General features: G+C 45.5%; 6 protein-coding genes, 1 long non-coding RNA gene, 4 other non-coding genes and 3 pseudogenes across 36 annotated transcripts; 9 read left to right on the top strand and 5 right to left on the bottom strand.

Moving 5' to 3' along the window:
- Positions 1–239266: 239266 nt before the first annotated feature.
- TMEM132B (transmembrane protein 132B) lies at positions 239267–768209 on the bottom strand. Of its 3 annotated transcripts, XM_054527734.2 has the most exons (10): positions 768065–768209; positions 766424–766628; positions 568823–569714; positions 496480–496626; positions 390320–390506; positions 322619–322762; positions 257068–257273; positions 250641–250911; positions 248979–249170; positions 239267–248046 (listed from the first exon to the last, which is right to left on the bottom strand). In XM_054527734.2, the coding sequence occupies exons 2-10, from the start codon at positions 766494–766496 to the stop codon at positions 246901–246903; spliced, it is 3258 nt and encodes a 1085-aa protein (XP_054383709.1). In that variant the 5' UTR covers positions 766497–766628; positions 768065–768209; the 3' UTR covers positions 239267–246900. The 3 variants fall into 3 exon arrangements, with proteins under 3 accessions (XP_054383709.1, XP_009246669.3, XP_054383710.1); XM_009248394.4 differs by lacking the exons at positions 766424–766628; positions 768065–768209 and adding an exon at positions 733351–733464; XM_054527735.2 differs by lacking the exons at positions 766424–766628; positions 768065–768209 and adding an exon at positions 665773–665964.
- An 8148-nt stretch (positions 768210–776357) lies between these two features.
- AACS (acetoacetyl-CoA synthetase) lies at positions 776358–855618 on the bottom strand. 5 transcript variants are annotated; one of them, XM_024256864.3, is made up of 18 exons: positions 855271–855618; positions 846748–846851; positions 844108–844228; positions 834074–834187; positions 828309–828406; positions 816551–816665; positions 816247–816328; positions 812393–812540; positions 805115–805195; positions 800884–801008; positions 794884–794948; positions 794629–794751; positions 791375–791488; positions 790188–790313; positions 785556–785625; positions 784816–784874; positions 782783–782985; positions 776358–777583 (listed from the first exon to the last, which is right to left on the bottom strand). In XM_024256864.3, exons 1-18 carry the CDS (start codon positions 855401–855403, stop codon positions 777446–777448), a joined length of 2019 nt encoding a protein of 672 aa, XP_024112632.2. In that variant the 5' UTR covers positions 855404–855618; the 3' UTR covers positions 776358–777445. The 5 variants fall into 5 exon arrangements, with proteins under 5 accessions (XP_024112632.2, XP_024112633.2, XP_024112634.1 ...); XM_024256865.3 differs by lacking the exon at positions 794629–794751; XM_024256866.3 differs by lacking the exon at positions 782783–782985 and having other exon boundaries at positions 855271–855611.
- Positions 855619–864382: 8764 nt separating this feature from the next.
- Positions 864383–864659, top strand: LOC112135839 (mitochondrial import receptor subunit TOM6 homolog; annotated as a pseudogene).
- Positions 864660–881701: 17042 nt separating this feature from the next.
- On the bottom strand, positions 881702–921275 carry BRI3BP (BRI3 binding protein). The gene is made up of 3 exons (XM_024257547.2): positions 920905–921275; positions 900384–900486; positions 881702–887913 (listed from the first exon to the last, which is right to left on the bottom strand). The coding sequence occupies exons 1-3, from the start codon at positions 921118–921120 to the stop codon at positions 887465–887467; spliced, it is 768 nt and encodes a 255-aa protein (XP_024113315.2). The 5' UTR covers positions 921121–921275; the 3' UTR covers positions 881702–887464.
- A 4483-nt stretch (positions 921276–925758) lies between these two features.
- On the top strand, positions 925759–968622 carry DHX37 (DEAH-box helicase 37). 3 transcript variants are annotated; one of them, XM_024257374.3, is made up of 27 exons: positions 925759–925991; positions 929082–929251; positions 932696–932808; positions 934487–934832; positions 937832–937980; positions 939816–939908; positions 942441–942537; positions 943623–943736; positions 946068–946169; positions 946386–946500; positions 947815–947910; positions 948155–948240; positions 949221–949365; positions 950028–950104; positions 950408–950640; positions 954633–954744; positions 957926–958032; positions 958182–958370; positions 961281–961405; positions 961496–961612; positions 962924–963096; positions 964669–964783; positions 964923–965060; positions 965230–965324; positions 965412–965485; positions 967283–967380; positions 967577–968622. In XM_024257374.3, exons 1-27 carry the CDS (start codon positions 925886–925888, stop codon positions 967660–967662), a joined length of 3471 nt encoding a protein of 1156 aa, XP_024113142.2. In that variant the 5' UTR covers positions 925759–925885; the 3' UTR covers positions 967663–968622. The 3 variants fall into 3 exon arrangements, with proteins under 3 accessions (XP_024113142.2, XP_063568424.1, XP_024113141.2); XM_063712354.1 differs by lacking the exon at positions 964923–965060 and having other exon boundaries at positions 925767–925991; XM_024257373.3 differs by lacking the exon at positions 967577–968622 and having other exon boundaries at positions 925767–925991; positions 967283–967535.
- Positions 968623–973422: 4800 nt separating this feature from the next.
- TRNAA-UGC (transfer RNA alanine (anticodon UGC)) lies at positions 973423–973494 on the bottom strand. Its single transcript has one exon. It is a non-coding gene; the product is annotated as a tRNA-Ala (tRNA).
- Positions 973495–977726: 4232 nt separating this feature from the next.
- On the top strand, positions 977727–978120 carry LOC100432053 (large ribosomal subunit protein eL22-like; annotated as a pseudogene).
- Positions 978121–986395: 8275 nt separating this feature from the next.
- On the top strand, positions 986396–986468 carry TRNAF-GAA (transfer RNA phenylalanine (anticodon GAA)). Its single transcript has one exon. It is a non-coding gene; the product is annotated as a tRNA-Phe (tRNA).
- Positions 986469–986921: 453 nt separating this feature from the next.
- TRNAD-GUC (transfer RNA aspartic acid (anticodon GUC)) lies at positions 986922–986993 on the top strand. The gene has a single exon. It is a non-coding gene; the product is annotated as a tRNA-Asp (tRNA).
- A 5515-nt stretch (positions 986994–992508) lies between these two features.
- On the top strand, positions 992509–992580 carry TRNAA-UGC (transfer RNA alanine (anticodon UGC)). Its single transcript has one exon. It is a non-coding gene; the product is annotated as a tRNA-Ala (tRNA).
- Positions 992581–998110: 5530 nt separating this feature from the next.
- Positions 998111–1002809, top strand: UBC (ubiquitin C). Of its 3 annotated transcripts, none has more exons than XM_009248391.3 (2): positions 998111–999864; positions 1000681–1002809. In XM_009248391.3, the coding sequence occupies exon 2, from the start codon at positions 1000684–1000686 to the stop codon at positions 1002739–1002741; it is 2058 nt and encodes a 685-aa protein (XP_009246666.3). In that variant the 5' UTR covers positions 998111–999864; positions 1000681–1000683; the 3' UTR covers positions 1002742–1002809. The 3 variants fall into 3 exon arrangements, with proteins under 3 accessions (XP_009246666.3, XP_054383705.1, XP_054383706.1); XM_054527730.1 differs by having other exon boundaries at positions 998111–1000432; XM_054527731.2 differs by having other exon boundaries at positions 999806–1000081.
- Positions 1002810–1011828: 9019 nt separating this feature from the next.
- On the bottom strand, positions 1011829–1011928 carry LOC112135936 (U6 spliceosomal RNA; annotated as a pseudogene).
- An 11094-nt stretch (positions 1011929–1023022) lies between these two features.
- On the top strand, positions 1023023–1136905 carry SCARB1 (scavenger receptor class B member 1). 16 transcript variants are annotated; one of them, XM_063712351.1, is made up of 17 exons: positions 1023025–1023146; positions 1028196–1028288; positions 1031544–1033294; positions 1035173–1035906; positions 1039489–1039675; positions 1047156–1047307; positions 1096385–1096542; positions 1098927–1099068; positions 1099635–1099838; positions 1102068–1102163; positions 1103743–1103858; positions 1106111–1106277; positions 1114418–1114536; positions 1119422–1119495; positions 1127143–1127194; positions 1128092–1128238; positions 1135947–1136905. In XM_063712351.1, exons 6-17 carry the CDS (start codon positions 1047287–1047289, stop codon positions 1136064–1136066), a joined length of 1416 nt encoding a protein of 471 aa, XP_063568421.1. In that variant the 5' UTR covers positions 1023025–1023146; positions 1028196–1028288; positions 1031544–1033294; positions 1035173–1035906; positions 1039489–1039675; positions 1047156–1047286; the 3' UTR covers positions 1136067–1136905. The 16 variants fall into 16 exon arrangements, with proteins under 16 accessions (XP_063568415.1, XP_063568417.1, XP_063568416.1 ...); XM_063712345.1 differs by lacking the exon at positions 1135947–1136905 and having other exon boundaries at positions 1023023–1023146; positions 1128092–1129187; XM_063712352.1 differs by lacking the exon at positions 1031544–1033294 and having other exon boundaries at positions 1035809–1035906.
- Positions 1050769–1054414, top strand: LOC134759536 (uncharacterized). Its single transcript, XR_010135839.1, has 2 exons — positions 1050769–1052783; positions 1054125–1054414. It is a non-coding gene; the product is annotated as an uncharacterized LOC134759536 (long non-coding RNA).
- Positions 1136906–1153433: the final 16528 nt, after the last annotated feature.

Raw genomic sequence — 1153433 nt, 5'->3', positions numbered from 1 at the left:
CTACAAGCAGAGCATCTCGTCTGGCACCTGGCACACTCAAATGTAGAGAATGGGAAACAGGCATGGATTAACTTTAATTTTCTTCATTTTCCAGGTGGGCCCTGGGGCAGCCAGAGCTCCTAGACTGGTCACCTCTGACTTCAAGTGTCCTCATCCATTTCTTCCCATGCATTATACAAATGTTATCATTATCTATATGTTCATCTTGACCATAGAAGGTTGAGAAGCACGTCTTTATTCAATCAGTCCTCCCCTTCCCTGTCCCCTCTGATGGTCATTGCTGGTTTCCAGGTGCTTGTTTGGTTCTAAGTGGAACTCTCCATTGGGTTCCGTGTGGCCCGTTGAGGTCCTGCAAGGTACTAGCAACCACAGGCCAATCTGCAGCGTCTTTCTGTGCTGACCATGATAACTCATCACTTCCAACTCATTCTGGAGACATGGGGCAGGTTTGGGCAGTGTTTTCTGAAGACCACAGCCAAGGTTTAGGTTGTTCTGGGTTTCCTTGAGAATGGTGGTATATACCCAAAGTATTATAAATCATGCTGCTATAAAGACACATGCACACATATGTTTACTGCAGCACTATTCACAATAGCAAAGACTTGGAACCAACCCAAATGTCCATCAATGCTAGACTGCATTAAGAAAACGTGGCACATATACACCATGGAATACTATGCAGCAATAAAAAAGGATGAGTTCATGTCCTTTGTAGGGACATGGATGAAGCTGGAAACCATCATTTCTCAGCAAACTATTGCAGGGACAAAAAATCAAACACTGCATATTCTCACTCATAGGTGGGAATTGAACAATGAGAACACTTGGACACAGGAAGGGGAACATCACACACCGGGGCCTGTCGTGGGGTGAGGGGAAGGGGGAGGGATAGCATTAGGAGATATACCCAATGTAAATGACGAGTTAATGGATGCAGCACACCAACATGGCACATGTGTACATGTGTAACTAACCTGCATGTTGTGCACATGTATTCTAGAACATAAAGTATAATTTAAAAAAAGAGAGAATGGTGGTAAGCAATTGCTTTTATAGCACAATGCCTACTGAATTCAAGGATGGGAAAAGAGATAGTCAAAGGTTTTCTGATTGAGTAAAAGAATTGTAAACCCATGACAAGCTTAGCCTGATTGCCAAAGCCCATAGAGACCATGAAAGTCACCTTCGATGGAAGCCAGCTCTTTCAACACGTTATAAACTTAAGAATCAAAATCTGACGAGTTCCACATCTTTACTTGGGGATAAAATAGACCATCTGCAAGAATAACTAAAAAGAAAGTCCCTAGCTTTCATTTGGAGCATGGTTTGGGCTCATATTTACCCTATATTTAGCAACAAGTATTAAAAATCTGACCAGGTTCATCTCCCACTTGAAGATGAAATAGACCTTCTCAAAGAAGACCTAGAAAGAGGGCCCTTAACTTTCATTCTGAGCATGGTTTGGGTTTATATTTAAAGATGGAAATGGTCACTAGAAGACAAATTAAAAGCTCTCAAATCCAAGTGTTTAAGCCCAAAAACCTCATATCCATTCTAAAAGAATGAAGAACAACCTAATGAAGCCAATGGACAGTTTGAATGAAAATGCTGCAGTTCAGGAAAAGTCTAAAACTGTTTTCACTAGAAGCTGCAAAATGAAAGAATGGGGAACATGAATGAATTTTTAAAAAATCCTATCTTGGAGTCTTGAACAAAGACACGGCCCAAATCCTAAATAATAAAAGTGAGTACATTCACTTCTCTGATGGACACCTGCAGAAGAGAGCTGTCCTCCCAGAGAGGAACGTGGATGGCAGTGACTGGGAATTGCATACCAAGTGAATCCAAAAGTAGAAACGACCTGAACAGTCAGGCACAAGTCATTTTTGCAGAAACCACACTCTGCTGCTAAGTTCACTGCTTCTTTAAATACCCCAGGAAGAAGAAAGACAGGATATAGACAACAAGACATCTGAAGGAAAAGCAAATAATTGAAGCGATCTGAGTTCAAATTAAAATTTCCAAATTGAGCAAGCATCTTTGCAGTCAGAAAATGTACAATCAGAAAGTGAAATTCAAAAGCTTCAGCAGAAATTCAAAATACCATCTGAAATATATTGGGAACATACAACAAAACGCCAAAGCAAATTACTTGAGGAAGAAATTTACCACTTAGAGAATGAGAAGACATTTTCTGAAGTAGATGAAAATGTCAGCCATGCCCCCTAAGTACCTTGAGGTGACCCAAAGCTGGCCAAAGTGCTTGAATGTACCACTTTTTTTTTTCATCAATGCCAGATTTTCTCCTATGGGGAAGAAGCTTGTGAACATTGGCTGTCAGTGATGTCCACTGAGAAAAAGCTTAGTAACTTAAGAAAAGGTGATGTGCATGACAGTCACTAATTACCTGAAGAAGACTCTACATCTCAGCTTTTATCGACTCGCTCTTGTGGCCCTGCTGCCCCAAACTCAGCCCTCGGCAGGTGTCAGGACCACCTCGGGGATCCCTTGGAAGATTGGGCTCTGAGGTCAGAGTCTGAGCAAGCAGAGGTGGGCCACTGAGTAATAAAACTCAGTCTGTATCCTGTCTCTGCTGCTCAGGTTTACCAGAAATCACCTCATTTCTTGAAAAATCTTATGAATATATAATTTTATGCTTTTTATTATTTGTGGAGGGGCAGCAAGAAGTATTATTTTATGACAACAGCCATGTCTGTGCTTAACACATTAAGTATTCAACATCTTCTCACTTCTTTCACCATTTTTGAAAGGAGCAAAAGCAAGAGAGATTGAGAGAGAGAAGGAAGGAGAAAGGGAGACAGAGAGAAGGGAACACAGAAGGGGAGAGAGGAAGGAGAGAGAAGAAAGGAAAAGCAAAAAGAAGGAAGGAAGACAATTTGGAAAAATAATAAAAAAATACTAATAGGCAGGCTATGGACAATTGGGATGATGCCAATTTGAGGGATAGTGTCTTTTCTACTGCTCAGACCAAAGGTCAGTGGCTTCCCAGGCTTTATATCTTTCAGAGAGTCACTGGGAGAACACTCTTCCTCTGGGTGGCAAGCTCTAAGGAGGCAGGGCTCAGCCCCCAGCACAGAACCTGGTATAGGGCAGTGCCTACTAGCTGTCTGAAGAATGAATGAATGAACGGTGACTTCAGATGTAGCTTGATCTAGGTGCTCAATTTGTGTCCATAGAAATCGCTTCATTTCTCATATATGTTTCTGGGTTGGACTTATATATTTACAGATAGGCTTCTCCATGTATCATAGCAAATTGGGCTGCTCCAGGCTTACAATGTAGCAAATTGGTACTAGGTGCTCAGACCTCACAAGCACATATACACTCAGATAGAGGCTGTTTTTCCAATGGTTCCAGGCCAAATCTGTGGCTGGCTCTTACTGACATGTTTAGTCACATGGCTGTCACTGAAACAATCACTGTGGTCAGGGGCAAAGGACATTCTGATGATCCAGGCCAATATGATGGGATGAGTTGACACCAGTGTGGACCACAAAATTAAAGATAATAGGCCAGGTGTGGCAGCTCACACCTCTAATCCCAGCACTTTGGGAGGCCGAGGTGGACAGATCACCTGAAGTCGGGAGTTCGAGACCAGCCTGGCCAAGATGGTGAAACCTTGTCTCTACTAAAAATACAAAAATTAGCTGGGCATGGTGGTGGGCACCTGTAATCCCAGTTACTCAGGAGGCTGAGGCAGGAGAATTTCTTGAACCTGGGAAGCGGAGACTGCAGTGAGCCAAGATTGTGCCACTGTACTCCAGCCTGGGCAATAGAGCCAGACCCTGTCTCAATAAAATAATAATAAAAAATAAAGATAATAGAATCAGAATTTCAGAATCAAAAATTAAGGTGTGATTACTAGAAAAAAAAAAACACCCAGAATAAATGTCAGGCAGAGAAAACTTCAGAAAAATAAATGGTTTGGAAGTGACAGTGGGATTCCTTGAAAAAGAGCATCCAGTGAGGTGGATGAGATTTAAACTAATATCACTGCTCAACCAACCATGCAGTGGTATCACCACCACTGAAGTCTTCCCAGGGCCTCTGGAAAAATCTGGGCTTCTCCACCATCCGGGAACACTGCATGGGCCTCTGAATTGTAACCCCCTCCTTAGCGTTAGTGAAAGGCATCCCCAAGACCAGCACTGTGGGAAAAGAGGGAGTCCCATCTTACTCTGCCTAAGGTGAGGTCTTCTTTAGGCCCTCCACCAAGTCACACTGGAGTAATTTCCCTTGGAAGTTTTCTGAGAAGCCCTGTCTGTGGAGCCCAGATTTTCTTTTTCTTTTTCTTTTTTTTTTTTTTTTGAGATGGAGTCTCACTCTTGTCACCAAGGCTGGAGTGCAATGTCATGATCTCAGCTCACTGCAACCTCCACCTCCTGGGTTCAAGAGATTCTCCTGCCTCAGCCTCCCAAGTAGCTGGGATTACAAGCACGGGCCACCACGCCCAGCTAATTTTTTGTATTTTTAGTAGAGACAGGGTTTCACCACGTTGGCCAGGCTGGTCTCGAATTCCTGACCTTAAGTGATCTGCCCGCCTCAGCCTCCCAAAGTGCTGGGACCACAGGCGTGAGCCACCACGCCCAGCCTAGATTTTCTTACTAAGACCAGATTCATCAGTCAAAGAGTCCCCTCTGCTCCTGAGTGTTAATGATCCTTCCTAAGTGTTGATTGGACCCAGGCTCCAGGCTTCTGCAGCCACAGGGACCTCCCTCTTCCCTGATCACAGTAGTCACATAGTTCGTTATCAAGCTATTATCTCATACCATAAACAATCATCTGGGGAATAGTCTTCAGTACCGCCTGGAGTTTCTCAGGAAGGCCATGTCTGTTTCCCATCCTCATCCACCAGTTCAGCACTTCCCGTGGGCGGCTGAGTCCTTTGGCCATCACGAAATCTTTGCCTACAGGCCCCAGTGACTCCACAGTCCTGCTGAGGACAGTGTCACATCTGGTCTGGACATTCAACATGGGAAGAACAATTTAATAAAAAGGAAGCATCATTTTAACCAGCAAGATGAGCATTTAGCCAAGGAAATTTGATGACACTGTGGGAAGAGAACCGTGACTGTGAAAGCTTTCCCTTCTCACTAAGGATTAGAATCTTATGATGCCTGGTTCTTGATAGGGAGTTGCCAGGACAAGAATAAACACAAACTTTACTTGTACCATTGAGCATACCACGATCTTAGTACACATCTGGGATGGAGCCCCACACAAATTCCATGTCCAATCTTCTCCCCCTTCCCCCTCTCACTACCCACCAGATGCAGGCCCCATCCTCTCCATTAAAGCATCACCTTCCTTTCTGCTTTAGATTTTTTCAAGAACGTTCTCCCCCACCTGGAAATCTCCATGTCTGGTCTTTGCATTGCTGGCTTCTCTCTGCCATTCAGGTCTCTCTGGTTAAGACTCATTCTCAGAGAGGTCTTCCCTAAACACCAATCCAAAGTAGCACCCTAGTTATAGTTCATAACATAGCATGCATATTTTGAATTCTTCACAGCACATATAACCGGCTGGCATTTTCTTATGATTTATTGGCTTATTTTCTTTGTCTCACTGCTGGAATTTAATCTCCGTGTGTGCAGGGACTGTCCGCCTTTCGCCTGTATATCTCTAGGACTCAGTGTCGTGCATAAAACATCGTATGAGCTCAGTGAATATTGACTAAACGACTGATCGACCCCTCATGTTAACTTCATGCACTGGGTCTTACATGGATTCCCAATGTGAAACCATGGAAACACAGGCAGGGCACTGAAGTGTTGCAGTCATGATCACACGTGGAGAAAGAGACAGAGATGGGGTCTGGACCAAGTCCAATTTTATGCATCAGTAGAACCATACGCATGTGCATTTGATTCTATTCATGGTCCAGTTTTAGAACAGGCATCCTCCATTCCGAATCAAGCTGACTTTTTTTCTTATCAACCCATATAAAGTATGATGTATGTGTTAGAAACCACACTGACTGCATCCATTCAAAGTGTAAAATTCCATGAGTTTTGATATTGGTATATATTCTGGAAACCACTCCCACAATTAAGATACAGAACAATGTCATCATCCTCAAAAGATTCTTCATCAAAAGGGACTGTATCCCTTTACAGTCCTTCTGCCCCTGGCCCTTAAGCTACCATAATATCCTTTTTGACACAATAAATTAGTTATCCATTTCCAGAAAACTAAAATAAATGGAGTCAGAGAATAAGGATTATTTTATGTCTGGCTTTCCTTCAGCACAATGATATTGAGATTCATGAGTGTTGCTACATTTATAATTAGTTTGTTTCTTGCTATTATTGAGTATTATTCCTTTGTATGTATATGTCATTTAAAAAAATCTGTACACATGCTGTCACTTTATCGTTGGCTGGCTGTAAGAACAGGGATATTTCACTGTCGTTTTGATTCTATCTTAGTCCTACTCAGGGACTGAGGATTCAGAAATGGAATTCAGTACCTGGGATTCATTCTGGCATAGGATGTTAGTGTTTCGGGTTTTTAAAATTACCCTACATTGACAGTCAAACTCTGCCTTGTGTCTGTGGACTCTTTCTCCCACACGGTTTCCTGTCCTCCCCAGAAGTGGAGAATTCTTGTTTCTACGCCTCTACCAGCAGCAAAGCATCTTAGCCCATGTCTTGGGAATTTAAAGAGATTGTTGTCTCTCTTAGAAAGGTATGAAGGTTTAGCTCCTACTGCTTCTGGAGAAGCAATAGGTTTTTGCCACTGTCCTGTGGGCTAAAGGGTGTGCTTCCTCTCCCCCAGCAACAAAACGCTTTTGGTTAGTTGAAGAAAGACATCTGGGAAGCAGATGGGGCTTTGCGTACTTCCCTCGGAAGCCACAGATCATCGTCTGCACGGCCAAGGCACCCTGGAGTCTCTCTTAGGTAAGACCTGCCCTACCTCCAATCTTTCTTCTGAGAAAAGTCGAAAAGACCTTCCACATGCATTGAACTCTCCTTGTATCTAGGGCCCCCAGCTACTCCAGACTCCAGCCTGACTCATGTGTGGTCCGAAACAATTCATGAAAACTTTATCTAATTTCTTCTTACTCGCCGGTGTGGCAACCATCTCCTGTCCCATACTCTGGGAAGGGTAAAACAGTCTGGGTGTCCTGTCTCTGGAAGGTCTGGTCCTTCTCTGGAATTGTTTATTTGGTGGCCTTGAAATCTCAGCTCTCTCATGGGCACAAGAATATGTGTGATTTTGTAGGTGACCCGGGTTTCTCTTGTTACTAGAATAGGAGTGATGTTCTTTACTACTTTCTAAAGCCTAAGCCGGAGGGAAAGCTGAACCTATTTTTTCTTAGTTCTTTGCTTTTTAATGCTTCTGCTCTTGCTTCCTCTTATTGTTGAAACACGATATATTACCTAGCTCCAATGGCAAAACCTATGCATAGACCAGTGTGACTCAGATCTTGGAAGGATGGCCCCATTGTCATGCAATAAACTTGAGTCTAAGAATTTCTTGTTTCAAATACTGGAATACTTCAATCAGGAGAAAATCATTCTAAGACATATTATTTCCATATGGTTAAATATTAATTTTTGTTAGGATAAAGTTTTTTCACAGCTTCAATATGATACAGAATCGAAACTCTATGTAAATTTCCTAATATATAAAGAGCTCTAAAATTAAAAAAAGAATATGAAAAGATGATCCATAAAATAAAAAATAAAAACGAGCAATAAATAGATGGAAAATGTTCAACCTCACCAATAATAAACACTTACAAATTACATGATGTTAACTACACTGATGAAATTTAAAATATATATGTAAAAAATATAGTATCTAAGTGTGAAATAAGTATCAAGACACTGTTCTGGTGCGGTGGCTCACACCTGCAATCCCAGCACTTTGGGAAGCCGAGGCGGGTGGATCACTTGAAGTCAGGAGTTTGAGACCAGCCTGGTCAACATGGTGAAACCCCGTCTCTCCAAAAATTACAAAAATTAGCCAGGCATGATGGTACACACCTGTAGTCCCAGTTATTCAGGAACCTGAGGCATGAGAATCACTTGAACCCAGGAGGCAGAGGTTGCAGTGAGTGGAGACTGCGCCATTGCACTCCAGCCTGGGTGACATACTAAGACTCCGCCTCAAAAAAAAAAAAAAGTATCAAGGGATTGATAATTGTGTTTGCTTCTGAGGAAGTTTTGCAAACTTATTGGGGTTTACAGTATGCATTAAGAACCTTAAGTATATACGTACAATTTAACCCATATTTTCCACACCATGATATTTACCCTGTAGAATGAATCACAGAATACAAGCAATGATTTAGTTCAAATACGTTCATTTATACGTTGTTTATAATAATGAAAGGTTGGGGACAATCTGTGTCTAACAATACTGAATTGGTTCTGTCATAAGCTGTAAATTAGAAACCCATGAGTTAAATATCAGAAGCCAACAATTTTCATTTGGCCCACCCACTGAGCTAAATTAAATATGAATTAGTTTCCTGGCTAATATGGTGAAATCCCATCTCTACTAAAAATATGAAAAATTAGCCAGGCATGTTGGCAGGTGCCTGTAGTCCCAGCTACTCGGGAGGCTGAGGCAGAAGAATGGCCTGAACCCGGGAGGTGGAGCTTGCCGTGAGCCGAGACTGCACCACTGCACTCCAGCCTGGGCGACAGAGCGAGACTCCATCTCAAAAAAAAAAAAAATTTGAATTAGATGACAGTATTTGTAAAAATCATTTCCCATATAGAATTCCAGAGTTCTAGCTTCTCTTAAAAAAAACGTAGAAAGACCTGGAACAGTCTATTCCAGTGTGAAATAATAAGAACTAAATTTAAAAATTAAAAAAAAATCCTTTGGCTGCAGCTAAGTAATAAATGTCCCCTTTAGCCTGGCTGTGCGTTTTCTGGTTCTCTAACACACCCCTACTCCTTATTATATCATGACTGTAAGAAGGTAAAATTTTATAGATTCCTGTCGGTATCCTATAAGTATTGTATTTATGGCACTGGAATGAAGTAGCCAACAATGCATCCATATGATGGAACACTAGTCATTCATTAAACCATGCAATAAATACGTTACAAGTTATGTAGTATGTACATGATTCCTTTATTTGCATGTCTCTGTGTGTGTGTGTGGTTTTGTTTTTTTTTTTTTTTTTTTTTTGAGACAGGGTCTTGCTCTGTTGCCCAGACTGGAGTACAGTGGCATGAACACAGCTCACTGTATCCTCCAGCTCCTAGGCTCCAGTGATCCTCCTGCCACAGCCTCCCAGGTAGCTGGGACTACGGATGTGAGGCACCATGCCTGGCTAATTTTTTTTTGCCTCACTATATTGCTCAGGCTGGTCTTGAACTCCTGGGCTCAAGTGACTCTGCCTCAGCCTCCCAAAGCACTGGAATTACAGGTGTGAGCCATCATGCCTGACCTGTGTTAGGTTTTTGATTTTTTTAATGTTGCTTAACAAATCACAAAGTGAATGGCTTGAGACAGCACAAGTTTATGTCACAGAGGGTCAGGAGTCCAGGCACAGCTTCATGAAGCACTCTGCTCAGGGTCTCAGAAGGCTGCACAGTGTCAGCCAGGGCAGCAGTCTCATTTAAAAGCTGGGGTTCTCTTCCAAGCTCATCTGATTATGGGCAGAATTCCTCTCTTGCAGATGCAGAGCTCATGATTACTTGATTCTTCAAGGTCAGCAAGAATGTGTCTCATTGCTGCTTCAGGTCTCTGACCACAGGAAAGCCTGAAGTCCCCTTATGAAGAGCTTGCCTGCTTAGGTCAGGCCCACCATGGACTATTTATTTTTTTAAGACGGAGCCTCACTATAGGCACCCACCACCATGCCCAGCTAATTTTTTGTATTTTTAGTAGAGATGGGGTTTCACCATGTTAGCCAGGACAGTCTCGATCTCCTGACCTCGTGATCTGCCCTCCTCAGCCTCCCAAAGTGCTGGGATTACAGACATGAGCCACCACATCCAGCCAATTTTTGTATTTTTAGTAGAGACAGGGTTTCACCATTTCGGCCAGACTGGTCTCTAACTGCTGACCTCAAGTGATCTGCCTGCCTCGGCCTCCCAAAGTGCTGCGAAAACACGTGTGAGCCACCATGCCCAGCTGACATTCTTTTTTTTTTTTTTATTAACTCAAAGTCAACTGATTAGAAAACTTAATTACATCTACAAAATTCCTTTTCTTTTATCATAGAGTGTAACACATCCATAGGTTCCACCCACACTCAAGAAGAACAAACATACCAAGGGGTATGAGCCAGAGTCCAAACTAGAATTCTGGCTACCACAGTCTAAATGCATTTTGCAAAGAAGAAAACTCTAAAAATCAAATAAAACATCAAAAATGTGCCAAAATTATGACCCTTGTTTCCTCTGAATTTGAAATAACTTATAAATTTTATTTTCTTCTCTGCACTTACCCATATTTTCCAATCCCCTATGTTAAGAAGTGTTACTTTTGTAATAAGACAAAAAAAAGACAAAGCAAGACAATGAAGCCCTGGGTATTAGTCTGTTCTCACAATACTATAAAGAACTGCCCAAGACTGGGTAATTTATAAAGGAAAGAGGTTTAATTGACTCACAGTTCAGCATGGGCAGGGAGGCCTTAGGAAACTTACAATCATGGCAGAAGGTGAAGGGGAAGCAAGGCACTTCTTCAAATGGCGGCAAGAAGGAAAAGTGCTGAGCCAAACAGGGAGGAGCCTCTTTTATTTATTTATTTATTTATTTATTTTTGAGACGGAGTTTCGCTCTTGTTGCCCAGGCTGGAGTGCAAAGGCGCAATCTCAGCTCACTGCAACCTCCACCTCCTGGGTTCAAGCGATTCTCCTGCCTCAGCCTCCCAAGTAGCTGGGATTACAGGCATGCGCCACTACGCCTGGCTAATTTTGTAATTTTAGTAGAGAAGGGTTTCTCTATGTTGGTCAGGCTCCTCTCGAACTCCCGACCTCAGGTGATCCGCCCACCTCAGCTTCCCAAAGTGCTGGGATTACAGGCGTGAGCCACTGCGCCCAGCTGGAAGAGCCGTTTTATGAAACCATCAGATCTCATGAGAACTCACTCACTATCACGAGAACAGCATGTGGGAAACTGCCCCCATGATTCAATTACCTCCACCTGGTCTCTCTTGACACCTGGGGATTACGGGGATTACAATTCAAGATGAGATTTGACTGGGGACACAAAGCCTAACCATATCATCCTGTTTACATTATTTGAGGCCCAAGAACTAGTCAAGCCTGATACCCTGGACTTACACATCGGCTGATAAATTTTCCCTTTTAAAAAACTAAGCAACTAGGAGTCATTGGGTTTTTTAATTTTTATTTTTTAAGTCTCTTGCACCTGAAAAGAGCAACGAATTGGGAAATAAAATCACTAAGTAACACTACCTGTCTGCTTCCTTACTCCAGAGCTATGCCTAGGGCTGCTCTCCACATCCAGCACTTCCTGGGATCAGGGCTACCCACTTGTGTTTATTTTTGAAACTGACCTATATTCCATGACTAGAGTGGGAAGGGATCTATAAGGGCAAGTTGCCTTTGCAGCATCAGGGAGAAAGGCAGCAGAGCTGCGGAAGACATGGGCACGGGGAAAGGTCAGGCCTCGGGGACTGTGATCCCAGCAGCTCTGGAAGCTTTGTGATGTGCACAAAGGTAAATCGCAGCAGGCCGTGGCCAAGGAAACACAGTCACAACACAGTTTTGGTAGAAATGAGTTGAGAGAGAGATTTTAGGGAAGCTCTTTTATTTTAATGAAATCTGATATAACAAATTGGACCTCACCAAAGTTTGTCCTGAATAAAGTGACAATGATAAACTTCAAAACTCAGAAATATGCAGCCCAAAGGTATACATACCAGTTTGTGCATTAAGAAATGACATTTTTGAAGGAGAAGGAGAGAGACGTAGGGCACGTGCATGACTGATTGATTACAGTTCTGTCCACCCTCTATATGCCATTCGCTATCACAGATTTCGATCAATAAAAAGCTATTTTCTTAAGAATTGTTCCACCGCTGTTAAGAAGAGAGTACATATTTGTCTTGAGTGTGCAAATAATTTCATTTCAGCCACTCAAGCACCAGAAGAAAGTAGGAGCTGGGGCTGTGCAGAAAATCTGACCATGATGTGACACGATGTTCCATTTCTAATTATGGACACTGAGACTAACTTTCCACAGGTTGGGAAAACAAAGTCTCCATGGGCACGTTGGTGGCATTCATCCAGCAAAACATACAACCATCATTTTCTCAGATTCCCCCTTGTTTTCTCTTGTATTTTGATCACCCTCTAGGATGACAAAATGGAAGAGTTTTTACATAAACCCTCTTCACAGATGACTCTGAAGATTATCTGTTACATTTTAGATGGTGGAGAATAAAAGCTATCTTTTTTTTTTTTAAGCCTCATCTGCAAAGGAAACTTATTTCTAAATACTCGAGTGTCATATTATTAACAGAAGATTAGTTTCTATTTTAATTAGAAAACTCTAGAGGATGCTTAGGCCAGTAGCAAACAGCTCTTCCTTGCTCTGGTTTGAGGACATTGGCAGGTGGTGACTATTATTCCAAGCAGGCCCCTTCCCTAACTTTGTTTCAGAAGGCATGAGGTTCCTTATGGTTCTGTGTCCGTGGGTAAGGCTGCAGCTGCTGATTATGCTAATTCTCGCTTACTTGCAAATAGGCCTGTGTTTATTTTGTGCCTCACCAGCTGTCAACAAAGACATTTTAGGAATAATTCCCATATTTAAAGGCAGACTTTGTTCTAATGTCCTACTGTGAGCTGTCCCAGCATTAGACCCTTCCAGGGTTTGTGTGGAGAGCTCTGATGCTAAAACAGTGGGCAAAATCCCAGGGCAGCATTCTCTGCCAATTTGCCCATCGCCTGCCCTGTCTCCCTTCACCTGTGAATGATCTTCACCTTAGTGGGAACTCTCGCCCAGCTTTCTTGAGAGGAACCTGAAGCACTACTCTAATGGGCTCTTCATAGATTTGGGAGACACCTCATTTTACGGTAGTCAGGGAGGTTGAGGCTTTCATTGCTTCCTAATCGGTTTGAGAAAATATCTTCTCAACTTGGAAATTCTAACAATCTTCAGAAAGCCTGTTTTACCATCCCAAAGGCTTTGAAATGCATTCTTATTTAGCAATCAGAAGGGAAAGCAAACGACATTTTTAAGCAAATAGTTGTGTTCCTAATCTTACTTTAGGGTTATGTTCTATTTATAGGTTATAGTCCAGATTTAATTTTATTTGATTTCATGGAAGAAGTAGAGGAGTTTTTAGTTTGCTTTTGCAATTGATGTTACTTCAAATAAAAAAGGAAAAAAAGTAAATCAAAGAGCATTTAATTTTGTGCTAGTGTTTTTTCCTAACCATTGTCTCTGCTCAGCCATCTTTTTAGTTAATAAGTGAATTTGGATGAAGTAATGTTTGCATGAGAAATACTTTGACACTCATGTAAATCAAGGAAAGCATGCCTCTGTTCTTGGTTTTGGTTCACTACTTAAATTACTCTTAAATTATGTTTACAGGCTCCATCTCAATTTTCTCAAGCCACAATGTGAGGAGAGGAAAAAATCTACATGCTTGGGATTTTCTTGAAGGAAACCACAAGATCCCTGATGCCTCAGTAAACATGCAGACCTGGTAGTCTGCCTAAGCATAGGATTTTAATTCTAAACACCTAATTTTCTCCAGGCCTTTCCCACCCCACATGGACCAGACATTAACATATAGTAATTTATTTAAAACAATATCTACTCACTGCTATCTCTGGGTCAACCCTTGTTCTAAGTTCTGGGATTACAGGGATAAATTAGCTAGATTCTTCCCTAAAGGAACTAAGGGTTAGAGTGAAAAAAATACAAATAAGTAATAGTGGCCCTCAACCTTCTTTGGGGTAGGGCAAAAGGCAGCTGCAGAAGCTCTTTAGAGTCAGTAGGGGCATAGCTGAGTCCTTTTAGTGCACAGAATGTTAAACAGGGATCATAAATGGGGATAAATGGGTGAAGGGGATTCCAGAAAAGAAAGCTAATAATGGTTTAGAGAACCTGGATGTCAGACTAACCTGGATTCAGATCCTACCAACACCACACATCAGCTGTATAACCAAGGAAAGTTCTTTACCATTCAACAGTTGCCAGATATAAGGTTAATGTACAAAATTCAATCACTTTCCTATATACCAGCAAAGGACAAGTGAAACTGGAAATTAAAAACACAATACCATTTACATTAGCATCCCCAAAACTGAAATACTTAACTATAAATCTAACAATATATGCACAAGATTTATATAAGAAAAACTACAAAATTCTGATTAAAAAAATCATATAACTATATAAATGGAGAGATATTCCATGTTCATAAATAGAAAGATTCAATACTGTTAAGACCTTGGTTATTTTCAATTAGACCTATAGATTCAACACAATTCAAATCAAAATCCCAACAAGTTATTTTGTGGATATTGACAAACTTATGCTAAGGTTTATATGGAGAGACAAAAGACCTAGAATAGCCAACATAATAAAAGATAAATAAAAAAAGAAGAGCAAAGTCAGAGGACCGACACTACCCAACTTCAAGATTTACCATAAAGCTACAGTAATCAAAACAGTATAGCACCGTTAAAAGAATAGACAAGAGATGAATGAAATAGGTGAAAGAGCATGTATATAGACCCATGTAGATATAGTCAAAGAATCTTTGAAAAGGAGCAAAGGTGGGCTGGGCCCAGTGGCTCACTCCTGTAATCCCACACTTTGGGAAGCCAAGGTGGGTGAATCACGAGGTCAGGAGATTGAGACCATCCTGGCTAACATGGTGAAACCCCATCTCTACTAAACATACAAAAAAATTAGCCGGGCATGGTGGCGGGCGCAGTCCCAGCTACTCAGGAGGCTGAGGCAGGAGAATGGTGTGAACCCGGGAGGCGAAGCTTGCAGTGAGCCAAGATCACACCACTGCACTCCAGCCTGGGTGACACAGCCAGACTCCGTTTCAAAAAAAAGAGGAGCAAAGGCAGTACAATGGGGAAGAGATGAAAATCTTTTCAATAAATGGTGCTGGAATAACAGGATATGCATATTTTTAAAGGTCCACAAACAGGCCTTATACTGTTTATAAAAATTAACTCAAAATGGATTATAAACCTAAATGTAAAATGAGAAACTATAAAACTACTAGGAGAGAACAGCAAAAAATTCTAGACTACCTTGGGCATGGTGATGACTTTTTAGATACAACACCATAGGCATTATTCATGAAAGAAACAATTGATAAACTGTACTTCATTAAAATTTAAATCTTCTGCTCTACAAAAGACACTGCTGGTAGAATGAGAATAAAAGGTATAGCCTGGGAGAAAATATTTGAAAAAATATGTATACCTAATAAAACACTGCTACTCAAAACAGACAGCTCAAAATTCAACAATAAGAAAAGGAACAATCCAATTAAAAATTGGGCAAAAGACCAGAAAAGATGACTCATCAAAGAACATATACAGATGGCAAATAAGCATATGAAAAGATGCTCCACATCACATGGCATTAGGAAATTAAAATATCAATGAGATATCACCATACACCAATTAGAATGGCCCAAATCCAGAACACTGACACCACCAAATGCTGGTGAGCATGTGGAGCAACAGGAACACCAGCATGTCATTTATTGCTGGTAACACATAATGGTGCAGCCACCCTGGAGGACAGTTTGACAGTTTCTTACAAAACCAAACATAGTCTTATCACAAAATCCAGCAAGCATGCTCCTTGGTTTTTACCCAAATGAGTTCAAAACTTAAGCCCGCCCAAAATCCCATACACAGATATTTATAGAAACACGATTTCCAAAACATGAAAGGTAAATGGATAAATAAACAATGTTATATTTAGACAATGAAATTTTATTCAGCGATAAAAGGAAATGAACTATCAAGCCATGGAAGGACATGTAGGAAACTTCAATGCAAATTAGTAAGTGAAAGAAGCTGGCCGGGCGCGGTGGCTCACGCCTGTAATCCCAGCACTTTTGGGAGGCCGAGGCAGGTGGATCATGAAGTCAGGAGATCAAGACCATCCTGGCTAACACGGTGAAACCCCGTCTCTACTAAAAATACCAAAAAAAAAAAATTAGCGGGGCATGGTGGTGGGCGCCTGTAGTCCCAGCTACTCAGGAGGCTGAGGCAGGAGAATGGCCTGAACCCGGGAGGCGGAGCTTGCAGTGACCCGAGATTGCACCACTGCACTCTAGCCTGGGAGACAGAGCGAGACTCCATCTCAAAAAAAAAAAGAAAGAAAGAAGCCAATCTGAAAATGCCACATACTGTATGATTTCAACTCTATGACATCCTGGAGAAGACAAAACTATGGAAATAGTAAAATGATCAGTGGTTTCTAGGAGTTGAGGGGAGGGAGGAATGACTAGGTGAAGCACAAAGGACTTTTAGGGAACTGAAACTACAGTATTGTAGACTCCACATATACTGTATGTATAGTATCATACCGTATTATATTCTATAAGATGCTGTAATGGTAGATACATGTCATTATACATTTGTCAAAACCCACAGAATGTACAACATGAAGAGTTAATTTTTTTTTTTTTTTTTTTTTTTTTCTGAGAATCTCGCTCTGTGGCCTGGGTTGGAGGGCAGTGGTGCAATCTCAGCTCACTGCAACCTCCGCCTCCTGGGTTCAAGCAATTCTCCTGCCTCAGTCTCCCAAGTAGCTGGGTCTACAGGCATGCACCACCACGCCCAGCTAATTTTTGTATTTTTAGTAGAGATGGGGTTTCACCATGTTGGTTGGCCAGGATGGTCTCGATCTCTTGACCTCGTGATCCACCTGCCTCGGCCTCCCAAAGTGCTGGGATTACAGGCCTGAGCCACCATGCCCAGCCCGAAGAGTTAATCTTAATGTAAACTATGGAATTTGGGTGACGATAACATGTAAATGTTGGTTCATTAGTTGTAACAAACCTACAGCACTGGCGGGGAAGGCTGTGTACGTTTGGGGGCAGGGAGTATATGTGACATCTCTGTATTTTCTGTTCAACTTTGCTGTAAACTTAAAATGGTCCTGAAAATTAAAATCTGTTTAAAAGTGAGGGAAAGACATTTGGAAAATTCAACACATAATTAAAATGCTCAACTTGTGGTGATAAAATTTTCTGCATCTTGACTGTACTAATTTTAATATACTGGTTGCAATTTTATACTATAATTTACTTTACTCTGTCCCAGATCTCCGCTCATAGATAACTTACCTGATCACCTTTTTTAAAATAATAGCCTCCTCCACAGTATCCTTATTCTTCTTTCTTTATAGCACTTATTACAATAAAAGATTACATTCTACATTCACTTGATTCTGTGTTTATTGTCTTCTTCCTCTTCATAATGTAGGCTCCACCAGAAAACAGACTCAGTCTTTGCAGCTGGTAGCTCCTCAATACCTGTGTAGCGAGTAAACACATGAGTGCACAGATTTAGTTACAATGACAATAATGATGATGATGGTAATGATAATGGTGACAGGAAGCTGAGGAAGGAGGATTGCTTGAGCCCAGGAGCTCAAGGTTGTAGTGAGCTGTGATCAAGCCACTGTACTCCAGCCTGGGTGACAGGGTAAACCTTGTCTCTAAAACAACAACAAAAAATGATGATGGTGATAAGGATGATAATGGTGCTAGGCTGGGCATGATGCTTCACACCTGTAATCCCAGAACTTTGGGAGGCCAAAGTGGGAAAGCCACTAGAGTTCAGTAGTTTAAGACCAGCCTAGGCAACATAATGAGACCTCATCTATACCAAAATAAAAATAAAAATAAAAATAACACAATGGTACTGCTGATAATAGTGATGGTGACAATGGTTAATTATAGTGATGGTCATAATGGTTGTGGTAATGATGGTGATGATGTGGATTATGATGGTGATGGTGATGGTGGTGGTGATGATAATGGTGATTGATGGTAATGATGGTAAGATAATGGTGATGATGGTAATGGCGATGATGGTGATAGTGATGGTAAGATGATGGGGTTGATGATTTACAGTAAGTTTAACTGGAGTAGGTCACATTGCTGTCCATTCTCAAAGTTCAGTCATAGTGTATTAGTCTGTTCTCACATTGCTATTAATACCCAAGACTGGGTAATTTATAAAGAAAAAAGGTTTAATTGACACGTAGTTCCACATAGCTGGGGAGGCCTCGGGAAACTTACAATCATGGTGGAAGGGACCTCTTCACAGGGTGGCAGGAGAGAGAATGAGTGCCAGCTGGGGAAATGCCAGACACATAAAACCATCAGATCTCGTGAGAACTCACTCACTATCATGAAAACAGCATGGGGGAAACCACTCCCATGATTCAATTACCTCCCATCAGGTCCCTCCCACAACATGTGGGGATTATGGAATTACAATTCAAGATGAGATTTGGGTGGGGACACAAAGCCAAATCATATCATAGGGTTGCTGCTTTGCCTTCTATACTACTAATCTTTAAGGAACTGAGAATCTCAACTTTTGGGGGGTGCTGTGGCTTAGACTTATCCTGAGCAGTTGAAATTGAATTTTGCATTGGAACTAGCAAAGTGTAAGGGTGCAGGCCTGATCATCCACAGACACTAGTGGACACATGAGGAAGGCCTCACCCAACAATGAGAAAAATAATCACCTATGCTTCTCAGTCGGGGCAACATGGTGCTGCATTGCTGAGGTGCTGAGCTAACTGTTGTTGCAAACACTTTGAAACATATATAGTAACTATAATATAAAGAAATATATTTATCATTTCCTGCAGAATCAGAATAGGTGTTTTTGTTCAGTGAGTTCTCTCTTCCAAGTACTGAATCAGGGAGCTGATGCAGTCTCCTTCCAGCTTAAAGCTCCACATCTTCAATAAGTAGCTTCAAGTGTGCTGTGCTCAGCTGAGACAAACAGTGCAAGGAGTAGCAGCACAGGATTGCACCTGAGAGTTTTTAAAAGCTACAACTGGATGTCACACACTTTAATTCTGCTCTCATTGCATTGGCTAATACTCAGATGCCCAGCCACAACTAACTGGTTAGGGAAGCTGGGAAATGTCACCTAGCTATGTGTTCAGGAAGGAGCGGATGCAGGTTTGGGGAACCACTCACCAAATAGTCTCAGCCACAGATGTGTGCCCCCTTGAACGGCAAGGGGCGGTCTCTGGTCTTTACAGGGCATCTCAGCTTTTGCTCAGGATGGACTCCGCTCCTCTTCATAATCTTCCCATTTAACCCTCATAAAACTCTAAGGCAAAACCCCATGTATAATCCTCATTTTAAATATTGAACTGAGACTTAGAGACACGAAGGAATATGCCCAAGGAATTGCCAAGATAGACACTGGCAATAGGAGGACAAAAATCTCACTCCAAAGCCTAGACTATCTAAGATTATGTTATATGACTATTAAACCAGTCATGATTCTTCTTTATTCCATGAGTTTGTGAGGAAGTTATCTGCGTCATCCTAAACTTGGGAACATCTATTATTCCTTAGTACATTTTTCCTACATGCTGTGCCTTTCCAAGTGCCAACCCAACATAGATCATGTCTTCTGGATTTTGGATCTGGCTTCAATCTCCTTCATGACCTACTAATTATCTACAGAGATTGGCAGTAGTCAGTATTTTATTAAGAATGTTTTGGAAAATCTCAGTTCATAAATATTGTAAGCTGAAAAGTACATTTAGAAAGCCTTATTGAATCTGAACTGAATTTTTGATGCATACAACCCTCCTTTACAAAACTCACTCAGCCATCCTGAAAATTTTCCCTCCTATAAGGGACATATTATTGGCTTCTCAGACCACCTTGCCTTCTATTTTCAGGAAAGTCTTTTCCCTTTCAACCTGTTTTTTATGCCCTTCATAATCTTTTTATAATTTTCTGTTTTCAGAAGATGAGAAACATACTAGTATTTGGATTTTCTATAAGAGGATATCAATAAAAGGATAGTTTATGAGGGTGAAAAGTAGGAAAGAAGGTATGAAAGGGAATACATTGCCCTCAATCAGGAAGACATAATGTATTTCTAGTCTTGGTCTAGGCAAATCTAATAATGTGACCTTAAATAAACCTCCTCTTTCTAAGGCTGCTTCCAAACCACGTAAGTATAAATTCCATGTTCCTCAGTGGTGCATCGCTGGTTGTGATATGTCCACCTGTTAAAGCCTTGTCATTGACCTCTTCATCTCTCACCTCCTCCTTCTGGACAGTTTGTCCTCAGGCAACTGAACAGCAGGGATGAGGCAAAGCTATTGAGGTAGCTGTTGCCATGGTTTCCAGCAAACCAGACTCACTCGTGTGCTTGGCAGGAGAATGAGCTCCACTGCAGACGCCCAGTCGAGAATGCACCACAGAGGAATTGAGTTCCATTATCTCTGACTTCCCAGTGAACTGAAGAATGCTAGGAACCTAGTAGCCATCATTCAATATGTGAGCTACATTGAAAGACGTAAACCAGTTGTTTCTAAAATATCCTTTTGTTCTAATATTTTGTTTAATTTACTGCACAAAAGACCAAAACCTTCATGTATTAGGCTGTACTTAGTGTATTGGTCTGTCCTTGCATTGCTATAAGGAAACTTCTGAGACTGGATGATTTATAAAGAAAATAAGTTTATCTGGCTCCTGGCTCTGCAGGCTGCACAGAAGCATGGTGCCAGGATCTGCTTCTGGGGAGTCCTCAGGAAGGCCTTTGCCTTCATGGTGGAAGGCAAAGGGGGAGGAGGCAGCTCTCATGGTGAGAGTGGGAGCAAGAGAGTGAAGGGAGAGGTGCCCCACACTTTCAAACAAACAGACCTCACATGAACTCAAAATGAGAACTCATCACCAAGAGGATGGCACTAAGCCATTCACAAAAGATCCATCCCCATGGTCCAAACACCTCCCACCGGGCCCCACCTCCAACACTGAGGATTACATTTCAACATGAGATTTGGAGCGGAGAAACATCCAAACCATATCACTTAGTATGCTTGATTTAAAATAGAGTATCAGACTTCTGGTTCCAGTTCAACTCATAGTGCAGTCACCATTGGAAAATTTATTGTAAGATTAATTAAATCTTCTTATTCCACGTGAATATAATTTATCACCACTAACCCAAGGAGCCCAGTTTTCTCTTGGAGCTGTGTGGAACACCACTCAGAAGGTGTAAAGACTTTTTAGGGTCTGGAAACGTACAGGCCTCCTAAGTCCGTGGCATCCTCTGGCTCAAGCACAGATATCCTATTCTAGGATGCCTCTAACTGAAAATTGTCATGCCTGCATTGGCTCTGAGAAGTTTTAGGGAACAGGGAAGTCTCTATTTATCAGGATACCTTACAACAGAGACAAATCCCCAAATCTCAGAAGCTTAATACATTTTATTGAAATTTAGGTAAGCATGATGTGGGTTGGTTATCTCTCGTGTGTCTTACAGCTGCATCATCTGGAGCATGTGGCCTCAAAGAACACTGAAGCAGTATGAGGAACTTAAGGAGAGGCCACATCAGCTCTTAACTACTCCAGCCCAGAAGTGATGCATATCACTTGCATTGACAGCTCATTAGCCAGAATTGATCACATGACCTCAACATTACTGCAAGGAAAGCTGGGAAATTTAAGGGAAGAACATGAAACATTTGATCCGTACAAATTCCTCTGCTACACACTCCCAGATGTTTTGGGTCTCATCGAAATGCATTCTTTTTTTAAAAAAAAAAAAAAAACTTTTTATTTCCATAGATTTTTGGGGAACAGGTGGTATTTGGTTACATGAGTAAGTTATTTAGTGGTGATTTGTGAGATTTTTGTGCACCCATCACCAGGGAAGTATACACTGAATCAATTTGTAGTCTTTTATCCCTCTCACCCCTTTCACCCTTTCCCCAATTTCTCAAAGTCCATTGTAACGTTCTTGTGCCTTTGCATCCTCATAGCTTAGCTCCCATTTCTCAGTTGGAACAGTCAATGTCTGGAGAGGACCTTTCTTAATTCTTTCCATTAGGAACTGTACTTCTCAGTCTTCCAGTTTGATCTGTTTGGGCTTCACATTATCCTATTGTATTAGTTATTCTGAGCAGAGTAAAGCAAGAAAGCACACATGAAAAGAATAGTTTCAGAGAATGCAATGGATCAACCTTATTCTTCCTTCTAATAGCTTATTTTTATGCCTATTGCCTGGAGTTGTTCTTCTAATGAGACTTTAATAACTGCTGCAACTGAAAGTTCAGAGTTGGTGCCTCTAACTGCTTCCTGAATTTCCTAGAAGAAAGCTAATTAATCTGTGGGCCTTCCTGACCTCACCTTGTCTTTTGTTTTATTCCAATAATTAGTATCTCATTAGTGCATCTGGGCTTTCCTCACCTGGCTTTTGGTTCTTGTGCCATTCTGTGTCAGATATAAGATACACTCTGCCCCCAAACAGCTCAATAGTTGAGTTCACGAAGTGATGAAGACTTTTCTAGATCTTAATTATCCCTCACAGAGGAGCCTAACTGCTGATTCAAGATCCTTAGTAGCTCCAAGGAGTCTTGTTCCTCCCCTGATAGCAGCAAAGTGAGGTTTGCTTACTCCAGTGGGTATTGGGAAGGACCAGTGTTAAAATGAAGAGTTTCACAGTTTCCCACACTTCGATGGTGGGTGTGGTTTAAATGGTAGATACCCAGGAAGAGTAGGGCAAATTGTGTTATCTCATTTCTTATCTGGAATAACTTATCTATTCCAGACATTTCAAGTTGTCTTCAGATTGTATTTTCCTTTTTTTTTTTTTTGCTAGAAAAAAATAACTTCTGTTGTTTTTACATAACTACAGAAACTTAAAGGAAAAAACACTCTCCCTTTCCTTGCACTTAAAAAAAAATGCTTATGGAGAGACAGTATCTCTCAAGCTGTTTGCATGGATGGGATTTTTTGCTCTTGGGCTCTCATTTTTTTTTTTTTTTTTTGAGACGGAGTCCCCAGGCTGGAGTGCAAAGGCACAATCTTGGCTCACTGCAACCTCCACCTCCTGGGTTCAAGCAATTCTCCTGAGTCAGCCTCCCAAGTAGCTGGGATTACAGGCATGTGACACCACACCTGGCTACTTTTTGTATTTTTAGTAAAGACAGGGTTTCACCATGTTGGCCAGGCTGGTCTTGAACTCCTGACCTCAGGTGATCGGCCCACCTTGGCCCCCCAAAGTGCTGGGATTACAGGTGTGAGCCACTGCGCCTGGCCTGGGCTCTCATTTTTTTTAATTTAAATGTTATTTTAAGTTCAGAGGTACTTGTGCAGGTTTCCTACAAAGATGTGCTTGTGCTTAGGGGTTTGTTGTACAGATTATTTCATCACTATTAAGCCTAGTGACCATTACTTATTTTTCCTAATCCTCTCAATCCTCCCACCCTCCACCCTTCAATAGGCTCCACTATCTGTCATTCCCTTCTATTCGGGTCCATGTGTTCTCATCATTTAGCTCCCACTTATAAGTGAGAACATGCAGGATTTGGTTTTCTGTTGCTGTGATAGTTTGCTAAGGATTGTGTTTTCAATGGCTTAGAATTCAGTTACTTTATTTTATAACAATTTATAATTTCACACACACAATCTGAGTGTAAGAAGCATGTCTACTTTATTCACTGTATTGATTCTGCACCTGTAAAGAAAATGGTATTAAGCACACACAAGGCAGGGCTAGTTTGAGCAGTAAAGATATAGTGTGCCACTTTTAAATGCAGACAGTTTATTTCTTACATAGAGAAAGAAAGAGCAGCCAAAGGTGCTTGCTCCCCATGATTCTTGTCACACACATCAAAAAGAACACCAAAGCTGCAATGTGAATTGTGGGATCCACCACTGCCAAAGAGCCAGGTCTAGATGGCAGCTAGGCAGGTTTGTAGTCTTATCACATCTGTTCTGAGTGTGACAGGGAGAAAAGCCTCATGCCTTATCAGAAACCAGGAGATGATGGATTCTGGCAGCCTCCACTGGAGACAGACATTAGTGGGAGATTTTGTTTGTTTGTTTTTAAACAGGAGGATCAGAAGGCTTTCTGCTGAGAAACCCTTTTTGCTAGGGTTCAAGCCTTGCCTGCAGAGACTATGTGGACATGAGCAAGGCACCATGGCAGAGCTGTTAACCTACAACTGGCTCCCAGAGAGTGCTCGATAAATATTTGTTGAATAAATCTGAACACGTATGCATGAAGACCCCTGTGAGAATATAGGGAAAAGTTTTGTTGTTTTTAACCTTGTAACTTTTATTCTGAATGTGCATTGAGGAGTTATGTGGAAAAGGCAGTGTCCTCCCAGTGATGCTCAGTGGGGCTTGGAGACATGTCCGTGTATCTTTCAGACACAACCTAACATGAAACATGTCTGTTGGGCTGTATGAGTGTTCCTTTCTTCAAAGGAACATTATAGGCATGCTATTCACAACTTAACCAATTATTGACAGTCACTCACACTGCCAAGAGACAGTAAGTGAAGGAGTAATTAAAGAGGGTTCCTTCTGAAATCAGTCAAGTGAGATTCATACCCCTATTCTTCTCCATCCTAGTTAGCTGTATTAACGATGAGCAATTAAAGCTCCCTGTGCCCTATGCTAATCATTTTACAAAAAAGGGATAATAATACCTATCTTTCATAGGGCTGGTTATGATTAGATGAGATAATACATGCAAATAACTGTCTTCTTTTGAGAAGTGGCTGTTCATATACTTCGCCCACTTTTTGATGGGGTTGTTTGTTTTTTTCTTGCAAATTTGTTTGAGTTCATTGTAGATTCTGGATATTAGCCGTTTGTCAGATGAGTAGATTGCAAACATTTTCTCCCATTCTGTAGGTTGCTGTTCACTCTGATGGTAGTTTCTTTTGCTGTGCAGAAGCTCTTTAGTTTAATTAGATCCCATTTGTCAATTTTGGCTTTTGTTGCCATTGTTTTTGGTGTTTTAGACGTGAAGTCCTTGCCCATGCCTATGTCCTGAATGGTATTGCCTAGGTTTTCTTCTAGGGTTTTTATGATTTTAGGTCTAACATTTAAGTCTTTAATCCATCTTGAATTAATTTTAGTGTAAGATGTAAGGAAGGGATCCAGTTTCAGCTTTCTACATATGGCTAGCCGGTTTTCCCAGCACCATTTGTTAAATAGGGAATCCTTTCCCCATTTCTCGTTTTTGTCAGGTGTGTCAAAGGTCAGATAGTTGTAGCCAACAGACAAATGAAAAAATGCTCATCATCACTGGCCATCAGAGAAATGCAAATCAAAACCACAATGAGATACCATCTCACACCAGTTAGAATGCCTATCATTAAAAAGTCAGGAAACAACAGGTGCTGGAGAGGATGTGGAGAAATAGGAACATTTCACACTGTTGGTGGGACTGTAAACTAGTTCAACCATTGTGGAAGACAGTGTGGTGATTCCTCAGGGATCTAGAGCTAGAAATACCATTTGATCCAGCCATCCCATTACTGGGTATATACCCAAAGGAATATAAATCATGCTGCTATAAAGACACATGCACACGTATGTTTATTGCGGCACTACTCACAATAGCAAACACTTGGAACCAACCCAAATGTCCAACAATGATAGACTGGATTAAGAAAATGTGGCACATATACACCACGGAATACTATGCAGCCATAAAAAATGATGAGTTCATGTCCTTTGTAGGGACATGGACAAAGCTGGAAACCATCATTCTCAACAAACTATCGCAAGGACAAAAAAAACAAACACCACATGTTCTCACTCATAGGTGGGAATTGAACAATGAGAACACTTGGACACAGGAAGGGGAACATCACACACTGGGGCCTGTTGTGTGGTGGGGGGAGGGAGGAGGGATAACCTTAGGAGTTATACCTAATGTAAATGACGAGTTAATGGGTGCAGCACACCAACATGGCACATGTATACATATGTAACAAACCTGCATGTTGTGCACATGTACCCTAGAACTTAAAGTATAATAAATATATATATATTTAAAAATACATGCAAATAACTCAGAACAAAGCCTGTATATATTATGGGCTCAAATACAACTATTATTATTACTGCTGTTACCGTTATTCAGTGTTTTTGAACCCAACTCTTTCTAACCCTTTTGTAGAGGACGTGTTGAACAGAGATCTATCAAAGCCACTTCTAAGGTTCTACCCAACCTGGACATCTGTAAATTTTTATTTTTTTTAACTTTTATTCTAAATTCAGGGGTACATGTGTAGGTTTGTTACACTGGTAAACTTGTATCATGGGTGTTTGTTGTACAGATTATTTCATCGCCCAGGTGTTAAGCCTAGCATCCATTAGTTGTTTTTCCTGGTCCTCTCCCTCCTCCCACCCTCCACCCTCTGAAAGGCCCCAGTGTGTGTTGTTCTCCTCTATGTGTCCATGTGTTCCCATCATTCAGCTCCCACTTACAAGTGAGAACAGGCAGTATTTGGTTTTCTGTTCCTGAAATAGTTTGCTGAGGATAATCCTAAGTGTAATAATTCTGGGATTAGTGGTACATATGCCAAAAACCAACTATTAAAATATACAAAAGAGAAGAAGAGCAAGTTGCATTTTAAAGTTATTGAGATAATTTTAAAACCTCGTGTTTTCTAAAAATATTTAATAACATGGGGAGACGCTTAAAATATGCCAAGTTTGAAAAGCAGAATGAGTCTAATTATTAAAACCTCAGAAAAATAAAATCCATTTCTAAAAGTTCATGAACATTATTTATGAATATATGTATTTCTTTCTTTCTTTTATGCCTAAACTAAGCACTAACAGTAAATAAATCAAAATATTAATCATGGTTATTTCTATTGGGAGTAGAGGTACTATTTCTTTTCTTCTTTTTGTTTTTCTTTAGTTTCTTTTTTATTCCTATAATAAGCAATAGGCTTTTACAATTACGACGCCTTCAGGGGCGGGCCTGGTGGCTCACGCCTGTAATCCAGCACTTTCAGAGGCCGAGGCGGGTGGATCACAAAGTCAAGAGTTCGAGACCAGCCTAGTCAACATGGTGAAACCCCATCTCTACTAAAAATACAAAAATTCGCCAGGCGTGGTGGCACAGGTCTGTAATCCCAGCTACTCAGGATGCTGAAGCAGGAGAATTGCTTGAACCCAGGAGGCGAAGGTTGCAGTGAACTGGGATTGCGCCACTGCACTCCAGCCTGGATGACAGAGCGAGGCTCTGTCTCAAAAAAATACAAAATAAAATAAAAATAAAATAATTATGTTGCCTTCAATAGCAAGTAAAATTTCTTGACCTAGTGATATCTGACTATGCAGAAATGTAACTGGCACTTTCAATTGGCCGTCTGCATATCAGCCACAGTATAGACCTGTGCTAGGACACTGTTCACGCAACACAAGTGGCATGACAGGATATTCAAGATTTGGATGAAACAGGACATATTCTTATTCCTAAGGTGCCACAGACAAAATTAACACATTCCCAATTTATTTTTCTTCCCACTTAATTTTAGAGCAGAACATCAGGCCTAATTTATCAGAATCTTTTTTATTACTGATTAGCAAGGCATCGGATGATGATGAAAGAGGATAATATCACATTTGCACTCACTTCATGAGCAATGGCTCTGTTTAGCTGATGGAGCATTTCCTTTATTTCCTCATCAAATGCAGCTCAAAGGTTTGTCTCTGTAATGCACAGATGCCAGATGCTCTCCCTAATTAGTATTTCATGCTCCACAGTGACAGTCCCCAAACTTTGTCCATCGTTTGCCAACATGAGGGACCGGATTCCTTTCTCCATCCCAAGTTCCATAGCAGCCTCTTTTGCTGACCTTACAGCTGCTGGCTTTGTGGACTATTATTTGTGGGAGGCTACTTTCAGTGTCTTCTATTGAATATAGGGTTGGTGTGATCATATGTGATCACAAACTGCAGCTACATGGGTGGCAGGGTCCAGGGACCCTCAGAATCAACCCTGGAAATGTCCCCTCTTGCTCCAGTTTCTCACTGCAGCCCCTCCATTGTGAGCAATCAGTCATCATTGGTAACCGTCTCACTTTCCAGGACAGGGGAAGAGTCAGATATGCAGAGTCTTCTCTGGGGAGCAATTGACCATCCTTAGTGGATAGACCATTTAAACAAGTATGACAGTCACCAGGACATTTCACACATATTTTGTCTTCTGAGCCTAAGCCCACTGTCATGGACTGAATCTTTGTATTCCCCAAAATTCATATATTGGTGACTTAACCTCAGTGTGATGGTATTTGGAGATAGGGCCTTTATGGAGGTACTTATGTTCATAAGTGTTCATGAGGGTGGAACCCTTTTAATGGCATTAGTGCCCTTATAAGAAGAGGCACTAGAGAGCTCGCTCCTTCTCTCACTGTCTCTCCACCATGTGAGGACACAGTGAGAAGGCATACATCTGCACGCCAGGAAGCAGGCCCACACCTGAATCAGCAGAACCTTGATCTTAGACTTCTCAGCCCCCAGAACTGTGAGACATAAATGTCTTAGTTCATTAAGGCTAATATAACAAAGTAACATAAAATGAATAACCATCCACTAAATGGTATTTTGTTATAGAAGCCTAAGCTAAGACACCCACCAGCCTGAAGGTAAGTGTGGTCATATGATTTGCTATAGCCTGTGAAATGCGAGCACAAGAAGCATCTCATCTGTGGGAGGGAGCATTTAGAGACAGACAGTGCTCCACCACATTCTCTCTTCTACCTTGTCGCAATGACTGGCTGTATTAGTCCATCTTCACACTGCTGATAAAGACATACCCAAGACTGGGTCATTTATAAAGGAAAGGTTTAATTCACTCTCAGGTCCACATGGCTGGGGAGGCCTCACAATCATGGTGAAAGATGAAGGAAGAGCAAAGGGACTTCTCACATGGCAGCAGGCAAAGAGAGAATGAGAATCAAGTGAAAAGGGTTTCTCCTTATAAAACTATCAGATCTTGTGAGACTTATTCACCACAACGACACAGTATGGTGGAAACCACCCGCATAGGTTAATTATCTCCCACCGGGTCCCTCCCACACACATGGGAATTATGGGAGCTACAATTCAAGATGAGATTTGGGTGGGGTCACAGCCAAACCATATCACCACCCATATCCCCCATGATGGTTCATCCCTCAGCCCAGGACCCAGAGTGAAAGAAAGACAAACAAAAGCCCCATGCTACTTTTCACACATTTTCAAACTAAAATACTTTACATGTATTCCTTTGGATGTATCAAATATTACATAATGAGCATGAAAATTATAAATAAATTATTATGATGCATTGAGGTAGTTGCAGCAGAATGCATGCAGTGATTTCAGAAACTTAATCCGCCCTGCTTCTCCCAGATAAGGACAATGATGGGTCTAGCATAGTGACTCACTTGTGGCCTTTGGAGTCCCTCGGGCCAACAGTCCCATTTATTTCATTCAATGTTTACAATAGCCTTCTGTGGTAGGAATTCATATTACCTTCATTTTGCAGACCAGAAAATGAAAATTCAGGGAAATGAAGTCATTGCCCAACGCCGCAAGGCCTGTAAGTGGCAGAGCCTGGAATCCCACTCAGATCTTGCTGTTGCAGAAGTCAGTGACCTAACCTCTTTACTCTCTCCTCCCTCCACCCAGGGAGCTGAAGTCACTCAAAACACCTTCTGGACATTCAAGTCAGTGACCATCTTTCTTAGTTCATGAAGGCTAATATAACAAAGTAACATAAAATGAATAACCTATACACAGCAGAAATTTATTTCTCACAGCTATGGAGATTGGAAAGTCCGGGATCTAAGATGTTTTGTCGGGTTTGAGGGCCTGCTTCCTGGCTTACAGATGGTGTCTTCTCACCATGTCCTCACATGGTGGAAGGGGCAAAGCAGCTCTCTGGGCCCTCATTTTTTTCTTTTATTTATTTATTTATTTTTTGAGACAGAGTTTCACTCTTTCTGCCCAGGCTGGAGTGCAATGGCACAATCTCGGCTCACTGCAACCTCTGCCTCCCCAGTTCAAGAGATTCTCCTGCCTCAGCCTCCTGAGTAGCTGGGATTACAGGCATGTGCCACCACACCCAGCTAATTTTTGTATTTTTAGTAGAGACGGGGTTTCTCCATGTTGGCCAGGATGGTCTCGAACTCCAGACCTCAGATGATCTGCCTGTCTTGGCCTCCCAAAGTGTTGGGATTACAGGTGTGAGCCACCGCACCCCGCCTGTGGCCTCTTTTATAAGGGCACTCATCCCATCCATGTAGGCTCTGTTCTCAAGACCTAATCACCTCCCAGAGGCCCCACCCCCTGACACTATCACACTGGGGGTCAGAATTTCAACATATGAATGTTTAAAGGACACAAGTGTTCAGACCATAGCATCACTCCACGCCTCAATTTTATCACCTACGGAAGACTAAAGTGTACACAGCCATAAGGCCTGAGTGATTAAGCTCATCTTGGTAATCATGCTGACTTCCTTCTTCACAAACAGACTCTGGTCACAGGAATTCCTGGAACTATTAATATTAGTGGAATTGCTGCCAGAGATAGCGGCACTAAGAGACAGTGCCAAAAGGGCTGACCATAGCATATCTGTTTTGTTCCTGGCACACACTCATGGTGTGCCCCATCCAGGGCTCCATGGCCTCCCCCTGAGCCAGGGAGCTCCCGTCAACTCTTCGGGGGCTTATGGGGCAGCTTGGTAGCAAGCATAAAATACAAGGTCTGGAGACAAGTCCTGGCTCTCTCATGTGCCACCTGTGCAACTCAGACAAGTTACTTAATCTCTTGTGTCCTCATCTGCAAAATGGGGTACCAGTCATACTTACTTCAAATGTTTCTTGAGAGCAGGAACTAAAAGCAAGCATTTCGCAGCACCTGGCACTAGGTACACCTTTATCAATTGATAGTTGGCTTTTCCAGGATTTCAGAAGGTCCATTGTGTGCCTTAGAATCCTCTGGGAAAAGGAACAATTCCATCATCATGAGGCAGCCACTGTGTAAGTTTTAAGCCAGCCTTAAAGCAGAGTCGCAAAGAGACAGAGATCCACTCAGCAAAGCCTTAAAAAGTAACGCAGTTTGTGTAGTTTTTGTGTGTGCATGTGCGTGTGTAAAAATTTATATGACAGGATAAAACGTACAATATTTATTCAATATCTCTCCTTCTCTCCCATCTTTCCCACTTGGGACAGCTACTAAACACTCTCGGCCTCCATCCCTTCCCTCTGACCTGCTGCCTTGCTGCCTCTGTGCACTTCTTGCTCCACTTCATCCTGTCCCACCCAACACCCCAAGAACCTCTCCCTCCCACCCCAACCTGGATATTCAGCACATCTCTAAATCATTTATCCTAGACCCTCATTTTTTCTCTGAGACTAACCCACCAGGATACTGACAGAGTGAGTGTCAAGATGAACCCAGGGGTCCAGAATGCATCAGACTCACAGTAAAATTAGACTGCCACTCCAGGACAGAATAAATTCTGGACATAGGACTAAACACTAGGGATCGAGTGATGGCTTTGCTTGTTATTTTGTTTTCTTTTTATTGTTGTTTTGCACATTTTCATGTAGCAGGTAGGAATCACTGATCACACTTTCTCAAACGGTCAAGATGAAGAACTATATTTTTTTCATTGCTAAAATTCAAAATCCCTATCCTGGTTGGGCTGGTGAGATTTTCTGAACTGATAAAATATATCACTCATTCCAAGAGCAGCAAATAGTCATGAATTCCTCACATTGACCCCCACCATCAAGTTACAACTAGAACATGACTAGGTAGATGACTGCTATGTATTCTTCACAGACTGCATCTTCATCTCCCTCCCAGCAGTAACCATTTTCATTCATTATTTTTAAACTTCCTTTACTTCCTATTACTTATCTCCTATGGGATGCATATGCATATGTGTATACATGTATATTTAGTTTGTCTGATATATAAATGAACCATTTTGTTCTTGATTAGTTATCCTGCTCTGCTTGTTTTATTTTGCTTTACCTATGTTGATAAGTGTAGCTCTAGTTCATTCCTATTTACTGCTGAATTCTTATTTACACTTCTTAGTTCATTCTTTCATTGACTCTTATTTACACTTATTTATTCTTCTGCCTTAGTCACTAACACTCTTTCCAGCATTAGGCTGCTGTAAACTTCCCTATGCATGCTTCCTGTTCTACATGTGCAAGTATTACTCTAGGTTATATACCTACAAATGAAAATACTGAGTCATCATATATGCACATTTTCAACTATGCATGGCAATTTCAAGCTGATTTCTTAAGACGTTGTACCAATTTATGTTTCTACCAGTAGTAGACAGGACCTCATGTCATTGCTTCACATGTTGGGAATTGTATTAGTCCATTCTCAAGCTGCTAATAAAGACATACCCAGAGACTGGGTAATTTGTAATAATTTATAAAAGAAATAGGTACAATTGACTCACAGGTCAGCATGGCTGGAGAGGCCTCAGGAAACTTACAATCATGGCAGAAGGGGAAGCAAACATATCCTTCTTCACGTGGTGGCAGCAAGGAGAAGTGTCAAGCAAAAAGAGGGAAAAGCCTTTATAAAACTATCAGATCTTGTGAGAACTCACTCAATATCACAAGAACAGCATGAAGGTAACTGCCCCTATGATTAAATTACCTCCCACTGGGTCCCTCCTTCAACACATGGGGATTATGGGAACTACAATTTAAGATCAGATTGGAGTGGGAATACAGCCAAACCATATCAGGAATTTTAACTTCTGACTTTTTGGGGGAAGTCCACCCATGCTATGGTCTGAAATTTTGTGCTCTGAGAAATTCGTATGTTGAAACCTAATCACCAATGCAATAATGGAGAGTTTAGAAGGTGATTAGGTCACAAAATCCTCATGAATAGAATCAGTTCCCTTATTAAAGAGCCCCTAAAGAGCTTGCTCGTGTCTTCCACCGTGAATGGCCAGTGGCTTCTTGAGCCTCAGAAACTAAACTGACCAAGAATCTAATAAGAGCTTGAGAAAGGCAGTTTATTGGGATTTTCAACTTCAGCAGAAAGAAAAACAGCAAAGGAGGAAAACCTGCAGCTGGCTCACTGAAAGCAAGCTAGTCTCAGTTTTTATTCTTCTTTGGGCCTCATCCAGGTAACATCATCAAATATTTGAGGTGGCCCCTTGGCTGCAACTGTGCAGTCTGTCTTCATGCTTCTTCATACACCCCATGTCTCATTAGCATCTGAAATATCCACCCAGGGGTATAATTTTTATTATTAAAATGATGCAAAGGTTAGGGTAGGGCAAGCTAAAACCCTACAGCACATGTGTATTTGGGGAGGGTCTTTTAGAAAGTCCCTATGCTGATGGCCAAGATGTTTGTGGTTAAAGTGCTCTATTTCTTTTAGGTCTGTTTAATTGATTTTACGAGAGGGAGTGTCAGTGGCTGAAGGCTATGGATCTGGGTGCAGCTGTAGTTGGCACAGCATGTAAAAAAAGTGGGGAGGGTTCCTTGTCCTATGTTCCTTATCTACCTCATGAGGACCCATTGAGAAGTTGCCGCCTATAAGGAATAGGCCCTCACCAGACACTGAATCTGCCAGTGCCTTGATCTTGGACTTCCCAGCCTCCAGAACCAGAAAAAATATAGTAAATGTTTCTCCTTTATAAGCTACTCAGTTTGGATATTTTGTTACTGCAGTCCAAACAAACTAAGAAAACCCCAATGAAAGATTTTTGCCATGGTTGCAGAATCTGACAGTGTCAAGACACTGGGGAAGAGCTCCATCTGTTTATTGAGTCCTCTAACAGCTCACATCATGTGGGGAAGATATTTGGCCTGTAAGGCACAGGTCTCTGGAGCTGGTGACTCTCCCATTTCACTTGCAGCTATGTCAAAATATTACTTCTTCTTCTTTTTTTTTTTTTTTTTTTTTTTTTTTTTGAGACAGAGTCTCACTCTATTGCCTGGACTGGAGTGCATTGACATGATCTCAGCTCACTGCAACCTACAACTCCTGGGTTCAAGCGATTCTTGTGCTTCAGCATCTGGATTAGCTGGGAGTACAGGCATGCACCACTACACCCAGCTAATTTTTGTATTTTTAGTAGAGACAAGGTTTCACCATGTTGGATGGCCAGGATGGTTTCAATCTCTTGACCTTGTGATCTGCCCACCTCGGCCTCCCAAAGTGCTGGGATTACAGGAGTGAGTCATCACACCCGGCCAAAATATTACTTCTTCTTAGAGTGTCTCTGCAGTAGCCTGTCTTAAAGAGAATTCCCTTCTCAGACACTATCCCTCAATAACAAGTGCTACATATGCCACCATCTGAAATTTAATCAAATATTTCTTTGTTTTCTGGTTTGTACTCTGCCTTACACTCTAGATCATCATTGTATAACATGGTCACCATAAACCATGTGGGCTATCAAGCACTTCAAATGGGTCTAGTCCAAATTGGGAGTTGCTGTATGTGTAAAATACACACACCACCTTTCCAAGTTTAGTATGAAAAAGAAAAAAATTAAAATATATTATTAATAATTTATATAATTACATGTTTAAATGAAAATATTTTAGATATATTGAAACCGCCTTTGCAAAATTATGACTGCTACAGTGAAAGAGATCTAATTTAATTGACTCCATCTTGCTTCTAACCTCCAAGTTATCCTTGTTCATTCCTGGGTGTATGCTGAACTAACTTTTGAAGAAACTTAGTTTGTAGTTTGTAGTTTAAAACAAAGACAATAACAGCCCCTTTCCAAAGCAGACCTCCTTCTTGCCTGAGGACTAGATTGCCTTTGTAGGACTAATATTAGCCACAAGATTAGAAATTATGGTTTAGCAGTCATGCAACTGGAGGACACAAGATTCTGACCCTCCCTAAACTGCTCCTAAGATCAGTCCTTGAGACATTTTGCAGACTGCCCTTGATGGATCAACTGGCACCACCCAGATGGATAAACTGGCTCATCTGATCTTGAGACCCCCACCCAGGAACTGACTCGGTACAAGAAGACAGCTTCAAATCCCTATGATTTCTTCCCTGAGCAATCAGAATTACTGGTTCACTGGCTTTCCCCCGACTCACCAAGTTGCCCTTAAAAACTCTGCTTCCTGAATGCTCCAAGGGGCTGATCTGAATAATAGTAAAACTCCAGTCTCCTGCACAGCCAGGTTTGTATGAATTACTCTTTCTCTATTGCAATTCCCCTGTCTTGATGAATCAGCTCTGTCGAGGCAGTGGGCAAGGTGAATGCCTTGGACAGTTACAATATAAGTTAAATAAATTATAAGATTAATTTAATCTGTTTTAAGTATGTACCTTAAACTTACAGACGTGGCTTACATTGGACAGCTCTGCTTTAGAACGTGAGTTCCAGGAGGCCTCCACTTTGTCTCTTCTACCACCTTAACCCCAGCTCCAGGAGTGCAGCTGGTGCTTGAAAAATATTTGCTAAGCGTCGACTGATAAACATTTAATTGTGAAATTTTCAGAAATGCTCGAACCAGGGCAACTCCATCTTGAGTGAGAGCTAAGAAAATGAGGCTGGCACTTGCTGGGCTGCATTCTCAGAAAGTTAGGCATTCCTAGCCTCTAGATGTTTATGGTTAAGGGAACAAATTAATAATGTTTACTAAAACAGACCCAGACTTGGAAGTGTCCAGATAATCCTGCTATCTGGATAACAAAGGCATTCCTAATTTTGCTTTAAAGATAATAATACTGATTATTGCAAAATATAGTAATTAAGAAAATTAATTCTTTATCACAAACCCTTATAGCAGAATGCATCTCCTCATATATACAAGCATTGTACCTAGGGTGGAGGCCTTCCTTTTCTTACTTTCAGGAACATCCTACTCTGTCTATGGAGTAGCTGTCCTTTCACCACTTTACTTTCTTAATAAACTTGCTTTCACTTTGCACTGTGGACTCGCCATGAATTCTTTCTTGCTTGATAACCAACAACCCTTTCTTGGGGTCTGGATCAGGACCCCTTTCCTGTAACAAAATTGTTTTCCATAACAGCTAGAATAGGGTGAAGCTTTACCTTGGTTGTCTGCATTCAAGTTAAAATACCAAGTACAATTTAAGATATATTTGTAACATAGGGAATTCTCCCAACTCCCTGTCCATTGTCCCTGAAAGGACAAATACCTATTAAAAATAAGAGGTTTAATTCTCCATTTTGAAAATAAGGGAAGAGACTGCCCTCTCCTTCTTTTTCTCAGAGAACTTTTGAATTGTACATTAATCCTCCTAAAGACTAAAGAGGCCATTTGTCAGCTTTACGACTTAGGAATGTGTTTCTCAAGGACATGGGACCCATCTCTTTGAAATGTAATCATCAGGAAGAATAGCATCCCTCTCCCAGCTTCTGAGGAAGGGCGAGAGCCTAACTTCCACAGGCCTCTCCCTCCAGTTGCAGAACTGCCTCCTGTCAAAAAATGTAACTGCCAGGCTGAGGCAGGTGGATCACCTGAGGTCAGGAGTTTGAGACCAGCCTGGCCAACATGGTGAATCTCTGTCTCTACTAAAAATTCAAAAATTAGCCAGGCGCAGTGGCGGACACCTGTAATCCTAGCTACTCAGTGTTGCGGGAAGTCAGGGACTCTGAACGGAGGGACCAGCTGAAACTGTGACAGAAGAACATAAATTGTGAAGATTTCACAGACATTTATCAGTTCCCAAAATTAATACTTTTATAATTTCTTATGCCTGTCTTTACTGCAATCTCTGAGCATAAATTGTGAAGATTTCATGGACATTTATCACTTCCCCAATCAATACTCTTATAATTTCTTATGCCTGTCTTTACTTTAATCTTTTAATCCTGTCATCTTCGTAAGCTGAGGATGTATGTCGCCTCAAGACCCTGTGACGATTGTGTTAACTGTACAAATTGTTTGTAAAACATGTGTGTTTGAACAATATGATATGAAATCAGGGCACCCTGAAAAAGAACAGCATAACAGCGATTTTCAGGGAATGAGAGAAGAAAACCCTAAGGTCTGACTGCCTGCGGGGTTGGGCAAAATAGAGCCATATTTTTCTTCTTGAAGAGAGCCTATAGACGGACGTGTGAGTAAGAGAATATCACTGAATTCTTTTCCCAGAAAGCAATATTAATAATTAATACCCTTGGAAAGGAACGCATTCCCAGGGGTAGGTCTATAGATGGCCGTTCTGGGAGTGTCTGTCTTATGCAGTTGAGAAAAGGACTGAAATACACCCTGCTCTCCTGCAGTGCCCTCAGGCTTACTAGGATTGAGAAATTCCAGCCTGGTAAATTCTAGTCAGACCAGTTGTCTGCTCTCAAAGCCTGTTTCCTGTTAAGATATTTATCAAGACAATGTATGCACAGCAGGACACAGACCCTCATCAGTAATTCTAATTTTGCCCTTGCCTTGTGATCTTTTATTGCCCTTTGAAGCATGTGATCTTTGTGACTTACTCCCTGTTCGTACACCCCTTCCCCTTTCAAAATCCCTAATAAAAACTTGCTGGTTTTGTGGCTTGAGGTCGCCATCACGGTCCTACCAATATGTGATGACACCCCCAGAGGCCCAGCTGTAAAATTTCTCTCTTGTACTCTTTATTTCTCAGACCAGCCAACACTTAGGGAAAATAGAAAAGAACCTACATTGAAATATTGGGGGCTGGTTCCCCCGATAACTTGGGAGGCTGAGGCACTAGACTTGCTTGAACCCAGGAGGTGGAGGTTGCAGTGAGCTGAGATTGCGCCATTGCTTTGCAGCCTGGGTGACAGAGCGAGACTTTATCCCCCCCCCCCCCCAAAAAAAAGTAACTGGCCCATGGGTTCTTCCTGCCACTCCACACATAAAGACCATGGCACTGCAGAAGAGAAAGAGTTTAACGGACACAAGGCCAGCGACAATACGCAGGAGACAGAGTTAGTACTCAAATCAGTCTCCCCAAAGGCCCATCGTTAGGGGTTTTTCAAAAGCAGCTTGGGGGAAGGGGTGGGGATGGCTAGGTAATGGGTGTTTGCTGCTGATTGGTTAGGGCAGAGATGAAATCATGGAGGCAGGGGATGGAAACTGTCCTCTTGAGCTGAATTGCTTCTGGGTGGGTTCCCAGAAGCCAGATGGTCAGGTTCAGGTGGAGCCATGGGTGTCAGACAGGAAATAAAAAAAAAAAAAACCTGAAAAGATATCTCAAAAGGCTAATCTGCAATACTGACGTTATTTGCAGGAATGATTGGCAATCATTTATGTCTACACCTTAGTAGAATTCAGATTCCTCTCCTCACCCAACCTGATGGCCTTTCATTAGTTTTACAAAAGCAGTTGAGTTTTGGGAAAAGGCTATTATCATTTAAACCATAAACTAAATGTCTTCCAAAGTTAGCTCGGCCCACAAGCCCAGGAATAATTAAGGGAAAGGCAAGATTGGAGGGTTGGTTTAAATCAGATCCCTTTCACTGCCACAAATTTCTCACTGTTAGAATTTTTGAAAAAGCAGCTTCAAAAAGATATGAAAAGTGCGTTTCTTCTCTAGATAAGTCTGATGAGCTAACACAGATGGCCACCCCAATCGCCTGGTGAATTTAAGATGAACTATAAGCAAATGGTGCTGGAACACCCTCTCCCTAGTTATTACATGTCTTGAACACATGCATATGGTTGTACCTTCTTGGCTGTACAAAAGAATAAGATTACCTTTGCAGCCTCTTAGCTGATTGTGTCAGAGGCATTTGAACCAGAGTGACTCCATCTTGAATAGATGCTGGGTAAAATAGGCTGAGACCTACTACGCTGCATTCCCAGGAGAATAGGCATTCTTAGTCGCAGAATGAGATAGAGGTCAGCACAAGACACAGGTCACAAAGCCCTTGCTGATAAAACAAGTTGTGGTAAAGAAGCCTGCCAAAACCCACCAAAATCAAGATGCTGACAAAAGCAGCCTCTGGTCATCCTCACTGCTCATTATACGCTAATTAGAATACATTAGTGTCAGAGGCATGTGAACCAGAGCAACTCCATCTTGAATGGGGCTGGGTAAAATGAGGCTGAAACCTACTGGGCTGCATTCCCAGACTGTTAAGGCATTCTAAGTCACAGGATGAGACAGAAGGTCAGGACAAGACACAGGTCATAAAGACCTTACTGATAAAACAGATCATAGTAAAGAAGCCGGAGAAAACCCACGAAAACCAAGATGATGACGAGAGTCACCTCTGGTCATCCTCACTACCACACTCCCACCAGTACCATGACAGTTTACAAATCCCATGGCAATGGCAGGAAGTCACTCTACATGGTCTAAAAAGGGGAGGCATGAAGAATCCACCCTTTATTTAGCATATCATCAAGAAATAACCATAAAAAATGGGCAACCAGGAGCCCTTGGGGCTGCTCTGTCTATGGAGTAGCAGTGATTCCACTGCTTTCTTAACTTGCTTTCACTTTACTCTATGGACTTGCCTTGAATTCTTTCTTGGATCCAAGAACCCTCTCTTGGGCTCTGGATTGGGACCCTGTTCCTGTAATATCTTCCTGGCAACCACAGAAGGGACTAGAATGCAGAAACTCCAGACCCAAAGGCTAAGTGGTAGGGTCCTGTAACATTAGCATGCTAAGAGGCACTCCCTCCAGCATCATGACAGTTTACAAATACCATGGCAATGTCAGGAAGTTACCCTATATGGGTCTAAAAAAGGGAGGAACCTTCAGTTTGGGGAATTGCCCACCCCTTTCCTGGAAAACTTACCTACCCCTTGTTTAGTATATTATCAAGAAATAACTACAAGTATCCTTAGTCCAGCAGCCCATACTGCTGCTCTGCCATGGAGTGGCCATTCTTTATTCCTTTACTTTTTTGGTGGAGGGACAAGGTCGAGCTCTATCACCCAGGCTGGAGTGCAGCCACAGGATGTCAACTCACTGCAACCTCCGCCTCTCAGGCGAAAGTGATTCTCTTGCCTCAGCTTTCTGAGGAGCTGGGACTACAGATGCACACGACCACACCTGGCTAATTTTAATATTTTTGGTAGAGATGGGGTCTCACCATGTTGCCCAGATTGGTCTTGAACTCTTGAGCTCAAGCGACCTGCCTGCCTTGGCCTCCCAAAGTGCTGGGATTACAGGCGTGAGCCACCGCACATTCCTTCACTTTCTGACTCTTCCATGAGGCCCAAGAACCTTCTCTTGGGATCTGGATCAGGACTCCTTTCTGGTAACAAATTGCACGTGGTGCACATCACATGCTGATTGAATGCTTATTCTATAATAAAATTGTTTTCTCTATTTTTTCCTGTTTTTTGTTTGTTTTGTTTTTTCTCTATTCTGTTTTCTTTCTCCACTATTTTTGTAGAGAGGTTATCTGAGTAGGGAGGCGATTTTGTTTTCAATTCTAACACTCTCCCCAAAACTGGAAACCTTCCATGTTGGAAATGAGTACTTAAATGTTACCAAAAGGTAAAAAAATGGTGGAGCAGTTTAAGCTGAGACCCAGTCAAGAATTACTTGAAATTAACATAAAAATAAAGCAAAAAGCCAATTCGCCCAGGTGTCTACAACTCCCTCCCCAGCCTTCCGGCCTAGTTAATACCCGGCTTGGCTACTGTGAAAAGGGAATCCTTTGTTTGCACAAACTGCTGTTTCTTAAGGCCAACATCTGTAAAAACGTTCAAAGCCACTTTTAAAAAACTGTAACAATCCACCCCAGCCGCTCCCAGAAGATTCCTGGGCCCGCAACCCGCCACTCCAGCACCGCAGCCTGGCTTCTGCACCTGCGCGAGGAAACTGTCTGGGCCCCACACGAGCCCTTCTGCCCCGCCCCGCGGCCACCTCGGCCTCCGCTCTGCGCCTGCGCAGGATTCTCCTGGTCCTATCGCGAGTGCTGCAGAGAATGGCGGGGTTGGGAGTGCGTCCTGCCAGGCTTTGACCCGCTCCCGCCAACTGCATATGAGGCCGCTGCGGGGACGCCGGGGTCGGGGCTGGGGGCGGGGAAGGAGCGTCCGGGAGTGGGCCGTGCCCCCATGGATTCCAGAAACCCGCGGCCCGGAGTCGCGGGGCATCCCGAGGGAGACCTGGCTCCTGGTGGGAAGCGGGCGCTCCTCGAGGGCGGGGAGTTGGCGGGAAGAGGACGAGGCCGCGCTCACCGGATTCAGACCCGGAAACCACTTCCTCCAGGCATCCCGGCAAGAAACGGGCTTCGGAGACCGCGGCCCGTTCGGAGACCACCCCTCTCCCTGCCTAGGAGTGCGCCCGCCCCAGCACCCGGGGCCTGAACGCAACGGGAGCTCCAGAGCCCGCGAGTCCCAGAGCTCATGATGCAGGATCCGTTCCTCTTGAGGCCTAGCTGGGAATTCCGTGAACGTCAAGCCAAGGTGGGACCCTAGGGATTCGCTGACCCGGTTCTGGATCCACGCCAATTGCCTCTCATTTCAGAGAATATTGAGGTAGCCAAGGTTTTACAGAGGCCTCGCCCACTGCATCTGTGCTCTCCTGCTCGGTGTTTCCTCCTCCAGCACCGAGCTCCGTGTGCAGCGTCCTCTCTACCTGAGATGCGACCTCACACCTCCGTTTGCTCCAGGAGCAGTTCCAGCGAGTCCCCCTCCGCTCCCCTGCACCTGCAGCATCCCCTCCCTGCTGGGGCGCTCCCATTAGCATATTTAAGCACAAGCATACCTGACACCACTGCTGGGATACACATCTGTAGATGTATGGAAAAACTCCTCAAGCTCAGACACTTAGAAAACCCCAAACGAGATTCATCTTGTGAAAATATTCCTGCTGTGATAACAATGGCGGGTTCTAATGATAGGGAGAAAATTGCTTCTGCCACATTTCTGTTACCCGCTTGTTCCTGATGTTTCTCCCCAGTATTTGACCATTGACGTCATCCAAGAACCCTTACGGAAGAGGACCAGGTCGCCTGTTTGAACTGAGCTTTCTTAGGGAAGCGGAGCTTTTAATTTACTTTATAGAAATAACTCTGCGTGTAATACTCCTAGAAGATGGGAAATCTGAAACATGAAAATGTTCAGTATTTCTCTTCATATGACTTGCAAAAATGAACTCTTTCCTGTACTTAGAGATCTTAAAGTTTCGTTGATACATTGAAAACAAAACTAACGTTTTCAATTATATACACACATGCCCATAAACATATACATACTTAACATACGTACATGTTTATATGAAATATCTCACATTTGCATGTATAGACGTTATTGAGCAAAAATACCAGAAATAACCAATGCTTTTGTTTTCTCAATAAAACAATGAAGTCCTTCAGGAACTTTCAAAGGGGTTTACTTATGCGTAATTTTGCAGTCACTCACCTGCTCTAAAGAATGGGGAACACTCAGACTTGCAATGGGCAGAAAGGAAGTGCCCATGTATTGCCTTTGCTGTATTAGCCTGTGCCATAATTATCCAGCAATGAAAGAAATAGAGTTGTGATGCTTAAAATAGGGTTGTGGATAAAAGAGAATTTATTATTCTACATTCACAGAATTTATGAATCTCTCCCAATATCAGGATATTTCTAGCTCTCCTCTTTTTATCCAGCTCTGGAAACAAGGGCAAAATCATTAAACTCAGCTAGGATTCAAACCAAAATCATTAAACTCAACTAGGACTCAAACCATGAAGCACACTTAACTATGGGATCATATCAGTCAACCAGTTTCAGTTTAAATATCACTTGAATTATAAGCTTTACCTCTTTTCTCTTGTATATAGCTGACTCCTGTACATCCTTCACATCTCAAACAAGTTACTTGCTCTATTCCCAGCATCCATTGCTAGCACAACTCTTAAAATAGAGCACATTTTTGGTAAGTATTTGTTGAAAGAATTATCATTACCATGTGCTGGGCTATATGGGATAATGGATAGATGGGATGATTCAATATTTATTGAAATTAGTAAGTCTGTTCTCTGCGTCTTCCAAACCACTTCCTACTCTATAAACAGGAACTCCTCCTATAGCTGTGAGTGAGGGGCAGATATCTACACATATAACTCACTTCGTGCTGGGTGTGGACAAGCCTGGCGTTATACAGGTCTGGGCCTCACAGGAGAGCAGAGTGAAGTCATGACTAGCCAAGGCCATTAATTCCATTTTTACAAGAGGAGACATTTACAAAGTATATAGGGTGACATAAGGTGACTTGTTTATAAGAGAACAAGTGGTTCAGGGCACAATTATTTCATCTCTTGTTTCTTTCTACATTACTATCTGCAGGCCTATGAGATGAGAACTGCAGTCTTCAAAATGATGATCATGGGGTATCAAAGAGAGCAAGTTATGATGAGTTATCCTCTACTCCCTACCACAGGAAATGGACCTATCTCATTTAAACTTTACTTCATTAAGGTCTAACAATGCGGGACTTTTCTTCCTAATTCTCAGTTCACTAGAACAAACCCTTCTCTCAGCATTTCTGTTATTAAAGTTAACTGGAATGCTTAAGTAAAAGAGTACCCCTACCTTTTATATATTGTAATTAAGCAACAAAGCTGACATCTTTCTAAAATACATATGTGGTAAAGCAGAATCAACATTGCACTAGGAGACTGGAAAAAAACGTGAAGGTTTTCGATATATACTACCTATATAAACTTGAGCAATCTTTTTATTTCTCTCAACTTCCATATCCTCAACTGTAATATGGGGCTTAGTCTCTATAGCCAAAAGCTGTTTGGGGCTACAAGGGATTAATTAATATGAGAGTCCTTGGATATTTCTAAAATACAATAAAAGTGCAAAAGATTATTATGGTTAAACTGTTTATTTAAATCTGCCACTTACTAGTTGTGTGACTTAATCATTTAACCTGACAACAATATAGTTAATAGTTATCAAACACTATGTGCCAGGCAGTATTTAGTGTGCTTTAAACATAATAACTCATTTAAAGGTAAAAAAGAAGCAATGGACAACAACAACAAAAAAAACCCTATGAAGTAGATGTTATTGTCCTAATTTACACATTAGGAAACAGGTATGGGTTAAGTGACTTGCCTTGCCCAAGTCAGACAATTAATGAATGGCAGAGCAGGAAATCAAACCTGGGTAGGTTCCAGCATCCATAACTCTTAGTGAAAAATTCTATACAGCCATCTGTAAAATAACAAAATACATTATCATTAAAGGGATATTAAATATGGATAAATAATGAGTATTCTATTGTATGTGATGTTTACATGATTAACCCCATGTATTAGTTCTCACACTACTATAAAGAAATGCCTGAGACTGGCCAGGTGCGGTGGCTCACGCCTGTAATCCCAGCACATTGGGAGGCTGAGGTGGGCAGATCACGAGGTCAGGAGATCAAGACCATCCTGGCTAACATGGTGAAACCCCGTCTCTACTAAAAATACAAAAAAATTAGCCGGGCGTGGTGGTGGGTGCCTGTAGTCCCAGCTACTCAGGAGGCTGAGGCAGGAGAATGGCGTGAACTCGGGAGGCGGAGCTTGCAGTGAGTGGAGATCATGCCGCTGCACACCAGCCTGGTCGACAGAGCGAGACTCAGTCTAAAAAAAAAAAAAAAAGAAATGCCTGAGACTGAGTAATTTATAAAGAAAAGAGGTTTAATTGGCTCATGGATCTGCAGGCTCTACAGGAAGCATAGCAGCTTTTGCTTCTGGGGAGGCCTCAAGAAACTTAAAACTTGACAGAAGGCGAAAGGAAAGTAGGCACATCTTACACGGCTGGAGCAGGAGGAAGAGCAAAAGAGGGGAGGTGCTATACACTTTTAAACAACCAGATCTCATGATAACTCACTCACTCTCACAAGAACATCACCAAGGGGATGATGCTAAACTATCCAATGAGAACTCCACCCCCAGGATCCAGTCCCCTCCCACCATGCCACACCTTCAACACAGATCACAATTTGACATGAGATTTGGTGGGGACACAGATCCGAACCATACAACCCCTAATCATGAAATGGACTCGTGTGCATTAATCAATATGTGTCCTGCTTTCCAGTAAGTAAGTACATATGTGGCTCATTCATTAATGTTCTAGAAGACGGATCACCTGATGATTAGCTCAGTACAGAGCTTCATGACTTACAATGGGGCTATGTCCCAATAAACCCACTGTAAGTAGCAAATGCATTTAATATGCCTAATTTACCAAATATCTTAGCCTAGCTGACCTAAAACATGCTCAGAACACTTACTTTAGCCTACAGTTGGGTAAAACCATCTAACAAGCATATTTTATAATAAAGTGTTGAATATCTCATGAAATTTATTGAATACTGTACTGAAAGTGAAAAATAAAATCATTGTACAGGTACTCAAAGTACAATTTCTACTGAATACATATTGCTTTCACATCGTCATAAAGTCAAAAAATCATTAAGTGGAGACGTTGTAAGCCAGGGACCGTCTATATATTTGTTAAAATGTTTTGCCATTAGCCATCAACCAAACAGAAAGTATTCAATTTCTCTGGATTAAGGATCTCTAAAACTAGGATCTCATAGCACCAGATATCAAAGCAGACAGGCAGACACCTGGAGACACGTCTCCTGCAGAGAGAATCCATGAGAGGGCATCAGAGTTCATTTGAGGCTTACTGAGGAGGGAAGAGACACACTGCAGAGGTTTAGCTTAGAAATTGATTTGACTTGGCCAGGTGTTGATTTGTTTTCAAGGAATAGAACCTGCTTTGGCTTGCTGCATAGAAAGGGGGTTTATTAGAAATATGTGTATTACACTTCCTAAAAAAAAAAAAAGTGTGACTGGACCTCACAAGAGCTAGGATTTAGAAAGTAATAACTCCCAATAAATAAGACAGTTCCTTTGTCCATCCTTGTTTCTGGAGATTACTGATATCTTTCTTCCTCTGTTGCTCTCTGATTCTCCTCCTCATTCTTTTCTCTCTGTGCAAACAAGCTTTCTCTGATCCCATCGCATATGACTCAAACCTGGCCACCTCGACCCTGGCTTTTTCTTGCAAATGTCAAACAGAGACTGAATAGTAAATCTCTAAATCTGTATTTGCAGGAAGCAGATTCTGATGGGTCCAGCTCTGGCCTAAGCCTTCACTTTGATCTAATCATCCTAATGCCAGCTAGCCTCACTACACCTGTCATCCACTCAGCAAAGCATGAGGCAGGAGACTCTATGGAAGCAGCCAGGCTAGAGAGGCAAAGGGAATAATAAAAAATAGTGCAGTACAAATACACAGCACCATGCCCCTAGCATTTCTAACTTTGCAAGGGTGTCTCAAGACCCTGGATTAACATGAAATGCCACACAGGGCTAGTTAAGCTTAAAACTAGTCCATGGGGTCTCACTTACCTGAAGAGGCAGCCAAAAATCCTGACACCATTGTGTATCCTCCAGCATGGCTGCCAGCCAGTCATCTGAAGATGACATCATGTATATCAAGGAAGGAACTAGCCAGTAACTCCTAGAAATGTGTGTTTATATTTTTCCTGTTCTTAATGAAAAGGAAACAGCAAATAATTTACTGGGTTGATATTTAATATATCTCTCATAGACCCCAGTAATTTGATGAGTATGGAAGTACTCACTCAAGATTTTAAGACAAGATAAGTATTTATTGTTCTCCTGTCATGCTTATTCACATCTCCTGAAGAAAAGGCATACACATCTCATCCTTGAAATGCCAAGAGGCTTAGAATTCCAAGAGGTAATTTCAAAAATGTTGACTGTGAACCTACTATGTACAGGGAAGAGTTGGGCTGGGTTACTGGGACACAAGAGTTGAGCAATAAACTATTTTTCCAGGTGTTCAGGATTGAAAAGGATAGAAATGCTCACTTTAACTCTAACACAAGGCACAGCTTAATGTGTGGTAGAGTCAAAAGGTTAAACAGTATGCAGAAATTGAGGGTAGAACAATTCTGACTTGTATCTGTAAAGGTTTTATCGATGTTTTCATTATTTCAAATCATCTTTTAGGCTTAACTCTGAAAACAAAATATGATACTTGCATGAAGGACATCACTGATGACCTGGTTGTATGGTCCTGAATAGGAGCATGGAACTTGGGGAAACCTGTTTACAGCATGGTGTGCAGCTGACATTTTCTCCTAACTCTGAAATTAATTTCAACCTTGCATTAATCAAGGTTTATCTTGGTTATATAAACATATTTCTCTTTGATGCAAGAAAATACTAATAGCATTAGGATAAAATCAGAATAATGACAAATATAAACTATGCCATTCATCCCAGTGAAAAATGACACACCAGGGAATAATACTGATGTTGTTTTCTTAACAAAAAACGTTTGAGTTAAAAAGAGGAAAAAAAGAATATACAGGAATGTAAATAATTTAATCATGATCAGGACTAACACCATTGTCAATTTAACCTATTGGCAGCATTTTGGACACAAATTCAGTCTGTAGTAATTACATCTTTAAATAAGCAGTATCCATGCCAAAAACTAGTGTCCCGTGGTCTTGTGGTCAGTGATTATGAATATATCACTGAAGCCTGTGAAAAAGTTCTTCCTGCCACATGTCCTAATAATTAGCAAATACGTGTTTTCTTTTGCCTACTTGAAAGTGGGGAGGGGGCAATCTGGTCTGGATGCAAAAGTATTCCCTTTACAGAAAAATCACAGTTTTACATCATTTATCAGAAGTAATGCAGCTGGGTGCAGTGGCTCACGTCTGTAATCCCAGCACTTTGGGAGGCTGAGGCGGGTGAATCACAAGGTCAGATTGAGACCATCCTGGCTAACATGGTGAAACCCCATCTCTACTAAAAATACAAAAAATTAGCCGGGCATGGTGGTGGGCGCCTGTAGTCCCAGCTACTTGGGAGGCTGAGGCAGGAGAATGGCGTGAACCCGGGAGGCGGAGCTTGCAGTGAGTGGAGATCACACCACTGCACTCCAGCCTGAGTGACAGAGTGAGACACCATCTCAAAAAAAAAAAAAAAAAAAAAAAAAAAAGTAATGCTTACATTTATAAAATCATTTTCAGGGAATGTCCACTCTCATAGTTCAAATGGTTATACATCTCAGGCTTGAAATGATTTATTCCCACTTGATTTAATATTTTCTGGAATATTTCAAGTGGATTTTTAAGTTCTCATGCACAGTTTGTTGTTAAATTATGTAAAGGTGTCGCATTGTTATGAAATGCCCAAGTTTGAGGAGGGTATTGAAATGATGCCAATATAAATTACCATAGCAACAAACACATAAATTCATAGCCCAATTTATCCTCTAGGTGCTAAAATCTTTTCCAGCTCTCCAAAGCTCAGGCACAATGCAAATCAAACATTTAGCTGCTAAGAGACTTAGAGTCCAGATATCCATCAGCTCTGACTGCTGTTGAATCATTAGGAATAGTCAATAATAAATAACATAAACCATTTCTTTTGAACTTTCCAGGTGTTAAAAAGCCAGAGATTGTGCACAGTAACTTCACCTGCATAGCATATCTCCATGTCTGTCATACATAGGCTACATTTTGATAATTGATTGTATAAGAAAGAAAAGTCCGCATCCTAGGAAATGATGTTCTCCTTCACTTCTAAATTTCCTTCAGTCTTGCTCACAGCAATGACATCTTTGTCTCCTAGTAATTAATATGAATCAAAGCAGAGTGAGAAGACAGACACCAAAAAAAGGAGATATCACCAGCACCATGAGCAAAATATGTAACTAAAAATATATGAGGAAAATATATGAGGCACCAGGAGAATATGCTTTATCTTGTCCTTGTTTGACAGGCACATAAATTTCTCATAGCTGCTCTCATCCAAAACCAAGAGCTAAAAATATGAGGTGGCACCTGTGTTCTTAAACAGTGTTTTATGATGACAACAGCTTTCAAGGGAACAGTGTATTTTTGGTTGAGCATACTGTGCTGTCCCTTAAGACAACAGAAAATTTAGGATCTAGATTTGATTCCAATTGGAAAGTTTTGTAAAGAGCATGTCCTAAGTTCAGCCTTCTCTTTGTGCTTGTAAATAAGGTTATAATATAAATTATCCACTCAAATGTCTCTTTCCCCAGAATTTATCCTGCATCAGCTTTCCAAGCCTTCTGGTGCCTGAGAACCAGGGTAATGGAAGCTCAAAATGTCAGACACTCTTTTTCCCCAAACACACAAATTCTCTTGAATCTTCAAGCAGGAATTTTGATTTAAATCAATAACCTTTCAATATCCTTATTTCTTCTAAAAAGTTTTAGAAGAAAATATTTAAAGCAAAAGGCTACATAAAGGATTCATTATATATATTATATTATGTAGTTATATATGTTATATATATGTTATGTATGTATATATATGTTATGTGTATATATATTTTATATATATATATATATGTGGTTTTTAAAAATATATATATGGGTTTTTTTTTTTCAGGCAGGGTCTGGCTTTGTCACCCAGGCTGGAATGCAGTAGCAGGATCTCAGCTTATTACAACCTCTGCCTCCTGAGTTCAAACAACCCTCCCACCTCAGCCTCCTGCTTAGTTGGGACTATGGGCATGCACCATCATGCCTGCTAATTTTTGTATTTTCTATAGAGACAGCATTTCGTCATGTCACCTAGGCTGGTCTTGAACTCCTGGGCTCAAGTGATCCACCCACCTCAACCTCCCAAAGTGCTGGGGTTACAAGCGTGAGCCACCATGCCCATCCCATCAAATATTTTTTTGAGCTCCCGATACATGTCCACACTCTTGTAGACACTGGGGATTCAGAAGTGCATAAACTCCAGGTTCTACCCTCACTGTCCTCACTTTTATAGAGAAAATAAAGCAGAAATAGGGGGATCAGTCAGGAGGCTGTTGTGTAATTCAGTCAAGAGACATAATGGTGGTTTGGACCAGGTAGCATTGATGTCACCAGAATTGATCAGATTCCAGTTATTTAAAAGTAGAGCTGATGGGATTTACTGATAGACTTGCTGTCAGTTATAAGAAAAAGAGAAGGTTCAAGAACAATTGCAAATATTTTGGCCTGAGCAACTGCATGAATGATGGTGCCATTTAATGAGATAATGAAAACTGTAATAAATGCACTGGGAAGATGGGGATTAATTTTGGATGTGCTCAATTTGAGAAATATTTTATACATCCAATAGAAAATATCAAGAAGAAATTTGGATATATGATTCTAGAGTCAGAGGGATGCCTCCAGCTGGAGATATACATTTGAAAAAACATTGGTATATAGATGATGTTTAAAGCCACAAGACTCCATGAGAATGTAGATGGAGAAGAGGTCCAAGACTGAGCCTGGGCACTCTCTGGCATTGATACTTGGGGAAATAAAGAAAAACCACTAAAGAGGCATGAGGAAGGATCCAAGAGGAAAAAATATTCCACAAGGGAGGGACTGATGAGATGAGGCAGATGGTTTGAGTATGATGCATCACTATAGTCATGATGTGCATGAACGTTTGTGCCATCAGGTGATGGAACAGAGCAAAAGCACTGGGCTTGGGAACAGTGTCTCAAGCATATAATCATACTTTCCGGGAACTATTGAGTCACTGAGAGATAAAAAATAATTGCACAGAAAGGAACAAACAAGTGATAAGATCTCATCCTCATATACCAGCTTCCTTTGCATACACCTCCATTCTACTTGGGAACATAATATATCTTTTAAAACATGGCATATGTGGTGGAATAATATTTTTTAATGGGAGCTCATGTATTAAAATTTTGTCCTGTAATTTTTCTTCCCATTTAGGAAACAGCTAGAGTATTGCATGTTTATTGCTTCAGGGAAGGTAAGGCATGATGGAAAAAGAAAAACAACAGTTTTATTTTTGCTTTTGCTTTTTACTTTGGGGATTCAAAAAATTGAAGAAGCAACACTTCCAAACTGTTCTTATGAGGCTAACATTAGTCCAATACCAAAGACAGACAATGATACTACAAGAAAACAAAATTACAGGCCAATATCCCTCAGAAACGTAGAGAAAAAAATCCTCAACAAAATGCTGGCAAACGATATTCCATGGCATATTAAAAGGATCATTCACCATGACCAAGTGAAATTTGTTACTGAGATGCAAAGATTTTTCAACATATGCAAACCAATTAATGTGATATACTGCATTACCAATGAAAGATAAAAATCACATGATCACCTTGGTGCAGAAAAAAAATTTGACAAAATTCAACTCTTTTATAATAAAAACTCTCAACAAAATAGGTACAGAAGGAATTTAGGCTGGGCAAAGTAGCTCACACCTGTAATCCCAGCACTTTGGGAGGCTGACGCAGCTGAATCATTGGAGGTCAGGAGTTTGAGACCAGCCTGGCCAACATGGTAAAACCCCATCTCTAGTAAAAATACAAAAATTAGCTGGGCCTGGTGGCACACACCTGTAATCCCAACAACTCGGGAAACCGAGGCAGGAGAATTGTTTGAACCCAGGAGGCAGAGGTTGCAGTAAGCTGAGATCCAGCCACTGCATTCCAGCCTGGATGACAGAGTGATACTCTACCCTCACCCGAAAAAAGGAATTTACTTAACATAATAAAGGCTATATATGAATAGCAGCAACTAACAACTAACATCGTACTCGATGGTGAAAACCTGAAAACTTTTCCTCTAACATCCAGAACAGAGCAAGGACGCCCACTCTCACCACTTGTATTAAACATAGTATTGGAAGCTTTAGCCACAACAGTTAGTCAAGAAAAATAAACAAAGACATGCAAATCACAAAGGAAGAAGTAAAATGATCTTTGTTTGCAGATGACACATCGTGAGAACTCAAATGACTACACAAAAAATTCTGTTAGAATGAATAAGTAAATTCCTTCAATAAAATTGCAAATTACAAAATGAACATACAACTATCAGTTCCACTTCTATCCACTAACAAGAAACTATCCAAAAAGGAAGTTAGAGAAAGAATACTGTTTACAATAGCATCAAAAAAGAATGAAATACACAGGAATAAATTTAGCCAAAGTGGTGAAAAACTTGTACACTGAAAACTACAAAACTACAAACATTAAAGAACACTTTTTATTTGCAAAATAGAAACAAACATTTCATTCTTTTGGAGAACTACTGTGAAGATTTTATGAAAACAAATGGGAACTTAGAAAGGTTCTTGAAATACATCAAGTGCATAATTAATGTCAGCTATACATCAAGTGCAAAATTAATGTCAGGTATTATTTCACACCAGATCTTTTCACCTCTATCTCATACTGTCTCCCTGAAAGATGGGTACAGGGGTCAAGGGTTTTAGCTTCAGAAAATCTAGAACCCAATGAAATGAATCTTGAAATATATGCTAGAGCAACAAAAAGAAGGTAGATATTCCACTGTCTCTTTACACTGATGAGTGTCTATTACTAACCAGACACCATGTAGGATTTTATATAAAACTCAATTCCTACACTCTAATCCAGTTGATAAAATAAATAAATAAAACAATTTTCTATTTTTCCCATTATAGGTCAGTTCAGCACATAACACTTCAACAAACAGACACAAACTCTATTACAGAATAGCTTTTCCTACTCTTTTTAGAAGTGCCCAACAACATTCTTCAGGCAAAAAATGGAAATATTAGTGGGAGGAAAGTAACTACACAGAGCTCACCAGGCAAAGTGCTGGCTCCTTTGGGATGAATTTTCCCACAGCTGAGAGGCAGGTAAAAACACAAGTCTTCTGGAAATTTTTTTTTTTCTTGGTGAAAAGATCAGGCTCCATGACTTGAATGCAGAGAACAGCGGTGGAATGAGGTAGCGTTGAGGCTGTCGGTGCAGGGATAGTGTATTAGTCCATTCTTGCATTGCTATAAAGAACTACCTGAGACTGGGTAATTTATAAAGAAAGAGGTTTAATTGGCTCATGGTTCTGCAGGCTGTACAGGAAGCATGGCTGGGGAGGCCTCAGGAAACTTACGATCATTTGTGGAAGGCAAAGAGGAAGCAGGTATGTCGTATATGGCCTGAGCAGGAGAAAGAGCGAGAGTGGAGAGATGCTACACGCTTTTAAACAACCATATTTCATGAGAACTCACTCACTATCACAAGAATAGCCAGGGAGAAATCCATCCCCATGATCTAATCACCTCCCAACAAGCCCTTCCTCCAACACTGCAGATTACAATTCAACATGAGATCTGGGTGGCAGTACAAATCCAAACCATATCAGATAGGCCTTCACTATATACAATGGGTGGGCAAAATGGGCTTAAAAGTCGAAGAATTAAGGCTTTGGTCCATTCACCACCCAGGCTTTGGGTCAGAGTCCAGCACAGTAGCTCACCCCGATCTCTGCGTGAACAATGGCTTCATCTCCATTGAGGAGGAGGGTGTATTTGAACCTGTGAAACACAACAGAGAGATCATCTTCCTGAAGTGGTAAGGATGACCTTAGCCAAGGTTGTCATTGGTGACGAAAGCCTGTGTTTGCTTTGATTCTGCAGGGACTTTACCTTTCCCCTTTTCCTGAGGAACAAACATTCTCACTTATGTGGGAAACTAATATTGTAATTCAATGCCAGCACCTGGGGAGGGGGCCTAAGTAGCAAGATTTTAAATGTGGAAGGAGGCCCCCTGCCTAGAAAAGCAATTCCCATTTGTTCACAAATGGAGAGGGGAAAAAAGCCACCTTGAGTCTGGGAAAAGTAGACATTTTCAAACTATATCTGGAAGCTAGGGTAAAGCTGTAAATAACTCCTGGGAAGAGAATGTGACTCTACATTCACTTATAAGTAAGTGGGAGTGGAAACCCAGAGCAGGTCTCATAAATGCAGGAAGCTGGAAATGTTTGGAACTTCCTTTGGCAACAACTGACTAAAAATGTGGGATATTTTCTTGTACCTGGGTCCCTGAAGCTTCCTCTTCTGAGGGCTGTTCTCCAGTCTTCTGGTTGATTCTTGGAGCCACCTGATGCTTTCCCAGTTACTTTTCTTACTGCTTAAGATAGCCAGAGATGATTTCTGTTGCTTGGATCAAAGAAGCTTATTGCTTAGAGCAAATACTTCTATCATTTGCTTAAAATAAAAAATCCCTAAATATTTTATTAGACCTAATAAAATCTTTATTAGACATTTCATGTCTAATAAATCTTTATTTAGTCCTAAATTTTTATTAGACATTTCATGGCTCAAATATCTCATGGAACTATGGCAAATTGAATTATCAACATGCTAATAAACTGGCCCTAAAACCCTGAAAAGCAAACACAGTATCAGCACAGAAGCCATTGCAATCTAATATGCCACCCACAGGAATGAGCTGGCCCTGTCGGAGTCTTAGAGGGATGTACTGTCCTAGAATGTTTACGGTCCCAGTTCTTACTGACAGAGATGTGGCTCTATCTCATCATGGAGCCAGGAGTAGCCACCATTATGCACACGGTAAACACCACGCAGCCAAGGACAAAGTCTCTGCCCCCTCCCCTTTCAGAGAGGGCAGTCGCCTTGACCCTGGGTCTTGTCTGTCACCATCAAATATTAGTCTGCTCCTCAGCAAATTACATAACTTCCTTAAGCCTCAGTCCTTCATCTGTAATGAAGACCCATGCCAGACCCTCCCTCACAGGGGCAAGCTGTGATTATTAAAGATGATTATAATGCAGAACTTCATGTTGGCCCAGATATGTTAAGTGATAAGTTAATGGTAATGTTAACAGGATTATAATTTTGGTTATTAAAGAGCACCATAGCATAGTGGTTATAAAAACAGGGTCTGGAGTTAAGAGTTCTCACACTTAAACCTTGAGTTTCCTCTTACAAACTTGGTGAGCTTGGACATGTCTCCTAACTGCTTTGTGTCTCAGTTACCACATCTATATTCCAACAACTCCTGGGTATTTATCCTAGAGAAAATAAAACTTATGTTCACACATAAACCTGTGCACGAATGTTCATAGCAGTTTTAATTATAATAGCCAGAAGCCAGAAATAACCCAAATGTCTTTCAAAAGGTGAAAATGTTACCAACACACCAGGGGTTCCATCTAGGCCCTGTTGCTGGCTGCACAGAAAGCCAATCACCGAGATCAGAAGTATTTCCAGGGAAGAAGGCTTTAATTGGGTGCTAGAAGGCTTTAATTAGGTGCTCCAAGGAAATGAGAGCTCATTCTCAAATCTGTCTCCTCAACCAACTAAAATTAAGGGTTCATATAGCAAGGAAGGTATGTCACCATGTACAGGAAAGCAGGAATTAGGGAGGGGTAAGGAAGAGGAGTTGGTCAACAGGAAGCAGGCAGTCAGTGAGGAAGTCATGACGGGTGAGGGGCTTGGCATCTCATTGTGCAGGTGCAGTGACCTGGTGAGTTTCAGCTCCTTGATACTCTCTGAGAGGCGTGATGGTCAGTTTCCTGAAAAAAAAAAAAAAAAAAAAAAAACTCAGATAGGAAAAATGTAACTTTCTCACATTTCAAGACTAGAAGATTCCATTTCTACATTTATTCAAAAGAAATCATAAATAAACCATCAGTTCTATGGGACAATTGGGCTGGTTTCAAAAGGACAAGTAAGCTGTGGTACATCCTTAGGGTGGAATACTCACTCAGCAAGAAAAAGGAACTATTGATAAACAAATTGAATGGATCACAAGAGTGTGATGGTGAATGAAGAAAAGCAATTGAGAGGTCATGTACCATCTCATGTGAATGAACAAGTTATCTTGATGAAGCGTAGGAGGCAGAGCTGGGGAGAAGATGAAACTGTGAGGAGGTAGCATAAGGGGGGTTTTTTTAGGAGGATGGGATATTTTTGTTTCCTGTTTGGGGGCGGTGGTTAAGTGAATCTATACATGTGATAAAATTTCCTACAACTATTCACCAAAAAAAAAAATAATAAGTGCATGTAAAAACCGGTAAAATCTGAATAAGTTAGTAGTGTTGTACCAACATTAATTTTCTAGTTTGTTTTCATAATTGTATTATGGTGATGTAAGATGTTGTCACTGGAGGAAGCTGAGGGAAGTGTACCCAGGAACTCTCAGGGCTATTTTTACTTTTAGGTGAGTCTAAAATTATTTCAAAATAAAATAAAATGAAATAGCACCTATGTAGGATTGAACTTCATTATTCAGTAAATGGATGGTGCATGGTGGGATGTACATTTCTTGCGATCGGAGTAGACATTTCTAGGTAACCAAGAGGAACCCAGAACTATCCATGTGATAATGAATTAGAGTTGGGAACATCAACATGAATTTGTTTACCTTAACAGAGATGACTACATATGGAAATAGCTGTAGATACATGTATATGCATGGGTTAGTATACACACATATATTTCCTTGCTCAGTTAGCTAAAAGGGCCTAAAAGAAATGATTCATGTATATATATATATATATATATATATATATAATTTTTTAAAGCAGGCACAGTGGTGCATCCCTGTATTGATGTTGGTAGATCACTTGAGCCCAGGAGTTTCAGTCTGTAGTACATTATGATCACACCTGTTAATGGCCACTGCCCTCTAGCCCTGGCAACATAGCAAGACCCTGTTTCTAAAAAATAAAAATAAAAAATGTTACCCTGTAGCAATGAGCACACCTAGTCAGATTTCGGTTTCTAATGTCATTCTCCAATAAAAGGAGCCAGGATTCTTTGGAGAAATGCTGATAATAAATGTTTATGAATTTATACTGATATAAATAAATGATTGAATAAATTCATAAATGAGGGAGAAGGGACAAATCTTCCATGCAACAAGAATCCCAAATAATTTGCATGGACATTCTGCCCTCAAGGAGCAGAAGCAGGAGAAAAAAGAGTAACTTTACAGTGGAGAAAACCTGGCAAATACTACCTCACCCAGGTAATCAAAGTCAGTATCTGTGGTCTCTCTCCCAAAACACCATCATCCCCCCTCATGTAATCATGAGAAAAACATCAGATGAATTTCAGTAGTGAGGGGGTTGGCATCCTACAAAATACCTTTTTGAAGAATTCCTCAAAACTGTCAAAGTCATCAAAAATAAAGAAAGCTGGAGAACTGCCACACGCAAGTGGAGCCTAAGGAGACCTAAGCATGTGCCACATAACATCTAAAATGGGATCATGGACTGGGAAAGGGACATCAGGTGAAAACCTAGATAACTGGAACAAATTCTGGACTTGATAACAATCTGTCAATATTGGTTCATTAATTGTAATAAGTATACCATACTACAGCAAGATGTTAATAATAGGGGAACTGAGTATGGTGTATATGGGATTCCATGTGAAAGGATTACATTAATGAACAGCTTTGTGTAGGATGGATATCTAATGGCAAAGCTTCCTTCTGGAGGAGAGGTTAACTAGAGAATTTAGAATTCCTGGGGTGGTGGGAGGGGAGCATCTCTAAGGATGGAGCTCGGAGGTAGGGATGGAGGAGGCGAAGAAAACCAAGCTAAAAATGAGAAACTCTACACAATTCAATAAAATTCAGTCAACTACCTAAATCTTGAATATGTGTCTGCTTAAGACAGTTTCCAGTGTAATCTGGGAGGGCTGGACTCTGCAACTGGAAGGATCTGAGAAAAAAAAAGTGCAGAGGGATCTAGGTGGGGAGGCCCGCTGTGAGTAGCAGGCATTGCTCCTTCAGCTTTGGGGTGGTTCTTATCCTCAGCCCTCTTGAGTTGTCCACAGGCATGCACTGAGAAGCACTCCAAGGGAAGCCCCTGCAGATCTCCCAGCTTCCCTCTCTCAGCTCCCCTCTCATGGGCACCTAGTGTTGCAAACTCCAGCTACCTAGTCTCCTGGGACTTTCAGCTCCACCTCCTCCAGCCAGGGAATCTTAGGCTTCATCCTGCATCTGTCCTGAAAACCCTCTCAAAGCACTGAGAGTGCAAATGTAGGTTTCGTGTTTGTTTCTGCCTCTCAGGGATCACTCTCTTTTGTTGCCTGATGTACAATGTTTTGAAAATACATTGCTTCATACTTTTGTCCATTTTATTTTACTTGTTGTTTCAAATGAGAAGATAAATTCAGTCCTAATTATCTCATTCAAAAATGCAAGTTAAGTTAATTATTTTAGTTGTATAATATTCCATCACATTGTTTCTAGTCTGGGCTATTATTAATAAATCTGCTATGGAGATAAATGCACATGTCTTGTGCTAGGCATATATGTTCATTTCTCTTGAGTGTATACCTAGGAGTGTAATTACTGGATTATAAGTTAAGTGTAGGTTTAGCTTCCATAGATCCTGACCAAAGGAGCTTTACCTCCAAAGTGATTGCATCTCAACGCACTATTGACTTTAGCTCATCAAGAGTGTTTATTACGGCAAGGTTTTTTCTCCTGACTCTAAACTGCAGTGGCCATTGTTCTTGGTAAAATATTGTATATCACAGCTATTACTCTTAGCTGACTGCAAAGTAGCCTGGATACCATCTATGCTGTGTGAGTCAGAGGAGGAAAACCTGCCCAACCATTCTTCATTACTTGATCTCAATGGAAATCCTGATAATTCTGCCTGAGCAATCGATCCTTTCCTCACCACTTTATTTTGAGTTTCTATCCTATTTCTATGTCCCCAAATATCCATTCTTATGGCCTCTGCTTTGCTACAGAGAGTAAATATCCTTTAAAAAATAAACAAAAAATAAAGGAAAAGAAATCCACAAACACAATGTTTGGGATTCAGTCTTTACAGCTTCCCTACTTCGTAAAAATATCTATCAAAATTCTAATAATCCCCTCGCAAATGACCCTGAGTTTATATGTTTGGGGTACTCGCTGCAACTCTCTGGGGGGTCTGCATTTTCTGAAAGGGTACTGCATGCATCCACCTGCACACTTAAGTCACGCATAATGGAACAAAGTGTGCTTTTTCAGGCTCCCCCGTTGCACTGTTGGCTGAGAGCAGGGACCTTAATTGGTTTTAAAACAGTCAAATTTAAGACATGCTGTGTCTTCCTTTTCAGAGATCAATCTAAGCACTTTCACAGAACCATGAAAATGCTCCTTGGGGTGAAATAAAGTTAACAGAAAAATCTAAATATTCTCTCCAAATAGCTCAAGTTCATCTTTGTTTCTAATGTCCCAAAGAGAAAAATGACCCTCTGGTTTTACAGAGACTAAAATACGCTAAAATATGTCAATACTTTGAACTTTAGCAGAAAGAATGCTGGTGTGCATTTGTTTAGTTTTGTTGCCAAGCAGAGCTGTGAAAATTGCTGTGAGTCTGGCCCTGGAATATAAGATGCTGCATAGCTGTGTACTATGGGACATTATCTTTTACAGGGAGCTCAGTAGCTACAAATTTAATAGCAGCCTAGGTAGGCTGGGGGCTGGAGCAAAACTATAGACACAGGTTCATTGTCCTTCTCAGAAAGCAGGAATAATGTAGAGGTCTCCTGAAGACAAAATTATGAAACAGTCTGTACATTAGCCACTGCTCTTCTATGGGCCTTACCATAATTAATCATAATGATTTGTAATGACTGTCATCTGTAACTCCAATACTTTGGGAGGCCAATGTGGAAGGGTTGCTTGAAGCCAGGAGTTCCAGACCAGCCTGGACAGCATAGTGAGACCCCATTTCTACAAAAAATTACAAGAATTAGCCAGGCATGGTGACACATGCCTGTAGTCCCTATTACTCCAGAGGCTGAGGCAAGAGGATTGCTTGAGCCTAGGAGTTTGAGGCTTCATGAGCTATGGTGGTACTACCGCACTCTAGCCTGGGTGACAACCCCTGTATCCAAATAATAATAATGATGATGATGATGATTTTAAGTAGGCATTAGAGAGGCCCCTCTCCCATCTAGGTACCTATTATAGCTTCCTTGTCTCTCCCTCTACATTTGTCAGTCAAATGGTAGACTATTTTAAATCATGATACAATGTTGAAAATGGGCCCACAGTCTCACATATTCTCTATTTTTTAAGGGACTGGGTATCAAACATGTGAACAGGACATTGCTATCAACACTGTAGAGACTGAAGAAGAAATGGGAGAGGCAAGTCTTATTTAACCAGAGGACTTTTCCATGACTGGCATGTCCCTGCCTGACAGTGTCCCTGAGTGACCCTAATGACAGGAAATGAGCATTTCGGCCCGGCATCAAGTGCTGCTGCTGCAACAGATCGGCAGGGCACAGTGGTTGTGAGCTGTAGGAGAAAGAAGTGAGGCCAGCATAGTCACACAGCTGTCCATGACAAGGACAATGCTTTAGGACGAAGCATCTTCCAAGAAGGGTTCAACAGAAAGAGGTGGACACAGCAGCTGCAAGATCAGCTGTCCCAGGAGGATGTCCCTTCTTGCAACTGGACACCCTTTCCCGCAGGAAAGCTGTGCTGCTTCCAACACATCGCCATTCCCACTGTTACCCACAGCTTCCATCAGCCGCATGCATGGAGCTGTTGTTAGCTTGTAAGTTCTCCTTGTGCTGCAGCCCCTGAGGTCTTGATGAAGACAGGGGACCTGAGGGCTCTACTCAGAGAAGAAGTCAGTTGCCAGGTGGGTCCTAAAGCTGGGGTGGCCAGCTTTGATTCTGAGCTCCAGGGAATACCTGAGAATTCTCCAGGCTCCAGAATGAGTTTGAGGAAAGGAATTGCCTGTACTGACCTACCCCTATTAAAAACAGAAATTGGGGTCTGTTATACCCAAGTCCCTAAGGAGACAAGCTCCAGAAGCTGTAATATTCATGATTGGCATGGATCATGTGGAAAGGACTTAGGAGTTCCGAGGAGAGAGAGGGTGAGAGGATGGAAGAAGCCACCTGGAAACACTGGGTGTGAAAGGTATGACCATGGGTTCCTTTTTAGTCAATTCTTAGTGCGAACCATGAAATAGGTGGCAAGTGTTCCTGAGATTATAAAATGAGCTGCTTGACCCCTAGATAGTGAAACCTGCCCAACTGTCCATAGAACTGGTGTTTAATGGTTTCTTTGGTTTTTTGGTTGTGGGTTTTTTTTTTTTTTGAAACAGAGTCTTGCTCTGTTGCCCAGGATGGAGTGCAGTGGCATGATCTCAACTCACTACAACTTCTACCTCCCAGGTTCAAGTGATTCTTTGCTTCAGCCTCCCAAGTAGCTGGGACCAGAGGCACGTGCCACCACGCCCAGCTAATTTTTATATTTTTAGTAGAAACAGGGTTTCACCATGTTGATTAGGCTGGTCTCGAACTCCTGACCTCAAGCAATCCACCTGCCTCGGCCTCCCAAAGTGCTGAGATTGCAGGCTTGAGCTGCTGTGCCCGGCCTAATGGTTTCTTTGAATAAAGATAGAAATTTGAGAAAGTCTTGAAACTTGAGAAAGTTCCATTTGTCTTATCTGAGTTCCTTTCTCCAGAAACCAACCATCAGGCCTGCCAGAGAGTATCAAGGAAGTGAAACTCACCAGGTCACTTCATCTGGACAATGACATGCCAGACCCCTCACCCATCATGACTGTCTAACCAGACACCAGCTTCCAGTTGATCAACTCCCCTTCCTTCCCCCTCCCTCATTCCTGTTTACCACATATGGTTACATCTTTTCCCTGCTACATAAACCCCTGATTTTAGTTGGTCAGGGAGAGGGAATTGAGACTGAGCTCCCATCTCCTCCACTGCAGCAGCTGACTAAAGCCTTCTTTCCTGACAATACGCATAGTCTCAGTGATTGCCTGTCTGTGCAGTGAATAGCAGGACCTAGAATGAACATCTGATGTTTTGGTAAGAGTAGGACATGTCAAGAGATTGTGAATTTTATTCTGCAGCATTAGCTCCTTGCCCTCCTAATGCCTCTATCTGGCCAGGCACAGTGGCTCATGCCTGTAATCTCAGCTCTTTGGGAGGCTGAGGTGGGCAGATCATGAGGTCAGGGGTTTGAGAACAGCCTGACCAACATGGTGAAACCCCGTCTCTATGAAAAATACAAAAATTATCCGGGAGTGGTGGTGTGCACCTGTAATCCCAGCTACTCAGGAGGCTGAGGCAGGAGAATCATTTGAACCCAGGAGGCGGAGTTTGCAGTGAGCGGAGATCACGCCACTGTACTCCAGCCTGGGTGACAGTGCAAGACTCTGTCTCAAAAAAAAGGCAGCGTTGGAGACAGACGCAGTTGCCACCCAACACAAGAAGCTCCTCTGTACTGAGCATGGCCCTGGACTCCAGTCTCTGGCTCCAGCTCAGGAGTGAGTCTCACTGGCCAATCACAGCACCCCAATCTCCCTGAACACGGTAATTGGTTCAGGGATGGTCATGTGACCCAAGCTGAGCCAAAGAGATTTCATCCTGGAATGCTTGCTAAAACTGTGGGTGGAGACTAAATATACCAGACCCCCCAAAAAATTCTGAAAAAAATTATTGTTAGCTATAGCCACCCTATTTTTATGCCTGTATCAAAGCATCACATGTACTTCCATAAATATATAAGTATTATGAGCCCATAATACTTAAATTTTTTTTAAATCCCTGATACAGAAATTTTGAGTGTTACATCAGATCCTCATCCTAATAATATTTAAAGGAAAAGGGTACTTCAGTTAAACATAACAGTAGTTCATTGTAGGCTGGTTTTTACTAAACACTACATTGTGTTATCAAAATGAATAAAAATATGCAGTTTTAATGAAGTAACCACTATTTGAAGTGAGTGGACCTTGGACTCCACCATTTGAAATGCTAGCAACTGACGATCTACTTACGGAACCATCTTATCCCCATGAAGGCCACACTATTCACAAACAGTGGACACAGAGCCAAGGAAAATTTATGACGGAAGAAAACATCATTCTTTTTAAAATAAATCTTAGGTCATAGTAGGTGGAATTATTAATTCTGGGGAGAGAAATGGACTGAGGAAACTCTCTAAACATTGGCCCTAAGAAAAAAAATTGGCCAGGTATTATATATCTTTAGTGGGATAATGCAGTTGAATTTCTGATAAATTGGTTATGTGAAAACTTTCCCTTTTCATTAGTATTCATCAGAATTAAGCAATTGTGATGTTGACTAATGAGAAAATGACATTTTCCAGCGTCCCCTTTTCACACCAAGGATAGGATTATTTCAGCCTTGTGTGAAATACAGCACTGGTCAGCAGGCACAGGGCACCTAATATCCTTCATGCTTTCTCACACCTGAGATGCAGCTACACTAGAGAAAGTGATTCTACACTCCCTTCCCATCCAGAGCAGGAAGGATGGGATGTGTCGAGAAGACCCACAGATATATTTCAAACCAATGGCCCACTGGCTTGCTTTCCTGTTTTTTCTTTAATGAAATAATACTTACCTGGAACTTGACACAAAACCAAGACCAGGACCAACTTATCCAAGGAGTGGCATTCTCCCACCTCCCACCAGGGATTGTTCCATCCTGGCTATTCAAAAGACAAGCAAAACACCACCTCAGTGTACCCACGCCTTCACCCCTTCAAAGACGATAGGTCTGAATGGATGGAGGAAGAAGTGGGTTTTTTTCTCTCTTTCTCTTTTAAACTTCATACTCAAGTCTCCTCATCCATCCATCCACCCAAAGTCTTCTCCCTTCTATAAACATCGGGAAAAATAAAAACTTTCTATTTCATTTTAATAACACTGTTTTATGTTTCTGTTCTTGCAGTACTGCAAACAGTGGGAAGACAATAAAAATGATATCTCTGAGCCAAGCTAGAGTTCTGTTCCAAAGAGAAAAAAAAAAAAATGGTTTCTTAAATTGCTTCAACAGTTTATTTATTTTCCTAATACAGCAAAACAATACCAAGAGAACTATTTCTCTGACCCTTGCACATCTTGTTTCTCCCCTCTACAGCCACGTTTCTTCAGCTTTCAACTCAGATCACAAGGCAGCCTGAAATTACTTTCCAATTTCATCTTCCAACCCCTGGTTATAACGGACATTTGATTCTTCTCTCTGGTTCAGCAGAGAGAAAAGGGGAAATCCCTTTTTGTAGCAACACATGGTTTCTTTAGGGATAATAGTCCTCCCCTACTCTTCACATATCTGGTTCCATTTGGGTAGACTCACCCCCAGACTGTAGGGAAGGCCCTAGTTCTAGACCTGGACAATCAAAGCATCTCAGTGCGTGGGCCCTAGAATCATTTCAGAGACAAGGGCACAAGCCAATGAGCCCTACCTGGGACTCTCAGTGGCCTACTGGGGAAACACTTTACCTTCACTCAGGTTTCTTAGCTTCCAGGATGGGAGCTGGAGGCCTTCTTTGTCCCCACTTGAGGAAGATCTATCTGAGAGAAAGGCCAATTCAGAAGAAAGGAGAGACAGAGATTGATGATGAGGGGCACTGTTTGAGTCCTAGACCTAGCCAGTATAATTTAATCCTCTTCAGTAAAATGCAACCTGGCCAGGCGCAGTGGCTCGCACCTGTAATCCCAGCACTTAGGGAGGCCGAGGTGTGTGGATCACAAGGTCAGGAGTTCAAGACCAGCCTGGCCAAGATGGTGACACCCCCATCTCTACTAAAAATAGAAAAATTAGCTGGGTGTGGTGGCATGCACCTGTAATCACAGCTACTAGGGAGGCTGAGGCGGAGAATTGCTTGAACTTGGGAGGCGGAGCTTGCAGTGAGCTGAGATCGCACCGCTGCACTCCAGCCTGGGCAACAGAGCAAGACTCCATCTCAAAACTAATAATAATAATTAATTAATTTTTAAAAAATGCAACCCAACATGAGTTGGGTCTCTGTCACTTGCAACCAGAAGAGTCTTGATAACTGCACTCAACACACACTCTGCCTCCCATCTCCCTCATCATTTTCTCCCAGTTCATAGTCTGTCTTGCTCTTGTGCCTTTAAATATGCTGTACCCTATTCATAAAATGCCCTTTCCCTTGTTCAGTTGGGTGAATTGTCAGCCTTTCTTCAAGCTGAATGCTTGCTCTTCCGTGGCTCCTCCTGGATGGGCCAGTGGACCCCTCCCCAGGGATCCCAAAACCTTATGCAGTTCCAACGGACAGCGAGTCACTTAAGGTGTGGCAGCTGTCAGAGTCGTCCAATCATCTTTGTATCTGCAGCCCCTACAATCCTAGACTCAATATATAGTTGCTAAATAGCACAGAAATTGCCGTGTAACTTTCTTTACACCCTCTGCTTTCTTCCAGGGCCCTGTCCACAAAACATCCTTCTCCCTCTTTTTCCCTCACACCCTCAGCTTCTTGCCTTACCCTTTATCTTCCTGACCTTCACCATGAAGTGGGGGGTGTCTGCCACTCTCCTGTAAAAACCTATTAGAGGATGGGTGGCAGGATGTTCAGCATCTTGGCAATGGCAGCAAGAGAGGAAAGATTGTTAAAGCTCTTACCTTTTTCTTTTTTCCTTTTTGGACAACACCTTACTATAGTTATAGGAGCCTTCTTGTGACCTTCCTCAGCCTTTGAAGGCAGTCAAGACTGAGGGAAACATAGAGGAGCAGACATCCTTTTAAAAATATTTTCATTACTGCCAGCCTAGGAGCACCAGCTCTTCTGCACTTAGCATCAATATCCAAACATGTTGTTAGGAAGAGAGAGAAAAGGGGACCCAGGAGATAGCCTGTCACTCACTCACAGAAAGAGGCAGAAATTCTTATTCAAAAGGAAGTCATTTGGGACAGATGAGTGGGAAAGAAAGTCCTAAACATTTTAGTCAAAGAACCCCAGCTTCCTACGCCTCCTCTGTACCTTAAGAGAAGGTTCCTGACCCTAGCCCACCAGAATTCTCAGGAGAGCTTGCTTCAGATGTATTACAGTTTTGGGGTCGTTATTTCTTTCAGCTGCATTGTCAATGCTTCCTGGAAGAGTTCCTGTCCCTACCCTCCAACCCCTAAGACTGGGTTGCACGAGTGTTTTGTGGGTCCCTTTACTTACGTACACCACCACACATAAGAAACAATTTAATGCCATGATTAAAAGCCCTAACTTGATCCTGATCCAAGTGTTTCTGCCATTTAATGGCTGTGCAACCTTGGGTAAGTTACTTAACCTCTCTGTACCTGGCTGTGCAATCTTGGGTAAGTTACTTAACCTCTCTGTGTATCACTTCCTAATCCATAAGATTTCAATAATATCCATTTGGTAGGACAATTGTGAAGAATAAGTGAGTTAACCACACAGTTTGGTTTCAGTAGCACCTGCACACAGCACCTTGTGCACACTACAACTTCCACTCTGTGTCACAGATTTGATTATTTGACCCTGGGACCAATAACCTGAGTTATTTGAGACCAGGTGCTATCTTCTGTGTTGCTGCTGTAACTCTCTGCCTCTGGGCATAGTGCATGGCCCAGAGATCATGCTCCATAAATGTTTGATGACTTGATGAATGTTGAAATACAAGCATCCATGAGTTTATACTGAAATAAATAAATGATTGAATAAATAAAAGAGGGAGAAGAGATATATCTCTCTTTCAGAGGAATAATTTATGTAAATACAGCATCCTCAAGAAACAGCAAAACTCCCAACTCCTTAAGTGTGGGCTGTGCATAGCAAATTTCTTCCAAAGAGGAAAGGATGTAAAGGAAGAAAAACAGTAACTTTATGGTGGACAGATCTGACAAACACTACATTAGACAAGTAATCAAGGTCAACATCAACAGTGATGAGTCATGTTGATTGTATACAGCCTTCATTCAGTGTGATGAAAGTGTTATTTTACTTCCCCAAACCCACTTATAGCCCCAAACAAATGATGAGGAAAACATCTAGGAAACTCAAATTAAGGGATATTCTATAAAATTCCTGACCAATAACTCTCAGAACTGCCAAGGTCATCAAAAATGAAGTCTGAGAAACCATCACAGCCAAGAGGAGCCTAAGGAGACCCCATGACCAGATGTAATGTGTCCTGAATGAGATCCCAAAACAGAAAAAGGACATTAGGTAAAAACCAAAGAAGTCCAAATAAAGAATGGACTTTAGTTGATAATGACATGTCAATGTTGCTTCATTCGTTCCATCAAATGTACCATACTGACATACAATATTAATAGGGGAAACCAGCCAGGCGTGGTGGCTCACACTTTGTAATCCCAGCACTTTGGGAGGCTGAGGCGGGTGTGGATCACCTGAGGTCAGGAGTTGGAGACCAGCCTGGCCAACACAGCGAAACCCCATCTCTACTAAAAATACAAAAATTAGCCTAGTGTGGGGGCGCAGGCCTGTAATCCCAGCTACTTGAGAGGCTGAGGCAGGAGAATCGCTGAAACCCAGGAGGCGGAGACTGCAGTGAGCCAAGATTGCACCACTGCACTCCAGCCTAGGCGACAGAGCCAGAGTCTGCTCAAATAATAATAATAATAATAACAAGGGAAACCACATGCATTGCATACAGGAACCTTCTGCATGCCTGATGTCATGAGTAGATGCCTGGCCTGGAGGTCATAACCTTCCCATGTGACCTTGGGTCAATCATAACCCCTCTCTTATCTGTAAAATAAGAGGATTACATTGATTATCTTGGGGTATTTTCTGATAAATCCTAATGAACTATAATTCTATGACCTAGAGCAAGGGTTGGAAAACTATGGAAAGAACAAGAGAGTAAATATTTTAGGAATTAATAGCCATTAAGTTCTCGGTCACAATCACTCAACTTTACCCTTGAAGTGTAAAAACAGCCAGTGATGATATATGGCTGCGTTCCAATAAAACCTTACTACAGTCATGCACCCACAACCACGTTTTGGTGAAATGAACTGCAAATATGAAAGTGATAAGAGCAATAGGCTATGCCATATGGCCGAGGTGTGTAGTAGGCCATGCCATCTATGTGTAAGAACACTCTATGACCACACAATGACAAAAATCACCTAACGACTCATTTCTCCGAATGTGTCCCTGTCCTTAAGCAACCTGTGACTGTACTGACAAAAATAGAAGGTGGACCATATTTGGTCTGCAGTTCATAGTTTTGTGATCCTTGTTCTAGACTAGTGCTTCTCAATACTTGCTTTTAAACTATGGCAATGCTGTCAATACACTGCTATTTAATTTCTCTGGAGTGTAGTCTGGATGTACATTTTTTTTTTTTTTTTTTTTTTTTTTTTGAGACAGAGTCTGGCTCTGTCTGCCAGGCTGAAGTGCAGTGGTGGGATCTCGGCCTACTCCATCCTCCACCTCCTGGATTCAAGTGATTCTCCTGCCTTAGCCTCCCGAGTAGCTGGGACTACAGGCACGTGCCACTGCGCCTGGCAATTTTTTTTGTATTTTTAGTAGAGACAGGGTTTCACCATTTTGGCCGGGATGGTTTGATCTCTTGACCTTGTGATCCTCCTGCCTCAGTCTCCCAAAGTGCTGGGATTACAGGCATGAGCTACCGCACCTGGCCGCTGGATGTAAAATTTCTAAAAACTCCTAAGATTCTAGAGTGTAGCCAGGAAGAATCCTACTTACCCATAAGGATCCAAGAGGATTTTATGGATGGGTTATAAGATAAGTAACTGAAAGTTGATTAAGGAGGTGTTCTTATAGACAAAAAGGAAATAGAATTGGGACACTGAGTTTACTAAAAATGGAATACCACCACTTCACATCCTCTTCATTACTCAAGGCAAAAAGCTAATGACCACCAGTTCCAACAACCCAAAACAAAAAAGTTTCTATTCTCTGGCATTAGTTTCAGAAATTTCTAACAGGGAAAAATTCTTATAGGCTATATCATACCCAATATTCTGTCTCTGAATACTGGGTTTTAATTTTTGCAGGCATTACGATCCAAACATTTTGTGGGTAACTGTATTTGCTGCCTTTCACTAATTGTAACCTTGCTGTTTTTGTTTTATGCTCCTGCCAAACACTTTTAGTGGTCTTCCCATATTTAGTATTTCCTGCTTAATAACTCTAATGTTTTAGTCTATTTTCAGTTGCTATAAAGGAATACCTGAGCCTGGGCAATTTATAAAGAAAAGAAGTTTATTTGTCTCATGGTTCTTCAGGCTGTATAAGAAGCATGGAGCCAGCATGTTTCTGATGAGGGCTCCTTAAAGCTTCCAATCATGGTGGAAAGGGAAGGGGAAGCAGCCACTTGACAACAGCAGGAAGCAGAGAGGAGGAAAGAGGGAGAGGGGAAAGGTGACCACACTCTTATTAACAACAGAGCTCACAGGAACTAATAGAGTGAGAAGTCAGTCATTACCTTGAGGACAGCACCAAGCCTTTCGTGAAGAATCTGCCCCATGACCCAAACTCCTCCTACCAGGCCCCACCTCTAACGTTGGGGACCAAATTTCAACATGAGATTTGGAGGAGACAAATATCCAAAGTATACCTTCTAAGTTTATTCCAGGTTTAAAAAATCACACTCCCTAGCCTCTCTGCAGCTAATAACATCCACAACACAGTTTTGGCCAAATGGATATAAGCAGATGTTGCTTGGAGGGGCTTACCAGGGAAGCTTTTTAAAGGGTGAGCCTATCAACTGACTTTGTTCTGCTCTTTGTTTATCCTTCCCTCTTTTGGACTGTGGTTGTGATGCTAGAGTGGAGTGACCATCCTGTGACTGAGAAAACAAACAATGGGATAAACTCACAGTAGCATAAGCAAACAATAGGATAAGCTACAGATGACAAAGAAGAAAGCTGGAAGGATCCTGTACCCCTTGTGGCATCCTGGAACCGTCCATCATACCTACCTTGACCACTTTGTACCTCTGATGGATTTTGGCACATTCGGACTTGTTGAATGTTCTGTTTGCCAGATTGTCTACTAATCACAGTGGAATACTATCTTCATTCTAATCTTTCATTTCCCTAATTAGGCTGCAAGCTCCTAGAGCTCAAACATTGCACTTCATAGGTTTCGTGCAGTCCCTGCAGTGTCTAGAATGTGCTGGCAAGAAATGAGTATGATATTAATCTACTTATTTATTTGGTAAGGAGTAAGAGGGTATTTGGGTGAAATATGATTCTGTACCAATATGACCTAAATTAAAGTTTCCTGTTGATCCCCATAGCTTTGGAGAAGCTTCACTGTAATGGGCTAAGCACCTCCTACTTACCAGTGCCCCAAGATACAGCGTTGCTTCTGAATTGCCTCCTAAAATTCTCATTGACTCGTCATTTAGCATTAGGTAAAGTATAATAATAATAATAATTTTAAAAAAATTCTCATTGAGCTGTGAACTTTATAATGCCGTGAAGATCAAAGCTTGCACATCTGTCACATCTCTCTGGCACCTTTCTGGCAAGTGGATGATTAACTGAGGATCAGTATTATGACATCATCTTTCACAGTTCCTTTACTGATATTTCTGGAAAAGTACATCCCAGAATAATTCACAAGACAAAATTGAAAATGCATCTGCTATGTCTCTAAGGGATTATGTTTGGGAACTTGGAGGATTCTGAATCTAATAGGAGAAACACAAGAACATCAATAGACCCCAAAGACAAGATGTCCATTCCAATTTGACTGGCATAATGTTCAGTGAGTAAATGGTATATGGTTTTGCCCAGATGCTGAGAACACCCAAGAGTCTTTGCCATTCTGTATATGCATGAAAAGAATCATTTCCCAGGGGGCTCTCAAATGGCCATCATGGTTTTGTTTCAGTTGAAAAGATGTTCTCTCTCATGTCAACCAAGGAATCAGATACGAACTCTTACTTATACAAAAGCAAAATTACAAGGTCACTGAGATTCTCACATTCTCCTTCTTAAAGGGTGTGGATGACAATCTCTAAGAAGACCCCAAAGACTCCTCTCTTCTGTTATGCAAGTCCTTGGTAATCTCATCTCCTTCAGTGTAGATTTGATCTAGGGACTGACTCTTAACAAGTAGGACATAGCAAAAGCAATGAGATGTCACTTCCAAGGCTAGGTTACAAAAAGACTGTATAGGTTTCTCTTACTTGCCTTCTCTTACTTTCTTTTTCTTTCTTTCTTTTTTTTTTTTTTTTTTTTTTTGAGACGGACTGTCACTCTGTGGCCCAGGCTGGAATGCAGTGGCGCGATCTTGGCTCACTGCAACCTCCGCCTCCTGGATTCAAGCTGATTCTCCTGCCTCAGCCTCCCGAGCAGCTGGGACCACAGGCACTCGCCACCACGCCTGGCTAATCTTTTGTATTTCTAGTAGAGACGGGGTTTCACATGTTAGCCAGCATGGTCTCTATCTCCTGACCTCATGATCTGCCTGCCTCAGCCTCTCAAAGTGGTGGGATCACAGGCATGAGCCACTGCGCCCGGCCTCTGTTGCTTTCTCTCATCTGCTCTGACAACGGCCAGCTGCTGCGTTGTGATCTGACTTGTGGAAAAATCCAGCAAGGAATTGATGCTTCTGTCCCACAACCAGCGAGGACCTGAGTTCTGTCCACAGCCACATGAGTGAGGTTACACTGCCTCTTCTCCAGTTGAGCCTTCAGATGGCTGCAGCCCAACTGACACCTTAAGTGCAGCCTCATTAGAGATTTTGTGTCAAAGGCTCCTAGTTAAGCTGTGCCAGTTCCCTGACCCATAATAACTGTGAGATAATAAATGCCTGTTATTTTAAAGCATAAAGTTTTGCAATGCAATAGATAACTAATACAAAGTAGAAGGTGACTTCATACATAAAGTACACATTGATTTCTATTGGTTCCAGAGAAATGAATTAGAGAAACATCTTGCAGCTCCAGCTTCATGCTTATCATCCATATTTAAGAAACAGGAAGCATACAACATGAAATGGAAACGCACTCATGTGGCTGATAGCTTCTTTCAGCCCAGGTGATGAAAATACAAGATATTTCAGAATGTGTCACTTGGCCACTGCACCGTTCAGGAAAAAGCGACAAATATAAAAGTATTTTTTTAGAATTTTTTTAACAGAATATGCTGTTCAAGAAGGTGATTGTGAAATAATATCATCAAAAATATGCATTCTAATTTTGACAAAAGTGAAAAAGTGTGTTTGCGCTTAGTAACAAGTGATATTTAACAGTCTGTGTGCATTCCAACCTGGAGAAAGGGGAAAATGGTTTCTATCTTATTAAAGTATGTTACTGGCTTCCTGAGATATCTCTTTTCCTGTTGGCCTGGAATATGTGATGACTCCTTCAAATAAAGGCAAAACTGAGATGCCTTCTCATAGCGTTACCTCCACTTTCTGAAGGCATCTAATCCAAACCAAAGCCTCAATTCTTTTAACATTCCCCAAAAGCACTTCACACGACCTCAAATCCTATAATTTGCCCCTTTCAGCATTTTCATATTGAGAAGCCCGAAGGACCCCCATCGGGTGTGTTCTCCGCTGTTGCAACCAGTCAGTAAACTTAAATCTGCCCAATAACAAAGATCAAAGATTTTCTGTGATCTTCAGGTTTTGTTTCTAGTGTTTAAACAAATTAGAGGTTCTTTTATTGTTTATTTATTTATTTATTTGGCCATACCACAAATATTAAATGACACATATCTTTTTTTTAACCAAACCCCAAAGAAACTTATGAGGAAAACAAAATACTGCAGTAATTCAATATTAGCACCACTGCTAATAATCAATTAGTAATAATTGTTGATTGCAACAGGGCCGTACTCAGTGAGTTCCCAGACTCTTCAACCACAATTCCATGTTTTTCTTTCTTCCTCTAAAAAAATTCCCTGGAATTTTTTTATTAATTTATTACATACAAATTATTAATTTGTATTAAATAGAATTAATCTATTCTGCTTTCTATGAAAAGGTAAATCTCCATTTTTTATACTCCAAGGTAGAATAGATGCCATCAATTGCTTTAACTTTTTTTCTTTCCACCCATATCTTTAGCTACTTCCTTTAGAACTAGATCCTCTTATTTTCTCTGGAGGAACCACCATCCGCTTCCCTCCCACCCAATTGCCTTCACAGAACCATCCTTGAAGACAAGAATATGACTCAAGCCAAACCCATTGGATTCTTCTTAGAATTTGAATCTTAATTGGGGAGTCTCAAGGATCAAAATTGTTTTCCAGCCTCTGGTTTCTCTAAGACTACCATATGTACTGTTCTTCTTGAGATTTTCTGAGCTCTTTATTCAGAGGCTAACCACGAGAATACAAGGAGCTAGGGTGAGAACCAAAAGTGACTAATGTCACAGAAATCTGGAGAAGATTTTAAAGAAGGAAAAGTGGTAAGTGCCCCAAATTCTGCTCAGAAGTCATGACAGGAAATTTGGAGCTATGCAGCCAAGTAGCCACCTGAAAGGACCATCATGCCCAAGCTTGTGATTCTCTGCAGACAATTATGAGAATGGGAATAAGACCACCCCTAGGTCTCCATCAATGAGCTGAGGCACCGTGTGTGTAACCAGCTTCCCTGGATCTTCCAATCTTCTTGAATCTTCTTCACATGAGGAACATTCCCACTTACCTGATACATTTATTTTTTTCTATTTCTATTCAGTAATTTCTAACCTACAGCACAGGGAGCTGAAAATAAGCCCTGAAACTAAATGTAAATACTTAGGACAAGATTGAAACAATAATTAGGAAATTACATTCACGGTCTTCCACTTCACCCAGCACTCCCTGATTTACCCAATCCAATTTGGTCTTGTTTAGGACTTTGAGGTATGAGGTAACATTGATTACTCCAAAAATGTAGCAATAAAATGTAACTTGTTTTGAAGAAAATGAAGAAAAATCACAGCTTCTTAGCGCCAAAACTGGCCTCTGGACACCAAATTCAGCCTGAGAAGTTACCCATATGCCCAGAAGCTCTCATTTACAAGGAAAACTGAGACCAAGTGGATTTCAGAGTAATAAAAAAATAAAATAGTTTAAGTCTCATAGGATATACCATAATCACAAGGCTGCTGAATTATTTCTGAGGCTGCAGGCCAGAGATTTTTACAAGGAAACTCCAACTACATGGGAGAGTTAAAGGATTGTTCCTCCAGGCAAAAACTGAACCTTTCCGACAGGCAAGTAATGAAAAGCAACAACCACCATACACATGCACACACGAAAACTCACACACATACACACACACATGCATATGTATGCATATACACGCCCACGCACACACACACACACACACACACACACACACACACACACACACACTCATTTGTGGCACTTTCATTTTTTGGTAATTATTAATTTTAATGTGAACTTAAGCTTGTAGTTCTTTTATTTCTTGTAGGTAAATACCCAGGAATGGTGGTGATGGGTCATATGGTGAGAATATGTTTAACTTTCTTTTCTTTCTTTTTTTTTTTTTTTTTTTTTTGGGAAGGAGTCTTGCTCTGTTGCCCAGGCTGGAGTGCAGTGGCGTGATCTCGGCTCACTGCAAGCTCCGCCTTCCGGGTTCACCCCATTCTCTTGTCTCAGCCTCCCGAGTAGCTGGGACTACAGGCGCCCACCACCACGCCGGGCTAATTTTTTGTATTTTCAGTAGAGACGGGGTTTCACTGTGTTAGCCAGGATGGTCTCAATCTCCTGACCTTGTGATCCACCCGGCTTGGCCTCCCAGAGTGCTGGGATTACAGGCGTGAGCCACTGCGCCTGGCCAAGAATATGTTTAACTTTCTAAGAAATTGCCCAATTGCTTCCCTAGGTGGCTGTTCCATTTAAACCCCACTAGCAACACATGATATTTCCACTGACAGCCCTGGCCATTCACACATTAAAAACTAATAGCCATTCGACTAGGTAAGTGGTGGTAGCTCACTGTGAAATTATTTCCCATTTCTGTACTGGCCAGTGATGTTGAACATCTTTTCATTTGTTTATTTACCATCATCAGTTGGTATATCTTCTTCGGTGAAATGTCTATTCAAATATTTTTCCCATTTTTAAATTGGGTTATTTATTTTCTTACTGTAGGGTGAGAAGTTTCATATATATTTTCAATCAAGTCCTTTATCATGTACCTGTTCAATAAATATTTTGTCCTAGTCAGTATCATTTCAACATTCTTTCAATAGAATCTTCAGAAAAGGAGAAGTTTTAAAATTTAATGAAGTCCAATCTGTATTTTTTATATTTTGGTGTCATATGTAAAAAAATCTTTGCCTAACCTAAAGACATTTTCTTATGTTTCCTTCTGGAAGTTTCATATTTCTACATTGTAAACTTAGGTCTATGATCCATTTTGAATTTTTATAAGGTGTAAAATAAGGGTTAAGGTACATTTCTTTCTATGAATGTTCATTTATTCTACAACCATTTGTTGAAAAGACCATTCTTTATGCTTTGAATTGCCTTTGAAGCTTTGACAAAAATCAATTTATCTTATATGTGTAAGTCATTTCTGAACTCCATTTCATTCTATTGACAAATGTGTGCATTATTTTGCAAATGCTACTCTGCCTTAATTATTAGAGCTACATAGTGAGTCTTAAAATCAGATAGTGTGACTGCTCCAACTTTGTTCTTATTTTAAAAATTGTTTTGGCTATTCCACTTCTTGCCTTTTAATATAAATTTCAGATCCATCTTGTAGATATTGCAAAAAAAATGCCAGTATATTGATTCTGATTGCATTATCTATACAGATTATATAAGGGAGAATTAACATTTCAAAAGTTTGTGAACATGGTATATACCTCAATTTTTTGGTTTTACTTTTTCATTAATGTTTTAAAGTTTTCAGCTTGTAGAGCCTGCTCATATTTTCTAGATTTATACCTAGGAATTTCACTATCCTTTGCTATTGTAAAAGCAATTGTTTGTTTAATTTCTATTTCCAATATTCATTGTTAGAATAAAGGAATATACTTAATCTTTGCGATCTTTGTGTATTGACCTTGTATACTGTGACCAAATTAAACTCATTTACAAGTTCAGTTGCTTTTTGGAGATTCTCTGATATTTTCTATGTAAACAATCATGTTATTCGTGAACAGTGGGGTTTTTTTCTTCCTTTCCAATAAGTGTGTAATATATTTCTCTTTCTTGCCTCATTGCACCAAGTTCTCCAATGTGATGTTGAACAGTGATTACGGTGAACACTCTTGCTTGGTTCTGGATTTTATGAGGAGAGCATTCAGTCTTTCACCTTTAAGGTCAACGTTAGCTGTAGGTTATTTTAGATGACTTTTATAAGACTATGGGACTTTTTTTCTATTCCTAGGCTGTACATTTTTTTTATCATGAACAGATTGTTTTTTCAATCTGTTTAGGTGATCAAAATGCTTTTTTCTTTTTTGGTGAGATAAATTACAATGATTGATTTTTGAGTACTAAAACAACCCTTTACTCTTGGGTATAGCCAACGTGGTCATGATGTATTACCATTTTTGTATATTCCTGAATTCTATGGGTCACAATTTTGGTGAGGGCTTTTTGCTTCTGTGTTCATGAGGGATGATGAGGTTTGCATAATTTCCCAAAATATGGTTTATCATGCTGAATCCTTCACTTGCACCTGAAAAAAATGAATAGCTGTCGTCGAGTGAAATGTTAGATAAATATCAATTGCATCAAGGTGGTTGATAGCATTGCTCAATAATTATTAATGGTTGTAAATCATTAATAATTTCCTACCTACTTTTTCTATCAATAACTGAAAGAGGAGTATTAAATTGCAAGTATAGCTGTGGACTTCGCATTTCTCCAATTATTGCTCTTTTCAGTTCTATTACTGGTGCTTTATATGTTTGGAAAGTCAGTTTTTAAGAACATGCTCATTTAAGATTGTTACATCCTCTTGGTGAATCCACACCTTTATAATTGTCTAATGTTATTCTACCCCTGGAAATATTTCTTGTGAATTTCACTTTGTCTGATATGACTGCTGTTGCTCTGGCTTTCATTTCACTCGTATTTTAATTGTATATTTTTTGTTTTTGTCCTTCTACCTTTAATCTACCTAAATCTTTATGTTTAAAGTGGCTTTCTTGTAGATAGCATGTAATTGTCTTTTTATCCAATCTGAAAATCTGTCTTTTAATTTGTATTTTTAGACCACTTACATTTTGTGTAACTATTGATATGGTTAGCTTAATATCTACCATCTTGCTATGTATATTCTATCTTTAATTTATTTCTTCATTCCTCATTTTCTGTCTGCTCTTGGGTAAAATATTATTTTTTATATACTTTTCATGTTCACTATTGGCTCTTTTAAAATTTATGTTTTAAAATGCATGTTATTATATCTCTTTTAAAATTTATGTTCATGTTTTCCATAAGATCTACAATACAGATATGTAATTAATTGCAGACCACCTTTAAATAATATACCACTTCCCATGTTGTGTAAGAGCCTCACAACAGCACACTCTTAGTTGCTTTCTCTCACCTTTCATGGTATTGTCATTCAATTTACCTTTATATGTGCTAGCAGCATACTAGCAATTCATTGCTATTATTTCGCTCTAGACAGTAACTTATTCTTTAGCACAATTAAAATTAAAGAAAAGGTCTTGTATATTAGCCTTTATTGTAATTATTATCATGAGTATCGATTTCTTTGCGTACATTTCTGTCTGATATCTTATTCTTTTTGTCCGAATAATTTCCTTCAATGTTTCTTGTATTGCAGATATGCTAATAATTCTATAGTTTTCTTTTTAAAAGTTATTATTTTTATGTTTAAAAAATGTTTTAGCTGCACATAAAATTCTGGAACTGACAGCCTCTCCCCTCGCCTCCCCTACCCCCCAAATTTTAAAGATATCAAGCCATTGTTTACTTGTTTGTACAGTTTATGATGAGCAGTCTGCTTTGATGCCGAACATTGTTTCATATGTAATCTGTCTTTTCCTCTGATTATCTTTATTTTTGTTTTAAGCAATTCTTAAATATGATTTTTGTCACACACCTCTTAGATACTCTAATATCCCTCTCTTTTTCCTATTTGTGTTTTAGTATGAGCCATTTCTATTGATCTAGCTTTGAGTTCACTGATTCTTTTTTTGGCTATATAAGTCTAATGATAAAACTGTTAAAGGCAGTCTTCATCTGTTACCTTTTTAAAAATATCTCCAGGATGTATATCTGACTTTTATAGTTTCCATATTATGCTGAAACTCTCTATATGTTCATGTTTATTGTCCACTTCTATTATTACAGACTTTAGCACATTAATCATATTTATTTTTAATTTTTAAATAATTTCAGCACATAAGTTAATTCTGAGTCTGGTTTTGTTGACTGGTTTGTCTTTTTATAGTGGGCTGTCTTTGTTTGCACTGGTTTTTTATATGTCTCATCATTTTTGGTTAAAAGCTGGACTCATTTGTGGGACTGTAGAGATTGATTAATTATTATCTATGCTTACAAATAAGGGCATTTCTTCTGCTGCTTAGGGTCAGGTTGAGTCAAACTAATCAGGAGTTAAGCTGCGTTTGGGTTTTCTTGTTGCTGTGGTTATCCCTGGCTTCAAATTTTTAAGGTGTTAGCCAGTGCTTACTGTGGGGATTTGTTTGCCAAAGGATTTTTCTCAGCATTCCCTCTCCACCCTAAGCTTTAGGCATTCCCTATGCACCCAACCACTTAGTTTGTCTCTATCCATGTTCTGGTCTCTTCCCCAACAGTAAGGGAGAGTAATTATTGCTGTTACTCCTGGTAGTTGGAGGTGAGAGAGTCCTTGTCCTTCTGATCTAGCCTCAGACTTACACATTCTCTTCGTTCTCAAGTTTGAAAGAGGAGCTTCCTCAGTCATTTGCTTTTTCTTTCTGTGTTATGGACTGAATGTTTTTGTCCCCCCCTCCAAATTCATATATTGATGTTTTCACCCCTAATAACATGGTATTAGGAGATGGGACATCTGGAAGATAATTAGGGTTAGATGAGGTCATGAGGTTGGAACTCCCATGATGAGATTATTGTCACTGTGAGAGAAAAAAAGAGAGACCAGAGCTCCCTCTCTCTCTATGCCATGTGACAACACAGTGAGAAGGCGGCTGCCTGAAAGACAGGAAGAGAACCCTCCCCACACACCAACCATGCTGGATCTTGAACCTGGACTTTCCAGCCTCCAGAACTGCAAGAAAATTAATTTCTGTTATTTAAACCAATAGCCTATGGGGTTTTGTTATAGCATCCTGAGCTAACTAATACTCTCAGTGTTAGAGATGTCTAATGTTTCTACCCAGGATGGTTTCCTTCTCTCCCTCAAGGGTAGAAATCTTTTCATTGATATTTCCCAAGCACAAAAGTTCTTTACCTGTCTCCTGGGTATAATAAGCTTTTTTTTTTTTTTTTTTTTTTTTTGAGACGGCATCTCACTCTGTCTCCCAGGCTGGAGTGCAGTGGCACAATCTCAGCTCACTGCAACTTCTGCCTCCAGGGCTCAAGAGATTCTCCTTCCTCAGCCTCCTGAGTAGCTGGGACTACAGGTGCCTGCCGCCATGCCTGACTCATTTTTTGTATTTTAGTAGAGATGGGGTTTCACTGTGTTGCCCAGGCTGGTCTTGAACTCCTGAGCTCAGGCAATCTGCGTGCCTTGGCCTGCCAAAGTGCTAGGAGCTACCACACCTGGCCTACAATAGACTTTTCTTCCCTTCCCACAGAGGATTTTCTTTTCTTTCTTTTTTTTTCTTTTTTGTTTTCTTTTCTTTCCTTGTCATTGTTGTTCTTTTGGGGAGAAGGAATAGGGCAGGTCTTTGCTTGGGGCTGATTCAAGAACTAGCCCTATGACTCACTGATAGTACAAATGTAGGGAAAGTACTTAACCTCATAAGCCTTGGTGTCTTCACCACTAAAATGGGGAAAAGTAATAGTATCTACCTCTAGGACTCTCGCGAGTATTAAATCAGATAAAAGCCTGTAAAGCATTTAAAATATTTCCTTAACACACAGAGTACTTACATCTTTAGTATTCAGTAAAAATATATTATATTATGTGGGCTTTAAAATGTTCATTTACTTCTAGCCCCTTCATCTGTTTTGCAATGAACCAATGCTATTTTAAAACCATTCAGTGCTTATGCAAGGCAGAGAATACTAAGGCTTTTGTGTTTGTGATATGCTTTTAATACAGAGTAAGCTTATTTTCTGAAAAGAATAAATTCCAGAAAATTAAAAATAATTTAAAAATTGCATAATCCTAGTTTATTCCTCATAAAGAGTAGCAGGTGTGACCTTTTATTAGTCAAACTAACATAACCACTATAACAACTGAATCTATACATTTTAAAGCTCTACCCTTGTAATGAGTCATTATATCTTGAATAACTGCTATTTGTAAAGCGGGCACAAGTGATATTTTATTAATATATTTGTATATATTATTATCAAAATTCAGCTTTGTACCAAATATCAAATTCTGTATTAAATCTGAGTTTCTGCCTAACTTCTCCAGAGGCTTTTATTTAAATTTCAAAGAATCATATATTAAGCTTCTAAAATATTTCCCAAGCTGCCCCTAAACTTGGAAGAACTTTTCTTCTTGCATAGGTAGTCATGGAACCATGTTCCAGATGGTGAGGCCATTGAATTTCCTTTTTCATACAGGCTAATGGGGGCCTGGAAACAAATCTGAATTTTGGGAGAGTTCAGGACTATTTTAGAACCTACAGAATCCCTCTCATCTTACCTGAAGAAAATTCGCTTAGCATCAACATGGCACTCCCTACAGCTTCTGAGGTCCCTGAGCAGTAGCTTAGCCTCTTCCAACACACACACCTACAAACACATGCCCATGCATTTTGACAAGTGTAATCCTCTTCAGTTGCTGATGGGTCGCTGAGACTTATATCTGAGGGAGGTCTCTAGAAGGAGAACATCTTTTCACACTTTCAATCTCCATTCTAACAGTCAAGATATTGCTACTATCCAATTTTGCTTAGGGGATAGGAAAACAGATTCTATCTCACCCTTCTCATGGGAAATTGGCCTAACTTTGTGAAAACCTTTTAACAATATTTATAACTTTAAAGTGTATGCTAATCCACCTTCAAGGACATACCCAATTCGTATTTTTCAATAGCAACCAACACTATAGGCCCAAGGATATTCATTGCTGCATTATTTGAAGGAAATACAGTTGGAACAGGTGTTTGCATAAAGCAACATTAGCCATTCAGCAGAAATGATGAATATTGACTTGTGTGGTAATGATGGCCTTATTCATTCATTTAACAGATTTTTACCGGGGGCCTATTAGGAATCAGGAATAGTTCCTGTCATCAGAGTTACTCTGAACAAAACCGATATGATTTCTTCTCTCTTGGAGCTTATCTCATAATGGGATGGAAAGGGCAATAAACAATCAACAAAGAAATAGACACAATAATTTCCAATCAAGGCACATGCTATGCAGGAGGTTAAAGGGTGATGTGGTAGGAGATGACTGTGTGGAACAAGTTGGACTCTAAGGCTGCTTAGAGAGGATCATGTGTCTGAGGGGAGGCCTGATGCTGAGAAGGAGTCAGCCATGCCAAGATCTGGGGAAAGATGGTTCCATATCCAAAGAATTAGAGCAGATGCAAAGGTCCTGAGGCTGGAGAGATGGGAAGAAACCAGTGTGATTGGTGCACAAAAGCTAGGGGTTACTTTAGCCAATCTTGGGGCAAAGGGAAATGAAAAGGCACATCTAGACACAGTCATATAGCCTGCAATTTCCAACCTGGTTCACTAGCTTAGAGAAAGCCCAGTCCACATCAGGGTCTCAGAATTAACCTAGACAGTACCATCATTGCTCCACAAGGACTGTTCAGTGGGAACAGTACCGAATGCCAGGGGAAGTCAGATTCTTACCCTTGAAGACCCAATAAGTACCAGGAGAGCAGTTTCATGCACACAGCATGCTCAATAAATGGTCCCACCAGATGATCAACTGTAGTTCTAGTAAACTCTAATAAACAAGATCACAAACGTTTGCACAGTTTAGTTCCATATTACTGGAAAGCCAAGGTAAGGGCACCTGACCCGTAATCTTTTCTGACCTTTAAAGGATTATCAGATGTATTTACCTAAATAACACTAGAGAGGTTAGAAACTTTCCAATGATTGGTTTGACCCTAATGGTTTGCTTATCAGCCTTTAAGTTAAAATTCTCAAGGCCTGAGTTTAAAATAATAATAGCGTTTTACGTGTGCCCCTTTGTTTTTTTGTTTTGTTTTGAGACGGAGTCTCACTCTGTCACCCAGGCTGGAATGCAGTGGCACAATCTCGGCTCACTGCAAGCTCTGCCTCCCGAGTTCATGCCATTCTCCTGCCTCAGCCTCCAGAGTAGCTGGGAGTACAGGTGCCCGCCACCACACCCAGCTAATTATTATTTTTTTATTTTATTTTATTTTTTAGTAAAGACTGGGTTTCACCGTGTTAGCCAAGATGGTCTCAATCTCCTGACCTTGTGATCTGCCCGCCTCGGCCTCCCAAAGTGCTGGAATTACAGGTGTGAGCCACTGCGCCCAGCCAAACTTTTGTTTTTATTGCATTTTTGTTCCTTCTAAAATTTTAAAGTCCTGGCAGTGAGCTAATTTCTCCTCTATTGGAAAAGTCCATATGTGAGCGGGGACTCTGGATTAGTCAGGGTTCTCCAGGAAAACAGAACCAATAGTGTGTGTGTGTGTGTGTGTGTGTGTGTGTGTGTGTGTGTGATGTGCTTTGGGAGGTATGTAAGTGCCAAGATCTGCAGGATGAGTCAGCAAGTTGGAGACCCAGGAGAGTTAATAGTGTAGTTCCAGACTGAAGGCAGAAAAGAAACCAGTGTCCCAGTTCAAAGTCAGTTAGGCAGGAAAAATTATCTCTTACTCTGGAAAATCCAGCCTTTTTGTTCTATTCAGGCATTAGTGCATTGGGTGAGGTCCACCCATATTGGGGAGAGCAGTTTGTTTTATTCAGTGCACCAGTTCAAATTTTCTTTTTTTTTCTTCTTTTTTGATATGGAGTCTTGCTCTGTTGCCCAGGCTGGAGTTCAGTGGCGCAATCTGGGCTCACTGCAAGCTCCACCTCCCGGGTTCACAGCATTCTCCTACCTCAGCCTCCTGAGTAGCTGGGACTACAGGCGCCTACTACCATGCCCAGCTATTTTTTTTTGTATTTTTAGTAGAGACGGGGTTTCACCATGTTAGCCAGGATGGTCTCGATCTCCTGACCTCATGATCCTCCCACCTCGGCCTCCCAAAGTGCTGGGACTACAGGCTTGAGCCACCGCACCCAGCCATCAATTCAAATTTTAATCTCATCCAGAAACACCCTCCTAAACACAATGTTTCACCAAATACCTGAGCACCTGATTGCCCAGTCAAGTTGACCTGCAAAATCCACCATTATGAGCTCTAAGAGTGTGCTATAGTTTATCTTTAAAATTCGTGTTGAAACTTGATCCCCAGTGCAATAATATTAAGAGGTGGTGCTCTTAGGAGGTCATTAGTTCATGAGGGCTTCTCTCTCATGAATGGGATTAAGCCTCTATTTTTTTTGTTTGTTTTGTTTTTGAGATGGTGTCTCGCACTGTCGCCCAGGCTGGAGTGCAGTGGCACGATCTTGGCTTACTGCAACCTCCACCTCTCAGGTTCAAGCAATTCTCCTGCCTCAGCCTCCTGAGTAGCTGAGATTACAGGTGTGCACCACCATGCCTGGCCAATTTTTATATTTTTATTAGAGACGGAGTTTCACCATGTTGGCCAGGCTGTTCTTGAACTCCTGATCATGTGATCCACCTGCCTCAGCTTCCCAAAGGGCCCTTATTTTAAAAAGGTTTCACACAGGATTCAGCCCCTTTGCCTTTCTGTTTTTCCCACATGTGAGAACACAACATTCATGCCCTCTGGAGGACACAGTGTTCAAGGTACCATCTTAGAAGCAGAGACTAGGGTCCTCACCAGACACTAAACCTGCTGGCACTTTGATGTTGGACTTCCCAGCCTCCAGAATTATGAGAAATACATTTCTGTTCTTTGCAAATTACACAGTCTCAGTTATTTTGTTATAGGGGCACAAACTAAGACAGGGTGTAACCTAAAATACATGGGCCTTTTTTCACCTCCCAAATACATTTGCCTCTTTCAATCCTGCACTTTTGCTATCAACTGGGGGTTGTGCAACAGAATGTCTGCATGGGCCAGGCAGGTGATGTCCATGACAGATGTAAGCCTGGTTTAGAAACAAAGCACAGCTGTGATGGTGCAGTGCCAGTTGCATACCTGCCCCTGATGTTATGGGCACTGGTGGAATAGAATTCCTATGAAAGTTTGATGCAGATTGTGTTATGCTCTGCTCAAAACCCTCCATGGCCTCTCATATCATTTAGGGTAAAAGCAATCAAATTATTTATAAGGGCCTAAAATTAGACCTGACCTGCTCTGATCCCCTCTCCTTCCTAACTGCTCACTTCTCCGATTTCCTTCTACTTCCCACCTTTCAGCCCTACCCACTGTACTCTAGTTACTCAGTCTTTAGCCCCTCCAAAGACCAAACTGTTGCCATAAATTACATTATTAACATAGACTGTCTGGTGTGGTCCAAGGTAGGTCAAGGGCCAAACTTTGAAATGTGCAGGGTTTGGACAACACAGGCCTGCTGAGTTAACCCTTATTCCTAACTCCAGTCATTGGCCCTTCACCATCCCTAGAATGAGCCAGAATTGCTCCCACTAAGGGCCATTACATTTGTTCTTTCTTTCGTCTGGAGCCCTTGTCCACCCATAGAGACACACCCTTATGAAATATGAGTTATGCTTGGGTGTTTCTATCTCTCCTTGGGGAGAGATAGTAAGTTTAGTGATAAACTTACTATTTTTTTTTTTTTGCCTTGGGACTTATGAACACCTGAAACATAGCATTTGTTTAAGCACTTATCATCTGTTTTCTGCCTTCTAGAATGGAAGCTTCTGGGGGCAAGGATCCTTTATGTTCACTGCTCTGTCTCAGAGATTAGACCAGTTCCTGAAACTTGGGAGATAACTAATGAGTATTGGTGGAATAAATGAATGAACAAATAAGTGAATGAAAATGGAAACTGTTGTGGACTGATAAACTACAAATCTATTCAAGGGGCCACCTGTACTGTGTGCAGATCAGATGAAACATGACTATGATTTGAGGGCAGCTCAAGGGCTGCCAGGTTGCAGCATCTGCACTATCTTTTTAATGAAACAATCAACCAACTAATCAGTACCTATTAACCTCCTGTGCTTGGCCCAGGTCGAGATGCAGTTGTGTGGAGGGGGAGGAAAGGTACAAAATGCTCAGAGGCAATGGGAGCCTACTTCAGCCTTTAATGAGCTCACTCTGCTTGGATTCACCATAAAGAAATGGAAAACAAATTAAGGCTATAAATATGAGATAATGAAAAGGTGGCTCAAGGGCTGATTTCTATGAAGGGACAAGTTGTATTGATCTGATGTAGAATTTTTAAAAATTGTGGTCAGTGGTCCTCAAGATTACCCTCAGTTTCAATAATTTGCTAGAAGGATGCACAAAACTCAGAAAAAAGCTATTGTATTCAAAACCATGGTTTACTATAGCAAAATGATGCTGATTAAAATCAGGAAACGTGAAAGGCATATAGGATAGAGTCTAGAAGAGACCACACACCAGCTTCAACCACACTCAGCAATGATGTAAGACAATGCACATGAAATATTGCCAACCAAGGAAGCACAGCTGATGCTTGGTGTTCAGAGTTTTTATTGGAGGTTGGCCACATAAGCATGCATGTGGCTGACCCTAGTTACTCAGTCTTTAGCCCCTCCAAAGATCAAACTGATGCTATAAATCACATTATTAACATAAACTATCTGGTGTGACCCAAGGCAGGTCAAGGACCAAACCCCACTTTGAAATGTTCAGGGTTTGGACAACAAAGGTCTGCTTGAGTTAACCCTTATTTCTAACTTCTCTTCAAAAACTGGAGATCTGTGGGCTGGGTGCGGTGGCTTATGCCTGTAATCCCAGCACTTTGGGAGGCTGAGGCAGGCGGATCACGAGTTCAGGAAATTGAGACCATCCTGGCCAACATGGTAAAACCCCGTCTCTACTAAAAAAATACAAAAAATTAGCCGGATGTGGTGGTGCATGCTTGTAGTCCCAGCTACTCAGGAGGCTGAGGCAGGGGAATCGCTTGAACCCGGGAAGCAGAGGTTGCAGCCGAGATAGTGCCACTGCACTCCAGCCTGGTGACAGAGCAAGACTCCATCTCAAAGAAAAAAAAAAATTGGAGATCTCTGACACCAGCCCTGCACCTCCACAAGGCAGCTCTCAGCTGGATGAGGAGCAGCTGTCCCCACTTACATTTCACATCATCTGCTGGGCCCCTGGAGACCCTGGAGACCCTGGAGTTAACACCTTGAGATAATCCAGAGCTTTTACCATCTGAGTGCTGGCAGAGGAGCTAAGATAAAGGAGGAGCCAACATGGTCTGAAGCAGCAGGGACGACTTCCTGCAAGAGGGAAAAAGGAGGGGAGCACAGGGAGAATTCCTTAAAAACATCCTTCAAGTACAGAAGATTCCATTTTTTTTAGGCAGCAAATAAAGCTTAGATTTTTATTCAGAAATCTTTGTAAGGAACTGGAACTGCTACTGTTGAAGCTCACTTATTTTTCTGTTGCCTGCTGGCCACAAATGAACGGAATAAATTGACTTAACAACACACCATGTTGTGCATGGTCATTTTTTCTATTTGCATTTTCATTTGTGTTGATTGCAAAGATGCATCATGCCAAAATTTTCAATTTAACTGTGCTTTGATCTTATGAATCTACTTTCAAAGATGACCGTATGTCAGACCCAGTCTTATAAGAGGTGCTGAGACACAATAATGAAAAAATTGACATGTGATCCCCGAGCAGAATAAGCTCACAACCTAAAGGCAGAAATGGGCATTAAACTATTAGTGACCTGTATAAGGAGCCCTGCCATTCCACCAGCATTGAGTTTGGTAGTTCAGCTCCAGGAAGGATAAGGTTAATTGAAGTATTTTAGGTTAACGGGGCCAATGTGGAGCTGGGTATAGGAGAGAGGCTGGGAAAGGTGAGCGTTCCAGAAAAGAGGGCTGGGCCTCATCTCAAGGAGAGAGGCTGGGAAAGGTGAGCGTTCCAGAAAAGAGGGTTGGGCCTCATCTCAGGGAGAGAGGCTGGGAAAGGTGAGCGTTCCAGAAAAGAGGGCTGGGCCTCATCTCAAGGAGAGAGGCTGGGAAAGGTGAGCGTTCCAGAAAAGAGGGCTGGGCCTCATCTCAGAACAACCCGACCAGGGCTTTATTATAAGTCTCTGTATCCATTAAAATCTGAGAAAGCTAACCAAAAAATGTGTAATATTTTAAGTGTTTACATTTCACAAATTAATATGTTTAATTAATTATTGCATTTTTAAAAGCATATGCTCCAAAATATAATGATGGTCTTTTGAGATAAAGTTAAATAACTACATGTGAGGCCTTATGTGAGTTTTCCACCTGCTTTAACATCCTGTCTTCCCCACCTTCCTTCTCTCCTACCCTAATAGTACACTCCGGAAAACTGAGTTGCCTAGCCTAGACTTATATTGAGTCATTCCAGTCAAATATATGTCATCTCAAAAATGCTGATCGAAACTAGAATCTTAAAAAATAAATTATCATTAAATTAAAATTGTAGCATCTTTACCTAGAAAATGAAGGCAACAGAACACACTGTTTTTGTAAACATCTGTCTGTGACTAACTCTTAGACAAATCAGAAAAAGCCTGGACCTTCTCTTTTTGTTGTAACCCACAGGGTAGGATGGGACAAATAATCATCATATTATCACTTTCCATTACACCATCGTCCTATTTGGCATGGCCGTTTCAGGGGCACCCCTGGAATCAGTTAACAGTGACTCATTTATGTTAACAGGTGCTGCAAAGTGTTTTCCAGATACTGTTTCGTGGGAGACATCCAGCACTTTCTCAATTCTGTCCAAGGCCCATGTAAAGTGACCAAATTCAACATCAAAATGAAAGGGATTTTGTTTTCCCTTTTCCAAATATAAAGATATGATCACACATAGAGTCTCTCTGTGTGGAAAACTGAAATATCAATTATTTCCATCTAGTTTTAGCTGTAAGCTTACAAGATAAGACTCTTACTTGCTACAGTGTTCTGGTCTAATGGAAACCAGGTGGGTGGTTGCTCCCATCACCAAATGCAAATGCTTTGACAGTCCCAGGTTAGAACTCACCACTTCACACTTGAGAAGTCACAGGGGGATGCCCCTCAAGTACTCGATTATCTCTCTTACTTTCCAAAATGCTACTTAATGACATGCACACTTCCCTGCCAATCAAAGCAAGACTCTAACAGAAAGCCAAAATAATAATGCCTTCCAAAGAAATGAGTTGATATCATTCAGACTTTTGTTGCAACTCCTTCACACATCAAAACATTTCCATACGGTGGCTTGTACCCTCATGTCCCCTCTCTTCCATTCCCAAGACGACAGCTTGGTAATAGAGAAGAGGTTTGGGGATAATATGTTCAGTAAGTGTTAATGGATTGACCGAATGCTGAGGGAAGATTCTCATGTTAATGAGCATCTTCTTGGCATTTAAAAAAAGGATCTCTGAAAGAGGCAACATTAGGAACAGTCTCAAAATGTCCTTGCATCGCCTGACAACTGCAGGCAGAGACAGTGGTCCTCTTGGGTTCTTTGATGACGATGTAAATTGGACTCTATTTCAAACATCATCAATTATTTTAATCCTGCTAAGCAGAGCTTTTCAGAGTTTTCTCACCCTTTTTCATTCTCTTCCTGAGCGAGGTTGCTGAGTAAGAAGAGAAAAGAGGAGCATGGGAAGAAGCTCATCTACTCATAATGCTGCTTATATTTTCAGAATGTTTTCAGATCTGAGAGCTAATGCATAGTTCCCTGGGAATGTTAGAATAATGTTAAGCGCACACATACACACACACATGCACCTGTTCCGTGCCCTCCTCCTGGGACTTCCTCCAGGACCCACCCCACTCATGGTCCCCCTCCACCTCTGGGTCCCCACCCTCCATTGCAGGTTGCTCCACCAGCAGCACTGAGGTGATAAACCAGCTCTCTAGTCCGTTGTCCAACGTGGAGACACAGAATTTGGCCAACCCATCCCATCTATGCATGCCTCAATGCTTGCTGTGGCTTCTCTCCCGATGGCTTGCTCCTTCCTCTCCTCCATGTACCCATTCAAACACCCCTGCTTTATTTTGTTCCTTCAAACTTACCACTCAATATACTAGATTGTACTTAAATACATGCTTATTCTCTATCTCCTTTCCTTAGAACGTAAGTTCAAAGAAAGCAGGGATCTTATCCACTGCTGTAATCCCGGAACTTTTTTTTTTGGAGTTGGAGTTTTGCTCTTGTCTCCCAGGCTGGAGTGCAGTGGTGCAATCTCGGCTCACTGCAACCTCCACCTCCTGGGGTTGAAGTGATTCTCCTGCCTCAGCCTCCCGAGTAGCTGGGATTACAGGTGCCCGCCACCACACCCAGCTAAGTTTTGTATTTTTAGTAGAGATGGGGTTTCACCATGTTGGCCAGGCTGGTCTCAAACTCCCTGACCACAGGTCATCCACCCAACTCGGCCTCCCAAAGTGCTGGGATTACAGGCGTAAGCCACCACACCCAATCCCGGGACATTTTACAACCACTGTCCTCAAACCCTCAGCATGTATCAGAATCCCCTGGAAGCTTTGTTAAAACAGATTGTCAGGCCGCATCCCTAGGGTTTCTGATGTAGTAAGTCTGGGGTGGTACTCAAGAATTTTCATTTCTAGCAAGTTCCCTGGTGATATCGATGCTTCTGGTCTAGGGATCACACTTCTAGAAGCACCACCTGAATGACTGTTGGCCCATAGTAGGTGCTAAATAAATATTTGTAAAACAGATACATGAATGAAGGCTTTATGGTGTCTCCTGATTATTAATAAGCCTCTGTGGACACACCCAAGAGATGATTGCCCTGTTGCACAACATGCCATCTCCCAAGCCATCTTTTCCATGGATCTAAGTGTGGTCACACCTGGCCTTGAGGGGCCAGGACTTCATTCCCAGCACCCTGGTGAAGCCCTTCTGCCAAAAAGCTACCTGTCATCGCAGCTACGCCAAATCATTTTATTACAGATGATTATGGCCGAGTTTAGTATTTTTGTGCCATCATCAAAGTTCCCCTCAGGAGGACTTTCTATTTTATGTTCAAGGAGGAATATCATCACCCTGCTCATGATAAAAAATGAGGAACATCCTAAATGTTCAACAACAAAGAAATAAGTAAATGATGGTGTAGCCATATGCTAGAGTATCATTCAGCTGTAAAAATTATGTTTACACAGATTGTTTTAATAGCTGTGGTAAAATGAGTTTTATGTAATACTACAAATAATAAAGCTGGAATAATATTCTCCTTGGAAGCTTGCTCCAGCTGGGGTAGACGTAGGCAGCCTTGCTCTGCAAATGCTGCATGGAAGTGGCAACCCTTGCAGCCGTGAACATGCAGGTTTTGCAGATTTCCTTTTGCAACTGGAGGATGCTGTTTGGTTGGATGCAGGGAAGACAGGCAGAGACAGTGCAATGATAGAGAGGGGCTGGGCTGGCATGCGTTTCCCATCTGACTCTGGACTAAATTTAGTTTCTCTGTTTAGAAGAGAGAGGACCCGTTTTATAATAATACAGAGATGATAGTTAACTTTTATTGTGCAGTAACCATGTGCTGGACATATGTTCTAAGATATGTGCATATATTAATTACATTCCATTTACTCAGGAATCCAATTATTTCAAGAAAGCAAATAGGCCAGTTTTCATCAAACACTTTGTGTGGCTATGGGAACAAACAGGGCTGCTATTTATCAAATACATTTATGTGAATGTGCTAGTTAAAAAAACAAAGATCTCTCTTGTGAATATTCTGATGGAAGGAAAATGATACAGCATAAGCAACTAAATTCTAAGGGATATTAGAAAGTGACAAGTGCTATAAAAATAGGAAGTAAGGCAGAAGAGGGGTTGTTGATAGCATTTGGGTGATTTTTAAATAACAGGGTAGAGAAAAACCTAATTGAAAAGATGACATTTAGCTAAGACTTGATTTTGCGGAGGGAATTTGTTGGTCTTGCAAAGGGAATGTTAAATTTCAAGACTGTGCTATGGAAGAAACCCTAGTGTATTCCAGAAAGTGCTGGGAGGCTGGCAAGGCTGGAGTGGAGTCATTTAGGGCAAGGGCAAGTGGAAGGGAAGTCACAAGTAAGGCGGGTACAGCCCCCGGGAGATGCAACACTTATGAAGCAAAGATAAGGATGCTACCTTTCACTCAGAGTAAAATGGAGAGCCATTAGGTCTGAGCAGAAGAGAGGCAAGGTATAATCAGACTTACATTTCCAAAGCATCATTCTGGCTGCTGCGTTGTCCCTGAAAAGGGGAAAAGTAGAAGAAAGTAGATAAGTTATGAGGCTGCCACAGAATCTGGGTGAGAGATGACAGATTCAGACCAGGTGGTGGTGGTTGCAGGGGTAAGATGTTGTATTAGTGACCTATTGCTGCTATAAGAAATACCACCAGCAGTGGCTGAAAACAATGCAAATGTTTCCTATTAAATTTCTGGAGGTAAGAAGTCCTAAACGCAAGGTGCTGGGAGGGTTGTATTCCCTCTGGAGGCTCTAAAGAAATATCTGTTTTCTTTCCTTTTCCAGCTTTTAGAGACAAGAGACTGCCTGCATCCCTTGGTTTATGGCTCCCTCCTCCATCCTCAAAGCCAGCAGGATAGCATCTTCAAATTTTCGCCCTCATCTCTCTCTCTTATGTTTCTATCATCACATCACCTTCTCTGATTTTGACCCTCCTGCCTTCCTCCTCTAAGGACACTAGGGATCACATTGGATCACCTGGATAATACAGGATATTCTGCCCATATCAAGGATCTTCATCACACCTGCAAATCTCCTTTTTTCATAGAAGGCAATATATTCACAGGTTCTGGGAGTTACAACAGACATTTTTGGAGGGACATTTTTGGAGGGACATTTTTGGAGGGTCATTTTTTGCCTACAACAGGCGTGGTCAGAATCTACACATACTTTGAAGGCAAAGCCAAAGGTTATTCTGACAGGATGGATGTGGGGTAAGAAAAAGCAGTGAGTCCCAGGTGACCAGGAGGCTCATAACCTGAGCAACTGAAAGAACGGAGACTCCATCTACTAAGAGATGTCCAAGTGTGGTAGAAAGCTGGGGAAGGGGCTCGGGACTCTGCCTCTATGAAGGACCCAAATACCCTTTGGGCATCCTATGTACAGGAGGCTTGACAGCTTTGGGGAAAAGTGTAGTCATTGATATTTTCATAATGGGCACTGTCAGCAGGGACAGCGACGGGCTCTTCCCAGATGGTGGCTGGTAAGAGATAAAGGCTAGTTTGTGGGCTGGGGTGAGATGCCCCACTGATATTTTATAGAAAGAAAACCCTGAAAATCTAAAGCGGCTAAGTTATTTTATTATTATTATTATACTATATGTAACAAACCTGCACGTTGTGCACATGTACCCTAGAACTTAAAGTACAAAGTGGCTAAGTTCTTATGTGACTAGGTAGGGACTAGGACTCGTTGCAATTTGGGGATGCATATAAATATGATTGCTGTCTGTTGCAACAGAATTATGAGGGCTAAGTGTGTGCATGTGTTCGTGTGTGTGTGTGCATGTGTCTGTTTGTGTGTGTGCTATAATCTCACCATATTAAGCCTGACATAAGAAAAATATAAAAGATTATGTCTACTCCCAAAAAAATTATAGTCCATAATTCTGGGAGGTGGGATTATGGCTAATTTCTGTTTCATTTTAGACTAGTTTTCTAAATAATCCACAACATGCTATATTAAGGACTTATTCTCCGAGACTGACATTTTTTGGAGAGGCCACATGGTAAAATTAAAATGACTAGTCTTACCTGGGCACAGATTGTGGCTCTACCACTCACAAGCTGAACCATGATAAATACCATCAATTCCCACCTCTGTAACAAAGGAAGTTTTACTTGTAGATTAAATGAGATAACATTTGTGCATCAGTTAAGGATACTTTTGGCTATGAGTAATAAAACCTGACAGCAGTAGCTTAAACAACAAACAGGTTTAGTTTCCTTTTTTTTTTTTTTTCTTTTTTTTGAGACAGAGTCTTGCTCTGTCGCCCAAGGCTGGAGTGTAGTGGCATGATCTCAGCTCACTGCAACCTCCACCTCCCGGTTCAAGCAATTCTCCTGCCTCAGCCTCCCAAGTAGCTGGGACTACAGGCACACACCACCGTGCCCAGCTAATTTTTGTATTTATAGTACAGACGGGTTTCACTGTGTTGGCCAGGCTGCTCTTGATCTCTTGTCCTTGTGATCTGCCCACCTTGGCCTCCCAAAGTGCAGGGATTACAGGCATGAGCCACTGCACCCGGCCTGGTTTCCTTATATCGTAAGATGTCTAGGAACAAAACACTGGCTCAGGGGCTCAGTGATGTCTGGACCAAGACTTTCGATTTTTTTGGCCCTTTGACTCGTGGTCACAAGATGGCTGCTGTAACCCAGCCATCATTGCTGTATTCAAGGCAAGAAGAAGGGGGAAGACAGAAAAGGATAGCATTACCAGCAAATCAAATGCTTTCCCAAATCCGCACAGAATAATTCTACTTCTTTCTCATTCGCTAGAAATTGGCCACTGCAATTAAAGGCAATCAAAGACAAAGGAGTAAGACAGTAAGTTGCCTTATGACAGTGACCTAATAATCACTTTCTTCCACCTGAAAAAACAAGCAGTGTGCCTAGTAGACAGGAGGCAATCTATAAATGCTGGCTATAACTATTATCGAAAATTTTAGAATACTTTTGCTTTTAAGAAAGCTAGTTTGGGGGATTTAAGAACTGTTGTCTCCTTTCAGCGTCCCCAAGGCTTCTGTTTCCATTATTTTCCAGTCATCAATACTCAATAATGGGTAGGTTTTCTTCAATCTGCTCACACTCCGGTTTTCATCAGCTGAAGCCATTTTTCTCTGGCCATACCCAGTTGCGTGAATAACCTGGGAATATTTGGGGTTAACTTACTAGAAGCCAAATGATTACTAAGGGCTCCTCAAGGAGATTGAACCACAAAAGTCCCACCAGCTCTATTACCCAAAGGATCAGCAGAGCCATGAACAGCAAGAGGGACAAATCCCACAGCTACTAATGCAGACTGTAGACTCATAATCAGCAGGTTTGTCCACATCCCCCCATGTCTGTTAACCTGGTCCACACCACCATCTATCTCCTCCTATCTTCACAATTCCAAGAGCTCCCAATTGTCCCCAGATCCTCTCAAGCCTCTACCAGAGCAATCCCCTTACAGAGTAAATCAGACTTTGCCCCTCAACTTCAAAGTCTTCAACAACACCCATTGCATTGGGAATAAAATTTGCATACAGAGAATCCTGAGTGTGTGATGGACCCCAGCTCACACATCACCTCTACCCTCCATCCCCTGTCCCTCCCCTTGCTCACCGTGCACAGTCTTGGGGTTACTCATTGGAGACAAAACAGTCAGCCTTCAGGAAAGGGGACTTTGTTTCAGACGCCTTCACGTAAGAAGGTCCAAAATCCTAGCTTAGCACACAGATTTGATGAGCATTGCTGATTGACTCTGAGAAGATAGCAAAATATGAGGGGAAAGCTTGTTTTCGGCCATTTCAGGAAGACACGTGTGGGTCACAGGTAGGACGGCAGTGACAGCTGCCAGTGCACATGGCATAAGAGCCACCGAGCTGTGACGCTCCTGAGCCATTCATCAGCCCTGGCAGCAGGATGTTGATGTTGATGATGCGGCAAGCATGGAGGGAGGAATGAAAGATGCTCCCATGCCTCCGCCTTGGCGCCGTCTTCCCTCCACACGCCAGGGCAGGGGAGCATCTGCCTCCTCAGGTAACACAGACTCTGCTCCCTGGCTGAGAGATGAATTATAAACAGATTGAAGACACTCGCTTTAGGGACAATGCTCTTCTTCATCCCCACCCATAATGCAAAATTAATATGAGGAGGGATGAATGCAAATCTCTATTCACATGAAGCAGGAAAGAAGCTTTTCTGGGAAGGAAGCATTGCATCATGTGGAGTTGCTTTAAAAGCCATGAGCAGACCTGGTGCAGTGGCTCACGCCTGTAATCCCAGCACTTTGGGAGGCCGAGGTGGATGGATGACTTGAGGTTAGGAGTTCGAGACCAGCCTGGCCAACATAGTGAAACCCTGTCTCTACAAAAAATACAAAAATTAGACTGATGTGGTAGTGCACAACTGTAATCCCAGCTACTCCAGAGGCTGAGGCAGGAGAATCACTTGAACCTGGGAGGCGGAGGTTGCAGTGAGAAGAGATCATGCCACTGCACTCCAGCCTGGGCGACAGAGCGAGACTCCATCTCAAAAAACCTAATAATAATTAAATAAATAAAAACCATAAGCAGTGCACCTAAGATAGAGAGGAGCACTTGGCAGGGGTACTCTGACTCACGCAATGTCCAGGAACAGCCTCCATCACCCGTCATTTCCTGTGTCATGGGGTTCACCTGCCAGGAGAGTACCTGGACAATGGGCACCAACTGCCTCACCCTTATTCCTTCAACCCCTACACCCTCTACAAAGAGCAAAAGCAACTCTTCGAATAGAATGCCATGTGCTTATTCATTTATATAGTCATTCAACAATCATTTATTGGGCTTGTATTAGGTGACAGGCCCTGGGAATGTGCAGTAAGCAAAGTGCATGGAACCCCAGTCTTCATGCAACTTAATTTTTGTGGGATGTTGAGAGAGAAAAATGGGCACTGTAATAATACTTTCGTTCCCAAATTAAGGGTAAACAAAGAAGACAGGACACACAAACACACACACACACACACACACACACACACACACACACAGTAGTAGAGACAGAGACAGAGACACAGACAGGGACAGAAAGGAACTTAATTGACCTTATCCCCTTGGTTAAGTTAAAAGCAAAATCCCAATTGGTCAGGAGCAGCTCAGCATCCACCAAGCCTGTCATCACAGGTTCCTCAGTCCCACTGGTACCCAAAAGATTTATTTAAATGCTTCCATCCTTTATCCTGTAGAAGGAAAAGGAGATAGTTCATGGGGAAGGGATGTATTCCACCTGGTAACAGCCCATTGCAGACACAGCGTAAGAGGCAGGCTCAGGCTGCAGAGGATGTGCAGATGGAATCTGAGACCCTAAGAATCAGCCACCTCTCCCACCAGCAGGCTCCCCACTGTCCATAGAGAAAAGAAAAGTGAGGTGAGACATTTACAAAACACTTATCCATGGTAACACCATCCTATCAGCCTAAAGTCAGTGTCTAATTTGGTAATATGTGTATTCTTCCTGATTTTGATTGTTACAGTGTGGTTAGGAAAAATCATACTCTTGTGCTTAGAAAACACATACTGAAGTACGCTTTTTGCAACTTGCTACTAAATGGGTCAGAATATACACATATAAACGTACGCATGTGCACACACCTACCTATATGGAGAAACAGAGAGATAAAACATATGAGAAAAAATGTTAATAAGTCTGAGTGATCTTATTCAGGAATTCTTTGTATTGCCCTTGAAACTTCTATGTAAATTTGCAAATGAATCAGAATTTAAAATTTAAGGAAAAAAAGAGGTCAATAATCCAGATTTTACAAATAATTATTTTTCCCAATTGAATTCCACTGTGTCTTGAATCCCAATTTTTCTATGAAGGTACATAAACTACTTAAAATATCTGGGACAAAACCTGAAAGAAAGTTGAATGAGATTCTTAGGGATCTGCCAATCTTCTCCCTGTGCCTGTGCCCCCACACATACGTGGTTCCCTCTGCCTGAAGTGCTCTTTGTTCATTCTTAACCTGGTTGCCAGTTTCTAATTCTTCACATTTTAATTTGATGTTGACCTGTTCAGTCGAAGAATTCCTAGCCTGAATCAAAGCTAACTCATCCCTTACATCTTTCTTACAGTACCTTGGATGGTCCTACCATACCTTAGCCCCATGTGTAATTACGTGTTTATTTTGTGAATATTTGTTTAATATCTGACTCTTGCATTGGGCCAAAAGAACTAAGAGAGGGCCGGGCCCAGTGGCTCACGCCTGTAATCCCAGCACTTTGGGAGGCCGAAGCGGGCAGATCACGAGATCAGGAGATAGAGGCCATCCTGGCTAACACGGTGAAACCCCGTCTCTACTAAAAATACAAAAAATTAGCCGGGCGTGGTGGCGGGCGCCTGTAATCCCAGCTACTCGGGAGGCTGAGGCGGGAGAATGGCGTAAACCCAGGAGGCGGAGCTTGCAGTGAGCCGAGATTGCATCACTGCACTCCAGCCTGGGCGACAGAGCAGGACTCCGTCTCAAAAAAAAAAAAAAAAAAAAAGAACTAAGAGAGGAGGGACTGGTTGTGTGCTGTTTGCCTATGGAAGTAGCAGACATTTGGTGTGCACTCAGGAAATATTTACAGAATGAGTGAGGAGAATGCACAGACTAAGGAAGAACGGAGGGACAGAAAGACGAAGGAAAGGAAAGAGGAAGGGACAAGGAACTGCCTAAAGTCATTTGAGAGACTTATATTTAAGGCTGTGGTCCCCTCACCTTCTGCCAATGCAGAAGTCTTAGGACTATCCATGACTCCTCTTTTTATCCTCATGTCCCACATCTAAGTGCAAGATTATCGACTCTCAGAGAAGGTTTCTGTAGTGTCCAACTGGAGGTGAGCAGTTCTTGTGCTTGAGACTCTCCTGACAACCATGAAGGGCTCCAGTTTCTTCTTCCCAGTGATAAGTCCAGCAACACTGAGTTAGTCTGTAAGGATGAGTCGTTACCCCATTGCCTACCCTTTGATCAGTATCGGATGTCTCATAAATATCTCAAACTGAATATATCAAAAGCTGAACTGCAGTTCTACACACACACACACACACACACACACACACACACACAGAGTTCGCCTTCTCCATCCCATTAAGTATCCCTCCACCTGTGAGTTGCTCAGGGCAGAAGTCTTAGAACCATCTTTTACTCCTCTTTTTATCTTCATGTCCCACATGCAATATTTCAAAACTCCTGCTGGACCTGCCTGGATTGCCGCCAGCCTGCCCTGTGCCACCATTCCCTCTTCTCTGTTATCACTCTATCTCCTAATGGCTCTTTCTGCTTTGCACCTATGCTGCCTCCTGCAATTTGTTCTCCATCAGCAACCAGAGTAAACTCGTTAAAGCGTAAGTCACACTGAGCTTCTCTTCTGTTCCCATGGCTTCCATTCCACTTGAAGTTGAGAATCCGAGTATGCACCAGTATTGCAAAGCCCTATAGGCTATTCTCCCCAGTGGGGTACCCTTGCTCACTCCTCTACAGCCACACTCGACTTCCCACTGTTCCATCAATGTTCCTCTGTCTTCTGTGCATTTGCACTGGCTGGAGTTTCAGCCAGGAGGAACCTCACATCAATATCCAGGCTCAGGCCAGGTGCAGTGGCTCATGCCTGTAATCCCAGCACTTTGGAGCAGATCACCTGAGGCCGGGAGTTCGAGACCAGCCTGACCAACATGGAGAAACCCTGTCTCGTCTCTACTAAAAATAAAAAATTAGCCAGGCATGGTGGCACATGCCTGTAATCCCAGCTACTCAGGAGGCTGAGGCAGGAGAATCTCTTGAACCTGGGAGCCAGAAGTTGTAGTGAGCTGAGATCACGCAATTACACTCCAGCCTGGGCAACAAGGGTCCATCTCAAACAATAATAATAATAAATAAAATAAAATCCAGGTTCAGTCCTTCACCTCATTCAAGCTTCTTTCCAATGTTCTCTTATCAGAATGGCCAACACTGATCTAATCTAAACTATTTGTCCCCACTACTGCCACCAGTAGCAGGCTGCCTCAGTGATTTTTACCCAGCTTTATTAAATTTCTCTAGCACTTAACATTTTTAATTATATTGTCTGCCTCACCCAGCTAGATCGTCAATACCATCAAGATGAGAACTTTTATAGATTTTGTTCCAGTGCCCTATTCCAGCCAGCTAGAACTATGCTTGATACATACTAGGTGCTTAGTAAGTATTTGCTTAATGAATTAATCAAGATCAGTATTAAAGAAAGATGTGACTAGTTAGCTTCATTATACAAAACTTATTTCTTGGAAAATCAAGGCAAAGGGCATCTTGAAATTTCTACTTCTAGAATCGGATGCTATGCCAAGAATCAAAGATATCCACTATTTCTAAAAGTTATCTTTTCCTCTAACATTTCTCTTTTATAGCTTCTTATTTTAGAGAGTCCATATCTTTTTTTTTATTATTGTCCTCTCCCTGTCTGTTTCCTCCAAGTTCCTTTTGTCAGTTGGTTTAGCATAGCCTCTATATTTTAATGTAGGCTTTCTTGAACTCTCAGGTAGTTTTTGTTGTTGTTGTTGTTGTTGAGACGGGGTCTCGCTGTGTCGCCCAGGCTGGAGTGCGGTGGCGCAATCTCGGTTCACTGCAAGCTCCGCCTCCCGGGTTCACGCCATTCTCCTGCCTCAGACTCCCAAGTAGCTGGGACTACAGGCACCTGCCACCGTGCCCGACTAATTTTTTGTGTTTTTTAGTACAGGCGGGGTTTCACCGTGTTAGCCAGGATGATCTCGATTTCCTGATCTCGTGATCCGCCCCCCTCGGCCTCCCAAAGTGCTGGGATTACAGGCGTGAGCCACCGCGCCTGGCCACTCTCAGGTAATTCTTGAAGGTCTCTTTATATTAGTAGTAAGGCACCATAAAGCTGTTCAGGAATTCTGTAAATGTGAGTGGAGATTTTGCTACAGGGAGAAAATATTTGAAAACCATATATCTGACATGGAATTTATATCCAGAATATATAAAGTACTTTTTTTTTTTTTTTTTTTTTTTGACAGAGTCTTGTTCTGTCACCAGGCTGGAGTGCAGTGGTGCGATCTGGGCTCACTGCAACCTCCGCCTCCCGGGTTCAAGAGATTCTTGTGCCTAAGCCTCCCGAGTAGCTGGGACTACAGGCGTGCACCATCCCACCCAGCTAATTTTTGTATTTTTGGTAGAGACGGGGTTTCACCATGTTGGCCAGGATGGTCTTGATCTTCTGACCTCGTGATCCGCCCACCTCGGCCTCCCAAAGTGCTGAGATTACAGACGTGAGCCACCGCGCCCAGCCTATATAAAGTACTCTTACAACTCAACAATCAAAATACACACAACCCGACCAAAAAACAGGCAGAAAGAATTAACAGACGTTTCTCTTACAAAGAGACTAAAACATGTATTCAACACCATAGTCCTTAGGGAAATGCAAATCAAAACCACAATGAGATATCATTTCAAGCCCACTAGGATGACTAGAATCTAAAAGTTAGACAATACCATGTTGATATGGGTTGGATGTGTGTCCCCACAAAATCTCATTTTGAAATGTAACCCCCAGTGTTGGAGGTGGAGCCTGGTAGGAGGTGATTGGATCATGTGTGTGGGTCCCTCACGAATGGCTTAGCACAATCCCCTTGGTGGTGAATGGGTTCTCACTCAGTTAATTCACACAAGATCTGTTTGTTTAAAAGAATATGAGGACTTCCTTCTCTCTCTCCCTCTCTCTCTCTCTCTGTCTCTTGCTTCTGCTTCTGCTCTCGCCATGTGACGCACCTGCTCCCACTTTGCCTTCCACCATAATTGCAAGCTTCCTGAGGCCCTCACCAGAAGCCAAGCAGATGTTGGTGCCATGCCTGTACAGCCTACAGAGCTGCGAGCCAGTTAAACCTCTTTCCTTCATAAAATAACCAGCCTCAGGTACTCCTTTATAGCAATGCAAGAATGGCCTATTGCCCATGAATTGGTGAAGATATTTTTAAAAACTAGAAAATTGCTGGTAGAAATGTAAAATTGCACAGTCCCTTTGGAAAACATTTTAGCAATTCCTCAAAAAGTTAAACATAGGCTGGGCACGGTAGCTCATGCCTGTAATCCCAGCACTTTGGGAGGCAGAGGTGGGTGGATCACGAGGTCAGGAGATCGAGACCATCCTGGCTAACACGGTGAAACCCTGTCTCTACTAAAAATACAAAAAAATTAGCTGGGCGTGGTGGCAGGTGCCTGTAGTCCCAGCTACTCGGGAGTCTGAGGCAGGAGAATGGCGTGAACCCAGGAGGCGGAGCTTGCAGTGAACCAAGATCACGCCACTGCACTCCAGCCTGGGCGACAGAGTGAGACTCCGTCTCAAAAAAAAAAAAAAGAAAAAGAAAAAAAAAGTTAAACATAAAGTTACTATATGATCCAGAATTTCCGCTTCTAAATATCTTCCCAATAGAATTGAAAACAAATGTTCATGCAAAGATATGTACACAAATGCCCACATTGGCATTATTCGTAATACCAAGAATTCAAACCAAATATCTCTCAACTGATGTATTGATAAACAAAATGTATTTATCCATGCCATAGAATATTATTATGCTATAAAAAGAAAGGAAGTACTGATACGTGAACTAACATAGATAAATCTTGAAAACACTATACAAAGTGAAAGGAGTCAGACACAAAAGGTCATACATCATATGATTCCATTTATATGAAATATCTGTAATGACAAAATCCATGAAGACAGATTGGTAGTTGCCAGGGGCCAGTGGTTGAGGGAATGAGGAGTGACTGCTAATGGAGTAATGAAAATGTTCCAGAATCAGATAGTGGTGATGGCTGTTCAATTCTGTGAATGCACGAAAAGCAGCTGAATTGTATACTTTTAAAGGATAAATTTTATGTTATGTGAATTATAGCTCAAAAAGCCACATTACAAAAACACTTAAAAGCAGGTCTAATAGATATTTTTATATCTACCATCATTTTTCTTAAAAGTCGTGACAACTCCTTTGTTGTGAGTTTCTAAGTTACTGCACATCTTGGCCGTAAGAGGTCAGAGGAACCCTAAGACAGGCGGCACTCTAAGCTGGGAAGTACTTATGATTTCTCCATGGTTTCCCACAGCAACTCCAGGCCAGCAAATTGGGAAAATTATGCTCCACAAACCTTCTGCCTTATTTTACCCTTCGTTAAACTTAAACCAGAGATGCAATTCATTAACCTGTGCCATGAAATGGCTTTGACATTAGAACATTTATTTTATAAATAGAAATGCACCCCCACTCTCTGAGCACAGTGGTTCATGCCTGTAATCCCAGCACTTTGGGAGACCCAAGCAGGAGGATTGCTTGAGGCCAGGAGTTTGAGACCAGCCTGGGCAACAGAGCAAGACCTCATCTATACAAAAAATAAAAAATTAGTAGGGTGAGGTGACACACGCCTGTAATCCCAGCTATTCGGGAGACGTGGGTGAAAGGACCACCTGATCTCATGTGTTTGAGGCTGCAGTGAGCTATGATGGCACCACTGCACTCCAGCCTGGGCAACAGAGTGAGACCCTGCCTCTAAAAAAAGAAAAAGAAAAGAAATGCATCCTCCTAGATCCTAATTCTGAAGGATCTTCCACCTCCAGTCATAAGAGGTGACATGTGTGGTGATGTTCATGACAAATGGTTGTCACAGAATGCATCTCAAGTCTTTGTCATTGTCATCCTTTAATGTGAAAGAAATCCCCCACAGTCTATCAAGACACAAAGCTGCCCTAATGTACATTCCAATCCACATGATAAATTTTCCTTGCAAAGATTTCAGCCCTGAGCCAGGGATTCTCAGCTCCAGCTTCACACTACAATCACTGGAGAAGCTTTTTAATAGTATCATCAAGGCCGGGCACGGTGGATCACGCCTGTAATCCCAGCACTTTGGGAGGCTGAGAAAGGCGGATCACGAGGTCAAGAGATCGAGACCATCCTGGCCAGCATGGTGAAACCCCATCTCTACTAAAAATACAAAAATTAGCCAGGCTTGGTGGCACGCACCTGTAGTCCCAGCTACTTGAGAGGCTGAGGCAGGAGAATTGCTTGAACCCAGGAGGCATAGGTTGCAGTGAGCCGAGATCATGCCACTGCACTCCAGCCTGGGTGATAGAGCAAGACTCTGTCTCAAAATTAATTAATTAATTAATTAATTAAAATGATATCATCGATTGGGTCTCATCTCAAAACAATTGAATCTGAATCTTTGGGGATTAATCCTGGGCATGATTATGTTTTAAAGCTCCTAAGATTATTTATTCCATTGTGCAGCCAGGGTTGAGAAACACTAATTGGACCAAAAGCAAAATCAAAATCAACACAAAGCATATTTGTGCATTATGTGGGTCCAGTTCATAAGGGGGATGCACATTTCAAGACTTTATTATTTTGTTTTGTTAATGTCAGCAGTACCACTGATGTCATTCTCATGAATGCAGATTAGCGTGGAAAGTGAGGCTACTCCCAAGGGTCTCTTTGGCTTTCATCACCTCCAAGAGGCACAGAGTACAGGAAGACAAGGAACAAGACTGGCTGACTTGGTAGCACCAGGCTCCTCTTTCTCTATGTCATGTCTGTGTGTGCCACCTTCTGTAAGGACACTTTACACAGCAAGCACCAGCAAGTGCAAGTATTAAATGTCATTTTGGTTTGGCCAACATGAGTTCTTCAGGCTCAACCTACAGACCTTCGCTGCACCCCACACAGCATAGCAAATGGTACAACCTGGATATGATCAGCCCAGGCTTGGCCACCTATTGCCAGAGGCTTTGTCTATGGTGGAAGCAGGTACTCCTGTTTCATTTATCCTGATAACTGTGTCCCCTAGCTCTCAAGAGCAGCCTTATCCCCCTGCAAAGACCCCCCGCCATAGGATAGAGCTGTTCAAGTAACTCTAATCTGGTTTCTTTGTTCAGCGGCATTGTCAAAAATCGCCACCGCTAACTTTATTCCTAAGGACTTTCTTGATCCAAGAGGATTTAGGTTGGAGTTTTCAGAATTTTTTTATTTAACTCATTCCTTCTTTTCCAAAAAAATTTACATGTCTTGATAGTCCATTCTGCCTCCACCATGGAGCTGGGGCAGAGCTGGGGAATCTTCCTCTTTTTCTACCCTTTCCATCAAAAACCATTGCTGCATTCTTCATTTGCCCACCAAGTATGGGCTGAGTGCTGCCTTCTCCGGATTGTATTACAGAAACAAGGTTTTTGTTTTACTGTATTACAGATTTTTGTTGAGAGCAGATTTTAGGGGCTCTTGCCACACATAAAAACCTAACTGTGAGATGAAGGGTATGTTAATTTGCTTGACTACAGTAACCATTTCACCATGGATGAATATATCAAAACATCATATTGTGCACCAGAAAGATGTACAATAAAAAAATAGTAAAAATAAACTCTGGGCAGATTATTTTGGGTCTTGATATTTCCTCAGCATACTAGCACATTTTCTATTTTTTTTTTCCAAACAGCCCTCATTGAAAGAGTCAAATTGTTTTGTTTTCATCAAATCATAAAATTTTATTTCACAGATTTATCTTGTTAATTTCTGAAACTACAAAGCAAAAAGATGCAAGATGAAACAAATTCTGTGAAGAGAGTGCCTGACATAAGATAGTCAACACATTCTTATTAATGATTTCTCTTAAATGATTATATTGATTCTCTTTACATTAAGCTATTTGCTATTTATTTGGGACCGAGATTACCAATATATTGCAAAATTTATTATTAAGTGTCTATAATTGCATAAAGATTTAAATAACTTAAAAGCAGGATTCGCACAATTTATATTTTTTTTCCATTATGGAACACAAACACAGTAATGCTACTCTCAGTTGATTTGTGTTATCAGCATATTAAGTAGAGCTGTTCATGAAAATATAACCCAATTTATACATGAAAATTGATTGTAACAATGAAAAAAAAGCACTTCAGGAAATAAACTCTAACACTCAGGCTAAAAACAACACCAGGTTTTTTGTTAAATGTATCTTATTATTTAAAGATTTTGTGAGCTGGGCATGGTGGTTCATGCCTGTAATCCCACCACTTTGAGAGTCTGAGGTGGGCAGATCACTTGAGCCCAGATAGTCAAGACCAGCCTGGGTAACACAGAGAGACTGTGTCTCTGCAAAAAAAAAAAAAAAAAAAAAAATTAGCAAGGCATGGTGCACTGGCCATGTAGGCATGTTGCTGTAGTTCCAGCTACTCAGGAAGCTGAGGTTGGGGGAATCACTTGAGCCCTGGAGGCGGAGGTTGCAGTAAGCTGAGATGGTGCCACTGCACTGCAGCCTGGGCAACTGAGTGAGACCCTGTCTCAGAAAAAAAAGAAAAAAATTGTATTCGTGAATTGCTAAGACATAGATGACTCTCCCTCAGAGATCTTGATATGCTCCCATCCCCTTGTCAATCACTGAGTCTCAGAGTCCCCTGGAGGAATGGGAATCATAACTAGTGTCCCTGAGCACTCAATAGGAGCTCAACTGTGCTGTGTATATATCACCTCATTTAATCCCCACCACAACCCTAGGATGTGGGGTGTGGTTAGTGCACCCAACTCACACTTAAGGCAATGGATGCCCAGAGAAGGCATGTAACTGGCCTGAGACCACACAGCCAGAGCAGCATGGGGCTGGAATTTGGTATTGGAGTCTGCATTCTTATGATCCAACTACATGATAACCCTCAAGGTCAGTATAGCACAAACTCAGATCTTTTCCAGTAAACTAAAAGCTTCTTGAGGGCAGCGACAATGTTATTCATCTGTGTCTCTTCAGTCCTGGAAATATGGCCTAAATATATTTAGCGCCCAGCAAAGGTTTCTCGAGTTAATGATTAAGAGTTATTTTAGAATTAAGCCGTGACTGCCTAACATGCCCTAAGAGAATCAGAAAATGGGCTCAGTTGGTGAGACCACAGGATCAGAGGAAGCAGAGTAAAATACATTGGATGGTGGTCATTCTCAGAGAATGAATCACTTTGGGAATACGGTCTAGAGAGAATTTCACAGGATTCTCTCCATTATTGCTTACAAAAACCTAAACTGACCTAAGGGGTTTCCAGTACGTTGACTCCCCATGGTCATAGTTTTAAGTATTTGCTCAATGACTAACCCTATGGGCCAATCTTTTCCTTCTTGCACATAGGAATTTGAAAGTTATTTTATTTTACTTTTCACTAAGTTTAGCTTTGTAACCTATCAACCATGGTTATGAATATTACACATGCCATAAATTCCTCCAGTCAAAATTAGCTTAATTTTACCCTAAATACAAATGTGTAAACTACAGCATGTGGATGTGGATGTGTGTGTGTGTGTGTGTGTAATAACAGGTCTTTATTTTCTAATTATATAAGATATGCCAAAGATAACATGCACAATATGAACAATAATATCTCAAGACCCCAATATGAATATGCCTTGGCCACACTAATTTGACAATCACATGACAATTGCCGTAGGTTCCTTTTGCCGCCGCCAGTCATTACGGTTCAACATTTGTCCTTCAAATCTTTCAGCAGCAGTGACTGCCATGCCGTCCTTCAGTACACATTCCCCATTCTCACAAAGATGAGCCATTCAGTTGCTTCATGTGAGAAGCCAGCAGTAGAGCAGGGCTGACCTGCCCTGCTGCTCTCTACTGCACTCAATGGCCAAGACAACCAAGGCTCCTGTGAAGCATTTCTGCTGTCACCAGATGTGGTCGAAGGACGCTTGACGGAGTAAGACTGAGATGAAGGAAACAGCTTGTCCCACAAACTCAAGAGCCTGGGATTCCAGCTGGAAAAGGAAAGTGCAGAGTCATGCTCTTGTTGCCTTTTGCATTTAATACGGGCACTCCAGTGGGATGTAAGACCTTGAGTGGCGTTACAGATGAATTTGGCGTCCATGAACAGATACATTCAATTACTATCCTGCTTTGGTTATTGATGATTTCACGCATCCTGTGACTGATTGTGTGAGCAGCCACTGCACTAATGGAGAATAAATGAAGGTCTCTTGCTATTATGTCAAGGCGTTTTTTAAAAAGACGCTGCAGGACCAAGAAAAGCAAAATTAAATCTCTTCTTACTTTATAGATGTAAATTTGCACATTCATGCTATATCATCCCTTCGCGTCACCTTCTCTCTCTACATATAAGGGTATTGTTTTAAATGTGTTACAGAAAGAAAGAGACAGAGAGAGTTTTCTGTAATTGAATTTCATTTCTATAATGAGGCCATAAATGCTTGAAACTTAATCTCAGGTCTTGCTGCAATTGACTCAATCTGGATGGTTTCTACTTGAGCCCATAATGAAAAGCAATTTATGGCAAATCAATACGAATGGCCAGTTAACTGTTTCTGAGCTTTGAACTAAAATTGAGATGTAGTAACATGTTTACCCAACCTCAAGTATGTCAATATTGAAAACTAAATAGCAAAGAGAGGTCAAAATTCCTTTGGCTTCTTCTCAAATAATGGGTGATTGGAGTCTCGTGATGCAAATGAATCCTCACCACTCAGAGGACTATGTGCTTTGAGAATAAAAAAAGAATAGCACCAAATGTGGTGAACATTTCTTGTTTATTTATTTATTCTCTTTCCTAACAACACTCTATTTAAATTGGAATTACCTCTTCCATGTTAGACATGATCTATTCTGGTGGTTACTTCCGCTAAGGTAGGTCAACTAGGCATCCCTTTTTAAACAGAGGGACAAATAATTGAAAGGAGCTTATGTTCAATTTCATTTGAAAGATGGCTTGTTCTCTAATCCCTTTGTGCCTAGGGAGCACTGGTGAGGTTCCCAGTGTCTTCCTGGGCTGCCTTGGGCCACCCAGGCCAATACTGAGCTTCCCACTAGTTCCAGGGGCACATACTCTCTACTACCCTTATCTCTGTTCAGTAAATCACCTTGTGCTTACATTAACCCAAGGTGATTTCTTTTTGCTTGCAAAGAAAGAATTCTAGACCATATATCTACATATTTTTAAAATATTATTGATTTACTAATATATCTATTGAGTAGCAATTAAGTGTCCAGAGTTTAGCTTAGCACTCTGAAAGATCTGTACAATCCCTGCCCCCAAAACCTCAAGAAATCCCCCGATAGTCCATGAATATGGACTGGAAAGGTTTCAGTAAAGAAAAAGAAGGAGGGGGCCGGGCGCAGTGGCTCACGCCTGTAATCCCAGCACTTTGGGAGGCTGAGGCGGGTGGATCACGAGGTCAAGAGATCGAGACCATCCTGGCCAACATGGTGAAACCCCATCTCCACTAAAAAAATACAAAAATTAGCTGGGCATAGTGGCGTGCGCCTGTAGCCCCAGCTACTCGGGAGGCTGAGACAGGAGAATTGCTTGAACCCAGGAGGCAGAGGTTGCAGTGAGCCGAGATCGCACCACCGCACTCCAGCCTGGGTGACACAGTGAGACTTCATCTCAAAAAAAAAAAAAAAGAAAAAAGATAGAAAAAGAGGGAGGAAGAAATTTCCACAATGTGGAAAATGCTGGATATATCTTTACACTTTGAAACAAAGAATCATGTTTGCATTATAAGCGCACACACAGAGAGAGACTTTAATAAAGGCACAGAAACTCTAAACATTGGAGCTTTGGATCTGCATTGATCTGATTTCTAGCAATTCAATGATTTCTAGCATTGGAACTGAGCTAGAATACCTGGGCTGGTGAGGATACATATTAATACCTGGTAATGGGCGTGGCCACCTGTTCATCAAATACACTTTCCCCGTGCACTTGCTGGAAGGCAACTAAGGCTTGTCCCACAGCTACATTCCCTAGTATCTCCTTTCCCAGAACCTAGATGGGATCATATGACTAGACTCCACTCAGGAAATATGAACAGAAGCAGTGTGTGTTGATGTGTCTTAAGATGCAGCTGTGTTTTCTCTACTTGTTGTTTTTTTTCCTTTGTTGCCATCTTGTCATGGGTTATCACATCCATTTTGGAAGCCATGTGTTGAAGCTGGCAGAGTCATGTATAGAACTAATCACTGCTGCAAAGTGATTCATCTAATGACTCAGAGCAACCATTCAGAGGGTTCTAGCAGTAAGAAATAAACATCTATTGTGTTTGAGCCATTTTGCATTTTTAGATTTATTTGTCATAGCAACCAGTATTATCCTAAACAGCACACTCAGATACACACACACAATAGAAATTTCTATATTTTACATGACTGCTTTGTTTTAGACAATTTTATTCAGTGAACAAGTATTAGCTGAAATCCTATCATTTGCTAAGTATTCTGTTAGGACTTGCAAATATAATTCAAACCAGGTCTGTCGAGTTTCCAACATCCTAGAATACATAGCTTAAAATATTTAATCAAGTAATAATATGGCCTTCCTTTTATGTAACACATTAATATATAAAGTCATTTTTCACATCTACTAACTCATGTGGTTCTCACATTTCTTTAGCGTAGGCAAGGCAGAGATCATTAACTCCATTTCCAACTATAAATCCAGACTCTCAACAACGTTCCCATGGTCAAACATCTAGCAAGGCTACGTCTGAACTGAAGTTGAGAGCAGTGGTTCTCAACTGGAGGTGATTTTGCTCTCCACCTTCCCCATGGGCAGTGTCTGGAGACATTGATTGTTGATTGTCACACTTGGACAGGGGGTGCTACTGGCAGCTGGGGGGCAGAGTCCTGGAATGCTGATCAGCACCTTACCATGCACAGGACACTTTCTACAACACAGAATTATAAAATCCAAAATGCCAGTAATGCTGAGATTGAAAAACATTGGCTGAGAGCTTCTGTTTCCTAATCTTTGGTTTATCCCAGGAGAGCTTCAAACCTCTCAACAACAACCCAGGAAATTAGAAGACTATAGAGAAACGCCTTCAATATTCTAAAGAAAAAAAAACATTTTTAACCGACAATTCCATACCTACACAAATTAAAGTATGACAGGAAAACAAAGACATTCCCATATATTCTAGGTCTTTTGGAAAGCCAGTAATGACATAAACCACAAAGATTAGGAAGTTAGTTAAGAAGAAGGAAGACTAACACATAAAAGAAGCAAACAGAATCCTTGGGATGTTGCTAAAGGAAGATCAAAGATGGGAGCTGCTCACTAGGTGTAGACAGCAACTTGCCCATGCTGGAGTAGGTCAAAAGACTCTAGGGGAGATGACCATCAAAAAAACAAAATTGATGGAATATATTGATAGGAGGTTTAGACAACTAGTGGAGAATATGGGGTTGTTAATGATGAGTTTCTTAAAAATATAAAATAAAATAAAGTACCAGGACAATTACTGATATAGTTTGGATATTTGTCTCCACCCATTATGTTGAAATGTAATGCCCAGTGCTGAAGGTGTGTCCTGGTGGGAAGTGTTTGGATCTTGGGAGTGGATCCCTTGTGAATGGCTTGAGCCATCCCCTTGGTGATAAGGGAGCTCCGGCTCTGAGTTCACACAAGATCTGGTCATTTAAAAGTGTGTGGCACCTCCCCTCCTACTCTCTCTCTTGCTCCTGCTTACGCCATGTGGTGTGCCTGCTCCCCCCCTTGCCTTCCGCCGTTCTTGGAAGCTTCCTGAGGTCTCGCCAGAAACAAATGCTGCTATGCTTCCTGTACACCCTACAGAATCATGAACCAATGAAACCTCTTTTCTTATAAATTACCCATTCTCAGGTATTTCTTTAGAGAAATGCAAAAAGGGCCTAACACAATTACTAACTCCAGGTAAAACAAAAGGTAACATAAAATAAAATGTAATCTAGTAATCCACATGGTTTACATGGGAATCATGTTTCACCATCCTAAATATGTAAAAATTATATGACCTAATCTAGATAACAATGTAACTCGTAGGTGATGGGGCACAAAACCTGAATATATTTCAGTGTGTCAAAAAGAGAATTAGAGCTGCATTGAAACTGAATTATCAGGCTCAAAAGCAGGAAGTCAGGAAGAACAAAAGCTGAAAATATATCACCTGGAATTATAGAGCAAAGTGCCACAAAAATTATCAAAACAGTTTAAAGTGGTTGCCTGTCGCTCAGGGGAATTAGGCAAATAGTAGGGGACTGTTTTGGTTCGGTTTGTTTTGGATTTTTAACAAATCCGGTTGAAATAATTGAATCTTTAAATTATGTAATGTATAACTTTGTTTTATTAAAAGTGCAGTGAATTTTTGTAAGTTTTCTATGTAGTTTTTCTCCCAAATGTCCAATTTCTTCACTTAAAGATGAGACTATTTCATAACCCATTGGAACTTTTGATTTCTTCTTCAAATGGTCTGACATTTTGTAGTTCATTTCTGTGCATGCATTTACCACTCACTGTATAACTGAGTCAAAGATAGGTCTTATACTTTATGGAAGTATAAATCATAGTCTATACTTAAAGAATCCACAAGCTCACTGGAGAAATTGGGAAGACATAAAAGAGTAAAGTGACTTTGAGTATTTCATAAATTCTTACATGACATTTTTTCAGTTTCATATCACTTAATTTAGAAACCATCTTACCATCGATTGTGTCTTACAATATGTGATGTTTGCTTCTTAGTGCTATATAAAATAATATCTTTTAATCCATACAGTTTCGAGGTTATCTGTTTATGGAATATGTAACTAAAGATTAAGTTATTCAAAACAGACTCTAATTGTTGTGTGAGTGCAAAGATGGAGCATGCAGGGAAAACTTTTTAGAGGAAGCAGGATTTGAGCATCATGTTTAGTTACAGAGAAGTGAGGTGTTGCCTCCTAACCATCTCTCAAATTTGCCCACTTGCTTCACACCCAGGGTTTCTGCCTTCCTTTAAGCCACAGTTTTCTTACGCCCAGATCACCAGTGCCATCTGGGCTGACCCCTTCAGTTCTGCTCCCTCAGCCTTTTCCCCCTGCAGCCCCAGGGAACTTCCTGAAATGTAAATCGAATTACCCCACTTCCTCCTGAAGACGTTCCAAGGGCTCCCCAAATGCCTGGTGGGTAACAATATGTGTCCCCATTTGGTGGCTGCCAACCCTTCAGCCCCATCCCTTTTACCCTTCACACCCCACTGGATCATTCAGTCCCAAGAATGCATCATGCTCTCCCCCTGCTGAGACTTTTCTGGGTGCCATGTTTGCCTGGACGTTCCCTAACCCCCACTGGTGTCTGGCTAGCTCCTCCTCAACTCTAAGTTTCCTGTTTAAACATTTAATTTGCTCGATCCTGTCAAGTGTGGGTTCAACGTCTCTACTGTGGCTTCCTGTGGTATCTTGTGTCCCCACTGGAGCCCTATGCCATAAATAGCTGTTGCACTGAACCATCAGGATGCAAGGCAAATAATCTAGAAACAATTCTGGTTTTGTCTTTTCCTTCCCTTTCTACCACTTAGAGGGATGACCCTTTGTCTTCCCCCTGGATAATGACTAGGAGGGTTTACAGCTCACAAGTTCTGACACAGAAAGGTTGTTATCCAACAATGTGTCACTCCCTCTTCCAACATGCAGAGCTGTCACAGGGAAGCAGCTGTCCAGCTGAGAATAACGTTTACCACCATGACATTTAGATGGGGGTGTGTGGCTAGTTGTCACCAATAGGGTGTGAGCAGTGGTGATGTGTTGCTTCTGAGCCAAGGTGTGTAGGAACAGAGAGTGTCAGCTTTGTACTTTCTCTTCCCCTATTCAAATACAAATATGCAAAATGGAAATAGCCGGGTTCTCAGCAGCACCTGGAAGTTGTTACTGAAACACCAGGGGTTTGGTCTGAGTTCTACTGCTTACTGCACAGAAAGCAAATCACTGAGACGCTGAGTATTGCCAAGGACGAAGGCTTTAATTGGTTGCTGCAGCTGAGGAGATATGAGCTCAGTCTCAAATCCATATCCCTGACTGACTAAAACCAGGGCTTTACATAGCAGGCAAGAAATGTAACAATGTGTAAGGAAACAGGAACTTGGGAAGGACAAGGAAGCCATCATGGTGAATGAGGGGTCCAGCATCTGGTGTGGTGATCTAGTTTCCCTTCTTTGATATTTTTTGTGAGAAGTGTGAGGTCGTTTCCCGAGAAAGGAACTCAGATAAAACAAATATACACTTCAAGCTTTAACAGCACAAGGGTCCATTTCTATGTTTATCCAAAAGCAACTCTCTATGGGACTCTTAGGCTGGTTTCAGAAGGACTTCCACTAGCCAGATTTAAGGGGGACATAATTCTCTTGTGTCTGTCCATTGAGATTTGGGGATTTATTTGGTATTCTGGTTACTGCTATTCTATTATATTCCCCTATAATCAGTCTTATAATATCCTTAAGATCATATAGTCTCGATGTGTTATTTGAAAATTATATTAATTACATAAATCAAAACTTTATAAACTTGCTATAAGTAAAATGTCCTCCCTGTTTAAGTCTGGCTCCCTCCCCACTGAACATTGTTCCTTCTCCCCCATATCTGCTAGCTGCCTTTGTCTATTTGGGCTTCTGCAACAAAGTGCAGTAGCCTGGGTGGCTTATCGACAACAGTTTATCTCTCACAGTTCTGCAGGCTAAAAAGTCCAAAGTGAAGGCTCTAAAGATTCAGTGTCTGGTGAGGACCCGCTGCCTCCTCATCTTCATGCAGTAGAAGGGATGAGGGAGCTCTCTGGGATCACTTTTTTAAGGATACTGTATTAGTCTGTTTTCACACTGCTAATAAAGACATAACCTAGACTAGGTAATCTATAAAGGAAAGAGGTTTAATGGGTTCACAGTTCCATGTAGCTGGGGTGGCCTCACAATAATGGAGGAAGGTGAAGGAGGAGCAAAGTCACATCTTACATGGTGGCAGGCAAGAGAGCATGTGCAGGGGAACTCCCCTATATAAAATCATCAGATCTCATGAGGCTTATTCACTATCATGAGAACAGCATGGGAAAGACCTGCCCCCATGATTCAATTACCTCCCACTGGGCCCCTCCCATGACACATGAGGATTATTACAATTCAAGGTAAAATTTGGTTGGGGACACAGCCAAACTGTATCAGGCACTAATCCCATTAATGTGGGCTCCATCTTCATGATCTAATCACCTCCCAAAGGCCCCAGTTCCTTATACCACCACATTGGGTGTTAAGATTTCAACTTATGAATTAGGGAGGGAGACACAACATTCCATCTATAGCACTAGCTAAGGTTTTGATCCCAAGGGTGGTGTATAAATCAAGCAAACATATTCTTCTTTGATTAGCATTAAGTAAGGCGGCTTTGCATCCCCCCAGACATGGAAGGTGTTAATTTTTTTTTTTCTGGAGACAAGTTCTCCTTCTGTTACCCAGGCTGGAGTGCAGTGGTACAATCTCAGCTCACTGCAACCTCCACCTCCCAGGTTCAAGAGATTCTCCTGCCTCAGCCTCCCAAGTAGCTGGAACTACAGGTGCCTGCCACCATGCCTGGCTAATTTTTTGTATTTTCGTCAAGACAGGGTTTCACCATATTGCCCAGGGTGGTCTCGAACTCCTGAGCTCAGGCAATCTGCCTGCCATAGCCTCCCAAAGTTCTGGGATTACAGGTGTGCACCACCATGCCTGGCCCTAAGGTGTTAAAATTTGACCCTTTTTCTTATACATATACATCCACGGGTCCTCCCAAGACCCTCCTCTGGAGAAGCTGCTATATCTGCTGAATCTACCCAAGCAAAATTTCCTTGGTACAGATGAGTCCCATCTTTCCCACTAGATGTTTCTGAGTCCTCATGACCCCTGAGCTTCTGTTCCATGCAGAATAGCACAGCCCCTTTCAGTATGGGGTTCCTTGCTGCAGCCCACTGCCATCTTTTAAAATATCCCCATACCAATATTTTGACTGTTGACTGTGTTGTAATATGTCTCCAAGGTTCATAACACTTAGATCCACCCTCCAAGAGCAGCAGAGAATTTTTCCCCCTCTCTCTATCTCTGCTGCTGTAGGCTCTTTGTGTTGTTATTCTTTAACTATTGTGTTAAAGTGTTGTTGTTTAACTATTGTCAACTCTGAATGCAATTTAACAATACAACTATGTAATTACCCATACAGAAAAATTGTGTTTCTCAGCAACAAATCGGGAAATTAAATTCAGCAGCTCACCCAAAGCTAAAAATGCCCAAATACTTCTAACTTTCTTTTTCCTTTAGCACCATGCAGCCTATCAAAAATGTTACTCTGGGCCGGGCGCGGTGGCTCATGCCTGTAATCCCAACACTTTGGGAGGCCGAGCCAGGCGGATCACGAGGTCAGGAGATCGAGACCATCCTGGCTAACACGGTGAAACCCCATCTCTACTAAAAATACAAAAAATTAGCCGGGCGAGATGGTAGGTGTCTGTAGTCCCAGCTACTTTGGAGGCTGAGGCAGGAGAATGGCGTGAACTCAGGAGGCAGAGCTTGCAGTGAGCCGAGATCATGCCACTGCACTCCAGCCTGAGCAACAGAGTGAGACTCCATCTCAAAAAAAAAAAAAAAAGAAAAAAAATCATTGCACAAATATCTAGAAACCAAGGATAACAATTTCCTCATATTTGTAAAATAAATTATAATGCAAGTTGATTAACTTTTTAAAAATACAGTGGTCCTAGGCGATCTTTAATTGATGGCATAAAAATTGTTCTCTAGTTGTTTAAGACAAGAGACATTCTTTGATGTCAGATGTTCATCATCATAATAGTAACAAATATAATAATGCATTAACCATATTTTGTTGACTGCCATCTATGTGCTGATGTATAGTTGGGATGGAGACAGGGAGTTGCCGTCAAGCCCATCCTCCTCTTTTTTCAGCGAGTAATAGAATACCCACTTTTCACCAGCTTCTCAGGATCAAGGCCACACTTTCCAGCATCCCTTGTAGGAAGATGTAGCCACGTTACTGTGCTCAGGCCAATGGAATGATGGGCCTTTTCCAAGGCATGACTGTTTCACCTTATCTCCTTCCTGCTGGTTGTACTGGGATATGTTGAACCACCTGGGACCAAGTGGATAACATCCCAGGAACGGCCAAGCAACAAAAAAGAAAGAGTCTGTGTCCCTTGTGACTTTGGATTAATGAGGCCACTTAGTTGGTGATTAATGGCAGCTGCCAAACCAACTCAGTTTTACTGGAGAGGGAATGAACAAGTGTCCTAATTACTCCAATGAGTAATAGTGGAGAAAAAAAATAATACTCTTCAGATCTCAAGGAGCTTAAACTGTAATCATAACAGCTGCTTTTTACTTGAACCGAGGTATGTATCAGGCCCTCTGCCCTAGTGCTTCTCAGCATTATTCCATTCAATGCTTACAACAATCCAGTGAGGTAGGTCTATTACTCCCATTTTTCAGAAGAGGAAACTGAGGCTTGGAGATGACCAATTATTTTCTCCAAGTCATGTTATAATGGTAAGTAGTGACCACATCCAATTTCCTCCACTCCAAAGTCCATGCTCTTATATAATACAGCTCCCTGATGCAAAGACTGCAGCAGATTGATCTCTCACAGTTCAGCTCAAATTGGTTCCCTAGAGAAGCGTGTTGGAAAGAATTCATGGTCACAAATGAAAGCGGGCAGGCGGGCCAGGAAGCATGTGATGATTGACTAGACCAGCTGTATTCATTTCCTGGGGCTTCCATAAAAAGCACCACAAACTGGGTGGCTTAATACTACAGAAATATATGTCTCACACTTCTGGAGTTTAGGAGTCTGATATTAAGGCATAGGCAGGGCCACATTCCCTCTGAAGTTTCCAGGGAAGGGTCTGTCCCAGGCCTATCTCCCAGTTCTTGGTACTCCTTAGTTTGCAGCAGCATAACTCCAGCCTTCACCTGGCATTCTCCCTGCACACATGCCTGTCCCTGTGTCCAAATTTTCTTTGTGATAAGGTCACCAGTCATATTTGATTAGGGGTCCGCCATACTCCAATATGACCCCATCTTAACTAACTGCATCTGCAACAACCCAATTTTCAATTAAGGGGTACTAGGGGTTAAGACTTCAGGGGTGGCAGGTCTGCACTCAGGGCAGGCATTTGCCTTCACTTGGATACTGACTTCCTTAAAAAAAAAAAAAAAAGAAAAGAAAAGAAAGAAATAGAAGAAAATTAGAGAAGACTGTCCCTGGAGATAGATTAGCACTTTCACAATCATTTTATGAAATGTCCTCACATGCTCATTTCTTAATGGATGCTTAATGCTTCCAGGGATTCAAATAAACAAAAATTGACTATCTATTTCCACACTAGATGAAGAACATATTAATAATCCCTTGTGAAAACAATTGAGGTTAGAAGTTACTGAAGATGAATCACACGGAAGGCTGATGGTAACATTAGTATTGAAACTCAGATTTTCCAACCAGAACTCTTTATATGGTAGAGCCTCAGGGAAATATTAGATTTTGGAAACAGGGAAGGTAACATTTCTGGGAAAGCCAATATCTCCTTCTCACTAGCAAAAGGTCTGACTTAGAAGATGATTCGTGCCTCCTTCACTGCAGAAGAGAGACTTAAATTCCTGAGCAGGAAGCAGTGATTTCAAGGTCAAAGGATATCACCAGCAGTAAATCTCCTTCCCCTCTCCTGGGCATCCTCACAGTGCATCCTACTCAGGCAGCATTATTATTGTATCTCTCTTGTAATTGGAGATATTAAGTCTCAGAGAGTTGGCCACATCTTGTCTAAGGTCCAGGTGACAGAAATAAGAGTAGTGGAGAGCCACAAGCGTCCTTGTTCTTGCTTTGCCCAAGGGCACATGGTTGGTTTCATCTCTCCCTACTATGAAAAGGCAACTTTACTCATATGCGAAAGAGATGCTGTGACCCATATATGTTCGCTTCTGATTCAAGTGAAAGGAAAAATGTTCTTTTTTTTTTCAGGTGAGACGCTCACACACACACACACACACACACACACATATATACACAGTTATTACCACTGAGAGCACCATCTCTCAATTGTCTTGACATCAAGAACTTTTTGTTTTCTGGGATTTGAGCTGAAGAAAATTTTTTCAAACCGTGAGAAAGAGGGAAACGTCTAAAATGACCAAGGTTTGCAGCTTCACAGGCTATAAGCCCGGATATGTTTATTAAGACAGATGAGACAAAATCCCATATAAATAGATCTTTATACCTATTCTGTTGCCTGTTGGTGATAAGCTAAAATGTTAATTTCTGGGAAGCAAAATAGACAATAATAACCATAGTAATATATCAGGAATTTCTGTTAGAATTTGTTCATTCAGAGTGACAGTTGTTCCTCCTATAATTCTGTATTTAAGGAGATAGAAAGAGAGGTAGAGGAGGTCTCGAAGAGTCATGCTCTTGGGACCTCTGATGTTAATGGACATCTTCCTCAGCTTGTCCTTTGTAAAAGGAAGTTTGCAACCATTTCTAGTACAGTAATGAATGTCTGACTACAGGACAAGGAAATGGCCAAAATAATGAACAGAATAGACACGATCAACAACATTAGTAATTTGGGGGAAAGAAGACCCACTATTTAACATTGGGTCTTTAACTCTTGGACTTAAAGAAAAGCAAAGATAATTTCCCCAAACCATTTCTAACACTTAAAAAAAAAAGACTTACACCAATCTGGATGACAATAAACCCATATTTCATGTAAATAAAACAGTTCATGGCATCATTTAATCTCTCTAATTTCATGTGTGGAATCATTCTTGAATAAGTCAACTGCATAGCTTCATTAAGACAAGGACTGAAGGAATTAAGATTTTCTTTAAATCAGCATCTGATTCTCCTTTTTTTGTTGTTCCAGAAATTTATTTTTAACAGTATATTTGAAAGCATACGTCTTAGGTATGTTTTTCATAATATGAGCTAATTTTTATCCAGTGTCTACTATTTCATCTCACTTTAGAAGTACTCTCACTTAGGCTGGGAGCGATGGCTCACACCTGTAATCCCAGCACTTTGGGAGGGCCAGGTGGGCAGATCACCTGAGGTCAGGAGTTCAACACCAGCCTGGCCAATATGGTGAAACCCCTTCTCTACTAAAAATACAAAAATTAGCTGAATGTGATGCCCCGCACCTGTAATTCCAGCTACTCAGAAGACTGAGGTAGGAGAATTGCTTGAACCCAGGAGGCGGAGGCTGTAGTGAGCTGAGATGGCACCACTGCATTCCAGCCTGGGAGACAGAGGAGACTCCGTCTCAAGAAAAAAAGAAAAAAAAAATACTGTCACTTAAAGAATAGCTGTACTTGAGGTGAGGGAATCTACAAATTTGAGCTAGGAACATTTGAAAACTCTTCTATGTATTTTATTTTATTTTATTTGTTTTATTTATTTATTTATTTTGAGACAGTCTCACTCTGTCACCCAGGCTGGAGTGCAGTGGCACAATCTCGGCTCACTGCAATCTTCATCTCCCAGGTTCAAGAGAACCTGCCTCAGCCTCCTGAGTAGCTGGGATTACAAGCACCCGCCACCACGCCCAGCTAATTTTTTGTATTTTTTAGTAGAGACAGGGTTTCACTGTGTTGGCCAGACTGGTCTCCAACTCCTGACCTTAGGTGATCCACCCACCTTACCCTTCCAAAGTGCTGGGATTACAGGCATGAGTCACCATGCCAGACCTGAAAAATCTTCTAGTGTCAAGATCTTATAATGTGAAAATTTTTATTTAAGAGATTCCATAGAATTCATAGTTTTCATGTTCTCTGCACATTCTTGTATTGGACTGTAGAATGGGTGGACCCTATAAAAAGTTACCAGTTGTCATTTTGGATCCTCATTGGTTTCTCCACTGGTGCCATGAAGCTTGGTTTTCCCAAAGGAGAAATAATGACAGAGAGTTTGTGCTGACAGTGGCCCCAGGGCTGTGTACCCTTTGAGGGTCTGTGCTGCTCCTGGGCTCTGTGGAGCCAAGATAACTAGCTTTGCTCATGGAGATACTTATCCTATTAATGTGGCACCAATAAGGACAGGGGAGGTTTTCAGTTTGTCGTTTTAATTGAGGTTTCTCTTTGTAAATCCATATAAGAGCCCTCTGGGGCATGGGTGTAAGCAGGGACGAGCAGTTTAAAGTGGGATTTGGAGCACGGACTTGGTTTACGGCAGACCTGGATTCCGGTACCTGCCTTGCCACTTGGTAACGAGGTGACTTTGATCAATTTGCTTAAACGTCTTGAGCCTCAGGTTTTCGTCTCTAAAATAGACATAATAACAGCATCTTCTTCATATAGCTGCCATGCTAATTAAATCAGCAATAAGCAAATTGGGGAGCGGTCAATAATCCCTTGTACATGTGTGTGTGCGCCGTGTATCTTTTCCTTTTAAGAACTTCCTCTATCCAATTCCATGGGCTCCTGTTGGGGTTTTCAAATCTGCAGCTTCATTATTCAGTAACACTTATGTAGTAGGTAGTGCCTACTACATGCTAGTCACTGTTTTAAATCCTCTACAGACAATAATTCATTTAATCCTCAGAACAACCCTATATGTTGTATGATTGTATTTATTTTACAGGTAAGGAAACTTACAGAGAAGGTCATAAGACTTGCTGAAATTTACATAGTTATTAAGTGGCTGAGTAGGGATTTGAGAACAGGCAATCCAACTCTAGATCTGAACAGAACTATTTATCTATAACTACTTATCTACACCATGCAAGTCCATATCTAGCTATAATTCAGCCTGGCCAGTTATGTTTCCCCAGACCCTAGAAACGAGCACTCAGCTGGAGTTGGAATATACGTTTGCAGCTCCAGATAGATTCTGTTGCAAGGATTGACCTGCTACTCGGGGAGAGAACATCACTCTATTTACTCTGAGACTGCTACTTCTAAGGGAGACATAAGCCTGGAACTGCTGGGGAGTATCTTTTCAGCTCGTGGAAAGAAGCTGCCTGAGATAAATGTCAACAGCAGGCCGGGCACGGTGGCTCATGTCTGTAATCCCAGCACTTTGGGAGGCCGAGGCAGGTGGATTGCCTGAGCTCAGGAGTTCGCGACCAGCCTGGGCAACACGGTGAAACCCCGTCTCTACTAAATTAGCCGGGTGTGGTGGCATGCGCCTATAGTCAGCTACTCGGGAGGCTGAGGCAGGAGAATTGCTTGAACCCGGGAAGCAGAGGTTGCAGTGAGCAGAGATCGTGCCACTGCACTCCAGCTTGGGCAACAGAGTGAGACTCTGTCTCAAAAAAAGAAAAAAGAAAATTAAAATGTCAACACCAGAGCAGAAGCTGAGTTCATCAAATGAAAGAAAAGTGAAGAGATGCAATGGCCTCTAGATCCAGCCAAGCCTTAAATTCCTGACTACATGGGCTAGTAAATTCCTTTTTTAGGTGTAACCTGTTTTGATATGGTGTTCTGGCACCCCACTAAGAGACTTGAAAAACAAAAATGCAGAATAAGCATTAGCAAGCTTTAGCAAATTTAAACATGCAAAATGTACTAATATACACACACACAGACATATACATATATTAGAGATATTTACTCAAGACTATGGAAGACTTAATGGATTCAATCAATAATAACAATTTCACAATAATCATTAATAATAATTTAATCATTATAAATACGATTAAACCTGATAAGCAGACATAGTGAACATTTTGCCACTAGAGTGTACTGCGCAACACATGCTTGTCTGAATTCATTAAGGATTTTTACTACAAAAGTTCAAAATCTAGTCTTGCAATACACCTCCTGCTACATAAGATCGGAGCAATTTTAAGAACCCAGAGGTCACAGGCTTTCATAGAATGCATATAAAACACATAAGCTTTAGATACAATCAAGGAGTTCGACTGCTATTATATTTAGTCCTTGACCAACTGGTCTTATAATCAATGCGTGTCTTAATCTCAGGCTATGCATGGCAGAGAAGACAGTAATACTAGAAGTGGCACTTCGGTTTCAGTAGGGAGTATAAACCCCCAAACCACTTTCAAAACAGTTGCATCTATTCTTTCAGTTGGGTGATCTAATTTATTAAAGGGACTTATACAATCCTTTAGTATAGGGTTGTATAAATGTACAATGATTTTATATACATTCATAATATGTGGAGATAGTGTAATATTGGTATTTTGTACATTTGATATGTACAACTTTATAGACATATATATGCAGTTAGTGTCAATTGAAGCTTATACATAGACAAGATATATAATATTTTATACATACATAGAACATGTGTAGTTAGTGTGATATGTATGTTTGCATATATGTAAGATGCAGTTAGTGTGCTATGTATGTTTGCAATATATAATGTGCATGCTTGCATATATAATGTGCATGCAGAATATATGCAGCCAGTGTGACATGGATGTTTTCATATATGTAGGGATTTGCACAGCCCTTCAGAATTGTGTACTCTGTAAACATTTTTCATTGTATCACCTTGCTGGTGTTTCCATATAGAGATAAACATTCATGTAGTTGAGACCAGCCTGAGTACACACAGCAGCACATTCACCATGGCCACACCGACATTCCTTTCTTAGCATGAAGCCAAGCAGTCATTCCCAACTCACACCCTCCTTTTTCAGTTTTACTTAATGCTTGTGGAATTTCCAGAGCATTAAAATGGAGCCCTAGTTGCAGAATAAAAAAGAATTATTTTTTTTTCAAAAATAGATCTTTCCCGTTTTGTAGTATTTTTTTCACTCCTTCTGATTTGAAATGCTGTCATAATTAGTAGCAGATGCTTAATTCAGACAGAGATTTTAAAAAGGGATCTGGATGGAGTGAAATAAAGGGAAAATTACTAGAGAAAAGTCACTTCTTGTATCTAAATAGAAGTTCTCTGTTAATTTTTTTTTTATTTTCACACATGTAGAACATTGCAACACACTGACTTATTCTAAATCTCCGTGTTCGACAATTTGTCCATGGCAGAAAATGCTTAAAAATAAAATAAGACCCTAAACACCTACCCCAAGATATGTTACTTATTGACGCTTTGGAAAGATGTCCATTAAAGAATTTTTAAAAATATATTCCTGCGCTGTTTCATATTACTTTTACACATTTTTCCCCAAATTCGATCCTAATGATACCAAATGCGTGTGCAGAGAAGGAGATGCATTAGGGAACGAAATAAGTGGAGAGGTATTAGGGAAGCAATTAACATTTATTAGCCGTATAATATGTGGTAAGCATTACTTTGTACTAGGTGTTTTACTTACACTAACTATTGTAATCATTATAAAGCTGTTGTGTTCCAGGTACTGTAATTTATAGTGCAATGGCTAATGTAAATAATGTCACTGATTAAGCACTTTTTATGTTACAATTAATGGGCTGAGTACTTAGATATACTTTTCTAACTTTAATCTTACAGAAAACAGGTGAGTGGGCACTATTTGTACACTAATTTACACATGAAGAAAAGGATGCTTAGAGGGTAGGTAATTTCCCCAAAACACTTAGCTGATAAGTGGCAAAGTTACCAAGCCCACACTTCTAGCCACCTTCATGGCATGGCCCCAATGCTGGGTATACTGCAAAATACTTAGCAGAGGTTCCAATGTGCAATGCTCGTTAGTAGAAAACAATAGTTGCCTGGGACCAGGACTGGACACAGGGATCTACTTGGAAAGGCCAAAACTTCAGGCTAACAAAATAGACCAATGGAATAAATTGGGATACCAAGAAACTAAACTAAATACATGTGGATATTTGATAAATTATAGAGCAGACAATGTAAATTAAGGGGAGATGGGTGTAAGTTTAGTAAATATATTGGCCTTCCCTTGGAAGAAAACATTCACTTCCTACCATATGCAGATTACACTGAAAAGAGTGCCTCCAAGTCTCTCCCAAGTCCAAATCTTGATACTATCAGTCCCATCTTTCTTCCCGTTTTTACACATAACCAACTTTTTCCAGATCCAGATGAAGACGTGATCAAGATGGACAACCACTCAAAAGTCAACACTTGTGGGGTCATAAGGAGATAGAAGAATCTTTGCTAAATCTTTACTGTGTAGAGGAGTAGATCTGCTAAGAAGGATGTTCCTGATTAACATCTTAGTGCATTTCTTTGTTGCTATTGTTGTGTTGTTGAATGAAGTATGCAAACGAGGGCCGTTGTTGAGTTGCTTATAATAAGACTAAGACTGAATCATGTTTATTTTTGTCCTCTTTTTTCTTACACACTTCTTCCTTTCCTCTAAATTAATGTTGAATTATATTTTTTAGAATATTGACTTACAGTCTCAATTTGTTAGCCAGCCAGGCCCTCCATGTTTCTTGGCCATCCCTGAAGTGTGATAGGTAGTTCTGCTTTTATTTTCATAGAAAAAATTGAACACAGTTGATGTAACTGTCTAAAGAGTTAGTTCAAATATGAGAAAAATTTATCCAGAGAATTTAAAATACTTGTGAATCTTACTTATGTTGCAAGCTAGTTTTCTTATAAACAATATTTTCCACTTGATTCTGTCTTGAGAACACAATTTTTTTTTTTTTTTTTTTGAGACGGAGTCTCTCTGTCGCCCAGGCTGGAGTGCAGTGGCGCGATCTCGGCTCACTGCAGGCTCCGCCCCCTGGGTTCACCCCATTCTCCTGCCTCAGCCTCCCGAGTAGCTGGGACTACAGGTGCCCGCCACCACGCCCCGTTAATTTTTTGTATTTTTAGTAGAGACGGGTTTCACCGTGTTAGCCAGGATGGTCTCGATCTCCTGACCTCGTAATCCGCCCACCTCGGGCTCCCAAAGTGCTGGGATTACAGGCGTGAGCCACCACACCCGGCTGAGAACACAATATTTTATTTCCTTTTCAGCATTACCTAATTCCCATATGGCAATGCCTAAAATCTTTTCTGATGTTAAATACGTTATAAAAGTGACATGTCAAATTTGAAAAATGTCACTAACGTGGAAGTTTTAATTATGAATAATTTTTAAATTGCTTTTTTCTCTGTAGTAATAGGCTTGGTATTACGCAAAAACTAAAATATGGAACTGTTTCAAACACTCCAAAAGCTGAAAGGGTCTACTTTTTCTGAGATCCTGATCTGTTTAAGGTCACACAAGTAATGTTCCTTGATTAAGAATCAACTTTTATTTTATTGATTTTCTGTATTAGTTTCGTACCTTCAGTTTGGGGTTTTTTTTGTTATTGTTATTTTTCTTTTTTTTTTTTTGAGATGGAGTCTCACTCACTCTGCCACCCAGGCTAGTATGCAGTGGCATGATCTTGGCTCACTGCAACCTCCGCCTCCTGGGTTCAAGCGATTCTTGTGCTTCAGCCTCTTGAGTAGCTGGGATTACAGGTGTGTGCCAAAAAACCCAGCTAATTTTTGTATTTTTAGTAGAGATGAGGGTTTCACCACATTGGCCAGGCTGGTCTCGAACGCCTGACCTCAACTGATCCACCCGCTTCAGCCTCCCAAAGTGTTGGGATTACAGGTGTGAGCCACCGGGCCTAGCTAGCCTCTATCTCCAATTTGATTGTTTCCTACTCATATTTTCATCATTTCCTACCTTTTACTTGCTTTGGTTTTATTTTTCTCCTTATTTTCTGGTATCTTCAGGTAGAAACTTAGGTTGTTGATTTGAGATCTTTCTTTGTTTCTTTGTTTCTAATAAAAGGATTTAGTGCTATAAAGTTTCATCTTAGCACCACTTTAGTTGCATCCCATACATTTTGATATATGGTGTTTTCATTTTCATTCAGTGTTATGTACTTTAGTGCCTTCAAGACCTCCTTTTTTACACATAAATTGTTCATAAGCATGTGGTTTAATTTCCACATATTTGGGGGGTGTCCTGTTGTCTTTCTGTTATTAATTTCTACTTTGATTTTATTATAGTGAGAAAACACATTCTGCATGATTTTAATTTTTCTAGATTTGTTGAGCTTAGTTTTATGGTCCTTAATATGGTCTACCTTGGTTAAATATTGCATGGGTACTTAAAAAAAATGAGCATTCCTCTGTTGTTGGAATGAATGTCAATTAGATCCTGTCAATTGATTGTGTTGTTCACATTTTCTATATCCCTGTTAATTTTCTGAGTAGTTGTTCTATCGGTTGCTGAGTTTATTGATGTCTTCAACTTTAACTGTGGATTTTCTGTTTCTCCTTTTCAGCTCTATTAGTTTTTATTTCATGCATTTTGAGGCTCTGGTGTTTGGTGTGCACATATAAAGGATTATTGTCTTTCTGGTTGATTTATCCTTTTATCATTATGCCGTGTTCTCATTTCTCTTTAGTAATTTGCTTTGCTCTGATGTCTACTTTACCATATACTAATACAGCTACTCCAGCTCATTTTTTTAATGATGGCATTCCATCTTTTTCCAACCTACTGATGTCATTGAATTTGAAGTGAGTCTCTTTTAAGTAACATACAGTAGAATCACACTATTTTTATCCTCTCTGCTAATCTCTGTCTTTTGATTGGTGTATTTACATTATTTATATATTCATATAAGGTAAATATAGATTTTTTTGTTTTTAAATCTGTCACTTTACAATTTCCTTTCTATGGTTTTCCATTCCTGTTTCTCTTCTCTTACATTCCTGCAGGTTATTTGAACTTTTTTTAGGATTCATTTTGATTGGTTTATGGCATTTTAGAGTGTATATTTTTGTGTAGGTTTGGTAGTGGTTGCTCTGGATGTGTCCCAAATATGCTTATATGATGTATCACAATCACTAGTGTCAACATTTTACCACAAGTAAAGTGTGAAAACTTCACTGCCATTTAGGTTATTTTTGCTTTCCTTCTTTTAAATGTCATTGTCTTGAGTTTTAGATGGTACTTTTTGTTTCAATAATCAAATATGATTTTCAAAACTCATGAAGCAAAAAGTAGTCCATTGGACATATCATTTCTGTTCTTTTTATTTGTCCTTCGTAATTCCTGATGCATCTAAGCTCTTTCATTTTCTTTCTGTTTCTTATTTTAACAATTTTTAACGGTAGGTCTACAGCAAATTCTTTTAGTTTTCCTTTATTTCTGATGAATAGTTTCACCAGATATAGAATTCATGGTTCTTTTCTTTCAGCACTTGAAAATATTGTATCACTTCTTCCTATCTTCTGTGGTTCAGAGGAGAAATCCACTGTTCTTTAAATTGTGTTTCCCTAAAGACAATTTATCATTTCGCTTTGGTGCTTTCACATTTTTTACTTTTTGGTCACTTTTCAAAAGTTTAATTATGAAACAATCTGGCATGCATTTTTTGCACGTGTCCTGTTTGGAGTTTTCTCAGCTTCTGGGATATGTAGGTTTGTATCTTTCACCAAATTTAGGATGTTTTAAGCTATTCTTTCTTAAAATAATCTTTCAGCTGCTTTCTTACTCCTCTCCTTTTGGAAATGCAATGATACAAACATTGAGTCTTTTCGTATTGTCTCACAAGTCACTGAAGCTCTATTTATTTATTTATTTCAGTCTATTCTCTCTCTGCTATTCAAACCGGATAAATTTTCTTTTTCTTTACTTAAATTCAGTGCTTCTGTCCTCTGTTATCTCCATTCTATTATTGAGCTCACGTTGTTACTGTATTTTTTAGTTATAACATTTCCACTTGGTTTTTTAAATAGCATTTACTATTTCACTGAGATTTTATATTTTCTTTGGTTTAGAAAGATTTTGTAATTGATTGTTGAGACACCATTTTCTGATGCCTGCTTTAAGTTTCTTTTAGATAATTCCAATATCTTATTCATCTTAGCACTGGCATCAGTTGATTTTTTTTTCATTCAAGTTGTGATTCTTTGGCATCCTGATATGGTAATTTCTATCTTATTCTCTAAAATTTGTCAATTATCTTAGGAGACTACTTTTATGATTCTCATTCCTATTTTTCTTCTCTTACAATGCCTCAGGTTATTTGAACTTTGTTAGGATTCCATTCTGATTTATTTAGTGTTTCACAGCACATATTTTTGTGTATGTTTGGTTGTGGTTGTTCTGGGTGTGTCGCAATATGCTTGTGTGATGTATTGCAATCTACTGGTGTCAACATTTTATCACAACAGCTGAAGTGTGAAAACTTGCTTTCATTCAGTTTTTTTTTTTAACTAGGCAGTTACCCTGTTGATGTTTAGCATGTGGGTCTTGGTCAGTTTTGTGGACTATGGTTCCAAAGAGAGCTTAATTTTCAGAGCCCTTGTGATATTATTTTGGTCTGCTTGGTTTATCTAGTGGCACTAGAGCTCTCATGGATCCCTGCTGGCTTTGCCTAAGGGGCTAGAAGGGATTTCTCCAGGCCAGACTGGTAGGTGTCTTTCAGAAGGGAGGGGGTTTGGTGGTGGGATCCCCTTACCACAGTCCTTCAATTAGCCTAATGTCTTTGGGCAGAAGAAAGGAGTCTCCAGCCCACAAGGACAAAGAGGCTTCCTAGACTGTGCTGCTTCTTGGGCCTCTCACCCAAATGTCAACACTTTTATAGCATGTTAGGTTACTATTGCTTCTGTAACAAATTATCACAGACTTAGTGGCTTAAAACAGTACAAGTTTATTTTCTATTTTGGAAAGAGAGAAGTCTGAAATGGGTGTCTCTGGGCTAGAATTAAGGGTCCCTTCCTAGATCCCCTAGGGTAGAACCCATTTTCTCATCTTTTGCAAACTCTAGAGGCTTTCCAATTGCTCACCTTGTTGCTGTCTTTAATCTCCAAGGCCAGCAATGGCTGGTTAAGACTTTCTCATGCTATATAACTCCAACTTAACAGTCTCCATCTTCTGCCTCCTGTGTCACTTCTAAGAACCCTGGTAATAGCATTGAGCTCATTCATATAACCCAGGCTAATCTTCCCATCTCAAGATCAGCTTCTTAGCAACATTAATTCTATTGGCTACCTAAATTTCCCCTTGCCATGTAACCTATCATATTTACTGGTTCTGGGGTGTCTTAGTCTGTTTTGTGTTGCTATAATGGAATACCACAGTCTGGGTAATTTATAATGAACAGAAATGTATTTGTCTCACAATTCCAGAGGCTAGAAAGTCCAAGATTGAGGAATCGTATCTGGTGACGACCTTCTTGCTCCGTCATAAGATGGTGGAAGGCATCACCTGGGTGAGAGAGAAAGGAAATTGGACCGAACTTTTCATTTTATAAGAAACCCACCCTCATAATAATGGCATTAATGTATTCATGAGGGCAGAGCCTGCATGACCTAATCATTTTTTATAGGCCCCACCTCTCAATACTGCTGCATTGGGGGTTAAGTTTCTAACACATAATCTTTGGGGAACATATCCAAACCATAGCATGAGAATTAAGATCTCGACAATTATGGGGATGAGGCAATTATATTGCTTGCAACATCTACCTCAAGATCTCCAGGTGCCCTTTTCCCGTGGTGGTCGGCACCTCACTGTAGAACTTGTGAATTCCAGGCAATTATCCTTCATTAAGACAAAAAGAATACCCTTGCAATATGTTGTTGCAGGTATAAAGCATAGTATAGCAAATAATCATCTGCTCAGTACTTTAGGGATGAAAATTGTGAATATAATTTATGAAATCTCTAAATTATGAATCCCTAATTTTAATCCCTCCATGGAAACCACTATTTGTGGGGATATTCTTTTAACTTTGGGTACTTCTTGGCATGAAAACTTAAAAGCGCTGTTTATAATTTCAAGTAGGAATACACATAAAGGAAAAGTTTTATATTTACTGTGATTTAGTATACGGTCTACTAATATTTCAAAAAGATATCTATTTCAATATATTTTACTTCATCTCATCTAATAAATTCCTTGTAAGCATCAGTGCTAGTAATTTTAAAAGCTGTTAAAATATTATTGGTCAATATCAAATTTGTCATAAATTTACCCTAACTTTGGAAACAGGCCCAGTAGCCAATTTTGCATTGCTTCTTGCAAAGGATCCATCATTCACAATTATCATTGACTTAAATATAAGACATTTAATCCTGTGAAGCACAAGGTTTGTTTGAATAAAAAAATGATTCCCCTTTAATTAGAGGTTTTCATCAAGCTAATTTCGGCATACTATTCAGTCCGTGGTCTCCGCATTGCTAGCACCACTTTTAATATGGAGAAGGACTCAAGAAAGGACTCAGGGGAAGAGCAGAGTTAGGAAAATAACCAAAATATGTGTTGGGGACACAGAAAGCTCTAAGCCGCCTGTTTCAGCAAAAATATAGACGTTTGGGTTCTTTGATTGTGACAGTGTGTGATTCAAGTAATCAAAACATCTTGGTGAGGCATTTAAGTTTATTTTTGGTCTCCACACAGGGATGTTGGAAGCTATGGGAAACTATTTGTCTGCTGTCCGTCTCTGGGTGTGACTTTGGAAGAAATGGGGTGTAAGGGCTCCCTGCCCTTCCTTTTCTGAAGGAGTTACTCCTCAGCCTGGCTGCGGGGCCGGAAGTGACGTCACCAACGTGCTGGGTGTTGGTGGAGGCTGCACGTGTGATCCACTAGGGGGCACTGAGTGTCCCCGAAGGTCAATGGAAACGCCTTTGAAACACGTGGGTGCCAAGTCAGCCCATTTAAGCCACAGATCATGCAACAAGCATTTGACACCAAAGCTAAAGTTCCCCTTCCAGAGAAAGAATTTGGGCTGCTGGGATATTTTATTTGGGAAAATTACGTTTATTAACGAATTTGGAGCTATATAGTCCCAGACAGAAAGGTTTTACTGAGAAAATATCAGAATCCCCACTAAAGTTTTATGACGCTTTTAGTATTTGGGAGCTATTGGAAAATCTAGACAGTTCACTCAATTAGGAAATAATATCCTAACAATATAACCAATGTAATACCACGAAAATGTCACATTTTCAGCAAATTCTTCTTTATCCAGGTTAAATTGGTACTGTGGAAACATGCTGTAGAAAATACTTTATTTTGCAGTGGTGATCATTGCCCTGACAATTGCCTTTCTTGTTAAAATGGGGCTCACAATGTGTATTGATTTCTGTGATAAGAGACACTGAAAGGTTCCACGGAAAATGAATACAGGGCTGCATCAGTGGCACCTGCTGAGGACCAATGGCCAGAGTGAGCTGTGTTCATGCTGGCTCAACAGGTGTCTCAGAGCCAGAAAACCACAACAGCTGGGCAGCTGTGCTTTTCCCCACCCCTGGAAGTGCAGCCTCCTCAGGCCGTGGCTGTAGAAGCATGAAGTAGAGGCCATGGCCACTCTCCTTGCTCATTTGCTATGCTCACCCTGCGTGGCTGCTCAGCTGCATGGGCAGGTGTGATGGCTTCCTTACCCATCATTTTCTCTAATCAGGTGGAGGGAGGCTTTTCCCCTTCACCTGAGGTCAACGCTGCCTCAGCATAGAAAACACATCTCCAAGAAAAGATGAGGACATTTGGCGTTCGAGGAAAGTGCTAATTTTCCTGGGTTTGTGTGTTTTTGTTTGATTAAGAAAAATTGTATTTGGATAAACAAACACTGGCCATTATCATATTCACTCCCTCCACTATATGGAACCCTTCCCTTGTCATGAACATCTCTCATCACTTATACACATGGTTTTTTTAAAAAAAACCAGCAACAATTTGTTTACAAGATATGGGTCCATCTAAAGACAAGAGAAGCCCAGCAAATTCCTCTTTTTCTTTTAAAGAGCAATGTCAACACAACTTGACAGAAACTGTGGTGTATATTAATATTGACATTTTCTAAATCAATACTGTCAACATATGCAAAAGCATTGTAACATAATTGTAGTAGTCACTTGTAATTATGGCATTTGTTAAAATGTTAATTTACAGCAACCGCAAATTTGTATTGGGGAAATCAGATGCAAGCTTCAAGTTGTTTAAGGACTGTCTGTCTTCTTCCCATCCTTCAATGGTACTCTCTTAGTGCCGCAGCTTTCCTTGCAGATAATGCTAAAGAATTCATCTGAGGCCAATGAGGAATTCAATATAATATAGTTTGGATACTTGTCCCCACTCAAATCTCATGTCGGAATGTAATCCCCATCGTTGGAGGTGGAGCCTGGTGGCAGGTGTTTGGGTCATGGGAATGGATCCCTCATGGCCTGGTGCTGTCCTTGCAATAGTGAGTGAGTAGCTGCAAGATCTGGTTGTTTAAGTGTGTGGCACCTCCAGCCCCACTCTCTCCTTCTCCCACTCTTTCCATGTAAGGTGCCTGCTCCCATTTCACCTTCTGCCATGAGTAAAAGCTCCCTGAGGTCTCCCCAGAAGCGGAGCAGATGCTGGCACCATGCTTGTACAGCCTGCAGAACTGTGAGCCAATTAAACCTCTTTTCTTTATAAATGACCCAGTCTCAGGTATTTCTTTACAGCAATGTGAGAACAGCCTAACACAAAGGGCCCATGCAAATGGCCCGACAAGCATCCTCCAGTCACACCCCCACCCCCCGCCATGAAACATCCACTTGAGTTGATCAGTCTTCAGTGGTGAGGAACATGGATTTAGAGTCAGAGAGGATTGGGTTCCATTCCTGAAACTGATACTTGCTATGTATGAAAGTTATATTTTAGGCAAATCCAATTTTCAAATCCATAAAATGTGAAAAATAAGAGTACCTTGTTCATTGGGTGGTTAGGGAGAAAATGAGATACTAGATGTGAAGTAATCAACACCACTACTACCTTTTAAGTCTACTTCTCAGTTAATAATGATATTATAAAATAACATTATTATTCTTTTTCCAAATAGAAATATTTATTAATAATAATTTTTACTCTGCAATTTTGCTATGAATTTCTGAAGATGAAGGACTGATATTTTTCCAGTCACTGGTCCTAGCACAGGACTATTTATGAAGATGAGGTTTAGTGAGTATTGGAAACATGGGCTCAGAGAACCAAAAATAATAGCAGACATTTCATATTCTGCCTTTAAAAATAGTTAGCTGGCACAGCAACATACCTATAATTATCTAGTCAGATTATATACAAAATTTTAGTTTAGTTCCACCCCAAATTAAATTAATGCAATAGTTTTAGCTTACTGCAGAATTGAAAAATTGTATTTTTTCCATTATCAAAACAAAAAGCACACTCTCTCATGCATTTTCTCTCTCTCACACACACACACTCTCTCTGTCATCTTTTTCCCTCCCTCCTAAAACCAAATGGCAAAATAAAGATTTAAAAATGTCTAGTGATGGGAACACAAATGTTTCTTATATTATTCTTTATACTTTTCTGCGGGATTGACATGTGTCTCCAATTTTTTAAAAAATTAATGTTTGTTTCTCTGGATCAAGCAACACCTTTCCAGATAAGAGTCTTGTCTAATGACATATGATAAAGATTTAACAACTGGATCTCTGAAAATAAACCCTGAATTTTTAGTGTTTGCCAATTTTCTTTGTGTAAATACACCCACAGTGGCCATTTTCAGGGAAACTCACACCTAGAATTAGAAAGACATGCATACAATCAGCCCTTGGAAGCCAGTGCAAGCCAAATCCAGAACACCTCAAGACTTCAACAACAATTTCTTGCTGGTGGTAGTACTGTGAGGTAAAGCTCAAAAAATAAGATTAATTCCAGCAACAAAATGTCCCTTGATCACAGGTATCTAATCCAGACTTCAGTTTTGGACTATGGCAGTCACACAAACTTTGGATGGATTTTTTTTTTTTTTTTGAGTCCCAGTATTGGGCAGGAAAAAAACTGCTGCACAACTGTGATGAATGCATTTATTAAAATTCAGGTGAGCAAATATTGTCTATATAGTAGTTCTTAACCTCTTTTCAATGACATAAGCTTTTTGGATAATATGATGAAAGCTATGAACCTCTCATAAGGAAAGCGCACAAGTAACAGGATGTTGAAATGGGACTCTATCTTGGTTTGGCTGGTCCCAAAATGCCAAGGTTAAAACAGGTTGGTCAACTGCCTCCTCATCCTGCAGCTTCAGTGATCAGCTGGACCACCCCAGCAGTATATGCTGAGTCAGAGTGCCAGGGCTTCAGCATCGCTGGTCATCTGCTGAACCCGCACGGGCAGGATACTCCAAGAGAGCCTTAGAGGGGCTCTCAGACACTACCCATCACTTGCCTCTTTCCAGAATGAGGGGTTAAGTCAAAGGCCAAGAGCAATGAAGTCTTTTAATAGGGTTGCTGAGGCAGACTGTATTTTCTGATATTCATGGGGAAAGTGTGGGGTGCCTTCCTTGCATCAAAGCAAGTTGGAGTTTTCAAGAGAAAAACAAAATTTAACATAAGATACTTGGGAGTTGGGAAAATGAAGAGAGGAATATAAGCCCCACCAGTAGAAATTTACAAGTGAGGAATTTTGGTTGTAACTGACAATCTGACAACAGGCAAAGACAGAAGCAGGAGGCATGGAGGGTGAGTATCACTCCTACCAGTGGTGAAGGTGTGTGTTTTCTGGGGATGACATGTGACTCCGCTCTTCTTCTTTGTGACAGAGAATTGGCTTGGGAACATTTTTAAGGATTTTACCATGAAAATTGTCCAAGGGACGGCAAAGGAACTACAGCAAACAGAGGCTGCACAGGTGGAGTCATGGTAACCCGAGAGGCTGAAAGGCAAGTCATGAGAAGACAGAGAAGCAGTAGCCACACCAAGACAGCTGAGTCAGAGGACTCCAGGTTGGGGATGTCTGAGGAGAGCAGGTAAGCCCACATGAAAGAATTGTATATTGACACTGAACACTGCATATGTATTTATAATGGCCAAACAAATTACTGAATAGTAAGTTTAAAGCTTACTATAAAGTTACAGTAATCAATGCAGTAATCAATTCAGTGTATTTTTGGTATACACAGAGATGTGCACCAATGGAACAGAATAGAGTTTAAAAACAGATCAACACATATGACTCATTGATTTTCAACCAAGGTGCCAATGCAGTTCAGTGAGGAAAAGGATAATCTTTCAACAAATGTTGCTGGAAGAACTAGATTTTCTAAAAGAGAAAAATGAACTTTATTTCCTTATACCATAAATAAAATTACTTGAAATGGTACCTAGACCTTAATGTAAGAGACAAAATAATCAAACATCCATAAGAAAACTTAGGAGAAATCTTTAAAAACTTCATGTAGGAAAATATTTCTTATATGGAACATCTCCCCAAAAAAGCATGAACAAAAAATAAAAATAATTCATTTTTATTAAAATTAAAACTTCTGCTCTATGAAAGACATCATCTAAAAATGGAAAAGGCAAACTACAGACTTCAATAAAATATTCATAAAATATGTACCCCACAAAGAATGTGTATCCAGAATATACTGGAACTCAATAATAATTACTCTTATCATAATAATAATTTAATAGCTCTTATAATTCAATCATAAGAAGACAAGCATGATAAATGTGAAAAAGATTTGAGCAGACATTTCACAAATAAATAATATGAGTGTCTAATAAAGTCCATGAAAATCCTCTAAATATTATTTGTGGGCCAGGCTTGGTGGTTCACACCTGTAATCCCAGTACTTTGGGAGGCTGAGGCAGGAGGATGGCTTGAGCCCAGGAGTTTGAGGCTGCAGTGAGCTGTGATTACACCACTGCACTTCAGCGTGGGTGACAGAGTGAGACCTCGTCTCGGAAAAAAAATACATAAAAATAAAAAAAGAATAAAACCATACAATTACATCTATTACAATGGCTAAACTGAAAACAACTGGCTGTAACAATGGCTAGTGAGGATGTCGAGCAACTGGAACTCTCATACATTGCTGGTGATACTGCAAATTTACTGATCCTTTCTTCTTTGATGTCTAAAGTAGTATTTATTACATCAGCAATATTTCAGCTCAGATACTGTATTTTCATGTCCAAAGGTTTTATTTGTATTTTTAACATTTCATTTCTCTATTAGCTTTGTGTTTTCCTTGTACATATTTATAGGAGCTGTTTCACATTCTGGTCTGCTATTTTCACCCTTGGTCATTTCTGGGTATGCTGTTACTGGCTGTTTATAGGTCACACTCTATAGGTCACACTTTTTTTCCAGTAGTATTACATGCCTAGTAGTTTTTAATTTAATGCTGGACATTTTGTATTTATATTAAGTGTCTGAATTTTTTTGGCTTCCTTTAAAGAGTGTTGGGCTTTATTCTGTCATGCCTTTAAATTACTTGCCAATCATTTGAGGCCTGTGGCCTTGTGGCCTGTTTTCAGATTTCACTAAGGTGGGTCTACAGTAGACTTCACCCTAGGAATCGTTTATCACAACTCTTAAGTCCTCTTTTGCCTGTGTTTAGGAAGTTTTCATTCAGCAAAGACTAAAGGTGACCCCAAAGCAGATTTACAGGGTTTTTTTGTTTGTTTGTTTGTTTGTTTGTTTGTTTGTTTGTTTTTGGAGAACTTTCAGCAGGCTTGAGCTTCCAAATTCAGAGCTTCCTCTATTTGGAGAAGTCACTATGCTGTGTTTAGCTTCCCCAGGCCTATGTCTGTGCTCCAGATATTGCTTTTAGAAAAAAAGTATCACAATTGCCAGGCTCACCTCATTTGTATTCCTTCTCTCAGGAATCAATTCCTACACTGTATATTATATAATGTCTAAAAATTGTTGTTTCACATATTTTTTGTGGTTTTATTGCTGTCTATAGATAAAAGTCCAGTACGGTAACTGTTTCTCAATTCATAGTCAAAAGTAGATATCTACTAGACAAGCAGTCCTCAACCTTTTTGGCACCAGGGACTGGTTTTGTGAAAGGCAATTTTCCTCAGACTAGTGGCGGTGGGATGGTTTTAGGATGATTCAAGTGCATCACATTTATCATGCACTTTATTTACATTACTATTACACTATAATATACAGTTAAATAATTATACAACTCACCATAGTGTATAATCAGTGAGAGCCCTGAGCTTGTTTTCCTGCAACTTGATGGTCCCATCTGGGGGCGATGGGAGACAGTGACAGATCATCAGGCATTGGATTCTCATAAGGAGCACAGAACCTAGATCCCTCACATGTGCAGTTCACAATAGGGTTTGCGCTTCCATGAGAATCTAATGCCACCACTGATCTGACAGGAGGTGGAGCTCAGGCAGTATTGTGAGCAATGGGGAGTGGCTGTAAATCCAAACGAAGCCTCGCTCACCTGCCCAATGCCCACCTACTGCTGTGCGGCCTGGTTCCTAACAGACCACGAACAAGTACTGGTCTGTGGCCCAGGGACTGGGGACCCCTGTACTACACATTTTATTTTAACTTAAAATATAAGATATACTCATTGGCCCATCAGGTGTTGCAGTAATGCTTGTATTGCTGCATGTCACATTTATCCCCTCAGCCCAACTTATTTCTGCGTAGCGTCTCACTTCAAGTCCATAGATAACTGTATCTGTATACAGGCATAGCTAGAGGGGCAGGGAAATTATTGCCTGCAGGGTGAGGACTCAGACAAATGTGGATAAGCCACAATAGACAATTTCTCCAACCTTCCTGTCCTTCACTGAGACAATTCCGAGGTAGGGTCTATACAGTTACGTAAACCCCAGCATGACTAATTCTCCATTGACCACAAAGAGATGGCAAAAACTAAAAGGTCACAATATTTTGCATTTCTTCTCCTTAAGAGATGAAAATAACTGACTGTAACAATGGCTAGTGAGGATGTCGAGCAACTGGAACTCTCATACATTGCTGGTGATACTGCAAATTTACTGATCCTTTCTTCTTTGATGTCTAAACTAGTATTTATTACATCAGCAATATTTCAGCTCAGATACTGTATTTTCATGTCCAGAAGTTTTATTTGTATTTTTAACCTTTCATTTCTCTATTAGCTTCATGTTTTCCTTGTACATATTTATAGGAGCTGTTTCACATTCTTGTCTGCTATTTTCACCCTTGATCATTTCTGGGTATGCTGTTACTGGCTGTTTATAGGTCACACTCTATAGGTCACACTTTTTTTCCAGTAGTATTACATGCCTAGTAGTTTTTAATTTAATGCTGGACATTTTGTATTTATATTAAGTGTCTGAATACAATTTGGAAAGTAGTTACTTTCCAAACCTTTCTAGTCCAGCTGATCTTATAATTTGCTATGACCAACAGAATGTGGAACTCACATCTTTGTATGAGTTCTAAGCCTCAGCTTCATGAACTTCTGCAACTTCTGCAATTGCAGTATTTGGAGTCCTACCAGTTCCATATGAATAAACTCAAGCTAGGCTAATGGATGAGGACAGTCACATGCCCTACATGTGTTTGTCCACTGCCAATAATCACCCAAGTGACAGACACATGACAAGAGCTACCCAGGACTAGCACACCCCCATCAGTCCAACAGAGTCACCTCTGACATATGAGTAGTTCATCCAAAACCCAATCAAAATTGCTGACCCACAAAACCTTGAGATAAATAATCATTGCTTTAAGTTTCTATTGTGGGAGAAGTTCCATAGAACATACTCACTGATACAGTGGTATTTAGCATATTAATACACCCTTTATTCACTTTTCTCCCATCCTTGTCTCACCTTTCCTACTCCCTGACCTCAGTTTCCTGGAATTGCATTCTAATAAGCTACATTATCCCAAACTCTTTCCCAGGCTCTGATTTCAGAGGAACCTAAACTAAGACAAGGAATAAGAACTTTTCTCTAGTTTTCATTTTGCAGACGGAAGCTCTGCATCATCTTTATGTAAACCACTCCCATCATGTTATCACCTTAGTAGTGTCCATCTTTAATTTTCTTTTTTTTCTGAGACAGAATCTCACTCTGTCACCCAGACTGGAATTCAGTGTGGAATCATGGCTCACTGTAGCCTCAACCTGCTGGGCCCAAGCAATACCCCCAACTCAGCCTCCTAAGTAGCCGGGACTACAGGCACACACCACCATGCCAGGCACAGATATATATATATTTGTTTGTTTGTTTTTAGAGACAGGGTCTCACTATCTTGACTAGGCTGGTCTCAAACTCTGAGACTGAAGCAATCATCCCGCCTTGGCCTCCAAAAGTGCTGGGCTTACAGGTGTGAGCCACTGCACCCAGCCAATTTTCTTATCATGAAGGAAGAACATAAAGTACCTGGAAAGCAATCCGTGTGAATAAGCCTCAATTTTTAAAATTTTATCTAATTTTTAGAATATCTTGTTTATACCTAATATGGCAGGAAGCCTCTAAGATGCTGACCCACTGACATGTTTTGGAATTTCACACCATTATGTAATCCTTTCCCTTTGAGTATAGGCAGGACCTGTGAATGGCTTCTAACCGACAGGATTTAGCGGAAGTGATGTAATGCTATTTGTCTGATGAAATTGCCTAAGCTCTGACTGTCACCTTGCTGGCTGACTCTGTTACCTTTTTGGTTTGCACATGTTGATGTAGCAAGTGACCATGCTGGAGAGGCTCACATGTCAAGAGACTGGAGAGTAGCCTTCAGCCAAGAGCCTGAAAGGAACTGAATTCTGCCAGCAATCACATGAGCTTGGAAGCTGATCTTTCCCTGGTAACACCTTCCCATGAGATCTCAGCCTTGGCTAGCACTTTGATTGCGGCCCTGTGAGAAACCATAATACAGAGGACCAAGCTAAGCTATGCCCAGACTCCTGACCGAATCTGTGAGATAATAAATATGTGTTGTTTTCATCTTCCTCATGTGTGGTAATGTGCTATGCCACAATTGATAAGTGATAAACACTAAGCATGAAAGTACCAGCCATAAAAAATGATGAGTTCATGTCCTTTGTAGGGGCATGGATGAAATTGGAAATCATCATTCTCAGTAAACTATCGCAAGGACAAAAAACCAAACACCGCATGTTCTCACTAATAGATGGGAATTGAACAATGAGAACACATGGAACATCACACTCTGGGGACTGTTGTGGGGTTGGTGGGGGAGGGATAGCATTAGGAGATATACTTAATGCTAAATGGCGAGTTAATGGGTGCAGCACACCAGCATGGCACATGTATACATATGTAACTAACCTGCACGTTGTGCACATGTACCCTAAAACTTAAAGTATTATAATAATAATAATAATAATAATAATAAATAAATAAATAAATTCAATAAAAATATAATTGTGTAAAAAAAAAAAAGAAAGAAAGTACTTTTAAAGGAGCTCACATAAAGTTCTCCAATGCATTTAACTTAGTTTTCGGGAAATAAGCCTTTCTTTCATTGTTTTGGTTTGTTTGTTTGTTTGTTTTGGTTTGGCTTTGGTTTTAAGATGAAGGCTTGCTCTTTTGCCCAGGCTGGAGTACACTGAAGCAATCTCGGCTCACTGCAACCTCCGCCTCTGGGGTTCAAGTGATTCTCCTGCCTCTGCCTCCTGAGTAGCTGGGATTACTGGTGCATACCACCATGCCGGGCTAATTTTTGTATGTTCTGTAGAGATGAGGTTTCACCATGTTGGCCAGGCTGGTCTCAAACTCCTGGTCTCAAGTGACCCACCCACCTTGGCCTCCCGAAGTGCTGGGATTATTCTTTCATTGTTTTATGTCAGTTGTACTAAAGTATAGCTCGCAAGCAATAGAATTCACCCATTTTAAATTTACCATTAGAAGTGTTTTGACAAATGTACACTGTCATGTGACTATCATCACAGTTGGCAAAGTTTCTTAACAGTTTTATTGAGGTGCAATTTATATACCAAAATATCCAGTCCATTGAAGTGTATAACTAAACGATTTTTAGCAAATTTCTAGCTTCCCTCCTTTTTATACTCCTTCTTCATCGATTAATATAATATTTAAGTATATTAAAAATATAGAAATGATGTTAGGGAAAAGGGCAAAGTAGGAAGCACCGGAAATCTGTCTCTCTACCAAGAAAACAAATGTGCTTGCCAAACCTGTCTCTTGTGATCATTTTGAAACGTTAGAGTCTATTCTAAAGATTGCACCTTCCAGGAGAAGGCTTGAAAAGTGAATTGTGGTTCTTTGTACATCAAAGTTCCAGACCTGCCCCAGTTCAAGCTGCATCACTGATGATCACACCCCTCACATGAGACCAGGAGACCAGATTCCCTCCAACCTCTGCCAGGGCGCCCTTGCCCAGAGGCTGTCAACGTATGGCCTCCAGAACAGCAACGTCAGCGCCACCTGGGAACATGTTACAATTGCAAATTCCCAGGCTTCAGCCCAGCAACTCTGGGGTTGGGATGATACTCTAAGTCTGCAGGATACAACTTTGCAGTACATTAGCATTAACTGGGAAGATTTTAATCCCCTGTCCCCCAGTGCCCACGTCATGCCAAGTGCCAATTAAAGCACCTGTTTGGGGTGGAACAAGATAGCATTAATTTGTAAGGATCCTCAGGTGTGCAGAAGGATGGGCCCCACTGATGTGTGGTTTCCAAGCCCTGCAAGTGATGCTCGTAATGCTGACGTGTGAGCCCTTGGCCTCAGTCCTCCCACCTGTGGATGGTGGATTGGAACAGCCTCTTCTTCCTCACCCACTAGGGCACAACCAGATTTCTGAAATGTGAAAGGGTGAAGGGCAAGTAAAATACAAACGAAAAAGGCTAAAAATACTGATTCCCAGCAGCCAGGCTTTTTTTTTTTTTTTTTTTTTTTTTTTTTAACGGAGTCTCACTCTGTCGCTAGGCTGGAGTGCAGTGGTGAGATCTCGGCTCACTGCAACCTCTGCCTCCTGGGCTCAAGCGATTCTCCTGCCTCAGCCTCCCAAGTAGCTGGGACTAAAGGCATGCACCACCATGCCCAGCTAATTTTTTGTATTTTTAGTAAAGATGGGGTTTCACCATGTTGGCCAGGATGGTCTTGATCTCCTGACCCTGTGATCCACCTGCCTTGGCCTCCCAAAGTGCTGGGATTACAGCCGTGAGCCGCCGCACCTGGCTGCAGCCAGGCATTTTAAGCCAACCACAGGAAGCCATTTGGGAGCCAGCAGGGCTGAGTCTGGTGGATAATTTAAAGAATGTGTGTCTCAACTCTCTCATCCACAGGAGATTGTGGATCATCCCTGGAGATTATAAGAATCACTCTCCATCTTCATGAATGTGTATCTCAGTGACTGGGGAGGTATTGTTTAATGGGCAAGGAGTTTTAGTATGGGATGATGGAAAATGTTCTGGAGCTAGATGATTGATGATGGTTACACAACATTGTGAATATTCTCAATGCCGCTGAACTTTACACTTAAAAATGGTTAAAATGGTTAACTCTGGGTTTTGCATATTTTATCACAATAGAAAAAGAAAACCAGGGACACACACACATGACTACAAATAAAACTGGGTAAATCTGTATGTATATTGTTGTTTTAAGTTTCTATTATGAATCTTACAGTGTATATACCCAAAGTATTATAAATCATGCAATGTGCAAAGACACATGCACACGTATGTTTATTGTGGCACTGTTCACAATAGAAAAGACTTGGAACCGACCAAAATGCCCATCAATGATAGACTGGATGGAGAATGTGTCACATATACACCATGGAATACTATGCAGCCATAAAAAAGGAGGAGTTCATATCCTTTGCAGGGACATCGATGAAGCGGGAAACCATCATTCTCAGCAAACTAACACAAGAACAGAAAACCAAACACTCCATGTTCTCACTCATAAGTGGGAGTCGAACAATGAGAACAAATGGACACAGGGAGGGGAACGTCACACACACCGGGGCCTGTCAGGGAGTGGGAGGGATAGCATTAGGAGAAATACCTAATGTAGATGACGGGTTGATGGATGCAGCAAACCATCATGGCACGTGTATACCTATGTAACAAACCTGCACATTCTGCACATGTATCCCAGAACTTAAAGTATAATTAAAAAAAAATTTAAGTTTCTATTATGTATAGAGTATAGGCAGGACCTGTGAGTAGCTTCTAACCAACTATATATACGAGTACAAATAAAACTGGGTAAATCTATATACATACAGATTTATGTTTTATGTCAGCTTTACTAAAGTATAGCTCACAAGCAATTAAAAAAAAAAAAACTTTACTTGTCCATAGCCCTTTTGCATGTCAGGCATCTGGTTGTACCCTAGTGGATGAGGAGAGAGGCTGTTCCAATCTCCCATCCATATGTAAATCTATTTACATACAGAGTCACCCAGTTTTATTTGTATTCATACATACACACAGAACTAAAAGAGACCTATCCTAGGAAGAGAAATTAATTTACTTGGAAGCGAATAGGGTGAACTGCGGCAGATAAAAATGAAGGTGAGGGGATCGATGAGGAGATCACCAGAAAGCCCAGTTCCAGATAATGATTTGTGTCACAAAAAGAAAGGAAGCAACTGACCCCAGAAAGATTAGGGAGCTAATTCAAAGGATAAAATAAGGGGCCAGGCGTGGTGGCTCACGCCTGGAATCCCAGCACTTTGGGAGGCCAAGGTGAGCAGATCACTTGAGGTCAGGAGTTCGAGACCAGCCTGGCCAACAAGGTGAAACCTGGTCTCTGGCCAACATGGTGAAACTTGGTCTCTACTAAAAATACAAAAAAATGAGCCAGGCATGGTCACACACGCCTGTAATCCCAGCTACTCAGGAGACTGAGGCAGGAGAATCGCTTGAACCCAAGAGGCAGAGGTTGCAGTGAGCCAAGATCACACCACTGCACTCTAGCCTGGACAGCAGAGTGAGACCTTGTCTCAACAAAAAAAAAAAAAAAAAAAAAAAAAAAGGTAAGAAAAGGGACCAGATATGGGGTCAGGGAAGCCAGTGATATTACAAATGACTGTGTCATGCCCTCATGTGTTAAAACGTGTTGTGAACAGACGAGATACGATCTGATACCTGGAACACGTGCACCCCAGGTACAGAAGAGAGTCTGAGACATACAGATTATACCAGAACCTGGAGACTGTTTGCACAGACCAAACAATCCCCTGAGCATGAAACGGGCATGGGAGAAACAGAAGATTCCAAAAGATAAAAATGACCTAAAATAACCTAAAAGTTTACATTGGGATGGGAGAAAGCAACGTGGGTACTTTTTTTAAAGTGAGTACATTGGAATCTGGTTTAAAAAGCAATCTGGATAAGAATGCCAACGCAGAGTAAAATGATCTCAGTGTAGACAAGGAAAAACTGAATAGATTATGGGCTTTATTCTTTATTACAAAGGTATTGCACAAAATAATACATATTTTTCCTGCACAGGCTTTCAGCTAAATGTGCAGAAGAAGCCTTGGTTGGATTCATAATTGATCATCAGTCCACACGTAGCCCTCTCCCTCTCTAAGTTCTTTGTAACAGAGAACACACATCTAAAAATGCTGAGAAAATGAAAAATAAAGGCTTAATTTGGTATTTTAGGCTTTTATTAGGCTTAAATTTATCACTTTTTTATTAAATGGAAAAGAAATCTTCAGCTCCTGCTAACAATTGGCTCAATCATGTTGGCTTCTATTTTATCCCATGATGAATAGCAATTAATTGCACATCAATAGTTCTTATGCTTTGAACTAAATCAAGATGTAGGAACGTGCTTACATATAGACAAGTAATGCCAATATGAATAATCAACTAGAAAAAAATGGGTTAAAATTCCTCTGGTTTGCACAGGACTGATGGTTGATTGGAGCCTTGTTATGCAAATAATGTTCACCACTGAGAGATGAAAGATAAGAAAAAAAACTGCACTACCAAATGAGGTGGATATTCCCTATTTGATTTATTTTTTATGTACCTTTCCAGTTTCTTTTCTTAATATCATCCTACTTCTTAGGCTAAAATTATTTTTTATTCATTGAACAGTTTTGGAGTAAGTTCTAAAATGAAGACCCAATGTTATGTGCTCCCTTGACATCTGGAGGAATCAGGAGAAACTCAAATTGATTAAGCCCAAGTTCCACTACCCACCTGCTCTCACAGATAAGATCCCCTTGCCCGAAAACCCTCCTTATCAAACAGACCAGGCACACCTCTTGGTCCTGAGTAGCAGCCTTTAGTTTTCTGCCAACCAGTGGAATTATTCCAACAAGCCAATCATATCTTCCTGTGAGAATAAGGGTCACCCTGGCCTCTTTATACTACAAAGCCTGCCTCCCACCGCCCCTGTTTGAGGGGCTGCATCATTTTTCTTACGTAAAATCATCCACATGAAGTGTCAGCTACTAATGAGTGCAACCCACAGTGGCCTTCCAGGGTGTCCTGTGTCCTTCTCCCCTGGGCTGAGTATACATGATTAATAAATCTCATTTGTCCAGTGCCAGGTGCAGTGTGTTTGGTTATCCTCCTCGCATTAGGGCAGCTATTCTTCCCTCACCAATGAGGTGAATAGGAGTTGATTAAAGCAATAGTCTGTGAACCTGCAAGAATGCCCCATTCTCTTGTGTGAGGGGTAATCACATAACCCAAGGCAGACCAATGAGAAATCCTTTGTGCTTAGAGGAACAAAGAACCTAAAAATGGTTCAAGTTCTGTATCATACAATAAAGTTTTGCTTTCTATATACCTTTTTTTTTTTTTTTGAGACGGGGTCTCGATGTGTCACCCAAGCTAGAGTGCAATGGCACAATCTCGGCTCCCTGCAACCTCTGCCTCCTGGGTTCTAGCGATTCTCCTGCCTCAGCCTCTCTAGTAGCTGGGAGTACTGGTGCCTGCCACCACACCTGGCTAATTTTTGTATTTGTAGTAAAGACGGGGTTTCACCATATTGGCCAGGCTGGTCTCTAACTCCTGACCTCAAGTGATTTCCCTGCCTCGGCCTCCCAAAGTACTGGGATTACAGATGTGAGCCATGGTGCCTGGCCTATATACTTTTATGCTAAGAGACTGATGAAGAGGTTCCAACTTCCTACGTTCTTGAGCGGTCTTGGACTGCCCATTCCTAAGCTGGAATCTGTATGCAATTAGTTATCTATTGCTGTGTAACAAATTACCCCAAAACGTAGAGATGTAAAACAGCACACACTTATCTCACAATTTCTGTGGCTCTGACATCCCAGCTTAGCTTTGCCAAGCCCTCTGCTTCATGCTGTCTCCGAAGGCTGTAATCAAGGTTCCAGCCCAGGGTTCCTCACAAGGCTCCAACAACGGCAACAGTTGAGGTTGCCGCCATCTCAAGGTTGAGCTGGGGCAGGATCTGCTTCCAAACTCATCCAGTGGTTTCTGGAAAATGACTCAGTACCTTCTAGGCTGTTGGACTGAGGCTTGAGCTCTTTGCTGACTGTTGGTCAAAGATGAGATCCTTGCTGTGTTGCCCTCTCCATCAGAACAAACATGTGTCAAGAAGTGGAGGAAGAACACCCAGCCATCAGAAGTCGCAGTCTTTCATAACCAATCAAGAAGTGACATTTAAGCACTTTCATGACATTCTATATGTTAGAAGGAACACATTAGACTGAGACCACATTCAAGAGGAAGGGTTACCTGCAGGCATGAGTATCAAGAGGCAGGGGTGATTGGGAGCCCTGCGGGAAGCTGCCCACCACACTGGGCTTGGTAAATAGACACACACTAGGGTAGACATGACCAACTCTCCTTCAAAGATGGCATCTCCTTCCAAGGTGCAGGGTTCTAGCTAGAAAGAAACTTCCCAGCCCAAGATCACATTTCCCAGAGGCCTTTGCGTCTATGTGGGGCCATGTAAGTGGATCTTGCCAATGTAAGGCCAGCAGGAGTGACATGTAGTACACAGGGCCCACGGAGCTTATGGTGCAGGTGAGCTTTCTCCACTTGTCTGTTCCTTTCTTGCCACCTTGTCACAGATTCTTCCATCCATCTAGGAAGCCACCTGGTGAAAATGCAAAAGCCACAAGACACGAGGGCCTGAGTCCCTCTAATTGCTGCTTGGAAGAGAGCCACCATATGATCTGGAACAAGCATTTGGGATTTGTCGAAAAAGAATTAATCATTAATTATGTTTGAGCCTGTACGTATTCTGGGGTTTGTAACACCAGCCGTCATTATATTATTGGGACACAACCACACACACACACACATACACACACACAATGGGTATTTCTGTATTCTGCATGACTAGTTAAGCTTATCAGTGTATGTACTGGTATTCATCCATTCCCTCAACACATTTTTTTTGTTCTTAAATCTGACTGTGGGTTATGTACTTGCTAGGAGCTATGGATGAAATAGTGAACAAGACAGATCCAGCCAATGATTTAGAACTTACAGTTTAAAAGATATAAATAAGTATATCCACTCATAGTCTTCACTCACATTCATCTAGTCATTTGATTCCTACAACATTCCTGGAAAGTAGACAAAACAAAGGCCATTTTTTCGATTTCTAGGTGTGACAGCTGAAGCCCAGCAAGTTAGGGCACATGGCCAGTACTGGGCTCAGACAAGACCAAAGCCTGCTGTTCCTGAATCTGAATGAATGCTCTTCCTACCATACCTCACTGCCTCCTATTGTGTATCCCAGCAAGGTAAGCAACACACAAGCAACACAATATGTATAATGTCAGGATGCCCAGATCCTAAGGGAGGAAAATGTTGTGCAATAATAAAAACACAATCATCAGCCAGACACGGTGGCTCATGTCTGTTATCCCAGCACTTTGGGAGGCAGAGGCAGGCAGACCACTGAGATCAGGAGTTCAAGATTAGCCTGGCCAACATGGCAAAACCCCATCTCTACTAAAAATACAAAAATTAGCCAGGCATGGTGACACATGCCTATAATTCCAGTTACTCATGAGGCTGAGACAGGAGAATCACTTGAGATCATGCCACTGCACTCCAGCCTAGGCAACAGAGGAAGACTCTTGTCAAAAAAAAAAAAAAAAAAAAAAAAGCACAGTCATCAACTTGGGACATTGACTCTTTCTCTACCATGATTTTTAAAAATATCCCTTGTTCTCACAGAACAATTTTATGCTTCCGAACTATCTGGTTGAGCCCCTATATATGTAAAATATATTATGTTATTATTTTATTTTCCACACACTTTCCTCTCCATCAACTCCTTCATACATAGGGTTGTCTGGTAATGTATAGAACATCCAACTACATTTTAGTTTCAGATAAATAATAAATTTTTAGTATAAGTATATCCCAAATATTGCTCTGAATATACTGATACTAAAAACTGTTCATCATTTATCTGAATTTCAAATTTAACCATGGATCCTGCATTGTTACTTGGTATAATGATAATTCTACTCCCAATACACACTTCTTCCTTCTTCTTTTCTTGTGAGATGTGAGCTCAGTGTCTGCAGTTATTCCCATTTTATTTTATGCTCTTCTTCATCTTTAGAAATCTCAGCTGATAAATAATGAGATCGGACGGAAATATGTTAAATAATTCCTTTCTACATTGATTACTTGAACCTCAGGTCACAAAGGGGAAAAATCCCTCAAACAGTAAATGACATGCATAATCCAAATGCCAATGCAAAAGTCATATTCACTTTCTTTAATATGTACCAGTGTTGAACATTTAAATTTAGGAGGAGGTAATATATCTTTGAAGTACTAATATTTTATGCAGTATTTGATATTTCCAGTCTCAATAAATAAAATGGTGGTAGAAAATTGCAAAAGGCAGCATTCTTTTGTGGAAATGTATAACCAGAAGCATTTGATAACAATGCTTATAGAGACACTCTGTTTTCTAAAGGGCAAAGATGTGTGGAGGATAAGGAACACCTGGGGAATCCCCAATACCTTAATAGTTTCAAAAGATTTCCAAAGTTGCAAAATTATATTGAACAAAAGAAATAATGTGATTTCTATTAGGCAAAAATATTTTAGGGTGCCCTTCCTTGTGGCAACAGAAATGTGGCCGTTTGCATCACTGTGGTCAGAGCGTGAATGAGCAGGGTCACCCCCATCATCGTATGAAGAACATGAAAGGTCGACTCTTCCCACTTAGATGAACAAAATGAGAACACATCTCTGTCAACTTCCTCTTTTTAACGTAAAATTTTTTAAAAAGTGGTGCTCACGGTAGTTGGGAAAAAATGCCAGTGCTTATATTGATTCTCCAAACAAGTACCACACATGATAACATCTGTGTCAGTTAATTACCAAGGAAAAGGCAAGCTGAACTTGCTGATTTGGAGAGATTTAAATGGATACGAACAGCTGCCAATGCAACAGGATAGCACTCAAAGAATTTCAAGAAGTGAGAAGTAAGCAAGGGCAAGAAAAAGCAATGGGAGAAGTGATTGTGGTTCTTTTTGATGAGTTTGTCCACCAGGCCTGGCCACACAATAAAACTCAAGTAAAGCACCTGACTCAGTGTCTCCCAGTGTTAACCCTTGGCAACTTCTGAAACTACTGGTTGTAGAAGGAAGTTTTTCAGAATATACAGCCAGGACAGATGGAAAATCAATGTAACAGAGTAATCACAGAGTAATGACATGGTGTAATGCATCCATCAGCGACTCAGCTCAGAACTGAGGACTTTTTCTGTTGATACATAATATGTTGCATATTTATGAAGTACATGTGATATTTTGTTACAATCATAGAACATGAAATGAACAAGTTAGGGTATTTGGGGTGTCCATCACCTTAAGTATCTATCATTTCTATGTGTTGGTTGGGACTATTTCAAGCCTTCTCTTCTAGCTACTTAAAAAATATCCAATACATTGTTGCTAACTATAGTCACTCTACTCTGCTATAGAACATTAGAACTTGTATCTTCCATCTAACTGTATGTTTGTACCCATTAATTGACCTCTCTTCACACCCACCATTCTTGCGTTCGCCCTTCCCAGCCTCTGGTATCTGTTATTCTGCTCTCTACCTTCCTGCGATCAGTCGTTATAGCTCCCCCATATGAGTGAGAACATGAGATATTTGCCTTTTTGTGCCTAGCTTATTTCACTTAACATCACAACCTCCAGTTTCATCCATATTGCTGCAAATGACATTTCACTCTTTATTGTGGCTAGATAGTGTTCCATTGTGTATGTAAACCACATTTTTCTTTATCCATTCGTCCATTGATAGGTGCTTAGGTTGACTCCACATCTTTGTTATTGTGAGTAGTGCTGCAACAAACATGCAAGTCCAGGTATCTCTTTGATATACTGATTTATTTTCCTTTGGATAATACCCAGTAGCGGGGTTGCTGAATCATATAGTAGTTCTACTTTTAGTAACTAAGAAGACATTTATAAAACTTCATAGAGGCTGAGATACACCCAATGGGTCTATGAATTTAAGCTCACGCACTTTGGGGGAAAATTAAAAGTGTAGCCAATTTGCAAATACCTACATATAGCTTGATAACTAAATAAATAAATGAACAGTTGTCACAGACCAGCAGTGTTGCTAGGTGCTGGGTGAGCAAACTAAACAAGAGTCTTCCTTCCTGAAGCTTGGGCTCTAGATACAGCGCCACCCAATGGAACTGTCCACCATGCTGGAAATGGCTTATATCAGCACTGTCCAATATAACACAGTACTGGAAATGATTTATATCAATTCTGCCCAGAAATACAGTGCTGGAAAATGGCTTATATCAGCACCACCCAATAGAATGCAGTGCTAGAAGTGACTTATATAAACACTGCCCAGTAGAATACAGTGCTGGAAAATGGCTGATATCAGCACTGCCCAATAGAGCACAGTGCTGGAAATGGCTCATATCAGCACTACCCAATGGAGTCACCACTGGCTACATGTGCCTACTAAGCACTTGAAAAGTAGCTAGTGCAAATGGGAAACTATTTTTTGAATTTTATTTAATTTTCATTAATTTAAATAGACACAAATGGCTAGGCTACTGTATTGGACAGCACAGGTCTACAGGTGAGATGGTTTCTCAGGCGAAAAATATTTTTTCCCAAGAAACAAATTTGAAATCTTGGGACGCCACTATAGGAGAATACTCTAAGAGGTGTGAAATGTGAGAGTGACTGGTAGGAAGTCTGAGGAGAGAAACTGTAAAAATCAAAAAGGAGAATGTAGAAGGCCCACTGTGAGATCAGAAACAACACTTAGTTTATGAAGAGGAACATAGGGTCAAGGGTCTAAGACGCACCCTCCGGCTTGCACACAAATCCAGCGGGCTGAGAGCCAGAGCCAATGGAAATCACTAGTTCTGACTCCATCCGTCATGCCACTGGGGTCACCCTGGACTCTTTTGAGAAAAGAACAAGATACATTTGGAAGAGGCCTCTTCCTAAAGTTGAAGAAGGCATTGAGGTTCTGATGAAACTTCAAAATAAGTTTATAAATAGAAGAAAATTTTGGTGTACTAAAGGATACATTTCCAAGGACAGATGTCCAAAAGAGAGGAATTGGAAATTTTATTAGCAATCTGTGGCAAATAAGATTCCATCCAGAAATTAAAGTCACTAGATTTATTTCTAAGAACAAATAAGGCTGAGCGCAGTGGCTCACACCTGTAATCCCAGCACTTTGGGAGGTCAAGGCAGGTGGATCACTTGAGGTCAGGAGTTCAAGACCAGCCTGGCCAACATGGTAAAACCCCATCTCCACTAAAAATACAAAAATTAGCCTGGCGTGGTGGCACACGCCTGTAACCCTGCTACTCAGGAGGCTGAGGCAGGTGAATCGCTTGAACCCAGGAGGCAAATGTTGCAGTGAGCTGAGATCGTGCCACTCCACCCCAGCCTGGGAGACAGAGTGAGACTCGGTCTCAAAAAAAAAATCATTTCTGTATGGAATCTTTAGATGGGGAAAGAACCCTTTAAGTCCTAGGATGAGTTAAACACCAAAGTTTATCTATGAAGGAGTTCTGGAATTAAAATCCATAGACAACTATGACATGGAAGAGACCCACCACTGCAATTTGCAAAATAACACTTAACTTTCTGCAGTATTTCTTGCCTTCTTTTTTTTTTTTTTTTTTTTTGAGCTGAAGTCTCGCTTTGTAGCCCAGGCTGGAGTGCAATGGCACGATCTCAGCTCACTGCAACCTCTGCCTCCTGGGTTCAAGGGATTCTCCTGTCTCAGCCTCCCAAGTAGCTGGGATTACAGGCGTGTGCCACCACGCTCAGCTAATTTTTTTGTATTTTTGTAGAGTTGGGGTTTCACCATTTTGGCCAGGCTGGTCTTGAACTCCTGACCTCAAGTGATCCACCTGCCTCGGCCTCCTAAAGTGCTGGGATTACAGGCGTGAGCCACCACACCCAACCTTCTTGCTACTTCTAAAGATCATGAAATTGAGAAAGGATGAAGCTGCCCCTGGAATACACTTAAATATCCATATAAAAAGCGCACATTTCACCAATCCTAGGAATGAGAGTGTTAATAAATAGCAAGACATTCAACATGACAGAACCACTGTCCCTGGTGCCTCCTCGTTCTGGAGGGTGGGTCATCTCACGCTTCACCCACGTTCTCCAGCCTAGTGGCAAATCTGTCTTCCTTGTGTGTCATTTCAACATCTTTTCTTAGTCAGCTGATATTTTTCTTCATTTCTTTAACTTTATGAACAATCATTTTAAAAGTAAGAAAAAGTTGGGCCGGGCGCGGTGGCTTACGCCTGTAATCCCAGTACTTTGGGAGGCTGAGGCAGGCAGATCACGAGGTCAGGAGATAGAGACCATCCTGGCTAACACGGTGAAACCCCATCTCTACTAAAAATACAAAAAAATAGCCAGGCGAGGTGGCAGGCGCCTGTAGTCCCAGCTACTTTGGAGGCTGAAGCAGGAGAATGGCGTGAACCCGGGAGGCGGAGCATGCAGTGAACCAAGATCACGCCACTGCACTCCAGCCTGGGTGACAAAGCGAGACTCCATCTCAAAAAAAAAAAAGTAAGAAAAAGTTTTGACTTTGTAATAAAATATAAAATGTGACTTTTAAGAAAATAAAGTTAAGATTATTAGCTTTAGGAAAAGGATAAAGTATATGAAATGAAACCCTTTATGACTTTAATGAATTCATATACTAAATATAAAATTAGAGCCAATAGCTGCTTTATGAATCAAGGGATAAGTTAACTGCACCTAATGGTGTATTTCATTCCTTCAGGGTCTCTCTCCCACCACCATCACAAAAGAACACAAATACTGGAGTGTAAGTTAAAATAAGCAAGAAAATATATATAAATACTTTCTAAAAATATTTTAATTTCAATCTTGATAAAAGAAAGGATAGCATCCTATAGGATGAATTGATTTCGTCTTTGACTTGCAAATTATACCCCAATGACTGTATGATGCAGAGAATATGCCATTGTCTATGAAGTGAATGACAGTTAATATGATCATCATGGTAATAAAGATAAAATGCAAAGAGGATTCAGGTATATGCTAATAATTTGAATTGTAAATGTAAAAAGATTCTTTATTCACTGGCTAAGATAAAGATGAGATATTCTCTATTACTCCCTTACTGGGTTGATTTTGTAGGAAAAAAAAAAAGGCAAATAATACCTATTGATCAGCCAGATGCGGTGGCTCACACCTGTAATCCCAGCACTTTGGGAGGCCAAGGCAGGCAGATCACAAGCTCAGGAGATGGAGACCATCCTGGTTAACACGGTGAAACCCCATCTCTACTAAAAATACAAAAAATTAGCTGGGTGTGGTGGCGGGTGCCTGTAGTCCCAGCTACTCAGGAGGCTGAGGCAGGAGAATGGCGTGAACCTGGAAGGCAGAGCTTGCAGTGAGCTGAGATCATGCCACTGCACTCCAGCCTGGGCGACAGAGCGAGACTCTGTCTCAAAAAAAAAATCTATTAATCACAGGTATCATGAATCATGTGGTGTTACAGAGCTAAAACCTAGGGATCACTGATCATTATTTGGCACAAAAATCTATTGACCCAATCAATGTAGCTTTTAAAGGGAAAACTTAAGTTATGAATGTGTTATTACCTTTTGTCTCTGCTCTATGGAACTGCAAAGAGCAGTTATGTAGGTGTTTTGATTGAGATTTTATTTTTAATCCGAAAAATTGAATGGTAAAAGGAAATCATAACAGAAAAAACAAAAATAGTTTATAGGTCTTTACTTTCTTGCTTCCTTTATTCCACCTTTCTCTAATTCCACAAAACTCTTGGCTTTCACTCAAAACTACTAAAATAAGAAAAGAAAAAAGAAACATATTTATCATCACCAATCCATGATCGTTTGTTTGTTTTTAACTAACTAGAAGGCACCAAAAGCCAAAGAATAATTTAAGGGACTAAATGTGACTTAAAATTGAATTCCTTAGTTTCAAAAGTTTGAATTTCATACCACATTATAATTTCGTCCGTATGGAATGAAGTAATTAAATGAACAATTAAAAATTCAGTGAATCTGCATGTGTTAAATATTATAGATTAACATAATCAGTTACTTTTACTTGTTTTCAAGACAGCACTAAAGGAAGCATAAATCAATTTTTAAAGGCATAAAGCCTTTAAAACTAAGGAGATAGGAAATAGAGAGAGAGAGAGAAACACTGAGGCAGAGGCAGAGACTGGGACAGAGAGACACCTTCTCGCTTAAACCACAGTGACAAAGAATTCAGGAGCAGAAACCATGGACACAAACTTTTGGATGCTTAATTCCAGTGGTAGATCAAGAACGATGAATCATTCACAGTCTGGGAAATAAGGGTCAGTTCAATTCATACTACAGAAACCCCCAAATACTCAGGAAAACTTAGCACCAGGTGCCTCTAAACATGAGAGTAGAAACAGAGCTAAGACATTTTTAGCCCTTCTAAAAAACACTGATATTCATCCTTTTAAGTAAACAACCTTTGGACTGAGCATGGGTATCTGGATATCTACATGTAAACCAGGCCCAGTTTACATGTAAATATCCAGAACACAGAGATATAAAACTGTTCTCCAGTTGGGGTCTACATTCTTACAACTAGGGCTCCACCCTCCAGAAAAGAGGTTGAAAACTGTCTGGAAAATTTGACCAGCCCATGTGGATAAGTCTAAGTGTATTGGCATTAGGGCTTCCTAATTGAAGTAGCCCACCTGACCATCTACAGTGAAGCCCACCAAAGACAAGCCCCATGACATGCTCAACTGTGATGTTCCCCGCTCTTTGATCTGAGCAGAAAACTAAGGACACAGGAAATACACATACAAACACAAACACACACACACACACACACAGAGAGAGAGAGAGAGAGAGACTGGGACAGAGAGACCTTCTTGCATAAAAAATAGATTCCAAGGCCAGGCGCGGTGGCTCATGCCTGTAATCCCAGCACTTTGGGAGGCTGAGGCAGGTGGATCACGAGGTCAGGAGATGGAGACCATCCTGGCTAACACGGTGAAACCCCATCTCTACTAAAAATACAAATTAAATACTAAAATAAATATATATATAATATATATAAAATACTAATAAAAATACTAAAAATAAAAACTAGCTGGGCGTGGTGGTGGGTGCCTGTAGTCCCAGCTACTCAGGAGGCTGAGACAGGATAATGGCACGAACCCGGGAGGTGGAGCATGCAGTCAGCCAAGATCACGCCACTGCACTCCAGCCTGGGTGACAAAGCGAGACTCCATCTCAAAAAAAAAAAAAAAAATAGATTCCAAAACAAATAGCAACTTGGAGGAAATGGAGATGCTATGGGAAGAAAAAAAAAATCTCCAAATAAGGACAAAAATAGCAATATAGGTTTGTTATTGAAATATATAGAGATAAATAATAAAATAGAAATATTTATTTTGTTTAAAATAGAAAATAAAATGGCAATAAATACAAAAATAATAAATGGTGGAAAATAATAAAATGGCAGGGATTGCCTCTGGAAGGAGGGAAATAAGAACTTCTACTTTTTGTAAAAAGCGTTGGTGAACCATGTGAATCTTTGTAATGTAAATGCATATATTTGCTATTAAAATGCAAAGAATGTTAGTATGTATACATGTCTCCTAGCTCCCTCCACTAAGATGGGTTAGAAGCAGTGACACCCCAGCAGGAATGAGTACAGCTAGCACCCAGGTCTTGATTTCTAAATTCGATTGTATTAGTCCGTTTTCACACTGCTATAAAGAATGCCTGAGACTGGGTCACTTATAAATAGAAGAGATTTAATTGAGTCACAGTTCCCCATGGCTGATGAGGCCTCAGGAAACTTACAATCATAGCAGAAGGAGAAGCAAGCATCATCTTCACAAGGCGGCAGGACAGAGAGAGAGACAGAGAAAGGGGAAGCACCAGACCCTTATCAAATAACAGATCTTGTGAGAACTCCCTTGCTGTCATGAGAATAACAAGGGAGAAACCACCCCCATGATCCAATCACCTCCCACCAGGTTCCTCAACATGTGGGGATTACAATTTGAGATGAAATTTGGGTGGGGACACAGAGCCAAACCATATTATTCCACCCTGGCCCCTCCCAAATCTCATGTTCTTTTCACATTTCAAAACCAGTCATGCCTTTCTGACAGTCCCCTGAAGTCTTAACTCATTCCAGCATTAACTGAAAAGTCCAATCCAAAGAGTCATCTGAGATAATTCCCTTCTGCCTGTGAGCCTGTAAAATAAAAAACAAATTAGTTACTTCCAGGATACAATGGGGGTACTGGCATTGGGTAAATGTTCCCATTCCAAATAGGAGAAATTGGCCAAGAGAAAGGGGCCACAGGCCCTGTACAAGTCCACAAACTGGCAGGGTATTCATTAAATCTTAAAGCACCACAATAATCTCCTTTGACTCCAAGTCTCACATCCAGGGCACCCCAATGCAAGCGGTGGGCTCCCAAGACCTTGAGCAGCTCTACCCCTGTGCCTCTGCAGGGTACGGCCCCCAAAGCTGCTTTCCTGGGCTGGCATTGAGTGCCAATGGCTTTTCCAAGTGCATGGTGCAAGCTGTTGGTGGATCTACCATTCTGGGGTCTGGAAGACGGTGGCCATCTTCTCACAGCTCCACTAGGCAGCGCCCTATTGGGGACTCTGTGTGAAGGCTCCAATCCCACATTTCCCCTCTGCATTGACCTGGTAGAGGTTCTCCATGAGAGCTCTGCCCATGCAACAGACTTCTGCCTGAACATCCAGGCATTTCCATACATCCTCTGAAGTCTAAGTGGAGGCTCCCAAGACTCAACTCTTGTCTTCTGTGTACCCACAGGCTCAATACCATGCAGAAGCTACCAAGGCTTGGGGCTTGCACCCTCTGAAGCAATGGCATTAGCTGTACCTTGGTCCCTTTTAACCATAGCTAGAGTGGCTGGAATGCAAGGTGCCATGTCCCAGGGCTACACAGAGCAGTGGGGCCCTGGGTCTGGCCCATGAAACCATTTTCCCCTCCTTGGCCTCTGGACCTGTGATGGAAGGTGCTGCTGCCAAGATTGCTGATATGCCCTGGAGACATTTTCCCCATTGTCTTGGCTATTAACATTCTGCTCCTTGTTACTTATGCAAATTTCTGCAGTGGGCTTGAATTCCTCCCCAGAAAATGGGTTTTTCTTTACCACATGGTCAGGCTACAAATTTTCCAAACCTTTATGCCCTGCTTCCCTTTTAAATGTAAGTTCCAATTTCAAACCATCCCTTTGTGAATGCACATAACAGAACACTTTCAGGTCACATTTTAAATGCTTTGCTGCTTAGAAATTTCTTCTACCAGATACCCTAAATCTTCTCTCTCAAGTTCGAGGTTCCACAGATCTCTAAGGCAGGGGAAAATGCCACCAGTCTCTTTGCTAAAGCAAAGCATGAGTGATCTTTACTCCAGTTCCCAATAAGTTCCTCATCTCCATCTGAAACTGCCTCAGCCTGGACATAATTGTCCCTATCACTATCAGCATTTTTGTCAAAACCATTCACCAAGTCTCTAGGAAGGTCTAAACTTTCCCATATCTTTCTGTCTTCTTCTGAGCCCTCCAATCTGTTCCAACCTTTCCCTGTTAACTAGTTTCAAAGTCATTTCCACATTCTCAGGTATGTTATAGTAATGCCCCACTACCTCGGTACCAATTTCCTGTATTAGTCCATTTTCACACTGCTATAAGGAATACCTGAGACTGAGTAACTTACAAATAAAAGAGGCATAATTGGCTCACAGTTCCACATGGCTGGGGAGGCCTCAGGAAACTCACAATCATGACAGAAGGTGAAGGGGAAACAAACACCCTCTTCACAAGGTAGCAAAAGAGATATAGAGAGAACAGAGAAGTGTCAGACACTTATCAAACAACGAGATCTCATGAGCACACCCTTACTATATGATCCAATCACCTCCAACTGGGACCCTCCCTCAACATGTGGGAATTACAGTTGGAGAGGAGATTTGGGTGGGGATACAGAGGCAAACCATATCAACCATTCACTAAGACACCAGGACTCCTTGGAGAATTTGTAAATTCTAGGGCTGGATAGAGAAAATACAGGATGAGCTGGAGCATCTTGTAACACCACTAAGGAAATACTACACACACATCTCAAAGTGACAGGAGATCAACCTGAAAGGGATGCTAGGAGCAAAAGTTGAGACAATTGTAGCAACAACATAAATAAAAATTCTATTGAATAGTAAACCAGAGAATAACATCAATTTCCTTAAGTTCATGCTTACATAGAATCAAATAACTGAAAAAACTCAGTGTGGGAGATGATAACAGTCTCAGATACCCTTCCCTACAGAAAATTCCAATTAGTGATTGTAAAAAGAATGAGGAAATGGAAAACCTCTGCTAGAATACCTAAGTTATAATCGCTACAGACAACATTTACCCAGAGATGTTAATATTAATGTTTGAAAATTTAAGCAGATGCAGGATATTTGCAGAGTCTTAAAGAATATCTCTCAAAATTTATAGTTATTACAAAGAGAAAAATAGTAACCTTACAGTGGATAATCCTGGCTGACAGGACTTTAGCCAAATGATCCAGGTTAACAACACCAGTGATGTCATGTTGACATTTACACCCCTTGATTACAGTGTGATAAGGAGGCTACCCCACTTCTGTAACATGCTATCCAACAATCATGACTTCAGTTAAACCACGAGAAAATGCAATACACATCCAAATTGAGAAGCAATTATATGCAGATTTAAGATAAATGCCGGAGTGGCTGGCAAGACGGCGGAAAAGGAACAGCTCTGGTCAGCAGCTCCCAGCAAGATCAATGCAGAAGGCGGGTGATTTCTGCATTCCTAACTCAGGTACCCATCTCATCTCATGGAGACTGGCTAGACAGTGGGTGCAGCCCAATGAGGGCAAGCTGAAGCAGGGTAGGGCATGACCTCACCTGAGAAGCACAACGGGTCGGGGAACTCCCTCCTGTAGCCATGGGAAGTCGTGAGGGACTGTGTCGTGAGGGACAGTTCACTCCGTCCCAGATACTACGCTTTTTCCATGGTCTTCACAACCCGCAAACCAGGAGATTCCCTCCGGTGCCTACACCACTACGGCCCTAGGTTTCAAGTGCAAAACTGGGCAGCCCTTTGGGCAGACAGCGAGGCAGCTGCAGGAGTCTTCTTTTCCTACACCAGTGGGCCTAGAACACCAGCGAGACAGAGCTGCTCACTCCCCTGGAAAGGGGGCTGAAGCCAGGGAGCCAAGTGGTCTAGCTCAGTGGATACCACCCCCACGGAGCCCCAGCAAGCTAAGATACACTGGCTTAAAATTCTTGCTGCCAGCACAGCAGTCTGAAGTCAGCCTGGGCTGCTCAAGCTTGGTGCGAGGAGGGGCGTCTGCCACTACTGAGACTTGAGTAGGCAGTTTTACCCCACACAGTGGAAACAAAGCCACTGGGAAGTTCAAACTGGGAGAAGCTCACCACAGCTTGGCAAAGCCACTGTAGCCAGACCGCCTCTCTAGATTCCTCCTCTCTTGGCAGGCCATCTCTAAAAGAAAGGCAGCAGTCCCATTCAGGGGCTTATAGATAAAACTCCCATCTCCTCCAGAGTGCAGTGGTGCGATCTTGGCTCACTGCAAGCTCCGCCTCCTGGGTTCAAGTGATTCTCCTGCCTCAGCCTCCTGAGTAGCTGGGATTACACCACATCAGGCTAATTTTTGTATTTTTAGGAGAGGCAGGGTTTCACCAAGTTGGCCAGGCTGGTCTTGAACTCCTGACCTCAGGTGATCCGCCTGTCTCGTCCTCCCAAAGTGCTGGGATTACAAGCATGAGCCACCATGCCCGGCCAACTGTTATCTTCCTAGATTAAATATGGGTCCCAAGGATTTTACAGAAATGTAAACTACAGTCCATATCCTCAAAGAACTCAGACTAGCTTAAGACAGACACAAAAAAACTACAGAATTTACATTCTGTATTACAATTAGTTATTTAATGAACTATATTATAATTAGTTATTTAATGAATTATTATAACAAGTTATTTAATGAACATTCTTTCACATTTTAATATTCCTAAAAGTGAAATGCATTTTATATCTAACAACACCTTAAATTTTCAGTTAGCATCCTTCATTATTTCTTAGTGGTGCAAAATAATATTGGTGCATTGTACAATTGAGGGAGTTTTAGCTTAAAGAAAATATGTTAATAAAAGGTTAAATTATTTGAACCTGATCCTAAGACCTGTAGGAGCCAAGGAGGGTGGAGCTCCTGGAGGAGGCAGGACTTGGACTTGTGCCTCCTCAGTGCTTGGGCAAAGGGAAAGCAGAGATATCTCCTGACACTCCCGTCGAGGCATCCACTTCCCTTCACCCTCGGAGCAGCATCTGATTTTGTTCAAGCCACCACATTCTCTCCTATGTGGCCTAGCCCGACTGAGCTGCTCTCTTCTCTTTGCATCCTGTCCAGTCTGTTCTCTCCCTGTGGCCCCGATGTTCTATGTTTATCTTTCTTCCAGCTTTATCGAGGTATAATCATCAAATAAAAATTGTATATCTATTAGGGTGTGCAAAACATGATATTTTGATATGCATATACATTGCAAAGTCATTACCACAATCAACTTTATTAACATATCCATCACCTCACATGGTTACTTTTTGTGTGTGTGTGTTGAGAACACTTGAGATCTACTCTTGGTAAATTTAAAGCAGAGAATACATTGTTAATAACTATAGTCACTATGCTGAACCCTAGGATTCCAGTATTTGTTCACCTTATAAGTGAAGGTTTGTACCCTTTGACCAGTATATTTCTTAAATAAAAAACTAATTATATCATTCCCAATTTAAAACCCTCTAATGTTGCCTTGTCACCCTGAGGATAAATCCCAAACTCCAAGGAAACAAAACCCATCACAATTTGGTATCTGCCTAATACCGAAGCCCTACCAGGGCCCTCCCCCAAATACTGTTAAACCCTGTAGTTCACTCCCCAAGACCCCATAACACACCACACTCTCTCACCTCTAAGCCTTTCACAGGAGGGCACCCCTGCCTGGAAGTCCCTTATCCCTTCCTCATCCTTTCCCCTGGGTAAAAACTCGATCAATTCCACAGACCTTTGGCTCACACTTTGCAGCAGAGAGGGCTTCCCTTATCCCAGTTGCCCCATCTCACAGTGGAGAATGGCCACTGAAGAGCCTGGGGTAACATCTCCCAGTCCCGCTGCCCTCCAGGTTCAGCCACGTAGCTAGTGCTCCCATGGAATGAGAGTGGAAATGAGGGGTGTCATTCCTGGGCCAAGGTGCTTAAGAAGTGGGTTTGCCTTCTCTGTCCCTCTCCCGCCCCTGTTTGTCGGCTGGATGCCAAGGTCTTCCAGGTCCTACATCTGCTAGGTGGAAAAAATGGACAATTATTAACTTGCGTTCATCCATTAAGGTTTGGGATTTCTTTGGGATAACAGCTACTGTTACCTTAACTGTCACACAGATAATATACGGGCATGTGTCTCTTAATGGGGACACATTCTAAGAAATGCATCATTAGGGTATGCTGTCATTGTGTGACCATCATAGAGAGTACTTACACAAACTAGATGATATAGGCTCCTACACACCTAGGCTATATGGTAGGGCCTATGACTCCTAGGCTACAAATCTGTACAGCAGGTTATTATACTAAATACTCTAGGCAATTATAGAACAGTGGTATTTGTGTATCTAAACATAGAAAAGGTACAGTGAAAATAAGGTATAACAGTAAAAATGACACATGTGTATAGACAGTTCCCACTATAATCTTAGGGGACCACCATCGTATATGCAGTCATTGTTGACTGGAACAGGGATATGGGGCACATGACTATACAACCTTATGATAAACCTAGTCTCAATTTGAAATTAAAAATTACGTTGATTTGGCCAGGCACGGTGGCTCATGCCTGTAATCCCAGCACTTTGGGAGGCCGAGGTGGGTGGATCACTTAAGGTCAGGAGTTCAAGACCAGCCTGGCCAACATAGTGAAATCCTGTCTCTACTAAAAATACAAAAATTAGCCAGGCGTGGTGGCAGGCGCCTGTAATCCCAGTTACTTGGGAGGCTGAGCCAGGAGAATTGCTTGAACCCAGGAGGCGGAGGTTGCAGTGAGCTGAGATCATGTCACTGCATTCCAGCCTGAACGACAGAGCAAGACTGAATTTCAAAAACAAAATTAAAAATTACCTTGATTAGACGCGACAAGAAAATGCAGTATTCTGGATGGGATCCTGGAGTAGAAAAAGGACATTAGGTAAAAATCTAAGGAAATCTGAAAGAATTTATACTTTAGTTAATAATAATGCATTTCATCTTGATTCATTAGTTGGAATACATGAACTGCACAAATGCAAGATGTTACCAATAGGGGAAGTTGCATGTGGGGGGAGGAGTGTTATACGGGTACTCTGTTTTTTTCTGTTCAATTTTTTAAAAACCTAAAACTATTTTTTAAATATTGTGTTCTAATAGGTATAAAGTTTCAGTTATGCAGATGATTAAGTTATAGAGCTTTGCGGTTTGTAAAGTATACAATGCCATATTGTTTAACATAGTGCCATGGCTGGCTACCCTTTTAAAACATCTCCAGACCAATATATCCACTGTAGGTTCTATAATAGGTCACTAGGATTCACACAATTGTATCCCATTAGCAGAGAAAAAGCATAATTTTTTTTTTTTAGGCCAGGCACGATGGCTCACTCCTGTAATCCCAGCACTTTGGGAGGCCGAGGTGGGTGGATCCCGTGAGGTCAGGAGTTCGAAACCAGCCTGACCAATATGGTGAGACCCTGTCTCTACTAAAAATATAAAAATTAACCAGGCATGGTGGCGTGCACCTGTAGTCCCAGCTACTCAGGAAGCTGAGACACGAGAATTGCTTGAACCCAGGAGGCGGAGGTTGCAGTGAGCCAAGTTCGCGCCACTGCACTCCAGCCTGGGCAACAGAGCGAGTCTCCGTCTCAAAAGCAAACAAACAAACAAGCAAACAAACAAAAAAGTATATTTTTTTTCCTCCTGCTCTCCCCATGCAGCCCTCTACTCTGCTGTCACAGATGGGTTTAGCTGTCTCTGATGTGAATCAGCGCCAGCCGTTCACGCCCACCTAACTGCAAGGATTCAGGTCAAGCTCCACAGACACCCCTCCCCCAAGAATCTGATCCATAAATACCCTCAATGGAGATGAATCATCTAATCAGCTTTGAAATGTCTCATAGTGGTCTCCCTCACACCTCGCATTGGTATTTGGTTTCGATGCCTTTTTGGCTCTTCCATCTTCACTTCCAATTTGTCATTCTGAGATGCATATTTACACGTCTGCCTCTCTCCCTGGACAGTGAATATTTGAAGGCAGAGACAATGTTGTATTCCTGGTTAGAACGCTAGGATCCAGCACAGAGAAGAAGGCAGAGAAGCTTCTCAGTAACCATTTTTTTGGGCTGGGGGGAAGACAACTCAACTGAGGGATAAGACGAGCCTCTAAATCAAAGGCTTGGGGTTGGGGTTTTAGTTAGCTACCGGTACAGTTTCACAAGTTGCACACTGCTCAAATCAGTAAATTTCATTAACATAAACTACGGTATAAAAAGTGTCTTATAGAATGGAGCAGTGTAGGCATGACCTGCATGACCTGCAGACCCCCTGGGCAAGGCCTGGGTATGAGACACAATAGCTTGAGCCATCTCTCTTCCTGTTATCAATTCCCACCCTTAGGTAGCTAATTTGGACTCACGCAAGCCAAGGATCATCAGAAGATAGCCCAAAGATTAGATAGGGAAATCGTAAAACCTCTACAGACAGCGAGACGGTGTGCTCTCACTACCTGTATGCAATGCAAAAAACCAAGTGCAAAATAATTTCAAATGACAAATCAGTGTGTTACATCAAGATATAAAATTAATTATACAAAAACTTAAACATTAATGCCAATTCTCAAAACAGTATGATACTTTGTACAAACAAAATATTTGATTATAATGGAAGTTGCTCTGGATATAACATTCTAAAGCATCAAAACTTTAAAAAATATTATTACCAGAAATTATTCAAATTGCAGCCAAAGTAGAATTGTTTCTTCTCTCTCTGTAAGATGCTGTCAAGAAGCTATTATAAAAATGGCCATACAGTTTAGTCTCAAGCTTTTCCTAGTTTATTTAATGGCATAAATTGAAGCATCTGTCTCAGGGGAAACAAAGGAAGTTTCTTCACAGGGACTTTTCAAAAATATCCCTGAAACCAAAAATCATGTTGATGACGCTAAAGAAGGTGTGTGGCAGAGCCCACATGTTGCCAGCTGGGATGGCCAAGGAGAGGACTAGAAATGAAGCGGAGGATGCCTCGGAAAATAGGAGGGTTGCCTGTTGCTGAGAACATGGGGAAATCCCCTGCAATTCTCTCTGCTCCAGAAGGATTTCAGGGACCTCATAAAAGGTATAACAACCAATGAAGTATTTTCAGAAAATATGTTTACAAATAGGCATAACTAATTGAAATTTCAGCCACTTGAAAAAATGCAACAGAATGGAAAATGCCCAAACCAGTTAATAGAGAAAAAGAAGGAGAACCCAACTCAAATAATGCAGGAAAGGAAGGAAAAATATAGGCATAGGAGAAGCAAGATCAACAAACTAAAATGTCTCTTGTCTTAACATCAGGCAGCCTAAAATCTGTTAGGAAGGAAACCTCATGCTTTAGAAAATACAAGGATAGGCAATTTCAGGTAAAAACAGAGCTCTTGAGAGTGAAAGTATAAGCAAAAAGGGAAAACAATCAAAAAGATTTTTAAGCTCTTCTTCATGAAAAAATGAGAGAAATTTGTTACTAATCTACTAATTATAAAAATGACAAAAAGTGAGCAAAGGGGCAGAGATGGGCAAGAGAGGGGCAGAGGGCAGCTGGTACACAGGACACCTTTGTGTGCATTCAGAGGAGTCCCTTCCTCTGCTCCTGCCAGGATGCAAGGCTTGGTGGGCAGAGCGAGGGCTACGTGCCAGGCCCCTGCACCCCTTTACCAGGAGTCTCTGTGAGCTGCACACCTTGTACATCTATAGGCTATGGTCAAGGTCAAGAGGGAGGCCTCTAACTGATAGGGAGAGATGGGCTCTGAGGACATGACCCCATGCCCAAGGAGCCAAGTTCACTGAAGCACAGGCTTAGAAGCAGGACGCTTATGTTCCCTGTGAAGGATGCTTATGTTCCCATGTGTTGTCTACATTGCTCCATTGAAGTTATAATCCCTGCTTTTGTTGCTCCAAGTACTTGGCACATTCAATAGACTCTTGAACATACGAATTCTTTTTTAAGCTTTATTGAGGTATAATTGATATACAAGCAATTGCACATATTTAATGTATACGTCTTGATGAGGTGGATGTATGCGTACACCTTGATATCGTCACCACAACTGAGGCACTAGACATATGCATCACCCCCAAGAACTTCCTTGTGTTCTTTTGTGTGCTTTCTTCCTTCATTTTGTTTTAAGACCACTTCACATGAGCTCTGTCCTCTTAATATATTTTAAAGTGCATGACACCATATCACTAACTTCAGGTGCTACAGGTACAGCAAATCTCTAGATCTTATTTATCTTGCATAAATGAAATGTTATACTCATTGACTCACCTCTCCCCATTTTCTCTTCCCCCAGTCTCTGAAAACCATTGTTCTATTCTCTTCTTCTATGCAGTTGACTTTTTAAAATTCTGCATATGAGTGAAATCATGCAGTATTTGCCATTCTGTAACTGGCTTGTTCACTTAGCATAATGTCATCTAGGTTCATCCATGTTGTCACAAATGGCAAGATTTTATTCCTTTTTCATGTTGAATAATATTCCATAGTATGCATATGTAGATACATATTTGCTTTATCAATTCATCCATCAATGGATAATCACATTGTTTCCACATCTTGGCTCTGGCAGATAGTGCTGCAATGAACATGGGAGTATAAATATCTCTTTGACATACTGATTTCATTTCCTTTGAATATACACCAGAAGTGGGGTTGCTAGATGGTATTAACAGTAGTTCTATTTTTAATTTTCTGAGGAATCTCCACACTGTTTCTACAGTGGCTGCACCATTCTACATTTGTAGATTCTTTATGTGAGTGTGCATTGTGGAAACCAAAAAGAGGGCTGAGCTGGTGAGTCATTCACATGCTTCCAACAATGGCGGTCTTTTGGGGATTGACAGGTGACCTTCATAGTCTCACAGAGAACAAGGTTAGTGGCCTGCAGGGAGTGGAAACGCAATGCATAATTTTTACAGAATTTAAAAATAACTGCAAGAAGCACAAAATACACATGTTTCAGGAGACACCAGCCTAGAGGTGTTTGGTGATGACATCTGCCTGTTCGTGTTGAGTCCCTGTCAGATTGGTAAGTAAGGGCTTACTGAGTTTCTTATTTCCCCAGTGATATTCTAATACTCTGAAATGATTACCTGATACATTTATAAAAGCTGCCGGCCAGGCACGGTGGCTCACACCTGTAATCCCAGCACTTTGGGAGGCTGAGGTGGATCAAGAGGTCAGGAGTTCAAGACCAGCCTGATCAACATGGTGAAATCCCATCTCTACTAAAAATACAAAAGTTAGCCAAGCATGGTGGCATGCAACTGTAATCCCAGCTACTCAGGAGGCTGAGGCAGGAGAATCGCTTGAACCCAGGAGGCAAAGGTTGCAGTGAGCCGAGATCACACCACTGCACTCCAGCCTGGGCAACAGAGTGAGACTCCATCTCAAAAAAATAAAATAAAAATAAGAAATCAAGCTGCCATCAGCTAGACACATTGCCTGGATCTACACAGTAAAATGGTGCTGCCAGTATAGAAAGTGCACTAGCAGTGCCATCTTACTATGTTGTCTACAGATAACTCAGAGAGGACTGGATGTTACCCTGGCCCAGCTGCTTTGCAACTATGCACAGTGTTTTTTCTGTGAACAGAAACCATCATCTCAATGTCTAAGAGGGGCTGAGTTCCAGAAGTCTCTGCCCAGGACCTCCACACCTACCCAGGCTGCAATCAGAATGCATCCAGGACTTGGTGAAAGCTGCTGAGAAAAGACACATTATTTTCTGCTAGATGTAAATCTGGAGGGACATGAGGCTGGAGCTGCGGCAGCCCATGCTGCCTCCACTAATGAAGATCTTGTATGACAATGGAACGCATACAGCAGAAGGCAAGAAATGAAGTTCCATGTAAACTATATCCTGATGAACCCCTGGATTCAGCTAGACCTAAAGCCTACTCTGCTCCAAGTACTTTACCTACACAAACTGTACCTTTTTTGTTGCTTAAGCCAATTTGAATTAGATTTTCTGTCACTTGCAAATGTAAGAGGCCAAACAGTTATAGTTCATAAATTCAGGACCATGTGTTGTTTATTTTGGCCTTCCTGCTTTGTAGAATAGCATCTAAAGTAAAGCAGACACTGAAGAAGGAAGGAAGGAAGGAAAGAAGGAAGGAAGAGGGGGGAAGGGGGAGGGGGAGGGAGAGGTGGGAGTCAGAGTGAAAGTTTAAGTTGAACAGCTGACCTGAGAAAGAGGAAGGCTATAAATGGATGGCCTTATAATCTCCACCAAAAAAAAGAAAAAAAAATGCCTTCTTGTGCCCCAGGTGGCATCACCCATGAAATAAAATGGTCTATTAGGCTTATCTGTGTCTCCCATGGGTAGGTACTTTTGTAATTAAATAACCACCTTTAAACATCTTACCATTTTGAAAGAAAGTAATTTAACTAATTTTAATTGGATGGTGAATTACACAGACCAGTGGATTTTGATAAACAAGTCTGTTCTAAATGGATACACTAGAAAAACCATTTCTAAAACAATTAATACTGAATTAGATTCCATGCTCAGGCCTCATTTGCAATCCACTACAAAGGATATTTATACTCCAGAACAGACAACTCTCCCACCTCATAGGAAGTTGTCCCCGGGAGATGAGGGTTATTGTTCCAGTTTATCTCTGAAACCTGGGCTTTTTGAGGGTTTGGCTATCCAGAAAAGCCACATTAGTGAAGCTGACAGATCTTGCTTTTTCTGGGAAATGTACAATTACTGCACGTGCAGGGACAAACCAACCCCCCCACAAAAAAAAAAGGAGAAAAAACAGCTCAATTCAAAGCATGAAACCTTCCATTTTCATAGAGGAAAAGCCGGCCATTAAAAGTGAAGGAATCTCCCATAGTTCTGGAAACTTGTTGTGTGTGTTTTGTAGGTTTTGGGGGAATATTTTAGTTACACAGGGAAAAGTAAAACAGAACATAGGATGCATAAAGACAAAACTTATTTTTAAAGATCTGAAATGTTTAGGCATGCTTTGCCTCTGAAGAGGCCAATTTTCAGACATGCAGATATGGAAAAGAGATCAAAGAAACGTTTACCAAATATAAACAATCTTCAGCTTCCTATTAAAGGATAAAAACAAAGTGAAAACCAACGTATCAAACCCCAATAACCTTTCCATAGATTCCTATTTGGAAATACACTGAAATAAACACAATTACACCAGGGCAGGGGTCCTACATTCTAACGAAAGGGACAATGAAGAAACATGATCACAGTCATATTGGATTGGGCCCGCCTCATGTGAGGATGAGCTCATTGTAGCTACGTAATCTCTGTACAAAACCTTTTTGCAAATTTCTGGTCATTGTTGCATTAACTACGGGGCAAGACAGCACTGCTATGTAGAAAGCAACTGCTGGAAGATGCAGGCAGAAAGTCTGGCTGAAGGCAGTCTTTATAAGCATGCCATATAATAATTTCAGAATGTTAAACAGCTTCTACTAAGACACTGATCATTTTTGAGCCAGGTGAAAATGGATCTCCATGTTTGCCAATTTTTTCAGGAAATATCAAAATTCAAATTTTTACGTGAAATAGTTGGTTTTGCATGTGGGCTACTATTATGATTCAGAATGTATTTTATGAGACCGCTTGCCAAAGGGAACCCTTCAGAAATCCAGGCTGCATTTCTGCTTCCGAACACCTCTTGGCACCAGCGAATGAAAACTCTGTACTAGATTCCTGGGGCTACCATAACAAAGTGGCTGATGTGGTTTGGCTGTGTCCCCACCCAAATCCCACCTTGAATTGTAGCTCCCACAATTCCCACGTGTTGTGAGAGGGACCTGGTGGGAGGTAATTGAATCATGGGACCAGTTTCCCCCATACCGTTCTCGTGGTAGTAAGTCTCACGAGCTCTGATGGTTTTATAAAGGGGAACCCCTTTCAGTTGGCTCGAATTCTCTCTCTTTGCCAGCTGCCATGTAAGAAGTGCCTTTTGCCTTCCACCATGATTATGAGGCCTCTCCAGCCACATGGAACTGTGAGTCCAACAACACAAGGAGCTTCTCACACTTTGCTTATTTATCTGCTAGTGAATTACAGTATCTCATGATAGTTTTTTTTTTTTTTTTTTTTTTTGAGATGGAGTCTCACTCTGTCGCCCAGGTTGGAGTGCAGTGGCGCGATCTTGGCTCACTGCAACCTCCGCCTCCCAGGTTCAAGTGATTCTCCTGCCTCAGCCTCTCAAGTAGCTGGGATTACAGGCGCCCACCACCATGCCTAGCTAATTTTTTCTATTTTTAGTAGAGACAGGGTTTCACCATGTTGGCCAGGCTGGTCTCAACCTTAGGTGATCTCAGGTGATCTGCCCACCTTGGCCTCCCAAAGTGCTGGGATTACAGGCATGAGCCACCGGGTCCGACTTAAAATATATATATTTTTTAACTCAAGACATCATTAAAAGGATAATTCCATTATCTATAACTTCTAGTCATTGTGTTTTAAAAGTTCCTGGCATTCAGTCTTGATTGCAACAACCTCTAATATTTATAAGAATGTTAATACCAATATGGTAAGAATAGTCAGACAAACATGACAAAAGGAATAAAATATTAAACACAATAACTAACCAAAATTCTTATAAAAGCCTTGTAAACACTCTGTTGAGATATGCATCACGCTTATTTTATTACCTGTTCTATTAACTATCAAAATGTTTGCATATTTAAACCCTTTCTTGTTAAAGAAAACCTTTTCTTTCTTTGTTATGGGCCATTTACTTTACTGTGTATTAAGCCAACAAGAGAAAAATTGATCTGACATTTATTCTAATATGTGATTTAATATACACGTGCATGAGTCTTAGATATATATTTTTTTTCCTATAACCACAAGCGAAAGTGTTTCTCTCCTACAGGCTACAGGGAAGTTTGTTAATATAGCTTTATAATTGATCCTTCCCTGTGGATGAAATTTCTAATTCAGTTACTGTCATTATAATCCATATACTAATCTCTTACCACATTTTAGTATCACCAAAATAAAAATATTGAAAGATTGAAAAATTGGCTAAAATTATCTTTGCAATTAATATTAACATTTATAAGAATGGGATCTTGTATAACCTAGAAAATTACTACATTTAACTTTCTTTAATCTTCTAATCACTAATCCTTTGTGTTGAGGGAGGTGACAGTTTAAGTGTACAATACATGATTGTATGTATATATATATTTATATTATGATGTTATCTTAATGATGTATATTTTTTAATAAAATCCTTTATGACTGAAGACATGCTGCCTCTCCAGGGGCTAGCCAGTTCTTAAAAATAGCCAAGGAACTCAGCCAGGAGCATTTGATATGCAAATAACCCAATCCAGAGCCAGACATCCTCCATCCAGCCCAGACACCTCAGGAGGCAATATCACTCTGCCATTATCATTCCAAGACCCAGGACCCCACAACTAGGGACCACCTATAGCTCAGAGCCTGCTGAAATCATTCAAACTAGCCAATCCTGCCCTGCCTTGCTTTTCCCACAGAAACTCCAATAAAGGCGCTAACCTAATGCTTTCCCCCACTCCTGTCTTCTGCCTCCTGACCACCTTGATGTCTTTCCCACATGTCCTTGTGACAAAGGGCATAACCTGCCTCCTGTCTTTAGGACATACAAGTGTGCAAACATTTTCCTGAACCTCTCCCCGGCCTCCTCTTGTGCCCGTACCTGACTATCACATAAAAGAATACAGGCAAACCTTAGAGCTATTGCAGGTTCCCTTCCAGACCACTGCAATAAAGCAAATATTGCAATAAAGCAAGCCACCTGAATGTTTTGGTTTCCAAGTGCATATAAAAGTTATGTTTACACTATACTGCAGTCTATTGAGTCTGCAATAGCATTATGTCTAAAATAACAATGTACATACCTTAATTTAAAAATACTTTATTGCTTAAAAAATGCTGATGATCATCTAAGCCTTCAGTCAGTTTTCAAAAAAATTCAGTAAATTTTTTTTTGCTGGTGGAGTATCTTGCCTCGATGTTGATGGCTGCTGACTGATCAAGGTGGCAGCTGCTGAAGTTTAGTGTGGCTGTGCCAATTTATTAAAATAAGACAACAATGAAGTTTGCTGCATCAATGGACTCTTCCTTTCATGAAAATATTTTCTGTTGCATGAGATGCTGTTTGATAACATTTTACCCATAGTCAAACTTCTTTCCAAATTAGAATACATTCTCTCAAACCCTGCTCCTGCTTTATCAGCTGAATTTATAAAATATTATAAATCCTTTGTTGTCATTTCAACAAAGTTCACAGCATTTTCTCCAGGAGTAGATTCTATCTCAATCAACCACTTTTGTGGCTCATCCATAAGCAACAACTCCTTATCTGTTTTAGTTTGATCTTGAGATGGTAGCAATTCAGTCACATCTTCAGGCTCTACTTCTATTTCTAATTCTCTTGCCATCTCCACATCTGCAGTGCCTTCCTCCACTGAAGTCTTGAAATTCTCAAAGTCAGCCATAAGTGTTGGAACTCCTGTTAATGTTGACACTTTGATCTCTTTCTATGAATCACCAGTGTTCTTAACGACACCTACAATGGTGCATTTGTTCTCAAACATGTTCGATTTACTTTGCCCAAATCCATCAGAGGAATCACTATGTACGGTAGCTAACATTATGAAATGTATTTCTTAAATTATAAGATTTGACAGTCAAAATTACTCCTTGAACCATGGGCTACAGAATAGATGTTGTGTTAGCAGGCATGAAACAGTATTAATCTCCTTGTACATCTCCATCAGAGCTCTTGGATGACCAGGTGCATTGTCAAGGGGCAACAATGCTTTGAAAGGAATATTTTTTTCTGACAGGTAGGTCTCAACAGTGGGCTTAAAATATTCTGCAAACCATGCTGTATACAGGTGCTCTGTCATCTGGGCTTCTTGTTTCATTTATAGAGCACAGGCAGAATACAGTTAGCACAATTCTTAAGGGCCCTAGGATTTTCCGAATGATAAATGAGCATTGGCTTCAACTTAAAGCCACCAACTGGATTAGCCCCTAACAAGACAGTTAGCCTGTCCCCTGTTTGGAAGCCAGGCACTGACATCTCCCCTCTAGCTGTGAATGTCCTAGATGGCATCTTCTTCCAACAGAAGGCTGTTTCCTCTACACTGAAAATCTGTTGTCTAGTGTAGTCAGCCTCATCAATGATGTTAGCTAGATCTTCTGCATAACTTGCTGCAGCTTCTCCATCAGCACTTGCTGCTTCACCTTGCACTTTTTTTTTTAGACAGAGTTTTACACTGTTACCCTGGCTGGAGTGCAATGGCATGATCTCAGCTCCTGCAACCTCTGTCTCCAGGGTTCAAGTGATTCTCCTGCCTCAGCCTCCTGAGTAGCTGGGATTACAGGTGCCCACTACCACGCCCAGCTAATTTTTTTGTATTTTTAGTAGAGATGGGGTTTCACTATATTGGCCAGGCAGGTCTCGAACTCCTGACCTCGTAATCTGCCCGCCTGGGCCTCCCAAAGTGCTGGGATTACAGATGTGAACCACCACGCCTGGCCCATCTTGCACTTTTATGTTATAGAGACAATGTCTTTCCTTATATATCATGAACCAACCTCTTCTAGCTTCAAACTTCTTCTGTAGCTTTCTCGACGATCTCAGCCTTCATAGAATTGAAGGGAGTTAGGGCCTTGCTCTGAATTAGGCTTTGCCTTAAGGAAATATTGAGGCTCATTTGATCTTCTTTCCAGACTGCTTAAACTTTCTCCATATCAGCACTAAGGCTGTTTTGCATTCTTATCATTCATATGTACACTGGAGTAGCACTTTTAATTTTCCTTAAAGAATGTTTCCTCTGCAATCACAACTTGTTGGAAAAATGGCACCAATAAACTTGCTCAACATAGAGTTTCCACAAACCTTCAATTTGTAAAAACCACAGTGTCTATAAAGCACAGTAAAGAGAAGTTCAATGAAACGAGGAATTTTTCCTTTGAAATCACAACTTGGTTAACTGTTTGGCACAAAAGACCTAACTAGCTTTCAGCCTGTCTCCACCTTCAACACATCTTCCTCACTAAGCTTAATTATTTCTTGTATTTTATTTAAAGTGAGAGATGTGTGACCCTTTCTTTCATTTGAACACTTAGAGGCCATTGCAGAGTTACTAATTGGCCTAATTTCAATATTGATGTGTCTCAGGGGATAAAGAGGCCCTAGGAGAGGGAGAGAGATGGGTCAACAGCCAGTTGGTAGAGCAGTCAGGGCACACACCACATGTATCAAATTAAGTTTGTCATCTTATATGGGCACGGATCATGGCAACCCAAAATAATTACACTAGTAACATCAAAGATGGCTGATCACAGATAACCATAACAGATACAATAATGATGAAAAAGCTTGGGCTGGGTGCAGTGGCTCATGCCTGTAATCCCAGTACTTTGGGAGGCCGAGGCAGACAGATTACGAGGTCAGGAGATCGAGACCATCCTGGCTAACATGGTGAAACCTCATCTCTACTAAAAATACAAAAATTAGCCAGGTGTGGTGGCGCAGGCCTGTAGTTTCAGCTACTCGGGTGGCTGAGGCAAGAGAATCACTTGAACCCAGAAGGCAGAGGTTGCAGTGAACAGAGATCATGTCACTGCACTCCAGCCTGGCAACAGAATGAGACTCTGTCTCAAAAGAAAAGAAAAAGCTTGAAGTATTGCAGGAATTACCAAATTGTGATACAGAGGCACAAAGTGAGCACGTGATGCTGGAAAAATGGCACTGACAGATGTTCAACACAAAGTTGCCACAAACCATCAATTTGCAAAAAACACAGTGTCTATGAAGCACAGTCAAGAGAAGTTCAATGAAACGAGGCATGCCTATAGAAAACAGTCATACCCAGCCTGGACGCAACATACCTGCCATGAGCACAGGTTCTGGATTTAGATGGCATGGGTGTAAATCTAGGCTCCACATCTTACACACTTGGGTTGTTACCTTAGGAAATTTACTGCAGTAGAATTGCAGTGGCTGTGAGGTTGAAGGCCACATGAGATGGGTAAAGTTCAGAGACATTCAGCTTGTAGTTTTGTGGAGAAATTAAATAAGAACTCTGATGCAGCTTCGCCTGAAGGCCCACTGCTACTGTTCTTTTACATTTACATGAACCAATAAATTCTCTGTTGTTTAGGACAGACCGATAATAATGTTGTGTGTCACCAAAAGTACCTTAACCTACTAAGTACACATCTGATATGGTTTGTCTGTGTACCCACTGAAATCTCATCTTGAATTGCAGCTCCCATAATTCCCACGTGTCGTGTGAGGGACCCCGTGGGAAATAATTGAATCATAGGGGCAGTTTCCCCCCATACTTTTCTCATGATAGTGAGTAAGTCCATAAGATCTGATAATTGTATAAGGGGTTTCCCTTTTTCACTTGGCTGTCATTCTTTCTTTCCCTGGTGCCATGTAAGACATGCCTTTGCTCTTCCCTCACCTTCTGCCATGATCATGAGGCCTCCCCAGCCACAAGGAACTGTGAGTCTGTTAAACCTCTTTTTCTTTATAAATTACACAGCCTCAGGTACGTCTTTATCAGCAGTGTGAAAACAGCCTAATACAACATCCAACAGCATTTGGCCTTTCTTCCAGATTTAGACTCTTCAGATGAATGGCCATGGGTCTTGCTGCAAAATGCAGCATGCATTTTCTGTTCATGTCACATGATGCAATGTGCTGAACTTTAGGCCTTGCTTATTACAGAGAGAGGAGGAACAAGAAAAAAAGCGAAAAACTGTTAGGGTGATCAGACCCAACATCAGACCATGGGAGATATGAAGTCTGGTGGAGTTAAAGGAATGAGACAAGACAAGAGTGAATAAAGTGGGACCAGGGGGCCAACACTAGTATGGAGGCTGCGAAGGCCCCGAGCTCTGGAAGCCTGCATTATTTATTGGTGATCAAACAAAGAAGCAGGTGGTGAGGATGTGGGGGTTGAAAGAAAGCAGTGTATCAAGAGCATGATCTACAGCTGTGACGGTTTGGCATTTTCTTTGAAGCATATGGAACATGTTCTGCTACTTAAGATAATGGGAAACACATTCTTCTAGTTTAAGATACAATCAATCTATGAGCCTGGGAGTGCTAGAAGCAAGGAGCCAGCAAGTCTAGACACATTTCAGAGGCCACAAGGGGTTTTATGCCCTGAGCCCTGGATTCCATCCAAGCCATGAGGGGTTTTATGCCCTGGGCTTACATTGTGGTGTGGCAGGGAAGCCTTCCACCCTTTGGCACAGAGCTTGGTGTTCCAAAGGCCACGAGGGGTTTTAGACCCTGGACCCTGGACACGTTCCAAGACTCTTTTACATTATGTCAGATATACAAACCGTGCCTCAGCTTTTTTCCCAACACTCAGCTTTTCCCCAATAAAAAAAGAAAAAGACTTGCTAAAAAAAATAGTGTAAGGTGTAAGCCCAAAGGTTGCAAACACACAACATAAGAAAATGTTGGCCAGGTGTGATGGCTCGCACCTGTAATCCCAGTATTTTGGGAGGCTAAGGCAGGATGATCACTTGGGCCTAGGAGTTTGAGACCAGCCTGGGCAACATAGTGAGACCTCCATCTCTACAAAATTTTTTTAAAAATTAGCCAGGAATTGTGGCATATACCTGTATTCCCAGCTACTCAGGAGGCTGAGGTGGGAAGATTGCTTGAGCCTAGGAGATTGAGGCTGCAGTGAGCCATGATCATCCCACTGCACTCCAGCCTGAGTGACTGAGCAAGACCTGTCTCAAAAAAAAAAAAAAAAAAAAAAAAGAAAGAAAAGAAAAGAAAAAGAAAGAAGGAAAGAAAAAAAGAAAATGCTGTCTCACAGACTGGCCACTTCCCTGGGCTTCTTGGCTAGTTTCTTATTTTATGTCTGCCCAGAGAACCCCTTCCCACACTCAAAACCCTCCTTAAGCATTCTTTGGTTATAAAGCCTGCCCAGTCTATACGTATTAATGGCTGGGTGAGAAAGGCATGGATAATGGGTAAAGAGAAAGCATCTTTTCCAAACTCAAATATCCACTAGGAAGCAAAACGTTAGTTGCAAGCTTGCAATTCATCCTCTTCCTTTACTAGGTCCACCCCTGGGAGGAAAAAAAACACCCCCCACCCCACTCACATGTCCTAATAAACTAGCTATTAGAAGATAGTGTTGCCAGATGAAATACAGAATATCCAGTTAAATCTGACTTTCAGATAAACTATGGTGCTTTTTTTAGTAGCTGTATGTACCCATTACTGCATGGGGCATACTTATACTAAAATAATTCTACATAGAAATTCAAATTTAATTAGGCATCTTATGGTTTTATTTGTTCAATCTGGCACCTTTATTGGGAGACCTTCCAGCAAACACAGTGAAGGTATTTTCTAGCAGGAGAAGCCTTACCTATTAGCAGGATAAACCTGGACTGTCTAGGATTGTGTGTGTTAAATGCATCTGGAATCTATAAATTAGTGAGGCATGACTCCTTGAAAATGACTCGTTTGTTATAAAACTATCAAAATATAAAATAAAGGTGTTTCATGGTCAAACACCTCCTGTTTGTGGACAAACATGGTCACACGTTGGGTGACCACATAGATGTTCTTCTCACATCTCCCTTCAAAAGAACCCACTGCAGGGAGCTGAATTCTATGTATTCTATATAGATATAGATATAGATATAGATATAGATATAGATACAGATACAGATATAGATATATAGAGAGATATATATGCACACACACATATGTATGTATATATGTGTATACATATGTGTGTATATCTATATCTCTCTCAAATGCTCAAATACATAGAATTCAGCAGTTTTAGTGAACACAAGACAGTGACAAATTGACAAGTCCTAATATATTTCCAGTAAATTTGATAATCAATTTCTCTCCTGTGTGACTATTCTCTGTTAATATACAGAAGAGTCATTATCCAAGGCTGGACCACACTGGTTGTTATGGTGAACTGTTTTCTCCTCAAATTCAAATATTGAAGTCCTAACCCCAAACAGGACTGACTTTGGAGACAGGGCCTTTAAAGAAGTGGTTAAGGTTAAATGAGGTTGTAAAGCTGGGACCCTGGGTCTGTGGCACTTTGTTATGGCAGCCTGAGCCAACGAATCAGCTGGGCTCACAGGCGGATGATGTCCCTGCTCATCTTCCTCGGGAGGCATGCAGTCATTCAGGGACTCAGGCTTCCTCCCGCTCAAGCCTTGCCATCCTGTAGCTAGGCAAGGATGTAGGGCCTCTGGACCTTTACTCAGATCCTCTGCATCTGGCCAAGAGACGAAGGAAGGGAGTGTGTGAAGGACTGAGCAGGAGGCTACATGGAGAGAGCTACAAACGTGCACATCCCATTCCATGAGCCAGAATACAACTGATGGATGCTGGAAAATGCCATTCAGCTAAAGCCCCAGAGGCAAGGCAATGTTTGGAAACCAGCCAGCCAGTCTCTGCCACAGTAACATCACCCATCCTTGAATATTGTTGGCGCAACTGAAGGAGAGAATGCAAGCGCGGCACTGAGCCCTATGCCTGGCTTATGATTAATAAGTATTAGTAATTTTTCTATTAGATGTGTGAATTAGATCTAAAAATATTTGCAAACAAGGTCAAGTGCCCATTATTATCATTAATATTGTGTTGTCATTTCAGAGAACTTATGTATGAGCCCCTTTTGGTAAAGGCCAAGAGCTTGGGAGGTAAGTGTTCCTCCTGGAGAGAAAAATGGGCGCAAAATTGTTCAATACTATTTTTTGGAGAAACATGGATAAGAAAATGTGTTATGTAAAAGCTCAGAGCTCTCTGAACATACAATAGAGCTTAAAACCATGAGGTTTTGTTTCCCACAAACCCCTAAACCATTCCTGTGAGATTAGGCTAAAAGTATCTTTATATACAGAGGAAAAAATGGAACTCAATCCAGGTGCTGTAGGGACTTGGGAGGTAACAGAACATCCCTCCCTTCAGCTCCCAAAGGAGGAGAAGGCAATAAAAGAGGTTATGAATGTCTAGAGATATTGGCAGAAACGGATTTAAGAAACGTTGTAATTCATCAGCTCTGATCCAAAATCTTTATTATAGCAAGTGGTGGTTATTAGACAACTAGGCTTCATGTATCCTCTGTGAAGCAGCAGCGGTGCTTTAAACCCACTTGAGCTGGTTAAGCTTTCATGGATTAAAAGCCTTTTAATAAAATCTGCTGAAAAGTTTTTCTCTCCAAGTGCAGTGCAGGAATGAAAATCATTGTACAACCATTATTGGAAGCCTGGAGCAGAAAGATAATGGTCTCTGCTTTATAAATTTAGATGTAGTGATAGATTATGCCTCCCCACACCGAAATCAATGGTAAAGGTCTATACAATAAGCATTCAAAAGTTCAGATGTTTATCTGAATGACAGGACCTACAGAGTCAGGTTTCTGCCCATCAGTTTGTCCAGGAGCAGGTTCATCTCTTTTGACACTAATATATGGCACACCAGTGTCTCCAAGGAGCACAGTCAGGGACCTCAACATGACAGCACCAAGGGACAAGAGAAAAACTAAAGGGTTTTCCTACCCTGGCACCTAAATAAGGGATCATGGTAGAAATCAAAGGGTGCTCTGCTTTCAGATTAAACAAGAACCACCCCATCAATGGCACTGTCACACCTCCCTATCTTGAGGACTCCCCAGAATACCCAGGGCCCCAGAAGAGGCGTGAGGCTGCCTTTCAGGGAGGGTTGCATGCTGATAGTGGCCTGACTTTCCTGGATTCAGGTGCAAAAAGTATTGGCAGCTTTGTCTTCTCTCTGGCACCTGAACCTGTGCAAAGAGCCTACTAAAAACACAACCCTTCTCTCTCTGAACTATTACACTGTCAACTAACTTAATTTGCCTCTAATTAATTTAATATGCTGACAACACCCTACTCTTCTTTCCTCCTTCCTTTTCTTACCCCTTTCCACCTTTTTTTTCCTCTTGAAACTTCATATCATACTCTCCTTTCTGCCTCATTTTATCAAACTCTGAATTGAAGGTCCTTTGTAATTGTTCCTAAAACATCATGCAAATATGTGCCCTTTACTGGGATCACTGCTCTGCAATCATATACACTTTCTACTCACCATTTCCTCCCAGTATCAGAAGCCGCTGAGCTCCATCTAGTATAATATAGGAAAAGCAAAGCTAGGCACCTGCGGCAGATCAAGACTCACTAGTACACACACACACACATGCACACACATACACACACGTGCACACACACACACATGCATACGTATATATACACATGCACACACATACGCATATGCACACACGTACACACACATGCACACACGTGCACATGTATATACACGTAGACTCATGCACACACATATACATACAGGCACACACATACACATGTGCACACATATACACACATGCACACATGTGCACACACATATACACATATGCGCACACATACACACAGTCACACACATATGCACGCACACACACAACAAAAACCTGAACCTGTGTGGCATTTTTTTTCAACCCAGCATTTGACTCCTTTCAATATTCAGCATAGAAATATTGCAAGCCATCTAGGGCACATTGTAAGGAGCTTTAACCTAAAGGTCATCCCTAAAGCTTTTCCTTTAAAAGTGTGAGATGCAAGCTGGATGTGGGGGCTCATGCCAGTAATCCCAGCTATTTGGGAGGCTAAGGTGAGAGGATCACTTGAGATCAGGAGTTTGAGGCTGCAATGAGCTATGATCACATCACTGCGCTCCAGCCTAGGTGACAAAGTAAGATCCCTATTTTTTTTTTTTTTTTTTTAGTTCTTTTTTTTTTTTTTTTTATTATACTTTAGGCTCTATGGTACATGTGCGCAACGTGCAGGTAAGTTACATATATATACATGTGCCATGCGGGTGCACTGCACCCACCAACTCGTCATCTAGCATTAGGTATATCTCCCAATGCTATCCCTCTCTCCTCCCCCCACCCCACAACAGTCCCCAAAGTGTGATGTTCCCCTTCCTGTGTCCATGTGTTCTCATTGTTCAATTCCCACCTATGAGTGAGAGCATGCGGTGTTTGGTTTTTTGTTCTTGCGATAGTTTACTGAGAATGATGATTTCCAATTTCATCCATGTCCCTACAAAGGACGTGAACTCATCATTTTTTATGGCTGCATAGTATTCCATGGTGTATATTTGCCACATTTTCTTAATCCAGTCTATCATTGTTGGACATTTGGGTTGGTTCCAAGTCTGCTATTGTGAATAATGCCGCAATAAACATACGTGTGTATGTGTCTTTATAGCAGCGTGATTTATAGTCCTTTGGGTATATACCCAGTAATGGGATGGCTGGGTCAAATGGAATTTCTAGTTCTAGATCCCTGAGGAATCGCCACACTGACTTCCACAAGGGTTGAACTAGTTTACAGTCCCACCAACAGTGTAAAAGTGTTCCTATTTTTTAAAAAAAATTTAAGTGTAATATTTGAGTGAATGTACTATAGAACAAACCTGAAGTTTTTTCCAAACCAAAACGCCATCTATTTTTAAGAGAGGGTGCTCATGACTTCCCCATGGGAGACAAACCTAATATTTTGGCAGAGATATGAAAACAGATTTCAAAATCCTCCACTTTCCTTCACAGGTTGGAGTTGTATATCAAATCATTTAAAATGTGATACATAATGGAGGTGTTAGTTTCAATTTGGTAGAAAATAAGAAAACATCACTTTTGTTATTGTGAAAATGTGGTTTTAACAATTAGTGACTATAATTTGGTGCAAACCTTGATAAGCTTTGAAATAGGAACTGTGGTTCCTAAGAAGTCCTAAGCACTAGTCAAGGTACCTAAATATTGGACAACTCTTGCTCCAATACTGAAGATTTTTTTTTCTTACTTCAAAACTAGAAGCAATATTTTGTGGTTGGTATAGTCTTCATGCAACCAATACAATCATTCCATATAGATGCAGAGTGAAGTATGATCTGGCCAAAATTAAGATGTGTAAATGTAGTTATTATAGGAAACCATCTTCTGTCTGCCACAGAGAAAACCAATCTGTGGACCAGTGAGGTTGCCGAAGACATAAGAAGCCAGGAAAAAGAGGACCCTTCGGACCCCAATGTCTTTCCAGGTCCTAGTTTCTGACACCCAATTTCAGCTTTGCTCTTGCATTCCACGAGACAACTCTGTTTCTTTTAATAGAGACCCACTTCTGATTCAGCTAGCTCAAGGGGATTCTTGTCACTTGTAACCAAAGATCCCGCCTTACAAAAATATCCAGCAGACCTGTGAACTTCAAATCAGATTAATCCAGTCAATGAAGTTAAAACCAGAGCAAAAATGAATTTGCCAAGACACCTAAATGGTCTCTCTGAAAATTTAAATTGCTTGGAATATAGTTCCCCATAGATTCTTGTTCCAAACATATTTTAACATAAAGAATCTTAGAACTAGAGAAATTCTTTTTTTAATCTTCTAATTCAATTCACCCAGAGCAGCACCCCTTTGAGTAACATTTCCGATGCTAGGAAACATTTTACCTCTCTTTTTATGGGTAGGATTGTCTTGTATGCAAGAAGTCTTTCCTTTGGGAGGTAAGATTGGCTTTCTCTATGTAGAAGACAGAAGACGATTTCCTGTAATAGCCACATTTACATGTCTTAATTTTGGTCCAATCATATGTCACTCTGGAAATCATTCCATGCTATATGGAATGATTTTATTGGTTGCATGAAGACTATGCCAGCCACAAAATATTGCTTCTATTCTTGAAGCAAAGAAACATCATTAGTGTGGGGGCAAGAGTTGTCCAATAGTCAGGTACCCTGACTAGTGGTAAGGCCATTGTGTGACTTTTCACGGCTTCACTACTAAGAGGTTTAGACTTTCTAGTCCAACCTTCCTCTAACTCAGGCACACAGAGGAAACCTAGACTTGGTGCATGGATTTCCTCCTCTGGACCTGAACTCAGAGAAAGCCATGCAGAGACAAGACTAGTGGCAAAGTGGTGAGGTCTATTGTTTGCAGCATCAACACTCATGCGGTTTCTGTTACTTCCAACCAAAGCTCCCCACCTTGCACAAGTGTCCAGCAGGCTCTGGATGGATGGAATGACCTAAAATCAGGTTGCCATGTTGGGCTTCTGACAAGATCTTGGCTGCAGCCTATCAGCCTGCCTCTCTTGTACCTGCCAGTTTTCCAAGCCAGGGTTGCTTCAGTGAACAAAGCACCAGGGGTACAAAGATGCTATTAATATGACTGCTAACTCTACTATTGCTGCCACGCCTAAGACACTGGCTTCTACCATTGAAGAGGCAATCATAGTGGCCCAGGCCCCTGCTGAGCCAGTTGCAGAATTTGCCTAATGTATTCTCCACTGCTGCCCAATGGGTTGGTATTATCCTTGTCCTCCCCCTTCATAGATGAGAAAACTGAGGCTCAAAGAGATCAAACAGCTTGCCCTAGCATCCATAGGTATTAAGTATCAGAGTTAGGACTCTACCAATTCTGTCTGAATCCAAGGCTCTCTCCCTTAAACAGGTAACCCAGGTCTCAAACTCAAAAGCCCACAGGGCACATGTATACATATGTAACAAAACCTGCACGTTGTGCACATGTACCCTAAAACTTAAAGTATAATAATAATAAATTTTTTTAAAAAAAAAGGCCCACGGGGCCAGTCTGATGGCATAAAGAGTAGGAGTGAAGTGACGTGTGAGATAAAGTAGGAAGCATTGCCTCAGATCCTGCGGGACAGTGCATGCAGAAATCCACTCCCAATGATGCCAAAACTTCTGATTTTTAAAAAGAAATGAAGAATCTGCATTTTCGTGTAAAATCTGCTCATTTTTAATGTGAGCATCTGTTTCCATTTCTTAAAGGAAACACAACACTCTTGGAAGATTGAAACACACCTAGAGGTCCATGTTGGCTGCTGGACACCACGCTGGGACTTGAGCCTTGCAGTGACCACTTTCAGGAGCTCTGGTGAGCTCTGCCCTTGCCTTATGGTGAAGATTTCCCAGACAAATGGGAGCCATTGTACTGCCCGCATCACAGTCTTAATCCCAGGAAGAAAATAGGACTTCAAGGGGTCTGGAGGGAAGAGTGAAGGGGTGTGTGGCAATGGCAGCCAATGGCAGGCCTGTTGCAGCTCAGCAGCCCAGAAAAATCCAGTCTAGAGTCACTTCCACCTGCCGAGTTGTGTCAAGAGGGAGGACATTTCCATCTAAAAGCAGCAATGCTAAGGGTTCACGCAGGACACCAGTCTTAAGGTTTTGTGGATGTTGGGGGTGGGAGCAGGACAAAGTAAGGACATCAAACTGCCTGTTTTCTTAGAGGAAATACAGAGTGGTTTTAGGTGATTTTACACCCGAAAATTCAGGGACTATGTTTTCTGCAGCATAAAACGCAAACTCCTCAGAAGACTGCCAAAGCCTCCTATTAACCTTCCTGTCAATTGTACCCATCCCCATTCACATGCTGGAGTCATAACCCCCAGTACAATAGATGTAACCTTATTTGGAAACAGGGTCATTGCAAGTGGAATTAGTTAAGAAGAAGCCATACTGGAGAAGGGTGGGCCGCTAATCCAACAGGACAGGTGTGCTGATGAAGAGGGGAAATTTGAAGGTAGACACACACACAGGTAGAACATCACATGAAGATAAAGGAAGAGATTAGTTCCTTCTACTAGCCAAGAAATGCCAAAGATTGCCAGCAAACCACCAGTAGCAAGAGAGACATGGAACAGATTCTCCCTCACAGCCTCTAGAAAGCGCCTGCCCCGCCCACACATTGACCTCAGACTTCTGAACTCTGGAACTATGAGACAATACACTTATGTCGTTTGAGCCATTCAGCTTGTGATTTTTTTTGTTGTTGTTGTTGTTTTTGAGACAGAGTTTTGCTCTGTCACCAGGCTGGAGTGCAATGGCATGATCTCAGTTCACTGCAACCTCTGACTCCCTGGTTCAAGTGATTCTCCTGCCTCAGCCTCCCGAGTAGTTGGGATTACAGGCACGAGCCACGATGCCCAGCTAATGTTTGTAGTTTTAGTAGAGACGGGGTTTCACCATGTTGGCCAGGATAGTCTCAATCTCCTGACCTTTTGATCCACCCGCCCCAGCCTCCCAAAGTGCTGGGATTACAGGCATGAGCCAACGCGCCTGGCTGCTTGTGATGATTTCTTAAGGCAGCCCCAGCAAATCAGTGCACTTGCCTTCCCTCTGCCTGCGCCCCAGCCACGGGGCCTCCTGGCCTTCACTCTGCTGTGCCCCATGTCTCAGCTTGGAATGATCCTATAAAAGTCCATTCCCAAATTTTCTGCCCAGAAGGCTCTGGCACCAATAAGAATGGGGGTTTTTGTGATAGAAATCCAACTGTATTCATCAGTTCTCACACTGCAAATAAAGACATACCTGAGACTGGGTTATTTATAAAGGAAAGAGGTTTAATGGACTCACAGTTCACATGGCTGAGGAGACCTCACGATCATGGCAGAAGGCAAAGGAAGAGCAAAGTCATATCTTACATGGTGGCAGGCAAGAGAGCGTGTGCAGGGGAACTCGCCTTTATAAAACCCTCAGGCCTCATGAGACTTATTTACTATTAGGAGAACAGCATGAGAAAGACCCACTCCCATGATTCAATTACCTCCCACTGGGTCCCTCCCATGACATTTGGGAATTATGGGAGCTACAATTCAAGATGAGATTTGGGTGGGGACACAGCCAAACCATACCATCAACCCAATCCAAACTGCCTTAAACAAAAGAGAAAGTTTATTGGCTCACCCAAGTGATATAGTTTGCATATTTGTCCCTGCCCACATCTCATGTTGAATTATAATCCCCAGTGCTGGAGGTGGGCTTGATGGGAGGTGTTTGGATCATGGGAGTGGACCCCTCATGTCTGGGTGCCAACTTTGTGATAGTGAGTGAGTTCTCATAAGATCTGGTCATTTAAAAGTGTGTGGCACCTCCTACCACTTCACTGTCCTTCACAGACCCTTCCCTTCATCTGAATCTGCCTCATTCCCAGCCAATTTCTCATTCTGTGTCTCATGAATGATTAGCTGAGATTAGAACTGCTTGCCCTTCTGAAATGAGCTAACCGCAGAACATTTCCTGTTCAGCTGATGGAGACTTCCCCCACTTGTAGAATAACTCAACTGTAAATATTCCCATCTGAAACTTGCGTACCCTCCCTGTAAATGTTTAAGACAAAACCACTCTATGGAGACACTCTCAGTTTTAGATTTTCAGTGTTATTCCTATTGCAATTGGTTGGATAAAATCAATCTTCTTAACTTGTCTGGTTTTTGTCTATTTTTTTTTTTTGAGACCGAGTCTTGCTCTGTCATCCAGGCTGTAGGGCAGTGAAGTGATCATAGCTCACTGCAGCCTTCAATTCCTGGGCTGACGTGATCGTCCCACCTCAGCTTCCCGAGTAGTTGGGACTATAGGTGTGCCACACCATGCACAGCTTTTTTTTTTTTTTTTTTTTGCAAGAGACAGAAATTTCACCATGTTTCCAAGGTTGGTCTCCAGCTCCTGGCCTCAAGAAAGCAATCCTCCAAACTTGCCCTCCCAAAGTGCTGAGATTACAGGCATGAGCCAGCCTTGTTTTTGTCTTTGACAGTTGACTAACTTCAGATGTGGCTGGATCCAGGAATAAACAGACTTTCTTTTGCTCTCCTTCCTTGTTATGTTGGTTAACATTCTACCAACTTCAAGCACACCCCCCAACACACACACACACACACACGCACACACACACCTGTATCTTTTGAAACCCTTTTAAATTATTTTTATTGGCCAAAAACAGAGTGACATGCCTAGCCATGAATTCCCTGTAGCCTCAGTGAGGGAGGGCTCTGATCACTCAGATCTTGGTCCCATGGCCCTCCCTAGAGCACAGCACATTCTGCTTTGCCTGCACAGTCCTTTATTCCTGCAAAAAATCTGGTGTTCATCTTACTCATAAAAGCTTCTGGGCTTGGTTGATCACTTATCTGGTATCCTAGGTCTGCCCTATTATAACTACATGAACTAAAAATAAACATCGAGGGGTTACCAGAAGAATCAGGAAGAAATACTGCCCACGGAAACAAATAAATATGCTGACAGTAACTCCTGCTTATTTCTTTCTGCGGAGCTCAGATGAAACATCCACTGGGAAGATTTTCCTCGTTATTTCCTCATTCTCACGAAGTCTCACCATTTCTACTTTATATACTCAAATTTTTCACACATACCTGCCAATACACACTTTATTTTAATTACTTATTAATTTTCTTGAGGGCAATGATGATAACTTATCCATCCCTCTATCTCGAGTATGTAGTATAGGCCCTGGGATATTCATTCATTCATCCATTTAACAAATGCAATTCCATGCCCACAGTATCTGCTCCCAAGGTAACAGCTAGGAACATAAGGGTGATGTGTTAGTCTGTCTTTGTTGCCATAAAGGAATACCTAAGGCTGGGTAATTTATAAAGAAAAGAGATTTAATTGGCACACAGTTCTGCAGGCTGCAGAAGCAGCATGGTGCCAGCATCTGCTTCTGGTGAGGTCCTCAGGAAGCTTACAATCATGGCAGAAGGTGAACTGGTAGCCAGTGCATGACATGGCAAGACAAGGAGCAAGGTTGGGGAGGTGCCACCCTCTTTTAAAACAACCAGATCTTGTGTAAACTAACTGAGCAAGAACTCACTCATCAGTAAAGGGATAGTGCTAAGCCATTCATGAGGGATCTGCCTCCACGACCCAAATACCTCCCACTAGGCCCCACCTCCAACACTGGGGATCACATTTTAATATGAGACTTGGAGGGGACACAGATCTAAGCCATATCAGGTGGGCAAAACCAGACCTGCCCCAGCCCCGTGAGGTCTCAGTTCCAGAGGGAAAACAATCAAGTTTTCACACAAACGTATGTCAAATGACCACCAGAGGAGAGCTACAGGGCCAATCTACATGGTCGTGCTAGTGTGGAAAGAGCGTGATGGGGTAAGAGCTACAGAGAAAATCCAACAGAATGTAAAATCGTGCGATTTGACCTGCTCTTGCAGAATCAAAGACGGCTTCCCTAGGAGTGTGATGTTTGAACTGATAACCTGGAAGGTGACTGGCTAACCAGGTAACGACAGGTAAAGACTGATCCTAGCAGAGAGGAAATTGTGAACTAAGGGAAAGGCCAGCAGGAATGGGTCATAGAGGGGCATGGAGAAACCTAATGTGGCCAAGGCTGGGAAGTCAGAAGGAGTCCAGAAGACGCCTGGCTTTATTGGAAAAATTTAGAATATTTGCTTTTATGCTAAGAATGGTGAGAAACGGGGAAAGGGTTAAAGCCTGTGGGAAAGGGAGGATTTTATAGAAAAAGGAAATAGGAGGAGATTCCCATTTTAAATGATTCCGCTGGTTATAATGTAGATAATGGATCTGAGGGTGCAAGAGGGGACATGGGAAGTCCAGTTAGAAGGCACAGTTCATGCAAGAGGTGTTAAGAGTGACAACTCCAGTAAAAGTGGGCAAAATAAAACAAAATAAGATAAATAGGATAAAATGGCAAAATGAAACAAAATAGGACTGGGGAAAATAGAATGAAATGTAGAGACACAGAAGATACCTTGAAAAATACATAGAGATATGAATGTCACTTAAATAAGTACATTTCATACATTATTTTATGATCCTTTTAAGTTATAGTCCTATTGAATAATTGAGAAGAAATGGATGAATAAACGAAAGAGTGTGGCAAATTTTAACAGGCTTTTTTGTCGTTGGACATCTCAATCTTTTATATTCTGTGGTACCTTGTGAATCACTTAAAAATAAGATACAGTTTTCAAGGTTCCTCAGTAGTACTTGACTCTGGAACAGCTTGTGTTTTCCTAGAAGCACTTCTCTTAAGGATGTTCCATGAAAAACAGAATCATGAACTTTGCACAACCATCTCATTTTGCAGGAAGAGAAATTGGAGGTCCAGAGAGGAAAAATCATTTCCAAGCCCTCACACAGGCAGTCAGAGACTTACCGTCATCACTTTTCAAAAGAAGTAGCTTGGTTTTATTTTAACCCATGAACTAATTCTCCCAAAGGATCCACAGCTGAGTCTTCAGAGAGCCACTCTCTGCTCAGGACTATTTCTGCAATTAGTCAAAACCATAATTCCCAGGCAAAGTACATCTCGATTTATCCTTAACCCCAAACAGAAAGCAACCTGTTTAAAAAGACATTCCATAGAGTCGGCTGCTCTAAGACCCAGGCAGTGCTTTCTTCATTCTTCTCTTCTATATGTTTGCACCTTTGAACTTAAAAGACAACCAACTCTCTAAATGCCCCTTCAAGCAGCTGTGGCAGCTCCCAAATGATAATTAATGCACAGCGCATGCCAAGAGCATTCTTTTCATTTTCTGTGCTGAAATAATAGACAATAACCCAGAAATGAAACTTTTGAGGAGATACAAGAGGAAAAAGTGATGTGCCAGTCTTGGAAACAGTAATTAGAATTTTGCACACAAAGATCCACACCGAGTTCTCAGAAGGCTAGAAACAGAGAGAAGGGAAGAAAGAAAAATTCACAGTAAACAGAGAATGCAACATAAACAGCTTATTTTATTTTATTTCTAAAGTGGATGCTTTGGGTAAAGGGGCTGTAATTAATTATGAACTATGCCAATGTCCAAGAAGAAGCCCACAGCAGTGGCACCAGCACTTGACAGCCTGCTGTGAATTAAGGAATGCTCAATTCACATCAGGCTCAATTCACATCAAGGCTCGCTCACATGTGGCGGCTTTCCTCTTCCCTAAATGTGTTCCTGAGGAAATACCAAAGCTGGAAAGCCATTGACAACTCCCAATCTGTGGGCTTTTCAAGACAAGGTGCTTCTCTACCTTTGTGGCCACATCTCCTCCTGGACTTGGGGCAACTTAAGGGCAGAGAGGAAGCTTATGTTCGTTTCCTTGGGTTGTCCTAATAAATATGCACAAACTGGGTATCTTGCAACAGAAATCCATTGCCTCTCAGTTCTGGAGGTCACAAGTCAGAAATCAAGGTGTTGGCAGGGCCAATCTCCCTCTGGATTTTCTAGGTAAGAATTCTTCTCTGTCTCTCCCCTAGCTTCCTTTGGTTGCCACAATCTTAGCTATTGCTTGGCTTGAGGACACGTCACTCCAGTCTCTGCCTCCGTCTTCAAAAGGCTCTCTCCTCTCTCTTTCAGAGTCTTCACATGGATTTCGTATAAGCACACTAGTCATTGGATTTAGCCCAGTGACTAACCCAGACTAGTCATTAGCCTACCCTAATCCAGTATGACCTTATTAACTCAATTACATCTGCAAGGACCCTATTTCCAAATAAGGTCACACTGGTAGGTGCCCAGGGTTGGGATTTAACATACCATCTTGTGGGAACGCAACTGAACCCACAAGAGGGTCTTACCACCCACTGTGTCCCCAGCACCCAGCACAAAACAAGGTGAAGTGTAGGTAGACTCTCATTATTGTTTCCAATTGAATTGAATTGAATTGCACCAAATGAAAACAAATCATCAAATTGCAATTAGAAAAAATAAACAACAAAAAACCAAAAACCTCAAGGACAAGATCTGCAAATCTAAAGTGGGTAGAAGCTGCCTGGTAGGGTTCTACCATTTAATATCCATCAATGCCTCATCTCACCCCATCCCACCCAGTTTTTTTCTCTTAAAACTCGTTTCCACATAAACAGCCCCAGGGATTGTTCCTGCCATGCTCAGGACCCTATTCAGGTAATGAGCTGTGTCTCTCACTAGCAAGAAGGGCAGGTGCCAAAGGAGTGACCTTAGTCAGCCCTGGAGTTGTATCCCCACCTCCTTCTGGGTGGCCTCAGGGGGTGCCATGGAGCCACTGGGTACACTGAGTCATACACTTCGGGATCCACACACTCCCCTGCTGGAACTGCTAGAGAACTGTTCCAGTATTCCACTCTCATGTGTGTAGACATAGATCCATTTCCTCCAAGCCTGAATTAAATGTTTGCAAAGGCAATGTCTCTCCTGCAGGCTGACCTCTAATATCCACAGAGTCTAGCGAATAAGGGAAACGGAGCACCATGTACCCTACACCTAAAAGCTCAAAGTTAAAATCCAATAAACAATCCTTAAAGCACATTCTGTCCCTCTACTTTAATTTCAACCTTTATAACCACTTTTTTAAAAGACAAGTTTGGATTAAACTTCTCAAACTTCACTGAGTTTTACACTAGAAAATATGAGGAAGACCAGCCTGTGGTTCCCAGGCTCTTTCCCTTTTCCCTTTTCTGTCCTCTGCCCCGCCTTTTCCCTTCTCTGTCCAGCCCAGAGCAAAAGGGCCTCTCACATGCAGAAAGGCAAGCACCACGGCCCACACACCTGACAGTCTCAGACAACTGTTGAGAAGCCGCCCTTCCTTGGCTACTCCGAAGGAAGTCCTGGGGGCAGCACAGCACGAGAATGTTGGGGTTCACTCACAGCAGGGAGGACCAGGCAGGTCCTCACCTCTGAGCAATGGAGAAAAGCCAGAATCTAAGCATCCAGGGCCCACATTGCCACCTTGAAGGCAGAAGATGTCCTGGAAAAGATGCAGCCCTTTGTCCCCACTGATCAATGGGCAGTCTATTCGTTTCCTGTCACTGCTATGACAATTGCCATAAGCCAAGTGCTTAAAACAACACATTTATTATCTTACAGTTACAGAGGTCAGAAGTCTGGAGTGGGTCTGCAGGCTGTGTTCCTTTGGACATTCAAGAGAAAAAATCGTTTCCTTGCCTTTTCCTGCTTCTAGAGGCCACTCGCCTCCCTGGGCCTGCAACCACCCATGCCTCTGACCTTTGCTTCCATCACCACGTCCCCTTCTCTGACTCCCACCATACTTCCTCCCTTTTTATAAAAACCCCTGTGATGACATTGTGCATGCCTGGGTGGTCCAAGATAATCTACCTATCTCAAGCTCTTAATCCCATCTGCAAAGTCCCTTTTGCCATATAAGGTCACATATTCACAGGTCCGTGGGATTAGGATGTGGACATCTTTTGGACCCTTGTTCTGCCTACCACAAGCATTATTTCCCGGGGGCTTTGGTAAGGATGGAGAGTCTTCCTGGGCAGGTGTGTGGTGCCAACAGCAAAGATATGAGAAAGCCCCAAGATTGCTCAGAGGTCATGCTCACTCCTGAATCAACAGAGCAGCCCTCCTCCTTGTCTCTTTCTTAAAATCTGCAGCACACATCAAAGGCCTGAGTGGGAGGAGGGCGTCATGCTTTCACATTGAAAGCTCAAAGGAGGACTTCCAAAGAACTATTCAGTGCTTGGTGGACATGGAAATACTGCTCATGAGCTACACAGTGAGGAAAGCTGGAAAGGTGACAGTGTGCTCACCCTCTCAAGAGTGCACCTCTGGCCACCACAGGCCAGGTCCTTGCACACCTTTTTGCACTTTTTTTTTTTTTGAGATGGAGTCTTGCTCTGTTGCCAGGCTGGAGTGCAGTGGCAGGATCTTGGCTCACTGCAACCTCTGCCTCCCGGGTTCAAGCAATGCTCCTGCCTCAGCCTCCCAAGTAGCTGGAACAACAGGCACATGCCACCATGCCCAGCTAATTTTTGTATTTTTAGTAGAGACAGGGTTTCAAGATGTTGGCCAAGATGGTCTCGATCTCTTGACCTCGTGATCCGCCCACCTCAGCCTCCCAAAGTGCTGGGATTACAGGCATAAGCCACCACACCCGGCCCCTTGCCCACCTTTGAAAACACCCAGACATATCGACATGTCTGTAGTTTAAGGTGGACATCTGAAAGCCCCAAGTGTGCATTTCTTTTTTACATTTCCTATAATTCAGTCATTGCAAAAACTCATTCTCTCCAGTAAGTTTCTTCTGATTGCTTGAACTGAAAAAGGTTTAAATGGAGATCATGTGCCAGGCAGAGAGGGTTTCCAGTGAACTTCTCTAAGCAATTAGAGTCCAAATCTGAGCCCACCTGCAAGCTGTTTGGAAACAAAAGAAGGGATCTCACCTGGGTTCTGGATATTTAATCCATGACTTCACTCAGGCTTGGCAAGAGGGGCCGTAACCTCTGAAAGAGGCAAAGAAATGGTTGCGGGGAGGCGGCCTTGTGAGGAAAGGGCGAGGCCTGGGAGCCTTTATATCTGGGGAGGAGGCAGGTGCACAGTCGATTCACCTGTGATTCCACCTTCATGCTCCAGCCAGAGATACTCTCTCCCCTGCCTCCTGTCCTGGACTAAAGACAAGCAGTGAGGATGAAGGGCAAACCCAGACACCAGCTTCCCAGAGAAAAGGCAGAGCTGGGAAGAGCAATGAGCCATCAGCAAGAATGAGCCACTAATCAAAACGCTCATAGCAATCCTAAGTCCACGTCAACACCGCCTGCAGAAAGCAACAGAAATGGACGGCACAAAAATAATAAGACTTACTCTGTCTTAGAATTATCAGAAAAATTTGAAAAGCTAATATATTTGCAAAGCCCTTAGAAGACTGCCGGTTTCGTCACAAAAGACAGGTGAGCATTAGCCACTAAGTGTTATTGATTCACACCTGTCTCACCTCTAGCACAGTCTCCTAAGGACAGTGACCATATTTGATTTAGTTGCCAATGTGTTCTCGGCACTAGCAGGTGCCAGCTTGTAGAAGATACTCAGTTAACACCTGCCAAACAGACAAATGAGGAACAGTATGGACGCATATGATACTGAGCATTTGTAATATTAAAATTCAAATATGTTTATCAGAAACTGTGAAACCATGCTTCAGAGCCTTTCTCTAAACACAACTTTTCCAAATGTGGCCTTGATTCTGTCAATTTCCCCAGAGGACCAGCAACCATTTCTAGCTTGTTTTACTTTTTTTTAACTTTTATTTCCAACTTAAAAAAAAACTCTTGTCTATTGGGTAAATGCACACTTACAAAACAGGAACAAACAGATGTCTCTCACTAGTACAAGATGGCTTTAATCTTTCTCACAACTTTAATTTTATTTTCCTGTTTAATGTCTATAATAGATTTTATGGAATAAAGACTTCAGGCAAACAATGCCATTTCACAAGTTTCCACTCGGGGAAACTCTGCAGAGTTCAGACTGGGGACACCCCAGCTGCCATTTTTAATTGGTTCTGATGTTGGGGAGAAGCAGTCTCTCTTTGGTGCATCGTGGGGTTCATGTGAATGTCTACCTATTTTTCTGTAATGGACTTGCCCCAGTTTCCACTCTTCCTGCCTCACACACACAGAATGTGCTTTTAAGCTAATTACCTGTATGTGCTTCTTCTTCATCTCTCTATCTGGCAATTACCTGTATGTGTTTCTTCTTCATCACTCTATCTTCTTCATCTCTCTATTGCCAGAGTTAGGCAATCATGTCCAAAGGCTGTGGACCCATCCCATTTGTGTGAGGGTGGTTAGATGGACGTGAGATGGCTCAATCCCAGATACTTCTTTAAATGCTATGGAGAGAGACATTTCGCGATTTATCTGTAAGGCTCAAAATGGCCCCCAGGAAACTACCAACATGCCCTTTAATGGGTGAATGGTTAAACAACTGCGGTGTAGGCAGATCATGGAATCCTACTCTGCTAGCAATGAGTAAACTAGTGATACACACAGCAACCTGGATAAATATCAGGGGCGTTGTACTGAGGGAAAGAAAAGCCAATCTCAAAAAAGTACATGTGACACGACTCCATTTCAATGAAGTTTGTGAAATAACGTAGCACTAAGGAGTTGTAGGGTGAGGGTACAGTTACGTACCTTGATTGTGGTGGTTACACAAAACTGTCTATGTGGCCAGGTGTGGTGGTGCACACCTGTAATCCCAGCACTTTGGGAGGCCAAGGCAGGTGGATCACCTCAGGTCAGGAGTTCAAGACCAGCCTGGCCAACATGGTGAAACCTCGTCTCTACCAAAAATACAAAATTAGCAGGGTATCTTGGCACACACCCGTAATCCTAGCTACTTGGGAGGCTGAGGCAGGAGAATCACTTGAACCTGGGAGGCGGAGGTTGCAGTGAGCCGAGATCATGCCACCGCATTCCAGCCTGGGCCACAAGACTGAATCTCCAACTCAAAAAAAAACAAAACAAACAAACAAACACAAAAAAACTATCCATGTGATAAAATTGCATGGAGCTATAAAATAAGCACATACAAACACACACACACACACACACACACACACACAAGAGTGCATGAATAACCGGCAAAACATGAATGAGCACTGTGGATTGTACCATCAATTTCTTAGTTTGATATTGAACTACAGTCATGTGAGATATTAACTTTGTAGGAGGCTGGTCAAGTGTTCACGGCATCTTCCTGTATGTTTCTTTGCAACTTTCTAGGAATCTGTAACTATTTCAAAATAGGTATTTAGGAATACATGTGTTGGCATGTCAACCTTAAAGAAATTTTAGCTTTGGTTATGAATTCAGTTGCAGCCTATGGAAATCCCCTCCTGTAAGCCAGAAATATATATAATATACACCCATTTCAGTCTACCAAAATCCATACACATGTCTGGGGTCTTTACAACCTAACCCAAGAACCTGGGCATCTGAATCTGGTCCACCTGGTCTCTCTCTCTCTCTCTCTCTCTCTCTCTCTCCCCCCTCCCTCTCTCTTCCCCATTCAGCTATTGTATGTGCTTCCATTTTGTGCTAGAAGTCTCGAGTCAGATACTCTTAACTCCATCAAAGAGGTATTATTCTGAGACCAAATGTTTTCATTGTCTTTATCTCCCCCCGCCCCAGCCTTTGTTTCTCTTCTCTTATAATACATATATGATATTAATTTCTGGTTCTGAGTGGCAGGATTCTCCCAGCACTTCCAGAAGAAGGAAGAAAGGAACAACTGTACAGAGATTTCTGACATACCTCAGTACAGAATAAGCACTGCAGTTCCAGTTAAGTTCAATAACCAGCCCCGCGCATGACAAGGGCCACTCGTCTTCGGCAATTTTCATTCAGGATTATTCTTTTTCGTTATGTTCTTCCCTCCAATTCCCTGTGTATCATGATCCTTTTAAAATAAAAAACCTTTAACAGTCCCAATTCATTAGGTTTAAACTTCAGTTTATAGCAGGTGAGCTTCTTATTACTCAGTTTAATTAAAATGTAAATCTTTGCAGCTAAAGTGAATAAGTCAAAACTATAAAACCATCACAGAAAACTTGAAAATCCTGCCTGAGCATGGTGTTCACCCTCCTCCTCCATTCGCACTTGGAGAAGTGTTGTTCTCACTGCCGCTTTTCCCTGCCATCCTCTGCCACAGTCGAATCCGAACTAACACCCAGACTGATGATACATTTGCTCCTGGAAAATCATCATCAAAGTGCAGGAACTGCGCTTTCTCAACAGGACAAGCTGGCTGGGGTCACTGTGCTAAGAGTGTGAAGTGACAGCTCCAAGAAAGAAAAATTGAAATAGGAGGCCACCTCTTCACTTCTGATGACCATTTTTCCATAACCGCCCATGTTCGGCACCATCTTGAGGAGGCATTCCTGATGAAAGAAAGACCTTGGATCCACTGGAGTCTAACTTCTAGGAAAGAGACAATAGGTCATAAGTGGACTAACCGAAAATAAGAAAGAAAGGTAAGTTCATTTTCTTCCTTTTCATTGTTTCATCTGTTCCAAGGCCTCATTCGGCTCATCCAGACAGTAATTTGCATTTAAAAGTACAAAGCAGCTTTCAGAAAGTCTGTGCATTTTATGCCTCAGAGGAAGCAAACATACCTTTAGGCAGCCAGCCAGGCATAATGAAGAAACACCACCATCAATAACAACAATAAAAACAAGAAAAACGTCTATCTTGTTTGGTGCAGGAAAGTACCAGGCATTTAGTAGACAATTATTAAATATTTAACAGATGAATTAAAAAAGAAAGGAAACTCACTTAAAATTTATTTTGTTTGCCCTCTCCTTTGGTCCATACACATCCTAAATAATTTTGTTGTTACTGTTCCATATAAAATATTTGTTTTAATTATTTAATTATTAAATAATGTTTAATTATTTAATTATTAATGCATACTATTAGTCTAATTATTAATACTAATCTACATTAACTTAATTACTATTTAATAATTAATTATTTTCAGATACACCTCCAAAAAGACTGTAATTCTTGGACATCTACGCTGATTCCAATACCTTGGAGCTAAATATTAAGCAGGGACTAGAGAAATGGCTGGGATACGGACAGGTCAAGGGCCGGAAGGACGTAGAATAGCAGGGGCTGGATGAATAAAAGCCAAAGGCTGGAAATAACTATGGCCTAACTAGGAGTAATATAGGATGAATGTGTCCGTTAGGAACGAGTGCAGCCACAGTACTAGAGAGCACATTAATACTTTGTTAAACCACAGAGATGTGATTAGCAAGAAGCATTGAAATGCATGGAGAAAGGGTTCAACAATTCAGCTATGTCATCAGGGCTCCAGGCTCATCTCTCACCGTCAGCTGATTGACTTTAATGTGCAGGGTTGTACCTTATGGTAACAACATGGCTGCCACATATCCAGACATCACACCCTCATAGTACAGCCCCCAAAAGTAAAAGGGAGTAAAAAGGATAGGAATGGGTGTTTTGTTTTGTTTTGTTTTGTTTGCATTACTTTTACTTTTATCAGAGAGAAATTTTTTTTGGAATATGCCAGAAGACTACTTCTAAGTATGTCTCAGTGGGTCAAACGATGCATCCAACACCATTGACAGCTACAAAGTAATAGAACCACCATAACTGGTACGATAGAACAATCATGCTCTATGCCCTGGACTAGAGGATAGGCAAACGCTGCCACCTAATATCTGAACAAAACTGTTGATGGCTGCTGGGGGAATACCCAGCAACCTTTAATTCCTCTCTTCCTTAACAGACACTGTTCTCCCTTTACAATGAATAGGAAGGAGGCATCAGGCTCATTTCTGTTTTCTTTTTGTCTCTATTTTCATAATTATTTTCTATTATAAACAAATTATATTGGTTTTCTATTCATACTGTTCATGTGGTTTCCATTTTAAACATTTGTATATAAGTAACATATTTTAAAATAAAAATATGAAGTAATTAACAATGCAAATAGTATGAAAAATATTATTTAAAAAGCAGCAAGAGTGTTGCACAAAAGATTCAAAATTGGGCCGGGCATGGTGGCCCTGTAATCCCAGCACTTTGGGAGGCCGAGGCGGGTGGCTCACATGAGGTCAGGAGTTGAGACCAGCCTGGCCAATGTGGTGAAACCCCATCTCTACTAAAAATACAAAAACATTAGCTGGGCATGGTGGCACACACCTGTAATCCCAGCTACTCAGGAGGCTGAGGCATGAGAATTGCCTGAACCCAGGAGGGAGAGGTTGCAGTGAGCAAAGATTGCACCACTGCACTCCAGGCTGGGCGACACAGCAAGACTCTGTCTAAAAAAAAAACAAAAAAAAACCTGAAAATTGGGAAACTCTGGATAGAAAGAGTCCTGGGAGAGAAAGTTTAGGGACCTCTCAATGTCCTTCAAGATAACCCATTATGTATTAGGGAAAACTGAAAATTGCATCCTCATTAATTCAAGGCAAAATCAACAGAAATCTAGACTTATGTCAGCTTATTTCATAGTTAAGAAATCTACGCTTATTTCCCTCTGATGCCATCTTACCACTCCAGATAAATCCCCAGACAGTTTCCCAGCTGGTGCGGATTCAGGTATGGCCAGATAGTGGGCTGCTGTATCATTCACTGAACAACACATTGGCATTCCCCATTGATCGCTGCCACAGTTACAATGGCTTCTGAAAACAAGCTGAAGTATGCAAGGTCGTGATTCAAAATACATTGATTTTTGTCCTAAAATTTAGAATTATAATGACAGAGAAAGCCATGGGCTAATATATTTATGTCAGTGATATGTGATTTATCTTTAGATGATGTTTCTTAAAGCAGTAAGTGGAGTTAAAGAAAAATGCTGACTTGTACAAAGTCGATATGAGATGATGTGTGGTGACAAGCAGATTTTTAAACAGTCATAAGGATGACTCCTGAATGACTGACATGTAGGAAAATCTGAGCTCTAGTGCATGGCAAGGCAATTTGTGCAGGGGTCCAGACCCTGTTTGAGCAGAATCCCAAGGCTGAGGAGACATGTGTGAGGAACTTGTTATCTATCTCACCCATTCTCCTGTCTCCACACAGAAACCTACTGAATCCGTCCTAGCTAGGAAAGAACCTCTTTGATCTTTAGAGCCTGCTATGGTTTGAAAGTTGGTGTCCTCAAGATTCATATGTTGAACTCCTAATTCCTATGACGATGGAATTAAATGGTGGAGATTTCGGGAGGTCGTGAGTGTGGAGCCCTCATGAATGGAATTAGTGCCCTTATAAAAGAAATCCCAGGCCGGGCGCGGTGGCTCACGCCTGTAATCCCAGCACTTTGGGAGGCCGAGGCGGGCAGATCATGAGGTCAGGAGATCGAGACCATCCTGGCGAACACGGTGAAACCCCATCTCTACTACAAATACAAAAAAATAGCCGGGCGTGGTGGTGGCGCCTGTAGTCCCAGCTACTCAGGAGGCTGAGGCAGGAGAATGGCGTGAACCCGGGAGGCGGAGCTTGCAGTGAGCCGAGATAGCGCCACTGCATTCCAGCCTGGGAGACAGAGCGAGACTCTGTCTCAAAAAAAAAAAGAAAAAGCAAAAAAAGAAAAGGAAAAAGAAGGAAAGAAAACAAAAAGAAATCCCAGAGAGCTCCTTCACTCCCTCCACCTGGTGGGGACACAGGGAGAAGCTGCCATCTATGAACTGGAAGCAGCTCCTCACCACACACCAAATCTGCCGGCACCTTGATCTTAGACTTCCGGCCTCCAGTCTGTGAGAAATAACTTTCTGTTGCTCATAAGCCACCCAGTCATTGGAATTTTTGTTTCAGCACCACCCCTGAGCACTGAACAGACTAAGACAGAGGTTCTTGGGTATGACAGTGTGTAACAGAGGGTGAAATGAACTTGTGAAGTACATCAAAAAATAAGCACATTAAACAAAACAAGAGTGCTCACTTTTTGTAGCCAGGACAGCTTACAGCACAAGCCTTCCCCTCTCAGATTAGCCATCATCACTTTATGACTTTCTTGAGTTTGGACCTAAGGTTTAAAGCAAAAGAGTAACGATGGATTCCTCAGAAGAGCTGGCAGGCCTCTAGAAAGCAGAATGTGTTAAGTGCCCACTAATGAAAGCACATACTAATTTCCTTTTCTGGTGAACGTTTATTTTCTCTTTTTCAAAGCCAACTCTGTTGAGCACCAAGGGTAGAAATGCATCAAACCTCTTCCATCTTCAATTAGTAGGAGAACACTCAGTCTACGCTGGTTTAAAAGTCTGAAGTTTTAGAAATGAGAAAAATAAATATAATGGTATTACCAGCCATCTCAGATCAAAGATAATTTAAGTAACAGTGGCAAACATCAAGGCTCAACCATTTTAAATAAATAAAAAATGATGTATTGCTATTATCTTCTCAGGCCGGTATAAATGTGGCCAGAGAGTTTTGTTGTTGCTGTTGTTGTTGTTGTTTTCCTTTAAGAGGCTGCAATAATCCTGCTCATTACTCACATTTATGATGTTAACTTGGGCACTTTTTCTTGGCTCACCGAATATTTTCATAATGACCTGTCAATTTGCCTTGTCCCAATTATCATGACTTTCAAATTAAGGACATCTGAACTAGCGGCGTTTGTGGAATTGGACATGGACAGTAAATCACAGAAAAAGGATTTTCTCTTTTATAGCTGAAGAAAAACACAGCCAACTCATGGCTGCTGTTCTGAGCACTGACCACGCCTCCCACACTGTGCTGAGAAGGTTGCTACATCTCCCATTTGTCATCACAACCACCATGAGGCAGACAACCATGACCCTTCACAGATGCCCGCCACCTCCCCCCCAACCCGTAGACAGGAGGCATCATATTGGGCACAAGGGTGCCATGGCCCCTCATCCTCCAGTCTCCCTCTTCCCAGACCCACTGATGCCCCTTTCCTCTCCCAAGAAGAACTATCAGGGCCCTGAGATATCCCACCTAGCATCAGACCACATTCAACTTGAGAGCCCAGAGGCTGAAGCTGGTGTTTCAAATCTCTCTCTAATACCAGGTTTCTCAGCCAGGCCTCAGAAGCTGAGGGAAAACAGGCACAGGTGTGATCAAGAGTCTGACTCCATCGTTTACATTAGCACCATGAGACTTTCAAACTCCACCTTCCCTGACTCCCTCCTCCTCTTCTGCCTCCCATCCAGGCAAGACACAAGAAAGCCAGTGCTGCTGCCTCCTTTGGCACCAGGGGTAAAGTCAAACCATTCAATCCCCCAGCTGCATGGGAACTTCTCCCCAGCCCCACCTCTACCCACCAGAAGGGCCCAAACCATTTTCTCTGTCTTGCTTAAGCCAGTCTGACCCTGCTTGTGCTACCTGCCCTCCATAGGGCTCCCTCGAGTGAGTAATACACTTTCTCTCCAATTCTCTTAGTGTCTGGAGTGTCATTAGCCCTGACATCCCACTTACACCTATTGGGAGAAGTCCATCCTCAAGGACCACAAAAGATCAGGATTAACTGCCCCTATGTGGCTTTGGAAAAATAGCTAAGTTTTGCATACCTCAGTCTTCTCATCTGTATAATGGGGATAAAGGCAGATACAGCTGGTTGCTGTCCCAATAGCTATTTCTTCTTAAGAAACCTGAATTTTGCTCAAGTTGGCAGTTGGGAAAAAATGTATAGACTCCTCCCAGCTTTCCTTGAGTAGACAAGTCCTACCGTCCCAGCCAAATAAAATTAGACAGAGGTCCCCAGGTGTGGCTTCTAAGAGACACCACAGAAAGAGAGACACCATTGGGCATTTTCTCTTCACCTTTTGCCCTCTGCCTCATCCCTTCTTTCCTATAAAATAGGCCAAGGCAATGAAAGTCCCAGGCTGAGGACATAGCTGAGAGACCGTGGTATTATCTGGCTGCACCCATCCTGAAATGCTAATTGCTGGGTTGTACATTACATAAGAAATCAACACACACACACACACCTTCTTCCTAATTGTGTATGTGAATGGGTTAGGATGTGATGCTCAGAGTCCTGACAGCCGTTCTGTGACAATGAGGGAACAACACTGAGAACCAGCCAGTACATTGAGGAAGACATGGAAGAGCTCCAGAGACAACCCTAAAACCGCCCAGCTTTAGGCTTCCTGGTATCTGAGATAATCGCCTCTCTTGTTTAAAGTCTTTCTAGTTCAACATTCTGCTACATGGCACTAACACCAGGTAACATTAAAGATTCCAAAGAAACTTACGATTCTAATTGTGAAGTTCCAAGACCCATTATAAACACATGAAGAAGATCTTCTGGTGTTGGGAGTATCCTTCCCCAATGCCCTAAAAATATAAAATATAGAGCACGATTCAAGTCACAGAAGTATAAAATTGATCTGAGCACCATAGTGCTATCTTTCCTGGTGCAGTTTCCAAATGCCCTTTCCTGCCTCTGTGAATCTTTGTGAGTGCTGGTGTGTGTTCTCATGACACAAACTCACAAAAGTAGGCCATCACCTCTGATGTTTTTGATGAGTTCAGAGTTCTGACCTGAAGTTAGGAAGTGGACAGTTTCAATGAAGAAAGACTACCAGAGATACAGCCAAAACCATGGGTGTGTGGAATTTAATTATCGGGGTGTGGGAATCTGGCTGATTTCTTTCCTCTTGCATGAGAAGTGCAATTACCCTATACCACCACCTGCCAGACGTTCATAGGGAAAATATACAAGTTAAATTTTCTATCGTCAGCCTGGTTAGCAAACCCTTATAAAGCTTCAAGACCCATTAGCCAACTGTGAATACAAATTGTTTTCCAGTTCAGAAATGTCCATCCTTTCTCAGAGCCCAGGCTTACATCAAACATGTGTCTCGACATTTTGTGGGTTAGAACTCCCTTCCTTCTACTGGGTCTCCTACTGCACCCACCATAGCCTACTGCACCCATCAAAGTGCCATCCTTCTTGGTTTTACTGCCTGGTAAAAGTAGAGATTGCATTAAACCATGATTCCATGACAGACTGAGACAATACAATTTAGGGAGATTAAATGGACCTTATTGTAGATGCCCAAGGTGTATACAGCAATAAGCAGTGTCAAAATGGATAGAAAATAATGGATGGCTGACCCCAGGCCATTTCTCAGGTGAAGAGTTGATAGTCACTCCCACAATGTTCCAGTTATGTGCATTTCTTCCAATAACAGGGAGTTAAAAAGAACTCTCTCACTTCCGCCAAGCAAAGAACAGCAGGCCCCCCAATGCCAGGCATTCCACAGGAGGGAGCCTCCTTGCTTATCTTGGAGCAGCTCAACAATAAAATAAATAGCATGCGCTCATTATTCAAATGAAAGTTTAATTAATTCAGAACTTGTTCCCACACCTTCCTGGACAGCTCCTGATAATGAGCTCTCTGGGCTCTTCTTCCTCCAGCTTGTGATGTCACGCTAAATGGACTGCATCTAACAGCGTCGATGGGATGAAAATGCACGAGTGCAGGGCGGTGGTTGACTCTGTGGTTTCAGAACCTGCTGAAATATCACAACCCTCTGTCCCAATTCCAGGGCCTCTTCCCCTCTCTCCTTGTTGGGGTGAAATTGATGATTTTTATAAGAGTTTCAGAGCTGCATGGGAAGAGACCCAGTCACAGGGAGTGTTTTCTTTAATTTGCATACTTGAAAATGACTCCAGCCCTTACTCCAGCCAAAGCATTTCATGAATGGCACAGCCAGTGATGCTGAATTGTCTGTAGTCTTCAACCTCACACATCACAGCATTACTCTCTTGCCCCAAGGGCAGCCAGGAGTCATCCCCTTGTGAGAACTGGGGTGAGAAATAATGTCCATGGGGTCAGAGGGCAGAACTTGACCCCAAATCTTCCTCCAGCTTATGCTGCCATTGCACAGATTCTACCTGTTTCATTTCCCCTCCTGTAAAATAAAGGACACCTGACCTACCTGCTGCATAAAGCACCTGAAGTGAGGCGAGTGACCACTGTGAACAGTTAGAAGCACATGGCGTGGTGAGTCCACATTCCCAACCCTCACCACAACCTCCCCTCCTCGTGGTCACGAGCCTGGGACTGTGGAGTCCACAGAGAAGGCAGAGCCCAGCTCAACATGGCTGCAGCCTCACTGGGGAAGGTGGGGAGGGACTCTGAGAGCAGATGGTACAGAGGAAGAAACACTGATCATAATACCATAATTTTGCAATTGTGACTTAGTCCGTAATACAATATCTTCTAGTTCTTCCTAAGTCCAAGTGCATCTGATACATTGAATATATAATGGTCACAATGGGATCAAAACATAATGTTACTTGGTCTCTTCCTGCCCCTTTCAAATTTATGAATTGGGCATTTCCCCCCATCCCTGTGTGAAAACTCAAGCAGATCCTATGGCTTTTCTGCTCACTGTTAAATAATGGACTATCCCATGGTGTATTAATCCGTTCTTACATTGCTATAAAGAACAACGTGAAACTGGATAATTTATAAAGAAAAGAGCTTTAATTGGCTCACAGTTCCACAAGAAGCATGGCTGGGGAGGCTTCAGGAAACTTACAATCATGGCGGAAGGGCAAAGGGGAAACATATCTTCACATGGCGGCAGAAGAGAGAGTGAAGGGGGAGATGTTACAAACTTTTAAACAACCAGATCTCTTGAGAACTCTACCATCAGACAGCTGTAGGGGGATGGTGCTACACCATTAGAAACTGCATCCATGATCCAATTACCTCCCACCAAGCCCCACCTCCAACACTGGGAGATTACAGTTCAACATGAGATTGGGTGAGGGCACAGAGAGAAACCGTATTACTTGGTTAAGTAAGGCCATGAATCCAGTTAATATTGTCATCAAAATAGTCTCTCCAAGATAGAGATCAATCCTCCTGCAATTCTTCCCTCCTCTGTCCCTGAAACACCCCAAGCCCATGCCCCTCCAAGCTGACACTCTTCTTATGGCTGACACTCTTCACCTCCTTGCAGTTCACGTCCCACAGTGAGGCTTCCCCTGGTCTCCTAGATCAAAGTCCCTATCCCAGTCACTCTCTACACTATCATCCCATGTTATTTTACTATTAGCAGCCATTGGTATCGAAATCATTTTACACTATGACCTTGTTTACAGATGATCTCCCTCCACTAGGGTGCCCTACCTGAGGGCAAGAATTTTCCTCTCATGTTCACTGCAGTAGCTTTTGTCTTCTCTCCTCAAAGCTACCATGCTGCCTCTCCTCAGCTAGCAGCTATACCTGCACATGGTAAATGTTTAATATAGCTGTTAGCTCCCTTTCTCAGCTAGCAGCTATACCCTGCACATGGTAGATGTTTAATTAATAAATAAAGGATTTGAAAGTTAGTATCATAAGGAAAAAACCAGGTTTTCAAGAAAAAGCTGAACACACATTTCTGGTCACTGTCCTCTAACCAGAGCGAGAGCGAGAAGGAGAGAGAGAGAGAGAGAGAATGAACCCGTCTAAGAACAAAAGGTACAGAGGGGGAGGCCCATCAATATCTTTCCATGACAATAGGCAGGATAGTCTGGCTCCTAAGAACCAGGCCTGTGAGAGGTGACACATTGAGGCAGATGCAGAGACAAAGACAGCTGGAAGTTCGCTAGGAACACCCAGGACATCCAAGTGTTTTCCATCATAGACTGAAACTTGAGACTGATCTGGCCAGTAATCTGGATTGGCTGACTACTTTGTCACTCTTCATCCAGTTGCCATGGTCTAAATCTTTGTTTTCCCCTAAACTTCATATGTTGAGATCCTAACCTCGATGTGATGGTATTAGGAGGTTGGATCTTGGGAGGTGATTAGGTTTAGAGGAGGCTCCCAGGGTAGAGTCCTCATGATGAGATTAGTGTCCTCATAAGAAGATACAGGAAACAGTTTTCTTCTTTTCTTTCTTCACCATGTGAAGATACAACTAGAAGACAGCCATCTGCATGCCAGAAAGAGTGCCCTCCCTAGACACCAGATCTGTCAGCACCTTAATCTTGGATTTCCCAGCCTCCAGAACTGTGAAAAGTAAATGCCTGTTGTTTAAGTCACCCAGTCTGGGTATTCCATTCCAGCAGCCCAAGTAGACTAAGATACCAGTGTTTGTGATATTGCAGCTTCTCAGCTGTGGCTCCTGTCAGTACGTCACTAAGATGGTGCAAAAGCGAAAGATTGTAGCCTAAACAAAACCAATGAATAATGACAGCCAATTTCCTCTCATGCTGAGGATTTATTGAGCATCCCCTGTGATCCAGGAACTGTTGTGAAAAATGAAAATAAAGCAGAAAACAGAACAGCAGAACCCCTGCCCTCATGGCGCTGACAAATAGAAAATGAGATAACAAGTAAGCGGTCATATGGAAATCCGGAGGCCTAGAAAGCAGGAGGAGGGTAGAAACTCTGTGGGGTGTCATTATGAACAGGATGGGCAAGAGACCTTACTGAGAAGGGGACAGCATAGCAAGGAGCTGAAGGAGGTGAGGAAGGATGCATGCAGGTTTTTGTAGGAAAGAGTTTCAGGCAAAAGAGGACAGCCGGGGAGAGGCCCTGAGCAAGGAGCTTGTGGGACATAGTCAAGGATGAGCTGGGAGAGGGGAGAATGGCTGGAGCTATGTCCCCAGAAGGCAAGAGCAGATGGGATTTAGTGCAGCCAGGAGGGGCTGCCTTAGGTCGACTGTCCATAGCATAGGAAGGAGGGCAGATTTTAATGCCATAGACCCAGACTGGGTTGGAAGGAGAGGCTGTTGAAGGTTTCTTCTGCTTGTTTTTATTTCCTTTGTGAAATTGGAAGCTTGGACATCAGCTGAGTATGAGGATGGGAGGAAGAGTGTTGTAGGTGTGAGGAGAAAAGGCCAAAGTACACATATTAGTCATTTTCACACTGCTACAAAGAAATACACCAGACTAGGCAATTTGTAAAGGGAAGAGATTTAATTGACTCACAGTTCCACATGGCTGGGGAGGCTTCATGAAACCTTCTTCAAGGCAGGCACCTTCTTCACAAGGCGACAGGAGAGAGAAGAGCAAAGGAGGAACTTCCAAACACTTATGAAACCATGAGATCTCATGAGAACTCACTCGCTATGGGAGAAAAGCACGGGGCAAACCGCCCCCATGATCCAATCACCTCCCACTGAGTCCTTCCTTTGACACCTGGGAATTATGGGGACTACAATTCGAGATGAGATTTGGGTGGGGACACAGAGCCAAACCATATCGGTATGGAATAGTCACCAGGAGAGCAGGTGAGTGGATTGTCAGGCCACACAAGAACCCACCTGGCTATCAGTGAGAACAGTCAGCAAGGACGGACGTTGCCTGCAGCCAGATCAGCAGCAGGATGTGGGTGCCCAAGAGTGAAGAGCTCAATTCTATCAGGTGGTTGCTTTGCCAGGAAACAGGACTGTCACTATGGCAGTTGTCCAGGGAATGTTACAAAGGGCTGAGGCAGGCTAGATGGGAATTCTAGCAACCTAGAGAAGGCTTTGGAGCAATGAGAACCCAGCTTCAGTCAGTTAGTTGCTGCACAAATAAATGAAAGCATGAATGTGTTAGCTACGGTATGAACGTGAGACAAGGGTCAATACTTTTTCCAATTTTTTATTGTTTTCTATAACATTTAAATTTCACGAGAAATCTTTTCTAGCAAATAATTCACTATTTCAAAGCAAAAAGCATAATTTCATTAAACATGAAAAAAATCACATGACTCCCAAAGCTACTTAAAACCATGCCCCAGCATGGATTTTTTAAAAAATTCCAGTTTGTTTGTTTGGTTTTGGTTTTGGTTTTGGGGTTGTTTGTTTTTGGTTTTGTTTGTTTGTTTTTGTTTTTTGGTGGAGTCCCACTCTGTTGTCCAGGCTGGAATGCAGTAACACAATCTTGGTTCATGGCAACCTCCACCTCCAGGGCTAAAGCGATTCTTGTGCCTGAGCTTCCCAAGTAGGGGGATTACAGGTGCACATCACCATGCCTGGCTAATTTTGTATTTTTCGTAGAGATGAGTTTCACCATATTTCCCAGGCTGGTCTCAAACTCCTGGCCTCAAGTGATCTGCCCTCCTTGGCCTCCCAAAATGTTGGGATTACAGGTGCGAGCCACCATGCCCAGCCTCCAGTTTTGTTTTTTTTTAATGAATCAAATATAAAATCAATTCCAAGAGCTGACAAATGACTTGCCAAAAATGGAAACTTGATGAATTCGATGACATTGATGCAAAAATTGTACATTCAAAATTAACAAAGAAAAACCACTAGCATGTTTTTAAAAATCACAGAACAGCTAGTTGGGATTTATTCTTCAAATGCGGAGTGGTTGAATATTTTAAAATGCATTAATGTAATGTAAACCTTATATTAAAAGAGCTAAGGAGAAAAATCATTAGATTATGTCCACAAATGCATTGCATTTAATGAAATTCTACACATGTATTAAAAAATGGATTGATGCATATATTTTTATGTGTATATGGGTATGTATATACACACACACATACACACACACAAACATACACACACACACACACACACACACACACACATATCTCAGCTGAACGCCAGCACTTTACTTAATGGAAATCCTAGAATCTCTCCATTGCCCAATCTCCCCATTACTATTTGATTTGGGATTGTGTTGGAAGTCAATGTAATTAAAAAAGAGAATATAAACGAGGAATAAAAATTGAAAAGGTAGAGATGAAACTATTCTTATATCTACCTCTAGAGATAAAATTACAAATAAAAAAAATTTGTAGGTGATGTAACTACATACCTAGAAAATCCCAAAGAATGAAAAAGCTACAAATATGAAGAGAAGTTGGGGAATTAGCATGTAAAATGTCAACATAAAAACTTAATAAACTTCACATATACAATCAAAGGGAGTTAGATGACATAATAGAAGAGTAATTAATCATAATAGAACACCTAGGTGAAAATATTAGCAAATTTTGTCCACAATCATATGAAGAAAGTTGTTAAATGATCCTGGTAAATATGAAAGTAGACTCAAAAAAATGGAAAAATATCCTGCTCTTGTATGAAAAAAATGCAGCCTCAGAGAGATGTCATGTCTTCATAATTTAATTTATAAATGTAATATGATTCCAATAAAAATAATTTTCCCTGAAGCTAAAACATCTTAATTTTAGAAATTTAATTTGGAAAGATAAACAAGGAAGTATCTCCAAAAATGCCAGGTAGTGGGAAGGGTGTCAGTAGATCCAAGCCTCTAACAATAACAGAGTGTATGACTGTTTAGATAGGTAGACCAATGGAGTAGACTAAATGGTTTTATTATATTTATTCACTTATTTATTTATTTTGAGATGCAGTCTTGCTCTGTCACCCAGGCTGGAGTGCAGTGGCGAGATCTCAGCTCATTGCAGCCTCCGCCTCCCCAGTTCCAGCGATTCTCCTGCCTCATCCTCTGGGGCAGCTGAGATTACAGGCATGCGCCACCATGCCCGGCTAATTTTTGTATTTTTAGTAGAGACGGGATTTCACCAATGTTGGCCAGGCTGCTCTTGAACTCCTGACCTCAAGTGATTTGCCTGCGTCAGCCTCCCAAAGTGCTGGGATTACAGGCGTGAGCCACCATGCCCAGCCGACTAGATGGTTTTGGAGTAACTGGTGAGCAATACGGGAAGGTTACAAAACCTAAATCTGCTATACCAAGATGAATTCCAAACAGGTAAGATGTTTTCTTAAAGGAATAAACACAAAAAGGAAAGAAAGAAGGCAAGAATACAACTATGTGGATATTAGAGCAAAACATGGATGAATTCCTTTACAACTTAAGAAAAGGTAAAAGTTCCTCAATATGACTCAAAATCACAGAAAAATGGGCAAGAGATATGAACAAGAATTTTGCCAAAAATAAATGCAAATGGATAATAAACATATAAGATGTTTATCCTCACCCATAATAATATATAAATTAAACCTGCATAAAGTATCATTTCTTGTTCATTAAATTGGCAAAATCCAAAAGTTTAACAGCATGCCCTGTTGGCCAGGCTGTGGGGAAGCCGGTGCTGTCACACATTGCCCATAGGAATGCAAAATATTAAAATAAAGGAAGCAGGAGGAAAAGAAGACACTTATGAGGCAATTGGGGAAATTTGAACACAGACTGGATGTTTGAGGATAGTGTTAAATTTTAATCAGTTTACGGTATTATGACAATATTAAAAATGAGGTTTTATTTGTTTTGTTTTGTTTTGAGACAGAGTCTCGCTCTGTTGCCAGGCTGGTGTGCAGTGGTGCGATCTTGGCTCACTGCAACCTCTGCCTCCCGGGTTCAAGCAATTCTCCTGCCTCAGCCTCCCAAGTACCTGGGACTTCAGGCGTGCACCACCACACCCAGCTAATTTCTGTATTTTTAGTAGAGACAGGGTTTCGCTATGTTAGCCAGGGTGGTCTCAATCTCTTGACCTCGTGATCAACCTGCCTTGGCCTCCCAAAGTGCTGGGATTACAGGTATAAGCCACCATGCCTGGCCGAGTCTTTTTTTTTTTTTTTAAGAAATGCACACAAAATTATAAGACGTCTGCATTTTGCTTTGATATAATAACCCAAGAGGAAGGTGGCTAGAGGGTAGAAACAGGGTTGAAATAAAACCAGCTGTGTGTTCATAATTGTAGAGTCTGGAGTATGGGAATGTGGAATTTCACCATACTAGTCATTCTGCTTTATGTGAGTTGGAAACATCCCGAAGAAAGAAAGGGGAAAATGATGACTCCAAAAAATGCATTCAGCTCATGAAAATGGATTTGCAGCCCTGATTTGAGCTAATCCCCTCCTATTACAGCTGTGAAACCAAAGTTCAGAGAGCATCATGACCAGTGCAATGTCTCAAAGCAAACCAGCAGCAGCACCCAGACCAGGAACACTTCAGCTCCCTCCATCCTGTAGAGAGGGAAGGTCGTCACTGAGCCCCACGGATGGGCTCAGCACGTCTTCACGGCCAGGGCGGACCCTGGGACCGCTGAATAAAATGCTCATTAGTATCATTCTGGTTATTTACTGACAGATACCGCAGTCAGAGAAAAACACCGGAATTGCTATTGTGCTTATCATTAAATGCCTCCTTATGGAAAAATGCTCCTGAGCGAGGCCATAGGGTGAAAAACCATTTACATAGCATTCAATCCCGTGAGCTAAAAATGAGACTGGTAGAATTTGAATTAAGTGGAAAAAAAAGTACATTTTTCTCCTGCCAAGGTTACATGTTTCAAGAGCAATTGGAGGAAAAAAATGTTCCCAAATCTAAATATTAGAGGAAAATATTTGCCTCCTGGTACATGCTGGCCATGTAGCAGCGGACATGCGGTGGAGAAAACACTCACTCACAGGGCACCAACCCCATCATGGCCAGGGGCTTCCTGGGATCCCTGCCCGCTAAGGGTCCTCAGAAGCCTGAGTTTCCCTCCCTCACCCAGAGCTGTGTGGTGCCTTCCAGGTGCCTGTCTGCGGTGCCAGCTGCCTCTGGGCTGGCAAAGACTCAACTTCTGAACTCATCTACTGGGGGTGGGGAAAGGGAGGCAAAAGGGATGACCGCCCCCAAAGTGCCACAGTGTCTGCCTGGGACCTGCCCGTACTGCACTGAATAAACAGGAGGAAGCAGCTCTCCAAAGCTGATGCCATTCATTCTTTAGGAAATGTAAGTGGGAACCACAGGAGGCCGGGATGCAGTGAATGGTCTGAAAGGTAGCAGAGATGATGGCTTCTCTCCCGACCCACGCTCCCAAACAATAACCACAGTCCCTGGACCAAGGAGTTTGGGAGAATTCACCAAGAGGCCTGATCCTGTCCCCAGCATCCTCAGTCCTGTCTCCTCATGGCCACCCGCAACCACAGAGAGGACTCTGGATCCGCAGCTCTGGGATCAGTCCTGGCTCTGCCTCCAAGTACCCCTGGGCCTGTTCTCTGACTCTGGCCTCAAGTCCCTTGTGTGCAGGCTGAGGATAATAGTGGCCCCTTCCTGAGTGGGATGGGTCCTTAGGGAAGTGGATGCTGAAACAAGGTTGGAGGAGTAAGAGTTCCCTGAGGGGAAAGCCTGTGAAGGGGAGGAAGCAGGGTCGGGCTGCGAGAGCTCAGACCACGGGCAGATCTGGAAAGACTCCAAAGGCCACACACTTGATGCGAGAGGCTGAGCTCTTGCCTGAGGGGACATCGAAGCAGCACGCCTTCAGGACCACTGCAACTTCCACCGAGCCAGCCCCAGCCCCAGCCCCAGCCCCAGGCAGGAGCAACAAGCAGCTCCCTCGAGAGATGGGCTGGTCTCTGAGGCAGTCAGGGAGTTTTGGGGATTTTCTTTTTTTTTTTTTTGAGACAGGATCTCCTTCTGTCGCCCAGGCTGGAGTGCAGTGGTGCAGTGGTGCGATCATGGCTCACTGTAGCCTAAAACTCCGGGCTCAAGCGATCCTCCAGCCTCAGCCTCCTGAGTTGGTGGGTCTACAAGTGCACGCCACCATCCCTGGCTAATTTTTTTAATTTTTAGTGGAAACGAGGTCTCGCTATGTTGCCCAGGCTGCTCTCAAACTCCTGGGCTCGAGCAATCCTCTCGCCTCAGCCTCCCAGAGCTCTGGGATTACAGATGTGAGCACCACCACATCCAGCCTTTTTTTGTTGTTTTTAGGAGACGAGTCTCTCTGCATTGCCCAGGCTGAAGCACACTAGCTATTCACAGGCAGAATCATAGCTATCAGCTCACTGCATCCTTGAGCTCCTGGGCTCAAGTGATCCTCTCAGCTCAGCCTCCCGATGAGCTGGGACTACAGACGCACACCACCGCGCCCGGCTATGGAGGCCCCAACCGTGCAGTTGATCTCAAGGCCACCTCTGCTGCTCATGGTTTCCCAGCCAATGTCCATTCCAGATTCTCCCACCTCCCCTCCCCTCCACTGGTGCTGCTGGCTCACATGCTAGTAGAACCAAACCTCCCTCCCCGGGGCCCCCAAGCCCTGGTGGCCATGCCCTCCAGAGGCTGGAGTGCCACCCATGTCCACTCACAGTCACAATGGGGCAAGAGGCACCCATGGCGGTTACCTGAGCTCCACGCTCATTCCTCCTTCCCTTCATGTGTGACCATAGTTCTAGGTGCCCTGGATAAATGACCACGTTTCCCTGGCTGCTGGTCCTCATATGCAGGAGTCCAGGAGCCCAGGCAGTGGCCATAGCTTGCACTTCAACAAGACCCTTTCTCTGTCCCCCAGGAAGCGTGCACCCCACATTCAGCCATAACCTCCAGCACACAGAGCCCAGAGTTGGGACCATGTCAACACAAACTCCCCCTGAGGACCTGGGGACTATGGGAAGTAGGGCCACTTCTGCTTCTGCACCTTGATTCCTGGTCTCGTGTGGTCTTCCTGTTGGGGACACAGCACCACACAGAGGTCTGATTCTCCCTAGGTTGGGGGCAGCAGCCCCTTCTCACAGAAGCTGTTGTGGAGCTGGTGTTTCAGCAGCATGGTTCCACGCCACTCCCCTGCACTGTCAGGCAGGCAGCTCCATAAGGTCCAGCACATGAGATGACCAATGTGCATCATGCTCCAGCCCATGCCAGCACCTCCCTCCTGTGCAGTGGCTCCCCTGATGATATGCTGCTGGGATTCAACGCCTGTGCATCAGTCACCCCAGAACCCCCTGGGGAGAGGTACTGGCTGGGACCCTGCAGCCAAGAGGGGCAAACCCCTTCCAGCGCAGGTGCACGTTTCAGTGGGAACAAGCTCCTGGCCCTTCCAGTACAGAAGGGCCCCAGGAAGCCTGGCTGACCTCGAGAGATGGGCTGGTCTCTGAGGCAGTCAGTGATGTGCTCTCTGAGGTCCCCCTCCTAGAAGGAGCCCACCCCACAGAGTGCAGAGAGCTGACAGCCTCTAGCTGTGGGCACGTCAGGCTCGGCCTCAGCATCTGAGCCAAGGACTTGCTTTTCCTGGGATGCTCCCAGCCAGTGAGCACCGTGGGGGTACAACAGCTCCGCGTTGCTGGTGTGAGACTCCTCCATGGACATCCCGGCATGGGAGCTCCCTTGTGGGTGGGCTGAGGCCTTCTCCAAGCTGCACTATGATCTGGGTTCCTTCTTTCCTAAACCCTTTCCTCCCTCCTCATTTTCACAGGTGCCAGACATGCATCATCGTCCGAGGGCTCCCCTTGCTTTCCTCTGTACCCTCTCTCCCCTTCCCTAAGTGGGCATCTCCTGTACTTCCAGCTCCACCATGGTGTCTGCTTCCCAGAGATCCTTCACTGGCACAGCCTCCACGAGGACATTGCCATCACAGGGCACAGCATTGCTCTTGCAGCTGGCAGGCTGGACACTCAGAGGTGGCTGCTGCTGAACCAGCCTTGAGCAGTGAAGTCCACACTGCTGGGGCTGTGTCTCCTCAGTCTCTACTGCCATGGCCCCTCTGGGCATGTGATCATTGCTCCAGTTTGGGGTGGCCAATGACAGACCAGCTAACGTCAACAGGCTGGGCCTCCTTGTCTACTCATTATTGAATGCCTCACCTGTGATGGATGTGTCTGGGTGAGTGCTAACACATTAACATTCAATAGAAGGATTTTCACTTTGTGTCCAATCCCAGGTGATCATCCAGTGTTTCATCCCCAGAACTCCTTGTCCTCAATCTCTCAGATCCATGACTAGCCCACCAGGCCACTCATTACTGCCCATGAGATCATATAAATTCTCACTTCAAGCCATGTCCCCTTCCACACAAAGTGGTTGGACAGGGCTCTACTCAAGGTTCTGCCCGGTGTAAAGATTTTTCCTCTCCACTGCCTTTCAAGGCCACGCCTGGGTATGGCTATCATACAGCAGCTGACCATTTTGGTCTTGCATCCACATGTTGGTGGGTTCATCTTTAGACTAAGCTCCAGTGTGTTCCCCCTCCTCCAGGTGTCAGAGACCCTCAATATGGCCACAGGTGTGTACTGAGGGATGGTGTGTTGCAATAGTGGTGGGTGACATGGGGTCATCTGGCCACAGGTGTGTACTGAGGGATGGTGGGTTACAACAGTGGTGGGCGACATGGGGTCATCCGGCCACAGGTGTACACTGAGGGATGATGGGCTCAACAGTGGTGGGTAACCTGGGGCCTGGATTCTGCCCATGCAGCTTCGTCGTGCCCTCTGGTCCTGCTCAGGCTCAGGGCTGGACTTACCATTTCCGTCTTCCAGTGGATGCTACTCAGCCGGCCTAATGTTATGACTTGGAGGATCCAAAAGAATCCAGATCATGAAAGACGGTTCCAGAGGCACAATCACTGGTCACTCAGCGCCTCACCCACATCAAGGTTTCCATTTCTGCCAGGGCCCAACGGCATGCCAGAGATGCTCCTCAAAAGACATTAAATTCTCTGCTGCAAGCTTTTTTCCATGCTATGGTATCCTCTCAGCAGGGTTGCGAGAATGAAATGGGACAGTGGGTGTGATGTTGCATCACGAAGCTAAATACAGATGAGGAAGGCTTGTACGAAGGGGGTCCCTCCCAGTAGAGCTCAGAATACAGCCTTTGGACATGGCTCGGCAGATCACAGTGATGGCTGGAAAAACATCCTCCAGGAACATACCTGGATCAATTGTCTGTGATTTTTAACAACTGGGGATCTGAAAGGGAAATGCATGTAAAGCGAGGGCTTGGGGAGAAGAGAAAGCAGCCAACAGGGAGATGGACAAACTTCCAGCACCTTCCCCAGGAGGGAAATTTGCAGGGGCTGGCTCACCATTCCACAGCTCCTTTCACCCCTCTCTCCACTTCTGCATCCACTTTAATCCATGATTTGTGAATGGAATTAATAGAAACCAATCAGGCATGGCTATGCCTACAGTGCTTTGTTCAACAACACATGTTTCCCATAGTAATTATGTTAGAATAATCACGACACAGAAAAAAATGCCTGGTCATCAGTACTGGATCACGAGTGCTAACAAGACTGATGGTTTTACCAATAAAACTGCCAGCAAAGGAAGCTGGGAGAAAAGACACACAGGCCTAGGGCTGGCCCTGCTTGTCAGCATGTTTTGAGATCATCATTTCAACTTTCAGTGGCTCCGTTTCCTCTACTGAGAAAAAGAGGAATTTCTCTAGTTCACTGTTTCAGTTGGTTCTGCAAGACACAGATGTCCTGGGGGAACTGGCCTGGGAAAGAGGGGAGGCATTTCTCATTGTAAACAGTCCACCATTCCCTGAAGTTATTGGCTGTATAATATAGTTAGTTTCTTTGTCTGATGCTGTCCTGATCCACTTTTGAGGCTTCTGGCAAGAGGCAGGGGCAGTTCCCCTTCTTCAGTATCTGATTAAGTCCATGCCCCCCACCACTTCCCTTATGGGGTTCCCACACTCCAAGCCACTATGCATCTCCCTTAGTGCTCTAGGGCCAGGTATCAAACAACTAGAGATAGCTCTGAGCCCAAGAGCCCAAGAAAGTCCTCAAATTGCTAGTCCACAGCGAGCCTTGGAAACTTAACCAAGCCACTGCACTCGCCACACATTATGTGCCCTGCAACCTTAACTGCCCATGACGCAGCCCTCACTGCCCACGACGCAGCCCTCCCTGCCCACGACGCAGCCCTCCCTGCCCATGACGCAGCCCTCCCTGCCCATGACGCAGCCCTCACTGCCCATGATGCAGCCGTCTGCATAGTCCTGCCTGAAAGTTCCCTCTCTTATGGAACTGTAAGCAACAGAGTTCTGCCTTTTATCTTTCTGAGTGTCAGTGTGTTCTGTCTCACCCAAAACAGGACCTTTGAATCTTATGAAACAACCGCCAGAACTTGGGCTCTAGAAGTGGTAGATCTGCGCCTGACCAGCCTTTAGTTGCTCCCCCACTGTTTAGCTGTTCTGTTCCTCACTGCAATTCCTTGTATTCTCTTGTATCACTCATGCAGCATTGGAACAGCCTAGTGAGTACTCCTGACTCAGACATCCCTGGGCTCAGGTTCTTACCCTCCAATGCTTGTACATGCATCTCTGTGCTCCTCCCTCCCCTCCTCCAAGAAGGGAGTTAAGCATTGCATCTCCTTCAAAGGCTGCTATGAGAGAAAGTCCAGACCATCAAGGGTACTCACTAAGACAGACACTGCACACACACATGCACACAAATGCACACAGGCATCCCCACGTACTGGAAACAGGAGACAGAAGCCAAAAGCTTCCATCAGGTGGTCTTAGCAGGCAAAGGAGAGCAAACTGAGTTCTCAGGCCCCACGTTCTTGACAGCAACCAACTTGGGCCCTTTGGTGTCATGTTCAAAGAAAGCTACATGACCAATGGCAGCCAAGCTGTCACCATTGTGCAAAGCAGATCCTCAACACACCACTGAAAACTTCTGACCGCATTTCTTGTACTGCACTGGGAATGATGTTCCCAAATCTTGTAGGCATCTTGTGAGTTATGCATTATACCTTCTGCAACTTAAGAGCATTTACATCTTCAAATGTGAACATTTAAAATATATCACTTATTTGGAAACTACATGTTGGCTTTATTTATTCATTTATATTAAGTTAAAAAAAATGGGAAAAAAATGAAGTGGTCTGTTCCTCTCTTTAAATCAGAAAAGCCCTGCTGAGGCCCAAATAGGCCAGAACGCTGGTGGACGACCTGCAAAAAGTGCCTGTGATGTACTGAATTTTGAAACTTCGAGCTGAATTCTGTGGTCGCGTACATGTTTTGGCGAGAGGGTCTGGTAATTGAATTAAATTATTATAAATAGAGGGAAAGGGCAGAACAGGGAAAGAAGTGAAAAAGGGAAGGATGGGGCGGGCGAGGAATACGCGCAGGCGGCCTAGGGCAGGTGCATCCCCAGGTGCTCGCCCCGCCCCTGCAGGACGCGGTGGCACCGCGGTGCGTTCCCAGCCTCCGGCGCTAGAGCGCGCGTCCCCGGCAAGACTCGCAACGCTGGCCCAGCCTCCAAGAGGGGCCGGCAGGGGGCGCTCTGCACAGGGACCGGCGGGAGCGGAACCTGCGTGAGAGGCGCGGGGCCACCTGTGCGGGTGCAGGTGGAGCCACTCTGCCAACCCCTGGGGCAGTGGGCGAGGCTGGAAGGAGGACTGCCCTGTGCACAGGCGGAAGACATCTCACCTCTTGCAAATCCTGAGGGCACTTTTGCTTTTTTTAAGGGAGTTTGGGAGGCAGTGTTGCAAAGGGTCCAGTAATCACTGCAAAATCATTTCTCAGGATGTCTTAGAGACAGGAATCCCTGAATTTGAATCTCAGCTCTGCCCTTCACTGTGCAGTCCTGGACAAGGGAATTCACGCTCTGAACCTCAGTTCCCTCCACCCCTAAAATGGGGATAATGAGCGCGCCTAAGTCATAGGGTTGGAGTGAGGATTAAATGAGATTCTGCACGGGTAGGTAGCACACAGAATGCCTGGTAGAGACATGGTGAGCACCCACGCAGGGCTCTGTGAACAAATTTTGCACTTTTCATTAAACCAAATAATAGCTTTGCACAGCTAATCAGCCTAAACTTTACTCTGTTATTTGTTGGCAATTAGATCTGGCTGTTGATCCAATTACCCAAGTCTAGAATTAGATTCTAACCCTGAGCTAAGAAAAGCTGTTTTCAGCTGCTCCAACAACCCACCTGGTAGTAAAGGGACTTTCTGTGGTCAGAGGGTTTCTCCTAGTTGGCCACAAGAACATCATGACCTAAAGCTACAGGTAGCAAAGGAAATTGTATTTTTCTCCCAAGCCCTAAGTAATTACAGTATGTCATTGCAGCCTGGCATTTACCTAACTGAATGAAACGATGTGCTGATTCCTGATCCAACCAAAAGCTTAACTGTCATTTAAATAGGGCATGATATTTAAAATATTAATTTTGTTTTCTTCTAGCATCTTATAACTCCAAAGTATCATTTGGAATATATTTGCATATATAAAGAATTCATCATTATTGTTTCTCTGTGGCCGAAATGACTGTTGGTTTGACTTCTGGACTTAAGTTGAGCCTCTAGTTATTGGGAAAGAGATGATATAATGAGTTTCTGCATGAAAGCCTGTTCAACGTTAGAGAAAGATACAACATAGAGAACCAAAGGTTAACAGCACAAGTGGGAATACCACATCCATCACTTATGATGCATTCTCCATTTCAGTGAGGCTTAATGACAGCCACCCTTCCTGCTGCCAAGTCCATCAATAGATTAAAAGTCACTTCAGAATTCCCCAAAGTTCAATACCAATAACAGAAGGAATGCTGGAAATTATTACCTGCCTGCAAAATTCTCGTGCTGGAATGACTAAATGATTTCTCTAGGGTAGTGTTCTCCAAAGAGTTTTTATTGTGCACCCTTATCCCTACGTGTTTAGACACATGCCCACCAAATAACGTTATTACAGTAGCTGTCATCCTGCCTACCAAATATTTTCAGGTTACTGTTTGACCAAGAACATGATAGGATTATCACTCTCAACCGCTTCTCTTTTGGTGGGTCAGATGACAGGCCCTGTGATTCCAATGGGCTATGAGCAGAAGAAGTGAGTGCGGTTGGGAAGGGAAATCCATGGGAGACAGGGGAAAACCCAGCTGTTCATGTCACCTGTACTCTGTTCAGCAAGGTCCAAGCCAACCCTTGCATGACCTGGAGCCCCTGCCTGGGCTTTCCTGATGTCATCACCCACTACTGGCCCTGGGTGGTCTTGTCAGACCTCCAATGCATCAGCCATGCTCCCCACTTAAGTTTCACTATTCCTCTTCAGTCTCTGGAGCGCTCCCTTCCCCTAAATATCCCCTGCCCTTCCCACCCACTCCTTTTAGTTCCATGCTTGGATGTCAGCTTGTCAGTGGGCTTTGCTGACTATTCCCTTTTCAACTTTTGTCTCCACCACCAACCACTCTGTGCATCTCTCCTGCTTTATTTTTCTCCATTGCTCTTTACCCCACATGACCAACTCTGTATTTCCTGATGTGCTTGTTTACTGCCTGTCTCCTCTTTCAAAAATATAAGTTCTGTTTATCGTCTCTCTCCAATGCCTAAAACAAACACCATCATATATTAGGTGCCCAATAAGTATTTGTTGGAACAAAGAATGAATGAACATCAAACATACAAACTCCACACACATGCCAGCTTGATGAATTGGCCTCCCTTTCTCTATCCAAACTTGTTTTTGGAGATTTGAGATTTAATGCCCATGTTTTCAAGAGAAACCAGTGTACTGGATTTTTCACATGTAAAGCCTGACTTTTCAAATATTAGCCATTAATCCTAAAGTTTATGAATAAATGCCACAAGGGTCAAATAAAGTCTGTGTGCAGACTGAATCTGACCCCACCATTTCCCCTTCCACATCCCATCTCAGAGCCCATCTCAGAGAAATTCTTCCATAAACAGGATTGTTCATGGTGATCTCAATGACAACTCACAGGGTCTTGTCCTCTGCAGGGGTCTTGACCTACACATGAGACATCTTCTGAGCTGGTTTCACCTCTCTGTGGCATTACAAAGAGATGTCACCTCTTTGAATTTCCATTATCTCATCTCTAAACAGGGATGGTGATCCCAGTTTGCAGTTGATTAAGACTGTCAAAACTAAAATTGTAAATTACTCATGTCTGTTATAATGACTGGTAGATGAGGTTTGTATGGCTTATTATTTTTGCATCTTAGTACCAGTCTTAGCTCCCTAAGCATTAATTAACAATGGGGTATCAATCTATTGGTAGGTGTTTTCTGTGCACAGATCTTACCCTTGGGCCATGCACTATTGTCAGCCATTTACCATATAGAATAGAAAGAGAACTGAGCCAGGAGTCTTGGCACATGGATTCTCATCTCTAGTCCACCCTCCTGTGTGCCAGGTGCATCTAGGTGCTTGGGACACAGCCATGACTGAGACAGGTATTCCAGAGGCTGACATTCTGGGAAGGGGACACTGAGAAAAACATATAAAGCAGGAAATGGAATGGTGCATGAGATGAGTGTCCTGAAGAAATGTAGACCAGAGAAGGGAGACAAGGAGAGCTGGGAGTACGAGGAATGACACTGTAGCCAAAGGAAGAGCAATGAGCTCCAGGAGGTGAGGGAGGAGCCAGGCACTACCTCTGGTAGGTGAGGGAGAAGCCAGGCACTACCTCTGGGAGGTGAGAGAGAAGCCAGGTGCTACCTCTGGGAGGTGAGGGAGGAGCCAAGCTCTACCTCTTGGAGGTGAGAGACGAGCCATGGAAGTACCTCTGGGAGTAGAGAGAGGAGCCAGGCGCTACCTCTGGGAGGTGAGGGAGAAGCCAGGTGCTACCTCTGGGAGGTGAGGGAGAAGCCAGGAACTACCTACCTTTGGGAGGTGAGAGAGGAGCCAGGTGCTACCTCTGGGAGGTGAGGGAGAAGCCAGGTACTACCTCTGGGAGGTGAGGGAGAAGCCAGGTGCTACCTCTGGGAGGTGAGGGAGAAGCCAGGAACTACCTACCTTTGGGAGGTGAGAGAGGAGCCAGGTGCTACCTCTGGGAGGTGAGGGAGAAGCCAGGCACTACCTCTGGGAGGTGAGGGAGAAGCCAGGTGCTACCTCTGGGAGGTGAGGGAGAAGCCAGGAACTACCTACCTTTGGGAGGTGAGAGAGGAGCCAGATGCTACCTCTGGGAGGTGAGGGAGAAGCCAGGTACTACCTATGGGAGGTGAGGGAGAAGCCAGGCACTACTTCTGGGAGGTGAGAGAGAAGCCAGGTGCTACCTCTGGGAGGTGAGGGAGGAGCCAAGCTCTACCTCTGGGAAGTGAGAGACAAGCCATGGAAGTACCTCTGGGAGGTGAGAGAGGAGCCAGGCGCTACCTCTGGGAGGTGAGGGAGAAGCCAGGAACTACCTACCTTTGGGAGGTGAGAGAGGAGCCAGACGCTACCTCTGGGAGGTGAGAGAGAAGCCAGGTGCTACCTCTGGGAGGTGAGAGAGGGAGACATGCATTACCTCCAGGAGGAGAGGGAGGGAGACACGCAGTTACCTGAGGCTATAATGTTGAAGGCAGAAGGAACAAGAAGTGCAAAGGCCCTGAGACAGAAGAGTGTGAGGTTTGAGGAACACATGGGGGTCAGTGGCTAGAGCAGACCAGGTGAGAAGGAGCAAGTGAGGTCAGAGTAAGGAAGAAGGAAGATCATGGACATCTTTTTGGGTTGTGGTGAGAACTTTGTCTTTTACTGTGAGTGAAATGGGAGTGTGTATGGTTAGAAGCAGATGTGATCTGACTTAGGTTTTAACAGACTCATTACCGCAACGTTGAGAACAGATTGAGAAGCAAAGGAGGAGGAGAGGAGACCCCAAACTACACCACACGCTGATGTTAAAGTTCATGATGTAATATTCTCTGAACCTGTTTCCTTTTCAACAACATTGAGTGGGGAGCTTCTGTCCCACCTACATCCTGAGACTGATGTGAGTATAACATGCTCCATTGTAAAAGCCAGTTCTTCCCATCCATTTTATGTTACCAGGATTCAAGTCCTGGTGCTACCACATGCTAGTTAGAGACCGTGGACCAATTATGTGGCCTCTCTGTGCCTCAGTAAGATGGGGATACTAATAGCTTCCACTCCAAAAGGTTTTTGTGAGGACTGAACAACATAATCCTTATCTAGTATATAGAACAGCATGATCCAGCACAGGACCCCAGTGAATACTGTCAGCCATGCCAGTAGCTTTCGCTCTGGCAACAAATAACACCAGATCTCAATTGCTTGTGCTAATATTCCTTTCTTCCTCACGTTCCATGACTCTGGGGATCAACTGTGGGTCAGCTGTGGGTTGCCTGCAACGTGGCTGGCCATTCCTGGGCTCAGATCAGCTCCACATGTCTTCTCATTTCAGGACATGGGCTGAAGACTCTGCCTATGTCCTAAGACTAAGAAGTCTGAGATCTGCTGTTCTCATGGTGGACAGCACACAAAGGAATGCCAGTGGAAATCCACTATATTTCCTGAAGAATCTTCTGTCCTTTCTGTTCTCCTTCAGCTGGTTGAAGTAAGCCACATGACCAAATCCAAAAACAATAGAGTGGGGCTATACACCACCTGATGGGAGAGAGCAAATAATCCAATCCACCTCAGAAGCTAGCAGCAGTCATCATCATCATCATGTCATCTTATCACATCATCACATCATCATCACACTTTCACCATCATCACATCATCACCATCATTGTCATCATCATCACATCATCATTATCATCACATCATCACCATCATCATCACCATCATCATCACATCATCACCATTATCATTACATCATCATCATTATCACATCATCATCACCATTATCATCAAATCATTATCATCACATCATTAGCATCATTACATTATCACCATCATCACATCATCTTCATCACCATCCTCACCATCATCATCACATTATCACCATCATCATATCATCATCATCACCATCATCATCATCATCACATTATCACCATCATCATCATCATCATCACATCATCCTCATCACCATCATCACCATCATCACATTATCACCATCATCACATCATCCTCATCACCATCATCATCACATTATCACCATCATCACATCATCCTCGTCACTATCATCATCACATATCACCATCATCACATCATCCTCATCACCATCATCATCACGTTATCACCATCATCACATCATCCTCGTCACTATCATCATCACATATCACCATCATCACATCATCCTCATCACCATCATCACCATCATCACATTATCACCATCATCACATCATCCTCGTCACTATCATCATCACATTATCACCATCATCATATCATCATCATCACCATCATCATCATCATCACATTATCACCATCATTACATCATCCTCATCACCATCATCATCACATTATCACCATCATCATATCATCCTCATCACCATCATCATCATCATCACATTATCACCATCATCATATCATCATCATCACCATCATCATCATCATCACATTATCACCATCATCATCATCATCATCACATCATCCTCATCACCATCATCACCATCATCGCATTATCACCATCATTACATCATCCTCATCACCATCATCATCACATTATCACCATCATCACATCATCCTCGTCACCATCATCACCATCATCATCATCATCACATCATCCTCATCACCATTGTCATTGCATTATCACCATCATCATATCATCCTCATCACCAACATCACCATCATTATCATATTATCACCATCATCACATCATCATCATATCATCATTACCCTCATCATCACATCATCACAATTATCATTACATCATCATCACCATTATCATCATCACATCATCATCACCATCATCATCACATCATCATGTCATTATCATCATCATCACAATTATCATTACATCATCATCATCACCATTATCATCATCACATCATTATTACCATTATGATCAAATCATCATTATCACATCATCACCGTCATCATCACATCAGCATCAGCATCATCACATTATCGCCATCATCACATTATCATCATCACCATCATCATCATATCATCATCACCATCATCATCATATCATCATTATCTCCATCACCATCATTATTGTCATCATGTCATCATCCTTATCATCATTATCATTCCATCATCATCATTATTGTCATCATGTCATCATCCTTATCATCATCATTATCATTACATCATCATCATCACATCACTATAATCATCATATCATCATCACCATCAGCATCATCAGCATCATCACCATCATCACCATCACATCGTCATCATCATCATCATCATCATCACCATCACATCATGAGCCCAAAATGACTGAAACAGTCTGTGATAGCCACATGAATGTGCCCACTGCAGCATATTCATTTTTTCTTTTATTTGTTGTTTCTGGTCTATTTGGTGTCTCACATTTTATCTCAAGGATGTTATGACTCACATGTAGCTAGCTTAGATGAGGCACCCAGCAATGTGACAAAGGGGGTTGTCAGGGGAAGGGATGATGGGACCTCAGTTTTTTATAGATTAAACCATGACCCAAAATGAAGAAATAAACTCACTTTACAAAACAGAAATATTGTCCAAAGCAACCTAACAAGGAAATTTCCAAAATGGGCTACATTTTTGAAAATATATCACTTTGACTTTTAAGCTATCTTATTTTTATACCTCCTTGGCCTTCAATTGTTGGAGGCACCTGACAAGTCAGCTTAAAGCGTCTCTTCTCCCTGGCCTTTAAGAAGCTAGCTTTGCCCAACAAATCTCCATAAAGAAATGCCATGGTGAAATCGTTCATAAGGTGAGACTCTGCAAGCTTCCTCATTCATGTATCTTTTTTCCAAGTATATGTGTGTTTATGGAGTTTGAGCTGGTAGGTTGTAGGTATAGATGAACTTCTATCCTTATGTGTTACTATGTGAGAAAAGATTATGTGAAAATGAAGTCAAACAGAGGATAATATATGTGAGATATGAAGAGAGAATTGCTAAGTGTATAGATTGAGCAGCTGGATCAAGCTATACCTGAACTGACAACCTTGACTTTTCACTTACAAGTGCCAATAAATTCTTTGGTTTTGTGTTTGTTTAATGGATTTCAGTTGTCAATCAAAAGAATCCTGACAAGTACACAATTCATCCATTCAAATGTTCATTCATCAAATAGTTCTCAAGAACTCTTCTGTACCAGGCATTGGTCTCCACTTCTTGATGCTCAGAACCCAAAGAAAGAAAACTCCCAGCAGTCATCTGGAAGAGATTAATTCTGTATTCTTGAGAATCTGGACATGTTGTGGATTGCTTGGGCAGTAGCTGTGTTCGTCCTCCACAAGCTACCTGACAGCTTCAGTTTCTTGGAACCTGGTTAGGGAGAAGGCTACAAGAAAATACTTAGATAAACGCAGACAAAGTGTTTATCTTAGCAAACACAGAAAAAGTGCCATGCTTTTAAAATGTTACTTTACCCTGCCCCCACCCCAACATCAAACTTGTTTAAAAGGCAAAAAATAGCATGTCTACAAATTATTCTCATGAATGGTGATATTGTTCTAAGTTTGGGCAGTGAAGAAAGGAAACTAATCTAGTCAGCTCAGCTTTTCAGCCTTGCTCCATCCCTTCTCCTTCGTTGTATCTGATAATCCAGCCCTCCCCAGCTCCCCTAGCCTTCTGCTGAGGTCTGTACGGGGAACAGTAAAGAGGTGTAAGAATCTTTTGACAAAATCTCATATTTAAATTGCTCCAGCTTATTCATGTCTGTTGAGTACACTTGCTTTTCCTGTGTCACTGAGCTTTCTCTCAGTGCAGTTGACAGGCCACATACTTGAAACTTTTCTCTTAGCTAATCTGGCTTTGAAAAAAGAAAGTGCTCCCTTCCTAATGCTTCCTTTGCATCTTCTGAGAGGTGTGACTGATTATTTTACACACTTTGGAAAGCTCTTTTCTATCCCCAAGTGGTTAATCGCCTCCTTAACTACCGAAGGTCATTTTCTGTGTTTTGTTAGATATAGTTGGTGTATAAGTCAGGCTATATTTTAAGTTTCTACTTAAGTTTTACGTTGTCCTTTTCTGACAGAATTTTCTAACCACAGAGATGCTAGTTCATTTTGGAGAATTTATTTGAAATGTTGAGTGCTTTATTTTATTTTCTCCAGACAGCTTGCATATATTCTAACATTCTCCTTGCATTTAACTTTGTTGTGCAAATCAGTTTCTACAAAACAGCTTTTACCTAATAGTCCAGGTGGTCTCCACTTTCTGATTCACTCTTCATATCCAATTCCAAGTTGCCATCCTCCTGCACCTTCTCAAAGGACAGCTGGGAAATCTGTCACCTTCAGCTGGTTTCTATCAGAGTCATAAGCTGACCCTGACTCTCAGAACATAATCCCTGCATGCGTAAGATGTTTTCTACTCATTCAGGTCCTTCTCTCTTCCTTCCCTTTTCTGTTTCCTATGAAAGCAAGCTAGACTTCAAAAGAAGATGAGTATTTTTGCCAAAGCTACCTATTGGTGATATCTGAAGTTGAAGTTCATCTGAGAGAACTCTAAGGCACTTTTTGGCTTAAACCACTTGGGATTGGAGTGCTTTTTATTTTAAAAAAAGCTACCTTTGAATATGAGCCATAAACAGTTGAAATGAAAGGTTAGGGGCTCTTTTTCCAGTTCTTTGAGGAGAACTTTGTTCTCAGCCAAAGATATATTTGCTCAGATTTGTATTCCTTGGTGCCAAAATAAGTATCTGTAACTTGTCCAAAGTGTGTGCCTCAACTGAAGGTGACTCAAGGTCTCCATAAGCTTTGTAATCAGGCGAGGCTTTTCATGAACACCATGAAATATTTTAACATGTGCAGAAAAATCTTTGGACCACCATTGCCCCCTCCTTAAAGTCAGTTGAATATTTACCATAAAAACAAACACAGCAGTAGTTGCCACCCTCTCTCAAGGAAAGCCCATAGCAACCTGGGCCTTATCTCAAACCTTCAGACACCACCACCACCAAAGTACTGCCCAGCTTCTCCGGTTGAGCTGGAAGTGGCACGGTGTAGCGGTCAGCACTGCAGGACCCCGCAGATCCTCCTCTGGTCACTAGTCTCCCGCTGGGGCCACAACAGGCCATACAGAACCCTGCAGAGTGTTCCACTGGGAACCCAAGCAGTAGCCTGACAACCAGGGAAGAACATCCGTAGAGCTGAGGAGGTGGGGGCCAGGTTTAATAAGGAAGAATTGTCCAACCATTCTGTCAAGGAACACAGATAATGAGAACACTTGTGTAGATAAGGTGGAGTTGGATATGTGTGCTTGAAGCCACAGGTAGACGGCCTGTGACTCTAGCTATTCCAGACCCTAGCAGGTCCCACAAAACACTAAGAGAATCAAAGTTAAGCTGGTTGCCTGTCTCCGTGCCTGTAGTTTCTGGCATCAAGGCAGGGCCCCCGGCAGCGGGAGGGGTGCCTGCCTTGTCATCGTCTGCTGCTTCTTCCTCTCCATTTAAACTTTTCTCTGGCAGCCCAGCAGCCTGGCCCTATCTACAAAGGTCACAGGAATCTTCCTCTCCATGTCTTCCTGCCTAGTTTTGTTTTCTTTTCTGCAAGGGCAGGAGGTGGAGGAAGAGAACGATTCTGAGATTGCAGGGAATCTGGCCACAAGTGCAGGAACAGAAGCAACAAGGGCCTTACCAAGAAGAGTCAGTTTTTACTTGCCTTCTTTGTTTTGGAAGATAACAGTTTTTCTCATGACATTACCTATTTTATGTTTAACTGAATAAAGTGCAACAGACAGATCTTAAGCATACGGTTCTGTGATTTTTTTTTTTTTTTTTTTTTTGAGATGGAGTCACACTCTGTTGCCCAGGCTGGAGTGCAGTGGTGTGACCTTGGCTCACTGCAACCTCTGCCACCCGGGTTCAAGCGATTCTCCTGCCTCAGCCTCCTGAGTAGCTGGGATTACAGGCATGCAACACCACACATGCTAATTTTTGTATTTTTAGTAGAGATGGGGTTTCACCATGTTGATCAGGCTGGTCTCAAACTCCTGACCTCGTGACACACCTGCCTCAGCCTCCCAAAGTGCTGGGATTACAGGCATGAGCCACCGCACCTGGCCAGTTCTGTGAATTTTTTAAAAGGCTTTTACCAATGTAATCCAGTCCTTGATAAAGATAAAGAACATTTCCATCACCCTAGTTAAGTCCTTTTCTGGTCAATATGCTCCCCGTGTGAAGGCAAACACTGCTCTGCTGTCCAGCCCCATAAATAAATCTGCCTACTGTTGAATGTCACGTAAATGGAATAACATAGTATATGCTTTTTTGGGTTTACCTTCTCTTATTTCACTCACTTAGTTCATGGAGTTGCATAAATCAGTAGCTTGTTCCTTTTTAGTTCTGAGGAGCACACCACTGTTGGATGAAGAGATAACTGTTCACCCAGTCCCCTGTTGATGGCTATTTTGGTTGATTCTGGTTTTTGTCTATTATGAATAAAGTTGCTATGAACATTCTTATTCGTGTCTTCATGTGGAATCATATTCTTATTCCTTCTGAATAAATACCAAAGAATGTGATTCTTAGGCAATATGGTAAGTGTATGGTTAACTTAACAAGACATTGGCAAAATATTATCCAAAATGATGACAGTATTTTACAGCCCTGCCAACAAAGTCTAAAAAATATGTTTTCTCCACATCTTTGCCAACAATGGGTGTTTCCATCTTTTTTTTTTAACATTTATTTTAAGTTCAGAAATACTTATGCAGGTTTGTTACATAGGTAAACTTGTGCCATGGAGGTTCGTTGGGCAGATTATTTCATCACCCAGGTGTTAAGCCTATTACTCATTTGTTATTCTTCCTAATCTTCTCCCTCCTCCCACCCTCCACCTTCCAATAGGCACCAGTATCTGTTGTTCCCCTCTATCTGTCCACGTGTTGTCATCAACTAGTTCCCGCTTGTAAGTGAGAACATGCAGCATTTGGTTTTCTGTTCCTGGTGTTAGTTTGCAAAGTATAATGGCCTCCAGCTCCATCCACGTACTTGCAAAAGACATGATCTCATTCTTTTTCATGGCTGCATAGTATTCCGTAGTGTATCTGTACCACATTTTCTTTATCCAGTCTATCATTGATGGACATTTAGGTTGATTCCATGTCTTTGCTACTGTGAATATTAGCCATGATAGATGGTGTTTAGTAGTATTTTATTACAGTTTAAATTTGCATTTCCTTGATGGCAAATGGTATAAGGTATTCTTTCTTGTGCCATTCATAGATCTTCTTTTCAGAAGTTTCTATTCAAATATTCTCCTCATTTTAAATTGTGATGTTTGTCTTTTTATTGAGTCAGTCGCTCCTCACATATTCTAGACACAACTCTTAGGTTGAGAATACTTTCCTCTACTCTGTGGATTGCTTAGTTATTTGAATAATGATGTCTTTTGAAAAACATAGGTTTTTTATTTTTATAAAGTATAATTTATTAATTTGCTTTTTGAGGTAAAGTGATTTGGGGCCTTAATTAAGAAATCTTTTCTTACCCCAGGATTGAAAGAAAAATGTTCTCCCACGTTTTCTTCAAACAACTAAAGTTGTAATTTCAATTTAGTTGAATTTTCAACTAATGTTATAAATTTTAGTTTTTACATTTAGGTCTGTAATTGAATCTAGACTTTTGTGTGATATGAGGTAGGACTGAATTTCATTTTTCTTTACATATATATATCAAGTTTTCTCACTATTTCATGAAAAGACTTTCTTTACTCCATTGAATTCCTCAGACTCCTGTGTTCAAAATCAAACAATTATAAAAGAATGAATTTATTTCAGGACACTATTCTGTTTCAATGATTTATTTACATATCCTTATATCAATACTAAATTATATTTAATTACTGTAGCTTTTAATATGTCTTGAAATTGGGTAATCTAAGTCTTCAAAGATTGTTTGTTTTCAAAATTGTTTTGGCTATTCTAAGTACTTTGCATTTCCAATTAAAATTTTAGAATCAGCTTGTCAATTTCCATGACAAGGAAGGCTGGGATTTTTATTGGGATTGTTTTCACTCAATAGATCACATTGAGTGATCTTAACAATGTTGAGTCTTTCAATCCAGAAACATCTCTCCATTTATTGTGTCTTCAACTTCTTTCAGCAATATTTTGTAGTTTTACTATAGAGGACTTGCAAACATTTGTTATATTTATTCTAAGTATTTTATATATCTGGATATTATAAATTGCATTATTCTTTAATTTTATTGTATAAATTTTAATTTCTAGGATATAGAAATAACAGTGAATTATTATGTACAGGCCTTGTATCCCATGACCTTGCTTTTTTTTTTTTTTTCTGAGATGAAGTCTCACTCTGTCGCTCAGGCTGGAGTGCAATGGCACGATCTTGGCTCAATGCAACCTCTGCCTCCCGGGTTCAGTCAATTCTGCCTCAGCCTCCTGAGTAGCTAGGATTAGAGGCATGCGCCATCACACCCAGCTAATTTTTGTATTTTTAGTAGAGATGGGGTTTCACCATGTTGGCCAGGCTGGTCTCAAACTCCTGACCTTGTGATCTGCCCACCTCGGCCTCCCAAATTGCTGGGATTACAGGCATGAGCCACCGCTCCCAGCCATGACCTTGCTTTTAATATTGTTTGTTGTCTGTTTTTGGTATCAACATTAATGATGGCTTCACAAGTTGGGCTGTTTGCTCCTCCTCTGTATTTTGACAGCTTTTCTTTAAAAATAATATTATTTCTTTCTTACATATTTGACATAATTCATGAGTAAAGCCACCTAGACCTTAAGTTTTCTTTGTGGAAAATTTTTGAATGTATTCAATTGACATGAGTCCATACATATTTTGATTCTTTCTCATCTCAGTTTTGCCTTTCAAGGACCATTTTATCTAAATTGTCTATTTTATTGTCAAAGTTATTCATAATATTTCATTTTTAACCATTTTGTATCTGTACAGTTGTAGTAATTTCCTCTTTTTTGGCTGATATTGGTAATTTGCATTTTTTATTTTATTAATCTTACTAGGAATTTATTGATTTTATTACTTTTAAGGAAACAACTTGTTACCTCATTTTTTCTATTATTTTTCTATTTTATTTATGTCTGATTATTATTTATGTCTTCTTCCTACCTATTTTGGTATTAATTTGTTTTTTTACATACTCCTTAGGTGATCATTTAGATCAAGGGGTGGCAAACTCTTTTTCTAAAGAAGGCCAGATTATAAAATATTTGAGATTTTGTGGACAATACAATCTCTGTTAGAGCTATTCAAATTATCATTCAGTTCAAAATGTTCCTAATTATTGTGATTTCTTTCTTAACCATGAGCTCTATAGAATTATGTTGCTTAATTTCTAATATTTGGAGATTTTTCAAGATAACATTTTTCCAGTTGATTTCTGATTGAATTTTGTTGTGGTCAGAGTACATATACTGTAGGAATTCAATCTTTTAAAGTTTATTAAGAGTAGTTTCATGGCCCAACATAGGTTCTATCTTGGTGAATATTCTATGGGTATTTGAAAAACATGTTCAGTTATTGAATGTAGTGTTTTACGTATTTAAATTGATTGACATTATAGTTCCAATTAACTATATCTTTTTTGTTTTTATACTTGTATCAGTTCTGAAAGAAGAGTATTGAAATCTTCCACCATAAAGATAGATTTTTCTAAATTTTCATTTAGGTCTGTTATTTTTTGCTTATTATTTTGAGGCTGTACTTTTAGGTGCACTGCCATTTAGGATTTTCATGTCTTCTTGATAAATTGACTGCGGTGTTATTGTTGTTGTGATGATGCTGATGATGATGTAAGTCATCTTTGATCATATTCTGTTTTAGTATGCTTTATCTGATACTTAACCTAGCCATTCTGGGTCTTTTGTGATTTGTTTTGCATATACCTTTACCCAAATTTTTACTTTTAACCTCTTCATATATAAAGTGTGTCTCTTGTAGGTTACATATGATTGGGTCTTCCTTTTGGTCTAGTCTGACAGTACTGATATGTTGAATTTGAGTCTACCATCTTGTTTTTTCTTTCTACTTGTCACCTGTTCTTTTTCACTTTTGTATTCCTTCCTGAATACCTTTATAGCAAGTATAACTTGACACTGCAATTTATCTCCTCTACTGCTTTATTAGCTATATCTCTGCACTTTTAGTATTTCCTAGATAACATTTATCACTTTCTACCATGAATTAATATTGATCACTTCATGTATAATGTAAAACCTTAGCAGTGTACCTCAATTTAATCCTTCTTGTGCTTTGTGTTATTGATGCAATTTACTTTACATATGTGTGTATGTATATATGAATAAAAATATATATATATACACACATATATGTGTGTGTGTGTGTCTGCCTGTGTGTGTGTGTATTCATGAAAGGGGCCTAATAGTAAGCTTGAATTGACAGAAGAAAGCATCAGTGAACAAGAAAGATTGATAGAGATTATGCATCCAAAGAACATAAAGAACATGGAGGAAAAAAAGAACAAAGAAAAATGAACAAGTCCCTGAGAATTGTGGGAAACCATTCAATACACCAATATATGGAAAAGGGGGGTACAAAAAGGAGGGAAAAGACAGAAAGAAACAGAATAAATTTTTTTAAGTAATGGCTAAAAATGTCCTAAACTTGATGAAAAACATTATCTACTCATCCAAGAAGCTCAACACAGTCCAAATTGAGTAAATTCAAAGAGATATACATTAAGACATAATAATAACAATGTTGGAAGACAAAGAGAAAATCCTGAAAGTAGAAAAAGAAAAACAACTCATCACACACAAGGAAATCATAACAAGATTAATAGTTGCCTTTGCATCAGAAACAATGGAGGCCAGAAGGCAGTGGAATAACATATTCAAAATGATGGAAGATCAAAACTATCAACCAAAAGTCCTATAGCTAGAAAAATTATTTTTCAAAAAGGAAAACTAAAGATACTCCCAGATAAACTAACACTGAGAGAATTTGTTGCTAGCAGACTTTCCTTATAAGAAATACTGAAAGAAGTTCTTCAGGCTGAAAGTAAGTGACCCTAGACAGTAATTCAAATACACACACACACACACACACACACACACACACACACACACACACAAATGGCACTGGCAAAGACAGTAATGTAATTATAAAACATTGTGGAGATACTAGTGCCATTTGTGTGTGTGTGTGTGTGTGTGTGTGTTTGAATTATTGTCTAGGATGAGTTCATGTCCTTTGCAGGGACATGGATGAAGCTGGAAACCATCATTCTCAGGAAACTATCACAAGATCAGAAAACCAAACACCACATGTTCTCACTCATAAGTGGGAGTTGAACAATGAGAACACATGGACACAGGGAGGGGAACATCACACACTGGGGTATGTCGGGGGGTTGGAGGCTAGAGGACGGATAACATTAGGAGAAATACCTAATGTAGGTGATGGGTTGATGGGTGCAGCAAACCACCATGGCACGTGTATACCTATGTAACAAAACAGCACGTTCTGCATATGTAACCCAGAACTTAAAGTGTAATTTTAAAAACCATACTGTCAGTTCATATCCCTTCTATCTTAACTGATTTTAAAAAGCAATTGTATAACACAACATAAATATATTTGAATTGTTGGACCTATAATGTATTTAAATGCAATATACTTGAGAAAGACAGCATAAATAAAATGACAAGAAGCAAAGCTGTGTGTGCATAATGAAATAACATCACATATTTACTCAAGTCCACCAGAACAAATAAAGAGAATCAGAATGACAAATAAGAAGCTTAATATAACAAACTCTATAAATATATACTTTATCTCCTCTCTGCTCCCAGCTTCTTTAATAGACATAAATGATATATTTAAAGTAATAATTATAACTATAAATTATTGAATTTGTAACATATATGGTGTACCTTGTATAACAATAATACCACAGGAAAAGGGAGTTGATATAGAGATATGTAGGAATAATGCTTCTATATCTCCCCGGAATTAAGTTAGTACAAATCTGAAGTTAAGACATAGATGGCAAGCTCAAGCACAACCACTCAAAAATAACTCAACAAATAGTGAAAAATCTATCAATTGAATTAAAATGTTACATTGGAAAATGTTTCTTAATGCAAAAAAGTACAATAGAAATACAGGAATAAAAATGTCATGAGATATTTTAAAAACACAATGTAAAATGGCAGAAATAAATCCAGCTATATCAATCATAACATTAAATGTGGATGGATTAAACATTCCAATAAAAATCAGAGATTGTAAAATGTATTTTTTAAAAGATTCAACTATGTGCTATCTACACATTTTAGACCCAGAGATACAAACAGATTGAAAGTAAAAGAATGGAGAAAGATATGTCATGCAAACAGCGACTACAAAGAAGCTGAAGTGGTTGTACTAACATCAGACAAAATCAACTTTCAATTTTTTAAAATGTTATTAGAGGTAAAGATATAAAAGTGCTAAAATAATCAAAAGGCCACACCATCACAAAGATATAACAATAATGACTATATATGCATACCTAATAACAGAGACCCAAAATATATGAAGCAAAATTGGACAGAATCAGGAAGATTATTCAACAATACTAGTTGAAGATATCTATTATATCTATCACTGTAAAAGTGTTAGCTAGAAGGAATAAGAGGTGCTGGCTTCCCAGCATTCCATCTTTCCCCCAAAGAACAGCACTGAGCAAGGGTCAGCTGGATACAATGCAGAAGAAGAAATTACCTTACTGCCAAGGAGTGCTGAACAAAAGGCTCCTGCCTCTTTATGAAACTGAGCTGTGGAAAGGCAGAAAACAAAGTACTGAGCCTAAACCATTAGATAGAGACTTACCATATGACCCAGCAATCCTACTCCTAGATATATACCCAAGAGAAGTGAAAACATATGTCCACACAAGAATATGTATATGAATATTTGTCGCAAACAACTCATGCCCAGCAAGTGATGGGTAGAGAAATAAAATGTGGGGTATCCATGTAATCGAAGATTTCTTTGCCCTAAAAAGGAATAAAGTACTGACACATGCTATAAGTTGGATCAACTTTGAAATCAGTATGCTAAGTGAAAGAAGTTTGGCACAAAATACACATATTTTGTGATTCTATTCACATGAGATGTTCGGAAAAAAAGCAAATCTACAGATACAGAAAACAAATTTGTGGCTTTCTAGACCTAGTGGGTTGAGGAAAATGGACTGACTGCTATTAAGTACAGCATTTCTTTTAGGCAAAATGAACATATTCTAAAATTGATTGTGGTAAAGGTATGAATATACTAAAAGCTACAGAGCTCTATACTTTAAATTGTGTTGTATGTGAAGTATATCTCATAATGCCTGTTAACAAATGAAAGGTGAACTCAATCTCTTACACATACATGTGTGGGTGTGGGTGCAGGACATATGTGGGAAATCTCTGAACCTCCAGCTCAATTTTGCTATAAATCAGAAAGTGCTCTAAAAAATAAGGTCTAATTAGAAAAACAAAGTAAACCCAAGCACAAGTAGCTGATTTTGATTTTCTAGTGTGAATGTCTCATTAGTGTTTGGGCTGATACGAGACAGATTAGTTCTTGTAAAAAATGTATTTTTATAAAAGCATTTAGCTTATTTACCTTGCTTAGCCTCAAAAGGGCTCACAGTTTCTCGAAATGAGCAGGTACCTGCCTTCCCGCCCCACTCGTCACTCTTGGATGGGTTTTGTGGTTTGTGTTGAATCCCAAAGCTTTACTGATTCCAGGTATGTATTTAAGCACAGCAAATAATCCATAGGATCAAACAGTTGTTCTAAAATCACTCAATATCCACCTCCTCGCCATTCTCCCATCCTCTCTCTCCATGGGTACTTTCATTTCCTAAAAACACTGCTGAAACTAAAAATAAAGTAGAATTTGAATTTTTAGCAATATTGACAGAACACTCTACAGGAGCATTCCTCAAAGTGTGCAATGCAGTCCATGAGGATTTAAATAGGTTTAGACGAAAATAAGCAAATAACAAATCTAATTAATAAATAATTAATTTAAATGGGGAAAATGAAAAAGAAAATAACAGTGGGTAATGTATAGAAAATTCAGAGTTAAGGAATGCTTAAAATGTTTTTTTTTCACAGCCATATTTCTCAAAGTCTTAAATATGGCCTGAAAATCTTCATGGGAGAAGATTAAAAAGCACTCCCAAAAACAGAATGTGTTTACAGCATTATATTTTTTAGTGATTTGTTTCTTTTTTCTTTCATCATCTAATCTGGCCAAGCTTAATTATAATGCTCTTGGAGAAATACCATGCTAAAGAGTTCACTACAGTATGACCCAAACATATTTTACTTCAAATCTGCCTACTCAGCTCACGTGCTCCATCAACACCTTTAAACTCTTTTCTCCCCCCATTTAAGAACTGAACAGAATTCAGGACACGTTCCCAGGCACCCATCTCCTAGATGACCATAAACTCTTTGGAGTAAGAAACACCTTAACACCTCAGACCCAAATCTAGAGCCCTGTACATGGCTGATATGCTGTAGGTTTGTTTTTCAAATATAACTCAGGTCACATCTCCTTCCTGCTGGTGGCCTGCTCACCCCCTTCCCACAGGAATCACAATACAAAGTCTGAGCTCCACGGTGAGGTTCCCTGACTCAGCCAGGCTCTAATGAGCTCCTGTCCCTTACATTTCAAGAACATGGAACTCCATACCTCTGTATGTGCTGCTTCCTTAGCCTGGAATATGATTTTGACTTTTATCTGACCATAAAGAGTTTATACCCAATCACTGCTGCCAGAATTCTCTCTTCCTCAAAGTATCAGCTCACTGCAGTCATGGGTTTTCATTGCCTCTTTGCCAGATCCATAAACCTGGTAACAAGGTAGATGTTTTTTACCTTTTATTGTCACATTAATAAAATTAGTGGTTATTTTGGATCATTACTTCCCATTTCATATGAAAGTGTTCCTCTCAACATGAAAAACAAGCTGTTTTCCTGTTTTGCCCTATAATTTAATGTTAATGTTAAATAAAGCATATTGGTGGTTTTAAAATCTAGAATATTGAAGGCTGGGGTAATGTGAGGTTTTTAAAAAGTATTTCACTTCTCATATTCATATTTCAACCACATACTCATTGTTATAAGTAGATAAAATAAAGTGAACAGCGCCCTTGGTTCCATATTTACCAATAGGTCTCCTATTTCCTGTGCCTTCTCCAAACACACTTCTCATCACCAGGATGAAGACAACATCAGGTGATTCCTGGAACCAGAGCGATCTCTCGGGGCCGCTGCAGACCCCACAAATGCTCTTCCATCTGAAGGTTCCACTACAAGGCATATCTAACATTTATGGTAAAACCACATGTAAATATGAAATGCATTTCTTTGGTAAAATTATTGTTTTGCCTATGAAATTATCTGGTTTTAAATACTCTTTATCATTTTCAATAGGCTACAATTTATTGGTATTCACTGTAAGCATCTGAAAATTCTTGGAAAGTTAGGAAGTCCTACCATGGATTGTTCTCAAATATCATGAAAATTTCATGGGTTCTAAACTTAGCAGTGATGAGGTTGGCATAATATTAAGTCTTGTAGGCATTTAAACATAATCTGCAGTCATTTTAGGTTTGGTAGTTTCCCCTTTGCATTTGAGAGTCTGGATATGGAGCTGGAACTGCCACAGGGCTGACAGAGGTCTCCAAACATCAGAACTCGATTTCAGATCACGTAAGGAAAGACGGGAAGTTTAGAGGCTCCTTGAGAAGAAGAGAAAGATTAGGACCAAAGAGCTCTTTAGTTTATAGATCCTCCAGGTACAGCAGCTTCAGACTTGCAGCAGTTATTTAATCATGCTCCCTAGATGAGATTTAAGGGCTAACATTTCCTAATTAAATAGGAAGGAACCCTCCCAACCCAAGGACAGATGTGACTCATATAGAGTGACAATGATGAACAATAATATGCTCCCTGAATTGGCTCTTGGTTAACATTGCTTTCCCGATTTTTCCTCCTTCATCTCTGATCACCTTCTCAATGCACACAGAAAGGGACACTAGTCATCCAGTTAACAGACACCATAATGTATAGAAATCCAAATATACATTCTTTTATTTCCTCACTCTGTCCCCCAGGCTGGAGTGCAATGGCGTGATCTCGGCTCACTGCAACCTCTGCCTACCGGGTTCCAGTGATTCTCCTGCCTCAGCCTCCTAAGTAGCTGGGACTACAGGCGTGCTCCACAACACCTGGCTAATTTCTGTATTTTTAGTACAGACAAGTTTTCACTAAACATGTTGGCCAGGCTGGTCTCGAACTCCTGACCTCAAGTCATCTTCCTGCCTCAGCCTCCCAAAATGCTGGGATTACAGGCATGAGCCATTGCACCCGGCCCAAATATGCATTCTTATTCCTGCCGAAAAGGGCACTGGAAGGCTCCTAGGTCATAGAAGGTCTCTGAGATTTTGTGAAATAAAGTAAAAAATACTGAAATTGGAAACATAAGCTCCCCCCTGCTTTGTATGAAAAAGAAACTATTAATATTAGGTAATGTCAATGTCAGTATTGTCATTAATCTCGCAGGTTTAAAACAAGAATACCTGAATATACAACGTACAAATTCATGCTAACCATTTTTAGGACAAGTATTATCTAAATATTTAGAATACTAAAAGATCAATTTTCAACAGCATTAACCCATAATAATCTGTAGCATCAACCAAGTTCTCCATTATGTGTAGCTCAAGCCAAGTTTGTGTCCAATCCACCATGGAAACTCACCTGTAGATTAACCATGCTCCAAGGTGGCATCAGAGGTCTTGGAGATGCTGCCTTCTTGAGTTCTGTTTTACATCGTTGTTTAAAGGAAGTGTCAAGGCATTGAAGAAATGGTTGTATCTCAGCCATGTTCTGTTTATAAAGTTATTGCCCTTTGCACGAAGGGAAGTGATTTCTGTAAACAACTCTTTATGTCTAGCGTAGTGTTGACCATGCTATTGGTTAAGAAACTGCCACAGACCCATGTAACTATCGCAGGGAGCATGGATGTTGGCTTAAGACTGCCATGGTTATCTGAGAAAGCCAACGTGACACTGTCATGAGTGGGTATTTGCATTTCTAAAGCTGAATTCTAAGAGATTTTAGTTAGCAATGGCAGACTTTAGTTCAGGCAACATAGCCATTAAAGCCAATTGTCTGGAGAGGTTAGAGGTATGGCATGGTAGAGGTCCTTTGCCTGGTTAATATTTGCAGAGCAGTGGAGACTCAACACATTGAAATATTTTAGTTGTTATGGAGTTAAATGTAACACATCCCAAGACTATGAACATGAACTGGAATTTTTGGTGCCTGAATGAGCTTTTCTGCCACTCAGACCTCATACATACTTTCCTGCCACTTCAAACTTCTCCCTACAGGCAGAGACATATCTGAATAAGGCTTTTTCTCTCATTAAAACTCAACTTCGTCAGCTTTAAAGAAAAATTGACTTTTCTTCCCCTTTTCCAAGAGTTGAGTTTGCATGTCTTAGCTATAGACATTCACGGGGCACCACTGTCTTCTTTCTGGATGGTCCCTCCCTAATGTAGACAAGGGCCCAACATGATGTTTTGCCAAAGTATTTTCTTTGGGGCTCGAGAGCCAGCCCATTTCTCTGGGAATCTTGCCCTTATGCTTAAATAAGCCATTGTTTTCCTTTATTCTCAAGGTCTCAGCCCATAACTGCCATCAGGAACCTGAAGACATAGCTTCCTCTATGCCAGACTTAAGGACATCTAAATATCTACCTCTGAACACCTATTTGAAGAAAAGATTATTTCCTGGAACCTACCAATTAACTGTTTTACTATAACAAGGAATCATCCAACATGTTTTATTTCTTCATTTTCAAAATGTTTGGAAGTGCCTTTACAGAGACATTAAATATACGGTGGAACATACACAACAGATCATACTGAAACCATAGGTAATATAATGAGATAGATACATTATACAAAAAGGTATATAGAAGCACAATGTTATAACAGCATGCTCTGTTTATAATATCTGGCGTTTACCAGGGAACAAGAATCCAATTCAAAAACGTGGAAAGTAAGGGATAACACCTTTTCAAATGCCAGACAAAACTTGTCCTCACTGTTTGCTGCCTTGCAATCACCCCAAAGCACACTACTGGCTGGGCTGTGTAGGTTTGGCCACTTGCTATGTTCTGCAGCTGAGATCCGGTCCACCGCCTGAGAAGAGTCTGAGGCTGGGAACTGATACCTAAGATGCACATTTCAATTTTGAGACAACAGCATGCCCTGTAGATACACATTATACATGAGCAGTATTGTAAAAATTATTTGCCATGGGAAGACACACACTACCTCCAAGAGCACGGGTCTGCTGCATGATACGCGCTATGTGGATTTGACTATCTTTCAGTGTTTTATAGCCGCTTATTTTTCCCTAGGTTTGATCATTTCCTTATGACTTAATTCTCCACTCTCAGCCTTTCATAGTTGTGGTGTTTGCTTATGCCCACAATAATGTGTGGGGAATACCTCGAAGACCCCTGTAATGGAGGTTGGACAATTGGTTTCGTTCTTGGAATCCACACTGAATGGGTGCCCTTGCTAGAAGTCCAAAATAAGGGTCACAGCAGAGGATAACTACAGAAAGGAAGTCACTTGGTGATCAAGTCCCTCCATGGGCCAGTTCATCTTTGGGCATGTGAACTGGTGGCTCTGGGGTAATTCACTGCATTGCAGCAACTGAGACGGCAATAGGTCCGATGGACACTTCCAGGTGTGCCCGATGGAAACTGTCACCAACCAGATTAATGAAATGAGAAGGCTGAGTGCCTGGGCCAGTGTGCTTATCAGTGCCAGATGTGTGCTCCTTCTCAGCCTGTAATATTCATGGAAATGGAAAATGCTTCTACTATGTGGGAAATACATAGATAAAACAGAGATCCTAAAGCGGTTATGATGGAGGAAAAAGGCACGCTCTTTGAGGAAGCATCTCTAAGTGAAATAACTATATCATATGGTCAGTGTTGACACTGGCATTCTGTTATTTCATTCAGAAAGTCAAATTCTTACAAAGGAGGTAACAATAACGTGGCAGACTATTTCAGTTCCAGCCTTATAATGGGAAACAGAAAGTCTCACTTGCTTTTTTGGCCACAGGAAGTACAGAAAGATGTGTCAGGTCAAAAGTTATTTCGGCCATCCCAAAGAAGTAACATTTCCAAGTAGGTTTGAAAAAAATCAGCGTCACATAGACCCCAAATCCCAAAGCGGCATCCATCTCTCTGTTTGTAAAGTGCTTTACTCCAATGGGCAACTTAGATGTATAGAGAGGTCTTCTATCCTCTCAGTTCCTGCAGCATCTAAAGAGACTCCCGTGAGACTCTTGTCATTAACATGAAATTACAATGTTTCATTTGAACAACTGACCAAGAGCAGCAATTAAATCCAAAGAAATTTTAAAGGCATCTCATAGAATATGAAGATTGTCCAATATTGTAAGTTGACAATATTATTGCTTGCTTGGACTGGGAAGATAATTTCCCTAATGAACTTGAACTGTTATTTCTTATCTGGAAAATGATGGTGTCCTATTTATCTTGAGTCATGGAATAGTCTATAAACACAGTCACCCAGATGAAAATGTTTCTGCGCTTTTTTTTTTTTTGTATTTTTAAAAATTTCTAAAAGCAAACAACAAAAAAACTTCAGAACCTATCTCGATTGTATAAAACCATAAAGAAACTAACAGGCATTAAGGATTTCAATACCAAAAAATTTCAAATGCCGTGTTTACATTTTGCACTCACACACAAAACCTAAATATAAAGCGTTCATTCTTTTACAAATCTTATTTCAAACTTTCTTTTATCCTTCTTTTTTTGAAACATATTTTACTAAACTCTATATATGCATGCACACTGAGATCTGGGGAGAACTGGTTAAGTTCTTTTTGTTTTTCTTGTTTTGTTTTTGAGACAGAGTCTCGCTCTTGTTGCCCAGGCTGGAGTGCAGTGGTACGATCTTGGCTCACTACAACCTTCACCTCTCAGGTTCAAGTGATTCTCCTGCCTCAGCCTCCAGAGTAGCTGGGACTACAGGCATGCGCCACCATGCCTGGATAATTTTTGTATTTTTAGTAGAGACAGGGTTTCACCATGTTGCCCAGGCTGGTCTCAAACTCCTGACTTCAGGTGATCTGCCCCCCGGGCCTCCCAAAGTGCTGGACCGGTTGAGTTCTGTGTCAGTGCTCCCATGTTCCCAGGGAAAAGACAAGGAGGAAGATGTTAGTGGAAAACAGTTGCCCAAAGTGCTGAGAAGCAATTCTGATGGGGCTGGGGTTTTGCGCCTGGGAGCACATTTTTGGCTCTTTTGCTGCCAATAGTTTAGAGGCAGGAAATCCTGCCTCAGTTTCACAAAGCCAACTCCTGTGTTTACACCCAGTTACTTGAATGATGTCTGGAGGGCCTGGAGAAAGACTAGATTTGGTATTGGGCATTTATTATGACATGTCAAATTATTGCCAAAGAGGCATCCCTATTCATCCTGAAAGCAAGGAGTAGCATTTGCCAGCATGCCAAAATGACTTTGCAGTTTCAAGAAATACACACACACCAACAGAGAGCCTCTAGCCCCTCTAGGGACTTGGCAAGTGTACCGCCCGTCTTTCAGCTGAAACATCTACTTCAGCCTCTCAAATAGAATCCTCACCTGTCCTGTGGTTTTCTTAGGTCTCTAGAGCTCTGCCTGTTCTGGAAACCTCAGCACCCTGGGCCCAGTACAAAGCCCCTGCCCCAAATACATATATAAGACCAAGCCATTGACGAGCAAAGACCAAAGGGTGGACAGAGGTCAAAGGCTCTCAAACACCCGCGGCATCATGCATTTCAGCACTGACTTTCAACATGGTTTGACCCTGGACTGGGCCATGAGAAACAGGAGATCTTTTTCTGAGACATCTGGAGAGAAGCTTTCCCCAGCCTACTAGGATATCAAATAAGAAATGTTTTCAAGGTAAAATATGTTGGCAACTTTTAAGAAATGTTTTCTTTTGATGTCCATTTATTACTGCATCAAGGGTATCAAAATCTCTGGCTGAAAAGAAAAAATAAATCTATATTATAGCCAACCATACAGCTGCTTTAGGGAACATGCAGATAAAACAATGAAACAACTGAAGAATGTTTAAATGTTTATTTTCAGGTTAAAAACGATGTGTTACCCTGTGGTTAGAATATACCTTTATGCTGAAAAATGAAGTCACTTTATTTCCGAAATATTTCCAGAAAAAAAGAAAATGAAAAAATCCAAAAGTCAAGAAGAATAAGATGAAAATGTTCTGGCAGATTCCATCATCAATCCCAACATAAGCCACAGCCTTTCTAGGCCAGAATTCCAAATTCAGTGCATTTCATGTTGTTATTAGGTCTCAAATGTTTTTCCCACTATCAGTTTAGGTATTTTTGAGTGGGATGTCTGTACATTTAAAAGCTACAATTTTGCATGCTTTCACTTTAAAAAACTCGGTGTTTCATTATATTGCCTATATTACATACAAAAATATCTGCAATCCATATTTTAGCATAACTTTTCCACCATCCATACCGTCCCTTTACATGACAGGTGATACGCATTACATCACACATATATAATTTTAATAAAAGGGGAGGGTTGCTGAGTTTATAAACCATCTATTGTGTCATTTACAGAGAATGAAATGGAAAATTGAGACCATTTTTAGGTAACTAGAGTAGAAAACACATTGGTGTCCCTGACATGTAGGGTTCAGATGAAGCCATGCTCTGTGGTCCTTGCCGTGAGACTGAATAGTTCCCTCACAGAGCCTTAATAGTTCTCTGACAGGGCCCCGACATCCCAGTAATGGGAAGACCCCTTTCTAAAATAATGAAACAAGAATGCTACCAAAATGCACAAAGGTGGACATTCTAAAACTTAAAAGTTAGCAAGTTACAAATTACTTAGTCTACAGATGTGGCAATGGGACAAATATTAATCAACTTTCCCCCTGCATGACTTTATAAATAGAAACTTCTGTCTAGATATTCAGGATTATTATAGTCTGGGAATTTATCCTGGCCAATGTGCAATATACAACAGCTAGGAAGTCAATTATTCCTTCTCTTGGGACACATGGAGTATTCTGAGGTTTGCTAGGTGTTGTTTTTCCAGGGTAACCTTCTATTGTCTTTTCTTCTTGCCTTCTCTCAAATGCAACACACCTGTGTATTTAAGCAACAGTTCTTTGGTGTGGCAGCTGCTTCTTGATTCCTGTGCTCTGGCCTCTACTGCAGCACATCTGGACCCTGGAGGCAGTGGTTGCAATCCTCAATGGTTCCAGGTCGTACGCTGGTCGTCTAGCGCCTGAACCTCCCTTCATGTGAGCACAGAGTTCACTGTCTGGTGCCTTCTCAAGAGGCTTGCTGGTGTCTCCCTCAGCGGGAGTCTGAGCATTCCATTCCCATGGGAGAGGAAGGGACTTTATAAATGTTTGGTTCAGGTTGTTTATCAAGACTAATAATTTGGGTCTATCAGCCATAAAATCCTGGAAAATCCAGGCAAATGCATGGTCCCCAGAAAATTAGATTTCATGGCTTAATAGTTTATGTCTTTACCCCCATTTTAGATATTTTGGGGCACAGCGCCTAATAGTTGTATATTGACTAGCTGGAAAACAAGTTGCTATAACCCATGGTTTATTATCTTCAGGAAATATTTAGAGGAGGAAATACTTTAATGAAATTCTTTCATGAGAAATAGTATCCATGCCAAATCTGAGAACAATTGACAGTCACTGTTGATTCTTACTAAATAGTTTGTTGTCTGGCTCTTCAGTATTCACACACACACACACACACACACACACACACACACACACGGGTATATGTATGTATATGTGTTTATATACATCTGGGTGTGGGTTACATGGTGGAAGGAACCCTTCCCCCATGGCCTTCCATTTGATTGTTATTTTGAACTGACTGGGTTTTAACACAAAGGAGCAAAGGTGGCTACACAGGAGCTGTATCACTCAGGGTGACTCTAGGTTATCACAAGAAGCATCTTCAGGACTGCGGCCAGTTTCCAGCCCTGCTGAGAAACCACTGGCATGTTTGAACGCTCCCCAGTTTGCTCCCTGCACCCTGTCAAGCACTGCCATCAGAGGGAATGCTCTAATTCGTATGTTCCTTAATAACACTCTCCATGGCAGGGATAATTTCCTTCACCTCCTCCCCAGTTATACCCCCTACCCAAAGTCTCACTTTACCAGTGGGCAGGACCCTGCTGTACGTGTGTAAGAGATTTCCTCCCCGTTTCAGCGGAGGTTCTTCATTTTCAGAAATGAATTCCCAGTCTTTCTGGAATGCTAGCAATGGAGCCGACTCACCTGGATAGCTATGTGTCAATCAGTGCATGAGCTTTCTTCGGTCCTGTATGGTTGGCTCTGAGCTACCTCTGCACCAAACTCTTTGAAAAGCTTTTGGCTGACTGAGGAATCTTCCCATAAAGTGTCAGCCATCTCTCTGCAAGCTCCTTTTGCAGCTAATGCCTGGCTCTCCTCGCTTCCTTATCCCATCAAACTGAACTATTTTTGGAACTTCACCAGCTTCGGTTCCTAAGCCCCATTTTATAGAACTAACTGAACACTGGGTTCTGGAGGTCAGGCCTACATCACTTGCAATTTCAGCACTGTTCACAAACACACTACAGTCCTGTGGGCCAGAGATACAGGAAGAACTTTTTGGCTGCCACGTCATGGCTAGAGGAGGCTGTGTTGCCATGTTCCCATCCAAGGAAATCTCTAATAAGAGAACAACTGAACGCCTCTCCTTGGATTAGCTCAGTTATCAGCCATTTGGAGTCAGGGCACTGCTTCAGGTGACCTCCTGCAGATCCTTCATACTTTGGGCCTTTAAAATTATATTTCTTAGAGATGCAGATGGCTCAGTAAAGCTCATAATGAGGCATACTAGTCCAGTGTCTACATTTCCAATAATATAATCTTAATAAATATGTCATCACATTTTGCTAATCTGAAGTTTTTGCCTTAAGACCATTCATGATGCTATTAAAATAACATTTTTATTTAAACATTATGCAGGAGTTGTTTCTTTTTTTCTCTTGCCATTTTGATTTTTCAATAGCTGTGGTTTTTAATTTTTTTTCTATAATAGCTGCTTCTTGAGTTCTGGAATAGTCATTTATTTGTATGGATTTTGGGGGGAAACCCACTGCTTCTCTCCACAAATGCACACCCTGTCAATGTTTTATCTCTGCCAGAGTCATGACTGAGCTTTTTTTTTTTTTTTTGTCATTGTATGGATGGATTTCTATATATTGCTAACTTGAAATGTCATTCTACTTATTTAAAAAAAAAAAAACTTTTGTTCTAGTAAAATGGAAAGTGTAATCTGCATCTATTTCCTAGGCAATTTCCTTTCTGTGTAGGTCAATTCTACTTTAAGACTTCAGTTTGGATAATAAATTGTGTTGGCCACAAAGCACTTGTATAAATACAGCTATGTTGGGGCCTTTTTACCCTCAGAAATGCACTCCAGGAGTTCCCCATGAGTTTTCAACAAGCAGAGAATAAAAATAAATGTTTGTGATTGACAACTTTTCTCCAAATTTTTGAAACTTCACGTAGAAAACTGTAAAGAGATGGCCCTCCCTCACTGTATATTAACATTTTAAGTAAAACCCTTTGTCCCAGTGTTATATAAGAAAGTTCAACAACAAAAGGAAGGAAAAACAAAGTGAGAATAAGCTTCTTGGATACCATCCCTAGATGATGAAGTGCAGAAAACTGGAAAAACCTGACATCCTGCATGGAGACCCAGGAAATAACATGGCATGGCAAATCCCAGGGAAGAAAACTCATGTGTAAATCAAACAGAGCTCAAGGAAAAGACTGAAATTTCTTCTCTTCATGTTTCAAAAAGAATTCCAGAGGTCAAAGGAACAGGTGCAGGTGCAAATGTATATAAAAATAATGAGCAGCGCTCATGACAAATCAGGATAGCTACATTCAGTCATCTTTCATGTATGTCTGAACTCAGGCCAAGGGGCAATAAGTGTCCACTGTGCTTTAAAAGGTCTAGGAATAGAAAAATCAACACCCAAATCTTTTCTAATTCCACATGGCCGTTTGTCACGAGATGACTAACAATGTCTGTGGGGTCAGGTTTAATACATTTGCACTGAGCTCGTACCAGGCAGTCCATAAAACTGTTGTCTTAGAATTTCTCCAGTCCCCACATCTGGCTGTTTTAGAGGCATTTCCAGACTTAAAACCCAGCTTCTATAGCTCTCCAGACCTCTTTTACCTGCTTAGAAATGAATCCCACCAGACCTCCACAAATCAAACTTTGTTAAATCATCCCCTATTGCTGATCAAACTCACTGCTTCAGCATTCAAAAAACAGAAGGCATAAAGGTGAATACAAACATAAGAAAGGAGTTTACATCTGGTCTTGCAGTCTTTCCATATAGTCTCTAAAGTCCTGTGAATCCCCCAGCCCCATATCTTGGCAGACCCACTTGATGTTATCATCGCTGTCAAACAGGATGGAGTTGGTGTATGGGCCGCCGTCCTCTGGGAGGATGGTGGTGTAGGAAGTGAACTTGACTCTCTTCCTCTTTGGGCCCGAAGAATTCATAGGTTCATTTTTAATTTCTTTCTCATAGACATAGTCAGAGGGTCTGAGTAGTTGACTATGAAAAGTCTTCTGGGAACTGCCGTTCAGAAGGAAGTTCCTCTCCTCGAACTGCAGGCCCCTGTCTATCATGGTTGTGCACTCCTCAGATGGGAGTGTAATGTCAACAGGGTTCTCCAAAAGTTCCACTTCATTCCCAAGCCAGACCCAGTCGTGGGAATGGGGCATGTTGCCCTGCTCACTCACAGCAAACCTTTTGTGTCTGTATTTCCAGGCAAATGCCACGCAGTTGATCAAGAAGACCAGAATCGCCAGGCAGAAGACGCAGAGCAGGGCATACATGCCAATCTCCAAGTCCGTTAGCCCCCTTGAGGTCACTGTGAGGTCACTAGGATTATTGGGGTCCGGTGACTTCCCTTGAGTGGGGAAGCTTGTAAAGGCATCTGGACCACCACTTTTGAGTAACTTATTCTTCCCTTCCATGGGAGACTGGGGGGTTGTGCTTTTGTTGGTACTTTCCTCTTGGCCAACAGGTGTGCCACGGTGGAACCATTCCTGGACTGCTCTCTCCTGGTTTCCTTCGCGCTCTATGGAATTACTGAGGTGGTCTTTATATTCCCGATTTATGCCCTCAATATCATTGCTGCCTCCTTGGTGCTCATCACTACTTGGTTCGAATTTGACCTTGACGTTTCCTTTACCCACGGCAAGAACACTCTTCCTCTTGGTCTTCTGACAAGGTTCACTTATCATCATTTCTAACTTAATCAAAGGCCCTTGTCCTTCACCCTCTGCAACCACAATTGGCCATTTGGACTCAAGGTTTGCCTGGACAGACACCACCATTTCATCCAATGATGAGACAGCAACAGAATAATCCTTAGGATCGTAAATGTCTAAAGGTGTCACCGAACCATCACTGAACAAAATCCAAGAACTTACTATTGCTTCCTAAGGAAAATGAAACCAAAGCATTACGTTATAATCAGATTCCTTCAAATTTGAAAATATAAGTACAATTTCCTATATAAATTGTTTAAATATAAGGAGAAGATTTCTATAGTTTTATAATCTTGAACAGTTCTTGTTATGCCTTGAACTGGTTGAACCGGCATCAATAATGTGTTGTAGCCTCACTGGTACAAGGAATAAATAATATACTTTAACGACTGCATTAAACTACAAATTAATTTATTACATACATACAATAGAATTTGACTTTGACCTTTTTAAAAACATTTTGAAAGATCAGGCAATTTATCTGAATCAGTTTCAGGTGCAACAAATCAGGCTACTGCTCAAGATAATATCACTTTGAACACTCTTCATTAAGAAGCCAGTGGTGACGTAGCAAAACATGCACTGGCTGGAAGGACTCGGGAAGATGCATGGTGAGGCTGGCTGGCTTGAATGGCACAGTGGCTCTGGTATCTTTAGAAATAATTTATAGAAGTTTAGAGATGGGAGGACGTTTTAGAGTTGACCATAATTATTGTAAACAGTAGCAATTTGGTGCCTGTTAGCCATGCTTAAGTAGCTGAAATGGAATTTCCAAGTATCAAAAACCACCTGCTTTGGCAAAGGTGAAAACACGTGATCCTTTGGTCACAGTCTAGCAGCAGGCTGTGCCTGTCACAGATAAGCCCAGGGCAAAGCAAATGGTGTATGGGGATGTGGTTGGCGTGGAAAAGCACATAAGAGGAAATGTGTGTAAGCCACTGAATACTCTTCTCAGAGACAGGGCAGCCTGGATAAGAAGCAAGAAGCTTCAAGAATCCCCAGTCCTAGGCATGAGGGCTGTCCTGCTCTCCTTCGTGGGATGTGCTAACCGAGAGAGAAGTCGTCTCCACTGACCAGGGACACAGGGCCCCTGGGACACTCACCTGCTGTGGGGACTGAAGAACATCCATGGCGGCAGCTGTGGAGACGATGGCCCTTTTGTCTGCTCGGTGTGGCTGCAGGGAGAGAGACATGCCAGCTATGAGCTGCACTCCCAGCTCCGCGATGGTGACTCGGTCATCCAGGACGATCACCGTCTTCTCAGCCAGGATGGAGTCAGACAGCGGCGAGAGGACCTGAAAAGTCAGCAAGGAGACTCATGCATCTCTGCTCCTCATGAGCATCATGAATCCCTTAACTGGGGATCCAAGAAAGTGCTCTCCCAGCCCTTGGCTTAATGCATGCACCTGTGGGAACCGGTTAGGAAAGTGTTATGCTGTTGTTCAATCACACTTCACAATTATAGGATTTTTATAAAGATCATCTTGGTCTATTTACTTTCCTCTGATTTCTGTCATGATAACAGCAGTGTATTTTCTGAGAGAATCTCGATTTAATTAAGAGGCAATAATAAAAAACTGTCCACTGATATTAGGTACTCAAAGAGCAACATTTTCCCAACAACTAATATTTAGGACGGCACAGCTGGCCTTAAAACAGGGCAGGCATCCTGTATCACTCAGGTGGACCCAATGTAATCACATAAGTCCTTAAAAATCAGAGACCTTTTCCTGGCTGGGGGCAGAAGGGGAAGTCAGAGATTCACAGTGTGAGAAGGACTCCATCCAGCCATTACTGAAGGCGGAAGGGACCACGTGACAAGGAATACAGGTGGCCTTGGAGCAGAGTGACCCCTGGCTGACAGAGTGCGAGGAAACAGGGACCTCGGTCAGTCCTAAAATCACGAAGAACTAAGTTCTGCCAACAGCCTGAAGGAGCTTGGAAGCCAAGCCTTTCCCCAAACTCCCAGATAAGAGCCCAGGCCAGCCAAGACCTGGAGTTCAGCCTCATGGTGCCCTGAGCACAGAATGCAGCAGGCCCACATGGATGCCTGACCTGCGGAAATATTAGCTGACTAACGGGTGTTTTATAAGCTGCTAGTTTGTGGTAATTTGTTACACAAAAATAGAAAACACAGAACATACCATGTTTCATCCAGCATTGCCAAAAATATAGCTTTGGCTACAATAAAATCTGATGTAGTTAACTCTGAGCAGAAACATTTTAAGTTTGTATAAGGAAATATTCTGCACCTATTATCCTGTCAAATTGGCGAGAAAATAATTTAACTATCACTATGATAAAGAATAGCTACGGATTATTATATTTTAAAAAATTTTTGTCTACTGTACAAGGTATGATAGAACTAAATGGTTAAACTTCAAGGTGAGGAGGAAAAAAACTAGCTTTCAGCAGTACAACCACCTTCTATTGGTGATACACAAAATGGAGAGTATGATGTTGGGGAAAAGATTATTTATACTACATGTTTCGTTTAGCCTTCTTGGTAAAAGGGATTAGATATTTTTCTGAACTCTCTAAAATACAAAAATTAATCTGAGTTTAGGTATTAAAATTGGTGAATGCTCTATTGCTTCTCAGGATTCTCTTACAAACAGATGCAATACATGCACAGTGACACACGTTGATATGCATGTCCACGTGCACACGTTCACAGAGACACACATCTGCACAACAGCATCTACCTGGCCACTCATCAACACAGAGTGGTGTTGGGCAAAGTGGCAAGGCGTGGCGGCGTGTACCTGCACCGTGGTTATTCCCGGCTCCCGACCAGCCAGGGTCCTGCCGTCCTGTAACTGAGCGATTTTCGGCTCCTCCACCTTCATGAACTCAGTCACAAGGTCAGTGATGTCAAACTGCCAGTCGGGGCCCAGCATGTAGGTCAGCTGCCCTAAGTCAGGTGACTCGGCCACAAACTGGGTGAGGACACGCACCGTGGCGTGCTGGTACTGCAGGGAGCAGCCTCGTCCCTTCTTCTCCTCATCGTCCTCATCATCACTTTCCCGGGTAGGCCTGGAGCACAAGGAATCAAAACAGAACAAAGTCTTCATTGTTAAGAAGTTTTCCTTCCTGTGTCCATGTGTTCTCATTGTTCAATTCCCACCTATGAGGGGTGGTGGGAGGGGGGAGGGATAACATTGGGAGATATATCTAATGCTAGATGACGAGTTAGTGGGTGCAGCGCACCAGCATGGCACATGTATACATATGTAACTAACCTGCACATTGCACACATGTACCCTAAAACCTAAAGTATAATAATAATTAAATAAATAAATAAATAAATAAAAGTGATATTGTAAAAAAAAAAAAAAAAAGAAGTTCTGCATGCCCTTGTTTTTCAGATTCTAGGTGAGCCCACAGAATGAAATGAAATGGTCTTTCTCCTGCAGGACCTGCTCAGCCATCTATCCATTCCCTCTTCATTCATTCATTCCACAAGCACACTTTAGTGAGGATGATGTGCTTTGTGCTTGCAACAGGAATGGCAAGGGCAGCTCCTGCCTCCCTGACCCAGACAGAGGCTGAGGCTCTGGTCTTGGTGTCCTGGAAACTGGTAATTTTAAAATCATTCCCCTGTGGGATGGAGGAACCTAAGATATGAGTCAGAACTGCTGTTTGGATTCATTTTGACTCCTCCCATTGGACCTCATGCCAAGTTCTCTACCCTCTCACAGGTTCAGCTACCTCACCTTGGAAATGAACATAGGAACAGCTGGCCCCCTTTTCTCTCTCATAGTTCCACATGAGGACCAAGTATGTCAAAGTATGATGACACCTCAGAAATGGCCCTTTAGGAACCCCAGACCAACCAGGAACCATCAGCAGTGGATGGTTCTAACACCCGACCTCCTCATCAGCTGAGGCCCTCGAGTCTGTACAGAAAGAAGCAGCTTCCTGAGCTTATGGCCCTAAAGTTTGCCAAAGGATCCTCTCCTTCCACTGTCCTACCCTAATCTAAAATCACTGCTCTGTGAGCAAACCTGCTCATGCTACTGATAAAACATCTGAAATGTGTCTCTCCTATTGCCTGTCCCGGCTTCTCCCTTCCTTCCTTCTGGCTCTGGCCCTTCCTCTCTCCTTGGCACCTGTTATCCTCTAACCTCCACCTGTCCACAATCCACCCTGAGAAAGCCAATCCTCAAGAAGTAGCAGTCTTGTGTCCCTTTATGAGAGTGCTTTGTTTGGTGACTACTGACCAGTCTGTGCCCTCAGTGCCTGGGGATTCCATCAGGGGAGAAGGGGAGTGATTCATCCATGCTGAATTAGACCTACTGTGTGTCCTCTTCCACGTGCTTACATAAGGATGAGAGCGGACATCCATCGCCCACGCAGCACACAACAGCCGTGCATATTTAATTCAGGTAATCTTCACACACCCCCAAAGAGCGAGGTTGAATTATTTCCCTGATCTTACCAAAGAGGAAACGAAGACATGGTTTGTGCGGCCGCTCAGCCAGGGCCACACAGCTAGTTGTCTCCCAAGGCAGGGCCCACACAGCCAGACCAGCTGCCCCATCATGTGTGTCCCCTTCCTTTATATAGCTAAGTCCATTCATCTTCTTAACAGCTATGAAACATGTTCTTATTTTTGCATAAAGAAACCAGGCTCAGAGTGGTGAATATGTAGCCCAGATAGCTGGCAATTAGCAGGTCTGGATACAGCTCCATTTGACTTCTGAAACCCACCTTCTTTACTATATGACATTCCGCCTCCCTGAAAGGTCTGAGAACCATTTATAAAACGATAGAAAAAATTTTCACCAGCACAATAGCGTAACAATTTTGGTTTCCCAAAGTAAGAAATGAATATCTCCATGAGTAAGAGAGATGGTGTTAGGTGGCAAAGAAACATAGCATTCAATTAAAAAAAAATGAATAACATACTGAAAAGTTGTTCCCATTTTATTTTCCAATCCTTCTGAATATGTCACAGGGAATGTCTCTGTTCTGTGCTAGGATGTCTTTAAAGCTTCTTGGAACTAACTACTTTCCATTAGTTAATAAAGACAAGCTCACATAGGCAGGCAACAGTGTCTACTCAGAATTTAACAACATTGTTTAATTTTCTTTGCAATAATTTTAGGTTAAATTTATTTTATGATAAATGACACTAGTTGACCATTTGTACTAGCAATGGGAAGTTTCCTTTAAATTAATGGGTAAAATTTAAGAAGAACACCACTAGGCTTGTGTTTCACTAAAATGTGGCAGTATCATAACAATGGTCAATGAATATATGAGATTTTATAAATCTTGTAGTAATGAAACAAAACAATCCTGTTATTTTAGGACAGATTGTATCCTATTCGTTTATTTAAACTTTTAATTTCAAAATAATTACAAATTCACTAAAAGCTAAAACAACAACGACAACAACAACAAAAACAAAAACAAAAAAAAAACCAGGAGATTTTATACACTCTTTACGCAGTTCCCTGAAGTTAGCATCTTCCTAACTATAAGAAAATATCAAAACCAGGAAATTGGCAATGGTATACATAGAGCTTATTAACATACAAGCATAACTTATTACAGTCTAATGATACCAAAGCTACTTTGAGTGTAGATACCTTAGTTCCCTGTAAGTCCCATTACCCCGACCGCTTTTAAAAATACAATTGTTTTAAGTATGTTTTTCTGTCTGTCCTAAGTACCACATCAGATGTCATAATTTTCCCTTTGAATACCAAACATGATGTAAAAAACTGATGCAAAGGAAAGTCTATCCTATTTAACAGTGTTTTTACTCATCCTATCATTCTTCTTTCCTTTCTGAAGTTCCAAATCCTTTTCCATTATAATTTTTTCTGTTCCATTAGCCATGCTTTAAAGGTAGGTCTCCTGAAACAAACTCTCCAAGTTTTTGTTCATTTAAGAATGTCTTTATTCTCCTTTCTTTTAGTGCCTGAAAAATGTGCCAAGTCCTTCTGGCCTCCGTGGTTTCGGGCGAGAAATTCATTGCCATTCAAATTGGTATAACCTCTCTCTGGATGTTTTTAAGACTTTCTTTGTCTTTAATTTTCAGAAGTTTAATTACAATGTGTCTTCACATGGATTTCTTTGGGTTTATCATGTTTGTGGTTTCCCAAGCTTTTTGAAACTATGTGTTTATGTCTCTTGACAAATTGAAGAGGTTTTCAGCCATTATTTCTGCAAATACTTTTTAAGCCTGACACCTTTTCTCCTCTTGTTCTCGGATTCTAATTACGGGAATCCTAGATCTTTTGTTATGGTCCCACAAGTCCTTGATGCTCCGTTCCCTTTTTCCCCCAAGCCTATCTTCTCTGTTATTGAGATTAAGTAAATTGTATTGTCTGTCCTCAGGTTCATTGATTTTATCCTCTGTCATCTCCACTGTACTGCCGAGCCTATTGAGGGCTTTTGTTCCCCCTCTTTCCTATATTTTTCTATAATTTACATCTGGTTCTTTTTTATAAGTAATGTTTCCTTGATGAGATATTTTCCATTTTAATTGGTTCCAAGGCTATCTGTAATTTCTTACTGAAAGCTTTTCTTTTTTCCTTTGGTATGGCTGCTTTAAAATCCTTGTCAGATATTCTAACATCTGATTTATCAGGGCACTGCCATCAGTTGATCGTCTTTTCTCATTCAAGTTGTGGTTTATCTAATTCTTGGTATGACAAGTGAATTTTTTCAGTTATATTCTGGACATTTTGTACATTATGACAGGAAACCCTGGGTGCAGCTGAAATCTGTTGTAGTTAAATTTGCTTTGTTTTAGTGCATATGTCCTAGCCTACTTTTGTGCACTTAGGTTCTAATGAAAATTTGGCTTGAGAGCCCTCAGGTGCTATTCTGGTCTGTTTTGTTCCCCTGGCACTGTGGATTCCCACAGTGAAGCAGGAATCCCACTTGAATCCCTCTGGGTTTGCCCATAGGAGACAAGGGCACTTCCCTGGGCTGGGTGGAGGCTGGAAGACGTCAGGCAGGCAGGCAGGGCAGTATCACTTCCCCCAGCGGCCCTTCAAGTTTCAGCAAGGGTTTTCGAGATCCACCCTTAGCCTTTTGTTTAAAGCACACTTTTCTGACAGTGAATCTCTTAAAATTTCTTCATCATTTGCTGTCTGGAAATACTGAAAATTTCAACATCATCAGGTCCCTGTTTCTTTTTGTCTCATAGCCCTTCCAAAATTTTCTCTCTCCTTTTGCATTCTGCTATTGGCAGCAAGATGAATCCAAGTGCACATTCAGTAGTTTGCCTGGACTTCTCCTCAGCTAACTATCTGACACCACTTGCTTTCCACACACCTGCAGGGCACAATCTTGCTAAGCACTCTGTCACCACCTAACCAGAATCCATGCTCCTCACCTCCCCCTGAACCCTCACTGGCAGCATTTTTGAAGTTCAGATTTCTACTTCCCATTTGTCCACAATGATCTCGGCTTTCTGTAAGGTGACTTGGGATTTCTCCACAATGATCCTCATGCATCATGTACAACGTCTTTAACACCCATGTTTCTACTAACAATCTGTTCAAGGCAATTGAGGCTTTTTCCATTATGCCCCTCAAAATCTTCCAGCCTCCACTCACTCACTGATTCCACAGGCACGCTCACATTTGAAGTATGAGTTACAGCTACACTCCACCACTGGGCAACAGGCTCTGTATTAGTTTTCTATTGCTGCATAACAAATGACCACAAACTTCATGGTTTAGAACAATGCCCACACCAACACACTCACAGTTCCACAAGCCAGTAATCCAGGCAGGCTCAACTGAATTCTCTACACAGAGATTCACAAGTTCAATATTAAGGCGTCAGCTGGGCTGGTCTCTTATCTGGAAGTGCTAGGGAAGAATCCACTTCTAAGATCAGCCAGGTTGTTGGCAGAATTCTGTTCCTAAGGTTATAGAACTGAGGCCCCATTTCCTGGCTGGTTGTCATTTGGAGGCTGCTCTCAGCTACTAAAGATTACCCACATTCCTCAGCAAGTGGCTCAATCCACCTTCAAAGCCAGCAGTACATCACCAAGTTGTTCTCATCCTCAAATCTTCCCAACTCCCCCTTCTGCTACCAGTTGGTAGGAACTCTCTGCTTTCAGAGGGCTTATCTGTTGGGTCCCACCACCTGGCTAATCTCTGTATTTTAAGGTCCATTGATTTGGGATTGCAGTTGCATCTGTAAAATCTCCTCCCAGCACTACCAGATTAGTGTTTGAAGAAGCAGGAGATGGGGATCACGGGGAGGGACAATTACCTTTTTTTTGAGACAGAATCTCGCTCTGTCGCCCAGGCTGGAGTGCAGTGGCACGATCTCGACTCACTGCAAGCTCTGCCTCCCGGGTTCAGGCCATTCTCCTGCCTCAGCCTCTCAAGTAGCTGGGACTTTAGGCACCCACCACCATGCCCAGCTAATTTTTTTGGATTTTTAGTAAAGACGGGGTTTCACCGTGTTAGCCGGGATGGTCTCGATCTCCTGACCTCGTGATCTGCCTGCCTTGGCCTCCCAAAGTGCTGGGATTACAGGCAAGAGTCGTCTTTAGAACTGTCTACTATAGTATGTATCCATTCACTGAGTTCTTGGGACAACCCTTCAGTAATGTTATCATCCCTAATTGATAGATGAGGAAACTGAGAAAGAGATAGGATAAATCACATGTCCAATGTCACACAGGTACAAGTTGTAAAGCTGGGGTTAAAATTCAGGCAATAAAATGAAGAGTCTTGCCTGGCGCGGGATGGTGGCGGAGAACAAATCAGGCAGCCTTATCCCACAGCCCACGGTCTTAACCACTGTACTGTGCTCCATGGAGGAAGGCTGACATTTACAAGCAGGGGAACTGAGAGTGAATAACATAGGAATGAACAATAGTGAAGTGAGTAGGGAATGGAAAATAGCTATGTCCTAAATGCCACATCTTGTGCTAGGTGCTTGTTATGTATTGCATTCGTTTTACTGAATCCTAGCAACTATTCTATGAGGTTGTTACTATTATTATTATTATCATCTTCATTATAATTTCCTCATGTCAAGGTGCTAGTAAGTACTCAAGTCAGATCCATCTGAACCCAAAGCCCAGACCACGCTTCCCACCGTGGATGTTGTTTCCCAAGGGCTTGAGTCCCTGAGGGTCAGTTTGCCTCCCACAAAGATCTGGGCCCCAGGAAAATCGGATCCACAGCCTTCTCTTTGATTCCTCACCTTCTGTTGGCAGCAACCGGGATCCTCCAGCCCTTGATCTGGCTCAGCTCGGTGTCTGAGATCTCAATCTGCAGGGGGAGCCTGGGCGCCCAGACAGTGACCTCGAACTGGGAGGTGAAGTGCTGGTGGGTGAAGTTCACAATCGTGTCCACTTTGCTCTTCATTTCCTTCCCATTCACAAAAATGGAATCACAGTTGTTGGAAACCTTTGGGGAGGAGGTAGAACCTTGAGATGCATCAGTAGGAAAAACACAAGCAAAAACCAACAACAGTGAAAGTTCATGAACTGCAGCAGCTCTGATTTATTAGACACCAAAACAACCCGATGAACAGAACTTGTACAAAAGGTAATTTGTAGGCACTAATTAGTGACAAATACTGACAAATAGACTACAGGAAAACTATTTTGTATTACAAAATACTGACAAGTAAAACCATTACCATAATTTAATGGAGTTATATAACCTCTGTTGCCTTTTGTGTGTATGTGTGTTTTTCTTTATCTTACCTTTTTTATGTACTCAAACGATCACTAATCAAACCCCAGGTGCCTCATAGTTCACTCTTGCACCATATCTGAAGATGCATAAAAGGTTTTTATGTTACTGAAAAAGCACATTATTCAAGCCATACTGAGGATCTCTGAGAAATCAGGAGAGCTTTGCACTAGATTAAAATCCTAGTAGGCAAAATAGTTGTGAAATGCATTAGAAACATGGATATAATTATTTTTGCCCCATTCAGCTATAATTTTGCAGGATGAATGTGGCATTTCACCATGGTCTTTTGACTCAGCACTTGGGGCTGGCCTCTCTAATGTGCATGCTTCAGTAGGTTGAGCATTAGACCATTTAAGTCCCTATTTTACTTCGCATTTTCAGGATAAGCAAATAAATTGTTGCGACTTTCCTGGACAATGAGGAAAATGTATTTATGTATCTAGGTGGAGAGAAGAAAGAGGGATCACAAATCATTTCATGAGCAGAGGACAGAAAATAAAAAGTACTGTGTAACCTTTGCATTCATACTGCTGAGGGGCAGTGTCAAGCCTGGGCTGCTGGCAGGGCCCCCATCTCAACTAGTGGAGCCACTACAGCCCCACTTTCGCAAGCCAGAAACTAGGACTTATTCTTGTTGCTTCTCTTCCTCACTTGAATCTGTAACTACAACTCAGGCCTCCCTTCTGAGCCCCAGACACACGTGCCCAACTGCCTGTTTGACATGGTCAAATGAATGGCTCAAGAACAATGTCAGAAGTGCCCACCTCCAAACTTCAAGAGTAAACTTCCAAGTTGTTTGAGATAAATTACCACCTCCCCACCCCCCGCCAAAAAAATGGCACTAATATGAATGTGCTTCCTTGGAAATGAAATCAGCCTTTTGCCACCCAACAGCCCTACACTGTAGCTCGACATGGAAACCAAGGAGAAAACAGCTAATGGGACACTTAAGATTCACCCTGCATCCCCAGTCACAGGGATGGATCCTTGTCACTTCCACTTCTCAACACCAATGACGTCTTTAGGAATCCTTAAGTATAATTAACATAGGCTACTCATTGGGAGATCTGCTGAAATCACTGAGACTTTGACTTGATAATCCCAGTCCACACAGCAATGAACAAGGATTGCTGAAGAGATACTGGAGTCTGGCTAAGTTCATTTTTGGAGCCCCTTTCCTATCCTGTCAGAACTTAGCAGTCCAAAGTATTTTTCCTTCCAGGCCTAAGATGGTAGTAGATAGAGCTACCATTAGGCCTGATAGCTAATGTGTCTCTCATCCCCAAAATTCCAGGGGGAGCTGAATATGGCATTTCTTTAACTTTTCAAATTAAAAAAAGAATCTACTTCTATCCCTCTCTTTGCTTTATTTTATAAAAAGAGAGAGAAGAACAACAATGAAGCAAGCAAATTAGCTGTATTTTAGAGCATGTTTGAGGCAGTTAAATCTGCTTCATTGTGCCCAAGACTGTAAAGAGAATAATCAGAACAAGATCTCCATTCAGAGAAGTCAGAGAAGAAAATGGAGTGAAGGGTCATGTTCTTATTTTTAATAGATGCTGACACAATGCTGAGCCTGACTGCCATCCATTTAGGTACTCAAGGTGTGGAAGCCCCATTATAGAGAAATATCTGCCTTCCCAAGGAAGCATTGCACTAGGAGAAGGTGAAGGCTCAGTAAGACCTCTGATTTCCCCTGAACTCACTGCTTGTTCTGCCTGTGGCATGCAGACTACCTCAAGAGAATGAAGTCCCCCCAACCCTGGTCAGAAAAAAAGAGATTGAGGTCCCCTATGATTTAGAAACCTGCACTGGGGAGTTCTGCTCTCACTTCTCCCTAGCTCAGGTGGTTATCACCTATTGCTAGAACTTTCTAAATCCAATGTTCTGTAGTGCAGACCTCAACCCTCTTGCATTTGTGGAAAATTATGGTTCTCCCTTGTTTACTGCTACCCAACCACCCCCAATCACACTTCAAATCACTCTGAATCACATCCCACTGGAGAGAACACACCAGTTTTGGAAACTGTGAGACCCTTTCTATGTTCATAAGGAATGAAATAATGTAACTGTCTGCATCCTTTTGGAGCACTACAGTCTTAAACCTGCCCCATCTTTTAGGAAGTGATGTATAGCCCATATAGAAAAAATAAATTAATTAAAAACATAACAAAGTAAGAGGGCTTAGCAATTCTTTATGTTGACTATCTTTTGAGTTTTTTCTCCTGGGATATGGATACCCTTAAAAAAGTGTATGTCCTCCATTTTAAGTAATTCAGTTAAAACAGCACAAATAAGGCTAATCATACTGAGTACTAAGACTTGAGGTATCTAACAATGTACAAAGGATATATTAGATATACAGAAACCAGAGTTTCTCACTTCATGGTCTCACCAATTACAGATGACCCTCATTATTTGTGGATTCCATATTTCCAAACTCATCTACTCCCTAAAAGTTATTTGTAACCCTATAGTCGGTACTTGCAGTGCCTTTTTGGTCATTTGTGGAATTGCACAGAAAGGGGAAAATTTTGAACCACCTGCCATGCACACATCCCCAATTGAGGTCAAGCAAGTACTCGCTCTGCCTTCTTGTCTCAGCTCTCATTCAAAGACCAGAGCCTGGACAATACAGGGGGCAGTGGAGCACCGTGTGGGAAGCTTCAGCTTGGGTGCTGGATCCAGCAGGACAGAATCTGAACCCCTACTCTGGCACCTATTAGTGAGGCAGCCTCAGACAAATCACCTAACACTTCCAAACTTCAATATTTCTTTTGTAATAGAAGATTATAGACTATTAGAAATGTGTGTGTGTGTGTGTGTGTGTGTGTGTGTGTGTGTGTGTGTGTGTCTATTTCTCCTACAAGCAAAGGTTCAGTACTCGCTAACTCAGCATTCACAGGGATTTTATAACTATCTCAAATAATGAGAATAGGACAGCTCATACTTGTACAGGACCTCATTGCTGCAACACTCTCCTTTCAACACAATAAGTCCCACAGTAATGCCACAAGGTGGGTGCCATGAGACTCATTTTACCTGTACTGAATCCAGCGTAGAGAAAGGGACCGCCTCTTGCACAGCATTTTGCATGTGTCTAACACTGTGAGCCAGCACCTGACTGCTGATTGCTGGCCCGGGGCTGTCTCCTCTGCTTGGATCACCTCTGTCCTCTCCAGGAACTTCTTCTGCTACACCAGATACAATCCAAACGCCTTACAGGGGCCTACCAGGCCCTAATGCCCTGGACCTGCCTCCTCTGGCCTCACCTTACACACCCTCCCTACCCGGCACAGGCCCCTCTTCATGTGTCTTCACTGCTCCCCTGAGCTCTCCTAGGCTTAGCCCCATCCCAAGGCCATGCCATGGTCTTCTGAGGATATGATCTGATGTCCTTCATAAGTGGTTTTCTACTGGCCAATCAACTATGCACCAGCACCTCTGCCCGACACACATACACTTTCCTCTTTTCTAATACTAATAAGGTTTTCTTCAGGAAATCCACTGCCCTCCATTCACCACAGGCCTCCCTTAATCCATCATTAAACCCCCATCTGCTTTGCCAGTGATTGATTTAGGGGAAAGCATGTGATATTACTCTGGCCAGTGAGCTGTGAGAAGGCTACTGGGGCTTCTGGGAAACATCTCCTTGATCAAAGAGACTCACCGAAAGTGGCACCTCCTCCTCCCACTGGATGTTGTCACATAGGAGCTGATGACAGGAACTGCTGCAGGGATCCCAGAGCCCTGAGGGAGCCAGCCGTGGGCCAGGCTGACCCTGGAAGCTAAGGAACCCGGGCCCTTGATGACCTAGAGGAGCCGCTGGACCAGCCCACCTGGACCCCCCGACTTTGAGGCGTTTTATCAGGTGATTGTCGTTCTTGTGGCTAAAGCCATCTTGGTCTATGTGGTTTTGTTACTTGCCACCAAAAGGATTATAAATGACATAGGACTGCATCTCAAATGCCACCCCTCAGAATGTGTTCCTGGAGCCACTCCTAATTTAAACTTGGCACCCGCCTCTGGTCACTATTTTCCTGTATCTAATTTGCTGTGTGTGATACTGTGTACACTGAATTTACAACATTGCTCCATTACTGAGACTCTTCCTATTGCTTATATCATGTCACTTACACTGTATTAATTGCACCAGATTGCTCTGTTATATAATGTACTTCTTCACAATAATTACCACTCTTGTAATGCTCCTGGTTGTTTCTTATCTATCTTCCCCACCTGATGGTAATCTGCTTCAGAACATGGACCTTTCTCCTTTTCCCTGCTGTCTCTGCTAATAGCACAGTGCTGGGCACATAGAAGTTATTCAATAAATAGATGCTGAGTGTGTGAATGAATATGTCACAACTGTTTCCTCTGAGACCCATTCATTTCTGTACACTACCATCAGTAGTGTGTGTTTCTGTAACAAGGCAAAGAAGGTGACTTACACAAGGTTATCATGGTAATGACATTAAGAAAAGTGAAAGTGATTTCATATATTATGAGAGAAGACAGACCAGAAAGAACAAAGCTGATAAATGTGAGGCCTTGGATTCCCAGTGGTCAATTTGGCATTTTAACTCAGAATTAAGATCTCTATGGATGAGGTACATGTGTGTTTTATTGGCAGGGGAAGGAGGGATGTGGGGAGATGACAGGAAGACATAGCAAAATAAAGATCAGAGCCAGATTCCCATCATTCATCTAAATGATACCTTCAGGGGTCTCTGAGCCTCAAGAGGAACATCGAAAACCAAATGCTGTCAATCCTAATGTAAGAAGAGCTGAGGGCAGGAACGTGGAGATTGAAAACAGATGATTTGTGTCATGTTAATCTGTGAGCATGTGTGAGATGGCTTGTAAATGTCATCCTGGGAAAGTTGCCTTTAGAGGTTAATATTTTTACTGTCAAATTACACTTTTGCAACTACATTGCTTTATAATAAAAGAGGCTAAAAGGGGCTATCCAGATGGGAATATGTTTCCTTTGGGTATCTTGTAAGACACATCATTTACTTCATGTTCTATTTTAAAAAGAAGCAAGAATTTAATCTGTGCATCAGCCACCCTCTGTGTTTGCCATACTGTTGACCCACCTGCCTGCACTGATGGGAGGCTGACTGCGCATTGGGCTTCCCTCATGACCTCTCTGCCAACCTGAGACACGTGCTGCTATGTTAGAAGAAAAAAAAAAATGCTACAGAATCAGGTAGTATGTTTCTCACAAACTTACAAACAATGCTGAAATTCTATATTAAAATAGGCAAAAAGAATCAAAACTATGTAGAGAAAAACCTTTGATATTCACTTATCATCTGAATCAAACACTTTGTATGTATTACTGAGTTTAGTGAAGTGTACCGTGTCTGAGGCGCAGTATGTACTCAAAAATATTTCTTTTACCTTGAGTTTTTAACTAATAATAAATGCCAAAAGGAATAATAATATCTATCATGTATTAAGTTCTTACTATGAACCCTGCGTTGTTTTCAAAATTTTATGTAGAATTATACCCGTTAACCTCTCCAAATACTCTGTACATTACATTTTTGTCCCTATATTATGGAGGGTAGACTGAGGCCAAGGAGAGGCTGCTAGTTAAGGGATCACAGCTGGTGAAAGGCAGAGCATGGTTTCCCACTCAGTCTCTCTGTGCCAGAGGCCTCCTCAGCACTGTGTTACTGCTTCAGCGAAGCCCAGGCAAGGAAGACATGGCCCTTGCTCCAGAAGGCCACAGGCTGATTGGGAAAGGCAAGACCTAAATACACACATCAGTACTTTTTATTAACCAGATTGAGTTATAATTTATGTGGAATACAGTGTATCCGTTTAAAGGATAAAGTTCAATGAGTTTAGCAGTGTCCACCCATGAAAACACTACACAGACAGAACATTCTGTCACCCCAAAAACAGATCCTAATGCATCTTTTCAGTCCATGGCTCCCTCTTCTCCTGGCCCCAGGCAACCACTGATGTGCTTTTCATCACCACAGATTGGTTTTCATTTTCTAGAATTTTATATAAATGGAATCACAATATATGCTCTTTATGTCTAGCTTTTTTCACAAGTATGATGATTCTGAGAGTCATCCTTATTGTTACTTGTGTCAGTGGTTACCCCAGGCTCTTTTCCCTGGTTGCTTTCAGCCACAATGATGGAAATGAAATCCCGCTTCAAGTTGTCCCCTCACTTTGCTTCCAGTTGTCCTGCCTTTCCAGACGGAACCAATGTTCATCTTACATATACTGATTGATGTCTCATGCCTCCCTAAAATGTATAAAACCAAGCTGTGCCCTACCACCTTGGGCACATGCCATCAGGACCTCCTGAGCCTGTGACACAGGCGCGTGTCCTTAACCTTGGCAAAATAAACTTTCTAAGTTGACTGGGACTTGTCTCAGATATTCAGGGTTCATAAAGCTAAAGAAATAAGTTCAGATCTCCGATCCCCTCTCTATGTTGAGTATCCTCTGATCCCCGCTATATGTTGAGTTCATTCTTAGTTTTTGTGTATTTAAAGCAGCCTGGATTATTTTCTGATAAAAATCAGAGACAAAATCAAGACAGCCAGGTGCCCAGTTTCAACTCAGAAATGTAGAGCACCAAAAAGCATTTCTCCCACCTTACCAAACTACAAATTAAAAATTTTTATTAAGTTTGTCTGAGAACTGTGGCTGCAGGGTAACAAACTAACCTGCAATCTAGAGAAAGACATGATCCTGCAGGGAGAAATATTTATTAAGCATTTGCTTCCCTGGGGTAGACATTGCTGAAAGCCACATAAGCTGATAAGAAGGATTCAAGCAAAACTTTTAGATACCTTTCTACAGAACAAATGTGGACTATTGTGAGAGTGTAAAGACCCTGGGGACTGTAAATACAGGGGAGTTTGCACCCTCTTGCAGGTTCTAAGAATCTCACCAGACACTTAGAGAGAAGATGTGAGATAATCTTAAGACAGCTTCCTTCATGATCCTGGCGGCAGAGAGAAAAGGCAGTCAGTGCTAAATTTCTGCAGTTTCATCTCTTCTATTTCCCCTATGGGACAAAAGTCTTAGTCTTCAGGCAGAAGTATAATAAAAACTGTCAATCAGGATACTGTGGAAACTCATTGCATCTACAGGAAAGGAAAGGAAACAGAAAGCTCTACCCCGAGGGGGGGATGAGAATACATACTAGACACACTACAGCTTGAAGAGGTGTAGGAGCACCTTTGAAAGCCATACACTAGAGGTTAAGTGATACAGTATCTACTAAGCCTAATGCTTAATCAGAACATCAGAGAATTTGGCCCTGGTCCTCCACTAGGCTAAGAAGCACCAAGTAAAAATAATAGGGAATACAATTAGGAGAGCTACAAGAAACAGATTTTCTCTTGAGCACATTGGAAATATTCAAAGCTAAGAAGGAAGCAGACACTGAGAAAATAACCTCTGGAAAATTAGCTCACATTCTAAGTGCAAGGAATCACTAAAGGAATTTCAAGCCCATGGTGCACTGAGGGTAACCACATAGCAATCAAACCTGGGAAGGAGGAAAGCAAGATGGTGAAATAGAAGGCTCCATCGACTGTCCCCCCACAAGGACACCAATTTAACAACTATCTACACACCAAAAAAAAAAGCACCTTCATGGGAACCAAAAGTCAGGTGAGCACTAACAGTACCTGGCTTTAACTTAATATCACTGAAAGAGGCACTGAAGAGATAGAAAAGGGAGTCTCGAATCACCAACACCACCCACACCCCACTCCCAGCAGTGGCAGTGTGCTGCAGAGAGCATTTCAGTGCACTTGGGGAGGGAGAGCACCACAATTGTGAGGCATTGAACTCAGTGCCACCCCGTTATAGCAGAAAGAGAAACCAGACCAAATTTGCTGACACCCACCTACAGAGGGAGCATTTAAAGCAGCCCTAACTTTTTAACGATCGCCATTCTAACTGGCATGAGATGGTATCTCAGGAAGCAACAGATGCTGGAGAGGATGTGGAGAAATAGGAATGCTTTTACACTGTTGGTGAGACTGTAAACTAGTTCAACCATTGTGGAAGACAGTGTGGTGATTCCTCAAGGATCTAGAACCAGAAATGCCATTTGACCCAGCAATCCCATTACTGGGTACATACCCAAAGGATTATAAATCATTCTGCTATAAAGACACATGCACATGTGTGTTTGTTGTGGCACTGTTCACAATAGCAAAGACTTGGAACCAACCCAAATGCCCATCAATGATAGATTGGATAAAGAAAATGTGGCACATATACACCATGGAATACTATGCAGGCATAAAAAAGGATGAGTTTGTGTCCATTGAAGGGACATGGATGAAGTTGGAAACCATCATTCTCAGCAAACTAACACAGGAACAGAAAACCAAACACCGCATGTTCTCACTCATAAGTGGGAGTTGAACAATGAGAACACATGGACACAGAGAGGGGAACATCACACACGGGGCCTGTCGGGGGGTGGGGGCTGGGGGAGGGATAGCATTAGGAGAAATACCTAATGTAGATGACGGGTTGATGGGCGCAGCAAGCCAACATGGCACATGTATACCTATGTAACAAACCTGCACATTCTGCACATGTACCCCAGAGCTTAAAGTATAAATAAATAAATTAAATAAATAAATCCAGCCCTAGGCAGAGAGGAATCTCCAATCCCAGCAGTCCAAACTTGAATTTCTGCAATTCTTACCACTGTGGGCTAAAGTGCTCTGTGTTCCTAAATAAACTTGAAAGGCAGTATAGTCCACAAGGATTACAACACCTAGGCAAGTCCTAGTGCTGAACTGGGCCCAGGGCCAGTGGACCTGGGGGAACGTGACCTACTGAGACACCAGCTGGGGCAGCTAAGGGAGTGCTGGCATCACCCTTCCCCATCCCCAGGCTGTACAGCTTACAGTACCACAAAAGACCCCTTCCCTCCACTTGAGGAGAGAAGGAAGAATGGGGAGAACTTTGTCTTGCATCTTGGATAGCAACTCAGACACAACAGCATACGGCACTGATCAGAGTCCTGAGGCCTCCTTTCCATGCTCTAGCTCCCAGATAACATTACTAGACATACCCTGGGCCAGAAGGGAACCCACTGCCTTGAAGGAAAGAACCCAGTCCTGGCAGCATTTATTACCTACTAGCTGAAGAATCCTTGGGTCCTGAAAAACCAGCAGAAATATCTTGGTACTACATCAAGGGCCATGGGTGAGCCTCTGAGATTTGCTGGCTTCAGGTGAAACTCAGCACATTCCCAACTGTGATGGTTACAGGACAAGACTCCTGCTTAAGAAAAGCAGAGGGAAAAGTAAAGAATTTCTCTTGCACCTTAGGTACCAGCTTGGCCACACGTGGGTAGAGCATCAAGTGGGCTCTTGGGGCCCTCAATTAGAAGACTTGCTCTTGGATGGCATTTTTGGGCCTGCTTTGGGCCACAGGGGAGCCCACTGCCCTGCACGGTGAGTCTCAGGCCAGGTACCCTTCACTACAAGCTGACTGAAGAGATCTTGTACCTTAAGGGAACATTGGCAGTAGTCTGGCAGTACTCTGTGGGCCTGTGGTGGTGGTGGCCCCAGGGTGAGGCTTCTCTGCATTTGGAAAGGGGAAGGAAGAAGGGGAAGGACTGTGTCTAGTGGTTTGAGTGCCATCTTAGCTGCAATGCAATAGAACACCAGGTAGACTTCTAAGGTTTTTGAATCTAGTCCCTGGCTCCCAGACAGCACCTCTGGACCTGCCCAGAGCCTGAGGAAACTCACCACCCTGAAGGGAAGGGCACCAACCTGGCTGACTTTGCCACCTGCTGATTGTAGAGCCCCAGGGCCTTGAGCAAACATAACTGGTAGCCAGCGAATGGTTACAGCAAGCCTCGGATGAGACCCAGTGCTGTGCTTGCTTCAGGTCTGACCCAGCACAGTCATAGTGGGAGTGGCCACAGGGGTGCTTATGTCACTCCACTCTCAGCTTCAGGTGGCTCAGAACAGAGAGAGAGAGAGAGAGACTCCATTTGTTTGGAAGAAAGTAAGGGAAGAGAATAAGAATCTCTGTCTAATAAACCAGAGAATTCTCCCAAATCTTGACTAAAACCATCAGGGGGTACCACTATGCGTCTGCAAGAAACACAGCATTACTGGGCTTGGGGTGCCCCCTAAAGCAGATACAGCTTAGATCACAACACCTAAGTCCTTTTGAATACCTGGAAAGCCTTCCCAAAAGGAACAGGTACAAACATGCCCAGGCAGTAAAGACTATAATAAATACCTTACTCTTTAATGCCCAGACACATTTAAACACCTACAAGTATCAAGGCAATCCATGAAAACATGTCCTCACCAAATAAACTAAATAAAGCACAAGAGACCAGTCCTGGAGAAAGAGAGATATGTGACCATTCAGACACAGAATTCAAAATAGCTGTCTTGAGGAAACTCAAAGAAATTCAAGATAACACAGAGAAGGAATTCAGAATTCTATCAGATCAATTTAACAAAGAGATTGAAATAATTAAAAATAAGCAGAAATTCTGGAGCTGAAAAATGCAATTGACATACTGAAGAATGCATCAGTCACTTATTAGCAGAATTGAACAAGGAGATTCAAGAATCAGTGAGCTTGAAGACAAGTTATTTGAAAATATATCTCCAGAGGAGACAAAATTTCAAAAAAGAATAAAAATCAAGGAAGCACACCTACAAGATCTATTTTCTTGTAGCACACCTACAAGAAAATAGCCTCAAAAGGACAAATCTGAGAGTTCTTGGCTTCGAAGAGGAGGTAGAGTAAGAGACAGGTAGAAACTTTATTTAGAGGGATAATAACAGAGAACTTCTCAAACCTACAAAAAAAGTCACTATCCAAGTACAAGAAGGTTATAGAACACCAAGAAGATTTAACCCAAAGAAGATTACCACAAGGCATTTAATAAACTCTCCAATATCAAAGATAAAGAATAGATCCTAAAAATAGCAAGAGAAAAGAAACAAATAACATACAATGGAGCCTCAATACATCTAGCAACAGAATTTTCAGTAAAAACCTTAAAGGCCAGAAGAGAGTGGCATGACATATTTAAAGTGCTGAAGGAGGTAAAAAAAACTTTGACACTAGAATAGTATATCTTGGCCAAAATATCCTTCAAACATAAAGGAAAAATAAAGACTTTCCCAGACAAGCAAAAGCTGAGGATTTCATCATCAGGCCTGTCCTATAAGAAATGCTAAAGGGAGTATTTCAATCAGAAAGAAAAGGACATTAATGAGCAATAAGTAATCACCTGAAGGTGCAAAACTCACTAGTAATAGTAAGTACACAGAAAAATACAGAATATTATAACACTATAAGTGGGTTGGGTAAACTACTCTTATCCTAAGTAGAGAGACTTAATGATGAACCAATCAAAAATAATAACTGTAACAACTCTTCAGGACATAGTACAAAAAAATATAAACAGAAACAACCACAGACAAACAAAAAGACAGCAGTAACCTCTGCAGACTTAAATGTCCCTGTCTGACAGCTTTGAGGAGAGCAGTGGTTCTCCCAGCACGCAGCTGGAGATCTGAGAACGGGCAGACTGCCTCCTCAAGTGGGTCCCTGACCCCTGACCCCCGAGCAGCCTAACTGGGAGGCACCCCCCAGTAGGGGCAGACTGACACCTCACACGGCCGGGGACTCCTTTGAGGCAAAACTTCCAGAGGAACGATCAGACAGCAGCATTCGCGGATCATGAAAATCCGCAGTTCTGCAGACACTGCTGCTGATACCCAGGCAAACAGGGTCTAGAGTGGACCTCTAGCAAACTCCAACAGACCTGCAGCTGAGGGTCCTGTCTGTTAGAAGGAAAGCTAACAAACAGAAAGGACATACACACCAAAAACCCATCTGTACATCACCATCATCAAAGACAAAAGTAGATAAAACCACAAAGATGGGGAAAAAACAGAGCAGAAAAACTGGAAACTCTAAAAAGCAGAGCGCCTCTCCTCCTCCAAAGGAACGCAGTTCCTCACCAGCAACAGAACAAAGCTGGATGGAGAATGACTTTGACAAGTTGAGAGAAGAAGGCTTCAGACGATCAAACTACTCCGAGCTACAGGAGGAAATTCAAACCAAAGGCAAAGAAGTTGAAAACTTTGAAAAAAATTTAGACGAATGTATAACTAGAATAACCAATACAGAGAAGTGCTTAAAGGAGCTGATGAAGCTGAAAGCCAAGGCTCGAGAATGATGTGAAGAATGCAGAAGCCTCAGGAGCCGATGCGATCAACTGGAAGAAAGGGTATCAGTGATGGAAGATGAAATGAATGAAATGAAGCGAGAAGGGAAGTTTAGAGAAAAAAGAATAAAAAGAAACAAAAAAAGCCTCCAAGAAATATGGGACTATGTGAAAAGACCAAATCTACGTCTGATTGGTGTACCTGAAACTGACGGGGAGAATAGAACCAAGTTGGAAAACACTCTGCAGGATATTATCCAGGAGAACTTCCCCAATCTAGCAAGGCAGGTCAACATTCAGATTCAGGAAATACAGAGAACGCCACAAAGATACTCCTCGAGAAGAGCAACTCCAACACACATAATTGTCAGATTCACCAAAGTTGAAATGAAGGAAAAAATGTTAAGGGCAGCCAGAGAGAAAGGCTGGGTTACCCACAAAGGGAAGCCCATCAGACTAACAGCGGATCTCTTGGCAGAAACTCTACAAGCCAGAAGAGAGTGGGGGCCAATATTCAACATTCTTAAAGAAAAGAATTTTCAACACAGAATTTCACATCCAGCCAAACTAAGCTTCATAAGTGAAGGAGAAATAAAATACTTTACAGACAAGCAAATGCTGAGAGATTTTGTCACCACCAGGCCTGCCCTAAAAGAGCTCCTGAAGGAAGCACTAAACATGGAAAGGAACAACCAGTACCAGCCGCTGCAAAATCATGCCAAAATGTAAAGATCATCGAGACTAGGAAGAAACTGCATCAACTAATGAGCAAAATAACCAGCTAACATCATAATGACAGGATCAAATTCACACATAACAATATTAACTTTAAATGTAAATGGACTAAATGCTCCAATTAAAAGACACAGACTGGCAAATTGGATAGAGTCAAGACCCATCAGTGTGCTGTATTCAGGAAACCCATCTCACATGCAGAGACATACATAGGCTCAAAATAAAAGGATGGAGGAAGATCTACCAAGCAAATGGAAAACAAAAAAAAGCAGGGGTTGCAATCCTAGTCTCTGATAAAACAGACTTTAAACCAACAAAGATCAAAAGAGACAAAGAAGACCATTACATAATGGTAAAGGGATCAATTCAACAAGAAGAGCTAACTATCCTAAATATATATGCACCCAATACAGGAGCACCCAGATTCATAAAGCAAGTCCTGAGTGATCTACAAAGAGACTTAGACTCCCACACAATAATAATGGGAGACTTTAACACCCCACTGTCAACATTAGACAGATCAACGAGACAGAAAGTTAACAAGGATACCCAGGAATTGAACTCAGCTCTGCACCAAGCAGACCTAATAGACATCTACAGAACTCTCCACCCCAAATCAACAGAACATACATTTTTTCAGCACCACACCACACCTATTCCAAAATTGACCACATAGTTGGAAGTAAAGCTCTCCTCAGCAAATGTAAAAGAACAGAAATTATAACAAACTGTCTCTCAGACCACAGTGCAATCAAACTTGAACTCAGGATTAAGAAACTCACTCAAAACCACTGAACTACATGGAAACTGAACAACCTGCTCCTGAATGACTACTGGATACATAATGAAATGAAGGCAGACATAAAGATGTTCTTTGAAACCAACGAGAACAAAGACACAACATACCAGAATCTCTGGGATGCATTCAAAGCAGTGTGTAGAGGGAAATTTATAGCACTAAATGCCCACAAGAGAAAGCAGGAAAGATACAAAATTGACACCCTAATATCACAATTAAAAGAACTAGAAAAGCAAGAGCAAACACATTCAAAAGCTAGCAGAAGGCAAGAAATAACTAAAATCAGAGCAGAACTGAAGGAAATACAGACACAAAAAACCCTTCAAAAAATTAATGAATCCAGGAGCTGGTTTTTTGAAAGGATCAACAAAATTGATAGACCACTAGCAAGACTAATAAAGAAAAAAGGAGAGAAGAATCAAATAGACGCAATAAAAAATGATAAAGGGGATATCACCACCAATCCCACAGAAATACAAACTACCATCAGAGAATACTACAAACACCTCTACATAAAGAAACTAGAAAATCTAGAAGAAATGGATAAATTCCTCGACGCATATACTCTCCCAGGACTAAACCAGGAAGAAGTTGAATCTCTGAATAGACCAATAACAGGATCTGAAATTGTGGCAATAATCAATAGCTTACCAACCAAAAAGAGTCCAGGACCAGATGGATTCACAGCCGAATTCTACCAGAGGTACAAGGAGGAACTGGTACCATTCCTTCTGAAACTATTCCAATCAATAGAAAAAGAGGGAATCCTCCCTAACTCATTTTATGAGGCCAGCATCATCCTGATACCAAAGTCGGGCAGAGACACAACCAAAAAAGAGAATTTTACACCAATATCCTTGATGAACATTGATGCAAAAATCCTCAATAAAATACTGGCAAACAGAATCCAGCAGCACATCAAAAAGCTTATCCACCATGATCAAGTGGGCTTCATCCCTGGGATGCAAGGCTGGTTCAATATACGCAAATCAATAAATGTAATCCAGCATATAAATGGAACCAAAGACAAAAACCACATGATCATCTCAATAGATGCAGAAAAGGCCTTTGACAAAATTCAACAACCCTTCATGCTAAAAACTCTCAATAAATTAGGTATTGATGGGACGTATCTCAAAATAATAAGAGCTATCTATGACAAACCCACAGCCAGTATCATACTGAATGGGCAAAAACTGGAAGCATTCCCTTTGAAAACTGGCACAAGACAGGGATGCCCTCTCTCACCACTCCTATTCAACATAGTGTTGGAAGTTCTGGCCAGGGCAATCAGGCAGGAGAAGGAAATAAAGGGTATTCAATTAGGAAAAGAGGAAGTCAAATTGTCCCTGTTTGCAGATGACATGATTGTATATGTAGAAAACCCCATTGTCTCAGCCCCAAATCTCCTTAAGCTGAAAAGCAACTTCAGCAAAGTCTCAGGATACAAAATCAATGTACAAAAATCACAAGCATTCTTATACACCAATAACAGACCAACAGAGAGCCAAATCATGAGTGAACTCCCATTCACAATTGCTTCAAAGAGAATAAAATACCTAGGAATCCAACTTACAAGGGACGTGAAGGACCTCTTCAAGGAGAACTACAAACCACTGCTCAAGGAAATAAAAGAGGATACAAAGAAATGGAAGAACATTCCATGCTCATGGGTAGGAAGAATCAATATCGTGAAAATGGCCATACTGCCCAAGGTAATTTATAGATTCAATGCCATCCCCATCAAGCTACCAATGACTTTCTTCACAGAATTGGAAAAAACTACTTTAAACTTCATATGGAACCAAAAAAGAGCCCGCATCGCCAAGTCAATCCTAAGCCAAAAGAACAAAGCTGGAGGCATCACGCTACCTGACTTCAAACTATACTACAAGGCTACAGTAACCAAAACTGCATGGTACTGATAACAAAACAGAGATATAGATCAATGGAACAGAACAGAGCCCTCAGAAATAACACTGCATATCTACAACTATCTGATCTTTGACAAACCTGACAAAAACAAGCAATGGGGAAAGGATTCCCTATTTAATAAATGGTGCTGGGAAAACTGGCTAGCCATATGTAGAAAGCTGAAACTGGATCCCATCCTTACACCTTATACAAAAATCAATTCAAGATGGATTAAAGACTTAAATGTTAGACCTAAAACCATAAAAACCCTAGAAGAAAACCTAGGCATTACCATTCAGGACATAGGCATGGGCAAGGACTTCATGTCTAAAACACCAAAAGCAATGGCAACAAGAGCCAAAATTGACAAATGGGATCTAATTAAACTAAAGAGCTTCTGCACAGCAAAAGAAACTACTATCAGAGTGAACAGGCAACCTACAAAATGGGAGAAAATTTTCGCAACCTACTCATCTGACAAAAGGGCTAATATCTAGAATGTACAATGAACTCAAACAAATTTACAAGAAAAAAACAAAACAACCCCAGCAAAAAGTGGGCAAAGGATATGAACAGACACTTCTCAAAAGAAGACATTTATGCAGCCAAAAGACACATGAAAAAATGCTCATCATCACTGGCCATCAGAGAAATGCAAATCAAAACCACAATGAGATACCATCTCACACCAGTTAGAATGGCAATCATTAAAAAGTCAGGAAACAACAGGTGCTGGAGAGGATGTGGAGAAATAGGAACACTTTTACACTGCTGGTGGGACTGTAAACTAGTTCAACCATTGTGGAAGTCAGTGTGGCGATTCCTCAGGGATCTAGAACTAGAAATACCATTTGACCCAGCCATCCCATTACTGGGTATATACCCAAAGGACTATATATCATGCTGCTACAAAGACACATGCACGTGTATGTTTATTGTGGCACTATTCACAATAGCAAAGACTTGGAACCAACCCAAATGTCCAACAATGATAGACTGGATTAAGAAAATGTGGCATATATACACCATGGAATACTATGCAGCCTTAAAAAATGATGAGTTCATGTCCTTTGTAGGGACAGGGATGAAATTGGAAATCATCATTCTCAGTAAACTATCACAAGGACAAAACACCAAACACCGCATGTTCTCACTCATAGATGGGAACTGAACAATGAGAACACATGGACACAGGAAGGGGAACATCACACTCTGGGGACTGTTGTGGGGTGGGGGGAGGGGGGAGGGATAGCGTTAGGAGATATACCTAATGCTAAATGATGAGTTAACGGGTGCAGCACACCAGCATGGCCCATGTATACATATGTAACTAACCTGCACATTGTGCACATGTACCCTAAAACTTAAAGTATAATAATAATACAAAAAAAAAGAAAAAAAATGTTTAAAAGTGGGGGGATGATGTTAATGTGTAGAGTTTTTATTAGTTTTCTTTTTGCTTATTTGTTTATGCAAACCATGTTAAACTGTTATCAGTTTAAAATAATGGGTTATAAGATAGTATTTGCAAGCTGCATGGTAATCTCAAACCAAAAAACATGCAACAAACATATAAAATATAAAAAAGCAAGAAAGTAAATTGTATCACCAAAAAAATCACCTTCACAAGAAAGAAGATAAGAAGGAAAGAAGGAAGGAAGAGAAGAGTACAAAACAACCAGAAAACTAGTAACAAAATGGAAGGAGTAAGTCCTTACTTAATAATAACAATGAATGTAAACTGATTAAACTCTTCGATAAAAAAACAGAGTGACTAAATGGATTTTTAAAAAAGACCCATTGATGTGTTGCCTACAAGAAACACATTTCACCTATAAAGACACACATAGACTGAAAATAAAGGGATGGAAAAAGATATTCCATGCCAATGGAAGCCAAAAAAGAACAGGAGTAGCTGCGCTTATATCCGACAAATTGACTTCAAGACAAAACTCTAAGAAGAGACAAAGAAGGACACTATATAATGATAAATGAGTTAATTCAGCAAAAGGATATAACAATTTTAACTAAATATGCTCCCAACACTGGAGCACTCAGATATATAAAGCAAATATTATTAGAAATAATGAGACAGACTCCAATACAATAATAGCTGGACACTTCAACATCCCACTTTCAACATTGGACAGATCTTTCAGACAGAAAATCAACAAAGAAACAGTGGACTTAATCTGCACTATAGACCAAATGGATCCAATAGATATTTACAGAACATTTTATCCAAAGCCTGCAGAATATACATTCTTCTCCTGAGCATGTGAATTATTCTCAAGGACAGACAATATGTTAGGTCACAAAACAAGTCTTAAAACACTTAAAAAATTTGGAAACAATATTAATTATCTTCTCAGACCACAATGGAATAAAACTAGAAATCAATAACAAGAGGAATTTTGGAAACTATGCAAATACATGGAAATTAAACAACATGCTCCTGAATGACCATTGGATCAATGAACAAATTAAGAAAAAAAAAACTGAAAAATTTCTTAAAACTAATGTTAATGGAAACACAACATAAGAAAACCTATGGCATACAGCAAAAGAAATACTAAGGGAAGTATATAGCTGTAAATGCCTACATCAAAAAAAGAAGTAAAACTTCAAATAAACAATTTAATGATTCATCTTAAAGAACTAGAAAAGCAACAGCAAACCAAACCCAAAGTTAGCAGAAGAAAAGAAATAAAGATTGGGGCAGAAATAAATGAATTTAAATTAAATAAAACAATACAAAAGATCAACAAAACAAAAAGTTGTTTTTTTTTAAGAATGAGATCATGTCTTTTGTGTGAACATGATGAATCTGCAGGCCATTATCCTTACCAAACTAACGCAGGAAGAGAAAGCCAAATACCACATGTTCTCACTTATAAGTGGCAGCTAAATGATGAGCACTTATATGTACACAAAGAAGGGAACAACAGACAGTGGGACCTAATCGAGGATGCAGGATGGGAGGAGGAAGAGGAGCAGAAAAAATATTGGGTACTAGGGTTAGTACCTGGGTGACAAAATAATCTATACAATAAGCACCCATGACATGAGTTTACCTATATTACAAACCTGCACATATACCCCTGAACCTAAAATAAAATTTTTCTAAAATTGGTTTTTTGAAAAGTTAAACAAAATTGACAAACTTTTAGCCAGAATAACCAAGAAAAAAAGAGATAAGATCCAAATAAACAAAAACAGGGATGAAAAAGGAGACATTACAACTGATACTGCAGAAATTCAAAGGATTATTAGGGGCTACTATAAGCAACTATACATAAATAAATTGGAAACTCTAGAAGAAATGGACAAATTCCTAGACACATTTAACCCACCAAGACTGAATCATGAAGAAATCCAAAACCTGAAAAGACCAATAACAAGTAAAGAGATCTAAGCCATAATAAAAAGTCTCCCAATAAAGAAAAGCTTGGAACCTGAGGGCTTTATTGCTAAATTACACCAAGTATTTAAAGAAGAATTAATACCAATCCTATTCAAACTATTCCAGAAAACAGAGGAGGAGGGAATACTTCCAAATTCATTCTACAAGGTCAGTATTTCCCTGATACCAAAACCAGACAAAGACATCAAAAAAAGAAAACTACAGGCGAATGAATACCTCTGGTGCATACTAATCCAAAAATCCTCAACAAAATACTAGCAAACTGAATTCAACAATACATTAGAAAGATGATTCATCATTATCAAGTGGGATTTATCCCTGGGATGCAAGGATGGTTCAACATATGCAAATGAATTCATGTGATACATCATGGCAACAGAATGAAGAACAAAAACCATATAATCATTTCAACAGATGCTGAAAAAGCATTTGATAAAGTTCCACATCTCTTCATGATAAAAACCTTCAAAAAACTGAGTATAGAAGGAACATACCTCAACATAATAAAAGCCATATACCACAGACCCACAGTTACTATCATATTGATTAGGGAAAAACTGAAAGCCCTTCCTCTAAGATCTGGAACATGACAGGGATGCCCACTTTTACCACTGTTATTCAGCATAGTACTGGACGTCCTAGCTAAAGCAATCAGACAAGGGAAAGAAATAAAGAGTATCCAAACTGGAAAGGAAGAAGTCAAATTATCCTTGGTTGCAGATTATATGATCTTATATTTGGAAAAACTTAAAGACTCCACCAAAAAACTATTAGAACTGATGAACAAATGCAGTAACATTGCAGGATACAAAATCAACATACAAAAATCAGCAGCATTTCTATATGCCGACAATGAACAATCTGAAAAAGAAATTTAAAAAATAATCCCATTTACAATAGCAATAAATAAAATTAAATTCCCAGGAATTAACCAAAGAAGTAAATAATCTCTATACTGAAAACTATGAAACACTGATGAAAGAAATTAAAGGGGACAGCAGAAAATGGAAAGATATTCTATGTCCATGGGGTGGAAGTATTGTTAAAATGTGCATACTACCCAAAACAATCTACAGATTAAATGAAATCCCTATCAAAATACCAACGACATTCTTCACAGAAACGAAAAAAAAAAAAATCCTAGAATTTACATGGAACCACAAAAGAGCCAGAAAAGCCAAAGCTATCCTAAGCAAAGAGAGCAAAACTGGAGGAATCACATTACCTGACTTTAAATTATACTACAGAGCTATAGCAGCCAAGACAGCATGGTACTGGCATAAAAACAGACACATAGACCAATGGAACAGAATAGAGGACCCAGAAACAAATCCACACACCTATGGTAAACTCACTTCCAACAAATGTGCCAAGAACATACACTGGGAAAAAAACAGTCTCTTCAATAAATGGTGCTGGGAAAACTGGATATCCATATGTAGAGAAATAAAACTAAACCTCTATATCTTACCATATACAAAAATCAAACCAAAATGGATTAAAGACTTAAATCTAAGACCTCAAACTATGAAACTACTACAAGAAAACATTAGGGAATCTCTCCAGAACACTGGTCTGGGCAAAAACTTCTTGAATATTATCCCACAAGCATAGGTAACCAAAGCAAAAATGGGCAAATGGGATCGTTAAGAGCCTTCTGCATGTCAAAGGAAACAATCCACAAAGTAAAGAGACAACCCACAGAATGGGATAAAAATATTTGCAGACTATTCATCTGACAACGGATTAATAGCCAGAATATATAAGGAGCTCAAACAACTTAATAGGAAAAAAATCGAATAATTCAATCAAAACATGGACAAAATATTTGAATAGACATTTCTCAAAAGAAATGGCAAACAGGCATATGAAAAGGTGCTCAACATCACTGATAATCAGAGAAATGCAAATCAAAACTACAATGAGATATCATCTCACCCCAGTTAAGATGGCTTTTATCCAAAAGACAGGCAATAACAAATGCTAGCAAGGATATAGAGAAAAGGGAACCCTTGTACACTGCTGATAGGAATGTAAATTGGTACAACCGCTATGGAGAAAAGTTTGGAAGTTCCTCAAAAACCTAAAAATTGAGCTATCATATGATCCAGCAATCCCACTGCTAGATACATACCCAAAAGAAAGGAAATCATTACATCAAAGAGATGTCTGCACTCCCATGTTTGTTGCAGCACTGTTGACAATAGCCGAGATTTGGAAGCAACCTAAATGTCCATCAACAGATGAATGGATAAAGAAAATGTGGTACATATACACAATGGAGTACTATTCAGCTGTAAAAAAGAACGAGCTCTTGTCATTTACGACATGGATGGAACTGGAGATCATTATCTTAAGTGAATAAGCCAAGCACAGAAAGACAAACATTACACGTTCTTACTTATTTGTGGGGTCTAAAAATCAAAACAATTGAACTCCTGAAGACAGCGTAAGGATGGTTACCAGAGGCCAGGAAGGGCAGTGGGTGTTGTGGGGGTGGTAGGGATGGTTAATGGATACAAAATAATAGAAAGAATAAAACTTAGTATTTAATAGCACAACAGGGTGACTATGATTACAGTCAATAATTTAATTGTACATTTTAAAATAACTAGAAGAGTATAATTGGATTGTTTATAACACAAAGGATAAATGCTTGAGGGGATGGACACCCCATTCTCTCCATGATGTGATTACTACACATCACACGCCTGTATCAAAACATCTCATGTACCCTATAAATATGTACCATAAAAATTAAAAATTAAAAAAATTGTTTAAAAAAACCCTCAAACCTAGCCCAACTTCTGACTATATTAACAGAAACCCCAATATTATAGGCCTATTAGAAAGAAAGGTATACACAACTCTAATCATAAAAAGGATTCATCTCAGTATCTCCTGAGATGAAATATGTGATACAAAAGGTCCATCTTTAAATGAAAAGTACAAAGCATACGAAAAGTCAAGGCAAAACACAACCCCCAGGGAGAAAAAAATCAATAATTAGAACTGGACTCAGATATGATTCAGTTGTTTGGACTATCAGACAGGAAATTTCAAATAATTATGATGAATATGTTAAAGGCTCTAGAGGAAATGATAGGCAACATAAAGGAGAAGATGGGTAATTTCAGAAGAGGTTAGAACAATAAGAAATAATAAAATCTAAATTCTAGAAATAAAAATGCATAGTAGCAAAGATCTTGATGTCTTGATTTACTCATCAGTAGACTAGGCAGATCTAAGGAAAGAAGCAGTGAATCTGAAGGTAATCAATAGGAATTACCCCAACTGAAACACAAAGGGAATAAGAGTGACAAAGAAAAGGAAAAGGGCATCCAAGAGCTGTGAGAGGGTCAAATGGTCTAATGTACATGTAATTGGAATCCCAAAAAGAGAGAGAAAACAGGGCTCAAAAATATTTGAAAAAACTATATAACCAAGATTTTTCCAGAATTACTGGCAGTCACCAAACCACAGATCCAAGAAGGTCACATGAAACCAAAGAGGACAATTATAAACAAAACAAACACTTAGGCATGTAATATGCAAACTGCTGAAAACCAAAAGCAAAGAGAAAATCCTGTAGGGAGCCAGAGAAATAAGACACTAGCTACAGAAGAAGATGGATAACAATTACGGCAGACTTCTTGTTGGAAATCAGGCAAGCAATAAGACAACAGGATGGCATCGTGAAGATTCAGAAATAAATAACTATTGCCCTATATTTCTATACCCAGCCAAAAAAATCTATCAAAAATGAAGGTGAAATAATTTTTTTAGACAAAAGCTTAAGAGAATTGCTAACTACCTTAGTACAACCACTATGGAGAAAAGCTTGGGAGTCCCTCAAAAACCTAAGAATTGAGCTACCATATGATCCAGCAATCCCACGGCTAAGTATATTTCCAAAGGAAAGGAAATCGGTATATTGAAGAGATATCTGCACTCCCATGTTTGTTGCAGCACTGTTCACAGTAGCCAAGACTTGGAAGCAACCTCAGTGTCCATCAACAGATGAATGGAAACAAACACCTAGGCATGTAATACTTAAACTGGTGAAAACCAAAAGCAATATATAAGACATATTAAAGAAAGTCCTTCAGGCAGAAAAAAAGAAGGTGTCAGTTTGAAATCTAGATCTACACTTAAGAATGGAATAATTTAAGGAAGAATAAAATTCATTTTTTCAGAGTTATAATTGTTCTGAAAAAATAGCTAATTATCTAAAGCAAAACTAGTAACAATGCATTGTGTGTTAAATATTAGTAACACAAGTAAAAATAAAATATACCAAAATAGCACAACCATATTTTACTGGCAAAAGACTTGAAATCATTTTGTTAAGGAAGAGGATTTACAGATAGCAAATAAGCACAGAAAAAAATGCATAACAGCAAGAATTATCAGGGAAATACCAATTAAAACCACTAAGAGATAACACTACAAACTCCTTAGAATGGCAAAAGAAAAATATTTCAATACCATATGTTGTTGAGAGTGCAGAACAGCAACAGGAATTCTCATTCATTTTTGCTGGAAACGAGAAGTTGTACGACTACCTTTGAAAACAGTCTGGCAATTTATTATAAAGTTAAACATTCACTTTACTATATGATCCATTAATCCCACACCTAGGTGAACTGAGAACATGTTTGCACAAAAATTTTTATGTGAATGTTTATAGCAGATGGGTTCACAAGTGTCAAAAATTAGAAACAGCCAGATGTCCTTCAACAGGCAAATAGATAAGCTGTGGTAAATCCATACAATAGAATCCTACACAGCAATAAAAAGAAACCCACTATCAATTCACACAATAACATGGATGAACTTTCAATGCATTTTTTAGGGAAAGAAGTCAAATCCGGCCGGGTGCAGTGGCTCACGCCTGTAATCCCAGCACTTGGGGAGGACGAGGTGGGTGGATCACGAGGTTGGGAGATCCAGACCATCCTGGCTAACACGGTGAAACCCTGTCTCTACTAAAAACATAAAAAAATTAGCCGGGCGTGGTGGCGGGCGCCTGTAGTCCCAGCTACTCAGGAGGCTGAGGCAGGAGAATGGCGTGAACCCAGGAGGCGGAGCTTGCAGTGAGCCAAGATTGGGCCACTGGACTCTAGCCTGAGCGACAGAGCGAGACTCCGTCTCAAAAAAAAAAAAAAAAGAAGTCAAATCCAAATGACTGCATATTATATTATTCCACTTACGTCCTGGAAGAAACCAAACTGTAAGAACACAAAATGAATCGGTGGTTGAGAGAGGTGAGAGTGATGTTAACTAAAAGGGACAGCATAACAGAATTTAGCGGGGGCATGACAGAACTGTTCTTCCAGTTACTGTGGTAGTGAATATATGACTATGCATCGAGACCCACAGAACTGCATAGAGTTCTACACAAAAAGCAAATTTTACTCTGTACATATTAATCAAAACATCAACCACGATGTTTGGAGGATCTCACTGAAGCGGGTGGGGGAGAAAGGCACTGACCTAAGTAACTCTGGAAAACATTGTTCTGACCAGATACAGCTGAAGACAAAAAGGACCGCACACAAACACTGGGCTCTAGTAAGACTGCGAACACAAATGCAAGCATCATAACTAAGTTTGAGTAGCAATTTTTGAGTCTACTGTCAATGGTATAGGATGATGTTTTTAAAGATTATTTTAGAAATGAATATGCGAAGTCAAATAATTATCACAGTGAGCTCGAGGACAGTAAGTCCATGAACCTTGGGGCTTGAGGAATCCCCAGTCACCTTTGTATCTTCTCACGCTAAGACCTACCCTGTTAACAATTCTCTGCCCTTACTGGATGGCGATATAAGTCCTTTGAAGACAAGGTTGTTGCCTTATTTGATTTTCTGCACCCCAAGATCATGGATGGGACCTGGAACATAGTAGACATGCAAGAATGGTGCAGAGTAAATGAGATGAAGTGGGCTGTCCAGGATCATACAGCTGGCAACTGGCAGGTCCTAGGAGCCCCTCTCTGCCCCTCACCAGCACTGGAAGTCACTCTTAGCCCCCAATTCCAAAAGATCTCCCTAGCTCAGCCCTTCAAGGTCAGATCATGATGCTTTGCACTTGGCTACACTACTTTTTATCAGTTCATTTCACGCAGGTCCATCTGGCCTCCATGATTGGACCTTGGCTGGGACGTGCCATTTCTTCATCTCTCTCTGTTGGTTTGCTCAGTGTTCAGCCTGTAACTGACTGAATGTCCAGGCCTGCCAGCCAGTGTGGGCCCTGGGGCAGGGTGGGCAGACTGGGGATCACTGCACTGCTTTCTCTTCCCATCTCATTCAACACACTTCCATCATAGAATCTTAACATCTTGGCACTGAATGAGAACTCAGAGGTGTGATCTGTGCCCACTTAGTGGAGATGTAGCCCAGAGAGGACAAGTCACTGTCTTAAAGGCATAGAGTTCACACTGAATGTGAGGTTAAAATTCAGACCTGCCTTGGAGCCAGCGATGTTATGTGGTGGGCTCTGGGCAGGACTTTGGGGATACAAAGTGAATCAGAGAGGCGATGTCCTGAAGAAGCCCAACTAAGTGAAGGAGACAGACTCATGTGCAAAATATTGTAAAATACAATGATTAGTAGGACAGTAGGGTTTGCACAGTGCTTATAAGACGCCAGGACTCAGTGGCTGTGTTCAGCCCAACCCAACTACAAGAAGGGGCTGATACTCATCTTAATTTGAGATTCCCAGGACATCTCTGTTCCAACAGGCCTCAATGACCCCCATAACCTGACCTTATCTCACTCCCTATTAGATGGCACCAGCATAGAGCACAGAAAACCTCTGGAATCTGCTTGGTAGGACTCCCCTATGAAGACGACAAAATATTCTTACCCAAGGAGAAAAAGCCCTGTCCAAACCACATGGAACAAGGTTTGATTCCACCTTTATAGTTAAGTGTTACCAAAATGTTGCCCCTTATCAAGACTATACAAGCAATGCAGGCTGAAGGTTATGATTTGATTACAAAGTTTAGCATATGTTTATCTGTAGGATGTTTTCATTTTGGCATTTATTTCATGGCATAGGGAGATTTAAAAAGCACCACCAACATTTGTAAGCCTAGGAAAGTATCTAAGCACTTCTTATTCATCAAATGGTGCCCAAGAAGGGATTGGGGGTTGATGATCTGGTGAAACCCCAGCATATCACGCTGCCCAGCCCCAGTTCTGACTGCACTCCCTGAACCTACTGGAGAAAAGTGCTGTTAATTAGGTGCCATTGGCACAGGTGCTCAAGCCACAAGCTTAGGTGTTCAGGGTCTGCACATAAATTAGTCAAAGAAAAGATAAACATTTTGGCAGGATAAGCATATTCTCAGGGGAGAAAGAGAGAATTGCAGGGCTTGTGTTTTCTAAACTTGTTTTGAAACTATAAAAATTTATTTTAGAAAAGAAATGTTTATAAAATGAATGCTGTGAATTGTGAACTCAAGGTACAAAAAGTGTTAGCTGAGCATTTTTGTCTCTGAGACTTTGAGAAAAGGGAAAAGTAAATACAAATGATGTCCTCCCCACCACTTGCTCCAGAATGAGAGCAGAAAAAAGGTTTCTGGAAAGGCCCAAGCTGAAAAGACATGGCAGAGGTTAAGATCTGTTCAGTGCTATCAAGAGAAGGCTGGACACCTAAACTCACACTCAAAGTGGAGATTTCCAGAGAGAGACCCAGCAAATAAGAACACAGTCAGGCTCAGCAAGTCACTGAGGAAGGCTTGATGTGAAAGCATGGCCTCCACACAGTCTGCAGGATCTATACCTTTCTTGACTGTGAGTCCTTTCCAGCACAGGAAAGGCTGGTTGGAAAGGCTGGTTGGAAACCTGGCTATGAAAGTTCTAGTTCTGTGTGGCCTCAGACCTGGCTCCCATGGTGACTTATTGTGATTCTTACTTTAAAAGACTCTGCTTTGTGAAACCTTTGATTTACATTAGCAATAAATTAAGATAATCACATCTAACATACTATTCCAGTGTAACTTACCTAATGCAGGTAATTTTATCTAACATATTTGTAATAGAATTCAGTTTAAACATGTAATTAAGCCATATTTTTCAGCACAATTGGCCTGGGATGGAACTTTAAGGAGGTCTGGTAGGAGTTAACTCAACAACCAAATCCCTGTCGAGAACAGGGAGGTGACCTAAATGAGGAAGGCGGGTCTGCTGTGAATGACAGGGACATGGACTGCAGGGAGCACACCCCAAGCCCTGCTGAAAGGGACCTCAGCTGAGCCCACTGCTGCCATGTGGGAATGCAAGGACTGTGTTCAGAGAGCTTCTGATTTTTCAAGAGAAATGGGAAATCTAGATTCTTAGTGATATAATATTGGCATCTAAGTTATGTATAGTTTTAAAGTACTTTTCTAGACAAATAGAGCGTGTCTTTGGGATATATTTGTCTCAAGGCCTATCATTTTATGTTCACGTCATCCTAATATATATAGTATGACGCCAGAGGAAAGGTAGGAAAGTATATCACACTTTGAGGTCCATATCTTGTCCTCATTAACATCATGCTCTCCATTCCTTATTAAAAACTTTTGCCGGTTCCCCACAGACTCTACTAGAAATAGGAAACAGGTTCGTCTTGCTGGCCAATGCGAATCAATTCATAGTTGTTACTCAAGGGAGTTCTGCTTGAGAAGGAATCTGGGCTCCAGCATGAAGGAGTGCTGGGATTGATTAGTGATGTCTACTATGGCCACATGCTAGGGAGCAGTGTCTTACCACATGCATGTCTTATATCTGCCACTGTGATCCATAAATTTGGCCCACGTACCTTAGCAGAGTTTTGATGGTCTTCAAATCTCCATCTGTCTTTCTAACCTCAAGCCCTGCCCCCATCCTCTCACCAACATGCACCTAACACTCAAACTCCCCCTTCCCTCTACTCAAAGAGATCATCATTCCTTACATTCACCTTGCTTTTATAATTCTTGCTCTTCTGTTCTTCTCTGTCTGAAATGCCCTCATCATTCTTGTTTGCCTCCTGTGCACCCCTCAAGACGCAGCTCAAACATCACCTTCTCCATAAAGTCTTCCCTGTCTCTCCAATCATAACACTCTTGTGCCCCCATTTTACTTTTACATTTTACCCATGTTTACAGGAGGATTTATAAATGTGACCCACTCAAGGTCATAAATCAGGTCTTAATTATCTATCTGTCTCTGGCACACCTGGCACCACAACAGACTCAAAATGTATTTATGGATTAATGGAATTTATTTATTAATGGTGATTTAACTTCTTATGAGGTTTGAATCAATGGCATATCTTGGGCCAAGTCTCCCAAAGTTCAGTTGTCTGTGTGATATGGTTTGGCTGTGTCCCCAACCAAATCTCAACTTGAATTGTAGTTCCCATAATCCCCACGTGTCATTGGAGGGACTCAGTGGGAGGCAATGGAATCATTGGGGCAGTTACTCCCATGCTGCTATTCTTGTGACAGTAAGTGAGTTCTCACAAGATCTGATGGACAGCACATTAAGCTGGTTTGAAGTGATAATATGCGATATCTTATTGGTGATCTATAACATCTGATCTCTCCATCCTTCCATTAACTTGTGGAAGGAGGCTCACTTGCTAAAGATTTATAACTTTCATAGGCATGACTGGCCACTGTCCTTCAAATTCACACAGTTTGGGAAAGGCCAGTTCAGCTCTGCCTACTCAGCTTTGTCCCAAGCAAGAATGTATCTGTAATTCTTTGTGATAATGACATTATTGTCTAAAGTATATTAAAATAAATGTATAGATATTAAAAATCTTGAAAGGTATGTCTACATGCCACCAAGCCTCATTTGATACACCCCCACTGGCACACGTGCTGTGTTTGAAGAAATGTTGAAGTAAGAGATGTTATTTCCTGAAAGCACACAGTAGGCACAATTGAAAGGCTCTGCTGACACATCGCAAGTATGATTTATAAATCTCATTTGAAGATGCCATTAAGATACCCATCTTACTGATGACTAAACAGAAGTCCCAGAATGACAGCACCTCCTACTCACTCAAGATCAATATTATAACTCAGTTTAAGAGTCTGATGCTCAATTGTCTTCCCTAAATCACTGTTGGCAACTCCTCACACAGAGGGTGCTTGTTTCAAAACAGATTTATGGCCACAGGAGCCTCCCTTTCCCTTCACAAAATGGGATGAGGCACCTGACTCTCTCTTGTCTTGCAGGAAGATGCAATGCTTATAATATTCTAATAATTGTGTATTTTTAAGGATATGGATCCCCCTGTCCAGCAGCCTGTGGTCAGGCTCTTCAGAATAGACTATAAATCCTACCTGCCACAGAGACCACATGCCCAGTTAAATATCACAGCAGGGCCGGGTGTGGTGGCTCACGCCTGTAATCCCAGCACTTTGGGAGGCTAAGGTGGGTGGATCACCTGAGGTCAGGAGTTCAAGACCAGCCGGGCTAACAAGGTGAAACCCTGTCTCTACTGAAAGTATAAAAATTAGCCGGGCATGGTGGCACACACCTGTAATCCCTGTTACTTGGGAGGCTGAGGCAGGAGAATTGCTTGAACCCGGGAGGCAGAAGTTGCAGTGAGCTGAGATCGTGTCACTGCATGCCAGCCTGGGTGACAGAGTGAGACTCCGTCTCAATAAATAAATAAATAAATATAAATAAATAAATGCCACAGCAAGCAGGTGGTCCAGGGCACTTTCAAGGCCCAGAATAGCCTGTAGAACACAGATGAGCAGAGCTTCTTGAGAAGCCAGGTGCTGACTCTTCGCCTGGATTTTTGTGTACAGAGATTCCGAGTGCCAATCCAAGTGCTGCTCCCTTTATCCAGCAAGTACACATTTGGCTGTTTCAAAAACAGCCAGAAGAAAATCATTGGGGCAACATAAACATAGCCATTTGATACCTTTGCAGAGATAACTTAATCAAAAACTCACTTCCCACTGCCTCTACCACTACCAAATTTTCAAGGTCAGCCAGGGGCAGAATGCTTGCTGCCTAGCACTGCACTCCCAACTGCCTTACTTGCTTATAGATTTCAGTAATCTCAGAAATTACCATACATTTAAAAATAATAACTAATATTGATAAACTTGACAGTTTAGGGTACTTCAAGTATGTTTCTTCAGTGGTTACCAAACTGGAGTCAGTTGCATACTACCTTTAAGATTTGTATGATATTTACATACCACCTGTAACATTATTAACATAATATTCTGAAGTGCTGACTTTGGAGATGACTTGGCTCTATAAGGAGCTCTGTGGACCCACTCTCCACCAAAACAATCATAATTGGAGAAAATTTGTATTCTTTTAAAAAAAACATTTAAAGGAAACTGGTTTAACCACTTAAATGGAAACCATCCTAAGGGCAGACATCAAATAAGGAGTCATCGATTTAAGAAAATCTCTGAAATCTCAGAAAGAAGAGCAAGTGGCACATGAGCCAGAACCCACTTCCTTCTTCCACACTACTCAGCTGAGAATAACAGAATCTCTATTTCAGACAGATGTGGTCAAAGATGGGGCTCTTACTACCCCCATATGACAGGTATAGCTATGTTATTTCCCAAGGGGAGGCAGGCTACCAACATTCCTCATCTCCACTCTAGCTCCATGTGGCAGAGTCCAAATACCAGGTCAGTGTGACTGAGAGAGACACAGGCTCCCTTCCTCCACCCAGCCCTACTTGCAGGTCAGATGCCCCACTCCATGCATGGCAAGCTGAGACTACTATGGCCAAATCACCCTCACCTCATCTCACTCACAGGCCATAAGTTCCAATTGGGGAGAGGCAGGCTGAGAATACTAGAGGCTACTGTCCCCACCCAGCACCCTGCTTTTAAAATAAAGGTGTCACCCAGAGAAAAGTGGACCACTGCACCTGGTGTCTCAGATTTTTAAGAAGGAAGAGGAGCAGGTCATAAGAACAAAGAGCTCCCAAGCTCTCCCTAAAGGAACTCAACTCTTTATGGACCAGAGTGTGAGGAAGTTCAAACCTAAGGGTATTCTCAAAAATAATGGAGATTTTTTTTTTTTTTTTGTAGTAAGCAATTAAAAGGGGACTGGCAGCTGCAGGTGAGCAACTATTAATATATAAACTCAAAGTCAGTTTCCCAGAAAGAATCAGATAAAGAGCTCTCCTGGGGTCTGGACAAACCTCAGAGATGCCTCAAACACTACCCCTCAAAGGGGCCTGAATTTAATGTATCAGACTGTGGAACAACTTATGCCCCGGGGCATTATTAGAAACAATAGAGTGATAAGCTGGAAAGTAGTGGAGCCTAACACCTTGGTATGATACCAACAGAAGTGAACAATTTAACAGAAATATCATGTAAGAGGCAGTGAAGGCCAGGCATGGTGGCTCACGCCTGTAATCCCAGCACTTTGGGAGGCTGAAGGGGGCGAATCACCTGAGGTCGGGAGTTCGAGACCAGCCTGACCAACCTGGAGAAACCCCGTCTCTACTAAAAATACAAAATTAGCCGGGTGTGGTGGTGTATGCCTATAATCCCAGCTACTTGGGAGGCTGAGGCAGGAGAATTGCTTGAACCCAGGAGGTGGAGGTTGTGGTGAGCCGAGATGGCACCACTGCACTCCAGCCTGGGCAATAAGAGTGAAATTCTGTCTCAAAAAAAAAAAAAAAAGGCAGTGAAAGAGCCCTACTAAAATCACTGTCATAGAAGGGTGACTATCAGCATGCCCAAGGATATGCCTTCTGAGAAGTGACATAAGGTGCTCACATTGGAAGGGAAATAGACTTTAATTAAATTTATCAGTCAGGTTGCTAAACAAACAAATAAGCAAACAACAAAAAGCCACGGGCGTAGAGATCAGTACCCAGGGTGGTAAAAGCTTTCAAAAACAATAAAAAATCACAAACATGAAAAGAAATGGTGTCTTAGTCAGCTTGGTCTGTTACAACAAAATACCATAGACTGGGTGGTTTAAACAACAGAAATTTATTTCTCATGGTTCTGGAAGATGGGAAGTCTATGATAAAGATGCTAGCAGACTTGGTTATTAGTAGACGACCACTTTCTGGCTTGTAGACAGCAGCTTTCTCACTGTGTGCTCACATGGCCATTCCTAATGCACATGGAGAAAAGATGTCTCTGTCTTTCTCTTCTTATAAGGGCACTAATCCCATCACAGAGTCCCATCCTCATGACTAATCTCAACTTAACTACCTCCCAAAGGCCCCATCTCCAAAAACCATCATGTTGGTCATTAGGGCTGCAACACGTGAATTGGGTGGGGGGACACAAAATTAAGTTCATAACAGAAAAGTGTTACCCACTGAAGGAAACTAAATATTTCATTCTTAAAATATATTTCGATATATTTTTAGACGACTGTTCAGAGGACCTGAAAACAGAAGTAGCTTTGCAAAGCTGTCTTTTGTGGAGCAAATTTGCACCTGTAGATACTCTGCATTGATAGGGCTAAGCTTTCTCTGAGGACCCTCCCTTGTGCAGATGTAGGAAATAAGCCTGACAACTTTAAAGGCCTGAAAGAAACATTTACTATCTCTTCTCTGAGGGCTGCTCCTTGTGGGGTTTCAGCTACATGGCAAGACCACCTCTGCCAGCCAGGCTTCCTCTTCTGCCTCTCCTATAACCTCTTTTGCCATAGTCCAAGCCTCCATTCTTTCTGTAACCTCGAGATGGTATAAAAGTGTCATATACACCATGGAATACTATGCAGCCATAAAAAATGATGAGTTCATGTCCTTTGTAGGGACATGGATGAAGCTGGAAACCATCATTCTCAGCAAACTATCACAAGGACAAAAAACTAAACACCGCATGTTCTCACTCACAGGTGGGAATTGAACAATGAAGACACGTGGACACAGGAAGGGGAACATCACACACCGGGGCCTGTTTTGGGGTGGGGGGAGGGGGGAGGGATAGCATTATGAGATATACCTAATGTTAAATGACAAGTTAATGGGTGCAGCACACCAACATGGCACATGTATACGTATGTAACAAACTTGCACGTTGTGCACATGTACCCTAAAACTTAAAGTATAATGAAAAAAAAGCGTCAACCATTAAGCTACTTCTTTGAATTCTTCATGTGACTTCTTTGCACATTAATAAATGTGTATGACTTTTCTCCTATTAATCTGCCTTTTGTCAGTTGATTTTTCAGCAAGTCTTCAGAAGGCAAAGCGGAAGTTTAGCCTTGGCCTGTACTCCACTCACAGTGGTAAAAAAACAAAACAGGTACCAGATACTGCCTATGAGAGGGCACAGATGTTCAACTTAACAAAGAGTTGAACGCAGCCATTATAAATATTTTTAAACAATGTAGAAATATCTTTAAAGACATAAATATGTTCAGAATTAGCATAAAGAAGTAAAAGAAGGCACTATGACAATGTACCAATAAATAGACAATATCAGAAAAAGAAATTTTAAAAAATACCAAATGAAAATTGCAGAGTTGAAAAGTAGAAAAACTTAAATGAAAAATTTGCTAGATTAGCTCAAAATAGATTTGAGGTGGAAGAAGAAATGAGCAGCAAAATTGAGGATAGACTGATAGAGATTATGCAATCCAAGGAACAAAGGAGAAAAAAGAATCAATAAAACTGAACAGAGCTTAAGAGAAATGTGGTCATCATTAAGCATCTAGATATATAGATAAATAGACAGATATCATATATATATCTATATACGAATGATGAGAATTCTAGGAAGAGTAGAAAGAGAAAGGAGTAGAAAAAATATCTGAAGAAATAATGATTGAAAACATCCCCAAATTTAATAAAAATTTTAGTCTACACATCTAAGAAGTTCAGACTTCAAGTAGAATAGAGACAAAGATTCACCCTCAGACACATCACAGTAAAAATTATGAAAGACAAAGACACAGAGAAAATAGTTAAAACAGCAAAAGAAAAATGACTCATCTTGTATAAGAGAAACTCAATAAAATTAACAGCTGACTTCTCATCAGAAATAATAAAACCTGAGGATGGCAGGATAACATTCAAAAGGCTCAAAAAGTAAACTGTCAACCAAGAATCCTACAACTAGCAAAACTATATTTCAAAAATGAGGGGAAATTAATATATTCTTGATAAACAGAAACTAAGAGAAAGAGTTGCTAGCAGCCCCACCTTACAAGAAATGGTAAAGGAAGTTCTTCAAACTGAAAGCAAGTTACCTAGACGGTAGTCTGAATCCACATTTTTTAAAAAGTGTATATCCAGTAATGGGATTGCTGGGTCTAATGGTAGCTCTGTTTTAAGTTCTTTCAGAAAATTTCAGACTGCTTTCCACAAGGGCTGGACTAATTTACATTCCCACTAAAAGTGTTCTCTTTTTTCTACAGCTTTGCCAGGGTTTGTTGTTTTTCAAATTTTAATAAATAATTCTACCAAAAAGACACATGAACTCATATGTTCACTGCTGTACTGTTCACAATAGCAAAGACATGGAATCTACCCAGGTGCCCATCAGTGGTAGACTGGATAAAGAAATGTGGGATGTGTACACCATGGAGTACTATGCAGCCATAAAAAAAGAATGAAATCATGTCCTTTGCAGCAACATGGATGGAGCTGGAGGCCATAATCCTAAGCAAATTAACACAAGAACCGAAAAGTAAACACTGCATGTTCTCACTTATAAGTGGGAACTGAGCACACATGGACATAAGTAAGAGAACAGACACTGTGGACTACTATAGAGTAGAGGGTGAGAGGATGGGTTAAAAAACTATCAGGCACTATTCTCACTTCCTGGGTGACAGGATCCATACTCCATGTCTCAGCACCATGAAATATTCCCATGTAAAAAATATGCACATGTACCCACATTTCTAAAATAAATGTTGAAATTAGAAGAGTACCAGTAAAATAAATTACATAATTATAAGAGACAGTATGAAAGTATATTTCTTTTTCTTCCTTTCTTAACTGCTTTAAAAGCAATAATATAAAACAGTATGTATACAATTATATTTTTGGGCCAATAACATGAATAAATGTAATATATTTAACAATAACAGCAAAAAGAATGTAGGTAGGAGCAAAACTGTATGAGAGTAAGAACATGACATCAAATGGAAACTCTGATTCACAGAATCAAATAAAATGAGCAAGCCAGAAATGGTACATAAGAAAGTTAATAAACAAACTATATAAATATGTACTTGCTCTACCTCTTCTCTTTGCTTCTGAGACATAACATTATATAAAGTCTAATTATAATAATGCATTGTTGTCTTTATAACATATAGACATGTAATATCTATAACAAATATAGCACAAAAAGGGGTAATAGGAAGGAGTTATATAAAATTAATGCTTCTGTATCTCACTGGAATTAAGTTATAAAATCTGAAGTTTATCTGATAAGATATATGGTAAACCTCTTAACAACTATTAAGAAAATAACTCAAAAATAGTGAAGATATCATTAAAGAAATTAAAATGTTACACTAGAAAATTTAAGTGATATGAGACATATAGGAAACAGAGTAAAGTAGAAAATGTAAATTCAAACATAGCAATAATAACATTCATGTTAACTAATTTAACAATTCAACAAATAGGCATATTAACAGACTGGATTAAAATGGAAGATCCAACTATGTTGTCTACAGGAGAAATATTTTGAATTCAAAGATAAATTCGGTTGTGGCTATCCCATTTACTCTGATGTGATTACTACACATGTATGCCCATATCAAAGTATCTCATGTACCCCATAAATATAAACACCGACTATATAGCCACAAAAATTAAAAATTAAAAAAATATATTTTTAAAGATAAATTAGATTGAAAGGAAAAGGATAGACAGACATGTATCATCCAAACAACAACCATAAGAAAGCCAGAGTAGCTACATAAACATAAGATGGATTTTTAATGTTACTAGACAACAGTATATATATATATGTATAGTGTTTGAAGTATATACATATATATATATACTATTTGAAGTATACATATGTATATATATACTGTTTGAAGTATATATATATATATATACACTGTTTGAAGTATATATATATATACTGTTTGAAGTATATATATATTATACATATATACTGTTTGAAGTATATATATTATACATATATACTGTTTGAAGTATATATATATAATACATATATACTGTTTGAAGTATATATATATTATACATATATACTGTTTGAAGTATATATATATTATACATATATACTGTTTGAAGTATATATATATTATACATATATACTGTTTGAAGTATATATATATTATACATATATACTGTTTGAAGTATATATGTATTTTATATATATACTGTTTGAAGTATATATGTATTATATATATATACTGTTTGAAGTATATATGTATTATATATATATACTGTTTGAAGTATATATGTATTATATCTATATACTGTTTGAAGTATATATGTATTATATCTATATACTGTTTGAAGTATATATATCTATATACTGTTTGAAGTATATATATCTATATACTGTTTGAAGTATATATATCTATATACTGTTTGAAGTATATATATATACTGTTTGAAGTATATATATATATACTGTTTGAAGTATATATATATATATACTGTTTGAAATATATATATATATATACTTCAAAACATCATGTCGTACAAAATAAATACACACAATTGTATTGGTCATTTTTTTATTTTTATTTTATTATTTATTTATTTATTTATTTATGATATGGAGTCTCACTCTGGTGCCCAGGCTGGAGTGCAGTGGCAAGCGATCTCAGCTCACTGCAACCTCCACCTCCCGGGTTCAAGCGATTCTCCTGCCTCAGCCTCCTGAGTAGCTGGGATTACAGGCATGCACCACCACGCCTGGCTAATTTTTGTATTTCTAGTAGAGGCAGGGTTTCACCAAGTTGGTCAGGCTCGTCTCAAACTCCTGACCTTGTGATCCACCTGCTTTGGCCTCCCAAAGTGCTGAGATTATAGGCGTGAGCCACCGCACCTGGCCTTATTGGTCATTTTTTAAAAAATTAAAATTAAAAGGGACCTTTTTTAATGATAAAGTAGTCAATATATTAGGAAGAAATAACAATTATAAATATATGTTCACCAAAAAATACAGCCCCAAATCTATGAAGCAAAAATGGACAGGACTGAGAGAATAAATGGAAAATTCAACAATACGAGTGGGAGTCTTAAATTCCCAACTTTCATGATGAGTAGGACAACTAGAAAGAAGATCAACATGGAAATAGAAGACTCAAACCACATTATAAACCAATTTGACCTAACATATCTATAAAATACTCCACAAAACAACAACAAAATACATATTCTCCTTAAGTGTACAAGGAAAATGCTCCATTATAGACCACATTCTAGGCCATAAATCAAGCCACAGTTAATTTACATGAATTAAAATCATACAAATAATGTTGTCAGATCATGACAGACTTAAATCAGAAATTTAGAACATGTAAATAAACTTGAGAAATTAACAAATATTTCGAAATTAATACACTACTAAATAACCAATCAGTCAGCTAATAAATAACAAGGGAAATTAGAAAACATTATGAGGTTAATGAAAATGAAGACACCAAAATTATGGGATGTAGCTAATATAGTGTTTAGATGGAAACAGTAAGAATATAAGTAGTTAATGCTTATATAAAAATATAAGTTCTAAAATTAATAACCTAATGCTCCACCTTAAGACAGTGAAAAAGAAAAGCAAACTAAACCTAAAGCATCATAAGAAAGGATAAAATAAACATTAGAGCTGAATTAATGAAATATATCATAGAAAAAAATAGAGAAAAATCAGCAAAACTAAAAATTGGTTTTTTAAAAATATCAACAAAATTGATAAACCTTTACCTGGACTCACCAAGGAAAAGGGAGAAAAAATCCCAAGTAGTTATAAAAGTCAGTAATGAAAGAAGGAACATTCCAACTAACTTTACAGAAATAAAAACGAGTTGTAGATAAATGTTATGAATACTTGTGTGCAAACAGATTGCGTAACCTAAGAGGAAATGGTCAAATCCCTAAAAAGACAAATAAAAATTGGTGAAACTGACTGAGAAAGAAATACAAAGTCTGAATAGACCTATGACAAGTAAACAGATTAGATTAGTAATCAAAAATAAGAAGAAGAAAAACCTACAAAGAAAAGCCAAGGTCTACATATCTTCACTGGTAAATTCCACAAAATAGTTAAAGAAGAATTAACACCAACCCTTGACAAACTCTTCCAAATAATAACAGAGGAGGGAAATCTTCCTGGATCACTCTATAAGGCCAATTTTATCCTGGTATCAAAACCAAAGAAGTCATATAAAAGGAAAATTCCAGATCAGTATATCCTATGAATATAGATGCAAAATTCTTCAAGAAAATAATAGAAAACCAATCCAACAATATATAGCTTCATATATTTATTTTTTTAACCATTTGTTGAAAAGGCAATTCTTTTCTCCCATTGCATGCACTGCCATTGGTTTATATAATAAAACCAATAATGGTTAAATAAAACATATATACACACACACATACACACACACACACACACAAACACACATACACAGAGAGAGAGAGAGAGAGATTTTACACCATAACCTGATGAGATTTATCCCAGTATCCCAGGAATGTAGGGCTAGTTTGACATCAGAAAATCAATTAGCAAAATGAGCATATCAATAAAGAACAAAAACACATGATCAACTCAATGGACACAGAAAAAGCACGTGACAAAATATACAACCAGTCTATGTTAAAAACTATCAACAAACTAGGAATAGAAGAGAAACTCCTCATTCTGATAAAGGGCATCTACCAAAGCCCACAGCTAACATCAAGCTTAACAGTGAAAGTTTGTCACTAACGACATTCTTATGCCACCATAAGATTAGCAAGAAGATAGGATATCCTCTCTCACCATTTCTATTCGACATTGTACAGGAAGTTCTAGCCAAGAAAATTAGGGAAGAAAATGAAATAAAAGGTATCTAGATTAGAAAGGAAAAAGTGAATTATCTCTCATTACATATGACATGCTATTATATATATAGAAAATCCTATGGAACCCACTAATAACCATTAGAACCAATGAACAAATTCAGCAAGCATGCAAGATACAAGATCAATATACAAATATAAATAGTATTTCTATAGAATAGCAATGAAAGTTAGAAAATTAAATTAAGAAAATAATTGCATTTACAAAAGCACGAAAAGAGAAACAAAACACTTAGGAATGAACTAAGAAAGAGGTACAAAACATGCTCTGAAAACCAAACCATTGTTGAAATAAATGAAAGAATACATAAACAAATGAAAATACACCTGAGAATCAAGGTTCAAAAGATCCAATATTCTTTTTTTTTTTTTTTTTTTTTTTTTTTTTGGTGACGGAGTCTCACTCTGTCGCCCAGGCTGGAGTGCAGTGGCGCAATCTTAGCTCACTGCAAGCTCTGCCTCCCAGGTTCACGCCCTTCTCCTGCCTCAGCCTCCCAAGTAGCTGGGACTACAAGCGCCCGCCACCACGCCCGGCTAATTTTTTATATTTTTAGTAGAGATGGGGTTTCACCGTGTTGGCCAGGATGGTCTGGATCTCCTAACCTCATGATCCGCCCGCCGCCTCTGCCTCCCAAAGTGCTGGGATTACAAGCGTGAGCCACCGCGCCCTGCCCAAAAGATCCAATATTCTTAAGGTGGCAATACCACCCCCCAAAAAAATTACCTACAAATTCAATGCAATTTCTATCAAAATTCCAGCTTTTCTAATGGAAATTGGTAAGCTAATTCTATTATTCATAAGGAAATGCAGTGGACCCAGAATAGCCAAATAACCTTGAAAAAGAACAAAGTTGAAACTCACACTTTCTGATTTCAAAACTTTCTAAATCAAGAGAGTGTGATGATGACATAAGATGGACATATGATTCAATGGAATAGAAATTAAATAAATAAACACATTTATGGTCTGATATGGTTTGGCTCTGTTCCCACCCAAATATCACCTTGAATTGTAATCCCCAGAATCCTCACGAGTCAAGGGCGGGACCAAGTGGAAGTAATTGAATGATGGGGGTGGTTTCCCCCATGATGTTCTCGCGACAATGAGTGAGTCTCAGGAGACTGATGGTTTCATAAGCATCTGGCATTTCCCCTGCTGGCTCTCATTTTTCTCCCCTGCTGCTCTGTGAAAAGGTGCCTTCCACCATGATTGTAAGTTTCCTGAGGCCTCCTCAGCCATGAGGAACTGTGAGTCAATTAAATATCTTTTCTTTATAAATTACCCAGTCTCTAGTATTTCTTCATAGCAGCATGAGAACAGACTAATGCATGGTCCATTGATTTTTTTTTTCAAAGGTGCCACAGCAATGCAATGGGAGAAAAGAACTGCCTTTTCAACAAGTGGTGATGGGACAATTATGTGGCCATTGGCAAAGAAAATGAAGTTATCTTTATTCAAACCATACATAAAAACTAATTCTAAATGATTAAACATCTAAATATAAGAGCTAAAACTATAAAATATTAGAAGAAAATGTGTAAAACTTTATGACTTTTGATTAAGCAATGGTTTCATAGATATTACATCAAAAGTGCAATCGAATAAAAAGTTAATTAGAAGAAAATGTGTAAAACTTTATGACTTTTGATTAAGCAATGGTTTCATAGATATTACATCAAAAGTGCAATCGAATAAAAAGTTAATTGGTTAAATTTAGACTTGATCAAAACTGAAAACCTTTGTTCTTCAAGGAATACCATCAGAAAAATGAAAGGACAATCCACGGGATGGGAGAAAATACTTGCTAATCATATACCTGATAAAGATTTATATCTAGAATATATAAAGAGACCTCAAAACTGAGAAATCAAAAGATAATTCAATTTTAAAATGGGCAAGGACCTCAATAGACATTTTTCCAAGTTACATTGTTCATAAAAATCCAAAAATGCTTAATATCATTGGCCATTAGAGAAATACAAGTCAAAATTACAATTTGATGCCCCTTGACACAGACTGGAATGGCTATAATTAAAAAGATAATAAATGTTGGAGAGGATATGAAGAAACTGGAACCTTCATTCATTGCTGATGGGTATGTAAAATGGTGCAACCACTGTGGAAAAGAGTTCAACAGTTTTTCAAAATGTAAAATAATGGATTTACCAAATGACCCAGAAATTCCACTCCTAAGTATATGCTCAAAAGAAATGAAAGCATATGCCCACAAAAAAACATGTTTACAGATGTCCATAGTGACTTTATTCATAAAACTCAAAAAGTGAAATCAACCCAATTGTCCACCTATTGATGGATGAGTAAAATTTCAAATGAAATATTATTGGGTTATAAAAAGGAATAAACTGATACTTGCTACTGTGTAAATGAACCTTGAAAATATTATGCTATGTGAAACGTCAGACTTTAAAGACCAAAATATTGTATGATTCCATTTATATGAAATGTCCAGAATAGACAAATAAATGGAGCTCAAAAGTAGGTTAGTGGTTGCCTAGAGCTGGGAAGGGTTGGAGAAAATGAGGAATAACTGCTAATGGGTATGGGATTTAATATGGGGGTGATGAAAATATTCTTAAAGTGTTTGTGGTAGTAGAGCTGACTTTACATTGATTTCTACATTTTTCTCAGCCAAGCTCTTGATGAAAGTCCACATTTTATATGCTAATTTTGTATTGTTATGAGTGTTAAACTAAATTTGGTCTAAGGATACCTCTATGCTTTGAGTCCCCACATAAAGAACTGTAATTAAACTAACTGAAACCCTAACTTCAGGTATTTTAGTAACAAATAGTTGTGTCTCAGCCAACCACAGCAACTGAGCTTCAGTCAATCACAGGCAGCCAACTGATCAGTCCAGGTTCAGATAAAGCAAACTAATCAATAAACTGTTTCTATACCTCATTCCATTTTCTGTCCATAAATGCTATCTGCCCACATTTCGGAGCAGAGGTCTGTAAAACTCTTTTCGTTCTGTGAGCTGCTCAATTCACAAACTATTCTTTGCTCAATTAAACTATGTGACATTTAATCATCTAAAATTTTTATTTTAACATAAGGTGAACACATTGAAGGGTATTACACTAAAAATGTTCATCTCTGCACTTTCCAAAATTGTGTTCTCTGTATGCTATACCACCTGATCAGATCCAGTTCAACCCTCTGTGGACAGAATCAGAGCATACGCAGGCTGTACCGGAGCTCACCCTGCAAGGGACTAGGAATAAACCTCTGCAGTGGGACTCCTGGGTGTCCAAGACTCCTCCTAGCAATAGTCCAGGGACTTCCAGGAAGCTGACTAGGTGGGCCTTTACAAGCCAATCAGCACATCCCATCTCCCACACCACATTGATTTGTTCAGGGATAATCAAGTGATTCAGTTCTGGCCAATGAGCTGTGAGGATATTTGCTCAGGTCTTCTGAGACAGAAGCTCCTCCCTGCCCTCCTGCAGAATTTAAGGCAGAGTAGCACCCGCCGCTCTAGGTTCAGTGCTACTCTGGCTTCAGTGGTCCCAGGTCACCAGGACTGGAGCTGTTGCTGCCTGTGGAGGAGGCAGGGAGTCACAGAAAAGACCCACTTCTGATGGGTAGCAGGGGAGGGATAAGAGATCTGACAACATTGGTTATGGAAGCCCCAGATACCGAAATGCCTGATGCTGGAGTATGCCTGTATGTGCACAGATGCACACACTAGCACACAACGTGTGCATGCTCACATATATAAGCACACATACAAACCTGCATACACTCACATGTGCTGGCACACATGCACACATGTGCATTCTGGCCCACACAATACATGCACCCATATATCTACATAGTAGCTAGCATGCACACAGCTGTACGCTCATGTGTGCACACATATTCACACATACATTCATACCTATAATCACACTAATACGTGTACACACATATGCACACATCATCTTTCCCTGTCACATGAGCAAAAAAAAAAAAAAAAAAAGACATCAGTCCTTGCCCTGCTAATTTTAGTTGAATTCCTGTCATCTACAATAAAAAGAGTCTTCATCTTTTCATTCATATTTTAACTCATGGAGAGTCATGTTCTCCATTGACTGAAATCTGAACTGTTCATATTTTCCCTATGTTAGATTCCACATAGAGGACACAATCTCTCTGGGGTCACCAACCCTTTCTATCCCCACCCACTTTCTACCCTTTAATTGTATTTCAGCAAAATATATAACATACAATATATTGTTCCTTTCAGCTTTTCATATCTCTCCCTCAATGTTCAAATTTACTGTCACACATGTTATCCATTTCCACCAAAATACTGCCATCATTTTTACCCTCTTGTTTCTGATGCCAGCTTTCACAATGTATCATACATCATCAGTCTTTGCTGCCCGTATTTAATTCTTCCAATTTCTTTGGTTCATCTTCTCAATACAAAATAATTTCCTCTCTTATCTTCTTCAGTCAGTCTGCTTGAATCTGAAACCTAAAACCTGGGGGATGGTGAACCAACATCTTTATTCTCTTTGCCTCAGTTGCCATATCTGTAATGTGGAGATCAGAACCCCTAACACAGAAGCTTGTCTTGCACGAAAAGTACTTAAGAAAGTGTAGGGCTCAATAACAATTAAGTAGTATGTTGAAATTGTTAGTAATGACTCTTTACTTACAGAGTACAGATGCCCACTGAAAATTAAGAGGAGAGATTTTTCATACTAATATAGGGAATTCTGCTCAACTGACATGCTGACAGTGCTAGAACCTCACCAAGGACTGGAACCAGGAAACAGGTAACCAGGCCTGTCTCTCTGCCTCTCGGCTCTGCTCCTCTCTTTGCTTTCTTTTTCTCACTCTGTGGAATGATTAATTCTGCTCTTCCATGCACATGGCAGACACAATATAGAGACTTGTTGCAGTTGCCACCAACACTAACTTATTTCAAATCATAGAGTCTGATTGGTCCAGCTCTGTCAGTTAACTGTCCAATCAGTACCAAGGGAATGTGACCCGATATAAAGATGATTGCTAACCACCCACTCACATGTGTGAGCAGAGATGAGAGGAAGCAATTATCAGGAAGAAAGGGAAAAAAGAAAGATAATTATCTCAATCTGGGAAGACCGCCCAGAAGGTGTCGGCTGTGTTGATATAATTAAGTGAACACGATTTTCAAACTAGCTGCTTTCTCATTAGTGATGATTGATGCCATATTCACATTCATATGGGCCAAGAATCACCCAAGCAACAGTTTTTCCTTTTGTATTTCTTAGTCCAAACTTCCACTCTTTAATAACCACCACCTCTTCTGTCACCCCCAAACAGTTTGTGCACAAACTTTCTTTCCTTTTGCACTAAAGGGGGTCAGTTGGCTTGAAATTCTCTGGTTGTCTGTCATAGAATCTCCCTCATGGAACCTGGCTACATGCCTATGAGAACTTAATCAGCCATGATTTTGAAAGCAAATTGTCCGCCACAAAGCGCCAGGCACTACATTCCAGAGTTATCTCCCCTATTCACAAACGAAGATTTCAGAAAGTGTTCCTTCCTTTGGTTGCCTGCAAAAAGGAAAACATCCGCTACAGGGGGAAGATGCTCCACCATATCCAAGGAGCTCCTGGCATGATTCATATTGCACCTTGTGGAAACATGTTCAAACATTTGCTCATCAATTTTTTTTTTTATTTTACTTTAGGTTCCGGGATACAAGTGCAGAACATGCAGGTTTGTTACATAGGTATACGTGTGCCATGGGGCTTTGCTGCACCTATCAAACTGTCATCTAGGTTTTAAGCCCTGCATGCATTAGCTATTCATCCTAATGCTCTCCCTCCCCTCCCCCACAACCCCCCACCTGGCCCCGGTGTGTGTTGTTCCCCTCCCTGTATCCATGTGTTCTCATTGTTCAACTCCCACTTATGAGTGAAAACATGTGGTGTTTAGTTTTCTGTTCCTGCATTTGTTTACTGAAGATGATGGCTTCCAGCTTCATCCATGTGCCTGAAAAGGACACAGTCTCATTACCTTTTATGACTGCATAGTATTCCATGGTGTATATGTGCCACATTTTCTGTATCCAGTCTATCACTGATGGGCATTTTGGTTGGTTCCATCTCTTTGCTATTGTAAATAGTGCTGCAATAAACATATGTGTGCATGTGTCTTTATAGTAGAATGATTTACATTCCTTTGGGTATATACCCAGTAATGGGATTGCTGGGTCAAATGGTATTTCTGGTTCTAGATCCTTGAGGAATCACAGCACTGTCTTCCACAATGATTGAACTAATTTACATTCCCACCAACAGTGTAAAATTGTTCTTAATTCTCCACAGCCTCGCCAGTGTCCATTGTTTCTTGACTTTTTAAGAATTGCCATTCTGACTAGCATGAGATGGTATCTCATTATGGTTTTGATTTGCATTTCTCTAATGATCAGTGATGTTGAGCTTTTCTTCATATATTTGTTGGCTGCATAAATGTCCTCTTTTGAGAAGTGTCTGTTCATATCCTTTGCCCACTTTTCAATAGGGTTGTTTTTTTCTTGTAACTTTGATTAAGTTCCTTGAAGATTCTGGATATTAGACCTTTGTCAGATGGGTACATTGCAAAAAGTTTCTCCCATTCTATAGGTTGCCTGTTCACTCTGATGATAGTTTCTTTTGCTGTGAAGAAACTCTTTAGTTTAATTAGATCCCATTTGTCAATTTTTGTTTTTGTTGCAATTGCTTTTGGCGTTTTCATCATGAAGTCTTTGCCCATGCCTATGTCCTGAATGGTATTGCCTAGTTTTTCTTGTGGGGTTTTTATGGTTTGGGGTTTCACATGTAGGTCTTTAATCCATCTTGAGTTAATTTTTGTATAAGGTGTAAGGAAGGGATCCAGTTTTAGTTTTCTGCATATGGCTAGCCAGTTTTCACAGCACCGTTTATTAAATAGGGAATCCTTTCCCCATTGCTTTTGTCAGGTTTGTCAAAGATCAGATGGTTGTAGATGTGGTGTTATTTCTGAGGTCTCTATTCTACTCCATTGGTCTATATGACTGTTTTGGTACCAGTACCATGCTGTTTCAGTTACTGTAGCCTTGTAGTATAGTTTGAAGTCAGGTAGCATGATGCCTCCAGCTTTGTTCTCTTTGCTTATGATTTTCTTGGCTATACAGGCTCTTTTTTGGTTCCATATGAAATTTAAAGTAGTTTTTGCTAATTCTGTGAAGAATGTAAATGGTAGTTTGATGCAAATAGATTTAAATCGATAAATTACTTTGGGCAGTATGGCCATTTTCACGATATTGTTTCTCTCTATCCATGAGGATGGAATGTTTTTCCCTTTGTGTACTCTTATTTCCTTGAGCAGTGGTTTGTAGTTCTCCTTGAAGAGGTCCTTCACATCCCTTTTCAGCTGTATTCCTATGTATTTTATTCTCTTTGTAGCAACTGTGAATGGGAGTTCATTCATGATTTGGCTCTCTGTTTGTCTATTGTTGGTGTAGAGGAATGTCTGTGATTTTTGCATATTGATTTTGTATCCTGAGACTTTGCTGAAGTTGCTTATCAGCTTCAGGAGTTTTTGAGCTGAGACACTGGGGTTTTCTAAAAATATAGAATCATGTCGTTTACAAACAGAGACAATTTGACTTCCTCTCTTCCTATCTGAATATGCTTTATTTCTTTCTTTTCCCTGATTGCCCTGGCCAGAACTTCCAACACTATGTTAAATAGGAGTGGTGAGAGAGGGCATCCTTGTCTTGTGCTGGTTTTCAAAGGGAATGCTTCCAGCTTTTGCCCATTCAGTATGATACTGGCTGTGAGTTTGTCATAAATAGCTCTTATTATTTTGAGATATGTTTCATCAATACCTAGTTTATTGACAGTTTTTAACACGAAGGAGTGTTGAGTTTTATCGAAGGCCTTTTCTGCATCTATCGAGATGATCATGGAGTTTTTGTCACTGGTTCTGTTTATGTAATGTATTATGTTTATTGATTTGCATATGTTGAACCAGCCTTGCATCCCAAGGATGAAGCCGACTTGATCACAGTAGATAAGCTTTTCGATGTGCTGCTAGATTCGGTTTGCCAGTATTTTATTGAGGATTTTCACATCGATGTTCATCAGGGATATTAGCCTGAAATTTTCTTTTATTGTTGTGTCTCTGCCAGGTTTGGGTATCAGGACGATCCTGGCCTCATTAAATGAGTTAGGGAGGAGTCCCTCCTTTTCAATTGTTTGGAATAGTTTCAGAAGGAATGGGACCAGCTCCTCTTTGTATCTCTGGTAGAATTCGGCTGTCAATCTGTCTGGTTCTGGGCTTTTATTGGTTGATAGGCTATTAATTACTGCCTCAATTTCAGAACTTGTTATTGGTCTATTCAGGGATTCGACTTATTTCTGGTTTAGTCTTGGGAAGGTGTATGTGTCGAGGAATTTATCCATTTCTCCCAGATTTTCTAGTTTATTTGCATAGAGGTATTTATAGTATTCTCTGATGGTAGTTTGTATTTCTGTGGGGTCAGTGGTGATATCCCCTTTATCATTTTTTATTGTGTCTATTTGATTCTTCTCTCTTTTCTTCTTTATTAGTCTAGCTAGTGGTCTATCTAATTTAATTTTTTCAAAAAACCAGCTCCTGGATTCATTGATTTTTTGAAGGGTTTTTCGTGTCTCTATCTCCTTCAGTTCTGCTCTGATCTTAGTTATTTCTTGTCTTCTGCTAGCTTTTGGATTTGTTTGCTCTTACTTCTCTAGCTCTTTTAAGTGTGATGTTAGGGTGTTGATTTGAGATCTTTCTAGCTTTCTAATGTGGGCATTTAGTGCTATAAATTTCCCTCTTAACACTCCTTTAGCTGTGTCCCAGAGATCCTGGTACAATGTCTCTTTGTTCTAATTGGTTTCAAAGAACTTCGTGATTTCTGTCTTTATTTCATTATTTCCCAGGAGTCATTCAGGAGCAGGTTGTTCAATTTTCATGTAGTTGTGTGTGGTTTTGAGTGAGTTTCTTAATCTCGAGTTCTAATTTGATTGCACTGTGGTCTGAGAGACTGTTAAGATTTCAGTTCATTTGCATTTGCTGAGGAGTGTTTTACTTCCAGTTATGTGCTTGATTTTCTAATAAGTGCTATGTGGCACTGAGAAGAATGTATATCTGTTGATTTGGGGTGGAGAGTTTTGTAGATGTTTATTAGCTCCACTTGATCCAGAGCTGAGTTCAAGTCCTGCATATCCTTTTTAACTTTCTGTCTCGTTGATCTGTTTATTATTGACAGTGGGGTGTTAAAGTCTCCCACTATCATTGTGTGGGAGTCTAAATCTCTTTGTAGGTCTTAAGAACTTGTTTTATGAATCTGGGTGCTCCTGTATTGGGTGCATATATATTTAGGATAGTTAGCTCTTCTTGTCGAATTGATCCCTTTACCATGATGTAATGCCCTTCTTTGTCTTTTTTTTTATCTTTGTTGGTTTGAAGTCTGTTTTATCGGAGACTAGGATTGCAACCCCTGCTTTTTTTTCTTTCCATTTGCTTGGTAAATTTTCCTCCATCCCTTTATTTTGTTCCTCATCAATTTAGACACGATGTCATTTCACACAACGATGTGGAACATGGGACAGAAAATGCCCAAACACCAAATATGAAAGCTCGATTTATTACATTGAACAAAGTGGGCATTCATTAAATGCTGTCTTGAAAAATTGAATGAATCAATCAATAGGCAAAAAGATTCACATTTATTTATTTACTCAGTTAATATGTCCAGGATTAGATGCTGTGGATGCAAATATAAACAATGGACCCTGCCCTCATGGGTCTCACTTTCTACTTTGAGAGACAGATGAACAAATAACAAGTTGACAAGCAAACAGAGCAACATGTAAACAAGTCAATAAATAAACACAGTATAGTAATGTCAGCCAGCGGCAGGTGGTACAAAAGAAATGGAAAAGTGGAATGGAGAGAGTCAAAGCAGGGACTGGCCAGAGCTGAAGGAAAGAGTGGACTTGTGATGGATGATGACATGCTTCTATTTCTGCTGAGTCTTTTCAACTACATTGTCTCATATTTCTTATTGGGCTCCCTTAATTAGTCCAATGTTTTTTGTGTCTTGGATAGACAGAAGAGAATTCTTCAAGGGCTCTTTCCTCCCTCCAATTCATCCCTCACACTGTTGCCAAAACCACATTTATTTTCAGTTAATTTTCTAAAATTCTCACTCTATAAAATAAAATCCTCCAATGATGATAGCATAAAACCCAAACTCCTTGCCTTGGCTGAAATAGCCATCACAATCTAGCCCCCGCCTGTCCACCCATTGTCGCCTCCTAACTCATCCCTTATTACCTATGCACCTCTGCCAGAGAGCTGTGCTTTTGTTGACTTCTGCCAAGAGGACATTTCTTTTAATTGACTACCTGATGAATTGCTATGTAATCATCAAGACCAACAGTAAGTTTTCCCCGCTCACCAAATAGAGTATAGTCATTCCTGGTGCTAAGCTTACTTCCCTTCCACAGCTGAATTCTGAAAAAAAGGCCCAGGTAACTCAGACCATGCCTCTTTTTCCAGATTTCCCAGACTCAATGGTTAAGTTTGAGAACACATTCGAACCTTTAACATCTAAAACAAAAACTCCTGCAGAAGGATCTTGCTTCATTGATTTCCCAAGCAACTTCTACTACTTCTTTATTTTGTCCTGAATCCCTGCCACAGAATGAGCATGGGACCAAAGCATGATCGTTCAGCTCCCACACACCCCACACTACTCACCAGCCCATCCCCACTCTCAGTTCTCACCATAGGCCACACAGGGAGCATAGGAGTCAGATTTATGTTAAGCTGGCTAGGGCCCTTCCCCAAAAGTTTTTCAACGAAGATGGTTGGAAAGATTTTTTCCTCCCTGTATTAATCCATTCTCACACTGCTAACAAAGACATACCTGAGACTGGGCAATTTATAAAGAAAAAGAGGTTTAATGGACTCACAGTTCCACATGGCTGGGGTGGCCTCACAATCACGGCAGAAGGTGAAGAAGGAGCAAAGGCACATCTTACATGGCAGCAAGCAAGAGAAGTGTGCAGGGGAACTGCCCTTTATAAAACAATCAGATCTCGTGAGACTTATTCAGTATCACCAGAAGAGCATGGGGAAAACCCACACCCCTGATTCAGTTACCTCCCACTAGGTCCCTCCTATGACACATGAGGATTATGGGAGCTATAATTCAAGATGAGATTTGGGTGGGGACACAGCCAAACTATGTTGCTCCTTCACTACAAAGATCTACAGATGTGACTTGAAGCTGATTATGACTGTGATCACTGCTTTGAGGATAAGCTGGTCTGAAAGAAGGAAATTGATGCATGGAAACAAGAAACACAAAGTATCCTGACATAGATCCATTTTCTGGTTCCTGCCATCCCCAAGACCCCAGCCTTCCCCTAAGTTGCTTCTAAGAACCAGAACACCCCCTCTATTAGGGGAATTTGAGGTAGTTCAACCTCAGCACTCATAACCAGGAGTCATGATTAACACACCTTTACCTCAGACTCTGAGGCGCAATGCTCAGCCCCTTTGCATGCGGCAATGGATCATGTAAGGTTTGCATGTCAACCCTACAAAACATCCATCCTACTAAAGGAAAGTTTTCATCTGAAAGAACTGATTTTCATTTGCACATTAGTTTTCATTGGCACCTTTTCTATATTGATTTGTTTCTATTCTTCTAGTTGTCCCAGTCCCATCTTTGATTAACTCTTGGCACTCTTGGGGCTATTAGCCCCAACTTACTGAGACAACTCTGTAAAGAATTCATGTTTTAGGCAAGTTGCAGATGGCATATTGATTTACATTGAAAGACCCTTCCTCAGTGATAGTATCATGACTTTGTTGCTGCCTCGATTGTCTCACAGGCCGTGGTCCCTGAACTTTCATGGATTGGGGCAGGTTAATTTTTCAATGATTCCACATTCCATGTTCAATGAACATGTGTCACCTCTTACAGATTCAGTCTGAAGGGAAATCTTTATTAGCAGTGAAAGACTTCCTTTCCTCAATGTATCCTATCTGTATTGTTCTGTGTTCACTTCATCTTCATTAAAATAATGGTGTGTGATTGCTGTGTCAAGGCAATGGTTTCAGTTTGTTTATGCAGTGCTATCGACATTTCTAGAGGGCCAGGGTTTTCTTCTAGGGTTCTGATCAACCACAGCTTCCTTCATCATAGCAGTTCTCTAGCTTTACTTGTATAATTCATGTTCAGCCTTAATCTCCGTAATCCTCCCACATCCTACACACCACAAACACTCCCATTGCCAATTCAGAATCCTTAGGATTCATTAAGTCTTTACTAAACTCTACAGATCACATTTATGGTGGCAGCACACAGTAAAATACAGATTGTGGAATAAAGTGAACCTGGACTCAAGCTCCATGTGCCTTGAGTCATACCTGCATGACCTTGGACAACTAACTCTCTAAACTTTAGCAATGGAGAAAATATTCCTGATATCTGAAGAGGTCACTGTGACATCTACTTGAAATAGCCAGCGCAAAGGACACTGGAGGGGAATGACAGGCACCCGGCAGGCACTGGGCAAATCTGAATTCTCCATCTCTGTCTTTTATGAAGCTGCTGAAAAGAAAGAACAATCTGTAAAACTTTGAGAGCTCTCATTGAGTGATTTCTTTAAATGAAAAAAGCACTCATGAATTTAGTATTTTTGAATATATACAATGAGCCCAGTGCTGTAATATACAAAGATAGATACAGTGCCTGCTTGCTCATGCTGATTTATTGTTACATAACATGCATTGATAGGTTTGAAGAGGAATTCTCCTTGCAGTTCTAAGAGAGTTAGAAATTACAAAATTACAAGTGTCTTTTTGAGGGAGGCAGGCCAAGTGCCTCCACACCTATCCAAGGGATGAACAACCTGAAGCCAGACACATTAAGCACTCAGCTATGTAACACAGCACAAAAACGGCAAGGCAAGAGCTGAAACCCAGCTTTCAGATGCCCAGCTAGTGGGTTTTTTATCAATTTTTCTTTTGGGAACATAATATATTTAACATGAAAACAATTAGAAGATACTTTAAGACGAAGTAATAATTGTAATGATGAATATTAACAATTATTGATTGCATATTCTGTGCCAGAAACTCTACCAGGAATTTTAAATATGCTTTCTTCTTTATTATACATGACTTATTTATGAAACCAAAATTCTTTCACTCCATGTACCTGGCCAAAGTCCCATCTCTCCCAGCCATAGCCATGGTGCATGCTCTAGTATCAGAGCTGGCAACTGCTGCAGGGTCTTCAGCATTATTTTGTCACCTAGGGACACTTTCAATAAAAGCACATGGGAAGTCACTGTCCCTACATGTGGCCTTCAGACATAGATGTCTCAGCACATAGCCATCTAGGTCTCTGCCTACAACTGTGCTTCTATGAAAAGAAGTCAGACTGTAACTCAAATGTTTGTCGTTTGTTAGACACAAAGGATGTCAAGAAATTGTTTGAAATACTTATTCATCTCTCTGTTCTTGGAAACATATACTCTGGGGAGTGACACAGTTGACATTCTTGAGGACAGAAAGTGTTCAGTAGTTCAGGGCATCAAAAGATTATTTTATCATGGCAATCACTTGGGACTGAGGCCTTTACTCTTTAAAAAAGGCTTGTTAAACTGGACTTTAGAAGTGGTAATAAACACAGGAAACATTTTGAGGAGGGGCCCTTTAAGGCTAATCCAACACTGCAAGGAGAAACAGAAAATCAGACAAAGTGATTTAAGAGCTAAGATTTTTCTCTCAGCATTTCAAGTTAAATGTTGAATGTCTGGATGGCAAATAAAGAGCAGTTTAGAAAATGTAGTCAGAACAGAAGGAATAAATTGGGTATATGAGTAGAAATGATCTTTTGCTTCTGGAAGCCCACCCCTCTTGACAATGGAATGGAAAAGAGAAGCACACGTTTGTTTAATAGAAGGCTGTGTAATCCACTTCGTCTACCCCCTGAGAAGGCTCATCCCACTGTTTTCAGCTGAGACAGAATCTTTATTGCCACCAGCTGCAAAAGGCAGTGTGAACTTCTGAAAGTCCATATCCATTTAGTGATATAAATCAATGAAACACTAATAAACTGCTAATTCTAAACCCCCTGAGTATCTGGGGAGAACATGGGAGACTCTAAGAGTCTCTTATCTATGCTCATCACATCTCTGTTAGTACAAGTAACTCTTGGCTGGAAAAGGAGTTCTACCTCCTGTTTCATTCTTTTCATGCTCATTAGTTCCTGACATGAGTGAGTTTCTCTGTGGACATTTGAAATATTTAAGAGAAAAAAGAGGACATGTGTTTGTCTGTGAAAAGTAATCTTAACCACTCACGGTAAAGTTAGTTTGTGGATAGTCCAAGAGTAGGGAGAAAAAAAAAAAAGCCGCCCTGAGAAATAAGCATGAAATTGCTCCAATGGGGCTGGGTTCAACGTGAAATTTCACTCTCTTTAATGCAGTGGTCTAGAACCTGCTGGACTCTTTTGTAAGAGCTGCCCAGGCTCAAATCCCAGTCCTAGCACTTACCAGCTAGGTGATCTCCATTTAGGTGATAGTGATTAACTTCCTTGTGCATCAGGTATCTTGTCTATAAAATGTGGATCCTCACAGTCAGGCCTCACAAGATTATTTTGAGTATCTTTGGTTGGTGCAAAAGTAATTGCGATTTTTGCCTTTTTTTCTTTTGATAGCAGAAACCGCAGTTACTTTTGCACCAACCTAATATATGAATTGATACATGTGAAGAGCTTAGGTGCTGAGCACATAGCAAGTGCTCAATAAATGCTAGTTATTATCACATACAAAGCCTGTTTCTGAGGTTCATTTTGAAAAGCAAATTTCCCCAAATCCCCCGGAAAGTGATGGCTGAGGTAGGTTTAAATCCCATATCCACTGGACTCTGAAGCCCCCCTTTCCATGAGCAGCGACATCAATTGCTGGCACCAATAAGCTCCACCATTAGCCTACATTCAAGTCTATTCATAGAGCACCTACTCATGCCGGGTGCAGTGCTAGTGACGGGAAGAACTAATGAGGAAGATCAATAGGTCCCTCCCCCTTCATGGAGCTGCCAGCTAAGGGCAAAGAGAGCTCAACAGGGCAATAAACCAGCACATTATAACACAACCGCCATGACATCAAAACTGCCTCTCAATAGCACTTGCTCAATACATGCATGTGGGAGAGAACTGAGTAGGAAGAGGTCGACTCTAAGGAAAGGCTGATCTACACTGAGTTCCCGTCATGCCTTTTGTTTGTCCATGGGAATGGCATCCATTCATTCTTCTAGCTGACATTTCCTGAGAACATTGAGCTCAACAGGCAGGGTGGGAGCTGATGAGGTTGAAAAAAAATTGATAAATTCAACCTCATCAAAATGAAAAACTTCTGCTCCTCTAAAGACCCTATTAGAGCATGAAAAGACAAACCACAATCTGGAATAACATATTTTCAAATATAATGTATTTTCAAATCACATATTGGATAATGAACTTGTATCCAGAATATAAAAACAACTCTCAAGACTCAATAATGTTTTTACAATAACCCAATTTAAAAGATTTAAACAGCAACTTCACCAAAATCAGTAGATGGCAAAATGGCACACTGAAAAGATGCTCAATATCAGTAATTGCTAGGGATATGCAAATTAAAACCAAAATTACAAACCTCTATAAACCCAATAGGAAGGCTAATATTAAAAAGACTGATCATACTAAGTGCTGGCCAAAATGTGGAGGTAATAGGACTCTCAAATCCTGATAGTGGGAAAGTAAAATGGTGTAACCACTTTAGAAAACAGTTTGGCAGCTTCTTAAAAAGTTAAAAATACACTTACTATGATACAACCTTTCTGCTCCTAAGAAGTGAAAGCTATGTCCAGACAAAGGCTGGCTTCAATGTTTATTGCAACATTAGTTGTAAGATTCCCAAATTAGAAACAACCCAGATGTCCATCAATAGATTGATAAACAGTGATATATTCAAACAGTGGAATACTACTCAGTAATAAAAAGGAATGAATTATTGTTACACATAACATGGGTGAATGTCAAATTAACTGGATGGAAGAAGCAAGAGCAAATAAGGAAAGACAGGGAGCATACATTATGATTCTATTTGCATAAGACTTTATAAAATGAAAATCTTCAGTGAGAAAGAGAAGATGAGTGGTTATCTGGGAACAAGTGGAGAGGGGCAGAAGAGAGGAGATTATAAGGGGACATGAACAAAGTTCAGAAGTTAAGGATATGTTCACTATTTTGATTTTGGTGATAATTTCACACTTGTGAAATCGTCAAAACTAATCAAATTGTAGACTTTAATATGTGAAGTTTACTGACTATTACACCTCTATAAAGCTGTTACAAAGAATAGAGGGTGGCAGTAGCCTCACACATTGCCTTTGTACCTAGCTCCATTCATACCTGTGTCTACATCTTATAATTATGTGATCTAGTTAATTTATAAAGTTTGTTTAATTTGAGTTTCTTCAGGAAACCAAATGAACTTGAATATGAAGCTGACATATTTTTTCAAACATCAAAGCTGCATGGCAAGAGTTTACATTGTGAACCAAGTACCCAAACATGAATGAGAGTCCCCTTCCCTCCTAGTTAACACAAAATAAGTATGTCTCTGGGAAATAGAAGACCCTAGGGCCATATTGGATCAGGCATGATATCCCAGACACTTTCATAGGCCAATTCTCTAGTAATCTCCTAACCTCAGACCTAAGCAGGGCCTGGATGGAGAAGACTAGATGAGAGGCTTCTAGAAGAGAAGAGAAGGAAGCACATGGCCATGTTTACTGGGCAGGTGGAGCTGGGAGCCTTGCAGGTTTACACTGGCTCATTCCAAGATTTCCCTGAATTATGCAGAAACAATTCCAGAGTGTTGGTTCTTAATTAGAGATGCCAAAGACAGAAATGAACAAATGATCTAATTAATACTGCAATCATAATGAGGCTGACAGGAACAAAAGGTTGAGAATGCAGCAATATCTATCCCAGGCCAACAGGAAATATATGACACATCTCCAATTAGAACAGAACAATAAAAGTCCAAATTACCAGCATAAAGAAGGACAAAATTAGGCAATAACATCCAAACTGCCTGACAACTTATTCTTAGCTGCACAGCTCCCAGTGATGGGCAAAGGAAAGGAAATTCATACCCAGAAATAGAATAATGGTGTTTTTACATAAATTTTTGTCAAGTATTGCTAAAGGGGAAAGAAATAGCCCTAAATCTCTTTTGAATTTATCTGTATGTTCTTCTAAGTAAAATTCAGATTAGTCTTAGGCAGCTGGATTTGGGTTTCTGTGACTTGCTACAACAAAAACAAAACCAATACTCACCAATGCAGAAACTCCACTTGTTTCTGCCTTAGATCCCACTATCTACCACACTTGTTCAGTCTTCTCTACCTGAATAGTGATGTATGTTCCTCAGTGACATCAGCTCAGGTGCGCCTCTCTAAGGACCACATTCAGCACACATCCACATTCCATCTTACCCTCTCTGTAAACACAACCACTTAAGGAAACTTTGATCATATAGAGTTTTGTAGGTGCTGCTGCACATTACCCCAGGAAATGATGCAGCCACTCTCTGGAAGATGCTGAAGTTTTCCAGAGTGCTGATGTTTTCCATCAGGCTTTATCTAGTGACCAGCACCCCACACACTGCTCAGCAAACAGCAAAAACTTTAGTTTTTTTTCTGACATCCACTGCCTTACCTTACCCCTCACAGATCAAGTTTGGAAACAAAGTCCTTCCCTGGGACAGGGAAGGCTTTAAAATATTAATGTCCCTTTATTAGCCATTAAACATCTCATTATTTCAAGTCCAGTGATGCCGGAAGGCCGGAAACTTAATTATTGCAGCCATAAGTTGGAAAGCACCATCTTCAAGATCCATGTGAGCTCATACTTATTTATCTGCAAGCATGAAAGAGTTCATCCCCCACTGAAGAGGCATGACTGGCTTCTGTGGTTCCGAAAACCACAATTCATTTACAAACAATACAACTGCAAATGCATGAAAACATGAAGCCATCCTGAAGTAAAAAAGATAGACACATAAAGATTAAATCATAATTACAGTATGAACATTGCATTTTCTTTCTTTTTCCAAAGATCTTAAAAAAGACTCAGCAAAGAAAAGAATGCACACTGTGGCAGGCAGCATAAAGTCACCTCCTCCCAGAAAATATCTCTGTCCTAAACCCCAGAACCTGAGAATATCTACCTTACACAGTAGGGTGGGTTGAATTGTGGCCCCCAAAAAAGATATGGCCAAGTCCAAACCCCCAGCACCTGTGAATGTGATCTTATTTAGAAAAAGGGTATTTGCAGATGCAATTTCAATGATCTCAAGAAGAGACCATCCTGAATTAGGATGGCCCCTAAATCCAATGACAGGTACCCTTAAAAGAAAAGAGGGTCATACAGAGACACAGGGGTGAGACCATGCAACCACAGAGGCAGAGATTACAGTGATGCTGCCACAAGCCAAGGAACACCCAGGGCTACCAGAAGCTGGAAGAGGCAAGGAACGATTCTCCTCTAGAGCCTTTAGAGGGACTGGAGTCCTGCTGACATCTTGATTTCAGATTTCTGGCCTCCAGAACTGGGAAAGGACAAATTTCTATTGGTTTAAGCCATCAAGTTTGCGGTAACAGTTCTAGGAAACTAATAGCTGTGTCAAAAGGACATCACAGATATCATTAATTTAAGGATCTTGATATGAGTTATCTTGTAGCCCCCAAAGTAATCACAAGGGTCCTTGTAAGAGGGAGGCAGCAGGGTCAGAGTCAGAGAAGGTGATGTGATGATGGAATTAGCCATATGGGGAAGAGAGAGAGAGTTGGAGATGCTACGCTGCTGGCTTTGAAAATTGAGGAAGGGTTCACAGCTTCACAGCCAAGAAATACACGTGGCCTCTGGAAGTTGGAAGAGGCAAAGAAACAGATTCTCCCCTAGAGCTTCCAGAAGGAATGCAGCCCTACTGACCTGTTTTAGACTTCTGACCTCCAGAACTGTAAGATACATGTTGTTCCAGGTGATACAGATTAAAAAATGAAAATACATCTTTTGCAAATTCAAAAAAAGTCCACTATCAATTGATTCCCTGATGGGAAAATCATAGGAACAATATTTAGCTACTAGCTCATAGAAACACCAGCATGCCACTCCCCACCCCAACACACACACACACACACACACACACACACACACACACACAATACCCTGCATAACCTTCAAGAATGACAATTTTAGATGTACAGAGGTTGAGGTCATAGGATCTGGGGCTGACTTCCTAGGTGGGAACTCTGACCCCTGTATCCACTAGAACTTGAGCTACAGCACCTTCTAGGTGCCATTTCCTCAGGTATAAACTTCGAATAGTAGTATTACCTGTCTTAAAAGCTTGTTGTGAAGATGAAATGGGTCAACACTTCTAATGCTCTTATTATAATGGTACCTGGTACTTAATAAATGCTCAATAAATGTTACCTATTAATACTCATTAGCTGTAGTAAGCTCCTATGGATAGAAGTCATATGCATTACACCTTTATATCTCCCAAAGCTGTTTATATATTGCCCTCCACAAGTGGATGATTAGGAAGTATTTGTGAAGTCCCATAAGAATAGAAGACGATTTGGATAGGATCAGGTCCAAGTCTTTACCCGATGCCAAATCCCTTTGACTACAGGGAACCTTCTACCTTTTTGAAGATTTTCAGTAACAGAAAATTCACTGGCAATGTCCCAATAAAGATGTAACAGCCATTTGTGCATAGTATCTTGTTCCATCTCTGGGAAGCTCTAGCATTCATTCATTCATATATTCAACAAATATTTACTGTGTTCCAGATACTGTGCTTAGGATTGGGAAAACAGTAGTTAGTAAAATGGACATAATCATAGATATTGTGGACCTTACAATCAAGTAGCAGTTAACATTCATGGATATGAATGTGGACGTTGTGTTAGGCCATTCTTGCATTGCTATAAGGAAATCCCTGAGGCTGGAAAATTTAGATAGAAAAGTGATTTAACTAGCTCACAGTACCCTCATCTGCTTCTGGCGAGGACCTCAGGAAGCTTGCAATCATGGCAGAAGGCAAAGGGAGAGCAGATGGCCCACACGGTCAGAGAGGGAGTGAGGAGGTGCCACACACTTTCAAACAACCAGGTCTCATGTGAACTCACTCATCACCAAGGGGACAGCACTAAGCCATTCATGAGGGACCCGCACCTATGACCCAAACACCTCCCACCAGGCCCCACCTCCACCACTGGGGATTACATCTCAACATGAGATTTGGAGGCTGATATGGTTTGGATCTGTGTCCCCACCAAATCTCATGTTGAATTGTAATCCCTAATGTTGGAGGTGGGGCCTGGTGGAAGGTGATTGGATCATGGGGGCAGATTTCTCATGAATGATTCAGCACCATCCCACTTGGTACTGTCCTCGCGATAGATGGTGAGTGACTTCTCGTGAGATCTGGCCATTTAAAAAAGTGTGTGGCATCTTCCTCTTCCCCGCTTGCTCCTGCTCCTGCCATGTAAGATGTGCCTGCTCCTTCTTCATCTTCTGATATGGCTGTAAGTTTCCTAAGGCCTCCCCAGAAGCTGAGCAGATCAGAACCATGCTTTCTGTATAGCTTGTGAAACCATGAGCCAATTAAACCTCTTTTCTTTATAAATTACTCGGTCTCAGGTATTTCTTTATAGCAATGAGAGAACAAAATAATACAGAGGCCCAAATATCTAAATATAGCTTGGAGACAAATATCCAGACAGTATTTTGGATATTTCAATATATCAATACATATTATATCTATACCCATTCACCTGCATATTTATATCCACATGTGCATATGTATATAAATATGCAGGTGAATGGGTATAGATATAATATGTATTGATATATTATAGCTCAAGCACTATGTGACTTTTTCTAGATATACATTCTTATTTAATCATCCTCTAAACTCCACATTGGGCTTTTTATCACACATATATTTAACAATTCAGTTACAAGTACACAGAATAACTTAAGATTACCATCTGACAAGATTTCCACCAGAAGACATAAAAGAATAGAAGAGAATGAGCGGGAAATTTATCTTCAAATGCACCCAAATGTTACTCATCTAGACTTCCCCCAAAACTCCCTTTAAAACCTTGCCGTTGACTGCTCCTGAAAATGTGCCCTTAGCTCAAATGCCAGGAAAACATTTTTTTTAAAAATCAACTGTCTTTTGTATTTCTAAAAACCCAAGTGTAGAGGGGTGTGGTGGCTCATGCCTGTAATCTCAGCACTTTGGAAGGCTGAGGCAGGCGGATCACTTGAGTCCAGTAGTTGGAGACCAGCCTGGGCAACACGGAAAAACTCTGTCTCTATAAAAAATACAAAAATTAGCCTGGCGTGGCAGTTGGAGCCTGTAGTCCCAGCTCCTTGGGAGGCTGAGGTGGGAGGATCACTTGAGCCTGGGAGGTCAAGGCTGCAGTGAGCCGAGATCACGCCACTGCACTCCAGCCTGGATGACCCAGTGAGACTGGGGATTTTCAAGGATTAGGGATTAGTTTGATTATTGTTAGTTCTGCCGTTTACTGTGACTTTAGAACAAATCTCTAGAAAAGTACGTTTCCACTGTATCATTATCATCCCCATTTTATAGATAAGGAAATTAGGCTCAGAGATGGTAAGTAATTTGCCCAAGGTCAAACAGTGAAGAAGATGGAGTCAGGATCTTTACCAACATCACATATCTGGAAGCTCAACCAAAGAACTCACTACCTCTGCAGTCTTTTTCTTTATATTGAGCTAAAAATGGTAACTTTCAACTTCCATTCTTGGAATATAAAAAGCACAAAGCTACTCCATCTCCCAAATGATGGCCCTTGAAAGACTTACAAAAAGCTGTCATGTCTCCCTCTCCACCTCACCCCTGAGCCTTTTCTTCTCATCAATAGGCTTAACACTCACACTTCCTTCAATCATTTCTCCTGTGATTTGATTTCAAGAGTCCTCAGCCTCTCAGACACTTTTTGGCGGAGCACAACCCAATTTTTTATTGTTCTTCTTATGGCCTAGAAAGATACACAATTCTCCATCAGAGTGAGAGAGTGACGTCTATCATTTGTTGCTTATTTGTTTTTAGAGACTGCAGTACAAAAAACATCTCACCTTCCTCTGAAATCCACTATCAAAAACTAGGAGCACAAGTGTGACAAGAAATGACAAATATCCTTCAGCCTCCATGTGAAAGACAAAAGGGAGTGGTGGAGACTACGGCAAGCTGGAGGGCACAGGTTTTATGCAAAGGAGCATCCTCTCTTCAACTCCAGACGAGGTTCACAGGAAATCATGGAGACCCAGGACCACCTGGTCCTGTGATTTTTCATAAGAAACTGTAAATCCACATTTCTGTGTGAACTTGCCAATTTTTACATGGGGGCAACAAATTAAGTAAGAATTTTTAAACTATGCAGACCCTCCCCGCACCCCACACACACTTCTGGGTCAGATCTGGTCTGCAGACTGCCTGCCTGTGACCTCTGCTCTGAGTCACACACCCATTCATGCTAATAAAAATCAACCTGTAGCAGCCTTATCAAACAGTTGACTCACTGGATCCCAATACTGATAAAAACGCTAAGGCTTCTTGTGTGTGCACACACACACACACACAGTCCTCTACTTGTTTTTTTTTTTTTTTAACCTAAAAGTACAGCAGTCTCCCAGTCTCCTCCCATCCATGGGTAATATATTCTAAGACCCCCGGTGGATGCCTGAAACCACAGATAGAACTGAATCAGACTGTCATCCATCAGAACAAGTTTCTGTTCCTGTCTTCCACCTAAATTTAATGTCTTTTCACATCTTAATGAAGAATTTATCACACACTGTGGCCTTAACTTTTGCAGTTTGAGATGCGACAGCAAAACTACCATGAATGTTTTTTCCTTCATCATGATTTCATGGATAGAAGATTCGCTCTGACTGTAGATCTTAGTAACTCCAGCACATGATTTTTTTTTCCTTATTAAGTCAAGAACTCTCACCTTTTCACTTAAAAGAAGCACTTTATGACTTCTTGTTGGCCTATCCAAATTGCCAGCATCACTACTCTTGTACTTTGGAGTCATTTGTAAATAACATAAGGGCGACTTGAACACAAGCACTGTGATACCATGACAGTCTATTTGATCACCCAGGCAGCTACTAAACGACTCAGAGGTGGGTGGTGTCTACAGCATGGATATGCCAGACAAAGTCATGAGTTACAACCCAGGTGGGATGGAGCAGGAAGACTCAAGATTTCTTCACAATACTCAGAACAGTGCACAATTTAAAACATGAATTGCTTCTTTCTGAAAATTTTCATTTAACATTTTTGGACTGTGGTTGACCACACTTAAATGAAACCACAGAAAGTGAAACCACAGATAAGGAAGGACTACTATAGTTGTCAACTTGAAATTTTACATTTATCTCTTTTAATCTTGCCAGATTAGGCCAAGGTTCCAGCTTTTCAAAATCATGTATGTCCTCTGATTCTGTCCCTCAAAAGTCATACAATCACAGGCCAAACAAATTCATTTGTTTGGATATTACCATAATTTACATCTTTCTAAATTCACGTTTTTCCCTTATCTAACTCATGGTTCCAAGGCACAAAGATCTCTGGTGAGCCCTGCAAGATTCTCCCCAAAAATCATTCAGTGTTTTCTGTACTCTGAAGTATGACTGTGTGACAAGTCCACAGACTCAGAGGACCTCTCCAAAGGGTGCTAATGAATGTGCCATGTATTTGAGGATGTCCCTGGGATGATGCCAAGGTCACAGCTCTGTGGACAACTCCATTCAACTTGGAGTTATAGTAAAATTTACTACAAACATTGACACTGAAGCCATAGTAAATGCATCACAGCCCTTTAATTAAATCCCCCCAATTGACACGAGGCCCCAAATTTGCAACAGTCCTGGAATCCCCTAAAAAAGTGTGAATACAGCCCTGAGCTTGTGATCTGCAGGTTTCACTTTATTCCTCTGAAGACTGGGCAATAATTTATTAGAAGAATCCCCATCGTCCTGAGGCTATATAGGTGAAAGCTGAGCAAAAAAGTATCATCTTCCAAAACAACATCTATGAGGATGAGCAGAGGATACTTTTAGTACATTTGTGTGGAGTGGAGAAAACCAAGTATATGGCAATAATGGGATCTGTGAACTTGGACCTGTCCCTCTAGAGTAGAGCTCTTCAGGGCAAGAGAAGGAGGATTCCACCCCATGGGGCTTCACAGCAGGCTCTTAGGTCAGAACAAAAGGCTTAGGAAACTACAGACTGAATCATTTGTTTGAGCCCATTATGACATAAGCATACAGATACCATATCTTATCAGTGTCTCCTTTCTAGAATGACATGGGAATAGTAAAAATAGTGTAAAACTTGCGCATTGTCAATAGCAACCAACAGCAGTTCATCATCCATATTTGTCATTGGTGCAGATAATCTCCTGTGACTTGGCTCAGCTCTTTCTAAACTCTGAATATTTAAGGCCATATATTTAATCAAACCTGCCTACGGAATACAAGGACCACCAGGAACCCCAGGCAGGGCTATGTGTGCAGGTTTTAAGCCAGTCCACCTTCCATCTCTAAGGACAATGAGCATTCCAAGTCCAAGAAAAAATCTATGCCAAACTTGAGTTTCCTAGGAATTAATTTCTTTGTTAATTAGACCTCACGAATACGTCAGTCTTTTTTTCTGAAACTGTCTCTGGCTTAAGACACAGCGTCCTGTAGGAAGAAATCAACCCCTCCCAGACCTTTTCTACCATAGGGAAACCCCTAAAGGTTTTCCTGTCTACCACGAAGTTCTCAATACTGAGACCAAGTTTCATGTAACCTCTAAACAAGAGCTGGTAGAATGTGAGGAAGGGCAGAACTCTGAGTTATTGTATTTTTCTAAAACAGCTGAATAGATTGGACTTAGGGGCCCTCTTAACAATTTAAAGGAAGAAGGATCAATCATTCTAAAAATTCAAATCCTTTCTCCCTGAGGTCTCTGCTGCAAAAGCAATGGCAACCAATGTGCTAAGAAAAAATAGGCAGAAATATCAAATTTGGTGGTTCGAAAAGACCCCTTCAGAGAGCATGAAAAAAATATTATCTGGTTCCTAGCAGAATTTGGAGTCAGAAACATAGCTAATTTGAGTGAAGAATCTAGCAGAAATGTCCCATTTCCTAAACTGTATCCCACTGGTTATATTCAAGTTAAGTTAGGTGGCACATGGGTGAACTTAATTTTATTTTAATAGTTATTTATTTTAATGCATATTAACAAAAAATTTAATACACCAAGCTCATGGACTTTATTAATACAGAAGCTAAATTAGTTTTTAAGTTTGAAAACGTAATGCATTTATTAGCACCACACTCTAACCCACTGAGCTAACTGGCCACCGCAAAGAAGCAAGGCATTTAAAGAAAATATATTGAGTAAATAATATTATTAGGCACAGTGAGTTTGCAAAAAATGAGGTCTTATTTGGATTGCTAAAGTTAGGAAAATATTGTCTTATGAGGAAAGATAGAGGGAAGAATAGGGGAGACAAGAAAGGGGAGGAGAATAAATTCTTTCTGCTTGAAATTAAGGGTCAGGGCCCCTTTCCAGGGAGAGAGAAGCAGCATCACCTGCTGCAGCCGCCTGCTGATTCCAGGGAGTCTCTGCGGTCAGCTGTTTCCTCCTTCGTGAGGTCATTCTGGCTTCCAGCCCTTTAGAGCATGGGATGCTCAGTCAGAACAAGACCTCGGAGACAAAAGAAGGGACGACAAGAAGCTCTGAGCACTGACAACAGCTGTAGATAAATCCCCCCTTACCTTAATGACGTCTTCATCGGCAGACTTGCATTCCACAGACTCGGACACATCGACCACAGAACCATCCTCCTGGACCCCCACGACTTTGACAGGAACCGAAACAGGCTTTCCAGTGAGAATGGCGGTGTTCAAAACCTCGGTGTCCTAAACAGGAGAGGAGAGGGCTCAGATCAGCAAACGCGCACACCACGGGGCGAGCAGGAGAGGGGTGTCCACCAAGCTCCCTACTGCCTTCATTCTCGTTCTGCGATTTAGACAGTTGTCTGAAGGGACAAAGCCACAAAGCTCACACAAAATGGAAGGTTCCAAACAATCAGACGGTGTTTCATCCCAGACTGAGATAATCAAACCTGATGGTTGGTTGGAATGTCTTCTCAGTCCCCAGGGGCAGGGTCATTCTCCCTCTCCCTTACTCCATCCTCGCCACCCTCCATCCCACAGACTCACACATGCACTGAGTTCCTTTCAGTATTTTTCAAATCTTGGCTCAAGGATCATTTGGGAAGTGACTGCCTATATTCTGGGCTCATTAACATAGTGAACATAGACTTCATTGTGATTTTAAATTACGAAAGACAACAGCAGAAACAACAGAAGAGCACGAGTCGAACATTACAAACCTCTGCACACCCAAGCTGACCACCACACCCCACCTCCCCAACACCTCCAGAATCTCCAGAGATCTCCCTCCAAACCCAGGTATTTTTAAATGCTGACATGTGCGTTTCTCACTTCCTCTGTTGATTGATCCCCTCAGAGTTCTATAGGTTCCAATATATGCTCATAATTTATCTCAGTCTGTCAAATATTTGCCATCCCCACTGCCAACTTCCCTACTCAAGCCATCTTCTCTCAACTGGACAACCACAATGCCCTCCCCAACTGGTTTCCCTGTGTCCATTCTCTTTACAACAAAGATTATCTTTTTGTTAAAATATAATGCAGATTATTTCTTTCCTAGATTATAACTCTTTGAAAGTGTCCTGCTATTCTTAAGATAAAATCCAAACTCATGGACATGGAATGATCTGACCTTCTCACCTTTTACTCTCTCTCCTGCTCCTGTCTTTCTGTACCTCATCACAGTTGAGCCCATTTACATCCCATCAACAGCATCTACCACAGGGTACTTCCCCTGTGCCTGGGTTCTCTGATCTGGAAAATGGGGATAATAAAAACAGCTCCTGTATGGGGACCTGATGAAAATTTAATAAATCAATCAATGTACAAAGCTTAGAACAGAACTGGTACATAATGGGCAACAAGCATGCAATAAATCCAGCTGTTATGGTAAGTTATCTACAGTATTTGCTCTATGAGTGAATTAAAGAACCACTGAGTAGATTCACAAGGGGACTATGGCAGAGATGCCACTTCGCACTTGCCGGAAGAGAAAGAGCGTCAACCAGAGAAGATGGTAGACACCTGGGCAACACAGCCCAGCAATGAGAGTTCACCAAACATTCCACAATTGGCCTCACTAGAATGATCCAACCAGATAATTATTTCAGTGTCTCCCAGATTGTATCAATGAGATCCTTATTTCAGTATTGCTTTCACACTTGGAGTCCCTAACCTTAGCTCAGGCACTAAGTGGATTCTACAGTCAGCCCCGCACTCTCTATTCCAAACTTGATTGTGAAGGTTTAATAGAGTAAGAGATGGAGTCAATCTTTAATAATAATAATAATAATTGCTAAAACTTAGCTATTATGCATGGAACAGGCAAAATGTTCTATGTGTTTTATATGTCATTACTTCCTCATTCAGTTTTCTCAGCTCTCCCAAGGTAGTTATGGATATTATTCCCATTTTATAGATGATTTATTTTTCATTGATATTAAACCTGCAAATAATAGCTACTTAACAGAAAACACTGACTTTGTAATGAATATTTAAAAACAATAACAACCCAATCTAAGAAATGTGAAAAATTAAGTTTGTTTGTTTTTCACATGTGTCCCCTCTTCTGGATGAAATTTGACAGATAAATCCAAAAGAACAGAACTATACTCCATGTTCCTGAGCACTCCCCTCTGCCCGGGGAGCTTAATTCTGTGCACACTTACATATATTTATATTAAAGCACATAGGACTGGAAGCACTGTGGAAGTTGAGATGAGAACTCACCTACGTGGGGTAATGATATGGAAGTGGGAGTAATTTCATGAATACAAGGAACAGAGATTGTATCGTAGTCCCAGAACAAACTGCTAAGTTCAACTCAATCATGCAGCTGAAAAAAAAAATCAATACAGGTATTTTTTGTGTGTGGTGGGCAGGCATTGATTTTGTCTAATGAGCATCCCTCCTTCCTTCGTCTTTAGTGACAATGTTTCATTTTTTTTCTCGCTGTATCACCCGACTCCTGCCATCAGTGAATGTGGCCTGGGTGGCACTGACCCCAGAACACCCAGTCAGACTTCGCAGAAGAGCACATGACCAAAATACAGTCCATCTATATTCCAGCCCTTGGCCCACAAAGACAGATTCAAGTGAAGCCCAAACAAAGAAAATCAGACAAGAGCAGGAGCTAGAAATATTTCTGGGAAAGATTTCTAGGTTCCTGAATGCAACTATACCTGAAGTCTGCTATCTTTGGAAATTTAGGTATACAAAATTAACTGTTTTACTAAAGTTAGTTTGAGTTGGGTTGTCAGTTGCAAGTAAAATTCTTAACACATCAGGACAGGTAACAGGCTAGACACTAGGGAAAGAGAAAAGGTTAAACATCAATCTCTACCTTGTAGAAGCTCACAGCCTTCAAAGAAGACATTACAATATATTTCTCAAACTGAGTTTCAAGAAAGGTGACTTTAATTTTTATAATAAATCTTAACTGATGCAAACTTATGATTCTATCACACATAACTTTGCAGCCATGTTTCCTCCTTCAGCTTTTTCATGGGTAGCTGAAATTTTTGTGCCTTTTTTATCCTGTGTCCAACAACAGTCTCTCAAAAATCCCAAAGGCAATTCCTACCTACCTAGCACAATGAGAAAGCAATTTAGCATGGTAAATATTACATTGAAATCGTCCCCTGATCCCAGAGATGCTAAAAATTCCTAACCTATCAAAAAACCAAGTATTTTATTCTGCTCCTATTTGTGTGAGTTCTAAGTTTCATGCCTTGAAGCATATTTATAGTCCTTTATGACTATGTGCTTCCATTAATGTTGCATGTTAGGGTGATGTCAGTGAAAATGGCAGTCAAAACATCAGAAAATTCCCTTCTCCATAAAAGCAATGAGGAAACTGTCAAACAGTGTCAAGATCAACTTTTTTATAACTCTGGAAATAAACCAAAGGTTTATAGGCAACCAGGAGAACATTTATTCAAGAAAAAATGGCTAATTCTTGGTAAAAACAGAACTTTGTGGCATTTTAACCTGACCTGCTTACATCTCACACTTTCTAGTGCTGTAGTATCTTTAAAAAATAACAGCCTATATTGACAGTAAAAACCAGCAGTCTAGAAGCCACTGGAGGGGGCAGGTCACGGCTGGAGATCTTTCAAAACCTCATTCCCAAATAATAGTCATTTATCGACTTGTCTAATGGTTCCCTGAAAAAACCCACTTGCAAGGCTGTTGGTATTTGGCTTCACTCTCAGTTCACCCAGTGTGGGAAGCTCTTTCCCTAGAGATACTTGCCAGGCAACTGTTTGACTTTTAGCTGCCTGAAGCAGTGGATAACAGTTTAATCAAAAAGCTTCAAAGGAAAAGATGAAGAATGAGATGTCCATAGGGTCTTTGAAAGGCTATGGCATATTCCTGGGAATCTATAAGATCATAATCATACTTAGGGCTGTGTGCATGCCTAGAGCTGCTCATACAAAGGCAAGATCAGAGAATAGACCTAAGCTCTCACCTCTGGTTGATTTTGAGGCTCTGTGAAAGAAGGAAGTGAAAGCTAAGGCAGGTGTCAGGTATTTAAAGAAAACTCTGCCTAATCATTGGCTGACCACCAAGCTAACCAAGCAGAGACTTTATAGACTTTACAGAATTAGTTTGCAAAAGTCACTAAGCAATCAACAGCTACTACAACAAACAACAATAAAAACAAACTTGGGGAGGGAAGGAGAATCTGATTCCAAGAGTTGCCACATTATATTATTTTAAATGTCCAGCTTTGAACAAAAACTTACAAGACATGCAAAAAAGCAAGAAAATATGGTCTATACACAGAACAAAAAGCAATCAAGCAAATTTTCCCTGAGAAAGCTAAGGTATTGGACCTACTAGACAAAGATGACAATTATTTTTAATTAAATGTTTTGAATATATTCAAAGAAATAAAGAAAATCACATCTAAAGTACTAAAAGAAAGTATGAGAGGCCAAGTGTGGTGGCTCACACCTGTAACCCCAGCACTTTTTGAGGCTGACGCAGGCAGATCATGAGGTCAGGAGTTTGAGACCAGCCTGGCTAACATGGGGCAACCCCACCTTTACTAAAAATATAAAAAATTAGCCAGGTGTGGTGCCACCACACCTGTAATCCCAGCTACTTTGGAGGCTAAGGCAGGAGAATTGCTTGAACCCAGGAGGCAGAGATTGCAGTGAGCCGAGATCGTGCTATTGCACTCCAGCCTGGGCCACAGAGCAAGACTCTATCTCAAAGAAAAAAAAAAAAAGCAAGTATGAGAAAGCTGTCTCACCAAAGAGAGAATATCAATAGATATAAATTATTTTCTTAAATAATCAATTAGAAATTCTAAAGTTGAAAAGTACAATAACCGAAATGGAAAATTCACTCATGGGGCTCAACAGCAGATTTGAGCAGACAGAAAAAAGAATCAGTGAACATAAAGATAGGCTAATTAAAATTAAAATGAGAGGAGTATAAAGAAAATAGAATGAAGAAAAGTAGTATAAATACAGCATCAGAGATTTCTGTGATGCCATCAAGCATACCAGCATAAGCACAATTGCAGTCCCAGAAGAAAAGGAGACAGAGAAAAAGGAAGAAATAATATTTGAGTAATTAATGGCAAAGGTGTCCCAGATTTTATTAAAAACATTAATCTGCACGTCCAAGAGTTCAGCGAACTCAAAATAGAATAAACTCAGAGATCCACACCTGGATACACCATCATCAAACTGTCAAATCCCAAAATACCATATAATATTGAAAACGGAAAGACAAAAATACCTCATTATATACAAGCAATCTTCAATAAGACTAAGACCTGTTGTATTATCAGAAACTGGAGGCAAAAAGGTAGAAGGATGACACATTCAATGTGGTGGAAGAAAAAAGACTGTCAACCAAGAATTTTATATCCAGAAAACCTGTCTTTCAAAATAAAATGAAGAAATTGTCACAAACCAAGATAAACAGAAAGTGAGAGAGTTCTTCACTAACAGACACATCTTACAAGAAACACCAAAAGAAGACCTCTAGGCTCAAATGAAGGGACACTAGGCAGTAACTCAATTACACATGAAGGTATAGAGAGCACCAGTAAATGTAACTACATTGATAAATACAAAAGACAGTACAAACATATTTTTGTTTGGGACATTACATTTCTTCTATCTTATTTAAAGGAAAACTGCATAAAGGAATAATTATAGATGTTTGTTCATGGACACACATCTTGCAGAAAGATGCAATTTGTATGACAAAAACAGAGACAAAGATGAATGTTGTATAAAATGAGTCAATCAACAAGAAAATATAACAATTATAAAACAGATGCACCTAACAACAAATCCCCAAAATACATGAGGTCAAAACTGACACAGTTGAAGGAAGAAATAAAAAATTCAACAATAAGAGCTGGAGACTTCAACATTCCATTTTCAGTAATTAACAGAACAACTAGTGATAAGATCAACAAGGAAAAGGAAAACTTTAACAATACTATAAAGAAACAAGACCTAACAGACATCTATAGAACACAGTAGCCAGCAACAGCAGAATACACATTGTTACTGCATTTACATGGAGCATAGTTCTCTAGGACATACCACAGGTCAGGCCACTAAACAAGTCTCAACAAATTTGAAAGGACTGAAATTGTACAAAGTAAATTATCTGATATCAATAGAATGAAATTAGAAAAGAATAGGGTGGAAATTAAGAATATCTGTAAACATTTGGAAATTAAACAATTGTCTTTTAAACAACCAATGTTTCAAAAAATAAATCACAAGAGAAATCAGAAAATACTATGAGATGAGTAAAAATGAAAACACAACATGCCAAAACTTATGAGATGCATTAAAAGTAGTATTTAGAGGGAAATGTATAGCAGTAAATGCCTATATGGGAAAATTTAAATATCTCAAATTAATAACCTAGCCTTCTATCTTAGAGAACTAGAGAAAAAAGAGCAAACTAAACCTAGAACAAGTGCAAGGAAGACAATAATAATAGAGTAGAAAAAATGTTAAGTATAGTTTAATAATAATATAAATATTATATCACATTATTTATATTAAATATTGGTATTTACTATTAAATAATGTCATGTTAAATATTATTAGATGTTATATTTCATAATATTTATACATTAATACAAAATAATAAATGACGTATAATACAGAAAATCAATGCAATGAAACCAAAAGTAAGTTATTTGGAAAAATTTTAAAGCTGACAAAACTTTAGCCAGACTGATGAGTGGAGCAGTGGGGAGGAGATTCAGATTTCTAAAATAAGGAATTTAAAAGGGGCTGGCTCAGTCTTACAGGAAAAAAAATTATAGAGGAATACTAGAGCATATGCCAAAAACTAGATGACCTAGATGAAAAGAGCAAATTCATAAAAAGACAAAAACTACCAAAACTGGCTCAAGAGGAAATTGGAATTTCAATGTCTATAACTGATAAAGAGATTGGACTAATAATTAAAAAATAAACTTTCCACAAAGAAAAGCTCAGGACCAGATGGCTTCATTAATAAAGTCTAACAAAAGCTTAAAGAAAGAGTAATATTAATTTTTAGAAATTCTTCACAAAATTAGAAGATGAAACAGTTCCAAGCTAATTCTATGAGGCTAGTATTACCCTAATTTAAAAAAAAAAAAAAAGACATCACAGGAAAAGAAAACTACAGGCCAATATCCCTAATGATTATAGATGCCAACCCCACCCCCCGCCACACACACACACAAAACACTAGCAAACAAACGCAAGCAACATTTTTTTAAAGGACTAAACACCATAACAAGTGGGAATTATCCCAGGGATGCAGGATTGGTTCAACATATGAAAATTAATCAATGTAATATACCTTAATTATAGAACAAAGGACCAAAATGTATGTCTGGATCATCTCAAGACATGTGAAAAAAAGCATTTGACAAAATCTAACACCTTTTAATGATAAAATTACTCAATAAACTAGGAATTGATGAGAACTTCCTCAACATAATAAAGGCCATCTATGGAGAACATACAGCTAATATCACAGTGGTAAAAGACTGTAAGCTTTCTTAAGATCAGGAACAAGACAAAGATGACTCTCACCACTTCTATCCAGTGTTGTACTGGAGGTTCTAGCCAAGGTAATTGGGGCGGGGTGGGGTGGGGGATTAATTAAAATGAATCCAAATTGGAAATGAAGAAGTAAAACTATTTTTATTTGCAGATGACATGATCCCATTCCTAGAAAATTCCAGAAATCCACAAGCAAACTATTAAAGCTAATAAAGGAGTTCAGCAAATTTCGGGATACAAGATGAAAATCTAAAACTCAATTTTATCTGTAATGAACAATACATAAACGAAATTAAGAAACTAATTATCTTTATAACAGCATCGAAATTAATACATTACTTGGAAATAAGTTTAATGAAAGTAGTTGGTTAAACTTAAATATCTCACAAAGTATTGTTGAAAAAATTTTAAAAATACCTAAATAAATAAATAAAATGTATCCTATGTTCATAGACTGGAAAACTTAATATTGTTAAGATGTCAATACTCCCCAAAGAAATATACAGATTCAATGTAATTGCTATCAAAATTCCAGCTGCCTTTTTTCCAGAAGTACACAAGCTAGTGTTAAAATTCATATGGAGATGAAAGAGGCAGAATAGCCATAGCAATCTTGATAAATAACAGTTGGAAGGCTCACACTTCCTGATTAGAATTGACTTTCCAGAAATAAATTCTCACATTTTCAGCAGACTGATTTTCAACAAGGATGTCAAGATAATTCAATGGTGAAAGAATAGTTTTTTCAACAAATGATGCTGGGATAAATGGATAGCCACATAAAAAAGAACAAAGTTGGATCCATACCTCACACCACATTCAAAATTTAATTCAAAATATATCAAAGACATAAATTTAAGCACTCAAACTATTAAACTCTTTAAAGAAAACTTAGGTATAAATCTTCATGACTTCAGACTCAGCAAATATTGCTTAGATATGACACCTAAAGCACAACCAACAAAGAAAAATAAATTGTACTTTATCGAAATTAAAAACATTTGTGCTTCAAGGGATACCACCAAGAAAGTAAAAGGACAATCCACAAATGGGAGAAAATATTTGCAAATAATATATTTGATAAGGGTCTAATGTTTGGAATATATACAGAAATATTATACCACACAAAATAGACAAATACCCAAATTAAAAATGAGGGGATAGGATTTGAATAGACATTTTCCAAAAGAAGATTATATTAATACAAGTGGCCAATAAACACATGAAAAGATGCTCAACTTCATTAAGGAAATGTAAACCAAAAAGAGATATCACTTCACACTGACTAGGACAGCTTTAAATAAAAAGACATAAAATAACAAGTGTTGACTGGCAAGAATGTGTGGAAATTGGAACTCTCATACATTGTCTGTGGGGTGTAAAATCATGTGACTGCTGTGGAAAAGTTTGGTGCTTCCTCAAAAGGTTAAACAGAGAATTACCATATGACCTAGCAATTCTACTCCTGGAAAATATATGTATATAAATGACAGCTAATAGGTTTGAGATTTCATTGGAGGAGTGATGGAAATATTCTAGAATTAGTGTTGATGGTTGCCAACCCTTGTGGATCAACTGAAAGCCACTGCATGGTGAAAACAAACAAACAAAAGATTGCATGTTATTCTGAATAGTGAGGTAATGCCATATGTCCTGGCATTTCATGTGTTGGGAACATCAGTACAGATATCAGTAGAAAGGCTCATACTGTTCCAGATTAAAGGACACAACAAATGCAATGTGTGATCCTGAATTGAATCCTCGATGCCAGTGATGATTCAGTGTTTTGTGAAAGATGGACAACAACTTTGCCAATGAGAAACAATTTGGCAAAACATAAACTCCAAGAAGTATATATAATACAGGGCATCTTCAACACCCTTTTTGACCCGCTGAAGTTTTAACAGGGTGAGCAACAGCCTCATACTCTATGGCCATGAGGAGGATTCTTACATCAGGGAGTGAGCAGCCCTAAATACTGACAGTCTCTCCTTTCGTCTTCTTGTTTCTCAAATGGTCATGATTCCTTACATGACAATAGTTCTGTTAGCTTCTAATCTGTGGAGTCAGTTGAATCTTAGGGATATCTTAGATCTAGAAAGAACTGAAGAACACATTGCCTTAAAGTACCTTGTTTTATGAAGAAAAGATAGCAGCAACTCCTTCCATGTTGGGAATCTGAAACCCCATTGGACGAGGTGAACTACCCACAGAAAATACAAAGGCGAAAGAGAACATCACAGTCTGGTACCACATTTGAGAGAAAAGAATAATAATAGCTCTCATATAAGAGAGCATCTGCTATGTGCTAGGGATTGTGACAAGGGCTTCATATTAATTAATGAGGTTGCTTCTATTATTACTTTCACTTTACAGAGAAGAATGTGTAGGAAATAAGGAATCTCTGATTGATAAAGAAACTGACTGCTCAGTAACTCCACCTATGGGTATCTTTACTGACAGAGATGCCCAAACAAGGTCATCAGTTCATGAAGGATATTCATCAAAGCATTGTTTCTAATAGGAAAAGGTAAAAACTATCTAAATATCCATCAGTTGGGAAATGGCCCAATGAACTTGGTACAGGTCCACAGTATAAAATATTATGTAACAGATAACATGATGAATTGGACCCTATATTGGTTTAAAATAAGCTGGAGTACTTCCGTTTTCTTAGGTATAAAAAAAATTTTTTCTGAAGAATTCATAAGGATGGCATTAAATAAATAAAATTTCCTCACAAGCGCTTTTTTGAGCACACAGTTTGATTGTATTTTACTGCCCATTTGAATTTGCCAATGGAACACTGGTGGAATTATGTGCTCATTTGAATCAGAAGCTCTAAGAACACAAGAATTCACACTCTCCCTTTCTATGCCACGGCTGATGGTGGCTGCTCCATCATCCTGGTTCCCAAAGTGACGCAGAGCAAAATTCTCCAACTGATCTGTGTCAGACAGGCAGTGTGAGCACAAATAAACCTCTGTTGCTTTAAGCCATTAAAATTTAGGAGTCACAAGTAACTTTCGGCACATTATTTTGACTATGTACTCTCGGGCTAAAGATAAAAATAACTGTAAACACAGATTGAATTCTAGTTAGGTTTGTTTTCCACAGCAGTATGGGTTAGCAATTCTAAAACTGCTTTAGTATTCTAGGATTGAGCAAACAATATGTGTTGGGTAATGAGAGCCAGGATTCTCACTGCTAGAAAATTGAGTTTAAAAATGGAAAAGAGAAGGAGTTAGAGTGAACTCTGCAATCATGAACTGGGATGGGAAGTACCAGCACAAAATCACAAGAGCAGGGACATACATGTGTCTTCCTATGTATAATGTGGGTGTGTATATATGTACACATGTATATAGTTTTTTCCTAGTTCTGTTCACTGAGAGGGCTTAGATATAATAACACCCCTTTAGCAATCAGCACACCTAGTACCCAGAATGGAGCTCTAAAAACCAATCTCCAATAAAAGAAAATAGAGCTCCTTAGAGAAATGGCTGATTTAAGTGCCAAGACAAAGAAAGTACAAGAACATGAGCCTAAAATATCCTGTAGAGGCAGAAAGTAACAAAGTGCTCAAAAAAAAATCTCAAAAGGACACAAGAGGCAGAGTGAAGGGGAACCCACTTCCAGTTTTGGACAATTTTAGCATCACAGTAAATAATCACAGTAGTCAATTATAATCTGTAGAATAAAATAAGCTTCTGAGTCCATATTGTTATAAACAGTGAAGAAAGGAAGATTGATCCTTAGAGTAGAATTCCAGCTCACAAATATCAAAAGGAATGATGAAGCTAGAATACCACCACCTGGCAATCACTATTTATTACTATAATTGTTTCAGGCAAGAATCATTAATGGGCTCTACTACTCATTGAAAGGATGATAAGAAACAGGACATTTTCATAGTGCCAAAGTATCTCTGTGAAAGAAACATTAAATTCAAAGGGAAAACAGTAACTTTATGGTGTCTAAACCTAGCATATACCACCTGTCTTGGTCCATTTTGTGCTGCTATAACAGAATGCCACAGACTGAATAATTTACAAAGAACAAAATTTTTTTCTCACTGTGATGGAAGCTGGGAAGTCTAAGATCAAGGCACCAGCATCTGATGAGGGCTGCCCTCTGCTTCCAAGATGGCGCCTTGAACAGTGTAGCCTCTGGAGAGGATTGCAGAAGGCAGAGGGCAAAAAGGAATGAACTCCTTGGTCAATCCCTTTTATAACAGCATTAACTCATCCATGAGGGCAGAGCCCTAATGACATAAACACCTCCCAAAAGGCTTCAGCTCCCAGTGCTGTTGCATTCAGGATTAAGTTTCCAACACATGGATTTTGGGAGACACACGCAGACCATAGCACCCCCTTTTCCATGTGATCAAAGACGACATCACTAGCAATGGGATAAATATGCATTGTATGTCCTGAAAAGGAGATCACATCATTTCTGGACTGCTTTCAACAAAAATCATGTAAACTGAATCTAATAATAAGGAAATATCAGACAAACCCCAATATGGCACATTTTGTCCATTTCAAATATGTCACAGCCTAAAAGACAAAGACTAGGAAACTGTTCCAGATTAAAGGACACAACAAATGCAATGTGTGATCCTGAATTGAATCCTCAAACAGAAAAAAAGTATTTTTCTTTTGCTATAAAGGATATTAGTCCAATAATAGATAAAATTTGAATATGGTCTGGGAACAAGATAACACTTTGTATTGACATTCATTTCCTGATACTGACATTTCACTCTACTTACGTAAGAGTTTTGAGGAAATTTACACAAAACATATTTACAGAAAAAGGATCATCATGTGTGTAACTTACTCTCAAGCAGTTTGTTAAAATAACAACAATGTGTCTTTGTGTTGAAAGAGAGAATATGCACATTTGGGGGATTTTGGTGAAGGTATTTGGGAAACACATTTGTTCAGACTCAAAGATATAACCAAGAGAACAGACAACAGAGATGAATCAATAAATAAATGCATAAAGATGCAGGATGTGGTAAGTGCCTAACAAACATAATTAGTGACAACTAATTTTTCTTAAACACTTAGATAAGTTCCAGGCACTGTGCCAAGTTATTTACATGCATTATCTGTTAATAATAATGCATATTTATAACAATAAACTACAATAGGTATCAACATCTGATAACCAACAAAGTGCCCAACAACAGTGCCTGGTATATTGTAAGTACCTGATAAACTCTAACTGGTCTTATTAACATCTTATTTAATCCTCCAGCATCCCTACTAAAGCATTACTATTTTTATCCTCATTTTACAAATGAGGGAACTGAAGCTGAAAGGTTCCATGATTTGGCCAGAATCACTCCGCTGCTAAGCTGCAGGGCCAGGATGGGAGAAAAACATTTGACACCAGAGCCCCCCATCCCGGCTGCTGCGCTGGGTCTCCTCTCAGCTCCTCACTTGGAAAATAAACCTAACAATCCCATTTCTTTTCCCAACTCAAAAGAAAGCTTTCAGCCTAAAAGATAGCTTTATACAGATTTTTTAATTTGTAACTTTTAAAAATATGTTTTATAGATACAAAACTTAGTTTTTAGTAGAAACAGCTAAGCAGCCACAAAGGCCCAAGTCACAACCACGTGTGACTTCCAGTGTGTTCCACTCCAGCTGCTCTTCCAGCCTGTGAGGTTCTGGCCCACAACCCCAAGGCCTGGCCACCTATACTCTTTGATCCCTGGCACAGAAATGTCAGCCTTTGAGTAGGAATCTAATTCTGACCACATTGGGCCCTCAGACACCTTGACTTCTGATTTTTAAAACTGCAAGGCAGATGTAAATTTCACTCAGAGATAAGCAAGGATGTTGGCTCCAATTTAAATACTGATTTTTCAATCCTACTGTTGTGTATTATATAACGCTGAAATCAGCCAGCTCCCCCAACTTGATGGCTATTTTTAGACTCAGATCATTTATTATCTACAAGGCAGAAAGTGATTTCAAAATTCAGCTCTTTCTGAGTCTCTGAACAACACAAAGAAAATTATTTCAAATAGGATAGCACTCAGAGAGACAGCAATAAAATGTGGCTCTGTTAAGGACTGACCTGTGTCTCCCAGGTGGTAACAACAGATGGAAGAAGCAAAGGCTGCTGGGGATGAGCTTTATCCAGTGCCCAGGTAAGTTCATTAACCAGTAACTAAGAGCAGTGAGGTGGTAAGTGCTGCTTAACTGACACAATTAGGGGTCACTCTCAGGGTAGATGGTCATCCAGTAGGCCTTACAAGTAAGTTTACCTCACAGGGAAAGAGGAACAACAGTTCCTCCACTGCTGAAACAACTGACTACAAATATGTAACGCCCTACAGCTCTCAGTACATATGGAGGTTCTACAAGAAGTGGAAACTCAACCAGTTAAAGTCACTAGACTGCAAACTTCATGGCGACAAGGACCAGGTTTCTTTTTTCCCATTGCCTCGCATAGTGCCCGGGGTGGAGTAGGATCTCAAACGTGGCTGAATGCAGGTAAAACCATTCAATAGTAATGTATGGAGCATCTTCTGGAAACTTTCCTTCCCTTCTCCCCCAACACTATTATAATAGTGACAAGGCTCCATGTTGCCGCTTTATGCAAAATGGCCTCCCCCTTCCAATCACCATGGATTGGTCCAGATATGAGTAATGAACCATGCTGAACCAATGAGCCCTTTCTGTAAAGAATTTGCAATGAAAATGAAGAGATTCCAGCCTCTGACACCTCTCCAGAAAGTAAGGGAATATAAACTAAGAAGCAGTTGTTGGCCATTTTCTGCCAGGGGAGTGGCAAGCAGAGAGATGGGTGGGTTGGTCAAGCTTCCTAAGGAGCTCCCGTGCTGGTTCCAGTTCATTCCTTGTGCTCCGCTCCTTCCCTGCCCTTGGATTCCAGGATGTGTCCTCATCATTAATTCTCCTTTATGCTTTCATTAGCCCTAGCTGGTTTCTGTTACCACCAGAAGAGTCTTAACCAAGAGCTCTAAAAATATCCATGCCCCCTGCATCCCAAGTCCCATAGGGAAGGTAAGTGGGACACTGATAAAAGTAGCCCATGGTAACAAGGACATCCTCAGCTGCACAAATGTTTCACCTTATCAGCTGCAGTTGGACACCAGATCTTGAACCCATCCCTCAAGGAACCTGCAACTAAGTGCTACGAGGGTGTCCGAGGCCACTGTGACAGGCACTAAACTCAGAGTCAAAAGACCTGGATGCTGCCACCAACTTCCTAGGTGACCCTAGGCCAGCAATAATCTTTTCTGTAAGGTGGGGCGATAATATCCAGCATACCAGCTTCCTGGGGATAGGAAGACGCTTTGGGGAAGCAATGGTGATACCACTGAGTGATTGGGGGAAATGCCAGCTTGGGAACCCCCAGTAGAGCTGGGGCATAACACAAATGCCCACAAAGGCCAAGCAGGCAACGGACATGAGCAGAGCAGCCCAGATAGACACTGAGACAGAAAGAGCAATGCCCAGAGCAGCTACTGTCATTACTCCACTTTACAGAAGAGGAAACCGAGGCTCTTGAGGTCACCCACCAAGTTAGCTGCTGAGTTGGGACTCGCCCAACTCCAAAACACATGCTCTTGGCCACTGCCCCAGAGAACTGGGTGGGAATCACACTGCAAAAGGATACAATTGCTGAGGTCAGAGATAAAGCGTGATTGTTTTTACTCTGCTGGTACCAGAGTAGAATTGTACCATGTCATAGTAAATTTTGCATTTAGCAAGAAACCCACATAAAGGGCAAATAATTAATCAAAGTAAAGTGGTCACTCAAATCATGACCAGCTACACACCCGCTTCTTTAGGATATGCAGCAAATGGAAGCCATTGTGACCTACAAAGTAAGTGGTAAAAGCTCTGAAATTAGTATTGGATATTTAAACAAGAACTATCAAAAAGAGCCAGAGGGGGAAAAAAAAAGTATGAGACACTTGAGGAAATTCTATCCATGGCTCAGTCTCTGTATCTGATAGAATATAAAAAGGAGGCAGAGTGAGGCTGCGATGATCTGTTAGCACTCAGCACCCCAGTCTCCATCTGATGAGGCTGATAAGGGCTGACCTTGAGAGCGGGAGTCTATTAGGCATTGCATGGGGGAAAACCTCTGGCTCTGGGCCAAAGGGGAGTGGCTGAAGATTCATGGAGAGACCCCCTCCTCCCAGTGAGAAGAAAAGGAAGAAGTGCTGGAGGGGATGGATACCCCATTTACCTTAATGTGATTATTATGCATTGCATGCCTGTATCAAAACATCTCATGTACCCCATAAATATATATGCCTACTATGTGCTCACAAAAATTAAAAGTAAAAACTTTTTTTAAAAAAAGGAAAAGGAAGAGGGAGAATGAGACAGAGAGCTAGACACACAGACAAAAGCAGAGAGCCCACAGCTAATATGCAACACAGAAAAACAGACCGAGACAGAAGACAAAACACACATGTTTAAACAAAGCTAGACAGAGAGAATGAGATGAGTTAGAAAGATGGGGTGCTGAAGCTTAGAGACACAGAAAGCCACAGTCATGGAGACAATGAGAGGGTCAGGGAGAGAGACAGCGCACGCAAGGTTAGACCCTGGGCTGGCTCCGAGGTGTCCTTCCTCCCTTTGCCTCTACCAACCCAGGTGGGCCCTGTTCATTCACACGTCCCAGCTGCAGCTCTGAGTAATAATTATGTGTGTATTCTCTAATTCCTTGCACCACCTATTATACTAGCACTCCTTCAATTAGAACTGTAACCTGTTAAAAATATTTCTTTGTTGCCTGGGGAAAAAAAAAAGTCTTCTCATCCAGCTTTAGCTACATTAAAATTTCACACAGCTTCTGGCTGTCACAGGACCGGCAAGCAAATGGCACCTGTTCAGTTAAAACCTAAAACTGAGTGGATGGCATTACAGAAAGAAATGGTCGAGGAAGCACTTAGCACTATCAAAACCCAAGCCCGAACTCATAACTATTTAAATATGAATAAGCCTTCCTGTATCATTCCTGTGAGCTGACTGGTGCCTTGGTGACTGCAGTGAGCGGGAAGAGCCTTGGCTGGAGGCTCCTCTGGTCCCCAGTCCTTTGGTTAGGCCCCATGGACCGATGGATGAAGCGGGGAGGGAAAGAGATGCATGGGGCAGGGGTCAGAGCAAGAAGGAGATGAGGAAGGAGAAAGGAAGGGAGACAGGAAAAGGGAGAGAGGGGAGAGAGCACAGGGTCCTAAAGAGAGAGAAAGAGACAGAGGTATACAGATAGAGACATTAGACAGCTCTATAGACAGAGAATGACAGCGAGAGAGAGATATAGGGAAAGACAGGTGGGGTGAGACAAATTGAGAAAAGGGCAGAGGGCCATGGACAAATGGAGGGAGACAAACAATGAGAACCAGCAAGTCAGCCAAGTGAAAGTAGGCTGTGGCTGTCGCCAAAAAGATAGCCAGGTGCAGTAGCTCATGCCTGTAATCCCAGCACTTTGGAAGGCCGAGGCAGGCAGATCACCTGAGGTTAGTCATTCAAGACCAGCCTGGCCTACATGGTGAAACCCCATCTCTACTAAAAATACAAAAATTAACCGGTGTGGTGGCGGGCAGCTGTAATTCCAGCTATTCCGGAGGCTAAGGCAGGAGAATTACTTGAGCCCAGAAGGTGGAGGTTGCAGTGAGCTGAGATCGCACCACTGCACTCCAGGAAGAGATGAACAAAAGAGGAGAAGAATAGCAGAATGGTGCAGCAGAGAAAAGAGAAGGAGCATCTGTGTGCCGAGAGGAGTTCAGCTGGGGGCAGTCAGAGAGGACATCAGCCACTGGACAGCCAAACCCCATGGGAAGACCATCTTCCCACTCCATCCCTCTTCCAGCTCCCCATCCATCCTGCTGAGAGCCACTTCCACCACTCAATAAAACCCCCACATTCAACCTTCAAGTCCGTGTGTGACCTGATTCTTCCTGGATGCTGGACAAGCACCTGGGTACCAAGGGGACACTGAGCTGGTTAACACTTAAGCCGTCACAGACGGCAAGGCTAAAAGAGCATGCTGTAGCACATGCACACTTGGGCTTCAGGAGTCACAGGTTCCACCCCTGGATGCTGCTGTGGGGCCGGAGCCCAGAGGCACTTCCCCTAGCTCCTGCACCTGCCCATCTGCATGTACCCCCTCCCATAGGGGGTTTGAGCATGCATGGCAGCTCAACAGACAAGCCATGATTCTGTCTCGCATCCTGTGAGGGGGGGTCAGGGAACTCTCCTGTTTCAGCTGGACTTGGGGTGGGGGTAAAGCCTCAAGTGCAAATCCTCCTCTGTCACTTCAGAAGTCATTTAAGCTCCCTCTGACTCACTTTCTTTATCTGTCAAGGGTGATCACAACTGTACCCATGCCTCAAGAAGTCAGGAGTATTCATTAAGGCAATGCACTTAGAACACTCGGAACAATGTCTGGCCCCAAAGAACGTGCTCAAAAAAGGTTAGTTACTGGTTGTATTCCTCCTCCTCCCACCTCAGTTTTTCATGGAAAACCCCTACTCATCCTTCACACCTCCCACACAACATTGCTTCACAGTCAGAATCAACCGCTTCCTCAAATATGCCCCATAACACTATGTAAACGCCCCCTCTTAGCATATGCTAGCAGGGTTTGCGTGGCTGTCTCTCAGATATGTTTGTGTTTGTGCTTTTGAATGCCTGGGTTCTAGCACAAGTCTGGGAATATGAAGAATGTTTGAACAAATTAGTAGAGACCAACATATTACACAACCCGCTGAACCTACACAGGAAAGTGGTAAGTGCTGGTGAATTAGGAGGAGGAAAAAACAAGAGGTCACATCCTAGAAAAGAAAAGGTCAATTGACTTGGCGATGCGGGCTCTTTTTTGGTTCCATATGAACTTTAAAGTAGTTTTTTCCAATTCTGTGAAGAAAGTCATTGGTAGCTTGATGGGGATGGCATCGAATCTATAAATTACCTTGGGCAGTATGGCCATTTCCACGATATTGATTCTTCCTACCCATGAGCATGGAATGTTCTTACATTTCTTTGTATCCTCTTTTATTTCATTGAGCAGTGGTTTGTAGTTCTCCTTGAAGAGGTGCTTCACATCCCTTGTAAGTTGGATTCCTAGGTATTTTATTCTCTTTGAAGCAATTGTGAATGGGAGTTCACTCATGATTTGGCTCTCTGTTTGTCTGTTATTGGTGTATAAGAATGCTTGTGATTTTTCTATATTGATTTTGTATCCTGAGACTTTGCTGAAGTTGCTTATCAGCTTAAGGAGATTTTGGGCTGAGACAATGGGGTTTTCTACATATACAATCATGTCATCTGCAAACAGGGACAATTTGACTTCCTCTTTTCCTAATTGAATACCCTTTATTTCCTTCTCCTGCCTGATTGCCCTGGCCAGAACTTCCAACACTATGTTGAATAGGAGTGGTGAGAGAGGGCATCCCTGTCTTGTGCCAGTTTTCAAAGGGAATGCTTCCAGTTTTTGCCCATTCAGTATGATATTGGCTGTGGGTTTGTCATAGATAGCTCTTATTATTTTGAGATATGTCCCATCAATACCTAATTTATTGAGAGTTTTTAGCATGAAGGGTTGTTGAATTTTGTCAAAGGCCTTTTCTGCATCTATTGAAATAATCACATGGTTTTTGTCTTTGGTTCCATTTATATGCTGGATTACATTTATTGATTTGCGTATATTGAACCAGCCTTGCATCCCAGGGATGAAGCCCACTTGATCATGGTGGATAAGCTTTTTGATGTGCTGCTGGATTCGGTTTGCCAGTATTTTATTGAGGATTTTTGCATCAATGTTCATCAAGGATGTTGGTGTAAAATTCTCTTTTTTGGTTGTATCTCTGCCTGACTTTGGTATCAGGATGATGCTGGCCTCATAAAATGAGTTAGGGAGGATTCCCTCTTTTTCTATTGATTGGAATAGTTTCAGAAGGAATGGTACCAGTTCCTCCTTGTACCTCTGGTAGAATTCAGCTGTGAATCCATCTGGTCCTGGACTCTTTTTGGTTGGTAAGCTATTGATTATTGCCACAATTTCAGATCCTGTTATTGGTCTATTCAGAGATTCAACTTCTTCCTGGTTTAGTCTTGGGAGGGTGTATGTGTCGAGGAATTTATCCATTTCTTCTAGATTTTCTAGTTTCTTTGCGTAGAGGTGTTTCTAGTATTCTCTGATGGTAGTTTGTATTTCTGTGGGATCGGTGGTGATATCCCCTTTATCATTTTTTATTGCGTCTATTTGATTCTTCTCTCTTTTTTCTTTATTAGTCTTGCTAGTGGTCTATCAATTTTGTTGATCTTTTCAAAAAACCAGCTCCTGGATTCATTAATTTTTTGAAGGGTTTTTTGTGTCTGTATTTCCTTCAGTTCTGCTCTGATTTTAGTTATTTCTTGCCTTCTGCTAGCTTTTGAATGTGTTTGCTCTTGCTTTTCTAGTTCTTTTAATGGTGATGTTAGGGTGTCAATTTTGTATCTTTCCTGCTTTCTCTTGTGGGCATTTAGTGCTATAAATTTCCCTCTACACACTGCTTTGAATGTGTCCCAGAGATTCTGGTATGTTGTGTCTTTGTTCTCGTTGGTTTCAAAGAACATCTTTATTTCTGCCTTCATTTCATTATGTACCCAGTAGTCATTCAGGAGCAGGTTGTTCAGTTTCCATGTAGTTCAGTGGTTTTGAGTGAGTTTCTTAATCCTGAGTTCTAGCTTGATTGCACTGTGGTCTGAGAGACAGTTTGTTATAATTTCTGTTCTTTTACATTTGCTGAGGAGAGCTTTACTTCCACCTATGTGGTCAATTTTGGAATAGATGTGGTGTGGTGCTGAAAAAAAACGTATGTTCTGTTGATTTGGGGTGGAGAGTTCTGTAGATGTCTATTAGGTCTGCTTGGTGCAGAGCTGAGTTCAATTCCTGGGTATCCTTGTTAACTTTCTGTCTCGTTGATCTGTCTAATGTTGACAGTGGAGTGTTAAAGTCTCCCATTATTATTGTGTGGGAGTCTAAGTCTCTTTGTAGGTCACTCAGGACTTGCTTTATGAATCTGGGTGCTCCTGTATTGGGTGCATATATATTTAGGATAGTTAGCTCTTCTTGTTGAATTGATCCCTTTACCATTATGTAATGGCCTTCTGTGTCTCTTTTCATCTTTGCTGGTTTAAAGTCTGTTTTATCAGAGACTAGGATTGCAACCCCTGCCTTTTTTTGTTTTCCATTTGCTTGGTAGATCTTCCTCCATCCTTTCATTTTGAGCCTATGTGTGTCTCTGCACGTGAGATGGGTTTCCTGAATACAGCACACTGATGGGTCTTGACTCTTTATCCAATTTGCCAGTCTGTGTCTTTTAATTGGAGAATTTAGTCCATTTACATTTAAAGTTAATATTGTTATGTCTGAATTTGATCCTGTCATTATGATGTTAGCTGGTTATTTTGCTCATTAGAGCCCACATCGCCAAGTCAATCCTAAGCCAAAAGAACAAAGCCGGAGGCATCATGCTACCTGACTTCAAATTATACTACAAGGCTAAAGTAACCAAAACTGCATGGTACTGGTACCAAAACAGAGATATAGATCAAAGGAACAGAACAGAGCCCTCAGAAATAACACCACATATCTACAACTATCTGATCTTTGACAAACCTGACAAAAACAAGCAATAGGGAAAGGATTCCCTATTTAATAAATGGTGCTGGGAAAACTGGCTAGCCACATGTAGAAAGCTGAAACTGGATCCCTTCCTTACACCTTATACAAAAATTAATTCAAGATGGATTAAAGACTTAAACATTAGACCTAAAACCATAAAAACTCTAGAAGAAAACCTAGGCATTACCATTCAGGACATAGGCATGGGCAAGGACTTCATGTCTAAAACACCAAAAGCAATGGCAACAAAAGCCAAAATTGACAAATGGGATCTAATTAAACTGAAGAACTTCTGCACAGCAAAAGAAACTACCATCAGGGTGAGCAGGCAACCTACAAAATGGGAGAAAATTTTTGCAACCTACTCATCTGACAAAGGGCTAATATCCAGAATCTACAATGAACTCCAACAAATTTACAAGAAAGAAACAAACAATCCCATCAAAAAGTGGGCGAAGGATATGAACAGACACTTCTCAAAAGAAGACATTTATGCAGCCAAAAGACACATGAAAAAATGCTCATCATCACTGGCCATCAGAGAAATGCAAATCAAAACCACAATGAGATACCGTCTCACACCAGTTAGAATGGCAATCATTAAAAAGTCAGGAAACAACAGGTGCTGGAGAGGATGTGGAGAAATAGGAACACTTTTACACTGTTGGTGGGACTGTAAACTAGTTCAACCATTGTGGAAGTCAGTGTGGCGATTCCTCAGGGATCTAGAACTAGAAATACCATTTGACCCAGCCATCCCATTACTGGGTATATACCCAAAGGACTATAAATCGTGCTGCTATAAAGACACATGCATGCGTATGTTTATTGCGGCACTATTCACAATAGCAAAGACTTGGAACCAACCCAAATGTCCAACAATGATAGACTGGATTAAGAAAATGTGGTACATATACACCATGGAATACTATGCAGCCATAAAAAATGATCAGTTCATGTCCTTTGTAGGGACATGGATGAAATTGGAAATCATCATTCTCAGTAAACTGTCACAAAGACAAAAAACCAAACATCGCATGTTCTCACTTATAGGTGGGAACTGAACAATGAGAACACATGGACACAGGAAGGGGAACATCACACTCTGGGGACTGTTGTGGGGTGGGGGGAGGGGGGAGGGATAGCGTTAGGAGATATACCTAATGTAAATGACGAGTTAATGGGTGCAGCACACCAGCATGGCACATGTATACATATGTAACCAACCTGCACATTGTGCACATGTACCCTAAAACTTAAAGTATAATAATAATAAAATTAAATTAAAAAAAAAAAGAAAAGATCGAAATAGTTCCTTAAGCCCTTCAATCCTGGTCCTATCCTATTCCCCTTAAATACAAAACTCACCACCAAAGAGCTTGTCTAATTAAGAAGCTTTTACGAACAATCTGTCTTATGGACAGAAGAGGAGAAGGCTGCACATCCTTCTGAGAAAACCGAACAGAAAACAACCCTTTTTCCACTCAGTGCATCTTAGAATTTCTATCTCAAGAAAACGCTGAAAGGAGGAAGCAAGAAGCAGAACTCTATGAAAATTACATCCTATTCTCTATTTTTTCACATTGAACGCACCAAGAGCAAATGTGTTATGTCAGAATTGAAGCCATTCTTCCAATCTGTGTGATAAATTATTCAACATCATTTCCTTAATATACATAAGCATTGATTAATATATAAAATAAGCAGTTTGCTATTTTATTATCATTCAAAGTAACCGCTGTGTTGCCCTCACTCTCATGAATGGTGTTTCAGGACTCAAATTAATGAAACTGCTGGCTGCAAATCTATTTTTGTCTTCACAGCTGTATTGTATCAAATCTAGCCATACCCCTTCTTTGCCTAAGTCTTCAAACACATGAGCAGGCTTGTATTAGTTTCCCAGGGATGCCTTAACAAATTACTGCAAACTTGGTGGCTTAAAACAATGGAAATTTATTCTCTCACAGTTTTGCAGGCCAGAAGTCTGAAATCAGGGTGTCAGCAGGGCCACACTTCCTCTGACGGCTCCAGGGAGGAAAGCTCTCTTGCCTCTTTCAGCTTCTAGTGGCTCCAGGAGTTCCTTGGCTTCTGGTAGCATAACTTTCATCTCGAGGTGCCTGCATCTTCACATGGCCTTATTCTCTATATTTCTCCTTTGTCTGTGTGTCTTAAGCCCCCTCTCCTTTTTTCTGATAAGAACATCAATTATTGGATTTAGGCACCACCGTAAATGCAGGATGACCTCTTCTCAGGATTCTTATTCACTTTTCAAAGGGTCTATGGGAACACCTCACTTGGCTTCACTTTATTGCACCTCACAGATACTGTGGGTTTCTTTGTTTGTTTTTTTGTTTGTTTTTTTTTGAGACAGAGTCTCACTCTGATGCCAGGCTGGAGTGCAGTGGTGCGATCTCAGCTCACTGCATCCTCTGCCTCCCAGATTCAAGCAATTCTCCTGCCTCAGCCTCCCGAGTAGCTGGGACTACAGGCACATGCCACCACACCCAGTTAATTTTTGTATTTTTAGTAGAGACAGGGTTTCACCGTGTTGGCCAGGATAGTCTCGATCTCTTGACCTCATGATCCACCCACCTAAGCCTCCCAAAGTGCTGGGATTACAGGTGTGAGCCACCACGCCCAGCCAGATACTGTGTTCTTCACAAATTGAAGGTTTCTGGCAACTCTTCATCGAGCAAGTCTATTAGCACCATTTTTCCAGCAGCATGTGCTCACTTAGAGTCTCTGTCACATTTTGGTAATTCCCAAAATTATTTCAAACTTTTATTATTAATATTATTATTATTATTATTATTATTATTATTATTATTATTATGCGTTATGGTGAACTGTGATCACTGATCTTTGATGTTCCTATTGTAATTCTTTTGAGGGTGCAACAAAGGATGCCTATGTGAGATGCAAACTTAACAAACAGTGTGTTCTGACTGCTCCACTGACCAGCCATTCCCCTGTCTCTCTCCCTCTCCTTCAGCCTCCCTATTCCCTGAGAAGAGACATGCAATATTGAAATTAAGTTTGTTAGTAACCCTAATATATTAGTCTGGTATCATGCTGCTGATAAAGACATACCCAAGACTGGGTAATTTATAAAGAAACTCACAGTTTCATGTGGCTGGAGAGACCTCACCACCATGGCATAAGGTGAAAGGCATGTCTTACATGGCAGCAGGAAAAGAGGGAAAATGAGAACTGAGCGAAAGGGGTTTCCCCTGATAAAACCATCAGATCTCATGAGACTTATTCACTACCATGAGAATAGTATGGGGTAGTGATTCAATTATCTCCCACCAGATCCCTCCCACAACATGTGGGAATTATGTGAGCTACAATTCAAGATGAGATTTGGGTGGGGACACAGCCAAACCATATCACCTACAATGGCCTGTAAGTGTTTAAGTGAATGGAAGAGTCCCACATCTCTCACTTTAAATCAAAAGCTAGAAATGATTAAGCTTCATGAGGAATGCATGTCAAAAGCAGAGAGGCCAAAAGAGAGGCCTTTGGCACCAAACAGCCAAGTTGTGAATGCCAAGGAAAAGTTTATGAAGGGAATCAGAAGTGCTAACTCCAGTGTACATGCAAATGGTAAGAAAACAAAACATCCTTAATCCCCATATTCTCTTATGTGGAGAAAATGTTAGTGGTCTAGATAGAAGTTTGAACCAGCCACAACATTCCCTTCAGCCAAAGCCTAAATCCAAGGTCCTATCTATCTTCAATTCTATGACAGCTTAGAGAGGTGAGGAAGCTGCAGAAAAAAAGCTGGAGGCTATCAGAGGTTGGTTCATAAGGCTTAAGTCAATAAACTGTCTTCGTAACATAAAAGTACAAGGTGAAGCAGTGAGTGGTGATGGAGAAGCTGTAGCAAGTTATGCAGAAGATCTAGCTAAGATCTTTGATGAAGATGGCTATACTTAAACAACAGATCTTCCACGTAGATGAAACACTTCCATCTTCTTATATTGGAAGAAGATACTATCTAGGATTGCTAGAGAAGAGAAGCCAATGCCTGGCTTCGAAGCTTCACAGGATAGGCTGACTCTCTTGTTTAAAGCTGCTGGTGACTTTAAGTTGAAGCCAGTGCTCATTTACCATTCCCCAAATCCTAGAGCCCTTAAGAATGATGCTAAATCTACTTTACCTGTACTCTAGAAATGAAACAACAAAGCCTGGATGATAGCCCCTCTGTTTATAGCATGGTTTACTGAATATTTCAAGCACAAAGTTGAGACCTACTGCTCAAAAAAAAAAAAAGATTCCTCTAAAACTATTACTGCTTATTAATAACGCACAGTCACTTAAGAGCTCAGATGGAGATATAAGGAGATTGTTTTCATGCCTGATAACACAACATCCATTCAGATCCCATTGATCAAGGAGTAATTTTGGCTTTCAGGTCTTATTATTTAAGAAATGCATTTCTTTTTTTAATTTTTTTTTTTATTATACTTTAAGTTCTGGGATGTGCAGAACGTGCAGGTTTGTTACAAAGGTATACACGTGCCATGGTGGTTTGCTGTAGCCATCAACCCATTATCTACGTTAGGTATTTCTCCTAATGCTATCCCTAGCCCCCTACCCCCTGACAGGGCCCAGTGTGTGATGTTCCCCTCCCTATGTCCATGTGTTCTCATTGTTCAGCTCCCACTTATGAGAGCATGCAGTGTTTGGTTTTCTGTTCTTGTGTTAGTTTGCTGAGAATGATGGTTTCTAGCTTCATCCATGTCCCTGCAAAGCACATGAACTCATCCTTTTTTATGGCTGCATAGTATTCCACGGTGTATATGTGCCACATTTTCTTTATCCAGTTTATCATTGATGGACATTTGCGTTGGTTCCAAGTCTTTGCTATTGTGAATAGTGCCACAATAAACATATGTGTGCATGTGTCTTTATAGTAGAATGATTTATAATCCTTTGGGTATATAACCGGTAATGGGATCACTGGGTCAAATGATATTTCTAGTTCTAGATCCCCGAGGAATTGCCACACTGTCTTCCACAATGGTTGAACTAATTTACACTCTCACCAACAGTGCGTTTCTATTTCTCCACATCCTCTCCAGCATCTGTTGTTTCCTGACTTTTTAATGATCACTATTCTAACTGGTGTGAGATGCTATCTCATTGTAGTTTTGATTTGCATTTCTCTAATGACCAGTGATGAAGAGCTTTCTTTCATTTGTTTGTTGGCTGCATAAATGTCTTCTTTTGAGAACAGGACAGAATGACTTATTATTTCAGGAAGATATACACTGACTATGCCCAGACACGTAAGGTCAGATAAACACTGGCCCCAGATCTGCTCTCTCTTGGGTCCAGGTCAGCCCTGACCTCACTAGGACCACTTCAGTCTGGAGTTGAGCCCACCCATAGCTCCCAAGGTGCTTTTGGTGACCCAGGCCAGCAGCCAATCAGCACCTGGCATTCCTTGGGCCCCAGTGATTGGTTCACGTTCCAGCACATGACTGCAGCTGGACCAATCAGATGGGGCTTTCTGTAGCTGGGAAAGCACAGCCTCCCTGACCCCAGGCCCTCGGTGGACACCACGTCTGACGCTGGCAGCAGCCTCTGGCTTGGTAGTGACTTCCTTGCATTAAGAAGCGGGAGCCCAGAGAGGCTGGCAGCGCTGTATTCGAACTTAGGGCCATGGGTTCCCAGTCTTTTCCAGTGGCTTCTTTCTCACACATGGAGCTGCCCACAGGTTCCTGTCTCATCTAATTTCTAGGTGGACTCGGGAACAAGGACAGGCTGAATTCAGCCACCGCCTCATTTAACGTGGAGCTGTCATTCAGGATGTATGTGTCAATCAGAGACGAAGCCAGCCTTCCTGCGCATGGCAGAGCCAGAGCCCCAGTCTGCATAACTGACTTCAGCAATTTCCTCTCCTAACTACACCTGCCACTCTCCTCCCTACCCTGAAAGTAATCAGGACTCAGCTTCCACAGCCACCATGCCGTTCACACCACCTTCATGTCAGGAGGGTCACAGCATCCCTGGGAGGTCAGCAGGGAAGGTCCCACCATCCCCATCACACAGAGGAGGAAGCTGAGGCCAGGAGGGTGTCCGGCTGGCTCAACGTTACAAAATCTTCCCAAGGCAAGAACTCGCATCTTCTCTATTCTCAGTAAATATTTCTCCTGGGGTATTTTTCTTATTACTTATCTCAGTAAGGGTTGTTTTCAGACCCTGTACCTGCAGTATGGCTTTGTGATAAAGGGAAGAACTTGGGTCTTTTTCTGTAGGGGAGGGGAAGACGAGGTCTCACTCTGTCACCCAGGCTGGAGTGCAATGGCACAAACATGACTCACTGCAGCCTCGACTTCCTGGGTTCAAGCAGTCCTCTCACTTCAGCCTCCTGAGTGGTAGGACTACAGGTGTGAGCCACCACACCCCGCTAATTTTTAAACTTTTTGTAGAGAGGGGGTCTCACCATGTTGTCCAGGCTGGTCTTGAGCTCCTGGCCTCAAGCCATCCTCCTTCTTGGGCCAGTCTTTCCTGACCTGGAATCCTGGGCCTTCCACTAACTGAGTGGACTTGCATAAAGAACCGATTTTCTCAAAGACTCAACTTTATCATCTAAAAACAGGATTAATTTTATTTATATTCTTAGTACATTCTCCAAAAACCTGATACTCTAAACCACATCACCCTGTTTTTTCTTCCAATCATATACCATCAGCTCAAATTAACCTACTAATATATTTGTTGTCTTAGCTCCTTCTTCTGTAGGGGAGGTTGGTGAGACAGGAACCTTGTCTGTCAAGTTCATTTGACCTTTGCCTTAGAACGTGGCTAGAAACAGTAATTGCTGGAGAACGGATTGGTGGATGAGTGGGTGGATCAATTGATAGCTTAATTAATATATCAGTTGATTAGACTCATCTTCTTGATCTGTAATGCCTTGGAACTAACAACATTTGTTTCTAACGCTGATGTTCTCTGATACAAGAAAGTACTGGCTCTCCTAAGTACTGTTTCTGTAAGCACTTCAGTCAATTTTTGAAGCCCTTTGTCAAATCAATGAATAAAGTCTGCATTGTGAAGTGATATAAAGGTTTCCTAGTTATTTGGTATATGTATCTTGCATTTTCACTTCCACAAAAGTCTAAATTTAAGGAATTCACCCATACCATGAATTCAGACTAGCCATAGATCATAGAGAATTCTCCAGACATTGAACGAAGATGCTCCTACCCATGTTTCTCCCCAAATCATTGAATTGATGATGTCAATGTGAATTCTGCCTTGGGTCAAACTTTTACAACTTTACAGAGTTCACCTAAGAAACCTGTAAGTTCTTCACAGTAGAACTGTCTATCCCTTCTCTAGGTGGGAGAAGAGAACACACTGGCCACTAAGTTACAGATGGCAGGGCTGAGCAAACAGATATCAAAGACAATCCCCCAAGTCACCTAGCAGATTCACTCATCCAGTGACAACCTCTGATGCCAACTTCAGAGCACTGAGAAAGGCACCAAGAGGACACATTCAGCCTGTCTTCCAGTGCCTTTCCTCTCAAAAGGAAAGGAAGGACAGATGATTGGATCCTGATACCAGGTAAAATCAATTGTCTGAAAGCCAGCCTGCTCATGAACAGTCCTGGTTATCTCACAAACCAGAGTCCACAGAACACGTCTGCCCTGTAAGCTACTCACAGGAGGGCCTTTTATCAGTGACCCTTCCCCTTTCCAGTAATCCTTCTCTAACTCTAACCATCTCCAGCCCTTCTTAAGCCAGGTGCCCCTCAGCATCTATTCAAACATCATCCTAAAAGAAAAGACTGTCTCCTTTGACCAACAACCTAAATTAGCCACTCAGCCAGCCAGTCACTGTCTAACCCATCACCCTGTTTTCTCCCCTTGACACCACTAATCAGTCTCTGAGATTATCTTATTTACTTACCTATTTTTTTATCTCTGCAATGTCCTTAGTTCCTGGATATAATAGGAGCTCAGTAAATACCCATTGAATAAATGAATGAATTTAAGCTATCCTGAAGCAAGGTGTCCAGTCCTTCCTTAAATGCATCCTACTAAACAAAAGCACAGTTGGATTGGCATTTTACTTAATATGGATAGTAGATAGATTAGTGATGATAGATAAATAACATAGATTGATAAGATAGATTAGATAATTGACCCAGATGATATGTAATAGATGCTATACATCCAACATTCATTCCCCTTTCCATGCTATCAGAACCCATTTGTTCAGATTGCAGGAAGCCCCTGATCTCAGGGAAGGCAGACCCCTATAGCAACCCCAAGAGGTGAATCATGATTGGGGTAAATTGGTCACAGAGACCCCAGTCTCCTAGGTAAAGGATACATCCAGGAGCCGGCATGTAGTTCAACTCTGGGTAATAAGTGCAAGGGAGGCTACTTAGAAACTCTTCTAAGGTAAAGGGCTGGAAATATACAAAAATATACATATATACACATGTATATGAACATATGAACATATGTGTATATATTAGCATGTGTATAAAGATAAATATGTCTAAATATGGGAGTAAGTGTGTACATGGTAACAAAGTGCTGTGTGCCAGGCACCGTTCTAAGAACCTGCCACGTACAAGGTACGTAAGTCAAATATTGTTAAAGAGAGGGTCCTTTTTCCTTCGTCTTTCTTCCAGTCAAGAACAGAGATGTCCTGGCTAACACAGTGAAACTCCATCTCTACTAAAAATACAAAAAATTAGCCAGGCGTGGTGGCGGGCGCCTGTAGTCCCAGCTACTCGGGAGGCTGAGGCAGGAGAATGGCGTGAACCTGGGAGGCGGAGGTTGCAGTGAGCCGAGATCGTGCCACTGCACTCCAGCCTGGGCGACAGAACGAGACTCCGTCTCAAAAAAAAAAAAAAAAAAAAAAAAAAAAGAACAGAGATGTAATGTCTATAGTAACAATGGCTAATTTTTATCATGAGGCTACACATATGAGGCAAACGCCAAGACAACCTCAGAGAAGCTGGCCCTGATGCTATACAGCTGCTGAAACAACCTCCAGATATCTTGTCACATGGGAATATAAACATCAATTAGTTTGAGCTCCTATTCATACGGAACTGGTTTTCTCAAAGACTCAACTTTATCATCTAAAAATGGGATAATTCTTATATTCTTAGCACACTCTTCAAGTGGAAGACACTCTTCCACATCCCCCGGTTTTTTCTTCCAATCATATACCACCGTCTGAAATTAGTCTAACTGATGTATTTGTTCTCTTAGCTCTTTCCATGAACTATGTTTAGTTTGTTTGCCCTCTGCCTTAGAACAAGGGCAGAAGCAGTGGGTTCTAATCATAGTCTTTGACGTGCAGCCAAAAGCATTTATAAATGATATATACTAGTTACAGGCTTTGTGAAGTTCAGGTCAGGATAACAAAAGAACTTGGGACCAGTTGGACATTAGCATTCTGTGAAATGCAACAAAAGATAAAGAACATGAAAAATCAGTTAACTGAGGAGATGAGTGGCAAAAAGAAGGTACAGGAAAACACTGTAAGACATGAGCAACAACTGACACCAATTCTGACAGCTCGAATAAAATTTCTGAATTAGCAGCCTTTTATTCCAAGTTAAAATAGGATTTCTTTAATGAACTAGAATATGTGTTAGACCTTTTCTCCAAAGATACAGATGTGCATTTGACAGCAGACACCCAAGACAGCAGGTTGCTGTTATTTTTGTAGATCTCTCTGATTTTCAAAGTTGCATGACAGCTTATCTTATCCTTGGGTCCCCCATCCATTTTAACACCACCCCAAAATACACATACATATTCTCAAAAGCATTCCTTATTTTAGATATATAAGCATCAAAGGAGAAACTGTCTTACTTTCTGGTTCTTATGCAAACTCGACATCTCAGTTGGGGTAAGGGTCTGTGAAATGACTCTTTTTTTAAAATATATATATATATTTATTATACTTTAAGTTCTAGGGTACATGTGCACAATGTGCAGGTTTGTTACATATGTATACATGTGACATGTTGGTGTGCTGCACCCATTAACTCATCATTTACATTAGGTATATCTCCTAATGCTATCCCTCCCCTATCCCTGCACCCCACAACAGGCCCTTTATCTCAGCTGGTATTATTCCTGCACTTAACCTCTCCGAAACACTGTACTGGGCACTTGTTTTTGTTTTTCTTTCCTTTCTCTAAACCTGAAAGGAAACAGTTTCAATACTGTGCACTCTTTTTTTTTTCCAGCCTGATTCTCAAGAATCTTACTATTGCTGATATCCTGGGCCACATTTTAACATCCTCCTGCCTTCAACCAAAATATTACATCACTTGTTTTTATATTAACTTCAATGAGGTTTAATTTGCAACCAATAAAATATACCTATTTAAAGGTTACATCCACAGGCAGCCCTCATTTTGCAAGGTTCCGATATGCATGAATTTCAATTACCACAAGATGGTTAAGTAACATCAACCCCCCAACAAAACGTTCAATTTTCAGTTTCCAAGTTTCCTTAACTATAAGCACATAAAGTACAAACCTCATTGCTAGCCCTTCAGCCCACAAATCACTACATAAATAACAGATGCACATCATGATGAGCAACCAGTCACATCAATCATTTCACATTCTCTTGGTGACTGGTTGTCGTGCGTCCATTATTCAATTCACATGCAGACAGCAAAGTATATAATTGTGTTGCCTCCTTGTCCCTCAGTGATAAAACCACCTGACACACACTGAAAAATTGATAATCAAAAGATGAAACTCACCAACAAAGATGAAAGTGCAGCAAAGAAATACAAAGTAAAATTAAATGGTGAAAGTAACATTAAAATTAACTGAAAATGTAGTCGTAGAAGAAATAGCTGACTGAGGAAATGTTGACACTCCCACCGTTCAGGGCACTGTAGACATGCAGCCAAGAGAATGTGAGGACAGTGAACTCAGCAACATAAATGAGAAAAGTGGTTGTAACTGAGAGGAAGAAAAGTTCCAGAGGATGTGACACCAGCCAAGGAACCTCACATTAAAGGGATTCTTGGTGATATTTCACAGCATTCGAAGTGCAAAGTACAAAATGTTGGAGGCTGATTGAACATTATAAAAGAGCATGACGATCTACCAACGCAGAGAAAAGCCCGCTCCATATTATAAGCCACACAATTAGAAGAACTCAAGCAGTATTAGACTACTATTGATAAATCTTTTTTTTTTTTTTTAATGAAATAGTCACTTTGTCACCCAGGCTGGAGTGCAGTGGCACTATCTCGACTCACTGTAAGCTCTGCCTCCCAGGTTCATGCCATTCTCCTGCCTCAGCCTCCCAAGTAGCTGGGACTACAGGCGCCCGCCACCACGCCTGGCTAATTTTTTTTATATTTTTAGTAGAGACGGGGTTTCACCATGTTAGCCAGGATGGTCTCGATCTCCCGACCTCGTGATCCACCCGCCTCGGCCTCCCAAAGTGCTGGGATTACAGGCGTGAGCCACCGCGCCTGGCCTACTGTTGATAAATCTTATACAAAGAAAGAAAACATTTTAATTCTCAATGTTGCTAATCTTTTAAATTACAATATGCTAAATAAATATTACAATTTTACTATTTTTTTCATTTCCCTGTACATTTATAATCAACAGGAAGAGAGTTTGTAATGTTCTGACAAGACTTTTTAAAGGTCATAGAACAGTCACAGTTTTTTTCATTCATTATTAATATTAAACAGTTTGAGTTTGCACAGTCATTTTCACGACCCCCCACTACCATGCAAAGCCAGGGACACCCGTACTTAAAACAAAGCAACTGTATTAAATTACATTTGGATACTGTTGCCTATCCAAGGCTTTGGCAAAGGACTTGTTATTCTCTACTACAAAGGGAGATCAGCAAATTAGAAAGCTGTTAAAAACACAGTAGAATCTGCTCTTGACCTAATCAGAAATGTTGAAAGAGAATTAAAATATTCTCCCTATGTGATTCATTTAACACAAAGCTCATGAACTATGTAAATTCATCACAGCTTCTGGGATGAGTCTTCACTACACTCAGTCTTCACGACTTTCCTCCTTCTGACCCCACCCAATGTGAACTATCCAACTTCCAGGGCCATGATCCTCATCGAACTTCAGAGCCTTCACTGAGCCCCAGCGGACCTGCCCATAACCCTACTCTGTGCTCTCCTAACACCCCAGACAGGCCTGGTAGTGCACTTGCCACAACTGCAATCACATCGTCAAGTATGTTCTTGGTTGCTTCACATCAGCCTTCCCTGTCAGATCACAAGGATGGGGCTCTTTGTTCCTTTTCCTCTCCATTGCATCCTGCAGCCCAGCCTTGGGACTGGCATCTACCAGGTGCTCATTTAACATTCATTAAATGCTGTTGAATGAATTACTGTTCTGGGCCACTGCAGGAAATAGTACATTCCCTAAAGGGTATTCAGTACACAGAAGCTATTAGTCCTTAAAGAACCCATGCAAATTACAAAATGGTCCCTCTTCCATCCCTCACAAAATTGTCATAATATACCAATTTGAGTACAAGGCACTTTGTTGCCATGTGCTGTACAACTGTCCTAGTAAAATCCTAAATCTACAATGTCTAGAATGTGAATAAAATTGCCTTAAACATGCTATGAGCAGTGTGCAACCTGCACAGCCTTACTCAGCAGTCCTAAGTGTGTTTAGACATGCTTAGGCTGGGAGGCCACTCAATGAGAACGGAAGCTGATCCTGCTGCAGCCAGCCCTGAAGGCCCTCTGCCGCTCTCCTGACTCCCTGTGCAGGGATGTGTCTGTCATTCCCCATGCATTCCAGAGTGGCTTCATCTACTGACACATTACAGATTCTAAAACCACAAAAACGGATTTCAAATAAAATATTAAGCAATGAAGCTACAGATGTAGAAAGTTATCCACATCATGGGGTCAAACCATCATGCAAAAAGCTGATACAATGAATCTTATAGAGAAATCAAACAGTGACATTCTGGAAAAGCTAGCTGAGAAAACGAAAGTAGCCCCTTCTGGTCGAGGAAGGCATGGGGAGGGGCCCGGGAGTGTGATGAGGTAGCTTTTGCAAGGCGACTTTTGAGTTTCTTTCAATGGGATTGCATCATACAGTGACTCTCTGGGGACTGGGGACTCTGCTTTGTCTAGATGACAGCTCCAAATCATGGTGCCCCCATTACACGGTTAGACAATGGAGCAAGGCTAAGGCAGCTCTGCTCCTGCCCTTCCAATGCCTCACACCCCAGGGCACCCCCCTCTGTCTCTGCCTAGAAAACGTGAGGCCACTGGCGGTGACCAATACACCTTCAGGAACCCATTAGCCTATATTAACCCTGCAGAAGAACACAAGCTTGGTTCTCTTTCTCATTTGTAATCCTGTGGGAAGCACAAGCTATTCAACATTTTCCTTAGGAGCTTAGAGCCAGCTACAAATACAGGGCCACGATCTAATAACATAATCATTATTTTTTCCTCATGTTCATCTGTGAAGAAAATTATACAGGTTATTTTATCAGATGGTGTTTTAAATGAGCTTGAGTATTCATATATAATGCACAATGGTAGGAGCTATTGCTGAGAGAAACTCAGGAGGAATTGAGAGGTTATTTCTTCTTTGCATGGAGGAGGCTGTAAGAGACACGAAAAGAAACCATTTGTCATCTCATGACAAATAAGCAGAAGAGACTGTCCTCAGCCTAGACCATAAGAGATCACATGTGTTTCTGCTTCTCCTCCTCTTATGTTGCCACCAGGACCATGAAAATAATGTGTCAGGTTAGATCCTTGGTCCTAGAAGAAGAATGAGAGACCCATGGCACAGAAGTTCCCCAGCTGAGCCACCCCAGATGAACCCTCCTGGCTCAACTGCCCCCAGCTGACCAGCCCTTGCATAAGAGAGAATAAAAGACTGCTTGTTCCAAGCCACTGAACTCGAGGGTATTTTATTATACAAAACTAGCAAACCAACACAACGATAAAATGAAAACAGCAAAAGGTTAAAAGGTTAAAATGAGCATCGTCTTGTTTAAAAAAAAAAAATAGATGTGGAGAAAAGAAACCAGAAATAGATGTGTCAAAACTTGTCTCTAGGCAATAGATTATTTTTATTTTATTCTTCTTTATGAATGTCTATATTTCACAGATTTTCTAGACTAAGAAAAAGATTTTGAAAAATGAAATTATTAGCCTCAATTTCCACATCACTGATACAAAAGAAACAGAAAAACAGGGTTTTATTGTATGCTAGAGCTAGAAAGTGGAATTTAATGGAAAGGAAATAGGATCTGGGGTCAAAAGCCCAGGGCTTGGTTTCTGTCACACTCACCCCTGATCTGTCTACAAGGTACTTCTCCAAGCCACCAACCAGTAAAATGAAGTTAAGGCTCATAACAGGATTGTTGTAAGAATTAAGTATGAAAAACATATACAGAAAAGCCATTTAATGATGAATTAAACCAGAGTAACTCAACATCTGGCAACGAGGCCCAAGAATACACACGTTAAACCAGCTCCCGGGCCAGGCACGGTGGCTCATGCCTGTAATCCCAACACTTTGGGAGGCCGAGGCAGGCGGATCACCTGAGGTCAGGAGTTTAAGACCAGCCTGGCCAACATGGTGAAATTCTGTCTCTACTAAAAATACAAAAATTAGCTGGGAGTGCTGGCACATAACTGTAATCCCAGCTAATTGGGAGGCTGAGGGAGGAAAATCACTTGAACCCGGGAGGTGGAGGTTGCAGTGAGCCAAGGTCGCACCATTGCACTCCAGCCTGGGCAACAAGAGTGAAACTCCATCTCAAAAAAATAAATAAATAAACCAGCTTGCCTAGTGATTCTGAAGCCCACTAGGGAAGAAGAACCACCAGCCTAAATTACCAAGAGTTTTTAAAAGAAATGCTGTGCCGTTACTCTTAGATATAAGTAATACCCTAATCAGCTTAAAAAAGAATATTCTTTCATTCACCAAAAAGTAGTCTGAAGGTGTCCTGGGGAAACTTGTTTAAACAGAAAGAAAAATATGAATTGGTAATGGGAAAATTAATATCCCTTTAGGGCTATGTTAATACATATGTTAGTACCTAACTATCTATGGTAATGTATCAGTCAGAGTCCAGCCAGGAGATACAAACTGCACCAGTAACTGCACAGAAATGCAGTAATTTGATCAGGAAATTTTCAAAATAAGAATTACTAACTAATAAAAGATGGATAACTATAAATGAGTTTAAAAAAAAAAAGAATATAGAAATAGCCCACGGAAGGAGCAGCTACCACCTTTAGGGCTGAGGGAGAGTACCCAAGGAACAAACAGAAGGGGTGCCCGCCCCCCAGCCTGAGGTTCAGCCCTCATGAGTGGGTGTGGCTGCAGCCCACTGGATGGTGGGGAAGTGTGCTGGGTGTCTTGAGCCAGAGCTGGTCCCCAGCTAGTAAGCAGAGTCAAACTCACTGGATGGCCCTTGCAGGCTCTGGGGGCTGTGCGGCAGAAACAGAAAGAAGAAGATATCAAAATCAGGATGAAAAGCCCTTCCCCTGATGTGCCCCACACTGTCCCTCCAGCGTCCTCTGCTGGAAAGGCCCAGTATTGCACCAGCTGACAAAGGAGAAATGTTTATAGGGTCCAGCTCCAGGACCACAAAGCAGGGAGAGAAGGATGGTGTAGGAGATGACCAGCAACAAAATGACAACTGGCACATGCTCGTTCTAGAAGGTTCAAGAGCATCTGTGCACAGAGTCCCATCATACCTCACAGCACGATGTTTGGTGTTAATTTTTTCTCTCTACTGGGTGTTCAAAATCTATGATCGGTGAACAACTAACATACTTGAAAGGCTTGATAAAGGGTTGCAATTCTAAATTTCTGCAGAATGTAAATTTTCAGGGGAGGAAATGAAAACAGAAGTTAAGTAATGTGCTTAACATCACACAACAAAGTAGGGATAAAACAAAAAATAAAATTTGTCTCCCAGGCCAGTGCTCTTAAGAGCTTCCATCACATGTGTTTCCCATGAGTTCTTTAAATCAAGAGAGCGGTGACTGAGTAAGCCTGAAAGATTATAAAATGCTTTGTGCTGTGTTCCCAGTGAGCAGAGAGACCTGAAATTCATTTTCAAGGAGGGAACTGTGTGCATGTTTTCTACCTTCTTTCTTCAATAGAGCAGGAACAAGCACCATTACCTCCTACCTATGATGCCATGAATTAGCAACTTCTCAAAGATCCCCTTAGCTCACACAGCAGGATCTGAAAGGGAGGCAGTTTTCTAGAGACCTCGGAGTGTGGGTGGGTTCAACAGAGCCGAGGAGGCGGACTCACTGAAAGTCATTAGCCTTCTTCATTAATAATGGAGATTAACCTGATAAATGCTTAGCAGCTGTTTCATCACACTGCTTGTTATCACAAGCACAATTTTATCCATAATGTATTGTTTATCCATAATGATAAACAATACATCACAACAGCTGACAAAGTCTGTCCTATGAAGTGACATTTTCAGATGTAGCTTATATCAAATCATTTATTCTTAGAAACTTCCTTGGGACCAATCATGTCCCATTGCTAAAGGCAACTTTAGAGAGGATCTCTGATGACAGTAAATATGGCTAAGTATCAAAACTTTTTTTCTAATTCATGATGCAACCCAGAACTCCCAAGTTATTTTCTCACAGGGTAACACAGGAAACTGGCTCAGGGGCTCCCCATCAAAAAGGGCCTATGTACTTCCACTTTTTAATAACCCTGCGCCTCCTTCCTAGCATAAGCCACCATCGTGTCTTGCCTGGACCTTTGCAATAACCTCCAATCTTGTAACCCTCAGCCCATTTCCCACACAGCAGCCGGACTTCCAGATAATTTCTCAAACATAAACCATGTCAACTCCTCTGCTCAAACCCTCCCGTGACTTCCCACATTCATAGAAAACATTTCCTCTCTTCTATGGTCCTGCAAGGCCACCAACATCTCTGCCCTCATCTTTATCATGTCCCCTGGACTCACGACATCCAGACCACCAGCCTTTCGCCTGTTCCTGGAACACTCTGAGTTCTCCCTGTCTCTCAGCCTTCACACACTTTTCACACCAGGGACTGTCTTCTCATCCTTCAATCCTTAGCTTACAGGTCACTTTCTCATAGGGTATGTTTTTCAAACTGTGAGTCACAATCTATTAATGGGTCAGGAAATCAACTTAGTAGACTCAATCATTTTTTAATAAAAAAAGTAGAGTTGTGGTCATCATTATGGTCATTAGTATCAATTTTTGGCCACCAAATATTCCGAGATATCTGCCCGCATCTGCAACATGATAGGAGGTATTTCCTGACCCTCCAATGGCTTGGGAAGAGGAGGCCTATGACTGTTAACACCAATGAGTTGTGAAAAGAAGTGACATGTGGGACTGTCAGCCCAGAGCGCTCAATTGCCAGGCAAGACCCTCCAGAACTCTTTTTCCAGGTGTGACCCATTCACTCCACATAGGCAGCTGGGATTGCTGGAGCCTTTGGTGGGGGCAGACCTCTCTGCCTTCCCTTCTCTGTGGCCCCAGGAGACATAGTGGGCTCAGAGGAGGGGCTGAAAGTATACAGACAGTAACTCTCATTCTTGAAGGGCTCTCAATACCAGGAATCATCCAGATAATACCAGATAAAAAGGAATCTCAAAAGCAGCAGGAGAGCATAGTTGTTTCCTTTAAATATTGCATCTTGGCCATGTGCTAACTCGGGGCTGCACATGGGGCAGCAGGCAGACAGATCACAGTGTTGGCTGTTTCCTGGCATTCCTGGACATCAGGGTCCAGAAACACTGCTGGGCACCTGGAGCCAGGGACCACTGACCTGGGAATGAGAATTCCCAAGCTGAATCTATCCTGCCTCGTACTGAGTAATCCTGGGGAAGGCCCTTGGGGGTTTCAGTTCCTCATGAGCTACATGTTGAGGTTTTGTTAGAAGCTTTCTTAAGTCATGAACCTCTTCTCTCTGGGGACTTCTGTTCATGGCAGCATGAAGTGCCTGGATTATTCCTCCCACTAATAGTAATTATAAAATTCAGCATAATTGTTTTTAAAAATAATAAATTTTTTTTTGGACCCACTGGGAAACAACCAACAGCAGGCAGGACCTTGATAAGAGTTAACTCACAAGAGACTGAAACTGCATCAGAGAAGACCAGCTGGTGTATCCTGCAACCTGCCAGGGCACAGAAGGCATACAAGCTTGATGTGGCAGAGACCAGAAATCAGGACTTGAGAGAAACTGGGAATATGGGGGACATGTGGGGACTCTGAAAGCCTGGGGACCACAGAAGGGGTAATTACCTGAATCTGAGGCTGAACTCTGCCAATGCCTTGTTTTCCCACTAAACTACTCAGGATCAAGGGAAACCTGCAAAGAGCCAGGCTTAAAAAGCAGCAAAACCAGGGAGGCAAATTTTGCGGTTTAAGTCTAGACAAGTTAACTACCTACCAGAACAACAACAGACAAAAATCTTCAGAGGAACAAAACAGATTCCAAAATATCTACAATATATTATTGGCAAAGCTCAGTTTTCAAAACAACCCATTAAAATAATAGCAAAAGGTTTGAACAGACACATTAAAAAACATGACACACAAATAGTCCAAAAGCACATGAAAAGACACTTAACATCCTCAGTCATCAGAGAATTACAAATTAAAATCACAAGATAACTCTATGCAGCCACAAAAAAATGGCTAAAATTAAAAACAATGACAATATCATGTGCTGACAAAGATGTACAGCACCTGGAACTCTCATAGATTGCTGTGGGAATGGGAAATGGTGCAGGCACTCTGGGAAAGTTGGGCAGTTTCTTACAAAATTAAGCATATGTTTACCATAGTACCTGATATGGTTTGGATGTGTCCTCACCCAAATCTCATCTAGAATTATAGTTCCCATAATCCCCACGTGTCATGGGAGGGACCAGGTAGAGGTCATTGAATCATGGGGGCAGTTTCCCCCATCCTGTTCTCATGATAGTGAATTAGTTCTCATGAGATCTGATGGTTTCATAAGGGGCTTCCCCCTTTATTGGGCACTCTTTCTCTCCCCTGCTGCCCTGTGAAGAGGTGCCTTCCACCATGATTGTAAGTTTCCTGAGGCTTCCCCAGCCATGCAGAACTGTAAGTCAATTAAGCCTCTTTCCCTTATAAATTACCCAGTCTTGGGTATTTCTTCACAGCAGTGTGAGAACAGATTAATACAGTACCCATCAATTCCACTCCTAGGTATATACCCAAGGGAAATAAAAACTTACATTCTCAGAATCTCTATACAAATCTTAATATGGATTTAGTAATAAAAACTGGAAGCAACCCAAATGTCCTTCAACTAGTGAATAAATTCATATATCCATACAATGGAATACTACTCATCCATAAAGAGGAACAAATTACTGATACACACAAAAACATAAGTGAATTTCAAAAGCATCGTTAAGTGAAAGAAGCCAGACCAAAAATTACATACAATATGATTCCATTTATATAAAGTTCTAGAAAAGGCAAAACAATAGCATCAGAAAGACAATACTTGCAGCCGGGCATGGCGGCTCACGCCTGTAATCCCAGCACTTTGGGAGGCCAAGACAGATGGATCACGAGGTCAGGAGATCGAGATCATCCTGGCTAACATGGTGAAACCCCGTCTCTACTAAAAATACAAAAAATTAGCCGGGTGTGGTGGTGGGTGCCTATAGTCCCAGCTACTCGGGAGGCTAAGGCAGGAAAATGGCATGAACCCATGATGCGGAGCTTGCAGTGAGCTGAGATTGTGCCACTGTACTCCAGCCTGGGCGACAGAGCGAGACTCTGTCTCAAAAAAAAAAGAAAAGAAAAGAAAAGAAAGACAATACTTGCCTAGGGCTGGGATTAGGGATGGAAATTTATTGCAAAAGATATATATATTATATATATGTGGGAACTTGGGAGGTGATGGATATGTTCTGTTTCTTTATTGTAGTGGTGATTACACAATGGCATTCATTTGCTAAAATTCCCTGAATGATATACTTAAGAAGGATTAATTGTATTATATATAAGTTTTGCCTTACAAAAGCTTCTACCAAAAATATATGCCCTTTTCCCAATCTCCTGAAGGCTTTAGAAGCCAGAACTCTTTGAGAACTGCAAGTGAAGGAAACTTACATTTATTGGCTTAATCAAAAAAGTCACCCATGGACTCCTGCAAGTGAAAATTCCAAATGTAGCTTAGGTATGACTGGATCCAGGGATGCAAAGAACCCACCAGGAATCTGTTCTCATTATCTCTTGTCTCTTCTTCATTTTTGAGGATTTCACTCCTAGGCAGCCTCTCCCTTCCTGGTGGCAAGATGGCAGCTGGAAGCTCCTTCAAACGTTCCAGCAAAGGACCAAGGACTGATTATCGTTGAACCGTCTTAATCACAGTCACACTGTACACAGTGACACACAGTGGTCAGGGAGATGCAATATGCTGGTCGGCTAAAACAGGACGGTGTCAGCACCAAATCTCATGTCTGTGTGGCAGGAAAAGGTATTTCCCCAAAGGAATATCATGGTGCCATGTCCAGAAGAAGACAGAATTCATCTTGAGCAGGCGGAGACAGTGGACATCCACACTGGTGTGTTCTGGTTGGGAAATGAAGAGCAATCTGAGCCTTCGTGACCACTTGCCCTATTCTAAGGATGTATCCTAAATGATCTATGGTTTGTGTGGCCCTTCCTACTGTACAGAATACCAGAAAGGTTTATTGCAGCCACAAACTACAAAGAGTTCCTATAAGGCTCTTCTTAACTAATTTACAGGCAGCAAGCACAACATTCAGCAGTCTCTGACTCACTTTATTTATACAAACATTAACCTTGGAGAGAAAGCCACATGCGTAGCCCTTGACCCAGTTCAGCAGCCTGGGGTCACTTATTTCCACTAACATTGAGCCTCCTCCCCTTGTGATTATGGTTGCCCCCACAGACCTGGAGGTCACGCTTACTCAGTATTAGGTAATCTCTCTCTCCCCCATGAAACAAGCCTACAGTTTATATTCTCTGAATCACAGCCATTTGACCTATAGGAGTAATCAATTAAACAATAGGTTCTGCTCACCCAGTGTCATGGCTTTGATTACTATTGTTTTCTGGAAAGACAAGAATACTGCTAGATATTCAACACTTACTGTATTATTTCATATTCACAGCAACACCAAGATGTCTGCAAAGTCATCCATTCATTCATTCAGGGTCACTTTGTTGGCCCTGCATAATCTGCCCACACCCTATACCCACTGCTCCTCTGACCTCAGCCCTACCACTCTCCCCTTCGCTCACTTTACTCTGATCCTATATGGCTTCTTGCCATCACGCATTGACTGCTGGACAGGTGTAGAAGATGACATAGAGATGAGTGGAATAAAGTCTGAAATACAGAGAATTGAGAGCTTATCATGAACATCTGTTTTTTGGGGTCAACTCTTTACCCATTTTCCCCTCTTCTGATATCAGCACCTTCATTAGTATCTCTTGGAGGAAGCCTCCTTTCCTAGACCCTAAGTGAATGTGGTACATGGAGAGTTGGGAGCTGAACCCATCCCACAGTTCCGTGAGGAAGAGCCAGACCCAGGCCACCTAATAAGCCTCTTTCATCTCCCCGGACACAGTGATTATTCCAAGTTAAAATATGAAATTTAAATCTGTGACTATACCTGAAAGTTTTTTTTAAGGTCTGGGGTACATGGGCAGGATGTGCAGGTTTGTTACATAGGCAAATGTGTGCCATGGTGTTTTGTTGCACCTATCAACCCATCACCTTAAGCCCGGCATGCATTAGGTATTTTTCCTGATGCTCTCCCTACCCGCCACCCTCCTGCAACAGGGCCCAGTGTCTGTTGTTCCCTTCCCTGTGTCCATGTGTTCTCATTGTTCAACTCCCACCTATGAGTGAGAACATGCAGTGTTTGGTTTTCTGTTTCTGTGTTAGTTTGCTGAGGATAATGGCTTCCAGCTTCATCCATGTCCCTGCAAGGAACATGATCTTGTTCCTTTTTATGGCTGTATAGTATTCCACAGCGTATATGTACACAGTTTTTTTAATCCATTCTATCATTGATGGGCATTTGGGTTGATTCCATGTCTTTGCTATTGCAAATAGTGCTGCAGTGAACATAAGCATGCATGTATCTTTATAACAGAATGATTTATATTCCTTTGGGTGTATACCCAGTAATGGGATTGCTGGGTCAAATGGTATTTCTGGTTCCAAACCTTTGAGAAATCACCACACTGTCTTCTACAATGGTTGAACTAATTGACATTCCCACAAACAGTGTAAAAGCTTTCCTATTTCTCTGCAACCTCGCCAGCATCTGATGTTTATAATCTTCTTAATAATCATTATTCTAACTGGTGTGAGACAAAAACAAGCAATGGGAAAGGATTCCCTATTTAATAAATGGTGCTGGAAGAACTGGCTACCCATATGCAGAAGGTATTTAAAAAGCACTAGTCATCCCTAGGTATCTGCATAAGATTGGCTCCAGGATCCAGAAGTTGAAGGATGCTCAAATCTCTTATATAAAATGATACAGTATTTGCATATACCTATTCATATCCTGTGTGTAGTTTAAATAATCTCTAGATTACTTATAAGACCTAAAACAATGTAAATTCTATGTAAAGAGTTGTTAGACCACATTGGTTTTTTAAATTTGTATTGTTTATTGTTGTATTGTTGTTTATAGTTGTTATTTTTTATTGTTTTCTAATATTTTCCATTCATGGTTGGTTGAATCCACAAATGCAGAACCTGGGGATAGGGAGGGATGACTGCATTATCATATAACTGAATTTCTAAGCTATAAGTATGATAGGGGTCAGCACATTGACAGAGACTGTCTGGACTTCTCAGAAAAGTAGAGCCTAGAAATGAATAAAGACATATATGGGTCCCTGGATTCAGCTGTTTCTAAAATCCCAAGTATCCCTGGACTGTTCGACTTTCTGTTACATGCAACTGAAATAAGTGACTGAATAAGGGTCATATTCTGGGATCATCTTCCTAGATCTGAAATGTGCATTTCTCATTTCCTGAGAAAGCAAACGGCATCATCAGAATGGAGGCCATCACACAGTCCAACAGCTGCCATATTGCTGATGCTCGTCTAGCACCCTGTATAATAAGACACCAAAATAATTAAAAGACTGCTCTCCAATATACTCAAAAGAACAGAAAGCAAGGCTTTGAAGAGATATTTGAACACCCATGTTCACAGCAGTGTTATTCATAGAAGCTATAACATGGCAGCAACCCAAGTGTCCATTAACAGATGAATGAATGGATAAGCAAGATGTGGTCTACTCAGATATAATGGAATAGTATTCAATCTTCAAAAGGAAGGAAATTCTGACACATGTTACATGGATGAGCCTTGAGAACAACATGCTATGCAAAGTAAGCCAGCCACAAAATAATAAATACTCTATGAATCTACCTATATGAGGAAAATCACAGAGGCAGAAAGCACCATGGTGGGTGCCTGGGGCTGAGAGGAAAGGGGAATAGGGAGTTAGTGTTGAATGGGTACAGGGTTTGAGTTTTGTAAGATGAAAATAGTCCTGGAGATGGATGGTAGTGATGGCTGCATAACAGTATGAATATATTTAATAACACTGAACTGGACACTTGAAAATGGTGACGATAGTAAGCTTTGTTATATTTTACCACGGTAAAAACTGCAGGAAAAAACAAATCTACCATCTAAAGACATTATTTTCCTCCAACAATCCTGACCTCTACCCTAGCAGACCCTTGAAGAAAGACATTGTTGAGCAGCAACGTGGACACAAGCTCTGTTTTCTCTCTGGGTTAGAGGTACGCATTAATGTACAGGTCAAAGAGCAAATCAAATTCATGCTAACTTTTCTAACTCATAAGTGATTTTATGTTTCCCAAAGTGGCTTTGCATCACCTTTGGTGAGGTCCACTTTGAGGAAGCAGGTGTTTTTTGTTTGTTTGCTTGTTTGTTTGTTTTTTTGAGATGGGGGTCTTGCTCTGTCATCCAGGCTGGAGTGTAGTGGTGTGATCTCAGCTCACTGCAAGCTCCACCTCCTGGGTTCATGCCATTCTCCTGCCTCAGCCTCCCAAGTAGCTGGGACTACAGGTGCCCGCCACCACGCCTGGCTAATTTTTTATATATTTTTTTTAGTAGAGACGGGGTTTCACCGTGTTAGCCAGGATGGTCTCGATCTCCTGACCTCGTGATCCACCCGCCTTGGCCTCCCAAAGTGCTGGGATTACAGGCGTGAAGGCGTTCACTTCTTTAAAACACCAGGTATCAGTGGACTCACAGGGTTACATCTGCCTATGTCTCCTCCCTTGATTTGAGGGAGTCATTTAGGCAGGATAGCACTACGGAAGCTGAGGAATGCTGAACACTCTCACCTTTTAGGGTGAGATTTATAAAGCACTTTTTCATATTAAAGGCTCTTAAGAAGTCCTGTGGTAATGAAATCTACCTACCTTTATTTAATTAAATTTCTTCCATATTTATTTGACACTCCAACCTCTCATTTTTCAAGGCCCATGCAGTCACATCCTGTGTGCCAAGAAATACACGAGAGAGAAGGCTGTTTTAATGAACATCTGTCCAGTGATGCAAAACCCCAAGAGGCTATATCAGAAGAGACAGTGTCAGGACAGACAGAATCAGGGGTGCCAGGGTCAAGCCCTAGCTCCCACATAAGAGGCTGCCTGGCTCCTTCTGAAACTCAAGTTTCCTGCTCAATAACAAATATTTGTTGAGGACTCTCTATATGTGTCAGCTGCTGTTCCAGGTGCAAAAGATATAGCAAAATGTGTCGTGACAATAATTATTATGAAGAAAAACAAAGCAAGAAAACTGAAGCAGCATAACAGGAGTTGGTCATTCTGTCCAGGGTGATCAGGGAAGGCCTCTCTTACCAGGTGATATTTGAGCAGAGACCAGATTGAACTGAAAGCATGAGTCTTGTAGACATCTGGAGGAAGAGAAGGCCAGGCAAAGGGAGCAGGAAGTGCAAAGGCCCTACAGCAAGACCATGTATGGCACATCTGAGAAACAGCAACAAGGCCAATATGGCTGCGGGGGAGATATCAAGGAGACAGAGAGTGATTAGGAAGTGAAGTCAGAAAGGTGGCCAGGGGCCAGATCTGGTGAGGTCTACTAGGTCATGATAAGGATTTCCAACGTTTTTCTAAGTGAGAGAAGATGACAGTGGAACAATGGATCAGAGGTCAGACATGATAGGTCTGGCTGCTGCATGGAGAGCAGACTGTAATGAGCCAGGGTAGAACTAGGAGAGATTACACCACAAACCAGGCAAGAGATGCTGGTGGACTTGAGTGGTCACTGTAGAGGTCCTAAAAAGTCTGGATTAGGGACTGGATAGCCACAGTGGCTATAATAATATCAGATAAAGTAGATTCCATAGCACATATTACCATGGACAAAGAGGTTAGTCTCATAGTGATAAAAGGTTCAATTAATCAATATAATATAACCATCTTAAGTTTTACACATCTAATAACAGAGCTTCAAAATGGATAGAGCAAAATCTGATAGAACTACAACAAAAAAACAGACAAATCTCCAACAATAGTAGGATATGTCAAAACCCCCTCTCAATAATTGATATTCCAAAAGTGGGAAAAGAATCAGCAAGGACTTAGCAGACTTGAACAAAACAATCAACCACCTTGACCAACTGACATTTATAGAATAATCCACTCAACAACAGCAGAATACATTTCTCAGTGTGCACAGAGCATTTATCAAGAGAAATTATCTCTACACTGTAAAGCAAGTCTTAATAAATATAAAAGGAATTAAGTCATATAAAGTATGTTATCAGCCACAATGGGATAAATGTTAGAAATCAGTAATAGAAAGATATCTGGAAAATGCCCCCAAACATTGGAAAATCTATAACACATTTCTCAAACCCATGGACCGAAGAAAAAAATCAAAAGCAAAATTAGAGAATATTGTCAACTGAATGAAAAATGAAAATACAACGTATGAGAATTTAGGGGAAAATTTATAGCACTAAATGTCTATAAGGGAGAAAAGAAAGGTCTACATCAGTGACTTCTGCTTTCACCTTAATATGCTAAAAAAGAGAAAATTAAAACCAAAGTAAGCAGACAAAAAGAAATCACAAATATGACAGCAAAAGCTAATGAAATATGAAAATACAATGCAAAATTTGTGAAATCAAAAGTTCATTATTTCAGATCATTATTAAAATTTATAAAACTCTAGCCAGACTGATCAGGAACAAAAGAAAGAAGACAAAGAATCAATGCCAGAATAAGAAGGGTGACATCACTAGAGAGTCTAGACATACCAAAAGCATAATAGGGGAATATTATGAATGACTGCATGTCAAAGTTCACTCAAAATGACAGCCAACCACTCATCAAACAATTGTGAAGATGAACAAGGGCCTGCCCTCACGGAGCTTACATTCCCAGGAAGAGAGAGCTAATAAGTTACCAAACACATGTGTAACCAGAGGATTTTGGAGAGTGCTCATTCTGCAAAGGAAAGAAACCAGATGGGTGTCATAACGGGTCACTGAGAGACAGCACCATTACCTCATCGAGGGGAACATGCCTGACCTAAGACCCGGACGGGGAGAAGATGGAGCTGCTCTTGGGGTCAGAGAGAGCCTGTCAGAGAGAAGGACGTGTTCCAAGGCCTTGCAGTGAGAACAAGATTGGCCCATTCCAGAAAAGAAAGGAGGCCAGCATGGCCAGAAAGTATAGGAAAGGGATGAGAAGTGAGGGAAGAGGGTAGGCAAGAGAAAGCACACAGACCTCTTTCGGCCACTTAAGAATGTGTGTGTCATGGCGTCATTCACAATGCAATGGGAAGCCAACAGGGATTTTCATCAGGGGACTCATATAATCTGTTTAATGAATTAAATAGAGGGCCTGGCTGTGGTGTGGAGAATAGATGACAATGACACGGGAGTGGAACAGGGAGACCAGGCAGGAGGCCAGGACAGGCGGTCTGGCAGGAGATGGTGGTGGCTGGGCTCTGGTGCTGGCATTGGAGACAGAGTGAATGGTTGAACTCTTGATATATTTTGGAGATTACAGATCCTAGGACTTGCTGATGGGCTGAATATGATGCTTGAAAATGGAGAGGCATCCGGGGTAACTCCTCTACTCTTACTCTGAGCAACAGGGTGATGATGGTGCCATTTGCTGATATAGGAAAGACTGGCAGAAGATTCTGTCAACACAAAGAATGGGACTTGAAGAACCTCCTGAACCCTGGAATTACCAAAATCTTAGTAAACCCTTTACAAATTAGGTTTTCAAAAATGAATGCCTCTGGCAGAGTTAATTAACAGGAATTCCACTGAATAAGAGGCTTGTTCTCAGAGTTACAAATGATGCCCTTTGAACTTGGACTCACATCAGAATCATTAAGCATTCAGCCCACGGATGAGGAATAGAAAGTTTAATTGATTGGCAACGGAACAAGAATGAATTCCTGGTGAAAATGCAAGTGGTCCCTGGCCAAGTGACTGTCTAACAGCTGATCACTTGAGATGTGCTTGCTAGCGTGCCGCTGAGGAAGGTCTATGTGTCTTGTCTGAGATGTGACAGCCAACAGCAGTATCCCTAAAATTGGTGATGGCCGCCCAACAGAGACCAGAGTTATCTGCACCCTAACCCTGACCCTAACTCCTCACATGGTTGTTCCTCATCACAGAAAGCTGAGACTTGGGAGATGTGAATTCTTAGGTCAGTTCAGCCCTGCCTAGCTGGATATCATAAATAAACTCTCTCTGAACCAGGGTAAGAACAATATAAATAACCTGGGAAGAGTCACCCCATACCTCAGTTTCCCTGGGAGGGTGACCTTAATTAGTTGATCAACAATGTTTCCATCCAAATCAGATGCACTCTGTGAGCTTTCAGCTGCCGAAGCACAACGGATGGAGACTTGAGACGGGGATGGCGATGCTGATGCCAACAGGAGCTGAGCGTGCACACAGGGGAAGCAGGCCTGGCTGGGGATGGGCACAGTGTAGAGATCTGCAGAGTTTTGGGGTGGTGGATGAGTGTGTGGACTCTGGAGTCAAGTGGCCTCTGGGGAGGTGCTGTTATCCCCATGTTGCAGGTGGGGACACTGAGGCTCAGAGACATCCAGGGACTTGCCCCAGGTCCCACAGCCAATAAGTGGCAGAGCAGATATTTGAAGCCAGGTTGGCCCGGCTCTAGGACCCAATGCTCCTAACTCTGTGCTTTAGAGGAACTTTGCCATCTGTGGTCCCTGATATGCCACCTCCTAGATTTCCCTGCTCAGCCTGGCCAAGACAAGAACAGGACCTGATGTCCCCATCCAGGAAGAAGCTGACTCAGCTTCTACCTCTGCTCCCCCCTGCCTTTGTCATGTGGAAACAGCCAGGGATGGCATCAATCAATATCTCTCCAACACATGTCCTCCTTCCTCTCCCAGTGATGCCCCTCACTGCAGCCATTGTCAAGAACGGATGTCCGCCCCAGGTGACTTAGAAGGCCACAGACCAACAATAAGGCACCCAAAGTTCCCAGGAAGGCCCCCAGAACAGTAGAAGTAGCCAGAAGAAGTGCCAGCAGGTGGCTTTAATGAGTCTTTCTGCCGTCTGGAGTCTTCGAAAGCATTTGTGTTTTGTGTGTTGGTTTGTTTTGCTTTTGGAAATTTATCCTATTGCAGTGTTTTATGGGAAATGTTTTTAATCCTTAAACAGTTTTTGAAAGGTAATACAGTTGACCCTTGAACAACATGGGTTTGGACTGTGCAGGTCCACTTATATATGGATTTGCGGGATGCAAAGCCCGTGTATGAGGAAGGCCGACTCTTTGTATATGTGGGTTCCCCAGGGTCTACTTTGGGACTTGAGTATGCACAGATTTTGGTATCATGGGGGTGTCCTGGGATCAATCCCTCAAGGATACCAGGGACAGCTGGACATATATCCCATTAATTAGATGACCAACAATGTTTCCATCCAAATCAGATACACTCTAATTTTTTTTTTTAAATCTCAAAAAGAGTAAAAAAAGATCTCAAAAAGAGTAAACAATAAGTCTCGTATTGGTAATATCATATCTCTTAGCTAGGTTTTAAAGGCATGGCATGCATATTTATTTACTGGGTTTTTTTTGTTTTTTTGTTTTTTTTTCCAGGATAATCTCCCCAGTTCACATCCTTAACCTAATGACAGCTGCAAAGCCCTATTTGCCATGTAAGGAAACATATCCACAGGTTCTAGGAATTCGCATGTGGGCATCTTTGGAGGGCCACTATTCTCCCTACCACAATGGATATAAGGTTTTGCCCACAGCGTGATTTGGTTATTTTCAAATGATTCATCTGTTAAAGAAGGTGTCTTTAGATAATGATGAATAAACAACATTCACTGAATATCTACCACGTGCCAGGCAATGTTTTAAGCACTTACTTATATTAACCTGTTTAATCCTCATAACCAATGTGTGAGGTGGGCACCATCATTGACTCCATATTACCGATGAGATGCACCTGAATTGAGCGGACAGCACAGTGTTGGCGAGCGAGTTCGTGGAAGTGCTGGATTTGACTCCTAGCTATCTGCCAGCAGACTCTGTGGCCCCCCAGGAGGTTTATGGTACAAAAAACAGAATGATCACCCCTGGAGCCAACAGAACCTGCCAGCCAGTGATGCTTCGTACTGAAGCTTCCTGATGCTTTACGTTTGGGAAATTCAGATGGATGGCATCGTCCCTGGGAGATGGCGCCTCTTAAGGACAGCAGCCTCTGTTTAACTCTGACATGCAACCACTCTGTGCAGCAGTCTGTCACCACTTTGCAAGGAAACTATGTGCGGATTCAGCCACACCTTACAGAGCAAAGACCTGACACCCTGTCCTTCATTCTTAAAGGTCAGAGGAACAGCAAGGTCGGGGCCAGCTGACACGTGGCATGTGGAAAACAGGGGCAGCTCCACCATGCCCAGATGCAACCCACCTCCCTGCAGAAGCAATCCTGGCTTGTTGTGGCTGCTTTTCATGTGGGAATTCTTAACAGCCCACAAGGCACAGTCACAGAAGTCTGATGCGGTTGTAAAATCACAGAGTAGAAGCATAGTCCCCCAAGGAAAGTAGACTGTGTTCAGCCGCCTTTGGTTTCTTGCTGCCTGGACAGGTAGCAATTTACTCTATCTGCAAGCTCCCCCTTCCTGCAAAGAGTGTGGGACCTTACAACCATCACCTGTGCAAAGTGGACATTTTCCAGAGTCAAAGGTGGTTCTGGAGAAAATGCAAAGGTGGGCAAGTCTGCCCCAACCCCTCTCTTGGTCTTTTCTAAATACTCTCATGCCTTGTCTGTCTCAGAAAAGAATCCAGCAGCTTCTTCAGCTGAGTCTAATTATAGAAAGACACAATACCTTCACCCCAGGAGTTCAGCTTGGTCTTTAATCGTGGCAGATAATCTTTCCTCCTTCATTAAAAAAAAATTCACAAAAAAGTAGGAGAATTGTGTTCCTGGCAAAAAAGCTTTCCTGAAATCCCTGATGGCAAGAACTGGGCCTCCCTCATCAGGTGCTGGCTCCCAGTCTGCTGCTGGTACACAGGCCCTCGGTCAAGGTGTGGGAGGAATGACTGGCAAACAACCCTTTAAATCTCAGCAGCATTTCACAGGTTACCAAGCCCTGTGGGACTCCCAGTTAAACACAGTGGGCTGGAAACTTGATTCATCTTTTCCGCTGCTCAGGATCTCATTAAAATGAGACTAACAGAATGAAAAAGTCAAAAATTCTCAACACAAAGGGGCCATCAGTGACAAAAGAGACCAGTCTTTTCTGGAACAATGGTGGTAACTGATGAAGTGAGTAGGGATGCCTGTTATAGAATATGAACAACAAATTAATATTAAGTAGAAGCATTGGGTTCTACGAGCAAATATAAATGTGATAAAACTTAGTGTAAATACATATATTAGATATATAGGTTATATACAATTAACAAATACCTAGGCAGAAGTCTCACGGTGCTGTTTATTCATCTGTCAGGGAAGAGAATTAAACCATAGCAGCGCTGTCCAACAGATCTTTCCTCACTGCTAGAAGGTTCTGTATCTGTGCTGCCAGATGTGGTAACCACTAGCTCCATGTGGACACTGAGCCCTTGAAATGTGGCACGTGCAATTGAGAAACTGAATTTTTAGTTTTATTTAATATTAATGTTAATAGCTACATGAAGCTAATGGCTACCATATTGGATAGCTTCAGGTTCTAAACTAAAATTAAATTGTGGCATCTGAAACAGTAGATGTAACTATAATGGTAGTAGTGATGGTAGCAATAGTAATAATAAAAATAGAAAGAGTGGATGTAACTGTGATGGTGGTAATGATGATAGTAATAGTAATAATAAAAATAATGACTCTAATCACTGACTTGTTTTTACCATAAACCTTTTCCCTTTAATCATAGTAAGATGATTTTTCTTTACTGTTTTGTTGTTGCTGTTGTTGTCTGGGTTTGGTTTGGTTTTGGTTGTGGGGTGGGAAGTTTGAGGCAGGGTCTCGCTTTGTCACCCAAACTGGAGTGCAATGGCATGATCATGGCTCACTGCAGCCTCGACCTCCTGGGTGCAAGCAATCCTCCCACCTCAGCCTCTCGCGTAGCTGGGATTACAGGCATGTGTCGCCATGCATGGCTAATTTTTAAATGTTTGTAGAGACAGGGGTCTCACTATGTTTCCCAGGCTGGTCTCAAATTCCTGGGCTCAAGCGATCCCCCTGCCTCAGCCTCCCAAAGTGTTGGGATTACAGGCGTGAGCCACCGTGCCCAGCCAGCAAGGCGATTTTTTAAAAACCAGTATTTCTTGTAGTGATTAATGGTTTTCTGAAGTTCAGAAACTTCGTATTAGATTATTTGTCTTCTCTTAAATGTAAGTAAAAGGACTTAGCACTTCATAAAGAAAAAACCCAGCACACAGAATACGCTCCCATTTTCGTGAAGTATGAAGTTTGCCGGCCACTTGCGTGTCCAGCCGCAGTCATCTCTCTGCCCATACGTGGACTTTGACTCCATACACGGAAAAATAATTTTCCAGTATTACTGCTGGCTCTATCGAGGGTGCTGAGATTCTGATTTTTCCATATATTGTTTAAAAATGTTATAATGAGCATGCATCATTTTAAATAAAAATAATAAAGCCTCTTAAGATTTTGGCTGAAGCAGGTTGTCAGGTGCCAGGGGTCACGGGCTGCGCTAAGCGCCGGCTCGGGCTGCAGGAAGGAGCCTTTATTTGCTCACACTCAGGGAAACCAGGAATCCCCGGAAATCGCAGGTCCTGAGGACGCAGCCAGTCAGGCCGGGCAGGGGCTCCAGGAGAGTCCGCGGGGGGAGGGGAGGGCGCGCGGCCTGTACAACCCGGTCTGCGGCGCCATCTAGCGGGTGCGCCGGGACCATCGCCCACGAGGCCCTTCCCCGGAGGAGAGGCTGATGCCAATCAAAATGCCATCGCGACCCCTTGTCAAAGTAAAGCCATTTAGAGAAAGACTTGCTGGGCTCTGCAATCAGCTATGCAAGGGGAAAACAAGCGTTTAGGAACATTCCCTCGCTGTTTGTCTCAGGCGGGGTTGATGTGCAGCTGGAGTGCCCTGGGAAGGGGAGAGGCTGTAATAATTATTTACAAGATGCATCTATTCCGATTGGCCAGTGGCCACACCACCCCGTTATTAAATATGTTGAATTTCACCACTATCTTAAGTATTTCACCTTCAAACAAAAATAAGAAACAAACTCTTAACATTTATCATACATGTATTATGTGACAAGCAGTGTGCAAATACTGCTTCACTTCATCCTCATGATAACAAGGTTATTCTGGCTTCTGGTAGGAATTATATTACACTTTTTACAGACAGGATAGGTAAGGGGGACTGTGTTGAAGGTCACACAGCTTTGAGCCAAGCTGGAATTGAACAACAGCAGCTTGATTTTCTTAAGCACACGCATCTCACATCTCCCCAGCTGTAGAGAAGGGGCTCTTTCCCGATCAGTACAGAGGCTGGCAAAGTGACTCGCTGGCAATAGCTCTGGTTTGCCAAACATAAATATCAGGCTTGCAGCGGGCAACTCAACATCAAAGTGCTCAGAGACAGCCTGCATATTCACAACCCCCAAACTGTGATACATAATCTAGTTCACCGTCAACAGTGAGTTGTTTTTTTAAAAGAAAATTATTGTCTCAGAATACAGGTTCCTAAGGCCAGGTGTGGTGGTTCACGCCTGTAATCCCAGCACTTTGGGAGGCCGAGGGTGGCAGATCACCTGAGGTCAGGAGTTTGAGACCAGCCTGGCCAACATGGTGAAACCCCATCTCTACTAAAAATACAAAAATTAGCTGGGCATGGTGGCGCACACCTACAATCCCAGCTACTCAAGAGGCTGGGGCAGGAGAATTGCTTGAACTCAGGAGGCGGAGGTTGTGGTGAGCCAAGATCACACCACTGCACTCCAGCCTGGGCAACAGAGTGAGACTCTGTCTCAAAAAAAAAAAAAAAAAAAATACAACTTCCTGATTATTTTACTACCTTTAAGGGGTTGTAAAATAGGACCATAAAATCCCTTGCATAATCACTCTCAATTTGGGGATTTAGGGCTCACGCGACAAGCAGGACAATTCCAGGGCAGGATTTTCTGACGGATGTGCTGCACGACAGCCATCCTTGTGAGACAGGTCATAAATATTAATGATATCGATGGAGTCTTTAAAAATTTGTCATGTCTCATCCCTGCCATTGAAGCACCTGGAATTCCACTACTTTGTTGCTCTGACAACCACCCATTTCTTTCCCGAACTTGCTTATAGCTGGATCTATTTTTCCCTTTCGCCTTCAGAAATTACACATCAGCAAAGGTTTTCCCAAATAGAGGCAGGTCAATTGAACCAAACATCTTAATCGGCTTTTCCCTTCCTTTCCACTGAGCTGACTCCAGTTCACTCTCCAAGAGCAGTCCTTTAATGTTGTTATGTTTTTAATGTAAGTTAAGGAATGGCATAACAGCTAAATCCAGTTATGGGGCCACTGCAGCGATGGGTTTACTAAATGGCCTCCCTGGCACCACGTGCTGGAATAACAGTGTGGGTAGTTGGCTTGCAGTGCCAGGAATGCCACAAGTAGGGTGCCCACTCTGCACCAAGTGCTACGGCGGCATTTACAAAGCACATGGCTTTCAGCTCAGCCGACAAAGACGGTTACTTGTGGCCACTTGTAAAGTATACCCAGTGGACAGGCATTCTCCTTGACAATTTAAAATTACTCCTTTCAGCTGTGAGAGGGTAGGATCAATCAGGTGAAATGGTGCGTATACAACTGAGGTTACGACTGTTTGCAGAACACCTTGCTCATTCTGGTATATTAGAGAACCTAAGAGACGGAGACCTTCAGTCTATTCTAGATACCAACTGCCAAATGTTTTGTGTCTTCCTCAACAGTAATTATACTGACAAACTTGGGGTTTTGTGGGAAGGGGGAGAAACATGGACCTTCTAGGTAGGCTATCACATCAGGGTGCCACAAAAATAACTCTCAGGCCAGGCACAGTGGCTCACTCCTATAATCCCAGCACTTTGGGATCACTCGATGTTGGCATCACTCGAAGTGGGAGGATCACACAAGCCCAGGAGTTGGCGAATAGCCCGGGCAACATAGTGAGACTTTGTCTCTACAAAAAAATAAATAAAAATCAGCCGGGTGTTGTGGCATGTGCCAATAGTCCCAGCTCCTCAGGAACCTGAAGTGGGAAGACCACTTAAGCCCTGGAGGTTAAGGCTGCAGTGAGCTATGAACACACGATTGCACTCCATCCTGAGTGGCAAAGCAAGACTCTGTCTCAAAAACAAAAACAAAAACAAAACAAAACAAAAAGAAAAGAAAAAAATAAAATAACATTCAAAGACAGTAAAAGTTCTGTCCTGTCCTGATTAGCAGAGTCCAGTCAACACGACTGAGTGTGAGTATTGTGTAGCTGAGTGAATGGCTGGAGATTTAGCAGCCTGGCAGAGTCATTATCTGGAACTCCAGTTCTCACTGCACAAGCAGAAGGTGCAGTGACTGGGCTGCCCCGGATCTAAGTGGCTAATGGCACTATGTAGCCTCCCGCCCACCTCCTATACCTATAGTGAGCTAGTGTCCCCCTAAAATTCACGTTCACATTAGGAGATATACCTAATGTTAGATGACGAGTTAATGGGTGCAGCACACCAACATGGCACATGTATACATATGTAACCTGCATGTTGTGCACATGTACCCTAGAACTTAAAGTATAATAAAAAATAAAAAAAATTCACGTTCACTGACAACCTCAGAATGTGACCTGATTCAGAAACAGAATTTTTGCACATGTCATTAGTTTAAATGAGATCATACTGGATTAGGGTGAGCCCTCAATGCAATGACTGGTATCCTTACAAGGGGAGGACACAGAGACACAGACACACACACACGCAGCTTATGTGATGACAAAGGGAGAGATGAGTGCAAGGAGGCCACAGGCTAAGGAATGCCTGGAGCCAGCGGAAGCTGGAAGAGGCAGGGAAGACTCCTTCCCTAGAGGCGTCAGAGGGAGCACCTCCCTGCTAACACCTTGATTTCAGACTTCTGGCCTCCAGAGCTGTAAGGAAATAAATTCCTATTGTTGTAAGCCACCTAGTTTGTGGTAATTTGTTACTGCAGCCCTAGAAAACTAATATAGCACCCAAAACAGACATTGTTTACTGATTGGCATCCTTTTTCCTGCCTAACATAGCGCTCCAGCAGACGACCATTTGGCACATGATGTAAAACCCACTTCCCACCCCCAAACCAGATGGCGCTTTACAGGATGCATCCTAGTTGGGGGTCAGGGAGTGGAGGAGAGAGAAGAAGAAAGAGAGAGAGAGGAGAAAAGAAAAGAAATGGAAGCAACCTAAATATTCATCAATAGGGAAATGGTCTAAAAAAAAAAAAACTATGGAATAACCTACTGCAGAATATAACAGTTTTTAGAAAATGATTAAGCTCTATTCGTATTAGCACAAAAGGCCTCCAAAGCATGTTGTTGACTGTAAAGAATATTACACTCAACATAATGCCATTTGTTTTAAAACGCAACCACACATAAAGCTGTACCATGGATTTTCTGCAGCCCCATATACATTTGTTTGGTTTTGTTACAGACAGGGTCTCGCTCTGTGGCCCAGGCTGGAGTGTGGTGGCACAATCACAGCCCACTGCAGCCTTGAACTCCTGTGGCCCCATATATATATGAGAATGTAGATACATAGAAAGATAACGTTCTGGCTAAAAGAAATAAAATGATACACAATCATTCATTTGGGTAAGGCAGCAGGAATTAGTGAGCAGCCAATGGGCACTTATCTGTGATGTTTTAGGAAGATATATTCAAGCACTGTTTAGATTTTAAAGTTTTACACAAAACAAAAGACGAAAGACAAGACATAGACTGCTCCAGAAGCCTTCAAACCTTTCTAAAATGCCCTCCTACTTATGGCTTCCCAAAGCTGGGACAGACCCCAAGGGCCCATGTGGCACCTGCTGGCCCTTCCTTAAGGTAAAGCACCCCTACTCAGCACTGGAGACTCCACAGACAGAGGCTGCCCCCGTCTGAATCCCAGCGACCAGCAAAGTGAGTCAGCACAGGACACACAGAGGTGAGAAGGCAGAGAAAGGCTCTCTTGACAGGAAGGAGAGCTTTGCAAGAGTCAAGTCCCTGTTGGCCTTTGGGGCCACCAGGCAGAATCATTCGAAGAAAATAAAAGGCCTCCTGGGTACTTAATAAGTTTCAGGCCGGGCACAGTGGCTCAAGCCTGTAATCCTAACAATTTTGGAGGCTGAAATGGAAGGATTGCTTGAGCCCTGGAGTTTGAGACTAGCCTGAGCAACATGGTGAGACCTCGTCTCTATAAAAAATTAAAAATTAAAGAGTAAAAACTTAACCAGGCATGGTGGCATGCCTGTGGTCCCAGCTACTCGGGAGGCTAAGGCAGGAGGATCATTTGAGCCTGGGAGACCGAGGCTGCAGTGAGCTGTGATTGTGCCACTGCACTCCAAACTGGGCAACAGAGTGAGACCTTATCTCAAAAGAAGAAGGAAGAGGAAGGAGGAGAAGGAAGAAGAAACAAGGAGGAAAAAGGAAGAAAGAGGAGGGAGGAAGAAGGAGAGGGAAGAAAGAAGGAGAAGGAAGGAGAAAGGAGGAGGGGGAGGAAGAAAGAAAGTGGGAGAGGAAGAAAGGAGGAATAATAACAGAAATAAAGTACACAATTAATGTAATACACCTGAATCATCCTGAAACCATCCCCTCATCCTGGTCCATGGAAAAATTGTTTTCCATGAAACCAATCCCTGGTGCCAAAAAAGGTTGGAGACTGCTGATATATAGCACATATAACATGCAAAACATGTGTTGATTAACTATGTTGTCAGTAAGGCTTCTAGTCAACAGGAGTCTATTAGTAGCTAAGTTTTCAGTCAGTCAAAAGTTATACTGAGATTTTTTACTATGGAGGGGTCAGTGCCCCTAATGCCTGCATTGTTCAAAGGTCAACTGTTTATGTTTCTTGCATTCATTAGGCCCCTCCCCTAGCATGACAGCATGAGAGTTAAGGCCTTGTCTGCCTTATTCATCGCCATTCACTAGAACAGTGCTCGGCAAAGAAGAGGCATACAAACGCTGTCTGGAATAAAGAAGTATTTGTGTCCAGGCCTTGTTGTAAGGTTTCAGGCCAATACAACTAAAAAGGAATCTGATGATCTCTCGTTGTAGCCTGTGCTGAGCCCATGTGCCCAGTTGCCTAGAAACTCACAAGTGTGCTCATTTTTTTATTCCAATCTTTTTGAAAGATAATGTGGTTTTTATCTGCACGTTCAGAGCCAGGCTTTTTAGTTTTAAGAACAGTCGTTGAAGGGTGGACTGCAGCCCTCAACACCAAGCCACCCACGGAAATAAAGCTCTAAGCTCAAAGCTCAGTAATTGGGCAGAAAACCTAAAGAAGGGATACCATTGAAGGAAAAAGGAAAATCTGTGCGTTCAGAGGAAAAAAAAAAAAGAAATAGACACATTTGTTAGCATTTCTTAGCCACGGGGGGGGGGCAAAAAGACGATACAGATGTAGAAGATAATGCAGAAAGCACCACTGTCACCCTGGGGTGGCAGCATCCCTCTCCTTAGACCACCCTTTTCAAGAAGGGGTTTTTGAAGCTTTTGACCATCTGTGCTGCTCTGCTACAAATGGAAATCTTAGATACAAATGGCTTCCAAGGCCTAATAATTTCAACTTCAAAACTTCCATCCATTCCATTTTCTCTCTTTTCATTCACTAAAAAATTATGAATCCAGCACATAGTGATGCTAAGTAAATGTTTGCTGTTCACTGTTTGACTAGGTGGGTGGCTGGGTTGGATGGGTGGATGGAAAGGTAGATGCGTAGATGGAAGGTGGATTTGTGGATGGAAGGGTGAATGGGTGGATGGAAGGGTGGATGGGTGGATGGAAGGGTGGATGGGTGGTTGGAAGGGTGGATGGGTGAATGGAAGGGTGGATGGGTGGATGGAAGGGTGGATGGGTGGATGGAAGGGTGGATGGGTGGTTGGAAGGGTGGATGGGTGCATGGAAAGGTAAATGGGTGGATGGAAGGGTGGCTGGGTGGTTGGAAGGGTGGATGGGTGAATGGAAGGGTAAATGGGTGGATGGAGGGGTGGATGGGTGGTTGGAAGGGTGGATGGGTGGATGGAAGGGTGGATAGGTGGATGGGTGGACGGAAGGGTGGATGGGTGGATGGAAGGGTGGATGGGTGGATGGAAGAGTGGAGGGTGAATGGAAGGGTGGATGGGTGGATGGAAGGGTGGATGGGTGGATGGAAGGGTGGCTGGGTGGTTGGAAGGGTGGATGGGTGAATGGAACGGTAAATGGGTGGATGGAAGGGTGGATGGGTGGTTGGAAGGGTAGATGGGTGAATGGAAGGGTAAATGGGTGGATGGAAGGGTGGATGGGTGGTTGGAAGGGTGGATGGGTGAATGGAAAGGTAAATGGGTGGATGGAAGGGTGGATGGGTGGTTGGAAGGGTGGATGGGTGGATGGAAGGGTGGATGAGTGGATGGGTAGATGGAAGGGTGGATGGCTGGATGGAAGGGTGGATGGGTGGATGGAAGGGTGGATGGGTGGATGGGTGGATGGAAGAGTGGAGGGTGGATGGAAGAGTAAATGGTTGGATAGAAGGGTGGTGGATGGGTGGATGGAAGGGTAAATGGGTAGACGGAAGGGTGGATGGGTGGATGGAAGGGTGGTTGGGTGGTTGGATGGGTGGATGGCTGGATGAATGGAAGGAAGGAAGAATGAATGAGTGAGCACCTCCCCACAGCCACCTCCCTCTGCCAGCCTGCCTGCTTGACTACATCAGTCCCACCCTGGTGTCCATGACTGGGTCTCTCCCACTTCCTATCAGGCATTCTCCCAAAAGCTGCATATTTATCTTCATGAAGTAGAGGCTGACTTGCTACCCAAAATGTCAACAGCAACCAACACAATCCAGGATCACACACCCATGGCAGCAAAGTCCTAAATCATAAGCCTGGGGTTGAATCCCAGGACAGCAGCACCTTCTCAGAGGGCACTAAGGGCACTGCGTGGGCAATTCCATGAGTGCAGATGCTTCAACTGCCCAGTCCATGGCTGTCACAGGTAAGATAACAAAGCCAGACCCTCATTCCCCCAGCATCTGTGTATGCCACCCAGTTTTAACCAATGGGAAGGAAGGTGCCACAGCCAACTGGGGCCTGTAGGAATGAGTCTCCTCTCCAGGGAGAAATGAGGGACGGCACAGTGGATGGCATCCCTGCCCCTTCCTTCCTGATAGTGACAACCCCTGTGCAAGGAGCCCAGCAGGCCTAGGAAGGTGATGGGAGGCTAAGACGAGCCTTCAGTTGAAACCCTCCAAGCCGCAGCTAAGCGCTAGCCAGAGGGGATTTACAGTGGGCAGGTTTACTGTGTCACAAGGCAGGAGGCCCAGAGGAGGGAGGCTGGTAACGGGGTAGCTGGGCAGCCTGTGACACTGACGAGGACAGAGCCTCCCACCCTCTCTCTGCTCTGTCGCCCCAGAGTGTGTGCAGCTCCTCTCACAGTGACACCTCCCGCTCCTTACACAGTCATGCTCAGGGACAGAAAGCAGGAATAGCCCTGTGCTTCAATCCTTTTTAACGACAAGTTATTATTTCTCCAGACCCCTTGCCCAACTAGGCAACTTCCTCCAGGGTGCAATAATCACAAGGGAAGGGGGATGAACAAACCGTGATGATTTAGGCCAATCCAGATGCCACCCTGGGACTGGGGAGGGGTCCAACCTTACCCAGTGGACCAAAGGATGTGGCCACTCAGAGGGCAAAGATCATAACCGAGGCCCTTTTAGCAAGAAAGCTGGGAAGGAAGCAGGAGGCAGGAGTGGCCGTTGGCTAAGAGAACACCACTGGCCACCACCCCACCTGCCGAGTATACCACAGGTCCTTCTTCTGTGCAGCTACAACAAAATACCTGAGATTGGGTCATTTATAAAGAACAGAAATTTATTTCCTCACAGTTCTGGATGCTGGAAGGCCAAGACAGAGACCCTAGCAAGGTTAGTGTCTGCTGATGATCTGGTCTCTTTGCTTCCAAGATGGTGCCTTGCTGCTACATCTTCCAGGGAGGATGAAACACCATGTCCTCGCATGGTGGAAGGGACAGGCATGGGGGCCTAAGCCAGCTTCCTCCAACCCTTTTATAAGGAAGCCATCCATTTGTGAGGGCAGAGCCCTCATGGCTAATCACTTTCCAAAAGGCCTCACCTGGTAACACCACCACAAGGGAGATTGAGTTTCCTTATGAATTTTGGAGAGGACACATTCAAACCACAACATACAGAAATTCAATGAATACTTGTGGATTCATACACTCTTTGTGATCTGCAATAAATGATCCAAACCAATGAATAAAGGATAACTCCAGAACAAAGATCAGACATCCTAGCATAGTATGCAAGCCTACTAGAGTGTTCTGCTGCCCCCTTCTCTGTTCCCCTTATCACCACCCCTCAGCCCAAACACCAGCCCCACCAAGCCACCTGCAGCCCTGTAAGCACCCATGCTCTTGCTCCTACTCATCACACACATCATTCCATCTGCCTAGAACACCTTCCTTCTTTCCACCTGGCTAATGTCCATTCACCTTCAAGAATTAGATCGCACATTCCTTCCTCCCGTTTCTTCCCTGACCCTCCCAAACAGTAAGAGCCCTCCATGGGCTCCCAGACCCTCTGTGATTCTCTCTCTCTCTACACCCATAATGTGCCCACTCTAAACCCTTTGGCTGTGTCTGACTCAGCAGATCAGACTCCTTTCCTCCTCCTTTTCTCCAAGAGGAGAACCCACCACCATCCATCCTGAGGCTGAACTTCTGTTTTACCTTCTCCCAAAGTTTGACAACTACACCTACAGATGGCTAGATAACACAATGACAATGATGAAAATTATAACAGCTCAACATTATTGAGTGCATGCAGTATGCAAGGCCAATGGGCAAACACTTTACCTTAGTATATCATTTAATCCTCACAAAACTATCAGGCAGGCAATGTGATTTTTACAGTTTATAGATAAAGAATTGGAGCTTCAGAAAGATTGAGTGACTTGCCCAATATCGTGAAGCTAGTAACTGCAGCTCAAATTTCAAACTAGGCAGGTTGACCCAATAGCCCTCACTCTTGACCAAAATATCTCACTGCCACCTACCTCGAAGGTAATCATAATTGAAATTTTCCCAGGCAAATCAATAGGATAATGAAACTGGCTGGATAGAGAGGATGGTTAACCCCACATGCCAGCTGAATCTGATCCAGTGCCCTATCTGGGACACGTTCCCTCTACACACATGACTTTTGTATTTGCTTTGATAGTTTAAGCATGTTCCTATTTTTTATGGCTCAGTTTATCCATCTGACACCACTGTGAAGTAGACAGAAGAGGTACTCTCACTTGGAAACTCACACATGAGCTACTAAAGCAAAGGGAGGTTAGGTGACCAGCCTGAGGCTACGTGGAGAATGAGAGGCCATCTGGGCTTTGACTTCGGGTCTCCTCCTCCCAGTCCCAGGATTAGAGGACAGTGATGTGGAATTGTGACCAGAGCCCACCCAGCCCCTGTCCCGTGGTTGTCCACATCCCCCCTGGGGATGAGGATGCCTGTGAAAACTAAGAGACTCATGTTCCTTGGTGCTCTGGAAGCTCTGCTCTGGGGTCCTCTGGAAGAACCAAGCACAATGAACGTGCATCCCCGGTGAGGAGAGAGTAGTATCCCTAGGATCTTGGAGCTGTCAGAGGTGCCAGAGTGACATGGAGGCCAAGAGAGCTCCCAAGGCAGCAACCTGGGAGGCATCAAGCTGTAAGCTGGTGCAGGCAGCAGCCTGGGGCTACAACACGACAGAGCAGATCATGGGAGGAGGGATGGAGAGCCCTGAGCACCCAGCTTGAGGAAGCTCCAACTAGAGAGAGCTGGAATCCTGCATAAGCAAGTGTGGTAGGAAAATAACAGCCCCCTCCAGAGATGTCCACATCCTAATCCCAGAACCTGTGAATATGTTAACTTGGCATGGCCAAAGGAATCTCTGCAAGTGTGATTAAGTTAGGGATCTTGAGATGGGGAGATTATCCTGAATTATCTGGGTGGGCCCCATGTCATCACAAGGGTCCTTTAAAAGGAAGAGAAAGCAGGAGAGTCAGAGAAGGTGATACAATGATGGAAGCAGAGATGAGAGTCATGTGGACCCATTGAGCCAAGGAAAGCTGGCGGCCTCTAGAAGCTGGAAACAGGACAGAATAAATTCTCCCCTAGAGCTTCCAAGGAACCAGCCCTGCTGACAACTTCGCTTTAGCCCAGGGAACCTACTTAGGACTTCTGACCTCCAGAACTCTAAGAGAATAAATTTGTAGGTTTTTTAAGTCATTGAGTTTATGGTAATTTGTTAGAGCAGCACAGGAAAATTAATAATACAGCAAGCAAGAGCTCTCTAGCCAATGGACTCAGGCTCTGATGGTAGACATAACCATTTGTTCATTTGCTGAGCAAATACTATATATTCGGCACCATGCTGAAAAAACATCTGGCGAGCAAAACAAACATGGCCCCTCTCATCAGGGAGCTTGAAATCCAGTGGGGAAGACCTGCAGTATGCTGGTTATGGATTCTTGGCTTCTCAGCTCCAAGTTCAACCCTCATTACCTGCTCTATGAAAATAGATCTGAGCTCTGTTTCAATATTTTTGCTTTTCCAATGGGCATAATGTTAGGCTTTGTCAGTAGAACATGCTGGAGAGACAGTTTGGGAGGAAAGGGTTGGCTTTTTGATGCTGAGGCCCTCTCTCTGCAGCTCCTGCCACGCATGGACCTTCTCCAGCATTGGTGGCTTCCTCGTTGTCTCACTCCTGCAGTGCATGGTGGCCAGCAGCACCTCACAGCTGGCAGCTTTCCCCAACATCCACCTTCAGTAGTTTGGGAGCAAGTGCATCACCCTTGTGAACAGCTGTCCCTAGCACTACAGAGGACAGATTTCCATCAAGCTCTACCCGAATGCTTCATCAGCAACTTGTCTGCCATTCAGTGAGCTGTGACCACAACCTCTCCAGAAATGTTGCTTCGGGGGGATAGGCAGGGAAACCTCTCTTTTGAGCATTATAGTTCAGCCCTCAGGCTAGTAGCTGCTCCCTATATCTGCCATTCCTATACTCTTTAGAGTTCTCTTCACTTCTAACTAACCAATCCCTCACTATCCCAGTCCTCTGTGACAGTTAACAATTCTCTATGTTAAACTTTCTGTGTTCACATTCTTTCTTATGGCTGGACCCAGACTGAGACAGACAGGACACAAACACTCATATAAATAAGCATGGATGACAGACAGTGATGGGATCTGCACAAGACAAGGACAAATAAGTGAAAATAGAAAGGGAGAGACTAATTTAGCCAGGGTAACCAGGAGAGGCCTCTCCACAAGTTGACCTTCAAATGAAAAGTGACAAGAAATCAGCCATAGTGGAGCATTCTGGGCCGAGGGAGCCAAAAGGAGACCTGAAAGGAACGAGACTTGGCATGGCCACATTCTGAATATGCAAGCTTCTGAGGGACAGGCTGGATTGGGTCACAGGAGTCACATCATGCAATAAAACAAGCAAGATAATGGCACTGGCTGGAGCCCGTCACCCTCACATCCAGTTCCTGGCCCTCCTGTGATCAGTTCTGGATCATAGTAGTGTTGACCGCTGAAGACGCTGCTTCCTAAGCTTATGCCTCAGCCAGCAGGAGATTAAGTGAAAGACTTTGCAGGATCTGGCAGGAGGAGGGAGGCAGAAGCCAGGTAATTCCTCACCCCGCTCCCAGCCCTGCCTCAGGTAGCATCCTTTGCAACAGTTGAATCTCTCCCACACTCCAGCCCTAACCAGGCTGCTCAAATGTGATTCTAGCTGCAGCAGTGACCCCCAGGTCCTGGGGTCTGGTACTAACCCCTCCACCCTTACCCTCTGGCCTGGGGGTAGGAGCAGATTCCCACTCTTACTAGGGTGCCCAGCTCTCTTCTGTTCTACGTCCACTTCTCATCTGTTTCATTCCCTGTGTACTTAAGTCCTTGCATTTAAAGCTGCTCTGTTCTAACTACAGAGGGATTTCTGCTTCACATCAGACTCTGACAATAGTGAGCCCATTTTTTGCACATTGTGTAGCTATGTACCCTAGTGCCCTTACTTCATGCAGGGGCAGTCCAGCATTAATTGCCACTGATCTTTCCATGACTTGCTTTGGAATAAGGAAAAGGAGAAGGGGAAGAGGAAGGAGGAGAAGAAGGAGAAGGAGAAGGAGAAAGAGAAGGAGGGGAAGTGAAGGAAGAGGAAGTGAAGGAGGAAGGAGAAGATGGAAGTAGAGGAGGTGGCAGCAGTGGTAGCTTCCAAGCCCACAGTGAATGCAGTGCTACAGATAAAGCATACAACAAAGTGGTAAGGACTTTGAGTAGAGATTCCCCAACCTCAGCCTGACCTAGCTGAGCTGGAGAATATATAGATGGGTTCCCAGGCACAAGGGATGCAGTTTCATTCCACCTTAAAACCCACACCCACCCATCCCTGTTCCCTAACAGATACCTCCCCATCTAGATGTGGCTGCCCTCAAACCACAATGTGGGTCAGTGATGATAGGAATGATCTCCATCAGTCTAATCTTCAAAAACTAAATGACCCTGGAAGGTTGGACTAAAGCACAGATCCATTCATTCATTCAACAAACATTAACTGTGCCAGCCATTGTGCTAGGTGCAGGGGTGAAAGATGTGGACACAACTGACCAGGATAACCCTACCGTCATGAATCCCGCCTTCTGGGGAGGAAGACAGAAAATGAACCCTAAATATCAACCAGTGATAATGTCTAGGAAGAAGATAAAACAGGATGATGACAGGTAGAGGGTGATGAGCTGGCAGGGGAGGGAGGGCCAATTTTAGCCAACAAGGTCAGAGAAGGTGACTCCCTAACAGTTGAGGTGGGGAAAAGGACCCAGACGTGGGAGATGTAGGGAAAGTGTCTTCCCAGCAGAGAGACACACTCAACACACTTGAGACACTCGAGATTCGGGGATGGCAGAATTAATTCTAAGATATAGGGTTCAAAAGAGTCTCAACTTTGTTGTTTAACTTGCATGATGAATGATCAAAAGCACCCACAGATTTTTCTAGAGTATCTGGACATGGATCCCACACTTTGGTACCAGACAGGAAAGTCAAGGAAGTACAGAAAATGGTTGAACATTTCCAGTGTGGAAAAGGGTATTAAGCAGGTGGTACCCATGGACTTACTGTCTCCGTGGAATCTCTGGAATTTAGGCTCTGGAATCTCACCCATGACCCTGATCTCAGATGTAGCCCCTGAGCTTGACTATGAACATAACTTCAACCAAGCCCAGGAGAAGAAATCCAATCACCTCCAGGCCAGTGAAGCAGAAACACAGGCAGTTTTGTGGCCTCTGGGGCTCTACCCAGCTTAAAGTGGTCAGTTCCCAGCAAGGCTCTTTCAGTCCATCTGCATTTTAGAGTTTTCCAATCCATAAGTTACCTGGGAGCCTTCAGGGCAAAGCCAATTGACAAGGGGTCAGTTACTTGGCATACAGAGCCACTGTTCCTACCATGTAACCCTGATGCATTTCAACAAAACTGTTTTCACTCAGCACGGCACTCAGTCCTGACATGCACGCAGATTGAGAAAATAAAGAATAAGGGCTCCCCAGGAAACAGTTCCGCAATATCCACAAATGAAAAGGGATTTACACGGCAGACCTTAAATAGTTCCCAAGGAGCCATTATGAAAAGCAGGTAGATCAAATGCAATTTAAGCATATTTTCCTTGTTTAAACAGTGTATCAGGTATGTGGAAACTAACAGATTATACAGTGCATCATGTTTAAAGAAAACTTCTTTGTGACACTTTCTCTGAAGCCCCCAGATTCCTCACCATGGCAAGAGGGACGATGCCCACAAAGGTTGTCTGGCTGACGAAGATCTCGGAGACGACCAGCTCACTCATGGAGTCCTCAATCGGGTACTCCACCTGCCAGGTAATCTGCTGGGCTCCAGCCAGGTCACTGCTGTTATCAATTCCAAAGTCCACTTGCAAGATCTCATAGAAGGATCCATTTACCCTGGAAAACAAACACATATTAAGGTTCCATTTAAAACCTCAGACTCAGCAGAATGTCAAGAATGTAATAAATTGCCACATTCTTATTTGTCAACCAAAAGAATGACTGCCAAGTTCAACAAGTCACATGGCAGTGTTGTTGGAGCCAAATTCACAGCTGCCCTTCAGCAGCCCACACCTCAGAATGGGCTGACGATCCGTCTCTAGGACTCCGTGTTGCAGAAAGCAGGCTGTCTTTCACTGGATGAGTAACTTGGTCAGCATTTCACCTCTGCGCACAGCTCTCCCCTTCCCAGCCCAGGCATGGGCATGCCACAGTCCAAGCTCCACACTCAGGAAAGGCCCCCAACCCATTTCATGTAGCTTCACTGCTCCTCCAATCGCAAAGCACACCCTGGACCTTGGTCATTCCTGCTTCTACTTAGCTGAGGTCTATAGACCAGTTGTTACAACTCTCCAAGCTTTAGAATTTGCAGAGAATAGTGGGGACCTCATGGGTGTGTGGAAGCATCAGGAGACTGAGAGTGAGAAAGAACTTCACACACTACGTGATTTACTACATAAACTATGAGCAACATAAGAAGATACTATACTGGACTTCTCATTTCACCAAATGAGATTAGAAGTAATGTGAAAAAATCCCACCTGCCTTAATTCATGGAATGACAACATCATATCTGTGTTTGGAGGTGGGGAGGCTATGAAGTTGGTGAATTCTTTATAACTGAAAAAGACTAGTGTGATTCTGGTATTTGTATGTGCAGGGAGCCCCTTGTCATTGACATGGACTTGTAAATTGCGGGCTATCACATTGACAGGGAAGTCACTGAACAGAGTTAAAACAGAAAGCCATGCAGCACAGGATTGTGAATGATCCTGATCCATCAGCCTGTTTCCATCCCAGTGAATCCAGCTCCACCCAGATACAAGGAACGCAACAGCAGAGCAGCTGATCCGCAAGCTCCCCCAAGGCCTGAGCCACACACACCAGCAGCTCCTTCTCGGCCAATGAGCCTCCCAGGATCAATGTAGGCTGAGAAGTCTCCTTCCTGCCTCTGGGGGCCTAGGCAAGGTCTGCAGTCTGGGCTCCCAAACTCACAACCTGTGCGGAGTTTTGAAAAAGAACCTGCTGCCTGCTGCTTGTGTAATGGACTCTCCTACCATGGACAGCTCCCCTGCACTGGGACTCCTATAAGAACAGTGGTGGGGAAACCACATCTGCTTCCTTGTATATGCCAAGAGGTATCAGAGGAACACTGGAATATAGCCACAGCACTGACAACACTAAATCACACTGACCTGATTGGTAAGAAATTCTACCCAAAGGGAAACCACATTGGACTCCACATAGAATTGGTCATGGGCAACATTTTTCCCATTTAGCCAAGATTTTAAGGAACTCTCTGATACCACAGTGCCCAATATGGTGGCCACCAGCCACAAATGGCTATTTACATGCAAATTAAAATAATTTAAAAATAAATCAAATTTAAATTCAGTTCTTCAGTCACAGTATTCTAATTTCAAATGCTCACCAGCCACATGTGGCCCATGGTGACATGTTGCACAGGGCAGGTACACAACTGCTGACCTGCTTTGTACCTTGGGAAAGACATTTATGCCCCTTCCACCATCAGCTTCCTTGTCTGAAAAATGAGTGAATAACAATAATATTGGTCTTTCTACTTTCAGTAGAATTATGGGGATGGAATGAGGGAATGGGTGTGTATTCACTTCATGTATCATCCAGTAATATGAATTCATACTGTGATGATCTCAAAATCATAGGAGACACACAGCTGTGGAAAAGTTTAGGGGCTCCCATGCGCAAACATAGCCAGGTGGTCCCAGCTGAGCCTAAGCTGCACGTAGGTACTTGGGATCTATAAATCTCCAAATATCCATTGGTACTAGTTGTTTTGCAAGAAAATGTGTGTTGGGCCAGGCGTGGTGGCTCACGCCTGTAATCCCAGCACTTTGGGAGGCCAAGGCGGGTAGATCACGAGATCAGGAGATCAAGACCATCCTGGCTAACACGGTGAAACCCCATCTCTACTAAAAATGCAAAAAAAAACAAATCAGCACGGCGTGGTGGCGGGCACCTGTAGTCCCAGCTACTCAGGAGGCTGAGTCAGGAGAATGGGGTAAACCTGGGAGGTGGAACTTGCAGTGAGCTGAAATTGCGCCGCTGCACTCCAGCCTGGGTGAAAGTGCGAGACTCTGTCTCAAAAAAAAAAAAAAAAAGAGAGAGAGAGAGAAAATGTGTGTTGAATAGCAGTTTCTGAACTCACGAGAGGACTGAAAGTGTGCACACGTGGGACCCCCCTTCCCATCAGGGGACCCCTATTTACCTGGGTATCTTTAGTGAAAGGCAAAGAAAGTAGAGATGAAGGGCTGAGCTTTTAGCTCAGTTTTCAGCTAGAGTCACCCCACCTGCACCCCTGCCATTTCCCATCAACCATATTCCAGCCTAATTTCTCTTCACTAGTCACAGAAATTCTCCACGAATCCATCTGTTAAGTCACCTCCTACAAGAGATGCTTGGTCCTGTCAGACCAAATTTTCAATTTCTCTTTGGGCCACACTGTGCTTTGTAACCAGAACTAGGAAGCTGCTTCCAAAACCTCCCAGGTTGTCAGCATTCCGTAGACCTCAGAGAAGCTAATGCCAGGGAAGCGAAGATCCAGTGAGAGGAGAAATGAGCTCTGCCACCAGCCATTTCATCCTGCTAAATTCACACTCTGGTCCTGGGGTAAAGAAAGAGAAGTGGCCAGTCTTTAGGCAAAGAGGGTAGGTTTGCATAAGATGATCAGCCCTTCTGACTGTGGGCACGTCCTGCTCCTCTCCAACTTCCCAGCTTGTGAGCTGGACCAGCTGCAGGAACCTGCCCAAGTCCAGCAATGAATGGAATAACAATTAAGGCAGAGCTGCTTTTATGTAAAGGTTTTTTTTAAAGTCATTTCTCTCAATCCAGAGGAAAGACATCTTATACTTTTAGGCAATGGGCAAGCTTGCTAATGAGTCCATTTCTACAAAAATGAGTTCATAACTGGTAATTTGACCTGCTCCCGATCTAGTCTTGATAAGCCTTTCAAATATCAAGAAGTGTTTCATGATTCTCTCAGTTTAATAATTACAACCGCCTTTCAGGAATCAGGATCGGTGTTTCAGCCATGAGACATTCATTAGGCAATTTTTCCTGCAGTGGAGAAGGATGCATGTGAGAGTGTGATAGTGTGTGTGACTGTGTGTGTGTGGGTGTGAGAGTGTGTGTGTGTGAGAATGTGATCGTGTGTGTAAGTATGATAGTGTGTTTGTGTGTGATAGCGTGTGTGAGAGAGAGTGTGTGAGTGTGATTGTGTGAGTATATGTGAGAGAATGCGTGAACATGGGCGTGTGGGAGTGCGTGGGAGTGCATAGGAGTGTGGCAGAAAGAGGGAGAATGTGTGCATGTGTGAGTGTGTGTGTTGGCATGGGAGAGAATGTGCAGCTCTGTGTGTGACAGAGAAACAGGATAAGTGCATGTGTTTGTGTGTGTAAATGTGTGTGTGAGAATGTCTATGAGTGTGTGTGAGAGGGAGAACGTGTGGATGTGTGTGTGTGATAGAATGTGTGAATATGTGTTGATAGAATGTGTATTTGTGTGAATGTGAAAGAGATGTGTGAATGTGTATGAGAATGTGAATGTGTGTGAGAATGTGTGAATATGTGTGAGAATGTGTGTGAATGTGTGTGAGAACGTGTGAATGTGTTGTGTGAGCGTGAGAGAGAATGTGTGTGAGTGTGAGAAAGAATGTGTGAAGAAGTATGAATGTGTCAATGTGTGTGTGAGTGAATGTGTGAATATGTGTTGTATGAGTGTGTGTGAGAGGGAATGTGTGTGTGTGAGTGTGGGAGACAGAGTGAATGTGTGTGGGCGTGAGAATGTGTGAAGGGGTGTGAGCGAATGTGTCAGTGTGTGTGTGTGAGTGTGACAGAATGTGTGAATGTGTTTCTGTGAGGGAATGTGTGAATGTGTGTATGAGTGTGTGAGAGAATGTGTGTGAGCAAATGTTTGTGTTTGTGTGTGAGAGAATGTGTGTGTGAGTGTGGGAGAGAATGTGTGAAAGGGGTGTGAGTGAATGTGTCAATGTGTGAGTGTTACAGAATGTGTTAATGTGTTTCCGTGAGAGAACATGTGAATAGTGTGTATGAGTGTGTGAGAGAATTTGTGTGTGAGTGAATGTGTGAATGTGTGTGTGTGAGTGAGAATGCATGTATGTGTGGGAGGGAATGTGTGAACATATGTGTTTGTGTGAGTGTGTCTGCCTGTGTTAGGAGGAATCCGCCATGGAGTGGCCACACTGCTTGGCTGTTTCTCCGTCAAGCTAGAGCACACACCTTCCTTCCAAAAGGACTTGCCTCCCAGAAGCCCTGTTTGCCATGGAAACCTCCCCTTCCATAAAAGCTGAGCCTCCTCTCTGGAGCCCTGGGACCCCTGAGGAGGGGCTAAGGCACCTTTTAGTGCACAGTGTGGCTGCAGCTCAGTCGTGCCAGCCAGGAGAAGGAGGAGGAGGAGCCACGGGGCAGCAGAGAGGGACTGGGCACCCAACCCAGCAGTGTGTCCCCAGGACCACATCCGGCTGTTTCTCAGTGCATCGCTCATGATCACCAGAGTGACTGCTTCACAGGACCAGGGAAGGGAAGCAGGGATCAGAAAGGTGGGAGGGAGGAAGAAAGAAAGAACAGTGGGCAAGTTCGAAAGCTTTAACTGTTCTCCAGCAAGTTGTGTCATTTACATAGATTATTTTTTGCAAACGTCTGGATGGTTCTGAGCTACCAGGCAGAGATGGTAACACTTTCCCCACATGGGAATTCTAAAAATGGGACAAAAGAAGCTGTCTCTGGTTTCAGGTCTCTGTTTTTTCTTATGAGACTTTTTCTAGGCATTAATTTTTAAGATGACCAAAAGCAAGGTACACTACTGAGTGATGATTACACTGAACAAATGTCCAAGATAGCATTTGCTGGTGCCTCTCAGGAAATATAATGGGAGACGGACCTCTGACTCCTCCTCTGGACCGTGACCTCCATGAGGACACAGATGTGCCTGTACTATTGCTGCCCTGACTGTAGTGCTGACACAGTGCCTGAAAAAGTGTAGGAGTTCAATGAGTATTTGCTTAATTCTTTGAACATACTTAAAAGACCCAATAGGATACCCTGTAAAACTCGGTGGGGGTGGGGGGCACGTGGCGTTTGCATTCTGGGAGACAAGAAACGACTAGCCAGCAGAGCCTTGAGCCGTATTCTCCTTCCAGGCCGTAAGTCTGTTTAGATACTCTGCTTAGAGAAGACACGTCTGTCTTCACTACTGGACCACAGTAAGTTCCTCAAAAGCCAAAACCTATTATAACACCATAGTCACTACAGTTCCTGGCACATTATTCACTAATATTTCTTTGGCACCCCCTGTGGTGTGTTGGGCACTGAGATTCATTAGTAGACAAAACAGATGAGACTCCTGTCCTACTAGTCAGGAAAATAAAAGATCACATAATGACAAACGCCACCATCAACACAAAATGGAAGAATGAAAGTTGTTTTAAGAATTAAACAAAATTCTTCAATTTTTAAAAATTAAAAAAATACAATTTAAAAATGGTCACCTTAAATTTCAAAATAGAATATAAATTACAACAGAAGACAGTGGAAGGGCGTTCTGGAGTAAGAAGCTGGCATCTGAGCTGAGACCTGAAGGGCGAGTCGAAACCAAGCAGATCCTCAACAAGTGTTTGTTGAATGAATAAGTCTATTTTAAGCTAAAAAAATTCAAAGGAAAACTGTATCCCAAACCATCAGCATGAACACAAGGTGCTAAACAAAAAAGAGCATCCTTCAAGTCTTTGTTTGAATGCTGCCAGCTCAGTAAAGCCTCCTCTGACCACCCCACTTAAAATTCTATTCTCATCTCCACAATTCCAACCCCCTTATCTGGCTCTAGCTTTTCCATGGCTTTTATCTTCTAACATACTGTTATTTATTGATAATGTTGATACTCTCTCTCACGCACACGCTCTCGCTCTCTCTCACACACACACACGCACACACGCACACACACGTACAAGTATGTAAGTGCCTGTTTTGCTCACGAATGTATCCCCCACACTTAGAAGGCTGTCTGGGACATAGGAGATGCTCATTAGACATCTGTTGAATGAATGAATGAATGAATGAATGAATGAGTGTTAAACACAGTTGGAGCGGGTCTCAGAGGAGCATGTGCTGAATGAATGAATGAATGAGTGTTAAACACAGTTGGAGCGGGTCTCAGAGGAGCATGTGCTGAATGAATGAATGAATGAATGAGTGTTAAACACAGTTGGAGCGGGTCTCAGAGGAGCATGTGCTGAATGAATGAATGAGTGTTAAACACAGTTGGAGCGGGTCTCAGAGGAGCATGTGCTGAATGAATGAATGAGTGTTAAACACAGTTGGAGCGGGTCTCAGAGGAGCATGTGCTGAATGAATGAATGAATGAGTGTTCAACACAGTTGGAGTGGGTCTCAGAGGAGCATGTGCTGAATGAATGAATGAATGAATGAATGAATGAGTGTTAAACACAGTTTGAGCGGGTCTCAGAGGAGCATGTGCTGAATGAATGAATGAATGAGTGTTAAACACAGTTGGAGCGGGTCTCAGAGGAGCATGTGCTGAATGAATGAATGAGTGTTAAACACAGTTGGAGCGGGTCTCAGAGGAGCATGTGTTGAATGAATGAATGAATGAGTGTTCAAAACAGTTGGAGCGGGTCTCAGAGGAGCATGTGCTGAATGAATGAATGAATGAGTGTAAAACACAGTTGGAGCGGGTCTCAGAGGAGCATGTGCTGAATGAATGAATGAATGAATGAATGAGTGTTAAACACAGATGGAGCGGGTCTCAGAGGAGCATGTGCTGAATGAATGAATGAATGAATGAATGATGTTAAACACAGTTGGAGCGGGTCTCAGAGGAGCATGTGCTGAATGAATGAATGAATGAATGAATGAGTGTTAAACACAGTTGGAGCGGGTCTCAGAGGAGCATGTGCTGAATGAATGAATGAGTGTTAAACACAGATGAAGCGGGTCTCAGAGGAGCATGTGCTGAATGAATGAATGAATGAGTGTTAAACACAGTTGGAGCGGGTCTCAGAGGAGCATGTGCTGAATGAATGAATGAATGAATGAATGAATGAATGAATGAGTGTTAAACACAGATGAAGCGGGTCTCAGAGGAGCATGTGCCGAGCGAGTGCAGCAGAGCCCCGGGGCTGCAGGCGAGTGGAGGAGACAGACCTGCGTAGGCGGGCACGCCAGGGAAGGCTCCCAGGGAGGCTGGGCTGCGGCTGAGCTTTGAGGACTGGGCTTGACGACAGGCAGCTGCCGCAGCCCCACTGTGTGGGGTCCCCTCATCACCCGTTTCCCCTCCTGACATCCTTCCCACTCCCTGAGTCCCCACCAACACTGATGTCCTGGAGAGGAGAGGGCACATTCCTGCTCACGGATCCCTTCAACAGACTAGAGGTCTTTAGTTCGTCTCTCTGCCTCTCATACAACCTTTTTTTCATCAGGATCTAATGGCTGGCTCTCAGAATGGGGCATAAACAAACCATCTCCTTCTGCAGTTTCATAGGATCCAGGCACCACCTCCTCATTTCCGTTTTGTCAAGGGCAGTTCTGCTTTCTCTGAGTATGCACTGAAAAGACCAGGCAGGCAGCGGTTGGCAGTCAAAGGTCTAGAGGCTACAAATACTTAAGGTCCACTAGTCTAAATCAGGGACTTATCTTTTAGGAATCAAAACATTCTCTCATTACTCGTTAGATTTTCTGACTTCCCATCATCAAATTGCTACACAGAGCTTTAAAAAAAATCTAGGACTGTGCCAACTGGGCATACTCTAAGAAATTGGGTTCCTTTATGGCATTTCTGGCTGATGGGGAAAATTAAATAGAAATCCCAGAGGTTGCAGCTTCATATGACTGAGCTACTCACAGCCAGAGCCATACTTTGCTTAATCATCCCCACTATCATGTTTTACAAAATTTGAATCAGCTGGCAATATTTTTAAATATGGAGAATCTACACCCCCCAAAATAGTAATTCTGGCTTCTCTGGAGAAGGTTAGGCAACACTATTCCACATTCCCATGTGGTAATAACCAGCTGGGGCAGAACACTGTCCCCTTTATTGGGGCTGAAACTTTCCAATAGGCCTGAGCCACTTTACTCGATTATTATGTCCCCCAAGTCCCTGCGGACATTTGTGATCTCTGAGAAAACACACTTGGTTTTGAGCTCCCTAGTAGGCACCTTTTGCACTGTGTTTCCAGCTCACCAATGATTCCTCATTCTGCTGAGAATTCACGTACCTATTTCCACTCTTACCCTTGTCCATAGGGCGGGACATGGCATGACCTTATGAGACCCAAACTCTAGCCATGGGCTGGACTTGGCGGTGAACCCTCACCTCAACTGGATGAAGGACACTTCCTAGGAATGTGATTTCCAGCTAGGAAATTTGGAATTTGGGATGCTTTTTCTTTTTCTTTTCCTTTTTTTTTTTTTTTTTTTTTTGAGATAAGAGTCTCGCTCTGTCGCCCAGGCTGGAGTGCAGTGGCGCGATCTCGGCTCACTGCAAGCTCCGCCTCCCGGGTTCACGCCATTCTCCTGCCTCAGCCTCCTGAGTAGCTGGGACTACAGGCGCCCGCCACCATGCCCGGCTAATTTTTTGTATTTTTAGTAGAGACGGGGTTTCACCATGTTAGCCAGGATGGTCTCTATCTCCTAACCTCGTGATCCGCCCACCTCGGCCTCCCAAAAAGTGCTGGGATTACAGGCGTGAGCCACCGCGCCCGGCCTGGGATGCTTTTTCAAGCAGAGATGTGAACTCTAACCAGTTGTGCAGTGATCTCTTCTACTAAGCAGACTAAGAACTGAAAAAAGAGATGAGAGTGAAAAGGACAGGGTAGAAGTTAGAATAAATATTTCCAGAGTTTCCAGTAAATTTTTACTTCCTGGTTGCAGTTCCTAGAACCCACTACAATGCTTTTCTTGGGTTCCATGAAACACCTTCATATCCTTATGGTTCATCCCCCACAAAAGGTGAAAGCAACCCAATTTTCTATCAAGCAATGAATGGATAAACAAAATGTGGTATTTCTATACGATAGAATATTATTTTGCCATAAAAAGAATTACTGAGAAATGCTGCAATACAAATGAACCTTAAAAGCATAATGCTAAGTGAAAGAAGCCAGTCACAAAACACCACATAATATATGACTCCATTGATAGGAAATGTCCAAAGTAGGTCAATCCATAAAGACAAAAAGTAGAATCGTGGTTGCCAAGGATTGGGGTAAGTGGGGGAATGGGAAGTGACTGCTACTGGATACAGAGTTTCTCTGAGTGTGACAAAAATATTCTGAAATTACATAATGCGATGATTCCATGACTTTCTGAATATACTAAAAACGACTGAATTGTTCACTTTAAAAATATGAATTACATGGCATGTTCATTATCACTCAATTGTTTTTAAATAGAAGGAATGAGAGTAAAAATCAAGTTGCACAAGTATATGAATGGTATAATACTTTTTATAAAAATTAGAAACATATGCAATAATTATTTCTATAGTTTATATTAAAAACTGCAAAAAAACATGCATGGTAATGATAATGCCTACCTCAGAGAAGGGAGAGAAATAATGAATCAACAAGAGGTACTGAGGGCTCCAATTATATCTATAAAATATATTTCTTTTAAAATTTGAAGAAAATAAAGCCAAATAGCAAGAGTTAACAAAGCTGGGGGTAGGTGAATGAGTGTTTGTTATATTATTTTCTATACATTTCTCTAATCAAGAAGTATTTTACATAAACATAGAAGATCACCATCTTCAACTCTCTCGTTTGGTTTCTTCTGCTTTTGTTTAAATCTCAAATATATTTTTCCCTTGTAAATACTCCAAAACCTCTCCATCTGACTCCTAAGTCAGCACATAATAAGTCGGCCAACCCATTGCCCCACTTCCCAAACACAGGAAAAGGATGTTAGAGTCTTCTTAGTTTTCTGTATTAAAAATGTGTAAAGTACTTTGCAGACTGGCATGAGTGGTCTTATTTTTGCTTACCAACATTTTCCCAGAGCTGAAAACAATAAATCTTGATAATGAGCAAACACTTGAGGCACCTCCGCTTTCTCGGCTGCCAAACCCATGACAATTTCTCACACTAACAGCTCACCCTTACTTCCAGCTTATCTGATTTTATCCGCATCACCGTGACAAGCCCACAGACAGCTAAGACAATTGCCACAATTTTTTCCCCACTGCCTCTATATTTCTGACAACATCCCAAAACGCTTCGAGCAAATGATGACTCCAGAAATCATCTTACACCACGTTCTTAAATACAACTTTTCAGAATCGTCTCTGTTTCTTTCTATTACCAACCTGGAGGAAAACGCTTGTTACATTAAAAATGGACAATGGATTTCTCAGTGAAAACCATTTCTATTCAGGTCTCCTTAAAGAGAAGAGGCAAACCCATGCTGACAGACATGAGAAATTGAATGACAGACTCCAGACTCCAGACTCCAGACACGGAGGAGGCAGGACTGAATCTTGTTACTGTCCTCTGATTCCCGGGGCAAACATTCGCAGCTTCACCCCAGACTGGAACTGGGGGTCTGATTTTGATTCATAACATAATGTTAACTTTTGAATAGATAATCCATTCCTAGGATGTAAAATTCAAAAAGTATATAAAAGAAGAGAATAGTCTTCCTTCTACTGCTACCTCCCCAGACTCCCAAATCCACTCCCCTCAGCCAACCCAAGTTATTCTTTTCCTTATTAGCCCTGCGGAGATATTCGATGCACCTACAGGCATGAAAAAGTGTGATGCTCCGCCCCACTTTTACACAAACGTGCACATTATACACTCTGTTCTGCACCTAGAACATTTGATCTCCAGCCCAAAGGGAAAAGAGAGGCCCAGTTATTCTCCTCAGTAACTATGGAATGCCCTGGCCTGGAAGCGATGACCAGTCACATGGCCCCATCTGACCACAGGGCCAGCAAGGACAATCCTCCTGCATGCCCAGAAGAGAAGTGGTGAACAGTACCCATAACTAGAGTGCCAGGAAGCCCCGGCCCAGGCAGGTTACACAGCTATGAAGCAGAGTGTCTAGGACCCACCACACCTCTGATGCCACAGTTCATGCTGGAGAGAGACTGAATGTAACACTTGTGCATTCATACATGCACATTTACTGAGTGACCACTAGGTCCCCAGCACTGTGCCAGTTATATATCCACAGGGGGAAAGTGAAGAGCAGAGTCACACACAGAAAACTCTAATTACTGGCTGGGTATGGTGGCTCACACCTGTAATCCCAGCACGTTGAGAGGCCGAGGCGGGAGGGTCACTTGAGGCCAGGAGTTCCAAACCAGCCTGGGCAACATGGTGAAACCCTGTCTCTACCAAAACTACAAAAATTAGCCAGGCATGGTGGTGCGCACCTGTAATCCCAGCTACTCAGGAGGCTGAGGCAGGAGAATCACCTGAACCTGGGAGGCAGAGGTTGCAGTGAGTGAAGATCATACCACTGCACTCCAGGCTGGGCGACAGAGTGAGACTCTGTCTCAAAAAAAAAAAAAAAAAGAAAGAAAGAAAAGAAAAGAAAACTCAATTACTTTTCAAAGAGTCTGCTTCTGAGTGGAAACTTTCTCCTGTCGTGTTGCACAGGATTACTCTGCATCTCTACTGGGAAGGCCTCATTAAGTGGGGATCCTTCACATGCCTAATAGGCAAGTTGACTCCACCAAGTGGAAGCATCTGCTAATGAGACCATGGTCCTGGAGTCATGCCATATGCACACTGGTTAGCTAGATTTTCCCAGGTGGCCATGGAGGGCTCCTATAAGTCCAGCACCCTGAAGGCCACTCTGGTTACCAGGGGCTAGTTGGCAGCTGCAACTGCAATCAGTGCCAATTTTTTCCCAGACCTGGTGTCTTCCCTGCTGAGGTACAGGAGCAGCATCATGCACAAAGGATTACACTGGGCTCTCCACTAAGGGAACTGTAACAATGAGATGACCAGGGCTTTGTTCGTGGCTGACCTACAAAGATCAGGCCCAAGATGAACTTCCTGCAGAACACTAGATCAGAAGAGTGCTCACATTCACCTAGAGCAAAATGTAAAGGCCGCAGATATTTGATTGTACTTACTAGGAGAATTTACTACTCTCAAAGGATGGAGTTAGAAGGTGCAAAGATCATGAAGTTTATTACAGTCTTCCCCATTAAAGGCAACTCCATCCATCCTTCCAATTACTCTGGTCAAAATCTTGGTCGTCCTTAATTCTTCTCTTTCCTTAATAGTGCACGTGTAATGTGTCCAGAAAGCCTGCTGGTTCTACCTTAAAAATATATATTTTTTAAATACCTCACTCTAACTGCATCTACTGCTTCTGCCCTAGGCCAAGTCACCATCGTCTCTTGCCGGGGCGACTGCAATAACCTGCTACCTGATCTCTCTGTGTCAACTCTCACCACCACTCCCGCACTCTCTTCTCTCCACACAGCAGCCAGAGTGCTTCTATGAGAACTTAAGTCAGATATTCTTCTCTCTTCTTTTCAAAACCTTGAGGAATTCTCATCTCATTCACATAGAAGGCAAAGTCCTTACAAGAATCTATACCCAGCCCCTTAGCTCTGTGGCCAGATACCTCCCTAAACACTTGTCCCCCATTCTCTCCCTGCTCACTCTGCCTGAGCCACAACGGCGCCTTTACTGTTCCCCCAGCTCCAGCCATGCTGCTGCCTCAGGGCCTTTGCACTAGCTCATTCCTCTACCTGGGCCACTCCTCCCTATGACAGCTATACCATCCTCAGCCTCGCCTTCAGGACTAAACTCAACAGCTGTCTTCTCAGTGGTGTCTTCTTTGATAAGCCTGCTGAAAGACCCATCTCCTACACTAGAGTGATCCCTATCACCCTCCCTGCTGTTTCTCAACAGCACCATCAAACATACTCTATTTTATGTATTTACCTTTCTTTGGGCTATTTCTGTCCACTAGACTGTAAGCCCAGTGAGGGCAAGGGTTTTGTCTGCATGTTCCTATATTACCCCCCAGTGCCTAGGAAAGTACCATAGTAGGCACTTCATAAACATATCACGGATGGATGAATGAATGAATGCATGCATAATCTGTGAGCCTCAAAGTAAAGACACTTCAACACGACACCCCTTTGGCTTCCCTAGATTGTAATGTTTTCATCCTTGTGTCTGAGGTCTTATTCATGCCCAACCCTGCCTAGGTCTACACAGGCACCACTCATCTCCCAGTCTTCCCATTTCAATATTCATCTATGGGCTTCTGCATTACCTTCCATAAGAGCATGAGGAAATTTCTATTTGGCAATTTTCCTGCAAAGGAGTTTCCCTCTGCCCTGCAGAAGTTTGGAATGGCAAAGCCGTGATACACTGGAATCTCAAAAACACAAACATAATATTTGAATCCTAACTTATTTGGCACTCAGTGCTTCTGAGGCAACAATCTTCTCTTTATTGAACACCTTAAAATATGAAGTACTAGCATACAAGAAAGATATAAGACCCAATCCCTGTCCTTGCAAACAGTTATACCTTAGCTTATCAAGTTTAGGCTGGCATGAGACCCAGAAGGGTATTGAAGCTATATGTTCATCATGTTGATGTCAGAGATGACTTCTATCTCTCAATCTTTTTTTATGCATTAAGCTGGTTAGTATTTGATAAAGTATTTTGATAAAGTATTTTTTTGAAAAATATATTCCACTTAAGAGACTTGCATGGAAAGAGCCATAAGTTACATAGAAATATAATTTTTTTTACTTTTATTTATTTTATTATTATTATTATTATTATACTTTAAGTTTTAGGGTACATGTGCACAATGTGCAGGTTTGTTACATATGTATACATGTGCCATGCTGGTGTGCTGCACCCATTAACTCGCCATTTAGCATTAGGTATATCTCCTAATGCTATCCCTCCCCCTCCCCCCACCCCACAACAGTCCCCAGAGTGTGATGTTCCCCTTCCTGTGTCCATGTGTTCTCATTGTTCAATTCCCATCTATGAGTGAGAACATGCGGTGTTTGGTTTTTTGTCCTTGTGATAGTTTACTGAGAATGATGATTTCCAATTTCATCCATGTCCCTACAAAGGACATGAACTCATCATTTTTTATGGCTGCATAATATTCCATGGTGTATATGTACCACATTTTCTTAATCCAGTCTATTATTGTTGGACATTTGGGTTGGTTCCAAGTCTTTGCTATTGTGAACAGTGCTGCAATAAACATAACGCGTGCATGTGTCTTTATAGCAGCATGATTTATAGTCCTTTGGGCATATACCCAGTAATGGGATGGCTGGGTCAAATGGTATTTCTAGTTCTAGATCCCTGAGGAATCGCCACACTGACTTCCACGTGGAATGGTTGAACTAGTTTACAGTCCCACCAACAGTGTAAAAGTGTTCCTATTTCTCTACATCCTCTCCAGCACCTGTTGTTTCCTGACTTTTTAATGATTGCCATTCTAACTGGTGTGAGATGGTATCTCATTGTGGTTTTGATTTACATTTCTCTGATGGCCAGTGATGATGAGCATTTTTTCATGTGTCTTTTGGCTGCATAAATGTCTTCTTTTGAGAAGTGTCTGGTCATATCCTTTGCCCACTTTTTGATGGGGTTGTTTGTTTTTTTCTTGTGAATTTGTTTGAGTTCATTGTAGATTCTGGATATTAGCCCTTTGTCAGATGAGTAGGTTGCAAAAATTTTCTCCCATTTTGTAGGTTGCCTGTTCACTTGGAAAAAACTACTTTAAAGTTCATATGGAACCAAAAAAGAGCCTGCATTGCCAAGTCAATCCTAAGCCAAAAGAACAAAGCTGGAGGCATCACGCTACCTGACTTCAAACTATACTACAAGGCTACAGTAACCAAAACAGCATGGTACTGGTACCAAAACAGAGATATAGATCAATGGAACAGAACAGAGGCCTCAGAAATAACACCGCATATCTACAATTATCTGATCTTTGACAAACCTGACAAAAACAAGCAATGGGGAAAGGATTCCCTATTTAATAAATGGTGCTGGGAAAACTGGCTAGCCATATGTAGAAAGCTGAAACTGGATCCCTTCCTTACACCTTATACAAAAATTAATTCAAGATGGATTAAAGACTTAAACGTTAGACCTAAAACCATAAAAACCCTAGAAGAAAACCTAGGCATTACCATTCAGGACATAGGCATGGGCAAGGACTTCATGTCTAAAACACCAAAAGCAATGGCAACAAAAGCCAAAATTGACAAACGGGATCTAATTTTTTTACTTTTAACTCCATTATAAAATTTAATATTAAAAATAACTACAATTTACATGGAATAAAATCCAATATTTTAAGAATATACCATGAGTTCTGACAAATGCATAGTCACGTAACTATCACCACACTCAAGATATAAAATCTTCCCACCACCCTGAAAAAGTGCTCTTATGACCCTTTTCAGACAACTCGCTTGCCATACTCCCCAACTCTGACAACCACTGATCTACCTTTTCTCACTCCAGTTTTTCCATTTCTAGAATTTCATATAAATTGGAATCACACGGAATATAATTTGTATCTGGCTTCTTTCATTTAACATGAGGCTTTGATGGTTAATCCACGTTTGTGTGCCTATCAGCAGCAAGCTCCTTTCTATAACTGGGTAGGATTCTGTTGTTCAGAAGTTTACACTTTGTTTATCTATTCATTAGTTAATGCACACTTGAGTTCTTTCCAGTTCCTGGCTAGACTGAAAATGAATATGCTGCTGTAAACATTCATATATATATATATATATATATATATATCTTTGTATGAACATATGTTTTCATTTATCTTAATGCAATACCTAGAAGTAAGTTTGCTTGGTCATATGACAAGTATAGGTCTTTCACAAAATTGGGAAATTTATGAGCATTACTTCTTCAAATATTTTTTCTGTCCCTTTTCCTTTTTCTTCTTTTTGGATCCAATTCCACATAGACAACTTCCTATTGTCACACAGGGCCCCGAGGCCCTTTTAATTAACATTGTCAATGTTTTTTTTCTGTGTTCTTCAGACTGAGTAAGTTCCATTGGTCTGTCTTAAAGTTCACTGACTCTTTCTTCCATCATCTCCAGTCCTCTGGTAAGCCACCCAGTAATTTTTTTTTTTTTTTTTCTGAGACGGGGTTTCGCTCTTGTCGCCCAAGCTTGAGCACAGTGGTGCAATCTTGGCTCACTGCAACCTCTGCCTCCCGGTTCAAGCAATTCTTCTCCCTCAACCTCCCGAGTAGCTGGGATTACAGGCACGTGCCACCAGGCACGGCTAATTTTTGTATTTTTTGTAGAGACGGGATTGCACCATATTGACCAGGCTGGTCTCAAACTCCTGACCTCAAGTGATCCGCCCACCTTGGCCTCCCAAAATGCTGGGATTGCAGGCATGAGCCCCCACACCCGGCCCCAGTAAACTTTTTTATTTCAGATATTATATGTTTCAGTTCTACAACTTCAACTTTATTCTTTTTGTAGTGTCTATTTTTCTCCATTTCATATCTTTCCTTTCAGTAGGAGCATATTTTCCTTAATGTCTATAATATAATAATAATAACTACCTTATAATCCTAGCCTAATTCCATTATCTGGGTCACCTTTGCACTAGTCCCCACTTACTGTTTTTTTTTCCTCTGGTGTGTGAGTCTCATTTTCTTGTTCCTTCTTATGTCAAGTAGTTTTGGATCACGTCCTGGACACTGTGGAACAATGCATTGTAGAGACTCTGGATTCTATTACACATGTCTGAAGAATCATGTTGTTACTTTTTTATTAAATAGGGAGTTAAGCTGAGCTTCCTGGAGTCTTCATAATGCATGTGTGGTTCCAGGGTCAGCCATAGATTTGGGCAGAGATTGTACACAGAATGTGAGGCCTCTCTTTCTCTAGATCTTTTTTTTCCAGCATTCTCCCCTCATTTTCCAGTGGTTGTGGTTGCCCCAAACACTGACTCTGGTTCTTCAAGCCGGTAAGACTGAGCTTTCTGCAATTCAGCTTCCCTGCATGGGTACTTCCATCAGTGTCTAAGTCATAAAATGAGAAACTCATCCAATGCCATTCCCTGCTTCCAAGTGTCTGCTGCTTTTGGTTACTCTCTGTATCCTTTAAATAGCTGTTTTTTGCATTTTCTCCTGAGTTTATAGTGATCATCGGTGTGAATATCAGCATTGTAGAAATTCCTCCACCGTTATTAGACAAGGAATCACCAGTGCTAATGTTTTGCAGGCAGGTGCTGTTACAACAGATTCAGTAACAGGTAAAAGATGAAGACAACTTTTCCAAGGAGTATCACAAATAACAACCAGCTTTCTCTAAAATTAAAGTAACTACCTTTGATTCAGTCACTCCCAAAACACATGGCACCTCTGAGTCACAAAGAATTATTTCAACACCACCACAGCAAAGGAAAAAAATGAAAGGGAGAGAGATGACAAACACCTCGAGATATTAAAAAAACAAATCCAAACAGAATCTTCAACCTCATTAACCTTGAAATTAGCAGAGTTGGGAGAAGCCCACAAATAGATTGACACACTGAAGGCCATCTGGGTCAACAATCAGATTAGAATTCTTGTGACCTTCCACTCACCTGGCAGATTTTCAATAAATGTCAGCCAAGCAGAAAGTCAATGGAAGGGATTTGCAGGTTCCTGTAATCCCAAAGTGTGTAAATCTCCCTAAGTGAAGAGCTCTCCTCCAGGAAACAGAAATTCTCCTGTCACCAATTAATTAATACCCAATGATTGTATCACATCTATGACTTGGCCCATTGTATTAATTACATCAGCCTCAAAATCTTTCTTATAGGCCAACTGCTTCAAAGAAATTAGCTCTTAAGCCAACTACAAATAGAAAAAATTATGTGCATGTAACTTCTGTAGCCTCTCCTTTGCTGATTGTGTCTCTTAAAGCACTCCTGAAATTCTTTACACGGAATTGAGCCCATTCTTACCCTGCCATATTTTGATTAAGAGAAACTAATTTGGGCCTGAGGAACAAGTGTGAATCAGACTGATACATCAATTATAGCACACGGTGGTAAGAAGCTGGATTCTTTCCTTTCATCTCACAAGACTGCTCATCTACCCAGTTGCAGGATGCAAAAATATAATAAGATGGTCCAGGACAGGAGAAGGCCTCGTGTATGTGACTCAAGTAGCTGATTATCTGGATTCCAGGGAAAGGGACATCGAGTTCACACAGGATTCAGGTACCACCTCCTTGAATTTGCCCAGTGCTCACTGCACATCAATCTTATTTTCAGAAATAGGTCCACTGGTGTATGTTCTCAAGGAATGAAAACTATTTCAAATAACGATGAGATCCAGCGGTGAGTCAGCACCATGTCAGGCCCTCTGAGAAAAAAGACCACTAATTGGCCTGAAACAATAGGATGAAAAGGCAAAAACCTGTTCTGGTGGCTGAGCCAGGCTGCACTAATGAGAGGCTGTGTGGCTGTGTGATGGCCATCCGGCTAGCTGACCTTTGACATCATGTCTATGTCCCCTGTACACTCACCACCACCACAGAGGGCCCCCAGGGTGCCAGGAGACAAAGCACAGCCTGGGGAGGGGAGGGGGCTGGGCTTGGGCCTCACAACTAAGTGAAGAGTAAATCCTCTCTCAGATCTGAACCTCCAAGGTCAGCACCTGCAGAGCCAGTTTCTCTGAAAACTCTTCTCCGTCTTAAGGCAATAATTTGTCTGCTCTCACTGATGTTGGACAGCCGATGCACCCTAATGAGAGATCCCAGGAGTCTGGGACCACACCTGCTGAACTCAGAGTGAGAACACATGGTCTGAGATCTGTGCGCTTCTAATGGGAACCGAATGTTTAAAGTTAGGACAGTCCCAGAACATCAAAAAGAAGCCAGGAAACATAAAAAGAAGCTGGAGCCACAGAGTTGTCCATTCTCAACCCCTAATTCTACCAGAGTTTCACAAACTTACACTCTTTGTCTAGGTCTCCAAGTTATGGATTATGACATATTCATTCAAACATTCAATGAAATATTTTTGAGCATCTACTCTGTGCCAAGCTCTGTCCTCAGCACTGGGATCAACTGTGAGCTCTTCTGGAGTTTATATTCTAGTGGAAAGAAACAGTTAACACTCAAATAAAAAATAGATAAGGCAACTATTCAATCATGAATTTGGTATAATCAGTGACCTTTCCCAAATACTTCCAGCTCCCCATTTTCTGAACACGTGAGAGTACTGCACATCTGCTCCACTTGGGATTGGGCAGGCCCAGGTGACTAGTTTCAACCAACCCATTTTGTATCTCCCTTCAGTGCAGAATACATACTTAGTTACTAGCATGAATCTCTGTTTCCCTCTGCCACAGCCACCAGCAACTTTCAAGATGAGGTGCTCCTTCAGCCATCTGAGGCACTGTAGTTGCCAGATTCCTCCTGCTGAACCTTGAAGAGCTCATATTTTGAGTGAGAAATAAACCTTTGTAGTTTTAAACCACTGAGATTTGGGAGTGGTTTGTTATCACATCATAAAATAGCTCATTCTAACTGGATGCAGAGATGAAGATAAAACAGGATAAAGTGATGGGGAGAGAGATCATTTAGATAAAGTAGTGAAAGGAAGACTTTCCGAAGAGGAGAGATGTGAGAGCTGAGATTTCAGTGGCAGAGGACAAGGATCAGGGTTCCAGGCAAGGGGAACAGCAAGGGCAAAGATCCCAAAGTGTAGTAAGTTTGCTCCACTCAACCACACAGGTCCTACATATGTGCACATGTGCACACACATGCATTCGTGCACACATGTGCACACACACTCATGCAGATACACACACACATGCACATACACGCACCAAATGAACTACGACACTATCCTATTTTCATGCAACTGGAAAATCAATGCTACACCTGAACAGTTATTCCTCAAGGGTTTGCAGAAGTGTCCTCTTACGTCTTGCAAATACTTAGCCTCAGAGACATCCACCTGCACTCTGCCCTACACAGTACATGAATAATCTGTCATGCTTTCCAGACTGAGAGTCTTGCAAAATGGTCCCCTCCACCTGTCAATATTAGCATACAAGGGACACAAAATCTCCAAAGATGAGCTCCAAAAATGTTAGACCCCAGTACATTATTCAGCCATGGCATCCCACAAAATTAGGGACCTAATTTAACAAATAAAAATATGAGATGTCCTGTTCTCACTTATGAGTGGGAGCTGAACAATGAGAACACATGGGCACAGGGAGGGGAACAACACACACTGGGGCCTGTCGGGGGTGGGCTGGGGGAGGGAGAGCATCAGGAAAAAGAGCTAATACATGCTGGGCTTAATACCTAGGTGATGGGTTGATACATACAGCAAACCACCATGGCACACGTTTACCTATGTAACAAACCCGCACATTCTGCACATGTACCTTGGAACTTAAAATTAAAATATATATGGGATACCCAGCTAATTTTGAATTTCAAGTAAGCAACATAATTTTTAATATAAGTATTTCCCAAATATTGTATGGAACAGAGAACAGTATTGCATAGAACATACGTATACTAAAATATTATTCCTCATTTATCTGAAATTCATATTTACATGGGTATCTTGTATTTTATCTGGCAATTCTCCACAAAATGGAAAGTCTCTTTTCTCTCAAAGATAGGAAGCTGTTTGTGAACTTTCCCATCCAATTACCAAAAGACAAGTTGAAGGATTTCTCAACCTTACAAGAGACTGGATTCCTAACTTTTCTGAACTGGCTCTCCCTTTATTCGATCTGACAAAAGCTGACATAAAACCCTTGCTCCGAACTGTCTTCACCTGTCTTCTGTTTCTTTGAGGACTTCCTTCAAAACCTCCCTATCCTTAGGCCCTCCCAATTACTATACGACTCTCTCTCTACTTGTACATCAAAGATAGGGACAAGCATTGGGGATCCTAACTCAATAGCACAAGGGAGATCAGAGACCCACCATTTATTAGTCTCTCGCTTGACCCCATAGAACAAAAATCTACTCTCCTCATTTGCTGCAACCAAGTTGACCTAAGCCTGCTACCTGGTGTTAGGACATCCACATAACCTCACAGCCCCTCAAGCCATTCAGACCTTACTCTTCCCTGATAGTACCCAGTATTTTTCTATTTCTAGATTGACGTCCTACAAAATCCTTCCCCTTCCATTTCACATGTTTTTATCCATTCTTATGACATTCCAAATAAACTCCTCCACGCCTCGCCCTCTGCAAGAGGAACCTCAGATTGTCATGTCCTCAAATGGGAATGTTTCTTGCCTCCCTCTAGCTTCCTTGAAACACCTTGAAACTAGTGGTCCTCAAATGGCACCAATTTTGTCCCCCAGGGAACAGTTAGCAATGTCTGTAGACATTTTCAGTTATCACCCCAGGGTTGGGGGAGGTCCTACTAGCAGCATCCAGTGGGTAGAAGTCAGGAGGCTGCTGCACATCCTACAATGCCCAGAGATTTGTAGAGATTCCCCACCAGAGATTCCCCCAGCCGGAAATGCCAATTGTGTCAAAAGCTGAGACATCCTGCTTAGATAATTCAAACTTACAAGTGTTTGTAAGTGAGTCCTATTTGAGAACCAAAGAGGCTCTCTATTGCAGGATCTGGCCAGCAGCCTGCAATGCAACGGGGCTCTCTCTTTGTTCCCAGGCGGATCGGCAGGTTGAGAAATAATAGACACAACACAAGATAGTGAAAGCTGGGTCCAGGGGGGTCACCGCCTTCTGGTCCCGCAGTGCCAACAATGCACTGGATATACCAGCATTTATTATTAAGTTTAGTGAGGGTGGGGGTAGGTTAGTGAGGGATTTAGGGTCATTTGATTATGAGGTGAGATGGTCACATAGAGATGAAGTAATTCTTTAACATAACATTTGTATGCAGAAGTGCAGTATACAGAGATAAGAATTTACAATATAGTGTGTGCGTCAGTAATTTCTAACAGAGCCTTAAAACAGAAACACAATCTTTCCATAACCTATGATTAGCAAAATATTAATCAGCAGTAACAGTTGCAGCAAAAGCTGGTTACAAACAATCCATAGAAACAGGACGTGAAGCTAGACAACTGATTAGACCAGAAATTCTCAGAATGGAGTATGCCTTAACCCTAAAGAGGCCTAGAAGAGCCATGGCAAGATGAGGGCGTTTATAGCCCTATCTTATCCATATGGACAGGCGCCCCCCCATGCGTCCATTTATAGGCTCTCCACAAGGGTTGCATTCCATTCCCAGAGCTATGAACATCTGCTTTTCTGGGATAGGAATCTTGGTGATGTGAAACCTCCCTGACCGCACGTCCATTCATAGGCTCTCTGCAGGGGGAAGCACATCACGCACTGTTGGCTCATTCTGGCAGTCCAACCTGGCATTGTCTTTACACAATCCTGCATGCAATTTTGTATTTACAATAATCAGGAGCATTTCATCTTTTATTCCATAGCAATAGTCTCAGGGGGTCTCCCTATAGCTCTCAATTCAATCAGTCTTGCTCAAATCCAATCTCCTCTGAAAGGCCAAAATACTAAATTTGGTCAACAAATTATCAAAATTTTAGAATTTACTAAGGCCTGTCAATTAGCTAGAGATATAAGATCAAATATCTAGAGATACAAGATCAAATGTCTACACAGACAGCAGATACGCTTTGGGGATGGTCTGTGATTTTGGTAAGCTTTAGGAGCTTCTTATTTGCAGCTGGTATTTTAATTAAACATGATAACCACACCAAAGGCCTAGTAGAGGCCTTGCTTCTCCCGAATGAATTGGCTCAATTAATGTTGTGGGACTTACTCAAAAGCAACCTCAAAAGCAAAGGACAATCCTATAGAGATTATTTTGCTAACTGAGCATTCCCAAGCTTATCACCAACAGGTCCAGGTCACTTTCCCCAAAGATAACTCACAGGAAACCTGCATGATCTTTGGGCAGGAGACCTGATTTACTAGAAATGAAATCAATGGAAGATGGTGCCGGAAGCTCTTAGGAAGTCACCTCGAGAGACACCGTTAACCAGTGTCCTCTGTAAGGACATTAGAACAAGCCCCATGGGACCCTAGTATCTCAAAGTAAATAAATGTGTTCCAAGGACCCCGCAGCCTGGAGTGTAAGCTGGTCTTGCCAACTGGAATCGGGGTATCCTCTTTACCTGTCTCCTGAGTTATGTTTTCTGAGTCCCTCCACCAGGGGACCAGCCTGGCTGGTTTATAAAACACAGACTAAGAAGACGTGGCACATGGACTGCAATGTCCTATTATGTAATCACAGACATTTCTCTGCTAGGAAGTCATATATTGTCTCTGAAACATGCTAACAACAATGGTTAGATGTCTCCAGCCAACAAGAGCTATTTGCTTAACAGACTGATTTGCAAGTGAAGGGGGCAGCAAAGGATGCTGTATGTGATTTTCTCCACACCCTCACCCACCACCCACATACACACAGTGATTTAGTGCACATATTCAGTGCAATTCCTACTAATGCTAAACAGAAAAAACACCTAGCCATCAACTCAGCATTCCCGTGTAAATTAAATCATCCTTTACTGTTCTTCTCATTATCCTCCCAGCCTTCTGACCAGGACACAGAAATATACACCCTGAGACAACCAGAGGATGCCTCTAGTTGAAAACACACTGGCTTGTAGGGTCATGTGATCAATTTTGGCCAGTGAGTGGTAAATAAAGCAGCGTGTGTCAGGTCTGGACCGATCATTTAATCGCTGGTGGGAGAATTTCGGAGCTCTCTTCCCCTTTTGCGTGGTGAAGGATGACAGTCAGGATGATAGTTGCTTTGTCTAAACTCACAACAATGAGCAGAGTCCTTTGCCAACTCATGATCAAGCATGGCTAAGATGTAAACGGGTCTCCTGTTCACCATCGCACTGGTCAGTCATGCCTGCCTTAGGCATGTTCCTGTTAGCCACCGACTGCTCAACCCCAACTCCTGGCCACCTGCTGAGCAGGAACTCTTACTTGAAATGATTACCTAAAGCTTCAGCAATAAATGAGTTTTTCAGACAAAGTCAAACTCCTAGCTTGATCAATAACATCTCAGAAATCAATTAAAGTAATAATGCAGCTCAATTTATGCTTAGGTAAAGAGAGGAAGAAACCCCTGGTTCAGAAGGAGAGGGCCCGAATGACTTAACAAAGAAAGAGATACAGATAAAAACAGTCTGGAAAGTCCACAGTCAACACCTACCGAGGGTTCAAAAGGAACAATAAGTATCTGTGGCTCAAGACTCTACTCAGTCACCACCCAACTCACTTTTCAACAGTCCACAACTTTTATAAATCCCCTGGGATAAAGTATGGAACCTTGGAAGCCTGTAAGGATGAAATGATGTAGACAGGAAAGCCCCCACACCTTGTCAAGACCACACTAAATGAAATCGGCCTGAAATATTCCTCAAACTGCCAACCCTACACCCAGCACAGGCCGTGATAGGAAAATCCCAGATTGCTATAACATTGAATGGCATCCTTCAGTTGAAAATAATTGAGAGCATCACTCTCCAACTTGGGCAGAACATCCAAGCTGAGATTTGAAGTGCTTCTTACCTAGACACTTAAAGTACTGCTTGGCCAAGTGCTTCCATGTAGGTCAACAGCAGGGGAACGAGGGAGGAAAGTGCTTCAGTCTCCTTGGAGGACAGCAGATTTAGGGCAGCCCAGGCTGGGTAACAGGGGAACCCCACCTCTCCTGGAGCTTTGAAATAAAGGTAACCATCCTTTAAAGAGGAAGCCGGTAAGACTCTAAATTAATCAGTGCATTTCATCAACCATATTAGAGACCTACAAGACTGCCTAAATGCATGGTTTAAAAATGTGGGCAACAGCAAGTCCCATCAAGCTAATGAGGGAGGCATGACTAGAATATGCTCGTTATGAAAAGCACTGAAACCTAATCAATGATACCATTCACAGCCTTAAAAAAATCTGCACTAACAGAGAGTGGTCCTCGCAAGGCCTACAGAAAGAAGTGAGGGTAGAGGAAACTGAACACTTGACCTCTTTCTGGAGGGGATTCTGAACTAGCAAGAGGTAAGCTCCCAGCACATGAAGAGCACCTGAGAATGAAGGCCAGAGAGAATGCAGCAGTGCTGGCGAAGGCAGGGAGTGACAGGGAGGATTCTATCACACCAGGCCCTAGGTCTAGCCAACGCGCCATATTTGCCTCCTGGGTTGCCCCCGTCCTTGAACCAGTGTACTCTCTCTAATATTTGGTTAAGCTGATTTAAGCTTCTACTGCTTGCAACAACAACAAAAATTGGCATACTAATGTCTGAGCATTAAAGCCTATCATGAGATAGAGATGTGGTATTTTATGATACATAAGTGGCATTATTTTACTTGCCTCATAATGTCAACTGTGGTGACTTAACTGGCATTTAACCATATTTCAACTGATGTATAGGGAAAGCCAGAGCAATAAATTGTATCAAGTGCCAGGCGAACCTCCTTTCCTAAAGCCTAGTACTTTCTTCCATTGGTAGCCTAATCTTTCCAGAAAATGTACTGGAATGCCAGTATAAAACCTCCCTGAAATGGCTAAATTACCAAGTCTTACAATTACACATCTCTCAGCCCCATTTTATAAGCTTATTTTGAAATCCAGGGAGGCTATTTTCCAGTTTTTTCTGTTTCAAAAACTGGAGTTAAGTGGCTGGCATCCCACTGTGATTCAACCAAGTGAAGAGCCCACAGGGTTGATGACAATGCGATTCCAGGAGGACATGACATTGTGTTGTGTTACAACTTCAGCGAATCTCAATGAATTAAGCTCCTTTAGCAGCCTCTCAAACACCTTGCGCATTAAATGTTCACAGATATCCTTTAAACAACTGCAATAAAGTACTGAATTTTTTAAAAGGATCTTAATATTAAAAGACCAAAACATATTCATGAACTACCACCAAAGGAATGCTCAATGTCCTACCAGCCTCGACATCATTCCAAATGTACTAATCCCAGTGCATCTGTGATATCACAGGGATGGTCTATCCATTCTGCCCTGTGTCCTCAGCGGGGGCTTAGTGCCAAGAAGGGATGAGCAGGCCCAGGCATTTCTGTCCACTGTTTACACAAAGAAATCTGAGCACTGTAACCTGGCAAATCTGCAGTGATCCCAGCAGGAACCAGGATTCCACTTATACTGGTTTAATGGAATAGAAATGGATGAAGGTAATTGTTGCAAAGGTGCACGTGTGAATAAGAGAAATAATAAGGGATGTCAAAGAACTCAGAGATGAGCAACAACAAAAAGCTGCTACCACCCTGAGTTGGAAGGACCAAGGGGAAGAAATAGGGTCACAAAAGTCCCTTGAGACCTGGAGCCATGAAGGAGGGGCCATCCAACAGGAGCTACAGCCTTGGAGGGACACAGCCATTTCCAGGCAGGAGGGGGAGGAGGGATGCAGCCATTTCCAGGGAGGAGGGGGAGGAGGGACACAGCCATTTCCAGGCAGGAGGGGGAGGAGGGATGCAGCCATTTCCAGGGAGGAGGGGGAGGAGGGACACAGCCATTTCCAGGGAGGAGGGGGAGGAGGGATGCAGCCATTTCCAGGGAGGAGGGGGAGGAGGGACACAGCCATTTCCAGGCAGGAGGGGGAGGAGGGATGCAGCCATTTCCAGGGAGGAGGGGGAGGAGGGATGCAGCCATTTCCAGGGAGGAGGGGGAGGAGGGATGCAGCCATTTCCAGGGAGGAGGGGGAGGAGGGACACAGCCATTTCCAGGGAGGAGGGGAGGAGGGAGGCAGCCATTTCCAGGGAGGAGGGGGAGGAGGGATGCAGCCATTTCCAGGGAGGAGGGGGAGGAGGGACACAGCCATTTCCAGGCAGGAGGGGGAGGAGGGACACAGCCATTTCCAGGGAGGAGGGGGAGGAGGGACACAGCCATTTCCAGGCAGGAGGGGGAGGAGGGATGCAGCCATTTCCAGGGAGGAGGGGGAGGAGGGACGTGGTCATTTTCAGGGAGGAGGGGGAGGAGGGACGCAGCTATTTCCAGGGAGGAGGGGGAGGAGGGACACAGCCATTTTCAGGGAGGAGGAGGAGGAGGGACGCATCCATTTCTTCCAGGGAGGAGAGGGAGGATGGACACAGCCATTTCCAGGGAGGAGGGGAAGGAGGGACGCAGCTATTTCCAGAGAGGAGGGGGAGGAGGGACGTGGCCATTTTCAGGGAGGAGGGGGAGGAGGGAGGCAGCCATTTTCAGGGAGGAAGGGGAGGAGGGATGCATCCATTTCCGGGGAGGAGGGGGAGGAAGGACGTGGTCATTTTCAGGGAGGAGGGGAAGGAGGGACGCAGCTATTTCCAGGGAGGAAGGGGAGGAGGGACGTGGCCATTTTCAGGGAGAAGGGGGAGGAGGGATGCATCCATTTCTTCCAGGGAGGAGAGGGAGGAGGGACACAGCCATTTCCAGGGAAGAGGGGGGGAGGGACGCATCCATTTTCGGGGAGGAGAGGAAGGAGGGACGTGCCCATTTCCAGGGAGGATGGGGCGGAGGGACGCATCCTTTTCCAGGGAGGAGGGGGAGGAGGGGCGTGGCCATTTCCAGGGAGGAGGTGGAGGAGGGACATGGCCATTTCCAGGGAGGAGGGGGAGGAGGGACGCATCCATTTTCAGGGAGGAGGGGGAGGAGGGAGGCAGCCATTTTCGGGGAGGAAGGGGAGGAGGGATGCATCCATTTCCAGGGAGGAGGGGGAGGAGGGACGCATCCATTTCCAGGGAGAAGAGGGAGGAGGGACATGGCCATTTCCAGGGAGGAGGGGGAGGAGGGACATGGCCATTTCCAGGGAGGAGGGGGAGGAGTGACGTGGCCATTTCCAGGGAGGAGGGGGAGGAGTGATGTGGTCATTTCCAGGGAGGACGGAGAGGAGGGACACGGCCATTTCCAGGGAGGAGGCGGAGGTAGGGTACATCCTTCCTGCTGCCTCTCTTCTGTGCTCATGTGCATGCAGAGAAGGAGGGGCTCACCCTACCTCCCCCTCCTCCTGCCTGCCCTCTGGTCTCCCATCAATGCCAGTGCACTAGCAGCACCCAGCCAGAAGCCAGCAGCAAGAGAACCCAGGTGAAGCCATGGATTGGTATGAACCACCCCCACCCCAAGCACACAGCAGGGAAGAAAAGAGAGGAAGGTGAGTGGAAGTGAGGTCCAGTGGAGAAAAACTAACACGCTGGGTAGTTGACGTTCCCTCTGGTGTGACCCCAAGCTACCTTCCAGATTCACCCCCTGCACCCTCTGTCTCCACTCTGCAGGGAACCCACTTGGCTCCTCTGAACTACGTTTCCCCATATCCCCTTTCATGTGTGTTTCTCATTAGGGTTAGCCACAAGAAGATTCCTGGGAAATTTTGGAGGGCAGAAGGGGGCATATTGAAATATTAATCCAATGCAGGTTTTGCACATTGAAGATGTCTTCCCATAGATGTTTTCTGGCCTTAGCTTGAGCAATCACTAGCTGGGAATGCCCTCCTCAAAGTGCTCCCAGCAGTCTGGCCATGGCTCCAGCAAGCAGCATTGTGGAGTGAGACCTCCCAGTGTGATTTTGAGGACTGCATGAGCTAAGGTGTAGAGCGCCAGGCCACTGCCCTGCAGGTGCTCATTATTTATTATCAAAGGTTTCCAGGTCGCAGGTGACATGCCACCTGCAGGGGTGGAACTCCGTAACTCCACTAGTCCTGATATGGAGTGTCACCTCCCTTTCTCAGAGCACCTGGTATTTCTCATTCACAAGGCTCTTTGCCATTCGTCCTTAGATAGTTATCTATCTTCACAGGTTTATTTTCATCTCCCTTCCTGGACTGCAAGCTCTTGAGGGTGGAACTGAGGCTTTGGTTGACGCTGTGTCTATCCCTGGAGCCTGACAGAGGGCCCAACCCATTCTGGAGCCAAGTGAGATCTGCGGGCTTGGCTAAGTGGCTGAGTGGACAACATGCGGGGTTCTTCACAGGACAGACCCTCCCAAGGATGCGCCCTCCTGAGCCCAGGGACAGAGCGCAGGCCGGGCCACCACTGCCTTCCTGCCCCTCTCAGACCCCATGCCTGCCCTGCTGGGACCCGAGGCTGCTGTAGCCTCCTCACCCAGGGCCCCTGGACGCACCTGCCTCCAGGAGTCCTGGCTCCTGTCCGCCCTGTGCAGGAAGCTGGCTGGGGACACCAGGGGAGGCCGGTAGGGAAAGGCCCTGGGGAGGTGGTGGCACATCCCAGGAAGGAGCAGCCAGGGCCCCTGCAAAGCAGCCATGCAGTCCCCTTCCCTTACCCTCGGGTTTCAAGAGGGAAATTCACACCCAAGCTGCAGACAACAGATGCATGTGATTAGCTGTATCATGGCATGCAGCAGTGTTTGGAGGACACGCGAGAGCCCGCTAAGGAAAGGTGAGCAGCAGTCACTTCAAGAGACAGACGAGGAAGGCTGAGCTGCCACGGCAGGTGTAACTTGCACAGGAAACATTTGCACAAGTGGTCAGCGAGCCCCTTATGCGCCCCAGTCCCCCATTTCTGCAAGGTGAGAAGCGGTGGGGGCAGGCAGCAGGGCAATCTCACCCGTCCACAGAAACCCAGATCCCCATGACATGGGCCACTTTCACTCCACCTAAGCAGTATTGATCCTCCTTGATTAAATTTTCCCCTTTTCCAGTAATACCCTGAAAATCCAATTTATGAACTTGGCTTAATTGCCATCTCAGTAGCTGGCTTTGCAAACTCCCTTTATCCTAACTGTGTTTCCCACAAAAGGATATCAGCTTTTCCATTTCTGCTCATTAAAGCTGGTCAGTTTAAATATTGTGCTTATTTCATCCAAAGTGGCCTCAGGTAAAAGCACAAAAGGAATTCCTCAGTCTCTGGTGCACGTGATGCTGTCTTCTGCCCTTGCCAGGGTGCACGGCTGGGTGGAATCAAACAAACAAATGTCTATCGATCCATCGAGCCAGTGGGTTGGCCCATACCTGACTAATGGACCAAGCTCAATTAGGCTCACATGGGCCAGTGGCAAATCACAGCAGAATATTCCACTCCACAGTGGGTTCTCTGGTGTACAGGAAGCCATATCTGAGACACTGAAGGTAGGTAGAGGGTTCTCAGCTCTTGCAGAAGTAATTTGAAATGAATATGCCAATGGCACGCAGGCAGCTTTGTCTGCAGATGCAGTGAACATCACGGCCATGGAGCAAACCCTTGGTGAGCTGTGGCTTTGAAGGAAGTTTGGTTAATGATGGCTCTAACAGCTAAGGGTCTGGATCACTCAGATAGGTTCACTTGGGTTTTTCTTTACCTTGAAAAAGCTTTGTATTAGTAATTAGTAATCCAAAGCTTTGGATTAGTAATTAGTAATCCAAAGCTTTGGATTAGTAAGCCTGGGCAACAGAGTGAGACCCCATCTCTAAATAAATAAATTTTTAAAAGTAAAAAATAATTAAAATCAATAAGTAAAATTTTAAAAATAATAATTTAAAAATATTTATATTAATAACACAGGCTTTTGCTAATAGCAAATTATCCCAAAATTTAGGAGATTAAAACAATAAACATGTATTATTTCACAGTTCTGGTGGATTGGAAATTCGGGAGGAGCTTAACTGAGAGGTTCTCGTTCAGGTCTTTCATGATGTTGCAGTCAAGCTGTCATCCAGGGCTGCAGTCTTCCAAAGGCTTGACTGGTGCTGAAGGATCCACTTCCAAGATGGCACACCCATATGGCTATTGTCAGGAGGCCTCAGTCTTTCACCACATGGGCCTCTTCATAAAGCTGCTTGAGTGTCCTTACACCATGGTAGCTAACTCCTCCAGAATGAATGATCCAAGAAAGAGCAAGGAAGAAAGTGCAATGCTTTTTGTGACCTAGTCTTTGAAGTCGCACATTGCTTTCACCACAGAGTACTTTACAGAAGTAAGTCACTAAGTCCTGCCTACACTCAAAAGGAAAGAAATTGGCTGGGCGCGGTGGCTCACGCCTGTAATCCCGGCACTTTGGGAGGCCAAGACGGGCGGATCACGAGGTCAGGAGATGGAGACCATCCTGGCTAACACAGTGAAACCCCATCTCTACTAAAAACACACAAAAAAAATTAGCCAGGCATGGTGGCAGGTGCCTGTAGTCCCAGCTACTCAGGAGGCTAAGGCAGGAGAATGGTGTGAACCCAGGAGGCAGAGCTTGCAGTGAGCTGAGATCGCACCACTGCACTCCAGCCTGGGTGACAAAGCAAGCCTCCGTCTCAAAAAATAAATAAATAAATAAATAAAAGAAAAGAAATTAAGTTTCACCTCTAATAGGGAGTATCCAAAGAACTTGTATATATGTTTGAATACTATCACAGGCCTACTGAAAAAACATCAACAAGAGTTGAACTTTGAGGCTAGGCAGATACGGGTATGAATTCCCCTTCTGTCTTTAGTTACCTTGGGTTTAATCTCTTCACACTTCAGTTTCCTCATCTGTAAATGAGGATAACATCTACATTGCCGAGTTATATGAGAATTTCATTAGTAATATATGTAAAGTATTCAACACAGTACCTGGCACACAGTAAGAATTCAACTTAACATTGTTAGTATTTTCATTACTATTAAGAGCCAAGGAAAACATTTAGCATTCTTTACAGAGTTAATCTCTGGAGTAACTCCCCCCAACATAACTAAAACATCATAGGTAGAATTTATGTAGCTAAACAATAGATAATTATTTTTAATTGATAACTGATAAGTTTGAAGAGTGTCCTACAAATGACAACATCACATAAGGTCATTGATAGTCCCAACACATTCAACGTCCAAAATTCTTAGAAGTTTTTATGTATATTCTTCCTCTGAAGGTTCCAGAACCAACTGAGAATTATACTGCAGGCCTCTTCCATCTTGGACCATTCAAACTGGCTACCTCTCCCTTTGAAAGGAAATAAGTCAGAAAATATTTAATGTGATATTACAGGAGAATTGATCCAGATATCAAAACTCCCAGCTTCTAATGTGATAATAATACTTAAACTAATGGCCTGGCATGGCGGATCATGACTGTAATTCCAGTACTTTGGGAGGCTGAGATGGGTGAATCACTTGAGCCCAGGAGTTCAAGATCAGCCTAGACAACATAGCAAGATCCCATCTCTACAAAAAGAAAAAAATTAAAATTAGCTGGGTTTGGTGGCATACGTCTGTAGTCCCACCTGCTTGGAGGCTAAGGCAGGAGGATCACTTGGGACTATTCAAGGCTGCAGTGAGCTATAATTGTGCCACTTCACTCCAACCTGGGCAAAAGAGTGAGACACCCATCTCTAAATAAATAAGTAAATTTAAAAAAAAACTAAAATAAATAAGTAAAAATTTTTAAATAATAATTAAAAATATTTATACTAACAACACAGGCTTTTGCTATATGTGAGTTGTGTGACCTTGGACAAATCACTTAACTTCTCTCAGCCTCAGTTTTCTCAACCATAAATGAAGGTGCTAAATACCTGATTTCTTATATTTTGTCAGTCTCTAACTATCTTAATTCTCTGAATTTATCTGCTGGTGATATCTGAGGTTGGATAACTAAAAAGCTTATGTAGGCAAACCCAGAGAAAATTAAAGAGATCATTGCATATGCAAATGTACTGCTAATTGCAAATGTATTGCTTTAGGGAAAAAGCCTCTCAGGACCAGTATCTGGTAAAAACAAAATGCTGATTGGTATAAATAAATATACACTTACATGTGATAAAGCCAATTTTTCCAATTCAGCCTTATTCCTAAGATCTTTAAAATAGGCTAGAATTTCATCTACGAGTGTTGAGTTTTGTCCCTTATTTTCTAATCTGCATCAGTTAGGTTTCTCTTTGTCATGAAGCACCTCAAAATTCAGTGGCTGAAAACCACAGTCAACCATCCGGCAGTTTGCCATAGGTACATGAGTGGGCTAAGCCAAGTCCAGAAAAACCTTCCCAGCCCAGCTCAGCCCAAATGGCAGACCCAGATAATTATATGCTGTATTTGTCTGTTTTCATGCTGCTGATAAAGACATACCTAAGACTGAGAAGAAAAAGAGGTTTAACGGACTTACAGTTCCACATGGCTGGGGAGGCCTCACAATCATGGCAGAAGGCAAAGAGGAGCAAGTCATGTCTTACATGGATGGTGGCAGGCAAAGAGAGAGCTTGTGCAGGGCAACTCCCATTTTTAAAACCATCAGATCTCATAAGACTCATTCACTATCACGAGAACAGCATAGGAAAGACCCACCCCCATAATCCAATCACCTCCCACCAGGTTCCTCAAACGACTCATGAGAATTGTGAGAGTTATAATTCAAGATGAGGTTTGGGTGGGGACACAGCAAAACCATACCATATGCTAAGTAAATGGTTGTTATCTTAGAAAACTTCATTTTAGGGTGATTTGTTTTGCATCAAAAATTGATTTATAGACTTTATAACCCATTTCTTTTCCATGTCTTATTGCCTTGGCTAGACATTCAGTACAGTGTCAGAACAATGATAATAATAGCCTTCCTTGTCTTTTCCCTAACTCTGATTTCCTATTAAATATAATGTTTATTTTAAAGTTCTAGAAGATACTGTCTATCAAATTAAGAAGTTTCCTTCTATTTCTACTGTGCTAAGAGCTTTTGCATAAATTAAGAGCTAAAATAGAAGCTGTTTTCATTCTTTAAGCATGGAACAGCCTTTTCCAGACAAACGGAAAACTTCTCCAACCAGACCACCTTGGGACTATCAGGACTGGCTTACAATGGAAGAGACAAAACCAAGACATAGGAAACATTTAAATCATAATACAGGACATAATATGATATTAAAGATATGAACTCAAGTCCAATAGAAGTTCAGAGGAGAATGTGAGACTGGTCTTGAAAAAAATGTAGTAGATGAAAAGCATTTTGATGACAGCACAGCAAGAGACAAATAGCAGACGTGTAGAAAATGGCAAAAACATGTTTGACTCTCCTCTGTGTTCACCTCGCCATTTCTGCTTCCTGGGTACATGGAAGGATACATTTCCAAGCCTCTCTTAAAGCCATGTATCTGCAGCCTGATGGATGAAACGTGGGTGGAGGTGATATAAGCCACATCCAGTCCTGGCCTTTGAAAACATCTTGTGAGATCTTCCAGGGTTTCCATGGAAACTTCAAGGATGGCATAGCAACAAGCATAGTTTCCAGATGACATAGACATAGGACAGAAGTGGCCAGCATCGCTGATTACTACTTGGACTTGTTTGTAGCTACTTGGATGTGGCTCAGAAACTCCATCCAAGCCTCATTACACTGTGTTAAACCACTGAGATAGAGGGTTATTTGTTACAGCAGCTAACATTAATTACCCTAACTAGTACAACGAGCTATAATAGTAGAGGTCAAAGAGTTCAACAGTATCCTAGTAAATTTCTTAGTGACAAGCCACACTGTGTTATACCCATTGGACTGAAATTCTGGCATTCTGCTTCCCATTTTCCAAGACAGCCTTCATTTTGGGAGCTAAGGAAGAAATAACCTTTTTGCATTTCCTGTGAAAGGAGATGTACCTGTTATAATAAACAAATATCTATCAAGGCCATTGAATAATGGGTTCATAAAGGAGATGCTAAACAGTATTTCAAAGTAAAAAGTGCAGAACAGACTGAGACCTTCTGTTCTCAAGCAGATGAGAGCTTCCACAGTCAAAGGTAGCAGATTTCAGGTTCCTTATGGTTTTGGAACAAATTTTAAAAGAACAACAATCCAGTAATGTGAAAGAGAACAATGCTACTCAGGTCTGCACACATTTTTGAGGTCTTCAGACTGTTCAGTTCCCACTCAATCTCCTTAACTTCAGCTAAGAGAATAACATAAGCTTAACATCTATCAACAATGGCTCTACCAAAAGGAAGATGGTAATTAAATCCAATGAAGATATTAAGTCAGTCAAAAATAATTAGGACAGCCAGCAATCATACACATTTGTCTCCTGACACTGGGAAATAGGAATTTTACAGTGACCGAACCCTCAGAGGGTCCTAGCAGTGCCTGGAAACTTGATATTTAGAAGTCAATATCATTCAATGGCAAAATAATGTTCTGGGGGGTGGGCCAGAAGTAATTGTCACAGCCCTTCAGGCCTTTAATATAAATTCTCAAAGCTTTTAAACATAATACTAAAATGCACTGATAGCCCCTGTTCCTTAGACCCAGACAACTTCCCATCTGCAGCAGAAATGTGTAAGACCAACCACCTTGTTCTAATAAGATCTCAAAAATATGTCTCTTGGTCAAACTATCCTGACTTACCCAAGGTGACACAGCCAACAAATGGCAGGTCCAAGATTTAATCCCAGGCAGTTTAACACGATAGGCCTTACTCATAACCAATACACTATAACACCATGTAATAAGACACTAACAATATGGGGCACTAATACTATAACACACTAATAATATGATACAAAATGATAATATGCCATAATAAATCAGAGATCATGCCAGCCTTTATACCCATGCCCTCTTCACTCAGAAATCATCCTGGCTGTCTCTTCACCAAGATCTTGTTGCTCAAATACATTTACTTTAACTGGACAGGTCTAGGACTTAGAGGAATGCAGCATAACAAAGTCATAAGTGATATTTCTTCCAGAGGTAATCTTATGAGTCTCTATACCACCTCTACTCTGCCCACAACTGTCCTAATACACACACACATACAGAGAGAGAGAGAGAGAGAGAGAGATGCATATTTTCCTGGTCTCAGGCAATTTCAACATTCTTGCCAGTAGTTAGACTGCACGGTAAGTGGATTTTGTAGTTGAAAGCTAGTAGGAATAAAAAGAAAAAGACATCAAGGTGGACTCTAATTGGTTCTTCAAATCAAAGATGGGGAGAAACAAAAGCTTAATGTCATTTCTAGTGAGCAGAATAAGTCAAGGTGCCAACGGTAGCTGTGTAGAGTATTTACTTTCAGTCCATCCTGCCTAATCCATCACAGTGAACACTTAATATTCAAATTCCAAAGCTTCCAGAGAATATACCCAGAACTGTTAACTTAATGGATGGAACTACAGTAACTTCAAAGAGCTCTAAAATGAGATACCCGGTATGGGTTTTGGTAAAAAGAAGAGGGAAACAATTCAATTTGATAAAGAGGTGTTGGGTATCACTAATTGCCAAGTCCTGGACTTGGCATAACAGGTTAGAGGAGGAATTAGACCTAGTTCCAGCACTAAGGAAGGTCATAAGGACATGAGGAGAATTTGTCCCATCTAATTACATGACAGTGTGCTAATATTTCTAATAGTGGTGATACTGTGTAGGTAGCACCAAAAACTCAGTAATTAATGCTGCTGGCAGGGAGTTGTGGTGGCAGAATGAAAGTGAAGGACAAGTAGAACTTTGCCAAGGGGAAAGGGGGAAGAAACAACATGCAAATGAGACTCATTTCACCATCACACTTTGCGGAAGTCAAAAATATGAACATACAGTTAAAATAGAAGGCCATTTATAGAACCACAATTAGTCAGTTGCTCAAGCAAGAGACACCAGATTGATTTTCTCATTAGGTGGAAATCAAAAAAGAAATCTTTGGTGTCTTCTTTCATGAACTTCAGACATTGCCCTAAGACTATGTTTTGGCCTTAGTAAAAACAGTCTTGTGATAAGGGACCCCGTCACCCCATGTTTCAGAGCCATTATCCTGACTTTCCATAGTAAATCCATTAGTGATCTTTGGTTGTAAGCAACAGGCACTGATTCTAACTTGAGCAGAAGTTGAGTTTTTGGAGGACACCAGCCTACCAGTTTAAGAGAAAAGGTGGGAAAAAAGTAGGTCTAAATAGGGTGCAGTGGCTCACACCTGTAATCCCAGCACTTTGGGAACCCAAGGTAGAAGGATTGCCTGAGCAAAAGAGTTTGAGATCAGCCTGGGCAACACGGTGAGACCCTATCTCTACTAAAAAATTGTTTTAAAAATTAGCTGGGCATGGAGGCTGAGGGGGGAAGATCGCTTGAGCCTGGGAGACCGAGGCTGCAGTGAGCTATGATCACACCACTGCACTCCAGCCTGGGTGACAAAGCAAGACCCTGTCGCAAAAATAATAATAATAGTAAGTCTCAGAAACAAGAGAGAGACCAGGACAGCTCCGGAGTCTGGGTTACATAACAAATTAACAGCCTCACCAGTTCCAGAGATACAATGATATGCTCATATTGTCTTGTCCAAGCCTGCAGCAATCTACTCAAGACTCAAAGTCCCAGGAAGGAGCATCTGATCGGCTGACCATCGGTCAGCTCCTCACCCCTTGATCAGTGCAGAGTAGGACACCTTAATTTACAGCCCCAGCCACAATGCTCATGACAAGAGAAGCCTCTAGAAGGAAATCAAGGAGCCGCTACTAAAGGAAGCAGATATGGTTGCCAAGAGGCCCAAACCCGACAATGTCCTCACCATCCATGTGTTCATACATATTGTGTGTACACTGAAGTTGTAGAACATTAGATTACGCAGATAATACCTAACAAGAGGGGTAAGGTGTAAGCAAGGCACAGTGGCTCATGCCTGTAATCCCAGCACTTTGGGGGTCCAAGGCAGGCAGATCACTTGAGGCCAGGAGTTCCAGACCAACCTTTGCCAACATGATGAAACCCTGTCTCTATAAAAAATACAAAACTCTACAAAAAATACAAAAACCCTGTCCCTACAAAAAATACAAAAAAAAGAGGGGTAAGTTGTGAAAGAACACTTTCTTAGGGGTGTCTGCTCAGCTTATAGCCCACAGGTTTAGACTCCAGCAATTATGTTCACGTTAGGTTAATCCTTCCTCCCTCCCAAACCAGGCCATACCTGATTGGACCCGATCAACCTCTGACCCATAGGAAGCCAATCCATTGGCTGGAAACAAGCCAATCATATTTTTCTTTTGATAGACTGAGTTTCAAGACACAAAGAATAAGATTGAGAAATGAATCAATATTAAAGGCAGAACCCTAAAGTGAGTTTCCAGGAATTCCTTCCTCTGAGGTCTTTAAAATTACCCTTCATGTTTTTCCTTCCTGACACCCATTCATTCATTGAATCTCTGGATTTCATGAGCAAATCCAGCATCCTCCTAATAAATTCTCTTCTTGCTCATGCCTCTATTTCTATTCCTCTCAAAGCAATAGTCCCTGTCTAGTTGAAGATAAAAAGTTCACCCCATCCTCAGCTAACAGGAAGACAAATACCAAATTACCTGGTGTTTTTCTTTGCAAAAAAATAACTCAACCAATTAACAAGGCCAAATTGCTTTTATCTACACCTTATTTTTTTTTAGTTACATTGTTTTCTTCTTTAATGTTTTTGACCCACAGTTGGTTAATCCACATATTCAGAACACACAGATATGATGGGCTGACTGTATACACATACAGACTGTAAACCACTAAAACACAGCATAATACTAATAAATCTTATTAGAATATTTTCCAATCACTATTTGTTCCCACATATTTCACTATTCACTGTTAATGTTTTTTTTTTATTACACTTTAAGTTCTAGGGTACATGTGCACAACATGCAGGTTTGTTACATATGTATACATGTGCCGTGTTGGTTTGCTGCACCCATTAACTCGTCATTTACATTAGGTATTTCTCCTAATGCTATCCCTCCACCAACCCCCCACCCCCCCACCCCACGACAGGCCCCGGTGTGTGATGTTCCCCACCCTGTGTCCAAGTGTTCTCATTGTTCAATTCCCATCTATGAGTGAGAACATGTGGTGTTTGGTTTTCTGTCCTTGCGATAGTTTGCTCAGAATGATGGTTTTCAGCTTCATCCATGTTGCTACAAAGGACATGAACTCATCCTTTTTTATGGCTGCATAGTATTCCATGGTGTATATGTGCCACATTTTCTTAAACTAGTCTATCATTGATGGACATTTGGGTGGGTTCCAAGTCTTTGCTATTGTGACTAGTGCCGCAATAAACATACGTGTGCATGTGTCTTTATAGTAGCTTGATTTACAATCCTTTGGGTATATACCAGTAAAGAGATCGCTGGGACAAATGGTATTTCTAGTTCTAGATCCTTGAGGAATCGCCACACTGTCTTCCACAATGGTTGAACTAGTTTACACTCCCACCAACAGTGTAAAAGTGTTCCTGTTTCTCCACATCCTCTCCAGCACCTGTTGTTTCCTGACTTTTTAATGATCGCCATTCTAACTGGTGTGAGATGGTATCTCATTGTGGTTTTGATTTGCATTTCTCTGATGACAAGTATTTTTTCATGTGTCTGTTGGCTACATAAATGTCTTCTTTTCAAATGTGTCTGTTCATATCCTTTGCCGACTTTTTGATGGGGTTGTTTGATTTTTTCTTGTAAATTAGTTTAAGTTCTTTGTAGATTCTGGATATTAGCCCTTTGTCAGATGGGTAGATTGCAAAAATTTTCTCCCATTCTGTAGGTTGCCTGTTCACTCTGATGGTAGTTTCTTTTGCTGTGCAGAAGCTCTTTAGTTTAATTAGATCCCATTTGTCAATTTTGGCTTTTGTTGCCATTGCTTTTGGTGTTTTAGTCATGAAGTCCTTGTCCATGCCTATGTCCTGAATGGTATTGCCTAGGTTTTCTTCTAGGACTTTTATGGTTTTAGGTCGAACATTTAAGTCTTTAATTCATCTTGAATTAATTTTTGCATAAGGTGTAAGGAAGGGATCCAGTTTCAGCTTTCTACATATGGCTAGCCAGTTTTCCCAGCACCATTTATTAAATAGGGAATCCTTTCCCTGTTGCATGTTTTTGTCAGGTTTGTCAAAGATCAGATGGTTGTAGATGTGCAGTGTTATTTCTGAGGCCTCTGTTCTGTTCCATTGGTCTATATCTCTGTTTTGGTACTAGTACCATGCTGTTTTGGTTACTGCAGCCTTGCAGTACAGTTTGAAGTCAGGTAGCGTGATGCCTCCAGCTTTGTTCTTTTGGCTTAGGATTGTCTTGGCTATGTGGGCTCTTTTTTGGTTCTATATGAACTTTAAAGTAGGTTTTTCCAATTCTGTGAAGAAAGTCATTGGTAGCTTGATGGGGATGGCATTGAATCTATAAATCACCTTGGGCAGTATGGCCATTTTCACCATACTGATTCTTCCTATCCATAAGCATGGAATGTTCTTCCATTTGTTTGTGTCCTCTTTTATTTCGTTGAGCAGTGGTTTGTAGTTCTCCTTGAAGAGGTCCTTCACATCCCTTGTAAGTTGGATTCCTAGGTATCTTATTCTCTTTGTAGCAATTGTGAATGGGAGTTCACTCATGATTTGGCTCTCTGTCTGTTATTGGTGTATAAGAATGCTTGTGATTTTTGCACATCAATTTTGTATCCTGAGACTTTGCTGAAGTAGCTTATCAGCTTAAGGAGATTTTGGGCTGAGATGATGGGGTTTTCTAAATATACAATCATGCCATCTGCAAATAGGGACAATTTGACTTCCTCTTTTCCTAATTGAATACCCTTTATTTCTTTCTCTTGCCTGATTGCCCTGGCCAGAACTTCCAACACTATGTTGAATAGGAGTGGTGAAAGAGGACATCCTGTCTTGTGCCAGTTTTCAAAGGGAATGCTTCCAGTTTTGCCTATTCAGTATGATACTGGCCGTTGGTTTGTCATAAATAGCTCTTATCATTTTGAGATACATTCCATCAATACCTAGTTTATTGAGCTTTTAGCATGAAAGGCTATCAAATTTTATCGAAGGCCTTTTCTGCATCTATTGAGATAATCATGTGGTTTTTGTCTTTGGTTCTGTTTATGTGATGGATTATGTTTGTTGATTTGCATATATTGAACCAGTCTTGCATCCCAGGGATGAAGCCCACTTGATCTTGGTGGATAAGCTTCTTGATGTGCTGCTGGATTCGGTTTGCCAGTATTTTATTGAGGATATTCGCATTGATGTTCATCAGGGATATTGGTCTAAAATTCTCTTTTTTTGTTGTCTATCTGCCAGGCTTTGGTATCAGGATGATGCTGGCCTCATAAAATGAGTTATGGAGGATTCCCTCTTTTTCTATTGATTGGAATAGTTTCAGAAGGAATGGTACTAGCTCTTCTTTGTACCTCTGGTAGAATTCGGCTGTGAATCCGTCTGGTCCTGAACTTTTTGTGGTTGGTAGGCTATTAATTATTGCCTCAATTTCAGAGCCTGTTATTGGTCTATTCAGCAATTCAGCTTCTTCCTGGTTTAGTCTTGGGAGGGTGTATGTGTCCAGGAATTTATCCATTTCTTCTAGATTTTCTAGTTTATTTGTGTAGAGGTGTTTATAGTATTCTCTGACAGTAGTTTATATTTCTGTGGGATCGGTGGTGATATTCTCTTTATCATTTTTTATTGTGTCTATTTGATTCTTCTCTCTTTTCTTCTTTATTAGTCTTGCTAGTGGTCTATCAATTTTGTTGATATTTCAAAAAACCAGCTCCTGGATTCATTGATTTTTTGAAGGGTTTTTTGTGTCTCTATCTCCTTCAGTTCTGCTCTGATCTTAGTTACTTCTTGCCTTCTGCTACCTTTTGAATTTGTTTGCTCTTGCTTCTCTAGTTCTTTTAACTGTGATGTTAGGGTGTCGATTTTAGATCTTTCCTGCTTTCTCTTGTGGGCATTTAGTGCTATAAATTTCCCTCTACACACTGCTTTAAATGTGTCCCAGAGATTCTGGTACACTGTGTCTTCATTCTCATTAGTTTCAAAGAACATCTTTATTTCTGTCTTCATTTCATTATTTACCCAGTAGTCATTCAGGAGCAGGTTGTTCAGTTTCCATGTAGTTGTGCGGTGTTGAGTGAATTTCTTAATCCTTAGTTCTAATTTGATTGCACTGTGGTCTGAGAGACAGTTTGTTATGATTTCTGCTCTTTTACATTTGCTGAGGAGTGCTTTACTTCCAACTATGTGGTCAGTTTTGAAATAAGTGAGATGTGGTGCTGAGAAGAATGTATATTCTGTTGATTTGGGGTGGAGAGTTCTATAGATGTCTATTAGGTCTGCTTGGTGCAGAGCTGAGTTCAAGTCCTGGATATCCTTGTTAATCTTCTGTCTCGTTGATCTAATATTGACAGTGGGGTGTTAAAGTCTCCCATTATTATTGTGTGGGAGTCTAAGTCTCTTTTTAGGTCTCTCAGGACTTGCTTTATGAATCTGGGTGCTCCTGTATTGGGTGCATATATATTTAGGATAGTTAGCTCTTCTTGTTGAATTGATCCCTTTACCGTTATGTAATAGCCTTCTTTGTCTCTTTTGATCTTTGTTGGCTTAAAGTCTGTTTTATCAGAGACTAGGACTGCAGCCCCTGCTTTTTTTTGCTTTCCATTTGCTTAGTAGATCTTCCTCCATCCCTTTATTTTGAGCCTATGTGTGTCTCTGCACGTGAGATGGGTCTCCTGAATACAGCACACTGATGGGTCTTGATTCTTTATCCAATTTGCCAGTCTGTGTCTTTTAATTGGGGCATTTAGCCCATTTACATTTAAGGTGAATACTGTTATGTGTGAATTTGATCCTGTCATTGTGATGTTAACTGGTTATTTTTCCCGTTAGTTGATGCAGTTTCTTCCTAGCATCAACAGTCTTTACAATTTGGCTTGTTTTTGTAGTGGCTAGTGCCGGTTGTTCCTTTCCATGTTTAGTGCTTCCCTCAGGAGCTCTTGTAAAGCAGGCCTGGTGGTGACAAAATCTCTCAGCATTTGTTTGTCTGTAAAGGATTTTATTTCTCCTTTGCTTATGAAGCTTAGTTTGGCTGGATATGAAATTCTGGGTTGAAAATTCTTTTCTTTAAGAATGTTGAATATTGGCCCCCATTCTCTTCTGGCTTGTAGGGTTTCTGCCAAGAGATCTGCTGTTAGTCTGATGAGCTTTCCTTTATGGGTAACCCGACCTCTCTCTCTGGCTGCCCTTAGCGTTTTTTCCTTCATTTCAACTTTGGTGAATCTGACAATTCTGTGTCTTGGGGTTGCTCTTCTCGAGGAGTATCTTTGTGGTGTTCTCTGTATTTCCTGAATTTGAATGTTGGCCTGCCTTGCTAGGTTGGGGAAGTTCTCCTCGATAATATCCTGAAGAGTGTTTTCCAGCTTGGTTCCATTCTCCCTGTCACTTTCAGGTACACCAATCAGACATAGATTTGGTCTTTTCACATAGTCCCATATTTCTTGGAGGCTTTGTTCGTTTGTTTTTACTCTTTTTTCTCTAAACTTCTCTTCTCGCTTCATTAATTTGATCTTCAATCACTGATACCCTTTCTTCCACTTGATCAAATCAGCTATTGAAGCTTGTGCCTGCATCACGTAGTTCTCATGCCATGGTTTTCAGCTCCATCAGGTCATTTAAGATCTTCTCTACACTGTTTATTCTAGTTAGCCATTCGTCTAATCTTTTTTCAAGGTTTTTAGCTTCCTTGTGATGGGTTTGAACATCCTCCTATAGCTCAGAGAAGTTTGTTATTACCGACTTTCTGAAGCCTACTTCTGTCAAATCATCAGTCATTCTCTGTCCTGCTTTGTTCCATTGCTGGAGAGGAGCTGTGATCCTTTGGAGGAGAAGGGGCGCTCTAGTTTTTAGAATTTTCAGCTTTTCTGCTCTGGTTTCTCCCCATCTTTGTGGTTTTATCTACCTTTCGTCTTTGATGATGGTGACCTACAGATGGGGTTTTGGTGTGGATGTCCTTTTTGTTGATGTTGATGCTATTCCTTTCTGTTTGTTAGTTTTCCTTCTAACAGTCAGGTCCCTCAGCTGCAGGTCTGCTGGAGTTTGCTGGAGGTCCACTTCAGACCCTGTTTGCCTGGGTACCAACGGTGGATGCTGCAGAACAGCAAATATTGCTGCCTGATCCTTCCTCTGGAAGCTTCATCTCAGAGCGGCACCCAGCTGTATGAGGTGTCAGTTGGCCCCTACTGGGAGGTGTCTCCCAGTTAGGTTACCCAGGGGTCAGGGACCCACTTGAGGGGGCAGTCCATCCATTCTCAGAGCTCAAACACTGTGCTGGGAGAACCACTGCTCTCTTCAGAGCTGTCAGACAAGGACGTTTTTCTATCTACACTTTAAAAGGAAGCAAATTAAAAATCCAAAATACCCAGATAAGTATGTTTGAACTTTACCCCAAGACCTCAAAAGTTGATCAATGTTAACTAAAGTTGAAAAAATGTAAGAGTCTCAAGACCAAAAATGTAACAATTGTGCCACAGAGTAGGAAAAAAAATTTTAGGTTCTTGGGGAAAAAAATTACTGAATTTTTTCTTTGAGAAAGCAAAATCTGTTGAAGAAATAGTTAACTGTCTTTGCTAAAGGACTCTTCAGAATGATCTCAGAAAGAAAGGGGTGGATTGAGCCAGAGAGAGAGAATATGCACCGTAAATCAGAATAATTACATTACTTGGCTGTCTGTATCACTCCTTTTTCTCCCAATTTTTTAAATTATGATAAGATCAGTTTTGAGTTTGAATCTTTTCATAATCCATTCAGACACCTTTAAGTGAAAGTAAAATATATTGTACTCTTAAAAAAGGGAATATATATATATTCACATTTGATCGAAAACCCAGTGAGAAGTAAAATGCGCAGTTGATAAAGACATAAATTATCATTTGCATGGGGCTGATGAGAGCCTGGTTCTAATAGAGCTGGTATTAAATCAGAATTGCAGTAATGCTTTCCTGAGCCTGATTATAAGTATCTAAGCATCCTCTACTAAAGTATACTCAGCACTCCATATATTACAGTTGGCTGTCCACCAACAACTACCAATCTGGGTGGAGAGGAAGATTTTTTGTGCTGTTTCACAAAAATCACTGCCCACCACTGAAGCCTTATCAATGAGAATAAAGCTCAGATTCCATTCCCATCTCCCACAGAGCTGCATCCCAAGAAAGGCCAGGTTTACACAGTCCTACTTCCCAGGAGAGCCATCCAACTGGCATTCAGGCCTGAGCGCTAAGGTATCTGTGGCTATGATTTTCAAAAGTCAATCCTGGAAACAGTTTGGCAGCTCCTCAAAAAGTTAAACATAGAATTACCATATGACCTGGCAATTCTTCGCCTAGATTTGTACTCTCCCCCAACTCCATCCCACCAAAACATATTAGCACTCAGATACTTGAACACGAATGTTCAGCACTATTCACAGTAGCTAAGAGGTGGAGACAACCCAAGTGTCCATCAATACAGTAATAGATAAACAAATTGTGATTTCTCCATACAATGGAATGTTATTCAGACATAAAAAGGAATGAAGTTCTGATCCATGCTACAGCGATGAACTCAAAAGCATTACACTCAGTGAAAAAAAAGCCAGACACAAAAGCATATTGCATGGTCTCATTTACATGAAATATCTAAAATCAGCAAATCCATAGACACGGAATGCAGGTTGGTGGTTATCAAGAGCAGGGCAGGGAATGGAAAGCCACTCCTTACCTGCTTAAAATGTCCTGGAACTCAACAGAGGTGGTGGAGGGACGACACTGCAAATGTACTAAATGCCACTGAATTGTTCACTTTAAAATGGTTAATTTCATGTTATATTAATTCATCTCAATAGAAAAATATAATTTTCCTTGCCAAAATGGCCAGTTCTTTCCATTTTTAGAACAAACAGACTCATACATCCAATTTTTCTTCTTTTAACACTTTCTGGCCACCCGGCTTCCCCAAACATTAGCTCAAATACATCATGTTTTAATTACAAGGAGCAAAAGCAGAAAGCAGTGTTACACATCCAACTAATACCAATGTAAAAAAACAAAGCTAAATTTCACACTCTTATGCTCAAGAATTATATCAGCAATACTGAGAAAAGTTTAACTAATGTTTCAAATGATTCCATAATGGTCTAGAGACAGGAAACAAGATCATTTACTTCTCACCATCACAAAGAAAGGTATAGGAAGAATTGGCCTTGTATTTGTCAGATTTCTTTAGAGGGGAACTAATAGGATAGATATATATAAAGGGGAGTTTATTAAGGAGTATTAATTCACATGATCACAAGGTCCCACAATAGGCCATCTGCAAGCTGAGGAGCAAGGAAGCCAGTTTGAATCCCAAAGCTGAAGAACTTGGAGTCTGATGTTCAAGGGCAGGAAACATCCAGCATGGCAGAAAGATGTAGGCTGGGAGGTTAAGCCAGTCTAGCCTTTTCATGTTCTTCTGTCTGCTTTATATTCTGGCTGTGCTGGCAGCTGATTAGATGGTGCCCACCCAGATTAAGGCTGGGTCTGCCTTGGCCAACCCACTGACTCAAATGTTAATCTCCTTTGGCAACACCCTCACAGACACACCCAGGATCAATACTTTGCATCCTTCAATCCAATCAAGTTGACACTCGGTATTAATCATCACAAGTCTATTTTCTCCATCTCTCTCCTTAGGCCAGCAGCTATTTGGAAAAAATATGCATATTGCTAAGTTTTGCTATAAATAAAATATTATAATAATGTTGACAAGAACAATGCTAATGATACTAACCTAAATTACAATGTCCATTGATTGTTTGCGAGTCAGGCACTGTGCTGGGTCCTTTTCCCCCCAACACACACACACTTCTAATTTATTCAAATTTTCCTCTAAACATGTCACCCAGGTAAGGTGATATCTACCTGTAATCCACCTCCCCCTTCTAGTTACAGCACCTGATTCTCCTTAAGGGCTCCACTTCTTCCCACACTCTGTCTACATGGTTCAGGTGGGGCTAACGCGGCCCCATCTCTGCCCAGGTGTGAACAATCAGCACCCATGACACCCATTTCTGGGGCTTTCTTTAGAGTCCATGAGAACAGGCACATTTCCAGAGGGATTGTTGCAAGACCAGAAGTGAGCCTGGAGCTGATGGCAGCCCTCTGCCAGGCACAGGGGAGAGCCCACTTCAGCATAACACCAACCCACAGTAGATAGAGCCCAGAGACGGACAGAGGATGTATCCTGACAGCAGGTCAGGACCCCTGGATCCAGCTGTGCCTAAAGCCCATCCTGCACTTGTCAGTTAAATCAACCAATCATTTCCCTTTGTGCTAAGGTCAGTTTCAACTGATTTTTCTGTTGCCATCAAGAGAATCTGGCCTGGAACACTAGAGATTAGCAAATAAAATAATGACATAAAGAAAATGCTCTGCCAGGCATGAGGGCTCATGACTGCAATCCCAGCATTTTGAGAGACTGAAGCAGGAGGATTACCTGGGCCCAGAAGTTCAATACCAGTCTGGGAAACTTGGGAGACCCTTTCTCTACAAATAAAAAATTTGCCAGGTGTGCTGGCACACCTGTAGTCCCAGCTACTCCAAAGGCTGAGGTGTGAGAATCACTGGAGCCCAGGGTTTTGAGGCTGCAGTGAGTTATGATTGTGCCACTGCAGTTCAGCCTGGGCAACAGAACAAGACCCTGTGGAAAAAGGGAAGGGGAGGGGAGGGGAGAAGGAGGGGAGAGAGAAAAGAGAAGAGAAGAGAAAAGAAAGGAAAAAAATAAAGAAGGAAGGCAGGGAGACAGGAAAGCAGGCAGAGAGGAAGAGAGAAAGAGAAGGCAGGAAGGCGAGAGAGAGAGGAAAGAAAATGACAGAAAGATGGAAGAAAGGAAAGAAAGGAAAGGAAGAAGGAAGGAAGGAAGGAAGGCAGGAAGGAAGGACGGAAAGGTGAGCTCAATCTTGGAATTAGTTTTAAAAAAAAAAGCATTGCTATTTTTCTCTACTATCAGGATAAGGAAACTTGGATCTCTATTTCCTGAAGTTAACAAAAAGAAGGAAAAAAAAACTTGACTGAATCCCCTGGCTTTGCTAAGGCAAAGAAATCTTTTAGGGAACTTAAAGAAAAAAAAACTCCTTCAACAGGAAGTTTTTGGATAAACCCCATATTGTGTGTCTGTGTCTTTTTACTCAACTGTGGGATCCTTGAGAGCTGGAAAGACCTCTAAGCCATCTTGGCATCTCTCAAAGTATGTGGGGCAGTGCTATCCTCCCAGATTACTTGTGGAATGTGTGAAGCAGCATCTGGTGTGGACTATGGAAATGGAAACTCCATAGGAGTTTCTGCAAGAGCTGTTGACTGGCCCAATACAGAATGAAAATATACTTCAACTTATGCAATTACAACACACAAAGTTTGATTCATTAATTAAGTCACTGAACACGTATTAGACACTATTATGAGCCACACACTTTGATAGCTGCTGGGAATTCAGTGGCAAACAAAACAAGCATATCATCTACCTTCATGGAGCTAACAGAATAACTGGAGAGATAAACCTTGCAGAAAGAAAAACAGAAAGTAAATAATATACACTTACAAATAGGAGCAAATGCTGTGGGACTATAAGAAGATACTTGGGAAAAATTAATGGTGGGGGGTGGGCCTTTTGGAAAGGTGGTGTTGGAGCAGAGACCTATAGAAGGAGGGGGACCCACCAGGTGAAGAGGGCAGGGAACGCATCCTTGGAAGGGGGAACAGCAAGTGCAAAGGCCCTGAGGTGGGAATGAGTTGAGCATGGAGGCAAATGTAAGGAAAGCCAGTGTGTCTGGGGCACGGAGAGTAAGGAGGAGGGTGCCAGATAAACCTGCGGCCCCAGCCTGGGACAGACACAAGCCACCATCAGCCATGGTGGAGCACTTGGCATTCACTCTGAAGACAGATGACGGGGATTATTCACTGTATCTCAGCAGCCAAGGTAGTATTCTTTTAGCTGAATGGCAAGGCTCACACGTGGAACTGGAAACATAACTAGACTCACAAACACTGCATTTATATACTTTGTTTGCGTGGCTATAACAAAACACTTTAGACTGGGTGATTTCTAAACAACAGAAACTTATCACTCATAGTTCTGGAGGCTGGGAAGTCCAAGATCAAGGCACCAGTAGACTTGGTGTCTCCAGAGGGCCTGTTCCTCACAGGTGGTGCCTTCTCAGTGCCTCCTTCCATGGCAGAAGCAGTGAACAAGCTCCCTTAGGCCTCTTTTATAAGGTGTTGGTACTATGCATGAGGGTGAGGCCCTCATTATCTAATCACCTCCTCTGAAGACCATCACATTAAGAATTAACTTTCAACATATGAAAGTTGGAGACGGGAACACAGACATTCAGACCACAGCCCACATTCACCTCATAGAGCAGCAGGTCTTTCTACTGCAGGTCCTGGGACAAGGTTCTAAAGAACCTGTTCCAGCCCCCACAGACAATGGCTGTGAGGACACCTAAGTATTAAGGTCAGACCAGTGGCTCCCTGCAAAGACCAACCCCACGTCCACTGGGGACAGGATGTCTGAATTATCACTACAGTGGGAGCTGAAAATGCAGAGGCCATTCTAACTTTAAAAGCATCTGTGATTATCACAACAAGAAGTCAGCCAAAGTCAAGAGCTTTCCAACCACACATCCTCAGATGCTGGGTGATCGCTTGTACCCCCGTGCACTGCTGCGGCTGTGGCTGTGTCTATGCAGAATATAAACCATGGAGTTTCTCCAATCATCTGGATTATTCACTCCATCTCAAGACACTGATTCAGCCTCAATCTGCTTCCCAAGAGTTTACTAGAATTGCTTCCCTGAGTCTCCTCTCTCCCTTGGGGACCTGAGGCTAGGATGTTGCAATAGCCATTCATTCCTTAAGTCAATGAGTGTTTATTGAGCACCCACTATGTATCTGAGACTCTGCCAGGTATTAAGACCACAAGGTTGAACTCCATCCCAGGGAACCCCCCTCTCAAGAGGCATTGTAGAGCTGCTGTTAAGAGCACAAGATATGGAATCAGACCAAGAAATGAATCGTGCCTTTACCCGGTACCCCTTGTGTGACTTGGACAAGTCACTTAACCTTCCTGTCAGCAACAAGGGGATCATAATAATGCCAGCTTCAGCAGGACATTTTGAGGATGAATAAGACCACATATGCAAAGCCCTTAGCTCTGATAGTCCTCTGGAAATGTCAACTCTCAGGTCCATCTCCAGGCAGTTCATTAAAAGGCAAGGCTAAGATCTCCAATATGTCAGACTCACTGTTTAACCCTGACCTGAGTAGGGCACTGTACTCCTGAGAGCTCTTCCCAGGCAAAGCGCATTCAGTCAGTGGCTCCCTGCAAAGACCAACCCCACGTCCACTGGGGACAGGATGTCTGAATTATCACTACAGTGGGAGCTGAAAATGCAAACGCCATTCTAACTTTAAAATCATCTGTGATTATCACAACAAGAAGTCAGCCAAATGCTCACTGCCAGAAGGAAGCAAGGGTATGGTCACATGTTATGGCCCTGAACTGGTGTGGCTGGAAGATTTAATGACAACTCTGGTAATTACCTCTGTGAAAGGCCAAAGTCTGTGCTCATAGTTTCATTTTTACTTCATCTCTAACAGGACACATCCTGTCCCCCACACATATGACCACACCCCCTAGACCACAGCAGCCCATGTCCCTCACACCAGAAAGGACTCTGTCCCGCATGGGACTGAAAATATAGAGAGATCACACAGAGAGATATTCCACTCGGCAAATCCCCTGAAGTGAATGCAGCAGACAGGCTGGAATGATTGAGCTCATGGGACACCGTGAGAGTCTCCATCCTTGCTGCAAGCAGGGGACATCAACACAGTTGCAGACGCACAGCCCCACATGGGCGCCAGCCAGCTCCCGGCTGTCCCAGGGCTGCAAGGAAAGTTGTTGAGGTGCGACCTCAGGCTTAACCAGGGCTGGCCAGGTCGAGGTAATTTCAGTGCAGCCGGCCAAGGGGGTCTTCCTCCCCTGAGCCTGATCTCTGTGAGGATGAGCACTTGTGGAAGTGCAGGGGAGACAGGATTACGGAAGCAGGGAAAAATGACTCCCAGAGAAGAATGTACACTTAGAAAGTGTCAAAGGAGCCAAACCATGTTCTTATTCTGACCCATGAGCACATCAGTGAGCCCAGGAGTGAGGCAAACCCCCCAGGAGTGACCCCTGGTGTCTGGATTTGGTCCCCAGCCTCATTTTCAAAGTGACACGAACTTGGGACTTTTCTTTACAATTTTCTTTGCTATTTCTTTTTGCCCAACCTTGAATACCCACTAGATATACCACTGGGATACAGCTAGTAAAGAAACTGGGTTTAGTGGAAAGAAAATGGGTTTCCAGAGTGGAAAGCATCAGTGACACAAAGACAGACTGCACTTTGGATCATGTGTCACTTAGATCCTCCACAAGACAGACACAAATGTGGAGTAAAAAGTTGTATCAAGAGCAAGAAATAAAAGGAGAGGTAGCAGGAGAGGGCAGGGAGAGACTCCAACCGCAATGCAGAGCTGAAAAATTCTCCCCTAGCCAGGCTCAGGACTCTGCAGCAAAGACCACTCTGTAGTAGACAAGTCTTTCCTGGGCCAGAGACAGCCAGGCCCAGAATCCCCACTGTCTGCAGTTGATGGTTGGGGCTTGAGAAAGGGTGGGCCTTAGCTTAGCTCAGCAGCTGAGGTGGGAACACTGGAGACTGTTGGTGCAGCTCACTCCTCCCAGCAAAGGACAAGCTCTCTCTTGAAAGGAGATGTAAGCAGGCCCGTAATGGCTGGCTCAGAATTATCTGTACAATCCTCGGCACAGAAATCCAGCTCAGCCATGGATGTCCCCAGCTGTAACCAGCAAATGGGACTTTCAACCTGCATGTGCCTTTCAAAAATGGTCACTGGAAGGCAAAATAAATTGTATTTTAATATTAGGAGTGATGCAGCCGGGATCCCTGCCTTGGTGATGACCCACTGCTAAACAGCATTTCCTAGAGCAAATCTGTCTTCACAACACACCAGAGAACCATCTGGTGTATGGATGAGGCTTGTGCTGTGAGGCATGGGGAACAACACTTTCATCATGATTGCAGCACTCTGCACACAACCCTCTCATGAAAATCAGAGAAAGAATACTTCTATGTTACAGCTGAACACACACAACAACTACCAGGCAACTGTTTCAACAAGCAGTTTCAGTTAAAGGAATTCTCCTGAAATGGCACAAAATGAAACCTAAAAGCTCTTCATTTTGAGAGAAGAAGACACCAGGCTGGAAACTGGGTGACCTGAGCTCCAGTGGAGATTCTTCCCTGCCTCATGTGATCTCATGTGATCTTGTCCTCTACTTCTCACTGGCCTCTTCATCAAAGACCCAGGCACACCTACACCCTTCCCAAGGCAGCACAACACAAATGTTCACATATATGTAAATGGAGATATTCGTCAAAATCACCATAAATAATATCTGCTTGTTGGCTGGCACATGCTAAGCCCTAAATATTTATTGACCAATTGTATGAATGAGAATGAGGTCTTTTAGGGTAGAAAAAATAACATCACTTATAACTTTAACAATTATAATCTTATATTTGTAAAGAGTGTTTTGGTTACAATGGCAGAAACGCAACTTAACATGCCTTGAGAACTAGGAGTAGAGGGAAATTACCTCAATCTAAAATAGCCCATATGTGAAAAGCCCACAGCTAACATCATACTCAATGGTGAAAAACTAAAAGCTTTTCCTCCAAGATCTGGAACAAGGTAAAGATGCCCATTCTCACCACTTCTATTCAACAAAGTACTGGGAGTCTAAGACAGAGCAATTAGGCAAGAAAAAAGAAATAAAAGGCATCCAAATTGGAAAGAAAAAAATAAAATTATCTCTGTTCACCAGTAATATGATTTGATAGGTAGAAAACCCCAAGGATTCCACACAAAATTGTTGGAACCAATAAACTAATTCAGCAAAATCAATGTATAAAAATCAGTTGTGTTTCTATATACCAAGAGTGAACAATCCGAAAATAAAATTAAAACAATCCCATTTACAATAGAATCAAAAATAATAAAATACTTAGGTATAAACTTAACCAAGAAGGTTAGAGAATTATATGCAGAAAATTTTTTTAAAAACCATTGAATAAATAAATTAAAGAAGGCTAAATGGAAAGACATCCCATGTTCATGAATTGAAAGACTTAATATTGTTAAAATGTCCATATTGCTCAAACAATCTACAAGTTCAAAATATGTAATCAAAACAGTATGATACTGCCATAAACACAAACATATGCACAAATGGAACAGATTAGAGAGCCCAGAAATAAGCCCTCACGTATTGGTCAAATGATCTTAAACAAAGCCACATACACTATGGGGAAAGAAGAGTCTCTTCACCAAAGGTGAAATTCCTGGAACATACGTTGGCCTTCCCCACCTCCATGATTTCATTCATGCTGTTCCCTCAGTCTGACATTATTTCCCTTACCATTACCACACGTCAAAATCTGTTCATCCTTCAAAAACACAACAAACAAAATTATTCAATGCAAGTGACAGAAAATACAGCCAAACTGGCTTAAGCACAAACAGACATTCACACCCACTAAATGGCTTTGATCAGAAAAACAGAAAAGAAAAAATGTTGACAAAGATGTAGAGAAATTGGAACCTTCCTACATAGCTGGTGGAAATGTAAAATGGTGCAGCCACTGCAGAAAACAATTTGGTGGTTCCTCAAAAAGTTAAACATAGAGTTACCATATGACCCAGCAATTGTACTCCTAGATACATATGCAAGAGAAATGAAAAGAATACATCTACACAGAAATCTGTACATGAATGTTTACAGCAGCATTATTCACAATAGCCAAAAGATGGAAACAACCCAAATGTCCATCAACAAAAGAATGGATAAACAAAATGTGGTCTGTCCATAAAATGAATAATATTAGGTCATAAAAAGGAATGAAGTTCTGATACATGCTATCAGAAAATATTATGAACCTTGAAAATATTATGCTAAGCAAAAGAAGCCAGATGCAAAAGTTCACACAGTTTATAATTCCATTTACATGAAATGTCCAGAATAGGCAAATATGTAGAGACAGAAAGCAGATTAGAGGTTATGAGAATATGAGAAAGGAGAATGGGGAACGATTACTTACTGGATATAGGTGTTTTTGCAGGGTGATGAAATAGTTTTATAATTAAAGTGAATAAATGGTTCTACAACATTGTGAATATACTAAATACCACTGAACTGTACACTTTAAAATGTTTAACTACGTTATGTGATATTTACCTGAATTTAAAAATTACACAAAACAAAAATATTTCTTCACCAATGTGCAGGAGGACACATGACCCACATTACCTGGATCTAAGCCAATAAGCATATCTCATTTCTCTGCCCACAGGAATGGTTCAAAGACTCAGTGCTGCTCTTTTCCCAAAGGAGGAGAAGAAGAGGGTGGGGGAGGAGAAGGGGAAAAGTGAGGAAGAGGAGAAAAAGGAGGAGAAGGAGGAGGAGGAGAGGGGAGACAGGGAGATGATGTATCTAATGGGGCTTCAAACAGGGCTGGATCCAGGAACTTCAATAACGTTCCCAAAACCTTTGCTTCATCACTTCCCCATCTCCAACCCCACCATCTCTCTCCATCTGTCTGTGTCTCAATGTCTCAGCTCTATTCCCTTCCTTGTTGTTTCCATTCTGAGGTTCTACATGGAGGCAGGATGGCTGCCAGGACTATTTGAATCCATAAAGGAGAGGGAGGGTAGTGGTTGACAGAGGGAAAGAAGGAGAAGTTCTCCCCAGCAGTACAACAAAAGCCTTGAGATGTTCACTGGCAGTTGGACCACATGCCCATCCCAGCACCAACTGCTGTGATGGGTGCAGGGACAGTCCCGAGATGTCTTCTTTGATCCATCGTGAACAGTGTGCCAGTCTTCCTTAGAGCATCACTGTGCCTTTACTTTAGCCTTAAACTCCATTTATTTGTTCACATGTGTGTCTTCCACCTGACTCTGAGCTCCTAAAGGTGGAAACCCCTTGATATCCAACACCAGGTCCAGACTAAGCCCTCCACGACTCATTGTCACAGAACTACATAAACAACTGGACATTTGGTGGAAACCTACAGGTGTCTGCAGAAGGCAGAGCCCCAGCACAGGCCCAGGATCTGGACCATCTGCCATTCCAAGTGATAAGAGCCCTCCATTGTTCAGGTTTTGATATTCCAGCACTTTCTTCCTTTCTCCTCAACTACAAAGAACCTCTTTTTCTACTTCTAGTCACTCTCCTGTGAAACATTCATAATTGAGAAACGCCAGCCTGGCCATGGAGGTATCTACGCTCTGTGAATCATGTCAGTCGCTCTGCATAGCAGAGCAGTGATGCTCACAACAGGAATGAAAAGCCTCACAGAGGGGCACATAGAAATCCATCACCCAAGCCTTCAATTAGTGCTTTGGTTGTCCTGGTGAGAACTACTTGAAAAGGTCTGTATTTCATCTTCCCTTCCCCTCCAATATCAGGGAACAGAGTGATTTCTACCATGCTCTGAGCTGCCTTCTCACAGCAGGCATTTTATCATATGCCAGTGGCCACCCATCCTTAGGCAGCTGCACCCTTGTTCCATCTCCCATCTGACAAGGAATGGGAAAAAAGAGGGAATGGCCAGAAGTGGTCCTGCTACTGTGGGGAAACGAGAATCTGGAGAGATGATGCTAAAAATCTAATGATCTTGAAATTACATGCTTTAAATATCCTCTATACACTGGTGGTTCCTGAAGTTGTAGCTCCAGGCCAGACCTCTCTTCGGAATCCTGGTGTTTTAGGCCATTTTTGTGTTGCTATTAAGGAATACCTGAGACTGGGCAATTTATAAAGAAAATAGATTTACGTTGGCTCCTGGTTCTGCATGCTGTACAGGAAGCATGGTGCCAGCAGCTGCTTCTAGTGAGGGCCTCAGCAAGCTTCCAGTCACAGGAGAAGGTGAAGAGGAGCCAGAATGTTATATGGCAAGAGCAGGAGCAAGAGATAGCGAGGCAGGGGGTCCCAGAATTTTAAACAACCAAATCTCATGTAACTCAATAATTAAGATAAATAATTGTTTATAAAATGACTGACCAAGTGTCTTGATTGATGGGTTGCCCAGATATCTCTCCACAAGGCTGTATTGACCAGATGGCCTATTAAGCAATTAGCCCAATAAAATTGCAATAATGTATGGAAGATTGTGTTCACTGGAGACGGGGCTAAGAGCCAGAGGCTGTCCATCCAGGGGGGACACCCTAGGCCAGTGTGTCTCAAGGGAGTAGGAAGCCAGGTCCAGGCTTGCCTGCAATAATGTAAACCAGACTCTAAGACACTTTCCTGTTAATTCTTTAGCAGTGGATTGAGTTGGATAGGACATTGTCACTGAGCAGTTCATTTCTAGATACCAGGTAGACACACAAAGTCATAATGCATTAGTTAGAGGAGTTATTGACTTACCTAATGAAGGCATTAATTATTTAGTAACTGTCTTGTTCTCCTTATCAATCTCATCAATTAGAATAATATCAACACTAGTTAGAAGTATGAGCACTTTCCATCATTGGACATTACTGAAAATAACAGACAAATTACAGCCTTAAATTCCACATATTTTCTAGGTAATTTCTGATCATTGAGAGGACAAAAGAATGAACCCACTTATTTCACAGAGTAAATTCAGGTCCAGAAATGCTAAATAACATGTCCAATACCATCCAGCTACCTAGGAGCAGAGCTAGGATTTTGAGGGATTAACATTTGAGGCTTTTGAGGGATTAACATTGGAGGCTTTTCCAAAACACAATTATCATACCTCCAAAAAATAGTTTGGAAATGTTCCTCTTTCACAAGTGACATTAGCAAATTGGAAAATCATTTCAGACCAAAGGGCACTGCAGAGTATTGCCAATAAAAGTGTGCAAAGTCTCATTAATGAGATACAATGACATGGAAAACAACACAATTCTTTTCCACAGCAAAACTACTGTAATTAAGCCAGAGCATGTCTGTGTTATTTAGCAAAATAAATGATTACCCCGTGCCCTTGATGCTGATTGCTAATTTGAGCACTGAATTCATATTCTTACAGTCTGGTCTGGAAATCAATTTCAGAACTCATGCTCAGGGCAACTGAGTAACTTCAAGAAATTACAATGGAACACCAAAGTTGCCTGGTGCACCCCACACCACACAATGCAAATGATGCCAGTGTATGCAGAGATTGACTTTAATCATGAAGACAAGAAAGTTACTATTAATACTTCAGTCACTGAGCACCTGCTCAGGGCCAGGCCCTGCAGTAGATGCTGTGTATACCAGGGTGACACCTCCCCAACCCTGAGAAGCCCACAAGCCCATGGAAGGACGTTTGCTAAGAAGCACAGAATCTACTTGGGGAAATGACAAGCAACAGTCTGTATCAGAGAGGGCCTAAAGCAGTTTCGATCCATCCAACATTTAAACCAGACATAGGTACACCCAGAGGAAGCCATGGCTACTTCCTGCCAATCCCCAACCCAAAAGCTAAAGAGGGAGGTGGCCTGCCCCAAGAAGACATGTGGCATTCTAGACCGAGTCACAGCAAATCCCACAGAGTCCAGTCACCTCTTGTCCCACAGCTGCCCAAGGCTGACTGATATCCTGCTCCAAGAAGACATGACCCCTGGCTGAGACGGAGTTCAGTTGCTATCAGGTTAATATTATTTACCATTAGTTTTAGGGTCACCTTTTAAATGGATAGTGATATGATTTGGCTCTGTGTCCCCACCCAAATCTCATCTCAAATTGTAATTCCCATGGGTCAACGGAGGGACCTGGAGGCAGGAGACTGAATCATGGAGGTGGTTTCTCCCATGTTGTTCTCATGATAGTGAGGGAATTCACATGAGAGCTGATGGTTTTAAAGTGTAGCACTTCCTTGCTCTTGCTCTCTCTCTCCTACCACCTTGTGAAGAAAGTGCCTGCTTCTCCTTCACCTTCCACCATGATTGTAAGTTTCCTGAGGCCTCCCCAGCCATGCAGAACTGTGAGTCAATTAAACCTCTTTTGTTTATAAATTACCCAGTCTCAAGTAGTATCTTTATAGCAGTGTGAAAACGGACTAATAGAGATGAATATTAACAGAGCCTTTCCTGGAAGAAGGAGAAAAAGAATAACTTGCCCTTCATTCACCATCCCTCTAATTCTATTCCTCCCAGCAGTGAGAAGCTGGAGGTAGGTCATGACCCATAGCTTGCTCTCAAACCAGGGAGAGCTGAGATTCAGGACTCTGCAGTGAGTGACTACATATTCCTTCTGTTAATCTCTCTCCAAATGCACGGTCATGGAGTCCCAAAGACAATCAGTCCAGGCAATCACAATCATAAATAGAGAAAATGCAATAGAAATAAAATTGATTTTATAAATGAAAAATGTGAATAGTTATCAGCACAAAGAGGGGAAAAGCTATAAACAACTAACAGAGTGCTTAGGGAGAAGAAATTCTACTCTGAAATGCAAATCACACTGACAGCACACCCCATTGCCATCCATTCCTATTGTGACAATAAAAGGATGTAGCAATTCAGACCACAATGCAAGTTCCTACTCAGTCTCAAGAGATGGTCAGCTAACAGAGGACTATGAATATTGCACTTTTAAAATATCCTGCCACTGATGAAAACTCATTTGCTTCACAAGTAGAATTTGAGTAAAGCAGTCTGCGTCAGGAGAGGATCAGAAGTATCAAGTGGAGGCTTCATTCAGCTCAAGAGAAGTACTGCAATTGCTTTTAGTTCACTTAATATTTGAGAGATAAATTATTACCCTGCAAACTTTCAAGTAATTGGAACATTTGGAACATGATGCCAAGGTTAAAATCTTTAACATCATAGAGACCAGTTAGCTTTCTAGAGGAAACCTCCATTCTTGGGTCCCAAACTCTATCTTAAGCTTAGCTACTCAGCAAATTAACAGGGGCCCTTGGGTCTGGGTCATGAGGCTTTGTGCATGGCTCAAATAAACAAACAAATATGCCAGCATAATTGTATACAGCACGACCAAAAGTTCACAGGTTGCTGATTGCGGATTAGTCAAGTTTTCTTCCAGAGAAAAGAACCAAATTTTATTGGTAGTAATCATCCTCAAGAAGGTCATAGAAATATTTTTATTTAGAAGCCTTTATGGAAACTGAATGCAGGCTGATAGGTATGTCAACATCTACTCCGAGTTCAACCAGCCCATAGTCCAGCCACACCTCAGCTCACCCATGCCTCACTTCGGTGACACCTATTTACCGTGCAGGGCTCAATTTGATGTCACCTATTCAGAAAAGCAACCTTTGACTTGCCAGGCTATACCAGATATCTGTGTTTTACACACTCTAACCTCCTAATATTTCTCTTTTTCACAGCATTTCTCGTAATTATAATTAATTATTTGGGTACTTATTTATGATCTAGCTTCACTGCCAGACTCGCCCCTCCATGAAGACAGAAACAGTCTTGTTCTTTCTGTTCAGCACAACCATAGCACACATAGCCGGTCCTCTATGAACACAAACAAAATTATTCATTTGAATAAAGAGATAATATAATATCTACTTAGGAATCAAATTGGCTAAGAGTCCTGGTTCATACATTCTAAAGGCTAAATGGTCAATCAGTTTGAAATCCAAGTGTAGGGGACATATATGATTTTAGTCAACCTGCGATCTATTCCCTTTATTCTGATTAACAGTACACCAAATTTCCTTTGGCAAAAATACCATTCCACACTTTTAGTCCATGTGCTTCAGATGGAGTTGACTGCCATGGCAATTCCAGGGGCTGTCATGTGAGCCAGCCCAGCCAATCAGCATATTCCATGAATCACAGTGACTGGTTCAAAGATGAGCACATGACTCAGCCTGGGCCAATGAGATCCAAGCTGAGACTTTCCTGAAATCATTGGGAAAGAAAAAGTTTGCTTTCTATGAAGATTGAACAGCACAGCCAGGTCGAGAACCAGGCGTGTGGACAAGGCAGGGAGCAGCTTTCCTAACTCAAGGTGAGGAGACCAGCGGGATGCAAAGGAAGAAGGCAAGGGTGGCCTGGCAGCACTGGGAGGAAACGCCCTGGACGTAAGGACTGGGATGAGATTTGAGGTTCATGAGAGAATGAAACAACAGAGTCCAAAGTGCCTTGGCAGATGATGAGAAAGGGCCGCTTACAACAAGTTCTAGGATGAAGTTTGCAAACTGGAATGAAGATGTGTTTTCTGTTGTCCTGCATGGTGTTTCTAAAGTGTCAACATTCAAAAATTGAGAGATTCTACCTCAAGTCCAGATGTCTGACTTCTCTTGAAACAATCAACAGAAGTTGGTGTGGTCCCGGCCCCACATCCCTCTGCGGCAACCATCAGCTGAAGCTGAGGGCATCTCCTGGTTAGAGGGGCAGGGGCTCCTCGGGCCAGCACAGCCCTCCAGTCTCATTACCTGTGATCAGCCTGGCGACAGTGAGCATATGTGGGTTTGACCCTAATAGAGAGGAACTCCTCCTCCCAGGCCAGCACCAGCCCTTCAGTCTCAGTACCTGTGATCAGCCTGGCCACAGTGAGCATGTGTGGGTCTGACCCTGACTCTGAGAATCTCCTCCTCCCATCAGACTCACAGGCTCCAAATGCATCTCCCTGAATTCAGGGAGGACTCACAGCCCTGCCTAAAGAAGGTCCATAAGCCTCCCAGCTCTGGCTCTCCTGGGTACTGCCAGTGCCTCCCCTGCTGAGTATTCCAATTTAACTTTGATCTTATTTCTCACTGAGATCACCTTCCTGAACATCTTTATTATTCAAATGCATCAGAAAGCGCTTTGCAATAAACATTCTCATAACTCGGATTATCCCACTGGGGAGAGCCACGCACCTTTCCTTTGTTTCATTAATGAATACAGGACATGTGGGAAAATAAGAAGACAAAAATAACTTTCTGAGAGGAGCAAAATTGTAAAGATCTTTTTTAAAACTTTCATGATGACAACAAACAATATGTTTCATTGTCTTCAAAAGAGCAGAAGTGAAAGATTGTAAGGAAAGGCCAAGATTTGATTTTGTGAGAATTTTCCAGGACCTTCCCTGTAGGTGAGCAGCTAATAGTGAGTCCTCAAAAGAAGTGGTTGCCAATGACATACACACGCTGATGACACTGGCCCCAGTGGTCTGGAATCTACTGTTTTATTTCATCCTTTGACTCTGGTCTATGGGCTGAGAACAACGAAAAGGCCGCAGATACTCAAATGGTTGAGCAGTACTGTTGAAGAGTGAAATGCATTGGACTGAAGGAGAGATGATGTATTTAGCTTAAGAACGAAAATTAAGATATATTCTCGGTAGCTTTTTTTTTTTATTTTTTACTTTTTATTTTTTTGAGACGCAGTCTTGCTCTGTCACCCAGGCTGGAGTGCAATGGCGCAATCTCGGCTCACTACAACCTCCACCTCCTGGGTTCAAGCAATTCTCCTGCCTCAGCCTCTTGAGTAGCTGGGATTACAGGCGCCCACCACCATGCCCAGCTAATTTTTGTATTTTTCAGTAGAGATGGGGTTTCACCATGTTGGTCAGGCTGGTCTCAAACTCCTGACTTCAGGTGATCCACCCACCTCGGCCTCCCAAAGTGCTGGGATTACAGGCGTGAGCCACTATGCCCTGCCAGCTTTATTTTTTTATTTTAATTTTATTTTGTGTGGGTACATAGTAGGTGTATGTGTTTATGGAGTACATGAGATGTTTTGACACAGGCATGCAATGCATAATAATCACATCAGGTAAAATGGGTTATATTAGTCTGTTCTCACACTGCTGATAAAGGCATACCCGAGACTGTGTAATTTCTAAAGAAAAAGAGGTTATTCCCACATGGCTGGGGAGGCCTCACAATCATGGTGGAAGGTGAAAGGCACGTCTTACATGGCAGCAGGCAAGAGAGGGAAATGAGAGCCAAGAGAAAGGGGAAACCCCTTATAAAATCATCAGATCTCATGAGACTTATTCGTTACTGTGAAAACAGTATGAGGGAAACTGTTCCCATGATTCAATTATCTCCTACCAGGTCCCTCCCATAACACACAGGAATTATGGGAGCTACAATTCAGGATAAGATTTGGGTGGGGACACATCCAAACCATACCATGGGGTATCCATCCTCTCAAGCATTTATCCTTTGTGTTACAAACAATCCAATTATACTCTTCTAGTTATTTTAAAACATACAATTAAATTATTATTGAGTATAGTCACCCTGTTGTGCTATCAAATAGTACGTCTTATTCATTCTTTCTAACTATATTTTTTGTACCCATTAGACATCCCCACCACCCCCCACTACTACCTTTCTAGCTTCTGGTAACCATCCTTTTACTCTCTGTGTCCATGAGTTCAATTGTTTTGATTTTTACATCCCACAAATAAGTGAGAACAAGCAATGTTTGTCTTTCTGTGTCTGGCTTATTTCATTTAGCATGATGATCTCCAGTTCTCTCGGTAGTTTTAGAAAACGTGCCCTCGTCAGCAAGACCCCAGACAAGCAGACAGGATAACAGTGGGAGGCAGCAGTGTTCATACTCCTGGGACCTCCAGAGTGACTTGAGCCAAGGACACGCTGGCGGTTCCCCACATGTAGAAGAGGGTCCCACTATTTGAAAGGTGAGGCAGCCTGCCCAGCTGCCCCAGTTTCAGCCCCTCGTGTTCAAACCACACAGGCATGGAGACATGAAAAACAGCAATTAGCAGGGAGCCTCAGAGGCCTCATTGGCTCCACTCAGGCATAAGGTGGACAGAGGTGTTCTGAAAGGGGCTGTGCTGTGGACAAATGGTGACATCACCCGAAGATGCTAACTGCACATGGGGGGACCACAGGGAACCTGAGCTCCATGACCACACACCTATTTTGTCTTTCCCTGACGGACTTGGACAGGGCAGATAACATTCATGATGCCACACTACCACATCTGTGCTGTCAGGAGTGCCACAGCATGGAACCAAAATAAAGACAGCCAGGTCAAGTGATGACAGGACTCATTCTCCTGTTGTGGTGCCTTTTGTGTACAGGACCCCAACATCGACTCTCACTTGTCCTCAGATGCTGAGTGTCCGCGTGGGTCACCCTGACAACGCCGCCCAGTGTGACAGCAGTGCAGGCGGGACCATCTCCACTGGCTTCCCAGCCCCGGCCATTCTCAGAGGCAGGGGACAGGGATGCTGGCCCCATGGACGTGAGTCTCATTTCCAGGGGTCCTGAGCTGGCTCCACGTGTGATCTGATCTCCACCTGGTTGCTCTGAACATGACCATCCCCCAGCCCTGAGGGAGCTCTGAGAATTGTGCAGCTCTCAGCTCTCCAGGACCTGCAAGGCCCCACTCAAACCAAATGACCCCTGCTGGCCACCTGGGGTCCCAGCCTGGTTTGTTTCCTTCTGTCTAGAATCACAGACCTGTGCTGCCTGCTTAGTGTCTGAAAACTGCTGTTTCCTGGTTTCTATTCAAGCTCCAAGTTGTTTATGGCAGAGGTGGGGGACCAGTCTGGCCAGTTACTCTGTCATGGACACAAGCTCCTGAGCTGCGCTTTAGAATAAACACACATGACCAGGACTTGTGTCCCAGGCTCCATCCCAAGGCCCTTGTTTTTGGCCTCAGGAACGCCATTGCCTCCTACTCATCTCCATCCCCCACACAGATTCTGTCCCTGAGTCCTGCTGGTTTTAGCCAGACCTGTCTCTGGAATCTGCCTTCTCTTCTCACTCGTCACACCTTACTCACCTTGCCTCATGACCACCCTCTGCCTCCTTCTTCAAACCTCTCCAGGGATCACCTGAGACCAGCACCCCATCCTGATGCAGCTCTGTTTAATCCTCACCCCACACCGTGACCAGAGCAGGCTTTGCTTTCCGTTAGGAAGACACTTGGGTCACCTCATCCCCACCTGCCTGTCCAGACCCAGCTCCTGCTGCTCCCATCACACTCACCTGGACGTGTACACCTGTGGCCTTTTGCATCATGTTCACCTAGACGGGTACACCCGTGGCCTTCGCATCATGCTCACCCGAATGTGCACACCCACAGGCCTATGCTTCATGCCCAGCTAGACAAGCACACCATTGTCTCCTCTGCCCCAGGATGCTCTCCTTCCAGCCCTTCCCTTGCAGAGCCCCAGGCAGCTTCACCACCACCTGTAGGATCCTGTCACCAGCCAAATCAACTATTCCCCTGCCCCAGCCTCCCAGTGGAATGTGTATAGTGGCCTCTCCCCTCAGAGTTGTAGACACATGGAGAACACGAATTGCATTTTATTTTTTCTGTTTCCCTAGAGGCCCCTGCAAGGGTCTCATCCAAACTCAACGCTCACATTCTGGCTGATGTTAATTACGCCCAAATGAGCTGTAAGAGCTGGCCGTGATTAATAAAGAGATCAAGGGACCCCAGAATGCAGATCCCAATTCCAACTCTGAGTACAGGAGACCAATTCACCCTCCACCCCAATTAGGAGCTAAAATGGTGGAATTAAATTGGCAAACATAAGTTGGAAAGAAAATTCTCAAACCAAGCAAAATCAGGAGAAAAAAAGACAGTCTTAGGGGAGAAACTAGGAATCCCCGAGAAGGAGGTGGAGAGAAGGAACAAGCTGAGACATGTTTCCTGGGCCACTCCCCGTTCATCAGCTTCCCGTCACTTGCTGCACATGCAGCTTTATCATCAGAGCGAGTGAATAAACAGCCTCCCTGAGTCACAGAATGAGCCTGAGCTTTCGAAGGGCAGGTGGGCAGGTTGCAGGCAGCAGAGCCTACCCAGGACCGTCTCCAGCCAGACCTGCCTGCAGCAGGGAGGGGAGGGCCTCAGGATTTGGGCAGCATGTGTGTCTCCAGGGCTGGGAAAGAGATCACGAAGGAAATGGGATAGGAGAGCTCCAGAGAGGGACTCACAGCCAAAAGAGAATGGGGGTTTTTCATAAAAAACAGAAAACATACATTTTGCTACAGAAAAACAAATAAAATTCACAAAGTTCAGATGTAAGGTTTGGGGGTCCACAGGTCCTTCTGAAGCCCCTGCCATGTGCCAGCCTCTGAGGACACAGAGACGAACAAGACACAGTCTTTGCCTCCAGGGAGCACAGAGAGACTGCAGGGAGGGGGCCTGGGAATAAGCAGAACCTGATGCAGCCTGGTGGGTGGCCAGGCAGGAGGAGCCCAGGTCTCAGAAGAAACCTATAAGAGAGTAACGAGGCAGATTTAAAGCAACTAAAACCCTGCCCCTTCCTCTTCCCTTTAGGGCTGAAGGCTTCTCAGCAGGCAAAGCCCCACAGAGGGCGGAGGCAGGATGACACCCCTAGACCCCGGCTCCCGGAGGCAGGGCCCCAACAGTGAGTGTCCCGGCAGCCTCTTGAATCCTTCATGCAAGGAGGTGTTTTTAGACCGTTCCCTGGGAACTGTTTTGGAAGCTTTGGGAAAGTGCACAGTTATGAGCACACAGCTGGTGATCAATAAATGCAGGTTTAACTGTAATGGTCTGGGGATTCGTCCCGGCCAACTTCCCAGGAAAGCTGCTTCCTTTATAAAACCAGAAGCACAGTTGGCTCCTTTTCACCTTGTGTCAGTCAAATAGGCTCGGGGGTGCTGCAGTAGCAAACACAATATTTGGGTGGCTTTAAAAATAAAAGCTTATTTCTCATGGATATGCTGATACATGTCCAGCGGGAATTGGATGGGTGCTCCACTCTAAGAGTCACAAACTGCAGCCCATGGGCCATATTCGGCCTGCCACTTGTTTTTGTAACTAAAATGTTATAAACACAGCCACGCTCATTCATTTACTGCTTCTGTGCCGTAAGAGTGAAACAGAGTAGTTGCAAGAGAGCATGGCTTCCAAAGCCAGAAATATTTACTATCTGGCCCTTTACAGAAAAAGTGCACCAGCCCCTGGTCTACTCCATGTCTCTTTAGTCCAGGACGAATCACCCTGAGGAAGAGATCTGGAAAGTTCCACAACAGTAAGTAAACCCTCTGACATAAAAGCAGCAAATGCAACAACTTCACTTACAACTCCCTGGCCAGAAATCATCACATGGCTCCACCCAACCACAAGGGGGCTGGAGGCGTGATCAAATCATTAGTGAAACATACAAGTGACTACACATACCTTCAGATTACTTAAAAAAAAAAAAAAAATCCAACCCTTGAAGATAATCCATCCCTGGACAACGACGCGTAGAAATGATCTGGTCCAACAACCTTTCCAGGGAACTCAGAAAATAGTAAAGAAAGAATAAAGACACTGCCCCCACCAAAATCACACAAATCACACACACTTCCTTTCTCTGACTAGTATTTCTTCTTATTTAAACCTCCTGTCACCAACATATCCTTGCAAATTTCTCTCAAGCTCTTTAGGAAAGTCCTCTGTGCCTTCCTGGGCTGGGCAGAATTTCAAATCTGATTTACTTTAATCGCTAAGCACAGGCTGTGATTCCCACAAATGTCCCCAAATGCCAGGCTTTATCCTCATCAGCATTTAGTTCTTGCCTCGAACTAAGCCCCTCGGTTCCCAAGACAGCATTCACCACTAGTACTTTACGGTTTCCTTCATTCTCCTCCTTCCCTCTCCTCTCTCTCCCCCTAGTCGGGTCTTTATTCTTATTCCTTCCACCTTTCATTTCCTCCACCCCATTGTTCCCCCTCCTGAAATGCGCAGTTGCCTCTCCTCCACTCCAGACTCCCTTCTCTTACCCCCCAATTAGGAATCACTCCAGAATTTCCTTGAATCGTCAATGGTTGTTTGTTGCACTCTAGTAAACTCAAACTGCGTATTTCTTCTTTTAAGACATAGAGCACCTTCTGTTCAGATTGCTTGAGGGCCTCGGATGGTGAGGTGTATTTTAAGTTTTTAATGAGTCCAATTCAGTGCAGGAATTTTAAGTTCTACATTTAAAGTTCTCTTATTAGCTTCTCAGGGACCAAAAAAGTATCAGTGCATAGCACTTAAAATTTCACTTCTTAACCTAGAGATAGTTCACAGTTTCTATCATGATTGAAAATAAACATCAAGCAAGGCATCATATCCACTTGTTAAAGAGAAAAACAGCCAATGAACTAGGAAAGTCCTCAGATGCAAAGCAAACAAACGGAGAAACCTAACAGGATCATCCAGAATGGAATGGTTTCTATCTTCCTAAAACTATATTTATAAATGCTTTCCTAAGAGATAAATAAGCAGATTTCTGGATGACAGAAATGTTTTCTCTTTTGAGCGCTAAGCAAGATGTTTGCTATCACAGCTCTGTCTTTGCAAATGCCTATATGAAGACCTTAAATTACTGAAGAGGCCAAGCTATCTGCTAGCATTTGGTTTCATTACAGAGGGGGTGTTCATTCTCATCACCTTCATATGCAGAGAAATGCTGGGAATAGCCAGAAATGTCACACACACACACACACAGACACACAGACACACAGACACACACACACACACACACACACGGCTGGCTGTAGGCAGGCACTTCCTTTTGCCATCTTTCTGCATAACTGTTGCCATGTATAGGTTCACAATGGAAAACTGAGCCAGGGAGAAAAGATGGAATAAATTCAAAGCCAGTGTCCTCATTTTGGTTATTATTTTATTTTAGACGCCAGACTGAAGCCAGGCTACAGTGCTTTTTCACTGTAAAGTTGTCATAATGATAACTTTGCTGCCTGTTTCTGAAAACAGAAATGTGGCATTCATCACAGGGCATCATCTACATAGGTGGGTCTAAGCCAGAGCCCAGAAATCTCTGTTAAAACGGGCCCTACTTGAAAGCTCCATTCAGCTCTCCAGAGCCATGTGCAGAAGCAAAACAATAGTAAATTCAGCAAGGACAAGAGATGTCTTCTGTTGAGTCTGGCCCTGTTCCTAGGATAGGGGATTAGGACAAGCTGCCCAAACAGTAATTAACAAGGCAGGACAATCCAAAAAGGCACTGTGATTGGCTGTGGCATGGTGACAAGCAGAGTCGGTACACACCAGGCTGAGCATCCTGCATGCTCTGGGGTTTGGTGACAGGCATCTGCCCCCACAAAATGGCAGGGTTTAATAAGCTAATGTGTGTTTGGAAATCTCCAAGAATGTAATAGGAATAGAGAATGCACTATGAAGCAGCTCTCGCACTGACTGGATCACCTATCCTTTACACTGGTGTTTCATGGAGCATCTCTAAACAGACTAACCTACTGTAATTGGCATTTAGGAAATAACTATGCTAAAGAAGGTTTTCAGTGATTTTTTTGCACTTGGTTTTCAATGTATAATTTACTTTCAAGTCAAAGGCCTTAGGCAATACTGATACAAATCTTTTCAATGATTACATGTCATCATGATAATATTATAAACGTATGAGACCTAGAAGAGAATTTAAGAATTATAGATTAATGCTCTTGCTTTGAGGTCAACAAAAGTAAGGCCCAAAGAGACAAAATGTTTGTGCATGGACAGACACACTGTGATCCATTTTCCTCTGATACTTGGCCCAGCATCCGTCACCATTCCATGCTGACACTTCTTATCATCATTTTTCTCATTAGAGAAAAAAACTAGAAGGAAAAAGAAGAGATATGATGGAAAAAGGAAACTCCTTTTGCAGTCTACAAAAAGGTCACCAAATGCTCTCATTTAAAATTCATACTATAAAATTTGAAAGTAAAATACAAGGAATGAAAGCCCACAGAATGTGAGTGAATGAAAAAAATTTAAGTGTTGGATTGTGTGTGTGTGTGTGTGTGTGTGTGTGTGTGTGTCTGTGTTTTACTGAAATGCAAAAAACAAACAGGATTATTTTTAAATTGTAGGAGACAAGGCTTGAGATTTTAGTGTAAGAGATAAAGTGCAAAGCTACAGAATATAAGATTGATAATTAAACTACCGCAATACTTACAACGTAAGGCAAAAGACTCCATGAAAATGTGAAGGGAAGTGACAAACCAAAGATAATATTTGATACATAAATTTAAAAGAATTAATATCCAAAATATGTAATGAATATATATAAATCAATAATGAAAAATCAACTAGTAGGCAAATGACACGAAAAGGGATTTCACAGAAAAGGAAATACAAATGGCCAATAAACATATGAAAAGATGTTCAATGTTGTTGTCAGTCACCAAAATGAAAATTAGAACAATAAGGGGATATTTTTGTCACTCATCACATTGGCTACATTTCAAAGATTTTATAATGTCAAGCACTGAGGAGACTGTGGAAAAATAAGAACTCCTATGCATCACTGGTAGAGTATATAATACTACTGTCATTTTGGAAAACTGTGGCTGCTCTACTACCATTTAAAATGTTCAATAGCTATCGCCTAGCATTTCCATTTCCTGATAGCTAGAAAAGTACTTTTACATGTACACAGGGAGACACATGCAAGTATGATTAACCCATCATTATTAGAAACAGTACGAATTTGGAAATAAACTAAATGTCTGTCAATGCAACAATGGCTAAGTAAACCATGATATAGCCCTATTATCAAATACTTTACAGCAGTTAAAAGAATCAAGTTGGGAGACTTTTGCTTTCAGTAATGGCAGTCTCAGTGACCCCAAGAAATTCTCCTGCTGGGGACAACAAGAGAAACTAGTCAAAATATAAATATGATTTACAGCAGACATCAAAAAAAATTTTAAAGGTAAAAAATTACACAGCTGGAATCCAGAGGATGAGAGAGGTACATGAAGATGAGCCCAGAACTGGGGGCCTCTTTTCTTCTGTGGGCATTTGCCAATACCAGAGGGGGGTCAGCTAAGAGGCTAAGAACTTTTGACAACTTCACAAACCTAAAACAGACACCAGAATCCAGAGCCCACAAAGTGAAAGAAGACTCACAAATCTTTCAACATCCTTCCCCCAACACACTTTAATTTGTTTGGGAACCCCATAGAACCACACCATGGGAATAGAGTGAATCAGACATGGACAGTCAGTCCCTGAACATGCATTAAAGTGATCTGAGATTTTTCCTGATATCCTGGAATGCTAGTGCCTCTGGGCACATGCAAAAGTAAACTATTCATGATATTCATAAATTGTCTCTGGAGAAAAGTGCCTTCATCTAAGGACTCAAATTAATTATTTCCACAAACATTCCTGAAAACACAATGTCTGACACATAATAAAAAATACCTACACACACGAGGAGACAAGGTAACTGCCAAAGCATGAATAATAATTAAAAAAAACAGTAGACCACAGAACTGGACCCACAGGGGAATGTAATACTGGAGCTCTCAGGCATAATCTTAATGTTTTAACATCTTATTTAGAAATAACTTCAAACTTACAAAAAAAGTTGCAAGAATATTACCAAGAATACCCAGATTCATTTATTGTCAATATTTTATCCTATTTATCATTTTCACTGTTGTTTTCTTATTCTTGTGCATCTACATGCACTCACTCTCTTCATTCTCTGTCTCTCTCTCTCCCCCAATATATACATATGTATGTATACACTTTTTGTACTTTTTCTGAACCATCTAGAAGTAATTTACTTATGCCATAGCCATTTACCCCTAAATACTTCAGTGTGCATTCCCTAAGAATAGGAATATTCTAGAACAGAACCATAGTACAGTCATCAATTTCAGTAAATTTAACATTTATACAATACTTATATCTAATTAACTGCTCATATTCCATTTTTATCAATTGACCTAATAATGTCCTTTACAGCAATTTTTTCCCCAGGAGAGGATCTCATATGGTGTCTGTTATTGGATATCCCTTCAGTCTCCTTTAGTTTGGAACACTTCTACAGTCTGTCTTTGTTTTTTAAGACATTGACACTTTTGAAGAGTACAACATACACATACACACATACACACATACACACATACACACATACACACACACACACACACACACACACTCCCCCTCACTGCCTTTTAAAAAATAGATCTCTCCTGATCTGGGGTTTGTCTAATGTTTCCTCATGATTCAATCCAGTTAAATCACACATTGCTAGCTGGAATACTTACACAAGTGATGTTGTGTCCTTGTCAGAGAATCAAACCTGGGGGCAATGGGTGTCCATGTGCCCCTCATTGGTGATATTAATTTCAACTACACAGTCAAGGTATTGTTCAGTTTCACCAATGTAAAATTACTATTTTTTCCCTTATAACTAATAAGCGATCTGTTAGGAGACATATTGAGACCATGTAAATAATGTGCCAATCATCAAAATTTTCCTCTAGATTAGCATCCGCCAATAACTTGTGCCTGACACAATCTTTATTTATGCTAATGTTAAAATTCTGGGTTTTTTTCAATGCCAGCATTCCCTCCATATTTAATTGGGCCTCAGTATCTTACTGTACACAAGAGAAAGCCAAAAAGTCACTCTCCTATCACGATTTACTTATGTACTTATTTATTTTTGTTTTATTATCTACACGGGTTTGTGAATTCCTATATTTCCAATAGTTTATATTCATTACTGTGCCTATTTTGGTGTTCAAATTGTTCCATATTTAACCAGTGGAAACCTCTTCAAACTTTGTTCTATGTAATTAAGACATGCCATCATCATGTTTTTTATCTTCCTAATTTTTTGGCATAACTAACAAGACATAACAGGTCCACCTTGTATCTACTCTGACCAGAACTGAAGTCAGCCATTTCTCCAAGGTATCACTTCTTCTCTACTTTTAAAAGGGAAGAATACAAAAGAATATAAAATGGTAAAATCTGACTGCAAGTTATCCTTATAGCTACTGAAATGCAATTGATTCTTAGCCCTTCTACTGAACAGAGCTAAAAATATATATGTACATATAATATGTACAAATCCACATACACATACAGTTAAACATACATGCCTACCCATATATACAGGTACAAATATGAATACACAGTTTTGAAATCATAAGTCATATCACTACCTCCAGTTACAATTCAATGCCACAAGACTCTTTCTACATTTAATATTCAAATGTCTTTTCTTCAGTTGGCTCCCAACTACACCAAAACATTGACTCATTTGCTTACTCTTGAAAAACTCTAAAATTATTTCAGAATTGTTATGCCCCTACCAATGCATAAAACATATTTACTTACAAGGACACCAGGATTTTTGAATTAAGGCCCACTCTAACCTACTGATACTTTAATCTTTGACTTCTAGTGCCTGGAACTGTGAGAAGTAAATTTCTATTGTTTAAGCAAAAAAAACCCCACAATTTGATACACTTCCATGTCATACCATACTCCCCAAGATACTAGAGAAAGATAAGCATGGTACATGTATACATATGTAACTAACCTGCACATTGCACACATGTACCCTAAAACCTAAAGTATAATAATAAATAAATAAATAAACAAAAGACAGTATAAAAAATAAAAAATAAAAAAAAAGATGAGCAAATTAAACAGGAGGAAACCATAAAGATAAAAGTAAAATCAATGAAATGGAAAATAGAAAACAATAAAGAAAAGCAATAAAATGAAAAACTAATTCTTGGGAAACATTAAAAAAATTGATAAATCTCCAGCCAGACTAGTCAAGAATAAAACACAAAATAGAAAAGTTATGAATATCAGGAATAAAATAGTATTATGGATCCCGCAAACATTAAAAGGGCAATAAGAGAATGTTATAAGCAATTTTATGCAAATAAATTAATTCAGCAAATTCCTTGAAAGACAAATACCAAAGCTCACACCAGACAAAATAGATAAACTGACCAGATATTTCCTCAAAGATATATGAATGGGCCAGGCGCAGTGGCTCACGCCTGTAATCCCAGCACTTTGGGAGGCTGAGGCGGGCAGATCACCAGGTCAGGGGATCAAGACCATCCTGGCTAACACAGTGAAACCCCATCTCAACTAAAAATACAAAAAATTTAGCCGGGCATGGTGGTGGGTGCCTGTAGTCCCAGCTACTCGGGAGGCTGAGGCAGGAGAATGGCGTAAGCCCAGGAGGCAGAGCTTGCAGTGAGCCGAGATTGCTTCACTGCATTCCAGCCTGGGGCACGAAGCGAGACTCCAACTCAAAAAAAAAAAAAAAAAAAAAAGAAAGATACATGAATGCCAAATAAACAAAATAAAAGATGCTCAAAATTTTTGTTATTATGGAAATGTAAATAAAATCACAGTAAGATACCCCTATATACTTACTAGGATGGCTAAAATTGAAGACTGACAATATCAAATGTTGACAAGAATGAAGAGCAACTGAAACTCTCATACATTACTGTAGGAAGCATAAAATCATACAATCACTTTGAAAAACAATTTGGGAGTTTCTTATAAAATTAAATATATACTTACCATATGACCCAGAATTCCCATTCCTGAGTATTAACCCAAATATTTGTATGTGAATGTTCATAGCAGCCTTATTCATAATAGCTTGCAACTGGAAACAAACTAAATGTCAACAAACAGGTGAATAGACAATAAATTATATCTATACAGTGGAATACTACTGGGATGAGGAAGTTGAATACTGATATACACAGCATCATGGATAAACCTTAAAGCATTCTGCTGAGCAAAAGATGCCAGACACAGCTTTTCATCTTCATTAAAGTGTAGGGAAGATCCATTCAATCTATAAAAATGAAAAGCAGGTCTGTGGTTGCCTGGGAAGAGGAGTAGGAACGTCTGATTGGGATAAAGCACAAAGAAAACTTAAAGATCAGACAGTATGGCACTATTCTGCATCTAGTTGATGGTGATTAGTTGGGTGAATAAATTTGTCAAAACTCATCAAAATGAACATTTTTTTTTTTTGAGACAGAGTTTTGCTCTTGCTGCCCGGGCTGGAGTGCAATGGTTGCAACCTTCGCCTCCTGGGTTCAAGCGATTCTCCTGTCTCAGCCTCCCAAGTAGCTGGGATTACAGGAACCCACCATCATGCCCAGCTGATTTTTGTATTTTTAGTAGAGATGGGGTTTCACCATGTTGACCAGGCTGGTCTCAAACTCCTGACCTCAGGTGACCCACCTGCCTTGGCTTTCCAAAGTGCTGGGATTACAGGTGTGAGCCACCATGCCCGGCCAAAATGTACATTTTAAATGGAGGTGTTATGTTGTATCTAAATTATACCTCAAAATATTCTGATTCTTAAAAAGGCAGCCACAGAAAGAAGAAATATTACCATGAAAGTAAAAATAGACTGACAGCAACTTCTCAACAGAGACAATGTAAGCCAGAAGACAATATAATCATATATTCAAAGGCTGAGAGAAAATAACTGCCAACTTAGATTTCTACTGCCAGGGAAAATATTATTCTAGAATAAAAATGAAATAAAGTCATTTTCAGACAAATAAAAACTGACACCATTTACCTGTAGCAGAGACTACTAAACAGAATACCTATAAAGGCAGAAGAAAAGTGAACCCAGATGATTAGAGATGTAGGAAGAAAGAAAGAGGGAAAAAAGAAGCAAATACGTGTGTAATATATGTGAGTGTTGAGTATTAAAATAATACTTATGTGTTATCATTTATAGAGAAAGAATATTAACCTACACAACAATAATGGCATATACAGAGCATGATAAATGGAATTAACATATTATAAGGAATTATCTGGATATGTGGTAAAGTTATCAAATAATATTAGATTTTCATAAATAAAAGTGACGTTGAATTCTCTAGGGTAGCTACTAAGGCAATAAAAGGGTATATAATTTTGAAGCTAATTGAGAATTTTTTAATTATTTAATTATTTCATCCTTTCATTTAATTCAAAAAAAAACAGAAATAAATATAGAATAGAATAGGAGTAAGCAAGGGAAAATACATAGTAAGACCACAGATTAAAACACATATATTAGTCATCACATTAAGTGTAAATAAACAACATATGCCAATTAATAGACAAAGGCTGACAGACTGGCAAAAATATAATTAAAACACAAGAGACATATCCAAAATATCTGAAACACAGGTTGGGATTAAAAGTTTGAAAAAATATATATGCCACATAAATAGTAATCAAAAGAAAACTGGTATAAAATAGCAATATCCAGTAGATTTTAAGACAAAAAGCACAGATATAGATAAAGAGGGTCACTCTAAAGTGACAAAAGATTAAATTAATCAAGGATTCATTGAGCAATGGTAACTCATTAGTTCTTAAGTAGAGTAAAAGCAAATCCAAAATGCAATACTCTGGTCCTTTCGTGGTTGCTAGCTAGCACGTGATGCTAAGTAGTTAAATGACTTTGTGCCTTGGTTTTTATTCGGCTGCAATACCAGTCTTGGTGGCTTCCTGAGGTTGTCAAGAATGCCAAATGAGGTACTTCATTATGTGTGAAAGCAAATATGAGTTGAACCGGAGAGGACAAAGAAACAACATTTATGGAGTGCCTACTACGTAGGAGAAACTGCCCTAAAAGCTTTATTATTCTTTGTCTCTTGTAGTCTTCCCAGCAACCCTAAAATATGTTTATTTTTATTTGCATCTATACAAATGAGAAAAAAGAGGCTAGACGAGACTAAAGGACTTCCCCAAAATAAGCAAATTACAGAGCCAGAATTCAAATCCAAGTTTTTTTCCTACTCTAAAGTTATGCCTAATCCTGGTTACTTCTTAATGAACATTAAGTTAGGTCTTCTAACTATTCTGTAGGCCATTTTATCATATTACTTTCTAAAGCTCTATTTTAAGTTGACACCCTTAATATACAAATAGCTCATATAAATCAATAAGAAAATATTAAGATGCCAAAGGTAATAATAACTAGCATTCATTGAGCACTTACTATTTGCAGTCTGTGATGCAAGTGCATTGTATGAGTCACCTCACAACAGTTCTGTGAGGCCAAGTATCAGTTGGAGTCCAGTCAGTAATTTGAACAAGAAAAAAAAATTTAAAACAAATAACTATTAACTATAATGGGGAAGAACTCATCAAGATAAAAAGAGAACTCAGAAGAATACCGTGGAGCTGATGAAAAGTATCCAAGAAAGAAACAACTCGGCGGGGGCCTGGAGAGACCTCCCCAAGACTGGGATTCAGACTTTGTTGGAGAAAGCGAGGTTGCAGCCCCCAGGATAGCAGAGAATTCCACCGGGATGCCCACCCCAGAGTTGTCTCCCTGCGAGGCAAGGAAGGAACTCTACCCTGGGATGAAGGATTGAGGCTGGCGGGTGGGTGGGCAGGGGTGAGTCACAGTGTTGACAGCCACTCCCCAGGAGGGTGGTACATGGCCTGAGGTGTGAGATGTCTGCCTCCAAGTCAAAGGAGCCAACTCTCCCTGGTGCAGGCTGGTGGGGTAAGCAGAGGGTGTCAAGGCATTGGGAGTTTCCTACCCCCAGGGCAACACAAGGCCTGGGGTGCACAGTGTCCACACTGGAAGGCCCCAACAAGATGGTACCCAGGCCTGGCCAGCTTGTGAGCTTGCCAAGGGATCACACACTCAGGGTTCACAGCTGGGGTGGAGTGACTAACACTGGTTGTCCTGCCCATGCACCACTGCAGCCAGATGTCGGCAGGAAAAAGAAGAAAAAAGAGCAGCACTCCAGATGCAGATCCCTCCTCCTGCCATGTTCCTCCAGTGTCTTCTGCTGACAAAGCTTAAATACCGTGCTCACTGCAAAGAAGAAAGGCTTAAACTTTGGCCCATTGTCTCAGAGCAGGTGGTGAAGGGTGAATTTGAGATTGAGGAGTGATACATTTATAACTGGGAAAGGTAGGTATATTAGTATAGCCAATTTACAAATGAAGAGACTGGGGCAGCAAGGGGTTCTATGCCTAAGGTCACTAGTGATGGGGTCAGGACACAGATGCAGAGCCCACCCTGTCAACCACAAAGCTTCACTTCCATCAGTGGGAAAAGACAATTACCAAAAGTGGAAATACAAATGATTAATAAATATCTGAAAAGTTTTTTTTTCCATTGGAGTGGAAAATCAATATAGAAAATAATTGACTGTATCTTTACACTTATCAAATAAGCAAAAATGTTAATGTCCTTAGACCCATACTCTGAGGATGAGATGAGTTGAGCAGTTCATATACTTCTTGGAGCAGTGTTTCAGAAAGGGTTCAACTGGAGATGTAGAACTAGTAGGGGATATACGTTAAGGGGATTTGTTGCAAAGAATTGCCTTCTGTGGTTGTGGGGGCAGGCAGCAGGGTGGAAATTCTCGGGCAGCAGCTAAGGCTGCATTCCACAAGTGGAATTTCTTCTCCTGGAGAACGCCAGTTCTGCTCTTAAGGCCTTTCAATTAATCTATCAGGCCCACCAGATTATCTAGGATAATCTCCTTTACTTAGAGTCAACTGATTATGAACATTAATCACATCTGCAATATTCCTCATTGCAACACCTAGATTAGTGTTTGATTGCATAACTGAGGACTACAGCCCAGCCAGGTTAACACATAAAACCGACCGTCTCAACAATTCACTGATACTTCCTGGAAAGCAGTTTTCCAGAGCATGTAATAAATCTTGAAAGTATCAATACCCAGTACCATCACTTCTTGGAATGCATCTAAAGGAATACTTTGAAAGACAAAGATTCAAGCATTATTGATAATAGCAAAATATTTAGAAACAACCTTACTGGTTCCATTAGGGAAATTAAATTATGTAACATTTACATGAAAGAGTAGTAAGAGGTTATTGAAAGATTTACAAAAAGTTTAATATTACAGTTATAAACAGCTATAATAAAATATCAAGCCAAAAGAAAGACAGGAGAGAAAACTGTTTATATAGAACATAAAAAATTCAGAAAATAAGAACACTATGGAAGTAGGGGGAAAATGTTAACAATGGTTCTTTGAACTTCATGTTTTTCAATTTTTCAACAATGACCTTGAATTACTTTAAAAATTGCACAAAGTAACATAAAGAATGTTCCATGCAAACTATAAAACATGAATTTACAAAGTGAGACGTCGTGCCAATATTTAGGAGTGTTTTAGCCCGTTACAGATTCCAGCTCTTTGTATGTATATGAGAGCAATGACCTAACTTCATCTTTAAGAGAAAGGAGGAAAGGATTGATAGTTAAGAAACTACACTTCCTTCAACCCAGTAGTCACTCCCAAATAGATATAATGTTTCCCCACCATTGTGAAGGCAACTTTAATAAATTACCACAGGAAAAAAAAAATACACTTTCATCACCCCTGCCCTTCCCAATTCAGCTCAATTTCACGGTGCACGACTGCTTTCTATTTTATTGTCACTACGGCACCAGAGAAAACAAGTAGAATAAAGACTACCATTGTTAACAGATTTTATATTAAAAAAAAACATTTTTCTTGCAGTTTCAATGGGTTATTTAGCTTCAATGGCATCTGTTGACACTGAAAAAAATGTAACACCATAGCTATAAATCTGCTTTGCTTGTAAATGTTTAATTATAATGTTTCCATTTCAATTTAAGACAAATTCACTTTCTATCTTAAGAAGAAACTGTTCCCAAGAAAACAGACTGAAAACAAATCCCACAGCAATGATTGTTACCCAGCTCCCTAAAACCCTCTTAAAGCACAGAATCCCGTCAATTCTTCCCAGCAGGCATCCCAGAGCTGCAACTTAAGAGTCTTTGAGGGACTAACACATAATCACAGGAGAGACCAAATCAAGGCCCTCCCCACTCCCATCTTCATCAAGTTTTCTGGCTCTGCTGGAGTTCACAGAGAAAGGGGCCATCCTACAATCCCTCCATGCACCAAAGTTTACACCAAAGAAAGCTTCATAAATGTTTCATTTATGGACCTGAAAATTACAACTGGCCCTCTTCTCCCCACAACAGTTTACAATGGTGATCTTCTCCTGAACCACAAGAAACAGTCCTCCACCTCACACCTGGGTCTCCTGCTATGTGTAAGTAAAAGCATAGCCAACAGAAGGCCACTTTCTACAATCGAGAAGAAAAATAGCACCCCAGGCTGCATCACCCAAGGCAGACACAGCTCCCCAAAATGCTGCTCAGAGACTCTGTGCTCTCAGCACGACTCTCTCAGCAAGGGAGGTCCCTCAAGATCTGAGATGCTGTAAGGGAATCATAATTCTACATGAAAGTCTGCATGTGTCCTGGGATAAGGAGAAACTGGAGAACCACATCCATCATTTAGCCCACTTTCTCACACTCGGAGGGATGGGCTAGTATCTTAGAACTGTCGACTAGCGACCAGGGGCAACCCTGACCACCACATCAACTTCGTTTAACCTGCTCAGTATTTGTCAAAACTAAAATAAGTCTCCAGATATGTCATGCAAAGATATGCATTTCTATGTGCCTGAAACTCAACTCCACTTCCAGGAGAGACTATTATTTTATACATGATCAAAAGGTGCCACAGAAAAACACACGTCCCATCATCCTGGCTCAGAGCAGTAGAGTCCCTTATCTGATGCCTGATCATCGTCCTGAACACAGCATCTTCTCTTATCTTTTTGAGGATGTAATTTAATAAGGGCTTGTTCTGTTCCCATAAACTATACTAAATACTACTTTACATAAATTATTTACTTAATCCCCATAGCAAACCTCCAAGGAGGTATTATTCTCTTCCTTGTGTCACAGATGAGAAACTGAGTCACGGGGGCTGAGTCACCTGCCTGAGGCCACACAGCTAGTAAATGACGGGGCATGGATTTGAGCTCAGCTCTGACCCCCAAAATGGTAATTTTAAATAACTGTAGTATTTGCCTCCCTCTAGCAAATTCCAGGAGATCACAAAACATCCCCCAATGAGTGGGTAATATTCAAATTCCTGATCCTATGGTCACTGGCTGACATAAAATTTAAACTATCTGTTGGTTCCCTATTTCATATATTTCCTGCCTCTATTTCCTCAAAGGCAGTAACAGCACACGGACAGCAGATTTCACAGCAATGTTCTCTCCTGAACACCTTCTAAACCTCCTGCCTTTTCTCCTCCTCAATAAATCACGGCCTAGGCCTCTGGCAAAGCTGTTGCTGTATTTGTTGTTGCCTTTGAAACAGGTAAAAGTGGAATCCAAAAGAGTTTCTGGGGAGAAAAACAGAATGCACCTTGCAATTCTCTTGACGGATCCATTTTCATTCCTCTAATGGTGTATTTTGGGTTTTAAAAAAATATAAATTTTAGAGGAAAAAATCTTTCAAAAATACTGCATTTGGATTTAAGTCTTTAGGGAGCATATCTGCTGAGGGAAGAAACCATCAAAAAGAACATTTACAAAGGCTGGGTTGCTTTTCATTTTCTATTTCATTTAATGTCCACCATAAGCCTGCAACAAAATCCCCATTTTACAGAAGAGATTCAGAAAGAGTTTGTTATCTGACTAAATTCACACAAGTGATCAGAGATGGAAGAGCCACCACTGATTCCGGCTCTCTGCCTTCAAATTCTAGGCTACATCAGCCTTTTAAAAAGCCTCTTTCCCCTGGATCTGAGTCGCTTCTTTCTGTAACACACTGGGCTGCTCTGTCAGACCCCAATAGGGTGGGAGGGACCTAAGGGCCTGGAGGGGCCACAGATAACTTCAAAGTGAGACCAACACAGGTTTAACACAAAAGCGCATCCAAAGCAAAACTTGCCATATTTGCATTTAGACAGAAACCCTGGTGAAATCTAAGCCCTTTTACTGGTTCATTAAGTTTTTCATCATACATCCTTTCTGTGTATTTATCACGGAGGTACTAAGGTTTATTTATAATGGGTGTTTTACATTGTTTCTTTCAACTGGGAAACCTTTTGTTTGCATATTAATCATATAGAAATACTCTTCTTTGTTACAAAGAAATGTGCTTTTTCACTTACCTCAAAACACATCACTCTGTCTATCTCCCCCCAACTTTTGATCTAGACATGGATGCTAATAATATTAATTCAATCAACACTTACAGGTTATTTATTCTGTGCCAGACAATGTTGCAAGCACTTTACACTGATGAAATCATTTAATCCCACAACAACCCTATCAGGTAGAGACAAAATTCTCCCTGTCTTAAGGTTGAAGAAACTAAGGCCAAAGGATTTTAAATAACTTGTTCAAGGTCACATGGCTAATAAGTGGTGATATCAAGAAATACTTGTCTCCCAGAAGAAAAACACCACTGTGCATTTCATAAATGCCAACTAATACCCAGCTTCAGTTTTTGGGGAACAGCAGGGGGCAGAGGGGATTGTGGGAAACGAGAGAACATGGCCCCTTCTACACAGAGCAGCCACAGTCAGCTCTAGCAGTTGTGGCCATTCGAGGTTGACCTGAGTTTCCAATTTCTCCAGAGACACCTGAAATATATATTTTTAGTCAGATCTCCTGATATTTTTAATAAAAATAAATAAATTGAAAGAAAAAAACACTTAGCAAAACCAATGAAACAGGTTTATGGGCCACTGATTTGTTGCCTACATATTGGAGATTGCAGCTGAACCAACACTGAGTAGCAATAGTTCACATGTTTAAACAGTTCAAGAAATCTGGTGTCTCCTTGGAAGCAAAGACTTCTTTGCTTAGCAACTGTTTAATCAGGCGGGAGATGCAAGGTACTAGTTCATTTATTAACTGGAAAATAATCACGGGTCCTAATGAGTCACTCAGCATCAAAATGCATCAAATTCATCATCTGTTTCAGTCTTTGAAAATGACTAAATATCACTTTCTTTCCATTTATAGCAAGATCCAAGTGATAACCAATCCATCAGCTTATCCGCCAATGTTTAACAACAGCATTTTGCATTCATTATTTCCTACTTAAATCATTCTTTTAAAAAGAGGAATAATTTAATTCTGCCTCTGGACAGCAGAGACATTAAATGGTGTGAGTGTTTCTCCGACAAAACACCAACAGCATATCCATGAAATCAAGCCAGAAGAATGCCAATCCAGAACAAGAAATACAACAACTAGCTTCCAGAAAAATCTTTTCATTTTCATATCCTGATACTAAAACCTGGCGGAGACACAACAAAAAAAGAAAACTTCAGGCCAATATCCTTGATGAAAGGATTTTTGCAAAAATCCTCAACAAAATACTTGCAAACTGAATCCAGCAGCACATCAAAAAGCTAATCCACCATGATCAAGTAGACTGCAACCCCAGGATGCAAGGTTGGTTCAACACACACAAATCAAGAAATGTGATTCATCACATAAATAGAACTAAAGACAAAAGCCACATGATTATCTCAATAGAAGCAGAAAAGGCTTTCAATAAAATTCAACATCCATTCATGTTCAAAACTGTCAATAAACTAGGTATTGAAGGAACACACCTCAAAATAATAAGAGCCATCTATGACAAACCCATAGCCAACATCATACTGAATGGGGAAAAGCTGGAAGCATTCCCCTTGAAAACTGGCACAAGACAAGGATGCCCTCTTTCACCACTCCTATTCGAAACAGAATTGGAAGTCCGGGCCAGAGCAATCAGGCAAGAGAAAAAAATAAAGGGCATTCAAATAGGAAGAGAGGAAGTCAAACTATCCTTGTTTGCAGATGACATGATTCTATACCTAGAAAACACCATAGTCTCAGCCCAAAAGCTCCTTCAGCTGATAAACAACTTTAGCAAAGTCTCAGGATACAAAATCAATGTGCAAAAATCACAAGCATTCCTACACACCAACAGTAGCCAAGCCAAGAGCCAAATCAGGAACACGGTCCTATTCACAACTGCCACAAAAAGAATAAAATACCTAAGAATACAGCTAACCATGGAGGTGAAAGAGCTCTACAATGAGAATTACAAAACACTGTTCAAAGAAATCAGAGCTGACACAAACAAATGGAAAAACATTCCACGCTCATGGATAGGAATAATTACCATCATTAACATGGCCACCTTGCCTAAAGCAATTTACAGATTCAATGCTATTCCTATCGAACCACCAATGACATTCTTCACAGAACTAGAAAAAACTATTTTAAAATTAATATAAAACCAAAAAAGCGCCTGAACAGCCAAGACAATCCAAAGCAAAAAGAACAAAGCTGTAGACATCACGTTACCTGACTTCAAACGATATACTACAGGGCTATGGTAACCAAAACAATTATTTAAGATTTCATATGTAAGAACAGACCCTAAGATCTATAAAAGCAAAAATCTTAAATAATGTTCATCAACAGAAGAATGGGAAAATAAATTATGGAATGTCTCTATCATGGAATATTATACAGCAAAGGGATAAAAGAACTAGAACTACATGTATCAATAGGGATTAACTTGGGAAATGCTACACTCAGCAAAATAGGCAAATTGCAGAATGATTCTTTTAGCACAATGCCATTCATATAAAGTTTGAAAATATACCAAAAAACACTGCCTATGGAAAGTTACCTCTGTAGTAAAATTATATAAACATTCATAAGATTGATAAACACATAAATCAGGATAATGGTTAACCTTAAGGAAGGAGGAAGGAGGAAGGAGAATGCAATAGAAAGTTTTGTTTCTTGCTTTTTTTTCCAGCTCTGCAGCATATTTGGGGAAATATTAAACTGTGACACAGCTGTGTGGTAGATAGGTGGATGTTTGCTACAATATCCTCTACAGTTTTAAGTATGCTTGAAATAGCTCTTAACTTTTTTTAAAGAAAAGAAAAACAACTTGTCCCTTTAAAGAAGAGAAAACAATTAGCTTATTTGCTGACCTGGCCATACCACGCACCTGCATGTATAGCAGATCGTGGGCACCAGGTTATTGTTGCCAGTTTTGCTTTGGTTCTTAGAAGTGGGTGCTTTAGCTTTGCTTCCTTAGTCTTTAAGAGTCTTAGTCCTTAAGAGTTACACCTCTCTGGAATTAAATGTAGAGCCGTTGCCAATCTCCAAAAACCTCCTTCCTTACAGAGTTACTGCCCAGATGGACATATCAGCCCTGATGGTATTAGATATTACCTTTGAATTCTTAAAAATATGTTTAATTCTTGGAAAGTCTCAATAAAGGGAGAAGAATGCAGTTGATTCTTGTAGGAGTTTAGTTTGAAAGACTACATGGAAGGTGAAAAACTACATTAGAAACAGCCCTTGAATATCCCTTAAAGTGGCCACAAAGCACATTACAAGAGACTTTTGCAGAGAAAAATCTTCTCCCCCTTTTTGTTGTTTTATTTTTTATTGTGGTAAAATAAATAGAACACAAAATTGACCATTGTAAAGCAAGCAAGCCAACGGCATTAAGTGCATTCACAATGCTGTGCAGTCATCACCACCCACCTCCAGAACGTTTTCGTCACCCCAAGAGGAAAACCCATATTCATCAAGCAGCTACTCCCCCTTAGCCCTGTTCCCAGCACCCTGGCAACACTGATCTGCTGTCTGTCCCTATAGATTTGCTTATTCTGGACATTTCGTATAAATGGAATCACACATCATGTGGCCCTTGATGTCTGGCTTCTTTCACTCAGCGTCATGTTTTCAAGGTTCTTCCATGTTGTAGCCTATGTTGCTGCTTCATTCCTTTTCTTGGCTGAATAACATCCCAGTATATGGAGATGCTACATTTTTCTTTATCCATATGAGCATGTGGAGAAATGGAAACCCTCTTACATCGCTGGTAGGAATGCAAAATGGTGCAGCCACTGTGAAAAACAGTTTGGCAGTTCCTCAATAAATTAAACACAGAATTACCATATGAACCAGCAATTCCACTGCTAGGCACCTACCCAAAAGCACTGACAACAGATGTTCAAACAAAAACTTATACAGGATTGTTTATAGCAGCACTATGCACAATAATCACAAAGTGCAAACAACCCAAAAGTCCATCCCTTTTGTTTAAAGTAGCTGCCTTGCGTTAAAGTCAAGTTACATTAAGATTTCAGATCCGCCAGCATCAGAATCATAGTCAGCGCATCGGAATGTTCACACCATGAGCAGGCCAGGGAAAGCGGATCCAAACCTGGGAGGAGTGGGGTCACTCTGCCCCAATCCCATGCTCCCTCCCAGGCAGCCCCTCTTGAGTGGATGGTGGGTGCAAAGACATCTGTATTGAATTTTAGGTGTTATCTGAGTCTCTCTCTTTTGTAGAAGCTCATAGCCAAATCCTATCAGCTAAACAAGGGTGTGGTATGGCTCTTGAAAACTGCATCCACCAGAATTATAGACCTGAACACACCTATGCTCTAGAGATGACCCTGGCTTGAGGGTCAAAAGTCACCTGGCGTCCAGAGAGCACACTTGCAGCTGGCAGAAGGGACTTGCGTATTCTGGGGAGATGCTTCTGAGACTTGGAGAAGATGGGCTGGAACCACGCCAGCCACTTGACTATAAATAGTTCAGCCACAGGTCTATGTTCCAGGGAGGTGGACCAAAAAAGATGAAGGCAAGTGGATTCACCTCCTGGGGCTGCCGTAACAAAGTACCACCAATTGAGTGGCTTTAACCACAGAAATTTATTCCCTTGAAGTTCTGGAGGCTGGAAGTCCAAAATGAAGGTGTTGGCAACGTCTCCCCATTCTGAGAGCTGTGAGGGAGAACCTGTCCTGTGCGTCTCCCTTCGCTTCTGGTGGTTGCTGGCAATCTTTGATGTTCCTTGGTTTGTAGATGCATCACTGCCCTCTGCCTTCTTCACGCGACGTTCTGCCTGTGTGCATGTCTGTGTCCAAATTTCCCCCTTTTTTAAAAGACACCAGTCATCTTGGATTAGGTCCCACCCAACTCCAGTGTAACCTCATCTTAAATAATTACAACTCCCATGAGCCTATTTCCAAATAAGGCTGTGTGTGTGGTACAGGGGAGGAGGTACGATTCCATAACAGGAAGAGAGCGTGGCAAACCATGAGGCTGGGATGGACTGAGCATCTGGTGTGCTGGGCTTGTAGCTTCCACACTCACTCCCTTGGGCATCCCAAGACACCTGTGGTGCAGCCATTAGGATCTTAATTTTAACAATGAGCTTCATACAATGTGCTCATGCTCACAGTTAGTAAGAGGCACAGCTGAGAATGCAGTTCAGACAGTTGGACTCCAGAGCCCAAACTCTTTCTACTTTCCACTGGAACAAGACCGTGCACAGGGACAGGATGGAAAAAGGCAAAGACCACAACGCCCACCAGACGCTTTGCCTCGGAACAGAAGGGAGGAAAGGATGTCTTCAAAGCTCATGGGAGACTGTTGTTAGGGAAGCGGAGGACCTCCCTGTGGGGCACTGAGGGGCAGGATGGAGAGGCAGACATCAGCACCGAGACCCTCTGACTCTACCTCTGCTCTATCTGCTTTAGCCCCACAGGCCTCCCTGCTGCCCTGGTTAGGAGAGGGCTCCTCCATTTAGCTCCTCCTGCCCCAGGGAGTTCACTTGTCCTCTCCCTCCCATCTCTCAGGCCTCCAGTCCAGCACCTCTTCACAGTGAGCTCATTCCTGACTTCCTGTCCCCAAATCAGGGATTTCCCTACACCAGCATTCTCCATTCTTATCTCCTGCTTTATTTTTCTCCTTGAGACTTTCTTCCATCTGTTAGTAAATCTTTATTATTGTCTGTTTCCTCCCACTAGAATATAAACTTCATGGAGGAGAGACGTTGACCGTTTTGTTCAGTGTGGTAAATTCAGCACCTATACTAGTGCCTGGCTCTTGGAGGGCTCTGTAATACGCGCTGAATGAATAAATGTTTCCAAGCAGTCCTGGATGCTGGGGCTGGTATGTCCTTGCTTGGCGACCAGGGAGGGTGTGTCTAACCCCTTCCCCTGCAGAAAACTTGGGGGCTGTCCCAGCCTCGGATGGGTAGGTCCGAGGGCTCCACCCCTTCCACACCCCAGTCTCTCTTTAATAACGGTCCCTGTGACAGAAATTCTAGGCCCTTTGTGGCAACTGATCACAGCTCTCGCCTGCCTTCTTTGGACATCAAAGGGTCAAAGGTCTGCCTTGCTTATTCATACAGACATAATTCAAAAGAGCAACTGGGGTTTTCCAGCCAGGGGTGTGAGATGGGGGTTTCATGGCCACACGTTTCAGCCCTCAGTTTCATTTTGGAAGGAACATCTTGAGCAAGATTTGTCAGGGAACAAGACACAGTGGTCACAATCTTCTCCTCCCCCTGCTCCCCTTAAGAAGAGACAATCTCTACAGAGCAGAGGTGCGGAGGGTGAGGGGACACCTGAGCCCCCACCAAGGGGATTTTCCCGAGGGTTTCCCCAAACTCTTAGTAAGAAAGAGTCCAGGGCTGGTTCAGGAGGCCCAGACTTCTCTCCTTGTGCACTCTGAGTTTCACACGGAAAAAAAGTTTCAGCACGAGGAGGGGCTCTTCGCTCCTGACCCCGCTGCATCAGACCAGTGTGCGCAAGAAACACACACCACTTCAGGAGTTTACAATAAAAGGAGTTCGGTGCAGGGAATTGGTTATCCAAGCGAAGGAAAATCTGAGAAGGCAGACAGGATGGTGAAAAAACACAGAGATTAGAACAGCAAGAAGTCGCGACCACCTCTAGGCTGAAGGGCAAGGGAGAACTGGCAGTGGCCAGAGCCTGGAGACCCCTTGCTGGAACCTGACATCTGACCACAGCCGGCGCCTCCTGTAGGGGCTGGAATCAGGGGTTGTGGGGAGCCACTGCCAGGGCAGCCACTGAGGCTGGGATGGGGAGGGATGCCCCGGCTTCCCCCACCCTCCCACCCTCTAATCTCCCACCATGGCCTCCCAAGGGCCAAACCCAGATGGAAGCCAGCTGACCCCGGACAGGCCCGGGACACACACATTACAGACTATGAATAGGCAGAATGGCGGCCCCATAAAACAGCCACATCCTAATTTCCAGAACCTGTGAACACTGTGCCCTACATGGTCAAAGGGACTTTGCAGGTGTGGTTAGAGTAAGGCTCCTGGGGTGGGGAGATTATCTGGATTAGCAGGTAAGCCTGATGTGACCACACGGGTCCTTACTAGAGGGGGACAGGAGCGTCAGAGTCAGAGAAGGAGACATGACCGTGGCTGCAGAGGTCAGAGTGATACAGGGCTGCCCACCAAGGAATGTAGGCAGCCCCTACAAGCAGGAAAAGGTGAAAAAACAGACCCTCCCAGAGAGCTGTCAGGAGGGAGGCAATTCTGCAATGCCTTAACACCCAGCGAAATTTATTTTAGACTTCTGACTTTCAGAACTAAGAAAGAATAAACATATATCCTTTGAAACCACAAAGTTTTTGATAATCTGTTATGTCAGCAATAGGAAACTAATATACCCACAAATATCTCATATGTAATACTCAATTTGGAGAGCCCCTTTCCAAGGCAAAATAACACATATGAAAGGAAAAGAGATAATGACATGGCATTACATTGCGAACTTTAAGAAAAAGGCTTCAGCGTAGGCAGAAGATAGAAAATACAAAATATCATTGTCTACACTGAGGGTAGCGTTCTAGGGATGGCAGTCAGCTCAGACTCGTGGCACAGAAATCCCAGATGAGCCAGAGAGTGTTTGAAAGAGGGATGACCAGAGGTTCATTCCAGAAATAAAGCCATTTGGAGTTCAAGTCGGGGGACACCTCCTTCCTAAAGGCTTCCAGCATTGCCCCGATGACCGCGATGTTCCACAGCCAATACCTTTACAAGCATCTAGGGAAGCTTCACTCATTCCAGTCCTTTAAAACTAATGAAGGACGTGGTGATCTTTGTGGCCAAGTCTAAATCCTGTAAACCTGCAGTTATTAAAAACATTTAAAAATAAGCACACTGCAAGGACACTGGCTGTGGGGCTGACTCAGAAGTTACTGGCAGGACTCACCATGCACAGATGGGGCACACGGCATTCTTAGAAGACATAAAGTGTCTGTTCCGACACTGCTTAAAGTAAGACGCAAGTGCTGCTTAAGGAAAGGCCTCCTTCTTGTTCCCACTTTTCTTGGCCAAATTGGCATTTCACTCTGAAGTGCTTTTGTCCACTGCTTGTAGACAAAATGAGTGAACTATGAAGTGTGTCTGTGGAACCTAGAACACTCTTGGGAAGGGAAAACATTCTCACATAGCAGATTAATCTGAGTACAATCAGTGTCGACATGTGTGCACCAAGCATCGCACCAACAGATACCAGATGCCGATTCCACCACGGCCGGCCCATCAAAGGGACGGACAAGCCAGTGCTTGTCAGTTTTCATGCTTTTTAATGCCCTGCTTGTTAAGTAAGCAAGTTGATATATCAGAAATGAAATTCTAAAAATGCTCCCAACCAGCAAAAGTAATGCTCATAAGCAACAGGCCCCATCCCTTGGCTAGGCAGCAAGCCACAGGCATCACAGACCACATTCTAACACACACACACACTCTCTCTCTCTCTCTCCATATATATATATATGTATTTTCAAGGAATTCCCTTGGCCCATTCACTATTGTCTTTCAACAAAAGAATGCTTCCTCCAGGTTCCAATTTCCCAAGCTTGTGTGATTACAGTGGTTATGTTCCAATTAAAATAAAACGACAGATGTGCCTGACTGAATGCCAGAGCTGTAACCAGCCTGGCTGACCATGCACACCTGGCTGACCATGGTGTCTGCCCAACCTTGCTTGTGCTTACAGGATTCGCAAAAGTAATTCCCCAAACAGCGCATACAAAATCAAGCCCCTGTCACACCCCACCAACACCCCGGCAGCATGACAGCAGAGCACCCATGATCCATGTCCCAGGATCAGAACTGTCTCCCTAGCACAGGAAAAAGGGCGTTTAAAAACACAGCCCCCGATTTCACACATGGCAAAAGTGAGACCAAGAGAAAGGAGGTGGACACTGCAGCGAAGTCACCAGAGGTTTCCAGAGCAGAATCCAGGTCTCAGAGTCCCCAGGCTTCAGACTGCAAGCCCTAAGAATCCCATGACCAACAGCTGTCCACCCACCACGAGCCTTCTGCATTGCAGATTGTATCTCAAGCCAACCACCCCCTTGTCCCACCTTGCCATTCACTGACTCCCTGTCTACTCACTGCGATCCCCTCCACACACCTGGGAGCACCAAGGACAATGCAGCTGGCTGCCACCATGGCTAGCACCCCAAAGCCACCGTCCTGGAAGGCTGAGCACAGCCTCCTCCCAGTCCTGGGTTTTCCTGCCCAGAGCGGTAGAGTCAGGGGGAAGAAAAGCAGCCGTGGCCCACAGGAAGACCTGGTTTATTTATACTGAGACATCCACACAAAGCAATCTAGTCCTAAGCACGTCGCTCAGTACGATTCCTCGGTCCTTATCCCAGACTCTCCTGACACTCTCACCTTCTGCCCATGCTCAAAGCCTTCCATAAATCCTTCCTAGGGGGCTGGTGTCTTTCCACCAAAGTAGAGTTAGCCAGACCTTTTGCTTCTCTGCCTGTTTACCATCATTCGCTTACATGCAGCTTTTCTCATCATGTCATCATTAACATGAAGGGGACTCCCCATTACCAAGGCAACAAGCAGAAAGGCAAGTTCCATTTCAATTACAGCCCCTGGATGATGGCAATAGCCCTCACCTGGGCTCCCAGGCTCCACCCTTGCTCCTCCAAGCAGATCTTTCAAAAAATGTGAAGTAGATCACATCACTTCCCTCAAAGCCCTGTGCAGTAGCTGCTCATCCCATGCAGAATAAAATCCAAAGTCTTTTCAGAGCCTATGAAGTCCTATATAATTCAGCCCTTGGCCACCTTGCTGACCTGGTCCCCGCTGCCCCCTCCCTCACTCCACGCCAGCTTGACCCCTGACCACACCGGGGCCGGCCACCTCAGGGGCTCTGGGGAGATGCTCTCCTCCCGTGTCTCTCCACGGCTCCTCCCCACACTCCCGTCAGGGCTCTGCTTGCCAGAGAGGCCCTCCCAGACCGCCCTATCTGAAGCAGAACCTCCCAGTCACTCTGTCCATTTATCTGCCTTATTTTTCTTGTTAGCTTTTATTACCACCTGACATACAATTGCATATTCCTTTCTATAGATGTAAGTTCTGGGAGAGCCAGGACCGACTCACTGGTTTTGTTCCCGGCTGATTTCCCAGAACCCAAAACAGGACTCAGAAGGTGGGTGGCACTTGATAGACATCTGCTGAACTGAAGCACAGGATGCCGGATGCAGAGATGACCATCGTGAAGAGCTGGTTCAAGCTCGGCTGGATTCTGTGACTTCTGTGCTACCCAGGCCATCAACCTGCCAACCCAGCTCCACCTTCCCTGGGGGCCTTTGCAGCTGCTCTTCCCTCTGCCTAGAAAGTCCTTCCCCAAGTCACTGAGTGGCTGGCTTCTCCTCATTCCTCCCATCTCAGAGCCAACAGCATTTCCCTAGACCGGGTTTCCTGCCCACACTATCTCCAGTAGCCCCAGGCCCCTCTATCACATGACCCTGTTTTAGCTCCCTGCACATTTCACGTCATTATCCACACACGCTACCGTGAAACTCTGATCAATGATGTGACATCTAGCTCTCCAGTGTGCAGACAGCCCCGGCCAGTGCACTCACCCGACGACCCCACAGCTACGGTCCAATCTGTTAAGGGGTGGAAGGGAAATTTACAGGAGGGCAGGTGTGCCTAAACAAATCATCCTGCATTATTCATTCATTTGGTAATATTTTATTAAGGATATGTGTCAGGCACGGTCAGGCATGGTGTCAGGCACGGTACAGTGCTGGGTAACAGTGATTCATTGTGGAAGGAAACACAGTCCTTTCACTCCCAGAGCTCAAGGACTAGTTGCAATTAGCATCAGAAATTAAAGTGGAGATGCAAGAAGAATTCCAAATACATCTGTAGATACTTCACCCTTAAGGAGGGAGCATAACTCCCCACCCCTTCAGTGTGGGCTGCACGTACTGTGCCCTCCTTGCAAAGAGTACAGTGTGGAAAGGGGGGAAGCAGGGAAAAGTAACTTTACAGAGGAGAAACCTGGCAACACGACATCAGGCAGGCCATCAAGGTCGACAGTCATAAATCATGTGAGTAGCATGTACCCTGATATGACATGATGAAAATGGCACCTTACCTCTGTGGCCTACCTCCCAAAAACCTATAACCTCAGTTTAGTTAAGTTAAAAATAATCGGACAAGTTTCAATAAAGGGGCATTCAATACAATCCCTGACCAGTGTTCCTCAAGACCGTCTGTCAAGGTCATCTAAAACAAGGAAAGGCTGAGAAACTGTCACAGGCAAGAGGAGCCTCAGGAGACACGATGACTAAATGTCATGTGGGATCCTAGAACAGAAAGAGGACATTAGGGCCGGGCGTGGTGGCTCACGCCTGTAATCCCAGCACCTTGAGAGGCCAAGGCAGGCGGATGACCTGAGGTCAGGGGTTCGAAACCAGCCTGGCCAACATGGTAAAACCACATCTCTACAAAAAGCACACACACAAAAAAAATTATCCAGGCATGGTGGCGCATGCCTGTAGTCCCAGCGACTTAGGAGGCTGAGGCAGGAGGATTGCTTGAGCCTAGGAGGCAGAGGTTGCAGTGAGCCAAGATCGTCCCACTGCATTCCAGCCTGGGTGACAGAGTGAGACTCTCTCGAAAAAAAAAAAAAAAAAAGAAAGAGGACATTAGAAAAAATTAAGGAAATCTGAATAAACTATGGACTCTAGTTAATGACAACATATCAGTATTGGTTCATTAATTGTAACAAATATACCATACTAATGGTAGGGAAAACTGGGTATGGAGTGAGTGGGAAGCTTATAGAAGAAATCCCTGTAGTATATGCCCAATTTTTCTATAATTCTATAACCATTCTGAAAAATAAAGTCTATTATTATTTTTAAAAGAGGATCATGTGATAAGACGGGAATATCTTCAGGGGTGAAGACTGCACACCCCTTCTGCAAACACCATCAGGTTACCCAACTAGCCACACTCAGTTACAGGCTACAAACTGCTCACAGTCAACATAGCATGGGACCTCATGTGCCTGTACCTATGAAAAGCAACATAGGATGTTGGCCACATAATTGGATAAAATCAAATAAAAAGTCATTTCAAAAGGCACAGAAGGTTTCTTCTCACCCAAAAAGAGAACAATAACTGGGCACACCAGCTTTTATCTAGATTTAAAGGCATGGTGCATGAGTTGAGCTTGGTTGAGGCAGGCTGAGTTAAATGCATACTTTCAAATCATGGAGAATTTTCCTAGGAAACGGAGAAAAAGGAAGATGGAGGGTTGGGGGCACAGGCAACCACTCAAAGGTTTATTTGATTCCTTTTGTAAAAGATTTGCAGCAGATCTGAGGAAGGCTTCATAATGACATATATAATAATGATATAATATGATATAATGTCATAATAATAGTGATATAATGGCAATAAATATGTCAAAACAATAAATGAATGGATAAATTGATAAATGCATAAAAAATAATGACATAAGAATAAAATGATTTCATGGAGAGGCCCGGGTTTCTAAAAAATACCAACATAAAAGGCCAAATAAAGAGTCATTTACAGCTGGGTGCAGTGGCTTACACCTGTAATCCTAGTACGTGGGAGGCTGAGGCAGGAGAATCACTTGAACCCAGCAGTTCGAGACCAGCCTGGGCAACACAGCAAGACCCTGTATCCACAAAAATAACTGAAAAATTAGCCAGGTATGATGGTACATGCCTGTAGTCCCAGCTACCTGGGAGGCTGAGATGGATCACTGAGCCCAGAAGATAGAAACTCAGTGAGCCATGGTCATGCCACTGCACTCCAATCTGGGTAACAGAGAGAGACCTTCTTTCTCAGAAACAAAAAAAAAAAAAAAAAAAAAGTACTTTCCTTTAGCATGTACTTGGCAAGTTACCCTTGGTTTGTTTCTTCAACACCCCATCAGAAATCTGATGTAAAGGCTCTGGTTTTAAATCATCATGCTAGCAGACCTATGGAAAGAAAGACTCCAGTTCCGTCTGGTTCCATTTTTGCCTGCATAAGGAAATCACGAAAGTTAAATCCTACAGTAGAAATAACATCTGCACTTGGTAAGAAAGGTCGTGTTGGAATCTCAATGCCACTTGGAGTTCTAAGAGAAACTCTATCGTCTATTTCCATTTCACAAAGGACCTACAGTGCATGAACCTGGCAATGTGGTGATTAAGGCCCAGCATCCTGTAACCTCGAGCAACGTAACAGAAATCAGGAATCTGGGGAGGCTACCAAAATCCCACCAAAGTGCTGACCTTTGGCAAAGTTTCTCTTTGGCCCCATCCACTTCTTGTTTTTAGATTACTCTGATACTGAGAAAAGAGCATTGGACTTAAAACATTCAACATATACTTGTTGAGAACGTACTCTGTGCCAGGCACTGCTCTGGAGTCTTCAAGCCTGGGTTCAAATCCCAGGTCCACCAGTCCTAGCTACATGGCTATGGGCTCTTAACATCTCTGACCCTCAGTTTCCCCACCTGTAATGGAGCTAAGAGTGGTATCTTCTTCACTGGCTATTTTGATAATTAAAGGGGATAATATAGAGCATAGGTCCTGGCACACAGCAGTGCTCAATAAATGTTGCATCAGGAAGGTCTGCTTCCAATGAATCCTGAAAACTCCTCCCACACTGGACTCTTTGCATAGACTGCTCAAAGAGGCACCCATCCAGATACTCTAAGACCGTCCCATACTCTAAGACCGTCCAGCCCCACTGTTAAGCCTTACCTGTGCCACATCAAATTTTTGCATTTAAGAGCATTTTGCAAGACGAATATAATATAGTGTTAATATTACATACAGAATGGTTTAATAGGTCACCTTCCCAGAAATGTGTATTTCTAAACACTTTTAAACTCTTACTCATGCTTTAGGGACCAGTTTAAATGTTACCTCCTCTGAGAAGCCTTTTTAGATTCTCTCCATACGGAACCCATTGTGTTCTCTTTGTTCCATCAAACTTGGTCTCTTGTCCTATGACTATGGGGAGCGCCGCCTACTGGTTCAATTCACTGTCTCAGCGTCTGACTCTTGCACTAGGGTTTCCAGCATCTCAAGCTCTGATTCTCAAAAGGACTGTAACAGTCCAGCCAATTGCTTAGATTTACTGAGATAGGCAACAGGACCATTAGGTCATGACGAAAGCTGTTTTAGGAAGACTAGACTAGCAGCTGGATGGATTAGTGGGGAAAGACCCGGTCAGAAACACCTTGAGGTGGCCACACAGACATTCCATGAATGAGCTGTATGAACCTGCATGTTGCCAGGGACATAGCCCTCAGCCAGTGAGAACCTCCTGGTCATCGGGAAGACTCAGGGGCCAAAAATAAGACTTTTTTTTAACAACCACACCAGAACACCCAAGTATGCTTTCTTCTGCTCTAAATCAGCCATCTTGAGAATTAGAACTTTAGAACTTTTTAGTCATCCAAAGGTAGTCACTTGAAATCTATGAACATATTATGGAACTGGCATCACCACTCAAAATGTATATTTAATCATGAGAATGAAAAGACAAGCCACAGAATAAAAATAGTTGCAAAACATATAATAAAAAAAAGAACAACCCAACTTAAAAAATGAGCAAAAGACTTGAACAGACACCTGACCAAAGAAGATATATAGACGGCAATAAGCACATGAAAAGATACTCAGCATCATGTATCATTGGGGAGCTGCAAATTTTAAAAAATGAGGATGCCACTATACAACTATTAGAATGGCTAAAATCCAAAATACTGATAACACTAAATGTTAGCAAGGATGTGAAGACAGAGGAAGTCTCATTCACGGCTGATTGGAATGCAAAATGCTACACCCGCTTTGGAAGACAGACTAGCAGTTTCTTACAAAACTAAACATATTCTTATCATATGATCCAGCAATTGCGCTCCTTGGCACTTATCCAAATGAGCTGAAATCGTACATCTACAGAAAAACCTGAATATGAATGTTTATAATAGCATTAATCATAATTGCTAAAATTTGGAAACAACCAAGATGTCCCTCGGTAGATGAATGGATAAACTGTGGTCCATCCAGGCAATGGAATGTCATTCAGTGATAGACAGAAATGAGCTGTCAAGCCAAGAAAAGGCAGTGAGGAAACCGAAATGCATATTGCCAAGTGAAAGAAGCCAATCTAAAAAGACTACATACTGTATGAGTGCAACCATACGACATTCTGGAAAGGCAAAACTATGGAGACAATAAAAAGATCAGTGGTTGCCAGGAGTTCAGGGAGAAGGAGGGAGAGGGTAGGTAGAGCACAGGGGGTGGTTTTAGGGTAGTGAAGCTATCCTGTGTGATACTGTAATGGTGCATATATATCATTATACATTAGCAAAATCTACAACACAAGGAGTGAACCCCAATATGTAGTGTGGACGTAAGTAATAATGTATCAATATTGACTAATTAATTGTAACAAACGTGCCACACTAACGCAAGATGTTAATAATAGGCGAACTGGAGGGGTAAAGGGTAATGTGGCAATTTGCTATACTTTCTTTCCACTCAATTCTATAAACTTAAAACTGCTTCCCTCAAAGAAGGCTATTACATTTTTTTAAATGTATAATTGAAAATTCTTTGTACAAGTCAGGATAGATTATGTTATGCTGTGGTAACACATAACTTCAAAGGCTTAAAACAACCAAGATTTAGTTCTCACTTGCACTACCTGCTCTGGACAGGCCAGCAAGGGGGCACTGCAATCCTCTCCTTAACCAAGCTTGAGTCGGGCACCTCTGAGCCCTGATTTGGTCTCAAACCTGCCCTCCACCACCTCCTCCCCATCCCTCGACCCCACCCCATTCTCCATCCGTGCTGGACTCGCACATCCCAACTTTAGGAAGAATCTGCTAAGCCTGTTTAGAGGGAATCTCCCACCCTTGATATCTGGCTGCCTTCAGCAAGAATCCTAAGTAGGCTTAACAAGAATCCCCCTACCCTTACTGTCTCTTCTTAGTAATTTGTCATCTGCCTACCCCTCATTCACCCTCCTCCCCTCCTCCTCGCCTAGGCTATAAATCCCCAGCTGTCTCCACTGTATTCACAATTGAGTCCCCCTCCATACGGAGGTCTCTTTTCCACTGTTGCAGGAAGAGTCTCTGAATAAAATCTGCCTTTACTGCTTTAACTAGCGTCAGCCACTGGTTCTCCCTAACCACTGAGGGGCTCAGGCTGATGGATGGATTTTGACACAGCCTCTCTGGCATTCCGCTAGGCCTGCTCCATCCTCCTCTAGATTAGAGTCTTTGCCTTAAAGAAAACAATGACTACATTCGACAATGCACAAACCTAAAATCTTGCTAAAGTAACAACATAGCCCAAAATTAAGGCAACCAAGCAGGGAAAAACATTTGCAAACAAACACAGGAAAAGTTATTAAATGTAACCAGAAATTATGCCAATGCAAATTACGCCCATAAGAAGATAGCCACATTTCAACTATCAAATTAATTTTTTTAAGGTAAGGCCTACTGTTGGCAAAGGAAGTGAGCACCGGACACACACAGAGCCCTGTAAACAGGCAGGACAAGCTCACCAAAGCATCCAGAACTTAAAAACACATCATGTATTTTGACCTGCCAGTTCATGTCTAGCTTTCCCTCCTAAAGATTTATCAACAAAGATATTTGATAGACATTTTATGCTTCAAAAAAAAAATATTTTAAAGGAATGTTTAACAGGAAAAAGATGCAACCTCATAAAAATGGCCAGTAGCAATGTTTAAAAGAGGAAAAAAAATGAAACATGGGGAATGAATAGAATATACTGCTATAATATCAATAGAATATTATACTTCAAAAATTATAGATTCATTGAAGGGCTCCACAAATCTTGAAATTGTTGGAAAAAATTGTTTATGTGTGTGTATTTGCATTTTTCTGGGAAGAAGGTTAACCACTTTGACCAATTTTTATAAAGGGCTTGATAATAATCATTATAGTTAAATATTCAATGACATGAAAATATATTACTGTATATTTATTCTTTATTAGTACAGAAAACAACAGTTTTCAAAGCTAAATGAGCAAGTCTAATATGCACAGAAATAACATATTTCTGTATATAGATGTGATCACATAGAATACCAATATACTCAAAATATTAACAGTTATTACCCTTTCAATCATAGATTTGGAGATGACTTTTATCCTCTCCATTTTACCCAATTGTATTTTCTAAATTTTCTACAATTGAACCATCTATTATTTTGAAGTAAGGAGCCTTTTGTTATACTTATGCTGAACCTGGCCAGCAGCATAAATTCAAAGTGCTTCCCACTGGTTAGAAAAAATAAGTGTTTTTAAATGTTTCTTTTTTCTTTTCTCCTGCAGACCTGGGCTTTTTGAAGGGGTCAGGGAGGAGTCCTCCATTTCTTATAGGACTCTGTTGCCACTTTCTAGCATGAATAAAAACAAACAAAAACAAACCTCCCTCCTCTCTGTTAAGTGTGGCTCTCCCTACAGGTGGGTGCCCTGTGCCTGATGCATTTCCCTACGTGGGATCCTGGCTTTGAACTCCTGAAGTGGCTGGTACTCAGAGGTCTCCAAGTGTCCAGTGGCAAAGGCGACTGTAAATCTAAGAATTGTGTATCTCAAATCCATTGCTTTCAAATCCTAAAATCGTTTAAAACTAAGTATCTTTATCTTCTCCTGGGGCTTAAATGAATTTTCATTCATTCATGTCTCCCAGGAATTCTCAGCCTGGGCTGCACATTAAAATCACCTGGAGACTTTTCTTCAAAGGCCAATGCTTGTAGCCTACTGGGGTAAGGGCTAGGGAATCTGCATCCAGGACTGTCTGGACTTTGTAAAGACTCCCAGGTGACTGATGGGCATCCAGGATTGGGCCGCCTCAACCTGCTTATTCAACAGGTATTCTTTACGTCCCGGACTAGTTTCCTGGGGCTGCTGTTATAAATCCTCACAGACCTGTTGGCTTAAAACAACAGACACTTATTCTTTCACACTTCTGGCAGCCAGAGATCCAAAGTCAAGGTGTTGAAAGAAACGTGCTCCCGTCGAGGGCTCCAGGGGACAATCAGTGTCTCGCCTCCCCAGCTTCTGGTGGCTCCAGGTGTTCCTTGGTCTCCATGGCCGTGGCTGCATCACTCGCATCCCTATCTCTGTCACCACATGGCCATTTCCTCTGTGTGTCTCTTAAAACGACACCAGTCATTGGATTTAGGGTCCACTCAGCTAATCCAGAATGATCTCATCTCAAGATCCTTAACTTAATGACCTCTGCAAAGACCCTTTTGCCAAATAAGGTCACATTCACAAGTTCTGGGGATGAGGACATGGACATGTCTTTTGAGGGGCCACCCTTTGACTGCCTTCCTCCCCTATTTCCACATGCCAGGTGGCCTGCTGGTGCTGTGGGCACTGCTTTTAGTGAGTTTTCAGTCCTGTGGGAAGAAGAGAGCTGAAAGCTGGCTGGGCAAGAGCAGGAGGATGTGACCACAGCTCACAGCACGGGTGCCTTGCCACACCTTCTGAGGAGCCCAGGGTGGTGGTTTAAGCATGGACTCTAAAGTCGGACTGCTTTGACCACATACCGGCTCTGAGACCTCAGGAAATCATTTAGCCATCTCAATTTACACAACTGTTAAATGGGAATAATAATAACATTCCATATCCACTTCACAGGGTTCTAATATTTCGGATTTTTAAAATTGTATTCACCTAGAAGACATAACATAGTGCCTGGCACCTAACAAGAGTCATATGGTTTTTCAATAGATTTTTTAAATAAAATAAGAAATGGACAAACAGAATCAAACAAAATTGTCCTCAAAGACATATTAACATATTCTGTGTGTTCTTTTATCTTTCAACAAAATATTTTATAGAAGGGAAGAAACTAACACAAATGGGATCAGAGGAAAAACTACTTCTACTTTGTTGAAATAGAGGCAGCTGTTATAATCATTCAACTGTCTCCCTTCTTCTTTTCTTAAACTTGAATAAGAATCCTTCAGCACAATGAAAAATTTAGGCTGGTTCACGTTTCACAAATCCATATAATGGCACTTGATATGGTAACTGTCTTATGTCAACATTGTTTTTTGTTTGATGGCCAAATGTTAAGTTTCATAAAAAACAATGAATTAGTTCAGTTAATTAAAAGGACGACCTTTCCCTCTGCTCAAATGGTAATAATATTTTTCTAGACTATAGTAGGCAATGAAAAACTCCTGAAAGATTGGATATTCCAGATTTTCCAATATGGTAGCTGATATGGTTTGGCTGTGTCCTCACCCAAATCTCATATTGAATTATAGCTCCCATAATTCCCATGTGTTGTGAGAGGGATCCAGTGGGAGGTAATTGAATCATGGAGGTGGGTCTTTCCTGTGCTGTTCTCATGACAGTGAATAAGTCTCATGAGATCTGATGGTTTTATAAAGGGGAGTTCCCCCACACAACCTCTTTTGCCTGCCACCATGTAAGATGTGACTTTGCTCCTCATTCACCTTCAGCCATGATTGTGAGGTCTCCCCAGCCATGTGGAACTGTAAGTCAATTAGACCTCTTTCCTTTATAAATTACCCAGTCTTAGGTATGTCTTTATTAGCAGCATGAGAACAGACTAATACAGTAAGTTGGTACAGGCAGAGTGGCGTGCTATTACAAAGATACCCAAAAACATGGAAGCAACTTTGCGACTGGGTAACAGGCAGAGGTTGGAACAGTTTGGAGGACTCAGAAGAGGACAGGAGGATGTGGGAAAGTTTGGGACTTCCTAAAGATTTGTTGAATGGCTTTGACCAAAATACTGACAGTGATATGGACAACGAAGTCCAAGTTAAGGTGGTCTCAGATGGAGATGAGGAACTTGTTGGGAACTGGAATAAAGGTGACTCTTGCTATGTTTTAGCAAAGAGACTGGTGGCATTTTGCCCCTGCCATAGAGATCTGTGGAACTTTGAATTTGAGAGAGATTATTTAGGGTATCTGGCAGAAGAAATTTCTAGGCAGCAAAGCATTCAAGAGATGACATGGATGCTGTTAAAAGCATTCAGTTTTATGTATTCACAAAGACATGGTTTGGAATTTATGTTTAAAAGGGAAGCTGAACAGAAAAGTTCAGAAAATTGGCAGCCTGATGATGTGATAGAAAAGAAAAACCCATTTTCTGAGGAGAAAATCAAGCTGGCTGCAGAAACTTGCATACATAATGAGGAGTCAAATGTTAATCACCAAGACAATGGAGAAAATGTCTCCAGGGCATATCACAGATCTTCCCGGCAGTCCCTCCCATCAGAGGCCCAGAAGCCCAGAGGAAAAAATGGTTTCTTTTGTGGGCCTGGGCCAGGATCCCCCTGCTCTGTGCAGCCTAGGGACTTGGTACACTGTGTCCCAGCCACTCCAGCCATGACTAAAAGGGGCCAATGTAAAGGTCGGGTCATGGCTTCAGAGGGTGCCAGCCCCAAGCCTTAGCAGCTTACATGTGGTGTTGAGCCTGAGGGTGCACAGAAGTTAAGAACTGAGGTCTGTGAACCTCTGCCTAGATTTCAGAGGATGTATGGAAATGCCTGGATGTCCAGGCAGAGGTGTGCTGCAGGGGCAGAGCCCTAATGGAGAACCTCTGCTAGGGCAGTACGGAAGGGAAATGTGGGATGGAAGCCCCCACAAAGAGTCCCCACTGAGGCACTGCCTAGTGAAGCTGTGAGAAGAGGGCTACTGTCCTCCAGATCCCAGAATGGTAGATCCACTGACAGCTTGCACTGTGTGCCTGGAAAAGCTGCAGACACTCAGCGCCAGCCCATGAAAGCAGCCAAGAAGGGGGTTGTACCCTGCAAAGCCACAGAGGCAGAGTTGCCCAAGACCATGGGAACCTACCTTTTGCATGAGTGTGACCTGGATGTGAGACACGGAGTCAAAGGAGATCATTTTAGAGCTTTGACTGCCCCGCTGAATTTCAGACTTCCATGGGGCCTGTAGTCCCTTCATTTTATCCAATTTCTCCCATTTGGAATGGCTATACTTACCACATGCCTGTACCCTCATTGTATCTAGGAAGTAACTAACTTGCTTTTGATTTTAGAGGCTCACAGGCAGAAGGGGCTTACCTTGTCTCAGATGGGACTTTGAACTGTGGACTTTTGAGTTAATGCTGAAATGAGTTAAGACTTTGGGGGATTGTTGGGGAGGCATGACTGGTTTTGAAATGTGAGGACATGAGATTTGGGAAGGGCCAAGGGTGGAATTATATGGTTTGGCTGTGTCCCCACCCAAATCTCATCTTGAATTGTAGCTCCCATATTTTCCACATGTGGAAGGGACCCGGTGGGAGGCAAATGAATCATGGGGGTGGGTCTTTCCCATGCTATTCTTGTGATAGTGAAGAAGTCTCATGAGAACTGATGGTTTTATAAAAGGGAGTTCCCCTACACAAGCTCTCTTACTTGCCACCATGTAAGACGTGACTTTGCTCCTTGTTCACCTTCAGCCATGATTGTGAGACCTCCCCAGCCATGTGGAACTGTGAGTCAATGAAACCTCTTTCCTCTATAAATTATCAGGTCTTGGGTATGTCTTAATTAGCAGTGTGACAACAGACTAATACAGTACCCTTCACAGTGAACAGCTGGATTGGATCTTGACTTTACCTTGAGTTAGGTTACAGCAATGTGGGTGTGCCTGTTTTTTTGAAGAAGTCTATTTTAGGGCTTTTGCTTGCCTATCCTCTGAGCTTTTCTCTGCCTCTATTCAAATTTTTAGATAAGAATGGGCTCTGTATTGTGGTTTCTGTCCACATAAAAAGTTGCAGTTTATTTTCTCTGAGGTTTGGGTCCCAACAGCCAGACAGGAATCATTCAAAGAACAACCTCATCTCAACCTACCTAGCTGCACGTGGCTTCCATGCAAATAGTCCATCATCTAGCTTTAAGTTCCCTTGATTCAGTGTTATCTGTTCTGAACACTTTCAAATTTGCTTATTTTTTCTAATCTCCTTCTCCTCTTTTGGCAACACCACTCTTTATCTTGTGGTTTGCATCTTTATTACTCACATTTCCTCACAATGACTGTTCATTAAAATATTTTAAATTAAGATCTTTACTGCCTTTCTAACCAAGCACTTCGGGTCTTCCCATACAACACATTTTTAATTCTTATCACAGAATTTCAGGCAGTTTGTACATAATATGCTATCAAAAATTCTATTCCACTCAAGGTTGTCACAATTCAGAGATTACAGCATTTTGCAGGGTGTTTTGTTGGGGATATATTCATATATTCACTTTGTTAGCCGGCAAGCATGGTCCACGAGCCTGTACTTCACACCTCATTTGATATTACAATTCAACAAAAAAAAGGGATAAAAAGAAGCAATTATTTATTTAGATGATGGAATGGATTTTGTGAGATTAGGTAAGCATAAATTGTCATGCCAAAGTGACAATCCCTGCCCTTCTTAGGGCCCAAGGGAGGTCAGATACTAAATGTAAAGAAAGAGAAGGAGAAAGAGGACACTCTTTCTCCTTTATGAGACGATGTGAGAGTGTCTCATAATTATGTAACTCTGCTTATATAACTACTTTACTTTTTTCCCCTGTAACCTTTTTTTAATCTTTTCTAAAGAGAATGCAAAACTGATTCTTACAGAACCAAAAAGTGATAGCCATGGCCCAGGTTGCTCTTCAGTTTAAAACATTACCACTTGGTCAGTCAAATATATCAACAAAATTAATTTCCTAAGCATAGACCGTGGATATCACCATTCTGTACCCAGACAGTGATTTCTGAGGGCAGGGGGCCAGAAAATCCCATTTGGACTCCTGTAGCACAACAGCAGGAGGCATGAGACTAAGGTAACTGGGGTGGCGCCCACTCCAGCTCCTGTCCCCATCAGCATCCGCTGCCCATCAACAATCCCTCTCCCACTCTCTGCCCAAGCTCTTCCATTAGGGCTGGTCAAAACCCCTGGTTCAGGGCTGGCTACAGTGACTGGTTCAGGGTGGGTGCACAATCTAAGTGATGCCAAACAGAGCCAGTGGTTACCAGCACTGGGATGTGTGCCTGGCCTATCTGGGGACAGTAGCTTTCTCCCTGAAGTGACCAAGTTAGCAGATGTTTGCTGGGAACTGCTAGCAGTCATCTTGCCTCCAGGAGGGAAGGGCCTGTCTGAGAAAAAGCCAAACCAGGGAGACAGGTTGCTAAGGATACTGGTTGAGCACCTACCTGACCCTACATTCCTGGTACCAGGCCACCCCCAAACTTCTCTACCTGCAGGGACACAAACCCACCTGATAAGCTCAGCAACCAAGAGTGAGTCTGCCACTGGGAATACAAACACACAGGGCCCCCAGGCAAAGTAGAGAATCAAGCTACAACTTTTGACAGAAACCAGCTTCAAAGAGTGTGGCAAACACTGTGAGCCGATCACCCAGCAGTCACCCGTTCTCCCATCCTCATTCCCTGGCAACAGAGACCATTTCCCACTACAAAGCCTGGAAATAATACCAGAGACTCATTTTCCAAGGGTACCCTGCCTCTCGGGCAAAAGCATGAAACCCACTGCGTATTGATAAGATCTAAAGGGAAGACTTCCATGGATATTGTTGGAAAGGTTTTCCTCCCTGGTAAAAAGGGACACATGAGGAGAGACCCCCCCTCCCCCTTCCAGTCTTTAGATATCGTTGGCTGAGTCCGTGATGCCTGGAAGAGCTGCAGCCATCTTGTGACCATGAGGAACCCAAGCTAGAGAGTGACAATCAGGGCACTGGGTATACTGAAGTGGGAAGACAGAAAACACCCAGGAGACACCGTTGTGCTGCTGGATTCACCATCCATGGCACCATCTACCTCTCAATTTCTTTTATGTGAGATGACAAAACCCTGCTGCAGCAACCACTTTGAGGTAAATATTCTATTACTTGCAACTGAAAGCACCTAAGCAATGTAAAAATCCAAGGCTCCCTAGAAACTAACAACCCAGAATTTAGGAGCATCTAGCAGGCAGACACAAATTTTCAGGGAAACCATGGGTCAAGCGGGGTTGTGGGCTGAAAACTCTGTTGATAGATGTAGAGAATGATGAGTGGAACATAGAGTTTAGAGTAAGAGGCATCCAGATTACTTAGTCAGTGATTCCTAAAGGAATGCTTTAGACCACTCCGTCTGAGTCACTTCTCACCCTCTGAAAGAGATCTTCAAAAGCAGGCAGAAGAGAGTTCTAGCTGAGGTTGGCTGGGGTCACCCAAGAAGAGACAGCACTTGCCAGCAACTCATTGGAAAAGACCCTCCATTTCTCATGCTCCCCTCCGCCCAGGCCTTCATTCATTCACGGAAGGCCTCCCCCATTCCTAACGCTGCAGGCCTTGAAGAGTTTAAAGACTAGGGAAGAAAGAGAATTGGTTGTGACAATATATGGTGATAAGCAACAAACTCAGAAGGGGCTCGTGTGGTAAGCTGAGGAGTCTGAGCCCCCTCCTGGGAGAAGTGGGAGCCAGAGGTTTTAAAGCAGGAGGCCGCATGTCCAGCAAAGCTTGTTAGCCCTCCCAGGGAAGCAATCTCACAGAAGACTGGTGTTTAATGAAACAAGAAAATAGAGGCAATGAGACTGGTAGGGAAGGCGGCTGCAACACAGGTGAGAGTTCTTTCTACCTGCCAGGTGTCCTGATGTGAGGTGAAACGTGATCACCTCTCTCTGGGTCCCAGGTGAGTTCAGCCTTGTAAAGCCCAAGGCTGGTGTCTGAACGAGAGAAGACAGGTTGCCTTCCAGCAATGCCAAGTTCATTCAAATTAAGATTCTGAGGCCATGTGCCAATTCCCAAGTGTGATATCAGCAAAATAACTATATTTAAGCACCAAGGGACGAATGCCCAATAGCTAAAGCTACCCTCGGTTTGCTCATTACTAAGTATATTTTCCCCTTGCCTCTTAAATCATTTTTATTTCCCCTATTTCCTTCTTCAACTCTTTGCTGCAAACAATAACAATAGTAATAATAAAGATAAAAATTTAAAACGCGGTTACCAAACCCGACGCTGTGACAAATGTGAACTCTGGTGATTTTTGAGACTGCCGACCTAATTAGGTCATTTTTGTATGAAGAGCATCAAGGATAGAAGCCTCATACCGTGGCACATCCCAGTAATGGAGCCATTCAGAAGCGGCACGGCTGAGCTACGCTGATGAGCGCAAAGGAAACCATTTCCCATTAAACGCAGAGGCATCGCTTTATCCACACACACATTATTTTGCTATCAGCTCTGGCAGCCACTCCCCTCCTCCCCACCGCCGAGGTGCCCTGGGGATCTCCACGCTTACCTGCTCTGCGTGTCCGGGCGATGGCCCATGCAGGTGAGGGTGGCCGACGTCTGAGTGCTGCCATTATCAATTTCCTCCTGGACTGCCCATTGGTCCTCACTGCTGACTCTCACTGCCGTTATCTTCACACCTGCTGCCGCCTTAATTCTGTGGGGTGGGAAAACAATGATATTATATATAATAAAACCATTTTAGTTTGAAACAGGTAGTAAAAGACGGCACGAGAGCAGATCACCGGGAAAGCATCTGTAACATCGCCCCCTTCCTCTGGGAGATGTGGGGGAGAGTGGTGGCAAGTGCCTTTCTTTTAAAAACTAAGTGTCTTGTAATTTTTACAAGTGCCTGGAAGTAGGAGCCCCAGCTTTTGCCATGTGCATTAATTTTCTGTTTAATCAGTGTGCTGGGAACCAGATCACTGCTGCTCCAGGGACCCCAACATGACACAAATGAGACAGATGCCTCGGGGCAGGAGAGATGCATCTGCAAGGCCTATTCTTCACCTGGAGATGGAGAAGAGTCTTTAAGATGCGGGGTGGGTTGTGCAAGGCCAGAAGATCGCACAGCCCAGGGGATGGAAGAGGAGGCTATCGCACTGGGCACTCTGGGAGCAGGAATGGACGGGAGCACCCAGTCCTCAGGTGTTTGAAGAACAAACATGGCATTCAGGCAGGATAACGGGGCCAGGTGCTGCCTGGTACAATGTTCACAGAACACGGTTCCGCCAGGAAAAATCAAGGACCCAGGTGTGTTGCCATTGAGAAAAGGCCAAGGAGAGTTCACAGTCTGGGTTTCTTTCTTTTTGTACACTGCTCCTGAAATGATCCTCACGTTGCTACTAACCAGAAAACATCTCCTCTATAACAGTGGGGAGTCCACGGACAACATCCATGTTCTCCCAGGGCAACCTGGGGACTTGGCCCAATGCTGTGTATGCATCTGGAGGGTCACCAGGATGAAGGCAGGCCGTGGGGTGCCCACTGCTTACTATGCCTTAACTGAACATAGGTATCACCACAAGGGCCCACTGGGACTTCTGGGGATGTAAACTAATGCTGCGAACTAATGCTGCAGAGGTCAGTGCATGCTGGGCTGGGAAGGTGACCAGCTCCTCTCTGCTTCCCAGAAGCCTGTGGACCCACAAGGCCCAGTGAGGCCCTGGGCACCCTCTCCCATGAACAAAAAAGGGATACCAAAGGCAGCCAAATATTATCTGGAGGAGAGGAGTGTCAGCAAAGACAGGTGCATTATGCCAGACATCCCAGCACCACCAAGAAAAGATTGATGGGAAGCAAAGATTCCCTCCAAGATTAATTAATCAAACCCACACATAGCAGCAGGTCTAGGACACTATTTAAAAACAAATGAATGAAAGTGAAAAGACAGCCTACAGAATGGGAGAAAATATATGCAAATTATCTATTCGATAAGGGCCTGGCATTCAGCATATATAAAGTACTCCCACAAAATCAACAACAAAAGCAAATAACATAATTAAAAACTCGGCAAAGGTCTTGACTAGACATTTCTCCAAAGTTATATAAGTGGCCAATAAACACATGAAAATACCCTCAACAACATCATTAGTCATCAGGGAAATGCAAATCCAAACCACAATAAGATACCACTTCATACCCATTGCGATGGCTAAAATAAAAAAGACAGATACTAAGTGCTGGTGAGGATGCAGAGAAACTGGAACCCTCATACGCTGCTCTGGGAACATAAAATGGTACAACCACTGTGGAAAACAGTTTCCCAGTTTCTCCAAAAGTTAAACATAGAATTACCATATGGTCTAGCAATTCCACTCCTAGGTATATACCTAAATGAATTGAAAACGGGCGCTCAAATGAATACTTGTATGCTCATGTTCACAGCAGCACTGTGGGCAATACGTAAAAGACTGAAACAACTCAAATGTCCATCTATGATGGAGGCAAAAATAAAATGTGGTCTATCCATACAATGGAATAGTATTCAGCCATAAAAAGGGATGAAGTTCTGACACATGCTACGTGATGAACCTCAATAACGTGATGCTGAGTGAAAGAAGCCAGACACAAAAGGCCACATAGTGTATGACTGCATTCAGATGAAACATTCAGAAAGTAAATCCATAGAGACAGAAAGTAGACTGGTGGTTTTCAGGGACTGGGGAAGAGTGAGGATGGGGGAAATGGGGAGTAGCTGCCTAGCTAATGGGTACCCAGTTTCCTTTTGGGATGATGACAGTGTTTTGGAAGTAAACAAAGATGGTGGTCCAACAGCACTGTGAATGTACTAAATGCCAGTGAAATGGCTAATTTTATGTGATGTAAATTTTACCTCAATACAAAAAAGAAAATGGGGGAAAAAAACCCACAGGTGAAAAATGACCCCTCCCAGGAGCGACTGAAACTTTAAAAAAATAGAATGTAACAAAATCAAATCAAAACACCTGTAAGACCCAAGGAAGGCGGCCTCTCTTTACCACCCACCATAAGGAACCTTGAGTGTAGAATTAGGGGATTCAAATGTCTGCATATCTCATTAAAGAAAATGAAATGTTTCTGCCTCCCTTTCTCCCCTTCCTGTAGGTCTTTACACAGACTCCAAGACATCCTTCTGCTTGCTCTTGCACACCCCAAAAAGTCACTGCAATGCCTGCAATTCCCGGAGACTCTGATGCCATGCCTTGCCTTGACTTGATCATTCTTCCGCTAAATTCCGGGGTCCAAATCTGCTACTTTCACAAAGCTTTCTTTCTTGCCGTCATGATGTTCCAGGAATTAATTAATGCAAACCACAAATAGAGGCATCCTGTTCTGTCCCTGCCCCCAGCCATCCCATCTTGTTGCCAAAGGGGCAACTGCAGAGAATGTTCCAGAGCCTTATCTAGAGAAACAGAGTCCCTTCCGCTGTCCACACACCACCTCCTTCCTATCGGTACTTGCTACCATAATAGCTTTTCTCACTCTCCCACAGAGTTCTTTCACCAAGCAGCCGTGTGGCCAGGCCTGTCACCGTTGTTCTCAACGTCCAGATGAACAAATCAGACCCTCCCACCCGATAGCACGCGACCGGCTCAAGGTCACACAGCTGGTTCTGGAAGAGCCAGGATTCGAAACCAGATCCCCTCACTCCAAATCCCATTCCTTTCCCTCCTGCACTGGCCCATTAACAGAAGATTTCTTTTGTGACCCACATTGCATCATTTATTGCCTGACAAATGCCTCAGTAGTTAAGTCTGGGGACAATAATATCTCGCATTTTAGCTCCTTAATTGAGCCCTCATTGCCAGGCCTCTCTCCCTTCAGTCTTGGAGATACAACACGTACCCACTGAAGGATCTTCTGTGAGATTTTTGTTCCTTTTCTTTTCTGACCCAAAACTAAGACACAGGTCCCCTCGTCCTCAGGGGCTTCCTCATTCATCAGCTCTGAATTGATTCGTGGGACTCCGTGCTTGATGCTTCTTCCACTGGGGCTTCTGGCCTCTGGTTTATCCCGACAGAGACTCTCACAGTGGGCAAACGCTTCCTCAGAGTCTGAGAAGCAGAGGGTCGAGTGCGGGGAGGCAGTCTAAATCTTCCATAGAGCATTTCCCAGCACGTGGGGTGCCCTGGCAGAGGCTGAGGAAACACAGTGCTTGCTGGTCCTAAACAGGTCCAGGGGACCCGAGGAAGGCAGAGAGGCAGGACTTGGGACAAGCTGACCATTAGCCAACAAATGTCAACATTTTGAAATATTTTGGCAACCAGCACAGCCTTCCCAGCACCTGCAGGCTGCACATCAGGACCATCGGACTGCATCCCCTTAGTGAAGTTATTACATTTGAATACAAGCAGAGGAAAGACCAAGGTGGCCTCTCCAGGTTGCGGTCCAGGTGGGATGATCGGCCCCATGACACCACAAACGCATTTCCAGCTAACTGCTGCTAAGCTCTCAAGACAACAACCAACTCTTTACCTTCCCCCGGTCAACTGGAGCCCAGATGACAGCCCATCCTAGCAGCCATCCATTTACTTTCCTTCCCAGAGGCAGGGGACCCCCCACATGTACCCTAGAGGTTTGGCCAACTGGGCATCTCCGGTTTTTATTTTTGTTTTTATTATTATTATACTTTAAGTTCTGGGGTACATGTGCTGAATGGGCAGGTTTGTTACATAGGTATACCCGTGCCATGGAGGTTTGCTGCACCCATCAACCAGTCATCTACATTAGGTATTTCTCCTAATGCTCTCCCTCCCCTAGCCCCCCCACCCTCTGAGAGGCCCCAATGTGTGATGTTCCCCTCCCTGTGCCCATGTATTCGCATTGTTCATCTTCCACTTATGAGTGAGAACATGCAGAGTTTGGTTTTCTGTTCTTGTGTGGGCATCTCTATTTTGTCCCGTCTCAGTTTCACTCCATGACTACTCCACTCCACTGTCCACAGCCAAGCACCCCACTTGGCATTGAGGCTCGGGACACAATTATTTTTCTCGCTGGCCTCAGTCTTCCCACCCCTCTTAGGAGTGTTGCCCCCCCCGTCAATCAGCTCCTGTGCACACCACAAGCACTGCCGCCGGATGCCTCCTTAGGGGACAGGGCTCCTCGGGTTCCAGTAGCTTCCAGGATCACAGTCAAGCCACACCCAAGAAGGTCCCTTGCTGCATTTGCAATTTGGAAAACAAGGGGATCCATAAATTCCAGTGTGGCTGATTTCCAGGCCACGAGGAAGTCTCCAGAAACCAGATGCCTATCTCAGTCGCTCTTCCCTTGTGGCTGGCTCAGCAGGCATTCTAGGGCTCAGCAACTCTCCAAAGAGTGGACTTTCAAGCTGCAAAAGTGCCCTCAAAACTGTAGTAAAGGCAGCAGGCTTCTACAGATACTGAGGAGAGTACCTGTAAGCATGTAAGTCACAAAGTAATTCTCTCCATAACAGCTGAAGCCAAAACAGGGCTGATGCACTCCAGGACTGTCTTTGTCTTGACTTTTCAATTATCATTATTAGTTATCATTATCACTATTATTATTAACAATCCACTCTGGTGTATCCCCTTGTGCAGTACAAAAGTCAAAACACTTACTCAGCAGAATGGCTAAACTGAAAAGAGAGAAAAAAGCAAATGGTGGCGTGGTCATGGAGTGACTGGGACTCGTGAACATTGCTGGAATGAGTGTAATTTGGTTCAACCTCTTTGGAAAGCTATTTGGTGATAACTACAAAGCCTGAATTTCTGTAGACCCTGTAACAGCATTGCCACTCCTCGGTTTATGCCCAACAGAAATGCGTGCACCTGTTCCCCAAGACACACATACAAGAAGGTGCACGGGGGGAGGAGCCAAGATGGCCGAATAGGAACAGCTCCGGTCTACAGCTCCCAGCGCGAGCGACGCAGAAGACGGGTGATTTCTGCATTTCCATCTGAGGTACCGTGTTCATCTCACTAGGGAGTGCCAGACAGTGGGCGCAGGTCAGTGGGTGAGCGCACCGTGTGCCAGCCGAAGCAGGGGCGAGGCATTGCCTCACTCGGGAAGCGCAAGGGGTCAGGGAGTTCCCCTTCCAGGGGTGACAGACAGCACCTGGAAAATCGGGCCACTCCCACCCGAATACTGTGCTTTTCCGACGGGCTTAGGAAACGGTGCCCCAGGAGAGTATAGCCCGCACCTGGCTCAGAGGGTCCTACGCCCACGGAGTCTCGCTGATTGCTAGCACAGCAGTCTGAGATCAAACAGCAAGTCGGCAGCGAGGCTGGGGGAGGGGCGCCCGCCATTGCCCAGGCTCGCTTAGGTAAACAAAGCAGCCTGGAAGCTTGAACTGGGTGGAGCCCACCACAGCTCAAGGAGGCCTGCCTGCCTCTGTAGGCTCCACCTCTGGGGGCAGGACACAGACAAACAAAAAGACAGCAGTAACCTCTGCAGACTTAAATGTCCCTGTCTGACAGCTTTGAGGAGAGCAGTGGTTCTCCCAGCACGCAGCTGGAGATCTGAGAACGGGCTGACTGCCTCCTCAAGTGGGTCCCTGACCCCTGACCCCCGAGCAGCCTAACTGGGAGGCACCCCCCAGCAGGGGCAGACTGACACCTCACACGGCCGGACAGGTACTCCAACAGACCTGCAGCTGAGGGTTCTGTCTGTTAGAAGGAAAACTAACAGAAAGGACATCCACACCAAAAACCCATCTGTACATCACCATCATCAAAGACCAAAAGTAGATAAAACCACAAAGATGGGGAAAAAACAGAGCAGAAAAACTGGAAACTCTAAAAACCAGAGTACCTCTCCTCCTCCAAAGGAACGCAGTTCCTCACCAGCAACGGAACAAAGCTGGACGGAGAATGACTTTGACGAGCTGAGAGAAGAAGGCTTCAGACGATCAAATTACTCCGAGCTACGGGAGGATATTCAAACCAAAGGCAAAGAAGTTGAAAACTTTGAAAAAAATTTAGAAGAGTGTATAACTAGAATAACCAATACAGAGAAGTGCTTAAAGGAGCTGATGGAGCTGAAAACCAAGGCTCGAGAACTACGTGAAGAATGCAGAAGCCTCAGGAGCCGATGCGATCAAATGGAAGAAAGGGTATCAGCCCTGGAAGATGAAATGAATGAAATGAAGCGAGAAGGGAAGTTTAGAGAAAAAAGAATAAAAAGAAACGAGCAAAGCCTCCAAGAAATGTGGGACTATGTGAAAAGACCAAATCTACGTCTGATTGGTGTACCTGAAAGTGACGGGGAGAATGGAACCAAGTTGGAAAACACTCTGCAGGATATTATCCAGGAGAACTTCCCCAATCTAGCAAGGCAGGCCAACATTCAGATTCAGGAAATACAGAGAACGCCACAAAGATACTCCTCGAGAAGAGCAACTCCAAGACACATAATTGTCAGATTCACCAAAGTTGAAATGAAGGAAAAAATGTTAAGGGCAGCCAGAGAGAAAGGTCGGGTTACCATCAAAGGGAAGCCCATCAGACTAACAGCGGATCTCTCGGCAGAAACCCTACAAGCCAGAAGAGAGTGGGGGCCAATATTCAACATTCTTAAAGAAAAGAATTTTCAACCCAGAATTTCATATCCTGCCAAACTAAGCTTCATAAGTGAAGGAGAAATAAAATACTTTACAGACAAGCAAATGCTGAGAGATTTTGTCACCACCAGGCCTGCCCTAAAAGAGCTCCTGAAGGAAGCGCTAAACATGGAAAGGCACAACCGGTACCAGCCACTGCAAAATCATACCGAAATGTAAAGAACATCGAGACTAGGAAGAGACTGCATCAACTAACGAGCAAAATATCCAGCTAACATCATAATGACAGGATCAAATTCACACATAACAATATTAACTTTAAATGTAAATGGACTAAATGCTCCAATTAAAAGACACAGACTGGCAAACTGGATAAAGACTCAAGACCCATCAGTGTGCTGTATTCAGGAAACCCATCTCACGTGCAGAGACACACATAGGCTCAAAATAAAAGGATGGAGGAAGATCTACCAAGCAAATGGAAAACAAAAAAAGGCAGGGGTTGCAATCCTAGTCTCTGATAAAACAGACTTTAAACCAACAAAGATCAAAAGAGACAAAGAAGGCCATTACATAATGGTAAAGGGATTAATTCAACAAGAAGAGCTAACTATCCTAAATATATATGCACCCAATACAGGAGCACCCAGATTCATAAAGCAAGTCCTGAGTGACCTACAAAGAGACTTAGACTCCCACACATTAATAATGGGAGACTTTAACACCCCACTATCAACATTAGACAGATCAACGAGACAGAAAGTCAACAAGGATACCCAGGAATTGAACTCAGCTCTGCACCAAGCAGACCTAATAGACATCTACAGAACTCTCCACCCCAAATCAACAGAATATACTTTTTTTTCAGCACCACACCACACCTATTCCAAAATTGACCATATACTTGGAAGTAAAGCTCTCCTCAATAAATGTAAAAGAACAGAAATTGTAACAAACTGTCTCTCAGATCACAGTGCAATCAAGCTAGAACTCAGGATTAAGAATCTCACTCAAAACCGCTCAACTACGTGGAAACTGAACAACCTGCTCCTGAATGACTACTGGGTACATAACGAAATGAAGGCAGAAATAAAGATGTTCTTTGAAACCAACGAGAACCAAGACACAACATACCAGAATCTCTGGGATGCATTCAAAGCAGTGTGTAGAGGGAAATTTATAGCACTAAATGCCCACAAGAGAAAGCAGGAAAGATCCAAAATTGACACCCTAACATCACAATTAAAAGAACTAGAAAAGCAAGAGCAAACACATTCAAAAGCTAGCAGAAGGCAAGAAATAACTAAAATCAGAGCAGAACTGAAGGAAATAGAGACACAAAAAACCCTTCAAAAAATAAATGAATCCAGGAGCTGGTTTTTTGAAAGGATCAACAAAATTGATAGACCGCTAGCAAGATTAATAAAGAAAAAAAGAGAGAAGAATCAAATAGATGCAATAAAAAAGGATAAAGGGGATATCACCACCGATCCCACAGAAATACAAACTACCATCAGAGAATATTACAAACACCTCTATGCAAATAAACTAGAAAATCTAGAAGAAATGGATAAATTCCTCAACACATACACCCTCCCAAGACTAAACCAGGAAGAAGTTGAATCTCTGAATAGACCAATAACAGGAGCTGAAATTGTAGCAATAATCAATAGCTTACCAACCAAAAAAAGTCCAGGTCCAGATGGATTCACAGCCGAATTCTACCAGAGGTACAAGGAGGAGCTGGTACCATTCCTTCTGAAACTATTCCAATCAATAGAAAAAGAGGGAATCCTCCCTAACTCATTTTATGAGGCCAGCATCATCCTGATACCAAAGCCTGGCAGAGACACAACAAAAAAAGAGAATTTTAGACCAATATCCTTGATGAACATTGATGCAAAAATCCTCAATAAAATACTGGCAAATCGAATCCAGCAGCACATCAAAAAGCTTATCCACCATGATCAAGTGGGCTTCATCCCTGGGATGCAAGGCTGGTTCAATATACGCAAATCAATAAATGTAATCCAGCATATAAACAGAACGAAAGACAAAAACCACATGATTATCTCAATAGATGCAGAAAAGGCCTTTGACAAAATTCAACAACCCTTCATGCTAAAAACTCTCAATAAATTAGGAATTGATGGGACGTATCTCAAAATAATAAGAGCTATTTATGACAAACCCACAGCCAATATCATACTGAATGGGCAAAAACTGGAAGCATTCCCTTTGAAAACTGGCACAAGACAGGGATGCCCTCTCTCACCACTTCTATTCAACATAGTGTTGGAAGTTCTGGCCAGGGCAATTAGGCAGGAGAAGGAAATCAAGGGTATTCAATTAGGAAAAGAGGAAGTCAAATTGTCCCTGTTTGCAGATGACATGATAGTATATCTAGAAAACCCCATTGTCTCAGCCCAAAATCTCCTTAAGCTGATAAGCAACTTCAGCAAAGTCTCAGGATACAAAATCAATGTGCAAAAATCACAAGCATTCTTATACATCAATAACAGACAAACAGAGAGCCAAATCATGAGTGAACTCCCATTCACAATTGCTTCAAAGAGAATAAAATACCTAGGAATCCAACTTACAAGGGATGTGAAAGACCTCTTCAAGGAGAACTACAAACCACTGCTCAAGGAAATAAAAGAGGATACAAACAAATGGAAGAACATTCCATGCTCATGGGTAGGAAGAATCAATATCATGAAAATGGCCATCCTTCCCAAGGTAATTTACAGATTCAATGCCATCCCCATCAAACTACCAATGACTTTCTTCACAGAATTGGAAAAAACTACTTTAAAGTTCATATGGAACCAAAAAAGAGCCCGCATCGCCAAGTCAATCCTAAGCCAAAAGAACAAAGCTGGAGGCATCACACTACCTGACTTCAAACTATACTACAAGGCTACAGTAACCAAAACAGCATGGTACTGGTACCAAAACAGAGATATAGATCAATGGAACAGAACAGAGCCGTCAGAAATAATGCCACATATCTACAAGTATCTGATCTTTGACAAACCTGACAAAAACAAGAAATGGGGAAAGGATTCCCTATTTAATAAATGGTGCTGGGAAAACTGGCTAGCCATATGTAGAAAGCTGAAACTGGATCCCTTCCTTACACCTTATACAAAAATCAATTCAAGATGGATTAAAGACTTAAATGTTAGACCTAAAACCATAAAAACCCTAGAAGAAAACCTAGGCATTACCATTCAGGACATAGGCATGGGCAAGGACTTCATGTCTAAAACACCAAAAGCAATGGCAACAAAAGCCAAAATTGACAAATGGGATCTAATTAAACTCAAGAGCTTCTGCACAGCAAAAGAAACTACCATCAGAGTGAACAGGCAACCTACAAAATGGGAGAAAATTTTCGCAACCTACTCATCTGACAAAGGGCTAATATCCAGAATCTACAATGAACTCCAACAAATTTACAAGAAAAAAACAAACAACCCCATCAAAAAGTGGGCAAAGGACATGAACAGACACTTCTCAAAAGAAGACATTGATGCAGCCAAAAAACACATGAAAAAATGCTCACCATCACTGGCTATCAGAGAAATGCAAATCAAAACCACAATGAGATACCATCTCACACCAGTTAGAATGGCAATCATTAAAAAGTCAGGAAACAACAGGTGCTGGAGAGGATGTGGAGAAACAGGAACACTTTTACACTGTTGGTGGGACTGTAAACTAGTTCAACCATTGTGGAAGTCAGTGTGGCGATTCCTCAGGGATCTAGAACTAGAAATTCCATTCGACCCAGCCATCCCATTACTGGGTATATACCCAAAGGACTATAAATCATGCTGCTATAAAGACACATGCACACGTATGTTTATTGCGGCATTATTCACAATAGCAAAGACTTGGAACCAACCCAAATGTCCAACAATGATAGACTGGATTAAGAAAATGTGGCACATATACACCATGGAATACTATGCAGCCATAAAAAATGATGAGTTCACGTCCTTTGTAGGGACATGGATGAAATTGGAAATCATCATTCTCAGTAAACTATCGCAAGAACAAAAAACCAAACACCGCATATTCTCACTCATAGGTGGGAATTGAACAATGAGAACACATGGACACAGGAAGGGGAACATCACACTCTGGGGACTGTTGTGGGGTGGGGGGAGGGGGGAGGGATAGCATTGGGAGATATACCTAATGCTAGATGACGAGTTGGTGGGTGCAGCGCACCAGCATGGCACATGTATACATATGTAACTTACCTGCACATTGTGCACATGTACCATAAAACCTAAAGTATAATAATAATAATAATAATAATAAAAGAAAAAAAAAATGTAAAAAAAAAAAAAAAAAAAAAAAAAAAAAAAAGAAGGTGCACGACACCCCTGCCATCAGCCCAAAATGGAAACAACCCAAAATGCTCATTGCCTTAATCTGTTCAGGACAGTCTAACAAAATACCACAAACTTGAAGGCTTATAAACAACAGAAATTTATTTCTCACAGTTCTGGAGACTGGGAAGTCCAAGAGCAAGATGTCAGCAGTTTCACTGCAGGGTGAGAGCTTGCTTTTTTATAGATGGGGCCGTCATGCTGTGTCCTCACATGATGGAAGGGGTGACAGAGCACCCTCAAGCCTCTTTTATAAGGGCATTAATCCCATTCCTTTAGGGAGATGACCTAATCTCCTCCCAAAAGGCCCCACTTCCTAATAACACTGCCTTGGGGATTAGAATTTCAACATGTGAATTTTGGGGGGATACAGACGTTCAGACCCTAGCACCCATTGACAACGGAACTGGTAAAGCGTAACATCTCACAGTAGAACACTATACAGCAGTAACAAGAGGAAGCAGCCTATCACCACACAACAACACAGTGATCTTCCAAATACACAGCTGAGTGGAAGAAGCCAGGTACCAAAAGCGCGCACTGTGCAATTCCGTTCATGGAAAGTCAGAAACAGGCACACAGATCTCCGAGGTAAAAGCCTGCACAGTGGCTGCCCTGTGGTGGACGCAGTCGCTGAGTGGAGTCCCGCTGGGCTTCTGGGGACCCTGCCATGCTCTGTCTCTCCTTCTGCATGCCGATTACTTGGTGGTTGTGAGAACTCATCAGTCTGTGCTCGCTTATGCGAACTCTTCTGCATGTAGGTTACAGTTCAATATGAAGTTCAAAACAAAGCAAGTGCATTGTAACAGGGATGTAAGTCAGAGCCAGGGGGACACAGTGGCTCCAACACTGTCCATGTTCACTGGGAGGTCTCCAGGTGAACCCAAATGCCACCACCCCAGACACACAGAGGCGTTTCTCCCCCAGACCTCCACCAGGTGTCTGCAGTCCCTTTGCCTCTGAGCTACAAGAGTGACCTGAGCTTTGGCCTTCTCTGTGATGGAGGATTGCCTGCTGGAAAGAGTCTGAGTCCAGATGAGCATCCCTTCTGGTTGGACCAGGGAGAGATGACATTCTAGCTGCTGTAGATAAGTCACAAGAAAGCCAACTGGACTCCAGGCCAGCCTCTACCCAGCAGGGACAGACAGACAGGGCACAGGTTCACACCTTCTCCATCTCACTCCCCATATGTATTTCCCAGCCCATAGCATCCACCACCTAGCTGGGCACAAGGAAACCTGCTCTATGAATACACGCCTGCATCTTTCTGTCTTCTACTTAGACCAGCCACTTTTGAACTAAATACTCAACTCTACAGGGTTTGGGGTTTGTTTGGTTGTCTACATAGTGGGTGTGCAGTAAAGGGCTAACTTTGCCCGAAGACAGGTCTGGCCTTTGCCTTCACCTCCTGAGAACTAACTTTTAAGCCTTTGGAATTTCTTGCCTGATAAGAGTGTCTTTGTTTACCTGGGGCCTTGGGCCATGCCAGATAATCTGTGCTTCAATATGACTTATGGTAGGGAGGCTTGGGCCACATGGGATCTGCTTGACCACTGGAGGGACTGGAGAGGAACACCGGCCAAGTGGGTGGTCAGCCATGTCTATGTGACCAAGTCCCAAAAAAACGCTCCAGATGCCAAGCTTGGGTGAGCTCCCCCAGTTGGGAGCACTCTGTGCCTATTGTTGAACATCAGCTCTGGGAGAAGCGAATGCTGTCCACACGACTCCACTGGGAAAGGTCAACTGGGAGCTTGCCCTGGACCTCTACTGGATCCTACTCTATGCACCTCTTCCCTTGGCTGATCTTAGTTTGTATCCTTTCACTAGAACAAACAATATTTATGAGTATAACGGCTTTTCTGAGTTCTTTGAGTTCTACTAGAAAATTATTGAACCTGAGGGTGGTCTTGGGGACCCTCCAGACTTGCAGATGGCATCAGAAGTGAGGGTGGTCTTGAGACCTTCCCAGCTTCCCAGTGGGTGGGTCAAGTCTTTCAATGTCTGCCATGGGCGGGGGTTGGAGAAAGAAGCATGCAATTAGAACTCACGCCATCAAAGCTGTGAAATACTTTCATACCCCATATCATGCACCCAGTCCTCCAAAGTTTAAAGAGGATTTCTTGAGTTCCAGGTACTATACATGAAGCACTTGGAAATGCAAAGAGGAGCACGGCTCAGTCCAGACCAGTGAGTCTTAAATGGTTTTGGCCACAGACTGAGACTGTGGCTCACCTTCCCCCAGTACCTATTTCACAGTAGAAAAAGAACTTGTTCACAAATGCTGAAATGTCTCGAGCCCCTTCTGGAAGCCAGGCACTGTCCGCCGCCTTGCACTGCTAATACACAGACGCCTCGTGCAACCCCGTGGGGGTAGTATCGCTTCTGCTTCCATTTTCCACATGAGAAAACTTGATGAGTGTCACTAGTAAGGCAAATTGTGTGGGTATGACTGAGGGAGGGAAATTTTGTATTCTGCTTTAGCCAGAGGAGATAAAGAGGATTCCTGTTTGGACAATAAAAGGTACTCACAGTCTACTGGAAATTCACTAGCAAAAATATCTAGTTAAGCACATCTACTAACATTTGAGTTAACCAAAGAGCCCACAATGGAAGAACTTAGTTCTTCATTAGTTCAGGAAACTGAACTAATAAATATTCCACAAAAAAAGCAAGGAAAGCTACAACCTGAATTCACAACCATCTGAAGACAATACTACCAAATGCCTTGATGATAATAAACTGTCCTGTCCAAATTCTGATGGCTGCAAGATGCCAGCAGCCATGTGCATCCTAGCGCCACTCAGGAATATTTGTGGATTATAATAGCTGAGCTTTACTGAGGCCACTCCCCGAGCCAGACACTTTCCCAAGGTCTTTGCATAAATTTTCTCATGCTTTACCTGTATCAACATATGTAATCCTCTTTGCAGCACTATGAGTAGGTCTCATTATCCTAGACTTACAAATGCGAAATCTGTGGCACCAAACAATTAAGGAACAGGCACAAAATCAGAAGGTGGAGGCAGGGTGGAGTGTAGGGGTCCTCATTTCTGAGCCTGCCCGTCTGGCCACTATACTTGACCGGTACAGCACAGGTACTCGCACCAGCCTGCCAGGTTCAGGTCCTGGCTTGCCATTGACTCTTGCTGCAATACAGAGGCTCCTCCTCTCTCAAATGATGAAAAAATAAGTGTCTATAAGGGGTTGAATAGTGTCCCCCAGGGATTCATATCCACCCAGAACCTCACAATGTGACCTTATTGAGCCACAGGGTCTTCATTGATGTAATTACTTAGGTATCTCAAGATGAGACCATCCTGGATTTAGGGTGGGCTGTAAATCCAACGAGTGGTGTCTTTATAAGAGACAGACAGGGAACCTGAGAAGGCAGCGATGTGAAGTCAGAGAGAGAGAGAGAGAGAGCTGGAGTTATGCTTCTATGGGCCAAGGAACATGAAGGACTGCCAGCAACAACCAGAAGGTAGGAGAAAAGCATGAGAAGGTTTCTCAACCCTACCGACATCTTGATTTGGGGCTCTGGCCTCCTAGAACTGTGAGAGAATAAATTTCTGTTGTTTTACGCCACCACGTTTGCGGCCATTTCTTGTGGCAGCCCCAGGAAGCTAACACAGTGGCCATCTCGTGAGGCTGCTGCAAGGGTTAAGTAAGCTAATACAATATAAAGTGCTGGCACAGATGGAGTGCTACAGGCATGTTTATTATTATTATGTTACGCCGTATCTGTGACTCAAAGAAGGGAGTGAGACAGTCTGTCTAGGGAAACAGTGGCTTACATGTAAACAAAATTAACTGACAAAACAGAAATAAATAAATTCTGATATCTTTGCTTTGGAGTGAAACACTGGGCATTCCTCCCTCCCTAGCAGAGCTGGATACACCCAAGAATGAATGTCAGGAAGGTGATGGAGAAAGAAGGATTAGGAGCAAGACTCCCAGAATTTAATTCCAGCTGCAAGACGGACTAGCTGTGAGGCCTTGGATAACCATTGAATTTCTATGACTCAGTTTCCTTATCTGTAAAATGTGGATAATAACACTGTCTACCTACAGTGTTGCTATTATGAAGATTAAGTGAATTGGTGTATATAACGTACTTAGAAGAACACCTGGAACAAAGACGTGGATCAGCATTAGCTATTATTAATTTCCTAACAATGAACTACCATATGGTCTCCAGAGATCAGACATATAAGCATTTAAGCCTCCTACCTTGTGAGATGTCCTTTGGAACTACCCTAAGTCTCCAGCCAGGATTCTAAACACTTCTTCTCCAGATATGATTTCCTGATCCTACTCATCTTCCTTAGCAGAAAATTCCTCTAACATCCCTAGGCAAGGCAAATGTCTCCATTTGCCACAGTAGATCCATTTATTTCATAAGGGGTGCTCTAGAGAACATCCAGCCCTCAATCCTTTGGGCCCAAAGGACATTGCTGTACACCTGACAAATTCTTGGACATGTCATAGCAGTTGCAATTGATTTTTAAAAATCCAGTTCTGGTGCATGTCCATGAAAACGTCCAGAGATAGAGCCAAATTCAGATGCAACTCACTATAGAGGTTCAAATGTTACCCCCAGTTCCATTAGGCACTGGACCCTGTTCAACTCTCATGCATGTGGGCTTTGTTCACCAATTCTTCTCATGGTCACAGTGTTGCTGCAGCAGCTCCAGATCTCACATCCTCATCCACAACAAAAAAGCAAAATTCTTTCCCTTAGATCAAACATCCCAGAGCCAGGTTTTCATTGGCCAAATTAAACTGAGTGCTCAATCTTGAGCCAATCATTATGGCATCTAGGGTAGAGGGACAATGCTCATGGGCTTAGCTGGTCAACAACTATCCCTGCACTAAGGGTGAAGTTAACCCCTCCTAACCACATGGGAGAGGTTAGCAAGGAGTGGCTCCTGAAAGGAAATTGAAGTTACAACAGAACAAATGAATGCTGGGTATCAAAAACACAAACCTAAAACCAAACTATTGACATTTTCCTCTCTCTTAAACACAAGTTATACAATTGTTTCTAAATCCCAGTCCTTAGTCCAAATCCTTCCTAATTTTAGATTATCTTTGTTAGAACAATTTAAGCCCAGGAACATCTATGTCTTGAATATTCATTAAGTTTGTTTTAGAGAAATATCTTTAGGCTTGGTGATATTCTTAGCACTTGTTATTTAAAAGCTACAATATCTAAAACTACGTGGAAAAGATAAATGGTCTCACCACCGTAATGAATTTGCAGGATTTGGGCTCTGAGCATAGAAAAATATAGGACCACAAGATGGCAGTAGCATACAACGAGTTTTATTTGGGCAACGCTTTGACAGGTTTGCATGAAAGGAGCCCCTCACAGCATGAGACAGTCCAAAGGATGTGGCCTGAGGGGCCACCAGCCAGAGGGGAGGAGGGAAAGAGCTCTGAAAGGAGAGGTAGATTCAAGACAGGGGCTCACATGTCTAGATAATGTCACTCAGCAGCACAGTGGGGAGTCTCTGGGTCAGAGAGCTCTAAAGGGCAGTTGCAGCTTGAGTTCTTTTATAACTAAAAGGTTTATCTTATTTACAACTAACAGACATTGGACCAGTTTTGCAGGGTATGCAAAACAGGCAGGCTCCAAATGGCTAAAAATCTGTTTATTTGGGCTATGTTTAAAACAATTGGATGTGTAAAAATATGAGTTTGGTGCCAGCAGGCTTTTGAGCTAACAGGTCCCAGCCTGCTGTGAAGAAACAAACAACACAGGGGCCAATGAGCAGGAACCATTTTTATCTCACTTACATAATAACCAATTTCTGACATACAACAACAACAAAAAAATTTATACGTATATTTCCATAAGTTCTTCATTATATAAACATTAGCTGTATGAATCCTTGAAATTATGGGATTACATAGGGAAGGATAAATTGGCAGAACAAGAAACCATTCGTTGATGAATGGACTCTTCCAGATGTCAGTCCCTGCCCACACATGGCCCTTAGATAACAGCAGCATCTACCCCCACCCACCACTTCAACATCTCTGCCATCTTGATTGGTCAGATTCTGCTGACTGCCAACTATAAATACAATGCAAAAGCAATGCAAATCCATTGCAAAGTGAAACTGCATATCTTGTAATAGTAGAGGAGGGACAAATGCATGCAAAACTATCGACAAAGAGAATAAGGCCAGGGTCTACAATCACCCTTCAAGATATATTTACCAGCCAGGCATGGTGATTCATGCCTGTAATCCCAACACTTTGAAAGGCCAAGGCGGGCAGGTCACCTGAGGTGAGGAGTTCAAGACCAGCCTGGCTAACATGTGAAACCCTGTCTCTACTAAAAATACAAAAATTAGCCAGGCGTGGTGGTGGGTGCCTGTAATCCCACCTACTCCAGAGGCTGAGGCAGGAGAATTGCTTGAACCTGGGTGGTGGAGGTTGCAGTGAGCCAAGATCACGCCACTGCACTCCAGCCTGGGTGACAGAGCAAGATTCCATCATAGATAGATAGATAGATAGATAGATAGATACATAGATACATAGATAGATAGATAGTAAACAAGTGAAGAGGAGAAAATCAGTGAGGACAATGGGTGCTTCAGAAGACAGCAGTTTCAATAGCCGAGTATCGTGAAGCTCTTGGGCAAACTGGGGAAGCCCTCAAATATTTCCGCTAAACGGATCCTTTTTATGATCCTACTGGCAATGTCAAACATGAAATGAGAACTGCAATATTATATAGTTATAGAAAACTGGAAGAAAAATGACAAATTATCAACATGCATTCTTTGTTCAAAGTGCACAGATCGGGAATTGCCAACCCCTAATTTTGTTTACTACAAGATAAAATAAACTTTTATTATAATCTTTATTTCATTTCTCAAGGAAGAAAAAAAATCCCAATCAAGTTTTTTCTATTTTCTATGAAATTTTGGTTCCCAATTTTAGTCAATTAATTTTAATTAGCCAAAAATACTTAAAGAAAATTTTTCCATCACACCCTTCTAGCTTTGAATTGCAATGCTCATAAAAATGTATATTCATGTGTGTGAAAATATGCTAATATTGTATGTTGGTGGGGAACAGAACACTGGCTCCTCGTGGTTCCTAAAACAGCATATTCCTTCTCGTCTCTAAACCTTTCCACTTGCCATTCCCTCTGCCTGGAAGCCTCTCCCACAGACACCACCATGACTCATTCCCTAATCTCCTTCAGATCTGGACAAATGTCACCTCTCAGTGAAGCTTTCCTAGACCACCCAATCTAAAATGGCAAATCCCTCTTATCCTCAACAACTTCTATCCCCGGTTTCCTGCTTTATTTTTCTCCTTAGCGCTAAACCATACCCAACATACACTTTGCTTCCCTTGTTTATTATCTGTCTCTCCCACTAGATATAAGCCCAAGGAGAACAAAGATTCTGCAGTTTCTGTTTCCTGCATTATCCATAGTGCTGAGAACCATGCCTGGCAAATGGGAAGAGCTTAATCAATATTGGTCGAATGAAGGGTCTTTATCTAAGATGTCATCCATCTCTGGATGTCCCATGAATATGAGACTTCAAGGGCTGAAGATGCTCAGTAAGAGACATCACCAAAAAATTCCAAGGGCAGGGGAGGGGGTGAAGGCATCAGAACCCTGTGGACCAGAGGCTCTCAAACTTTCAAGCATATCAGAATCACCTGTGCCACTTGTCATGGCACAGAGATTGGGACCCAACCGCTAGAGATTGTGCTGCTATAGGTCTGGGGGGCAGGACCCATAGTGCTGTGTTTTTAAACAAGTTGCCCTTCTGATGCAGGGGGCCCTCAGAACACTCTGTGGGCAATACTGTTTGGGACACACCTCAGACATCACATTCTGTTGAGCAGAGTCATGCAAAAGGGGTTCAACACCCTTTCTGAGATAAGCCCAGCCCTGGGGCACAGGAGCATTTTCAGGGTGTGATTAAGGAAAACTGTAAAGATACTTTTAATTGGGGCTTTCCCACCAAACCACTTTCCCTGTGATAAATTAACCAAAGATGAGATGCTTGCATCTCCCACTAAGCACCTGGAGGCTGGTAACGTCAGACTCTGCTGAGAGCTCCTTTCAAGCAAAGATTTAAACTTGAACAGGTTACAGGGCATGGAAAAGAGAGTCCAAGGGATCCACAGAGGGCAGGAGCCTGGCCTGCCAAGATGACCACAGAGCAGGTGGGGTCTCCAGTCTTACATGCTCCTGTCCAGGGGGCTGGAAACCCAGATATTTTGGGCCTCTGAGTCAGAACAGGAGCCATCTTGATGGACAGACAACTGGTGCTGGAAAAGCACATCCACCAGAGAGAAGTGCTGGAAATCATGAAACTCAGCTATGAGAACAGGACACCTGAAGAGGGATCTGCATGCCAGTGAGAACTTTCCCCAGGCAACACGTGCTGATTTCTAGAAGCTATTGCCACTCTCTCGTCTCATTGCTCAGTTTAATCTCTCGTCTAAGAAAGTCAAATACTAAGCAACTTATGTGTCTAGCTTTGGACAAATCAGAAATTTCACATTTTTACAAGAAAAAGAATGGTTTTAGTTATTTCAGTGCTTCTACTACAACTGCCTTGATTTCATGTGTTTGTTACCTTTTGAGAGACGGCTAGGTATCAGCAACTGGGAGAAGTTGCTGGAGCAACTTTGAAGGCAATGGAGCCCATCAAAGCAAGAGAGAACTACAGATAAGAATAATCATTGCAGCTACAATTGTAGAAATGTCTGCTCCACCCCATCCAAGGCAGCTCTGAGTGTGAAAACAGCAGTAGGTTCATGTATGCAGGAAGCTCCATCCAGCCTGTGAAGCTGATCTGGTCCTCAACCTGTTCGCCTATGCCTCAATGAGACAGTCATTATGTTGTTTCCCCAACCAAATGATAGCGTCTACAATGCAATATTTTCTTCCCAGACTCCAGCTTCATAGACACTTAGCCAATCTCAAACCTTCCACAGCCAATATAACAGAGTAAGTTTACCCCAAAGCTGCCTGTTGGATCTTTCCTGTTCTATGCTAGCTATATTAGTTTCCCAGAACTATTGTAACAAATTACCACAAACTGGTGACTCAAAACAAGAGAAACTTACGCTCTCACAGTTCTGGAGGCCAGAAGTCTGAAATCAAGGTGTTGGTATGGTGGGTTCCTTCTAAAGTCTCTGAGAGATAATCCATTCCATGCCTCTCCTATAGCCCATCCCTCAATACACACACACACACACACACACACACACACACTTCCTTCTTCACATCTTCCACAGCAACAAGATAAGCAAGTCCAAAACTCTGCCTTGGCCCCAAGTATCTAAACCTAGCAAAAAATGAGTGGACCCAGCCTATAGCATGTTTTACTTAGCCACTCATTTGGTGACAGTACATGCCATATGTATGTGTATATAAACTTTAGGATGATCTGCTATGATCCCTAGCTCCTGGTGATCACAGCTTTGTAAATCTGTTTCCCTTGAGTGTGGGTAGGAACTGAGACCTCCTTGTAACTAATTAAATATGGCAAAGGCACTGGAATGTCACTTCATAACCACATTAGGTTTATAAGACCATCTCACTAGCTGACTGACTCTAGAACTATCTTCTTGGGTGGCTTTGAAGAAACAGGCAGTCAGGTTGGAAGACCTATGTGACAATAACCTGGGGGAAGTGGGGCTCTAGGAACAGAGGGCAGCCTCCAGGCACCAGCCAGCAAAAATCCAGGGCTCTCAGCCATACCACAACAAGGAAATAAATTCTGCCAACAACTGAGTCAGCTTGAAGCAGATTCTTCACCAGTAGGGCCTCCAGATGAGAACACTGCCCAGACAACACCTGGGTTGCAGCCTGTGAGATCCAAAGCCGAGGACCCAGCTAAGCCATGCCTGGACTCTCAACCCACAGAAACTATGAGATAATAAATGGGTGATGTTTTAAGCCTTTAAGTTTGTGGTAATTTTGCTACTCGCCAATAGATAACAATTAGACCATGTCTTAAAACTTTCAATTTGATAGCCAATACCTAAGCATCAGACAATTTCACATAAAAACCCAGATTTCTGACTTCACTGAAACTTGACCACACTGAACTTGCATTCCTGCCCAGTAACAATGGGCTTGAGCTGAGCAGCAGCTGCTCCATCAGCCAAGGCCCACTCTCCAGTTACCACATCCCCCCACCCGCAATCCTTACTGCCTCCCTGACACTGAGGCTGAGTGCTGGTTGCTGCTAATTACTGCATTTACCCTAAGCTTTTTCTCTGCATTGACTTAGAAGGAAATGAAAAGACTTCTGTGTCTGTATCTATGTCAACTGTTTTCTCACATCGGTCTTCTTTGATCATTTATGCTACCAGCCTGGTCCCTACAGGCAACGGTTTTCAATCAATGAGATACCACCCCCTAGAAGGCACATATATAAAAATGAGTAGGGTTAGTTGGGATTTCCCAATAACTCAGGAAGCAGGTAAGGTGAGGCTACAAAGAACTGTCAGCATTTAGAGGATTAGGGTTAGGGATGCTAAATGCCCTGCAGTGCACAGAAAAGTCTCATCCCACATCAAATGCCAATAGTTACCCCATGGAGAACACTCTAGGTAGATTTTTCAGCCCCTGTCTAGATAATGCCCACCCCTGCCTGCCCCCAATGCAAATGCCAATGATATCTTTTCCAAGCAAACTGGACCCCGAGCTGAGCTGCTGATGCTCCCTAACTGTGCTGTCCTTGTCCCTATGTGGGGCACACTCTTATTTTTCAGCGCATGTAAACAGAACAGGAAGCAACTTTCCTATAAACGCTGGGTATTCTGTGTCACTGTCATGAAATCAACACCTGCCACAATTTCAAGTCCATTATTGCCCCACTATCAGGAATGTGCTTTGTTCATCCACTTCACTTCTTTTCATAGCCCCAAGCATTGGTTCCTACCAAGAAAATCAATCCTCCTTCAGATCGCATCTAAATTCTGACATGACAGAGGTTCCCCAATGCAGAAAGTCTTCTCTTCTGTCATTCTCAACCATGGACTCTGGTCCTTATGCTCCACAAAATAAGTTAATGACAATGTGCATCTCTCTCACAGCAAAATCATTAAATACACAAATATATACACACTATCAGGAATGTGCTTTGTTCATCCACTTCACTTCTTTTCATAGCCCCAAGCATTGGTTCCTACCAAGAAAATCAATCCTCCTTCAGATCGCATCTAAATTCTGACATGACAGAGGTTCCCCAATGCAGAAAGTCTTCTCTTCTGTCATTCTCAACCATGGACTCTGGTCCTTATGCTCCACAAAATAAGTTAATGACAATGTGCATCTCTCTCACAGCAAAATCATTAAATACACAAATATATACACACTATCAGGAATGTGCTTTGTTCATCCACTTCACTTCTTTTCATAGCCCCAAGCATTGGTTCCTACCAAGAAAATCAATCCTCCTTCAGATCGCATCTGAATTCTGACATGACAGAGGTTCCCCAATGCAGAAAGTCTTCTCTTCTGTCATTCTCAACCATGGACTCTGGTCCTTATGCTCCACAAAATAAGTTAATGACAATGTGCATCTCTCTCACAGCAAAATCATTAAATACACAAATATATACACACTATCAGGAATGTGCTTTGTTCATCCACTTCACTTCTTTTCATAGCCCCAAGCATTGGTTCCTACCAAGAAAATCAATCCTCCTTCAGATCGCATCTGAATTCTGACATGACAGAGGTTCCCCAATGCAGAAAGTCTTCTCTTCTGTCATTCTCAACCATGGACTCTGGTCCTTATGCTCCACAAAATAAGTTAATGACAATGTGCATCTCTCTCACAGCAAAATCATTAAATACACAAATATATACACACTATCAGGAATGTGCTTTGTTCATCCACTTCACTTCTTTTCATAGCCCCAAGCATTGGTTCCCACCAAGAAAATCAATCCTCCTTCAGATCGCATCTGAATTCTGACATGACAGAGGTTCCCCAATGCAGAAAGTCTTCTCTTCTGTCATTCTCAACCATGGACTCTGGTCCTTATGCTCCACAAAATAAGTTAATGACAATGTGCATCTCTCTCACAGCAAAATCATTAAATACACAAATACATACACACCATGACCAACACTTGGCAGGAGGTAGGGAAGTTGATATTTTCTCAGGGCCCAATAAAGGGTTTCTCATGATTCAATTAGTAGGGTAATAGTGTTTCATGGAAACCTGGGATTTGTTAATGGAGAGTAATTAAGAACTAAAAATGCTTTTGAAATGAAAAGGATTTGGAAAGAGGATAAGTCTCAGGGCTTTGGGATTCAAATATGTCTGGGAGGCATTCCATTTAATTTAAGGTCTATTTGCCAAGTATCTGCTACCTGTCAGGCGTTAACCTACTGTGTGCAAAAGAAACAAGCAGTCCGAAGAGACACACAGAACAGTGAAGTTGGCTGGGCACAGTGGCTCATGTCTCTAATCCCAGCACTTCTGGAGGCTGAGGCGGGAGGATCACGAGGTCAGGAGATGGAGACCATCCTGGCCAACATGATGAAACCCCAACTCTACTAAAATACAAAAAAATTAGCTGGGCCTGGTGGTGGGTGCCTGTTGTCCCAGCTAATTGGGAGGCTGAGGCAGGGGAATTGCTTGAACCTGGGAGGGGGAGATTGCAGTGAGCCGAGATCGCGCCACTGCACTCCAGCCTAGGCAACAGATCAAGGCTCCATCTCAAAAAAAAAAAAAAAAAAAGAATAGTAAAGTTAAGACCACTGTAGACATAATTTTTACAACAGTGATGTTAAAGCTATATGTCTGCCTTGAATTCAAGACTCTAGCTGTGTGAACGTGTAAAAGTCATGTAACCTCTTTGTGCCTCTGTTTCCTCACCTGTAAAATTGGGCATATTAATGACAGTACTGGCCAGGTGTGGTGGCTCTCATGCCTGTAATCCCAGCACTTTGGGAGGGCAAGGCAGGTGGATCACTTGTGCCCAAGAGTTTGAGACCAGCCTGGGAAACATAGCAAGATCCCATCTCCAGAAAAAGTATGAAAATTAGCTAAGTGCGGTGGCACGTGCCTGCAGTCCCAGCTGAGGTGGGAGGATCACCTGAGCCCAGGAGGTCAAGGCTGCAGTGAGCCATGATCACACCACTGCACTCCAGCCTGGTTGACAGAGCAAGACCCCATTTCAAAAACAAACAAACAAATAAATAATAGTACCTACCTCCCAGTGTCACTGCAGGGATTAAATGGAGACAGTATATACAAAGGTGCTTAGAACAGAGCCTGGCATATAATTAGTACTATACAGTGTTCACGATGATGATGTGGGTAATAAGAGTGTCCAAGCGCTGTCCCCTTCATAAACCAGCCCAGACTGAAATGCTGACATCCAAAAGAATCATCCTTTGGTGCTAAAATGCTCAGGGGAAGACTGAGAACTAGAGAAAAACTACTGTGAGAATCATCCAACAAACTCCCAACCCTGGTTGTCCCACACACACAAGACCAGGAAGATTAATGGAATCTGCCCAGCATCCAGCCCCTACTCCTACACAGTGCTTGTATTTCCCATTGAGGAGCCACACTCAGGCTCCCTCCAGGTAGTTCAGATTGGGCTGACTCCACTGTTGGCTTCAGGGATTGGTATGTATGTGGCCAACCAAAGCATTGTGTCCTCCTGACAGAGTGATTGGTCCAAGGAGGAACCATTTGACCCAACCAGGCCAATCAGACTTTCCCATTCCCTGGCCACAGTTGATTGGCTCACAAGTAGACATGTGACTCAGGATTTGTCAGGGATTGTTGACTCCAGCTGTCTCTCCACTAAGAATAAGCACTGCAAGAGTCTACCACCCGCCTAAGAATAAAACCATCAGAGAAATGCAGAGGCAATTAATGGAAAGAGCTTGCTTTCTGGCCACTCCATCTCAGCGTCTGGATCCAGCCAGACCTGAGACTCTCTTTGAACTTTTCAATTACATGAGCCAGGAAATTACCCTTAAGCCACTTTGAATTGGGTGTCTTCTATTTGCAATCAAAAGTTCACTGACAAAAAACAATCAGGCTCTGACATTTCTACCACTCCGAGGACCAGATAAAACCCTCTCAAAGTTCACAGAAGATACACACATAACTTTACCCTCTGTAATCCAAGGACAAGAGAACAGACGATGGAAGGATGTTCAATATTTCAACTGCCCTTGTGAGCACAGAGAGCAAATATTAAATAAAGGGAATTTATGGAAATAATCAGAGATCCTCTCTTGTCATATCCATCACTTCGGTAATAAATATTAATTTTAAAAAGCTAAGATACAAAAATTCAATTCATAACTCAAAAATAACCTGACCTTTTATGGAATTAAACTCATTGACAGAAGTCAAACCTGCTATTTGTAAAGTGTCTGGTCATATGAACTTTCAGGTGGCTAATAATCATTTCATCACAGTAATTTAAAGCATTTTGTCAGCCATAATGAATTTTTTTCACCTCTTCCTCTCCAACCCAGACACACTCAAGGGTTCACCCTGATGTACTGGATATTTCCTGTCCATGAAGACTTCTCAACTAACCTGGGTTCTCACAGCTACCAAGAAACACACAGGCACACACATGCACATATACATACATCCATTTTCACAGCTTTATTTGCCACCTATATTTTTTTCTTAAAATTCAGACTCAGGAGGTACCTGTGCAGGTTTGTTACATGGGTACATTGCATAATGGTGAGGTTTGGGCTTCTAGTGTGCCCATCACTCAAATGTGAACATTGTACCCAATTGATAATTTTTCAACCCTCATCCCCCTTCCAACCTCCCCACTCCTGGAGTCTCCAGTGTCTATTATTTCCATCTTTACGTCCATGTGACCCACTGTAGCTCCCACATGGAAGTGAGAACATATGGTATTTGATTTTCTGTTTCTGGGTTACTTCACTTAGGATAATGGCCTCCATATTATGATGATCCCCAGACTTATTTTTATAGCACAGAACTGTCTTCCAAGTCCCAGATTCATAGCCAAATGAATACTTGAAATCATCCCTTAGAAGTTGCAAGGAAAATCAAACTTACTTTGTCCAAAAACTGAACTCAAGATATCAACCCACCCAAAACAAAAACAAAACTACTGACTTCTCCTGTCCTCCTTGAGAAAGGACCACCAACATCAAAGTACTCAAGCCAGAATCCTAGGGATTAACCCTGTCGCCCCCTTGACACCCAAGTCAATCAACAAGTCCCGAGTGTCTCTCCATGTCACTGCCATCATCCTCATGTGTATCATGTGCAACCACTGCTGCAAACCATGCAGCAACCAGGTGGTCTGCTCAAAATCCCAAGCTGTCACTGCCCACCTTAACACTCTCCCCTAGTCACTTCCAATGTTAGAACAAGTCCAAAATCCATCCAGGATTCAAATCCTGGCTCTACTGTTTATCTGCTGGGTAAGTTACTTAACCTCTCTGAGCCTCAGTTTTCTCATCCATAAAATGGAATCATAGTAGCCACCTCACTGATGTCCTCTGAGAATTGAATTTTAAGCACTTAATGGGTGCTGTTTTAATTATCTCTTTAGGCTTGTGGCTCCAGGTTTTCCTACTGGTCTTTCTCAGTTCCTACCTGTCTATATGGGTTGTTCTCTGTTTGCCCCTCCAGATCCACTGTCTAGACTTTTCTGCCCTGCCCTGTACCATTAGAGGCTGAAAGCTATGAGCAGCATTACACAGAGGCTCCCTCGTCCTCTCTCTGGCTTCCAGTTGGGTTCAACCAATAGGAGGGACAGTAGGAGATCAGACAGTGAGAAAAGAGAGGTTGAGATATTTCTATCCCCAACTTCTTCCTCCTGTGACAGTGCCTGGGTTTGTCCCCTGAAGTTCCTGCACGAAGCACTGTTCCATATCACTGTAATTCACCTCCCTGTCTCCGCCTCCTTGGGCCAGGGCCATCACTGTTTGCCACTATTGCTTGTTCCTGGCTGGCTTCCTTGACTGTGCCTCCATCTTCATCAAAAGCCCCTTCATTAAGTTCTCTTTGAGGTGTGCCAGGCTGTTCCTGCCTGAACCCTGACTGACGTGGGCGTTTGCATATACCGTTTGCTATGCCTGAAACCTTTATACCTGACACCACCCCCCAGCCCTTTTACCCCCAATTATCTGGATAATCTTATCCATCTTTAAATTCTCATCTTAATTGATGCCTCCTCCAGGAAGCCTTCCCAGGAACACAAAACCAGGTTGTTGTTGTTTTTTTTCTTGTATTGCATCTCTATTTTTCCTTCCTCATATTCATCACAACTAATACTAAATAATCACCTGTGTAAGTTTTCATATACATTGTGGTTGTCTCAAACAGTAAGACCCATAACAGTAGAAACAACAGATCTTGTTTGGTTTTTGTATCGTTCCCACTTCATACAATGCTTTGTACCCACTCAATGCTCAATATGCACTTCTCAGACTAATCAATCAAACACCCAAAATGTAGCAGGTCCCTCTGATTGAAATGCCAGGTTTTATCCAATACAGAAAGAAACCAACAAACTGATATCAAAGGCAAAGCCGCTCTGGCTTCTCAAGCTAAGGCAGATGCTCCTGGAAGGAAGGTGCTTATGCCTCTCTCTTTTACTGACATGGCTTCTAGTCGCAAACGGTCTCCAGGAAAACTTGGTGTTGGAGCCCATGCTGCAAATGTGGGCACAGAGGCAGGCTAGGCAGGAGGGAAGATGGCAGCGGATCACGGGGCCCCCAGGGCTCAGTGTGATGTACCCTCCCCCAACACTCAGGAGGAACAGCACTAACAGCACCTCACATCCAATTGCCACTTGAATACTTGCCAAGTATTTTCACACATATTACCTTAGGTGTTCCTCATGCAAGCCTGCAACACTGCGACGGAGAAATCATTCACATATCCACAATCACACCAGTGTGTAGTGCAGAGCCAGGGCTGGCCTAGTGGTCTTGTGGTTATTGGTCCCAGCCTGCAACTCCTTCCAGGAGGTGAGCCGGCCTCAGCCACGTGGGTTTTCTTGGTATGATCTTGGCTGTTGGTCAGGTGAAGTGCCCCAAACCTCCCCCTACTGAGGTCCCTTTGAAAGTACCCAAAAAGGCAGCATCATGAAGGGGCTAAGAGCACAACCTCCAGACCCCGATGCCTGGGTTCAAAGCCAAGTGCTGCCACTTTCTACCTGCATAGCCCAACGCTAGTTATTTTAGCCTCTTTAAGACCCAGTTTCCGTGTCTGGAAAGTGGGGATAACAGTGCCCACTTGGATGGCAGCCTTGAGCATTAAGCGAGTGAATGTATTTCCATGACACAGCACAGTGCCTGACCTGGCATACGGCAAGCACTAAATACATATCTCCTATTCCAACCCATTTTTAACCACACCAGCTAAATTGTCCCCACTAAACTAGCTTCCAGCCTTCAGGTAAGGTGGAAATCTTATTCCACTTTGCCCCTCGTCTCCCACCCCAGGGATGGAGAGGAAAGCACGTAGTAGGTATATTTCTCAGTCTATAAACTCAAAAAAAATATTATTTTCTTTACTTTCTAAAATCCAAGTTAATTTGGATTCTCAGTCCTATGTGGCCAGGCTGGTTTTAACAATAAAACTAAGGCCAGGCGCAGTGGCTGATGCCTGTAATCCCTGCACTTTGAGAGGCTGAGACAGGCAGATGCCTTGAGCTCAGGAGTTGGGAGACCAGCCTGGGCAACATGGAGAAACCCTAGCTCTACAAAAAATAAAATTTTAGCTGGGTGTGGTGGTATGTGCCTGTAGTCCCAGCTACTCAGGAGGCTAAGGCAGGAGGACCAGATAAGCCCAGGAGGTTGAGGCTGCAGTGAGCTGAGATCATGTCACTGTGCACTCCAGCCTGGGCAACAGAGTGAAACCCTGTCTCAAAAAACTAATTAATTAATTTAATTTAGTTTAACTGGAGGGAATCCCTCCTGAGGTTTTGTACTCTCTTTTAGGGTTTGGGAGGAGGTATAGTTGTGGGGTTCCGTGTAGGGACAAAGATGGGGAGGGAGCAGAATGCAAGCAGAACTTCCACTGTCCACGCACACAGACTGCCCCGGAGACATCCCACGTGGTGGCTCCCATGGCCCCTGCAGGTCCGCAGGGGAGTAGGGGAGGGTTTCTGCTACTTTGCTGCCAGGCTTGGGGCTAGGAAACCTTTCAAAAGGCTATCCATGTCCCATCTACTCAGATCCATGGTAGTAACCTCAAGTGCCTCCAGGACCAGGCAAGTGATATAAAGGTGAGTAGCTGAGCTGGTAGAGGCTATGGAAAGCTGGTAACTAACACCCACAGGCCCCAATCTAAGGGCAATCTAAGGGCAAGTCTCTGTGAGCCACCTCTGCTTTCAACCTAAAAAAGAAGTGCTCTCTGATAACAAGAGCTTCCAATTGTATGGCTCTATCCAGCAGGCAACACGCCTTGACACGAACTGAACTGCAGATGGTCTGCAGCCTGAGGGCACTCTGTGAAGGCATTCTCTGAGGAGTTTCTGCTCCTTCACCCTCCCAGCAGTTCTCCTCCATGACCATTTTTCTCCGTCCAGGAACACAATCTCCTAACACCATATTTGACACAGTAAAGTTCAATTATTGACAGTGAGACACACACACACACACACACACACACACTATTCTTTAGTAAATCTGTTTTAATCCTGCTGTGAAAAAAAATAACTCTTTAGTGCAGACCTCAGAGTTGAAAAGGATAAAGAGGAATAGGTTAGTTACCTCCTGCTGCATGACAAATCACTCCAAAACCTAGCTACCCCAAAACAATATTTTTCCTCTTAAAGTTTCAAGAATTCAAGAGCATTTTTGCTGGATGGCTCTGACTCAGGTGGTTCTCTCTCTCTCGAGGTTTCAGTCATGGTATGGGGGCTGCAGTCATCTGAAGGCTTCACTGGGGCTGGAGGATCCACCTCCAAGGTGACTCACTCAAATGGCTATTGGCCTCAGTTCACCATGTGGCCCTCTCCTTAGATGCTACTTGAGCATCCTCACAACATGGCAGCCAGCTTCCTCCAGAAAAAATGATCCGAGACAGAACAATGAGAAAGATGCAATGCTTTTACATCTTCGTCTCAGATGTCACACAACCTCATGTCTGCTGTATTTTATATGTTAGAAGTGACTCACCAAATCCAGCCCACATTCAGAGTGGAGAACTCAGCTTCACCTCATGAAGTGAGGAGTATCAAAGAATTTGTAGACGTATTTTTAAGCCACTACAAATGAAAAGGTTTTAGAGACTTCTACTAAAACCATGGACTCATTTTGCCTGTTCTTGAATTTCACAGAAAAGGAACCACGTGTCTATATGGATCAACATTAAGTTTACCAACATTAACCTAGCTATTGCATATAGCAGTAGCTTGTTTTCTCACTGCATGAATATACTGTGGCTTATTCATCCATTCCACTGCTGATGGACACTTGGGTTGTTCCAGTTTGGGGCCTTTATAAATAATGCCACTATAAGCATTCTTGTGTGTGTCTTTTGGTGAACACATTTGTGAATTGCTGTTGAATATTTAGCTAGGAGTGGAATTGCTGGGTCATGGATTTGTGTGTACCAAATGGTACTAGTTGTGAGGACAGTAGTAACCATGGAGAGGAGACGAGTCCCTGGGAAGAAGCATATGGAGCTTATGAGGTGCTGGTCACATTCTGATTCTTGAACTGAGTGACAGTTACACAGGTTTGTTCATTTTGTAAAAATTCATCGAGCTATGCAATTGGAATCTTTGCATTTACTGTCTGTGGGTATATGTCTATATAAAGTTTTCTTTAAACTTTTAAAATACTTGAGAAGCACCTATTATATACAAGGTACCATAGGGCTATGAGATCAAGCCTCTTTTTACAAAGGTGCCCTACTTATGAGAGCAGTGGTGCTAAAAGACTGCCAGTGTATCTAGAAGAAACCCTGCCACATGTCCACAGGTCTGGCTTATAGCTGCTGCATGAAACTGATGGAATGCCACAATAATCACCAAAAATGGCCACTAATATTTACTGAGTTCTTTCCAGTATCAGGCTCTGTTCTAGGCTCTACAATATCTCTCTTAATTATCATAACAACTCCAGCTTCAGTTTTAATAATGAGGAAAATGAGTAACAGAAAGTTTAGGTAACTTTCCCAAGATCACATAGCTAATAAGAGCCAGAGCCAGCATTCAAGCCCAGGAAGTGTGATGGCTCTAGGGCTAGAGAGCAGGAAGAGATATCTGTGATGAATTATGGAAGGATGGATGGAAGAAAGAAAGGAAGGGAGGAAAGCAAAGGAAAGGATGAAAAGGAAGGGAACGGGAGGGGAGTTGAGGGGAGGAGAGGGAGGAGGAGGGGGAGGAAAGGAGCTGCAACTTCTCTGCCCACATCATCTAAAATACTCTTCATGTCCCATTATGCTTTATCCTGACATCCTGCTTTAATTTTTGCATAACACTTAGTACTCCCTGAAATTATACTTCTTTTAATTATTTGCTTACTTATTTATTGTCTGTATCTCCAGCTAGAACACAAGCTCCCTAAGAACTTTTATCTTTCTTGCTCATAGCTGTATCCTCAACACCCAATTTTAAAAACTAGATTTATCAATCTTGTGTGTGTGTGTGTGTGTGTGTGTGTGTGTGTGTAGAGAAAATATAGAAGAAAAGAGGGGCAATAGAAAGACAAAGGCCAGAATGGGAGAGATCATTGGCTTTTCCTTCCTCAATTCTTGTGTTGTTGCCTTGTAACTAGCAGGAATTGCTTTTGTAGTTTGGGGACAAAATGCAATGAAGTGTAAAATAAGAATGAATAAAAGGATGCTACAAAAGTTCTGATTTTCAGAAACAATATGCACATGTGTGCAATAGCTGCTGGGGCAGGAGCCAGAAGAGGAGCAGGGATGGCAGATATTTCACCTTGTGTATCTATGCAGTCAAATAGCCCTAGGTGCCTGGAACACTGTTTTGGAAAAGATGTTGAGGCCGCCTGTGGTTTCAGCAGAAGAGAATGCTGTGACTAGTTCTGTGAGCCATAAGCAAGTGCCGGGGTTGGCAGCTTTCTGCTGCATATTCACCATCCTGGCCTAGAGTATTTCCTGGACAGACTGTTGACCAACACACAATGCTCCAACTACAGTGATCAGCTCAAATTATGGCCCAGGTTCAAGGAAGCTGGCAATTAAAGCACACTGGACAACAGGTTTTTGTTTTGTTTTGTTTTGTTTTTGTTTTTTCTTTTAAGATGGAGTTTCACTCTTGTTGCCTAGGCTGGAGTGCAATGGTGGGATCTTGGCTCACTGCAACCTCTGCCTCCTGGGTTCAAGCAATTCTCCTGCCTCAGCCTCCCAAGTAGCTGGGATTACAGACGTGCGCCACCATGCCCAGCTACTTTTGTGTATTTTTAGTAGAGATAGGGTTTCACTATGTCAGTCAGGCTGGTCTTGAACTCCCCACCTCAAGTGATCCACTCACCTTGGCCTCCTTAAGTGCTGGAATTATAGGAGTGCGCCACAGCACCTGGGCGACAATAGGTTTTTATGTTTCCAAAATGCCTCTGGAAAAGGAGATTTAACAACCTCCCCCATAACCAAATCCTGTGTTATGCAGCCCTCCACGCCTCGTGTATAATTATCATCTGTGCCACACTACCAGCCTTTCAGAACCCAAACATCAAACCCGTAGTCAGAAAGGCAGATTGTAGAGAAGACTCCTCCTTTCTAGTCAAAGACTCTGATCATTCCACAACAGTACTGACCCCCAAAGACTTTTCCTTCTTCTGAATTCCCTTAGTATTCACTCTCTGTTCGTCTCAGTATCCAGAATTCTTTACATTGCCTTTTGCTGTTAGTTAAGGATGGATGGATGGATAATGGATAAATGAATAAACAGGAGGATGGAAGATGGAGACAAATGTTTCTCCATCTCAGTAACAAGCTTCTTAAAATTCACCACTATTTCTTATTTTAAACCTTCAATATCCTACTTGGAGCCTGGTACAGCAGCTCAATAAATGACTACCAACAAGGTAGGTGGTATTTACAAACTGGGGTTGCACATCTCAAAAGCTGTGTCCAATGCTGTTCCCATAAAAGGTATCCACAATAGCTTTTCAACCTACAGAAGGAGGGAAGATCTTGTTGGCTACAGACCTGTGACATGTGAAGTGGGGCTTCTGGTCTATGTAAGGACACACAAAAGACCAAGAAGACCAAGCTCCAGTTGGCACTGCCTTGATTCACCTTCCTGCAAGGTCAAAGTCTGTCCACTGCACACAGATAAGAGACCCAACTGTTCTTTCATTAATAAACAACCAAAGGACAGACAACTCAACCCATTTGAGTTACTGTGTTCAAGGGTCCAGTATTTCTAGCTGTGCTTGTGGACTAAGCTCCAGTGCTATCGACAGGGACTTGGAAAATAAGAAGCAAAAAATTCTTACCCCTTTTTTCGGAAGAGAGACTTCCTATGCAATGGGTCACAAATCTATCCACCCCCCCACCACCTCCCCCCCACCCAAAAAAAAGCAGAGGCAAATACTTTTAAGATAGAAGACTTATTTCTGTCTGGGTCAATCAAGATCATGGATAATGCTGCCAGGGATCTTCAGAACCACTTTTCTTAGACAACATCTCCCCTGTACCTCAGTGTCCTTAACTGTGTCATCACTTCAAAAGCAGCCTTTAGAGACTAACTACGAGTACCACACACCCAGAGGAATACAAAGCAAAGAAGCTCTGGGTTTTAGAGAGTGTGAGATTTATTTCTAACATAGCTGACAGGTCCTTGTGCAACATTAGCCAGATCATCACACTTCTTTGTGAGACATCAAAACAGCAGGCTGCATGCATTTAGTGAATTGTTCTTATCTTTGCATACCAGGAAACTCAATCAGATTTCACTGGATCCAGGAAAAACCTTTCTACTCCTCCTAAAAGCCAAAATTATTTGCATCTCAGAGCCTTTGCACTTGCTCTTCCCTCTCTAGCTCCCCACGGCTCTTTGGATATGCCTGTCTCACTTCATTCAGCCTGCTCACTCCTTGTCTTGCCTCCATGGGCATTTTAAACTGTAACAAACAAACAAGTAGAGAAGAAAAAATGCAACAAATCCGGTGAAAAAGCAAAAAATGCAAATGCAAAAAGAATCTACTAATTTGCTCATGTGTGATAGGTATTTTTCATTAGCTGGCATTGCTACAAAATCACAATATGCCACTCCCTAATTCATAAAACACCAATGGTGCCAATGTGGACCCACATCTAGACCATAGTCATACGTAACCAGGCACTTTTTCTCCTTGACAGCCATCTGACCTTACTTCCCTCCCACCATGCGTCTATCTAGACTCCTGCTGCATTCAAAATCAACAAATGGCTGGGCACAGTGGTTCATGCCTGTAATTCTAGCACTTTGGAAGACTGAGGCAAGCAGATCACTTGAGCCCAAGAGTTCAAGACCAGACTGGCTGACATGGTGAAACCCCATCTCTATAAAAGATACAAGAACTAGCCGGGAGTAGTGGTGAGCACCTGTAGTCCCAGCTACTTGGGAGGCTGGGAGAATCACCTGAGCCCGGGAGGCAGAGGTTGCAGTGAGCCTTGATCTTGCCACTGCACTCCAACCTGGGCAACAGAGTGAGATCCCGTCTCAAAACAAACAAACAAGCAAGCAAACAAGCATTTCATTACTTGTTTGATTCACAAAAAATGGTCACATAAACACCAAAATACCAGGGATTTCTGTGTCTCTCCTACTAGAATATAAGTCTCATTAGATCAGAGAACTATCTAGTCAGTGCAAAAGCAATGGCTGGCAAATATAAGACACTCAAATATTTGTTGAACTAATAAATTAATGAATCTCCCATATGAGAAGTATTATGTAACACTGATCCACCTCCCACGGTTTCAATAGCATTCACTAGACTGTTGTTTAGATCAATTGATCATGTTTCTTTCAGTTGCCAAACCTACTTATAAAGTACATGAAAGTGACAATAATAAAGTTATTTTCCTTGGGAAATTAAAGCCTGAGAGTTACATAAGGTCTTTGTCCAACACAAATTTTGTTGGCATCTATTCTCATGTGATCTAGGACATTTTAGTTCTTCTGTCGCTAAAAAGGCTCCCTCTGGCCATAAAGTCCAAGGCACATTGATCACCTCCAACAATAGGGTCCACAAGGCAGCCTCCAGCTGCCAACCTCCTCGGCGTGATGTGAAACAAAGAGACATTGTGAGGCTCTGTGGAGCTAACCTCCTCCCAAAATCAGAGGAGCAAAAAGATGCTAGACAGGTCCCCCAACCCTAGATATCCAACTCTCACACAGTTTTTTTTTTATCCCTTCAAATATTATCAAGAAGAAACAGGAATAAATTAAAAAACCAAACTTTCATCTTGCCTAGTTTTTTAATCTTTTTTTGCTGTGGGAGCAAAAGAAAACAATCTACATCAAAGAAAACAATCTTGCCTAATTTTAAAATGTTGGGAACTTGTTTTAAATGCCCAACATTAAATTTTTTAAGTAAAATAAGTCAGGCACATAGAGGCAAATGCAGCATGATCTCACTTATATGTGGAATTGTACAAAGTTGAATTCATAGAAGTAGGGAGTACAATGATGGTTATCAGGGTCTGGGGGAGCTGAGATGATGGGGAAAGGAGAGGTGTTGATCAAAGGGTAGAAAATGGCTGGGCATGGTGGCTCATGCCTGTAATCCCAGTACTTTGGGAGGCCAAGGCAGGTGGATCACCTGAGGTCAGGAGTTCAAGACCAGCCTGGCCAACATGGTGAAACCCCATCTCTACTAAAAACACACAAAATTAGCCAGACATGGTAGCACGCTCCTGTAATCCCAGCTACTTGGGAGGCTGAGGCAGGAGAATTGCTTGAACTCCGGAGGCAGAGGTTGCAGCGAGCCGAGATCATGCCGCCGCACTCCAGCCTGGGCGACAGAGTAAGACTCCATCTCAAAAAAACAGGGAAGAAACTTTCAGTTAGACTAGAGGAATAAGTTTTAGTGGTCTACTGCATAGAATGATGGCTATAATAAATAATAATGCATTATATGCTTCAAAATTGCTAAAAGTATATTTTAAATATTCTTACCACAAAAAATAAGTATGTGAAGTGATGGATTTATTAATCTGAATTAATCATTCCATGTTTTAAACATATAGCAAAACATCACATTGCACCCCATAAATACATATGATTTTTAATAAACATTTTTAAATAAAAAATAAATTTTAAAACATAGAAACAAAAATTTAACTGATAGAAATCAGTGTTTTCAGAATATGGGACAGATACCCTAAGGGTACATGAGAAAACTTTAGGTGGTATGACAAGGATATAACATCAAATAATATTGAATAAAAGAAATACAGAGAGTTTCGGCCGGGCGTGGTGGCTCATGCCTGTAATCCCAGCACTTGAGGAGGCCGAGGCGATCACCCTGAGGTCAGGAGTTTGAGACCAGCCTGACCAACATGGTGAAACCCCGTTTCTACTAAAAATACAAAAATTAGCTGGACATGGTGGTGCACGCCTGTAATCCCAGCTACTTGGGAAGCTGAGGCAGGAGAATCGCTTGAACCCAGGAGGCAGAGGTTGCAGTGAGCTGAGGTCATACCACTGCACTCCAGCCTGGGTGATGGAGCGAGACTCTGTCTAAAAAAAAAGAAAGAATACAGAGAGTTTCTAATCTTTTTCAACCCTTTTGATTAAATCAAGTAGAAAGTTGCAGTTGTTAATGTCTTAACCTTCTCTAACACTTGCAAATCTGCCCTTTTAACAGAAAGAGCTAATAAGCCTCAAAGTCAAGCCATTTTAGAGCCTTCGCCTATCTAGCTTGGATGTATATATTTGTATATATTTATATATATTTATTATATATAGTTGCCATCTATTTATCATGAGTGATGCTGGCTTTCCATTTCCAAAAGAAGAGACAAAGTTTCTGTTTTAGGTAAACTTGCCTTTGTAAAAATATGCACTGACTTAAAGAACATAGGGATTGAACAGTAGTAATGATGATGCATACACGTGGAAGAAATAATGAGGTCTGACAGAAGAGAGACAATGCCAACTTCCCAGTCCCTGAAGTCAGAAGTTGCCAAGGTAAGATGAGTTTAGATAGTAAACCCACTACTGTAATAGCTATGCATTTATTTTAATGTGTACTAGGAAAAAATAAAACTAGAAAATCAAGAGATTGATTTTCCACCTTAGCGAGTGATAGAAAATTTTCTTCTAAGATAAACTTACTGCCCAAAAAATGTGAATCAATCAAAATTAAAATAGTAAAGGGGAAAGAGTTTGGGTGGTACATTGCTATGAGCACAAATCATGAAGGTGGTCCATGAATAACTCCAGCTTCAGAGATGACTGGGGCTGTCACTGCCTTCCGCAGTCAGCCTCACACTCTACTGCAATCCTGCAGCTGCACCCTGGGGGTCTTTGAGCAACAAATCAAAGAGGCAATTATCTACAACAAGAGGCCGTCTCACCGTCCAGTTCAATTCAGCTAAGATGACAGCAGCTGGTACCACAGTCTGAGAAACCCACTCCAGGTTGGGTTTGCTCAACAGCTCAGATGAAAGAAAAGAAAACATATCTGGAGGAGGAATCAATCTGCTAAAAAAGAACTCTATCTGCAGTTGTCAAAAGACACTCTTCTGTGGAACACATGGCCCCTACCTTTACCTGTCTATGTCTCCTATGTCTCCACCACTAGCAATTCACAGAGTGACCAAGAACGGAAAGCCATTAACAAAAAGCGTTTTCAAGCAAAGAAAACAGATTTTTAAGAAGCAAAACACCCACAACTTTACAAAGTTAGACTGATCTGGAACAATTCAATGAGTGGTTAAACCCTAAAACACATTTCAAGAGCAATGTTATTGAACTGAGTTTAATGTAATTTCTTGGCATCAAATTACTACAGCAATCAAACCACCCATCTTTCACAGACTTTTAAACTTTCTAAAGGCCTCTTTTTAAACTTTTTAAACTTTTTCAAAGGCCTCTGTTTCTTGTTTACATCTCAGTTTGTCTAATGGTTCTGTCATCAAAAGACTGAGGCTCAGAGAAGTGGAGTGGCTCAAGCAAGGTCATAGTCAGAACCAGGCTCAGACACCCAACTCCACAACTCTCCTCTTTCCACCATCCCGTCACTGCTCCTTAAGAAGGCAGTAAGAATATGCCTTCTTTTTTTTTTTTAATTATTATTATACTTTAGGTATATCTCCCAATGCTATCCCTCCCCTCTCCTCCCACCCCACAACAGTCCCCAGAGTGTGATGTTCCCCTTCCTATGTCCATATGTTCTCATTGTTCACTTCCCACCTATGAGTGAGAATATGCGGTGTTTGGTTTTTTGTTCTTGCGATAGTTTACTGAGAATGATGATTTCCAATTTCATCCATGTCCCTACAAAGGACATGAATTCATCATTTTTTATGGCTGCATAGTATTCCATGTGTATATGTGCCACATTTTCTTAATCCAGTCTATCATTGTTGGACATTTGGGTTGGTTCCAAGTCTTTGCTATTGTGAATAATGCCGCAATAAACATACGTGTGCATGTGTCTTTATAGCAGCATGATTTACAGTCCTTTGGGTATATACCCAGTAATGGGATGGCTGGGTCAAATGGTATTTCTAGTTCTAGATCCCTGAGGAATCGCCACACTGACTTCCACAATGGTTGAACTAGTTTACAGTCCCACCAACAGTGTAAAAGTGTTCCTATTTCTCCACAACCTCTCCAGCACCTGTTGTTTCCTGATTTTTTAATGATTGCCATTCTAACTGGTGTGAGATGGTATCTCATTGTGGTTTTGATTTGCATTTCTCTGATGGCCAGTGATGGTGAGCATTTTTTCATGTGTTTTTCAGCTGCATAAATGTCTTCTTTTGAGAAGTGTCTGTTCATGTCCTTCGCCCACTTTTTGATGGGGTTGTTTGTTTTTTTCTTGTAAATTTGTTTGAGATAGATTCTGGATATTAGCCCTTTGTCAGATGAGTAGGTTGCGAAAATTTTCTCCCATTTTGTAGGTTGCCTGTTCACTCTGATGGTAGTTTCTTTTGCTGTGCAGAAGCTCTTTAGTTTAATTAGATCCCATTTGTCAATTTTGGCTTTTGTTGCCATTGCTTTTGCTGTTTTAGACATGAAGTCCTTGCCCATGCCTATGTCCTGAATGGTAATGCCTAGGTTTTCTTCTAGGGTTTTTATGGTTTTAGGTCTAGCGTTTAAGTCTTTAATCCATCTTGAATTGATTTTTGTATAAGGTGTAAGGATGGGATCCAGTTTCAGCTTTCTACATATGGCTAGCCAGTTTTCCCAGCACCATTTATTAAATAGGGAATAAAATACCTAGGAATCCAACTTACAAGGGACGTGAAGGACCTCTTCAAGGAGAACTACAAACCACTGCTCAAGGAAATAAAAGAGGATACAAACAAATGGAAGAACATTCCATGCTCATGGGTAGGAAGAATCAATATCGTGAAAATGGCCATACTGCCCAAGGTCATTTACAGATTCAATGCCATCCCCATCAAGCTACCAATGACTTTCTTCACAGAATTGGAAAAAAATACTTTAAAGTTCATATGGAACCAAAAAAGAGCCCGCATCGCCAAGTCAATCCTAAGCCAAAAGAACAAAGCTGGAGGCATCACACTACCTGACTTCAAACTATACTACAAGGCTACAGTAACCAAAACAGCATGGTACTGGTACCAAAACAGAGATATAGATCAATGGAACAGAACAGAGCCCTCAGAAATAATGCCACATATCTACAACTATCTGATCTTTGACAAACCTGAGAAAAACAAGCAATGGAGAAAGAATATGCCTTCTTTGTGTTCTTATACCAAACATCCTGTTCAGAATCATCATTCTGTATCCTAGGACCATCTCTTGGAATGAAAAAGATAAAACCCCATGACCCCTACTAGAAAAATAGAGATGCTACTATGACTGCACTGAGAAATCACATTTACCTTCAAAGAAAAGATGAACCATATCCTACTTTTGTCTGCATTTTAGGAGCCTGGAGATACTGGATACACCATGGAAATTATTTATATGTGACATAAAATCATGTGATAGTAACCTGAAATGCCAAACACTCAAGGGAGAGTGTAAGTTAGAGTTCCTTGTGTGCAAACAACAGAAATCCTTTCTGGCCAGCTTATGAGAAGATTTCTAAAAGGGATGTTAGGCATCTCATAGAATAGGAAGGAGAAGCCTAGAAACCCAAGCCCAGAAATGGGCTAAGATCCAGGGAAAGTAACTGGCAAGACCTCCACAGAGAACATCTGATCAGAAGCACCAGACCCCACCTCCAAGCTTCCACTTCAGCTGGCACCAAACAGCATGTGTACCTGGCACCCATAGAATTGCATTTCCCATTGGCATCCATAGAATATCTTCCCCAGTAACCGATGCACATCACCTGTGGATCAACCAGCAGGAGGGACCCTCATCTCTGCCCCCATTCAGTCCCTGATTTACGTGAACACACATACATGCACATACACTCATGCACATGTGCATACACATATGTACATTCACACACATACATTCACACACACACACACACACACACAGTAGTAGACACGTGAAGCACTGCTCTGCTGCCCCTCAGCCCACCTGATTTCAGAACCACTGGAATGGACAGTTCCATGTGCCACAGCTAGGCGCTATCACCAAGGCAGTCTTGACTTCTCCATTGTTTTCTCCAAGTTACTGACCCAGATCAACCTTCAACCAATTGGGAAGGGAGGCCAATAGATAAACTCTCTAGCCTCCCCATTTTCCCGAAGGACAATTCTGAGGGTCCTTGTACACAGTTCCAAGAGAGCACCCCAGTGGGATGACGTCCCAGGGACCCTTCATCTTCCTCCTTGGTCTCACTCTCCCCATCCTCTCACTTCTGCTTTCTGGTGTCACCTCCCAGATTAACTACCTGGGCCCCAGGTCCTGGTCAGGAGCCTGCTTTGTGTCTACATGCACAGCTTGCGTGCACTTGTACAGCATGAGATGTCTATGGGAGAGTGGGGCCTTGGACCCCCAGCAGGTTGAAAGGTGTGTGGAATATCAAACCCCCAATGTCTCAACCACAGGGGCTCAACACACCATGCCTGTAACTCCACAGAGCTGGAATGAGGGTAAGGCTGGTTTTATACATATAGTGTGCTTAGTAGCAAGGGTAACACAAATTTGGTGTCTTCCTTTCTCTCTCTGTATCTCTTGTACCATTAAGAATCTGACCAGGACAGAAGCAACTCTGAGCATTTAAAACAGGAAAATTAATCCAGGGAAGAGGGTATGCATTCATGGGTATCTGGAAGGCCCAACTGAGAAAAGCGCAGCAGGAAGCTGATAGCACCCCTAGGCCAGAAGGACAGAAGGAAGTAATGTTTTCAGAACCAGGGACCAGGGTCACACAAAGGACAATGGAACCACAGAGGACTCATTAAGCAGGAGAAATGTGGCTGCTACCATGGACACCATGGGTGGGAGGGCGGCCTTCCTCTTGCTTCCAATCTTCTACCAGTGCCTCCCATCAGCTGAAGCCAGTTGTGGGTAACTGGAAACCATAGCCTGCAGGGACAGCCTCCTTGGAAAAGGAAGAGAAACTAGTGGATCTGACGGTGAGAACCGAGCACCAACATATGCCATGCTCCAATCACGTGCTTGGGATCACGTGCCCCACCCACTGACGTGCTTGGAATCTATCCATAAACTCCTCAGTGCCCTGGGAGATGATTCATCTCAGGCTGGAAGGATGCACTCATCTTTCTCACTGCAGTGGGTTGAATGATGGCCCCCAAAAGATATGTCCATCCAGAACCTGTGAATATGAACTTATTTGTGCATGTAAGCAAGGTATATATCTCAAGATGAAACCATCCTGGGTTACAGTGAGTCCCAAATCGAATGGCCAGTGTACTTATAAGAGACACACAGGAGGAAAGACAATGTGAAGACAGAGGCAGAGACTGGACTAATGTGACCACAAGCCAAGGATCTCCAAGAATTGCCAGCCACCACCAGAAGCTAGGAGAGAACCACGGGACTGATTCTCCCTCAGAACCTCAGAAAAAGGAACCTACCCTGCCCACACCTTGATTTCAGACTTCTGATCTCCAAAACTGTGAGAGAACAAAGCCCTAAGATTTTAAGCCATCAAGTTTGTAGTAATTTGCTATGAAAGCCCTAGGAAATGAACGCATCCATCCTCAGCTCCATTTCTTTCTTGCACCACAGTATTCTCTCCTTTCCAAATTGAAGCTAAATCCTGAATCAGAGAGACAGGAGCAAAATAGAAGTTCACAGATCCACCCTGAATGTAATGTTGTGATCTGAAAAACCCTCATCTCTCAAAGGTCTCAATTCCACACACCTCTACCTGTAGTGGCAGCAATTGGAAATGTCCTTGTTTCATTCACGATGGAAAATCTCAGCTGTGGAGCTGGGAGCACTTACTCCACAGGGCATGTAGTATTCTGGTGCTCAAATGCATTTTCAATCTGCCTCCCTTTCATGATGGGCCCTGCTCAATGGCAAAGCCATCCGTCTACTTTCTGGATTAACTGGTCAGGGGACTCTATTCATTTCCAGTTGCTGCTGTAACAAACCACCACAAGCTTAGTAGCATAAATATATTGTCTTATCATTCTACAGTTCAAAATCCAAGATGAGCTAAAATCAAGGTGTTAGCAGGGCTGTGATCCTTCAGGAGGGCCAAGGAGAATATCCATTTTTTGTCTTTATTTTGGGGGGTTTTCTGTTTGTTTGTCCTGGAATCTGCTGTTGTTTGTTGGTTGGTTGGTTTTTGCTTTTTCCAGCTTCTAGAATCTGGCTGCATCCTTGGCTTATGGCCCTTCCTGCATCTTCAAAGCCAGCACTGTAGAATTCAGCTCTCTCTCTTTGATTCTGAACTTCTGCTTCCTTCATCCCATTGAAGATCCTGTGGTTACACTGGTTCCACCGGATAACCCAGGATACCCTCCTTATCTCAGCTAATTAAGCCTAAATTCCATCTTCAACCTCAATTCCCCCTTGCCATGTAACATAACATACTCACAGGTTCTGGTGATTAAGACTTGGACGTCTTTGGAGCATTATTATTCTGCCTACCAAAGGCAGGGAAGCTCCAATTAAATTCTTGATAGGGATATCCTTAACCTGAAAATGAAGGCTTGGTAGGCAGATCCACATTTCAACCTTCTGCATTCTTCCCAAGACAGGCAAGGCAGTGATGGGTGCTTTGTAGAGAGTCCACCAGATGCTGGGGACTGAGGGGGGCAGGGGCTATACACACGAGACCTCACTCAAACCTCCAACAACAATAACAGGCAGTTCTAGTGTCCTTCTCCCCATATGAGCAAATGAGGCTCAGAGACATTAAAGATTCAATGAAAGCCAGCAGCAGCACACACTGCCCTTTGGCCATTGTCAACTTGCCCCTTTCACCTTATTGACCTATAACCTTGATTGGTGGGGGGACAGAAATGTCCACTTAAACACATTCACCTCCAAAGACTCCGTTGCAGCTAGAAGTGACCATGGCACAGTTCTGGCCAATGAAATGCAAGTGGGTAGCTCTGGGTGGGAGCTCTAGGAAAACGAAGTGTTTCTTATAGCAAAGGCCACATCCGGCTTTGCATGTCTATTTCCCTTGCCCTGCTGCCATCTTGCTTCTTGGAATCCAGACATGATTCCTAGAGGTGTAGCAGCCATGAGGATAAAAACTATGGGTTAAAGATGAAGCCAGGTGGAGCCTGAGTCTTTGATGGCCCAGAGAACAGCTACCTCCACCTTTGACTATTTACTTTTAAATTCTTCTTATGGGAGAAAACTAAGGCCCTGCTTGATTGAGGCACTGTCATTGGATTTGATGGTATGTGCAGTCAAACGCACTCCAACTGATATCAGCTCACAGCTGGTCCATGGCAGAATAGGGATCTGAACCAGTCTTCCTGGATTTATTGTTCATGCTTTTTCCATGATACCACATAGTTTCCTGGAATTAGTGACAAGCCAAAGGAAGAGATCCACCCCATAGCCACAGGTATTTCAACGCAGAGGTCTCACCTACCTCCTGACCCCAACACCAGCATCCCTCCCAGCTGGGCGGCCCATCACTCCATACTCAGTGTCACCAACTCTACCAGAGTGAGAACGCCTTCTCGCCTCCCATTCCCATATCCCCATTTAACCAACTTCTAACAGCCAAGATCAAGTGACACCTCCCCTTCGCCTCCCATTCCCATATCCCCATTTAACCAACTTCTAACAGCCAAGATCAAGTGACACCTCCCCTTGTCCAGCCTCCCTAAATACCTACCTTTCAAAACATTCTTGAAACCCCCTTCACATGAACTCATCTGACTGTATGTGTGCCCTGCATCCCCAAAGGAACTTAAGATTTTGTGAGCAAGGTCCCCATGCAAGTCACCTCGGTGCCTCCTAAATCTCACCAGCTGGGTGGGTGCTCCATGAGTAGCTGTTAAGTGAACCCATAGCAAGCAGCCAGAGTTGCAGGCTCTAGAAAGAGATTCCCTTTAAAGAAAACAGTTCATTCCACTTCCCTAAAGGATCTGTCCAACTCAAAGAGAATCCTTTGAAAATATTCAGACACCCCATGAGAGAGATATAGTGGAATAAAAATTATAACAACATGGAAAATAATAATAATTAGATCCCTGAGCCAGTCCCTGTTCTGAGCTACTTACACATATTAACACATATTAACCCGTGTATTCCTCGCAACAGCACTCTCAAGTAGGGGACGTCATTACCCTCATTTTATAGCAGGGGGTACTGAGGCACAGAACACTCATGAGAAGTATTCGAGATTTAGGAATTCTGAACCTAATCACCCAACCTCACTCTTTGTTCTCAAGGTCTTGCTACCCAACCTCTACTTCGCCTCCACCTTCTCCCCATTCCAGCCCACAACCCAAAGCCCTCTGACGTGGGCTTCCTCTCTGGGTCTCCCCTTGGTTCAGCTGCTCCTTGACCTTCAGGATAAGTCCCTGCTGTCTCAGCCCAGCTCTGGGAACTCTCTCCATTTCATGCCCCTAGGAGCAGCTCCCCACCAATTGAAGTAAATCAGCCCTCAGTAACCACATGTTCCCCACTACCCACCTGCACAGGTGTTCTGTGCCTCAGAGGCAGTGCACAAAGAGCAGCTTGCAGACCTGCATAGCAGCAGCACTGGGGAAATGCAGGCTGCTGGCCCCACTCTCAGCGAGCTTCTCTGAGTGGGTCTGGATATGGCCAAGAGATCTGCATTTTACCAGCCTGCCCTGTGCCCCTAAGGGATCCCACTGCCAGTGGTCCCAGAGCGTGCTTGGAGAAACCGCGGGAGGGTTCTGGATGACCTGGAAGGCCAGTCACAGTTTTCTTCCCTGCTCCCCACACTGGAGCAGGCATTTATTTCACATAGATCTGCTTCCAGATCACTGCGACGTGCCTCGGGGCACTGGCTCAGGTGCCAAAGTCTGTGCCATGGCCACAGAATCCTAGGGTCCCTGCCTGGCACACTCAGCTCCCCCTTAGACAGCGGGCTTCATAGGGCGGCCTCAGCCCTCATAAGGGGAAGGGGCAGGGGATGAACTTGCTCTCTTTGTACCCCTCCCTCAGCCTGGGAGCTTCTCCCCTACAGGAAACTCCCTCTAGACTCATATCCCTCCAGGAAGTGGGGAAGTGGTGCTATCCCATTCCGACATGAGGAAACAAGGACAGGAAGAGTTGAAATAGCCCCAAGCCCAGGCAGCTGGCCACCGGAGTAGGTGCTGGGCAGGAGGAGTGTAAATGAGCATCCACCAGGGCTGGTCTCCTGCCTCACTTAAGGGGGCACCTGCTGTCAACCAGCGTTCCCAGGCCTCAGGCATCCCGTGCCCTGTCACTCTGTTTTGCTTTAGCATGGGTACCATCTGCATTATTACTTAATATTTTTATTTAAGTCTGTTCACTGGGCTTACACAAATTTATCTGGGGAGGAAGCAACATATCAGCACTTGAAGTGGAAAAAAAAAAGCAATATCAATTTCCATAAAGAGAAGAAAACCCTAAAATAAGTACAATGGAAAAAAACAATGTTGTTGAATTCTAGCCAGACACTGCTGCCTGCCAAAGCCTCCCAGCCTTGGGATGTGGGCTCTCATTTAAAACAAAAACAAGCCATCAGACAAGGAGATTAGCAAGAGGTTAGGGGGTGCAAGAGACTGGAGCCTCAGACAGACACTACCTCCTTGACTTAACCAGGACACAAAGAGGATGCAGCAGGAACCACCTCTCACCAGGTAATTCAGTGCTGCCTCAGCACCAAGAGTATGTGGTACCGGAATACCGACAGTCATCTGAGTTATCACCTGAAACCATTTTTCCTTCCCTGGCGGTTCCCAAGGTGTGAGTGCAGACTGATTTTAGGTGGCCTCTAAGATGGCTTGAAGAAAAAAGTCATTCCAAAACCTGATAACTTTTGGAGAGAAAGGGAAGTAACAAAATTAAGAATTCACAGGAACATAGAAGGTGATTTAGTTCATGTGCCGGTCTCACCAACGTACGTTTACCACGTTCTCTGAACCCCCATCATGTTTCTATGGAAACACGCAGCCGTGGTTAAGTCAAACTTTCTACCTGGGTGTGACAGAGTGTGATGTGTGCACCTCAAAGAGAGCCGGCAGCCACCAGCCACAGAATAAGCCCTTGCTCACCCATCCAGGACACTCACTAATTACATAACGTAGCTGACATCACATATCTGAGTCCTGATGTAACTTTTTCATGTTGGTTTCCTTTCTTTCAAGATGAAAAGCAAAGACGGGTGTTCCTCCACTCCATGACTAGCTATACATAACTCCAAAAACATTTGTCCTTTAGCAACGAAATGTATCTCTTTGCAGTCACCTGGGGAATTATCGAAGAAGGACAGATTGGCACTAGATCCTAAAAGCAGCTAATAAAAAGGCAAGGCATGGACACTTCTTTCCCCTTGAAAACTCAGCCTCCATCTCCTGAGTCTTTAGAGACTGTTGCATATTCAAATGAGTCCATCCACCTTGATCACAGGTTAGATTCTGAGTCTGAGATTGAGTTTCTTATAGACAGCACAATGAGCTGGATTATTCATATGCATACACACACAGAAAGGGTTGGCTGTTTTTTGTATCTGCGCTCAAATATTATAGTACATTGTGTGCTATCCAGTTGCAGTACAATTTCTGACACAATTTCCATAATAGCAAAATTTACATACAGATGGCAAATAAATAAAACCTTTCTGTATCTTGGTCTGCAGTTCTTATGGTCAGCAAATCCTATTAGGGGCTTTATTAAGCTGCTCAGTGATGGAAATGTTGTATCTGATCTTATGGATTTCAGCTGTGCAATCTAGCCCTGCTACAAAATGAAATTTAACTCTCAACATTTTTCTGCAACATGAAGCCACCAAAATTGAGGGTTTTTTTCTGTATGGAGCATTGGAAATATCCACTCTTTCTCATTTCTCATTCGAGCCACAAATGGTCTCTTTTTTCTATCTATTTCCTCTAACATCACATAATTGCAATTAGCTAGTGAGCACCAAGGGATACAAGTTGATCAACATACAAGGTTGCCAAGCAGAAATAAGTTTAGGCAAGAAAGACAGAGAAGCCAGGGGCGGGTGGGGGGTGGGGCAGGGGGTGCGGCAGAGGGATCTCTGCAATGAAACATGCATTAGGAAGACTTGGCTGAAACCCCCAGAGAAACCCTTAAGAAATCCCTCTCTGTGAGCCTCACCGTTTCAACTGTGGCAGGAGACATCCGGGACTCAAGGGACTGTCTAATTACTAGTTAAAATCAGCCACTTTCTATATCTAAACAAAGGAAAAAAAAAAAAAAAACATGTTTGTGGGTGAGCTGAGTTGAGGTCTGCACCATACAGACTCCCATGAGAATCCAGATACTTTAGAATTCCCTGTGCCCACGGAGAATTTAAATGGAAAAGTCATCTCCACTCAAAGAAGAATGAGCCTCCAGAGAGAGGACTTCAGAGAGTCAGAGGTCTTGGTAACAACCCTTCCTTTTGCACTCACAATGTTCTTCATAGCTTCAATCCCGAAGGAACATCCCTAAAGAGGAAATCTAACGTGCAGAGCAAGATTCTTGTGTGTCACACACCTGCCAAGGAGTGGCACCGACAAACGCATCCATCCCAAAAGTAAAATCCTATGCTCTTGGCTGGATGTGGTGGCTCACACCTGTAATCCCAGAACTTTGGGAGGCTGAGGCAGACAGATCACTTGAGGCCAGGAGTTCGAGACCAGTCTGGCTAACATGGCGAAAGCCTGTCTCTACTAAAAATAGAAAAATTAGCCAGGCTTGGTGGTGCATGCCTGTAATCCCAGCTACCTAGGAGGCTGAGGCATGAGAATCACTTGAACCCAGGAGGCGGAGGTTGCAGTGAGCCAAGATCGCACCACTGAACTGCCTGGGAGACAGACTGAGACTCCGTTTCAAAACAAAACAAAAAACAACGGTGCTCTTAAAAGACTCAAACTGATAATGAAACAGAACAGAAAACACAGGTTAAAAAGGGGAGGGGACAAGGATAAGGGACATCAAGAAACTTCTGAATTAATAGCTGATGGCTTTAAAGGCTCTTTCATTACTTTCCATTGCAGGGCATTACAGTGGTACTTTGTAACGGAAGCTAAAGGAAGCTGGGGCTGCCATACGAAGTACTGCAGACTTGGGGCGCTTAAACAACAGAAATTTACTTTCTCACAGTTCTGAAGGCCGGAAGTCCAAGACGAAGGTGTTTGCATGGCTGGTTTCTTCCGAGACTTCTCCCCTTGGCTTGCAGATGATCATCTTCCTGTCTTCACATGAATCTCCCTTTTCTTAGAAGGTATCGGATTAAAGCCCACCCTAATGACCTCAGTTTAACTTGTTGACTTCTTCAAAGGCCCTATATCCAAATACAGTCACATTTTGAGGTCCTGGGGATTAGGGCTTCAACACAGGAACTTTGGGGGACACGATTCAGCCCATGTCAGGCATCAAGCCACATGAGTGAACGGCTGTATCCGAGATGTAAAGGCGTGTGGTTCCCATTTGCTGAGTCCCGGCTCTATGTCAGGTATAGTTCTTGGCACTGGGGACACATGTCCCTGCCTACATGGTGCTGACCTTGTAATGTGGGGGAAACAGATGACAAATAAGTGAACGAATAAATAACTTTATTTATTTCAGGTGGCGATGAGTGCTTTGAAGAAAATCAGCTGGATAATGGGGCCGGGATTGCCAAAGAGGATCACGTAGGGATGGTCGGGGAAAAGGGGACATCCAAGGTAAGCCACGAATGGCAAGGAGAGACCAGCACTGCAGGCATGTAAGGGAAGAGCATTCCAGGGAAAGGAAACAAAGAAAATGCCCTGAGACTGGAGTAAGCTTGGTGGGTTCCAGGAGCCTAGAAAAGACAGTGTGTGTGGCCAGAACGCTGCGGGAGATGACATCGGTGGGGTGGGTGGTCCGTCATGAACACGCAGCGTGGCCTTTTACTCATCTCATTCCCATCAGGCCCTGTGCCCTTTGGTCACAGTCAAGACCACTGCACATTTGTAGCAGGAAAGGGGACTTTTTACCTCCCAGCTGCCTTTCTACTTGCAACCCAATCAGAATTTCAAATACTTTGTGTAAAGTATCACCAATGGCAATCCTAACTAGTGCAAAATGGGTGTCCTTATTTCTACTTCTTTCCACTGGAAAAACATCTCTTAACATTGATCTGACATTGCAACCGAAGGGGCAGGCAAAAAGCTCGTTTGGCTAAACCCAATAGGGCATAAGAACTGGAAGAGGTTTTGATTTCCCATTGAGAGGGAAACCGCCAATATATTTATTAAAGTAGCAGATGTAACTGCATTGCTGTAAGTGAAGAAAAATCACTACTCGGGGATCCTGGAGGTAAGTGGCAAGTTTGCTAATTCTGGATTTCAAGTTTAATTCCACTCAAGGGATACTTTATGAGCTCTAGCAAACTGCCAGTTCTAGCCGGGGACACAGGCTCCGCCAAGTCAGCAATCCCTGTCTGCAAGAAGCTCATGATCAAAGAGACTGACACAAATTCAGTTAGCTAAAATATGCTGGGATAAATGCTAGATTCCAAGTTTGAATAAAATTCTCGAAAACCAAAGAGAAGCACATGTTGAATTTCTTGCAAAAAGTTTTGTGGATTTAGACCACACAGACAGGAAGAAATGCAATTAAAAATTATATCTAACCTTAAAATTACAGTTGGCACAATGCATTTGCTTCTTTCCTGGTTTTTAGTGATTTTTTCTGAAACATTCTGTCTAACCAAAGTGAGTGACAGTCAATTTAAACATAATGGAGATAGAGGCCATATTTTTAATAGAGCTAACAGAGAGATAAATGGTATGCTATGCTTCTATTGTATTAAAATAAAATCTGACGAAATTCTTAACCAAACAATACCCCGCTAGTGAAGACGAAAAGATCACGAAGTGCAGCTTGCATCTCCGATTAGTGCTAATACTGTCCCTTTGAATTCCCCTTGAATTTCCCTATAATTATTTACTGCACAAGTCACTGGAGGACAAAATGTCAACCAGATAAACTGAACTAGCTCCACACAAACTAATTACACACAGCAGATCTACTGTGCACACAATTACATACTTTTCTTTTAAATAAAATTCTCTGTTACTCTTAAGTGGGTGGTAAAAAGTAAGGTGGTTGCATAATTGTGTCCTGGAAACCCACGAGGTACACAGAGGAGAGTTTTCAAGCCCCTGGAAAACAGTCCCACATTACCACTGGGACTCTGAGCATCACTTTATAACTTCAAAATGCACAAGCTTCTCTCAGCTTTAGGGAAAAGAATCCCCTGACACCCCATGTCCCTAGGATGCCCTCCTTCCTCCCTGTCTCTTCCCAGCTGTGATGGTTAATATTAAGTGTCAACTTGATTGAAGGATGCAAAGTATTGTTTCTGCATGGATCTGGGTGTTTCTGGGTGTTGCCAGAAGAGATTAACATTTGAGTCAGAGTCAATGGACTCAGAAAGACCCACCCTCAACACGGGTGGGCACCATCAAGTCGGCTGCCAGTGAGGCTAGAAAAAGGAGGCAGAAGTTGGAAGGAGCTGACTTGCTGAGGCTTCTGGCCTTCATCTGTCTCCTGTGCTGGATGCTTCCCACCCTCATACATCAGACTCCAGGATCTTTGGCTTTTGGACTCTTGAACTTACACCAGTGATTTCCCAGGAGCTCTCAGGCCTTTGGCCACAGACTGAAGGTTGCACCATCAGCTTCCCTACTTTTGAGGCTTTGGGACTCAGAATAAGCCACTACTGGCTTCCTTGCTCCTCAGCTTGCAGATGGCCTATCTGCAAGTCAATCTTCCTTCATAAACTCCCTGTCATGTATCCATATATCCTATTAGTTCTGTCCCTCTAGAGAACCCTAATACACCAGTCAAACATTGGAACAATGTAGAAAGACATTGCCTTTCCTGTTTCCATCAAGTCACATGTGTCAGACAATGCCAATTACTCATCCAGTATCCATTACCCATTTCTTCCCTATCAAGAAAACCCTGAAATAGGCCGGATGCGGTGGCTCATGCCTCTAATCTCAGCACTTTGGGAGGCTGAGGTGGGAGGATCACTTGAGTCCAGAAGTTAGAGACCAGGCTGGGTGACAGAGCAAGACCCCCATGTCTATTTAAAAAAGAAAGAAGGAAAACCCTGATAGGGGGGAGAAGGGACTGCCCAGATGCCCCGTTAAATACCTACAATTCCCTACCTCACTACAGGATGGCCTTGATTGTGAGAACAGTTCTGGCTATTGAGCAACAGTCAAAAGATGTTGGTTGACAATTCCAGGAACGTTCCTTAAAGAAGGGCAGACTCGGATGCACGTGATGTTTTGCTCCTCTCTTTCTCCCTTCTGACTGAAATATAGATGTGATGACTACAACTGCAGCAGCTATCTTCTGACAGTGAGGGAAAGAACAAGATAATCATAAAATCCTTGATACTCTAACATTCTTGAACCACCAAACCAATACCTACCTGTGGACATTCCTGCCTTTCCTTAAATAGATGCCTGTCTTGGTAACCTCATTGTTCTTTGGGGTTCCTACCACATGCAGCCAATCTTAAGCCCCAACAGGGATTAACTTCACAGATCACTCATCCCCAAGCCCCTCCAGTCTGGCTTTTATTTCCAGGAGTTCATTAAATATCTTTTTTATTTTTGAGATGGAGTCTCGCTCTGTCGCCCAGGTTGGAATGCAGTGGCGCACTCTTGGCTCGCTGCAACCTCCGCCTCACCGGTTCAAGTGATTTTCCTACCTCAGACTCCCGAGTAGCTGGGATTACACGTGCCCGCCACCAAACGCAGCTAATTCTTTATTTTTAGTAGAGACAGGGTTTCACCATGTTGGCCAGGCTGGTCTCGAACTCCTGACCTCAGGTGATCCGCCACCTTGGCCTTCCAAAGTGTTGGGATTACTGGCATGAGCCACCACACCCGGCCCATTAAATATCTTATTAAAGTTACCAATGACCTCCATAGGTAAAAATGCAAAGAATAATTTTCATTTCCCCTGCTTGAGCTCTCAGCAGGATTCGACTCTGTTGACTTTCTGTGGTTTTCAGTCTCTTCCACTGGCCTGTGTGATGTCATATTCTCTTGGTTCCTCCACTTCTCTGGCTGGTGTTTTTAGGTCTCATCTTTGTCATTTATCAACCTATCAAGGAGTCCTTCAGGATTCATTCATAAGCTCTTTTTTCTTCTCATGATTTTTACTGAAAAAAATCTCATCCTTTCCAAGGCTTCAGTTATTATTATCAAACTGCCAAACACATGTAAATTTGTATTTCCTCCCATTTGACCCAGCCATCCCATTACTGGGTATATACTCAAAGGATTATAAATCACGCTGCTATAAAGACAAATGCACACGTATGTTTATTGCGGCACTATTCACAATAGGAAAAACTTGGAACCAACACAAATGTTCATCAGTGACAGACTAGATTATGAAAATGTGGCACATATACACCATGGAATACTATGCAGCCATAAAAAATGATGAGTTCATGTCCTTTGTAGGGACACAGATGAAGCTGGAAACCATCATTCTCAGCAAACTATCGCAAGGACAGAAAACCAAACACTGCATGTTCTCACTCATAGGCGGGAATTGAGCAATGAGAAAACTTGGACACAGGATGGGGAACATCACACTCTGGGGACTGTTGTGGGGTGGGGGAAGGGGGAGGGATAGCATTAGGAGATATACCCAATGTAAATGACGAGTTAATGTGCGCAGCACACCAACATGGCACATGTATACATATGTAACAAATCTGCACGTTGTGCACATGTACCATAGAACTTAAAGTATAATTTTAAAAAATCATGACAGGAACAAAACCTCACATGTTTTGTTCCTGTCATGGAACAAATTGAATGTAAAAAAAAAAAAATTGTATTTCCAAGCAAGACACAGGGAAGAGATGTTGTTACCTAAAAGCCCAGGAACTAGGACCATCCAGTGGGAGCTAAGTTCCTGGCAGGGTCTATTCCTGAGGAGCATGTGTCCTACAGGAGCAAAGCTATGGAGGATATGCAGCCTCTGACAGAGACATATCAGGAAGCAGAGCAAGAGGGAAGTCCTCTACTTTCTCTACCTTTTCCCGTCCTACAGTCTTCCACTGTTGCCTCCCACTGGGCAAATCCATGCAAAAAAGGAAATCATGATTCCATACAAATGTAAATTAACCAATGAATAAATAAAAATTTGATGAGGGGTGGAATGTGTACATAATATCACATAGTGACTCCCCACAAAATTCTTATTAACAGCAGAGAGAAAAACAGTAACTTCACAGTTGAAAATACTGGCAGATACCACCTTAATTATGTAATTAAAGTGAACATCAACAGTAATGAGACAAATTAAAATTATGCACCACCTCACAGGATGCAATGAGAACACAGTATCATTTCTGTGGCATTAATGCAACAGATGCATAACCTGAATCTAATCATGAGGAGACAGCAGACAAACCCAAATTAAGAGACCATCTACAAAATACCTGTCATCTTAAAAGTGCCAAAACAAAACATATATAGATATCAAATATATGAAAATAGCACAAAGATGTGGAGAATGGAACTATACTGCGGTAAAGTAACTATACTTACCTAGAGAAATAACATGTCAATTCTAATTAGATGATGATAAAGTTAAAGATATATATTATGATCCCTAGAGCAATCACTTAAACATGCAAAGAGATATAGCTAAAAAGCCAACAGATTAATTAAAATCAAATACTAATATTTGATAACACAATAGATTAATCAAGAAAGCAGGAATAGAGGAACAAAACTAAGATGAGAAAAATAAAAAACAAATAGCAGACCTAATTCCAACCACATCAATAATTACAATAAATATAAATGAACTAAATCTATTTCTGGTAATGGTTGAGTGAGATACTAGAGTTGGTCCTATGTAAACTCTAGACATAATTTTTAAAGTAGCTATCCAAAGGCACTAGAGAGTAAACAGAAACAGGAAGATCATGGAGGGGAGTCCATACTCGGAGGAAGACCCACTCTAGGGAAGAATTTCCCCCATTTTTGTCACATTTAGTCTGGAGAATAATGCAGTTATTATTGTAGGGTGCAGAGAGAGCATCAACCTGGAAAAAATGTAGTTGGGATTGGGAGGTAGGGAACCACAGGACTGAGTCCAAGATGGTAGCTAAAGAGAGATGAGAGAGTCATGGAAGAGAAAGAGAGAATGCTCAAATTCTACCTGTCAATATCTCTGGTTGAATATTGAATCTTGTATATGCAGATCAGTCTCAAAGCATGTCAGCTAAAGACAAAAGATCCATACTGAGATTGTATTTATGATCCAAGAAAGAGATTTGCAGTTTGACTACAACAAAATTCATTGCCTGCTGAAACAAAAGAAACAGCACTTACTGGAAAATCAAAAATAAGAATCCAGAGTCTTCACAACTTAGCATTCATAATATTCGAGATACAACGAAAAATTGTCCAAAATATGAAGATTTTTAAAAATGAGACCCATTCCAGAGTGAAAAGACAATCAACTGAAACCAATCTGAGGATGACCCAGATGTTAGAATTATCAGAAGAGCATGTTAAAGTTGCTAATTACAACTGTCATCAGTGATGTAAAAGAAAATACGCTGTTAATGAATAAAAAGCCATGAAAACTCAGCAAACAAATAAAAGTGACAATAAAAGAACAAAATGGAAAGTCTAGATCGAAAACTACAATAGCTAAAAGTAAAATTGCACTGGTGGACTTAATACTCAAATAAAGATGACAGGAGAAAGAATCAATGAATTTGAAGATAAATCAATAGAATTATTCAATGTAAAATGAGTGAGAAAAAAGACTGAAGAAAATGAACAGAGACTCAGAGGCCTGTTAGATAATAATAGATAGTCTAGTATATGTGTAATTGACATTCCAGATGCAGAGGAGTAAGGAAATGAGGCAGAAATGAATATTTTAATAAACAATGACTGAAACTCTCCCAAATTTGATAAAAGACATAAATGTACAAATTTAACTACACAACAAACTCAAGGCAGGATAAACATTTAAAAGGCCATACCTCTGCACATTGTAGCTAAACTGTTGAAAGGCAAAGATGATGAGCAAATCTTAAAAGCAGCAAAAGAACGGCAACACATTACCTACAGGTGACTGATTCATTAATGGCTGACTTCTTATCAGAAATTATGGAGGTCAAAATCAAGTGAATCAAAACATCTCACCATCTCACCCCAGTTAAAATGACACTATCAAAAAGACAATAAAAAAATAACAAATGCTGGTGAGGATGCTGAGAAAGGAACACTCATACATTGTTGGTGGGTAATCATCATATCAAAGAGATATCTGCACTCACACGTGCGCGCGCACACACACACACACACACACACATGCACACTGCAATATTATTCAGCCATAAAAAGAATGAAATCCTGTCATTTGCAGCAACATGGGTGGAATGGGAAGCCATTATGTTAAGTGTTAAATAAGCCAGGCACAGAAAGACAAATATCACATGTTCTCACTAACATGTGACAGCTTAAAAAAAAGAAAGTGGGCCTCTTGGAGGTAGAGAGTAGAATGAAGGTTCCCAGAGGCTGGGAAGCGAAGTGGGAAGGAGAGGGATGAGAAGTTGATTAATGGGTACAAAAATACAGTAGATGGAAGGAAATAGTTTTAGTATTCAAGAGTACAATAGGGGAATTATAGTTAACAATAATTTATTCTATATTTCAAAATAGCTAGAAGAGAAGAATTCTAATGTTCCCAACACAAAGAGAAGATAAGTGTTTGAGGTGATGGATATGCCAATTACCCTGATTTGATAAATACACATTGTATACATGTATCAAAATATCACATGTGCCCAAAAATATGTACAACTATAATATAATTTTTTTAAATCAAGTAGAACAATATCTTTAAAAGGCTGAAAGAAAAAAACTGCCAACTCAGAACTCTACAAATATCAAAAAAAATTCTTCTGGAATAAAAATGAAATAAAGGATTTTCAGATAAAAGAAACTAAAGGAATTTATTGCCAGTAAATATGTACTTCAAAAAATTGCCAAGAGAAGTCATACATGCTGAAAGGAAATAATAACAAGTGAAAACCTGGATACCCAGAAAGGAATTAAGAACATCAGAAACGGCAAAATCTGGATAAATGCAAAAGGCTACTATTGCTTTTTCTTCCTAATGTCTTTATAATATATATTATAATATATGTAACTATTTAAAGTAAAAGTTATAATATTCTCTTCAAGGGTTTTTAACATATATCTATGTAATTACACAAAATAACTTTAACATAAAGGACATGGGATGGTTAAATGGACCTACTATCTACATTTTATGAAGTCTACCTCAAAATAGACTGTGAAAAGTTAAGCATGTATATGGTAATTCCTGAAGCAACTACTAAAAATATAATGCAAGAAAGTGCAGCTAAAAAGCCTATATAAAAGTTAAACTAGAATTCTTAAAAGTATGCAAATAATGTCCAAAAAAAAGCAGGAAAACAAGAATAGAGGAATACCAAACACAAAGAAAAAGAGAAAACAAATAATAAAGTGGTAACCCCAAATCTAATAACATTAGTAATTATATTAAATATTAATAGAACATTAATGAAATTACATATTAAATATTAATGGAATAAGCATACTAATTAAAATACAGATTATCAAAACAGATAAAAAATACAAGACACAACTGTATGCTGTCTACAAGAGGCAAATTTTAAGTATAAAGATACAGATAAGTGAATTTGGCAAGGTTGCAGGATACAACCTCGGTACACACAAAAAAATCAACTGTATTGCTATATTCTAGCAACAAAACATCTTAAAATGAAAATAAAATCAAGTCAATTTATAATATTAAAAAATAAAATACTAAGAAATAAAGTTAACAAGGGATGTGCAAGATCTGTACAATGAAAACTACAAAGCATGGCTGAAGATAATCAAAGGAGATGTAAATAAATGAAGAAATATACCATGTTCTTGTATCGGAAGACCCAACATTGTTACAATGGTAATTCTCCATAATTTGATGTCTATAGTCAATGTAATTCCAGTCAAAATCACATGAATATCAAATCCTAGCTAATAATGTATATACTGAGCTATTTATAAGGAAGTGAACAAATGTCTGCAAACTAATTTTAAATACATAAGAAAATAAGATGGATTGATGGATAAAGAGATGGATTGATAGATATGTAGTAAAGTAAGAACAGTAAAATATTAATGGTAGAATCTAAGTGGTGGGTATATGGATTCTCATGATACATTTATTTTAACTTTGTCATGTTTAAAATTTTTCAAAATAAAATATGGGAAAATATAAAATATTTCCAATATGTAAAAGAGTATGGAGAGGAATAAAATGAAAACCCATGTCTCCCACCAACTAGATTAACAGGTAAAATATGCAGATACAGTTGAAGTTCCCTAGATACCCTTCAACCTTTGTCCTTCCCCAGAGATAACCAGTCCCTTGATTCTGGTGTTTATGATGTCCACATATATGCATTGACCAAACAGGAATGTGTTTAGATACAACAAATAGAATTATTAATATATTGCATGTTTTAAACTGTATGATAAGCTAATAATTTGCTTTGTTCTTCCACTTAGCCTTAAATCTTGGGGATTTAACCAAGAATGGAGACATGAATTTATTTTCATATCTGTAGAGCATTCATCTGTATAAATATGTAGCTATTCATTTATCCATTTTCCTCTAATGAATATTTCTATTAAACCATCTCAAGATGTGGCCCCTCTGAGCCTAGCATAGTAGTGATATGCTCAGATTCTGGGCATGGAAAGACCTGGGTCCAAACCCTAGCTTCTTGGTTTTGCGGATCTGAGGAAGTCACTTATCTTTCTAAGCCTCAGTTTCCTCATGTAACAGGTAAGGATGCTCATTCTGCTACCTCTGAAAATCATTGAAAAGAAGTACATACGATGGATGGATAAAAAGCACATAGCAAAGTGCCTGCCACACACATACTCAATATTTTGAGTCTGAAACACAAGGAATAGAAAGTCCTAGGGCTGCCACCAACCCTATTTCACTCAGGCCCAAAGAACACTACTAGGCACTGAAAACTGCCAGCTCTATCTCATAGGGTTAAATTTCCAATGGGGAGGCAGACCTCACACTGCTTGCCCCTAGACCTTCACTCTCAGCCTGGGAAACATCATGTAAAGCCATAAAGGTGGTTTAGGCTGGATCCAGGCAGCTTCCTTCTTTACTGCTGTGCTAACTAACACACCACTGTACCCATCAGGGCTTCAGAAGGTCTCATGAAGGGACTATTCACAGAGGTATGGGCAGGGTTGTGGGGATCAGTAAGAGATGGTGAAACATCCTGGGGCTGGCAACTCTGGGGACCCTTGTTCAATTGAGACATCATTTTTTAACTTTATTTACACTTAAGTTTAAAACTGATACTTTATAGATGGTAAAGTTAGGATTTGAGCCAGCAGTCTGGCTCCAGGCTCCAAGCTCTGAGCCACTCTACCCTGCTGCCTCGACCCCAGAGAAATCCTTGTTTGTGTTCAACGTGGCAGCGTCAAGGATGTCCCCTGCAGCACTGCTTGAGGTACCAGTGAAAAACTGGAGGCAAACTAATGCCCACTGATGGGAGAATGACTAGTTAACTTACCATAGAGCTCTTCGAGCAGATACAAAGAATGGGGCATGAGAAAGTGCTCTTCAGGGTTCAACACTAAACTGTAAATGGGTCGGTTACCCCCTGGAAGCAATCAGGACTGGAAGGGGGTTGCCAACATGGTTGTCTGCAGATTATTGTTTTACAGTATTACTTGTGTATTTTAAAGTTCAGTTTTAAAAAGTCATAGATGAATAAGCCAATTATAGAAGGACAAATACTGCATGGTTTCCATTCTATGAGGTACCTAAAGGACTCAAACTCAACTCACAGACATACAGAGTAGAATGGTGGCTACCAGGAGCCAAGGGGCAGGGAGAAATGGGATATTGCTATGTGGTGAGTGTAGTTTCAGTCCCGCAAGGTGAACAAGTTCTAGAAATCTACTACCCAATAGTGTGCATGTAGTTAACACTACTGTACTGTACACTTTAAAATGTGTTAATAGGGTCGATTTCATGTCAACTGTTTTTTAACACATTAAAAAATATACCTTATCCAGGGCATGTATAAAACTCCTTGGGGTTTCTTTTTAAAAAAACAATATTCCAGGTCATTTGAAATAAAAGTACTGGGATAGACTTTCTAAAAGAAACAAAATGTAAGTACAAGGAGAGCATAATTGAAGAATGAGAACTCAGTATCAGGGTGTGACGGAGCCTCGTTCTGCAAGCATGTCAGTCAGGGAGTCAGCACCCAGGCACAGAGAAGCGCTGAGCAGGAGAAGGAAAGAAGGGTCTCGATGCTGGGTGTCAAGGTCAGCCAAGGTCATGCCCCAGCCACTTGCAGACAAGTAGCCCTACCAACAAACACTGCACACCTGGGAGCAGGTGCAGGCAGGCAGAGGCAGAGGCTCTGTTTCTTCATCTGTAAAACAGGCTTAAAAACAATCATTCCAGCCTCCTAGCATGACTGCAGGGGCTAAGGCCATGGCACACCTAAGTGTGGCTTGGTACAAACTAAGTGTTCACTAAGTTATTGGCCACCACCATAATCTAGGTACACTCCCATTTTCCAAAGTTGTGATCTGAGATAAAGTAATCAGCTCAGGTAAAAATCTACTTTTGTGCACAGGCTCTTCAAGCATCTGAAATTTACACTCACTTCTTACCAGCCTCCATCAGAGCTCACAGACTCCAATGCAATTGGGAGAGAAAACAAGGCAGATTTGGGGGGTAAGCACCATGTTCTTGTTAATGGAAACAGGCTCCCTAAATGCAGCAGATAACATTTGGAACTAGTGTCAGCTAAGCACAATGTGCAGGTGACAGTTGGCTTGGGAAACACTCACTTGTCCTCATTTCCAAGCTCTACCAAAATCTAAGCTCTTAGCTCTCGACTTGATCTGGGCTCCAAGGTTGCAGATTTCAGAGCATCTGTGTCTCTGCACACTTTCCTCAAGGGAAATCTGAGTTTTATTCGGAAAAGAGACTAATAAAGCCCGAATTTTTGTTGCCACATGGGGAATGTTCCTCAAATAGGTGGCTGTTTTTCAAATATAAAAACTAAGCATTAAGATTATTAACCTTTGAAATGGGGGATCATGAGAGAGGCATGAGCTTTGAAGTGGGCTGATCTGGGTTGGGGTCCTGGTTCTGTCACTTTCTGGCCGTGTGACCCTTAGGCAAGTGACTTAGCATTTCTGAGCCTGTTTCTTCATCTCTAAATGGAGGAACCGGTCATTTCCAGAGCTGTCCTGAGGATGAGTGATGACAACGTACATAAGAACCTCACAGGAAGCCCTGCATGTGACAGGTGCATAGGGGGTGGGAGCCGCTGCTGAGGGTAGGCTGGGCAGCAGGCGTGTCGCTGTAGTGTGTCCTTGAGGCAGCTTCCAGAATCCACTTAGACACCACTAAGACTGGCACCAAGGATCACAGTCAAATTGCTCCCAGGCGCTAGGCTTGGTAGCTTCCTTATCTCATTTACTCTTCACAGCCCAAAAGACTGGTGCTATTACTACTCTCACTGTACAGGAGAGGAAGGCAAGGCTCAGAGAGGTGGAGTGACATGTGCAAGGTCTCATAGCCAGTAAGGAGGGGAGTTGAGATTTGACCCCAAGCCTCACTGATTCTAATCACTCAGAAAACTTGCCTCTCGAGAGCTTTCTAGGCATACCAGAGTCTTTGATCATACTGCCCTACCCACACACCCTCTCCTATTTTCCTTTAATTGATCCAAAACCTGCCCATTCTCCACAGTCTCCTCCTCCAGGAGGCCTGCCCTGATTTACCCTCGTGGACTGCACTAATGACCTTAACCTGACGTCACTTCCTACCCACAGCACTTCCTCAGGTACTTACACCATACCTTGCATTGCTAGTTAATGCTCCAGGTCAAGAATGTCTGTTTCCTCAAAGCCTTCCAGACCCCCTGAGCACACAGACCACCTTCCTTCATTTCAGCACCAGGCAGCAAAAGTCTAACGATGTCTAATGTGATGTCTAATTGCTACCAGTTCACCTCTTCATATTGTTGACTAAAGAAAAAAATTAAGTTTTTAAGGAATTAAAATTAGTTTCATTTACAGTCTTATTGTAGACCATCGTCTAGGAGCAGTCTCTTGGAGAGGTTGTTTCAGACTATTTTGAAACAGTGTTTTACTTTATAACTTATATATAGATTGTAGAGGTTCAGTGTGTGTAAAATTACATCAAGGTTTGGGGTGTAAGAGTAAATCAGGTTATAGATTATTAAAGTTTATCTGGTTATAGATTGCAGAAGTAAAATCCCTTTGTCAGACGTCATCTTACATGTAGGAAAAGACGAGAACTAGGATTATTTATCTGTTAAAAAATGTAGTGACTCAGGCAAGAGATGTGGGAGCCATGTGTTCTATTTTGTTTTGTTTTGTTTTCTTTTGTTTTGTTTTGTTTTGAGACGGAGTCTTGCTCTGTCGCCAGGCTGGTGTACAGTGGCACGATCTCAGCTCACTGCAACCTCCGCCTCCTGGGTTCAAGTGATTCTCCTGCCTCAGCCTCCCAAGTAGCTGGGACTACAGGCACGTGCCACCACGCCCAGCTAATTTTTGTATCTTTAGTAGAGACGGGGTTTCACCATGTTGGCCAGGATAGTCTCAATCTCTTGACCTCAGGATCCGCCTGCCTTGGCCTCCCAAAGTGCTGGGATTACAGGCGTGAACTACTGCGCCTGGCCTTGTTTTGTTTTTAAAGTATTTTTCCCAAAAGTTGTAAGTCATCACAGAGTCGGGAGTTTCGTGAACTTCTGCTGGCAAGTAGAAATGACCAAACATGGCTTTTTACATTTGTTATTTTTCTTACAAGTTTTCTCTTTTGTTCATCAATCAACTGTCTGGTATTTATAAAATCAGTGTTGATTGTCTTGTGTAGTTAGGGAGGCTATTTTTTTAGGAAGCTCATGGTCTTTAGTTGTAACCATAAGGAATGAGCACTGAGCCCAGAGTGTATATTTGTCTATTTATCAGAAAATACTATTTGGATCATATCTTTTTTTTTACTAATATGATCTAGGGTTTTTTTGACATCGTCTTTTTTGTAGCCAATATAACATCTTAACAGGATTGTTATAAGAATATTATAGATTACATATAGTGGTACATATTTAACAGTGTTAAAGTATATTATAGATTGGAAAAAATATAACTAATAAAATCGCAATATATATTTGCATAATTTTTATTAATTGTATTGGGTGTAGGAATACATCTGGTTAGAGATTACTAAGCACATCTGGTTATAGATTGTAGAAGCATAAACATTCACCTTGTCAGGTACTATCTTATGTGCAGGAAAAGGCAAGAAGTAGGATCATTTATCTATTAAGAAATGCAGTGATTCAAGCAAGAGATGTGGGGGCCACGTGCTCAATCCTGTTTTGTCTTTAAAGCATCCTTCCGGAGAGCTGCACATCATTATGGAGTCAGGAGTTTTGTGAAATTATGCTGGCAAGTAGAAATGAGCAAACATGGCTTTTATGTTTGCTCCTTTGCCTCACAAAATAAATTCAAATAAGAAGTGATCAGGAAGAGCCAAGATTCTTCTACAATATTCACTTCTAAGTCATTCACTTAGAAATTACTGCATTTGAAACAAGAATCATCAATAGATGCCAAAAGTTATGAGCAAAAGGATGATGCAAAACAAGATAAATGTGTAATCTCAAAGAATCTTCCCAGGTGTTATTATTACTAACTACAAAGGGGGAAACAGCAACTTTACAGTGGAGAAACGGGGCAGACACCAACTTAACCATCACTGCTGAGAAGACACATCAGGTACCTCCTGATATGGTGCACTGAGGAGGACAGTCCACTTCACTGGTATTCTGGCCAAATAGGTACATCCTCAATCCAATCATGAGAAAACACCAGACAGACCCAAATTGAGGAACTTTCTCAAAAATAACTGGCCAGCAGTCTTTAAAAGTGTTAAAGTCATAGAAAAAAAATATAAAACGAAGTGTAAAAAACCGAATGAAGGAGACAAGCAAGATGTAACAACCCTGTGCTGTGGGGTTCCTGGAGCAGAAAAAGGATACCAGTGGGACAGCTGGCAATTTTTAAGAATGTCTGTTAAATGACAATATACCAACATTAATGTCCTAGTTTTGATATTTGTATTGTGGTTACATAATATACTAGCATTAAGGAAAACGGAAGTTTTAGACTTTTCCATAAGTCTAAAAGGATTCCAAAGTAAAAAGCTAAAAAATTTTAAAAGAAGTAAAACAAAATGAAAATGTCTTACATACTGTGGTTTCCTTAGCATGGGTTTTAATTGTGTGTGTTTCTATTTATTTGTGTGTTTGCTGTCTCCCCACATAGAGAGTGTGAACTTGATTAGGGATGGGAGCATGGGTGCTTGATTTCAAAAGAAAGAAGGAAATTAGAAGGGCAAACCAAAGATATGCCACATACAATAGGCAACCACAAAACACTTGTACAATCAAAGACCACTACATAGAGCTGGCAGCCTCCAGGGCACCGGGAGAATGCACCCAACAGATTTCTGCCTCCAACCCAGGGATGGGGGAGACTGAGGCTAACTAGCAGGTAATGCCTGGGGTGCAACTAAGGCTGCATTGTCTTCTCATGGATAAGAAAGTCAACATCAGCCAGGTTTCCCAGGGAGTGACATGGGTCCTGGGTCTGCAGACGGTTCTGATGCACAGGTGTGGCCTTAAATAACATCAAGTCCTGGAGGGAGACAAACATCCCCATCAAGGTCTCTTTTAAGCCTCTGATGACTCCCAGTGGTGACTCAGTGTGGCCCTGGCCTCTCCATAGCACATGCGCTTCTTCTTCCACAGAGACCAGGCCACAGGTCCCTGGCCTTCGGCAGGTGATGGTGCCTACTTAGAAATTAATGGCATTGTTTTTTGTTGTTGCTATTTTATGTTAATTTATTTTTATAATACCCTTTCATGTTAACAAGTAATATTAGTTTCCATTTATGGTACCAGATATTAGGTTTCCTTTTTAAATGCATTCATATGAGTTTTAAAAAGTGATTTGAAGACAAAGAGTAAATAAAAACTGCACAGAAGGCACAGGTACATGATTTAACTTATGAAGGTGGCACATGGTGGTATCTGATATGACCAGAAAAACTCAAAGACAGCGTACGAATTACTCAAGTTTAGGATACACTGGCATAGCCCACCGTATGATTAGAGGTGACGAATCAGTAATCACATTACAGGTAGGAGGAAACTTTTGCCAGAATTGCATCCCCTATGTGTCCTAACTTTCAATATTTATGAAATTGTTACTTATTTACATCATGAATTCATACAATCTTGACCATTCATTCATTCATTGCCATTGTTCCCTTTATCTGGGAACAATGCCTCACAATACCTAGGATACATTCATTCATTCAACAAGTATTTATTGAGCACTTACTATGTGGTAGACAATGTTCTAGATCCTTAAGATACATCAAAAATATGGGAGCCAAAGGTCCCTGCCCTTATGGAGATGACTTGCTAGCAGGAAAAGCAGACAATAAACAATGATATCTCATGTCGTTAACACAAATAAAGTAGGTCAAAAAATCAGGACAGGGCAAGGGGCCCAGCGGGGCAGGGGGTGCAGGATTAAGTAGGAAGCTGAGGGTGAGTTATTGAAGCCAGTGCAGAGGCCCTGGGTGGGAGCATGCCTAAAGACCAAAAAGCGGGTGGGCCAGCACGGCTGTTGCTGAGTGGGGAGAGGAAAAGTCATGGGAGATAACAGGTCCAGACCATGCAGGGCCTTGTAGGCAACATGGCGACCTGAGCCTTAACTCCAGAACAGACTACTGGGGCAAAAATGGAGGCAGGGAGACCTCAAAGGGGCTCCTGTGGATGTCCAGCCAGGAGGGGATGCTGGCTTAGACCTGGGTCATAGCAGTGGAGGTAGATAGAGTCTATATATTTCAGAGGAAGAACTCCAGAATTTACTGATGACTCAGCTGTGGAGTGTCAGAAAATGGGGAGAATCAATCCTGGTTACTGGGTGTTTGGCCTGAACACCCAGGAGGAAGGTGGGTTCCAAGTTAAAGGAAGAGTCTGACCTGACCACAAAGTTGACACTTCATAAATAGTCACTTAAAGCATAAACTGTCCCCACTTACAGATTGGGAAAATGTGGCACAGAGAAGTTAAGTAACTTTCCCAAAGTCACACAGCTGGTTATGTGGCAGAGTCAGAATTCAAACCCAGACACTCTGGCTTCAGAGTTCACATTCTTAACCACTGGGCTCCACTGTCGAAGGGGCGGAAAGGTCAGCCCAGGAGGCTCTCTGTGTGAGCTGAGAAAACCCTATTTTAATAAGTCAGAGATAAAGCTTCCCAGGACCTCGCTCAGCCCCAGAGATATTATATTTGGAGGGTGCAGAATTTCATATTTCAAACTTTCCTGGAAGGGTAGCAAAGACGTACCCCAACTCCAGCCTAGCACTTCCCTGCCATCAGCCCCCAGCCCCCTCCAAACCCCACTTTATGACCCTTTGCTGAAAGGTTTTTTCACAGCACGGGTGAGATGTACATGCTAATGCTGCACAGAATCTATCTTGGTATTAGAGAATCACCGATTTAATTTTTGTTCAAACGGGCCCCTCTACAATGTGCAGTCTGAAATAGCAGCATGGCACGTGGAATGGTACACATCTGTTTCTTTTCCATGTGTCTCCAGCTCTGAAATTAGATCTCAGCAAATTTTGTGCACATTCACGCTTTGATCTGGGTCCTCATCTAAGCCAGAATGAAATGTGTCACATTTCATTCATAAGAGACATGATTAAAACAGACAATCAGTTACGCTGGGAAATAACACATTTCCTTAGGCCTAAGACAAGTATCTTATTTCGAGAGACTGAATATACAAATGGACCATGGCCAGACAACATTTAACAATACAACTCTGATCTTGGAAGTCAAACCACAACCTCTGCAGCAATCAGCCTAGAATAGTCAGAGCCTGGTCAATGACTCCCAGCTCTTCTCTTTTCTGCCTCTGCTTCCAACTCCGGGCCAACCAGAGAAAGCCAAATGTGCTCCCAAGCCCATCACATAAAATGTCTGCTTCTAGCTACCCTGCCTCCAGCTCCTCCAAGCCAAAACCCTCCAATCCAAGCACACCTGAAGCTTTCTCATTCCCCTGCCTGCCTTTGAGTCTCTGCCAGTGCAAGTGCTGGTGGCCAACCCCCGCTGACACGGTAAGCTCTGAGTAAATATTCCTCTGTTTGTTCTCATTTGGGTGGTCTTCATTTATTTTCACAACCTCAATGCATTTTTCTCTGGCCATCAAATAAAGCTTAATAAGTAATCTAAATGCTGACCCAGAGAGCTTTAATAGTGAATAAAGATCAGTCCCCAACCAGACAAGCAGAAGAGCCCAGAAGAGTGTTTTAAAGTGGGGGCTCTCAACTCACACATGCAGCCCTGCACCCCAATTCCACCATTTCCCCAATGCATGACCTCAGACAGGTAACCGCTCACCTCTCAGAGTCGCAGTTTCCATATCCATAACATGGACGTGACTAGTACTTACCTTGTATGCTGGCTGTGATAACACAGTGAGGGAATGTACAGAAAGGGTAAATGCAGAACCTGGGACAAGTACACATGATAATTTAAAAGTATGAATTAACAGTATCAATTAATACATATTAATTATAGCATAAAAGACTATTGGTGTGCCCACAGTGTGCCAGGCACTCTTGTAAGTGCTTTACATGAAGTAACTAATTCACTCTATAATGCCAGCAATAATGGAGGGTGGTTTCACTTCCTGTGATGCACCCACTGGTCACTTCTGACTCCCACAAACACGCACAATGAATTGGCAATGCCTGCCTTTATAGATGAAAATCTAAACTCCCTTTTTAGCATTGCATCCTTTTTTATCCCAGTACTGAATCAGGGTTTCAAAATTCAAATACCCTCAGGAGCCACACGGGTGACATATGCGAGTGAAATGGGCCAGGTGTGAGACAAAAGGGAGTGGCGGGGACTGGGGTGAATTAGACAGTTTATGATGCATCTAAAGCGGGTGAACTACAACCAGCTAGTTCTAAGTTGCTAAATCTTCAAAATTTTCAAAGAAAATGGTATATAAAATCTCCCAATTGTTAGAAGTTGGTAACTCTCTTAAATATTTTAAAGAATGCCAGGTGGGCTAAATAAGGCACACCTCTATGGGCTGAATTTGGCTACTGCCACCAGTTTTACAAACTGTTGAGTACATGTTTTTCCTTTAAGTAAGTATCAAGGCCCCACAACTAAAGTTTAAACAAAGATTTGGGAATTTGAGAACATCCTTTGGCTGAACTTCCTCCTCTGGTCCTCTCCCTCTCCTGTCGCTTTAACTCCAAAGCCAAGAATCTAAAATCTTAGTGGGTTCCCTAAAGGAAGAGGCTGCTGGAGGGCTGCAGACTCACAATCCAAATTCCAAAGGCCCCAAGGATGCTATTTCCAGGAGGCTGACAGTTCATTGCTTGATTTTTCAAGGCCAAGTCAGAATTAAAGTGCATTTCGGCTCTAAAATTAACTTCTTGGGGAAAAAAGAAAAATACCTGAGGGGTTTCTACTTACCAAGAAGATAATACTCTAAGGCTTTCTACAGTCTGGATGTTGAGTCCTCTTCTAGTCTCATCCCTAAATGAATCTCCTATTCCCTAAATTAACCCTTAGCTCTGGCCTGACTGGGCCACACACAGCTGGGGGTGTGGCTGGTGCCCCTCCTTGTCTGTTAGAGGCAGTGAGCTGTGGGGGATGAAGGGCACAAGCTCTAGGGTCAGATCACAGGGGTTCACACCAACCACTCCCTACCTGTGTGACCCTGGACACGCTACTTAACTTCTCTGTGCCTCAAAAAAATGGGAATAATAATAGTACTTGCCTCTTTCAGTTATCTGTTGACAGAGTTTAATCAGTTAAGTCATGTAATGGACTTACCACATGGGCTGAACCATTCTAAGTCTCAATGAATGTCAGCTAATGCTGTGTATGCCACTGCCTGGCCTGAAATGCCTTTCCCAGCCAGACTCCAAGGCTTTGCTGACCACCAGACCATCTGCCCTCCTTTTCCTTTAACTTCTCATCCAAAATATTATTTCTATATCAGAAGTAGCAAATAGGTTTAGTCTTATATGCCAACCCCCCACAGCAGTGATAGGGGCTGCCTGAAGGGGTGGGCTCAATGTCCTCCATGGCAGAGGGAGTGCTGAAGTGCTGCAGTTGATTGGTAATGTCTGCCATGGCAGAGGGAGTGCTGAAGTACTGCAGTTGATTGGTAATGTCTGCCATGGTAGAGGGAGTGCTGAGAGGCAGGGGCAGTGAAGCCATCCCTTGGCCATTCTTGGTCTACAGCAAGCATATGATACTGCCTTATGATACTGCCTTATACTAAAAGAATCTCTGTGGGGTTGGATTTCAGGCTTCTCTAGTTTCTATGACAGCCAAGAACTGGTTTTAGACCACCCCACCCCTTCCAGTGGAGTGACTAGCACAGGGCTCAGTCCACACCAAGTTTTGAATCAGTAACAGCCACAGGCTAAATCAAGAGGCTCCAAGTAGAATCTTGGCTTCTTCCAGGCTACAAAACCTACTTGGGATCTGCCAGAGCCTTGGAATCCTGTTGGTGGGCATCTGAATAAGCACAACTCCAAAAAGGCATGATCAGCCTCAGTCAGGATTGGAAGGAGCACGCTAGACTCACAATGAATTCCCCATTTCTCATTTGCATCTGTAAAGCAAGGTTCACTTATGTTGGAATTTATATGCCCAGTTCCTGAATGCCAGGGAAACAACCATAGGCTAACATTCACTGAGGACTCACAATTTGCTAGGCATTGTTCTAAGAACTTTAATAATTTAATAATTATTTAATCTTTACCACCACCCCAGGAGATAGATTTCATCACTATCCCTATCATATCAATGGGAAAACTAAGGTCCAGAGACATTAAGTGACTAGCCAAAGGGCACACAGCTGGTATATGGTAAAGCCACCACTGTCTCCTGCTGATATCTATTTTTGTGAGCAAAATTAGGAAAAGACAGGCTTGCCCCCCCCAGCACACAGAAGTCCCCTACTTTTAGCAATCCTAAAACCAAATCTTGATCATACAGATAGAGGCTGCTGACTCATTTTAACAAAGAATTATTTACTGCAGAGAAAGAAATTGTCTTAGAAAGCTCTTTCATATATTTAGAAGTTGGAATTCATTTACAAGGTTTCCACTGATATGCAGCATTGTAGGATTCTGCCTGACACATCAAACAGGGCAGGGATAGGGCCAGACTATCATGTGAGAGCCTTAAAAGCCTTCCTGAAGAAGAAGCACTTGAACCTCACAGTCTAGAACGCAGAGTTCTAGAACAGTTGTATTTAATCCTGGTTTCACAACAGATTTACTTGGGGGAGGCTTCAGAAAATACAGATGGCAGCAGGATCCTTGTTTTGTTCTGTCAACAGGGGGTGCTAGAGGGAGACTGGCAGGTGGAAGGTGGGAGAAGGAATTTTCTCCTCTTTCCATTGGCTTCCTATTTGCTTCTTGTTCTGATGAGTGGCACCCAGCCTTGCTGCTTCATGACAGCAGCTGCAATTCACTTCCATAATAGCAGATGAATCCAGTTTGCAGTATTTCCAACTACTGAAGAACCAGTTTTATGACTCCTAGCCCTGGTGACACCAGCACAGGCTGTGCCCTCTTCTCAGGGGTTTTAGTTGCTGCTCTACAGGGTCCCTGCTCCAAGCTCCAAGTTTTTGAAACTTTTAACTTCTTTCCTTATTCTCCCAGCTGAAGGGATGATAGCCGCTTTCTACAGCTGCCTCTTCCCTAGTACCTCAGTATTGCCTTCTTGACTTTTCAATTACCTAGTTAACATTTCTTTATATATAGTTTATGGTTCTTTATATTAAATTCTTGCTTTTAATATACTTATGTTGTCTCAGTCTCTTGGCTGGACTTTGTTTCCCCCAATTTTGAACTGTTTCTCTTTCTGCCCCCATATTCCACTCATCCTTCAAGATCTAGCTCAAAATGAAAAATTCTCTGCCCACTGCAACACACACAACTCTCATCTGTGAATTCCTGTAGACTTTAGGGTCTCTACTACTCAAGCTTCAACATGATCATGTATTGCAGGGGTTGGCAAACCATGACCCCTGGGCTAAATTCAACCTTCTGTTTTCGTAACTAAAGTTTTATTGGAACCCAGCCATGCCCATTCATTTATGGCTGCTTGCATGGTGCAACAGCAGAGTTGAGACATCACCAGAGAGACCACATGGCCCATGATGTCTTTTTACCATGTGGCCCTTTCCAGAAGTTTTCTGACCCCTGGTCTATTGTCTTGTGTGGGTCTCTATTTCATGTTTTGAATCTCTCACTACACTGGATACTGAGAACTGCAGAACTCTCAGCACATGACAACTCCATCCAAACCCCCCCACTAAAAAACTTGACCAAACTCTAATATGGCTTCTAGCAGCATAAGACTAGCTCCCTAGGATCACTTTTGCACCTCTTATAGTACCTGCTTAAGAAAGCTCAGCATGGCCAGGGAAATTTCCTGTTTGTTCCAGCCAATGCACACCTGATGATAGGCCCCTGACCTCCCTTTCCTACAGCATTTATGAGAAAGGGCTTACAATTGTGAATATCTGTCTCTTGCAACTAAGAAGCATCCTCCCAAGCACCTGAGAGCCATTCTTCTGAAACAGAATCATCAGCAAGGACAATGCCTCTGTCTCGCAGCCTCTGTGGGAAGATAAAATCCTAACTTTGATAACTGCCAGCCAGCAGACGCAGCTGGCCTCATTGCACTCACATTGCCCAACCCTTTGTACTACGTCGCTTCTCTGGCTCTATGGAGACTCCATTCTTCCCCATCCCTCATCCTCCCTTTAAAACACACACATCACCTCTGCACAAATTGTAATGAAGCTCAGCTCTTTTACCTACTGTCCGTAGTTACTGAATAAAATCTGTTTTCACCACTTTAATGACCAGCTGTATTCATTTTTGACAAGTCAGCAAACGATCAACACCCATTTTATTAATTGACAATTCATTGATTACCAAGAGTTGGCTTCTGTTCCATCCCACCTGGCAAAGCCTCTTACCTAAGAGTGAACTGGTCTGCCACAGAGCTACTGGTCAGAGAGACCAAAAAGGTGGCCGTGTCCCCTTCCCGGACTAGATTCAGAGGTACCGAGATGACCACATTCTCGTCCAAGCTCACCAGGGACCACTTCAGATCATCTTGGGTTGGGTAGACCACCACACTCCCAATCCTCTCTCGGGCTGGAAATGCTTGCTGGGGGCTCTCCAGGCCTGAGTGGATATTGTTCTCCCACTTGCCTTCCTCCTCCAGAGGACACTGGCCAGCCTTGTCAGCTGGGTAGAGCGTGAAGAAGAGCTCCATCGCGGTGCCCCCGAGCAGGGCTGGGATCTCCTCCTCTGGCTCCAGGTCCAGGCCTGAGCTGAACCACTCGGGCAGCAGCTCCAGCTCAGCCACACACAGCCCTGGGGCCCCTTGCAGCCGACAGCTGGCCGCCACTTCCCTGGCCTCAGGGAAAGCAAACATCTTGACACAGGGTAGATCTTCCGTAAGGTCGCTGTCATCCCAGCCCATGCCAGTGACATAAAACAAGGTCTGCACTTTGGGTCTGTTGGAATAGATGGAGCTGTCGAGGATGTGGGATTTCAATTTCCAGTTGAAGGGAAATTTGTCCATGTTTCCAAAAGCTGTAGATGTCAACAGGAGCTCCTGGGGGATTATCTTCTCCACTGAAAATGGGCCATAGCTGGCATTGATAATAGGGGGTGTCCTGGCTCGGTAGATGAAGAAAGGCTCCACCCGGGCCTGCAGACTGGAGTTCCTTGTGAGGTCTTGGTTGGCTTCTTTAAGGAAAAAGGACTCCTCTGCATTGGAGATGTGCAAGTTCGTGGGGAGGTAAGCAGGGAGCGAGGAAAACTTCTGCAGGCTATCCACAATCCCTCGACTCTCTGTCACTGCACAAGAAAGGAAAGCAAAAGAATAAAACCGTGTTCTGAGATGTAATGAAATAAATGCAGTGCAGTCTCCACCCATCTCCCCAACAAACCGCCCACTGGCCACTATTTCTCCCCCAGGTCTCATCACAGTGAAAGCCCTGTAATTATATAAAGTATGGTCTTCAGGATCTTCCCAAAAAGACAGTACAGAGTGGGAAGGAACCCCATTTACCACCGATCCAATAGTCCTGGGGCTGAACAGTTATCTCTCTAGAGGGAAAACATTGCTTCTGCTGCTTGTGCAAAATCATAAACTCAAAAGATCATGGTCAACGTTGTTCATCTACCCCACAGACAAAAGGTTGCGTACCTACCAAGTCTACCAATCAGGCATTGCACCATTGTATGTGACATGTTGGTACCTTATTACTTTGATACTTATGCTGCTCTCTATCACTTCTATAAGTGCAATCTACGTGGACATGATGATATCTCTACAATTGTTATTGAAAAGATAGTGAAGCTACCGCTCAACTTGCCTACTTCTAGAAATCTCTCCTTCTGAAATACCAATGAGAATGCACACAGGTTTATCTGTCTACAAGGATGTTCACCACAGTATCATTTAGAATTGCAAACAAACAAACTTAAGAGCGTATGTGCTGAGCCGGATGGCTGGATTTGAATCCTGGCTTTGCCACTTCCTAACTGAGCAACCTTCACCAAGTTACTTAGCCTCTCGGTGCCACAAATGTCCTCACATAAAGTAGGACATAAACATGAATTCTGCCTTACTGGGTTGCTGCAAGGATTAATGAGTTAATAAGTACAAAGCACAGCCAGGTGTGGTGGCTCACACCTGTAATCCCAGCACATTGGGAAGCCAAGGCAGGTGGGTCGCTTGACCCCAAGAGTTCAAAACCAGCCTAAGCAAAACAGTGAGACCCTGTCTCTACAAAAAAAAAACACAAAAATTATCCAGGCATGGTGGCACGTGCCTGTAGTCCCAACTACTTGGGAGGTTGAGGCAGGAGGATCTTGAACCCAAGAGGCGGAGATTGCAGTGAGCTAGGATTGCACCACTGCACTCCAATCTGGGCGACAAAACAAAATCCTTTCTCAAGAAAAAACAAAATAAAATAAAATAAAGCACTTAGAACAATGCTGGCACACAGAAATGTGCTGTCAATATTCACCCACAATTATTATTTTAATCCACGTTCAATAGCTTGGTCAACAGGAAACTCAACATTTTACAGTGAAATAATATGAAACTATTTTTAAAAATGAGGTAGAGCTATATAAACATACTTGAAAAGACGGCCACAATATGACATTAAGGATAAAAAAAAATTAAGTGTAAAAAAAAACAAAAATCAAATGTGTCATATTTGATCCTTTTGGTAAAGTTTTAAAATTCTACATACGTATATGTAAATGTATATATTTATGTTTGTGTCTATAGAACCCAAAGGAGAAAGTTATTGCTTTTTACCATTTATGTTTCTACTTTCTTTTAATTTGTTACAACCATGTATTATTTTGTTAATTAAAACACACAGCACATATACATAAACATGTACACATGAGTACATACATGTATGTGTGTTTCTTAGCATGTTTCTTTCAAATGGGAAAACACAGGCAGCAAAGACCCAACAGGCCTTTTCAAAGTGAAGACAGCCCACCAGGAACCAGGGTCAGCAAAGCAGGCCAAGGACAGACAGAGTTTTTTTTTCTTTTGCCCTAAAATGAACCTCCACCACTGGAGTCTGGTTTTCCAACCAGTGCAAGAAGAAATGGCACCTGACCATGGTGCTTAAAATGCAGCATCCCAGAGGAGGAAACAGCAGAGAAATCCCACTCCATTCTCTCTGGCTCCTGGTGACATGTTTTTCTGCAGCCATTACAAATTCTACAAAATATAGCTTCTATTGCTTTAAACACTTTTTGGCCTGTTTGGGGCTGTCCTTGGTGAGCTTTCCTTTTCTAGAGAGTGACAAAATTGTAATTAGATTGTGAAAAAGATACAGCCCACGTAGGGGCTGATGCATCCTTTTTCTAAGAAGGCGTCCAGAAAGCAAGTTCTCCTCAAATGTCATCAACGTGGCCAGTCCCTTGTTAGATTCATTACTCCAGCAGGGTAATTACTTATTCATTCCTCCAATTACTTATCTAAATATACTTATTATTCACTTATTATCTTTCCAGCATTGTGGCATGTAAAAATATTACAGGGACAATGCAGTCATGATTTCTGCCCCAAGGAACTAGAGACTATGTTCAGCCAATCGGAAGATCTGGAGGACACGGCTAACATTCAGAAAGCAATTCAGAAATTGGGCATTAAGATCCTTAAAAATGCCCATCCCAGGAATTCACCTAGGAATTTGTTCTAAGGAAATAATCAAGAGATCAGGAAGGAGATTAATGTGCAAGTATGTTTATCGCAAGCATGATTTATAACAGCAACACACTGGAAGCAGCCCAAAAACCCGTCATTAAGGAAATGATTAAATAAGTGATTAAAACCACACTATGTGTGCGACATTAAACTGCCATCAAAACCATGACTTCAACAAATCTGTAGTGTCAAGAGAAAACACTTACAATATGTTAATTGAAAACGACCTCATAACTTCCTTCAAATTATCTCAAATCTATTTAAACACACGATACAGTCCCTTCCATAGTATAGACCTGGGTTTCCTCCAGAATGATGTCCATACAGGCTTGGCAGGATTTGGATCAAAAGATAGAGGAGGGAGAAATGATTTTGAAGAATTAGCCTTATCCAAAGGAAAGTTTTAGCTGCTGCCGCCACCAAGGGGCAATCTGTATTTTGACAATGTCAAGCAATGCAGAAGCACCTCTCCAGATGAAATTTAAATTAGTGCTTTTTGTCGTTGGTTTATTTCCCCTCTCCAAACCAGGAAGTGAAATTCAGGTGAATTTGCTCATGAATTACTTGGCAACAGGAACACCGTCAGCAGGGAACATCTGCTTTGTACAGCATGACAATATCTTTCAGCTGGGCTAAGCAGGCACACCAGACTTGGAAGTGAGTGGCTTGAATTTTACTTCTTGTAAAATTTAGGGGAAGTCCAAGGTAAGGCTTAAATTCTGATTTATTTACAAATATGGAAAAGGAAATTAAAATAAATGCAAACTTTAATATGCTCTGTTTTCACTGTAGATTGGTTGTTTCATCTTTTAAGAAGGTATTTTATACCTCTCAAAAATTGATTTACAAGAAATGTAAAGCTGCACCTTCTCTTCTTTATTGTAGCCAAAGCCTCCATTTTATCTGAAATAGCAGTGTAAGGTTCACACTCCTGTCCCACCATAACTCAAGCAAAATGCAATACAAATTTTGTCTGAAAGTGTATATGGAAAGCCATAAACGTCAGCTACCAGAGCCTTATTCTGTCCTCAAACCAGATTGCAACAAAATATAATATCTGAATTTAGGAGCATTTTATGAAGCCACGGGACTGTGTCCTGAGAAATACACTGAAAAGCTAACACTCTTCCCTTTAATCCCAAAATGTCACATAGTAACACCATTCTTTTTCCCATTGGCAGGTAGACTGTGTGGCCCGCGTTCTGAATGTAAAATGAGGCCCTATTCAGTCTGCCGATTTCCTAGTGAGGTATTTACCACTGGACAGAACAAGGTGGGCCCTGAGAGCAGCAAATGAGGAAGGAGCAATGAGGCCCAGCTGAAAAGAACTTCTCATCACTGCCCTCCTTATGAGCCAAGAAGAGAGTCAAGTTCAGGTTCAGAGAGAACACAAGGTGCACCAGACAGATGTTCTGTGGCTAAAGGATGCTCTGACTCAAAACACCAATGGCAGATGGCTCCAAGGAAGCCCTAAAGACAGCCTCAGCAGGAAGAAAGGGGAGGAGATTAATATTACTCCTAGAATGAAGCAACTCACAGGGTGCTGGGAATCCAGGCAGGGACCCTGTGACCCAAACTGAGCGAGTGGATGTCACTGCTGTGCTTAACACACAAAAAGTATTCCTGGACGTGGACCTTAGTCAGCACTGGTGGGACATGAATCCCTGAACCCCAAGATGGTACAATGTGAACCTGCTACAATATGGGACACACTCAGAAATCAGTCCCTTTCACTGTTAGCTCCAGTCATGTCTGGGAGCTAACTTACCAGTCTTGTGGCTACTGGTGACCCACTCAGGGTACAGGCCCACGACATTTCTGAGGCTGAGTCTCCTCTAATTCACACAAAACAACTCAGGCATAGAGAGCCAGGCATGGAAAGCTCTCTTTCCAGTAGGCCAGGTGGCCAGGTGGCCAGGTCTTTGAAAAACATCAGGAAGAGAAACTCCTTATTTGTCTGTCAAAGCGTGGCCCTAAAAACTGATACAATTCACTACCACCTGGGTACCGCAGGAATAACCACAACCCTTACTGATTTCATGGTCGTGAAGGCCAGGAGCTAGAAGGAGGACTTTGTCAGCATTAATATTAGTTCAGGTTGGTGCAGTAAATGTCATCTCTGGCGGCGGCAGAATGGACTAGAAAATCTTCCATGCTCTCTTCCACCCAGAGTTCTCCCATCTATTTCCACAGCTACACTTGGTGCTGTTTTCACATCATTCTCCTTGCCCTTACTTGCACTTGCTGGGGAAGCTCATCACCCACATGTAAGCAGAGAAGACTCCTTCTGGTCTGGATTTCTTAGCTCAGAGAGACCTTCTCTAGCTGACCAGCAACTTCAGCCATTCCACTCACACCAGTGTAGTTCCCTGCTCCCTTGCTCTCTGCTTCTAAGTGTGTTCAGCCAGTTGGAAGCTCTAGTAGAAGACTGGCGGGTAGGAAGACGGGAGAACCCAGGGTATTTCACCCTGTGTCTCTTCCCTGCAGCATTCACTGGCAGAAACTACATCTCCTCTGTGGTTCTAACCCCCTATAAAACCCCCACCATGGTCCCAGTTCCCTGTAGCAGGTTCTAATGCTTAACTCAGCAGCTTCTGGGTTCTGATAACCTAACCTCTTCCCCTTTTCCCTCTAGCCCAAAAGGTGACAACAGCTTCCTGCTCCTGTTCTTAATTTCTAAATAACTTTACCATCCCCAGATGGTACTTTATCATCCCCAATTTGGTTTCTCAGATTTTCCAGCACCTGAGTAACTAATTCCCTTTATTAAATTCCCTCTGTAGAAATGACTAGAGTGATTTGTTTTCCTGACTAAAGCATGACTACTATATCCAGTCACTCATCACTCCATCCTGCTATATTCCCTCAAAGCCACTATCACCATCTGAAATTAGCCTTTGTATTTTTCCTTGTTCGCTTGTTTACTATCCATTCTCTCTACTAAAATTCAGATACCATGAGAGAAGGGGCTTTGATGTCCAGTTTATGGCACAATATCCAGTACCTAGCAGGAGAAATTAAATAGATATTTGCTGAATGAATGTCCATCAATTAAGACTGCCTTGGTTTAACGCTTGAGAGAATAAATCTCTCTGTGTTCCTTCTGAGTTTCTCTCTGGCTTCTTCCCAGGGTTGTTAATAGATACTGTTTTTATTAACACAGCATTTGCCCATCACACTATCACTCCATTCATTTGGTCCTAAAATATCACACCACTGTGGTCACTAAGCTGGCAGCTATGTTTGCCAACCAAAGAGCTGCAATTCTCAAGTAGAAGGAGAAAATATCGCTTAAAGGGAGATGCACACCATTTGCAGGCCAACACACCTAGGCATATTTACCAGTCATGCCAGTTGATTATCACAGCATTTGTAAAATAAGCTGTGTTAGACCGTTTTTAAAAAATTATGAAACTGAGACACAGAGAAATTAAGCAATTTGAACACGGTCAACGTTAGAATTCAAACCAGCTCTATCCAATTCCAAAAGCTTTCCACTTTCTCGTATTACCTGAGGGTCTACCTGGACTGGCAGTTCTACAATGAGGCCAAGGAGTTAACCATTTGGAGGTCATCTGAAGGAGCCGAAGCTTAATGCTCACAAGGCCAGGTTCATGGACACAATCCCTGTACACCCAATGAGGTTTTCATTGCTCCATGGTCACAGGTGACTGTATCTCCCATCCCAGGTACCTGTTACCAGCCTGGATTCTCAGGTAGAGCAGGAAAATAGGTACAGCTGACCCAGAGCATCTCAACCCAGCTGCTAGCAAAACAGCCAGTGATCCCTACCTTTAAGACAGTAATAAAGATGGAAAAACATTACTACCTATGAACCACCTTACATATCCTGGAGCCTCAGGAGGAACAGCCTGTGCAACAATTTGGGCCAAATGCTCTTGGATTAAGGCGGTCATTCATTAATAACAGCTGTGGTGGGGTGATACTGTAAATTCCCAGTTTGCTCCTACTTCCAGCTGTATCCCTTTATTGTACCCTGGAGAACAGACCCTTCCACACCTCAGCATTTGAAACACAACTCATTCACTATAGAATCAAAAAAGAAAGGTAGCAAATACTTGACTACTAAATTCCAAAGCCACCAGTATAAAAGCAAGATGCAAGAAGTCAGGGGAGTCTCCACTTTTCTCAACTACATAAAACACATCATGGCCTGAGAAAGAAGAAGAGACACTACAGACAGGCAAGCAAGAGGCCACCAGTGCCAGCCGGTCATCAGGCAGGAGGCATCAGGCAGGAGTGACGCTTGCCTTTTGTCCTAAGATTCTTCTCAACCCTCAAGCTGAGCAGCCCTGTTGGCCAACCTGGGGCTCACAGTAACAGGAAGCAGATATGAAGCAGACAGGAAGCAGATGAAGGGCAAATAGGAAGCCAGCAGGAGCAAACGGGAAGCAGACAGGGAGAGACAGGAAGTGGAAAGGAATCAGACACAGAACAAAAGGAAGAAGCAGATAGGTTCCTGCTCCCAGCTCCAGCCTTGCTGTTGCCTCTATCTTCCGTTATTGCCAGGACCTAAGAAGGAACAGCTGACCAAGGGTGGGTTTGCAGAGACCCACCCCCAGCATCAAACACCAGAGAATAGAAGAGCAAGTTTAAAACTTAGAGCCTATAATGTAATAACTGGGGCATCCCATTTAACAGAGGAGGAAACTGAGGCACGGGGTGAGGGGAGTTAAATTACACAGTTAGTAAATGATGGTGGCAGGACAGGAATCCTGGAAAACTGGCTCTATGATGTGCACTGCTAACCATCCCTGTACAGCCTCACATTAAAGAAGTTGAAGGGAGAATTCTTATTCCCAGAACTTCAGGATGATCCATAATTCCTTCTTGGTCCAGAAGGATACATGAAGATCCTAGAGAGGTGTATAAGGTAAAAACCTAAAAGGTGGGAATCTTAGATAAAAAGTCAGAATCCAGAATGGCTTGTCTCTATGAGAGTCCACAGAATGGCTTTAAGTATCATGAAAAACACCTAGGTATTATAGTTTGCAGAACTACCAACAAAATAGAGAATACAGGCATAACATCAGGTCTGAGGGAGGAACAGAAGGAATTTAGTTTGGACACATTTGAGTGAAGGTAAAGGGAAGATTGGTAGAGAGATAGCTGAAAATATGGGATCATGGGATTCAGGGGAAGTGGACCCCTAATTTATCTCCCCACAAAAGTAAGCTCCTTTTACACAACATGCTACATCATCAACTACCTCTGTATTCTCTAAGACAAGGATTCTCGACCCTGGCTGCATGGTGAATGTATATATTATGCTTAGGACCTGCCCCCTCAGAGTTTCTTCAGATGGTCTCAAGTGGGGCCCAGTATTTTTCTATGTTCGCTAGATGATTCAAATGAACAGCAGTAGAAAAAAGTTCATGGACACTACTGAGTAAACAGTAGGTGCTTTGTGTATACTCATAAAAATGACTAGTCCGGGCAAGGAGAGCCACCCTTGAGGGCAAGTCTTTGATCACGTGCCAGCAAGTCCATAAAACGTTAGAGGCAACTTTATAAATTAAAACAACAAAAAAGATAAAATATTTAAAAATAAGGGCAAAGGGAAAACAAGAATAGAATTGTCATTATCATCATCATTTATATGTACTAAGCATTTTGCAGGTATTAAAATCATTATCATCATTAAGTCATCATTTACTTAATCCTTTTAATAGATCAAACACTATTCTAAGCATTTTATAGGTATTAACTTTTAATTCTGATAATCTTTTGACTATGAGGATTTAGTTTTTACCCCCACTCATAGATGAGAAAACTGAGGCACAGAGCAGTTACGTGACTTGCCTAAGATCACACGGCTAGTAAGTAGCAGAGGTGGAATTTGACCCAGGCAGTTTAGCTCCAGGCAGAGTTCTATTAGCCATTATGTTCTGCTGCCAGAGGAAAGCTCGAGCAAGCAAAATCTACATTGTAAGAGCGTAATCAGTGACTAAAGGGAATTGCATATGTGGCTCTAAATTGCCCAGCTCTCAAAGCACAAGATTAGGTCACTATTTGGACACTGTCCATAAAATGAAAGCAAGAAGCAAAGCTTTTCCTGGCTCTAAGAGAAGTTCCTCTGTTGAGTGCTCCCAACTGGCCCCTGCAGGGCACGACATCATTCCCACAATACATTGTGAGCTTATGAGGATGCCTCCTCTGGTGGGCTCCATGTAAGATAGGCCTATAACAACTATGGACAATGAAGCAAAAGCAGTTTTCCGGAGGGCCCAGCGGTGTGTGCCAAGACCACTGACAGCTTTTGGATAGTCTAGCTTAACAGAAAAAGAAAATCCAGAATGTGATTCTAGAAAACCGACGTTGTACACTCTCCTGAATGTGCTTTCTTTCCAAACCAGCCAAGGCTTTTAGAAAGAATCAGGTGGCAGAGCACTTGAGATTATATTCTGAGGCTACAAATACTTTACAGAGACAGTTGAAGGCAAATGCACACAATTTGAAACATAACAAAGAATATCAACCTTTTCTTTCATAATTTCCACCACTGCGTTATGCTGAGAAAGTCCTCCTTCATATCCCAGGATCAAATAGACACTACCTACACTTTTTCTTGGTTTCTGTGCATGGGTATGTATAGATGGGTGTGTCTCTACATTTTTACACTTAATTCTTCAATCTACCTGAAATCTCTACTGGTGTATAATGTGAAGTGAGAATCTGATAAAGTTGAAAATTAGCACACACTGAATTCAGCCAGTAGAAAGATTTTGTTTGACTTCGCAGTTTGGGTTTATTTTAATTGAATTTGAATGCTTTGTGTCAGGGTGCACACACATTTTTCACTATTCTCCAATTCACTAACACCCACTTACACCTACTCTTTTCATTCATTTCTGGTACGTGCCTCCGCCTTGATCTTAGAAATTGCTTTCCCAAATAGCTAGCCACTTTCTCCAAACTGTGTTTGTATAATTTATCTCTCTGCCAATGATTTCTAATGCTTTCTGATTATGTTGTTAAGACCTGATACATGCTCAAGTCTACTTGTGATTTACTTATTTAACTTCTTTGCTGTGTGACTACACTCATACGAATACATTGTAGCTGAAATTAATGTGGATTTACAATACAGTTTATTATGTAGGAGTGTTATGGACTGAAGTGTACCTCCTCCCAAATTCATATGTTCAAGTCCTAACCCTTGGCACCTCAGAATGTGACTGTATTTTGGGACAAGGTCTTTCAAGAGGCAATATAGCTAAAATAAGGCCATTGGGGGGGCAAATATTTTTATCCCATGCTGTAGCTAGCTCCTCTGTCTTCTCACATTGTGTTCTCAGCGTGTAACTTTGCTCCTCTTGGTTACACAGTGGCTGCTCTATCTCCATCCCTCTCAGGACACACCACCAACACCCACACTTGGATGCCTGACATTTCTCTGGAGGGTTAATTGTCCTTAGAGAGCAGTTGCCTTTTTGAAGAGCTACTGGAGAGAAGTACCAAGCATTCTGCCTTTTACTGAGGATGGGGGCATTGGAAGGAGGTCTGCCTGGAGTGGGTGTCCCATCTTCAGAATTTAGTTACTCCTCTTGCTTGCAGCCCTTTTCATGCTGTCCTTGCTCTATTTGCCAACATGGGGCCAAGAGCCCCCAGTTCAATAGGACTGGCGTCCTCATAAGACGAGGAAATTAGAACACGGACACACACAGGGAAGACCATGTGGTGGCATAGGAGGCAGGCGGCCATCTACAAGCCAAGAGAGGCCTCAGAAGAAACCAAACCTGCTGGCACCTTGGTCTTGGACTTCCAGCCTCCAGAATTGTGAGAAAATAAATTTCTGCTGTTTAAGTGGCCCAATATGTGGTACTTTGTTATGGCAGCCCTAGCAAACTCATACAGAGGCATTATTGTTCTTTATCAAAATCCTATTAGCTAGACTTCCCTGCTTTCCATCTTCCAAGTTAACTTTAGAATCATATGGTCAAGTTGCCCATGCCAAAACTCAAATGGACTGTTAGCTGGAGGTGAGGATCTGCACACTGAGAGTGTGGATGCCTTTCAACTTCCTGCCATATTTTTCTATGTATTTTCAAGTTTTCTAGAATGAACATGTGCTGCTTATTCAATCTAAGAGAAATATTGACATTCTTCCTTCAAAAAGAAAGATATGGAATTTAATTTTAAGTAGCAGACTGAGCACACTCATTCCCTCCATCTCCACAGAAACCCAAATGAAATAAAAGCATGAAAGTACAAAAAGGAAAAAACCTATTATCAAGAGAAATGGAGGAAGGATATCTGCAAATAAAATACTTCAACAAATTTAAGAAAGAGAATAAGTGGATAAAAGTGTGTTGACGGGCAGGACAGCAGAGGAAAACTTGGACTAGAACATTCTGCATGTGCTGCCAAGGATCAAGGCACTACTCTGCCCACTGGAGCGCAGAGGGGCTCCTGGCTACCTGCTGGCACATACAGTGAGGACAGCTGTGAAACTGGAGCTGCAAAAAAGGAGAGTAACTAGATTCTGTAAATGGGACACCCACTCCAGGCAGACCTCCTTCCAATGCCCCCATCCTCAGTAAAAAGCAGAATGCTTCATACTTCTCCCCAGTAGCTCTTCAAAAAGGCAACTCCTCTCTAAGGACATTAAGTTAACCCTCCAGAGAAATGTCAGGCATCCAAGTGTGGGTGTTGGTGCTGCATCCTGAGAGGGATGGAGACAGAGCAGCCACTGTGCAACCAGGAGGAACAAAGGTACATGCTGAGGACACAATGCGAGAAGACAGCTGGCCACAGCATGGGATCAAATAAAATATAAGATCAAATCCTACTCACCTAAGCCACTGTGGCCAGGGTTTCTGTTACTTGCAGCCAAACACAATCCTAAATGATAAGAAAAGAGAAGTACATGGCAGAGTGCCTGGCCCAAAGTAAGTAGGAAATAAATGTGTGCTGAAAGAATACATGAATAAATGGAATAAAGTTGATATTTTTAATGCAAATAAGTAAAAACAATTAAAATGTGAAAAAGGGGAGGTGTGTAAATTAGCTAAATCCTCATCTTTTATAGAGAGAGCACTGCTGTCTACATTTATTAACTCAATAAGTCAAGGTAGATGAATAATTATAGAAGTAATCACCAGAAGAACTAAAACCAGAAATGGCTAGAAGTGGCGGACTTCGGGGAAGGAGATCAAGGATATAGAGGAATGGAAGACTATGGCCTTTCTTTCAAAGTTATTCTGTACCATTTTAATTTCACCATCTGCAGGCATGACTTTGAGGATGAGAAGCCTTTGTGTGCAGGAGCCCAAACCTAGCCAAACGGGAAGATAGCATAGAACAGAATACCGGAAATTTGAGTATAGGGATGAGGGGAGAACACCCTTATTCTAGACCACAAGACATTATTGGGCCTGTGGATGAGATGGCCACCTGTCAAGGGGAGGAAAATCAAAAACTTCCTCGTCGACCGTATTGCATATGGCTGCTCTGGCAGGGACTTTCCCAGCCTCTCCTGTATCCACGTATGGCCACAAGATTTCTTCTTGAAGGAGGAGCAGGAGTGTCACATATCACATTAAAGCCAAAATAGGTAGCTTTTACCTTCCATCAGTGAGAAGCGGGAAACACTGATGCCCTAGGGCATGACAAAGCCATCAGCTGGAAGGAGCCCAGGCCCTGGAACCTCCACACGAGGAAAGCTGCCTGCCAAATGTGAACACCCACACTAGACGTGAGCAAGAAGCAATCTTTTATTGTGTTAAGCCACTCCTAGGAGTTTTTTGTCACAGCAGCTAGTGACAACCAACTAAACCAACATGGTATAGGCTTACGATTTGGACAGCAGTGGTCCCACCCCCACTAAAAAGTGGAAACAAATTGCATAGCACTTCCTTAACGTAAACTGGGTTTCTGTGAGCAAGGAGGAGATAAAGACACTCAGAGAAACAAAAGTGAAGAGCCATTCAGCCAACATGAGAGATTTCCATCCCATGCCAGATGCAGGGGGAGCATTATTAAATGGATTATATAGATTGCTTAGTGACAGTAATTTTGACCTCCTATAGGTACCATCAGCTGTTAAACAGTAGGAAATTTTGATGACCTTGTTCTAATTTCCATTTATATTTATTCTAAATTGGACACCTTGGAGAGTGTTTAAATAAGAGAGGAAAATTCACTGAGTAATCTTGACAGCTCTGCCACTGTGTGATTGGGAAGCAGCTGAGGCTTACAAGTGGCAGAAAGACACCTGGGCTGGAGCCCCGGGTCTGCCATCAGTTCAATTTATGTACCAAGGCAAGTCACTTCATCCTCCAATTCAATTTCCCTCTGTGTCAAATGGGGTGTCACCTGCTGCCAGGTGCATCAGGGACACACCATGAGGTAAGCCAGTGGTGTGACTTGTTATTGTGCAACTGCATGTATAGGAATGTCACAGGTGGTGCCTCTGCGGACTTCTCACTGATTCAGACTTGTTTTTCCTTCATCTGTTCATTATTGAAATCCAAAATGATTCTTTCAATTCCCAAAATGAAATGAAAGAATGCAAACCATGCAAGTCTAAACAAAATTGGAATTTAAGGTCAGTCATAGCTGGGATAGGCTGGCTTCAGGTCTGGCTGGATTCAGCAGTGAAGCAATGTCATCACTGTGCATCTTCACAAATGTCATTTGAGGGAATGGTTAAAGAAGCCTCAGTACCTGTGTTGGGTGGAACACTACTCCACAGTAAAGAGGAGCAAATGATGGACACACAGCATCGTGGATAAGTCCCAAATACATCATGCTGAGCAAAAGAAGGCAACCTCAGAAAGCCACATGCTGTCCAAGTGCACTTACATAACACTCTAGAAAAATCGAACCAGAGGGATGAAGAACACATCGGTGACTGCCGGACAGAAGGGGCTGGAAAGAGTTTGACTACAAAAATTTTAAACAAGGGAATTGGAAGAGGGGTGATGGAGCTCTTCTGTGTCCTGACCGTGCCGATGCTTACCCAACTCTATGCATTTGCCAAAAACTTACAGCACTCTATACCAAAAACAGTGAAATGTACTGAAAATAATTGTTTTCCGTTGAGGGGGAGTCTTGCTCTCTCGCCCAGGCTGGAGTGCAGTGGTGCGATCTCGGCTCACTGCCACCTCCCTCTCCCAGATTCAAGCGATTCTCCTTCCTCAGCCTCCCAAGTAGCTGGGATTACAGGCATCTGCCACCACACCTGGTTAATGTTTGTATTTTTAGTAGAGATGGGGTTTTGCCATGTTAGCCAGGCTGGTCTTGAACTCCTGACCTCAAATGATCCTCTCACCTCAGCTGCCCAAAGTGCTGGGATTACAGGCATGAGCCACCGTGCCTGGCCAAAAATAAATTTTAAAGTAATTTTTTAAGATGCATTTTCCCCCATCACCGTGCTCTGTCTTCTACAAAGATGACTTTATTCTCCATGTCACAGTGAGATCAGCATTTTCAAGCTTCACATTCTCCTCCTAAAATCCGGTGAGAACTAGTGGAAGTCTATTTTTCAAAATTACAGGGGAAACCCTCAGTGCATCTCATTGTCTATGATAGGGCATTTGCCCATCCCTGAACAAATCACTGTGGCCAGGGGGAAGCCTGTTCTCATTGGTTCAGCCAGTGACATGTGCTCCTCCCCAGGAGCCTGGAGGTAGAATCAGCTTTAGCTGCAATAGGAGAGGTGGGGGTGGTTCCCCAAAGAATCATCATGGGGTCATTTCAACAAAAAGAACAAGGGAATTCTAGGTAGGAAACAACAAAAAAATCTCTATTTTTCAAATAAAACAATTTACACCAAGTCAGTACTGATTTCTTCCTGCCAGCACTACTCTCAACACTGTAGGTGTTGAAAAAGAAAAGTCAGGACCATGCCTGGGGTCAGAAACCAGACATTTGAGCAATTACCCTGCAGAAACGTGTAATTTTCTTTGCAATTTGACATACTGTGTTCAAAACACAAGTTGGAGATTCTGAACCCAGAGCCTAAAATAAACCAACATTCGCTGAAGGGCTAATCTGTTTACTCAAGGATCCCAAGTCTTCAGAAGTGATCTCAGCGGGCAGGGACAAAACAGAAGTAGACTCAGGGCTGGCTTTATGTCATGCAAACTGTGCATTCCAGGGCCACACGCTCAGAAGGAACCGTGCTCTGCTTAATGCTATGCTGCCATGCTCTTCACCTCTGAAATTCTTAAGAGTTGCGTCTTTGAACTTGTGCTTTGTAAGTGAAGTCTAATGAGACGGTCGCGCGTGGCACAGAAGCAGAGGAGAAATGTGCAATATGCTTGTCTGCTGTTTGCTCCTTGCTGCACTATTTGCATATAGCATTCACAGTGCCCTATAAGCATCATGGTCCCAGTGGATCCATTATGCGTGGAGCTCAGCAAGACTCAAAGCGAGTACAGGTAAGCGTGTTGCATCCATGACAGCTAAACAGGGGCACTGACAGCTCCGAGAAACCAGGCTGCCCATTCAAACCAGAACTTGCTTCAAAGGCAGAAAAAAGGCAAAGACTTTCTACAAAACACAACAAACCAAGGAACCCTGTCAGGTCCTTTATTACTCCTGTTACTTCCTGTATTCCTTCCAGCCACTTAACTGCTGAAAAGGAGGACACAGAAGGAACAGCAAAGATCAGAAAACCCCTAGCTCCTCTCCTTTCAGTCCTTCCTCACCCACCAGGAGGCGAAGGGAGAGGTCTGGTAGAAGGAGTATCAAGAGGTGAGATGAGAAAATGCTGAGGTAGTTCTGGGCAGCGTTTCTACTCTCCTGGCAGCAATGATATACCCATGCTCGCACGAGCTATGAAATATGGATTGTGTAACTGACAATTCTGCATATGTGTTAATTGCTCTTATATTTGCATTTAAAACTGATATCACATAATAAAAAGATAAATGGTAAAATTCATACTAATGATTTAAGATTTTAATTTTTCTTTTTCAGAATGGCCTTAAATAGCAAGTAAAAACACCATGACAAGTTGAAAGAGGGGCCCCAGAAGGAAGGAAAAGGGCTTTATATTTTCATACTTTTCATGGCATTTTTTCCCTGATTTTGGAACAAGGGGCTGAATTTTCATTTTTCCCTGAGCACTGCAAATTATGTAGCCAGGCCTGAGGACATGTGAGTTAACCCAGCAGAAATATAACCATGTCACAGTCCCCAACTTTCTCCCAACACTTAGGCCAGAGGTTAAAAAAGCAGGCTCCAGGGACAGCACCTGCGTCACAGACATATTTTTATTTGACCTACTCAGTGATTTTCTAAAAATTGAATTAGTCGCACAAAAATCCAGATTTCTGGCTTTTCTTTAAAGATACAATAAGCTTTGACTAGGCTGCGCATGCATTCTTACCCAGCAGTAATCAGCTAGAGCAGCAGAGTCACTGCTGCTCTCTTTAGCTAGCACCTGCATCCTAAAGCTCACCACAGTCCCCACCATTCCCTGTCGCCCCACTCCAGCTCTCACACTCACATATATCCCCTGCCTGCCCTCCAGTCCACTTTCTGAGAATGAGCCCAACACTGAGGAGGGCAGAGCTGGGAGAGGGAAACAGAATTCCAGGTTGAAACAGCTTCAGACTTAGACATTTATTCTTCATGAATGTAATTAATTATATTTGCCTTATGTAGTGGGTTGAGTAATGTCCCCCCAAAAAGATATTTCCAGGTTCTAACCTATGGTTACCTGTAAATGTCACCTTACTTGGAAATAGAGCCTTTGCCAATGCAATTAAGTTAAGGATTTCAAGATGAGCTCATTGGATGACATAAGTCCAATGACACCCACCCTAAAACCAATGACAGACGTCCTTATAAGAGAAAGGACAGGGAGACTTGAGACATACAGAGACACAGGAGAAGGCCACATGAAGACGGGAAGAGGTTAGGGGGATGTGTCTACAAGTCAAGGAACGCCAAAGATCACTGGCAACACCAAAAGCTGGAAAACCGGCCTGGGACAGCGCCTCCCGCAGTCTTCAGAGGAAACAACAGGGCAACACCTTGATTTCGCCTCCAGAATGTGTGAGAATCAGTGTCTGTTGTTTTAAGCCACCGAATTAGTTGTAACTTATTACAACAGCCACAGGAAACTAATGCAGATTATAAACAATAAAACAACATTCATCCTGGCTAGTTTGGGCAATCCAAAATCACTCCGAGAGTATCTTTTGTTCTCTTTCTTGTTTTTTGTTTTTTGTTTTTTAAGGCAGTTCATTATTTTCCAACACACAAAGTAACTAGAGAAAGGAACAACTAATATTGCCCAGTCTTAGTGGCTGTTCCAAAGAGAAGCCACTTTAGTGAATCTATAAGACGAGTTTTTAACGTGTTTCAACAGCATGACCTCAGATGCCTTCAACATCCCTTTTACAATCCTGTTGAATCTCCAAGTGCTTGGAAACCCCTTTTCACCTACCAAAGCACTCTACTGTCTTTAAAAAAAAAGCCAACTCTCTGAATTAATTTCTCAGATCACATAAGGGTCCCTGTGACGCAGGAAGTGCAGAGCTATGAAGAAATGCAGTGGGTGGAGGGCACAGCCTGCTTCTGAGGAGCTGCGCTTAATTGAGAAAAGAAGACAAAAGTCTGTGGGAAAAAAAAACTGATGAAGAATAAAAGAAAGTAAAATATGTATTGTTCACTTGCCTGCTACAAGAGTTGCCAGATCTCAGAGGAAGAAGAGATGAATAATTGGCTGGCAATTATCACAAGCTTATCAGTAGCATCCAGTACATAAAATAATAATAACAATAACAGTCGTTGCTAGGAATTTGTCACATATTTACTGAGTGTCAGTCACTGTTCTAACTACATTAACATGTATAAACATACTAAGTAACATGTTCTGATACATGTATTAACAAGTTTTAAATGTATTAACATGTATGAGCTTTTTAGACATTTATTCTTTACACAATCCTATGAACTAGAGTATTATTTTCACGTGGTATATTAATACTATTATATAATTATTACCTAAATAAATTTGGGCAGGGCTCAGTGGCTCACGTCTATAATCCCAGCACTTTGGGATGGCTTGAGGTCAGGAGTTAAAGAGAAGCCTGGGCAACAAGTGAGACCTCATCTTTACAAAAAAAAATAACCAGGCATGACAGCAAGTGTCTGTAGTCCCAGCTACTTGGGAGGCTAAGGTGGGAGGATCGTTTGAGCCCGGGAGGTCAAGGCTGCAGTGAGCCGAGATTACGCCACTACACTCCAGCCTGGGCGACAGAGTAACACTGCATCTCCAAATGTATCAAATAAATAACTTGTAATAATATAGCCGTTTTATAGATTCAAAAATGAAGGCACAGAGATGTCAAAAAACTTGCCTAAGGTCACACAGCCAGTAAGGGGTGCAGCCAAGAGTGGGCCCCAGAGTGTGGGCTTAACCCCTGCTCTGCCGGGTCCTGGCATCTGTGCGGCTCCTGCTCCTCTTCCTCAGCTTGGGGAGAGACTCAGCTCCTTCCTGGTGAGCCACATGTGAGCTGGTTCCAGATTTCACCCGGAGCAAAGGGCTCATGTACTGCTTTTAACCATAGCGCGACCTCGAAACCCGTGGACTAAAAGCCACGGAGAACTCGGGAAAGAAACAGCACCTCCCCTTCACACAGACCCCAGGGCTACGCCGTGGACCCCACCCTGGGTAAAAACCCTTAACAGCAGCCTTGGGAATCTTGGTGCGGAGGAAAAATACAAAGCCTCAGTCCCCTTTTCCTGGAATGTAATTCACAGCTTATCCTGTGTCGCTCAGAGTCCGCGGAGGACGGAGCGGACTCCTGGGACAGCACCGCGGAGGAGGGGACCGACCCGGAAGCCAGGACTGAGCCCACCCGGGCCAGGCCCTCCCTGGCGCTGTCCCCGCCCCGCTCCCAGTCCGGCTCCCTCCTCCGCAGACCCCGGGCCTCGCGGGCAACACCGCCACCCAGTGGCCGCCGCCGCCAGCGCTGCACGAGGAGCCGGTGGTGCATCCCTCCCCTCTTCCAGAGATGAAACCCCGATTTGGGGCGGTTTAGGGCAATCTGGGGACTTTTACCAAGGCCCACTGCTGCTTTCCAACAGAAACCCCTTAAACAAAGCGCGACTACTCTCTGGGACCAGATTCTTTGTTTGCAAATCACACAAACCCAAACCAGGATAGGCTTAGGGGAGAAAGGGAGTCACTGTCCCCAAACCACCAGCCTGGACAGAGGAGACCACGGGCGGCAGCCAGCACCCTATGGGTTCCGGAAGAACATGAAATTCCATTTGGAAGCGGGGACGCACCCACGGCACACGCATCCCATGACCCGGAGAAACACCTGAGTTTTCCATCAGTCCACAGTGACACAGATCGTGGGACCACAGGGACGGCTGCCAGCAGGGCCACTGCATTGAAACCCTCTCTCCCCTTCCCTTTGTCCACTTCCCTCCCCCTGAGAAATCACAAAGTGGAGAACTGATTTTTGCCTGTATCTGTCGCATTCCTTCCAGTAAAGATCAGGTAGTTTTATGAAAGGGCTTTTTCTTCCCTTTGTGTTCAGAGGTATTCACTCCACGGGGAAAATCTCTCTAGTCCCTGGCTTGAAAGCTGTTCCTGTTGTTCCCTTTCATTGGCCACCTGAGTGTCAAGGGGCTGGGGCTGGAGGAACACTTTAAAAGGCCAGTCTCAAGAGAGATGAATACAGCCTATGTCGGTGACCATGAGTGGCTTGGGGACAAAGCCACGACAGCTCTGAGACATCTGTTAGGGAATCGTCCCAGGGAAGTAACCAGCCCATTGTCCCATCTCGTTCCAGCCAAAAGCCACTCAGACCTTATCATCCTCCTCAAGTCAGTGCCTCATAGGACCCCAGACCCAAGGGTGGAGGAAGCTTGGGTTCTACAGAAGGAGGCTTGGGCTAGAAAGTCAGCCTGCCTCTTGCCTGGCTGGGCTGCCTGGTGAGTGACTCAGCCCTACTTAGCAAGACAGGAATACCATCTGCCTTCTGGGGTTCTGTCACATTCAATGGGATGGATGAGGCACACTCATTTGTCTAAGTCAGCTTGGTCAGCTATAACAAATCCATCATAGGCTGGGAGGCTTCAACAACAGACATTCATTTCTCACAGTTCTAGAGGCTGGAAGACCAAGATCAAGGTGCCAGCAAATTTGATGTCTGGTGCATGCCTTCTTCCTTACGGACATGCGTTCTTGCCGTATTCTCGCATGAGGGAGGAAGCGCTGACACTTCTTCCTCTACTTATAAAAGCATTCATGGGGGCCCCACCCTCGCAACCTCACCTAAATCTAATTACCCCTCGAGGGCTCCACCTCCTGATACCATCACATTGGAGATTAGGGCTTCAGCAAATACGTTTGGGGGTGGGAGAGAATGCAAACATTCAGTCCATAACAAGGTTCATTCAGTACCCATTAAGAGCCAGTTCTGTACCCAGCACTGAAGTTGCAGGGAGAATAGAGCAAAGCAGCCCTGTCCTCACAGAGTTTAGTCTAATTTGGAGCTGAAGAATGAACAAGCCATTCCAGTAAAGAAAAGCGAGAGTCATGAGGGCAAATGTACCAAGGAGAGGCCCCCGTGCAGTCTTGATGGAGCCAGAGAAAACAGGACCTGTAGTTCATCGAATGCTGCCCCCAAAACACATCCACCTGGAACCTTACTTGGAAATAGGGTCTTTGATGATGTAAGCAGGTCATATTGGATAAAGGCAGACTTTAAATCCAATGACTGGTGACCTTAGAAGCAGAAGAGAGAATAGAGACAGGGAAGGTCATGTGAAAATGAAGGGAGAGACTGGAGTGATGGAGCCACAAGCCAAGGAATGCCTGGAACCACCAGAAGCTGAAGAGGCAGGAAGGATCCTCCCTCCCCTAGAGCCTTCAGAGCAAGTATGGCTCTGCCAACACCTTGATTTTGGACATCTGCCCTTCGAAAGAGAATAAATGTATGATGGATGCCCCAGGAGACTAACACAGTAGCCGAAGGACACGTGGAATAGCCAGGTCCCAGGTGGGGAAGAAGGCTCCCAGCAGAGGAAACGGCGTGGGCAGAACACAGAACCCTGCTGCAGCTGCGAAGGTCTGGTGGCTGGGCAGGGGTGAGGGCACCGTGCTGGGCTGGAAAGGGAGGAAAGGGCGCATCCTTCAGGGCTGGCGGAGGCCACTGCATTGTGTTTGGACTTTATCCCGGGGTAATGGGAAGCCACCTGAGTGACTGGGCTCCCAGGTTCATGGCACCATTTGATGTAACACAGTTAAGACATCACTCTGCTATTATGGAGACTAAAAGCAGGAAAGGCCAAGACAGGGAAATGAATGCGATGGCCCAGCCCCGAGGGGAGGGTGACTTTGTTTAACAAACGGGCCAAAGACGATCCTTGTAGACTGGCCCCAGGTTTACTTCTTCAGAGTAGGCTAGGGCCATCCATTCTCCAAGACCCCCGGTGCCAAAATCAAAATTTTACACAACCCATTGTTTTAAATGTAGCCCAAAGAAGCAGACTTTTAGCTATGTAGAGCCCGCCTGCTTTATATATCCTGAGAAACTGCACCCAGCATCTGCCAGCCACAGATTTTTTTAAAACCTTGGGCTATAGAAGACCCCAGGCAGCTGCTGCCCCTTGGAGCCCCCTGGCCCAGAGGCACCCCATGGTCCTGCTGTATGACCTGGACACTTAAGCCCCCTCTCTAGCTCTCCTTTTCCCCAGGAGTTCCTTCTTCCTTCCAGGTTGGCTGGTGGCCCAGGTGATGGCCACAGTCTCTGGAAGTTCTCCTGCTATAGGAGACATCCCCCGCATGCAACCTGTCAACATACTGCCCAAGTAAAAAAGCTCACTCTTCCTGATCGGGCCTGAAATCCTCAAACTCACCACAGCCTCTACTGCAGAAAGGGCCACCAGGATGGAGAGGAAATGAAGAGATACTGGTAGGACTTGGACATCAATTAGCTATGATGGGAGGGGAGAGGTGCTGAGAGAGGGAAGAAAAGACAAAGAAGCATTTTGAGCTTAGTCTTGGGCACAAGGGTGAACCCGTCACTGGGACAAGGGAGGTGGGTATTTGGGAGAAGGTGATGAGCTCTGCTTGGGGCGTATTTAGTTTTTGATATTTGTGGGCCCCCACGTAGAAATGAGTTAGATGCTGATGCTGGAGCTCAGGAGAGACCTGTGAGCTAGAGGGAGATTTGGGTGTCAGCAGAAGAGAGGTGGTGACAGAAGCCATTGGGAAAAGTGGCCCAAAGAGAAACATGCAAAGTGGGACAAAGAGGAGGGAAAGAGAGCCTTGGTGAAGAGAGGCTTTGGTGGAGAGAGGTTTTGGTGGAAAGGTCTGGCAGGGGGCAAGCCTGCAGAGAAGGCTCAGGGGGCATCCAGGGAGAGAGAGGGAAGGGAGAGCAGGTGCCTGTGTTGTTAGAGAACGCAGGGAGACCCTGGGAAGACGAGAACGAGGGAGGCATCACTCCCATCAGTGCCGCTGAGCTGCAAAAAACCCAAGCCTGGAGAAGCGGTCCCTGCATGTGGCAATAGCTTTGGCGGCCTCGGTGGACAGTTTCAATAGTAACAGGGTGGCAAGAAGCACGATGAGTGAGCAGGACAAGAGGAAGGGGTGCACGGAGAAGAGGCAACTCTTTCAAGAAGTTTGCTGCAAAGGGAGAATCTGAATAGGACATAGCAAAACCTTCCCTTGGGTCTGGTCCCATCCCTGTCCTGGTTGCACCAGGCCATTCCCTTCCGACCTCCCCCGGTACAGACAGCAGTGGTGTCCATTCTGGATGCTGCACCAAACATTTCCCGTAGAGTCTGGAGCTGAGGCGAGGGCACCAAATCTTCAGCTTTATTCAACACCCCCCAGTTCCTAATTCCCACCTCCCCGCATCAAACAGCATTAAGCCGATGTTTACCATACACGTTGCCAGGACAACGGAAAGTCAGAGCTCATATGCTCCGTTTTGAGCTCATATCGTTTTCATTGGAAACAGGTCAGCAAGGAGGGCAAGTGGCTTTTTCAACCAAGTCTGGAATACTAACGGGGCTTGTCCAGCCTGAGACCAGTCACTTCAGAATAGAGTAATGCTTCTACCCAAAAGCAATCAACAGATCACACAATGACTCTTCTGAAGCTCAAAGGCACGGGGACAGGCCAAGTGCTGAGCTCCTCAGAGTTCTTTTCTTATTAGGCATTTGTTGGTCGCCTCTCCAATGTCTACACTCTTCTCTCCCTTTGTGGAGAACCTTGATTTGGTCATACCTGGGCATGTGACCTAGTGCCGGCCATTAAGGGAGAGAGAGAGACTCTGGGTTTGTGCAGAGGCTCCCTGGAGTGTCCCCCTCTCCCTGAGAACAGCGTGGTAAGAGGCTGGAGGCCAGAAACGCCCAAATGTCACAGCACTACGTGGGGAGCTCAGAGCTGCAGGGCCCTGGAGTGGGGTCAACACCATGAAAAGCAAACCAGGAAGTCAAAGAAACTCGGTCCTCACACAGTCCGAGCTCTTGGGTCAAGCTGCTATGTCTGATATGATTGTATAGCCACAACTCATTCCATGAGGCACAAGAGAGAATCCACAGCATCCCATGTGGTCCTATGACCTGCAGAGAAAGAAGAGGAACTCCCACTAGAAGCTAGTAAGCCAGAGAGCTCCACCTGAAAAGTTGGAAACAACAACAACAACAACAAAACGGAAAGTTCTTAGAAACAGACACACACACACACACACACAGGTTGGGGGGCAGGGAAAGAATGCAAGAGGTGAACACCTTCTTAACATAAAAATAAGCCAACTTCAGATCAGAAAAATGGAGGCCCCATGTTTCCAGAATTCTCCGCAAAAATGTCAAATCTCTGATCAATAACTTTCAAATGCCACAATCTGTGCGTTCAAATAATAATTCTTTGAGGGCTTAGTAAATAAATATATTGACAAACAGATTAATTGCAAATCACTTCTCCGATATTGTCATTACTTCCGAACAGTTAGATCCAAAACAAGGCAGTTTGCACCAGAAAGCCTTCCCGTTTCCCCTGGGCGCTGCTTTGAAGGTCCTCCGCTCCTGCCTGGTTTGAGGCTGCTGCTCCCATGGCCATGCATCCTAGGGGCATCAAACGCTCCTGTTTTGATGAGAATTCAAAAGGTTTCTTGTCGGCTGGGATGCTGTGCTTTTTTCTGGGTTGTGTGTGTTTGCGTCTTTACCTTACCCATATGTTCTGGGCCTGTGAAAAATGTAAGCAACTGGCAGATGTGTCCTTAGAAATCGCTGGCATGACTTATTCAATTTGCAAAAATTGTAAATACAATGGAACTGGTGCCTCAGGCTATGACATCTACCCCTTGTTATCAGCTATCTCAGTGGAAATGATGCCAGAAGACCTCTCTGTTTTGCGTTGCAGGCAGGTAACCACTGTCTACACCAACAGGCCCAGGGCAGGAACTGGCCCAAAGGAGTTTTGTTTGAGCTCCGTTGAAGTTGGACTGTTTTCCCCCAAAATAAGAGATTGCCACGTCCACATCTCACCTTTCGAGCTGAAAAGATCCAAAGACCAGACTTTTGGAGTCTAGCTAAGGTAGCTAAGGGAACACGATCTCAATTGTCACTCTAGGGCAGTGGTCCCCTACCTTTTTGGCATCAGAGACCAGTTTCATGAAAGGCAAGTTTTCCATGGATGGTGGAGGGCAGGGATGGTTTCAGGATGAAACTGTTTCATGTCATAAGGGGAACACAACCTAGGTCCCTCACATGCACAGTTCACAATAGGGTTTGGGCTCCTATGAGGCTCTAATGCTGCCGCTGATCCGACAGGAGGCAGAGCTCAGGCAGTAATGCTCGATAGCCTGCTGCTGTGTGGCCCAGTTCCTAACAGGCCACAGACCAGTACCAGTCTGTGGCCTAGGGGTTGGGAAACCCTGCTCTAGGAAGTAAAATTGATAATTTGGCAAAATCTATCCAAAATTAATCTGCACATACCTTTCGATTAGTTCTTCTTCTCAGAACTTATCCTATGAATCTACCTGCACACGCGTGATGTGACACACCTGCAAGGTTCTTCGTGGAGGCAGTAATTCTACTAGCACCTTTCTGGTGCAGACCACCTTGTTTTGGATCTAACTGTTTGGAAGTAATGACAACATTGGAGAAGTGATTAGCAATTAATCTGTTTGTCAATATATTTATTTACTAGACCTTCACAGAATTATTATTTGAATGCACGGATTGTGGCATTTGAAAGTTATTGATCAGAGATTTGATATTTTTGCTGAGAATTCTGGAAACATGAGGCCTCCATTTTTCTGATCTGAAATTGGCTTATTTTTATGTTAAGAAGGTATTCACCTCTTGCATTCTTTCCCTGCCCCCGTTGTGTGTGTGCATGTGTGTGTTTCTAAGGAAATTTCACGGTTGGGGGGTTTGTTTCCAACTTTTCGGTCAGAGCTCTCTGGCTTACTGGCTTCTTTCTATAATGCTCACATGATTTTTCTGGGTGCCAGCCCCTGTGGATGCCTTTATATACACGAGCTCCTTTCTTCCTTATAACTCTATGAGGTAGGTAGGCACTACCATTTGCTTCATTAAGAAACAAGGAGCCCAGTACGGTGGCTCACGCCTGTAATCCTAGCACTTTGGAAGGCCAAGGCAGGCGGACCACCTGAGGTCAGGAGTTGGAGACCAGCCTGGCCAACGTGGCAAAACCCTGTCTCTACTGAAAATACAGAAATTAGCCAGGCATCGTGGTGTGCACCTGTAATCCCAGCTACTCAGGAGGCTGAGGCAGGAGAATCGCTTGAACCCCAGAGGCAGAGGTTGCAGCGAGCTGAGATTGTACCACTGCACTCCAGCCTGGGCGACCACGCGAGACCCTGTCTCAAAAAGAAAAGAAAGAAACAAAGAAGCTGAGAGGCAGAGAGACGGTAGGGAATTTGGCCAGTCTTTTTGTTTGTTTTTGTTTCTGTTTTTGTTTTTTGGGGCAGAGTCTCTCTTTGTTCCCCAGGCTAGAGGGCAATGATGCAATCTCAATTCGGTGTAACCTCCGCCTCCCGGGTTCAAGCAATTCTCCTGCCTCAGCCTCCCAAGTAGCTGAGACTGCAGGTACCTGCCACCACGCCTGGCTAATTTTTGTATTTTCAGGAGAGACAGGGTTTCACCATTTTGGCCAGGCTGGTCTCGAACTCCTGAACTCAAATAAGTTCTGGGATTACAGGTGTGAGGCAGTGCACCCTGGCCAGTCATTTTCGTAGTGGCAAAAGACTAGAACCAAGCCAGTGTCCATCAATCGTGGAGTGACAACATAAGCTATGGGCCAGCCACACAATGGAATGTGGAAGGACAGTGCTTGGAAAAATGCAGCTCTTTATGTCAGAGAAGGTTCTCCAGACATATTGTGTGTTAAGCGGAAAAAAACAAGGTACCGAACAGTACTCATGGTTTGCTACTGTCTATGAAGGCAAAGCAAACTATACATAGGGAAACATATACAACATATATATATATGCATAGAAAAGTACATTTCTATGGTTTTCTATGCATGAAATATCTCTGACACATTGTGGGGAAATGCTAATCATGTTGACTGCCTGTGCAAAAGAAAACTGGATTGCTGAGAGGTAAGATGGAATTTTTTTAATTTTAATCACTTTTATACTTTTTAAAATTTGAACCATATGAATGTATTATGTCTTTGAATATTTTAACAGTTTTGTTCAGGTACACTTGACATCCAATAAAACGTACCCATTTAAAGTGTATGGTTTGATGAGTTTAGCTACAAAGTTGTGCAACCATTTCCACAATTCAGTTTTAGAATACTTCCTACACCCCAAAAGCTCCCTGTGTTCACTGACAGGTAATCCCTCTTCCCACTCACAGCCCTGGCAACTATTAATCCGCTTTTGTCTCTGCAGGTGTGAATGTTCTAGATATTCATATACATGTGTAGACATATATATATTAGTCTGTTCTTATGCTACTAATAAACACATATCTGAGACTGGGTAATTAATAAAGAAAAAAAGGTTTAATGGACTCACAGTTCCACATGGCTGGGGAGGCCTCACAATCATGGCAGAAGGTGAAGGAGGAACAAAGGCACATCTTACATGGTGGCAGGCAAGAGAGTGTGTGCAGGGGAACTGCCCTTTATAAAACCATCAGATCTCGTGAGACTTATTCACTATCACAAGAACAGCACAGGAAAAACCCAGCCCCATGATTCAATTACCTCCCACCAGGTCCCTCCCATGACACGTGGGGATTATGGGAGCTACAGTTCAAGATGAGATTTGGGTGGGGACACAGCCAAACCATATCAACGTACAGTATGAAGACCTTTGTGCCTGGCTTCTTTTATTTGGCATAATAATTGATAAGTCACCCATGTTATTATATTTATCAGTAGTTCATGCCTTTTTATTCCATTGTATTGGTGTCCTAAAGGGTGTTCATGCATTCACTAGTTGATGGACATTTAGGTTGTTTCCAGTTTGGGGCAATGACAAATAAACATTTATAAACAGGTCTTTTTTTTTTTTACATAGATATCTAGCAGTGGAATTGCTGGGTCATATGGTGGTGTATCTTAACTTTTAAGCAAACTGATGAACCAGGAGAGCTTGGTGGCTCACACCTGTAATCCCAACACTTTGAGAGGCCAAAGTGGGTGGATCACCTGAGGTCAGGAGTTTGAGACTAGCCTGACCAACATAGTGGAACACTGGCTCTACTAAAAATACAAAAAATTAGCCGGGCCCTGTAGTCCCAGCTACTCGGGAGGCTGAGGCAGGAGGATGGCGTGAACCCGGGAGGCAGAGCTTGCAGTGAGCCGAGATTGTGCCACTGCAGTCCGGCCTGGGCGAAAGAGCAAGACTCCATCTCAAAAAAAAAAAAAAAAAAAAAAAAATTAGCCGGACATGGTGGAATCCCAGCTACTTGGGAGGCTGAGGCAGGGTTCTCACTTGAACCTGGGAGGTGGAAGTTGCAGTGAGCCGAGATTGCTCCACTGAACTCCAGCCTGAGCAACAGGAACAAAACTCCGTAAAAAAAATAAAAAAAATAAAAAAAAGAATCATTTTCAAAAGTGACTACACCATTTTACATTCCCATCAGCACATAGAGGATTACAGCTTCTCCACATCCTTGCGAAAACTTGATATCGCCAGGTTTTTTATTTTAGTCATTCCATTGGTTGTGCAGTGGTATCCCATTATGGTATTAATTTGACTTTTCCTAATGACTAACAATGTTGGGGATATTTTCTGTCTTCAAAGCATAAAATGTAAAAGTTTGACTCAGTAAACAAATCGAAATTGAGAGATGTCACATAGCAGTTAGGACCTCCAGTTTCTCTCCCCCAAAATCAGAAAAATCTACCACTTCTTTGGTCTACATTGCATGTATCCAGATCCAGCACCTCTTTTCCAGAACTCTCAATTCCTAATTTTTCTGATTTAGACAGGCAAGACCAATGCATACGCTGAATATCAGTAGCACCTTCAGTGGAGCCTGGGGAAGTATCTTTGAATCCACACACCAGTGGTTCCAAGTCAAAGACAAGGGCCTTCCTCTTAAGTGGAACAAATAAAGTTATAAACGAGCTCGGGTGAGGTTCTACCACCCAATGAGTCTGCTGAAAATTTACCAAAAACATTTTGGTTCTCAGAGGTTTTGGAATCTGGAATCGCAAATAGATAATGGGTGCGTAACATCTGCTCCTTCTAGACGGTGTGTTGCTTTCCATATTCCCCACAGTCCCAATGTCTAAGACCAGCCTGACCCCAGTGCATTTTCCCTTGTCCCTATGGTGCGTGGTGTTTCAGGAGCAGGCTCGTGATTCATTTAAATGCATTTGTTTCCATTTAAGTCAGCCAAAGACTGAGGTCGACTCAGCTCCCCCCTTGTGGCACTGTTCCTGTACTTAAACACAGGAATGGAAACAGGCTGGAATTCTTTATAGAGCAAACAAACCTGTCCCTTCTCCTAGCCAAGCTCACCCCGGCAATCCCACCAGGACCCCCTAATGTCCTATCCAGCGCAAAAGGCCAGTTCCACATGCTAATAAAAGCTGACTGTTTCAAAGCCTGCTGGCAAATCTTATTAAAGTAATCCCCCTCCCTGAACCCAGATTATTACAGCCACCTTTATGGTAGAAGAAAAATTAATTTTCTCAGCTATAATAAGAGCGATAAGAATGAATCACTTGGGACCAAATAAAGATTACAATTAGCTCCAACAGAATAAGACTAAATTTAACATAGGCCAGCAATTTATTTGCTCCTATTTTCTCTCCGGTGCCTGCATGAATGAGGCTGCTGGATCAGACCTCCTCGCCAGCTGGGCCATTGTTGATACAGTTACATGAGGGGCTCCAGCAGGATGGTGAGGCTCCAAGCCAGCCCCCAAAAGGCCAAAGCTCAGTGCAGGACCCAGAGACATCACGGGAGAGTCCAGGCAAGGGAGGCCAGTCCTTGTAGAAAAGGTGAATTGTGCTGCCCTAGACCGGTGGCTCCCTTTTTTTTTTTTTTAGGCAGGGTCTTGCTCTATTGCCCAGGCTGGTGTGCAATGGCACAATCAGGGCTCACTGCAGCCCTCGACCTCCCAGATGCAAGCAATCCTCCCACCTCAGCCTCCCAAGTGGCTGGAACTATGGGCACAAACCATCACACCTGGCTAATTTTATTTTTATATATTTTATGTCTATATATTTTTATATTTTATGTCTATATTTTTTTTATAGAGACAGGGTCTCACTATATTGCCCAGGCTGATCTTGAACTCCTGGGCTCAAGTGATCCTCCCACCTCGGCCTCCCATAGGGAGGTGGCGTGAGCCACCACACCTGGCCAGTGGCTCCCTTCTGATCACTGGACCTATGTGATAATTGAACCCTTCAGTATCCATCCCCCTCCTGGTAACTGCACCCCAGTTTTGAGTCAACAAGAAGGAAGGCAGCCTAGCCCAGCCCTGAGGGGAACCAGAGAGTCAGTGCCCATCTCAGCGGGGTAGGGAAGGTAGTCTGAGGTCACCATCAGCTATGGATCTGTGATGGGTCAGCGGTAGTCCGTAGCCACATGAAGGGCAGCAGGGTGTGTGGCCAGAGCAGAAGAGAGGCTTCCAGTCAGTGTGGCTCAAAACCAACCAGGCCTCCTGGGGCTTGAACATAAGATGGCAGCCTCGTTAATGTGGAGGCGTTGGGACCCATACTGGAGAGCCGAGTTCTCGTTATTTCTCCCCTCTTCCTCTGCCTGTCCCTCTCACTGTGTGGATGGAATAACTGTTCACTATCATCATCAACAGCATCTACTGTGTGTTGTTCATAGTACACTGCCACCGGCTCTGAGCTAAACACGCTACATGTGCCACCATCTCTGCAAATCCTCCCACCAGCCCCGGGAGCTGTAGTCACGGGGACTAAATTCTCCCCATTTTACAATTGAGGAAACTGACATTCAGAGAGGACACAACTGTTATCCAAGGTTCACCAGGACAAAACCAGGACCTGAGCCACCTCCACCTGATGCTCTTACCACTGGGCCACCTGCCCTGAAACCCAGGATTATATCATGGCCTCTGGGACAACCAGGGGACCCCAGTGGGTCAATACCAGCAAGAGAGGCCAAGGACATCCAGTCCAGTAACTTCCAGACTAATTTTTTTCTTAGCTATACAAACTGTTATTCAAACAACATATTTTTAATTGATTATGTAATATTTTTACAAGACGATTTTTATAATACAGTGAATATACCTGGACCAACCATCCAAGTTAAGAAACAGGTCACTGCACATGGAATCAACCCAAATGCCCATCAATGGTAGACTGGATAAAGAAAATGTGGTACATATACACCATGGAATATTATGCAGCCATGAAAAGGAATGACATGTCCTTTGCAGGGATATGGATGGAGCTGGAAGCTATTATCCTCATCAAACTAACACAGGAACAGAAAACCAAACACTGCATGTTCTCACTTATAAGTGGGAGCTGAATGGTGAGAACACATGGACATGGTAGGTCAGGGACAACACACACTGGGGCCTGTCAGGGGCGGGGGTGGGAAGGGAGAGCATCGGGAAAAATAGCTAATGCATTCTGGGCTTAATACCTAGGTGATGGGCTGACAGGTGCAGCAAACCACCATGACACACATTTACCTACGTAACAAATCTGCACACCCTGCACATGTACACTAGAACTAAAAATAAAAGTTGAAGAAAAATAAATTCATTAAAAGCTCTGTTTGAAAAAAAAAAATAAAGAAACAGGTCACTGCAAACACAGCTGAAGTCCTCTGTGGTCCCTCCCCAACCACAGTTCCCTCCTGACCCCAGAGGTAACCCCTTTCCTAAACTTTGGGTTCACCATGCTGTGAGTTTTTTTACTTTTATTGTAGTATATAGTGCCTACATATGGTAAGATATGTTGTATCATTTCTAGATTTTATATAAATAGCACTGTACTCTACGATGCTACAACCTGCATTTTCCACCCAAAATTATGTCTACGAAAGTTACATTTATTGACACACATTGCCGTAACCCACTCACTTTGCTACTATTTGGTATCCCATTGTATGGAAATACCATATGGATCCACTCTCCGGCTGGAAGTTTAGGTTGGTTCCAAGCTTCTGTGATTACATACAACGTTTTAAGAAACAATTCTCACACACGTCTTCATGTTTATATTTGCATTTCCACTTACCTAGGAGTGGAGTTTCTGAGTTGTTTAAGGGGAAAAAACACCCTTACAGAGAAAGATGATGAAGAGAACCACTGAGAGCTCCCCAGATGAAGCCAGGAGGGCAGGTCTGGGGCCCTTCAAAGTCACACTGGCCACCCCTTCTGGCAGCCCCAGAATGTGAAGGCTCCAGGTGGAAGCCCAGCCCTGGAGGTCACTTGCCCAAGGTCAACAGGTGGGAGACTCCACTAAGCTGATGATAGAGGAGGACGGAGATGATGAGGGGATGTGACCCCACGGTGGGAAGGAAGCACTATCCTTTGATGATGTCCCCCTCACTCAAGCCAGGACCCCCTCGCCAAAACCAAAGCCCAAAGTCCTGCTCCCAGCCCAGGAAAAGGCAAGGACAAAAGACTGAAGGGGAGCACCCCCACTTCCCATTTCTGCCCGTCGGGTGAGAGCAGTGGATCCATGCTCCTGTTGCATGGTGATCTTAAACAACAGAGACTGATGGGCAGTGGAGACTCAGCCTTTTACATAGATGCACCTGCAGCAATGTGAAGCTGCAGGTGAATTTAAACAATCATGCCTAATAGTCACACAGTGCGCACTCCGGGCCAGGTGCTTCCAATCACTTTGAGTATACCAACCCATTCTAATCCTCTCAACAACCCAGGTACTACAATCAGCTCCACCTGAGGACGAAACTGAGGCACAGAGAGGGGAAGTCACTTGCCCAAGGTCAACAGGTGGGAGTCTCTGCCAGGCTGATGATGGAGAAGGATCGGGATAACAAGGGGTTCTGTCCCCAAGTTGGGAAGGCGGCACTATCCTTTGATGGGGAGCCCCCCATTCTGCTTCCAGCCCTCTCACCACCCTGCCAGGAACAAGGTGGGTTGTGGTGGGCAGGCAAGGAGAGAAGGCCTGGCCAAAGGCTCTGGCTGAGAAAGAGATGTACTTATTTATGGGGGACCTTAGGCGAGTCACATCAGGCCTCCTGCCCTGCTCCCAGTCTTCCCGTGGCTCAGATCTGACTCAGAGAAAAAGCCCAAGTTCTCACGGTGGCCTGTAGTACAGTTTGCGGGATGGTCCTTCTCACTGCTCTGTCCCCCTCGCTTACGTCACTGCAGCCTCCCACTTTGTGTCTAGTGGACATCTGGCACCGTTCTGCCACAGGACGTTTGCACTTCCTGCCCCCCTCTCCAGGAATGAGCTGCCCAGGTCTTTATATGGTCAGTCCCTTCCCACTACTCAGACCTCAGCTGACACATCATCTCCTCAGCGCTGCCTTCTTTGACCACCTTCTAGAAAATGGCTTCATGGAAGCCAGGTTAAAGGTACACAGGACCTCTCTGTACTCTTTCTGCAGCTTTTCTCTACATTTAAAATTGGTTCAAAATAAAGCATTTTAAAAAGGAAAAAAAAGAAACCTTTAGCTTCATGTATTGAGGAAAAGCAAGGTTAGAATGCCTGACAAAGAGAAAGAGTGGGAAGAGACGCTGCTTAGAATCAGGGCAGGGGCAGGCCATGTAGCCACTGCCCCCGCCCCCCACCAGAAGGAGCTTGGATTTTATTCTCAAAGGGGTCTCAAGCCGGGCAGCTCTGAAGCACATCAGCAACTGCCCATGGGACTGTCCTGTAGAGGAGGAATTAGATTTATCCTGTGTAATCCCTGGAATCCAGGATGGACTTGATGGGGAGGCAGATATGGATCTGTGTAGAAAGAATGTTCCAACACCTAAAGACAGAAGGGGAGGTAATGAGCCCTCTTCCTTTGAGCTGGGCAACTTGAAGCTAAGGGAGTGCTTATTGGAGAGAACATTCAGGGAACTCAGTATCCAGGACAAACTCTGCTACTCTAAGACCACCTGTGTCCCCAGAAAAGCCAGCCAGGTGAGGGGGGATGCTGATCTTCCATTTCCGCAACATCCCAGGGGTGGTGACCCAGGGTCCCCTGCCTGTTGTCCTAAGTACCTCCATTATAACCACCTCCAGAGCATCCTGTCTCTGGAGCCACTGCTGGACAGACGTCAAGGGCTGCAAACTGCTGGTGTGCTTGACAACAATTGGCCAAGCAGCAACTGCTATCTTTAGACGGGGAATGGGGTCTCCTGTTCACTCCAAGTCCCATCACCCCTTAACCACCAAGAGGCAAGTGACACAGAATCTGAGGCTCAAATCCCAGCTCTACTGCCTTCTAGTTGTGTGACCTTGGCCAAGTGACTCCGTCGTTCTATGCCTCAGTTTCCTTATCTGTAAAACAAGGATCATGGTACCCACGGCATCGGGGCTATCATGAGGATTGCTTGAGTTAAGATACACACAAGCATTCAGAGCAGTGGCTGGAAAATAATAATAGTGTTAACAATTCCTATTATTGACCAGGTGTGGTAGTTCACGCCTTTAATCCCAGCACTTTGGGAGGCCGAGGCAGGCGGATCACTTGAGGTCAGGAGTTTGAGACCAGCCTGGCCAACATGGTGAAACCCCATCTCTACTAAAAATACAAAAATTAGCCAGGCGTGGTGGTGGGCGCCTGTAATCCCAGCTACTTGGGAAGCTGAGGCAGGAGAATCACTTGACCCTGGGAGGCAGAGGTTGCTGTGAGCCAAGATTGCACCACTGCACTCCAGCCTGGGTGACAGAGAGAGACTCTGTCTCAAAACAGAACAAAACAAAAAAAAATTTCTATTATTATGCACCTTCATGTAGGCACAGTGTCATCAGTTGGATTTGCGGCTGTGCTGATTCCCTAACCCCTAACCTACTTCCTTCTGTGCGTAAGCTGCCTGGTTCCTGGCACTGGTTGAGTTTGCAAGCCCAGGAGGATGCCTTCTTGAGCCTGTCTAGAGCACATAGGAAAGAAAAACCCAGAGCAGAGCACTAAATAAACCTGAACAGTTAACCAGCCCCAACTCTGCCTGCAAGTGTAGACAGGCCGGTGCCCCCAGACTCCCCTCTCCAGCTCCAAGTCTCCCATTTCTAGCAGCATCTGCAGACCTCCCATGCGGCAGCCAGTGCCCACCAGAGGCACTTTGCACAAAGAAGACATTTCTCAGCTAATTTTTATTCTAATTTCTGAAAGAACAGGCCAGGCAACCTAGATAGTCATTAGCACTGAAGAAAGAAACGTCTCATCCCAGCTCCTAACCCCTCAGACTTAGCTGAAAAATGACAGCAGCCTCTGGCAACTTCACTCATTTGAGCTGGAAGAAAAGATCTTTGTGCCTCCCTCGCGAGGGTTCGTGACCTCTTGTGCGGTTCCCAGCTTAGAGAATTTGCCCCGTTCAAGCCCTGCTGGCTCAGTCTCTTCCAGGAAGAAGTAGCTGAGCCCCTCTGAGCCCGGCTGCAGGAAGCGCCTCCTCAATGCAGCACAAGAGACCCAGGAAGCCCAGCACCACCTCTGGGGCCCACAGGACCACTTTTCCCCTGTTCCTCATCTTCAGGGCAGAAGGCAGCTTTACCTTCCAAACCAGGCTTCCGAGCAAGAAGGAAAGAAACAGCCTCCTATCTGCTGCCTAGAGTTGGTACTGAATCTCGGAAAAACCTCCAATTACTCTGGAGGAGCCATCGCTGCTGATCTTTGTCAAAATCTCCACATTCCAAGAAGGTGAGCCCTCGTTACTGTTTCCAGACGCCCACACAGAAGTCAAGGCTGGTTTGCATAGGACTGGAGGCTGGGACGTGGCAGCCTGCACCTCGAATTGGAGCAAGACTTTCACAGAAACAAAACATAATCAAGTCCCCTGCACACACTCAGCTAAGCTCTCTGCACACAAGTATACATGAGTTCGCACGCCGCCCAGGCAGGTGCTGGATGACAAGAACAGAGAACAAAAAAGATGCACTGATCCTGGGGATGATGATTTGAGTTCAATCTGTATTTGCTGAAAGCCCATCATGTGCCAGAAGACAGAGACACAAAGAGATGTCCTGACAGAGAGGACGTCCGGCCGGACACTTTGGCGACACACAGGACTGACTAGGTCATATGCGGGGCCTGGTGCAAAATGAAAAGGCAGGAGGAGACTTTGGTCAAAAAGTATTAAGAATTTCAAGAGCATGACACAAAGTTTGGGGTCCTTCTGAGCATAGCATCCCCTGCAACTGCTCCAGTCCCATGTCCGTGAAGCCAGCTTGGCTTGCATGTGGCAGAAAATTAACCCAAACCAATGGAGGGAGGGGAGGGGAGGGGAGGGGAGAGGAAAGGGGGGAAAGGAAAGGTGGGGGAGGAGAGGGGAGGGGAAAGGAGAGGGGAAGGGAAAGGAGAGGGTAGGGGGAAAGGGGAGGGGAGGGGAGGGGAGGGGAGAGGGAAAGGGGAGGGGAGGGGGAAGGGGGAAAGAAAAGGTGGGGGAGGAGAGGGGAGGGGAAAGGAGAGGCGAGGGGGGGAGGGGAGGGGGAAATGGGAGGGGAGGGGGAAATGGGAGGGGAGGGGGAAATGGGGGGGTGGGAAATGAAGGAAGGGAGGACGAGAAGGGAGAGAGAAAGGGAAGGAGGAAGGGAGGAACGGAAAAAAAGGAAGAGAGAAAGAAGGGAGGAAGGAAGGGAAGAAGAGGAGAGGAGAGAGGATGGAAAGAAGGAATGAAAGAGTTAAAGAGCAAGGAGACATCAAGAAAGAGAAAGGAAAGGAAAAGGAAAAGAGATATATATGGATCATATAACTAACCATCTAGGAATTGCTTCTATCTGACTGGACACAGATTCAAGTCATTCTCAAAACCAAGGTTTATTGACCCTTGCTAGGTGTCAGCCACTGTTCTAAGGGATTTACATGTATTGACTCACTTACTCATCATCACGAGCCCCTGACCTAGGTATTTCTATGTCCCCATTTTTAAGATGAGGAAACTGAGGCACAGAAAGTTTAGGCAGCTTGCCCCAAGATTCCAGATTCAGTACGCAGCCAAGCCAGGATTCAAACCCAGGCACTCGCACTCCCAGCTCACACGAGAGGTGTCAAATAAAAATCATGCACACGGTCCACATCCTGAGCATGTGCAGGCTTCCAGGAAAGCAGGTGCTTTGGTAGACACATCCAGCACCAGTTTTCTGTGGAGGCAGAAGGGTTAAAGGAAGAGCTCTCCATTGGTTTAGGGTGTATTCATTAGGGACGGCCCATTCTAGACACCCTCACCCCCATCCTGTGTCCTTTCATAACTCCTCAACAGCACAGAAGACAACAGGATGGGGAAATGGCCACAGTATACAGAGCCCACTGTGCCAACTCTGAATCCACACCTGAATCCTGACAGATTTCTGCAAGGTGAAACCTGTAGGAACAGCTCTCAGGGTGAGTACATTTTAGACATTTCTCAGTGACTGTGCCTGAGTGGTATGCAACCATCCAGATACATTAGCTGTGCCATCCATCAGCCCAGCAGGCTCCAGAAGCAGAGGCCAACCTCCTCAGAGATGGTGGCGCTCAGCCTGGGTCTCTCCAGAGGACGCTGGGACATCTACCCAAGGGTCCTCAGAGGGCCACCCCAGGAACAGATCTTTTCATTCTTAATGTGAATTTCTTGCTAACCTTTAAAAATGGGGAGTTCAAGCCCAGGCATCTTGAAGAAACGGCTGATCCCACGTCCAGAGCAAGACATGTACCAGATGAATCTGGAGGAACTTGTGCCAAGAAGTAGGAAAATGCTTTTACTGATGGGGATGCATCAAAAGGACATGCGAGGCAGCTGGAAGGAGCGCCTGCTGGGCAACGATGGGATGATTTAGAGCATCCAAACAACTAATGACTCAATGGGTTGAAACCCATCAAATATACTAAAATTCATGGGCTCACAGTGATACTAACAATGGAGCATATGGAGAGTCTATCGGGCTGGATTTCCGGCTTCTCTTGAAAAACTGGAAGATCTGACAGCATTAGACCTATACTCTCATATGATGACAGTTGGCTGGAGCTGGGAGCAGCTGTCCCTTGTAGGCAGGGCACAGGCCTTCCACTTTGCCACAGTCCCCACCACTCCCTATTACTGCACTGGAGAGAGAGTGCTCACTGTTTGTATATGAGCACCTGCTTCACTCCTTTATGCCATGTACTTGCTACTTCAATATCAAATATCCTTCTGATCTGGAGCATTCCTCATCTAGCAGTTCCTGGAGGTCAGATCTGGCCTAGCTTCTCTAGGCTGCTTCCAAAACGCCCATGATCAGAAGGAAATATCATGCTACTGAAAAAAGATGGACCACATTCCCCACCCAACCTCCCTGCCCCTGCCACACATCCTCTGGCCTGCCCACTCTCTGCCCTGTTTGGTTGGGGTTCTGTGCAGAGGCACAGTGGGCTATGATTTGCATTTTCAAAGGCTCATTCTGGCTCCTCGATGAGAATAGACTGGAAAGAGATAAGCATGAGAGAAGCAAGATGCTAGAAGCAGCTTCAGCAGATTCCAGGCAGGAGATGATGGGGCTTGGATCAGGGTGGAAGAGAGAAGATGGGCCAGAACCCTGGGAGTTCAAAGCGAGAGGTGGCGATTCACTGATGGATAGGATATGGGATGTAAAAGGAAGAGAGAAGCCGGGATGACGCCAGGGTTTTCAACCTGAGCAAACTGGAAGGATGGAATTGCCGTCAGCTGCCACGTGTGTTCTGGGAAAGTATGATTTTCATATCTGTTTAAATTAATTGAAATCCAAATTAACTTTGATTTAAAATCACCATTCCCAAGCAGCAGTTGCCTGCCTCCTCTCATAACCCAGAATCAAAACGGCACCGCTCTTGTAATGGTGACCCGGTTTCTCTATGACTAACAAACGGGGATGCCAAACGGGTTGAGTGCCAGCGAGCCAGGAGCATCCGTAAGAAAGAATCTCCCTTTAAAGGGCCACTGCTGCAGGATTCTTCTGCAAACCCCAATACACACCCACCTTCTGTCATGCTCAATTATGTCTAAGAAGGTGTGAACAGTGTCTCAGCCCATCTTCCCAAAATAGCCCAGAAGAGCAAGCAGGAAATATTCCACCCCGAAAGGTCTTTCACTGAAGAGTTGGGAAGCTCTGGAAACAGGTGCATATAATTGAACAGCCTCGGACACCAATACTCAGTGATGGGCCACTTGATGTGACATTGTATGTCATTTCTATAATTGCTCAGCCTGTGTCTTGAGTCAAGGAGACATCCTAAAACCGTTTCTCACATCAACACACCCATTAGCAGATGAAAGGGAGGTGCCCTCCCAAAGCATCTAAATGTACTGTGCCTCTCATTGTGCAGTAAGACCCAGAACCACCGTGGGGGTGTTGCTGGGGGGAAGGTCGAAGTGTTTCTCTGCGTGGCTGGCTACCGTTGCCATGGTAACCAGAGGCCTACCAGAGGAAGCAGCCACTGAGAGACAGCCCCACAGGGGACCCGTGGCTGGGAGCTTTCCGAGTAGAGAAGTCTTACCTCCCTGGGGTAGGGAGTGGTTATGTAGACTTGAAGAGGGCAGTCTAACTTACAGGCCTGGGTTCAAACCCAAGCTTCCCTGCTGATTAACTGTGTGAACCCTGGAGCTTACTCAAGAGCTCTGCACCTCAGCTTCCTCTTCTGTAAAATGGGAGGGAACATGGGTGTGGTGGGGATCTAAGGAGACAGGCAATGTGCCTAGCAAACAGGAGCCCCCAACAATCCTGCTATAATTCCCAGCCACCATCCACACCGCCACCTCTGTCCGGGTCTCCCACAAGCCATGCCACTGCCCGCCAGGAGATCTGGCTGGACACGTATGCAGGAAGAGCTGCTTTGCACAGCTTGTGGTGGATGGTGTCTTCCAGAGGGTCACACCAGTAGATCCATCTCACATGACATTCCTTCCTACAGGGATGGGCCAATGTCTCTTCCCTTTGAGTCTGGGTGGGCCTGGGACTACAGTGAAAGGGACTCCATGGGCCTTGTGAGGCAGTCATAAAAGGAAAGGCAGCTCCTGCCTGGTCCTCTTGGGACGCTCACCCTTGCAACCAGCTGCCATATTGCAAGGAAGCCAAGCAGCCACAGGAAGGGGCTCGTGGCGGTGTTCCAGCCACAGCCCAGCTGTGATCCCAGCAGACAGCAGCATCAACCCCCAGACATTCAAGTGAGCCCTGAGATGACTCCTTTGAGCTGCCTAGGATGATGACAGCAAGTGGAGCAAAGACACCTGTTCCTGCCACACCCTGTCTCAATTCTAAACTAGTGAGCAAAATAAATGGCATTGTTCTTTTAAGTCACCAGGTCTTGGGGTAGTTTGTTATACAGCAATTGATCATAAGAACACAACTCTTAGAAATTTTAATTTTGAGCCTTAGTCAAACAGCTCACTATAAAATTCCTTGAGGGCTCAGCCAGAGGACAGACTTTGCCAAGGAAGCACATCTCCATTAGCTCTTCAGTGATGAACCTGGAGGGGAAGCAGAGGTGCTGATTTTTGCCTGTTGTATTGTCCATTTCCCCCAAGAATGGAAATTCCAAGAGGACAAAGACCACATCTGAGTTTTCCCTGCCTATGACAGAGCCCAGAATATAGTAGGTGCTCAGAAAATATCGGTCAAATGAATGAGAACATCAGATACAAAAAGAACCAAATAATTAAGATTCTAAAGTGTGGGAATGAATGTTTTCACCTGATGTGCACTAGTAGTAACCACAACAACCAAACTAATAAAAGCAAGCTGCAAAGATCTAATCTTACTACCTACCCCTAAAAGAACAAACATCTGGCAGGTAGAGGAAGGCAGATAAAGTGATATTTTTCTTTTCAAGGCTGCTTCTGTGTCTATGAAAAGATAAAGAGCATCTTATTCCAAATAGCATATAAAACTGAAGCATTATAAAAATACATAATAAAGAATCTGAATATCTCCTGACCACAATGTTCAGTTTAGGATTAGTCATAATAGCAGAGAATTAGAATCAGTTTACAAGCCCATCAGGTGGAGAAGAGCTAAATAAATCATGACACGATGGAATATTACACAGCAGGTAAAAAGACTGAGGTAAGTGCAAATGTGCTAACATGGTTAGGTCTACAAAATATATTGTTGGCTGAAAAAAGCAAGTTGCAGAATACTATATCGATATAACATTTAAATGAAAAATTAAATGCACAAGAATAATATATTGTTCATGGTTCCACATATAAGGAAAAATATAAAAACATTAAATTCATGATTGTATTTGCCTCTGGGAGAGGGGATGGAATTGAGGATGGTGCAAAAGAAAACTTCAATGTTTTCTGTATTTGGGTCCTTTTTTTTTACAAAATAATAAAAGACCTGCTGCAAAACTGACAAAATGTGAACAGCTGACATTTCTAGGTGCGGAGTACACTGATATTTGTTATGTTACTCTTCGTACTTTTCAAGTTTTTTTATTTCTGAAAATAAAAATTACAATTTAAAAAAAGGCTTTTCACATCCTGCTAGTAGAACTGTAATTGGCAACCACATTTTAAAGTACAATGTGCAATAATTTATTAAAATGGCAAATGCATAACCTTTTGAACCCAGCAATCTCATGTCTTAATATTCACCCTGGAGAAAGGCTAAGCACTCAGGCAGATAACAGGATATTAGCCAAGCATTGCTCGTAACAGAAGACACTTGGAGACAGCTTAGATGTCCACAAGTGGGGAATAGCTAAGGTGTCCAGAGCAGTTCCATATTCCAGAACAGTATACAGCAGCAGCAAAGAACAGAGTGGATGACATCTGTGAATTGGTGTGAAACCATCTTCAGGATGCATTGTTGAGGGAAAATAGGCAAGTTGCAAAAATATTATATAAATTACATCTTTTTTAAAATACTGCATTTTTCTACAGGTGAATATATATATATATACACACATGTATATAACTATATATACATATACTATATATAGTATATATATACTTGTAATATACTTGTACTATAAGTATATATACTTGTAATATACTTGTACTATAAGTATATATACTTGTAATATACTTGTACTATAAGTATATATACTTGTAATATATTGTACTATAAGTATATATACTTGTAATATACTTGTACTATAAGTATATATACTTGTAATATACTTGTACTATAAGTATATATACTTGTAATATACTTGTACTATAACTATATATATACTTGTAATATACTTGTACTATAACTATATATATACTTGTAATATACTTGTATTATAAGTATATATACTTGTAATATACTTGTATTATAAGTATATATACTTGTAATATACTTGTATTATAAGTATATATACTTGTAATATACTTGTATTATAAGTATATATACTTGTAATATACTTGTATTATAAGTATATATACTTGTAATATACTTGTATTATAAGTATATATACTTGTAATATACTTGTATTATAAGTATATATACTTGTAATATACTTGTATTATAAGTATATATACTTGTAATATACTTGTATTATAAGTATATATACTTGTAATATAAGTATATATATACTTGTATTATAAGTATATATACTTGTAATATACTTGTATTATAAGTATATATACTTGTAATATAAGTATATATATACTTGTAATATAAGTGTATATATACCTGTAATATAAGTATATATACCTGTAATATAAGTATATATACCTGTAATATAAGTATATATACTTATATACTTATTAATATACTTATATAAGTATACGTATATACTTACATTACAAGTATATATACCTATATTACAAGTATATACATACTTTTATTACAAGTATGTATACTTATATTACAAGTATATATATACTTATATAACATATATATATATTACAAGTATAGACATAGACACGATCTGAAATAAAGGTGTAATAACTGTGGTTACCTCTGGAGAGAAAGCAGAGAGAGATGTGGGGCTTGGGATGCTGATCCCAACAGACTTTAGCCCTATTTGTAATGTTTTCATTTTCACACAGATAAACAGTAATAATAATAATAGCACACCGTATCTTGCTTTTCTGATTCACCAGGCACTGTTTTATGTGCTTTCCATGCATTCATTTATTCAATCCAACAACGGTCCTAAGAGGTTGAGTGCTATTATTATTCCTATTTTACAGGAAGGATCCCAAAGTACAGAGAAGTTAAGACAATCACTTAAATCAAAAAGAATCACAACCATACGGACTGAAACACATTAGTCGTATTTAAATCCATGGGTTTGTCATGATACTGCATGAAACCTTCCTGAGTGTCTACACCATTCATTCACTTGTTCAAAAATGAGCCCTTTCTATGTGCCAGACAGAATCCCTGGTCTTGTGGAGCTGACGGGTTTAGTGGGAAAAAGAAAGACCACCAATGAAATAAATAATAACATGCATAGGATTCTAGATAGCTGCAAATGACATGGAGAAAAATGAAGAAGGATAAGCAACACTGGAGTGGACTCCAGTGGTTGCAGTGTTAAGTAGGATGCCAAGAGCCTCCTCAGGTCAAGGGCCAGCATCATAAAGGTCTAAAGAGGTAGGAGCACAGAAAGGGAAGGGAGGAGGTCCCAAGAAGAGGAAATAGGTGCAAAGCCCCTGAGGCAGGAGCATGCCCAGGGTGTTCCAAGGCTAGCAGGAGGCCGGTGTGGCCAGACTGGGGCAAGTAAACAGACAGGAAGTCATAGAGGTAATGGGAATGACCAATTATTTAGAGCATTCTGATCCACTTGAAGGACATTGGCTTTTACTTGGAATGAGATGGACACCACTGGAGCATTTTGAGCAGAGGAGGGACATGGTGCAATTGACATGCAGCAAAGCTGCTTTGGTTGTTGTGGGAAGAAAGGATTGAGAAGGGACAGAGGAGGAGGCCACTACAATGGTCCAGGCAAGCAACAATAATGGCTGGGAGCAGTGAAGGGAAGGAGAAGGAGTTAATTTCTGGATATATTTGGAAGACAGTGCCACAAGATTTGCTGATGGCTTGGAAGGAATTAGAGGGGAAGAATCAGGGATGCTCTAGGTTTTTTAGCCTGAGAAGCTGGAAGGATGGAACTGCCATCAGAAGTAGGGAAGGCTATGGGAAGAACAGATTCAGGGCAAAGGTGGGAAGTATGGTTTTGGGCCAGGTAAGTATGAGATACCAATGAGACGTCCAGGTAGAGATGTCATGTAGACAGTCAGAGAGAGACGTCTGGAGCCCAGGGGAGAAGTCCTGGCTAGAGATAGAGTGAATAAGCTTCATCTGCCATCTGCTAAAACCTGAGGCTCCAAGAGCTAAATGAGGCCGGCAGGTGTGTTGTGTTAAGACTGCATAATATTTTTTAATTTAGATTTATTTCCCACATTTTTCATAAGAGTCCAGATTTCCAGTCATGTTTGGAAAATTAGAAAATCTGCCAACTTTAGACTCCAATTCCTGGTTGGAGATGGGCAGTGTCCACCTCCTTGGACCAGGCAGCCAACCAAAGCTTCCAGTTGGCCAGCTAAGCTTATCACCTTACCTGTCTGGCCCCCTGGGGCCTATCAGTGACATTCCTGGCACAAGACTCTAAGAAATCAATCTCCACTTAGACAACTGCTGTAGCACAAAGCTAGTGAAGCCTGGAACTTCTGACTTTTTCTCCTTCTCTACCCAAAAAGCTCATTACAAGGATCTCGCATGATCTCTAACTTCACTGGAATACTGAGTTGTTAAACACACCCAGCAATAGAGAAAGATGGAAACTCAATGTCAGCCAGGTGGGAAGCAACACAAACAGTCCATCTGGCTCTCATTTCCCTAAATCAAGATTTCCTTGTCTTTTAAACTTAGAGATCTCCAACAAAACAATAATAAATCACAGCAAAGTGTTAGGAGGTTTTCTTTGCCATCCCACAAAGCATATATTTCCATTACCTGGCCCAGATTGGCCAAATGAAGACCAATGTATCTATAAAACGCAATGACATGTTAATACAAACCTTAGAAAAGATAAAATGCTTTTTATCTCCATCTTAGGAAAACCTAATAAAGAATTGACTGTCCGCGACGCCATGGAATTTCACTCAAGGCTTTACTTTATGCCAGGACGTCTTAGATCATTAACTTTTAACAGACAGGCTTCCCCCCTTACCCTGGGCTTTGGACATGTGGCTGCCATCTCACACTACATTGATAAGCCATTAAAACTGGACTCCTGCTTCCCATCAGAACTTTAGTTACGAGCTCCAGCTGATGCCTCCTCATGACAGCAAATCCCAGCATGAATCTCGTATGTCAAGGTTTGCAGCTAAAAGGTATCAGCAGTATTTACTTGCACAGGTCTCTTATTGCTGAATGGGAACCCCTGAGTCTAAACTGTTGCCCACGTCTGATCTCCATGATGGCAGCTCCTGGAAGAAGTTGGAGGAGATGTGTTGAAAAGTAGGCGACTGATATTTGTAAGACTTCAGAAGCGTACCAACATATTCAGAGTAGCTGGGGAGTTCTCCAATCCATGACAAGGAGTGCCCAACCTCCCCTGGGGGAATTAAAAAGTAACAAGTCTAATATCCTGAAACAGGAAAGCAAATGTCTTACTTCCAACAAGTCAATGGCTCCAACAGTGATTACCAGAGAGAACAATGACCTCCCAACACTCAGGAAAAAGCTCACCAGCGCTATGCTAAGAATGTGTCAATACCTGCACTATGAATGTGGAACAGCATCAAAGAAGAAAAGATTATTTTTTTTTGGAAATGGGGTCTCACTATGTTGCCCAGGCTGGAGTGCAGTGGCTATTCACAGGCACAGACATGGTGCACTACAGTCTTGAACTCCCTGCCTCAAGAGATTCTCCCTCCTCAGCGCCCCCAAGTAGTTGGGACTACAGGCAAGCAGCACCATGCCTTGCTAAAGAAGAAAATTTTTAAACACTAGTTCCTGGTGTTTGGAAAACTGGATATCCACATGCAAAATAATGAAGCTGGACCTTTATACCTTATACCATACACCAAAACTAACTCAAGATGTATTAGAGACTTAACTAAAAGAGCTAAAACTATAAATTCTTAGAAGAAAACCTAAGGGCAAAATCTTCATGATCTTTCAAGGGTGTTATATTTATGAAATCATTGTAAAATCCATGAAGGACAAATCTTCATGGATTTTGCAATGATTTCATAAATATAACCAAAAAAATACAAGCAACCAAAATAAATAAATTGGACTTCTTAAAAATAAAATTTTTGTGCATTAAAGCAGGGGTCCCCAAACCCTGGGCTGTGGGCCAGTACCAGTCCGTGACCTCTTCAGCCACAAAGCAGGTGAGCCCGGCCGGTGAGCAAGTGAAGCTTCATCTGTGTTTACCGCCGCTCCCCATCGCTCATGTTACCGCCTGAGCTCCGCCTCCTGTCAGATCATCAGTGGCATTAGATTCTCATAGGAGCACAAACACTATTGTGAACTACACATGCGAGGGATCTAGATTGCATGCTCCTTATAAGAATCTAACTAATGCCTGATTTGAGGTGGAACAGTTTTATCCCAAAACAATCCCCCATCACTGTCCATGGAAAAATTATCTTCCATGAAACCAGTCCCTGCTGCCAAAAATGTTGGGGACTGCTACATTAAAGGACACTATACCAAGAGAGTGAAAAGACAGCTCACAGAATGGGAGAAAATATCTGCAAATTCCTATGTGATAAGGGTTTACTATCCAGAGAATAGAAACTTCTACAACTTAGCAACAAAAAGACAAACAACCCAATTAAAAAATGAGCAAAAGACTTGAATAGACATTTCTCCACAGAAGATATACAAATGGCAAATTAGCACATAAAAAATTCTCAACGTCATTATTCATTAAGGAAATGCAAATCAAAGCCACAATGAGATACCACTTCACACTCACTAGGATAGCTACAATTTTTTAAAGGGAATAATAAGTCTGGGAAAATACGTGGAGAAATTGGAACCCTTACAGATTGCGGGCGAAAATATAAAATGGTGCAGCTGCTGTAGGAAACAGTTTGGCAGTTGATCAAAAAGTTAAGCATAGAATTACCATATGATCCAGCAATTCCACTCACAGCTATAGACCCTAAAGATCTGAAAACAGACATTCAAAGATACTTGGCCATGAATGCTCACAGCAGCATCACTCATAGTATACAAAAAGTGGAAACAGCCCAAATGTCCATCAACAGATGAAAGAATAAACAAATGTGATCTATCCACACAATGGAATATTATAAAAAGGAATGAAGTTCTGATAGATGCTGTAACATGCATGAGCCTGGAAAACATTATGTTAAATACAGGAAGCCAGACACAAAAGGACAAATATTGCGTGACTCCCCTTACATACGAAATATCTAGAATAGGCAAAGTTATAGGGACAAAAAGTAGATTTGAGGTTATCAGAGGCTGGGAGGAGGGGAGAAATGAGGAGTTTTTGCTCAATAGATACAGAATTTCCTTCTGTTTTTTTTTTAAGATACAGAGTCTCACTCTGTCCCCAGGCTGGAGTGCAGTGGTGCGATCTCAGCTCACTGCAACCTCTGCCTCCTGGGTTCAAGCGATTCTCCTGCCTCAGCCTCCTGAGTAGCTAGGATTACAGGTGCCTGCCATCATGCCTGGCTAATTTTTGTTTTTTTAGTAGAGACGGGATTTCACCATGTTGGCCAGGCTGGTCTCGAACTCCTAACCTCAAGTGGTCTGCCCACCTCGGCCTTCCAAAGTGCTGGGATTACAGGCATCAGCCACCACACCCAGCCTGCTTAATGGATATAGTTTCTATTTCAGATGATTAAAAATTTTGGAACTAGACAGCGGTTATTGTTGCATTTCTTGGTGAATGCAATTAATGCTACTGAATTACACTTAAAATGGTTAAAGTGGCAAATTTTATGTATATTACAAAAAATAAATTTTAAAGAAGGGGGAAAAACACCTCTTGCCCTCTTTGCAAGCACTGAAAATCCAGAGTCCTATCCCAGACTTTAGATTCGGGCAGGCCTGGGTTCAAATCCAGCTCTGCCAGTTGTAGATTGTGTGTCTTTACTGGCTATCCCTTCCCACAATAGTGCTGTATAACGAACAACCGCAAAACTCAGTGGCTTAGAGCAGTAAGCATTTGTCTAACACATCCCTCTGCAGGCTGATGATTCCACCTGGGCTCACTGGAAAGTTCTTTTAGTCTCCGCCAGGCTCACTTATTTTTTTTTTTTTTAGACAGGATCTCATTCTTTCACCCAGGCTGGAGTGCAGTGGCATGATCTCAGCTCACTACAGCCTCCACCTCCTGGGATCAGGTGATCCTCCCACCTCAGCCTCCCTAGTAGCTGGGGCCACAGGAGAGCACCACCATGCCTAATTTTTTTTTTTTAATTTATTTTTGAGAGAGTCTCACTCTGTCGCCAAGCTGGAGGGCAGTGGCACAATCTCAGCTCACTGCAACCTCCGCCTCCCAGGTTCAAGCAATTCTCCTGCCTCAGACTCCTGAGTAGCTGGGATTACAGGCACGTGCCACCATGCCTGACTAACTTTTTATTTTTAGTAGACACAGGGTTTCACCATGTTGGTCAGGCTGGTCTCGAACTCTTTGACCTCATGATCCATCCACCTCGGCCTCCTAAAGTGCTGGGATTACAGGCATGAGCCACCGCACCCAGCCAACTTTTTCTTTCTTTTTTTTTTTTTTTTTCTTTGTTTGTTTTATTTTGAGACAGAGTCTCACTCTGTCGTCCAGGCTGGAGTGCAGTGGCATGATCTCAGCTCACTGCAAGCTCCACCTCCTGGGTTCACGCCATTCTCCCACCTCAGCCTCCCGAGTAGCTGGGACTACAGGCACCCGCCACCACGCCCGGCTACTTTTTTGTATTTTTTAGTAGAGATGGGGTTTCACCGTGTCAGCCAGGATGGTCTCAATCTCCTGACCTCATGATCCACCCGCCTCAGCCTCCCAAAGTGCTGGAATTACAGGCATGAGCCACGGCACCCAGCCAGACTCACTTAAATATCTGGGGGTCTACTAGCTCTTGGCTCATCTAGACTGGCGTTGGTGGCACGACTCGGATCTTCTCCACTTGCCTTCCATCCTCCGGTAGCTTGGGTGTGTTCTCCTCATGGCTGCAGAGAGCACGAGGCAAAGAGGAAACACAGAGGGTCTTCAGAGCTGGGCTCAGGGCTGGTGCACAGGCCATCCCCCTGAATTCTAGTGGCCAAAGCAAGGCACGAGCCCTGCTCAGATTCAAGGGGTAGATAAATAGACCCCGCCAGTTTAGCAGAGGAATTCAGCCCTGAATGCGATCAAGCTCTGCCAGTGTCCTTTGACAACTCAGCACCTCCACATAGATCCCTCTATAAAATGAAAAATACAGATCAGCGTGAGGATTCTGAGATAATCCACAGACAGCAGGTAGGTAGCACTGAGCCTGACACATTATAATCCACTAACAAATGTCAGCTTTTATGAGATATTATCAGCCACTTAGGTCAAATGCTCGAAATTTCAATTAAAGAAATTTTTTAAATAAATACCAACATGTATACCAACATACATATATATACCTCTCTCCCAGAATCACGTAGCAATGGAGGCAACCTCATAACATTCTCCTTTTGAATTATTTGTAAGTTATATGCCATGGGAACCAATCCTCAGAAATCACCGAGAAAGCTGTCATCACAAAAGCTCCCCAGTGCAGGCATAGTACAGGTAAGGCTATTTGCAGGCAGCTCAAGGAACGAGACTCGCCCAGTGCAGCACCTAAGTGTGTGGACTCTGGAGGCACAGTGGCCAGGGTTCAGATCCCAGCCATGCCCTTTGCCAGCGGTGTGGCCTTGGGCAAGTTACATCACCTCTCTATGTCTTAGTTGCCTTATCTATAAAATGAGCTAATGACGGGCTCCTCCTACCTCATGGAGTTGCCATGAGGATTAAATGAGTTGAGTCACCTGATGTGCTCAGAACAGGCCCTGGTATACAGTAAGCACTCTATAAATGGTAGTTATTATTACAAAGATGTTTCCCTTTGCTCAGACAGGGCCTTAGTGTTATCTAGGGCTGGGCGCAGGGTTGCAGTGACATGATCTCTGGATGTAGGCAGATAGGTAGGTGCCACTTCTCTAGGGCCACACACAGGGGCCAAGGTGCCATCTGATGTCACTTGGGGGCTGGCTCAGCTTCCCTACAGCCTCTGGCTCTGTCAGGGTGTCACGTGGTCGGGCTGTAACAAGGGATATAAAGAACAAAAGAGACCAGGTGCAGTGGCTCATGCCTGTAATCCCAATGCTTTGGGAGGCTGAAGTGGGAGGATTGCTTCAGGCCAGGAGTTGGAGACCACCCTGGGCAGCATAGCAAGACCTTATCTCTACACGTACCGAAAAAAAAGAACAAAAGGGCAGGCTAAGAGGAAGGGTCATGGCTGGAGTAGGGAGAGGGGTTCCTTTAGGTGGGGTGATCGTGAAGAAAGGGAGAGAGCAGGCCTGGAGGTATCTGGGGGAAGGTGTTGCAGGCAGCAAGAACAGCCAGTGCAAAGTCCCCGGGGCGGCCCATGCAGGGCGCATGGGAGGAACAGCTGGGAGCCAGACCCTGCAGGGCCTCAGGCCATGAGCAGGACTTGGGTTCTTGCTCTGAGTGAGGAAGGAAGCCAGCAGGGAGCTGAGAGCAGGGAAATGGCATAATCTGATTGACAACTTACAGAACCCCACAAGCTCTGTGTGGACAGACAGCAGGGCAAGTGGGGGACGCAGGTGGGTCCAGGAGAGTGAACCAGGGTGAGAGGGGTCACTTAGACCAGGGTGAGAAGAGGACAGATTCTGGGCATCCTTTGGAGGAAGAGCCAGCAGGATTTGCTGGTGGATCAGACAGGATGTGAACACTGACACTGGCGTGGTGACATGCGTCTGGAAAAGTGGTGACAAGGGTGGCCCCAGGGCTTTGGGTCTACACACTTGGAGCAGTGAGATGCTGCTTCTGGGATGGGGAGACCAAAGGATGCACAGGTTGCATGGGGCTAGAGGTGGCTCCTGAAGGCTCTAGGGAGCTCCTGAGCAGGTCAGGGAAGTGTGAAGCAGGCGCCATCAGCCCAGAGTCAGTCTGGAACGCCACAGACTAGAGGTAGCCATCCAAGGTATTGACATGGGAAGGGCTAGAGGACCAGGTCCTGGATCATTCCAGATGCCGAAGGTCAGGGAGATGGATGGGGAGCTGCCAGGAAGGCAGCAAGTAAGCCAGTTGAGTGATGAGTCCCAGGGCCCAGGGAAGAGCAGACCCAGGAGGGAGGGAGAAAAGAACAGACCCGAGTGTTGGAGAGACAGTGGGGTGACTCTGACAAGAGCTGCTGCATAGAACAGTGGGGGCTACAGCCTGATAAAAGCGGGTTCAAGAGAGAACAAGGTAAAAGAATGGATGGCAGCAGAGCGCCAGGGTGCACACCTGTATAGTCCCAGCTATGCAGGAGGACTGCTTGAGCCAGGAGTTTGAGGCCAGCCTGGGCAACACAGCAAGACCTCACCTCTAAAAAACAAGTGATGGGCTGGGTGCAGTGGCTCACGCCTGTAATCCCAGCACTTTGGGAGGCTGAGGCGACCAGATCACGAGGTCAGGAGATCGAGACCAGCCTGGCTAACACAGTGAAACCCCATCTCTACTAAAAATACAAAAAATTAGCCGGGCGTGGTGGTGGGCGCCTGTAGTCTCAGCTGCTCGGGAGGCTGAGGCAGGAGAATGGCGTGAACCCAGGAGGCAGAGCTTGCAGTGAGCCGAGATCACGCCACTGCACTCCAGCCTGGGCGACAGAGCTAGACTCTGTCTCAAAAAAAGAAAAAAGAAAAATAAGTGATGGGAGGGAGTAGATGTAACCCTTTTTTTTTTTTTGAGACAGAGTCTCACTCTGTCGCCCAGGCTGGAGCGCAGTGGCGTGATCTCGCCTCACTGCAAACTCTGTCTCCCGGGCTCAAGTGATTCTCCTGCCTCAGCCTCCCGAGTATCTGGGATTACAGGCACCTGCCACCACGCCCAGCTAATTTTTGTATTTTGTTTGAGACGGGGTTTCACCACGTTGGCCAGACTGGTCTCGAACTCCTGACCTCAGGTGATCCGCCAACCTCAGCCTCCCAAAGTGCTGGGATTACAGGTGTGAGCCACCACACCCTGCCGATGTAACGCTCTTGAGGAACGTTTCCTACAAAATGGTGTGGAGAAACTGGCAGTAGCTGCTGGGTGGGTGGGAGGGAGATGGACTGGTCAATGGTATTGGGGTTTTTTTGTTTTCGTTTTGTTTTGTTTTGTTGTGTTTTGGAGACAGGGTCTCACTCTGTCTCCCAAACTGGAGTACAGTGGCGCAATCATGGCTCACTGCAGCCTAGAATCCTTGCTCAAGTGATCCACCTCAGCCTCCAGAGTAGCTGGGAACACAGGCTTATGCCACCATGCCCAACTGATTTTTACCTTTTTTGTAGAGACAGGGTGGCCTCACTATATTGCCCAGACTGGTCTCGAACTCCTGGGCTCAAGTGAGCCTCTTGCCTCAGGCTCCAAAAACACTGGGATTACAAGCATGAGCCACCATGCCAAGCCTAAAGGTGTTTCTTAGGAGGGGAGCATGCTTGTTTACTGTTGGGAATGGTCCAGCGGAGAAGGGAGCGTGGATAATGTGGGAGAAAGAGAGAGGAGGAAGAACCACAGCAGTCAAGGAATAGGCAGGAGGAAATGGGATATAACCCATAAGCCACCCCAGGGCTCCCCCTTCATTTATGGGTCCACTCACTCCTAGAAGATCCTGTCCCTGTCCCTCCCAGGACTCATGTTCCTCCAAATCACAGGTGGAGGTCTAGAGCACCAGCAGTGTGCTTGGCCAGCACCTGCGCTGAACTGGGTGTGAATATTTAGGACCTCACCCTTGAGCATCTCAATTCTTGCTTCCACTTACCTAGCTGCAGGGAAGTGAGGTCTACCTTTTAGCCCCAGTATTGAGCATAATGCATGACACATCGTAGGTGCTCAATGAATGCTGATGGAATGAATCACCAGCAATAGGTGGCCGCTGAAGGGTGGTCCTGCTCTGTTTTCTAAAACGTGGAGGATGGATGGTGTTGGGGACAGCACTAAGCCAGAAGGCTGGCCATTTTCCCCAGGACGCTCCACACAGGGCACGCCAGGAGAAGGGCTTCTGGTGACAGTGGGCCAATAACAACGCTCAGAGGCCCATCCACACCTGTCACCCTATCACCTGTCAGGTCTACAACCATGCAGCAGGGAGGCTGAAACATGGTGCCACCATGTGCCTGCCTCGGGACATGAGACGATCCCCTTCCAAGGGGAAGAAGGCTCCCTCCTCCTCCCATCCACCCTGTTGTCTCACTGGGTAGGAAAAGCCATCCAATGCTGACCCAGGCAGGACCCCCCCAAGGAAACCCAGAGTCTCTGGACCTGCGGCCAGCACAGCAACCTCCAGCTCCATCACCCTCCCCTTGGCCTAGAGAACAGAGAGCCAGCAAGACCAAGACCATTCTTCCCACTGCTCTGCTCTCTCAGAAGGACGGATGGACGAGCTCACTCACAGCTGCTCGTGCAGACCTGTTAGGGACAAGCATGCATCTTCCACAGCAGTTGGTAATCTGCAGGCCTCCTGTGCACGGTTAAGAGATTACCAGGCCCCGGCTGTCGGTTTAACAGCTTTCCCTGGCTCCTTTTGCTGCAATCCCTAACTTAGCGCAAGGAGCCTGAGGAGTCCTCCTGCCCAGAGAGCCTGGTCCCGGTTCTGTGATTCTTTACACAGCGCTAAAGGAGTGGGATGGAAAGACACTTTGCAGCCAATGCTCACTGGAGCATTCATCCACCCAGGGGATAGTTAGGAGCCCCTGCCAGGTGCTGGGTTCTATGCTGAGCATTTGAGATACGGCAGAGAAGCCATTCTTGCCCTCATGGGGTGGATGTTCTTATTGGGGGAGACCAACAGCAAATCATAAACAGAGCAAGTAGATTATCCAGTTTGTCAGAAGGTGATACAAGCAGTGGGGAACAGGGCAGGTGGTGCCCAATTGGCAGGTCACGGTGTGAAGCAGGTCCGGGAAGGCCATCCTGGGAAGGGGGGATCTGGGCAGAGACTTAAAAGGATGTGAGGGTGTTGGCCAAACAGATATCTGGGAAGAGCACTCCTGGCAAGGGAACAACGGGAACAAAAGCCCGGAGGTGGGAGGTGCCCGGTGGGTGTGAAGAAAAGCGAGGAGACAAGTGTGGCCGGAGCAAGGCATAGGCAGAAGGAGATGGGATGAGGAGAAGCCCAGGACCAGGCTGTACTGGGCCGTGGGGCCACCATAAGGACTTCGGCTTTTATCAGAGTGAGATAAGGTGTGCTTATGGATTCTGAGCAGAGGAAGGAGAGGATCGGACTCGGGTATCAGAAGGCTCCCTCTGACTTGGAGTGGTTGTGAATGTATAGTGCAAACTCAAGGGCAACCTTTTCTTTTTTTAAGTATAAAAAGAAATGTCATTGATATGTGAAGAGAGGAGAAAAAGCATACTCATATAAAGTGTTCAATTAAAATCAGAACCTGTTACTCTAAGTGCTACTATCAGCAACAACTATTTCGCCACAGTGCTAAGTGCCGCCTGATTGTGTTATGCATCGTTTTATTTAATCCTGGAGATGAACCTGTGAATAAGGCATCATTTTTGTTCCCATTCCACAGAAGGCAAAACTAAGGCTCTGTCTTGCCCAAGGCCCAGCCATCGATTCACAGTAGAGTCAGGTCTCAGACTCAAGTCCTGACTTTAAGCACAACATGGTCTGCCTCCTACGCTTTGGGCAACATCTGTGATTTTTGCACACTATTGAGAATGAACTCAAAGGAGATGTCTAAGGAGACATAAGACATCATCACAACACAGCAGCCTGCCCCAGACACCCAAGTCTGTCTGTCTCTGTCTCTCTCTGTCACACACACACACACACACACACAGGTTTCATGGAGGAGAGACAGCCGGCCTCTGTGACTCACACCTTCCCGGAGTCTCTCCTCCAAGCCACCACATAGTGTGTTTCTGTTCCATCATTTCATGTCCACGTTCCCTTCCAGCTCCTGCCCCAACAGGCTGGATCCCTGTGTGAGTGGCCATAGGAAACGCTCACAGACCTTCCCTCGAACATCTCATAGATCCCTGGCTGGAAGAAGGGGCCCCACGCAGAGCTCTGTGGTTCTCCCACTCCCAGCCCAGCCACTGAGTGCTCTCCCAGGTGACTTGTCAGAACAGAAGCACAAGATAATTATCACACTAATGAGCTTTTTTTCCTTTTTAAGTAACTGGCAACTTTAGTTCTCTTTGGTCATTTTGCTGTTTAATCATGCCTGACTCTCGTTAACTTTTGTTCACTTCCTTTTTGTGCTTTTTTTCTTCTGCAGCCTTTGCCTCTAGCAGAAAAACTGAAAATACAGAAAAGCTTAGAGTGGCTCACACATATACAATCCCACCACCCGCCGTTAAGGTTGTACATGCTTCCTGCATTTTTCTTTATGCATTGTTTCAATAAGTTGATATTTTATTGTATACACCACTTTCATTCTGCATTTTTTCTGCCACTTAGCATAAACACTTTCTCCTATTATTAAAAATTCTTTATACATATTATTTGTAAAGACTAACTAATATGCCATGGCATGGCTCTTCCACAGATTTTTTCAATCATTCTCCTGCCTTAAATCAATATCACGTATATTGTTACCAGCAGGACTTCGGAGTCAGCAGACTGGCTGCTTACCACCTTGGGCAAGTGACACACTTTCTAAGCTTCAATTTCCACGTTTGTATGGTAGGGAATTGAGGCCATAATAACCTCAAAGGTTGTTGGGAAGATTCATAGTTGATATACAGGCAGCTCTTAGTGCAGTGCCTGGCACTTATTTAGACATTCAATGGCAGCCATAATTATTTTATCAAGGAACCATGTCCCCATCACTGGAAAACTAGGTTGTTTTAAATTTTTTACCATTATAAATAGTTCTGTGACGAACATCTCCATGCATAATGTTTAATCCACTTTTCCCATTTGAGATTATTTCCTTTTGATAGATTTCCAGCAGTGGAATTACCAGGTCCAACAGTGCATGAGTAACCCTTAAATCTCTACCAGGTCTGGCTTGTTGCATCCAACCAATATTGCCAGCAATGCAAGCATGCCTAATCCAGTTGTCTGCTGCCTAACACACCACCCCAAATGTAGTGGTATATAGGCAGTTATGTAGAACAAAAGCCAGTTTATTATAGCTCACAGAATCTTGGAAATGGGAATTCAGATCAGGCACAAAGGGGATGGGCTGTCTATGCTCACAGTGGTGGAGGCCTCAACAAAAGAGACTTCAGCGACAAGGTTGATTCTGAGGCTTGGGACTTTTTTCACCCGGAGGCTTTCTCACTCGCAGGTCACCTCTAGGCTTGCTGGCTGCAAGGCTGTGTTCAGCTGTCAAATGGAGTGGCTTGGGCTTCCTCACAGCATGGCGGCTGGGCTCCAGGAGGAAAGTATCTCAAGAGGGAACATTCTAAGAGAACCAAGCTGCATGGCCTTTAGGGACCTAGCTTTGGAAGCCACACAGTGTCACTCTATAGTTCAGAGCAGTCACAAGCCAGCCCGATTCAGGGGGAGGGGACATAGACCCCCACACCTCTCAAGGGGTAGAATGTCAAAACTTTGTGACCAGTTTTTAAAACTGCTGCAATAAGCACTATTCACAATAGCAAATACATGGGATCAACCTAGATGCCCATTAGTGGTGGACTGGATAAAGGAAACATGATGCATATACACCATGGAATATTATGCGGCCATAAAAAAGAACAAAATCATGTCCTTTGAAGCAACATGGATGCAGCTAGAGGCCATTATCCTAAGCAAATTAATGCAGAAACAGAAACCAAATACTGCATGTTCTCACTTATAAGTGGGAGCTAAACACTGGGGAGACATGGACACAGATGAAAACAATAGATGCTGGGGCCTATTCAAGGCAGGAAGGAGGGGAACAATGGCTGAAAAACTACCTACTGGGTACTATGCTTAGAACCTGGGTGACAAGATCAATTGTACTCCAAACCTCAGCATCACACAATATACCCATGTAACAAATCTGCACAGGTACCCCCTGAATCTAAATGTTGAAATAAAAAATAAAGTTAAATAAAACTGCTGCAATACGCTTTGCTAAGAATTGACTCAATAAAGTAATACAAGGGCAGCAGGTCCTCTTGTTCATGTGAGCAACCACAGGTGAACAGGGAGTCTGACAAATTGTGCCATTCTCTCAGGGAGAGACTGTGCCACATCCCTGGCCATCAATTTATCCCCATGTCTCCATTATGTCAATGACATGTGTTGAAAGGAGACAAGCGCATAGCACTGAGCTCCGCAGCTCCCAAAAGAATCCAACTCATGACCTTGGCTTAAGAACTCCTCGCTCAATGAAATATCCATTGTTCTTGCACATCCAGCAACCATTCCCCATACATTTGCTAACAACACCTCAATTTTCCTTTGAGAAATCACTCTGAGCCCACATGGTTTGGGTGATCATGTGACCCTGACCTGGCCAATCAGCATTGTGCAAACTTCTAGCCACGGAATGAGTTCAGAGGCAGGTACATAATCCAAGGAAATCCAGTGAGATTCAGTCTTGTCATTTCTGCTGAACCGACTGAGAAAGAGAAGCCTCCTTTTCATCACCAGCTATGCGAATGACATAAATTTAGATTGTCACAGGTCACTCCTGAAGGGGTAGCCAGAGAAAAAGGCCAACTGGGAAACAGGCAAGGAATGGAGAGAGACCAAGTCCTAATGTCTTCATTTGAGTCCCTGGATTTAGCCATACCTGAAGCTGTCCCTCCCAAATACTGCAGTTTGGCGAGCCAATCTCTTTCTTTGTGCAAGCCAGTTTTAAGTTGAGTTTCTGTCACTTGCAAACAGAAGATTTGTATCTACACTGTCTCATTATAGTCACTTTCTAGACCTTGCTTTCATGACCAAACTCAACCAATGCAGCACAAAAATTTTTTTTTAATCAAACCAAATCTTCCCTGACTGTAGGCCACCAGCTCCAAAACCAGAGAAATGGAAACATTTCACATTTGTTCCAGTTTGTAAAACCTTTCAAGCTAACACCTCCCTTCCATTCTGCCACTGCAATTTTAAAAATAAAATGGGAAATAAAGGTGTTTCTAAGCAACAAATTATATATGTAATGGGGGAGGGGGAGGAGAATTAGAAGGTTTAATCTAGGTAGAAACTATTCCCATTTCTTTCTGAAGTCACCACCTGCACGAAACCTCCACAGCAGAATGAAACAAAGGTTGAGCTATTTTAATTCTTCTCTGATATGTTGGTAATAAATGTACCCTAGAAATTCTTGAACAGTGATACTCACCATAGGCAAATGAGTGAGACTACTCTGATAAAATAATTTCTGTTAGAAAAAAATATGGCTTTGGATATTGTGTTAATTATCTGTTGCTATTTATGGATTACCACAAACTTAGCAACTTAAAACAATGTGAATTTTAATACAGACGGAGTTTCAATTTGGGAAGATGAAAAGGTACGAGAGATAGACGGTGCTGATAGTTGCATAATCATGTGGATAGACTTAAGGCCACTGAACTGTATCTCTACAAATGGCACATTTATGTTATGGATATTTCACCACAATTTTTTTTTTAAAAAAAGCAAACGTGTCTCATGGTTCCCATAGGTCAGAAGTCCAGACACATCACGTCTGGGTTCTCTGCTCAGATTCTTGCAAGGATGAAGTCAAGTCATGCCCTAGGGTGTAGTCTCATCTGGAGCTCAGGATCCTCTTCCAAGATCACTCAGGTTGCTGGCAGAGTACAGGTCCTTGCACTTGGAGGACTGACATCCTCATGCCCTTGCTGACTGTCAGCCAGGGGCTGCTCTCAGATCTTAGACACCAGCCACATTCCTGGTGACATGCCCCCTCCATCTTCAGAGCCAGCATGGAGAATCTCCCTCCAGCACTTCAAACCCCTCTAACTTCTCAGTCTCTGGCCAACAGACTTTCATCTAAAGAGCTCCGGTGATTAGATCATGCCCATCTGGACAATCTCACTTTGTTAGTTCAGGTTGCTATAACAAAGTACCATAGACTGATGGCTCATAAACAATACAGACTTATTTCTCACAATTCTGGAGGGTTGAAAGTCTAAGGTTAGGTGTCAGCTTGGCAGGGTTCTGGTGAGGGCCTTCTTCTGGGTTGCAGATGGCCACCTTCTCACTGTGTCCTCACATGGCAGAGGGAGAGTAAGCTAGCCTTCTAACCTCTTCTTATAAAGGCACCAGTCCCATCGTGAGGGGTTCACCCTTATGATCTAATCACTTCCTAAGGTCCCCACCTTCCAGTGCCACCACACTGGGAATTAGGGTTTCAACGTATGAATTGGCTGGGGGGCGGGGAATGATGACAGTGGTATGGGGACACAATTATCCTGTTTTTAACACTCTATCTTAAATTCAACTGTGCCATAAAACACAATCCAGTCTCAGGAGCGATGTTCCTCATATCCACGGTCCTGGAGATTACACAGGGCATGTGCACCTTCAGTTCTGTCTACCATACATGCCTTGAACTCCAGTGATTCCAATCATAAGTATACACTCTGGAGGAAGCTTTGCATTTGTACACAAGGAGATGTACCAGGACACTCGCTGTAGCATTGTTTACCGTGGCAAGAAACAGCAAGCAGCCTAAGTGCCCATCAGCAGGAGGACAGATGAATACTCTGTGATATATTCATATACCAGAATACTATGCAGCAGTGAAATAAACTACAGCAATATAGATCAGCACAGACGAGTCCCACCAATGCAGCAAGATGAACACATTGCGGAAGGATATGTTTAGCAAGATGCCATTTATATAAAGTTTTTAAACATGCACAATGCTTCATGTAGTTTATGATTACATATATGGATAGCAAACTTAAGAAAAATTGCTAAATTCAGGCAATGGTAATCTCTAGGGAAAGAGAGAAGGAAGGAAATCTGGGAGGAGTCTACAGGAGCATCGATTGTAACTGTCAGGCTTTATTTCCTCAGCTGGGTGGTGGGTGCACGATATTCATTAAAATATTCTCTGTGCCTCTTTGCATGCCTGGAATATTTCACGATTTTGAAGGTAGTAAGGTTTCATAAATCAATAAGAGCAGAAAGTTGAAACTGAAGCCCTGGAATTGCCTGCTGTTCAGAAGCTTCGGCAGTTGGGTGATTCCGACGCGTAATGAGCTACTTGAATGAATTACGGCCCAACCTCAGCCAAGATTCACGGACGGCTTTCATTTGGTTCCAGTTTTGGATTTTAAAACACACCGACTTTGTAGGCTCTAATGAAGAAACAATCACCACTAGAAAAACACACACAGCATATCCAGGCTTCCTCTTGCTGACACGGTATATCTTTGATTTAAGGGGGACATAAAGCATGATGGATTATAATTGGGGGATTGAAGAGCGCCCAGATATGTCAGCAGCATGACCAGGGGATAAATTGTCCAAAAGCCTTGGAAACCTTCCCAAGGTGAGGATTTTTGAGACTGCTATAGCATTAGAAACACTGCTTCCCTCTGTCCAGAGACAGTGTGGCCCGATGGTTGAGCCCATGCACCCTGGAGCCACTTGGGCTCAAATCCATGTTTGGCCACTTCTTAGCTGTGTGACCTCAGTCAAGTGACTTGATGTCTCTGTGCCTCAGACTCTGCCTGCAAAATGTGGCTGGTGAAAGCATCTACTTATGCATCTGCTCTGAGAAGTAAACGTGCTAACACGTGTAATGCACCTAGAACCAGCCCAGCATGTGGCAGGTGTGTGATCCATGCCACTATTGTTATTCTCTGTCTGGGTTCCATTGTGAAATACTGTGGATCTCCAAATACAGGAGTGGGTAGAACCCATGCCAGAACTAGACGTCCTGGTTTCAAATCCCAGCTTCACCACTGAAGAGTGATGCAACCTGGAGCAAATCATGTGTACTCCCTGAGCCTCAGTTTTCTCTCCTGTAAAATGGGGATGATGATCATGGTAGGCGGGTTCTTGTGCAGATTAAAGAAGTTAACACGAGGAAAGCACCAGAAGGGTGCCTTGTGCCACTGCTTTTGAAATAACAATTCTATCTTCATTTTAGGAAAAAGAGAAGAACCTTCTTGAAAGGCCAGGTTGTTCAGTGTTTGTGTGAGTTTGCTTATTATAAATATATAAATACTTCAGATTCCTTTGGCAGAGAGTATGGGACTCAGAACCCACCTCAGCCAGGAAGGGGTCAGAACCCCTGAGCCAGAAATGCAAGACACACATTGCTGAGAACACTCCAGGTCAAGCCCGTCAAGGCTTGAACAAATTCTCTTAAGAATAGGCAAGGCGTGGTAACTGCTTAACTCCTTGCAATAAGGTTTAGGAAACTCAGCGTTGCCTACCAGCCAACCCCAAGCCACAGTTTCCCGCTGCCTCTGCATGGCCCCGCCTGCCCTTTGAGCTTGGCCACAGCCCACCAGCCAACTGCCATCAGCGGCCTGGGGTAAATTTACAAGAAAACTCCCACCCAGCACCCCACTATGAGGAATACCCCTAAAACAAAAGTTCTCAACCAGGGATGATTTTGCCCCCAGGGGGACATCTGGCAATATCTGGTTGTCACGAATTTGGGGAGTGAGTGGTACCGGCATCTAGTGGGAAGAGTCCGGGATGCTGTTGAACATCCCACGATGCACAGAACAGCCCCCTGCAACAAATAACTATTTTGCCCCAAATGCCAAGAAAAAAACCTAAAAATACAAGCATAACATGGTCCTAGATGTGATTCCAAGAATACCCACACAGCATGCCCATAGTAACAAAAAAGCTGGAAACAACCAAAGTAACCAACAATATGGGCTGAGTTAGAAAAATAAGTGAATAAGTGACGCACCATCCCTGCTGCAAAGCTGGCAGCTCTTTTTTTTCTTTTTTCTTTTTTTTTTTTTTTTGAGATGGAGTCTTGCTCTGTCGCCCAGGCTGGAGTGCAGTGGCGTGATCTCGGCTCACTGCAACCTCTGCCTCGGGGATTCAAGCTATTCTCCTGCCTCAGCCTTCTGAGTAGCTGGGATTACAGGCGTGTGCCACCACACCCGGCTAATTTTTGTATTTTTAGTAGAGACAGGGTTTCACTATGTTGGTTAGGCTGGTCTTGAACTCCTGAGCTCGTGATCCGCCCACCTCGGCCTCCTAAAGTGCTGGGATTACAGGTGTAGCTGGCAGCTCTTTAAAAGAGAAAGAGGCCGGGTGCGGTAGCTCACGCCTGTAATCCCAGCACTTTGGGAGGCCGAGGCAGGCAGATCACCTCAAGTCAGGAGTTTAAGACCAGCCTGGCCAACATGGTGAAACCCCATCTCTACTAAAAATACCAAAAAAATTAGCTGAGCATGGTGGTAGCAGGCACCCATAGTCCCAGCTACTCAGGAGACTGAAGCAGGAGAACTGCTTGAACCCGGGAGGCAGAAGTTGCAGTGAGCCAAGGTCGCGCCACTGCACTCCAGCCTGGGTGACAGAGTAAGACCCTGTCTCAAAAAAAAGACAGAAAGGGATCTCTATGTGATGTGCTGGGACAAAGATCTAAGAGGTATAGAATAATGTGAAAAAAGCAAGATGCATAATAGTGTAAGTAGTGTGTTCTCTAGTATTTTTTAGAAGGGAAGGTATAAATAGATAGATTTATTCTAGCATGTGCATTTGTTTGTTCTGGAAGCGATACTCTAGAACTGTAAAGTGGTTACCTTTGGGGAGAGACTATGCAGGGAGGTTTCGTTTTTGTTTTGCATCATTCTGTGGTTTGTGTTTTTTGTCCTTGTACTAATATTACTTGCATTTTCTGTTTAAATGTCAAAACAGAAAAAATTCTTCCCTTGGGGTTATTTGGGCAGGGAGATTAAGGCCCTTTTTGTTTTTGTCTGAGTATTGATCTACATGTGCTTTAAAAGCTTGGAAATGGTACCTTTAAAAATAGTTACATAGGCGCTAGATAATGAAATAATTTAAATTATGTGTACTGTAGTAGACAGAATTAAATGCCTCCCCCAAAAGATGCCCACGTCCCAATTCCCAGAACCTGTGAAGATGTTACCTTACATGGTAAAAGGGACTTTGCAGATATGATTAAATTAAGGATCTTGAGATGGGAGATGATCCTGTATTGTCCAGGTGGGCATGATGTTATCACAAGGGTTCTTACAAGAGGGTGGCGGGAGGTCCAAATCAGAGGAGACGGGACCACAAAAGCAGAGGAGGGCGGGGGAGATAGACAGAGACAGAGAGGGATGGAGAGGGAGGCTGATTTGAAGATGCTACCCTGCTGACCTCAACAATGGAGGAAGGAACCATGAGTCAAAGAATGCAAGCAGCCTCCAGAAAGCTAAAAAAAAAAAAAAAAAAAGAGGAATTCTGGCCAGATCTGGTGGCTCACGCCTGTAATCCCAGCACTTAGGGAGGCTGAGGCGGCTGGATCACCTGAGGTCAGGAGTGCGAGACCAGCCTGGCCAACATGGTGAAACCTCGTCTCTACTAAAAGTAAAAAATTAGCTGGGTGTGGTGGCACGCACCTGTAGTCCCAGCTACTCGGTAGGCTGAGGCAGGAGAAGCACTTGAACCCGGGAGGCGGAGGTTGCAGGAAGCCAAGATTGTCCCACTGCACTCCAGCCTGGGCGACAGAGTGAGATCTCATCTCAAAACAAAAAAAAAGGAATTCTCTCCTAGAGCCTCAGAAGGAACACAGCCCTGCTGACACCTTCATTTTAGCCCAGTGAAACTGATTGCAGGCTTCTGACCTCCAGAACTATTATATAAAATAATTTATCTCTGTTGTTTTAATCCACTAAATTGGTGGTAACTTATTATAGTGATAGAAAACTAATATTTATTATTTTATTATACTAATATTTATTATTTTATTATATTTTCCCACCAAAAGGTATTCCTGCCAAATACTTCACCAGATCCTTGAAGAACCCAGAGTCAGGCTGGTATCCCATTCTCTATATGTGGAAACTGAGGCAGGGCACTATTCAACGACAATTGCCCATGATCATTCAGCTACTAGGTGTCCGAGCAAGCAGCAAGCCTTAGTTCTGTGCCAGTGCTCTCCCTGACACACACAGGCAGAAGAAGGCTGTACCCAAGAGCATGAGTTCCGGAGGCAGAATGCCTGGGGTTAAGGGCTGGCTCTCCCACTACTGGCTGTGTGATCTTGGGCAAGTGAATTAACTTCTCTGTGCTTCTCTCTTCTCATCCGCCAAACAAAGATAAAATAGTCCCTACCTTAGAAGGCTGTGGTGAGGATGAAATGTATACATGTAAACTACCTGTCTCTAGGGCGACCTCGATAAACATATGAGGATGATTCATTTCGAGTTAATGTAGAATTGAGCATGGTTGTTTCCCATGGCTGGTCCTCAGTAAATAGGCCCTGAGTGAAATGCTCTTGCCTCTCTTACCCTTGCACAGGGTGTCTAGGCGCAGTAAGCACCTTAAAACTCCCTGTCAAGGATGTTTACCTTCTCTAATGTTAAGTGATGCCCTCCACCATCCCAGGTTCTCCTCTACCTCCCCAGGCCCTGCTCAATTGCTGGGAAAGTCTTTGCCCCCTGGCCACTTGGTGATGCCCCAGGCCAGGCCCTGGAGTGTGATGGGGCAGCAGCCAGACCTGGAGTCTCCCTCATGTTGCTACCAGGGATCTGGGGTATGGGTGGGGGCTAGAAGACCTGGGAGCAGCCCCAAGGGAACTAGGACTCCTTGTGTGGGAACTACCTGTGCCCAGGTGGCCTCACCTGGTGAATACTGGGTCTGACTCACTTTGGGAAAGAAATTTCACCATGTGCTTTGAAATCTCCACATCATGCTTGAATGGTGTGAATCCCGTCTCTCACTGGCTCAGTCTAGCGCTGGATGGATGCCCAGAGCTCAGCAAAGTAAAGGGAGGCTTCAGCTGGGAGTGCCCAGGACTACTCACTGGGGCCTGGACGCTGAGCCACGACCACGCAGCTCTGGCTTCCTCTCTCCCTTCTAGCTCTTTCCTGTAGTTCCTTTAGCTATGTCTTTGCCTCTGACTCTATCTACCATTGTAGCTAACATTAGTGCCAGCCAGGAAATCTTCACTCTTCATTTTTGGGGAAATCCCTCACTCAACCTCAGTCCACCCGGTTTTTAGGAAGGTTAACTCCACCCTCTGGTTCCAGAGGCCCTGGCCTGACCAATCAGTTTATTGTACTCCTGCCCTCAGCCATAACGATTGGGTCAGAGATTGTCACATGACACAGGTTGGTCCAATGAGATCCAATCCTGAGACTTGTTACTATGGGGAGGAAGGAGGTTTTCTTTTTCTCTCCAACCTGGGAGAATACAAACCTTTGACTGATGGTGTGGGGTATCTTACAATGTCAGCTCCATTCGGGCCAGGATTTGGGTGTGTTTTCTTCCTGCTATATCTCCGGCATCTAAGACATGTGGCACATTGTAGGTGTGTAGTTAATATAATAGAATAAGGACTTAATAAGCCTTCTTATCTCTGAAAATAAAGCCAACACAGAGCAAAGCAGGACTCACAGACCAGGTCCAAATGACATGGTTTGTGCACCTGAATATGGCCCTGCCTGTCCACTTCTCTGGACATTTTAGCTACATTGGCCAATAAATTGTCAGATCTACTCTCACAAGTGCAAAAGGAAATGTATACAAGAACATTGCAGCATCGTTTATAACAGCAAATAGAAAAAAAACGCAGAATTGATTTGAATGTCTATCTACCAGATACTGGCTAAAGTAACTATGGTATATCCACGTGACAAAATGCAACACCATCATTAAAAAGAGACAATGCTACGCAAACTGACATGGAAGATCCTTGAAGATATAAGGTTCAGGTTTAACAAAAGCACAGAACTGGGGGCATGAGAAGGGAGCAGGGGGAGGAAGAGAGATCTTTGAGGTCTAACCCCTGCTCCACGGCAGTGGGGTCTTTGTTCTGTCCACTGCTACAGCTCCGTGCCTACAACAGAGCCCAGCACATGCACAGTGCTCAACAAATAGTTGCTGAACGAGTGAATGAATCAAAAATAGGTGATTGCTCATACATGCATAGAAAAATCTCTGCAAAGATACGTGTAACACTGGCTGCATCTGGGAGGGAGGTGAGGGAGGCTGGGGAACAGGTGTAGGAGAAAGAGAGACTGAACTATCAATGTATCCCTTTTGAATTTTGAGCCATGTACATGTACATCTATGCAGAAAAATTCACTAAACAAATAAGAAGACAAAAAATCATTTACCATAGAAGAAAAAAATCTCTTACCTCTACCTAGACAGTGACATCCCCTAGGAAACGGGGCTGTCAGTCAAGTCTGGTCTCCTCTGGCCATCCTGGGGTAGAACTGAGTGGGGTAGCAAAGGTAAACCAAGTCAAAGGATGGAAGTTCAAGTACCAACCATGGCTACTGACTCACTTGGAGGCTTTGGTAATTCTACTCCCCTTCCTGGGCCTTGATTCCTTTATCTGTAAAATGAGAGGGTTGATCTCAAAGTCTGTCTTGGAAATCTAGGATTCTGTGACAACAAGCAAACACTACTCAAACTCCTAGTATCTCTCCAGAGGGAGTGGCAGACAGACCAACAGTCTCACTTGACTCCTTCCATGCTCATCTCCCTTTGAGGTGGAATACACTGGAATGCATCTGCCTTGGTCTGCACCAGACGAGACACATTACAGGACAGCTGCCGGAAGCTACTTGGGGCTAAATTGTTGGACGCGACATCTTACCTTACCCCCTTCCCTGGTAATTTATGCTCTGGACTTGGCCCTATCAACGCTTCATTACAGAGACTGGCACTCGTGGTAATTACGTGTTTCCCGGGCCAGATTACTCGTTCTCAGCATCTTCCTGGTTTTTAGCACTCCTGTTCCTTTATCAAGGACAGCTGAGCATCTGCCAGGACCGCCAGTGAGAGTCGAGTACACAGCAGGAACAGAAGACGAACCCTAGTAACTCTAGTTTTCTCACTTAATTTTCATGAGTTGAAAATAGCTTTCCGGAATATAATACATATTCAACGGATTTAAATAAACAGCAATTTTGACTACTGAAGCTCAAAAAATTGGCTAGAATATAACGAGGTTCCACTGCTAAAATAGTACCTACTTTAAGAAAACCTAATATATATGAATCCAGAACCACAAAGCAGAACAGTTTGGTGACTCTGCATTTTACAAAAGGATTCGCCAAACAGATCTTTAATTGGCAAGTCCCCTGGGACTTGTAAAAGGGGGCTCATGTTAAAGCTAATCAAATTAAAATTGCACAGAGTTGTGCGCGAACACAGCTGCTGCCTAAAGTGGGGCTGCCTTTGATGCTGGGGTTCCCAGGAACGTTGGGTCTTTCCATGAGTGAATAGAATATCCTCTTTCTCCTGCACCAAGCTCTCGGGCTGTACCACTTGGACTCCCAATAAATACTTGGAGGGCCGTCCCAAAGAAAGATGTAAGGACCACATTGGAATGGTTGTTCAAGGAACCAGGACCAGGAAGGCCACTACCAGGCATTAAGCAAGTGCTTACTATGCACCCAGAGCTCAGAATGCACCAGGCACACACATCTCCCTGCGTGCTCCCAGTGACTCTGTGTTATTAGAAGAGGAATCTGAGGCTCAGAGAGGTCAAAAGATTTAGGGACAGTCACACATCCTGGTGCTCCAAGCAGCAGCACCAGGAGCCCTAGCTAGGATCTCTGATTGTCACATCCAAGCTCTGCCAATTAAATCATCGAAATCATATTCCCTTTGTCCCCAACAAAGCCTTGGGGCTCACAGTCACTAAGAGGCCAACAATAGGCATTAGGAAAGGACACTAGTGCCTACATGAGGTGCCGTGAGATGTGTGTGCAGGCCATGGAAGACGGGGAGAGTATTATGAGAATTCAGAAACAGATGGCATCCTTTGGTTGTGAAATAGTTAGGGTAGGGGTGGGTTGGAGGAGCTTCCCTGCAGTGCAGTCTGAACTGATCCTTGCAGAAGAGGACAAGCCTGAATGAGCTGAGGAGTGAGGGAGAGTGTACCAGGCCAGGGAAGGCGGGGGTACCAGGGCACAGAGGCAGGCAGGCAGCACACGGCATCCAGCATTGCAGGGGGCAGGGAGCTGGGCAATGTGAGTGCAGCAAAGGATTTACAGAAGGGTGTAGTAAGAAGCAAAGCTCAGATGGGAAAGACAGGCCAAACCAAGGATGGCAAATGTGATGCACACAACACCACTTCCATGTCCATGACAGGCATCAATAAGCAATTGGAGCACACAATCACCAACCTTCAAAAGTCTTTTTTTTTTTTTTTTTGAGACGGAGTCTCACTGTGTTGCCCAGGCTGGAGTGCAATGGCGCCATCTCGGCTCACTGCAAGCTCCACCTCCTGGGTTCACGCCATTCTCCTGCCTCAGCCTCCCAAGTAGCTGGGACTACAGACGCCCGCCACCGCGCCCGGCTAATTTTTTGTATATTTAGTAGAGACGGGGTTTCACCGTGTTAGCCAGGATGGTCTCGATCTCCTGACCTCATGATCCGCCCACCTCGGCCTCCCAAAGTGCTGGGATTACAGGCGTGAGCCACCACGCCCGACCTCAAAAGTCTTCTTAACACAGGTCCCAGGGAGCCATTGCTGAAGCTTCAGAGTTTGCACCTGAGATGAAATCGCTTTGCCCTCGTCCCTAATCCAAGGGAGGGGAGTAGAGGTACATTGTAGAGAGCACCTACTGTGTGCCCAGTATTACGCTACGTGATGCAGTGCTCACCATCGCTCTGCTAACTGGCAAACTGAGCTCTGTTTTATGGTCAAGAAAACTGAGGCTAAGAGAACTGAAGCTCAAACACAGAAAGCAAGGGGGGGAAACTGATTCAAAGCCACCGGGGTGGGCTTTCGAAGCCTGGTTTTTTTCCACCGCATCCTGTGGCCTCCTTCCCACTTTCCCCCGCCACCACCCATGTCTGAATTTTAATTCCGTGGGGAAACATTTCAACATCTATTCTTCAACCCTACCAAGCAACCCACATCCCAAGCCACCCCACCTCAGAAGCAAAACACAGGGGCCTCAATCGCCCGCCCCAGTCCCCGGGCTTCCCTGCCTCTCCTGCCTCCCCTGGCCTATTCCTGCTCACACCCACTCCGCATTTGCTGATTTCTGCCAACCTCTTCCCTCCTCCCTCCCCTGGGTGCTGGAAGGGGTGACTCTTCCCACTAGGGAGGTGTGCCCTGCATCCAGGAACCGCTGGGGGTCCCCTGCTGGGGCCTTTCTCACCTCTCTCCACCCCAAGGCCAAAATGCTTAGGGTTCATTGTGTGGTAATTCCCCAGCGTTCCCTCACAGAGAACTTCATGTCGCTTTCTAATTGAATTGTTGTCATGGAAATCACTTTCATTTGCTCTGAAAGGACTTAACCATCAGCCCCCCGTTTTCTCACTTCTGCCTTTGACAATCATCAGCTCACTCCTACCCCCTCTCCTCTCAACTCCCAAATCTTCCTCCAATGAGCGTTCTTCCCACAAAGCCTGGAGCCAGGGAAATCAAAAGTCTGGTTTCCTTCCTAATCCTCGCTGGAGCATTCCCCGTGCTGCTGACCGAAGAGCTGTACCATCTGCCCTGGGGACGCACAGTAGGACTCACTTCCGGGCTTCCCAATGCCTGGGTGGGGTCATGTGACTACTCTGGCCAATAAGACGTGAGCTGTCCCGGCGTAGGGGAGCAGCAGCATCTGCTCCCAGCGCCCTGACATCCCACAGCAAGTGAAGACGGGCTGCTCCTCTGGCAGCCTAGGTCCAGGGGAGGGAGGCACGGAGCAGAGCCTACGGCCGGGTGGGATGGACAATCAGATCGAGCAAGGAATAAACCTTGTTATTTTAAGCCACTGGCATTTTGACATGCTTTGTTATCCCAGCTTATTCTCACTGATACACCCTCCGTCAAAAGGCAAAGATCAATTGAGTTAGCCTCTTTTTAAAAAATACTTTTTATTTTTTTAATTGTCACATAATAATTGCACATATTTATGGGGTACATAGTGATGTTTTGATACAAATAATGCATGGTGATCAGATCAGGGTAATTGGCATATCCATCCTCTCAAACATTTATTCCTTTGTGTTGGGAACATTCAACATCCTCCTTCTTTAACTTCTTTAGACTAAAGCTAGTTTCCAAGAAGGCACTGACTCCAATCACCAATGCAAGGAGAGTCCTATGTTTTTGGAGGATCCCAAGTGTCTGCCATTCGCAGCCTTGGAGTTTCATTCTCAGCTCCACCACCTATGAGCTGGGAGATGAAGGACAGGTCACCTCCTCTCTCTGTGTCTCAGTTTTCTCATCTGTAAACTGAGGGTAAAAGTAATACCTACCTCTAAGGATGGTTGTGAGAATGAAATGAGTCAACCTATGTAGTGTGTTAAAACAGCACCTGGCACGTTGTGTAATTTGAGTGTTAGTTATTAATATAATCACTGATACATGTATCATTACCATCTTCATCAAGGCAGGGACTCTGAATTGTTTTAATGGTGGAATTGAGTTTACAATGAACCATCCTGTTAGAGGGTTTCTCAAGACCACTCTCATATGTTTAGTGATTCACTAGAAGAGCTCATGGAACTCAGCATTTGGTTGGATTTATGACTAAGGCTTATTACAGCCAAAAAGATATATAAAAGGATCAACAAGGGAAAAGACATAGGCAGATTTTGTAGAAATCCATGCACCAGCTTCCTTATATTCTCTCTTCCTCCCATGAGGGTCACACAAAGCACACTCTTCTTCCAGCAAGAAAAACACAGCAACATATGCATGCTGTTTCTGTCCAGGGAAGCCCATCAGAGACTCAGTGCCCAGGGTTTGTATTGGGGACTAGTCACATAGACCCCTCTGCCTAGCATGTACCCATATTCCAGATTCCCAGAAGGAAAGCAAGTGTTCACCATAAGTCACATGGTTTGTACAGTCTAGGAACCATGACACACAATTATTCAGGGAACAGTCCAAGTGCCAAGCTCCCAAACACCAGCCAAAGGTCAACCTTGTAAGCAAGCCTTTCTAGGGATAACAGTCTCAGGCCTGCTGCATTTATTTTTCCATGCATACCCTTCAAACAGCCCTATAGCCTGGGATGGACCTAACTGGCAATGGCCTTGTATAGACTAATGGAGTCAGCCAATCACAGATGAAGACTCTGGAGCTCAGAAGGACATGTGATCAGCTGACCCAGTTCCTGGTCTCTAATCCAGGGATGGCAAAGGTATGGTTAAATGCCCAAATACCTCCACTACCAATGAGCCCTGTCTGTACCCAGCATGGCACTTCTTCCTGTTGGGCAAGGTAGACACAAGCTTTCTCAGTGCTGGGCTAGAGGGAGCCATTTGTGCTGGAGCAGAGGTGGCCAAACAGATCTTCCCTCGCTGGGTTACATCCAACCTGGGCAGAGTTGTTGCCTCTTAGAGGGTCTTCAAAGAGGGAAATTCAAGAGTTTCTCTCAGCCACTCTCCAGGGTTCACCACCTTGAGCAACAAACGCTACCTCCTTACAACCAAAACAATTCTTTTCTGCTGCATTTTTAAGTTCTGTCTTTTCTTGCAGAGCCTTCTGTGGACAGGGAAGGCCAGTGTTTCATATCTTGCCTTTAAAAACCAAACATGAACATTTGATAAAAATAATGGCACAGTCTGCTGGCTTTCTAAACTCTGGGTTAAACACCCCACTCGCTCATTCCCGCCCCATCCCCAAAAAGAAACTCAATGCTCAATACCTAGCCAGCCTTCAATAGTTTATATAAACTTATAACTGCCTGCATACCCATTAATAAAAAATTGGTTAAATGACTCATATTACTCCATTTATCTTTAAAAAAAAAAAAAAGATGGAGATTCCCATTTATTGACATGGAAAGATGACCTTGATTGACAGTTAAATTTTTGAAATTAAAAACCAATATGAGTTTGTTGCCCTCACTTAAAAACGAGGAGAATTCACATAAAAATCTGGATTTCTTGATTCTCCAGAATAAGGGTCAGCACAGTCTTTCTATAAAGGGCTAGAGAGTAAATGTTTTCCACCTTGCAAGCCAAATGGTTTCTACTGAAGCTTCTCAACCCTGGGGTTACGGTGTGAAAGCAACCGTAGACAATATGTACATGAATAGGCATGGCTGCTTTTCAATAAAACTTTGTCTATCAAAACACACAGAGTGCCACATTTGACCCACCGCCTGTAGTTTGCTAACCTCTGCTCTAGAAACCAGAAAGCCAGAGATAGGCTCTTTCCAACGCTTCCATCCCAGATCTATCACGAAAGAAGGGGCTGCAAACTTAGAAACCTAGAGAGTCTTGACACAAAACACAACTGGGAGAAGCAGGCTGGTTTTAGGACAACTGGAAGTGGTAGTGACTCCAGCACACTGCAGAGTTCCAGACTTTTCCCACCGGAGAATGTTGGCCCTCTGTGAACAGATCTGATTTTTCTAGAGATGCCAAAAATCCAGACTTTTACATAAAATTTCTGTTTTTAAACAGTAGCCATTTGTCCAACTTTTTTTAACGTCGTTGTTAGCTCCCCAGAGTTGCCATAACAAATTACCACAAATGGGATGGCTTATAACAACAGAAATTTATTCTCTCATAGTCCTGGGGGCCAGAAGTCCAAGACCAAGGTGTGGGTAGGACCCTCCTCCCTCCAAAGGTTCTGGAGAGGTTCTAGGCCTTTCTCTTTGCTTCTGGTGTCGCTGGTAACCCTTGGCGTTCCCTGGCATGTAGGCACGTCACTCCAATCTCTGCTGCATCTTCACATGGCCTTCTCGTGTGTGTGTGTGTGTGTTCTCCTTCTTCTTTTTTTTTTTTTTTTTTTTTTTTTTTTTTGAGACAGGGTCTTGCTCTTGTTGCCCACACTGGAGTGCAATAGCACAACCTTGGCTCACTGCAAACTCCGCCTCCTGGGTTCAAGCGATTCTCCAGCCTCAGCCTCCTGAGTAGCTGGGATTACAGGAGCCCACCACCACGCCCAGCTAATTTTTGTATTTTTAGTAGAGACGGGGTTTCACCATGTTGGCTAGGCTGGTCTTGAACTCCTGACCCTGTGATCTACCTGCCTCGGCCTCCAAAGTGCTGGGACTACAGGCATGAGCCATCATGCCCGGCCTGTTCTCCCTCTTCATCTAAGGACACCAGTCATATGGGATTAGAGCCCACCCTAATGACCACATCTTAACCTGACCACATATGCAAAGACACTCTTTCCCAATTACGTCATGTTCACAAGTATTAGTGGTTAGGACTTGGACATATGTTTTGGGGGACACAATTCAACCCACAGTACCCACAAATCCAGCTCATAGCCTTCTGACTCGCAACCTCTATGTTAAAATCACATGTGGTAAAACAGTGTGATAAAAGACTGATTAGAATCCAAAGTTATGCCCAAATTGGACTGCCAGGAAGGGCTGCACCTCTCCCTGCCTACCCTTTCAACAGTCCAAACCCTCAATCAATTCCTCTCTTCAGACTTAAACATTACACGTGCCTCTTGGAAAGCAAGCTGACTTCACCGGCACTGACAGTTGTTACTGCACCAGCTGTCAGGGGAGACGCCAGCGCTTCCGCCATTTGACAGACAGCCACACCAACAAGGGTCAGGTCAAGGCCAAGGGCATAGGCAAGCATTGCTTAACAGACAGGCAGCCCCCAAAGGCACGAGGGACTCACACCCACACAAATGCACTCTCGAGGTTTCCCCATGGAGAAAAAGCATCCTCTCGTTCCCAACTCCACTCCAGCCATTTGGCCTTGACAGACACCCCCGGACAGCATTGAGATGCCTGAAATCAAGCATAGCCCACGGCCTGCTCGTCAGAAATCTCATCTAATGATTATTAGAACAAAGTCTGGGATGGATAGTTCATTTCACCTGATGGCTTTGTTCTAATGAGCCAAATGCCCAAAACAACTCTCTGCAATTCTGGTCACTGTGATCAGACCCATGGTCTGATCTAAATGGCTGAAAAGTGCTCAGAGACGCACCTCTGTGGTGCAGAGACCAGCTGCTGTCACCAGCTGGAGTCGTCTGACTGCTTCGAGGTCAGAACAGAAGCCATGGCAGTCACGGTTCTAAGAATAGGGTTTGTCTGTTTTTCCTTATGCTTTATTCAAATATCCAACAGATGTAAACTATATATTTAAATAAACAAAGGAATACATAAAAGGCACCACTAGCACTGATTTCCCAACTAATTTCTAATGCTCTAGTGACCACAGTCAAACACCCATGGATACTGAGAAGGTGTTTGTCAATTTTCATTAGTATTTACCTTTAAAAATAATTTTAGGCTGGGCACAGTGGCTCACACCTGTAATGCCAGCACTTTGAGAGGCTGAGGCAGGAGGATTGCTTAAGCCCAGGAGTTCAAGACCAGACTGCACAACATAGGGAGACCCCATTTCTACAAAAACTTTAAAAAATTAGCCAGGCATGGTGGCACATACCTGTAGTCCCAGCTATTCAGGAGGCTGAGATGGGAAGATTACTTGAGGCCAGGAGGTCAAGGCTGCAGTGAACTGTGATCACACCACCGCACTCCAGCCTGGGCAACAGAGTGAGACCCTGTCTCCCAAAAAAACACATTAGCCAAAGGTTTCCAAGGATGCAAGATAACAAAATTACAATAATCTCCAAAGCTAGGAAGGTGGGACATGGTTAACTTACTATCTGTTCAACTCCCACTCACCTTTCAAAACCCACTTCAGAATTATCTTTTGTTTGAGCAGCTTTACCCAACTTCTTCATTCAAAGAAATTCTCCTTAATAATCTGGATATTCCTCCCATCAAAGCCACATCACATCACTCTCATTTATTTCTTGCATTTCTCCTGAAAAGCATGTCTCCATCAAGGGAAAGGGACTCAGTTTCTTTGATTCCTCAGCCATGATCATCAGGTCTGACACATAATGGGTGCTACCAATAACTTCCTGAAAGAATGAGCTAGGGCAAAACACTGCGCTGGTCCTATGAAGAAGAAAACCTAAGATGACCTCAAATTAAGAAAGCCAGACTTAACACTCCACAACGGGCTAACAGAATATGATTAAATAACAAAAAAGCTGAATCTACAAACAAATCCTAGGAATTCAGAATCTGGAGTGAGCTGTGAGCTGGGGTGATCACAGAGCTCTGTGGAAGGACAGAAAAGTCCAGCCCAAGTTCCAGGTTAGCTGGGTTTGGGACGGGGCTTTGAATGAGGAAGTTGGGTAAAGTTGCTCAGACAAAAGATAATTCTGAAGTGGGTTTTGAAAGATGAATGGGAGTCGAACAGATGGTAAGTTAACCATGTCCCACCTTCCTAGCTTTGGGGATTATTGTAATTTTGTTATTTTGCATCCTTGGAATCCTTAGGCTATTTTTTTTATTTTTGGGAGACAGGGTCTGATCTCACTCCATCACCCAGGCTGCAATGCAGTAGCGTCATCATAACTCACTGCAACCTTGACCTCTTGGGCTCAAGTAATCTTCCCATCTCAGATGAATGAGAGGCCGTGGGCATTTAAGTTATCAGAGACAGCATAGCTAGTGGTCTTTAGGTCGCCCTTAGGAGGCACTGAAGTTCTCAACCAACTAAAATAGACAAAGATGTAAGGCAGATGTAGATCAAAATGTCAGCTGTATTACTGCAAAGTTAATATTGGGGAATATAGCCTGTTCTCCTTTTTGGGGTTCTTCCCCATATGAACCTGAGTTGGGCATTGAGTGATAGTCGCAGGCAGCACTCAATGTCTGAATAGTCTGGCAACGAGCATTGACAACAATGCACCACAGTCGGAACACCTCTGTGTTGCCAGAGGGGGGATCAACCTGGACAACCACTTTGGAAAACAGTTTGTCACCATCTGGCAAAGTTGAAGATGCAGTGAACATATGACCCAGCCATTGTAGACAATGAACCTGGAGTATTCAGGCCTGTCTGTGTTGGGATACACATACAAAAATGTTCACAGCAGCCTTGTTGATTGGAGCAAAGGACAGGCAACAACCCAAATGTCAGCTGTAAAATGGATAAATTCTGGAACATTCCTAGAATGGAAGAGTATACAGCTGTAGAAAGGGATGAATCACTGCTACACATTTCAATGTGAAAGAGTCTCCCAAATGCAATGTTTAGTGAAAGAGGGGCAGCACCAAAGGACACCCAGAGTACAACTTCACTTACACACCACTCACAAAGAGATCCAAAAAAATAATGTATTATTTAGGGAACAAACAGAGCAGCAAAGGAATGACAAACACAGAATTCAGGAGAGAGGTTCTTTCTGAGGGGAGAGGGAATGAGATTGGGGAAGAGCACAGAGGGGGCTTAAAAGTAGAGAACAGTCCAAGCACACTGGCTCAAGCCTTTAATCCCAGCACTTTGGGAGGCCAAGGTGGGTGGATCACCTGAGGTCAGAAGTTTAAGACCAGCCTGACCAACATGGTGAAACCCCATCTCTACAAAAATACAAAAATTAGCCGGTGTGGTGGTGTGTGCCTGTAATCCAGGCTATTCGGGAAGCTGAGGCGGGAGAATCACTTGAACTCGGGAGACAGAGTTTGCAGTGAGCCAAGATCGCACCACTGCACTCTAGCCTTAGCTGTCTTAGTGACAACAAGAGAAAATTGGGATGTCAGGGGAAATTGAGATATGCTGTTACTGTATGTACATCACCTTTTCACCCTATGTAAAAGAAATAATATTTTCTTTTCTTTTCTGTTTTTGAGACAGGGTCTCACTCTCTCACCCAGGCTGTGTGCAGTGGTTCTGATCACGGATCACTGCATCCTCAACCTCCCAGGCTCAAGAGATCCTCCCACCTCAGCCTCCCAAGTAGCTGGGACTACAGGCATAAGCAACCATGCCCAGCTAATTTTTGTATTTTTTGTACAGATGAGGTTTCACTGTGTTGCCCAGGTTGGTCTTGAACTCCTGGACTCAAGAAATCCTCCCACCTCGGCCACCCAAAGTGCTGGGATTACAGGCGTGAACCACCACACCCGGCCTATTTTTCTTAACTCAGTAGTAGGTACATGGGTATTCATTGTATGGTTTTATTCTTTAGGTGTAATTTATAAAGATGATTTTGTATCTATTCAAGTTAGTATTTAAAAAACAGAATTATATATAGAGAGAGAGACAAATAGAGATATATGTGTGTTCAAAAGGGCACTATTTTTCTTAACTAAGTAGTAGGTACATGGGTATTCATTGTATGGTTTTATTCCTTAAGTGTAATTTATAAAGATGATTTTGTATCTATTCAAGTAAGTATAAAAAACAGAATTACATATATAGAGAGAGATAAATATAGATAGAGATGTTTGTGTGTTCAAAAGGGCACCGTGAATAGGTTCCTGAGTGTTCTATGTGGAGAGCATCTCCTGATGAGGTCACCAGTGGCCCTCCTGACCCCTGGCATCTGACTGTTTGAGCGAAGAATGACATTCAAATGCAAACAGATGAGCCATGCTCTGCGCAGAACACTCTGGAAGTGGAAGTGCCAACATCTGTAGCAGGGATGGGTAATGACCTGCCAGGCAAGGCCACAGTGTTAAATTAATCCCTGATGTGTTGGAGGGTTTTTATTCTTTCATTGGGTCATTTAATAATGTGACGACTCCCTCCTTCCCTCCGCCTTTAGCTCCCCCATTGCCATGGAGACGATTGTGAATCAGCTATCATAAATAAAAATAATCCAACCGCACCCGCCCGCACCACATGCCACTTGGATGTGGTGCCAACTCGACTTTTTTTTTTTTTTTTTAATCCGAGAGTTCTCAGGAGCTCAAGCAATGCAGGACATCTCCCGAGGAGCGGATGCTATTCAGTACCTGTTCAAAGACAGGCCTGGGCACAGGGGATCAGAGGCTCATGCCTGCCTCTTGCCAATCGCTGGACCAAAGAGGGAGTTTTTTTCTAAATGGGAATTTCCCACCCACTGGGGGACAGGGACGCCCTATTCGTCAATATATTATGCTGCAGAAACTACTCCTGTACCCCCAAATAACCCCCCAAAAGGTATCCCAAGGACTTTTCTGCAAATGCAACAAATGCAACAATCCCTTTAGCTCGGCATTCAAAGCCCTCCACAGCCTTTTCCCAAGTCCTCCCAGCAATGTGGAAGATCATTTACAAAAAGGTTTTCAGGAACGTGGAATCCCACCATTAGAAGGCTATTCCTTTCTTAATTCTCCTGCAATCCTTCTCATAAAGAGAGGAAGCCTCCATCTCTGCTAATGAGTCTCTAACATTTGGCTAATGGCCCTTGTTAGACGGGAGACAGCAGGTCTCTGTCTGAGAGCCTTTGGCAAGCCAGTATCTAGCTGGAATTTAAGATCATTGCTTTGTTTTCATTATCTTTATTTTGAAGGCTTCTGGCTATTTATGGCAAGTGATACTGGCTTTCTATTTGTGGTAGAGATAGAGTCTGCTTTTAAAATAAACATATTTAAGTAAAAACTGAGTTGATTTTTAAAAATAGGTATTAAATTTTTTAAAATAGCCAGAGAATACTGTAGATATGGCCAAATATATATTATATATTATATGAAGGTAATATATTTAAAAAGGTAATATATTAAAGGTAATGAAGGTAATATATTTAAAAAAACAAAGTTTGGGAAACATGGCCTCTTCATTGTAGCCTTTCTTCCTACCTATGCACATGCCAGCTGTGCACATAGTAGGTTTGCAATTCAAGACTGTTGAAAATATAAAGGACAACCAGAGAGAGCACCAGAGGTGAGCATAGCTCAGGATGAGCCAAGTACCACCTTCAGATGGGTCTTATCCCATTTCACTCTAATTTTTAAAATTTTTTTACTCAACCCTCATGAATTGTGAGTGCAAATACCAAGGGTCAAGAATAGCAGACTCTCAACACAAAACCTTCCACCCCTCCACCACCATACCCATGGCAGACACTGTCAAACAACTGCGGAATTCCTTCCCACGATCAATCATAATGAGGGGTGGAATGAAGATCACGGTGTGCCAGAGTCTGCCATTTGTTCTCCAACATCCTTGCAACAGTAATCGATCCCTGGCTTTTGCCAAGTTCGTGGCCACTGTGAATAAAACCACATTTCCATCCCAGTACTTTAGGAAGCTGAGGCAGGAGGATCCCTTGAGGCCAAGAGTTTGAGACCAGCATAGGCAACATAGTGAGACTCCATCTCTACAAAAATAAAGATTAAAAATTAAAAATTAGCAGGGTATGGTGCATGGTGGTGCATACCTATAGTCCCAGCTACTCAGGAGGCTGAGGTGGGAGGATCACTTGAGCCCAGGAGTTGGAAGCTGCAGTAAGCTAGGCTTGCACCCCTGCACTCCAGCCTGGGTGATAAAGCAAGGCCCTATCTCTTTTGGAAAAAAAAAAAAAAAAAAACTATATTTCCCAAGTTCCTTTGCAGGTAAGCATGGCCATAAAGCTAATGCTCCATCTCACTTTCTTTCAGTCCATCTTTTTGCCCTGGCTCTTGCTGTAAGAAGTTGGGCACATGTGGAGCCCCCAAGTACCTCTACTGCACCTCCTAACTGCCCCCCCACAGAGTCTCTGCAGGAGCCTGTTCAGCTGTCCTGTAGATGCTCAAAACCATGAGTGCAAGGGATTCAACATCCTGGAGAGCAACTCTTGACCAATGGGGTTTGGCAGACGGAGTAAATACTCCCCTCATCCGTGTCTTTGGTGAACAGTCCTGAGGTGTGTTTCACTCTGCTCCTGGAAGCAGTCTCAGCAGGACGGAACCCCAAGGCCTACAGTGGTAACCACCTGGGTCATGCAGCCTTGGATTCATTCTTCCCTCCTCTCCTGTTTCCTCTTCCCAGTTGCCCCATTCCACTTCCTTTGAATACATTTCCAAAATAAATTACCTGCATTCAAGCCCTTATTATCAGTTTCCGCTTTTAGAGGGAACCCAAGTTAACATAATAAGTTCAGGAAATGGGATATTGTGGGGTACTACATGCAACTTCTTGGAAAGTAGCCTTAGGGAGCAAGGGATCATATGCTAACAAGATGGAAAATAAAAATTAGCAGGGTAGGATGCATGGTGGTACACCTGGAGTTCCAGCTACTCAGGAGGCTGAGGTGGGAGGATGGCTTGAGCATAAGAGTTCGAGGCTGCAGTGAGCTGTGATTGCACCACTGCACTCCAGTCTGGGTTACAGAGCAAGACCTCGTCTCTTAAAACACACACACACACACACACACACACACACAAACACAAACACAACAAAGATGTGAGATGTGGCATTAGCTTTCTGGCCATGCTTAGCTGCAAAGGAACCTGGGAAGTGTAGCGTTTTTTTTTTTTTAAGAGACAGGGTCATGTTCTACTGCCCAGACTAGAGTGTAATGGTGCAGCCTCAAACTCCTGGGTTCAAGTGATCCCCTTGCTCTTTTCCATTTCCTGCTACCTGGAATGTGGGAGGCACATCTGGAGCTCTATCTTGGACCATGAAGAGAGACCCACACCTTAGGAATGATGGTGAGCTGGAAGGAACTGGAAACAAAGAGGGTTTTGCCGAGAGGAGCTGCCATACCAGTTCTGGATACTTATTTCTGCGCTTGTATATGAGAGGAAAATACACTTCCATCTTGCTTAAACCATTGTTATTTAAGGTCTCAGTTCCCTGCAGCCAACCTAACACATAGGATTTAAGTGATCAATCACGCTCCGTGCTGGATCCTACTGAACTAGGGAGATGTAAGGTGACAGGACAATTCCCGGACACCGGGATTTCTCGTTTTGTTTAAACAAGGAGAAGGTTTTTATTCATCCCGGGTGAGAACACAGTACATCCTCTCCCAAGCTCCCTTGACAAGCTACTGTGCTGAGAATCCTCAGGACACAGGTAAAGAGCTAATTACCAGGCTCGAGTCCCAAGGCAGCTCTCAACAGCTCTCTAATCTTCAAGAAAAATGTCATTTAAACAGCACCTCTGCCAGAGAACCAGAAAGGCTGCCTGCCTCGCTCCACAAAGGGCCTGCATTTGTCACCCTGCTTTCTGCAGCCAAGGAATCATTATTTTTCCTGGTGCCACAGGAGGAAGGTGAAGTAGCAAGGAGACCCTCCAAGTCCCCGGAATTTCAAAAACACTCAGGGCAGCACCTGGCCCCTGAGTCATTGGCAATGCTCAGGTGATGAAGTAAACATAAGGGAAACCAGCCCAGGTCTGCTCGATGAACTGCAAAGTAACTGCAAATATAATCAGAGGTGTATCTGAGAACCCAAGATCCTTCAGAAGAGGGTGTTGCCTTGGGGCAGTTATTATTGAGGCCAAGAAAAACAGCAGCTCCTCCAAGAAACCCAATTAACTATATCAGTTAGTAAAATAAATTCCAGCTTGCTAGTTAACAAGGTAGAAGTTCTTCTGAACAGCCTCTAAGATCAAAAACTAGCAGCATGGTAAGATTGCTGGGGTAACAAGATGCGGTGCTGGGAGGCACGAACAGGGATGCTGATTCTAGCCCCCAGCTGCTGTGTGATGCCTGGGAAACCCAAGCCCTCTCAGAGCCTCACTAGTCTTTCTTGTCTTTTATCTTAATTTTATTTATGTTTTGAATGGGTAAAACATTTTAATGTCTCAAACTTCAAAAGATACATGATTCTAGAATAAAATGTCTCCCTTCTGTCTTACACTCAACTCCCCAGAAGCAAACAACATTATCAGTTTCTCATGAACCTTGCAAAAACATTGTGTGTATATAAAAGTGCACATACACACGCATACTATATTACTTTTTCTTTTTAACATAGTCACATACTATACACACTGTTCTGCACCTGGTTTTGTTTTTCACTTAGCAATCTTTTATGGAGATGGTTACAGCCAATATATACACTGTCTTCATTTTTCTCATGCTGTAGAGCATCCCACTGTATGGCTATGCACCAACATTGATTTACCCATGCCTCTCCTGACGGACATTCAGGTTGCCTCTAGCCTTATGCTACTGCAGGGTTGCAATGAATAACCTCATGCATGGGTTAATCTGCACAGGTACAATCTCTCTGAATGATAAATTCTCAGAAGTAAACTGGATGAGTCAAAGTGTGTGCATTTGTAATTTTAACTGATAATGCCAAACTCCCCTCCAGAGAAGGTGAGCCAACACTTCTAACATAGTGTATAAAAGCCGAGTCCCAATTTCCTCATTTATGAAGTTGATAGATCCCTGAGCTCTGCCAGTCAGAGGATAACACCATCTCACCTTGGCATAGCAGTCTATTTTTCGTTGTTGTTTCTTTTTCTTTTTGTAGAGATGGAGTCTTGCTAAGTTGCTCAGGCTGGTCTCGACCTCCTGGGCTTAAGCCATCCTCCTGCCTCAGCCTCCTAAAGTGTAGGGATTACAGGTAGTGCAGGCACTACCTCACCTGGCTCATAGCAGCCTTTAGAGTAGAGAGCACCAACCAAAGGTCCACAGGCCAAATGCAACTTGCACACCATCCACACTGCATTTCTTACACTGAACCAAGATTGAAAAAATCAAGACACTTCTCATTTAAAAAAAAAAAATCTAGATTTCTAGCTTCTCTCGAGAAATCAAATCTGTTAACTCTAAGTTGATATTCTCACAGAATAATAAGTGGCAGTCACATATTAGGAGCCGCTGCCCCCCCAACCCATGCTCAAGCTCTGTAATGAGCCACAGTCCCCACCACTCCCTACTGTATGCTCCAACCATGAGTGCGAGTTTCAGTTACCTCTTATCATCCCAACTGCAGTGTTACTTTCTGTATAGTAGAGAAACATTTCTGTATGACAATGTGCCTATCAGAACAAACCAAAAAGAGAGAGGATGTGACAGAAAATGGCTAATTCTAGTTTCCTTTCTCCCCTTCTTCCTTTTATTCATGGAACCCCCCAACACACAAGGTTGGAGATTACCTTTCCCAGTCTTCTTGCAGCTGATGGTGCCTGCGTGGCTCATTTCCAGACTTTGGGACATGAGCCAAAGTGATGCATGCAATTTCTAAGCCACGCCCTTCAAAAAGGAAATTCACGGCCCTGCACTTACTCACTCCCTTCCCCACCCAGCCTGGAATACACCTATGGAGATGAGGCAACCTCAATCATGACACACAGATACCAGCCTAGGGAGTAACAGAGCAAAGAGATGGAAACCCCTGGGTCTCAGGATGACCTCAGAGATCAGAGCAACTCCTACATGGGGACGGTTAAACGAGAAGGGAAAAAACAGTCTTGTCTGAGCCACTGCACGTTGAGGTCTCCATGATACAGTGCTTGCCACGTCCCCAAAAATGGAAGAAAGCATGGTTCTTCGTGAACAAGAAGAATATTCCCAAGTGTTTAACATTCAAATGCCTGGCCTGCTTGACCAGCAAGGTTCACCATCCTGAGCTCACCAAGGCTCACTATCCTGGGTCCAACACAATGATTTGCTCACCACTGTGGTTTCACTGGACAGCCCAGCCCAGAGTGCCATGGGACATATTCACTTTCAAATTAAATGACTTCAAGGCAGTCAGAAAACACGGACTTGATTGATAACTCACATCCAGACAATTTCATGAGCTACTGGGACTTGGATAAGAAGCCCAAATTCATCCTGATGCTAAAATAAATTCCAAATATCTAATACTTTTAAAAGAAATCATTGAAGTATCAGAAGAAAACCTGGGTAACATTTTTTACAAGTGTGGTGTGGAGAAGGCCTAACCCAACCCAAACCTGACCCTCAGCCCCAACCACGCCAAAACAGAAAAATCTCCAAAACAGAAAATGCTGTGAGCAATTACTTAATCTCCGTGAGTAGGCCTGGCCTGAGCAGCTAGACTTGCTTCCATGCCATTCTATGTTTCCATTTTGACCACGTGCATATATTACTCTTAAGATTTTAATTATAATTATGCTCAGTTATAATAAATTGATTTTAGAGGGAAGGTAATACCTAGTGCCCACTGGCGATAGAACGGGAAAGCAGTGATAGAGCCACGTAAGTCAATGCTCAACAGCAGACCTTGACAAACGTTTTCCATAAAGGGCCAGAGAGTAAATATTTTAGGTTGTACTGGCCATTTAGTCTTTGCTGCATATTCTTCTTTGTCTGGGGTTTAATTTTTTAATTTTGGGTTTGTTTTTTTTTTTTAGGGTCTCTCCTTGTCACCCAGGCTGGAGTGCAGCGGCGCGATCTCAGCTCACCCAGACATCCGCCTCCAGGATTCAAGCAATTCTCCTGCCTCAGTCTCCCTAGTAGCTGGGATCACAGGTGCCCGCCACCACACCTGGCTAATTTTTGTATTTTTAGTAGAGACAGGGTTTCACCATGTTGTCCAGGCTGGTCTTGAACTCTTGACCTCAGGTGATCCACCCGCCTCGGCCTCCCAAAGTGCTGGGATTACAGGCGTGAGCCACCACGCCTAGCCTGGGGTTTTTTAAAATATATAATCCTTTAAGCTTAAAAACTATTCTTAGCTCACAAGCTCAATTTGGCCCATAAGTTATAGTCTGCCAACAGACTATTGCTGTTCTACAGCAATGAGAATGAATGAGAAGTCACTACTTGTAACAATGTGGATAAACCGTACAGACATGAGTCAAGCAAGAGGTCCAGTCTCATGACTTATTTATAGAAAGTAAAAAAACAGGTAAAGAGTAAAGGTCATCTATGCTGGTAGGAGGAAGGATGGTGGTCACCTGGGGTCAAGGAGGGTGCTGTGTGATTAGGTGCAGATTGCAGAGGCCCCTGCTTTCACGAGTGTGTTCAGTTCGCAAAAGTTGTCAGGCTGTACACTTGTTTGTGCCCTTTTCTGTAAATACAGTAGTCTCCCCTTATCCTTGCTCTCACTTTCTGTGGTTTCAGTTACCCGTGGTCAACTGGGGTCCAAAAATCGATGAGTACGGCAAAGAGATATGTTGAGAGGCAGAGAGGGAAGCCACATTCCCATAATGTTTATCACAGTATATTGTTATAATTGTGCTATTTTGTTATTGTCATTCATTTCTTACTATGTCTAATTTATAAATTGAGCTTTATCATAGGTATGTATGTATAGAAAAAACAGCCTATATAAGATTTAGTACCATCTGTGATTTCAGGCGTCCACTGGGGATCTTGAAACGTATCCCCTGCAGACAAGCGGGGAATACTGTATCTATACACAGTCACGCACCACAAAATGACATTTCTGTCGACAACAGACCATGCATATAATAGTGGTCCTGTAAATTAAAATACCATATTTTTACTATACATGTTTAGAGATGTTTACATACACAAATGCTTAACCCTGGGCTGCAACTGCCTGCAGTATTCAGTACAGTAACAAGCTGTACAGGTTAGCAGCCTAGGTGTGTAGCACACTCTACCACCTGGGTCTGTATAAATATACTTTGTGATGTTCGCACAGTGACAAAATCACCCAACAGCAAATTTCTCAGAAGGTATCCCTGTCATTAAGTAACGCATGACTATGTATTGTAATTCAATGAAAATTTCAAAAAATAAATGAATTTCATAAGGAAAGATGGGCTGAGCGTGTCTATGCACATGCGTGTGGGTGTTTGCATTCATGCAAGGGGAAAAGAATGCAGATGGACTTTATAATCTGGGGGGTGAAGGAGAAGCAGACCAGAAAACAAATTAGGCCACTTTAAATTGTGTTTGAGAACAAGGTGTGTCATTTTATTGCAGGGAACTACATGCTTGGCATGCAACAGTTGTGCACCAGCTGTGAGCTGCTCCACTCTCCCAGACCCAACTGCTTCTGAGACCCCTAAAGACCTGAGCTGGGAACAACTGGTAATGTTCTTCCCATCCAAAACAGTCCATCCCCCATCAACACTCCAGCACCTGGGCCCCAGGCCCTATCTGCCCAGAATGGCCCACCTTGCTTTGCTTGGGCCCCTCCAGGCTGCCAAAGCCCACCCAGAACACCCTACCTTTTCTGACTTCCCGGTACCCTCAAAAGCTTAGTAGAGTGACTGCCTCCAAAATGTCCACATCCTAAACCCCAGAACCTGTGAATATGTTACTTTATAAGACAAATGGGACTCTGCACATGTGATTAGGTTAAGGATCTTGAGATGGGATGGATATCCTGGATTACCATGGTGGGTGCAACATCATCTCATAGGCACTTATCAGAGGGAGGCAGGAGAGGCAGAGGCAGAGGAGGCGATGTGATGATGGAGACAGGTTGAATGCATGCTTTGAAGACGGAGGAAGGGGCCACAAGCCAAGGAATGCAAGTGGCCTCTAGAAGCTGGAAAAAGCAAGGAAACATATTTTCCTCTGGAGCTTCCAGGACACAGCCCTGCCTTGATTCCATTCCTTAACAGTCATTTCAGACTTCCAACCTCTAGACAGTAGGATAATAGATTTGTGTTGTGTAAGCCACTAAATTTCCAATAATGTGTTACAGGAGCAATAGAAAATTAATACATGGAACACCACAAGTTTTCCCAAACAGCCAGTACCCAGTACTATGTCTAGGGCAAACCTACTCCACAATTCCCTCAGATGGTTGTGACTTTCTACATCTGGTTGGATTTCACCCATAAACTATTAACACGGCCACAAACACCAACAGTTCACATCCAATCACATCTCCCAGGCCACCTCTTGCACCAAAACCCTTGGTTATACCGCACATTAGATTTCTGGTTTGGAGAAGATGTTTTTATACCCATATCTCAGATACACATCAACCTCAAAAAAAACATTTTGAAACCCTTCGTTCATTCTTGAGACACTTATTGACCACCAAGGGACTGGAACTGTCCTGGGTGCTGAAGATACGGCCGGAAACAACAAATATGCGCGAAGACCTCACATGTGCTAGGCACTACTCCGAGTCTGAGGTATAGAGAAGGGAACAAAAACACAACGTCCTCGCCAAGTGCCAGGCACCAAGGACTTTACACGTCAGAGCTTATCAAGAATCGTAGCACCCTGATGAGAATGTGTTATTATTCTGCCCAGTCTACAAGTGAGGAAACTGAGGCACAGCCAGGTCATACAGCTTGCACAATGCCACATACAGTCTTGCTTCCAGTATGATGCTTTGAGGCATGTACCTCTCCATACCGTCCAGCAGAAAAATAGCTGCTCCCATCAAATGTTCATTCCGCTCTGAGCTGCATCCTGTGTTAGGTGAAGTGGAGGGTACAGACACATTACATAAGGAAAATCTGACCTCAAAGTCGGGAGATCATTGTCCCCACAGATGTAAAACCACCACCGCCAATACCACGGGGTAATAGACGATAGCAAACTCAGTTGATTACTTGAGAAGGACCGAGTAGTTCTAAGTGGAAAACTGCTGGGTAAAAGCTTCCCCTGCTGTGAGCTATTCAATTCATTCATTAAGGATGAAACAGACTCCAATCCACTCCATGCTCAAGGGGCCTGGGAGGCTGGTTTATTGCATCTGGGGGCACCAGGCTCTGCAAGGTGCTCCCCAATAGTCGGTCTGCCTTGAAGAGGCCCTTCCTGGCCTCTTAGCTGAATTCAAGGGTCAGAAAGTCAAATGCCTGCAGGGATCAGACAGCAACAGGAAATGAACAGAGGCAGCCAACACACTTTGCTTGAATATTAAATACATGAGAATGATCTTCACTTCTACAAAGATGTTCTCTCCTATTGTTCTCAAAACACACAGCCCTCTGGAAGCCTCTAAATTTTGACAGAGTCTTTCTGGGAAACAGAGAGATATTTGTCTCCCATAAGAAAAACTATAGTTCAAGAATGATTATAAATGGTAACTGACAGCCTCGATGTAGGGTAGACAAGAGGGGGTGGTGGTGACTGTGGCAAAGTGGCAAGCCCACGCCTTATCTAAAGGGGGCACACACTCATCAGCACCATTCCAAAAGCCTGTTTCTAAGTGGGGATGCACAGCCAATGTTGCCAGCACTTTCTCTGTTTCAAGACAGACCAAAAATACAGCTATTTATGAGCAATAGTCCATTTCTTTTATGTTGGCCCCTATTTTTTCAGACACTTCTTAAGCAAAACAAAACATATCTGTTAGTCAGATTCAGTCTTTGGACTGAATCCAAGCTGGGACCAAAGGTGCATACCACCAGGTCTGGCTAAGGTTTCCTTTTTTTTTTTTTTTTTTTCTTTTTTTTTTTTTTTGTAGAAACAGGGTCTTGTTACGTTGCCCAGGCTGGTCTCAAACTCCTGCCATTAAGCAATCCTTCTGCCTCAGCTTGCCAAAGTTCTGGGATTACAGATGTGAGCCACTGTGCCCGGTCAATATTTATCTTTAAATTGACCCACTTGTCTGAAACTATTCCAATCAATAGAAAAAGAGAGAATCCTCCCTAACTCATTTTATGAGGCCAGCATCATCCTGATACCAAAGCCTGGCAGAGATACAACAAAAAAAGAGAATTTTAGACCAATATCCTTGATGAACATTGATGCAAAAATCCTCAATAAAATACTGGCAAACAGAATCCAGCAGCACATCAAAAAGCTTATCCACCATGATCAAGTGGGCTTCATCCCTGGGATGCAAGGCTGGTTCAATATACGCAAATCAATAAATGTAATCCAGCATATAAATAGAACCAAAGACAAAAACCACATGATTATCTCAATAGATGCAGAAAAGGCCTTTGACAAAATTCAACAACCCTTCATGCTAAAAACTCTCAATAAATTAGGTATTGATGGGACGTATCTCAAAATAAAAAGAGCTATTTATGACAAACCCACAGCCAATATCATACTGAATGGGCAAAAACCGGAAGCATTCCCTTTGAAAACTGGCACAAGACAGGGATGCCCTCTCTCACCACTTCTATTCAACATAGTGTTGGAAGTTCTGGCCAGGGCAATTAGGCAAGAGAAGGAAATCAAGGGTATTCAATTAGGAAAAGAGGAAGTCAAATTGTCCCTGTTTGCAGATGACATGATAGTATATCTAGAAAACCCCATTGTCTCAGCCCAAAATCTCCTTAAGCTGATAAGCAACTTCAGCAAAGTCTCAGGATACAAAATCAATGTACAAAAATCACAAGCATTCTTATCCATCAATAACAGACAAACAGAGAGCCAAATCATGAGTGAACTCCCATTCACAATTGCTTCAAAGAGAATAAAATACCTAGGAATCCAACTTACAAGGGATGTGAAGGACCTCTTCAAGGAGAACTACAAACCACTGCTCAAGGAAATAAAAGAGGATACAAACAAATGGAAGAACATTCCATGCTCATGGGTAGGAAGAATCAATATCGTGAAAATGGCCATCCTTCCCAAGGTAATTTACAGATTCAATGCCATCCCCACCAAGTTACCAATGACTTTCTTCACAGAATTGGAAAAAACTACTTTAAAGTTCATATGGAACCAAAAAAGAGCCCGCATCGCCAAGTCAATCCTAAGCCAAAAGAACAAAGCTGGAGGCATCACACTACCTGACTTCAAACTATACTACAAGGCTACAGTAACCAAAACAGCATGGTACTGGTACCAAAACAGAGATATAGATCAATGGAACAGAACAGAGCCCTCAGAAATAATGCCACATATCTACAACTACCTGATCTTTGACAAACCTGAGAAAAACAAGAAATGGGGAAAGGATTCCCTATTTAATAAATGGTGCTGGGAAAACTGGCTAGCCATATGTAGAAAGCTGAAACTGGATCCCTTCCTTACACCTTATACAAAAATCAATTCAAGATGGATTAAAGACTTAAATGTTAGACCTAAAACCATAAAAACCCTAGAAGAAAACCTAGGCATTACCATTCAGGACATAGGCATGGGCAAGGACTTCATGTCTAAAACAGCAAAAGCAATGGCAACAAAAGCCAAAATTGACAAATGGGACCTAATTAAACTAAAGAGCTTCTGCACAGCAAAGGAAACTACCATCAGAGTGAACAGGCAACCTACAGAATGGGAGAAAATTTTCGCAACCTACTCATCTGACAAAGGGCTAATATCCAGAATCTACAATGAACTCCAACAAATTCACAAGAAAAAAACAAACAACCCCGTCAAAAAGTGGGCAAAGGACATGAACAGACACCTCTCAAAAGAAGACATTTATGCAGCCAAAAGACACATGAAAAAATGCTCACCATCACTGGCCATCAGAGAAATGCAAATCAAAACCACAATGAGATACCATCTCACACCAGTTAGAATGGCAATCATTAAAAAGTCAGGAAACTACAGGTGCTGGAGAGGATGTGGAGAAATAGGAACACTTTTACACTGTTGGTGGGACTGTAAACTAGTTCAACCCTTGTGGAAGTCAGTGTGGCGATTCCTCAGGGATCTAGAACTAGAAATTCCATTTGACCCAGCCATCCCATTACTGAGTATATACCCAAAGGACTATAAATCATGCTGCTATAAAGACACATGCACACGTATGTTTATTGCAGCATTATTCACAATAGCAAAGACTTGGAACCAACCCAAATGTCCAACAATGATAGACTGGATTAAGAAAATGTGTCACATATACACCATGGAATACTATGCAGCCATAAAAAATGATGAGTTCATGTCCTTTGTAGGGACATGGATGAAATTGGAAATCATCATTCTCAGTAAACTATCGCAAGAACAAAAAACCAAACACCGCATATTCTCACTCATAGGTGGGAATTGAACAATGAGAACACATGGACACAGGAAGGGGAACATCACACTCTGGGGACTGTTGTGGGGTGGGGGGAGGGGGGAGGGATAGTATTGGGAGATATACCTAATGCTAGATGACGAGTTAATGGGTGCAGCGCACCAGCATGGCACATGTATACATATGTAACTTACCTGCACATTGCGCACATGTACCATAGAGCCTAAAGTATAATAATAATAATAATAATAATAATAAAAAGAAAAAAACAAACAAAAAAATAAATTGACCCACTTGTTTTTAAACTTAATGCCAAGTTTAGCCTTGTCCTGAGGTATTACTGGTTTGTTGTGCTGGTTATATTTCTTTCTGATTCATATTAAAATAAATAGGCTGGGCATGGTGGCTCACTCCTGTAACCCCAAGCACTTTGGGAGGCCAACACTGGAGGATCACTTAAGCCCAGGAGGTCAAGGATGCAGTGAGCTATGATTTCACCACTGCACTGCAGCCTGGGCGTCAGAGCGAGACCCTGTCAGAGCAAGTGGGCATCATTTTTCATCTCCTGCTTAGGGGAAATAAGGGCCATTGATTATGGAAGCAAATGCCAGTGTCCAGGGACACATATAACCCCTTTTTCTGGCCTTCCTCTGGTTAAATAAATCTTCCATTCAGCCTCCATACACTCCAGATATTCTGAAACCATTACATTTTCATGTAATGTTATTCTTTCAATAAAATCCGTTGGTTAATCCCATAGCTACTACTGACAATTCGAATTTTCTGCACTTGTGGAGCAAAGAATACTAATAAGTTTCAGATAATACATTCTGATTTGGGGTACAGGAAATATGGTCATGGTATACATGAGTTCACCTCTCACATCACCAGTGTGCAGAATTCCTCTCTCTTTCAGCTAAGCATTAAAATCAATTCCACTGGATCTTTAAATCAGACAATGATATTAGAGCAACGAAGACCACCTGGTACACAGTCCCATCCCATACACTAGGATAGAAGCCAGAGAATATAATAGCACATTTCAGGTCCATGAAAAGTGACCTCTGAGGAGACTCACTCTGAATTTTGTGGCAGTCAATGAACAGTGATCTGAGAGATTCTTTCTTGTATGTGCCCTTACATCATTTTGCAGGAAAAGAAAGAAAAAATGGGCACTGAAAACAGTCACAGAATTTAAGACAGGATGTATCTCTGCCGTAAAATACCTGGACCAGAAACCTCTCACCAGGAAGACAAATGGGTGGAAGTTGCAAGTTTCACTGCACTGGAAAAGCAGGTACGCTATTCAGTCAATGTAAGCACAACCAGTGTGCACACAGCCTACCTATCAGTGAGGCAGAAGATGACTAGATGGCACACACATTACTTGGTTATTTGGGGTGATAGACAAGGGAAATTATTTTGTATTAATCACACACACACACACACACACACACACACACACACACACACACATACAGTCTGTAGAGACAGGGTCTCGCTCTGACGCCCAGGCTGCAGTGCGTGGTGAAATCATAGCTCATGGCATCCTCGACCTCCTGGGCTTAAGTGATCTTCCAACGCCGCACTCCTAAAGTGCTTGGGGTTACAGGAGTGAGCCACTATGCCCAGCCTTTATTTATTTTAATATGAGTTAGAAAGAAATATAATCAGCACAACAAACCAGTAATACTTATACCTTAGGACAAGGCTAAACTTGGCATTAAGTTTAAAAACAACTGGGGCAATTTAAAGATAAATATTGACGAGGCACATTGGCTCACATCTGTAATCCCAGAACTTTGGGAAGCTGAGGCAGAAGGCCAGGAGTTTGAGACCAGCCTGGGCAACATAACAAGACCCTGTTTCTACAAAAAAAAAAAAAAAAAAGTAAACCTTAGCCAGACCTGTGGTCCCAGCTACTTGTAAGGCTGAGGCAGGAGAATCACTTGAGCCTAGGAGTTAGAGGCTAAAGTAAGCTATGATCACACCATGGTTGACACAGCAAGACTCTATCTCTAAAAAATAGAAAAATATACATGAATAAGTCATAATAGAGTTTGTACACAGTTAAATGGTGGTTAGGAAATAGTGGCAGCTTGGCAAACCCTGGAACTATTTCAAGTAGTGATGTACTCCAGAGACCAAGACTCATTTTGCCAAAACTGCAAGCTCTAGCACAAGACAGGAGCCCCAAAGCTCCATAAACATTGACCAAACATGTAAGTGAATGGCGGCAAAATGACAGAACAAAATACGTCTCTGGGCACCAAAATTCACTTCAATCTCTCTCTCAAAGCTCCAACCTGGCTTGCACAATTTCTTCAGTGTGGATACCAGTGGTTTCTACCAAGTTAGCTTGCATCCATGGGCTCATTCCACAGCAAAACATAATTTCTACAGTTGGGAGAAACCCTTCCCTAGGACGATGGCTGCCAAATCCCCAAATGAGTGAAGAGACCTCTCTGGGCAAACAGGGTCACTGAGAGCCGATTGGAAGACTCTACAGTGAGCTCGGTCCAAAGCCACGAGGGTGGCAGCCACACCCATCCTCTCTTTTAACCTTGATTCTAAATCTCAGCTCTTACCAGTATGTGCGTTCTCATAAATCCAACAAAACCTTAACCACAGCATTAAGTCCTCGTATGCTGCCTTCCCCCATAAACAAGCAAGATTTATACCTTCCCAGGGCTATTATCCAGACACATTTATCTTTATTTCTGTGCGTAAGTAATGAGTGGGATGCCACTGCCGACGAGTCCCGGGGGATTAATTACAGAAACCATTTAAGAAGGGTTCCCTCCTGATTCTCAGAGCATTTTTCAAACCCAGGAAAGAGAATTTCATTTAAAAGATCCAATGGCCCTTATGAGTAGCGTCATTACTGGGTTCCAGCTCAACCCGGTGACAAATTTCAAGCGTCCAGAAGGCTGATGACATTCCTGGGCTTTTCTCTAATTACTTAAATCTTGTGACAATTACTGAAGTGACAGACATCAAACTCAAGGAGAAACCCTCTGCCAGGCAGCCCTGTGGCTAAGAGGTAGACCTAGTCAAGCATGCGTCATTCATTCAACGAATTTTATTGGATGCCTACAGATGCCGGGCATCCTGTTACACATTGAGAATGCTCGTTTTCAAGACAAAGTTCCCGTTCTCATGGGATTTTAATCTAGTGGGGGAGACAAAGCATCAAGAAGTAGACAAATAATTTCAGAAAGCGACTACATGCAGAAGAGACAATAAAACAGGGTGATGGGGTGATAAGATAGGTTGACTGGGAAAGCTAAACTCATTCCCACCCAGAGACTTTTCCCTCATTTTTTTCCCTCTTCCTGGAACATCATTGGCACAGTCATCCTCACAGTTCACAGCTGACGTCCATCCCAACTGGCCATGGTGTTGTTGCTGATTGGTCAATGCCATACCGTACGTCTACTAAGGATACAATGCCTCTCCCCTGCCTGGATCACTCTTTCTCTGGATCTTCCCAAGGATGGCTCCTTCTCCGCATTCAGTATTCAGATTAAATGACACCTTGCAGAGAGGCCTTTGCTGATCATCCAATCTAAAACAGCCCCCACATCCCAGCCACTCCTGATCCCGTTATCCTGTTTTATCATTTTTCTGCATGTTACACATTGCATTTTTTAAAGATAGCAGCATACCATGTCCCATATCACAAACTCTTCTACAATGTCATCTTGTCATTCTTCCCACCAAGAAGTGGGGTCTATGTCCCTTCCCATTCAATCTGGGTGAGCTTGTGAGGGCTTCGACCAGCAGGGTGCCATACAAGTGATGCTATGTGACTCTGGAGACAGGAGCCTCAAAGGCCATGCAGCTTGTCTTGCACTTGGAGTCTGGAGGCCAACATGTTGTAAGGAAACCCAGTCACACACAGAAGCCACATGAAGATACTCAGACTGGCAGCTCTAATATTCAAGCCATCCCAGCCCAGGAGCCAGACATATGAATGAGGAAGTCATTGGTGCTTCCTGCCCCTAGCTATTGAGTCACCAACAGCATAGAGCCTTCCCAGCTGAAGCCCGGACATTGTGGAGCAGAAACAAGTCATCTCCGCTGTACTCTGTCCAAATTCCCAACTCATAGAATCTGAGAACATAATAAAATGGTGGTTGTAAGACACTAGGTTTGGGGTAACTTACTATGCAGCAATAGTAGTACCTGGAACATGGCACTTACTGCTTCATGAAGTCGTCTCATTTGTCTGCCTTCTCCAAGGCAGGAACCATACCTGCTTTGTACACAGCCCTTAAACAGTGCCTATACACAAGAGGCTCCCTGTAAATATTTCCTGAACAAATATAGAGGGAAATAAGGGCAAAAACTTGCACAGTTTAAAAACCATAGCATCAGTGTCTTATAGCTGCTGTAACAAATTGTGCTGGAATGAACTTGGTGGCTTAAGACAATACACATTTACGCTCTTTGTTCTGGAAGCCAGAAGTCCAAAATCAGCAACACTGGGCTGAATTCAAGGTGTAGCCAGGGCCTCACTCCCTCCAGAGGCCCTAGGGAAGAATTCATTCCTTGTCTCTCCAGCTGCTGATGGCTGCAGGCATTCCTTGGCTTGTGGCCACATCATCCCAGTCTCTGCCTCTGTGGCCACATCACCTTCTCTTCTGTCTGTGTCAAATCTCTATCTGCCCACCTCTGACACTTTGACTACATTTAGGGCCCACCCAGAAAAATCCAGGAAAACCTCCCCATCTCAAAATCCTTAACATAATCACATCTATAAAGTTTTTGGCATATAAAGTGACATTCACAGGCTCCAGGAATGGGGGTCAGCCTGGTGGAAAGGAGGTTTATTCAGCCTACCACACCATCCAAGAAAGGAGGTCCAGCTCCTGGGCAACAGAGCAGCTCCCGCGCACCACCCACACATGCACAGGGTTCAGCCAGTGCCACATCTGGTGACAGAAGCCAGAACCAGAAACGTAGAATCTGTTTGGAGGAGCAACAGCAGAGATTCAACAGCATGCAGAAAAGCCTGCTTGGTCATTCTCCCTGCTCTGACCAACAGTAGAAACAGGGAGCCTCCAAGTGAAATTGCTACTTGACTTTTTTTTTCAGACAGGGTCTTTCTCTGTTGCCCGGCCTGAAGTGCAGTGGCATGATTATAGCTCACAGCAGCCTTGAACTCCTGGGCTCAAGTGATCCTCCCACCTTCACCTCCTAAGTAGCTGGGACTATAGGCGAACATCCCCAAACCTGATTTTTTTTTTTCTGAGAGTTGGAGTCTTGCTATGTTTCCCAGTGGGTCTCAAGCTCCTGGCCTCAAGTAATCCTCCTGCCTCAGCCTCCCAAAGTATTGGGATTACAGGCATAAGCCACCGTGCCGGCCTTGACCATCTTTTTTACCTACAAAAACTGCAATTTCTAATAAATCCCAGGCCTGATGAAGACAAGGATCTCCAACTCCTCTCTGAAAAGCCTTCTTGTTGGAGTTGCTGCTGAGAAACAGAAATCCCTGTGTAAAGAGCCCCCTGTTCTCTCAACTGCTCACCCTTAGATGAACAGAAAAGTTACCCAGAAGAGATGAAGCGCAGGTCAATGGACAGTCCTCAACAGCCCTGAACTGACTGCACAATTTGGTTGCCTCATCGTCTCACTTTTATAGTAGGTTGGTGCAAAAGTAATCGCGGTTTTTGCAACTGAAAGTAATTGCAAAAACTGCTATTACTTTTGCACCAACCTAATACAAAGCTTAAAAGGCAGAAGAACCCTCTAACGAAAGTGTGGGCAAATGTTTTCTGTAAAGAGCCAGATAGCGAATATTTCAGGCTTTGTAGGTCACATCTATTCATCTCTGCTTTTGTAGCTCCAAAAACAGCTGCAGATAATATGTAAATGAATGGGTGTGGCTGTGTTCCAATAAAACTTTATTTACAACAAACAGGCTGGGGACCAGATTTGACCCAAAGACCCTACTTTGCAAATCTCAGCTCCAAGTTAAAGTTTTGCCTTCCAACACAACCACCAATAGACCTGACCACCCCTCCATGCCTGACCTTCCTCGCAGCACAGCCGATGTTCTTAAGTTGCCCTCAGCAAGGCTGTATTAAAAATATATGAATCCTGTGATGTGGCACACTCCCTTTTTTAGAGACTGTATTGCAATTTCCAAACACCTCCCTGTTTTCCAGCACGGCTGTCAGACAAGAAAGTGCAGCAGATTCCTGAAGCTGGCCTCTGTCTCTTTCCAGCAGAAGCTAATCATTTTCAGCTTCAGCAAGATCTTCAGGGTTTGATGACAGGGGCCAGGACATGAACGCACTGACTGACCCAGAATCGCTTCTGTGAAATCCAAGAGATGAGAAATTCAAATGTTTTTCTTTTTAAAATTAAAAAAAAAAAGCGACACACAAAACCAGATGACTTAAAACTCAGTGATTAGGGTTGACAATAGAAGCATAAAACAGGGCCCAGGTGAACTTACTAATTGTTTCTCAGCATCAGATACCAGTTTCATCAAACCCACAATCAGTCGCTGTGACAACTTCAACCAGAACATGTCCTTCCAGAGCCATCTTTCATCTCTACTTCTTGAAAGATGTCGTTTTCCCTCAGACACATCCACTCTCGAGAACATCTCATTTCACCTGTATTCGAACTGCCCCTGTGAGATCAAATTAAATAAATAAATAAAATTTTAAAAGAAAGGAAGGAAAAGAGAGGAAGGGCAGACACCTCGCTCCAAGATCCCCAGTCCCTGGCCGGCACTCTCCAAGGACCAGGCTCAAGCAGGTGCACTAGGTGGACTGTTCTGACTAATTGTTGAACAAGAAAAGATCCTTTAATATGGTGGAGCTGAACCTAAGGGAGCAATTTTTAGGAGATAAAAAGAAAAGGCATCTGTATGCAGCAGGATACATTTGCACACTTTTCCATTTCATTAGGAAAGTCTTCTGTGGATTTTTGACAGTCACCTTGAACAGAATTAAAGAGAGAACTGATAATTGCCTAAAGCCTACACCACAGCCATGGCGCCCCCGTGGGCAACTGTGGCTCCACAACCCCCACCCCCTCACGCCCACATACAGAGAGAGAGATAGAGAGGGGAGAGAGAGAGAGAAAGAAAGAAAGAGAAAGACAGAGAAGAGAAGAGGAGAGAGAGAGAGGAGAGAGAAGAGAGAGAATTTGCTCCGCAAGCTGCTACCCTCTCCTCCCCACAAGCCCCTGCCTTGGTTCTGAGCTAGGCATGGAGGGTGGCAAAGGCGAGGGCACGTCATGTGGATTTCCGCAACCCCCACTGAAATGCAAAGCAATGCCCTCCCTCAGCTGCTCCCCGCATTTCCACACATATCATCAAATCAAAGAGGATGAGAGCTCCCTGTCAACCTCCTCGTCACAGTCCCCATCATTTAAAGTAGGAAGAGGCAGCCGGGCGCAGTGGCTCACACCTGTAATCCCAGCAATTAGGGAGGCTGAGGCGGGTGGATTGCCTGCGGTCAGGAGTTCGAGACCAGCCTGCCCAACATGGCAAAACCCCATCTCTACTAAAAATACAAAGTATTAGCCGGGTATGGTGGCAGGCACCTGTAATCCCAGCTACTCGGGAGGCTGAGGCAGGAGAATCACTTGAACTCGGGAGGCGGAGGTTGCAGTGAGCTGAGATTGCACCACCGCACTCCAGCCTGGGTGACAAGAGCGAAACTCCATCTGAAAAAAAAAAAAAAAAAAAAAGTAGGAAGAGGCTCCTAGGCCCATTCCTAAATCCCAGGAGAGAGGACCTCGCACTTAAACAAAAACACAATTCCATCTCTAATCCAAGTGTCTCTGGAGGGGATACAGGCAATCTCGCAGGGTCTTTGTGTAGATGATAGATAAGGAGGCTCCCCAGGCAAAGCTGCAGCTCTCTTGGTTAATGGACAGAAAACTAACCAACTTACAAGCAAAACCTCAAGGAAACAGCTGCTGCTGCTTCCTGAAGTCCCCAGTCTAAGGGGGCTGACAAAGGCAAGCAGAACATCGCCCAAGCTCCTTTCTTGAGTTCTCCTGATCAGGATGCCACCAGGTCTTGTCTACAATTTTTTGGTTTTGCTCTTCTCAAAGTTAGTTTTGCTCTTTTTTTTTTTTTCTTTTTTTGAGGCAAGATCTCACTCTGTGACCCAGGCTGGAGTGCAGTGGCACAAACGTGGCTCACTGCAGCTTCAACCTCCGGTGATACTCCCAACCTCAGCTTTCTGAATAGCTGGGACCACAGGCATGCACCACAGGCCCAGCTAATTTTTGCATTTTTTGTAGAGATGGGGTCTCACTATGTTGTCCAGGATGGTCTCTAACTCCTGGACTCAAGTAATCCTCCCACCTCGGCCCCCCAAAGTGCTGGGATTACAGGCGTGAGCCACCGCGCCCGGTCTAGTTTGGCTTTTCTTGCTCCTTCCCTCCTTCACCCATTTATTTCAAGCTCTCTGCAAAAGCCAAGCTCCACAGAAACAAAGACAAACACAACACTGTTCAAGAGAGTGATGCCACCTGCAAATGCCAAAGTCAGACCCAGGTTCAGAACCTGACCCTCTGCTTCTTAGCCCGGTGACCTTGAGCACATTATTGTAACTTTCTTGGGCTCTGGAATAGAGATAATAACAGTACAGCCTCATGGGGTTATTATGAGGATAAAAAATGAAGGGATGGGCCAGGCACAGTGGTTCATGCCTGTAATCCCAGCATTTGGGAAGGCTGAGGCAGGAGAACCACTTGAGCTCAGGAGTTTAAGACCAGCCTGGGAAATACGGTGAATACCCATCTCTGCCCAAAATACAAAGATTAGCTGGGCGTGGTGGTACACACCTGTAGTCTCAGCTACTGAGAAGAAAAGTAGGGGGGAAAGAAAAAAGAAAATGAAGAGATGTATGAAATGTTCTCAGCACTGTGCTCAATAAATAGGCTTTATTATTATTACTGTTTCATTAGCAGATTTTGCACAGACGAGTAACTGGCTAGTCCTCATTAATGGACTTAACGCAGTGCCTGGCACATGGTGAAGCTTCCATAAATATGAACCAATGGCAACACAGAGAGACCCAGCTCTCATGACAAGGTGCTGAGAAAATGCAGAGATGAGAGGGTTTAATTCTGTCTGGGGAGGAGGGGGTCAGAGGCAGCCTCCACGAGGGGGTCATTTCCTCTGCCAAGCTCCTTTGCAGTGACAGATGAATTTCTTACAAGACAGCTCACATTCCCATCTCAGCATCTCTTGAGGAGGAAGGCTATTCCCTCCCGGCTCCACGGGGCTCCAGACACAGAGCAAACAGATTTTTTAAAGTTGTTTTCGTCTTACAGTTAACCCCTTTGAGTTCTTAGAAATGCCACTACTTTTACAACTGTCCCAGAGGGCTGGGATGAGGTCAGGTACCATGTTTCAAGAAAATGTTGACCAATTTGAGCTTTTCCCCAGGGAGTGCACAGACCGGAGAATGACTTTGGAACCTAATCAGCTGGGAAACCGGGAGGAACTGTGGGTACTGAGCCAGAAGATCCACCCTCAGGGGAGACAGTCATCCTTGGTCGTGGGGCAGGGACCCTGGGCTTGTCTGTGTGGTTCTGCGGGAGGCAGGATTAGGAGCCACAGTAGAAGACTTCCCTGAGACAAAGGTCCATGCAACAGAATCACAGGGACACCTTCTGGGGGTTCCGGATGAATTGTGGGAGTCACATGACATTTCCCACCCATGGAGTTGGCCAGGTTTGTTCAGAAGCCATCTTTGTTCTGTGTGATCTCACCCCCTGGCCATAGCTGATTGGACCAGGGCAAGACACCTGCTTGTAGGTGAGCCAATTAGATTCTCTCTCCTGGACCCTTGGAAATGAGAACCAGAGACAGCGAGTGCAGGCCTCTGTGGGAGGCTGGAACAGATATGCCTAATGGAAGAAGCTGTGAGGCCACCACATGCCACCATGGGAACCAGAGGCCTGGAGAAAGGCACTCACTAGAGAGAAGGGAGAGGGAAAGCAAGTTGCAGAGGGAAGCAAAGCCCAGGAAAGGGGAATTCTGGTGGCTTCCCATTGCCTCCTCCAGGCCCTTCCTGAGGCCCACTAGCTGCATTTTGCCCTGAGCTTCTTTTTGTCTTGTCTTGGTTGTCATTATTTATCACCCAAGAGAATTTCTTACAACTCTTGCTGGGAAACAGTGGCAATCCCACCACGTTAGGTAGTGGGTGCACCAGTGTCAGTGTACACTAGAGGAAGAGCGCCTCTTTGTAAGAAGGCTTCACGTACAACTCTCCCCAATTAGGTAGGAGGTTGAAATTGGTGCACCCTAGAAATCCTTCCAGCTCCAAATTCTGGATAACTTCAGATCATGCATAAAGGCCTTCAGGCCAGATGTGGCACCTAACTGTTTTCTAAAGTGCTGTCATTGTTCTTTTGCTTTGTTTTGACCACCCAATATTTTTTAAATTACGATTATTAACATTATAAACTTGGGAAATTTCACATGAAAATCCAAACGAATGGCCTTTCTAGGAAAATCAGCTCTGGCAACATTGGGCTCATTATTCCCAAACGGAACCAATAAGCTAGAACTGAGTTACCACTGTCACCTTCATCTGGGGCACACGGTCTCCAGTTTGCCACAGTCCACACCATTCCCTATTGTCTCAGCAACCCTGAGCCTGGGTATCAGTTGCCTCATTGAGTTTATAATGTTATTTTTCTTATGGTAGAGAAAGATTTCTTTACAATCAAGTGTCTATCAAAAGAGTTCAAAGATAGGCAGAGAGCAGCGAATTTCTTAAACCCAGACTTCTTCCCTCTCATACATTTCCTGTGTGAGCCCTGCAGGTATTTCAGTTTGCAATCCCTGGTTTAAAGGCTCACATAACTGAACCTAAGTATGACTCCATCTTAAGCCCCATCCTTGAAGAAAAATCTCAAGACACAAAATAAATTTCCATCCAGTTCTTTTTTCTAAAATGCTATTTCATGGTATTTAATATTGAATGTTTACAACTAGCTGGTTCAGCCCAAATTAAAGGTAGTTTTTGATATTTTCAAAAATAATTTCGCTTTCTGAGCTAAATGCACCATGTATGGAGAAGCAAATCCCTTCTCCATGCCATTAAATCCTCAGTCTCTCAGGCCAGCCCAGGAAGACACCTCTGCCCTATTGAAGGATGATGTCCTACTGAAGAAATCAAAGGGGACGCCACTCACTCCTGAATACTGCTTTTCCACTTATTGTTAAATTAGCAACAGTTGGAAATGATCTCTTCTTTTTAGAGAAACCTCATTAAATGTAACAACAAAATCAAATAAGGAGAACGGGGCACTGAAGCAGAGGAAATGCTGAAAGGTCACCTTGGCAGTTGTGTGCATATTGTGCTGGGCTTTTTAAGGGAATAGAGTGAGACTCATATTTCCAGGAGGTAAAGATGGGGACAGCCACTTCCTTTTACCCAGCAGACCGTGGGCAGGGGCCTGCAGGCTCCTGAGTGTGGATGGGATATTTTTGAAACATAAATCGCTGTGCTTGCTGAGCTCTGTGATTCTTCCTCATTTGCAGCCCCCTCCTACTCAGTCCACTGGGTCTTCCGGGCTCACTGCTTCAGGGAAGGGGGAACCCAGAGAGAGCCAAGGAAAGCAGAGGGGATGCTCAATTTTTGAGTTTCAAAAGCCTGCACCTCTTGGAGCACACTAAGTGCTCCTGTGTTTAGACAAAAGATTGGATGGAATTGGTGATGAGCATGAGCGAAGCTTCCATGCTGGAGACGGCACAGGATCCTGGACTGGGGGCAGTGGGAGCAAGAGGGGAAGGGGACACGATGAGGGTGAAAAGTCAGCAGGGCCAGGACGAGGGTCCCAAAGGCAAGAGGACCACAGACACGAGGGCGTCAAAGAATCTGGAGAAGGCCTTTCTCCAGAATGTGCAAGACGGAACAGCAAGGTAACTCTTTCTGCCAAGAGCAAAGTGACTTGACATTTTCTTTATGCAATGGGGACTTATTGCAGGTAAATGAGCCAGTTTTGCACAGGCTTCTGAAATACCACGAGGAGCTCACCAGGGACTTTGTCTGCAGTGCTCACATTTTCCCGCCTGCTGTGCTGGGCACTGGGGTGTGCCGCCCAGATCCCCCCCACAATGTGGGCCTTGTTGCCCAGCTGCTGTGATGCTGCTGTGGGTGGTCTCAGCTGTCAGCTGACCTGCCCGTGCCCAGGGTGACCCAGAGCCAACAACTGACTCAGGGGTGTAAAAACACAGGCATCTCTGCTTAATGGGGGATTCTCCCAATAAAACGCCCTGCATTCTGACCTCCGCCTCAGAGTCTTCCTCCTGGGAACTCAGCCTTGTAACCACTGGCCTGGCCCCCAGACTGGTAACCACAGATTCAGGGCAAAGGTGATGTCTAGGTCCCACTGAGTTTCTTATGAGCTGTGTGGCCCGACGGGGGACTCTCTGAACCTGTTTTTTCTAACTGTGACATGAGATTAAGTATATCTGTCCCACCCTTCCCATTGTCAGACCACGAGCTCTGAAAGGGTCTTACAGATCCCTTCATCTAATCAGTCACCCAGTGCTTGATGATAGCTTGATGACAACTGTCAAATTGCTTCAAAACCTGCCTGACATTGCCAGTAATTACCATCTTGGGATGAATTTCAGTGATGCAGAACCCCTGTCAGAAACAGCTGCGTTTGTAAAAGCAAGTCCGGATGACACAGTGATGATTACATCATCTCCATCTTCATCGCCATCTCATAGTAAACTTAACCCACTGTGGCATCTGGCTGATGGTTTTGTGGGAGACGATTCTATGTCCCACCGCAAACTAATCACTACTAATAGATCAACTTTCTAGATAATTCCTCGGCAATGTGGTTCAAAGAAAGACCTAACGGCTCCTGCCCTTGTGTGAATTTTCCTTTTGTTTCACTCGGTGCTTCTAGACCCGGCAGCACCTGCAGCGTCTGGGAACCTACTAGAAATGCAAATCCTCGGGCCCCACCACAGGTCTACTGATCAGAAACTCTGGGATGGAGCCCAGCAGATGCCATTTAACAAATCCTCCAGGTGATCTTATGCTCACTCAAGGGTGAGAATCACTGAGCTAATTTAAGCCTCTGAGCTGTCACTTGTCTGAAAGATTGTTTCAGGTCCTGCGGTCCAAGGATCAGAAAAATTAGGACAAGTTTTACCGATCCCACGTCACCATGAGAAACACAAGTCCAGAGAGGTATGTGAAGCCCTCCCCCACTCCACCTGGAGGTCACATGCTCATAAGGGGCTCAGTGGCACCTAGACCTGACCTTTGTCCTAAACCAGGGGTTACCAGTCTGGGTGACTGGCAGGTGGTTAACAAGAGGGAGGTGTCACAGGTTGGGTTCCCCAGGAAGAAGACTGATGGAGATGACAGCAGGACATGTTGGTGCGGACCCTCAGACCAGCACCTGCAGAAGGGGAAAAAGCAGCCACAGTGGGCAGAGGGAGAAGGGGAACTGTGGTGCAGGCCCAAAATCGACTACAACTGGGCAGACATCCTCACATGCTCCCCAAACCCCACTCCCCTGACGCAGTCTCCTTCCCACAAAAAATACTAGCCTAAAGCATAAGCCAACACATAAATAAAGCAGCCAGAATCAACTACACTTATGCCTTTAAGTGGAACAGATTACTTTATAATTTATTAGCTTTCCATGGGGCACACTCAGACACAATGCTATAGGCACATTCAGATGGTTTTCTACACATCTAGCGATATAAACTCTATCAAACGCTATATAAATCCAGATAAAGGTAATAAAGTTAGTGTAGTAAAAAACCAGTGGCAATGCAATCATTGATGCCCCCTGGTAACCTATCTAAAATATTACAATAACTCAAGTCTCCATATGGAGATTTCATTTTCTTTTTCTCCTCTGAGAAAAGCCTGTTGTGAGCTTTAAGATATTTAAATAAGGATAGATTGAATTAATATGGTTTACACTCATAAAGATGCTTTATCCGGTGTTTCTGAGGTTCTCTTTTCTTGGCTGTATCTCCTGCTAGCTCCTAATTTTTCTTCCTGAAGAAAGACAAGATCAGGGACCTCAGAACTGCAGAGCCGTCACTTTAAACTACAAGCTGTGGGTATCAAAATGCCTGCAGGTGACAGTTACAGCCTCTTTTCAGACTCTCTTTCCTGGTCACCACCTCCAAGATCTGCTTCTGGGAGTAAAAATCATGGTGGCTGGGATTTTATTTAAAGTCTTCTGCCACGCAACCTGGCTGCATAGAATATATGCGCTAATCCAAAGTCACACTGAAGGATGTGCCCCGAAGCAGTAAGTGTCTCAAGGTATTTTTTAGCTGCAAATCACAGAAAACCAACTCAAACTAGCTTAAGTGAAAAGTGAGTTAACTGGCTGGGAAATAAAAAAAAGAGACAGCAAGGAGTAGTCCCTACTGCATGCCATCTGGAGGTGGGGGCGCACATTCCCACACTGTCCCAGTAAAAGTTCTGAAATGAGGTCTAATAGGTCAGGCCTATCCCAGAGCCGGTGACATTGGCTGGGGAAAATGCTATGCTCTGATTGGCCAGGGGGATGCTATTCTCTAATTGGTCAGGGGGCTGCTGTGCTCTGATTAGCCAGGGGGCTGCTATGTTCTGATTGGCCAATAGGAAGGCTATGCTCTGATTGGCCAGGATGTTATCTGTGATTGGTCACTTGTCTTCCTGGGGCCAAGATATGTCAGCTACCCCTAAACCAAATATGATCGCTGGGATGGAAACATGGACATCAAGCCTGAAGAATCATCGACAAATGCCTTTCAACAGGGTGCAGACAGGAGTGACCTGGCAGGGGCATCAAAGATGGGTTCATGTCACATCATCTGTGAATAGGCAGAATCTTGGGAGACTCTCCAAAGATCCCCCAGAACATATCTCCTATAAGGTTTTAAACTAGATAGGGCCTGTTATATGAAACTGTCCCATGCAAGTTGCCATCAAACTAAAAGCAGACAGAAAGGAGCTTTTTCAGCCTGAAGATGGGATGTGACATTTGTGTCTCATACAAGTAAGAAGACTTTTGGGATTGCTCTGAACAACTCCAGAAGTTCAAAGGGGTGGGTGATTATGGACACAAAGAAAGGAGAAAATAAGGCGTAATAGTCAGATGTGAACTTTGATGGAATGGGTTACCTTATAGGTAGTGAGTGCCTCATTACTGGAAGCAACCAAACAGCACACAGAAGGAATATTCCTGCATAGGGGAGGGTCCCCTCTCAGATTCCTTTTATTTGATTTAATGTCTTCTAAAAATACTATCCCAAGCCTGAAATAGTAATAACTTAAGTGGAAAATCCTGACTGTGCCCCTACCCCCACCACCTCCCCCACCAACCCCAGGCTCTCCTGGTGGGAAATGTGATGAAATGCTGAAACTCCAAATGGTGTCACATCAGAGACACTGGAAGTGCCTAACAAGCAGATGGATTCAAAATGACAGATGCCTCCAGACTGCAAAATCCATCACTTCTGTCCACAGGAACAAAGGGTGAGAAGATAGGTGCCTGAAAGCCGACTCCGATTTAAGAATCAAAGCACTTCACAAAAGAGCCCGAAATGGAAAAATCAGTATTTGTTTGTTCTCTGAAGCCAACACTGGAACCAGGGCTTCCTCTTTAAATGGCACTGTGTGTGCTGGAGACGCTGAACTTGTCCTGAAGTCTCGCATGTTGTGCATTCATGCCGAAGCAAACGGGAATCACTTAATAAGGGCTTCCAAATGCCGCTGCACAAATAATAATAGTAATCACAATCATAACACCGGCATGCTGTTTTGAAACAAGGCATCTGAGTGGGGACGGCATGTTAATAAACAAGATGAGAGACGCAGCCCAGGAAGCTGACTTCCTCAGAACAGAACGAGTCCCCTATCAACTTGCTCCCTAACTCCAAACCGGCTTGAGTTCCCTGTGGCAGGGAAGGCAGGGAAAGGAGGGGCCACCAGCTAAGCTCACACTGACAGCAATGCTGGTGTTTATGATCTAACGGGCTTGACATTCTCCTCAGCACAGAGCGACCTCTAGTCCAGTCAATACTGAGAGCTATCACTGTCATGAAGCAGAAAGCCAGCAGGATCACTGGATCACTGGAGAGGCAGCGCCAGTCACTGCCAGGGCCCAGATCGATCCCCACTGGTCAGTGGAATGCCTCTGCCCATCCTGCCAGTGGAAGAAGCACACGAGGGTCCCATTTTGTGTTAAAATGGTCCTTGTTATCGTCACTAGCCCAGCCTGCATCTGGCTGCAGAGATGTCGGGTGAATCAACTCAGGTATCCCAAGGGAAGCCTGACCTGGGAGCTCGGGACCCCATTTCAGAGCCTGGACCCTGGAGGACTGCTGGGGTGTGGGGTAGTGGGACAAGCCTGGGACACCTGCAAGGATGTGATGTGGGACAAGCCAGAGGCTGGAAGGGTCTGGGACATCTGCCCAGCACTCCCCCGGCACTGCCTGGGCTATCTGCCCACCTGGCAGAAGAACCAACGCTGCCAGGCCTGTTCCCAGGGCTAAGTCCCCCCACCCACCCCCCGACATTCTGTATGAGCAAGGGGCTGGGGTGCTGGAACCATCAAACACTTCACAGATGAGACCAGCTAGGTCTGACACTGTTTCCTGCCGGGGAGCAGCTGCTGCCCCTCCAAGTCTAGCTACACAGAACTGCACAGCCCCCATCAAAGCCCCCCATCCTGGGTCCTGCCTGTCCCAGGAGTCAGAGGGCAATGTGCTCTTCACAGACTGCCCTGGCTGTGACCTTCCAGGGTCAGAATTCCAACCCAATCCCAACAGTTCCTACCTCGGCCACCTGTGACCAGGATCAACCTACAGACGGGTGGGCGGGAGGGGCAAGAGTTGCCTGGTTGCGGGGGGTCTTTTCCTGGCAGGCATGGTGGGGGCGAGAGTAGCAAGTCATTTTCCTCCCTCCTGAACTGCAGTGGGGGGCTGGCTGGTGGGGGGCGTCTGGGAACAAGGAAAGGTTCTTCATTTTCAACATTGCCCTTTTTTTATAAAATGATTCTGAAAAGAAACCAAGTGAAAAGAAAAATAACAACCAATAAAAAGAAAGGAAACCAACAAAAGTACTTTTGTTGTTGCCTTAGAATTATTTCAAGGGATACAGGCTTTCCATTAGTGCTAGTAATTCAGAATTGCTGTCGTCCTGAGTAAATACTTTTAAGTGGAAAAACTAGCAGAGATGGTCGGTGCTGACTGATGTCTGGGAAACAGTTGCCCAGCTCCATCCCCCCCAATTGCACAAATGGGGAAACTGAGGGAGGAGCCGAGAGAGGGAAGTGAATTCACGCAGATGGTGGGGGCGGGGGTGGCCTAAAGGCCCCTGGCCAGACATTTCCACCCCACCATGCTTCTTTCAGTGGCTCAGGAGCTGCCATCAGCACTGTCATCCAGGAGGGAATTTTCATAGTAAAGCCATCCTGCAACAGCTGCTTAGATGAGGACAAGCCATCAATCCTTCACGTGGCTTTGAAGGTTTTGTTCAAGGGGGTCTCGCTGTCATGTGAATGAGCTGACCTTTCTCTGGGGAGGAGAGGAAGGTCTCCTAACCATAAGCCAGCCCAGTCACAACCACTTCGCTGGCACTTGGCTGGTAAAATTTCTGTCCGGACACCCACCTTCAGTTCCCTTGGGGGTATACCCGTGACAGTGTCCGAGAGGAGGTGTTGAACAGAGAACACTGGGGAAGATGCAGCCTGGGAAAGCAAGGCCCCACATCAGCGGGATCTGGGCCCTGGGTCCCCAGGCCGGAAGCTGGTTTGGCAGAAGCAGCTCCCTGAGGGGCCAGCACTGCACAGGGCTGTGCCATCCTCTCCCCATAGCGCGGTCATGCCTCACACCCACCTCTGCTCTCACTCCAGAAGCACTGAGGCTCCCCAATAAGTTGAATAAGTTGAAGATGGAGCTGCCCTGTCACCCAGCAATTCCACTCCTGAGCAGACCCAAGGGAACTGAAAATGGGTATTCGGGCAAAAATGTACACACTCATGTTCATGGCAACATTGTTTACAATAGCCAAAAGATGGAAACAACCCACATGTCCATCAACCGATGAATACACAAAATGTAGCATATTCATACAACAGAATATGATTCAGCCATAAAAAGAATGACATTCTGACACAGGCTACAACGTGGGTGAACCTCAAAAACATCATGCTAAGTGAAAGAAGCCAGACACAAAGGCTGCATTGTGTGTGATTCCATTGACAAGAAATGTCCCGAATAGGCAAACTCAGAGAGACAGGAAGGAGGTTAGTGGTGGGCAGGGGCTGGGGGGAGAGGGGGTGTTGGCGGTGACTGCTAATACGTATGCGGCTTCCATTCAGGGTGAGGCAAATGTTGTGGCTACATTTGCAGGTCTGCATTCGTTTAGGTCTGCAGAAACAGAAAACCAAATACTGCATGGTTACACTTACAAGTGGGAGCTAAACAGGGGTACTCGCAGACCCAAAAATGGGAACAACAGACATTGGAGACTATGACGGGAGAGGGATGGGGGGAAAGGGCTGGAAAAACTACCTACTGGGTACTACACTCCTTACCTGGGTGATAGACTCATTTGTACTCAAAACCTCAACATCACCCAATATACTTTTGTGTCTGGGTGCGGTGGCTCACGCCTGTAGTCCCAGCACATTGAGAGGCCGAGGCGGGCAGATCACTTGAGGTCAGGAGTTCAAGACCAGCCTGGCCAACATGGTCAAACCCTGTCTCTACTAAAAATACAAAATTAGCCGGGCATGTTGGCGGGCACCTGTAGTCCCAGCTACCCAGGTGGCTGAGGCAGGAGAATTGCTGGAACCCGGGAGGCAGAGGTTGCAGTGAGCCAAGATTGTGCCACTGCACTCCAGCCCAGGCAACAGAGCGAGACTCTGTCTCTCAAAAAAAAAAATTAGCCAGGCGTGGTGGCGGGTGCCTGTAGTCCCAGCTACTCAGGAGGCTAAGGCAGGAGAATCCCTGAACCCAGGAGGCAGAGGTTGCAGTGAGCCAAGATCATGCCACTGCACTCCAGCCTGGGTGACAGAGTGAGATTCCAATAAAAAAAAATTATATATATATATGTGTGCGTGTGTGTGTGTGTATATATGTATATACATGTGTGTGTATATATATATGTGTATATGTATGTGTATATATATGTGTATATATGTATGTGTATATATATATATGGAGAGAGACAGAGAGAGAGAGAGAAGAGCACAAACCTGCACATGTACCCTGATTCTAAAATAAAAATTGAAAAAAAGAAAATGTTCTAGGACTAGAGAGAGGTGGTGGCTGCACAGCAAAGTGAGCACCAGACGGCACTAATGGTAAATGTTATGTTATGTGTTTAACATAATTTAAAAAAAGAAAGCGGACTAACAGGATGGAGCGGTGGGCAGTGGGAGGCTCTGGGGCTGGACCAGGGGACAACTGCTGCTTGGCAGCACTCTGGCCCCAGAGAACAGGAGATCTTGAAGGACAAAGGAGGCCTGCAGGCTCAGTCTCCAAACTGTCCAGTGTGATCCTCAGACACCCTAGAGGGACAAATACCTCAAGCGCACGGGGTTCCTCCTCCAGCTGAATGTGGAGAGGGGAAGGGACACGAGAGATCTTAGCATTGGGATGTCCTCAGGCTTTGCATCTCCACCTAGAGTGAGCTTAGTTCTGGAGTGGTTCCAACTAGGCTCAAGGCCGGGTTCTGCCACTGATAGGCTATGTGATTTGGAACAAATCACTCAACCTCTCTGGGCCTCAGTTTCCTCGAGGATAAAATGGGAATGATATTGGGAGACTGAGGTGGGAGGACTGCTTGAGTTCAGGAGTTCAATACCAGCCTGGAAAACATAGCAAGACCTTATCTCTACTAAAAATAAAACAAATTAGCCAGGCAGGGTGGTGCATACCTCTAGTCTCAGCTACTCAGAAGGCTGAGGCAGGAGGACTGCTTGAGCCCAGGAGGTTGAGGCTACAGTGAGCTATGATCACACGATTAAACTCCAGCCTGGGCAACAAGTGCGACCCTGCCTCAAAATTTTTAAAAATGGGGGTGATACTAGGACTGGGTTCATGGAGTTGATGTGAGGATTTAAAAGGGAGCCCTCCTATGGTATTTTAGAACAGGACTTGGCATATAGTTAAGTATCTCAGAAAAAACTCATTGTTATTCTATTCATTCACAACACATCTTTGGAGGACCTGCTACATGCTGGGACAGAACTTCAAACCAGAACTGAGTGGACTTGCCATGCTCCCCATGGGTCTGCCTTCTAGTCCGATTTCATTTGCAGGAAGGAGACCTCCCTTGAACAGGTGGACCACAGATACACCAAGTGCAGCCAATGCTAAGAAAACTTATACACATTGGTCATCAAACTCTATTCATACACATCTATAGCAAGGAGAGCTTTAGAAACTGTGTTAGTTTCCTAGGGGTGCCATGACAAATTGCCACGGACTGGATGGCTTCTAGCAGCAGAAACATATTTTCTCATGGCCCTGGAGACCAGAAGTCCAAAACCAAGGTGCCAGCAGAACCACGCTTCCTCTGAAGGCTCAACAAGGTGCCAGCGGAACCATGCTTCCTCTGAAGGCTCAACAAGGTGCCAGCGGAACCATGCTTCCTCTGAAGGCTCAACAGAAGGTGATGCTGGAAACCCACTGTCGTACAGAAAGGAGAGTGAGAGGAAAGAGGGAATCTCGAGTCACGAGTCACATCCAGATGAGTCCAGACAACGCTTCTTTAAACAGGGGATCCAGGGCCTGGGGTGAGTGAACAGAATTCAGGGGTCCATGAATGTGCATGGAAAAAACTCACATCATGAAACCCCAGCTGAAATAGAGCATCACAAACTGAAGCAGCAAACCTATGTGTGTCAGCAGGACCTGTGATCTTGCCTCCAAGAGAAGCACAGGTATTTTTATATCCCATTCCCATTTTTTTAGATCTCAAAATATCATTTACGCTCACCATGACCTCAGAATGATGCCTATTTTATCCCCCACTGTATCTTGGTATTTAAGCATGTTGGAAAAGCAAATTACCATATCTCAAATTTCTTTTTCCTTATATTTTGATATCTGGAGTTCAATAAGATTGGTTTCTTTTGTCATCCTTTGTATTTTACGATATGCATTTAAAAGACATTTTTCTCAGACAACTTCATCTAACTACTAAAAGGACCCGTGGCATAAAATGGGTTAAGAATCGTTGTTTTAAAGGAGGTCCTCGCCCCACCCCCGCCCACCACCGTTCACTCACTTCTGGGGCTCTGGAGACTTTCACGCCCACCCATTCACTCACGCGATCACTCATTGAACAAATGTGCATTGAGCACGCGCTCTCCATCAGGCATGGGACGAGGGCCCGGCATTTTGGAGCTTCCAGCCTAGCAGCCTAGTAAAAGCAGCAGACATTTATCAACTAACCCCACCACACAGTCCGTAATCACACACTGCAGTGAGCTCCGTGAACACAAAACTTGGGGGCACAGGGAGTTCACGCCCGGAAACCGGATGCAGTCCAGAAGAGAGATGGCGGTCCAGGAAGTAGTGTTGGAGCTGACATGCTCTGCATTCCATTCCCTAGGAGCATGCCTAAGAGTAAGGTGCATGTCCTTTTTAAAAACTTCTGCTTGAACCAAGAGGTCAATGCTGGGGTATCCGGGACTCACTCCTACCCTCTGACTCCAGGCCATCTAAGGCCAGAAGTTTGGCTCATGTGGGTTTGTTTTTGTTTCTGCTTTTTCAAACTGCCCATAGAATGAGGCCTTACTTGCAAGGTAGCTTAGCAGGGCTCATAAGATGCACTACTGAGTCCCAGGAAGATGTCAGCTCTAATAACAGCCCTGTCAAAAGGAAGTAGGTAGCTGGGAACATGCCATTAACCCAAATAGCACTTCTGTGAGGGCTGTTCTACCACGGATGCCATGGAAATGACAGGGACTTGGGCCAAAACCAGCCCCAGTTTACTCCCTCACCCCAGGGTGACAGCCATAGCCCAGAGACACTCAATGTGTTAGGCAGGGTTTTGTTGCAGAGAACAGAATCCACTACAGTTAGGTGAAGCAGAGTTGTTTTTCCCAGGGGCAAAGTCCTTACAGAATCACCAGAAGGTGGAAGGAATGAGCTCTATGGTCAACGTTCCGGAAACGACCCTGCAAGCCACATGGCAGATCCAGGGCACCAGGGGAGCTGTTTTCTCTTGTAAGATGAAGATGCCACCAGCTGAACTGGGATGTTGCCACCACAGCTGCTAGCTCCAAAATCACACCGCCACCACCACCATCTGGAAGCTACTGCAATAAAGAAGCCACTACAATCAAGAAAAAGCCATAATCCACAGGCCACCCCTACTGCACCAATGCCTGCGGCATCCTACCCCTTGAAGCCAGTACCACAAGACTTGCTCTCCACCTCCGCTCAACAAACCATGAGCAGGCAGTGGGGCCTCGGTAACACCATCTCGTGAAAGCCGGGCACCTCCACAGCAGTGCTCGCCGGGAGGATGAGCAGAGGGTGGCCCTGCCTTACCTCTCCCTTCCGCATTCACATGAGTGCCCCTGGGCTGCCACACTCAATTCTGGGACTCTAGTGCCACCAGGGAAGACGCATGCCATCCTGTTGGTCCTATGGAAAGGCAAGGATGTTGGCTGAAACAAAAGACAGCCATCTAATCACTATGAGCAGACCACCTGAGAATAAAGGCAACACAGGCAAATACAGAGCCAAGAGATGAAAAGAAAGAGACGAGGATCCAGTGGAACTCCCTAAGTTCCTGGATCGAACCATTCCTGAAGCCAGAAACCCTAAACTTTTCCTTTATAGAAACCAAATGGGAATTTTTTTTTTCTTAAAGCCATTTGACTTAAGTTTCTGTTTCCTGCAACCAAAAGAATCCTGACTATGACTCTAATTCAATCCCCAAGGCCAGAGAGCCTTAGCCCTATCCTTGGGAACATATGCCAGAAAAATCAGAACATCACAGAACCCCTTGGCCTGGCTACTCATCCACATCACAAAATCTCACACTCTTCCCTAACAGTTTCTAAGCCTGGGACTTCATCTCATCTTTCTTTCTTTCTCTCTCTCTTTCCCCACCCCAAAACTGAATTGTCCATCAATCACCTCCTCCAGGAAGCCTTCCCTGACCTTCCCATACCAGGCATCTCAATTCTGCCCCACCCCACCCCCCACCATGCTCTCCCTGAACACGTTGTTACCATAATAGTTACCATATTAGACTGAAATTCAGTCTCCCTCTAGAGAATGTAAATCTTTTGAGGACATCTTTCATCTTCTATTCCAGGCGCCACGTCAGAGACTGGGCTGGTGTGGGGTTCTGCTGATCTTTTCTTAACAAAGGAATGAATGCATCTCCTTCAGGCCTACCATCTGCTTCACCTCCCCTGTCTCTTAACAATACCCTGATTCCCTTCTTTCTCATTATTCTCAACACTTTTAAATACAAACACCCAGGGTTTTGAGAGGAAATAAATCAATACAGGTCTGTAAAACGTCCCATGTGGGTGAAACATCGGTGCTGACCACCCCACCTGTCACTGATCAGCTTTTCTCAGCCTTTTCTTCCATGCATTTCTCTGGCCTTCAGAGCTTTCTGAACAAAATGTTTCTCAAAAATTGAGCCCAGAAAACAGAAGCAGCAGACTTATCAAAATAGCCATTTGAGTGCACTGCAATAAACGAGCAAATACAAAATCAACACCTAATGCTCCCAGGAATTAACTTCATCAGAAAAGCCCAAAGCTTGAAGAAAAAGGAACAGGGATAGAAAACCAAATTACACGCAGCAGAGAAAGCAAAGCCCACATCTGAGACTGTTTTTTGTTTTTTGGTTTTTTGGTTTTTTTTTGAGATGGAGTCTTCCTCTGTAACCCAGGCTGGAGTGCAGTGGTGCAGTCTCAGTTCACTGTAAGCTCCACCTCCCAGGTTCACGCCATTCTCCTGCCTCAGCCTCCCAAGTAGCTGGGACCATCTGAGACTGTTTTGACAAACAGAGGCGACCACTTGAGAGAAAATATGCAATAACCTCCCAGAAATTTCCCCAACAAAGTCAGGCCCTTTAGAAAAAAAGAGAGGAGAAGAAGAGGAAGAACTACAAAATCCAAATACAACCAAGTCTGGTTTAGAAAAATAAATAAGTGCAGCTGCTCTATGCTCCCTGGATCTTGGGCTTTTGTGACCTTCTCTGGTGACATACACTAAGTTGGTCTTGGGACATCGAGTCTGCTCCTGAAGTCACGGCCCCTCTGAGGAACCAGGAGAGGAGGCCATGACAGCAGAGGAGTCCTGGTCTGTTCATTCAACACCATCAACCAAGCATCCACCATGTACCACAACAGCACCAAGCACAAGGGATGCCACTGCCTGCAAATATCAGTGCTAGTGCTGTGAAGTTCACCACCCAGGAGGCAAAAGCAACTTTAAGTACGCCAACGTGGCCAGGCATGGTGGCTCACACCTGTAATCCCAGCACTTTGGGAAGCTGAGGCAGGCAGATCACCTGAGGTCAGGAGTTCGAGACAAGCCTAGCCAACATGGTGAAACCCCGTCTCTACTAAAAATACAAAAATTAGCTGGGCGTGGTGGTGGGCGCTGGTAATCCCAGCTACTTGGGAGGCTGAGGCACAAGAATTGCTTGAACCCAGGAGGCGGAGGTTGCAATGAACAGAGATCACGCCACTGCACTCCAGCCTGGGCAACAGAGTGGGGCCCTTCTCAAAGAATAAAAATAAAAAGGTTTGCCAACTTATCCTGGCAAGCTATCACATCTAGGAAGGACATGAACAGGGTGGTAGGAGAGAGAACAGCGGAGGCCTGCTTGGGCTGGGGCGGTGCAGGAAAGCCTGTCTGAAGTGAGAACACTGACATCACAGCTGAAGGATCCAGGGTGAGCCAGCGGCAGCAGCAAAGCCACAGCCCCTTGGTGCCCCCTGGAGGTCACCTGCGGCACTGATGACGGCCCCAGGATGCTAACAACCTCCTACCTGGAACACCTACCTCTCTACCTGGGCTCTCTCTCTGGCCACATGAGCATTCTCAGCCTGCTGCTGGCAGTACCAGCGAGTCGATGCCTCTGGGTAGCACCCAAATAGAGAAGGGAGGAGGGCCAATGGATCAATATCCCCGCTCCTTCATGCCTCTGTAGGACACTCAGTGGGGCTTGACCCCAGCTGCCCACAGCAGTGACCTGCTCACTCACTCACACACCTGTGCTTGTCTTTCCTCCCCCTCCTGTCTCCACTCCCGCTCCCTCACCATCCTGCCTGCAAGCACCTCTCCAATGCGCTACAGGTACCCAAATCTTTGTCTTGGGGTCTGCTTTTGAAAAGATCCAAGTTCAGACAACCACGAAAATATGGAAAAGGAAAGAGCCTATCTAAGGCCCTAAGGGCAAAGAGCTTGGCTTTTCAAAAGACAGAGGAGCCAGGGTAAGTGGCCAGGGAGGGTGCAGGTGACAACTTCAAGTGGTGCAGGATACATCAGGTGGGGCCAGGCTGGATGGGCTTCTGCAGCTGGCCTGGTGAACCAGGACTCTGTCCCAGGGGCAGCAGTGGGGAGGCTCTAAGGCAGCACCATATACAGACAAGAGACACGATGCAACTGCCTCTGTAAAGGACTCCACGGGTCTCATGTGTCCATTAACGGATGGCAGATAAACTTATAACCAATAAGCAGAATGTGGTCTACCCCGACAATGGAATAGGGTTAAACTATAAAAAGGAATTAACCGGGAGCAGTGGCTCACACCTGTAATCCCAAGAATTTGGGAGGCCAAGGCATGTGGATCACTTGAGGTCAGGAGTTTGAGAACAGCCTGGCTAACATGGCAAAATCCCATCTCAACTAAAAAAAAAATAGCTGGGTGTGGTGGTATGCACCTGTAATCCCAGCTACTCCGGAGGCTGAGGCACAAGAATCACTTGAACCTGGGAGGAGGGGGTTGCAGTGAGCCAAGATCGCACCACTGCACTCCACCCTGGGCAACAGAGAGAGATTCCGTCTCAAAAAAACAAAAACAAACAAAAAAAATTCAACTATTAAAAGGAATGAAGTGCTGGCCCGGCACAGTGACTCATGCCTGTAATCCCAGCACTTTGGAAGGCTAAGGTGGGTGGATCACTTGAGGTCAGGAGTTCGAGACCAGCCTGGCCAACATGGTGAAATCCTGCCTCTACTAAAAATACAAAATTAGTCAGGCATGGTGGTGGACACCTGTGGCCCCAGCTACTTGGGAGGCTGAGGCAGGAGGATCGCTTTAACCCCCAGGAGACAGAGGTTGCAGTGAGCTGAGATTGTGCCACTGCACTCCAGCCTGGGCAACAGAGCAAGATTCTGTCTCCAAAAAAAAAAAAAGGAATGAAGTGCTGATAAACATTACAACATAGATAGACCTCAAAACCGTTATAATATATGAAAGAAGCCAGACACAAAGGGTCACATATTTGTATGAGTCAATTTACATAAAATACCCAAACTTGGCCACTCCATAAAGACAGAGAGCAGATCAGTGATTGCTGGGACTGGGGCAGAGAATTGGGGAGTGGCTGCTCAATGGGTATGGGGTTTCCTTTTGGGGGATAAAAGTGTTTTGGAAGTAGGTAGAGATGGTGGTTGCACAATGTTGTGAATGTATTAAGTAACACTGAATGGTTCGGTTTAAAGCAGTTAATTTTATGTTATGTAAATTTCACCTCAGCTTAAAAAAAAAATATCCAGCAGCAAGAGCCTCCATGGGCCCACAGGTGGATAATGTCCCAGCTGGAAGGAAGAGGGAGAGATGACAGCAGCTGGGACAAAGGTGGGATCCGTGGAGGTGAAGAGAAGTGCAACATTTGAGATATAGTTTGGAGGTTCCAAATCATAATTTGGCACTCCCAGGCTAGTCCCAGCTTTGGCAGGACATCATGTGAGAGTTTGTGGACTCTGTCTTTATTTGCTGCCTGACCTGGTTTGAACTTCCCACAAGCCCCTAATTGTATAGGTGAGAAATGCAAATGCAGCCTCTCCCAGGGGCACCACCATCCAGAGCCCACCATGACCACCAGTGAGTGGCAGCTGCAGCACAGCTCCCTGGAAATGGGGGATCATAGTTAAGAAGGAAGCCAAACTAGCATGCAGAGGCTTAGGAATATTCACCAACCCCATGATGCTACAGGCTCTAGGAGCAGGATCAGCTGCAAAGAGTACACTGGAAAGAGATCTGTCAGTTCAACCCCTTCCTCACCAGCACATTGTTCACAATGCCCCCTCAGCTCTCCCCACACCCCATTTATCCCTACAACGGCCTGCACCCTAAGATAAAGCAATTGGAATATTAAACAAAGAGATAGGGGATAGAGGAAGAGCCTCGTCTCCCAGTGAGCAGAGAAGTCCATCTGGAGATGTTATCATTTTAGGTGCATCCTGGTGTCTGGTGACACACAGAATCTTCTCATGAACAGCACCAAGGACCTATCCAATCCCATCTTGAATGGAGGACATCTCTTGGATTGTGGCTCCTGAACCCCCTTCATCAGAATCACCTGTACTGCTTGCTGAAAATACAGATTCCTGAGCGAGGCTCAGAACCTGAAGGGACTGAGGGGGGTTGGTACAACACGGATCGTTGGGTCCCATCTGACTCGGCAGGTGGGGCCCAAGAATGTACATTTCTAACAGGCTTCCGGGGAGTGCTGATGTGGCCAGTGCAGGACCCCACATGGAGAACCACTGTGCAGTCTATCATGAGTTGGTTTCAACGGGAGGTGATGGGGAAAACCTCACCTTCTCTAGTTCACAGGGCTGAGTCACGAGGTTGGGAGGAAGCGCCATGGAAAATAGGGGGTTGGGTCCTTTGCAGTGGAGTCACAGGATGGGACATTTTCAACTGGAGCAACAAGAATTGTGTGATCAGGAAAAGCAAAGAGTCAGGAAGTGGGGAAAGGCAAAGATACAAGAGGAGGATGCAAAAAATATGAACTTCATCACATCACACACAGCCCAGCACTATCTCTGGCCACAGCCACTTGCCCCCAAACAGAATATAATCCAGGAAATATTTACAAAGACCAACTGCCTGCCAGGAGCTGTGCTATGAGATTCCCAGGAAAAATATCTACATCCCTGACTACAGCAATCCTTTGGTGTCCAGTGGGAAAGACAAACTCTTATACACATCCTCATAATAAGAAGCCAGTAAGAGAAATTCCTATGCCCTATAAAATCAGCAAAAAATTCCATGATCAGACCACAAGCGCTCATGAAACGGCTGCTATGGGCCAGCACCATGCCAGGCTCTATGGGGAGGCAGTTGAATAAGAGAGAGTCCGCTGACCTGGAGATTCAGGCTCCAGGAAGAGGGTCCTTGGCATAAAGCATTATCAATTCAGCAGTGGCTGAGAAGCTCTGCATCCCCGAGCCCAACCAAAGGGAGAACCCCCAAGCCTACTAGCAGAAAAGTCTGTTTTGATTCAGACTAAATGGCCAAATCCTGGTCCTAGAAGATACTTTCAATTGCCTATGCCAACATCCATCCACCCTTTCCTTGTTAAGAAGGGAACTCCAAGTTTATTTGAGGCAGCTGAAAATTTCTTTTTCTGTCCTTCCCTGCAGCTAAGTGTGGCCACTGACTATGTTCCAGTCAATGAGATATATAAGTAAAAGCATGGGGTGGGACTTCTCAGAAGACAGCTTGAAGACAGTCAAAACGGCTATTGGGACATCTGCTTCCTCCAGGGCCTGCCTGGAAGGTGGAGATGATGGCCAGAACTCTAGGGGCTATCTTCAACCATGAGGTGACCATGAGGATGGACGTCACAAGCCAAAGATGGCACAGCAGCAACTAGAAGGATCTTGGGTCTTTTTGACATCATGGAGCCACCACATCAGAGGTGAGAGATGGAAATTAAATTGTATCCTGTATAATCCCTTATCATTTTGGTTTTCTCTGGTACACACATACAAACCTACTTCTACATGACTGCTGAGGGCCCAGTAACCACTTTGTTTCAGACACTGGGGTGAGTTAAAAATCCTAGTCCTGGCCTGGATAAGTCCCTTTTGCCAAGATTAACACACTGACCTATCTAGGGAAACAAACACCCCAAGCCAGGGACATCAGAGACACATATGCAGGCCACTATGACACTCATAGAGGTATGGAATCACTGAACTGGAAAGGTCTTGAAGACCATCTGATCCAGCCAACCCATTTCACAGATTACGAAGTTGAGAGTCTTGGGAGAAAAATGATTTTCCCAACTTCTCCAGGCTAGAGCTTTTTATACCAAAGTAACTTTCATCAGAAAGATCTTCTCATTAGCTAGAAGAGTCCATAATAATACTTTTGCCAGATCTAAAAACAGAAAAGAACAACATAGCCATTTCACTGAACACCTCAATTAATTAATTGCTGAAACAAGTCAAGCTTGAAGCTTGGGTCCTTAGGAACAACATGGGAGCTATTTACACATTTATGAGAGAGAAAAAATGCACAATGTGACTTTGTACATTTAACCCTGTCCCAATATTTACAGCACATCCCTGTCTGTCTGGCAAGCAGGTGTCAATTCTATATTTGTGTCCAGGAATTTCTCCTAATGCCAATTTATAATTCAACTAATCAGGAGATGTTTATTGGCTGGGAATTCATCAGGAAAATTCCATGATCAGGAATTCTCTATTACAGATATTTGTCTCAAAAAAAAAAAAGGTAAGTGAAAAGTGATAAAAGCAAAAAATTATTTTTTTCAACAAGATATTCTTAGAAGAGAATATTTAAGATATCAACTGACTGTAATATGGGACTGCCACCTCACTTTCAAACTTCTATCTTCTTCAAATGGACACACTCTACTAGAGAGCTCCAAAAATAATTAAACAAAAGAATCTAAGCAAAGAATGGTGAGATGGTGATAACACAAAGGAAAGGCAAAGATGTTCACATCAGCATTGTTTATAATGAAGAAAAAAACTAGAAACAACATAAACACCCATCAATGGAGAGATTTTTTTAAGTAAATTATAATATATGAAGACGATGACTATTACACAGCTATTACAAAGGGTAAGGTAGATCTATATATGCATGTGTGGAAAGTTCTAGAATATAAACTAAATATTTTATATCAAAGTGCAAAAAAGTATGTATACTGTGCCTTCCTTCACATAGATTTTTAAAACACACACACACACATACACAGACTGGTTTGTGCATATATTTTTCTAGAATTATGGAGAGGTGGTATTTTTAGAGTGAAAGACTGAGTTTTGGTGGAGGGGACACAAAAGAAGTTTTATTTTGTAACTTTACTGTTTGAACTGTTTTTACGAAGTACATGCATTTTTTTTTAAGTATTAATAGGGATCGGTACGAAGATTGTAAGCCTTTGTGGTTTTTTTTAATTTAAAGAAAAAGATGTATAAGCAATTGCTTTCAAACTCTGTTCTGTGAAATCCTAGAATTTAAAAAATATGCCTTAGCAAGCTTCTACCCTGGTTCCAATCAGAGCGGCTGTGTTTTCTAGCCTATGTTCCTGCATAATGTTTCTTAGGGGGAGAAAAGAGTTCCACCACCAAAAAATATGTTTCAAAAACCACTGGGCCATGGGCAATATAAATGTGCCAGATTATTCACATCGTTTCTATTAAGACAAATGTGCTCAAATTTTCCTGTGTGGACCAAAGTAAGCTCTGGAGTTCCAGTTCTTAGAGCTCAATGTAGTCCAAAAACCCCACATTTCTTGGACCACAGAAGGTCACTCATGCAGTAGGTTGAACAGTGGCCCCTTCCCCTCAAAACTCATGTCCGCCCAGAAAATACAGCCTTGGCAGATGTCATTAGTTAAGATGAGGTCATACTGCATTGGGGTGGGCCTTAAATTCAATGACTGGGATCCTTATGAGAAGAGGAGCAGGACACAGATACACACACACACACACACACCCCTACGGAAGACAGCCACGTGATGACAGAGGCAGAGACAGGAGCCAGGCAACTGCAACCAAGGAACGCCAAGGATTGCCAGAAGCCACCAGGAGCTGGAAGAGGCAAGGAAGGAGCCTCCCCTAGAGCCTCCGGAGGGAGCATGGCCCTACCAAAAACTTGGATTCTGAATTCTGGCCTCCAGAATCGCCAAACAATAAATTTCTGTTTTGTTAAGCCACCAGATTTGTGGCAATTTGATATGGCAGCCATAGGAAATTAGTATAACTCACCAAAGGGACAGGTGGGGTAAACAACAGTATGGACAGGCCACGAACCAACAACCAGACCAAGAGAGGTTCACCTTTATCTTCACTGTTGCAGTGGTTATTGAACTCTAGCGTGCTCAGCATCACCTGGAGGGCTTGATAAAACACAGATGTGTAGCTCACGTCTGTAATCCCAGCACTTTGCGAGGCCGAGGCGGGCGGATCATGAGGTCAAGAGATCGAGACCATCCTGGCTAACACCGTGAAACCCCGTCTCTACTAAAAAAAAAAAAAAAAAAAAAAAAAAAAAATACACACAAAAATTAGCCGGGCGTGGTGGCAGGCGCTTGTAGTCTCAGCTCCTCGGGAGGCTAAGGCAGGAGAATGGCATGAATCCAGGAGGCGGAGCTTGCAGTGAGCCGAGATTGTGCCACTGCACTTCAGCCTGGGCAACAGAGCGAGACTCCGTCTCAGAAAAAAAAAAAAAAACACACAGATGCCTGGGCCCCACCTGCAGAGCTTCTAGTTGCATGGGTCCAGGGCGAGGCCTGAGGACATGCATTTCTAACGGGTCTCCAGATGCTGTTGCTGCAGCCCACGAGCCACACTTGAAGCAGCATTGCTCAACCGCTTCACACAGAGGAGAAGCCACCACACCCCTCCCCGCAGCACCAACCTGAGAAGCACCACCTCCTTCTCCTTAACACGTTAGCCTCACGTGTAAGGTTTTTTAACAAAAGTTTCTACAACTAGCAATTAAAAAAAGAAACTAGAGGAAATCTACAGTGTCTCCTCTCCTCCCAAAATACCTTAGACTGTGAGGAGACATCTGTTGTTTTTGCCTGCCCGGGCTCCAGTCCTCCTTCTTCTGTTCATCTTGCCCAGCTTTCCTTTGAGGAACCATCCTCCGCCCTGTTCCCGGCCCTTGTCGTTCAGGGAGATTGGTGCCACCCCAGCATGTGACCTAAGGCTGCTCCTGCCCCAGCATTTTCTATCCTCCTGAGCACAATAATAAGTGGTTCTGGAATGGACACATGCCCTTAGGGAGACCCTTTAGACGAAATTATGAGAGGAATGATTAATCTATCGAGCAATAGCTGTTCTCTTTCCACTGGGATTGCACAGCTGAGCGACCGGGAGCATGCAAGGCCGGGAACATCAGCAGCCATCCTGATATCTCATGAGGAAAACCTGTGCAGAAACAGCCAACAGAAGCCAGCAAAGCCAGGAGCCACAGAGGTCATTCCCAGTGTTATTGTTTGAGCCCCTGGATTCAGCTATGCCTGAAGCTGCAACACGAGAATATTTGTGCCTTGATTTTTTCATTGCTGAGTCAATAAATTATTTGACAATTTTTCTATAGATAGATGATAGATAAATGATAGACGACAGATAGATAGATACATTGATACACAGGTAGGTAGACAGAATTTACTTATGTATTTAGCCAGTTGCAGTGGGTTTCTCTTAACGGCAACCACAAGATTTTCAACTAGCACAGATTAAAACGTTGTGTTCTAAGAGGCAGGTAATGGAGGAGGAATGAACCTAGTGACAGTAAGGACCTTCGAGGCCAGGACTCACTGCACTGACTGAATCACAGGCACAAAATATAAGTATGCTCTAATGTAGTAAAGTGCCCAGAGTTCAAAAGCAAGTCCTGGATCAAGTGTTAAAATATTAGAGAATTCCCCAGAAAGACTTCTCGAAAATGGTGACCTTATCCATCAGCACGCGTTTGGCTGAAATAACACAAAAACCCACTAAAAGCGGCTTAAGCCATAAGGACATGCGTTATTTACTTAACGAGAAACTCGGAGGTGGGCGGTGGCCAGGCTGCTTAAGAGACTCAATTGCGTCATGAGGGACCCAGGCTTCCTTCCAGCTCCCTGTCTGCCCTCCTCGGCGTGCTGGCAAGGTCTCCCTCGCCCGCGGCACCACAGCTATGCAGCTCCAGTTGGTCAGGTCCTCAGGGTCTGCATCCAGGCAGGAAAGATGGGAATAGAAGATTTTCTCCTCCTACACTCCTCTCTTAGGGAGAGAATTACTTAAACAAGCCCCAGTACACAGGCTCGTCTAGCTCATGGGCTAGCACCTGGTCACGTGGCCACTTCTAAACCAATCACTGGAAAAGAGGGAAGTGAGTGATACATCGGTTTGGACCAATCAGGATCCCTCTCTGGAGCTGGGCCCATCACCTCCTAAACAAAATGTTATTCTAGCAGCCAACAGGGGGTCGCCGCTGTGGGTAGGCACCAGTGATGTCTGCTGCAGAGAGCATTCGATCCAACCCTCCATGCACCATGTCCCCACACGTTCCAACCACAGAATTGATCCTAACAAGCCTGAACAGGTCCAGCTCCGCCCAACAGCCCCGTGGCAGAAGCAACTGAGTTTTATCCTCCCTGTGTTTTCCAATCAATCTGGTCAAAACAGAAGCATGGAAGAAATGCTGAGGTCAGGAGAGCATCAAAACCCAAATTGTTCGACTCTTCCCCCAGATCTTTTCTGGGCCAAGAGGGTTGCTGCTGCCTTTCCACCCCAGAGGTGCTGGCCTCCACAACTCTCCGTTAATCAAGAGCCCAGGGCCAAATCCCTCCTCAATCGCCCACCATCTGCAACTGTTCACACACACATGGTCCTGGAGCCCCGAGGTGCTAACGAGGGCAGCGGGGTGAAGAGCCAGAGGCCAAGGGAATTCTGGCCAGTCTGAGCTCATTGAGGCCTCACAGTCCATCTTTCTGAGGCTCAGAAACCGAGAGGAGGAAAGAGGGGGTCTTCCATGTCACTGGCTCCCAGGAACTTTGCTAATGAGGTGGCAGATTCCAGCTACTCTTGATGTCTCGATTTGGCATCCCCCAGAAGCAGATCTGAGACAATAATTAGAGTACAGGTGTTTCATTTGGAGATGATTCCAGGAAGCATCGTGTGAGGAATGGAGAAATGCAAAGAGAGAAGAAAGAAGTCAACAAAGGGTACGTTATCAAGCCAGGACAGTGCTGTGGCACAGAACACTGCAGGCACCTAGTGCCCAGTCCTGCTGAGCAACGCTGGGCAACACTGTGAGACAGTGTGGAGATTCACTTTGGAGTTATCCCACCCCATGGAGCTGGTCTCCTGAAGGTCATTCATTCCTGGTCCTTTTGTTCAGCCCTACACACAACCAGAGCAGCTCTGATGGCCACACTGAAACTCACAGGTGTCAATCGTGGAATGCTGGACCTGCACAAGAATGGCAAGGGGGTGAGGGCAGGGAGGGAGAGCATGCTCAGTCTGCCTTGGTGTCTAAGCTGCTGATTCTGTGTGATCCTGAGAGAGGGGAGACACTGAGATCAAGAGGGAACCATCCTAATAGATCTCCAAAGCACCAGCAACCCCACCCCTCTTGGACTCAAGGGAGTCTGCCCTTTGCTGCCTGGCAGGTATTTCCAACCCTACCCAGTATCCAGATCCAGTCACAAGAGCCCACAGAGCACAGTCATTAAAATGACAGGTTATGGAGCCAGACCACCTGGGTCTGAATCCCAGCTCTGCCACCCTGGAGCTGTGTGTCTTTGACTAAGCTCCTCAACCTCTCTGTGCCTCATTTTCCCCATCTATAAAATGGGGATAATGAAGTACCTTTCTCATGGGGTTTTGTGAGGATTAAATGAGTTAATACATGTGAAGTGCTTCCTGCCACAAGTAAGACCTCGACAAATGCAGCCAGTATTAAATCCCCAAGGAACTTGGCTCTCGCTGTCCCCTTTCAAGCCAGGACAGTGCTGTGGCACAGAACACTGCAGGCAACTGGGCCCCAATCCCACTGGGCAATGCTGGGAGACAGTGCCGAAAATCACTTTGGAGTCATCCCACCCCAAGGAGCTGGTCTCCTGGAAGTCATTCATTCCTGGCACTTTTGTTCATCACCGCCTCATATACCGGGAACATCCTTAAGTGAAAATGGAATTTTCAATATTATTGCTACCTAACACCATTACAGCACTTAACAGTTTATGACACATGTAATTATCCACTATTATAATAACCACCAGCCCCCAAGGGCCTAGAAGGCACTAGGCACAGCTAGGTGTTAAACATGCATCACCTCTAATCCTAGAGAACTCTCCCTCTAGAATGTGACATCTGGGACCTGGTGAGATTGATTTTCCCCCAAGTGCCGGCATAGCACTGGCTGAATGAATACATGAAGGAATGACCAATCCAATAAACCCTGACATGTAGATTTTACCCCACTTTACAGATGAGAAAACTGAGGACCTAGGAAGAGTGGACTTTCCCAAGGGAACCAGCAATGCTCAGATTTGAATCTACGCCTATCCCTGATTCTAAAGCTAGCCTCTTACCACTGTGCCCATGAGGCCTTCTTAATGGACTCTCCCAATTCCCCTGTCTGGAAGGAAGTAAACATGAGAACCACAAAATCTTAGGCATTTGCTGATCATTTTTGTGCCTCAGTTTCCTCATCTACAAAATGGGACAGACAATGGTGCCTTCCTCAGAAGGATTGCTGTGTGAAGATTAAATGTGGGAATGTGTGTATAGAGCTTAGGACACTGCTCAAGAGATGTTAGCAAGTAGGAAAGTGTCACAGCCAGTGCTCAAGAAATGTCAACTAATATTATCATCAGCTCCAAACCTTTAACAAAGAGGGTAAGTAGCAGGGCCAAGGTGGAGCTGGGGCTGGAAGCTGGGGTACTAACTCCCACTCCGGCCCCTTTATTTGGTCTGTCACAACTCTGTGTGACTCTGTCATATGCAAATCTGACACCCTTCGCTGAAAGCAAGCTACTACATGGATGGGGAGTTGATGCTGCTGCTGCATTAAAATGAAAACCAAACAGGTATACTTGAAAGTAGCCCACAAAGAGGTACACACAAGGACACTATCGGTATTCTTTTTTTTGCATAAGGCAAAGACTACAAATAGTGCAAATGTCCATCAGAGGGTAAAATGGAATTTGTAGGTTGATAGGAAGCTAAGAGCAGAATTATTATACTAGAAAACCTAGATCCTGTCTGCTTGCTCCCCTAGGATGGTGATTTGACCATACTGTTTGTCCTGGGCCCACAGGTGGACTACATTTCCCAGCCTCCCTTGCAGCTAGGAGTGGTCATGTGACTGAGCCTGAATTAATGGAATGCAAGTAAGAAGGAGGTGCACTACTTCCAGAACTGGCCCATATATGGGAATGTGCAAATTTGTTTTCCTATATGCAGAGACCCAGCACAGAATTGCAAGCCCTGAGGAGGTAAGTGAGTCACAAGATGGAAGAACCCCGAGTCACCACGTGGAAGGCGTGCCTCACACTCTGATTGAACTGTTCCATGGAAAAGAAACAAACTTCTATTGGACTAAACCACTGAGATGTGGGGGTTGTTTGTTAGAGCAGTTAGCCCACTGTGATAGAGTAAGTTCTTCCAGAAACATGATAGAAATCCAAAATATAAAAAAGGCATAGCACAGCCAGAAATGAACTTCCCACCTCTAGCAAAACTTGCCTATGTGCAAGGCTGGCTTCGTGTGTGAGTGGCCTATGCTGTCACACAGGGACCTGATCTCAGAAAGCCCTTATCCTTAATTTAATGCTCTGCTATCGCCCTCTTGAAATTCTTGACAGTTTTCTACCCTGCATTTTCATGTCTCACTGGGCCTTACAAATGGTGCGGCTGGTCCTGCTTACGTGGCCAGTAACCTCTCACCCTGCTATATACTCTGGGAGCCCAGGGAAGTTACACCATGAATCACTGCATCTGCCCCTGCCCTGGGCAGCCACCTCACTTTTGACCAGAACTGTGTTCATCCTCAGCTGATTGATTTGGGAACTGGACCTCACCACACAGTGGGTGTGTCAATGTGCACATACGTGCAGGTCTGTGCCCTCCTCCCTCCACTCTATATTCCACCTGAACCGCTGCACGCGATATCCAACACCTCCACCAGAAAGGATGAGGAAGGTCTACATCTCCTAGGATACAGCAATCCCCTTTAGGAGATTCTTTAGAAGATCTCTGTAAGGAAAGAAAGAATGCGAAGAAGTGTGTGTGTGTTTGCATGTTTAGGTATTGTGGTCTTGGGGTCAGGGATGGAACAGAAAACGTGCTTTTCAACAGATATCCCTTTTAAACTGTTGGCATATTTTTACCATGCATCTGCCTTTGATTCAAGAAAACAATTTTTTTAAGTGGCCAGAAAAGGCTAGGGAAGGGAGAGGAAGAAGCCTTTCTAAAAGAAATTGCATCAGATATTCAATTGGGGTTTCTCTTCTGCCCTTCCTCTTAAAACACATCTAAGTGCACATCTAAGTATCCCTCGGAGCAGTTGCCCTCAGAAGTGCGGCCCAAAGACAGGCCAGGAAGGGTCTGCCTGGGCAGCTCCAATCCCTGAGGAAGCACAAGAAGTCCTGCCTCATACAAGACAGTCACCCACCTAAGGACAAAGGGATGAGTGCTTCAGCACAGCACAGTGGTCAAGGAGAGCTCTCTGTCTCCTGGAAGTCTTTAATATCAGAAAACAGTTGGCACCCTGGGAAGTCCACTTAAAGTGGACCCACTTAAAACAAAGACTGAATTTTCACGATTAAAAAAGACATGACTTTAACCTAGAATTACCCTATGACTTGGCAATTCCACTTCTAGGTATACACCGAAAAGAAATGGAAACAGGAGTACAAACAAAAACTCATACGGGGATGTTAATGGCAGCACTATTCACAATAGCCAAAAAGCAAAAACAACCCAAATGTCCATGAACCTAAATGTCTATCAACAAATGAATGGATTAAAAAATGTGGTATATCCATACGATGAAATATTATCCAGCCACAAAAGGGAATGAAGTGCTGACACATACTCCAATGGGGCTGAACCTTAAAACATTAGGCCAGGCACGGTGGCTCACGCCTGTAATCCCAGCACCTTGGGAGGCTCAGGCAGGCGGATCAACTGAGGTCAGGAGTTCCAGACCAGCCTGGCCAACGTGGCGAAACCTCTTCTCTACTAAAAATACAAAAATTAGCCAGGTGTGGTGGCAGGCGCCTGGAATTCCAGCTATTCGGGAGGCTGAGGCGGGAGAATCACTTGAACCTGGGAGGCAGAGATTGCAGTGAACCAAGATCGCGCCACCCTGGGCAATAGAGTAAGACTCTGTCTCCAAAAAAAAATAATTATACCAAGTGAAAGATGCCAGACACAAAAGACCACATATTGCACAATTTCTAGTAAATGTTCAGAATAGGCAAATTTGCAGGTACAGAAAGTAGATTAATGGCTGGCGAGGGCTGGGGGTAGCGGGACAGAAAGTAACTGTTAAACGGTGTGATTTTGTTTTGGGGTGATGAAAATGTTCTGGAATTAGTGGTGATGGTTGCACAATATTTTAAATATTCTAAATGTCAATGAATTATATACTTTAAAATGTTTCATATGATGGATTTTATGTTATATGTATTTTACCACAAAAAAGTTAAGGCACGACTAGAAATTTTTCTTGAAAAATCAAGTAAAAATTTTACAAATAAGTCCGTTGTTTTATGTTTTCCAAAATGTAAATTATAGTTGCAACTACAGGTCAATCCTTAGACTAAAGCAAGAATAAACTGTTGAAGGTAATCGTTTAATTCGTCCAACAAAATCGTTAAGAGCAGGATGCAATCTCCTTCCCTTCTCATTTGACTGCTGTAACTTCATCATAAAAAGTGCATTTTTGCTAAAATATCTCAAGGCATCATCAACTTCCTCAAGGTCATCTCTTACTCTTTTGATATTCAGATCACTTTATTTTGAAGCATCCGTTAGTTTCGTCGATTTCGTTTTCTTCCAGCACTAAGTGCCCTAACTGAGAGAGTTCCTCATTGGTCAGTGGTTTTGCTGTGGTTCTGGCAATTTGCCAACATCACTTTCATCGACTTCCTGAAATCCTACATTTCTTGCAAGATTTGCAATTTCACTTTATGATCTGCACTGAATCTACAGTTCATTATGTAATGTATTGAATCTACAGTTCCTGCCTGATCCTTCAAAGGAAGAATAGTGAAAAAATGGGATGAGTGAGAACAGACACAATCAATATTTTACCCTAGACCACTGAGTTCTCCAATGGGGGCAATCTTGCCCCCCAGGGGACATCTGTCAATGTCTAGAGACATTTTTGGTTGTCACACTGCAGGGTGGGTGGTACTACTGGCATCCAGCAGATGGAGGGGCCAGGGACGGTGCTGAATATCCTTCAATTCCCAGGACAGCCCCACAACCAAAGATTATCCAGCCCAAAATGTAAATAATGCCAAGGCTAAGAACCCTTGGTCTAGAGGGATGTTGAGTGGAAAATAAATTTAGAATAGAAATGGTCAGTTCATTGGCAAGTATTTTCATATTTGGACATTTAATTCCCAGGTAAACAAATACCTGAAGCAGTTCCAAGAACAAATGTTCAGATAGCGAAAATCCCCCATGTTGCTGTATGGAGTCCCTATATTTATGGAAAGCCTGGTTTGTGCAGTTGTTTCCTTAGTCGCCTTGGCTGCCAGGATACCCAAGGCCAAATTTACAATCTCCTGGCGTACATTTCTGGTGCTGACCCACCCCAGCATTATAGTGACTATGCAATTCTCCCTTATTTTCCTTTTGTCTTAATCATTTTAATCTTATTATACTGATTTATTTCTGTTTGCTGCCTTGAGTCCCTGAGGGAAGAAAACAGAGATAAAAATAAGCAACAAACACATAGCTTAAACTATATAGCAAATAAGGCAGAGAAACATATTGTCCCCTGGGAGTCACAAACACCCACTGCTCCCTTTCCCCCCTTTCTAATAAAGGTGATGTGGGGCTGTTTTCTCACCTTCTTCCTGAAATACCTTGGGCCTTGACAGCAATCCAGTTTTTCTTATGCAAAGGCTCAAAGGGAAGATTTTACAAGGGTCTACACCAAGCCAGTTTCATCACCTTGGGAGACTGCAGCAGCCCTCTATTTCTGAACTGCAGTCCTGGGGCTCTACGACCCCTCCATGAGCGGGCGTCGTCTTACCAGCCTCACTGGAATGCCCCAACCACGCTAGTTGGGCTCCAGCCCACAAATACAGGAAAGCTACTCCTCCTTCCAATCTCCCTTCCCACAAGTTGTCCAAGTTCTACCAGACCTTCAAGGCCCCACGCAAGTCACACCTCCTCCAGGAAGCCTTCTCTGAATTCCACATGAATGTCCCTTCTCTGAATGTGTCCTGTTCCTACAAGGACGAATTGCACCCTCTGTTTAATCACTTTGTTTTAGGCAGGCCAGTTATCTCCAAGGCCATTTCAAGACCTTCCCAGCTCCCAAGCATCCTTTCTTTTACAGGCTTCCACTGTACTAAACATATTGAATTGTTCCTACAACCTGCCTTACATAAAATTATGAGTTGGGAAAAACTGTGGTTGTTTGAACACTTGTTTTGATATTACCATTTTCTTTTCAGATCTTAGAACCAATAACTTTTCCAGATCTCAAACATTTTTCAGGGGCCTGGTCATGAGCCCTAGGCACTATGTCCACAGAACCCAGTGGAGAAAATAACCACTCATTTCTCCAACTAGACGGGAAGCTTTTGAAGCCGAGGGGCAAGTGTTATCCACTCTGAATCCTCATGCACTGAGTAGAGAACAAAGTAAGTGCTCACAGAACATTATTCCATTAGTATTTACTGAGCACCTACTATCTGCCAGGCACCATTCTAGGTCCTGGGTATGTATCTATGAACTAGACAGATGAGGTCACTGCTCTCATAAAGCTGACATCCTAGTGTAAAACACAGATGAACAGATAATGATATGTCACATCAGCTGGACAGAAATGCTATGAAAACAAATGAAGTAGGAAATGAGTGCTGAGTGCTACTATAGGCAGGGTGCTCAGGGACGGCCACCCTAAAATGACGACATGTGGCTAAAGTCATGATGAACAGGGTGTGAGCCATGCACACATTGGGCAAGCGTGTTCCAAACAGAATTGTATGTGCAAAGGCCCTGGGGCAGATGGGTGCTGGGTCTCTCTGGGACAACAGGAGGCCAGTGGCTGACAAAGAGCGAGTAAGGCAGGAGAGGCCTTGTGGGCCAAGCTCAGGACTATGGGTTTTACTCTGAGTGAGCTAGGAGCTGTTGGAGGGTTTGGAGCAGAGGAGGGACGTGAACTGATTTAGCAGCTTAAGAGGTACACTCTCCTACGATCTGGGAAACAGACACAGCAGGACGAGGGTGGAGGCAGGGAGATCACCTAAGAGGCTACCGCAGCCCCAGGACCTGCTGATTGACTGCCTGACCACACAATGTCAACACCGGGAGCTCCATGGTGGCTGCCTCCCACTGTTAGAAAGCCCAAGCCTGGTCAGCTTCTCATTCCAGACCTCTTGGAAATGCCGACAGAGAAGGGCCTGAATCACTATCGTCACTTTCTCCGAGACTGGCAGGATGCCCAGATCAAATCAATATAGAATACACAAGCATTTAATCTGCACTTGTTTAAGCAGCGGCTAAGCCTCCAAGAAACAGCATTATCTTGAAAGCTTGTTAAAGGTTTGCAGCCAAACAAAATCCTGTAGACTTTGTTACGTGTCTCCATGCGGTGAGGCTGGGTCGCCCCTGGTTCTCACAGATGTGGTTTGGGGCAAGAACAACCTCAGCCCAGACACAAGCTGGCTTGAGGAAGGAAGCTTGAGGCCCCTTCCCAAACCTTGATGAGAAATACCTCCATTGACCAAGATGTGGTTTTCAGTGTGCTACAAAACAACGCATGCAAATGCTACTCTTGCCATAAGAAAAGTGGAGAAAATAAAAACATGTATTAGTAGTTGCTTGTATGTCACATAAACAAACTCTAGAAGAATCCACAAGAGCTGAACTTTAAAAGGTCACCTTGTGGAGCTCAGGGGATGGGACAGAAAAGCTTGAATGCCTACTTCATAGGGCTGTCATGAGAATCAAAAGAGTTCGTGTGTGTAAATACTTATGGCAAATACTGACACACAGCAGGCTTCCAAAAATGTTAGCTGTCACTATTGATGAGATGTAAAAGGGGGTCCCTCAGCAAAGGGGACCAGCAGGGGAAGGCTGCTGGGGGACCCCTGGGGGAAACAGTGGCTCCTTCAGATACACAGATCCTAGGGTGCCCACTGAATGGATCCAGTGCCACTGAGGCACCTGTGAAAGGGATTGTTATTGATTATGCCAGGTGTAAACAAGGGCTGGCTGGGAAAACCAGGACATAAGCCCCTCATGTCTTCTGTCACAGACCAGTCTCAGCTAGGGCTCTTGGAATTGCTCGAAACCAAAGTGGACCTGATGGAAGGAGACGGGCAGCCCAGAGCCTGGCAGGGAGGGTTGGAGGAGCAGGTCTTGAGAAAGACCAGGTCCTTCCCCCACACACAACAGAGGTGTGAAAAGGCCCCCCTGATCCAGCTCTGGGGATCCAGGGAGCCTCGTCACATCTTTATTGTGCCTAGGGGAAGGACAGTTCCCCCAAGATGCCAGGTGAGCACAAACAGCTGCCCACTCCAGGCACACTTCAGTTGATTTTTCACATCGTTAAGCACCCTTCTGATTAATAGGAAGAAATCTAATTGAGATATGACTTCCTAGTCAGAATGCACTAGGTCCCCCAAATGCCCTCCTTGGGCTTCAAGGAATACAATAGAATTCTGCAGAGACCATCACGAGCTGTCGGTGTCATCCAGAATCTTCATCCAAACCCTGGGAATGCATTTCTGCATCTCTGCCACGTGGCCCTGAGGTGCCACCAGAAACCTCGCCATCATGGCTATACATTTAAAGGGAAAAAAGTGCAACTTATTGCAACACTCCAGCAATATATCTTGAGCAATGGATGACTAATCTAGAGGCTCAGGACCTCTCACCACAGATGGCTCTCATTTTTTAAAATTGAGGTGAAATTCACATGGCATAAAATTAACTATTTTAAAGGGTACAAGTCAGTGGCATTCAGTATATTCACATTGTTGTGCAAACACCACCTTTATCTAGTTTCAAAACATTTTCAGCACCCCAAAAGGAGACCCTGTATCCATTAAGTGCTCACTCCCTATTTCCCTCCCATTCATGGGCAGGTTTTTGTTTGGGCACCTGTTTCCAGTTCTTTTGAATATAAACCTAGGAATAGAATTGCTTGGTAATTCCAATTTAAAAAAACAAAACAAACAAACAAACAAAAAAAAAAACAGCTTCAACAAGAAAGATGTCCCTCCCTCTCTCCTACCCATCCCAAGTACTTTTCTCTTGCAGATTAGAGAATTTATCAGCCTCGAGTTCATGGTGGGATCCTGGGTGGCGCAATCAAAGGAGCTGATGGGAACAGTTCACACTGACCTTCTTATACTCATGATGGGAACAGTTCACACTGACCTTCTTATACTCATGATGGGAACAGTTCACACTGACCTTCTTATACTCATGATGGGAACAGTTCCCACTGACCTTCTTATACTCATGATGGGAACAGTTCCCACTGACCTTCTTATACTCATGATGGGAACAGTTCACACTGACCTTCTTATACTCATGATGGGAACAGTTCACACTGACCTTCTTATACTCATGATGGGAACAGTTCACACTGACCTTCTTATACTCATGATGGGAACAGTTCCCACTGACCTTCTTATACTCATAATCTTGGTCCACAACCAAATTCGAGTCACAACCGACAACGCAGAATACAGCCAGGGTGGGGGTTTCTTCCCTCCTACCCCAGAATGCCATGTCGTGGGCGTTTGAGATTTTTAGATTTCATTTCTGCACTGGAATCTAGAAGCCAGATACAAAACATTACAATTTCACAGCGAAGAAAAATAGCTCTGGAAGCTCTCGGTCACAAGGACAAAGAGACAAAATCTATGGAAAATACTAGAATAGGCCCTTTTTTCTCATTTTAAGGGGAAAGGAGGATTCGGAGCTTGCCTTTTTTTCTTTTAAAATATTTTTATTATATAATTTAAGTTAAAAAATGCACATGGCATGAAATTCAAAGAATACAAAAGCACACAGTACAACAGTATCACCTCCCATCCCTTGTCCCCCAGGCAACCCATTACCCTCCCAGAGGGTAACCAACTCCCCCAGTCTTGTAGGACTCCTTAGGGTGTTACTCCACCTATTTGCAAACATATACATGTGTATTGTTCTCTTGTCCACACTTGGCAGTACTAACTCCCTACATCTTGCTTTACGCATTAAAAGCACATCTTACAGTTCCATCTCCCTTAAAATGGGCCTGCCTCATTTTTTAACAGCTGCAAAACATTTCGTTGCATGGATATGTCATAATTTGCTTAATCAGTTTACGCTATCCTCAGATCTCTCCTCTTACGAACAATTGCTGCAGTCATTATTAAGACATTTTGCACACATGGAAATGTATCTGTGTGATAAATATCTCAGTGTACAATTGCTGGGTTCAAGGCATGGACGTTTTAATTTTGATACATAATGCCTGTCAGTGCATTTAGAATTAAAAGAAGGAAGGCCAGGCGTGGTGGCTCACACCCGTAATTCCAGCACTTTGGGAGGCCACGGAGGGAAGATCACTTGAGCCCAGGAGTTTGAGACCAGCCTGGGCAACTTGGTGAGACCCCATCTCTACATTAAAAAAACATTGTTTTAATTAGCCAAGCATGGTGGTGCCTGCCTGTAGTCCCAGCTACTCGGGAGGCTGAGGTGGGAGGATCACTTGAGCCTGGAAGGTCAAGGCTGCAATGAGCTGAGATTGTGCCACTGCACTCCAGCCTGGGCAGCAGAGCAAGACCCTGTCTCAAAACAAACAAACAAACAAAGAATTAAGGGAAGGAGTACACAGGCAAAAGAGAACACTTTCTACGTATATACCCCATCCCAGGCCCTGAAACTCAGAATGACCTAAAAGTACTGGTACCCCAATATATAAGATGGGAAACTGAGGCTCAGAGAGGAGAGTGAGTGACCCAGCCATGTACCCGGCCCCCAGCCTGGCCTCTCTTCCCCACCCTCCCGCCTAGCAGCCACTGAGGTATGGCCTGCAGTTGGCTCTCTGCCTCCCAGCCCATGAACTCCAAGTGCCCTGAATCTGTTGATTTATGGTTCTGCTTTGATACCCATATTAATCACCATAACTTTTAATTGAGCTAATACAAGCATCATATGTTGCTAATTACACAATGCAGATGAAAAACTCTTCCAGATGAATTTAACTGCTTAGTCCAATCAGACTGGCAAGTTGAGTTTTAATTACAAGCCAGTGCATACAGGGAAGGCATCTGTGCAGCCGAGTGGCTCAGGGCCTGACGGCTCCAGCTTGTGAAGCAGCAAGATCGCAGCCAGTGGCCACAGCATCCTGCCCAGCCACGCAGGAGGCATGTGGATAATGGAGGAGCTGCTCGATGCCTCCGGCCAGCTTGCCGCCTGAGTGGACCCACTCGAGCCCCTGGGTCCAGACATCTGTGGAGTCTCTGGCAGGAAGAAGGATCTCCGAGTCCCCACGGCTGCACTCCCTCACCATTCCAGCTCAGAAAAGGAATCACTGACTCCTTTTCTCAGGAACTAATCAAAGGCCTGTTATCAGTGACCTTTTCTTGAACATCCTTTAACATTCTGTCAATTTACCCACACTCACAGAGCAGAGAGAATCAGGCCACGATAATGGAGTAATTCCAAGGGCAATGCAAGGCTGAAAAGACATCTCAGCACTGATTTTCTCAACAAAGACACAAAGAAGGCCTCCAAGGCTGAGGGTTGGAGAATAAAGCTTAGGGGAAGAGAGGTGTTACAAAATGAAGTTTTGTGTTCACCTCCCCAAGCCACATGTGAAAGCCCCAATGCCCAAGGTGACCATAATTGAAGGTCAGGCCTTAATGGAGGTAATTAAGGTTACATGAGGTCATAAGGGTGGGACCCTGATCCAACAGGACTGGTGTTCTTTTAAGAGGAGACATGAGAGAGCTTCTCCCCAGCTTCAAGCCTCCCCACCCACCCTCTACCTGCCATTTAGGACACAGAGAGGAGGCTGCCATCTGCAAGCCAGGAAGGGAGCCCTCACCAAAAACTGACCTTGCAACTTCCAGCCTCCAGAACTGTGAGAAAAGAAATTTCTGTTGTTTAAACCACTCTGTGTGGTATTTTGTTATGGCAGCCCAAACCAATACAGGAGGCAGATGGAATCAAGGCCTCCAGGGATGCCCAAGTTCAGAGGTCAAAAAGCAGAGAGGTTCTTAAGAAGGGGCAGATAAAGATGGCTGTGGTAAGCAGAATAATGGTGCCCAAAGATGTGCATGTCCTAATCCCTGGAACACTGCCCTCCGGGCAATAGAGACTGTGATCAAGTTGAGGCTCTTGAGCTGGGGAGATTACCTTCTGTTATCCAGGTGGACCCAGTGTAAAGGTCTTTATAAGAAAGAAGGCCAGCGCAGTGGCTCACGCCTGTAATACCAGCACTTTGGGAGGCCAAGGCGAGTGGATCACCTGAGGTCAGGAGTTCAAGACCAGCCTGGGCAACATGGTGAAACCCCATCTCTACTAAAAACACAAAAATTAGCTGGTCGTGGTGGTGCATGTCTGTAATCCCAGCTACTTGGGAGGCTGAGGCAGGAGAATCACTTGAGCCCGGGAGGTAGAGGTTGTAGTGAGCTGAGATTGTGCCATTGCACTCCAGCCTGGGCAACAGAGCGAGACTCCATCTCAAAAAAAGAAAAAAAAGAAAAGAAAAGAAGCAGGAGAGTCGGAGTCAGAGAAAATGCAAGGGTGGAAGCAGAGGTCAGAGACAAAGAGAACATACTGTGCTGCTAGCTTTGAAGATGAAGAAGGGGCCACAAACCAAGGAATGCAGGTACCCACTAGAAGGTAGTAAAAGCAAGAAAAAAGAGATTCTCCTGTAGAAACTCCAGAAGGAATGCAGCCTGCTGACACCTTGCTTTTAGCTGGGTGACACCCATTTCTGACTTTTGGCCTCCAGAAGTTTCAGATAATAAATTTGTGTCATTTGAAGCCGCCATGTTGCAGCAGCCACAGAAAATTAATGTAGTGGCAAATGTCTCCTTCATATCTATGGAAATCCTGGCAGGAAAAAGAATTTGCCCTCAGTGATGGTTAGAAGGAAGAGATTTCAATGAAGGGTCTATTTACAGAAGTGGAGGAGCATCAAGGGAGTGGCAGGGTAGGTGTGGCATCAACAGGCTGGCAACAGGGGGAAGCTGTTACTTCTTGAGCCTCAAGGGACAAGGAGAGAGTGGTGTTATGGAGCCAGTGAGGGCTGCAGCTGGGAGAAGAGGCGTCCTCATTAGAACAGAAGTCTCAGAGGGAGGCAAAGCCCCAGGCAGAAGTGTGGTGACCGAGCACAGAGGAGCAGGGAAGCAATGCCCTCAGTCTCTTTTCCAACCCTCTCATTTCCAGCCAGGTCTCTCATTGTCCAAATCCATCTGGAAGTTGAAGGGCAGGGAAGTCCAGATGTTGCAGCCCTTGTGGGTCAGCTTCCGGGGAACAGAAAAGGGCAAGGAAGCGTGGAGAATGAATCTGAGAGAGGGCAACTGGGAAATATCCAGATCTTCTTCTTTTTGGCACCAGCCTGACTGCTAGAGTGGGCACGTGTTGTTTGGGCCTGACAGCAGCCATTCCCCCTTCCCCTGGAAACCATGCCCTGCCTTTCTCCTTTGGAGGCCTCCTGTCCACTCTCTATAACGTGGTCCAGCCAGAGGGATCCCTTCCCTCCCTGCTCCAGGAGAAGGCACATGACCTAGGCTTGGCCCGAGTCACAATGATTGGTCCAAGGATTGTCACATGACCTAATGCTAGCCAATGGGAGTCAGAACTGCAATTTTTTGTGAGAACCATCAGAAAGAGGTGTTCTCTTCCTGCTGGGCTGCTCAGCTGGTGGGATACGAGGTCTACCCAATAGCCATGCTTTAGAAGAAGCTGCCCTGAGAATGGAGCCACTACAGAAGAAACTAGTGCTGAGAGACAGAGGGAGGCTGGGTCTTGATGATGGCAATTAAGGCACTGGGTCAGCCATATCGGAAGCCTAGGAGGACTTTCCAGATGCATAAATCAAAAGATGTTTTCTTTCAGCTGTGCCAGTTTGACTTGGGTTTTTGTCATTTGCAACTGAAGGAGTCCTAACACCTCCTCCTGAAGCTAACCCTAATGGCTCCTGCTCCCAATTCAGACCTCCACAGAAGCACTCCTTGCACCATATTGGAATTATTTATCTGTCTATCCCCCCAGTAGACTGCGAGCTCACTGAGGAAGGGGTACTATTGTTCTCTCTATCCCCCAAACTTATATATACTGGCACACAAAAAGCATCAATAAATATTTGAATGACTAAATCCATCCATTTGGATAGATTGATAAATGAATGAGTTATCCTAAAGACAGATTTGGTGGCAACCTAGCATCTGCCATTTTTGTAAAGAAGATTCTAACCTGGCACTGGCCACAAGGAACCTCCCTTGATGCTAGGAATACAGGTGGATGAATGAGCAAGGTAGTCATGATCTATACTTACACAGATCACACTCTATCTAGAGCAAGGGGAGCTAGATCATGTACAAGTAAACCCTCTATCCAGGCAACAAGGGAGATTCATTCAGATAGTGATAAGTGCTAGGCAGAAAGATCACACAGTAATTTATAGAGAATGTCTAGGCTGGAGAAGGCATCACTGAACCAGAAGCCAGAGAGTGACCAGTTAGAAGCCATTTGACTAAAAATAAAAGTATCTTTTACAGGCTCAGAACTCCAGGCTCAAAATTCTGATAGCTTTCCAGTTGGCTTCCCATTAGAACCATATATGGAGCTTTTAAAAATAACCCAGGTATACCAGAAAGAATGAAAACAGGTGCTCAAACAAATACTTGTACACAAATGTTCTCAGCAGTGCTATTCACAATACCCAAAAGGTGGAAGCAACCCAAACATCCACTAACAGATGAACAGATAAACAAAAGGTAGCATATCCGATAGACAGTGGAAGATGATTCAAACATAAAAAGGAGCATAGCACTGACACAGGCGACAACGTGGATGAACCTTAAAACCACTGTGCAACTGAAAGAAGCCAGACCCAAAAGGGTGCATATTGTAAGACTCTGCATTTGTATTAAATAGCCAGAACCAGTGCATCCATAAAATAGAAAGTAGAAGCGTATTTGCCAGGGGTTGGGGGCAGTAGGGAGTGACCGCTAGTGGGTACAGGACTTCCATTTGGGAGGATGAAAATGCTCTGGAACCAAACAGAGGTGGTGTTTGTGCAACACTATAAATGTACCAAATGCCACAGACTTGTACACTTTAAAATGGTTGTGGGTTGTGTGAACTTAACCTCGGTTTTTAGAAAACCTTAAAAAAAAAATAATGAAGTGAACCAGTTAGACCCTGTTGATGATAGGTTATATAACCCTTTGTTTTTGTATTTTGGCTTGTACAAAAAATATTGAGGCATTAAACAGGATTCTGAGTATGTGAAAGAGGGCTGGGCATGGTGGTTCACGCCTGTAATCCCAACACTTTGGGAGATCGAGGTGGGAAGATCACTTGAGCCCAGGAATTTCTTTTTTTAGACGGAGTTTCGCTCTTGTCGCCCAGATTGGGGTGCAATGGCTCAATCTCGGCTCACTGCAACCCCCACCTCCCGGGTTCAAGCGATTCTCCTGCCTCAGCCTTCCGAGTAGCTGGGATAATGGCTGCCCACCACCACGCCTGGCTAATTTTTTGTATTTTTAGTAGAGACAGGGTTTCACCATGTTGGCCAGGCTGGTCTCAAACTCCTGACCTCAGACGATCCACCCGCCTCGGCCTCCCAAAGTGCTGGTATTACAGGCGTGAGCCACCACGCCCGGCCACGCCCAGGAATTTGAGGCCAGCCTGTGCAACATAGCAAGACCCTGTCTCTACAAAAAATATATGTATGAATTAGCTAATTTATTAATATGTGAGCAACTAAACAGGAAAAGTACCCAGGTCACATCCACAGAGATTCAGTAGGTCTAGATCCTGCTTGGGCACCAGCATCTTAAAGGTTCTCCGTGCCCAAAAATTATTCTACCAGGAAGCCAGAGTAGAGAAATTCCGCACTGGGACAGGAAGCCCTGCCATCGACAACAGAACACAAAGCAAAACAAAGCCCACCAAATGTCAGGACCCAAGCTACCAGCAATCAGCCTCACATCTGTCCGTGGTCAGACTGAAAAACTACCTATGGCAGGAGGCTGCCATGGTCCCTGAAGAGGGAAGAAAGGTGACCAAATCCACACATTCTGGATCCTGTTCAAACAAATGATTTGTAGGTTCATTTGTGTCTCTATTCCAGGCCATTAGTGCCCATCGATGAATGCCCAGCTGGTGTAATTCACAAGGGTGTTTACACGCCCTGAGACCTGCTCTGCCCACAGGGAGCTGAGCTTGCTCAATTCCCCAGACAAGATGGTTAAAGGCAGGGTCAGAGGTGGCTGGCATGGGAAAAAGAGAGGGCATCCTTCACTCATCCCTGCCAGCAAGACAGGAAGAGAAGGCATTTATTATATTTGGTGACAGAGAAAGCCAGACTGAGTGCTAAGGAGGTGAGCTGTGTGCAGCAGGTGGAACGAGTGAGGGCGGGTGCAATGTGCATGCTGCCTTCTATTTTTAGTCTTTATTTTTTGGATCCCCTGGTTTCCCACCCTACTCCTCACTGAGTCCTCTCACCAGAACTCAGCCTCCAGGCCACTGTTCCAACATTCTATGCCCTGGAGATGGTGCAGAAAACAGGCAGCAGACAGCTGGTCTGCTCGGAGCAGCCTCGCTCCCCCTCAGTGGGCTGTGCCCCAGGAAGCCCGCAGGGTTGGAGGCTGACTTTGGGGAGGCAGCAAGGAAGAGGAAGATAATGTGATAGAAAGATGACTGGGGAACACATATTTGGGGCATATCTCAAATTGAACCTGCTCAACCTGGAGTTTCCAATCACACCCGAGCCTGTTCCACCCAGAGACACCCCAGCTCAGCCAGTGGCAACTCCATCTTAAGGTTTTGGCTTAAGCCAAAACCTCAGGGATATCCCTGGACTCACCTCTTTCTTTCATACTCCACATCTAAACCATGAAAACATAATCCCCTTGCTTCTACATTTTTTTTTTTTTTTGAGATGGAGTCTCACTCTGTTGCCCAGGCTGGAGTGCAATGGCACAAGCTAAGATCACTGCAACCTCTGTCGCCTGGGCACAAGTGATTCTCCTGTACTTTCTCTTTTGAGACAGGGTTTCGTTCTGTCACCCAGGCTAGAGTGCAATGGCACCATCACAGCTCACTGCAGCCTCGATTTCCTGGGGTCAAGTGGTCCTCCTGCCTCAGCCTCCCAAGTAGCTGGGACTACAGGCACATGCCACCATGCCCAGCTAATTGTTTTATCTTTTGTAAAGACAGGATCCACTATATTGCCCAGGCTGGCCTGGAACTCCTGGACTCAAGCGATCTGTCCACCTCGGCCTCCCAAAGTGCTGGAATTACAGGCATGAGCCACCACACCCAGCCCTCTATTTTCAAAATATAGTTAGTATCTTCCCTGTCCCCTCCACCTCCGCTGCCACTCCAAGCTCCCATGACTGCTCACCAGACGACAGCAGTAGCTTCCTTCCTACCCCGCCACCTCACACTACCCACATTAGTCTGCCTGCTGTACCACAACAGGGAGAACCTTTTAAAATGGAAATTGGTCCAGGTCACTCCACTGCTGAAACCCTCCAAAGCATCCCCATTCTAATCACGGCAAAAGTTGAAAGTCCTGCCATGGCCCACGGCGCCCTGTGTGATCACCCTCATCAGCGGTCCACATCCCCTCCCTCTGCTCTGGCCCCACAGCAGCTCTGCTGCTCCTCTAACACACCTGATGGCTTCTGCCCCAGGACCTTTGCACTCGCTCCTTCCCGCAGATAGCCCTGCAATTTGCCCCTTTAAGTTCCCTGGATCTCTGTTCAAACATTACCTTCCTGCCCAGGTCTCCTCAGACCACCCAATCTATGACAGCATCTCCCTACCCCACACCCCACCTCACTTCTTGCTTTATTTTTCTCGACAGCATTTACTGCTTCGAACATGCTGAATATTTTAGTGACTTATCTAGCTTCTCATCTGCCTCCCCGACCTGACTGTCCACCCAGCAAGAGCTGAGATTTTTGTCGGCCTTGTTCATTAATACATCCCCAGAGTCTGGATGCTGCCTGACACAGCGGAGACTCCATTACATTAATACCTGTTGAATGAATGAATGACCAAGCGAATGAGCAGGCACCTACGAAACTCACAGGACAAGGCGAGGAAGACACTCTGGCCATCCTAACGGTATTTATCTCCGGGGAAGGAGAAAAGAAATCAGGATTGGGGAACAGTTTCATGTTCCACAAGGAGAGACTAAACCAGTACAACTGGTGTCATTGTGTTCTTTAATAAAATTAGTAACCCTTGCATCCATCGGATAACAAAGGAAACTCACGGAACAAAGAAGGGCCACCACACAAAAAAAGCAGCCTGTCTGAGCCGCTCAGACTCCACATCTCCCAAAGAGGTGCCTGTGATCTGGGCCAATGGCCGGTGGGTTGGAGAGAAAAGGAACGAGTGTCTCCATGCTCCCAAGCATGACCAGCACCGCAGCGGCTAGGAACAAAGGAAATGGGGTGGCAGGGTCCCTGCCGTCAGTCCCTCAAGCAAAGCAGGGCTGACTGAGCCAACGCCCTCCTCCCCTGGGGTGATCAGGACAGAAAGGGGGCCGGACCCCTTCCCCCAGTCGAGCACTGTCCCAGTGACCAGCCGCTCTGCTGCCACTGCTAGCGTCTGCTGTCCCAGGCTGCGACAAAGGCACCCAGCAAACCCACTGCACCATCCCCTGGGGCGGTCCATCCGCGAGCCTCTGCCCCACTTAAGAGATGTGAGCCTCACCCAGCAGGCCAGGCTCCCCAACATTCATTTACAGAAAGAGAGCGGCCCTCGTGTGTACCCAGGCTCAGGCTGGCCAGAGGCTTCCCCTTTTCTTTTTCTTCCCTTTAATCCCCAAGCCTCTCACTATCACCTGCCGGCTCCCACTTCCCAGGCAAGAGTCACATCAGAGTACAATCCCTTCCCCTCCATGCAAGAGCTCCCTTCTGAGTCAAATCAATTTCCCAAACATAATCTGCCTCCTGTAAATCAATAACTCCGGGCTCAGTTGACACCCGAGTGGCCGCAGCACTCAGAGGGGACGCAGCACTCAGAGGGGACACACCTACAGAGCCCCTGCTCGAGGCCTGAGCATCCTCTGCACCTAGGAGGGTGCCTGTGGTGACGGCATGAAGGGGCACACGAGGGCAGCCACTTCTACAGCAGCCAAGAACCCTGTCCCTTTGGACCCCGGACACAAAGCTGAGATTGGGCTTCATGGAACCCAGGAAGAGGAAACCTGTTTACCACAGGGCTGTGGAAGGGGTCTTCCTTTCCACCATGCAGCCATCTCAGCAAGAAACAGACCCCCACCAAAGGCCTTGAAGGGGGGTCCCCACTGCTCTTAGATCAAATCCCAATCCCTTATCCATACAGTGGAAGACGATTCCACTACAAAACACTACGCGGTCCGGACACATGCAATAGCAAAGATGAACCTCGAAACGTTACGCTACGAGAAAGAAGCCAGACACAGACGGCCACATGCTATGTGATGCCATGTATATGAAGTGTCCACAGCAGGCAAATCTGGAGAGACAGAAAGCAGATGGCTGGTTTCCAGGGCCTGGGGGAATGGGGGTGGGGGGTGGCTACCTGCAGGGTATAGGGTTTCCTTTTGGGGTGATGAAAACGTTTTGTAACTAGCTAAAGGTGATGATTGCACAACACTGTGAATGAACTAAATGCCCTTGAATGTACACTTTGAAATGGTTGTTATGTAAATCTCAGCTCAATAAATTGTCCTCTTTAAAGCTGAACTCTTTCCCTTAGTCCACATGGCCCTGCCCACCTTCCCCAACTCTGTCTACTGCCATCCCTCCATTCATTGCCCAACTGATACTAGTTACACCAGACATGCCAGGTGAGCTACCAGGGAGATGTGGGTTCAAGCTCCGGCTCTGCGTGATCTGTGTACCTCAGTTTCCCCAACTGTTAAATGAAGAAGTTGGATTAACTGAGGCATGGGGAATGCAAATTCAAATACCTAGACCCACACTGTCCAACACAGTAGCCATTAGCTAGCCACGGGTAGCCATTTAAATTTACTTAACTTTAAATATATATTAATTAAATTGAAATGAAATGAAAAATTCAGTTCCCTAGTGGGATGTTATTCAGCCTTAAAAAGGGAGGAAATTCTAGCACATGGCTACACACGAGTGAACCTCGAAGACACAATGTTAAGTGAAATAAGCTCGTCACGAAAGGACAAATACTGTATGATTCTACTTATATTCAAATGAATAGAGACAGAAAGATGGCGGAGGCCTGGGGCAAGGGAGAAGGGAGAAAGGGGAGTTACTGATTAATGGGTATGGGGTTTCCATTTTGCAGAGATGGATGGTGGTGATAGTTGGACAACAGTGAGAATGTGCTCAATGCCACAGAACTGTACACTTAGAAATGGTTAAGATGGTAAATTTTGTTATGTATGTTTAATGCAATAAAAAAATCCAGTTCCTCAGACACAGTGGTCACGTTTCAATGCTCCACATCAACATGTGGCTGGCGGATACCATATTGAAGAGTGCAGCTAGAGAAGATCTCCATCACTGTAGAATATATCCAATAGCACCGGTCTGGAGGCTTCCAACAGGCAACAGAAATTAGTGACCATTCTTAATGGAATGTAAGCTCCCTGACAGCAGGGGCTACAATGCCAGCACCAACAAGCATGCCTGGCACATAGCAGGTGTTCAACTAAATGCCAGTGGAGTGAACTGGGGAGTGTGTCTAAAGGGAGCAGCCTCCACTCCCTGCAGTCCATAGTCACTCCCTGGGAAGAGGACCCAGTGCTACCGGCCCCACTGCTGTTTCAACGAGAAGCCAAATATCCAGATTTTCATATTAAATCTTCTAGCTCTTAAATATTGGCTCAAAAGTTATTAAAGCACTGGGCTGGCCAAACAGATATGCCCTGGGCTGTATCTGCCACGAGATGCTGGTTGATAACCAGTGGAACAGGAGTAGGTAAACGTTCCTTCCACTGAATGCATCAGGAGCCAGGGCTCACAGACCTGCACAGAGAAACAGGCGGGGCTCTTACCCCATCACCTCCCCCAGGAGCCTCTGGGAGAAGCATAGGAAGAAGGAGCCAACTGCATTTTCCCCGGTGTTAAATATGTGCTCGGCACAGAAACAATGCGTCCAAGCCCCAGGTGAAATTAATATTCTAATTCAAGTTTCTCACATTGATGAAGGTAGCTGGCTGCCACCAGCTCGGAATGCTAACAACTCGAAATGAGTCCCTTGTAGAGGAGCAGAGCGAATGAAGGAAGTGGAAGTGGGAGGCAGGTGGCTCTGAGAAAGGGAAGTCTGGGTCCCAAAGCCACCGCAAGGACAAGACACAAGGCAACCGAGCAATGGGCTAGTGGCTCTTCCCAAGTGGCTGAGCAGAGGAAGACTAAACACCCACACCAAGCACGCTGTCCAGGAGCCAGACCAGAGACTGTGAGGACCTCGTTTATATCAATCAGGCCAGGTGCGGTAGCTCACTCCTGTAATCCCGACATTTTGGGAGGCCGAGGTGGGTGGATGGCTTGAGACCACGAGTTCGAGACCAGCCTGGCTAACATGGTGAAACCCTGTCTCTACTAAAACTACAAAAATTAGCCAGGGGTGGAGGCATGTGCCTGTAATCCAGCTACCCAGGAGGCGGAGGTTGCAGTGAGCAGAGACTGCACCACTGCACTCCAGCCTGCGCTACATAGTGAGACTGTCTCAAAACAAACAAACAAACAAACAAAATCATAGGCCCCCAAGCCACAGCACCAGGAAAGGGGCATCTGGTGCCTCTGAGGAAGACCAAAGGAATACCATCTCACCAGAAAAAACTAAGGGAAAAAAGCTAAGGGAGCAAGGCCATGGGACCACTGTTTCCTAGCTGTGGGGTCGGGCAGTCCCACCCTCTATCCCACCACTCACAGCCTTTCTGAAGAATCCAGGAGCTAAGAAGCTCCTTCTTCCCCACCCCACCACTCCCCAGACCAGATTCAGGTGGGTTAGAGGCATTTTCGGTGACTTAGTGATTAACCCTTGCTGAGGGTCCCGCCTGCTGCAATCTTTCTCCAAATAATTTGTGATGGCTTGAAAGCCTGTCTGCAAATTCTTTGACGTTCCTCTGATCAAAGGGTGGAGCCAAATTCCCCTCCCCTGGATTATGGGCTGGCTGCTAATGAGTAAAATGCGATGGACATGGTTTCCAAGGCTGGGTCATAAAAGGCCATACAGCTGCCAGCTGGCTCTGTCTTGAGACACACACACTGAAGCCCACAGAAGTTGGGCTGCTCTGAAGCTGCCAGGCTGGAGAGACCACATGGAGACAGAGAGAGATGCCCAGCAGTCCCGGCCATTCCCGCCCCAGCTGCTCTGGCCAAGTCACACCCTCCCTCAGCCTCAGGCTCCTTGTCTACAGGGTTGCTGAAAGGATTCATGAGATACTCCACATAAAGGGCTGAGCACCCTGCCTGGCACGTGGTGCCCTCACTGAAAGGATTCACAAGATACTCTACATAAAGGGCTAAGGACAGTCCCTGACACATGGAGCCCTCATTGAAAGGATTCACGAGATATTCCATATTAAGAAAGGGCTGAGCACCCTGCCTGACACATGGAGCCCTCATTGAAAGGATTCACGAGATACTCCACATAAAGGGCTAAGCACAGTGCCTGGTACATGGAGCCTGCATTGAAAGAATTTATGAGATGCTCCACATAAAGGGGTAAGCAGAGTGCCTGGGTACATGGAGCCCTCACTGAAAGGATTCACAAGATATTCCACACAAAGGGCTGAGCACCCTGCTTGGCACATGGAGCCCTCATTGAAAGGATTCATGAGATACTCTATATAAGGGGCAGAGCACAGTGCCTGGCACATGGAGCCCTCATTGAAAGATGGCTGCAGTGATAATGATTACTGCCATTTAGTGAATCCAGCAAGTCCACTGACCTAACCCGCTCCACCTCAGCCCTAGGTAGGCTGCTTTGGGCATCTGTTATTCTTTTAAGGTTCTCTTTACTTCTCAGCCCTTTTTATTCTAATCCCGTTATACACAGGAGTTGATAGTTCTTTATATTAAAGTTTCCCTGTTCAAAGTACTCTGTGGAGGTCAGCATATATACTGGAATTTCTCACAGGTCAGCAGATATGGCTACAGCATGCACCAGCAGGGTTTTGCCCTATAGATAGTGTATACTCCATCCATGTCTGCCAACCTATGAGAAATTCTAGTATATATGATACATCCCAATTTTACAAAGGAAGAGGAAAAAAATTATACTTTATATCATGCATTAATGAAACATATTTTAAAATGCTTTATGGAGAAAACATTTTTTATATATTGGCAGCCAATAGATCATGAGTTCTGGATAGGCAGTAAAATTCTACTAACTCTAGAAAAAAAATTATAAAATCCTATCAGTAAAAATGAATATACTGGTGTCAGGTAAATGTTTGTATATGTCAAGATGGTCACAGAAGTAACCAATTAACATATAAAATGTTAAAGACATTGGTAAGCTCTACCTCTGATCAGCTCTGTTGCTTGTGATGTGTCATTTCTGTGAAGAAGATCCTCTCAAAGCTGTGAAATTCACACTTTCACTGAAATTTCTGTGTGCAGCTGTGCACTGCCTCTAGGGGGTAGCATCAACAATATTTTTGTCTTTGACATTCAGCATTCCAACCATAAGCCAGGTGCAGTCGATAGAGATAATTTTTGAAACATTTTTGATCGCAGGGGAAGGGATGGGGACAAGGAAGGGCCTCTTGTACCAGTAATTACTGGCAGATGGCTTCCACTCTGTGTCTCACAGCATTCTAGGCACTGGAAGTAAAGCGGGGAAGGAAATAAAAAAATATTCATGCAACTTTGCCCCTGATGAGCTCAGTATAGAGGCAGACATAAGATTCTGCACATTTTCCAACCTAGATTTCAATCAAGTCAAAGCCTTTCAAAGGAGAAGACGGTGCCAGGCAACGGGATCTGAGAAGCCTTCATGGGACTTCACCAGGACTCTCTGGTTGCAAGTGAAAGAAACCCAATTAAGAAAAAAAAATGTGTTGGATCATGTACTGGGGAAGTTCACGATCAAGTTCATATCAGAAACAGCTACTTTGGGGCACTCAAATATGGTCACCAGGAAACTCTCCCTCACTCCCCCTGCACTCCAGGTTTTTCTCCATCCTGCTTCATTCTCAGGCAGTTCCATAATGGTAGGTAGCTTCTAGGACAGCCTCCAAAGATCTGGCCTCATGGTGTTCACAGTCTTGTGTAGCCCTCCTTGTGTAACTTCCCTCTAACTGATAGAATGCCTCAACATTGAAGGGACATCACTTCTGTGATCAGAGATTGTTACTCACTGTCTCTAATGAAGCAACCTGCCATATGGAGAGGGCCCCAGGGACGGGAACTGAGAGCAGCCTCTGGCCAACAGTCAGCAAGGGACTGTGGCCCTCAGGGCAAAAGCCCACAAAAATGGAATCCTACCAACCACCATGTGAGCATAGCAGCAGATCCTTCCCCAGTCCAGCTTTCAGATGAGACCCAAACCTTAGCTAACACCTTGACTGCAGCCTTGTGAGAGCTTCTGGGGCAGAGGACCCCTGGCAGAGGACCTGGGGCTGTCCCTGGATTCCTGACCCACAGGAACTGTGAGATAACACGTGTGCTGCTTTAAGCTGTTAGTCTGCGGTCATTTATTTCACAGCAGTAATGACTTACCTCTAGGCTCACATCCTAACAGATTGGCATCTGCAACAGAAAAGGAAGACTTCTTCCCCAGTGCTTTCAACAAACATCCTAGGGCTGGCCCTCATTGGCCCAGCTTAGGCCATGTGCCCAACCCTGATCCAATCCCTTAAGCCTGAGAGATAGGACGTTCTGATTGGTTGTGTGCAAGTCATGAACTGGTCCATGGGAGGGGGAGGAGAAAGTTTACCAACACCCAAGCCACAGGGATTTACAGCAAGGGAGAAATGGTCCCCCAAAAGAAAATGAAGGTGTGACACCAGGGTGAGGAAGCAGACAAGCACTATCATATGACAGAATCTGAATATGAAATAATGTGGGAGAAGAGATGAGCAACACCACAGAGACGACCACCAGGGCACGTAGCAGGTGTTCACTGAACTCACCAACCAGCAAAGCAGATTAAAGCAGTTGCTGACATTTATTAAACACTGATGTGATGTCAAGCTTTAACTTAACTACGTTAAGTTCTTCTTACACAATATCTCCCTTAATCCTCACAACATCTCAAGGGGTAGGAGTTCCTCTTCTCCCCATTCACAGATGAAAATGCTATGGCACAGAGACATGAAGTAATTCACCCAGGGTCACAGAGCTAGCCAGTGGTGGAGCTGGGATTCAAACCCAGGCAGCCTGCTGCCTAAGTTCATGACCTTAATTTCAGTGATGTACTTCAGTTAGCAAGCATAAGCAGCTAGCAGAGGGGCAAACAGTATATAATGAAGCAGTGAGTGATATAAAGCTGACAGGAAGTGCTGTGGTAGTTCATTCCCTCACCCAAACACTTATTTAAATCTTTCATGAAGAAAGAAAGGGAGTAAGAGGAGTAAAGAAAACTTGAAGGACAAGAAATATTTAGAAAGAAATTCTAGCACCTTTCTCCCTCATACTGTCCTCTCTGCTACAGTGTGAGAGAAACAGAATTTAGTCACCCTTGTGAAATGACCCAAGATGACAGGCAAATTGATCAAAAAGGAAGATGAGGCTACTTCGGACCCTGTGTAAATGACACCAGTGCAAACAGCAAGGCCGACACCTCCTCCCCCAATACTTTTCCCCCTGAAATATGCAGACCCTCTCAGCAGCTCAGCCCATAAATTTAAGAGAGAAACACTTAACTGGGCTGGGCATGGGGGATGGTGGGTGGAGAGAGAAAAAAATATCAAAGAAATAAAATTTCCATGATAAATTCATAGTGCTTTTTAGACAGTTTTCCATTAGGAACAAATGTGTTTGTGCTAAGTGCTACAGAGGCATAGACCAGAGAACTTAGAGGGTGCTCCTATTGTAAGATCAAAGCTCCTAGAATCTGGAGAAATGCCATGAGTAGATGGGCTGGCATTCCAAGACCTCTGAGAATTATCCACAGCCAGAACCACCAGGCACAGAAACTTGGGAAGCACTGGCTGGGACCTGCCCTCAAGAAGCTACTCTTGGGCAAGAGGTCTGGATTCTAAGAACAAGTCCCCTTCTCCCACCATCTCCTGACTGCCCCTAGGCTCCGCATTTCTCTGTTAACTCAATCTCCTCAGATGTCAGTTCTTTCTTCTGCCATCATGCAATCATACCCTCACTTTCCTTAAATGTCTAGAGATCCTCAGTGGGTGCTGATCCTTACCCAGTATTCCTGGTGGGTGGGATGGACATCTGCAAATCTTTCTGACACCCTTTCTATGCCTGAAGAATCCCCCATCTCATGAGGCAGAGGAAATTCACTAGCTACACCTTGCTATATGCGTGCCATGGAATACTAGCCAGCAATTCAAAAAAAATAAGGTAGTTCTATATGTACCTGGAAGATGGAGATGAATACTGAAAAGACAAGGGATATACGTATAAAAATAAACTTAAAACAATGGTATACTACAGACTTCCTACAGGAAAAAATACACGGCAAACCAACAACTGATTACCTCTTGAGAGAATATGAAATTGGTCAAAAAGGACTTCAGGCTTATCTATAATATTTCTAAAGCCATTTTTATATATTTGAAAGGGTTACATTTATGCATTCAGCAAATTGCTTTTATTTTCCTCCTGGCACCCAGAAAAACTACATGTCCCCAGCCCCCACCTTAGAAGGCAGAATGAAATCACACACACAAACTCTATTAAGACAAGTGTGGTTATAACACTGGTGGTTCAAGTCCTTTCTCCAAATGCAATCCTACTTTCTGCCGAGGGATTTACCACAAACTAACAACTTTGTGCCCGGTATCCATTCTTTCCTTCTTCCATGGTAACAGAAACCCTGATTTTTAGCTAAAATAAAGACTGAATTTCTCAGGTTCTCTTGCAGCAAGATGTGGCCATGTGACTTAGTCTTCACCAATGCAACGCATGAGGCAGCATGGGGCTGCTTCTAGGACTCTTCCTTAAAGGACAGTTGATGCGTATCCTCTGCCCTTTTTTTAATCTATACCTTCATCCTGGTGCCTGGGATGGAGATGAGATGGCTGCACCTGCAGCTGCCATTTTGAGCCATGAGGACAAAACTCACAACCTTGTAATGGTAGAAAGGAGGGAGAGTCCATGAGTACTTCATGGAACAGATTCAGCTTAACAGTCCTGGGCTACATAACTTCAAAACCTTACTGGAAACTTCTGCTTTTTAAGCCACCACTATTTTAAGTCTCTTCACTCACTGATGAACCCAGTCTGAACAGAAATACACAGCACATCAAATCTAGGCTTCCTTGTTCCCCCAGAGATGCCCCAAGCATCATCCTTAATGTGTCACTTGAGCTCCCTGTATCACAGCCCCCCACAACCCACAAACCATGGCAGCAAACTCAGAGAATTTCCACCTGCTCCAACAGGGACCCAGAAACCCTAAGAGCTGAGCTCACAACTTAAATATCAGCATTACCGTAGCTAAGATATCCAACGCATTCTTGGTTTCCTCCCCCTCTCTCTCTCCCCTCCTTTTCCATCAGCCCTGCAAGCATCACCCCTTCATTTCCTCATTGAGGTCAGTAAGGTTAACCACTGGCATGGGTCCCCACGCCTTCCTGCACACTTGTAAAACTATGCAAAAGTGTATACGATGCTGTGTGTGTGCCAGTTTCAGGGGCAGCAAACAGCAGTGATTAAGAGCCAAACTCCATCACTACCGCTATGTGCTGCCTCTGAAACAGCACACACACCTGTTTCATGGCAATCCTCTTATTTATACAATATAAACTATAATATGTATACATATTTATACAATTGTATAAATATGGCAATCCTCTTATTTATACAATACAATAAGAATCCTCTTATTTATACAAAATAGAAATCCTCTTATTTATACAATCCCAGAAGTGGGATTGCTGGGTCAAAGACCAGATACTACTCTAATCCATGCTGGCAGATTATCTTCCAAGTATTCGTCCTCAACCAAAGCAACCAAAATATGTGTGAAGTCACTGGGCTGGGGTTTCAGAGGTCACACACATAATAAAGAAGCACGAGGAGCTTTGGAAGCAGCTCAAAGGGCAGCCTCCAGGGGTGGGAGGGAGGCAGCATCAGCTCCTTTCCTGGCATAGGGACCCCAGAGGCATCAATCACATGTGAGTGCTCTCCAGACCTGCGGGTTCTCCCCACCCTACTTGGGTAGTAGTTTTTCTTCCTTCTGATGCAAGCATCCATATTTTCCTTTGGGAAATAACCTCTGCTCCTCTCTGGCAACGTGGTTCTAATTTCAGTTCCAGAAATGAGCTTCTGACTTAAGTGTGGTCGATCAGATTCCATCCCCACAGTCCCAGTCCCTGGCTGAGGGGTCAGCACATGACCCGAGTTACTCCAGTAAAAGTCAGTCCTGGGGTTCTTACTAGGATGACTAGGAAAGAAACATTCTATTTCCACTGGTTGGAGGACAGGCTGGAGCCAACTGTGGCCAGCTTTGCCACCAGAACGGGGGAGGCTGTCTGAGAATTAAGTCAACACAGAGAGAAAAAAGAACTAAGAGACCAAGTGGCGGACAGAGCAGAATCCCCCATTAGGAGAGTGTTAAGCCCCCTGGACCCAGCCATACCTGAAGCCATTTCCCTCTTCAATTTCCCAGCTCCAAGGATGCCTACATTCCCATTTCTGTCCCTTACAACTAAGACAATTCAGACTAAAATAGTGACATACCCTTGCATTGGCACATCATCTCCATTACAGCATCACATTGGAAACTTAAAATATCATAAGCCTGGATGTCACAGATTAAAGACAAAGAAGGCTAGATCCATCTTTTAACCCAATATGAAGAAACACAAGGTTATAAGAGATCCATGGATTGGAATCACGCTGAGTATAAAATCACTGATCAGTTCCCTCCACAGCCTCCCTACAAGGGGGCTTCTGTGCTGTGAGCCACTGAGCTTTGCCTACAGAGTAAAAAATATCTCACACACACGTGCTACTATTTTTTAAATGTTACATAAATCTACTGTAATTACCAAAACCTACTCATTCAAAAGCATTACTAAGTTGATGGCAACTTTCGATCAATCTGTTTTTCTTTTTCCACTGAGAGTTACCAAACCCACAATTCTTCTCATTCCAAGGAGCTGGATAATTTTTTTTGACATTAAAAATGATGGCTTGTTTTTGAACACTGTCAGTGTCCTATAAACATACATTCACAGAGCATTCCCTACTTGAACATTTAAGGCAAATTTTGTCTTTAAAAGGACCAGACCAGAGAGTAGATAGGTTATTTAGGCTTTGCAGGCCATATGATACCTGTCATAACTACTTAATTCTGTCGTTGTACAAAAGTAGCTGCAGACAATATGTAAACAAATAGGCACAGCTGTGTTCCAATAAAACTTTATTTAAAAAACAAGTAGAGGGCCAAATTTGGTGCATGGCCCATGGCTTGCTGATGCCTGGATTAAAGGGTACAGAAAATAACAAGCAACAAGTCAGGAGCCAAGGCCGGCAAAGGGTCAAACAGAATTTACACATCTCTAAAATGTCCTGGAAGTTGATGGAGGAAGTAAAATTTGATTGACACACACCTTTTCACATACACCTCTCCTAAATAAAACAAAAACACCTGTACTAGCAAATGAACAATCAACTGTGCCAGAATCATCACATCAGGCACAGAGGAAGAATGTTTTTCTTCGAATCTTAGCGATTTCCATGGACACACAGAGGGGAATAACATACACTGGGGCCTACAGGAGGGTGGAGGGTGGGAGGAGGGATAGGATCAGGAAAAAATAACTAATGGATACTAGATTTAATACTTAGGTGATGAAATAATCTGTACAACAAACCCCCACGACACAAGTTTACCTACATAACAAACCTGCACGTGTACCCCTGAACTTAAAATAAAAGTTAATTAAAAATAAAAATCTTAGTGATTTCAGCAGGAAAAATGAATACCAAACTGAGTCTGACAGATCACAAGTCAAATCCTAACTCTGCTCTTTCCAGCTATGTTTCTCCTGGGGCAAGAAGCATAACTGAGCCCTGGTCACGTCAAGCATCATTATTAAGATCATCAGCATTATACTAACAATATTCATCATTGCCACTCTTTACTGAGCACTTACTATATGCCAGTAAACATTCCACAGCTATCATCTCATGACCCCTCTTAACTTTATTCTCCTTAATGATGTTTTGGGTTTTTTTTTTGTGATGCAGTCTTGCTCTGTCACCCAGGCTGGAGTGCAGTGGCATGATCTCGGCTCACTGCAACTCTGCCTCCCCGGCTCAAGTGATTCCCCTGCCTCAGCCTCCTGAGTAGCTGGGGCCACAGGCATGTACCACCATGCCCAGCTAATTTTTTGTGTTTTCAGTAGCAATGGGGCTTCGCTATGTTGGCCAGGTTGGTCTCGAACTCCTGGCCTAATGTGATCCACCTCGGCCTCCCAAAGTGCTGGGATTACAGGCATGAGCCACCGTGCCCAGCCATTAATGATGTATAAATATCTCCATCTTACAGATGCAAAAATGCAGGCCATTCTCCACTGGGACTCTTGGGAAGATCAAACAAAACGCAAAGGCCCAACTCACAGATGAAGTTCTGTTGTTCATCACTAAGAAATATTGATTTGGTTCCAATTCCAAGTACAGTAATGAGCACATAGTAGACACTCAATAAATATCTACTAAATGAACCCAATTCTTCAGCAAATCTTGTGGCTCAAATTTCAGAATACACTCCACATCTCACTACCTCTCACCTCCTCTGCAGCAACCACTCAGTCCAAGCAGCCATTGTCACTTGCCTGGACTACTGCCTGGACTACTGCAGTAGCCTCTCAGGGCTTCTGCTCCTGTGAGTCACAGCAGATCCCTCCTCGGCTCTAACCTGCCAACAGCTCCCATCTCACTCAGAGTAAAACTCAAAGTTCTAACCAAAGACTAGTTTGGTTAGAACTTTCACTGCGCTGGCCTCCTTTCCTCTTGCTGTTCTCTCACTCGTTCAGCCCAAAGAGTGAGGGAACAGCTCTCACTGGCCTCCCTTCCTTCCCTCGACTCTGCCAAGCACATTCCCACCTCAGGGCCTTTGCACCTGCTGTTCCCTCTGCCTGGAACACTCTTCCCAAGATAGCCACCTGGCCTCTTCCCTTACCCCTTTAGGTCTTTGTTCAGATGCCACCTTCCTGACTCTGCTGTATAAAACTGCAAACCCAGCCGGGCGCAGTGGCTCACGTCTGTAATACAGCACTTTGGGAGGCCAAGGTGCGTGGATTACCTGAGGTCAGGAGTTCGAGACCAGCCTGGGCAACACAGTGAAACTCCATCTCTACTAAAAATATAAAAATTAGCCAGGCATGGTATTGAGCGCCTGTAATCACTGCTACTTGGGAGGCTGAGGCAGGAGAATCACTTGAACCCGGGAGGCAGAGGTTGCAGTGAGCCAAGATCACTCCACTGCACTCCAGCCTGGGCAACAACAGTAAAACTCCATCTCAAAAAAAAAAAAAAAAACCCGCAAACCCTCCTCCCCAGCGCTCCATCTCTGCTCCCCCACTCCATTTCTCCACAGCACTGACCACCAGGTAATGCACAGTGTGTTTAGTTATTTATTGTGTTCAATATCCGTCTCTCTCCACCTTAATGCTTACCACAAAGACAGGGTTTTTTGCCTGTCTTCTTCCTGCTGATATCCCCAGCACCACGGACAGGGGCTGGCACAGTGCAGGTACACAATAAAAATGTCTTGGAACAGACAAAGGCAAGAAGGCAGGGAGGATATGAAATGAAGGGAGGTCTCCAGGAACAAGGCCGGCCAGAGTGAGTTCAGAGCCCATTTTACAGAAAGGGAAACTGAGTCTCAGGTCAAGAGGCGAGGCCAACACTGCCCAGAATTCCCAATTTCTTGAGAAAAACCAGAAACCCCTATAGTGATATTGACAGCTCCCAATTTTTAAATGCCGGCCACCAATAAGAAAAGTCTGCAGGCCAGATATGGCCCAGAGGCAGTCAGCAGCCCTCCACCAGCCTGGAAAAGTTCTGATTGGCTGCTGCTTAGAGACAAGTTTTCTAGCAAAATAACATTTTCCATCTACACCATGCCTCCCCCTTCCCTCCCCTTGTCCAACCTACAGACTCGCTGAAAACAGGTTCCCCTCCCACCCGGCCCTCCCACCTCTGCCATCTCTCTGCCCAGGTGCCCCCCAACCCCACTGACCTGGCCCCCTCTGCTCGCCAGGAATGCTTGCAGCCTGCAGCAGCAGATGGCACAACTACAGAAAGGAAAAATACCAAGCCAAAGACATAAATACGTCGGCAGAGTACACAACACGGAGAGGACCCAGCAAACAAAGAGCCGCAGACTCCGGGAGCCAGGAGATGAGGTGCTGCCAGCCTCCCTTCCAGAGTTCCAAAAACAAAGCCAAGACCCCTTGGAAGGCCCGGGGAGTCACCCCAGGTGTGCCGGCTGCAGCCACGGCAGTATTTTCATGTGTCCATTTGCTGTGATGTGTTGAGAGCCCCGGCAGGAGGCATTCAGGACACAAAGCAGACATTTGAGGCATGATTTACTAAGTCACTCCTCCCGGGCACTGCATCCCGGACTCGGAGGCGCGGCCATGATGAGTGAGACCCCCCCCAACGGGTTAATTCAGACCAGGCTCGGAGCACCCAGTGACTCTATCACCCTCAGTAATAAAATACAGCAAATCAAATTGGACTCTATTGATTTTTTATGTAACTATTTTGGGGCTGAAGCATAAGGAGAGGGTATTGATCAGTTAAGAGTCAGGGTGTCAGGGAAGGGAGACAGGAGCACCCTGGCTGCAGAACCAGCTGATTTAGCCAAGGGAAGTCACTGGAATTCAACTCCAAAGAACCCAGGCTTCTTTCTCTCCTGCCCCCAGCCGGCAGAGAATGGGCATTGAGAGTCCATTCTGCCCTGAATGGGAAGATGGAAAGCCACGCAGCTGGTGGAGCAGGAAAGCGATGACCAGCTCCTCTGAGCTCCTCTGCTTCATCTCTCCCCATGGCTCCTGACATTGAAGTTCAGATTTCTTTGTCCACTGCTTTACTGTTGTCTTGCTCTGCAAGAATGACAGAGTGTGGGATTTGTCTCTTTTGTTCCCTGCTGTGTCCCAAGTGCTTAGCACTGATTTATACCTCTGTTCAATGAATGAATGAATGAATGAATGAGCTGGTTGCCATTTCTTGAGCACTTGCTGTGTGCCAGGCACTCTGCAAAGAACCTTGCAAGGATTCACATGCCTTCTGCCCGGAACCCCCTTCTCTCAATTGGCTCTTTCTGGTCATTAAAGGTCTCAAATTAGAAAACTGCCACCTCCTCTAAGAAGTCTTCCTGGATCGCAGTCACTCTTCATCATATCGCCTTGCACTGACCATGAAAAACACAAATTAATGTCTGGGATTTTCCTGTGGGTGTATTTATAAGCTTCTTATTTGTCTCCTCATCATCACCCAACCTGCCCTAGAACACAAGCCCCGGAGATCACAGGCACCCAGGCCTGAGGGCAGGGAAACTGAGGCAAAACTCCAGGACAAGAAGGCACCATCAGGGCAGAAGTCATGAGCTCTGGGGAGGAGACCCTACCCTGCCCTTCATGGACTGACTTATCTTGAATCAGTCCCTAGGTTCCTCTGAGCCTCAGTGTCCCCATCTGAGGACACATCCTACCCCTCACTCAACAGTTGCCCAAGAATCCCATGAAATCCTGAAGTGAGAAACCACTTGGCAGACGGCTGATGGTTCATGATTCTTCTCTTTGCAGCTGTGATGGTTGCAGCACGTGTCCTCAGTCAGCCCTTCCTTTCTTGCCTCCTTCCCTGTCCTGGGACTCGTGCCCTGTGCTAACAGCCTCACGCATCAGCACGCCATTGTTGTTTACAAACCTCTTTCTTGCTGGAGTACCCAGCCTTGTAATGAGAACAGCCAGGGAAAATTTCGGCGCCCATTTTACAGATGGGAAAACTGAGTCTCACAGAGGCCAAGGGGCTAAACCAGTATTCCAAGATCTCCCAATTTATTGAGCAAAGCCAGAAACTGGATTGTGACACTGACATCTCCGAATTTGTAAATGCTGGTGACTAACAAGAGAACTTTGCAGCCATCCACCCTCCAGGGGCCTCCCACATCTGCTGTTTCCACAAACGCCAAGTCCCTCCTGCCAAAGCAGGCCGGGGCTCCCGAATGAGGAGGTGGACTTTAGAAGGGACAGGTTTCAGCCAGACATGGTGGCTCAACACCTATAATCCCAGCACTTTGAGAGACCAAGGCAAGAGAATGGCTTGAGCCCGGGAGTCTGAGGCTGCAGTGTGCTATGACTGCACCAATGCACTCCAGCCTGGAAACAGAGCAAGACCTCATTTCTAAAGCAAGTGGGGGTCGGGAGAGGGGCAAAATTCTCCAAACTGTGTTTCTCACAAAAAACCCAACTCTCCCCTTGACTCAAGACACATCCCTTAATCCCTTGGGTGCAAATCAGCCTCAAAATCCAATAAATTGCACCAAAATTTCAGTGCCCATGAACTGAATGTAGTAGCTAAGAGAACCAACTCTGGGACAGACGCACCAGGGTTCACACTTGCACCCCATCACTTATTGGCTGTGTGACTTTGCAAACCTCACATTGCCTCTCTGGGCCTCAGTTTGCGTATCTGTAAAATGGGGCAAATAGAAGTCCCTACCCCATTAGGGTTGTTGAAAAATCCGTGAAGTAAAATCTACGAAGCGCTAAGCACACACAGTGCGCCCTACAGCAGGGTTAGTTATTGTGTTACTACTAATTCTGGGGCACATGATTCTTCTCTTTGCAGCTGTGATGGCTGCAGCACGTGTCCCCAATCGCCCCTTCCTTTCTTGCCTCCTTTCCTCTCCTGGGACCCATGTCCTGTGCTAACAGCCTCACGCATCAGCACGCCATTGTTGTTTATGAAACTCTTTCTTGCTGAAGTCCCCAGCCTTGTAATGAGAACAGCCAGGGAGAATTTCAGGGCCCATTTTACAGATGGGAAAACTGAGTCTCACAGAGGCCAAAGGGATAAACCAGTATTCCAGTGCATGAGACCAAAATTCGGCCTGCCAAAGTCTTGCCCTTCAACATAGCCATCTAATCGCTCAGGAGCACAGAATTCGAAAGGACTCCCAGTTGCCTACAGAGCTGACTCTGATATGTTTGATTTCTACGGCTCTAAGCCTTAGTTTGCGTTAATACATTTATTTGTTGCAAAGAGAGAGGGAACAGAAAGGAAGTGAAAGACCCGGCAAAGGCTAGCACATCAAAGGAGCTTAACGACTATCCACCACCTTGGAGTATAAGCCCAGCTGGTTCAGAGGCCAGGCCACACCATTCTGCACAAGGCTAGAGAGTGAAATTTGGTTGTGCGAGGTGCTGGGTAAGACACAGACCAGTGCCTGGGCTGGAATCCTAATCCTGTGTGACCCCAGCCAAGTTACTTAGCATCTCTGGACCTCCAGATCCTCCCTTGTAAACTAGGAATAATGGGAGTGTCCACTTGCCAGAGTGGTGAGCATCCCATCGAGTTCATGCAGGGAAAGGCCTGGATGCTGCCTGCAGCACAGGAAGAAGCACCTGCTTTCATCACCACCCCTTCCCCATCACCATCACCACCCCTTCCCCATCACCATCACCACCCCTTCCCCATCACCATCACCACCCCTTCCCCATCACCATCACCACCCCTTCCCCATCACCATCACCATCTCTTCCCCATCACCATCCCTTCCCCATCACCATCACCACCCCTTCCCCATCACCATCACCACCCCTTCCCCATCACCATCACCACCCCTTCCCCATCACCATCACCATCACCACCCCTTCCCCATCACCATCACCACCCCTTCACCATCCCCATCACCACCCCTTTCCCATCCCCATCACCATCCCTTTCCCATCCCCATCACCACCCCTTCCCCATCACCACCCCTTTCCCATCCCCATCACCACCTCTTTCCCATCACCATCACCACTAAGACTTGCTCTCTAACTTTCGGATTTGACAATGGCTGTCTTGGCCAGGCCAGGCGGCTGTCATTCTCACGACCTTGGGATCCTTGAATGGAGTCATAGTTCCCTAAAGGACTGTACAGTAGAACTCCTCTACCAAAGGAGCTCCCAGGTACAGGGTTAGAAAGTTGTAGGTGAGGAGTTAAGGAGAGGGGAACCCATGCCTCCAATTCACTGTGTGACCCTGAACAAGCGGTCCCTGTGCCCAAGTCTCCTTCCCATCTGCCAGGGGGCTGCTGAAGGAGGGGCTCTGAGGTGCCTTCTTGCTCTAGAAGTCAACCCACCTACTCTGCTGAAGAGTTGGCAGCACCCCCGTCACCCACGGTACCAGGGTGCCTCCATCTCGCCACAGTGATGGGCGGTGATGCATTGCTGAATCCCTTGGCTTCAGGGGAAATGGACCCCCTTCATCCCCATTCAAATTGAGACACAGGAGAGAAGAAAGGAGCCACCCAGCCGCATAGAGCTGGGAGACGCATCTGGGAACAAGGCCCCTGAAAGGGCTTTGCTGGCCCAGAGACCACCCCCACCCCAGACTCCCAGCCAACAAATGAGGGGTTTATTTTGCTCCCTTGGATCAAGGCAACCACCGTGCTCATTGTTGGCTCTGAGTGCAGTAGCTCATGCAGAAGCCCCACGCCTCCCCAACTCCCTGCATCCGGTGGGAGGAGAGGGGATGAAATGATTTACTCTGGGAACCTCCACTGTGCAGCCATTAAATCGCTGGGGAAGGCGACGACATTTGCATACCACTCCCCACCACTTCCCAATGCCACCTCTCTGAAGGGCAGCGCCACACACAGGCGCCCCCCCCATCACTATTGTAATGAAAAAGAAATATACCACATGCCACACCAAGGTGCCAGGCAGGAGGAAGAGGGCCTCTGCCCTGAAAGCCAAAGCTCCCCCCTGCCACTACGTGGCCCCTCTGTCGTGGGGCAGGTAGGGGGTGCTCCACCCACCCTGATTTCATAGACCCTAGACTCCCGTGCATAATGAGTCAACGAAGCAAGGTTCGTTCATTTTCCTCAGCAGGGACTGTAACTGCACCGCTAATTTGCAAAGCCACAGCATGCACAAAAGTGGCTCGAATAATAGGGGCCCCCTAGTCGCTAAGCTGGGGGATTTGTGCTGACTCTTACCAAGTACCGTTCCATATGTTTAAGCACTTGCAAGGCTGAAAGAAGTACACCCACCCTACTCTTTACCATGGCAGCTACCCACGCAGGAAGGGGGGTGGGGGACAAAGAAGCCAGTCCCTGCGTGTGTGTGATGGGAGACAGCGTGCGCATCTTTGCCTCTGAACTCTTCCAGCCCCTCTTCCAGACCCTCAGCCAAAGGGGGTCGGTAAACCATGGCAGAAATCATCCAGAAAATCCAACCAGCTCTGAAGGAAGCTCTGGTTAATTCCTCTGAACCTCTCAAAACCAAGTGTAGGCAGCTAAGTATCTTTCAGGAATTTCTTTTTTTTTTTTTTTTTTTTTTGCCATCCCTCCTAACTAGTGCTAAATATAGTTATCAAACTGTCGTCTCTTTATGTCCCTGGTGGGGACCAGTTAAAGACTTGCATATGCTTCCAGGGACGGGGCGATGGCACTGGGGGCTCTGCCCGGACGGCATTTGTCGGAACGAGCTGCCCTGCTGAGACTCTCCCAAAGAGCAGCAGGGGAGCAGGCAAAGAGCCGGCCAGCAGCAGGTTTCAGTGGGAGCTCACCTTCCCTCCCAAGATGGGGCCTTCTAGAGCCAGGTACAGGCTCTTCTGTTGCTGGGGGAGAGGGCGGGGGGGCGGTAGGGGGACCATCCTATTCTCTTACAAAGCATTATGAAGGCAGCTTCTCTGAGAGACTTCCGATATTCACTTATAAGCACATCCAGGCAAACGCTGACCCCCGTGGAGAAACAAAATAGAGACAAAACTGCAATTTTCAAGTCCGAGGGACTGTGCACTTTTGCAAACAGGTCCCAGGGCTGCAGCTAAGAGAAAACAGCCTCGGCCCCAGCAGCAGCCCCTCTCGTGGACTGCAGAGGAATGCCGAAAGCAAAACAGCTATCATAGCTGCTCCTTAGCCAAGCAAGCAAGATTCATCCACGTTAAGCCCAATGCCATTCTCTAGGCTGAACCAAAGCCGAACGCTGACGGAGATCTCCAATAGAAGGTTTTCTTCAAGTCGAAGGTGTTGGTAAATATTTTGGGTCACTTAAGGGCATCTCAAAGGAAGCCGACACTGACTTTTTCCATGCAAATAAAATACATCGAACATCAAGTTGACAGACCAGGTTTGCTCCTAACTGCAACCTTACCAAGACAGTGAAAGCCGAAAAGTTATAGTTGTATTTTTCTGCTGCATTCTGCCTGTCTGTGCGGTTTGTTTGTTAAGAAAATGGGGAGAGATTTTCTTAAGCAAAAGCTACCTGTTCCCAAATCATGGGTTTTGATTTTAAAAGGTTTGGAGAACTGAGATTTCAAAAGCACATGAGGGCTGCTCGTGACTGTTCCCGGGGTTCATCTGAGCCTTTAGGATTTTCTCCACTGCTTGCATGGGATGGGGGGAGGGGAGGAATTGTCATTTTAGGATACGCTTTCTATAGAACCAACATGTAGCCACACCAAGCTGGGTAGAAAGCTTTCCAAACTCCAGCGAAGACAGACAATACCTGACTATTTTGCTTTTCCCACTCACTAGGATTAGGCGACAGCTGAGCTGGTTCAGCAGGGAGTCCAGCTCCCCGGTGCCCAGGCAATGGCTCTGGACAGCACCGCGTTCCAGGCTCCCCGGCGCGTCCTGAACTGCTTGGCCGCCGCTACCCTCTCCCGCCCGCCTTGGGGTCAGCGCGCTGGGGTAGCCCGCGTTTGCAGGAGGCGCGCAGCGGGCTGCTCTTTGGCCAAGAGGAGGCCATTTGGCGAGGGTGGGTAGCTTGGGGAGGGCGATGTGAAAGCAGGGGAGGGCCGCGGGGCGTGGGGTGGGGCTGCGGACAAGCCAGACAGCGCCGGCCGAGACATCTCCGGGGCCCGCAGGTGTCCCGGGAACGCACCACTGTGCGACCGCGGGCAGCAAGGCACTGGAGAAGGGCTGCGTCAACGCCCCCACCCAGCAAAATCCCCGGAGGAACTGGGACCTGGGGGGGATTTGGCCCAAGGCAGGGCGGGGAGGGGGCTCGATTCCTGCAGTCGCGTCCCCACCCGCCTCGAGAGGCTGAGTGCCCCGGTCTGTGGCCCCCGTGCGTCCCGAAAGGATCCGCAAGGAAGCTAAGGGTTTGGGGGAGAAGGCAGGCGGGCTCTCCCCAGGCGCTAGGCAAAGGGGAACGCGCCGGGGGCTCCTGGGTTCCCAGGGTCTCCCCAGGTCTGTCCAAGTCCGGGAGATGCGCGCTGCCAGGGACTTGAGAAGGAGGCAGCCGCCCGTTCAGCCAACTTTGTGCGCCGCAGCCGGGGTCGGGGATGGGGTCCGGGGACGCGTTACCTGGGCACCGGAGCGCAGTCAGCGCCAGCAGGAGCCCGAGCGGCGGCGCCCGGCCCGGGGGCGGCATGGTCCTCGGCGCGCGGTGGGCGCGGCGCGGGGCTGCTCCTCTCGCGCGCCCGGCCCGGCCCGCGGCTCCCGGAGCAGCCCCCGGCGGCTACGCCCGGGCGCCGGGCATGGCTCGCTCCCAGCGCGCCGCTCCTCCCCAGACGCAGGCGCCGGCGCTGGCGGCGCTTCCTCGGCTGCGCCTCTGCGCGCTCTCCTGGGCTCGGCCGTGCGTGGCTGGGGAGCTGGGGCGGCCGAGGCTCAGCGCCCCGCGCCCTGGCCGGCTGCCCCGCACTTGGCCCGAGTTGCGCGGCCCCCGCCGCCGCCGCCGCGGCTCCTGCGCCCCAGCGCCCGTCCCATCCCGGTCGCGCCGCCGCCGCCGCCGCCGCCGCCGCCGCCTCTGCCAGCGCCAGCTGCCGGCCGCCCCTCGAGCCAGCGAGAGAGTGAGCGAGCGAGCGAGCGCCGGGGGGAGGAGGAGGAGGAGGAGGAGTAGGAGGAGGAGGAGGAGGAGAGGAGCGGAGGGCGGGGCCGCGGCCGGGGGAGGGGCCGCCCGGGAGCCGGGGCACAGGCGGCAGCCCGGCCAGTAGGCGGCGGGACGCGCCACTGCTCGGCGGCCCGGGGGAGGGCGCCCGGCCGGGAGGCTCGGGGAGCCTGCCGGGGGTCGCGGGCGCTCGCGGGTACAGGGGCTGCGGGAGGGGTGCGGAGTGCGGAGAGGGGATGCCGAGTGCAGAGAGGGGATGCCCAGCTAGATCCGGCGTCTTGGGGCGCAGCGGTAGGAGTTGCCAAGGTCGAGGGGTGAGGAGGCCAGCGGAGGGTCACCGGGAGGGGGCAGCGACCTCTGGAGAGGTGGTGTCTGCCGGGGCCAGAGACTGCGAGACTGAGCGCGGACAGGAGGTCCCGGGTTAAATGTGGCACAGCTAGGGAGTACCTGTGGGAGAGGGGAGAGGAGAGGGGGGAGGGCCTCCGGGAGGCCGAGGCTGTGTGCGGAGCCTCTGCACGGCACCGGGATGGGGGCTAGGGGCGCGCAGGCTGGGTGCGGTCACCTGAAACACAGCGAAGGCGGCCTGGGGATGGCCACCCGGGTGAGGCAGGGTCCCTTATTTACCCAGGCTAGAGGATGCACCTTCCCATTTCGCGCAGGCCCTAGGAGCACGCGGAGGCAGCCAGGAGTTCTCCTAGAAAGGGCAGATTCCCTGGCGGTCCCGGGAATGAGTTCCCAGCGCAGGGTCAGGCAGTGACGGCGCGGAGGTGTTGCGCAGGGCCGGTACTGGGTGGTCGAATTCTTCCATCCAGGGGCAGGGACGCAGCCAGAGTGCGGAGGGAGGTCACAGGTCACACGGAGCCCCAGTACCTATTATCCCAGAAACCACTGATCCTCCTGGGCGCCCCACCCCCAACCAGGGCAAAGCCACGGGGGGCTAAGCCGAATGAATGAGTCATGCTGGGAGCATGTGGGGGAGCCTCTAGCAGCGCTCAGATGCCTTGAAAGCTTTCCCACCACGCTGGGAGGACAGGGGATATGGGGGGTTGCCCACCTGGGAAGGTGGCTTGAAGTCCTGGCTCCACCCCAGCCCCCACCACACCAGCCACTTGCTCTGCCATCTCAGTTTTCCATGAAAAAGTGGGTCAAACTCTTTGAAAATGGTCAATAAGGCAGCGTGGGGTGATGAAAAGATAGATTTGGGGAAGACTCTGGCTCATGGAGTCTTGGCTGAGAATCCCAGCTCTGCCACTCCTTAGCTGTGCAAGCTGGGGCGAGTCCCTTATTCCTCCCTGAGCCTCAGTTTTCTCATCTGAGAGATGGAAGGCATTGCACATCACCTGGTGCCCGCAATAACACATACAAAGCCCCTGACCTAGGAAGTCGGAACTCATTTAAAGGAGTTAGTGTCAACATTATCATTCTCATCATCATGGCCACTATTATGATAGATCTGATTTTCCTCTGCGGGCCTGGAGCTCACATCAGAAGAACAATCCTCCCCACTCCGGGCTGCAAGAGGGGATGGGGGACAGGGCACCTGCTTGATTAGTACAGACAAGCTCATTAGCAGAGGCAGCACTCAGTTCTTCCTAGATAAAAGAAGGAAGAAAGCCAGGGGCAGGTGCTGAGTCTCCAGCCCAGGTTAATTAGGAGACGTAAAGGGATTTTCCCGTGGCTGTTAATCGGCTTCCCTTGCAAGGGGCCCATGCCCAGGCCAAGCCCCCGTTGGGCTCCCTGGCAAGGCCTGCAATGTGTGGACAGCCATACAACAGGCTGGACGACGGGATTGGGGGTCTCCTCGGGCCTGGGGTGGCCTTGCGAGGGGCCCATCTGTCCCCTTTCTGTGACCCTTTCCCCAGATAAGAGGATGATCCTGGAGATGTGGTCAGGACTCTCTTAGGGTCCTCTGTGCCCGGCTGCCCCCAACACCTCTTTCCTGTTCACTTGTTCATAAGCATCTGCAGAGCTGAGCACCTACTGTGTGCCGGCCTCTGCAGGGGATGGTGAAGCAGAAATGAATGGACGACAGCAGGGGAGAGCCACAGCAGGAGTGACCGCGGGGTGCTGGTGCCAAGGTGAACCATGTGTTTGACCAGGAAGCAAGTCAGTGAGGCTGGCAGACTGTGGCCAAAGATAAAAAGTCATTTTCTGGCAGGGTAAGGGGTCATTCTGTGGCTTAGTGGCGGTGCTTGTCAATCAGTCCAGCAAGTCCCCAAGCCAGTGGTCACACAGTCCCAGGTGTGATGGCAGATGGCAGTTGCCTTCCCCCCACCCCCACACTCAGGACTACCTGGTCATACTCCAAGAAAGCACCTTTTAGTGGGGAAGGGCACTTCCCCATTAAAATATGCCGATGATGGTTGAGCCAGACGCTGAAGAGAGGAATCTCCTTTTGAGGGTAGCTTTTCCATGCCCCAGCTGTGTGACTTTGGCCAAGCCCCTAATCCTCTCTGAGCTCATATGTGGGGTAGGGATGTCTTGTGATTGGATGAGGATTTCTGCATATTAACCAGGGCCCTGAGCCTGTATCTCTAAAGAGGGTGTTTCTGGAGGAAATAAGCAGGGGAAAAAAGCCTCCCTGGATTCTGAAGGGCTGGGGGGAAATCTGAGAGGCTGGCGGCAGTAATGAGGAGACCCCAGGGCTGAACGGAATTCTCCTCTCACTCCTACCCAGACTCTCGCCCCCAGCCTGCTGGCCTCATGGCCTGGGCAGGACCGTAAGAATTACACAGCCTACAATCTCCCCCTAAGTATAGATGGGATACTGAGTCCAGGAATTGTCCTCCTGGATCTGTAAGTGTGGGGAGGCCGACTCGACTAAGAGCCAGCCTCGAGCCCCAGCATAGCCGTGCAAGGCTTCCTCAGGCCCCACCACCCCCTGCACAGTAAGAGACTGCCTCCAGCGCGGATTGCTCCCGGTCCGTCCCCGCACCCCGGTTCTGCTGCAACTCAGCCCACGCGCCCGCCGGGCTACCGGCGAAGAGCAACATTGCCATCTCGTGGCTGAAACTGGAACTGCAGGTCTGGAGGGCGCTGCAGAAGGAAGTCAGGGTGGGGATGCGGGTAGGGGTGAGATGGAGGCGAATAGGCAGAGAGGTTTCCCCACCTCAGCCAACTGGCAGCGGCAATAACAGACCCCTTTGCCCTTGAACGCCAACACGCAGGCAGCTGCTGCCGTGGTGACCACCCGTTGAAATTCTCTGCAAAGCCTGGGACTGTTGTCCATTGCACACATTGATGTTTCTGGCATGTTCAGGGAACACGGAATTGACTTAGATTGCACTTGCATCACAGGGGCGTGGTAGGGGAAAGGGGCCTCTCAAAATAGAAGCCAAGCTCACTTATACAGGTAATCAAGCATTTACTAAGAATAAAGAATTTCAAGAAATCAGTTACTTGCACACCTGGACATATGGACCCACGATGGAAGGAAGGAGCCTCTTTATGGCAACTTGCAGTCATCCATATCACTCTCTGTCCCCTCCCCTGCTTTATTCTTCTTCGTAACAGTGGCTACCACCCAGCATCATACGTACAGAGAGTGGCCCAATCAGTCCTGGTTATATTAATGTATGAATGAAAGGAGCTCAGGGCTGGACAGTACAGTAAGCGCTGAGCCCTGGGAGGTGAGCCCATGAACACTCAGACCAGGAAGGAGTTGACTTCCCTTCCAGGTCCACTCCCAACTGGGAGGAGCCCACAGGGGAGAAATGGCTTCCTGGTGTGTTTGAGCAGAAAGCACCTTGAACAGCTCTGACCCCTGGCTTCCCAGGATAAAATGATTCCTGGACCGGCAGGGGCTGGGAAGGGTGTGAGGTGGCAGCCAGGGGTGAAGGCACCATCGGGATGGGATTTTGGAGCAAGTGTAAAGTGTGCTAGAGCAGAACAAGACTAGTAACAAATAATAATGATAATAATAAATAATGATGCATCATTGAATACGTACCAGACACTGCTCGAAGCAGTTTGCACGTGTGTTGTTTTTTAATGGTGGTAAAATACACGTAACATGAAATTTACCATTTTAATCACTTTAAAGTGTACAATTCAGTGGCACTTAGTACATTCACAGCGCTATGCAACCATCACCACTCTCCAGTTCCAGAACTTTTTCATCACCCAGCCAGAAACCTGGTACCCAATCACTCCCCATTCTCCCCTCCCTTCCACCCTTAGCACCCACCAGACTACTTTCTGTCTCTATGAATTTGACTGCTCCACTAACTAATTTAAGTGGGATCATACAGTGTGTGATCTTTTGTGTCTGGCTTCTTTCACTTAGCATTGTGTCTTCAAGGTTCATCCACGTTGTACCCTGTCAAAGCTTCACTCCTTTTTATGGCTGACTAATATTCCACTGCGTGGGTAGAACATGTTTGTTTGTCCATCATCTGTTGATGAACATTGGGGTTGTTTTCTACCTTGGAAACACTATTATGAATAGTGCTGCTGTAAACATTCATATATAATTTTCTGTTAGAACACCTGTTTTCAATTCTACTGGGCTTGCATGTTTTGATTCATTTAATCCCATAACCATTTTATTGGCTGAGAAAACTGGAGTACAGAAAGGTGAAGCAATTTTTCCATGGCTGCACTGTCAGCCAGCAAATGGCAGAATCACATTTAACCCCAAGCAGTCCAACCCCAGGGTCTGTTAACCAAGACGGATGAGTTAAGCCAACCATCCCTTCTCCACCCACCATGCCTCAGCACGACCCAAGACCCCCAGGAACTAGATGCAGCCCTGTCTCCCTTCCCAAGAGGCTCCCTATTTGTTTGAGTGGCAACATGCCCAGCCCTGGGGACGGGGTCAGAATCCTAACAGGTCTCAGCCTACCACATTCCCTCAAGCCAGGGATGGTTCTGGAAGAGGCAAGGGGGTCAGGGTGACCAATGAGATGTAAAGAGGAGCTGGAGGAGGACCACTTTCCTTGATCAAACAAGAGAGACAAAGTTCCTTTTTGCCCTCTACCCTCTTCCTTCTTGGCAGCTTGTTGAGTACAAATGTGATGGGAAGGGCCCTGGCAGCCTCTTGTACCCATGAGGCACCACAGTGCCCACTGATGGCTACTGGTGGGAGAGTGGAAAGACAGATCCTGGCAACATCCTCGAGCCAATGTGTCACCCCAGAAGTGCGGTCCCAAGGCCAGGGGCATTCACTGAGCTGATATTCTGCACTGAGCTCATAAACTGCATTGTTTAAACACTGCTATTTGGACATCCGTTACTGTCAGCAAAAAGCAGCCTAATTAAGAAAGGTGGTGTTTTAGTCAGAGTCTCCAGAAAGACGGAGAACCTATAAAAGTCCCAGCACTTTGGGAGGCCGAGGTGGGCAGATCACCTGAAGTCAAGAGTTCGAGACCACCCTGGCCAACATGGTGAAACCCTGTCTCTACCAAAAATAAAAAATAATTTTTTTAAAGATACACAGAATGAAAGCTATGCAAAGGGATTTATTAGAGATATCAACTCACTTGATAGTGGAGGTGGAAAAGTCTCATAAGAGGCCATCCTTAAGCGGGAGACCCAGGGAAGCCAGTGGTGGGGCTCAGTCCCAATCCGAAAGCCTCAGAACCAAGGAAGCCAATGGTGTAACTCTCAGTCCAAGCTGAAGGCCTGAGAGCCTGCAGGGTTGGGGGCTGGTGTGAGTTCCAGAGTCCAAAAGCTGGAGAACCTGGAGTTTGATGTCAAGGTCAGGAGAAGGAGGGCAACCCAGATGCAGAAGAGAGCAAGCATTCACCCTTCCTCCACCTTTTTACTGCATCTGGACCCCCGCCAGTGGAGGAGCTTCCGTACTCAGGTCACAGACCTACATCCAGTCCCCTCCAAAAACACCCCACAAGCGCACCTGGGACAGCCCAATCATTCCAATCAAATACCAAACCACCTGGGCTTCCCTTTCAGCAGAAGAGGGACAGCCCCAGTCCCTGCAGGAGCACTGAGGATAAACAGTGCTTTCCCAGCTATCTGGGCACCCCTTAATCCAGGCAAGTTGACAGCCAAATCAACCATCACAGTGGGTTCAGGAAAAGCCCCAAGTGGACTGTTATATGCATTTATCCTGTCAACAAAATAGCCTGAGACCTTAAGTCAAATGGTTAAAAAAAAAAAAAAGTAGAAAATTCTATTTTTTTAAACTGACTTTGTGAGAGTTAAATTATTATTATTATTATTATTATTATTATTATTAGTTCTCTGATGTAGCATAACTCAATATTTTTCAAATTCTTTGTTCCTTGCAGAAACTCAAAGATACAAATATTCAAAAAGCAAAACTGCCACCTTTAAAAGATAAACACTTCTAATATTTTAATGTATTTCTCCAGTCCCTTTCCTGTGCATACTCGACATGGTTTTTTTAATTAAAAATGGGTTCACATGATATGTACTGTTTTAAATTGCTCTTCATATGTAATTATATATTGTGAACATCTTTCCATGGCATTTAAATGTTTTTCCATATGATAATTTTAATGATGTTGCACAGTCCTGTCACTGGATGTGCTGTAATTTGTTTAACCAATTTTTGTGTTGCCAAACATTTGAGATCATTTACAAGTTTTCACTATTAAAAAGCAACAGTCTTATTCCTGCACCATTATACATGTGCAAGATTAGTTCTTCGGGATGTATTCCTAAAAATGCATTGTAAAATGAAAATATGCAGTTTAGAAATTTCACATTAGCTGGCTCTCCGAAAACTTATGCTGATTCAAATTCCTGTGAATGTACGGCAGTGCCATTTGCTCAAATCTTTATTCAAGGTCTACAAACTCAACCTGGTTAATTGACTCATTTTAAACCTACACTCTCTGTGTTATGCAACTATTAAAAGATTAAAACTTCAGGTATTCATTCTATATCAAGAATTGGTAAATATCAAGATAATTCAATAAAATTTGGAAAATCAGTGAAATTATCACTAGTTGTAATTTTACCATTACTTATTACATTTTTTTTTTTTTTTTGAGACGGAGTCTCTCTCTGTCACCCAGGCTGTAGTGCAGTGGTGCGTTCCTGGCTCACTGCAACCTCCACCTCCTGAGTTCAAGCAGTTCTCTTGCCTCGGCCTCCCGAGTAGCTGGGACTACAGGCATGCACCACCACACCCAGCTAATTTTTGTATTTGTAGTAGAGACGGTGTTTCATCATGTTGGCCAGGCTGGTCTCGAACTCCTGACCTCAGGTGATCTGCCTGCCTCGGCCTCCTAAGGTGCTGGGATTACAGGCGTGAGCCACCGCGCCCGGCCTTATTACACTACTTTTAAGTCCACTACCCCTTGTTAAAATCTGAAGATCTGTCCAGGTGTGAAGGGCCATAATTATGCCATTGTTGAGAAAATGGGTGGGTTGTCACATCTGCATAGCTTTCTCTTGACCACATTTGCCTTTGTATGCTTATAAATATTTTTTATTTCTCTTGCAAATTACATTTATTCTTTAGTCCTTTAGGAGAGCTTCCCTGTGGGAAAATTAGAGCGCATTTAGAACCACACCAGGATTAATGTTAATTAGGGTTGCAAAGCACTACAGCTCCATGGAGGTACAGGAAGTGATCCCTTCGGCAGGGACAGGAAGGGATCCCTTCGGCAGGGACAGGAAGGAATGGAATTATAGAAATGTCGTGGGGAGGTGAGACGGCTGCTTGATGGATGTGGTCCTGCACATCCTCTCAGAGGACCTGCCTTGAAGTTGGCTGGCTTGCCAAGTAACTACATTTAGCCTACAAGGGGCCAAGAGTTTTCTTCTTGTCTGGAGTCACACGGCTCAGAATAGTGTTCTATTTTTATGATGTCAAAAAAACCTAAGTCCAAAGGGATTTATTGACTCACATACTCAAAGTCTCCGTGGCTTCAAGCTTGGCTGGTTCCAGGGGCTCAACAAACTCAGGATTTAATCTCAGCAGGAAAGTGGCAGGAAAGGAATATTATTGGCCACAGTGAGGTCACATGCCTAAGCCTGGACCAATCACTGTGCCCAAGGGGATGGACTATGGAAGTTGCCCAGGCCTGAGTTACATGTGCAACCTTAGGGCTGGGAGGGAGATGAGCCCCATCTGAACCACACAGCCTGAGAGTGGGGAAGGGTGGCCCTCCCAAAATGCAAGTCCTAGAGCTCAGTAAACCCTAATTATGTTGTTGTTGGGTTTCTTTTTTTGTTTTGTTTTGAGACAGGGTCTCACTCTGTTGCCCAGGCTGGAGTGTAGTGATGCAATCTCAGCTCACTGCACCCTCCAGCTCTTGGGTTCAAGCGATTCTCCTGCCTCAGCCTCCCAAGTAGCTGGGACTACAGACGCCCGCCACCATGCCCGGCTAATTTTTGTATTTTTAGTAGAGACGGGCTTTCGCCATGTTGGCCAGGCTGATCTCGAACTCCTGACCTCAAGTGATTAACTTGCCTTGGCCTCCCAAAGTGTTGGGATTACAGGCATGAGCCACGGTGCCTGGCCTGGGGTTTTTCTTGTTTAAAAAAAAAAAAAAAAAACACACACACACACACAAGGTCTTGACTCAGTTGCCCAGGCTGGAATGCAGCAATGCAATCATAGTTCACTGCAGCCTCAACCTACTGGAATCAAATGATCCTCCCACCCCAGTGTCCCGAGTAGCTGGGATGACGGGCAAGAACCACCTCACCCAGCTGACGAATTTTCTTCCAGCATGTCCAGATCTCATCGTTATGCTTCCCTGGCTTAGAGGAGGAAACCTCACTATTATCAGTGCAGGCGTCCCACTGTTTATATTCTCTAACACCTAACAAAATGACTATGATCATTTTGTCCTACTGTTTATTAAGACCTTCCAAGGTGACAACCCCATTAACCATCCCAGGAACACTGAAGGAAGTATTTTATCCCCGTTTTACAGATGAGAAAACTGAGGCTCTAGGGTTTAATCAGTTTGCCCCAGGTCATCCAAATGGCAGAGTCAGGATTTGAACTGAGACCTAGCTGTCCCCAGGGCCCTCTCTGAGCCACTACAGGCTCTTCCTCCATCTCTTGAGAAGGAGATTCCAGATGCCAAGACCCAGAGCCAAATACAGAGGGACACAGCACTGCCACTGGGTGACAGTCACCCCTCAGGAGCTGCCCTCACAGAAGCTGTATCCATGGTGTGGCCCACACCGTTGTTCACCACTGAGTATTATGTAACTTCCTCCATCCATGTTGAAAGCAAACAGGGAATAACAACCAGGCTATTAGAGCTGATGATGGAACCTCAGGAACAGAATTGGATTGGCTAGGAAAGCCAGGACCTGCTGAAAACACTGGGATCCCTGCCATGAAAATTCATGTGCATTAAAGATGCCAAGGTGCTCAGGTCTGCATCAGCCCCCAGGCAGACCTCACAACTGTTCTGGAACAAGGGACACCACTGCATTTATTAAACACAACTGTTGAAGTCCCCCTGGGTACAGCATCCTAGAAACCACACCATCTATATTTCATTGTGATCATCTCCTTGACATTTGTAAATTCATAATGTATAATGAACTAACCTGAAATGGAAATCTCTTATAAATTGTATAAAACTGAGAGTGTATATTAAAGATGAATAAATAAAACAAACAAGATTGAGTTTGTAGACCTCAATTAAACTGGCCATGAAAAGAGTCTTTGTCCGCGTGACTCCTTGGGATTTGAGGACTGGGCTGGTCACTGAGATGGCTCTTGGAGAGGCCAATGGCTTCCCTCATCGAGGAGGTCGTGCAGGCAGGTGCAAGGGCTCCCACCAAGATTGTGGATGCTGTTAGGTGTGACGCCTTTTGCTGATTTCTGCTGCAGATTTCAGAAACACGAGTGAGTCTCTGAGCTGGACATGCTTGCATTGCCTGAATTCCCAAGGTACATTGAGAGGCTCCGGACACTCAAGGACACACATGTCCCTGGACGCAGCAGTGTGTGACATCTCTCAGAGGCCAGCTCCCGCCTCTGCTAACTGTCAGCATCATCTCAGGGTCTCCCTAGTATGCACCATCAGCAGGTTCCTGGGCTGGATGGAAAGGCACCTAGAGCTTTCCTCTACCCTCTGTCTTCCTTTCATGGCCATTGCAAAGGAAGAACATCAGAGTCACATCACACGTGACTTCTTTCCTTTCTAGTCACAAGTCCTGAGAGAATTCAGACAAGAGCGAGGTAACTGAGGCAGCAGACAGAAACTCCAGGCCGAGGGGCCCTGGAGTCTAGAAAGTAGGCATGGTTGTTCTTTGTAACCTTGAGTTTGTGGACAGGAGGGATGACAAGGAGAGAGAGTTGCTGGGCAGAGGCTCAGGAGCAGTGGAAAGGGAAAATGGAGAGACACTACCATCTAGTTCTACTAAAGGATAAGAGAACACTGTATCTGCCAGCTATGGCCACAATGATGCTGTGTAACAAACCATCAGGAAATTCAGTGGCTTCCACAATGATTTGTTCTTGCTCACACATCTGCAGTTTGGCTGAGGATCCACTGATCCAGGCTGGGCTCAGCTGGGCTTTTCTATGAGCTGTGGGTTGGTTCCAGCATCCAAGTGTTTCTCCTTCTCTTTGGGCCAGCAGATGAGCCATGGCAGAGTCATCTCAAGGCAATGATGGAAACACAATAGGCAAGCCCAACCACACAACCAGATTTCAAGGGTGTGCTTGCATCATGTCTGCTAATATCCCATTGGCCAAAGCATGTCACATGGGCAAGTGCAAAGCCAAGGTGAAGAAGGACATTCTGCCCTTAGTAGGAAAAATGGCAACATCACATGGCAAAGAGTGTGAATACAGAGCGAGATGAAGAATTGGGAACAACAGCACAGTCTACCAGAAACATATCCATACCATCCCTTGCAAATCACCACCAAGGCTGCAGCAGCTAGGAGTTGGTTTAGCTATAAGTAACCAAAAAAAAAAAAAAAAAAAGGCTTAAACAAGATGTAACTTTGTTTCTCTCAAATTCTTAAAGTCCAGAGGTGGCCAGTATAAAGCAGGTATGATGCTGCATGGTGTCAGGAACACAGATTCCTTCTACTTTGTTGCCTCCAGTTCCCAAGTCACTTTATGGTCCAAAGTGGCTGCTGAGCTCCAGCCATCACATTCAAATTCCAGCAACCAGGAAAGCAAGTAGAGAAGGGCATGGTTTCTCCACTTAAAAACAATTCCTGGGAGGGTAACACACACACTTTCATTTCCATCCCATTGATCAGAACTTAGAACACAGTCACATTAAACAGCAAGGAAGGCTGAGAGATATACCTTTCCTTATTCTGGGTGGCCAGTTAGAATTAGGTTTCTGTTCATATGCAAAAAGGAGAAGGGAGATTGGGAGAAAACAATCTTTGTCACAAAGGCCAGTAAGTAGGGCTGCCCCCTCCCAAACCTGCCTCTTGGCCATTGCATCAATTAAAACACTTTGGTTTGCAAGTAAAAGAAGCCCTGTGAAGGGAGGCTGTGTGAAGACAGGAATTTACTACGAGTCCAGGGCTGCTTCACCAAACCCAAGGGCGTGGGCACAGCCGGGTCTCCAGAGTGAGCTGGAAGCCAGGACTGGCTTTGTAAGAAGCACAGAAAGCCCCACTCTGCTTCTCCTCCAACGCCAGCTCCTGTCTTCCCGCTGGATGCAGATGGGCATTCTCTGTGTCTCCATCCATGTGGCAAAGAAAACGGCCAGCAAGAGGCCAGAGTTAGCCACCCCTCTGGTCAAGAGAAGGCTGAGGCTGCCATCTCTTGGTCCTGGGGAGGCCACTGGAGGGGACATCCATTCCTGGCTGGCCAGTGGCATCCTCATCTCTGTATCAGAGCTAAATCCCTTTGGAGAATCACCTCCCTCGGAACTCCCTGCACGCTCCTAGCCAGGGGTGGGCATGCACCAGGTCAGACCCATGAGACTCTCCCTTTCAAACACATCCATCGTAAGCAGGGATGCAGGAATAGGGCAGGAGGAGCAAGCTCACCTGGCACCACCCACTTCCAGCCTGGCTCTCTGTTTTACAAATGAGTTTTACAGCAGGTCTCCTGCTGACTCCGTGAGCCTCCCCATAGCTTGCCACCATTATCCACAGTTTGATTTCTGTCACTTGCAACCAAATTATCCTGTCTGGCATGGATTACTCCAGCCTCCCTGGGCCGGGTATGCTGGGGACAGGGTCACTGCTCCAACAGTTTCTGCGGTGACCACAGGATGGGGGAGGAGGGAGCAGAAAAGTCAATGGATGTCACACAGATGTCCCTCTCCATGTCCTTTGATACTGCCTCTTGGGAAGCCTTGGGGTGAAGGGGAAACAGCACAGGCTCCCACATCAGAAACTATCACAGTTCAAATCCCAGCTCTGCCACTCACTGGCTATGTGATCTCAGGCAGGCAGCTCAGCCTCTCTGAGCCTCAGTTTCACCATTTATACAATGCGGTTGGTGATGGCTGTTATGTCTTGAGTTGGGCTGAGGCTTAGAATATGTCCATAGATAAAGTGCTTGGCACATACTAAATATTGGGTAAGGAGCAGCCATTATTAACTTACTGGGTTTTACAGTGGGGGGCAAGGGATACCCACACTGGAATTTGCTTTGGGCCTTACCCTTCCCCCCCCAGCCCACCCCCCACTCCCACTGCACTCCATCCTCTAAGGCATGGGTCAGCAAAGTTTTCCATAAAGGGTCAGATAATAGGAAATAGTTTAGGCTTTGCAAACCATACAACATCTCTGTTGTAGATTCTTCTCTTTTTTTCCATTTAAAAGTGCAAAAACCATTCTTAGCTCAAGAGCCTTTACAGAAACTGGGGATGGGCTGGACTTGGCCCATGAACTGGAATCTGCTGGCCCCTGCCTAAGAAACGGCTCTGCTCATCCCAAAATAACACCTCCAAGCAAATCCATGAGAGCTCCCTGGACATTATGGAGCAGCAAGCACAGCATGGAGAACAGAGAAAACCAGGGGGTCTGCCATCAGTCACCTCCTGAGGTATGGGTCCGCCATCAGTCACGCCCTGGGGTATGGGTCTGCCATCAGTCACGCCCTGGGGCATGGGTCTGTCATCAGTCACCCCCTGGGGCATGGGTCTTCCATCAGTCACCCCCTGGGGCGTGGGTCTGCCATCCGGTCACCCCCAGGGGCGTGGGTCTACCATCCGGTCACCCCCTGGGGCGTGGGTCTACCATCCGGTCACCCTCAGGGGCGTGGGTCTACCATCCGGTCACCCCCAGGGGCGTGGGTCTGCCATCCGGTCACCCCCCTGGGGTGTGGGTCTGCCATCCGGTCACCCCCCTGGGGTGTGGGTCTGCCATCAGTCACCCCCAAGGGCATGGGTCTACCATCCGGTCACCCCCTGAAGTATAGGTCTGCCATCCGGTCACCCCCAGGGGCATGGGTCTGCCATCAGTCACTCCCCAGGGGCATGGGTCTGCCATCCATTCACCCCCCAGGGGCGTGGGTCTGCCATCCAGTCACCACCAGGAGCATCTCAGATGTACCTGCTCCTTCTTCAGAACCAAGTGAGGGGCCTCTCAGAACACAACTAAAAATAACTGATTGGTGAAGTCCCTATCCTGTGCAAGACACTGCCCATGAATGATTTCACTGAATCAAGATATGCTGGATCTATCCCCATTCTGCAAATGAGGAAGGTAAGGCCCAGAGAAGTTAAGAAACTGGACTAAGATCACACAGCTAACAAGTGTCAGAACCAAGATTTGAACGCCAGTCAGTCTTTCTACTCCCATCCTTGGTTTCCCCTCTGTGAGTTACAGGACAAACTCACCTTCCATCCCTAGATGTGGATGCTCTGAACCTGACACTGGCCACGGGCTGACCCTGAGGTCAGGGCTGCTTGGCTACTGCCACCAATGAGTGCCCACCAGCCCCTGGGGCCCCCTTGGACTGGGCCAGGAGCCCCCTCTCCCTATTGAAGCAAGGCCTAATTTCCAGAGCTCTTCGGGAGATCTCATGCAGCTAAAAGGAGAGGCTGTAAACACTAAATATAACTGCTTGAAGCAGCGCTGACAGCTCCTTGCAGAACAGGGCCCTGATTATATAACGAGGCTGCCTGGAGAAGGGAGACTTGCGCCTGCTCAGGTTTTTCCAAAAAGAAAAAAGAAAAATCAGATAAAGAAAGTTAAAACTGTGCTCCTTAAACCTCATTCATTCATTCCCTGGACAGAAACTTATTAAGCCCTGACTGTGAGCCAGGCACTATCACAGGCACTGGGGATGTGACAGCGGATCTCACACACAAAATTCCCTGTGCTTGTGAAGCCGCCAGCCTAGTGCAGAGAGACAGACCATAACCAAATAAATAAGTAAACTACGGAGCACGGTGGTGAAAACAACTGCAAAGTCAAACAGGCAAAGAAAGTATTTTTAGAGTGGAAGGGGATGATTTTAAGCAGGGAAGGGAGTCTGAAAAGATGACATTTGAGCAAATACAGAGAGTGAGAGAAGGAGCCACTGAGGGGTCTACAGGGAGAAGCTTTCAGGCATTGGGAGCAGAAAGTGCAAAAGCCCTAAGGTGGGACCATGCACCCATTACAGAGGCACAACTGAAGACCCATGGCCAGAAGAAGGACGCTCCCAGCAACCGTAAGACAAAAGTTGTAGCCACCAACAAGCAGGTGTGGTTGGGCTGGCTGGGGTATGGAAATGGCTCTCATGGGGAAGAAGAATGAGCACTGATTCATTCCTACTTTCTTCCGTAGGCAGAGTTCTAGGGCGGCCCCTAAGATGCCTGCCCTGTCTAATCCCCAGGGGGCTGTGAATATGATGAATTTTACACCTGTAATTAGGTTGTTATAGGGTGCAGTTGACCCTAAGAAAGGGAGATTAGCCTGAGTGACCCCTTAAAAGAGACTGGACTCTTTCTGAAGTCAGGGATTTGAGGTGTGAGAGATTCAAATTGAGGGAGATTCTCTGCTGCTGGCTTTGAAGATGGAGGAGACCAATGAGAAGACATGTGGGGGCCTCTAGGAGCTAAAAGCAGCCCTGGCAGACAGCCAGCAAGGAAATGGGGACCCCAGTATGACCACCACAGAAACTCAACCCCCACATGACACAACTACATGAGCTTAGCAGAGGGTCCCAAGTTCCAGATGAGGACACAGCCCAGCCAACCCTTTAATTACAGCCTCATGAGACCCTGAGCAGAACACCCTGCCAACGCCATGCCTGGACTCCCCATCTACAGAACTGGGAACTCATAAGTGGGTTTTGTTTTCAGCTGCTAAGTTTGGAGTAACTTGTTACATAGCAACAGAAAACAAATACGTATTCATTAAATATCTTTGAGCACCTACTATATGCCAGGCTGTGTTAGGTGCTGGAGACATAGCCATGAGCAAGACAGACAAGACACCTACACGGAGCTTACATTCAAATTAGGAAAATGGACAATGGGCAAGAAATACACAATGGACACAATAATTCACAAGATAATGTGAGAGGGAGGTAATGCCAGGACAATGGCCTAACGAGCTGTTTGTTTTTCCTTTTAGGGTCTTGCTCTGTCACCCAGGCTGGAGTGCAGTGGCGTGATCATAGCTCCCTGCAGCCTTGAACTCCAGGCTCACGTGATCCTTCCACCTCAAACTCCCAAGCAGCTGGGACTACAGGTGTATGTCACCACTTCCCACTAATTTTTTTATTTTTTGCAGAGACACGGTTTTGCCATCTTGCCCGGGCTGGTCTGGAACTCCTGGGTTCAAGTGATCTGCCCACCTCAGCCTCCCAAAGTTCTGGGATTACAGGTATGAGCCACCATGCCTGGCCAATGGGTTAAGTTTCAATGGCCCAAGCCAACAAACCAGCCCCCAGCAGACATAATCTTTAGCCTAATCGCCTCTCCAAAGTCCTGTGTGATTTGCCCCACCCATCTCCAACCTCATCTCCTGTTGTTCTGTCCTCTCTCTTTGTGCTGGAGCCTCCTGGATATCCTTCTCTTCCCCAAACATACCATGCTGTTCCCACATCAGGGCCTTTGCACCTGCTGTTCCCTGTGCCCAGAACACCCTTCCCCCAGATCGCTGCATGGCTAGCTTCCTCTCATCTTTAAGGCTTCTCCTGAAATACTGCCTCCTCTGAGACCTTGTCTGACAGCCCCATTTAAAGACCTCCCACCCATGAAGCCAGTGACCTACCATGTTTTACTGTCTTTATAGCATGTGTCATTCTCCTAAGTTATTTGATTTATTAATTCACTTGAGGCTTATTTCCTCCCCTGGAATACAAGCTCTACTGCTGCAGAAATTGTCTTTTCATCACTATTTCCCTGAGACTAGAACAGTTCCTGGCCCAGCACAGACACTCAGGAAATATCTGTTGACTGAATGACTGGAAAATTCCTTTGATCAGCCAGTGGTTGTTTTTATTTCTTCCATGGGGAATAAAAAAAGCACTGAAAAAAGGAATAATTCATAGAAAAATGAAAATCCTAAGCAATAGTGAGACATCCATTTGCATAATGACAAGCATCTGATTTTTAATATAATTCCACCTCCGAAGTGAAATGTTCGCTATTCAGATGCAGCCAGGCCCCATGAAAGGGCTCGGATACACAGGAGCGGCAGTTACAAGGGTGGGAGTCAAAATCCTCCAGCGGCTGCTTCCCCTCCATCGCAACAGTCTCAGCTGCTGCCATCTAGAACTTGCCAGCTATTCCGGACACTGTCAGCTGTCTAATCCAACACCCGTTCCCAACTTCTTTCTTTCTCCCTTGCCTCCTCGCTCTAGAAGGGGTGGAAAAGCTAAATACCCCCTGCCCCAGACTCTCTTGCAGTTCTACTTCTGTCCCGTGAGATGAAATAAAACAGTCTGGAGATCATCTGGGGATCTCTGTTGCTGGCTCTGAAGATGGAGGAGCCCAATAAGAAGACATGTGGGGGGCCTCTAGGAGCCAAAAGCAGCCCTGACAGACAGCCAGCAAGGCTACCTAAAAAAAAGAACAGCGGTGCCTGACCAGGCCCTATCCCTTTTTCCTGCTTAAATGTAGCCTTGATGGCTGGAGTCACAGCAATCATTTTGTGACCATGAGGAGAAGGGCAAGAGAATCACAGAGATTTTTGGTCCTTATGTCACTAAGCAGCTTTATCATTACCCATAAATAACCACCTCTAGAATTCTTGGTATATGAGAAAAATAAATCCTAACTACGCCACAGTGGTGGGGTTTCCTAGTGTCTGCAAGCAAAAACATTTCTTGCTAATATGCTGACTGTATGGGTACAAACAGCTTCACTTAAGTGAATGAAACTTTGTCTTTTGCCCAAAGCAATTGCATACCCATTATCCAACCTCATCATGGCAATATCCCCTGAGAGTTTGCATGGGCAGACTTTGTATCCCCCACATTAGGCAAAAAATCTGAGATTCAGAGAGATTAAGTGACCTGCCCCAGCATCACACCACTATGCAATGAAACTTGAAACTCAGAACTAAAACCTGGGCCAGGCACAGGCATTCCCACCTGTTATCCTGGCACTTTGGGAGCCCAAGGTGGGAGGATAACTTGAGCCCAGGAATTCAAGACCAGTCTGGACAATATAGTGAGACCCCATCTTTACAAAAAATATATAAAAATTAGCTGGGCATGGTGGTGCATGCCTGTGGTCCCAGCTGCCTATGAGGCTGAGGCAGAAGGATCACTTGAGCCCAAGAGGTTAAGGCTGCTATGAGCTATATCATGCCACTGCACCCCAGCCTGGGTGACAGAGCAAGACTTCGTCTCAATAAATAAATAAATACTAAAACCTGGACTTCCAAATTTCCAGTCCAACTTACGGAGAGACAAGAACCCATAATATAAAACAAGATTGCTGGGGCAGCTCTAATAAACCTAAAAAGAAAAACTTTCATTGTAAATTTCTGCTTTAGGCTAAGAGAAAACCGTCATAACCCACTTAGAAACCCAGGACCCAAGTATTCCAGTCTCAAAGTAGTTGTGGTCAGTGTAACACTGCCCATCAACCAAAAGGGAATTCCAACATAACTTACGGTCCTTATTTGCATTTCTCCTTTTTTTTTTTTTGAGATGGAATCTTGCTCTGTCATCCAGGCTGGAGTGCAGGGGCGTGATCTTGACTCACTGCAACCTCCACCTCCCGGGTTCACGCCATTCTCCTGCCTCAGCCTCCCGAGTAGCTGGGACCACAGGCGCCTGCCACCACGCCTGGCTAATTTTTTGTATTTTTAGTAGAGACGGGGTTTCACCGTGTTAGCCAGGATGGTCTCGATCTCCTGACCTCGTGATCCGCCCGCCTCGGCCTCCCAAAGTACTGGGATTACAGGTGTGAGCCACCGCGCCCGGCCCCCTATTTGCATTTCTTCAATGCTATCAAGGCAACACATGGTCCACAGAAATATTTCTTAAAATTCTCCTCCCCTCCCTGATCCATGTCCTTCACATTCCATACCTCCTTTCATTTCTCCAAACTCTCCCCAAACCTCTCCTCCCAGCCTCTTGGGTCCTTCTTCCTGTTCCACTTGTCAATTTATTGTCACTCAGCTCCAAACCCATCCTTCTTTGCCATGGTTGGTGATCCTGGAGCTGAGGCCTGGAAACATTTCTCCTTTGCCAGCTGGTAGAATGTTCGGTTTTGTCCGTAGAAGGCATGGGTTACACTGTGCAGCTATACAGCAAGAGAGCCCGTCCACTCTGGCTTCCTGTTCTCCTCTCCTACTGCAAGCAGCTCTTCTACCAGCAGCTCTCAGGCCAGCTTCTGTGACCCTCTCAGGTCATGCTCTCCCACTTGGTGGCCATTTCCACAGTACCCCTGAGGGACCCTCAGCTACACTCTCCCCACACAGTGGCCACTTCTGCAGGAGCTCCAGCCATCCCCTCAGGCCATCCTCGCCCCACCCAGCGAGCAGCTTCAAGCAACCACCTTTGACTCTGCCCTTGAACCGTGCTCTCTCCACCTGGTAGGCATTTCTTAGAGAACAGCTGTGGCCACTCACATGCTCTGGCAATAGCAGATGGTGTATATGGACCAGCTGCAGGCTTCATCGTCTGACAGTGTCCTCATCCAGCAAACTGCACATTCTTGTAGTAGCTACATTCTCTTCAGAGTGGACTCGTTCTTGGTCTCAGGGACTAGAATAGTTCCATATTCTTCACTCTCCATTTCCCCTCAGTCTAGAGGGAGTAATAACCTTTTTAATAACCTTTTTTTTTTTTTTTTTTTTGAGACATAGTCTCCCTCTGTTGCCCAGGCTGGAGCACAGTGGTGCAATCTCGGCTCACCGAAACCTCTGCCTCCCAGGTTCAAGCGATTCTCCTGCCTCAACCCCCCGAGTAGCTGGGACTACAGGCATGTGCCACCATACTCAGCTAGTTTTCATATTTTTAGTAGAGACGGGGTTTCACCATGTTGGCCAGGCTGGTCTCGAACTCCTGACCTTGTGATCCACCCACCTCGGCCTCCCAAAGTGTTGGGATTGCAGGTGTGAGCCACCACACCTGGCAGTAGTAACCTTTTTATACCTAATACTTCTAGACCCCTTAGAGTCCTCTTTGACTCCATTAGTAAGTTAAGCACATCTTACTAGTTAATAATTCTTTTTTTGTTGTCTTGTCTTGTGTGTGTGTGTGTGTGTGTGTGTGTGTGTGTGTGTGTGTGAGACAGTCTCTCTTTGTCACACAGGCTGGAGTGCAATGGTGCTATCTCGGCTCGCTGCAATCTCCACCTCCCAGGTTCAAGCAATTCTCCTGCCTCAGCCTCCCCAGTAGCTGGAACTACAGACAGGTGCCACTACACCCAGCTAATTTTTGTATTTTTAGTAGAGAGGAGGTTTTGCTATGCTGGCCAGGCTGGTCTCAAACTCCTGACCTTAGGTGATTCACCTGCCTCAGCCTCCCAAAGTGCTGGGATTACAGGTGTGAGCCACCACACCCAGCACTGTTGTCTTTTTTTTTTTTTTTTTTTTTTTTAAGACAAGGTCTTGCTGTGTCACCCAGGCTGGAGTGCAGTGATGCTATCATAGCTAACTGCATCCTCAGTCTCCTAGGCTGAAGCGATTCTCCCACCTCAGATTCCCAAGTATCTGGGACTACAGGCACGCATCACTATGCCCAACTGTTTTTTTATTTTTTGTAGAGACCCAGGCTGGTCTCAAACTCCTGGCTTCAAGTGTCCTCCCGCCTTGGCCTCCCAAAGTGCTGGGATTACATGTGTGAGCCAACATGCCCAGCAATAATTCTATATATTGGACTGTCCCAGTTCAAATTACCAATGTGGAATCAGTCAGGGTCTCCTGATTGGACCCTGGCTGATACAGAACTAGTTAAGAAAGTGGTTCTAGATACATACAGACCTCCAGGAGTGGGATTTGGAGACTCATCATGCCTTTGGAGTTGAGTGCCATGCTGGGATTTTGACCATGTGAAATGGGACACCAGTGACCCACAGCATGCAGTGCCATCACAGCGAATCAGTCACACCATCACCTGTGGTTGGTTCTGACAAAGTGCTGACTGAAGCACATGCCTTGGGAAGGTAGGTGGCTGAGGCACTTGATATGATGCCCGTGATGATGCCCTCAAGGGCTGCAGTGTGGGATGGATGCTTCTGTGTGCACTGGAGCACCTACAGGAAAATAAAATGCAATCTCAGGTCCCTTAACTCATATCAAAGCACAGTCCTAGGGCCAAAGAGCTTCCCTGATGCCCTCAGTGAAAATTCTTATTTATTGTAGCCTGGTTTATTTACATTAGCCAGAGCTAGTGCTACTGAAAATAAAAAACACAATTGAATTGTGTGGCTTATGGAATTACACCAGGTGGATTCACAGCCTCACCACATTTCTCATGTGAAAGGTAGGACATTAAGGCCAGGCGCGGTGGCTCAGGCCTGTAAACCCAGCACTTTGGGAGGCCAAGGCAGGTGGATCACCTGAGGTCAGGAGTTTGAGACCAGCCTGGCCAACAGGGCGAAACCTCATCTCTACTAAAAATACAAAATTTAGCCAGACGTGGTGGTGGGTGCCTGTAATCCCAGCTACTTGGGAGGCTGAGGCAGGAGAATCGCTTGAACCTGGGAGGCAGAGGTTGCAGTGAACCGAGATCGTGCCATTGCACTCTAACCTGGGCCATAGAGCAAGACTCCATCTCAAAAAAAAAAAAAAAAAAGGTAGGACAATAAAAGGGATGCTGAAGCTTAGAATGGGGACATCTGGTGGGACTCAGATGAAACTGAGAATCTTGAACCCACAAGTCACTCTGAGCCTCTGTTGCCAAAGGAAGGAGCTTGCTCTGTTGTGTCTAAGGAGACTAGCTGTCCTTTTCTTGAAAACTGTAAGACAATCTCACATGAGGAGATGCCCATTCTCCTTCAGACCCACCACAACTACTACCTGTTGGCACCAGACTCATAAGTAGAATCTTAGATTTTTAGTACTCACTATGGCCTCAAATGAGATAGCTTTTACACCAAGAGACCTGCAAGATTTTGCCAATATATATTGGCAGAAACCTAAGGAGTATGTGAGGGTGTCAGACCAAGGCAGACAGAAGAACAGGAGCAGACTGAACTCACTGACCGAGGTGCACTAAGATTTTGGATATCACGTGTTAGTTTCCTTAGCTGGAGGTGGCTCTCAAAGCTTACTTGGTTGGTGGCTGGAACTAGGACTCCGTGGTGGCCTAAGTTTAGTGAGCAGAGATGCCAAAGCTACCCTGGCATGCTATGGAGGAGGGAATCCAAAGGCTTAGGGAGATCGGAGTGTTGAAAGGATTTACCATGGCAACCTGCACACCCACCCACCAACTACATCCCCCAGGAGACCCCAGAAAATGTTTTCTCTATGAAGGAGCTGAGAAATACATTCATAGGGGGAACACCTGCATCCTTAGAAGGTCTGTGGCTTTCTCCTTTGTAGGCCAAGTATGATGGATCGGGGGTGTGCCCACCATTGATATGAGCTCCCAAGAGCAGAAGCCAAGAGGCAGTGCCCAACCTTCAGACGCAGTGCGAGCATACCTGCCATAAAGGACCACACGATGTGCCTGTGGTCAGCAAGCCCTGGCCTGTAGGAGGTTTGGCAGAGACTAACTGTCCCAAGGTCCCTGTGACTGAAACAGATGAGAAGCCCGCCAGAATATTGCTCGGGGACTCATTTCACAACAAAGGGAGTGGAGCAGTGGGTTCAGGCCCATAGAATTAACCTCAAGGAGAAGGAAAAGAATCAGAGGCACAGACAACAGGAGAGGCAAGAAACCAGAAGCCCCAGAGAAAGCAGCAAAGAGACAGCAGGTGCTGTTGACTGTCCAGTTCCCAGGAGGCCAAGCTGTGTGTCCTGCACTGGGGCCCCGTGTGAGACCCCGATATCCTCATGAGGCTGGGTAGTATCATGTGGGCTTTGTATTCTTTCCCCCTGTCTAGCAGATAATAGATCTGTGATTACTGGCTCGGGGCAGGGATGTGACTTTCACAAAAGCAGATACAAAAGTTTTAAGTTTCATCCTTTTGTTTTTGTTTCTTTTTTTTTTTTTTTTTGAAATGGAGTCTTGCTGTGTTGCCCAGGCTGGAGTGCAGTGGTGCGATCTTGGCTCACTGCAACCTCTGTCTTCCTGGGTTCAAGCGATTCTCCTGCCTCAGCCTCCTGAGTAGCTGGGATTACAGGCGTGTACCACCACGCCCAGCTAATTTTTGTATTTTTAGTAGAAACAGGGTTTCACCATGTTGGCCAGGCTGGTCTCAAACTCCTGATCTCAAATGATCCACCTGCCTCGGCACCCCAAAGTGCTGGGATTACAGGTGTGAGCCACCACGCTCAGCTTCCTTTTGTTTTTCTTTTTTTTCTTTTTTTTTGAGACAGTCTTGCTCTGTTGCCCAGGCTGGAGTGCAGTGGCACGATCTCAGCTCACTGCAACCTCCGCCTCCCAGGTTCACACCATTCTCCTGCCTCAGCCTCCCGAGTAGTTGGGACTACAGGCACCCACCACCATGCCCGGCTTTTTTCACATTTTTAGTAGAGACGGGGTTTCACCGTGTTAGCCAGGATGGTCTCGATCTCCTGACCTCATGATCTGCCTGCCTCGGCCCCCCAAAGTGCTGGGATTAAAGGCGTGAGCCACCGCGCCTGGCCTTCTTCCTTTTGTTTTTCAAAGACCCTAGCTCTTTGGTTCTGGAATCATAAAGTGACAATGTCCATGGGAATCAGGCTAAGTACCGTATGTGAGTGAAACAGGGCCAGTGTAGGGCAATAGGGAGTGGACTAGACTGCAGTAAACTGGAGAGTGAAAGCTCTGCTTCAAGACGTTCCAATTTAATCTTTCAAAAACAAAGCTAGGGAACAGGTATAGGACTCCAGATTGACTGGGATTTTTTGAAATCACAGAGGAATCAGGGCTCAAAATAGAAATAAATCTGAGTGGTAGAAAAAGGAACAGGAATTGCTGCAGTAGACACCTGTCTTGTGTGTCCCCCTCCATACATTTGGAGAATCCCCCACTGTCTGAGTCTTCATGAGAAACAGCAGCTGCCTCGCACAATAAATGCCAAATAATTTTAAAATAATAATGGTAGGCCGGGCGCGGTGGCTCACGCCTATAATCCCAGCACTTTGGGAGGCTGAGGCGGGCGGATCACGAGGTCAAGAGATCAAGACCATCCTAGCCAACATGGCGAAACCCTGTCTCTACTAAAAATACAAATATTAGCTGGGTGTGGTGGCGTGCCTACAGTCCCAGCTACTCCAGAGGCTAAGGCAGGAGAATCGCTTGAACCCAGGAGGCAGAAGTTGCAGTGAGCCGAGAGCATGCCACTGCACTCCAGCCTGGCGACAGAGCAAGACTCCATCTCAAAATAATAATAATAATAATGGTAATAGCTAAAACTTAAAATGCTTACTCAGTCACCTCTTCTACATGCTTCACATATATTCTGTTATTTAGTTCACATAGCCCCCTCCCCCCACAGAGGTAGGCATGACTACACTATCCCCATTTTGTAGATGAGCAAGCTGAGGCATGCATGGCATCCAGGCTCACACAGATATGTGGCAGAGCCCGGATTCAAATCCAGTCTGGCTCCAGCATCCACGCACTTAATGCCTTGCCACCCTTCCAATGACGGTATTAGCTTGTGACAGAGATCGGCCAACCAGACTTGGAATCTGGAGCAATTGATCTGAAGAAGCAGAGACAGGGAGAAGCTATTCCGGTGGCAGCAACAATGTCGAATATCCAGGGACAGCAGGGCGGCGGTGATGATCGGCTCTGATGTTCTCTGGCTCTGTCGCCCATTGCCCGGCAGCAGTGGTAGCGATGGCCTCATCAGGCGAATTCCGTGGCATGCTTCCCTTTGTCTGCACGTCCTCTTTGGAGTCTATTTTTGCAGTTTCTCAACAACTCTGCAAGCTCTCCAGGTGTTGTTTCAATCAATTCCTTTTCCACTTGAGTCAGCTGGAGTCTGCCTTTGTTGCTCACACCCAGGTCTCCCAACTGACGGGTCCCATTTGATGCACACCTGTGTCTGTGAACCCGGATCTGTGGCTGCGGCACTTACAATAAGCTCCCTTGTGACTCGAGCTTCTGTGGGAGGGATTCTGGTCTTTGCAGCTCTCCAGCCCTGGATTCGAATAACCCTGACTTTCCAAACTCTGAAGCCACACCAGGAGGGGAACAAGGCTGCAGGTCTACCCAGCTCTAGTACAATCACATCTGTTCAGGTGACAGTGGCCAGGACTGCTGCAGATAGTGCCATTATGGCCAGGTATTGAGCTGACCCAGATGAGGGTTTTCTTTTTTTTTTTTTTTTATCACATTTCACCATTATTAAGAATTAGCTCTGTGTCATTAGCACACCATGCTATCAACTCAAATCCATCGTACCATCCGGAAGAGGCGCACACGAACAGCATGGAGCCCAGATGGATGCTGTTAGGAGAGCTGTGAGCAGACATCAGCAGAGAGGGAGGGAGGGAGAGACAGAGAAAGACAGAGCAGACACAGAGAGAAATGGAGACAGACAGAAATAGAGAGACAGAGAGAGAGAAATAGAAAAACAGAAAGAGAAACAGGGAAAGAAAGGGAGAGACGTAGAAAGAGGGGAAGGGAGAAAAAGACAAAGAGATAGTGAGAAATAGAGACAGCGATAGAAAAACAGAGAGAGACTTATAGAAAAGGGAAATCAGGAGGCTGAGGCAGGAGAATGGCGTGAACCCGGGAGGCGGAGCTTGCAGTGAGCCAAGATCATGCCACTGCACTCCAACCTGGGCGACAGAGCAAGACTCTGTCTCAAAAAAAAAAAAAAAAAAGAAAAAGAAAAAGAAAAGGGAAATCAAAGAGGAGAGAGAGATAGAGAGAGACAGAGAAGAGTGAGAAAGAGAAACACAGAGACAGAGAGGGGGAAAGGGGGAGAGAGAGACAAAAAGACAACAAAACAGATTGAGAGTGAGCAAGAGAGAGTTGTAAGGAGAGAAACTGAGTAGCAGCGACTGTAAGAGAGACAGACAGTGTCGAGGACACCCCGTGACAAGGAGAGATGGGATGTGTCAGGGCACCCTGGGACAAAGTTCCTGGGACAGATAAAGCCATGGCTGTGCTTCCCTCTCTCCCAGCCACCATGCCCAGCCTTGCAAAGGAAGGTGGGGCCCTCCTATTAAGGTGTCAAAGGTGAACAAGAATGAGGAACAACCCAAATGTCCATTAATAAGGGAGGGGCATAAATTACACAAGATTCATACAATGGAATACTATACAGAAACTGAATTTTAAAATATTGTTTTTAAGAAACCAAAAAAGCAAAAATTTAAAGGAAGAACTCTCCCTTGGGAGATGTGTTAGTCTATTCAGGATGCCACAACAAAATGCCTTAGTGGGTCATTTATAAGCAACAGAAATTTATCGCTCACAGTTCTGGAGGCTGGGCAGTCCAAGGTCAATGTGGCAGCAGATTCCATGAGGGCCCACCCTCTGCATCACATGTGGCCCCTTCTTGCAGCATCTTCGCTTGGTGGAAGGGGTGAACAAGCTCCCTTGGGCCTCCTTTATGAGGGCACTAATCCCAATCATGACAGTGGGGCCCTCATGACCTCGTCAGCTCCCAAAGGCCCCACCTCTTAATACCCCCAAGGTAGGGATTAGGTTTCCACATATGAATCTTCAGACCATAGCAGGAGATAACAGTCCTAATTATGCACATTTGTTTCAACAGCTTCCCCTGCTCCTTCCTCAGCTTGGCATTTCTGGCGGGTGACCTAAGACAACAGAAGGGTGTCACTAAATCACATTTGGGGCTGTCACCATGGTTTCCAGAGGAGCATCTGTGAAGCACACGTTTCTGTCTCCCTCATTGGAAGCTGGCCTTGAATTGGGGGCCTTTGGAGGAAGGCAGAAGGTTCTAGTGCAAGGAGGTGAACCCCTTTCCCTCTCACCTGCCCCCATCCCCATCCCTACCCATCCCCCAACACACACACACACACACACACACACACACACACACACACGGCCATGGCTGGGACAGTTAGCAAGTCCTTCCTCCAGCCTGGTCAGACCCAGAGCAGGAAGAGTGCTGTGACAGAGTCCTCTCCCAGAGCCATGCCTCAGCAGGCTGTTCCCAGGCTGCTCACAAAGGCCCCATGAAGAACCAGGGCAGGAATCCATTTGCCATGTGCCCCCATTTTCTAGACGTGGACACTGAGTCCCAAAACAGGTGATGTGACAAGCTGGCCAAGGGCCAGGCCTTCTGCACTCACAGCCTGCCATGGGGGCCAAGGGGGAGCCACGGTTTCTGCCTGCACAGCAGCCGTTCCCTTCCCTGCTGAGAGGAGGAGGCAGCTCTCATTTGGTGAACTACAAAGGGATGTTATTGAAAAGGGATGCTCCCGACCATGAGTGGTCACGTGACCCAAGCCTAGCCAATCAGATTCACAGGGAGGGTTTGAGACAAGCCGGGTACCCTAATTTCCACCAATGAGAGTCAGGCTTGGGAGTTTTGCTAGAACCCTTGGTTCCGAGAAGGCCAGCTTCTTGGAAAATGCCCCTGGAGTGTTCTTGGGTTGCTGAGAAGCACACCCTGAGAGGAGGCCAGGAGGACAAGGGATATTGGGGGTGATTCCTGTGAAAGATAAAAGGTGGAGGAAGCAGAACTGGGAAGAAAAGCCTTCAGCCCCTGACATGAATCTGACGGCAGCTATCACAGCGAGGTCCGGCAAATTTATATTTATATTTATATTACTATGAGATATAATACTCATCATCTAAAACATTTTGAGTACCATACTTAAACGTTTTTGTTTTTCCAAACTTGACCTTTGTACATCAAAGGAGGCTTCTTTCCACCCCGCACAGCTTGGATGGAGCCAGTGAGCAGAACTAGGCCCAGCCACTGCCTTTGGTTTGTCTTCCTCTGAAGGAAAAATACGCCAGCAAAGACAACGTTCTATAACCCAATTTGAGTGTCTCATTACAATTACATAATGATAATTGCCAGCTTTGTGTTCCATTTGGCAACTTGTTAAAGTAATTGAACAAAATATAACTAATGAACACTTATAATGAAGTTCATAATTAGATCCTTGAAACACTTGATATAAAAAAAAATTTCAGATTCTTTTTTAAAAAAACTGTACTCAAGTGAGGTGAAGTGAGGCAGACCCAGGAATAGGAGAAAGCTATGAATGGTTCCTCTGGTTTGAAAGGAATAAAGCCCCACAAATCATTACCCAGGTAACAGCACTGGACTCCCAAAGCTGATACACTAATTTGAAGGAGATGGTGGATGTGAGTGGCTAACTCGAGGCTTGGCAGGCAGTAGGTAAACAAGAAATACTTGTTCCTTCCCTCCTGTTGGGCAGGAAGTTCCTTAGGGTAGACAGTGCTCTCCATTACTCTCTATATTCTGTGGGGCCTTGTCTGAGAGCCTGACATCCAGAGGTTCTTAGAAAGTGTAGCTAAAAAGAGAATATTGAATCTGCTGCTTCTGAAGACCTCCTTTCCCGCCACTCAAGATGAATAACAGAGGAACCACAGGTCCCACACTCAGATCAGCAAGAGTATAGCGGACTCTGCAGTTGGCAACCCAATAGCCGTTCCCACAATCGAGGTAAACAAATTCAATACCTAAATAGTAACTTCACAGTGGAGAGGCCTGGAAGCCCCACCTTACCCAAGCAACCAAAGTTAACATCCCCAATAATGGGACTAATGAGCATCAGTCCCATGATTAATAAAGAGCATTAGTCCCACTATTGGGACTCTGATGTGTGGCCTCTGATATGACCTACCAAAAAGGCCTCAGCACCACCTCCACACAGTCCTGCCAAAAGTTCATAACTGAATCCAAACATCAGGAGCCATCAGACCACCCAATGTGAAGAGCATGCTGCAAAGACACTGGCCTGTCCTCTCGAAAACATCAAAGTCATGGAAGGCAAAGAAAGTCCCAGGAAGTTCTTCTGATTCACGGAGAATAAAGAGATGTTTCAATAGAGTGCACTGTGTGATCTGGGCCTCTATTCTGCTATAAAGGACTTTTTTTTTTTTTTTTTTTGAGACGGAGCCTCTCTCTGTTGCCCAGGCTGGAGTGCAGTGGCGCCGTCTCACCCCACTGCAAGCTCCGCCTCCCGGGTTCATGCCATTCTCCTGCCTCAGCCTCCCGAGTAGCTGGGACTACAGGTACCCGCCACCACGCCCGCTAATTTTTTGTATTTTTAGTAAAGACAGGGTTTCACCATGTTAGCCAGGATGGTCTCGATCTCCTGACCTCGTGATCCACCCGCCTCGGCCACCCAAAGTGCTGGGATTGCAGACGTGAGCCACCGTGCCTGGCCAAAGGACATTATTAAGACAACAGGCAGGATCTGAAAAAGGTTAGTAGATTAGATGATAGTAGTTTCCATGTTAATTTCCTGATGACTGTGCTATGGCTATGTAAGAGAATATCCTCGTTTTTAGGAATTCACAATGGAGTATTTAGGGACAAAGGGACATTGTGTCTGCAGTTGACTCAAACCATTCAGAAAAAAAAACACATATGTGTGTATGTATGCATGTGTGTGTATGTAGGGAGAGAGAAAAAGATTAAACAAACATCACATGATACCGACACTTCGGCAGTTTGAGTGAAGAATATCTAGAACTGTTTATGTCATTATTGAAACTTTTCTTTAATTTGAAATTATGTCAAAACACAAAAAGGAAAGGAAAAGAATACAGATACGTGCTTCCCAGTTTCCCCTAGAGCTAGCAGTGGCCAAGAGACACAGTTCTAGCCAATGAAATGGAGGAGAAGGCTGCTGAGGATCTTTCTGGGGATAAATTTTCCCCTGGCAAAATAAGAATGGGCTTCAAAGAGAATTCTCACTGCACTGGCCACCTCATTGCTTTAAGTGTGTGAGGATGTGGTGCTGGAGCTGCAGCAGCCATTTGGTGACCATGAGGAAAAGGCCAAGAAATTCACAAAGCTTTCCCCATGTATGAGTTTCCTTGATCCTGTTGCCCCACTTATGAGGTTACATAGGATCATTCAATTCCTGTAATCCTTCAATCCCATTCATCATTCCAGGCCCAATGTCAGAACCTGTATCACTCAGGACCAGGTGGACACGGCAGCCCCCATGTCAAACATTACCAAAGGGAAAAGAGAGCTTTGGAGACTCTTACATCAGCAATTAAGTGCTGTGGCCTAGAAATGACACATCCCTTCCACTCACAACTCATTGGCCTTCATAGAACACAGGGCCTAGCCTTGATTCCACAATTCTTATTCTTGAGGGGTTTGCATGCCTAAGTTTTGCCCCTTTTCCTCAACTATAAATTCCTCATGGTAAGTTTTTAAAGATACTGATGCCTAGACTTTTCCCCAAACTATTCAAATCATCACCTGAAGTCAGGAGTCCGAGACAAGCCTGGGAAACATGGTGAGACCCCGTCTCTATTAAAAACACAAAAATTAGCCAGGCATGTTGGTGTGCGCCTGTAATCCCAGCTACTCGGGAGACTGAGGCACGAGAATCACTTGAACCTGGGAGGCAGAGGGTTGCAGTGAGCCAATATCGCAGCACTGCACTCCAGCCTGAGCGACAAAGTGAGGCTCCGTCTAAAACATTAAAAAAAATCAGAATCCCTGGGAGTAGGGCCTGGAAATCGGTATTTTACAATTCAGGTATAACATACATTTATAGTCCATAGCAAAAATTTTAACTGTACATCTCAAATATTTTTATTACGGTAAAATATACATAACATAAAACTTGCCACTTTACCCATTTTTAAGTGTACGGTTCAGTGGCATTAAGTACATTCACAGTGTTATGCAAAAGTCACCACCATCCATTTCTAGAACCTTTTCATCATCCTAAACAAAAACTATGTACCCATTAAACATGCTCTCCCCATTCCTTCTCTCTCCCTGTCCCTGAATAAGCTCTGGTCTACTTTCTGTCCCTATGAATTTGACTATTCTAGGTATTTCATAGAAATGGAATCATACAGTATTTGTCATTTTGTGACCGGTGTCTGTCACTTACGATAATGTGTTCAAGGTTCATGTACACTGTAGTGTGTGTCAGAACTTCATTCCTTTTCATATAATATTATGAAATAAAATGTGTTCTATCCCTACAATAGAATATTATTCAGTCATAAAAAAGGAATGAAGTTCTTCTATCTTCTACAATATTCTATTGCAGGGATAGAACACATTTGGTTTATCGTTCATCAGTGACAAAAGCTTGGGCTGTCTCTGCCTTTTGGTGGTTGTGAATAACGCTGCTACCAACATTAGCATACAAGCATCTGTTTGTGTCCTGGCTTTCAGTTCTTTTGGGTATATACCTAGCAGTGCAATTCCTGGCTCACAGGGTAATTATAAGTTTAACTTTTTGAGGAACCACCAGTGTGTTTCCACAGCTGCTGCCCCAATTTACATTCCCACCAGCAAGGCACCAGCGTTCCAGTTTCTCCACATCCTTACCAAAGCCCAGTTGTTTGGTACACATATATGAACTCAAGTAACCACCACGTGGATAAAGACATCTAACATTTCCTGCACCCCAGAAGGTACCCTCATGAGAATCGGTATTGTTGCAAGCTCCCCAGAAGCCAGGGTCAAGAACCATGCCCTAAACTTTTAGTGGCTCTATCTCTGGCAAGGCTAGCTAACTCTCAACCTAAAAATAAGCCTTGAGTCTGAAGATGGAACATTAAAAATGACATTGTCACCTTGACAGAGTGGCTAATAATGCCCCAGCGGGCAGGAGCCCATCAATCATGGGCTGCTGCCTCCTGTTTGGAGAGCTGAGGAAGATGCCAAGATGGAAAGGAGGGATGCAGCACAGGACAAGCCGGGGTGGCTGCCTGGGCACGGAAATCCCAGCCCACATCTCCCCAGGCCTCTCCCCAAACTGGGAACAAGAAACCTAGCAGCCAGACAGAAGTGCTGCCTTCCCTGAATTCAATTTGCAAGGTCAATCATGTAAAAACCCAGGCCTAATAGAATTGTCACATCTGTGTCACGGTCATTTACAACGCACTCTTGCCGCGTCTGAACATGAAAGCAATTATGTGATACACACTTTGGCAAGAACCTGAGGTTTCCATCAAGGGAGAGAGAAACACTGTCAAGTCAGGTTATTTAAAGAAAGAAAGAACGAAAAGAAGGAAAGCCACAAAGACACACTCATTATGAAAATTTGAAAATTTCCACTTCCCTAGAAATCACATAAGAAGACTTAAGAGTCAGAATCCTTTTGAAAGCTCCATTGTCTTAAGAGTATAAATAGCATCTTTTTAGAAACACACAATTTCAATCAAGCTGGAATAATGGGAAGTACCATTCATGGAACGTTGTCTTTTAAAATTTCATGACACATGAAATGATTCTCACTCCAAATCTAATTAGAGGCTCAAGCATATGAGAGTTTGTGACAATGTCAAAGCGCTTGGAAAACGTACATGTAATTGATCTTCTTCACTGGGGTATGATTTCTTTCAATCAATCTAGATATTCAGGAAGTAGCCAAAGAAAGGACCACGAGAAACAGAGTTATCAAAAGAGGGAGTCTCTCTATCCTTCTTGGGAGCTGTTTCCCAGAGGGCTGGCCCTAGCCCATGGGACCTTGGGCAAGTTCCTTTAATTTGAGTCTTATTCCCTATCTTCAAAATAATCATTATCCCAATAATGATGACACCTACCTCCTAGGGTTATAGTCAGGATCGTGGCCCTGGAACAGTGCCCAGTATATGGTATGTACTTCAGCAGTGTTAGCTATTATTGGCACCAAGTGGCTAAGCCCTAACAGCTCAACAGAACCCAGCCCAAAGCCCACACAATTGTGACTCCAGCCCCTGAAGCCAGTGGTCTCAGGCCCTGTTGCAAAAGGACAGATCGGCAGACCACACAATAGGCGCCATATCCTTTAGCCACCAGACAGCCCAGGCTGACAAAAAACTTTAGCAACAGGCACAGAGGGGACCCAGGAGTCATTACCAAAACTGCAGTTCCCTCAGCCCCAGCCTGGGTGAGACATGAGCGCCCACCACCTCCCTCTTCAAATGCCTTCTTTCAAGTGCCAGTTCCCACCAGCAGTCCTTCAGCACTGCTTGCCTGCAGGCCAGGGACTCCTGCCCCAGGCCACTCAAGGTTTCCATCCTACCTGGGGCCTCTGATGGACCATAGAAGGGCACCGTCTCTGCTCTCCCAGGATATTTTTCGAGGAAATGGGCCATTGACGTAGACAGGTGGCACAGCACACTGCTCACGGAGTCTGCAGCCAGGCTGCCCGGGCTTCAGTCCCCAGTCCACTACTGTTGGCTGGCTGACACTGGGTGGGTCAAACTCTCTGCACCTCAGTTTCCATCCTGTAAAAACAGAGATCATAAAAGCATCTTCTTTGGGGATACTTGTGAGGGTTAAATGAGTTGATGCTTTATGTGCTCAGGACAGCCCAAGCGCTCACTGTTTTCCCTGTGCCTGTACCCGACCTTCTTCTTGTATTTATATCACCAAATCCCTTGTTCCAACTATGACTGCTGTACAACTATCCCAAAATTTAGTAGCATACAACAAAAGTGATCTTATTATATTTCACAGATTCTATGGGTCAGGAATTCAGTCAGGGCTTGACTGGGTGATTCTTCCGTTCCACGCGGTGTCAACTGAGGTTACTCAGTGATATTCAGCTGGCAGATGGCCGATCTGGAGGCTGAAAGATGGCTCCATTCATATGCTTGCTACCTTGGTGGGGATGGCCGGAAGACTGGGCTCTGCTGGGAGTTCTGGCCACAGCACCTCCACGTGGCTTTTCCAGCATGGTGCCTCACGGTATGAGACTTCTTAAATGGTAGCATGCTCCTGCCAGTGAGCATCCCCAAAAGAACCAGGCAGAGCTACCTGGTTTTCCTGCTCCAGCCTGTAAGTCACTGAGCGTCACCTCCGCTATACTTTATAGAACAAACCAGTCACCAGCCCACCTAGATTGGTGGGGAGGGGATATAGACGTGCCCCTCACCAAAAGAAGTGTCAAAAATTGTGCAGCCGTTTTTCTTTAACTGCCACAACCCCTGAGGTAACTGTAAAGTTCAAGAGGACAATAATTGTATAAGATGGATTTATCTTGGAAGGGGTTGCTTCTCCTCAAAAGGTGGCCTCCCACTTAAATCTCACTGATCCTCAAAACCCAATTCTTTCATCTGCATTCTGTGCAAATAAGCCTCATTTGTCTTCGTGACCCGTGAACATGCAGACCCAGAAAAACTGTTTTTTGTTTTTGTTTTTTTTTTAATTCTGATTGGGAACTCTTCCAGGCCAGAGCCAGGCAATTCTTCAATTCTCCGACCGCCCAAAACAAGGCCTGTCTTACCGATTTGCATGCATCCACCATCACTGGGGACCTCATTGCCTGAGGCAAAGGTCCCCAACCTTTTTGGCACCAGGGACCTGTTTCGTGGAAGACAATTTTTCCATGGGGAGAACTGATTGTTTCAGGATGAAAGGCATTAGCTTCTCATAAGGAGCGCACAACCTAGATCCCTGACACGCCTGCAGTTCACAACAGGGTTTGCGCTCCTAAGAGACTCGAATGCCACGGCTGATCTGACAGGAGCCAAAGGTCAGGCGGTAACGCTCGCTTGCCTGCTGCTCACCTCCCACTGTGTGGCGCAGCTCCCAGCAGGCCACTGGACTGGAACTGGTCCACGGCCGGGGGCTTGGGGAGCCCTGGTAAGCCATCCATAGTCAAGCAGCGAATGAGGCAGTGACCTAAGCTCACAACTCAGCCGCGGCACTTCTTCCTCACCTGGAATTCTGCCTCTTCACAAAAGCCCCATGACTGCTATTAGGTGGAGGTGCTTGTCATGCCTGAGATCCATCCTCTCCCCCTCCAGCCTCGGAGCCCTTATCCTCCCCTGAGGCACCTCCATGCCCCAAGCTCAGGTCACGTGTCTCTGGTTGAACTGGCCTCTCCTCCTGCCTCAGGGCAGTCACATGATCCAGGTGCTGCCAATCAGAACCTCCCATTCCCCTGGTCTCCATGATTGGTTCAGAGATAGGCACATGACCTGGGCCAGGCCAATGGGACTCGTCTTCAGGCCTTTTGTTGGAACTTCGGCAAAAAGACAAAGACTGAAGCCTACGCAGAAGAAAGAAGGAAGGAGAGATTATAAAATAATAGGAGATAGCATTTATTGAGCACCTGCTATATGCCCAGCACTATTTTATTGGCAACATGGTTATTTCACTGGCATCACAGCCCCGTGATATACATAGTATTCTCTTTTCTTTTTCTTTTTTTTTTTTTTTTTGGAGATGGAGTCTCACTGTGTCACCTAGGCTGGAGTACAATGGCACAGTCTTGGCTCACTGCAACCTCTGCCTCCTGAGTTCAAGCAATTCTTCTGCCTCAGCCTCCCAAGTAGCTGGGATTACAGGCGCCTGCCACCATTCCCGGCTAATTTTTGTATTTTTAGTAGAGATGAGGTTTCACCATGTTGGCCAGGCTGGTCTCGAACTCCTGACCTCAGGTGATCTGCCCGCCTCGGCCTCCCAAAGTGCTGGGATTACAGGCATGAGCCACCACACCCAGCTGCGATGCATAGTATTATTAATCCCCACATTTCTAGATGGGAGAAAGGAGGTTCAGAGAGGTTAAGTGACTTGTCTGTGGTCACACAGGAAGAGGCAGAGCCATCACTCACATCCAGGCACTTGGTTCCAGAATAGTGTTCCAGATGTAACAAACCTTCAGGATACCTGGTTACGTTTTAATTTCAGATTAACAATAAATACTTTTTTGGTATAAACACATCCTATGAAATATTTGAGACATTCTTACACTGAAAAACTAGCTATTCATTGTTTTTCTGAAACTTACATTTAACTGGGTGTCCTGTATTTTATCCAGCAACCCAATTCCAGAGCCCACGGTCTTAACCACTATGCCCTACTGCCTATACAGATGCCATGAGAGATGTTCAATCCTGATTACATTGACCCAGCCCTGTATCCTGCTGTGCCTGAAGCCAGTGATGAGAGATGGCTTTCTGTCACTTGCATCTGAAGAGTTCTGACTGACATAGTGCTATGTCGAATTCAAATGAGCACCTTATTGAACCCTTACTCTGTAGTTAGGACCGAGGGGTGGGAGATACAGAGGAGATAAAGGAGGAAGATTCCCACCCTCAAGGACCGGAGTGGGGCTGAGAAGACAGAACTCACATGCTAAGTAGAGTGTGCCGCACACTGAGGCCTGGGCCACTGGCTGAGTGTGTTAGTGCCGCATTGCTGCATAATAAATTATCACACACTTAGCAGTGGAAAACAGACCGAGACTCTGTTGTGCTGGGGTGGGAGCAGGAGACAGGCACAAGGAGGCTACAGAGAGAAAGAAGAGGCATGGAAGGAAAGGAGAGAAGGGGCCAGCACCTGTGAAAAGAGGAAACGAAACAGGGCTGGTTGCAGCCTCCTACTTCTTAAAGGAAACCACCTGCCCGTCCAGGGCCCACCTCTCCAGCCCTCAGTCCTGTTACCGTGTGCGGCCGGTTCCACACCTGAAGGGGTTATATGACCCAGGCCTAATCAATCAACATACTTCCTCCTCCTGGCCAGTGATTGGCTCAGGTTTGGTCATATGATCCAAATAGCCAATAAGCTTCAAGATGGGGACTCATGTTGAAACTACCGGGGCAGGGGGGGGGGGGGGGGGGGTGATCTTTCTTCCCCTCTTAACACTGTGAGGACATAAGCCTGGAGCTGAAAGAATCCATCTTGCCATCAAGATAGGAGAGTCCATCTGAGAAAGTCAACACAGAGAAGGGCAGAGATGAGCTGGAGAGAGAGAACACTGATAATGTCATCAGAGCGTCTGGATCCAGCCACACCTGAAGCTAATCCTAGCACTGGAGTTTTCAAAATGGTGAGCCAATTACCCCTTTTCTGCTTGAGCCAGTTGGCGTTGGGGTTTCTGTTACTAGTAGCCAACAAAATACCTACTCATGATTGAAGAAAAAAAAAAAAGTGGATGCCAAAAACAAGCAAACCAGACACCACAGGTAAATAGTGAGCAGGGTCGGTGAGACTGATAAGCACAGAGCCTGCAAAATGGAAACTGGTCCAAGCCTCGTGGTGCCACTTGACAACCACTCCCTTTTACTCTCCCGACAACCCAACATGACTTGTGATCTCACTGTTTGAGCCAGGGAGAGAAAGAAAGAAGTAGGAGGGAGTCCCAAGATGAAATCGTTTGGAAATAGTCCCAGAGCATAATGAATTGACTAACACCTGTTTCTCCCCTGGAAGTCATCTAATGAAATTAGTAGACCATCAATTTACTGCTGTGATGTCCAAGAGTGCTCTCCAACGGGATAAACCATGACAACAAAGCCAGAGTTCCCCTTGTAATGTGTCTTACACAGCTTTTTTTTTTTTAATTTTTCCTTTTTTATTTATTTTATTTTTTTTTTTTTTGAGATGGAGTCTCACTCTGTTGCCTAGGCTGGAGTAGAGTGGAGCAATCTCAGCTCACTGCAACCTTTGCCTCCCGGGTTCAAGCGATTCTCCTGCCTCAGACTCCTGAGTAGCTGGGACTACAGGTGTGCACCACCATGCCTGACTAATTTTTGTGGGTGGTTTTTTTTTTGTATTTTTAGTAGAGATGGGGTTTCACCATGTTAGCCAGGCTGGTCTCAAACTCGTGACCTCAGGTGATCTGCCTGCCTCAGCCTCCCAAATTGCTGGGATTACAGGTGTGAGCCGCCATGCCTGGCCATTAAACACCTTCTTAACAGGCCTTTACTTGCTTATGACTCTCTTTGGACACAAATTGGCAGGAAGCTTTTAGAAATCATTTGCACTAATCTAAAAGGCAGTCATGGCTCAGAGAAAAAGAATCTCAGCTCATCAAAGCCAGCTTAGGCTTCTGAGGCCTAGTCAGACAGTCTCCTGATCATCTTTGCTGTGTGTTCACTGCCTGTCTGCTGGATGGTCAGAACCCTTCTCCTGTTTTGTGCACACATGGTGCTCAGGCACAGTGACAGGAGAAGAGCAAGAAGGGAAGGAGGAAGCTGGTGAGCCGATGTCATGGAGCCATTGGGCTTTCACCAGCCAGCGCCCAATGCAGACCCACCTGCTGCCCCTACTGAGCCCAGCAAAAGAAACTGCCCTCGGTGCGATCCTCCAAATGCTCATCCAATGATGTCACTGCTCTGGGCGCCCTTAGAATGTGGTCCATGCCCAGCACTGCGATCCCACCTCCTCTCCCACTTTCTTGCCCCCTGTATTAGTCCCTAGAGGAACAGAACTAAGAGGATAGATAGATATAAAGATAGATATATAGATAGATATAAAGGGGAGTTTATTAAGTATTAACTTACATGATCACAAGGTCCTACAATAGGCTGTCTGCAAGCTTAAGGAGCAAGGAGAGCCAGTCCGAGTCTCAAAACTGAAGAACTTGGGCATGATGTAAAAGGGCAGGGAGCATCCAGCATGGGAGAAAGATGTATGCTGGGAGGCTAGGCCAGTCTCGCCTTTTCACGTTTTTCTGCCTGCTTTATATTCGCTGGCAGCTGATTAGATTGTGCCCACCAGATTAAGGGTGGGTCTGCCTTCCCCAGCCCGCTGACTCAAATGTTAATCTCCTTTGGCAACACCCTCACAGACACACCCAGGATCAATACTTTGCATCCTTCAGTCCAATCAAGTTGACACTCAGTAGTAGCCGTCACACCCCCATATTCTCCAAATAGCCTTTCTTGTTCCTGTAGTTCAGTTCATTCCCTTCTCGGGACCTCTGGCTGGCTGGTCATCCTGTGCAGTGTCAGGCCTCCCAGGCTGCGGCTTCAGTGTCACCTAAGGGAGGCCCCCCGACCACTGTGGCTAAAGAGCATCCTGTCCCGTCAGACCTCCTCTTGTCTCCTGGTGGCCATCTGTCTCCCTCCACAAGGCATACCCTCTATGGTGCAAAGAGCTCAACTACCCTTGTGATCACTGGGCCCAAGGATAAGCACAGATATATCCGTTGGACACATGAGTTAGTACCTGGTCCCCTGGCTCTGCAGAACACCGAAGAAAAGCCACTTGATTGGTACATAGAGCGTCACTGAACTGAAAACCACTGAGGGCACAGGCTGAGGTCCTGTGGCCGTGAGCAGCTGAAGTTGGTCACTGTTCTATGAGAACAGGGAAATCATCCTGCTTGCCTGCCTGTCTGAATGGGCACTGGGCTTTCAGGATTCAACTTGAACTAGAATAGAAACTACATTCTGACATCCTCACAGCTCTGTTCTTTGGGGTTTGGGGATTTGGGGGGGGGTGGTTTGAGACAGGGTCTTGCTCTTGTCACCTAGGCTGGAGTGCAGTGGTGCAATCACAGCTCACTGTAGCCTCAACCTCCCAGGCTCAAGTGATCCTCCTGTCCTAGCCTCCTGAGTAGCTAGAACCACAGGTGCACGCCACCACACCCAGCTAATTTTTAAAAGTTTTTTTGTAGTCAGGTCTTTACCGTGTTGCCCAACCAGGTCTCAAACTCCTGGACTCAAGCAATCCTCCTGCCTTGGCCTCCTCCCAAAGTGCTAGGATTACAGGCGTAAGCCACTGTGCCTGGCTCTTTCGGGTTTTGATAGACATGCAATCTCAGCTTTAAGGGCACACACACACACTCATATTCACACACATATGTTCACACACACATACACATACATTCACATACACACTTAAGGCCAAAGTGGTGTAAAAACCGATGTGTTTGCCTCACAAACCTCACAGTCTACCGTTCAAAATACAGAGATTCGAACACAAGCAGCATCACCTCCGCACACGTGCACATGCACGCTTCACCCCAGCTGATTCTTCATCTCTCCTGGGCAGCAGGACCCAGCAGGGTAACCCATCCCAGCTCAAGCAAAGCAGCAGCCACCCAGGAGAGATGGAGTCAGGCACAGAAGCAGCCAGATTCCTTCATTCCTGTGAGAGGGGCTGCAACTGTCCCCCATCACCATTCCCCACCCTTCCTTGTCATAGAGCCATCTGCACCCACCACTAGAGTTCTGGGAGGGTAGTCGTCACACAGGACATCTCCCCACTTCCTACACAGCTGAGTGCAGTCAGGTGACAAGGTTGTGGCCAAGGGGGTGAGGGTGAATGTTAGGTCACCTCCTCCGTGACTGTGGTGAGCCAACATCTTCCAAGTGGACAAGAGCTGTACACCAAGGGAGGCAGCAACCATTTGGAAGCCCATGTCCTTGGGTGACCTTGCAAAACAAAGCCACCTGCCGGCCCTGGCCTACCCATTCACCTCAGAGTGGTGACAGGAAAGAAGACACATTCCTGATTGAGCCAGATTTGGGGGCACCTGTTAGAGCAGCCCAGCTTGAACCTAGTGGCAGATTATCCCCCATAAATCTGCATGTGACATTCCCTCTGAAGGCTTGAGTCCATCATGGGATAGGATGTGGCTGGGTCCTCAAAGGGAGTTTTGTTCCCCATGAGCCCTTCTCCTGGGCGTTTGCAGACTCGAGGGAAGGGGCTCTTCTGTTCACCTACAGCCATGGTGACAGGGGTGGTGCGACATCAGGAAGATGCCTTTTCTAAGGCGTGTGGGTTTCAGGCCTTTTGTCTGGGAAACAGATGAGTGAGCCAACCTGGGCCCTATCCTAGAGGGCTCAGATGCCACTGCGGGGACAGGTCGGTGGCTGCCTGCAGCTGGAGTTGATCGGTTCAGCTCCAGTTGAGGAGAATCCTCCCAGGCGAGAAGTTGGGGCTGGGCAGCCCAAGCGTGAGAAGGAGGCCTCCAGCCTGGAGAAGGTTCCTGGAGGTGGGCAGGAAGGGCCTGGAGGAGGACCAGCTGCTCAGAGGCCTGCTGGCCGTGGGAGATAGCAGAATCCTGGCAGCCCTAGCCAGGCTGCGTGGCAGAGCCTGATGCCTTCAGAAGCTCCTGATGGGACAGGCCTGGTAGGGAGCTGGAAGAAGACGAGAAGGCACGGTACAGCCCACGGCCATCTCAGAGATGAAAAGGCAGCTGGCCGGCAGGTGGTGGGTTTTTTAGAGTGATGCTCGGGCCAAGGAACGTCAAAAGCAGGCTCAGCACCACGTGCACTCAACTGGCTGTTGTTCCAGACCATCTGTCCCTCATTAAGGAAGTTGTCCGGCAGTGCTTATTAATAAGGACGCGTGGGCTTATTCAGCCCGGGCCGTCTTGCTGGAACTAAAGGGCACGCTGATTAAGCTGTAATGACTCCTCAGGCACTGTCAACATGAAGGGAATCTCCAGGCATCCGGTGAGAGGAGAGGACCTTGCAGGCCCCAGGCCCGACCTGAACCCTAAGGCCCATGGGCCACTCACAGGGGAGGACAATCCCAGCCCAAGTGTCATCAACCAGGGCTCCCTGCTGCTCCCAACAACCACCATCCACTTCTCCCTCGGCCAGCAGGACCCAGACTGTGTTTGCAAAGTGAGGTCAGCAGAGTAGCAGCCCCCCAAAGATACCCACATCCTAATCCCTGGAACCTGTGAATGCGTTAGGTTACATGGTGCTGTGGGTTGGATGTGGCTTGTCTATATGCCAGAACTCATGTTGACATTGATACCCAATGTAGCAGTGTTGGGAGGGGTCAGATCCCTCCTGAATACATTAATGCCCTCTGTAGGGGGTGAGTTCTCACCGTCACTTGTGCCTCGTGAGAACGGATTAGTTCCCAAGGGTGTGGCTGTTGAAGGGTCTGGTTTCCTCTCTCACCGTGTGATCTCTGCATGCACCTGCTCCCCCTCCATGTTCTGCCCTGAGTGGAAGCAGCATGAGGCCCTCACCAGATGCAGCTGCCCAGTCTTGGACTTTTCAGCCACCAGAATCATGAACCAAATGAACTCCTTAATAAATTATTAACTTATAAATCACCCAGCTTCAGGTATTCTGTTACAGCAAAACAAAATGGACTAAGACGTCGTGAGGAGTGAGGGCTGCAGATGCAATTAAGGTTGTTAATCAGCACATATCAAAATAGGGAGATTATCCTTATTCAAGTGGGCCTGCTGCAATCACAGGGGGTTCTTACATGTGGACACGGTGGGTGGGAGTGTCAGCGTCAGAGAGCTACGGTGGAAGGAAGGTGTGACCGGCCACTGCTGAAGTCAACAGGGCACCAGACAAGAAACACAGTGGCCTCTAGAAGTGGGAGAAGGCAAGGAAATGGATTCTGCCCTGCAGATTCCTGAAGGAACATAGCCCTGCTGTCACCCTGATTTCTGCCCAGTGAGACCCACAGCAGACTTCTGACCTCCAGGACTGTAATAAACTGGGGCTGTGTTAAGCCACTGCCTTTTGTGGAAATGTTACAGCAGCTGTCGGAAACTCACAAAAAAAGGGAACGGGTCCTCTTTGAAATACTCAGACCCCCAGATGCCCTTGCAGCGAAGGCGGCTACGTGTCCCCAGGCTGGCTGGTGAGGCCCAGCAGATGCTGCCGGCTTTCCAGAAAAGCCATCATTTTGCGGATAAAAAGGGACACACTCCAGAGATGCAGCTTTTTGCCTTTACTCAGCCCCCTTCTCACTCCCACCTTCTTCCTGCCTAGAGCACGGATGAAAGACTAGAGGTGGGGCAGCCACGCAGGGCCAAGATGATGACTGCCACATCCTGAGGACAGCAGAGTGCAGCAGACAGGAGCCAGGACTGCTGCACTGTGGAGCTGCTGCCCGGCCCCGGGAGAATGGACTGCCTCCAACTTCCTGTGATGTGAGAGCCATAAACGCTGCTGGGCCAAGCCTGGATCCCGTGGCATGCAGCCACACACAACCCAAGTGACACGCAGCTCTTGCGATGACAAGAAAGGAGCCAGAAACCTGGCTGGCGCTGGGTGTTGGGGGATCTCAGGGTAGAGGGAGCCCAGGGTGCTGGTTGCACACTGAGCAGCACTCCTCGTTGGTCACAAGGGAATGTGGGTAAGTACCAGGGCCCTGGGAAGTGCCCCCAACAATTCGAACCACACAACTCCAGGGCACAGCTGTTGGCAGGCACACAAGCACTACCAGCCTCACACACGCAGATGCAGTCCCCCCTCCAGAGAAAACACACAAGCACACTGCACACACAGCATGGGTGCATGTGCACACACGTATAAATTTATTGCATGAAATTCATCATAGCACTTTCCCCCATATTTTTATAATCCAAAAGGAAAATGATTCAAGAAAGGATTTCATTGTGCTCAGTTTCAAAAAATATAAAAATGAACATCAGATTACAGATACAAGTTCATATGCTGAACTGAATGGTACATACCAACTGCCTGGCTATGCAAACCCGTGACTTGACTTAGGGGTGCTGATGACATGATCTCGACAGGAACCCCCTAGCAACTCTCAGGTGGAGGCAGCACATGGATGCGGTTCCTGGTGAGGACCCTCGGTGACCGCGCTAACCTGGGCTCACAGCTGGAGGGCTCACCCATGAGGGACATGGGTGGACACCCAGTGCTTCACACGCCTAATTCACATTAGAAACATGTAAAGCCATTCAAAGTCTGTGCAATAAAGAGATCCTGTATGAAATCCCCTCGTTCCTTGGAGGGAAGCTGGCCCGGAGGCGCGCTCTGGTTGACGGGTGACGCACGGTCCTCTAGGGCCTGCATTCCATCCATGACACAGACACACGTGAGCACCCAGCCCGCCGGTCCTAGCAGCCAGCTGTGAAAAGCTGTGTCAAATCATGGGGGTTCCTTTGTAACAGCTAAAGCTCAAAGGCATACTGGACCCTGAGGGAAAACAGGAGAGCCTGAGATGGGAAGGGAAGAAAGGGATTTGCACCTTCACAGAGCAAAATGGGACAACAGGAGGGGGAGGTTGAAGACAAGACCTTGGCTCAGGAGTGTGTCTGTCTTCAGCACCAGCCAGCCCCACCGTTCCCGCTGCACTGTGTGTGCAAAGACACACACTCTCACCACAGTGCCACATGTGCGGCCCAGACACTCCCTCCTGGTCTCTGAAGGCCAGAATCCCGCTCCAGTGTGTGGAAGATCCAGGTACCCACCAGATTTAACAAAACAGAGAAACGATCCCTCCCCAAGCCTGCAGAACACTTGGTATGAGCATCCTTTTACAACAGCTGTAGGTTTCTATATAATTTCTTGAGCACACAAAAGTTACAGTGCACACAGGTGAGGCTAAGTGACACGCCAGCCAGTCTGACTCAGAAGCCCTGCAGCTCAGGGATGTCCCGGTACAGATCCAGGGTCTCGGGGTTCGAGAAAGCACCTCCTTGCTCCACGGCTTTTCCAGCGATGATCTGTTTGACGGCAACTTCCACTTTCTTGCCATTGAGCGTATACTGCGAAGGAAAGGTAGAAAAACAAGAACATTTAAACCTGAAGGGGGGAATATCCGCAGCCCTGGATATATCCAGGCCCCAAAGGCCCAGCTCCACCTGGAGCGCCAAGAGTGAATGGGTCTCAGCTCTAAGATGCCTCTCTTCCCACCAGGTCTGCAAACATGCACCGAAGTACGCTGAACTGACCACTGTCCCCTCTGTTTGGGGGATAAAACCTATTCTTCTGAAAGGCAATTTCAAGGACTGGTGCTGAAACCCAACTCTAACACTCTCCACACCCCGCCCCGCCCCCCCGGCACGGCTGTTGAGAAACTGAGGCTATTTCAAAGTTGCCCCGAGGTTACCATGAGCATGTTCATTTTTCTTTTGAGACAGAGTCGCGCTCTGTCACCCAGGCTGGAGTGCAGTGGAGCGATCTCCGCTTACTGCAAGCTCCGCCTCCCAGGTTCACACCATTCTCCTGCCTAAGCCTCCTGAGTAGCTGGGACCACAGGCACCCGCCACCACGCCCGGCTAATTTTTTGTATTTTTGGTAGAGATGAGGTTTCACCAGGATGGTCTCGATCTCCTGACCTCGTGATCCACCCACCTTGGCCTCCCAAAGTGCTAGGATCACAGGCGTGAGCCACCGCGCCCGGCCAAGGATGTTCATTTTTCTAAAGCTGCACACTCCACTGGGCCCCGTTGGGACCCACCACACGTGTCACATCCAAGCTGGCCTCGAGAGGGCCCTCCAGACACCCCACTGACCCCGGCAGTGCATATTCCAGATGGGAATATAAAAAAAGAATCTCTCTCAGGGCTCAGGGTCAGCCTGACCAGGATAAAAATACAGGCACAGACCATTCCTAAATCCCAGCAGGCACCCTGGGCAAGAAAGTTTTCAGGGAAGATGTGGCTCCTGCCACCCCATCTGGGGGAGGCTGGGTGAATTCCTGAACCTGAGTTCATTTCCTCGAATGAAAGGGGGGGTGCCAGCACCTAGGCTGTAAGGCTGTGAGTCACGGGGTGAATGAGTCAGCGCACACACAGCTTCAGAAGTGCCTAGCTACTATGTTTTATGATGATTTTACTTTTATTTATACTTTTTTACTTCTCTATATATTTTATCACGTTATTCTATGATAAAGACTAGTTATTGCCATTACTTCAGAAGTGGCCCAGCTTCCTAGAACTAGAGGCAAGAGCGTCCCCAGGCTCCTATGAACTCCTCCTCGGAGCCAGCCATCTGCACGGGACGGTGTGTTACTTTTTCTCACAGTCGAGCCCTTTCCAAACATTCAGAGCTCCCTCTAAGATTCATGACACATGTGTTTCACCTTGAATCCAAACAAGCCCTTGGCAGTGTTGGTGTGTTGTGGGCTAGGAAACTTCAGGAGCAACAGAGACCAGTAACGAGCCCTTGATCACTGGCGCCTTTTTTTTTTTTTTTAACCTGAGATGTAATTCAAATTCATTCACTTGAAAACTCAGTCGACGTGTGAACTAATTAAGGATCTAAGCGCCAGCTTCCAAGGGCCTGCCTGTCACTTCATGTGGTGTCACCGGCCCTCCCACTGTGAGATGCAAACGTCTCGCCTGTTCCGTGCCCCGCTGCGCTTCACACGGGGGTCCACGTGCAGCTCACGGGAGCTAATACGGCCACCTTCCACCCGCTGGCAAAATACAGCAGCATCCTCTTGAAAGAAATCCTGCTACTGTTTCCTCTGGGGAGAGGGGAAAGGTAGAGGAAAGGGAAAGAGAAAGGAAGAAGCCACCACTCCCCTGCCCGCCCCCACACCGGCTCCTGCACGAGGCCTCCCCAAGTGGACAGGAGCCCAGCAGCCTCCTGTCAGGAAGGGCCAGACATCCCAGCCATGACCCGAGCAAAGGCCCGCTGGACTTGGGACAGCCATGGCTGCCTGAGGGCTGCAGTCGGGAAGCCCTCAAATGCCAGGAGTCCATTCCACTTGGCCATGACCCTCGCGGGGTCCCCAGGTCTTTATTCTGGGTGAGCAGAAGGCAGAGCTGACTATGGACACCCCTTCCTTGGGCAAGACCCCTCATCTCTCTGGGTTTCCTCATCTGTAAGATGGGTGTGAGGAAGACAAGCTTGTCCCGCCTCACCAGGGTTACAGGACCAGCTCCCCACCTCCCATTCACTCACCAGACACCAAAAGCACCTGCTGTTTGCGAGGCAGTCAGCTGAGCTCTGAAGAAAAGGAGGTAGACCCACAAGGTTCCTGTCCTCAAGGGGCCTCCACTCCACCAGAAAGATGTGAACATACACAAGAGCTCACCCTTAGCACACCCACAATAAACACTGTCAAAGCTAAAGATGGAGGCCAGGACACTGTTCAAACAGGAAATGCAGGGAAAGCCTCTCTGACTTTTGCACACAGAGCAACTGAGATCAGGTGTGTGGAAGGGCTTGGCACAGCGTGCCGTGCACACCTACTCCGAATGAAGGCTGATGGTGAGTGGAGGCAGCGCAGAAACAGAGGCACGGGGACTGCGTTCTGGGCATCCTGTGGCCTACGGCACCCACCAGAGAGGCTCTGTTGTCAACCCATCTTAGAGATGGGGAAACTGGGGCTTGGATGCTGAGTTGCCGAAAGTCATGCCTCAGGGGCGGGGGGGGGCGGGGCCAGGGCTAAGTGACAGAGCCCCTGTGCATAAAGACCCTCAGAGAACCCGCTGTGAAGGCTGGCAGCAAGGACTACGCCAGCCAGAGCCTCCCCAGTCCCCTGGGACCGCTCACTCCAATGGTGCCGCATCACCACCCTGAGCTGTGGTGGGCAGGTGAGGGGCTCCTCTCCTCGTGTCACAGGTCAGAGACGGGATGAGTCTTACTCAACACGAGGAGTGTGGCTGGCTCTGGGCCCAGATCTCTCCTGAGCCCTCGCCAGGAACCCCCTAAATGCTGAAAATGGCACTGGCTTCCCAGGGAACAGAAGCGGCAGTGTCTCTCCATGCAGAGGCAGAGATGGGCCGCCGCCTATTCCCACCGCTTGGATGCGCCCCGGGCTCAGGCTGTTCTCGGGGTGGTGAGGGGAGGGTAGCCCACTCCCTACAAGCAACATGTGAAGGGTCAGACCTGCAACAGGCTCTCCTGCCTCAGCAAGGCCCCAGGACTTTGCAGATGAGATCTCAGTTGTCCTCTTCTGACCCTGAAGTGGGTACAGTTCCTGAATGGGCAGGCTGGGGCCATGCCGTGTCACCTCCCTGTGGAGGCTGGGCCCCTCCCTAGCTCAGCAATAAAAGAGGTAAATCCTCTCCTAAGCCTGCCACCAGGGCTCGAAAATGTAAGGACATTCAAAAATCTGGAAGAACCCTCCAAATAACTTCCCGAATGGACCCAGGAGAAGACCCAATCTGGAGAAAGAGCCCAGAGCCCAGCTGGGCACCCTGGCCGCAAGCCCACAAAAGCCAGGACAACTGGGGAAAGAAACGTGCTGAGTTTTCGCCCTTCATAATAAATTGTTCCACTACTCTTGTGATCAAATATGGTTTGGTAATAACTGTTTTGGCAGCAAAAGACCCAAGTTCTTCTTCAATAATATAAAGCCAAGGGGACAAATGCAAATTCCAGTTCCCTAAAATGTTCCAGATGAGACAGCACTGATTCACCGAAGGCAAACCTTAGACCCTCATCAGAAAAAGACAATAAGGGTCACTGATTCAAGAATTACCTTCTTGGAGAGCACCAGTGGCCCCACAGAGATACGCCAAGAGTCACCAACCAAAAAAAAGAGAAAAGGAAAGAGATGGATGGAAAGCCCCAAGCTGCAGGGCTCTTCCCACGCAGAACCAGAACGCAAAGGAAACATGTGGACACCACAAAAAACAACCAACACCGCAGATGTGGACAGGTGCTGGGAGGAGGAGCAACAGGGGTCCCGAGTGGGAGTCAGCGCAGATGTGGACAGGCACCAGGAGGAGGAGGCACAGGGTCCCAAGTAGGAATCAGTCTTCCAGGGATGGTCAGGGATTGCACGCCGTGGCCGTGCTGCAAGCGCTCTCCCCAGCCCCCACTCCTGGACAGGTTGTTTTGAAGATGTTGAAATTAACTTTTAAGGCAAAGAGAATGATCTACGGGTTTCAAAGTCAATGGCATCACATATTTCAACATTCTCCAGGAAGCAGCCTCTCCTGGTAAATCCTGTCTCTGGTTACACCTCACAGAATCAGCCCTGCTCCCGGGCAACATCAAAGTCAGCTTCCCCTGGGAGCCCAGTGAGTATCTGCTCCCATCTTCTCCTTAATGAACAGCCATTCCGTAGGCTTCAAATACAGCCTGCCACTGTCTAAATTGTGTACATTCACACACACACACACACACACACAGCAGCTTCTGTCAGCTTGCGGGGCATCCATTTTGTAAGCAATGCAAATGAAAGCTGTGATCCAATCTGGGTGACCCTCCTTCTCCCCCACTTAGAATCAAAGCAGAGTTACTGGGGCCAGGGGCTGGGGGATGACGACACAGCCTTAGGAAGACCTGCCTCTAAAAAGAGTCAAGTCTTGTCCGTACCGGCAGAACTTAAAATTAAAAGGCAAGAGCAATGACTCCTAGCAGCACTTTAAAAAGTTAAAATTGGCTGGGTAGAGTGGCTCACGCCTGTAATCCCAGCGCTTTGGGAGGCTGAGGTGTGTGGATCACTTGAGGTCAGGAGTTGGAAACCAGCCTGGCCAACATGGCAAAACCCCGTCTCTACTAAGAATACAAAAATTAGCCAGGCATGCTGGCATGTGACTGTAATCCCAGCTACCAGTTAACTCAGGAGGCTGAGGCAGGAGAACTGCTTGAACCTGGGAAGCAGAGGTTGCAGTGAGCTGAGATTGAGCCATTGCATTCCAGCCTGGGTGACAGAGAGACTCAGTCTCAAAAAAATAAATAAATAAATAAAAAGTTAAAATTAATGTTCTCATTAAAAATTTTGAGAATACACTAAAACCAGGGGGTAGCAGGGAGAAGCCAGTTGGACCTGCAGGGCTGGGCCCGCTAACCCTCCGAACATGGGTATTTAGCAGAAGTTGCTTTAAATGCAGTCTCAGGAAGGGTAGGAAAAAGGATGGCAGGGAGAGGATGGCGTTGCTAGGCAACGTGGACAAACGATATATAAAGCACCAGCAAGCTGCTCAGATGTAAGCGCCCCTCAATGTGTGGGCTCGTGGGGCGATGGCTGCGGTCTCCTCGCTGGCGGGAGATGGCCATACCGGGATGCCCTTGGTTTCCAGGATGAGGCTGGGCACATGTCGCGCAGACAAGCCCACGCGGATGGCGTCACGGATCCTCTTAACCAAGTCAGGCTGGAAGGTGTGCCTGGAGGCCATCTTCAGGAAGAGGATTACCCTCTCCTCCCTGCACTTGTTATACTGGGGGACACACAGGCTGTCCTCCACCTCCTCGAAGGATTCCACTGTGGAGACAGGAGAGGGTGCACATTCACGCAGGGGGCCCCTCAGTGTGGGGTCGGGCCTCACAGCAACCCGGCAGAGCAGGAGGGGCAGGCTGGGTCACCCCCAAGCCTACCAGGGTGCCTGTGTTATCCCAGTCCACCCGGGAGGAGTGCCTTGGAGGGACATTTGCTGAGGAAGCCGTCTCACAAGTGGAAGAAAACTCATCACTGGGGAGGCAGACAGAGCTTCAGTTTGGCAGGATGGGTGATGGTCTACCAGAAGGCCAGGTGTGGGCCTTACTTAATGAGAAATTAGTTCAAGCTAAAAAAGAGGGCCGGGCATGGTGGCTCACGCTTGTAATCCCAGCACTCTGGGAGGCTGAGGTGGGAGGATCACTGAAGTCCAGGAGATTGAGACCAGCCTGGACAACATAGGGAGACTTTGTCTCTACAAAAAATTAAAAACTAAGTTAGGCATGGTGACACACGCCTGGAGACACAGCTACTCGGGAAGCTGAGGCAGGAGGATCGCCTGAGCCCAGGAGGTCGAGGCTACAGTGAGCTATGATTGCGCCACTGCCCCCCAGCCTGGACAACAGAGTGAGACCCTGTCGGCCTCCCAAAAAAGGAAGCAGGTGGCTGGGCACAGTGGCTCACACCTGTAATTCCAACACTTTGGGTGGCCTAAGTGGGTTGATTACTTGAGCTCAGGAGTTTGAGACCAGCCTGGCCAACATGGCAAAACCTCATCTCTACAAAAAATACAAAAATTAGCTGAGCATAGTGGTGCACACCTGTAGACCCAGCTACTCAGGAGGCTGAGGTGAGAGGATTGCTTGAGCCCAGGAGGCGGAGGTTGTAGTGAGCTGAGATCACACTACTGCACTCCAGCCTGTGTAAGAGAGTAAGACCCTGTCTCAAAAAAAAAAAAATAAATAAAAAGGAAGCAGGTGCCTGTGGTGGGGACTCCACTGGAGGGAGGAACAAAGGCTAGAATCAGACATCAGGATTTCTCTACCCTGGCCACACAAACGACCCTGACATAAGTTTAGGACTCTGACCGAAGCACTAGCGTACGAGGCCACCTGACTGACTCTGCGGCCTGGGCTGGGTCTGGGTCCCTGGGCCGGGGAGTTTGAAGGCCCACAGGTGACTCCACTGTACAGCTGTGAGACCCACAGGCCTACACTCTCTGTGCTTGGTGTCCTGCATGATGCTGTGTGACCTTCAGCAATCCTGAACCCTCTCTGTGCTTCTGGTTTCTTCAACCATAAAGAGTAGACACAAGTTGGCCGGGCGTGGTGGCTCATGCCTGTAATCCCAGCACTTTGGGAGGCCGAGGCAGGTGGATCACTTGAGGTCAGAAGTTCGAGACCAGCCTGGCCAACACGGTGAAACCCCATCTCTACTGAAAATACAAAAACTAGCTGGGCATGGTGGTGCATGTCTATAATCCCAGCTACTGAGGAGGCAGAGGTTGCAGTGAGCCAAGATCGCGCTCCAGCCTGGGTGACGAAGCGAGACTCTGCCTCCAAAAAAAAAAAAAAAAAAAAGAATAAATAGACACAAGTAACCAGCCCGGCAGAGCTCACCAGGAGGATGAGCTATAATGAGGAAGGGGATGGGCAAAGGGACCTTAAAGACCCCATTTGAGGTTTTATGAGGACGGCAGTGTGGGCAAGGTATGTTCTGGAAAGGAGGTCAGGCTCACAAACGTCCACTGTCACACCAGAGACCAAGGGGCCAGAGTTATGCCAAAGGTGGGGCCTTTGGAAAGGGCCCCTGGGGCTCCCGCCAGGACCCTCCTCCTTCCTGGAGACTGGAGAACGCTCAGGGAGGGGAAGCACGTACCAATGTTATAGATTTCCGAGCTGCCGAACCGCACCCCGTTGGGGTTGAGTGTGCCATCACTGGAAAGAGAGACGAGGTCAGGGCCGCACCGCAGCTCTGGAGTGAGGCAAGTCCCAGGGGTCCCACGGGAGGGCAGTCACCCCCCACTTCCCCATGGCATCCCCCAGGACTAGTCACGGACACTCCCCTCCCCAGCTCCTTGCCCTGCCACCCAGCTCTTTCTCCCTCTCAGGTTAAAGCTCTACATCGAGGGAGGCAGGAACATCTATCATCTCACTCCCTTCCCACCTGCACACGTGTCCCCCATTGCAGGTGTGGACGCTACTGTGCCTTTGCTGTGGAACCCCCATCCTGACACTCCCTACCCGAGAACCCCATCGGGAAGGAAGCTGGCACAGAGATGCCCCGCCCCAGGAATGACACAGGAAGGGTCCAAGATGGGGGACAGTCAGCCATGTTGCAGACTGAGCAGACAATGCTTCCTCGGAGGGGGTCTTCAGGCCCAGGAATGGTGTGTGCATGGGCACAGGGGAGGGGAAGCATGGCGCACCAGCCGGTGGGGGCTGGGGGGTCCCAGACACCAGCAGAGGTGTGGGTGGTGTGGACACCCTGGTGCTGAAGTGGAGTGGGGTGCCCAGGAAGGGGGTCACTGACTTTTACAGAAAGCGCTTCCTCCCCCCACCCCCATGCCTCTGGAAGGTGGGGCTCTGGGGAAGAAAATCCGACTCCGCAGCCCTTACCTCCGGCCAAGCATGACGATGCCTCCGGTCTTGGGGTTGATTCTGCAGTAGTCGCCATGAGCCCAGATACCTGCAAGGACAGCAGAGGCGCCCAGTCATCCCGAGGAGAAGGGGCCGTGACAGGCTGCCTGGACAGAAGCTGGGTGTAGGTCCGCAGACATCACTGGGGCCCAGAGGCAGGTCTGGTGTGGGGCTGGGGGCCGGAGGGAGCCAGACTGTTCCTGCCCCAAGGAACATGCCCTCTAGTGGGGCTGCTGCCCAGGCAGCTCTGACACAGCCGGCGAGGAGGAACACAGCTCCTCAGGCACCAGCAAGGACCTGGGAATTCACAGAGGGCAGGACCAAGCTCGGCCAGGCCACTGGGGGTCAACAGGAGTGTCTGGAGACAACCCTGAGTGTAGCACAGGAAAGAATAAGCCATGTCTTGGGAAGCAAGAGTGGCCGGGGCAGCGGAGGGCACAGGGTGTGCAGAGGTTGGGGCCAGATCTTGGAATGGAATACACAAGTTCATGACCAGGAAGGAGGCTACTGCAACAGTCCCAGTCATGCAGGCTTGAACCAAAGCATTAGCCACATGGACAGAGAGCCGATTAGCAGGTAAAACCCAGGGGATGAGGAGACGGGGAAGAGGAAAGAGCCAGGGGTGACAGCAACACAGTGTCAGCAGGCCACGTGAGTGGCCACATGTGCAGCTGTTCAGAGAAGGCCTGCGTGCTGGGGTGGCACCATGAAGCTGATGGACCAAAGGGATCAAACCCCAGCTTTGGATGCAGCCTCTAAGGAGAGAGGTTCCTTTGCCACATCCTCCACCCAGGAGCCAAACAGTGAAGAGAAGCTGCACAGCCGAGAGAGTCACCAACACAGCCGAGAGAGTCACCAAGGGAGCAGTTAACCAGCTGGGGGCCGCCTCCTGCTGACACCCACCCCCCAGCCCTTGATCAGCCACACTGAGGGGAACTGGCTGGCCGTAATCAAAAGCGCATCTCTGCCGTTTTGTAATGCCAGAAGTCATCTGCCTCAGCAGCAGGCTGGCCTCCTGCAATAACGCCCCGAAGATTTCCTGCGATCCGGGAAGGGAAAACAGTAAAGAAGCCAGCTTCTGTGTCTTCACTGACGGGCGGCAGCCTCGGAAGGCATCTCCTCCCTCCCAAATCTCGAGACACTTCTCCACTCTGTGGCAAGAGCTAACCCAAACAGCTCATGACTCAACAGCTACCTAGTCTATTCACGCGTTCATGTGACATCGTGAAGGAGACGCTGCCACAAGCCACCACCAAGCCTTCTATGGGGACGAAGACCAAGGAGACTGTGTACAGGAGTGCGTGGTCCCTGGGAGGCAGCTGAAGAGAATGAAATGAGCCCTAAGCTACTTATTCCAATGCAAAAAAAACAGAATTGCAGGCCTTCAGGTCTTTCCTCCCGCCTCCCCAAGCTAGAGAATGAAACCAATTCTTTCTCATTGGACTTTGAAAAGATTCACATACACAAATAAGGAAAAAAAAAATCCACTCCTAGGCTTGCAATTGATGTGCCTGGCTTCTGCAGGGCCACACCTGTATGGCTACTCAGCAAAATGAGTTTATGAATGGCAGACCTGGGAAGATGAGAGCTGCAAGCCGGTGCCGCTCACCTGGGAATCCTGCCTCATTCTGGAACTTCAGTGCCAGCAACAACATACAGTCTTGTTTGCCTGGAGTCAGATCTCCCTTTAATCGGATGGGAAATTTCTGGGTTTTCTGGGCCATCTGTAGTACTGTGCCCTAATTACTGAGACCCCGGAAATGCAGAGAAAAAGGAGGATGTAAATCCACTCTGAAGAAATGTTTTTTGTGGAAACTTCCCCGACACACTTTGATCCCTTGCAAAGCCACGCTGAGAGGAGGAATCCACTAGTGGCTGGCTCCAGGGCACCACAGAGGAAGCGGCCTGATGGCAAAACAAAGCCGCAGAAACAAAGTCTTCCTTTCTAAAGCAGACTGAACAGATTTAGATCATTCTCATTCTTCGAGGCACTGACTTAAGCTTCGAGTCTCCTGGGAGCTGAGGCGAAAGTGGAAATACGGTGGGAACAGGTGACTGCCGATAACAGACCAGGCCTGTTTGGAATGTGGCATCTGCAATGACCTAAATCTTAAGTCTGCTTTTACTTTCTTTTAAAATTTTAAGTTTTTAAAAATAATAAAAAGCGGTCAGGCCTGATGGCTCATGCCTGTAATCCCAGCACTTGGGGAGGCCGAGGTGGGTGGATCACAAGATCAGGAGTTTGAGACCAACCTGGCCAACATAGTGAAACCCCGTCTCCACTAAAAATACAAAAATTAGCTGGGCGTGGTAGCGCGCACCTATAATCCCAGCTACTTCTGCCTACTTCTGAGGCAGAAGAAGCTGAGATCGTGCCACTGCACCCCAGCCTGGGCAACAGAGCAAGATACCATCTCAAAAAATAAAAATAAAAAGCCATAAAGAAAACCAAAATGGGCTCATAATCTCACCACTCATATAAGCCCTTATTCACACTCATTATTCATTTATTCACACAATCACACATATATACTTCCTTTTTAAAATTTACACAAGGCTGGGTGTGGCGGCTCATGCTAGTAATTCTGGCACTTGAGGAGGCTGAGGCAGGAGGCTTGCTTGAGCTCAAGAGTTCGAGACCAGCCTGGTCAACATAGAGAGACCTCATCTCTACAAAAAATACAAAAATTAACCAGGCATGGTAGCACACACCTGTAGTCCCAGCTACTTAGGAGGCTGAGGCAGGAGGATCCTTTGAGCCCTGGAGATTAAGGCTGCAGTGAGCGGAGACCACAGCACTACACTCCAGCCCAGGGCCAGAGACCCTGTCTCTAAAATAAAAAAATTAAAATTTACACCAAAGGGATGCTACGTCCTCTGTTCTTAAACTCTCATTTTCACTTACTAACATCCTGGGTATCTTTCCATACCAGCACATGGCCTGTTTACATTTTCACCTGGCATCATTTTTTAAGGTAACGATGTTCATAAACCCACTCTGAGTTGTGGAAAGGAAGGCTTGCTCTTGTTGCTTGGTTTTGCCATCACGCCATTTCCTATACAGCCCAAGAATCTCTCAGCGCTGGTGCTTGAGGAGGGGTCTAAGTGCAGCCTATGTTCACCCTGTCCATGATAAACAGCTTCAGATCTCATTATCTGATCTGCCTTTGTCTTTCCATATTTATTCATATCTCTCACCTACACCCAGGAAGTATCGGAGGAAGCTACCTTTAAAACTGACTTCATGATAGGATTATTCAAAGAGAAGAAAAATCTTACTCTAAAGGTAAGAGGACTACAAAAACAAAGCAATGATTTCAGCTCTGAGTTTCCTGGCAGCCAAGGCAAAAATGGAAATATAACACGTCACAAAGTACTTGTCTTCTCCAAGAAGGAATATCAGTTTCAAAAAAAGATTATTCTGAAATTAATCCTGAGAGACATCTATCACATGAACCCTTGCACATGTGACAAAAAAAGTGACAGAAAAGAGAGTTTTCAAAGAGCAATATTACAGAAGATGAAGGGCCATCATTTGTTGGATGGATCCTCAAGCTGAGATTCTAATCCTTTTGGCCTCTCCTCCCAAGGCAGGAGGCCCTGCCCTCCTCTTCAGGGTCATCTGAAGAGTGTTTCTCTACATCCACTCTTGCTTTTCTGCATTCGTCTGTCTGCACAGCTGCTCACGGCAGGAGCCAAGGTGGGGCATAGGTGCAGCAGGGATGCAGTGGAGGCTGAGCCACCCCTGGGGGGATGCCCCACACTGCTGCAGGAAGGCGCTATTCCAGGTACAATGGCTTTAACGGTGACACGCAAACACGCAAGGCAGGAAGGATACCTGGCAAATCCTACCACTTGCCGCCTTCTGATTCTCCATACGTGATCTGTGCTAAACCACATTACCTTTTGAGAGACTGCAGAAAGCAAGTACTGAGTATAAATAACTCTGGAACAGAAGGCTTGCTAAACGATGAATTATATAGCAGCAATAACTCGAGACTGCTTATGAAATAAGATTAGAGGGAGGCAGGAATCAGAGCTTTAAATAAAAGCCTTCCCTGCTTTGGGGCAAGGCACCACTCAAAAGACGACACCCAAGGGTGTCAGTCTATGTGAGAGTGACGTGTCGGGTTGTAAATTCTTCCACTGCAAAAGCGCTCTTCCTCCAGCATCTCCATGAGGACTGGATGATGGTGAGAGACACGAAGGAAGAGACCCGAGCCAGACACCACTTCCCCATGCTGCTCCTCGTGAACAGGCAGGCATCACCCTGTTTCAGCGAGTGGGCCCTGCACCCTCCACCCTCCCACATGCAAACCAGAGGCTCGTGCCAGCTCCCAGCAGCAGGGGCTGGGGCCGAGAGGCTCTGGGCAGAGGTGGCTGAGATTCAACTAAACCAGATTACAGTTGCACACGATAGCTTCAAGCTGAAGACAACAAGATATTGATCAAAAATTCATTATCCCCCCACTGGTGGAATGAGCTATAAGCAGCTTCTCTAAGCCCTGGTGGGGGAAGGAAGAGGGGAGGGGCACGATGGTACAGAATTAGACACAGAAGGCCCAGCCAAGGCAGAGGCTGGCCAGCTCTGTCTGCATCTCTCCAACCGACCTGGGAATTTGGAGAAATACGCCTTCCTGTACTTGTTGCCGTTCTCATCGTTCCAGAAGTGTGTGGGCTGGCAAGGGATCGGCTTAGTACACACCAGCTCGCCGCTCTCTCCCCAGACCGCCTTTCCTGGTATGGGAGAATTAAAAATAAGCCCAACACACACCACAGCCACACACCCTGGCTTTCTCTCTCTCTTTCTTAAGCTATTACTTATTATGCAATATTCCAGACATATACAAAGGTACAGAGATGGTCTACGCCCCACACACCGGTCACGGCAGCCTAATAATGCGTTCCTCCCAGATGAAGTCCCCTCCCTGTGTGCTCCCCAAAATCGCTGTCTCGGACGTAGTGATTTGTTATTCCCATGTGTGTTAACATTTCTGCTCCATCCGCACGCATCCTTGAATAGCATATGTCGTCACTCTGCATGCCTTTGAACACACACACGCTGTCCTTCTATGTGTCCCGCGTCTTCCTGTGCTCACTCAGCATGACATCTGGGCTCGTTTGGGCTACTAGGGCTCACTCTGGTTCATTCATATTCACCACTTGGTCATTCTCCACATGTGATCACCGAGTTTCTTCCTCCCAAAGATGGACATTTCTATTGTTCCCAATTTTGTTTTCCATTACAAATCATGGGGCACTACAAACATTCTTGCATGGATCACAAGTAAGTCTTCTGGGAGTGGAATTCCCAGATCACAGGGCACATATGCACATTCAGCTTCACTGACTCCTCCCACATTGCTCTGCAGAGCAGGTGCACTGAGCCCTGCTCACCCCTCCTAGCACAGCTGGATTTCTAGCTGCCAGGCCCAGCATAGCGGGAGACTATCCCTTCAATGACCAGGTCCTCAGAAGCTCAGAGCTGGCTACTGCCTGTGTATCCAGCACCAGGGTTCAGATGCAGGGCAACGACCACCCACCTGCCCACTGTTCCCGAGCACACAGCTCTCCATCTGTCCTCCAGCTCGGCCCTGACCTCTCAGAGGCTGGGGACCAGAAGCCCGGTGGGTGTTAAACCAAGCTGGGGGGAAAGGACGTCACACTGCAAGTTACAGGGGCCTCCCCTCCGAGGGCTGTTTTGGAGAACTATGACCAAGCAAAGTTACATATCCGAACGCTCCCAAGCTCCCAACTCACGCCTAATCACAGAAAGAAACAGTTGGTGGAGCCATCACCTTCCTCGTTCCACGCTTCCACGGCCATGCCCAGGTTCCGGGCCTGAATCTCCCCTTTATACACAGGAAGAGAAAAATTGTGGCCCATGAAGCAGGAGATGATGTCGGTGCCTCCTGCAAGCAATGGCAAAGGGAGATTCAAAATTCAGAAGCCCAAGACAAATTGTGTTAAATTAGTGAGCAACAAAGGAGAAAGTGCCAAGAGGACAAATATCTACTCTCCCAGACAAACACTGCAACATCCCAGACAGGTGGGGCATCTTTTCAGGGAGCAGTGGGAGAGGTGATATGGAAATTAGAATGAACCCCCCCACATCTAGTGATTGACGTTTTAGCCGAGCCTTCCTGCCAGAGGATCCGCTAAGTAAATGACCTCCTGTGGTCATGCTGAAATTCAAGACTCAGGATCACAGAAAATGGAAGCTTTGCCTGTGATACCTACCTGGCGGGCACTGCCTAGACGGACCTGTCACATGGGAAGGCTTGAGTGCCATGGTTTACGTGGATTTAATGGTTGGAAAAACAGAAATGTGGCCGGGCGCGGTGGCTGATGCCTATAATCCTAGCACTTTGGGAGGCTAAGGTGGGCAGATTGCCTGAGCTAAGGAGTTCGAGACAAGCCTAGGTGACATGGTGAGACCCCATCTCTACTAAAAATACAAAAAAATTAGCCAGGCGTGGTGGCGCGTGCCTGTAATCCCAGCTACTCAGGAGGCTGAGGCACAAGAATCGCTTGAACCCGGCAGGCGGAGGTTGCAGTGAGCCAAGATTGTGCCACTGCACTCCAGCCTGGGCAACAGAGCAAGATTCTGTCAAAACAAACAAACAAACAAAAAGTTCCCAGCTGCAAGATCATGGAGTGTGATTTTATTTCTTCCTTCAGGCAGAGAATAAAATGTGATGTCTTCTCTGCCATTTCATGTCACTGACTGATGTGTCCCAAGAAAATGAGTGAGTCACGTTCGTTTCTGCCACCATCAAGGTTGAGCAGGGCTCCTGACCTCCTTCCTGCTGCTCACCCTGCTGGTGGGAATGGCTCAGACCCCCCACCTCAGGCCGAGGAACCAACAGTGGGGAGGAAGGCGGGGGGGTCGGCCTCAGGCTTTGGGCAAATGGCACCTTTTTTTTTTTTTTTTTTTTTTTTAGATGGAGTTTCGCCCTTGTTGCCCAGGCTGGAGTGCAGTGGCACGATCTCGGCTCACTGCAACTTCCACCTCCCAGGTTCAAGCGATTCTCCTGCCTCAGCCTCCCTAGTAGCTGGGATTACAGGCATGTGCCACCATGCCCAGCTAATTTTGTATAAATGGCACCTCTTAAAGAGGTGCTTCGAGAGTATGTTTTTAAATCACAAGGAGAAAAATCAGAACTACAAATATGTAAAAATAAATTAAAAGTGACCCAGGCCAGGCACAGTGGCTCATGCCTGTAATCCCATCATTTTGGGAGGCCAAGGTGAGAGAATCACTCGAGCTTAGGAGTTCAAGAACAGCCTGGGCAACATGGTGGAACCCCGTCTCTACAAAAAATAAAAAAACATAGCTGAGCATGGTGGCGTGCACCTGTGGTCCTAGCTACTCAGGAGGCTGAGGTGGGAGGATCACTTGAGCCCGGGAGGTGGAGGCTGCAGTGAGCCTTGATCGCGTCACTGTGCACTCCAGCCTGGGCAACAGAGCAAAACCCTGTCTTTAAAAAAAAAAAAAAAAGTGACCGAAAGATTTCTATGGGCAGCAATGGAATCAACTCTTAAGTCCCGTGAAGGGGAACTGAGGTGTATACCCTAAACTACATCTGTGTAAAAATGGGGTGCTCTCACCCCATTTACACACACTCACACACACTCAAGCACACATGCTCACCTACGCACAGAACATCTCTGAAGGGATCGACGTCGGCTTCCTTGGGGAAGGGGGCGGCAGCAGTGAGGACATCTTTGTGGACTCTGAATTTTTTACCAAGTGCATGAACCATTTTCTAAAGCACCACTTTATGTTAAGAAAAAAGTTATGAGAAAAAATGCACTTGGGGGCCAGACACAGTGGCTCATGCCTGTAATCCCAGCACTTTGGGAGGCCAAGGTAGGTGGATCACCTGAGGTCAGGAGTTCGAGACCAGCCTGACCAACACAGTGAAATCCCATCTCTACTAAAAATATAGAAAAATTAGCTGGGCTTGGTGGCACATGCCTGTAATCCCAGCTACTTGGGAGGCTGAGGCACAAGAACTGCTTGAACCCAGGAGGTAGAGGTTACAGTGAGCTAAGATTGCACCCACTGCACTCCAGCCTGGGTGACAGAGCAAGATTCTGTCCCAAAAAAAAAAAAAAAAAAAAAAAAAAATTACTCTTGGAATCCACATATAATACACCCATATATATACATACATGAGTGTGCATGTACACATCCATATATACCTGTTTTCCACCTGCAAAAATGACCGCACCTTGTAATTCTGCAATCTGATGTTTTCATTCATCGTGGCCATGTTTCAATGTCCATCAGTGTATTTCATGCACTTCTAATGGCTGCATAAATTAAGACTGTACCCTAAATTATTCAATCAATTTCCTTCTGGTGGGCATATAGGTAGTGTCTATTTTTTACTTATATAAACAATGTTGCAATATTTGTCCTTCCATATAGTGGATTCTCACTATTTGCAGAATCTATTTTGGGGAATTTGCCTACTCACTAAAATGTATGTTACACCTCCAGATCTATACTCTGGAGCTTTTGCGGTCACTCTCAGACATTGCAGAGCAGTCAAAACCCTAAGTCACCCAGGCACATTCCCACTGAGGTCACACAAGGTGACCCAGCCTCCCTGCTTCGCTCTCACACACAGGAGCCCGGGGCAGGGTGCTCTCTCCCCGGGCGTGGCATCCCAGCTCTGGCACCTGACAGTTGGGCAGCCTTGGGCAAGTCACTGAACGCTTCTGAACTGCATTTTCTCTTCTGCAAGATAAAAAATGTAGAACCTACCAAGATGTATTGTTTTGGATTTTAAGACTGTAATCGATGTGAGAGGTGTGTGTGTGTATATATAAATATATTTCCCCCAGGAGCAATGGTTCCGTATGGGTTCAGTGTTCACAGTGACTTTGTGGAACATCACTGCCTCAGATCATGAGAAGGGACTGTGCGTATTGGCTGCCAGTGGACTGTGTCCTTGGGATGAATCCAAGCACTGGGCAGAGGTGTGCATACTTATGGGGCCAGCGGGGATGGCTGGAAGGACTGTCCCCCCCGGGGCCATACCTGAGATGGAGCCTAGGAGGATACTGCTCTTGATGCACCTGTAGACATACTCGTAGCTCTGGGCTTTCAGTGGGGAGCCAGTGGACAGGATCGTGTGGAGCATCTGGAGACTGTGGGTTTCCACTGGGGTGCAGAGTCACCAAAAGATTAAAACTAAACCCAGTGCCTGAAGCCTCACTCGCAAGCAGGAAATAGGATGGATTTAATTTCCTTGATTGGCAGTACAGGGAATGAGTACTGAAGAGGCACACTCACCCGGCTTCATGGCCTTCTCTTCCAGCACCGACAGCCACTTGGCCCCGGTTACCAGGATAGTGATGCTAGGGTGCAGGCGGGAAAGAAAACACCAGAAACTCTTCAAGGCTCTTGCACCAAAGCTTTCTAAAGTTAGTGATTTATTTCTGACAAGTTTGCAAAACCCAAGAGAGAGCAGTTTTCTGGGTTGAACTCATACTTCGTATTTACTCGAGTCTGAGTCATGGCACCTGCCTTGCTCACAGGCGCACCTGACTGACTGCTCTTTACACCGATTCCAGCACGCAGGGCCAGCTTCCTTTACCACGAGGCTTCACATAAAACAGTCGCTCACCCGAACCCATTATCTTCCCAACTGCAGAGTATTGTATCTTGGGGGACCAAAGGAGGCCATAAAATCAAGTCCCCTCAAATTCTATCCTCACACATTCATTCACCAATGAAGAGAGGGCTACAGAATTATTATTATTATTATTATTTTTTTAGGCAGGGTCTCCTTCTGTTGCCCCAAGCTGGAATGCAGTGGTGCAATCACAGCTCACTGCAGTCTCCAACTCCTGGGCCCAAGTGATTTTCCCACCTCAGCCTCCCAAGCAGCTAGAGCTACCGGTGTATGCCACCACGCCCAGCTGAGAGACAGGGTCTTGCTATGTTGCCAGGCTGGTCTTGAACTCCTGGGCTCAAGTGCTCCTCCTGCTTTGGCCTCCCAAAGTGCTGGGAGAATTCTTTATTTGTTAAAACATGTGCCATACTTGAAACTCTCCACCCATTCCCTTTTCTTAAACAAGTTCACATTTTTATGAAACTTAGAAAAGTCCAGCTCTTCTTGAACATTCAGAATCCACCATTCTATGCATTTGTGCTCACAGAACGACACACGCTGCTGAATACACATCACTGAGCTTTCAAGGGCAGCCCCGTCTAATATGCTATTTCCTTCCTCAGCTTTTCCTCCAGCCAGGCGGCCCTTCACATGTAAACTCAGTCGGCCCAACTAAAGAACATTGTTCTCTTTGGGGCCTAGAGGAGGCTGTGAGATTCAGACTCTTCTGGGTCACTCTGGGCAGTAGAACCTCAGTCCTGCACATTCGGTGGAGAGACTCATCCCAGGGAAGACTGTCATGGCACTTGCTGTCTGAAGCTGCGAGGCAGCATGGCACAGAACATCCCAGAATTCAGGGCTGGCTGGGCTGGGCGTGGCTAAAGCAATGGCAGGGTGGGTCTCCCTCCACGCAAGGAGGCGGGTTACCATGGTCCTTCCACCTCCCACACCTTCGTTCTCTTACTTCCCCAGACCCACCCTGCCACCAACAAAGCCACCACTGTACCCTAGAGATGGCTGGAGTTTTGGGGGAGGGAGACTAGCTCCTCCCACCATCCCCCATGCTTCTTTCATAAACTCAGAGTTTGATTAACTACTTCAACATCATAGCCAAGGACTAAGGTGTCACTTCCTTTGCAAGTATCACTAGCAGAGGATGGAGACCTCATGACTCTAATGGTGATCACCGGGCCCTGAGCAGCAGTGACCCCCTCCAGCTACAGGTACAAAGCTCTCCAATCAACAGCCACGCCCAAACAACACACGGGTTTTGTGCAATCCCCCCAATGCCCACCCCCAGAAAACTCGAAGGCTCTCTGTGGGTCTAAAGCACGTCTAAGTGCAGGCAAAACTCTGCAAACCCTGATCTTGGTGAGGCTCCGCCAGCACTCAGAGGTGGTGCTCTCCGGCCTGTGAGTCACAGCCCTGCTTGTCTGAAGAAACGGCAAAGTCCCCCATCTATCTCCAGGGTGCACATAAGACGGTTAGGAAATGCAACACCATTCAGCTCTTGGAAGCACAGGAGCCCACCTGCTGGCACTCATGCCATGTCTTATTTCTAGCAAGTACTGTAGGGGTCGCTGCACCAAAGCATGAGATAGTGTCAGGTCCCTAAACCATTGGGACCCGGTGCCCGCGACTGCCCGGAGCCCTGTGCGGAGCCAAGTGTGGATCAGCCCACAGGCAGCCCCTCCAGGGTCGCCACTGTGCCTGTGGGCTCCAATAACCTCAGTCTCTCAGCTTCTGCACCTACCCCTGCCCCAGCAATGCTCTCTTCACTCAGGCACTACACTGTTTTTTTTTTTTTTTTTTTTTTTGAGATGGAGTCTCTCTGTGTCACTCAGCCTGGAGTACAGTGGGGCGATCTCAGCTCACTGCAACATCTGCCTCCAGGGTTCAAGTGATCCTCCTGCCTCAGCCTCCCAAGTAGCTGGGATTACAGGCCTGTGCCACCACACCTGGCTAATTTTTGTATTTTTTGTATTTTTAGTAGAGACGGGGTTTTGCCATGTTGGCCAGGCTGGTCTCGAACTCCTGACATGGTGATCCACCCACCTCAGCCTCCCAAAGTGCTGGGATTACAGGCATGAGCCACCATGCCCGGCCTACACTGCCCTTTTAGTAACATGAACCAGATTAGTGTTCTCCTGATTCAGTGTCCACTGCTGTTCCATTCCACTCGGGGAAAAACTCACCCTCCAAGCAGCCCCAAAAGTCCCCGCCCCTCTGACCCCTGCTCCTGCCCCCAGTCCCGCATCAGCCCTTCACACTCGGCCCACAGGAGGCCCCTTCCAGCTTCCACGACACATGGATCTTAGGCCCATCTCCTCCTGGTTCCCTCTGCCTGAAGTACACGTCCCCAGTCCTGCAAAAGTAGTTCCTGAACCTTTCGGCCTCAGCCCAAATGCCAAGACCTCTCGAGGACTCCCTGACCCCAGGTCTCTGACAGCACTCCTCAGAGCCCGAGGTTGGCCTCTGTCTTTTCCTTACCTTCCCCCTCCCAGTACCAGCCCCATGAGGACAGAGCTTGCTGGCCCCTGGTCGCTGCTGTGTGGCCCCCAGGACCCAGCAGGGAGCTTGGCTCAGAGCACGTAGTCCAGCACACACGGGGTGCAGATCCCAGCAAAGTGCTACCCAACCCATGCACTTCCTTAGAAGGACAAGCCTGCTCGCCCGCGAGGCCCCTGCCCTCTACAACCATCTTAGACAATGGCCCCATTCAGAGATGGGCAAAACAGGCAACCCAGACAACGTCCACACCTGCCCCGCTACTAGCAAACTGGACAAAGTCCCCGGGGTCCTCGCCCTAATTCTATCCAGAATAGTCCCCTCACTAGAACCCAGAAACACCCCTGTAAAGAAGAAAGTTCATCTTTTAAAATTATCTTGTCTGTGCCTACAAAATAAATGCTCTTTGATCAAATGCGTCAATAAGGCTGGGAGCTGACATGCTGGTAATCAACAGAGATCTCACCCCACATTTACTAACAGACGTGGCTTTTACTCAGAGGCACTGAGACAGCATCACGAGGACTGTGCCTGCCCCGCAAGCCTCTTGCCACAGAACAGGGTTTGCCATGACTGCTTTCAACTGTTACACAACATTCAGTTTCCAGGAGGTGGACAGAATTGAGCTGAAGTGTCCTGCCCCGCCCAGCACCCGCTCCCTCTCACTGCTGGTGGCGACCAGTGTAGTGGTTTAAAGCCTGCATCCTTCCGAGAGCCCCTCACCCGCAGCCCCTGCCAGGGTGCCGAATCACACCTGCCTCGCCAAACGGCACAGGAGGCTCTCCCAGGCAGAGCGATGGCCACATCCAGAGGGTGCCCTGCGATAGCATGACCACACCTCAGTCAGCCTCAGCGCTCTGGCCAACCCAGGGCCCGTGATTATGGCACAGAACCAGCCACCGTGCTGTGAACACTCGCACATGTACGCGTGTACACAGGCACATGCACACATACACAAGGCACACATGCACCCACATGTACAGCAAACATTCACAGCTGCGTGCACACGCGCACACACCCGACACCTATACACGCACACACATCCATGCACTCACTTGCACTCACATGTATGTGCACATACACTCATGCACATATGCACTCCCACACTCCCTTTCACAAGATCACGCTCCATGCACGCACACACACACTTTCACATAAACTTTTGTGCTCACACCCATGCACAGACAGAGCACGGTCTCCCTGGGATGCTTCATCCCTGGATCTCATTAGCACCAGGCCCCACTGATGTACGTTTCCCTCTCCACCCCTCCTCCGGTAACCCCTGACCCAGTGCCTGCCTCCCCAACACACCAATGAAAGTTCCTCCACCTGGAGCCTGGCTTAAGGGTAAAAAGGTAAAGATTCTAAAGCCATCTGAAGTTCCCAGGGATTTGATTAACCTTTTGCTGGAAACAATCTCATTAGGAAATAGCCTTCCTCACTAAGATTGTGAGCTAAATGTCAGGATTTAAATATTACCCAGGCCAAGTTATATTTAAAATGTTTAATGGCCAAGGATTTAAAAACATGAGTGGCTCCTGTTCCCCCCATGAACAGATTCAGATGTAATTAGGACAGAGCATGGTTGTTTCTGAGCCCCTGGAGCTCTGGCAACTTCTATATTCTTATGTCTGGAAACACTGTCATTAGGCCAAGGGTGACCAAGACCACAGTGGCCAGAACACGCCAGCCAGTTGTGATTAATTCATCAGCAAAGTGCTGACGAGACTGGATCTCATGATGCCTTCTAATGATGATGATGAGAAGGAGTTGGGGTAGGGGGGGAGCAGGGACCACTACACCTATCCCCATTTGCAGAATTCTCAGACACCAGGAGGGTACCCAACGTGTCTCTCCTAACTGGCTCCTGCCTCTGCTCATGGTATTCCTGTCTACCATCCAGCCAGGGCCGCAGGAAAGAAGTGACCACCTCCAGGGGCCCCAGGAAGCACTCAGTGCAGTTATGATGAGGTGAGGAAGACCCCAGAAGACAGGTGGCCGCCAGCCCCAAGGGACGGCTAGGAACAAACAGGGCTCTCCTCCTGCCAATGGGCTCAGGAGAAAGGTGGCAGGAAATCCAAATGCCACGCAGCCCCCCAGTCACAGGTTCTGCACCCACCCCTCATGAACTTATCCACACACCTCCCCTGTGCGTTCAGCCTTCACCTCACTTCATCTCTGATATGTTTTAGCTGTCCCCACCCAAATCTCATCTTTAACTGTAGCTCCTATAATCCCCATGTGTCGTAGGAGGGACCCAGTGGGAGGTAATTGAATCATGGGGGCAGGTTTTTCCCGAGTTGTTCTCTCGATAGTGAATAAGTCTCACAAGATCTGATGGTTTTATAAAGGACAGTTCTCCTGCACACACTCTCTTGCCTGTTGCCATGTAAGACGTGCTTTTGCTCCTCATTCACTTTCCATCATGATTGTTAGGCCTCCCCAGTCATGTGAAATTCTGAGTCCATTCAACCTCTTTTTCTTTATAAATTACCCACTGTTAGACATTTCTTCATAGCAGTAGGAAAACAGATGAATACAATCTCACTCCTGAGTCTGCAGAACCTGTGTGAAACAGGACTCTAGGCAACCCTTAGTTTTCCCCCTTTTGCTGGGAAATGCCACAACTAGAGAAATAAGATGAATGCACAGTACGATGACTGCAGCTGACAATGCCGTACTATGTAATAAGTGCTGGAACTTTGCTAAGAGAGCCCATTTCAGGTGCTCTCCTTGCTAAAAACAAACAGGTAACTGTGAGGAGATGCAAATGCGAATCTGCCTGGCTGCAGTACTCATTTCACTATGTGTATACACAGCAAAATACCATGCCGCGTGCCTTATGATACAATTTTTACTAAAAAATAATCTTAAAAATAGAAATAGATTCTTAAAAGAAATTAGATCGAATGCTGCCCGTAGGATTTTTCTCAGCCCTCACTCTGGAGGGAAGAGCCCTGGCCCTTGGTGTCCATCCCTTCTTAACAGTTACACCTTCTGCTTCTGGCACCTCCCATGCCCTCCTCTTGGAGAGGGGGCGTCCACAAAGGCAGAGCATGCCGGAGACGCCCCGACCACGGTAGAAGGCAGGCACGGCTCTGCATCTGATCCCAAGCAGCCTTCCTGGTGCTGCCTGTCCCTTGCTTTGAGCACAGCATCTTGGTACCTACCCTATCCTGTCAACCAGGTCCCAGAGCACATTGGGCGTGGGCACCAGGGGGGAGCCATCGTACAAGACCATGGCCGCTCCTGTGGCCAGAAGGGACACCATCCAGTTCCACATCATCCAGCCGACCTGCAAAGATAGGAGGGGTGCGGCTTCAGCAGGCGCTAGGCAGCTCCCCCCAGCGCTGCCCCCTCAGCTTCCTGTGTCCCTGGGAAACCACCCAAGATGGAGACACAGGTTGGCGCTAACTACCCATTTCAAACGCAGGACACTCTGGCCCAGCAACTCCACATCTAAGAATGGATCACACAGACATATTCACGCATGTGCATGAAGACGCATCACAGAACGTCTGTTGCACCCTTGCTGGTGACAGAGACAAAGCAATGTAGGTGTTATCGACACAAGCAAGGCCACAGGAGGTGCACACTTGCTACGGACACTCCTACACAGTCACTGAACCCACGTGAGGCGTTCTGAACAGCACCTGAGCCCAGCAGTGCGGCAGCAGCCATTGCCCCCCAGCAGTGCGGCGGCAGCCATTGCCCCCCAGCAGTGCGGCGGCAGCCATTGCCCCCCAGCAGTGCGGCGGCAGCCATTGCCCCCCAGCAGTGCGGCGGCAGCCATTGCCCCCCAGCAGTGCGGCGGCAGCCATTGCCCCCCAGCAGTGCGGCGGCAGCCATTGCCCCCCAGCAGTGCGGCGGCAGCCATTGCCCCCCAGCAGTGCGGCGGCAGCCATTGCCCCCCAGCAGTGCGGCAGCAGCCATTGCAGACTCATTAAACAGAATGAGGTCTGGACTGACACGGGACCATCCCCAAGATATTGTTCATCCATGATGAATGGTGTGGGGAACCTGCCGCTGGACCGCCACAGCCTAGTGCCGTCCCCAAATCATGCAGGCTACGGTGACCCAAAACCAGCATCCCCTGGAAGGCCCACCCACACCTACTTCCCACGCACAAAGGCAGAGGGCACAAGGACACAGCCAAAGGTCTCCATTTAGTTGAGATGCTTTCTTCTTTTTTTCTTTTTTTCCCCTGAGACAAGGTCTCACTCTGTCACGCAGGCTGGAGTGCCGTGGCACAATCAGAGCTCACTGCAGCCTCGACCTCCTAACCTCAAGTAATCCTCCTGCCTCAGCCTCCCATGTAGCTGGGACTACAGATGTGAGCCACCACGCCCAGCCAATTTTTTTATTTTTTGTAGATGAGGTCTCACTTTGTTGTGCAGGCTAGTCTTGAACTCCTGGCCTCAAGGGATCCTCCTGCCTCAGCCTCACAAAGTGCTGGTATTACAGGCATAAGCCATCACATCTGGCCATTTAGCTGCTTTCTGAACAGGTCTTAATGTACTTGTTCAATTTCTTTTATTGAGAAACTGTTCCCCAAAGACGAAACCAGTGCCTGGAAGCCCCGAGCAGCATAGCATTCCTGGCCACCTCATTGTCCAACAAAGCTGCTAAAAGCTGAATCAAGGCCTGGTGGCTCACAACTGTAATCCCAGCATTTTGGAGGGCAAGGTGGGAAGACCACTTGAGCTCAAAAGGTTGAGACCAGCCTGGGTAACACAGTGAGACCTGGTCTCTATGGAAAAACAATTTTTTTTTTTTTTTTTTTTTTGAGACGGAGTCTCACTCTGTCACCTAGGCTGGAGTGCAGTGGCGCAATCTCAGCTCACTGCAACCTCTGCCTCCTAGGTTCAAGTGATCCTCTCACCCCAGCCTCCCAAGTAGCTGGGATTACAGGTACCCACCATCACACCCGGCTAACTTTTCTGTATTTTTAGTAGAGACAGGGTTTTTCCATGCTGGCCAGGCTGGTCCTGAACTCCTGACCTCAAGTGATCCACCTACCTCATCCTCCCAAAGTGTTGGGATTACAGGCGTGAGCCACCGTGCCTGGCCTCCAGAAAAAAAAAATTTTTTTAATTAGCCAGGCATGGTGGAGTGCACCTGTGGTCTCAGTTACTTGGAGGCTGAGGTGGGAGGATTACTTGAGCCCACGAGTTTGAGGCTGCAGTGAGCCATGATCACCACTGCACTCTAGCCTGAGCAACAGAGTGAGACTGTCAAAAGAAAACAAGAAAGGCAAAGGGAAAAAGGGGGACAAAAGGCAAAGGGAAAATGGGAAAGGAAGGGAGAGGTAGGGAGGGGAAGGGAGGGAAAGGAAGGGGAAAGAAGGGAGGGAGGGTGGGTCACAGTACAAGGCTGGGCCCAGGGCTGTAGGACGTGAAACAACTGCCACCAAGGCTGCTGTTTGAACCCGGGTGGGGAGGCCGGGCGCGGTGGCTCATGTCTGTAATCCCAGCACTTTGGGAGGCCGAGGCAGGCAGATCACGAGGTGAGACCAAGACCATCCTGGCTAACACGGTGAAACCCCGTCTCTACTAAAAATAAAAAAAAAATTAACCAGGCGTGGTGGCCGGCGCCTGTAGTCCCAGCTGCTCGGGAGGCTGAGGCAGGAGAATGGCATGAACCCGGGAGGCGGAGCTTGCAGTGAGCCAAGATCGCGCCACTGCACTCCAGCCTGGGCGACAGAGTGAGCCTCCGTCTCAAAAAATAAAAAAATAAAATAAAATAAAAATAAAAGAACCCAGGTGGGGTCAAGCTGCTCCAGGAAAAATCTAACTGCCTGATTCTTAGTGGGCAGGATCCTTCCAGTAAAAATGAAATGCCTCTGAGAAAACTGCTCCAAATTTTTGAGTTCTTTCCATTGTATCTTTCCTCTCAATACAAGACCCTCCCATTTTAAATTGAAGTGTCCCAGGGAGGCAGCTGAATCCTGCATCATCGTAGCTGCTGGGAACATTCTGCACCTCCATAAGGACACTGCACTGATGCTGCTGCCCGGGCTTCCCGCCCTGAAATGTTTGAGAAAGGACCCGGCACACAAGGGTCCATGATGGGGGTGGGGCTGGCACTGGTATTGTACGTTAGGGATTGGGGACGGGGTGGGTTGTAGAGCAAATCCCTGCAGAAAAAAAACCTGAATCATTTGTCTCAAGCCCCTTATTAATTCACAGCTGGTCACAGAGAGCAAGGAGGGGCCTCTCCACAGTCACACATCAAAAACACACCCAAGGTCACCACTCCTGAGTCAGTGTGAGATCCCAGGGGTCTGTCCCCTGCACTGGTGTAGTGTGAGGTCCCAGGGATCTGACCCTTTCTGCATCTGTGTGTAATCCCAGGGGTCTGTCCCCCCTCCTCCATCTGTGTGCAGTCCCAGGGGTCTGTCCCCACTCCTGCATCTGTGTGAGGTCCCGGGGATCTGTCCCCACTCCTGCATCTGTGTGCAGTCCCAGGGATCTGACAGTCTCCTGTACCTGTGTGAGGTCATGTGGGGGGGTCTGATACTCTCCTGCACCTGTGTGAGGTCACTGGGGCGGTGGGGGGGAGCTGTCCTCCCTCCTGCATCTGTGGGGAGTCTCTCGTAAGGGGCACAGAAGGGCCCTGGGCATTGACCTCACAGGTCAGGCATGTGCCTGCTGCATTCCACTCGGCATAAAGACTCGGCAGGCCAGGGGCGGTGGCTCACGCCTGTAATCCCAGCACTTTGGGAGGCTGAGGTGGGCGGATCACAAGGTCAGGAGTTCAAGACCAGCCTGCTCAACATGGTGAAACCCCATCTCTACTAAAAATACAAAAAATTAGCTGGGCGTGGTGGTGCATGCCTGTAGTCCCAGCTACTCAGGAGGCTGAGGCAGAAGAATCGCTTGAACCCGGGAGGTGGAGGTTGCAGTGTGCCAAGATCCAGTCACTGCACTCCAGCCTGGGTGACACAGCTAGACTTCGTCTCAAAAAAAAAAAAAAAAAAAAAAAAAAAACTCAGCACAGAAGCACCACCTAGGACCTGTAGCTAGATCATTGTGGAAGCTCTTGATGTTTTGAGTTCTCCTCCTCTAGGGTAAAATACACTTCCTTTAACTTGTCCTAACCTTCTGTCTTTCAGTGCTCAACAAGGGCAGGAAGGCCTCCAACACCTTGAGTTGAGTTCTGGTTTCATGGTGTGGATTCCACGCTGCTGAGACAGGGTGAGTGGAGGAGCGGGCCCAACTCGACACTGTGCGCTGGGGAAGCCCTCACCACAGTGCAGCACAGGCAGCGCCCCAGGGAAGCCCTTACCATGTGTCATGGGCTGGCACCCAGGGAAGCCCCTACTGTGGTATAGCACAGGCCAGCACCTGGGGAAGCCCTTACCATGGTGAAGCACAGGCCAGTGCCTGGGCAAGCCCTTACCGTGGTGTAGCACAGGAGGATGTCACTGCTGGTCATGTTGCCGTGCAGCAGGTGCTCCTTCAGATGCTGGATGAGGGTGCCCTGCAGGGGAGACACAGGGGAGTGGGTGCTCTCTGTTAGGCATACAGTACCAGGAACCTGGTACCTGGCCCATGCGCTGCTCAGATGCTGCCAGGAAGAAGCCCCAGCAGATCCCCATTTTCTTTCCTGGGAGAAGCAGACTTTGGAGGGTCCCCCCTCTCCCCTGTGATGAGCCATGCCCCCATGTCCCTCTGACCCGAGAGCTGAGCATGGCTTGTAGTCTGGAGAGGAGAACCCTGACACTCCTGTCTGCCCTCAAGCTCTCGGTGCCCAGGACATCAAGGGCACCACAGAGGCCCACCAGCTTCAGGCAGAAGAGAAGTGACCCCTCCTGAGAAGAGAGTCAACGAGCAAAAGACCAGGGCCTAACCCTCCAGGATTGGTGCTAGCCCAGCTTCATGGGGGACAGGGAACAGGGGGTGAGGGGGATGTGGTGGGGGTGGGGCACCGGCAGCAGAGCAAGACTGTAGCTGCGACTCAGGTTCAAGATCGGATTTCAGGAATGCCTCAGCTGAGGGGACAGCACAAGACCCTGCTTCTGGCTAAAACACCCAAGCAGACCCGCTCCCTCCCACCCACTATGCCCTATTACCTTTTAATTTTGGTGCTTAATAGGCAATATATTTGCACGGTCCAGAACTCTGAAGCAGATACTATGAAAAGCCATCCTCTCTCCCTGTCCTGTACCCAGTTCTCACAAGAGGCAGCCAGTCCTAGCAGTTTCCTGTGAACATCTTTCTTGCTGATGCCAGCACATATTTATTAATGCCATTTTGTTCATTGTGACACAGTGTCCCGCACTTTGCCTTTTCTACCTAACAGCACACCTGGGAGATCTTCCTTGGCATGCCGGGAGCTCCCTCATGTCTGTTTACAACTATATAATCTTCCACTGCCCAGAACACACTTGTTCCAAGCAACTCTGTGTGTCCAGCAGGGGCAGGGAGGAGAGGAAGCTTCCCATCTCCAGGCACAACCCAGAGAGCAGAGCCAGCGGCCCCTGCACCCGTCACTCCACGCTCCCAGCCTCGGTTTTCCCGTCTTTCCAACGGATCTCGTACAAGATCCTGAGGACAGACGGGGATGCTGCCCCTTCAGTGACCACTGCCCTTCAGTCTGGTCCACAGATGTGAGCCTCTGCCTCATGACAAAGGTTCTCCTGGTTGTGGAGGGCCTAGAGGGCCGAAGCAAGGACTTGTGTATTAAAACCCAGCCATGAAGGCCCTCATCATACCCAAGGGAAAAGCTTCCAAAAGCCAGTTGCAGGAGATGATCCCTTTCAGAGCTCAACAGGAACAATCCTGTCCAACACAGACTCCCATTCAGGAGCCACAATTCTTATTCCAGAGTCCATCCCAAACAGGCAACCGCCACCCAGCCCACAAACAGCAGCAACTGAAGCCTCCAGAGACTGCCAGGCAGACGGGCAGACACTGCCTGATATGGTTTGGCTCCAAGTCCCCATCCAAATCTCATCTTGAATTGTATTCCCGTAATCCCCACATGTTGTGGGAGGGACAAGGTGGGAGGTAATTGAATCACGGGGCAGTTTCTCCCATACTATTCTAATGGTAGCGAATAAGTCTCATGAGATCTGATGGTTTGATAAGGGGAAGCCCATTTCGTTTGGTTCTCATTCTCTCTCTTTGCCTGCTGCCATCCATGTAAGATGTGACTTGCTCCTCCTTGCCTTCTGCCATGATTGTGAGGCCTCCCCAGCCACGTAGAACTGTTAAGTCCATTAAACCTTTCTTTTGTAAATTGCCCAGTCTCGGTATGTCTTTTTTTTTTTTTTTTTTGAGACAGAGTCTCGCTCTGTCACCAGGCTGGAGTGCAGTGATGCGATCTCGGCTCACTGCAATCTCCACCTCCTGGGTTCAAGCATTCTCCTGCCTCAGCCTCCCAAGTAGCTGGGACTACAGGCACACACCACCACGCCCAGCTAATTTTTTTAGTTTCAGTAGAGACAGGGTTTCACCATGTTGGCCAGGCTGGTCTCGATCTCTTTACCTTGTGATCTGCCCACCTTGGCCTCCCAAAATGCTGGGATTACAAGCGTGAGCCACCACGCCCAGCCCTCAGTATGTCTTTATCAGCAGCATGAAAACAGACTAATACTCTGCCCTTTTCTGCAGTCCCCCAAGGCTGCCTCCGGGCTCTGGAAGCTGAGCTGCAGGGTGGAGTTTAACAAGAATCCCCAGTGAGGGTCAAGAGACAGCCTCCCCTTCCCTTCCCCAGGCACTCAAAAGCTTCTTAGAAAGTTACATGACACTCTGTTCTCATGTACAGAGGGTAGGCAATAACTTGGGGGTGACAAACTTTTCTGGAACTGTCTCCATGAACTAAATCTTTCCACGAATCCACTTAAAGGACAGGGAACTCTGATTCTAGGAGCCTGTGGCAAATCTCTCTCCCACTTTCTTTTTCACTTAAAATCAGCCCTTAACCCTGCAGCTTCGCTCACGTGGTCTGCTGAGAGCACACCGGAGCTACGAGCCCACCTTCGTTCAGTGGATCATTAGCCTCATTCTCTCAGATGGCAGAAAACAAACGATGGGCCCTCCTCCTCTCTCAAGAATTTCTCTGTGTGAATCTTAACAAGTTACATCCATCGTTTTTCCCTTAATTCCTAAATATTTATGGTCAAGTCTGAATGCTTTCCCCGAGGGTAAGGCAGCGTAAACAGCATGGTTTCCTGGGTCTCAGCGCAGGAGAGTAATTTCATGTAAAGGAAGAGAAAGGGGAGCCGCTTTCTGACACCTTTCACGGACTTAGGAAACGCAAACCAACAAACCAGTGAAAGAACCCCACCCCACTCAATCGGGAGGATTATGAGCAGCCCTAGGACTTTGGCCTATGTTGCCTCACTGTTTGCAAGTTTGTGGTCAAGATAACTCTAGAAAACGAGCAAGATGCTTAGTCACTTCTCCAGAGATTCAAGAGCCTAGTAAAGATGGAGTACATATAATTTTTCCTGATTTTTCCACACTCTAAATATACCAGACATGATCATTTTATGAGCAAGCTATATCTAATACATTTTTATGCTCCTCTTAAAAAAAATGACATGCACTATGCAAAGAGCACTAAAAATAAAAGTACAGTTATACATTTCCTTCCATTTTTCCTAAAATGTCTTGTTTGGCCACATACACCCGCCCCCGTCCCGACCCTTGTCTGCAAGATTTCTAAAAATGCTCATCTCGGTGGCTCATTAACAGACCTGCACACAGGTGCACCAAGGCTGCCCTTTCACAGGGAAAATGTGATTCTAACTACACCTTAGTCTGTGAACACACCCCGACTGGCTTTCATAAAATCAGATGATTTGAGCAACAGGACAGCTCACTGCCTGCAAAGAGGCAACTTGGTTGAGCCAGAGTAACTGCTAGAAATAAGGCTGACCTCAGCCCCTCGCTGCCACCCCCGGGTTTCTTGAGAATTAACCTGCTGTGCGTGGACAGGCTCTTGGACCTCTGGATCTATTTCACAGCCGGCAACAAGACCTTCAGTGAATCCAGATCTAGGTGATGATGAAACCACATTGACTCCTTTCCACATTCTGATGAAAATACTCTGTAAAAAGCCTAATAGGGCTTTCAAATGATTCCAATGTAAATGTTTCCTTTTTATGGAAGGGATTCAAACTGCTTCTAGGTAGAGAGAACATCTGTAAAAGCTAAATGAGCTAGAATAAGGGAACTTGTATATTTCCTTTTCAAATGCCACTGTCTTATCAAGCAAAGGTTTCTCCACTTGGAGAATTCTCTTCTTCTGAGTTTGGGGGGAAAAGTGGTGATCAGAAGGTTTGACCAAGATACAGTGGATTTTTCTCCTCCCTATGGGCTGAGCCAACTGATAGGGAAACGGGGAAAGGAGCTATGGGGAGAGCTGAAGAGCTGGCCCAGAGGAGAGCCTAGAGCAGCATGAGGACGAAAGCCACAGCATGGCAAGCATCCTGACTCCCACAGACCGGCCCAGGAGAAGTCCGAGTGCAAGGTAAGGATTCAACCGAATCAGGAAGAAGCTCTCTTATCAATCCCAGGGGCAGAGAAGGATCAGAGAAAGTAAGATGTGATAGCAGTTATTAGAAAAGCACTACATTCAGCTGGGTGTGACGGCTCACGCCTGTAATCCCAGCTACAGGCTGGGAGGCCGAGGAGGGCAGACCACGAGGTCAGGAGTTGGAGACCAGCCTGGCTAACACAGTGAAACCCGTCTCTACTAAAAATACGAAAAAAAAAAAAAAAAAAAAAAAAAAACTTAGCCGGCCGTGGTGGTGGGTGCCTGTAATCCCACCTACTCAGGAGGCTGAGGTAGGAGAATCGCTTGAACCCGGGAGGCAGAGGTTGCAGTGAGCCAAGATCGCGCCACTGCACTCCAGCCCAGGTGACAGTGCCATGACTCCGTCTCAAAAAAAAAAAAAAAAAAAAAAGCAAAGCACCACATTGACCCAGGCATTTCATTCCTGAAGAGTGGCCTAGTGAAATCACAGAAATGAAATACACTAATGTTGTATCCCCCTGAAAGATGCACGGAGAAGAACACAACATCATTTCCAGCATGTTCCCACCAAAGCTACATCACCTGGACCTAACCACGAGGAGACACCAGACAGACCCAAACAGAGCCATTCTGCCAAACCAGGAGCCTGGGCTCTTCGAAAATGTCAGTGTCATGAAAGACGAAGAAGCCCAAGGAGCTGCTCCAGACATGCAGGAGACCTGACAACTGATGTGCCACCGCCTGAGCTGCTAGGACACTACTGGGGAACTGGCGACCTGAGTGTGGACTGTAGATGAGGGGCGGCACTGCACCAACGCCAACCTTCCTGAATTTGATGAGCGCGCTACACACTCTTCTGTAAGAGAATGCTCTTGTTCTTGGGAGATACGTGCTGAAATATTAAAGAGTGAAAGATCGTTGTGGCTCCAACGTACTCTCAACTGGTTCAACAAAAAGCAAAATAACAACATGTGTATATACACGCTGAGAGAGAAAGAAGGCGAAAGAGGCTTTTAGGATGTGTTAAAAATGGATGTTGACATCAGGCACAGTGGCTCATGCCTGTAATTGCAGCACTCAGGAGGCCAAGGCGAGAGGATCACTTGAGCCCAAGAGTTCATGACCAGCCTGGGGAACATAGCAAGACTCCATCTCTACAAAAACAAAAAAGTAGCACGTCCCTGTAGTCCTAGGTACTTGGAAGACTGAAGTGGGAGGATCACTTGGGCCCAGGAGGTAGAGGTTGCAGTGAGCCATGATCACGCCACTGCACTCCAGCCTGGGCAACAAAGTGAGAAACTATCTCAAAACAAAACCAAAAAAAAGGACGTTGAAAATGTTAAAGACAGAATGTCAACAATGGAAGAATCCAGCTGAAGTGTACCATGGAACTTACTATTCTTCCAACTTTTCTAGAGGTTCTCTAGGTATTTTTTTTTTTTTTCAAAAATAAAAGGTTTGGTTGAACATGGTGGCTGTAATCCCAGCACTTTGGGAGGCCAAGGCAGGTGGAATACATGAGCCTAGGGGTTTGAGTCCAGCCTGGGTAACATGGCAAAACCCGGTCTCTAAAAAAAAAAAAAAAAAAAAAAAAAAAGCCACAAAAGTACAAAACAAACAAACAAAAAAACGAGTAGGGCATAGTGGCACACGCCTATAATCCCAGCTACATGGGAGACTGAGGCGGGAGGATTGCTTAAGCCCAGGAGGCAAGAGGTTGCAGTGAGCCAAGATTACACCACTGCACTCCAGTCCGGGCGACAGATCAAGACTCCATCTCAAAAAAAAATAAAATAAAATAAAATAAAAGGTTAAAAGTCACGAACCTATACATATACATTCTATTGCACAGTAGTAACATATTATTTCAGGTGCTTTAATAAAGTTAGACTTTCGGTGAAATAAGAAAAATTAAAAGCATGCGTCATGGGCTGAACTGTGTACCCCCAAAATTTGTATGTTGAAGCCCAATACCCAGTATCTCAGAATGTGACTAAATGGGCCTTTAAAAGGTGACGAAGTTTAAATGAGGCTGTCAGAGCAGGCCCAGATCCGATCTGACTGGGGTCCTCAGGAGAAGCTTGGACACATACAGAGACACCAGGGTGTCACATGAAAGACCACACGAGGACACAGCAAGAAGGTGGCCGTCCACAAGCCAAGGAGAGAGGCCTCAGACAAGAGCAACCGTAAAGCACCTTGGTGTTCCACACAGCCTGTGGTATTCTGTTATGGCAGCCCTAACAGACTCACAGCATGGGTAGGCTCTTTCTCAGTTAATTAGACTCTAATAATAACCTAATAACCTAGTAACCAAGCCTTGTAATAACCTAACCAAAGGCTTTCAAATATTTTACCACAACCCACGGTCAGACGTACGTTTTACAACGCCCCCAGCACATGCACACATTCCACTCCATGTAATGACAGCTTCACAGAACAACACCCATACCTCTTATGAGCCTATTCTGTGCTAATATTTTATTTTATTTTTATTTTTTGAGACAAGGTCTGGCTGTGTTGCCAGGTGGAGTGCAGTGGCATGATCTCAGCTCACTGCAACCTCTGCCTCCTGGGTTCAGGCAATTGTCCCACTTCAGCCTCCCGAGTAGCTCAGACTACAGGCATGTGCCACCACGTCCAGTTAATTTTTGTATTTTTTAGTAGAAATGGGGTTTTGCTATATTGGCCAGACTGGTCTCAAACTCCTGGGCTCAAAGCAATCTGCCCGCCTCAGGTTCCCAAAGTGCTGGGGTTATAGGTGTGGGCCATTGCGTCTGGCACTGTGCTAATATTATCTATCCTTGTCTATTCTCATTCCTTCTTTTTAAAATGCTGGCAGGGCCACCTATTGAGTTCACAATCCCCCAGGTGGTCCGGACCTGCAGGGTGAATGTAGCTGGTTCAGCCAGCGCACCCCCCACCCCCAAGGCATACTGCGCTGTACAGTGACCTCCAAGCCTATCACCATGGTGGTAGGTGCCATCCCAGCCTTTGAAGTGGCAGCACTCCACTGCCCTGGGCCCAGTGCCAGATCTCCATGCAGCACCCCACTTGGAGAGAAGCTGCACGTTGGACTCTCCAGGGATGGGGTGCAGTTTGACAACTCCAACACTGCCATCATCAGCTGGGAGGCCCTGTTGAAGCAAACAGACAACGGAAGGCCCTGCAGAGCCTTCCCCAGAGACCTACCCCAGCGGAATGCACCATGCACTTGGGCGCACCGGTGGTGCCCGATGAGAACATGATGAACAGTGGGTGGCTGAAGGGCAGCTGCTCGAACTCCAGCTGCGGGGCCTGCTCGCTGGTGCCGGTGGCAAGAAAGTCATCCAGAAACACACTGTGGGCCGAAATGCAGGGAAACATGCCATGAACATCCCAGAATGCTGGACCAGACCCGCTGATTCCACCCGTGCACTTCCCTCTGTTTATACCCCAGAAAAGCCAGGATTCCAGGGGGACGGTGACCTGATCTGGAAACTTTCTGGGACCAGGGGAGGCAGTCAGATCTCAGAGATTCAAGCTAATTGAAGGAAAACTCATTGAACGAGTGAAGGTTTCAAGTTGCTTAATCAGCACTGCTGACAGGGCCAAGGGCTGTCTTTTAGAGAATTTTTTAAGTGTTTTCATAACCACCATGGAAAAGGATCATTTACAATGAACAAGCCACGTGTGTACCAACACTGCTGAAGGAAGCTTTGGAAATGGCCTTGAAGTCTTCTGAGCCCATGTCCTTTGTTTCCTATTGATCACCTGATTAGCAAATGCTTTGTTTCCAATGATTGCCCAAAAGGAAGCACTCGCCAAGTGGGTCTGAAGATGCTTCCCCCCTGGGAGAAGGGAGAGGAGGAGATGCTAGCTAGATCAATGAGCCCTTCCTACAGATGTGGGGTCAATTTCCTAAACCACAGCTCAATGACAGAGAACCGCTCAGCAAAATATCATGTGTTATCACTAACTTACTAGATCCTGAGGTTTACAATAGCAAGATACAAATATCTGTCCAAGAACAAATAAAATTAATCGCAGCTATTGACTGTCACCCAGGAAGTGTGTCTAGGCTTACCCCCAAAGCTGACAGGCAGCATTGTTGTAGGTGGCCAAGAACCACCAAAGGGGCAACACAAACAGGAGATTTGTTTTCTGCACTAGAAACAGCCGCAGAAGCCACAGGCCATCTTGGGACAAGGTGGTTTTCTATTTTGAGATCAGCAGCAACATCCATCTCAAAACATTGGCCCTATACTCAACTAACAAATGGACTTTCTCTCAGGGAAGGAGGTGGGAATCAGTTAAACGCAGCCTGCAGCCATTTGCTAGGGATAATTACTCTGAAATACAAATGCCATACAGACTAAAATGAAGAATTTCGCTGTCTTGCATGAGAAGGCATCCTTAAATATAAAGGTTTCTCCTGGGGAAGACATGGTGGTTTAAAAAGGGCATCCAAAATAATTCAACTCTAAGCAAGAAACAAACAAAGCTGTCTGCTCCAGCGTGTCAGGAAAACTATTCACTGTGGAACTTTACAGCCAATGAAAACCCCATCCCACCTCTACCTCCTGTAAGAATCCCATTATAAAGTGCCGGATCTAATCAGATACTTCACACAGAGAAAAGCCTTTTCTGTCAAATGGCCCATAAATCACAGTACATAATGACTACCTTTGTTAAAGCTCTTCTAAGAATGAAAAGCCCACAGGGTGGCTCCCCCGGCCCCGTCAATTCTCCACAGATGGGCACGGACCCGTTTCTGCTTTATCTGTGGCATCCACAATCAAAGGATGGACTGCAGTGGGAGTCCAGCCCCTGGGGTGTCGGGCTAAATGAAGTGGCTAACACGATTCTGCTGGATGCCCTCATTTTATATCAACTGCTGATGAATATTATTCAGAAAAAATAAAAGCCGGGCCAACCAGGGGGCTGGTAAACCCTGTCTGGTTTTCCTCCTAGCCTCCATGCATCATGGCCTCCATCCATATACCTGGGGCACAAAATCCGAGGTGGCATGAAATAAAGCCAGTGCTCTGGCACCTGCTTGTAATTTATTAAGGTCGGCAGGGTCCCACAGTCCACAGGGACAGGCACCTGGGCCTGCCTGTGAAGGATCTGCCCATCCTCACTCAGGTGCTTCAGGCGACAGAGCCCACCGCAGCCGCACAATGACAGGCAGGATCATTGAGAGCTGACTGTGCACGCTTTGCAGAGCAGCGGCTTATTTAATCCTCCCAGCCAGCCTGAGAGGACGGTGCTGATAGGAGTGTGCATGTTTGTCCCCACCCTCATCTTGTGTTGCAATGTAATCCCCAATCTGCAGGTGGGGCCTGGTGGGAGGTGTTTGCATCACGAGGGTGGATTCCTCGTGAATGGCAGGGACCATCTCCTTGGTGATGAGTGGGTTCTCACTCTGAGTTCACACAAGAGCTGGTCATTGAAAAGTGTGTGACATCCCACCCCCCCAACCCCCTCCACTCCTGCTTTCCCATGTAAAGTGCCCGCTCCACTTCCCTTCCGCCATGATCACAAGCTCCATACAGCCTCCCCAGAAGCAGATACTGGCACCATGCCTCTCGCACAGCCTGTAGAACCATGAGCCAATTAAACCTCTTTTCTTATAAACTACCCAGTCTCAGGTATTTCTTTATAGCAAGGCAAGAACGACCTAATACAGGTACCACCTCATCTCCATTTTACAGATGGAGACACAAGGCTCAGAGAGGTTACTTGCACAGGGTCACCCAGCTGAGAGCTGAACCTGACAAGTCGGATCTGGAGACCGTGGCCCTCGCCAAGCCACCACTTTGCCTGCAGCACCCTCCAGGCTCCGGAATGTGCCCTGCACACACAGCTGTCCCCAGACCCTGCTCATACCTCAAAGCCACCCCCAGATGCCACCTCTCCAAATCCTACAGGGAAGTACCCAGGCCCTGCTGTCAACTCCTGGGCACATCCTGTCCCTCCCACCCCTCGTGGTCACAGCTCATCCTCCCTGCAGGTGGGTCTCGCCTCTCCAACTAGACTGCAACTCTCGGAGGACAGGACACATGATTTGTACCTTGTGGTGCCCCTGAGAACACCCTGACAGACGGTAATAAGCCATGCACCAACTACCACTTGCTAGAACAAAAAGGCCTCCGCCATCTCCTCCTCTCTTCCACCTCTGGTCCCCGTGGCTGGTATGAAGACACCCTGCCGTGTCTATACAGCCCCTCCTCACCAGGCCTCAAGGAGCCACGTACGAGGCGCCCTCCAGCGGCCCAGACCCAAGGCTCAAGGGAAAGCTTACCCCGTGGGGGTAAACGCCTGAGCTCAGAACCCTCTCCCCACAACTGTTTCAAGAAAAATTAAAGGAAGGTAACTCCAAGAACTTTGGGACAAATTCAACTTTGACTAAACCACAATCCATTTCCTTAATCTCTATTCAAAATTAAGATTCTTACAATTCTATTTGGTACACAAAACGTGGTTTATTCTTTTATGTCAGAAAAGCCAAGGAAGTTGTCATCAGCAATGGGGAACACATGTATGTCCTAAAAGGTGAACAATACATATATGAGTGTTTATGTATGCACAGCCATACATACACATGTACACATGCATGTGCACCTGTGCGCGTATGCATGTGTGTAAATGCACATGCGCATGTACACATGTAGATATGCATGCGCCTGTCATGTGCACACATGTGCAGTGCATGCACCCACATGTGCACATACATGTACACATGATTTCCAATGCAGAATTTCTGTGGCCAATCTGGGAAGTTGGACTTGGCCCCATCAGAGCCCCCTACATAAGGGACACCAGATCGGAAGAGAGAGAGTTCCTGGGACCATCTCTCTTCCGCCACTCATTCACTATGTGGCCTTGGGGGATTCGCTCTGGGGCCTCAGGTGCCTTATCTACAAAATGATGCTTTTAACTAAAACCTCCTCCACTTCGAAAATTCTCTGAGTGACCCCAAGTGGAAGATCCAGAGGCCTACTTCCCCGCAGGAGCTCAAGTGGGTTCCACACGGACCTGTGGGTCAGAATGTGGTACATTACCTGTTTGGAATCTTTGAAAGGTCTATGTTCTCTCTGGAGGACACGTAAGGAATCACCACCACTTTCTTCAAGTCTGGTAGGCCTGGAAGGAGCGAGAGGAGAAAACACAAGGTTACAGGACAAAGATGCTCAGCTGCTGAATTTTTTTCTTTTTTTTTTTTCCCCACAAAATATAACACAATCTGGGGCAGATAATATAACACAATCTGGGGCAGAGACTACCCAGGTTGACTCCTGGTAGATTCTTATGTACCCACACACACACACCCAGCCATGCTGGCTGGGAGCTGGAAGGGCCACACACCTTTAACCACCTGCTGCAGCTTTTCCATGTGGTTGTGCTCTTTGCCATTATAGACAACAGCCTCCACAGAGAAGATGAGCTTTGGCTGAATTTGAGAAAACCGGTCCAGCACACCCTGAAAGCAGGAGGAAAAAGTCATCATTGATCATCTAAAAGGCAAAAACCAGCAGGCATGGTGATGGATGCCTGTAGTCCCAGCTACTCTGGAGGCTGAGGTGGGAGGATTGCTTGAGCCCGAGTTCAAGGTTGGAGTGAGCTATGCTTGTACCACTGCATTCCAGCCTGGGCACGAGTGAGACCCTGTCTCTAAAAAAAGAAAATGGCAAAAACCTTCAGTAGCCAATATGACCACTGCATTTCACAGGAGAGAAAGGGCAACATCATCAGTGCATAACCAGGTCCCTGTGTCCCCAGCACCCATAGCCAATAAAGAAAGTCGATGAGGCTGGGTGCGCTGGCTCACACCTGTAATCCAAGCACTTTGAGAGGCCAAGGCAGGTGGATCACTTGAGGTCAGGAGTTCAAGACCAGCTGGCCAATATGGTGAAACCCCATTTCTACTAAAAATACAAAAATTAGCCAGGCATGGTGGCACATGCCTGTGGCCCCAACTGCTTCAGAGGCTGACGCAGGAGAATCGCTTTAACCTAGGAGGCTGCGGCTGCAGTGAGCTGAGACTGTGCCATTGCACTCCAGCCTGGGCAACAGAGTGAGATTCTGTATTTAAAAAAAAAAAAAAAAAAGGCAGGCATGGTGGCTCACGCCTGTAATCCCAGCACTTTTGGAGGCTGAGGTGGGTGGATCATGAAGTCAGGAGTTCAAGACCAGCCTGACCAACATGGTGAAACCCCATCTCTACTAAAAATACAAAAATTACCCAGGCATGGTGGCACGCGCCTGTAGTCCCAGCTACTCGGGAGGCTAAGGCAGGAGAATTGATTGAACCCGGGAGGCGGAGGTTGCAGTGAACCAAGATAGTGCCACTGCACTCCACCCTGGGTGAAGAGTGAGACTCCATCTCAAAAAAAAAAGTTGATCAAAGCACAACTTATATCTGAGAACAACCACCATGCCAAGGAAGGCATCAATATCAAGAAATACCAGAAGTATTTACAGACATATACTGAAATAGGAAGAGTATAGAGTGTGTGTCTGCACTACCAAAAAGATTCCCCACTTTACAGAAAGAGCCTATTAGCACAGCTCTGCTAGTGTATACAAAAGATTCATCTTCCAAAGAGGCCGCAACAGCAAAGCAAAGTGGCCCCATATTTTGGTTCTCGGAATCTTCAATTAAAGAGGAACCTGAATCCTCCAAGCAGTGCATTTATGCCAACCAATGGCATAAGCCCACACGTGTATACACTAGTTAACGAGCCCCATCTTAGAAGGCAGGATCGCCACACCCATGTCTCCGGTCTGTACTGCATGTGGAGTCTGCAGTCCAGCCAAGGGCATTGCTTTCCTGAAACAGGGGATTGCTCCATGCAGGAAAGGGCTTGTTCTTGGAACTCATAACATTCACCGACACTCCCTGAGTGTTAGTCCAGACTATTAGTTATTAACAGATTATTAATGTTAGTAACAGATTAAAGCACTCTCAGACAAGGCTTCTATTCACTTCCCTCCTGGCCATGCTCAAGGTTACACTGTGTTAAGAGACTGCCATCCACAAACATGGGTAGGCATCGCCCAGATGGCTGCTATTCCCTCCCACGTGAGCCTGATGCAAGCAGTTCAAGACCAACACCTGGGGCTACCCCCAGGGCACATACAGTGGCCCCAGAACCTCTGAGTAAGGACTTCACAGGACAGGGCTCTCCACCCTGGCTGCCTGGTAGCACCGCCTGCGGTGGGACTATTAAGTTAATTAAGCTCATTAGGATAACTAATTAACGGGTCAGGAGCGGTGGGCCTTTGTTTTCAGAGCTCCCCGGTGACTCTTAGCAGGGAAGCAGAAGCGCTGACTGTGAGAGAGTCTAAGGGGCAGAGTGTTGGGGGAGGGAGGCTGGGCAGCTCAAAGTGTAGTCCCAGGGCAGCCAGTCAGCCTCACCTGGGGCCCCAGACCTAATGAATCGGAAACTCTGCAAGGGACCCAGCAATCTGTTCTCACCAGCCGTCCAGATGATCCTGAGGTGTGACAAAATTTGAGAATCTCTGTGCTAAGAGTTCTAGGATTGAGAGTTTACTCAACACTGTCCAAATTCCCAAACTAGAAGCTGAATTAACAGAGAAGAGTAGGGAGTAGAAAGCATTTGTTTATTCCATGTGCTAGGTACCAGGCACCGTGCCAGGGAACCAGACAGACAGGGTTCCCACTCCCCGGAACATACGATCTACCAGAAACACAACAAGAAAACAATTGCAAATGTTATTGTTTTCCATTTCCAATGTTTTGGTAAACTACACTCAAAATTAGGTAGCCAGGGAAAGAAAAAGAGAGAAAGAATTAAAGCCATAAGGAAAAACTAATGATGGACTTGACCAGCAAAACCAAAAATCATTTTTCCAAAACAACCAATAACATAAGCTTATTAGCAGCCATGGTGGCTCACGCCTGTAATCCCAACACTTTGGGAGACGAGCTTGGACAGCTACAAAAAAAATTTTTTATTAAATTAGCAGAGCACCTGTAATCCCAGCTACGTGGGAGGCTGAGTGGGGAGGATTGCTTGAGCCCAGGAGCTCGAGGCTGCACTGAACTATGTTCGCACCACTGTACTCCAGCCTGGGCAACAGAGAAAGACCCTGTCTTAAAATAAAATAAAAGTAAGCTTCTTGAAAAATCTGATCAAGAAAAAACCTAGCATTTCGGCCGGGCACAGTGGCTCACGCCTGTAATCCCAGCACTTTGGGAGGCCGAGGCGGGCAGATCACTTGAGGTCAGGAGTTTGAGACCAGCCTAACCAAAATTGAGAAACCCCATCTCTACTAAAAATGGAAAAATTAGCCAGACACGGTGGCCCATACCTATAATCCCAGCTACTCGGGAGGCTGAGGCATGAGAATCGCTTGAGCCTGGGAGGCAGATGTTGCAGTGAGCTGAGATCATGCAGCCTAGGTGATAGAGCGAGACTCCATCTCAAACAAACAAACAGAAAAGGAAACCTAACATTTCCATTTACCTCTTGTAGAACACTTACTGTGTGTCAGGTGCTGCCCTAAGCACTGGACCAATATTCACTCATTTACTGCTCAGAATGACCTTGGACGTGGGCGCCCTTATCACCCTCATATTGCAGGTGACTAAGCTGAAGCATGTGGCCTCTCAAAATTAGAAATCACACCTGACTATAGAATAAAAGATTCATGAGCCAGAAAACAACGTTTAATAGATTTTGAAATCCAGATAGAATGGATGACTTCTCAAGAAAATATAAATTACCAAAATTTATTCAAAAAGCACCACAGCTGAAGTGACAAAGGTCTACCTCCTCCAGGGACACCAGGGTGGGCAGCTCTGCAGGCGAGCACCACCAAGTCTCTGTAAGCTACAGCATCCCTTCTGTGTAAGCCATTACAGAAGGCGGAGAAAGACAGGAAACACACAAACTAAAAGAGAGAGAGAGATTATAGACCAATGTTATTGACTACAGCAACAGGCTAACGGAGGGGGAAATCGCATGATTATCTTGGAAGCTTCTGATAAAAGGCAACATGCTTTCCACCCATGCTTTAATTCAGCTGGAAACTGAAGGAAACTTCCTCACTGACAAAAGGTATCTGGCAGACACCTGACGGCACACATCACACTTGGTAAAAGATGAGATGTCCAGTGAGAAAAGAACATGCAAGACACCCACCCCCAGCCCACCTGCACCTGTGCTGAACACCCCCACCTACGTCCCGGGGTGGGAACTAGAAACAGTTTGCCCCCTGCACACAATGGGAACGGCTGCACACAAAATCTGTGAAAGTCACCAGAAAAACCACTAGAACAAATCAAAGTTAGGCAAGGTGGCCACATATAACTCAATCCAGCAAAATAAATAGTGGTGTTAAACCCCAGCAATACAGTTTGAAAAGGTAATGAGGGCCAGGAGCGGTGGCTCGCGCCTGTAAACCCAACACTGGGAGGCCAAGGCGGGTGGATCACTTGAGGATCAGGAGTTCAAGACCAGCCTGGCCAACATGGTGAAACCCCATCTCTACTAAAAATACAAAAATTGGCCAGGCGTGGTGGCGCACGCCTGTAGTCTCAGCTACTTGGAAGGCTGAGGCAGGAGAATGACTTGAACCTGGGAGGCAGAGGTTGCAGTGAGCTGAGATCATGCCACTGCACTCCAGCCTGGGTGACAGACTGAGACTCTGTCTCAGAAAAAAAAAAAAAAAAAAAAAGGTAATGAGAAAAACAGAACAAAAGAAAATGAGAAAGTCAATGAGAAAAACAGAACAAAAGAAAATGAGAAAGTCACTAAAGGATTTTTTTTTTAAGACAGGGTTTTGCCCTGTCACCCAGGCTAGAGTACAGTAGACAGATCACAGCTCACTCAGACTCAACCTCCCAGGCTGAGGATCAGGCTGTGCACCACCACACCCAGCTAATTTATTTCTATTTTGTAGAGATGGAGTTTCGCCATGTTGCCCAGGCTGGTCTCAAACTCAGGGACTCAAGTGATCCATCTGCCTCAGCCTCCCAAAGTGCTGGGATTACAGGTGTAAGCTACCCAGCCCAGCCCTCTAAAGAATATTTAATCTGGGAGAGAGATAGAAACAAACACTGGTTCGGATCCACTTGTTAAAAGGTGTGTACTGGATAGTAGAAAGGTGACGAAAGTTAAAAAAGAAAGAAAAGAAAAAGATAAAAAGGTGTACAGTGGAGAGAAGCAGAAACGAGACTGGTCTGAAGCTACTGCGACAGCACCCATGAGAGACGGCAGTGCCTAGCCGGGGTCACGGAGGAACCGAGGAACCGAGGAACTGCTCAATCAAACATATGAAGGAGGACAGTGGAGAGGCGGCAAGAACAGCCAACGGTAGGGAAGGGAGTGAAAAGGTGTGGGGCACAGCCCGAGCTCCTGGTTTGGCAGGGGTGTAGTGGCGGAGGTTATTGAGATGGGGCTCCCCCTGGGGACTTGTGAGCTCATCTGGGGCTCCCTGAGTCTTGAGAACTTCTGGCAGCCCCGCCAGTGCTGACTGGACAGGGGGAAGGAAGGCTGGAAGTGCTCTAAGGATGCACAGTCATGACAGGAACGAGGGGTCTTCCTCCAGCTGAACAGCTTGGCCACTGCGGAAGGCACGGGAGGAGGCGCAGACCGAACCAAGCCTCTCTCTACTCCCGCCACTTCCTCTGCCCCTCAGCAAAGCTCACAGCAGGCGGGTGAGGGACAAAGAAATGACTGTGACATTATTACAGAGACGCCCTTGGAGCCGCCCCAACGCAGCTTTTTTTTTTTAAGTAAAACCATTAAGTAAAACATTGGCCAACTTCAGCATCAGTTTAAAAAAAGTGCATGGGCTATTCACAATAGCAAAGACTTGGAACCAACCCAAATGTGCAACAACGATAGACTGGATTAAGAAAATGTGGCACATATACACCATGGAATACTATGCACCCATAAAAAATGAAAAGTTCATGTCCTTTGTAGGGACATGGATGAAGCTGGAAACCATCATTCTCAGCAAACTATCACAAGGACAAAAAACCAAACACTGCATGTTCTCACTCATAGGTGGGAATTGAACAATGAGAACACATGGACACAGGAAGGGGAACATCACACTCCGGGGTCTGTTGTGGGATGGGGGGGGAGGGATAGCATTAGGAGATATACCTAATTCTAAATGACGAGTTAATGGGTGCAGCACACCAACATGGCACATGTATACATATGTAACAAACCTGCACATTGTGCACATGTACCCTAAAACTTAAAGTATAATAAATAATAAAATAAAATAAAAGTGCATGGGACATGCAGGTGACAGGGACTTGGCCCCTGGCCTCAGGACATCAGGCCTTCGGTCACCGTCTACTTCCTCCCTCCTCCATTTCAAGGGTACCCCCGGTACCCCTTCCTCAGTGACGCCCTTGGTGGACAAAGACTATTTCCTACTACCTCTTCTTCTATTCTAAATGGCTACACAGAGGTGGCTGCAGAAAGCCCCAAAATGGTGCCCCCCAGGAGTCCAGCAGCAACAGGCCGAGTCTGCAGGCAGGTGGCACTCAGGTCCCACCAGCATTTACTCCACAGGCCACCAGGGCTGGCCCTCCTTGGGTCTGATGCTAACATACACCCTGTCCAAAACCATCAGAAGAAGATAATGTCCAGAAATGGTCCTTCCTGGCACCAAACCCTCCTGGACTGAGAATGCCACCCCTTCCTCCTCCCCAGCCACTTCTGATGGGCAGGAGACCGGGAAAGAAGCATCCAGGAGAGAAGCCTCCACCCTCTAGACCACCGCCTGGGCACTGGCACTGGAACAAGGGGTCCAAACAGAAGCTCACCCCCAGCCAGGTGAGCCCCTCTTCCCCATTCTCAGTGCCCAGATGCACCTCCCGAGAGCAAGTGCCTGCCCTTCCTGGAAAGACACCACGTCCACTTACCTAAGTGCATGTACAGCGATTTCTCAGACACTTTCATGTCCTGCTGGGACTTGGGTGTCTCTCTGTTTACTTCTGAGGCTGTCTCTATGCAAATATCAAGGTAACACATTCAACCTACTCTAAGGCCATGGTCCTTACTCCTCCCTTTCCCGGCCACATGGCCCTGGACAAGGCATCCCTGCACCTGGCTCCCTCCAGCCCCAGCCACCCCTTATGCAAAGTGAGTCCCAACACTCCTGACGCCCAAGCTCCCTCACCCACAGGTAAGAGGCCTGTCCAGACCTTGGCTGTAGCGAACACACAAGCCACGAATGGCATGTCTACACTGGCGCCCTCTCTGTGCCCAGGATTCTAAGATGTACCAAGAGTTCTTGGTTTAGTGGGGAAGAAATGATTGCCAGTAAAACATATTGAGCATTTACTGAATGCTTACTATGTGCCAGGCCCCAGTCTGAGCTCGTTAGAGGCACTCACTCCCCTTCACAGCCTTAAGAGAGGAGCAATAAGGCTGGGCGCGGTGGCTCATGCCTGTAATCCCAGCACTTTGGGAGGCCAAGGCAGGCGGATCACAAGGTCAGGAGATCGAGACCAGCCTGGCTAACACGGTGAAACCCCGTCTCTACTAAAAATACAAAAAATTAGCCGGACTTGGTAGTGGGCGCCTGTAGTCCCAGCTACTTGGGAGGCTGAGGCAGGAGAATGGCGTGAACCCGGGAGGCAGAGCTTGCAGTGAGCTGAGATCGCGCCACTGCACTCCAGCCTGGGCGACAGAGCGAGACTCTGTCTCAAAAAAAAAAAAAAAGAGGGGCAATAGTATCCACTCCCTATTCCTGATAGGCAGGAACAGGGTGAGTGACTTGCCCGAAGCCTCACAACAGGCCAGAGGCATGGCCGGGCTGCAGCCTGGCTGGTCTGATGTGGGTGCTGGTGCTCCCCATCACTGTGCTGGCTCCACTCAGAGAAAAGTAACACCATACATGGAACAGAACACCAAAACAGCAGAACAGATTCCGGTGCTGAGACACTGCAGCAGACCGAATCAGGAGGAAGAGGAGGAAACCCAGGAAGCCACTGAAGACAGCATCTCCTAAGCCCTGCGTCAAGAATAAGCAGGTCCCACAGGGTAGGCGGGAGGGAGAAGAGGCTGATCTGAACAGAGGACATAGAGATCAACTCCCAGGGGCAGGTGGAGTGGGGCCCAGAGGAAGACCTGCCAGGAAGCCTGAGGCCAGGGAAGAAACAGAGGGGGCCAGCCTGGGAGAGCCCCGGAGGGCGGCAGAGAATTTCCACAAGGAAGCTGGGATCTCAGAGAACTAGCCCAGTACAGGGTGAAAGGACTGAGACTGCCAGTGATCTGGGGCTCAAATACCACAGGACCCCAGGCACGGTGACAGTGATCAGGCTACAAAGACAAGTGTTTCTGAATCAGAGGTCTGGCCCCTAGCCCTATGAAAAGACTCAGGGGTCCTCTGACACAGCTGAAGTTTTCCTGGCTGGACCAGCAGGGATCAAGATCTCGAGCATCCAAAACCAGCTGTCAGCCTGTCCTGGCCCAGGAGAGCTGCTCGAGGACGGCTTTCATGTTGCAACAAAACAAACACACCTATGAACATGTGTCTGACCTGAATACGGTGCTTAGCAACCAATCAAGCATTGAAACCAACAGCCGGTGTCGAATCATGCTGACAGCCACCCAGAGCGAACAAGAATGGCTGTCCTATTTACACACACACACACACACACACACACACAGCCACCTGATGGCACTTCAGGAGGACAAGGCCTGCAGGCTACAGGCTGGGCTCTCTGGTGTGCACGGATCAGAGGGTGGCCTTCCCTGACATCTCTGAAAATGCCAAAGGCTCAAAGGTAAACAGTGAAACAAAAAACCCAAAGCCATCTAAAGACTCAAGACCTAGAGATCTTGCTGGGGCTGGAAAGGTCGGGAACCTTTAGAACAGAGCACTTCCCCAACTGGCGATGCCCTCCGAGCCCAAAAGCATTAGTAAGGCAAGCTGAGATGCCCAGGCAGGCAGCAGAGAGCGGGCAGAAGGAGGTGGGCAGCGGTGGGAGAGAGCCCGGAATGGGTAGAAATAAAGCACAGGGGAGTGACGGAGGCCAGAAACGCGTTCCCCCAGTGTCATTGAATAAAGACGGATGCCCCAGCACTCCCTGGACAGCCCACTGCCGTCTGTGGCTCTGCAGCAGAGAGGGTCCCTTCAGCACCCAGCGCAGCCAGCCGAGGAGCTCTCAGTGGACAGGCGCGTGAACCCACGAGTCAAACGGTGCGACTCCATCAACAGAGACCAGAAATCAACGCAGGATTTGTAGGAGAGTGGCAATTTCCCTTTACAATATTCTCTGAGATTCAAAGAAATATAATTTCAAAGCAAGCGAAAACATGATTCCAAAGGGAAGACATTCACGTTTCATTGCAGTTTCTGAAGAGCGCCCCTTACTGAAAACGGGGCACAGTCTGAAGTTTAACACAGTGATGCTGCAAATTAAAAACGGGATCTCTTTTTTAAGTAGAGATCTGCAAACCGATGCAGGAACTGTCCACGAGACCAGAACCCATCAGCCTCGGCTCAGTTCCAGCCCCACCTCGTCAGAAACTCCAGGAATTCATCCCTGTTAGTTTTAGCCCCTGAACAAGGATGGTAAACGGAGGGTGAGCAGAGGCTTTCGCGCGGTCGACCTGTGCCAGGTCCTTACTCAGCTCCAACAGCGGGTGTCCAGGTGTCTATGGGACCAAGTGCTGCGAACATGGCATCCACGCAGGGCTTCCCATGCTGGGTGCATGCGGCCAGGAGTGCTGCCCAATAATGCCTGCCAGGAAGCCACCAAATGCCAACAGACTCCCTGCCAACCGGCTGGATCTCGGTTCGAGTGCGAGTAACGCGCGTCACACACACCTCCATTTCCGGCAGGATGGAGTCTGTACCCTGGACACTAGCAAAATGAGGGACAGAGAGAAGTGTCTCAGCAGGAGGCAGGTGGCCCTGTTTTCTGACCTGAGATGCAGCCACAGGGCCTGGGACTGTTCACTTCCCAGAAGCTGCGGGAGCCACGCGGCGAGCAGAGCCATGCTGCCATCTAGTGCGCCCAGCAGCTCGGCCAGCACTTCCTGCTCCAGAGGTGGCTCAGGGAGGCTGTGATTCCAGAAAACCCTGGACCAACCCCGGCCAGGAAGCAGTGTCCCGGAGGCCATGTTTGCTACAGAGCCATGCATCCCTCCTGGGTCCTGCCAGGATGGGCAGATCCTGCCGGACTGGAGTCAGCGGGGAGTGACGTGCACAGGACAATGACCCAGCGAGGCTGGATGCATCTGTGAGAGGCTGGGGTCCAGCCCTGCCACTGCAGCCATGCAGAGTCAGAGGCTCTCCCTCTCTCCACCCCCTGGCCTCAGACAAACCACCAAAGGCCGATTCCAGGAGCTCTGACATCACCTCTCCGGGGAAGGGGGCTACACTCCAGCCCTGGGAGGCCATGATCACTCCCCTTCCACACACAGCTCTCCCAGCCTCTCACAACCCGCTTACAAAAGGTTAGTCATAATTTAACTCAAAACACACCCATCTCCCAACTAGTTAAAACAGTAGCTAACACTTACTGGGCTGGCCTGGAGGGTCACACCCTGTCCCTGGCTCCACACAAACATGGCTCCTGCCGTCTGCACAGGCTCCCTGCAGTTGCACTAACATTACTGCCGTTCTCCCTCTGGGGACACCAGGGAGCCTGCCCAAGGACACTGATCAAGGAAGCTGCATGGAGCAGAGGCAGCCAGCCTGCCCGGCCTTGAGCACACCGGGCCATCCTGCCGTCTCGCCCTGTGGCCCTTCCCTCTGCCCTGGACAGCCTGGCTCAAGGTCGGCTGAGAGGTCTGAGTGTCCAGGAACCCCACCCCTCCAGACCCTCCCACAAGGACACCATTGGCCCCAGCAGCCCAGGCAGCCCCCACAGAGGGCCCCAGGGACAGGAGAGGCCACAGGTTGAGTTTCTGTCTCAGGTCAGTCTCTGCGGACCTGGGGAGGTCCTGGGGTGAGATGGCCTGGGAAAGAACACAGGAAAGTTCCAGAAGGCAGGGCACGGCCATCCAGCCACACAGTACAGATCTACAGGGTGGCCACGCCCTCCCTGAACCCAGCAGGGATCCATCATTAGCCCAGCTGGCGCTGCGGCCTGATGCACGGCCAGCCAATCTCACTCCTCCGGGCCTGTGTCTCATCTCTCCTCCCATGGTGTGGAGAAAGGACACTCCTCCTCCAAAACCTTACTGAAAAAGCAAGCCTCTAAGTAGACATGATTTCTAAGCTCACACCCAAAAGCCTCACCTGTGGATAAGCACAGACACCAACTCCGCGCACTGGGTTTTAAAGGGCCAGCGGCCACACCTGCAGCTGGTGCTGCTGACTGACGCACGGCACAGGGCCCGGCCCAGAACAGAGGCAGCTGGCACCAGGAGGAGCGGTCAGGGACACGGATGCTGCATGTCCTGTAACAGGGTCTCATGGCTCCTGAAGGTCCCTCACGCCCCAAGGCTCTGCAGCCAGGGGAGGCCCTGGCTGGAGAGTGGGGACCCCAGGAAGACCCGCTCTGCAGCTGCTTCATTTGCCCCATGGAGAGACCTATAGGCTGGGGGGCCCCAGTGGGGATCAGCACATGCTTCCGGCCCTGCCTGGGCCACTCTGGGCAGCTGGACACACTCTGAGGTGGTTTGAGGACAGAGAGGCCACCCTCCTGGGGTGCACACCCACACAGCATGGGTCCAGAGGAAGGGGCTGGTAACAGCAGAAACCAACACAAGGAGGTCCCAGGGAACTTCTGCAGGCAGAACTTTGAGAACAAAAATCTAGAGAACTGTCCTCAGAGGACACACACTTAGCAAACCTCACGTGGTCACTAAATCCCAGGTGAGGAAGACAGGGCTCGACCTTAGTAGACCTTAACAACACTGGCTGCTGCATACGCCACCTGCCCACATCTTCGATGAATACGGCGAGGAGCGGGGGAACGTCAGGACTGCTTGAAAGGAAGAACCAGACGCAAGTCCTTCTGGCTTCTTCTTTCCCCATAGAGGCGGCTGCAACGCCACCTCCTCCCGCTGGGCTCACGCTGCTGTCTGGCTCCCCTGGGAATTCAGCCCATGCAGCCCCTGCCCAGGATGCTCACAGGGCAAGGGGTGCCCCCTGTCAGACCCTGACTCACATTCACACCGAAGTCTGGGGACGTGGAGCTCCAGATGGCACCAATGCTTGCCGCAGCCAGCATCGCCTCGACAGCGTGCTCACTGTTGGGTAAATAACCTGTGGAGAAAATACAGGAAGAAGCCTTGGGTTCAGGGTGTATGGGAGGTAGCAGATGTCCAAAAGGTTCCCCTGACAGCCAGGGTCAGAGTGGGAAGGGGGCTGTCCTTGAACTGCCTGAGGATCCTGACCACCAGCCCCCGCCCAGATGGATCGCCCGCTGCCAGCCTGTCCACTCCCCACCATCCCCCTGCAATCCATTCTCCATGCTCTGATGACAATGACTCCGTGGCCTCTCCTCCCTCTGCTCCCCCTCCCTCCCTGGGATCTGGTCACAGCAGCCTTCTTCCGACTCCTCAGTTGTCCTAATCACCTCCTGCCTTTGCACAGCTGTCTGATCTGCTGAACACTCCTCCACGCACATCAGCAGTCTCCACTCAGTGTGCGCTCATCCTGCAGCTCTTTACTCAAATGAAACTTCCTCAGAGCAGCCTTCTCCAAGGCCATCTTGCCCCCAACCCGGGGAACTCAGGTCCCCCAACTAGTTACCTGCAAAGCACACTGTATTTCTCCTTCACTAAACTTAGCATAACTGCAAATGAATAATCACCTGTGTAACTGGCTGTTTAGTATCTGGTTCTCACATGAGGGCTGGGACTTTGCCTGTCTTGTTCTTTGCTTTACCAAATGCCTTTTACTATGCCCTGCACATCAAGGGTCCTCAGATATTTGCTGGCTGGCAGATGGATGGATGGATAGATGGAAGGAAAGAATAAAGGACAGATGGCTGGCAGATGGATGGATGGATGGATGAGGGATGATGAATGGAGGATGGATGGATGAATGAATGGACGGATGACAGATGGAGGATAGATAAATGGATGGAGAGATGGATGATGGGTGAATGGGTAGGTAGAGAGAAGAATGTATAGACAGTTGGATGGATGATGTATGAGGGATGATGAATGGAAGATGGATGGATGAATGGATAGATAATGAGTGAAGGATAGATGAGTGGATGGAGAGATGGATGATGGGTGAATGGGTAGGAAGAGAGAAGAATGTATAGACAGTTGGATGGATGGATAGTTGGATGGATGGTGGATGAGGGATGATGAATGGAAGATGGATGGATGAATGGGTAGATGATAGGTGGAGGACAGATGAATGGATGGATAGATGGATGATGGATAAATGGGTAGGGGGAGAGAAGAATGTATAGACGGATGGATGGATGGTAGGATAAATGATGGATGAGGGATGATAAATGGAAGATGGATGGATGGATGAATGGGTAGATGATGGGTGGAAGATAGATGAACGGATGGATGGATGGGTAGGTGGAAAGAAGAATGTATAGACGGATGAATGGATAGTTGGATAAATGATGGATGAGGGATGATGAATGGAGGATGGATGGATGAATGGGTAGATGATGGGTGGAGGGTAGATGATGGGTGGAAGATAGATGAATGGATGGATGATGGGTAAATAGGTAGGTAGAGAGAAGAATGTATAGATGGATGGATGGATAGATGGATGAATGATGGATGATAAATGGAAGATGGATGGATCAATGGGTAGATAATGGGTGGAAGATAGATGAGTGGATGGAGAGATGGATGATGGATGGATGGGTAGGTGGAGAGAAGAATGTATAGACAGATGGATGGATGGATAGTTGGATGGATGATATATGAGGGATGATGAATGGAGGATGGATGGATGAATGGGTAGATGATGGGTGGAGGATAGATAAATGGATGGATAGAGGGATAATGGGTAAATGGGTAGATGGAGAGAAGAATGTATAGACAGGATTGATGGGTGGATGGATAAATGATGGATGAGGGATGATAAATGGAAGATGGATAGATGAATGGGTAGATGATGGGTGCAGGATAGATGGATGGACGATGGATGGATGGGTAGGTGGAGAGAAGGATGGATAGATGGATGGGCAGATGGATGGGCTGATGGATGGCTGCACAGACAGGTGGACTGGTGGATGGTTGGTTGGATGAATAGAGAGGAGAGGGAATGAAGAACACAAGCAGTACTGTCAAGAGCCATATTCAAGCCTATAAGGGGCAGAGGTCCTCAGGCCCTCCATCTCCTAGCAGGCTGGCTTTCATGACAACAGAGGCAGGGAATCCTCAGGGCCACAGAGACTATGATCAATTAACCAGATCACTCTACACGTTCCAGAGGAAAGGACCTGTACAGTAGGGCAGAAGGCAGTCGCGAGACGAAGGGCCACGGCCAAGGCCTCATCAGAGCAAGGTGCAGCTACCCAGGTGCACCCCCAGGGGTCCCTGGTCAGCTGGTTCCCTTTGTCACTCCTTTCCCCCCTGCAGTGGGTATTTCTCTTTGTCTAGATTCACACGCGACTCCCCTGCTGGGCCATAGGCATCCAAGGGGCAGGGGTCACACCGCCACGGGGTTCCACCCACATCCGGCAGATGGTTGGCGTTTGCTGAGTTTGCAGCGAAAGTGAGACTTGGCTATGAGTGTAAACTGAAGCATCTCAACACTGTCACCCCCAGGGTCAGGGCAGGACTCAGTGCCCAGGGGAGGCTGCTTAACCAGCTGACTCCGCGTGGCTGACAAGTGAGGAGGAGCTGGCCCTTCTCCCATGGCACATCAGACACCAACCATGGGGACCACTTGACAGACAAAGGAAAACGGAGCTAGGCGCAGCTTTAACTCCATCTTTTGAAGACTCTAAAGCATCCAACCCCATTTAATCATTTTCTAGTATTTTCTGGAAAACTCAAAGTCCCAAATCCTAGTAACTGTGATCAGGTGAAATCCGTATCCCACTGAGACCCACAAAATGGCTGGAGCACAAGGGACCAGCTCAACTCTGAAGGGTCCAGGGCATCGGGGCCAGGCGTCTCCTCAAAGAAAGCATAGCTCAGAGGAACCTTGGCTGTCCCCAATATAACCTGTTTTGTCTCTCCTTCACTCAGAAATGTTGGCTTCAAAAGAAGATTTTTTAAAATGAGAATTGGAGGGAAGAAAAAAACTGGAGATACAATATTTTGCATTCCTTTGCAAGACCTTAAAAGTGTACAGATTAAATCAGACCAAGAAGAACCCAAAAAGTGAGGTTTCAGCCTCAAAAATGCCTGCTCTGTGACTAGACGCAGTGGCTCATGCCTGTAATCCCAACACTTTAGGAAGCCAAGGCAGAAGGATCTCGAGCCCAGAAGTTTGAGACCAGCCTGGACAACATAGCGAGACCCTGTCTCTACCACAAATACCAAAATTAGCCAGGCATGGTGGCACGTGCCTGTAGTCCCAGCTACTCAGGAGGCTGAGGTAGGAGGATCCCTTGAGCCCAGGAGTTCGAGGCTGCAGTGAGCCATGATCACGCCACTGCAGTCCAGCCCGGGCAACAGAGTGAGACCATGTCTCAAAAAGAAAAAAAAAAAGCCTGCTCTGATGATCAGCCCAATACCCACAGTAATTCATTCAATAAACACTTCTTAGATGCTGCCAGGTGCCAGGCACTCTCTATGAAGTAAGATACAGCAGTGAGAAGAAAACAAAACCCCTGCCCTCTAGTACGGAGGACACATGCGCACAAACACAACGAGATCCCTGCAGTTTCAGGTGAACCATGAGGACTACGATGAAAGCAGGTGCAGGAAGAGTGGGATGCACTTTTCGAAGGCTAACCAGGAACGGCCTCTGAGAGGTAACGTTTGAGCGGCAACCCCGACGAACCAGGGTGAACCCTGAGGATAGGCCGAAGGAGAACAGGCTGCCACGGGCTGAGACAGGAGGCAGCCGGCATGCCCATCGCTGGATTCCTTCCTAGTCAGCTACCAAACGCTGAGCACTAACTGCATGCCCAGTCCTGTTACTCAAGGGGGAGGCAGGGCAGGGTAGCTGGGCCTGGTGCACAGGATTCTTGGTCCAGCCACTTACTGCACTTATAGACGACAAGGCCACCCAGCTCCTCCTGCCTCTTTGCAAACAAGCTGAACGGCAATTTGCAGTGAGTTCCCTCGGGAGAGGCACACCCATGCCAAACACAAAGGCTTCAAAGCCCAAGCCCCTCTCCAGCGGCTTTTCCTGAAACCCGCCCCCTGTGGTCCTTGTCCCATGACATGGAGGGGAAAGGGAGGGAGGTCGGGAGCCCCGACCACCAAGGCTGCACTGGAAGATAAATCTCCTTCGTCTGCACCTGCTCATCCCCATGTACACACCTACCTGCATCTCAATTAACTAACAAGTCGTTTGGGGTAAAGAACAGGTCCTTGCACAAGCCTTTACATTTTTTCCACAAGTCAAGGTGAAAGGAAAATATGAGAAAAATACCTAAGTAGTTCTTAGTGGGAAATACTCAGTTGCTATCCCAGGGAACAAAGGAGGGCCCCGGCCCAGAATGGGAGGACAAACCACGCCTCAGGGTCTACAGATTCCAGCCCCTGCTCCTTCCAGAACAATCCCCAAATGGGGCCTGCTCTTGGGTCCTACTTCCCTTGCTTTACGGCTGAAGGTGGGACCAGCACCTCAGGAAGCTCCAGGCAGAGTGCAGGAAAGTGGACGAGGCCTTTGGGATCAGACCTGGGCACCCGCCCCACCTCCTGCCCTCCATGTTCCACCCCACAGAGCTCCTAATGCCCGTGTAGACACCTCCTGCTGGCTGCCTCCAGGCCTGTGGCCTCCTGCTTGCTGTCTCCAGCAGCCTCCAGGCCTTTCACAGGCCGTTTCTGCAGCCCAGACTGCCTTTTCCTGCCCTGCTCCACTGCAGGGCTAACTCCTAAATGCGCCTTCCTCCCTCCAGCAGGCCCGTATTGAATGTGCCTTCATCCCTCCAGCAAGCCCATATTGAATGGGCCTTCATTTCTCCAGCAAGCCCACAGTGAATGCGCCTTCATCCCTCCAGCAAGCCCATATTGAATGGGCCTTCATTTCTCCAGCAAGCCCATACTGAATGCGCCTTCCTCCCTCCAGCAAGCCGATATTGAATGCGCCTTCATCCCTCCAGCAAGCCCATAGTGAATGCGCCTTCATCCCTCCAGCAAGCCCATAGTGAATGCGCCTTCATCCCTCCAGCAAGCCCATATTGAATGCACCTTCATCCCTCCAGCAAGCCCACAGTGAATGCGCCTTCATCCCTCCAGCAAGCCCATATTGAATGGGCCTTCATCTCTCCAGCAAGCCCATACTGAATGCGCCTTCATCCCTCCAGCAAGCCGATATTGAATGCGCCTTCATCCCTCCAGCAAGCCCATAGTGAATGCTCCTTCATCCCTCCAGCAAGCCCATAGTGAATGCTCCTTCATCCCTCCAGCAAGCCCATATTGAATGGGCCTTCATTTCTCCAGCAAGCCCATAGTGAATGCTCCTTCATCCCTCCAGCAAGCCCATATTGAATGCACCTTCATTCCTCCAGCAAGCCCATATTGAATGCTCCTTCATTCCTCCAGCAAGCCCATACTGAATGCACTCCCTTGATGTTCCTGGAATTGTTTTAGGCTCTGGGACAAAGCAGGGAACAAAGCAAAGCAAATTCCTGCCTTCGCAGAGCGGCATATTCTTTCAGCAATTTTCCTTGGTCTCTTTTTTCGCCTTGCATGTAGAGTCCAAGTCCCACAAGGTTCCATGTAATATGACATGACTCCACCTTATTTGAAAGTCGTCTTGACCTTCACATCACCCGTTCTACCTTGGTCTCCCCCTGAGACCATCACCAGCACCCAAAATACTTACCAACCACCCGATCTCCTTTCTTCACACCCATTTTCCTCATTGCTGCTGCAAACAAAGCCACTTCTTGCCTCAGCTCTTCAAAAGTCACCTTCACAATTTCCTCTTTGCCTTCCCCTGGGAAGAGAAAAAGGGTAAATTGTACACAGACCACTGCAAAAAGAAAAGTTGCAAGCCAGACACTGAATGAAAAATCCCACCTGTTTCAAGGCAGGTTATTAATCTACACCCAGGGAAAACAGAAGCAGGGAACACAAGCAAGACACAGGTCCACTTAACCTCACACAGAAGAAAGGCTGTGAGAGTCAGCCGAGCAAATACACTGAAGACTGCGTAAAGATTCTCTATTAGGCCGGTGCAGGGGCTCATGCCTATGATGTCAGCACTTTGGGAGGCTGAGGTGGGAGGATTGCTTGAGCCCAGGAGTTCAAGACCAGCCCTGATAACAGAGAGAGACCTCCATCTCTACCAAAAACGTAAAAATTAGCCAGGCATAGTGGCACACGTCTGTAGTCCCAGCTACTCAGGAGGCTGAGGCAAAGGATCACGTGAGCCATGATCGCACCACTGATCTCCAGCCCGAGCAACAGTGTAAGACCCTGTCTCAAAATAAATAAATAAATAAATAAGATTTTCTACTGGGAATGCTTTTATTAACTGAAGAATCCTTTGATTATAATTGTGGGGTTTTTTTTTAATTACAGATTCACAAGAAGTTTCAAAAAAAGTACAGAGAGGTCCCATGTCCCCCTCACCCAGCTTCCCCAGTGGTTACAATCCTCCATAACCAGAGTACACCAGCAAAGACAGGAAACAGAAATGGATGCAACATGCATGTGTGTGGTTCCACTAAACAGATGTGGATGCGATGTGCATGTGCGTGATTCCCCGAAACAGACGTGGATGCAACGTGCATGTGTGTGGTTCCACGAAACAGATGTGGATGCAACGTGCATGTGCGTGGTTCCATGAAACAGACATGGATGCAATGTGCAAGTGTGTGGTTCCACGAAACAGATGTGGATGCAAAGTGCATGTGCGTGGTTCCACGAAACAGACATGGATGCAATGTGCACGTGTGTGGTTCCACGAAACAGATGTGGATGCAACGTGCACGTGTGGTTCCACGAAACAGACATGGATGCAATGTGCACGTGTGTGGTTCCACGAAACAGATGTGGATGCAACATGCACATGCGAGGTTCTCTGTCACCTTACGGAATTTCCTGCAACCACCACAATTAAGATATAGGACATTTCCACCACCCCAAACCCTTCCTTTCTGTTGCCCCTTTATAGTCATCCCTGACCCCTACACCACCCCCACCCCGGGCAATCACTTACATACACTCTAGTTCTATAATTCTGCCATTTCAAGAATGTTATATAGGCTGAGAGAAGTAGTTCATGTCTATCATCCCTGCTCTTTGAGAGGTTAAGGCAGGAAGATCACGTGAGGTTAGGAGTTCAAGACCAGCCTAGGTAAGATAGTGAGACTCTACAAAAAATGTTAAAACTAAGGCTAGGCAGGGTGGCTCATGCCTGTAGTGCCAGCGCTTTGGGAGGCCAAGGTGGGCAGGTTGCTTGAGCTCAGGAGTTCGAGACCAGCCTGGACAACATGGTAAAACCTCGTCTCTACAAAAAATTTTTTAAAAGATTAGCCGAGCATGGTGGTGCGTACCTATAGTCCTATCTGCTCGGGATACTGAAGTAGGAGGATCACCTGAGCTCAGAAGGTTGAGGCTGCCATGAGCTGAGATCACACCACTGCACTCCAGCCTGGGCGACAGAGTGAGACTCTGTCTTGGAAAACAAAAAAATTTTTTTAACTAGCCAGGCGTGGTGGTGTATACCTGTAGCCCTAGCTACTTGGGAGGCTGAGATGGGACAATCACTTGAGCCCAGAGGTTTAAGGCTGCAGTGACCTATGTTCGTACCACTGCACTCCAGCCTGAGCAACAGAGTGAGACCCTGTCAAAAAGAAAGAAAAGAAAGGAAAGAAAGGAAGGAAAGAAAGGAAAGGAAAGAAGGAAAGGAGGGAAGGAAGTGAGGGAGGGAGGGAGAAATGTTACATGAAATATAGAAAGTGATCCTTTTTTTTTTTTTCTGAGACAGTCTTGCTCTGTTGCCCAGGCTGGTGTATAGTGGTGCAATCTCAGCTCACTGCACCCTCCATCTCCCAGGTTCAAGCACTTCTCCTGCCTCGGCCTCCCAGTTAGCTGGGATTACAGGCGCCTGCACCTAATTTTTGTATTTTTAGTAGAGATGGTGTTTCACCATGTTGGTCAGGCTACTCTCAAACTCCTGACCTCAGGTGATCCACCCACCTCGAACTCCCAATGTGCTGAGATTACAGGCGCAAACCACCGCACCCAGCCAGAAGGTGACCTTTTAAGATTGGCGTTTTTCATTTGGTGCAATGCCACTAAAATTCACTTAAGTTATTGCATGCATCAATAATTCACTTCTAGGCCGGGTGCGGTGGCTCACGCCTGTAATCCCAGCACTTTGGGAGGCTGAGGCAGGTGGATCACCTGAGGTCAGGAGTTCAAGACCAGCCTGGCCAACATGGTGAAACCCCGTCTCTACTAAAAATATAAAAATTAGCCGGGCGTGGTGGTGGACGCCGTAATCCCAGCTACTCAGGAGGCTGAGGCAGGAGAATCGCTTGAACCCAGGAGACGGAGGTTGCAGTGAGCCAACACAGTGCCACTGCACTCCAGCCTCAGCGACCGAGTGAGACTCTGTCCCAAACAAACAAACAAACAAACAAATTCACTTCTTTTATTGCTCAGTAGTATAATTTTTTAGAAGATTAAAAGTGACACAAGCTCACTGTCAAAAACTTGGATAGCGCAGAAATAAATAAATAAATAAAATGATCAACCACCCCAGTTATCAAAGAAATGTATGTTAAAACAGGAAGATACCAATTTTTGCCTAACTAACAGACTGCACAAATGGGAAGGGACAGTGTGTAGCCAGACTCCACAATGGCCCCCCAGTGACCCCTGCCCGCTGGTATTCACACCTGACATGGGGAATCGATGGGTTACTGTGGAAATGACAATGACTTCTGAGCTGTGGTCATAAGAGACACTGCAGTTCCCATCTGGCTCACTCTAGGGGATGCCAGCGGCCATGCTGTGAGGTCACTGAGGAAGCCTCTGGAGGAGGCAGCCCACACGAGGAGGAACGAGGCCTCCCACCAACAGCCACGTGAGCGCACCATCTTGGATGTGGTTCCTCTAGCCTCAGTCAAGCCTTCAGATGCCTGCAACCCCTGCCAACATCCTCACTGCAACTTGATGAGTGATCACTCAGCTAAGCCACTGCTGGATTTGTAACCCACAGGAACTGGGAGGTAAAAAATGTTTGTTCTAAACTATGGCTTTCAGGTAATCTATGACATGGAAAGATAACTAATACAAGTAAGACTCAGTGTCGTGAAGGTACAGGAAAATGATTTGAAGATAATTTCTACAGTATAGAAGTTACTCTTTTGACCATTAACCTTGATGCAAATATTTTGCTCCTGATTGATCATCGCTTTTCAGTTCTATAACATGAATTACCTCTTTGTGTGTGTGTGTGTGTGTGTGTGTGTGTGTGTGTGTGTGTGTGTGTGTGTGTGTGTGTTTGAGACAGAGTCTCGCTCTGTCGCCCAGGCTGGAGTGCAGTGGCACCATCTCAGCTCACTGCAACCTCCGCCTCCCAGGTTCAAGCAATTCTCCTGCCTCAGCCTCCCGAGTAGCTGGTACTACAGGCACCCGCCACCACACCAAGCTAATTTTTGTATTTTTAGTAGAGACGGGCTTTCACCATGTCGGCCAGGCTGGTCTCGAACTCCTGACCTTGTGATTCTCCCGCTTCGGGCTCCCAAAGTGCTGGGATTACAGGTGTGAGCCACCGTGCTGATGAATTATCTCTTTTAGAAAGTGAATAAACATCCTAATTTCCCTTTGGCATAAATCTGGCTTTTTCCAGCCAGGTGTTATAGCTCACACCTGTAATCCCAGCACTTTGGGAGGCTGAGATGGGAGGATCACTTGAGCCCAGGAGTTTGAGATCAGCCTAGGCAACATGGGGAGACCCCATCTCTTAAAAAAAAAAAAAAAAAAAATGAAATGAAATAGCCAGGCACAGTGGCACATACCTGTGGTCCCAGTTACTTGGGAGGCTGAGGTGGTAGACTTGCTTGAGCCCAGGAGGTCAAGGCTGCAGTGAGTCGTGACTGCACCACTGCACTCCAATCTGGGCAACAGATCAAGACCCTGTCTCAAAAAAAAAAAAAAAATCAGGCCGGGCGCAGTGGCTCATGCCTGTAATCTCAGCACTTCGGGAGGCGGGCGGATCACTTGAGGTCAGGAGTTCAAGACAAGGCTGGCCAATATGGTGGAACCCCTCTCTACTAAAAATACAAAAATTAGCTGGGCATGCTGGCACGTGCCTGTAATCCCAGCTACTTGGGAGGCTGAGGCAGAAGAATATCCTGAACCCAGGAGGCGGAGGCTGCAGTGAGCCAAGATGACGCCATTGCACTCCAGCCTGGGCAACAAGAGTGAAACTCCATCTCAAAAAAAAAAAAAAAAAGTTTTTTTTTTCCTATTTGCCTAGAGTTGTATGCGTCTGCCCTTCGTCCTTTCCTTGCTGCCCTGGGGTAGCCTTTTTGTTACCTCTCCCACAACCCCAGCCCAGAAAACTTTCCATCATGTGAAAATACTTGGTAAGCTGATAGCTACTCTTCAAAAGTAAAATGTGCTGCGCAGGCAGCTGTTCTAACAATCTCAACACGGATGTGCTAATGCATGTTGTTTGCTCTACTCACTGGAGCATGAAGGCAATTGTGCACATATACGTATTTTTTTAAGCAGGGCATCGCATGGCCTCGACGGGGATTACCCATAGGAGAGATGAGTTCTGCTGAGAACACCTGAGTGAGCGTACAGCAGAGCTCCGTGAGCACCTGCACCCAGCTGGGTAAGGAACAAGTCAGGAAAATATGCAGAAAATGAAACACAATGATCTTAAAGCCCCCGAGCCAATAATCGGCTGCTTAGGCCCCTGCTTAAGTACGGGATGCGATCTGTAAACTGTGATCACTGGCATAAGGGTCCTTATTCCCACTGCAATTATAAGGAAGGGAAAAGCTCATTAAAAGAAGGGGCTCTGCCAGGCATGATGGTTCACGCCTGTAATCCCAACACTTTCAGAGGCTGAGGCGGGTGGATCACTTGAGGTCAGGAGTTCAAGACCAGCCTGGCCAACATGGTGAGAAACCTCATCTCTACTAAAAATACAAAAATTAGCCAGTGTGGTGGCGCACACGTGCAACCCTAGCTACTCAGGAGGCTGAGGTGGAAGGATGGCTTGAACTGGGGAGGTGGAGATTGCAGTGAACCGTGATCACGACACTGCACTCCAGCCTGGGTGACAGAGCGAGACTCCATCTCAAAATAAAATAAAATAAAATAAAAAGGCCAGGCACGGTGGCTCATGCCTGTAATCCCAGCACTTTGGGAGGCCGAGGCGGGTGGATCACAAGGTCAGGAGATCGACACCATCCTGGCTAACACAGTGAAACCCCGTCTCTACTAAAAATACAAAATATTAGCCGGGCGTGGCGGCAGGTGCCTGTAGTCCCAGCTACTCAGGAGGCTGAGGCAGGGGAGTCGCTTGAGCCTGGGAGGCAGAGTTGCAGTGAGCCGAGATCAAGCCACTGCACTCCAGCCTGGGTGACAGAGCTAGACTCTGTCTCAAAATAAATAAAAAGTTAATAATAATAAATTTTTAAATTATTTTAAAAATAATTTTAAAATAATATTTTAAAAAATATTTTTAAATATTTTAAATTTTTAAATATTTTTAAATATTTTTAAATATTTTAAATTTTTAAATATTTTAAAATATTTTTAAAAAATATTTAAAAATAATTTAAAAAAAGGGGGGGCTCAAATACTTAAAAGAGAAGAGATGGTGGGAGAAAAGAGGAGACAGGCTAAGGTAAAGGGGTAGGCGGTGTGAAACAGACACAGAATTATAACCCTACCTCCTTAACCCACCCTCGAGACAGGGCTGGGTTTAAAAAAATAAAAGGTAACTGGCTGGGTTCAGCCAATACTGTATATAACTGAGAGAGAGAGAGAGACACCCCACCCAGTTCAGTCTCCACCCAAACACCCATATTACAAGTTCTGGGAAGACTGGCTTATTTCATCACTAGGAATCAAGTATATTTTTAGTTTTTTAGTTTTGGGTTTAGATTTTTAGTTTTGGGTTTTTGGGTTTTTTTTTAACGATTCACATTGGACCGTTCCCACTTTCCAGGAGAAACCAGGACCTCATGAAGTGTCTGAGACATTGGGTTAAAGCACACACATTTAAAGGGACCAGGAAAAGAAAAGAGATGCAGTGTTCTCGTTCTCCTTCTCAGGATTACGAAAGAGGCGACTGGGTTGGCACCCTAGGGAGGTTCCCACACGCACTGCAGTGCCTGGGGCAGGCCAGTCTCAAAGGAGCCTCTTAGGGATCAACAAAATGTGGTCTGTCTGTACTGTGGAAGATTACTAGGACATAAAAGGAATGAAGTGCTGATCCATGTTACAGCGTGGATGAACCTTGGTAACACTGTGCTGAGCAAAAGCAGCCAATCACAAAAGGCCACATATCGTATGATCCAATTATACAAAATGTCCAGAACAGGGAAACCCAGGAAAGAAAGCAGAGAGGTGGGTGCCAGGAGCTGGGGGAGGCAGGAACAGAGAGTGACTGCTAACTGGTATGGGGTTTCCTTTCGGAAAATGGAAATGTTCTGGAACTAGGGGTGGTAGCTGCATAACCTCTTGAAAAATGCTAAAAACCACTGAGCTGCGTGCTTTAAAAGGGTATTTCTGTGGTATATGAATGATATGCCAATTGGAAGAAAAGAGCTGGCTGGACGCGGTGGCTCATGCCTGTAATCCCAGCATTTTGGGAGGCCAAAGCAGGTGGATTGCTTGAGCCCAGGAGTTCGAGACCAGCCTGAGCAACATGGCAAAACTTCATTTCTACAAAAAAAACTTAAAAAAAAAAATTAGCCGGACACAGTGGTGCATGCCTGTGATCCCAGCTACTCAGGAGGCTAAGGTGGGAGGATCGCTTGAGCCTGGGAAGTCGAGGCTGCAGTGAGCCACGATCGTGCCACTGCACTCCAGCCTAGGCAATAGAGTGAGACCCTGTCAGAGGGGTGACCCTGGGGATGCAGAGATGGAGCACGGAGCAGTCCCCTAAGTCTCCTTTCCCATGATGCAATCCCTTCCCGTTCTCCACCCAGCAGCCAGGTCACCACGGGATCACCCAGCCCTTGCTCAGAACCCTGAGGATGGCCCACTCCCTCTCATACCTCTGCACACTCCTGGACCCACCACCGAGGCCCCCCAGCTCAGCCTTCCTGGCTGTTCCCCACAGCCACAGAGCCTCCTCCAGCCCAGGGCCTTCTTCTGGCTGTTCCCTGTGCCTGGGAACATGACTTCTGCAGACATGCGGGGAGGAGATTCCAGGTACAGGGGTCAGCCAGAGGAAGGCTTCTTCAAGTTCCGTCGACTCCTCCAAAAAGGCTTTCCCTGGCAGCCCTATCTAAAACAGCCCTGCACCCCACCCCATCGTCCCTTTCCCATCACGATGCTTTACTTATTCTTCCAAGCATATGTTTTCTTACTTATTGTTAAACCACCACGCTTTGCCCCCCGGAACATCAGCGTCTCCCAGGGCAGGCAGCTTGTCTCCTTGCAGAGGACACTTTTTTTTTTTTTTTTTGAGACAGAGTCTTGCTCTGTCACCCAGGCTGGAAGGCAATGGCACAATCTTGGCTCACTGCAACCTCCGCCTCCCGGGTTCAAGCGATCCTCCTGCCTCAGCCTCCCAAGTAGCTGGGATTACGGGCGCCCGCCACCACGCCTGGCTAATTTTTTGTATTTTTAGTAGAAATGGGTTTCACTATGTTGGCCAGGCTGGTCTCGAACTCCTGACCTCGTGATCCGCCCGCCTCGGCCTCCCAAAGTGCTGGGATTACAGGTGTGAGCCACCACGCCCGGCCCTAAGCAGGCATTTAATACAGATCTGAGGAACGAATGGATGAGCAGACAGGTGGGCACGCAAAGGGTATGGGAGAGCCAATCAGAGCCCTGACCCCAGACCACCCATCTACTCTGCCCTGAGCGTGTCAAGGCTGAGAACCAAGGAAAACAGCAATGGAACACTGACCAGCCCCAAATGGTACATTGAGACTTTGCTCCATGGCTCTTCACCAGGAATGTGCATCAGAAGTGCCCATGGGCTTTGAAAATACACGGAAGTCTGGGCCCCAGCCCTGGAAGATGTGTCCCAGTAAGTCTCGGTGGGAACTGGACTGCCATGATCTTTAACAACTTCACAGGGGCTGCTGGTCCTTCCCATGATGGCAGAAGGGAGGCCCTGCTCTGTAGCCTGGGCAGGGCCACTCACTGCCTGTTTCCAGTGGTTTGGTTTCTTGTGCTGATCTAGGGAGTGAGTGAAGTTTCTTGGAAATTTAAGAAAATGGAAATTCATTTTCTGATGAGTATTTTATACCACGGTGAATTAATCTTTCTCTGGCTTCTAATAAAAATTGCCAACTTGGGCCGGGCACGGTGGCTCACGCCTGTAATCCCAGCACTTTAGAAGGCCAAGGAGGGGGGATCACCTGAAGTCAGGAGTTCGAGACCAGCCTGGCCAACATGGGGAAACCCCATCTCTGCTAAAACTACAAAAATTAGCCGGCCATGGTGGTGCTCGCCTGTAATCCCAGCTACTCGGGAGGCTGAGGCAGGAGAATCACCTGAACCCAGGAGGCAGAGGTTGCAGCAAACTGAGATCACTGCATTCCAGCCTTGGCAACAGAGGAAGATTCCATCTCAAAAAAAAAAAATGCCAACTCAGAGACTCATTTTCGCATTTAATATAAATTGTCAACTGTTTCTGTGTATGTTGGCCTTATTTCCATGATTAGAATGTAATATTCTGGAGGCAGAACACGACTTCAGTTTATTTCTGAGTCTTACATTGCAAGATGTCTTAGACACAATGAGTGTCCAATAAACTCTTGCTGAACATACAATTTTTTTTTTTTCTTGAGACAAAGTCTCGCTCTGTCGCCCAGGCTGGAGTGCAGTGGCGCAATCTCAGCTCACTGCAAGCTCCGCCTCCTGGGTTCACGCCATTCTCCTGCCTCAGCCTCCTGAGTAGCTGGGACTACAGGCGCCCGCCACCACGCCCGGCTAATTTTTTGTATTTTTAGTAGAGATGGGGTTTCACCATGTTAGCCAGGACGGTCTCGATCTCCTGACCTCTTGATCCGCCTGCCTTGGCCTCCCAAAGTGGAACACACAATTTAAAAATAATAATAAATTTTAAAAAGCTACACAGGGGCCGGGTGCAGTGGCTCATGTCTGAAATCCCAACACTCTGGGAAACCAAGATGAGAGGACTGCTTGAGCCCAAGATTTCAAGACCTGCCTGGACAACACAGCAAGACCCTGTCTCTACTAAAAAAAAAAAAAAAAAAAAAAAAAAAAAAAAATCAGCCACGCATAGTGGTGTGTGCCTGTAGTCCCAGCTACTCAGGAAGCTGAGGTGGGAGGATTGCTTGAGCCTGGGAGATTGAGGCTGCAATGAGCCAGCCATTATCATGCCAGTGCACTCCAGCCTGGGCCACCACACCTGGCCTCTGCACCCAGCCTCAACTTTATTTTAAAAGGAAAAGCCAATGGGAAGAGATTCTAGTTATAGTTCCATCATTAACTTTCTGTGTGACACAAGCTAGTTACTTAATACTGAGTATCTCCATTTTGCCCATAAAGCATGACCACACACTGGCCCTTTCCCCTCCCCAGCAAAAATAAAGTCAACAGAAATCTTAATTACGTCAGAAAGGTGCCAACATATGGTTTGGAAATCCTATCTCTCCAAATATGTGGCACTGCATGCATGCACCGTCTAGAACTTCCACGGAGGAAACCCCAGGTCTTGCCATCAGGACTTACTTGCAACGTAAAGGGCAACTCTGTCATTCTCTTTGTGCCGCAGGAGGTTTTCTGCATAGTTGAGCCGACTGCCTTTGAACCACTCGGGGACATCTGCGATTCCTTTCGATGTGTCCACAACCTATAGAGAATGACAACAAACCAAGACGCACACACACGAGACTACGTCACAAATCAGCAAAACATGAGACTATGCCACAAATCAGCAAAAGCGGTTCTGCTTCCCAGGAAGCCAGCTCACTCATTGTTCCAGAGCATTTTTAAATCATTTTATGGACTGAACTCTGAACTGGCCTAAAAGCTAGAAACTGAAAGTAGGGATTAATGCCAACAGAAAACAACCATCCCCAGTAACATATGTGTTCCACAAATATTCATTAAACACCTACTCAATGAGAGATCCTGAAGACAAAGACGACACCCAACACGTCAGGCTCTGCCCAGACACACGGAAACCAGGAGAGCAAGCTCCATGACCACCTGCCCCTTGCCCACAACTTTTAGGGGTTTCAGCCTTTGCTTCCTTCCTTGGAGTGCTGGAACCTTGATTTTTATTGTCAAAGTCCCAAAAGATCAACATTTCAAAATGGTTTGCCCCAAAGAGACAATAAATTCGACTTTGAATGGCAGGACTCTCTTTTTCCAGACATTTATTGATTTACAGTGTAAGGAGTTGAAGTTTTTCTCAACTGCGGGTTAAAAAAATAACAAAACTCCAGCCAGGCGCAGTGGCTCACGCCTGTAATCCCAGCACTTTGGGAGGCCGAGGTAGGCGGATCACAAGGTCAGGAGCTCGAGACCATCCTGGCTAACATGGTGAAACCTCGTCTCTACTAAAAATACAAAAATTAGCCAGGCATGCCAGCGTGCACCTGTAGTCCCAGCTGCTGGGGAGGCTGAGGCAGGAGAATGACGTGAACCCGGGAGGCGGAGCTTGCAGTAAGCCAAGATCGCACCACTGCACTCCAGCCTGGGGGACAGAGCGAGACTCCATCTCAAAAAAAAAAAAAAAAAAAAACTCCAGCCGGGCACAGTGGCTCACACCTGTAATCCCAGCACTTTGGGAGGCCAAGGCAGGCGGATCACCTGAGGTCAGGAGTTTAAGACCAGCCTGGCCAACATGGTGAAACCCCATTTCTACTAAAAATACAAAAATTAGCCAGGCGTGGTGGCGGGCGCCTGTAATCCCAGCTACTCAGGAGACTGAGTCAAGAGAATCACCTGAACCCAGGAGGTGGGGGTTGCAGTGAGCCGAGATATACTCCAGCATGGGTGACAAAAGCGAGACTCGGTCTCAAACAAAAATAAAGAACGAAACTCCTAATAGTTTAAAAAACTAATGCCGAGCGCGGTGGCTCACGCCTGTAATCCCAGCACTTTGGAAGGCTGAGGCAGGCAGATCATGAGGTCAGGAGATCGAGACCATCCTGGCCAACATGGTGAAACCCCGTCTCTACTAAAAATACAAAAATTAGCTGGGCATGGTGGCGCATGCCTGTAATCCCAGCTACTCGGGAGGGTGAGGCAGGAGAATCGCTTGAACCAGGGAGTTGAAGGTTGCAGTGAGCCGAGATCACACCACTGCACTCCAGCCTGGCAAAAGAGCAAGAATCCATCTCAAAAAAAAAAAAAAAAAAAAAAAAAAAACTATGACAATGTGGCCAGGCATGGTGGCTAATGCCTGTAATCCCAGCACTTTGAGAGGCTGAGGCGGGTGGATCACCCAAGGTTGGGAGTTTGAGGCCAGCCTGGGCAACATGGCAAAACCCTGTCTCTACTAAAAATACAAAAATTAGCCAGGTGTGGTGGTGCATGACTATAATCCCAGCTACTCGGGAGGCTGAGGCAGGAGAATTGCTAGAACCTGGGAGGTGGCGGTTGCAGTACGCTAAGATGGCCCCACTGCACTCCAGCCTGGGCAATAGAGCAAGACTCCATCCCAAAAAAAAAAAAAAAAAACTACAACAATGTAAATGTACTTAATATCACTGAAGTGTACAGTTTAAAATAGTTAAGATGGTTACATAATAGTTTATGATATATGTATTTTAACATAATTAAACCTTTTTTTTTTTGAGACAGGGTCTGGCTCTATTGCCCAGGCTGGAGTGCAGTGGCACAACCACAGCTCACTGCAGCCTCGACCTCCTGGGCTCAACCGATCCTCCCACCTCAGCCTCCTGAGTAGGTGGGACCACAGGCATGCACCACCATGCCCAGCTAATTTATTTTTTTTTGAAGACAGGGTCTTGCTTTGTTGCCTAGCCTGCACTCAAACTCTTGGGCTCAAGGGATCCTCCCATCTTGGTCTGTCAGAGTGCTGGGATTATAGGTGTGAGCCACTGCACCCAGCCCCAAATATTTAAAAATTAAAAACAAACAAACAAACAAAACTACTATTTAGGATCTCTCAAGTTCCCAGGACAGGGCCTGGGGTCCCCATACAACAGAGAATTAACAGGCTGCAAAGTTCTCGATGAGGTCTGTGATAATTTAATGCCAGTTCTCTAGGGCAATGGCTTTTTCCCAACTGCATGAGGTTGTAAAAAGAAGATACGATTCAGTATTCCCCAAAATTAGCATTTCACTTTGAAGCACGACCACAAAAAGAGATGACGTCCACGGAAAATCTCTACTTACCTCATCATACACGCGTGAGAAGACAATTCCACTGAATTTCCAGAACTCTGCCCAGAAGTCTGAATATGACTCAACGGACCAATGGTACAAGTCATCATAATTCTCTAAAAATGAAATAGCTCAGATTAACCTTAGAAGGGAAATTTTGGCAATTCATTAATAAGATGGACACACCTCAGGAGCCTCGGGCATGTCCAAGCGAGCCAAATTCATCTGAGGAGAAATGATCTGGGGGAGAAGGAGCTTAATTTGTATTGACGCAAACCCAACACCACTAGTCCCCAAAAAGAACAAAAGCCGATGAGGTGATGTTTTGAGTCACCTTCAGTGATTTTATATTTAACCACCATGCCTAAGAACATAGACTCTAAAGCCCGAATGCCCAGGTTCAAATCCTGGTTCTGCCACTTATTAGCTTTGTGACCTCAGGCAAGTGCAAAATGGGGATAATTAATAATCCCCCTCCAGCCACAGGGCTGTTGTGAGGATTTAAATGAGCACATGTAGAAAGTGCTTAGAACAGGGCCTTGGAAATTACCACCGTGGCATTAGGAGTTTGCCATTATTATACCATACAACCTCAGGAAATTTATAGTCAATACAATGGGTAGTCTGTTGATGACCTCTCAAGGCCAGTATAATGTCGGGGGGTATTATTACTTATTTTGATTTTTGAATAAGCAATATGTTCACAAGACTCAAAATTACAAAAGTGTAAAAAGTTACATGGAGGCCGGGCGCGCTGGCTCACGCCTGTAATCCCAGCGCTTTGGGGGGCCGAGGCAGGTGGATCATGAGGTCAGGAGCTCAAGATCAGCCTGGCCAAAATAGTGAAACCCCGTCTCTACTAAAAATACAAAAAAAATTAGCCGAGCATGTTGGCAGGTGCCTGTAATCCCAGCTACTTGAGAGGCTGAGGCAGAGAATTGCTTAAACCTGGGAGGCCAAGGATGAAGTGAGCGAGATGGCACCACTGCACTCCAGCCTGGGTGACAGAGCAAACTCCGTCTCAAAAAAAAAAAAAAAAAAAAAAAGTTAGAAGGTAAAAGGTCTCCCTCCTTTTATTCCACAACTTTTTATGCCCAGGGGAGTTCCCCCTTGCAGATTCCAAACAACTATTACCCACCATCAAGACGTGAGCTGGAAACTTGATACAAAGAGATGTATTTAACTCCTAAAGGAAATGTGACTTCACTGAAAAACTGACCCCAGACTCGCTGAGGACTCTTCACCCTCTCAACTGCATAGGATCCAAGTGGACTGGCCACAGTGAGCCAATCAGTCCTTAGGGATAGGAGAATTTTATCCTATCGGGGACCAGGGGAAGCCATACAGTGCTTCTGTTTCAAAGCACAGCCTTGCTGGGGCTCCAGGAAGGCAGAGACTAGCAGGGATATAATAACGTATCAGAAAGATGGCCAATGAGGTATCAGGAATGGGGAAAAAGGCATGATACAACCGCTGAGCTGAATTATCTCACTGCCATCAGTCAAGTCAAGCTTGTCCATCCTCACTGTTCCCAGCCCCGGTGGGGAAGACAGGAAGAGACACGATGCTCCCTGCCCTTCAGCAGTGTCCCCTCTGACTGTGGTGTCCAGGAATGGTCCTCAGTTATGCTGGACAAGGAGGGATCACAAGAACTGGGGCAGGGACAGCGGAGAGGATCGCTTTAGCCCAGAAGCTCAAATCTGCAGTGAGCTATGATCCCACCACTGCACTCCAGCCTGGGTGGGTGACAGAGTGAGACCCCATTTAAAAAAAAAAAAAAAGGCCAGGAGCAGTGGCTCACACCTGTAATCCCAACCCTTCGGGAGGCCGAGGTGGGTGGATTGCTTGAGGTCAGGAGTTTGAGACCAGCCTGACCAACATGGTGAAATCCCATCTCTACTAAATACAAAAAATTAGCTAGGTGTGGTGGTGCATGCCTATAATCCCAGCTACCTGGCAGGCGGAGGCAGGAGACTCTCTTGAACCCAGGAGGTAGAGGTTGCAATGAGCCGAGATCATGCCACTGCACTCCAGCCAGGGCAACAAGAGCGAAACTCTGTCAACAACAACAACAACAACAAAAAGTCTATCACAAAAGGGCATTCGCCAACAGCATTGCTAAGGAAGGCAGACGCGGCCAGCCCCATGAATCTGGAAGGATGCAGCCACAACGGCCTCTTGACACCACAAGGACCCTGGGAGACGACAGCAAAAGTGGCCGACTTCAGATGGAAACTTTCCCACTGTCAGCAACTCAGCCCTCTCATCAAATGCGACTCTTCAGACACACTCTTCTGCTCCCACGCTCCCCGCCTCTACCGGGGAGGACGCTGCAACCGCAAGCCCAGGTCTGATTCAGCCTGTGCAAGCTGCTCACACTTAAAAGCCTGTTCTCGCTTTTGTATGGGCTACTTCGTGAATTTGCATCTCCACCTTGTGCAGGGATCACGCAAATTTTTCTACCTAGTATGTGTGCTGCCAAAGCAAGCACATAAATCCATTTTTAAATGAAATTCCGGCTTCTCCTGAGAAAAGTGAGTACCTGACTGTGGTCATCGGCCAATAATTGTCACCTCCAGGCATTCATGGCCCTCTATGGTCCCCTTCCCAACCTGAGAGGGCTGATCTGTGTCACCAACAGGGTATTGTGGAAGTAGCCAAACGTGAGTTCCAAGGCCAGGTTGTAAGGGTCACTGCAGCCACATGGCTCTCTTGGGTCACCTGCTCCAGGAGAAGCCAGTGAGGACGCTCACGCAGTCCTAGGTGGCATATGGCAGATGCCTCCCGCACTACCTTGCTGCCACCACCAGTACTAACTTACCGCCATGTGAGTGAGCTCTTGGGGACGGGTGCGTTCCCACTGCAGCCCCTCAGGGACCCTGAGCCAGAACCACCCAACTAGCCTCTCCCCAGTCCTGACCCACAGAAACTCAGAGGTGATAAAGGTTTATTCTTGTTTTAAGTCGCTAACTTTTGGGCTGATTTGTCACCAGCAATAGGTAACAAATGCATTGACCACACCACATAGTGAGGATTAGCTAGAACTAAGAACAGCTGCCTCACCGGGCCCTCAGGCAAATGCCAGAGGCAACAACTAACCAGATGGCAGACTACAGCTCCACCGCCTCCAGCTACAAAGTCTTAACTGGGACTTCGTGCCTTGGTTTGTTCAGCTGTGAAATGGGGCTAGTACTACCACCCACTTGATAGGATTACTGACAGGATTACATCAGTTGAGACATATCAGGTGCCAGATGGAGCCTGGCATATAGAGAGAGCTCACTAAATAGTAACTATTATTATCTTGGGCACCTGTCTGGTCCCTACAGGCTTCTGAATTTTCAGCCCTTCTTCCTCTCCACCTACGAGAATCTTGGCCAGCCTACACCTTCAAACCTTAGCTGAAGATTTTATCTGCCCTTTTTTTATTATTCATTTTCTTAGAGACAAGATCTTACTCTTCTGCCCAGGCTGGAGTGCAGTGGCATGATCATAGCTCACTGCAGCCTCTAAGTCCTGGACTCAAGCAATCCTCCTGCCCCTGCTGCCCAAGTAGCTGAGATTACAGGCTATCCGCCCTTCTAAACCGCATTCTCTGCTAAACCCAGCACACTGCTGTTGTGCTGGACCCCTATTAACTCCAATAGATGGCACCAGATTCCAGAGATCTGGAAGCAGTGAGCCAGACATAGGGTTTATTGGAAACTTACCTACAGGGATGGTCTGGGGGCAGCAGGCTGGACAGGAGAACCGCAACCACTTGTAAAATGCACGCAGTTTATACAGCACCTTCACTTAGCACCCTCCCCTAGCAACTTCCACCTGGTAACCTTTACTTAATCCAAAAGAAAGGGCCTCAATCCCCCTGTAGAGCTTGCATTCCACGGGATGGGCCGGGGGTTCAGATGTTCCTCATAGACAAGGAATAAATCCAGGTTGGCCACTCCTGGATTCCTTAGCTTGGAACTCTGAACACACATTCTTCTGAAGTCACAGCCGTCAGGTGCATCTGTCATACAACAGTGCAGTACTCAGAATGTCAACACCAATGCCCCATTCGTGGAATGCCCAGTGTCCACTAACTTGTGGCACTATCTTCACATGGGCTCTCTCCCCTAGCCCCCGGAGCTATTTGAGAACAGGGCCCAAGCCTTCTATTTCTTGGCAAACTCCATCCCAGCTGCTTGCACAGAGAGCCGACGTGCAGCTTGTGGTACACAGAAGGACACTTGGCACAGTCCTCCAAAAGAGCATGCCTTTGAAACTGGTGCCACCTCCCTGCCTCCTAATTACAGAGGGCTAGTATATGCAGCACGTCTGCCAGAGCTTGCTAGAGGCCTGGAATCACAGGCACATATGCCAGGCTGGAGCTGCAGCCGACCCCAAGGAAGTCTGCATCAGAGGACTCCAGAGCCCCACGTGGATGTGCAGGGAGTGCACAGGTGGCTTCAGCTGGAAGCAGTGACAGGAACCAACCAACCTGTGGCTCTGGTAGTGGAAAAGAGGGTGGGTAACCCTACCAGAGCCTCCCAAAATGCAGGGATAGAAACTTCCTGCCAACCTTGGTCTGGGAAGACGGGCTCATGGAGAGGCGGCCGGAGTGGGGAACGCCCCTCCCTTCCTCCCTGAAGCCTGCAGGGCTGGAGCAAGGCTGCTGAGTATGCCTTGCTCTCTACTGACATCCAGTCCAAAGCATGACCCCATACTTTATACAGGCTACAAGTGAGCCTCTGCTGAGACACAAAGGAGAGGATACAAGTTCACGGGCACTGTCTTTAAGCAATAAGAATGCTCACAGCCAGGCGCGGCGGCTCACGCCTGTAATCCCAGCACTTTGGGAGGTCGAGGTGGGTGGATCACAAGGTCAGGAGTTCGAGACCAGCCTAGCCAATATGGTGAAACCCCCGTGTCTACCAAAAATACAAAAAAATTAGCCAGGCTTGGTGGCGCATGCCTGTAATCCCAGCTAATCAGGAGGCTGAGGCAGGAGAATTGCTTGAACCCGGGAGGCGGAGGTTGCAGTAAGCCGAGATCGTGCCACTACGCTCCAGCCTGGGTCGACAGAGTGAGACTCCATCTCAAAAAAAAAAAGAATGCTCACAAATACACAAAAAGGCAGGGCAGAATGAAAGCCCAAATTACATGTGCTTGGAGAGAAGAGGGAAGGCAGAAATATTCAAAGAGAATAATCAAAAAGAAGATAGCATTTGAGCTGGATCTTCAAGCCAAGCCCAAAGCCTCCAGGGCCAGGAACATGAAAGGGGAGAGGCCGGTGGAAATCACCTTCAAGAGTGGTAAGAGGAGAAAAGGACAAAAACAGCGCTAAACGCCCTCCTCCAAACTAAAGGGAGGGGCCTCACTCAGCTCCGGACAATGCTGCCACGTTGGGAATGCAGACCCGGCATGACAGGCCTTGGGGTTCTCAGAGGTTGGAAAGCTTGCTTTTCATATGTGGTCTCCCAATTTTTATTTATTTGAGACAGAGTCTTACTCTGTCGCCCAGGCTGCAGTGCAGTGGCGAGATCTCGGCTCACTGCGACCTCCAACTCCTGGGCTCCAGCAACCCTCCCGCCTTAGTCTCCAGAGTAGCTGGGACTACAGGTGCATGCCACCATGCCCAGATAATTTTTTGTATTTTTTGCAGAGATAGGGGTTTCACCACGTTGCCCAGGCTGGTCTCAAACTCCTAGGCTCAAAAGATCCACCCATCTCAGCTTCTCCAAGTGCTAGGACTACAGGTGTGAGCCACCACGCTCGGCCCCCTCTCCTAACTTTTAAATGCAGGCAACTCAACAGTGTGTCTGCAGATGAGACCTGGCCCATGGGCCACCAGTCTGAGAGCCTTGAAGGAGGGAAAGGAGATCCGCAGCCAGGCTCGGGCCCTCCCAGCACTTGCTCATGTTTACTCCCCAACCCCAGGGACCCAGGGCAGAGCTGAGCACTGGGCTTGACCATTTCCTGTCACCCGCACACCCACTCAATGACTCAGGTCCTGTTACGCCCATTTTACAGATGGGGAAACGAGGCATGAGGAGATCCAATGACTTCCTCCTCATCACACAGCTGGTAAGTGTTAGAGCTAGTTCAAAATCCAGGTAGTCGGCCGGGCACGGTGGCTCACACCTGTAATCCCAGCACTTTGGGAGGCCGAGGCAGGTGGATCACCTGAGGTCAGGAGTTCTAGACCAGCCTGGCCAACATGGTGAAACCCCATCTCTACTAAAAATACAAAAATTAGCCGGGCATAGTGGCAGGCCCCTGGAATCCCAGCTACTCGGGAGGCTGAGGCAGGAGAATTGCTTCAACCCAGGAGGCAGAGGTTGCAATGAACCGAGATCGCACTCCAGCCTGGGGGAGAAGAACAAGGCTTAAAAAAAAAAAAAAAAAAAAAAATCCAGATAGTTAGATTACAAATTCCTTCTCTTCAACACTTCCCACGGAGGAAGGTGGTTTCACCCATCTAACAGGGCTGCCCAATCTGAAATTATTTCATAACATCAGGGCTAGACAGGCACCAGACCAGCATTCTGTTATTGCTGGCAGAGGAAACAGATGGAATCAAGGCAAGGTGACACAGAGGAAGAACATAATCCCACATGGCAGCCTCCTGCTTCTTCCAGGAGTCTCCAGGATGCCCTAATCCAACACACACTCATTTACCAACTGCTGTCCAGAAGCCCCTGGGGCAACAGACTACACCTGTCTCCAAGAGAAAGGAAGGGAAGGAGAGGAACGGCTCTGGATTCGCGTAGGAAAGGGGCTCTGTGGAAGCTCCCCACTGCTGTGGAGGGCCTGGAAGCTGCCAGGCAGCCGTCTGCAATTCTGCGGTCAACAAGGAACCACTGAGAACTTCTGAGCCAAGGAGTGACAAAGCAAGACCTGTGTGCTTCAGGCCGGGCGCGGTGGCTCACGCCTGTAATCCCAGCACTTTGGGAGGCCGAGGTGGGCGGATCACGAGGTCAGGAGATCGAGACCATCCTGGCTAACACAGTGAAACCTCGTCTCTACTAAAAATACAAAAATTAGCCGGGCGTAGTGGCGGGCGCCTGTAGTCCCAGCTACTTGGGAGGCTGAGGCAGGAGAATGGCGTGAACCCGGGAGGCGGAGCTTGCAGTGAGCCGAGATCGCACCACTGCACTCCAGCCTGGGCGTCAGAGACAGACTCCGTCTCAAAAAAAAAAAAAAGACCTGTGTGCTTCAAGATTACTCTGGCAAAGCAAGCAGGATGCAAATGGGTGGAAAAGCAGGAAGCAGGAAAACCAACCACTGTTTGGTGAGGAGAAAAGGAGGCCCCAGAATCCCTGGCAAGGGGCTGCAAAGGAGGAGATGCGAGCGACATGGGGCTGTGGCAGAAGACTTCTGGTGCCACAGGTGACTGGGGTGTCCATCCCTGTGAGCCTGAGCAAGAACAGTGACGCCACCAACAGAAACAAGGGAGTCCCTGCGCCAGCGGAGGGGGTGAGGAGGGGAGACCATGAGTTAAAAATCCCCTAGGAGGCCGGGCGCGGTGGCTCACACCTGTAATCCCAGCAATTTGGGAGGCCAAGGCGATTGGATCACCTGAGGTCAGGAGTTCGAGACCAGCCTGATCAACATGGAGAAACTCCGTCTCTACTAAAAATACAAAATTAGCCGGGCGTGGTGGCGCATGCCTGTAATCCCAGCTACTCGGGAGGCTGAGGCAGGAGAATCGCTTGAACCCGGGAGGCGGAGGTTGCAGTGTGCCGAAATCTCACCATTGCACTCCAGCCTGGGCAACAAGAGCGAAACTCTGTCTCAAAAAAAAAAAAAAAAAAAAAAAATCCCCTAGCAATACCTAGGGCAGGCAGGGTGAAGGGGTGGAGCTGGTAGTTGGGCAAGCCAGCTAGAGCTCAGGAAGAGCACCTGGAGCGGTTACCCCACGGAGAAGGAGCCTTTGCCCCACCCACACCCCGAGAGGCGGTTTCTGAGGTTCAAGGTGATGGGTGTAAAGAGAGTCTTTTACTAGGTTCTGTTTCGGGGCTGGGAGTGTAGACACGTGGACAGGGCCTCCTGCCTGACCATCCTTCTAGGTGCTGGCCTCCAGCAGGGGCAGCTGGAGATGAGGGAGGTCGGGGGGGCAGAGTGCACGGCACTGGGGACTGGCAAGGGACCCCCACAAACAGAGGAAGAGCTGCAAGTCAAAAAGGCCCTATGTCCGGGGGAAGCCCCCACAGGCTGGAGGTCAAGACTCCAGGGAGCACCTCACAGGTAGGAAAGCCTAGCAGGGGATCACACGGTCAACAGGCAGCTGGCCCTCCCGAGGGGTGACACTCCCGGGGAGAGGGTGACCCCCACATGCAGAGGAGACGCTGCAGAGTCAGGAAGTGCCAGGAGGTGCTGTGGAGGGGTGATGTTCCCCAAGACTGGGGGGAACCCCGCAGTCAGAAGGCCTCCCCGCCATCAAGTGGCTCCTCCAGCCCCAGAAGCATGAAACTAGCCACGGGGAGACCACCCAACCACCCTGCACGGCCCCCGCCCATCCCCCGCAGGCCCGGCCGCGCGCCCGACTCTCACCCAGCGCCAGGCCGCAGGCGGCGCCCACAGCCGCCCGGAAGCGGTCCATCTGCGTGTTCTTCTTACTGTCAGGCTCCCACATCACCTGGCACTCCAGGATCTCCTCCCGACCGGGGCTCTCCTCCTTGGACATGGCGGCGGTGGGCGGCCGGGGCTGCGACGAGGGCTGGGGACCAGAGGCCGGGGCTAAGGCAAGGGCCGGGGACCTGGAACCGGGGGAAGCGACGGTCAGGAGCGCCTGGCAGGCTGGGTCAGCGACGGCGGCGGCGGGGAACAGGGGACTGAACGACCGCCGCCGCCTCCGGCGGGCCACTCGGCCCAGGCCCCGCCCCTCAGGCCCCGCCCCCGAATCCCCGCCCCCTCCAGGCCCCGCCCTCCCGCCTGTAACCCTCCGCTGAGTGCAGCGCCGCGCAAAGGAGTGCTCTCAGCCGCCGGCTCCAGCGTCCGCGGCCGGGGGGCGTGGGGGTGAGGGGCGCCCACGTGCCTTGGCCCCAGCTCACCGACCTCACCTGGAGCTAGAGGGCGTTAGGGCAGCCGGAGAAGCCAGGCGTCCGAGCCCGCTGTTTCCTACACGTGTACATCATTCATTCGCTATTTCTTCCTGCAGGTCCTTATTGAGCGCCTGCGACCTTCCGGGCACTTTGGGGGCTTTGCGGATACAGCAGCGAACAAAGCAAAATTCTTGCCCTCTGTCAACAGGAGAGGAGGGGTAAAGGTGTGAGGAGGCCGGGAGACGATAACAAATAAGTACATCGTGTACGTACACAAGATAATGTCATAGTATAATACAATAACATACATAGTATGCCAATGGGTATCAAAATACACATTTGTGAAAGGAAAATAAATCTTGGGGCCCCACTACTAAGCTAAAGGGAAAAGAAAAGCTGGGAACTGCTTAGGGCTAACCTGCCTCCCGTTCTATTCAAAGTCATCCCTCTGCTGAGATAAATGCACACCTGATTGCCCCCTTTGGAGAGTCTAATTGAAAACTCAAAAGAATGCAGCCATTTGTCTCTTATCTACCTATGACCTGGAAGCCCCCCTCCCCGCCTTTGCTTTTTTTTTTTTTTTTAATTTTTTATTTTTTTGAGTCTCACTCAGTTGCCCAGGCTGGAGTGCAATGTCCCAATCTCAGCTCACTGTAACCTCTGCTTCCCAGGTTCAAGCGATTCTCCTGCCTCAGCCTCCTGCGTAGCTGGGATTACAGGCGCACGCCATCATGCCCAGCTAATTTTTCGTGGTTTTTTTTTGTTGTTGTTGTTGTTTGTTTTGTTTTTTTGAGACGGAGTTTCGCTCTTGTTATCCAGGCTGGAGTGCAATTGCGAGATCTCGGCACACGGCAACCTCCGTCTCCCAGGTTAAAGCAATTCTCCTGCTTCAGCCTCTCGAGTACCTGGGATTACGGGCATGTGCCACCACGCCTGGCTAATTTTGTATTTTTAGTAGAGACAGGGTTTTTCCATGTTGGTCAGGCTGGTCTCCATCTCCTGGCCTCAGGTGATCCACCCGCTTCAGCCCCGCAAAGTGCTGGAATTACAGGCGTGAGCTACCGATCCCGGCTAATTTTTGCATTTTTGTAGAGACGGGATTTCACCATGTTGGCCAGGCTGGTCTTGAAGTCCTGACCTCAGGTGATCCCCCCCGCTCGGCCTCCCAAAGTGCTGGGATTACAGGAGTGAGCCTAGGTCTGAGAGCACCCCCTCCAGAGACTCCCTGATCTCCCAAAATTTGGTGGAGATCTAAAGTTTATTTTGCTGTACAACTCTTTTCTTTGCAGTTTTACTTGCTTCCAACAAGGAAGGCAAGGTTTCCTGTTTCCATGACAATGGAAGGCAGGTAACTCCTTTATGGAGTTTGAGCTCGCTTCCAACAGGGAAGATGAGGTCTTTTTTCCTGCTTCTAGAATGGTAGAGAGCAGTCTACAGCCTAAGACCCATCCCTAGGTAAGTAACTGAATTGGGGTTTGTCTTGGCTAAAGTTAAGGTTAACAACCAGCTGGTCTTAATGTCAGAGGCATTTGAACCAGAGCAACTCCGTCTTGAGTAGGGGCTGGGTAAACTGAGGCTGAGACCTACTGGGGTCCATTCCCAGACAGTGAAGGCATTCTAAGTCACAGGATGAGACAGGAGGTCGGCACAAAATACAAGTCATAAACACCTTGCTGATAAAACAGGTTGCAGTAAAAAAGCTGGCTAAAACCTACCAAAACCAAGATGGCGATGAGAGTGACCTCTGCTTGACTTCACTACTACACTCCCATCAGCGCCATGACAGTTAGCAAATGCCATGGCAATGTCAGGAAGTTACCCTATATGGTCTAAAAAGGGGAGGCATGAATAGTCCACCCCTTGTTTAGCATATCATCAAGAAATCACCATGAAAATGGGCAACCAGCACCCCTCAGGGTGCTCCGTCTATGGAGTAGCCATCCTTTTATTCCTCTACTTTCCTAATGAACTTGCGTTTGCTTTAGTCTATAGACTCGCCTTGAATTCTTTCTTGTGTGAGATCCAAAAACCCTCTCTTGGGGTCTAGATCGGGACCCCTTTCCTCTAACATTAATTTATCCTTACCATTAGAGTGCGCTCAGTGATCATATAAGTTGTGCCATTTTTTGTTTGGCTTAAATGCTTTTTTGGTTGGTTGTTTGTCTCTGTTTTTGTTGTTGCTTTGGTCTTTTTCCCATTGGGTTTGATCAACTCTATCTGACTTGATCAAATCAAAAGGAAAGTTCCAAATTGCGGGGAACAAGGACTCTAAAGTGGCTAAATTCACATACACACACACACACAGACACACACACACACACACACACACACTGCCTGGTAGGGGAAGAAAACAACCAGCAACAGAAAAAAAATAAAGAGGAAAGATGTTTGATTTTAACTACTGAAGGGGCTTTATTTACATAATAAGGCCACCTTTTTGCTAGCCAGGCCAAAGTGAAAGCAATGGCTGTTGCCCCAAGCTGCAGTTCCATAGCTAAGGCTCTGCCTGCTTTTTCTAACCACGACAGCCTAGATTTAGTTCCTAAATCAAGCCCTTTCTGGTTTGCTACTTGGTAGTTCTGAAATAGCAGCAATTTGTCCTAACAGAAATATAGTAATGAGATTTTAAAAAGATTTTTTTAAAGGAGCTCAATGGTTGAAAGTCAGCTTAATTAAAAGCTAACATCCAAGATGTGTGTGTGCATGTGCTCGTGTTTGTATTTAAAAGGCTATCATATTTTTGTTTTTGTTTTTCTCTCCTAGGACCTGATGCTTTTTTTTTAGAGCAAAGGTTTTTTTGTTTTTGTTTTTGGTTTTGGTTTTGTTTTTCTCAGTTGACTGAATTCTGTTTTTTTCATTAACAGCTATTGCAATAGATGCTTTTCTGGGGTTTTTAAGGAAGAGTGTAGTTTAGACACTTAGAAATGTCTTTGTTGGCCAGGCACGGTGGCTCACGCCTGTAATCCCAGCACTTCGGAGGCCGAGGCAGATGGATCACAAGGTCAGGAGATCGAGACCATCCTGGCTAACACGGTGAAACCCCATCTCTACTAAAAATACAAAAAATTAGCCAGGCGTGGTGGCGGGTGCCTGCAGTCCCAGCTACTCAGGAGGCTGAGGCAGGAGAATGGTGTGAACCCAGGAGGCGGAGCTTGCAGTGGGCCGAGATCACGCCACTGCACTCCAGCCTGGGTGACAGAATGAGACTCTGTCTCAAAAAAAAAAGAAATATCTTTCTTAAAAAAAATAATAATAATTTAAGTGTACTGTAAAAGCATCACATGGTCTAATTTCAAAATAATTCTCCCTTTTTGGAGACCCAGGATTCAATGTGGGCTCTGCCCAGAGCTCAGAGATCCAGTTAAGAGGTAGGTAGTCCTGGCCGGGCGTGGTGGCTCACGCCTGTAATCCCAGCACTTTGGGAGGCCAAGGCAGGCGGATCACCTGAGGTCGGGAGTTCGAGACCAGTCTGACCAACAATGAGAAACCCCATCTCTACTAAAAATACAAAATTAGCTGGGCGTGGTGGCACATGCCTGTAATCCCAGCTACTCAGGAGGCTGAAGCAGAAAAATCACTTGAACACAGGAGGCAGAGATTGCGTAAAAAAAAAAGAAAGAAAAAGAAGAAGTCTGAAGTAATCTGTAATCTTTTTAACTTTTTGCTTAAAACATTGCTGATCTTTTTGTTTTTCTGAGTGAAGAAAACTTTTAAGCTATTTATAGCTTTTAACAATTGAGTATAGGATATGACTATGAACAAAATTTGGAGCATATTTGTTTCTCTCTACCTGATTTCTACAAAATTTTGGAAACTATTTGTGAGTATTCTTAACTTACAACAATACAGTTAATTGCATAAGTGCAGTAAGAACCTGTTTTCATTTGTAACAGGACACAGTTGGAGAAACAAGGCTTTGAATGGAATGGTATGCTTTCCTTTAAGGGATCAAACTTGACTTATGGAGCCAATAAAAGCCCCTTGGAAAAACTGGCCTCATACCTCTGCCTACACAGTCCCTGTACAGGATTCCTAACCTGTGGTAAGTAAAGAATGTCACTTTCTGACAGGTCCAAGAACTCCAAGTTTATCTTGGAACCTCAAGAGGAGAGGGATTCAACCAACTCATAGGTATTTGATGGTACAAATCCATGCCTGGACTCAGCTTTAAAATGTCTCATCTGAGATTCCTTCTATGGAACAAAGTTCCATCAAAGCCAATTTAAAAGCCTATGTTAAAATATATATTATTCTTGCAGCATTGTATACAAATAATCAGGCCAAGTATAATAAAGCAAATAAGTCATACCATTATTTGTCCTTAGTAAAAATGGGAAACTGGAGAGAGAAAAATTATGTTTCAAAGACTATAGTACACCTGTTGTTAGATTCTAGTCTTACCTAATGTTTTTCAATTTTTATTATTGTCTACAATTTGGACCAAATTCTAATTTTTCTTGACTACAAGCCTGCAAAATAACATTTTCAATTTTTTTCTTCTTTTTTCCCATTTTTTCTAATTTGGAGTCACCAAAAACTAAGCTATGCTTTCATAAAGCCCTGCAAACTGAAGCTAGACAACTTAAACTTCAGAAGAAAATAACAGCAACCTATTTACATACATAAGACATTTTCATACCTGCCTACTGATGTATGGACTTCAGGGTAATGTGGCCTATATCAATTTTCCAGGATTGTTCTTTTGTTTGTTGTTGCTTTTCTCCCTTCCTCCCCCTATTTTCACTTCACAGGACATCAGACTTCACAACCTGCTAAAAATAAGCCTTCCTAATAACTTGGGACCTACCTGTCTAGGAATAAACCATTCTAGCCATGAAAGATCAGATGAAACCCGAGAGCAGAGACTCATTTTCTTCTTCATTTTTTTTTTTTTTTTTGAGACGGAGTCTCACTCTGCTGCCCAGGCTGGAGTGCAGTGGCGTGATCTTGGCTCACTGCAAGCTCCACCTCCCGGATTCACGCCATTCTGCTGCCTCAGCCTCCCGAGTAGCTGGGACTACAGGCGCCTGCCACCGTGCCTGGCTAATTTTTTGTATTTTTAGTAGAGACGGGGTTTCACCCTACTAGGATGGTCTCGATCTCCTGACCTCGTGATCCACCCGCCTCGGCCTCCCAAAGTGCTGGGATTACACGCGTGAGCCAGCCACTGCGCCCGGCCTGAGACTCGTTTTCTTCTAAAAATGCTTTCGCCAAAAGATTTTTAAAAAGAAAAGGGGGAAAGCGTGATAGAAAAATAAATCTTGGGGCCTAAATCACGAAGCTAAAGGGAAAAGTCAAGCTGGGAACTGCTTAGGGCCAACCTTCCTCTCATTCTATTCAAAGTCACCCCGCTGCTCGCTGAGATAAATGCATATCTGATTGTCTTCTTTGGAGAGGCTCATCAGAAACTCAAAAGATTGCAAGCGTTTGTCAGGTATCTACCTGTGACCTGGAAGTCCCCCTCCCTGCTTCAAGTCTTCCCACCTTTGCTTGGAGTTGTCCCACCTTTCCAGACAGAACCAGTATTCATTTTGCATATGCTGACTGATGTCTCATGTCTCCCTAGAATGTATAAAACCAAACTGTGCTCTGACTACCTGGGCACATGTCAGGACCTCCTGAGTCTGTGTCGTGGGCACACATACTTAACCTTCGCAAAATTAACTTTCTGAATCAATTGAGACCTAAGATTGTCTGGGTCCACAAATTACAGAGAACTACATATTGTATATAACATTTGTATAATAAAAGGTATTATGCTGGATGCAGTGACTCACGCCTGTAATCCTAGCCCTTTGGAAGGCCAAGGCAGGCAGATCACTTGAGGTCAGGAGTTCAAAACCAGCCTGGCCAACATGGTGAAACCTCATCTCTATTAAAAATACAAAAAAATTAGCTAGATGTGGTGGCACATGCCCGTAATCCCAGCTACTTGGGAGGCTAAGACAGGAGAATTACTTGAAGCCAGGAGGCAGAGGTTGCAGTAAGCCAAGATTGTGCCACTGCACTCCAGCCTGGGCAACAGAGCGAGACTCTGTCTCAAAAAAAAAAAAAAAAAAAAGGTATTAAGTGCTATGGAGAGAAAGCAAGGGAGACGTACAGAATGTGGGAGAAGGGGTGTTTCTCTTTAAATAGGGTTGTCAGGGAAGGCCCCCTTGAAAAGGCAACTTCTACCAGTGACGTGAAGAAGGCGACAGGAGTAAGCAATTCAGTCTCCAGGCAGGGGAAACAGCCAGGGCTCAGACCTTGAGGTAGGCGAGTGCTGGGGGTGCTTAGAGAACTTTGTAAGGAGGACAAGATTTTTGATGTGAGAGACCTGGGGTAGAAGATAAAATCAGCAGAGGAAGGGGTGGCAGCTCAGGTAGGTCCTGGAGCCCAATGGAGACTTTGGCTTTTATCCTGGGTTAAGGTGAGACCACTGGAAGATTTTGAGCAGAGAGGGACCCGCTGTGACTGTGGCTGTGATAGGAATCTCCCTGATGCTGAGTTGAGAATAGTCTTCAGGGGCAAAGGCAGGAGAAGTTATGCAAAAGATGATGGTGGCTGGACCAGGGTGGAGATGGAGAGAAGAAATGGACTTCAGGTATATTTTGGAGGTTTATTTATCATACCCCTACTGTGGGCTCCGTGTTAAAGACCATCCCAAATCGTTTGTCTTCATTTATTATCTTCGCCACCCAATCAACTTCCCCCAAAATAGTTTTTTGCAGTGTTGGAGCTTAAATTTGTTTTTATTTTTATTTTTTAGAGACAGACGAAGTTTCGCTGTATTGCCCAGGCTGGAGTGCAGTGGCGCAATCATAGCTCACTGCAACCTCGAACTCCTGGGCTGAAGTGATCTTCCTGCCTCAGCCTTTCAAGTGGCTGGGATTACAGGATTGTGCCACCATGCCTGACCAGTGTTGGAATTTTATGAAGTAACCTCCCACTTCCACCACCTAATTTTAAACAGCTTCCATCTCCTAATCACCACATATAAACAGAGATTCAAACCTAAAACAGTGTGCTTGCTATATAAACATGACTTCCAGGTTGCCCCCTCCCTGGCCTCCAAATTCTGGGGCCACCTCTGGCTCTTTGTCTCCGTGTTATTGCATTTGCGAGGCATGAGTCCATTTCCACCCAGAGGGAGATTCATCTTTGAGAGATCTACGTATTTGTGTTCATTCCTTTAACACCAGAATGCGAATTCCACAGGGGCAGGATCCTTGTCTCACTAGTGCACTGCGCAGTCCCCAATGCCTGACCCACAGTAGGAGTTCAAGAAACATTCATTCCCTCAGCACGTGCCTAGCAGTTGCCCGCTGTGAGTTGGGCAGTGGGGACCCAGCTGTGTAAAGCACAGACCCAGCCCTCATGCATGTGGAAATCCACTTTGACCAGTGGGTTGACCAGTTTTCATGGTGCAGGGAGAAGCCTGGATTTATATATCTGACAGCCACTTGGTTCACTCCTAATTCCTCCAGCTTGGCCCACCCAACCAGACACAGCACCTGTGAGGTTGCCCAAGGCAGAGGTGAGCCACAGCCAGAATGACTGGAGACTTAGCCCTCACCCCCTGTGACACACTTCCAGACACTCACGGGCCTTTGGAGGTGTCTTTTCAAGATCCACCTTGCTTCTTCTCCCACATCCCTTTTTTTTTTTTTTTTTTTTTTTTTTGAGACAAGAGTCTGGCTTTGTCTCCCAGGCTGGAGTACAGTGGCGCAATCTCGGCTCACTGCAAGCTCCGCATACTGGAATATGTTGAAAGGGGTTTCATGTAAAAGACATGAGTATTTGGAAACAGCAAAGATATTTCCCAAAAGGTCCCAAATGGATGGTCTGGAAGAGGAATGGCACCCATAGTTGAGACAGAACCAGAAGTACTCGAGGATAGTCCATGTGCTCTGGGAAATTGTAATCTCACTTTTCTCCTCTCTTCGCAAAGCTTGATGTCTCTTTGCACACATAAAAACAAAAGCCAAAGTGCTAACAAGAAGCTGGAAAAATACAAAATTTCTGTATCAGGGAGAGAGTCGGTAAAGAAAATCAACATGGCGGATGGACACTGATGGCTGCCTGCTCAGTGAGACTCCCCCTGTCTTCCTTGCCAAAGAATCCCCACTTTGGAGTCTCTCCTGACAGGACTGTGCGGAGAGTCTGTATCTTGACTTCAGTTGAATTCTAGACATTTTCATCACAGACTTAAATGGTCATAAAAAACGAGCACTTTATATCAAAGTAAGAGGTGGATTGGCTGTAACTGGAATAAATATGCCATGATGTGAATGAATAAAATAAAATTTTGATGTACTGTATTGAGGAATGCACACCACATCAGAAAGAAGCCACTTTTTTTTTTTTTTTTTTTTGAGACGGGCAGATCACTTGAGGTCAGGAGTTCGAGACCGGCCTGACCAATATGATGAAACCCCGTCTCTACTAAAAATACAAAAATTAGCCAGGCATGGTGGCTCATGTCTGTAGTCCCAGCTACTTGGGAGGCAGAGACAGGAGAATCGCTTGAACCCCAGAGGCGAAGGTTGCAGTGAGACAAGATCATACCATTGCACTCCAGCCTGGGCAACAAGAGCGAAACTCCATCTCAAAAAAAAAGGGCCTGTGCGAAGCTTCCTACTATGGCTTCCAGCGGGATCCGGATGAGCGCTGCCGGCTAATGAAACTCCCGAAATACCGGACAACGTGGGAGATTGGCCTCGGGGCGTCTACCGCTTTGCCACTGACAGGAGTGACTTCCGGAGGAACTTGATCGTCGATTTGGGACTCTTTGCTGCGGGAGTTTGGCTGGCCAGGGACTTGAGTGACATTGACCTCATGGCACCTCAGCCAGGGGTGTAGCCAGGTAGACAAATGGAATCCTGTGCTGAGCCTGAGTCTTCCAAAAACAGCCTGCAATCTGTGGCCACCACAAGATGTGCCCTGATGGCAGCTGAAGTTTGATTCAGATGGCCACTTTCCTTTTCCCTTTCCCTGCCTAGTTTCCTTTTGTTCCTTGAGTCCACGCAGAATTCCATTCTCTGGTCAGCAGAGAGGCTTAAGCTACAGTATTGCGTCTGTTCTGTAAAGTTCTGTACGTAGTTCCTAAGCTTCTGCAGGGGCTGATCCTTGCTGTTGTCCTGAGAAATAACAATGCTATTTTAACAAACATTTGAGATAAATATTGCACACAAAGACAGTCATTTTATTATTTTAATAAGAAACTTTTGCTTACAAAAACAAGGTATGAAAAGTCAAGATTCGCAAAACTTGTAAAAACATGATTTATATTTCACACTTGAGAGACAAAGACAAGCCCCAAACATGGGGAAAAAAAAAAAAGGTCAGCCTGGCCAACACAGTGAAACCTCATCTCTACTAAAAATATGAAAATTAGCTGCGCATGGTGTCAGAAGCCTGTAATCCCAGCTATTCAGGAGGCTGAGGCAGGAGAATCGCTTGAACCCAGGAGGCAGAGGGTGCGGTGAGCCAAGATTGCACCATTGCACTCCAGGCTGCGCAACAAGAGCAAAACTCAGTCTCACCAAAAAAAGGAAAAAAAAGTGATCAAGGAAGGACCTCCCTAATGAAGTAACATGAGCTGACACCTAAATGAAGTGAAACATCCAGTCCAGTGCTGATCTTCAGGAAAAGCCTTCCAGAGGGCATAGCAAATGCAAAGTCCCTGAGGCCTGCTTGGCACTGTCTTAACGCAGTGGCTATACGGGGCCTTGGGCGGCCATGGGGTAAATGCTTTGGGTTTTATGCAAAGTGTGATGAGAAGCCACTTGGAAGCTTTTGAATGGGGAAGTGACATGACGTACATTTTGAAAGGATTATTCGTCTGTTGTGTGGTCATAGAGTGTGGTTGGGTTTGAGGTGGATGGAACAGTATAAAAAATAAATTTAGCTGGGCACGGTGGCTCACACCTGTAATCCCAGCACTTTGGGAGGCCGAGGCGGGTGGATCACGAGGTCAGGAGTTCAAGACCAGCCTGGCCAAGATGGTGAAACCCTGTCTCTACTAAATTAGCCGGGTATGGTGGTAGGCGCCTGTAATCCCAGCTACTCGGGAGGCTGACGCAGGAGAATCACTTGAACTCGGAGGGCGGAGGTTGCAGTGAGCCGAGATCACGCCACTGCACTCCAGCCTCGGTGACAGCCTCGGTGACAGAGCCAGGCACTGTGGCTCATGCCTGTAATCCCAGCACGCCGGGAGGCCGAGGTGGGCGGATCATGAGGTCAGGAGCTCGAGACCAGCCTGGCCAACATAGCAAAACCCCATCTCTACTAAAAATACAAAAATTAGCCAGGTGTGGTGGCGGGTGCCTATAATCCCAGCTACTTGGGAGGCTGAGGCAAGAGAATCACTTGAACCTGGGAGGCGGAGGTTGCAGTGAGCTGAGATCGTGCCATTGCACTCCAGCCTGAGCAATAAGAGCAAGACTCCATCTCAAAAAAAAAAAAAAAATTATGGCAGGTGCAGTGGCACACACCTGTAATTCAGTGAGCCGAGATCACGCCATTGCACTCCACATTGGGCAGCAAGAGTGAAACTCTATCTCAAAAAATAAATAAATAAATGTATATACTTACATAGTGGTATATAGAGCTATAGATGTAGCACTGGTTTCTCATAGGGCAAATAAAGGGGCTGAATTTAGGGAGGGATTTCCACGACACTGGTCATCCCCTATTAAGCTGGGCGGTGACTACTTGGTGTGCATTTATTTCATAAATTGTACATACATGTTATATTCAGATAGCTCTATATCCCACAATGTAAATATATACATTTATTTTTATATAAATATAAATCTGTGAATACCTCTATATACATAGAACTATTTTGGAAGGGAGAACCATCAGGATATGCTGCTGGATTCGGTGAGTACTTGGAGCTGGACTAGATGAGAACAAGTTGGAGCCTCTGATCTTACCCAAGTCATAACCAAAGCAACAGTGCAATGAGACGGAGGGAAAGGCTGGAGGGGCGGAGGGAAAGGCTGGAGGGGCAGAGGGACAGGAAGCAACAGCATCTGCACAGACAGCAGCTGCCGACATAGTGGCTCCCCGAGGTCAGGCCAGAAGAAAGGGAAAGGGGTGATTCCAACTGCAGACTCAGGCAGGTCCCCTGAGTCCATCAGGCCAAAGGGTTGCTTGAGGATTTCTTTTTCTGGCCTCCATGGTGTGGTTGCATCAACACTCCCCGCATGCCCATGGGGCTGTGGATATTGAGTCGGTGCCAGTTACTAAGTACAAGATGTGCCGGAGTTGATGTCTCAAGGTTGAGCTTCCCCACCTCCTCTCCAGCCCCCAGGGGAAAGCAGAGGATAAAATATGACCACACAACTTCAAATCCTCATCGGGAATAAAGATAAGAAAATGATGGGACCGGCTGGGCGCAGTGGCTCATGCCTGTAATCCCAGTGCTTTGGGAGGCAGAGGAGGGCAGATCACTTGAGCCCAGGAGTTCAAGACCAGCCTGGGCAACATGGCACAACCTCATCTCTACTAAAAAATACAAAAGTCAGCCGGGCGTGGTGGCGGGCGCCTGTAATCCCAGCTACTCAAGAGGCTGAGGCAGGATAATCGCTTGAACCTAGGAAGCAGCTGCAGTGAGCCAAGATCAGGCACCTGCACTCCAGCCTGGGCAACAGAGCAAGACTCTGTCTCAAAAAAAAAAAAAAAAAAAAGAGGAAGAAGAAAAGAAAATGATGGGACCGTCATCCTATGCAATGAAAATTCATGCTCCACAGATGCATGCATGTGACGAAGCTCATCGTGTTGAGAAGCAAAGAAAACAAGCAATCCCGGAAGTGTATAAACTGTATGTTTCCTTTCACAGGAAGGTCAAAATCAGGCAAGCCCCAAAAAAGTTCTTGTTAGAATCCATATGTATTTAGGCCAGGCACACTGGGATTATGCCTGCAATCCCAGCACTTTGGGAGGCCGAGGCAAGTGGATCACCTGAGGTCAGGAGTTGGAGACCAGCCTGACCAACGTGGCAAAACCCTGTCTCTACCAAAAATACAAAAATTAGCCAGGTGTGGTGGCAGGTGCCTGTAATCCCAGCTACTCGGGAGGCTGAGGCAGGAGAATCGCTTGAACCTGGGAGGCGGAGGTTGCAGTGAGCCGAAATCGTGTCATTGCACTCCAGCCTGGGCAACAAAACTGAAACTGTGTCTCAAAAAAAAAAAAAAAAAAAAAAAAATCCATACATATTAGAAAAACATAAAGACAAGCAAATAAATGCTTAACCATATTCAGGGAAATGGTTTCTTCTAGGGCAAATAAAAGGGCTGAATTTAGGGAGAGATTTCCAAGCTACTTAATAGCTCATGCCCTATTAAGCGGTGTGGTGAGTACATGGTCCACAGTTATTATTTTGTAAACTGCACATGTATGTTATATTCAGTCTTTTTGTATGCTTTGTACATCTCACAATTTAAAACAATAGGCCAGGCACGGTGGCTCACGCCTGTAATCCCAACACTTTGGGAGGCCGAGGCAGGTAGATCACTTGAGGTCAGGAGTTCGAGACCAGCCTGGCCAATATGGTGAAACCCCATCTCTACTAAAAATGCGAAAATTAGCAGAGTGTGGTGGCGGATGCCTGTAATCCCAGCTATGTGGGAGGCTGAGGCAGGAGAATTGCTTGAACCCAAGACGCAGAGGTTGCAGTGAGCCAAGATTGCATGCCACTGCACTCCACCCTGCGTAACACAGCGAGACTCTATCTCAAAAAAAAAAGTAAAAATAAAAATAAAACAATTAATAAAAGCAGGGCCCCAAGACTCTGGGTGAGTCTTACTTCACTAAGCCTAGGGTGAAAAACTAGAAACAAACTAAAGTCCTTCAACATGGGAATGGCAAAGTATAGTATAATCCATACTGTACAATGCTATGCACATCCACTAAAAACAATCACATTCACCTACAAACATCACAGTTCTCAAAGAGATTTTTTTTTTTAATAGAGATGGGGGCTGGGTGCAGTGGCTCACCCCTGTAATACCAGCACTTTGGGAGGCTGAGGCAGGAGGATTGCTTGAGCCCAGGAGTTCAAGACCAGCCTGGGCAACATAGTGGGACCTTCTCTCAATAAAAAATAAAAAATTAGCCAGGCATAGTGACATGTGCCTGTGGTCCTAGCTACTCAGGAGGCCGAGGTGGGAGGATCACTTGAGCCCAGGAGGTGGAGGCTGTAGCGAGTTCTGATTATGCCACTGCACTCCAGCCTGGGTGACACAGCAAGACCCTGTCTCAAAAAATAAATAAATACATAAATAGAAACAGGGTCTCCCTATGTTATTCAGAATGGTCTCAAACTCCTGGGCTCAAGTGATCCTCCTGTCTCAACCTCCCAAAGTGCTGGGATTACAGGTATGAGCCACCACACCCAGCCTCAAAAAGATTGCTGAAGAAGATAGAATAAATTGTAGAATGACATGTACAGTTGTAGAAAAATACATACAAGAAAACATTTGTGTTTAAAAATTTCTTTGTTGACATATATATAAAAATAAATATATATAAATAAATAAATATAAATATAAATATATATATATATTTTTTTTTTTTAAGAGATGCAGTCTCGCTCTGTCGCCCAGGCTGGAGTGCAGTGGCATGATCTCGGCTCACTGCAACCTCTGCCTCCTGGGTTCACGCCATTCTCCTGCCTCAGCCTCCCGAGTAGCTGGAACTACAGGCGCCTGCCACCATGCCCGGCTAATTTTTGTATTTTTAGTAGAGACATGGTTTCACTGTGTTAGCCAGGATGGTCTCGATCTCCTGACCTCGTGATCCGCCTACCTCAGCCTCCCAAAGTGCTGGGATTACATGTGTGAGCCACCACGCCCGGCCTGACGTATATATATTTTTTCTATACATTAATGTATATGTGTAGAAAAAGAACTGGAAGGGGCTGGGCATGGTGGCTCATGTCTGTAATCCCAGCACTTTGGGACGCCGAGGTGGGAGGTCAGGAATTCAAGACCAGCCTGGTCAACATGGCAAAACTCTGTCTCTACTAAAAATACAAAAATTAGCCAGGCGTGGTGGTGCACACATGTATTCCCAGCTACTCGGGAGGCTGAGGCAGAAGAATCACTTGTACCTGGGAGGCGGAGTTTGCAGAGAGCTGAGATCACATCACTGCATTCCAGCCTGGGCGACAGAGTGAGACTCCATCTCAAAAAAAAAAAGTGTATTTTCTTATATGTCCGAAAAAATTCAGATGACTGTATTCTTATTCATTGAATCTAAATCAAGAAGATTAAGCCATAAAATGCCATTTTTGGTAAGTTGGTAAATCTGGAAAATTTTGCTAAATCACTGAATTGATTATTTGGCAAAATGACTTTCAATGAATTGATTTTTGATGAATCGGCCCACTTCTGCTGGGAGCACCTGACCCCAACTCAGCCAGTCAACAACTATAAAATGTTCCTCCCTTCTCCACCCCCAGGCACTGTAAACATGATCTTGTTTTGCTTCTTTCAAGTGCAAGGCCAAATCATCCTTATTTGAAATTGATTATTACTTTCAATGAAATTAATACAATGAAATAGGATGAAATTTCATGAAAGCAGGGACCTTTCGCCTTGTGTTCACATGTGGCAGGCACGCAATAGATATTTGTTACACGAATGCATCTTATGCTACAGCTCACAGGTATCTGCCACTGAGGACTCATAGCAAATACTTGGAAGACACAGCTACATTTCTGCTACTCTCTGTAGGACACCCTGTAATTCAACATCACCAACAACCAGGTGATATACCCTAAAACGGGGTTTAGGCTGTACTAAAACTTATTAGCCTAATGCTAATAGTGAAACAAAGGATCTCTGTAAACAGAGGCCTCATTTAATCCTAAAGAGACTCAGACCAGCCAAACAAGCCATCTGAAGCTTGCTATGCTCTGCTGTCTTGCTTCTAACAGGGCAAGAAAAGGTGACCAGATGAGGTGACACTCCATCCTCTGGCTTCTTTTTCCTCTTATGTAAGTGTGAAGTTCTCTCTTCAGTAGCCAGGCTTCCGGAGAAAAGGATCCTGAAAAATACAAAGTCCCTAGTGTATTCAGCTGGCACATACGGTGAAGGGAGGGGATAGATGTTGTAATAAGATGCAAAGAAATCTTACTTGCGCGCACACACAAATTTCCCTTTCCTTTTTCATACTATCTCTTATGCAGATAGTTAAAGGCCTAGAGAAGGCTGCTCCTAGATTAGGAGCCTTCCCCCACCCCATGTCATAGCACGTGGTTACAATTCAGAGCGCCCACATTCTCCACTCCATCACCCCATTGCACTTTCACCATCTGAAATGAAGCCCTTTATGTGCCTCCAAGAGCAAGCACCGTGACCGCCGGGCTCTGGTCCCCGTGGTTCCTTTGGGGGTTCTCCAACGCCTAGCACGAGGCAGGCCACAGAGCAGCAGCTCCTGAAACATTTCCAAAAAGACTGAAGGTATTAAGGCTGCAGAATTTGCAGGTCTTTTCTGTCTATACTGTAAGTCGATATTGTGCATTTCTTTTAGATATTTTGGGCACTTTAAGCCTTTCTTTTATTTTTATTAGCCTTTGTTTCTTTATTTGTTTTCATGATTCTTTTGGTGGTGTTCCTTTTTAATTTTTAAATTTATTGATTATTAATTTATTCTTTTTTTTTTTTGAGACAGAGTCTCGCTCTGTTGCCCAACCTGGAGGGCAGTGGCGTGATCTCGGCTCACTGCAACCTCTGCCTCCCGGGTTTAAGCGATCTTCCTGCCTCAGCCTCCGGAGTAGCTGGGACTACAGGCGCCCGCCACCATGCCCAGCTAATTTTTGTATTTTTAGTAGAGACGGGGTTTCGCCATGTTGGCCAGGATGGTCTCGATCTCGTGACCTCGTGATCCGCCCGCCTCAGCCTCCCAAAGTGCTGGGATTACAGGCGTGAGCCACCGCGCCCAGCCTATTAATTTATTCTTTGGGGTGTCACGCAAGAGTCTGAATTTGCAGGAGGGGTCCTTAGCAGTAGGGGAAGACTCCTGACAAAGCTGCCCGGCTCCGCTCGGTTCTCCTCCATCTGCCAGCACACGCGTCCTCTCTGCCTCGCCCAAGTCAACCCCACGGGCCTCCTACACGTCCCCACCGCATCCCCTCCCAGTCCCCTCCCTTCCCGCGACCCCAACGCCCGGGCGGCGGAGGGATCCCGGACACACTCACGCGCCACACTCAGCCCGAGCGCTGATTGGCTGGCAGAGAGTTGGGCCCACATCGGCCCAGGCCTCTGCGTCTGGAAGAGCGGCCTGATCGCCAACCAATCGCGACGCGTTCCGGTTCACAGGCCGCAACTCTCAGCCAATCCTGAGGGAGAACCAGAAAAGGGCGTGCCCAATCGGAGCTGAGCAATGGGGCGGAGTCACCCTTCCACCAAGGCCAGTGCCGGGCGCTGTCACCTTGATTTCCTGACGGGCCCCGGCGAGTCGGTCCTGCCCCACCGGCTCTGCTCCCCAACCCGAAACCACCGAAACTCCAGGGGGTCACGACCTCTAGCTTGACTTCTGCGCTACCAAAGGAGGGTTGTGCCTGAAGTGCCTGGGGATGTTTATTCTTCCGTACGCATATTCAAATACGCAGATGAGCCCCCTAGGATGAGTGCGCTGGGGAATGGGAGGGAACCACGCTAAGCCCAGTGGGAGAAAGTGAACAGGTTCGCCAGCTGAGTACGTGATTAGTGCCCTGAGATAATAAAAGACCCACAGAATAGTGGCTGGTGCTGCTTTTGATAGATAGGATGGTCTGAGTAAAATTTGGGCTCTCTTGGCCCGGCGCGGTGGCTCACCTGAGGTCAGGAGTTCGAGACCAGCCTGGCCAACACGGTGAAACCCCGTCTTTACTGCAAATACAAAAAATTAGCCAGGCGTGTGGCGGGCACCTGTAATCCCAGCCACTCGGGAGGCTGAGGCAGGAGGAGAATCGCTTGAACCCGGGAGGCGGAGGAGTGAGCCGAGATCTCACCACTGCACTCCAGCCTAGGCAACAAAAGCCGAAACTCCATCTCGAAACATAAATAAGTAAATAAAAATAAATTTGGGCTCTCTTGCATATACCTTGTGGCCGGTGGCAGGGGCATTTCCCCACCATCCGCTCTACTTGGCTATGGGGTGAACAGAGGCAGGGAACCCCAGGCTGAATCCCCACAGACGCAGGTTCCTAGAACGGCGATATTTTTGTAGGGCAAGGACTAAATGCCATGTCTTCCTCCCTCTCCCTATTCCAATGGGTCCAAACCGAATTTCTTATTACCCCTCCTAAACACAAAATGGATATGAGTAACTGTCAGCTTGCCTCTTTAGGGCAGGGCCTGGATATGTCCATTGTGATTTGCCTTTTACTTAGGTTGGGCCACCTTGGGGTGAGATCTGATGAGCTGAGGAACCTTAGGAACACACATGGTGACTACTCAGATCTCATGACACCCATGAGCCAGGCAGGCATTTCGAGGCAGCATTGCATCTTGGAGAGTTTACATCCCTTCAATACAGTGTGCCCCAACTCCCCTGGGATAAAACCACAGAAAAATGACCACTTTTCCTTGTAGGAATTTAGTCTTTCAATCTGTCCAGAGCATTTCTTCTCTAACCACCCAACCCAACTCAACTATCCGCCCAAACTCAGAAGTTTAAAGAGAGGGCCAGGCCACTTAAAATCTTTTTTTTTTTTTTTAACTATAAGAAAAAAAGTAGGCCGGGCACAGTAGCTTACGCCTGTAATCCCAGCACTTTGGGAGGCCGAGGTGTGCAGGTCACCTGAGGTCAGGGGTTCAAGACCAGCCTGGCCAACATGGTGAAACTCCGTCTCTACTAAAAATACAAAAATTAGCCGGATGTGGTGGCATGTGCCTGTAATCCCAGCTACTCGGGAGGCTGAGGCAGGAGAATCACTTGAACCTGGAAAGAGAAGGTTGCAGTGAGCCGAGATTGCGCCACTGCACCGCAGCCTGGGCAACGAAGTGAGACTCAGTCTCAAAAAAATAAATAAATAAAAATCAAAGCTGTATAAAACGGGCTGGGCGTGGTGGCTCACGCCTGTAATCCCAGCACTTCAAGAGGCCGAATGGGGCAGATCACCTGTGGTCAGGAGTTCCAGACCGTCCTGGCCAACATGGCAAAACCCCGTCTCTACTAAAAATACAGACTGCACCACTGCACTCCAGCCTGGGTGACAGCAAGACCCTATCTCGGGGAAAAAAAAAAAAAAAAAAAAAGGCCGGGCGCGGTGGCTCACGCCTGTAATCCCAGCACTTTGGGAGGCTGAGGCGGGTGGATCACAAAGTCAGGAGATCGAGACCATCCTGGCTAACACGGTGAAACCCCGTCTCTACTAAAAATACAGGAAATTAGCTGGGCGTGATGGCGAGCTCCTGTAGTCCCAGCTACTTGGGAGGCTGAGGCAGGAGAATGGTGTGAACCCGGGAGGCGGAGCTTGCAGTGAGCCGAGATCGCGCCACTGCAGTCAGTCCAGCCTGGGGGACAGCAAGACTCCATCTCAAAAAAAAAAGTAAAGAAATGCTGAAATTGCGTTATGCTATAAATCCCTGTTTTAAATGTTTACATTTAGTAATGCTTTTAATTCTAATTATTTAAATATGTACAATGTTAGAACATACACACAATGCAGTGTTTTTTGCTATTCAGAGAAAAATTTCAGGATTTATTAAAGAGTTTAATCATTGCAGGCTTACAACAGAGGCTGTGTTTAAAGTTTAAAGTTGTATGGTGAATATTGTGTGCTTTCAAAACTATCAGTGATTTCCAGGAAAGTCTTGATCCAAAAAAAAAAAAAAAATGAATCTGTGACTGTAGGAATAATCATTTTTAGAGATAAGTTCTAAAGTTTATGTGAGACCTTTGTGAATGTGAGATCCATAGCCGAATTAAAATAAATGTAAAAACACGCACGTATGACTGATAATGCTAAAGTCGACTGATGGAGGAAAAGGATACTATAATCATATAACTCTAGAAATGAAAAGATAATTTAGCCTGAGCTCACAGCTTCCAGCTCTGGTAGGGCTGCATACAGATCCATTTCCTTTTCTATTATTTTCTCCAGTTCTGTTCTTTTAAACATTTTTTTCTTTTTTTTTTTTTTTCCAAGACAGAGTCTCACTCTGTTGACCAGGCTGGAGTACAGTGGTGTGATCTCAGCTCACTGCAACCTCTGCCTCCCAAGTTCAAGCTATTCTCTTGCCTCAGCTTCCCGAGTAGATGGGACTACAGGCGTGAACCACCAGACCCGGCTAATTTTTGTATTTTGAATAGAGACAGGGTTTCACCATATTGGCAAGTCCGGTCTCAAACTCCTGACCTCAAGTAATCCATCCACCTAGGCCTCCCAAAGTGCTGGGATTACAGGTGTGAGCCACCGTGCCCGGCCTCTTTTAAACATTTTCTAAACATACAGATATGTATAGCATATTTATGTGTCAGTTATATATAGATTCTCAGCTGTCTAAAATCAGGTTTTTTTTGTTTTGTTTTGTTTTTGAGACATGTGTATACATGCACCAGTTTCTTTTTCTTTTCTTTTCTTTTTTTTTTTTTTTTTTTTTTTGAGACGGAGTCTTGCTGTGTTGCCCAGGCTGGAGTGCAGTGGCTTGATCTCAGCTCACTGCAACCACTGCCTCCTGGGTTCAAGCGATTCTCCTGCCTCAGCCTCCCAAGTAGTTAGGACTACAGGCGCACACTAACACACCCAGCTAAGTTTTTGTATTTTTAGTAGAGATGGGGTTTCACCGTATTGGCCAGGCTGGTCTCAAACTCCTGGCCTCGTGATCCGCCCGCCTCGGCCTCCCAAAGTGCTGGGATTACAGGCATGAGCCACTGTGCCTGGCCACACGCACCAGTTTCTTTCCACTAATTAGATAATTTCCTGACAGATGGGACCTCCTCCAGGACCTTAAGGGAACATTTCATCTACTATAGCTATGCCTAAATTAGTGTGTCCACAGGTTGCCAATCTGCTCTCTGAGGGTAATTTAGGGACTAGATCAAATAAAGCCTTTTTGGCAGGGTGTGGTGGCTCACGCCTGTAATCCCAGCACTTTGGGAGGCCAAGGCAGGTAGATCACCTGAGGTCAGGAGTTCAAGACCAGCCCAACCAACATGGTGAAACCCTGTCTCTACTAAATACAAACAATTAGCTAGACGTGTGGCACATGCCCGTAATCCCAGCTACTTAGGAGACTGAGGCCGGAGAATCACTTGAACCCAGGAAGCAGGGCTTGCAGTGAGCAAAGATTGTGCCATTGCACTCCAGCCTGGGCAACAACAGCGAAACTTTGTCTCAAAAAACAAAACAAAGCCTTTTGTCATTTTAATTTTTTCATATGAAGACAACCATCTGTCTTAGTAAGGTCAGGATGCTGTAATACAATACTATAGACTAAATATTTATTTCACACAGTTCTGGAGGCTGGGAAGTTCAAGAGCAAGGTACTGGCATACTCAGTACTTGGTGACAGCCTTCTCCCTGGTTAAAAAACAGCCACCTTCTTGTTGTGTCTTCACATGGTGGAGTCGAGGGGTGTCTGGTCTTTTCCTCTTCTTATAAGGCCACTAGTCCCATTATGGGGGTCCACCTTCAGGACCTCATCTAGACTAATCACCTCCCATCTCCAATCACCACCCTGTCTCCAAATACCACCATATTGGGAATTAGGGATTTAACATATACATTTTGAGGGGCCGCACACATTCATTCTGTAGCACCGTGACCAGCTCACAAAACTTCAGTATTCTACAAGGGACTTGCATGATGTTGAGTACTAAATCTCCCAATAGTGCCCTGTGTTGACATTGTGCTAGCTGTTGTTTCATGGTTAGCAATGGTTAAGATATATTTAGATCATATTTGGAGCTAAACCTAGCATTATCTACATTGAAGTCACCAATGTAATCAATGATGAGCAGTTACTAAATAAAAAATTTAGATCACCTGGCCAACATAGTGAAACCCTGTCTCTACTAAAAATAATAATAATAATAATAAATAAAAATAAATAAAAAAATTAGGCCAGGTGCGGTGGCTCATGCCTGTAATCCCAGCATTTTGGGAGGCCAAGGCAAGGGATCAGAAGGTCAGGAGTTTGAGACCAGTCTGACCAACATGGTGAAACCCCCGTCTCTACTAAAAATACAAAAATTAGCCAGGTGTAGTGGTGTGTGTCTGTAATCCCAGCTACCCAGGAGGCTGAGGCAGGAGAATCGCTTGAACCCAGGAGGCGGAGGTTGCAGTGAGCCAAGATAGTGCCAGTGCACTCCAGTCTGGGCGAAAGAGCAAGACTCCGTCTCAAAAAAAAAAAAAAAAAAAAAAAAAATAGCCGGGTGTGGTGGCACATGCCTGTAATCCCAGCTACTCGGGAGGCTGAGGCAGGAGAACTGCTTGAACCTGGGAAGCGGAGGTTGCAGTAAGCAGAGATCATGCCATTGCACTCCAGCCTGGGCGACAAGAGAAAAACTCCATCTTAAAAAAAACAAAAAAAAACAAAACAAAACAAACTATAGATTACTTATTTTGTTAATTTTTTGTTAATCGTCATCAAAGATTTGACCATCAACTATTGACTTGGTTTGCTTTTCTTTGGGGCTTCAGAACAGGTGCTTTGGATAGATGCATGTTATCATTTTTCAGTGGATATTTTGCTACTGTGAAGATCAAGTGTTGGCTAATGTATGTAATTCATAAGATTTCCACAAGCTGTTTATTGAAATTCTGTTTACACTTGTCAGAAATAAGCATTTCTTTGTTTAATGAAAGATGGCTAGCTTTCAGTTAAGACCACACCTGACAGGCCGGGCATACTGGCTCATGTCTGTAATCCCAAAATGAAAAATGGAAAAAACGTAAAAAAGAAAAAAAGAGGACAGGCATGGCAGCTCACACCTGTAATCCCTGGGAGGCCAAAATGGGGGGATCACTTGAGTCCAGGAGTTGAAGACCAGCCTAGGCAACATAGTGAGACCCCATCTCTACAAAATATAAAGGATTAGCCTGGTGTGATAGCACACACCTGTAGTCCCACTTATGTGGGATACTGAAGCGTGAGAACTGCCTGAGTCTGGAAGGTCGAGGCTAAAGTGAGCTGTGATTGCACCACTGCACTCCAGCCTGGGCAACAAAGCAAGATCCTGTCTCAAAAAAAAAAAAAAAAAAACCTATTATAGTAAGTGAATATATGTTTTGGGTGAAAACAGCTGATCATACTAACTGTTGGTGAGGCTATGGAGGAACTGGAATTCTCACACACAGTGGGTAGGAATGTAAAATGCTACAACCACTTTGGAAAACAATGTCTTAAAAAGTTAAACCCATACCTACAATATAATCCAGCCATTTTGGTCCTAAGTGTTTACCTGGGAGAAGTGAAAAGTATGTTCATACAAAGTCCTATACATAAGTGTTCATAGTCGCTTTATTTGTAACAGCCCCAAATAGGAAACAACCAAAAAGTCCATCAACAGGTGAATGGATAAGCAAATTGTGGTACATCCATACAATGGAATACTACGGAGCAATAAAAAAGAGTGAACTGTTGATAAGGGCAACAACTGGGATGGATTTCAAAATAATTATATTAAGTGGAAGAAGCTGGGGTGTGGGCATGGGGAGACACATGCTGTTTCATCCCATTTATATAAAATGCTAGGAAATGCAAACTAGGGCCGGGCGCGGTGGCTCACGCCTGTAATCCCAACACTTTGGGAGGCCAAGGTGGGCAGAATACAAGGTCAGGAGTTCAAGACTAGCCTGGCCAATATGGTGAAACCCCTGTACCGTTTTGTTTTTCTGTTCTGTTTCTTTTTTTTTTTTTTTTTGAGACAGAGTCTCATTCTGTTGCCCAGGCTAGAGTGCAGTGGCGAGATCTCGCCTCACTGCAACCTCCATCTCCACGGTTCAAGCAATCCTCCCACCTCAGCCTCCCTAGTAGTTAAGATTACAGGCGCACACCACCACACCCAGCTAATTTTTGTATTTTTTAGTAGAGATGGGGTTTCACAATGTTGGCCAGGCTGGTCTTGAACCCCTGACCTCAAATGATCTGCCTGCGTTGGCCTCCCAAAGTGCTGGGATTACAGGCGTGAGCCACCACCCAGGCTGTTTTTGTTTTGTTTTGGTTTGAGGCGGAGTTTCACTCTTGTTGCCCAGGCTGGAGTGCAATGGTACAATCCCAGCTCACTGCAACCTCCGCTTCCTGGGTTCAAGAGATTCTCCTGCCTCAGCCTCCCAAGTAGCTGGGATTACAGGCCTGTGCCACCACACCCGGCTAATTTTGTATTTTTAGTAGAGACGGGGTTTCTCCATGTTGGTCAGGCTGGTCTCGAACTACCGACCTCAGGTGATCTGCCCGCCACGGCCTTTCAAAGTGTTGGGATTACAGACTTGAGCCACTGCACCCAGCCCCTTTTTTTAAAAAAAGAAAAAGAAAAACAAAAAAAACCCCAGCTAAATAGGAGTGTAAACCAAAAAGTGACTGGAGCAGGTCTCAGTGGATTAGTGGCTTATTTTGTCAAGGTTGAGGCCGGGCCCAAGGAAAAGAAACACAAGTCACAGTAGGATCTGTGGCCCGTGCTCTTTCCAAAAAGGGTTCTGAGGACTTAAATATTTAAAGGGGAATGCGCAAGCAGGAGGGGAAGGATGGAAGAAAAATGTGGGGAATGGTAGGCAGTGAGGCAGGGCTGAGTCTCGCTCAGCTTTGACGAGCACTCGTGAATCTACATTTTATGTATTTATTTATGTATTCATTTTTATCTATTTTTCTGAGACAGAGTCTCACTCCATCATCCAGGCTGGAGTACAGTGGCGCCATCTCGGCCCACTGCAACCTCTGCATCCTGAGCTCAAGTGATTCTTCTGCCTCAGCCTCCCAAAGTGCTGGGATTACAGGCTTGAAACGCTACAGCCAGCCCAAGTCTACATTTTACACAAGATAAAGTAGGCAGCTATATGTTTGGGAAGCACAGGAAGGAAGTTTGTGTTTTTTTCTTGTTGTTGTTTTGTGACTCAGTTCCCAAGCTTAACTTTGCCCTTGGCATAATGAGTTTGAGATGCCAAGATTCTCTTTTTCCTTCATAGGTGCGAAGGGGCTGGCAATGCCGCAGCTGCTCTGGGGCTGCAGCGGGATTGGCAGCAGGCAGAAGGGGCAGTGGGAGATGGTGAGGCTGTAGCTGGTCAGGCTGGGGCACCCTCCAGGGCCAAGGAACACTGCCCTCGGTGACTTCTCCTGTGAAGTCTCATTCCTCTTGTACTTGGCATTCCTCTTAATCCCCATCCCATAACCCACTCCCCTCCTCCTCTTTGGCCTACGGTGTTTAATTCGAATCTTGCTTTCAATGCATTCTTACAAAATGATTATTTTTTGCCCAGGCTGGAATGCAGCGGTGCCATCATGGCTCACTGCAGCCTCAACCACCTGGGCTCAAGCGATCCTCCCACGTCAGCCTCCCGAGTAGCTGGGACTACAGGCACAGGCAGGCGCCACCGCACCCAACTAATTTATTTACTTTTCGTAGAGGCAAGGTCTCACTATGTTGCCCAGGCTGGTCTCGAACTCCTGGACTCGAGCGATTCACCCGCCTTGGCCTCCCAAAGTGCTGGGATGACAGGCGTGAGCCACCGCACCCGGCCACAAAATAATAATTATGTTTGTTTGTTTTTGAGATGGAGTCTCACTCTGTCGCCCAGCCTGGAGTGCAGTGGCGCGATTTCGGCTCACTGCAACTTCCACCTCCTGGGTTCAAGCAATTCTCCTGCCTTAGCCTCCTGAGTAGCTGGGACTACAAGCGCGTGCCACCACGACTGGCTAAATGTATTTTTAGTAGAGATGGGGCTTCACCATGTTAGCCAGGATAGTCTAGATCTCCCGACCTCGTGATCCACCCGCCTCGGCCTCCCAAAGTGCTGGGATTACAGGTGTGAGCCACCACACTCGGCCAAAATGATTATTTTAATAGCAGGTATTGACTTTACTCAAATGAGCTGCCCCCCTCATTCTGGTTTCCTTCTCACCCCACACTGTTACTGTCACTACTACCTGCTGCATGTCCTCCAGTGCCTCACTGCCCCCGCTCACCTGCCTGCTTTCCCAGTGACAGGCCACCCAGGCTGCCCCCAGATAACTTCACAATAACTAGCCTCAAATTGTCCCCTTATCGACCTATGTGAGACTGTCTTTGCATAAAAAGCAGGAGCAGTATTCTTGAGTCAAGAGTAATTATACTTGGTTAAGGTAAATTATACTTCTGTTACATTTGTTCCTAAATGTTTACTAAGAATAGGATTTTTAGGGCTGGACGTGATGGCTCACGCCTGTTATCCCAGCACTTTGGGAGGCAGAAACGGGCGGATCACTGAGGTCAGCAGCTGGAGACCAGCCTGGCCAACATGGTGAAACCCCATCTCTACTAAAAATACTAAAATTAGCCGGACATGCTCGCTTGAGCCCAGGAGATGGAGGCAGCAGTGAGCTGAGATCTCACCACTGCACTCCAGCCTGGGTGAGACTCCACCTCAAAAAAAAAAAAAAAGAGAAAAGGATTTTTGGGACCTGAGAAAGCAGCATGGATATGTGGGGTGGGGTGGAGAGGCACACATCATTGTGCTAGGACTGTCAGATTTGGCAACTAAAAATACAGGAAACTTGCTTACATTTGAATTTCAGATAAGCAACCAACACTTCTACAGTATACTACAACACTACTGGTTGTTTATCTGAAATTCAAATTTAACTGGGCATCCTGTATTTTATCTTGCAAACTTACCTCCAACTGAATACATAAATTCAAGGTTTTATGACTCTTCTCAGATTGAAGAATAGAACCATAGATTCCTGGTTACATATCAAAACTGGGGAAACTCCACAAATGTTTGGTTAGAAGTGATGAAATATATTTTAAAAGTCCATACAACAAAATTACAATAAACATTTATTAAGCTGTAATTTTCACAATATTTTAATTCTGTTCTGAGATCTACAAATATCTCTACATAACACCAAAGCCAGTGATTTAATAAATAAGAGGAATGTATATATCGCTTTGCAAAAAAAATGCCTGATACATTTATCTCTATATATTTGTAGAATCAGTTTCCCAAGGCTCACAAAACTAAGTGCACACACACACACACACCATGTACACACACACACTATTCAAATCAAATGGATTTATATTAAGTGCCAAATTAAATGCTATACAAAATTTATAACCAGATACACAAAATATGAAGTCGATCATGAATCCACTGTTGATGATGTATACCATACCTCACAAGTGTGATTTCCAGTTAAGAAGAGGGAGACAATTGCTTCATTGGGTTTTTAGTGTGTGCTAATCACCATCACCATCACAAGTAAATCAGTTTAATTACATGGTATTCAGAGATTAAACACACATGCAGATATTAAATGGACACTACAATAAAATCTTTAAATCTGCAAAAAGACATGAGAACACATGGTCAATGATACCACTCGCTGCCACAGCTTTTCAGTAGACAATGCAAATGGCAATCAGCGTTTTAAGCCACCACAAGAGAAAAACTGGTACTGGTGCACCTCCTACATATCAAGGAAAAGCAAAACACAGAATAATTTAATATGCTGAATAAAATTTGTTTACACCAGATACTATACATCATACTGATGGTTGTCCAGTATGAATTTTAAGGGTATTATGTTAGATTCTGCAAAATATATTCCTATTATTCACAAGTGAGGAGTCAAAGTCCAACCATTCAAATGGCCATAAACAAAAATGTTGCAGAAGGTATAGACCATTAAAAATAAAAAAGTCGGGAGTGGGGCAGCTGACCCCTTAGGAGCCTCAGGAATTCCTTTTAATGCAAGACAGATGGCAAGAGCTGGCTTTTCGGTGAAGTCAGCCAGTTCAAAACCCATCAGGGAGAAGTTATCAGGTGTCAACTTGTAAGGCAGATGACATTCATCAAAAGCATCTTAAGAAGTAGCAGTGATCACAGAAAGGAAGCAATTCAGGATTTCCACTAGCAACAAATTGCATTAACCATGTCTAGGCCATTTGACAGCTGTTATTCTTAACGCTCCATAAGCCTGCTGTATCACAGGGCCAGAGGAGCGACTGAGCTGCTCACATCCTCTCTACAAGACAGCCCTCCCGGGCATGCAAAAAGTCATATTATAGTCTTCCTAATCACTGACTCGAATCTTTGTGTTCTTACTCAGTTCCCCAGAGGGGACCACCCCACTTGGTTACCACCATCACAGCCATAAAGGCATAGTCCCAGTTCCCTGACATCACTGCCTTCCCGACTCCTGCATGACACAGGCTCTGATTTCTAGGGGAAGCGTATTAAACACCTTTCAACGGCATTCACTTCCCCTTTATGAATTAAGACACAGGCACGATTCACAAGGCCCGCTTCCCAGAAATTCTATTGCTGGGCTCTGTTACCAGAAATGATATGGGGGTAACAGAAAACCAAAGCAAAAGAAACCAAAGGCTGGGTAATGCCAATTGGTATTGGAAAGTAAGTGTGTGTGTGTGTGTGTGTACATACACACACATATATACACACACACACACTTTTTTTTTTTTTTTTGAGACAGGGTCTCACTCTGTCGCCTCCACTGGAGTACAGCGGTGTGATCTCGGCTCACTGCAACCTCTGCCTCCTGGGTTCATGCAATTCTGCCACCTCAGCCTCCTGAGTAGCTGGGACTACAGGAACCTGCCACCACACCTGGCTATTTTTTTTTTTTTTTTTTTTTTGTATTTTTTGGTAGAGACGGGATTTCACTATGTTGGCCAGGCTGGTCTCGAACTCCCGACAGCAAGTGATCCACCCGCCTTGGCCTCCCAAAGTGCTGGGATTACAAGCTTAAGCCACTGCACCCAGGCTGGAAAGTATATTTATGAAAGGTTTGCACTCCACAAAAGCATCTTTGCTAGGTTGTCAAGGAAGAGTCACTAAACCAACCCCAACACACCCATACAATTCCAGCAATCTAGAGAGGGCTGGTCCTTTTCCTTTTCTGGATTATTTTCTGTTCTCAGTAAAACAAGTATTTACTGTGATACTGAAACACTGGGAAATTAACACTGATTAAGATATTTTAAACACTGAGTCTTAATTATAACAGAACCAGTTTTCATCAGAATGCTTTTACATCACTTTCAGTGAAGTGTTACACTAATATATTCTACAGCCCTGAAGATAGAAAAAAGGTTTCTCTCCAGGTATGAGATATGGTACAAAAATACATTTTTCCACATACAAAAGAGAGAAAAAAACAAAGAGATGTGGCGGGTGGCGAGGGGAGGCCCAATCCCAATACCCTACAAGCTTCCATGGAATGGAGAAGGAACAAAAAAATCCCCAATTATTTTGGGGTAACATGTGCCCAAAAAAAGGTGAAATATATGCAATAAAATCCAGGTTTTTTTCAAATCTAGCATCTAGGATTTCTATCAGAATTTCAAATAATCAGAATTTCTATCAGAATTTCTACCCTGAGGTGACACCTACTAACTGTAGGTTCTTTCATTAAAAATGAAGACATCTTTCACCAGAATGTATCAAGCTATAAAATTGGCTTCAGAGCCTACACTTAGCCAAAGTGGAAAAAAAAACAGTGCATATTTTCGACAGCAATTTTGAATTGATGCTTGAGGTCTCAATCCACCAGCACCCAGATAACATGTTACCTCCCTCAGTTGAATATAAGTTAAAATGATGATCTTATCGAGATCTCAACAGAGCACAGTGCCCTTCATGTTTCGGGTAAGAGGGTGGGAGGAAAAATGAAGCTGGTATTACACCCAGCCCAGTGACAGCTTAAGCCTTAACATGCGGGCATCTTACAATGACCATAAACAAGGGAGGGGCCAAGGCAGGGCTGGCGATCATTAGCTTTGTGCACTGAACGCCAGTTTTCCCCTGGCCAACATGAGCAAAGCTGTTTTAGTACCTAAACGTGGTATAGCCAAATGCACAAAAGGAAAGAAGATGGAGATGACCTCCCGAGTTATTTATACCCTGTGCTAAAACAGATTCATCTACAAGTATCTAAATGACAAAACTAGAATGATTTCAACCCAGTAATCCTGTGTTCCAATGTGCATGGATAAAGATTTGATCCAGGCCCAGTGCAGTGGTTCACGCCTGTAATCCCAGCACTTTGGGAGGCCGAGGCAGGCGGATCATGAGGTCAGGAGATCGAGACCATCCTGGCTAACACGGTGAAACCCCGTCTCTACTAAAAACATAAAAAATTAGCCGGGCATGGTGGTGGGCGCCTGTAGTCCCAGCTACTCAGGCAGCTGAGGCAGGAGAATGGCGTGAACCCGGGAGGCGGAGCTTGCAGTGAGCTGAGATCGTGCCACTGCACTCCAGCCTGGGTGACAGAGTGAGACTCTGTCTCAAAAAAAAGATTTGATCCAGCAAATAATTTTTTTTGAGATGTAGTCTCACTCTGTTGCTGAGGCTAGAGTGTGGTGGCATGATCTCAGCTGACTGCAACCTCCGCCTCCCACATTCAAGCGATTCTCCAGCCTCAGCCTCCCAAGTAGCTGGGATCACAGGCGCCCACCACCAGGCCTGGCTAATTTTTGTATTTTCAGTAGAGACGGGGTTTCACTATGTTGGCCAGGCTGGTCTCAAACTCCTGACCTCAGGTGATCCGCCTGCCTTGGCCTCCCAAAGTGCTGGGATTACAGGGGTGAGCCATCCTGCCCAGCCTGCTCCAGCAAATCTTAAATATCCATGCACACTGAATAAACATGCACCTGAAACAGGTGCACGTTTCAGGAAGTGAATGGAACTCTCCAGGAGAGTTTGGGTCCCATCATGTGTACCTTAGAAACAGAAGTCTCAGAAGTCTCATCAACATCCACAAAAACATCTGCATCTGTTTTCCAGATACTTGCAACCAAAAATAAAACTTCACAGGAACACTACACAAGAAGTGGTAGACAGCTAAATCTTCTCCAAACTGAGATCTGGACCATAAGGTCTTGGTTCTAGCAGGTCTGGCAGGGGTATCTATAAACCTGCACGCAGGGTGCTGTGAGTGGGTTCCCAGGGCACATCTGTGGCCAAGTAAGGGCCACAGAGAGTCGTGATCCCCAGCAGCTTCAAAGCTGCAAAATGCTGGGCTTTGTTTTTTTTTAAGATGAAGTCTTGCTCTGTTGCCTAGGATAGAGTGCAGTGGCGTGATCTCGGCTCACCGCAACCTCCACCTCCCGGGTTCAAGCAATTCTCCTGCCTCAGCCTCCTGAGTAGCTGGGACTACAGGCACACACCACCACGCCCGGCTAATGTTTGTATTTTTAGTAGAGACGGGGGTTTCACCATGTTGGCCAGGCTGGTCTCGAACTCCTGACCTCAGGTGATCCATACTCCTCGGCCTCCCAAAGCGCTGGGATTATAGGCATCAGCCACTGAGCCTGGCCTAGAGCTTCCTTTTTCAAAAAACAAGTCCTAGCAAAGGGGCGTTTCTACCAGCCCCTGAGCCACACCTTCTGAAAGTCCCTTGCCCAGGATCCCCACAGCTGTCCACCTCGTAAGTCCCACTCTCTGCCCACAGAGACTGCCTAAAAGGAGGACACAACAGATTTCAGATAAAAAGCACCTGTGTATCGTAAATATTTCAGGAAAAAGAATTCAGATCTTTTCAAAGACTTGCTTATTGCTGCTAATTGTTCCTGAGAATCTTTCTAGGCAGCAATACACTTGAGAATGTTATTAGCTGCTACTGTTTGTTTTGCCTCTAAGGTCCTGAGGAAATCAAAAGCAAAAAGAAACAAAAAACCCCTCAAAGGTATAGCTTTTGTATATAGCCCTAGTGAGCAAACTGCAAATTGGGACATGGAATAGATTCTGGAGCAATCTCCAATCCTTACCAGGTACTTCCTGGCATCAAATCCCCAGGACATTTCTTGGCCCCTCCTTGCATTTTCCATTTCAAAATGTTGAGGTTAAAATACATCGAAGCACAGAGGGAAGAAAATCTCAGGTCTTCTAGAAATGGCGATGTCTTCATTTAAAAATAGGACTGATGGGGGCTTGGCAGGGGTCTCTAGGATCCAAAAGAGGTTGAGTTGCATCCTGCAGCCCAACTGTCCACATTTAGAAGTGACAACATTCATGAACTAAGTCAACATCCACCAAAAATAACATGAAATAAAGCTCACAGTTTGGGAACATGAAAATAACGCACACAGACCTCACCCACCAATCCCTAAGCTGCAAAAACAAACGCTTGCATTTAAACTTTTCTCAAATGTCAAATTAGCATATTCTTCCCCTCCATGTAAAGTTTTAATAAACTTGACTCAATCTGCCTTTATTAAAAAACCTTACAAAAGATGTATTTAAATGCTTGAAAAAATTAACTTTATGCTCTATGCACAGATAAATTTCTCTTACTGTACAACTAAATATGGTTATATCCTTTGTTTAAAAAATATTTTTTTCCCCACTAATGACACTTCGTGTGTAGTTCCACGTCAATGATCTTTCCGCTCTTCTGGGAATGTGTCCTAAGAGCTGCCGGGTGGGTGGAAATAGCCTTACACAGTGCCACTTTCTTGCTCAGTCGTGTTTATTAAGATTGTTTGGGGTTTGGGGGTTTTTTCCTCCGTTTTCGTTTTCTGAGACAGCGTGCTGGTAACTGTGGACCCGCCCGGCCGGCTGACCTTCACTTGTCCTTGGAGCGGTCCAGGCTCTCGAGGACCCGGTTGAGACGGATGTTGAGCAGTCTGACCTGCTTCTCCAGGTGCTCCAGCTTCTCCTCCACGCTGGGGTTGCTGGGGTTGCTGGGGTTGCTGGGGCTGCTGGGGCTGCTTCGCCAGTAGAAGCCCATGGGCCCGGTCATGAAATAGATGGCCACCACGAAGCACAGCGGCAGCACCGCGTTCTCCGGCTCGCCCTCGTACTTGTGCAGGATGTACACGCAGGACATGGAAAACAGGACGACCCGCACGATCCAGAAGAAGCGGCCGAACACCACGTGCAGGACGCTGAAGGTGAAGCCCAGGGTCAGGGACAAGAACCAGTAGGCCAGGAGGACGACGCCGACAAGCAGGAGCGCGCGGGCCGGGCTGCTGGACACTGAGGCTGGGCTGAAATACTGGGACAGGTTGGAGACTGCGGGACAGAAAAGAGGAACAGGGCTGGTTACACAGGGGCCAGGGGTTTCTTGACAAGCGAGTTGGGTAGCTCAGCCAGCCTGCTGGGCTTAAAAGGCCTTTGCAACAACACAAGGAACTCAAGGAAGTTCCTCTGTGAATAGTCACACTTAGCTCTATGAGGACACACAGGGAAGCCTCTTTTTTTTGAGATGGAGGCTTGCTCTGTTGCCCAGGCTGGAGTGCAATGGTGTGATCTCGGCTCACCACAACCTCCGCCTCCTGGGTTCAAGCGATTCTCCTGTCTCAGCCTCCCGAGTAGCTGGGATTACAGGCATGCGCCACCACACCCGGCTAATTTTGTATTTTTAGTAGAGACGGGGTTTCTCCATGTTAATCAGGCTGGTCTCGAACTCCTGACCTCAGGTGATCCACCCACCTCGGCCTCCCAAAGTGCTGGGATTACAGGCATGAGCCACGACACCCGGCCAGGGAAGCCCTTTAAGATGACCTGCCACGTTGAGTTTTAAAAACCTCTCCATACACTGGTTTCTCTTTAAATCATATACATCTTTCACCTTTAGCCTGGGCAACATAGTGAGACCCTGATATGGACTGGCTCTGTGCTCCCACACAAATCTCATCTTGAATTGTAATCCTCACGTGTGGAGGAAGGAACCTCGTAGGGGGTGATTGGATCATGGGAGTGGTTTCCCCATGCTGTTCTTGTGATAGTTGGGGGGGGGGTCTCATGAGATCTGATGGTTTAAAAGTGTTTGGCAGCTGCCCCCTTTGCTCTCTCTCTCTCTCTCCTGCTGCCTTGTGTAGAAGGTGCTTGCTTCTCCTTTGCCTTCTGCCATGATTATAAGTTTCCTGAGCCATGCAGAACCGTGAGTCAATTAAACCTCTTTTATTTATACATTACCCCGTCTCAGGTTTTTTGGGTTTTTTGTTTGTTTTTTTGAGGTTGGAGTGCAGTGGCACAATCTTGGCTCATTGCAACCTCTGCCTCCCAGGTTCTAGCAATTCTCCTGCCTCAGTCTCCCAAGTAGCTGGGATTATAGGCACATGCCACCACACCCAGCTGATTTTTGTATTTTTAGTAGAGATGAGGTTTCACCATGTTGGCCAGGCTGGTCTTGAACTCCTGTCCTCAAGTGATCCACCTCCTCAGCCTCCCAAAGTGCTGGGATTACAAGCGTTGAGCCACTGCACCTGGCCTTGAGTGTTTTTATAGCAGTGTGAAAACAGACTAATACAGACCCAATCTCTAGAGAACACAAATTTTAAAAAAATTAGACAGGTGTGGTAGCACACACCTGTAGTCCCAGCTACTCAGGAGGCTGAGGTGGGAGGATCACTTGAAGGTGGGAGGCAGAGGCTGCAGTGAGCCATAATGTGCCACTGCACTCTAGCTTGTGTGACAGAGTAAGACTTTGTCTCAAAAAACAACTTTCACCTTTTACTAAAACACCTCTGGAAGTGTGGCATAGCCTGCAAGTTGTCCTTCAATTTCCATAGTAACAAATGCCCACCTTCGGGCTGGGCACACAACTACCTAGGATTAAAGCATTTCCTAGCCTCTCTTGCAGCTACGTAACTAAGCTTTGGCCATGTTTTCCCTAAAAGTAGCAGGAATGTGTCCTTTACCTCTTCTGCCTTCTGGAACATGGATACAATGGCTGGAACTGGAGCAGCCATTTTGGAACATGAGGTCAGGGAAGGCACTCATGGAGGAACAATAAAATGGAAGGTGCTTTGGTCCAGAGCACCACATGCATCAGAGCCATCAAACCCGCCTCACCACCTCCCTGAGAACTTTCATATAAGAGGGAAATAGGTGTCCATCTTGGTTAAGCCAATGTTATGTTGGATTTCTGTTTCGGCCAAACCTGATCCTAATTGGTACCCACACACAAAGTTCCATCTCAAGAATGCAGTGAAATGTAAGAGTAGCATCTCCTGTGTGCCTGACTTGAAGAAATTCAAACAAAAAAGTTAAAAGAACAGTAGAATATTCCTTTTGAAACCAACTAGACTGAACAATTATTAAAAATGCTGAATGCTGCATTCTCTATTTACATACTTTTTAGATTAACCCATTTGAAAGATGTACACATCATATTTCATCATGCATCTTCTAAGAATAAAGACATAATTCACCTCAAAACCATGATACTATCATCATTCTAAGAATATTAACAATTCCAGGCTGGGCACAGTGGCTCATGCCAGCATTTGGGAGGCCAAGGTGGGTGGATCACCTGAGATCAGCAGTTTGAGACCAGCCTGGCCAACATGGCGAAACCCCATCTCTACTAAAAATACAAAAATTAGCCGGGCGTGGTGGCGCACACCTGTAATCCAAGCTACTTGGGAGGCTGAGGCACGAGAATCACTTGAACCCAAGGAGGCAGAGGTTGCAGTGAGCCGATGGTGCCACTGCACTCCAACCTGAGACACAGTGAGGCTCTGTCTCAAAAAAATAAACAAATAAATAAATAATAAATTAACAATTCCATATAACATCACTTGAATTTCTCAGCTATCCAGGAATAGTTGTTTCCTCCCAACCCTCACCAGGACCCAGCGACAGTTCATGTTCTGCTTTTGCCATCAGTTTAGTCTCCATTAATCGAGAAGAGACCCATGACATTTTAGAAACACTGAAATTCTGAAGTCTAATTTTTCCAGGATGGTTTTCTTGTGGGAGGTCCCACATGCTGCAATTGTTTGTTTCCTGACAGTGTTGTTTAATGAGTTCAAGGAGAGTTATATCCTAAGCCTTCTCACACAAGCAGTTCTCAAACTTGTGTGATTCCTCCGGGAATCCCCTGGAGGGCTTAGGAAAACAGGTTGCTGGGCCCCACCCCCAGGACATCTTATTCAGTAGGTCCTGGGTGGGCCCAAGAATCTGCGGATTTTTTTTTTTTTTTTTTTTTTTTTTAGACAGGGTCTTGTTCTGTCACCCAGGCTGGAGTGTGATGGTGTGATCTCAGCTCACTGCAGCCTTGACCTTTTGGGCTCAAGCAATCCTCCCACCTCAGGCTCCCAAGTAGCTAGGACTATAGGCATGCACCACCACAGCTGGCTAATTTTTGTATTTTTTTTATAGAGACAGTGAAGTGGTTTGGCTCTGTGTTCTCACCCAAATCTAATTTCAAATTGTAATCCCCACGTGTCTGGGGAGGGACCTGGTAGGAAGTGATTGGATCGTGGGGGTGGTTTCCTCCATGCTGTTCTCATGAAAGTGAGTGAGTCTCACGAGATCTGATGGTTTAAAAGTGTTTGGCAGCATACCCCTCGCTCTTGCTTCCTCTCTCTCCTGCCACCATGTAAGACGTGCCTTGCTTCCCCTTTGCCTTCCGCCATGATTACAAGTTTCCTGAGGCCTCCCCAGCCATGTGGAACTGTGAGTCAATTAAACCTCTTTTATTTATAAATTACACAGCCTCAGGGAGTTCCTTACAGCAGTGTGGAAACCAGCGAATACAGATAGGATCTCACTATGTTGCCCAGGCTGGTCTCGAACTCCTGAGCTCAAGCAACCTGCCTGCCTTGGCTTCCCTAAGTGCTGGGATTACAGGCGTGAGGCACCACGCCCAGCCAAATCTGCACCTCTTACAAGTTTGCCAGGGAGGCTCCTGCTGCTGCTGCTGATCGAAGGGTCACATTGAGATCCACCAGCTTGGGCACGATGAACTCTCATGCATTTGGGGACAGAGAGGACCGTGGGGGAGAAGTGTGACACAATGATCTGGAGTGGGCAAGCGCAAATCCACAGCAGGCCTGAGATGGGAAGCCTCGACCCTGGAGCTCCTCCGGTCAATAACGACACCTATGGCGTGAACATCCCATAGTTCCCCAAAATGATCAGACTCCGCACAGCTGGCCAGTGTCTAGAGTCCAACACTGTAAACAGCAGCCATCTCTGGAACTAAAGGCTTGGGGTCACCAGGACTCCCCAGAAGCCAGGGTGTGTTTGCTACACAATGCCTTCCTGAGGCATCGTGAGCATTTTGACTAAATGTGGTTGACTTGGGAGCTGACTTTCACACCTGCCCCCTGCAGACTGGAGGCTAAACCAGTGTTTCCCAAACCTCTCAGTCTCAAGACCCGTTTGCACTCTTCAGTATTACTGAAGCATCCCCAGAGCTTTTGTTTATGTGGGTTCTACCTAACTGATATATTTTCCATAGCAGAAAATTAGGTAGTTTTTAATTAGCTGTTAATTATCTTTTAAATTTTATTTATTATTTATTTATTTGAGACAGAGTCTTGCTCTGTAGCCCAGGCTAGACTGCAGTAGCATGATCTCAGCTCATTACAACCTCTACCTCCTGGGCTCAAGCAATCCTCTCACCTCAGCCTCCCGAGTAGCTGAGACTACAAGCATGCACCATCAAGCTAATGTTTTGATTTTTTGTAGATACAGGGTCTCACTGTGTTGCCAAGGATGGTCTCAAACTCCTGGGCTTAAGCAATCCATCTGCCTCAACCTCCCAAAGTGCTGGGATTACCAGCATGAGCCACTGTGTCCAGCTGTTGTTAATAATTTAAAAACACTGCTATCATTAACTCATTTTCAAATAACAACCCATTACAGATGCTAGGCTTTGAGTGTTTGTGTCCCCCACAAAATTCCTATGTTGAAATCCTAACCCCAAAAGTGATGGTCTTAGGAGGTGGGGTCCTGGGGAGGTGATCAGGTCATGGGGGTAGAGCCCCCATGAATGGGTTTAGTGCCCTTATAAAGAGGTCCCAGAGAACTGCCTTGTTCCTTCACATCAGACACAGTGAGGCATCGTCTACAAGAAAGGGCTCTCCCCCCAGCGTGCATCTGCCAGTGCCTTCATTTTGGACTTCCTGCCTCCAAACTATGAGAAATGAAAATGTCTGTTAGGCCAGGCACAGTGGCTCATGCCTGTAATCCCAGCTCTTTGGGAGGCCAAGGTGGGCAGATCATCTGAAGTCAGGAGTTCGAGACCAGCCTGACCAATATGGCGAAACTTCGTCTCTATTAAAAAAAATGCAAAATTATCCAGGCATGGTGGTGCGTGCCTGTAATCCCAGCTACTCAGGAGGCTGAGGCAGGAGAATCACTGGAACCCGGGAGGCTGAGGTTGCGCCACTGCACTCCGGCCTGGGCAACAGAGAGAGACTCCATCTCAAAAAAAAAAAAAAAAAAGAAAAAGTCTGTTGTTGATAAGCCACACAGTCTATGGAATTTTGTTATAGCAGCCTGAACTGACCAAGACAATAGGTTAACATAAAATATTTTTCACAAAAAGCAACTGTTTCTAAAGCAGAACAAACCACGCTGAGAACAGTGGCAGTGCTTTGAATGTTTGCCAGTCTCTTTCCTATCTAGCTATTTAGAGGAGACCTGGCCCCCAAATCTGGTTTTGAATTCAGAGGAACAGAACACCAGCCACAAACGTGAGCCACGTTTCTCACTGAAAATTTTCAAGTACTCACAGCAAAAAAGGCAAAAAAAAAAAAAGTGGAATTAATGTTAATAAGATATTTTGTTTAATCCAATCTATCTAAAATGTCATTATCTTAACATGGCATCAATATATATGGAAGTATTAAAGTACGTACTAAATCCCTGACCTCAGAGACATGTTACTGGAGAAGAGAGGAACTCACAGTCACCCCTCCTAACCAAAAGGGTCTCAGGGACCTCCTGGGGTTCCTCTGAGCATACTTTGAGAAGCATCATGTCATCAAGGGGCCAAGATAGGTGATCAGCCAGGAAAGATGCCCAGAGACGAGAATGCCACCCCTGCCTTCCACCCTCAGTGACTTCAGTGAAAGCTGTCCTTTAAACCAAGGAAGGGTGGTCCAAAGCAACGTCACTCCCTGAGGCCCTGAAAATCCTAAAGAAAACACGAGTGGCCCTGCATGTTCTGACAGCAAAGGGGTACTGTCTGACTTTCCTAGCGCTGCCATGGCCAAGTAGCTAAAAAAGAGTAGAAGGCTGGGCGCAGTGGCTCATGTCTGTAATCCCAACACTTTGGGAGGCCAACGCGGGTGGATCACCTGAGATCAGGAGTTCGAGACCAGCCTGGCCAACATGGTGAAATCCCGTCTCTACTGAAAATATAAAAATTAGCCAGGCGTGGTGGTGGATGCCTGTAATTCCAGCTACTTAGGAGGCTGAGGCAGGAGAATCGCTTGAACCCAGGAGGCGGAGGTTGCAGTAAGCCAAGATTGCGGCATTGCACTCCAACCTGGGCAACAGAGCAACACTCCGTCTCAAAAAAACAAAAACAAAAACAAAAACAAAAACAGAATTAGCCAGATTTGGTGGCATATGCCTGTAATCTCAGCCACTCGGGAGGCTGAGGCACTAGAATCGCTTGAACTCAGGAGGCGGAGGCTGCAGTGAGCCGAGATAGCACCACTGCACTTCAGCCTGGGCAACAGGGCGAGACTCCATCTCAAAAAAAGAAAAAAAAAAAAAAGAACAGAAGTTTATTCTCTCAGTTTGTTTGGAGGCTGGAAGTCTGTGAACAACGTGTCAGCAGGGCTGGCTCCTTCAGAGGCTCGAGGGTGAATCTGCCCAGGCCTCTCCTAGTGTCTGCGGGTTGCTGGTGATCCTTGGTGCTCCGTGACTGCCACACTCCTCTCTTTTACTCTGCCTTCACGTGGCCTTCTCCCTACGTGTGTCTGTGTCTAAATTTCCCCTTCGTGTAAGGACACCAGTCACATTGGATTTGGGACCCACCCTACTCCAGTATGACTCATCTTAACAAATGACACCCACAATGACCCCATCTCCAAATAGCGTCCCATTCTGAGGCTCTGGGGGTTAGGACTTCAACAGATAAAACAGACGAATATGGGGGGACACAATTCAACTCCTAACAGGCACTGTTCAAGCAAAGTGAATGTTTTGGTGGTCGACTTGTTCCTCAGCGTGGGCCAGGTTTACACCTGCACACCTGTCAAGTCCTGATGGCTGCGGCAGGGGAAGCTGGCTCTGGGTGCAGCTGGCCAGCCGCCCCTCAGTGTGGAGAAGTGAGATTGGCAGGTCCCAGAACTGCACAGTGATGTACATTTTGGAGGAGGGCCCCTTTGTAAGCCCCCGAGTGTTTACTGAATACTGACCACGGGCTGGGCGCCATCCCACCACCCTACACACACAGTCATCCAGTCCTCATGACTCGTTGATAGGGTAAACAGCATTTTCCACACAAGGACTCCTTGCCCAGGGTCCCACAGCTAGGACTAGGCAGAGCTGGGATTTGGAACCAGGGGATCCAGTTTCTGGAGCCACGCAACCCCTGCCCTGTGCCAACGCATCACTGAAGCACGATTCATATTTTCCCCACTTTACTGGAAACTTTGTTGGAAGTGGCTTCAGCGGCTTCAGAGGAGTAAGCAACATGATGAAGACATGAGCCTTAAATCCATCCTTCTAAGCCATCCTTCCAAATCCTGGACACGTGCTCTGCGCCAGCAGATCTAGAATGGGGACAAAGGCTGTGCCATCTATCGTGTGCTGAGCCCTTGAAATGTGAAGAACTGACGTGGGCTCTAAGTGTCAAACAGAGACTGAGTCTCAAAGGCCTTAGTTAGCCCAAAAAATGTGAGACACCTGATAATTTTCTATTAATTATAAGTTGAGATGTTTTTAATATATTGGGTTAACTAAAATCTTATTAAAATTAATTTCACCTGGGCATGGTGGCACATGCCTGTAATCCCGGCACTCTGGGAGGCCAAGGCAGGCAGATCACTGGAGCTCAGGAGTTCGAGACCACCCTGGGCAACATGGCAAAACCCCATCTCTATAAAAAATACAAACATTAGGCGGGGCATGGTGGCTCACGCCTGTAATCCTAGCACTTTGGGAGGCCGAGGCAGGTGGATCATGAGGTCAGGAGTTCGAGAATACCCTGGCCAAGATGGTGAAACCCCATCTCTACTAAAAAAAATACAAAAATTAGCCAGGCATGGTGGCAGGTGCCTGTAATCCCAGCTACTCGGGAGGCTGAGGCACGAGAACTGCTTGAACCCGGGAGGTGGAGGTTGCAGTGGTGAGCCAAGATCGGCCACTGCATTCTAGCCTGGGCGACAGAGCAATACTCCGTCTCAAAATAATAATAATAATAATAATACAAACATTAGCCAGATGTGGTGGTGCACACTTGTGGTCCCAGCTAGTTGGGAAGCTGAGGTGGGAGGATCACCTGGGCCTGGGTTGGTGGAGGTTGCAGTGAGCTGGGATTGTGCCACTGCACTCTAGCCTGGGCAACAGAGCAAGACTCTGTCTCAAAAAAAAAAGGCTGGGCGCAGTGGCTCATGCCCATAATCCCAGCACTTTGGGAGGCTGAGGCAGGCAGATCACGAGGTCGGGAGCTCAAGACCAGTCTGGCCAACATAGTGAAACCCTGTCTCTACTAAAAATACAGAAAAATTAGCCGGGCGTGGTGGTGCATGCCTGTAATCCCAGCTACTTGGGAGGCTGGGGCAGGAGAATCACTTGAACCCAGGAGGCGGAGGTTGCAGTGAGCCAAGATAGCGCCATTGCACTTCAGCTTGGGCAATAGAGTGAGACTTCGTCCCTCCCGCCCCCCACCAAAAAAAAAAAAGGAAGAAAAATTAATTTCACCATTTCTTTTTACTCTTTTGACATGGTTACTAGAAAACTTCGCATCACCTAGGGGGCTCACATTTTTTTGCTATTATACCATTTGGGGCTACTGAGTTCCCATTTTAACCAGACTCTTAAAAAAAAAAAAACAAAACACTGAAGAAAGAAATTATAGAATTGTGCTCACAGAAACCTTTTTTACCAGAATATCCAACGTTGGTGTATGGCTTCCTGTAAAGCATTTTGCACTCAAACTTCTACGCATAAGACACGAATTCCAAAGGCCTTCGGATGTCTTGAAGCTTACGCATCAAACAGAACTAGAAAAGCTTCGACACGGAAGCAAGCTCGTTTCGCCTCCGGAACGCGCCAGCTGCTCCCCTGATGAATGCAGGCATTCACGGCTCGTGGATCCGCTGCCGATGCCTCTATTCTGGGCTTCTTCCATATGATTAGGAGGCTGTTCCTACTCTGTAGTTTTTCATTCCAAGCTGCGTGTGATTTTCTGCAATCAGGTTTGTTTCTCCAGGGTTCAATGGGTGGTGATGAAAACACAGAGAGTTTGACAATCCGGGCAGGTGGTGGATACGGAAGCTAAGAGGATTGCACGCAGTGGCTGCATCTGGGGGAGGGTGCGTTAACTCTGCCAAGTCCCAGGAGGGGCCACGAGTGGCCCCGAGGGGCTGCCAGGTGCACAGTGTCCTCTGGCTATGCTGACACCTCCGATTCTTTGAGCAGCGAGGTGACTGAGTTGGCCTAAGGCCTCTTAAACGCTGAACTCAATGAATTAAGGCTGGAGACGTTTCTGAATGGCCTGGGGTGTCAACAGGTATGAACCAGTGTGCCCATCATGGCCAGTGGACCCCACTCCCCCATCTCTGATCAGTAAAATGTGGGTGTCAAGGACCGATGGCGGTGCTGAGAGATTCCACATGTAACAGGGCTATGGTATAATGGTTTCCCGTGACTGCCGCAACCAACCACTACAAACTGGGAGGTTGACAGCAGAAATTCATCCACTTGCAGTTCTGGAGGCTGGAAGTCTGAAATCAAGGTCTCGGTGGGGCCATACTCCCTCTGAAAGTTCAAGGGAGGATCCTTCCTCGCCTCTTCCAGCTTCTGGTGGCCCCAGTGTTCCTTGGCTTGTGGCTCCGTCCCTCCAGTCCCTGTTTCTCATTTCGCATGGCCGTCTTCTCCCTATGTTTCTTGGTGTTTCTGTGTCCAAATTCCCCACTTCTTATAAGGACATCAATCATTACACTGAGGGTCCACCCTAATCCAAGACGATCTCATTTAACTCGATCACATATGCAGACCCCACTCCCAAACAAGGGCTCACTCACAGGTCCAGGATTAGGACTGGAACACGTATTCTTGGGGAGCACATTTCAGCCCACATGACTGGCTAAGCAGTGGGACCCACAGCCCTCCTGCTCTTATTAACCAAGGGTGGGCTGGGTGTGGTGGCTCACGCCTATAATCCCAGCACTTTGGGAGGCTGAAGCAGGAGAATGGTTTGAGCCCAAGAGTTTGAGACCAGCCTGGGCAACATGGTAAGACTCTGTCTCCACAGAAAATTTAAAAATTAGCCAGGCGTGGTAGCGTGGGCCTGTGGTCCCAGCTACTCGGGAGGCTGAGGTGGGAGGATCACGAGCCCAGGAAATTGAGGCTGTAGTGAGCCGTGATTAAGCCACTGCACTCCAGCCTGGGCAACAGAGTGAGATCCTAAACAAAAACAAACAAAAAGGGCCTCTTTGTGCCAGGTGCAGAGCTGGGGCCAGAGTGCAGCCCAGAGACGCCAGGCCTAGGCTGTTGACACAAATGATGTGGTTTATGACAACACCTGCGTTCCCTCTGGGAGTCTAGAATTTTGACACGTGTCAAGCAGAGGGTGACTACACGACCAGCCCCCAGTAAAAAGCCGGGGCACAGAGTCCTTGGTGGGCACCCTCTGCTGGGGGAATTAAGTGTGTCCCGTGTGACTCCACAGGGAGAGGACTCTGAAGTTTGAGCCTGGCCTGCCCGGGAATTCACACGCCTTTTCCCTTTGCTGATGGTGTTTGCGTCCTTCTGTCACAATAAATCACAGCCGTAAGGACAACTATATGCTGAGTCCTGCCAGTGCTCCTAGGGAACCAGCGAGCCTGTAGATGGTCTCAGGAACCCTGCCACATGCAGCAACTGCAGACCTTCCCGTCAGACAGGTGGCAGCTGGGACCAGGGACCAGGGCCGTGGGGCTGGAAAGAGCCCAGCTGGGGGATTTCCTCTGGAAAGGCCCAGGGGAAGAGCGGCCTCCACCTTGTGGACGGAAGGAGAGCAGTGGAGCGGGGGCAGCTAGGAGATCCCTGCTTACCTGGCACACCACGGGGCACGGTAGAGAAAACGGGAAGGTTACTTCATCCTGAGAGCATGGGATGCCTCTGAAGCTCTTAAGGTGGTAAGTGACAAGGTCTCCTCTGGGTATAAAAGCTGTACACCCTGGGCACTCTGCCCGGGTTAGCTCCTGTCACCCCCCGATGGAATGCAGGTGGAGGTGGGGCAGGGCTACCTGGGAAGGGGAGTGTAAGGCTGGGGGTAGCACAGGCTGCAGGACTGGACTAGGAGTGCCCAGCTCAGTTACCATGACTGTTGCTGCCTTGCCATCCGCCAAGACCAGTATCAGTGCCCCCTCCCACATGTAGAAAGTGAGGGGCCGTGCCCCACCAATGTTCTCTTCCTGGCTATAAACGTGTGACTAGCACTGCACTATCGAACTGCACTACCCTCCTCCCCTAGCCCACAAAACCAGGGGCCAGCTCCCCTGGCAATTCTTGCCCCATGCGGTGGGTATGGTGGACGGGCTGGTGCAGCATCGGGTGACACCTACTCCCAGCCTGCCTTCCTGGATGGCAGAAGCTGGAGAGCTAAGAACCACATTAGCCTGCCTCCCTCGCAGCTAGGGACTGGACAGAAAGTAAGTTCCGCCTGGCAGTTCCCCCATACACACACGACTTGGGAAATTAAGTGAAGTGTTGCAGCCGATATGCATGGTTCCAGAAACGGCAAGGGTCCCTGCACCCACATGCAAAGTCTAGTTGTTGTGGTGGCAGCAGTGGCCTCCTGGTCCTCAAATTATACTACAGTTGTGTGACCTTGAACTCAATGGTTTCAACAGCTGCAACCCTGGACAGCCAGTTCGGCAGTGTCTGAGGCCATGCATCTCTCCCTCAGCCTTTCTGATGGTTCTGTGAGTGTCTCTGTCTCATGAAATCCCCTTCTGCCTAAATAACTAGTCATTTCTTGCACGGATCCCAGTAAGCCAGAGCACTATACCTCTGGTCCACGTGTTTTGCCTACAGACACACAAGTTGGCACTATCCAGCTGCACTTTACCCTAAGTGGCATCTGAGAAATCTCAGCTTTGATGGGCCATTTGTTTTTTATTTTTATGATTATTTGAGAGGAGTCTTGCTCTGTTGTCCAGTGTGGAGTACAGTGGCATGATCATAGCTCACTGCAGCCTCGAACTCCTGATCTCAGGCAATCCTCCTGCCTCAGCCTCCCAAGTGGATGGGGGACTACAGGTGTGCACCACCACACCCAGCAAATTTTTTGTACTTTTTTTTGTAGAGATGGGATCTCACCATGTTAACCAGGCTGGTCTTGAATTCTTGGGTTCAAGCAACCCTCCCACCTTGGTCTCCCAAAGTGCTGGGATTACAGGCATGAGCCATCATGCCTGGCCTATATATGAGACTATTAAAATAAAAAATGTTCACTCATATCCTCACTGACCAGCCCTCTGCAACTTTCTCATGTATTACTCACTGTGAGTACCAGTTCCACACTATGAGAATCACCAAAATAGAATGACACCTTACGTGAATGCCACCCCCACACCTACCATCAAGTCCAAGAACATCCAAGATCTCGGTCCAGACTTTCCACAGTGTCTCCACGAACATATCCACTCCCAATACGAACCTCTCGGTCAGCCTGGCCAAGAACTGCAGAAACAAGAAAACGGTCATCACCCAATCACTGTTTTCCTCCATCAGTCAAGCAGTGAACTGGGGAGCTTGGGAGTTTATACCTGGGAAGGGAAAAATAGCGAGCCCATGATGAATACCACACACGTGGGCTACTGGCCCAGGGGATTGACTTGAACTGGGTACTGATAACAGCCCAACTGAGAAAAACTGGTGAAAATGACCCCTTCCTTGCAAGGGCTGAACAAGGCACCTATGGAGGCTGGGACTCTCTGCAGGGCTGCGTTACATCACTTGCCATTGCTCCTGCTGTCTTTCATGCTCCCTCTTGGGTCAGGGTCTCTGCCTTCCTCTGCCTGATTTCTCTAAAGAGACAGGGTCTTGCTGTTGACCAGGCTGGGGTGCAGTGGTGCAATGATAGCTCGCTGTACCCTCAAACTCCCGGGCTCAAGCAATCCCGCCTCAGCTTCCCAAGTAGCTAGGGCTACAGGTGCAGCCACCACACCAGGCTTTATTATTATCATTATTTTGTAGAGATGGGGTCTTGCTATGTTGTCCAGGCTGGTTTCAAACTCTAAGCCTCAAGCAGTCCTCCTGCCTGGCCTTCCCAAAGTCCTGGGATTATAGGCGTGAAACACTGCACCGCACCCTGCAGGTTTCTCATTTTTAAAGAGTGGAAGTTTCTGCTCCTAGGGAGCTGGTAATGATAGAGCCCCATGCTCTATCCAACTCTAAGGACTCTGAGCCTCTGAGGTCTTTATTTGCCCTCCCGGTGACACAGGGCTAAAGAAACATGAATAGAAGGTACAGCCTCATTTTAACTTTTTTTTTTAAAAAAATAAGTGATATTGTATACATGTAGCATAAAACTCAAGCCTACCAACAGGTATTCAGTGGAGAGTAAGCTTTCCCTCTCATTTCCCGGCAACTCGAATCCCCCTCCGGAGGAACCCTTCCTTAGATGTGCCAGGTGAATAATGGCACGGACATATTCTTTCCGCAATGGCAGCACAGGTGTACAGCCGAGCTGCTTTGCTCATGCAACACTCTATCTTGGAGATCACTCACACTCAGACCACACAGAGCTGCCTCATCCTTTTTAAAACATGGTACACCTGGAGCCAGGCCCATACTCATGGACACCTACATGGTTTCCAGCCTTTGCTATTACAGGGGAAAAAATAATGAGCCCATGATGAATGCCACCAAGTGGTCTACTGGCCCAGGGGATTAACTTGAACTTGATACTAATTGATGACAGCCCAACAACTGAGCGAAACTGAGTAAAACACGCCCCTTCCCTTGTAAGGGCTGACCAAGGTATCTATGGGGGCTGGGACTCTGCAGGGCTGCATCACACAGAGTGCTGCCATAATAGAACCCACCTACACGGGCCACTTGGCTCACGTGTGAAGGGTAAATGCCTCTGTGAATTGGCTACAGCTTGTTTTTTTTTTTTTTTTTTTTTTTTTGAGACAGGGTCTCGCTCTGTCACTCAGGCTGGAGTGCACTGGTATGATCTCAGCTCACTGCAGCCTCCACCTCCCAAGTTCAAGCAATCCTCCCACCTCAGCCTCCCGAGTAGCTGGTACTACAGGCACGCACCACCACACTCAGGTAATTTTCATATTTTTAGTAGAGACGGGGTTTCACCATGTTGGCCAGGCTGGTCTTGAACTCCTGACCTCAGGTGATCTGCCCACCTCGGCCTCCCAAAGTGCTGGGATTATAGGCGTGAGTCACCACACCCAGGCAGCTACAGTATTTTATGTTTTAATTTAATTTAATTTTATTTGGAGTCTCGCTTTGTCACCAGGCTGGAGTGCAAGTGGCACGATCTCGGCTCACTGCAACCTCCTCCTCCCGGGTTCAAGTGATTCTCCTGCCTCAGCCTCTCGAGTAGCTGCGACTACAGGCATGCGCCACCATGCCCAGCTAATTTTGTATTTTCAGTAGAGATGGGGTTTTTCCATGTTGGCCAGGATTTTCTCGATCTCTTGACCTTGCGATCCACCCATCTCAGCTTCCCAAAGTGCTGGGATTACAGGCATGAGCCACCATGCCTGGCCGGCTACAGCATTTTAAACTGGATATCCTGACTGGATGGTTCCTACAGGACAGAGGAGATAAGAGCAGGGCTGAATCAGGGAGCAGGAGAGTAGAAAATGCCAATAACCTCAGAGGTAGCACTGTGGCTGAGAAAGCACAAGCCAGGCTGTCGACTGCCTGGGTTCAAATCCCAGCTCTGCCTCTTACTAGCTGGGTGTCCATGAGCATATTATATATATTCATAAGCTCTCTGGGGCTGCAGAGTTTCCACTAACAATGGAGATAACAGTACCTACTTCGTCTGGTTATCGTGAGCTTTACACGGGATATTCACGTGAAATGCTTTGAGCACATGGTAAGTGTTCAAGACTCCTGTTGACATCCACATCCAATCTTCTTTTTTTTTTTTTTTTGAGACAGGGTCTCACTCTGTCACCCAGGCTGGAGTGCACTGGTGCAATCTCGACTCAAGGCAACCTCTGCCTCCTGGGTTCAAGAGATTCTCCTGCTTTAGCCTCCTGAGTAGCTGGAATTACAGGCGCCTGCTACCACACCCGGCTAATTTTTGTATTTTTAGTAGAGATGGTTTCACCATGTTGGCCAGGCTGGTCTCGAACTCCTGACCTCAAGTGATCCGCCTGCCTAGGCCTCCCAAAGTGCTGGGACTACAAGCATGAGCCACCACGCCCAGCCGATGTCCAATATTCCAACAGAAGCATTGACTCTACGATGTCCTGCGAGGACACCAACATTTTAGCCCTAAAAAACAGTATAGAGGCTGGGCATGGTGGCTCACACCTATAATCCCAGCACTTTGGGAGGCTGAGGTGGGAGGATTGCTTTAGCCCAGGAGTTCGAGACCAGCCTGGGCAACAAAATGAGACCCCATCTCTAATTTACCTTAAGAAAAAATTTTAGGCTGTGCGTGGTGGCTCACGCCTGTAATCTCAGCACTTTGGGAAGCTGAGGCGAGTAGATCACCTGAGGCCAGGAGTTCAAGACCAGCCTGGCCAACATGGCAAAACCTCGTCTCTACTAAAAACACAAAAATTAGCTGGGCGTGGTGGTGTACGCCTGTAATCCCAGCTATTTGGGAGGCTGAGGCAGAAGAATTGCTTGAACCTGGGAGGCAGAGGTTGCAATGAGCCGAGATCATGCCACTGCACTCCAGCCTGGGTGATAGAGGGAGACAGCATCTCAAAAAAAAAAAAAAAAGATGGCTGGGCGCGGTGGCCCACACCTGTAATCCCAGCACTTGGGGAGGCCGAGGCAGGCAGATCACCTGAGGTCAGGAGTTTGAGACCAGCCTGACTAACATGGTGAAACCCCATCTCTACTAAAAATACAAAAAAAATTAGCCGAGTGTAGTGGTGTGCGCCTGTAATTCCAGCTACTTGGGAGACTGAGGCAGGAGAATCGCTTGAACCTGGGAGGTGGAGGTTACAGTGAGTCGAGATTACGCCATTGCACTCCAACCTGGGCAACAGAGCGAGACTCTGTCTCAAAAAAAAAATAAATAAATAAATTTCATAGGAATGTGAACCCTATTGGGAACTGCATGCGAGGGATCTAGGTTACATGTTCCTTGTGAGATCCTAATGCCTGATGATCTGTCACTGTCCGCGTCACCCCCAGATGGAACAGATGGAGCTGTCTAGTTGCAGGAAAACAAGCTCAGTGCTCCCACTGATTCTACATTATGGTGAGTTGTATAATTATTTCATTCTATATTACAATGTAATGATAATAGAAATAAAGTGCACAATAAACGTAATGCGCCTGAATCATCCCGAAACCATCCCCCGACCCAGTCCATGGAAAAACTGTCTTCCACAAAAACGGTCCCTGCTGCCAAAAAGGTTGAGGACCGCTGCATTAGAAAGAAGAGGAGGGTGGCCAGGCGCGGTGGCTCACGCCTGTAATCCCAGCACTTTGGGAGGCCGGTGGATCACAAGGTCAGGAGATCGAGACCATCCTGGCTAACACGGTGAAACCCCGTCTCTACTAAAAATATAAAAAATTAGCTGGGCGTGGTGGTGGGCGCCTGTAGTCCCAGCTACTTGGGAGGCTGAGGTAGGAGAATGGTGTGAACCCAGGAGGCGGAGCTTGCAGTGAGCCGAGATCGCGCCACTGCACTCCAGCCTGGGCGACAGAGTGAGACTCTGTCTCAAAAAAATTAAAAAAAAAAAAAAAAAAAAAGAAAGAAAGAAAGAAGAGGAGGGTGACTGCCCCTCCCTTGGGTGGGGGTAGGCGGCGGGATCTGGGAGGAGGGCCTGCAGAAGACCAGCATGAATCAGAACCACAACCATGAAGAGGTCTTCCAGAGATTCCACGTCACGGTACACATCCCAGCTCAGTGGTTCTCAGAGTGTGGTGGTGCCCGGACTAGCAGCAGCAGCATCACCCAGGAGCTTGCCAGAAATGCAGACTCTCGGGGCCCCACCCAGATCCACTGCCTCAGACTCTCCAGGGATGGAGCCCAGCAATCTGTTTTCACAGCCCTCCTGGTGATGCTGAGGCACACTCCAGGTTGAAGACCTTGATTGAGGGAGGCAGTTGCACATGTTCCTTCAGAGTGCCACTGCACTAAAAAGCTGCAGGCAGGCCAGACATACGTGGACAATGGAAGAGATGCGTAAGACAGTGATCTGCTCATAGAATGGAGTCCAATTCCACAGCAACAAAAACAAACGATGGACATATCTAGCAACACTGAGAAATAGCAGAAAATAATAATAATGAGTAAATAAATAGATTACAGAATGTACGCTCTTTTTTTTTTTTTTTTTTGGAGACAGGGTCTTGCTCTGTTGCCCAGCCTGGAGTACAGTGGGGGTAATTACGGCTCACTCCAGTCTCAAACTCCTGGGTTCAAGCAATCCTCCCGCTTCAGCCTCCCATGTAGCTAGGACCACAAGCAGCTGCCACATGCCCAGCTTTTCCTGTCACATTTTTTTTTTCCTGAGACAGAGTCTTGCTTTGTCACCTGGGCTACAGTGCATTAGCGCCATCTTGGCTCACTGCAACCTCCCCCTCCCAGGTTCAAGCAATTCTCCTGCCCCAGCCTCCTGAGTAACTGGAATTACAGACACGTGCCACCAAGCCTGGCTAGTTTTTGTAAAATAGTAGAGACAGGGTTTTCCCATGTTGGCCAGGCTGGTTTCGAACTCCTAACCTCAGGTGATCTGCCTGCCTTAGCCTCCCAAAGTGCTGGGATTACAGGTGTGATCCACCACGCTCGACCTACAATTCTTTAAAGTATGTGTGACTTGTACATGTTTGTCAATATATGGCAATTTTTTGGGGGGAGGCGGGGGGAGACAGAGTCTCACTCTGTCCCCCAGGCTAGAGTAAAGTGGTGCGACCTCGGCTCACTGCAACCTCTGCCTCGTGGATTCAAGCAATTCTCCTGCCTCAGCCTCCCAAGTAGCTGGGATTACAGGTGTGTGCCACCACACCTGGCTAATTTTTATATTTTTAGTAGAGACAGGGTTTTGTCATGTTGGCCAAGCTGATCTCAAACTCCTGACCTCAGATGATCCACCCACCTTGACCTCCCGAAGTGCTGGGATTACAGGCGTGACCCACCACACCCAGACAATATACAGCAATTTCTATAATTTGTTCAAATGGAGGGAAAAAGAAAGCTTTTTGTGAGAAAAGAGTAGCAGGCCTTTAAAATGCCACCAAGTGCCCAGGAAAGGGTGCGTGGAAGCAATTATTCTGGGAGAAAGAGACTTTCCTGCTCATACTGTTGAACCTCTCTGTGCCTCAGTTTTCTCTGCTGTGGGAGAAATGGGACTAAGAGAGGATTCAAGAGCAGAACCTGTAAAGACCCCAGTGCGGCGCCCAGCACACGGCAGGTGCCCAGCGCGTCGGAGCGGCTGAGGTGGTTCTTGTTGGATTCATGGGTTGCAGGGTGGCAACCTGGAACTCCCTGCAAGCCGAGTGGTCACCTCCCACGTAATACAAGCTGAGAGGCAGGTGCTCTGAAAACTGCCATGCCTGAGAAGCTGGCGTGCCTGAATAGCTCCTAGCAGTGCTAAGAAAGGTGCAGGTCAGAGGTTCTTTCTCATGGTGGAAAGAACGACACCTGTCCCCTCCTGAAAACTGGCCCCGGGCAGGAGAGGGTGAATTCAGGGAGGATCCCATCTCTTGCCGTTGAACCAGCTGGCTGGAGAATTTGCTGTTCCCTGTGGGGCTGGCTCTGCCTGCTCTGGTGTGTGACACCCTGACCCACTTTGTGTGGATGGAGACACAGGAGCCCTAAGGGGAATAATATGGGCTGAACTGTGTCCTCCAAAAGGCTTATGTGGAAGCCCTAAACCCCAGGACCTCAGAATGGGACTGTATTTGGAGACAGGGTCTTTACAGAGGTGATTAAGCTGAAATGAGATATTTAGGGTGGGCCCTAATCCGATGTGACTGGTGTCCTTATGCAAGTAGGAGAGTAGGACCCAGATGACCAGAGGAAAGACCACTCGAAGACACAGGGAAAGGGCGGCCATCTGCAAGCCAAGACGAGGGACCTCAGGAGAAAGCAACCCTGGCACCTCGTGCTCAGATTTCCAGCCTCCAGAATGGGAGAAAATATACGTCCGCTGTTTAGACGACTGGGCTGCAGTGCACACAAACACACGAGCTTACAGTGAAGCCCAAAGCCTGGAGGCAGTTCCAGCAGAAATCTGGTGAAAATGCAAGCCTGAATTGTATCGGGCCTCTAGATCTTTTTTCTTCTTCTTTTTTTTTTTTTCAAACAGTCTTGCTCTGTCACCCAGGCTGAAGTGCAGTGGCGCGATCTCGGCTCACTGCAACCTCCGCTCCCCACCCCACAGGTTCAAGCAATTCTCATGCCTCAGCCTCCCGAGTAGCTGGGATTACAGGCGTAAGCCACCACGTCTGGCTAATTTTTTGTATTTTTAGTAGAGATGGGGTTTCAACCATGTTGGCCAAACTGGTCTTGAATTCCTGACCTCAAGTGATATGCCCACCTCGGCCTCCCAAAGTGCTGGGATTTACAGGCATGAGCCACCGTCCCTGGCCAGGCCTCTAGATCTAACCACTGGTTCTCAGGGATCTGGGAAATGGGGCACAGGGAAACACCAGCATGAGGATGCACCCGGCCAGATGTAGATGGTGGAGATGCTATGGGGTGAGACCCAGTTTCTCCACAGAATAAGATGGCATCCAAGAAAAAGCATGAGGTGGGGGCATTAAAATTAAAAGTGACTTAAATCATGATGATTTGCTGTACCCTGGATGTGACGGGATGAAAATGGTCCTTAACTCTGTGTCTTCCTCCCCAAAACTCATCACCCAGTCTCATTATGAGAAAAACATCAGACAAATTCCAATAGGGAGCATCCTACAAAATCCCTGACCGGCTGGGTGTGGTGGCTCACACCTGTAATCCCAGCACTTTGGGAGGCCATGGCAGGCAGATCACTTGAGTTCAGGAGTTCAAGACCAGTCTGGCCAACATGGTGAAACCTCTTGACTCTACTAAAAACACAAAACTTAGCCGGGCATGATGGCATGCAACTGTGGTCCCAGTTACTCAGGAGGCTGAGGCAGGAGAATTGCTTGAATCTGGGAGGCAGAGGTTGCAGTGAGCAGAGATCACACCACTTCACTCCAGCCTGGGTGACAGAGGGAGATTCCGTATGAAAAAGAAAAGAAAAGAAAAAGCTCTGATCAATGCTCCTGAAAACTGTCAAGGTCATCAAAAACAAGTAGAGCCTGAGAAACTCCCAGCTGAGAGGACCTCGGGAGACCTGAGGACCAAATATCGGGTGGGATCCCAGATGGGATCCTGGGACAGAAAAGGGTGGCAGGAAAAACTACGGAAGTCTGAATAAAGTACAGACTTCACCGAATAATTGATGTACCAATATTGGTTCATTAATAGAACATGAATATACAACGTTAATAATGGAGGAAACGGGGTGAGGGGTATATGGCGACTCCCTGTATTATCTTCACAATTGTACTATAACTCTAAAAGAACAGACTATTTTTTAAACTCTACTTATAAAAAGAATAAAGTTATTTTTTTTTAAAAAAAAAAAAGGCTTGGGGCTGGGCATGGTCGCTAACGTCTGTAATCTCAACAGTTTGGGAGGCCAAGGCCAGAGGATCGTTTGAGTCTGGGAGTTAGAGACCAGCCTGGGCAACATGGCGAGACACTGTCTCTACAAAAAATTAAAAAATTAGCTGGGCATGGTGGCATGTACCTGTGGTTCCAGCTACTCGGGAGAAGGCTGGGGGATCATCGAACCTAGGAGGTTGAGGCTGCAAGTGAGCTGTGTTCATGCCACTGCACTCCAGTCTGGGTGACAAAGCAAGACCTTGTCTCAAAAAAATTTTAAAAAAATTAAAAATTTTAAAAAGAGACTTAAAAGACACTTCATGTGTAGACTTTGTTTAGATCCAAATTCAAACAAAAAGTTTTGTAAAGACTTTTTGGGCCAGGGAAATGAGAAAATGGACCTGCATTAGATGTTAAGGAATCGTTATAAGCTGTGATGATGGTATTGCCTGTTTTTCTGTATGTGTGTGTGTGTATTTTTTTTTTTTTTTTTTTTGAGATGGAGTCTCACTCTGTTGCCCAAGCTGGAGTGCAGTGGTGCGATCTTGGCTCACTGCAACCTCTGCCTCCTGGGCTCAAGCAATTCTCCTGCCTCAGCCTCCTGAGTAGTTGTGACTATAGGTGAGCGCCACCACGCCCAGCTAATTTTTATATTTTTAGTAGAGACGGAGTTTCACCATGTTGGCCAGGCTAGTCTCAAACTCCTGACCTCTAGTGACCCACCCACCTCGGCCTCCCAAAGTGCTGGGATTACAGGCATGAGCCACCATGCCCGGCCGGTATTGTGGTTTTGATTTTCACAAAATTTTTATTGTTAAAGATGCTAACTGAAATATGCAAAGGTGAACTAATGTCCTGGATTAGCTTTAAAATATTATTCCAGGCACCCCCAAAAAAATTTAGGAAGGAAAGAAGTAACCAGAATGGCAGAAAGTTGCTACATGGGAAGACCTGGGTGAATGAGGGTTCACTCTACTCTCCCTACCTTTGGCTATGTTGGACAATTTTCAGAATGTAAAGTTGAAATAAGGGGACCAGGTGAGCAAACTGTGGATGCCTGAGGCCTCAGACAAACAAGGCCCAGGCATCGCCTCGTGGGAGGCAACAAGATTGCTTCAAGCCTGGGATTTCATCAGCCCTCTTCTTGCAGCAGTCAGGCAGGGACATCCAACACCCGGGGACATCCAACACCGGGGTTGGGTGACAATGGCCTTCCTGCATCCTAATCTCGCTTTACCTCCATCACCCTCAGGCACATGCAAACAGGTCCTGTGGAAAATCAGGCCACGAGGGCAAAGGCATCTTGATAAGCAAGCCAGGGAGAGGGGATGGGAGATTCTGCCATTCAGAGGTTTCCCAAGCATCTGAAGAACACACAGAAATGCAAAGGCCAGATGAACGGAAAATGCTGGAACATAATATACAGACCACATATGAACCACAGAGGCACCCCCAGCGCAGTGGGCCTGCCCAGCCTCAACCCAGAGATCAAACTCAGCGTCAACCAACGAGAACACGATGGCACAAACAGACACCACGAGCCCCAATATGGTGCTGCCTCAGCAAGGACACATGACGCCTTCTGCAGAATTCTTGCCATGAAAGCTAAGTCTGAGCCTAACACGGAGGAAATAATCAGATAATACACACTGTGGGACATTTCAAAAGACAGTTCTGGGCCAGGCGTGGTGGCTCACGCCTGTAATCTCAGCACTTTGGGAGGCCAAGGTGAGCGGATCACGAGGTCAGGAGATTGAGACCATCCTGGCTAACACAGTGAAACCCCGTCTCTACTAAAAATACAAAAAATTAGCTGGGCGTGGTGGCGGGCGCCTGTAATCCCAGCTACTTGGGAGGCTGAGGCAGGAGAATGGCGTGAACCCGGGAGGCGGAGGTTGCAGTGAGCAGAGATTGCACCACTACACTCCAGCCTGGCAACACAGCGAGACTCTGTCTCGAAAAAAAAAAAAAGTTCTGGACTGTCAAAACCACAGCAATACTACTTCACCTCCGCCAAGATGGCTAGAATCAAAAAGGCAGACCATAGCAAGTGCTGACAAGGATGTGGGAAACCAGGCCCCTCCTACATTGCTGGTAGGCAGGTGAAACGGTACATCTGCCTTGGAAAAGGGTGACGGTTCCCCAAAGTGTTCAACAAAAAGTTCCTGTATGACCCAGCAACTGCACTTCTAGGTATGCACCGCAAAATACTGGAAACAATGTCCACACAAATATTTGCACATGGATGTTCACGGCAGCATCATTCACAATAGACAAAAAGTGACATAAACCGAAATGAGCATCAGTTGATGATCGGGTAAATAAAAAGCCATAAAGAGGAATAAAGTACTGATCCTGCAATATGGATGAAGCTTGAAAACATGAGGCTAAGTGAAAGAAGCCAGACACAAAAGGCCAGACTGTACAGGACTCCGTTCCTATGAAAAGCCCACAGTAAGCTCAGAAATAGAGACAGAAAGCAGACTGGCAGTTGCTTAAGGCTGGGAGTTGGGGCAAAGGAAAAAAGTAGTGACTGCTAATGGGTACAGAGTTTCTTTTTGGGGTAATGCAAATGTTCTAAAATTGTAGTGACAGCTGTACAGTGCTGTGAATATACTAAAAACTGCTGAGCTTTCAGTGAATAAATTGTATGGTATATGAATTATAGCTCAAAAAAAAAAAAAAGACATTTAGTCTGTACTCTTCAAAAACGTCAATGCCGTAAAAGTCCCTCACTAGGCCAGGTGCAGTGGCTCACGCCTATAATCCCAGCACTTTGGGAGGCCAAGGCGGGAGGATCGCATGAGCCCAAGAGTCAAGAGACCAGCCTGGAAAACACAGGGATTTCGAGGATAAATCCTGTCTCTACGAAAAATACAATAAATAAATAAATAAATAAATAAATAAATAAATAAATAAATGGGCATGGTGGCACACGCTTGTAATCCCAGCTACTCAGGAGGTTAAGGTGGGAGGATTGCTTGAACCCAGGAGGCAGACGTTGCACTGAGCCAAGACTGCGCCACTGCACTCCATTCTGGGCTACAGAGTGACAGCCTGTCTAAAAAAAATTCATAATTGGGGCCGGGTGCGGTGGCTCACGCCTGTAATCCCAGCACTTTGGGAGGCCAAGCCGGGTGGATCACGAGGTCAGGAGATCGAGACCATCCTGGCTAACACGGTGAAACCCCGTTTCTACTAAAAATACAAAAAATTAGCCGGGCGTGGTGGCGGGCGCCCGTGGTCCCAGCTATTTGGGAGGCTGAGGCAGGAGAATGGTGTGAACACGGGAAGTGGAGCTTGCAGTGAGCCGAGATCACGCCACTGCACTCCAGCCTGGGTGACAGAGTGAGACTCTGTCTCAAAAAAACAAAAAACAAACAAAAAAATTCATAATTAAGTCCCTTCCTCCACCAAAAGTGAGGATACTCTGACAGACTAGAGACATGAACACCAAATGCATGAGCAGTCCTTGACTGGGTGTTGGATTTTTTATGAGCTATAAAGACAATTTGAATATGCACTGTCTATTACAAAATACTGTACTATATTTAAGTTTCTTGGCTGAGACAATGGTATTGTGGTTCTGTAGGAAAAAGTATTAAGATGTCTGCAACTAACTTTCAAATGATCCTGCCAAAAAATAAAAATAAATGTGTGTGCGTGTGTGTATTTGTCTATGGGATGTGTTTGTAGAGAAAAAAGTTTGAGGGGAAATGTAAGAACTGGTGACTTTAGGGGAGACGTTTGCAGCTATTCCTTGTTCTGTTCTTTCAGCATTTTGGTACTTCAAAAAATTCTCAACATAAAAAATTATAGGAAACAGGCTGGGCGCGGTGGCTTACACCTGTAATCCCAGCACTTTGGGAGGCCGAGGCGGGCGGATCATGAGGTCAGGAGATGAGACTATCCTGGCTAACACGGTGAAATCCCGTCTCTACTAAAAATACAAAAAATTAGCCAGGTGTGGTGGCGGGCGCCTGTAGTCCCAGCTACTCGGGAGGCTGAGGCAGGGGAAAGGCGAAAGGCGTGAACCTGGGAGGCGGAGCTTGCAGTGAGCCGAGATCGCGCCACTGCACTCCAGCCTGGGCGACAGAGCAAGACTCCGTCTCAAAAAAAAAAAAAAAATTTAATGAGCCACTTCGTTGGAAAGGGCTTGGGAACTAGCCTTCACATGTGTCTGGTGAGAGTGGAAACTGCTATCACCCTTTGAAGGACCATTTAGTAGTATCTTTGCAATATGAACAATGCATATAGAGCCCTTACTATGCAAGTGCTCAAGCAAACAGTTAATTTACATGGGTAGACATCAACACAGTAGCGACCTTAGGAGGTTAGTAACCACGCGGGAGCAGAAATGGACTTCTGGAGGCTGGAACAATCCATTTTTAGATCTGCTGGTCAAGAAGTGTGTTCTGTATGTGACAATTCATGATGCTATAGATTGATGTTAAGCAAAAAATGTACACCAATTACATTTCAGTGAAAAATGTAAAAGAGGCCAGGCGTGGTGTCTCACGCCTGTAATCCCGGCACTCTGGGAGGCCAAGGCAGGTGGATCACCTGAGGTCAGGAGTTCGACACCAGCCTGACCAACATGGAGAAACCCTGTCTCTACTAAAAATACAAAAGTAGCTGGGTGTGGAGGCATGCGCCTGTAATCCCAGCTACTCAGGAGGCTGAGGAAGGAGAATCACTTGAACCCAGGAGTCAGAGGTTGCAGTGAGCCAAGATCATGCCATTGCACTCCAGCCTGGGCAAGAAGAATGAAACTCCGTCTCATAAAAAAAAAAAAAAAAAAAAGTAAAAGAGCAGGGAGTGCTGGCTCACCCCTGTAATTCCAGCACTTTGGGAGGCCGAGGCGGGCGGATCACGAGGTCAGGAGATTGAGACCATCCTGGCTAACACGGTGAAACCCTGTCTCTACTAAAAATACAAAAAATTAGCCGGGCGTGGTGGCAGGCACCTGTAGTCCCAGCTACTTGGGAGGCTGAGGCAGGAGAATGGCGTGAACCCAGGAGGCGGAGCTTGCAGTGAGCAGAGATCGCGCCACTGCACTCCAGCCTTGGTGACACAGCGAGACTCCGTCTCAAAAAAAAAAAACAAAAAACTTCTTTTTAAATGCACAGACCTTCTGACTCAGCAATTCAATTTCTAACAATTTACAGATGAACTTGTCTAGGTGCACACAAAACAATACATATAGAAAGACCTACACTGCAGCTGTGTTTAGAGTGGCCCGAGACAGGATCAAATGTTAGCCACCAGGGGCAGGTTCAACAATGGCACATCCTTACAGCAATGTGCTCTTTGCAGCCCTTCACAAGGAGGAAGCAAAGTCTCTGTACTGATAAGTTCTGATCTTCCTTTTTTTTTTTTTTTTGAGACAGATTCTCACTCTGTTGCCCAGGCTGGAGTGCAGTGGCATGAACTCCATTCACTATAATCTCCACCTCCGGGGTTCAAGCGATTCTCCTGTCTCAGCCTTCCGAGTAGGTGGGACTACAGGCACATGCCACCAGGCCTGGTTAATGTTTGTATTTTTAGTAGAGACAGGGTTTCACCATGTTGGCCAGGCTGGTTTCGAACTCTTGACCTCAGGTGATCTACCCACCTCAGCCTCCCAAAGTGCTGGGATTATAGGCGTGAGCCACTGTACCCGGCCCTCCAAAATTTACTCTTTTTTTTTTTTTTTTTTTTTTTGAGACAGAGTCTTGCTCTGTTGCCCAGGCTGGAGTGCAGTAGCGTGATCTTGGCTCATTACAAGCTCCGCCTCCCGGGTTCACGCCATCCTCCTGCCTCAGCCTCCTTAGTAGCTGGGACTACAGGCGCATACCGCCACGCCCAGATAACTTTTTGTATTTTTAGTAGAGATGGGGTTTCACAGTGTTCACCAGGATGGTCTCGATCTCCTGACCTTGTGATCTGCCCGCCTCAGCCTCCCAAAGTGCTGGGATTACAGGCGTGAGGCACTGTACCCGGCCCTCCAAAATTTACTCTTTTTTTTTTTTTTTTTTTTTTTGAGACAGAGTCTTGCTCTGTTGCCCAGGCTGGAGTGCAGTAGCGTGATCTTGGCTCATTACAAGCTCCGCCTCCCGGGTTCACGCCATCCTCCTGCCTCAGCCTCCTTAGTAGCTGGGACTACAGGCGCATACCGCCACGCCCAGATAACTTTTTGTATTTTTAGTAGAGATGGGGTTTCACAGTGTTCACCAGGATGGTCTCGATCTCCTGACCTTGTGATCTGCCCGCCTCAGCCTCCCAAAGTGCTGGGATTACAGGCGTGAGGCACCGCGCCCAGCCCAAAATTTATTCATTTTTAAAAACAGGGGCTGGTGCAGTGGCTCACGCCTGTAATGCCAGCACTCTGGGAGGCCGAGGCAGGTAGATCACTGGAGGCCAGGAGTTAGAGACCAGCCTGGGCAATATAGCGAAACCACACCTCTACAAAAAATAAAAAACTTAGCAGGGCATGGTGGTGCAGACCTGTAATCCCAGCTACTCGGGAGGCTGACGCAGGAGGATCACTTGAGCCCGGGAGGTAGAGACTGCAGTGAGCCAAGATCGAGCTACTGCACTCCAGCCTGGGTGACAGAGTGAGACTCTGTCTCAGGGAAAAATAAAATAAAAATACAAAACAGTGTGCATAGCGCAAAATAAACAAAAACCAACAACAGGGAGTAGATCTATAGATCCATATATTTATACATGTTCAGAATATCTGGCTGCTTCGGGGAAAGGGGTGGGAGACGAGTCAGGAGTGGGAAGTGGAGTTAGTTTCTTAACCTTCAGAACTACATGAAATTGTATTCCATGCAACTACGACCAAGGAGCAAGGGAAAAAAGTACTAGTTTCTCAACCTGGCATTCAGGATGTTCCCACCACATCAGTCCAGCTATATTTTGCCTGAGAGGAATCATTTTCTCCACATACAGTAGGTGCTTGAAATTTTTCATTTGTTTTTTTTGGAGACAGAGTCTTGTGCTGTCCCTGAGGCTGGAGTACAGTGGTGTGATCACAGCTCACTGCAGTCTCAACCTCCCAGAGGATCAAGTGATCCTCCCAATGCAACCTCCCAAGTAGCTGGGACCACAGGTGTGCACCACCATGCCTAGCTAATGTTTTTGGTTTTTCGTAGAGATGGGGTCTCACTATGTTGCCCAGGCTGGTCTCAAACTTCTGGGCTCAAGCAATCCTCCCACCTAGGCCTCCCAAAGTGGTGGGATTACAGATGTGAGCCACTGCACCAGGCCAATTTTTTTAAAAAATTGCAGTCATATACACATGAAGTTGGCCATTTTAACCATTTTAAAGTGTACAATTCAGTGGCAGTGAGTACATTCACAATGTCATGCAACCATCATTATCTAGTTCCACAATCTGTCATCACCCCAAAAGGAAACCCTAGATCAATTAAGCAGTAATTCCCCCATTGCTCCCTCCCCCAGCTCCTGGCAACCACCCATCTGCTTTCTGTCTCCATGGATCTTCCTATTCCAGATATTTCATGTGCTGTAAATGGAATCATATATAACGTGTGCCCTTTCGTGTCTGGCTTCTCTCATTTTTTTATTCAAGGTTCGTCCAAGTTGTAGCATACAGCAATACTTCATTCCTTTTTATGGCTGAATCATATTTCATTATACAGACACATCACATTTTATCCCTTCATCAGCTGTTAAGACATTTGGGATATTTCCACCTTTTTTTTTTTTTTTTTTTTGAGACGGAGTCTCGCTCTGTCGCCCAGGCTGGAGTGCAGAGGGGTAGTCTCGGATCACTGCAAGCTCCGCCTCCCGGGTTCACGCCATTCTCCTGCCTCTCAGCCCACAGGCGCCCACCACCACACCCGGCTAATTTTTTGTATTTTTAGTAGAGACGGGGTTTCACCATGTTAGCCAGGATGGTCTCCATCTCCTGACCTCGTGATCCGCCCGCCTCGGCCTCCCAAAGTGCTGGGATTACAGGCTTGAGCCACCACGCCCGGCCGGGATATTTCCACTTTTTAGCTATTGTAAAAAGTGTTGCTGTGAACACATGTGTATAAGTTGCTTAATAATTTTTTTTGAGACGGAGTCTCTGTCGCCCAGGCTTGAGTGCAGTGGGGCAACTCAACCTCACCGCAACCTCAGCCTCCTGGGCTCAATCTATTCTCCTGCCTCAGCCTCCCAAGTAGCTGGGATTACAGTAGTGCACCACCACACCCAGCTAATTTTTTTTTTTTTTTTTTTGAGACGGAGTTTCATTCTTGTTGCCCAGGCTGGCGCGCAATGGTGCAATCTCGGGTCACTGCAATGGCAGCCTCCTGGGTTCAAGCGATTCTCCTGCCTCAGGCTCCCAAGTAGCTGGGATTACAGGCATGCACCACCACGCCCGGCTAATTTTTTGTATTTGGTAGAGACAGGATTTCACCATGTTGGTCAGGCTGGTCTTGAACTCCTGACCTCAGGTGATCCATCCGCCTTGGCCTACCAAAGTGCTAGGATTACAGGCGTGAGCCACCACACCTGGCCTAATTTTTGTATTTTTAGTAGAGACAGGGTTTCACCATGTTGACCAGGCTGGTCTTGAGCTCCTGACTTCAGATGAGCTGCCCGCCTTGGCCTCCCAAAGTGCTGGGATTACAGGTGTGAGCCACCGTGCCAGGGCATCACTTAAAGGAATTAACAGGTCTATCACTCTTCTACCAGACAAATTCCCTTCACATAGAAATATTCTAGCATTTACTAAACGCTTATTGAGTGCCTGGCATTGTGCAGCCCAACCAATCTCCTTTAATTCCCCAATTTATCTCCTCTGCACAAATGGGACACAGATAAGTAAAGCAACTGGGCGGTGCATGGTGGTTCATGCCTGTAAATCCAGCACTTTGGGAGGCCGAGGCAGGCAGATCACCTGAGGTCATGAGTTCAAGATCAGCCTGGCCAACACAGTGAAACCCTGTTTCTACTAAAAATACAAAAATTAGCTGGTCGTGGTGGCATCTGCCTGTAATCCCAGCTACTAGGGAGGCTGAAGCAGGAGAATTGCTTGAATTCAAGAGGCAGAGGTTGCAGTGAGCCGAGATCTCGCCACTGCACTCCAGCCTGGGAGAAGCCAGACTGCATCTCAAAAAAAAAAAAAAGAGAAGTAAAGCAACTGGCCCAGGGTCACAGAGCGAGTGAGAAACAGCCAGGATTCAAACTCATGTCTGTTCCCATGCTCCAAACAGGATGGTCATAGGTTTATTTCAGACAAGTCCTAGATTAGAATATGTGGGGCCGGGCACGGTGGCTCACGCCTCTAATCACAGCACTTTGGGAGGCTGAGGAGGGCAGATTACGAGGTCAGGAGTTCGAAACCAGCCTGGCCAACATGGTGAAACCCCATCTCTACTAAAAATACAAAAATTAGCCGTGCATGGTGGCGCACACGCCTATAATCTCAGCTACTCAGAGGGCTGAGGCAGGAGAATTGTTTGAACCTGGGAGGCAGAGGTTGCCACGAGCCAAGACTGCACCACTGCATTCCAGCCTGGGCGACAAAGCAAGATTCCATCTCAAAAAAAAAAAAAAAAAAAAAAGACTATGGGGTGATTTTTTAAATACCATTAAACTTCACAAAGCAGGTTTGGCTCTAATTAGTAAACCCAGGCATGCTGAAAACTACAGCTGCTAGCAGACCCAGTTTTCCTTTATTTAAAATTCACAAAACAGGCTGGGCATGGTGGCTTACGCCTGTAATCCCAGCACTTTTGGGAGGCTGAGGCGGGCAGATCACTTGAGGTCAGGAGTTTGAGACCAGCCTGGCCAACATGGTGAAACCTCATCTCTACCAAACACATAAAAAATTAGCCGGATGTGGTGGGGCTCACTTGGAATTCCGGCTACTCAGGAGGGTGAGACAGGAGAATCGCTTGAGCCCAGGAGGCAGAGGTTGCAGTGAGCCAAGATCGTGCCAACGCACTCCAGCTTGGGTGACAGAGTAACAGTCCATCTCAAAAAATAAATTAATTAATTAAATTTTTTAAAAACCCCATAAAATTAAGAAAACAATATCCCCAAGCCTGGCCAGTGTGGGCTACACGCAGCAGGAAATAAAATAAGTCAGGCCAGGTGCAATGGCTCACACCTGTAATCCCAGCACTTTGGAAGGCCGAGGCGGGAGGATCACTTGAGGTCAGGAGTTCGAGACCAGCCTGGTCAACATGTTGAAACCTCTTCTCTGCTAAAAATACAAAACTTAAGCCAGGCATGGTGGTGGACACCTGTAATCCCAACTACTTGGGAGGGTGAGAGGGGAAGATCGCTTGAACCTGGGAGGTGGAGGTTGTAATGAGACGAGATCACGCCACTGCACTCCAGCCTGAGCAACAGAGCCAGACCCCCGTCTCAAAAAAACAAAAAGGAAAGAAACAAGTCAGGTCAGCCTCTGGATGCTGTACTGACTCGGGGAATAGGGAAGGGGTCATGAGGCAGGAAAACAGGCGAGAGATACCAATGTGGGCTCCATGTCCACTGTGCCGAGGTTCACATCCTGGCTCTGCCACTCATCTGACCTGAAACTAGCCACTTCACTGCTCTGTGTCTCAGTTCCTCATCTGTCAAATGGGAACAATAACAGTACCTACCGCACAGGGTCATTCTAAGGATTACATAAGGTTATTCTATCTACAAAAGCACTTAGTAATCATTAGCATCTCTATTAAAGGCACAAACCCCGGTTTAGCCCAGGAAGAGCTCTGACCCCCAGATTCGGAGATGCTCTGCCAGAATACAGATTGTCTTATTTAAGTAAAAGTCTTAAATATCCACTCATATTTCATGTTTGTTGGCCTTAGATTGTCACATGGAACCACCGTCAGTTGAGACATGGGGATCCTGTGGTCACCCTGCGTGAAAAAGACAGGCTTATTTTTGCTCTAAAACAAATGATTTCTGCCTTCAAATGGCTCCGGAACAGCATCAAGAGGAAGTAAGTGAGACTCCCTACACTCACACCCCTGATCCTTTCCACCGCCACACTCCAGGGCAACCTTTTCACATTCAGGCGTTCAGCCCTGCTTCCTTGCCCCTCTTTGGCCACCTACAAAGCGTTCTCTCCCCCACATGTATGAAGACACGGACCCACCTGTGCAAGAGGTGCCCCTGCCCATAGGAGAGGGAGGTCAAAAGTAACCGTTTTCCTAACAAATTAACCTTTCATGTTATCCAGTAAGAACATGCAGTCAATTTGATTTGGGCCTTCATGTTCCCTTCTATTCCCCACTCCCTCTCAATGAGCAGAAAACTTTAACTTTTTAGCCATGATTCCGGGCCAGGAAGGTACCAACTAGTCGTAATTACAACCTCGCAATGAAGGGGTGTGATTACTATCCCCATTTAACAAATAAAGAAACAAGCTCAAAGAAGTGAAGTCACTTCCCCAAAGCCATCCAACTGGTAGAGCTCCAACTTGAACCCAAACTTCTCTGACTCCAAAACCCCAGGAAGGCTGGCAGCAAGCAAGATCCCCCTCCTCCCCAGGGAACAGCAAAGGAACCGCAATACCACACACAACTGTCCCCAGTAACTTCCTCCTTCTCAGGAGCTGGTCGGCGGACTTCGGCCCGGAATGGCACCCCTATCGCACCCAGCTCCAGAGAGCAGGAATTGGGGAAAACCCCCTGCGCTCCTCCTGGGACTCAACACCCTTCCCAGGAGGCTGCAGGATCCGGGACCTCCCCAAACTAAACAAAAGGCTCCACGCGAAAAGCCCCGCACACAGTAGGTGCTCGGTTTCCCAAAGCCACCGAGCAAATCGCATTGCTCCCTTTCTTGTAAAGTAAAAACAACTCCAAGTATCTTCAAAGCAGGAGGAGGAGTGGGGCAGAAGGTCCCAGGGGAAGTGGGTCGGGATGCGAGGCTAGGACAAACCCGGGGTAGCTGGGGAGGGCGCAGCCGCGTGGGGACCGAGGGCGCCAGCGCGCTGCCTGGCTCACAGTAGGAGCCATTCAAACGCGGTGAATGAATGAATGAGACGCGCGGCGGGCGTCAGCGCAGCCGGGAGACACTCTGGCTGCGCCGACCGCGGGGGCAAGGTCCAAGGAGAAGTGCGGCGCAGAGGAGAGGGCGCCCCGAGGCCCGGCCGCCCAGACCCACACTGGTCAGGCCCGGCGAGGGCCGCAGGCGGCAGGCCCTGAGGCGCAGGCCGGACCCCCTCTTCCCGCGCGCCGGCCCGGCGGGCAGCCCCGGAGGCCGCGCTCCTCCCAGGTCGGCCCCGGTAGCCAGGTGCGCGGAGGCCGGGGCAAGGTGACCGCGGGCGCGGGCGCGGCGCCCACCTTCTGAGCGGCGCGCACGTTGTCCTCGCCGAAGAGGCTGCTGACGCTCTGGGAGAAGGTGTTGACCGTGCGGCGGTAGCTGTTCTTCTCCGCGCCGCCGCGGCCCCGCGCCCCCTGCGCGCCCGGGGCCAGCAGCCCGAGCAGCAGCAGCAGCAGCAGCAGCAGCAGCAGGAGCCCGGCCCGGGCCAGGGGCCCGCCTGAGGCGCGTGCGCCCATGCTCGGCCGGCAGGGTGCGGGGTCGCGGTGCGGGGTGAGGGCCGTGCGCTGGGCCGCCGCGGGCTCCGGCGAGGGCAGGGTTGGCGCGCACGGGGGCCGCACACCGCGCCTTTACCCACAGCCGCCGCTGCCGCCGCCGCCGCTGCTGCGCCACCCGCCCCGCCCCGCGCGCAAAGGCGCACGGCCCAGCCCACGCCGCGCCCCGCCCCCGGCGCGGGACCAACGCGACCCGGCCCCGGGGCCCCGCGCCCGCCTCCCGGAAGCCTGCCCCGACCTGGTGCGGCTTCTCATCATTTAAAAAAAATTCTCTTTTTTAACTTATCCGTGGAAAAGCAACCTGTGCCTGTAAAACTTGCAACAGCTTCAACCAGGAAAGTGACTGCAACAGATTGGAAAACATGAAATAGACATATATGTAATCTCCCTGAATGTATTATAATGGTACCCCAAAATTGGCCCTCGTGGGCATCAGCTCATTCATTCTGAAAATTTTAAATAACAAGAAAGCATCAGGCATCCTCCTGCCCTTCCTGAATGAACTGTATTTCAGAGCCCCAAAATAGTTGGGGAGGAACTTTCTTTTAGCAAAGTCCAGCTAATACATGAGGATGAATGAGGGAATCCGAAAATTATTTGGCACCCCTCAATGGAATGATGGATTCACGCGATGGTCATCAGAAATGGGTAAAACCAAGAGGCGAGGGTTTGGCGGGAAACTTAAAAATGGAGGGGCCAAGCCGCGAAGTCCCGGTCCCCGCCAATCGATCTTAGTGCCAGGAAGTACCAGCGCCACCTGCGATGGATTCTTGCCAAGACAAGTTGAGCATTAACCTGATGGGGCCTCTAGATCAAACCTACAGTTTACAGGAAATATGGCAGATAAGGAAAACTTAGAAGCAGCAGAAGCAACCAACCAACTCCAGCATGTGGGGCATTCTACGAAACAAACGACCCAGTTTGTTCAATAAATAAGCGGTATAAAAGGTGAGCGGAGAGGAGGATAATTGGTTTTAAAGACTTAAGAGCCATAATAACCCATGCAATGCAAGGACCCTGTTTGCATCCTAAATCAAACAAGTCTAACCAACATTTTTTTTAGACAACCAAGAAAATAAAACTCAATTTTTGCCAATCCAAAGAATAAAAAATGCTCTTATTTTTGAATTTACATTTTCTGGATTCCTAGTAAGATTTTCATAGATTTATTGGCCATTTGAATTACTTCTCTGTGAATTACCTATTCATATCCTTTGCACATTTTTTCCTGTATTGTTTATCTTTTTAAAAACTTTTTTGTAGGCCGGGTGCAGTGGTTAACGCCTGTGATTCCAGCACTTTGGGAGGCTGAGGCGGGCGACCTGAGGTCGGGAGTTTGAGACCAGTTTGACCAACATGGAGAAACCCCCCCCCCCCCCCACCGTCTCTACTAAATATACAAAATGAGGCCGGGCGCCATGGCTCACGCCTGTAATCCCAGCACTTTGGGAGGCCGAGGCGGGCGGATCATGAGGTCAGCAATTTGGGAGGCCGAGGCGGGCGGATCACGAGGTCAGGAGATTGAGACCATCCTGGCTAACACGGTGAAACCGCGTCTCTACTAAAAATACAAAAAATTAGCCGGGCGTGGAGGCGGGCGCCTGTAGTCCCAGCTACTCAGAGGCTGAGGCAGGAGAATGGCGTGAACCTGGGAGGCGGAAGTTGCAGTGAGCCGAGATCGTGCCACTGCACTCCAGCCTGGGCAACAGAGCGAGACTCCGTTTAAAAAAAAAAAAATCCAAAATGAGCCAGTTATGGTGGTGCCTGCTTGTAATCCCAGCTACTCGGGAGGCTGAGGCAGGAGAATCGCCTAAACCTGGGAGGCGGAGGTTGCAGTGAGCCGAGACTGAGCCACTGCACTCCAGCCTGGGCAACAAGAGTGAAACTCCGTCCCAAAAACAAAACAAAACAAAAACCTTTTTTTACGCCGGGTGTAGTGGCACATGCTTGTTTTGGGAGGCCAAGGCAGGAGGATTGCTTGAACACAGGAGTTCGAGGCCAGCCTGGCCAACATAGTGAGACCTATGTCTACAAAAAATGATAATAATAATAATAAACTTTTTAATTAAGGTATAACATACAGAAAAATACACAATCATATAAATTTTTATGAATTTTCACAAACTGAATACACAAGGTAACCAGCACCCAAATCAAGAAACGAAACATTACCAGTTCCCCCCAAAGCCTCCCTTTGTCCCCTCCCATTCACTATGTTCCTCTTAAAATTTAGGGGATTCATTTGCCTGTGTTTGAAGTTTACGTAAATGGAACCACACAGTACTCTGGGGGTTGGCTTCTTTTGTTCAACTTTATTTTTTATTTATTTTTTGTTTTTTGAGACGGAGTCTTGCTCTGTTGCCCAGGCTGGAGTGCAGTGGCATGATCTCGGCTCACTGCAACCTCCGCCTCTCGGGTTCAAGCGATTCTCCTGCCTCAGCCTTCCATGTAGCTGGGACTATACGCACGCGCCACCACACCCGGCTAATGTTTGTATTTTTAGTGGAGACGAGTTTCGCCATGTTGGCCAGGCTGGTCTCAAACTCCTGACCTCAGGGGATCCGCCTGCCTCGGCCTCCCAAAGTGCTGGAATTACAGGCATGAGCCACCACGCCTGGCTTTTGTTCAACTTTATATTTGTGAGATCCATCCATGCTGTTATGTATCTGCCTTCTTCTTGCTGTCTAGGATGGTCTATACCTTCTGGAAGGTAATTCATTGATATATTACATTTTAGAAGGAAATATAGGCAAGTATACTACGACCTACTTAACATTTTTTAAACGTTTCTTAAACTTTTATTTAAATAAACATATTTAAAGAAGACACTTTAGATCACTATCATCCTAAGCAACAAAATCCATAAAAACACAGATGTGAGCCTGAGTGCGGTGGCTCAGGCCTGTAATCTCATCATTTTGAGAGGCCAAGGTGGGTGGATCACTTGATGTCAGGAGTTTGAGACCATCCTGGCCAACATGGTGAAACCCCATCTCTACTAAAAATACAAAAATTAGATGGGCATCTTGGTGGGTGCCTGTAATCCCAGCTACTTGGAAGGTTGAGACAGGAGAATAGCTTGAACCCTAGAGGTGGAGGTTGCAGTGAGCCGAGATTGCTCCACTACACTCCAGCCTGGGCATCAGAGGGAGATTTCTGTTTCAAAAAAACAAAAACAAGCAAACAAACAAAAAAACCCCACAGATTTGATACGCTAATTATGATTTTTTTAAATGTCATTAAGGCCTTCACGGTAGCTTATGCCTGTAATTCCAGCACTTTGGGAGGCCGAGACAAGCGGATCCCTTGAGCCCAGAATTTTGAGACCAGTCTAAGCAACATAGGGAGACACCATCTCTATAAAAAAATAGAAATATTAGCCGGTCGTGGTGGTGTGTGCCTGTAGTCCTAACTACTCAGGAGGCTGAGGTGGAAGGAGAGGTCAAGGCTGCAGCAAGTGGTGATTGCACCACTGCACTCTGGCCTGGCCCACAGGGCGAGATCTTGTCTCTTAAAAAAAAAAAAAAAAAAAAAAAAAGTTGGGTGTGGTGGCTCACGCCTGTAATCCCAGCACTTTGGGAGGCCAAGGCAGGCAGATCACCTGAGGTCAGGAGTTCGAGACCAGCCTGGCCAACATGGTGAAACTCTGTTTCTACTAAAATACAAAAACTAGCCGGGGGTGGTGGTGGGCACCTGTAGTCCCAGCTACTCAGAAGGCTGAGTCAGGAGAATCGTTTGAACCCGGGAGGCAGAGGTTGCAGTTAGCCGAGATTGCTCCACTACACTCCAGCCTGGGCAACAAAGCCAGACCTTGTCTCAATAATAATAATAATGCATTGTTTCCCAGTGTGTTACAATGTGATGCGGTAACGGGAATTTAAAGTTATCTAATAGATAACTTTAATTTTTTTTTTTTTGAGACAGTCTAGCTCTGTTGCCCAGGCTGAAGTGCAGTGGTGCAATCTCGGCTCACTGCAACCTCCACCTCCCGGGTTCAATCAATTCTCTGCCTCAGCCTCCCGAGTAGCTGGGATTACAGACGCCTGCCACCAGGCCTAGCTAATTTTTTTTTGTATTTTTAGTAGAGACGGGGGTTTCACCATCTTGGCCAGCCTGGTCTTGAACTCCTGACCTCGTGATCCACCCGCCTCGGCCTCCAAAAGTGCTGGGATTACAGGCGTAAGCCACCGCGCCTGTAGAGGCCTCCTTTTAGATCTTCCATCTATCCCTGTGATGGAAATATTTGGTGCCTTTTTAAAACTACACGACTAATACGTTTCTTGTAGGAATATCAGAAAATGCAGATGCGCAAACCAGGGTTGGGGGGAAGAAGTTTGGAGTACTGGGGGCGGGGTATATTTTAAAAGGTGGCAAAACACTTCCTCTCCCAAGCAGCCAAATTAGTATCAGTAGATATAATTCATATTTAAACCCAGACTACCCCAAGCGAGAACAGCCCCGGACTTAAACTCGGGCCTGAGCTGCGACCTCAGGCCCCGCCTACTTCTCTAAATAGCCCCGCCCCCTACCCGGCCCGGCTCCGCCTCTTCTCTTCGCTGGGTTTCTCTTCCAACCCCGCCCCTCAGCGGCAAAGTCAGTTACAGCTCTCGCGATATCGCAACCCGGAAGTCTCACGGCCGGAGTTGGTGGTCTGGGAACCCACGTGGGCTGGGTTTCAGATTGCTCTGCTGGTTCGGCCCGCTGGAGCGCCCACCCGGGCCTAGTCGCCATGGGGAAGCTGCGCCGGCGGTACAACATCAAGGGGCGCCAGCAGGCGGGCCCCGGCCCCTCGAAGGGCCCCCCCGAGTCGCCCCCCGTGCAGCTGGAACTGGAGGGTAAGACATCCCCGGACGGGGGCTGGATTTCGGGGATTTCCCAGGGCGGCCTGTGCCCTGCCTTCAGGATTCTCAGGTGGGGATCCCAGAGGGGTGGGATGGATCATCTGGAATGGGGGAATGGGTCCCCCCATTCCAGATGATCCAAAGGAGAGGGGCTTAGTGACAGCCTAGTTTTAACAGTGTATATGGAATACCCGGGATTTCTCTCGCCCTCAAATAGTAACATGGAGACTTTGGCAAAAAAAAAATAGGAGTAGTTCCATCCGTTCCCATGACTTCGATTATAATCTCTTTATAATCTCCAGCGACCCCCAAATGTGTATTTTCAGCCCAGTCTTGTCTGCTCAGCTCCAGGCTGGCTGACATTTCTCTTAGACCCCTTTTTAGGAGTAGCCCTTATTACATGCCAGGCACTATTCTAGGCACTGGAGACATAGCAGAAAGGGAGATTTTTAGAAAATCCCTGAGTTTACCTGCTGTATAGGAGGAGACAGGCAAAGAATAAACCTAGAAAGTTCTGTGGATACAGTGAGCAGATAAAACAGAAGAGGTTATTGGGTGGGTTGCAGCATCCCATAGAGTTGCTGGAGAAGACATCACTCTGTTACAGTCAAGATCTGAAGGAGACCTGAGTGGCTGCCTGGAGATGAGAGAAAAAACAGGGGGCCAGGGCAGGTCGGGCCTGGACTGCAGTCTTGGCGAGGACTGGGGCTTTTTCTCCACGGGAGAGGGCAGCCATGGGAGCGTTTAGAGCAGAGGAGGCGTGGTGGTGGGCACCTGTAGTCCCAGCTACTCGGGAGGCTGAGGCAGGAGAATGGCTTGAACCCAGGAGACGGAGGTTGCAGTGAGCCAAGATCGCACCACTGTACTCTAGCCTGGGTGAGAGAGCGAGACTCCATCTCAAAAAAAAAAAAAAAAAGGTTCCACAGACAGGCTGGGAGTTGAGGCAGATCCCCTAACATCTCTGTGCCTTCCTTTTCACGTCTGCAGAATGGGACCAGTAGCACACGTTGAGCAGCCTTAATCCAAAATACTCCAAAATTCAAAAGTTTTAGAGTGTCAACATGACACTTAAGGAAATGCTCATTGGAGCATTCCAGATGTCAAATTTTTATATTAGGGATTCTCAACCAGTGAATAGAATACAGATGTTCCTAAATCTAAAACACGTCTGGTCCCTAGCATTTCTGGAAAGGGATATTTAACCTGTAGCAGCCGTCTTACCTCCTATCAGAGTTTTGGAGATGGTAATCTGGGAAAATATGTTGCTTTGAAAAGTAAAGAAAGGTTACAGAGGTGGGGTGTGTCCCGGGACAGGTGACAACCGTTATGATGGCAGTGACAATTCAGGATGGCACCTCAAAGACAGCCGTAGACACCGGGCTGACACTTGGAACTGCACCACCTGAGCAGAGGGGCTGAGGTCTCTCAGACCCAGAGATTTGGGGAAAGTTGTTTCTCACATCAGAACAGGACATTTCCATGTATCCCTGCCTTTCTCAGGGGCCAGAGGAATCTCATAAGAACATGACTCAGATTACCTTCTTTTATTTATTTATTTATTTGAGATGGAGCCTTGCTCTGTTGCCAGGCTGGAGTGCAGTGGCACAATCTCTTGACTTCAGGTGATCTGCCTGCCTCGGCCTCCCAAAGTGCTGGGATTACAGGCATGAGCCACCACACCCAGCCCATTGTACTTAATTAATTAGGGTCACAAAACCTGTCCTCTTTGTAACATAAAGACATAGAAACCAAACGGTTAATCAAAGAATCAGATCCTCCCCACACAGGAACACCGGAGAGCAAACCCCAGCATCAGACATCAGGCAGACACAGATACTTGCTAAGGTCTGTCTTACCTAAGATTCTGCAGTTGGTGGAGTTGAAGAGTGATATGATAACTGAATTTTTCTAAAATTGTCTAGATTGTATACTTTCAAACTATTATGTTTAGAAATAGATGTGACAGAAACTTAGCCCAGTCCACTATATACTTTCTTTCTTTTTTTTTTTTTGGAAATAGAGCCTTGTTCTGTCGCCTAGGCTGGAGTGCAGTGGCATGATCTCTGCCCACTGCAACCTCCACCTCCCGGGTTCAAGCAGTTCTCATGCCTCAGCCTCCCGTGTAGCTGGGATTATAGGGGCATGCCATCACACCTGGCTAGTTTTTGTATTTTTTGTAGAGATGGGGTTTTGCCATGTTGGCCAGGCTGGTCCCCAACTCCTGGCCTCAGGTGATTTTCCCAAAGTGCTGGGATTGCAGGTGTGCGCCACCGTGCCCGGCCCCACCGTACACTCTTAACAGAACATCAGGCTGGGCGCGGTGGCTCACGCCTGTAATCCCAGCACTTTGGGAGGCTGAGGCGGGTGGCTCACTTGAGGTCAGGAGTTCGAGACCACCTGGCTAACATGGTAAAACCCCGTCTCTACTAAAAATACAAAAATTAGCTGGGCGTGGTGGTACATGCCTGTAATCCCAGCTACTCGGGAGGCTGAGGCAGGAGGATTGCTGGAACCTGGGAGGCGGAGGTTGCAGTGAGCCGAGATCGCACCACTGCACTCTAGTCTGGGGGACAAAGTGAGACACCATCTCAAAAAAACAAAAAGAGAAAAGTATTGTTTTTTTGGGTTTTTTTTTTTTGAGACGGGAGTCTCACTCTGTCGCCCAGGCTGGAGTGCAGTGACACGGTCTCGGCTCACTGCAACCTCCACCTCCCAGTTTCAAGAGATTCTCCTGTCTCAGCCTCCCAAATAGCTGGGATTACAGGCACCCACCACCACACCTGGCTAATTTTTGTATTTTTAGTAGAGACAGGGTTTCGCCATGTAGGCCAGGCTGGTCTCGAACTCCTGACCTCAAGTGAGCCACCTGCCTCAGCCTCCCGAAGTGCTGGGATTACAGGCATGAGCCCCTGCGCCTGGCCTTGAGAACATCATAGTATTGTTATGAAAATAGATTTGACCTCACAGACCCCCCTGTTCCTGTGTGCAGGCTCAGGAGGCCCCCATGCGGGTCAGGGGGCCTGTGGGAGGCGGGACCAGAGCTACCTCAAGGAGAATGGAGACTTAATAACTGTGCTCTTTCAGACAAGGACACGTTGAAGGGAGTTGATGCAAGCAATGCGCTCGTTCTACCGGGGAAGAAGAAAAAGAAGACCAAAGCCCCTCCCCTGTCAAAGAAGGAGAAGAAGCCTCTGACCAAGAAGGAGAAGAAAGTGCTGCAGAAAATCTTAGAACAGAAGGAGAAAAAGAGCCAGGTACGCCCCACTCGGGCAGGGTCTGCAAGTGGCTCTCCAGCATAGAGAGAGATGGGGGGTCTCTCTCCTCCTGATGGGGTCTCTGTGGCGCAACTGATAGAACTTTCTGGAACGAGGAAAATTCCAGTGCATGGTCCAGTGCAGTAGCCACTAACCACATATTGCTGTTGAGCACTTGAAATGCAGCTACTATGGCAGAAGAACTGAACTGAACCATTCCGGAGAATGTCAAGCTTTTTTCCTTTATTGTTTTTTCTTCTTTTTTTTAATTTAAATTTAATTTTTTTTCTTTTTTTGTTTTGTTCCACCACCCCCCACACCTTTTCTAGCTCTATCAAACCTTAAATTTTTTTTTTTTTTTTTTTTTTGAGATGGAATCTTGCTCTGTTGCCCAGGCTGGAGTGCAGTGGCATGATCTCGGCTCACTGCAACCTCCACCTCCTGGGTTTAGGCGATTCTCCTTCCTCAGCCTCCTGTGTAGCTGGGATGTGCCACCACGTCAGGCTATTTTTTTTATTATTTTTTATTTTTAGTAGAGACGGTGTTTCACCATGTTAGCCAGGATGGTCTTGATATCCTGACCTCGTGATCCGTCCGCCTCGGCCTTCCAAAGTGCTGGGATTACAGGCGTGAGCCACCATGCCCAGCCAACCTTAAATTTTTCATAGAGGAAAAAAGTTTGTCATGGGAAATTCAAACATTTGCAAGAGTAAAGAGAACAGTATGATGAACTCCCACGTGCCCATTGCCAGCTCCAACATTGATCAGCCCCTGGTCAATCTTGGATCATCTCCACTGCTGGTCACTTTCCCACCCCTGGGTCATTTTGAAGCAAATCCCACATGCAATGAATCTGTACTAGTTTCCTGGGGATGTCATACAAATGACCACAAACTGAGGGGCTTAGGACAATAGAAACTGGTTCCTTCCCAGCGTAGGAGGCCAGAAGTCCGAGATCAAGGCGTTGGCAGGGTGGTGCTCCTCACTGGGCTCAGGGGAGGGTCATTCCTGGCCTCTTCCTGCTCCTGGCGTCTCCAGGCGTTCCCTTGGCTTGTGGCTGCGTCACTCCAATCTCTGCCTCCGTCTTCCCTCGGCCTTTCCTCCGTGTGTCTCTTCGAAGGGCGCTTCTCATTGGATTTAGGTCGCACTCAGATACTCAGGATCATTTCCTCTTGAGATCCTTCACGTAATTACGTAATTACATCTACAAAACCTTTTTTCCAAATAGGGTCACGTTTGCAAGTTCCGGGATACAAACACATCTTTGAGGGAGGCCTCCATTTAACCCACTATGCATAGCATTTTATCCATAAATATTTCAATTTGTATCTCTATAAGTAGAGACTTTTAAAAATGACCAGAATACCATTAGCACACCTAATCTTTTAATATCAAACATCTAGCAAGTGGTTAAATTTCCTGTTGTTTCATGGATACTCCTCGCCCTTCTCTTGTTTTTTTTCCCATTGTAGTTTATTTGTTGTTTGTCTTACAGTTTCTTACCTTCTGGATTTTTAAAATTTTATTTTATTTTATTATTTTTTGAGATGGAGTTTTGCTCTTGTTGCCCAGGCTGGAGTGCAATGGCATGATCTCAGCTCACCGCAACCTCCACCTCCCGGATTCAAGCAATTCTCCTGCCTCAGCCTCCCAAGTAGCTGGGATTACAGGCATGCGCCACCACATCCGGCTAACTTTGTATTTTTAATAGAGACGGGGTTTCTTCATGTTGGTCAGGCTGGTCTTGGACTCCCAACCTCAAGTGACCCGTCTACCTCGGCCTCCCAGAGTGCAGGGATTATAGGCGTGAGCCACTGCTCCCAGCCTTAAAATTTTATTTTACACATGCTCCTCTGCCATCTGAGTTTTTTGTACATTAGTATTTGGATCTGTAGCAGTGACTGTCATCCGGGACAGTTTCGCGCGCTGCCCCGGGGACATTCGGCAGTGTCTTGAGACATTTTGGGCTGTGACAACTTGGGAGTGCTGCTGGCATCTGGCAGGTGGAGCCATGGGATGCTGTTAACAGCCTACAATGCACAGAAAAACAAAAACTTATTTGGCCCTAAATGTCAATAGTGCTGAGATTGAGGAACCCTGACCTGGAGCCTTCATGAGAATCAAGTTTGACTTCTGGTGAGGCCACTGCACGTGGGAGCTGTGTCTTCACATCAGGAGGCTTGAGGGTCTCTCTCCAGAAGCTGTGGATGGGCAGTCCCCAGAGCCTTAGTAGGGGGAAGACTTACTCACCTGTGAGCGTGTTTTTTTTTTTTTTTTGGAGACAAGGTCTTGCTCTGTCGCCCAGGCTGGAGTGCAGTGGTGTGATCTCAGCACACTGCAACCTCTGCCTCCCAGGTTCAAGCGATTGTCCTGTCTCAGCCTCCCGGGTAGCTGGTACCACAAGCATGCGCCACCATGCCCGGCTAATTTTTGTATTTTTAGTAGAGACATGGTTTCACCATGTTGGTTAGGTTGGTCTTGAACTCCTGACCTCAGGTGATCCGCCCGCCTCGGCCTCCTAAAATGCTGAGATTGCAGGCGTGAGCCACTGCGCCTGGTCAGCGTGTCCTTTTTAAATCCTATTTAGGGTGCTTTCCCGCTGTGCTATACCTTTCTCTGTGTGTGTATGTGTGTGTGTGTGTGTGTGTGTAATACACACATAGAAGTGTGTAGGCTGGGCGTGGCGGCTCACGCTTGTAATCACAGCACTTTGGGAGGCCGAGGCGGGCGGATCACGAGGTCAGGAGATCGAGACCACGGTGAAACCCCGTCTCTACTAAAAATACAAAAAATTAGCCGGGCATGGTGGCGGGCGCCTGTAGTCCCAGCTACTCGGAGAGGCTGAGGCAGGAGAATGGCGTGAACCCGGGAGGCGGAGCTTGCAGTGAGCCGAGATCGCACCACTGCACTCCAGCCTGGGTGACAGAGCAACACTCTGTCTCAAAAGAAGTGTGTATAAAACCTATATGTACAATTACAAGAACAATAAAGTAAAAACTCACGAAACCCTCACCCAACTAAAAGAAGCCAACTGGGTATACCCCCTGCACACAGCATTGCTCAGGGTAGCTCGGGGACCAATTCACCTCAGACACACAAAGCCGCCTCCTTCCTCAGAGCAGCTAGGGAGCACTGCTGTACGTGACTGAGCTGTGCTTTATTTGTCTTCTGTTGATGGACATCTGGTGGGCCATAATCTTCTACTGCGATGCCCTGCTACAGAGAGCCTCATTTCTACAACCCCAGATTCTGTAAAAGGGGTTAAAAAGCCAGCTTGCTGCGTCTGTTGACGGAAGAACACCATGCAACAGTAGAATTGCAATTTGACCTCCGATTTTAAAGACTCCAGGTGTTAATGATGCTGAAATTTTATTAGAGTCTCACTTCCCTTCTTAGGAGAGAGTCGTGATGGCAAATGCATAACACACTCGTTTCCTTTCCCAGCGAGCAGAGATGCTACAGAAGCTGAGTGAAGTCCAGGCTTCCGAAGCTGAGATGAGACTCTTTTATACCACTTCCAAGCTAGGCACTGGGGACCGCATGTACCACACCAAAGAGTGAGTTGGCCAGTCCTTTCCTAACCCTGCCCTCCCTCCAGGGCCTCCTAGGGAGGGCGCACAGGTTATGGGGTCCTCTGGGAGTGGAACATTTGAGAAAATACCTTTGTGATGGCCTGAGCGGCTGAAAATTCATTGTCATCCTAAATGCCTCTAGTGGGTAAAGGCCACAGATGCTGCTGAACCTTCTGCGACACACAGGACAGCAAAGTTTCTCGCTCCAGTGACGTCGGTGTTTTCCTGTGGTGTAGAGTCCCTTGTTACAGCTCTTCCAGCTTTCGTGCAGCTGATTAGGCCAGAAATTGCCATTAGGTGGTCAAGGGCTGGATTTGGCCCATCAGCGGGTTTTGTTTGGTTTGGTTTGTGTCGTGTTTTTTGTTTTTTGTTTTTTGTTTTTGAGACGGAGTCTCACTCTGTCACCCAGGCTGGAGTGCAATGGCGTGATCTCAGCTCACCGCAACCTCCACCTCCCAGGTTCAAGCGATTCTCCTGCCTCAGCCTCCCAAGTAGCTGGGATTACAGGCATGCGCCACCACGCCCGGCTAATTTTGTATTTTTAGTAGAGACGGGATTTCTCCATGTTGGTCAGGCTGGTCTCGAACTCCCAACCTCGAGTGATCTGCCTGCCTCGGCCTCCCAAAGTGCTGTGATTACAGGCGTGAGCCACTGCCTCCGACCAGTTTGTGTCATGTTTTAAGGCATGGGTGCTGTTTGCCAATATGTTAGCTTCCTGGCGCTGCCATAACAAATTACTGCAAACAACAGTGGCTTAGAACAACCAAGCCGGAAGGGTGCCGTGGCTCACACCTGTAATCCTAGCACTTTGGGAGGCCGAGGCGGGTGGATCACCTGAGGTCAGGAGTTTGAGACCAGCATGGCCAACATGGTGAAACCCCGTCTCCACTAAAAATACAAAAATTAGCTGGGCATGGTGGCTCATGCCTGTGGTCCCAGCTACTGTGGCGGCTGAGGTGGGAGGATCACCTGGGCCTGGGAGGTTGAAGCTACAGCGAGCCGTGATTGCACCACTGCACTCCATCCTGGGTGACAAGGTGAATTCATGTTCCCACCTAGTCTTGACTAGTTGGACGATCTGGCCACACCAGCAGTGTCCCCACCAAGCTACTGACCCTTAAATGGCCTGTGTGCCCCTCCCACCCAGTCCCACCTGGCTCTGCGGTCTCCTCAGCCTGTGCTGTTCATTTACATGAGGCCTGGCTGGTGCCTGTGAGCACTGTCAGTTAGTGACTGTTTATCGAGTGCAGAGACCCAGGCTCTCTGCTAGGCCCTGGGGATAGAGCAGCGCATAGAAATAAAGTCCTTTCTCTTAAGGAGCTTCCCTGTGTCATGAGGGGAGATGTAATCATGGGAAGTCATTAGGTGAGTGCATCTGTGTCCCGCGCTAGGAAGCACTGAGCAGAAAATGAAGCAGGGAAGAGCCAGATGGAGGGAGAAGGGAGAGATGTGGGGTCTGTGTGTGGTCAGGGAGCCTCCCTGACAGCTGGTGCTTAAGCAGAGGCTTAAGTGGAGTGAGAGGAGGTATCTGCAGGAAGGGGGTTTCAGGGAGTGTAACAGCAGGTGCAAAGGCCCTGAGGCAGAAAGGGGTGTGGCCCTGGAGTCCTGACCTCTGGAGATTGAGGTGGGGCCTCTGTGCCTGAAGTCTCTGCTATCTCAACAGGAAGCCTGACGAGGTGGTAGCCCCGGGCCAGGAGAAGATCAGCAGCCTCAGCGGTGCCCACCGGAAGCGTCGCCGCTGGCCCTCAGCTGAGGAGGAGGAGGAGGAGGAGGAGTCGGAATCAGAGCTGGAGGAGGAGTCGGAGCTGGCCGAGGACCCGGCTGCTGAGCCGGCTGAGGCTGGTATGGGGACCACCGTGGCACCTCTGCCGCCAGCTCCAGCACCCAGCAGTCAGCCCGTGCTGGCTGGGATGTCTGTTCCTCCTCCTCCAGCTGCAGCCCCACCACTGCCCAGGGCCCTGGCTAAGCCCGCTGTCTTCATCCCTGTGAACCGCTCCCCGGAAATGCAGGTTCGCCACCCGGTGTTTGTAATTAAGAATCTAGGTTAGCGGGCGAGAGGTGCGCAGAGGGTGTCCTGGTGAAGTGGGGCAAGGGCATCCCTTCTCTGTGCCTCCGTGTCCCCGTCTGGGAAAGGGGAGAGTGACTGCACCTCCCTTGAGGCTGTGGCAGGGATTGGTGCGCAAGGAGGATCACAGTGCAGGGCGGGTGTCTGGCGGCACGCCTGGCAGGCTCGGGGCCCTGGAGGTCAGCCGCAATAGGTTCATCGCCATTGCCCTCTGACCAGCGGGCCTGGCCTGGGCTGCCCCGATCCAGATAAGAGCTTGGGCTGTGAATCAGTTGACCCGAAATCAAGTGCTGATTCCCCTGCTCTCCAGCTCACTTCCCGTGCATCTGTAAAATGGGAATACTCCGGCTACTGAAGGGGCTCCCCATCTCTGTGACTTTTCCCTTCCTGGTACAATGAGTGTCTCACTGGGTTGTGACGACAATGAAAGGATTTGGGGCATGGAAAGCCCACAGCCCACATAGGAATTCTGGATCCCTAGAGGTATAATGCTTGGCCATTGAATGGAATTGGGATCCTGTGTCTAGGTACATTTTTCTGCTTCTGTATGTCTTCATCAGGGTAAGCTGACTGCTCTAGCAAATGACCCCAAAGTGCCAGTGGCTTCACACCACAAACGTTTGCTTCTAGGTGATGTCATCACCCAGTGCCATCTGGTGGCAAGGAGGGTGTGGGGTTCTGCTCCATGCAGTCACTCAGGGGCCTGGCCTCCTCCATTCCGTGTCCCTGCCATCCCTTGGGACTTCAGTTCCTGCTTTTCTTTGTGACTTTTTCTCTATTCATATCCTGTCCATATTCCTAAGCAATACATACCATAGGTTTGCCTGTATTTAAAAGTGGTGTCATGTCATTTATGTTATTCCAGTTTGCTTTTTTGTTACTCAGCATTATATCTTGGGATACATCCATGTTGATGCAGGCAGCTGAGGCTCATTTATTTTTTTCCCCACTGCTATCGAGTATTCCACGGTGTGAATATAGTGCAGGATAAGTATTCTGTTGCTGGATAGTTAGTTGTTTTAGCTTTTTGCTATTACCTTCACTGCTGTTTTTGTTGTTCGTTTGAGACAGGGTGTCACTCTGTCACCCAGGCTAAAGTGCAGAGGTTTGATCTCAGCTGACTGCAACCTCCACCTCTGAGGCTCAAGTGACCCTCCTGCCTCACCCTCCCAAGGAGCCTGGGACTGTGGGCACATGCTACTATGCTTGGCTAACTTTGTATTTTTTTTGTAGAGACAGGGTTTTGCCATGTTACCCAGGCTGGTCTTGAACTCCCAAGCTCAGGCAACTCCCAAACTCAGGCAATCTGCCCACTTTGGCCTCCTAAAGTGCTGGGATTACAGGCATGAGCACCATGACCGGCCTTCACTGCTGTTTTAAACGTTCTTGTCCCTCTCCTATGAGCGCATGTGCAGAAGTTTCTCTTGGACAGTGTTTGCAAATGACGTCATAGCCATATTTGGGTCATGAATTGAGTAGCTTTTAATCTTTTCTTTTTTTTTTTTTTGAGACGATGTCTTGTTCTGTCACCGAGGCTGGAGTGCAGTGGTGTGATCACAGTTCACTGCAGCCTCTACCTCCTGGGCTCAAGCAGTCCTCCCACCTCAGCCTCCTGAGTAGCTGGTACTATAGATATGTGCCACCATGCCTGGCTAACTTTTTTATTTTTATTTTTTTTGTAGAGACAGAGTCTGGCTATGTTGCCCAGGCTGGTCTTGAATTCCTGGCCTCAAGCAATCCTCTGCCTTGGCCTCTCAAGTCACTGGGATTACAGGCATGAGCCATCATGCCTGGCCTCATATTTTTAAAAAAAACAAATGGAGGCCAGACACGATGGCTCATGCCTGTAATCCCAGCACTTTGGGAGGCCAAGGTGGGTGGATCACCTGAGGTCAGGAGTTTGACACCAGCCTGGCCAACATGGTGAAACCCCGTCTCTACTGAAAATATAAAAATTAGCTAGGCATGGTGGTGGGTGCCTGTAATCCCAGCTACTTGGGAGGCTGAGGCAGGAGAATCACTTGAACCCGAGAGGTGGAGGTTGCAGTGAGCCAGGATCACACTATTGCACTCCAGCCTGGACAACAAGAGTGAAACTCTGTCTCAAAAAGTAAATAAATACAACAAGTGGAATAGAATAGAATAGAAATAGAATAAAATTAAGAATATGAGCTTGTTGGCCAGGCATGGTGGCTCACGCCTGTAATCCCAGCACTTTGGGAGGCCGAGGTGGGCGTATCACCTGAGGTCAGGAGTTCAAGACCAGCCTGGCCAACCTGGTGAAACCCCGTCTCCACTAAAAATACAAAAATTAGCTGGGCATGGTGGCATGTGCCTGTAATCCCAGCTACTCAGGAGGCTGAGGCGGGAGAATCGCTTGAACCCGGGAGGTAGAGGTTGCAGTGAGCCGAGATCGCGCCACTGAATACACATTAGGGTGAGCCATGTTTCACAGAACTGTTCCTTCCATATACGATACATATACGTGCCTGTGTGTGTACTGAGTCATGATATAAAATGTATTTCTTTCCATGAGTCATAGGAGAAAATGTAGAAAGCCCCTGCTCTGGAATATGCACCTAGGAGAGGAACTGCAGGGCCACACATCCTTAACTTTGAGAAAATTCGCACCAGATTATTTATCGAAGTGGCTGTGCCATTAATTGAGACTCCTGCCAGCAACAGCTGAGGGTTCCCATATCTCTGAGAGACTGCTCTGCCCCAACAAAGCTGTGCCTGGGGATGTCAGGCCTGGTGTCCTGAAGAATGCGGTCTCTGTCTCTCCTGGACCATGGTTCCTGGTCCCCTCCCTAACTGTCAAGGCCTCTGTTCCCCAGCAGGCACATCTGTTCAGCACCCATGTGTCAGCTGCCACCTTCCTGGAGGTCACATCACTGTCTCTAGTCTTGCTGCTCCCTAAGTGCTGACTTCCTTTCCTTCCAGGAAGAACGGCTGAAGCTCCCAATTCTCTCTGAAGAACAAGTAATCATGGAGGCTGTGGCCGAGCACCCCATCGTCATCGTGTGTGGGGAGACCGGCAGTGGGAAGACGACACAGGTGCCTCAGTTTCTCTATGAAGCAGGCTACAGCAGGTAGGGGCTGGACACAGGGTTCTCTCTGGGTCCCTCAGTGACACTGGAGATGCCCCGAAAGGTCGATAACAGCCTGGGCTCCCCAGGATCCAATCCTGGATCTGCCCTGTGCGTGCTGTGTGACTTCAGACAAGCTACTTAACCTCTCTGGGCCCCAGCTGTGAGATGGGAATAATGGCACCTACTTCACAAGATTGTCGTGTGGATTAAGTGAGTGAACTTGCGTAGCACACTTAATTCCTGGCACATAGAGCTATGTGCTTACTATTTTCTTTTTTCCTTTTTTTTTTTTTTTTTGAGACAGCGTCTCGCTGTGTCACCCCGGCTGGAGTACAGGGGTGTGATCTTGGCTCACTGCACCTCCGCCTCCCGGGTTCAAGTGATTCTCCTGCCTCAGTCTCCTGAATAGCTGGGATTACAAGCGCCCGCCACCATGCCCAGCTAATTTTTGTATTTTTAGTAGAGACAGGGTTTCTTTTTTTTTTTCTTTTTTCTTTTTATTATTATTTTTTTTGAGACGGAGTCCCACTCTGTTGCCCAGGCTGGAGTGTAGTGGCGCGATCTCGGCTCGCTGCAAGCTCCGCCTCCCGGGTTCACGCCATTCTCCTGCCTCAGCCTCCCAAGTAGCTGGGACTACAGGCGCCCACCACCACGCCCAGCTAATTTTTTTGTATTTTTAGTAGAGACGGGGTTTCACCATGTTAGCCAGGATGGTCTTGATCTCCTGACCTCGTGATCCGCCTGCCTCGGCCTCCCAAAGTGGTGGGATTACAGGCATGAGCCACTGCGCCCAGCCAAGAGACAGAGTTTCACTGTGTTGGTCAGGCTGGTCTCAAACTCCTGACCTCATGTGATCCACCCACCTCGACCTCCCAAAGTGCTGGGATTACAGGTGCGAGCCACCCCGCCCAGCCTGTGCTTACTATTTTCACTGTGTAGCCTGCCATTGGCACTTTTGACCCATGTGTGTTGGGGTCCCCAAGACCATGCTCAGGTTTGGTGATTGACCGGGGACTCCCAGGACTCAGCATGTTATCCTGCACATGGTTATGGTATATTACAGCGAAGGACGTGATCAGCAGAGGGCAGTGGTACCTGGGGTGTTCTGGGGAAGCCCAGCTCCAGCTTCCAGAGTCCCCTCCCGGTGGACTCACACAGGGCGCACTGGATTCTCCAGTAGCCACCTGTGGCCACACAGGAACTGTCCTCCACCAGGGAAGCTTGTTAGAGATTCAGGGTCCACGGCTGTTACTGGGGTCGCCTAAGCCCGCCCTGCCTGGCAGGAACGAAATCCTAGATGCCTAAAAGGAAAGCAGGTGTCTGGCATAAACCACCCTGTTTGCACAAACAGCCTGGGCACAGTGGGCCCCGCACTTACAGGGAATGGAGGGAGCTCTCCTGTTGTACAGGTTCAGGCACCCAGCGAGGGACAGCCCCATCAGCAGCCTTTTGAGGGAGAGCAGCCGCAGGCCCGTGGTGTTAATGTTCCCACAGAGCTGGGACCAGCCACCCATCGGCTTGGTGGGTTCCTGTGTCTGGAGGAGCTTGTGCTTGATTGGGGCAAACAGAGCTCCCAGCCTGGTTCCCCCAGGCCCCATTCCTTCTAGCGGCTGCCTGGTGTCCGCTGCATGGTGAATGTCGAACCATTTTCTGTGTGTTGTTGGCCTTTGGGCTGTTCCCTTTGCTGTTAAAAGTAGTGCAACCTGGCATTGTTTCCCACCACCCCTGGGTGAGCACCAGGTCAGTATGGCAAATCTTGCTGTGGAACTGCATGAGGCTTTGGGATGAACAGGTGGGGCCGCGCACTGTTGATGGCCATGTTCTTCTTCCCCCAGTGAAGACAGCATCATCGGTGTCACGGAGCCCCGCCGAGTGGCCGCCATGGCCATGTCCCAGCGAGTGGCCAAGGAGATGAATCTGTCCCAGCGGTGAGGGCTCTACTTCCTGGGGCGGACTATGGGGTGGTCCTGTGGACTTGCCCAGACGTGGGAAGCCCAGGAGGAAGCCAGCAGCATCTGTGCCGAGGGTGCTGGGTGGAGGAGTGTCACCTCTGCATGTAGCACTGGGAATCATTGTGGGAGAGAGCTTTCCAGGACCTGCCCAAGCAGGGGGCCTCCAAGCAGGCCCTCGGCTTACATCCTGCACAGTGTGCCAAGGGGACAGAGTGGCCCATCCAGGGGCTCAAGAACAGAGCAGGGGGCCAGATGTAGGCAGTCACGGAGCTAGTAACTAGCATTGCCGGGTTAATCTAAAACTCAAGGTTCTAAAGTACAAAATCTTGGCCAGGTGTGGTGGCTCACGCCTGTAATTCCAGCGCTTTGGGAGGCCGAGGCGGGCAGATCACCTGAGGTCAGGAATTCGAGACCGGCCTGACCAACATGGAGAAACCCTGTCTCTACTAAAAATACAAAATGAGCCAGGTGTGGTGGCACATGCCTGTAATCCCAGCTACTCGGGAGGTTGAGGCAGGAGAATCACTTGAACCCGGGAGGCAGAGGTTTCCATGAGCCGAGATCGCACCATTGCACTCCAGCATGGACGACGAGTGAAACTGTTTAAAAAAAAAAAAAAAATCTTCAGGCGGTAAGTTTGTAGGACTTGCTTTGGAAAGCAACCTTGAACAGGCAGATATAGCACTTGCTTTACAATGGCTGGGAGCATGTGTTTATAATGCAGAGGCCTGTGTCTAACATGTCCAACATAGTCTAGAATCCAGAAGGCACAAAAGAGCACAGAGTGAGAGCTTGCCTCATCCGCCCACTCATCAGATGTTACTAGGCAGCATCTAGTGTGCCAGGCCCGTCCTGGGCTCTTAGGACGTGGTGGTGGACCAGACAGAGCTACCAGCCCCCCGGTCAGCATGCCAGTCGGGGGACTTGTTGTCTTTGTACGTTAGGCTGGGAGGACACTAAGGCAGGGACGCAGTACTGGGGGCCCCTTCTCACCCAGTGCCCTGCCTCCTCTCCAGGGGCAGCCACCGCTGCCCCTCTCCTGCACATCCTCCTGGACAATTCTGTGCATAGTCAGCATGCATCTAGACAAAGCTGCCTCATCCTCTTTTTAACTTGTTAAATATTATAAAAATTTGGGGACTGGGCACGGCGGCTCATGCCTGTAATCCCAGGACTTTGGGAGGCCGAGGCAGGCGGATCACCAGAGGTTGGGAGTTTGTGACTAGCCTGACAAACATGAAGAAAACCCATCTCTACTAAAAATACAAAAAAATTAGCCAGGTGTGGTGGCACATGCCTGTAATCCAGCTATTCAGGAGGCTGAGGCAGAAGAATCGCTTGAACCCGGGAGGCGGAGGTTGCCGTGAGCCGAGGTTGCGGTGAGCCGAGATCACGCCATTGCACTTCAGCCTGAGCAACAAGAGTGAGACTCCATCTCAAAAGAAAAAAAAAAAAAAAAAGTGGGGGGCGTATACATAAGTAGAAAGGATAGTATAATGAGCCCCCAGGTACCCAAGACCCAGTTGTAATAATTGTCAACTCCTGCCCTACCCTGTTGGGTCTGTACCCTCCTCCTGGGCCCCCTCCCCACCATTGTTCAGAAGCAAATCTTCGGTATCTTATTTTATCCTCAATATTTTATCCTTAATATTTTATCTCTCAACAGATCTGAGAGATAAGAACTAATTTTTTTTTTCTTTTTGGAGACGGAGTCTCACTTTGTCACCCAGGCTGGAGTTCAGTGGTGCGATCTTGGCTCCCTGCAACCTTTGCCTCCTGGGTTGAAACGATTCTCCTACCTCAGCCTCCCGAATAGCTGGCATTGCAGGTGCCCGGCAAATTTTTGTATTTAGTAGAGATGGGGTTTCACCATGTTGGCCAGGTTGGTCTTGAACTCCTCATCTCGGGTGATCCACCCACCTTGGCCTCCCAAAGTGCTGGGCTTACAGGCATGAGCCATTTTTTGTTTTTTGAGATGGTTCTGTCACCCAGGATGGAGTGCAGTGGTGCCATCTTTGCTCAGTGCAGCCTCAGCCTCTTGGGCACAAGTAATTCTCCCGCCTCAGCCTCCTGAGTAGCTGGGACTACAGGTGCGCACCGCCACACCAGGCTAATTTTTGAGTTAAGACAAGGACTTTTTGTGAAACACACACAGCTGCAGTACCCCGATGATAGTTGCCAAGTCTGTGAAGTCTCCGGAACACACTCCAGCCCATGTGCAGGTCTCCCCGGCGTCTCCTGGCATAGTCGCCATTTGAGGAGGGCTCTGGCTGAGGTGTTCAGGGCCTGGCTCCTCAGTTGCCCTTAACAGCTCCTTCCCTTCCCTTCAGAAACCAGGATTTTGGAGGAGGAAGAGTGGACTGGGGAGATGTCTGGGACTTGTTTCGGGTTGCTGGCGGGCCCTGCCCTCAAGCCGCCTGCCTGCTCCACAGCCTGCCTTGTAGTGGCCCCGTGGCGACAGCCCCAGCCAGGCGCGGCTCTGCCCTAAACCGAACTCTACCCACACAGGGTGGTCTCCTACCAGATCCGATATGAAGGAAACGTGACAGAGGAGACCAGGATCAAGTTCATGACGGATGGTGTGCTGCTCAAAGAAATCCAGAAGGTTGGTTGCGGATCCTGGCTCACAGAGCAAGGCCAGTGGGCATGGGGGCGGGGTGCTAGGATGTCACCTGGGATATAAGCAGCCGGCAAGCCACCTGTTGATCCAGCACTCCCACGGTGCTGCGTGACTTTGGGCGAGTTACTTAACCTCTCCAAGCTCAGTTTCTTGATGAGTATGTTGATGCATTTCTCAGAGAATCCTTTTGAAGTGGAAGTTGTAGAGTGCATGCTAACAGCTTAGCACCGTGGCCCGTACCGAGAAGATGCTCGTGAAATATGAACTTGTATTTTTATTATGACCGACTCACAGAGTTCACGCCTTGCCCAGGGTGTACTGAATGCCTGTAGTGTGCAGGCTCTGCCCTGCGGGGGGTCCAGACACAGCCCTCTCTTGGGAGCTTCAAGTCCAGTTGCGTTTGGTGAGGGGCAGCACCAGACTCGGAGTGGGGTACGAGCCTCAGGCTGAGGGACAGGGGAGGGGCCGCTCGGGCTTGCTCTTGAGCGTCTTCACGGTCCCTGGCCACAGAAGCTGCGTCCCAAGGACTTTCCATTTGTGAATCAGAACCCTAGCTGCTGCCTCCCCTGTCAGCCCTCTTGGGCCTTGGGGAAGCACCCCACGCTTCCTAGGGAGCCGGCCGTTCCATCAAGCGGGTGGCACGCGTGTCCAGAGAGCATGCAGGGCCCGGGTGGAGGACTGCTGTCTGGTGAAGAAGCTGTGCTCTGTGCTGGCTGTGACGTCCCCTTGGGCAGGGCCAGTCTCCCAGGGGGATGGCAAAGGTGATTCCAGCCCTCCTGGCTTTGAGGCCACTGGGACTCCTGGGGGTGGCGGTGGATGCAGTTTGGGTCTGGGTGGCCCCTGTCTGTGTGGCACCTGCTGTCCGACTGCCCACGGCCCCACCCCACATCTCATGTCCATTTCCCATCTGCCATCCCACCCTGCGGGCATCCGAGTTGAGCAGCTCACCTCTGATGAAGAGCAGCTGCCCTTCCTCTAACACTGTCTCCTCAAGTGGGAGTTCTGGGACGTGAAGCGGCCCTTGGGGCTCAGGCTGGAAGGGTGGGCCTCACCCCTGGACCTCCCCCCAGGACTTCCTGCTGCTGCGGTACAAGGTGGTGATCATCGACGAGGCCCACGAGAGGAGCGTGTACACGGACATCCTCATCGGCCTCCTGTCTCGCATTGTGACTCTCCGGGCCAAGGTAGCACAGGAGGCGGGTGCTGGGGAGCCCCGAGCCCTGAACCCCCCAGCTCTGTCGGAGGCTTGGGCTCCCTTCACCTGTTCCCTGTTGTACCCTGGGCTGCTGCCATGAGCAGGTCCCCTGAGCACAAGGTCTCCCTGGGCATAGGTCTAGGCCCAGTGCCAGGGCCGTGAATCTTGGAACAGCCCCTGTGTGATCCCCTCCCCACCGCCCTGGCGCCAGCCTCATAAACTGGTGTCCTTCTCCCCATCCAAAGAGGCTCAGGAGAAGTGTTGATGCCTGGCCAGGCGCAGTGGGGCTGGTTGATGAGGCCTCTGGGCCTCTGGGATCAGCAGAGCGGGTGGTCCTGCCCGGCCGAGGGCCAGGCTCCCGGAGCTCTGAGAGGGGCTCCCCAGGGCCTCTTTCTCCGTCTCCCTGCTGCCCCAGCCTGACACAGGGGCCTGCTGAGTTGGTGGGTGCCACCCTCGGGCGGGGCTCCATGCAGTAGGCCTGTCCCACCCTCCCGGCGGGGAGAGGGGCCTGCGCTCCACATGTGCCACGAGCCTGGCCATGTTCAAGGCCCTGAAAATCGACAGTGAACAAGACGCTGTCTTGTTCTAGCAGTTCCTGCCCTCCTGGGGCCTCGACTTCAGCAAGGGTGGCAGGCAGGACGCAGACTCAGAGTATGTGAGCCAGTGCCAGACAAAGCCAGGGTCAGTGGAGGGAGGACGCAGGGCTAGCAAGGGCTTCACCCGAAAGGTGACCTCTGAGCTCAAGTTGAAGGCTGAATGAGGGAGGGAGTGAGTGGGGTGCATCGCAGAGCGAGGAGAAGTCTGACTGGAGGAGAGCAGTGCAAAGGTCCTGAGGCGGGCGTCTGCCTGGTGCCTTTTTTCTTTTGGTAACAAGCTTTATTGGGCTGTGATTCACATTTCATATCATTAATCTGTTCAAATATACAATTCAGTGGCTTTTAGTCCACAGAGTGTGCAACCATCACCACAGTTTTATATTTTGTCACTCATCAATCCAAAAAGAAACCCTAGGCCGGGCACGGTGGCTCACGCCTGTAATCCCAGCACTGTGGGATGCTGAGGCGAGTGGATCACTTGAGGTCAGGAGTTCAAGACCAGCCTGGCCAACATGGTGAAACCCTGTCTCTACTAAAAAAACGAAAAATTAGCCAGGCCTGGTGGCGCACACCTGTAATCTCAGCTACTCGGGAGGCTGAGGCAGGAGAATGACTTGAACCCAGCGGGTGGAGCTTGCAGTGGGCCGAGATCACGCCACTGCATTCCAGCCTGGGTGAGAAAGCGAGACTTCATCTGAAAAAAACAAAAAGAAACGCTGTGCCTTTTACAGTTTTTTGTGGTGGTGGTTTTTGTTTGTTTTTGTTTTTGTTTCAAGGCAGGGTCTCATTGTCACTGAGGCTGGAGTGCAGTGGTGCAATCACAGCTCACTGCAACCCCGACCTTCTGGGCTTAAGGAATCCTTTTGCTTCAGCCTCCCAAGAAGCTGGATCATGGTCACTCTGTGTGTGACCATTTGCAAATGATTTCCCACAGTGGCTGCAGAATTCCATGGTACTTCCCCACCAGCAATGTCAGAGCTTCCAGTTTCTCCACATCCTGCCAGCACTTGTCATTTTCCATTTCTGTTATTCTAGACATCCGTGTGGGTGGACAGTGACACCTCACTGTGGTCTTGGTTTATGTCTTTGGGGGCCATCAGGGAGTCTAGAGTGGCCAAGCAGAGAGGGTGAAGTGGGGTCAGGAAGGCACGGGGGTGAGGCAGACAGGGACGGTCACTGTGGGGCAAGAGAGGGGCCTGTGCTGGGTGTCATGCCTCCCACAGAGGTGCTCTGGCCACTCCTTAGCTTCTGGGTTTGGGGTTTCATAGCAGCAAAGGCAGCAAGAGCTTGAAGCAGAGCTTACCATGAGGCCATGAGGCATTGCTGAGCGGCCTGGGGACCAGGGAGCTCCCGGGAGCTCCCTCCCACCCCCCCACAGACCCCAGAGAATCAGGCAGCTCCTCCCTGAGCCCCTGGAACAGACACTCAGTGAATCTTGGTGTCAGGTGGGAGCTGGGTTGGGTGGGCCCCAGTCTCAGCCCACCTGCCTCATATTCCACCATCAAAGCCTGACTCTGAAAGACCCCCTGGAACAAGCCACCACCCTGGGAGCGGCAGGTCCCGCTATTGACTCACTTTCTCCAAGGAGCCTTTGGCATCCAGAAAGGGGCAGAGGGTGGGGGCTGGAAACGGGGTGGGCAGCAGGGTACCCCCATGCCGATTTCCCAGGCTTCAGACCCACCTGCGGTCCTGGGGCCGCGGTCACTGAGCCTGTCCTCCCGCAGAGGAACCTGCCACTCAAGCTGCTCATCATGTCGGCCACGCTGCGCGTGGAGGACTTCACCCAGAACTCGCGGCTCTTCGCCAAGCCGCCACCGGTCATCAAGGTAACACAGGGTCCCATGTCCTCTGTGAGCTTGGACGGCACAAGGACGCCCTGGTGTCGGGAGCCTCCTGAGAGACCTCACTTGGTCACGTTGGGGATTGACAGCAGCTTGGAGGGGGTGTTAGAAACCTTGATTCGGAATAATGGGGAAAGGGAAGGCAGCCCTGGGCCGAAGCTCGTGCCCCCCACTCCCCATGCTTTCCTGGGCATCCCACAGGTGGAATCCAGGCAGTTCCCAGTGACTGTGCATTTCAACAAGCGGACGCCGCTGGAAGACTACAGCGGCGAGTGCTTCCGGAAGGTCTGCAAGATCCACCGGATGCTGCCCGCAGGTGAGGCCCTGGCTGGGTCAGGGGAAAGAAGCCTCTCTTCCTAAACCCTCGCTGAAGGCACGAGTGTGGGAGGGCCCATCTCCAAGTGGCTCAGAAAAGTCCCTTGTCCCTGCCAGGCCTCAGCTTCCTCACTTATTCCAGAGCGTTCACAACACCTGTCCTGCCTTATTCCACTCAAAATACTATGAGGCTTCAGCAGCTACCAGATGGTGGAGTTTGCCATCTGTCCCTATCTGATAAGCAGAAAAACCCACAGGGCCCAGGCCAGTGCTGGCAGGTGATCATAGACACTGCAGGGGAACAGGCACATCCCCTCGAGAGTCACAGATACCCTTCACAGTTCTGCCTTGTCCCCATCATACCTGCTCCGTTACCCACCTCATGTTACTGAAATGGATGTGACCTTTCTGTGTGAATAGATTGTGATCGCTTCCAGCCAGACTTTTTTTTTAAGACGGAGTTTTACTCTTGTTGCCCAGGCTGGAGTGCAGTGGCGGATCTTGGCTCACTGCAACCTCTGCCTCCCAGGTTCAAGTGATTCTCCTGCCTCAGCCTCCCAAGTAGCTGGGATTACAGGTCCCACACTGGTCGCACACTGCCACGCCCGGCTAATTTTTTGTATTTTAGTAGAGATGGGGTTTCATCATGTTGGCCAGGCTGGTCTCGAACTCCTGACCTCAGGTGAGCTGCCTGCCTCAGCCTCCCAAAGTGCTGGAATTACGGGTGTGAGCCACTGCACCCGGCCTAGCCAGAGACTCTTGTGTGCCGAATTCGGGCCCAAGGCTGGCTTTCTTCATGTTAGGGAGGCAAGGAGCCATGGGGGTGCTTCCCAACAAGCTTGACCTCGTCCTTCAAGGAAGCCAAGGTCGCCGCTTCATGATGCTCTGTCCTTGCTCTGCTTACGGCCTTTCGGGGCTCCCATCCATTCTCTGGGAGACTGGGGCTGGCCGGAGGTGAGGTGGGAGCTTGAGCAGTGAGGCTTCCTGCAGCCTCGGGTCTCAGGGCAGCCGCGGCGCTGTCGCTGTCGCGAGGGTGGTGTGCAGGGTTCTGCGTGAGCACGCTTCTCAGGGCTTTTGGGTCTGTTCCTGGGAGTGGCGCTGCTGGGCTGTGCGGTCGCCATGTTTGTTGAACTCCCTGGCGGCAGCTCCTTCAGTCTGGGGGTGCTGCCCCCTGCTCATCTATGTCTGTGTACTCCTGTCCTCCCCCATTATCCCTGGAACCCCGCCTCTCAGAGCATGGCTTGGCAGGTGCTCCTTGCTAAGCAAATGTTTGTGAGTGACTGATGGATAACAGAGGGGCCCATTCTTTCCACAGGTGGCATCCTGGTGTTCCTGACGGGGCAGGCTGAGGTGCATGCGCTGTGCCGCAGGCTCAGAAAGGCTTTCCCACCCTCCAGAGCCCGGCCACAAGGTAAAGAGGACGCCCCGACCAGCGCTCTGCCCTGAGCAGCTGGGCTTGGCCCCGTGCTCCCTGGCTGGGGTGCAGCTCCCGCCTCTGAGCTTCCCTCTGGAAGCATCAGCACCTTTGCCGTCCCCCACCTCACCCCCGAATAAATGGCCACCACTGAGTGGCCGTGCCTTGAACAACAAAGAGCAGCGTACTGGCGACCATGCCGGCCACAGACACCTTTCTCCCCAACCTGCCCCTCTCCCAGAAAAGGACGACGATCAGAAAGACTCGGCGGAGGAAATGCGGAAGTTTAAGAAGTCGAGGGCCAGGGCCAAGAAGGCGCGGGCCGAGGTATGTGGGGGGCTGGCAGGGACTCCTGGAGAGTAAGGCTGCGTTGTCCAGGATGGCGGCTGCCAGCCCCATGTGGCTGCTTAGGTTTCAGTGTAATTGGAATCAAATGAAATTAAAAATCCAGTTCCTGGTCGGGCACAGTGGCTCACGCCTGTAATTACAGCACTTTGGGAGGCCAAGGTGGGAGGATCGCTTGAGGCCTAGAGTTTGAGACCAGCCTGGACAACATGGTGAGACCATGTCTCTACAAAAAATTTTTTAGATTAATCCAGTGCAGTGGCGCATGCCTGTGGTCCCAGCTGCTCAGAGGCTGAGGCGGGAGAACCATCTGAGCCCAGGAGGTCAAGGCTGCAGTGAGCTGTGATGGCCCCAGTGCACTCTAGCCTGGGCAACAGAGCGAGACTCTGTCTCAGAAAAGGAAAAGAAGGCCGGGCGTGGTGGCTATGCCTGTAATCCCAGCACTTTGGGAGACTGAGGCAGGTGGATCACCTGAGGTCAGGAGTTCAAGTCCAGCCTGACCAACATGGCGAAACCCTGTCTCTACTAAAAATACAAAATTAGCCAGGCATGGTGGCGTGCACCTGTACTCCCAGCTACTCTGGGATGACTGGGCTGGGAGGGGCTTTCCTCTAGCCTCTGCGTGAAGGCACCATGGGTCTTGTGGTCCGTGACAGTAGCGTAAGCACTCAGCGGTCTCTGACTTGCCTGTTGCACTACCGATGTGTCAGGCAGCGATCCAGGTTCCTCACGTGTGTTCACACAACCCTCCCACCAGCCTGAGAGACAAGGTCTATGATAGTCCCCAATGTTTAGGTGGGGAAACTCAGGCAGGAAGAGAGAATTATGTGGCCTGCCCCAGGTTGCACGGCCCATGGGTGTGGACTGGGGCTTCCACGCGAGGGCACCTGTCTTCCTGCACATGCCGCGTCGTCACATCCAGGATCCCTGCAGCCCAGGTGTCTATGTCTTGTTCGCCGTAGGTGCTGCCCCAGATCAACTTGGATCATTACTCGGTGTTACCGGCAGGCGAAGGCGATGAGGACAGGGAGGCAGAAGTGGATGAGGAAGAGGGGGCCCTGGACTCCGACCTCGATCTGGACCTGGGGGATGGCGGGCAAGATGAAGGTGTGGCCCTAGCACCGCTTCCTGCTCACGTTCGTTAGCTCTGCCCTGAGGATGTACCCAGAGCCCTTGTGGGCCCCCCAGGAGCTGGGGTTCTAGCAGTTTTGTCCCCGATGCTTCCTGAGTTCTTGAAACTGCCCGGCATGAGGAGGCCTCGAACATTTGCCATGTTGAATATAATGGGGGCTGCCAACCCCTTTGCTGAGGGACGCAGGCCTCCAGGGCCCAGGGGTGTTGCCCAGCTCCATGTGCTTGCAGGGGCCCCCTGAATGTAGGTGGACCCAGTGCCCTGCTGTGCCCAGCCAGGGGCTGAGTGGAGCAGCAGAGAGTACCCCAGTACAGGCTCAGCCTGACCCCACCACAATGCTGCCAGGACACGAGGAGCGGAGTCAGGCCCCCGGGATCCATCCCAGGGGTTTGGAGGAGGAGATTGTGCAGCACAAGGGTTCAGATCCAGTTCAGGGCAGCAGAGACAAGAGAGCCCCTGGGAACCTCTCAGCAGTCCCCCCAGGCTTGGCCTGGCTGGTCCCAAGGGGAGCCTCTGCAGCAGGGCAAAGAAAGGAGCTCTGGTGGAGCAGCCTGTGGGCACAGGGCCGCTGTGGCCAGCTCCTGCCTGTGGGCATCTGTCCCGGCCTGGGTGCCAGTGACCTCTGCTTTCCCTCCAGGTGAGCAGCCGGATGCCTCCCTCCCGCTTCACGTGCTCCTGCTGTACTCTCTGCTGGCCCCAGAGAAGCAAGCACAGGTAACCGTGCTGGGCCGGTGCCCAGCTTTTGGGGCACTTTTAAGGGCATTGCAGTGGGGTTGGTCAAGCCCTTGGTGGTCCTCTCCATCTGCTGTTTGATCAGCATCCCCAGAGTTTTGAGGAATATTGGGGTAGTTTTGGAGAATAGGGAACCCTCCCCCAAGGCACTGGGTCCCAGATGGGATGGCTTGTCCTTGCTACCTCTCCAGCACACCAGCCTGGCTGGCTTTGTCCTTGAGCCTCCATTCCATGATTTCTTTCCTGATTCTGGTGTTTTCCTGCCATCCCTTCCCTGAATCCTAGGTCTTTAAGCCTCCACCGGAGGGGACTCGGTTGTGTGTTGTGGCCACCAATGTGGCCGAGACGTCTCTCACCATCCCTGGCATCAAGTATGTGGTGGACTGTGGGAAGGTTAAGAAGCGCTACTACGACCGTGTCACCGGCGTGTCCTCCTTCCGTGTCACCTGGGTCTCCCAGGCATCAGCTGACCAGCGAGCGGGCAGAGCAGGACGGACAGAGCCCGGCCACTGCTACAGGTGGGTCACCCAGGCTCCTCCTCAGGGACGTTGGTGCCGCCTTGCAATAGCCACTGAGGAACAGGGGAAGGACGCTGACCCCACCTCCATCTGTAGTGTGTCCCGTGTCCTGCTGGGCCCCTGCGACTTTGGGGTGCTCCACCGCCCTTTTGCTGGCTTTCAGATACTCACACTATTTCTTTTTTTTTTTTTTTTTTTTTTTTTGAGATGCAGTTTCACTCTTGTCACCCAGGCTGGAGTGCAATGGCATGATCTCAACTCACTGCAACCTCCACCTCCTGCGTTCAAGCAATTCTCCTGCCTCAGCCTCCCAAGTAGCTGGGATTACAGGTGTACGCCACCATGCCCAGCTAATTTTTGTATTTTTATTATATTTATTTATTTATTTTAATTTTTGTATTTTTAGTAGAGACGGGGTTTCACCATGTTGGCCAGACTGGTCTCGAACTCCTGACCTCAGGTGAGCCACCGTGCCTGGCCTACTCGCACTTTTTTTTTTTTTTTTTTGAGACGAGTCTCGCTCTGTCGCTCAGGCTGGAGTGCAGTGGCGCAGTCTCGGCTCACTGCAAGCTCCGCCTCCCGGGTTCACGCCATTCTCCTGCCTCGGCCTCCCGAGTAGCTGGGACTACAGGCGCCCGCCACCACGCCCGGCTAATTTTTTTTTTTTTTTTTTTTTTTGTATTTTTAGTAGAGATGGGTTTTCACCGTGTTAGCCAGGATGGTCTCGATCTCCTGACCTCGTGATCCGCCTGCTTCGGCCTCCCAAAGTGTTGGGATCACAGGCGTGAGCCACCGTGCCCGGCCACTGTTTCTTTATTCTGCTACTGAGGTCAGGCCCAGCTCTTGAGTGCTGTTTGTTTGTTAACAGCTTGATCAGGATATAATTCACATACCATAAAGTGCATAATTTTAAAGTGTACAATCCAGGCGTTTTTAGGACAGTCACGGAGTTGTGCAACCATCACCACAATCAATGTCAGAACTTCCCATCAACCCAAAAAGAAACCCCGTGACCACTGCAGTCACCCCCACTTCTTCCCCGCCCCAGCCTGCGGCAAGCATCAGTCCACTAGTTTTTGTCTCTAGGGATGTGCCTGTTGTGGGCAGTTCAGATAAATGCAATAAAGTTATACAAAGTGTGGCCCCTCGTGTCTGGCCTCTGCCGCTCAGCACGGTGAGTTTTCAAGGCTCACTCTGGGTGGCAGGTGTCAGTACCCCATTCCTGGCCGTGGCTGAATGATACCACACCATATGGATGTGCCGAGTTTTGTTTGTCTGTTCATCAGCTGGTGGACGTTTGGTTGTTTTCACTTCTTGGCTATTGTGGATAGTGCTGCTCTGAACACTCAGGTGCAAGGATTTGTCTGGCTCCATTTTCATTGCTCTTGCAGTGGAACCTAAGAGAACCGCTGGGCTGTATGGCAACTCTGGGTTTAACTTACTGAGGAACCACCAAACTGTTTTCCACAGCAGCTGCCCCATTTTACACACCTACCAACAGTGAATGAGGGTTTCAGTTTTTTCACATCCTCTCCAGCACTTTTTTATTTTATTTTTTTTGAGATGGAATCTCGCTCTGTCACCCAGGCTGGAGTGCAGTGGTGCAATCTCAGTTCACTGCAACCTCCATCTCCTGAGTTCAAGCAATTCTCCTGCCTTAGCCTCCCAAGTAGCTGGAGTGATAGGCATGCGCCACCATGTCCGTATAATTTTTTTGTTTGTTTGTTTGTTTTGTTTTTGAGACTGAGTCTCGCTGTTGTCAGCCTGGGCTAGAATGCAATGGCTCAATCTCAGCTCACTGCAACCTCCGCCTCTAGGATTCCAGCAATGCTCCTGCCTCAGCCTCCCAAGTAGCTGAGATTACAGGTGCCCACCACCACACCCAGCTAATTTTTGTATTTTTAGTAGAGATGGGGTTTCACCATGTTGGCCAGGCTGGTCTATCGAACTCCTGACCTCAGGTGATCCACCTGCCTCAGCCTCCCAAAGTGCTGGGATTACAGGCATGAGCCCCGGCGCCCGGCCAATTTTTAGATTTTTAGTAGAGACAGGGTTTCACCGTGTTGGCCAGGCTGGTCTTGAACACCTGCCTCGGCTTCCCAAAGTGCTGGGATTATAGGCATGAACCGCTGCACCTGGCCAGCACCAACACTTATTTTTAATATTTTTGTTTTGCTGGGGTTTTTTTGAGAAACAAAATCTCACTCTGTTGCTCAGGCTGGAGTTCAGTGGCACAAGTATAGCTCACTGCAGCCTCCGCCTCCTGGGCTCAAACAGTCTTACCGCCTCAGCCTCCCAAGTAGCTGGGAGTAGAGGCACGTGACACTGTGCCTGGCTTCAGGTTTTTTTTTGTTTGGTTTGGTTTTAATGTGTGACTATATCCTGTCACACACAGCCCTGCCGAGGTCCTGAGAACATGTGGCCCTACCTCCCCCACCCTTACTTTTTTTAATATGAAAGCTTCAGTATTTTTGAGCCTAGCTCTCCTAGTGGGTGTGAAGTGGTATCACATTGTGGCTTTGGTTTATGTTTCCCTAATGACTAATGATGGCCTCTTTTCATGTGCTTATTGGCCCTTTATGCATCTTCCTAGGGAACTGCCTCTTCAGATCTTTTGCTCATTTTTTAATTAGATTATTTGTCCTTTTATTGTTGATCTGTAAGAGTTCTTTAGGCCAGGCGTGGTGGCTCACGCCTGTAATCCCAGCACTTTGGGAGGCTGAGGTGGGCAGATCACAAGGTCAGGAGTTCAAGACCAGCCTGGCCAACATAGTGAAACCCTGTCTCTACTAAAAATACAAAAATTAGCTGGGCATGGTGGCATGCACTTGTAATCCCAGCTACTTGGGAGGCTGAGGCAGGAGAATCACTTGAACCTGGGAGGCACAGGTTGCAGTGAGCCAAGATCACGCCCCTGCACTCCAGCTTGGGCGACAGAGCGAGACTTCATCTCAAAAAAAAAAAAAAAAGTTCTTTATATAATCTGGATATTAGATCCTAATCAGATGTGTCATTGACAAATATTTTCTCCTAATCCGTGTGCTGTAATTGTGTGTGTGTGTGTGTGTGTGTGTGTGTGCGTGTATGTAATAAATAGCTTTATTGCTGTTCCTTTTGTCAGGGCTACATGTTAATTACAAAAGTAGAAAATTTAGAAAATTTACAAAGAAAACCAGTAAGAAGTAACTGTAGTTAAAGTGTAGAGTGCTATGCACCATCCCCTGTTTTAAGTACTCTACATGGAATAATACCTTTTCTCTTGGTTTTGAGACGGAGTCTCGCTCTGTCGCCCAGGCTGGAGTACAGTGGTGCCATCTGGCTCACCGCAACCTTTGCCTCCTGGGTTCAAGTGATTCTCCTGCCTCAGCCTCCCGAGTAGCTGGGACTACAGATGCACGCCACCATGCCTGGCTAATTTTTGTATTTTTAGTAGAGATGGGGTTTCCCCATGTTGGCCAGGCTGGTCTCGAACTCCTAACCTCAAGTGATCCGCCTGCCCCAGCCTTCCAAAGTGCTGGGATTACGGGTGTGTGCCGCCACACCCAGCCCGTGGAATAATATCTAATTAATTTTCACCAATTCCTTACCAGGCAGCTGCAATTTGAGCTGCATTTCACAGGTGAGGAGAACAAGGCAGAAAGAGGTGAAGCACCGTGCCTGGTGTCAGGTTGAGATCCAGTCCCAGTGGCGTGCTGAGTTTTGTGTTTGTTGTCCCTGTTTCTCTCTGCCCAGGCTGTATTCATCTGTGGTTTTTGGTGTGAGTTTTGTGTTTGTTGTCCCGGTTTCTCTCTGCCCAGGCTGTACTCATCTGTGGTTTTTGGTGTGAGTTTTGTGTTTGTTGTCCCAGTTTCTGTCTGCCCAGGCTGTATTCATCTGTGGTTTTTGGTGTGAGTTTTGTGTTTGTTGTCCCTGTTTCTCTCTGCCCAGGCTGTATTCATCTGTGGTTTTTGGTGTGAGTTTTGTGTTTGTTGTCCCGGTTTCTCTTTGTCCAGGCTGTATTCATCTGCGGTTTTTGGTGACTTCGAGCAGTTTCCTCCTCCAGAAATCACCCGGAGGCCTGTTGAAGACTTAATCCTTCAAATGAAAGCTCTCAACATTGAAAAGGTCAGTTGCTGCCCCCAGCCCTGCTCTCAGCCACCCCAGTGGGCCACCTCCCATTCCCTGAGGCAGGGAGCCCAGAGCTGGGTCTGCTGGTGCCTGGCCTGCGGCAGCTGCTTACACAACAGTGCATCAGCAGGTGCTCCTAGGGCTTCTGGGCTTCTGTGACCGCTGCCTCCCCAGTGCTGCATCCCCCGTGGGCACCCAGGGGATGGCTGCCTGGAATAGAGGCAGCAGGGTCCTGCACGCTGTTCTTGTACTATCCGTCCGTGGGGTGTGCAGAACGTGCTGCCAGCTCTTCCTGGCAGCAGCCTTCTCCAACCCAGTCCTCCAGTGGAGGGGGATCCCTCTAGGGTCACCCTCCCTCCCCTGCTCCAGGGCAGGCTGAGCCAGGCAGTGCCCCGTGCCATGCTGCGTGCTGTCCTGTGGGCATTCAGATCCCCATTTAACTGATGAGGCAACAGAGGCAGGGAAGTGAAGGTTTTTGTCCAGGGACACACATCTAATAAGTGACAGAACCCACATGGTCTCCTAGTGCCTTTTAAACATCTGTGCTCACTAATTTTTCTAGATGTTAATAGGTTCAAAATTATAAAAACTTCAGATACTTGAGATCATCAGGGAGAAGGTGAAGCCCATCCCACTGTCCACCATTTGTGACCTGTGTCCCAGTTATGTTTCCAAACACATAACATCCTGTACTTTATTACTTTGGTTTTCTGAATATTGTGTGATATTTTACATGCTGCTTTGGGCTTGATTTTTTCACCTAATAAAAATCATGGGTGCTGGCCGGGCACGGTGGCTCACACCTGTAATCCCAGCACTTTGGGAGGCTGAGGCATGTGGATTAGTTGAGGTCAGGAATTTGAGACCAGCCTGGCTAACATGGCAAAACCCCGTCTCTACTAAAAATACAAAAAAAAATTAGCCAGGGAGGCTGGGCGCAGTGGCTCACGCCTGTAATCTCAGCACTTTGGAAGGCCAAGGCAGGTGGATCACAAAGTCAGGAGTTCAAGACCAGCTTGGCCAACAAGGTGAAACCCCGTCTCTAGTAAAGATACAAAAAATTAGCTGGGTATGGTGGCACACGCCTGTAGTCCCAGCTACTCGGGAGGCTGAGGCAGGATAATCACTTGAACCCAGGAGGCGGAGGTTGCAGTGAGCCGAGATTGCGCCATTGCACTCCAGCCTGGGTGACAGGGCAAGACTCCATCTCCAAAAAAAAAAAAAAAAAAGCCAGATGTGGTGACAGGTGCCTATAATCCCAGCTACTTGGGAGGCTGAGACAGGAGAATCACTTGAACCTGGGAGGCAGAGGTTGCAGTGAGCCAAGATCATGCCATTGCACTCCAGACTGGGAGACAGAGCAAGACTCCATCCCCCAAAAAAAAAAAAAAAGGCCGGATGCATTGGCTCACAGCACTTTGGGAGGCCGAGGCGGGCGGATCACAACATGAGGAGCTCAAGACCAGCCTGGCCAATATGGTGAAACTCCGTCTCTACTAAAAATATAAAAATTAGCCAGGCGTGGTGGTGGGCACCTGTAGTTCCAGCTACTCAGGAGGCTGAGGCAGGAGAATTCTTGAACCCGAGAGGCAGAGGTTGCAGTGAGCCGAGATCACGCCGTTGCACTCCAGCCTGGGTGACATAGCAAGACTCCATATCACACAAAAAAAAAAAAAAAAAAAAGAAAAGAATCACGGATGCCAAGTGTGTGCTGGGCGTTCTACACGTGTGACCTCAGGTTATCCTCCCAGCCACTCTAGGAGGGAGTTACTAGTGTTATCACCCCATTTTCCAGATGAGGAGCCTGAGACACTGAGACAGGCCTGACTGTGGGTCACGTGGATAAAAAGTTTCAGGGCTGGGCTGGGAGCTCAGTGTGGCTGGGAGCACTGTTGGGAGTGCCTCCCACAAGTGACATCAAGTCCACTCTGTAGGAACTCCACAGTGGCTTCCCCTGGCTCTTGAGTCAGCTCCAGAGCAGGCCCCCACCTGCCTTCCCCCAGACCTGGGTTCCTAGCATTGCCTCCCTACCTGCGTGCCTGCTGCAGGCTCACCACCCCGCCTCTAGCTTTATTGAGATAGAGTTCAGGCACCACACAGTCACCCATTGAAAGTGTGTGGGTCAGTAGTTTCCAGTGTGTTCACAAAGTTGTGCAAACATCACCACCATGGCCATTTTCATCACCCCAGAAAGGAAGCGTGTACCCTTTATCTGTCACCACCTCCCAGCTCCCTGGCCCCTGTGCCCACTCCTCTCCATGGATTTGCCAGTTTGGGACATTTCATGCAGATGGGATCCTACAACACGTGGCCTTTGTGCCCAGCATCTTTCCCTGAGTGTGATGTTCTCAAGGTCCATCTGTGGTGTAGCGCGTGTCGCTGCTTCACTCCTTTTCACGGCTGAATCATCGTCCATTTTATGGGTGGCGCACGTTTTGTTCATCCACTCCTCCATTCAGAGACGCACGGGTTGCTTCCGTGTTTTGGCTATTGTGCTAAATTTATTCACATTATTATTACTATTTTGAGATGGGGTCTCACTCTATCACCCAGGCTGGAGTGCAGTGGTGTGATCTCAGCTCACTGAAACCCACACCTCCCAGGTTCAAGTGATTCTCCTGTCTCAGCCTCCCAAGTAGCTGGGACTACAGACAAGCGCCACCATACCCAGCTAATTTTTGTATTTTTAGTAGAGATGGGGGTTTTACCATATTGGTCAGACTGGTCTCGAACTCCTGACCTCAGGTGATCTGCCCGCCTCAGCCTCCCAAAGTGCTGGGATTACAGGTGTGAGCCATCGCACCGGGCCAGTTTATTCATATTATGCCTCACTGACTACCTGTGGCCCCTCCTGGTCAAATGACGCTCAGTCCTCATGAGTATAATAGTCTGTTAAAAACCAAAAAAAGCACCCAGTGGGGGCAAAGCACAGCCCTCAGTGCCTAGCCAGTGCTTGGGACGTGTGTTTGAGTGAATGGATGATGTGAGTGAGTGAAGGAGGCTTTGGGGTTCCATTGGGACCTGGCCTTTGAGAGTGCCTCAGGTCCCTGTGTCCCCACTGGCATGAGCTGAGCCCGGAGAGAGGGGTTGGAGGGAGTGCCTGCCACAGAGGGAGCAGGAGCACCGGACTTGCTTCTTGGCATTCACCCTGTCCCCGCCACGTCTCCTTGTGTCCCAGGTCATCAACTTCCCCTTCCCAACACCCCCCTCCGTGGAAGCCCTTCTTGCCGCCGAGGAGCTGTTGATCGCACTGGGTGCCCTGCAACCGCCCCAGAAAGCAGAAAGGTAGGGCCAAGAGATGCAGAGCCCAGTTCCTGCCCCGTTCAGGGCCCTCTCTCCCTTTTGCTGGGCCTGAGCTGCCTCAAGCGTGGGGCCTCCCAGCTCTGGCTCCAGAGCTCCTCTCAGAGCACAGCCACCACCACTTCCATCTCCAGGGTGAAGCAACTGCAGAAGAACCGGCTGAGCTGCCCCATCACTGCACTGGGCCGGACAATGGCCACGTTCCCCGTGGCACCCCGCTACGCCAAGATGCTGGCGCTGAGCCGGCAACACGGCTGCCTGCCCTATGCCATCACCATCGTGGCCAGCATGACGGTGCGGGAGCTGTTTGAGGAGCTGGACAGGTGCGAGGTTAGCGGCTGGGCACTCAGGGCCAAGCTCAGTCCCGACGGGGGCTCCGGGCTGAGAGCTGACTTGCACCCTGGCTTCCTAGGGAATCACTGGCATGTTGGGTGGCCTGCAAGACCCTCGTTCTCTCTGAGCCCTTCTGTATTCTGATCTCAGCAGTGGCCGTGTTGGTGCCTGTCTGCTGCCCCTTATACGTCACATCAAATAGGGAGACTAGGAGATGGGGGGTCCCCCCAATCATCAGAGGGTCATAGATTCCAAAAAAGGACACTTTGAGTGAAACCATTTAAAACATAGACCAAAATAGGGAAAAGCAGTACCCTTGAAAAGTGTCACTAAGGCGAGGCGCTGTGGCTCACGCCTGTAATCCCAGCACTGTGGTAGGCTGAGACTTGAGGTCAGGAGTTTGAGACTAGCCTGGACATGGTAAAACCCCATCTGTATAAAAAAATACAAAAATTAGCCAGGTGTGGTGGTGCATGCCTGTGGTCCCAGCTACTCGGGAGGCTGAGGTAGAAGAATCATTTGAACCCAGGAGGTAGAGGTTGCAGTGAGCTGAGATTGTGCCACTGCACTCTAGCCTGGGCAGCAGAGTGAGACCCTTCTCTAAAAAAAGAAAAAAGTGACACTAAGACTGAAAGAATGTTGAAAGTATGTTTAGTGCATTGTGTATTTAACAAAATTTACTTATAGATTATGACTACATGCTAATTCTTAGAATGAACAATTATTTAATAATTTCCTGGCATCCTGTTGCGTAGATCTGCCCTTGGCAGCTTGATGATAAAAGGGGTCATTTCTGCAGAAATTTCTGGAAGCAACTTGAGTTTCTCAAGGGCTTCGTAAGTGTTCAGCGTTCACATCATTCCTCCTGAAACAGCCTTTCACGCCATCAGTTTTGACCATCTCTCCCTCAGCTGTGAGCCAGGCTTCTGCTGCCACCATCTCTCGTCCACTGTGAATGGTACAGGCAGGCCCACAATGTCACTTCATCGACTCTGTGAGCCTCTGCATCTTGTGCAAAGCCTGCTGCTTCCCTTAGGGTCAATCTGCCTGTATTTGGACCATCTTGTCACGTGACAGAGCAGACACTAGTTGGGAAGGCAGTTAGGTGGACACTGGGGAATCTTTTGAGATTTGGATGGTTTTTCTTTGTTTATCCTCCTCCACCTCCCCTCCCCAGTCCCACCCACCCTAACCAGGAGCTTTGCTTTAGGCCACGTCACTGCATGGGCCATTCCATACCACAGCCACTAAACACACGTGGCCTCAGCCTGTGAAATGTGGCAGTTACGGCAACAAACTGACTTAAAACCTTACTTATTTTTAATAGTTTAAATTTAAACAGCCACATGTGGCTAGTGGCCGCCGTATTGGCCAGTGCAGTTCCAGACCTTTCCCTGTGCTCTGCACGGACAGAGTTTTAATTTGAGGAAATGAGATCAGATGGTCCTGTATCTTTTCAGGGTCAGTGCATCTGAACTTCAAAAGCAGCTTTAGCCGGGCATGGTGGCTCATGCCTGTAATCCCAGCACTTGGGAGGCCGAGGCAGGCAGATCACTTGAGAGGTCAGGAGTTTGAGACCAGCCTGGCCAACATGGTGAAACCCCATCTCTACTAAAAATCAAAAAGCGGGCATGGTGATGGACACCTTTAATCCCAGCTATTCGTCAGAATCCCTTGGGGGAGAATAATAGGGTTCTCTGGAGAAACAGAAAGTGGTGTCAGTTTCAGTCGGGGTCTGAAGGCCCAAGAACCAGGAGCATTGAGGGCAGGGAAGACCCAGCTCACGCAGTCAGCAGAGCCGGAAGTCACACCTCCTCTGCCTACTTGGGCCCTCAGTGGATCGTATGCGGCCCACACCCACACTGGGGAGGGCAGTAGCTTTATGCCAGTCACCAATTCAAAGACACACCCAGAAATAAGGCTTAACTAGCTATCTGGGCATCCCTTTGCCCAGTCAAGTGGACACAAAATTAACCATCACATGTAAGGTCTTGAAAACCGGGTGTCTTGGCCTCTTCCCAGATCCCCTCATCAGCATCTCCTGGTCCCAGCATCTCTAAGACTCCCGCGAGATGCTGGTGTCAAGGCTCTGTAGCGTGGTGACTGAGAGCTCAGGTATGGTTCAAATCTCCCTCTGCCATTCTGAGCTGTGTGACCTTAGGCAAGTGACTGTACCGCTCTGAGCTTAATTTTCTCCGTCTGGAAAATGGGGATGATGATGATGATAATAATTGGATTGTTGGTAGAATTAAATGAGTTAACACAAGCAAAGCGCTTTGAGCCGTGGCTGACACGTATGTAAGTGTTAGTATTACTTTCAGGTTTGGAAGCCACTGGCATCATTCATTTATCCAGTCCACCCTTGGTGGCTATTTAAGCAGTTTGCAGAGTTTTTTATTACTTAAAAATGGTGCAGTGGCTGGGCACGGTGGCTCACGCCTGTAATCCCAACACTTTGGGAGGCCGAGACGGGCAGATCACGAGGTCAGGAGATCGAGACCATCCTGACTAACATGGTGAAACCCTGTCTCTACTAAAAAAAAATACAAAAAATTAGCCGGGCCTGGTGGTGGGCGCTTGTAGTCCCAGCTACTCGGGAGGCTGAGGCAGGAGAATGGTGTGAACCCAGAAGGTGGAACTTGCAGTGAGCCGAGATCACGCCACTGCACTCCAGCCTGGGTGACTGAGCGAGACTCCGTCTCAAAAAAAAAAAAAAAAAAAAACAGTGCAGCGGTGGCTGCCAATGGTGAATTTTGAGCTGGACCTTAATACCTTAATTACATTCTTCAGTGACCCCACAAGGCCTCTGATCCTGTCCCGATGAATAAAGGAGTTCCCCCAGCTGAGGCCCTGAGCACAGCCGAGGCCCCAGCCCAGGCAGTATGTATGTGTGTTTGCAGACCAGCGGCCAGTGACGAGGAGCTTGCCAGGCTGAAGAGCAAGCGGGCCCGGGTGGCCCAGATGAAGAGGACCTGGGCAGGGCAGGGGGCTTCTCTGAAGCTCGGCGACCTCATGGTGCTGCTGGGTTTGTGCCCTGCCTGGTGGAGGGTGGCGGGAGGGTCACCCAGGCCTGGGATGGGTCAGAGAGAGAGCATGCCCCCTCTTTGTCCCCCAGGCGCCGTGGGAGCCTGCGAGTACGCCGGCTGCACACCCCAGTTTTGCGAAGCCAACGGGCTGCGGTACAAAGCCATGATGGAGATCCGGCGCCTGCGGGGCCAGCTGACCACCGCAGGTACGGCCCCGCGCCAGCACGCCGTTGCACCCGGCGGGCAACCTGACCTAGGCACTTGAAATGTTTAAAAAAGTGATCCGTAGAGTCCATGTTTGCAAACTTGCTACACACCAAAATGTATTTATAACCCTAAATCAATACGTGGGGAGCTTTTCCAGGAACGAGGGAATGTGCACACGAGCAGGGCACTAACAGATTCGAGCTGCCAGCCTGCACCCTCCCCCACCAGGTCGTTGCTCAGTTTCACCTTCTCCCTGGCGATACCCCCTGCCATTTTCCATCACCGCTGTGGCCTGGACCCCTCTTCCCTCCCACATGTCCCCCAAACCCTTCTCATGCAGAAGGGTGAGGCCTTGCCCTGGACTCTACCTCAGCTCGGCAGCACAAATACTTCCTGCCACCAACACCCAGGGAAGCTTGAGAGGAAGGAAATGTCCTCCAACATATGTCAAGAGGACCATGTGTAGAGAGGGCAGCGTGGACACTGGGTCTCTTCTGGGCAGGCCACGTTCTTGTACCCAAGGCTAGTGGGGAATTTGCCTTCCATTTAAGCAGATCCCAGGGTTTGATGCCAGAATTGATGGCTCTCTTCCGGCCGATCCTTCTCCCAGCGCCAGGTGAATGGTGGTGGCCCTGTCACCATGCTCTGTGTCCTTCTGGCTGTGGCTTTCCAGAGCAGCCCCATTCCAGGTGCAGCAGCTTAGAATTGCAGCCAGCCTCCAGACAGCACTGGTTACAGTGGCTTGGCGACATTAGACCTTTACTGTTGCAAGGAAGAGAAGTCACTGAGTCAGCAGCCCAGGGCGTTTCTCTGCTGCCATCCTCCTGTCATTCGCTGTGCCTTCCATCCTAAGGTCACCTCATGGGCTGAGGAGGTAGTTGGAGGCTTAGTCGCCTCTGCCTTCCAGGCAGGAGAAGGGAAGGACGAGGCCAGGGCACCCGCCGGCTGTCCTGTTCCTGTATTGAACGTTCCTAGGAATTCCTCCAGCCACAACTTCCTTCTTCACGTCGTGGACCAGAACTGAGTCTGAGGCCACCTGGGTGTTGGGGGAGGGCCATCTCCTCGCAGAATGCTCTGCTGCCCAGGCAGGACGTGGGGCTTAGTCCCAAGGGAGAAGGAGGGGATGGGGGGGCAGCTGCAATCCTGCCTGCTGGGGGCTTTGGGTCCTGCTGGTGGCCTCTGGGGAGGGGCTGAGACAAGCAGGTGGCTGAGGCTAGAGCACTGAGCATGGTTGGGACTTTCTAGGAGGTCAGAGCAGACCTGGCTCTGGGCCTCGCCACCACCGACCTCACTCTTGGTTCTCCCCTCAGTCAATGCCGTGTGCCCCGAGGCTGAGCTCTTCGTGGATCCCAAGATGCAGCCGCCCACCGAGAGCCAGGTGACCTACCTGCGACAGATTGTGACGGCCGGCCTGGGGGACCACCTGGCCCGCAGGGTCCAGAGCGAGGAGCTGCTGGAGGACAAGTGGAGGAACGCCTACAAGGTGGGGCCCCCACCGCCTCCCTGCCCGGGTAGCTTGGGGCACCTGGCGAGGGGCAGGCGGGCTGGGCCCTCAGGGTCTGGGGAGGCTTGTTCCCTCTCAGCTTTGGGTCCCCACCGAGGAACAAGTGGGGCTTGCAGTAGAATCACATCTTCCTTGGTTAGTTTCTCCCAACTTTTTTTTTTTTAATAACAGTTTAGTGGAGATAGAATTCACACAGCATTTAAACTCTTTTTGGGTTTTTTCTTTTTTTTAGAAACAGGGTCTCGCTCTGTTGCCCAGGATAGAGTGCAGTGGCACAATCATAGCTCACTGCAGCCTCGAATTCCCAGGCACAAACAACCTTCTCGCCGCAGCCTCCTGAGTAGTTGGGACTGCAGGGGGCACACCACCACCTCCAACTAATCTTGTTGTTGTTGTTTTCTTTTTTGAGACAGAGCCTCACTGTTGCCCAGATTAGAGTGTAGTGGTGCGAACTCAGCTCACTGCAACTTCCACCTCCTGGGTTCCAGCAATTTTCCTGCCTCAGCCTCCCAAGTAGCTAGGATTACAGGCGTGTGCCACCACGCCCAGCTAATTTTTGTATTTTTAATAAAGAAGGGGTTTCAGCATTTTGGCCAGGCTGGTCTCGAACTCCTGGCCTCAAGTGATCTGCCTGCCTCGGCCTCCCAAAACGCTGGGCTTACAGGCAGTGTTACCCAGGCTGGTCTTGAACTCCTGGCCTCTAGGGATCCTTCCACCTTGGCCTCCCAAAGTGTTAGGGTTACAGGTGGGACCCACTGCATCTGGCCTGCATTTAAACCCATTTAAAGTGTTCAATTCAGTGGTTTTTAGTATTTTCACAGTTTTGCAACCATTATCATAGTTAACTTTAGAACATTTTTATTACCCAACAAAGAAACGCCACATCTGTAAGCTGTGAGTCCCCAGTTCCCCGTCACCCCCGTTTTCATGATCCTGCTTTCCATCTGTGGATCTGCCTGTTCTGGACATTTGGCATGAGTGGAATCTTAACATACATGGCTTTTCATGTCTGGCCTCTTTCACTTAGTGTGATGCTTTCAAGCCCCATCCACGCCATGGCAGGTGTCAGTGCTTCCTTTTTTTTGAGAAGGAGTTTTGCTCTTGTTGCCCAAGCCAGAGTACAATGGCGTGATCTCAGCTCACTGCAACCTCCACCTCCCGGGTTCAAGCAGTTCTCCTGCCTCAGCCTCCCGAGTAGCTGGGATTACAGGTGTGCGCCACCACGCCCAGTTAATTTTTTGTATTTTTAGTAGAAATGGGGTTTCACCAACATACTGAAACTAGCCAGGCTGGTCTCGAACTCTAGACCTCAGATGATCCACCCGCCTCGGCCTCCCAAAGTGTTGGGATTACAGGCGTGAGCCACCGCACCCGGTACTTCCTTCCTTTTCACGACTGGATCAGCGTTTGGATGGGCCGCATTTCCCGGCAGATGGAACACTGTCCCACTTTTGTGGCTGGTGTGGATAATCAGATTCTCCTGGGTTGAAAGTATGCGGAGCCCCTGGGCGTGGGTTCTTCCCTAACCCCATTACTCTTCATTCTCTGCAGACCCCTCTCCTCGACGACCCTGTCTTCATCCATCCCAGCTCCGTCCTTTTCAAAGAGCTCCCGGAGTTTGTGGTCTACCAGGAAATCGTGGAGACCACTAAGATGTACATGAAAGGTGCCGAGGCCTGCGGACAGCCCCTCGTCCCCCGATGGTGGCTCTAATGGGGGTGTGGCTGGGACCCTGGGGCAGAGGCATGGCAGCCCCTCCCACGGAGGGTGCCGCTGTGACCCCAGCTTCCTCCCCCGGCCCCCAGGCGTCTCTAGCGTGGAGGTCCAGTGGATCCCGGCCCTGCTGCCCTCTTACTGCCAGTTTGACAAGCCCCTGGAGGAGCCAGCCCCTACCTACTGCCACGAGCGGGGGCGGGTGCTGTGTCACCGGGCCAGTGTGTTCTGTGAGTCAGGGCAGTGTCCTGGGCAACCTGAGCCTCCTGCAGCCGTGGGCTTCTCGGACACATGGTCCCATCCCCTGCCCCCGGACGTGTGTGTCTCGGGTGGGGCAGGGATGGGACTTGGGAGGGCAGCTGCAGGAGGGTCCCGGTCTCACTGGCTCGCACCCTCTAGATCGCGTGGGCTGGCCGCTCCCCGCCATCGAGGTGGATTTTCCAGAGGGCATTGACCGCTACAAGCACTTTGCCCGGTTCCTGCTGGAAGGGCAGGTAGGTGGCACAGCGGCTCCAGACCGTCATCTCGGGTACCGTGGGCAGCAGCAGCCCGGGCCTCACCCCTTCCTGTGGTCTCATCAGGTCTTCCGCAAGCTGTCCTCATACCAGAGCTGTCTGCTGTCCAGCCCCGGCACCATGCTGAAGACGTGGGCCAGGTACTGCCTTCGGTGGGAGCCTCGCAGTGGGCAGGAGGGGTCCGAGGCCTGAATGACCTCCCCAGGGCTGCCGGGACAAAGCACCACACACGGGGAGGCTTAAGACATCAGAAGTCTGTGCTCAGGTCTGAAGGCTCTGCAGGGCCATGCTCTGTGCAGCGGCTCTCGGGGAGGGTCCGTCTTGCCTCTGCCGGCCTCCTGGGCTTGTGGCCACATCACTCCAGTCTCTGCCCCCATCTTCACGTGGCCGTCTCTCTGTGTGTCTCTAGTCTCCCTCCCTGTGTTCTCTCCTTATAAGGACACCAGTCATTGGATTCAGGGCCCACCCCACTCCAGGATGACCTCTCCTTAACTCGTGACATTTGCAGTGACCCTCTTTCCATATAAGGTCACACGCTGATGTTCTGGGTGGACATGAGTCTGGGATAGGGGAGACACTGGGCAGCTCCCACAGAGCTGCCAGGTGTCAGTGGGAGGCATCCTGCCCTCCTGGCCCTGGGGACTTCCTCCCAGCTGAGCAGACCCCTGCCCCATCCCGCCCACCACCTCTGCTTCAGGGCTCACCCTCTGCCTCCTGCTTCTGCTCTCCTGCCTGTGGTCCAGACCCACAGACGCCTCCCCCTTCCTGGGGCTGGTGGGGCCTATGGTGCAGGGGCTTGGGGCACTGGAGGCAGGCCTGAAGGTGCAGGCAGGTGCCAGGGACTCGAGATGGGGCGTGGGGCACAGCACCTGCTGCTGGGCTGTCAGGAGCCGCGTCAGTCACCCAGCTCACGTTTTCCAGTGTGGCCCTGTCCCAGGCATGTTCTCGGGGCTAGGATACAGACACGATCTCTGTCCCACAGTGGTGTTGCTCGGCCCCAGAGGGACAGAGCAGGACATGAGTGAGGCCTCGGTGGGCAGGGGGTGGAGTGCGACTGGGCTGGTCAGGGAGAACCTTACTGGGCAGATTCAAAGGAGCCAGGGCTACAGCTGGGCACAAATCTGGAGGAAGGTTCTAGATGAGACAAGTTGCATGCACAGAGCAGCCTTGGTGGGCGAGAAATGTGGACCAGAGGCAGCCAGGGTGGATGGGAGGAGGTAGGATCTAGAGCCTTCCGTCCCGGGATGATTAAGGGAAGGGGACCCTTTGCCTTCTCTTTTATTTTATTATTATTATTTATTTTTTAGAAGGCCTGTCTAGAGAATTATGTTGTTTTGCTTTTGAGTTTTGTTTGTTTGCTTGTTTGTTTGAGACAGAGTTTTGTTCTTGTTGCCCAGGCTGGAGTGCAATGGCATGATCTCGGCTCACGGCAGCCTCTGCCTCCTGGGTTCAAGTGATTCTCCTGCCTCAGCCTCCTGAGTAGCTGGGATTACAGGCGACCGCCACCATGCCCGGCAAATATTTTTGGATTTTTAGTAGAGCTAGGGTTTCACCATGTTAGCCAGGCTGGTCTCAAACTCCTGGCCTCAGGTGATCCACCTGCCTCGGCTTCCCAAAGTGCTGGGATTACAGGCGTGAGCCACCGTGCCCAGCCAATTTGTTTGTTTTTGAGACAAGTTCTTGCCCTGTCGCCCAGGCTGGAGTGCAGTGGTGCAATCATGGCTCACTGCAGCCTCCAACTCCCAGGCTCAAGGGATCCTCCTACTTCAGCCTCCCAAGTAACTGGGGTTACAGGTGCATGTCACCATGCCCAGCCAGCTATTCACCCTCCTGGGTGGGGCTGGTGGGGTGGTGATGCCTGCCCTGCTTTCAGGCCCCCAGCAGCAGCCGGTCTGTGCCCTGGCTGCCTGCCACCAACCTGCATCCCTGCCCCACAGGCTGCAGCCCCGTACGGAGAGCCTTCTGCGAGCCCTGGTTGCAGAGAAGGCTGACTGCCATGAAGCCTTGCTGGCTGCTTGGAAGAAAAACCCCAAATGTGAGTTTGACCAGGGCCAGGGGGTGGGAGTGGACGGGATGGGGTCACTGAGGCAGGGGCTTTGTGCTCTGTGCACGGTCAGCCCTGGCTTGGCAGAAGGATCTGGCCCCATGGCTGCTGGCCAGCTTTTTGCCACCTGAGGAGAGTCCCTGGGCCCAGGGTCACCCTGACGCTGTCCTCCTTCCCTCCCCTGCAGACTTGCTGGCTGAGTACTGTGAGTGGCTGCCACAGGCCGTGCACCCCGATATCGAGAAAGCCTGGCCCCCCACCACTGTCCACTGACCAGAGCCGAGGACTGGTTTGGGGACTGGAGGGATGGCAGCAGCCTGTCACCCTGCGACTGTGACCACCTGGCATGGGCTTCATGGCCTGCTCTCAGGAAGCAGGTCAAGCCCTGGGAACCCTCGTCCATGAGAGCTTGATTCCGTATGAAGCGTGCTGCCGCCCGTGCCATCTGGCCCGGGGGTGACTTTTTGAACTGTTTATTATATGGTAGATGATGATTTCATCTCATGTGCTGGACGCTGTTCTGTTCAGTGTGCTCTTTGGGCTACATTAGTCCCCTGTGGAGCAGCAGGGCTGGAGGCCTCCAGTCCCTTCCCTGCCCGCCCTGCCAGAAGGCCGAGGAGGCACGTGGAGGGCCTCCTTCCTGCAATTCTTCCCTCTCTAGAGTCAGGGAGGACGCCCAGCCCTGGCCTCATGGCCGTTCCAGATATTAGGTGAGCCATCGAGCTCTGCATTGACCTTGAGGGGCCTGGCTGGGGGCCCCCAGGCTCCATGCCTTCTTGGGAGGGTGGCCGCCAGCACCTTTCCTGTGTTACGGCAACAGGGAGTGGGCATCTCGTCTGCCTGTGGTCAGCTCTCAGATGGCAGGGAGCGGAGCTGACCTTGGCTGTGCTTGGTCACCGCTGCCATGCCGCAGAGGATGCGCCTAGCTGGGCTGGGGCCACACGACTATTATGTCGGCCTTGAATGGGGACTGCAGAGCCCTCAGTTTGTCTCCCTTGTTCTTCTGTGGCCAAGGTGGGAGGGGGAGGGTGGGGTAGGTCCCCCAGCAAGAAAGAGGGACAGGAGCGCCCCAGGCAGGACCAAGGAGTCGGGAGGCCCCTGCCCTTCCGTCCTCCATGGTGAGGGCACAGACGTCTCCCCAGAGCCCAGCGCTGGCAGGATGGATTCCGCTCCTGGCTTTGCTTCTGCGGCTTCGGTGGAGACAGTTATGGAATAAAATGTTCCTTGCACCCAGATCGTGTTGTGGAATGCACTTGGGGAAGGACACCCAGGTGGCCAGGTGCTGTCCCGGGACGTGGCCTGGTGGCCGACCTGCCTTCCCAGCACTGCTGTCTGCTTTAAGGAGGCCTCTCCTCACTGGGTCTACTTACCTCCCTGGCTGCTCTCAAAGCCCGAGCAGCTCCCTCTCCCCACCTGCCCCGTAGCTGAGATGGCAGCCTGGCCCTTCTCACTCTGTTCCTCCCCAGGAGCCCAAGGCAGGGCCGTGAGCCAGGGTGGCCTGCAGACAACGTTTCGCTTGACCCGCCCAGTGATTGAGGAAGACTTGAATTCCTCACTAACATGTAGAATTGGGCTGTTTCCCACTCGAAAGTACTGACCTCCAACTTTCCTAAAATCCCACCGCACGTGGGCTGGCAATTCTGAGATGAAAGCGGAAGCCATCGTTTCCACCACTGTCTCAGGTGCCAGGGCAGCCTCCTCAGGGACGTCCCTGCCTCCTCATTGCACTCCACACCACAGCAGAGCATCCACATTTGTAATCAGGCAATTCTTCTTAAAAAATGTTATGTAATTAACATACCATGAAATTCCCCATTTTAAGGTTTACAGTTGCCTTTAGTATATCACAGTTGTGCAACCGTTACCATGACCTGATTCCAGAGCATTTTTATAGCTCTAAAAAGATACCCTGTACCCATCAGCAGTCTGCCCCCATTTCTTCCAGTTCCCCAGCTCCAGGCCCCACGAATCCACTTTCTATCTCTGGATTTGCCCGTTCGGACATTCATCTCTTTTGTTGCTTTTTTTTTTTTGGTTTTTTGTTTGTTTGAGACGGAGTCTCACTCTGTTACCAGGCTGGACTGCAGTGGCGCAATCTTGGCTCGCTGCAACCTCTGCCTCCTGGGTTCAAGCGATTCTTCTGCTTCAGCCTCTCGAGTAGCCGGGACTATAGGCACATGCCACCACACCCAGCTAATTTTTGTATTTTTAGTAGAGACGGGGTTTCACCATGTTGGCCAGAATGGTCTCGAGCTCTTGACCTCGTGATCCACCCGCCTCCACCTCCCAAAGTGCCGGGATTACAGGTGTGAGCCACTGTGCCTGGCTTGTTGCATGTTTTTTCAAGAGGATCTTATTCTGTCATTCAGGCTGGAGTGCAGTGGTGTGATCCTAGTTCACTGCAGCCTCCATCTCCTGGGTTCAAGTGATCCTCCTACCTCCCAAATAGCTGGGACTACAGGCGCACTCCACCATACTGGGCTAAAATTGTCAGTAGAGACAGCTCTTGTTGTGTTGCCCAGGCTGGTCTTGAGCTCCTGAAGTACTTCATTCCTTCCTATGGCTGGATAATACCCCATTGTATGGATAGACCACATTTTTATTTGTTTCCATTTTTAGGCTATTCTGAATAGAGCTGCTGTGAACATTTATGTACAGGTTTTTGTGTGGATGTATATTTTCCATTCTCTTAGGTATATACCTAGGAGTGAAAAAAAAAAAAAAACAGCACCATTGCCTGGCCAATGTCATTTAGCTTTTCTTCTTTTTTTTTTTTTTTTCTGTTTTTTTTTTTGAGACAAAAAAAAGTTTTTTTTTTTGAGACAAAGCCCTATGAAGAGTCCCCATTACCCAAGGGATCAAGGCCAACTTGAACGTGGCCTCTGAGACTGGACATGCACAGACACTCCACTCACACCACACCCGAGGGCCAACCTGCCCTCCTTCCACCTTCCCCATAGCAGCCCTGTTGGCCTTCACAGGTGCCGTTCCCTCTCCCGGGGTGCTCTGAGCCTAACTCCTGCTCCCTCTGGCTTCTCATCTTCAGAGGCAAGCCCCTCTAGACGCCTCCCCAGGGAGGGTGGCCTGCCTGCCACCCACTCTGGAGAGCAAGCCCAGTGACAGCAGATCTTCTGTCTTGCTTACCATCCTGGGTCCGGTCCCCAAAACATGGTAGGACAAATGTTAAAAAGTAAATTGCAATGAATATTTGTAAGAACATTGGAAAAAGCTTTCAAAATTAAACAAGGCCAGCCATGGTGGCTCACGCCTATGATCCCAGCACTTTGGGAGGCCGAGGCAGGTGGATCGCTTGAAGCCAGGAGTTCGAGACCAGCCTGGCCAACATGGTGAAACCCCGTCTCTACTAAAAATACACATATTAGCCAGTGTGGTGGCAGGCACCTGTAATCCCAGCTACTTGGGAGGCTGAGGCAGAAGAATCACTTGAACCCGGAAGACAGATGTTGCAGTGAGCCAAGATCGTGCCACTGCACTCCAGCCTGGATGACAGAGTGAGACCCTGTCTCTCTCAAAAAAACAAAACAAAACAAACAAAAACAAAGTTAAACAAACTTTCCAGAAACTGTAAAGGAAAGGGGAGACATTTTACCTTATCAAAATCTTACATTGACATGGTAAATTGTATAAACAAAGAAGATGAAAGAATAGATGAAAAATACTGCAAAACATGATAAACAGCGTCATACTATTGGATGAGCTATTGCAATTTGGTGAGAAAAACGCAACAGGCAAAGGCCATGAAGAAATTAGTTGCTACATCTAGGCCGGGCGCGGTGGCTCATGCATGCCTGTAATCCCAGCACTTTGGGAGGCCAAGGCTGGCGGATCACGAGGTCAGACAAGATCAGGAGTTCGAGATCAGCCTGGCCAACATGGTGAAACCCCGTCTTTACTAAAAATGCAAAAATTAGCCAGGCGTGGTGGCGAGTGCCTGTAATCCCAGCTACTCGGGAGGCTGAGGCAGGAGAATCACTTGAAACCAGAAGGCAGAGGTTGCAGTGAGCCAAGATCATGCCACTTCACTCCAGCCTGGGCAACAAGAGCGAAACTCCATCTCAAAAAAAAAAAAAAAACTACATCTAAGGTCGAGTGCAGTGGCTCACACCTGTAATCCCATCACTTTGGGAGGCCGAGGCAAATAAATCACCTGAGGCCAGGAGTTCAAGACGAACCTGGCCAACATGGCCAAACACCGTCTCAAAAAAATACAAAAATTAGCCAGGCATGGTGGCGTGCACTGGTAATACCAGCTACTCGAGGGCCTGAGGGATGAGAATCATTTGAACCCAGGAAGTGGAGGTTGTGGAGATTTGAGATCGCACCACTGCACTCCAGCCTGGATGACAGAGTGAGATTCCCATCTGGGAAAAAAAAACAAAAACCTGCATCTGCATGGCTGGTAGATACCTGAAAACATGCACACCCTAGGAAGTGGGCAGGAAAAAAGCAAAGAAATAATTCAGTTCTACTTCCTACCCAACAGATTGGAAAAATTAAGACTCATGGCCACACCCAGTGCTGAGAATATAGGGAAAAGAGCACCTTCATACATTGTTATTGAATATGTAAGTTGCCACAGCCTTTAGAAAAACTCCAGCAAGACTTATTGTTTTTATTTATTTATTTTTTCTGAGACAGAGTCTTGCTCTGTTGCCCAGGCTGGAGTGTAGGGGTGCGATCTGTGTTCACTGCAACCTCTGCCTCCTGGGTTCAAGTGATTCTCTTGCCTCAGCCTCCCAAATAGCTGAGACTACAAGTGTGTGCCACCACACCCAGCTAATTTTTTATATTTTTAGTAGAGATGAAGTTTCACCATGTTGGCCAGGCTGGTCTCAAACTCCTGACCTCAGATGATCTGCCCACCTCGCCCTTCCAAAGGGCTGGGATTACAAGTGTGAGCCACCATGCCTGGCCCAAAATCTAACAATATTTAAAATAAACTAGGCATGGTGGTTTACACGTGTAATCCCAGCACTTTGGAAGGCTGAGGTGAGAGGACCACTTGAGGCCAGATGTTCGAGACCAGCCTGGACAACATAGCGAGGCCCCTGTCTCTACCAAAAAAAAAAAAAAAAAAAAGAAAAATATTTGCTGGAGGTGGTGAAGTACACCTGTAGTCTCAGCTGCTGGGGAGGCTGGGAGGTCGCCTGAGCCAAGGATTTCGAGGCTGCAGTGAGCTATGATCGCACCACTGCATTCCAGCCTGGGCGACAGAGAAGTACGTTTTTAAAAGTATCCATGCCCTTTGACCCTGCAACACTCCCTGTGGAAATCTGCCCCATCGAGGTACCGGCGCCAGAAGGCAAGGAAAACGCATGCACCAGATCACTGACTACAACACTTCAGTGAGAGGAAACAAAATTACCCGAATCACTAGGAGGAATGGTAATAAAGCGTGCTACCTCTCCATTAGGAAATACTAAGCAACCAGGTCCAGAATTTGTCGTGAACTCCATCATGCCTGCACCTCCTCTGCGGCACCCCTGGGGGAAGTCTCCAGCAGCTTCCCGGGCGGTGGCTGCACCTGCTTCCCGATCTCCCCACATCCACCCACGCCCAGGGTGTATTCTCCGCATGGCAGCCAGAGGGAGCCTTTTCAAATCTGAATCTGGTCGCGTTCCCCTGCGTCAGGCCTTCCAGTGTCTTCCAAGATAAAGTTCATCCTCATTCACTAAGCTCCAGGGCATGGCTTTCTTCCTGCCCCTTCAACACAGTTCCTCCAGCCTCAGGGCTTTGGCACCTGCCGTTTCCTCCGCTTGACGCACTGTTTCTGCAGAGGTCTCCCCTGGCAGCTAATCTAAAGCAACCCCCACTCATGCACCCCTGAGTTTCCATCTCATCGCCATTATTGTCTTCATAAAACGTATTGCTACTTGCTTATTGTTAAGTCTCCGGAACTAGACTATAAAGTCCAAGAAGGCTGAGAAAGCTTGCCTGGCCTGTCTTATCCAGGGATACCAGGGGAGGATAAGACAGTGACTGTAATTTGCCCGAAAAAGGCGGAAAAAGGTCTGGAGATGCCGGGGATTGAACCCGGGGCCTCATACATGCAAAGCATGCGCTCTACCACTGAGCTACATCCCCTTACCCGTAGGCTCAGTTTTTCTGGGGATGGTGATACAGGAAGTGCCCTTGGCTCTGCTAGTTTAGGTGCCTTAGCATGGGAACGTGCAGTGCCTCCAGCCACTCAAAGGGGCCTCTGCCCACCCTGGGAAAGTCTGGCGGCCAGGGCGCCCGGCGCAGAGCCTGGATGGCCTGGAAAGGGTAGGAACGACAGCGGGAGAACGGTAGGGACATAAGAAGGGAGCTGCAGAAATCCTGGTATGGCTTGTCCTCGTTAGTATAGTGGTGAGTATCCCCGCCTGTCACGCGGGAGACCGGGGTTCGATTCCCCGACGGGGAGGTCAACAATGTTAGTATTTTGAAATACAGAGAGGAGACCTTGTTGGCGATGCTTTTCAGTGTTCCAAAATACACTGAGTAGGTATACGAAGATGTGCACGTCGCAGGTGTGCCTGCAGCACTGTGAATTAGGAGCCTCAGGAGGGTTCCTTCCCCTCCAAGGAGAGCTGGTGGGAAGAAAAAAGAGGGTGCTGAGCAGTGTGCGCAATAGGTTCATTTTTATGTGAAAAATTATAGATATGCACACAAATGTGTGAGTATATTAATGTTTCTGACTGGCATCACGGTAACAACAGCAGCAGGAGCAGCAGCCAACAATATTCAGTTCTGAACATGTGCGGGGCGGTATTGCTAAGCGCTTTAGTGTTCACGCATTACATCCTCAAGCATCCTACCAACGAGCCGTTTTCTCCACGTCAAACTGATGAAATACAGGCACAGACAGAGGCTTCGTGGCCCGCCCGAGGTCACATCAGTCACGATCAGCTGTAGACATAGGGGGCCTTTGGGGAGAAGGACTCGGGTGGTGGGTGGGAGGAGTGACTTTTTGACTTTCCATTTCTGTACCTTTCTGGACTTTTGGAATTCTATTTTTTCTCCCTTCTTTTCTTTCCTCTCTTATTCGATTTTTATCAAAATGATACGTCTAATTTTTAAAAGTCAGATACAACTACTGTTGAAAATAAATACTTATTCCCCGATGTCGCAGAGAAGAATTAGCAATTAGACAAAAAGTTTCCTCAGCAAGGAGATTTTTACTTTCTCAGAAAGGGTGGTGCCCGTCCAATTCTGCCACGAGCATACATAAAGTAAAAAAGACATAAGAATATTTATTCCTTATGCACGAAGTCCCTATTGCTGTGTTTTGACTGCATTGGCTGCAGCCAGACCTCACAATTTAAACTAAAACCCGATTAGCTAACAGTTCAAAACTTTTTAAAATAGGTAAAGGCAGTGAGCAACAAAAGAAAAAAGGATGTTCCTCACGAAAGGACTTAGAAAAGTAATAATATTCCTAAATAAGGAGGAGTGTAGGCTGCAAGCTGGGACATGCCTGGGCACGTCCAGCACGAATATTTTGACAAAGGTACAAGGACATAGAATGTACTACGTGCCTGTGAGCATGTTTAACATAGATACCGAAGTCAGAGTGTGCTTTTTCTGTTACATTTGCTACCTAAGGCTTAACAGAGAGTTATTACTATAAAATAAGAAACTTGAAGAAAGTTAGTTTTGAGAAAAGATATCAATAACATTTATGATTTAAAGAGGAAGCTTTGAAGACGAACTTTTGCTTTCTAGAATTCCTTCCCTTTTAATTTTTGTAGTTTTTCCTTTTTAAACTGTTTTAGCATGCTTTGGCTTAATTGTTCTACTTGAGCTTTTAAGAAGAGAAGTCTCTTAGAGTAAGGTGGAGGAGAGTTAAGATAGGTTTTAGTAGTTTTGGCAAGAACTGTCGTTATTAATTTTGTCATTAGCTTCCGGAGGTATGGTGTAATATAACATCCGAGAAGGAGAAGTATACCTATTACGGTAGTAATAGAAGTGAGAATTGAGGTTATAGTTTCCTTCCATTGACCAAACCATCGTCCTAGCCAATTTGAAATAGGGTTATTAATTCTAGAATTTCTAGTTAGCTCTTTAGACAAAGCAGAGAGACCTTGTACGGTTCTGGTTATACTTCTGTTAGGAGTCGTGTTATTTGGGATGAAGATTGTGCACAACATTGGGTTTTAATTATAACACAAACACCACCTTTCTCGGCTAATACTACATTTAAAGCCATTTTATTTTCCTAAGCCATTTTACTAGTGGATCCTAACTGTTCTGCTATTCCTTTAATAGCATCTTTAAGTACAGTTAATAAATTGTTGCTGATAGTAATAAATATAGTTTATCCAATTTACATTCTTATTAATTGTTATTTGTGGGAGAAGGGATTTGAACCTCACAGCTATCTGATTTCTAGCTTGGAATTTATCTGATATACCTCGTGGAATGTCAGTTGTATCTAAATAAACATGGGGTTCAAAGGACCTAAGAGACGCTGTTCTTGTTTTACGATGTCGTGTTTTTTTGTTTGTTTTTCTGGTTGATGAAATGCCAGGGTAAAAAGGATAGCTAACTGAACTAGAGCACAAGTACCGCTCCAATTATTTGGCAAAGTGTCCAGTAAAGGTTCTCCACAATACCACCATACACCCACTCGGGGATGAATAAGGGCTGACTGATGGGTCAGCTCTTGGAAGTGCCTGACCTCAGTGCATTCTGTTAAGTTTCTTTCTTTTTTTTTTTTTTTCCTGAGAGGGAGTCTAGCACTGTCGCCCAGTCTGGAGTGCAGTGGCGCGATCTCAGCTCACTACAAGCTCCGCCTCCCAGGTTCACGCCATTCTCCTGGCTCAGCCTCTCTAGTAGCTGGGACTACAGGCGCCTGTCACCACGCCTGGTTTTTTTGTATTTTTAGTAGAGACAGGGTTTCACCGTGTTAGCCAGGATGGTCTCGATCTCATGACCTCGTGATGCGCCCGCCTTGGCCTCCCAAAGTGCTGGGATTACAGGCGTGAGCCATCGCGCCCGGCCGTTTCCTTGACTTTTAAAAGAAAAGTTAGGTTGGTGTCCTGGAACATGGACAATGGCTATTTCTTCCGGTAATTGAAGATTATTAAGAACATGAACAACTAGTGTTTCATGCGCAAGTTCCTTACCTTTACTGTTAAATAGTTCTCGCTCAGCCTAAATTTTTCCAAATGTATGAGATACCCTGAAGGCATATTTAGAGTCAGTATAGATAGTTCCTACCTGGTTCTGTAAATATTTTAGGGCCTAAGTGCGAATAACTTGCAAGCTTGAGCAGACCAACTATTTGGTAATCTTCCTGATTTTACTTTTTTTAAGGTCTCTTTATCAATTACAGCATATCTATTACGTTGTGTCCTTTCAATCATCTAGGAGGAGCCAGGGTGGTCTCAAACTCCTGAGCTCAAGCAATCCTCCCGCCTTAGCCTACCAAAGTGCTAGGATTACAGGTGTGAGCCACCTTGCCCAGCCTAATATCTTTATTATAGAAATAATTTTTTAAATCACTAAGAAAAATTCAAGAATATCAGTAGATCACAATCAACAGGTAATGAATTTACAGAAGAGGAAAAATGTTTCATTAATAAAAGTTACGGAAAAGCTTGGCTCTTAGAAGTATTTAAATAAATGGAAGTAAAACACAAGTTACTACTTTCAACCTATGATGTTGTGAAAGTTGTCAGAATCAAAATGAAGTCATGGATGTTAAGTAAGTAAGTAAGTAAGTAAATAAATAAATAAATAAACCCTGACAAATAGAACCAAGGAAGGCCATGAAGAGAGGGTTCCCATGCTTGCAGACCTGATAAAAGACTCCAGAAAAACCACAACCTTGCACAAAGGCCTTCGCGACCTTACACAAAAAAGACTACTGCAAGGACGTCCGCCAAGCAGCTGCCTGTCCAGCCTCAGACTACAGTCACCTCTGTTATTGATCTTTGTAGCCAACCATAATTATGTCAGAACAATTATGTAATCCTCCTCCTTTTTTTCCTTTAAAAACATTTGTCTTCCTGCCGGGCGCGGTGGCTCACGCCTGTAATCCCAGCACTTTAGGAGGCCGAGGCGGGAGGATCACGAGGTCAAGACCAACCTGGCCAACATGGGGAAGCCCCATCTCAACTAAACATACAAACATTAGCTGGGCGTGGTGGCGGGTGCCTGTAGTCCCAGCTACTAGGGAGGCTGAGGCAGGAGAATTTCTTGAACCCAGAAGGCGGAGGTTACAGTGAGCCAAGATTGCACCACTGCACTATCAGCCTGGGTGATAGGAAGAGACTCCATCTCAAAACAAACAAACAGACAAATGTTGTCTTCTTTCTGCCTCCACTACAGCCATGGCGCCCATGAAAAAGCTTGTGGTAAAGGGGGGCCGAAAAAAGGAAGCAGGTTCCAAAGTTCACTCTTGATCGCACCCACCCCGTAGAAGATGGAATCATGGATGCTGCCAACTTTGAGCAGTTTTTCCAAGAAAGGATGAAAATTAACGGAAAAGCTGGGAACCCTGGTGGAGGGGTAGTGACCGTCGAAAGGAGCAAGAGCAAGACCAGCGTGACATCCAAGCTGCCCTTTTCCAAAAGGTATTTGAAATATCTCACCAAAAAATATCTGAAGAATAATAATCTACATGATTGGTTGCGCGTAGTTGCTAACAGCAAATAGAGTTACGAATTACGTTACTTCCAAATTAACCAGGACGAAGAAGAGGAGGAAAACGAGGATTAAATTTCATTTATCGGCCAGGCGCAGTGGCTCACGCCTGCAATCCCAGCACTTTGGGAGGCTGAGGCAGGTGGATCACGAGGTCAGGAGATCGAGACCATCCTGGCTAACATGGTGAAACCCCGTCTCTACTAAAAATACAAAAAATTAGCCGGGCGTGGTGGCAGGTACCTGTAGTCCCAGCTACTTGGGAGGCTGAGGCAGGAGAATGGCGTGAACCCCGGAGGCAGAGCTTGCAGTGAGCAGAGATCGCGCCACTGCACTCCAGCCTGGGTGACAGAGTGAGACTCCGTCTCAAAAAAAAAAAAAAAAAAAAAAAATTCATTTATCTGGAATATTTTGTATGAGTTCTTCAATAAAACTTGGGAACCAGAAAAACAACAACAACAACACAACAACAAACAAAAACCCTTTGTCTTTTCCTCCCTGAATGTGCACATAGTTTACTATGGCACACGTATTCCCACTGCAATGCTGTATTTCCAAATAAGTATCTTCTCTTTTAGAGAGCCTCTCTCTCTTTGCTATTTAGGTTGACAATATTAATAAAATTTTGTGTGCAGTTTTTGTTTTTATAACCAAAATTCTAAAGGCAGAAAGCAGATTGTGGTTGCAAGGGGTTGGAGAAAGGAGAAAATGGGGAGTGATTGCTAACGGGTATGGGGTTTCCTTTGGGGTGATGAAAATCTTTAGAATAAGGGCTGGGCGTGGTGGCTCACGCCTGTAATCCCAGCACTTTGGGAGGCCGAAGCAAGTGGATCACGAGGTCAGAAGTTCGAGACTAGTCTGGCCAACATGGTGAAACCCCTGTCTCTACTAAAGATACAAAAAATTAGCCGGGTGTAGTGGTGTGCGCCTGTAATCCCAGCTACTCGGGAGGCTGAGGCAAGAGAATTGCTTGAACCCGGGAGGCGGAGGTTCCACTGAGCTGAGATCGCGCCATTGCACTCCAGCTTGGGTGACAAGTTGAGACTCCATCAAAAAAAAAAAAAAAAGAAAGAAAGGAAAAGAAAAGAAAGAAAATGTTTGGAATGAGATAGAGATGGGAGTTGCACAACAGTGCGAATGTACTAAATGCCACTGAATTACTCACTGTAAAAGAGTTGGCTTTGGCCAGGGGCAGTGGCCCACACCTGTAATCCCAGCACTTTGGGAGGCCCAGGCGGGTGGATCACCTGAGGACAGTAGCTCGAGACCAGCCTGACCAACATGGAGAAACCCCGTCTCTACTAAAAATAAAAATACAAAATTAGCCGGGCGTGGTTGCGCATCCCTGTAATCCCAGCTACTTGTGAGGCTGAGGCAGGAGAATCGCTTGAACCCGGAGACAGAGATTGCTGTGAGCCGAGATCGCGCCATTGCACTCCAGCCTGGACAACAAGAGCGAAACTCCATCTCAAAAAACAAACAAACAAAACAAAACAAAACAAAACAAACACACACAAATACATAAAAATAAAATAAAATGGTTGGTTTGGGCCGGGTGCAGTGGCTCACGCCTATAATTCCAGCACTTGGTAGGGTTGAAGCAGGCAGATCACTTGAGGTAAGGAGTTCGAGACCAGCCTGACCTCTACTAAAAAGCTCGTCTCTACTAAAAATGAAAAAATTGGCCAGACATGGTGGCATGTGCCTGTAATCTCAGCTTCTCGGAAGTCTGAGGCAGCAGAATCGCTTGAACCTGGGAGGCAGAGGCTGCAGTGAGCTGAGACTATGCCACTGCACTCCAGTCTAGGCTACAGAGAGATTCCATCTCAAAAAAAGAAAATAAATAAAATAATTGGTTTTGGCCAGGCGCATTGATTCATGCCTGTAATTGCCGCACTTTGGGAAGCCAAGGCGAGAGGATGGCTTGAGGCCAGGAGTTTGAGATATAAGTGAGAACCCGATCTCTAAAGCTAGTTTTATGTTATGTGAGTTTCACCTCAATACAAAACAAACAAACAAAAACATTTACTTTTAAAAATGACCGGCCGGGCATAGTGGTTCATGCCTGTAATCCCAGCACTTTGGGAGGCGGAGGCGATCGGATCACCTGAAGTCAGGAGTTTGAGACCTCCTGGCCAACATGAAACCCTGTCTCTACTAAAAATACAAAAAAAAAAAAAAAAAAAAAAAATTAGCTAGGTGGAAATTAGCTAGGTGGCCTGCAGTCCCAGCTACTCGGAAGGCTGAGGCAGGAGAATCGCTTGAACCCGGGAGGCAGAGGTTGCAGCGAGCCGAGATCACACCACTGCACTCCAGCCTGGTGACAGAGCGAGACTCTGTCTCAAAAAAAAAAAAAAAAAAAGCCTAAGCCTAAGCCTTGTTTGGAGAAGACAGGAACGGAATGGGAAGGATGGAGCTATAAATGGCTTCAGCCTTTTCAGAAACTGCTTCCAGATCCTGTTATCCCACACTCGGACTTCATAATCTATATATGGAATTTTGCCTTTAGTGAACAAATCTTAAACACAAAAGGAAAAACCTATGCAGAAACAACCTAAATAACCACAGATCAGAAGACAGTTAAATGAATTGCTCTATATCAGGTGATGAATGGCACGTGCCAATTTAAACTGATGTGAATTTTTTTTTTTTTTTTTTTGAGACAGAGTCTCACTCTGTCGCCCAGGCCGGAGTGCAGTGGCGTGATCTCTGCTCACTGCAACCTCCGCCTCCCGGGTTCACACCATTCTCCTGCCCCAGCCTCCCGAGTAGCTGGGACTACAGGCACCCGCCACCACGTCCGGCTAATTTTTTTGTGTTTTTCAGTAGAGACAGGTTTCATCGTTTTAGCCAGGATGGTCTCCATCTCCTGACCTCGTGATCTGCCCGCCCCCCAAAGTGCTGGGATTACAGGCCTGAGCCACCGCGCCCAGCCAAACTGATGTGAATTCTTTTAAAATGCCTCTAAATGGTGTCGGGCATGGTGGCTCAAGCCTGGAACCCCAGCACCTTGGGAGCCGTAGGCGGCGGGGTGTCGGGGGGTCGGGGGGTGGGGAAATCACCTGAGGTCAGGTGTTCAAGACCAGCCTGGTCAACGTGATGAAACCCCGTCTCTACTAAAAATACAAAAATTAGCCTGGCGTGCTGACGGGCACCTGTAATCCCAGCTACTCGGGTGGCTGAGGCAGGAGAATTGCTTGAAACCAGAAGGCGGAGGTTGCAGTGAGCGGAGATCGTGCCACTGTACTCTAGCCTGGGCGACAAGAGGGAAACTCCATCTCAAAAATAAAAATAAAGCCTCTAAATGTTTAATTTTTTTCTTAACACATGGAATTGATTACAAACTAATTTGTCTCATGGGGTCAAAAAACATTTATCTTTTTTTTTTTTGAGATGGAGTTTCCCTCTTGTCGCCCAGGCTGGAGTGCAATGGCGTGATCTCCTGCCTCAGCCTCCCGATAGCTGGGATTACAGGCATGTGCCACCACGCCTGGCTAATTTTGTATTTTTAGTAGAGACGAGGTTTCTCCATATTGGTCAGGCTGATCTCGAACTCTCGACCTCAGTTAATCCACCACGTCTCAGCCTCCCAAAGTGCTGGGATTACAGGCGTGAGCCCCCGCGCCCAGCCCCAAAAGATTTATCTTAAGTTCAGTAATTCCTTCCATTTCATTTCTGATTTCTTATTCTCTTGTGAAACTAAAATTGATGTTGCTGCCTTTTGTTAAAAATAAAGCAGGGTGCGGTGGCTCACGCCTATAATCCCAGCACTTTGGGAGGCCGAGGCGGGCAGATCACGAGGCCAGGAGCTCGAGACCAGCCTGGCCAACATAGTGAAACCCCGTCTGTACTAAAAATACAAAAAATTAGCCAGGCATGATGGTGAGCACCTGCAATCTCAGCTACTCCGGAGGCTGAGGCAAGAGAATCACTTGAACCCAGGAAGTGGAGCTTGCAGTGAGCCAAGATCACGCCATTGCACTCCAGCCCAACCGACAGTGTGAGACTCCGTCCTCAAAAAAAGATTAAAAATAAAATATATAATCTGATTCCATTTTAATACAATCAATCTGTCAATCTCTCATGCTCTGTGTATATATCCACTGCAGAGAGGCTTAGAATGGTGTTCAATTACTATCCATGAGGGATGTTTCTAAGGATATGGATGCTTATTAGTTCACATCTTCATACTTTTCTATGATTCTTGATACTGAGTTTTTTTTTTTTTTTTTTAATGTAGTCTTGCTCTGTCACCAGCCTGGAGCGCAGTGGTGTGATCTCGGCTCACTGCAACCTCCGCCTCCCGGGTTCAAGCGATTCTCCTGCCTCAGCCTCCCAAGTAGCTGGGACTACAGGCGCGGCCACCACGCTCAGCTAATTTTTTTGTATTTTTAGTAGAGACAGGGTTTCACCATGTTGGCCAGGATGGTTTCGATCTCCTGACCTCGTGATCCACCCACTTCGGCCTCCCAAAGTGCTAGGACTACCGGCATGTGCCACCACACCTGGCTAATTTTTGTATTAGAGATGGGGGTCTCACTATGTTGCCCAGGCTGGTCTTGAACTCCTGGGCTCAAGTGATCCACCCACCTTGGCCTCTCAAAGTGCTGGGATTACAGGTGTGAGCCACCACACCCAGCCTCATATTTTGCTTAAAAAAAAAAATCAACTCATGAAAATGAAATATGTGTGCTGGGCATGGTGACTCACACTTGTAATCCCAGCACTTTGGAAGGCTAGGGAGGGCAGGTCACCTGAGGTCAGGAGTTTGAGACCAGCCTGGCCACCATAGTGAAACCCTGTCTCTACTATAAATACAGAAATTAGCCAGATGTGGTGATGTGCGCCTGTAGTCCCAGCTACTCGGGAGGATGAAGCAGGAGAACCGCTTGAATCCAGAAGGCAGAGGTTGCAGTGAGCCAAGATCCTGCTACTGCACTCCAGCCCAGAAGACAGAGCGAGACTCCGTCTCAAAAAAATAAAATTAAAAAAAAAAAGAAATATGTGATCGGTAATTGTAGTGGGATCAATAGTGACTCCCTAGAAGATGTATCTGCCCAGAACCTCAAAAGGTGACCTTACTTGGAATCCAAGGGTCTTTAAAGAGGTAATTAAGAGAAAGAGCTCAAATGAGTTGATCCGGATTAGGGTGGATCCTAAATCCCATGACATGTGTCCTCATAGGAGACAGCAAAGGAAAAAGCAGGCCTTTTGTGGTAGCTGACACCTGTAATCCCAGAACTTTTGGAGGCTGAGGTGGGAGGATGGCTTGAGCCTGGGAGTTGCAGACCAGCCTGGGCAGCATATTGAGACCCTCATTTCTACAAAAAATGTAACAACAACAACAACAAAAATAAAGAAAGAAAAGGGGAAAGTACACATGGGCCTGGAGAGGAAGGCCACGTGAAAAAGTGGGCAGAGAGTGCAGTGATGAAACTACACGACAAAGGACACCAAGGCCACCACTAGAAGCTGGGAGTGGGAGGTGGCGTGGGACACTTTCTTCCCCAGAGCCTCCAGAAGGAACAAGCACTGCTGACCCCTTGATTTTGGACTCTGGTCTTCAGAACTGTGAGAGAGTAAATTTCTGTTGTTTTAAGCCACTCAGTTTGTGGTGATCTGTTACTGCAGCATTAGAAGCCATTAAGTAATTAAGTAATTAAGACCTGGCAACTTGTTTATCCAACAAATATTCATTGACAGCCTCCTATATGCAAAGCACTGAGCTGATACATTATCAAGTGAGAAAAATAGGGCATTGGTTGTATGAACTGAATCATTTGAGAAAAAACTATGGGGAACAAAACAAAGTGAGTTGGTCATTTTTAAAAATATTAACAATTGCCATGAGACTCCAGTTTTCCCTTCTCAATTTCATTAGCAACACACATTTTCGGAACACACACCTTGGTTTGTGATTGCTGTAGACTGAAGATCCGGCTGGGCACCAAAGCCCACTCCTTCTCTCACAGGCTCAGAGCTGGATGTGCTGCATTGCTGGCCTAGCTGTCTGGAGCCGGATCTAGCCAGACCTGATACCCATGTCAGAAATGAATACACAATGCTGGGCCCCCCGAAAGGCCATTTGCCATGCTCTTGTGGGAGGATCTTCAGAAGGGGCTCTATTCATGACAGGAAGGGAGCAAAGAATTTCAGAAGAGAGACAATGTGAAATCTTTCCACTCTCTCAGAAAATCCAGCCACAGTGAGTAGGGTGGAAGGTGTATTAGTCTCCTCAGGCTGCCATAACAAAATACCATAGGCTGGGGGTGCTTGAGATACAGAAACGTATTTTCTCACTTTTCTGGAGGCTGGAAGTCCAAGATCTAGGTGCTAGCAGGCTTGGTTTCTTCTGAGGCCTCTCTTCTGGGCTTGTGAATGGTTGCCTCCCTGCCAGGTCCTCACATGGCCGTCCCCCTGCATGTGTGTCTGTGTCCTAATCCTAATCTCCTCCTCTTACAAGGACAACAGTCACATTGGATTAGGGCTTCCCCTAATGACCTAATTTTAACTTAATCACATATTTAAAGGCCCTATCTCCAAATACGGTGACATTCTGAGGAATTGGGTGTTAGGGCTTCAACATACAGATTTTGGAGGGATAGAATTCAGCCCATGACACCAGGTTTGAGGACTCTTAAGGGGACTCCGGTTTGCTCCAGGAAGTTCAGGAAATTGGCTGACCCAGTGCATCCATTTGGAAGTGTAGTGGGCATCTCAAAACGTAACATGCCTGTGACTGAAGTCTTGATTTCCTTACTCACTCTGAGGCACCTGCCCTCGGGCAAGAGCATCAGCATCCATGCGGTAGCCCAGACAGCCGCGGGGTGTCATCCTTCACCCCTTTCTTTCCCCGTTCCCTATGTGAAATCCATCAACAAGTCCTCCCACCCTCCTTCTGAAGCCAGTCTCAAATTCGTCCCTTCGTCAACACCTCCAACTGCCTCCTCGCTGGACTCCCTGCTGCCACTCTGGCTGGCCAGTCCATTCTCCACCCAGCAGCGGGGGTGACTTTGCAGATGGAAATCATCTCACTCCCCCATGGCTTTCCAAGATCCAGGGCATCCAGGCTCATCTCCTAGGCCTCCAAAGATGGCAAGATCTGGTCTCCGCCCCACATTCAGACCTTGCCCCTTCCTCTTCCCCTCCATCTCTTCCCCTCCACCTCTTCCCCTCCACCTCTTCCATCATGACTTCTTTCTGTCCCTTTGACAAGCCAACCTGGTTTCAACCTCAGGACCTTTGTACTAGCTGTTCCCTCCGTCTGTGATGCTCTTCCTCCAGGTCTTCCCGTGGCTCTTCAGTCTTCTGGTCTTCTCAGATCTTCCCTTCTCTTGCTGCCCCCACAGTGCAGGTATTTTATTTTTCTTAGCATTTACTATTATGTGGACTTATTTTGTTATTGTGTTTGGCTTTTTTTTTTTTTTTTTTTTTTTGATAGAGATAGGGAGCTCACTATTTTGCCCAGACTGGTCTCCAACTCCTACCAGCGAGTCTGCTTTCACCTGGGCCTCCCAAAGCTCTGGGATTACTAGCTTGAGCCCCCGCATCTGGCCTGTTAATTGTATTTGTTGATGGGTGAGATGGTTATTAGGTGCTCGGCGAATGCTTCTTGAATGACTTCAGGTCATGAGGGACTTCCTGATTCTCTCCCGGACAACATCCGCACCGTCCAACCGCCCACTTCCCAAAGCGAAGAGCCCAGTCTGGATGCCAACCTGTTGACGTCTTCCTACTTGGAAGCTGAGCAGGTGCTCACAAGCATGGAGGCCACACTCGGAGGCCGGATCTGAGTCACTCCCTGCCCGAGGAACGCTGCGTTCCGGCCGACGCGTCCTCCCGCAGGCCCTGGCGGGGTCAACATCCCTGCCACGCCTCGCGCTACTTGCGGAGCTGCGCCCAGAGGATGACATTTTTCCTTTGCGCGGAGAAGGGGGCTTGAGAAACCCGAGCTCTGAGCCAGGTGGGATTCATTCATTCACGCATGCATTCATTCATGTAGTCAGTCAGTCCATCAGTCAACAAATACTTGTCAAGCCCCACAATGTGCTAGGCACTGTTCTAGGTACTGAGGGACACAGCGGTGCCCGAGGTAGACAAGGTTCCAGCTCCTCTTGTGTTTGTCATGCTGGCTGGAGAGACAGACAAGGAAAATGATAAAGTTAGCAATAAATAGTAAGGGCTGGGCCTTGGCGGGAGATGTGATCAGAGAAGGCTTCTCAGAGGTAGTGGCTTTGACAGACGAAGAGGCCACTGCACGCAGTCCCTGCTGAACCTGCATTCCCCGCGTCGGTGTCAAAGACCCGGGACGGCAAAACGACCAGGAGGATAAAAGAGCAAGCTATCCACAATGCCTGCCGAAATAGCTCAGTTGGGAGAGCGTTAGACTGAAGATCTAAAGGTCCCTGGTTCGATCCCGGGTTTCGGCAGTTTCTATTTTTCTTTCCCCCTGGGGGGAAAAAGGAGGTGCATAGACGAAGCCGATTCCTTCCAATTGATCAAAGGCTTTTACTTTCTATGTTTAAGAAAGCCCCGAGCAGTGTCCGCGAGGAGCCAGAGGGAAAGGAAACTCCCCCGCCACTCCCCGTTTGGATAAATCAAATTAGGTCAAGTTTTTCCTGTCTCCACCTCCTTCCTGTCTCAAATGCACATTTGTTGATGCCTGTTTGTTCATTTTTGCTTTCTGTTTTTTAATGTCTGCTTTCTGAACTCTCGCGGCAAAATAAAAGACCAAGCAGGAAACGGTCGCCTTAAAATGGCATGAAGTCAAGTCGGACCTGTTGTTTTGTGGGAAATACAAGATGCTTAATTCTTTGGAAGGTGTTTAGGGAAAGCTACATTTACCTTAAGAGAGTCACTTGAAAGGCTTGGTTTTCAGGCGATCCTCGTTAGTATAGTGGTGAGTATCCCCGCCTGTCACGCGGGAGACCGGGGTTCGATTCCCCGACGGGGAGGCCAACTATACTTTTACCGTTCTTCTGTATTTTTCCTTACTCTTCCTATGAAGAATAAACACGGCAGGTAAACGGGACTCTGGTTCTGTGGTTTTCTCTGGTCTTGCTGCGTGTCACACAGTTACAAGAAAGCAAGAAAAAGGCAGTGCTCACCTGCGGAAGTGTTCATCTATTTCTTTCTTTTTTTTTTTGAGACCATTTTTTTTTTTTTTTTTTTTTTTTTTTTTTCTGAGACAGAGTCTCGCTCTGTCTCCCAGGCTGAAGTGCAGGGGCCCGATCTCAGCTCACTGCAACCTCCGCCTTCCGGGTTCAAGCGATTCTCCCGCCTCGGCCTCCCAAGCAGCTGGGACTACAGGCGTCCGCCACCACGCCCAGGTAATTTTTATATTTTTAGTAGAGACGGAGTTTCACCATATTGGCCAGGCTGGTCTCGAACTCCTGACCTTGTGATCCTCCCGCCTCGGCCTCCCAAAGTGCTGGGATTACAGGCGTGAGCCATTGCGCCCGGCCTAGAGACCATTTCTTTTTTTCTTTCTTTTTTTAAGACGGAGTTTTGCTCTGTCACCAGGCTGAAGTGCAGTTGTGTGATCTCAGCTCACTGCAACCTCCACCTCCTGGGTTCAAGCGATTCTCCTTCCTCAGCCTCCCGAGTAGCTGGGATTACAGGCACGCGCCACCAGGCCCAGCTAATTTTTGTATATTTGGTAGAGACGGGGGTTTCACCGTTTTGGCCAGGCTGGTCTCGAACTCCTGAACTCGGGTGATCCTCCTGCCTCGGCCTCCCAAAGTGCTGGGATTACAGGCCTGAGCCACCATGCCTGGCCGTGTTCATCCATTTCTTGCACCCCTCCTGCAAACTGTTTGGTTTATGTAATGGTTTCTCAGAATAAGATTATCAGCTTCCGAGGCCAGGAACTGCTCCTTCTGCTTCCGTCTTAGGATTTGCTCCAGCCCCGAGGGAGGGCCCTTGGAAAATGTTGATAGATTTGCTTGTCTTTAGGCAGTTGCAGACTCAGCTTCCTGAATACAGCTATCACCTTTCCCAGGCGCTTTTGTTGAGTTAACTTTCCATATTCATTTTACAAATATTTACTGAGTACCTATTATGTGCCAGGCACGGTTCTAGGCAGCAAGACAGAGAAGGTGCTGCCCTGTTGAGATTACCACCTAGTGAAGGACCTGGCATTGAACAAATAGGATAAAATGGGTAAATGCCATGAAAAAAAACCAGGCAAACCAGAGGCATGGGATAGAGAGTGAGTGGGATTCATAGGCCCCTTTAGAGAGGTGGTCAGGGAGGCCTTTCTGCGGAGGTGGCATTTGAACCAGGACCAGGAAAATGAGAAAGAGCCAACCATAAGAAGAGCTGGAGGCCGGGCACGGTGGCTCACGCCTGTAATCCCAGCACTTTGAGAGGCTGAGGCGGGTGGATCACCTGAGATCGGGAGTTTGAGACCAGCCTGACCAACATGGAGAAACCCTGTCTCTACTAAAAAACACAAAATTAGCTGGGTGTGGTGGCACATGCCTGTAATCCCAGCTACTTGGGAGGCTGAGGAAGGAGAATCGCTTGAACCCGGGAGGCAGAGGTTGCAGTGAGCTGAGATCGCGCCATTGCACTCCAGCCTGGGCAACAAGAGCAAAACTCCATCTCAAAAAAAAAAAAAGAACTGGGAACAGCATTCTAGGCAGAGGGAACAGCAAGTGCAAAGGCCCTGAACTGGGAAGAAACAGTGAGGAAGCTGGTGTGGCAGAAGCACCCATGGAAGAGGAGAGGGAGGAGGGAGGAGGGAGGAGGGGGGCAGAAGGAGGTGAAGTCAGAGCAGCCCTCAGAGGCCGGATTACATCGTACCTTGAAGGGATATGGAGGGCAGCAGGTATGGGTTTGATTCTGAGAGTTTCATGCAGAGAGAAACATTCGGGTTTGTTTGAGCAGTGCCCTCTGGCAGCCAGGTGGGTGGGCACAAGAGGAAGCAGAGGCACCTGCGGACTGAGAACAACCTGTGGTCTTGCTCCTCAACCACATCTAAAATGATGCCACCTATGGCGCCATCCTGCTCTTCTGCTGCCAGGGTCTCTCTCCCGTGGCTCCCACTTAGGCTGGGGAAATGAGGTCAGAGGATGGTTTACACGGTGGTCCCCATTCCTCACCTCCCCACTGCCCTCCTGCTCTCCCCCATGTCTCCAAAACCGGTCAGCAAAGCATCACGCCGGGCTGAATGGAAGAGGCAACTGCCCTCCAGCAGAGTTCTATGATAATAACACATTTATAAAAGCCAGACCCACATTTCACAGTCCCTGCCTTCTATTTATTTATTTATTTGAGACAGAGTTTTGCTGTTGTTGCCTAGGCTGGAGTGCAGTGGTGCAATCTCGGCTAACTGCAACCTCTGCCTCCTGGATTCAAGCGATTCTCCTGCCTCAGTCTCCTGAGTAGCTGGGATTACAGGCCTGTGCCACCATGCCCAGCTAATTTTTTGTATTTTTAATAGAGACGGGGTTTCCTCATGTTGGCCAGGCTGGTCTCGAACCCCTGACTTCAGGTGATCCACCCACCTCGGCCTTCCAAAGTGTAGGGATTACAGTTGCGAGCCAGTGCACCTGGCCTTATTTATTTATTTAATTTTGAGAGAGGGTCTTGCTCTTTCGCCCAGGCTGGAGTGCAGTGGTGCAATCTCAACTCACTGCAGTCTTGACCTCCCAGACTCAAGAGATCCTCCTGCCTCAGCCTCCTGAGTGGGGGTGGGGTGGGGTGTCTCACTGTGTTTCCCAGGCAGGTCTTGAACGCCTGGGCTCAAGCAATCCTCCCACCTCGGCCTCCTAAAGCACTGGGATTACGGACCTGAGCCACTGCACCCAGCCCAGAGCCTGTGCTTTCTACCAGACACTATTATACATGTTTTATGTGTAACTCATTAAATTGTCACAACAACCAGATGAGGTAGGTACATTGAAATCTCTTTCACAGATGAGGCCTAGAGGTTAGGTGATGCAATCACAGCTGCTGTGGCGGCACTTCTTGCCCCCAGGCTACTAACTTTTCTGACAATTCTGCATGGCCTTTGGCTAGGAAGAGTTTCAGGTGCCAGCAGCTGTCAGGGAACGATGGAGAAGGAGGTGGCAGGACATTTTTGATGCAAGCTTTCCTTATCACAATAAGTGTCTATCTCCAGCCAAGAAATCTCAAGGTTGATGGAAAGGGGTATAGCCTTCAGTTTTCTGCCCTCTCCTAGCTTCTCACCCATTCTTTCCCCAAGGAACAGCTTTTCGATGACCTGAAGGACACCAAACATTGTGACTTCTCTCCCCTGGTGTGCTTAAGAAACCCTCTGGAAGAGAGATGCAAATTCACAGTTAAAGAATGGCTCTTAGGGCCCGTACGGTGGCTCACGCCTGTAATCCCAGCACTTTGGGAGGCCGGGGCAGGCGGTGGGGGGCAGGGGGCGGATCACGAAGTCAGGAGTTTGAGACTAGCCTGACCAACATGGTGAAACTCCGTCTCTACTAAAAATACAAAAATTAGCTGGGCGTAGTGGTGCACGCCTGTAATCCCAGCTACTCAGGAGCCTGAGGCAGGAGAATCGTTTGAACCCGGGACGCAGTGGCTGCAGTGAGCCAAGATCCCGCCACTGCACTCTAGCCTGGGCGACATAGCGAGACTCGGTCTCAAAAAAGCAAACAAAAAACAAACAAAACAAACAAACAAAAAGAATGGCTCTTTTCGGTGGGCAATTGTAAAGAGACTCCTTCCTCCAAGCCGAAGCCCTCATTCTGGGAAGTGGATCTGTTTCTTTCCAGTTTGCTCATTTTTATATTCAGATGGTTTTTTTTTTTTTTTTTTTTTTTTTAAGATGTGGTCTCCCTCTGTCTCCCAGGCTGGAGTGCTGTGGGGTGATCTTGGCTTACTGCAACCACTGCCTCCTGGGCTCCAAAAATCCTCTCGCCTTAGCCTCCTGAGTAGCTGGGACTACAAGCGCTTGCCACCACATCCGGCTAATTTTTTGCATTTTTGGTAGAGACGGGGTTCACGCCATGTTGGCCAGGCTGGTCTCAAACTCCTGGCCTCAAGTGATCTGCCGACCTCAGCCTCTCAAAGTGCTGGGATTACAGGCATGAGCCATGGCGCACGGCCATAATAGTTCTTTTGGGAGGAAAAAATGTCTTCCAGCTGATATGCAAACCTCAAAGTCACTGAAGGTTGGTATAGTTTTAAAGGATGAGAAATCAGAGGTTTCTGGGTGAAGGTACAACCAAGCCAATGTCCTTATTTATTGGAAAGAAACTCGATATTCCTTCTCTTCTCTTCTGTCTGTGAAGAGGAGCATTTAATAATGGGTTAGTTTACATTTGTTCCTTGGTTCTGGTATCCGCTAGAATTTCAGTTGCAAGGTTATGAAGAGCTAACCTACTTGGGAAACATAAAACAATTTTTTGTTGTTGTTGTGGTTTTGCTAAACTCTAACACTCACTTAAACACACAAAAGTTTAATTTAGAAAATATCCTTGGCTGGGCGCAGTGGCTCATGCCTATAATCCCAGCACTTTGGGAGGCCGAGGCAGGTGGATCACCTGAGGTCAGGAGTTCGAGACCAGCCTGGCCAATATGCTGAAACCCCCATCTCTACTAAAAATACAGAAATTAGCAGGTGTGGTGGTGCACGCCTGTAGTCCCAGCTACTTGGGAGGCTGAGGCAGGAGAATCGCTTGAACCCAGGAGGCGGAGGTTGCAGTGAGCCCAGATCATGCCACTGCACTCCAGCCTGGGCGACGGAGCCAAACTCTATCTCAAAACAAACCAACCAACCAAAAACTAAAAGCCTCTCGCACTCCCGTGTGTATTGCAGCTTTATTCACAAGTGCCTAGATGTGTCCGTCAACAGATACATGGATAGAGAAAATGTGTACATACGCGATAGAATACTATCCGACCTTAAAAAAATACAAAACAAAATGAAATCCTGTCATTTTTCCTCTATGAAACAAAAACAAAAACATGGTTAAGTTTGGGGGACATTACATAAAGTGAAATAAGCCGGGCACAGAAAGATAAATACTGCATGATCTCACTCACATGCGGAAGCTGAAATAGTTGGTCTCACAGAGAGAATAGTGGTTACTGCAGGTAGTGAAGGTGGGGGGAGGTGGGAATAGCCAAAGGGGGGTTACTGGATACAAAAGTACAGCTAAATAGGAGGAATAAGTTCCAGTGTCCCTACGGGGTGAATACAACAACTTATTGTACGTTTTCAAATAGCTGAAGTGTGGATTTTTAATGTCTCCCAACACAAAGAAATGATACATGTTTGAAGGGATGGATGTGGTCATTGCCCTGATTTGAACATTACAAATTGTGTACATAGATCACAACATCACACCACACCTCATAAATGTGCACAATTGGTATGTGTTGAAACAATAAAAACCAAAAATAAAAATGAAACACATGGAAACAGGAAAAATGCCTTTAAGAATAGAGTATAGCAAGGACCTCCAAAAGCAACTCCATAAAAGGGAGGGGGATGTAGCTCAGTGGTAGAGCGCATGCTTTGCATGTATGAGGCCCCGGGTTCGATCCCCGGCATCTCCAATGTAGTTTTGCTGATTTCTCTATTCATTTTGGTCCATGGTTCTTTATCATTAAAGTGCCATGGATGTGATTATTATAAGTGTTATGATTCCAGGCACTACTTGGAGCTCAGATTTTCACACCAAGCGTGATCTTCCCATTCTGAAATCTCTAATGTTTCAAATGCACATGAGTTAGAAGAGGCTGATGGGAGTAATCAGCAGAAAAGTGTTAAGGCAAAACCTGACTCGATGATTGAAACCACAGCAAAAGTGAGCAGGATGATCATTTGGGGAGTGTACACCACATCTCGTGCCACTGTGATTGCACTGCACTGGCCTCGAGGGCTGTTGACGCATTCTTGCCCATCAGGGGGCAAATGTGTAAGTTGCTGGAAGGTCTGGGCCCCCCTGTTTCCCATCTCACTCCTCCTCTGCACTGCCACGAACCACCTCATTTGCATGGGAGGAACCCAAAAGCAAACTCGCATCCCAGCGGGGCTTTGCTCTCTGCTTCCTCAGCAACACCTCTCCATGGCTGTAATGCACGTGCTATTTACATTTATATTCATACACTGTGTTCCGGGGTGAGCAGGCCTATGCAAACCTACTCCAAAGGCCAAGGGAGCTGAGAGGCCAAAGAAAGGGGCTGACAAACCCAGTTTCTCAGGAAAAAACATTTATCAGGGACTTACCAACAGAAGCCATAGTCTCAGGGCGGTCATCAGAGGATATAAGGTTTGCTGCGCCATAACCCCCAACCCAGGGCTTCTATACCATAGGGAAGGAATATGTAGGACAATTGAAGTTGACCCCTCAAGCAAGGCAAGAATGTTATGTGAATCTGCATAAGGGAAGGATTTATGATCTAGGTTGTTCTTTTCTAAGGGCAGAATTTATGGTAACAGTAAAGTAGAAATCTTAGAGACCTTCCTGGAAGAGGCATTAATCAGAAGTTACCTTGGCGGATTAGCAACCAAGATGGAGTTGCTTCCACCTCCACTGTGTTTCTGGATTTTGTCATTGAAAGCAAAAGATGGTGGCTCAGGCCTGTAATCCCAGCACTTTGGGAGGCATGAGGCAGGAGAATTGCTTGAGGCCAGGAGTTTGAAAGCAGCCTGGGCAACAAAGGGAGACCTTGGCTCGGAAAGGAAAGGAAAGGAAAGGGGAAGCGGAAGGGGAAGGAGAAGGGGAGGGGGAGGGGAAGGGGAGGGGAGATTGATTTACTTGCATGAATGATCTTTAGGCAAAAATAAATACATAAAAATAAATTATATTTTTAAAAGTTTAACCAGGTCCCAGCTCTCTAAATAATAATAAGAATGAAAGAAGGGATTCGGCTGCATTCTGTGGTACAGTTCTTTGCAATTATAATGAATTCCTCACCTGTCAGCCCCTTTCTTTCATTTGACTTGACTTCATGTTTTAAATGGTAAAAGCGTCTAATCCTAGATCTAGAGCTTTCATTTTTGAGATGAGGAAACTGAAACTTGCGAACTGACTCACCAGTTAGGTGGTGACGCATTGGTGACAGCTTATTTCTAATGAGCTTCAGGAAAGGTTATTTCTCCCTAAATGTCAACAAGGTTTTAGGGGAAAAACGTTGAAGATAATTTCTGAAGTCATCAGGCCTAATACAAAACTTACATGCTTCTGTAACTGCCCAACAGTTTCTCCTTGCCCGCTGCCTAGACAGAGCCCATTTATTAAGACAGGGAAACTGTGATCCACCCACCTCAGCCTCCCGAAGTGCTGAGATTACAGGCACGAGCCACCTCGCCCTGCCATAATAGAGAACGTTTAATTCACACACAGCTGGCAGTGTGAGAGATGGGAGTTTTACTATTACTCAAATCAGTCTCCCTGAAAACTCAGGGATTGGAGTTTTGAAGGATAATTTGGTGGGTAAGCAGGTCGGGAAATCGGGAGTACTGATTGGTTGGGTCGGAGATGAAATCACAGGGAGTCGAAGCTGTCCCTTTGCCCTGAGTCAGTTCCTAGGTGGGGGCCACAAGACCAGATGAGCCAGTTTATCAATCTGGGTGGTGTCAGTTGGCCCACTGAGTGCAGAGTATGCAAAATATGTCAAGCACTGGTCTTAGGTTTTACAATAGTGATGTTATCCTCAGGAGCAATTTGAGCACGGACAGAATCTTGCAGTCTCCAGCTGCGTGACTCCTAAACCATAATTTCTAATCTTGTGGCCAATTTGTTAGTCCTGCAAAGCAGTCTAGTGCGCAGGCAGGAAGGGGGCTTGTTTTAGGAAAAGGCTGTTATCACCTTTGTTTCAAAATTAAACTATAAACTAAGCTCTTCCAAAGTCAGTTCAGCCTACACCGGGGAATGAATACAGTTTGGAGGTTAGACGCAAGACGGAGTCAGTGAGGTCAGATCTCTTTCACTGTAATAATTTTCTGTTATGACTTTTGCAAAGGCAGTTTCACTTCTGTTTTACTTTGTTTCTTCTTTTGTTTATGTATGTATGTATTTATTTATTTATTTTTCTTGAGACAGGGTCTGTTTCTGTTGCCCAGGCTGGAGTGCTGTAGTGCAATCAAAGCTCACTGCAGCCTCAAACTCCTGGGCTTAAGCGATCCTCCCACCTCATCCTCCTGAGCTGCTGGAACTACAGGCATGCACCACCGCCTGGCTAATTTTTGTTTGTTTGTTTTGGTAGAGACAGGGTTTCATCATGTAGCTCAGGCTGGTCTTTAACTCCTGGGCTGAAGTGACCCTCCCACGTTGGCCTCCCAAAATGCTGGGATTACACGTGTAGGCCACCACGCCTGGCTATGTTTTTCAATTTTTTTATTTTTATTTTTTATTTCTTACTATGACCCCCACTTATATGACATTACTTTGTACCTTATAATTAAATATTTCAGCCAGGCACATTAGCTCACGTCTGTATTCCCAGCACTGTGGGAGGCCAGGGCAGGAGGATCACTTGAGCCCAGGAGTTCACCACCAGCCTGGGCAACATGGTGAAACCCCCATCTCTTATTTTATTTTTTGGAGACAGAGTCTCACTCTGTCACCCAGGCTGGAGTGCAGTGGCACAATCTCAATTCACTGCAACCTCTGCCTCCAGGGCTCAAGTGATTCTCCTGCCTCAGCCTCTGGAGTAGCTGGGATTACAGGCATGAGCTACCACGCCTGATAATTTTTGTATTTTTAGTAGAGATGGAGTTTCAGCATGTTGGCCAGGTTGGTCTCGAACACCTGACTTCAGGTGATCCACCGGCCTCAGCCTCCCAAAGTGTGAAACCCTCCTCTCTACAAAAAATGCAAAAATTAGGTGTGGTGGCGCATACCTGTAGTCCTACCTACACATGAGGCTGAGGTGGGAGGATCACCTAAGCCGGAACGTCCAGGCTGCAGAGTGAGCCGTGATCATACCACTGCATGACAGAGCGAGATATTCTTTCAAAAAACAAAGAAACAAAGCCAAATATTTCTACTAGTGCATGACAAGGAAAAAAAATACCGCAGGGAGTTGTTATTGTTAAAGGCTGGTGTTAGGAATTGGAGCTTCTTAGATATACTCTTTGAAAAAAGTGCTTTTTCAACTATTAAATTTTATTTTACCCTTTAACGAAGCTTATATGAGGTCACATGAGTAGTCAAATTCATAGAGACAAAAAGTAGAATGGTGGATGCCAGGGGCTGGTGGGAGGGAGAAATGGGGAGTTAGTTTTTCATGGGGACAGAGTTTGTTTTGCAAGACGAAAAGAGTTCCAGAAATGGCTTGGTGGTGATGGCTGACGCACAACACTGAATGTACTTCATGCTACAGAAATGTACACTTAAGAATGGTAAATTTTATGTGTATTTTGCCACAATTTTAAGACAAAACCAAACAACGACACAAAGCCCAAATAGGTTAAATAACTTCCTAATGTTCATTTTGCCACAATTTTAAGACAAAACCAAACAACGACACAAAGCCCAAATAGGTTAAATAACTTCCTAATGTTCCTAAAGTAGGCAAATTGGAGACTAGCTCTTAAGTTCACTTTTGACTGCTGAGATGAATGGGTTATTTTTAAGCTGGAGCGGTTTGTGTTCCACCACACAGTTATACAGCACAAGTAGAAACAGGAAGAACAACACATTCCCTAGGGTTTTTTTTTCTTCCTGTTTGCCAGGCCTCTAACCTGCAGGCGTCCTGGACAACCTTTTATGGTTATATAAACGATGACAAAGCAAGGCAAACCCTTCCCACCCCCTCTCTGATTCCACCCTTTTTCTTGGGGGAAACAAGTTTGTTGACCCCCACTCATGCTCTCAGACAGTTTCATGGGGCTGGATTAAGTCACATACAAGGTGGTGACTTTCAGAAGGGGGAACTGAATCCTTAGGGGGAGGGGAGAAAGGAAGACGGAGGAGCAGGCGCCGATCCACCCCCGCCCTCCCCAGCTGCAGCCCAGCACCCTGGCCCTTTGTGAACTCAGCTCATCACATGCTTCCTTCCGCCTGCCAATCCCGCCCTGTTGCTGGGCCTCTGTCCCTTCTCCATTGGTGCCAGCTCTGAAGCAGTCTTTTCTGGGGCGCCTGCAAAGGACGGATCTGTGGGTGGAACGAACTGAAAACGGATCCAGTGACTCATCCCGATTCTCGCACATTCTAGCACATCGCATTCTAGGTCAGCAGGGTTTAGGTTTTAAGAGCGTGACTTGATACCTGACTCCTGAGTCCAAGTGGGACATTTAGACTTTGGGAACCCTTTCGGAAAATAGAAAAGCAGTTGTTGCAACAACAAAAATCCTTTGTAGGACACGGTTTCTTAATTTCAGCACTATTAACATTTTGGGTCTGATAATTCTTTGTTGTGGGGGACTGTCCCTCACAGAATGTTCAGTGGCATCCCTGGTGTCTACCAACAGTGCTAGTATTAGTAGTAGCACCCCCTAACCTCCCCTGAGTTGTGACAACCAAGAATATCTCCAGATATTGCCAAATGTCCCCTGAAGGGCAAATCACTCCTTGCTGAGAACCATTGTTCTAGAGAAACATCAGACACCTGTGTTTTGGGAGGCCATTTTCTTTTCCCTTCCCTGTCACCTCAGTGACTTTGGAGAAAGGTTGATGTCTGTTTGCTTCAATAACCATTTAAGTCAGGGAATGCTGGGATGTTTTCAACATATTTTTTCTGCTAGAGACAACATTGGTTTCTCTTTATAGCTAACCTTTGGCCCATTACCCACCCTACCCTCATCCCCTCTTCTTCCTTTTTCCTCCTCCTGTCCTCCTCTCCCTCCCCTGCCTTTGCAGTCAGGGCTGTTTTTTCTCTGTACCTTTTGGATTCTGAAAAAAGCTATGTCACAAAGCTGGTGACTCAGCCTTTAAACAACATGAATCACAAGGCTTGCAGCAGAGTAACAGCCAAAAGCAACCAGGGCGTGGTTGAAAGTCAGGCCTGGTCACCTCAGAAAGAATCTCAGCTTTTTAATCCTTTCAAAACTCCTTCCCGAAATCTAGGGGAAAAACAAAAAACAAAAACTTTGCAGAAATGTGTATTGGAAATCACTGGGGTATCCTGCCAATCCTGGAAAATGACACTTTTATTATTCGTTTTAATTTCCCAGTAACACATGAATTCATTCTCTTTAAAATGTTAAAAATTAGAGATGTCAAAGTCTGTTTTGAACAATGCACAGATCTTGGATTTTCATAAATACACACAAACATGGGTTACCATAGAAAATATATAGCAGGTTCATTTTGTTTTGATGCATATTTTAAGTATGCCGTTTAAATAATGTAATGTTCATAACTTAAAACAAGAATGCAGCCTTTTCCTAATGGCAAAATATTTTTCAGTTGGTAGCCTCTTTTTCTCTTTTTTTGAAGCTTTCAAGGGTAGAAATCAAAATAGCCTCCCTACCTCCAAGATATTTGTAGAAACAGGGACTATTTGTAGAAGAGTCCAGAAGGAACAGTGGCTGGGAAATGGCATGAGGGAGACTTTTCACTATACACTTTAAAAAGACACATTTTAAAAATCTCACCATGTTCGTATATTTTAAAACATTTTAAAAATATACTGAAGAAATGACACGCAGAGATCACAAAATAGGTTGTGGTAAAAATTTAAAAAGCTGGCTGGTGATTCTTTTCTCCCCACTTCTTTTATCAAAATAGAATTGCCCTGTAGAATTACACTTCATATTTGACACCCTACCCTGCACTGAAATAGGGCTGGGATTCTATTCCTGTCTTTTAAAATCTCCGGTTTAAATGGGTCCGATTATTGAATGGATCCTGATTACAATAATCGTACCCATTGAAACCAGAGAAATTTCCATGCCTCCCTGTTGGCACCAAGTAGGACCTTTCCATACCCGGCCCTCAGAACGTACAGGAAGGTGAAAGAACAGTCTAGAAGGATGTCGTTCACTCAGCCTTGGGTTCCAGCTAAAATAAAACTGTGTGGGGTTTCCGCCTCTCTTTTCCAATTTTAACCTGGACACCCAGCTCCTCTGCAGTGTCTCCCCTGGAAAGTTCTCGAGCGTTCCCCAGCTTTAGGGCCACGCCCGCCCTGAGATCTGCCTAGTCATTGTCCTTGTCCCGCGGCCCGCAGCGGGGGATGGGCGCGGCTCCAGGAGCCCCCGCGACCGGCCTGGGAGGCTCAGGGAGGTTGAAGGGGGCTGAGCAAAGGAAGCCCCGTCATTACCCCAAATGTGACCCAAAAATAAAGACCCGTCCGTCTCGCAGGGTGGGCCAGGGCGGGTCACGAGGGAGGGGAGGGAGACCCCGACTCTGCGGAAGGCGCTCGGTCCGCGCCCTACGTCCGCCGAACGCGGGGTTCGCGACCCGAGGGGACCGCGGGGGCTAAGGGGAGGGGCCGCGGGGCCCCGGGGCCGCGGCTAGAGAACGCGGGCCGCCCACCCGTTCCGGGTGCAGCGGACTCCGCGCCGGGTTTTGGCGCCTCCCGCGGGCACCCCCCTCCTCACGGCGAGCGTGTCACGTCACTGTCGCAGGGCGCAGCGAGCGTCCTGATCCTTCCGCCCGGACGCTCAGGACGGCGGCCCGCTGCCCATAAGACTCGGCCTTAGAACCCCAGTATCAGCAGAAGGACATTTTAGGACGGGACTTGGGTGACTCTAGGGCACTGGTTTTCTTTCTAGAGAGCAGAACAGGGGAGGAAAAGTAGTCCCTTCTCGGCGATTCTGCGGAGGGATCTCCGTGGGACGGTGAACGCCGATGACTATATAAGGACGCGCCGGGTGTGGCGCAGCTAGTTCCGTTGCAGCCGGGATTTGAGTGGCAGTTGTTGCTTGTGGGTCGCTGTAATCGCCACTCGGTGAGTAGCGGGCTGCTGGGCTGGCCGGGGCTTTCGTGGCCGTTGGGCCGGTCGGTGGGATGGAGACGTGTCGAGAGACCGCCGAGGGCTGTAGTCTGGGTCCGCGAGCAAGGTGGCCCTGAGCTGGGGGTTGGGGGGAGCGCAGCAAAATGGCGGCTGTTCCCGAACCTTGAATGGAAGACGCTTGTGAGGCGGTCTGTGAGGTCGTTGAAACAAGGTGGGGGGCATGGTGGGCGGCAAGAACCCAAGGCCTTGAGGCCTTCGCTAATGCGGGAAAGCTCTTATTCGGGTGAGATGGGCTGGGGCACTATCTGGGGACCCTGACGTGAAGTTTGTCACTGACTGGAGAACTCCGTTTGTCGTCTGTTGCGGGGGAGGCAGTTATGGCGGTGCCGCTGGGCAGTGCACCCGTACCTTGGGGAGCGCGCGCCCTTGTCGTGTCGTGACGTCACCCGTTCTGTTGCCTCATAATGTAGGGTGGGGCCACCTGCCGGTAGGTGTGCAGTAGGCTTTTCTCCGTCGCAGGACGCAGGGTTCGGGCCTAGGGTAGGCTCTCCTGAATCGACAGGTACCGGACCTCTGGTGAGGGGAGGGATAAATGAAGCGTCAGTTTTTTTGGTCAGTTTTATGTTCCTATGTTCTTAAGTAGTTGAAGCTTCGGTTTTGAACTATGCGTTCGTGGTTGGCGAGTATATTTTGTGAAGTTTCTTAGGCACCTTTTAAAATGTAATCATTTGGGTCAATATATAATTTTCAGTGTTAGGAAGACTAGTAAATTGTCTGCTAAATCCTGGCGGTTTTTGGCTTTTTTGTTAGACAATGCAGATCTTCGTGAAGACTCTGACTGGTAAGACCATCACCCTCGAGGTGGAGCCCAGTGACACCATCGAGAATGTCAAGGCAAAGATCCAAGATAAGGAAGGCATCCCTCCTGACCAGCAGAGGTTGATCTTTGCCGGAAAGCAGCTGGAAGATGGTCGCACCCTGTCTGATTACAACATCCAGAAAGAGTCCACCCTGCACCTGGTGCTCCGTCTCAGAGGTGGGATGCAGATCTTCGTGAAGACCCTGACTGGCAAGACCATCACCCTCGAGGTGGAGCCCAGTGACACCATCGAGAATGTCAAGGCAAAGATCCAAGACAAGGAAGGCATTCCTCCTGACCAGCAGAGGTTGATCTTTGCCGGAAAGCAGCTGGAAGATGGTCGCACCCTGTCTGATTACAACATCCAGAAAGAGTCTACCCTGCACCTGGTGCTCCGTCTCAGAGGTGGGATGCAGATCTTCGTGAAGACCCTGACTGGCAAGACCATCACTCTTGAGGTCGAGCCTAGTGACACTATTGAGAACGTCAAGGCAAAGATCCAGGACAAGGAGGGCATTCCTCCTGACCAGCAGAGGTTGATCTTTGCCGGAAAACAGCTGGAAGATGGTCGCACCCTGTCTGATTACAACATCCAGAAAGAGTCTACCCTGCACCTGGTGCTCCGTCTCAGAGGTGGGATGCAGATCTTCGTGAAGACCCTGACTGGCAAGACCATTACCCTTGAGGTAGAGCCCAGTGATACCATTGAGAATGTCAAAGCAAAGATCCAGGACAAGGAGGGCATTCCTCCTGATCAGCAAAGGTTGATCTTTGCGGGAAAGCAGCTGGAAGATGGACGCACCCTCTCTGACTACAACATCCAGAAAGAGTCTACCCTGCACCTGGTGCTTCGTCTCAGAGGTGGGATGCAGATCTTCGTGAAGACACTCACTGGTAAGACCATCACTCTCGAGGTGGAGCCTAGTGACACTATTGAGAACGTCAAGGCAAAGATCCAAGACAAGGAAGGCATTCCTCCTGACCAGCAGAGGTTGATCTTTGCCGGAAAGCAGCTGGAAGATGGTCGCACCCTGTCTGACTACAACATCCAGAAAGAGTCCACCCTGCACCTGGTGCTCCGTCTCAGAGGTGGGATGCAGATCTTCGTGAAGACACTCACTGGCAAGACCATCACCCTTGAGGTCGAGCCCAGTGACACCATCGAGAATGTCAAAGCAAAGATCCAAGACAAGGAAGGCATCCCTCCTGACCAGCAGAGGTTGATCTTTGCCGGAAAGCAGCTGGAAGATGGTCGCACCCTGTCTGACTACAACATCCAGAAAGAGTCTACCCTGCACCTGGTGCTCCGTCTCAGAGGTGGGATGCAGATCTTCGTGAAGACCCTGACTGGTAAGACCATCACCCTCGAGGTGGAGCCCAGTGACACCATTGAGAATGTCAAGGCAAAGATCCAAGATAAGGAAGGCATTCCTCCTGACCAGCAGAGGTTGATTTTTGCCGGGAAACAGCTGGAAGATGGTCGTACCCTGTCTGACTACAACATCCAGAAAGAGTCCACCCTGCACCTGGTGCTCCGTCTCAGAGGTGGGATGCAGATCTTCGTGAAGACACTCACTGGCAAGACCATCACCCTCGAGGTCGAGCCCAGTGACACCATTGAGAATGTCAAGGCAAAGATCCAGGACAAGGAAGGCATTCCTCCTGACCAGCAGAGGTTGATCTTTGCCGGAAAGCAGCTGGAAGATGGTCGTACCCTGTCTGACTACAACATCCAGAAAGAGTCCACCCTGCACCTGGTGCTCCGTCTCAGAGGTGGGATGCAGATCTTCGTGAAGACCCTGACTGGCAAGACCATCACCCTCGAGGTGGAGCCCAGTGACACCATCGAGAATGTCAAGGCAAAGATCCAAGACAAGGAAGGCATTCCTCCTGACCAGCAGAGGTTGATCTTTGCTGGGAAACAGCTGGAAGATGGACGCACCCTGTCTGACTACAACATCCAGAAAGAGTCCACTCTGCACTTGGTCCTGCGCTTAAGGGGGGGTGTCTAAGTTTCCCCTTTTAAGATTTCAACAAATTTCATTGCACTTTCCTTTCAATAAAGTTGTTGCATTCCCAATTGGTGTTTTTTTTTTTTTTTTTTTAAGTTATTTTGCATTAGACTGGGTGAAGGGGATCAAGGTTTTCGGTCTACAAATGTTCCTGTGGTAATGGTGAAATGTCAGTGAAGGGGGTGGCCTTAATATAGTATGAACTGTAGAAGGTGGGTGCAAATAAAAGCCGGCTTCAAGACCAGCTTGGTCAATGTGGTGAAACCCTATGCCTACTGAAAATACAAAAAAGGCAGGTGTGGCAGTGAGTGCCTGTGATTCCAGCTTACATGGGAGGCTGAGGCAGGAGAATCTCTTGAACCTGCTACGAAGCGGAGGTTGCAGTGATCTGAGATATTGCCACTGTACTCCAGCTGGGGGGACAGCAAGACTCAAAAAAAAAAAAAAATTATTGGGAGATGGAAGTATTTTACATGTGTAGATTTACCTCTAAGTTAACTTTTAAAAATAGTGGTTTGTGGGTGATGTGTGAGGTAACAGAACGGGAGAATTACTGGAACACCAGGAAAGAGGAAGGAATTTTAAAAGGTGGGAATGATGGGGTAACAGTACATAGGTCTGTATCAATGCACGTGGAGCTGCACAGACAGTCATGGGATCAGATTTTAAGAGGATGTGGCAGGTAAGAAAAGGCATAGCTACCAAGGTGTAGAAAAGGAATTAGTGGTTAGAGAATGAGCTATTCCTTGAAACAGTTGCGTTCTTGAAACAATTTTTTGAAACAGTTCTTGCTGATAAAATGTCACATTTTATGTGACTGCAGGTGGGGGATTGGCACGTAACCTAACCAGTGGGGGAAGCAACTGACTTCTGGATTTGTCCACGTGTATGGTAGCATTTGCCCAATCGAATGGTCCTGGTAAGGTGTTAATGTCGACTAGAACCAAAGGTGGAAGTTGCAGGGAAACTGGTTTAGTACAAGGGTGGACACCAGGCAGTCATCCAGAGGCCCATTAAAGGCTTTGGAATGTTTTTCCCAAGGAGAATCACTCCCTCCTCTCTCCCCTGAAGTTTTAGGGCATTCATGAACAACTTCTGCTGTGGAATAATTTCATGTTGTCCCTAGCAATTGTAAAGCAGTTAAGGGTGGCTTAAACCAGTTTTAGCTTTAGGGTTAGGGTTACTGGACTAAAATTTGAGAAATTCATAAATTTAAGGAAATCCATTGTGAGTTTTCATTATGAGTGCATCCAATGTATAATTTCCATGACCTTCCCATGGAAGTGAGCATGTGAATCAGGAAACGTTACAAGAACCCAACAAACTCAACCACTACTAGGCAGGCGATCACTTCCAGTTAGTATGCAAGTTTCTGTTAATTTTAGTGCCCATTAAAATCTGGATGACCTTAATGTAAGGAAAAAATACCTTGAATAGTGTCTTAAAGATGTATGCTTGGTGTCAGGCATTGCAACGTTGACAAATCAGTGTCAGGTGCTTTTTGAAAACTTCAAAGCTGCATCAAGTCAAGTGCAAGAAAGGCCATGGCTGCTAAAGCTGTTGAAGATGTGGGATGTGGGAACTGGGTCGTAATGGTGTTAACAGCATTGTGCAGAGCCGGCAGGATTTTGGCGTGAGCGAACATAAGTCTATTTAATAAAGCTGTGTGAATGTTGTAGAGGTGAGGATGCTCACTTGAAAACTCACTGAAGAACACTTGGCCCCTTGAACTAAAGTGCTTCTATCAAGTTCAATGAGAAATTCCGAATTACAAGCATAGGTACTAGAAAAATTTTGAAAAGCAGTATAGAGCAACCATAAGCACATTCATAAAATTAGTGATGTAGAAAGTGAAATTTCCATGTGTGGTCACTCCCAGAGAAAAAAAAATACTTACTTACCTTTTTTAAAAGTAGGGGATTTCAGGCAGGGTGCGGTGGCTCACGCCTGTAATCCCAGCACTTTGGGAGGCCCAGGTGGGCGGATCACCTGAGGTCAGGAGTTTGAGACCATGCTGGCCAACATGGCAAAATCCCATCTCTACTAAATATACAAAATATACAAAAAATAGCTGGGTGTGTTGGCAGGCGCCTGTAATCCCAGCTACTCGGGAGGCTGAGGCAGGAGAATCGCTTGAACCCGGGGTGTGGAGGTTGCAGTGAGCCGAGATTGTGTCACTGCATTCCAGCCTGGGCAACAAGAGCAAGACTCCGTCTCAGGAAAAAAAAGAAAAAGGGGATTTCGCTTGTTGCCTAGGTTGGTCTCAAACTCCTGGCCTCAAGTGATTCTCCTGCCTGTGCCTCCCAAAGTGCTGAGATTACAGGTGTGAGGCACCACGCCAGGTCTCTTATTGTTTGTAATTAAATACATACACATTTTGTGTGTGTGTGTGTAGGTTTATAAAGTCAAAAACGTGATAGTAACCCATTTAAGTTCCTACTCAATTTTACTTTCCAGGGATAACTACTTTTTCTTTTTGAGATGGAGTCTCTCTGTGTCGCCTAGGCTGGAGTGCAGTGGCGCGATCTCGGCTCACTGCAAGCTCCACCTCCCGGGTTCACGCCATCCTCCTGCCTCAGTCTCCCGAGTAGCTGGGACTACAGGCACCCGCTACCAAGCCTGGCTGATTTTTTTTGTATTTTTAGTAGAGACGGGGTTTCACCGTGTTAGCCAGGATGGCCTTGATCTCCTGACCTTGTGATCCGCCTGCCTTGGCCTCCCAAAGTGCTGGGATTATAGGCTTGAGCCACGGCGCCTGGCCAGCACTTATTTTTATAATTATTCATGATTATTACTGTCCCATTATATTTCTCAATTTTTAAATTTTTCAAAAAAATTAATCCTTAATGTGCGTATTTTTGAATTGTTAATATAACTTTTTGAGGTGATGTCTTCATGTGTTTCAACTACTTAAAAACTTTAAAACAGTATATAATAAAAAATCTTCCAGGCCACTCACATCTGTAATACCAGCACTTTGGGAGGCCGAGGTGGGCAGATCAACCTGAGGTCAGGAGTTCCAGACCAGCCTGGCATATATATATATATATATATATATATATATATATATATATATATATATATGTAGCAAAACCTCATCTCTAATAAAAATACAAAAATTAGCTAGGCGTGGTGATGCACACCTGTAGTCCCAGCTATTCGGGAGGCTGAGGCAGGAGAATCTCTTGAACCTGGGAGGTGGAAGTTGCAGTGAGCTGAGATGGTGCCACTGCCCTCCAGCCTGAGTGACAGAGCGAGACTCGCTCTCCAAAAAAAAAAAAAACAAAAAAACTTCCATCCTCGTCTCCCATCCACCCCTTCCCCCCAGCATGTACTTGCAGACTTTATGCATATACAGTGAGTACTGTATGTACATAAATAAAAAAAATTATATATATAATATATGTAATTCCCCTTTACATGAAAGGTAGCACACTGGTCTGTACAGTCTGTCTGCACTGTGCTATTTCACTTTATATTTTTATAGTTTGATAGAGTTCTAACATTTTTTTGTTGTTGTTTGTTCCTGATTGTTAAATTTTAAAGCATCCCAAAGTTTGGTTTTACACTTGAATGAATACCATGTAAGGATTCACTTACATAGATGTGGTTGCATGAATCCTAAGAACAAAATAACATTGTTTGTATTTATTTAAATTAGTGTTCCTTTTATGGTTTGCCTGAAAGCACAACAAAACCCTCACCAAGATATTACAGTTATGACTCCCATACAGGTATACTGTTTAGAGATTGGCAAACGCCATTTAATTAAAGGAGTCAGCCAGCTTAGTGTGCAGTGTTTATTTCTGCCGGAAGAGGGAGCTTCAGGGACAGACTTTGGTTTAGTCACGAAGCCTGCAGCACTCCCAAGCGGTTGTGGTTGACCAAGCAATTTATGCTTTTACCTTTCTACTTCCAGAGGCTTGTTTACTTATCAGTAAGCATTAATTTACTGTCCCCTCAGATGCCTTTTACTTTCTTCTTTTCTGCCTAGAATAAGCTGCTCTTCCAATTTTGCAGCTATATGTTTCCACCTCAGTTGGAATTTCTCCATAACACCCATTGTAGCTATCCTTCAATCTAGAGCCTCTATTTCCTGTTATAGCTGGTCAGGTCTAACCCCTCAAAATACTCTGTCCCCTGCTTCCCTTATCTGCTGGCCACCTTTTCCCCCCACATACACACTGCCATGTCCCACCCTTCACTCAAGTTGTTCCCTGCCACCAACAAATTCAAGTCCATAAAATAGAGTAAGTGTTCCTGATTGTTAAATTTTAAAGCATCCCAAAGTCTGATTTCACACTCGAATGAATACTATGTGAGGATTCATTTACATAGATGCGGTTGCATGAGTCTTAAGAAAAAAATAACATTATTTGTATTTATTTAAAGTATTGTCAAGATATAATGTCAAGATCTAATTCAAAGATTCCACAAAGCCTTCCTTGACTGCCCCAACTGAAGATTATCCATTTTCCCTGAAATCCCATCGACTTTTCTATTTTGTACGGAGGCTTGTGAGACTCTGTCTAAAAACAAAACAAAACAAAAAGAAACAAACGGCTTGCTTCTGTTCTTTGATTTGCTAGTAAGCAAAAATTATGCATGGTGACAGGAGCTATGTGAGGCTGTCAGGTTGAATGGGAGGGGTTTGGGATCCTGCTTGTGGATGATGGTTGGAAGAGGCTTTCGGGAAAGACAGTATTTATGTGAGACCTGGGAGATGGGCCTTAGCTTTGCAGAAGGTGGAGAGGCAGGAAATAGCACGGGGGCCCTGGGGCTGGAAGACTTGGGCATATTTTGAGGAACAGAAAGGAGACCAGCATAACTGAGGTGGGAAAAGCATGTGAAGAGATGGGGCTGGAGGAGGCCGGGAGCGGTGGCGCACGCCTGTAATCTCAGCACTTTGGGAGGCCAAGGCAGGAGGATCATGAGGTCAGGAGATCGAGACCATCCTGGCTAACACGGTGAAACCCCGTCTCTACTACAAATATAAAAAAAAAAAAAAAATTAGCCGGGCGTGATGGTGGGCGCCTGTAGTCCCAGCTACTCGGGAGGCTGAGGCAGGAGAATGGCGTGAACCCGGAAGGCGGAGCTTGCAGTGAGCCGAGATTGCATCACTGCACTCCAGCCTGGGAGACAGAGAGCGACTCCGTCTCAAAAAACAAACAAACAAAACAAAACAAAACAAAAATTAGCCAGGCGTGGTGGTATACACCTGTAATCCCAGCTACTCGGGAGGTTGAGGCAGGAGAAACGCTTGAACTCGGGAGGCGGAGGTTGCAGTGAGCCGAGATTGCGCCACTGCACTCCAGCCTGGGTGACAGAGGGAGACTCCATCTCAAAAAAAAAAAAAAAAATTTTTTTTTACAAACGGTGTCTCCCTCTGTCGCCCAGGCTGGAGTGCAGTGGTGTGATCACAGCTCACTGCAGCCTCAACCTCCCCAGCTGAAGCCATCCTCTTGCCTCAGCCTCCTAAGTAGCTGGGACTACAGGCGCGCACCTTCAGGCTTGGCTCTTATTCTTTTTATTGTTTTTGAAACTATAGAACCTATTTTTAAAAAATGTTTTGGTTGTTTTTATTGCTGCTTTTCCTTTTGGGGTTAGAACACAAGTTTTGATGGGAAACAGGTTAGGACACATTCATCTCTTCCATAGCGGTGGTCATAGAAAAACAGGGCATATTTATAAACTCTCAAGTGATCTTAAAATGTGCAAAAGCTGCCGAACTCCCGGGAGTGAAGGGCGAAGCTCGTTAGCATCAACTGTGACCGGGGAGTGACCGTAGGCAAGAGGGAGGGGCAAGTGTGACTCAGGGCTGTGTGGGCCAGTGTTTAGAGGCCAGCGTGTCCCTGCAAGCACGTGGGACAGTGGTCTGTTCTGCACTGTGCGTGACTCCTCAAGGAAGTCCACTTACCAGTTTCTCCTCACTGGTATTTTTGGGAGTTTCTGAAGAATGCTTGCACTCTCCACAAATCTGTGCTTGTTGTCATTTGTCACTCAGCCAGCTGGCTGCCTTGGGAGATTCTGCCCATGACCTCTGACATCTTAGACTTGGCTTCTCTGGGTTGCCTCAGGGATCTGGCTCTTTCCTTAGGACAGCTAGACATGGGGGTAGTGAAAGGAAATTGCAACGCGGAGAAATCACAATTGTGTGCCGCAGATATTAATGCTCCAGGGTCCTGCTCCTTCCCTGGGGGATCTGATAGGTCATTCCTGTCCTTGGCCCAGAGCTGACATCCTTCCTTAGCTATATCCCCCAAACCTGGAGCCAAACCTCACCCCCTTCTGTGGGGCCCCGTGTAAGGAGAAAAAAAAAATTTACCTCCCACCCAGATGACATCATCATAACCTCCAGATGATGTTATTGCCATTCTGCCTGCAAGGAAGACAAAGTTAACATTAGTTTGCAGGAATTTTAGCATATGTATGTATGTATGTATGTATGTATATATATATGAAACAGAGTTTCACTCTTGTTGCCCAGACTGGAGTGTAGTGGCATGATTTCGGCTCACCACAACCTCTGCCTCCCGGGTTCAAGCTATTCTCCTGCCTCAGCCTCCCGAGTAGCTGGGATTACAGGCATATGCCACCACACCTGGCTAATTTTGTATTTTCAGTAGAGACAGGGTTTCTCCATGTTGGTCAGGCTGGTCTCAAACTCCTGACCTCAGGTGATCTGCCCGCCTCGGCTTTCCAAAGTGCTGGGATTACAGGCGTGAGCCACTACGCCAAGCCGGTTCTTTTCTTTTAATATCATATTAAAATAGAATTTTGGCTTTTCCTTTGGGCCAAAACAATCATTAAATTTTTTTTCTCAGAACAAGGGTTGTCTTTCCTCAAATGATGAATTAGAAAAATATGGAAAGTTTGAAATAACAGCACTCTCATGCTTCCAGACGCCAAGTAGATGCTTGTTCTTAAACCATTTACTGGCAAAGGGAATGAGATGGCCAGTGACGGGTCAAGGTTAGCCAGGATCTTCTCCTGGGGGTGGGATTGCCATCCCCAAAACAAGTGAATGTGAGGAGAATTTTTATTTAAATTTTTAATTAGACATATTATTTTAAAATTTTTTTTAATTTTTTTTTTTTTGACACGGAATCTCGCTCTGTCACCTAGGCTGGAGTGCAGTGGCTCGGCTCACTGCAACCTCCACCTCCCAGGTTCAAGAGATTCTTATGCTTCAACCTCCCAAGTTGCTGGGATTACAGGTGTGCACCACCACACCCAGCCAATTTTTGTATTTTTAGTACAGATGAGGTTTCACCATATTAGCCAGACTGGTATTATTACTATTATTTTCTGAGACAGGGTCTCACTCTGTTGTCCAGGCCAGAGTGCAATGGCGAGATCATGGCTCACTACAGCCTCGACTTCCCCAGGCTCAAGTGATCCTCCCACCTCAGCCTCCCAGGTAGCTGGAACTAATAGGCATGCACCACCATGCCCAGCTAATTTTTGTATTTTTTGTAGAGACAGGGTTTCGCCATGTTGCCCAGGCTGGTCCCAAAGTCCTGGGCTCAAGCGATCCACCTGCCTCAGCCTCCAAAAGTGCTGGGATTACAGGTGTCAGCCACTGCACCCAGCCCCTAACTTTTTACTATGCAGAAGAGAAGCATCAGGCCTATAAGCAGAACTGAAATTGAAATCTCAATGGTCCACCAACTAGAATTAGACTAAGTGGTAGTACACGGATTAGGAAACAGAAAAATCAAACTACAGAGGTTTAAACAAGGGGGTGCAAATTTTCTCACATAAGAAATCTAGCTGGGGACGGTGGCTCATGCCTGTAATCTCAGCACTTTGGGAAGTCGAGGTGGGAAGATCACTTGAGGCCAGGAGTTTAAGACCATCCCTGGCAACATAACAAGACCCCTTTCTCTAAAAAAAATAAAAAATTATGTGGGCTAATTTGAAAATAGATTCTATAGTTTCAACAACAATAAAAAGAATGAGAGTCAGGCCTAGAAGTGCATGCCTGTAGTCCCAGCTACTTGGGAGGCTGAGGCAGGAGGGTTGCCCGGTAGGTCGAGGCTGCAGTGAGCTATAACTGCACCACTGCACTCCAGCCTGGGAGACAGAGTAAGGTGCTGTCTCAAAAAAAAAAAAAAAAAAAAAGGAAGAAGATGACATCTGGATTTGGATATAAGGGACTCTGATGTCAGGGTGTGATTCTGTTGTTCTTTCTCTCATAGTTGCAAGATTATTGCCACAACTCCAGACATCACATCTGTATTCAAAGGAAGAAGCAGGGAAGATTGGGGGTCAGCCACATGAGTTTCTTTTATGAAGAAAAGCGTTCACTGACTTCCTTCAGGTCTCATTGGTCAGAACTGGGTCCAGTGGCCATCAATAGCTGCAAAGGAGGCTGTGAAGTAGGGAGTAGGGTTTTTATGTTTGGTTTAGACCAAGGTTTCTCTAGCTCAGCACTATTGACTGATGTATTGGCCTGGATAATTCTTTGCTTGGGGCTGTCTCGTGCATTGTAGGATGTTTAGCAGCATCCCTGGCTTCTACCCTGTGGACCCCAGTCATCCTTAGTTGTGACAACCCAGAAAGTCTCCAGACATTTTCTAAGTTCCCTGGGAGGCAAAAATTTCCCTCCTTGTAAACCACTGGTTTAGACCAATGATAATCCATTAGTTGAAGCTGAATGTGTCGCCACCCTGAAAAAACAATCAGAATGCCATATGGGTTTGAGGGCAGGCAGCTGAGAGCAGTGGTGATGGAACCTAAGGGCACCTACTTTTGATCTGTCTTCTGGATAAACTAAATGTACACATCCTTTTTTATTTTTATTTTTTGACATGGTGTCTCGCTCTGTCACCCAGGCTGGAGTGCAGTGGTGCGATCTCAGCTCACTGCAACCTCCACCTCCCGGGTTCAAGCAATTCTCCTCCGACTTCTTTCTCCCAAGTAGCTGGGACTACAGACATGTGCCACCATGCCCAGCTAATTTTTGTGTTTTGTGTAGAGATGGGGTTTCACCATGTTGCTCAGGCTGATCTCAAACTCCTGGGCTCAAGTGTCTGTCTGCCTCGGCCTCCCACAGTGCTGGGCTAATAGGCACGAACCACATCACCCAGCCAAGGCTATTTCTTTTTTAAAAATTTAAACAGGGGCCATGCTAAACTACTCTGTATCATTCCAATTTTAGCATATGTGCTGCCGAAGTGAGCACAGGTATTTTATTTATTATTGTTATTATTATTTTTTGAGACGGAGTCTTGCTCTGTCGCCCAGGCTGGAGTGCTGTGGCATGATCACAGCTCACTGTAGCCTCGACCTCCCAGGCTCAAGTGCTTCTCCTACCTTAGCCTTCCAAGTAGATGGGACTACAGGCATGCACCACCATGCCTGGCTAATTTTTGTATTTTTCATAGAGATGGAGTAGCATTATGTTGCCCAGGCTGGTCTCAAACTCCAGAGCTCAAGTGATTGGCACACCTCAGCCTCCCAAAGTGCTGGGATTACAGATGTGAGCCACTGCATCCGGCTGGCTATTTTTATCCATAAATTTTTGCCCTTGTGTGCATATATATCTGAAAGATAACTTCTCAAAGTGAACTTGCTGGGTCAAAGGTCGTATGCATTTTACATTTAGACAGGCTTTGTCAAATTCCCCTCCAAAGAGGTTACACAAATTTACCCTTCTACCAACAGCAGTCAGCAGTGCCTGCTTCCTCACACCCTAACAACACAAGGAGCTTCTCACACTTTGCTTATTTATCTGCTAGGTGAATTACAGTATCTCATGATAGTTTTTTGTTTTTTTTTTTGAGATGGAGTTTCACTCTTGTTACCCAGGCTGGAGTGCAATGGCATGATCTCGGCTCACTGCAACCTCTGCCTCCCGGGTTCAAGTGATTCTCCTGCCTCAGCCTCCTGAGTAGCTGGGATTACAGGCATGTGCCACCACACCCTGCTAATTTTGTATTTTTAGTAGAGATGGGGTTTCTCCATGTTGGTCAGGCTGGTCTCGAACTCATAACCTCAGGTGATCCACCCGACTCAGCCTCCCAAAGTGCTGGGATTACGGTATGAGCCACCGCGCCCGGTGATAGTTTTACCTTAAAAATTATTCTGTGTTCCCTCACACAATAAGGACCTCATTGATTATTTCACTTGACAAAGTCACTTTCCATGTGGAAAACACTTCTTGAAGCCCTTGGGATCTCAGCTGGGGACGCGGAGACTTTGCCCTCCAGGAGGGCGTCTAATGTTTGTGATGATTGCCTCATCTGTCATTTGCACTGAGCTTGTGTTGCTAATTATTAGCTATGGTGGATGCAGAGAGAAAGACGGAATTGGATATGGAATGGCAGAAGCTATGACAAACTGCAAGAGTGCCTGGCTGTCACTGTTTAAAAAATTATAATGTTTCTCAAAGGTAATTTTGTTATAAAGTAGTTGTGCAGTTTGTTCATTTAACTGTGCAGTTTGTTTATTTGTTCATTTAACAAATAAGGGACCGTAGAGACGGGGTCTTGCTATGTTGCCTGGGCTGGTCTGGAACTCCTGGGCTCAAGCGATCCTCCTGCCTCGGCCTCCCAAAGTGCTGGGATTACAGGTGTGAGCTACTGCACCCGGCCAGCAGGGCTGTCCTTTTTCACTTGCCCCAACCTCAGAGGCTGATGGACTGATTTGCTCCTGGAATCTAAGATTCACGCAGCCACAGAGGGACAACCTGGCGACTTAGCTGAAGCGTGTAACATTGAAAATAATTATAGCCGGGTGCAGTGGCTCACACCTGTAATCCCAGCACTTTGGGAGGCCGAGGTGGGTGGATCACAAGGTCAGGAGTTTGAGACCAGTCTGCCCAACATGGTGAAACCCCGTCTCTACTAAAAATGCAAAAATTAGCTGGGCATGGTGGCGGGCATGGTTGTGGGCAGGAGGATCGCTTGAACCTGGGAGGCGGAGGTTGCAGTGAGCTGAGATTGCACCACTGCACTCCAGTCTGAGCGACAGAGCATGACTCTGTCTCCAAAAAAAAAAAAAAAAGAATTATGGTGTGCCCATGCTCACAGCCGAAATTAGAAAACAACCCTAAAAGTCCACCAGTGTAGACCAGGCACAGTGGCTCACACCTGTAATCCCAGCTCTCTGCTCTGTCACCCAGGCTGGAGTTCAGTGGCACGATCTCGGCTCACTGCAACCTCCACTTCCCGGATTCAAGCGATTCTCCTGCCTTAGCCTCCCGAATAGCTGGGATTACAGGCGCCTGCCACCACAACTGGCTTATTTTTGTATTTTGAGTAGAGACGGGGTTTCACCATGTTGGTCAGGCTGGTCTTGAACTCCTGACCTCAAGCAATCCACCAGGCTCGGGCTCCCAAAGTGCTGGGATTACAAGCATGAGCCACTGTGCCCAGCCAAGAACAGTTTTTATATTCTATTTTCACATTGAAAATCAGTCACATTTGCTTCAGCCTCAAAGAGCGTGTTTATGTAAAATTAAATGAGTGCTGGCAGCAAACTGCACTTTTTTTTTTTTTTTCTGAACAGGAAATGGGTTAATAGGTATGGAGTTGTAGTTTTGCAGGATGAAAATGGGGGCCAAGTTTCAGTTTGGGAAGATGAAACTGTTCTGGAGATGAATGGTGGCAACGGCTGCACAGCAACGTGAATGCCCTTAGTGTCACACATACAAATGGATAAGATGGTTAAAAACTATGTGCATGGTGGTAAGACATGGAAAAATGTTTAGAAAGCAGGCAGAAACAGGAAACAATTGTTGAGTCTTCCATTTGGGGGGCTTCTAAAATGTTCCCAGAAGGTGGAGCAGTGCCCCCTCCCAGTGTGGGGAGGTTTCTGTGCGTGCTCACGGGCACCACGCTGAGTTAGGGGCTGGCAAGGGCCCTGGTGAAGTGTTACCGAACCTAAATTGAGAGTCCATGGCCCAAAAGCCAGAGCATCTCTCAAGCATATGCAGGCTGTCTTGGCACCCCAGTTCTCTCCAAGGCCGCCACAAAAAAACATAACGCAGCCACAAGGGGGAGTGGGGAGGTGACTCGCTCCTAGCCGGGTGCTGGCGTCACCTAAGGGAAGTGGGCACAGAGCGTGGTACCCACAGGTGGCGCCACTGTTCCCCACACCCTCCCTGCACCCCTCCATCTCCTCCGTCCTTTAAAAATTGTGGTAAAATACCCATAACATAGAACTCGCCATTAAAAAAAATTCACCATTTTAACCATTTTGAAGTGTACAGTTCGGTGGCATTTAGGACATTCACAATGTTATGCAACCACCTCCTCCATCTAGTTCCAGAACATTCCTTTGCCCCCAAAGGAAACCCCTGTACCCATTATTAGTCACCTCCTATTTCCCCCTCTCCCCAGTCCCTGGTGAACACCAATCTGTTTTCTGTCTCTTTTTCTTTTTTTTTCAGAGGGTCTTGATCTGTCATCTGGCCTGGAGCGTAGTGGTGCAGTCATAGCTCACTGCAGCCTCAAATTTCTGGCCTCAAACAATCCTCCTGCCTCAGCCTCCCAAAGTGCTGAGATAACAGTCATGAGCACCTCTGTGTTCTGTCTATGGATATGCTTACTCTGGAGGTTTCCTATAAATGGAATCTTGCACTGTGTGGCCTTTTGTATCTGGCTTCTCTCACTTTTTTTTTTTTTTTTTTTTTTTTTTTGAGACAGAGTCTTGCTCTGTCGCCCAGGCTGGAGTGCAGTGGTGTGATCTCAGCTCACTGCAGCCTCCACCTCCCGGGCTCAAGTGATTCTCCTGCCTCCTGAGTAGCTGGGACTACAGGCGCCTGCCACCATGCCTAGTTAATTTGTTTGTACTTTTAGTAGAGACGGGGTTTTGCCATGTTGGCCAGGATGGTCTCGAACTCCTGACCTCAGGTGATCTGCCCACCTCAGCCTCCCAAAGTGCTGGGATTACAGGCGTGAGCCATTGTGCCTGGCCCTGACTTCTCTCACTTAGCATCATGTTTTCAAGATTCATCCATGATGTAGTATCTATCAGTGTTCAAAAAAAAATTTTTTTTTTGAGATGGGGTCTCTGTATGTTGGCCAGGCTGGTCTCTAACTCTTGACCTCAAGTGATCCTCCTGCCTCAGACTCCCAAAGTGCTGAGATTAGAGGTATAAGCCACCATGGCCGGCCAATATTTCATTTCTTTTTATGGCTGAATCATATTCCATGGTATGGACAGGCCACATTTTGTCATCCATTGATGGGTATTTGAGTTGTCTCGCAAATAGTTTTTTAAATGGTTAAAAGTGAATGAGTATTATGTGATGTGTATTTTTGCTTTTTGCTTTTGGCTGTTATGAATACTGCTGCTATGAACATGCATAGGCAGGTGTTTGTTTGAGCGCCTGTCTTCAGTTCTCTTGGATGTATGCCTAGGAGTGGAATTGCTGGGTCATATAGTGATGCTATGTATAATTTGATTCTTTTTCTTTTCGTTTTTTTGTTTCAATCAAGCAGACCCTGAATCAGAATAGGTTCAGAGAGACTCCCTGTATGTTTAACTTGTTGATGAACTGCCAAACTGTTTTCTTCCCCTTCCTTTCTGATTATGATAAGCAAAACTTCTTAATATAGAGACTTTCACCTCATTCTTGAATCTCTGCAAAGCAGCCAGGGATTCCCTTAAAACTTGTACATGACTACTGCCCCATCCCTGCTTAAACCCCATCAACTGCTTCTTCCCAATGCACACATGAAAAATGCAACTTCCTCTGCGAAGGCTACAAGGCCCTACAGGACCAGGGCCTCCCAATCCTTGCCCCCCTGGCCACTCAGGTCTGAGGTCAAAGTCAGTTCCTTGGAGAGACTCCAAGATTGTCCTATCTGTTGTTCCTCCCACACCGTCTCTGTCTTCTACATGACGCTGAGTTTGTTTTTTATCACACTCATCACAGCCTGAGCAGAAGGAAGGATGATACCTCACTGCAGACCACAAGGTCTAGCTGCCCTGGGTCCGTCCCTGGTGCCACTCTCTGTCTCACGGTCTGTGCTCCAACTGCCAAACCAGCTCCTGCCACAGGCCCTTTGCACTTGCTGCCCACCCCTACCCAGAATGCTCTGCTCTCATGGGTGACTTTTTCTCAATCATTTGGTTTTGATTCAGATTTTACCCATCAAAGAGGCCCTCTGTGGTAGGCTGAACAATGGCTCCTCCAAAGATGTCTGCATCCTAATTTTCTGGGACCTGTGACTGTGTTACTTTGGGATTAAATTAAAAGTGCCGAGATGGGGAGATGATCTGGGGCTTATCTGGCGGGTTGATGTAACCACAAGGGTCCTTATGGGAGGGACACAGGAGTCAGTCTTGGGGAAGAAGGTGACGTGGACACAGAGGCAGCGGCTGGAGTGATGTGCTTTGCGGGTGGAGGAGGGGGCCATGAGCCAAGGAGTGCAGGCAACCTCTAGAAGCTGAAAAAGGTGAGGAAACGGATTGTCCCCTAGAGCTTCCAGAAGGGATGCAGCCCTGCAGACTCCTTGACTTTAGCCAGGTGAAACCGCTTTGGACTTCTGACCTCCAGAAACGAAAGATAATGAGAAGATAATCAATTGGTGTTGTTTTAAGTCACTATGTTCATGATTTGTTACAGTAGCGAACAGAAAGCTCCTTGACCAACCCAGGCCCCACCCCAGGCAGAGTCTAAGCCGCTCCTTTCTTTTTTTTTTTTTTTTTTGAGACGGAGTCTTGCTCTGTTGCCCAGGCTGGAGTGCAGTGGCGCGATCTTGGCTCACTGCAAGCTCTGCCTCCCGGGTTCACGCCATTCTCCTGCCTCAGCCTCCCGAGTAGCTGGGACTACAGGCACCCGCCACCATACCTGGCTGATTTTTTTGTACTTTTAGTAGAGACGGGGTTTCACTGTGTTAGCCACGATGGTCTCAATCTCCTGACCTTGTGATCTGCCTGCCTTGGCCTCCCAAAGTGCTGGGATTACAGGCGTGAGCCTCTGTGCCTGGCCCTTAAGCTGCTCCTTTCTAAGCCACTCCCTTATTGTCTTGATTTTATTGTCGCTTGAGTATCCTACAAATGGAAGCTCTAGTTCAGAGCACGTACAATTTTTTTTTTGAGACAGGGTCCTGCTCTGTCACCCAGGCTGGAGTGCAGTAGTGCGATCACCACTCACTGCAACCTCGACCTCCCTGGGCTTAAGTGACTCTCCAGCCTCAGCCTCCCCAGTGACTGGGACCACAAGCACGCACCATCACACCTGGCTAATTTTTAAATATTTTGTAGAGATGAGAGTCTCACCGTGTTGCCCAGGCTGGTCTCAAACTCCTGGGCTCAAGCAATTCACCCACACATCAGCCTCCCAAAGTGCTGGGATTACAGGCGTGAGCCACCACACCCAGCAGTTTGCAAATTTTAAAACTTTCTGACTCTGTTGCCAATCTGTCCTCCAGAAACATGTTGCCAATTCCCAGCCTTACCCACAGCAAGGGAGAGGTCGCTTCCCTCTGCTGTTGGTGTCATGGCTACAGAAAACACTGCTGCCCTCCCTGAGGGCACTGTTCCCTCCCTCCCTTTCCCTTGACCACCAGTTAAAGGATGTGCAGCCTCAGTCTCCTGGGCTGTTGACGTTTTCATGTACTATTCCCTCTGCCTGCAAATCTTTTCCCAGCTTTGAGTGGCAGGCCTATTTTGTCATTTCCACGTTAGTTTAACTCAGAGAGGCCTTCCCTGACCTCCCAACCTAAGGTTGCCATCTGGTCCTGCCTGATCCCATCTGTTTTACTTCTTTACTTAGCACTTTTGGCTCCCTGGTGTTTACTTAAGTCTCCAGCATTCTCCACGAGCAGGGGCCTCGTCTGTCTCACTGCTGTATCCTGGTGCCCAGAACAGGGCTTGACGATAGTAGGTGCTCAATAAATACGTGTAGACTAAATAATGAATGGATAATAATTTTTTCTATCTTGGTGAGCTGTTTTTGTTACATTTTTGAGTCTTATCTTCCCAAAGCATCCTTCCTAACTTCAAACGATTCTTAATTAGTTCTCAAGATGGAGTAATAGGAATGGTATTGAGGTAGGAACATAAACAAGTTTTCAAATGTCAACAATAGTTGATTTTTTAAATACAAGAGACAAAAAGGCCACATATTGTATGACTCTTTTCATGGGAAAGATCCAGAACAGGCAGATGCACAGAGACAGAAAGCAGATGAGTGGCTGCCAGAGGCTGGAGGAGGGGGAGTGAGGAGGGAGTGTTTAATGGGTACAGGGTTTTATTTTGGGGTGATAAAAATGTCTGGAATTAGGTAGAGGTGGTGGTTATACAACACTGTGAATGTAATAAATGCCACTTTTTAATTGATTTTTTTGTTTTTGAGATGGAGTCTTGCTCTGTTGCCCAGGCTGGAGTGCAGTGGCATGATCTGGGCTCACTGCAACCTCTGCCTCCCAGGTTCAAGTGATTCTCCTGCCTCAGCCCTCCGAGTAGCTGGGATTACAGTCGCCCACCACCACGCCCAGCTAACTTTTGTATTTTTAGTAGAGATGGGTTTCACCATGTTGGCCAGGCTGGTGTCGAACTCCTGGGCTCAAGTGATCCTCCCACCTTGGCCTCCCAAAGTGCTGGGATTACAGGTGTGAGCCAATGCGCTCGGCCACTTTTTAATGTAATTTAATTTTATGGGTTTTTTTTTAATTTTCTTGAGACAGGGTCTTGCTCTGTTGCACAGGCTGGAGTGCAGTGACGGCATCTCAGTTCACCGCAGCTTCAACCTCCTGGACTCAAGTGAACCTCCTGCCTCAGCCTCACGAGTAGCTGGGACTACAGATGCATACCACCATGCCTGGCTAATTTTTATATTTTTTTGGTACAGAGGGCATCTTGCCATGTTGCCCAGGCTGGTCTCAAACTCTTGGCCTCAAGTGATCCTCCCACCTTAGCCTCCCAAAGTGCTGGGATTACAGGCATGAACCACTGCACTCGGCCTACTTTTTTTTTTTTTTGGAAGCAGCCCTCTGGATGGGTGTGAGGTGATATCTCACTGTGGTTTCAATTTGCATTTTTCTGGTTATGAGTGATGTTCATCTTTTCATTTGCTTATTGGCCATTTGTATATGATCTTTGGAGAAATGACTGTTCAAGTCTTTTGCCCCCTCCTGCTTTTTCTTTTTCTTTTTCTTTTTTTTTGTGTGAGTCAGGGTCTTGCTCTGTTGCCCAGGCTAGAGTGCAGTGGTGTGATCTTGGCTCACTGCAACTTCCACCTCAGCCTCCTGGGTAGCTGGGACCACAGGCACACGCCACCACACCCAGCTCATTTTCTTTGTAAATTTTTATAGAGATGGGGCTTTCACTATGTTGGCCAGGCTGGTCTCGAACTCCTGAGCTCAAGCGCTCCTCCCATCTCAGCCTCCCAAAGTGCTGGGATTAGAGGCATGAGCCACCAACCTGCCCCTGACACTTTTTTTTTTTTTTTTTTTTTGAGACAGGGCCTTGCTTTGTCACCTGGGCTGGGGTGCAGTGGTGTGCTCACGGCTCATTGCAGCTTCAGTCTCCCGGGCTCAAGCGATCCTCCTGCCTCAGCCTGTAGCTGGGACTATAGCACTCACCACCACATCTGGCTAATTTTTTCATTTTTTGGAAAGATGGATTCTTGCTATGTTGCCCAGACTGGTCTTGAACTCATATCAAGTGCTGTGTCTACCTTGGCCTCCCCAGGCTGGTCTGGAACTCATATCAAGTGCTGTGTGTACCTTGGCCTCCCCAGGCTGGTCTTGTAGGCATGAGCCATTACAAGAAACGTTTTGCCCATTTTAAAAATTGGGTTATTTGTTGATGAGTTTTAGCACATTCATCCTTGTTAGATACATGATTTGCAAATAATTTCTCCCATTGTGTGGAAGGAACTCTGTTAATTGTGTCCTTTGATGCATAGTAGGTTCTGCCTTTTTATGGAGAAATGTTAAAGAATTCACAACTGTTTTTTTTTTTTTTTTGAAACGGAGTCTTGCTCTGTTGCCCAGGCTGGAGGGCAGTGGTGTGATCTTGGCTCACTGCAGCCTCCACCTCCCAGGTTCAAGCAATTCTCCTGCCTCAGCCTCCCAAGTAGCTGAGACTACAGGTGTGTGCCACCACCCCCGGCTGATTTTTTGTAGTTTTGGTAGAGACAGGGTTTCGCCATGTTGGCCAGGCTGGTCTAGAACTCCTGACCTCAGTGATCCACCCACCTCAGTTTCCCAAAGTGCTGGGATTACAGAATTCATAAATGCTTTAAAACCATCCTTGACCAGGCGTGGTGGCTAATGCCTGTAATCCCAATACTTGGGAAGGCTGAAGCAGGAGGATCACTTGAGTCCAGGAGTTTGAATCTAGCCTGGGCAACATGGCAAGACCCTGTCTCTATAAAAAATTTTAAAAAAATAAGCCGGGTGTGGTAGCAAACACCTGTGGTCCCAGCTACCAGGGAGGCTGAGGTGGGAGGATCTCTTGAACCCGGGAGGCAGAGGTTGCATTGACACCCAAGATCACACCACTGCACTCCAGCCCGTGCGACACAGCCAGACCCTATCTCAAGAAAGGGAGAGAGGGCCGGGCACGGTGGCTCACACCTGTAATCTCAGCATTTTGGGAGGCTGAGGCGGGTGGATCACGAGGTCAGGAGTTCGAGACCAGCCTGGCCAACATAGTGAAACCCCCGTCTCTACTAAAAATACAAAAAATTGGCCGGGTGTGGTGGCATACGCCTGTAGTCTCAGCTACTCAGGAGGCTGAGGTAGGAGAATTGCTTGAACCCGGGAGGCAGAGGTTGCAGTGAGCTGAGATCGTGCCACTGCACTCCAGCCCAGGCGACAGAGCAAGACTCCATTTCAAAAAGTAAAAATAAAATAAAAATAAAAATAAAAAAAGAGGGAGAGAGCGGATCATGAGGTCAGGAGCTTGAGACCATCCTGGCTAACATGGTGAAACTCTGTCTCTACTAAAAATACAAAAAATTAGCCAGGCGTGGTGGTGGGCGCCTGTAGTCCCAGCTACTTGGGAGGCTGAGGCAGCAGAATTGCTTGAACCCGGGAGGCGGAGCTTGCAGTGAGCCGAGATCGTGCCACTGCACTCCATCCAGCCTGGGTGACAGAGCAAGACTCCGTCTCAAAAAAAAAAAAAAGAGGGAGAGAGAGAGAGAGACAGAGAGACAGAGAGAGAAAAGAAAGCCATCACTGTATATAAAAGGGGTTTCGGCAAAAAGTAAGTCTTGCCCTGCCTTGACTGCCCTCCCCAGAGGCAACCTCTATTATCAGTTTCTTGTATAGCTTTCCAGAGATTTTCTTTGAGTTTTCTAATGTAACACTTCCATAGACAATTGTGCAGTTTGTTTTTATGCAAAATGAACCTTGGCTATGAGTGGTCTCTCGGAGCCTCAGTATCCCCATTGGTTAGACAAGGGAGTTGGAGTGGATAATTCCTAAAGACTGCTGGGAGGAACACAGCCCACATGCCAGGAAAGAGCCCAGCCACGCTTCTTGGCCCTCCTTTCATGAAGGTTTATGAAGGCTCTGTCTTGAATTTTTTTTTTTTTTTTTGAGACGGAGTTTCGCTCTTTGTTGCCCAGGCTGGAGCGCGATGGCGTGATCTTGGCTCATCACGACCTCCGCCTACCGGCTTCAAGTGATTCTCCTGCCTCAGCCTCCCAGGTAGCTGGGATTACAGGCATGCACCACCATGCCTGGCTAATTTTGTATTTTTAGTGGAGGTGGGGTTTCTCCATATTGGTCAGGCTGGTCTTGAACTCCTGACCTCAGGTGATCTGCCCGCCTCGGACTCCCAAAGTGCTGGGATTACAGGTGTGAGCCACTGCGGCTGGCTTTGTCTTGATTTGAGAGGTTATTTCTTTTTGTTGTTGTTATTCTTTTGATAGAGGGTCTTGCTCTGTCGCCCAGGCTGGATTGCAGTGGTGTGATCATAGCTCGCTGCAACCTCTACCTCCTGGGCTCAAGTGATCCTCCCACCTCAGCCTCCTGAGTAGCTGGGACTACAGGCATGCACCACCACACCCGGCTTATTTTTGTATTTTGTATTTTTTGTAGAAAAGGGGTCTCACTGTGTTGCCCAGGCTGGTCTCAAACTTCTGGGCTCAAGTGATCCTCCCGCCTGGACCTCCCAAAATGCTGGGATTACAGGCATGCACCACCATAACCTGGCCCCAAAGAGGTTATTTTTTAAAGGAGAAAGCTATTTTCTCTGAACAGCATCAACGTCTGTTCTGTGGGAATACAAAAGTTCTTGTTTTGTTCCACTTAATGAGAACTCAGTTCCTCTTGTCAGCTCGATGCTGGGAAAAACTCTAATTTCAGTTCTTTATTTTTCAGAAATTCCAAAGAACATGGAAACGAGACCACAGGAAGAATCCAGAACTGCTGCCCATCATAAAAATTTTCCATCTGCAATTTGTGTCTACAGTGTGCCGGTTATTGATGAGGGTGAGGCTGAAGGTGGGACAGTGTGGGGGAGATTTTTTAATTGCTCCCGAATTACCACATTCCTCTTTTCTTTTCTTTTTTCTTTTTGAGACAGAGGCTTGCTCTGTAGACCAGGCTAGAGTGCAGCGGCGCGATCTTGGCTCACTGCAACCTCCGCCTCCCGAGTTCAAGCAATTCTCTGCCTCAGCCTCCCGAGTAGCTGGGATTACAGGCGCCTGCCACCACGCCCGGCTAATTATTGTATTTTTAGTAGAGATGGGGTTTCACCATCTTGGCCAGGCTGGTCTCGAACTCCTGACCTTGTGTTCCACCTGCCACAGCCTCCCAAAGTGCTGGGATTACAGGCGTGATGCCTGGCCCACATTCCTCTTTTCTTTTTAGTTTTAGAGTCCCTAAAATTCCAGATGGGCATATGTCACCCAGCCAGAGGTGATGTTTTCCAGCTTCCACTGAAGCTAGGTGTGAGCTCGAGATTATGTTCTGGCCTATAAGATACAGGTGGATGATGTGACGGGAACACTTCCAGGCCACATGGTTGGAAGGGAAGCTGGTTGTCCACCTCTATTTCCCACTCCCTTTGAGCTGGAACATGGACAGGGTTCAAGAAGCCAGCTCTGTCCCTGGGGATGGTGGAGCAGCAGGAGGTGGGGTCCCTGGGTCCCTGGGTGACCACGTGGAGCCAAATCTCCTGCCTTCTTGGACTAGCAGCCACCTCTGCGATGTTAAGGGAGAGAGGAATACGTTTCTAATTTGTTAGAGCCACTGTATTTTGAGGTCTTTTAGCAGCTTAACGTATACCCTAACACAGGTGGCTTTCACCTTTTTATACAACTTTGTTTTTTTTTTTAGACAGAGTCTTGCTCTGTCACCCAGGCTGGAGTGTAGTGGTGTGATCTCGGCTCACTGCAACCTCCACCTCCCAGGTTCAAGTGATTCTCCTGTCTCAGCCTCCTAAGTAGCTGGGACTACAGGTGCCTGCCACCATGCCCAGCTAATTTTTGTATTTTTAGTAGAGACAGGGTTTTGCCATGTTGGCCAGGCTGGTCTCGAACTCTTGACCTCAGGTGGTTTGCCCGCCTTGGCCTCTTGAAGTGCTGGGATTACAGGCATGAGCCACCATGCCCGGCCGATTTTTACTTTTTTAAACAGTGGTTTGCACTGAAATAGATGTTCTTTGAGAGTAGGAACTGTGCCTTTTTGTCTCCCATGATATCCCAGCCCCTGCCAGACAGTAGTAGGTAGTGAGAATGGTTCTTGGACATTAGCATGCGTTAGGATTAGCTGGGGCATGGATTAGTTGAAAATGCAGCTTTCTCAGGGGCTCATCCCAAATCTGTGGAATCAATCTTTGGACCCGACTTTACAAATCTAACTTTATTTATTTATTTATTTGAGACGGAGTCTCGCTCTGTCGCCAGGCTGGAGTGCAGTGGTGCTTGGAGTGGAGTGTGAGGTCAGCTCACTGCAACCTCGATCTCTTGACCTCATGATCCGCTCGCCTCGGCCTCCCAAAGTGCTGAGATTACAGGCGTGAGCCACCATGCCTGGCCCTTTTTATACAACTTTGATTTTTACTTTTTTTTTTTTTTGAGACTGAGTCTTGCTCTGTTGCCCAGGCGGCAGTGCAGAGGCACAGTCTTGGCTCACCGCAACCTCTGCCTCCCGAGTTCAAGTGATTCTCCTGTCTCAGCCTCCAAGTAGCTGGGATTACAGGTGTGTACCACTGCACCTGGCTAATTTTTGTATTTTTAGTAGAGACGGGGTTTTGCCATGTTGGCCAGGATGGTCTCGATCTCTTGACCTCGTGATCTGCTCACCTCGGCCTCCCAAAGTGCTAGGATTACAGGCGTGAGCCAGCACGCCCAGCCACTTTACTTCTAATGAAAGAAAAGGTCTCGTTTACAATAGCAACTGTAATGATGAAATATTTAACAGCAAACTTCCCAAGAAATGTGGAGCATACAAACATAAAAAGCTTTAAAAAAAAATTCTACTATTGTTGTAATATAAAAAGAGACTTGCATTCATGGGAAGACAATCTTTGTTCTTTGAGAGGAAGAATCAGCTTTGGAAAGATGCCAAAAGCTTGCTAAATTTAACTAGAAATCCATACAATCCCAATTAAAATACTAACACAAAATTTTGGGAGATTTGAGAAAATGGTGCCAAAGTTCGTCAAAGGATGTGAATGAAGGAAAATTGCCAGGAAAATTCTAGAAATAAAAAACAACGAGGGGGCCAGGCACTGTGGCTCACGCCAGTAATCCCAGCACTTTGGCAGGCTGAGGTGGGAGGACTGCTTCCGGCCAGGAATTCAAGACCAGCCTGGTAAACACAGCAAGATCCCATCTCAACAAAAATGTTTTTAAAAATCAGAGCAGGCATGATAGCTCACACCTGTAATCTCAGCGCTTTGGGAGGCCAAGGTAGGTAGATCACTTGAGGCCAGGAGTATGAGACCAGCCTGGCCAACATGGCGAAACCCTGTCTCTAAGAATACAAAGAAATATTAGCCGGTGTGGTAGCAGGCACCTGTAATCCCAGCTACTTGGGAGATTGAGGCACGAGGATTGCTTGAACCCAGGAGGTGGAGGCTGCAGTGAACAGAGATCGCTCCACTGCACTCCAGCCTGGGTGACAGAGCAAGACTCTGTCTTAAAAAAAAAAAAAAAAATCAGCCAAGCATGGTGGCATGCACCTGTAGTCCCGTCCTAGCTACTCTGAAGGCTGAAGTGAGAGGATTGCTTGAGCCCAGGATGTAGAGGCTGCAGTGAGCCATGATCGCACCATTGCACTCCAGCCTGGGTGGCCGAGCGAGGCCCCATCTCTAAAAAAAAAATTTATATATACACACACACACACACACACACACACACACATACTATATATATATTTTTCAATTTTTTACTTGGTTTTATTTATTTATTTATTTTGAGACAGAGTCTCGCTCTGTTGCCCAGGCTGGAGTGCAGTGGCATGATCTCAGCTCACTGTAATCGCTGCCTCCTGGGTTCAAGCTATTCCTGAGTACATGTGTCACTAAGCCCAGCTAATTTTTGTATTTTTAGTAGAGACAGGGTTTTGCTGTGTTGGCCAGGCTGGTCTTGAACTCCTGGCCTCAAGTGATCTGCCTGCCTTGGCCTCCCAAAGTGTTGGGATTACAGGCATGAGCTACTGCGCATGGCCTATTTTATTATTAGTTATTGTTGTTAATCTCTTACTGTGCCTAAATTATAAATTAAATTTTATCATGGGGAAAAACAGTCTATATCGGGTTCAGTGCTATCTTAGGTCTCAGGCATCCGCTAGGGATCCTGGAGCTTATCCCCCGAAGATAAGGAAGGGCCCCCGCCGCTCCGCTGGAATTCAAAATAACCCGCCCACTGCGCAGTGAGGTGGGTAAAAGCCAGTCTGACGGTCTGACAGTGCTTTGATGATCTCGTACTCTCTACTCTTTGCTTTTGCAGAACATTAATTACCAAATGTTTTCCAAATTTTGCAAGAGGAGTACAGGTGTTGGGGGTGAGGGAGGGCCTTGCTTTCATCTAATAGGCCTTTCTGTTCTTTCTGTTTCTCTTGGATTTTGTGAAGCTCAGACTCCAGCATCTGACAACTCAGGTTCAAATTCAGGCCTGGTTACTCCCTCCCTGTGTCCCTGTGTGACCTTGAACAAGTTACTTTATTTCTCTATGCCTCAGTTTCCTCATCTGAAAAGTAGACATAATATTGGTTTTGACTCCAGAGGTGAATGTGGGATTCAATGAGCTAAAATGTAAAACAGTTAGAACACTGCTGTGCATGAAGTTCAGTCTTAATGAATATCAGCTATTATTACGATCAGTATCTGCCATGGGGCCAGGTGCAGTGGCACATACCTATAATCCCTGCACTTTGGGAGGCTGAGGTGGGAGGTTGACTTGAGCCCAGGAGTTGGAGACCAGCCTGGGCAACATAGGGAGACCCTGTCTCTACAAGTAATAATAAAAAAATAGGCCAGGCACGGTGGCTTACGCCTGTAATCCCAGCACTTTGGGAGGCCGAGGCGGGCGGATCACCTGAGGTCGGGAGTTTGAGACCAGCCTGGCCAACATGGTGAAACCCCCTCTCTACTAAAAATACCAAAAATTAGCTGGGCGTAGTGGTGTGTACTTGTAATCCCAGCTACTCAGGAGGCTGAGACAGCAGAATCACTTGAACCCAGGAGGTGGAGGTTGCAGTGAGCTGAGATCGCGCCATTGCACTCCAACCTGGGCAACAGAGTGAGACTCTGTCTCAAAAAAAAAAAAAAAAAAAAAAATGCTGGGCATGATGTGCATCCCTGTGGTCCCAGCTGCTCGGGAGGCTGAGGTGGGAGGACTGCTGGAGCCCAGGAGGTCAAGGCTGCAGTGAGCTGCAATTGTGCCACCACACTCCAGCCTGGGTGACAGAGCCAGATCCTGTCTCAAAAGAAAAATAAAATCTGTCATGGGTTGAATTGTGTTCCCCAAAAAGATATGCTGAAGCCCCATCCTCTGATGCCTCAGAATGTGACTTCATTTGGAAGTAGGGTCATTGCAGATGAGTTAAGATGACATCCTGCTGGAGTAGGTTGGGCCCCTAATCCAACAGGACTGGTGTCCTCGTAAAAGCACAGCCGTCTTGTCAACACAGATGTATACGGGAAAGACGGTGTCATGATGGCCCCACGACTGCAGAGGCATCTGCAAACCAAGGAGCTCCAAGGATTGCCAGCCAGCCCCTTGGAAGCTGGAAGAGGCAAGGAAGGAGCCTCGGAGCCTTCAGAGGGAGTGTGGCCCTGCAGACATCCCCATCTCAGACTTCCAGCCTCCCGAACTTCCAGAAAGTAAACTTTCTGTTTATTCATATATTTGTATTTTTTTGAGATAGGGTCTCACTCTGTCACCCAGGCTGGAATGCAGTGGCACAATCTCGGCTCACTGCAGCCTCAACTTCCCTGGGTTCAGGTAATCCTCCCACCTCAGCCTCCCAAGTAGCTGGGAGTACAGCCATGCACCACCACACCTGGGTAATTTTTGTATTTTTTTGTAGAGATACGGTTTCGCCATGTTGCCCAGGCTGCTCTCGAACTCCTGGACTCAAGTGATCCTTCCTCCTCGGGCTCCCTAAGACCTGGGATTGCAGGTATGAGCCACTGTGCCCAGCTTTCTGTTGCTTTAAGCGGCCCGGTTTGTGGTGCTTTGCATGGCAACCCTAGCAAACTAACACTATATCTATTCACAATTATTTGATAAATTAAAACAAAAACAATTCTTGAAAGCATCTCTTTCTCCCTTCCTTCCTGTGCCTGGGGGTGGGCGGGGAGTCTGTGTTGAGCACCTCAGCTGAGACGAGGCAATTGCAGTGGCCTGTGAAGGTGTCTGGACTTTGTCCTGCAGACCGTGAGAGGCCCCTGGAGATTCTACATTGGGGAATGACAATTTCCTAGGTGTTTTAGGAAGCTCAGCCTGCCTGCCGGTGGAGGGGGAAGGGAGGAGGGGAGAGGGTTCCGGCCAGTTAGGGGATTGGAGCTGTCATCCAGGCAGGAGATGGTGTGATCTGGATCAGCAGTTCTCAAAGTGTGGTACCCAGACCAGCAGCACTAGCGTGTTCGGGAAACTTGCTGAAAATGCAGTTATCAAGCCCACCCAGACCTACTGAATCAGACACTCCAGGGGCGGGGCCAGCCATCTGGGTTTCACTAAACCTCCAGGTGGTTCTGCTGTTTGCTCAAGCGCAAGAACGCTCACTGGGCTAAAGGAAGAGGGTGGAGAGGGTACGTCAGTCCCTTGGGCCTGCGGGACAACGTGCCACCAACTGGGTGGCTTAGAACAACAGAAATGCATTTCTTACCTTTCTGGAGGGCAGAAATCAGAAATGAAGGCATCAGCAGAGCCCTCTGAAGCCTGGGGTGGGGAGAAGCCTTCTTTGCCTCCTTCGACCTCTGGTGGCTGCCAGCAGCCCTCGGCATTTCTTGGCTTGCAGATACAGCACTGCAATCTCTGCCTCGATGGCACATGACATTTTGTATGTGCCTCTGTGACAAGATGTCCTCCTCCTTCTTCTTCTTTTTTGTTTTTTTTTTGAGATGCAGTTTCGCTCTTGTTGCCCAGGCTGGAGTGCAGTGGCACGATCTTGGCTCACTGCAACCTCTGCCTCCCGGGTTCTAATGATTCTCCTGCCTCAGCCTCTTGAGTAGGTGGGATTACAGGCGCCCGCCACCACGCCCAGCTAATTTATTGTATTTTTAGTAGAGACGGGGTTTCGCCACATTGGGCAGGCTGGTCTCGAACTCCTGACCTCAGGTGATCTGCCCACCTCGGCCTCTCAAAGTGCTGGGATTATAGGCATGAGCCACTGTGCCCGGCCTGATGTCCCTCTTCTTATAAGGACCCCTGTCCTATTGGATTAGGGCCCGCCCGAATCCTGCAGGCCCTCCTCTTGATTTAATTGCATCTGCAAAGACCCTATTTCCAAATAAGGCTGCAATCACAGGGTCCAGGGGCCTAGGACTTGGACATATCTTTTTTTGGAGGGACACAATTCTACCCACCTCAGATGGGGAGAATGAAAGGATGCAGCAAACATCAAAACAAGAGAAATGTTAGTGATTAGATGTGGGGAACGGAAGTAGGATGAAAAGAGAAAGAACTCAAATGCCCTGCTATTGTTACATAAATAACAAAGCTGGGGTAACCGCGGTGTCCTTTTTCCCTTTTTCTCAAAGAGGGACATCCTCAGGCTAGTATTTCAGAAACTTTATCCTAAGTTCTTGGGACTCATAAACACATTGCTGAAACAAACTCCGTCTCCCTGACGACCTCTCTCTCTTCCCCATGAGGCAGGGCTGGGGAAGAAGGAGCAAGCAAGGCCCCTGTCCACCCACTCATGGAGCCAGGGTCCAATTGCGCTGACTCTTGCTGAGGGCGACACTTTAGAGCCAAGTTCAAGTTGAAGTTCAAGGTCCCAGGATCTGGAGGCATCTGAAGCTGCTCCAGCTCTCAGCTGCCTCAAGGGAAAAGATGGTCTCAGAGATAGTCTAGCACCTGTCTTGGTGAGGAGCCAGGTAGCACATAAGTGTGGGAGCTCCTGCCTCTGACACCAGACATGGCTGAAAGCATTTGTCCTTCTGGAATACTCCGCTTCACCCATCACTCCAGAGTGAGTCAGAAGCCCCTGGAGGATTTGTGAAAATGCAGATTCCTGGGCCTTACTCCCCAGTGTCTGAGTCACAGGTCTGGGGTGAGAACTCAGAATCTGTTTTCCTTCCTTCCTTCCTTCCTTTCTTTTCTTTCCTTCCCTCTCTTTCTTTTCTTTTCTTTTTTCTTTCTTTCTTTCTTCCCTTCTTTCTTTCTTTCTTCCCTTCTTTCTTTCTTTCTTCCCTTCTTTCTTTCTTTTTCTTTCTTTCTGTCAGAATCTGCTTTTCTTTTCCTTCCTTCCTTTCTTCTTTTCTTTCTTTTTTTTTTTTTTTTGAGACAGAGTCTCGCTCTGTCGCCCAGGCTGGAGTGCAGTGGCGCGATCTCGGCTCACTGCAAAGTCTGCCCCTCCAGGTTTAAGCAATTCTATGCCTCAGCCTCCGGAGTAGCTGGGATTATAGGCGCGTGCCACCACGTCCGGCTAATTTTTGTATTTTTAGTAGAGACGGGGTTTCACCATCTTGGACAGGCTGGTCTTGAACTCCTGACCTTGTGATCCACCCGCCTCAGCCTCCAAAGTGCTGGGATTACAGGCGTGAGCCACCACGCCCAGCCTCTTTCTTTCTCTCTTTCTTTCCTTCCTTCCTTTCTCCCTCCCTCCTCCCTTCCTCCCTCCCTCCCTTCCTTTCACTCAGAATCAATCTTTCTTTCTTTGACTCAGAATCTGCCTTCCTTCCTTCCTCTTTCTTTCTTTCTTTCTTTCTTTGACAGGCTCTTGCTCTGTTGCTCAGGCTGGAGTGCAGTGGTGTGAACATGGCTCACTGCAGCTTTGACCTCCCAGGCTCAAGAGATCCTCCCACTGGCCCGATGTCCCTCTTCTTATAAGGACCCCTGTCCTATTGGATTAGGGCCTGCCCGAATCCTGCAGGCCCTCCTCTTGATTTAATTGCATCTGCAAAGACCCTATTTCCAAATAAGGCTGCAATCACAGGGTCCAGGGTCCTAGGACTTGGACATATCTTTTTTTGGAGGGACACAATTCTACCCAGCTACCTGAGTAGCTGGGGCTAGAGGCACTTGCCACCATGCCTGGCTAATTAAAAAAAACTTTTTTTGCAGAGATGGGATCTCACTATGTTGCCCAGGCTGGTCTCAAACTCCTGGGCTCAAGTTATCTTCCAGCCTTGGCCTCCCAAAGTGCTGGGATTACAGGCGTGAGCCACCACACCCGGCCTGAGAACCTGCATTTCTATCACATTTCCAGGTGGCCTGGTGCTGCTGCTCTGGAGAACACCTGGAGGAGAACACCTGGAGGAGAATCAAGGCCCACGATGAATGGCTCTCAGCCTAGTGTGCATATGAGAATCACACAGGGAGTTTCAACACACACCAACCCCTGTGCCCGACCCAGACCCTGGGAGACCGCTGAGGGCGGGGTACAAGCGCTGGCCCCCAGGGAGTTCTAATCATTGGCCAAAGTCAGGGTGCACAGCCCAACTCCTTCTCACCCGTCAATGCCACTTCAGATACCACTTCTTCAGCAAGCCTTTCCTGACTTCCTCCAATGGGGTTAGGTCCTTCATTCATTCATTCATTCATTCATTCCACAAACCATCCTGCCCCTTGTATGCACCGGGCCCTGTGCTGGTGCTGGGGATTCAGCTGTGAGGCCAGGTAAGGTTTTTGCCCTCATGGTGTTTCTCTACAGAAACATGGAGGAAACAAGTGGTGAAAAGTCAGGACAGACGATGTCAGGGTGTGATGAAAATAAAACAGGATGACGACATAAAGACAATTAATTAATTAGAGACAGGGTATCACTCTGTTGGCCAGACTGGAGTGCAGTGGTACAATCATGGTTCACTGCAGCTTTGAACTCCCAGGCTCAAGCAATCCTCTCGCCTCAGCCTCCGGAGCAGCTGGAACTACAGACACATCTGTCATGCCCAGTTAATTTTTTCTTTCTTTCTTTTTTGTTTTAGACAGAGTCCCACTCTGTCGCCCAGACTGGAGTGCAGTGGTGCGACCTCGGCTCACTGCAACCTCTGCCTCCCGTGTTCAGGTGATTCTCTTGCCTCGGCCTCCCGAGTAGCTGGGATTACAGGTGCACACCGCACCTGGCTAATTTTTGTATTTTTAGGAGAGATGGGATTTCACCATATTGGCCAGGAGGGTCTCGAACTCTTGAACTTAAGTGATCGGCCCGCCTCAGCCTCCCAAAGTGCTGGGATTACAGGTGTGAGCCACTGCGCCAGAGAAGAGGGTTACTTTAGATGGACTGGTTGAGGAAGGCCTCTTTGAGGAGGTGACGCTGGAGCTGCCCCTCGAAAAAGCCTCCGTGGAGCCCTTTTAAACAAGAGGAGTGTTTGAAGCGGGGCTCAGAGCCTGTGCTGAGGTCCTGCGGTGGGCACGGGCTGACCCCATAGGAAAAGCCTGAAGGAAGCCAGGGTGGCTGCATCCCAGAGAGTGGAGAGGGAGGCAGAGGAGGGCGGCCCGGGGAGGACCTGGAGTTTATGCAACAGGAAACCAACAGAGTTCAAGCAGGAAGTAACACAATCCCACTCGCTTTGAAAAAGGTCCACTCTGTGCCCCTGGAATGCGCCCTCACCGAGGTGGATTCCTCTCCCTCAGAGCGTTTTTCTCAGGTGTCACGGCAGACTCCTTGGTGTGAGAAGAATCTCTTTGTCCCACTGGTGTGTGATCTTTATGAGAAGGTGATTAACGTGCCCCCTTGCCCATAGGAAGTGCTCAGTCAGCACAGTCTGACAGAGCTGGGTGTGGTGGCGGGTGCCTGTTGTCTCAGCTACTAGGGAGGATCACCTGAGCCCAGGAGTTTGAGGCTGCAGTGAGCTGTGATCACCCCACTGCGCTCCAGCCTGGGTGACAGAGCAAAACCTTGTCTCTGAAAAGAAGTTTGACAAATGACCCTGTGAGTGTGTATCCAGTGGTCCTCCTTGGCACTGCCCATCCCTGCCCAAACAGGAGCCTCAGCTACCACCAGATGTGCCCAGAAAGGTATTTCTGCCCATTGTTTTCCAAAGGACATTTTTGTTTTTGTTTTTCTTTTTTTTTTGAGGCTGAGTCTTGCTCTGTCTCCCAGGCTGGAGAGCAGTGGCGTGATCTCGGCTCACAGGGTTCAAGTGATTCTCCTCCCTCAGCCTCCGAAGCAGCTGGGATTACAGGCACCCACCACCATGCCTGGCTAATTTTTGTATTTTAATTAGAGATGGGTTTCACCATGTTGGCCAGGCTGGTCTCGAACTCCTGACCTCAAGTGATCCACCTGCCTCGGCCTCCCAAAGTGCTCGGATTACAGGCGTGAACCACCACGCCTGGCCCCTTCCATCTTTTTTTTTTTGAGACAGAGTTTCGCTCTGCTACCCAGGCTGGAGTGCAGTGGCGTGATCATGACTCATTGCAGCCTTAACCTCCTGGGCTCAAGCGATCCTCCCGCATCAGCCTCTGGAGTAGCTGGGACTACAGGTGCGTTTGCCACCACACCTAGCTAATTTTTGTTTTTTGTAGAGGTGGGGTTTCGCCAAGCGGCCCAAGCTGATCTTGAACTCCTGAGCTCAATCAATTCTCCCGCCTCGGCCTCCCAAAGTGTTGGGATTACAGGCGTGAGCTACTGCACCCATCCCAAAGAATATTTTTGGAACCAGCTTCTCCATGGGTTCCAGCCATCCCTGGCAGACGCCTTGGCCAGCAGCCTAAGAACGGTTGCCCCTCAGGAAAGAAACTGACAGCTTTGCGGTTCTGTATTGAAGGGTAAGGGCATCTCCTAAGCTCCATTGTTCTTGGTACCCACGCTGGTTTCAGGAGGCACCTCCTGCCTGGCTCCATGGCAGCTGGCCTCTCTGATGCTGTGGACGGTATCCCTGGGCCTCAGTGGGCCCTGGGCAGAGCGGGTGGGTGTTGGAGACAAGGGGCCGGTGGCAAGAGCTGCAGTTTTCTGTGCAGGAAGGAAAATGTTGGTCCAGTAGGAAAACGGGCAAAACAGATGGGGAGTCGCTGCACATGGAGCTGTTTGGTTAGGCTGAAGCGTGAAACTTTGGCTTTCGTTTTAAAAGCCTGTGTTTGGCCGGGCATGGTGGCTCATGCCTGTAATCCCAGCACTTTGGGTGGCCGAGGTGGGCGGATCACGAGGTCAGGAGTTTGAGACCAGCCTGGCCAACATGGTGAAACCCCGTCTCTACTAATAGTACAAAAGTTAGCCAGATATGGTGGCAGGCGCCTGTAATCCCAGCTACTTGGGAGGCTGAGACAGGAGAATCTCTTGAACCCGGGGGGTGGAGGTTGCAGTGAGCAAGATTGCACCATTGCACTCCAGCCTGGTGACAGAGCTAGACTCCGTCTCAAAAAAAAAAAAAAAAAAAAGAGCCTGTGTGCTTCAGGCCCACGCATGGTGAGAGGTAAGGTGGTTCTCTTGAGTTAGAAAGCGAACCTCAAAAACTCATCTCTGATTCCAACATAGCAGAGCCCTTAAACACTGGGCCCGGGAGCAAAAGCCCAAAGAAAAGGGGAGAAGGCTGGGTGCAGTGGTTCATGCCTGTAATCCCAGCACTTTGGGAGGACGAGGCAGGCGGATCCCTTGAGCCAAGGAATTTGAAACCAGCCTGGGCAACACAGTGAGACCCTCATCTCTACGAAAAAAATACAAAAACTAGCCAGGCATGGTGGCAGGTGCCTGTAGTCCCAGCTATTCTGGAGGCTGGTGTGGGAGGATTGCCTGAGCCCAGGAGTTTGAGGCTGCAGTGAGCCAAGTTTGCGCCACTGCACTCCAGCCTGGGCGACAGAGAGACCCTGTCTCAAAAAAGAAAAAAAAAAAAAAATTAAAAATTAAAAAAAAGGGAGGCGAGAAATTCAGACTGTGGACCTTTTGTTCGCTTTTAGATACTTTCTTGAAAGCTGCTGCCACGATTGTGATGCTCTCACATTCCACGGTTCAGTTCCTCCGACGCACAACGTTCACTCCTACCTCAGGGCCTTTGTGTGTGCCGTGCCCTCCGCCTAGAATGCTCTCTCTGGGTCTTCCCACGGTTGGCTCTTCATCCAGTTCTCCGTTAGATGTCACCTTTCCAGAGAGCCCACACCCTCCCTCGCTCTCTCTCAAACTGCTGGGTTTTGTTTCTTGCCAGCATTGAACATTATCTGAAACTGTTTTGATGCCTTATTCCTGGACTTGCTTTGGTGTCTGTCTGCAGCCTCTGGAGTGCGCCTCTAGGAAAGAAACGCCTTTTCATGAGCCACAGTGCCCAGTGCTGGTGCATCGACGGCGCTCCGTGGATACTCACTGAAGGACAAAGTCAATAAAGCTGTTGATGGTGGCTGCTGGCCACTTGCCGGCTGGGTTTATATCTGTAGCCATTGAGGCTGCTTTTGGCTGAAAGTCCTAGAAAGCACCCAAGAGGTTTAACAATAAAGATATTTATTATTTCCATATAAGGGGAAGTCCTGAGACAGGGCAGCTTTGGGGTTCTTGATTTCATTTTTTTTTTTTTTGAGATGGGGTCTCACTCTGTCGCCCAGGCTGCAGTGCAATGGCGTGATCTTGGCTCATGGCAACCTCCACCTCCCAGGTTCAAGCGATTCTCCTGTCTCAGCCTTCCAAGTAACTGGGATTACAGGTATGTGCCACCATGGCCGGCTAATTTTTGTATTTTTAGTAGAGACGGGGTTTAGCCATGTTGGCTAGACTGGTCTTGAACTCCTGACCGCGGGTGATCCACCTGCCTTGGCCTCCCAAAGTGCTAAGATTACAGGCATGAGACACTGTGCCCAGGCTTTTTATTTTTAAAATAGAGACACGGTCTCACTATATTGGCCAGACTGGACTTGAACTACTGGCCTCAAGCAATCCTTCTGCCTCGGCCTCCCAAAGTGCTGGGATTACATGCATGAGCCACGGGGCCTGGCGTTCTCAATTTCTTTTTAAATTTTATTTATTTATATTTTTATTTAAAAAATACAGACAGGGTCTCACTATGTTAGCCAGGTTGGTCTTGAACTACTGGCCTCAAGCAATCCTTCCGCCTCGGCCTCCCAAAGTGCTGGGATTACATGCATGAGCCACTGCGCCCAGCCGGCTCTCAGTTTCAATGTCAACGGGATCCTGAAGAACCAGGTTCTCTGCATCTCTCTGCTCTGGCATTTTCTGCAGGGCACAGTGGCTGCCTGTGTCTGGGCATCTCATCCAACAGGACGCATGCAGGAAGCATCTCTTCCTTGGTCCATTTTTATCAGCAATGAAACCTTTCCAAGAATTCCCCCAGCTCGCTCCCTCCCATGTTTTTGACCAGCATTTGCTCACATGTCCACCCCTAAGCCAATCGTAGTGAGAGGAACTGTATTACCAAGATGGTTGAGAATAATCAGGATTTCTTCCAGATGGGGGAATGAGGTCCCCCTCTTTGAGCATCTGTGGATGCTGGGAAGCAGATAGACCCTCTGCGTTCAAGAAAGAAGGGGTGAGAAAGAATGAATTTCGGAAAGGCAACCAGTGGTATCTATCATCACACTTGTTTAATTTCATCCTCACAAAAACCCTCTGAGGTATTACTTGTCCCCATCAGCATTCTCGTATTTGACCTCTGAGTGGATCATCTTTTTAATTTTAAAAATTTTTGTGGGTACACGGTAGGTGTATCTATTTATGGGATACATGTTTTGATATGGGCAAGCAAAGTGTAATAATCATGTCATGGAGAATGGGGTGTTCATCCCCTCAAGCATTCATCCTTTGTGTTACAAACAATCCAATTCTACTCTTTTTTTTTTGAGATGGAGTTTTGCTCTTGTTGCCCAGGCTGGAGTGCAATGGTACGATCTCAGCTCACTGCAACCTCTGCCACTCAGATTCAAGTGATTCTCCTGCCTCAGCCTCCTGAGTAGCTGGAATACAGGCGCCCGCCACCATGCCTAGCTAATTTTTGTATTTTTAGTAGAGACGGGATTTCACCATGTTGGCCAGGCTGGTCTCGAACTGCTGACCTTGTGATCTGCCCACCTCGGCCTCCCAAAACGCTGGGATTACAGGTGTGAGCCACCGCGCCCAGCTTCCAATTCTACTTTTTTAGTTATTTTACTATGTACAATTAAGTTATTATTGACTCTAGTCACCCCGTTGTGCAAACAGTAGGTCTTAGTCATTCTTTTAAATGATTTTTTTTTTGTACCCGTGAACCACCCCCCCACTTCTCCTTTCTTTTAAATTAGAAAAAATTATTTTTGAGATAGGGTCTCACTGTGTTGCCAGGGTTGGTCTTGAACTCCTGAGCTCAAGTTATCCTCCTGCTTCAGCCTCCCAGAGTGCTGAGATTACAGGTGTGAGCCACCCTGACCAGCCTGATATTTATTCTTATATCCCTGTTGTGTAGAAATAAAGAAAAAAAGAGATATTTATTCAAATTCAGTAAAATATTGTGTGTGTGGCTGTGTGTGTTGTGTGCGTCTCTGCATGTGTTTGTGTGTCTGTGTGTGCCAATGTGTGTGTCTGCGTGTGTGTGTCAATGTGTGTGTCTGTGTGTGTGTTTGTGTGTCATTGTGTGTGTCTGTGTGTTGTGTGTCTCTGCATGTGTTTGTGTCTGTGTTAATGTGTGTGTGTGTGTGTTAATGTGTGTCTGTATGTGTCAATGTGTCTGTGTGTGTGTTTGTGTGTGTCTCTGCATGTGTTTGTGTGTCTGTGTGTGTCAATGTGTGTGTCTGTGTGTGTGTAGGGGCATGTGGAGTTCTCTGAACTAAACTCCATGAGGAATACAATATTTATTAAAAGGAAAGTAATACAATTGTACTAATCTGAAACTCACATATGTATTATTAAAACTCAACCACAGCAATTGTTTAGTCCAAGGATTGGCAAACTCTTTCTGTAAAGCAACAGATAATAACTATTTTAACTTTTTGCACTACAGGGCCTCTGTTAAAATTCCTCAACTCTGCCATTGTAGCCTGGACACAGCCATAAACTATATGAATAGGTGTGTCTGGGTTCCAATAAAACTTTATTTACAAAAACAGGCTTGGGGTCAGGTGAATAAAACTTTATTTACAAAAACAGGCTGGGGGTCAGGTTTGGCCTTCGGGCTGTAGTTTGCCAACTCCCAGTTCAGACTTAGACCAATAAAAGATTGTTTCAGGAGGAATGTTTTATTGCTGACATTTTTTAGAGTTACTGGTGCACAGTGATAAGAAATAGCAACCCAAGTTTGAATAGGCTGGGGGCTGTATCCACTGTGCCAACCTTGGTACACCTCTCATTCCCACAGTGCAGAGGAGGCCCAGGGCTCAGAGGGGCACTCCAGGCTCAGAGGGGATACTGTGGGCTGAGAAGGGCAGCTGGGGCTCAGAGGGGCAGCCAGGGCCTGGAGGAGGTGAACAACTTGCCTAGAAATCCAGTCCGTGTCGCCCAGAGTGTGAATATCACGAATACCCTCTTGGGCGGCTCCAATCCCTCCTCCCTGTGTGGTGGGGACTGCTTTCTGGGACAGACCCTGGGTCTGAGTCTGTGTTGCTCAGGGAAGCTGACACGGCCTCCTGTCACACTCGCCAGCACTTTTCTCTCTGGCTCAGGACAGGGTGGAAAAGTTAGGAAGTCCCCAGGAGTGGGCTTGGGGACAGTTTGGAGGCCCTGAGTCCCCTCATTTCCCTGACTGGAGGCGCAGAGAACACTCCAGAGGGCCCGGTGGACCTGCTGTCCTCCCTGAGCCCGCCCCACTCATATCTTATCTCTGACTCCCTGGTTCTCGATCAAAGACAGATCAAAGCTGCTCCTCATTGCTCAGGTCCCCTCAAGTCTCCTAACAGATTTCTTGACCCCAAACTTGCACTTTGTGGGAGGCTCCTATCCGCCGTCTGCCTCAGCCTTTTGTTGTGTAGTTTGTTTTTACCATCTTAACCATTTCTAAATGTACATTTCAGTAGCATTAAGGACATCCACATTGTTGTGTAACCATCACCACCATCCCTCCTGGCACTTTCTCATCTTGCAAAATACAAACTGCATATGCACTGATCAATAATTCCCCACCCCCTCTCCCCCAGCCCCTGGCACCCGCCATTCTCCTTTCTGTGTCTGTGGATCTGGCTACTCTAGGGGGCTCATGCAAACGGAATCGTACGGTATTTGTCCTGTTGTGGCTTATTTCACTCGCATAACTTCCTCAAGGCCCGTGCATGTTGCAGCGTGCGTCAGAACGTCTTTCCTTTTCCAGGCTGAATCCTATTCCAACGTGTGGATGGGCCCCAGCTTATTACCCACCACTCATCAGCGGACACTCGGGTTGCTCCCACCGTTGGGCCATCGTGAACAGCGCTGCAATGAACGCGGTGGCCAGATTCCTCTTCGAGTCCCCAGTTTCATTTCTTTTATACCCAGAAGTGAGATTGATGCATCACATGGTAATTCTATGTTAATTTCTTTTTGTTGTTTTTTTTTCTTGAGACAGAGTCTTGCTGTCGCCCAGGCTGGAGTGCAGTGCCATGATCTCAGCTCACTGCAAGCTCCACCTCCCAGGTTCAAGCGATTCACTTATTCCACACCTCTGAGGTGGGTCTTATTAGCCCCATTTTACAGATGGGGCAATCGAGGCCCAGACAGTTAAGTAACGTGTCCATAGGAGAGCAGGGCTTTGAACCTGGACTGTCTGGCTCCAGGCTTGCTGTTTTAAACTATTAGTCAGTTAAAACTAGTAGCCTTCTTCTTCTTCTTCTTTTTTTTTTCTAAAGACAGCCTACTTTCTTTTTTTCTTTATTTTTGAGTCAGGGTTTCACTCTTGTTGCCCAGGCTGGAGTGCAGCGGCACGATCATGTCTCACTGCAGCCTCTACTTCCTGGGCTGAAGCAATGCTCCTGCCTCAGCCTCCCGAGTAGCTGGGACTACAGGCATGTGCCACCATGCCTGGCTAATTTTGTGTATTTTTAGTAGAGATGGGGTTTCACCATGTTGCTCAGGCTGGTCTTGAACTCGCTGGCCTCAAGCCATCCTCCCACCTCGGCCTCCCAAAGTGCTGGGATTACAGGCGTGAGCCACTGCACCGGCCGTTACCTCCTGGCTTCTACCGCAGCTGTTGGACACTACCTCTGAGCCCCTTTCTCTTCTCTAATTCCTTTCCCACCACAAAATCAGTTCCTGTAGTAGTCTGAGCAGGAAGTGGAGAGAACACTCAAAACTGGAGACTTCGAGGATATATACAAAGGCGCAGGGAAAACGAAAGGGAGAGTGAAGCTGCTCCCCACCCTGGGGCTGAGGGGAGGAGGGCAGGGAGTGTCGCCTGGAACCTGGGAGGAGAGAGGAGTCAAGAGAGGGCTGCCTTCCAGGGACTGTGACCTCTGCTCAAGAGCTGCAGCCAGCCTGTGTGTTTCAGTTCAGTGCAGTTGGGGTATCACAGACCACCCCACATGCAGTGACTTGGAGGTGCTATTAATGATACTATTGGGGCAAGAGGTATAAACCAGGGTGACTGCCCCGTCTAAGGCGCAGTGGTCCCGGATTATCTGTTCCTTGGGCACACTGAGCACCTCCCTGACACAGGGCCTTTGCACTTGCTGGTTCAGTTGCCAGAAAGGTCCTCCCCAGCTCTCACCCTTCTGGTCTCCCCCCTCCAACCCCCATCTCCCTGTGGCATTACCTTTTTATTTCTCTCATTAGCACGTAGCACCATCTATAATCCTTATCTATTTATTTCCTTATAAATATATTTATAAATAAATAAGAAAACATATATATTTTAATCTCTCTCTCTCTCTCTTCCTTATTAAAAAGGCCAGGGCAGACCAGATGTGGCAGTTCACACCTATAATCCCAGCACTTTGGGAGGTTGAGGTGGGAGGATCGCCTGACTCCAGGAGTTCAAGACCAGCCTGGGCAACACAGTGGGACGCCCATCTGTATTAAAAAAAAATAAAAAAAATTAGCTTGGCTGGGTGCAGTGGCTCACACCTATAATCCCAGCACTTTGGGAGGCCAAGGTGGGTGGATCATTTGAGGTCAGGAGTTTGAGATCAGCTTGGCCAACATGGTGAAACCCCATTTCTACTAAAAAATACAGATTAGCTGGGAGGGGTGGCAGGCCCCTGTAGTCCTAGCTACTCGGGAGGGAGGTTGAGGCAGGAGAATCGCTTGAACCTGGGAGGAAGGGGCTGCAGTGAGCTGACATCACGCCACTGCACTCCAGCCTGGGCGACAGAGCAAGACTCTTGTCTCAAAAAAAAAAAAAAAAAAAATTAGCTGGTGTGGTGGCACACGTCTGCAGGAGGCTGAGGTGGGGGGATCGCTTGAGCCCAGGGGATGGAGGCTGCAGTGAGCTTTGCACCCCAGCTTGGGTGATAGAACCAGACCCTGTCTCAAAAAAAAGTAAGGTCAGGGCAGAGAGGACCTGCCTGCTTTCTTCCCCATCTCCCCCCAGGCCCTAGCACACAGTAGGCCTGATACATAGTGAGTGCTCAGCAAGTACTTGGTAGGCCTGATACATAGTGAGTGCTCAGCAAGTATTTGCCACATAAATGAATGAATGAGCATGTCCATCCCTTCTCTGGTAGGTAGGACAGGACCAGGTGGTCTCAGAGGAATCTTCTGGGTCCTGGGATAGGAATCATCCTCCTTTCTTCAGCTGCTATTGAGAGTGGCAGCTGATAGAAACTTCTGTCCTCCAGTGACCTGGCCCACGGAGCAGCGTATTAGCTCGCAGCTGCCAGCTGGGTCCTCCCCACACACTTGCACCTTTGTCCTGGAAAGCACGTCTGTGTTGGAGGGTTAGCCCTTGCCAGAGAGGACATATCAGAGTCCCCAAAGGCCAGGGACAAAGGTGAGGATTGATCACCAGCCCTGAGTCAGAGAGGAAAGACTCCTGGAGGGAAGTCAGTGATCGGGGACTCAGAAAGGCATGATTCTGAAGGAAGACAGGATTTACAGGGCATCTCAGTCTGTTCAGGCTTCTAAAACAGAGTTACCATAGACTGGGAGAGCTTACAGACAACGGACATCTATTTCTCACATTTCTGGAGGTTGGGAAGTGCAAGACCAAGGCGCCAGTAGATTTGGTGGTGATGAGGCCCTGCGTCTGGTTCACAGATGACAGCTTCTCTCTGTGTCCTTGCCTGGTGGAAGGGGAGAGGCAGCTCTCTAGAGCCTCGTGTGTCAGGGCCCTAATCCCATCGATGAGGCCTCTGCCCCCATGACCTTGTCACTTCCCAAAAGCCCTACCTCCTAATACCATCACATGGTAATTAGGTGTCAATGTACAAATTTCAGGGGACACATTCAGACTCTAGCATGGGGGCTAAAGTCCGGGGGCGGAGGCTAAGTTTCTGGGGGGGCTGTTTGGGGGCTCTGGAGACCTTCTCTGATATTCACAATATTGCAGGGGGCATTTTGACCTACTGAAGAGAAACAACTCCTAAAAAGTCACTTGCAGCAACATGAGAGATTCGCATTCTGATTAAAATCTATGCAGGCACCTCCTGCCTCAGAGTCGTTGCCCTGGCTATTCCCTCTGCCTGGAACGTTCTTCCCTGGATCTCAACACGTTCCTGCACTTCCTGCAGGTCTTTGCCCAAATGTCACCTTCTCACTGAGGCTGTCTCCAAACACCCCATTTAAATGGCAACCCCTCTCCCCCAGTAGCATTCACACTGTTCTGTTTTTCCCCTAAAGCACGCATCGTCCTCTAACTGCCTGTCCCATGGAAATGCAACATGCACAAACCACACACACAATTTTAAAAATTTTATGACAGAGGAACCTGTTCTGAAAAAAGAAAAAAAGATAAAAGAATTTTAGGGGTCATATTTAAAAAGTAAAAAGAAACAGGTGAAACTAATTTAACTTGTAATATTATTCAACCCTTGGTTACTGTGTGTGGATGAACCACATCTACCAGAGTCCAAGGTAAAAGCTTGCCTCTGCCGCCGGGCCATGCAGCTGCCTGGCATGGTGGCTGGGGGCAAGTTGCTCAGCCTCTCTGTGCTCCGGCTCCCTTATCGGTGATGTTCAAATAGTGTCATTTCAATGTGTAATCAGTATAAGAATATTGAGATATTTTACGCTCTTTTCATATAAAGCCTTTGAAGTCTGGGATGTATATGACATGGCATATCTCACTTCAGACTAGCCCCGTGTCAAGTGTCCCATAGCCACATAGGGCCAGTGGCTACTGTATTGGATAGCACAGCTCTAATATCTTTTTGCTTTGTTTTTTGAGATGGGGTCTTGCTCTGTCATCCAGGCTGGAGTGCAGTGATGCCATCTCGGATCACTGCAACCTCTGCCTCCTGAGCTTAAGTGATCCTCCCACCTCAGCCTCCTGAGTGTCTGGGACCACAGGTGCGTGCCACCATGCCCAGCTAATTTTTTTTTTATTTTTATTTATTGTAGCAACAGGGTTTTGCTATGTTGGCCAGGCTGGTCTCAAACTCCTGAGCTCAAGCAAAGTGCCTGCGTCGGCCTCCTAAACTGCTGGGATTACAGGTGTGAGCCACCGTGCCCATAGCTCTAACATTTTATAAAATCCACCAGTGATGATGTTCATCACTAAAGTTATTGCTTGTCTATTAGCATACAGGACCCGCAAGGCTAGGGGCTTGCTTATGGTCCCTGCTAGGTCCCCAAACACCCAACACAGTGCCCAGCACAGAGTAGCAGCTCAATGTGAACTGAATGAATCCAGCAGGCACACTTGAGCTCTCTTTCCTCCCTCACCAGCAGCGATCCAGGTGGCAGATGTGGCTACAATGCTTTCCTGGCGGGGCGTGGTGGCTCACGCCTGTAATCCCAGCACTTTGGAAGGCTGCGGCGAGTGGATCACTTGAGCCCAGGAGTTCGAGACCAGCCTCGCCAACATAGTAAAACCGCATCTCCATTAAAAATACAAAAATTGGCCGGGTGCAGTGGCTTACACCTGTAATCCCAGAACTTTGGGAGGCCGAGGTGGGCAGACCACCTGAGGTCAGGAGTTCAAGACAAGCCTGACCAACATGGTGAAATCCCATCTCTACAAAAATACAAAAATTAGCCAGGCATGATGGCAGGTGCCTGTAATTCCAGCTACTCGGGTGGCTGAGGCGGGAGAATCGCTTGAACCCAGGAGAAGGTTGCAGTGAGCCGAGATCACACCATTGCACTCTAGCCTGGGAGACAGAGTAAGACTCCTTCTCAAAAAAAAAAAAAAAATTAGCCAGGTGTGTGGCATGCACCTGTAATCCCAGCTGCTCAAGAGGCTGAGTCAGGGAGAACTGCTTAAATCCGGGAGGCGGAGGCTGCAGTGAGCTGAGATCACACCACTGCATTCCAGCCTGGGCCACAGAGCGAGTCTCCATCTGAAAAGAAAAAAAAAAAATAAGGTTTCCTGTTCCTTTGCTTTTTATTTTTTCCTTTCTCACGCCCGTCTCTTCGCTTTCCTTCACTTTCTTCCTCTTTTTCCTCTCCCTCAGCAAACAGCGCAGTGGTCATGTTTGTGGCATGTGACTGGTTCACATCTCTGCTCTCTGCTCCGCCAGGAGCCAGCTGTGCCTCCTTTAAGGACGCCCTTCAGCTTCCATGCACTGTGTTCTGTTGCCCCCGGGGATGAGTGTGATTCTTCCCAGGCTGGGAGGGGCGCAGAGCATGCAGCTGCCTGCAGAAGGTGTTGGCTCCGCCTCACACAGGCACCTTGCTAAGCATATGACCAAGATGAGCCCATGTAATCCTCACGACCACCCCAGGGTACAGGCATGACTCAGACCAATCCCAAGGCACCGATGAGGGAGCCGAGGCACAGAGAGGCTGAGCAACTCACCCCAGACCACCATGCCAGGCAGCTGTGTGGCCCGGCGGTAGAGGCAAGATTTTACCTCGGACTCTGGTAGATGTGGTTCATCTACACACACTGACCAAGGGCCTACTCTGTGGGCCACGTGCTGTTCAGGAGCCGGGGGCACAGCAATGGACGAAACAGGCAGATTCCTGCCCCGTGGAACTTTTTTTATCCTAGAAGAGGAAGGAAGCCAATCAAACAAGCAAACACCTGCCCTGGAGGGCGGTCGGTGCACAGAGAGAAATGAAGCAGCCAAGGGGGATAGGGAGGGTCCTGTGGGTGGTTTGTAACTTTCAAAGGCTGGGCAGGAAGGAAGTCGTTGCTGAGAAGATGACATTGGAGCAAGGACCTGAAGGAAGGGAGGGTGAGCCTCCTGGGTGTTAGGGAGAGGAGCATTCCAGGAGGGGACCAGGGAGTGCAAAGGTTCTGGGGCACGAGCCAGGCAGCAGGTGGAGGAGCTCCGGGGAGGAGGGTGTGGCTGGAGCAGAGTGGGCAAGGGGAGGGAGGGGGATGAGGTCAGGGAGATGTGCCGATCTGGGTGTGTTTTGACTTTGTCTCTCTAGTATGAGATGTGGTGATCTTGTGGGCCATGGTGAGGGCTTTGGCTTTTACGCTGAATGAGGTGGGAGCCACGGAAAGGTTTCTTTCTTTTTGTTTTCTTGAGAGACAGGGTCTCACTGTGTTGCCCAGGCTGGAGTGCAGTGACACAATCGTAGCTCACTCACTGCAGCCTCGACTTCCTGGGCTCACGTGATTCTACCACGTCAGCCTCCTCAGTAGCTGAAACTAGAGGTGCATGCCACCTTACCTGGCTAACTTTTTATTTTTTGTAGAGCTGGTGTCTGGCTGTGTTGCCCAGGCTGATCTCCAACTCCTGGCCTCAAGGGATCCTCCTGTCTTGGCCTCCAAAAGCACTGGGATTACAGGCATGAGCCACCACGCCTGGCCATTTCTTTAAAATAACAGTTTTTATTGAGATACAATTCGCATATCATACATTCACCCATTTAAAGTATATAATTTGGCCAGGCATGATGGCTCATACTTGTAATCCCAGCACTTTGGGAGGCCAGCTGGGAGGATGACCATAATTTTGAGAGCAGCCTGGGCAACAAAGTGACACCCTGTCTCAACAAAGATGAAAACATCAGGTGTGCATAGTGGCATATACTTGTTGTCCAAGCTAGTCAGGAGGCCAAGGCGGGAGGATGGTTTGAACCCAAGACTTCAAGGCTGTAGGGAGATTATACCACTGCACTCCAGCCTGGGTGACAGAGTGAGACCCTGTCTCTTAAAAAAAAAAAAAAAAGTAAATAAAGTATGCAATTTGATGGCTTTTTGTATATTCACAGAATTGTGCAACCATCATTACCATCACTTTTACTGTCACTTTTAGAACATTTTCACCACTCCAAAATGAAACCCCAAACCTGTAACAGTCACTCCTCATTCTCCCCAGCCCCTGGCAGCCACTGGTCTACTTTGTCTCCATCGATCTGCCTACTGTGGACATTTTATATAAGCGGAATCATACATGTGGCCTTCGTGTCTGGCTTCTTTCACTTATCAATGTTTTCAAGGTTCATCCATGGTGTAGCATGCATCAGCCCTTCATTCCTTTTTATGCTGAGTCATATTTCAGTGTGCGGTTATGCCACATTTTATTTACCTATTCACCAGCTGATGGGGGTGTGGGTTATTTTCACTGCTCGGCTGCTGTGAACATTTGCATCCAGGCTTCCGTGTGGACATGCTCTTTCCTTTCTCCTGGGCATACACCCAGGAGTGGAACTGCTTGTTCTCAGGGGACCCCTATGTTTACCTTTTGAGGTTGCACCATTTTACAATCCCACAAGCGCCTCAAGAGGCTTCCAACTCCTCCAGGTCTTTGCCTGCACTCATTCTCCGTCTTTGATCACGAAAGGACTCTGAGCAGTGGAGGAAAAGCATCTGACTTGATTTTCCAGGAGCCCCGTGACACCATGTTGATCATATTTTGTTATCAGCACTCTTTCTTTTCTTCTGTATCTTCGACTTTCCCCAGGGCAAGACCTCTCAAACATGACGAAGTCTTTTTTTCCCTTCTTCAGCTGCCCTCCCTACCACCGGAAGTGACTCCCCTCAGCAAGGTCAAGGTGGCTCACGTGTCCCAGCACCCTTTCATCTCTGCCCTTCTCTCTCGTTGAGTAACAGCATGGCGTGACATGAGGGCTCTCTAGCCATGGCCTTGCAGCCCTCTTGGGTAAGCATCACGTACATTTGGACCTTGAAGACTTGGTCATGAATCAGAGTTAGACTGGGTGAGATGGTCAAGGCAGGTCAGTATCAAGGAAGTGGAGGAGGGTGTCAGGGCCAGGCAGACCGCGGATTTTAGTTGACTGGCTAGTTTCCGAGAACTACAAAAATCATTAAAAAAAGGCAACTGCATAGCTGAAGGCTGTTGAAGGCCTTAAGGAATTCAATGAAGTGATATTAATTAATTAATCAATTGATCAGTTACTCGATTGATTAATGAGTTAATTAGCTGACTGAGTAAAGTATTTATTGAGTACCTGCTATGTGCCAGGCATTTTTTCCAGGTGCTGGAGATACATCGATAAGCAAAACAGGGTCAGCGTCTGTCTCTCGGGAGCTGGAGGAGATGAACAAGGAAACAGATGAGACCATTTCACACAAAGCAAGGTGGCCTGACAGAGTGGGCTGGGACTCCTGTTTTCGACAGATGCAACAGCAAAGGCTTCTCTGAGGAGTGGGTTTCAGCTGAGCCCAGAAAAGGAGAGTAGGCAGCCATGAAAGGATCTAGGGGAAGCGTATCCTAGACAGAGGAACAGGAAGTGCAAAGGTCCTGGCACAAGAAAAAGCTGGGGACGCTCAATGAACAGAAACAATGGGGCAGAGGGCAGGAGATGGAGGCAGAGAGATGGGCAGGTGCCAGGTCATGTGGTTCCAGAAAATAACGACGACAGTCCCCAGCTCAGTTGCACTGATACATTCCAGGGACTATTCTAAGCACTGGCACGTTTTTTGACTTGTTTAATCCTCATGGTAGCCCTTGGAAAGGGGCTCTTCTAATCCCCGTTTCGTAGATGAGGAGACTGAGGCACAGAAAGGGCCAAATCACTTGCCCTAGGACTCCAATGTGGGAAACCCCGGAGCCTGGATTTCTCTGAACCTGTCCCCCTGGGCTACCACAGTCTCACCCCAGCCACTCTGACCTCCCTCAGGAGTTGGGCCCTGCCCCTTGGGGCACTGGACCATATTCAGCCTCCTTAGAGGAAGGCAGTGCCAGGCAAAGCTGTCTAACCAGAACATAGCAGGTGCTCTGTAAATATTGGTTCAGGTGAAGACATGTTGCTTAAGGATGGCCCTGGGAGAAGGCTGCTTTCTTCTGGAGTTAAATAAGAGGTTTAGAAAGCCTCCCTTGGAGCACTCAAGGACTGAGCCTGCCTTACCTGGGTGCTGGGGACACCACCCTCCTTGTCCCTGTGTAACCCAGGAGTCTCTTGTCCTCTCAGTAACTTCATTCAGAAAATGAGGGGACTGGCCACATGAGGGGCCCAAAACTCAAGGTGGGGCCAGCGGTTCAGGGACCAGAAGGCAGGCCAGTTGGGGTGTGGTGGAGGACTTCAGGGGGGCGTAGAGGGCTTCTGGGACATACTCACCCATCCTAAGGGCAACTGCCACTTAGTGCCAGCCCATTGCTGTGCACACTATTCTGTTTTCTTTTCCTCTCTCTCTCTCCTTTTTTTCTTTTTTTTCCCCCCGGGGTCTTGCTGTCACCCAGGCTGGAGTGCAGTGGTAAGATCAGGGCTCACTGCAGCCTTGAACTCCAGGACTCAAGGGATCCTTCTGCCTCAGCCTCCTGAGTAGCTGGGGCCACAAGCGCATGCCATTGTGGCTGGCTAATCTTTTCATTTTCTGTACAGACTGGTCTCACTATGTTGCCCAGGCTGGTCTCCAACTAGTGGCCTCAAGTGATCCCTCACCTGGACCTTCCAAAGTGCTGGGATTACAGTTGTGGGCCACCATGCACCGGGACTGTTCTATTATCTTGGAGCACTTGCCTGCAATTATCCTTCATTCATTTGCTCACCTGCTCATCATTGGTTTCCCTCTTCATTAGAAAGTGGACACTTGGTTTGGGTTAACTAAGCTTCCCTGTGCATCAGTTTTCATTTCTTTCTTTTTCTTTTCTTTTTTTTTTGAGATGGAGTTTCCCTCTTGTTGCCCAGACTGGAGTGCAGTGGCCCTATCTCGGCTCGCCGCAACCTCCGCCTCCCGGGTTCAAGCGATTCTCCTGCCTCAGCCTCCTGAGTAGCTGAGATTACAGGCATGCGCCACTACGCCCAGCTAATTTTGTATTGTTAGTAGAGACGGGGTTTCGCTGTGTTGGTCAGGCTGGTCTTCAACTCCCAACCTCAGGTGATCCACCCGCCTAGGCCTCCCAAGGTGCTGGGATTAATAGGCGTGAGCCACCGCCCAGTTTTCTTATTGTAAAATGCAGCCATTGTGTGCAAAGCACTCAGGACAGGGGCCAGCACCTAGAAGGTTCCTCAGTCATTCATTCTAGAATATTTACTGTGAGCAGGCATTCCCCGCCAGGCCACGTTCTAGAGCTGAGGACGCGTGGGGACCCCCCCGCCTCACGGGCTGGCATCCCAGTTGGAGCACATGGTCAGAATGCAAGGACGCAAATGAACGTGAACCTGCCAGGGGGTGCTCAGTCATAGGGTGATGGTGGCACCAGCGTTACGAAGGATAGGGCCAGGCGGATACCTGGGAGAACAGAATTGCCTGTGCTGGGTGTATGAAGGCCCTGGGGCTGGAGCCTACGGGGCTTCTTCCAGGGACAGTGAGGCTGGAGATGGACTGGGGAGATGAGGGTCTAGAAGGTGGTGGCGGGGCATGTGGACCGTTGTAAGGGCTCTGGGGTTCCTGGGTGGGCTGGCGAAGCCCTACTCACTGTGACCAACCATGATGTTGGTCCCGATAGAGGAGGAGGGGAAGGAGGAGGGAAAGGGAAGGGTGAGGGGCTCAGAGGGGAGAGCTGGGAGGAGGGGAGACATAGGTGGGGGAAGGGGTAGGAGAAAGACGAAGGGAGCAAGAGGGTGAGGGGCACCAGGCCCCATAGACGTTTTGGCTCAGCGGCCACGAGGCCTCCTCAGCTCCCGCCCCAAAACGGAAGCGAGGCCGGGGGGGCAGCGGCAGCATGGCGGGGCGTGTCTTGGCGGCCATGGCCCCGCCCCCTACCCGTCCGATCAGCGCCCCGCCCCGTCCCCTCCCCTCCCCCGCCCCCTCCCCTCCCCCGCCCCCGGCCCGCTCAGGCCCCGCCCCTGCCGCCGGAATCCTGGAGCCTAAGGCTGCCCGGGGGCGGTCCGGCGGCGCCGGCGATGGGGCATAAAACCACTGGCCACCTGCCGGGCTGCTCCTGCGTGAGCTGCCGTTCCGGATCCACCGTGCCTCTGCGGCCTGCGTGCCCCCAGTCCCCGCCTGTGTCGTCTCTGTCGCCGTCCCCGCCTCCTGCCAAGCGCGGAGCCCTGCGAGCCGCGGGTGGGCCCCAGGCGCGCAGACATGGGCTGCTCCGCCAAAGCACGCTGGGCTGCCGGGGCGCTGGGCGTCGCGGGGCTACTGTGCGCGGTGCTGGGCGCTGTCATGATCGTGATGGTGCCGTCGCTCATCAGGCAGCAGGTCCTCAAGGTGGGTGAGGGAGCCCCCAGGGGGTCCGCGCACGGACCCGGGCTGTTGGGCGCTGGGCGCCGGGAGGACCCGCGCGTTGCGGTAGGTGGGCGACCGCAGCGGAATCGGCGCCCGGGCCCGGCGCCGCAGAGCACAAGGGAGGCCAGGCGCTTCGGAAGGGGCTGCTGCCCGCCTCCCCACCACCCTCGCCGCCCCAGACTGAGGCTAGGGGGTAACCCAGGGGCTTTGCTGGAGGCGCAGGCCAGGGTTGGGGAGGCCTGGATGGGAGACCACCCGGGCGCCTGACCCGCCCTAAAGGGTCTGGGCGCCCACGACGGATCAGGAGTGTGGACAGGTTGCTTTCGTGGTGCTGCCCGAAGGAGCTCCGGAGTGTGTGAACGTCTGCTTTCACAGCAGCCGGTAGCAGGGTCCGGTGAAATTAGAGCTGCACTTTGCTTGTATCCTGTGAGCCCAGGAGGACAGGAACCTTCTGTGAGGCCCACGTGGGTGCCCAGCTCACATGGTAGGTGCTCAGCTGAGCATCCTCCACTGCCCAGAATCTCCCCATAGGAACCCTTTCCCAGAGGCAGAATGCGCGACTCTGTTCTCCCTGCTCACTGCCTCCATGATTCAGTCTGGAAACTATAAGCCGCTTTTCTCCCCAGATTCATGCAGAGGTAGGCACCAGCCCAAGGTCCTCTGAGTGCACGCAGCCTGAGGTCTTTCCTCTGATCCTAACCTTGCGTACCATTGCCCTTTCAACCAGGGAGACCGATTAGGCGGTCAGCTGGTCTGCAGACGGACAGACTCTGCCCTGGGTGCCTGGGTGGCCTGTTTGAATGAGCCTGGAGTTAGGGAAGGGCTGGGAGATTGCACAGTATCACATTTGAACTAAAAGCCATTTAGAGTTTTGAAGCCCTGGAACCCACACATGCAGTGGCGGGGAAGGGAAACTGAGGCTCACTCTTATCAAAGTTCTAGCCAGATGCAGAGCTGGGGTGAAGATGTGGACATTGTCACTCTAATGGACATCTTTTCCCCTTGGCCTGCCTCTTTGGACTGGGTTTCTTAAGAATGGTTCCTTGTCCACATTTCATGTCTGTTCCCTCATTCACAGAGTGAATGAATGAGTGATTGAATGAAGGATCTGCTTAGATTTGGCTGCCACACCTCTTGGGACCCAGCTAGCTGGCCTTAAAGATGGAGCAACATGTGGTCTCTCTCAAGGTCTCTGGGTGAGCAGTTGTCTAGGGCATCTCAGCCATGTTGTGTCTATTTTTGATTTTTCAAATCTTGTCCCGCCAAAGCCTGTAATCTGACTGCAAAGAGGTCCCGGTGGATGGTGACACTGTCTCTGGGGATGGCAGGAAAAGCAACAGAATGGCCTCTTCCCCCCCATGACAGCTCAGAGGCTTTCTCTGTTACACTGCGGGAGCTTTATTTTTCTGTGGCCTACTCATACTGAAACGTGTGTGTCAGTGACAGCCTTGTGGCTGCTGCAGTGCCAGGACCCCACTGTGTGTATGCAGGGTCCCTAGAGGGGCTGTCACTCAGGCGGTTCAAGCATGTGACCCTGTGCTGTGAGTGAGCACCTGGTCTCTTGCTTTGGGAGTGTAGGGGTGGTGGGACTTATGCCAGGTAAAGAGTCTTGCCAACTCAGTTATTTGGGGGCTTATTTCAAGGTGTTTTCTTTCTCAGGATGTCATCAGGTTAAGTATGTCAGTAGGGTGTGTGTATGTGTGTGTGTGCACCACACATGCGTGCACCACCAAATTTCCCCACTCCTCTCCCGGGCTTCTAAAGAGGAAAACCACATTGTCCTCAATTGTCCTGGAGCTAGGAGCATCTGGTTTAAAGTTGAACGGGAGCCTCCCAGCATCCTTCTGTGGATATCCCAAAGGCGATTGGTTTGGGGCCGAGTGGCGTGAAGGCAGGAAGACACGCCCAGCCCAAGACGGCCACTTCTGGAACCGCCCAGGCTGGAGCAGCGGCCAAGTACCTTAGCATGGAAGAAGAGAGCCTGTGTTCAGGGGACCAGGCGGGTGAGACACGCGCATAAGCAGGGACTGCCTGCTGGTGTTTTCTTTGGCTACATGAGTCTGTGTGCAACTTGAGTGGGAGGCCTTGTGCTTTGATTTTTTTTTTTTAATATGCTTTTTGATTAACAACAGAAGTCCCTACAGTTGGCCCTCTGTGTCTGCAGGTTCTGCATCTGTGGATTCAATCAACTGCAGATTGAAAGTTTTCAGAAAAAATCTCCCCAAAATAACAATACAACTAAAAAAAAGACATAAAAACAATACTGTATAACAACTATTAACATAGAATTTACATCGTATTAGGTATTATAAGTAACCTAGAGATGATTTAAAGAATACGAGAGGATGCGCGTAGGTGATATGCAAATACCACAGCATTTTATGTCGGGGACTTGAGCATCTGCAGATCTTGGTATCTATGGGGGCCCTGGAACCAACTCCCGTCTGACATTGAGGGATGACTTTATGTAAAATATATGAATACTTGCTCTTAAAAAAAAGTTCAAATGGAGGAAAAGAGAGAAAGTTTCCCCCATTTTATTCCCCTCCTGAGCTATTATCACCATCATTGGTGTGGATCTTTCTATACCCTTTTCTGTGTACCAAGAGCCTGTATGTATACATACTAATATATATATTTTACATAACTTGAACTAAGTGTAAGTGAACTTGAACATGTATAATTATCTTGCAATTTGCTTTTCAATTCAAAGATACCATCTGAAAAATTTTCCATGTCTCAGCAATAAATCTACCCCACGTTTTCCTTCATCACTGCTGGTATTCCTTTGAATGGTTATAGACTTGTTTACCTGTTTCTCCACTGAGTGATCATTTTCTCTGTCACAAATGACAGCGATATCCCGACACATCCCTCTTGGTGTGGTTCATGAACATTTCCATAGGGTGGATTTCTAGAAGTGGGGCCTTGGGAGCAGGTGTGCTTAGTTTGAGTTTTGATGATTACGGCCAAATTGCCCTTCTGCACAGCTCTGTTGCTACATCCACCCACGAGGTATGGGACTGTGCCACTTCCCCTATCTCTGCCATCACTGGTAATTACTGATTTATCATTACCATTTTTTGGTAGCCAAGTTCCCATGTGTCTCTGGTCCTCCAAGGAAGGCCCAGCTGGTGGACATGGGGGAGAGGCCCCTCACTGCAGCTGGGCTGCAAAAAAGGGATGCTCATCTTCCAAGGCTGCCGTCTTCAATGATGAGCTGGGGTGAAGATGTGGATATTGTCACACTAGTTGACATCTTCTTCCCCTTGGCTTGCTTCTTTAGACTGAATTTCTTAAAAATGGCTTCTTGTCCACATTTCATGTTTATGTCCTTTTCACAGAACTTGGATGTGTGCCCCCAGGGATCTGAACCATGTCTTCATTATTCATTGGATCACCTGAGGTCAGGAGTTTGAGACCAGCCTGGCCAACATGGCTAAATCCCGTCTCTACTAAAAAATACAAAAACTAGCTGGACATGGTGGTGCATGCCTGTAATCCCAGCTACTCGGGATGCTGAAGCAGGAGTATAGCTCGAACCTGGGAGGCTGAAGTTGCAGTGAACTGAGATCGCGCCACTGCCCTCCAGAGTGAGACTCCATCTCAAAAAAAAAAAAAAAAAAGAAGGAACTTAGATATATGTCTCAGCATGGGTAAGCCATAAAAACACATTACTAATTGAAAAAAGCTCTGGTGCTATTTATGTTAAAAAAGAAAACCCACCGAACAGTATTCTATATTTTCTTTCCATTTTTATTTTTATTTTCGTAGAGACAAAGTCTCACTATGTTACCCAGGCTGGTCTCGAACTCTTGGCCTTAAGTGATCCTTCTGCCTTGGCTTTCCAAAGCACTGGGATTATAGGTGTGAACCACCCGCCCTGCCATTATTTTCAATGCCTTAATATTAGAATATGTTAAAGTTTGGGAAAAGGTGAGACTAACAGAAGTGGATACTCTAATGAGAGAAGGCAGGACACTGGGGGTGTGGCCAAAGGAAACCTAATACTTTATCTGTAATGCTCCTTTTTTTTTTTTTTTTTTTTGAGACAGAGTCTCGCTCTGTCGCCCAGGCTGGAGTGCAGTGGTGCGATCTCGGCTCACTGCAGCCTCCGCCTCCTGGGTTCACGCCATTCTCCTGCCTCAGCCTCCTGAGTAGCTGGTACTACAGGTGCCTGCCACCACACTCAGCTAATTTTTTTTTGTATTTTTAGTAGAGACAGGGTTTCACCATGTTAGCCGGGATGGTCTCCATCTCCTGATCTTGTGATCTTCCCCTCTCGGCCTCCCAACGTGCTGGGATTACAAGCGTGAGCCACTGAGCCCGGCCATTATTTTTGTTTTAACAAAGAAAATGTATCCACATGCTACATGTTGGATTAAAAATTACAAGAACAAGCATGGTGGCTCAAACTTGCAATCCCAGCACTTTATGGGGCTGAGGTGGGAGGGTCACTTGAAGCCAAGAGTTCAAGACTAGCCTGGGCAGCATAGTGAGACCCCCATCTCTACAAAAAAAAAAAAAAACTAAGCTGGAGCATGGTGGCATGCACCTATAGTCCTAGCTACTCGAGAGGCCGAGGTGGGAGGATCTCTTGAGCCCAGAAGCTCGAGGCTGCAGTGAGCTGTGTTTGTGCCACTGTACTCCAACCTGGGCAACAGAGTGAAATCCCATCTCTTTTTTTTTTTTTTTTTTTTTGAGACGCAGTCTTGCCCTGTCACCCAGGCTGGAGTGCAGTGGCACGATCTCGGCTCACTGCAAGCTCCACCTCCCGGGTTCACGCCATTCTCCTGCCTCAGTCTCCTGAGTAGCTGGGACTACAGGCGCCTGCCACCACACCCACCTAATTTTTTGTATTTTTAGTAGAGACGGGGTTTCACTGTTTTAGCCAGGATGGTCTTGATCTCCTGACCTAGTGATCCGCCCGCCTCGGCCTCCCAAAGTTCTGGGATTACAGGCGTGAGTCACCGTGCCCGGCTAAAATCCCATCTTTTAAAAAAAATTACAAATGAACAGATACATAGCTTTCCTCAAAGACTGGCCAGATGAATGCGCCACACAGACCGAGGAGGCGCACTGCAAAGGGGCCCTGTGGTCGAGGTTGCTTGGAGAGGCTTTGAGGAAGCGCAACTCATTCTTTTCCCTTCTGCTAGTGGATAGGATTGGAGAGAGGTGTTTGGACAGACACACTAAGGGCCGCGGTTGTGAACTTCATGGCATCCACTCATGCGCAGCTTACTGTGCACCAGGCAGGGTTCAAAGCACCTTTGTGAAAATCATCTCGTTTAGTCCCTGCAGAGGGCCGTGACTTACGACTTATTGTCGTCAGTGTCCGTTAAGGAGACAAGCTGAAGAGAGTAATTTGCCCCAAGTGATCTCGCTAGTGTATGTGTGTGTGTGCATGTGTGCACGTGTGTGTGTGTGTGTGTGTGTGTGTGAGAGAAGGTGTCTGTCTGTCCCAGAGGCAGATGCCATGAGAATGGGGACTCTTGCTCCCGTTCCCTGGATCTGAGCCTGGCATGCAGCTGTGCTCAGGTATGTGGGTGAGTAATGAAGGCCTGGTTCAGGTCCTGGGGGGCACACATCCAAGTTCCCATGTGTCTCTGGTCCTCCAAGGAAGGCTCAGCCGGTGGACGTGGGGAGAGGCCCCTCACTACAGCTGGGCTGCAGGGAAGGGGTCATCTTCCAAGACCACCATCTTCAATGATAGGCCTCATGGCCTTCTTCCATGTCCAGGAGAGAACCTGGGTCCCCTCTGCTGTCTTTAAGTTGGTTTTCTAGATGGACTCAACCTCGGTTGCCTTACCCTGCTGCTGGGCTTCGCCCATCTATGGTCCCTGTCTCAATAACCACACCTCCATTTCCCCAGGGGTAGAGGGAAAAACCTTCAGTCATCTTTGCCTGTGTGCTTTTTTCCTGATACCCCTGTATCTGCTGAGGCAGGGGCTTTCCCGTCACTGTCACTGCAGCGTCCCCGAGGGCCACAGCAGTGCCTGAGCTCCTTGCCACCCCTTCAACACCAGTCAGGTTACAGAATGAATGAGGCGGGCACGACCCCCAGCCCTAGCCTCAGGCTCTTTATCTCATCCCTGCCTCCCTCAGCCAGAGCCACACAGTGAGCCTTGGGAAGCCCAGGCACCAGGGCCAGCCGGGGACGTCACCGGCTGTCCCTGAGTTTTTGCCTTTTGGGAAATCTTTGTCAATCAGTTAAAAGGTAGGGGTTGATGGGAGATAACAATCAATGGGCACTCGTTTTGGCCGGATACTGTTCCAAGTGTTTATGTGCATTATTCATGTTAGTATCTCAAATAGGTACTATTGTGTCTTGTTTTATTGAGGGAAATGGATGCACAGAGGCGGAAAGCAACTTGCCCCATGTCACATAGCTCCAAGTGGTTGAATCAGGATTTCAAGTCTGGGGGCCGACTCCACAGCCGGTCCCGGCAGCCTCTGTGCACTGCACCCTCCCAGTTTTCCGCGTGTCTGAGCAGGTCGACTGCATGCTTAAGGCGGGCGGCGGGGGGTGCCCTTCTTATATTCTTTTCCTGGGCTGCCCCTTCCTTTTCAGTGCATCACCAGGGAATAGCAGGGTCCCTTCGAGGCTTTGTCCTAATAATCACCCCGCCAAACATTGCTGGTGTAGAGTGCACCCTGGCCTCTCCCTTCCGGGGGTAGTCTGAGACCAGGGACATGTTCTTCAATCAAAGGCACCAAGTGAGGCTCCCGGGGCGGCCACCTCTTGCTAGCCCAGGGCTCCCAGTGACCCCGGGGGCTGGACTCCCACCCATCCTGCAGGGGCGGCCCGCTCTGCACCTTTATCAGCCCCACTCTGCGCCTTTATCAGCCCCCCTGTGGAACCTGGGAGGGAGGCCCAGTGTCTCCAGCTCCCGGGCGTTTCCTGTAGGACCCCCATGTTTGGACATGTGGGGCAAAGCCCTAGGACTGATCACTGGTCACAGGTGGGGAGGGGGCTCCTTGAGGACAGCTTGGATCACAGGTGTGTGCCAATTCTGTTTTGTTTTTCTTCCTCTTTCCTGCCATTGAACTTCCTACTCTTTCTGGCGTGTGAGAGACAACTTCAACTTACTCCTTGGCGACGGCTGAAAAACATGGGCTATTTTTAGTTTGCCTGAGTCTAGTTTATTTGCTCCTGGTAGATTTGCCTCTCCCTGTCTTCATGAGTGTGTGTGTGTTTGCACACACATGTGTTGGTGTGTGTACACACGTGCTGATGGTGAAAACAGTGACACACACACCTGTGTAGGCATGCACACACCTGCCTTGATGTGTGACGACATGATGATGTGTATGCAGACACCTGTGTTGATGTGTGCCCACATACGTTGACACAGGCACACATGGTGTGTCTGTACACACAAATGGACACAGATGAACACACGTGTTTATGCATGTCCTTGTGTGTTGATGTGTCTGCACGTACATGTTGATGAGTCCCGCTGTGGTTGGCCTTTCTGGGGCCAGGCCCAGCACCTGGGGTTTCCAGGAAACATTCCCTGTTCCTTCCTGGAATGGCCAGTACTTGCTGTGCCTCCGCCGGGAGATGCACCCTGATTAACTAGAACGTGGCGAAGCTCAGCCACCTGGAATCGCCTTACCCTGGCCTTTGGTTTCCAGCAAATGCGATGGAAGTGAGTGCCCATGGAGGGCTTGCTCCATGAAGGTGTTTTTCTTGGATGAGTCTTGGTCCCAGTGGCAATTTGCTGCAGGCTTGTTGGCACTGTCATTCGTGGGTCCTGCATGGAGGTTCCTTAGTGTCCAGAGGGTGATTCCATGTCTGTGGTCCGCAAAAGAGAGGCCCCTGGGGCCATAAGCCACTTCCCCCAAGGCTGAGCCCAGAGAGTTTGTGGTTTAAATCTTGGGCCTGGAGGATTCTGTAGAGGGGCGTTCGGTCCAGGCCTTCTGCTCCGAGAGGCGCTAGCAGCTCCGACACCAGAGACACATTAATTGTGTGGAGAATTCAACGCTAGGGCTCGGTCAAAAATCAAAAACGCAAAACAAAAAGAGAATCCCTTTTATTTACCTCGTCTCCCTCCCCCTGTTTGGACATGACCGTGGGCCCACGAGTGGCCAGGCTGGAGCTGTCATGCAAAGAGAAACAAAAACAACACAAAAAGCTGCGTTCTTGACTTTGAAGCCTTAAAGGGCCCAGGGGCTGGCTCCCTGCGAGTGTTGGGGGGATTTTCCTCCCAAAGCCTGGGTGAGATGTGGAGATACTCCGCCTGCTCAGAAGCTCCCCAGGTCCCGGGTTCCAGGAAGCCTCGTGGCCCAAGGCATGGCCGTCTTAATTTTCTTGTTTTCTTTCCCTCCACTCCACTGTTTCTTCCTGTTCACTGATTGCCTGTGCTGGGGAGGGGGAAGGAACGGGAGGGGCCTGACCTTGTTCACTTCCTGGCATTTTGGGTGAAGTTCCTTCCACCTTCTCTGGAAGCTTCTAGAAGGACCCTTGAGGCGCTTTCAATCTCCATTCTCTGGGTTTTCCTCCACCTCCCTGGCTGCTCTCTGTCTTGCCTGCTGATGCCTCCTCATCTCCCCGGCCTCCTGCCTCCTGCTGGTGGAGCTCCAGGCATCCTTTCGCACATGAGGATGTGCGTCCTCATCCCTCATCCCTGGGGTGGGCTCCTCCAGCCTCACGCCTGAATGGCATCTCTGTCCTGACCACTCCCAAATTGGTATCCCTGGGCCCAGACCTTTCCCCTGAACCCCACCCCCGAGTGTCCAACAGCAGAGTCCATATCTCAACTCAGGGTCAAAGGCAGATCACGCTCACCCCGGCTGGCTCCTTATCACCTCCGGCCACACCTGTGGCTCCTACCAGCTTCCCACTCCATCATAGCCCCCCCATCTTCCAGTTGCCCGGGCCAACATCTTGCACTCAGCCTTGACTCTGTTCTCTCCACTTCCCGCAAAGAACCCGTCAGAAAGTTTTATGGCTTCATCATCTGAATATACCCAGATTCCAACTACTTCTCACCACGCCCGAGGCGCCATCACCTCTGGTCCAAGGTGCCATCACCTCTCCCCCGGATTCCTGCATCCGCCTCCTCACTGGCCTCCCTGTGCTCACCCTTGCTCCCCAGTGGGGTTTCTCAATAAGCGGCCACGGGAGCCCATCAACATTGCACTTAGCACCTCCTCCCCTCAAAGCCCTGACATGGCCAGACCCATCCCCTAGGAGTCACAGCCAGGTCCTAACCTGGTCCAGGGCCTGTGCCATCCACCCCTGCCACTTTTCTGGCAACGTCCCCATTCCCTTTTCCCTTGCACAATGGCCTCCTGGCCATTCCTTAGCCCCATGGGCCCAATCGCCTTAGCTCTCCCGTGACACAAGCCCTCTCATCTCCCGTAGGTCTCTGTTCAGCTCTCACTTGCTCACGGAGACCCTCCCCTGACTCCGTTTGTGCATCATGCAGGTTCCCCCTTGTCCCCCTGTCTCCCAGCCCTCCTTACCCGCTCTGCTTAGCCCCGTCAGCCACTGTAGATACCCCGGAACTTCCCTGTGTCTCATGTTGATTGTTTATTGTCTATTTCTCCCCATGAGAATGTCGGACCGTGAGGGCAGGGACCTTTGTGTTATTCGTTGCCGTGACCCAAGCCCCTGGAACAATGCCTAGCACATAATCACAGGTTCTCAAATATTTATTGAAAGGATGTTTAAAAGACAAGGGTTGTTTCACAGGATGGTTCGTGACCAGTGGCAGGTTGTGGTCCTGTGCAGGGCAATGGGGCCTACTCCTCCACCTGCCGTGGCCGTCACCCCCAGACCGAGCTGCCACCGTCGTTTCCCAGTGGGTGCTGGAGTGTCCTCATGGGGCTGTTTGCTCTGCTGATTAATACCACACTGTTGTCACTTCTCCCCATCAAAGCCAGGATGCTCTTTAAAACATGCAAATTGGGCCGGGCACAGTGGCTCATGCCTGTAATCCCAGCACTTTGGGAGGCTGAAGTGGGTGGGTCACCTGAGGTCAGGAGTTCAAGACCAGCCTGGCCAACATGGTGAACCCTCATCTCTACTAAAAATACAAAAATTAGCCAGGCGTGGTGGCGTGTGCCTGTAATTCCAGCTACTCAGGAGGTTGAGGCAGGAGAATTGTTTGAACCCGGGAGGCGGAGGTTGCAGTGAGCCGAGATTGCACCATTGCACTCCAGCCTGGGTGACAGGGCGAGACTCCATCTCCCAAAAAAAACAAAACAAAACTATGCAAATTGGATCATTTCATGAAGCTGAATAAAATCTTCCTGCATTTGGTATCAAAGCTGTGAGCCTCATTTTCATGGGCCCCGCCCATCTCAACTCAGCATTCTCACCCCACTGCAACCTCACAGGCCTTCCTTTTCCTCGAACACGTCACACGCTGTCCTGCCTCAGGGCCTTTGGACGTGCTTTTCTTTCTGCCTGGACCGTCTTTTTGTCTCCCTGGCTCTTATGCTTGGTTCCTCTTTTATGTTTAAATGTAACCTTTTGAAGCTTAAATGTAACCTTTTGAAGAAGACACCCCCTGATTGCCCACCCCACCCAATGGACAGTTGCCCCTCATGTCCACTGTCTGTGCCATCTGTGTGGTTTTTCAGCTGGAGGGCAATGGCCTCATCTTGGCTCACTGCAACCTCCTTCTCCCCGGTTCAAACGACTCTGCAGCCTTGCCTCTTGAGTAGCTGGGATTACAGGCATGCACCACCATGCCCAGCTAATTTGGTATTTTTAGTAGAGATGGGGTCTCACCATGTTAGCCAGGCTGGTCTTGAACTCCTGACCTCAGGTGATCCACCTGTCTCAGCTTCCCAAAGTGCTTGGATTACAGGCATGAGCCACCGCGCCTGGCTTGCGCCATCTGTGTTATAACCACACCATGCTATTCCCTTCTGAGCCCTTAATAGTCTCTGAAATTATCTCGTCCACTTGTGTGAGTTCCATGACGACAGAGACTTTATCTGTCTCGTTCATGGCTGCATTCCATAGTTGGAGACCCTTGTCCAGGGCAGAGAACCGCCTAGGGTAGGACCTTGGGCTAAGGCAGAGAGGCCCCAGTGGGGGTCCTCCACAGCATGGACTTTGGAACCAGACTCCCTGAGTTCAGCAGTGGCTCTTGCACTTCCTGTCTCTCTGCCTGTGGGTGAGTTGCACAACCCTGCCGGGCATGTTTCTCCGGGCCTCCCTCCTCGGGCTGTAGCGAGGGGTAAGGGAGGTCATACACCCTGGGGAGCACCCCGAAGCCTGGGTCTCTGGGATGCATCCACAGATTGTAGGCCTGAGTCTTAACGCACTCCATCTGGATTTCGATGACTTCTGCCTGGTTCCAGTGCTGGGGTGTTTCCCTGTCTGAGCTTTGGTGGCTTCTGATTGACCCCTTTCCTGCCCCAGCATGAAGGTGGAGTGGCCAGAAGGAAGGGATATGGGTGTATAAAGATGTCATCAGGGCTGTGTGTGGATGGTGGGTAAAGAGACAGCACCTGTCCTGGTGGAGGGGCCACAGGAAGCGTGGAGGCTGTTTCTGGGGCCACCTCCTGCCTCCAGGAGGAAGCAGGGATCCTCCTGTTGGCATCTTGGTCCCATCAGGTGTCTTGGATGGGGCTGGGGCTGGGAGTGTTTCTTCCCTGAGCATTTAAGCCGAGGTTCATTATTTAGAATGGAACCATTTATGGGCCGGGTGCCATTATTACATTATTCCTAAAGTGCTGGGATTACAGGTGTCACGCCTGTAATCCCAGCACTTTAGGAGGCTGAGGTGGGTGGATCACTTGAGGTCAGGAGTTCGAGACCAGCCTGGCCAACATGGTGAAACCCCATCTCTACTGAAAACACAAAAATTAGCTGGGCATGGTGGCACACACCTGTAGTCCCAGCTATTTGGGAGGCTGAGGCGGAGGACTGCTTGAACTCGGGAGGTGGAGGTTGCAGTGAGCTGAGATCGCGCCACTGCACTTCAGCCTGGGTGACAGTGAGACTCCATCTCAAAAAAAAAAAAAAAAAAAGAATGGAATCCTTTATGTTTCACTTTGTTCTCATTAGCAGGACTGTGCGAGGCTGAGTCCATTCTGCTTGTGATTTTGCTTCGTGCGGGAATGTGGAGGTGTGACCCATAAGCATGTCATTTATGCAAAACCATCTACATGCACTCAATTAGAAAAAAAAGGAAAACAGCAGTGACCCTCGTAAGTAGTCTTGGTTAGTGTCAATGTAGGGAGTGAGTTTCTTGTGACACTGCTGTTCTTCCTGGGTCCCGTGACAGGGCATCTGGACGGGCTGAATGCGATTCTAGAATTAGATTCCTATGTTTTTATGTGTACGCCTCAGTCTCACTTGCCAGTGGCTTCCTCTGACGCTTAGAAAATAAATGGCATCTGCACCACGTCAGGGAGAAACTGACTGCTTTGGAATTCCCAGAAGCTCTTGGAAGGGAACCTTCCTGAGGGATATTGAAGGAGAATTAAAGAATTTTCTCAGTGGCTGGGACGACTTATGGAGTGAATGCTCGTTGGCTGTGATTGGCTGAGCTGGGATCACATGTGCATCCTTGGACCAATTGCTGTGGCTTGAGTAATGGACTGCTGTGATTGGTCAGCCTTGGGTCGCCTGCCCATTTGGAGCCAGGCAGGGAAGTAGTTCTTGCCCACAGAGACTCAGGTAGGAGTGGGGTGGTTCCCAAAAGGCAAAAAGGAGGGGCTGTTGTCAGGGAGACGAGAGAGCCATAGGCAGCAAAAATGGGGCTGGGCCCCTTTGCCCCCAAGTAGCTTCCCACTTCATCCCCGCATTGCCTTTCACTGTCTCTGGCAGTTACAGTATTAGAGATTATTTTGTTTGGCTGATTATTCTGTTTACCAAGTCCTCTTGAAGAGGTAGTAGCTTACCAGCTGTTTATTATTTATTTATTTACTTATATTTACTTAACTATTTATTTTGAGACGGAGTTTCTCTCTTCTTGCCCAGGCTGGAGTGCAATGGTGTGATCTCGGCTCACCGCAACCTTTTTCTCCCAGGTTCAAGCGATTCTCCCGCCTCAGCCTCCCAAGTAGCTGGGATTATAGGCTGCGCCACTATGCCCAGCTAATTTTGTATTTTTAGTAGAGACAGGGTTTCTCCATGTTGGCCAGGCTGGTCTCGAACTCCTGACCTCAGGTGATCTGCCCGCCTTGATCTCCCAAAGTGCTGGGATTACAGGTGTGAGCCACCAAGCCCGGCCTATTTATTTATTTTTTTGAGACATGGTCTCAGTCTGTCGCCCGGGCTGGAGCGCAGTGGCATGATCTTGGCTCACTGCAACCTCCGCCTCCCGGGTTCAAGCGATTCTCCTGCCTCAGCCTCCTGAGTAGTTGGGATTACAGGTGCCCGCCACCACACCTGGCTAATTTTTGTATTTTTAGTAGAGGCGAGGTTTCACCAGGTTGGCCAGGCTGGTCTGGAACTCCTGACCTCAAATGATCCACCCACCTGGGCCTCCCAAAGTGCTGGGATTATAAGCATATGCCACAGTGCCCAGCCTTTCTTATTTATTTATTTAGATTTTTTGAGACAGGGTCTCACTCTGTCACCCAAGCTGGAGTGCAGTGGCATGATTATGGCTCACTGCAGCTTCAACCACTCAGGCTCAATCGATCCTCCTACCTTGGCCTCCTGAATAACTGGGACTACAGGAGTGCACCACCACGCCCAGCTGATTTTTAGATTTTTTGTAGAGACACGGGTCTTGCTATGTTGCCCAGGCTGGTCTTGAACTCCTGGCCTCAAGCAATCCTCCCACCTCGGTCTTCCAAAGTGCTGGGATTACACTCATGAATCACTGTACCTGGCCTAATTGCTTTAACGGGGAAAGTTTCATCAGCTGTCAGATTGTTAGATCTGGACTGACTTGGGTTCCGAAGCTCAGTTCTATCTTGTATTTTTCCTTTGGAAACCAAATTCTTTAGGTAGCAGAGGTTTACTCAAGGCCACGGAGATAGTTAGCAGCGAGTGCTGGGTGGGGCCGACTGTCCCAGGCTGGCTGGATGGAGGCCACGAGGGCCCGGGCAGCAAGGGTGGAAGGGGCCTGGGTGGGTGCAGGAGGAAGTCATTAATGAATGTCCTTCAGGCAGAAAGTTCCCAGGGTCCCATTGATACCCCTGCCTGTTCACATCCTGGCGGCAGGACTGGGACGAGGCGTTTTTTAAAAAGTGGGGAAGATGTCAGGGCTGGTGTGCCAAAGTTCAGGTTTTGTCCACCCAAGGTGAGAGGCTGCAGGGGTGTGCTGTGGGCAGAGAGAGGATGAGGTAGGGATGGGAGGGATGAGCTGCCCAGATGCAGCCGCGGAGGAGTTGATCTGGAATCCTAGCCACTGGGTTTACCCTGCAGTGTGTCCCAGCAGCATCCCAGGCTGCTCTCCAGCCTTTGGCAGGGCTTTAGCTTCCAGCAGCTCAGGTGGATCCCAGCATATGGACTTTGGAGGCAGGCAGCCCAGGTTCAAATCCTGGCTTGGCCACTTCCCAGTTGGGTGCCTTCAGGCAAGTGACTTACCCTCTCTGTGCCTTTTTTACTTTTCTGTAAAATGAAGTTAATACAAGTGTCTCCTACATAGGGCTTTTAAGGTGGCAGAATTGGCACATGTCAGACATTTCGAATAGCAGCTCGGCAAGTGTCAAGTAAGGGCTGACTGTTTCCAACATGTTAACCTGATAGACACAGACATAGAGAGGGATCCATCTGTCAGCAGTTTACTGAAATAGGACCATACTATGCACGCTTTGCTGCGCCATGGGTTTCTCACGCTGTCATCGCTTGTCCATGTCTTCCTCAGTCAGCCGGGATTTTCTGGTGATGATCACGCTCTGATTCTCTAGATGCCTGAAAACGCTCCACGGTGCGGATGTACCATGGCTCGTTCTGCCGTTCTCACGAGGGAGGCATCCAGCTTGTAAAATAAAGCAGCCCAGTGTGTCCTTCCACCACCGCATCACCCAAGGTTCTATTTTCAAAAATTCTATTTTGTAAAAATGGCAAGAAAAGTACAAGTTGCTGCATGTGCGTTCTCTCTCTCTCTCTCTCGTTGCTGAGCCTTTTGGGTGCATCCTAAGGACAAGGACGTCCTTCTCCATGACAGTGGACCATGGCCCCACTCAGGAAGGCCACGAGGATCCACACCTTTAATCTGACAGTCTGTGTTCAGATTCCCTTATGGTCCCAATAACAGTTTTTGTCGTAGTTGTTCATTAAAAAATTTTGAATTGGCCGGGCGTGGTGGCTCACGCTTGTAATCCCAGCACTTTGGGAGGCCGAGGCAGGTGGATCACAAGGTCAAGAGATTGAGACCATCCTGGCCAGCGTGGTGAAACCCTGTCTCTACTAAAAGTAAAAAAATTAGCCAGGCGTGGTGGTGCACACCTTTAGTCCCAGCTACTCGGGAGGCTGAGGCAGGAGAATCGCTTGAACCCAGGAAGCGGAGGTTGCAGTGAGCCGAGATCGTGCCACTGCACTCCAGCCTGGGCGACAGAGTGAGTCTCCGTCTCAAAAAAAAAATTTTTTTTTTGAATCCAAGGTTGCATCCTGTGTCTGGTTGCCTCATGTGTTTTTCCTCTTTACTCCAGACCTCTTCTCCAGCCCTTTTCTTTTTGCTGGGTCTTTCAGGACACTGGCATCTGTAAAGGGGCCAGGCGGGTGCTTTTGGCAGGACGGCCCTTGATTTGGATTTGTCTGATTGCTTTCTCAGGAGTGCACGTGGTCTTCCCACAGCCTCCCACACAAAAGCCTCATTGTGTGAATCAGATTGGAGCAGAGTGTTTCTGATGAGCCGGGGTTGGGTGCCTGGATCCTCCCCCAGCTCCCAGCCTGGCAGTCACAGTGCAAGTTTGAACCTCTTGGGTTGAAGAAGCCTGCGATTCCTCCTGGCCCCTTCCTCCACCTGCTTTCTAAAATTCCTGGTTCTCATTCCTTGCCTTTGAGCAGTGATGTGCCAATCCTTCAGCAGCCCTCGGCCAGCCTCTGCCCATCCCGGTGCCATCACAGCGGAACAGATGGCGGATCTGATCCCTGCCTCATCCCCTGGGCCAGAAAGATTGTGGAAACCCTGGGGTCTCAGGGCTGGTTGGGTGGAAACGGGAGGCTGGATGGAGTGGCAGGTGGGGGCTTTTCCTGTTTTGCCTCTCCCTACCTGGGCCTCCCGGCAGCCACTAGCCTAGATGCCCAGGCCTCAGAGCCTTGTGGAAATTCTTGTGCCAGATCATCTTGGCCCTGTCTGGCCTCCTGGCAGGCAGGTGGAGGTCAAGCTGACCTTCCTTGGCCGAGAGCGCATTGCAGCCAGGATCCCTTGGCAGCTCTGGGAACAGCCAAGTCTCCCCTGTCCTTGGGATTTCCTTCTACTGTCAGTTCCCAGGCTCCTGGACTCCACCTGCTGCAACCCCTCACTTTGCACTTTCCACCCAGAGTCTTGGATTTCTGTTTTTTGTGAAATTTGCTCACTTTGAGGAAAGTGTAAGACACATGCAATCAAATATGTAACTAAGATGAACATGCATGCGATCCCCCACGTGAAGAAGAGTGAAAGCTCATCTGCCCCAAAGTCCCTGCAGAAGACACTGTGTTTGGTCCCAGCTTGCTTTGCTTTTGATAGTATCACTCCCTTATAGCCATCCCTAAACACCGGGATTAGTTTGGTCCGGTTTTGGACTTAACTTGGATGCAGGCATACTCTCAGTATTTTTGATTGGTTTGGTCTTGCTGGTGTTACTTCATATCATATTTGTGGGATCCATCCCCATTGTTGCGATAAGCTGCACTCTATTTTAATGGCCATGTCATATCACAGTTCATGATGCTAATCGGAAGAAGCCGAGTGTCACAGTTCATCTGTCTTTTTTTTTTTTTTTTTTTGAGATGGAGTCTTACTCTGTGGCCAGGCCGGAGTGCAGTGGCGCGATCTCAGCTCACTGCAACTTCTGCCCTTGGGGTTCAAGCAATTCTCCTGCCTCAACCTTCCAAGTGCACCACCATGCCCAGTTAATTTTTGTATTTTTAGTAGAGATGGGGTTTCACTATGTTGGCCAGGATGGTCTTGACCTCTTGACCTCATGATCTGCCTGCTTTGGCCTCCCAAAGTGCTGGGATTACAGGCGTGAGCCACCGCGCCTGGACAGTTCATCTGTTTTAACCCGATGCCGGTGACTGTGTTCATTTCTGGGTTATGACACACTCGTGTCCCTGCCTGCAAGGGACATGTGCCTGAATCCCTCTAGGGCCCGACAGTCGGAGTAGGGGGGCTGGTCATGGCGTGCGTGTCTTCACCTGCATGGAGAAGGGCCAAGCTGTTGTCCAAAGTGGTTGCAGCAGTTTCCAATCCTATCATTTATTTTTCATTTAATAATTTATTGAGGTCAAATTCACATAACATATAATTAATTCTTGTAAATCGAACAATTCAGTGATACCACCACTTCTACGTAGTTTCAAAACATTTCCATCCGTCCCAAGTAGGATTGCCCATTCTCCGCTCCTTGCAGCTCCCCAGCCCCTGGCAACCACTCATTTTCTTTCTGTCTCTACAGATGCACCTGTTACGGACATTTCTTTCTTTTTTTTTTTTTTTGAGACAGAGTCTTGCTCTGTCGCCCAGGCTGGAGGGCAGTGGTGCAGTCTTGGCTCACTGCAACCTCTGCCTCCCGGGTTCAAGGAATTCTCCTGCCTCAGCCTCCCAAGTAGCTGGGACTACAGGTGCCCGCCACCACACCCGGCTAATTTTTTTTTGTATTTTTAGTAGAGACAGGGTTTCACCATGTTGGCCAGGCTGGTCTCAAACTCCTGACCTCAGGTCATCCACCTGCCTCGGTCCCAAAGTGTTGGGATTACAGGCCTGAGCCACCATGCCCAGCCCTGGACATTTCTTTTTTTTTTTTTGAGGTGGAGTCTCGCTGTGTCACCTAGGCTGGAGTGCAGTGGCGCGATCTCGGCTCACTGCAACCTCCACCTCCCGGGTTCAAGTGATTCTCCTGCCTCAGCCTCCCGAGCAGCTGGGACTACAGGCGCCCGCCACCACACCCGGCTAATTTTTTTTGTATTTTTAGTAGAGACGGGGTTTCACCATGTTGGCCAGGCTGGTCTCAAACTCCTGACCTTAGGTCATCCACTTGCCTCAGTCCCAAAGTGTTGGGATTACAGGCCTGAGGCACCGTACTCGGCCCTGGACATTTCTTATAAATGAAATCATGTGATGTGTGGCCTTAAGTGCCTGGCTGCTTCCGCTTAGCGTCGTGTTTTGGGGTTCATCCGTGGAGTGGCATGTGGAGTGCTGCGTTCCTTTTTGTGGCTGAGCAGGGCGCCACGGTGCGGGTGGACTGCATGTTGTTTTTCGCGCCTCTGTGGATGGGCGTCTGCGCTGGTGGCTGCCGGGAGCGGTGCTGCTGGGAGCGCGCATGTTCGGGAACCCGCTTGGCCTCTGCTTTCAGTGGTCTCCTTTTATGCCCTCATTCCCCTCACCCCTCTCACTCTTCAGCCCTCCCTGCCCCTGCGCGTACCCTCTGTGTGGCTGCGTCTGTAAACCTGAGTGTGTCCTTGGACCTCGTGCAGTCCTGGGCGATAGCACAGATTCCGGAGCCTGCAGGGGTGGGTCCAGATCCCAGCCCTGCCTCCTGCTGCTGTGTGACCATGGTCAGGCTCCTCGAGTCTCTGGTCTCTGGTGGGTGTCTGAGTCTGCATGGGAGGCAGAGGTTGCAGTGAGCCAAGATCGTGCCACTGCACTCCAGTCTGGGCAACAGAGCAGGACTCTGTCTCAAAAAAAAAAAAAAAGAAAGAAAGAAAAAATGTCCATAACAGGTGCATGGGCCAAAGACCATGTACTCCCCTACAGTTCTGGAGGCCGGAAGTCCAAGATCAGGATGTCCGCAGGGCTGGCTTCTCCGGAGACCCCTCTCCCGGCCTCACAGACGCCACCTTCTCCCTGTGTGCGCACATCCCCGGTGGCTCTCTGCGTGTCCTAATCTCCTCTTCTAAGGGCGTCAGTCAGATTGGATTAGGGCTCACCCCACTGGCCTCATTTTAACGTAATCACCGATTTAAAGGCCCTGCCCCCCCAATACAGTCACATTCTGATGCACCGAGGGTTAGGGCTGCAACATGGGAATTTTGGGGGGACACTGTTCAGCTCATAATAGTAGGGTACCTATAAAATGGGCTAAAACCATGCCTTCTTATAGGATTCTGTGAGGACTGAGGGAGCTAGAGGTGGAAGTGCTTTGAGCTGGGGGTGGCACAGGGAGGCCCCCTTCATGTGGCCGGTCACGTCTGAGGAGAGGGCAGCTTCTCCATGCCATGCACGGTAACTCGTGTCAACATTCCTCGTGCTGCCCTGTTTAAAATCTGTCCGTGTTCCTGTGTGTGTATCGGGCTCATTGCTTCCTTCGGCTGCCTGGACCCCCTAATTCATGTTCATCCCGTTGTATTTATTCCCTTAGTGACGGGGGTACCTTGGTTATGTCTGACTCCTGCCTCCACAAACAGCAAATATGCTGGACCCTGCTGCCTTGTACTTCTCCAGAATTTCCTGGGGATGTGCAGGAGTGGCATTGCTGTAGGGCAGAGGGGGAGCCAGTTTCACCCAACGTGCCTTCCAGAAGGGCCACTGCTGTTCACCCTCCCGGCTCTCACATCCTCTCCAGCACCTGAGACGATTTAGCCTTCGAGAATGTCTGGGGTCCCAGTGAGTGTATGTGGTGCAGCATTGTTCTCATGTGCTTTTCTGAGGTGTGAATTTGAGTCTTCTTCCTTCCATAAGTCCTCAGGTGGGGGTCTGAGGCTCAGAGATTTTGAGGGCCATGTTGGAGGGTCACAGAGCAACTGGGGCTAGACCCCACCAGCTTGGGCTTGGAGGGCCTCCAGCTTGGATGTATGGCCCTTCATAAATCCAGGGTGATCTCATCTTGGGATCCTTAATTTGGTAACATCTGTAGAGACCCTATCTTTAAATAAGGCCACATTCTGAGGTTCTAGGTGGGCATGAATTTGGCAGGGGACATGCTTCAGACCAGCACTGTGTGTGCAGGTGCCCAATCCTCAGATCTGCAGAGCTCTGGGTTCAAATCCAGGTCCCACTACTTGGGTCCTGTGGAAACTCACCTTTTTCCTAAAAGCCCATTTCCACCTCTGCACATGGGGCCAGTTTTCTTCCATCTCACAAACCAGAAGTCAAGGCCAGGCGCAGTGGCTCATGCCTGTAATCCCAGCACTTAGCAAGGCAGAGGTGGGAGGATCGCCTGAGGCCAGGAGTTCAATACCAGCCTGGGCAACATAGTAAGACCCCCCATCTCCACAGAAAGTAAGAAACAAAAAACAAAGCAAACTGGAGGCCAAGGAGAGCAGCTGCGGATGGTCATGTGCCTCTCCCTGGGTGTGCCCAGCTCTTACCCAGAAAGCCCTGGCTGGCATTAAAAATAAGGAAGGTAAAATAGGGATATGATCAAACAAATTAAAAGTGTATGAAAAAAGAGTCAGCCTTCTGGAAAGATCACAGCACGACACTGCTCCTCTGGCCCCAGCTGGTCTTTGCTCCAGAGGTGACTTGGGTTAATAGTTCCTTGTTTTTCCTTCCTGCAATAAACATGTTTGCGTCCACAGAGGGGGACCCACACCCGTATCCTTCCCGTCCCTGGCACACATCCCACAAAGGCGCACAGTTCCCATGCTTTTCTGCCTCTTGGCTGGGGCACCTAGGTGGATCTTGGCATCTCTTGTTCCTGCACAGAACCCATCCTCATCCCAGCCCTGGGCCTCTGTCTCCCAGCGGGCTTTGCAAATAGGACCCTGCAAAAGACAGGGCTGTGTTTCCCAAAGGCCAGAGCAGTGAAGAGGGGCACGTGGGGTCGTGGGGCACACCTCTACGACATTGGGGTCTGGGGGTCCTTTCCAGTAAGACCTTGCTGTGCTGGAAACACCCTTGTGTCTTTTGGGACTTTTTTCAGAGTCAGAGTTGATGTGACCTCCACGTTTCCTCTGGCCCTGATAGCTGTAATCTGTGGCTTGGGAGTGCAGATAAGTGTGATGAAGCTGCCAGCAGGCCTGGGCATCTGTGTCCTTGGTGGGGGCAGGGAGAAGAGACAGGGACTGGGATGCTGGGGTCAGGGACAGAGCCCCGCTGAGATATGTGGTCCCCTTCCACCCTGGGAGATGTGTGGGGAGGAGCTTCCTCGAACCCCTTTAGCTGGGACGGAGGAAGAATGAGCAGCTTTGCATTTCTGGCAGCGTCTCCAGCTTTCCTGGGGCTTTCTCGGCTTGTGTTGTTGATGAACCCCAGTGCGTGAGGCCATTGGAGCCTTAGAGGCGCGTTTCCCCTGGACAGGTGACTGCCTGGGCCAGAGGCAGCACTGGCATGGTGCCCTCTTGCTCCTGGCTGGGAGTGACACGGGGAGTGGGGCGCTTTGCATTCATCCCTGGCTGTTTGGGCACATTTACAACCCTCATTTTACAGATGGGACAAACCCCAGTGGAGAATCTGCTCTGGGCAGCTGTTTATGAACTAGCCGAATGGGGCACACAGGACTGCAGGAGGAGGAGGAGGGACCCCCAGGGCTGAAGTGGCAGGGAAGGTTACTCATCCTTTCGGCCCATGTTTACTGCTCACGAGTTGTGGGCCAGGCTTCGTGCCAAGTGTTGGGAGTTACAGCCGTGGACAAAAGAGACCTGCTCACAGCAGCTACGCTTTAGCAGGAGGGATGGGCCACGGAGAAGCACATGGAAGAGCTAGGGTGGCGAGAAGAGCTAGGAAGGAGACAAGGCAGGTGAGCTGACATGGAGCAACTGCTGGGAAGGGGACTCCTTCTGATGTGGGAGTCAGGAGGGCCTCTCGGAGGAGGGGCTCTATGAGCTGGGGAGCAGCCGGCAAAGAGCACAGCAGGTGTAAAGGCCGGAGGTGCGAAGGAGGCTGCTGCGTTGGAGGAAGAGGGAGCAGGCCAGTGGGGTTGGGAGAAGTGACTGGAGGGGGTGAGAGGGGACAGGCATGTGGGGGCCTTGCAGGACACCTGGAGGATTTCAGATTTGGTTTTCAATTCCGTGGAGGGTTCTGAGCAGGGAAGAGCCATGATCTGACTCAGTATTTTTTTTTTTTTTTTTTTTTGAGACAGAGTCTTTCTCTGTCGCCCAGGCTGGAGTGCAGTGGCGTGGTATCAGCTCACTGCAACCTCCGCCTCCCGAGTTCAAGCAATTCTTTTTTTTTTTTTTTTTTTGAGACGGAGTCTCGCTCTGTCACCCAGGCGGGGGAGTGCAGTGGCGCAATCTCCGCTCACTGCAAGCTCCGCCTCCCGGGTTCACACCATTCTCCTGCCTCTGCCTCCCGCGTAGCTGGGACTACAGGCGCCCGCCACCACGCCTGGCTACTTTTTTTGTATTTTTAGTAGAGACGGGGTTTCACCGTGTTAGCCAGGATGGTCTCGATCTCCTGACCTCGTGATCCACCCACCTCGGCCTCCCAAAGTGCTGGGATTACAGACGTGAGCCACCGCGCCCGACCTCAAGCAATTCTCTTGCCTCAGCCATCTGAGTAGCTGGGATTATACGTGCGTGCCACTACACTCGGCTAATTTTTGTATTTTTAGTAAAGACGTGTTTCACCATGTTGGGCAGGCTGGTCTTGAACCCGTGACCTCAGGTGATCCACCCACCTTGGCCTCCCAAAGGGCTGGGATTACAGGTGTGAGCCACCACGTCCGGCCTGACTCAGTCTTGAAGAACTCTCTGGCTGCTGTCTGGAGAAAGGAGTGTTGGGGGCCAGGCTGGAAGCGGGGAGGCAGCGAAGATGGTGATTTGAGTCAGGGTGGGGGTAGTTTTCGAAATGGAAAGAAGGGAACATATTCGAGTTTTTTTTCAGAGAGAGTCAACAAGATAGGTCAGTGGACTGGGGTGCGAGGGAAGGAGAGGAATCAAGGGTGGGTCCTCAAGGTTTGAGGAGTTTGGTAGATGGTGGAGCCATTTTCTGAGAGGAGAAGATCGGGGAGGGAGGCTGAGAGCAGACGGAGTGTGGACCTTAACTCTGGTCCTAAAATCATGCGAGGACAACTCAACAACAAAAATCAGACAACCCCATTAAAACACGGGCCAAGCACCTGCAAAGAAGACATGCAGGCAACCAGGCACGGTGGCTCACGCCTGTAATCCCAGCACTTTGGGAGGCCGAGGTGGGTGGATCACAAGGTCATGAGTTCGAGGCCAGCCTGGCCAAGATGGTGGAACCCCATCTCTACTAAAAATACAAAAATTAGCCGGGTGTGGTGGCGGGCGCCTGTAGTCCCAGCTACTCAGGAGGCTGAGGCAGAAGAATCGTTTGAACCTGAGAGGTGGAGGTTGCAGTGAGCCGAGACTGCACTCCAGCCTGGGCGACAGAGCAAGACTCTGTCTTAAAAAAAAAAACCAAAAAACATGCAGATAGCCAACGGGGACATGGAAGTGTGCTCAGCGACACTCACTCATTGTTAGGGAAATGAGAATCAGTGAGACACACTCATACCCATTAGGATGGCCACTTGAGAAAACAGAAAATCTCGAGTATTGGTGAGGATGCGGAGAAATCGGGGCCCATGTGTGCTGTTGGGATGAGGATGCAGAGAAATCGGGGCCCATGTGTGCTGTTGGTGGGAATGTAGGATGGTGCAGCTGCTGTGTGGAGGCCCCCCCCAAAATTTAACATAGAATTACCATATGGTGGGGCAACCCAATTTCTGGGTATCAAAGAAATGGAAGTGGGAACTCGAAGAGGAATCTGGCCACCGCGTTCATTGCAGCGCTGTTCACGATGGCCCAACGGTGGGAGCAACCCGAGTGTCCGCTGATGGGTGGTGGGTAATAAGCTGGGGCCCATCCACACGTTGGAATAGGATTCAGCCTGGAAAAGGAAAGACGTTCTGACGCACGCTGCGACATGCACGGGCCTTGAGGAAGTTATGCGAGTGAAATAAGCCACAACAGGACAAATACCGTACGATTCCGTTTGTATGAGCCCCCTAGAGTAGCCAGATCCACAGACACAGAAAGGAGAATGGCGGGTGCCAGGGGCTGGGGGAGATGGGGTGGGGAGCTCTTTTTCAGTGGGTACAGGGTTTCAGTTTTGCAAGATGAAAGAGTTCTTTGGATGGATGTTGTTGATAATTGCACAACATTGCAAATGTCCTTAATGCCACTGAACTGTACACTTAAAAATGGCTAAGTTGGGCTAGGCGCGCAGTGGCTCACGCCTGTAATCCCAGCACTTTTGGAGCCCAAGGTGGGTGGATCATGAGGTCAGGAGTTCAAGACCAGCCTGACCAAGATGGTGAAACCCCGTCTCTACTAAAAATACAAAAATTAGCCTGCCATGGTAGCAGGCACCTGTAATCACAGCTACTTGGGAGGCTGAGGCAGAGAATTTTTTGGACCTGGGAGGCAGAGGTTGCAGTGAGCCAAGATCGCGCCACTGCACTCCAGCCTGGGCAAGAGAGTGAGACTCCATCTCAAAAAAAAAAAAAAAAGGCTAAGTTGGTAAATTTTATGTTTACCCCAATTAAAATTAAAAACTGTGACAGGGTTTAACCTGAAGGGAGAAATGGTACCGGCCCCTCCTGCTTGAATGGATTGGGCTGTTGGTTTGTAGACGGTAGACCAGACGGCCCAGCCTGTTGGCCAGGGTTGAATTCCAACGTGCTGAGCCTGTTGCAGAAGACTTAGCCTTTGAAGCAGGCAGCCCTGAGCTTCTGATTCCTCCAGGCCCAAACCACCGTTGCCCTATTTTACAAGACCTTGGCTGGCTTCATGACGTGTTCTTGAACTGGAGCCAGTGGTGAGCTCAGGGAGGCTCCTGTAACAATAGTTCCCTGAGGCATGTTTATAGCCGGGTGCCCTCTTCACAACAGACACATGTCCTGGGTTATCTCATTCTCTCTGCACTGCCACGGGGAGGATGGGGAGGCACTCACGTCTCCATGTGGCATATGAGGGGACCGGGGTGGGAGGGGCTGACTGAGCCGAGGCCAGAACTAGGTCTGCAGCCCTGGGCCTCTCCCTAATGGCCAGATCCGGCTTCACCCGTGAAGCTGGCCTGGCAGAGGACGGCCCTTCCTGAATTTCTGTGTGGTCTAGGCTGGGGTTGGCATGCTTTTCTGTACAGAGACAGATAGTCAATATGCTCAGCTCTGCAGGCTGCACAGGTTGTGTCTCAGCTACTCAGCCCTGCTGCTATAATGCTGAGGCTGCCATTGACGATACAGAAATAAGTCGAGGTGGCCGCTGTGGGCCAGTGCCACTGCATTTATGAACACTGAAATGTGAATTTCATATAACTTCCGCATGTCATGAAATGGCATTTTTCTTTCAGTTATTTATTTATTTATTTATAATATATTTTTTGGAGACAGGGTCTCACTGTGTCACCCAGGCTGGGGTGCAGGGGCACCATCATGGCTCACTGCAGCCTGGACCTCCTGGGCTCGTTATCCTCCCACCTTACTCTCCTGAGTAGCTGGGACAACAGGCATGTGCCACCACGCCTGGCTCATTTTTTTTTTTTATAGGTTGGTGGGCAGGTGTGTGGGGGGGGTCCTCACTATGTTGCCCAGGCTCGTCTTGAACTCCTGGCCTCAAGTGATCCTCCCACCTTGGTCTCTCAAAGTGTTGGGATTACAGGTGTGCAGCACTGCACCCGGCTGGCTGACTTACTCTTTCTTTCTTTCTTTCTTTCCTTCCTTCCTTCCTTCCTTCCTCCTTCTTTCCTTCTTTCTTTCTCTTTCTTTCTTTCTTTCTTTCTTTCTTTCTTTCTTTCTTTCTTTCTTTCTTTCTTTCTTTCTTTCTTTCTTTCTTTCTTTCTCTCTCTTTCTTTCTTCCTTTCTTCCCTTTCTTCCCCTCTTTCCCTTCTTTCCATTTGAAAATGTGAAATGATTGTTAGCTTGTGGGGTGAGTAGAAATAGGCATCAGGCTGGATTTGGTCCACAGGCCATAGCTTGTTGAAACCTTTCTAAGAATAGAGAGGAATAAAGTTTTTGCTTGAAAACAGCCAGCTTTATTGAGGTTGGGGTGTTGGAAAGAAGGCATATTCACTGTCTGACTTGTGTGGAAACAGTGGGGCTGGGATCAGCCCTGGTGGAAATTGTTCTTGTCCAAAAAAGCAAGTAGAGGTGGGCTGCCTGGAGTTCCCAACATGGAGGTGCAACTGGGGAGCAGGATGAGACCCTGATTTGGCGGGGAAGGAGAGGGTATGCTTGATTCGTCTCTGCGCCCAGGGACCAGGACTGTGTGCACCTTCCAGCATTCTCTTCGCTGGTCTGAGCTCCTTACTTGCCACGCCTGCGCTGGGCATTTACCAAGGCAGTGCCCAGGCTTTGGTGTCAGACCCAAGGTCAAAACTCTGCCACCATTGGGTTTGTGCTCTTGGGCAAGCGAGTGGTTTAATCTCCCTATACTTCACTTTCTTCATCAGTAAAATGGAGACGAATTGTTAGCTTTATTCTATTTTATTTTATTTCATTTTATTTTGACACAGGGTCTTGCTCTGTCACCCAGGCTGGAGTACAGTGGCACGATCATGACTCACTGCAGCCTCTATCTCCTGGGCTCAAGGGATCCTCCTGCCTCAGCCTTCCACGTACCTGGGTCTACAGGCATACACTACCACACTTGGCAAATTTTTAAACATTTTTTGTAGAGACGGGGCTCACTATGTTGTGCAGGCTGGTCTCGAACTCCTGGGCTCAAGTGATCCTCCTGCCCCGGCCTCCCAAAGTGCTGGGATTACATGTGTGAGCCACCATACCCAGCCTAATTGTTAGGTTTAAATAAATGAAAGCATTGCTTTCAATGGGATGCTTTGAGCTGGAAACAACATAAAACTTGCCTCCAGTGGCTTCTCTAATGCAGAAGTTTACTGTTGTGCTTCCTGAGAGATGGGAGGTGGCGGTTTCCAGCTGCGTTCAGCAGTTCAGAACATCGTGCTCTGCCTCGGTAGATTTTGCCCAGTCGCTCTCCGAGGTGGTTGTACTGATGGACACCCTGGCCAGTGACGCATGCGCGAGACCTCTGGTGCTTGCCAGTGTGTGCCAGTGAATACGTGTGATGTCCCTGAGCTCTTCCTACTGGGTACCTGAGTCACTTGTGAATTGCATGTCCTCTTCCCCACTTCCTGCTCAGTCCACGAGGGCAGGAATCCTGTTGGATTAACTTTACCCCTGTAGCACTGATCGTCTGCTTTAGGTGCTCAGGCTGGGTTGAAATGAATGAATGATTGAGAGAATGAATGAATGAATGAATGCCACGTTCTCATCGTGTGTTACTATAGGACAGGGATTGCAAACTGTGCAGGAACATACATGGGGGAAGGACCCTTGCATGAGGTGATAGGGAGTGGTGGGGCCTGTTGCAAGCTGGAGGGCACACCCCAACTGCGAAGTGGCTCCTGCTTTGCTCCAGCAGGCTGGGCCACGTGGCGTGCAGGCCCAGAGCTGGACATCACCCAGGTTCCCAAGAGAAGCCAGAAGGCTGGAATTTACCTGCTGGTTTAAGATACTGTCAACAGATTCAAATATTTTGAAATATCATGTGATTCAAAACCCATCTACTGGCCAGATCTGGCCCATGGGCCCAGTTTGTGGCATCTGGTTCAGGAAGAGAAAAGACCTAGTTTGTGTTTTTTTTAGTGGGGGCGGGGAGGATGGGGTGTATAAGAAATTTTGAGTGAATTTAAAAAAACTTATGAAAAATTTCAAGGGCTGGGTGCAGTTTCTCACGTTTGTAATCCAGCTCTTTGGGAGGTTGGAGCAGGAGAATTGCTTGAGGCCAGGAGTTTCAGACCAGCCTGGGCAACATATCGAGACCCCTACAAAAAATAAAATCTACAAAAAATAAAAAAATTAGCTGAGTATGGTGATAGAAGCTGCTGTGGTCCCAGCTACAAGGAGGCTGAGGCAGGAGGATGGTTTGAGCCCAGGAGTTCAAGGCTACAGTGAGCTAGGACTGCACCAGTGCACTCCAGCCAGGGTGACAGAGCAAGACCCTGTCTCTTAAAAAAATTCAAACATACATAAAAATAGACCGGTGTGATGGTCATGCGCCCTGTAACTTGCTGAGGAGATATCAATTCTTGCCTTCTGCACGTGCCTCCATACACTTTCCCCTTTTCCACATTGTTCTGGGGCTCATGTCAGACATTGCCTCATCCGTCAGTGTCTCTAATACAGCCACGGCACTTCATGGTGCATGGGAGTCCGGACGCTGGAGGGCTCGCTAAAACACAGATCACTGGGCCCCAGCCCCTGAGTGTCTGAGTCGGCAGACCTGGCACGGAGCCTGGGAATCTGCTTTTTTTATCGAGTTCCCAAGTGATGCTGATGCTGCTGGTTCGGAGACCGCCTTTTTTTGGGGGGGGTGGACAGGGTCTTGCTCTGTTGTGCAGCCTGGAGTGTAGTGGCGCAATCACAGCTCACTGCAGCCTCGACCTCCTGGGCCCAAGCAATCCTCCTGCCTCAGCCTCCCAAGTAGCTGGGACTACAAGTACATGCCACCATGCCTGGCTATTGTAAAAAAATTTTGTTGTAGAGATGAGATCTTGCTATGTTGCCCAGGCTGTTGAACTCCTGGACTCAAGTGATCCTCCCATCTTCGCCTTCCAAAGTGCTGGGATTACAGGTGTGAGTCACCATGCTCAGCCAGGGACCACACTCCAAGAACCGCTGCCCAGACAGGTACCTAGTAAACACCACCACTATGATAAAGCAAAAGAGAATCCCCAAGCATGACCACAGTAGTATGCTCACACCAAAAGTCGTTCTGTAGGGCAGTAATGAGGTTTGAAAGGTGGACCTGCTCCAATGTTCAGAAACTGCTGGAGGCCTCATGCCTGGAGCGGGAGGCTCTGCCTGGACCCTCAGCCCCTTGTTGGTTGGGCCCCTTTTGGGGGCCTCAGGGGGTGTGGCTCAGGGACCAGCACAAGGGAACGGCACCGGTGACGTCTGTTTCTGGTCCCGGCCCAGCCTGGAAGTTTCTGGGAACCTGAGGACCCTGGAGTGGCTCTGACATCTGGCTGCCTCCCTGTCCCGCAGTGTGTCCCGTGGGAGCTCACTGGCTTTGGAGGCCTGTTTTTGACAAGACCCCTGGCTCTGGCCTTGCAGGGCCCCTCAGGCCTGCATTCTTCCTCCCGTGTGGCTGAGGATGAAGCTGGCTTAGCCCTTTTCAGGGCGGGCCTCGGTTTGTGTTTCTGGACACCCTCGTGTCACTGGCAGGAGGTCTCAGGAGTCACGAGGAGGCAGTGCAGGCAGCACGGGCACGTCCGCAGCCCAGAAGGGCTTGCTTTTCAGATCCCAGCTGCAAGAACAAAGTGCCCCCGCTGAGCTGCTTGAAAGCAGCCACGGGAGAGTGTCCTGCTCCGCAGATCGTTCCCCGGCCTGGGTTTCTCTTAGGACAGCTCAGGCCGAAACACAGCAGGGTTCAAAAGCGGGGGACGTGTGAGCATCCTGGGCGTGGAGCTTCCCATTAAAGAGGACGCTGGGCTTCCTGCCGGGTCCACCTTGTCTCCAGTGAAGCCTGCCTTCTGGCCGAGATAGGACTGTGAGAGGAAGGGGTGCACGGGGCAAATGTCACACTCCCTGGTGCAGGGGTGTTCCCTGGGGTAGAGGGGGCTGTGTGGGAGGATGCTCTGGGGTCTCTGGGTGGGTGTGGCAGGCTGAACAATGTCCCCAAAAGGTGCTGGCGTCCTGATCCCCAGGACCTGTGAATATGTGACCTTCCTCAGCAAAAGTGGCTTTGTAGGCGTGATTAACTTAAGGATCTTACACCAGGCATGATGGCTCACACCTGTAATCCCAGCACTTTAGGAGGCCAAGGTGGGAGATTTTTGAGCCCAGGAGTTTAAGACCAGCTTGGGCAACATAGTAAGACCCCGTCTCTACAAAAAATTTAAAAATTAGCCAGGCGTGGTGGTGTGTGCCTGTGATCCCAGTTATGTGGGAGGCTGAGGAAGGAGACTTGCTTGAGCCCGGGAATTGGAGGCTGCAGTAAGCCGTGATCACACCACTGCATTCCAGCCTGGCAACAGAGTGAGACCCTGTCTCAAAAAAAAAAAAAAAAAAAAAAAGAGTTAAGGATCTTGAGATGGGAGATGAACTTGGATTGTCCCAGGGGCCACGATGCTTTCACAAGGATCTTTGTCAGAGGGAGGCAGGAGGGTCAGAGTAGGAGACGTGACTGCAGAAGCAGGGGTTGGAGTGATGAGGGGACAGAAACCAAGGAATGCGGAGGCCTCTTAGAAGCTGGGAAACGGAAGGAAATGGATCCCCCCCGAGCTCCAGAAGGCAGCACCCTGCCTGCACCGTGACTTTCATCCCATCTCAGGGGCATTCCCAGTTTGGACTTCTCCCCCCCAGAACTGTAAGATAATAACTTTGTATTGATCTGAGCCAGTGTCAATTGTTAATTCTTACAGCAGCAGTGGGAAGCTAATACAATGAAAATGCTTCCATTAAAGCCAGGTCATTAACATGATAGTATAGTCTGGTTTGGGTGGGGCTTAAATAAAATATTTAAACTTAAAATAATGTTGTGTTAATATGTGAACTTTTGAAATTGTCAGTGTTTTTACAAAAAGACTTTAATGTTCTGGAAAAAGTATAAATATGGGGTGCACATTTTTTCCTTTTGCTTGAAGCTGTAATATGATTCGGTGAGGCACTGATTTGGCCCTCCCTGTATTGCCGCGACAGAGCCTGCTTGTTTTAAAATAACTTTCTGTTTTAGAACAGTTTTTTTTTTTTTTGAGACCAAGTCTCACTCTGTCGCCCAGGCTGGAGTGCAGTGGCGCAATCTTGGCTCACTAGAACCTCCGCCTCCCAGGTTCAAGTGATTCTTTTTCCTCAGCCTCCCAAGTAGCTGGGACCACAGGTACCTGACACCACACCTGGCTAATTTTTGTATTTTTAGTAGAGACGGGATTTCACTATGTTGGCCAGGCTAGTCTCCAACTCCTGACCTCAAGTGATCCACCTGCCTTGGCCTCCCAAAGTGCTGTGATTCCACAGGTGTGAGCCACTGCGCCCAGCCTAGAACAGTTTGACTTTCAGAAAAATTGGGAAGATAGTGCTGAGTTCCCACATATCCCATAGCCAGTGTCCCCTGCTATTAACATCTTAAAGGAATGGGATATATTTGTTGCTATGAATGAACCAGTGTTGATACATCAGTAATAACTAACATCCAGACAGGATTCGGGTTTCCTTAGTTTCTCCATCATATCCTTTTCTGTCCCAGGACCCCACCCAGGGCCCCACATCACATTTGTCCCTCACATTGCCTTAGGCTCCTCTGGCCTCTGTGGGTTCTCAGACTTTCCTGGCTTTGGATGACCTGGATTGCGTTCCTGAGCACTGGCTAGGGATTTTGCAGGATGCCCCTCTGCTGGGATTCGTCTGTTGTTCTTCTATTGATCAGGCCCTAGTTCCAGGTTTTGGAAGGAAGATCGCAGCGGCGAAGGGCTGTTCTCAGCACATTATGTCAACATGACCTGTCGCTGCTGCGTGGGTCCTATTCTTTATTCCTTGTTACGGGTAAAGAAACAGGCACAGGAAGTTGTATCAGGTGACTGCTGGTAGGTGGAGGATGAGCAGGGGGTTGAGGGGACAGGGAGCGGACAGAGCCCCTTTGCTGGTAAAGAGGGGACCCCAGACCTCTCATGTCTCTCCAGGGCCCCTGACGGTCTCCTGGCTGGCCTCGCTGCTCTGCTTCAGAAATCAGATTTGATGGGGCACTGGGACCCTGATTGGGCCTTGGTGGCTGTAGGTGCTCTCTTATTAGAGACACCACTTGAGGGTGTATTGAACATCTGAAGAGTACCCACCTCTGGATCAATAATTTTTTGCTTCAGGCCAGGCGCAGTGGCTCACGTCTGTAATCCCAGCACTTTGGGAGGCCGAGGTGGGCCGATCACCTGAGGTCGGGAGTTGGAGACCTCAGCCTGGCCGACATGGTAAAACCCCATCTCTGTCAAAAATACAAAAATCAGGCCAGGCGCGGTGGCTTATGCCTGTAATCCCAGCACTTTGGGAGGCCGAGGCAGGCAGATCACCTGAGGTCAGGAGTTTGAGACCAGCCTGGCCAACTTGGCAAAACCCTGTCTCTACTAAAAAAAATACAAAAATTAGCCAGGTTTGGTGGCTGGCGCCTGTAATCCCAGCTACTCGGGAGGCTGAGGCAGGAGAATTGCTTGAACCCGGGAGGCAGAGGTTGCAGTGAGCCGAGATCGCACCACTGCACTCCAGCCTGGGCGACAGAGCAAAACTCTGTCTAAAAAAAAAAAAAATCTGGGCGTGGTGGCATGTGCCTGTAGTCCCAGCTATTCGGGAGGCTGAAGCAGGAGAATTGCTTGAAGCTGGGAGGCGGAGGTTGCAGTGAGCTGACATCACACCACTGCACTCCGGCCTGGGCGACAGAGTGAGACTATCTGAAAAAAGAAAAATTTTTTTTTGCTTTAATTTTTTTCTTTTTAAAAATTGAAGTATCAAATACATTAAGAAAAGTGCACAATTTCGGTTAGAGGTTGATGGATTTTCACCTAGGTATGCACGCTTGTAATGACCCCCTATACCAAGTGTAAACAGCTCCCCTGCACCCCTCCCTGTCAGTATCCACCCCTGAGGTCCTGCTGCCCCCACCTCTATCCCCATGGATTGGTTTTGCCATTCCCCGGGACATCACATACATGGACTCATGCGCGTGGTCCCTGTGTGTGATTTACCCTGTCATTGTGTGTCTCAATTGGTCATTCCCTTTTGCCGCTGGGTAGCATTCCATGGTATGAGTGTGTCCCCATTTGTCATGCATTCACTTGCTTGTAGACATTTGTGTTGTTTCCAGTTTTGGGCTGTTATGGGTATGGCTGCTATGAGCATTTGTGGATAATCTTTGTGTGGGTGCATGCTTTCATTTCTCTGGGACAAATACTGGGGGTGGGATTGCTATATTGTAGGGTGAACGTCCAGCTTTGGTAGAAAAAGTATATTCCACAGTGATTGCACCAGTGCACTTCCACCAGCAATGTGTGAGCACTCTGGCTGCTCCACATCCTCACCAGCACTTGTTATTGTCAGTCTTTTTCATTTTAGCCATTCTGGTGTATGGCATGGAATCTCACTGTGAGTCCAGTGGACATTTCTCTGATGACTAAGCCACCCAGGGCTGGTGGGTGGCTCCAGGAAGTCACAGGAATCCTTTCTCCTATCTCTTATTCTGCTCTGCCCTTCTTTGTGTGTGGCTTTCATTCTTAAGGGTGCCTCATGATCCAAGATGGCTGCTCTAGCTCCATCCATTGTGACTGAATTCCAGGCAGCAGGAAGGGGGACTTATCAACAAATACATAGAAATTTCAGATATTGAAAATGTCAGGGAGATAAAACAGGGTGATGAATACAATGTGATGGGGGAAGGGCTGCTTTAGGAAGAATGGTCTTTTCGTCCATTTTGTTCACTATTGAAGTGCCCAGGCCTAGAGCAGAGCCTGCCATACAGTGGGGCTCAATAGAGATGGTTGAGGGATTGAAAAGTGCTCAGGGAAGGTCTCACGGAGAAGGTGACTTTAGACTTGAGAAGTGAGGGGCTCACTTTTGTGGGCATCAGGGGAAAGATTGCCCCTGGAGGAGCAAAGAGTCAGTGCAAAGGCTCTGTGGCAGAAACTTGCCTGGTGGCTCAGGAGCACAGCAAGGCCAGTGTGGCTGGAGCAGAGTGAGAGAGGCAGATAGGAATGGGGGAGGAGACTGGAGTGACTACAGGGAGCTGGGTTGTGCAAGACCTCATAGGTCACTGTCAAGAATTTAGATTCTATTCTGAGATAAATAGGGAGGCATGGGGGAGGTTTGAGCAGAAGAATGACATGCTCTGACTTTAATCTTAAAAGGATAACTCAGATTCTGTGAGGAGAATGGGGCGGGGAGCAAGAGCAGAGGCAGGACAACAGCGGGGAAACTATGGCACCCGTCCACACAAGCCAGGATGGGGGCCAGGATGGGGGCCAGGATGGTGTTGGAGAGAAGTGGATGGATTTGAGGCATGCTTTAAAGCGAGAGCAGCCCAGCCTTGCTGATGGAGGGTGCTAGGTGGGAGGAAAATGGAGGACTCAGGAATGACTCAACCTCTTCGCTTAAGCAACTTACATGCGTGGGTTTCTTGTAAAAACCTTTTATTTTAGTCTTACCTTAGTCCTTTAAAAATCAAAAGAAATTGGAACATGAGCCAAGGGTGTGGTGTTCCCAAGTCCCAGATTGGATTAGCCTGTGTCGTAGTCGTTCCTGCATTCGAAGGCCCCACGGGGCTGGGGATGCCTGGAGCCCTGGGACTGAGGGTATAGTCAGCGACTGACTGCTGGTCCAGAGTGGGCAGGGCCTGGCCTTGTCCCAGAACTAGGCTTCGTCTGGGCAAATTGGCTTCTTGGCTCATTTGGTCAGAGGTGTGTTTCTTGGAAGCCTGTTTTCTCTTCTCATAGGAGCAGGAATTAGGCCTTGCAATTCAGTGGCCAGGTCAAGTTAATGATTCATTCGTGAAGCTCCCGTGCAAGGAGCCCAGCGGGGATGGCCTAGGAGAGAAGCGTGACGGCACAGGCCTAGACATGGATACGGAGCCTGGGGCTCTGTCTCTCCCTGCTCCTGTGACCTCGGTCAGGCATTTGGCTTTGGAGCCTCGGTGTCTGCTTCTGCGAGATGAGCCATTGAGAATTTAAGAGGTGAAGTAGGTGGAAGTGTTTTGCTACCTGAACAGGGCCGGACAGATTGTCCAGACGATTCTGCTCCCCAGGTGTCTCAGGGCAGGGGCGTCTCAGGGCAGGGGCGTCTCAGGGCAGGGGCCCCATCGTGTTCATCCTTGTGTCTTTAAATTCCTAGCATAGCATCTAGCATGGGGCGGGTGATTGTGCAGGGGATGAACTGCAATCCCAATGAGGTCAGAGCAGCCTCACTGTAGGCCAAGGTCGTTCCAGCGGTCTTCATGGAGGAGGCGGCACCTGGGCGAGTGGGGTTTTAGGTTTGCAGGTCAGGGGCCTCTCCAGGTGCAGAGGAGAGTGCTGTGGGTGGTAGGAAGAGGATGCTAAAAATTAATGTCTATGAAATCTTCATCTCATCCATCACACATTTACCGAGTTGTTGCCCCGGCCTAAACAGGTGGTACTCTCTGTGTATTTAAAAAAAAAAATCCCTTCTTAAGTATGAGCTGTTTAAAACACAGAAAGGAGGACTAGCGTTACCACCCGGTAGACATTTGCACGTTGATTATATGGTTTCAGGTCTCACTTTTGCTCATTCACCCAGAAAATATTTACAGACCTCCTGCAAGGTGCCAAGAGCTGTCGCAGGCCCTGAGGACACATTGCCAAACAAAGCAGCTGAGGATCTTGCCCTTGTGGGTTTATGGCCAGGCAGGCGATACAGATGGAGAGCAATAAACCTGATAAGCTAATTATACTGTGTGCTCGAAGGCCACAAGCAGCATGGAAACAACACGGCAGGTCAGGAGGTCAGGAGTTTTAGGGGCAGGTTGGATGAGCCTTCTGAGAAGGAGGCATGTAAGCAGAGATTCAAAGGGGTGAGGGATTTGACCAAGTGTTTAGGAGGGAGCAGCAGGTGCAAAGGCCCTGGGGCAGGAGTGTGGCCGCTGAGACAGGACAGCAAGGAGGCTGTGGGGCTGGGCTGAGCAACAGACAGTGGTTGTGGAATGAGACCACCGCTTCTCCTGTTGTCCTTTCCAGCTTCTCCCCAACCTCCCCTTTTCCCTAGTTTATAAGACAGGAGAAAAGGGAGAAAGCAAAAAGTTGGAAAGAAACAGAAGTAAGATAAATAGCTAGACGACCTTGGCGCCACCACCTGGCCCTGGTGGTTAAAATAATAATAATAATAATATTAACCCCTGACCAAAACTACTGGTGTTATCTGTAAATTCCAGACATTGTATGAGAAAGCACTGTAAAACTTTTTGTTCTGTTAGCTGATGTATGTAGCCCCCAGTCATGTTCCTCACGCTTACTTGATCTATTATGACCCTTTCACATGGACCCCGTAGAGTTGTAAGCCCTTAAAAGGGCCAGGAATTTCTTTTTCGGGGAGCTTGGCTCTTAAGACGTGAGTCTGCCAACGCTCCCGGCCGAATAAAAACCTCTTCCTTCTTTAATCCGGTGTCTGAGGAGTTTTGTCTGCGACTCGTCTTGATACAGTTGGATGTGGGACCAGAGAGAACACAGGGGCCAGACCAGGCAGAGGGGCTTGTAGGCCAATGTTCGGACAGTGGCTTATATGTTATTTTCAAGAAATAACATGTTCACAATGACAGTTAAAGCTTTCCCCACATCCCCAGCCCCCAGCCCTCTCCTGAGATTGTTTGCAGGTATCATTTCCCTGAATGTTTTTCCACATTTCCACATGGGTTTGTCTTCAGAAAGAATATAGAGTATTATTTCGTGTGTTTGGAAAATTCACATCAAGAGGCCCATGTCAATTGTTTCTTTCTTTAGCCTTTTCTTCACTCAAGATTTTTTTTTTCTTTAAAAATAAAAATTGAGGCCAGGTGCAGTGGCTGACACCTATAATCCCAGCACTTTGGGAGGCTGAAGCAAGTGGATCGCTTGAGCTCAGGAGTTCAAGACCAGCCTGGGCAACATAGTGAGACCTTGTCTCTACTAAAAGCAAAAAATAAAAATAAAAAATAAAAACAATAGCCAGGCGTGGTGGTGTGTGCCTTGTAGTCCCAGCTACTCAGGAGGCTGAGGTGAGAGGATTGCTTGATCCGGGGAGATCGGGAAGTCAAGGCTCTCCAGCCTGGGCAACTGAGCGAGACTGTGTTTCAAAATAAATAAATAATAAAAATTATGTATATTTAAGGCATCCAACATGCAGTTTTGCTATATACACACACATAGTGAAATGATTACTATAGTTAAGCAGATTAACATATGTATCTCCTCATATAGTCATCTCTTTTTTTTTTTTTTTTTTTTTTGAGACAGGGTCTCGCTCTGTCACCCAGGCTAGAGTGCAGTGGGGTGATCACGGTTCACTGCAGCCTTGAACTCTCAGGCTCAAGTGATCCTCCCACTTAAGCCTCCTGAGTAGCTGGGACCACAGGTGCACGCCACTGTGCCTGGCTAATTTTTGTATTTTTTATAGAGACGGGCTCCCTATGTTGCCCAGGTTGTTCTCAAACTCCTGACCTCAAGCGATCCCCCCACCTCGGCCTCCCAAAGTGCTGGGATTACAGGCATGAGGCCTGGCCACCTCTTTGTTTTTAGTGGTGAGAGCACCTGAAATCTGCTTCCAGTATACAGTACAGTATTAATTACAGTCCTCGTGCTGTGCATCCAACCTCCAGACCACCCATCCCACATGACTGCAGCTTTGCGCCCTGTGACCTGCATCTCCCCACCTCCCCAGCCTCTGCCCCGTAAGCACCATTCAACTCTCTGTGTATTCAATGTCTTCAGATTCCTCACCTCTAAAAGACAAATCTGGAAGTATTTGTCCTGCAGTGTTTTTCTTTCTGTCAAGATTCTGCCACTGAGATATCTCCAAGTCGATGGCGTTTACTCACCATGCAGTCACCGTGTGTGCAGAAGCCCAGCTTATCTTTGACTGAGAACCTGGCTGGGCTCTCTGTTGTTGTTCAAGGCAGGGTCTCGCTCTGTCACCCAGGCTGGAGTGCAATGGTGTGATCTCGGCTCACTGCAACCTCCGCCTCCCGGGCTCAAGCGATTCTCCCACCTCAGCCTCCCGAGTAGCTGGGACTACAGGTGCACGTCACTGTGCTTGGGTAATTTTTGTAGTTTTAGTAGAGATGGGGTTTCACCATGTTGGCCAGGCTGGTCTGGAACTCCTGACCTCAAGTGATCCACCCGCCTCGGCCTCCCAAAGTGTTGCGATCACAGGCATGAGCCACTGTGCCTGGCCCTCTGTTCTTTTTTTGAAGTCTGACAATTCTTCTGGCGCCCTCTTGCATACTTATGAGAATCTTTCTAGGGCAGAGTTTTCAAACTGTCAGATGTGATCAGATTGTGGGTTGTGAAATAAGTGGGGTGGGTGGTGATCAGCTTTTTTTTTTTTTTTTTTTTTTGAGATGGAGTATCGCTCTGTCGCCCAGGCTGGAGTGCAGTGGCGCAATTTTGGCTTGCTGCAACTTTTGCCTCCTGGGTTCAAGCGATTCTCCTGCCTCAGCCACCCGAGTAGCTGGGACTACAGGCACGTGTCACCACACCCGGCTAATTTTTTGTATTTTTAGTAGAGACAGGGTTTCACTGTGTTAGCCAGGATGGTCTTGATCTCCTGACCTCATGATTCACCCGCCCCGGCTTCCCAAAGTGCTGGGATTACAGGCATGAGCCACTGCGCCTGGCCTGGGATCAGCATTTTAAAAACAAAATGGAATAGGATAGAATATCAGAGGGGTGAATAATGGAGTCATAACGTAAGTTGCATCATGCTGGGAAGGTGAGTGTTGCCTCGTGAAGCTTCTGGTGGGTGTGCAGGTGGTGGCCCTAGCATGGCAGGAGCTGGGAAGCTGGTGCTCTGCACCATGTCTGAACAGGGGACCCACAGACCATGGGGCTTTGCTCACACCTGACCCGGTTAGAAACTGTCCCCGACTCCTTGGTGGCCTGACCCCCGCTGTGCACAGCCGTCCTGTTTCCAAACATCTTTGCCTGTAGTTGTTTTCTTGGATGTCCTAATTTTTGCTCATCTCCTGGGAAATGATATCTCATTTTAATTTGGAGTTAATCTTTCTTTTTGAAGTTGTGATTAAGATCCAGTTAACATAAAATTCACCAAAACCATTTACAAATGTACAGTTTAGTGGCATTTAGTGCATTTGTAAGGTTGTGCAACCATTACCACGATCTAGTTCCAAAGCATTCTCATTACCCTGTACCCATTCAGCAGTCACCCACCATTCCTTTCTCCCCCAGCCCCTGGCAACCACCAATCTGCTGTCTCTGGATTTGCCTCTTCTGGGCATTTCACATAAGTGTGGTCAGAGACTATGTGTGGCCTTTCGACTGGCTGCTTTCACTCCGTGTCATGTTTTTGAGGTTTGTTCATGTGGTGGCATGTGTCAGTGTTGCATTCCTTTCTTTTTCTTTCTTTCTTTCTTTCTTTTTTTTTTTTTTTGAGATGAAATCTCGGTCTGTTACCCAGGCTGGAGTGCAGTGGCGCGATCTCGGCTCTCACTGCGACCTCTGCCTCCCGGGTTCAAGCGATTCTCCTGCCTCAGCCTCCCGAGTAGCTGGGATTACAGGTGGCTGCCACCACGCCAGCTAATTTTTGTATTTATTTATTTATTTTTTTAGTAGATGCGGGGTTTCACCATGTTGGCCAGGCTGGTCTTGAACTCCTGACCTCAGGTGATCCACTTGCCTCAGCCTCCCAAAGTGCTGGGATTACAGGCGTGAGCCATCACGCCTGGCCGCATTCCTTTCTTTAAAATTTTTTTTTTGGCTCTTTAAATTCATTTCTTTTTTACGCAGTAGTAAACAGCCAACCCATTCATTCCTTTTTTCTGAATGAGTCAGATGCCACTGTCTGGACAGACCACACTGTGTTCAGCCATTCATCTGTTGAAGGACACTTGGGTCGTTTTTGCCCATTGCGAACAGTGCTGCTGTGCACATTCTTGTACGTGTTGTTTTTTACACCCATTTTCAGTTCTTCTTGGGTCTGTTCTGGGGAGTGGAGTTGCAGGGTCATACGGTAACTTTGTGTTTGATCGTTTGAGGAACGGTCAGACTGGTTTCCACAGTGGCTGTTCCACGTTACACTTCCGCCGGCAATGCACAAAGGTGCCAGTTCCCACACCCTTGCCAACACTTGCTATTTTCCATGAAAAAAAATTCTAGCCATCCTTGTGGGTGAGAAGTGGTGGCCCATGGTGACTTTGATTTGCATTTCCCTGATGATGTCAAGCACCTTTTCATGAGCTTGTTGGCTATTTGTGTATTTTCTTTGGAGAAAGGTCTTTTCAAGTCCTTTGCCCATTTGCAGTTAATCTTTTATTTTAAAAATTTCACATTATAGTTTCAAAAGGGTTTTAGTGAAGTGTAGCATACGTATAGAAAAGCCCACATATAAAGGGAATAACACCATACATTTTTCAGTGAACATAGTCCCGGGTAACCAGCAAGCAGATCAGGAAACAGGATTTTCACCCCCTTATTCCCCATCCTCCCAGGTGACCCCTGTTCTGGCTTCTATTGATACGTTTGTCTTGCTTGTTCTAGAACGTCACATAAATGGGATTTTATGTGTATGCTATGCACATATCTGCCTTTTGATCAACATGATTGCATTATATTTTAAAGGTAGTAATAGTATTCATTTTTAAATTTTTTTTTACTTAAAATATTCTGGAGATTGTTCCATAGTGGTAAATATAGCATGTCATGGGTGGTGTTGTTGCTGTTGTTTTTTTCAGACAGGGTCTTGCTTTGTGGCCCAGACTGGAGTGCAGGGACATGATCACGGCTCACTGCAGCCTTGAACTCCTGGGCTCAAGTTGTCCTCCCAGCTCAGTCTCCTGAGTAGCTGGGACCACAGGTGTGCGCCACCATGCCCAGCTAATATTTTTTGTATTTTTAGTAGAGACAGTTTCACCACGTTGCCCAGGCTGGTCTTGAACTCCTGGCTTCAAGAAATTCTCCTGGCTTGGCCTCCCAAAGTCCTCGGATTACAGGCGTGAGCCACCATGCCTGGCCTAATTTGATGAGTTGTATCAGATGTATACACTTCACCTATATGGCAACCAAAATCAAGATAGCTGGGCCAGTTCACGTCAGTCCCCTCCCTCCATCCCGGTCCCCGGCAGCCACTGGTCTGGCTTCTCTCTCTAGAGTATTCCCTTTCCCCGATGTCGTGGAAATGGTGTTGTGTAGTGTGATTCTTCTTTTCTTTTTTTTACTTGGGGTAGTGCTTCTGAGGCTCACCTGTGTTGTGGCATTTATCCATGGTTGGTTCTTTTTGATTGCCAGGTAGCATTCCATTGTGTGGATATGTGGCAATTCATTTATCTGTTATGGATATTTGAGTTGTTTCCAACTATCAAATATGGACATATCATTCCATATTTGTTTTTGGTGAACATTCAGGCAAGTCACACTCTTAAAGGCTTCCCAGTCTTTGCACAGGCTGTGTCCTCTGCGAGGCACTCCTCCACCATCTTCTTTTCCTAGCAAAGCCCAGCTTATTTTAAAATTCCCAGCTCAGATGTCCCCTCCTCCAGGCAGCCTTCCTGGGCTCAAAGGGTCTATTTCGCCGGATGGGAGGGAGTGGCGTCCAACAAGGGCTCACCTTGGCATTCTATCCCAACTTTGTATTCCAGGGCCACGGTCTTTGACCTTGGGGGTGGTGGGGACAGAATCACAGAATCAGCCATGTTAGGCAAAAGGCTACAGTGTCCCCACCACTGTTATCTAATCAGTTGCCTGGTCTAGTGTGGTGGAAAAAAGTCATCCTGCTGATCAAAAGCAGGGCAAAGTCCATCCCTTAACCCGGGTGGAGGTGGGGCAGAGGAGGAAGGGTCACTTAATGACTGCCGGGCTGACCCTCCGGTGCCCGGGGTCTTCAGACCTTGTTCTAAGCACTTTACCTCCATGGACTCATTCAAACCTCACAGCAGCCCACAAGGCGACACTCTCCTTACGCCCATTGTATGGTTGAGGAAACTGAAACTCGGAGAAGGTCAGTGACCCATCCCTGATCACCCAGTTGGACAGGGCTGTGCTGGGTCTCTGAAGATTCCCTTTGGGCAGTGCTGAATGAATGGGCTGAAACCCAGGGCCCGAAAGCCTCTTCTTTGGAGAGAGAGAGAGAGAGAGAGAGAGAGATTGAGACATGGACACGCGGCCGGATCCCATGACTTGTTGGTTTAGCCCTGATTCATCTTCAGAACCAGGCCAAGCGGCTAGGGGAGGAGGAAAGCATGGTGAGATTCCAAAGGAGAAAGGTATCTCCAGCCCAGCAGCCTCTGCTGAGAAACCGGGTGGGAGAGGGAGGCCGCAAAGGGAAATTGAGGCTGTGTGTGTGTGTGTGTGTGTGTGTGTGAGATGGAGTCTCGCTGTGTCGCCCAGGCTGGAGTGCAGTGGTGTGATCACAGATCGCTGCAACCTCTGCTTCCTGGGCTCAAGTCATCCTCCCACCTCAGCCTCCCAAGTGGCTGGGACTATAGGCACCTGCCACCATGGATGGCTGATTTTTGTATTTTTTGTAGAGATGGGGTCTCCATGCTCAGGCTGGTCTTGAACTCCTGGGCTCAAGTGATCCGCCTGCCTCGGCCCCTCAAAGTGCTGGGATTACAGCTGTGAGCCACCGCACTGGGCCTTGTTTTGCTTTTTTAAAAAAGCAGCTTTATTAAGGTGTGATTGATATAAAACAACGGCACATATTCAATGTATGCAGTTTGATGGGCTGGTGTGTGCACACCGGGAAACCCGCCCCTGAGATCCAGGTGCTGAACATACCTGTCACCTCCACGGTTCCCTCCTGCCCCCACTGTTTTCTGTGGTGAGAACATATAGTTCGTGCTCTACTCCCTGAACACATTTTCCAGGGTTCTGGGTTTTGATGCTGTGTTTTCTATGGGGGGAGCACCAGCAGCTGGATGTGTCTCCCAGGCTGGAGAAGGGGCCTGGCCTGTGGTGAGCAGGGTCCCCAGGGCTGCAGGGTCTGTCCCAGACAGAGGGACCTGCAGTGCACGGGCTTTGAGGCTGGGTGAAGGCCAGGACTGAAGGAAGGGCTGGGCGTTCGGGGCCTGAGAGCTGGGAGGGGCTGGAGCTGGTGCCCGTGGGCTGTGGTCGCATGGGGTGGCGGGAGCCACCATGGGGTGGAGAGGGCGTTACTGAGGGGGCAGGACTGCTCTTTGATCCAGCTCACATACCACCTCCCCCAGGAAGACCTCCCGGACTCCTCAGTGCCCTCCAACTATTGGTTGAATCTCTCTCCAGCCTTAGTTGTGCCTCAGTTTCCTAATGTGTAACATGGGGGTAATAATAGTGGAGGTGGCTGCCTCAAAGAGTCATGGTGCTGTTCAGAGGATGAGAACACAGTGAACAGCATCACCAGGCGTGTGGCACACCCCGGAAATGCTCGCTTCTATTACCTCATTAATATTGAGTTTATGCGCCTTCGTTTGCACCCATCAGCTTGCTCAGGTCATAAGATGCTCCTTTGGGTGCTCGCAGCTGGGTAGGAAGACATGTTTATCAATAAACAATTATGGCACTTGAAGGCAAGTCTCTGATCTCCTGATTTTTCCAAGAGAACTCTGAAATCCAGATTTTACATTGCATCTTCCAGTTTCTTGAAAATGAATTCAGCTTCCTCATTTACATACCACTTAGGTCAAATTAGACACAGCTGTAGCTACAGTGTCACCAGCTCCTTCGTACAGATGAGAAACTTGAGGTTCACAGGGGCTGACTTGCCCAAGTGGCCCCGTGGAGTGCGACCCAGGGGTCTGGCTGCCTCCAAATCTGCTCCTTCCGGGGGACATGGGGCTGGCCCTGACTGGCCAGCTCAGCTGTCTGCCTCCTGTAGAGCCTCTGCCTATTGGTTCTGGCTGTCTGGGGACAATAGGGGTGGCTGTCCTTGTCTTAGAAGGCCATGTTCAAAAGAGGGTGGAAGGTGACGCAGCCGCCTGGCTTTGCAGCATCAGCTCTAGTCTGATGGGCTGGGTCACTCCTGCCAGGCTCTGACGTGGTGTGGGCACTGAGGGGCCCGAGATTATGTCCCAGCTGGGTTGAGGGTGGGGGTAAGGTGGACTGGGGGGGACCTCCCTGTGACACTGGGGCAGCGAATTATAGATCTAGAGGAGGAAAGCTGGGAGAGGGGTCCAAGTGGACCCCAGGCGTGTTTCCTATAGTCCCTTTAAGAAAATCATGTTTTTGCAAAGTTTTTAAATCAGGAGATTTCATATACATTTCTGTATTTCTGGTTTTCTTGGAAAACTTCTGTGCTCTCATCTTCCTCTGACTCCTCTCCGAATGGCTCACTCAGCCACACAGGGAGGTTCTCTCCCAGCGTCTCCCTACCACAGGGCCTTTGCACAGGCTGTGGCTGCTGTGGAATGCCCCCCGCCCCCCACCTTCTAGATTCGTGAGCTCCCTTCCTCACTGCCTTCTGTTTTGGTTTTGGGTCTAGGTTGTGTTTGTGTGTGTTCTTTTTCTTTCTTTTCCTTTCTTTTTTTTTTTTTTAATGAGACACGGTATTGCTTGGACATCCAGGCTGGAGTACAGTGGCGCCATTACAGCTCACTGCAGCCTCGACCTCCTTGGCTCAAGTGACCCTCCCATCTCAGCCTCTCAAGTAGCTGGGACTACAGGTGTGCAGCACCATGCTCAGCTACTTTTTTAAAAATTATTTTTTATAGGCTGGGCACAGTGGCTCATGCCTGTAATCCTGGCACTTTGGGAGGCCAAGGCAGACGGATCACTTGAGGTCAGGAGACCAGCCTGGCCAACATGGTGAAACCCCACTTCTACTAAAACAAAAACAAAAATTAACCAGGTATGGTGGTAGGTGCCTGGTAGTCCCAGCTACTCGGGAGGCTGAGGGAGGAGAACTGCTTGAACCCAGGATATGGAGGTTTCGGTGAGCTGAGATTGCGCCACTTCAGTCCAACCTGGGCCACAGAGCGAGACTCCTTCTCAAAATAAATAAATAAATATATAAATTAAAAAAATACAAAAATTAGCCAGGCATGGTGGTGGGGACCTGTAGTCCCAGCTACTCAGGAGGCTGAGGCAGGAGAATCACTTAAACACAGAAGCAGAGGTTGCAGTGAGCCAAGATCATGCCACTGCACTCCAGCCTGGGCAACAGAGCGAGACTCCATCTCAAAAAGAAAAAAAAATAAATAAATAAAATTATTCTTTATAGAGACAGGGTCTTGCTATGTTGCTCAGGCTGGTCTCAAACTCCTGGGCTCTGGTGATCCTCCTACTTTGGCCTCCCAAAGTTCTGGGATTACAGGCATGAGCCACGGCACCTGGCCTATATTTCACTTACATAATGACTCTGTCTCAAATCCCAGTCTCTTCCCCAATCCCTGCTGTGTTTTCTCTGTGCTCTGTCACGTGGCATGCGTTTTACCTGAGTTGTTTGGTGCCTGCCTTTCCCCCCCCACTACGGTAAAGCCCCACATAGCTGGGCTTTTGGTCTGTCCTGGTCATTCTCCCATCCCCAGCTCTTAGAACCTGCCTGGCACGTGGTAGTGCTCAGTGCATGCTTGTGGAATGAATGAATGATCCACCTGGCCACATGGAGGCCATGTTCCTGCATGAGGCTAACCCTGCCCTGAGCCCATCCGCTACCCTGAGCTCCAGCGCTCCCTTTAGATGGTGCATGGGCCCCTGTTTACCTCAGTCCCTTGACTGGTGTCACCTGTTGCTGTTAGGACGTATTTTAAGAAGCATCACGACAGCATGGATAGGTTGCCTGTTAATTCCATAAGCTCCAGGTGCGACAGCCTCATGTGGGAAGGGCTTTCCCACCACCTCCTATCCCGAGCCCCTGCCTAGGAGCCTCTTCCCTGGCTGGGCTCGGGCAGCTGTTCTGGAGCCGGTGGTGGGGCGTGGGGCCCTCATCACTCTCCTCACAAGCGTTCTTGTTCCTTCCTCTGCAGAACGTGCGCATCGACCCCAGTAGCCTGTCCTTCAACATGTGGAAGGAGATCCCCATCCCCTTTTATCTCTCCGTCTACTTCTTTGACGTCATAAACCCCAACGAGATCCTGAAGGGCGAGAAGCCGCAGGTGCGGGAGCGCGGGCCCTACGTGTACAGGTGAGGCTGTGTCCAGGTGAGGGTGGAGGGGCCGGCTGAGGCTGGGCAGGGGAGGGGTCTCAGAGTGGACGGGATGGGGAGGCGAGACTACTGATGAAGCCCCAGAGATTGTTCCGGAAGCAGGCAAGGCATAGTCGGGGTAAGTGCTAGTCCCAGAGAAGTTTTTGTTTTAGGGTTTTTTTTGTTTTTTTTTTTAAGAGATGGGATCTTGCTATGTTGCCCAGGCTGGTTTTGAAGTCCTGGGCTCAAGCGATCCTCTGCCTCAGCCTCTCAAAGTGCTGGGATTACAGGTGTGAATCACCAGACCTTGCCTAGAGAGGTTCTTTATGGAGCAGGGAGGGACCAATGGTGTGGGTCTGGGTGGAGGGTGCATGTGTGAGTTACACACATACATACACACACACGCACACACACACATGACCAGGAGCAGGGACCTACCCCCCAAACCCTATCTGGGCCAGAGGACCGGGTGGGTCAGCACGGGAAGGGGTCAGCTGTTTGTGGAACATGCTGGCCCAGGGACCACAGAGTCGTGCCTTTGCTTTCTGCTTGCCCTGTGCCTGGCTGTGGCCTAGGGGAAGTGACTTCATCCTTCTGAGCCTCAGTTTGCCCGTCTGCAGACTGGAGAGACACAAGAGCCCCTTCATGGGGTCACTGGGACACTCAGGATGCACTCGGAGCTCTGAGACGGCTGGCGGATGTGCCTGTTACAACGCCCCTACCTCCTGGCGTCTTCAGAGCACCTCCCCTCCTCCACACCCCCGCTTCCCAGTTCACAGGCAGAGGAGTAGGGGCTCAGACAGGGGAGCTGACTTGCCCCCAGCACACAGTGTTCCAGGGATGCGGCGGGCAGAGGGCGTTCCCGCTGTTGGAGACCCACAGTTTGGTTCTGGGAAAGCCAAGGTGAAAACCCAGCAAATGTGCCTGAGGTTTGGGAGTGGGAAACATGAATCAGCTGCTGCATTCCGTTCATTCATTCACTCATTCGCTCGTTCATTTAACAAATGTTTATTGAGCACCTGCTAGGTGTTGGCTGCCGTTCTAAGCACAGGGGACCCAGCAGTGGACAGAATGGGCAAAAATGCCAAAGCTCTCTATACTCCTTCATTCTGTGAGCACTGATTGAGCACCTCCTGTGTGCTGGGGGCGCAGGCAGACCAAGGCCCTGCCTCACCAAGCTGATGTTCTGATGGGGAGAGAGTAAAGAAGTGGACAAATAAGGGGGAATCAGGCAGCCACCAGTACCGTGCAGACAAAACAGTGAAGTTTTGTCTTCCGGAGTGCAGGAGGGAGGGTGGCCTTGGGGCTGGGTCTGACTGGAGGATCGGGAGCACCTCTGCAAAGGGACACTCACTGGAACCGCATGGTGGGAAGAGGCCCTGGGGAGAGAGAGTCCCGGGCAAAGCGAGTCCGGGGCAGAGCATGTGCAAAGGTCTGAAGGCTGGGAACAGAGGCCTGTGCAGCTGGGCTTACGAGGGAGGGAGACGGTGGAGAGACGAGGGCTGAGCCTTGCTGAGGGCCTCAGAGGTCGCGTTAGGAGCCTGATTTTAACCTGCATGCAAAGTGGGGCTGTGGTCCAGAGCATGGCACGATCTGATTTCCACTTTTTTTTTTTTTGAGACGGAGTCTCTCTCTCTCACCCAGGTTGGAGTGCAGTGGCGTGATCTCGGCTCACTGCAACCTCCGCCCCCCAGGTTCAAGCGATTCTCCTGCCTCAGCCTCCCGAGTAGCTGGGATTACAGGCATCTGCCACCACGCCCAGCTAATTTTTGTATTTTTAGTAGAGACGGGGTTTCACCATGTTGGGCAGGATGGTCTTGGACTCCTGACATCAGGCGATCTGCCCACCTCAGCCTCCCAAAGTGCTGGCATTACAGGCATGAGCCAGTGCTCCCGACCTGATTTCCACTTTTCAAAGATTCTTCTGGATGGTGGAGAATGGCTTGGAGAGATGAGAGATCATAAGGACAGCAGCAGCAACAGTCACGGCAGCTGATGTTTACCTCGTGCTTTCTCTGCACCCGGCGGCTGTGTTGATTGCTTTCGGGTATCTGGTTGCTTTACTGTGGGGATTGTTTAATCCCCACAGCTGCCCCCTGAAGTAGGGCTTGTGATTACTTCCTTTTGTAGATGGAGAGGTGATGGCCGTGTTGGGTGAGGGAGAGCAGAACGAGGCCGGGTGGGTGGCGACACCGTGTCCTGCAGTGGGCAGGCGGCGGGAGGGACAGACTTGGCCGAGGGGCCGAGCTCAGCTTTGGCTGTGGGGCCGGAGGTGTGCACAGACGTCCAGGGCCCCTGGTTCCCAGGCAGGCACTGCAGGCGAGTAGAAGGGAAACGTCCCATGCAGCGGGGCGGGGCGTCTGACCCACTGGCTTCCCCCATAGGGAGTTCAGGCACAAGACCAACATCACCTTCAACAACAACGACACCGTGTCCTTCCTCGAGTACCGCACCTTCCAGTTCCAGCCCTCCAAGTCCCACGGCTCAGAGAGCGACTACATCGTCATGCCTAACATCCTGGTCTTGGTGAGGCTGCCCCGTGGCCCACGCCGCTTCGCACCCCAGCCTCGTCCCCTGTCTCTCCTCCCGCCTGCCCCTTGTGCGGGGAGCAGTCCCTGAGGTGGTTGGAGCGTGGGGACTCACGCCTGGTGGGTGGCTTTCGGCCCTGTGCTGTCTCCACCACCCGCGGTGGGTTCTGAGTTTCCCAGGTGGGTCCACCTGTCTTGGTTTGGAAGTCCTGGCCAAAGTATTTTTTTTCCCTTTTCAGTTTACATTTCTGAGATCTCCAAAAGGGGCTGTCTTGTTGAGGGCTGAGCCACAGGGCCACCTCTGGGACTGGGGCTGGAGTTCACTTAGCCTGAGTCCAGTGGGGTGCAAGGGGGAGAAGGGGTTCTCGGGAGCACATGTGGCCTTGGCACTGGAGGAGAAGAGGGTGGTTCTGGTGTCCCAGACGCCCCACGTGGCCACTCCAGGGGCCTCCTGCACCCCAGCATTTCCCTTCATGGGCTCTTTGCCGTGAGGCCCAGCTGGGGCCGAGGGAGGATGGGCCAGCCACGTCCAGCCTCTGACACTAGTGTCCCCTCGCCTTGCAGGGTGCGGCGGTGATGATGGAGGATAAGCCCATGACCCTGAAGCTCATCATGACCTTGGCATTCACCACCCTCGGGGAACGCGCCTTCATGAACCGTACTGTGGGTGAGGTCATGTGGGGCTACAAGGACCCCCTCGTGAACCTCATCAACAAGTACTTTCCAGGCATGTTCCCCTTTAAGGACAAGTTCGGATTATTTGCTGAGGTACGTGTGGCCTGGTGAGAAGCCAAAGATTCAGGCCTGTGTCCTGTCTTCCCCTCACACAGTCTGGACAGTGGTCACCAGCTTGCTTTGTAGCTGGCTGGGGATCTAGTGGCTGTGGGTTGTAAGTGGCTGAGAACCTGACTCAAACCGGCTTAAGTGAAATGGGGAATGTTGGGGCTCATAGAACTGAAAATGCTAGGGTTGGATTCAGGTACAGCTTGATCCAGGCTCAAATGATGTGACTGGGCCTTAGCAAACGGGAGGCTTTGCTGGTTGAAGGCGGCATGGCTGCTGGGGAGTAAGATCACAAGCTGACTCTTAATCTTGACTCCTGGCAACCTGGTAGGGTCACTGACTGGGCTTCGGAGCCAACATCTCGTCCATGGAGGGTCTGACCCTGACCTTGGCTCCCTCACCGCAGCTTTCAATGAGTCCTTGGGACTGCTCCATCCTCAGCCATCTCTTTGTTCTCTGCTGATCAGGGTAGAGTGCTGGGGGGGATATCGTGGTGCTGCACGTGATAGATACTCAGTACGTTTTTGTCAAGGGTGACGGGCTCCTGTCGTGTGGGTAAATTAGCAAGTTTGGGTTAAGTGGCATGATTCTGTAAAAGCATCTTGTAAATCCTGAAGTGCTTTGCAAATGAAAGTGATTACAAAGTCCCTAGTTTAGTATAATCTACGTTTGACCGCATATAATGAAAACCTCACAGGAACAGTCTAGCGGTAGGCTGTTCAGTGTTGGTGTGGCGGCTTCATGGTCTTAAGTGATCTGGAAGCCTTCTACTACTCTGCTCTGCCATCCTTGGCGTGTGGTTTTCATCCTCAAGATAACCACATTGTCCAAGTTGGCTGCTAGAGTGTCAGCAATCACATCACATTCCAGGCAGCACAGCAGGAAGGAAGAAGTGGTGGGGCTTTAGGGAGCAGATGGAGGCATTGGGGGTAAAACAGCATGTCCCAGTTGCATCCTTCTTAAGGAGGAAGAAAACCAATGTCCATTTCCTTTATTGGCCAGAACTGAGTCACGTGGCCACACCTAGCTCCAGGGGAAGCTGGAAAGGTAGCCTTTTAGCTGGGTGTGCTGATGCTCTGAGTACAGTTTGGGTTTTGTTATGAAGGAGTAAGGAGAGAGTGGGCTTTGGGTAGTAACTGGCAGTTTCTGATGCTCTCTGTCCATTATAATGATCATTTAAGGATACTGTTGGGTGAGCATTTATTAATAATAACAATAATAATGAAAATAAAGACTAGCATTTTGAGCTCTTACTGTGTCCGGGGCACCGTACCTGGCCCTTTTTGCACATGAGCCCCTTTAATGCTCCCCTTTGTAGTGGCACTGGTTATTCTTGGCTCCACATGGGCAAGTGACAGACACACACGAGAGGCTGGGCCGGGGCCTTGTGCTGGGTCTTGTTCTGTAGGTCTCTGATGGGTGCAGCCACTCAGCCAGGCAACCTTGGAGCTCCTCAGTGTGCTCCACCCTGCAAAGCACTTCTAGATATTTCCTTCAGTCACTCATACCACTTTGTGCTTTGCATGTCTTTGGGATTAGAAACTAGCTTCTGGGAAATGCTCTTGGAGCACCAAAGCCTGGGCCCCACTATCAAGAACCTTGATGGGTTAGGACAGGCCAGGTTTTGCTGCTATGACAAGCAGCCCCAGAATCTCCATGGCTTAGAACAACCAAGACTTATTCCTTTGCTTGCACTCCACGTCCAGTGTGGGTGACTGGGGCACCCACGCTTGTGGTAGTCACTTGGGGACCCAGGCTGAGGGAGGCTCTGTGTTGACACATACCTCCTTGGCTGCTATAGCAGTGGCAGAGAGCCTGGTGAAAGGCGTGTGCACAGTCTTTAAAGCATCCCCCCAAGTGACATGCCACTTCTCCTGTTTCATTGCTCAGGGAGCTGACCTGGCCATGCTTTATTTTATGCTGGAGTAGGGTGTGGTGGGGGTGATCTGCCACTCACCCGGGAGGAAAGCCAGACTTTCCCAGAGTTAGGAAGGGAGGGTGGAACACTGCAGTCACAGAACCCGGGACTGTTCCTCCTAGAAAGCTCCCAAGCCTCCTGTCGGTCCCCAGACACTGGGCATGTGGCAGTGAACCAGATGCCGGGAGCCCTGTCCTTCTGGTGGAGGGGGAGGAGGGCTCAGCCCAGAATGTTCAGACCAGGCCGGCTCAATGGCAGCCCGAGCCTTACAATGCTGTTCCCTGCTGTGTCTGTAGCTCAACAACTCTGACTCTGGGCTCTTCACGGTGTTCACGGGGGTCCAGAACATCAGCAGGATCCACCTCGTGGACAAGTGGAACGGGCTGAGCAAGGTGAGGGGCGAGAGGCGAGGGCCCCTGTCGCCAGGGAGAGGGGAGGGTGGGCCGGGCCGTGGCTGCTCAGGAATGGCAGGGACCACAGGGCTCCTTATTCCTTTGTCGTGAAGAGGATGCTGGGAGGATGAACCCTCTTGAAGTTGGAGGAGGGATTTTACCTTTGGTTAAAGCTTGACCAGCCAGAGGTGCAGGTGGGGTTAGTGACTTCTTACTGAGCTTACTGAGCACCTGGCATCTGCTGGGAACTGAGTGCTTTCTTCCTTTCGATTCTTTACTTACAAAAATGTTTTGAAGGCCGGGCGTGGTGGCTCATGCCTGTAATCCCAGCACTTTGGGAGGCCGAGGCGGGGGGATCACCTGAGGTCAGGAGTTCGAGCCCAGCCAGGCCAACATGGCAAAACCCTGTCTCTACTAAAATACAAAAAATTAGCTGGGTGTGGTGGCGCATGCCTGTAATCCCAGCTACTCATGAGCTGAGGCAGGAGAACCGCTTGAACCTGGGAGGTGAAGGTTGCAGTGAGCTGAGATCACGCAATTTCACTTCAGCCTGGGTGAGAAGAGTGAAACTCGGTCTCCAAAAAAAAAGAGAAGAGATTCACATTACAAAATAAAACAAGAGAGGGAGATAAGTGCCCTTAGTATCACCTCCCACCCCTACCCCTTGCCCCAGAGGAAACCCACAGTTATCAGTTTCGGATATATTCTTCCCATCCATTTTTACCATGTGCACACCTGTATGTATGCAGAGAAATACGGAATTGTTTCTTCTTTGAACATCATGAAATCATACTACGTGCATTGTTTTGCAACTTGCTTTTTTCGCCTTCGTGACCTTTTCTCAATATGCATGAAAATGGCTGTGTGACTTCCCGTTCCCCACTCCACATGGTAGTTACTGCAAAGACCCTGAGGGCTAGGGACAAATCGTACCCCAACCAGTGCCCAGAGTGGCAAAAATCACCATTTGTAACCGGCAGTAGCCATTCACAATAGATGGAGTTCACATTCATTGTGGCTTGTATATTCCAATATACTATACATGTGCACGTGATTTTAAACATCCTCATCATACAGAAGATTGGAAAGTGAGCAGTTGGTTTTGTCGAGTCTGGGTCTCGCTCCCCAGAGTCAGTTAACCTGATAGGTTCTGTTTTGGGGTTGCCCGGTGGTGGCCACCATTATGATTTTAAGTAGTTTGCCTGTATGCCGATTGTTTTCAGGAGGTGCCTGTTGACTTCCGCTCTGAGGGCTGAGCACAGCCGCGGCCCACCTCTCACCTCACTTGCTCACCACACTTCTTTTCCAGATTCAGGCTGGAAATGTGGGTGATAGGCCCATTTTGCAGATGAAAGAACTGAGTCCCTAGCAAAGTTACACATTCGGGGGTCTGGGAGTGGGCAGCTGTGGTAGGCATTCTCTCTGTGTGTCTACATAGCCTGCCCTCTTCCCACCGTGCCAGTATTGGGAATTGAGTGGCCATGTGTGCACCAGGGCGAGTTAGGTGTGCGGCACCTGAGAGGGCTTATTAAGGGGCCTTGGCCCTACTGAGGGGTCTAGTTTGGATGCTTCCCCCCAGGTTGACTTCTGGCATTCCGATCAGTGCAACATGATCAATGGAACTTCTGGGCAAATGTGGCCACCCTTCATGACTCCTGAGTCCTCGCTGGAGTTCTACAGCCCTGAGGCCTGCCGGTAATCACTGGGACGCGGGGCCTCCTGGGTTTCCTGGGCAGCTCATGGCCAAATTCTGTGCTGTTGGCTGTGCCCTTGGAAAGCATTTTGACTCATCGTGGATTTGACTCACTGGCCCTTGGCACCGGCTTGAATTCTCTTTGGTCACACCACCAAGAGCCAAACTCCAGCTGCCAATGCCTCTACACAGCCCAAAGAGAGGCTGCTGGTGGTGGTTTGCAGCCAGGTGGTGCTGGGCTAGGAGGAGGGGGGCAGGACATGTCAAGGTCATAGGGGACCATGAAATGGAGGCGAGAGGTGGGCTCCCTCTGGCGTCTGACGGGTGGCCCCCGTGACCATCTGGGTGCTCAGACATCAGCTGGCTCTGCTCGGCCCCTTCAAGCTCAGCTCTGTGTCCCATGGTCCCAGTTGAGGGGTAACAGTAGACAGTGGGTGGCTCCTACAGCCCTTTTCTGGAGGCCTTGCTGTGTCGTGTTCTATTCTGGTCACTCTGGAAAAGTCCTTTACTTGGGAATTCACTCATGTGGACCTTGACTTATCTGCCCTCCCAGCAAACCCTGTGAGGCCCTACTGTGTGCCAGGTGCCCAGTAGTGACAGGGTGGGCCAAGTCTCCATTCCCCAGGAGGTTGTGTCCTATCAGGGCAACTCAGGCAAATGCACAAACACTAGAGTATCAGAGAGTGACAGTGCTTTTGCTCCGTGTGGCCACCTTTTGCTGTTTTAAGTTTTTACTTATTTATTTATTTAATTTTTTAGAGATGGGGATCTTGCTATGTTGCCCAGGCTAGTCTTGAACTCCTAGCCTCAAGGGATCATCCTGCTTCAGCCTCCCAAAGTGCTGGGATTGCAGGTGTGAGCTACCGTACCCAGCTGACTTTAAAAGCTGAATTTTAAACTTAAAGAAAAGTTGCAGGAGAAATACAAGTGGCCCCCGTCTCCCCTTCACCCAGGTTCACTAGCCGTGTTAAGCCCCCCACCCCCTCCTCTTGCCGAGTGTCTTTTTCCTGAACCATCTGAGAGTAGGTTGGAGGCTGTATGCCCCCTTACCTCCAAATACTCAGTGGGTGTTTTTCAGAAACGAGGACATTTTCTTACATAACCATAATGCTGTTATCAAAATGAGGAAATCTGACACTGACATAATGCTATAATCTAAGCTGGCACTTTCCTATACATCAAAATATGCAAGGCACACATGCAATGTAAAATGTTTTAGTGGCTGCATTAATACAAGTAACAAGAAATTGGTGAAATTATTTTTAATAATGTATTTTATTTGACCTCATATATCAAAAATGGGATCATTTCAAGTGTTAATGATGAGTTTTTGTTTTTTTGTTTTTTTTTTGCTAGCAAGTATTAGAAATCTGGAACATATTTTATACTTGCATCCCAATTTGGACTCGCCCCATGTCAAGGGTGGGATGGACAGCCATGCGTGCTGAGTGGCTGCTGTGGACAGAGTGGGTAGCGCAGTGCATGTTCAAGTTCAGAAGTGCTTTTGAGAAAGTACAGGAGCATGAACGGATGGAGGGTGGATGGGGTGGGTGTGGGGGACAGTGCTGCCACACGAGGAAGTGACAGCTGAACTGAGATCTGACTGAAGGGCTGAAGTCTAGTGGATGAAGATGCCAGAGGAGACTGTTCTTAGGCAGAGGGAGCAGGGATGCAGAGGGCCTGGGGCAGGAGTGAGTGTGCTTAGGAACTTCAGGGAGGCCCTGGGTACAGGAAGGTGGGGCGGGGCTGAGCAGAGCTTATGCAGGGGCTAGATAAGGACAATGAATCCTAATGGTAGGTTAGACTAGAAAGGGTCACAGATTTTCAGCAGGGGCATGATATATTCTGTTCTTTTTTTAATGTCATAACTTTCAAAAACAATTTTGTTTTTAGAGACTGGGTCTCACCATGTTCCCCAGGCTGGTCTCAAACTCCTGGGCTCAAGTGATCCTCCCACCTCGGCCTCCCAAAGTGCTGGGATTACAGGTGTGAGCCATAATGCCTGGCCTCTGTTCTTTTGTAAAACTCCATCTGGCCGTAGCTAATACATTGGTGTGGGTGGGGAGGCAGAGTCGGAGCAGAGAGGCCTGTTAGGGGGTCGCTGCAGCTACCTGGGTGAGAGATGGGGGTGGTTTGGACCCAGGAGGTGGTAGCGCCCGTGGGGAGAAATGGCTGGATCTGGGCAGCCTTCGGCAGGGCCTGGCTCTGGCTGCCAGGTCTGGGTGTCCCCTCTCACCCTGTCTGTCCCCTGCAGATCCATGAAGCTAATGTACAAGGAGTCAGGGGTGTTTGAAGGCATCCCCACCTATCGCTTCGTGGCTCCCAAAACCCTGTTTGCCAACGGGTCCATCTACCCACCCAACGAAGGCTTCTGCCCGTGCCTGGAGTCTGGAATTCAGAACGTCAGCACCTGCAGGTTCAGTACGTGCCGTCCCCTGTGCTGGGATGGCGGGAGGGTGCGAGGGTGGGGCCAGCTGAGGGTTTATCTGCCCCGTGCTGTCTGCTTAATCTCTGGCCTCTGTACTCTTGATAATCCCATTAGGCTGAAGATAATGAGGCCGCAGGAAGATAATCTGAAAAGGAAGAAATGCCAGGTCTATTAGTTGCTGCCACAATAAATTGCCATGAACTTCAGGGCTTAGAACAACACACACTGGTTATCCTGCAGTTCTGTAGTTCAGAAGTCTGTGTGGGTCTCACCGCGCTCAGATCAAGGCGGCTGTGTTCCTTCTGGAGGCTTGAGGAGAAGCTGCGTCTGCCTTTCCTGGCTTCTAGAGAACCCTCTGTGTTTCCTGGCTCCCAGGCCCTTCCTCCACCTTTGAGGCCAGCAACATGGCACCCTTCTGATCCACTCTGTCCTCATATCTCTTCCTCTGCTCCCTCTTCTGCCCCCTCTTCCAGTTCTAAGGACCCTTAAGACCACATCGTGCTTTCCTGGATACCCCAGGACAATCTCCCCATCTTGTTTATTATTATTTTTTTTTTTGAGACAGACTCTCACTCTGTTACCCAGGTTGGAGTGCAGTGGCGCCATTTCAGCTCACTGCAACCTCCGCCTCCCAGGTTCAAGTGATCCTCCCACCTCAGCCTCCCGAGTAGCTGGGACCACAGGCGTGCGCCACCACACCTGGCTAATTTTTTGTAATTTTGGTAGAGACGGGGTTTCACCATGTTGCCCAGGCTGGTCTTGAACTCCTGACCTCAAGTGATCTGCCTGCCTCGGCCTCCCAAAGTGCTGGGATTACAGGTGTGAGCCACCGTGCCCAGCCTATTTTTATTTTTTGAGACAAGGTATCACTCTGTAGCCTGGAGCTGGAGTATAGTGGTGCGATTATAGCTCACTGCAGCCTCGACCTCATGGGCTCAAGCAATCCTCCTGCCTCAGCCTCCTGAGTAGCTGGGACTGCAGGTGTGGGCCACGATACCTAGCTTATTTTTGTAAATTTTTTGTAGAGATGTTGTCTCACCATGTTGCCCAGGTTGGTCTCAAACACCTGGCCTCAAGTGATCCACCTGCCTCTGCCTGTTAAAGCAATGGGATTACAGGTGCGAGCCACTGTGCCCGGCCCAATTTCTGGACCTTCAAGGCAGCTGCTGAGCAGGCCCAGCGCCCGTTTACCCTGTGACCTGACATAGCCATGGGTTCTGGGGCTTAGGGCATGTACGTGTCCTAAATGACATGAAATGAGGCTGGCGAGGGTCTGTGTGTTACGTAACATCCTCTTGTTCCACAGTGTGGGTGGCTACGCAGATGCGATGATTGCTGTTGGCGTCAGTCCCCTGACATTGTTGATGTGTCTCAATTGTGTGCCAGTCCCTGAGACACCCCTGCCTCAAGTTGCTCAATTTGGGCCCTCGGGCGTCAGTTTGATTCCCTGTCCTCACCTGGCTCTTCCAGTGCGTCAACAAGCCCAGTTGGCTTTACCTCCAGGTTGAGTCCTCACTCCTTCCTCTCTCTTGCTCCCCACCCCAACCCCCACCTCATTGTCCAGGCCACAGACACGTCCTTCCTGCTGATCCAGCCCTTTCAGTAGCCCATCCCTCAATGCAGCGTTGCTGCTGTACCATCCATCCCCTAGACCATCCAGTGCGGTCACTGCTGGCCTCTTGCGGCTGTTTAAATTGAAATTGATTTAAACAAAATCAAATTAGAAGGCACTTCCTTGGTTGCACTGGCCGGAAGTTAAATGCTTATAAGCCATGTGTGTCTAGCAGCTACTGTCTTGGATAGCACAGATAGAGAACATTTCCATCATCATAGGAAGTTCTGTAGCACTCCCGACAGCAGCCGAGGGATCTTTTAACAATGCAGGCCGAGTGTGGTGGTTCACGCCTGTAATCACAACCCTGTAGGAGGCCGAGGTGGGAGGATCACTTCAGGCCAAGAGTTCGAGACCAGCCTGGGCAATATAGCAAGACCTCTGTCTAGCAAAAAAAAAAAAAAAAAAAAAAAAAAAAAAATTAGCTAGGCATGGTGGTGCATGCCTGTAGTCCTAGCTACGTGGAAGGCTGGGGTGGAAAGATGGCCTAAGCCCAGAGGTCAAGGCTGCAGTGAGCTGTGATCACCCCACTGCACTCCAGCCTAGGCAACAGAGGAAGACCCATCTTGAAAAAAATGCAGCTTGCCACCGTCCTCTTAAAATGTCTGGCAGCTCTGTCTGCATTCATAGTGAAGTCCAAACTCCCACCATGGTCCTGGGCCCTGCAGGATCCAGCCCCTACTGGCCTCTCTGAAGGATCCAGCCCCGCTAGCCTCTCTGACTCCATTTCTCCCTACACGTCCCCTGTTCATTATTCTCCAGCCCTGATGCCTTTGCCCTTTTTCTAAAGTATACCAAGGTCAGTGCCGCCTCAGGGCCTTTGCATGGGTTGTTTCCCCTGCTTGGAGAGCTCTTTGTCTGGACTTCTGAGTGGATCATCCCTCACCTTCTTTTGGTCTGCATGCAAATGCCACCTCCTCCGGGAGGCTTCCTCTGATTTCCTGTTCTAAAGTTGCTCCCTCTCCCACCTGCTGCTCCCTATGGCTTCCTCTTCTTGTCTTCTTGGTGCTCATTGCTCCCTGAACTCATGGACTGTGGATTTTATTCATTGCCCCTTCCATTCACTGTCATGCCTGTAGGCAGGGCCCCAAGCTCCTCTTGTTGGTTTTATTCTTAGCTTCTAGAACTGTGCCCCACATGTAGTGGGTACTCATGCAGTATTTGAACATGGGGATGGTGAGTGCGTTCTGTACTTGGGAAATTGAGGCCTGATGCTGGATGCGACCAAGGTCACAGGGTTGGTAGGACCGGAAGCGGCCCTCCAGTTGACTGTGTCTTGCCTTCTGGGAGCCTTTTTGGTTGAAGTCCCGTCCTCCAGCTGGCAACGGCGACTCTAAAGGACTGGTCTGCAACAGGGGTCAGGAGGAGGGGCTGTCAACAGATTGGATGCTTTCCCCCATTTCAGGCAGAACGGCACAACCTGTGAGCGAATGGTTTGGAGCTGGGGCCTGGGACGCCCGCTGCTGTCTCCTGGTCCTGTCTGGCCCGCCTGGGCATTGGCCTCTGCTTGCTTCATTCTTTGCTGGTATCGGCGGGGATTTCTGCTCGTAAGGTTGAGGATGTTACACACCCAAAAGTGTGCTACAGCAACTGTCCCAAGTGGCAGATGCTGGACTGCACTTGATTTAGGCCAAAAGGGCACTTCTTGGTTTGCGTAATGAAAAATTCCAGGGCAGATCTCTGCATTAGGCACAAATCCAGAACTTAGATGTTGTCTGGAAGCTGCCTCTGCCAAATCCCAGCTCAGTTTTCTGCTGGACTGGCTTTGTTGCCAAGCAGGCTCTCCCTCCTGGCTGCCTGTGAAGCTCCAGGCTCACCCCCGCCCAGCTCCGAGTGCTGCAGAAAGGGGGCCACCTGTGTTTCCTTCACTCCAGCAGAAGTTCCAGGGTTTGCTCTAATTGGTCTGCCTGGCTCCCATGCCCAGTTGTAAACCAATCACGGTAGCCGAGGTGGACTATGCTGATTGGCTAGGCTTGTGTCACATGCTCAGCTGGCTCCTGGGTGGGCTGGCCCCACTCCAAGCACAAGGCTGAAAGTAGGGAAGGCTTAATTAAGTAGGGGTGTAGGTACCAGGAGGAGGGGGGAGAAACGACATGCCCATTCCCTCCAAGGGCGTGGGATGAGGTGTGCCCCGCCTTCTCTTAGCACATCTGCCAAAAGAATTTCAAAAGCACAAGAGAATTTTAAAATACTTATTTAAATAAAGTTTTTTCTTTTATTTATTTATATTTTTGAGACAAGGTTTCTCTGTTGCCCAGGCTCAAGTGCAGTGGTGCAATCACAGCTCACAGCAGCCTTGACCTCCTGGGCACAAATGATTCTCCCACCTCAGCCTCCCAGGTAGCTGCGAGCACAGGTACACACCACCATACCTGGCTAATTTAATTTATCTTATTTAAAATTTTTTTTTTTTTTTTGTAGAGATGGGGTTGTGCCGTCTTGCCCGGGCTGTTTTTGCTTCTAAATAAAATATACGTAGATAAAAAGAAGTTCCCAGATGACTCATGCAGTTTTTGGAGTTTTTTGCTTTGTTTTTTGAGACAGGGTATCACTGTCGCCCAGGCTGGAGTGCAGTGGTGCCATCATGGCTCACAGCAGTCTGACCTCCATCACTCAACTGATCCTCTTACCCCAGCCTCCTGAGTAGCTGGGACTACAAGCGGTTGCTACCATGCCCAGCTAATTTTTAAATTTTCTTTAGAGACGGGGTCTCACCATATTGCCCAGGCTAGTCTTGAAGTCCTGGGCTCAAGCGATCCTCCCGCCCAAAGTGCTGGGATTACAGGCATGAACCGCTGCGCCTGGCTGACACGTGCAGTTTGAAACAACACACCCCGTGGCCAGCACCCTGACTGAGAAACAGACACGACAGGCCCTGGATGCCACTCGCGCTCCTCCCACCGTCCTGGCGTCCAGCCCCGGAGCTCAGCTGGTTTGCATCTTCACGTAAATGGCCCCATAATGCTAGACTCCTTTTCCTCCTTTTCTGGCCCGTGTACACCTCAGCACCCTGGTGCGATTCGTCCGTGACGTTGTGGGTGGTCGCGGCTCCTCCTCTCCATTGCTGTGTGGTGTTCCATCGTGGGCGCTGCCTCCATCTTCTCCTTCCACTGCTCCTAGGCATCCAAGTTCCTGTTTTTCGACCATGACCGTGGTGCACACGTGTCGTTTGGTGCACCTATGTCTGTGTTTCTGTGGTATGTTATCTAAAGAGTAAAGGTACCATGCCTTTGCCTTTCTGGGCCTTGAAATCTGTTGGACTCGACAACTCCCTCATCTCAAACCTCCCGGTTGCGTGAGGGCATCCGACTTGCCTCACAGAGCCAACTAATTATCATCCGTGGCAATCCTGGGCAATTATGTCTGGCTAGATATGCCATAAAGCTATAAATTAATTACCACTTACAGCTGGGAAGATCTCGCTTGGCGTGTTTGGTAATAAAATTGGAAGAAACACGTGCTTGGGTCCATGCAGGCTCGGCCTCTGAAGCAAGGGCGGGGGCTGGCAAGTTGTTCCATCCCACCTCGGTCTCCACCTGGGGCTGTGGGTAGGCCAGGGCTTGTTTGAGATTCCTCCAGGGTCTGGCTCCGTGGCTGCCTCCTCCACGGAGGAGGCATGAGAGGCAGCGTTTTCCAAATTGTGGAGGACACTGTCCCTGCGGGTGCTTGGGATGGCTTCAGAAGGTCCAAGGAGGTGAGAGTGAGCTTCTGGGTCCATCCTCTTTTCCTCCTTGTCATGTGCAGGAGAAGGTCTCTGTTGGTGTTGAGAGGACTTGAAGAGCGTTCCACACTCATCAGCCTTTTTTGTTGTTTTTTCTTTTCACAGAAAAAGAGCAGGGCTCCCAGTTAAAGCCTCATGCAGTAACAGGTTCTAGTTAGAACTTACAACATCATTATTTTCCACAGTATTTTTTAAATATGTCCTTTTTTTTTTTTTTTTTTTTTTTGAGACACAGTCTTGCTCTGTTGCCGAGGCTGGAGTGCACTGGTGCAGTCTTGGCTTACTGCAACCTCTGGAAACTATTGTCCAGGCTGGAGTGCAGTGATGCGATTCCAGCTCCCTGCAGCCTCCGCAACCTCTGCCTCCCGGGTTCAAGCGATTCTCCTGCCTCAGCCTCCCGAGTAGCTGGGATTACAGGGACATACTATGCTCAGCTAATTTTTGTATTTTTAGTAGTTACGGGGGGGTCTCACCATGTTGCCCAGGCTGGTCTTGAACTTCTGACCTCAAGTGATCCGCCTGCCTTGGCCTCCCAAAGTGCTGGGATTACAGGTGTAAGCCACAGTGCCTGGCCCAAATATGTACTTTCTAATTGCGGCAAGTGTTTGCATAGCTGTAAAGCTTCCCTTTAAAATACAGAGACTTAAGGAAGGCACTGGCAGCTGATTGAGAGCAGCACATTATATAACAGTGCAGGGGGTATTCAGATGTCATGAAATTGAAACGGTGCTGGGATGAATGATGCTTGAGAAACCTTAAGGGCAGGGATGCACAAGGACTGAGAAAGAGGAAGTCTGACATCGATAATCCCAGCTTTTATTTCAAACCAGTGCCTGGCTTTGCTAAGAAAAGCAGAGATACTTTAGAAGTGTGAGGTTGTGAGATGCATGTGAGCATGATCGCCAGCCACTTGGCCAGCAGTGAGGGGCGGCTGATGCTTTGTGGGAAGGACACCATGTGAGTTTGATGAAGGTTTTTTTTTTTTTTTTTTGAGATGGAGTTTTGCTCTTTCATCCAGGCTGGAGTGCAGTGGCGTGATTTCGGCTCACCGCATCCTCCGCCTTATGGTTTCAAGCGATTCTCCTGCCTCAGCCTCCTGAATAGCTGGGACTACCGGCGCCCGCCACCGCGCCCGTCTAATTTTTGTATTTTTAGTAGAGAAGGGGTTTCACCATGTTGGCCAGGCTGGTCTCAAATTCCTGACCTCATGATCTGCCCGCCTCAGCCTCCCAAAGTGTTGAGATTACAGATGTGAGCCACTGCGCCTGGCCTTTTTTATTTTTGGAATGAAGTTTCGCTCTCGTTGCCCAGGCTGGTGCACAGTGGCACAATCTCGGTTCACTGCAACCTCTGCCTCCTGGGTTCAAGCGATTCTCCTGCCTCAGCCTCCTGAGTAGCTGGAATTACAGGCGCCCTCCACCACGCCCAGCTAATTTTTGTATATTTAGTAGAGACGGGGTTTCACCATGTTGACCAGGCTGGTCTTGAACTTCTGACCTCAGGTGATCCACCCGCCTCGGCCTCCCAAAGAGTTGGGATTACAGGCGTGAGCCACCACGCCTGGCCTCTGATTCGGGTTTTTTGTTTTGTTTTGTTTTCCTGTCTTATTGAGGCAAAATTCTTGTAACATAAAATTAACCATTTTAAAGTGAATGATTTGGTGGCATTTAGCAGGGTCACAAGGTTGTGCAGCCATCACCTATATCTTGTTCCAGAACATTTCTGTCACCCCAAAAGGAGACCCAGACTCATCAGAAGTCACTCCCCGCCCCCTCCCCCAGCCCCTGGTCACCACCCGTTGGCTCTGTCTGTGGATTAGCACCATCTGGATCCTCGTGAGCTTTTTAAAAAAAATTGTTTTTCTTTTGAGACAGGATCTTGCTCTGTTGCCCAGGCTGGAGTGCAGTGGCACGGTCACGGCTCACTGCAGCCTCAACCTCTGAGGCTCAGGCGATTTTCCTGCCTCAGCCTCCTGAGTAGCTGGGACTACATGCACGTGCCACCATGTCCGGCTAATTTTTGTAGAGATGGGGTCTTGCCATATTGTCCAGGCTGGTCTCCAATTCCTGGGTGCAAGTCATCTGCCTGCTGAGGCCTCCCAAAGTGTTGGGATTACAGGCGTAAGCCATGGCACCTGGCCCTCATGAGCTTTTGAGAGAGGCCTGCTTGCTGTTCCTTGTTAACTTGTCCTTCAGGCCTGTTGTCCATTGTCCCGAGGGTGAGCTGGTGTTTGCCTGGTTTGGTTGGTCAGTGGCGAGGTTGAGCTCACGTTTGTAGCAGGTGTGTCTGCAGGGAGATCTGGCCACAGGTGCACACACCTGAGCTCCAATCATTGCTGTGTGGCCTGCAGGGGACAGTGTGGGCTGCTTGGCTTGTGCTTGAGACTCCCCTCCCCCACCCAAGTTCAAATCTGGCGTTGCCTTTTCCATCCCTGCCTCCCTAGCACCCTCATGCACCATGCGTTTCCCCCTCCCCGCGCCTGCTTCTGCCTTCCCTTCCACCTGGAATGCGCTTCCTGGGCGTCCTTCACCTGGCTCCTGTGAAGAGGCCTCTTCCTTCCTTTGGTCTCTCCTGTCAGAATCGGCGGCTCCTGCCTCACCCCTTCTCTGGTGCAGAGCTTGTCCCTCATTGTAGGGCTTGGGGCTTTTTACAGAATGGAGGAAGGGATCCTCTCTGTCTGGTTATCTTGGCATCGCCACGGGGGTGCTCTGCAGACCGCAGCTCTGTGCAGACCTCCGGCCTGGCAGGACCTGCCAATACACTGTCCTTGTCTGATGTCCCCTCCCTGCCCCTCTTCTAGGTGCCCCCTTGTTTCTCTCCCATCCTCACTTCCTCAACGCCGACCCGGTTCTGGCAGAAGCGGTGACTGGCCTGCATCCTAACCAGGAGGCACACTCCTTGTTCCTGGACATCCACCCGGTGAGCCCCTGCCATCCTCTGTTGGGGGTGGGTGATTCCTGGTTGGAGCACACCTGGCTGCCTCCTCTCTCCCCAAGCACAGAGCTGCTGTGGGCTGGGGTGGTGGGAAGCCTGGCTTCTAGAATCTCGAGCCACCAAAGTTCCTTACTTCACCCCGACTCCATAGTTCAAGGTAGTTCAAGGGTTTTATGATCCCTGTACTGGGTTCTATAAATGGGCCCTAAGACAGTAGATTAATTAGAACTTATCAGCTGGGATGTCTCCTACATGTGAGCTGGAGGCAGCCCTCTGGATGTGTCAGGATACCATAAAGATCTTCAGGTACCAAGAAGAGCCTGGAGTATCTTGCAGATAAATCACACAGGGAATTTGTCCTGTGTGAAGTTCTGTCTACAAGCAGGGAGTTGGACATGTGGCCCTTCCAAGCACACTCCTTCAGCCTGTGGCCTCTTCTCTTGGCACCTCTGTTCTCTGTAAAATATGCCCAGTTGGACTTGGTGGCTGCTACCATTGATTCAGAAATCTGTGGTTTTCTGTTTCCTGGGTGGGCACTTGTGGTCTCTCCCATGGGCCTTTAACAAAATTATTATTGTTATTATTATTTTTGAGACAGGGTCCCACTCTGTTGCCCAGGCTGCGGTGCAGAGGCATGATCATGGCTCACTGCAGCCTCGTCCTCCCTGGGTTCAGGTGATCCTCCCACCTCAGCCTCCCTAGTAGCCGGGACTACAGACATGTACGACCATGCCTGGCTAATTTTTATATTTTTTGTAGAGACGCGGTTTCGCCATGTGGCCCATGGTCTCGAACTCTTGGGCTCAAGCGATCCTCCTGTCTTGGCCTCCCAAAGTACTGGGATTACAGGCATGAACCACCGTGCCCAGCCAAAATTAATTTTCTAAATTGAGAAAGAAAAGCTGTCTGTTTTTGAGGTGTACAACATGATGTTATGATGTATGTATATACCTTGTGGAATGCCTAAATCAAGCCAATTAACATATACATTACCTCACATACTGATGCTGTATTGGTGGTGAGAACATTTAAAATCTACTGTCAGCAACTTTCAAGCTTACAATACATTGCTATTCATATAGTCACTGTTGTATTGTATAGTACAATACAGTGACTGTTGCTCTATTTCCCAGTAGATCTCCTAAACTTACTCCTCCTGTCTAACTGAAATTTTGTATCCTTTGAAGGACTTCTCCTTCCCTGCCCCTGGTAGCCAGTATTCTACCCTTTGCTTCCATGAATTCAACTTTTTTTTTTTTTTTTTCTGAGATGGAGTTTCACTCTGGTTACCTAGGCTGGAGTGCAGTGGCACGATCTCGGCTCACTGCAACCTCTGCCTCCCGGGTTCAAGCAATTCTCCCTGCCTCAGCCTCTCAAGTAGCTGGGATTATAGGCACACACCACCACACCCGGCTAATTTTTGTATTTTTAGTAGACACAGGGTTTTGCCATGTTGGCCACGCTGGTCTCGAACTCGTGACCTCAGGTGATCCACCCGCCTCGGACTCCCAAGTTGCTGGGATTATAGGCATGAGCTGCTGCGCCTGGCCTGAATTCAACTTTTTTAGATTCCACATCCAAGTGAGGTCATGCAGTATTTGCTTTCCTGTGCCTGGCCTATTTTACTTCACATAGCGTCCCCAGGTTCATCATGTTGTCACAAATAACAGGATTTCCCTGTTTTTATCTTTATTTATTTAGTTTTTGAGACAGAGTCTTGCTGTGTCACCCAGGCTGGAGTGCAAGGCTGGAGTGCAGTGGCATGATCTTGGCTCCCTGCAACCTCCGCCTCCCGGGTTCAAGCGATTCTCCTGCCTCAGCCTCCAGAGTAGCTGGGATTAAAGGCACACACCACCACGCCTGGCTAATTTTTGTATTTTTAGTAGAGACAGGATTTCACCATCTCGGCCAAGCTGGTCTGGAACTCCTGGCCTCAAGTGATCCGCCCGTCTCGGCCTCCCAAAGTCCTGGGATTCCAGGCATGAGCCGCCGTGCCCAGCCGGATTTCCCTCTTTTTAAACGCTGAATAGTATCCCACTGTGTGTGCACCGCGTTTGTGGCACCCATTCATTCACTGACGGACACTTCGCTTGATTCCGTATCTTGGCCGCAGCGTACATGGGAGTGCCCCTGTCTCTTTGACACACTGATTTCATTTCCTCTGGGGGGATGCCCGGCAGTGGGATCACTGATCCGATGGTAGTTCTGGTTTTCGTTGTCTGAGGAAGCTCCATACGTTTGCCACAATGCTGCGTACCTTAGGCCCTCCCCGAAGCTCCATGGCGGATGCTGTTCTGCACCATTTTTCTTTGTCCTCCCAGGCCGCCTTAGCCACTGACTAGACCCTCTCGGCCCCGGCCCCGGCCCCAGCCCTGGTCTCTGCCTTCCCTCTTTTAGTTAATTCCTCCTCCGGCCTCTCTTGCTCTGCTGGTTTCTGGAGAATTCCACCATGAACACAACAGTCTCCTGTGTGCTCTCAGTGATCACTTTCCTTCCAGGGCATGGATTTTCTTTTTTTCCCCTCACATCAAGAAAGATGGGGTTAAGTTTGGGAGCCCAGAGAGAGGCAAACAGCTGATTTGCCGCAGCCACTTTAGCTGCTGCGTCCAATTCTACCTCCAGATGAGCTTGAGGCAGACAGGGAAAGGAAGTGGCCTTTATTTCTTTGGTTTTTGAGCTGGGCACGCTGGGGAGGGGGATCATGAGATCAGCTTGCTGCCTGTTGGCCATTAGCCTTGAAAAACGAACGCGTGTTGGAAGCTGCTTCCGTGTGGCCACTTTTCTGCTCCTGAAACTGGGGGAGGGCATGGGGACGGGGGACTCAACAGGACGCCGCTTATGGTGGTATCACAGCTAAGACTTATTATAATGACAGAATTCAAAGCAAAATTAGCAAAGGGAAAAAGCACCTTGGGTGAAGTCGGGGGAGTCCAGGCTGGAGCTTCCAGAGTCCTCTTCCAGGGGAGTCCTACAGGATGCACTTAATGTCTTCAGCAATGAGTTGTGACAACATGTAGGAGATGTTGTCTAGCAGGGAAGCTCGTTAGAAATTCAGTGCCCATGGTGTTTTGCTAGGGGCCAATCACGTGGGTACCTCTGCCTGGCAGGTACCAAAATTCTAGACTCTGGGAAGGAAAGCAGGTGCTGAGCAAGAACCATATTGTTTGTACAAATAATTTCGGCCCAGTGAACTACTCTCATCAGTTAGGGGATGGGGGACCCTCCTGAAATCTGGGTTCCCAGATGCCAGCAGAATTCCTAAGGAGAGCAGCTACAGGCCTGTGGTGTGAACTCTGTTCTACTCACGGGTGATCTCACGCCCATCCCACCAGGCTCTCGAGGGCAAGCACTCCCCAGTCGTGGGCGTACGTGAGGCCTTTGATGAGCTCTTTTTTGCTACAGAGATCTGGAAGGGCCTCAGCATCCTGGGCCATAATGAAGAAAACATCCTTTCTCTATAGTGTATGTGATAATAACCCAGGCACATATGGCCCCGAGTGTGGCTATCTTGCATACCTTACTTTTGCTCTTGCAAAAATTCTGTCAGGTGGGGAGAGTTCTCTCTGTTTTACAGATCAGGAAGCGACTCTCACTGAAGGAGAACCAACTGCAGTTCTCTGACCTCAAATCTAGTTTTATTTCCACTATCATTTCCTGACTTCATTCTGGAACCACCTTCCTGTTGTTTTTGATGACACATGTGTGTCACTTCTGTTATTTACTTAAAAAAAAAGTCTCATTAAAAAGAGCTGGGTATAGTGGCTCATGGCTGTAATTCCAGTGCTTTGGGAGGCTGAGGTAGGAAGATCACTTGAGGCTAGGAGTTTGACACCAGCCTGGGCAACATAGTGAAACTCTGTCTCTACAAAAATAATAATGATAAATAGGCAGGGTGTGGTGGCTCACACCTGTAATCCCACTCTGGGAGGCCAAGGTGGGCAGATGGCTTGCGGCCAGGAGTTTGAGACCAGCCTGCTCAACATGGTGAAACCCTGTCTTTACTAAAAATACAAAAATTAGCCGAGTGTGGTGGTGCACACCTGTAGTCCCAGCTACTGGGGAGGCTGAGGCAGGACAATCGCTTGAACTCAGGAGGCAGAAGTTGGCTGCACTCCAGCCTAGATGACTGAGTAACACTCTGTCTCAAAAAGAAATAAAAATAAAAATAAATTTCTGCACAAGGGAAGCTTTTTCTTACTACCTCAAATAGGAAATTACAAAATTCTCCAAAAAAATAAGACAACCATAAAAATGAACAAGGAAAAAAATATTAGGCTCTATGTAAAATATTGTTGTCTGTCAGCAGGGGTGAACCTGGGGCCAGCTCTCAGCACCATTGTTAAAAGTGGAGATTTTGTGGAGGGGTATTAGAGGGGTATTAAAGACCATGCAAACACCTGGCTGAGACCTACTCTTCAAAATGATCAGGAGTTGGGAGTGAATTGAGAAGGGACTTTTGTCTGTTTTATTGAATGTGGAGGTTGAGAGGGAGCATGGACAAACTGCCATTCTGCACTTTGGGAAACGCTGTCCTAGGAGGACAGGTGAAAGTGATTAGGTATTTGCCACCCTGAGACAGGCTTGCTTTATAGAAGGAACCTCTTTGAGGCTGTGGACATAACTATGTGGGAAGCACTTGTTTCCCTATAAGGGGTTAGAATCAGGAGAGGAGATCCCAGTGCACTTGCCCAGCATTTCTAGAACTGTGGACCCCCCCAGCCTGTGGCTTGTTTTAGGTAAGATACAAGCAAGCTCCACTGGGCAGTTAGCTGGGACACCCACCCTCTTGACTGGGACCAGGGAGAGGAGGGTTGACGGTGTCCCTGGAGCTTGGGGGTGGCCAGTCTCCTCACTGTGTTTTTTGCCACAGGTCACGGGAATCCCCATGAACTGCTCTGTGAAACTGCAGCTGAGCCTCTACATGAAATCTGTCGCAGGCATTGGGTGAGTGGGGACTGGGAGCTGGGGCTGCATTGCTCATTGAGAGATTAGGGGCTCAGTGCTCCAGTGGTCCCAGACTCCAGTGACATACCCCAGGAACCAGGGCATGGGGAGGGGAGAGGGTCCTATTGGGGGTGGAATCCAGTCCCTGCTGATCTTCTCCCTGAGGGGTCTTGGTTTTGAGCCAGGTCCTGACCTGCATCCTGATATTCCTTTCCCAGAACGCCACTTTTCTTTCTCTTTTTTGTTTTGTTTTGTCTTTTTTTGAGATGGAGTCTCACTCTTGTTGCCCATGCTGGAGTGCAAGGGCGGGATATTGGCTCACCGCAACCTCCGCCTCCCAGGTTCAAGCGATTCTCCTGACTCAGCCTCCTGAGTAGCCGGGATTACAGGCATGTACCACCACGCCTGGCTAATTTTGTATTTGTAGTAGAGATGGGGTTTCACCATGTTGGTCAGGCTGGTCTCAAACTCCTGGCCTCAAGTGATTCACCCGCCTGGGCCTCCCAGCATGCTGGGATTGCAGGTGTGAGCCAGCGCGCCCGGCCTCCACTTTTCTTTTTTAACATTTAACATCCCGCCAATTAGCCAGAGCTTCAATCCAAGCTGTTTCCTACACGACAGAGTGGCAGAAATGAAAGGCTGGCAAAACCAAACGTTTGAAAATGGAAACTTACCAAACAGCATTCTTAAGTTTTACTCTTCACTTTACAAGAATTTTTCAAGCACTGATTTCCTCTTTTTGATTTTTAAAATAAAACACCTTTATGGAAATATAATTCATGTACCATAAAACTCACCCCTTTAAAATGCACAATTCAAAATAACCCCCCCCCAATAAAATGCACAATTCAGTGATTTGTAGTATATTCACAGATTTGTGTATCTATCACCACAATCAATTTGGGAACATTTTCATCACCCCCAAAAGAAACCCGACACTCATTAACACTCACTTCCCTGTCCCCTCAGCCCCAGGCAACCGCTCACCCACTTCCCGTCTCTGTGGACTTGCCTATTCTGGGCATTTCATGTAAATGGAATCATACACTGTGTGGTCCTTTGCGACTGGCTTCTTTCATTTAGGATCACGTTTTCAAGGTTCGTCCATGTCGTAGCATGGATCAGTATATTTTATGGCTGGATAATATGCCATTGTCTGGATAGACCACATTTATTTATCGGTTGATGGACGTTTGAGTTGTTTCCACGCCTTGGCCATATGCATAATGCAGCTGTAAATGTTCCTGTGTCAGTCCCAGTGTGGACATCTGTTCTCATTTTCCTTAGGTATGTACCGAGGGGTGGAATCGCTGGGTCCTATGTTAACTCTTTGTTTAACCGTTTGAGGAACGGTCAGACTTGCACAGCCTCTGCCCCATCCCCATTCTTTTTTTTTTTTTTGAGATGGAGTCTTGCTGTGTCACCCAGGCTGGAGTGCAGTGGCCCGATCTCGGCTCACTGCAAGCTCCGCCTCCCGGGTTCACGCCATTCTCCTGCCTTAGCCTCCCAAGTAGCTGGGACTACAGGCGCCCGCCACTACGCCTAGCTAATTTTTTGTATTTTTAGTAGAGACGGGGTTTCACCATGTCAGCCAGGATGGTCTCGATCTCCTGACCTCGTGATCTGCCCGCCTCGGGCTCCCAAAGTGCTGGGATTACAGGCGTGAGCCACTGCACCCGGCCCCATCCCCATTCTTAGCAGCAGTGCAGCAGGGTTCCAGTTCCTCCCCACGCACACCAGCACTTGCTATAACATTACACGTTGCTAGAACTTGGTGAGGGATTATACTGATTTGTTGCTATGTCAGTGTCTGTACTTCTTAGCATATCTGAAATAGTTTTGTTAAAAAAAATTCTCTTAGAAAAATCCCTGGGTTGCAGGAATGTGAGCATCTATTCAGCTTTGTCAAATGCCTCTCGGCTAGAAAGAATAACACTTTGTCAGAGCACGGCAGTGAGTAATAACTGGCAGCTCGCTTCCTTCATCCTGCCCTTGCATTTTATTTTTATATTTTGAGGCCACTTAGGGAATTTGTTCTTGGTGGATTTGTGGGTGGGGAAACAGCCCCAGGCATGGAAGAGGCGTTTGCAGCCCAAGTCCTCCATCTGGTTCCACCGCGTGGCTCCTGGGCTGCTAACTGGGATGCAACTGGGGCCAAGTGGGTGACCCAGATAGAAGAGGCAACCTGGGGCCGAGGATACAGCCCCTTCCCAGCACCAGCTGACTATAGCCCCATGGAAATGAGGGCTCAGTGTGGTCACATCCTCTGCATTTTTCAAAAGGACCTCCAAATCTGAATTTTAACAGGAGCTCTGTCAATTTTTACTTATTGGGAGGTAATTCACATTCTTTTTTTTTTTTTTCTTTTTTTTTTTTTTTGAGACGAAGTCTTGCTGTGTCACCCAGGCCAGAGTGCAGTAGCATGATCTCAGCTCACTGCAACCTCTGCCTCCCGGGTTCCAGCGATTCTCCTGCCTCAGCCTCTCAAGTAGCTGGGATTACAGGCGCTCACCAGTACACCCAGCTAATTTTTGTATTTTTATTGGAGACAGGATTTCACCATGTTGGCCAGGCTGTTCTCGAACGTGTGACCTCAGGTGATCACCTCCCAGAGTGCTGGGATATAGGCATGAGCCCTGCGCTGGGCCTAATTCACATTCTTAACAAACAGTTCATGCGGGCAGCTGGATTGTACCTGCCAGTGACCTGTGGACCGGTCACGCAACCTCTCTGGGCCGCACAGCTGCTGACCTCCCTGTGAACTGGGAACAAGGCACTCCAGGAAAGTGGTCTCAACAGCAGATATGGAGGGCCACGAGGGATGGCCGTGGGAAAAGTCTAGAGACACAGCTGCCGGGAAGCAGAGCTGTCTCGTGACCTGTCGGGGAAGCTTCTGTGCTCCTTGCTCGCTAGGTAAAGGCAGTGGGGTTGCATGTTACTTGCATACAATTCCCATTGGTTCTTACAGTCTTTCAGAGAAAAGCAGCCAAAGTGAATGGTACCGTCTGTTGTCTTCCCATCGTGTTTCATCCTCTGTAGGGTGATAGTGTGAGTCCATTTCACTGTGCAATACCCTACTTAACAAGTGGCCCTAGAGACTTCCAATAATTGTGATTGGGGGATTTAAGCCTTTTTTTTTTTTAAGACGGATCTTGCTCTTGTCACCCAGGCTGGAGTGCAATGGCGCGATTTTGGCTCACCACAACCTCCGCCTCGGGTTCAAGCGATTCTCCTGCCTCAGCCTCCCGCATAGCTGGGATTACAGGCGCCCGCCACCGTGCCCAGCAAATTTTTGTATTTTTAGTAGAGACAGGGTTTCACTGTGTTGGCCAGGCTGGTCTCAAACTCCTGACCTCAGGTGATCACCTGCCTTGGCCTCCCAAAGTGCTGGGATTACAGGCATGAGCCACTGCGCCTGGCCTGTGATTGGGGTATTTGAGCCTTTTGTGCTGACTTTGGTCCCCGCCCATCAGTGACTTCCATCTCCCCTCCCTACTGCTGTGCATGGCAAAGTGACAGAATATTTGTGTGTCCATTTCTTTACTGGGATTTAACAATTGTAACAACAACAATAATAAATGTGTCAAGCACTTTTATATGCCGGGTAGTTTTCTAAGCACTTGTACATGTATTACTGCATTTAATCCTCCCTAGAGTACTAGGAGGAGTTACATTATAATATCTCCGTTATACAGAAGGGACACAGAGAGGCTCAGTAGCACGCCCAAGGTCACAGAGCTCGTAAGTGGCTGTGTCAGGGGTCGCCAAGGCCACCGCAGGCTCGATGATTTGCTGGGAAGCCTCAGGACAAAGCATATGGTTGTACACATGGCTATGATTTATTACGGTAAAAGGATTCAAAGCAAATCAGCAAAGGGAAAAGCCACACGGGGCCAAGTCCAGAGGAAAGCAGGTGCCAGTTTCCAGAGCCCTCTCCCAGGGGAGTCACCCAATTCTTGCTGCAAGGAGTTGTGACAACCCACGTGACATGTCATCTGTCAGGGAAGCCCGCTAGAGAGACTGAGTGCCCAGGGTTTTTACTAGGGGTGATCACGTGGCCACCCTCTGCCTGGCAGGTACCAAAATTCCAGACCCTTAGAAGGCAAGCTGGTGGTCAGTATAAATCACATTACTTGTACAGATTGCTCAGGCACAGTGAGCCATCCTTGTCAGTTAGGGAGCCATGGGAAGCCTCCCGAATCCAGGCTCCCAGACGCCAGCTCCGGGCCAGCCTTGCCAGCAGCCTGTGTAGGGTGGAAGGGCTCGGGCCTGCCATGTGAGCACGTGCCTGCACAGCGGCCCAAGTGGGATTCAAACCCAGGCAGCGACGCTTGAGTGTGCACCATTAACCACCTCGCCACACTGCCTTTTCTGCTAGACACCTGTTGTGGGGGGGTCTGTGTGGGGCAAATGGTGAGCCAGCCCACCCTGCTGCTCCATACTGGGTGTGAGTTGCTGTATTCATTTCCTTTTGCTGCTGTCACAATTTTGCCACAAATGTCGTGGCTCACTTTTAAAAACTATCTTGCAGTGTTGGGAGTCTGAAGTCTGAAAGAGACACAACAAGGCTAAGATCAAGGTATCGGCAGGCCTTGTTACTTCCGGAGGCTCTAGGGGAGAACCTGTGCCTTACCGTTTACAGCTTCTAGAAGCTGCCTACCTTCCTTAGCTCATGACCTTAATCCTAGCCCTCCCTGTTTTGTTGTTGTTGTTGCTGAGACACAGTCTCGCTCTGCCATCTAGACTGGAGTACAGTGGCATGATCTATAGTTCACTGCAGCCTCGACCTCCTGGGCTTAGGCGATCCTCCCACCTCAGCCTCCTGAGTAGCTGGGACTACAGGCATGTGCCACCATACCGTGCTAATTTTCGTGTTTTTTTTGTAGAGACAGGGGTCTCACTATGTTGCACAGGCTGGTCTTGAACTCCTGGGCTCAAGTGATCCTCCCACCTCAGCCTCCCAAAGTGCTGGGATTACAGGCATGAACCACTGCACTTGGCCTCTCCCTCTTTAAAGCCAGCAGTGTAGCATTGTCCAGTTTCTCTCTGCCTCTAACCTCCTGCTTCCCTCTTTTTTTTTTTTTTTTTTTTTTGAGACGGAGTCTCACTCTGTCGCCAGGCTGGAGTGCAATGGCGTGATCTCAGCTCACTGCAACCTCTGACTCCCTGGTTCAAGCGATTCTCCTGCCTCAGCCTCCCGAGTAGCTGGGATTACAGGCATGTGCCACCACGTCCAGCCAATTTTTATATTTTTAGTACAGACAGGGTTTCACCATGTTGGCCAGGATGGTCTCGATCTCCTGACCTTGTGATCCACCTGCCTTGGCCTCCCAAAGTGCTGGGATTACAGGCGTGAGCCACCACGCCCCAGCCCCTCTTTTTAAAAATTAATTTTTCTTTTTTTAAGGTTTTAAAATTTGTTTTTGTTTTTTTGTTTTTCTTTCTCTTGCCTGATTGCCCTGGCTAGGACTTCCCGCTTCTCTCTTTAAGGACTTTTGTGATTCTCTGGGGCTTACCTAGATATTCCAGGACACTCTTCCCATCTCAGAACCTTGATATAACCACATCTGCATGGACCCACCTAGATATTCCAGGACGCTCTCCCCATCTGAGAGCCTTGATGTAGTCACGTCTGCATGGTCCCCTTCATCGTGGCAGGTCACAGTTTCCCAGGTGTCGCATTGGTCTTCCGGTCTCCTTAGGCACCTTTTGGCTGTGACAGTCTCTCATCTCTCCTTCGTTTTGATGACAGTGACACTTTTGAGAAGCACTGGTCCGGTATTTTGTAGGATGTCCCTCTACTGGGATTGGTCTGGTGCTTTTCTCATGATTAGACTGGGGTGATGGGTTTTGGGAGGACAGAGAAAGTTCCAATTTCAGAGCATCTAGGGTACATTCCGTCAACATACTTTGTCACTGTTGATGTAGACCTCAATAGCCTGGATGAGGTCATGCCTGTGATGTTTCTCCAGTGTCAAGTTAACTTTTATTCTCCCTTTGGATTTTATTATCTTTTTAACTTGACGTGTAAGTTTTAATTTCACAGGTAATACGAACATATCTTCTTGAGGGGAAGAATATGGTTTCCTGTGACTCCCTGCCATCCCCAGCCATACCCACCATCATCAATTTGCTGTGCTTCCTTCCAGGCCTTTTCCTACTTATTTATGTTCATATATATGTCGCCATAGAGAAGATATATATTATCGTTTGTTTGTCTTTGCTAGTCCAAGCAACACTGAACATCTTTGTGCCTCTGTGTGCATGTGTGAGCATCTCTAGGGCAGTTTCTGAAGAGCGTAATTGCTGGGTCGTGAGGTATATTGGTGGAATTAGGTTTGGCAGTATAGATCAGAAAACTCAACAGTTGTGAAAACTCAACAGTTGTGGCTCAGATGGGACAAAGGTATATTGTTATTTTAAAAATCTTCTTTTAGAGGATGTCTGGAGGCAGACAGTCCAAGTATGGCAAGAGACATTCATGGTCCAAGTTCCACTCATCTTTCTATTCCATTTTCCCAACACATGGCTTCCATCCTCAAGGTCACCTCTGGTCCCAGTGGCTGCAGAGCTCCAGCCCTTGCATCTGCATTCCAGGCATCTGAAAGGGAGGAGGGAAAAAAGGTTCATGTCCCAGCTGTGAAAGCTTCTTTTTAAGCAGCCTCCCGGCCATCCCACATAACGCTTCTGCGAATATCTCATTAACCAGAACTTGGTCACAGAGCCTCACTTGCCACAAGAGAGGCTGAGGTGGAGTCTTTAACTGGGTTCATTGCCATCCTGAGTAAAATTTGGGTCCTGTTTCTAAAAGGGACCAATGGATTTTGGCTGGGTCACTGGTGGTCTCTGCCCTGTAGGAGATGTGAGTTTTTAATTTAAAAAGATTATTATCAAGTTGTCAAGCTCTTTGCCAGGGGAGATTCCTTCTAGCAGCACATCGAAACACTGGTTCCCTAAGCCGACACCAATCAAGTACCGTGGCCCCCTCACCCCCGGGGGTATGGTATATTCCAAGACCCCCAGTGGATGCCTGAAGCTGGGGATAGTACTGAACCCTGTGTAGCATATACTATGCTTCTTCCTATACACACACATCTATGATAAAGTTAATTTATAAATTAGGCATAGTCGCAATTAACAATAACTAAGAATAGAGTAATTATAGCAAATACTATAATAAAAGTTATGTGAACATGGTCTCTCTCTCAAAATATGTTGTACTGTACTGAGGGTAAGAAATGGCAGAAATCAAAACTATGGATAAGGAGGGATGACTGAGATTGCAGAATCAAATCCCTCCTGGCCTCAGAGCTTATGATCACAGGTTCAAAGCTATGTGATGTCAAACAGCCCTGTGGGAAAACATCTCACCTTGTCAACTAAAGAAAAAAAAAAACGCCTTTTAAAGATTTAAAGTTAGTCTTATTTACAAGTATTATTGAGGGCCGTAGACTGAGACCTTCAGCCTGGGGACAGTTTTGTCATATGGCTCCTAAAGTGTTTCAGCTCATTGTTTATATTTGGTGGTGAGGGTTTAGTGTGTGCAAAATTATACTAAACCTGTTTAGATGTTGTATTCAAGCAGAATTATATCAAGGTTTGGGTGTAAGACTTTGTTTCACACAGCTATGTCTTGCTTATTTCCAGACAAACTGGGAAGATTGAGCCGGTGGTCCTGCCGCTGCTCTGGTTTGCAGAGGTAAGGGTGCGTTGGGCACAGTGTCAGGGGCTTTTGTTAAGAGCCAGTGTGGGCATTTGAGGCAGGAGGCGGGGAGCAGCTTGTAGAAAGGGAGAGGGCTGGGCCAGGGTAATCGGACTGTGACATGGACCAGCGTATCAGAAACTTCACACTATCCAAGCACCCTATGTCAGTTATCCCACCAAGGTGAAACGGATCCCTTGAGATGGGGAAGACAGAAGCTGCATGAAGAGGTAAAGTCCCCGGCCCTGGGTGTAAAATAATTTTGTTGAGGCATATGACCTCTTCTCCTGAAAGTGGGGAAGTTGGTTTCCAAGGTGTCAGCTTTTCACTTAAACTTACTTCTCTCGCAGCTTTTCAGAATGCCTTCTGGCCTAGCTTGTTTTATTTTATTTTATTTTATTTTATTTTATGTATTTATTGTTTCTTGCCCACCTCGTTTTAAATCAGGGCTAGCTAATGGCCAGGACAAGCAAGCCTCCGAATGTCAAGTTTACTTCCTGCTCACAGCCGAATCTGAAGTGGGTTGATGGGGAGGCAGAGCTCTGCTCCCTGCAGTCATTTAGGGTTCCAGGGCCCCGGTGGCCCCGCCCTCCTGGAGATCCTCCATTCAGTGGCAGGGAACGAGATGGAGAGTCACGTGAGGCCAGGTCCACCTCCCATTGGTCAGGACACAATCATATGGCCCTGCCCAACTGCAAGGGAGTCTGGGAATTGTAGTCTCACCTTGTGTCCTGGAGGGAGGAAGTCCCTGGCAGGCTCCAACACATGCTTTAGCCGGGAAGCTTGAGGTGGGGAAAAGCTGAGGTGGGCACAGAGGAAGGTGTTGGGTGGCATCTGCGCTGTAGCCCGCAGCCTGCGGCCCCAGCTCATGTGTTTGTCATTCTGCCTCCTCAGAGTGGGGCCATGGAGGGGGAGACTCTTCACACATTCTACACCCAGCTGGTGTTGATGCCCAACGTGATGCACTATGCCCAGTACGTCCTCCTGGCGCTGGGCTGCGTCCTGCTGCTGGTCCCTGTCATCTGCCAAATCCGGAGCCAAGTAGGTGCTGGCCAGAGGGTGGCCCGGGCTGACAGCCATTCGCTTGCCTGCTGGGGGAAAGGGGCCTCAGATCGGACCCTCTGGCCAACCGCAGCCTGGAGCCCACCTCCAGCAGCAGTCCTGCGTCTCTGCTGGAGTGGGAGCGGTCACTGCTGGGGGCTGCGCTGCACGCTTGCGTCTTTTGCATGCCGCGTTGCCACTACTCTGCCTGTTCTGGAAGGCCTGGGACCCTCCCTTGGAGGGGGTGCAGGTGGGCTTTGAGTAATGAGACCTGGTACTTGCATCATCCATTCATCAAGTCAGCACCCGGGGATGCCAGGTTCTGTTAGGGGCGAGGGGACGTGCAGCAGTGGAGGAGACAGCTGAGGTCCCTGCTCAGGGGGATTGAGGGGGGCTGGCATTCCAGCCGGGGAGACAGATGAAAACCAAGTAAATCAGCAGAAAAGATAATTTCACTCATGATAGGAGCTGTGGGGGGTTAGAGCCAAATAGAAATACAGCGTGAGCCACGTGTGAGGTTTTCAGTTTAAATTTTCTAATAGCCACTTAACAGTCAAAGGAAACAGGTGGAATTAATTTTAATCTTATTTAACCCAAATATATGCAAAGTATTATCACTTCAACATGTAATCAGTATAAACAGTGTCAATATTTTTGCAGTTTTTTTGCATGAAGTCTTTGAAATCCTGTGTGTACGATACATGTGCAGCAGGTCTCATTTTGGACTGGCCCCGTTTCAAGGGCTCACCAGCTGAATGCAGCTTCCAGACTGGACAGTGCGTGTCTGGGGCAAGTGGGGACAAGGACAGATGGAGCTTCAGGAAGGCCTCTCTGAAGAGGTAGATAGTGAGCTTTGACCTGGAGGCCACGGAGGCACTCAGCACACAGCCACATGAGGAATGCTGCCTGGAGCGGCCACTGCAAAGGCCCTGCGGCAGGCACGGGCAAGGTACATTGGAGGGTCAGGCAGGGCCAGGGTGGCTGGAGGGGAGTGAGGGCAGGGACAGAGGTAGGAGGTGGTGTCTGAGAGTGGACAGGGCAGGCCACCCAGGGCCTCGTGGTGCAGAGTGAGCAGTTTGGAACTGATTCTGGGAGTGACAGAGCCGTTGGAGGCTTTTAAAGAGGGGAATCACTAGGTCAGCTGCTGGCTGGGGAATGGGCCCTGGACTGGGAGGGGTGGAAGCCTGGGCCCAGCGGGGAGGCCCCAGTGGGTAAGGAAGTCGGAGACTCGAACAGGATGGGGCAGCTGCTATCAGGAGGGAACGGAAGTGGGGAAGAGCTCCAGCCCTGGGCTTCAGACCTCCAGAAGCAGCAGGAAGAGGGGTGATAACAGTGCCCCTCCTTGCTTCGGGGTCATTTATTTATTCATTCATGCATTCACCTCAAGGCCCTTTGCACAGGTCAGGGGATGCAGAAATGACCAGAACATGAGATCTGCAGCAAAGATGGGCAAGGCAGGCGTTTAGGCAAGTTACTACAGTCACACGAAGGATAGGAGAGCTGTGATCACAGAGCTCAAGGGGCAGTGGAGATGGGTGAGTGGCTGCCATGGCAGGGGAAGGGATGCTGCCCACTGGCAGGGCATCAGGAAAGGCTGTTTTTGGATGCATGGACCAGAAAGCCACTCTCTGAGGTGGCCCCCACCTGCATCATCCTAGGGCCACAGGCCGAGGCCTTCTGAGGGGCCTTGGGGCCGCCCCACTGCTCTGCTGGTCTTGGCTCCTCTGCAGCACCTGCTTCCTTTAGCACTGGTGAATGATTCTTCCTCTTCCCCTCTCTCACGGAAGGCTTGCCTGCTTCCATGCTTGCATGCTGGGTGAGAATAAAGCATTCTTGGTTCTTCACCTTGGCTTTCAGACCTGAAACCCGACTTCCTTTCAAAATTTCTGTCCTCAGGGGGAAAAGGTTTCCACAATGTGAGGTGGTAGCCTGGACACCAGCTGTCATCATGTTGCTGCTCTAGTGTTTGAGCTCCCGATGAACAATGACCATTGGGTCCAACCAGCCCTTTTGGGAGCCCCCTTCTCTGTTACTGCCCTGGGGGGAGCCAGGACCCAGCAGGGCTGTGACTCCAGCGAGCAAAAGGGAACTCCCTCCAGTTTCTAGACTGAATTATGTAGGGAGGACAGAAGGAATCAGAACCCACACTCCCAGACCATGAATACCTTCCCGTGGCAGAGCATCACCGTGGGTGTCCACAGGCGAGGACACACAGCCACATGAGGGGGTCCCTGGGGACTGGCTGAGGGGCTGGGCTAGAGGAGGCCACGACGGCCTCATCCCTCTGTCTCCTTCTGTCTCCAAATTGTCCATCAGAATGGGGACAGGGAAGGAGGGTCAGGAAGCACAGAATGTCTAGGCTGTGGCTAAGGTCCCCTTCCCTGCTGCAGCCCCCAAATCAGCATCCCACCCTCAAATCCAGTAAGAATGCTATGATCGGCAGTGTGGATCCCTCCCTGCAGATTTCATTGGAGGCCACATAAGTGAAATTTATCCCATTATGTGTGTTTTGATTTAGCAGGGCCTTGCCAGTTTTTTTGTTTTTGTTTTTGTTTTTTTGGTTTCTTTTTTGAGATGGAGTCTTGCTGTGTTGCCCAGGCTGGAGTGCAGTGGCGCAATCTTGGCTCACTGCAACCTCCGCCTCCCGGGTTCAAGCGGGAGCCTCAGCCTCAGCCTCCCGAGTAGCTGGGATTACAGGCACCTGCCACCACGCCTGGCTAATTTTTGTATATTTAGTAGAGGCGGGGTTTCACCATGTTGGCCAGGCTGGTCTTGAACTCCTGACCTTGTGATCTGCTGCCTTGGCCTCCCAAAGTTCTGGGATTACAGGTGTGAGCCACTGTGCCTGGCCTGCCTTATCAGTTTTTATGTAATTTGTCCTGATTTAAAAAAAATCACATGCGGGTAAACTCAACATATTTTAATTTCTCTTTAGAGAAATTTTCCTCTTGAGCCAGGTTTGGTGGCTGTTGCCTGTAATCTGAGCTACTTGGGAGGCTGAGGCGGGAGGATCACTTGAGCCCAGGAATTGGAGGCTGCAGTGAGCCATGATCGCACCATTGCACTCCAGCCTGGACAACAGAGTGAGATCCTGTCTCAAAAATTTTAAAAAGCAATAATTTTTTCTTCTCAAGTCATTCTTTTAAAATAAATCAAAAGTATTTTAACAGAAGAATCTGTTCCTCGTTGATTTTAAACAGCCCCCCAGCTAAGTCCACTGGTTATCAGTCTCCATGGCCCATCTCCCCACCTGCTTCCTTGCTGGCTTAGATTTTCAAGTGGACGAGCCCTTTTCAGCTTGGCTTGTCCACCTCCCAGGTGTGTTTCCTGAAGATGCTTGTACTTCTGTCTAAGAGCAGCAGCTCCCCACATCTCAGCCACCTGCAATTGTTGAGGGTTGTTGGACTCTAAACTTCTGTACCTTTCCTGTTTCCTCTTTGCCTTTTGCAAATTGAAGAACCGTGTAAAACCATTTTTATGTGGCTTCAACATCAACTATAAATTAGCTTGGTTATCTTCTAGGAGAAATGCTATTTATTTTGGAGTAGTAGTAAAAAGGGCTCAAAGGATAAGGAGGCCATTCAGGCCTATTCTGAATCCCTGATGACATCAGCTCCCAAGGGCTCTGTGCTGCAGGAAGCAAAACTGTAGGTGGGTACCAGGTAATGCTGTGCGCCTCCCCGCCCCCTCCCATATCAAGTAGAATGCTGGCGGCTTAAAACATTTGGGGTCCTGCTCATTCCTTCAGCCTCAACTTCACCTGGAGTGTCTACAGACTGAAGATGCATATTTGTGTATTTTGCTTTTGGAGAAACTGCCCTTCCTATGTTCTGAGTGAATAGCAGTTTTTTTGATCCCAGAGGGCAACTTGTATTCTGTGGGCTGGTGCCTATTTGCAAGGTCACATTAGAAAGACAGGAGCAAGGCTTAGGCCCGCTACTTCTGGAATCTCTTGTGCAATAGACTCCCCTGGGGAAGTCTGCTAGAAATGCAGATCCCTGGGCAGCCTTCTAGCCTTCTGGAGTAGAATCATGGTGGGACCCTGGAATCTGTATTTTAATGGACCATAATGAGATTCTGATGTAGAAACATGTTTGAGAAACATTGATCTAAATTTGGGATGACTGGCCAGGTGTGATGGCTCACACCTGTAATCCAGCACTTTGGGAGGCCGAAGCAGGTGGATCATTTGAGGTCAGAAGTTCAAGACCAGCCTGGCCAACATGGTGAAACCCTGTCTCTACTAAAAATACAAAAAAATTAGCTGGGTGTGGTGGTGCACGCTTGTAATCCCAGCTACTCGGGAGGCTGAGGCAGGAGAATCGCTTGAACCCGGGAGATGGAGGTTGCAGTGAGCCAAGATCGTGCCACTGCACTCCAGCCTGGGTGACAGAGCAAGACTCCGTCTCAGAAAAATAAAACTAAAATCAATCAATCAATCAATCTGGGATGACTGACCAAGAACAAAGAATGTAGGCATCAACTGAACACCAACTGTATACCTGGGACTGGATCTGAGGGTAGGATTGCCAGATTGAGCACAAACAAACAAACAAAACACAAGAAACAACAGAAGGGTGCCTGTTAAATATGAATTTCTGGCAAGCAATAAGTAATTTTTATTGTGTTCCTGTGCAATGATAGGACGCACGTATCCTGAAAACCTGTCTGTGGTTCACCTGAAATTCACATTTAACTAGGCGTCCTGATTTTATGTGGCCGCCCTATCTGCTGGGGACATAGGCTGATGCCCTTGGGGGTTCTGCATTTCCTTGGCCAGGTTCCTGTAGGGCTGAGGTCCTTGCCGGGGGAGGTGATGGGCAGAGCCGCAGGCCCTACAACTTGGGGTTGGGCAGGGGTGAGTCGCTCTACGGTGGTGCCTCTGATAATAGCTGTTATTTTAGTTTCTGAAAAATGTGCTGCCCTCAAGAGCTTCTGAGGCTGGGCCTACTCAGGTGAAAATAGCTTTCCAGGGAGCCACATTGTGGGGACGTGAGGCAGCAGCCCCGCTCTTTGGGGCCACTTGGCTGTCTCTAACTCATCTCACTTGCCAGGGCTGGACAAGGAAATGAAAAAGAAAATGCCAAGGGGTGGGCAGGCAGGAGCCTGTTGGCGTTGGCAGGTGCTGCCAGCCCTGTGTCCCAGTCAAGCTCTGGGGCGCCCTTCCTGTCCATCTGGGAGTAGGGGGCGGAGTCTGACCATGTTGGGGCGGAGTGTTAATATTAGGAGAGGATCCTCCCTGGGACAGGGTCCCCAGGCTTGGGGGCAAGGCCTTCTGGCCGGACCCCCTTACCTTCCTCTCTCCCAGGATTCCTCCAGGATGCCGTTGTGCTGTGCACGGTTTGGCCCCATCGGTGTCCCTGCTCCTTCCAGCACTGCTCCCTTCTGCAGAAACTTGCCTGGGATTCCCAGGGTGCAGGGGTGGGGGCTGGTCAGGGCCTGGTCAGTGTAGAGCAGGGAGCTTTTCACTTTTAGCACAGATAGAGTGGCCAGGGCCCCATGGCTGCACCTCCCTGGACATAACGAGGATGTCCTGTTATCTGCCCCCCAAACAAAACTGGGGTCTCCCCTTTATTTTCCAACAGAATCCAATTTTTAGGTGATGAGACAAGTGTTTGACTTAAAAAGACCCTCCTGCCCCGCCTTCTGGAAGGTCTGGAGCCCAGCCCAGCGCCCCGGATCCCCTAGGCATGTGAAACGGGGAATGCAGCGTCCTCCAGTGGCCGGCTTCAGCTTGGGGTGGGCACCTGGGTGGTGGCCGGTGGTCCCCCTACAGGCCACTGCTGCCCCCTCTTGGGTCCTGTTCTGAGTCTCAGGCCTGAGTCCCCGGGGAAGGCCCTACACCTTTGCCCTGTACCTGGGTATGGGGATGGCCCTGAGGGGCTGCCTTGCTTGGGAGAAGGGGGGAAAATGGATATTTTTATATAAATAAGAAAAAGACAGCCCCTCTGGGCAGATGAGGCCTGCTGCAGGGCAGGGGGCTTGGTAAACTGTGTGTCCACTGGTCTGTAACCCTTCAGCTGGGTCCTTTTGTGCAGTGAACAGCCTGGACAACTGTCCAGGTGGCCCTTCAGGGCTACGTTCCTGGACCTTTCTTAGCTTCTCACCGATCTTTCTCCCACACCAAGTTGGTGTTCCTCAGTCAAACAAGTGGCGAGGAGGAGGAGGAGGAGGAGGAGGGGGAGGAGGGGGAACCTGCTTCACCCTCTGGCACCTGGGGGTTTTGTTCCACGTGTCTTCCTTGGGAAAGACCAGGGGTTCTTTTACAGCCTGGGGGTGGTTTCCCCTTTCTGCTTTTGAGTGAGACTTTCTCAAGTCACGGCTCTTTGGGCCCACATGGCTAAGGTCGAGCCACCTGTGGGTGTCCTGTGCTGCCTCAATGGGTGGCGTAGGGGGCGGGGCTGGCCTCCCCCGTGCCTGGCTCAGTGCAGCAGACCCTGGCCCTTGTGCCTGCTCTCTGCCCTGAGCAGGAGTTTGATTTTCCTACCCCGTGGTGAAGCAAGCACAGGTGGGCGGAGGTGGGCAGTGGTTTCCAGCCCCAGCCGCCTGCAGGGAGGCCTCTGTTACTCAGGGCCAGGGAGGCAGGGGGCTTAGTGGGGTGAAGGCTCACCCCACACTCTTATCATTAGCGTTATCTGTATTTTTAATTTTTAAGTTGAGAAATTTTCTACAACTGTCAAACTAGACAAATGACAGTATCCAGTTCCCCTTACCCAGACTCAGCCATTGCTAACAGCTGTCAGTGTTGAAGATCGTCAGCATCTCATGCCTTTGGTTTCACTCGTTCCCTGGGTGGCCCTCGTCTCTCTCCCCACGTCCTGCGCCCCGCGTACCCTGAGCAGCCATCGCCAGGAACTTGGCATGTGGGTTTGTTTTTTCTGAATCTGCATGTGTGCAGCCATGAGCACGAGGTCGCTTTTTGAATGTGACCGAAGCTGCATCCTGCTGCGTGTATTGCTGTGTGGCTGGCTTTCCTCCCTGTCTTCTGTTCATGTGTGCTGTTCAGGCTGAATACCGTCCTGTGGCATTGGTTTAAACACACAGACCAGGCATGGTGGCTCACGCCTGGAATCTCAGCGCTTTGGGAGGCTGAGGTGAGAGGATCACCTGAGCCAAGGAGTTCGAGACCAGCCTGAGCAACGTAGTGAGACCTGATCTCTACAAAAAATTAAAAAATGAGCCGGGCATGGTGATGGCACATGTCGTTGTCCCGGCCACTTGGGAGGCCGAGGTGGGAGGATCACTTGAGCCCAGGAGTTCAAGGCTGTGGTGAGCCATGATGGCACCACCATACTCCAGCCTGGGCGACAGAGAGGGACCCTGTCTCTAAAAAATAAAAAATAAATCAACACATAAACATACGTTCTCCTCCTGAGGGACAGAGCTTGCCCCGGTTGTTCCGTGTTGACTGTGCTGCACACAGGCCCTCCTTGCTCTGCCCCTCACTGTGTTAAGTCTCTTTGGGCCTCAGTTTCTCCATCTCTAAAGGAGGTCGGGGAGGCCAGGCGGGTGTTGAGTGAGATGAAGAGGACCTTGGAGACATTCCAGGAGTCTGTAGGTGACTCCAGTCTCTTCTCACCTCTGACAGCCTGGTGGCGGGGGTGGAGTCTGTGCTGGGGATGTAGGTACAGGGCCGGGGTGGGCGGGGATGAGGGTGGGGTTTGGTGACAGGGCGTGGGTGGTCACCCAGCTTTGCCTTTCTCCACAGGGTCTTGAGGACACCGTGAGCCAGCCAGGCCTGGCCGCTGGGCCCGACCGGCCCCCCAGCCCCTACACCCCGCTTCTCCCGGACTCTCCCAGTGGACAGCCCCCCAGCCCCACAGCCTGAGCCTCCCAGCTGCCATGTGCCTGTTGCACACCTGCACACACGCCCTGGCACACATACACACATGCGTGCAGGCTTGTGCAGACACTCAGGGATGGAGCTGCTGCTGAAGGGACTTGTAGGGAGAGGCTCGTCGACAAGCACTGTTCTGGAACCTTCTCTCCACATGGCCCACAGGCCTGACCACAGGGGCTGTGGGTCCTGCATCCCTTTCCTTGGATTAGCCTGGCCTGTCCCGTTCAGCCGTTGGGCCCGGGCTTCCTCCCCTTCAAGGTGAAACACTGTGGTCCCGGTGTGGTGGCTCCCCATGCAGGACGGGCCAGGCTGGGAGTGCCGGCTTCCTGTGCCAAATTCAGCGGGGACTCAGTGCCCAGGCCCTGGCCACGAGCTTTGGCCTTGGTCTACCTGCCAGGCCAGGCAAAGCGCCTTTACACAGGCCTCGGAAAACAATGGGGTGAGCACAAGATGCCCCGTGCAGCTGCCCGAGGGTCTCTGCCCACCCCAGCCGGACTTTGTTCCCCCCGAAGTCTTCACAGGCACTGCATCGGGTTGTCTGGTGCCCTTTTCCTCCAGCCTAAACTGACATCATCCTATGGACTGAGCCGGCCACTCTCTGGCTGAAGTGGCAGCAGGCTGTGCCCCCGAGCTGCCCCCACCCCCTCACAGGGTTCCTCAGATTATAGGTGCCCAGGCTGAGGTGAAGAGGCCTGGGGTCCCTGCCTTCTGGGTGCTCCTGGACCCTGGGGCAAACCTGTGACCCTTTTCTACTGGAATAGAAATGAGTTTTATCATCTTTGAAAAATAATTCACTCTTGAAGTAATAAACCTTTAAAAAAATGTGATGCCCGCCTCTGTGACAGCCTTGTTTACTGAGGTTGTGGGGGTGGGGGCCTTTGGGAAGTTCTGGGCTCTTCTCTTGGTCAATAGCTCCTTTCTGGTGGCTGCTAAGAGCGTCTCTCCCAGGGCCGGGCTGCTGGCTTACCTTCCTGTTGTTTTTAAACTTCAACCTTGTGCAATGTTGAGTTTCATAGAAATACTGCATGAGTACGCCCTTGTTGAGAAGCAGCAGGGTCTGAGTCCCATCCCCCCGTCCGCCCCCGGCCATGCCCACAGCCTCCAGTGCAGACACTTTTGCCACTTTTGCGTAGGGCTCCCTGGATGTGTTTCTGTGCATTTATCTACAAATCCTGGTGCCCGTGGGACATGCCCCGTGTTGTTCTAGGCCTTTGCTTTTTGCTTGTTACATAAATGGTGAAGAAGAGAAGCGGGTAGGAGAACAGATTGGAGCCATCTAAAAGTTTTCATCTTAAGTGTAGGTCATTGCAAAGGATGGAATTTTCTCCGATTGTCATCATCGTTGATGTTTGAATATGAGACCATTTCATCAGTATTTAAGTGTGCCTCCTGGGATCTAACTAGGACAGGAGAGGGTATTCACTGCCGAACATTTCAAAGAATACACGAACAAGCTCTTTTATGGTCAGAAATGTTATGCCCTTTTCCCCTTAAACTTGTATTGCCTTTCTTCTTCCCTCCTAAAATTTTATCTAAATGATATTTATATTTGATGCTTTTAAGCCTTTTATTAATCACTCTTATACTTGCCTGCAACATAAATATATAAGTTGAAGCAAACTTTTTTTTTTTTAATTTCTTGGGACCATCAAGGGTAAATTTTTTTAGGTCTGGGGCTGCCATAACAAAATACCATCAAGGCCGGGCATGGTGGCACACGCCTGTAATCCCAGCCCTGTGGGAGGCCCAAGACCGGAGGATTGCTTGAGGCCAGGAGTTCAAGACTAGTCTGGGTGATATGGTGAGACCCTCATCTCTATAAAAAAATACAAAAATTAGCCAGGCATGGTGGTGGGCGCCTGTGGTCCCAACTACTCAGGAGGCTTCCACCACCTGGAAGCCAAGGGGTTGAGGCTGCAGTGGGCTGTGATCGTGCCACTGCACTCCAGCCTGCGAAACAGAGCGAGACACTGTCTCAAAAAGAAAACATACCATCAATAAGTGGCTTAAACCATTTATTTCTCACAGCTCTGGAGGCTGGAAGTCTGAGACCAGGGTTCCAGCAGGGTTGGGTTCTGGTGAGGCGTCTCTTCCTGGCTTGCAGACGGCCGCCTTCTCTGTGTCCTCACATGGCCTTTCCTCGGTGTGAAAGGGGGAAGAGAGAGGGAGAGCGAGAGCTCTGTGGTGTCTCTTATAAGGACACTGATGCTATCAGATCAGGGCCTCATTTAATTATTTTCTTGGAGGCCCCATCTCAGACACAGCCGCACTGGAGGTTAGGGCTTCAACACAGGAATTTTGGGTCAACACAAACATTTAGCCTATACCGTCTGGATTGCCTTTCAACTCTAAGGACACAATTGGTCAAAACTATATCACTATGTTTTATGTTACATATCAAAGAAGCAAAATTGTATTGGAATGCATGTCCTTTTGGTATGCATTTTATATATCTTTTTCATACACAGATTACAGTTGTGTGTGAGTGTGTGTACAATTCCATGAATTTTGACATGTTTATAGAGCTGAGTCATTACCCCTGCAATGAAGACACGGAACAATTTCATCATCCCCCAAGATTTCCTCGTGCCTTCTCTTTGTTTTTTGTTTGTTTTACAGTGGGCTCCCATAATTTTTTTTTTTTTTTTTTTTTTTTTTTGAGACAGAGTCTCGCTCTGTTGCCCAGGCTGGAGTGCAGTGGTTCGATCTTGACTCACTGCAGCCTTCACCTCCCAGGCTCAAGACAGCCTCCTGACTTAGCCTTCCGAGTAGCTGGGACCACAGATGTGTGCCACCACACCTGGCTAATTTTTTTTGTAGAGATGGGGCTCTGGCTCTGTTGCCCAAGCTGGTCTCAAACTTTTGGCTTCAAACATTACTCTCACCTCAACCTACCAAAGTGCTGGGATTAGAGGCGTGAGCCACTGCACCCAGCCTGTGACCTGTGCTGCCTTCCTCCCACTTTGTAGGGAAGTCCCTCATCCCCATGCTTAGCCCTTGGCCACTAGCTATTTTTACCTTTTCCAGAATGTTCTAAATGGCATCTACAGCCTGTAACCCTCTGAGCCTGGCTTCCTTCACTCAGCACTGTCTCTAGATGCATGCCTGTTGTTGTGTGTAGCAATAGTTCATTTCTTTTCGCTGCTGAGCAGAGCTCCGTGGGGTGCACAGGCCAGTGCTTTTCAGCCGTTCACTTATTGAGGGACACGTAGAGTGGTTCCAGCCTTTGGCAATTGTATTAGTTGGTTTTCATGCCATTGATAAAGACATACCCAAGACTGGGTAACTTTTAAAGAAAAAAGGTTTAGTGAACTCACAGTTCACATGGCTGGGGAGGCCTCACAATCATGGTGGAAGGCAAAGGAGAAGCAAAGTCATGACTTACATGGGACGAGAGAAGAGAGAGTGAGAGCCAAAGGGAAGGGGAAACCCCCGATCAAACCATCAGATCTTGTGAGACTTACTCACCACCAGGAGAACAGTATGGCGGAAACTGCCCGTATGAGTCAATCATCTCCCACTGGATCCCTCCCACAACATGGGAATTATGGGAACTACAATTCGAGATGAGATTTGGGCAGGGACGCAGCCAAACCATATCAGCAACTATGAACAAAGCTGCTGTGAACGTTCATGTACAGATTGGTGTGTGAAGGCGTACGTTCATTTCCCTGGGGTGTATATCTCGCAGTGGGGCTGCTGAGTCAAACTGGAGCTCTGCGTTTCACTTTTGGGGGACTGCCAGTTTCACAGTCGCTGTACCAGGCTGCATTCCCATCAGCTCTGTGTCCTCACCAGCATCTTGGTGTTTTCAGTTTTAAAAAACTTCAGCCCTTCATAGTGGTTTCTCACTGTGGCTTTTATTTGCTTAGAAATACTTCTTGTCCTGAGATGAGTGGGACTTCCTCTCCACCCCTAATTAATTCATGTATCCGTGAATGACTGTCACGTATTGCTAGAATGAAGCCAATTTTTACCATCAATTCTTTGTCGCTGCAAGTGCAGAGAAGCCTTGTTTTCATAAGGAAGTCGCTGGGAGTGGAATTCTTATACTCCTTCTGGGTAGTTTGCGAATGCACACAGCGATCTGTCATTGGAAGCGATTTTCACTGATCTCCCAGCTGACGGGTCTGTTTGACCTTTCTTCAAATTTGTAGAAAGCAGCAAAGAGGAAACCACCGGCTTGCAAAAGCATTTCTTACCCAATCTTTAGATGGGTTCTTGAAACCCGTGTCCAGGAAGTTCCCTCTGACTGGGGCTGGAGGTCAGGGAGGCTTTGCCCGTTGGCTGTAGAGTGGAGGGGTGGGGGGTCTTGTGACCTGCCCAGGGGACTGGCAGGCGAGTGACAAGCTCAGGAGAGAGTCCAGGCCCCGAGGATGGTTCCCTTCAAACTCCCCATGTCTGATCCTCTGGGAAGCTGAGCCCAGCTGAGCCCAGCTTTGGTTATTTGATAGCCACGGTGAGGATTTTGACTTAATCTGCATATGTGACACATCACAGATGCTTTTAACTCTTGCATTCAGGTCTACCTGCTCATAAAACAGAAAAAAAGACAGTCCCCAGAAGGCATTCGGTTTTTTTTTTTTGGAGACAGGGTCTCACTTTGTCACCTAGGCTGGCACAATCACTGATCACTGCAGCCTCCTCGACCTTCCAGGCTCAGGCGATCCTCTAACCTCAGCCTACCAAGTAGCTGGGATTATAGGCCTGTGCCACTACACCCAGCTAATTTTTTGTATATTTTTGTAGAGATGGGGTTTCGCCATGTTGCCCAGGCTGATCTCCAACTCCCAGGCTCAAGCCATCCGCCTGCCTCCGCCTCCCAAAGTGCTGGGATAACAGGCATGAGCCACTGCCCTGGCCCTTAAGTCATTCTTGTGTTTGTGGGGGGGGTGTGTGTGTGTGTGTGTGTATGTTCCTGAGGGACTTAGCCTCCTGTGTGTCTCATTGGGTGAACACCTTGCTTCTGAGTGAGGTTTGATTTTTTTTGTAGGGTGTGTGTTTGGACATATCCTTGGTCTTAAGCCCAGCCAACGACCTTAGCCAGGGCTCAGGGAGGGAAGCACTGCCTGCCCCACAGCCGGAGGGCTGGGCTTTGGGACACCCGGTTGAGCTTCAGTGTCTCTGACTCTGAGCATCTTTGACTCTGCGAGACTTTCTTCTCATGCCTTCACTTTAGGCCCCAGCCCCCGCCAACAATGGGACTTCACTACTTACCATGTTGATTTAATTTGGCTTACTTTTTTTCTTGAAGAATTTTATTTTAAAAGGAAGGCAGTTGTATCCGTGAAATTATAGGTCCTTTGGGCAAGTAATGTTTTTCCAGTCTCCGTTAAAATAAATACCTAACTATTAAGGATGTTCCTCCCGGTACCTCGAAGCAGCCTGCTACCTGTGATCTCTGCACCATCCCATGATTGTGTCCCATGCGCCCTTCTTCCTGCTCGGCCTGTGTTGCCCCTGCGTGGCCTTTCCCCCCCACCGCTGCCTCTCCCAGTCTTTGCCATCATCAAAGGCGCAATTCCAGCCATGCCCCCTCCTCCAGGAAGCACCCCTCCCCCATCATTCCTGCTTGCTGTTTTTCCCTGTCTCAGGACTCCTGGGGCACTTTGTATCTCAGTTGATACTAGAATGTTCTAGAATACCAGAAGTCCTAATTCCAGTTGCTGTAACCCCAAACTCCAAGGACCTGCAACATAAACCCCGGTACATGCCCTTGTGCTGGAAACAAATATTCTTAGCCAGGGTGGTTACTCACGTTCCTTAGCACTCCTTGGCTCACGCGGACACCCATTCTTTCAACACATATTTATCCAGTGCCCACTACGCGCTAGGCGTAGGGGGTGCAATTGTGGACCAGACAGAGGCGGCCCTTCCTCTCAAACAACTTTACAATTCTGCCACTTACTAGCGTGGGACCCTGGACAAGTCACACAGCCTCTCTGGAGACCTAATGTTCTCCCCTTTAAAGCAGGTGACTCAGATCTGCTTTGCAGGGATGTGCCAGGAGAGATGGGTGAAGTGGATAGTGAATGGAGTAGGCCACGGCGGTGGTCCTCAGCTGAAAACAATGCCTCTCGGGGTCAGCGTGGTGCTCAAGAGGTGGCAGCCCCGTGGGTGGGTCCAGGGCCAGGGACCCTGCGTCATCCTGTCTCACCTGAAGGCTCTGCCAGTCTGGTCCACAGGCCTCCCGGCTTCCACGCGTGTCCCGAGCCGTCCATTCTCCAGGCAACGGCCCTGAAATGTTAATCTGTCACAAGGGTCATCTTTGCTTGAATTGTGGGTGACTTTTCCCCATCCTGGGGGTAAAGTCCCCCCGACTTGTCTCTCCATCCGCGATCCCCTGCAATCTGGCTGCAGCACACGAGACTTCAGGACGATTCCGAGCTGGGCCACTGGGGGGCGAGCTGTGCACACAGGTGGTCCAGAGGCTGCTGCCTAGGAGGGGCTGCGGATCACCCGGTTCCTGGAACGGAGTGGATTGATTTTAAACTGGGGAAGGCTGTGGTCCACAGCCTGGCTTCGGAAACCCGTGACCCCTAGAAATTGTATTTTACGTGTGTGTCTGGGCGTTTTATTCTGGGAAGCATTTCCTCAATAGTCTTCAGATTTTCAAAGGGGTCTTAACCCTTTCTCTCTGGGGCCTTGGGAACAAGAGTGAAAACCCTATAACAGGGTGACCAGGGTCAAACGATGTCTGCTCCTCCTTAGCGTGCTACTCCCAGTACCTGCGTGCTACTCCCTGCTCTGCTCAAGTTGCTGTGTGGCCTTGGAGCAATTCATAACCTCTCTGAGCCTCCCATGAGATGGGAGTGAAGATTGCTGCGTACGAATCTTTGAGAACTCCTGTGAGGGTGGAATCGAAATGGACGTGTGAGGGCTGGGCGCGGTGGCTCACGCCTATAATCCCAGCACTGTGGGAGGCCAAGGGTTCGAGACCAGCCTGGGCAGCACGGTGAAACACCGTCTCTACTGAAAATACAAAAATTAGCTGGGTGTAGTGGCGGGCACCTGTAGTCCCAGTTACATGGGAGGGTGAGGCACGAGAATCGCTTGAACCCAGGAGGTGGAGGTTGCAGTGAGCCGAGATCATCCCACTGCACTACAGCCTGGGTGACAGAGTGAGACTCCATCTCAAAAAAATAAATAAATAAATAAATGGATATGTGAGCGTTCTGTACACAGCCTGGGACGATTACGAAAGCTCTCAAATGCTGAGCCTCCAGCAAGCATTTATCAGACACCTACTGTGTGCAGAGCACTTGCTGGGCTCTGAGAGGGAGTCAAGCTCTGAGAAGTCTGTGTTGATTTGTTCATTCCTTCATTCAGCAAACGCTGTTTGGGTGCTCACTGTGTGTCACACACCCTCATATTTATTGCGAATCGGCTTGGGTTAGGTTTCCCAGAAGCAGACGCTGAGACCAAGATTCCTGGCCAGGGAGTGTCCCAGGAGGGCAAAGGGGACTCTAGCAGCACAGGGTCACGGACAGCTCTCAAAGGCAGACCAACAGGTCTTGGGTTTTGGATACAAAAATGCTCCAAAGTCAGGGGTGTGCAAATACAGTAAAAAGAGGATTCATTTGGATCTGCTTAGAACACCAACGGTATCCGCTTCAGAAATACAGAGGTGACCGGGTGCAGTGGCTCACCCTTGGGAGGCCGAGGTGGGCAGATTGCTTGAGGTCAGGAGTTTGAGACCAGCCTGGGCAACATAGTGAAACCCCATCTCTACTAAAAATACAAAAATTAGCCAGGTGTGGTGGCACACGCCTGTAATCCCAGCTATGGGAGGCTGAGGCACAAGAATTGGTTGAACCCGGAAGCAGAGGTTGCAGTGAGCTGAGATCTCAACACTGCACTCCAGTCTGGGCGACAGAGCGAGACTCCATCTCAAAAAAAAAAAAAGAAAAGAAAAACAACAGCAACAAAGTTGGACAAAGCTAGAAAGCTCCCTGCCCTCACAAACTTGCCTTCTAGTGGGAGAGACAGCTGGCGAGTAAATGCATGAGTAAGGTCACGTATGAGTAAGGTCACTCATAAGTAAGGTCACACATGAGTAAGGTCACTCTGTGTGTGAACAGAAACAGTGCGCTGTGGCTGGAGCCCAGAGGGTAGGACTGAGTGGGAGAAACGCAAACTGCTTTTCCTCCTCTGTTCACCCTGCAACAATCAACACAGAAGACTTCTGTGACCAAATATGGGAGCTCCCCCCATAGCAGATCAAATGAACACCTAATTCTGCAGCAGATGCCAGCTGGGGGCCCTCTGATTCAACTCAATTCTGCTGCTATCTACCTGGAGGCAGTGTCAGACCCCACAGGTCGAGGGTTCAGACCCCAGGGTGGCCCCTCACTCCCGATGCCCCTCGCAAGCCCTCGGTTGCATCACCTGTGCTTCTGACAGATCAGCTGTAAATTGGGGTTTCCACGACCCTGTCTTTGGGTTCAATTAATTTGCTAGAACGGCTCACAGGGCTCAGGGAAGCACTGAGCTTATTTATTATAAAGGATGTTACAAGGATACAGATGAAGAGATGCTAGGGAGAGGCATGGGGGAGGGGCACGGGGAAGGGGCGTGGGGAAGGGGTGTGGAGCTGCCATGCTCTCCAGGGCACCACCCTCCAGGAGCCTTCCCATGCTCAAAAACTCTGTCCTCTTGAGTTTTTATGGAGGCTTCATTAGGTGGGCATAATTTTTAAAATTATTTTAAATTTTTAAATTTTTAAGTTTTGTGGGTTCATAGTCATTTGTGGGGTGCACGAGATGTGTTGACACAGGCATGCAATGTGACGTAATCACATCATGGGAAGGGCGTATCCACCCCTTCAAGCATTTAGCCTTTGTGTTACAAACAATCCAATTACACTCCTTCAGTTATTTAAAAATATACAATCAAGTTATTCTTGACTGTAGTCACCCTGTTGTGTGATCAAATAGTAGGTCTTATTCATTCTTTCTATATATATATGTTTTTTGTATACATGGGCATGATTGATTAAACCACAGGCCATTGGTGATCAGTTTGACCTTCAGCCTCTCTCTCCTCACTGCTGGAGGTTGGGGATTAGGCTGAAAGTCCCAGCCCTGTAGCGCTGACTTGGTTTTTCCTGAGACCATTCCCTATCCTGAAGCTGCCTAGGGGCTGCCGGCCACCAGTGAGTCATTGGCAAACAAAAGGACAACACTTTGGAGATTCCAAGGATTTTAAGGCAGAAGACCAAATAAATATTTTACACTATCACAGTGGGAGGGGGTTGGAGGGAGATGGAGGTGGAGAGCTGGGGGGCCTCGCAGTTAGGATTTTAAGTACAGTGGGAAACCACTGGAGATTTTTCCATCGGGGAGAGCTGCGTTTGCTGTTTCTGTTGTGGAAGAGGCTGAGGGGGCAGGCGTGGACGCTGGAGGTCCGGCTGGAGGCAGTGGCCCTCCTCCTGGTGACAGGTGGTGGTGGTGGTGGTGGTGGCCTGGGCCAGGCGGAGCAGTGGATGAAGAGGGGACAGATGCGGGTGTATTTTTAGGGGCTGGAGCTCATAGCACATGGTGCTAAACTGGATGTGGGAAGTGAGGGGTGAGGAGGCGTCCAGTGAGACTCTCAAGTGTCTGAGCCTGATGGCCAGGGGGAGGGAGGGGCTGCTTTTTGTTAGTTTTCATTTGTTTTTGTTTGTTTGTTTGTTGTTTGTTTTCTTTTGTGAGATGGAGTCTCGCTCTGTCGCCCAGGGTGGAGTGCAGTGGCGTGATCTCGGCTCACTGCAACCTCCACCTCCCGGGTTCAAGCGATTCTCCTGCCTCAGCCTCATGAGTAGCTAGGACTACAGGTGCCGGCCACCACGCCCGGCTAATTTTTGTATTTTTAGTAGAGACGGGGTTTCGCCATGTTGGCCAGGCTGGTCTCGAACTCCTGACCTTGAGATCTGCCGGCCTCGGCCTCTCAAAATGTTGGGATTACAGGCGTGAGCCACCACGCCAGGCCATTTTCATTTGTTTTTGAGACAGGGTCTCTGTCACCCAGGCTGGAGTGCAGTGGCGCGATCATAGCTCACTGCAGCCTCTACCTCCTGGGCTCAAGTGATCCTCCTGCCTCAGCCTCCCGAGTAGCTGGGTCTATAGGCACATGCCAGGACACCTGGCTAATTTATTTATTTATTTATTTTTAGAAAGAGGGTCACGCTATGTCGCCCAGGGTGGTCTCGAACTCCTGGGCTCAAGTGATCCTCCTGCCTCAGCCTCCCGAGTAGCTGGGTCTATAGGCACATGCCAGGACACCTGGCTAATTTATTTATTTATTTATTTTTAGAAAGAGGGTCACGCTATGTCGCCCAGGGTGGTCTCGAACTCCTGGCCTCAAGCGATCGGCCCACCTCTGCCTCCCAAAGTGCTAAGATTACAAGTGTGAGCCAGAGGGAGGTGCCACTAACTGAGGAGAGAGGCAGGAAGGTGGGGCTGGGAGCAAGTAGGGCCCCCATCCCCCAGTGCAGACCCGGGCTTAGCTCAGCATGGATTGAATGGCTGTGAACTCCCTGTGGGGGCTGCAGAGGGAGGAGTCAGGACACTGAGGTTTTTGTGTTACCCACACCGGCTTTATCCCCCATCCCAGTCCACCCACCCCCAGGGTGTCTGGAATGTGAGAGACCAGAGAGAGAAAGCACCACCAGGAATCCCAACATAGCAACAGCACCAATAACAGCAGCCCTTTTTGATGCTCAGGGCAGCACATGTTTCATGGAGCTATCCAGTGGCCTGTACAGCAGGGAGTCTTAGGGGGACCATTTCACAGATGGGAAGACGGAGGCTGAGGGGTGGGGCTATATTTGCAAGGTGGATCTTTTTTTGTGTGAGCATTTGGTCGCGCTGTCTCACTCTTTAAGACTTTACGCTGCTGAAGGCAGGCACCGAGTTCTGTGGGGTTCATGGTTAATGGGCATGCATGCAAATCAGTCTTTGCTGAGTTAATGAATAAATGATCTGGGGTGTAGCGAGGCTGGGGATATGGTTGCGGGAGGGGAGTTCTGCAGACCTGCCCAGGGCCTGCCAGAGGCCGCACGTGCGGATTGTGGCCGCCAGGGGGCGCTGTGGGTCCAGCCTCGCAGGGCGGCCCCTGACTCAGGTGTAGAGGCCCCAGCAGCCCGGGTCTCTCTGGCGGTCCCAGGGGCTGGGAAACGTCTGTTGTTTGCGGCTCTGGACATAGCAAAGATAAAAAATGAAAAACTGATGAACTAGGGCTGCAAGAACTATGTTCTCTTGTATGTTTACATGTAAAAATTTAACAGCTTCCATACATGAAATAGTCATACAATATATTTTTGTTAAGTTACAGGGCTTGCAAAATTCTTAATGAACCATGTCCGGAGAGGGCAGGATTTAGAAAGGGGAAATTATCACAGTTCTTTTAATCTTGGTGGTGTGGGGCTTTAGGACAGTACATTCAAGATCTTCTCCAAAATCTGATTTGTGGTGTTCTTGTGAACTCAGAGTCCAGGCCAAATGGCTGGCTGTGGTCTCCCAGGGATGGGCAATCCTGATCCAAACCTCAGATGCCCAGAAGATATAAAATCTCAACACTGGGCCAGGCGTGGTGGCTCACACCACTAATCCTGGCACTTTGGGAGGCCGGGGTGGGCGGATCACCTGAGGCCAGGGGTTCAAGACCAGCCTGGCCAACATGGTGAAACCTCATCTCTACTAAAAATACAAAAATTAGCTGGGCATGGTGGTGAGCACCTGTAATCCCAGATACTGGGGAGGCTGAGGCAGGAGAATCACTGGAACCTGGGAGGTGGAGGTTGCAGTGAGCTGAGATTGTACCACTGCACTCCAGCCTGGGCGACAGAGTGACACTCTGTCTCAAAAAAAAGAAAAGAAAAAAAGAAAATCTCAATGCCGGCCACTCCCAGCCCAGTCAGGCAAGCTCATCTCTGGCATCCTGGCTTGCTATCCTGGAACAGACAGTTGCTAGCATTCATTGAATGTTTCTGAGTGCCATGCACTATTTTAAACCCTTGGCATACACTCACTTAGTTTTCATCATAACCCAGGTGAGTGCTGTTATCATCATCATCTTCAGTTTACAGATGAGGAAACTGAGGCACAGAGAGGTGAGGTCATTGTCCAAGGTCTTATGGCTGGAAAGTGTCAGAGTATGGATAGGAATATTGGCCACTGGTTGGGGGGCATGCATGCTTATCAGCTACTCTGCACACCTCCTCATTGACCGGGAACCAGAGCTTGCTGTGGGTGCTGGCTGAGGCATCCCACTTTATCTTATCCCTTATCCCAGGTGAAATTGAACTTGGCAACCCAGCTTCAAGAAACATCATTTCCAAGCAAAGGCAATGAATGCACACAGGTCCTGGCTCTGGAGCTTCTGAGGAGCCTGGGAGAGGAAAGGAGGTTGCAAGGCTCATTTCCCCCAAATCCAATCCCAGCTCCATCTAGAAAGAGGCCCCGCATACCAAGCATGTGTCCAATCACTCCAGAAAAGCCCCTGGCAGGGGAACATCCAGGCTCATTCCAGAGAGGTCGAGAATGGGAGGGGAAGAAGAGGAGTAAGAATAAACATGTCTAAAAATAGTGCTTGGATCTCTGAAACCCACAATAAAACAGGAAAGAGAGGGCAGGAGAACTGGGAGGGAGAAGCCTGGAGGTTTGGCTGAGGGAAGAATAAGGTGCACTGCCCTGGTGGGGGCTGTTTCTGTGACTTTCCTCTCTGAAGTCTTGGGAGCTAGGCTGGATGGAGGGTCTGAGGGTGAAGGCCAAATATCTCTGGAATCATGAGTGTTTCCAGATTTCACAACACGTTTGCCATGAAGCCTTAGCCCTAGCAAACTTGATAGCATTTAGAAGTCCTCGGCTGAGGCAAAGGGGAGGCTTTTAAGAGGGAGCTTTTTTTTTTCTTCCCCGCTTTCAGGAACAGATGTTTGAGCAACATTGGCCATGATGCACATGTTTCTGCAAACCAGATCTCGCTTACCTCCTCAGCTTCCATTGCAAAATGGGACTTCCACTCCCCTGGGAAAACATCTCTGCAGATGGATTGGAACAACTTGGCGTGGAAGGTATTAAGCCTGAGGCTTGTGGTCGGGCCTGCAGTGGTTTCTCAGAACTGTGCAACACCCTTCTGGTCTCTGGGATTTTCCCTCTGCTTCTATGACCAGCCTCATCTATTCTTTTCTGGGCCACAGGAATTTCTTCCATTTCAGGGAACAGAGACTCTGAGATTAAACACTGGCATCTCTGGTCACGCACTGTGGTGTGCTTGGCCCTGTGGTCTCTCTGTCTGTGGCAGTAACAGCTGTTTGAGGGAAGGACATAGTTTCCTTCATGATGTCAGCCTTGGAGATTAGGCAGATGGCAGGGTTTGGAAGCTAGAGCTGTGTGCTGAAGAAGATTGGATTCACTGTGTCCCTCAGGCAAGTCACTTTGACCCTTCTCTGCCTGTGTCCGCTTCTGTCCAACAGGAATTCTAATTCCTGCCCCATCAGTTTCAGATTCTCACGAGGATCATTAAGAAAAACATTTTATGCACTTTCAGTTGAAAATAGTTTGGGAAGATTTTCAAATGTGTCATAAAGTACTCTTGGAACAAACCCTCACATCCATGACCCAGTTTAGCTAAGTATTTACAAGGTCTAGTGGAGCTGAGCTGTAATACCACACATCACCAGCAGGTGCCACTGTCAAACACATCATGAGCGTTCTTGCACATGGGAGTAGTGTGGTTATTGTACATTGTGTGAAACTAGTTTTTTTAAATGGAGGGATGCATGTGGATCAGTGGAGGCAAGTTCAAATGCTTACAGAACCAGGAAGGCAGTGTAAATAGGCCCAACAGGCCAGGTGCTTGTTCATTGAGTAGTAGGGTAGTTTGTGCGGCTGGCTAGAGGGTAAAGGCATGCCCTGCCCACAAGCATGGCTAGAGATCAAGGGGGTGGGTGTGGGAACAGCTGATGCCTTACCTCCCCAAGGTGGCACCTGTTCATCACTTTTAAAGGTACACTGTTGGCACCATTATTATTATTATTTTGAGAAAGAATCTCATTCTGTCACCCGGGCTGGAGTGCAGTGGCGTGATCTCAGCTCACTGCAACCTCTGCCTCCCAGGTTCAAGCTATTCTTCTTGTGCCTCAGCCTCCCGAGTAGCTGGGATTACTGGTGCACACCACCACACCTGGCTAATTTTTTGTATTTTTAGTAGAGATAGGGTTTCACCATGTTGGCCAGGCTGGTCTCGAACTCCTGGCCTCAATTAATCCACCCACCTTGGCCTCCCAAAGTGTTGGGATTATAGGTGTGAGCCACAGCACCCAGCCAATACCATTATTGTTAAGACCATGATGAAAACATGTTAAAGTGTGAAAGTGAGGCTGTTAGACCTGTGGTTAAAGAGAGTGGCATTTTGTGTGTTGGGTTCTGGGGTAATGACACCCCTTCCCTCTGCACTCCGGCCCAGGCCGCCTTCCTGTGATTGCAGAACTGATTGCTGCCTCAAGGGAATGCAGACCAATGTTGCCAGATTGTCTTTTTTTTTTTTTTTTACAAGATAATGTGTTTTTTTAAAATGTGAAATCTCCTGAGTTTTAATTATTGGCAACAAATTCCAATTATAATACTATATGGGCCAGCCAAGTGCAGTGGCTCATGCTTGTAATCCCAACACTTTGGGAGGCTGAGGCAGGTGAATTGCTTGAGCCCAGGAGTTCGAGACCAGCCTGGGCAACACGGCGAAACCCTGTCTCTATAAAAAATACAAAAATTAGCAGGGCGTGGTGGTACACACCTGTGGTCCCAGCTACTTGGGAGGCTGAGGTGGGAGGTTAGCTTGAGTCCAGGAGGTTGAGCCTGCAGTGAGCTGAGATTGCGCCAGCGCACTCCAGCCTGGGCAACAAAGCAAGACTATGTCTCAAGAAAAAAAAAAAAAAAACCATATGGGCCAAATGAAACATGTCTTGGCCAGGACTCAGTCTGTCAGTTTTGAGGTGGTATTTGCCTCTGCCTTTTAGGTGTGTAACTTGAATCTAAACGTCTGTGGCTATCCACCTCTTTCTGGAGGTGTGTGGGTGGCTATACCTCATCAGCCTGATTCACTGAATGTGGTGTTTAGTGGGGCTAAACAGATCCTACTGAAGGGCTTTGAATGATAACAGCTAAGACACTAGCTTCTAGAGTCAAAGAGAACTGGGTTGGAATCCTGGGTCTATGATTCACTAGCTGTGTGACTTTGAGAAAGTCACTTAACCTCTCTGAGCCTCAACTTCCTCATCAGTAAAGATGAGGATAATAAAAACACCACTGTGGTGGCCATGAGTTCTAACTTTTACCTTCTGGGCACACAGCGGGATAGCACTTCCTGGCCTGCCTGTGGTTGGGGGAGTGAGGTGTGTGACTCATTTTGGCTGATGAGCTGACAGTGAAGAATCACTCAGCTCACTTCTTGGGCTGCAGCATTTAGTTGCTGGTGCAAGGACCTTCAGAGTTCTTTCCCTCCACCATGGTGACAGGCAATGTCTGAAACATTGGTGGATGTATCGCCTTGAGTCCCAGAATGAGGACTACACAGAGCAGAGCCCAAGCTGGCTTCTGCAGCATGAGCAAGAGGCAGACTTTTGTTATTTCAAGCTATGGAGATCTAGGGGATTATTTGTTACTGCAGCATGACCTAGACCTCCCTGACTGACACACCTTCTGCACGGGCAGGGAGAAGTCAATGAAACGATGCATTGAACGGGCTTAGCACAGTGCCTGGCTCATAGCAAGTACTCGGTAAATGGCAGCTTCCTCTTCATTCATTCAGCAGATGGTTATGGAACACATGTTCCTGGCCAGGCTCAGTTCTAGGCACTGGGGATAGAGGATTGAACAAAACAGACCCAAATCTCTGCTGTCATAGAAATCCCTTCCAGTGACAGAGTAGCTATTCTCTGCCCTCAGCTGCATGCCCAAGGAAAAAGGAGCCGTTCCCTTTGCTCTGGGGCGACAGTGCCTTGAAAGGCAGATCTGCAGATACCACTGGTGGTGGACAAACCAGGGTGTGGGGAGCCCCTCCCTTTGGAGAAGGCAGCAGACAGACTGTGAGGACTATGGGGTTTCAGGCCAGGTCAACCCAGGCTGCCCACAGTGATGTCAGTGATAGCACCGGGCCAGCACGGACTGCCTGGGGAGTGGGTTGAAAAGAGTTGGTACAAGACACACATGCACGAAGCTGGGGGAGGAAGTCACCACACATCTCTGAACACCTAAATGTGTAACATTTTCCAGCCAAGCTCTCCACTCTTTGATGCAACAGCCAGGGCTGTGGTTAAAATAGACATTGGGAATTTCTAAAAGGGCGCTCACATTTTCCAAGTGCCTTTTATGTGCTTGGTGCTTGCCTTCTGTTGCGTCTTTCCCTCCATACACAAATTCTTCAAGAAGGAGTTCTCCCCATATTACAGACGAGGACACCAAGGCTCAGAGAGGCTGAATGAGCTGTTGAAAGCTGCACAGTGAGGTCATGAGGCCGCTGGGATCCCAACCCAGGTCTCCCCCAGAGCTTGTGAGTGTCCCCTTGGCTGAGCTCTCATGGCATTCTTGAGAACAAGGGGAAAATACACACAAAATACTGGAGGCGTCCTGAGCCCCCTTCCCTTCCGCAGACCATCCCCCAATCCTCACTGGGGCCATCTTTTATTCTTCTTTCTGGTTTGAATGATTTTTTTTTTTTTAATTTTTTTGAGATGGAGTCTTGCTGTGTCACCCAGGCTGGAGTGCAGTGCTGTGATCTTGGCTCACTGCAACCTCTGCCTCCCAGGTTCAAGTGATTCTCTTGCCTCAGCCTCCCAAGAAGCTGGTGTTATAGGCACGCACCACCACGCCCAGCTAATTTTTGTATTTTTAGTAGAGACAGAGTTTCACCATGTTGGCCAGTATGGTCTTGAACTCCTGATCTCAAGTGAAGGTTTGGATGATTTTTACCTTGTTGAGGACCTACTGTGTGCTCGGCCCTGCTATGCATTCTACCTGCGTTCTCTCGCTTCATGCTCGCAGTGGCCCACAGAGTTGATTGCCAGCCTGACCCCATTATACGGCTCAGGCAGCTGATGCACAGAGAGGGTCAGCCACTTACATGGGTCACACAGCCAGGAGGGCTCAATGTGGCCTTGAACCTGGGGAGCTGGGCTTCGGTCTGTGCTCCGTTGCTCCTGTTGCTTCTTGCAACCATAGGCTGGTGCCCTTCCCCTTCCTGGCGCCTGTGCGGTGCTTGTCCTGCTGCTGGTTATTCTCCCAGAGGCCCCTGCGGTGCCCGCTCCACACTCTCTATGGGGAAGGGGACCTTGTGGACTCCATACGCCTCTGGCATCAGGCTGGGTAGGAAGCAGAGAGG

Source organism: Pongo abelii, chromosome 10, assembly GCF_028885655.2.
Source record: "Pongo abelii isolate AG06213 chromosome 10, NHGRI_mPonAbe1-v2.0_pri, whole genome shotgun sequence".
Lineage (NCBI taxonomy): Eukaryota > Metazoa > Chordata > Mammalia > Primates > Hominidae > Pongo > Pongo abelii.
Note: the sequence above shows the minus strand (reverse complement) of the source record. Positions and strands in the feature narration are given on the sequence as shown.

Excerpts from the sequence above, each read along its gene's own strand:
- TMEM132B (XM_054527734.2), bottom strand. The coding sequence starts at position 766,496 with ATGGCCCATTTCCTCGAAAAATATCCTGGGAGAGCAGAGACGGTGCCC. Across the intron at positions 322,763-390,319 it reads GCATCGTCCCTCTTGCCATG|GACACCGAGGTTTTGAACAC; the intron begins GTGAGGAATCTG and ends TCTCCTGTTTAG. Across the intron at positions 249,171-250,640 it reads CGGGAATAACCACGGTGCAG|GTCCTCTCGCCGCTGTCTGA; the intron begins GTACACGCCGCC and ends CTGACTTTTCAG.
- AACS (XM_024256864.3), bottom strand. The coding sequence starts at position 855,403 with ATGTCCAAGGAGGAGAGCCCCGGTCGGGAGGAGATCCTGGAGTGCCAG. Across the intron at positions 844,229-846,747 it reads TCTCACGCGTGTATGATGAG|GTTGTGGACACATCGAAAGG; the intron begins GTAAGTAGAGAT and ends CATTCTCTATAG. Across the intron at positions 805,196-812,392 it reads GCATGGTGCATTCCGCTGGG|GGCACCCTCATCCAGCATCT; the intron begins GTAGGTCTCTGG and ends TCTCCCCTGCAG.
- SCARB1 (XM_024256419.3), top strand. The coding sequence starts at position 1,050,637 with ATGGGCTGCTCCGCCAAAGCACGCTGGGCTGCCGGGGCGCTGGGCGTC. Across the intron at positions 1,102,164-1,103,742 it reads AGTGGAACGGGCTGAGCAAG|GTTGACTTCTGGCATTCCGA; the intron begins GTGAGGGGCGAG and ends GCTTCCCCCCAG. Across the intron at positions 1,114,537-1,119,421 it reads TGTTCCTGGACATCCACCCG|GTCACGGGAATCCCCATGAA; the intron begins GTGAGCCCCTGC and ends TTTTTGCCACAG.
- BRI3BP (XM_024257547.2), bottom strand. The coding sequence starts at position 921,120 with ATGGGCGCACGCGCCTCAGGCGGGCCCCTGGCCCGGGCCGGGCTCCTG. Across the intron at positions 900,487-920,904 it reads ACGTGCGCGCCGCTCAGAAG|TTCTTGGCCAGGCTGACCGA; the intron begins GTGGGCGCCGCG and ends TTGTTTCTGCAG. Across the intron at positions 887,914-900,383 it reads GGATGTTCTTGGACTTGATG|TCTCCAACCTGTCCCAGTAT; the intron begins GTAGGTGTGGGG and ends TCTGTCCCGCAG.
- DHX37 (XM_024257373.3), top strand. The coding sequence starts at position 925,886 with ATGGGGAAGCTGCGCCGGCGGTACAACATCAAGGGGCGCCAGCAGGCG. Across the intron at positions 946,170-946,385 it reads AGCCGCCACCGGTCATCAAG|GTGGAATCCAGGCAGTTCCC; the intron begins GTAACACAGGGT and ends GGCATCCCACAG. Across the intron at positions 947,911-948,154 it reads CTCCAGAGCCCGGCCACAAG|AAAAGGACGACGATCAGAAA; the intron begins GTAAAGAGGACG and ends CCCCTCTCCCAG.
- UBC (XM_009248391.3), top strand. The coding sequence starts at position 1,000,684 with ATGCAGATCTTCGTGAAGACTCTGACTGGTAAGACCATCACCCTCGAG.